Source organism: Mobula hypostoma, chromosome 23 (assembly GCF_963921235.1).
Source record: "Mobula hypostoma chromosome 23, sMobHyp1.1, whole genome shotgun sequence".
NCBI classification, from domain to species: Eukaryota; Metazoa; Chordata; class Chondrichthyes; order Myliobatiformes; family Myliobatidae; genus Mobula; species Mobula hypostoma.
In genome coordinates, this window is record NC_086119.1 from 8,667,379 (window position 1) to 9,820,811 (window position 1,153,433).

Consider the following 1,153,433-nt stretch of genomic DNA (forward strand, 5'->3'; position numbering starts at 1 on the left):
AGATTATCATCAATCACATGACATGAAATTTGTTTTGTTTTTGGGGGGTGGGGGAGCAGTACAGTGCAATACATAAAATTACCACAGTAACGTGAAAAAGTCTCAGACATCCTAGCTATATATATACATAGCCCTCCATTTCTACCATCCATGTGCCTATCTAAGAGTTCCTCAAATGGTCCTGATGTCTCAGCCTGATCCACAACCCTTGGCACTCTCCATTCTCTGTGTAAAGAACTTACCTCTGACACCCCTTTCTCCCATACTTCCCTCCGGTTCCAGTTACATCCTCTGGTATTAGCCATTTCTAACTGGGAAGAAGACTCTAGCCATCCACTTGATCTGTGCCTTTTAACATCTTGTACACCTCTCTCAAGTCAACTCTCATCCTCCTTCACTCCAAGAGACAAACAACTGATCAATACAAATATTTATTTATTTTTATTTCACGATACAGCGTGGTAACAAACCCTTCTGGCCCAAGAAAGCCGCGCTGCCCAATTACACCCATGTGACTAATTAACCCACTAACCCGTACATCATTGGAAAGTGAGAGGAAACTCATGTGGCCACGGGGAGAACGCACAAACTCCTTCCTAACAGCGGTGGGAATGGAACCCCGAATGCTGGTGCTGAAACAGTATTGTGCTAACTAGTGCTGTTTGTTCTTTATACCTCCATAGAACATATAAAGAGGTCGTTCAGCTCCCACTCCCTCACTTATCTGTATTCTCTCTCACAAGCCCATTGACTTCCCCATTCTCCTACCACTGATCTGTACAGGGGAAACTCACAGCAGTCAATTAACCTTCTAGCACACCTTTGGGAAATGGGAGCACCGGATGGAAACCTGCATAGTCACAGGGAGAAAGAGCTAACTCCACACAAATTGCATCGAGACCAGGATCAAACCTGGACTGCTGAGAGCTGGGACGACACTTCTGACTGCTGTGCCACGGCGCTCCAAGTGGCCCTTTGGCATGGGAACAAGTAAAAGGAGTTGTGCCCTATAGAGCACCTCAAAACCATTTGACAAAAAACTATCGATTCTCTCCCTCCATCATATTTTCTTGCCCAAACCTCCATCTCAACAGCATAAGTAATGACTGAGCATTTACGTACCCCTGAGGAGTATAATTTCAAAGAATCACAATCCTTCTTTGACAGTCCTAAATGTCTAACCACTTACTCAGCAGTTACTCAGCAAGTCAGGCAGCATCTATGGATTCTGCCTGTGACCTTCTGGCTTTCCTCCAGGTGCTCCGGTTTCCTCCCACGTTCCAAAGGTATACAGGTTAAGGGATTAGAAAGTTGTGGGCAAGCTATGTTGATGCCAGAAGTATGGTGGTGTTTGCAGGCTGCCTCCAGCATCTGTTCACCTTTGATGCAAATGATGCATTTCACTGAATGACTTGATATACATGTCACAAATAAAGCTACTTAAAATATATTTTTTTAAATGGATACTCTCCCTTCAATTTGCAACAATAATAATTTGTGATTTTCTTTTTCTTTACTATTAATAAAATTTGAATATATCACATCTCCAGTAAATGTTTCAATGGTATGAGCATTTATGGTCTTGATTACTTCTGCTGGAACTTCTCCAGGAATTCAAAGTAAACCTGTTTCTGAGGTGCAGAGGCTGGGACAAAATGTCCTCCTGTGTGAGTGAGAATGGTAGGATTCAGGAAGGAGGTGGACAGCTCCTGGCTCAGCTCCCCAGGGATGACCCGGTCGGTTTCACCGAATACGTGCAGAGAAGGAAGTGTAATGGGCTCCCTGTAGAAATGGTCGTGCAGTTTGCACCTACTCTTGAAACCTGCGATGAGGATTGCAAAATTAAACTGGAACCTGGGGTCTCCCTGCTGCCTGAGGGTGCAGATCATGGACACGAGAGCTGCTCCTTGACTAAAGCCTAATATACCATCAAACGGGCCCAACTCGGCCATGGCTTTGGCAATGGTCTCCAGCGATTCCTCTAGTCCTTTGCAGGACTCAACATGGTCCAAAGCATTAAAGCTCTCCTCTTCTGAGTTTGAGAACCACCAACCACGACTGTCTGCCTCGGTCTCTGTCGATGGAGTCTCTGAGGGAATGAAACATAATAGTTTGATTAATAGCTTCCTAGTGTCAATCAGATTGTTTGAGCAAGCTACACCTTTTATTTTAACTACTTGCTTTTAGGGGATGCTATATCCGCAGGATGGGTAGAATAGCTTCACAAATACTGCAGCACTGAAGGTTTGGGGAGGGAGGATCCAGAGGCAATATGTAGAGTTCCTTCTTCACCCAGAGAGTGGTAGCACTTGGAAAGCACTGCTTGACACAGTGACTGAAGGTGGGTCACTGACAGCATTTACATGGTATCAGAGGAGCTTCAGTGTGCTCTCTGAATCTACCTGCCCGTGATGCTACTGCAAGCAGGTATGTCTAAATCAGGGGTTCCCATGCTGGCATCCATGGGCCCCTTGTTTAATGGTATTGGTTCATGGCATAGAAAACGTTGGGAACCCCTTGTCTAAACCAAGTGACTAAATGTTGGTCTGTTTCCTGACAGGTACTATTTCTGTCTGTCTCTATTTCCTGAGGAGACTGAGGTCCTTTAACATCTGCCGGACGATGCTGAGGATGTTCTACGAGTCTGTGGTGGCCAGTACGATCATGTTTGCTGTTGTGTGCTGGGGCAGCAGGCTGAGGGTAGCAGACACCAACAGAATCAACAAACTCATTTGTAAGGCCAGTGATGTTGTGGGGATGGAACTGGACTCTCTGACGGTGGTGTCTGAAAAGAGGATGCTGTCCAAGTTGCATGCCATCTTGGACAATGTCTCCCATCCACTACATAATGGACTGGTTGGGCATAGGAGCACATTCAGCCAGAGACTCATTCCACTGAGATGCACACAGAGCGTCATAGGAAGTGATTCCTGCCTGTGGCCATCAAACTTTACAACTCCTCCCTTGGAGGGTCAGACACCCTGAGCCAGTAGGCTGGTCCTGGACTTATTTCCTGGCAAAATTTACATATTACTATTTAATTATTTATGGTGCAACTGTAACGAAAACCAATTTCCCCTGGGATCAATAAAGTATGACTATGACTAAACATTTCATGTGCTTCAATGAGAGGACAATATTAAATAAAAATTGATTTATTGATCATTTGTGGTTTAATCTATCAATTCACTATTATAACTTTTGAAAGTTTCCCGCTTCCAGACCATTTAATTCTACTTCCCTTCAGCATGATCTTCCCGATGTATGTTCTCGTGTCCAGCACCCTATTTATGAACCTTTTTGCACAAAAATGTTTCCTTGATGCACCTGAAGTCCTGAAGAAATTTTAGAAAAGATATACTGCTGGATATATTATGCATATGGAAACAAGCACGATTTCATTCCAGCTTCTAACACTTCCCCCGAGGCACTCAATCCACTGCTGTCACCTTCAGTTTTGGAATTTACCTCCCTCCCCCTCTACGTCTCTTTTCTGTATCACGCCCTCTTAAAACCCACTTATCGTTACAGCTTCCTGTTAAAACTCCTCTGGTGCCTAAGGGCACAGATCATAGACACGAGAGCTGCAGCTGATTCACTTGGCTAAAGAGGGCTATGGATCGAGTGCCGGGAGATGGGATTAACATGGAAATGTGTCCACTGATGGTCATGGTCGAGTTGGAGGTGACTGATCGAGTTCAATGCTGTCCAGTTCTGTCACTCACTCATTAGGACAGCAGGGCACAAAGGGTACCAGGGTAGAGTAATGGTTAGTGCGGCGCTGCGCTACTGCAGATCAGGGTGTCAAGATCAGAGTTCAATCCTGGCGTACTACGTAAGGAGTCTCTGTACTTCCTCCATATGGAATGCATGGACTCTCTCTGGGTCCTCTGGTTTCCTCCCATATTGGGTAGGTTAATTAATCATGGGAAGTTGTCCTGTGATTCGATTACGGTTAAATTAGGGGTTGCTGGGAGCTGTGGCTCAAAGGGCTAGAAGAGTTTATTCCACACTGAATCTCTAAATTAATATAATCTACAATTTCTTGAGTATTGATTAAGTCCAATTGGAGTGTTAAAGACAATTAAAGTATTTATAATGTGAAAACATTTCCTCAGGCAGCTCAAGGTGACAAATCCGTAAATTGAGAACTAGACGATTCAGGGCTAGGTGAAAAGAAAGCACAATTTCACATCAAAGATGGTGTAAATCTGAAACCTTTTCCCGTAAGAATGTGTTCAAATTAAAAGCAGGGGAAATGAATAAAGACTCCAAAACTGACGGTGATAAACTTTTGTAGAACAAGACTTCTTGTTATGGGTATGGGTTAATTATTGTCACCTTTGTTTGTTTATTTATTGAGATACAGGGCAAAACAGGCCCTACTGGCCCTTCCAGCCATGCCAGCCAGCAACCCCCAATTTAATCCTGCCTGATCCCAGGACAATTTACAATTAATTTACCAACCAGTACGCCTTTGGACTGTGGGAGGAAGCCCACGCGGTTGTGGGGAGAACATTCAAACGCTTACAGGCAGCAGCAGGAATTGAACCCCGGTAAAGCGTTGTGCTAACCACCATGCCACTGTGCCGCCTTTCAAGACAGTGAAAAGCTTGAATTACGTACGATTCATACAAGGTCAGATCATTACACGATGCAGTAAGGGAGAATGAGGGAAAACAATAACAGTGCAGAATAAAGTGTGTAAGCTACTGAGAAAGTGCAAGATCATAATAAGGCAGATTGTGAGGCCAAGAGTCCATCTTATTGTACAAAAAGTCCCTTCAAGAATCTGATCATAGTGGGATAGAAGTTATCCTTGAACTTGGTGGTACGTGATTTCAGGCTTCTGTCTGATGGGACAGGGGAGTGAGTGAGGTCTTTGATTATGCTAGCTGTTTTGCTGAGGCAACGAGAAGTGTAGACAGAGTCCATGGAGGGTAGACTGGCTAACATATATAGGTATGTTGTTTAAGTTTTGGTACTGAACAAATTCTTCTTGTTTCCAAACCCCTCCCATTGACTCGAAACTCCTCCAGTTGTAAACCTTTTGAGATCCATGCACTCCTTCAATTCTATTAACCACCCTTAGCACTACCATGGGCTTGTTTCTGACTGTACTTTTGTTTCACACGGTCTTTTTCTTCACTGTTTAGTCAAATTTATGTGTACTTTATATTCAGTGTGTTGTCTGATTCTGCCTGCCGATGATGCTACTGCAAGCAGGTTTATTATTGTATGGGTACTTCACTGTATATGACAACAAAATCGATTTGATTCCAGCTTCTAACACTTCTCTGCTGTCAGCTTCAGCTGCGGAATTACCTCCCTCTCTGATCTCCATCACGTTCCTCAAAACTCCTCCACCTTTTTGACAATGTAGTAGGTTAGTTGTCCTATAAAACACCCCTGACGCAGCTCTGGGATGACTGGGCGGGGGGGGGGGGGCGTTATAAATTAGATCAGAGAATTTATTCGGCCTCTATGATCTAATTTATAAACCGGGTTATAAGTGGTTGTTATTAAGCTTCAGCTTTGAGTGCCGGCATTTCCGGACGGTGTGGGCACTAGAACTTAGTGCGGGCTCCGGTATCACAAGGATCTGCAGAGCCAGAGCCGACCAGCACAGATAAACGGGCCGAATAGCTTCTCGAACCCACCCCTCCCTCCCTCCCTCCCTCCCTCCCTCCCTGCCGCGCACTCCCTGGCTCCCACCCCGGCCGGCCGGCCGCGCTCACCGTCTCCGCCGCCGAGCTGCTGCTCCGGGCCCCCTACAGGCGGCACCCTGAGCGGCGCCGACACGTAGAGCAACTCTGCCCGCTTCCGCAGCAGTTTCCGCAGGGAGCCGGTCCGCTCGCGGAACGAGCGCTCGTTCTGCCGGTAACCGTGCACGCAGAAAATCCGCAGCAGCGGAGCCATTACACCAACGGCACCGGTAATCCCGCCGGCCAAACCCTTCCGACTGGGCTACCGGAACCGTGCACAATATTTCCGGGTCCGCCCCTCCGCACCACTGTTGAGTCATTTCAAAACTAGAAACTCGGTCAATTTGCTTTATTTCTCGACTAGAATAGAACAAAAACATTTGAGAAATACGTATACATTTTCCTGTTTCCTCCTCTCCTTTCCAAAGAGAAGGAGAGTTTCAGGGATTGGGATTTTGCCCGGAAGTTCCCCTTAAGGAATTAAACAATCAAAACTATCAAGCATCTCCAACTTTCTCTCCTCTTTGGGGTGGCTGTGATCAAACTGTTTGATCACCGCCTCTCGTGTGCCAAATCATGAGTTCAGATTAGTGTGAGGTATAACACGGAACTGGTCAAAGAAAAGGGCTTCTTCAAAGTCGTGAGTCGCCACAAGTGGTTCTTCATATTGTGAGTTCCTGGGACCTTCATGGCCGGGAAATTTGCCTACCCAACAGAGGCCAATGCACTTCAGAGTGAAACTCTTTGAACGAGTGCAAAAGAAAGACTTGATTGTCAAAACATTTTAAAAAGATGTACTTTTGAGCAGTTACTGATACTAAGTGGGAAAACACAACAGCATCTTCACTTCCTAAAGAGATTAAGGAAAACGAAGCTGCCCTCCCCCCATTTTAGGTGCATTTTATAGGAGAACCATTGAGAGCGTTCTGACAAGTTGCATCTCCATCTGGTATGGGAGCAGCCAAACATTCGACTAGAAGCCCCTACAAAGGACTATGAGAACAGCTGAGAGGATTATAGAGGTCTCCCTACCATCCATCGGGGACGTTTATCAGGAGCGTAGCGTACTCTGATACATAAAAACAAGAACGGTCAGGATGGGAAACAATTTCTTCCCTCAGGCCTTTAAGCTTCTGAACTCCCTGCCGCATCGCGTTCCAAGTGTCACTGGTTAATCTGTTCTGTAATTTACAATATTTAATATATGCACTTTTGTTTGTTTATGTGCAATCCATCCATAGATTTCATCCTTACTTTCATAAGTTATGTGTTATGTATACTAGAATCAGAATCAGGTTTATTATAACCAGCAATGTGTTGTGAAATTTGTTAACTTATCTTTACCACAGTGTTTTACGCGCTGGTTCAGAGAAACGCTGACTCGCATGAGGATCTACATATAGTTAACTAACAATAAACTTGACTTGTTCCCACACATTTTCTGTTTTCAGTAAAGTTCAATGAAGGACATCAGGGATTTAATTTATTTCAAATAACACCATGGTGTACCTTCTAAATATACCTGGAGATTGGGGCTGGGGAGAGGCGTCACAGAGCATGTCCTGTTTCAACATCTCATCCAACGATGGCCCTTATTAAAAAGCAACATCCCCCCAGGAACTGTTGTCGAGTATTGCCCTGGCTTTTCATGCTGAAGCCTCTGAAGGGAGGCTTGAACTGACAACTTTCCACGGCAACCAGAAAATAAAACTCTGCATTATTATCAGCAGGTAAGTTTCTCATTACAACATATATTTGTGTAGATGACAATAAACTCAACTTTTTCTTTCTTTTCAAATCTTTTTATTGTTATATACAGGAAAAGTAACACGAGTACATCGAAGTAACAACACTTACAATGCCTCAAAAAAAAAATTATCTTAAAGATTGAAAAAAAAATTTGTGATAACAAAAAAAACCTAGTAATCAGAAAAGTGAGGAAAAAAAAGAACCCATTAGGTGTACAACCCTGGAGCCATGCGTCATACAAAAAGCTTCTGAAAATAAACGTCAAACCGCCAGCAAGAAAAGAAAATACACTAAAAAAATTTACAATTAGATCGTGGAAAAATTATATCAATTAACTCAAATGATAATAACGAGCAAATGAGCCCCATCTTTTCCCAAAATCAAATAAAGGTTCAAAGGTTCGACTTCTAATTTTCTCCAAATTAAGACATAGCATCACTTGAGAGAACCATTGTGACAAAGTGGGAGCTGATGTATCCTTCCACTTCAACAAAATGGCCCTCCTAGCTATCAATGTAACAAATGCAATAACATGTTGGTCAGACACAGAGATACCATGAATATTTTGAGGAATTATTCCAAAGAGCACAGTTAATTTATTAGGTTGTAAATTAATTTTAAGTGTTTTAGAAATTGTTTAGAAAGCTGACTTCCAGAACTGTTCCAATATAGAACAAGACCAAAACATATGTGTCAGTGTAGCTATCTCAGTTTTACATCTATCACAATGACTATCAACATTAGGAAAGATTTTAGAAAGTCTCTCCTTTGTCAAATGATAACGATGTAACGATGTGACTAGTGGTGTGCCACAGGGATCAGTGCTGGGTCCATTGTTATTTGTCATCTATATCAATGATCTGGATGATAATGTGGTAAATTGGATCAGCAAATTTGCTGATGATACAAAGATTGGAGGTGTAGTAGACAGTGAGGAAGGTTTTCAGAGCCTGCAGAGAGACTTGGACCAGCTGGAAAAATGGGCTGAAAAATGGCAGATGGAATTTAATACAGACAAGTGTGAGGTATTACACGTTGGAAGGACAAACCAAGGTAGAACATACAGGGTTAATGGTAAGGCACTGAGGAGTGCAGTAGAACAGAGGGATCTGGGAATACAGATACAAAATTCCTTAAAAGTGGCGTCACAGGTAGATAGGGTCGTAAAGAGAGCTTTTGGTACATTGGCCTTTATTAATCAAAGTATTGAGTATAAGAGCTGGAATGTTATGGTGAGGTTGTATAAGGCATTGGTGAGGCTGAATCTGGAGTATTGTGTTCAGTTTTGGTCACCAAATTACAGGAAGGATATAAATAAGGTTGAAAGAGTGCAGAGAAGGTTTACAAGGATGTTGCCGGGACTTGAGAAACTCAGTTACAGAGAAAGGTTGAATAGGTTAGGACTTTATTCCCTGGAGCGTAGAAGAATGAGGGGAGATTTGATAGAGGTATATAAAATTATGATGGGTATAGATAGAGTGAATGCAAGCAGGCTTTTTCCACTGAGGCAAGGGGAGAAAAAAAACCAGAGGACATGGGTTAAGGGTGAGGGGGGAAAAGTTTAAAGGGAACATTAGGGGGGGCTTCTTCACACAGAGAGTGGTGGGAGTATGGAATGAGCTGCCAGACGAGGTGGTAAATGCGGGTTCTTTTTTAACATTTAAGAATAAATTGGACAGATACATGGATGGGAGGTGTATGGAGGGATATGGTCCGTGTGCAGGTCAGTGGGACTAGGCAGAAAATGGTTCGGCACAGCCAAGAAGGGCCAAAAGGCCTGTTTCTGTCCTGTAGTTTTTCTATGGTTTCTATGATTTCTACAATTTTAAATTGAATCAATGAATGGCTAGCACAAATTGAAGAAGAGTTAACCAACTTCAATATCCACATCCAATCCTCCGTCATAAAGTCAAATTAAGTTCCTTTTCCCATTTCGGCCAATTTGGGTAGAACTGGAACTGAAAGTTGTAAAACAATTTTATTTAACCTTGTTATTGGGAGCTGCTTTACCTATGCAATTAGGTAAAGTTGTTAATTTAAACCTATATCCTGTGATTAAGTATTCTTTACAAATTTGGCTCCAGTTCCACAATTTTTTTAATCTTAAAAAATTTAAACTTTGTAGTTTAATTTACTGAAATTACTTTTTTAAGCCTTCTTTGAGTGATCCAATTTTTTTACTTTGGAAAAATAAAGGTATTAATTCTTTTTTGGATTTATTTAAAGAAGATAGATTGATGTCTTTTGAACAATTAATTGATAAATATTCTCTTTCATACTCACACTTTCTGCAATACCTTCAAGTTAGATACTTTTTACAAAAATATCTAAAGTAATTTTCCTTACATATTGGAGGCCGACCTGTTAGATACTATTATGAGTATGAATCCTTTGATTAAGGATTCTATTGGAAGAATTTATAATTTATTATTACAATGGGATAAGCGTCCTTTATCTAAGATTAAACTCAACTTTTATCAATTGGGCATTTCTTGGGTCAAAGTTGAGCAGCCTACCTCTCAGAATTATTATTATAACATCGGTTAGTTACAAACACAATAAATTCTGCAGATGCTGGAAATCCAGAGCAACACACACAAAATGCTGGAGGAACTCATCAGGTCGGGCAGCGTCTCTGGAGAGGAATAAACAGCTGATGTTTTCGGCCTGGACAGGAAGGGAGAAGAAACAGGAATAGGAAGATGGGAGGAGGGGAGAGGGGAAGGAGTACAAGCTGCCAGGTGATAGGTGAGGTTAGTTATATTATTTTGTAACCAAGGAAGATACAAATAACCCAGGGTTTTCAATGTGCCTATGAATTTTTTCTGAAGTCACCAGAAGCAGGAGGTTTATTATGAACTGTGAGAGAGGGCAATTCTACTGGAAACCAACGAGCATTAAAGCCTATGACCTTCAGGAACAGCAGAACAAGGAATCCAGTGAAGCATAAACCAAAGACAAACTGATCAAACACAAGACTGATTCACCTGAAAGGACTTTGGTTCTTGGCCAGTGATGGGCACGAAAATCAATAAGCAGTCCACGTCGTAAATAATCAGATGAGAGCATTGGAAAGAAAATGCCTTGAAGAACTTTTCATTGCGGTACAGTGTCTGATTACAGTACAGTGTCTGGTTACAGTACTGTGTCCTATTACAGTACAGTATGTCTGGTTACAGTATAGTGTCCGATTACAGTACAGTGCATCCAGTTACAGTACAGTGTCTGGTTACAGTACAGTGTTCAGTTTCAGTGCAGTGTCTGATTACAGTACAGTGCATCCAGTTACAGTACAGTGTCCAGTTACAGAACATTGTCCGATTACAGTACAGTGTCTGCAAGTGATGCTCTGCTGAGTCCAAGAGGCACTCAAGCAGGGAGTTTCGTAACCTCACAGTGACATTGCTTTTTACTGTTCACCCTCCCCACCATTGAGAACATCTTCAAAAGGCAATGCCTCAAAAAGACAGCATCCACCATGAAGGTCCCCACCACGCAGGACCTCTTCTCATTACTACCACCAGACAGGAGCTACAGGAACCTGCACGCACACACTCAACGTTTTAGGAACAGCTTCTTCCCTTCAGCCATCAGATTTCTGAACAGACAATGAACACTACCTTGCTATTTTTGTGCTACTTACTTAATTTTAAAATATATATTTTTATTATAATTTATAGTGTATTTTATTATGTAATGGTGTCTTAAAACAACGCATTTCACTATATATTTCTGAGATAATAAACCTGATTCTGATTCTAGTGGCAGACCTCTCATATTAGTACAAAAATATAAGAGAATAAACGAGTTCTGCATGGTTTTGTTTCAATAACCTGTGAGCCAGCTCTGGTTGAGTAGCTAGCACTCTCACCTCTGAGTCAGGTCGGCGTATATGAGGAGAGTTTGATGGCTCTGGGCCTGTACTCACTGGAGTTTATAGGAATGATGGGGGTCTCATTGAAACCCACCAAACACTGAAAAACCTAGACAGACTGGCTGTGGAGAGGATGTTTCCAATAGCAGGGAGAGTCTCGGACCAAAGGGCCCAGCCTTAAAATACAAGATGTCCCTCTAGAACAGAGATGAGGTGGAATTTCTTTAGCCAGAGGACGGTGAGTCTGTGGAATTCATTGCCATGTTTGGCTGTGGAGACCAAGTCACTGGGTATATTTAAAGCAGAGGTTTTAAGGTTCTTGATTAGTAGGGGTGTCAAAGGTTACAGGATGAGGGCTGGAAAATGGGCTTGGGAAGGAAAATAATCAGCCATGATTGAACGTCAGAGCAGACTGGATGGGCTGAATGGCCTCATTCTACTGCTCTATCTTATGGTCTTATGTCTTCTAGGTGATTAATTCAACTGTTCCTAGCCATGGAACTCCAAAGGAATGCTCCACTGCCAAAGGTGTTGTGTTTGGGGTGAGCAATCAAATGTTCTGAACAGGGCATCATTCAAGGAGAAGTGAAGACAGACAGACAGACAGACAGACATACTTTATTGATCCCGAGGGAAACTGGGTTTTGTTACAGTTGCATCAACCAAGAATAGAGTATAAGTATGGTAATATAAACCATAAATAATTAAATAATAACATGTAAATTATGCCAGATGGAAATAAGTCCAGGACCAGCCTATTGGCTCAGGGTATCTGACCCTCCAAGGGAGGAGTTGTAAAGTTTGATGGCCATAGGCAGGAATGACTTCCTATGACGCTCTGTGCTGCATCTCGGTGGAATGAGTCTCTGGCTGAATGTACTCTTGTGCCTAACCAGTACATTATGTAGTGGATGGGAGACATTGTCCAAGATGGCATGCAACTTGGACAGCATCCTCTTTTCAGACACCACCGTCAGAGAGTCCAGTTCCATCCCCACAACATCACTGGCCTTACGAATGAGTTTGTTGATTCTGTTGGTGTCTGCTACCCTCAGCCTGCTGCCCCAGCACACAACAGCAAACATGATAGCACTGGCCACCACAGACTCGTAGAACATCCTCAGCATCGTCCGGCAGATGTTAAAGGACCTCAGTCTCCTCAGGAAATAGAGATGGCTATTCTGGAACAGAATTCTGTCCTGGTAAACTGACCAATGATTATCCTCTAACCACACAGCACCACACAGGAATAAGCCCTTCTGTCCACAATGTCTGTGTCAACGACCTTACCAAATTAAACTACTTCCCCTTCTGCTTGCTCCTTACCTACTGCCTGATACGCTGCTGGCGTTTAGAGCAGCGATGAAGATCCTCCATCTCTCGGTGCTCAGGGCTTCCTTCATCTCGTCAGGAGCTTCCTCTCAGTTTTCACCACTGTCAGCCGTGCAAGTCGTGGGTGAAGACTCAGGAGAAGGAATACCTTCGCACTCAGATGTAGAGGAATCTTCATTGCTGTTTCCATAACAATTTTGTTTTACCCGTCAAGGTTGTTAGCCCTGAGCCGAACCCCCGAACCTGGAGGACCGGTGGACCAGTCTTAGTCTGGCCTTTACCCTTCGACCTGTTTGCCGTGGGTGACCCTACCAAGAGCCAAAGCATAAAGCCTTGACTCCAGCCAACACAGCTCTCCAGGTCACTGAGGCACACAAGCCTCCAAACCCTACAACAAGGTTGTGGTCTTGGAGGACCTCTGCCTGCACATCATCCATATCCTCCATTTCCTGCACATTCACGTGCCTGTGTAAAAACTTCTTAAATAATGTAATCATACTGCTTCATCACTACCTGTGGGAGCCCGTTCCAGGCGCCTACCACCCTCTGTGTAAAAAAAAACTGGCGGCACCCTTCCCTGCCCACTTTGAAAAGGAGAATATAACGACAGCTGTGAAGATCCCTGCTGCACCTGATGACCCTGTGATCTCGGTCCCAGAGGCCGATGTTAGGCTGTCTTTAAACACAGTGAACCCTCACAAGGTAGAAGGTCCCGATTGAGTACTTGGTATTGAATTATGCCCACTTCTCATTGCTGCCACCAGGAGGAGGTACAGGAGCCTGAAGACACACACTCAATAATTCAGGAATAGCTTCCCCATCCACCCCCACCATCAGATTTCTGAATGGACATTGAACCCATGTATATTAGCTCAATATATATTTTGTTTTCATTTTTTTGGCTTTTCTGTTGCACGACTTGTTCAACTTAATTTATATATACTGTATATTTCTCATTGCAATTTATTTATTGGTTGCTTAATTGATTGAGATACAGCATAGAACAGGCTCTTCTGGCCCTTTGAGATGCACCACTCAGCAACTCCCATTTAACCCTGGCCTACTCCCGGGACAATTTACAATGACCAATTAACCTACCAACTGGCATGTCTTTGGATTGCAGGAGGAAACCGGAGCACCCGGAGGAAACCCACACGGTCTCTGGTATTGTAACGTGTTGTGCTAACCACCGCATGAGTGGCAGCAATGCTTCACTACCAGATGAACTCAATGCCTTCTCTGCCCGCTTTCGAAGGGAGAACACAACTACAGCTGTGAAGATCCCTGCTGCACCTGATGACCCTGTGATCTCGGTCCCAGAGGCCGATGTTAGGCTGTCTTTAAAGACAGTGAACCCTCACAAGGCTGAAGGTCCCAATTGAGTACTTGGTAAGGCTCTGAAAACCTGTGCCAACCAACTAGCAGGAGTACTCAAGGACATTTTCAACCTCTCACTGCTGTGGGTGGAAATTCCTACTTCCTTCAAAACTGCAACAATTATACCAGTGCCTAATAAGAATAATGTGAGCTGCTTTAATGACGATCGCCTCGTAGCACTCACATCGGCAGTGATGAAATGCTTTGAGAGGTTGGTCATGATTAGACTGAACTCCTGCCTCAGCAAGGACCAGGACCCATTGCAATTTTCCTATCGCCACAATAGGTCAACGGCAGATGCAATCTCAATGGCTCTTCACACGGCGTTAGACCACCTAGACAACAAAAACACCTACATCAGGATGCTGTTCATCAACTATAGCTCAGCATTTAATACCATCATTCCCACAATCCTGATTAAGAAGTTCGGAACCTGGGCCTCTGTACCTCCCTCTGCAATTGGATCCTCGACTTCCTAACTGGAAGACCACAGTCTGTGCGGATTGGTGATAACATATCCTCCTCACTGACAATCAACACTGGCGCACCTCAGGGATGTGTGCTCAGCCCACTGCTCTACTCTTTATATACAGATGACTATGTGGCTAGCCATAGCTCAAATACCATCTATAAATTTGCTATAATTGTTGGTAGAATCTCAGGTGGTGACGAGAGGGCGTATAGGAGTGAGATATGCCAACTAGTGGAGTGGTTCTGCAGCAACAACCTGGCACTCAACATCAGTAAGACGAAAGAGCTGATTGTGGACTTCAGGAAGGGTAAGACCGAAGGAACACATACCAATCCTCAGAGGGATCAGAAGTGGAGAGAGTGAGCAGTTTCAAGTTCCTGGGTGTCAAGATCTCTGAGGATCTAACCTGGTCCCAACATATCGATGCAGTTATAAAGAAGGCAAGACAGCGGCTATACTTCATTGGGAGTTTGAAGTGATTTGGTATATTAACAAAAACACTCAAAAACTTCTATAGATGTACCGTGGAGAGCATCCAGACAGGCTGCATCACTGTCTAGTAAGGGTGGGGTGGGGGAGGCTACTGCACAAGATTGAAAGAAGCTGCAGAGGGTTGTAAATTTAGTAAACTCCATCTTGGGTACTAGCTTACAAAGTACCCAGGACATCTTCAAGGACTGGCGTCTCAGAAAAGCAGTGCCCAGCACCCAGGGCATGCCCTTTTCTCACTGTTACCATCAGGCAGGAGGTATAGAAGCCTGAAGGCACACACTCAGCGATTCAGGAACAGCTTCTTCCCCTCTGCCAGCCGATTCCTAAATGGACATTGAACCCTTGGACAGTACCTCACTTTTTAAATTGTGTATTATTTCTGTTTTTGCACAATTTTTAATCTGTAATTGATTTACTTATTTATTATTTTTTTTCTTCTACATTATGTATTGCATTGAACTGCTGCAGCTAAGTTAACAAATTTCACATCACATGCCGGTGATAGTAAACCTGATTCTGTGCTGCCCCTCATGTCCTGCAATGAACTGCTGCCGCATAATAACAAATTTCATGACATTCGCTGGTGATATTAAACCTGATTCTGATTCCTTTAATCTTTCCGTCACCTTAAATGCCAGTGTCAGTAAAAATGAATTAAATCATTGGGTTATTGTCAGATTGGTGGGCACTTGCTGTGTGCCAACTGCCCGCAGTTCATTCATCAAGTAAGACTTGTTTTGTGAGGTCATAAAAGGTGCTATCGAAATGCGTATTGTTCCTTTATAGAGATTGCAACCAGATGGAAATGTCACTGAATGTCAACACAACCCAATTGGACTTAATGTAAATTGATTCACTTGGTTACATATTCTGACACCTGTCCGTCAGTGATTATTTCTTCATATCAGAGGGACACTTCCAGTGACTTTGTTAACTGCCCACATCTTTTCTGACTGCAGCCTGTAGAATTACCTCAAAGGCTTCACCTAACGTTCATTAAGGCTGAACTGCACTCGTGACACATCTCTCAGACCCTCAGAGTTTTACTCCCAGCAACTGATTTCCAAATCGTTGCCATGCCTTAATTTTGCACATAGGTCAATCATTAGGAAATTGAATCATTCTTGTTTAAATCAGTATAATGAAAGGCAGAGGTCCAAGCATTGATCCCTGCGAGACTCCATTAATCAAAGCTGTCATTCAAGTAATTTCCATTAATGGTTACCTTCTGCTTCTTGTCAAGCCAGTTTCGGTCCAATTAGCATTACACCTTTGATTCCGTTAGGGGTTTGTTTTATTTTGCTGCAGCTTGTATGAGGGACTTTAAGTGAGATGTTTTCTGAAGGTCACAGGTAATTCCCTTTGCTCACAGACTTGGCTATACTGACAGAGAACTGAAATCATCTTTATTACTGGGGAAGAGTGCAACATTGATTTCTCTCGCTTCTCTCAACCCTTGATTGCCAAAACACTCGCAGGTTCTGAAGGACCCTTTCTTTCCACCTAGTGCTAGTTCACCTACTGGCTGCACACATCGACAGGTGGTGCAGAAGGGCATATGGCATGCTACTTAAAGCGCTGTCACAAGAAAGCAGCGTCCATCATCAAGGACCTCAATCGTCCAGGTGATGTTCTCTTCTCACTGCTACCATCAGGCAGGAGGTACAGCAGCCTTAGGTCCCACACCACCAGGTTCAGGAACAGTTATCACCCGACAACCATCAGGATCCTGAACCAGGGTGGATAACTTCACTCTCTTCAACACTGAATTGATTCCACAACCTACAGACTCACTTTCAAAGACTCTTCGACTCGTGTTCTCAGTATTATTTATTTTCTTATTTATCTATCTGTATATTTATTCATTTGGATATAGTGCAGAATAGGCCCTTCGAGCAACCCCCAATTTAACCACGGCCGGTTGGTGGGGTGGAGATATGTCTCTACCAAAGGAGGTGTAAGGTGCCCCTTCTCTCCACTAGCCTACAAGTCACCCTTGGGCAAGGTGTAGCACCTGCTTAGTCCCCTGATCAGGATCACGTAAAGCCACAGGAGCAGGTGGTGGATGGTTGTATGAGCAGCTCAACTCCTGGTTATGTGACCACTGATGCTGGGCAGATTATCTCTGAAGAGGAATTGGTTAATTGGACCAACATTTAGTGGAGGCAGCCGCTTATTTGGGACAACTCTTAACTAACAAAAACGAATCTAGAAAATAGCTGATATTCTCTTCATTTATTTGGGACACTATGCTGCTTAACTGGGGCTGATTTAACTGTCTGTCGAAGCGACGTATGGGGTATGGCCGCTGTCACATGCCAACAGCTATTTGGAGCACAGGTGAGAGCTAAGTGCCCATTTGGGACCAAAGTTAATATTCAAGATGATTGTTGATACCTTCAAATTCTTCATAGTTCCTAACTTGTTGAAATAGTGAAATCATTTCATTTTCCCTCCCGGCTGTTTCTGGTGTCTCCTAGCCTGAATGCTTCAAAATGCAGTGAGCAAAACAGTTCTGAATTGTCTTCCTGTTTATTTCTCAGCAGCTATCAGTGACAAAAAAACTTCACTTTTTGAACACAAACACACACCTGATGCTATTTAAAAATGGTTTGCCCTAAGTATGGGGTGGTGTTCGAAGGCCACATGATGTGCACTGACGCTAGTTAGAAAATGTTCGGCAACAGTCTCCTGTCCCAATTGAGCGGCATTGTGTCCCAAATAAATGAAGGGAGTCCCGGCTATTTTCTCAGTCAGTTTTTGTTCTTTATGAGTTGTCCCAAGTAAATAGCTGGTCCTTTCGCTCTCACTTTCAGCTTCCACCGCTGGCTAGCAGTCTTGTGAAAAGGAGAGCTGGTTGTGTAAATCTCTCCAGCCTCCCCAACAGCAAGCCTCATGTGGTGCCTCCTCACCGGCGACACATGGAAACTGAACTCCTTTCGGAGTCAGGCTGAACTACAGAGGACGGGGAGGAGGTCCGGCTCCTGCCCACGTAATTTCTTACTGTAATTTATTGTTTTGATTATTATGCATTGCAATGTTCTGCTGCTGCAAAACAACAAATGTTACGCCTATTAAACCCGATACTGACTTTGTAGCTTTAGGGCACTGAGGGGATTTACCAGGATGCTGCCTGGACTATAAAGCATATCTTATCCTAGGTTAAGTGAGGTCAGGCTTTTCTCTTTGGAGCAAAGAGGACTTGGTAGAGGTATACAAAATGATAAGAGAGATAGATCAAGTGGACAGCTAGAGACTTTTTCCTCAGAGCTGAAATGGCTCATGCAAGGAGGCATAATTTTAAAGTGATTGGAGGAAAGTACGGGGGGGATGTCAGAGGTACATTCTTTACACAGAAAGTGGTGGGTGTGTGGAATGCCCTGCCTGGAGTGGTGGTAGAGGCAGATACGTTAGGAGCATTTAGGAATCTCTTAGATAGGCACATGGATGAAAGGAAAATGGAGGGTTTTGTAGGAGGGAAAGGTTAGATTGACCTTAGAGTAGGTTAGATAGTCAGCACAACATTGTGGGCCAAATGGCCTGTACTGTGCTGTAGTGTTCTATGTTCTATCTTCGACACTGCTGATTCTACTGACTTCCCTTTGTAACATACTCTCAGTCTGCCCTCTTTTACCACCAGCACTCCCGTCCTTACCCTTGGCTAACACCCCATTCTACACCACCTTTAAACTCCAGTGCTGCAGCCTACTTCCTATCTCACCACCGATCCCTACTCTCCAACACACACACACACACACACACACACAAACACACACACACACACACACACACACACACACACACACAGAGTCTCTGTTCCCCACCTTTCACATCCTCATTTCAAAATGCTCATCTTTTCCTTTGTGCTTTCACCCCTGCCTTTCTCCAAAACTCTGATTACTCGGAGCCCCAATGCTCTCCTGACTCTCTGGTATCACCTCAGGCCAAGAACCCCCCACTGCAAATCCCCTCATACTCCTTTCCCTCTCCCCACTGGTTTTCGCTTCTCTTCCCGCCTGAGCTCCTCAGTGCTGAGCTCTGACCAAGCTCCTGATCACTCAACTGGCTTTTTCCTACTGTAGCTGGACGTCCATCTTTGTGTCTGTGACTCACCCAGCGTTCTGCCTGAAGGCTGCTAGATAAAGACAAATCCCCCTCAGTGTTGATAAACTAACTTTGGTTGAAGCGGATTCCTTGGGAAGTCTGACTTGTTGAGACTGCTGCAATGTGTGAATGCATTTGCTTTAATTATCCCGTGTGGCACCTTCACGTACAGAATTAGGCTGTGTGTTGGTGCTAAGCATCTGTAAAATATTGTCTTCAATGTTTAAAAATAAAAATGATGCAAGTGTAGGAAGCTGGGAACCAGGGCTGGGGCTTGCATCATACAGAACATCTTTACTTCCTCCTCTGGGATACCCTCCATTTGCAAAGAGTTCTGAATGGTGATGAAGTGTTTGGTAAGGACCACCAGACCATAAGATATAGGAGCAGAATTAGGTCATCTGGCTCATCAAGTCTGCTTTGCCATTCGATCTTGGCTGATTTATTTTCTCTCTAACCTCATTCTCCGATGAGTCCTTTGGCTAAGTGTTATCAGTCAGCCAGTTCACAGTAAATTCAAAGTAAATTTATTTTCAAAGTACGTATGTATACATCATCAATATACTGCCCTGAGATTCACTTTGTTGGAGGAATTTACAAAAAAAAAAGAGAAATACAACAGAATTTACAAAGAAGTACACATAAGACTGATAAGCAAGCAATGTGGAAAGGAAGACAAACTATGAAAATAAGGAAAATAATATTGAGAACATGAGTTGCAAAGAGTCCTTGAAAGTGAGTCTGCAGGTCACTGTATCAGTTCAGAGGAGTGGTGAGTGAACTTATCCAAGCTGGCTCATGAGCCTGATCGTTGTAGGGCAATAACTGTCCCTGAACCACCTCCTCTCGTAACTTTCCTGCCCCGCCGTTACTTCACATTCTTGACATCCACCAGTGCGCCTGTTAGGATGGAGAAACCTCCATGGGGGAAACAAGCGAACAGCCAAAGTGGGGTAGGCAGCAACTTACATCAGTAGCCATGACAGAGGTGTGGTTGCAGGATGGAGATGATTGGGAATTAAAGACCAGGGTGCGTGCATTGAAGGTGAGAGGGGCTAGGTTCAAGGGGGGGGCGTGAGGGGTAAATTTTTTACTCAGAGAGTGGTGGATGCCTGGAATGTGCTGCCTGGTATGGTGGTAGAGGCAAATACATCAGAGGCTTTTAAGAGGCATTTGGATAGGCCCATGGATGCAAGGAAGATGGAGGGATATGGGCATGGTGTAGGTATGAGGGATTAGTGTTTAGATTTTTTGATTTGCTTTTTGGTGGTTTAGCACAACACTGTGGGCCGAATGGCCTGTTCCTGTGCTGTCCTGTTCTATATTCAATGTTCTAATGATATCAGGTAACATGGAAGGATATACAGGAATGTAAGGGAAGTGGGATAGCACTCTGAATTAAGGAGGAGACCAGGGTGATACAGAAAATGTAACATCTAAGGATCAGAATGTTGAGTCCATCTGAGTAAGAGGTTAGGACAAGTAAAGCGATAAAACATCAAGTTCAGATTCAAGTTTATTGTCATTCAACCATAGACATGTATACAGTTAAATGACACAGTATTCCTCTGGGGCCAAGGTACGAAACACCGTACACACAGCACATTTAGTTACAGTACTGTGCAAAAATCTTAGGCACATCCGGTATATATAGCTAGGGTGCCTGAGGCTTTGCACAAAACTGTAGTAATTTTATGTATTGCACTGCGCTGCTGATGCAAAAAAAAACCTAATTTCATGATCTATGTGAGTGATGATAAACTTGATTCTGATCTGGGTCTCTAATGTGGACTGAGAGTGGGAAGGGGGCAGGGAGAGGGGAATCATGGTTGGGAAAAGGGGAGGGAGTGGGAAGCACAAGAGAGATATTCTGTAATGATCAATAAACCAATTGCTTGAAATCAAATGACCTTGCCTGGTGTCTCAGGGCTGGGTGTGTCTGCACCCTCACCGCCCACCCCCCCCACCCTTGGCACTCCTCTGCCACCCATCCCACGGCACTCGATCCTCGCCATTCCCAACATTCTTTGCTCCTGCCAGATTTACAAACTCGCTCTCTGTTCCACGTTGACAAATACAATATTGTACCAAAGTGTCAGGCACCCTAGCTATATCTAGGTATGTGTCTAAGACTTTTGCACAGTGCTGTACAATAGCACATACTGTTACAAAATAATATTAGCACAAGTCCCTGGTAGGACTTGTCTGCCTGCAGGCCTCAAAATGATAACATTACAGTGGCAGTAATCCAACAAATATCTGCTGGATAATACAACAATAAATGCATAAATGTGGGTGTAAAATTATCTGGGCTAGGCTTACAGTAATGTGCAAGATCCATTCTGTATTCAATCAAAATGCCAAGCAGGCTTGATGTTTAGAAAGAAACTTCTGAACGATGTGCTTAAGCACAGTGAGGCAAGAGTTAAAATGTTTTCTTAGACCTGTCTGTGAGAAGCTCAATATATTTTCCTTACACCATGGCTGTGTTTGAAGTGTAACATGCTTTCAAGCAAGAATGTTTAATATTTAACAAGATAATAGATACTAAATTTCACCCCCCCTCCCACTCCCTGTTGTCAACCTCCCCTCTTTGAAAGCACTTGCTTAGGCCGAAATGAGCTGCTACCAGTCTTGCAAATTGCATCGCCGCGTTGCAAATCCATTCACTGGTCAATCACAGCCCCTCCAGTGGTCCCTCGCCCAGTCTTGATTTCCCTCCAGTCACTGTGGCTCCAAAGCATTCTTTCCGTGAAGATTCCCAGTCTTCATCCAGGATCAATCCATTCGGACTGGGAATATTCAGCCTTTCAGCGTCGGCTGCCAGTCATCTGATTGTCCCACATTCCAGAATCGTGAGCACCAAAATCTGGGCTGATGCTCCAACAGGCTCCCAAAAGAGCGCTCTGCTGTTGGGAGTGCCAGCCTGGGTTTGGTGATCAGGATTCTGGAATGTGGGTGTCATTTTGCTAATGTTAAATAAGATACCATCTCAGGTGGTTCTATTTCAGACAAGAGCAGGACAACGTCTTCACTCAGAGTGTGGAACGAGCTGCCAGCACAAGTGATGCCTGCAAGCTCGATTTCAACGTTTAGGCGAAGTTTTGGATAGGTACATGGATGGCTATGGTCCCGGTGCAGGTCGATGTGAGTAGGCAGTTTAAAGGGTTTCAGCATGGACTAGATGGGTAGAGGATCTGTTTCTGGGCTGTACTATTCTACGACTCTGACCCAGGACAGAGGACTCCGGTGAGCTGCAGTCAGAGGCTTATGCCCCAGTAGAGGTGATGGGCATCCGTAAATAGGTAAATCAGCAGGACATCTGTATCTCCCCTCACTAAAAACTGCTCAGCTGGACCTCCATCACTACTCCTTGTGGGACCTTGCTAAGCAAAAGTGGGCTGTTGTGTTTCCTACAATATGATGGTACTCCGTAAGTACTTTGTGCCTGTAAAACACTTTGAGATTTTATTTTATTCCCCGGGGTGAAAACGGCTAATACAAGGGGGGCATAACTTTTAAGGTGATGGGAGGAAAGTATTGAGACAGATTTTTTACACCGTGTGGTAGGTGCATGTAACGTGTTGACAGGGATGGTGATAGAGGCAGATTCTCTCGTTCATTATGTGCCGTGTTGTATGACGTGGGCGATCTTGGTCTTTCAATGACCATGATTGTTCTTGGCAAACTTTTCTACAGAAGTGGTTTGCTATTGCCTTCTGGGCAGTGCCTTTACGAGATGGGTGACCCCAGCCATTATCAACACTCTTCAGAGATTGTCTGTCTGGAGTCAGTGGTCACATAACCAGGACTTGTGATGTGCACCGGCTGCTCGTACGACCATCCACCACCTGCTCCTGTGGCTTCATGTGACCCTGATCGGGGGGGGGGGCTGGCTAAGCAGGGTGACCTGCAGGCTAGCAGAGGGAAGGAGTGCCTTACACCTCCTTTGGTAGAGACGTATCTCCACCCTGCCACCCACAGATTCTTTAGGGACATTTAAGAGACTCATGGATAGGAGTTAAAGTTAGTTTTTCTGTTGTTACTTGTGTTGTTCCCTATGTTGGCACCGGAATATGTGAACACACTTGCACATCTTTAAGTTGTTAACATTAATGGCACATGTCACTGTACATTTTCAACGTTACAAATGGTAAATAAATGAATCAGAATCTGAATAACACTTGATAACAAAGATTTTACATCTTGAATATTTTTGGGTGTATCTTATGGATTTTGGACTGCTGATCATGAAAATCATCATGAAATTTCCCCATCATGCACCATTTTAAAAAAAATTACTTTTATCTATTATTTCAATTCATAACTCATCAGAATAACTGATGCCAAACTTAAGGAAGGCAATCAAACAGGTCATCAATGACAGGCAATTCAAAGAACTTCTAGCGGGACCTGAGAAAATCGCATGGAAGACATTCAAGGATGATGAAAATTTTCTTGTCAACTACAGAGCACCAGACTATGTGCAGCTGGTCAACATGCTTCAAGCATACAAAACCATGAAGTGCAACATGCCTCTAAAGATTCATTTTCTGCATTCCCATTTAGACTTCTTCCCTGCAAATCCTGGCACTGTCAGTGACGAGCATGGTGAAAGGTTTCATCAGGACACAACGATATCAGGGCAACTGGAATCCATTAATGCTGGCTGATTATTGTTGGACGCTTAAGTGAGAAGCCTCAGACACTGAGTACAAATGAAAATCATCGACAAACCGTTTTTAGTTTAGTTGAACTACTGCAAAGCTTCAGCACCGTTATGCAATTAAACACATTATATACAATAAAAGTTAATTTTTTTCTCTCCAAATTCCTACATGATATAAGTGGTCTCAAATTAAATTTGTTTGCACCTACAAGCGGTCTATCATAAATAGAGAAAATTCTGAGGAAGAATTTGGAGAAAAACTTTGTTGTCCAGAGTGGTTGACCTTGTTGAGATGCACTGATAAATAGCTCTGGGCCCTTGTGTATCTATAGACGTTGTGTATCTATAGACTGCTACAGTACTCAGCGATCATCAGGGAAACTATATTTAAATGTTACTTTGTCAATTTAATTTTGGTCTTTGCACTTGCAGTGATGAAGCATTCCTGTTACTTAGAATGTAGTTCTGTTTCCCTAGTTTTTAAATTTAACAAGATGACGAACACATTGATTTATATTGCTATTAATACTAATATGATGAACATATTGTCTTGCTCACAAAGAAGAAGAACTCCCTGATATCCTGGTACTTACTTACTTACTGTCCATTATGCCTTTAGCATTTAGGGCAGCAATGAAGGTCCTCCATCTCTGTCTGTATAAAAGGATTCTTAACTACTATTTCCGTAGAGTTTTGATTGACCAGTGTGGGTTGTTAGCCCTGAGCTGAATCCCCAAACTGGGAGGACTGGTGGACCACTCTTAGTCTGACCTCTACCCTTTGACCTGCTTGGCATGGGTGACCCTTCTTCTTCTCTTCTTCGGCTGTCCATTGATTTTCGATGTTGACTGAGGCCTGGGCAAGGTTGTATGGAAGACCGGCAGATGCCCATGCAGCAAGTCTACCCTCTCCACGCCACCAATGTTGTCCAAGGGAAGGGCACTAGGACCCATACAGCTTGGCACCGGCATCGTCGCAGAGCAATGTGTGGTTAAGTGCCTTGCTCAAGGACACAACACGCTGCCTCAGCTGAGGCTCAAACTAGCAACCTTCAGATCACTAGACCGACGCCTTAACCACTTGGCCACGCGCCACAACAACACTTGGTTGACCCTAGCAAGAGCCAAAGCACAAGGCCCCGACTCCAGCCAACATAGCTCTCCAGGCCATTGAAGCACGCAAGCCTCCAAACGTTATGACAAGGTTGTGGTCCTCTTGGAGGTGATATCCTAGGGACAATATTTATTCCCAGATCAACAGAACTAAAGCAGACTGTTCGACCATTATCTTCTTGCTGTTTCTGGGAGCTTGCTATGCACTAATTAGTTTGCCTGTTTCCCTAGTAACCATGTTTCAAAAATACTTTACTGGCAATAAAATACTTTGGAATCTGGAGTTCTGGAGTTGGTAAGGTGCGATGTAAATAAGAAGTCTTGTTTTATTTCTCATTACTGGTAACCAGGGGCAACGTGACACCACCTCTTCTCAGTTGTTCCCGGAACTGACTACTTTAACATATAATCACATTTACGGTGCCAATAAACCACAGAGATAGATACTTAGACAAGTGCTGTGAGAACTAATGAAAATAAACTATTCCTGGGACAGCCTGGGGCTGTGAAAACATCAGAAAATTAATTTCAGTTCACAGACCTGAATACATTATGCAAATTAAATTTCAACTTGACTTTACCCCTACAGGAACAGATATAGACTACCATACAGGTCCCGGTGTATTACCATGTTTATATGCTTGCTGTTGACCCTAAAACAGATGTGAATAGCTGGTCAGATATGAGAGATGTTGAGATCTTGTGGCTGAGGCGTTCTAACTAACATCTTCTTGCTCAATCCTGTGAAGGTTGGCGGGTCGTGAGGGGTTACTGGCCGAATGATTTCTGTTTTTATTGTGCTTGACACAACGCTGAGGCATTGCACGCTTCACGGGTCTTAAGTAACGCTGAAGCCATTGTTGCATGGTGGGAAATATAGACAACAATTTGTGCTGAGCAAGATCCCAATACGCAAGGACCTGATTAATCTACTTATACTCATACAGCATTCTGATTGGTTGCGTCACTCCCTGAGGCTCCAACGGACGGAATCACAAGAGGCTGCAGAAGATCATAGGCTCAGGCTCAGCTTCATTACAGGCACATCCTTCCCCACCATTGAGGACATCTTCAAGTGGCAGGACCTCAAGACGGAGGCATCCCTCAGTGTCGAGGATATGCCATCATCTCGTTACTACCATCAGGGAGGAGGTACAGGAACCTGAAGGCCCACACTCAATAACTCAGGAACAGCTCCTTCCCCTCTGTTATCAGAATTCTCAATGGTCCATTAACCGATTAACTTGACCTATTTCTCTTTTGCACTATACATTTATATTTGTAATTTACAGTATGTTTTATGTCTTTGCACTCGTACTGCCACTGCAAAACAACCTATTTCACATAATCTATGCCAGTGATAATGAGTTGGATTCTGATTCAGTGATATCGCTGGAGGGAGCTGAACAAAATTCATACTCTGTGTTTAAAATAGAGCAGGAGTCCCCTTTAGCCAAAATGGAGCCGCTGGAGCAACTCAGCGGGTCAGGCAGTATATATCACCACCAAGTCATTGGGTATTCCTACAGCGGAGGTTGATAGGTTCTTGATTAGTAAAGGTATCAAAGGTTACAGGGAGAAGGCAGGAGAATGGGGTTGAGAGGGATAATAAATTAGCCATGATGGAATGGCAGAGCAGACTTATGGTCTTATCTGTAAGTGTAAAAGGCTCCTTCTGAGAGCAGTTCGGGCATCAAAACAGCCAAGCCTGACCTGGGGTTCACTGGAGCACTTAATCCCTGTGTGCCCACCAGCCGCGGTGTCAGATCTTTACTGCGCCATCATCAGCGGCGATCAGATGCAAATGCAACGCTGCGACACAGTTGCCTCATTCTGCTGGTTTTAAAATCTCGTCATTAGCCGGGTCAGTGCTGGCCTCTTTGTTGTTCTGAGGTCCCTACGGCTGCCGCTGTGGGCGATTCAGCAGCTCTCGTCTCTGCAACGCCGGGCCTGGTCTCAGGAATTTTCCTCTGGCCCCTGGGATGACTGCTTCTATAAAATCTGTTCATTGCTCTACACTGGCTGTGACATACAGATAACAGCACCGACCACATACTAACAGTCTATATATATACTAGTTACTTGTACATTGTGTTTCATAGGATTGGTTTTATATTTATATTTATTGTGTCCTTTATGCTTATTGTGTTTTTTATGCTGCATCGGATCCGGAGTAACAATCCTTTTGTTCTCCTGTACTGAAGAATAACAATAAACAATCTTGAGGTACAGAAGCCTGAAGGCTCACACTCAGCGATTCAGGAACAGCTTCTTCCCCTCTGCCATCTGATTCCTAAATGGACATTGAAGCTTTGGACATTACCTCATTTTTTTTAATATACAGTATTTCTGTTTTTGCACATTTTTAAAATATCTATTCAACATACGTAATTGATTTACTTGTTTATTTATTATTATGTTTGATTTTATTTATTATTTTTTTTCTCTGCTAGATTATGTATTGCATTGAACTGCTGCTGCTAAGTTAACAAATTTCACGTCACATGCTGGTGATAATAAACCTGATCCTGATTCTGATTCTCGAATCTTGAACACTGTTTCCCCCTCCTGTCTGGTCTACAGGAGTTATCAATCACACGATCAGGATGTGGGATCAACTTTACCTGCCATTAGGAATTTGCCGTGGTGTGTTGGTTCGACATGCGACAAAAACAGCAACATTCAACAATGATAAAGAATAAACAATTACATAAAAATAAAGTTAGAGGATAAAGTATGGATATGGAATAAAATGTGCATCAATACATGAAACAAGCATGTATTTACAATGTAAACAGAATTACAAAAAGTGGTTTAAAGTGTTTACAGTGCAGTGACTGAGGGAGTAGACAGACCTAACTAGAATGGTTGATCAGATTAATTGCCTTGGGAAAGGAACTTTTTAAGATGGCATGAAGTTTTTGTTTCAATACTCCTATAGCGTTTTACAGAAAGGAGTTTTTGGAGAAGGCAGTTTGCACGATGGGTAGTGTCCACAATGATTTTTCCTGTCCACTTCGTCGTCCTGGACGCATACAAGTCCTGTCTGTGCCTGCTTGGTTACAGTTTTTTTTTTAACATCCTTTTGCATGAGTGTGGACTTTTCAATATGACGTCTTGGTATCCATCAGTAGTAAGTGTCAGCTGCAACTCAGTGGATACTGGGCTCAGAGTCCAAGGCTTCAGCCTGAAGGTTGAAGTGCTCTACTGTCAGTCTGCTCTCTCCTGTGTAAGGTGTTAAATCAAAGTTCAACATTTCAAAGTAAATTTATTATCAAAGTACATACATATCACCATATACAATCCTGAGATTCATTTTCTTGCAGGCATACACAGTAGATCCAAGAAATATAATTTGAGTGAAGTTATCCCCTTTGGTTCAAGATTCTGATGGTTGAAGGGTAATAACTGTTCCTGAACCTGGTGGTGTGGGGCCTGAGGCAGTGAGAAGGGAGCGTGACCTAGGTGGTGGGGGTCTTTGATGATAGATGCGGCTTTCCTACAACAGCACTTCTTGATGTGCTCAATGGTGGGGAGGGCTTCACCAGTGTTACACTAGTCCATGTGCACTGCTTTTTGCAGGATTTTCTGTTCAAGGGCATTGGTGTTTCCGTACCAGACCATGATGTAACCAGTCAATATACTCTCCACTATAAATCCATAGAAGTTCGTCAAAGTTTTAGATGTCATGCCGAATTTCTCAAACTCCAAAAGAAGTCGAGGCTCTTCCGTGCTTCCTTCATAATTACAGTTATGTGCTGGACCCAGGTCAGATCCTCCGAAATGAGAACACCAAAGAATTTAAAATTGCTGACCCTCTCCACCTCTGATCCTCCAAAGAGAACTAGCTCATGGACCTCTGGTTTCCTTCTCCTGAGTCAGCTCCTTGCTCTTGCTGACAATTGAGTGAGAGGTTGTTATTGCGGCACGCCTCGGACAGATTTTCAATCTCCCTCCTATAAGCTGATCCGTCACCATCTTTGAATTAGTCAACAACAAACTTAAATATGTCTTCGGAACTGTGCTTAGCCTCACAGTTACAAATTTAAAGTGAGTAGAGCAGGGGGCTAAGCACACAGCCTGTGGTGCACCTGAGGTGATGGAGATTGTGGAGGAGATGTTGTTGCCAATCTGAACTGACTGGGGTCTGCAAGTGAGGAAATCAAAGATCCAATTGCACACAGAAGTATTGAGGCCAAGGTCTTGAAACTTATTGATTAGTTTTGAGGGGATGATGGTATTGAATGCTGAGCTGTAGTCAATAAAGAGCCCCCTGAGGTATGCATCTTTGCTGTCCAGGTATTCCAGGGTTGAGTGAAGAGCCAAAATGAAGTGGAATCTGCTGTGGACCTATTGTGCCAATAGGCAAATTGGAGTGGATTCAAGTCACCAACCTCTTGAAACACTTCATCGCTGTGGATGTAAGTCATGGAGGTAGGATACCACCTTCTTCTTAGGCACCAGTGCAATTGAAGAAGGTGAGTACCTCAGAATGCCGAAACGTGAGGTTAAGGATATCGGTGAACACTCTAGCATGTTGATCAGCACAGGTCTTTAGTACTCGGCCAGCTACCCTGTACGGGTCAAATACTTTTCGTGGGATCATCCCCTTATGTTGGCCGCAGAGACTGAAATCACAGGGTCGTTCGGGGCCATGAGAGTTTGTGAAGATCTCTCCACGTTAAGATGGTCAAGGTGAGCACAGAAGTCATTGAGCTCATCTGGGAGCAAAGCCTTGTCACCAATGTCGCTTGGTTTCACTTTGTAAGAACTAATAGCACTCAAGCCCATCTGCAGCTCTCGAGCGTCCTTCGGTGATTCAAGTTTGGTCCAGGACTGCCATTTTGCATGTGAGATGGGCTTATGAAGATCGTTCCTGGACTTCTTGTATTTTACTTAGTCGCCAGACATGAATGCCACTGATCTGGCCCTCAGCAAACTGGGGATCTCATGGTTCATCTAGGACTTCTAGTTGGAGAAAACTATGGATCATTTTGTGGGAACGCACTTGTATATGTCTGTTTTTATAAAGTCCGTGGTAAAGATTCTCTGATAAGCCCCTGACTAGAGCCCAGTCTACCGACTCGAGGCAATCCCCTTCCTCTGCCTCCGGTGACCACCTCTCCGTTGTCCTTTATCTCTAGACCCTTGCTTTGCAAATCTGCAATGGCTTAAGTCTCTGGTGCTTGGAGCTGCATCTCATTTAGAAGTTTGAGAGATACAAGGGATACCCAACTTTTACACACAGACTTTTATAGCTGATGGCCCACTAAACTCACCCTGGCTGATTCATGCCCACCAACGGCTGAAAGTTAGAGAAACCAACCTTCATGCCATCAGCTTGGGGGCTACCCAGACAGAATATAAGGTGTTGCTCCTGCAACCCAAGTGTGGCCTCAACATGGGTGTTCACCAGATTGATTCCTGGGATGGCAGGACTTTCAAATGATGAAAGACTGGATCGACTAGGCTTATATTCATTGGAATTTAGAAAATTGAGGGGGGATCTTATTGAAATGTATAAAATCCTAAAGGGATTGGACAGGCTAGATGCAGGAAGATTGTTCCCGATGTTGGGGAAGTCCAGAATGAGGGGTCACAGTTTGAGGATAAAGGGGAAGCCTTTTAGGACCGAGATGAGGAAAAACTTCTTCACACAAAGAGTGGTGAATCTGTGGAATTCTCTGCCACAGGAAACTGTTGAGGCCAGTTCATTGGCTATATTTAAGAGGGAGTTAGATATGGCCCTTGTGGCTAAAGGGATCAGGGGGTATGGAAGGAAGGCTGGTACAGGGTTCTGAGTTGGATGATCAGCCATGATCATACTGAATGGTGGTGCAGGCTCGAAGGGCTGAATGGCCTACTCCTGCACCTATTTTCTATGTTTCTATGTAAAGGAGGCTATGGACCCCCAATGTAGTTTACTTGCAATGAATGAGTGGTGTCTTAGAAATGACTTGGCATCTTAAATGCAAACTCTTCCTATTCGAGCAGAAAAATTCTGCTGTCTCCTTCCCTTTGGGTTTCTTACAATTTGATGCCATTGTCATCTACAAAGCTGACATAGAGTTGCTAACACTTGAGGGCTTCTCAGTGGTGAGACAGCTTGTAGTACGTAGAACCTGCTTTCTGTCACGATATCCTGCAGGGAGGCTGTGAGAGTACCAAGTGGTCTCAGCACATGCCTGAGTGGGCACTGATGTCACGGACCCCCGATGCTTCACACAGTCTGTGCTTTAAGGCCTGGCGCCCAAGGTTAGATGTCACTGTGAACCAGGAGCTGAACACTCTCTGCCCATGAGTAGCTGGCAACTTTACAACAGCGAAGGAGGTGTTTGCCATAAATCTCTGAGAACTGCGCACAATCCCTACAATGAGGTCACCTGCAGCTTAAACCCCTGTCTTACAGCACAATCTAGCAGCATTCAGGAGGATAATAAACCATGTCACTGAAATTATGCAAAGAGTAGGTGAGTTATCACCAGACACCCTAATGGGCAGCATGGTAGCACAGCGGTTCGCACAATTGCTTTATAACGGCAGCGATCAGTGATGGGGGTTCCATTCCCGCCGCTGTCTGTAAGGAGTTTGTATACGCTCCCCACATTCCACTTAGGGTCTGTAAGTTGTGGATATGCTATGTTGGAGCTGCAAGCATTTGCTGGCTGCCCTCACAGTCTATGTGTCACAATGGCGGGGGCATAGGGAGCAAGGGTGGACCCAAATGCAAGGCACATCTTGTGAGGTTAATTAAATTTAGTTTATTGTTTGATATCAGGAGAGCTAGGCAGGAGCAGGAGTAGCGAACTGGACAAGGACTGGGGACTACGACTAGGCTGGAACCAATGGTCTGGGCTAGGACTCGGAATCGGCTCCCAGAACTAGAAGAGACATGAAGAGGCTAGAGTATGGACTCCGAGCCCGAGACTGGGCAAGGACCCAGTATCTGGGTCTTGCCTCGGGCTCGGACCCCAGAACCAGGCATGGACATGACATGGGCTAGGGAGAGGAGGAACATGGGAACACAGAGCCTCGGTCTTGGGAGAGCAGGTACATGGAACCATGGACACATACACAGAACACAGAGTCGGGACCCCTCCTTGGTTACAGGACATAGGGCCGGGACTCATGACCCTCCACGGGGCAACAGCAAGACGACCTGACCTACCCCACGGAGGCGAGGACAAGACAAGACAAGACATGACTCCCCGCGGGGCAACGGCAAGACAGCCTGACTTACCCCACGGAGGCGAGAACAAGACAAGACAAGACCAACACGAATGAACACCAGACAGTACCTGTCTAGCTCCGGCGATGGAACTAGACTGAAGTGCAGGCGGGGGCTGCAGGCGAGGGCGAGAGGCGAGAGGGGCAGAGAAGGGATTCAGACAAGGGGGTAGGACAGGAATCACAGACCACCAGGGCCAGGACTTGACTCAGAACTGGGAAGCTGCAAGGGACAGGACTTGACTTGGTGCTTGAATGCCGCCAGGGCCATGACTTGACTTGGTGCTAGGATGCCGCTAGGGCCAGGACTTGACTTGGTGCTAGGATGCCGCTAGGGCCAGGACTTGACTTGGTGCTAGAACGCTGCCGGAGCCAGGACTTGACTTGGAGCATCCAGGTAGTGGCGAGCTCTCGACTCAGCCCAGGAACAGTAGACAGCGGTTCTTGATTCCCTCTGGCGGGTTAACTGACGGACCCACCTCGGTGAGGAAACTTTGCAGGCTCGCTTTGGCGAGGTAACTGGACAGGGTTGCTCCAGAGAGGAAAAGGCGAATTACCGGCACTCTCTTTGGCAGAGACTAGGCTTGCTCTGGCCAGGTGACATTGGCACACCATACCTTAGATGACTTTGCAGACGCTCCCATGCCGAACGGCTGAAAGCCGGAGACTATAAACTACTGGTTCAGCTGAGTGTTAATTGCCTCTAATCACCAAAGTCGAGGGACACGGGAAAACAGGGAATCAATGGTCCGGATCGTAACATAAACAAGGTAAATTTAAAGGGACCCCGATCTGGACCAAGACACTATGCTGATTTGATTTGATTCAAATGATGCATTTCACTGCACGTTTCGATGTACATGCGACAAATAAAGCTAATCTTTTTTTTTCAATATTTTCAATATTTACTCTTCAACCTCACTAAAGTGGCTCTCTATCAAAGAAATTGGTGTGCATATAACTGGCTGTTGTGTTTCTGATGTCACAGCAGTGTAGGAACTTTAAAGAAAAGCTGTAACATAGTCTGAAGTCATAAAAAGTTGTATCAATGCAAACTATTGTTTGTTTTAAGGAAAGCAGGAATAGCTATTGATTAACACAAGAAAGTCTGCAGATGCTGGAAATCCAGATCAACACACACAAAATGCTGGAGGAACTCAGCAGGTCAGGCAGCATCCATGGAAATGGATAGACAATCGATGTTTCAGGCCGAGACCCTTCTTCAGCACTGGAAAGGAAGGGGGAAGATGGCAGAATAAAAAGGTGGGGAGAGGGGAAGGAAGGTAGCTAGAAGGTGATTAAGTGAAGTCAGGTAGGTGGGAAAGATAAAGGACTGGAGAGCAAGGAATCTGATAGGAGAGGTGAGTGAGCTAAAGGAGAAAGGGGAAGAGGAGGGATCGGGGACGGGGGGTGATCGGCAGGCAAGAAGAAGTAAGAGGCCAGGAGGGGAATAGAAGAAGAGGGAAAGGGGAGTGAATTTTTTTTACCGGAAGGAGAAATCAATATTCATGCCATCAGGTTGGAGGCTATTCAGCTGGAATATAATGTGTTGCCTCTCCACCCTGAGGGTGGCTTCATCTTTAGACAAGAGGAAGCCATGGAGTGACATGTTGGAACGGGAATGGGAATTAAAATGTTTGGCCACCGGGAAGTTCCTTTATTGGCTAGTGATGATAAATTGGTGGATTATGGCTGGAAGCGAAGGGAACAGAACTGTGTGCTCAGCCCAAGTCACCGCACAATGGAAGGCTGCTTTCTGATTTGCTCCATTGGAAGGTGAGCAGAGATAAGCAGAGATTAACAATGGAAACTTGGTTCACTGACCTTCGAGAAATCATCTGAACAGAAGGACGTTTTGTCCAAGAACTATTGTGGAGAGAGGATAGATATAAAACCAAAGACAGGCTGCAAGACAAAATGAATGGTGCAGAGATAAAGACAAAGCCCGAAGAACTGTCGGAATGGAAAATATGTTCAGATCTGCAACCACGAACCCAGGGGAGAGAAACCCGCAAAAACACAGTCATTTCATGAGGTGGAACTACACACAATATTTGAATAGGACACAGGGAGATAGGGACCTTTGGATCATGCATGAAAAATCTATTCCCTTTCTGTCCATGGGTCAGAAAGATTGTTCTCTGCAGCAGAACAGAATTCTACTGCTGCAAGTATAGAGAGCAAAGCTCCATACCTTAGGTCAGTCTGACTCCCTCTCTCTTAATATGTTATTTCTAAAGTAATTTAGTGTCTGCAAACATTATTTCTGTGGTAAGGGACTCATTTAATTTAGTACTCTGTTCTCTATACAGAATAACTTCCTATCTTTCTCTTAACTTGATTTTAGGCATGTGATTTTGCACAGGTAGATGTGACAGATAAAATAAGTATGAGATGTAGGGTACATAAAAAAGGACGTCTTGCATTTTGTTTGGTCACTGTTTCTAGATGTGATTCAGAATAGACTCAATTCTTATAAAAGGCACACTCACACATGAAAGGAGTCACCGAGCTGTGTATGAATGATGCAACGTCAAGGCGTTAAGGGAAGAGGGTGTCCCTGGAGATGAACATTATTGTCTTCGAAGAAACAGGTTTAAAGTCTATGTGACTCCGAAGTTCATAAAAGGAAGCCTAGTTATAAATCAAGTGAACTTTTTCTCTTCCTAAATAGGTGACAGCTTTACTAAACCGTGACAGTTCTGTCTCTATGTACCCAATAGAGGGGAAAAAAAAAACATGTCGCCAGGGTTCATGTCTTTCAGCTGCTGCTGCTGCTGCCTATTTACACTATCCTCTCTGGCTCCTTAATTAAGTTAAGGAGCTTGATGGGCAAGTCCCCCTGTGCACCCAATTTCACATGATGTGCATAGTCCAGCTCTCTCCATCCTCCTCAGAACACAGAGGCATTGGTGAGCATCCTTGGCTGCGGAGGATGTGTTCTGGGTCCACATCTCACAGAACTTCTCACGGCTGCAGAGATGAATCTCAAGTTAGTGTATAGTGGCATATACAGGAGCCACTGTGTGCATGTTATAGTCTTCTGCTGCTATAGCACATCCACTTCAAGGTTCCACAAGCTGTGCATTCGGAGATACTCTCCTACAGATAAATGTTGTAACACGTGGTTATTTGAGTTACTGTTGCCTTCTTGTGAGCTTGAATCAGTCTGGCCATTCTCCTCTGATCTCTCTCATTAACAAGGCGTTTTCACCCACAGAACTGCTGCTCGCTGGATGCTTTTTCGTTTTTTTTGCACCATCCACAGTCAAAGTCACTTAGATCACATTTCTTCCCCATTCTGATGTTTGGTCTGAACAACAACTGAACCTCTTGACCACGTGGGAATGCTCTTATGCATTGATGTTGCTGCCACATGATTGGCTGAACAGATGTTTGCATTAATATACAGGTGTACCTAATAAAGTGACTCTTGAGCATACGGTGATATCTATGTATTTTGATAATAAATTTACTTTGACTTTGACTGAGTTTATGCAAAGATCAAGCAAATTATCTCCAGTGCCCTAACCAACAGTGGCGTGTGGCCAAGTGGTTAAGGTGTTGGACTAGCGATCTGAAGGTCGCGAGTTCGAGCCTCAGTTGAGGTAGCGTGTTGTGTCCTTGAGCAAGGCACTTAACCACATAATGCTCCAGTCTACCCAGCCGAAAATGGGTACAGGCAAATGCTGGGGGTTAACCTCGCGATAGACTGGCGTCCTATCGGGGGGGGGGAGTCTTGTACTCTCAGTAACTTCATGCCATGGAAACTGGCATAAGCACCGGCCTGATGAGCTTTAACTAACCTAACCCACTAATCAACCCACTTAATAAAGTGGTTTCATATCAAAGAAGTTGGTGTACAGGAACATCTGCGTTGAGTATGGATTGGGCACTCCCAAGTCCAAATGGGAAACACCCAAGAAGGTAGTGGAGAATAACAGAGCTAAGATCCTGTGGGACTTCCAAATACGGACTGATAAGCAGGTACTGGGCACCCAACCAGACAGTAATACTGGAAAAGGAAAAGAAAGCAATAGTAATAGACATGGCAATCCTGAATGACAGCAACATCAGGAAGAAAGAATATGACAAGCTGGAGAAACACCAGAGCTTGAAAGGCCAGTGAGAAAGAATATAGAAGATTAAAGCCAGTGTAATCCTGATGGTGATAGGAGTTCTTGGAGCTGTGACACCTGGAGTGGGAGAGTGACTCCAACAAATCCTGGGAACAATATCTGAGATCTCAGTCCAGAAGAGCACACTACTATCAATAGCAAGGATACTGTGCCAAACCCTGGAAGGGGACCTGGGATTGAGGGAAAAATGCACATACACACCTCCCATAAGGGGTGAGGAAAATAAATATGTATATATGCACCTGCTTATTAATGCAGATGTTTGATCAGCCAATTAAGTGGCAGAAACTCATATCTTCTATCTTTCTCTTGTACTCTGACTCATTTGAGATACAGGTCAGGAGAGTGCAAACTTGTGAAGTATCGTGTGCTTCTTGGAATGCAACATCAAGTACACGTTAAACAAATACACGCACAGGCGTCTTCGCTCTGTATGGAACGAAGACCATCATCCTCGACCTTGAGGGATAGCCACGATGATTTATCCACATTTTATTCCGGATCTGTACCTTAAACTCTAACTTTATTTTTATATAATTTTTATTCTTTATAATTGTTGGATGGTGGTGCTTTATTTTGTTGCATGTCACAGCAACACACTTCAGCAAATTCCTAATACAAGTATATGCTTATAACGTTGACCCTTGATCCTTTTCTGCCTTTTGGAAAGGTCTCAGATTACTGTCCCATCCAACAGAAGGCACCTCTGACAGAGCAGCATTCCCTCAGTGTTTCTAAAGGTACATTTAATGTCAGAGAAATGTATACAATATACATCCTGAAATTCTTTTTCTTCGCAACCATCCACAAAAACAGAGGAGTGCCCCAAAGAATGAATGACAGTTAAATGTTAGAACCCCAAAGTCCTCCCCAGCTCCCCCTCCCACACATAAGCAGTAGCAGAGCAATAACCCTCCCTCCCCCACCAGAAAAAAAGCATTGGCACCCCCTCCCCACGAGCACTCAAGTGTGCAGCAAAGCATCAATAAAAACACAGACTTGCAGTACCCCAAAGACTACTCGTTCACCCAGTAATTCAACATACCCCAGGCTCTCTCTCTCCCTAATAAGGGAAAAAGAGGTGTCCCTGTTTCACAGCGAGAGGGGAGACATAACAAACAACTCGCTGATTTACGAATTAAAAGTCTGTTGCGTCGCTTTTTCTGAGCTCTGTGCCCAAAGAACTCGGGTCTCTGGGCACACAGCCAGCAGCCAACTTGCTGCTTTCGATCTTCCGTCTCCCACAACGCACCAGTTTCCTGCAGTGGCACCGACCCTCAGTCTGCCCACCTCCAGAACCACGAAATCCCGGAACCCTGAAGGCGCGCTGGTCTTCTAAGCCACGTCCTTGGCATATTGAATAGCCCCAGTAAATGTTCTGCCGTCTCTAGGGTGGAGCTTGAATCTATGACTTACTGACTTTAACCTGGATTATCTGCTCAGCTAGAATTCATCGATACACTTGATCATTTAGGAATGTTTTTATACCTCACCGTTTCTAATCATTTTACCAAATGAATAAAGAAGTAGATCTGAGGTGCAAAGGGACTTGGGAGTCCTTGTACAGGATTCTCTAAAAGTAAACTTGCAGGTTGAGTGAGTGGTGGGGAAGGCAAATGAGATGTTCACATTCACTTCAAGAGGACTAGAATGTAATGTTGGGGCTTTGTAAGCCAGTGGTCAGACCATACTTGGAGAATTGTGGGCAGCTTTGGGCCCTTATCTAAGAAAGGATGTGCGGGCATTGGTAAGGGTCCAGATGTTCACGAGAATTATCCTGAGAATGAAAGGGTTAACACACGAGGAGTGTTTGATGGCTCTGGGTCTGTACTCACCTGGAGCTCAGAAGAATGGGGGGGGGGGTGGTGGTGGGGGGATTTCATTGAAACTTATTAAATATTGAAAGACCTAGATAGAGTGGTCATGGACGGGACGTTTCCGACAGTGGGGGAGTCTAGGACCAGAGGGCACAATCTCGGAATAGAAGACCGTCTCTTTACAACAGAGATGACGTGGATTTTGTTTAGCTAGAGGGTGCTGAATCTGTGGGATTCATTGCCACAGCTGGCTATGGACGCCAAGTCGTTGGGTGTATTTAAAGTGGAGATTGATAGGTTCTTGCTTTGTAAGGGTGTAAAATGATTAAGGAGAAAAGGCAGGGGAATGGGATTAAGAGAGATAGTATATTAGCCATAGTGGAATGTCGGAGCAGCCTCGATGGGCCAAATGGCCTAATTCTGCTCTCATGGTCTTAAATACCTATATTAATGAATTAGGGGAAATTGCAGTTCTTTTTGACACCTTAATAAGCTGAAACCTGCAAGTTGACAGGCTGGCAGGAAACTCTGTGACATTCACAAGTAGAAATGGTTCAGGAAGACTGGAATTTAGCAGCAATACAAGTCTCCAGTCTGATAAAGGCAGAGAGTGGGGTGGGAACAATTGCGATTGGCTTTCTGAGGTAGTATTGACAGAGACAGTCAGCATCTGTGTCAAACTGCTCAATGTTCAATGGCAGATCATTTGAATACCTTTCAGAGATCCACCTATTCACAGGCACAACGTACAAGAGGAAAACTGACAGGTGTCGTTTCTCATTGGCCTCACTGTCCAACTGTAGTTGTTCAAAGCAGGGTTCATGCTTCAGCTAATTTGCTAATTCACTGAGAGATATTTGCTGACATTTAGAGGTTAGCACAGACTTTGCTGTGATTTCCTCCCCAACCTGCCTTCAGACAATCTTAAACCTACCCTCAGTGTCCACTTTATTAGGTACACTTGTATACCAGCTCGTTAACGCAAATATCTCATCAGCCAGTCATGTGGTGGCAGCTCAATGCATAAAAGCACGCAGACATGGTCAAGAGGTTCAGTTGTTGTTCAGACCAAACATCAGAATAGGGAAGAAATGTGATCTAAGTGTGAAGAGTGATTGTTGGTGCCAGATGGGGTGGTTTGAATATCTCGGAAACTGCTGATCTCCTGGGATTTTCACGCAGAACAGTCTCTAGAGCAGGGGCTCCCAGCCCAGGTCCATGGACCACTCGGTTAATCATAGCAGTCCATGCATTAAAAAGCTTGGGAGCCCTGTTCTAGAGTTTACAGCGAATGGTGCGAGAGCAGCAATCTTGAGGGTGAAAATGTCTTGCTAATGAGAGAAGTCAGAGGGGAATGGCTAGACTGGTTCAAGCTGACAGGAAGGTGGCAATAACTCAAACCATTTGTTACAACAGTGGTGCAGAAGAGCATCTCTGAACACACAACACGTTGAATCTTGAAGTGGATGGGCTACAGCAGCAGAAGATCACGAACATACATTCAGTGGCCACTCTATTAGATACAGATGTGTCCATTCCTCTTCCAATTCCCAACTCTGACCCTCTATGCAGTACTAATGCATTCATGATAGACCCCTCACACCCTGATTCATTATTATTCATAGAACACATTATCCATCATGGTAAAGCTAATGTCTTGTTGGCCAAAGCTCACGTGTGTAGATGGGTCTTACCCTCAATGTTTTCTATCCAACCTGAACCACATCATTCTCTGGGACAACAAAGGTCCAGGATGAGATTCTAGAAAGCGTGGACTACTTACTATGCAGTGGGATGCAGCGCTTGGCAAAGGCAGACACCAACGATGAAATTCATTGGTGCCATAGATCATAAGATATAGGAGCAGAAGTAGGCCATTCGGCTCATCGAGTCTGCTCCACCATTCAATCATGGGCTGATTCAATTCTTCCAGTCATTCCCCCCCCCCACCTTCTCCCCATACCCTTTAATACCCTGGCTGATCAAGAACCTATCTATCTCTGCCTTAAATATACCCAATGACTTGGCCTCCACAGCCACTCGTGGCAACAAATTCCACAGATTTACCACCCTCTGACTGAAGTAATTTCTCCACATCTCTGTTCTAAATGGATGTCCTTCAATCCTGAAGTCATGCCCTCTTGTCCTAGACTCCCCTACCATGGGAAATAACTTTGCCATATCTAATATGTTCAGGCTTTTTAACATTCAGAATGTTTCTTTGAGACCCCCCCCAATTCTCCTGAACTCCAGAGAATACCGCCCAAGAGCTGCCAGATGTTCCTCATACCAACACATTGGATTTTATTTTTTCCCTCTCAAATTTCAACATGAACTCCAGATCATTGCACAACACCCAACCAGCACAGCTGATCCCCTAGAGGGCTCAACAACAAACTGTTCTAAAAGGCCTTCCCTTAGACATTCTACAAATTCTCTCGAGGTCCAGTACTGAGCTGGTTTTCCCAATCCACTTTCATGTTAAAATCCCAATGATTATCATGACATTGCCTTTCTGACACACCTATTCTATCTCCTGCTGTAATGTGGGCTAACACGGCTTTGGCCATCTGAGAGAAAGGGTGTTTGACACTCAAGGCTTCAAATATAGAACAAAACCTGCGTTCTTCTGAGCTGGAGTGATCCCAGCCCTCCTGCACACAGAGTCACAGAACGATACAGCACAAGAACAGGGCATTCGTGCCCACCAAGGTGGCCATCCATTTCCCCATGTTTGGCCCATTTCCCAACCTACAGTCCATGGACCTCTTGCTTAATAGTATTGGTCCATGGCATAAAAGAATTTGGGAACCCCTGCTCTAAACCTTTCCTTTCCATGTATCTGCCCACATTTATGGAAGTACCCTTGTTTTACAACACTCTCTTGGACCCTGTTGTTCACTGTGAAGGTCCTTCCCTGCTATAATTTCCCAGTTTGTAACACCTCACATTTCTCTGTTATTTGCAATTCCTTGACCCACTAACCTAGATAACCAAGGCCCCTCTGTAAAATTTATAGCCTTCTTCTCTGTCTACAACACCACCTACTTCTGAGACATTAATTACAAACAGTCTAAGTATTCTGAATTATACAACTCCATATTTGGAAGGTCAATTGGGAGTTTGCAAGTCTGGGTCCTTTGGATGGAGCCTGGAGGCTGGAGGCTTGCCCTGGTGATGGAGGCATCTCTTGGGGTTGGAGTTTTGTTTTGCTGTTGTTGTTGTTTTGTTGTGTTCTGTGTGGTTCTGGTGAGCATTGTGGACATGCTACATTGATGCTTGAATGTGTGGCAACACTTGCAAGCTGTTTCCAGCACATCCCTAGTTGGGTTGGTTGTTAACACAAACAACACATTTCACTGCATGTTTCCATCTACACGTGATAAATAATCAGATACCAAGGAGCCAAAGGTCCCATCAATGCAGTCCTTGTATAATCCTTCAAATACACTGGAGGGAGAATTGAACCAATGACAACTTTCTCTCCCATGCAAGCATCTCACAAATTAAGGCCCTAATTCCACTCTATCAGTTCTGTTGAGCAGAGTTTCTTGTTCACATGTCTATCACCAGACTCCCGAATCAGATGCTCTGTTCCAAGCTCTGACACAGAACAAAGATGTCCAGGTGGACAGGGGAAAAGATTCAAAGCTGTTTTCCAAACCTTCCTGTTGAAGACCAAAACATCCCTACTGACTCTGAGGAAACCCTCCCTCATGATCATTCAAAATGGAGAAGATGCTTTTGGGTCAGCAAGAAGAACTTGCTGGGAAGGTGCAGGAGTCCAATGCAAACTGTGGAAGAGCTAGGCATCTCCCACCCACAGAACTGGAGAAGAGTGAGTCGTCCTTGATCCCGAGTGGCTGACGGAGAAAAACTCAAAACAATTAAAACATCTAGTGCTCAACAAACAAAGACAGGTGAATAAATCCAAGACAATTAATCTGTTTATTTCTGTTTGTCAGTTAAAAGATTGTCCCAAAGTGCTAACCCACCACTGCCATGGCTTTGACTAGACTTGCACCTCATCTGTACCGATGTGAATTCATAATTTGAATCAAAACACCAAAACAATCCCATTTTGTGTATTTGCCCCTCAGCGAGCTGAAGGACAAGCTGGATAGGTCAATGGTGGATGTGAGATTCCTGAGTTTCTGTCATCTCAGTCGGACTGTTGATCTCTTGGTGCCTGGGATCATACCTGTGCTGTCATTGGGATGGCAGCTCCCCTGACTGGCTCTGGGCAGTCTCCTCTCGTTGGCACCCAGAGTCTATACTCGTCCCCCCGACGGCTGCGGCATTGGGTTCTGCTGGCTTGGCCTGGGTGAAGAAACGAAACCAGGTCATGTTCACATAGAATGTGCCGCAAACATCAGTGGCCGGTGGGTTCAGGCCCATAACTTCTGCCTCCCTGCATTACAGTATCAAGTTGAGATGATTAATCAGTCCCCTGGCTGTCAACTGAGGTGGCCACAGTGCTGTTGGTTTTAAGAAGTGTGATTGAACACTGCTCTATGAACGCAATATCTGTGAATGTAAGAGAGGAGGAAGCTGTTTCTGAAATGCTTCAGGCTCCTGTACCTCCTCTCTGATGATAGTAACGAGAAAAGAGTATGTCCTGGATGGTTGGGAGGCTAGTGATGGACACCACCATCTGGAGGCATTGCCTTTTGAAGATGTACGTGATGCTGGGGGACTGGTGTCTGTGATGGAGCTGGCTGTCTGCAACCCTCTCTGCTTTTTCATTCCCCGATTTTATTCCTGTTTTTCTGCATTTGTATCTTTATTCCTTTTTACATTTTTGCCACAACTATTTCCTTGCCACAGACATTTCTTTGAGGCACACTATAAAATTGAGGCCACACACAAAATGCTGGAGGAACTCAGCAGGTCAGGCAGCATCGATGAAAAAGAGTAAACAGTCGACGTTTCGGGCCGGGACCCTTCATCAGGACTGGAAAGAAAGGGGAAGATGCCAAAATAAAAAGTGGGCGGAGGGAGGAAGGAGGATAGCTGGCAGGTGATAGGGGAAGCCATATGGGTAGGAAAGGTAAAGGGCTGCCAAGGAAAGAATCTGATAGGAGAAGTGAGTGGACCACAGGAGAAAGGGAAGGAAGAGAGGACCCAGGGACAAGTAATGGGATGGAGAGAAGTAAAAAATCAGAGTGGGGAACAGAGGAGGGTGGGGGGTGGTTAAGGTTGTTTACCAGAAGGAGAAATTGATATTATGCCATCAGGGAGGAGGTGATAGGCAGGCAAGAAGAGGTCAGAATAGGGAATAGAAGAAGATGGGAGGGGGAGGGAATTTTTTTAACTGGAAGGAGAAATCGATATTCATGCCATCAGGTTGGAGGCTACCCAGATAGAATATAAGGTGTGCCCCTCCACCCTGAGGGTGGCCTCATCACGGCACAAGAGGAGGCGGTTGACCGACATGTCGGACCGGGAATGGGAATTTCCATAGATGCTGCCTGACTTGCTGAGTTCCCCTAGCATTCTATGTATGTTGGCTTAGAATTCCAGTGTCCGAAATCCCTCACATTCATAAAATTGGGAGTTATTTTCTTTCCACTTGGTGTACTGGCCACTCAAAGAAGAATCGTAATCGGAAACAAATGCTTTAGCCGACTGGATGACTGTAAGGGAAGGGTACCCCATTCCAAGGATTAACATGTTGTCTCCTTTGTCTTCTTCTCCAAATAAATAACAAATTATGGTTAGATGCCTTTCTCATCTCCTCCTGCCTCGCCTGTTCTCCACCCCACACCTTACCTTAGAACTTGTTTAGGAATGAGTGAACGAGTGTGGAAAATATTTACAAGGATGTTGCCAGGGCTTGAGGGACTGAGTTTGGACAGGCCAGGACTTTATTCTTTGGAGTATGGGAGACCGAGAGTTGAGCTTACAGTGGTATACATAATCATGACCGGCACAGATAGGGTGAATGCACTCAATCTTTATCCCAGGGTTGGGGAACCCTGGCGCACCTCAGGCGTGTGTGCTTAGCCCACTGCTCTGCTCTCTCTATACCCATGACTGTGTGGCCAGGTATAGCTCAAATACAATGTATAAATTTGCTGAAGATACAACCATTGTGGTAGAATCTCACATGGAGTTGAGAGGGTGTACAGGAGTGAGATATACCAGTTAGTTGAGTGGTGTTGTAGCAACAACCTTGCACTCAATGTCAGTAAGATGAAAGTGCTGGCATTTGTCAACTATAACACTTGAAAACTTCTATACAGTTACCGTGGAGACCATTCTGACAGGCTGTATCACTGTCTGGTACAGGGGTGGGAGGGTGGGGCTACTTCACAGGACCGAAAGAAGCTACAGAAAGTCGTAAAATTAGTCAGCTCCATCATGGGTACTAGCCTCTGTACTATCCAAGGCATCTTCAAGAAGCGATGGCTCAGAAAGGCGACGTCCATTATTAAGGACGCCACCTCACCCAGGGCATGCCCTCTTCTCATTGTTACCATCAGGAAGGAGGTACTAAACCTGAAGACACACACTCAGAGATTCAGGAACAGAATCAGAATCAGAAACAGGCTTATTATCGCTGGCATGTGACGTGAAATTTGTTAACTTAACAGCAGCAGTCCAATGCAATACATAATCCAGCAGAGAGAGAAAAAATAAATAAATAAAATAAAACATAATAAATAAACAAGTAAATCAATTATGTATATTGAATATATTATTTTAAAAATGTGCAAAAACAGAAATATTGTATATTAAAAAAGTGAGGTAATGTCCAAAGCTTCAAAGTCCATTTAGGAATCGGATGGCAGAGGGGAAGAAGCTGTTCCTGAATCGCTGAGTGTGAGCCTTCAGGCTTCTGTATATCCTACCTGATGGTAACAGTGAGAAAAGGGCATGCCCTGGGTGCTGGAGGTCCTTAATAATGGATGCTGCCTTTCTGAGACACTGCTCACTAAAGATGTCCTGGGTACTTTGTAGGCTAGAACCCAAGATGGAGTTGACTAGATTTACAACCTTCTGCAGCTTCTTTCAGTCCTGTGCAGTAGCCCCTCCATACCAGACAGTGATGCAGCCTGTCAGAATGCTCTCCACAGTACATCTATAGAAGCTTCTTCCCCTCTGCCATCCGATTTCTCAATGGACATAAACACTACCTATTTGTTTATCTTTTTCTGTTTTTTCTCTCTTTCTGCACTACTCATTTAATTTAATTTTTACACAAACATACAGTGGATCCCAATTAGGACCAGAAAATCTTTGCCCAATTAAGAGGCTGTCCCAGTTAGATGAAGTTTCAAGGAAATCGTTGAAAGAAGGAAAAAAAAAGACGAACTATTGTTTAACTGAGTAACAATTTAAGTATTTAAATGAAATACAGAACAAATTAGAACACTACCAATACCTGTGTATTAATTCCTAATAGTTATTAACAGAGGTATTCACCGACCGTGTTCTTTTGATTGATTGTAAATGAACAAAATTAGCGCAGACACCTAGTGCAGATAATGGACTATCTTCACACAATGTTTCAGATGATTGCATCCTCTAAATCTACATTTTAATTGTAATATTCATGATGATTGTAGATACCTTCATAATTCCTAACCTGTTGAAGTAGTGAAATCATTTCACTTTCACACCCGGCCATTTCTGGCATCTCCACACCTGAGTGCTCCAAACAGGACTGAGCAAAACAGTTCAGAATTGTCTTACTGCTTAATTCACAACATGTGCTGGATATATTAAACCTGATTTTGATTCCCCTTTTGAAATACCAACCCTCTCCTGTGTGTATTTGGGCTGTTTTACTACACAATGCCCTGTCGAAGTGCAAGTGGTCCGGGTATTGTGTGGCCGTGCACTAATACTGTGTGAAGCTAACGCCGTGTGTCACGCCATGCAGGTGACCTAAACTGGCCAGCAGAGAACTTGCCGGTGTCTATCTCCTTCTTGCAAGCAAGAAAAGAGACAACTCAGGGGGCTTTGTTCTGTCTCAGTGAGTCAATCAATTCCACAGAAGTGGAGAAAGCGGAAGAGGGGGATCAGACACAGCAGGATTCTGCTCTTCAATTTCTTCCACAATTTACCTGCGGTTGACTGTGCACATTCGACCAGAACCGATTCGCTTAACGTGGCTGAGCCTTAGCCCAACGTGCTTGTGATAAGCACATTGCAGCAGTTAAGGCACCATCCAACATACTGCCACGGCCAGATAATCAAGAAAATGACACACCGTGAGATTACACAGAGCTGGCTTCAGAAATCATCCGTCTCTAAATATTATCAGTCACTGTATTTCATGGAGCATTAGATTGGGAATTCCAAAATGGAACACGGTAAAAGTGCTTCCGGCCAAAATGAGCTACCCCACTTGCTGCAGGAATTTCAATCTGCCGGGATATTACTTTTATTTCTAGGAATGACGGAGGGGCAATAGAGACAGAATTGGTCCAAATCGGGGTTGATAATCGAGAAAGTGACACACTGTGAGATTACTGGGCTTCACCTCTAACTATTATCAGTTACCATACTGCATGGAGCTTTTTGCTGGAATGAGTGGAGGGAGGCCTGGCGCTTTGCAGCTGCCTGTGTGTGGGAAGGGGAAAGGGCGGGTCTTTGGGGTTCTAACGTTTTTCCTGTCACTCATTCTCCGGGGTTCTGACGTTTCGTGGATGTCCGTGGAGAGCAAGAATTTCAGGTTGTATATTGTATAATATTAAACGGAACCATAGAACAACTAGATTGGGAATTCTGAAATGGGACTTTTTGGCCAGAATGAGCAGCCCCACTTACAGTCAGGAAATTGCATTTACTTCTAATAATGTCAGATGGGCCACAGAAGACAAAATTGGTCCAAACTGGTGTCTGGTAAAAGCTCTCCCCCCCACCCCTGACTGATGTAAAGGCTCACGTGTTGCTTCCAACAAGGTTACAGGTTGGAAAACAATGATAGAAGAAAGAGAGAGGTGAGGAAGGAACCACTGTGACCTCTCAGAACTCTTGGGCAAACAGCTCAAGCTAAGAATAATGCAGTTAGTAGAGCCTCTGCCTCACTGCACCAGACAGCCAGGTTCGGTCCTGACCCTGAGTGGAGTTTGCACATTCTCTGTCACTGTGTGGGTTTCCTTCCGCAGCCCAAAGACTCTTCAACAGAACTGAATATTAATTTAATTTTAGAGGAACAGCACGGTAACAACCCCTTTCAGCCCAGTGAGCCTGCACCACTCAATTACACCCACGTGACCAATTAACCTACTAAGCCGTGCGTCTTTGGTATTTGGGAGGAAACCGGAGCACCTGGAGGAAACCTATGCAGTCATGGGGAGAACGTACAAACTCCTTACAGACAGCAGTGGAACTGAACCCGGATTGTTGGTGTTACAGTACCTTAACTTTAACTGATTCTCTTTCCACCATGGTGCCTGAGTTGTTGACTGTTTCCAACATTTTCTGTTGAATTGGTAGCAACTTTTAAATTTACTGAGGGGTTCCCTGGAATAAACATGGAGGAGACACCAAAACGATGGGCTGTTTAGAGAGTCAAAATCAATTTAGCCTGGCATTTGGGAGAATTCACTTCCCCTAGGCCTAGAGAGAGCTAAGGGAGGAATTTGCTGACACATTCCACAGATGCTTCCTGGCTTCTGGAGTAAAAAATTAGCATTATTTGTCACACGTGCATAGAAACATAGAAACAGAATGCGTCGTTCTGTGTCAACAACCAACACAGTCAAAGGATGTGATGGTGGCAGCCATCAAATGTTGCCGTGCGTCCAGCGCCAACTCAGCATGCCTACAGCTCACTAACCCTGACCTGTGCATCTTTGGAAGGTGTGAAGAAACCGGAGCACCCGGAGGAAACCCACGCAGTCACTGGGAGAACGTTCAAACTCCTCCTAGACAGCAGCGGGAATTAAACCTGATTTGTGGTTGCCGGTGGTGTAATAGAATTACGCTAACTGCTACACTACATAGGCTAAGAGGGATATGGACCAAGTGCAGGCAAATGGGTTGGCATGGACGAGTTGGCCCAAGTGGCCTGTCTCTGTGTTGTATTGTGTATGACCGTATACCTGGATTGGAACATGTGCAGGTCTGTGCTGTGTGTGCGATACCGTCTGTCTGAAATCCCAGCTGGTGTCTGTGGGTGGCGCTGTTCACCTGACGGTGAGCAGACCCTTGGCAGGGCAGGAGGGGGAGAGAGTGATGGCAGCAATCTCGAGTGGAGCCAATTTGGGATATATTTCATAGCAATTAACAATAAAGCAAACACTCCTCGAATCCTGAATAAATCATTAAATGCCAGCAATTCTCCCACTCACAGCTGCAAAATGGGAAAAATAAATAAAATCTCACGGAGAGCGGTGGCAGAAGATAAAGCCAGGTTTTTATTGTCTTCTTGTTTTGCTAGCTGCTGTTCAGGTATATTGAGTGTATCTGTTGTTATGACGTGAATTGGCCTGGTCTCCCTTCCCCCACTCCAACCTGATCCCGCCGTCCTTACTCTCTTCAGCTCAATGTCATACCTACTTTGCAATTTAAAAAAAATGCAATTGTTTCTGCACTTTACTCAGTGAAATTGCAGTTTACTGACACCGAGCCTGCTTTCCGACCTTTCTGCTCCTGCATAATATTTGCATTCTACCTGTAAAGGTCACTATAAGTGCCTCAACCCCGTGGGATAGGGAGAAAAAAAACACATCAAGGAAATCTTCTGGGGCGGGGAGAAAGAGGATGGGAGAATGAATGGGATATGGAGAGGAGGAGGGAATAAAAGCAAAGGAAGATAGGGCAATTGGAGAGAAGGTGAGGGTAAAGGAGAGGTACAGAAAATGGGAAGGAGCAGATGAAGTGATAAGAGGGGAAGATAGGAAGAGAAGAACGATAAATAGAGAAAAAAGAAAAGGAGGGCAAGAAAATGCCAGATAGTGACAGAGGATTGATAGATAGGTTTATTAGTGTTACATGTACTGAGGTACAGTGAAAAATTTGATATCATTTTATCGCCTCAGTTCATTGAGATAGTACGAGGGAAAGGCCATAACAGAATGCAGAATGAAGTGTTACAGTTACAGAGTATACTGCAGGCAGACAGGAAGGTGCAACGCCATATCAAGGCAGATTGTGAGGGAAAGAGTCCACTTCATTGTACCAGAGGATCGTACAGCCTTACAACGGCAGGATAGAAGCTGTCCCTGAGCCTGAAGGTAGGTGCTTTGAGGCTTTTGTATCCTCTGTCCAATGGGTGAGTGGAGAAGAGGAAACATTCAGTGTGGGGTGGGGGTGTCTCTGCCAGAGTAATGGGGACTGTGGCCTATCTTGCTGGACCAGTGAGCCTGGAGTCAGAGTCTGTGGGTTTGTGAGTCCAGGCCAAGGATTGGGGGGCTGGAGACCCAGGGGCGGACTGACTGTGTGTGTGTGTGTGTGAGCATGGTGGGTGGGGAGAGGCTTGTTTTGCTGTTATTATTTTGTCATTGTGTTGTTGCTGTTGTTACTGCCTCTGTTCGGCTGAACGTCGTGGGCACTGGAGTGTGCGGCAACACTTGCAGGCTGCCCCAGCACAGATTTAGGTGTGTTGGCTGTGAACACAAACAACACATTTCACTGTTTGTTTCAATGTACAGGTGATAAATAAGTAAATCATAATCTGAATATGATTATGTTGGTTGCTTTACTGAGGCTGCCAGAAGTGTACACAGAGTCCATGAAGAGAGAGAGAGTGTGAGGACGAGAGAATAAGGGACAATGAGGTAATTGAGATAATGTGTAATGAGTGATAAAGAATCATTATCGGACAGTGAAAGCCGATAAAGACACAGTGAAGGGTTGTGTTGAATCAGAACACTGGGGGATAAGAGAACTGGTGCAGATTAGACAATAAAACCATAAGACATAGATAGGAGCAGAATTAGGCCATTTAGCCCATTGAGTCTGCAAGTTGATTAGCAAGGGGGGGGGGCGGGGGGACCTGGTCTGAGATGTGTAGCATCACATTTGCCTGTTATTTCCAGTAAGTTTCTACAAGGTCACCTAGGGTCTCTCTGAACACCAACAACCTTTCAATACCCCCAGTGTTTTCTGCCTTCAGGGCAGCTTCAGTTGAAGTGTATCACTCTATCTGAGCCTGAAACATCTCTGTATTCTTCTCACAACGTATACTACCCACCCAGCTTTGTATCATCAGCAAGCCCTGGCTGTATTACATTTGATTCACAAGTCCAGGTAATGGATACGGTTTGTAAACAGCTGGGCTCCAATACTGATCCAAGTGGCATCCTGACCTGAAAGTGACCCAATTTCCCTTTGTTTCTGTTTTGTTAATCAATCCTCAAAGTTCAAAGTAAACTTATTATCAAAGTACATATATGTCACCATATACTACCCTGAGATTCATTTTCTTGCAGGGATTCACAGATCGATGAAGTACAAGCACTGATTCCGCTAAGCTGTGCCGGTGTGCGGCTGTGCAGTAACTGAAATGCTCCTGTGCACATAGCCTTTCTTGCCGCGCTGTGACAAGAGTCCTTGATGAGGATGGCTTGGACCCCAATGCTGGAGTATCTCAGGCAACGATCGACACACGGTTTCAAACTGGATCGAGAACCTGAGCACAAGACAAACATGAGACGGAATCATGACTAGGCTTACGACTGAACACCGAACCTCAGTTCAGGTGCTCCTAAAATGTTCAATCCCTGGTCCCAAAAACATGACTGCCAATTAGCGGGACTGTCCTGAATCTTTAAAGGGGTTGCGCCAGTTATCTACACGCCAGGGAGTTAGGGTGTCTAAACCTCAGAAGCTGGTGCGGATGGGTGCTTGTCGTAACAGAACCCACTCCACTATGGTCGACTCCTGACAGCCCTGACTGCCCGGAGAGACATTGACTGTAGTCATAGATGAGAGCCAATTCCAAGACGTCTCTTTCAGGCACCGTGCACCTCTCATCCTGTCCAAATCCTTCCCAGTCCACTAGATATTGCTGAACACCTCAAACAGCGAGTCCAAAATTCTTCTCACAGTGAAAGCCTGTTCCTCATGAACGAACTTGGGTGGCAGTGGGGCTAACAGGCTGATGTTCACAGGTTTTAACTTGAAAGCGTGGAAAGTGGGATTGATCTTGAGGGTCTTGGGGAGCTGCAAGGTGTAAGCCACTGGGTTTACTTTCCTGAGAATCCTGAAGGGTCCAATGATCTTGGGCGCCAATTTCCTGGACTCCACTCGGACAGGCAAATCCCGAGTTGACAGTCAGATCTGTTGCCCAGGCTGCAAGACTGGTCCCTGCCTTCTCTTGCAGTTAGATTTATTGAGGCCTTCAGGGTAGAAGTTAGCAAAATCTCCCTTGCCCTAGTCCATTTCTCCCTGCAGCGTTGCACGAGATCTTCACCTGTAGTAACTCCAACCTCTGCCTCCTCCTAGACTGGCATTTGAAAGGGGGCATCCCGTGCGCTGAATGATGTAAAGTGTTGTGGGCGACCTCTGTTCACATCAAACGGTTGCTCCATTCATTCGATCTTTCAGAGGCCAGGCATCTGAGGGTACATTCCATACCTTGGTCACTCGCTCCATCTGGCTGTAAGACTCGCTGTTGCCCCAACCAATTTGAAAAACACCCTGCAGAAATGTGATGTGAATAGATCCGACACAGTATCCACTAGAAAACCATGGATCCCGAAGACTTGCTGCAGGACAATCTTGGCTGTCTCTGCCACAGATGGAAGTCTGTCCAACGTGATGAATTTGTATCCTTTGAAAAACGATCCACAGTTACCCTGATAATGGTCTTCCCCTTGGATGTGTGCCCATGGTCCTTCCGGAACAGGTGGAGGGTGGAGGAGCCCTTGAGGCTGGGTGAGGTGCTCCTTGTTCCAGGCGCACACTTCACATGCCAGAACGTATTGATGGACCTCCCTCGCCATTCTAGGCCACCAGTATCTTCTCGTAATGAACGTGAAGGTCCTGGCAATCCCTGGGTGAGTGGTCATTCTCGATGCATGTCCCCGTTGAAGAACCTGAGACCGGACATGACTGGGAACGAACAGCTGTCCCAGAGGGCCGTTCTGAGGGATCTACCCTTGCGCCTGGGCCTTGTGAATAAGCGTGTCGATCCCCCAACAAATAGGCACTATCACCTTGGCTTGGGGCAAAATGGTGGTAGGCTGCTTTTCTTGTTCGGGTTCGTTCCACTGATGGCTGGTTTCTGGTTCTTAGATCCCGGTCGATAGGTCAGGATGAAATTAGAATGGTTACCAAAAAAGGACCATCTAGCCGGCCTGGAATTCAGTCTCTTGAACGCCTGAATATAAGCCAGGTTCTTGTGGTCCCTCCATACGATAAAAGGGTTCTTGGCTCTCTCAACCCAATGACACCATTCCTCCAGAGCCACCTTGATCACGAGCAGCTCTCTATTTCCAATGTCATAGTTCACCTCTGCTGGGGATAGCCGACTGGAAAAGAACGCACACGGGGCAGTTTATTGTCTGAAGGTGTCCGTTGAGACTACGCAGTACCCAATTCCGACGTCTGAGGCGTCCACTTGCACGAAGAAGGGAAGGTCTGGGTTGGGTGTGTGACCAAAATGGGAGATGTCGCGAACTGTTGTTTGAGCTCTGTCAAAGCAGCCTCTGCCCCGGTAGGCCAAATAAAGGACCTGTGGATCTCTTGGTTAGTGCCGTCACTGAGCTGAAGTTCCTGATAAACTTTCAATAAAAGTTGGCAAGTCCCAGGAGTTGGTGGGCCTGCTTCACACTGGATGGTGGTGGCTAACCGCTGACTGCCACTGTTTTACTAGGGTCCATCTTGAGATTGTCATTAGGGATGATGTAGCCCAAAAAATAAATAGTGTTTACGTGAAATTCAGACTTCTCCAGCTTTACGTAAAGTCCATGATCAAGAAGCCTCTTTATAATATCTCTGAAGTGAGTGACATGCTCCTCCACAGACTTCGGGAAGATTAGGATGTCATCCAAGAGAACAAAGGCATACTTATGGAGATTATCCCGAAGCACATCGTTTATAAGGGTCTGGAAAACTGCTGGCGCATTCACAAGGTCGAAGGGCATGACCAGGTACTCATAGTGCCCTGTTGTGTGTTGAATGCAGTCTTCTACACCCTGCTTTATGCGAACCAGACTGTATGCACTCCACAAGTCTAGCTTCAAGAATACTCTTGGCCCTTGGAGAATCTCGAAAGCAGTGTTCATGAGTGGACAAGGGTAACGATTCTTGACCACATGTGATTTAGTCGTCTATAATCAATGCAAGGCTGCAGACTCTCGTCCTTTTTCTGTATGAGGAAGAAATCAACAGAGGCTGGAGAGGAGGAAGGCTGAATAAATGCCAGGGCACAAGCCTCCTTAATATACTCCTCCACAGTGCTTCTTTTCGGGCCTGAGAGCGCGTATAATTGGCCCCGCGGAGGTAGATCTATTGCACAGTCGTATTGATGGTCCAGTGGAAGAGTCGAGGCCTTTCCCTTACTGAAGACCTCTTCCAAGTCCTTGTAGATGGAAGGGATTTCTGCCAGCCTGGCTGCTGCATGGACCCCCAAACCTTCCCCTGAGGATGACTTCTGAGACTCTATCTGTTGCGGGGGTGGATTGGGAGACCCCAGAGTCTCCCCCATAGGTCCCCCACAGTCTTCAGTGAAGACAGAAGCCAAATCACAGTCCAAATCCTTGTCCATCTCCTCAGATGTCAGCAGCGAGTTTCGACAAATACTCCTTGTGATCCTGGGACTAGGTTCCAAGGATCTCCGTCTTGGAGCCTTCCCCTTAGATGGGATCCTTTGGCTTAGCTGCTAGAGTTCCAGACTTCTTGGGTAACTCCTTGGTTTGCTCCTGAACTAGAGATCTTGTTCCAGCGCACCCCTTACTGGACTGGGTCAGGACTCACACGGGCTTATTGGCTTGAGCCAGCTTGTCTTCCCTTAAAGTTAGGACTGGGTTTCCTGAAGGCTCCAGGTCCCCTTGAGCAGAAGTTTATCCCCTCATTGGCTGCTGGTCTTGGGAAAGTCTAGGGTTTGGAGCACCAAGCTGAAAACAAACCCTCTTACAATGGCTGGACCGAGCAGTGATTCTCCCCCTCCCTCCAGCCGACAGATGGATTATGCTGGGACAGCCAAGGATACCTGAGGATCAGGGATATGAGCAGAGAGTCAATAATGTAGAAACTAATGTCTTCCACATGATCCCCTGTCCTCATCTGCAATGTCAGAGTCTGTTGCTGAAACTGCCAGGAGCCCAGTGGGTGGCCATCCAAGGACTGACTCAACTCACGCACTGGCATGTTGAGCTGATGGGTGGTCTCCAAGTCCAGGAAATTTCCCGCTGCTCCAGACTCCAAAAAAGCATTCACCTCTTGTCAGTTCATAACCCAGGAGATCTCTGCCCTCAGTGTGACACCAAAATCTGTGAGGTTGGGGGGTGGGGGTGGCTGCTACCGTCACAGTCCACCCGACACTAGACTGTCTGAAGAGTTCTCCCAACACCTGCAGCTTTGGACGTTTGGCCTGCAGGTGACCTGCTTCCCTGTAGTAATGGCAGCAACCTCGACTCCAATGCTGGAACCTCTCATTGGCAGAGATTGTTATGTGGCCAGTTTGCATGGGCTTGACAGGATCCTGAGCAGAAAACAGGCTGATCATAGTCCTAGATCAGACTTCAGCCTCTTGATGTTGTCTCACTTATGCTCTGCCAGGCAATTATCCAGACAAATGGGTTGGTCAATCAGGACCTCTAAGTCTTCGGCTGGCTCCCCCAAGGTGAGGGCATCCTTCAGTTCATCTTGGAGTCCGCGGTGGTATAGCATCATCAAGGCCTCCCTGTTCCACGAATTCCTCCAACCTTCGTTCCCAATGCATGGTGGCCAAGGCCAGGGCTCTTCCAGTCAAGAGAGAGATAATGAAGGCCACCTTTCTGCACTCCAAAGGAAACTGGGATGGCTGGAGTTTGAACACTAATAAGCATTGAATGAGGAAGCCACAGCAAGAATCCGGATCACCCTTGGGGTCAGAAAATGAACCGGCTCTGCAGAGAGACCGACATCCGCACCCAAGCGACTTTGGCTTTCCTCCTACAATAGTTGACACATGGCGACCTGGAGGCCAAGTATCTCCAGGCTCTGTTTTGGAATGTTCCCACTGGGTCCATATTGACTCAATTGTAGTGTGACGAGAGTCCTTGACAAGGACAGCATGGACCCAAATGCTGGAGTATCCAAGGCTAGGATCGAGAAACGGTTTCAAACTGGATTGAGAATCTGAGCACAAAACAAAGACTAGACAAAATCACAAGTAGGCTTATAATTGAGTACCCAACCTCAGTTCAGGTGCTCCTTAAATGCTCAATCCTTGGCACCTTATGCTGATTAGCGGGACTGTCCTAAATCTTTAGAGGGGCTGCACCAGCTATCCATACACCGGGGAGTTAGAATGTCTGAACCTCGGAAGCTGGCACGGATGGGTGTGTTTTAACACATGCAGCTGGAATTTTCTTTTATATAAATGCTAATATAAAGTGCCGCGCTGTTTTCAGGCCATGTAAAAATTTCCTGCTCAAAGCAATAGTCAATCTGTGCAGCTGTGAAAAATAATTACAGGGAATGTTGAGCACGATGAAACAAGTGAAAAATTAAACACAAATAAGGACTGACAAATTGTTCAAATACAGAAAGAAACGAGTCATAACAAACAAACAAATACATAGAAATGAGAACATGAGTTGTAGAGTTCTTGAAAGTGAATCTATTATCAGTATATTACCCCAAATTCTATTGTGTTTAGTAATATCTTACGGCATCTTATCTAGAAGTTCAGAAACACACTGGTTCCTCTCCATTACTCGTACTGCTTCTGGCAGGAACAGCTTGCTTTCCACTACCATACAATTCCTGAATGGACATTGCAACCATGAACACTACCTCACTATTGTTTTATTTCCGTTTTTTCACTACTTAACTAATTTAACTATTTGACATACACACACACACACACACACACATATATATATATATACACACACACTGTAATTCACAGCTTTCCCCCCTATATTATCATGTACTGCATTGTACTGCTGCCACAAAGCTAACAAATTTCACAACATATGCTGGTGAGATTAAACCCAATTCTGATTCAGATTCTGATGACGGAATTTCAAAGTTTAAAAAAAAATTATGATCGAAGTACATAAATGTCACCATTGTCATTCATTGTCAAATTTCTATACTATTATAGATTTGTCAATGACGATACCCTTCCATAAAGACTTGCTGAAATTTTCCCAAGCCTATTGCTATTTTTAAGTATTTTGCAACCACTTCTTTAATAATTGATTCCAGCATTGTCCCAGAAACTAATGCTAACATCTACAGTTCCTCATTTCCCCTCTCTTCCCGTTTTAAATTGTGGGCTACATCTGTGATCCATTGCTCTGGGGAAACTATTCTGCGAGATGCTGGAAGTGACAGCCAAGTCCCCATGGCAACCTCTTTCAAAAGCACACACACTACCAAGTATTGATGACTATTATAAGACCATAAGAGATAGCAAAATTAGGCCATTTAGCCCATCAAATCTACTCCACTATTCCATCATGGCTGATCTATTATCCCTCTCAACTCCATTCTCCTCCTTCCTCCCTGTAACCTTTGATACCCTTACTAATCAAGAACTTATCAACCTCTGCTTTGAATATACTCAATGACTTGGCCTCCATGGCCGTCTGTGGCAATGAATTCCACAGATTCACCACCGTCTGGCAAAAGAAATTCTTCCTCACCTTAGCTCTGAAGGGACGTCCCTCTATTCTGAGGCTGTGCCTTCTGGTCCAAGACTCCTCTGATATAGAAAATAACCTCCCCATATATTCTCAACAAAACCTTTTTCTTAATGATACTAGTTTCTCTTCACTGCACATTTATTTTAGCCCCACTGATCTCCCCTCTTGCTGAAAGGCTTCCCGTAGCTTCTGGGAAGACAAGCACAATATATTTGTTTAATTTCTCTGCATTTCCTCATTTACCATATAATTTCCGTCATCTCAGTCTGTTAGGAACCCAAGTTTTTTTTTCCCTAACTGTGGAAGCTTTTACGGTCTGTCGTTACGTTTCTTGGTTAAAGGTTGTTCTTTAATTCTACTGTTTACCCTTTCCAAATCATGTTCTCACTACCCCAGGGGTTCCCAACCTTTTCTATACCATGGACCGAGGGCTTCCTGGGCCCCAGGTTGGGTAATCATGTGATACACCTTTGCTGAATTCCAAAATGTTCCCTAATCTTCCAGTTTCTGTATCCTTTGGCAACATTATGAGGCTTTGCCTTTGATTTATTGCTACCATTGTCACTCCACTTTTTAAGACCATAAGACAAAGGAGCAGACATAGGCCATTTGACTCTCAAGTCTGCTCCACCATTCCATCATGGCTGATCCAATATCCCTCTCAATCCCATTCTCTTGCCTTCTCCCAGGAACACTTGATGCCCTGACTAATCAAGAATTCATCAACCTCCATTTGAAATATACCCAAATGTCTTGGCCTGCACAACTGTTATGGCAATGAATTCCACAGCTTCACCATCACCTCTGGCTAAAGAAATTCCCCCTCATCTCTGTTCTAAAGGGATGTCCTTCTATTACTATGCTATGCCCTCTGGTCCTAGACTCCCCGACTATTGGAAACATCCTCTCCACATCCACTCTATCTAGACCTTTCAACATTCGATAGGTTTCAATGCGATCCCCCCCTCATTCTTCTAAACTCCAGTGGGAGTTTAGAGTTTTAACTCTGCAACAATTTTCTGTTGTTTATTAAAGGGATGTATTGTATACCTGGTCCCAGCTCTGTGCTATTTCTGTAACTTTTAAACATTGCTCATTTGCGAACATCCCTGACAATGCAGTCTCCCAAATCTCCCACAATATACTGTATCTCATGCCTCGATAGGCTGCACTGTATGGATTTAAGACCTTAGTATCAGATTAAATAAACGCCTTTCAATCTTTATATGAAATTCTATCACATCCTAACTGCTCTTCCTTCATGTCAGCACCACTATTAATTAACCCTTTCTTATTCCACAACACTGGATCTGAAATAGACTGACCTTCTAAATTCTTCCAGCGTTTTGTGTGTGTTGATCTGAAATAGACTGTTCCTTTTTTACTTCTTCAACAGAGCCTGCTATCATTCGATCAGAGCTCGATTCCTTGATTCCTGCAGCCACCTGCAGGGAGCCTGTACATTCTCCCCTATTGACCTCCAAAACAATGTACAGTCCATGAATTTGACTTTTACTCTGTGGCTGTTAATTTAGTTTGCACAATTTATGTAGATTAATTTCCTCCATAATCATCATGTTCGTCTTCTCAACCACTTCTCTATCTCCTGATTTATACTGAGACTTTGGGACCCTATATATAACGCACACCAAAGTTTCATGCCATTTGCTGGTTTTTATTTCCAGGAAAACTGGCTCTTTCATTTCCCACTCTTCTTTTCCATTTTATCCATCTCTTCGAAAGGTTAGAGATCCTGATTTGCAGAACCTGCAGAATCTCTTGTGGTCACAGTTGCATAGTGGGAATCCAGAGCATCAGAACTTCTGAATCAGAAACCAAGAGCGACAAGAGTACTCTCCTTTTCACTCGGAGAGCAGAACTAATAGCTATCCCATTTCTCCTCCGGAATGCTTAACGGCTCTCGATCTTTAACTAGCTGCAAACATTTTTCGCTGGGTTGTTGTCAGCCCTTGTGGAGACGATCGTGTTTAAACACAGGTAATGAATGCGAGCTGACAGTGACAGGCAGACAGCACAGACTGTGATTGGATTGTCTAGGGGCCGGAGAGAAGAGTGATTTACAGAGATTGTGCGCTTAAAAGGCACTCGTGCTCGGCTGAAGCAATGAAGGGTCTTTAAGAGCTGAAGGATATTGATTACTTTGAATAATACTCAATGCATTATTTGCTGTAAAATTTAAGAGACTGTAAAAGACACTCAATTCCTACTAATCAGGCAGGTGAAGTGAAACATCCCACGAAAGTTTTATTAATGAATGTGCCTGGGAACAGTTCAGGAGTTGATTTGCCTCAATCCATCAATCACTTGGTACTAGGAAAATAGAGCCCTCTTTACAGAAAATTAGAACCACACACATTAGTAGCACAGTGGTTAGTGCACCGTTTTACATTGGCAGCGATCGCCGACTGGGGTTCGATTCTTGCCGCTGTCATTAAGGAGCTTGTATGTTCTCTCTGTGACTGCATAGGCTTCCTCTCATGTTTCAAACACAAGAAAGTCTGCAGATTCTGGAATTCCAAAGCAACACACAATAAAACACTGGAGGAACTCAGCAGGTCAGGCAGCATCCATGGAAAAGAGTACACAGTCGATGTTTCAGCCCAAGAGAGCCTTTTTCGGGACTGAGACATACGTACTGCTTTGGATTTCCAGCATCTGTAGACACTCTCGTGTTTGTGATAAACTACTCGACTGTGAAGTCTCTTTAGGGATGCCTACCCTGAAGAAGTTTAAATCTTCCTCAGTCGTGAAGAAGGGTCTTGGTCCGAAACATTGACTGTGTACTCTTTTCCATAGATGCTGCCTGACCTACTGAGTTCCTCCAGCATATTGTGTGTTTCGTACGGTTAGTGCTAGGATTAGTGAGTCAACATGCTAGGTTGACACCGAAAGCATGGCGGCACTTCGTGGGCTGCCCCGGGCACAATCCTGGACTGTGTTCGCTGTTGACGCAAATGGTGCATTTCGAGGGAAGTTTCAATGTCTCGATGTAGATGAGGCAAATAAAGCTGATCTTATTTTTTTTTGTCTTTAAATGGCATGATCTCCCTTGACTTAAAAAGCCCACTTTTAAAGATTAGATAAAGATCAGCTTTATGTCATGTGCACCGAAACACAGAGTGAAATGTGTCATTTGTGTCAATTACCAACGGAGTGTGCTGGGGGCAGCCTGCAGGGTCAATGCAGCACTTACTAACCCTAACTCTAAACATTAGTTTGTGGAATATGGGAGGAAACCAGAGCACCTGGAGATCAGGAGGAGAACGTACAAACTCCTTACAGAGAGCTGTGAAAGTGAACCCAGGTTGCTGGCGTGGTGAAGAGTTATGCTCACTGCTATGTTACCGTGTCCTCCCAATATTATTGAATATTTCCAGTCCGCCAATGAAACTTGTCTTCATCTTGCTTCTTGAAGGCATGGATTGCTGGGGAGTCCAAAATGGATCATGTGATCATCAGCAAACATCTCCATTTCTGATCACCAGCCAGGAGGGAGGTCACAGATTAAACAGCTGAAGGCAGTTGGGTTCAGGACACTGTCCGGAGGAACCCAAGTGGTGAACTGTGGCTGGGAAGGTTGACACCCTAAGATCAAAACCATTTTCCTCAGTGTAGGATGACTCCAACCACTGGAGTGTCTCCCTCAATGCTCATTAACTTCTCTTTTTCTAGGAACCTACAAAGCAAAAGACACAGCACCTCTACTTTCTTAGAAGTTTGTGTAGATTCAGCATGTGACATAAAACTCTGACAGACTTCTATAGGTGCACAGTGGGGAATGTCCAAACAGACTGGATTACGGTCTGGTATGGAAACACCAATGACCGTGAACAGAAGAGTCCATAGAAAGTAGTGGACACAGCCCAGTTACTACCCTTCAACCATCAGGCTTCTGAACCAGTGTGGATAACTTCACTCAGCTCTCAACTCTGAGCTGATCTCACAACCGACAGACTCACCTACAAGGACTCTACAACTCACGAGTCTATAAACTCATGCCCCAGCGTTATTTACGTTTTATTTACACAATCTGTCTTCTTTTGCACATTGGTTGTTTGTCAGTCTTTGGTTATGTCTAGTTTTTCACAAAATTCTATTTAATTTCTTTATTTTCCTGTAAACGCCCGCAAGAAAATAAATCTCAAGGTAGTATATGATAATGTATAGGTGCTTTAAATATAGGTGATAATCTATAGGTTCTATTTTGATCATAAATTTACTTTGACTTTGACATTGGAATTGTTTATCTTATATTATAATAGCACCCTCACATACCAGCCTCTGCACATAGAATTGTTAAGGCATAAAATGGGCTCATTTCATATTTTGGGTCTAGTCTGGCTCCTTGTAGATCAGACTATCAGTGCCAATCTCCCATCCTTTACCCACAGAACTGAAAATAAAGTTCCTCAGTTGCCCATCCATTTCTCTTTTGATAGCCCAGATTAACACTGTTTCTAACATTTTCACAGTGAGTTCTAGGTCTTAACCACACGGTGTGTGAAAGATTGTCCCTCACATTGCCCCACGTGTCCAACATATCAGATCCATCACCAGTCTTCCAACTAGCTACTAATGGGAACAGCCTCCCCTGGTTTACCTCACCTAAACCTGTCACTATCTTATACACCTTTACCACAAGTTAGTGGGGAGCGTAGATTGTCAAGCAATGTTCCCTCTAATCTGTCATCACCAGTGTGCGCAAAAATCTTGTGCTGGCAATTTTTTGGTCAGTGACAGCAACATGTGTACACTTTATTTTTGAGCAATTCTAAGGATTATAAGCCATTCCACATTAAATGAACCAGCAGTTCTTTTGTGCTTCATGCCGTTTGCTTCTTTGGAATTTGACATGGTGAATCAATAATTTCTTCAATAAAACAATATAAATAAGCCAGTTCTAAAATCTGCAGACAAATCATCGCAAACTCAATGTTATCAACACTGTCCACACCTGAAACCAGAGAAGGAAATGTGATTGTGTACGATTGTGAAATATACTTAACATTGCCAATGAGGTAGAGGGTTTTGTGTGTGGGTTAAATTCCTTTGTGCACTAGTAGCAAAAGATGAGTGCACACGAGTACACACACACCTCAGAGGGAAATTGTTGTCAAGTAAAACTATGGTACTATTAAAAGGGATTTCACCAATGTGCAGATTTTAGAGAAACTGGAATTGTTTGGTCTCAGTTGTTAAGACTGTTGGTGGAGGAGTGGACAGTGTAGAAGTTATGGAGGGTTACAATGGGATATTGATAGGATGCAGAGCTGGGCTGAGAAATGGCAGACGGAATGCAATCCAGAAAAGTGTGAAGTGATTCACTTTGGAAGGTTGAATTTTAATGCAGAATACAGGGTTAAAGGCAGGACTCGTAGCAGTGGGAAGGAAGAGAGATATCTTGGGGTCCACATCCATAGATCCCTCAAAGCTGCCACGCAAGCTGATAGGGCTGTTAAGAAAGCGTATAGTGCGTTGACCTTCATCATTTGGGGGATTGGGTTCAAGAGCCACAAGGTAATGTTGAAGAACTATAAGATGCTAGTTAGATCACAGGCAATATCGTGTTCAGTTCTGGCCGCCTCATTATAGGAAGGATGTTGAAATGGATGCAGGGGACACAAAATGCTGGAGGAACTCAGCAGGCCAGGCAACACCTATGGAAAAAAGTGCAGTTGATGTTTTGGGCCGAGACCCTTCGGCAGGTCCTGGCCTGGTGAGCTCCTCCAGATTTTTGTGTGTGTTGCTCGGATTTCCAGCACCTGCAGATTTTCTCCTGTTTGAGATTTACCAGGATGCTGCCTGGACTAGAAAACATGCCTTACGAGGATACGTGAAGTGAGTTAGGGCTTTTCTCTTTGAAGTGAAGGAGCATGAGAGATAATCTAATAGAGGGGTACAGGAAGATAATAGACAATAGACAATAGACAATAGGTGCAGGAGTAGGCCATTCGGCCCTTCAAGCCAGCACCGCCATTCACTGTGATCATGGCTGATCATCCACTATCAGTATCTAGTTCCTGCCTTATCCCCATAACCTTTGATTCCACTATCTTTAAGAGCTCTATCCATCTCTTTTTTGAAAGCATCCAGAGACTTGGCCTCCACAGCCTTCTGGGGCAGAGCATTCCATATATTCACCACTCTCTGGGTGAAAAAGTTTTTCCTCAACTCCGTTCTAAATGGCCTACCCCTAATTCTTAAACTGTGGCCTCTGGTTCTGGACTCACCCATCAACGGGAACATGCTTCCTGCCTCCGGCGTGTCCAGTCCCTTAATAACCTTATATGTTTCAATAAGATCCCCTCTCAGCCTTCTAAATTCCAGAGTATACAAGCCCAGTTGCTCCAATCTTTCGACATATGACAGTCTCGCCATCCCGGGAATTAACCTTGTGAACCTATGCTGCACTCCCTCAATAGCAAGAATATTCTTCCTCAAATTTGGAGACCAAAACTGCACACAGTACTCCAGGTGTGGTCTCACCAGGGCCCTGTACAGCTGCAGAAGGACCTCTTTGCTCTTGTACTCAATTCCCCTTGTTATGAAGGCCAGCATGCCATTAGCTTTTTTCACTGCCTGCTGTACTTGCATGCTTGCTTTCAGTGACTGATGTACAAGAACACCTAGATCTCGTTGTACTTCCCCTTTTCCTAACTTGACTCCATTTAGATAATAATCTGCCTTCCTGTTCTTACCACCAAAGTGGATAACCTCACATTTATCCACATTAAACTACATCCGCCATGCATCTGCCCACTCACCCAGCCTGTCCAAGTCACCCTGCATTCTCATAACATCCTCCTCACATTTCACACTGCCACCCAGCTTTGTGTCATCGGCAAATTTGCTAATGTTACTTTTAATTCCCTCATCTAAATCATTAATATATATTGTAAACAGCATAGGTCGAGTGGATAGCTAAACAGTTTTTCCGAGGAACTGGCTAATATGAGGAGGCATAATTTTAAGGTGATAGGGGTAGGATTTTTACACAAAGAGTGGTAGGCACATGAAATGCCCTACCAGGGGCGAAGATAGTGGTAGAGTCATTAAGGACATTTAAAAAACTCTTAGATAGGCACAATGGGTGACAGAAAACTAGAGGATTGTGTAGGTGGGAAGGGTTAGATTGATCTTAAGAGTAGGTTATACAGTCAGCACAACACTGTGGACCGAAGGACCTGTACTGTGCTGTAGTGTTCGATGTTTGCCTTGGAGGAGGATAGTTTAAAAAGAGATTTGAAAGATTAAATCTCACATTGCAAAGGTTTTTTGAACCCAGTAAACAAGAGAATGTATTTTCATTGGCAGTCGAATTGGTAACTACAGATTCGCAGTAATTGGCAGAAGGATCCAAAGGGAAGAGGAGGGTTTTTTTAAATGCAGTGAGCTGTTATCTGGAATCTATTGCCTGCAGGCAGTGGAAGCGGATTCAAGAAAAACCTTAAAGAAATTGGATAAAAATTTGAAGAAAAGGCTCTGGAGGAATGGGAGTGGAATGCGTCTGATCGCATTGCTCTTTCAAAAAGCTGCCCCAGGTAAAACGAGCCTTGCCCTTCCCCATCTTTGTGATCTTTGCCAGCTCGAAGCCCATCCAGCTTCTCTGTTCCTCCAACTCGGGCCTCTTGTGCAACCTCCTTTGTCCTCGCTCAGGCTGCTGAAGGCCTCTAAGCTTCAGATTTGAGATGCCAACAGTAAGATCATAAGAGTTGGATTGTACGTTTGAAGGCTTGTTAAACTGGCTCCTTGCTTCACTGATGATTGGGTGCACACGGAGGGAATGCTGTGCCTGGACCATTCTACATCAACATATTCATGCTGTTGGATTGGAGTGTTCAATAGTTATTTTTCTTGGTTTAACTTTCCTATGCGTGATTATAATTTTTATATAATCACCTAGTAATAGTTTTGGAGGTAGAGTGGAGATATGTCTCTCCCAAAGAGGTGTAAGGCACTCCTTCCCTCTGCAGCCGGTACATATCACAAGCCCTGGTTCTTCGACCACTGACGCCAGGCAGACAATCTCTGAAGAGTATTGATAATGGCTGGGGTCGCCCGTCTTGTAAAGGCACTGCCCAGAAGAAGGCAGCTATACTAGAATTACTAGAATAATTTGCCAAGAACAATCATGATCAGGGAAAGACCATGATCCCCTATGTCATACAACACGGCACATAACGAAGGAATGAATAATATTTGTAGTGTGATCACCCAAGTCGAGTGTGATGTTCTCCTAAGGAGTTGTCTATTGGTTGGTCATCAGGTGGGTGTACAGGCAGATTCAGGATCCACATATTCTGTCCTTAACGGAGAACGCCTGTGCATAACTTTGTTTAATATGAGGAGGCTGACACACCGGCAGCCACCACACACTCCTTGACAGACAGGGGCTCAGGGTCTACTGCCATGGAATGCAAGACGACTGGGAACGGTTCGCTGCCTCAGCCTTCCTTCACCTTCACTGCCGTTGTGATGTGTCAACATCTTTCGCCAGCTCCGCCATTGAGGTCTTGGTTGGATCGCTCTTTGTCTGGGACCTCCCCCTTGACCTGAACGCCATGGGTGACCCTATCAGGAACGAAACTCCAGGCGACATCGTTCTCAGGACCTCAGGGGCTCCCAAACCTCTCCACCAAGGCAAGGTGATGATCCTCAGAGAAGATTATCTCCTATACTAGATGGGCTGAAGGGCCTGTTTCTGTGCTGTACTTTTCCATGATACTATGTATGTGTAATTATAGTATAACTGATTCTGTATTTTCTAGAAGCTTTTCAGGTTTTCTGCAGCAGGTGTCACGTCTCTTGAATCTGGCTTTTTTATAGGTTACACTATCAGTAGAATGTGCCTTATCGTATAGTCTGAGAATGAGGTGACTACGACCTCCTTTCAGAATGTAGAATGGCACAGTAAAGTTCAGGCCGTTTGGCCTTTGATTTTGTTCGGACCAACATAAACCTTCTCTAAGATCAATATAACCCTTCTCTCCCACACAGCCCTCCATTTTTCTATCATCCATGTGCCTATCTAGGAGTCTTGTACATCTCTATCAAGTCATCTCTCATTCTCCTTCTCGCCAAAGAGGAGAGTCCTAGCAAGCTCACTCTATCCTCTTATGTTTTCTAATTCTGGCAAATCTCCTCTGAGAAAGGAAACATGTTTTAATAGGCAGTTGTGAATAATCTGGTACTTTTATCCTCAGAAATTTGTGAAAGGAGCTTAAATCTTTTCTATGACTGAGACTGATAGACATTTTCATTGGGTGAGCAAATCCATTGAGAGAATGAGGCTACAGTACAGATCAGCCTGATATCCAGATGTTAAATAGCCTGTTCCTCATGGGAAACGTCATGTGGAAAGGGTTAAGAGGAAGACGAACTTTAGTCTGGTTCTCCCACTCTCTCCTCCCCTGATCTAATTTTAAAATGTGCTCAAAAAACCCAGTCACTGCACCTACCAAGGCTGTTAGTGAATTGTTACCAAGTACCACAAATACAATCACAGAGTGTTAGCTTCGTCGACTCATCAATTTGAGCTTATCATTGAAGCTAAATAATATATTTGAAGATGATTTCTGCTTAGTTCATTTAATTCTAAACTGCTTTCTGCGAGAATGAATAATTCTCTATTACAGTAGTTAAAGAACATTACAACAATGCACTGGGTATCAGGCAACAGCCTGATGGGCTTTGTGCCTGTACCTGAATCTAATGGATGATAATTGCTTACTTATGGGAGTCCTGTTGACTGCAGATCTATTATCCAAACTCAGTGCATGTGCTTCAACGCATTATTTCACATAATGATGATTAACTAGCCTATTCTGTGGTAAATGTCAGTACATACAGTTCCTATGGAAAGGATAACAGCAAGTTGGCATATTGCGCCGAGACCCTTCATCAGGACAGGAAAGAGAGGGGAAAGAAGCCAAAGTAAGGAGGCGCGGGGAAGGGAAGTAGTACATCTGGAAAGTGGTAGTGAAGCCATGCGAGGGGGAAGGCACAGTCTTGTGCAAATGTCTTTGGCACACATATATACAGCCTAAGACTTTTGCACAGTACTATATTTGTCAATATGGCGAGAAGAACAAGTTTGTAAATCTGACGGGAGCAAAGGATGTGGGGAACGGCGAGGGTGGAGCCCTGTGGGAGGGGTGTGGGACAGGTGGCAGAGAAGGAGTGTCAGGGGTGGGGGGTGGCACGGGTGCAGACACACCCAGCCCTGAGACACCAGGCAAGGTCATTTAATTCCAAACAATTGGTTTATTGATCATTACAGAATATCTCTCTGGTGCTTCCTGCTCCCTCCCCTCTCCCTTCCTTTTTTCCCAACCGTGAATCCCCTCTCCCTGCCTCTTTCCCACTCTCAGTCCACAATAGAGATCCATATCAGAATCAGGTTTAGCATCACTCACGTATGTCATGATGAAATTTTTTTTTTTAGCACAGCAGTACAATACATAACATTACTACAGTACTGTGCCAAAGTTTTAGTCTCCCTAGCTATATAAATCTGCCTAAAACTTTTGCACAGTACTGTAGGTGGGTAGGGGAGGGGGATTGAAGTGAGAAGATTGGAGGTGATTGGTGGAAAAGGTGAAGGGCTGAAGAAGAAATCTGACAGGAGAGGAGTGTGGACCATGCGAGGAAGGGAAGGAGGAGGGACACCTGAGAAAGGCCTCCAAACTGACTGCATGAATATTGATTTCTCTAGCTTCCGGTAATTTCCCCCTCATCTCTTCTTCCATTCCCCATTCTGGCTCTCCTCTCACCTCCTTCGCCTCACCCGTCTATCACCTCCCATAGATGCTGTATGAGTTGCTGAGTTCCTCCAGCATTTTGGGTGTGTGTGCTGCTCTGGATCTTCAGAATCTCTTTATTCCTTTTGTTTCTAATTCCCCCCCCCCATCCCTATTTCTGTGCGCCACTCTGGGCAGCAGCTGCTTTTAAAAGGTGGTGCTTCAGATCAGCCACGAATGGTTGAGAAAGACAGAGAGGCAGTATGGCCTACTTCAGAACCTATATTCTCAAACCTACCACCTCCCTCTTTAAGATGTACCTTGGAACGTGCCCCTTTGTCGTCCTTATAGTTCCCCAGGGGACTTGTTTTAAATCACATACATCTCAGTAAATGTACTGTCCATCCGTAATGGAGAAGTTGGAGAAGAGAGACCTGTTTAAAGTACTGCAGCCCAGGTGCTGAAACGATGCTGTGAGCTGTAGGATAACAAGGAAGGTGGTATCATATTTTGCTTTAGCCGAAAGGCCCAGATAGAGTGGACATGGAGAGGATGTTTCCGATAGTGGGGGAGTTTTACTGATAATCGATTTTGGAGCCCCTCCACCTAAACCGGGAGTGAGTTGGATCCATTTAAGTGTTGCGCTGATTTGGAAGTGTCGAGTACGGGTCAGCCCAAGCGTTTCGCTGCGGCGGGGCCCATGCCCCGGTGTGGGTAACAGCCTGGTATTTGGACAAATTAAACACTGGGCCAGATGGGTTGAAGAGGGAGGGTGTCGGGACCAGGGGTGAGGGTCGGGCCGGTTCCGCTCTGCAACGTTTTACTCCGCTGTCCTCAGTGCTGAATCTGAGGCTGTGTCATGCTCCAGCTGCTCCGGGCCTAGTGTCTGCGAGCTTTGCAGCGATTTGCCCCACTGTGTGATGAACTCAGGCTGTGGGCCTGCTCCGGGCCTAGTGTCTGCGAGCTTTGCGGCGATTTGCCCCACTGTGTGATGAACTCAGGCTGTGGGCCTGCTCCGGGCCTAGTGTCTGCGAGCTTTGCGGCGATTTGCCCCACTGTGTGATGAACTCAGGCTGTGGGCCTGCTCTGGCTGCTCCAGGCCCATTCTGAATGCTGTTGCTTGCTTTATTGTTAGCATGATTTGTTTTTTTCCCTCTCTATGCATGGGTGTTGGTCTTTTTTTAAAAATTGAGTTCTTTTGGGTTTCTTGTTTGTAAGCAGACAAAGGTTGTATCATTTATACATACTTCGATAATAAAGGTACTTTGAACTTAATTTAATTTAATAACTTAATAATAGATTTATGAATGGCCGCACCATCAAATCCTGCAAGATGTACATGATTTAAAAATGGTTTCATGAGGCGCAGCAGGCACAGCCTAGGAATACAAGTACATAGAGATGAGGAGGAGCTGCTTCCCCCAGTTATATGTACTTGGTCCGAGAGAATGTTGTTTTGTTTGGTGGTATATATGTATACAGTTGAATAACAATAAACTTGAACATAAATTTCTTTAGGCAGAGGTTGGTGAATCTGTGGAATTCATTGTCATAGATGGCTCTGGAGGCCAAGTCATTGGGTATATTTAAAGTGGAGGGTGATAGGTTCTTGATTAGTAAAGGCAACAAAAGTCACGGGGAGAAGGCAGGAGAATAGGGTTGAGAGGGATAATAAATCAGCTGTGATGGAATGGCGGAGCAGACTTGATGGGCTGGATGGCCTAATTCTGCTCCTAAGTCCAGTGGTCTATACAACCACTTGACCCTGCTATGCTATTCAACTAGATCATGGCTGCTTTGATTATTGTCTTCAGTGTCACCTTCATGCCCACTTCTGTAACTCCCCCTATATTGAAAGAAATCTATCTACCTCACCCAAATCATTCTGCCTCCATGTGTCTCTGGGTAGACAATTCCAAAGATCCAGGACACATGAAGAAGTTCCTGCTTGTCTCCATTTTCAAAGGGCAAATCCTTATTTTGCCCCAATTTCAAAATCCTTCATGAGAAGAAATTCCCTTTCAGCATCCATCATGTCAAACTCTCTCAGAACCTTACACTTGTGATTCCGGTTCAGATTTATTTATTTTACGTGCATCAAAACATGCAATGAAATTCGTTGTTTGTGTCAATGACAAACACACCCAAGGATCGTGCTGGGGACAGCCCGAGAGTGTTGGGAGCTTTCGACACCAGTGTAGTATGCCAACAACTTCCTAACCCTAACCTGTGCATCTTTGAACTGTGGGAGGAAACCGGAGCATCTGGAGAAAAAATTCCAAGTGGTCACGGGGAGAACGTACCAACTACTTAAAGACAACAGTGGGAATTGAACCCCAATCGCTGATTGCTGGTGCTGTGAAGCATTACACTAACTGCTACACTATTGTGCATTCCATTCTCCAACATTACTATCCATTAACTCCCCCTAGATTCCACCATGCAGGGGAAATAAGCAATTAGCCTACTAACCTGCACAATGTCAAGAAATGCTCATGATTGCAGCAAGAGCACGCAGATCAGGGTTTGAACCCGAGGATCAAAGCTCAAAGGTCAATCAGACTTTTGGAAATTGAGACCCAATAGCCGGAGCCCTGGGTACCCAGTACCTGTGAGTCCGCTGGAGCCTGGGTACTGCAGAACTGTGTGTATGTGTGGGAGGAATGGGGACCTGTTTTGCTGTTGTTATTTGTTTGCTGTTGTGTTCTGCTGACCATCGAGGTGCCAGAATGTGTGGCGACACCTTTTATTGAGATACAGAGCAGAATTGTCCTTTCCAGCCCTTCGAGTCATGCTGCCCAGCAATCCCCCAATTTAATCCTAACCTAATCATTAGACAATTTACAATGACCAATTAACCTACCAACCAGAAACCAGAGCACCCGTAAACCCACGCAGTCATGGGGAGAATGTACAAACTCCTTACATGCAGAAGCGGGTTACACCCAGCACATCCTTAGGTTATGTCGGTCGTTAATGCAAACAATGCATTTCTCTGTATGTTTCAATGTACATGTGATAAATAAATGAATCTGTATCTGAATCAGGCAGCACCAAGAGGTCAGGATCGAACTGGGGTCACTGGTGTCGTCAGAGGCCTAGCCAAGAAGATTAGAAGACTAACAATGCAAGGCATGTTTGTGCCATACTTGGGGTAACACTGCCCCAACAGAACAAGGATGTCAGGGCCCAGTGGTTCCCAGCCTTTTTTCTGCAATGGAGTCTTACCATTAACCAAGAGGTTTGTGGGCCCCAGGTTGGAAATTCCTGCCAAGGTATTTGGCACTTTCCATCTATACAAAGTCTCATACTGAATATTCACTACCACTCAGACTCACCCATCAGCACCGGGAGGGTGGGGATAAAGTATGAGTCGCCATTAGAACCTCGACTTACCACTGCCGTTTTCCTTGTCCTCCTCGGGGGCTGGTGGCTTTCGTGGTTGACAGTCCATGGTCCGAGCGACTGGTTGGCATAGAAGTCCATCGGGTACCGTTGCTGCCACTCAACCTTCTTGAGAGCTACAGCCGCCTACAGAAGAGAGTAGATGGCAGAAAACAGGAAGGCAAGGTCACAATGGGGTCCACGTAGACTAGGAAATGTTATTTATTTTTATTTAGAGATATAGCATGGTAACCCAAAGTGAGCCCAAAGTGAGCATGCTGCTCAATTTCACCCATGTGATCTTAATTGAATAAATATAATTGAAAATTTTACAACTCATATGATCTTAGACCATAAGATCATAAGAGATAGGATCAGAGTTCGACTATTCAGCCATGTCTGACGGACCCGCCATCTCAACCCCATTCTCTCACTTCTTCCTCTATTGTGTCCAAAAATCAAGAATCACCAAATTCCACCAAATGCCTTGGCTTCCATAGCCGTCCATGCCATCCATTTACTCTCTGGCCAAGAAATCACTCCCCACCCTCCTCCAAAGGAACACCTGTTCACTCTGAGGCTGTGCCCTCTAATCCCAGATGCATCCCCCTCCCCCATCACCAAAAACACCATCTCCCTGCCCACTCCATCCAGGCCCCCCAACACTCAATAGGTTTCAATGAGATCCCTTTCCATTCCACCAAATTCCAGCCAGCACAGGCCCTGAGCTACCAAACGCTCCCCACTCATCAACCTCCTCTCCCCTGGGATCACTCCGGCATCGTCATCACGTTACCCCCAGGCACGGGGCCCCAAACTGCCCAGAACACTCCAGAAAAAACCTCCCATGTTTGTCGGAAAGTAGCAGTTCCTGAGCCTAGTGGTGTGGGATTTCACGCTTCTGTACCTCATGCCCGATGGTAGCAGTGAAAGGAAGGCATGATCCTTGATAGTAGATGGTGCCTACTTGAGGTAGTGCCTCCTGTAGATGCTGACAGTATCACGTAGGCAGCTGGGATGCAACATCAATGGTCAAACCTGATCAACAGAGAGCCTCTGACACAGAACTGACCATTTAGAAAACCCTGTATGTTCAAATCCCTTACTTGCAAGATAAATCTCCATTCACAATACCGGTGTTAAAAGCCACTAGAAACTACAAGCTGACAATTGATGATACTTTGAAGTTAATGAAGTATTTGTCCCTTACTTGGTGTGTGCCTTGCATCCTTATCTTGTCTCCATATGCCAAATAGCTCCAGTCCCCTGCTGTGCAGAGGGAAGCTATGCTCTTCAAAGGCCTCACTTGCCTGGACTGACTGCGCACTATCTGTAAGCTATCCTTGCCTGGTCAGCATCTTAACCCTTGCCTTGATGCATCTTCCAGACCACGACCCCTTCCTCAGGCAGTTTGTTCTCTATAACCGCCACCCTCTGTGTGAAGAAGTTGCCCCTTAGGTCCCTCTTAAATATTTCCCCCTCTCACCTTAAACCAGTGTCCTCTTTTTGAATCCCTTTCTTTGGGAAAAAGTCTGTGTGCATTCACCCCATCTTTGCCCCTTATTGTGGCAGATATCACTGCCTCAGGTGGCTTTCAACCAAATGACGAACCACGCCCCTGTCCCGGTGAGCTGATCATTTTGGAATCCTGCTACACTCTTTTGTCTCAGTTACCAGCTGAAAGATCACTGTCCACACATGTCATGATAGACAATGTGAGCTGGGCATCAGTGCCAAGGATTTATGATGCTTATCAGAGTGGATCAAGTTTTCCTGTTTGACCTTTATTCTTAAGCAGTTCAGGCCGTAGATATAATGAACGAACCTGGATTCCTGCTGACTCTCTTTCACAGATAGCCTTATCCTGAATAATGATATAATTAATCTTTTTATTTCATTTCCTCTATGTATATGGTTAAAGTTTAATTATCACTTGTTTTGTTACAAATTACAATTGCGTTATTTCCTCTCATATTATTTAACAATTGATGTTTTATTTGCTTATTGATGCCATGAAACCGAATGGCATTTCATCTTTGTTTGGCATTCATTTGCTTCTAAATAACCTTTTTAAAAATAAAACTTGCACTCAGTGTCCACTTTGTTTGGTAGCTCCTGTACTTGACACAGCGGCCACTGAGTGTTTGTTCGTGGTCTTCTGCTGCTATAGCCCGTCCACTTCAAGGTTTGGCATGTTGTGCGTTCGGAGATGCTGTAATGTGTGGTTATCTATGTTACTGTCGCCTTCCAGTCAGCTTGAACCAGCTTGGCCATTCTTCCATGACCTCCCTCATTAATAAGGCAGTCTTCACCCACAAAATTGCTGCTGAATGTTTTGTTCTAATCTTCACACCATTCTTTGTAAACTCTAGAGACTGTCTGTGCGTGAAAATCCCAGGAGATCAGCAGTTTCTGAGATCCTCAAACCACCCTGTCTGGCACCAACAATCATTCCATGGTCAAAGTCATCAGATCACATTTCTTCCCCATTCTGATGTTTGGTCTGAACAATAACTGAACCTCTTGACCATGTCTGCATGGTTCTACGTATTGAGTTGCTGTCACACGTTTAGCTGGTTGGATATTTGCATTAATGAGGTGTAAAGGTGTAGTTAATAAAGTAGCCAGTTTATTCATCTCTACTAGCATCTCTGTGGAATGTGTCACACACACTGTCACCTGCTCCTGCCCTTCCACTGCTGTTAGCGACAGGCCTGATTAAATGTTCTATTTGCCTTATCTTTGCCCTCTCACCTAGTTTGTCTTTATCCCCTTGAAGCCTCTGTACATCCTCTACCATACTTCCAGTGCTCCTACATTAGCAAATGCTGAATTCTGACGCTGGGCTCACAAGGTCTGATCATTGAGAAAGACGGTGAATAGCTGCGGGGTTGTCAGAATGGAGCTGGATTGGACTCCCGCCTTGAAATTAATCAGCTGATGTCTGATTATCTGCCTCATGTCATTGTGATTCAAAACTTAATTTCTCCCCCATCCCCCTTCTGTCTTCTTCCATTCCCATTCTGGCTCCCCTCTTCTCTTCACCTGCCCGTCACCTCCCTCTCCTGCCCTTCCTCCTTCCCTTTCTCCCGTGGCCCACCCTTCTCTCCTATCAGATTCCTACTCCTTCAGCCCCTTACCTTTTCCAGCTCTCACCTGCAAGCTTCTCACTTCATCTCCCCTCCCCTGTCCATCTACCTTCCTCCTCTCCTGGCTTCAATTTTTCAATTCAATTCAAGTTCAGCTGTCATGTAACCACACACGAATACTCATGAATACAGCCAAACGAGACAGTGCTACTATCTGGTCAAGGTGCCAACGGTCACACATAAGATCACAATCATGTAATAGGAGTCCTGACGTCCCCACTCCCCCACCCGCTATGCCGTGCGATGCCCAGTACTCGCACATACAAGTCAACAAACCAGTATGGAACATCAGTAGAACCATAACAACACAGAATATGCATATAAACAGTCCAGCCCACTGATGTCACCTGACAACCATTCCCCCCAATGACCTGCGATTTGAGGTACAGTCCTCGCTCTGAGTCCCGACTCCCGCTGGGTGAATCCACAGCTTTCAGGCACAGTCCTCACATATAAAAACACAGCCACACAAATATGTATGTATATAGTCCAGACCCCTCAGTCCATTTGAAATCTTCAGTCACCACAACTGCCCCAGCTAGAGTGCACCGGCTTGGACGCAGTCGGCCGCAGCAGGGTTTGTCTTCTGCCGAGCAAAACCCCGGGAGGGCAGCTCCGAATCCGTTCTGGGCTCTGTGCCACACCGCCCCCGGGGTGGTGCAATGGCTTCACCCCCTGTCTCTGGGCGGCTGTAAGCAGTCGGCACCGAGTCTTCAGGCCTAGTCCTTGCTACGACTGAGGACTGGGCCCCTCCATCCGCACCCACCCTCATCCAGTAAATCACTGAATCAGACTTGTGGTGTAGCAGATTAGCAACGTCGAAAGGGGTCTTGCAATCACAAGAAAGGCGACCGTGACGGCCACTTACTATTTGACTGTAAACCTCCATCGATTCAGGCTGCAGCACATTGCACAGCTTCTTCATCATCTCCGTCACTGAGCAACTCGCTGATGGTGTAGACCTGCAGTCCTTTGAGTTCTTCACATATTGCAGGATCTTGTGATCATTAGAAGTACGTTTAAATTGAATGGTAGCACCTTCTGTTGACCCCGTGGAAGCCACTGCAACCAGTCGCCCCACTATCTTGCCAGAAGAATCATCTATCACCTTCCCCTCCTCCCTCCAATCTTCTTACTTTGGCTTCTTCCCTTCTCCTTTCCAGTCCTGACAATGGATCTTGGCCTGAAACAGTGACTCTTTATTCCTCTCCATAGATACTGCCTGACCTGGTGAGTTCTATGTGTGTTACTGTAGACAGTGAGTCCCTGCTATAAGTTTCTATTGATATTTTCATTCTCACAAGATGCCTTAGATTAGTGATTTGGCTAAGGTCCCATTAAATTGTCCATAGTCCAGGCCAGGATCTCCTAGTACCTGACTTACACGTGTGCTTTGGACTACAGCCATCTTGAATATTCAGCCATCATATTGGTGCTGGCCCTTTGGAGAGCACATTTGTCAGCTCCATTCATTGCCCTGCTCTTTCCCAGTAACCATAGCCATTATCTTCACACAAAAGCCTATCCCCTTCCCGCTGAGAACCCTGACCGTCTCTCTTTCTACCAGCACTCCAGGCAGCTGGGCACTTACCTCGTATGGCGTGAGCAGGGGTTTGGAAAAAGCCTTTCCCCAATCGATGGAGAGTCTCGGACAGGCGACCTGGACCCACCTGAAGAAGAACAAAAACCCACATTGAGTCAGGGCTGGTCAGCAGAGCAGAGACATATAATAACTTAGATTCATTTGGTGCCTGTGACACAGTAGAACATTCAAACATGATCTGCACACTGGCAATTGAACAGTACAGCACAGAAGAGGTCCTTCAGCCCATGATGTTGTGCTTAATAAAACCAATCCCTCTGCCTGGATATATCCCCTAAACCTCCATTTATCGGTGGCACTCCGGCCTAATGCCAGCTATGAGATTGGGGTTCAATTCCTGCCACTGTCCGTACATTTGTACATTCTCCTTGTGATGTGTGGGTGCTGCGGTTCCCTCCCACATTCTGAAGATGCCCGAGTTGTGTGGGCATGCTACGTTGGTGCTGGAAGCAAGGGGACACATACATGCTACTCCCTCGCACATCTCAGAATATGTTGGTCGCTGATGCAAAAAAAAAATTTCACTGTATATTTATCTAATCTTTAAACTGTATAATCTCTGCATATTCAAGTGCCAATCTAAGAGCCTGGTAAACACTTCTATTGTATCTGCCTCCAGTATCACCCTGGCAGCATATTCTGGGCACCCACCACTCTCTGTGGACAAAACTTACCTTTAAACTTTCCTCCTCTCCTCTAAAACGCATGTTCTCTAGCATTAGACTTTTCAAACCTGACAAAAAGAAACCAGCTGTCTATTCTATCTCTGTCTCTCATAATTTTATAAACTTCTCTCAGGTCTCTCTTCAGTCCCTGCCACTCCTGAGAAAACAACCCTAGTTTGTATAAACTCTCCTTGTAGCACCTTACCTCTTATAACAGATAGCAGATCTAGTAACAGATCATTAAGTTATGAACATAGAAGCCTTTTATTGACATAAAGGAAATCACAACTCCAATAACAATCTGCGTTTGTGTGGGAGATTCAACGTTGTGAAAGGTCCCATGATGCTTGAGTTCTAATCAACTGAGGAGGCTTTAGGATTGATGCCCAAAGTAGAAGTAAAGTGAGGAGTCAGAGTTCAAAGCAGCAGATAAGTGAATGGATCGAGATAGCCGTGAGCTGCAGTCTCCATCAAAGGCTCAAAGTATATTTATTATCAGAGTATGTATGCCGAATACAACCCTGAGATTCACCTTCCTGCAGGCAGCCGCTAAACAAAGAAAGACCATATACCTATTCAAAGAAAATATCAAATGCCCAACACGCGAACGTGCCTCAGACTTCTTTGTTTTTTAGAAGAATTTTATTTATTTATTTACTTATTGAGGTACAGCAGGGAATAGGCCCTTCCACCCTTCGAGCCACGCAGCCCAGCAATCCTCCGATTTAATCCTAGCCTAATCACGGGACAATTTACAGTGACCAATTAACCTACCAACCAGTACGTCTTTGGACTGTGGGAAGAAACCAGAGCACCCGGAGGAAACTCACATGATCACTGGGAGAACATAGAGATTCCTTACAGGCGGTAGTGGGACTGAGCCTGGGTTGCCTGTCCTGTAAGGTGTTGTGCTAACCATTGTGCTATGGGAATTGTTCAGGGGGTAGAGAGGAGAGTTAGGAGACAGGTGAGGGTTTAGGGACATGGATGTGGGGAAATTTGAGGTCAGGCTGGATCCTATGCCCCGGCTCTGTGTTTGCAGATGTGGGACATCCACGGCTGGGTCTCTGGATGACAGACTAGCGTGGATGAGGGCAAGTGGACCCCCTCACTCTCCCAGGTCAGCCGCTTGTCAGCGGGTTTGGAATCAGAGTTCTGTATGGGCAGTAGGAATGAGGGCCAGTGATCCCTTAGGTAAGCGGATCAGCGAGACCGAGTTTTGAAGCCCAGTGCTTGGGGTCCTGTCATCAGCAAGTCTGGAGTTTGAGGCTTAGTGTTCAGTAATCAGTGGGTCCTGGTGTCACTGCCGAATATTGAAGCCCAAAGGAATATCAGAAGTCAGGAAGTTGAGGCCTGGTGGCCAGAGCCCCAAGTCCACAAGTCCCCTGGGCGAGTCAAAGCCCAAACTGTGCAAGTCTGGGTCTGTGTCTGCTGGAGGCTGCAGGCCAAAGGTGGCCTGTCCTGAGTTGGAGGACTGTGTGTGAGGGATGGGTGGGGCAGGGGAACGGGGGCTGGTTTTGCTGTTGTTGCTTTGTCACTTGCGAGTTAGAGCTTTATTGTCATTGCTGAGGACAATGAGAAAGCAGCGCTACTCCATTCACTGCAAACCAGCATATTGGCAATCCAGTTAAGAAAAACACAGTGACTACATTTAAAATAATGTCTGACTTATTTAGATTGACATCAAAGTTACAACTGAATTAAGAACAAACAACTCTAAAATTAAAAGAAACAGTGGCTGCCCCATTCAACTGTTGCACATGATATGTTATAAAATGCAGTATTAAATACAAAATAGCATCAAGAATTATGCCCAGGTATTGAACTTAGAGATTGTCCATAGTGCCTATGTACTATGGGTGGGTAGGAGAGGGGCAGCATTGCTCAGTAACACCACAGTTCTGGGGAGAAAGCTGACTTTCAGTCTGGATGTCCATGCAGAGATGTTCCTGTGTCTCCTGTTGGATGGTAGGAGATTGAATAGGTGATTACTGGGATGAGATGAGTCCATCGTGGTTTCACAAGCCCGCCATAGACATGGAGAGTTGTAGGTGGTTTCCATATCTGTTAGTTGTGTCCCAATGATGCTCTGTGCAGTCCTGATCGCCCACTGAAGTGCTTTTTTGTCGACCTTGTTGCAGTTAGTGGAATGTACTGTCATGCAGTAGGTCAGCATGCTCTCAATTGCACATCAGTGAAGGTTTACCAGCAGCTTTTGGGGCAGATTTGCTCTCTTTAAGCTCCTAAGATAGTATAGAAGCTGCTGAGTTCTATTTTGCTGTGCTCTGAGTTGTTCTGCTGAGCACTGTGTACATGCTAAGTTGTGCGACACTTATAGTCTGGACCCAGCACATACTTAAGTTCATGCAAACAACACTTCATTGAATGTTTCAAAATACACGTGATAAATAAATCTGAATCTTGAATCTTAGAGATAAGTTTAGCAGAGAATTCCAGAGCTGAGGTGCTTGACAGCAGAAGGCACGGCTGTGGAGTGAGTTACGTTGGGGAGTCAAGTGAAGCTGGAGAAGGTGCAGTGGTGTTGGGGGGTTTGTGGGACTGGAGGGGGCTGTCAACAGGAACAGGGAGTGTCGCATGCTGAAAGATGTGACCTGATTCTTACTGCTCCCTCACCCAGGATCTTGTACCCATACGTGCAGCATTGCAGTAAACACTGTACTCCCCTCCGTCCTGAACTACTGAGGAAATGGTCACGAATCAGCCAGCTCCCCGTGCACTCAAAGTATTTCAGAGGCTAATTTAATGGTGCCAACTATAATCAGGCAGTAAATCACTTTTAGCACTATAACCTTGCGAGCAGGCAGCTCCTGAATATTTTATACTCACTGGCTGCTAAGGTACTGGACAATGGGGAAGCACATAATATCCTGAGTATTTACCCCAGGGGTGAGGGCTTATGCTATCTGTTCTTGTCCAGTACCGTGTGTGTGTCTGGGCTGTAGATGTGTTGATAATATTTATGGGTACTTTTGGCACCAGGTTATTACAGTTTCAGTCCTGTGCTCTCTGTTGAGTACCATCCATCTCAACCAAAGTCTATTTATGTGGCAATCCTTTGCCCTTTATACTTAATTTTGCCAAAAAAACCCCTCCCTTTCTTGATTTTGATTTAAGCCTTGAACAGTTTGTTCAGACAACAGGCTCTGTGTTAAACTTTGTCTGCTTGAGCTCCCGAGAAGCTCCTTGACCTGTTGTATCAAGTCAAGAGATAGAAAGAAAGATTAATTTTATTTGTCATGTGTACATTAAAACATAGAGTGAAGTGCGTCATTTTGCGTCAACCACCAACAGAAGTCCGAGGGTGTGCTGGGGGCAGCCTGCAAGTGTCGCTATGCTTCCGGCACCAACATCGCATGCTCACAACTTCCAAACCCTAACCCCTTTGTCTTGAGAATGTGGGGGGAAACTGGAGCATCTGGAGCAAACCCACACAGTCATGAGTAGAACGTACAAACTCTTTACAGACAGTGGCAGAATTGAACCTGATAGTTGGCACTTAGCATGCCTGATGTCACCCAGGTGCTGTACCACAGGTAATGGGTTCTAGTTAGCTGACATCACCAGGTGCTGTACCACAGGTAAGGGGTGTTAGTCAGCTGTTCCACTACTTTCCCACACACGCTTCAGCAGGAGAAGGAGGGTGGCAATCAGGTTGTTGAGACTTCTCAAGATCCCACCACTTCCCATCTTAACAACCGAGAGCAGATCATTCAGCACAGACCCCAGAATCAAACTCGTGTCTCTGGTCAGGCTGGCTTATTGTGGGAACTTTGTCACTGGGATCAGTTGAATCTGGTGATATTGTGATACAGAGGTTCTTTGGAAGTCAAGAATAAGAAATAAAACGATGATTTTCTTTAGATATTCATAACCAAAGTAGCCAACTTACTCTACTGTACGGAAATGAGCAAACAAAGAACAATCACAGGGTAATGTTCCAGCTCTATAAAACCCTGATTAAACCGCACTTGCCATGTTGTGTTTGATGTTGGTCGCCTTATTATTGGAAGGCTGAGGAAGCTTTAGAGAGGGTGCAGAGGAGATTACCAAGATGCTGCCTGGACAGGAGAACATGTCTTATGAGGACAGGCTGAGCGAGCTAGGGCTTTTCTCTTTGGAGCCAAGGAGGATGAGAGTTGACTTGATAGAAGTGTATGGGATTATAAGAGGGCATCCAGAGACTTTTTCTCAGGGGCAGAAATGGCATAATTTTAAGGTGATTGGAAGAAGTTTAGGGGGGATGTCATAGATAGGTTTTTATTGCATATAGAGAGTGGTATGTGTGTGGAATGTGCCACCATGGGTAGAGGCAGACACATTAGGGAAAATTTATGAGGCTCTTAGCTAAGTACATGGATGAAAGATAAATGGAGGGCTATTTGAGAGGGAAGAGTAAGATTGATCTTAGAAGTTGAAAGGTTAGCACAACATTGTGAGCCACAGGGCCTGTCTTGTGCTGTAATGTTCTGCCGTATCTAGGACTTGCAATCACTAGAAATCCATTAATTCCTTCCATGCTCTCTCTCCTCCTTTATGATACCCCTGAACACTCACATCTTTGACCAAGCCTCTGGACCTCCTTCAGCAATTGTATCTTCGATTTCCTTATTGGGAGTTCACCGTCAGTGAACATCAGTAATAACCTCTCCTCCTCGCTGACAATCAACTCAGGTACATCTAAGGATGCATGCTTAGTCCACTGTTCTGCTCTCTCTCTACACGAGATTGTGTGGCTAGGCTCAGCTCCAACACCATCTATAAATTCACCACTGTCCTGGGCAGAATTTCAGGTGGTGACACGATGGCGTACAGGCGTGTGATAGATTGGCTGTTTGAATGGTGTTGCACCAACAACCTTGTACTCAGTGTCAGGAAGGTCAAGGTCTTCAGGAAGTTTGAAGAACACATACCAATCCTCATTGAGCAGCCAGCATAGAAAGGGTAAAGGAGCTTCAAGTTCCTGGGTAGATCAATTTGTTCAGACAGTGGGCTCAGTGTTAAATTTTGTCTGCCTGAGCTCCCAAGAAGCTCCTTGACCTGTTATATCAAGTCAAGATGCCGTATAACCACAAAGAATCAGCCAGTTTCATTAGAATGATCTCTCCCCAGTGAAGAATTTGCTTGCCTCCTCTTCAATAACATGTCTAATGAGTCCAGCCCAGCCTCTTTCAGACACTGAGCAGCCTTTTGCACTTTACCCAGTTCTTTTTATTTTTGGGTCAGCCCTTATTCCTTGTAGCCAATTAGACTATCTATGCAGTGTCACAGAAACTGGCCTGTGGCAGCATCTGAAGCCAGAATGACACAGGAGAGAAATCAGCTGATGCACTGCATTCCTCACTCTACCTGAGTGAAATCAGAAAACTCAGCCTCTTTTCAAACTGTCCCTACACTCTGCACGTCCATACTCTGCAAATAAAACCACATCCATTATACATTCGGGGGGCGGTGATGATCCGGAATTGAAACTGTGCAGACTGGGCCGGTGTGTGAGAGTGCAGACTGTTGCTGTGGTATTTGAGTTTGAGAGAGATCAACAGATAGGTAAAGCGAGAGAAAGACAGAGGGGTAGAGGGCAGAGAAGAGAGAGAGACAGAGGGAAAAGAGGAGAGAATAACAGAGCGAGAGAGAGAGGGGAGAGAAAGGGAAACAGAGAGAAATAGAAAGAGAAAGGGGAGAGAGAGAGGTCTGCAGAAAGGGGGGTGGAGAGAGAGAGGAGAGAGGAGAAAGAGAGAGAGGGGAGAGGAGAGAGGGAGGGGAAGAGGAGAGAGGAGAGAGGGGAGAGGAGAGGAGAGAGAGGGGGGAGAAAGGAGAGAGGAGAGGGGAGAGATGGGGAGAGAGGAGAGAGGAGAGAGGAGAGGGGGAGAGAGGAGAGAGGGAGAGAGGAGAGAGGAGAGAGGAGAGAGGAGGGGGAGAGAGGAGAGATGGGGGGAAAGAGGAGAGATGGGGGAGAGAGGAGAGGGAGGGGAGAGAGGAGAGGGGGGTGAGAGAGAGAGAGCGAGATATTATGTAGCCAAAGGTTTTGCAACTTTTCAAAGGAGATGTGAGTTGATGTGGAGTGGGAGATGATTAGATGGTGGAGAAGTGGATCATTATTTTGAGTCACTAACACTCTGCTGTTCCTTCTCAGGGTGAACTGGTGGTACACGTGGGAGACCAATTTGCTCTGCGTCCCATGTCTGAGGACATGACTGAGCACAAATGATCTTAATTCAAAGCCTAGAGTGTGACTCACATTAAGAATAACTCATTGCAATTTGCAAACATCAGGCTATGGCAGACTGTCTGCAATCCGGGTTACTGTAGACTCACACACTCAGCAGGTATCTGGTGAAAACCGTTTCCTCATACACTAGAAAACATTGGGCAGCCTAACTGCTGGATTGTGACAGACAACTGGGACAGATGGCCTGGCATTGGGCACTAGTTCAGGGCAGATAGTCCGATATTGGGCACTGGGCTGGCACAGATAAACGGGTACTGGGTCATGGCAGACATCCAGCAGTGAGACAGGCAGACAGCTTGCATTGGACACTGGGTCATGGCAAGCAGCTACACTGGGTACTGGGTCGCTGTCAGATAGCCAGCGCTAGATCAGGACAGACAGTCTGCATGAGCACTGGGTTATGGCAGACAGTTATACTGGGCCAGGGCAAACAGCCTATATTGGGCACTGGGTCACAACATACAGCCACACTGGGCACTGGTTCACAAAAGATGCCAAGCTCTGGGTCAGGACAAACACCCAGCACAATGTTAGGACAGATGCCCATCACTGTGTTAGGATACCCCACATGGAGCACTGGATTACAAAAGATGCTGAACACTGGGTCATGACAGCCAGCCAGCACTGGGCACTGGCTCACAACCGATGCCCAGACCGGATCAGGACAGACAGTGGCACTGCAGACTGGATCACAACAGATGTCCGGCACTGGATGACGACAACCGGCCAGCACTGGGTGACTAGAGAGAGCCCACACTGTGCATTGGATCACAGCAGATGCCCTGGCATTGGGTTACAACAGGCTGAAAGCCTTGCTTTGGCACAATGCCCGGACCCCAGGCTAAGGCTGAGTGCCAGAGAACCAGGCTGCACTAGATTACAGGAAGGGCAAGACTAAATTGCGGAGATTTACAGAGATCAATAAGACTCACAAACATTTGGTTAACGTTCTTCTAACTCAGTACTGCTGTCCGTTTTACCTCTGGACATCTCCAGAATGTGAATCAAGCTGACAGTGGCAAATAGATCTGTTAGAGCACTCTGAACTATCGGGTGGAGGGAGGGCTGCTTGTCTTCAGTGAATAGGCTGACAGTATATTGATTGAACTGTGCTGTTAATTAACAGGAAACATGAGTTCTTTCTTCAGGTAACACAAAACAATTGACCAAAAAAAACCTGCAAGTGCCACACTGTGATGACACAGCATCATGTTTGTCTTGTTCTTGTGTGAATTAACTACTATCCAGTATAATCAAAGCTGTATTCCAGTTACACGTGAACCTTGTACTGCCTAAACAGCCTGGTTGGTGCCATCTTTGACCCTGAATCAGTCAGTTGTAGTTTGAACCCACTACGGATTTGAGACATTACTCGAGGTTTGAACCCAATAGAGGTTTCAGATGTTGCTCCAGGTTTGAACCCATGAAGGATTTGAGATGATACTTGAAGTTTGAACCCAGGAGAGATTTGAGATTGAAGCTTGAAACCATGAGGAATTTGAGACGTTAGTCGAAGCTTGAACCATTTGAACAAGACAAAAAATCACCATAAATTACAAAAATAAATGAATAGTGGGGGCAAAAAGGAAAAATCAAGGTGGTGTTTCTGGGTTCATCAACCAAGAATCTGACGATGAAGGCAGAGACTTGGTGAGTGTGGGTCTACAGGCTCCTGTACCTCCTTCCTAAATGTAGTAACGAGAAGAGGACTTGTCCTGGATAGCTGTCACAATGGCGAGACTTTGGGAGCAAGGGTGGACACAAATGCAAGACACATCTTGTGAGATTACTTAGGTTTAGTTTATTGTACGATACCAGGAGAGCTAGACAGAAGCAGGAATAGCGAACAGGATTAGGACTCAGGACTACGACTAGGCTGGGACCAGGGGTCTGGGCTTGGACTCGGAATTGGCTCCCAGAACTAGAGGAGACATGAAGAGGCTAGGGTATGAACTCCGACCCCAGAACCAGGCATGGACATGACATGGGCTAGGGAGAGGAGGAACGTGGAAAAACAGAGCCTCGGTCTCGGGAGAGCAGGTACATGGAACCATGGACACATACACAGAACAGAGAGCCGGGACCCCTCCTTGGGTACAGGACATAGGGCCGGGACTCATGACCTTCCCCGGGGCAATAGCAAGACGGCCTGACGACTTACCCCACGGAGGCGAGGACAGGACAAGACAAGACATGACTCCCCGCGGGGCAACGGCAAGACGGCCTGACTTACCCCACAGAGGCAAGGACAGGACAAGACATGACTCCCCGCGGGGCATGGACTCGCCAGACTTACCCCACGGAGGCGAGGACAAGACAAGACAAGACCAACACGAATGAACACCAGACAGTACCTATCTAGCTCCGGTGATGGAACTAGACCGAAGTGCAGGTGGGGTCTACAGACGAGGGCTAGAGGCGAGAGGGGCAGGGAAGGGATTCAGACAAGGGGGTAGGACAGGAATCACAGACCACCAGGGCCAGTACTTGACTCAGAACTGGGAAACCGCCAGGGCCAGGACTTGGCATGGTACTTGAACGCCACCAGGACCAGGACTTGACATGGTACTTGGACACAGCTGGAGCCAGGACGTGGTGCTTGGAACTTCCGGGTAGTGCCGAGCTCTCGACTCGGCCCAGGAACAGTAGACAGCGGCTCTTGATTCTCTCCAGCGGGTTAACTGACAGACCCACCTTGATGAGGAAACTTTGCAGGCTCGCTTCGGCGAGGTAACTGGACAGGGTTGCTCCGGTGAGGAAAGGCGAATTACCGGCACTCACTTTGGGCGGAGACAAGGCTTGCTCCGGCCAGATGACATTGGCACGCCGTGACTTTGCAGACGCTCCTGCACCGAGCGGCTGAAAGCCGGAGACTATAAACCACCGGTTCAGCCGAGTGTTAATTGCGTCTAATCACCAAAGCCGAGGGACATGGGAAAACAGGGAATCAACAGTCCGGATCGTAACATAAACAAGCTAAATTTAAAGGGACCCTGATCCGGACCATGACAATAGCGAAGGTTCTTAGTGATGGATGCCTCCTTCTCGAAGCACTGCTTCATGAAGATGACCTCAATGGCGGCGAGGCTGGTGCCTGTGATGGAACTGGCTGAGTCTACAACCCTCTGTAGCCTCTTCCAATCCCACGCATTGGAGCCTCCACGCTAGACGGTGACGCAACCAGCCTCCAGTGAAGCTCTAGTCAAGTGTATTCCAAAAAATAATGCTGCACTCATCCTGTGTATTTCAAGTGCCCGCAAAAATGAAATAATGGTGCAGGAGCCATGCATCAGTTCTCTATCTGCATTGAATGCTGTATTGGGCATTTATTACAGTGACTAGTCACGAGTGGGGGGCGTGGTAAAAGTGAAGGGAGTAAGTTACGTATTCACGCTTTGTCCATGACAGAATGTAGTAGCTTAGAACCAGCAGATATCGTATCTTTTGCTGACTGCTTAATAACACTCAATTACACCTAGCTTACACTTGGGTACACTTAAGTTTCATCGCTTCAAGATTGCATGTTTACTAATTGCTAATAAAGGATCAAGCACACATCCTAGCCTTTTGGAGCATTCATTATTGGAGTGACGGTGCGTCATGCAAGTATAACAAATCTGTAGGGCTACCAGCAGCAGCAATTGTTTTGGTTTGGTTTGGCCACTACAAATGGTCTGCACAACATTATGGGCTGAAGGGCCTATAGCGTACTGTTCCATGACCAATTAACCTGCTTTTCTTACAATGATAAATCTTGTTGGATAAATGTTGATATAATTCTTCAGAATCCCATCAAAATGTACTCTGGTCTCAGAGATATAGTTTGTGATTTTAAGTTCCACTGGAAAACTTTTAAAGATTAGCTTTATTTGTCACATGTACATTGAAGCGTATAGTAAAAAGCATTGTTTTGCATCAACAACCAACATAGTCCAGTGGAAGTGTCGGAACATTTCCGTTGCCAACACAGAACACTAACCCTAACCCGTACGAGGAAAATGGAACCCCAGGAAGAAAGCCATGTGGGCATGGGGAGAGTGTACAGACTCCTTACAGACAGCAGTGGGAATTGAAACCCGATCTCTGACTGCTGGCACTATAAAGCATTACGCTAACCACTATGCTACTGTGCCATATACGTACTCTAGTCTCAGAGATAAAGGTTGAAGTTTTAAGTTGTACTGGAAGACATAATGTGGACTACATCTTCTTAATGGGCTGTCCATCGATTTTCAATGATGACTGAGGCCTGGGCAAGGTTGTATGGAAGACCGGCAGTTGCCCATGCTGCAAGTCTCCCCTCTCCACACCACTGATGTCACTCTAGGGAAGGGCACTAGGACCCATACAGCTTGGCACCGGTGTCATCGCAGAGCAATGTGTGGTTAAGTACCTTGCTCAAGGACACAACACGCTGCCTCAGCTGAGGCTCGAACTAGCGACCTTCAGATCACTAGACCAACGCCTTAACCACTTGGCCACGCGCCACACAGTGTGGATTGACACTCTGAACGTCACCTGTTGGAGATGCTGCAATTTGGATGGGATATTAATTGGGTGGTGGGGTGGAAATACATCTCTACCAAAGGAGGTGTAAGGTGCTCTTTCCCTCCACTAGCCTGCAGAGAGTAGCACCTGCTGAGCCCCCCACCCTCCTGATCAGGGTCACGTGAGGCCATGGGAGCAGGTGGTGGACGGTCGTATGAACAGCCAGTGCATATCACAAGTCCTGGTTATGTGACCACTGCTGCAAAGCAATCTCTGAAGTGTATTGATAATGACTGAGGTTATCCATCTTGTAAAGACTCTGCCCAGAAAAAGGAAATAGCAAACCACTTCTGTAGAAAAAAAATGCCTAGAACAATCATGGGCAAGACCATGTTCGCCCACGTCATACGACATGGCACATAATGAATGAATGAATTAATCTGAGGCACTAAACACCCTGGAGTGAGCATATCAGAATTCACACCATTTCACAACCATTTCACAGAGTGGCCGGTGAGATATCTCCAGCATTCTAACAGCTACTCATTGGCTAATGTCAGTAAGATGACGACCACATTACCATTTGTATGCTTAACGTATGTGGCACAGTAACATAGCGGTTACAGCGACAGCAATTGAGGTTCAATTCTTGCCGCTACCTGTACAGGGTTTGTATGATATCCCATAACTAAGTGAGATTCCTCTGGGTATACCTCTCGCATTCCAAAGTGTGAGTAGGCTACGAAGCTGCCAGATTGTGCGCAGACACTGTGGCCTACCACCAGCACATCCTCAAACTGTGGTGGCTGGTGATGCAAACAATGCATTTCACTGTATATTTTGATGTACATATGACAAATAAAGCTAGTCTTTAACAGGCTGCGACGATTATTACACTGACACTTCAAAATAAATGCTTTGGCAAGGAAACTACATTGGGACTCTGAGGTTGTGAAGGATGGTATGTAAATGGAGGTTGTTCATTTATTTGACTTAGGTTACAAAAGGAAACACAGCCCATTATCCCATGGGTGGACATGCAGACAGGAGAAAAGATGCTTTGAATATATTACATAGCACAGACAGGCCCTTCAGCCCACGATGTTATAACCTACTCTAAGATCAACCTAACCCTTCCCTCCAACATAGCCCTCCATTTTTCTATCAATTTTCTATAATCTCTTAGAAGTTAAAGTCTGTCCCGCGTCTTATAGGCCCATCAGGCCGGTGCTTACGCCGGTTTCTGTGGCATGAAGCGACTGAGAATATGAGACTCCCCCCTCGGATAGGACGCCAGTCTATCGCGAGGTTAACCCCAGTATTTTGCTGGTACCCATTTTCAGCTGGGTGGGCTGGCGCAGTGTGTGGTTAAGTGCCTTGCTCAAGGACACAACACGCTGCCTTGGCTGGGGCTTGAACTCACAACCTTCAGATCACTAGTCTAATGCCTTAACCACTTGGCCATGTGCAACAATCTCTTAAATGTCCCTAAAGTGTTTGCCTCTACCACCAACCCTAGCAGTGCATTCCATGCATCCATCACTCTCTAATAAAAAAAATTACCTCTGATATCCCCCTATACTTTCCTGCAATCCTATACTTTCCTCTAACCACCATAAGACCATAAGATACAAGACCAGAATTAGGCCATTTGGCCCATTGAATCTGCTCCACCATTTCATCATTGCTGATCCAGTTCCCTCTCAACCCCAAACTTCTGCCTTCTCGCCATATCCTTTCATGTCCTGACTAATCAAAAATTTATCAACTCCTGCCTTAAATATACTGAATGACTTGGCCTTCACAGCCGTATGTGGCAACTAATTCCACAGATTCACCACTCTCTGGCTAAAGAAATTCCTCCTCATCTTCATTCTAAATGGATATTCCTGTATTCTGAAGCTGTGTCCTCTGGTCTTTGGAAACATCCTCTCCACATCCACAACACGCTGGAGGAACTCAGCAGGTCGGGCAGCATCCGTGGAAATGATCAGTCAACATTTCGGGCCGGAACCCTTCGTCAGGACTGAAGAGGGAGGGGGCAGAGACCCTATAAAGACGGTGGGGGGCGGGTGGGAAGGAAAAAGGCTGGTAGGTGCCAGGTGAAAAACCAGTAAGGGGAAAGATAACGGGGCGGGGGAGGGGAAGCAGAGAGGGGATAATTCTCCTTCCCACCCTCCCCCCACCTTCTTTATAGGGCCTCTGCCCCCTCCCTCTGCACTCCTGACAAAGGGTTCCGGCCCGAAACGTTGACTGATCGTTTCCACGGATGCTGCCTGACCTGCTGAGTTCCTCCAGCGCGTTGTGAGTGTTGCTTTGACCCCAGCATCTGCAGAGTATTTTGTGTTTACTCTCCGCATCCACTCTGTCGAGGCCTTTCAACATTTGATAGGTTTCAATGAGATTCCCCCCTCATTTTTCTGAATTTTAGTGAGTACAGACCCAGAGCCATCAAACCCTCCTCATACAATAAACTTTTTAATCCCTGAATCATTGTCATGAAACTCCTCTGGACCCTCTGCAATGTCAGCACATCCTTTCTATGATAAGGGGCCTAAAATTGCTCATAATATTCCCAGTGAGGCCTCACCAGTGATTTATAAAGCCTCAAAATTGCAGCCTTGCTTTTATATTCTAGTCTAGCATATACTCGTACTCAATGAGTTAAAGGTCTGGGCAGGCTGACACCTAATAAGTTGTCAGAGCTTTGACTGGGGGACAGAGAAGATGTATTGAAATTAGTCAGTGGATGTTCCTTGATGTATTTGCCATCCGCAGCCAGTGAGTGGAGTGAAATCACTTTTATGTCAGATAGAACTGCAAGAAAATATCACAGCTGACATTTGTTACTAATAAAGCATGTCCACATTTACAGGGAAGCCACATAGCACATGAGGAGAGCCATTTGGTCTCCAACGAATATCACAGGTCTTAACTGAAGCAAAGCTAAACTAGTCCACTGGGCCAGTTCTCTGCAATTTGCCTGTTTTCCAGATCTGTGCAATAAAGGAGGTAATGGTCTTTACTTCCACCATTCTCCATAGAACCACTGTTTACCCCTGGTGATAGTTATAAACCACTGGTCCTCACCATTATCTTTGAATGTCACTCTAATAAACCCTGAAAAAAGAATCATTAAGAGAGAAATAAAAGATTGTGTGGATGGAGACAAATAAAGAAAAGGGAATGTGGGGAAAATCATTAGGAAATTAATGCAATACTAGCAGAAACTTGATAGACCAAATGGCCTGCTCCGTTGTTGCAATATCCATGTAATTGTAAATGCAGCCTGTCGAGTGTTAGTCCCATCAACCCTGTCCCTTGCTTCCACATCATGTCGCAATCGAGTCTGCTCTTATGCTACTGACTAGAGTGGCCACAAATCTCAGGTTTGAGGAGCCACACCTCATAATCTATCTAAATAGCTTCTAACCCAGGGGTTCCAGCCTTTTTTATGCCAAGGACCAATACCATTAAGCAATGAAACCCATCTGGGAAGTCCTGCTCTAACCAGATGACACGAACATTGATTTCTCTAACTTCTGGTAAGTTCTCCCCCTTCCCCCTTTTCACTTTATCCAGTCCCCATTCTGGTTAGCCTCTCTCCCCCTCTCCTGCCCATCACCTCCCTCTGGTGCCCCTCCTCTTTACCCTTCTTCCATGGTCCACTGTCCTCTCCTATCAGACTCCTTTTTCAGCCCTTTACCTTTTCCACCTATCACTTCCCAGTTTCTTATTTCATCCTCCTCCCTCCCCCACCTGCCCACCTTCCCCCTTCTCCTGGTTTCACCTATCACCTGCCAGTTTATACTCCTCTCCCTCCCCTACCTTTTTTATTCCGGCTTCTGTCCCCTTCCTTTCCAGTCCTGATGAAGGGTCTCGCCCCAAAACATGAACTGTTTAGTATGGCATGGCAGCGTAATGCTATTACAGATCGGAGTTCAATTCCCGCTGCTGTCCAGAAGGAGTTTGCATGTTCTCCCCAAGACTGCATGGGTTTTGTCCGGTTGTTCCGGTTTCCTCCCAGTTCCAAAGATGTACGGGTTAGGGTTGGCCAGTTGTGGGCACGCTGTGTGGCACTAAAAGCATGGTGACGTTTGCACAATCCTCGCTGATTTAATTTGATGCAAACGATGCATTTCATTGCATATTTTGATGTACGTGTACCAAATAAAGCGAATCTACTTTCCAAAAGTGCTGTCTAACACGCTGAATACCTCCAGCATTTTGTGTGTTCCTCAAATATCTGTACACCTGCCTTCAGTTTCTTCACCACTGCTTTCAGTGATTTTGTTAACCCGACATCTTAACCTCCTCCAGCTGCTCCCGTCTCTAAGATGTCCCCACTTGTTCAATTCTGCTCTCTCATGCATCTCTTCGTTGCTCTGCTGCATCCCCGGCAGCTGTGCCGTCAGCTGCTGAGGCCCGTGGCTCTGGAACTGTCCCTCTGCCGCAACATGACTCTCCCCCCGTTGGTCCCACTCCCACCAGGGGGGCGGCTACACAGCATCCACGCCAGGACCACCAGACTCAAATACAGTTACTCTCCCCAAGCAGTAAGGCTGATCAACATTAACCCACCCTTCCACCACGACTTTATCATTTCCTGTCACAGTCCCCTAATGTACAGACACTCCAGTACCCAGAGCCACTTTATGGACATACATCAACGTATGTATGCATGTATGTACACACAATGTACATAAGCTATCTTATGTGTTCATTGTGCTTTATTATTATTGTGTTCTCCACCTTACTGTGTTTTTTGAGCTGCATCAGATCTGGAGAATTACTTTATTCACCTTTACACTTGTGTACTAGAAATAATATTAAGCAATTTTCAATCTTTTCATGAATCTTGAACCTTCGTCAAGAGGGTCCTTAGCATATTCCTCTTTCATTGCTGTTGATCTCTCATTCTGATAGAGTGTTCTGCTTCTCAACAGGTTGAGATTAGTTTTACTTGTCACAAGCGCATGCAAACATTGAAACATGATGGTAGCGCAGTGCCCGGTGGCCTGCTGTTACAGCCCCAGTGACCCGGCTTCAGCCCCAGTGACCCGGCTTCAGCCCCAGTGACCCGGCTTCAGTCCCAGTGACCCGGCTTCAGCCCCAGTGACCCGGCTTCAGTCCCAGTGACCCGGCTTCAGCCCCAGTGACCCGGCTTCAGCCCCAGTGACCCGGCTTCAGTCCGCAGTGGCCGGCTTCAGTCCGCAGTGGCCGGCTTCAGTCCCAGTGACCCGGCTTCAGTCCGCAGTGACCCGGCTTCAGTCCCAGTGGCCCGGCTTCAGTCCCAGTGGCCCGGCTTCAGTCCGCAGTGGCCGGCTTCAGTCCCAGTGGGCCGGCTTCAGCCCCAGTGACCCGGCTTCAGCCCCAGTGACCCGGCTTCAGCCCCAGTGACCCGGCTTCAGTCCCAGTGACCCGGCTTCAGCCCCAGTGACCCGGCTTCAGCCCCAGTGACCCGGCTTCAGTCCCAGTGACCCGGCTTCAGCCCCAGTGACCTGGCTTCAGTCCGCAGTGGCCGGCTTCAGCCCCAGTGACCCGGCTTCAGTCCCAGTGACCCGGCTTCAGCCCCAGTGACCCGGCTTCAGTCCCAGTGACCCGGCTTCAGCCCCAGTGACCCGGCTTCAGCCCCAGTGACCCGGCTTCAGTCCCAGTGACCCGGCTTCAGTCCCAGTGGCCCGGCTTCAGTCCGCAGTGGCCGGCTTCAGTCCCAGTGACCCGGCTTCAGCCCCAGTGACCCGGCTTCAGCCCCAGTGACCTGGCTTCAGTCCCAGTGACCCGGCTTCAGTCCTAGTGACCCGGCTTCAGTCCGCAGTGGCCGGCTTCAGTCCCAGTGACCCGGCTTCAGCCCCAGTGACCCGGCTTCAGTCCGCAGTGGCCGGCTTCAGTCCGCAGTGGCCGGCTTCAGTCCGCAGTGGCCGGCTTCAGTCCCAGTGACCCGGCTTCAGCCCCAGTGACCCGGCTTCAGTCCCAGTGACCCGGCTTCAGTCCCAGTGGCCGGCTTCAGTCCCAGTGACCCGGCTTCAGTCCCAGTGACCCGGCTTCAGTCCCAGTGACCCGGCTTCAGCCCCAGTGACCCGGCTTCAGTCCCAGTGACTCAGCTTCAGCCCCAGTGACCCGGCTTCAGTCCCAGTGACCCGGCTTCAGCCCCAGTGACCTGGCTTCAGTCCCAGTGACCCGGCTTTCAGTCCCAGTGGCCCGGCTTCAGTCCGCAGTGGCTGGCTTCAGTCCCAGTGACCCGGCTTCAGCCCCAGTGACCCGGCTTCAGTCCGCAGTGGCCGGCTTCAGTCCCAGTGACCCGGCTTCAGCCCCAGTGACCCGACTTCAGTCCGCAGTGGCCGGCTTCAGTCCCAGTGACCCGGCTTCAGTCCCAGTGACCCGGCTTCAGTCCCAGTGGCCGGCTTCAGTCCCAGTGACCCGGCTTCAGTCCCAGTGACCCGGCTTCAGCCCCAGTGACCCGGCTTCAGCCCCAGTGACTCGGCTTCAGCCCTAGTGACCCGGCTTCAGTCCCAGTGACCCGGCTTCAGCCCCAGTGACCTGGCTTCAGTCCCAGTGACCCGGCTTCAGTCCCAGTGGCCCGGCTTCAGTCCGCAGTGGCCGGCTTCAGTCCCAGTGACCCGGCTTCAGCCCCAGTGACCCGGCTTCAGTCCCAGTGACCCGGCTTCAGCCCCAGTGACCCGGCTTCAGCCCCAGTGACTCGGCTTCAGCCCTAGTGACCCGGCTTCAGTCCCAGTGACTCGGCTTCAGCCCTAGTGACCCGGCTTCAGTCCCAGTGACCCGGCTTCAGCCCCAGTGACCTGGCTTCAGTCCCAGTGACCCGGCTTCAGTCCCAGTGGCCCGGCTTCAGTCCGCAGTGGCCGGCTTCAGTCCCAGTGACCCGGCTTCAGCCCCAGTGACCCGGCTTCAGTCCGCAGTGGCCGGCTTCAGTCCGCAGTGGCCGGCTTCAGTCCGCAGTGGCCGGCTTCAGTCCCAGTGACCCGGCTTCAGCCCCAGTGACCGGCTTCAGTCCCAGTGACCGGCTTCAGTCCCAGTGACCCGGCTTCAGCCCCAGTGACCCGGCTTCAGCCCCAGTGACCCGGCTTCAGTCCCAGTGGCCGGCTTCAGTCCCAGTGACCCGGCTTCAGTCCCAGTGGCCGGCTTCAGTCCCAGTGACCCGGCTTCAGCCCCAGTGACCCGGCTTCCGCCCCAGTGACCCGGCTTCAGTCCCAGTGGCCAGTTTCAGTCCCAGTGTCCTGGCTTCAGTCCCAGTGGCCCGGCTTCAGCCCCAGTGACCCGGCTTCGGCCCCAGTGACCCGGCTTCAGCCCCAGTGACCCAGCTTCAGTTTGCAGTGGCCAGCGGCCCGCTGTTACAGCCCCAGTGACCTGGCTTCAGTTCCTGCCGCTGTCTGTAGGGAGATGTACATTCTCCCTGTGACCGCATGGATTTCCTCCGGGTGCCCTCTTCTCCTCCCTCGTTCCATGGGTTAGTAGTGTAACTGGTCACATGGGTGTAAGTGGGTGAGCTGGAAGGGCCTGTTACGAGGCTGTACATCGAGGAAAATAATAAAAAATACAGTGAAGTGCATCGTTTTGTGTCAATGACTAACACAGTCTGAGGATGTGTCGAGGGGCAGCCTACAGGTGTCACCAAGTTTCCTGTGCCAAAGCAGCATGCCCGCTATTTACTGCCCGAACCCAAACATCTTCGGACTGTGGGAGGAAACCACAGTGCCCAGGAGAAACCCGTGAGGTCGCGGGGAGAATGCATAAGCACGTTACAGACAGTGGCGGGAATTGAACCCTAATCGGTGATTGCTGTAATGCGATGCACTAACTGCTACTGTACCTGTTGCCAACATTTTTCTTTTGACTGACCTCATTTACTTCCCTCCATTTTACACCCCCTATGATCTACATGGGCGGTGGGGTGGAGATAATGTCTCTACCAAAGGAGGTGTAAGCCACTCCTTTCGTCTGCTAGCCAGAAGGTCACCCTTGGGCAAGGTGTAGCCACTGCTTCGTCCGCCTGATCAGGGTCACGTGTAGTCATGGGAGCAGGTGGTGGATGGTCGTATGAGCAGCCGGTGCACATCACAAGTTCTGGTTATGTGACCACTGACACCAGGCAGACAATCTCTGAAGAGTATTGATCATGGCTGGGGTCATCTGTCTTAAAAGATACTGCCCAGATAAAGGCAATGGCAAACCACTCCTATACAAAGATTTGCCAAGAACAGTCATGGTCAAGACCATGATCGCCCACATCATATGACACGGCACATAATGAATGAATTAGTAAATAATCAACAAGCATTCACCTCCCTCTCTTGAACTCTCTTGGCATCCACCATGTCACAGACCAGGCCTCAGCCGTCTGCAGTCCTCCCACGTCTCAGCAACTTTAAAACATACTTGCGTTCTCATTTTGATGAGTGGTTATTGGTTGGACTCAGTTTCTCTCTCCTGCCGCAAGGTAGTATACAGGTTAGCACAATCGCTTTCCAGTGCAAGCGATGGCTGATTGGGGACCGCTCGTTCCAAAGGTGTAGGGTTAAAGTTAGCAAGTTGTGGGCATGTCATGCTGGCACTGGAAGTATGTTGACACTTGCGGGCCGCCCCCAGCACATCCTCACACTGTGTTAGTTGTTGATGCAAAACCCCACATTTCACTGTATGTTTCGTCGCATAACCAGGACTTGTGATATGCACCAGCCGTTCACACGACCATCCGCCACCTGCTCCCATGGCTCCACGTGACCCTGATCGGGGGGTTAAACAGGTGCTACACCTTGTCCAAGGCTGACCTGCAGGCTAGCGGAGGGAAGGAACGCCTTACACCTCTTTTGGTAGAGACCTGTCTTCACTCAGCTACCTGCAATTTTGTATCCCTCTATCAAATTTCCCCTCATTCTCCATTGCTCCAGGAATAAAGTTCAAAGATTCAAAGTACATTTATAATCAAGAATGTGTAAATTATACAACCTTGAGATTTGATTGCCACAAAGCAAGAAACCCAAAAAGAACCCAATTAAAGAAAAATAAATAAAAGACCAACACCCGATCTGCAAGAGAAAGGAAAAGAAACCATAAAACATTCAAACAATTGAAGGGAACAACAACGTTCTGAACTAAATTGAATCCTCATATCCGAACCCCAGAGCAGCCTGGAGTAGGCCCAAAACCTCACTTATCAGTTCATCATAGTAGCAGGCACAGAGTGCAGCAGCCGGGGCTTCATAACCTCAGTGCCACGGAGAAAGGAGTGACCGTCGCAAAGAGTGAGCAAAATCAGCTCTTGCCTTGGATCCTGACACACTGTCTTTTCAGTCTGTCTGGGTTGGTGTTGAAATTGACCAAATTGAGTAAAAGGCTCTGGCGCCCTGGAGAGGGGAAAGAACATTGCAGAGAGCAAGCAAAACTGGCTCTTACCCCTGATCTGGGCCTGCGCTTAAATTGTCTAAACAGTGCATCGTACCTTGCAATAGGACCTGGCATCTGCAAAGGGCTCTGGGCCTAGACCACGCTGCCCAGCAGCTTGCTCCTGGCCCAGATTCCGCTGCTCAGCCCAAAGCCACTCTCAAGCTCTTTAAATCAGCCCGCACCCACAGCGATCCAACTCTGCACCTGGGCGGCTGCACCACCCCGACTTCTCCTCTCCAAACAGCTCACTCCATCTGCAATGATTCTGCCACACACCATCTCGGCTCATACCCCGAACTCGCCTCACCATCACTAACCCCCTCACTGTTTGCGGCAATAGTTGAACACAATTTACCACAGAAAAGGTGTTTTTAGCGATATTTTTAGTCAAAGTCCTTGCCTCTTTAACTACCAGTGAGCTGTCGCTTGTGTTCGGAGAGTACCATCTTAACTGGAAATGCTGACCAATTCAACCATTCCCTGTAATTCAGGTCCTCAAGTCCTGGCAAAATTCTTGTAAATTTTCTCTGCTCTATTTCAATCTTATTGATAACTTTCCTGTGACCAGAACCGCACATAATACTCCAAATTTGGCGATGTTGGGTGTTGTTTTTTTGTTGCATGTTGCGCCAAAACGCCACAGCAAATTCCCAATACATGTAAATGTACGAATGAAATTGATCCTTGATCCTTGATAAGGAGCAGCTCTGGCAGAGATCGGATCTTCACTGGTTCACAGGATGAACTGCAGCAGGTGAGGGCAGAACAGTAATCAGTCTAGGAGCACTGTTAATTTATAACGAAAGCCTAAGAGGCCGACGCAGCCATCCTTACCGATCAGTGATTGATGGATGAGGGAACTGACGGGTTTCACTTCACAGAAGTAGTCCATTTAGCCCATTCTGTCAGTGCCGAATCTCTGTAAGAGTTATATTCCTGTTCCTTCCCAGTTCACTCGTGAAGAATAACAGGAACAAGAGAAGCCTTTTCAGCTCATTGTCCTGGCTGCCATTCAGTTCCAAGGTGGAAAATCTGACACTCAACGTCATCTGTCTGCCTTGATTCCCTTTTTGACAGACAAGGATTTGTACATATGGTGATCTTCAGGACTACGAAGGGTCTCGGCCCGAAACGTCGACTGTACCTCTTCCTAGAGACAATACTCCAAATGTGGTCTAAGATTTTATGGAGCTCGATATTACCTCATAGCTTTTGAACTCAATCCCCGATTAATGGAGATCAACTTCTTAACCACCCGATCAACCTGCGTGGCAACTTTTAGGGATCTATGGATGTGGGTCCCAAGATTCACCTGTGCCTCCCAACCTCATTGGCTGAGAATGGTGTTGCAGACTTCCACAATAACCAGAAGCTCTGTCTGCACCGAAGAAACCAGACACAGACTGGGCAATCACCTTGTGGAACACCTGAGTTCATTTTGCAGTAGTTACACAAAGTTTCCCTTGCTTGACACTTTAATTTTCCATCTGCCCTTGACCTACTGCACTGATACAACAAAGACCAATGTAAGCTTGAGAAATTACTCCCAATCTTCTGACTGAGCACAGTGCAGTGTTCTGGATTCAGTCGCTGAATTCACCAACTGTAAGTAACTCTTTCACAAGAACACAAGATATAGGAGCAGGCGTCGGCCATCTTGCCTGTCGAACCTGCTTCCCTATTCAATAAGATCATTGCTAATCTGACTGTGGACAGCTCCACCTATCTACCTTTTCCCTGTCACCCTTAATCCCCCTGCTATGCTAAAATCTATCTAACTGCATCTTAAGTATATTTAATGAAGCAACCTCCACTGCTTCACTGGGCAGAGAACTACACAGATTCACGACACTCTGGGAAAAGCAGTTTCTCCTCATCTCCATACTAAGTCTATTCCCCATGATCTTGAGACTAGGTCCTCGGGTGCAATCACGACAACTTGGAGCTGAATGCCCTCAAAACCATGGAGGTGCATATCGGCTTCAGGAGAAACGTGTCTCCTCTCCACCCTCTCATCATCAAGAACTTTACAGTTAGCATCATTTCAACATTTTGGGATGCTGGACATCGTTTTTTTGCAGGACCTCAGTTGGGGGAACCATAGTTCATGAACAAAAAAGCTTGGCAGTTAGAAAAATTCCATCTTTCCCAGAGTATACTGGTGCAATTCTCCACTGCCATTTTACAGAGCATCTTCACATCAGCTTTTCAAGTCAAGTCAGGTTTATTGTCATTTAACTATATACATGTATATAACGTAAATACACATATAATGTATGTAGAAACGAACCAAGGTGTAAAGCATAAAACACTATAACTTAAGAAGGTAAGGATAGAATTTGCAGATAAATCACACAAACTAAAGTGCATTAATATTAAATATTGAGTTCAGAAGCCTAATGGCCTGGGGGAAGAAATTGTTTCTCATCCTGACCGTTCTTATGCATCATGCCTGATGGTAGAAAGTCAAAGAGGGTGCTGGATGGATGGGTGGAATCCTTAATAATATTATGGGCCTTGCATATGCAGCGCTCCTGATAAATGTCCCCAATGGTTGGTAGGGAGACCCCTAAGATCCTCTCAGCTGTTCTCACAGTCCTCTGTAGGGACTTCCAGTCTGATGCTCGACTGCTCCCGTACCCGGTGGAGATGCAACTTGTCAGGACACACTCAATAGTGTTCTTATAAAATGCAGCTGTCTGGTTTGGTACAGCATCTCTCACAATGTACAAAGATGACAGTGAACTGTCATGTCTGCTGAAAAGGTCATTGGCTGCAGTCTACTATCACTGCAGGACTTGATGTGTCCACGACAGAGAAGTGGGCAGGAAAATCATTGCGGACACTAACCACCCTGCAAACTCCCTTTTCCAAAAGCTTCCTTCTAGAAAGTGATCTTGGACTATTGAAAGAAAACTTCACGTCATCTTTAAAGTTTCTTCCCCAAGCAGTCAATCTGATCAACATTCCCACCTCCCTCTATTTATTACCCCCCCCCCACGGCACAGTCCTTATCATCATCATTATGTGTCGTGTCATTTGACATGGGCAATCATGGCCTCTTGGCAAATTTATCTACAGATGTAGTTTGCCATTGCCTTCTTCTGGGCAGTGTCTTTACAAGACGGGTGTCTGCAGCCATTATCAATACTCTTCAGAGATAGCCTACCTTGCATCAGTGGTCACATCACCAGAACTTGTGATGTGCATTGGCTGCTCATACGACCATCCACCACCTGCTCCCATGGCTTCATTTGACCCTGACCTTTGGGGAGCTAAGCAGGTGCTACACCCCTTGCCCAAGGGTGACCTGCAGGCTAACGGAGGGAAGGAGCACCTTACACCTCCCTTGGTAGAAACATGTCTCCACCCCGCCACCCTGGAAAGTGCTATAGGGCTATTAAAACAAAAACTTCACGCCATCTTTAAAGTTTCTACTCCCCCCCCCATGCAGTCTTATGTTATCCATCCCTTTCATAATTTTATATATGTTTCAAGAAAAGCCCCTCTCATTCTTCTAAACTCCAGTGAGTATGGTCCCAGCTTCCTCATTCTCTCCTCATAAGTTGACACCTTCACCTCTGGAATCAAATAAGAGATTTTATTTCTGTCTGTATTAGAACTAGCCATTTCTGCCAGTCATCCATTTATGATTTTTGGCTTGGTCTTTCTCTCTCAGTCAGTGCATCCTAGCCTGCTGGGCATGCTATTCATAATGCATAAACAAGGATGCATTATCTACTTCTAGCTGCCTCATTAGATGTTCGGTCTCACCCTATTGAAGATATTCCCTTTGTTCTACCCATCTCTCCTTGTTCTTCGCAACTGAGAACCGATTTGTTTTCTTTCTTTTGCAGGATCTCAGGTGTGAAGCACGGAGGCCTGGAGCTGGCCTGTCCCAGGATTGGAGGACTATCTATGGGTGTGTATGGGTGGGCAGGTGGATGGAAGGCAGGAAAGGGGCTTTGCTTTGCTGCTGTTGTTCTGTTGAACATTGTGGGCATGCACTGTTGGCTAACTTGCAAGCTGCCCCAGTACATATTCGGGTGTGGTGGCTGTTATCGCGAACAACACATTCACTGTATGTTTAAATGATAAATAAATGAATCTGAATCTGAATCTACCTCTACCTCTTTTAGGTTGTGCCTCTTTGGCCCAATACAACATTCCCAGATTTTAAAAATGCCTTTGTGTGCCAAGATTTAGTGGATTAATTTCTCAGGATGTGGGCACCACTAGAAAGGCCAACCATTGATGCCTTGAGACGATGGAAGGGAACCTTCTCACTCTGACAACTGAAGTCACCTCCATCCTGTTGACTAGTGAAGCTGGCATGGGCGCAAGAGACTGCAGATACTGGAAATTGGAGCAATATGAAAGATGCTGGAGGAAATCAGCGGATCAGGCAGCATCCGTGGAGGAAAATGAACAGTTAGCGTATCGAGTTGAGACCCTTTCTCTGGATTACCTTCAGTGATGGTCTGGACAATCATTGTCCTTTTATGCCCAGCGTCAACACAGAACTAGCTAAACAGCACAAGTCTGCCTCAAAGGTACTTGAACCCTTCACCTCTGGGTCAGTAGTCATGTAACACTTGTCACTTGCGCTTTCAGACGTGGTTGGGGGTTTTTTCGTGTGTGTTGTGGAGGGCGGTGGGGGAACTGTGCCTGGGTATGCACTGGTGAGCATTGTGTGACTGTGTTGTTCTGTTGCTATTTGTGAATATCAGTGCATGGGCATGAGAGTCCTTGTAACTTGCATTCCATAGAAAGCTACGACAAATATCAATGTTTATCAATCTGCCATGTGCAAGCAAAGGTTACTGGCAGAAACCACCTGACAAAGATCATTCTGCTGTGGGAACTTGGAGGGTTGGGTGGGTCATCTGGATGACGGGAAGGGGAGCAAGGATCCAAGTGGTACCAGGTGAGAATATGTAAGTATGAACTTTGTGTGGAAAAAAAAGCGATCTGTTCCGACAGGACCCATGATTAATTTGTGCAGTGCAGAGCCTAATAGCTTCACAAACCATGCCATAACAAACTCAGCAACAAAAACTCCCACAGCAAATTTTTTTCATTACAAGTACCTCTCATTGTGTGGAATAAGTATTAGGTCTTCAAGTAGTGAACTGACCTTGACAACAATCATGATTTCACAATAAATGCCTGTATATTCCAGTTAAGTGACTCATTTTTTAAAGGATAAGGTATCTTTCTTATTCATTTGCGCTATTGTAAGATTAATCTTTGTTTTCACTCGTGGTGATAATTGTTCCTCCTCATTCTCAGGCAATACAAAAGCACCATCAGGCCTTTCAAGGCCCAATTATGTTGAAGATCATGTCATACGCACAATGCACTTGCCACTAAGAACTGTAAAAACTCCATCCTAGGCTCCTGTATTCATCTAAATTATCATTACATTAGACTGGAACAGGAGGGTTCCACTGTATCTATGACACATGGAACTGACAGCAGGTCCTTCCAGCAGGGAAACCTGCTCTCTAATCCCACTTCTAACTGGTTGCATTAGTGTCTCATATGGAGAGGCCACTGCATAGGATTGGAAAACACTGCAGGCAGTTGTAGACTCATCCATCCCCATCATGGCTGAGTTTATAAGCATCGAGGACATCTCAAAAAGGCATCAACCATCATTAAGGGTCCCCAATATTCAGGACATGCCTTCTTCTCATTACTACCATCATGGAAGAGGTACAGGAGCTTGAAGACACACACTCAACATCTTAGGAACAGCTTCTTCCCTTCCACTATCAGATTTCTGAACAACGCCCCTCATACATTAACCCTCCCCTTCCTGGAATCAATCTCATAAACCTCCTCTGGATCCTTTCCAATACCAACACATCCTTGCACAATGGGATTTGATTAAAGGTGTTGTCGTCACAATCAGTGCAGACACCTGGTGCAGATAATGCACTGCCTTCAAAATACAAAAAACAAAATGATCAAAAACCACTGATTTTTGAATTGGTGCCCATTGGCCCAAATGGACACCATAAGATAAGCATGCAGCTGACGCTATCTGAAACCTGTTTGCTCCAATCACGGTGTTGTGTCTAATAGCTGCACAAGTGGCCAGCTGTCTCTGGCATCTCCAAGCATGAAAGCTTTGAACCGCAGTGGGCAAAACTGTTCTGAATTGTCTTACTGCTTACTTCTTGCCAACGATTAGTGACAAAAATCACTGCTTTTTGAATACAAATGCACACTATTTTAAAACTGCTCGCTCTAAACATGGCATAATATCCACAGCCACACAAGTGCATGTGACTAACCCTAGTTAGAAACTGTTCAGCAACAATCTCCTGTCCCAATTAAGCAGCATAGTGTCCCAAATAAATGAAGAGAATCCTGGTTATTTTCTCGATTAGTTTTTGTTCTTTAAGAGTTGTCCCAAATAAGTGGCTGTTCCGATTAACTGATGGCCTGATTAACCAGAATCCATTGTATTCGACAGGTTTCAATGAGATCCTCCTTCATTCTTCTAAACTCCAGTGAGTACAGGCCCAGAGCCATCAAACAGTCTTCATATGTTAACAAATTCATTCCCAGGATCAATCTTGTGAACCTCCTCTAGATCCTCTCCAATGCCAACATATCCTTTCTTAGATAAGGGGGACTAAAACTGTGACAATACTCCAAGTGTGGGCTGACCAATGCCTTGGAAAGCCTCAGCATTACATTCTAATCCTCTCGAAATGAATGCTAACCTTGCCTTCCTTACGACCAACACACCCTGGAAGTTAACCTGTAAATTAAATTTCATTTGTCTATTTATTTATTTTGAGATACAGTGTGGAACAGGGTAAGTGAGCCTCTCGGCCCAGCCTCCCACCTATTAACAGGAGCCTAATCTCAGGACAATTTACAATGACCAATTAACCCACTGACTGCTAAATCTTTGGAATATGGGAGGAAACCGGAACACCCACAGGAAACCTACACAAACACAGGGAGAACGTACAAACTCTTTGCAGACGGCAGCGGAACTGAACCCCGAGGTGTAATAGTGTCGCGCTACTGTGGCACCCATACCACGTACCTTGAAGGTCCTCCCAAAGGAATTGCCAGTATGACAACATAGAGACCCAAGATTTTTCCCTCATCAAACATTGCTTGGGTCGCCCCGGAAATAAACAAACTACTCATTGCCACAGCTACCACGCTCGTTGAGGGTGGTACCCTAAAATCTCACCTTCATTTTAAATTCCATTCATGCTGAGCGTGCGAGACAGTATAACACTCATCTTGCTCACCACTACACCTAATTTCCAGTTTTACTTGCTATTTTGGTGAATTTTGCTGGAGAAAATAACAATGACATTTAAATGTTGTCAATTATTCAAAAGCATTAACGTCTGTCTCCAGGGAAGGACACCACCTTGGATCAGAGATGACAGGATTGATGTGTGATTAGACTAGCTCTGACGTGGATTGCTAACCATCTCAATTTGGGGCAGGTTCCGTCCAGGATCGGATCATTTAACCCACCTTTTGAACCAGCTTTAAAATTTCCAGCCTGACCTGCTGAGTTCCTTCAGCATTCCGTGCGTTGCTTAAAATTTCACTTGCTCCCTTTTACGGAGCCACGGTAGTGTAGCGGTTAGCACAGCGCTATTACAGATAGGGACGTTGAAATACGGAGTTCAATTCCGATGCCGACTATAAGGAGTTTGTATGTCCACCCCGTGAACGCGGGGGTTTCCTCCAGGGGCTCCGGTTTCCTCCCACAGTCCAAAGATATATTGGTTAGTAGGTTAACTGGTCATTGTAAATTGTCCTGTGATTAGGCCAGTGTTAAATAAGTGGGTCATTGGGCAATACAGCTTGTTGGGTTAGAAGGGCCTGTTCTGTGCTGTATCACAAAATAAAATAAAGTAGATTTCCGTTCTTCAACACACTTCAGTCCCTCCCACCTCCAACTTTTTAAACAAAAAATGCAGCTGTCTCTACTTAATTTGCTGGCTGCTAATGAGAAAGGTACACATAAGATAATTCGGTTGTATTGTAACACAGTCAGAGCCCAACTGGCTAGACTTTAAACCCTTTGGCAATGATTTTAATATGATTGCCTCAAAGATATTTTAAAAAATCTGCAGTAAGCTCTCTTGATATAACTTGCAATTAAATGACTGTGTTATAAATCATTTTAAAATTAACTTCATTATTGTCAGTGTAAAATTTCATGTACTTAAGACACAACTCGGACATTACACAGCCATTTAGATACTATGAAGCTCTTAATTTGATCAAATAAATATTTTTAAAAGCCTCTAAGACACCAGAGTTCCTAAATGTCTATAATTTGATTTTCTTCTCTTAACACCTGCAATCCTTCCGAGATGATTAATATTATACAACATGAGCAACACTCCCGTGGCAGCATACAGGACTAGAGTAGCTGGATATGACTCTGCCGTTCATTTTAATTTACATATTTTTCCCTTTATTTCAACATTCCCTTGCCAAAACCCATGGCAATTCCAGAAATGGAGAAACCAGAGATGGTAGGAAAGACAGGGAGCCAGAGCCGAACTGTCACAGCGCCATCACTGGTCGGAGGCTACTATCACCACGACATGAGTACAAAGAAAGTATACTTAAAAGACCTTGAGAACATAACATATAGGAGCAGAATTAGGCTATTCAGCCCATCAAATCATTACCCTTTCTCCTGCCTTCTCCCATAACCTTTGACATTCTTACTAATCAAAACCCTATCAACTCCTGCTTTTAAATACACCCAATGACTTGGCCTCCATAGCTGTCTGTGCAATGAATTCTACAGATTCAGCAATCTCTGGCTAAAGAAATTCCTCCTGATCTCTGTTCTAAGGAGACGTTCTTGTATCCTGAGGCTGTACTCACTGGTCTGAGGCTCACCCACTATTGGAAACAAGTCCACTCTATCTAGGCCTTTCAATATTCAACAGGCTGCAATAAATGTGGCAGAGCAAATTACGTTGGAAAAAAATTAACCAAAAAAGTATGGTCTTCTGCTGCTGATGAATTTGGTATTTAATTTCCTCAGTATGTTGCTCTATAGCACTTAAATTTAATGGTGTAACACATAATTAAATTAACACATAGCAATCTAAGAAATCTAAGTCCAGAGTTTGATACCGCAAAATGATATTAAAAAGCATCAATAACAATGCTATTTAAGAAGTTCCTGTGTGCTGCATTGAGGATTCAAGACTCGAAACCTCTGGGTATTTACAATACATCACTACCAAGGGCAGACCTGCGTAGACAGGGCTGGCTTCTTGAAACCAGGTTACACAGAACTAGTATCAAACACCTCATCCACTGACTCTGCATTCAATCTGACATCACACACATTATTCTGCATCCTATGCTCTTTCCCTGCATTTCGTCCCTGATCGTAATCTCACAAACTGTCCCGTGCTTTGCCTAATGGGTGCTACGGTAGCATAGCGGTTCGCATGACGCTGTTACAGTTTGGGGCGTCAGAGTTCCGAGCTAATCCCGGTGTCCTCTGTGAGGGGTCTCTGTACCTCCTCCCCGTGGAACGTGTGGGTTTGCTCCGGGTGCACCAGTTTCCTCCCACAATCCAAAGATGTACCGGATTGGTTGATTGGTCATAGCAAATTGCCCTGTGATTAGGTTAGGGTTAAATCGGGGTTGTTGGGGATTGCTGGCTGGTGTGATTCGAAGGGCCAGAATGGCCTATTCCACTCTGTATCACTAAATGAATAAATAAATAAATAATGATTTGCTTTATAGACTGCTCTCTACCCCGCACCAAAGATCAAGATTCAAAGTACATTTATTATCAAAGTATGTATATGTCACCATATACAACCCTGAGGTTATTTTTCTTGTGGGCATTCACAAGAAATACAATAGAATTAATGTATAACTGCACACAAAGACTGACAAATAACTAATGCACTAAAGAAGACAAATGGTACAAACACAACAATAATAATAAGTAAGTAAATAAATAATATTGAAAACATGAGTTGCAGAGAGTTTGAAAGAGAGTCCATAGGTTGCTGGATCAGTTAGATGTTGAGATGGTTCAGATCACACAACCTGTCTCATTTCATGCATTAAATTGATGCCTTATGTCTCCTTCATACACAAGGCCATGTCTCATGCTCAGTCCTTGTCCCAGCTTTATCCCATATCCCACACAGTGGCCTGTATCTCACGTGCCGATCCATATCTCACACACAGTCCCATATCTTCCATATTATTCCTAGTCCACACTTTGTCTCGTGCAGCCCCTTATCACACACAATCCCATGTCCCAATCCTGATTCGTATCTCACTTACAAACTTGTATCTCACACACGGTTTCCTATCATATTCCTCATCCCATATCTCATATCCTAACCTGAGTCACCCCCTCAACAACTGGAATGAGAAATTGGTCACATCTGTGTCCCACAACTCAACGCCTTGCAAATATCACATATCTCATGCAGAACTCACGTTTCACATTGAAACAAGCATTTCATGTCCAGTTCTATCTCACAAGACTTGAGGACCTGAGTTATAGGGAATGGTTGAATAGGTTAGGACTTTATTCACTGGAGCATAGGAGAATTTGGAGATTTCAAAGTTCAAAGTCAATGTATTAATGAAGTATGTACAGTATACGTCACCATATGTGAGATTTATTTTCTTGCAGGCACTCACAGTAGAACAAAGAAATACAATAGAATCAGGTCAAAATTGCACACAAAGACTGAAAAACACAACCAATGTGCAAAAGAATACAAACTGTGCAAATACAAAATAAATAAATAATACTGAGAACATGGGTTGTATAGTATATGATTTGATAGAGCTATATAAAATTATGAGGGGTATAGACAGGGTAAATGCAACCAGGCTTTTTCCACTGAGCTCGGGTGAGACTAGAACTAGAGGTCACAGGTTACAGGTGAAAGACGAAATATTTAAGGGGGACCTGAGGGGGAGCCACTTTACTCAGAGGGTGGTGTGAACGAGATGACAGGGGAAGTGGTGAATGTGAGTTCGACTGGAACATTTAAGAGAAGAATGGATGGGAGAGGTATGGAGGGCTAAGGTCTGTGTACAGGTGGATGGTTCTAGGCAGTACAATAGTTTGGCTTGGACTAGGTGGGCCTTTTTCTGTGAGGTAGCACTCTATGACATGGCCTGCCCCAGGTCTCACATTCAAATTCGTCACACAACCTGCCCGTTTACCCCAAACCGTTCAGTATTCTACACTCCACCCCATATTCTGTCCTGTTTTGTATTGTACTACAGACTCAAGTGCAGAGCCTATACTCAAGTTTCAAAGTTCGAAGTAACCTTACCTTCAAAGCATATATGTGTCAACATATGAGATTCATTTTCTAGTGGGCATACTGAATAAATCCATAACAGAATAACAACCTAACAGAATCAATGAAAGACCACACAAAGTTCAGCGTTCAACCAGTGTGCAAAAGACAACAAAGTGTGCAGATACAAAAAGAAACAAATAATAACAATAAATAAACAAGCAATAAATGTCGAGAACATGAGATGAGGAGTCATTGAAAGTGAGTCCGCAGGTTGCAGGGACATTTCAACGATGGGGCAAAAGAAGTTGAGTTGTTATCCCTTTGGTTCAAGAGCCTGATGGTTGAGGGGTAATAACAGTTCCTGAACCAGGTGATGTGACCAAAGGTTCAGGAATCTCTGTCCCGTATCCCACATCCTGCACTATATCCCATGTCATTGTCTGTATTTGGTCTGACATTACATACCCTATCCAATAATATCCTTATGCATCCATCGCAGTAGAACATCCACTGATCAACCTCTCAAACTCTTCCCTGAATATCACCCACAGACATGCATCTCAAACACTGTTCAGTATTTCTCAACTCTTGCTCTGCATCTAAGGCACTGCCCAATATCTCAGGCTCCACCTTGTATCTCATACCATGTCCCACATCTTACACATTATACTCATCCCACTTTGTAGCTTTAGTGTTATGTGAAGTTTCTTTTCTCACTCTCAAAGTTGGAGACCCAGTAATCTCGGATTCTTGATGAGTCCTAATGAAGGCTCTCAGCCTGAGGCGTCATCTGTTCATTTCCCTCCAGAGATGCTGCCCGACCTGCTGAGTTCCTCCAGCATTTTGTGTGTGTGTGTTGCTCTGGATTTCTAGCATCTGCAGAATCTCTTGTGAATCGATGATTGGTGTTGGAGGGGTCAATACGTGGAGAATCCTTCCCTATGAGGGTGCGCAGGAGTCACAGATTCTATCCTTTAAATCAGGGGATCCCAACCTCGGGTCCTTGGACACCTCGGTTAATGGCAGGGGTCCACGGCATAGAAAAGGTTGGGAACCTTGCTCTACATGGAACACTGCTCGCCACTTCATCCGAAAGGAGAGCCGCTTCCTTTTGCCCTAATGCTTTACAGCGCCAGTGACTGGGGTTCAATTCCCGCTGCGTTCTCCCCGTGACTGTGCGGGTTTCCTCTCACATTCCAATAACGTCCAGGTTAGTGAGCTGTGGGCATGCCGGAAGCACAGCGACACTTGGGGGCTGCCCCTAGCATGACGTCACACTGTGCTGGACGTTGATGCAAATGTGCATTTCAATGTACGTCTCGATGTACATCATTAAACTAATTTAATTTAATCATGTTTTAAGGATATAATCAGAATCAGAGTCAGGTTTAATATCACGGCATATGTCGTGAAATTGGCTGTCTTTGTGGTAGCAGTTCAATGCAATACATAACAATAGAAAATAAGTGTGAATTACAGTAAGTCTGTGTGTATATATATTTAATAATTAAATTAAATAAGTAGAGCATAAATAGAAATAAAAAAGTAGTGAGGTAAGCGTTCATGGGTCCAATGTGCTTTAAGCTACAGCTTCAGATCGCCTCACATGACCAGTGAGTTCTAAAATGACCAGAAACACGCTCTCCATTATTGGAAAGCAATGGGGGTTACTTCACACAGAGCTCATTTCTATATATAGTCCATATGAAAGCTGCAGCCTCTGCCTGTACATCCGGGACCCCCGTTGCTCGACGATACTGGAGGGCTTCGTATTCTAGTTTACAACTGATACACTGATGCTCCGTATAACACCCAATTTCCTGGAAATTCACTCAATGCCTATAAAACTTTAAGTATCTGCTAGAGTGTAGACCAGCACTGTAAATCCTTCAGTGGCTGCCTGGCACGGTGCCTTGTAATCTCTCTGCAACATCATCTCAGGCAACTTGGCTTGCTGCTTGTCTTTTCTTTATTATTTAATGAACAGCATTCTCGGAAGCGAGAGAATGGCAGTGCCCAGGGCTAAAGGGTGAATTGAACTTTCTCGACCATCTTCTCCAGGGTAATAAGTTCTGGACTTGCCAGTGATGCCTGAGAAATGAATAAATGAAAATAAATTCCCAAATTTGACAGATAAGCTCCCGTACTCAGTGGGTCAGTTAAGTCCGACACTCCTGTCTGTCCTTCTCCTGGTTAACCTCTAGACTTCCTAGCCATTCATCCATTCCACTACAATACTGAAGGGTTTGTAGAGCTGTATAAAGTTACATTGCAGCAAAAGGCCATTCAGCCCATCATATCCATGCTGTTTGGGTCAAGCAATCTGGCAAAGCTAAAATCTGGGATAGAATCTTATCTTTTAAAAATATTTGCTTTATTTATCGCATATACATTGAAACATTTGGTTCCTTAACGTTGTTATAGTCGGGGGTGGTAATGGGGACCAAGCTCCTATTACCTATTAAATGCTCCCAGTGGCGTGTGCCTCAAATAGCCTCTGACAACCAAGTCTAGCTCCTGGCCTTCACGGGTGGCTTAGCTATGAAGCCCGGTGGAACTGCGTCTACTGACAGGAGAAGGAGTAAAGACGGGTTGCTGCCACCTTAAAAGCAATTGCTTCGGGCAGATGGGGCTCGTCAGCCGTGGTTGGCAGCTCATCTAGGAGAAGGAAAACTCTTATCTTCAACCTTCATTGCCTTGCAGCTATATCCACTCATGGGGAAGACTTCAGGAGTAAATCCTGAGGGAAAAATCTGGAGCTGGAGTCCCTAAGGCAGTCCTACATTGAGTACAACACTGACTGGCAATTCTTGCGATGCTGCTGGTACCAAACTGTATTGGTCTCTGCTGTTCCTTTGGGTTCATCAGATGCGTGGAGAGGGGGAGCTTGTTACATGGGCAACAGCTTGCTCTCCATATTGTACTGCCCAGGCTTGCGTATCTAGGCAGATTGGATGCAACATCCACGGTCGACCCTGATCCACGGAGGCCTCACTCACTCACATTGAAACATACAGTTCCTGCCTTCCCATTCAATGTGCTGTAACCACCCCATGTAACCTCGCCCCCTCCGTCTCCACGCTTCTCTCTTTACTCTGCCAGGTAAGGGAGAGGAATCAATGGCAAAGTCAAGTGCAGTAAAACTGGGCAGTGAAGGGGATCGGGGACACGGGGATATTCAGGATGATGATACTGAGGTGGGAGATCAGCCATGATCTTGGTGGGAGAGCAGACTCAAAGGGCCAAACGGACGGCAGCAGCTTCTGATTGTTATCTTCTGACCTAGATGCATCGGTTCTCGCTATCACCTCTAGTTTCACCTTACAGCCAATTTCCTCAGTTAAAGCTTTCCACAGAAACTACCTTCTTCTGACACCATTCAATAGAAACATTGATTTTCCTTTAAACATTCCCACAATGAAGAGTTCCCACCTCAAGCCTCTGATCATGTTGCCCTGTGAATGCTGTAAAGCTGAAATATTGGTTTACACTGATTGTGAATTTTATTGTTCTCTCCTCTCCCCGTCTGAAGGTGTTCCTGTGATTTGGGTGGGTTGGTACTGACTAAGCGCTTGTAGCTCTTCCTGCAGCCATTGCTGAAGCCAGGTATTCTGTTTCACTGATGTTGTACAAGGGGTAAATGACAGCTGGAACAAAGTCTTTAATATCATAGACATGAAGAATGCTAATTTTATCTTTAATCCATGTCTACAGCATTAAAGATAAAGATGAGCTTTATTTGTCACAAGTACATCGAAAAATACAGTGAAATATGTTGCAAGTGTCAATAAGTATACACACAACTCATTAACCCTAAACTGTACACCTTTGGAATGTGGGAGGAAACGGAGCTCCCGCAGGAAACTCATGCAGTCCTGGGAGGGGGATTCTTACAGACAGCCGCGCGAATTGAACCCTGACTAGCGACCAGTGGCGCTGTAAAGTGACTGTGCTAACCACTATGCTACTATGCCTCAGATGCTGATCCAGCTCCCACTCAGCACTGGAGTAGAAATTATACGTCCGTTTCAAAACGGTACCTCATTATAAGCCTGAGGTTGTGAATTTCCTTTATTATCTGATGCCTTGTCACATGTTTGATCTCGATGGGTCTGGCTTTGAGTCGGATATGTTTTGGATTTGAACTGGTTGTGCATCAGGTTTGATTTGCTGGAGCCCCATGTATTCTCTGGATATAATATAGGATTATTTTCCATCAGTTAGGCCCACAGCACCAGGATCAGGTTGTTACCCTTCAACCATCAGGCTTCCGAACCAGTGTGGATAACTTCGCTCACCTCAACTCTTAACTGATTCTACAATCTACAGACTCACTTTCAGGGACTCTACAACTCATGTTCTCAGTATTATTTATTTATTTATTATTATTATTTTAATTTTTTTCTCAGCTCAAACTGGTAAAACATGAGGTATGGGCATAGCCAAGCACACTCATTTCTCAATTGCTAGGAACTTTCGGACTATTCTAGTGGTGTTTAGTATTGTGGCTTTCTGAAGATTTACATAGATATTGCTGTGTGGGCCTAATTGTTGAATGCTATTGTGTAGTGACTTTGAGATGATACCAGTTGTAAATATTACTATTGGGACAATGTATACCCTGTTCATGTTCCATAGTCTTTCAGTTTCCTCTTTTATTTCAGCATATTTCTGGTGTTTTCACTTTCTGATTTCTGTAAGTCGTATGTGTTTGGAATGGCTATATCTATTAAGTAAGTTGCTCTTGCTTGTTTATCCTGTATTATTATATCCAATGGTTATTATGGATTGTCCTATTTGTAATATAATAAATAACATAATTTGTGGTACTCTTACTCTGAAACTAGATCAGACTTGTGTTTATAGTAAGGTGTGATTTCATTTCTGAGTTTGTATTTTAAAGTAAGATTTTGATTAATGATGTTTGCCACTTGATTTCTACATTCATCATCTTGAATTTGTTGTTCTTTTATTATGTATTTTTGAATTTTTTTGGTGTTAAATTTTTTTGTCACAAGGAGCCTCTCTGTTTCTGGGAAGAGGTCTCCAACTCTGAGCCAGGCAGTATTCTAATTATTATTTTATTTACACAGTTTGACATCTTTTGTGCATTAGTTGTTTGTCAGTCTTCGTTTTTGTGCAGTTAGATTACAATTCTATTGTATTTCTTTGTTCTACTGTGAATGCCTACAAGAAAAGTGACCTGTACGTGCTTAGATAATAAACTTACTTTGAATTTTCAACACTGGACGTAAATATCATTCCTAACTGTGTTCTACAAGCCCTGGATTTAGGACTACCTGTGGAGATTCAGGTAAGGCAGGTGAAGTCACAGCCACTGAGCAGACCTTCTGCTGCTGCCTTGATGGGAATGGGGGGGGGGGAGGGGAGAGAATAAAACAGGAATTCTACTGGATTCATGGCTAGTAGGGGCTTGGTGGGTCGAAAGGCCTGTTCCCTTGCTGTATGACTCATAATTCCATCCAGGCCTGGGGGCAAGCATATCTATACATTCAGTGGCCACTTTATTATGTACCTTCTGCATGGAATAATGTGGCCATTAAGTGCATGTTCATGGTGTTCTGCTGCTGTAGCCCATCCACTTCAAGGTTTGACGTGTTGTGCATTCAGAGATGCTCTTCTGCACACCACTGTTGTAACGCGTGGTTATTTGAGTTCCTGTTGTCTTCCTGTCGGCTTGAACCAGCCTGGCCATTCCCCTCTGACCTCTCTCATTAACAAGGAGTTTTCACCCACGGAACTGCCGCTCACTGGATGTTTATTGCTTTGCACACCATTCTTTATCAACTCTAAAGATTGTTGTGCGTGAAAATCCTAGGAGATCAGCGATTTCTGAGATACTCAAACCACCCCATCTGGCACCAACAATCATTCCACGGTCAAAGACATTCAGATCACATTTCTTCCCCATTCTGATGTTTGGTCTGAACAACTAAGTCTCTATGTCTACATACATTGAAATGCTGCCACATGATTGGCTGATCAGATATTTGCATTAACAAGCAGGTGTACTGGTGTACCTAATAAAGTGGGCACTGAGCGTATTCGAAAAGCCTCGCTGACAAACACCATCTGGAAAGTGGTTGTTTGGATAAGCAACAAACATAATTGCCGCGGGGTAACAATATGGAAAGGGTTAACCATGTGTGAAGGCTTCCAGAGCACAACACACCCCAGGGAATCCACACATTTTATTTCTTTCATCACCATTTACTGATGAGTTCATACTACTGAAATTGGCATTGATTTTTTTTTCCCCGAGACTCTTATAAATTACTCAATTAAATGAGTCAGATACAGAAATTTGCAAATGAAAAAGGCAGTGACTTAAAGAGGCAGCAAATTAATTTAAAATCAGTCCTCTGTTTTTATGGGGACAATAATATACACATGGATAAGAGGACTCTGATGGGCTGAATGGCCTCTTCTGTGAAGTAAGCTTTGATGATTTGACGGTATGTCATCATAATCAAGCAGTGAATTCTTGCGCATGAGGGCCATGTTGCGTATTAACCTGCTGATCAATTAACAGAATGACTGGACAAAGGTGGAGGAACAGGAGGAAGGCATTAACCCTTGGAGCAGTTCCAGCATTCAATTAGTCCATGTCTGTTTTGTACTCTGGCTCCCTTCACCTCAATACTCAACAAAAACCCATCAACTTCAGAGCCCCCTCTCTCTCCAATCTCAAACGTGCTTTGAAACAGATTTCCAGATTTAATTTTGCTTAAAAGTTTTCTCCAAAAAGTTCTTGCTCTAATTTTACTAAATGCCTTCATTCAGCACGGCCATGGCCTCAAATGGAAGAGCAAGCAAGGTGAAAACAGGAACACAGGATGATGGGAACACTCAGCAGGTCAGGCAGCATCCGTGGAAATAGAATCAGTTACTCCTTTGAGACCCTTTGCCAGATGGTCATCAAGCTGAAGGTCAAAGCCCGAAGTATGGACTTCGAGGCCTGATGGCCAAGTCCCTCAGTCTATGGGTCCATTGTTCACTGGGGAAGTTGGAGGCCCTTAGTCCGCAAGTCCGCTGAAGGCCTGGAGGCCTGTCCTGGGCTTGGAGTACTGTCTGCATGGATGAGTGGGTGGGTGGGTGGTAGGGAGGGAGAAGTGGGGCTTGATTTGCTGCTGTGGTTTGTTGCTTGTTATATTCTGTGTTGTTCTGCTGAGCATTGTAGGCGTGTTATGTTGCCGCTGGAAAGTGTGGTAGCACTTGAAGGTAGCCCCCAGCACATCCTTAGGTTGTCTTCTTGGTTGTTAACACAAATGGCGTATTTCACCGTATGTTTCACCTTGAAATTTGCCTGCTTACAGGCAGCCACAAAGCAAGAAACCCGAATAACCCAATTAAAAAAAAGACCAATAACCACTGCACAGAGGAGGAAAGAGAGAAAAAAACACTGTGCAAACAATAGAGTCAAGCCAACAGCAACCCAAACCAGCCTGAGTCCCAGATTCACTCCCGGAGCAGCCGGAGAAGGCCTCAAGCCTCAGTCCCCAGTTCATTACACCAGCGAGGTAGAAACGCACAGTAGCCGGATCTGTTCACAGCCTCGGGGCCGTGGAGAAAGGAACAAACATTTGTGGGAGAGCAAGCAAAATCAGCCTGACCCTTGCCTCATTACCCAACATTTGTGCTTCCAGTCTATCTGTGCCGATGTTTAAATTGTCCAAACACTGACTAGTGCCACGCTCCAGGGTCCAAATCCAGGCGCAGTGACACACCTGGGCCACTCAGCCCAAAGCCGTTCTCGATCTCACCAGACTGGCTCGGCACGTGGAGGATCCAACCTTGCACCTGGGTTAGGTGGACGGGCATCGTGACTCTTCCACATCAACTCCTCTCTGAATCGCTCTCACCTTCTCCGACAGTGATACCAACTCCATCTGTGACCCTGGCTCAAACACGTTGTGCCTCGCAATGCCCTAACACAGCTTATCCCCCGAACCAGCCTTGTCTCCACCTGCCTCCTCACAGTCTGCTGCGATACTCCACCCCAACTGGCTTCAGAAAAGATGTTGTAATTAATGTTTTTAGTTGATTCTCTTGCCATATGATTTACCACTGAGCTGTCACACGTTTTGGTAGAGTCATCAGGTTGGAGGCTAATCGATTTCTCTAATTTCCAGTATTGCCCCCCACTTCGCCATTCCTCATCCCCTTTTCCCTCTCTCACCTTATCTCCTTGCCTGCCCATCGCCTCCTTCTGATGCTCCCGTCCTTTCTTTTCTTCCATGGCTTTCTGTCCTCTCCTATTAGATTCCTCCTTCTCCAGCTCTGTATCTCTTTCACCAATCAACTTCCCAGCTCTTTACTTCACCTCTCTCCCTCCTGGTTTCACCTATCACCTTGTGTTTCCTCCTCCCCTTTCCCCCACCTTTTAACTCTACTCACCTTTTTTCTCCAGTTCTGCTGAAATAGTGAAATACGTGGTTTTGTGTTAAGAATATGCTGGAGATAGCTCACCAGTGTAGCCAGGCTTCTGGCACCAACGTAGCATGCCCACAACATACTAATCCTAACCCGTACGTCTTTAGACTGTGGGAGGAAACCAGAGCACACGGAGGAAACCATGCGGTCACAGGCAGAACATACAACCTCCTTACAGACAGCAGCAGGAATTGAACCACACTGTAAAACATAGCACTAACGGCCATGCTACTGTGCCACAGACCGGAAACCATCTTAGGATCTTCCATTCAGGGTCAGATAACATACAGTGTCCAACTCTCCACATGGTAAATACTTCTGCCATGGTGGCCGTGTGCACCACGTATGTAGGAATGATGCAGCTGCAATTTCTCCTCAAAGTTAAAAACCAGTGCTCCGAAAAAATACATTGTCCCTTTAATCACCTTAAGCCCTGGAACTTCTGACATGACAACACAGTGAGAGTGCCCTCATCACAAGACCTACAAAGATTGAAGACAGTGGCTCGCCTCCATAAGACCATTAAATACAGGAGCATAATTAGGCCATTCAGCCCATTGAGCCTATTCTTCCTTTAGTCATGGCTGATTTTTCTCTTCTCGACCTCATTCACCCGGTTTCTCCCCATGAACCAAAACCCCCTTACCAATTAAGAACTTATCAGCCTCTGCCTTATATGCACCCTGTAACTTGGCCTCCACAGGCCTCTCTGGCAACAGACTCCACACATTCACCACCCTCTGGCTGAAGAAATCCTTCCTCACTCAGATCCCAAACTTTCCTTCTAATGGAAACCACCAACACAAACGCAAGAGATTCTGCAGATGCTGGAAATCCAGAGCACAAGACAAACACAAAATCCTGGGGGAGCTCATCAGGTCAGGCAGCGTCCATGGAGAGGAACAAACAGTTGGCGTTTTGGGCCAAGATCCTTCATTAGTTCTGGCCCATTCCTGACGAAGGGTCTTGGCCCAAAGCGGTGAAAGGAAAAACCACCACATTCTTGAAGGGGTAAGGGATGTTTGTGAACAACGACTATCCTGTTAAAGGGGATAAGAAAGGGTGTGACAAAGTCTGTTAAGAATGAACAAAGTTTGAAGTGAAGACCCATAAATAGCATCGTAAAGAGAGCTTTTGGCACAGTAGCCTTCACACATCAAAGTAATGAGTCTAGGAGTTAGGATGTTATGTTGAAGTTTTATAAGACATTGGTGAGGTCTAATTTAGGATACTGTATTGTTTGCCGTTCAGGTCAGCTTCCTAAAGGTAAGATATCAATAAGATTGAAAGAGTCCAGAGCAAATTTACAAGTGTAATGCTCAGTTATATTGGCTCGTATATGTCTAGGGGAAATCCCACCCGGCACCTGCCTCAACGCTTCCCACGGAGTCGGTTGCCGCCCGAATCAATCCCAAACATCAATCATCAGCCAGCACGCCCAGTACGTTTTACCAAGTACACTTTATAGATATTACTAATTCTATGACATTAATATAAATTTGATACAGAAAAGGAAGTAATGAAAAAAAAGGGCGCCAAGACTTATCAAAGTCCAAGTTCTTCGCGCGCAACAGTTGGAGCTCAATCGATTCCTGACGACCACCCGAATCCTGTCGACTCACGGCTCGGGACCACCCGGAGTGATCGACCGGAGCCTCTCCACACGTCCACGGTCCTCCCTGTCTCTCCTCTGACTCCCTGTCTCTCCTCCGTCCTCCCTGTCTCTCCTCCAACACCCTGTCTCTCCTCCATCTCCCGGTCTCTCCTCCGACTCCCCGTCTCTCCTCCGACTCCCCGTCTCTCCTCCGACTCCCCGTCTCTCCTCCGACTCCCCGTCTCTCCACCGACTCCCCGTCTCTCCCCTGACTCCCCGTCTCTCCTCTGACTCCCCGTCTCTCCTCCGACTCCCCGTCTCTCCTCCGACCCCCCCGTCTCTCCTCCGACTCCCCGTCTCTCCCCGACTCCCCGTCTCTCCTCCGACCCCCCGTCTCTCCTCCGACCCCCCCGTCTCTCCTCCGACTCCCCGTTTCTCCTCCGTCCTCCCCGTATCTCCTCCAACTCCTCGTCTCTCCTCCGACTCCCCGTCAAAAACCCCGTCCACAGTCATATGAGGCAGCATTATCACCCGAAAACAAAACGATACATGACCACCCACTGGCTAATAGCACCCTGCTGTCTGTATTAACCCAAACAACTGACTAGCTGGAGACTTTCTCAGCATTTAACATAACAAAGAAGCCATTTTAAGTTTAACATAAAAAAAGAAAGACCAGAACCTGAGGACCTGAGTTATAGGGGAAGGTTATATAGGTTACGATTTTGATCCCTTTAGCATTGAAGACTGAGGGGAGATTTGATAGAGGTATACAAAATTATGAGGGGCATAGATAGGGTAAATGCTAGCAGGGTTTTTCCACTGATGTTGGGTGAGATTAGAACTAGAGGTCATGGTGAAAGGTGAAATGTTTAAGGGGAACATGAAGGGCTGCGAGAGTGTGGAACGAATTGCCAGCGGAAGTGGTGGATGAAGGTTCAATGTCAACATTTAAGAGCAATTTGGATAGGCACATGGATGGGAAGGGTGTATCTGGGTGTAAATCCATGGGACTATGCAGATTAATAATTTGGTATGGACTAGATGGGTTGAAGGGTCAGTTTATGTGCTGTAGTGTTCTATGACTCTATGACTGTTGAGTAAGTCTCACAAGCTCCCACAAAGAGCAATGAGGTAATGATTGGGCATAGTGTTGTGCCCGGTGGTGTTACTGGAGGGATAATTATGACTCAAAACAGAAGGGAGGACACCCCTTAGAAACAACAGATGTCCATAAGATGGAGGCCCATTTTTGATGAAGAAATGAAGAGCCAAGCTCTGCAGGCTTCTAAACCCACTGAAGCACTCGACTTGAACTCTCACCAAGTTGCAACAGAAGGAAAAACAGGCCCCAGTGCGAACCCAGACTACATTATTGACTATGTTTTTGAAAAGCCTTGTTTCATTTAAGTCAGCTGTTCTCAAGTGCATTAAGAGATAAGATTACATATTTTTCTGGCCTGATTGGTAGAGCTGAAATGGCCAATTGCCGCTGTCCCCAGGTTTGGGCTGTGCTTTGAATTGTGAGTTGGTGCTCTGTCCGTACACCCAACTAATGCCTCTGCTGTCAGCTTTGGCACGCTCGAGCTGTGAGAAGCCCCTGAGCAAATTATAGAGGGATGCTGCCGACATGTCTATAATCAGCTCTGTGGCTGCTGGAACCGATCTGAGCTGGAGACCATAAACAGTCACTCATGGGTTCAGAGAGGAAATCCAGGAGGAACTGCTGCAGGAGCAGAGTGATTGGAAAGTGGAATTTGTTATGATAAAAATTGATTGAGGAAGAAAACGAGATGCTCTTTACGGGAAAGTTGGATAAATAAAGATATAGGATTATTATAGCACAGATGTCATTCAGCCTATTAAATCCACGTTGGCTTTTTATACGGGAATCCAGTCAGTTGAATTCCCCTGTTCTTTCTCTCAAGTCCTCCAAATTAATTTGCCTCTTGCCTCTCTAATTAACTTCTGAAATCCCTGATTCATTTGTTTCCACACTTCTTCCAGGCAGTGAGTTTCAGTTTATCACTGCTGTATGTGTTAAAACATCAATTCCTCACGTCCCACCATGTTCTTTGCCTGTTAATAAGGGCCCTCTTTCCGTGTGAATCATCTACTATGGGCAAGCCCTCAGAATAGACAGGAGGAGGAATTTCTTTAGCCATAAGATGGTGAACCTGTGGAATTCATTGCCACAGAAGGCAGTGGAGGCCAAGTCATTGGATATATTTGAAGCAGAATTTGATAGGTTCTTGATTAGTCAGGGCATCAAAGGTTAAACTATTAGACATAGGAGCAAAATTAGGCCATTGAGTCACCTCCGCCATTCCATCATAGCTGAATTATTATCCCTCTCAACTGCATTCTATAAGACCTTAAGACATAGGAGCAGAATTTACAGCACAGTTTACAGGGAGAAGGCAGGAGAATGAGATTGAGAGGGATAATAAATCAGCCATGATGGAGTGGCAGAACAGACCCAACAGGCCAAATGGCCTACCTAATTCTGCTCCTATGTCATATGGTCTTATGGTTTAACTCCTTGCCTGTACCTACCCTATTGACACTCGATTTTGTCCATATTTTGTACCCTATTTTGTCCATTTTGATCAAACCTCTTCTCAACCTTCTTTTCTCCAGAGTATTCCAGCCTTTCCAGTCAACCTTGTGGATGGTGTGTCTCAATCATATATTCTAATGGCCACAGGATATCTTGGTGAGGTGAGGTGAGGTAGGCCTGTGAGTTTCTCAGAACCCACAGGAGCCGCCTGGAATTTAGCCATCTGCTGCTTAGCTCCTAGTAGGGTCATAGTGCTAAGGACAAGGGGGTGGTTCCAGATAAAGAGTGATCCGACCGAGACCTCAACGGCGGAATTGGTGAAAGATGATGACACATCACAACAGCAGTGACGGTGGAGGAAGGCTAGAGCAGTGAAGGATTATCATTCAGTCTCCCTATGTTAAACAAAGTCTCTCACAGGCATCCTCCATTAAGGGAATAACCCCTTAGGAGAACTAGTCTCAAGTGATCACATTACTACTCCTGCAGTATTGCAGTCTGAGGATGAACTTGCATTATGTGTCATGGTCTCTGATGCAGGGGATAGGGGGTGGCAGTGCTACAACTGTTAAACATAAGACGCTGGAAATCCTGAATGACATACTTCGAATGTTGGAGGAACTCAGTAGGTCAGGGGACATCTATGGAGGAGAGTAAGCAGTCAACGCTTTGAAACCAGACTCTTCATCAGGTCTGGAAAGGAAGTGGGAAGAAGCCAGAAAAAGAAGGTGGGGGGGTGGAGTTCAAGCTGGCAGGTGATGGGTGAAACCAGGTGAGGGGGAAGGTGGGTGGGTGGGGAAGGGGAGGTGAAGTGAGATATTGGGAACCAGAATAAGAAGATGGGCAGCGGGTAGAAGGAAACCTTCCAGTTTGTCCTTCTTTCCCTTCCCCCCACCTTCTTATTCTGGCTTCCTCTCCTAGTCCTGATAAAGAGCCTTGGCCTGAAACGTCAACTGTTTGTTCCTCTCCATAGATGCTGCCTGAGCTGCTGAGTACCTCCAGCATTTTGTAGTACAGTGGTTAGTATGGTGACTCAGACAGCAGAGACCAGGACTCATTCCTGACTTTGTGTGCTGCCTGTGTGTTCTATTAAGTCTGTATGGGTTTCACCAAATTCAGATTCATTTATTTATCACATGTACATTGAAATATACAGTGAAATGTGTTATAAACACAAGAAATTCCGCAGATGCTGGAAATCCAGAGCAGCGCACACAAAATGCTGAAGGAACCCAGCAGTTTGGGTAACATCTATGGAAATGAATAAACAGTTGACGTTTTGGGCCTAAACCCTTCTTCAGGACTGGAAAGGAAGGGGGAAGACACCAGAATAAAAAGATTGGGGGAGGGGAAGGAGGATAGCTCGAAGGTGACAGGTGAAGCCAGGTGGGTGGGAAAGGTAAAGGGCTGGAGAGGAAGGAATCTGTTAGGAGAGCAGAGTGGATCATAGGAGAAAGGGAAGGTGGAGGGGACTCGGGGAGACAATAGGCAGGTGAGAAGAGGTAAGTGGCCAGAGTGGGGAATAGAAGAAGAGGGGAGGGGGAGGGGGAAAGTATTTTACTGTAAGGAGAAATCGCTATTTATGTCATCATGCCCAAGGATGTGCAGGGGACAGCCCACAAGTATCAACACACATTCTGACACTAACAGAGCATGTTCTCAGTGTACAGCAGAACAACACAAGCAACAACAAACAGCAAAACAGACAAAATATCCAGATGAAGGGTCTCCACCCATGATGTTGACTATTCATTTCCCTCCACAGACGCTGACCGACCTGCTGTGTTCCTCTAGTGGTTTGACTTATGCTCCAGATTCCAGCATCTGCAGTCCCCCGCCCCTCCGAGAGTCAGAAATAGGCTGGGCTAGTGATGACAGGCATGAAGTCTGAAAATCCATCTGGGTTCAAGTATGCCACCAGGACTGTGAATGGTCCGGTTCAATGATAGACCAGTACCAAAGTGATAGATGTAGACGGTGGCTGGGAGAGAAGTTTGTGCTGGATTCTGGAAATAAAGGAGATGTACATGGTGGCGCAGTGGTTAGCTTAAAGGTTTACAATGCCAGTGATCATGATTCTATTCCCACCACTGTCTGCAAGGAGTTTGCACATTCTCCCTGTGACTGCATGGAGATTCCTCTGGGTGCTCTGGTTTCTTCCCACATATCAAGGGCGTTCGAGTTAAGGTTAGTAAGTTGCCAGCGTACTCTTTTGGCACCAGAAGCGTGGTGACATTTACATGCTGCCCCTCAGCACGTCCTTGGACTGTGATGGTTGTTGACGTAAATGACACATTTCAGTGTCTATTTCAATATGGATGTGACATATAAAACTAATCTTTCTAATCCTTAATCTGAGATAGAAGTAATAAAATTGGATTCAATATCCTCTCTGGGAAGGGATGAGTTGCAGAAAGTAAAATCAGACAGGATTTCTGCCTGTGTATTTTTTGGGACGTGCGCATGTGTTTATGTAAGCCTGATTTGAGTGGGAGATTCAAGATTCAAGATTATTTAATGTCATTTCTTATACACAAGTGTAAGGAGAAAAAAATAATTGTTACTCCAAATCCAATGCAGCACAAAAAAAGCCTACAGAAGATAAAGAACCCAATAATAATAAGAACACGATAAATATAAATACCGACGATCGCTTAAATATAGAGATTGACTGTATGCCCATAAAGTGGTGCTAGGCTGACTGATGGAAAATAATAAAGTAGTGGTGGACAGTGAGTGAAAGCATTTATCAGCCTTACTGCTTGGACAAGTAACTGATTTTGAGTCTGGTGGACTTGACATGGATGCAACATAGCCTCCTGCCTGATGGGAGTGGAACAGGCCGTCCATGAGCAGGGAGGGTGTGATCCTTCATGATGTTACTGGCCCTTCTGCCAGAATCTTTCTGCATGTATGTCCCTGATAGCAGGTGGTCTGGTGCCGGTGATGTGTTGCGTAGTTGTGACTAGCTGTTGTGGAACCTTCCTGCTCACCACAGTGCAGTTTCCTTGAGATACTTGAGGTTGAAGAGGTTGTTGATTTATGCAGCCAAACCCGACGGGCCTGTTTCTGGTAGCACAAGGGGTAAAGGTTTGGCTCTGCACCGGTATAAGAAGAGCAAAGAAAAGGACTAAATTGTCAGGCCTTCATCAACTGATTAAATCTCAAAATCTGTTCCAATTAACCCTGCAACACACACACACATGCATGCTTGAAGGTGCGTGCACACATGCGCGCGCATACATACACACACACACAATTCTGTGAAAATCATTAACCTTAGTTAATGAAACAGACTTTACAATGATTAAAAGGCACAGAAACTGGAGGGGAGGACGCCTCGTCCTTGGACAGTGCTGCAGAGAAGAAGATGGTCTTCGGAACATAAGTCACTGTCAGTTGAAATCAATATAAGTGGAAGCTTCAATGAGGTGAGAGAGAGAGAGAGACAGATACAGACATACAGAGAGAGGGAGGGAGAGGGAGAAGGAAAGAGAGAGAAAGAAAATAATAAGAGAGGAAGGAAGAATGAGAGTGATAATGAGAGAATGAGAGAGAGAGAGAGTGAGAGATAGAGAAAGAACAAGAGTGAGAGAGCGTAAGTGACAGGAAAGGGGTGTGGAAGAGAAGGGGAGAGGAGGAGAGTGTGCCATTTGTTCCTACCACCGTCACCGTACAAGGACTCTTCATCTCATGTTCTTGATATTTATTGCTTGTTGATTATTATTATTTCTTTCTTTAATACTTGCACAATTTATTTTACACACTGGTTGAACGCTCAACTAGGTGTGGTCTTTCATTGATTCTGTTATGGTTATTATTTTATCATGGATTTATTGAGTATGTCTGCAGGAAAATAAATCTCAGGGTTGTTTATGGTGACATATGGTTCAACGGTTCAATTTAATATCAAGAAAATGTATACAGCACACAGCCTGAAATTCTTACTCCGCACAGACATCCACAAAACAGAAAAAAAATCCCAAAGAATTAATGACAGAAAATGTTAGAATCCCACATTAGAACTTTGATAATAAATTTATGTTGAACTTTAAACACTGGGGCCTCACAAGTCTGAGTCCTCAGCCCCTGACTGTACTGCCTACACACTCAGACAGCATGGCCATATTCCGCTCTATACAAATAACACCACTGTCGTGGGCCAGATCTCAAACAACAATGAGTCAAAGTACAAGAGGAAGGTAGAGAGCCTAGTACTGTATCATGGTATCAAAAGAACAAACTTGCCCTCAATGTCAGCAAAACAAGAGAGCTGGCTATTGACTTCAGGAAGCTGTCTACGTGCCCGTATATGTATCAATGGTACAGAGCTTTAAGTTCCTGGGTGTCCTGGTCCAACCAAGTAAATGCTAAGGCCAAGAACGCACGCCAATAAGAACATAAGAAGTTGGAGCAGGATTAGGCTATCTGGCCCGTTGAGCCAGTTCTGCCATTCAATAGTATCATGGCTTAACTGACCATGGACTCATCTCCACCTACCTGCCTTTTCCCCATAACCTGCAGAGTTAGTCTGTCATGAAAAACAGCCTCCTCTCCACAAACTCTGTCTATACTTCCAGCTGCCTCAGGAAAGCAGCTAACTTAATCAAAGACGTCACCCACTCTGGGCATTCTCTCTTCTCCCCACTTTCCTTTGGGTAGAAGAAAGCTTGAAAACATGTATCATCAGGCTCAAGGACAGCTGTAAGACTATTGAATGGATCTCTTGTATGAAAAAGATTTTATTTATCTACCTATCCCCTTAGGTACGCAAGTTGGCAAGATTGGAGTTTGAGGCCTGTAGTAGAGGGCCCTGTCATCGGCAAGTCCAGAGTTCAAGGCTGAGAGATTGGGCTTGTCGGTAGGGGATCAAAGCCTGAAGGTTGATGGGGAGTCCAGAAGCTGAGTTCCAATGGCCGAAGGCCTGAGTCTTTGAGTCTGTGAGTCCACTGGAGGCTGGCAGGCAGCCTATCCTGGTGAGGGCGGGTGGGAGGATGGAAAGGGGATTGTTTTGCTGCTGTTGTTTTGCTGAACACTGTGGATATGTTACGTTGGCAGCAGAAAGTGTGGCACACTCGCGGGCTGTCCCCAGTACATCCTTAGGTTGTGTTGGTTGTTAACGCAAACAACACATTTCACTGTACGTTTCCATGTAATGTGACAAATAAATGAATCTGAATCTCTAATACAGAATCAAGGTTCAATATCTTGAGATAACGGGGGAAGAGGTGATATGATATGGGTGACAGTAACAGTCAAGAATTCATCACAAGTCTGGCTTGGAGAAAAGCTCTTCATCTTCAGTTTTGGTTAACGGTAGAGGTCCATGGCATAAATAAATGTGGGGAACCCCTGGTCTAGACATACTGCAGCCTTTGAACCTCAGTATCAAATTCATCAATATCAGATAACTTGTCCATCTTCTTCACCCTTTGTCACTTCCACCTAACACCTCTCACCTTCCTACATCATGCCCACTCCACTCTCTCACCTGGATCCACCAGTCACCTTCCAGTTCTTGCTCTACCCCTTCTGCATCTGCCCTCAGCTTTTTATACTGACTCTCTAACCTATTTTTTCTCCAGTCCTGATGGAGGGTCTTGACCTGAAATGTCCCCTGTCCATTTCCATCCGTAGGTGCTGCCTGAGCTAAGATTCTCTATGTTCCTCCAGATTTCCAGCATTTGCAGTCACTCTTCTGTCTCCAAGTTGTGTCAAGAGCCTCTCAACCTCCACTATAAATATACCCACTGACTGGGCCTTCACAGCCGTCTGTGGCCATGAATTCCTCAGATTCAACACCTGCTGAAGAAATTCCTTCTCATCTCTGTTCTAAAAGGCCATCCTTGTACTCTGAGACTGTGCCCTCCTCTCTCCACATCCACTCTATCTAGGCCTGTCAATACTTGGTGGGTTTCAATAACATACCCTCTCATTCTTCTAAACTCCAGCGAGTACATACCCAGAGCCATCAAATGCTCCTCATACATTTCCAGGATTATTCTCGTGAAGCTCCTCTGGACCTTCTGCAATGCTAGCACATCCTTTCTAAGAAACAAGGGCCAAAACTGCTCATAATACTCCAAGTGTGGTCTGACCAATGCTTCATACACTCAGTGGCTAGTTTGTCAGGTACACCTGTACACCAGCACACCTGCTTGTTAATGGAAATATCAGCCAATCATGTAGCAACAGCTCAATGCATAAACGTCTGGAGGTTCAGTTCTGAATCAGAATCAGGTTTATTATCACCGGGATGTGACGTGAAATTTGTTAACTTAGCAGCAGTTCAATGAAATACATAATATAGAAGAGAAAATTTAAAAAAAAATAAATCAATTACAGTATACACATATTGAATAGATTAAAATAGTGCAAAAACAAAAATACTGTATATTAAAAAAAGCGAGGTAGTGTTTAAGGATTCAATCCATTTAGGAATCGGATGGCAGAGGGGAAGAAGCTGTTCCTGAATCGCTGAGTGTGTGCCTTCAGGCTTCTGTACCTCCTACCTGATGGTAACAGTGAGAAAAGGGCATGCCCTGGGTGCTGGAGGTCCTTCATAATGGACGCTACCTTTCTGAGACACCGCTCCTTGATGATGTCTTGGGTACTTTGTAGGCTAGCACCCAAGATGGAGCTGACTAGATTTACAACCTTCTGCAGCTTCTTTTGGTCCTGTGCAGTAGCGCCGCCCCCCACCCCCACCCCGCCCCATACCAGACAGTGAAGCAGCCTGTCAGAATGCTCTCCATGGTACATTTATAGAAGTTTTTGAGTGTACTTGTTGACATGCCAAATCTCTTCAAACTCCAATGAAATATAGCCACTGTCTTGCGTTCTTTATAACTACATCGATATGTTGGGACCAGGTTAGATCCTCAGAGATCTTGACACCCAGGAACTTGAAACTGCTCACTCTCTCCACTTCTGATCCCTCTGAGGACTGGTATGTGTTCCTTCATCTTACCCTTCCTGAAGTCCACAATCAGCTCTTTCATCTTACTGACGTTGAGTGCCAGGTTGTTGCTGCGGCACCACTCCACTAGTTGGCATATCTCACTCCTGTGGGAATGATGGTATTAAATGCTGAGCTATAGTTGATGAACAGCATCCTGACATAGGTGTTTCTGTTGTCCAGGTGGTCTAAAGTCATGTGGAGAGCCATTGAGATTGCGTCTGCCGTTGACCTATTGTGGTGATAGGCAAATTGCAATGGTCCAGGTCCTTGCTGAGGCAGGAGTTCAGTCTAGTCATGACCAACTCTCAAAGCATTTCATCACTATCGATGTGAATCATTGTTCAGATCAAATATCAAAATGGGGAAGAAATGTGATTCAAGCGACTTTGACTGTGGAATGATTGTTGGTGCCAGACAAAGTGGTTTGAGTATCTCTGAAACTATTGATCTCCTGGGATTTTCAAGCACAACAGTCTCCAGAGTTTATAAAGAATGGTGCAAAGAAAAAAAACATCCAGTGAGCAGCAGTTCTGTGGGCAGAAATGCCTTGTTAATGAGAGAGATCAGAGGAGAATGTCCAGACTGGTTCAAGCTGACAGGAAGGTGACAGTAACTCAAATAACCATGTTACAACAGTGGTGTGCAGAAGAGCTTCTCTGAACCCACAACATGTGGATCTTGAAGAGGATAGGCTACAGGAGCAGAAGGCCATGAACATACACTCAGTGGCCACTTCATGAGGCACAGGAGGTATCTACTGAAGTGGCCAGTGAGTGTATAGCCTCATTGTTGCTTTGGTGGGTTCAGTTCTGCTCTGGGGACTTGAGCACAAGCACCAGGCAGATACTGAAACGTAATACTGATGGAGTGTAGACCTTGGAATTGCGTGTTAAACTGAGATCTCCTCAAGCAGACATTAAAGAGCCTGAGGCATATTTGCAGAAGCACAGAGAATTTCTCTTTAGTATTCTGGCCAATATTTATTATTCAACCAAAATCGATACAAACATTAAATTAGCTGCTCCGTGACACTTTGCTGTTTGCGGCAGTTACATTTCCCACCCTGTAACTGTGACGGCACTTCACTTAGATGTGCAAAGTGTCACAGAGTTACAGAGAGATACAGCACTGAATCAGGTCCTTTGCCCACTGAGTCTGTGCCAACCACCCATTTACACTAATTCTACATTAATTCTGTCTTCTCCCCTCTTCCTTTCCAGTCCTGATGAAGGGACTTGGTCTGAAATGTCGATTGTTTATCCCTCTCCGTGGATTTTGCCCGACTCGCAGTGTTTCCCCCAGCATTTTGTGTGCATTACTCTGGACTTACAGCATCTGCAGAATCACTTATTTTTGTGTGTTATATTCATCCTGTCTTTTAACATCCTCTCCACATTCCCAGAAGATCATAAGACATAAGAAAAGAATTAGGATATTTGGTCCATCGAGTCTATTCCACCATTCGGTCATGGCTGCTGGTGACTAGTGGTGTTCCACAGGATCTGTGTTGGGACCAGTTCTTTTTACGTTATGTGTCAATGATTTGGATCATGGAAAATAGATGGCTTTGTTGCAAAGTTTGCAGGTGATATGAAGATAGGTGAAGGGGCAGGTGGTTTTGAGGAAGTAGAGATGCTACAGAAGGACTTAGACACATCAGGAGAATGGGCAAAGAAATGGCAGATAGAATACAGTGTTGAAAAGTGTATGGTCATGCATTTTGATAGAAGAAATGAAAGGGTTAACTATTTTCTAAATGGAGAGAAATACAAAAAAACTGAGGTGCAAAGGACTTGGGAGTCCTTGTGAAAGATCCCTAAATGTTAATTTGCAGATTGCATCTGTGGTGAGGAAGGCAAATGCAATGTTAGCATTCATTTCAAGAGGACTAGAATATAAAAGCAAGGATGTAATGTTGAGACTTCAAGAAGCACTGGTGAGGCCTCACTCGGAGTATTGTGAGCAGTTTTGGGCCCCTTATCTAAGAAAGGGTGTGCTGAAACTGTTGAGGGTTCAAAGGAGGTTCATGAAAATGATTCCAGGATTGAATGGCTTATCATATGAAGAGTGTTTGAAGGCTCTGGGGTTGCATTCACTGGAATTCAGAAGAATGAGAGGTGACCTCATTGAAACCTATCAAATTTCGAAAGGCCTTGATAGAGTGGATGTGGAGGGGATGCTTAAGATGGTGTTTCACAGCCTCAGAATAGACGAGCATCCTTTTAGAACAGAGATGAGGAGGAATTTCTTTAACCAGAGAGTGGTGAATCTGTGGATTTCTTTGCCACAGGCAGCTGTGGAGGCCAAGTCATTATGTATATCTAAGGCAGACGTTGATAGATTCTTGACTGGTCAGGGCATGAAAGGATACGGGGAGAAGGCAGGAGATTGGAGCTGAGAGGGAAATTGGATCAGCCATGATGAAATGGTAGAGGAGACTTGATGGGCCAAACAGCCTAATTCTACTCCTATAATCTTATAGTCTTATTTATTCTCTCTCTCAATCCCATTCTCCTGCCGTTTCCCTATAACCTTTGATACTCTTACTAATCAACAACCTATCAAAGTCTGCTTTAAACATACCCATAAATCGACTGGCATAGATCGACATAGAAGGACTGACCTTTCTTTATCATTTAACCCACACTGGGCAAACATGCACATTAAAGTGGACCCAACACAATTGAGAAGATTTAGAAAAATTTTCCGGTATTTATTTATTGAGATACTGTGTGGAATAGGTTCTTTCGGCCCTTTGAGCCACACTGTTCGACGATTTCCCAGTTTAACCCTAGCCTCATCACAGGCAACATTCCCTCTAATTTGTAATTTCTTCGATAAAAACAGTATAAACAAGCCAGTTCTAAAATCGGCAGACAAATCATCACGAATTCCACGTTGTCAACACTGTCCGCGTCAGAAACCAGAAAAGGAAATGTGATTGTGTACGACCGTGAAATATATTTAACATGCCATTGAGGTAGAGGCTGACAAGCTTTTGTGTGCAGTTTAAATTACTTTGTGCAAAAGATGCGTATGCACGCACATCTTAGAGGGAACATTGATTACAGGACAATTTACAATGACCGATTAACCCACCAACCAGTACGTCTTTGGACTGTGTGAGGAAACTGGATCATCCAGAGGGAACCGGAACTCCCCAAGGAAACCACGTGGTCACAGGATGGACTTGTAAACTTCACAGAGACAGCCTGAGGTCAGGATTGAACCTGCGTCTCTGGCGTTCTAAGGCAGAGTTTTATTTATTTATTTGGAATAGGCCTTTCCGGCGGTTTGAGCCACATCACCCTGCAACCCCTGATTAATCTGAGCTTAATTGTGGGACAATTTTACAAATGACCAATTAACCTCCCAACTGATATGTCTTTGGACTATGGAGGGAAGCAGGAGCACCCAGAGGAAACAGGAAGAACGTACAAACTCCTCACAGACAGCAACGAGAAATGAACCTGGATCACCTGTACTGTAAAGGGCTGCGCTAACCACTATGGTACTGTGCCTGCATTTTTATAGCAACACAGTGCCAGCCAGCCACTGTGTTGCTCTAGAAATGAAAAGCTCCAGACTCATGGCTGGAGAACAGCGACTTGGTCCAGACGTTGGACAGCTGCTGATGTTGGATGATCCCGTTGTTAACTCGTGTGAGATCGACACATCTCTGGGGATCACCCAGGAAACGCAAAAATTAGAAGATCAATTTTCAGCTTCTGGGAGCAAAATAAAAAGGAGAAAGTAAAGTTAGAGGAATTAAAAAGTGGGTGCTTTTTCATTTTCTCTGAGTAGTTTTCTTCCGTTACATAAAACGAGACGGAAAATCGAAGACTGAGAGTGTGGGATGGCTGCACGAATTGAAACGCCAGGAATGCATCCAAACTGAACTGGAAACTATACAGAGTGTGAGGATTTTTTTCCATTCAGGAACTTATAAACCACACAGTGAAAAGTGTGAAAATAATCTTTAGTGCCATAATTATATTTTACATGAATAGTTTGGTTCAGTCTTCAGGGAGCAGATGGCAAGGTTCTGGATGTTGTGCTCAATAGATTGTTCTCATCCACTGTTACCCACATGGCACCCAAGGCACTCGTGATCAGGCAGAAGTTCATTCACTGATCACTGCCCTGCCACAACATATTGTTAAAATTTAAATAGTATTTGTACTTGTAGCACAGAAATGGGCTGCTCGGCCCATCTGCTTCATGCAAGGATTTATTAATATAGGTCTGTAGTTTTGGAGTCTCCCACTCTATCAATAATATTCTCCAACATGAGAAATTCTGCAGATGCTGTAAGTCCAAAGCAACACACACAAATTTCTGGAGGAACTCGGCAGGTCAGGCAGCATCTATGGAAATGAATAAACAGTCGACGTTTCAGGCAGAGACCCTTCATCAAGACCTTCAGCTTTGCTCAGTCCATGAACTCTGAAAAATGTTCAGTTCTTTGACATGTGAACAACAAGGCGATCCAGTAGTGATTACTCAGACCACACTCCTTGCATTTTGTCTGCCTGTGTACCACGCAGCTTTTGCCTCTCCACACTCACTGGCCACTTCATTCGTTACCTTCTGCACCTACGAAGGTGGCCGTTGACTGTTTGTTCATGGCCTTCTGTTGTAGACCATCTGTGTCAAGGTTCAACGCCTTGTGTGTTCAGAGATGCTCTTCTGCACACCACTGTTGTAACAAGTGGTTACTTGAGTTGCTGTCACCTTCCTGTCAGCTTGAACCAGTCTGGCCATTCTCCTCTGACATCTCTCATTAACAAAGCAACTTCACCTACAGAACTGATGCTCACTGGATGTTTTTTGTTTCATGCATCATTATCTATAAACTCTAGAGATTGTTGTGCATGAAAATCCCAGGAGATCAGCAGTTTCTGAGATACTCAAACCACCCTGTCTGGCACCAACAATCACTCCACGATCAAAGTCACTTAGATCACACTTATTTCCCATTCAGATGTTTGGTCTGAACAACAAGTGAACCTCTTGACCATGTCTGCATGATCATGCTGCCACATGATCAGCTGATTAGAATTTTTGCATTAACAAGCGGGTGTACCTAATAAAGTGGCCACTGAGTGTATTTCTCAGTTATGTTCCGAGCTTGCTATCCATTCTGTAATCTATCGCTGACTGACCCAAGTCATAATTTATCTATTCTGCAGTCTCTGTGAAAGTCTTCTGAAAATGCACTGTGGTATTACAGCAATCACTCGAGTCAAGAATGATGTTCTCCAAAGGGGTTGTCTATTGATGAGTCTTCAGGTGCTTATAGAGGATGATCTGGAATCCACATAGTTATTGGGTGGATTCCCTTAATGGAGAACACCTGTGCATGGCTTTGTTTAATTCAGGGAGGCGGATTCATGAGAAGCCACCACATGGTCGTTGACAGATCGGGGCCAGGATCCAATTAAGTGGAATGCAAGACGACTGAGGAGCCTTCACTGCTGCAGGCTTCCTCCAACTTGACTGCCACTGTGACATGGCATCAGCTTCTGCCAGCTCCACCACTGACTTCTTGGTTGGATCATTCTTTGTCTAGAACCTCCCGTTTGACCTTACCACCATCGGTGACACTAGCAGAAGCCAAGTGCCACACTCAATGCCCTCACCCTCATAATTTTGTAAACCTCACTCTCAGGATCTCAGGAACTTCACAAACCTCTCCACCGCAATGGTGACGATCCTCGGAGAAAAGAAGACCTTTGAAAATGCAGATATACTGTGTCTCCTACATTATTCTAATCTACCCTCTCTGTTACATCAAAGTTTTCAATAAGATTTGTCCATCCATTTGAAATCTGTGCTGATTACACTTTCTCATGCATAGATGGTGCAATGGAGAGCAGGGATCACTTTGTCTCTACAGAAGGTAAAAGGTAATGGGCAAATGTACCATATTATATTATTTCTGAATCCTTCTCATATTTAACAGAAGCATTATATTGTATAACAGCTAATTGCTAGTGAGAATGAGCCGTTGCACAAAATATCCCTGAATTGGTACCAGTTCAATTTGTCTATTATTTATCAGACTTTCACTAGAAGTCAGGATTAAACCCAGGTCACATGTGGGATCACAACAGGCTCATCTTCTCTGCTGCCCAAATAACCTTCATCCTTGGCCATTGTTTCAATAAAATCATTACTCACACAGTACTCCGAGTATTGTGTGCAGTTTTGGTCTCCACTCTGTAGGAAGGACACGGTTAAGAGAAATAAGTAGTGCAAAAAGAGAGGGGAAAAGTTACTGAGATAGTGTTCATGGGTTCACTGTCCGTTCCGAAATCTAATGGTGAACGCTAAGAAGCTGTCACTGAAATGTTGAATGTATCTAAAGACTATTGTACCTTCTCCTTGATGGTAGCAATGTGGAACGGACAAGTCCTAGGTGGCGGGGGGGGTGGGGGGGGTCCTTAATGATGAATGCTGCCTTTTTTGAGGCATCACCTGTTGAAGATCTCCTCATGTTGGAGAGGCTAGTGCCCATCATGAAGCTGGCTGGGTTTACAACGTTCTGCTGCCTTTTCTGATCCTATGCAATGGCCCCTCAAGTACCCAGGACACGCTCCCTAACCGTTGGGGGGGGGAATGACTTACCTGGGACTAGCTGCAGTAGCCGGATCTCTGGCACTGAGTCTGGCTCTGCAGTGCAGAAGGGAGGGGGGAGAAAGAGGAGAGCGGTAGTGATAGGGGACTCGATAGTTAGAGGTGCAGATAAAAGGTTCTGTGGTCGTGACAGAGAATCCAGGATGGTTTGTTGCCTCCCAGGTGCCAGGGTCAAGGATGTCTCTGATCGATTGCATGACATTCTGAAATGGGAGGGTGACCAGCCAGATGTCGTGGTGCACATCGGTACCAATGACATAGCAAGGAAGAGTGAAGAGGTCCTGGACAGTGAGTATAGAGAGCTTGGTAGGAAGTTGAAAAGCAGGACCTCAAGGGTGGTAATCTCAGGATTGCTACCTGTGCTAGGTGCCAGTGAGGGTAGGAATAGGATGCTCTGGAGGAGGAACAAGTGGTTGAGGAACTGGTGTAGGGGGCAGGGTTTCAGATTTCAGGATCATTGGGACCTCTTCTGGGGCAGGTGGGACCCGTACAAGAGAGACGGGTTACACTTGAACCACAGGGGGACCAATATCCTTTCAGGGAGGTTTGTTAGTGCTATTGGGGAGGCTTTAAACTAGATTTGCAGGGGGATGGGAACCAGAGTGCCAGAGCTGACAGTGTGGCTGGGGTGAAAATAAATGATGTTGAAAGTTTAAGCAAATCCGCTGATAGAAAGGTTGTGAGTGGTGGTAAAAATCTTCTGAGGTGTATATATTTCAATGCTAGGAGTATTGCGGGGAAGGCGGATGAGTTGAGGGCGTGGATTGACAAGTGGAATTATGACGTTGTAGCAATTAGTGAAACTTGGAGGGGCAGGACTGGCAGCTTAATATTCCAGGGTTCCGATGTTTCAGATGTGATGGAGGCAGAGGAATGAAAGGTGGGGGGGTAGCATTGCTTGTTAGGGAAAATATTACAGCAGTGCTCAGGCAGGACAGATTAGAGGGCTTGTCTACTGAGTCCTTATGGGTGGAGCTGAGAAACAGGAAAGGTATGGCCACATTAGTGGGATTGTATTACAGACCACCCAATAGTCAACGAGACTTGGAAGAGCAAATCTGCAGAGAGATAGCAGGCAACTGCAGGAAACATAAAGTTGTGGTGGTAGGGGATTTTAATTTTCCATACATTGATTGGGACTCCCATACTGTTAGGGGTCTAGATGGTTTAGAGTTTGTAAAATGTGTTCAGGAAAGTTTTCTAAATCAATATATAGAGGGACCAACTAGAGGGGATGCAATATTGGATCTCCTGTTAGGAAACGAATTAGGGCAAGTGACAGAAGTCTGCGTAGGGGAGCACTTTGGTTCCAGTGATCATAACACCATTAGTTTCAATTTGATCATGAACAAGGATAGATCTGGTCCTAGGGTTGAGGTTCTGAACTGGAAGAAGGCCAAATTTGAAGAAATGAGAAAGGATCTAAAAAGCGTGGATTGGGACAGGTTGTTCTCTGGCAAAGATGTGATTGGTAGGTGGGAAGCCTTCAAAGGGGAAATTTTGAGAGTGCAGAGTTTGTATGTTCCTGTCAGGATTAAAGGCAAATTGAATAGGAATAAGGAACCTTGGTTCTCAAGGGATATTGCAACTCTGATAAAGAAGAAGAGGGAGTTGTATGAAATGTATAGGAAACAGGGGGTAAATCAGGTGCTTGAGGAGTATAAGAAGTGCAAGAAAATACTAAAGAAAAAAATCAGGAGGGCTAGAAGAAGACACGAGGTTGCCTTGGCAGTCAAAGTGAAGGATAATCCAAAGAGCTTTTACAAGTATATTAAGAGCAAAAGGATTGTAAGGAATAAAATTGGTCCTCTTGAAGATCAGAGTGGTCGGCTTTGTGCGGACCAAAGGAAATGGGGAAGATCTTAAATAGGTTTTTTGCGTCTGTATTTACTAAGGAAGCTGGCATGAAATCTATGGAATTGAGGGAATCAAGTAGTGAGACCATGGAAACTGTACAGATTGAAAAGGAGGAGGTGCTTGCTGTCTTGAGGAAAATTAAAGTGGATAAATCCCCGGGACCTGACAGAGTGTTCCCTCGGATCTTGAAGGAGACTAGTGTTGAAATTGCGGGGGCCCTGGCAGAAATATTTAAAATATCGCTGTCTACAGGTGAAGTGCCGGAGGATTGGAGAGTGGCTCATGTTGTTCCGTTGTTTAAAAAAGGATCGAAAAGTAATCCGGGAAATTATAGGCCGGTGAGTTTAACGTCAGTAGTAGGTAAGTTATTGGAGGGAGTACTAAGAGACAGAATCTACAAGCATTTGGATAGACAGGGGCTTATTAGGGAGAGTCAACATGGCTTTGTGCGTGGTAGGTCATGTTTGACCAATCTGTTGGAGTTTTTCGAGGAGGTTACCAGGAAAGTGGATGAAGGGAAGGCAGTGGATATTGTCTACATGGACTTCAGTAAGGTCTTTGACAAGGTCCCGCATGGGAGGTTAGTTAGGAAAATTCAGTCGCTAGGTATACATGGAGAGGGGTGGTAAATTGGATTAGACATTGGCTCGATGGAAGAAGCCAGAGAGTGGTGGTAGAGAATTGCTTCTATGAGTGGAGGCCTGTGACTAGTGGTGTGCCACAGGGATCAGTGCTGGGTCCATTGTTATTTGTCATCTATATCAATGATCTGGATGATAATGTGGTAAATTGGATCAGCAAGTTTGCTGATGATACAAAGATTGGAGGTGTAGTAGACAGTGAGGAAGGTTTTCAGAGCCTGCAGAGGGACTCGGACCAGCTGGAAAAATGGGCTGAAAAATGGCAGATGGAATTTAATACTGACAAGTGTGAGGTATTGCACGTTGGAACGACAAACCAAGGTAGAACATACAGGGTTAATGGTAAGGCACTGAGGAGTGCAGTGGAACAGAGGGATCTGGGAATACAGATACAAAATTCCCTAAAAGTGTCATCACAGGTAGATAGGGTCGTAAAGAGAGCTTTTGGTACATTGGCCTTTATTATTCGAATTATTGAGTATAAGAGCTGGAATGTTATGATGAGGTTGTATAAGGCATTGGTGAGGCCGAATCTGGAGTATTGTGTTCAGTTTTGGTCACCAAATTACAGGAAGGATATAAATAAGGTTGAAAGAGTGCAGAGGAGGTTTACAAGGATGTTGCCGGGACTTGAGAAACTCAGTTACAGAGAAAGGTTGAATAGGTTAGGACTTTATTCCCTGGAGCGTAGAAGAATAAGGGGAGATTTGATAGAGGTATATAAAATTATGATGGGTATAGATAGAGTGAATGCAAGCAGGCTTTTTCCACTGAGGCAAGGGGAAAAAAAAACCAGAGGACATGGGTTAAGGGTGAGGGGGGAAAAGTTTAAAGGGAACATTAGTGGGGGCTTCTTCACACAGAGAGTGGTGGGAGTATGGAATGAGCTGCCAGACGAGGTGGTAAATGCGGGTTCTTTTTTAACATTTAAGAATAAATTGGACAGATACATGGATGGGAGGTGTATGGAGGGATATGGTCCGTGTGCAGGTCAGTGGGACTAGGCAGAAAATGGTTCGGCACAACCAAGAAGGGCCAATGGGCCTGTTTCTGTGCTGTAGTTTCTATGGTTCTATGGTTCTCAACTGTATTTGTTTTTAACACCCTTAAAAAATAGCTTTCCATAAGTTGCACCTGGGCTTCTTGTATAGTTTCATCTAGAAGGACGAGATAAGTAGATACCTGGGAACACCACCACTTGGAAATCCCCCTCCATGTCACTCACCATCCTGACTTGGAAACATATCTCCGTTCCTTCATTGTCGCTGGGGTTAAAATCATGGAATTCCCTCCCTAACAGCACTGTGGGTGTGCCTACACCTCAGGGACTGCAGCGGTTCAAGAAGGCAGCTCATCACCACCTTCTCAAGGACAACTAGGGATGGGCAATAAATGCTGGCTTAGCTAGTGATGCTCACATCCTGTAAATGAATAAATTAAAAAAAAGTAGGAGGTACAGGAGCCTTAAGCCTGATTTATACTTCTGCGTCAACTCGACACCGTAACCTACGCAAGTGGCCTACGCGCGTTGTGAGCATTTATACTTGTGCGTTGGCGCATCTGCATCGCTCTGCAATTCGGGCACATCACGCACGCGCCCACACCTGCCTGCGCAAGGCTTCATGGTCATGGTAGTCTTTCTCGGGGTAAACAAGTTTAAAGCGAGCGTCTTTTTTCGTAAAAGCGAAAAGTGTCCTCCATAATTTCGGAGGTCTGTAAAGCTTTATGGAAAGCATTGCAGCCAGAGTTCCTTCCCTGCCCTTCAGTCGCCCAATGGGAAGCTATTGCAGCGTAGGAGGAAAGGCGATGCTACCAAGCGGACCAATCACAGTTGTTGCGGTCTGTGTTGCCGTGACGCGTAGTTACATTTTGGGAGAGGTGTGCGTCAGGCTCTGGCGTAGGGATCTGCGTTGGCTCTGTGTAGGGTTTGCGGCAACACAGTACTTACGGCGTCGAGTTGACAAAGAAGTATAAATCAGGCTTTAGATTCCACACCACCAGGTTCAGGAACAGTTATTACCCTACAACCATCAGGCTCCTGAACCAGTTTGCATAAGTTCACTCACTCCAACACTGAACTGATTCCACTCATTTTGAAGGACTCTACAACTCGGGTTCTCAGTATTATTTATCATTTATTTGCACAATTTATCTTCTTTTGGACATTGGTTCTTTGTCAGTCTTAATGTATGTATAGTTTTTTTAAAATCTATTGCATTTCTTTATTTTCCTGTCAATGCCTACAAGAAATTGAATCTCAAGGTAGCATACGGTAACATATAGTATACTGTACGTACTTTAAATTTACTTTGACTTTGAATTCTTACTTTGAGCTCTGGTACAGATGACCTGCTGGATATGGCAGTCAGAGGATGTCAATGTTTAGTTGTTGACAAGCTGTGAGTTACATTGACCCAGTGGTTACTTGTCAATTATGCAGATGCTATGGGATATGTGCATATTGGAAGAAAGAATTAAAAGGGACTTTAGTTTTAACACAATTAGAATGTGGAGGTGAGGATGTGTGTGTGTATATATATATATATATATATATTGGTTTATTATTGTTACATCTACTAGGATACTGTGAAATGCTTATCCTGCATACTAATCATACACATCAAATTTAGGTACAGAGGAGATGTCAGGGGTATGTTTTTTACGCAGAGAGTGGTGAGTGCGTGGAATGGGTTGCCGGCGGCGACGGCAGTGGAGGCAAAAATGATAGGGTCTTTTAAGAGACTCCTGGATAGGTACATGGACCTTAGAAAAATAGAGCGCTATGGGTAAGCCTAGGTAGTTCTAAGGTAAGGACATGTTCGGCACAGCTTTGTGGGCCGAAGGGCCTGTATTGTGCTGTAGGTTTTCTAAACAGTGCATTCAGCTAGAATATGGTAAAACAGTAACAATGCAGAATAAAGTGTCAAAGCTATCAAAGAAGTGCAGTGCAGGTAAATGATCAAGTGCAAGATCATTAGGAGATAGATTGTGAGGCCATCAGTCTATCTAGTCATACAAGAGGTCCAGTTAAGAGTCTGATAGCAATGGGATAGAACTTGGTGGTAGGTGTTTTTCAAAAAGTTATAGATTAGCTTTATTTGTCACATGTACATTGAAACATCAAAATACAGTGAAATGCGTCCTTTATGTCAATGACCAAGACAATCCAAGATTGTGCTGTGGGGTACCCCACAAGAGTTGCCATGCTTCCTGCACCAATAGAGCATGCCCATAACTTACTGACTTTAACCTGCAACACACATCAAAGTTGCTGGTGAACGCAGCAGGCCAGGCAGCATCTCTAGGAAGAGGTACGATCGACGTTTCAGGCCGAGACCCTTCGTCAGGAGTGAGTCCTGACGAAGGGTCTCGGCCTGAAACGTCGATCGTACCTCTTCCTAGAGATGCTGCCTGGCCTGCTGCGTTCACCAGCAACTTTGATGTGTGTTGCTTGAATTTCCAGCATCTGCAGAATTCCTGTTGTTTGACCTTAACCTGTACGTCTTTGGAAGGAGGAAGGAAACCGGAGCACCCAGAGGAAACCTAGGCTGTTATGGGGAGAACGTACAAGTTCCTTACAGACTGTGGTGGCCCTCGATCGCTGGCACTGTATAGTGTTACACTAACTGCTATGTTACTGTGCTGCTCTCACTACGCCGTTCAGGCCTTTGTATCTTCCCTCTGAGGGGAGAGGGTGGTACGGAGAATATCTGGGTTGGGTGATTATGCTGGCTGCTTTACTGAGATCTAATACTTAGGTGAGAAGTATTAGACAGAGTCCATGGAGGGGAGGCCGGTTCCCGTGATGTGCGAGATAATGGGCTGCGGCAAACTCCCCCTGAAACACAAGATATTCTGCAGGTGCTGGAAATCTACAGAAACACACACAAAATGCTGGAGGAACTCAGCAGGTCAGGCAGCATCTGTGGCGGGGAATAAAGAGTCGATGCTTTGGGCCAAGACCCTTCACAAGGACTCTGGAAATCCTGAAGCTGGTTTCTGCAAGACAATGGACAAATCTTGGAAAACAAACCCCAGCAGAACACCACTGCACACAGGGTCACCTCCTGCTGGTTTCTGATCTTGTGCTCCAGCTTCAGAAACACAGAGGAGGTGAACTGCACACCGTGTCTGTTGGATGAATCTTGCACCGATTGCAAATGGATATGAGTTGTGGCAGAAAGCTGCCCCTTGGCTTGGCACCTGTTCTATTCTGAAGCCATCAGCCCACACTGGCAGAGGCCTCTTGATCCATTCTTAATGCAAACACCACAGCGTCTGAGCTCAAAAAACAATTAATGTCAAGCTGCATGTAACAGACAGAAGCAGATGTTCAAAATTATTACAAGGGCTCCCTTTACCAGAACTCCTCCAATTTATTATTGACTACCCCGTAATCTTATATCGTGATGTATGATACAGTAAACTGTGTTGATAATTCTTTCGGCAGCGAGACAGCGTGTACTGAAATCAAGTCCGACTCCTGAGAATTCAGCACATAATCGGAGTTGACATTCCCAGTGCTCTACGGAGGCTATGCTGCACTGACAGAGATGCTGCCTTTTTGATTAGACTATCAAATCCAATACGTGCCGGTTCACGGTAAAAGTCCCATGGCGTTTAGAGAATAGCGGGAGAACCCTCCACTGCAAACTGCCCAACCTTTAGTCCTACATCAACGTCATGAAAGCAGACCAGCGGGCTATTGTCTCACTCTTGTTTGTTGAAGCTTGCTTTGCACAAATTGTCCAACACACTCTATTGCAAGAGACACTATACACTCAGTGGACACTTTATTAGTTACCTCCTGTACCTAATAAAGTGGCCACTGAGTGTATGTTCATGGTCTTCTGCCCATCCACTCCAAGGTTCGACGTGTTGAGCGTTCAGAGACGCTCTTCTGCACACCACTGTTGTAACGTGTGGTTATTTGAGTTACTGTCACCTTCCTGTCAGCTTGAACCAGTCTGGCCGTTTTCCTCTGACCTCCCTCATTATCAAGGCGTTTTCACCCACGGAACTGCCGCTCATTAGGTGTTTTGTTTGTTTATCACATAATTCTCTGTAAACTCCAGAGATTGTTGTGCGTGAAAATCCCAGGAGATCAGCAGATTCTGAGATACTCCAACCACCCTGTCTGGCACCAACTATCATTCCATGGTCAAAGTCACTTAGATCACCTTTTTTCCCCATTCTGATGTTTGGTCTAAACAACAACTGAACCTCTAGACCATGCTTTTATACATTGAGTTGCTGTCATAAGATTGGCTTATTAGATATTGGCTTATTAACGAGCTGGTGAACAGGTAGACCAAATAAAGGGGCCCCTGGGTATATTTCTAAAGAATTTACTGTAACGAGTTCTTAAAAGGCACTTATAAATGCCTGTCCTTTCTTGTTTTTCTAGTGATCTCAGAGGTACACAAACACCATCAATCATGCCGGTATGATATAACAATAATGGAGATACTGGTTAACTCTAGCAATCAATTTCTATCAATGATAGCAGATGAGGAAAGCCCTAGTGGTGGAAATCATTGACCATTGGGGGTGTGCAGCCCGCTGTTCCCTCCTGTAAAGCTCCCAGTAATCCATGTGAAGTTTTCCATTACTCAGGTACTGTATCACAACATTCTTTTTCTTGAAAGCAATTCATATTTAGATTGACAACTCACTCTCTCCTCGCTCTCTCGTATACAGACAAACACACACACAGGTCTCAGGTACAGATGTCCATAAGGCATAGAAGCAAAATTAGGCCATTTGGCCCATTAAGTCTGCTCAGTCCTTTGTTTGCGGTTGATTTATTTTCCCTTTCAACACACAGATTCACCACCCTTTGGCTAAAGAAATTCCTATTCATCTCTGTCCTAAAGGGACGTTCCTGTATTTTGAGCCTGTGCCCTCTGGTCCTAGACTCTCCCTCTACTGGAAACAACCTCTCCACAGTCACTCTATCTGGGCCTTTCAATATTCGATAGATTTCAATGAGATCTCCCCTTATTCTTCTAATCTCCAGCGAATAAATGCCCAGAACCATCAAACGCTCCTCAAACATTAACCCTTTTGTTCCTGAGATCATTCTCATGAACCACCTCTGGATCCTCTCCAATTCCCAGCAATTCCCGCTTCATGTCTTTTTCCATTGTCTCCCCTTTGCTGACCAACACACCCCACCATCAACCTACCCAGTCCCTTATTCTCCTCTCTTTCAGTGCCACCCATGTCCCCTAACCTTCTCCCTCCTCTCCACTATCCTACCACTCAGTGTCCTTCTTCCATCCCCACTCCAGTTACAACATTGTCCTCTTTTTTACCCTCAGCTCCTATGCTCTCCTTCTGCTGCACACGAGGACATGTTACCATAAGAAAGAGGATAGGTGTATGCCATTTTGACCCGTCAAACCATTCCCCAAAAAGCTCACATACTCACTGCATCCCAAAAGGAAAAAAAGACTTGCTCTTATAAAGATAACACATTCTTTTTGAAGATACACCACTTGTAATGTGGTAATGGTATCCGACAAGAAGGCCATTAGAGTCACAGAGTCTCAGAAAAATGCAGCACTGGAACAAGCCCTTCGGCCCACCTAGTCCATACCAAACCATTTAAACTGCCTCCTCCCATCGATCTGCACTCGGACCACAGCCCTCCAGACCCCTACCATCCATGTACCTATCCAAAATTCTTTTAAACACTGAAGTTGAGCTCGCATGTGCCACTTGCGCTGGCAGTTCATTCCACACTCTGACGACCCTCAGCGTGAAGAAGTTTCCCCTCATGTTCCCCTTAAACTTCACCCATGACTTCTGGTTGTAGTCCTACCCAACCTCAGTGGAAACAGCCTCTTGCATTTATCCTATCTATACTCCTCATAATTTTTTATACCCTCATCAAATCTCCTCTTAATCTTCTACGTTCCGTTGAATAAAGCCCTAACCTTTTCAATCTTCCCTTATGACTCAGGTCCTCCAGTCCTGGCAACATCCTTGTAATTTCTCTATACTCTTTCAACCTTACTTACACCTTTCCAGTAGGTAGGTGACCAAAACTGCACACAGTACTCCAAATTAACCCTCACCAATGGCTTATACAACTTCAACATAACATCCCATCCCCTGTACTCAATACTTTGATTTATGTAAGGCCAATTGCTGAAAGCTTTCTTTATGACCATTGGGATACATCTGGTCAGAGCAACGGAGGATAATTCTCGTCTTCAACAATTATTTCAAGATGTCCTGACGAAGGGTCTCGGCCTGAAACATCGACTGTACCTCTTCCTAGAGATGCTGCCTGGCCTGCTGCGTTCACCAGCAACTTCGATGTGTGTTGCAATTATTTCAAGAGATGGTTTTACTTCCACAGCAGTGAAGAGTCTTGACCCAAAATGCCGACAATCCATTTCCTGATCCACTGAGTTTCTCCAGTTTTTCGTTTCTTTCTCCAGATTCCAGCATTTGCAGCCTCGCTTGTGTCTCAGTTTAATAGAAGACGGCAGCTTCATCAGTGCAGCTCTGCGTCGGCACTGCGCGAGCGGAAACAGTGTATCTGCAAAATGTTGGAGTGAGGTGCATCCACTAAGCCACAGTGGACTCGTAGCGGAGTACCACCTCAGAGGCGTCCACCACCCTCAAGCTGCAACTTGAGTGACACGGCCCTCACATCACTCTATAATAGTTAGAGGATCCTCTTCCCACTGACCACTGCCACAAGGTGAAAGCTTGCTGTCGTTTCCCCTTTACAGAGCTGAATCTGAGCTGTGGTGGGCTGCGAGCTGACTATTTAATGTCAAGCTGGGTGGAACTGAAGGTGGTGAGAAGGAGATATTTTAAAATATTACACGGTTTCCTCTTACCAGACAGTGCTGACCTCAAGTAATTGACTGCTCCATAATTTAGCTCCGCAGACGAATGATGAGGTTAGCTGTCTAGCAGCTCCTGCAGCTGTGAGTGTTACATTGTGTGCACCGATAATCCCAATAGGGAGCTGATTGTTAGCGAGGGTGAACACTTTCATACCCAGTAATTTTACTTCGTAGGCCAGGCCCAGGACAATTTGTGGCACTCGCTCCTGAGTCAGAAGGTGGGGATTCAAGTCCTGGCTTTTGGGTGCATTGTTCAGGCTGATCAATGCTGTGTTGCTGGCGGTCTGTCTTCAGGGCTGCAATGTTATGCACGGCCCTCGCCGTCCTTGCAGGTGCATCTGACATCTATACGGTATACGAGCAGAATTCGACCATTCAGTCCAAAGATTATGCTTCGCCATTCTACCATTGCTGATTTTATTTTCAACGCTGTTCTCCCGCCTTCTCCACTGCCAGCTTATACTCCCCCCACCCAAATTCTTGTTCTGGCTTCCGCCCCCTTCCTTTCCAGTCCGGATGAAGGGTCTCAGCCTGAAACGTTCACCATTTATTCCTCTACACAGACGTTGCCCGACCTGCTGAGTTCCTTCAACATTCCCTGTGTGTTTCTCAACATTTCTAGCATCTGCAGAATCTCTTGCGTTTATGTCCCAGTATGGCGCTTGGTCTAAAGGTGGAGGTGTCCCCTTGGACTCTCAGTCCTCCTTCCTCCAGCTGGTAGGGGCATTGAGATTGGAAGAAAATTTAGTAGCACTTTCAAGGAGCCAGAAGAGACTTGATGGGCTGAAATGGCCTTGTCCTATGCTCTTTGTGTAACAGGGATCAACATGAAACTAACCTGGGAAGGCCTTTCAAGCTGGAGGAAGGACTTGCAGTGTTTTTGTTCTCAGAGTTATCACTGGGATACTGACAGTATGAGATCAATATCACAATGCTGCAGCAGCAATGAGATGATGAGTCCATGAAACATCTGCGATTTTAATAAAGATGAAATGTGTTTGATGTGAGGACAGAAACATTGCTTAAGGCCCTGAACACTGTCTGTATCCTCCAAACTCATGGCAAGAAAGGGGTAGCCTCCAACCTGACAGTATGAACATCTATTTTTCTCACTTCCAGTAATTTCACTCTTCTCCCCTCTTTTCTCTTTTTCCATTCCCTTATTCTGGTTCTCCTCTCTCACCCCTTCTCCTCTGCCCAACAACTCTCTCTGGTTGCCCTCCTCCTTCCCTTTCATCCATGGTCCACTGGCCTCTCCTATCACATTCCTTCTTCTTCAGCTCTTTATCTCTTCCACTTATCCCCTCCCAGCTTCTTACTTCATTACCCAGTTCCCCCTCCCTCTCACCTTCCCCCTCACCTAATCTCACCTATCACCTGCCAGCTTGTACCTCCTTCTTCTCTTCTTCTCCGTCTTGTTTTACGGCGGTTGGCACCCAGCTTAATGGTGCATTACCGCCACCTTCTGCTCCGGAGTGTGCAATAGACTCACATTCCAAATTCCTTCACCCAATCACACACACACACACCCTAACCTACACTTTATCCTCCCATCTTTGGCTATCCTAGTACCCTATTCTTGCTGATTTGTCATATCCTATAAAAAAAACCTGTACCCCTCAAGAAAGCTAAAAATACCCTGACCTGTGCTCTCTCACCCATGCCCAGCAACCCTTTTAATGTGAATTCCTGCACCCCCAATTCCCTTAGGTTGATTATCATCATCTCTCTCTGTATCCCATACTTCCTGCAACTCAGAACTACATGTTCTACTGACTCCTCTTCCTGACATTCCTCACACAATCCTGTCTGGTGTTTCCCTATCATTTTCAATGTTGTGTTTAATGCACAGTGCCCCAGCCTTAACCTAGTCCACACAATTTCCTCTCTTCTGAATCCAAGCTTGTACTCCTTCCCCACCTCCCCCCGCCACACCTTCTTATTCTTTTCAGTCCTCATGAAGGGTCTCAGCCCAAAACATTGACTGCTTATTCCCCTCCACAGATGCAGTCTGACCCGCTGGGCTCCTCCAGCATTGTGTTTGTTGCTCAAGATTTCTGGCATCTGCACAATATCTTGTGTTCAGTCTGTAGATAACTTGCCGCTTAGTAGAACTATACTGAGAGATGAGCAGCTTCAGCTTCGCGTATAGAATATTCCCATTAAATCTCCTGCTAACCTTCACTGTTGTAGCTTCTTCCTACAACACTGAAGGTTAAGGGGAAATTTAATACGGCTGTTCAATATTTTGACAGGTGTTTAAAGTGCCTCTCCCACCACCCTGGCAGCACATTCTATACACCTACCAATCTGTGTCAAAACCTACCTGAGTAACTTTCTTTACAATAACTCTCAGATCAATTATCCAAACAAATTATCTGATCACTGCTGCACATTTTTCTATGAGAGCTTGTCATTAGCAAACTGGCTGCAACGTTTCTTGACGTTATAACTGTGAATGCTTTCGAACATTGGTACTGGAACTTTAATCATAATTGGAGTTTGTGAATTAAAGGAGGGGTTAACTCCATGAATTTGTTCTCTTATTCAATTAGATCTGAGACATTAATCTATGACATTAACAATCCTTGCCTCATATCTTTTAATGTCATGTCTGTTCACACATCCTGCCTTTTGTAAGCTACTCAGGAAGGTCCTTTGATGTCAGAGGCATTGGAAAGCTGTGAAAATGCACACTGTGCTTCAAAACATTTCCTTGGCAGAGATTCACAGAATCACTGCCCTTTAAAATGGTGCAGCCTGTGGTTTTGCATTGCCTTGCCTTGCAGTTAGAGGCCGCAGTAACTGTAGCGTACTTACGCTTCCACCTCCTGGAAAAGCTGGAGTTTGTCTGGGAAGATCTCGGATAACAGGACGTTGACGTACGGCAGGTTGAGACCCTGAAGCTGTGTCTCCAAGTGCTGAAAAATAAGGACAGAATGACAGTAAGGCAAAAGAGGCGGTAAATATCTATTTGAGTCTTGAAGAAGGATCTCAGCCCAAAACGTCGACTGTTTATTCATTTCCATAGATGCTTCCTGGCCTGCTGAGTTCCTTTAGCGTTTTGTATGTGTTGCTTTGGCAGAATCTCTCATGTTTAAAATGGTGCAGTAGGGGCAGTACGATAGCACAGGGGGCAGCATGGTGGTGTAATAGCTAGTGTAATGCTTTACAGCGCCAGCTGTACGATCGGGGATTGGATCCCACCGCTGTCTCTAAAGAGTTTGTAGGTTCTCCCCATCACCACGTGGGTTTCCTCCAGGTACTGCGTTTCCTCCCACACTCCAAAGACACACTGGCTAGGGTTAGGGAGCTTGATCATGTTATATTGGCTGCAGGAAGCATAGCGCCTCTTGCGCGCTCAATCCTCACTGATTTGATTTGATGCAAGTGAGACACTTCATGGTATGTTCTGATGTCTCAGAGATTGTCTGCCTGGCGTCAGTGGTCGCACAACCAGGACTTGTGATATGCACCGGCTGCTCGTACGACCATCCACCACCTGCTACCGTGGCTTCCCGTGACCCTGATCAGGGGGCTAAGCAGGTGCTACACCTTGCCCAAGGGTGAGCTGCAGGCTAGTGGAGGGAAGGAGTGCCTTTGTTAGAGACATATCTCCACCCCACCACCCAGCAGGAACAATAACAATATGTAAAATACATTTGGACAGGTACAAGGCGATGAGAGGCTTATTTAGAGACACAGCATGATAACAGGACCTTCTATTTCAAAGAACCCACACTACCCAATTACACCCATGTCTTTGAGATGTACTCACTCGTACATCTTAGAATGTGGGAGGAAACCTCAGCACCTGGAGGAAATCCACGCAGTCATGGGGAGAACGTACAGACAACTTACTGACAGTGGAGGGAATCAAACCAGGATCACTGGCGCTGTAATAGCATTACCCTGACCGCTATACGCACCACCCCTTTAGAGGAACCTTTAGGTCTTTATTCTTTGGAGCGTAGAAGGTTGAGGGGGGACTTGATAGAGGTATTTTAAATTATGAGGGGGATAGATAGAGTTGACGTGGATAGGCTTTTTCCATTGAGAGTGGGGGAGATTCGAACAAGAGGACATGAGATGAGAGTTAAAGGGCAAAAGTTTAGGGGTAACACGAGGAAGAACTTATTTACTCAGAGAGTGGTAGCTGTGTGGAACGAGCTTCCAGCAGAAGTGGTTGAGGCAGGTTCGATGTTGTCGTTTAAAGTTAAACTGGACAGCTATATGGACAGGAAAAGAATGGAGGGTTATGGGCTGAGTGCACGTCGGTGGGACTAGGTGAGAGTAAGAGTTCAGCACGGACTAGAAGGGCCAAGATGGCCTGTTTCCATGCTGTAATTGTTATATGGTTATATGGAACGTGGATCGTATGCAGGCAAATGGGGCTGGCTTAGATGGGCAATGTGGTCAGGATGGATGAGTTGGGCCGAAGGGCCTGTCTCTGTGTCCTATTACTCAGTGGTGGTATGAAGTGTTGTTATTCAGGAGTGGCTGTGCTTTGGTGCACTAGTCCAGTGATGTTGCACTGTTCAAGGTACCATTGTTCTGATGTTCTATTTCCAGGTCAACGTAAACTAGTAAAGAGTGTTAGTTAGTGGAACAGAACAGAACAGTACAGTACAGTACAGCACAGCACAGCACAGGAACAGGTCCTCCGGCCTGCAATGTTGTACCAAACTAATTAAACTAACAATTAAATGCCTAAATACGCCCAAAATGGCAGCAGGGTAGCATAGTGATTAGCGCATCGCTGTACAACGCCAACGGTCACTGTTCTGGGTTCAGCTCCGGCGCGGGCTAAAACAAGTTTGTATGTTCTCCCCGTGAACACATGGGTTTCCTCCAGAGCTCTGATTTCCTCCTATATTCCAAAGCCACATGGTTAGGGTTAGGATTAGTAAGAAGTGGGCATGCTGCGTTGGTGCTGGAAGCATGGCGACACTTGTGGGTACATCCTTGGTCTGTGTTGGTCGTTAAGACAAAAACGGTGCATTTCACTGTATGTTTTAATAAATGTGCGACAAATAAAGCTAATCTTTCCTTCTTTTATTTGTAAATAAACGAATCCCTTCTGCTTAAAACATTCCCTGCATATTCATGTACCTATCGAAGAGCCTTTTAAACACCTCTATGGTTTCAACCTCCACCATCATCCTTGGCAGGGCATTCCAAACACCCACCGCTCCCTGTGCCCCACACATCTCCTTTGAACTTACCCCCTCTCACCTCCCGTTTTAGACATTTCAGCCCTGGGAAAACAATACCAGCTGTCTATCTATGCCTCTCACAATCTAATAAACTTCTATCAGGTCTCCATCCAGCCTCTGCTGCTTCAAAAAAAAAACAACCCAACTTTGTCCAACCTCTCCCTGTAAATGTTTAGAATTACTCCAATATTCTGACTGTAACTTACCCCGAAAGAGATGGTGAACTCATTATAACATTGCTGTCTGGTGCTGTCTGTCTTTGTTTGCATTGTAATAGTGACTACACTTAAAAATTAATTGACTGTAAAATCCTTGGGTGACCCTGAAGTTACCAAAGCTGTTGTACTGTATATACACTAGGCACGAGTTCAATCTTAATCCCAATCTTACTTCCCATCATGTTTACTTTATTTATTGAGTCAGTGTTATTCTAAGCCAAGCAATAATATCCCTGGTGACACGGTGTAGTTTCTGGTGTTATTATTCAATACTTCACGGAGAGCGAGTGCAGAGGAGATTTAACGGGATGCCGCCTAGATTACAGAGCATGTCTTGTGAGGAAAGGTTGCGTGAGCTAGGTCTTTTATCTTTGGAGTGAAGGAGGATGAGAGGGGACTTGGTAGAGGTATAAAAGATGATGTGGAATAGATAGACTGGACAGCCAGAGACTTTTTCCAACAGCAGAAATGGTTAATACAATAGCACATAATTTTAAGGTGATTGGAGGAGAGTATAGTGGGGATGTCAGACGTAAGTATTTTTACACAGAGTGATGGGTGCATGAATCGCACTGCCAGGCGTGGTGATAGAGGCTGATACGTTAGGGACATTTAAGAGACTCTTAGATAGGCACATGGATGAAAGGGAAATAGAGAGTTATGCAGGAGGGAGGGGTTAAATTGAACTTGGAGTAATCTGGCATAGCATTTATTTATATCTGCATTTACTCAGTTTGGTGTTTATTGATCTGGTTTACAGTTACTGTTCTATAGCTTTGCTAAGTATGCCACAGGAAAAAGGATCTCAGGGTTGTATGTGGTGACATGTATGCTTTTGACAAGGTCCCACACAGGGGATTAGTGTGCAAACTTAAAGCACACGGTATTGGGGGTAAGGTTTTGATGTGGATAGAGAATTGGTTAGCAGACAGGAAGCAAAGAGTGGGAATAAACGGGACCTTTTCAGAATGGCAGGCAGTGACTAGTGGGGTACCGCAAGGCTCAGTGCTGGGACCCCAGTTGTTTACAATATATATTAATGACTTGGATGAGGGAATTAAATGCAGCATCTCCAAGTTTGCGGATGACATGAAGCTGGGCGGCAGTGTTAGCTGTGAGGAGGATGCTAAGAGGATGCAGGGTGACTTGGATAGGTTGGGTGAGTGGGCAAATTCATGGCAGATGCAATTTAATGTGGATAAATGTGAAGTTATCCACTTTGGTGGCAAAAATAGGAAAACAGATTATTATCTGAATGGTGGCTGATTAGGAAAAGGGGAGGTGCAACGAGACCTGGGTGTCATTATACACCAGTCATTGAAAGTGGGCATGCAGGTACAGCAGGCGGTGAAAAAAGCGAATGGTATGCTGGCATTTATAGCGAGAGGATTCGAGTACAGGAGCAGGGAGGTACTACTGCAGTTGTACAAGGCCTTGGTGAGACCACACCTGGAGTATTGTGTGCAGTTTTGGTCCCCTAATCTGAGGAAAGACATCCTTGCCATAGAGGGAGTACAAAAGAAGGTTCACCAGATTGATTCCTGGGATGGCAGGAATTTCATATGAAGAAAGACTGGATGAACTGGGCTTGTACTCGTTGGAATTTAGAAGATTGAGGGGGGATCTGATTGAAATGTATAAAATCCTAAAGGGATTGGACAGGCTAGATGCAGGAAGATTGTTCCCGATGTTGGGGAAGTCCAGAACGAGGGGTCACAGTTTGAGGATAAAGGGGAAGCCTTTTAGGACCGAGATTAGGAAAAACTTCTTCTCACAGAGAGTGGTGAATCTGTGGAATTCTCTGCCACAGGAAACAGTTGAGGCCAGTTCATTGGCTATATTTAAGAGGGAGTTAGATATGGCCCTGTGGCTACGGGGATCAGGGGGTATGGAGGGAAGGCTGGTGCAGGGTTCTGAGTTGGATGATCAGCCATGATCATAATAAATGGCGGTGCAGGTTCGAAGGGCCGAATGGCCTACTCCTGCACCTATTTTCTATGTTTCTATGTATGTACTCTGATAATAAATATTATTTTGAACTTTGAACACTTCAGAATCAGAATCAGGTTTAGTATCACTGGCGAATGTCACGAAATTTGTTGTCTTAAGGCAGGAATATACATTGCAATACATATTAAAAAACTGTACATTGCAATAAGAAATATGTAACATTAAATTAGTTGAAAAAGAGAGCAAAAAAAGAAAAAAAATAGTGAGGTAGCATTACATGGGTTCATTGTCCATTCAGAAATCGGACGGTGGAGGGAGAGAAGCAGTTGCTAAAACATTAAGTGTGTGCCTTCAGGCTCCTGTTCCTCCTCCCTAATGGTAGCAACGAGAAGAGGCAGGTCCTGGTCGATGAGGATCCTTAACGATGGATGCCACCTTCCAGAAAAATCGGCTTTTCAAGATGTCCTCTATGCTGGAGAGGCCTGCCCACCATGGTGCTGGCTGAGTTTGCAACTTTTCTGCAGCTTTTCCGATGCTGTGCAGTGGCCCACTTCATATCAATTTGTGAGTGTTTTTGGTGACATACCAAGTCTCCTCAAACTCCTAATGAAACACAGTCACTGTCACGCCTTTGTAATTGCTTCAATATGTTTGGCCTAGGATGGATCTTCAGAGTCGTTGACACCCAGGAACTTGAAAGTGCCCACCCCTTCCACTGCTGATCCCTCGACGCAGACCGGATTGTGTTCCCTTGAGTTCCCCTTCCTGAAGTCCACAGTCTATTCCTTGGTCACACTGACGTTGAGTGCAAGGTTGTTGGTGCAACACCACCCAACCAGCTGATCTACCTCACTCCTGTACATCTCCTCATCACCATCTGAAATTCTGCCAACCATAGTTGTGTCATTGGCAAATCTATAGATGCTGTTTGACCTGTGCCTAGCCAGAGAGAGCAGAGCACTGGGCTAACCCAGTGTAGATTGTCAGTGAGGAGAAGATGTTATTTCCAATCTGCACTGACTGTGTCTCCCAATATGGAACTCAAAGATCCAGCAGCAGAGGGAGATATGGAGGTCCAAGTTTGGGAGCTTGCTGATTAATACTGAGGGTATGATGGTGTTGAATGCTGAACAGTAATCAATAACTAGCCATCTTGTCAAATCCAGAAATGACCCTAAGCACAGCTCTTACTTGAGGTTCATTAGAACTAGAGGTCATAGGTTAAGGGTGAAAGGTGAAATATTTACTCTCCAGCCAGAAAAGAATTACAATAAATTTGCCAGGACTTGATGACCCGAGTGATAGGGAAAGGTTGAACAGGTTTGGACTTTATTCCCGGGGTGTAGGAGAATGAGAGGAGATTTGATAGAGGTGTACAAAATTATGAGGGGTACAAATAGGGTAAATGAAAGCAGGCTTTTTCCACTGAGGTTGGGTGAGGCTAGAACTAGAAGTCATAGGTTAAGAGTGAAAGGTGATATATTGAAGGGGAACCTGACGGGCAACTTCTTCACTTCGAGGATGGTGAGAGTGTGGAACATGCTGCCAGTGGAAGTGGTGGACGCATAATCGTTTCAACATTTATGAGAGGTTTGGATAAGTGTGTGGATGGGAGGGATATGGAGAGCTGTTGTCCTGGTAATGGGACTAGACAGAATAATGCAGAGTAGATGGGACAAAGGGCCTACATCTGTGCTGTGGTGTTCTGTGACTCTATGACTCATATGAGGATGTGAATATATCCAAGGAGAGTGGGAAAGAGTGCAGACGGAATGGTGGGAGGGATGCACAGACGTTGTAAAGGCACAAGCCAAATGAGGCGAAATAAATTAGGAAGTAAATGGAAACAAGACACGGGATAGCATCCGCTCTATTGAAACTGACAGCTAATCGTCAGTCATCTATTTGCACTGAGCAGTTTCAATTAAGCCTTGTCTCCCATACCGTATCCAGGTCAGTAAACAACAGTCTGTGCTTTATTGTTAATTTTATTTTATTTTTTAATTAGATAAAGGGCAATAAAGAGACACCTTCACAAAGAAAAAATACAGATTTGTGTGACATTACAAGCAGATGCTTCAGCTGTTTACTTTCCCAATTTATGTGTGTGATTTACACATTTAAAAACAAAACATCCAGCGATGGTTCTCTTTGTGGGATTACGCTGAATTTTACAATACAGGAACAGGCCATTCAGCCCATTAGGTATTTCTGTTCTAGAAATACATCATCTAACTCTTAACTGATATCAGGCTGTTGGTACTTCTGCACAGAGTACTGTGAGCAGTTTGGGGTTCTTGATCAAAGAAAGGATGTGCTGGCTTTTAAGAGAGTCCAGAGATTCATCAGAATTATTCTGGGAATGAAAGGGTTAATGTATGAGGAGTGTTTGATGGCTCTGGGCCTGTATCACTAGAGTTTAAAGGAATGAGAGGGCGTCTCATTGAAACCTACTGAATACTGGAAGGACTAGATAGAGTGGACATGGAGAAGATGTTTCAATTGGTGGGGGAGTCTAGGAGCAGAGGGCACAGCCTCAGAATAGAGGGGTGCCCTTTAGAACAGTGATCAGGAGGAATTTCTTTAGCCAGTGGGTGGTGAACCTGAGGAATTCATTGTCACAGATGGCTGTAGAGAGCAAATCATTGAGCATATTCAAAGTGGAGGTTGATAGGTTCTTGATCAGTAAAGGTATCTAAGGTTTTCAGAAGAAGGCAGAAGAATGGGTTTGAGAGAGATAGTAAATCAGCCATGAGTGAACGGCGGAGCAGAATGGACGGGCCGAATGGATTAATTCTACTCCTATATCTTGTGTACTTATGGTGTAGTCTCCCCTGTGAGTTTATCTTACCTTAGAGTATATTAGTTTCACAGAGAAGGGAGCTGTTGGATGCTAGTGCGACACATCAACGGCCCTTGTGGACCTGCTATGTGAAGACACGCATGTTCCTTTACTGAGAGCGAATTATAGGAAGCTCCATGAAAACGGTGAGGGAAATTAGAGACAGTGGTGGAGCTGAACCCAGGTCACTGGCACTGTAATAGCGTTACACTCACTGCTACACAACCAGTGCTGTGAAGTTCAAGCAGTTGCACACTCTGGATCAGGGGCGCACTGTCACTGGGATAGGTCTGGGACATGGCAATACTGAGCATCCCAACACATCCACTTTTTATCAGGAATACCGGACTGCAGTGGGAATGCTGGGAGATTTTCCCTCCCTCATCCTTCCTTTCCCACTTTTTCCAACATATAGTATTAATTATAAACTGCTTGTGTGTACTTGCTGTGCCATTGTAGCTCATGAGTTTCCAATGATGACTATCCAGTCAGTGGCCACTTCATTAGGTACCTCCTGTATCTAGTAAAGTGGCCACTGAGTGTATGTTCATGGTCTACTGCTGCTGTAGCCCATCCACTTCAAGGTTCAATATGTTGTGCATTCAGAGATGCTCTTCTGCACATCACTCTGGTTACTTGAGCTACTGTCACCTTCCTGTCAGCTCAGACCAGTCTGGCCATTCTCCTTCGACCTCTCTCATTAACAGAATGTTCCCACCCACGGAACTGCCGCTCACTGCATCTTTTTTGTTTCTCGCACCATTCTCTGTAAACTCTTAGAGACTGTTGTGTGTGAAAACCCCAGGAAATCAGTCGTTTCTGAGATACTCAAACCACCCTGTCTGGCACCAACAATTATTTCACGGTTAAAGAATATAATAGAAGAGATCACATTTCTTCTCCAAAGTAACTTAGATTATATTTCTTCTCCATTCTGATGTTTGGTCTGAAAAACAAATGAAACTCTTGACCACGTCTGCATCCTTTTATGCATTGAGTTGCTACCACATGATTGGCTGATTCGATACTGGATTAACGAATAGATGTACAGGTGTACCTAATATAGTGATCACTGAGTGTATATTGAGACATATCCTACTGACGATACAGCACTTTGTGACAATTTTTCTCCCTCTGCTTGCAAACGAAATATGCAGATTGTTGGTGAACTATCAAGGTTCATCAAAGTTTGGTGTGCCTTCTACTATCCTTACCGCAACATGGAGTTTGTTAGAGGAAGGCTCTACAATGGGTAGTCAAAACCACCAACACATCACTGGCACTAGGGTACCCGCCATTACGGACATATATACAGAAACAGTGCCAGAAACAGACCAGCAATATCATGAAGGATCCCACCTTCCCTGCTCATGGACTGTTTAACCCACTCCCATCAGGTAGGAGGCTATGTAGTGTCCACACCAGGACCACCAGACTCAAAAAACAATTACTTTCCCCAAGCAGTCAAGCTAATCAATACCTCCACCCACTAACCCACCCCTCCACACCCTCAACCACCACTACTTTATCATTTCCTGTCAGAGTCACCTTATGTACAGACACTCCTCTGCCCAGTGTCACTTTATGGACGTTTAATCATGCAAACATGCATGTATATTTATTGTGCACCTTCTTATTATTGTGTTCTTTATCTTATTGTCTATTTTTTGTGCTGCTTCAGATCTGGAGTAACAGTTATTTTGTTCACCTTTACACTTGTGTACTGGAGATGACATTAAACAATCTTGTCTAATGTTGGCAATCAATCGCTAATCAATTAGCAATGCCTTGCAAAATTAATAGTAATTAACCTATTGATTGGGTGTCAGATGTGTTGCCTTTAGGTAACTATTTCTCTTTTTAATCATAGTGAGATGAATCTTCAGAGTTTTTAGATGTGAGCTCACTGGGTGTTGCCTGGAGTCAGAGAACAGTCTACGTCCGTGGGAAGGTGGGAGTGAGGAAAGGGGCTTCTTTTGCTGTTGTTGTTTTGTTGCTTGTTGTGTTCTGTGTTGTTCAGCTGAGCATTGTGGGCACGCTATGTCGACGCCGGAATGTGTGGAAACACTTGCAGGCTGCCCCAAGCACATCCCGGGGCTGTGTTGGTTGCTACCGCAAAAGGTACATTTCACTGTATATTTTGATAAATAAATCTGAAGCTGACAGCTTGGGGCATCTGCTGAGTAAGGATGGGGGACAGGCAAAAGGCAGGACTCGCAGCAAAGGGTCCAAATTCTATAATTCTAGAGATGTAACATGGAGAGCATCCTGACTGGTTGCATCACTGCCTCGAATGGAGGCTCCAATGCACAGGATTGGGAAAAGCTGCAGAGAGTTAGAAACTCACCAGCTCCATCATGTGCACTACGCACCCCCTGGGCCATCCTGTCCCACATATTCCTCAGGTACTTTGCTTTCACTATCACATGTATATCTTTAGGGTGCAGCTGGTGAATTTCAACCATTTCCTCGAGTTTACGCCAGAATTCTGAATTCCCACAGGCGACTTTAAGTGAGGGCAACTCGGACAAAATGTTCTGTTTCTCCCCGGGGGTGAAGGGCTTATGAATAGTCGTAATCAAGGTCAAGGGCTGGCTCGGATCGTCAAGGTTCTCAACCTGACATTGCCTGACCTCAGTAGGTGCCATTCTGGTAGATCTATCTGGGTAAAACCTCTCCCTGAGATACCTCCATACTAATTCCCACACTACGCAAAATATCATGGACGGGTAGCAGTTAAACAGTACAAACTTAAAACCGCAGAGTATGTATTCCACGACCTGCCACTTTTGAGTACCCAAACTCATGATGCCTACACCCAGTGACCCTTTACTAGGTCTACCTGTACACCTGCTCGTTAATGGAAATACTGTATCTAAAGATCCAACCATTTGGCAGCAACTCAGTGCATAAAAGCATGCAGTCATTGTCATGAGGTTTAGTTGTTGTTCAGGCCAAACATCAGGATGGGGAAGAAACATGATCCAAGTGACTTTGACTGTAGAGTGATTGTTGGTGACAGACGGTGGTTTGAGCATCTCAGAAACTCCTAATCTCCTGGGATTTTCACGCACAACAGTATAGAGTTTACAGAAAATAGTGCGCAAAGCACTAAGACATCCAGTGAGTGGCAGGTCTGTGGGCGAAAGTGCCTTATTAATGAGAGAAGTCAGAGGAGAACGGCCAGACTGGTTCAAGCTGACAGGAAGACAACAGTGACTCAAATAACCACATGTTACAACAGTGATGTGCAGAAGAGCATCTCTGAATGCACAACATGTTGAACCTTGAAGAAGTTGGGCTACTGCACCAGAAGACCATGAACGTATACTGAGTGGCCACTTTATGAGGCACAGGGAGTACCTAATAAAGTGGCCACTGAATGTATTCTAACCGCTGGCTGCATGCAATAGAGTACACACAAAATCAACTTTCCCCGTCAGATGGAATGACAGAGGCCTAATGGGTTTGGCTGCCGACACAGAATATTAAAACAAATCCAACACAATTCAGTGGAAATGTTGTAAACTCCTCGAGGCTAATCCCAGGAGCTTAGGCAGTTCAAACTCTAATGACATTCACCACGAATGTAATGTGTCATGAATCCATAAGCAGCAAACAAGTTGTTGTTTCACCTTTTCATTTCAGGCAACATCTTTCCAGGGGACTTTTCCAGCGCTTGCCTGCTAATTGATTTGTGGCAAGTGTAATGCAGAGAAAATACACCTGCTGCCTGGAGCGACTGAGACCCTGCAGGTGACGGATGGTCTATTGGCTGCGTCTGCAACGTGCTTCACAGCTAAAGCAACCGCAATCTCCACAAATGAACCAATCTCCATGTCACAGGTAGCAGGTTCTAGAGCCACATGGCCAAATGTTGCTGAACTTTCCTGTGGACGCTCAATAGCTGGTGCCAAATATCAGTGTGTTATTGAGTCACAGAGTCATACTGTACGGAAATGGGCCATTCAGCCCAACTGAGCCATGCTGGCTAATATTCCCGTTTAAGCTAGTCCCATTTGCCCACCTGTAACATAGTACAGTAACAGCACAGTGCTGTCCTGTTGAGGGTCTTGGCCAGAAATATTGACTGTTTACTATTTTTCATAGATGCTGCCTGGCCTGCTGAGTTCCTCCAGCTGTGTTGCACAGCACAGTACTGACCCTTCAGCCCATGATGTTGTGTCAACTTTTAACTTTCTCTTAGCCTTTCCTCCCACATGGACCTCCATTTTTCTTTCATCCATGTGCTTATCTAAGAGGTTCTAAAATGGTCCCCCACCATCACCATTCCATGCACCCACCATTCTCTGATGTCTCCCTGTGATGTTCCCCCAATCCTTTCCTCCAGTCATCTCAAAATTTTGACCCCTCACATTAGCCATTTCCACCCTAGAGAAAGGTCACTGACTGTCTGCTCAATTTCTGCCTCTTATCACCTTGTACACTTCCATCAACTCATCTCTCATCCTCATTCACTCGAAAGAAAAAAACGCAAGCTCCCTCAAACTATACTCATGAAACATGCTCTCTAATCCAGGTGACATCCTGGCAAATCTCTTCTGCACCCTCTCTAAATCTTCAAAGTTCAAAGTAAGTTTGTTATCAAAGTATGGCATTTAGAGAATAGCAGGCGAACCCTCTGCTGCAAACTGCCCAACGTTTAGCCCTACAGCAACGTCATGAAAGCAGACCAACGGGTACAGTGGGGATTTCCGGGACCAGTGGGTACCACAGGTCTCAAGAGAGTTCTGAATACCTAAGACCTGGTTAAAATTTGAAACGGTAAATAGTGTGTATAATGAAGTACCGTTAACGTGATACTATAATCATTGAATAAACTATCTTTGGAAAAGAAATGAGAAGACGAGGAAAGCTAAAAAGGGAATAAAAAACACAGCAGTAAGTGAAACTTACAGAAGGTGAAAATGAGTGGAGGGAGGAGAAAGAAAAGGAAATGTATGGAGTTAAGAGATACTGTCAGGAGAGAGTGAATGTAGGGAAGAGGAAGAATAAGGAAGACGGAAGGAGGTCACAAAGAAGGTGGGGAGAGGGGATGAGAAAAGGGAGAGAGTGTTAGCATGGAGCAGTTGGGCTGAAGGGCCTGTTTCTCTGTTGTATAACTCTATGACTAGAAATGAGCAAGGGAACAGCAGGTTAAATTAGACAGAGAGATAGTCAACACCAAGGATTAAAGAACCTGAGTAAACAGCTATATTCTACACACAAAATAATATACATATTATTATAATAATAGATAATATATAACACTGTGAATAACATATATAGTACACTATATACACGGACAGTGTTTGTACAGTACTGTGCACATATATATAGCTAGGGTGCCTAAGGCTTTTACATATCACTGTAGTCATTTTATGTATTGCACTGTACTGCTGGCACAAAAAAAACAAATTTTGTGACATCTGTGAGCGATGATAAACTTGATTCTGATATGGGTCTCTATTGTGGACTGACAGTGGGAAGGGGAATCATGGTTGGGAAAAGGGGAAGGGAGAGGGGAGGGAACAGGAAGCACCAGAGAGACATTCTGTAATGATCAATAAACCAAGTGTTTGGAATCAAGTAACTTTGCCTGGTGTCTCAGGGCTAGGTGTGTCTGCATCTGCACCACCCACCCCTGGCCCGGCACTCCTTCTCTGCCACCTGTCCCACACCCCTCCCGTGATATTCTACCCTCGCCATTCCCAATATCTTTTGCTCCCAGCAGATTTATAAATTATATATATATATATATATACTGTATGTGCTCAGACTTTTGCACAGTATTTTAAGCATATGTACAGTATATATGCAAGAGCTTTGTAGATTCTTTCAATGGGTTTATTTTAAAAGTAAAAACTACAAGCCAAAAGAAGCATAGCTGATATAATATTAGAACATATCCTGTATTAACGCATAAACAAATGCCTTGTGAAAGCTAGATACCTTTAGCCTGGAAAGAAAAGTTTCTATTTGAAGCCAAGTAAAGCATCTGTTCAAATCAAAGCAGATCTCTAACCTAAACTAATTTAAATCCTTATTAAAATTATGCTAATGGTTAGCAGACTTGAACACAGACATACAGAAGCACACAGACATAAACCAGACAAACAGAAAAACACAGCCCCCATCTGCACAATGCCTGATCTGGAAAGGGTGGGCAGCTTCAAGTTCCTGACTGTCAACATCTCTGAAGATCTACCCTGAGCCCAACACATCGATGCAATTACAAAGAAGGCATGACAGCAGCTATCACAAACAAGAGAAAATCCGCAGATGCTGGAAATCTTGAGCAACACACACAAAATACTGGAGGAACTCAGCAGGCCAGGCATCATCTGTGGAAAAAAAGTACAGTCAACGTTTCGGGCTGAGACCCTTCGGCAGTGACCTGCATGATAGCAGCTATACTTTGTTGTGAGTTTGAGGAGATTTAGTATGTCTCCAAAAGCTCTAGCAAATTTCTACAGGCGTACTATGGAGAGCATTCCAACTAGTTGCATCACTGTCTGGTATGGAGGTTCCAATGCACAGGATCAAAGAAAGCTACAGAGGATTGTAAACTCAGCCAGCCCTATCATGGGCACCAGCATCCCCACCACTGAGGACATCTACAAAAGCCGATGCCTCAAGAAGGTGACATCCTTCATGAAGGATGCTCACCACCCAGGACCTGTGCCCTTCTCATTGCTACCATCAGGGACAAGGTACAGGAGCCTGAAAACACACACTCAATGGTTTAGGTGCTGCTTCTTCCCCTCTGCCATCAGATTTCTGAACGGTCCATGAACTGTGAACGTTACCTTACTATTTTGCTCGCTTTTTGCACTGCTTATTACAGGGCATGAAAGGATTACGGGGAGAAGGCAGGAGGTTGGGGCTGAGACGGAAAATGGATCAGCCATAATGAAATGGCAGAGCAGACTTGATGGGCCAAATGGCCTAATTCTGCTCCTATACCTTATGGTCTTATGGTTCCACATTGTGTGTTTCCTGACTTTGAAAGATATTGCTGTCCTCTCACCTGTCCTATAATCCCACTCTGGATGTACCATGACTAGAAGTTGTTTAAGAGAGCATCATTTTAAGTTCAAGTTAATCATCATTCAACTGTACACATGTATACAGTCAAATGAAACAATGTTCTTCAGGGACCAAGGTGAAAAACATAATACATCGTACATAGTACATATATCTCATATAGCACATAAAATAATATCAACAGATAAACAGAAGTATTCTGTAGATATACAGTACTGTGCAAAAGACTTAGGCACATATATCCATCTACTAAATGTTTACCAATATTAACAAAGACTTAAGACTCACATATATTGCTGTTTCAAGGGCAAGTAAAGAGAGGATGGAGATGGATGTCTTTCCCACAGTTTGTTTCAAATCAAATCAAAATTAACCCACATAGGAAATTATATGAAAAACAGAAACAGCTTACAGCTGTTTGTGCAAAAGTCTTAGGCACCCTAGCTCTATACACACACACACACACACACATATAGCTAGGGTGCCTAAGACTTTTGCACAAACAGTGGTAAGCTGTTTTTCATATAAAACATATATGTGTATGTGTGTGTGTGTGTGTGTGTGTGTGTGTGTATGTGTGTGTGTGTGTGTGTGTGTGTGTGTGTGTGTGTGTGTGTGTGTGTGTATGTGTGTGTGTGTGTGTGTGTGTGTGTGTGTCTCTAAGACTTTTGCACAGTACTCTACAAGTTGATATAAAGTGCATACATGGCATATAGTTAAACATACAACAGTACAATGCTACTGGTGCTGTCATAAGTAATGTGTGCTGAGAGGTAGCAGCAGGGTGTTCAGAAGCCTCACAGCCTGAGGGACGGTGACTGGAGGACAGTATAGGTACCACAGGTTTAGTATCTACATTCAGAACCTATCCTATAAGTATAAGCAAGGTAGAGGTAGTGTTTTTTCACACAGAGAGCGGTGGGTGTGTGGAAAACCTTGCCAGTGGTGGTGGTAGAGGACAACACACCATAGGGGCACAAAGACAAGAAAATCTGCAGATGCTGGAAATCCAAAGCAACACCCACAAAATGCTGGAGGAACTCAGCAGGCTAGGCAGCATCTATGAGTAAACAGTCGGCATTTTGGACCAAGACCTTTCCTCAGGATTGGAAAGGAAGAAGAGAAGTCAGTGTAAGAAGGTGGGGGGAAGGGGAGGGGCATTATAGGAGCATTTAAGAAACCCTTAGAAAGGCACATGGAAGATAAAAGAATGGAGGGCTGTGCAGGAGGAAAGGGTTAAATTGATCTTAGAGTAGGTTAAAAGATCAGAACAACATCATGAGATGAAGGGCCTGCAGTGTTTTACGTTGCATGCTTAAGGTGGTTCACCTTCTCAAGGGGAATTAGTGATCTTCAATAAAGATTAGCCTTGTTAGTGATACCCAAACTCTTTTAAACGAAGGGTAAAATATATATGCATACACTTACAAACATATCACAATATCTGATATATAATTGTTATTTAAATGTGAGAATTGTCAGTATAAAATTGTCATGCTATAATTACCTTTGACGGCTCTGTTGGAGGTTATCACTTACATTATGAAACAAATGAAAGAACTTTGAAATATAGAAGAGAAAATAGAACACTTTATGATGGGGTTTATTGTCCCTAACAAATGCCTCTTTTTGTCTCAATATTACATTAGGTCTCTGTTTCTCTTGCCCATATCCAGCAAGATCAACAAACAAGAACAATCCATAAACAAAAGAGATTCTGAAGATGCTGGAAATCCAGATTAAGACACACAAGATGCTGGAGGAACTCAGCATCTATGGAGAGGAATAAACTGTCAACGTTTCAGGCCGAGATCCTTCATCAGGACTCCACTGAACAATGCATTCCTTTTCCCTCCCAGTCCTCCACCCCCATCTCAGCCCAAAATGGATTTATTCACTGATGAGGAGCTTGCTGAATACACACAAAATGCTGGAGGAATTCAGGCCAGGCAACTTCTATGGAGGGGAATAAACTGTTGGTGTTTCAGGGCTGAAATCTCGAATGTTTATTCCCCTCAGAGGATGCTGCCTGATCTGCTGAGTTCCTTCAGCATTTTATGTGTGTTGATCTGGATTTCCAGCATCTCTTGTGTTTAGGAGAATCATCTTTGCTAAGAGCACAATGAGAATTTGGATGCTGCTCCCTCTATATGAAGGTTATAAATGATAGAGACGCACCCAAAATGCTGGAGGAATTCAGCATCTATGGAGGGGAACAAGCAGTTGACGTTTTGGGCCCGGAACAACCGCTGTTTAGTTTCCTCCACTGTTGCTCCCTGACCTACTGAGTTCCTCCAGCATCTTGCGTATGTGCTGCTCAAAATTTCCAGCATCTTGCAGCATCTCTTGCATCTACAAGGAGCTGGCTCTCTTTAATTGGACAATCTCATGAGATGGGGCACTCAATGAAAATTTGGCCACATTGACAGGAAGTAAAATTTCTGCTGCTTCGGGAAAGCAGCCAAGATAATCAAGGACCCCTCCTACCCTCTCTGGACATTATCTCTTCTCCCTTCTCCCAATAGGCAGAAGATGGCAGGAACATTGACTTCTCAAACTTCCGCTAATGCCCCACCTCCCCCTTGTACCCCATCCGTTATTTAGTTATATACACACATTCTTTCTCTCTCTCTCCTTTTTCTCCCTCTGTCCCTCTGACTATACCCCTTGCCCATCCTCTGGGTTCCCCCCCTCCACTTTCCTTCTCCCTGGGCCTTCTGTCCCATGATCCTCTCATATCCCTTTTGCCAATTAACTGTCCAGCTCTTGGCTCCATCCCCCCCCGCCTCCTGTCTTCTCCTATCATTTTGGATCTCCCCCTCCCCCTCCCACTTTCAAATCTCTTACTACTCTTCCTTCAGTTAGTCCTGACGAAGGGTCTCGGCCTGAAACGTCGACTGTACCTCTTCCTACAGATGCTGCCTGGCCTGCTGCGTTCACCAGCAACTTTGATGTGTGTTGCTTGAACTTCCAGCATCTGCAGAATTCCTCGTGTTTGAGAAGATACAAAGCTTGAGAAAAAGGTCCTGAAGGATAGCTTCTACCCCACTGATATAAGGCTCTTCAATGGGCCTCTTATCATCTAAAGATGAACTCTTAATCTCTCAATTTACTTCGTTGTAGCCCCTGCACTTTGTTTGCCTAGCTGCTCTGCACTTTCTCTGCAACTGCACCTGCAGTCTCCTGTCTCTCCAGCAGATATGATGTCTAACCTGCAGGTGAGATGTTGAACAGTGCAACACTCCCTCACTACAACAGTGGGCATGACTTCTACATTCAAATCTCTATAGTTGTGGGAAAGGACATGATTCCAAGGTAAGACTACTACCCACTGAACTAGAGCTGAAGGGATTCAGTGTATTTGGGACCTGGAGAATTGAATGATTGGTGTGGAGTCACTGGGCTGCAGTGACTATTTCTCTGTTCTTTTTCACTAAGAAAAAAGATTAGCTTTATTTGACACAAATACATCAAAACTATGTGCTGCCCCCAGCACATGACACAAACAACACATTTCACTGTATGTTTCACTGTACATAATGACAAATAATGCTAATCTTTGAAACATACAGTGAAATGTAAACACAAGAAAGTCTGCAGATGCAGGAAATCCAAAGCACGCACACAGAATGCTGGAGGAACTCAGCAGGTCAGGCAGCATTTTGGAAATAAATAAACAATCAATGTTTCGGGCCGAGACCCTTCCTCAGGATTGGATAGATGCCAGAATAAAAAGGTGGGTGGGGGGTGGGGAAGGGGAGCAGGATAGCTGGAAATTGATAAGTGAAGCCAGTGGGGTGGCAGAGGTGAAGGGCTGGAAAGAGAAGAATCTGATAGGAGAGGACCACAGGAGAAAGGGAAGGAGGAGGGGATCCAGGGGGTGATAGGCAGGTGATAAGAGGTAAGAGGCCAGAGTGGGGAATAGAAGAAGAGGGGAGGGGTAAAGGAATTTTTTTTTACCAGAAGAACTCAATATCATGCCATCAGGTTGGAGGCTACCCAGATAGAATATAAGGTGTTTGTGTTACAAATACAGACCGAGGATGTGCTGGGGACAGCCACAAGTGTTGCCACGCATCCGGTGCCAATCAAATCAAATCAAATTCAAAATCAAGTTTAATTATCATTCAACCCTACATGAATACAGCTGAATGAAATAGTGTTCCTCTGGGGCCAAGGGACAAAACATACACAGCACATTCAAAATAGCGAGCAAAAACAAATAGTCACACAAAAAGACATATATATAATTCCTGGTGGTGCGCAGACGCATGCAATCCAGCCTGTCATTCCACCTATCGAACACTGGAGGGCAGCACCAATGTAGCGTGGCCTTTGGAATGTGGGAGGAAACCAGAGCACCTGGAGGAAACCCACACGATCATGGGGAGAAGGTAGAAAACTCAAGGACAGCGGAAGGAATTGAACTGGGTCACCGGAGCTAAAATAGATGTATCCTGCTGTGCCGCACTGTTCTCTTCTATGAGAAACTGCAGGACCTGATAACTTGGCAGGAAAGAAAATAATCAACATAAACATACGGCTAATCTAAAGTACTTGTAAATTCAACATGAAGTTAAAATAGTCAAAAAGGCTCTAATTATGCAGAGTTATGCATGATAATCATACTGCCTGACAGTCTCATACCTGTTAAATACGCACTCTGCAAGCCAACAGAAAGTGATTAATTACAGATCTAGCAAGGGTTTTTACAATAATGTAGTGTTTTACATTAACTGAAACAAGCAAGACGAGCTGCTTTTGTCTCTCACATCCTCCCTCCCCTCACCCAAACTTCCCAGGAGGATTAACTTCATCAGAAATTCTACAGGAATAGTCCGTTGGAGGGAATCTACACTCAGGGAAAGGAAGTGGCATTTCACGGAGTGTATAATGAAGCAGCAATGTCTGGAGATATTCCTGCTCCACACAAACCACTCCTGAGACTCTTCACTACCCCATGGTCCAATTCTATTTCTTCCTTCTTATCTGACTTCTCTTTACATAAAGGAATTCCTGTGGCAGAGAATTCCACATTACCTGGGGAAAGATGTCCTGTTAATTCTTCACTGATTACTGAGTTCCTGTTGTGGAAGCTGGATGCCCCAATAAACCAGATTCAGCTTTTTTATCACTGACGCAGGTTCTTGAGGGTGTCCAAAGTTATGGGGAGGAGGCAGGAGAGTGGGGTTGAGAGGATTAATAAATCAGGCATACTCAAATAGTGGAGCAGACTCCATGGGCCAACTGGCCTAATAGGGCTTCTTTGCCTTATGGACTTTACATTTTATGTAATGTGCACATGTACAGTATATATTTAAGGTGCCGAAGACTTTTGCAGAGTATTGTAGTAATTTTATGTATTGCACTGTACTGATTTCACGCCATATGTGAGTGATGATAAACCTGATTCTGATATAGGTCTCTACTGTAGATTGAGAGTGGGAAGGGGACAGGGAGAGGGGAATCACGGTTGGGAAAAGGGGAAGGGAGAGGGGAGGGAGTAGGAAGCACCAGAGAGACGTTCTGTAATGATCAGTAAACCAATTGCTTGGAATCAAATGACTTAACCTGGTGTCTGCACCAGCATCACCTCCAGCAACTCCCCAGCACTCCTTCTCTGCCACCTGACCCACACCCCTCCCGCGGTGCTCCACACTCGCCATTCCCAACATCCATTGCTCCCACCAGATTTACAAACTCTGTCCGCTCCACATCCACAAATACAGTACTGTGTAAAGGTTGTAGGCACCCTAGCTACGTGTGTGTGTGTGTGTGTGTGTGTGTGTGTGTGTGTGTGTGTACTGAAGACTTTTGCACCGCACTGTATACGTCGTGAAATTTGTTTTACAGCAGCAGTACAATGCAATACATAAAAACTACCATAAGTTATAATAAGAAATAAATAATAAACAAACAAGTAAATAAATAATGTGAAAAAGTGAACATAGTGAAGTATTGCCATAAACAGAAGAGCTTCTGCAGATACTGTAAATTTTGAGCATCACATGTGTGGAGCCAAAACAGATGGGGGAGAACCTAAATAAATGTTTGCATCTATATTTACTCAGGAGACGGACACAGTGTGTATAGCAATGAGGAAAAACGGCATCAAATTCATGGACCCTACACAGATTACAGAAGAGGAGATATTGCTGTTATGAGGCAAATCAGGATGGATAAATCCTCAGGGCCTGATAAGGTGTTCCCTCGGACATTACGGGAGGCAAGTGCAGAAATTGCTGGTGCCCTAGGAAAGATACTTAAATCATTCTTAGCAACAGGGGAGGTACCAGAGGATTGAAGGATAGCCAATGTTGTTCCTCTGTTTAAGAAAGGTTTTTAAAAAAAGACAGGAAATTATAGGCCGGTGAGTATGACATCAGTTGTTGGAAAGTTATTGGAGGGTATTCTAAGGGACTGGATATATAAGTATTCAGATGGACATGGACTATTTAAGAATAGTTATCATGGCTTTGTGCGTGGTAGGTCATGTCTAACCAATCTTATAGAGTTTTTTGAGGAAGTTACCAGGAAAGTGGATGAAGGCAATTGTTACGTACCCCGTAACTGGGTTGCCAAACCAGCAGAAATGGATCACTCAGTTGGAGTCTGGAGTACTAGAACTAAGAAAGTTTTATTAAAGAAACAAGCAACACAGTAATCGAAAGGATAATAAATGCAACAGTTCAGCGATGATAGACACACATGTGCACAGAATTAAGATAACAGCATCAATCAAGCTCTATCGTTGTCTAGGGGTACATGACCAAATTTCAAAGTGACTCAAAGTTCAGTTCGCAGTAATCGTTGCCATGGCGATGGACAAGGTGGGGGAAGAGAGAGATAGAACAGGAACAACTGATCATTCAGAACGGCTTCACTCACAGACCGGCGAGATGGCTCACAAGCAACTTTTGGGCGGGTCCTTGGTGATGTCACCTGAGGTCACCGACTGTGACCCCTCCTCCAGATGCGGTCGATCCTCTGCAGTGAACCCGGCACCCAGGCAAGGGCGGACACACACCGGGTTCCCGCTGATCGTACCTTTCCACCCTGGTCGTTGTCTGGTACTTCTCACCCACTCGTGAGAGGCGCACCGCTTCCAGGGTCTCGTTACCTCGGGTGGCGTGTGTCCTGCCTTAGCGAACCTGTCCCTTTTTATCCCCCTGCTGGGGCATCGCCTGTCCATCACTTCAAACAGTTCAGGGTTCAAAGAGGGGAGCCGCTCCAGACAGCTCTCTTTCTCCCACGTCCCTTCATTACACATCTCCAGACGCTGCTCCATTGTTCCTTATCTCTCCTTCCCCTGAGGGCAGGTGGCAGACCAACTGCTGATGTCACTGATGCTAACCCAGGCCAGCAAACATCTTAATTTTATGTGTATTCTCGTAACACAATGCAGTAGATGTTGTCTGCATGGACTTTAGTAGGGCATTTGACAAGGTCCCACATGAGAGGTTGGTCAAGAAGGTTCAGTCGCTTGGCATTCAAGATGAGGTAGTAAATTGGATTAGACGTTGGCTTTACAGGAGAAGCCAGAGAGTGGTAGTAGAGGGTTACCTCTCTGACTGGAAGACACAGACACGGAAGTACTAGGGACAGGACTAGGATACAGGGCGATGGCAAGGACATAGACAGGAAAACCAGGAACCTGGAACAGGATTGAACAAGAGAGCAAGGAGCCTGGGCTTGGACTCCGAGCCAAAGACTGGACAAGGACCCAGTACCTGGGTCTTGCCTCTGGCTCGGACCCCAGAACTAGGCAAAGACGAGGCTTGGCAGGCCCGGACAAGGCTGGAGTCTTCAGGCTAGAAGCTAGAGGCTAGAGACTTGGCTTGGCTTGGCAAGAGGCTAGAGGCTAGAGGCTAGAGGCTAGAGGCTAGAGGCTGGAGGCTGGAGGCTGGAGGCTGGAGGCTGGAGGCGAGGCGAGGCGAGGCTGGAGACTTGAGGCGAGGCGAGGCGAGGTGAGGCTGGAGACTTGAGGCGAGGCAAGGCTGGAGGCTGGAGATGAGACGAGGCTGGAGGCTGGAGACTGGAGACTTGAGGCGAGGCGAGGCTGGAGGAGAGGCGAGGCTGGAGGCGAGGTGAGGCTGGAGGCTGGAGATGAGGCGAGGCTGGAGGCTGGAGACTTGAGGCGAGGCGAGGTGAGGCTGGAGGCTGGAGATGAGGCTAGAGGCGAGGTGAGGCTGGAGGCTGGAGACGAGGCGAGGCTGGAGGCTGGAGACTTGAGGTGAGGCTGGAGGCTGGAGGCTGGAGACTTGAGGTGAGGCTGGAGGCTGGAGGCTGGAGACTTGAGGCGAGGCGAGGCTGGAGACTGGAGACTTGAGGCTAGGCGAGGCTGGAGACTTGAGGTGAGGCTTGGCAGGCTCCTCCTGGGCAGGGCGCGGATCACCACCCGACAGAGGCAAGGAACAGGAAGGGACAGAACCAACCCCAGGTAACGGCAAGACGGCCTGGCTTACCTGGGCAGAGGCAAGGGACAGGAAGGGAGCTAGGTACAGGGTGGCTCCAGGACCAGACAGCAAGACAAGGCAAGGCTACCAGCAAAGCAAGGCAAGACGAGAACTTCAGGTGAGGCGAGAGTTACCGGCAAGACAAGGCAGGGCTTCAGGCAAAGCAAAGCAAGACAGAACTTCAGGCGAGGCGAGAGTTACCAGCAAGACAAGGCAGGGCTTCAGGCGAGGAAACAGAAGGCAAGGGAAGGGATACAAGGAGTAAGGACAAGAACAATCCAGCAACCACGCCCTGGTCTCTGGAGGTATTTATGCAGCCAGCCCCAACGAGCATCAGCTGCCTCAATTAGAGCTCAACAAGGACAGAAACAGGGTAGATAGGAAAACCTGGAGCAAGGGTCGATGGACCAGACCGTGAACTGGAATATGGACTTCATGGACCGGACTATGACACGTAGCCTCTACATGGGCTTTCTCCATGTCTATACATGTTTATCTGTGTCTATATGAACTTTCTGTATTTGCATTTCAACTTCCTGCTAGCATACGCTGCTCTCATTCCTGCCGTTTCAGCTGTAGCGCAGGCTCGTGCTGCAGCTATGCCAACTGTAGCTTTGCTTGAACACTGCAAAGACGCGATCGAAGTGCCATATTCTGACCTGACCTCCAGGGCTCGCCGATTGACGTGCTGGGGTTGGAAACTGACGTTGTAGCTTTCAGATGCATCTCCAATCCGCTTTGAAGACAAGTTATCTTTTCATGCTACTGTCCTCGCAGTGCGTGTGTTAACTTTGAGAAGTTAAACACGTTCTCAAAAATCCCTTGAGCTGGAAGCTTCCTTCAGGGTTTTCAGTGAAAAGATATTGCTGTTTCAAAGGCAAATAAGGATGGATGTCTTTCTACAACGTGCTTTAAGTTGAAATCTGAATGAACCCACAGAGGAAATGATATAAAAGCTTAAGTACAGGAAGTAATGTTTCAACAGAACGAACTGCGTCGCTAGAGGCAGAACAATGCACTTGAGGGGTTGAACAGCCTCTGCCTGTTCCTTGCATTAATTGATTGTAAATCATCCATTCCCTCCAAGAGTCCTCTGAAGCTGTCTTTCCTCTGATAAGATCATAAGACATAGGAGCAGAAGTGGGAAATCTGACTCATCGAATCAGCTCTGCCATTCCATCATGGCTGATTTATTTTGCCTCTCAACCCCATTCTCCTGCCTTCTCTCTGTAATCTTTGACACCCTTATTAATCAGAAACCTGATGAGATATTAAACCAATACTCCATCTACTAGGAAGAAGAGATGCAAGAGACCCCTAGGCACTACTCCCAAGACCATGGCAACTCTTTCCAGCAGTTCAACCTACACAGTAAAACTTAAGCAAAATGCCAATCCATTGAGGCCTTCAAAAATGTGATTCACAGAAGCAGCTTCACATTTACACTATGACCCACAGATTACTAACTAGACTGCTTCATAATATTAGGATCAGATGGCACTGAAAAAGTCTATTTAGCTGATTCTGCCTTTGCCAGGCCTCTGAAACAGCTTCCTTTATTCGCTATTCCTTCTCTTCAGTCAGTGCTGAATAATCTTCCCAGTAAAGTACTCAGCCAATTCCCCTTTGCAGGTTTCTATTGAAGTAGCCTACACTGTCCTTTCAGGAGCTGCATCACACACCATCACACCATAACAGACACGTTTCCTGATATTTGTTTCCCTTGCACTTGGTTCATCTGTGTGGTCCTGATGGATCCATACTTGCACTCTACACACATCTCACTCACACACACATATACACACTCACACTCAAACACACATACACAGACACACACACACATTCACACAGAGAGAGAGAGACACACACACACTCTCCCTCTCTCACACACACACACAGACATACAAACACACATGCACACAGACACACAGAGACACACTCTCTCACACACATACAGACACACACACACACACACTCTCACACACACATAGACATGCATACACGGACACAGACACACACACACACTCACACACAGACACATATACACAGACACACAGAGACACACACACAAACTCATACACACACAGCCACACACACACTCATACACACACTCTCACCCAGAGACACATATACACAAACACATACTCTCCCACAGACCCACATACACACACTCACAGACAGAGGCACACACACACACACACACACACACACACACACACTCTCTCTCTCTCTCTCTCTCTCTCACACACACATACACAGATACCTCACATGTGCACAAGCAGGCTTACACACATACACTCACACACTTGGGTTTTCTCTGGGTGCTCCAACTTCCTCCCACATTCCAAAGGTGTACAGGTAGGTATGTGTGGCGATTTCTTTAGTTCGCCCAATGGTAGGCAATAGCAAACCACTGTTGCTATTTGCTAAGAAAACTATGGTCAAACTCACAAAATGTATCACACAACAACAGCGTCAGGAGGATCTGCAAGACAACTCTGAAGATGATTCTGGCCAGCAGGGGATCCCCGACCGTCATCAAGCTACTGGTCATAAAATTCAGGTAACACAAAAGAAAATTATTGCCACTTGGAATGTATGAACCCTATAATCAAGCAGGAAGATTGGACAATGCGATAAATGAAATGGAAAGACTAAAGATTAACATCATGGGAATTAGCGAAGTTTGTTGGATAGGTGCTGCAATATGAAATAAAACACTAGTTTATTCTTGTGGAACATCCCATACTAATGGAATAGGAATTCTAATGGATGAAAACATGGCAAAAAGTGTTTTAGGACATTGGGCAATATCAGAAAGAGTGCTCCTTGTTAGATTCATAGGGCAACCATTTGATTTAGCAATTATACAGGTATATGCACTAACATCAGATGGACCAAATGAAGATACAGATTCTATGAAGAGCTTGAACAAGCGAAGAATGGATGGAAGTCTCAAGATATCGTTATTGTCATGGGAGATCTAAATGCTAAAGAAGGACAAGGTGCTGATGGAAATACCATAGGAAAATTTGGACTAGGGGAAAGAAATGAAAGAGGTGAGAAATGGGTAGAATGGTACAAGATGAATAATCAGGTCATTATGAATACCTACTTTAAAAACCATCCAAGACGCTTGTGGATCTGGAAAAGTCCAGGTGATAGCACTAGAAATCAAATTGACTTTATTACTATAAAAAAAAGATTTAGAAACTCAGTGACTCAATGCAAAACATATCCAAGTGCAGACTGTAATAGCCACCATAACCCAGTAGTATGTCACGTAAAAGTAAAACTTAAAAAAACTAAAGAAGCAAAAACCTGAACAATCCCTTGACTACTTGCAATTAATTAAAGAAGAAAACTTAAGACAAAAATTTACAATTGAAGTAAGGAATAGATTTCGAAGTCTAGAAATAGAATCTGTTGAAGATGATAGCAATCATGTAGAAATGAAATTTAACTCTCTAAAGGATGCCTTGGTAGAATCAGCAAAGTCAGTGATTCCTAAAGAAGAAAAAAACACAAAGAATAAATGGGTGACAGATGAAATCAAAAATCTAATGGAAGAAAGGAGACGGAAGAAAGCAAATCCTATTGAATATAAGTCCTTAGATAAAAAAGTTAAAAGCTTATGTCAAAAAGCCAAAGAAGAATGGTTAAACCAAGAATGTGGGCAAATAGAAAGAATCCCTATTATTGATCCAAAAAGGCTACATCAACAAATCAAGAATATCATTGGTAAAAAGCTCCTCTGTTCTTCAGGTGGATGTTTGAAAGCAAAGGACGGTACCATTATCATGGAAAAAGATGAGATTATGAACAGATGGACTGAGTATATTCAGGAATTGTTTGAGAACGATCGAAGTGAAAAACCAGAAATTAAGAAAAACATTGAAGGTCCAAGTATTTTAAAATCTGAAGTTCATAATGTAATAAATAAGATGAAGAAAGGAAAGGCAGCAGGTCCTGATGAATTAGTAATAGAACAAATTATCGCCCTTGAAGATTATGGAATTGAAAAACTTACTGATTTAATCAATGACATTTATGAGACTGGAATAATACCAGAAGAGATGAAAAAAATCAGCATTTATCACTCTTCCTAAGAAACCTGGAGCAATAGAATGTGAATTACATAGGACCATAAGTTTAATGAGTCATATCACCAAGATACTTCTAAGAATTTTGATGACAAGAGCTAAAAGTAAGATACAAGCTGAAATAGGCAAAGAACAATGTGGTTTTGTGAAAAACAAAAGGTACAAGAAACACAATATTGATGTTAAGGATACTATCAGAACGAGCTATTCAAGTGCAAAAAGATTTGTTTTGTTTTATCGACTACACAAAAGCATTCGATAAAGTGAAGCACAGTAAGTTATTTGAAATATTACAGGAAACTCTAGATCTAGATTCGAAAGACGTCCGCCTAATCAGAAATCTGTACTGGGAACAAACCGCTGCTGTAAGAATAGATGGAGAAGTGAGTCAGTTTACGAAATCAGGAGAGGCATTAGACAAGGGTGTGTTTTCTCCCCTGATTTATTTAATGTGTACAGTGAAACAATATTACAAAAAATAAGAGACATCTTGGGAATCAAAGTTGGCAGTGAAAAATTCAATAATTTCAGATATGCAGATGACACTGTGTTAATTGCAAGTACGGAGGAAGAACTACAAAACTTAATCGATATAATTGTTGAAGAAAGTGCAAAAATGGGTCTATCTATCAATTGCAAAAAGACAGAATGTATGGTGATATCCAAAAAGAAGGAGAATCCTATATGTAGGCTGAGAATAAATAGGGAAGACATAAAACAAGTACAGAACTTTTGCTACTTAGGAAACTGGGTGACATCAGATGGCAGGTGTGACTTGGATATCAAAAGAAGAATAGGGATAGCAAAAGACTCCTTTACGAGGATGAAGAGTATACCGACCAACACAAAACTAGGCATGACAACCCGCCTCAGAGTACTGAAATATCCAGTTATGTTATATGGCTCAGAATGTTGGACAATATCTAGTAACATGAGGAAATGAGTTGTAGCAGCAGAGATGTGGTTTTTGAGGAGGATGCAAAGAATATCATGGACAAAATGAATATCTAACGAGGATGTCATGAACAGAGCAAACACAAAAAGAAAAATAATGTAAGAGATCATGAAAAGGCAACGTAACTTCATTGAACATGTGATTAGGAAAGAGGAGTTAGAATGCACGGTAATTATGGGAAAGATTGAAGGGAAGAAAGCAAGAGGAAGACAAAGACAAATGATGATGGAGACAGCAGCCAGAGAACTGGAAATGAATACCAATGAATTGATTCACTTGACCTGAAACAGGAGTGTGTTTGCATGGCAGTCAAAGCTCAAACTGGGCATGGCACCTGATGATGATGACGGCAGGTAGGTAGTTACAAAGGCAAATGCAGTATTAGCATTCATTAGCAAACTGCAAGGAGTTAGTATATTCTCCCCGTGACTGCATGGATTTCCTCCATGTGCTTTGGTTTCTTCCCATAGTCCAAAAGATATACGGGTTAGGGTGAATTGTGGGCATACTGTGATGGAACTGGAAGCACGGTGACACTTGTGGCTCAGGCTGTGTTGATGCAAACAATGCACGTCACTGCATGTTTCAATGTACATATGACAAATAAGGCTAATCCAATCCAAAATCACAGTCAACTTCATGCACACACAGACACACTATCACGCATGGGCAAGTTCACATGCGCACACTCACACCCAGACACACAATCATGCTTGTACACAGTCACAAACGTAAGTGAGCTTACATGAGCAAGTTCCCTCAGCGTTTTGCGTAGGTTTCTCAAGATTCCCAGCATTCGCAGATTCTCTTGTGTTTAAGCTTACACACATGCACCCTTACACACACACACACACACACACACACACACACACGGGCAAGTTTGTACTCACACCAACCTCACGGGGATTTGTTATTTTTTGTCACTCTAACCATTCACATTGGAGCAGGCAGCCGGCTAACAAAAGCTCTCGGTGTATCCTGCTGCACACTGCAACCTTCATTATATTTCATTAATTGAAGAAAATGGAAAATGCAGAAAAAAGGTTAAACATTAGCATTTCACACTCGAGAAGGAAATGGAACAAAGAGCAGATGAAATTGATTTCTAGCTGTAGTGGAGAGCCTTAACCCCTGGTTGGCCAGAGAGGAAATGTCTTCTAGACCAGATATTGCAGGTGGTTCGCTCGTTACTCAAGAGATCTTTGGCCAGTTTCTTTATGCACAGCTAAATATTTAAAGATAAAGACTAGCTTTATTGGTCACAAGTACATCAAAATATAGAGTGAAATGCATTGTTTTTTGTGTCAATGACCAAGATGTGCTGGAGGCAGCCCAAAAGTGTCGCCACGCTTCTGATGCTAACATTTATTTATTTATTGGTATTATCTATTTTATTGGGATACAGCACAGAACAGGCCCTCTGGCCCTTTGAGCCACACTGCCCAGCAATCCCTGATTAAACCCGAGCCTAATCACGGGACACTTTACAATGACCAATTAACCTACCAAACAGTACGTCTTTGGACTGTGGGGGTTGGGGGGCAGAACCAGAGCAGCCGGAGGAAATCAACACCGTCACGGGGAGAACATACAAACTCCTTACAGGTCACGGGGAGAACATACAAACTCCTTACAGATCATGGGGAGAACATACAGACCCCTTACAGGTCATGGGGAGAACATACAGACTCCTTACAGGTCACGGGCAGGAAATACAAACTACTTACAGGTCATGGAGAGAACATACAAACTACTTACAGGTCATGGGGAGAACATACAAACTCCTTACAGATCATGGGGAGAACATACAGACCCCTTACAGGTCATGGGGAGAACATACAGACTCCTTACAGGTCACGGAGAGAACATACAGACTCCTTACAGGGGTCATGGGGAGAACATACAAACTCCTTACAGGGGTCATAGGGAGAACATACAAACTCCTTACAAGGGTCATGGGGAGAACATACAAATTCCTCACAGGCAGCAGTGGGAATTGAACCCGAGTCACTGGTACTGTAAAGCGTTGTGCTAACCAATACACTACCGTGCCGCGCCCACAGCATAACATGTCACTACTTATTAACCCTAACTCATACGTCTTTGGAATGTGGAAGGAAACCCGCCAGGTCACGGGGAGAAGGTACACGCTCCTTATGGACAGGGGCAGAAATGAAACCTGATTGCTGGCGCTGTAAAAGCGTTATGCTGACCACAACGCTAACATGCTCCCCCTTTTTTTATTACGATGAGAGCATAGGTAAGGTGGATGGTAACAGTCTTTTCCACAGGGTAGGGGAGTCCAGAACCTGGGAGCACAGGTTCAGGGTAAGAGGGGATTTAAAGGGATCTGAGGGGCAGGGAACTTTTTCACACAGTGGATGCGGGTGGGATGAGCTGCCAAAGGAAGTGGCTGAGGCAGGTACAATAGCATCATTTAAGAAGCACTTGGATTGGTAGACGGAGGGGTGAGGTTTAGAGGGATTTGGGCTGAGCTGGTCGGCATGGGCTTGATTGTCTGAAGGGCCCATATCTCTGCTGTAATGCTCTATGAATCTACACGCTTCGCCTGGAGGAATGTTTGTGACTCTGGGTAGCAGGATGGAACAACTTCTAAAGGCAGCTCAATCATGGGCTAATGCTGCGAGAAGGTGTGTGATTTGGTGGAGTTCGAAGAGCTGACGAGAGAGAAGGAGAAGATGTCTCTGCAGGCGTATTAACAAGTTTGGAATAGAAATTGGTAAAGACAAAGACCATAAAGACCATAAGACATAGGAGCAGAATTTGACCCACCGAGCCTGTTCTGCCATTTCATCATGGCTGATTTTTTATCCCTTAAACCCCATTCTCCAGCCTTCTCCCCGTAACCTTTGATTCTCTTACTAATCAAGAACCTATCCGTTTTAAGCATACCCACAGATCGACAAAGAAAGACTGACCTTTCCTTATTATTTAGCCCACACCGGGAAAACTCGCACATTAAATTGCACTCAACACAATGAGAACATTTAGCAAACTCCCAGCAAGAAGTAAAAAGTTTCCAGTAGGATCCTGACATCCAACTCTGAGCAAGGCTGCACCCAAATCCTCCAGAGAAAGGGTTAACTGAAATACTGTGTTGAATTAATGAGCTTCCTTTGAAAACAAAATGCTTTGCCACACATTTTTCTCTTCCATTTGTCAGTTCAAAGTAAATGTATTATCAAAGTACATATACGTCACTGTATACAGCCCTGAGATTCATTTTCTTGTGAGCATACTCAATAAGTCTATAGAATAATAACCGTAACAGAATCAACGAAAGACTTGGACGTTCAACCAGTGTGCAGAAGACGATGAACTGTGCAAGTACAAAAAGAAAAACAATAAATAAATAAGCAATAAATGTCAAGAACATGAGCTGGAGAGTGCTTGAGAGTGGGTCCATTGGTCGTGGGAACATTTCAATGATGGGGCAAGTGAACTTGAGTGAAGTCATCCCCTTTGGTTCAAGAACCTGATGGTTCTACCTTCTCCATGTCCTCCCCCCCATTGTTCCCAATGCTTGTACCAAGATATAGCGAAGTTTTTATCTGCATGCCATCCAGACAGAACTTTCCCTGCATCAGTGCATCTTTCCTTACATAAGCTATTTCACGCAATCATTGAAAGTTGACTGGTCCTTCTCCCCTGCACAGCTGACATTTCCAATGACACGATAAATGGTGAAGTGCACACTTCCTTCATGGCTTGGATAAACTAAAGATTCTGGGACTGCCTATGACCTCCGCTGAATAGTCACAGAATTAAAACTCAGAATCAGGTTTATTACCACTGGCATATGTCATATTTTTATTATTACCATCATAAAGGAGGCATAGGAGCCTGAAGACACACACTCAATGTTTTAGGAACAGCTTCTTCCCCTCCCCACCAGATTTCTGAACAGACATTGAACCAATGTATGAATACTATCTCATTATTTTTGCTCTCTTTTTGCACTACTGATTTAATTTATTATCTAGGTATATGAGTGGTGTGTATGGCCATAAGACAGAGGAGTAGAATTTGGACAGTTGTATACATACATACATACATGTACATATGTATGGGGCAACACAGTAGCGTAGTGGTTAGCACAACGCTTTACGGTACCAGCGACCCGGGTTCAATTCCCGCCGTTGTCTGTAAGGAGATTGTACCTTCTCCCCGTGGCCACGTGAGCTTCCTTTGTGCACTCCCGTTTCTTCCCACAGTCAAAAATGCATCGATTGGTGGGTTAATTGGTTTTTGTAAATTGTCCTGTGATTAGGCTAAGGTGAAATCGGGGGGTTGCTGGGTGGCGTGGCTCGAGAGGGCATAAGAGGCTATACCGCGCTGTTTCTCATTAAATAAATAAATATTTAAAAAATTTAAAAACGTGTACAAGCCCACTGTGTGTATGTGTGTGAATGTGTTTGTGTGTGTGTGTATGTGTCTGTGTGTGTGTGTTTGTGTGTATGTGTGTGTATGTATATGCCTGTGTGTGAGTGTGTGTGTGTATGTCTGTGTGCAAATGTGTGTTTGTGTGTGTGTGCGAGTGTGTGTGTTTGTGTGTGTGTGTGTGCCTGTGTCTGTGTGTGAGAGAGAGTGTGTTTGTGTGTGAGTGTGTGTGTTTGTGTGTGTGTGTGTGTGTGTGCCTGTGTCTGTGTGTGAGAGAGAGTGTGTGTGTGTGTATGTATGTGTGTGTGTGTGTTTGTGTGTTTGTGTGTGTGTGTGTGTGTGTGTGTGTGTTGCTCTGGATTTCCAGCATCTGCAGAATCTCTTATGTTCAAGGTCCAATGCGCTTTCCAGTGATCAGTACAGCCACAGTGAGCTCTTTACACACTCCTGACGAAAACCACATGGGTCCCATTTCTCTGCATGAATCCTGAGCAAAGCACTATATACTGAGGTAAATGCATTTTTCCTCAATGATTAGAGGGGCTCCTATTGGGCATTAACACACAGGCAACATATTTAACTTAAAATGATGAGAAAATTCAATTTCTAGGGAATAGTTTCTTTAAATATTTAGCCTACTATCTAACTTTTAAAATAATTTTGCAATCTAATTGAGCAAAATTTCCCTTCAAACCAATGTCTTCTTGAAGGAAATTCATGAATGGAGATAGATTCTGATTCAGATTTAGACTTACTTATCACATGTACATCAAAGCATACAGTGAAATGCATCGTTTGCGCACCCAAGGATGTGCTGGGGGCAGCCCGCAAGTGTCGCCACACATTCCAGCGCCAACACTGCATGTCGACGATGCTCGGCATGACAACACAGAACACAACAAGCGACAAAACAACAAAAGCAAAGCAAAGCAAGCCCTGCTGCTCCCTCCCACCCACCAACATACATACACAGTCCAGTCCCTTAACCCCAGGATAGGCCGTCTTCATCCTCCAGCCTCCAGCAAACTTATGGACATGCAGACGCTGGATCTTCATCTTTCCCAGCAGACTTGCAGAGTTTCCCAGACTTGGCGTTCCTGCTGTCCGGCCTTGATCTCTGGGCTTCCCAGCGACCTTCGGGCTTCGATCTGGATTTATGGTTGACCTTCAGACTTCAAACTTCAGTACTGACGCAGGAACCACTGACGATGATAAACGAGGACCCTGGACAAGGGTCCAAAACTCCAGATGATGGGACCTGAACACTAGGCTTCGAATTCCAGAGTCTCTCTTAAACTGAACAGTAAATACTATGTGTGTGTGTGTGTGTGTGTGTGTGTGTGTGTGTGTGTGTGTTTGTCAGTGTGTTGCATTGGTGGGGAGTAAACAATGTGGCTGTTGTGTGTGCATTGTACATCTGTCCCTTTAGGTTTCAGGGGAATGCAGTCAGTAAAGACCGCCATTCTCAGCAAATAAGGGCTGTCAGTTTTCACAATTAAAGGGATCCGTCTGCATCTTGTATGCAGTTGGTGATGGGCATGGTGTAAGTGTGCTGACTGGTGCGTGCATGTGTGACATGCTGTGTCAATGGTGCAGATCTTCAAGTGCCCTGGTGTAAATGCCTATTTGTCCAAGTCTGAGTCCGAGACTGGTGACTGATTATTTATTTTTATTTAGAGACGCAGCACAGTAACAGGGCCTTCCAGCCCAAGTACATCCGTGTGACCAATTAACCATCCAACAGTTGTCTTAGGAATGTAGGGGGAAACCAGAGCACTCGGAGGAAACTCACATGGTCACAGGGAGAGTGTACAAACTCCTTACAGACAGTGGTGGGAATTGAACCCAGGCCACCTGTGCTGTAATAGCATTACACTAACAGCTACGCTACTGTGGCGATACCTCTGAGCTATGCACAGAGCGACTGCTACAGACTGGTGCAGGTACAGTGAAGTCATAAACACAAGAGATTCTGCAGATGCTGGGGACACAGAAAAATGCCGGAGGAACTCAGCAGGTCAGGCACTATCTATAGAGAGGAGTTGGTACAGTGCATGGATTTCTCCTGCTGCAAAGATTTATCAGCTCAGAGTGAAAAGTTAATTTCTGCTCCATATAATGACACTAGCCAGTCACTGTATCAGAAGCATTATTACAGCAGTATATTCCACTTTGCTTAACGACTGGTTCTTGCTCTTGATCTTTTTCAAGTGATGCATTTCCTATTTTCTTGTTGCCTTCTGTGGCCTTTCCACTTTTTTTTCCATCCATCTCCTTCCATCCCTTGTTCTTCTTGGCACTCCATAAATGTTTAGCACAGAATATTGGCTCATAAAAAAGTATTAAGTATTTCCCTTTGGTTTATGAGCCAAGGTCTTTTAATAGGTCTGGAATTACAGGTATAATACTAACAGTGTAGCAATAAAGATTTTCTTCCCTGGGTTCACTGCTGAAATCTACGGTGTTGTTATTTCCACTATTCCTGTAACCAATAACACAACAAAAAATCTTCTATCTATAAGTTACAATTTCAATTGGTAACCTCACCCAGAGGACTTGTAAAAAATGTAATACATGGACAATAAGGGTGGTGTCCAGAAGACCACTGGACATACTGTAGGAGCAGAATTAGGCCATTCAGCCCATAAAGTCTGCTCCGCCATTCCAGCATGTCTGATTTACTATCCCTTTCAACATCATTCTTCTGCCTTTTCCTTGTAGCCTTTGACTAATCATATATCCAATGACTTGGCCTCACATCCGTCTCACTACCCTGGTTAAATAAATTCCTCCTTATCGCTGTTCTAAAGCATCAGCCTTCTATTCTGAGGCTGTGCCCTCTGGTCCTAGACTCCCCCCACTATAGGGTACATTCTCTCCACCATCCGCTCTTTCAATTATAGGTTTCAATGAGAATCTCCCTCAATCTTCTAAACTCTAGCAAGTACAGGGCCAGAGCCATCAAACACACCTCATACATTACCAGGATCTAGGCATTATTCCGAGGTTTTGCAGCCCTGTGGACAGGCTGATTCTAAGTCAGTGCAGCCGACTGAAGTGTCACAGAAAAAAATGGAAGACTGGGAACAGCAGCTTGGCTGTAGGGGGCTCTATACGCGGCGAATAGCACTCTTTCTCTCTCGGTGGTAAGAGAGAGTTGTTTGCTGATTCTCCAGTTGGAGAACTTAGAAAAAACAGCAGCACGACCGACTTTTAACACTGTAAATCAGCCAGTTGTTTTATTACGTCTCCCCTCCTGCTGTGAAAGGAGACACCTCTTTTTCCTTTATTAGGGAGAGAGAGCCTGAGGCATGTCGAATTGTTGGGTGAACGATTAGCTTTTGTTGTACTGCAGACAGACCATGGTCTTTATTGGGGGCTTTGCTGGTGCTTGTTTGGTGGGTGGAGGGTGCAGATGCATAATTACGGGGGGGGGGCAGGATTGTTGTTCTGCTGCTGCTTATGCAAGGGAGGGGAGTAGGGGGGCTTTGGGGGTTCTAACATTTTTAGCTGTCACTCAATCTTTGGGGCTCTTTTTGTTTTTGCGTATATCTGCAAAGAACAAGAATTTCTGGATGTATATTGTATACATTTCTCTGATTTTAAATGGAACTACTGAACTATTACTGTATTGACTCTGAACTCAATTTCAAATCACATACAGTGCTGTGCAAATGTCCTCGGCACACATTTATATAGCTAGGGTGCCTAAGACTTTTGTACAGTACCGTATTTGTCACTCGCAGAGAGCGAGTTAGTAAATCAGGCAGGAGCAAAGGATGTTGGGAATGGTGAGGGTGGAGCGACATGGGAGGGGTGTGGGACAGGTGGTAGACAAGGAGTGCCAGGGGTGGGGGTTGGTGCAGGTGCAGACACACCCAGCCCTGAATCACCAGGCAAGGAGATTTGATTCCAAACAACTGGTTTATTGATCACTACAGATTGTCTCTCTGGTGCTTCCTGCTCCCTCCCCTCTCCCTTCCCCTTTTTCCAACCATGATTCCCCTCTCCCTGCCCCCTTCCCACTCTCAGTCCACAATAAAGACCCAGATCAGAATCAGGTTTATCATCGCTCAAAAATGTCATGAAATTTGTTTCGCAAACACGAGGAAATCTGCAGATGTTGGAAATTCAAGTAACACACACAAAATGCTGGTGGAATGCAGCAGGCCAGGCAACATCTCTAGGAAGAGGTACAGTCGACGTTTCAGGTAGAGACCCTTCGTCAGGAGTAACAGAAAAAAAGAGATAGTAAGAGATTTGAAAGGGATAGAGGGAGGGGGAGACCCGAAATGATAGAAGATAGGAGGGGAAGGAATGAAGCCAAGAGCTGGGAAGTTGATTGGCAAAAGGGATACAAGGCTGGAGAAGAGGGAGGATCGTGGGACAGAAGGCCTTGGAAGAAAGAAAGGGGGAGAACAGGCAAGGAGTATTTGTGAGAGAGAAAGAGAGAGAGGAATGAATGAATGAATAAATAAATAAATAAATAAATAAGGGATGGGGTAAGAATGGGAGGAGAGGCATTAACAGAAGTTAGAGAAATCAATGTTCATGCCAACAAGTTGGAGGCTACTCAGATGGGATATGAGGTGTTGTTCCTCCAACCTGAGTGTAGCTTCATCTCGACAGTAGAGGAGGCCATGGATTAACATATCGGAATGGGAATGGGATGTGGAATTAAAATGTGTGGCCACTGGGAGACCCTGCTTCCTCGGGCGGACAGAGTGTAGGTGTTCAGTGAAGCGGTCTCCCAATCTGCATCGGGTCTCACCAATCAGAAGGCCACACTGGGAGCACCGGACACGGTATATCACCCCTGCCGACTCACAGGTGAAGTGTCACCTCACCTGGAAGGACTGTCTGGGGCCCTGAATGGTGGTGAGGGAGGAAGTGTAAGGGCAGGTGTTGCACTTGTTCCGCTTACAAGGATAAGTGCCAGGAGGGAGATCGGTGGGAAGGGGGGGGGGGGCGGACGAATGGACAAGGGAGTCGCGTAGGGAGCGATCCCTGCGGAAAGCAGAAAGTGGGGGGGGAGGGGAGGAAAGATGTGCTTGGTGGTGGGATCCCGTTGCAGGTGGCAGAAGTTATGGAGAATTACATGTTGGACACGGAGGCTAGTAGGGTGGTAGGTGAGGACAAGAGGAACCCTATCCCTAGTGAGGTGGCGGGAGGATGGGGTGAGAGCAGATGTGCGTGAAATGGGAGAGATGCGTTTGTGGGCACCAGGACTTTTGTATTTCCATATTATTGTGACGGCGCACTTTCATTTAAGGAACGTTGCAAGAGTTCAATTTCTTATAGTACCTCAAGAGGCAGAAAAATTGATAGAAACTTTGTTTTTTGCCAATTAGACTACGGTAATGCACCCTTTTCAGGACTGCCTAAGTTGGCTGCAGCTTGTTCAAAATGCAGCAGCAAGAATCTTAACCAACAAAAGAAAATCTGAGCATATTTCACCAGTTTTGGCAGCATTACACTGGCTGCCCGTGTCCATTAGGATCAAATTTTTAAAACTCGTAATTGTATATAAGGCTTTGAATAATCTAGTTTCTCCGTATATTTTGGAGTGTCTATCCCCTTACATCCCTCATTGTAATCTTAGATCCGCGAATACTGGCTTTGCTTAGTGTTCTGAGAGCCAAGCACATACTGATGATGAGACCTTTTGCTCTTATGCACCAAAAACCTGGAATATTGGAACGACTGAGATACACCTGTCTAGTAGTTTGGAATGTTTCAAAACACTTCTAATAACTTGTTTTTTTTTATTTGGCCTATTTATAGGATTACTTAATGCCTGTTGATGTTGATTACATTGATACAATTTGGTACATTTGATTACATTTTATTCTATATAACGTTTGTTGTTACTTATGATTTTTAAATTTTGTCTCATACTTTATGGCTATATTGATTTGTCTTTATAATCTATGTAAAACATTTTGAGCCTGCATTTACTTTACTTTACTTTATTGTCGCCAAACGATTGATACTAGAGCGTACAATCATCACAGCAATATTTGATTCTGCGCTTCGTGCTCCCTGCATTACAAATTGATAGTAAATATTAAAAATTTAAATTATACATCATAAATAGAAAATAGAAGAGGGAAAGTAAGGTCGTGCAAGAAAAACACCAAGAGGCAGGTCTGGATATTTGGAGGATATATTTGGATATTTTAATGTATAAAAGGTGCTATACAAATAAAGTTATTCAAAGTTCAAACAACATTCAACTGGACAACAAAGAGTTTCCTTCCTGAATACTTCTGGGTGTATCTTATGGATTTTGGTCTGCCGATCATGAAAATCACAAAGAAATTTTCATAAAACGCACCTTGTTTTTTTGGAATTGCCTATATTTGTTATTTCAATTCATAATTCAAGTCACTTAAAATGTTGCCCACAATGTATGTTGAAAAGTTTTCTATCTTCTCTTGGCATGCTTAGACATGCTTTGGGTTGACAGAATGACCCACAACAATGGCATCTTTCACAGCAACATCCACCCTTCAAAACCGATTGGCTATGCAGTACACATGAAAGAAAACTTCTGAAATTTGAAAGTCTTGTTGAAACACATACAGTACAGCAAATACAACTGGAACGTCTGTGGTGATCTGAAAGTAGCAGTGCTGCTACTAGGAATGCAGCTCAGATACACCAAGTACAGTTGTTTCATTTGTGACTGGGACAGATGTGCTGAAAAATCTCATTATATTAAAAAGGATTGGCCACTCCGTAAGCAGTTGGTTCCAGAGCAGAAAAGTGTAGCACACTTGTAGACTCATCATTCATTCAGGTGCCTTGCCGTTCTGCGTGGGCGATCATGTCCCTCCATCCATCACGGTCCCTGGCCCTCCGAATTGTAGTTGTTGCCTCCCCTGTTACTAACCATGATGTTATTCCATCTATCATTTCCATTCTCTGTCTGCCTCTGCTTCTTTTTCCTTCCGGCTTTTCAACTGTAACTAAATGTTCTAAAGTCTCTCTTTGCATGATGTGCCCAAAGAACTTTGATTGCTGTTTTCTGATTTTTTTTAAGTAATGTATGTTTTGTTTTCGTTCTCTGCAGAACTTCTTCATTGGTTATCCTTTCCGTAAATGATATGCATAGCATTCTTCCGAGGAACCACATCTCTGCTGCATTGATTCTTTCGTCCATTGCATTTGAGATGGTCCATGACTGGCAGCCATACATCAATACAGGAAGAATGTAGGAGCTGAGAGTTCTAAGGCGGATGTCAATTGCTATTTTCTTGTTCGTTAGGATGTTTCTCATTTCTGTAAATGCTGTTCTTGCCATTGCTATTCTTGCTTTTATGTCTGTTTCGCATTTGCCATCAGATGTTATCCATGATCCAAGGTACTTGAAGTTGTGAACTTGAAAATGCTTAAAGATATTAATATCGATGGAAAAGATCTAAGAATAATCAGGAATCTCTACTGGCAACAAAGTGCAGCCATACGGACAGACAACGAGATTGGTGAATATCAGCCAATGAAGTGAGGACTCAGACAGGGTTGTGTTCTATCACCAGACCTGTTCTCCCTGTACAGTGAAAACATCATGAGAACCATACAAGACCTACCTGGAGTAAGTATAGGAGGATACAATATCAACAACCTCCACTATGTGGATGATACAGTACTGATGACAAACATCTGAAGTAATTTTACAGAATTTTATAATGAAGTAAATTTACAGAAACTAGCATCTACCATCAACACAGAGAGCGAAAGACTTGGCCTAACCTTAAACAAAAAGAAAACTGAAGTAATGGTAATATCAAAGAAACCTGATATCCCAAATTGTAGGATCGTATTGGGAAATGAAATCCTGAAGCAAGTTCACAACTTGTAGACTCAACAAATAAATTTTTGCCTCCTGTTCAGATAAAACAGGGACTTGTGAAAAATTTTGTGTAGCGATGAACAAGGAAGGTGAAGGATTTTGATATTTGAGACAGATGCTTCCCAGAATAACCGATACCAAGATTAAGGAAGGCATTTTTGTTAGTTGACAAATCAAGCAGGTCATTAATGACAGGCAATTTAAAGAACTTCTAGTGAGACCAGAGAAAATTGCATGGAAAGCAATCAAGGATGTTGCCGAAAATTTTCTTGGCAACTACAGAGCACCAAACTATTTGCAACTGGTTAACAACATGCTTCAAGCATACAAAACCATGAAGTGCAACATGTCGCTAAAGATTCATTTTCTGCATTCCCATTTAGACATTTTCCTTGCAAATCTTGGTGCTGTCAGTGATGAGCATAATGAAAGGTTTCATGAGGACATTGTGGTCATGGAGAAACAGAATCAGGGCAACTGGAATCCATCAATGCTGGCTGATTATTGTTGGACACATAAGCAAGAAGCCTCAGACTCTGAGTGCAAATGAAAACCATCAACAAAACAGTTTTAGTTTAGTTTAACCATTGCGAAGTATCAGCACTGTTATGCAATTAAACGCGTTATCTTCAATAGAAGCTAATTTCTTGTTTCTCCAAATTCCCACATGATACAGGTAGCCTGAAATTATATTTGTGTTCAGTTTCAAGTGGTCTATCATATCCCCAAAAGCTTTCTGAGGAAGCAATGCTTTTGAAAAAAGTTGCTGTCCAGTGAAGTATGTACACGGAATAAAACTCTGAGATTTGTCCTCCTGCAGGTAGCCACGAAACAAAGAAAGAACGCGGAACCCGTCCAAGAAAACATCAAACACCCAACGCACAAAACAAGAACAGATTGTGCAAACAGCAGAAAAGCAAGCAGACAACCTATAGGATATCAAACATCAAACTAGGAGGCCTGTATGATTCAGTTTAGTTTACTTCAACGTCACACCGCTTGCCCTCTGCATTCTCTGCTGAAATGCTCCAGACCACATCGATTGCCATGATTAAACTGCTCAAAAACAACAAAAAAAGTAGCCAGAATTCAGGAACACTTGCAACATGAACCCCAAAGACCCCCCCCAAAATGAGTTCACAGCCTCTCCGATCAATCCTTGCAATGTGGGTCCCGGGACTCCTGCACTTTCCTCCGACAGCAGCTAGCAAGAGGGAGAGGAAGGCTGATCAAACGCAGGTAGCGCTGAACACCCGCCCGCCCTCCACCCTCGTCCTTGTCGACTTCAACCCTGCTCGATGTCTCAATCAGAGAGAAGCAATGGATTCGATCATGGGCTCGTGCCCAATGGGAGAGAAGCGATGGAGTCAATCGTGGGAAGCCCAAATTTCGATCAGAAGTCAAAGGCTGGGTCTGGGAATCTCTGTGAGCCCACTGGGAGAGTCTGGCCCCAGTGTCTACGAAGCCACGATTTTGCTGGAGGCTGAAGACGGCCTGTGCTGGGGTTACAGAACTGTGTATGTGGCTTGGCAGGTGGGTGGACAGCAGGGAGGAAAGGGGCTTGTTTTGCTGTTGTTGCCTGTCATATTCTATTAGGTGATGTTCTGCCGAACACTGTGGTCATCCTATGTTGGCTCTGCAACGTGTGGCAACACTTGCGGGATGTTCCCAACACATCCTCAGCTGTGCTGGTTGTTAACACAAACGACACATTTCACTGTATGTTTCCACGCACGCGCCATAAATAAACCTGAATCTGAAGTCTGAACAAACAGGACAGCTGTGGGATTTCACACTGACCCCTTATCATGGACTGGTGTGGAAATTCGAATATGCAGGAACATCACAAGTTGTAGGGTGTAGTGGATTCTACCCCGTACATCGGGGGCACATCTCTCTCCACCATCAGTAGTATCTCCAGAAGGTGCTGCCCCAAGAAGATAACATCCATTGTCAAAGATCCTCCCTCCTTCTCGCAGCTACAGTATCACCGGGCAGGAGGTACAGAAGCATCAAGTCCCACACCACCAGCTTTAGAAACAGCTACTCTCCTTCAGCTATTCCATTCTTGAGTGAGGCCTCCATTGGTTACAGACGACCACAGATGTTGTGTCCTGGCTGTCTAAATATGCAAGCTCGGGCAGTACAATATGGAGAGCAAGCTGTTGCCCGTGTAGCATGGACTGGTCGAAGAACATTGAGGCTGTCTACAAGAAGGGTCAGAGCCGTCTCTATTTCTGAAGGAGACTGAGGTCCTTTAACATCTGCCGGACAATGCTGAGGATGTTCTACGAGTCTGTGGTGGCCAGTGCTATCATGTTTGCTGTTGTGTGCTGGGGCAGCAGGCTGAGGGTAGCAGACACCAACAGAATTAACAAACTCATTCGTAAGGCCAGTGATGTTGTGGGGATGGAACTGAACCCTCTGACGGTGGTGTCTGAAAAGAGGATGCTGTCCAAGTTGCATGCCATCTTGGACAATGTCTCCCATCCACTACATAATGTACTGGTTAGGCACAGGAGTACATTCAGCCAGAGACTCATTCCACTGAGATGCAACACAGAGCGTCATAGGAAGTCATTCCTGCCTGTGGCCATCAAACTTTACACCTCCTCCCTTGGAGGGTCAGACACTCTGAGCCAATAGGCTGGTCCTGGACTTATTTCCTGGCATAATTTACATATTACTATTTAATTATTTATGGTGCAACCGTAACGAAAACCAATTTCCCCTGGATCAATAACGTATGACTATGACTAAGCTCCCCTTCTCCACACATCTGATGAAGCCAAAGGAACTGCAGGGGCTGATACAGTTTGGCTCCAACTTGCAGGAGTTGCCACTCAGCATTGAACTCAACATAGGACTGCCTTAGGGACTCCAGCTCTGACTTTTACTCAGGGGTTTACTCCCAAAGTTTTCCCATGAGTGGGTAGAGCCGCAAGGCAGCAGAGGTTTGAGATCAGAGTTTTCCTTCACCTATATGAGCTGCTAACTACAACTGCCGAGCCCCATCTGCCTAAAGCGACTGGTTTTAAGGCACCAGTAACCCGCCTTCGCCCCTTCTCCTGTCAGTAGAAACAGTTCCGGCAGGCTTAGCAGCTAAGTCACACGTGAAGGCCAGGAGCTGGACTTGGTTGTCAGAAGCTATTTGAGGCGCATACCTCAACCAACAGGCAAAAACCCTACTGTTTGGCAACACTATGACCTCTCTAATCACTTTTAAATTAAAATGAACTTATTAGTTTTGAGTTCCCGTAAATGTTTATGTTTTTCTTGTGACTGCTGCACGCCTGATGATTGTTCCTGTGATACTGCTGCGAGTAAGGTTTTCATTGCACCGGTGTATACACACACTTGTGCATGTAACAAAAAAATAGACTTTGACTTTGACATTCGTAGACGTAAGTGAATAGAAACATTAGGGGGAAATGGGCCAAACTCTGGCAAATGGAACCAGCTTAGATGGACACCTTGGTCCACATGGATGATTTGGGCCAAAGGGCTAAATTGGGAGACAGCTTTGTCAAGTGCCCACCCCCCCACACCATCTGCCAAAAGCGGAACTTCCCAGTGGCCAAACGTTTTAGTCCTGATTCCCATTCCCATTCTGACATGTTGGTCCATGGCCTCCTCTTGTTCTACAATGTGGCCACTCTCAGGGTGCAGGAGCAACACCTTGTATTCCGTCTGGGTAACCTCCAACCTGATGGCATGAGTATCAATTTCTCCTTCTCGTAAACAAATCCCCCCCCCACCACCTTCCTCTATTCCCCACTCTGACCTTAAACTTCCTCTCCCCTACCTATTACTCCCCCTTCCATCTCCTCCTCCTCCCCTTTCCCCAAAGGTCCACTCTCCTCTCCTATCAAATTTCTTCTTCTCCAGACCTTTACCTTCCCCACCCACCTGGCTTCACCTATCACTTTCTAGCTAGCTTCCTTCCCCTCACCCCCACCTTTTTTGTTCTGGGCATCTTCCCCCTTCCTTCTCAGGCTTGAACAAGGGCCTTGGCTCAAAACGTCAACTATCTATTCATTTCCATAGATGCTACCTGACTTGCTGAGTTACTCCGGCATCTTGTGTCTGTTGCTTTGAGTAAAGGGGCCTATTTCTGTGCTGTATTACTTTATAGCTGTAGTAAGTGCAAAGCATAAAATAATTTAGCCCAGCCGAGGCGATCAAACGCTGCAAAATGATGTTGAACAAGCTCAAGGTGTTTGCTGAGGCGGCAGCTTTAAAATGGCAACAATTTGCGTTTGAACAACACCTCGAATGAATAAGCAGGCTTGGATATTTTGGATAATTGTTTTTTGGTTCAGTTCGAGGGTGTTACTTTGGTTTTTATTAACGCCTGGCAGGTATTTTCAGTTATTGAAAAAAAAGCATCGAAAAGCGCACCAATCCTTTTTGTCGACATAATGCAGAAAATAAACTGGTCAGTGTTAGTAACACTAATGCCTGTTAGAAACCTTTTCAACCCGTTACGTTTGCTGCTATTGTTATGCCAGCTTCCCCCTACACACACACACACACATGGGATTAGTCAGCGTTTCCTCTGAGGGCCTGGAAAACCACGTGCAACATTCCCTACACAAAATGAATAAAAATGCAAATTCTGCAGCGGTGACATTTATTGATGATTTGAGTCTAGAAACTAGGTCAGGTAGCTTCTGATTATTATGCACTACACAATCCAATTCAACTTCTCCTGGAGTGATCAAAACTGTGCGAAATCACATCAGCTGGTAAGATGATGGTGCGCTCAGATGCAGCAACCTTTCTGGGGCCAATACAAGGTGTAACTGTTCGTCCTTTACGTCTTTTTCACGATTGCAAGACACCGGTGGATATTAGGGACGCCAAGTACTGCGGGTCTACCCCGGTCAGCGAGTCGCAGGATAGCGGTGGAGCTGGACTTGTTGCTCACTGTGTTGCAGCCTGCTCCAGCCACCCACGTCACTCCATGCTCTACCCACGTCACAGGGGCTTGAAGCTTTCCTGGCAACAGTCTTGCACCACATTATCTACACAAAACACATTCATACCAGTGCTGACGTCTCTTCAACCTCCACAGAATGGTCTCCATAAGACCATAAGACATCGGAGCAGAATTAGGCCATTCGGCTCATCGAGTCTGCTCTGCCATTCCGTCATTGCTGATTAAATATCCCCCTCAACCCCCATCCTCTTGCCTTCTCCACGTAACTTTTGATGCCCTGATCAATCATGAACCTATCAACCTCCACTTTAAACATACCCAGTGACTTGGCTTCCACAGTCATTTGTGGCGGTGAATTCCACAGAATTGCACCAAATTAGGTAGATCAAACACGTTTATACCAGTGCTGACGTCATTTGGAGCAGAAAGCAGAAGCCATTCAATCTCCATAGAAGTCTCCGCAGAATAAGGGTCACTGTTCCAGTTTGTTGCTTCCTCATCATTTAAAGGGGTGCTCTACTAACTTCAGATCTGACTGGCCAAAAAAGCAAAGTGCTGCAGGTTCTCAGCGGGTCGAAGGAGCATCCATGGAGGTAAAGGGATGGTCGATACTTTGGGTCCGGCTGTTCATGTAACTCCAAATGCGGACTTTAGATCGTGGAATCTGGAGCAACACAAAAGGTGCTGGAGGAACTCAGGAGGTCAGGCAGCATCTGTGGAGGGAAAAGAACAGTTGACGTGTTGGATTGAGACCCTTTATCTGAGTTCAGGTGAAGGATCTCAACCCAAAATGATGATTGTCCACTTCCCTTTATAGATGCTGCCTGATCTGCTGAGCTCTTCCAGTGCCTATGGAATGCCCCAAATACAGTGGATTCAGGTTAATTGGGCCATCAGTTAATCAGGGTAGATGCTTATTTGGGCCAACTCTTAATGAATAAAAATAAATCAAGAAAATAGCGGGGATTCCTTTCGTTTGTTTAGGACACTATTCTGATTAATTGGGGCAGGTGACTATTGCTGAACATTTTCTAATTAGCATCAGTCACGTGCCTGTTGTGTGGCCATTAGACACTAGACCATGCTTAGAGTGATCATATTTTAAACAGCATCACTTGTGCGCTTGCGTTCAAAAAGCAGCAGTTTTTGTCACTGATAGTTGGTGAGTATCAGAATCAGAATCAGGTTTATTATCACCGGCACGTGATGTGAAATTTGTTAACTTACCAGCAGCAGTTCAATGCAATACATGATATAGAAGAAAAAAACCAAAATAAAATAATAATAAACAAATAAATAAATAAATTACAGTATACATTTATTGAATAGATTAAAAATCGTGCAAAAAAACAGAAATACTATATATTAAAAAAGTGAGGTAATGTCTAAGGGTTTCAATGTCCATTTAGGAATTGGATGGCAGAGGGGAAGAAGCTGTTCCTGAATCGCTGAGTGTGTGCCTTCAGGCTTCTGTATCTCCTACCTGATGGTAACAGTAAGAAAAGGGCATGCCCTGGGTGCTGGAGGTCCTTAATAATAGACGCTGCCTTTCTGAGACACTGCTCCCTGAAGATGTCCTGGGTACTTTGTAGGCTAGTACCCAAGATGGAGCCGACTAAACTTACAGTCCTCTCCAGCTTCTTTCAGTCTTGTCTTACCTTCTTTATAACTGCATCAATATGTTGGGACCAAGTCAGATCCTCAGAGATCTTGACACCCAGGAACTTGAAGCTGCTCACTCTCTCCACTTCTGATGCCTCTATGAGGATTGGTATGTGTTCCTTCGTCTTACCCTTCCTGAAGTCCACAATCAGCTCTTTCATCTTACTGACGTTGAGTGCCAGGTTGTTGCTGTGGCACCACTCCACTAGTTGGCATATCTCACTCCTGTACGCTCTCTCGTCACCACCTGAGATTCTACCAACAATGTTTGTATTGTCAGCAAATGATGGTATTTGAGCTATGCCTAGCCACACAGTCATGTGTATATAAAGAGTAGAGTAGTGGGTTGAGCACACACCCCAGAGGTGCGCCAGTGTTGTTCGTCAGCGAGGAGGAGATGTTATCGCCAATCCGCACAGATTGTGGTCTTCTGGTTAGGAAGTCGAGGATCCAGTTGCTGAGGGAGGTACAGAGACCCAGGTTCAGTAACTTCTCACTCAGGATTGTGGGAATGATGGTATTAAATGCTGAACAATACACAGTAAGACAATTAAGAACTGTTTTGCTCACTGTGGTTTCAAGCATTCCAGTTTGGAGATGTCAAAAATAGCCAGGAGTGAAAATAAAATGATTTCCCTTCTTCAGCAAGTTAGGATATGAAGAATTTGAAGGTATTGACAATCATCTTGAATGTTACAATTAAAATGAAGATTTGGAGGATGCAATTGCCGAAAACACTCTTTGAAGGCAGCCCACTATCTGCATTAGGTGCCTGTGCTGATTTTGTTCATTTACAGTCAATCAAAACAACACGGTAGCATAAACCAAATGACTTCCTCCGTTGGTAACAATTAGAAACCAATACACAGTTTAAGAGTACTGAATTAGTATTGGTAGTGTTCTAATTTGTTCTGTATTTCATCTAAATACATAATTTGTTACTCAGTTAAATGGTTGTTTGTCTTTTTTATACCTTTTTAACTATTTCCATGAAATTTCAGCTAATTGGGGTAGCCACTTACTTGGGCCAAAATGTACTGGTCCCAATATGTCCCGATTAACCAGAATCCACTGTAATTGCGAAGTCCAGACAGCGTACCTAATAAAACACAGCACACCTTCTTCTCCCATGTATTTAGCTACAGAAACTGTGGACTTGGTGAAAAGGCATGGGTTAAAATAATGTCCAGGCAAAGATTGTCTACAGATAGTGTACAGTCAACCCAGGCAAAAAAGGTCTTTGAAAAACATTGTTTTCCTATGTACGGCATGGGGGTCAATGGCATTTGGCATATCGGGACATTAAGGATGCAAACAATGGATTCTAGGGTGACACTTACTATTGATCAGTGCCTTTACTTATTCTGAAGTATAATTAGTCATTAATGTGTAGATTTTATTGAGTGCTAATGCATTTATTATCGTAATGTAATTGATTATGCCAATAAGGAGTTTGAACTTCCACAAGGTTTCCACATGGTCAATACCTGCATCAAACCAGTCAATTTCTGTATAAAAATGTCATTTCTTTGTTCAAACTTTGCTTACAGTGTCATAGGAGTACACTTAAGGGAAATAAGGAGTGAAAGGAAGACGAGATCACTCTGACAGATAATGTCAGGGAGAAGGGCCTGTATTAGAAACATAGAAAACCTACAGCACAATACAGGCCCTTCAGCCCACAATGCTGTGCCGAACATGTCCTTACCTTAGAAATTACCTAGGGTTACCCACAGCCCTCTATTTTTCTGAGCTCCATGTACCTACCCAGGAGTCTCTTAAAAGACCCTATAGTATCCGCCTCCACCACCATCGCCGGCAGCCCGTTCCACGCACTCATCACTCTCTGCGTGAAAAACTTACCCCTCTGTACCTACTTCCAAGCACCTTAAAACTGTGCCCTTTCGTGCTAGCCATTTCAGCCTTGGTGCTGTACTCTTTTGTTACAAACATACAAAAAAGTATATTCGTCCACAAAGTCCAGTCATAATGGTCAGGAGTTTACAAAGCTATTAACAATTTCAAATTAAGCTATGATTACTATTGTGTAAAAATAACCTTAATTCCTTGAGGAGGCTTACATTCTCAGAAATCCCCCACTGTGTCCATAGAGTGGTCCCTCCCCAAGGGCACCGGGGCACAAATGTAACCACAGGAAAGGAGCAGGCAGGCAGCTCGGGCCGAGCTTGACTGCCTGCCACCTGGATCCAGTGAATGGTGATCGTGACCAGGCCCAGGAGCAAGCCTGCCAGATTTCCTGAGTGATACACCCCCTCCTTACTGTGCTGTTATATATCTTGTGTACTGAAAGAGGCTCATAGATGTTCCCTCCGGTTCAACGCTCAGCCAATGTAACATGAACATAGGATTTATTATGCCATTTCTCTTTGTGGGACCTTTTTGTGCCCCAATTGGCTGCCATGCTGCCTACAGTACCACAGTGACAACACATACAGAGAAACGTAATTGGCTGTAAAGTACTTTGGGACATCCTGAGATTAGGTGAGTCTTTCTTTCGGAACCGTTGTTAGCTCATCCCTTAACATGGCTGCTTCTTAATAATGCGCCTTCAATTCATCAAGTGTATCCCCAGGACGCTCTCTGCCTTTCAGAGCAGCAATGATCAAAGCTGAGAAAGTGCCCTTGTGTTTTTGAAGGGAAGTGGTGTTGTGTACTTAACATATCGGTAGTATTTGAGTAATATTGTAAATATGTTGTTTGATTAAGCACTCTTTGTTGTTTACATAATGCAATGTGGGTTAGCTGTTGTGTACATAAATGTCACCACGTGATATGCGTGCACCTCGCATGAAGTTAAACTCGCATTTCGAACTCCTGTTCTCTTTTCAATTAATTTCATGTTTTGGAGTTACGAAACATAACAAATGGGGGAAAGATGGACACAATCGCATCCAGTTAACCAACAAAACTACCTTGTATCTGCCTTATCCTCCGTATTGAGAGAGAGATATATATACTTTTTCCTTTCGGCACCTCATGGTACATCGGGTGGCAACCTTGCCATCTCTTTAGCATTTTTGCCTGTTTTTTACAGGCCGAGTTATATATATATAACACGCAATGCATTATGTAAACAGCAAAGAATGTTTAATCAAACATATTTACAATATTACTCAAATGCTACTGATATGTTAAATACACAATACCAGTTTCCTTCAATATCTATCTCTATATATATTTATAGAGATAGAGAGAGAGAGAGAGAGAGAGAGAGAGAGAGAGAGACAGACAGACAGAGAGAGGGGGAGAGAGGGAAGGGGAGAGAGGAGAGAGAGGGAGAGGGAGATAGAGAATGAGATGGAGAGAGAGAATGAGAGAAAGAGAGAGAGAGCAAGAGGGCGACTTTGAAGAGGTCAATTCAATGCACCCTAGCTTCATAAATAATAAGAAAAAAAATCATTGCAGAATTATCAAAGCGACAACGTGAGATGAAAGGCATCTCTCTATTGAGCTGTTTTAATGAGTACTGAGCTGACTGATTTCCACCCTCCCCACATTTCCCCTTCAAATAGGGTTTTTGAATAGAAGCATTTAGGCTCCTGCTAATTGTTTGGCTGCTCCCAGCTCTTGGGTGAGTGGCTAAATGAAGCCTGGAATGAATGGGCGTGCAGACTCGCACAGACTAGTCATTAAGTCTAGTCAGGCAGAATGTAGTCGGAATTAAAAAAAGACGTATCAATTCCATTAAAGATCCACAAGCCTATATCCTAACTAATGAATGGGTTTCAAAATGTTTCCCTGGGGGAGGGAGGGGAAAATCGCATTTCATAACAGAAATAAGAGATTAAGAAATGATTACTTCCATTTCATAAACAGCTATTGTACAACTAAACTGCATTGTGTGGTTTCTCATATTATAAGTACAAAATTTGAAAAATTGCCATATATCTTGGTTCTAGAACACAATTCAGGTCAAATTCCCTGTAGGGTTTGAAATAAAGGTTAACCAGTTTTTCAAGTAATGCATCTTGTTGGTGACAGATGTGGGGTCTTTTTTCCCCAGGGCCTTATAAAGGAATCATAATGCAAACAAAGCCATTCATTCTAGCTCATCCTTACTGGCACTTTGAAGGAGCATGCTAATTAGTTCCAATCCCAGCCCTTTCTCCAACCTCCTGCCCAGTGATAGTAGCAGGAAGAGAGCATGGCCTGGATGGTGGAGGTCTTTGATGATGAATGCTGCCTTTTTGTGGCAGCACTCCTTGTAAATGTACTCATTCATAGAGAGGCTTTGCCTGTGGCGGACGCCACTTTCTGTAGACTCCTCTGTTCCTGGGCATTGGTGTTTCCATACCAGTTAGGATACTATGCACTATAGAAGTTTGTAAAAGTTTTAGATGACATGCCGAATCTACACAAACTTCTAAAAAAGTAGAATTGCTGTCAAGCCTTCTTTGTGATGGTACTTATGTGCTGGTCTCAGCGCAGACCCTCTGAAGAATAGGCATGTCATATAAAATTTTGACAAACTTCTATAAATGCACAGTGAGGAGTATATTGACCAGCTGCATCATAGCTTGGTACGGAAATATCAAAACCCTTGAATGGTAACGCTCTCAGAAAGTAGCGGACTTAGTCTAGTCCATCATAGGTAAAATCCTCCCCACCACTGAGCACATCTACATGGAGCACTGTCACAAGAAAGCAGCATCAATCATCAAAGACTCCCACCAACCAGGCCATGCTCTCTTCATGCTGCTGCCATCGGGAAGGAGGTACAGAAGCCTCAGGGACCAGACTAACAGTATTACCCCTTAACTGAAACCAGTCGGATAACTTCACTCACCCCAATACTGAATTGATTCCACGACCTATGGACTCACTTTCAAGGACTCTATAACTTAGGTTCTCAATATTTATTTATTTGTACTATTTGTTGTCTTTTGCTCATTGGTTGTTTGTCAGCTTGTGTGCACTTTTCATTGATCAATTATGTTTCTTTGTATTTACTGTGAATGCCCACAAGAAAATGAATCTCAGAGTCTTATGTGGTGACATATATGTACTTTGTTAATAAATTTACTTGGAACTTTGAACTGATATGATAACACTAAGGAATTTAAAGAACACAACTGAAGTTAAGCTGTGTAATGAGACTAATCAGATGAGCAGATCAGCTGAACAGGGCACGAGAGATTCTGCAGATACTGGGAATCATTGGAGGAACTCAGAGGGTCGGGAAGCATCTATGAAGGGAAATGGACAGCCATTTTTTCATATCGAGACCTTTCCTCAGGACACATCAGTTTAATATACTCAATAGTTCAATGGTTCCATTTAATATCAGAGAATGTATACAGTCTACAACCTGAAATTCTTACTCTTTGCAGACATCCAGGAAACAGAAAAAAACCCAAAGAATGGATGATAGAAACATAACATCTCAGGTAACATCTACGGAATGGGCTGTGGTGTATTAATAGGAATAATATCCTATGGACTGAAAAACATCCTACTCTGGAGGATGCCAGATTTTTGGAGATTTTCCATATATCCTCAGAACTCTTTCTTGTTGTCCAGCACACAATGTTGGAAGGATGCTTGATCTAACCATCTACCCATGGGCAAAAATACATCACTGTCATTCATCAGCAACTCCCTCCTCTATAGTCATTTAATGCCTCCAGCACAGATCCTTGCTGAGTTATGAAGACCCAGTTTATGGAGCCCTGTGCATACAAGAGACTGGCAGGATGGATGGGGAGGTGGATTTACCGGCTGCCGTGGATCTTTAGGTGTCTCTTGCTGGATGGGAATGGGTCATTTCCGCACACCTTTCATCCCCAAAGCCACAGCGCTTGGGGGCTGGGTAGAGCCGGGCAGAGCTGGGAGCACAGAACAGGCTCACTCAGGGGGTCAGTGAGGATGGCTGGTGGCCGCTCATCCCTGCTCTCAGGAATAATTTATATTATTGTAGGGTTCTCAGTAGTGTTAACTGCTAAGGCTAATGAAATGGCTTCTCTGTAATGTTAACTGCTGATGTAATGGTTTCTCTGTAGCAGCAATGTTTGGGTTATAACTACAGATAACGGATAGCTAACCAATGGGAGAGATGTGATTCTATCTAGTATGGCTGGGAACTGAGTTTTTGGCGGGAGTTGAGCGCTCGGTGATCACCGGATGGAATCTACGGGAATTCGAGGGTCCAGAAGTTAGTGGCGTTTCGGCAGAGATTGTTTAAGGAAGAACACCGGAGGGGTGATTTTTGTGCACGAACTGTTAACTTTAATAAGAGTGGCGCCCTTGTCTTTTATATTTTGTTTCTCTACTAACCACACAACAAAATAAGAGTTATAAAGTGTAATCACTTAATCGCTTATTGTGTACTGTGTAATATTTGCATTGTGAGTTTGTACTGGGGTACATTACACAGCAGCCACCCAAACTTGAATGCCCTATTTGGCGGGGCCGAAAGCTGATTCCCCTAGACGAATGTGCGAGCTACATTATAATTTCACTTTGTACCAATGAAACTCCTGAAGTTTTTCCAACATTAATGATGCATTTAATTTCAAAATTTAAGGAGAACATGAGAGGGAACTTCTTCACACAGAGGGTGGTGAGAATGTGGGACAAGCTGCCAGTGAGAGTGGTGGATGCAGGTTCGATTTCAACTTTTAACTGAAGGTACGTGAATGGGAGGGATATGGAGGGCTATGGCCTAGGTCCAGGTCAATGGCACTAGGCAGTACAACCACTTGGCATGAACTAGATGGACTAAAGGGCCTGTTTCTTTGATGTAGTGCTTTGTGAATCTATGACTGAAAGTCTTCCAGTATTGTGATCAGGGACAGTCAATGAATGGGCTTGAAGAAGAGTCTCAGCCCAAAACTTTGTCTGTTTATTCCTTTTCACAGATGCTGCCTGACCACAAGGAGGCGGGGCTAAGATGTCACCAGATGGCTCATCTGCAAAACAGCTTAATTTCTCCTCTTTAATGTCTCTTTTTCCCTTTTCAAGGTGGATGGGAGTCCGTGATTCTCAGCTGCATCCAAACTGGGGTTCTTTACCTCTTCCAGAGCTCACTGATCAGCTGTTTTCGATATTCCCAGGATGCTTCCTGGAAGATGCGCTTCTTCGGGGTGAGGCTCTGTGGCCCTGGGATGAACCAATTCCATGCTGGTGTAACTGACTGAGGTGCCGCGGGAGAACTGAACATTGAATTGTGACAATGGGTGAGGCTGTCGGAGGCCTTTGTACTCAGGCAGTTGCTCTCTCTCTCTCTCTCTTACCTTCGATGGTGGGGGAGAATTTGCTGGTGATTTTCGACTGGAAAAACTTGGAATAAAAGCGACACAGCAGACTGTAACATCGTAATCAGTGAGCTGTTTTGTTTTGTTGGTCTCCCCTCTCGCTGTGAAAGGGTGACAACTCTCTGTCCCTTGTTAGTGAGTGAGAAAGAGAGAGCCCGTGGCATGTCGAATTGTGGGGTGAACAATAGTTTTTGCTGGACTGTAGATCAGGATCTCTCTTTGGGGGCTTTGCTATTGCTTGTTTGGTGGGTGGTGGGTGCTGATGCTTTCTACTGAAATAAGTGGGGAGGGGGGAAAGGGTTGATGATTTGCTGCTGCTTGTGCATGGGAGGGGGAGAGGGGGCTTTGGGGTTCTAATATTTTTCTTTAATTCAGTCTTTGGAATTTTCCTTCTGTTTTCATGGATGTCTGTGAAGAGTAAGAACTTCAGGTTGTATACTGTATACATTCTCTGATATTAAATGGAAACATTAAGCCATTGAACCTGCTGAGTTCCTCCAGTGTTTTGTGCATGTTGTAATCAATTAACTCTCCATTCAGACTTTTTATCCTGCTTGCCCCATACAACTTGCAATATTTCTAATCACAAACTAAACAGTGCAATCTCCACGAAGAAACTGAAAAAAAAAATCAAAAACATTTGGTCTACTTGGATTTCCATTGTTGGGTTGTTGCACATCAACAGTAGGGAACACACAAGAGGCCTGAACTGAAGAGTATAGCTGGGTCAGTGTGAGGAGGAAAATCCCTTATTTCAGGTGAATGAAACTATTGGAGAGGGTCACACTGATAGCCTTGATGTAAAATGAGATCTCTGGCATAATTCACAATCACTGATAATGTTATCTATCATTATTTAAAGGGTGTCACTCCTCCTGCTCTTTCTCCCGTGGTCCACTCTCCTCTCCTGTCAGATTCCTTCTTCTTCAGCCTTTTACCTTTTCAACCTATCACCTCCCAGCTTCTTACTTTATCCCCCTCCCCCACCCACCTTCCCCCTCATCCGTTTTCACCTATCACCTTCCAGCTTGTACTCCTTCCCCTTAGAAACATAGAAAACCTACAGCACAATACAGGCCCTTCGGCCCACAAATTTGTGCCGAACATGTCCCTACCTTAGAAATTACTAGGCTTACCCATAGCCCTCTATTTTTCTAAGCTCCATGTACCTATCTGAAAGTCTCTTAAAAGACCCTATCGTATCCACCTCCACCACCGTCTCCAGCAGCCCATTCCAGGCACTCACCACTCTCTGAGTAAAAAACTTAACCCTGACATCTCCTCTGTACGTACCCCCCAGCACCTTAAACCTGTGTCCTCTTGTGGCAACCATTTCAGCCCTGAGAAAAAGCCTTTGACTATCCACACGATCAATGCCTCTCATCATCTTATACACCTCTATCAGGTCACCTCTCATCCTCCGTCGCTCCAAGGAGAAAAGGCCGAGTTCACTCAACCTGTTTTCATAAGGCATGCTCCCCAATCTAGGCAACATCCTTGTAAATCTCCTCTGCACCCTTTCTATGGCTTCCACATCTTGTCCCACCTTTTTATTCTGACTTCTGCCTCTTTGCTTTCCTGATGAAGGATCCCAGCCCAAAACGTCAGCTCTTTATTCTCTTCCCTGACCTGCCGTGTTTCCTCAGAATTTTATGTGTGTTATTCTGGATTTCTAGCATCTGCAGAATCTTGTGTTTTTGGTATCCATCAAAACAAATATTATTCTGAGCCACATGAGGTGAGATTAAGACAGATGAGGGAAAAGGTTTGTGTAAATTTTAAAGAAAGCTTAGAGGAAGGGAACACACAAAATACTGGAGGAACTCAGCGGGCCAGGCAGTATCCAGGGAAAAGAGTACAGTCGATGTTTCGGGCCAAAACCCTGCGTCTGCTGAAGAGTCCCAGCCCATAACTTCGACTGTGCTCTTTTCCTTAGATGTTGCCTTGCCTGCTGAGTTCCTCCAGCATTTTGTGTGTGTTGATTGGATTTCCAGCATCTACAGATTTCCTCGTATCTGCAGATTTTCTTTCGTTTGTTGTTAGAGGAAGGAAAGAAATCTTTGAAGTTTAGTAAGGGAATTCCATAGTTCCCTTCGCCGTCAATGATGGGGAAACAAACAAGAGGACAGAATTGGGGGAGTGCAGGAGTCTCAGACAGTTGCACCCCGAGAGGAGGTTATGGGGATGGGGAAGAACAAGGCAAATGTGGAATATGAACCAAGTAGAAGAAATTGTGTTGCTGTACTAGAAGAGTGAGGGGATTTTATGTGATGCAGCTGTTTTGGATGAGCAGGTTCATGAAGATAGGCGATGCTGAAACCACTTCCTCTTGTGGCAACCAACACACCTTCGCTCTGCAAAGGCACACAGCAGGATAAACATTTTTTTTTCATACTGGATCTCTGAAAACATGCAGATACAACAGATGTTGCAGATGGCTTAGAATCTCTCCTGATGTTTCACCCTGAAGGCAAAACCTGGTGGACTTACTGTACTGGCATCAGAACAAAGGAAGAGAGGTCTCCTTGGTGCTGACTGACCTTTCTGTGAGGTCAATCCCAGTCTGAAACAGACTGTGACTAGAGAGTAAAGCCACCTACTGGATTAATGAAATACATAACAGGGCTATTAATAAACATCCTCTCCACATCCCCCACCCCGCCTCCAGTCTCCAGTTCTCTAATGGAAAAACCATATCCCAATATATATTTTGTCCATATATTTTATGGTATGCAGTAGTTGGCACACACCGTTAGAACAGCCATACTGGCAGCTGCCTGCCTCTGCCAAGACCCAAACCAACAGCCAGAGTGTGCGAAGTGAGAAAAGGGTCCCAGCTGTTCTGATGCACTTCTGAGAAACTCCAAAAATAAAACTTCAGCGCTCTGCATCGCCTGACGGTGGGAGTAAGAGGATCCAAAAGACTTAAAAAGAGGGATCAGGCAAGGATGGTGCTCCTGTAAGGCGAGTTCGTCATCTCTCAGTGGCTGCTGGGGAGGGTGGGAAGGAGGCGACGAAAATTTCCTGTAGTAAGATCCGAGGTCTGGAAGCTTCGGGGATAAAAGGAGACAAAGATCTGCCTTAACTTGCTCTATGCAGTCTGCACACTTGGTCACATTGAAGCAATTACGGATTCAGCTCAGGAACATATTGAACTGCGATTGAAGAAATGGTCTTCTTTCTAATTTTTAATCACTTCTCAGTGAAACGTGAACAATTCTTCTTTACAATTTCTAACCTGACATTTAATTTTAATGGAAGGTTGTTTGAAATCCGGTCCGCATCATATGGACTGAGGCTCCTGTTTAACCTGAACCTGAAGGAACAGACATTGCTTTCGCCAATAGTCCCCAGAAACATGTCACAGAGATTAGCAGTTATCTGAGATCCTTAGATTTCAGGCTGATCACTATGGTGAGAATATTGTTTTCTGTACTAGGTCTAAGGTTTGTAATCAGCATGCTGCCAATATTCTTCGGATGGTTAGAGACACAGATTGAGGCACAGTCAGTGTTTTTGTCCCACGTTTGAGATGTACGTACATGGTTAAGGTGAGAGAAGATAAGTAGGGCAAGTTTCTTTTACACAGCAGGTGGTGGATGCCTGAAATATGTTGCAAGGGTGGTGATGGTAGAGCTGTTGAAGAGGCTTTTAGATTGACGCATGCAGAGACTGGAGGGATATGGCCCATGTGCAGACAAAAGGAATTAGGTTTAGCATAAAATTGTGGGCCAAAGGGCTGCTCCTATGCAGTTCTGTTCACTGTTTTATGTTCTATGGGAAGGACTGGAGGCCAATCAGTCCTTCAGCCTGTTTTGCCACTCAATAAAATCATGGCTGATCGGTATGTATCTTATTTGTCTACCTGTGGTTCCTTAAGGGTGTTATAGCCAAGGGGTGGTAATGGGGATAAACTCCAATGACAACTCAATGCTCCCAATGGTGTGTGTCTCAAATAGCCTCTGACAACCAAGTCCCTGGCCTTCACATGTGGCTTAGTTACTTAGCCTGGCGGAACCATTTTTACTGACAGAAGAAAGGGCAAAGGTGGGTTATCAGTGTCTTAAAATAAATCGCCGGGCAGTTGGGGATCATCAGCATGGTTGGCAGCTCATCTATAAGGAAAACTCTGATCTCAAACCTCTGCTGTCTTGCAGCTATACCCACTCAAGGTAAGGCTTCGGGAGTAAACCCCAAGGGACAAATCCAGTGCTGGAGTCCCTGAGATGAGCTCAGCACTGATTTGCAATTTCTGTGATGCTGCTGGTGCCAAACTGTATCAGTCACTGCTGTTCCTTTGGGTTCATCAGATGCATGGAGAGGGGGAGCTTGCTACATAGGCAACAGCTTGCTCTCTGTATCGTACTGCCCTGGCTTGCATAGATAGCTAGGATGCAACATTCATGGTCAAACCTGACAACAGAGCCTTGAAAAGTGTCTACCTGCACTGCACTCCGCTGTGACGTTAACACTATATCTGCATTCTGTTATGGTGTTGCTTTTGTATCAACCCAATGCAGTTATGTAGAGAATCATCTGTCTGAATGGCAGGCAGACAAAAGGCTTTTCATTATAACTCAGTACATATGACTATATAAGAAAAAACAATGACCTTTTATCTTAACCGTATTCATTGTCCCTTTCATGAATTTCTCTAGAAAATAACCTAGCAGACTCAGGTGCCATTTATTACTGAGCTGGCATCAATTACATTTACTGGGAGAGAACTCCACACTTCCACTATGCTTCCTGTGAGCAGAAGTTTCCAAACTTCACCTCTGAATGGTTAAGTTGGTGGTTAGGGTCAGTTTCTTCGGTCTAAGTTATAGAATTGTGGAGTCATACCACATGGAAATAGGGCTTTTTTCCAACTGGTTCATGCTGACCATGATGTCCACCTTAGCGAGTCCTACCTGGCCCATGTCCCTCTAAACATCCCAATAGTCTGTCCTGCTCCAACCACGTTGATGTTACAACCAAGAAAGCACACCGACACCTCTACTTCCTCACAAGGCTAAAGACGCTCGGCATGTCCCCGTCAACCCTGACCAATTTTTTATCAATATAGAAATCATTGGGTGGTGGGGTGGAATACATCTCTACCAAAGGAGGTGTAAGCCACTCCTTCCCTCTGCTAGCCTACAGCTCACCCTTGGGCAAGGTGTAGGACCTGCGTAGCTCCCCGATCAGGGTCACAGAAGCCATGGGAGCAGGTGGTGGATGGTTGTATGAGGAGCCAGTGCATATCACAAGTCCTGGTTATGCGACCACTGATGCCAGACAGACAATCTCTGAAGGGTATTGATAATGGCTGGGGTCGCTAGTCTTGTAAAGTCACTGCCCAGAAGAAGGCAATGACAAACCATGCCTGCAGAAAAATTTGCCAAGAACAATCATGGTCATAGACTATGAACGCCACATCATACGACACGGCAAATAATGATGATGACGATAGAAATCTGGAGGCATAACAGCTTGGTATAGAAACTGCTCTGCATGAGAACGCACGTAACTGCAGAGAGTTGTGGACACAGCTCTGCACATCACAGGAAGCAGCTCCACTCTATTTATACTTCTCACTGCCTCAGTAAAGCAGAGAGAATAATCAAAGGTCCCACCCACCCAGGATGCCCTTCCTTCTCCCCTCTCCATTGGACAGAATCCTGAATGTGCATACCACTTGGCTCAGGGATAGCTTCTATGCCACTGTTAGAGACACTTGAACGGACCTCCTGTATGACCCCACCACCCTCTATTACCTCAGTCACTGAACTCCACCGTAAACACCTTAAACCACTTTTTATATTGTTGTTTACATTGTAAGTACATGGGGTATTTATGCACACCCGTACTTTAACCTCTGAGTTTATTTTTTATACAGTAATTATTCTTATAATTGTTGAATGCTGTATTCCTCTCTTGCATGCCGTGCCAAGACACCACAGCAAATTCCTAATAGATGAATCAAGTTGATCCTTGATAAGATGGATTCTTGGCCCCACGATCTACCTCATTGAGATTCTGTAGTTTATCGTTTCCCCGCATTGTACACTTTTGATAGCTTTTGCACTTTATTTTGCATTGTTACTGTTTTAGCTCAATGCGCTGCAATGATCTGATCGGAATGAACAGTACAGCCTTTCATGTGACAACAATAAACCAATACCAATACCTTTCCTATCCAAAATTTTCCAATTAGCAAGAAAAGGTCTTTTTAGATTGTTAATTCCTTTCAGAATCCTGAAAGAACTCCAATCAAATCAGTCCTTTAACATTCCAATTCAATAAAAATGTAAGCCTAATTTCCAATCTCTCCAAATCAAACCTTGCAACTTTGTGCCTTGAATTGCAAATTTGACACATCTTTTGAAGAACTGGAAATAAGCACCACAGTCCTGTAACAGACTTCGACTCTTTGTACCTCCATGATCTTAGGAGAGCCTTGCCGTCCGAGTGTTCCAAGAATCAGGCCCCACATCTTTGCCTTTGCTGCCGTCGCTATGGCATCCTTTCTGATCTCCTGCATTGCCACGTGATCGTAGTACTCACGGGAGAGCACTTTGCTGTAGGGATCATACCTGCAATATCAAAGAATACACTCAGTGCCCACTTTATTAGGTACACCTGTACACCTGCTCATTAATGCAAATATTTAACCAGCCAATCATGTGGCAGCAACTCAGTGTATAAAAGCATGCAGACATGGTCAACAGGTTGAGTTGTTGTTCAGACCAAACATCAGAGTGAGGAAGAAATGTGATCTAAGTGACTTTGACCTTGGAATAATTGTTGGTGCCAGATGGGTGGTTTGAATATCTTAGAAACTGTTGATCTCCTGAGATTTTCAGGCACAACAATCTCTAGCTTTTACAGAGAATAGTGCAAAAGAACTATAAATCTCCAGTGAGTGGCAGTGTTGTGGGTGAAAACTCTGTGTTAATGAGAGAAGTCAGAGGAGAATAGCCAGACTGCTTCAAGCTGACAGGAAAGTGACAGTAACTCAAATAACCCCAGTATTATGTAGAAAAGCAACTCTGAACACTCAACACATCAAACCTTGTGGACGGCTACAGCAGCAGAAGGCCATGAATAAAGTGGCCACAGAGTGCACACGCCATTGAGAGGGTGAGCAAGGTACTGAGGCCACCTCAGTGGGGCAGTTCGTTAAGAGTTGATCACGTGAAGTGGAGAAACAGAAGCTTGTACATTTCTGTAGCACCTTTCACTGCTCAGGACAATCCCAAAGAACTTTGCAGGCAATGAAGTATTTCTGAATTATAGCCAGTATTGTAATGTATGGAACAGAACACAAACCAACAGAGTGCAAGAAGAGGCTCTTCGGCCTACAGTTATTGTGCTGACCATAATACAAAATTAAACTGATTCTAAACACAAGAGGTTCTGTGGATGCCAGAAATCCAGAGCAACACACACACACACAAAATGCTTCAGGAACTCGGCAGGTCAGGCAGTGTCTATGGAGGATATTGAACAGTCATCATTTCAGGATGACACCCTTCATCAGGACTGAAAAACTAATTGTAAATGCCTAGACAGGATCTACAACCCTCCATTCTCGGCACATTTACACACCTGCTTAAATGGCTCCTGAACTCCGTTATTTCATCTGCAAAACAGGTTATTAAGTTTATACCCCGGGAGTTTCCACTAGCATCATGAGTGAGCAACTTGTTTTGGTAACGTTGGTCAAGGGAAGACCTCGTGTGCTGTCCTTTGAAGGGGTGGTGGGGTCTTTAAAGTCCTGTAGGGTTGGCACACATGGCTTTTGTTCAGTTGTAGCCCCAAAGACAGTGGAATGCTCCCTCAATACATATTCAAGAAGTCTGGGATGGGGAACCAACACTGGTTCTGCCAGTGATACTCGAAGAAATTGTTGGTGCCGGCCTGTCTTCTTTCCCACCAGGGGATATGTATGGCTTCCACTCAATGCAGGACTGTAAGATGTTAAGTGGAGCATTGGCAGGTTGCCTGGTAGTTCACAACAACAACAATAACTCATATTTACGTAGCATCTTTATGGTAGCTGGATTGAATTTAACAGCAGGGAGGTTATGCTGCAACTGTACAGGGTACTGGTGAGGCCGCACCTGGAGTACTGTGGGCAGTTCTGGTCTCCTTACTTGAGGACGGATATACTGGCTTTGGAGGTGATGCAGAGGAGGTTCACCAGGTTGATTTCAGAGATGAGGGGGTTAGACTAGGAGGAGAGATTGAGTTGCCTGGGACTGTACTTGGGGAAATTCAGAAGAATGAGAGGAGATCTTATAGAAACATATACAATTATGAAAAGGATAAATAAGATAGAGGCAGAAAAGTTGCCTTCACTAGTAGGTGAGACTAGAACTAGGGGACATAGCCTCAAGATTCGGGGAAGTAGATTTAGGACGGAGATGAGGAGGAACAGCTTTTCCCAGAGAGTGGTGAATCTGTGGAATTCTCTGCCCAATGAAGTAGTGCAGGCTACCTCAGAAAATATACTTAAGACAAGGTTGGACAGATTTTTGCATAGTAGGGGAATTAGGGTTATGGGGAAAAGGCAGGTGGGTGGAGATGAGTCCATGGTCAGATCAGCCATGATCATATTGAATGGCGGAGCAGGCTCGACAGGCCAGATGGCCGACTCCTGCCCCTATTTCTTGTGTGTTCTTATGAAAGTCAGGGTGTTATTGTACTCAGGCACAGTGGGCTGAGCTGTGGACTCACAGCTCCCGTGATGCGGGTTTACGGCGGCACAGTAGTCTATATCACTCTGCAGCGCCAGTGCCTGTGGTTCAATTCTGCCACTCTCTCTGCCTCAGTAAAGCAGCCAGAATAATCAAATAATCTTCTCTCTTCTCCCTTTGGGTAGGAGATACAAAAGCCTGAAAGCTCGAACCACCAGGCTCAGGGACAGTTACCAGACTATTGAATGGACATCTTGTACGATAAGATGAACTCTTGCCCTCACCACTTATCTTGTTATAGAAACATAGACAACCTACAGCACAATACATGCCCTTCGTCCCAAAAAGCTGTGCCGAACATGACCTTACCTTAGAAATTACCTAGGGTTACCCATAGCCCTCTATTTTTCTGAGCTCCATGTACCTACCCAGGAGTCTCTTAAAAGACCCTATCGTATCCGCCTCCACCACCGTCGCCGGCAGCCCATTCCGCGCATTCCATGCACTTACTACTCTCTGCGTAAAAAACTTACCCCTGGCATCTCCTCTGTACCTACTTCCAAGCATCTTAAAACTGTGCCCTCTTGTGCTAGCCATTTCAGCCCTGGGAAAAAGCTTCTGATTATCCACACGATCAATACCTCTCATCATCTTATACACCTCTATCAGGTCACCTCTCATCCTCCGTCACTCCGAGGAAAAAAGGCCAAATTCACTCAACCTATTCTCATAAGGCATGTTCCTCAATCCAGGCAACATCCTTGTAAATCTCCTCTGCACCCTTTCTATAGTTTCCAAATCCTTCCTGTAGTGAGGCGACCAGAACTGAGCACAGTACTACAAGATCTTGCACTTTGTCTACCTGAACTACACTTTTTCAGTATCTATTTCACTTCATTCTGAATTGTTATTGTTTTAGCTCAATGCACTGTGTAATGATTTGATCTGTATAAACAGTATGCAAGACAAGCTTTTCATGGTATATGGGTACATGTGACAATAATAAACCGCCATCAATATCAACAAGCAGAAAAAGGTTGTTATGTTAATTCCCAGATAATTACTTCCAGTTGTCGGTGATGTTAAGTGCAGATAAAATCCAGCAGCAATTCACTTGCTATTATCTCGGCTAGCTACTTACATAGATTATGGGGATTTTCATTTTTAACTTTACAAATCCAGGTAGAATTTATCTTCCCCAGCCATGTCCCCCCAGCCGCTCCCCCAGCAGAGTTTGATATTTATGGAATCATTTCCCAAAAAGACTCTTGACCTGTAAACACCTCTGCAGGAAAATCTACTGCTTCGACAGAGTGGGAAGATTGATAAGGTTGCAAAATGGGTGTATTAGCTTCCTACATCCAGTCAAGGTGGCAGAACAAATATCTTGGAAAATCTAGAACAAATAACTTGAAGATTCAAAAGTTCAATGATCAATGTAAATCTATTGTTAAAGTACGTACAAGTCACTATGTCTGCTGTCCTATATCACAAATGCCTTGAGGTTAATTTTCTTCCAGGCTTACAACAGAATCAATGAAAAACTATACACAGGCTGACAAACAGCCAAGGTCCAAAACAAATACGAAAAAACTGAAGTGATGATAATAGTAAATCATCATCATAATTATGTGCCATGTCTTATTAAGTGGGTGATCATGGTCTCATGGCCATGATTGCTCTTGGTGAATTTTTCTGCAGAAGTAGTTTGCCATTGCCTTCTTCTGGGCAGCGTCTTTACAAAACGGGTGACTCCAGCCATTATCAATACTCTTCGGAGATTGTCTGCCTGGTGTCAGTGGTCACATAACCAGGACTTGTGATATGCACCAGCTGCTCATACGACCATCCACCACCTACTCCCATGGCTTCATGTGACTCTGACCGGGAGGGTGGGGGGCTAAGTAGGTGCCACACCTTGCCCGAGGGTGATCTGCAGGCTAATGGAGGGAAGGAGCGCCTTACATCTCCTTTGGTAGAGATGTATCTTCATCCCACCACCCACCCTAATAATAAACACCTAAGTAAATAATACTGAGAACATGAGTTGTGGAGTCCTTAAAAGTGAATTCATAGTCTGTGGAATCAGTTTAGTGTTGAGGTCAGTGAAGTCATCCATGTTGGTTCAGGAGCTGGATGGATGAAGGATAATAACTATTCCTGAACCTGGTGGTATGGGACCTAAGGCTCCTGTTTCTTCTTCCTGGTAGCAGAAGCAAGAAGAGAGCATGAAATCCAGAATGCTGTCAAAACTGGATCCTCTCTGCCCTCAACACAAGCTCTGTGATCCATGCTTCGGTTGAAGAAATCGCTTTGTGGAGAGAACCAGCTGTAAAAAGATAATTACCAATGCATATCTGACCCAATCTCCTCCCCTCCCTCTCTCCCTCCATTTTACAGGCAAAGTGAGCTTGATATCATCAAGAATTCATTAAAATGGAAACAGGGAGCCGAGTATGAGTAACGAGCACTTACATCTTAACTGCACCTGCTACCCCATTCTATGACTTGTAGTATTAAAGTGATTTTCAAATAAATTATCCCCAGAAGTTAACATTATCAGAATCAGATTTAATATCACTGGCGTATGCCATGAAATTTGTTATGACTTTTAGATATGACTCCAAGTAAATTATGAGAAATTAGGGCAAGCGATAACAGCATAAAGCCACGAGTCATACAGCACTATAGTACAGAAAAAAGGCATTCGGCCCAACTAGTCCATGCCAAGCTGTTACTTTGCCTAGTTCCATACTCTCCTACTCATGTACTTCTTCAAACTTGCAGGTTACCCCTAGCACAATCCTTGGCCCGTGATGGTCGTTGATGCAAACAGTGCCTTTTTCATTATTTCAATGTACACTGACAAATAAAGCTAATCATTCTTTTTTCTTTTCTTTCATAATATGGATACGTCTCAGGTTATCAAGTTCAAGTTTAATTGTCATTGAATTCCCATGGAAGCAGCCACATGAAACAACATTCCTCCATTCCTCCAGGGCCTAGGTACAAACACTCTACGAAAGTGACTAAGTCCCTGAATGTCATGTCCTGCAGACTGATGATATACAGGGCGTTGTTTCAAGAAAAAGTCCAGGCAGCCGCAGGCAAACACAATCCGGCTTGTCTTCCCCCGAGCATATACTGGAGAGCAGTACTGACAGGAGGGGTCAGCCCCAACCTGGCACGGACATCACACCACACCGTCTCTGCTGTCCCCGCCCTAGGCGGCTGCAACAGTCAAGCCCATGGCATGAGGCCCTGGTCCGTGCTACAACCGAGGCCACACAGCTTCCCCGCCATCAGTCTCACCAATGAACCAGGAGCCAGGCGCAGCATTCTACATTATCAAAGTCCAACAGGGTCTTACGATCACAAGAAAAACATCCAAGACAATCACTTACACTGTTGAATCACACACCACCTCTGACGTCTTCCTCCCTGGGCGGCTGAAGCAGACTGCAACATGGTCCAGCTCCACTCGCTAATGGGATGGAGCTGCAGTACTTGATAACCAACAGTGTCTTATGATCATAATAAAGACATAAAGGACGAAGAATTACATCTCTGATTGGACCCAGAGAGGCCGCCGCGCCTGAATGTGACGCCATCTTACCAGATCGTCGTTCTCCTTAGTTTCCCATGACCTTCTGCAGGGAAACACAAGTGAAAATACTTCACTTAAGACCTTGGCCCTGTCCCATACTTCTACACGTAGGTGTCCACACTGATCCTTAAGGGTCCATTTCTCTCCCTAGTTACTCTGTTGCTCTTAGAGAATCTCTTAAGATCACCTTATCTGCCGAGGATATCTGATGTCTTCTTTTTGCCCTCCTGATTCCCTTCTTAAGTGTACTTTACATCTCTCACACTCATTTCAAATGTGAAGTCAATGCTGCTTTTAAAGTACGACATGAAGTGGCTAAAGGAACCACAGCTTTTACACCTGTCAAAGCAGCCCTACCTCATTAAGCAGGAAATACCACGTCAGTAATAGGCTCTATGCAGTAAAACAGCGGGGCATTCAGAGTGAGGCCAATCCCTCTGGAGAATATATATCCTGTCCTCCTATTCAAGCTTGCAATTCTCATTGCATCAATGGTAATTAATGGACTGTTAATAAGACACAGCTTTGTTCAAACACTCTCTCTCTTTCTCTCAGTTTAACAAAAAGATTCGGCAGATGCAGGAAATCTTGAGCAACACACACACAAAATGCTGAAGGAACTGAGCAAGTCAGGCATGAGGCCTGATGAAGGGTCCTGGCCCAAAATGTTGACTGTTTACTTCTCTCCGTAGATGCTGCCCGACTTACTGAGTTCTTCCAGCATTGTGTGTGTGTGTGTAGATGCAGGAAATCTTGAGCAAGGCACACACAAATTGCTGAAGGAATTCAGCAAGTCAGACAGTGAGTCCACACTACGCAATTACTCATGTGTCCAGTTAACCTGCTAACCCGCACGTCTTTGGAATTTGGGAGGAAACCGGAGCACATTGATGAAAGCTACATGTCGTGGGGAGAATGTACAAACTCCTTACAGACATCAGCAGGAATTGAACCTGAGTCGCAGGCAGTGTAATAGTGTTATGCTAATATCGGTGTACTTGGGCAGTGTGAGTTATTTGGGCTGGAATAACCTGTACCATACTGCATGACTAAGTAAACAAACAGAATGAACAGTCCGACCATGTCTGTGCCAACCATGATGCCACTTTGTTAATGCCATCTGCCTGAACGTGGACAGTCAAGCAGATGGTCTACATCTCTCCACATTCTGGCCTGTTCATGTGGCTGCTTACATGCCTTTTAATTGTTGCTTCTGTATGTGCTTCCAGCCCCTCCCCTGGCAGCACGTTCCATCCAACTACCACTCTGTGTAAAAAACTTCACAGTTCAAAGTGAACTTATTATCAAAGTACATATCTGTCACCATATACAGCCCTGAGATTCATTTTCTTGTGGGCATACTCAATACATCCATGATAGAATAATAACCACAATAGAATCAGTGACAGACCACACCGACTTGGGTGTTCAACCGGTGTGCAAAAGATAACAAGCTGTGCAGATACAAAAGGAAAGCAATAATAATAATGATAAATAAATAAGCAATAAATATCAAGTGTGGGAACAGGTCAGTGATGGGACAAGCAAAGCTATCCTCTCTGGTTTAAGAGCCTGATGGCTGACGGCTTCCTGAACCTGGTGGTGTGGATCCTGAGGCTCCTGTACCCTCTTCCTGATGGCAGCAGCAAGAAGAGAGCACGTCCTGGGTGGTGGGGGTCCCTGATGATGGCTGCTGCTCTCCTAAGAGAATGTTTCCTGTGGATATGCTCAATGGTGGGGAGGCCTTTACCCATGATGACCTGGGCCGTATCCAGTACTTTCTGTAGGATTTTCTGTTCAAGGGCATTGGTGTTTCCATACCAGGCTGTGATGCAGCCTGTCAATATACTCTCCACCACACATCTATAAGAGTTTGTCAAAGTTTTAGATGTCATGCCGAACATTCACAAACTTTAATTAAATTTATATATATTTCTTATTGTAATTTATAGTTTTATTATTATATATTGCAATGTACTGCTGCCACAAAATAACATATTTCATGACATATGCCAGTGATATTAAACCTGATTCTGAACTTGCCTCACATATCTCTCTTACCCCTCTAATATTTGACATTTCTACTCCAGGAAAAGGATGCTTGTCTATCTACCCAGTCTATTCTTCTCATAATTTGATAAACTTCCGTCAGGTGTCCCCTGAGCCTCTGATGCTCCAGCGAAAACAATCCAAGTTCTTCCGACCTCCACTTGTAGCCGACGGACACTTTGGAATCATGGACCGCCTATAGTAAATATTTTAAACCACTGAAGAAACCTCAGCAATTCCGTCTCTTCAAAATGCTCCAAATGAATTTGTGGGATAGATGAACCAGTGTCAGCATCCTCTTTGGGATAAGCGTCTCCAGTATCGAGTGTCTGACATTCCAGCAGGACCAGATCGTCGCTGCTAGGATTGATCACAAGAATCTGAATCAGGCTTATTATCACTGACGTACATGACATGAATTTTGTTGTCCTGTGGCAGCAGTATAGTGGAAAGACATCAAGTCAAGTCGTCAAATCACCTTTTATTGTCATTTCGACCATAACTGCTGGTATAGTACACAACATACAAATTATGTACATTACAAAATTTTTAAAAAGTGCAAAATAACAATAAGGAGGTGATGTTCAAGGGTTACTGGACTGTTCAGAAATCTGATAGTGGAGAGTAAGAAGCTGTTCCTGAATTGTTGAATCTGTGTCTTCAGGCTCCTGTACCTCCACCCTGATGGTCAGACCGTAAGACTATAAGATATTGGAACAGAATTAGGCCACTCGGCCCATTGAGTTGGCTCTGATATTCCATCATGCTGATTCATTATCCCTCATAACCCCATTCACCTGCCTCTTCCCGTAAACTTTGACACCCCGACTAACCACAAAACCTATCAACCTCTGCTTTAAATATGTTTAATGGCTTGGCTTCCACAGCCATCCATGGCAATGAATTCCACAGACTCACCATGTTTTGGCTGAAGAAATTCCTCCTCACTTCTGTTCTAAATGGATGTCCATTTATTCTGAGGCTGTGTCTTCTGGTCCTCTGAATCTGTGCCCTCTGGTCCTGGACTCTCCCACTATAAGAAACATCCACTCTACCTAGGCTTTTCAATATTCAACAGGTTTAAATGAGATCACCCCCTCATTCTTCTAAACTCCAGCAAGTACAGGTCCAAAGCCAACAAATGCTTCTCATATATCATCCCTTTCATTCCCAGAATAATTTTTGTGAATCTCCTCTGAACCCTCTCCAATGACAGCACATCTTTTCTTAGATAAGGGTGCCAAAACTGCTCACAATACTCCAAATGTCCTCTGACTCAATGCCTTATAAAGATTCAGCATCACATCCTTGCTCTTATATTCTAACCTACTTGAAATGAATGCTAACATTGCATTTGCCAATCTTACCACCGACTCAACCTGCAATTTAACCTTTAGAAAATTCTGCACAAGGATTCTGAGTCCCTTTACACCTCTGACTTTTGAATGTTCTTGTTTCTTCCATGCCTTTTTTCCTTCTACTAAAGCGTATTACCATTCACTTCCCGACACAGTATTCCATCTGCTTCTTTGCCCATTGACGCAATCTGTCCAAGTCCTTCTGCAGACTTCTTGCTTCCTCAACACTATCTGCCCCTCCACCTATCTTCGTATGGCCTGCAAACCTGTCCACAAAGCCACCAGTTCCATCATCCAAATTGTTCACATATAATGTGAACAGAAGTGGTCCCAATACTGACGCCCGCGGAACACCACGTCACTGGCAGCCAACCAGAATAGGCCCCCTTTATTCCGACTCGGTAGTAATGAGAAAAGGGCATGTCCCGAGGGTGAGGCTCCTTGGTGAAGGACGTCGCCTTCTTGAGGCATCACCTCTTGTGGCGAGGAGGCTTTTGCCCATCGTGGAGTTGGTGAGTCTACAACCCTCTGTAGTCTCCTGTGATCCTCTGCACTGAAGGCTTCATACCAGGTGGGGACGTAATCAATCAGAATTCTATGATTCCATGGCTCTGTAACTCTCTGAAAATTTTAAAAGTCTAATAAAGAACTCCCTTTCACTGTATTCAGTAGTAGAACATAATCAGTAAATCTGCTATTGAATGCCTTGCTGGAATTATCTAGGTAAATCCAGACTGAGTCATGGAAGTGGAGAGGACGTTTCCTCTAGTGGGAGAGTCTAAGACTAGAGGGCACAGCCTCAGAATACACTTCAGGCCAAGATCCATCATCGGGGCTGCAAGGAAAGGGTGGGCAGAATCCAGAATATGAGGGTGGTGGGAAGGGGTAGGAGTACCAGCCAGGCTCTTGGCCTGAAACATTGACTTCATTCCCCTCCTTTTGGGTGGTGGTGCAGAGATACGTCTCTACCATAGGAGGTGTCTGCTCCTTCCTTCTGATAGCCTGCAGGTCACCCTCGGGCAATGAGTAGCACCTGCTTAGCCCCCCCCCCGCTTCCTGATCAGGGTCATGTGGCGCCATGGGAGCAGGTGGTGGATGGTCATATGAGCAGCCAGTGCATATCACAAGTCCTGGTTATGTGACCACTGACGCCAGGCAGACAACCTCTGAAGAGTATTGATAATGGCTGGGCTCCCCTGTCACTGCCCAGAAGAAGGCAATGGCAAACCACTTCTGCGGAAAGATTTGCTAAGAACAATCATGGTCTTGGAAAGACCATGACTGCCCACATTAGACAACACGCCACATAATGATAAAGATAATTCCCCTCTTTAGACGCTGCCTGACCAGCATTTTGTGTGTGCGCTCTGGATTTCCAGCATCTGCAGAATCTGGTGCGCTTGCCTCTGTCATCCTGGATGCATGCGCTCAGGCAGATCTCATGCCGTGCGGTACTTTAATATTTATCTGGCAGATGTCCATCCTTGCCATTTCAATTGTTCCTCCACTGCAGTGACCCTCAAGGAGTCCTACATACGTAAGATATAAGATGCCCTACATACATCAGAACGTGCTGCTCCGTACACTTAATTCTTTCCCCATCTGATGGAAACAAAGAACACTTTACAAAGTTCCATTACGATAAAATATTAACACTGACAGGAGTCATTAAAACACCAGGAAAATGATGAAGAGCTGATGCTCCTTTTTTCCTAATTAACTCAACTCTAATGACTTTTTAGAGGGAAGACTAATTTTTTTAAAGTATAAAAATGTCATTGCTCTTTGATTTGTATAATTTACAAAAATAATCTAGATAATTCAGTCACTGAGCCGCACTTTGGGAGCCACGTCCCTTTTAGCTTATCCCTTGACCCGCACAATACAAACGTGAATTGTGACACTGTTTAACAGTCACTGAATTTGTAGTGAGAGAGACAGAGAGAGAGAGAGAAAGAAAGAGAGAGGACAGGAGAGAGAGGGAAGAGAGAGAGAGGAGGGAGGGAGAGATGAAGGCGATAGAGAGGTAGAGGTACAGAAAGTAACAGAGAGGGAGAGGGGTGAGGGAGAGATGAAGGCAACAGAGAGAGGGATAGAAGGCTAGAGGGTGAGAGAGAGAGAAAGAGAGAGAGCAGGAGAGGGGGGAAGATGAAGGCAATAAAGAGGGACAGGATAGAAGGTGAGAGGGTGGGGGGGGGAGATGAAGGTGATGAAGAAGGAGAGGGCCAGAAGGAGGGAGAGGAGGGGGGGGAGGGAGGGAGGGAGGGAGAGAGGGAGAGAGAGAGAGAGAGAGAGAGAGAGAGAGAGAGAGAGAGAGAGAGAGAAAACTCACTCGTTTGGCAGAAAAGCAGGAGGATTGCTGAAGAACTCACAAGGGTACACTTACAAAGGTAATGATGCACTCAGAGAATTGTGTCCAGTTTAGGTCACTCTGTTATAGGAAAGATATAGGAGGGATGCCAGAGGTAGGTTTTTCTACATAGAGATTAGTGGTGTATTAGGGACATTTAAGAGACTCTCAGAGAGGCACATGAGTGAAAGAAAAATGAAGGGCTTTATGGAGGGAAGCATTAGTTCGATAGGGTTAAAAGGTTGAAATGATTGCTGGTGCCAGATGGGGTGTCTATATATCTCAGAATCTGCTGATCACCTGGGATTTTCACACACAACAGTCTCTAGAGTTTACAGAGAATGGTGTGAAAAAAAAATCATCCAATGATCGGCAGTTCTGTGGCAGAAAGTGCCTTGTTAATGAGAGAGGTCAGAGGAGAATAACCAGACTGGTTCCAGGACACATATACAGAAAGGTGCCAGGAAAGGACCAACAATATAATGAAGGATCCCACCCACTCTGGTTATCAACTATTTGTCCCACTCCCATCTGGAAAGAGACTATGCAACATTCACACCAAGACCACCAGATTCTAAAAGCAGTTACTTTCCTCGAGCCATTAGACTGATCAACACCTCTACACATTAACCCACACCACTAGTCTCCAGCACCACTACATACACATGATCTACTGTCACCTTATGTACATTCAATCAGTCTTGTACAATATGTTTTATGGGATTCCTTTTATATTTACACTCAGTGGCAATACCTCCTGTACCTAATAAAGAGGCCACTGAGTATTTATTCCACTTCAAGGTTTGATATGTTGTGTATTCAGAGATGCTCTTCTGCACACCACTGTTGTAACACTTGGTTATTTGAGTTACTGTCGCGTTCCTGTCAGCTTGAACCAGTTTCGCCATTCTCCTCTGACCTCTCTCATTAACAAGGTGTTTTTGCCCACAGCACTAATGCTCACTGGAGTTTTTTTTGTTTTACTCGTCATTATCTGTAAGCTCTAGAGATTGTTGTGCATGAAAATCACAGGAGGTCAGCAGTTTTTGAGATACTCACACCACCCTGTCTGGCACCACCAATCATTCCGTGATCAAAGTCACTTCGATCACATTTCTTCCCCATTCTGATGTTTGGTGTGAAACAACTGAACCTCTTGACCATCTCTGCATGCTTTCATGCATTGAGTTGCTGCCATATGATTCGCTGATTAGATATTTCCATTAACGAGCAAGTGTACAGGTGTACCAAATAAAGTGTTAATTTATTGTGCTTCTGTTTTCTTTTTTTAAAATTGTGTCCTTTATGCTGCATGGTATCCTAGGTAACAATCATTAGATTATTTTTTTACACTCGTGTACTTAAGAATGAAAATAAACAATCTTGAATCCTGAAATTTCATTAGTTTTGGGGGGATTTTGATTCAGTTAATAAAACAGAGTAAGATACAGTAATGACTCATCTTCTTCATAAATGTCTTTCAGAAAAAGAAATCTATTGTCCCGATGGGACCCTGCTCCCAAACTAACATGGGTGTCTCTTTGGGAAGGGGCAGTGAGATCTTGCCTGCAGCGACTTACACTCGGTGGCTATTAAGTACGCCTATCCACCTGCTCGTACCCAATCAGCCAATCATGTGGCAGCAACTCAGTGCATAAAAGCATGCAGACATGGTCAAAACGTTCTGTTGTTGTTCAGACCAAACATCAGAATGGGGAAGGAATGTGATCTAAGTGACTTTGACCATGGAATGACTGTTGGTGCCAGAAGGGGTGGTGTGAGTATCCCAAAAACTGATGACCTCCTGTGATTTTCATGCACAACAATCTCTAGAGTTTACAGACAAGGGAGAGAAAAACAAAAAAAAAATCCAGTGAGCATTAGTTCTGAGGCAGAAACACTACGTTAATGAGAGAGGTCGGAGGAGAATGGCCAGACTGGTTCATGCTGACAGGAAGGTGACAGTAACGCAAATAACCACATGTTACAACAGTGGTGTGCAGCAGACCATCTCTGAATACACAACAGGTCAAACCTTGAAGTGGATGGGCTACACTTTATTAGGTAACGGCCACTTAGTGTATATCACAAGTGTAACACGCTGGTTAAGAGTTGTTCTGCTGCGCTATAGGTATTTCATTTTAGCAGTTCTGTAAGAGCAGCTTGTTTGGGTTTGAGCTAAGATAAGAGGCTTGCTATTCAGTTTTGAAACGTGCTGCCAGCCAATCGGGACAGTGGAATTGGGAGAAGGTTCTGGAGAACGTCGGGTCTTTGTTCTTTGTTGGCAGGAGCTGGGCGAAGACAGAGGGAAAAGATGGCTGAGGATGCCGTCCCTGTTGCACGAGGTGCTTTGTGCAGCTGACTGGCTTCGAGAAGGAAGAACCAATACTCCCGTGGGAGACCCGTTTGTTCGAGATGGATTGCCAGTGATGTTCGGAAGGTGGTGTGTGCTTTCACGCAGACCGATGGTCCAGTGCTTCAGTGAGACAAGTTCAAGATGAACTCCAACTTAAGTGCACATTTGACTGTTTAGGAGTAATGGGCCCTCTTTGTTTTTTTCTTTCTGTCATTTAGTAACTGTTTGTTTAAAGTAACATTCTTAAATATATTTCTTTATAAATTGTATGCTGTGTACAATCTGTTATTTTTTTCCTGAGGGCAGCAAACCACACAGCATTCACACAAACTGGGTTTGGGTGAGTGAGACATCCCAGCCTCACAGATCTGGTGGGACCAAAGTTGTATACACCCTAGATGTACGAAGCTGGAGAAAGGTGGGTTTTTCACCACAGGATCCAGCGGCTGTTAGCAAGGGGCTAATAAGCCGGGTTTCCAGAGACACCTAAAAAAAAGAGGGGGGGGGGTGCTGCTTTCACATGAATCTAAGGACAGAAAAGTTTCTGCTTTGTGGAAATAGACCTACTGGTAATGAAGTGTGATAGGGAAAGTATTACAAAAACTAAGAGTAGCCTTTACAGGAAGTCTGTATATTTTTTTCTTACATTATAGAAATACAAAACTTCAAATACCTTGATGTTTCTAAAGCTCCTCAGAACATTCTGAAGCTGTGAAAGATACAGTAGAAAGGCAAATCTATAAACCTTTTATCATTGTTGGGTTAAAATCATGGAAGACAGGGTTATGAAAGCTGTACAAGATACACGGCCTTTCTAGCATCTTTCACAAGCCAGAACAAACAACAAGTAGGATTAGATTATAAAAGAACATAGGGAACATAAAAGAACAAAAGAACAAAAAAAATAGGGTCTTGGCCTGAAATGTCGACTGTACCTCTTCCTAGAGATGCTGCCTGGCCTGCTGCGTTCACCAGCAACTTTGATGTGTGTTGTTGTTTGTTACAAAAGAACATTCCCAGTTCAGCCAAAGCTTCCCCCACAACTGATTTCTCACCTTGTCCTTTTGGTTTCCTTTCTCTATCTCTCCAGTTTATCATTGACTCCACTTCTCCTCCGCCTTTTTGTTTTACTGCACTGAGATTATTTACTTTGCCCCACTTTTTAATCATGTTGTTCTGTTCCAAGGTGCCAAGATTTAGGTTACATTGATGACTTGACCTAGATCGTAGAGGAAGTCAGAATTCAAGCTTAGAATCAAGAGAAGATTTATGACCCAGGAGTCCATTTGGTCTATCATTTCTGTGCTGGCAGCTTAATCAGTTTTCAGCACACGTTCCATGGCCCTGGTGGTCACAGTAGTTTGGCTACGCACCCAAGTATTGTTGAATTATGATGAGGATTTATGTCTTTTCCATCCTTTCAGGCAATGAATTCCGGTTGCTCAGTGGAAAGAAAATATCCTCATTTCCCCTCTAATCCATCTATCAAATATTTACAATCCATTCCTGTGCTTTTTGACTCCTTTCCCGAGAGAAAAAGACCTTTCATATTTGCTCATCTAAGCCTATAACTTTTCACACCCTTCCTCATTCTTACAATTTTCCAGTCCTGGTAAAATCTTTGGAACTCCCCTCTGCAGCCTCTCATTGCGATCACAGTTTTCCTGTAACATAGTGTGTTGTGCATTTAATATTTCAGTAATATTGGAGTAGTCTTGTATATATAGTTTGATTAAGTATTCTTGTTCATATAAATAATTCATTACGTGTTACATGTATAAACACGAGAATTGCTTACGTTATCATGCTACTGTGTGATACATATGTGCCTTGCTTAAAGTAAACTTAAAGTTAGACCTGCATTTCAGACTCCCATGTCTTCCTTTGAATTAGTTTAATATTTTGAAGTTACAAAAGATAACACAGTGATTTGAACTGTAAACAGTATTCAAGCAGTGGCCCAATGACTCTATTCAGTTTGAGCATTACCTTCCTGGTTGGTCCTTGTTATTTACGGACCTAAGTCCGAATAAAGTCATCCCCAGGCCCCATCTTAACTGATGAAGAGAATTGGCCTGAAAGATCGACCCTTTATTCCTCTCTATAGACGCTGCCTGACCTGCTGAGTTCCTCCAGCATTTTGTGCGCGTTGTTCCGGATTTCCAACATCTGAAGAATCTTTTGTGTCTATCTTAATTTTTTTTACAAGTTTTCAGCTGCATCAAAATAAAACCAAATGGAAAGTTTCCAAAAGGACAGAATTTATAAAGATTATTAGACTTGATTATTTTTTGATTCTTGTTATTAAGCGGCAAATCAGATGCTTTCGGTGGAGAATACAGAACCTGTAGCTCCCGCTGCAACTGGATCTTCAAGTTTCTAACCGGAAGACCACAGTCTGTGTGGATTGGTGATAACATCTCCTCCTCACTGGCGATCAACACTGGCGCACCTCCGGGGTGTGTGCTTAGCCCACTGCTCTACTCTCTCTATACCCATGACTGTGTGGCTAGGCATAGCTCAAATACCATCTACAAATTTGCTGACAATACAACCATTGTTGGTAGAATCTCAGGTGGTGACGAGAGGGCGTACAGGAGTGAGATATGCCAACTAGTGGAGTGGTGCCGCAGTAACAACCTGGCACTTTGAAGAGATTCCAGACCATTTATGTAAAGTGGCTCCCTGCTGTAGAGTAACAGAACTACAGTTGTTTATGTGATTGTGCTTTGTGATTTCAAAACTGATCACTCTTTGTAAGTACTGACTATGACTATATTTATATTTATTTGGGGGTTGCACTGCCCACCAAGGGAGAGAACCTCAGTGGTATTTATGTTTTTACTATCAATGAGAAGTCAGTTCACCCATCCTTCTCTGCTGACAATTGTGCATTTTAAGCTTCACCTAATACAGCTAGTCTTTCATATATTCACTCAGTGGATACTTTTTTATGAGGTACAACTGTACACTTGCTCTTTAATGCAAATATCTAATCAGCCAATCATGTAGCAGCAACTGAATGCATAAAAGTATGCACACATGGTCAAGAGGTTCAGTTGTTGTTCAGAACAAACGTCAGAATGGAGAAAAAAAAGGGGATCTAAGTGTCTTTGACCATTGATTGATTGTTGGTGCCAGATGGGCTGGTTTGAGTATCTCAGAAACTGTTGATCTCCTGGGATTTTCACACACAACAGTACCTAGAGTTTACAGAGAATGGTGCGGAAAAATTAGGGAACATCCAGTGAGCGTAAGTTCTGTGGGTGAAAGAGCCTTGTTAATGAGAGAGGTCAGAGGAGAATGGCCGGACTGGTTCAAACTGACAGGAACGTGACAGTAACTCAACCATGCTTTACAACAGTGGTGTGCAGAAGAGCGTTTCTGAACACACAACACGTTGAACCTTGGAGTGGATGGGCTACAGCAGCAGAAGACCATGAATATAAACTCAGTGGCTACTTAATTAGCTACAGGAGGTAACTCATAAAGGGGCCACTGTGCGTAAATATTTGATAAGGAACTTTTGCTTTAATGTCATTGGCTGCTTTTGATTTACAGATTTTTTTCGGTACACCGTATACTCCGTTCACAGGAGTGCACTATACTAAGATAATGATAATGTACTTCATCCTACCCTTTTGATTTATGGGATAATTTCCAGCAACACATCACTTTCATAAAATTGAGGAAAGCATCAGTAGGCCTTTTAAGTCGACTTACTGATCTGTCCTGTTCCAAGGACCTGTGGATATCCCCTCCGAGGTCCCTTAGCTTCTCCATACCATACAATAATCAGAAGGACATTGAAGATTCCTTCATCGTTCTTTACGTCTCCATTAGTAACACATAAGACATAATACATAGCAGCAGAATCAGGCTACTTGGCCCATTGAGTCTGCTCCTCTCTTTGATCATGGCTAATTTATTATCCCCCTCGACCTCATTCTCCTGCCTTCTCCCTACAACCTTTGACGCACTTACTAGTCAAGAACCTACCAACCTTTGCTTTAAAAATAGCCAACGACTTGGCCTCCACAGATCCACCAACGTCAGGCTAGAGAAATTCCTCCATATCTGTTAGAAAGGGACGTCCTAGCATTCTGAAGCTGTGCCCTCTGGTCCTAGGACTGCCTCACGACAGGAAACATCCTCTCCATGTCAACTCTATCTAAGCCTTTCAATTTCTCATAGGTTTCAATGATATCCTCCCCTTATGCTTCTAAGCTCCAGCGAGTGCCAGCCCCCAGCCATCAAACACTGCTACATTAAATACTATTTGCTTTGCTCAACTCACCATCCAATTTAGATCTCCCTGGGTTTAAAGTGTTCCACCTCACTGACAACCACCTTGGAATCCTTTCTTAACCATGCCCCTTACATTTACATCAAAGTCATTAATGTATATTGCATGAGCCAAGGGACTGGAAATGAATTCCATAAAACCCCACTTAGAATGGATTCCAGTCTCAGAAACATCCATTAACACTACCCTTTACTTCCTACTGCTGAGGTAATTTTGCATCCGATTTGCCATTCTCTCTGAACACACAACCTGCACTGTAATGTTCAAAGTTCAAAGTTCAGGTGCGCTGATGACACCACTGTCGCTGGCTGAATCAAAGGTGCTGACGAACCAGCATGTAGGTGGGAAATTGAAAAGCTAACCGAGTGGTGTCACAACAATAACCTTTTAATATCAGCAAGACCAAGGAGCTGTTTATTGACTTCAGGAGGAGGAATCCAGAGGTCCATGAGCCAGGCCTCATCGAGGGGTCAGAGGTGGAAAGGGTCAGCAATTTTTAATTCCTCGGTGTTTTCATTTCAGAGGACCTCTTCTGGGCCTAGCATGCAAGTTCAATAATGAAGGAAGCATGGCATCTAAAACTTTGACAAACTTCTATAGATGTGTGGTGGAGAGTATACTGACTGGCTACATCACAGCCTGGTATGGAAACACCAAGGCCCTTGAATGGAAAATCCTGCCAAAAGTTGTGGACTTGGCCCAGTGCATAATGAGAAAAGCCTCCATACCATTAGCCCATCTACATGGAGCATTGTCACAGGAAAGCAGCATCCATCATCAGGGATTCCCACCACCCAGTCATGCTCTACTTTCACATTTGTTATCAGGAAGAAGGTACAGGAGACACATGACCCACACAACCAGGTTCAGGAACAGATATTATCCTTCAACCGTCAGACTTTTGATAACTTCAACCAACTTCACTTGCATCATCATTGAAATGCACCCACAACCTATGGACTCACTTTCAAGGACTTTTCATCTCATGTTCTCAATATTTATTGTTTATTTATTATTATTATTTCTTTCTTTTTGTATTTGCACATTTTGTTGTCGTTTGCACACTGATTGAATGCCCAAGACGAAGCGGCCTTTCATTGTTTCTATTATGGTTATTATTCTATTATGGATTTATTGGGTATGCCTGCCAGAAAATGAATCTCAGGGTTGTATATGGTGACATATATGCATTTTGATAATAAATTTGCTTTGAACTTTGACTGATGAAGGGTCTCAACCCAAAACGTCGACTGTTCATTTTCCTCCTTAGATGCTGCCCGACTTGCTGAGTTCCTCCAGCATTTTGAGTACGTTGGTCAAGATTTCCAGCATCTCCTGTATCACCTTAACTTCCTTAACCAGTCTGCTCTGTGGCACTTATTAAAAGCTTGGCGAAAATCGATACAGACTGTGTCAAATGTGCTGCCCTTATCAACCTTCTGTTCAATCAGGCTAATCAGACTGTCCTCAATTAATGTCTGAGTTTCCAAATGAACTCTTATACTGTCTCTTATATTGGTTCCAATAAATTTTTCACCATTGAAGTTCGACTAGCAGGCTTGTATTTACTTGGTTTAAACCTTGCTTCCTTTTAAAACAATAGGTAGCACACTGCTCCAGTCTTCTGCTACCACCCTGTACCCAGGGAGACTGGAGAGCTGTAGATAGAACCACTGCAATTATCTTCCTTGTCTTCTCTAACTACTTGGGACGCAGTTTATCTAGGCTTGGTGATTAACCTGTTTGTAAAGGTGATAAACTCACTGACATTGCACAGTGCACATCAATACTTGTGTTCTTCTACAGATGTACAGCGGAGAGCATCCTAACATGCTGGGTCACCGCATGATACAGAAGCTGCACTGCAGTGGACAGGAGGGCGCTACAACGGGTAGTCAAAACTGCCTAGCGCATTACCGCCACTACCTTACCTGCTATCAGGGCATATATACAATGGGGTGTTGGTGCAGGGCCAGTAACACCGTGAGGGATCCCACTCACCCTGCTCATGGACTGTTCACCCCATTCCCGTCAGGGAGGAGTCTATGTAGCATCTATACCAGGACCACCAGACTGAGAAACAGTTACTTTCCACAAACAGTAAAGCTAATCAACACCTCCACCCACTAACTCACCACTCCACCCCCCCAACCACCAATAATTTATCATTTCCTGTCAGTAACCTTATGTACAGAGGCACCTGTGCCTATCGACACTTTATGGACATACAATCAATCTACATAAGTATATAAGGTATCTTGTGCATTTATATTTATTGTGTTTTTTATTATTGTGTTCTTCATCTTGTGTTTTTTGTGCTATATCAGATCTGGAAGAACAACTATTTCATTCTTCTTTATACTTGCGTGCTGGAAATGATATTAAACAATCTAGAATTTTGAACATTTCCTCTTTTATTACCTTTTATCCCATCAAATAATTTCACACTTGCCTTCCTTAATTACAATGGCATTAGCCCCCTCTGATGAGAAAACTGTTACAAAGTCATTAGAAATCTTACCCACTGGTCCCTAATAGGCAATACTCTTTCATTAGTTATTACATACAGAACATAGAACATCACAGCACAGTACAGGCCCTTTGGCCCACAACGTTGTGCTGACCTTTTACTCGAAATGTTCACTCTAAGATCAATCTAACCCTTCCCTCCTACATAGCCTTCCATGTTTCTATCATCCATATGCCTACCTGAGTCCTTTAAATGCCTCTACCGCCACCCCTGATAAAGTGTTCCACATAGCCACCACTCTCTGTATAAATAAATAAGTAAATATTTAAAACTTTTTTAAAAAATGACCTCCAACATCCCCCCCCACCCATACTTCCCTCTAATGAGCTTAAAATGATGTCCTCTTATATTAGCCATTTCCACGCTGGGAAAAAGACACTGGATCTATCTATGCCCCTTATCTTCTTCACGGACTGCACTTCACTGTACTTTTTGATGTGCATGTGACAAATAAAGCTAAGCTTTAAAGCCATCCTTTAATCTTTAATCACTGGTAAATCAATCTGAAAGTAACTTTCATTCATATCTGCTTTTCAGTTTCACCTACTGCGAGTGAACGGAGGGTGCAGGTGACAAACTGCTGCTTCAAGTCAGAATCATGTGTCGTTCACATTGATGATGCCATCACACCTGTGTAATATGACAAGATATGGTGGGGTCCAGGGGCCTGAACAGGTGAAATTTCTACAATAAACATGAAGAAACACTGCAATGCTCGTGGTCAACTCTTTACCCAACAATAAAGCGCAGAAAAACATGCACAAATGTTTTATCTTAAATCCAGTTTCTCGGCTTTAATTTTTAAAATTTTAATAATATTTTAATTTTTAATAGCATGATTAATTTTTAATAGATTTTGAATATTTTTCACAGTTTGCCATATAGAGACCTGCAAAGACGGGTCAAAGTCTTTGCAAAATCTATGACAGAGGGTAGAAGTCCTACTTAGCTGGCTGTCAAAGCCTTTCTGAGGAGGGGAGTTGTTCTTTACTGTGGAAAGACCCTCCAAGGGGACTTCCTGATCATAAACCAGTTTGGGGACCCATGTTGCTGCTGCTTGGGGAGTGACGGAGCTGGTGGCTCACCAAGAATAATGTCAAGGCCAAACAGAAACATCCCATAGGTTATATGTCGTGCAATACTTAATAGAAATGGAAGCAGTTTTAACAGGGATAGAGGGGTTGGGAGAGGAAATTCCAGAGCACATAGCTTAGCTCCATAAAACATGGCTGCCACTATAGACGTAAAGAAAATTGGGGATGCTTTCGAGGCAGGAACATGGGTAGCAAGAAGGGTTAGTGTTGAAGAAAGCTAGAGACCATTAGGAGCAAAGACAAGGTGGGGATTTAAACTGAAGCATATTAATGGAATGGATTAGAATATGCAGTTTGAGGTGAAAGTAAAGACCAGTGACTACAAGTACAACATCTGTATTCACATAATAACCTTAAATAAACAACATTGTATTTATATGTTGGAATTTAATGCATACGTGTGAGGTGGTGCACTTTGGGAGGACAAACCAGGGTAGGCACAATGAATAGAGGTTAATTGGTAAGAGGGTGGTATGGGAAGTTGCTGGGAAGAGTTTATAGGTAAATTCAGAGGGCGGAAATGAAACAGCTCTGTGAGCTGGCAGAGTCTCAATGGGCCAAAACATTCCCTTCTGCTAGAAGGTAATGTGAAATCATGTGAATTACCCATGAACAGTAAAGACAGCTGAGTGCTTGATATAATGTGGCACTGGAAATCCTTCATCTGGCCACTTGCTCATAGTGTAAACCAGTGTTCAGCAAGCCACACTCTATTTTCACTGATTTGCTCTGTCAAAGTTATGGGACTAGCTCCTGACTGTTATTGAGTTGAAGCTGTTTTGGGCCAACATTTTTCTGATTAATGGAATTTGGGTTTGCTTTTCGCTCTATTTCTTAAACAGGATCTTTCTGGATGACCTGCTGTACAATTTATTGTGTCTGGATTCATTGGGATGAATGCCATTAAGGCTGAACCCTGTTCACACAGCAATGTTAAACGCTTCATCAAGAAAGGATGACACAGTTTTCCACTGAAGTAAATGCTTTGCACTGCTAGTCCTGACTTAAAGCAGCTCCCACTAAGGCGCCAGCCACTAACGTACATTGTTACACATACAGTGCAAGTCACATCTGTGCAAGATAAGTGTGCGGACATTCTTTCTTCCTCCCTCTCCCATTGGGCAGAAGATACAAAGCCTGAAAGCGTGTACCGCCAGGCTCAAGGACGTATCGAACATTGAAAAGCCCAGATAGAGAGGATATGGAGAGGATGTTTCCAATAGTGGGAGTGTCTAGGACCAGAGGGCACAGGGTTACCATATGAGGAACATCTGGCAGCTCTTGGGCTGTATTCCCTAGAGTTCAGGAGAATGAGGGGGATCTCATAGAAACATTCCGAATGTTAAAAGGCCGGAACAGATTAGATATGGCAAAGTTATAGGACAAGAGGGTACAACTTCAGGATTAAAGGACGTCCTTTCAGAACTGAGATGCGGAAAAATTACTTTAGTCAGAGGGTGGTAAATCTGTGGAATTTGTGGCCACGAGCAGCTGTGGAGGCCAAGTCATTGGGTGCATTTAAGGCAGAGATAGACAGGTTCTTGATTAGCCAGGGCAGCAAAGGGTATGGGGTAAAACCAGGGGAGTGGGGATGACTGGAAGAATTGGATCAACCCATGATTGAATGGTGGAGCAGACTCGATGGGCTGAATGGCCTACTTCTACTCCTATATCTTACGGTCTTATGGTCTTTAGAATACAATGACATCCCTTTAGAAAAGAAGTGAGGAGGAATTTCTTTAGCCAGATGGTGGTAAATCTGTGGAATTCATTGCTATAGATGGCTACAGAGGCCAAGTCATTGAGTATATTTAAAGTGGAGGTTAATAGGTTCTTGATTAGTAAGAACATCAAAGGGTATGGGGAGATTGCAGGAGAATGGGGTTGGGAGGGATAATGAATCAGCCTTGAACAAATAACCAGGCATATTCAACAGGCTGAATGGTCTTATGAACAGCATCTATCTCGCTTTATCAGACTCTTGAACAGATCTCTTGACCTCACAATCTACCTCATTATGATCCTGCACCTTATTGTTCACCTGCACTTTCTCTGTAACAGCTGTACTTTATTCTGCATTGTGATTGTTTTATCTCAATGCACTGTGTAATGATCTGATCTGTTTGACCAGTACACAAGACAAGCTATTCATGGCATCTCGATACATGTGACAATAATAAACCAATTCCAATACTCACACCACATTAGCAGAGATACTGAACAAAGGTGGCTCCTGATTTCAATAGCATCGTGTAGACATCACAGCAAAGGAATTGCCCAGGCTCATGAATGATTGGTGTAAGAAGAGCAGAACTGAGCCCAGTTATATCACCCTTCAGCTGGGAAGTCAGTGTGTTCCACTCCAGAACTTCAGCCCATAAAGGCGGCTACTCCACTGAAGCACTACCACCTTTCAGATGAGGCATAAAACCGAGGCTCCCCTTTGTACCCTCAGGCTGTGGGTGATCTGGCCAATATTAATTCTTCAATATTGGTAAAGCATTATTTACTCATTATTTGAGCTCTGTTTAAACAACATCTGCAAATGGGTGCTGAATCCAATGAGGCCTGACTTTGTGAAAGGGGAAATACTACAAAGTACTCACAGCAAAGAAACTGGCCACTTGGCCCAACAAAACCATGCTGGTATTAATGCAAACACTTTATTTCCTTAGTAACGTACACAAAATGCTGGAGGAACACAACAGGTCAGGGGGTTTCTATGGAGTCGGAATTTTGGGCCGAGACCTTTTAGGTCTCATGAGGATCCTGATGAAATCTCGGTATGAAATGTCAATCCTTTATTCCCTGCCTGACTTGTTGAGTAGCAACACACATCAAAGTTGCTGGTGAACGCAGCAGGACAGGCAGCATCTCTAGGAAGAGGTACAGTCAACGTTTCAGGCCGAGACCCTTCGTCAGGACTAACTGAAGGAAGAGTGAGTAAGAGATTTGAAAGTGGGAGGGGGAGGGGGAGATCCAAAATGATAGGAGAAGACAGGAGGGGGAGGGATGGAGCCAAGAGCTGGACAGGTGATTGGCAAAGGGGATATGAGAGGATCATGGGACAGGAGGTCCAGGGAGAAAGACGGGGGGGGGGGAACCCAGAGGATGGGCAAGGGGTATAGTCAGAGGGACAGAGGGAGAAAAAGGAGAGTGAGAGAAAGAATGTGTGTATATAAATAAATAACGGATGGGGTACAAGGGGGAGGTGGGGCATTAGCGGAAGTTAGAGAAGTCAATGTTCATGCCATCAGGTTGGAGGCTACCCAGACGGAATATAAGGTGTTGTTCCTCCAACCTGAGTGTGGCTTCATCTTTACAGTAGAGGAGGCCGTGGATAGACATGTCAGAATGGGAATGGGATGTGGAATTAAAATGTGTGGCCACTGGGAGATCATTCTTCCTCTCACTCTCCTTTTTCTCCCTCTATCCCTCTGACTATACCCCTTGCCCATCCTCTGGGTTCCCCCCCCCCGTCTTTCTCCCTGGACCTCCTGTCCCATGATCCTCTTATATCCCCTTTGCCAATCACCTGTCCAGCTCTTGGCTCCATCCCTCCCCCTCCTGTCTTCTCCTATCACTTTGGATCTCCCCCTCCCCCTCCCACTTTCAAATCTCTTACTAACTCTTCCTTCAGTTAGTCCTGACGAAGGGTCTCGGCCCGAAACGTCGACTGTACCTCTTCCTAGAGATGCTGCCTGGCCTGCTGCGTTCACCAGCAACTTTGATGTGTGTTGCTTGAATTTCCAGCATCTGCAGAATTCCTGTTGTTTGTTGTTGAGTAGCTCCAGCATTTTGTGTATTTTCCTCAAGATCTCCAGCATCTGCAGAATCCCTTGTCATTTATTTCTTCAATTCCTGACGATGTTCTGAAGTAAGGCACTTAGAAGTCCTAATATATCTCTGCCATCTTCACCCTTCTTTAGTCTGTAACTACCTTCAGTCTAAGGCCCTGGAATCTCTTTATTGGAACTCTAAACATCTCCTGGACCCCTTCTCTCTTGAGCCACATTACAAATGGCTGTTCTGTCAACTACCTTTACCAGATGCTCATCTGAAGACCTCCTTCCTCCCCATTTCCCGCTCAAGGCACAGCTCCAGCCTAAGGCTGCTTATGATGGCTGCATGCACTCCAGGATGTCCCATTCTCCTACACTCCATATCCATCAACCCTCGTCACTGGTAAACAAAACTATCAAACCTGTGTGGCCCACCACCTTCTAAAGATCTTTTTTCAAAGATTAGCTTTATTTTCAGATGTACATCAAAACCTAGCAACAGTGAGATGCATTGTTTGCATCAATGACCAACACAGTCTGATGTTGCTCTGGGAGTGGCCTGCAAATGTTGCCATGGTTGCAGCACCAAAACAGCATGCCCATGACTTCCTAACCCTAACCGATCTCCCTCTGGAATGTGGGAAGAAACCAGAGCACCAGGTGGAAACCCACACAGTTAAGGGGAGAATGCACAAGCTCCTTACAGACAGTAACGGGAATTAAAGCCCGATCTTACAGCTGTCCTTTTGCACTCAAATTAGACATGAACAGTCTCGTTAGTTGGCTGTTCCTCAACTAATCAAATTACCTCTGTCCACCTTAAATTGTCTTTTAAGATATTACTAACTTTTTAACCAAAAAGAGAAAGAAAACCAAGAAGGAACTGAAAAGAACCCGACAATTTCTCTAACTGATAACTCTCAGGCAGATCCTGGGGATCAGCCTTTGAACTTGGAGACACCAGGATCATCCTAACCTTCTCTGACCCAGGTTTGCTCCCCTGCCTAATGTTCCGAACATTATCTTGCTCTCTATTCCTGCCTGAGTCTCTGCAAAATGCCATGGGACTTCATTTTTACATTAAAGCTGTTCTGTAAATGGTAAGTAGATGTTGCAATAAATCTCCTCTGCAACATGAGCTACTGTGAGGAGAGACTGTTTATTATTAACAATTTTTTGTACTGTGGTTTCAAACAGGAGGTTAAAGGCGTTAACAAAAGTAAAGATTTCAATTTCCTTCCCATATTAAATGCCCCTCTGCAGGTGACACTGTATTGGAGCAAATTATTTTTTACATGAGGTGACAACGTGTGCAGAATTTGCATAAAGTACTGAAAGACAAATGAACATAACATGCTGTCAGATTCTAATCCTGAATCAGAAATGGAATAAGAGAATTGCAAATTAATTCTGTCCGCACGATCAGCAATTCATAATTACCGTGGGTTCTGGGCTGTGTGGAAAATCACTGCCTTTCTGGTCTCCCTACTCCTCACAGTTCCGCAAATTCAAGAAACTCACTGCTGGAACACCACGCGTCTTTCTTCAAAACTGAGAGAAGCCTCTCAACTGCATCGATTTCCTCCGAGTGCTCTGGTTTCCTCCCACATTCCAAAGACATACCAGTTAAGGTTAGGCTTGGTTGGTAATGGGCATAATATATTGGTGCCAGAAGCATGGCATCACTTGCAGGCTGCCCAAAACTATCCTCGCTGATTTGATTTGATGGAAATAATACACTTTTCTATATGTTTCAATATAACTGTGACAGTCTTTCTTTATTTCTCGAATAAAAGGGTGCATGTTTAAACCCTAAATTGCAGAGAATGTGAAGACTGTTCATTCTGACCAGTTCATGATCCCACAGAATCCCTTTTCCAGTTCTATCAAAATCAGGTTTACTATCACCTGTATGTGACGTGAAATTTGGTAACTTAGCAGCAGCAGTTCAATGCAATACATAATCTAGCAGAGAAAAAAAATAATAAAATAAAAATATTAATAATAAATAAATCAATTACAGTATACGTATATTGAATAGATTTTTTAAAACGTGCAAAAACAGAAATACTATATATTAAAAATAAGTGAGGTGGTGTCCAAAGCTTCAATGTCCATTTAGGGATCGGATGGCAGAGGGGAAGAAGCTGTTCCTGAATCACTGAGTGTGTGCCTTCAGGCTTCTGTATCTCCTTCCTGATGGTAACAGTGAGAAAAGGGCATACCCTGGGTGCTAGAGGTCCTTAATAATTGACGCTGCCAATAAACCCCCCACCACCAGTACCTCTCCTTTTCTTTCTCCCTTGTACTACGTTTGTCCAGCCTCCACTTAAATAAACCTATTCCACGGTGTCAGCGTCCCTGTGTGGACGGCACGGTAGTGTAGAGGGATAGCACAGTGGCATAGTGGTTAGCGCAATGCTTTACAGCGCCAGAAATCACCGATCAGTGTTCCGTTCCCGCCCCATCTCTAAGGAGTTTGTACTGTACCTTCGCCCTATGACTGAGAGAGATTCCTCTGAGTGCTCTGGTTTCTTTCCGTACTCCAAAGATGTATGAGTTAGGGTTAGAATGAGTTTGCCACAGTTGTCACTGACTTCAACAAGACCTGTGTGGATGAGTGTATGCCTTTGAGAACCTATCGGTCATACCCAAATCAAAAGCTGCAGATCAACCAGGAGGTTCATCCAGGAGGGCTACCTCTGTGGCATTCAAGACCAGTGATCCAGAACTATACAAGAAGTCCAGGTATGACCAATGGAAGGCTATTCAAAAAGTGAAAAAACAATTCTGATTGAGGTTAGAGATGAGATTGGATGCATGTCAGCTCTGGCAGGGTTTGCAGGCCATTACTTCTTACCTTATATCATGAATGGCTGTAATGATTCACTCCCAGCTGAGCTCAGCACCTTTTATGCACACTTTGAAAGGGAGAATAAGACTACACCTGTGTGAATACCTGCAGCATCTGGTGACTCTGTCATCTCTGACGTCAGAGCATCTTTCAAGAGTGTGAAAACTCAGAAGGTGTCAGGCCCTGATGGTGCACCCTTTTTCAATGGTGCATTGAAATCCTGAGCCAACCAACTGGTGGGAGCGTTTAAGGAACAATCCCAGACAACTGGAAGCAGGTACACTAAAGTGGCCACTATGTGTATGTCCGTGGTCTCCTGCTGCTATAGCCCATCGACTTCAAGGTTTGATCTGTTATGCATTCAGAGATGCTCTTCTACACATCCCTGTTGTGTAATGTGTGGTTATTTAAGTTACTGTTGCCTTCCTGTCAGCTTGAACTAGTCTGGCCATTCTCCTCTGACTTCTCTCACTAACATGGCGCTTTCACTCAGAGAACTGATGCTCACTGGATCTTTTTTGTTTTTCACACCATTCTCTATAAACTCTAGACTGCCATGCATGAAAATCCCAAGAGATCAGCAGTCTCTGAGATACTCAAACTACCCCGTCTGGCACCAACAATCATTGCACGGTCATCTCCTCCGCATTCTGATGTTTGGTCTGAACAGCAACTGAATGTCGCATGTTTTCATGCATTGAGTTGCTGCCACGTGATTGGCTGATTAGATATTTGCATTAATGAGCATGTTTACAGGTGTACCTAATAAATTGGCTATTGAGTGTATGACAGTAGGTGTTATATACGTGCATGAGCATGCAGAGAATGAAGGGATATAGAACATGTGTCAGCAGAAGGGATTCATTTAACTTGGCATTGTGTTCAGCTCACCAATGATGGGCCAAATGGCTGCACTGTTCTGTTCTACATCAGCACCATTTAGAACAATGGTGCTGATTCTCCCGATCATTGGTCGGACTTTGTACAGCAGCCATGAACAGGGCTTCTGATTGCTCTCGTCAAGGAGGAGACACAGGAGCATGAAGACAACATACATTCAACATTTTAGGAACAGTTTCTTCCCCACTGCCATTAGAGTTCATAAGGGTACAGTATACCAGAACATAACCTTGGAACCATAATGGAATGGCAGAGCAGATTTGATGGGCCAAAAGGCCTAATTCTGCTGTTGTGGTGTCCACACACACATGGCTTCCAACAGAGATCACTGGGACATCACAGAGATCAGCATCACACTTGAAGAAGCAGGAAGCATAAAGTATAAAAATACCTCACAACATAGATAACCAGAAGTCCTGCCACTCCATGTGGCAGTATCACTCAATACCCAATTATCATTCATCTGTTCTATGTTATAGGTCATTCTACGTAAAAACTTGCCGTTGTAAGAATATTCTGGTTACCATGGTTTTCCTTTCTGAGAGCGCTACAGTGATCGGGAGATTAATCTTGACAGAAGCATTTCAGGTTAAAAGCAAGCTTGATTTACAAATTGGAAAATTATACTCATTGAGAGCGTTCGACAGGTAGCCACTTTTACAGTGGGCTTTGCTCATTTATGCCCACTCAGGCAACAACCAGGCTCTTTAGCTGTTGCAGGGATAAACATCAGGGTCGCAGCTCCAAATCACAGTCTGCAGACCCTACACCAGACAACAGCTGGGTTCACGAATAAATGTTTGCTGGATAGAGCGACAAAAGTTTTATCTCCTGTGGTCCTGCACCAGTGTGGATAACTTCACTCACCTCAACTCTGAACTGATTCCATAACTTATGGACTCACTTTCAAGAACTCTACAACTCATTATTCTCAGTATCATTTATTTACTTATTTACTTTTAAATATTTGCAGAGTCTGTCTTCTTTTCAGATTTCATATCTAATGATTGTGCAACCATAGATAAAATTAACCAAATGGAATAGCATTCCTCCAAGGCTAGGGTGCAAGGCACATTACCAGCAGTGCATAGCACATAAGCTTATGATTTCAGGAGAGTATACAGTTACAAAGAGAAAAAAATATATAATATAGCCTGTCCCTGAACCATCCTGGTCCAGCTTGCTCTTCCACTGAGCGAACACTGGAGAATATTTAAGGGGAACTTGAGTAGGGATTTCTTCACTCAGAGGGTGGTGAGAGTGTGGAATGAGCCGCCAGCAGAAGTAGTGGATACGGATTCAATTTTGAACACTTATGAGAAATTTGGATAGGTACACGGATAGGAGTATGGAGGGGCTATGGTCTGGGTGCAGGCTGATCAGACTAGGCAGATTAATAGTTCAGCATGGATGAAGTGGGCTGAAGGGCCTGTTTCTATACGGTAGTGCTCTGTCTCTGTCTCTTACTAAGGAGCTGGTGGTGGACCTGAGGAGAGCTAAGATACCGGCGACCCCTGTTTCCATCCAGGAGGTCAGTGTGGACATGGTGGAGGATTACAAATACCTGGGGATACGAGTTGACAATAAACTGGACTGGTCAAAGAACACTGAGGCTATCTACAAGAAGGGTCAGAGCCGTCTCTATTTCCTGAGGAGACTGAGGTCATTTAACATCTGCCGGACGATGCTGAGGATGTTCTACGAGTCTGTGGTGGCCAGTGCTATCATGTTTGCTGTTGTGTGCTGGGGCAGCAGGCTGAGGGTAGCAGACACCAACAGAATCAACAAACTCATTCGTAAGGCCAGTGATGTTGTGGGGATGAAACTGGACTCTCTGACGGTGGTGTCCGAAAAGAGGATGCTGTCTAAGTTGCATGCCATCTTGGGCAATGTCTCCCATCCACTACATAATGTACTGGTTGGGCACAAGAGTACATTCAGCCAGAGACTCATTCCACCGAGATGCTACACAGGGCGTCATAGGAAGTCATTCCTGCCTGTGGCCATCAAACTTTACAACTCCTCCCTTGGAGGGTCAGACACCCTGAGCCAATAGGCTGGTCCTGGACTTATTTCCTGGCATAATTTACATATTACTATTTAACTATTTATGGTTTTATTACTATTTAATTATTTATGGTGCAACTGTAACGAAAACCAATTCCCCCGGGATCAATAAAGTATGACTATGACTATGACCATGACCATATAGAGTCTATATGGCGACATATACATACTTTGATAATAAATTTACTTTGAACTTTGAACATCCTCAGGACAGTCGAGAGGTATTTCCCTTCACTCTGTGGTAAACCTGCGTAATTCTCAACCTTCTGAAGTTTGTGAAAGACAGGTTACTGAAAAGTGCTGACGGAGGAGCTAGAGTGATGTCTAGAACATGTCAGTAGCTTCCTCTCGGTTTTCACTACGTCAGACATACCAGTTCCGAGAGGGGACGCAGGAATATCGTCACACTCAGACGTAGAAAGAGCTTTCATTGCTGTTTACGTAACAATTTTGCTTGACCACTCAGGGTTGTTAGCCCTGAGCTGAACCCCCAAACCTGGAGGACCAGTCTTAGTTTGGCCTCTATCCTTTGACATGGGTGACCCTACCAAGAGCCAAAGCATAAAGCCCTGACTCGAGCGAGCATGGCTCTCTGGGCCATAGAGTCACAGCAAAGTACGGTACAGGTACAGGCCCTTCGGCCCATCTAGCCCAAGCCAAAACCCACTTAAATGGCCTATTCCAAATGACCTGCACTGGGACCACAGCCCACCATATCCCTACTATCCATGTACCTATCCAAACTTCCTTTAAACATTGAAATTGAGCTCGCATGGACCATAATACTGGCAGCTCATTCCACGCTTTCACAACCCTCTGAGTGAAGAAGTCCCTCTCATGTTCCCCTGAAACATTTCACCTTTTACCCTTAAACCATGACCTCCGGTTATAGTCCCACCCGACCTCAGTAGAAAAAGCCTGCTTGCATTTACCCTATCTGTAACGCTCATAATTTTGTATACATCACTGAGGCACGCAAGCCTGCAAACCACGACAAGGTTGTGGTTCTCCTGAAGGCCCAATTTCACCCATGTGACCAATTAACCAACTAACCGGCACGTCTGTCGCTTGTGGAAGGAAAACCGGAGCATCTGGAGGCAACCCACGCAGTCACGGGGAGAACGTACAAACTCATTACAGACAGTGAACTCTGAACTCTGCAACGCCCCGAGCCATAATAGAGTCGCGCAAACCGCTATGCTACGGTGATGCAGTAAGCTTTAACAATGGCAGTCAGGCAGTCCAAAGATAGGAGTTACAATATAGAAACACAAGCGAAGTTAAAATCAAAGCACTAGAGAGAAAGGCAAAGTAACCAGATTGTCACCAGAGGCCCATTAATCCTACAATTGCTCTCAGTGTAGTCAGAGGCATGGATTCAGTTTATTATTTTTTGACTCTACTTTGCATCTCATTTATCAAGATTACCATGGTTTCTATTTATCACTTGACGATATGGTGAAGGTGTCATTATCATGGGATTTACATAGTGTGATATATCAAGTGCAGGATCTAATCCAGTTAATATCTTTAAAGTCATCATTTGCCCAGACACCAATTCATTTTGCCAGGGAAAGAAGGAAAAGTAATGGATTTTGTGAACGGTCTGCACTGAAAGCTGTTTTTTCTCTTGGATCGATTGAATGTCAAAGTCAGATCTGACCTATTACAGGATTAGCAGATGTAATTACTCTAAGAAAGAGGAATCACCACCTTTATTCGTGTGCACCTCAGCACAGCAGAATTCAGCTTTTGTTTGTTCAAAAACAATTCATCTGATTTACTCATCTATTTTTTTTCCTGAGAGGAGCCTGAGAGAGGAGAATGGGTGGGGGAGAGGGGAAGGGGAGGAGCAGCAGGTTCAGGAACAGTTATTACCCTACAACCATTAGGCTTCTGAACCAGTGTAGATAACTTCACTCGCCCCAACACAGAATGATCTCCACTCATGTTCTCAATAATATTTACTTATTTATTTTATTATTGACACCATCTAACCTCTTTTGCATATTGGATGCTTGTCAGTCTTTGTTATGTTAAGAAAGATTCTAACTGATTTTTTAAATTTTCCTATAAATGCCTGCAGGAAAATGAATCTCAAGCCAGTATATGATGGCATACTGTGCAAAAGTCTTAGACACCGTTACCAAAAGAAGCACATTACATGACATAAGACCATAAGATATAGGAGCAGAAGTAGGCTATTCGGCCCATCGAGTCTGCTCCGCCATTCAATCATAGCTGATTCAATTCTTCCAGTCATCCCCACTCCCCTGCCTTCTCCCCTTTGATGCTCTGGCTAATCAAGAACCTATCTATCTCTGCCTTAAATGCACCCAATGACTTGGACTCCACAGCCGCTTGTGGCAACAATTTCCACAGATTCCTCTGACTAAAGTAATTTCTCCTCATCTCTGTTTTAAATGGATGTTCTTCAATCATGAAGTCATGCCCTCTTGTCCTAGACTCCCCTACCATGGGAAATAACTTTGCCATATCTAATCTGTTCAGGCCTTTTAACATTCAGAATGTTTCTATGAGATTCCCCCCTCGTTCTCTTGAACTCCAGGGAATACAGCCCAAAAGCTGCCAGATGTTCCTCATACGGTAACCCTTTCATTCCTGGAATCATTCTTGTGAATCTTCTCTGAACCCTCTCCAATGTCAATATATCCTTTCCATAATAAGGAACCCAAAAATGCACACAATACTCCAAGTGTGGTCTCACGAGTGCCTTATAGTACCTTATACATATGTGAGTGATGATAAACCTGATTCTGATCTGGGTCTCTATTTTGGACTGAGAGTGGGAAGGGGCAGGGAGAGGGGAATCATGGTTAGGAAAAGGGGAAGGGAGAGGGGAGGCAGTGGGAAGCAGCAGAGAGACATTCTGTAACAATCAATACTTTATACTTATACTTTATTGTCGCCAAACAATTGATACTAGAACGTACAATTATCACAGCGATATTTGATCCTGCGCTTCCCGCTCCCTGGATTACAAATCGATAGTAAATATTAAAATTTTAAATTATAAATCGTAAATAGAAAATATAAAAATGGAAAGTAAGGTAGTGCAAAAAAACCGAGATGCAGGTCCGTATATTTGGAGGGTACGGCCCAGATCCAGGTCACGGTCCGTTTAGCAAATAATAACATTTATTTATGTATAGACCAATTGTTTGGAATCAAATGACTTTGCCTGGTGTCTCAGGGCTGGGTGTGTCTGCATGTGCGCCACCTGCCCGCCCTGCCACTCCGTCTCTGTCAGCTGCCCCATACCCCTCCCACGGCTTTTCTTCTGCCAGATTTACAGACTCACTCTCCACTCTACATTGACAAATACAGTACTGTGCAAGAGTCTTAGGCACCCTAGCTATATATACTGTATAAGTGCCTGAGACTTTTGCACAGCACTGAACATACATCGTTAGTAAATTTACTTTGAACTTTGAGGAAAGGAAAACTAACGAGACAAAATGTAGAAGATAGTGTGGGAGAGGAAAGGAAGTAAAATTGGAGAGTCAGATTCAGATTTATTGATCACATGCATATTGAAACATACAGTGAAATGTGTTGCTTGCGTCAACAACCAACACAACCAAGGATGTGCAGGGGCAGCCTGCAAGTGTCACCACATGCCAACATAGATATTGCCAATGCTGAGTTCCCAGCATCAACATCCTGAACACGCGAAAATCTGTAGATGTTGGAAATCTAAGGCAATGTACACAAACTGCTGGAGGAACTCAGCAGGTCAGGCGGCATCTATGGAAAGGAATAAAGAGTCAACGTTTCAGGCCGAGACCCTTCATCAGGTCTCAAGATCCTGGAGTAATTAATGACAAGGAACATCAATGGAAATTACAAGAGCTGATCATGGACTAGGAATCAGAGAACAGAGAACATTACTGCTCAGTACAGCCCCTCTGGTCCATGATGATGTGCCAACCTTTTAAGCTGCCCTAACCCGATCAATCTAACCATTCCCTCCCACATATCTCTCCAAGGTTCTATCACCCATATGCCTATCTACCACCCCTGCAGGGTGATCCACGTACCCATCACCCATCCTGCAGCTCATGATCACTTCCTAATACTCAAAGCCTTCCCACAGTCCAGAAGGTGCTGTCCAATAAAGACTGGCAGCACTGTAATTCAGCAACCTAGAGATGTGGAAAGACAAATGCCTAAAACCCAGAGGGTGGTGTGTATTTAGAATGAGCTGCCAGAGGACCTGGTAGAGCAGGGTACAAATACAACATTTAAAATAGTTTTAGACAAGGACATGGATAGGAAAGGTTAGAAGGATATACTTCAATGCAAGGTGTACTTCAATGCAGAGTATTGTAGGAAAGGTGGATGAGCTTAGAGCATGGATCAGCATTGGAATTATGACATTGTTGCCGACAGTGAGAGACTTGGTTACAGGAAGGGCAGGACCTGCAGCTCAGTGTTCTGGGGTTTCGTTGTTTGAGACATGATAGAGTAGGGTGGAATTAAAGAGGAAGGGGTGGCATTACTAGTCAGGGAACTATCACAGTAGTGCTCAGTCCGAACAGACTAGAGAGCTCACCTAGTGAGCCTTTATGGGTAGAACTGAGGAATAAGAAAGGTATGACTACGTTAACGGGATTATATATATATTTTAGGCGGAAGGAGAAGATGGCAGCACGAGCAGCTCTCCGGTGAAATGATATCGTATCTGTTAAATAGGGGCCATGGACAATTCTGATTTGATGAAGACAGACGTGAGAAGCAGAGGAACATCTGGAGAAATTTCTGAAATGCCTGGTTCGCTGCTGTTGTTACTGTGCAATCAAGAATCTTCCGGAGGGTAGGCCCCAAAATCCCCGGCTTTGCCTGCTGCTGGCGACTGAGGCTGAGGTCGAAACGTTCGGATAGAGACGGTGCTCAGTACTCAGTGCTGGAGGGCTGATCAGAGCTTGAAGTTCTCGGATGATTCAGAGTCGGACTGTGGTTGGGCATGGCAGGGAAAGTTTTCTTCCTTCTCCCATATGCATGAGATGTGGGACTTTCAAGAAACTTCGAACTTTTTTACTGTGCCATGGACTGTTCTTCATCAAGTTATGGTATCGTTGCACTGTTGTAGCTATATGTTATAATTATGTGGTTTTGTTAGTTTTTCAGTCTTGGTCTGTCCTGTGTTTTTGTGATATCACACCGGAGGAATATTGTATCATTTCTTAATGCATGCATTACTAAATGACAATAAAAGAGGGGTGCGTGTCCTCATAATCTAATCTAATCAGCCAACAGTTCGCAGGATTTAGAGGAGCAAATTTGTAGAGAGATCACAGACTGTTGCAAGAAACATAAGGTTGTGATAGCAGGTGATTTTAACTTTCCACATATCGACTTGGACTCCCAATACTATAAAAGGGCTGGACGGGAAAGAGTTTGTGAAATGGGTTCAGGAAAATTTCCTTCATCAGTTCACGGAGGTCCCAACTAGCGAGGGAGCGATACTGGATCTCCTATTAGGGAATGGTGAAGGGCAGATGACAGAAGTTTGTGTAGGGGAACATTTAGCATCTGGTGATCATAATGTCACTAATTTCAAAGTAATTATGGAAAAGGATAGGTCTGGTCCTCTGGTTAAGATTGTAAATTAGAGAAAGGACAATCTTGATGGTATCAGAAAGGATCTGGCAAGGTTGTTTTCTGCCAAAGGTGTTCTTGGTAGTGGGACACCTTCAAAAGTGAAATTTTGAGAGTACAGAATTTGTACATTTCTGTCAGAATAAAAAGCAATGACAACAGGTTTAGGGAACCTTGGTTTTCGAGCAATTTTATGCCCTGGTGAAGAAAAAGTAGGAGGTGCATAGCAGGTGTAGGCAGACAGGAACAAATGAGGAACTTGAGGAAAACAAGAATTGCAAGAGAACACTTAAGAAGGAAAACAGGAGGGCTAAAAGGAGACATGAGGTTGCTCCAGCAGATAAGGTGAAGGAGAATCCCAAGGGCTTCTGCAGAGCAAAAGAGTGGCAATTGAAAGAGATGGGGGAGATCTTCAGTGGATTTTGTGCATCTGTATTTACTCAGGAGACGGACACAGAGTTTACAGATGTGAGGCAATGCAGCAGCAAGGTCATGGACTCTATACAGGTTAGGGCAGAAATTGCAGGGATTCTACTTAAAACATCCTGAGCTACAGATGAAGTGCTGGAGGATGGAAGGATAGCTGATGTTCTTCCATTGTTTAAGAAAGATTCTAAGAATAAGCCAGCAAATTATAGGCTGGCAAGCCTGACATCAGTAGTGGTAAAGTTATTGCAAGGTGTTTTAAGGAACTGGATACAGTATATAAGTATTTGGATAGACAGGGTCTGATTAGGAATAGTCAACAAGGCTTTATGTGTGGACAGTCGTGTCTAACCAATCTTATAAAGTTTTTTAAGCAAGTTACCAGGAAAATTGATGAAGGCAAGCCAGTGGATGTTGCCTCCATGGACTTTAGCAAAGCTTTTAACAAGGTCCCACATGGGAGGTTCGTCAAGAAGGCTTAGTTCTCTGGCACTTGAGATGAGGTAGAAAATTCAATTAGACATAGGCTTTGTGGGAGAAGCCAGAGAGTGGTAGTAGATGGTTGCCTCTAAACTGGAGACCTATGACTAGTTGTGTGCTGTGGGGATTGGTGCTGGGTCCATTGTTTTTGTCGTCTATATCAATGACCTGTTTGATAATGGATCAACAAATTTGCAGATGACACCAAACTTAAGGGTGTAGTGGATAGCAAGGAAGACTATCAAGACTTGCAGCAGGATCTGGACCAACTGGGAAAAATGGAATTTAATGCATACAAGTGTGATGTGTTGCATTTTATGAGGACTAACCAGGATAGGTCTTACACGTGTGAGTGGTAGGGCACTGAGGAGTGTGGTAGGACAGAGGGATCTGGGAATACAGATTCATAATTCCTTGAAAGTGGTGTCACAGATGGTTAAGGTCATAAAGAAAGCTTTTGCCACATGGGCCTTCATAAATCAATGTATTGAGTGCAGTTGTTAGGATGTTATGCTGAAATTGCATAGGTGGGGGCTAATTTGGAGTATCGTGTGCAGGTTTGGTCATCTACTGACATAAAAGATGTAAATATGATTGAAAGAATACAGAGAAAATTTATAAGGATGTTACCCACCCAGGCTTGAGGGAAAGGTTGCATAGGTTAGGATTTTATTCCCTAGTATACAGAAGAATGAAGGGAGATTTGATAGAAGTTTACAAAAACATGCTGGGTATAGATAGGGCAATGCAAGCAGGCTTTTTCCATTGAGGTTGGATGGAACTACAACTAGAGGTCATGGGTTAAGGATGAAAGGTGAAATGCTGAACAGGAACCTAAGGGGGAGCTTCTTCTCTCAGCGAGTGGTGAGAGTCTGGAATGAGCTGCCGGGTCAAATGGTGGATGTGGGGTCGATTTCAACACTTAAGAGAAAGTTTGATAGGTACGTAGATGAGAGGGCTATGGTCAGGTGCAGGTCAATAGGAGTAGGTAGTTTAAATGGTTTGGCACAGACTAGATGGGCTGAAGGGCATGATTCTGTGCTATAGTGTTCTATGACTCTATGGATATGGACCAAACATAAGGAAATGGGTCTAATTCAAGTGGACAACTTGCTTGGCATGGACTAGTTGGGCAAAGGGCCTGCTTCTGTCTTGTATCTATGACTGGGTCAAAGATCACTGACCAAAATGCTGGGGAAGCTCAGCAAGCCAGGCAGCATCTATGGAGGAGAATACACAGTCGGTGTTTCGGGCCGAGACCCTACATCAGCTCAAAACCTTCATTTCTCTCCACAGGTGCTGACTGACTTGATGAATTCCTCCAGTGTTTTGTGTGTGTTGCTCAACATTTTCATCATCTGTAGAATCTCTTGTAATAAAGATCATTGACCGATTGACTCAGTTCTATTGACAGACCCAATCTATCACTGTGTTAAAGATCACTGCCAACTGACTCGAGTCATCTTGCCACAGGTTATTTCCAGGATTTAGTGGTTATATTTCAGATTTCTACCATCCAGCCTTTTGCATTAGTTTTCGGATGATGTTAGTTGGTGTGACAACAAAGAACAAAGAGAAACATAAGGCATAGAGAAGGAGAAAGAATAGAGGAAATGGAGAAAGGAAAATAACCAATGAAAAGCAGAGTTAAAAAAGAGGAATGAAAATGTCTTATGAAGATAGGTTGAGCGAGCTAGGGATTTTCACTTTGGAGTGAAGGAGGATGAGAGGCGACTTGATGGATGTACAAGATGATAAGAGGCATAGATGTAGTAGACAGCCAGGGGCTCTTTCCCAAGGTGGAAATGGCTAATACACGGGTGTATAATTTTAAGGTGAGTTAAGGAAAGTATAGGTGGGGGGGGGGCCGAGGAATGTCAGATGTAAGCTGTGGGTGCAAGGCACAGTCCTGCTGAGGGTGGAGATAGAGGCAGATACACAGCTTCTGAATACAATGATGTTTCTTTAGAACAGCGAAGGGGAGGAATTTCTTTAACCAGAAGGTGGTGAATCTGTGGAATTTATAGCTACAGACAGATGTGGAGGCCAAGTCATTGGGTATATTTAAAGTGGAGGTTGATAGGTTCTTGATTACTGAGGGCATTAAAGGTGATGGGAGAAGGCAGGAGAATAGAGTTGAAACAGAGAATAAATCTGTCATAATGGAATGGCAGAGCAGACTCGATGGGCCAGATGGCCTAATTCTTCTCCTATATTTTATGGTGTTAGGGTGTTACATCAGGGATATTTAAGAAACTTTTAGATAGTCACATGGATGATAAAAAAAATGCAGGGCTATATAGGAGGGAAGGGTTAGATTGAACCTAGAGTAGAGCCATTTAAACTGCCTATTCCAAATGACCTATGCCAGGATCCTATTACCATCCAGGTACCTATCAAAACTTCTCTTAAACGCCGAAATTGAGCTCACATGCACCACTTGCACTGGCAGCTCATTCCAGGTTCTCACAGCCCTCTGAGTGAAGAAGTTTCCCCTCATGTTCCCCGTAAACTTTTCACCTTTTACCCTTCACCCATGACCTGCATTTGTAGGTTAAAAAGTTGGGCACAGTATTGTGGGCCGAAGGGCTTGCGCGGTGCTGTGGAAAGGGAAAGAGTAAGTAAACAAGGGAGAAGGAGGAAAATTAGAAAACAGGGGAAAGTGTAAGAAGAGGAGGAGAAGGTAGGAGAGGAGGGAGAGAGGAAAAGACTGGGTTAACAAAACAATATTTTTGGGGAAATACTTATTGCAGATTGAGTTTTTAACAGATTATTCAGAGATTTGGATACCAAACCATTAAAATTGAGTGATTTTAATTGTGGTCCATTATTTCCTGCTTTACAGCACAGTGAGGGATAGGTCATCTCTTGCTACTGATTGAACACACAGACAGCATCATTTGAAGAAGTTTCCATCGTGTTTGCTGAAAAGTGATTAAAGGGCTTTTTTTTCTTTTTAATGTTGCCATAGTAACAGTGTCATGCTGACATCCTGCAATGTGGGTTTGGCGAGCACAGATAATCAGTTGAGAACAACACGAGGAAATTACCTGTCCAGTTTGGATCATGTTCTAGCAATGTGATGAAACCCAGGGAATACATAAACACCAGTCAGGGTGCTGTTGCTTCCCATAAAGCAGTGGGAGATGGTATTGACTCAGAGGGTGCAAGAGGAGATTTACCAGGATGCTGCCTGGATTAGAGAGCATGTCTTATGAAGAAAAGTTGAACGAGCTAAGGTTTTTCTATTTGCAATGAAGAGCATGAGGGATGACTTAACTGAAGTGTATAAGATGATAAGAGGCATAGATTGAGCAAACAGCCAGAGAATTTTTCCCAGGGCAGAAATGGCTAATACAAAGGGACATAAGTTTACAGTGATTGGAGAAATGAAAATATCATAGGAGGATAGGTTGAGTGAGGTAGGAAGTAGAGGAAAGTAGGGATATCAGCGGTAGTTGTTTTACACAGAGGGTGGTAGGTGGTAGAGACAGATACGTTGGGGCATTTAAGAAGCTCTTAGATAGGCACGTGGATGACAGAAAAATGGAGGGTTATGTACAAGGGAAAGGTTAGATTGATCTTGGAGAAGGTTAAAAGGTCAGCACAACATTGTGGGCCGAAGGGCCTGTACTGTGCCATAATGCTTTGTGTTCTATATTCAATTCCCATAACCAGTTATGGCACTAGCCAAATCTCCGCTGTGTTCAGTGTCACAGCTCGCATACGACGGAGCCTTGGGACAAGGGTTAAATCGCCTCACACTCCTGCTGAGCACTTGACTATTTTGAACCGATGTTGGCCGCCCCTTCGCTGCCTGATTTAGATTCACTCATTGATCACGTGTACATCGATACATGCAGTGAAATGGGTCATTGGTGTTAACCACCAACACACCCAAGGATGTGCTGGGGACATTCTGCACGTGTGGCAACACGTTCTGCGCCAGCATAGCATGGCCACAATGTTTAGCAAAACAACAGCTAAACAAACCTCTTTGTGAATCAGCATCAGACTTTGCCTGGTAAATGGTTTCAGTTGTATTCATCCCACCACTAGAGGTCACTCCTTCTGCTGTTGGGCTGAGGTGTAGAAATCACTCCATTCAAACACTCCTAAAAATAAACTTTTCCATCAACATTCTTGTCATCTATCATTTCCTTCGTCACATCTATCCCTATCTTTTTCTCATGGTAAGGGAACATAAATTAGAGGCCACAGGATTAACGTGAGAGAAGGAAGATTTAAAGGGGACTTGAGAAGCAACTTCTTCACACAGATGGTGGTGAGTATTTGCAATGAGCTACCAAAGGAAGTAGTTGAGGCAGGTGCAATATCTACACTTAAAAGATAGTTTGGTAAATATATGCACCTGTAAGGCTTTGAAAAAGACTGTCTTATTTATCTCATATACATCGAAACATCAGAACATACAGTGAAATGTGTCATTTTGCATCAACGACCAACACAGGGTGGTGAGGGTGTGCTGGGTGCAGCCCATAAGTCTCACCATGCTTTTGGTGCCAAGGTAAGGATAAGGGCTAAACGTGACAAGCTTAGGCAGGCACTTTGGGTCAGCATGGACCAGTTGGGCCGAAAGGCCTGTTTCTGCGCTGTTATACTCCATGACTCTTCCTTTTGCTGGCAACCATGTCTAGGATTCACACTGGTTTTTGTATCAGCGGCAGATTTTGAAGTGGTTTGGGTGTTCCTAATGTGAACAATGGGTTGTCATGTTTGAGGAAGACAATCTCAGCTGGTGACAAGTTCAAGACCCCCAAGATTATTTTGCTCGGATACAAAACACAAAAATGGAAATGGACAACTCCTGTGTGCAAGGCCGACCCTGTACCCTCCAATGGGCTCACTACAGTCTTCAGCTGGTAGCCCATGCTTTCAAGGCACTACAATCTCTGGTACAAGGAGCCAGGGATAAAGATTAGGCTAAAAACAAAAGTCTAACAGGACTGGTGAAGGGTTTTGGTATGAATTGTTGACTGCTTATTCCCCTCCATAAATGATGCCTGAAATGTGAAATGCTGAGTTCCTCCAGCTTGTTGTCTGCATTGTTCTGGACTTACAGCATTTCAAGTTCATAAGAACTTGAAGAATCTCTTGTGTTTTCGAAACAAAACATTGACAATTCCCTCCCCCACCTCTCCCTATCGAGGGAAACAGTGCTCCCCTTTGGCTTTGTGTAACCTGTTAGCCACTGACTACCTACTAAGAAGTACAGTAATGTGGATCGCAGTTGTAGGATTCACCCATTCAATGCTTTTTGCTTGCTTTATGAAGTCCCTGCTGGCTTCTCCCCCATTCCCAGGTAGAGCAAAGGTTAAGCACAAAGTTAGAGCTTGCAGTCACAATGCTGAACAGGCACATCTTTAATTAATGGCTGTCAAGAAAATGCATTCTACTGACAACTTGAGCACCAGTGGATTGTGACATGACTGGCCGAGGTTTACACTCTCCCATCTCCACTCTTTAACTCTTTGGAGGAAATAATTTCACACATGAGTTGAGCACACTATCCGGAGTAATTTTTTTGCATGTGAGATGCAGAATTCATCTCTTAGATTTGCTGAGAGGGAGATAACAGAAAAGAAATCAAGAGAAGATCCGGTTCTCAATTACAACAACAATATGCAATTAGGAAGTCTCCTCAGTGTAGCAAAACATCGTGAAGTGCATCACAGGAATGAAAATTTTCAGTCTGAATTGGAAGAGACAAAGAAGGCTTTAGAAAACTTCAGCAAGCAGTTGGCCAAAGTGCTAGATTTTAACAAGCAACTGAGAAGAAAAGATAAAAGTCAGAATCATTATCACTGACATGTTATGAAATGTGTTGTTTTGCTGCAGCAGCAACACATAAAATATTTCTAGAAGTTACAATAAAAAATTATTTTAGAATAAGTAACATAAAAAGAGCAAAATAGTGAAGTAGTGTTTGTGGACCTTTCTGAAATCTGATCGCAGTGAGTGAGGAAGAGCTGTTCCTGAAACATTGAGTGCATGTCTCTAACTCCTGTACTTCCTAACGATGAGAGATTCTGCAAATGATATAAATCCAAAATAACACACACAAAATGTTAGAGGAACTCAGCAGGCCAGGCAGCATCTATGGAAAGAAATAATGAGTTGATGTTTGAGGCCGAGACCCTTCTTCAAGACCCTGTACCTCCTTCCTGATGGTAGTTAATGAGAAGAGGGTAAGTCCTGGGTGGTGAGGATCCTTAAGGACAGTCATTGCTTTCTTAAGACACTACCTTTTGCATAGTACTGCGGTAGTTTTATGTATTGCACTGTACTGCTGCTCAAAAAAACCCCACATTACATGACATCTGTGAGTGATGATAAACCTGAATCTGATATGGGGATATGGGTATCGATTGTGGACGGAGGGTAGAAAAGGAGCAAGGAAAAAGGGAAGGAAGAAAGGAGGGAGTGGGAAGCACCAGGGAGACATTCTGCAATGATCAATTAGTTGCTTGGAATCAAATGACCTTGCCTGGTGTCTCAGGGCTGGGTGAGTCTGCACCCTCACCAAACCACTCCCCCCACCCTTGGCACTCCTCCTCTGCCACCTGTCCCACACACTTCCCACGGCATTCCACCTTCACCATTCCCAACACCCTTTGCTCCTGCCAGATTTACAAACTCACTCTCTGCTTCATGTTGACAACTACAATACTGTGCAAAAGTCCTGGACACCCTAGCTATATATATATATATATATATATGCCAAAGACTTTTGGGCAGAGTTGGTTGGATCCTTCATGATATTTCTGGCCCTTTTCCAGCACCTTTCTGCACAAATGTCCTTGATGGTGGGTAGGCAGGTACTGGTGATGTGTTGGGCAGTTTTGACTGACTTTTGTAGAGTTTTCCTGTCCCCTGCAGTGCAGTTTCCGTACCAAGCAGTGATGCAGCATGTTAGGACGCTCTCTGCTTTGCCAATGTAGAAAGTGGGGGCTGATGTGCATAATCCAGCTCTCTTCAGTCTCCTCAGAATGTAGAAGTGTTGAGAAGCTTTCCTGATTGTGTATGGTGTGTTCAGGGCCCATGATAGGTTTTTTTAAAAAAATGTATTCCATTACAGGATATGGGCTTCACCAGCTAAGCCAGCATTTATTGCCCATCCCTAGTTGTCCTTGAGAAGGTGGTGATGAGCTGCCTTCTTGAACCGCTGCAGTCCCTGAGGTGTAGGTACACCCACAGTGCTGTTAGGGAGGGAATTCCATGATTTTGACAGCGACCATGACGGAACGGTTGATATATTTCCAAGTCAGGATGGTGAGCGACTTGGAAAGGGCTTTCCAAGTGGCGGTGTTCCCGGGTATCTGCTGTTCTCGTCCTTCTGGATGGTAGCGGTCGGGCGTCTAGAAGGTGCTGCCTTAGGAACTTTGGTGTATTGTTGCAGTGCACCTTACAGACAGTACACACTGCTGCAACTGTTCGTCGATAGTGGAGGGATTGGATGTTTGTGGAAGAGGGACCAATCAAGTGGCTGCTTTGTACTGGATGGTGTCGAGCTTCTTGAGTGTTGATGGAGCTGTGCTCATCCAGGCGAGTGGCGAGTATTCCATTACACTCCTGACCTGAGCCGTGTAGATGGTGGACAGGCTTTGCGGATCAGGAGGTGAGTTACATGCTGCAGGATTCCTAGTCTTTGTCCTGCTCTGGTAGCCACAGTGTTTATATGTAATATTCACTCCCAGAAGTTTGAAACTGCTTGCAGTTTTCACTGCTGTAAGGAGGGGTGTGAGCGGTGCAAGTTCTCCTGAAGTCAATAACCATCTGCTTTGTCCTGCCGACGTTGAGGAACAGGTTACTTGCCTGGCACCATGCTTCAGGCTGTTCCACTTCCTGCCTGTAGGTGTCTTATTATCGACGGTAATGAGTCCCACCACTGTTGTGTCCTTGGTGAACTTGACAATGTGATCACTTGGGTGTTTGGCTGTGCAAGTTGTGTGTGAGCAGAGGCTCAGCACACAGCCCTAGGGGCCACCTGTGTTGAGGATGATGGGTATGGAGGAGTGCTTGTGCATCCTGACTATCTGAGATCTACTGGTTAGGAAGTCCAACACCCTGTTGGACAGTGGTGTATTCAGACCGCAGAGTGGGAGTTTATTCACCAAGGTCTGTGGGACAATAGTGTTCCATGCTGAACTGAAGCCCAGGAACAGCATTCTGAAATAAGTCTCCTAGTTTTCTAGGTGTGTCAGGGCCAGGTGCATGACAGTTGCTATGGCAATGGTTGAACGGATTAGGATTTTATTTCCTGTAGCATAAGCAAATGAGGGAAGATTTGACAGAGGCGTAAAAAATTATAACAGGAATAGATAGGGTAAATGCAAGCAGGCATTTTCCACTGAGGTTGAGTGGAACTAGAGGTCATGGGTTAAAGGTGAAAGGTGAAATATTTAAGGGGAACCTGAGGAGGAATTTCTTCACTCAGACAGTGGTGTGAGTGTGGAACTAGCTGCCAGCTGAAATGGTGGCTGGAAATTCGAGAAATTTGAATAAATACGCGGATGGGAGGGTTATGGTCCAGGTGTGGGTCAACGGGAGTAGCCAGAATAATAGTTTAACATAGACTAGATGGGCCAAAGGGCCTGCTACTATGCCATATTTACAAGGGGCACTTAGCTAGGCTCCTGCCAGCCATAGCCAGTTTCTTCTACCTCCTCACTTGCCTTCCCCACCCCCGTCCCACAGAAAAGACCTCACATTTGTCTTCGTCCTCCATTTCGATTGCCAAATCAGTTTTCAATCCAGTTAGCTAATTTCTCATTAATTCCGCATTCTTTAATCTTCTTTGAAAGCTTCAGTGCTGACCTTTATCAAATAGCTTCTGAAAATCTGAGTAAATTACTTTCATTGGATGGCTCTCATGCGCTAATTGAATTACCTCCTCAAAGAACTCCAATAGATGCATCAGGCATGACCCCATTTCTAGTAAAACTACAATGACTATCACTTCTGGCCTCTGTGCTCTTTCAATGCACATTGGCTCTGTAAAATATTTTCCTTGCTGCCAATCATACATTCAGTGATTGGTAATTCTATACCTTGTTCATTTGCTTGAATGGCAGGATAATGTGTTTCCTTGGCCTTTAAGTACAACCCCTGCATTTCTTGGCAAAAGTTAAACACAGGCACAGCTATTTCTTGCATTAGCTACTTCAATCATTCCTGAATATACATTGCTATCACTTTCCAAGTGCTTCATTCTTCAAGGTACTGTAGTTATGTAAGAATGGAAGAACAAATGGATTAGCAATGAGGTCCAAGACTCCCTTGAACTTGTCCATTCACAAAATAAAAAGAATCAGAATCAGGTTTATTATCACTGATCTACAGTACTGTGCAACACACATAAAAAATGCTGGTGAATGCAGCAGGCCAGGCAGCATCTCTAGGAAGAGGTACAGTCGACGTTACGGGGCGAGACCCTTTGTCAGGACTAACTGAAAGAAAAGATAGTACGAGATTTGGAAGTGGGAGGGGGAGGAGGAGATCTGAAATGATAGGAGAAGACAAGAGCGGGAGGGATGGAGCCAAGAGCTGCCGATGGGACATCAACCATCTCGACTTCACCACACCTTGTTCCCATTCCAACCTCACTCCTTCCGAACGCTCTGCTCTCCACTCCCTCCGCACTAATCCTAACCCTACTATAAAACCCGCCGATAAGGGGGGCGCTGTTGTAGTCTGGCGCACTGACCTCTACCTTGCCGAGGCACAGCGACAACTCGCGGATACCTCTTCTCCCCTCGATCATGACCCCACTAAGGAGCACCAGGCCATTGTCTCCCACACCATCACCAACTTTATCAGCTCAGGGGATCTCCCATCCGCTGCTACCAACCTTATAGTTCCCACACCCCGCACTTCCCGTTTCTACCTCCTACCCAAGATCCACCGACCTGCCCGTCCAGGTAGACCCATTGTCTCAGCTTGCTCCTGCCCCACTGAACTCATTTCTGCATACCTCGTCACTGTTTTATCCCCCTCTTGTTCAATCCCTTCCCACCCATGTTCGTGACACTTCTCACGCTCTTAAACTTTTCAATGATTTTAAGTTCCCTGGCCCCCACCGCTTTATTTTCACCATGGATGTCCAGTCCCTATATACCTCCATCCCCCACCAGGAAGGTCTCAAAGTTCTCTGCTTCTTTTTGGATTCCAGACCTAATTAGTTCGCCTCTACCACCACTCTCCTCCTCTCCTCCGTCTAACGGAATTAGTCCTTACTCTTAATAATTTCTCCTTTGGCTCCTCCCACTTCCTCCAAACTAAAGGTGTAGCCATGGGCACCCGTATGCGTCCCAGCTATGCCTGCCTTTTTGTTGGCTTTGTGGAACAATCCATGTTCCAAGCCTTTACTGGTATCTGTCCCCCACTTTTCCTTCGCTACATCGATGACTGCATTGGCGCTGCTCCCTGAAAGCATGCAGAACTCGTTGACTTTATTAACTTTGCCTCCAACTTTCACCCTGCCCTTAAGTTTACCTGGTCCATTTCTGACACCTCCCTTCCCTTTCTAGATCTTTCTGTCTCTATCTCTGGAGACAGCTTATCTACTGATGTCTACTATAAGCCTATGGACTCTCACAGCTACCTGGACTATTCCTCTTCCCATCCTGTCTCTTGCAAAAATGCCATCCCCTTCTCGCAATTCCTCCATCTCCGCCGCATCTGCTCTCAGGATGAGGCTTTTCATTCCAGGACGAGGGAGATGTCTTCCTTTTTTAAAGAGAGGGGCTTCCCTTCCTCCACCATCAACTCTGCTCTCCAACGCATCTCCCCCATTTCACGCACATCTGCTCTCACTCCATCCTCCCGCCACCCCACGAGGAATAGGGTTCTCCTTGTCCTCACCCACCACCCCACCAGCCTCTGGGTCCAACATATAATTCTCCGTAACTTCCATCACCTCCAACAGGATCCCACCACTAAGCACATCTTTCCCTCCCCCCACTTTCTGCTTTCCGCAGGGATTGCTCCCTACGTGACTCCCTCGTCCATTCATTCCTCCCCCCCCATCCCTCCCCACTGATCTCCCTCCCGGCACTTATCCTTGTAAGCGGAACAAGTGCTACACATGCCCTCACACTTCCTCCCTTACCACCATTCAGGGCCCCAGACAGTCCTTCCAGGTGAGGCGACACTTCACCTGTGAGTCAGCTGGGGTGATATACTGCGTCCGGTGCTCCCAATGTGGCCTTCTATATATTGGCGAGACCTGATGCAGGCTGGGAGACCATTTCGCTGAACACCTACGCTCTGTCCACCAGAGAAAGCAGGATCTCCCAGTGGCCACACATTTTAATTTCACGTCCCATTCTCATTCTCATATGTCTATCCACGGCCTCCTCTACTGTCAAGATGAGGCCACACTCAGGTTGGAGGAACAAGACCTTCTATTCCGTCTGGGTAGCCTCCAACCTGATGGCATGAACATTGACTTCCCTAACTTCCATTAATGCCCCACCTCCCCTTCGTATCCCATCCCGTATGTATGTATGTATGTGTGTATGTATGTATGTATTTCTTTCTTTCTTTCTCTTTTTTTCTCCCTCTGTCCCTCTCACTATAACTCCTTGCCTATCCTCTGGGCTCCCCTCCCCCTTTCTTTCTCCCTAGGCCTTCCATCCCATGATCCTCTCCCTTCTCCAGCCTTGTACCCCTTTTGCCAATCAACTTTCCAGCTCTTAGCTCCATCCCTCCCCCTCCTGTCTTCTCCTATCATTTCAGATCTCCCTCTCCCCCCTCTCACTTTCAATCTTGTACTATCTCTTCTTTCAGTTAGTCCTGACGAAGGGTCTCGGCCTGAAACGTTGACTGTACCTCTTCCTAGAGATGCTGCCTGGTCTGCTGCGTTCACCAGCGTTTTTATGTGTGTTGCTTGAATTTCCAGCATCTGCAGATTTCCTCGTGTTTACAGTACTGTGCAAAAGCCTTAGGCACCTTAGCTATATTACTTATATATATATATTGCAAGCTGTTTTGGGCCAAGACCCTTCAAAAGTTCATTGTCCATTCAGAACGATGCCCATCGTTGTCGGTAAGAAATCTGTACGTTCTCCTCGTGACTGTGTGGGTTTTCTGGTTTCCTCCCACATTCCAATGATGAACGGGTAAGTAAGTTGAGGGCATGTTATGTTGGTGCACGAAGTTTGGAAACATTTCTGGGCTGCCCCAGCTCTCTAAAGGAGAAGAGTTTCAAAGATTTACATCTAAATAAGGAAGTTTCCCCTTGTTAGATTCTTAAGTTGCTGAGCCCATCTGCTGACATTTGCCCTAGTTTCATACTCTCCAGATAGAAGCAACCTTCTAACATTTACCCTGACAATCCCTACAAGAATTTTATTTTTTTTTTAATGAGGTCACTTCTTAGGGGGCAGAAACCAGAATAAGAAGGTTGTGGGGGGAGGGTGCAAAGTGAAGATGGAAGAGAAAGAGAATGGGGATTGAGATGTTAGTGAAAGTGACAGTGGGAGAGAAAGAATAGAAAGCAGAAATGGCTTAAGGGGAAGCTATCAGGGAAAATAAGAATGGGGAAAGACAGAGGAGTGGAAGGATCACACAAAATACTGGAGGAACTCAGCAAGTCAGGCAGCATCTATGGAGGGGAATAAACAGTCAACATTTTGGGCTCCTGATCTGCTCTTTCATGTTTAAGACCAAGACTGGGAATCACCAGGAGGGCGGAGGAGCAACCAGCAGGTGTGAAGTAAGTATTGAAGTATACTGCCTTATCTTATTGATTTCCAATGCCTGAAGTTAAGTGCAGGCTGTGTAAGTGCAATTTATTGCTGCAAAAGTCATACTATTGGGACAGAATGCCTGCCCTGGGCTATCTCATGCTGTGGGAATGACTGTTTATACAGTATATAGAGGGACTGATGGATTGGCAGCAATGACAGAATCTAAAACAGACATTGCTGCTGCCTAACATGGCCAGGCTAAGCAAAATAAAACCTGGGCAGTTCAGAGCCAAAGTGAAGGTGGGAAGACAGAGAATAGGGATAAAGGAGGAGGTGAGGGTGAAATTGGGAAATAAAGAATGGAAGGGCGACTTGGCTGAAAGGGAAGCTATCAAGAAAGAATAGAATGAGAAAAAGACATAAGGGATGGGAGAATCATACACAAAGTGCTGGAGATACTCAGTAGGTCAGGCAGCATCTATGGAAAGCAATGAGCAGTTAATGTTTTAGCCCAGGTCCTTCATCAGGACTGGAAAGGAAGCGTACACAGTAGCGTAATGTTTTACAGAGCCAGCTGTAAGATGAGAGTTCAATTCCCGTCACTGTCTGTAAGGTGTTTGTATGTCCTTCCCTTGACTATGTGGGTTTCCTCTGAGTGCTCTGGTTTCCTCCCACATTCCAAAGACAAACAGTTAGGATCGTTGAGTTGTGGGTATGTTGTGCTGGCGCCTGAAACATAGAGGCAGTCGTCGGCTGCCCAGCACAATCTTTACTGATCTGATTGGATGCAAATGATGCATTTTACTGTATGCTTCAATGTATGTTATTTTTTAATCTTTACAAGAGGGAAAAATTGCTGATAGCTGGAAAAATCATTGTTGGTACCATCAGGCTGGAGGCCACCCAGACAGAGTTGAAGGTGTTTCTCCTCCATCCCAAATCTGCCTCATTGTGGCAACAGGGGAGGTCATAGACAGACATGTCGGAATGGGAATAGGAAACTGAATTCAGATGGGCGACCACCGCAGTGGTTCTGCCTCTTGTGGTGGACAGGGTGAAGGTACTCGACAAAGTGGTCTCACAATCTATGTCAGGTCTCACCGATGAAACACAGGCTACCTTGGAAGCAAGAGAGGACCCCGATTGACTCGCAGGTGAAATGAGGAAATGGAAGAATGATGTGAGGTTGAGAAAGATAGGCAGCATCTATGGAGGGGAATGAACCGTCTACATCTCAGGCTGGGTCCCTTAATCGGGGTATAGATGCTGTCTGTCCTAATGAGTTCCTTCAGCATTTTGTGCGCATTGCTCAAGACTTCCAGCATCTCTTCTGTTTCCTTCTGATGTTCTGTTCATTATCAGGCAATGAGGTTTGGAGAACAGTCACAGAACATACAACAATACAGGCCCTTCAGTCCACAATGCTATGCTGTCCTGTTATCTTACTCTTAAATCAGTCTAACTCCTCCCTCCCAAGTGCCTATCAACTGTAAGAGTCTCTTAAATGTCCCTAAGGTATCTGCCTCTACCACCACCCCTGGCAGTGCTTTCCACACACCCACCACTCCATGTAAAAAATCTATCTCTGACGTCCCTCCTATACTTTCTTCCAAACACTGGTCTAAGTACACCACTATACAACTAGGTGCTGGGCTTCCTAACAAACAGATTTCAGATACTCAGGATGGACAACTGCTCCTCCCTTCCCATCATCCTCAACACGTGTGCAACCCAGGGCTGCATGCTGAGCCCACTGCTATACACTCTGCTCACAAATGACTTCATGGCAACCTCTCGAACAATCGCACTGTCAAGTTCTCCGATGATACAACAATGATAAGGTCGCCTACATAAGACATAGGAGCAGAATCAGGCTATTTGGCCCATCGAGTCCGCTCTGCCATTCAATCATGGCTGATCTTTTTTCCCCCTCCTCAACCCCAAAACCCTTGATGCCGTAACCAATCAAGTACCTATCAATCTCTGTCTTAAATTCAGCCAATGACCTGGCCTCCACAGCTGCCTGTGGTAACAAATTCACCACCCTCTGGCAAGTTTCTTCCTCTATCCTGAGGCTGTTCCCTTTTGTCCTAGACTACCCCACCATGGGAAGCTTCTTTTCTACATCTACTCTGTCTAGACCTTTTAACATTCGATAGGTTTCAATGAGATCTCCCCCTTATCCTTCTAAATTCCAGCGTGTACAGACCCAGAGCCATCAAACGTTTCTTGTATGAGAACCCTTTCATTCCTGGAATCACCCTTGTGAACCTCCTCTGGACCCTCTCCAATGCCAGCACATCTCTTCTAAGATGAGGGGCCCAAAACTGTTCACAATACTCAAGGTGAGGCCTCACCAGTGTCTTATAACGCCTCAGCATTCAGAGAGGAGGTGGAAGAGTTTGGGCCTGGTGCTAGCAAATATCCTTTTCCTTAAGGTCAACGAGACAAAGGACAAAAGAGGTAGTTAGGAGAACTCGCACCACACGCACTGCTCTTTACATCGGTGGCACAGCAGCGGAAACTGCAAGCAGTTTGTGACTCCTGGGAGTGCACGTCTCACACAACACCTCACGGTCCCAGAACACATCCTCACAGAAAAGAAAGCTCACCAACACCTCTGCTGTCTGAGGAGGCTGAAGAGAGCTGGACTTTGCATAATCTGTATCCAGAAAAAGGCCCAGTAATGTCATAAAGGATCCCATCCTGCTCATGGACTCTTTATCCCACTCCTGTCAGGGAGGAGGCTACGTAGCATCCATGCCAGGACCACCAGACTCAAAAATATTTACTTTCCCCAAGCAGTAACACCTCCACCCACTAACCCCACCATTAGTTTATTATTTCCTGTCGATCCCTTTATGTACAACTTAGCATCACCTTATGGGTGTATAATCAATCTATGTATGTAAGCTATCTTCTGAATTTATGTTTATTATGTTTTTCAAATTATTATTACAGTATTGTGTTCTTTATCTTTTGTGGGTTTTTTTGTGCTGCACTGAATCTGGAGTCATAATCATTTTGCTCTCCTTTACACTTGGCTACAGGAAATGACATTAAACAATCTTGAATCTTGAAAATTATGCCCCCTTGTATTAGCCATTTGTGCCCTGAGAAAGAGTCTCTAGCTGTCCACTCTATGTATGGCTCTTATCATCATGTACGTCTCTATCTATCAAGTTATCTCATCCTCCTTCATTCCATAGAGAAAAGCTCTAGCTTGCTCAACCTATCGTCATAAGACATGCTCTCTAATCCAAGCAGCATCCTGGCAAATCTCCTCTGCACCCTCTATAAAGCTTCCTCATACTTCCTATAATGAGGCGACCAGAACCAGGCACAATTCTCCAAGTCTGGTGGAACCAGGGTTTTACAGAGCTGCAACATTACTTTGTGGCTCTTGAACTCATTCCTCTGCAGGCCAACACACCATACACCTTCTTAACCACCCTATCAATCTGTGCGGCAACTTTGAGGGATCTATGGACGTGGACCCCAAGATCCCTCTCTTCCTCCACACTTTCAAGAATCCTGCCATTAACTCTTCCTTCAAGTCCGACCTTCCAAAGTGTATCACTTCACACTTCTCCAGAGTGAACTCCATCTACCACCTCTCAGTCCAGCTCTGCATCTTATCAATGTCCCATTGTAACCCACAGCAACCTTCAGAATCAGGTTAATATCACTAGTATATGTCATGAAATTTGTTGCCTTTGCAGCGGCAGTACAATGCAATACATCATTATAGAGAAAAAAACTGTATGACATATATATAAATAAAAGACGGTGATACAGCCAGTTAGAATGCTCTCCATGGCACATCTGTAGAAATTTTCAAATGTTTTTATAAATTCTCAAACTCCTAATGAAATATAGACACTGTTGTGCCTTCCTTGTAGCTGCACCGATATGTTGGGTCTAGGTTAGATCCCCAGAGGTACTGACACCCAGGAACTTGAAACTGCTCACTCTTTCCACTTCTGATCTCTCAGTGAGGACTGGTTTGTGTTCCCTTGCCTCACCCTTTTTGAAGTCCACAATTATTTCTTCGGTCTTCCTGACATTTGAGTGCAATGCTTTTGCTGCGACACCACTCAACTAGCTGATGTATCTCACCCTCGTACACCCTCTGAAATTCTGCCAACAATGGTTGTATTGTCAGCAAACCTTCTGCACTAAGCAGAGTGATTCTTCTGCATCTGCACCCCAGAACAAACCAAAACAAAAAGCAAGAGCGGATGTCAGTGGTTTTGCATCCCATGTGCCTCCTTGTTCTGTGCACTGTGGTGCTAAAATGAGTTGTCAATAATCTAATCAATGTCCCCTTGGGCTTTCAGAAATTGACTGCGTTGTTTTTTTTTCTGAGTTACTTAAAGGAAGTGGTTTAACAGCAGTTTCCTCCTCTCCAACAGTTTTGAGGTCAATTAGCACCAGAGAAAGAATCAAAGTCCCAATAGGAGCCATCAGTTAAGGAAAAAATTCACTTGGAAAGTAAGTCTGCCTGCATGTCACTGTAAACAGCAGCACAGAGAGTTCAATATTAACTCTAGACTCTCAGCTCCCAAGTATGAAACTTAACACAATGTATTGTAGAAGATGGATGGCAGATCCCAAGGCAAGGATGATATGATGCAGCAAGGGACACCAAAAACAGCAGACAAGATAAATCTGCTTGAAAATTTTCAGGTGATTTGTCTTCTTAAGCTAAGAATGATCATTCCTGTCCCAAAGGTGAATCCATCACAACCCTTTTGACTGGTACCATTGGAATGATGCGAAGTGAACCAGCACATGGAAGAGTTGAGGTGAAGGGAACAGATCGATTTAAGGGGAAGAAAGGTAAGTTCATGAGGAACCAAAGAATGGAAGCCAATAAATAAATAATGATCCCATATGAAGAAATTACTGCTGGTGTTTCAGCCAGTTAAGGTGTAACTGGAAGTTGGAAATTGTAAAGGAGAAGATATTGATAACACCAGTTGCACTCAATAAGTCATCCTGTCCAGATGGGATGTGCATCCTAGGTCACAGAGGGAAGTGAAGGAGAAACAAATGAAACGCTGGAAGAACTCAGCAGTCAGGCAGCATCTACGGAGGGGAGTAAACAGTTGACATTTTGGACTGAGACACTTCATGATGAAGGGTCTCGGCCCAAACCATCAACTTCTTACTGGCCTCCATTGATGAGTTCCCCCAGCATTTTGTGTATTACTCTGGATTTCCAGTATCTACAGAATAACCTTTTTATGAAGTAAAGCAGAACCTGATCATAATCTCTCAAACATCTAAAGATTCAGGGCTGAGATAGGGGAAAATGGCAAATATTCCATCTTTGTTTAAAACTGGAGATAGGGATAAACCCAGTAGTTACTGTTAAATCTTGTGTTGTGGGAGTTGATAAAAACGATAACCAAAGGCAAAATCATCATTCACTGATTGATGAGAAAAAGCTGGATTTGTTAAAAGCATATGGTGTCTTAACTCTCTTGATAGAGTGGAGATAAAGAGGAAGCTCATGCAAATCATAAACCATCTGAATAGGGTAGCTGACCTTTTATTAATATCGTAGTTATGTATAGGGTTACATGACTAGGATATTAATAAAAGGTCAGTGCTAGTCATACCAAATATTGTATTATATAGAATTGTATGCAGTTGTGGTTGAAATTCAAAGTAATTTTTATCACCAAAGTACATATATGTCACCACATATAACCCTGAGATTCATCTACCTACAGGATAAACATGGATAAGATTGAAAGAGTACAGAGAACATTTACAAGGATGCTGCTGGAACTTGAGGGCCTGAGTTGTAGGGAAAGGAATAGGTTAGAATTTCATTCCTGGAGCACAGGAGAATGAGAGGAGATTTGACTGAGGTATACAAGATATAATGGGGTAAATATAAACAGGCTTTTCCCACTGAGGCTGGGTGCAACTAGAACTAGAGGTCATAGTTAAGGGTGAACGGTGAAATATTTAAGGAGAACATGAGGGGGAACTTCTCCACTCAGACGGTGGTGAGAGCGTGGAACGAGCTGCCAGCGGAAGTGGTGGATGTGAGTTCAGTTGCAATGTTAAAGAGGAATTTGGATGGGAGGGTTATGGAGGGGTATTGTCCTGGAGCTGACTGATGGTACTAGGCAGAATGGGCCAAAGGGCCTGTTTCTGTGCCGTCCTGCTCTATAACAACAACTCCATATTTAATTTTAATAATAGGCATCCGTTAGTCTCATCAGACCATGGATTTGCGCCTTGGAAGGTTTCCAGGGCGCAGGCCTGGGCAAGGTTGTATGGAAGACCGGCAGTTGCCCATGCTGCAAGTCTCCCCTCTCCACGCCATTGATGTTGTCCAAGGGAAGAGCATTAGGACCCATACAGCTTGGCACCGGTATCGTCACAGAGCAATGTGTGGTTAGGTGCCTTGCTCAAGGACACAACACGCTGCCTCAGCCAAGGCTCGAACTAGCAACCTCCAGATCACTAGACCGATGCCTTAACCACTTGGCCACGCACCAACAGCTTCGTATTTACATCGCATTCTATCAGGTTATAATTTTAAATTAAATCGCCCATTAAGGGCTCATAGTTCAGAGCTAAATAATCTATTCGCAACTTATAGGTCTGCGTTTGAACAGCCCATTAACAGGTTGCACTGCTGCTTTAGAATTCACATTACCAGGTTAATAGGATGAACTAAGTACCGGTTAATGAATAGCGCATACTCAGTGACAATTATGACAATCAATATCTTGCCAATGGCATATTTTCGCATACAGCTAGAACCTGTTCACAGGCTATTTATATGTTCAGCACCCATGAGCTCATCACAAAGTTAATATAATCATCACAAAATCACTCAGTCAATAGAGGGGCCCAGGAGAGTGACTTAAACCTTAAGACCATGAAAAACAAGTTCAAAGCTCAAAGTAACATACAAAATGCTGGAGGAACTCAGCAAGCCAAACAGCATCTATGGAAAAGAGTAAACAGTCAATGTTTCAGGCCAAGACTCCTCATTAGGACTCAAAGATCAAAGTCCATTTATTATCAAAGTATGTATATGTCGCCGAATACCACCCAGAGATTTATTTTCTTGCAGGCATTCACAGTAGAACAAAGAAATGCAATAAATTCAATCAAAAGCTACACACAATGACCTGGAAAGCAACCAATATGCAAAAGAAGACAAACCGTGCAAATAAAAACAAATAATAAATAAGTAAATAAATAACACTGAGAACACATGTTATAGAGTTCTTGAAAGTGAGTCCATAGTTTAGTGATCAGTTCAGTGTTACGGTGAGCGGTGAGAGAAGCATAACTAGTCCATTTGATCCACCAAGTCTGCTCTGCCATTCAATCATGGCTGATTTATTTTCCCTCACAACCCCATTCTCGTGTTTTCTACCCATAACCTTACTAATCAAGAACCAATCAAACTCCGCTTTAAAGATACCCAATGACTTGGCCTCCACGGCTGACCATGTAAATGAATCCCACAAATGCACCACCCTCTGATTAAGGAAGACAAATATTGTTGGAAAATTCATTCTGGGATTTGGAGCAACAATGTGGAAGAGGAACTTAATGAGATGAGCAACATCTTACTGGCGTTCTTTGAGGATATAATGAGCGCATTGGATAGAGGAGGACAGGTGGATGATGTATACTTGGATTTTCAGAAGGCATTCTATGGTGCCGTATACAAGACTTCTCCATTGAGTTAATGTATTAGGATGGATAGAGGATTGGTTAAGGCACCGAGCTGGAATAAATGAATGTTTCTCTGGTTGGCAGTCAGTGGTGCGTAGACTGCCACAGGGGTCAGTACTGGGTCTGCACCTGTTCATGATACACTTTAATGATTTAGAAGAGGAAACCTAGTGTAGTGTATTTAAATTTGCTGAAAACACTAAATTCAAAGGAAAAGAAAACTGTGCAGAGGATGTGGAGAGATATAGACGGGTTAATTGAGTGGGCAAGGGTCTGGTAGAAGGGCAGTACCGTTGGTAAATGTGAGGTCATCCACTTTGTAAGGGAAAATAAAGGATCAGATTATTATCTAAATGGTGAAAGATTGCAGCAGGCCATTGCGCAGAGGGACATTGGAATGCTTGTGTATGAATCACAAAAGGTTGGTTTGCAAGTGCTGCAGGTTGTCAAGAAGGCAAATGGAATGTTGACCTTCATTGCCAGAGGGATGGAATTTAAAAGCAGGTGAGGTTATGCTGTACCTGAACAGGGTACTGGTGAAGCTGCCCCTCGAGTACCGTGTGTCATTCTGGTCTCCTGACTTGAGGGAAGACATACTAGATTTGGAAATGGTCCAGAGGAGGTTCACCAGGTCGATTCTAGAGATGAGGGGGTTAACCTGTGTGGAGAGACTGAGTTGCCTGGGACTCTCCTCACGGGAATACGGGAGAATGAGAGGGGATCTTATAAAAAATATAAAATTAGAGCAGGGATAAATAAGGTAGAGGCAGCCAAGTCCTTTCCACTGGAAAGTGAGACCAGAACAAAGGGGAATAGCCTCAAGATTTGGGAGAATAGATTTAGGACAGAGATGAGGAGGAACTTCTTTTCCCAGAGGGTAGTAAATCTGTGCTATTCTCTGTCCAGTGAGGCTACGTCATTAAATATATTTAAGGCACAGTTAAATAGATGTTTGCATAGCAGAAGAATTAAATATTATGAGGAAAAGGAAGATAGATGGAGCTGAGTCCACAGCCAGAGCTGCGATGATTGTACTGAATGGAGGAACGGGTTCGACAGACCTTTTGACCTCCTATTTCTTACGTTCTAATCTGCGGGGCAGGGAGGGGGGATGGTAAGGAATTGTTGACATTTCAGGTTGAAACCTTGCGTCAGAGGTGAGAGTGGAGAGGGGACAAGGGCTTCCCCTCTTTATGCAAGTCATCTTCTCTCTCCACTCTCAGCCCTGCAGTGGTTCAATTCAAAAATGTCAACAATTCCTTTCCATCCCACAGATGCTGCTCAACCTAAAGATTAGTTTTGGTTTTATTGGCTTTATTTGTCACATGTACATCAAAACATACAGTGAAATGCGTTGTCTGCATCAGTGACCTACACAGTCCGAGGCAGCCTGCAAGTGTCGCCATGTTTCTGGCGCCAGCATAGCGTGCCTAACTCTAACCTGGACATGGGAGGAAGCCAGAGCACCCGGAGGAAACCCACACGGACACGGGGAAGAAAGTACAAACTCCTTATAGCCGCAGCGGAAATTGAACTCGGCTAAGTGTTGCACTAACTGCTGCCCTACTCTGCCAAGAAATCATTAACTTCCCGGCTCAGGAACTGAAATGTTGGGATCACATGTCCTCGCTTGAAACATAATGATAATAACCTACAATATGTGATGAACAAGACACACTTATTGATTTCTCTAAGTTCTGATAATTCCTCCCCCTCCTCCTTTTCTCTTCTTCCATTCCCCATTCTGGTGTGCCCCTCCTCCTTCCCTTTCTCTCAGGGTCCTCTCTCCTCTCCTATCAGCGTTCTCCTTCTTCAGACCTTTTATCTTTTCCACCTATCACCTACCAACTTCTCAGGTCAACTCCTCCCCCACTCACCTACCGTCCCTTTCACATGGCTTCACCTATCACAGGCCAACTTGTACTCCTTTCCCTCCCCCCCCCACCCTTCTTATTCTGGCTTCTTCCCCCACTTGGACAATCGTTCTGGGACCCCCCTCTCTTCGTGATTTATAAATGACCTGGATGAGGAAGTGGAGGGATGGGTTAGTAAATTTGCTGATGACACAAAGGTTGGGGGTGTTGTGGATAGTGTGGAGGGCTGTCAGAGGTTACAGCAGGGCATCGATAGGGTGCAAAACTGGGCTGAGAAGTGGTAGATGGAGTTCAACCCAAATAAGTGTGAGGTGGTTCATTTTGGTAGGTCAAATATGATGGCAGAATATAGTATTACTTTACTTTATACTTAATTGTCGCCAAACAATTGATACTAGAACGTACAATCATCATAGCGATATTTGATTCTGTGTTTCCCGCTCCCTGGGTTACAAATCGATAGTAAATATTAAAAAATTTAAATTATAAATCATAAATAGAAAATAGAAAAATGGAAAGTAAGGTAGTGCAAAAAAACTGAGATGCAGGTCCAGATATTTGGAGGGTACGGCCCAGATCCGGGTCGTAAGGAGTTAATGGTAGAACTCTTGGCAGTGTGGAGGATCAGCGGGATCTTGGGGTCCGAGTCCACAGGACACTCAAAGCCACTGCGCAGATTGACTCTGTGGTTAAGAAGGCATATGGTGCATTGGCCTTCATCAACCATGGGATTGAGTTTAAAAGCTGAGGGGTAATGTTACCTGGTCAGACTCCACTTGGAGTACTGTGCTCAGTTCTGGTCACCTCACTACAGAAAGGATGTAGAAACTATAGAAAGGGTGCAGAGATTTACAAGGATGTTGCCAGGATTGGGGAGCATGCCTTACGAGAATTGGTTGAGTGAACTCGGCCTTTTCTCCTTGGAGCATCGGAGGATGAGAGGTGACCTGATAGAGGTGTACAAGATGATGAGATGTATTGATCGTGTGGATAGTCAGAGGCTTTTTCCTAGGGCTGAAATGGCTAACACGAGAGGGCACAGTTTTAAGGTGCTTGGAAGTAGGTACAGAGGTATTGTCAGGGGTAAGTTTTTTATGCAGAGTGGTGAGTGCGTGGAATGGGCTGCCAGCAGCTGTGGTGGAGGCAGATATGATGGGGTCTTTTAAGAGACTCCTGGATAGGTACTTGGAGCTTAGAAAAATAGAGGGCTGTGGGTAACCCTAGGTAATTTCTAAAGTAAGGACACGTTTGGCAGAGTATTGTGGGCCAAAGGGCCTGTATTGTGCTGTAGGTTTTCTATGTTTCCATGTTTCTTTCCAGTGCTGATGAAGGGTCTCGGCCCAAAACGATTTGAGTTTCTAGAAGATGGCAGCACGTATAGACGCAGCGCCACTCCAGCTCTGACTAACAGTAAAATTTCTTGTCTTGTTTGCCTTTTCTTTTTTTTTCCCCTTGTGCGCGTCTGCGTGTGCATGCATGCGCGTCTGCGTGTCTGTGCGTGCATCTGTGATGATGTCTTTTTCATGGCTTTTACAAGGTGCGGAGTGAGAGAGAGAGAGACTGTGTGGCACGCCACTCCTCACACAGATATTTTTGCAGTATTTTCCCTTTATTTTACGAGGTCGAGTTGCGATCTCGACACTCAACCCGGCACAGATGGAAAGCGTGCTCGGGAGCGGACCCGACTAGTTTCGAACCTGGGAACCTCCGTTCCCGGGTCCAGCGCTGACGTCGTTGCACCATCAGCCGGCCCTTGTTCGTCTTTTCTGTAGCTGAGAAACACTGCTGAACATTAAGAACACTAAAATCTGCAACTTTACTCGCTGGCGAACGGAATAAGGAAGGTGCTGCATGGTTACGGACTAATGCAGGGAGAGGGCTCTTGTTCTGCCTCCCCCTTCAACGCTAAGGTCAGCAAGAGTTATGCTCTCCCATGCCATCAGGAAGGCAAAGCATGAGTACGCACAGAAAACCTACAGACACCTTTGGGACACCAGGGACGCGAGGCAAGGTATACAGAGCATAACTGATTACAAGTCACCCTGAGAGTCAACAACGGTGACACCTCCCTTCCTGACAAGCTCAATGCTTTCTATGCACAACCTGACAATTTGACTGATGTGACATCGAGGAAAGTCCCCTCTCTCCCTGAGGAACAGGCACCCTATCTGGCCACAGCTGAGGTGAAAGGACCCTATCCAGAATAAACCCATGCAAACCTGCAGGGCCAGGCAACATACCTAGTCAGGTGCTGAGGGACTATGCGGCCCAGCTAACAGAGGTCTCACAGACATTTTTAATGTTTCTCTGAAACAGTCCAATGCACTTGCAGGCTTCAAGACAGCCGCCATCATTCCAGCGCCCAAGAGAGCAACGTTAACCGGTCTAAACGATTACTGCCCAGTGACGCTGACCTGAACAATCTTGAAATGCTTTGAGCAGCTGGTAATGGATCATATAAAATTCCTTTTTCCAGATACATTGGACGCTTTCCAGTTCACCTGCTGCTCAAACCGGTCCACTGATGATGCCACAGCCTTGCCCTCCACTCTGTCCTGGCCCACCTAAAAAACGTTGCCTTGTACACCAGGATGTCATTCATTGACTTTAGCTTGGCGTTTAACACGACCATCCCTCAGAAGCTGGTAGGTAAATTGTCCCTGTTGGGACTTAACGGCCTACTCTGTAACTGGAGCTTGGAACGGTCTAAACTGACTTACGAATGCACTGCCCGATTCAGCTCAAACTGCATCATCAGGTTCACTGATGATACTACAGTGACTGGCCTCATCAACAACAATGATGAGTGGGCATAGAAGGAAGAGGTAGGGAGGTCTGTCAAATGGTATGAGAACAACAAGACCAAAGAGATGACTGTGGACTTCAGGAAGGCGCGGGTTGACCACTTTCCATTGCACATCGATGGCTCCACCGTGGAGACAGTGAAGAACACAAAGTTCCTTGGTGTACACATTACAGATGATCTAACCTGGACCCACAACACCTCTTCACCGGTCAAGAAGGTACAGCAGCATCTACACTTTCTAAGGAGATTGAGGCGTGCAAGGCTCCCCACCCCCATTCCAACAACTTTCAACAGAAGCATCATCGAGAGTGTCTTGTCTAGATGCATCATTGTGTGGTATGGAAGCTGCAAGGCATTGGACCGCAAAACCCTACAGAGCGCAGTAAAAACTGCTGAGAGAATCATTGAGGTCTCCCTCCCACCTATTTGTGACACGTACCAGAAGCACTGCAGTCGAAGGGTCCAAAGCATTGTTGAGGAATACCTACCACCCAGCCTGCAATGTCTTTGACCTACTACTGTCTGGAAGGAGACACAGGAACAACAGGACTAGGACTGCCAGACTAGGTAACAGCTTCTTCCCTCAGGTTGAGAGACTAATGAATACCCTGCCACCACCGAGGTCCCGTCAGTAGGACAGCGAGCTTCTTACTGTACTGTACTGGTTACCTGTGCTGCGATTTATTACATGCATTTTGAACTATATGTCATTAACTTATTTATAGTATATGGAATTGTGCAAATGTTTTAGGTACATGTATATAGCTAGGGTGCTTAAGATGTTTGCACAGTACTGTAGTAATTTTATGTATTGCTTTGTACTGATGCTGTTGCTTAAAAAAAATAAGTTTTATGACCTATGTGAGTGATGATAAACTTGATTCTAATATGGGTCTTTATTGTGGACTGAGAGTGAGATGGGGACAGGGAGAGGGGAATCATGGTTGGGAAAAGGGGGAGGGAGAGGGGAGGGAGTGGGAAGTACCAGACAGACATTCGGTATTGATCGATAAACCAGTTGTTTGGAATCAAATGACCTTGCCTGGTGTCTCAGGGCTGGGCGAGTCTACAACAGTGCCATTCTCCCCTGTTTTGGCACTCCGTCTCTGCCACCTGTCCCACACCCCTCCCATGGCATTCCACCTTCATCATTCACAACATCCTTTGCTCCCGCCAGATTTACAAACTTGCTCTCCACTTCACATTGACAAATACAGTACTGTGCAAAAGCTACATATATCTGTTTAAGACATGTGCACGGTACTGTGTATTTTCTCTTTCAATGTGATGGCTGGAACAATGATTTTGTATGTTATACCTCTGAATTTTATACCACACACTAATTTTCCATTTCACAATCCTCCAATCATCTGCCTCTTGCTTCAACCCATATCATATCATTTTTGTTTTGACAATTAATGACATCACAATTGCTGAGTCTCACGTCACCTACATCATAGAACATAGAACATTACAGCACAGTACAGACCACGATGTCATGCTAAACTTCTAACCTGCTCTAAGATCAATCTAACCCTTCCCACCCACAGAGCCCTCCATTTTCCTTTCATCCATCTCCCTAGCTAAGATTCTCTTAAATGTCCCTAATGTATCTGCCTCTACCACCACCCCTGGCATGGCATTCCACACACCTATCACACTCTGTGTAAAAAAACCTAACTCTGACAAGCCTCCTTTACTCATTCTCCACTCCAAGTTGACAAATACAGTACTGTGCAAAAGTCTTGGGCACCCTAGCAATGTAATATATATGTATATGTATGCCTAAGACTTTTGCACAGTACTGTAGTAATTTGGTTTATGTGTGATATATGTAATGTGGGTGCACCATGGTCTGGAGGAACATTGTTTGTATATATGTATAATCAAACGACAAATAAAATTGATTGAAATCTTTATTCCTCTCCATCGATGTTGCCTGACCTACAGCATTTCCCATGTATTACTCAGCTCTGAGTGATTATCAGCCATACAATGTTAAAGGTGAGACTTCAGGAAACAAGACCTGCAGTTGCAAATTCCAAACAAAAGGTGAATTATCCCGTCAGACAATGTGAAGGACTTAAAGACCACCTGTCTAGTGTGGGATTGGTTGCGGGCAAAGAATTGGGGAAGTTTAGAGGCAACACCCAGCAGGATGGCAGAACATATTACCTCACTCAAACTTCAGACCACCATTATACAGCAACACTTAATTTCAACCCTGAGGAGGAAAACCTTTATGACATTTCAATAAATTATCAAAGCCTTAAATAAGTAGCAAACAAGGAAGTAGTTTATGTTCCAGGTCAGGACCCTTCAGACCTGAAATGTTAACTTGGATTCTCTCTGTGCAGACGCTGTCTAACCTGCTGAGTGCTTCTGGCACTTTCTATCCTTACTACTGTCAACCTAATGTCTATTCCCACTTGGAGATATGCATGGTTCTAATAGTAACTCGTGATCACATTGCCTTGGGCAGATTGGCAACAGCTGGGTGGGCGGAAACAAAGACTTCTCAAACTTAAAACCCAAAGCCAGTCTGTGCATTACCAACTTCTATTGTTTTAGTAAGGGCCAATATAAAAAACGTCACAAAGACATCCGTAGTTGGGCCACTGCCGTCAGCTAGATCTCACTGGAAAGGAGGTATGAAAAACTCAGTGATTTCGTAGGGCTGACTCAGTGGTCAGTGTAGATTATAGCCAAGAAATCGCACAGAATAAACTCCAGGAGCAACCTTAAAAATAAAAAAAAACAGCACAAACAACACAATGCTGAGGGGATGCCAAGAGCTTATAAAGACCCTTGAATGCAACATGTTTGGGAGTCTTTGGAAATCAGTCAATGATTGGACAGCACGGTAGTGCAGCAGTTGGCATAACGCTATTGCAGTACCAGGCAGCCAGGTTCAATTCCTGCCCGTATCGCATTCTCCCTGTGACCATGTAGGTTTTGTCTGGGCGCTCCGGTCCAAAGGGTTAGTGGGTTACTTGGTCACAAGGGTGTAATTGGGTGGTGCGGATTCATTGGGTCGGCAGGACTTGTTATCGTACTGTAACTCTAAACAGAATAAAAATAAAATACATTTGGGGGCATGCCAACACTTGCAGGCTGCTCCCAGCACATCCTTGACACAAATAACACATTTCACTGTATGTTTTGATGCGCTGACCTTTTAATCTACTCTAAGTTCTATCTAACCCTTCACTTTGACATAGCCCTCTATTTTTCTGTCACCCACATGCCCTCTAAGAGTTTCTTAAATATTTCTAACGTGTCTGCCTCACCTGCTGCTCTGTGTAAAATAGCTGCCTCTGACATCCCTCCTGTACTTTCCTCCAATCACCTGAAAATTCCACACCTGGTATCAGCCATTTCCGCACTGGGAAGATGTCCCTGCCTGTCCACTTGATTGATACCTCTTATCATATTGTATACCTCTATCAAGCTGCCTCTCATCCTCCTTTGCCCCAAAGAGAAAAGCCTTAGCTCACTCAGCCTTTCCTCATATGACATGTTCCTTAATCCAGGCAGCATCCTGGTAAATCTCCTCTGCACCTTCTCTAAAGCTTCCCCATCCTTTCTATAATGAAGTGACCAGACTAAACATAATATTACAAGTGTGGTCTAACCAGGGTTTTATAGAGCAGCAACCAAACCTTGTGGCTCTTGAGCTCAATCCACCCAACTAATGAAATCCTTCTTAACCACCCTTTTGTGGCAACTTTGAAGGATCTATGGATGTGGACCCCTAGATTTCTCTGTTCCTGCACACTACTAAGAATTCTGCCATTAACCCTGTCTTCTGCCTTCAAATTTAACCTTCCAAACTGAATCCCCTCAGACTTATCCGTACTGAACTCCATCTGCCACTTCTCAGCCCAGCTCTGCATCCTACCAGTGTCCTGTTATAACCTACGACAACCTTCCACGCTACCCACAACTCCACCAACCCCCGTGTCATCTGCAAACTTACTAATCCACCCTTCCACTTCCTTATCTAAGTCATTTATAAAAATCACTAAGTTAAAACCCAGAGTTAATGTTTCAACCTTCCGTTTCATCAAATGTTGAATCCTGTTTTCCCTCTCTAGATGCTACCTGGCCTGATAAGTGTTCCCAGTATTTCCTGCTTTCATTTCAAAGAAGCTCATTCATTTTAAACCACTTTCAGTTCCAGTAAAGCAGCACATCAAGGTCAATTGCTCTTTCCAAGTTCAGTTCATTGTCATTCAACTGTACACATGTATACTGCCAAATGAAACAATGTTCCACCAGACCCAGGTGCATAACTCACACTCATAACATATAAATTAAGATTACCACAAATAATAAGGTGCATATATGACACAAGTTGAAAAGTAAACAGTATAATTCTACTAGTGCTTCATACGTGATGAGAGCTGGCTGGTGGCAAGGAGTTCAGTGTTCTCACAGCCTGTGGGAAGAAGATATCTTCCATCCTAACAATTCTTGTCCAAATGCTATGGTACTTTCTGCTTGATTGTAGGGGTCAAAAAGATTGTTGGACAGATGGTAAGGATCACTAACAATGCTAAGGTCCACGCGTAGGCAGCGCTCCTGATAAGTATCTCCGATGGATGGAAGACAGATCCTGATGATCCCCTCAGCAGTCCTCGCAATCCTTTGGAGGGACTTGCAGTCAGATCCCTTGTAATTCACGTACCAGATGGTGATACAGCTGATCAGGACGTTCTTGATCAGGGGTTCTCAACCCTTTTTTAATGCCATGGACCCTGAGCATTAACCCAGGCTGGGAACCCTTGCAATGAGCTCCTGTAAGAATTGGTTGTGTCGGGGGGTGGGGGAAGAGCCTCACTCACCTCAGGAGGTGGAGACGCTGCTGAGTTTTCTGTGCTTTAGGAGTAAAACGTGTACAAAGGTGGGTAAAATAAAAAATAAAATTATAAAAAGTGCATCTTCCTTAAACAGCCCAGAAGTGAATGGAATTCAACATCACAGTGCAGCACTCTCCCGAGTGACATTCTTCGGCAGATGAAAGGAACACTGAAACACTGATCCCTAATTGTGTGAGCAGTAGGACTGAAACTGGAATTGCCATTCACTTCCATTGAAAAGCTGCCGCTTCACTGTCGGCATCACCAGTGCCTTCATATAGTACACAAGCCTTGATGGTCTTACATAGAACAGTACAGGCCCCTCGGACCACAATGTTGTGCCGCACCAATTAAATTAATAATCAAACGGCCAACTAAAGTAATCCCTTCTGTCTACACAATGCCCATATCCTTCCATTTTCCTCATATTCATGTGCTTATCCAAATGCCTTTTAAAACTCACTAATGTATCTGCCTCTACCACCACCTCATGCAGGGCATTCGAGACACCCACCACTCTCTGTGTAAAAAACTTGCCCTTCACATCTCCTTTGAACTTAAACTCTCTCATCTTAAATCCATGCCCTCTGGAATTTGACATTTCAACCCTGGGAAAAAGATATTGTCCCTATTTCTATCTCAAGCTAAATTTATTGTTATTTAACTATAAAAAGTATACCATCAAACGAGACGTTTCTCCAAACCAGGGTGTAAAGCACAATAGTACACATATCACATGGTAACTTATGAAAGTAAGAATGAAATCTACAGATAAATCACACATAAATAACAAACAAAAGTGCATAAATTAAATATTGTAAGGTATGGAACAGATTAACCAGTGACACTTCAAATGTGACGCAGCAGGGAGTTCAGAAGTCTAATGGCCTGAGGGAAGCAACTGTTTCCCATCCTGACCGTCCTGACCATCTCCTCTCTGATGGTAGAAAGTCAAAGAGGATGCTGGATGGATGCATGTGATCCTTAATAATACTAAGAGCCCTGTGTATGCAGCACTCTGGATGGTAGTGTGACCTCTACGATTCTCTCAGCCACTCTCACATCCTTTGTAGGGACTTGTGGTCTGCCGCTCGGCTGCTCTCATACCAGATGGACATGCAACTTGTCAGGATACTCTCATAATCTTATAAACCTCTTTCAGATTTCCCTTCAGACTCCACAGTTCCAAAGAAAACAACCCAAGTTTGCCCAAACTCTTGTTGGCTTTGTTTATTTAGCAGGCGGTTAATAACTTATAAAAGCTTCATTAACCTGGCAAAGGGAAGCAACTCTGGTTTCAGAGTTAGTGTGGAGGACTGGAGACACAGACTCAATGGGCTGAATGATCTAATTCTGCTCCTTTGTCTAATGGTCCTACGTGAGCACAGTGCTTGATTTGTCAAGCTCCTCTGTCAAGCCAACAACTTCAGTGATGGTTAAAAATAGAACCTTGGGATTTGGAGCAGACTTGATGGGCTGAATAGCCTAATTCTGCTCCTAAGTCATATGGGCTACGTCTTACAGAGATCTCCATTCTGCTTTGCAGCACACTATCAGGCTCTGAGATTTCTGGAAACCTACTAGTCTTCTTTCCTATATAGAGACAAATAAAAGGGTGTCTGCTTGTACCCCAAAAAGTAAAGAACGTGAAGGTTTTCATCCAACCAGTTCACAGTCTATTTTAGTCCGTCCTGTTGGGTGCGGTCTTTCATTGATTCTGTGATGCTGCTTGGATTTACTGTGTATGCCCACAAGAAAACGAATCTCATTGTTGTAAACGGTGACTCCCTGTATATGTACTTTGATAATGAATTTACTTTGGACATGTTGTAGGAGAAAGAGGTGGACACAGCTCAGGCTGTCACATCGGAACACCATTGCACATATTTACATGGGGCGCTGTCATAAGAAAGCAGCATCCATCATCAAGGACCCACTATCCAGGCGGTGCTCTCTTCTCATTACTACCATCAGGCAGGAGGTACAGGAGGCTTAGGTCCCACACCACCAGGTTCAGGAATGGTTATTACCCTGCAATCATGAGGCTCCTGAACAGTTGTGATTAACTTCACTCAGCTCAGCTCTGGACTGATTCCACAACCTACAGGCTCACTTTCATGGACTCTGCAGCTCATGCTCTCAGTTCTTCTTATTTGCCCAACTTGCCTTCTTGTTTGTTTGCCAATCTGTGTTTATGTATAGTTTTTCATAAATTCTATTGTATTCGCTGTCCTACTGTGAATGCCCGCAATAAAATGAATCTCAAGGTAATATATGGAGACATATATGTACTCTGCGCTCTCCATCCGTGCCTGGGTTGAGTGTCGAGGTTACAACTCGACCTCGTAAACAAACACCTGGAGAGGGATGGGCTCCGCCGGGTTTCAGATGCCCAAGACACGCCATACGATGAGCTTGTCATGACGGCGCCCCGACGACTCCACCAGGAGTTAAGGGCACACACACACATATGTACTCTGATATTAACTTGCTTTGACTTTGACTTGACTTTAGTCCTTACCTGGTCTGTGTGTGACTCCTGACCGACAGTGGCTTATAAGTTGTGACATAACTGCAGTGGTTCAGTGAGGCAGCTGCCCCCTTCTACCCCCTCAAGGATGGACAATAAATACCGGCCCACATCCCGAAGAAACAAAAACAAACTAATTCACTGTCTACCAAGTCTTGGGGACATTTTTGTTTAAGTATGAAATGTTTAGTAAAGATCATAAGGGACAAGAGCAGTCCATCGAGTCCACTCCACCATTCGATCATGGCTGATTTATTCTCCTGCCTTCTCCCTATAACCTCTGACACCCTTACTAATCAGGAAACTATCAACCTCCACTTTAAACATTTTCATGGATCAACTGACATAGATCAACAGTGAAAGACTGACCTTTCCTTATTATTTATCCAAAGGAGCGCGGACCTGAACACTACATTGGAACCAACACAATTAGAACATTTAGGGAATCTCCAGCAAGAAGGGAAAAGTTTCAAGTCGGACCATGACATCCAACACAGTGCATCCAGGTTCTCCTATGAAAGGGTTAATTGAAATCCTGAGCTGAATTAATGCGTTTTTGAAAACAAAATACTTTGTCTCCTCCTCCTTCCAGTTGTCCCCTCCCCACCATCTCCTCTGACCTGTAAAGTGTTTGACTCAGGTGTGTTTTCACTCACTCACCTGTAGGCCGGGGTGCCAGGGTTCGCTATCATGATGGATTCCAGGTGAAAGCGCCCGTCGCCTAGGTAACTGCAGGAAGAAGACAAGGCACATGCTGGATTAGTACTGAAGTGTGCCTCTGATCAGCTGCACAGCCACTTGCATTAATCATTGCGCTACTGCATGGCAAGTACGTCGAGAAAACCAGGTCAGCCTCACAAACAGCCCCACAGGCACCAAGCAGAGGCCTCACTGTGAGGCCAGCAGGGGGCAGTGGTGGAACCATCACACTTCACAGATTAATGTTCCCTGTCTTGGTCCGTCTCTTCCACAGGATTTAAACTGGGTGATAAATCAGCAGCACCCCTCATCTCAATGGAACAATGAGCTGTTCATCCACAAGGGACACGGAGGATCTTAGCTTAATCTCCAGCTAGAGAAGATTTACAGTGATGTCGCCGGAGTTATAAGGAAAAGATTGGGTTCGGATTTTATTCCCTGGAGGACGAGTGGAGATCTGATAGAGGAATACAGAATTATGAGGGGTATAGATAGGGTAAATGCAAACAGGCATTTCACACTGAGGTTGTCTGAGACTGGAACTAGGAGTCATAAGTTAAGGGTGAAAGGTGAAATATTTAACGGACAACTGGGGGGAACTGGGGCAGAGACCTGGACTTGGGGAGTGGACAGAGTGAGGAACAGAGAAGCACTCACAATTCATTTCACTTGCAGACGGTGTACCGTTGACATAATCTCATCCACACTATTACATTTTCTTTGAGCCGCTTATAATAAGACTCTGCACTGTGTGATACACAAGTAATTCTACAGAACTCAATAGTCTCATTTTACTGTACAATTAGAGATTCCATGTGACACCTTCACAGTGAAGAATTGAATCTTCCTGAATTCCTTGTTCGTTTCTGACAGAGAACGGTTAAGGGTTAAGGTTTCCTTGAAGTAAAATTATGCCGGATAGAATTTGGTGTGTTGGACTGGGGCTCTGATTGGTATTAGGCCAATATAATGCCGTATTGTTGACAAACGTTCACTAGTCACACTGAGGTCCAAAGTGGCCACTATCAGTTGCCTTCAATTGACATGGTCCACCATTCATTCTGAATTATTCTGTAGTATATTCCCGGAGGCTGTTGGCTCTTCAATGTAAAGGAATTGTGGAGCAGCTCCGAGCTTCGCCCCATGACTCCTTTGTCTTGCATCATTACAAATTTCCCTGATGCAGTTCCTTGTCTTGAACTCTCTGGCTTTATCATTACAGACCTCATTACAGGGATCCCTGCCTTGTGCTGTTACAGAACTCTGTAATGGTAATCATGTCAGCAAGTGGGGAGAGCAGACGTTAATGATTCAGAACAAAGGCCCTGAGAGGTTCTGGTGGAAAGTCATCAACCTAAAACTGTTCCAGCCTCTGCAGATTTTCTCGCGTTTGTGAAACCACTACTACTGCCAAGTCTCTCCGAGGGGAAGCCTACCCTGAAGAAGTTTCAACATTCCCTTCGAGTCATGGCCCTGATGAAAGGTCTCGGTTTGAAATGTCAACTATTTACTCTTTTCCTTCGATGCTGCCTGGCCTACTAAGTTCCTCCAGCATTTTGTGTGTGTTGCTTTGGACTTCCAGTATCTGCAGATTTTCTTATATTTGTAAAACTGTTCCTTTCCCTGCCAACGCTGCCTCACCCTGATCATTTATAGAATTTCCTCTTTTTATTCCAGTTTCTTTGGCCTGTTTGGACTTTCTGCAGGATTACAAAAGAAAATCTTGACTCGGAACATAGAATAGTGCAGCAGAACAACAGGCCTTTTGGCCTGCAAAGCCTGTGTCAAGCATGATGCCAAATTAAACTAATCCTTCTACGTGCACATGACCCATCTCTCCATTCCCTGCATATCTGCAATGCCACTATCATATCTGCTTCCATCTGCTTCCCCTGGTACCCAGGTCCAGACACCCACCAGCCTGTGTAAAACAACACTGAGAGTATTGGGTATGGTAATGTGGCTGAGTGGCCTAACATGCTGGATTGAAGCTCCAGACTTGAAATAAGCATCACAGGCAGATAAGGTTGTAGAGAAAGTGTTTGGCGTATCGGCCTTCATAAATCAATATACTGAGTACAGGAGTTGGGATGTTATGTTGAAATTGTATAAGACGTTGGCGAGGCCTAATTTAGAGTGTTGTGTACCGTTTTGGTCACCTATCTACAGAAAGATGTAAGTAAGATTGAAAGAGTCCAGAGAAAGTTTACAAGGAGGTTACCAGGATTTGAGCACTTGACTTATAGAGAGAGGCTGAACCTTTATAAAGGTTAGGACTTTATTCCCTGGAATGTAGAAGATTGAGAGGAGATTTGATAAGAGATACACAAAATTGTGATGGGTAGTGAGAGGGTATATGCAACCAGCCTTTTTCCACTGAGGTTGGGTGAAACTACGACTAGGGGTCATGGGTTAAAGGTTAAAGGTGAAAGGTGATATGTTTAAGAGGAACATGAGGGGGAACTTCTTCACTCAGAAGGTGATGAGAGCGTGGAACGAGCTGCCAACTCAAGTGGTAGATACAGATTCGATTTCAACATTTAAGAGAAATTTGGATAGGTACATGGATGGGATGGGTGGGGTGGGCTGTTGTCTGGGTGGGCTGTTGTCTGGGTGCAGGTTGATAGGACAAGGCAGATAAACGGTTCGGCACAGACCAAATGGGCCGAAGGGCCTGTTTCTATGCTGTAGTATTCTAGGACTCCAACAATCAATACAATCTGCCAATTGTGCTGGGGGCAGCCTGCAAGTGCCGCCATGTATCTGGCATCAACATAGTATGCCCACAGCTCACTGACCCGAACCCATACAGCACTGTAGCGTGGTGGTCAGCTTAACGCTATTATAGTGCCAGCTGTAGGATCGAGATTCAATTCCTGCTGCTGTCTGTAAAGAGTTTGTACGTGCTCCCTGTGACCATGTGGGTTTCCTCCGGGTGCTCCGGTTTCCTCCCACATTCCTAAGACGAACGGGTTAGGGTTAGTGAGTTGTGGGCATGCTGTGTTAGCACGGAAAGCCTGGCAACACTCACGGGCTGCCTAGATCAGGTCTTGCTGATTTGATTTGATATGTTACGATGCACTTGTGACAAGTAAAGCTGATCATTACCTTTAATCTCTTTGGACTGCGGGAGAATACTGGATCACCAGAGGAAATCCACGTGGTCACGGGGCGAACATACAAACTCCTTACAGACAGCAGCGGCAGTTAAAACTGGGTCAACGACACTGCAAAGTGTTACGCTACACCACTAAGCTGGCAGAATGACTCATCTTTGGGTTTGTTATCTGGTCTGCAACTGCATACTGCCCTGGTATACCTCCTCCTTCTATCCCTTCATTTAGCTCAACATTTAGGCACAGCCTTGGAGAATGGCCTCTCAAAGCTTGCCAAGGTACTGCCGGTGGCACAGTAGCACAGCGATTAGCGTAACTCTACTATGGCACCATTGCCCTGGGTTCAATTCCGCCACTGTCTTTAAGAAGTCTGTATGTTCTCCCCGTGATGGCATGGGTCTCCTCCAGGTGCTCTGATTTCCTCCCACTTTCCGAAGATGTACAGGTCAGTATGTTAATTGGGTGGCACGGGCTCCCGAGCCGGAAGGGCCTGTAACGTGCTGAATGTCTAAATAAATAAAATGGGAAGTTGTGGGGGGGGGCACTCCTGATGTCTCGCATATATGTATCACAGCAAGAAACAAAGGCAGAGGCAGAGGGGAGAAAACTAGCAAGAAGAGAAAGCCAGCGAGCAGGAATTGTCATTTCAGAATGCTTGTATTCCAGTAAAAACATTGCCTGTGATCCCTCTGGGAGGATAGATTGGTCTTTACAGTTTGGATTAGACCTCATTGCTCACCAGTTATCATTCAACACAGGAAGGTTCCATGCAGTCTGCGAGCAGGCAGCTTGTTATCACCTAGTCTCAGGCAAACTATATAAACAGCTGGCACGCTAATGATGAGGTGGTCTGGACCTATTCACTTGTAACAATGATGTGTATGATTATAATATTTATTAAGTGCACCTCTTGCTGCTAGTGATCAATTTACTAAATACACCAGTGACATTGTGTGATCAATAGAGACTGATCAATATAAGGATAAGCTTTCCCTTTTTTTTGTTGTTCTATTGACAGTTTGTCCAGTCTGAGCACCTTTCATCTTTACTGTTCATCTAATTAGGAGAATTGTATCTGCTATTTTATTCCTGCCTGTCACACGGGAGACTGGGGTTCAATTCCCTGAAGGGGTGCTAGGTTCCTTCAGGTTGTTATAGCTGGCGGAGGTAGTGGGGATAAGCTCCGACTACCTATTAAATGGTCTCAATGGCATATGACTCAAATAGCCTCTGACAACCAAGTCCAAAGGGGCAAAGGCGAGTTACGGGCACCTTAAAACCAGTTGCTTTGGGTAGACAGGGCTCGTCATCCGTGGCTGGTTGCTCACCTGAGAGAAGGAGAACTCTGATCTCAAACCTCTGCTGCCTTGTGGCTATACCCACTCATGGGGGAGGCTTTGGGAGTAAACCCCAAGGGAAAAAGTCTGGAGTTGGAATCCCTAAGGCATTGAGTTCAATGTTGAGTGGCATCCCCTGTGATGCTGCTGGTACCAAATTGTATCTGCCGTTCCTCTGGGTTCATCAGGAGTGTGGAGAGGGGGAGCTTGCTCGCCATATTGTACTGCCCAGGTTTGTGTATCTAGACAGCTAGGATGCAATATCCATGGTCGACTGTGACTAACAGAGGCGTCAGATCTGCTACTTGCCACAGGCACACATTTTATTAGCCCTGTTTAATGAGGACGTAGAGGAGGAAATACTTCACCATGGACGATCCCAAGTCCGGCTGCAGAAGTGGGAGGGTTGGACATGGGGCTGACACCCATAAAAACCCCGAGCTACAGAAACACCAACACAAGCTTCAAAGGTCTCACCCCTGAGAGAGTAAGGATCTTTGAAGGTGGGCTACACCTGGAACAACGTGAAAGACTGAACAACTTCAGCAGGGACGATACCAAAGAGGAGGAAGCGGGAGGGGCTTGGGCTCTCGGCTCAGGAGTCAGAAGGCATTGCGTTTGAGCAAGAGGGACATGAGGACAGAAAGTAAACCGGCAATCTGATGCAGGCTGTGATAGCAGAACTGATCGCTGACCGAGGTGCTTTCAGATGTGGAGTGAGATGTTTTTAAAACATATTATTAATTAATAGAGAATTCCACAGAATCACTACTCCCTGAGAAAAGCATTTTCTCTTCACCTGCACCCTAAATCTATTCCTCTGGATCTGGAGACTCTGTTCGCTAGTGACCAAACATCTAACTAATTTCTTTTGCCTACATTAGGTCCACATTCCTCCATTCTGTGCACATTCATATGCCTGTCTAAGAGCTGCTTAAAAGCTTCTGCATATTTGCCTCCACCACCTCCCCTGGCAGTGCCAGGCACCCACCACTCTCTGTGTAAAATACTCACCCCACATTCCTCCTTTGTACTCACACCCTCTGACCAGAGGTGCATACCCTCTGGTATTAGACACTGTGGAAAAGAAACTGACTGTCTATCTGTGCCTCTCACAATCTTATAAACTTCTTTCAGATCTCCCCTCAGCCTCCACTACTGTGGAGAAAGCAAATCAAGTTTGTCCAGCTCTCCTTATTGCACACAACCTCTAAAGCAGGCAGACTGAAATAAGCAGCAGAAAGTTGTGAATTTAGCTCCATCATGGGCACCAGCCTCTCCAGTATCCAGGACATCTCAAGGAGCGATGCCTCAAAAAAGGTAGAATCCATCATTAAGGACACCCATCACCCAGGACATGCCCTCTTCTTATTGCTACCATCGGGAAGGGCCTGAAGACGCACTCTCAACAATTCAGAAATAGCTTCTTCAACTCTGCCATCAGACTTCTGAATGGATGTGGAACTCATGAACACCACCTCATGACAATTTTCCCCTCTTTTTGCACTACTTAATTAATTTAACCTCTTTTAATATATGTATTTTTTACTGTAATTTACAGTTGTTATTATTACGTATTGCAATGTACCACTGCGACATAACAACAAATGTCATGCCATACGTCAGTGATATTAAACCCGATTCCGATTTTTTACATTTGATTTCCCAAAGTGTAACACTTGTCCGAATTAAATTTTATCTGCCATTTCTTCACCCAGATCTTCAACCAATTGTATCCTGTATCCTTTGACAATCTTCTGCGTTATCCACAACGCCACCAATTGTCATATTGTTTGTGAGCTTACTAACCCAATAATTTAGCACAGAAAGTTCGACATTCGTTAAGTCAGAAGGTACAGGCATGAAACGTGTACACATGTCAGGTGGGTACAGGTGCTCAGGGAAATATCTCGTTTCTCACAAAATCTTTTTAAAATTTTGAAGCAAGCTTTTAGACCTCAATATATTTTTAGGATTGGAAATAGAACCAAGCAAACAACAAGAGTTAAAATATCAGCTCTGATTTAGATAAATGGAACAACCTTAGGGTGGCATGGTAGTGCAGCGGTGAGCTTAACACTATTAAAGCACCACGACCCAGGTTCAATTCCCACTGCTGCCTGTAGGGTGTTTGTATGGTCTCCCTGTGATTGTGTGGACTTCCTCTGATCCTTCAAGTGCTATGGTTTCCTCCCACATTCCAAAGACGCACGGGTTAGTAGGCTAATCGGTTACATGAGTGTAATTGGGCCGGAAGGGCCTGTTACCACACTGATACTCTAATTAAAAATAAATAATAATAAAATATAAACCTCAAACAGCTGAAGGCCTTCTCTGGATTCTATGTTTCTTCCCACCGACCCACCGTCTGCCAACTGGGACTGATGGTTTGGGGTTTTTGTTGGTCCTCTGTGAAGATTCTTACTCTTTCCTCCGGGATTGGTTACAGCAACTTATTTAACGGTACGGCCCATGTCAAAGTTAAAGTAAATTTATTATCCAACTATGTGTCTGCCACCATACACTACGGCACCAAGATTCATTTTCTTGCAGGCATTTACAGAAAAATAAAGAAATTCAATAGAATTTATGAAAAACTACACATAAAGAAAGACTGACAAACAACCAATGGTGAAAAGAAGACAAATTGCAAACATTTTTTTTAGATTATGAGACTCAGTCCTCTTTTATTGTCATTTAGAAATGCATACATGCATTAAGAAATGATACAATGTTCCTCCAGAGTGATATCACAGAAAAACAGGACAAATCAAAGACTAACACTGACAGAACCACATAATTATAACATATAGTTACAGCAGTGCAAAGCAACACCATAATTTGATAAAGAACAGACCATGGGCATGGTAAAAAAAGTCTCAAGGTCCCGAGTCGATGGACTCCCGAATCCCTGATAGCAGGCGGCAAAGGGAGAAACTCCCTGCCATAAACCTCCAGGCACCGACAACTGCCGATGCATTGGAAGCACCCGACCACAGCCAACACTGGGTCCATCCATCCGAAAACTTCGAGCCTCCGACTAGCCCCTCCGATACAGCCTCCCGAGTGCCCTCCTCTGCCGAGCGTCTTCGACCTCATCCAGGCCGCCGAAGCAAGCAAAGCCGAGGATTCGAGGCCTTCTCCTCCGGAGATTCCGGACCACACAGTAACAGCGGCAGCGAAGCAGGCATTTCAGAAGTTTCACCAGATGTTCCTCTGTACTCTCACGTCTGTCTCCATCAAATCAGAATTGTGCACGGTCCCCTACTTGACAAATAACTCATTCACCGGAGAGGCCGCGCGCGCTGCGTCGCGCCGCCATCTTCTCTTTTATTTATTTTAAAAATAAATAAGTAATACCAAGAATATGAATTGTAAAAAATCTCTGGAAGTGAGTCTGTAGGTTGCGGAATGAGTTCAACGTTGAGGTGAGATAAATCGTCCGCACCGGTTCAGGAGCCTGATGGTTGAGGGGTTACAACTGCCCCTGAACTTGGCGGTGTGGGACCTAGGGCTCCTGTACCTCCTGTCCAATGGCAGCTCTTCTTGAAAATGTGCTCAATGGTGGCACACCACTGTCTTTTCTGCAGAAATCCTGGACATTAATAACTACTCCCTGGAGTCGCTGGGGCAATCTTGGAAGGTAATCACTCCTATCCTTCCATTTGCACATTCACTCAGCTGTCTGTGCAGTGCATTAGCCTCACTGAACTATGCAGCCTCTCAGACGTGTTGCAGGTTTTAATGCCCATCAGGAAGAATCAAAAAATCATAGATATGGGCACTTGACCATAAAAGTCACAGGCTGCACCTTATTTATAAGGCACAGTTTTTATTAATGTTTTATGACTTTTCATTTTCAAGCACAGTGGACAGCTTTGCAAGAGGACAAGCTGAAGCCGTTAACCTAAATATAGGCATATACATTCAGTGGCCACTTTATTAGGTACACCTGCACACCAACTCATTAATACAAACATCTAATCAGCCAATCATGTGGCAGTAACTCTGTGCATAAAAGCATGCAGACATGGTTAAGATGTTCAGATCAAATGTCAGAATGGGGTAGAATAATTGTTGGTGCCAGGCAGGGTGGCTTGAGTATCTCATAAACTGCTGATCTCCAGGGATTTTCACACACAACAGTCTCTGGAGTTTACAGAGAGTGGGGTGAAAAACAAAAAAAAATCTAGTGAGCTGCAGTTCTGTGGGTGAAAGCAGCTTGTTAATGAGAGAGGTCAGAGGAGAATGGCCAGAATGGTTCAAGCTGACAGGTAACTAAAATAACCACACATTACAACAGTGGTGTGCAGAAGAGCATCTCTGAACACACAACACATTGAAACTTGAACTGGATGGGCTACAGCAGCAGAACACCACAGACATACACCCAGTGGCCACTTTATTAGATACAGGAGGTGCTGAATAAAGTGATCACTTGTGTATATTGCAGTGTTCTGGAAGGAACCATCACATATATGAGGGGTGATTGATAAGTTCATGGCCTAGGGTAGAAGGAGTCAATTTTAGAAAAGACATTTATTTTTCCTACATTTACACACTTAGTCCAGCAGTCGTGGTAGAAGTCGGCATCTTGAACCTCCAGAAAGTGGTCCACAGCAGGGGTGATTGATAAGTTTGTGGCCTAAGGTAGAAGGAGATGAGTTATTAACTTCAAACTTTCTGCATTTTCACTCAAAGAGTTGAACTGCACATGCATGTAACGAGAGCTGTATAACTCATCTCCTTCTACCCGAGGCCACAAACTTATCAATCACCCCTGCTGTGGACCACCTGGAGTTCCAAGACGCTCTTGTTACATGCACGTGCAGTTCAACTCTTTGAGTGATAATGCAGAAAGTTTGAAGTTAATAACTCATCTTCTTCTACCTTAGGCCATGAACTTATCAATCATCCCTGCCGTGGACTACTTCTACAAAGAAGGGATCCGTATGCTCCACGACCGCTGGACTAAGTGTGTACATGTGGGAGGGGACTAAGTTGAAAAATAAATGTGCTAGGTTTTCTAAAACTGATTCCTTCTACCGTAGGTCACGAACTTATCAATCACCCCTCGTACATGACACTGAGTCTGCCTCTGTGACTCAGGAGGGAAGGGGGAAGAAGAGGCGAGCTGTGGTGATAGGGGATTCGTTACTTAGGAGAATGGACAGGAGTTTCTGTGGGCGAGAACGAGATTCCTGGATGGTATGTTGTCTCCCGGGTGCCAGGCTCTGGGACATCTCAGATCGTGTCCTCAGCATTCTTAAGTGGGAGGGTGAACAGCCATAAATCATTCCTCTAGCATTTTGTGTGTGCGTTGCTCTGGATTTCAAGCATCCAGAGAATTTCTTGTGTTTATGAGTTGCTGGTTTATGCCCCTGCTCTCAGCAAGAGAAATGACACCCCTGTAAAATTCAGCTGGACTTGGTGAAGAATCAAATTAAACAGGAGGTTCTGGATGTCAGTGTGAACGCCGGGGATAACTTGTGAAAGTTTACTTGGGTCACAATCTTTGGTAGGCTAGTGAACTGCTGCTTCTCCACTGAATGGCTATTCCTACTTAGGAGGAATTCAATTATTTAAATCACTTTGCTCAATCTTCTCACACGACTTCGAGAAAGCAGTGAAAATAAAAAGTGGTGAATGCGAGCTCGATTTCACATTTAAGAAAAATTTGGATAGGTACATGGATAGTAGGGGTATGGAGGGTTTTGGTTCTGGTGCAGGTTGATGTGAGTAGGCAGTTTAAGGGTTTGGCATGGACTAGATGGGCTGAAGGGCTTGTTTCTGTGCTGTACTCTTCCATAACTCTATGACTGTAACCTTGAGAAGGTGGTAATGAGGTGCCTTTTTGAACTGCTGTAGTCTGTGCCTGAAGGTATTCACACCATGGACAGTTCAAGGATTCAGACCCTGAGATGGTGAAGGGTCAGCACTGTGTGTTCAAGTCAGGATAATGAATAATTTGTAAGATAAAATTTACTTTAAAGATTCACTTTATTTGTCACGTTTACAATGAAACATACAGTGAAATGCATCGTTCGGGTCAACATAGTTCGAAATGTGATGGGGGCAGCTCGTAAGTGTGGCCGTGGTACCATACAGTGCAACACTTTACAACACCAGCTTTAAGATCAGGGTTCGATTCCTGCTACTGCCTGTAAGGAGTTTCTACGTTCTCCTGGTCACTCCATGGGTTTCCTCTAGGTGCTCTGGTTTCCTCCCACATTCCAAAGACATAAGGGTTAGGGTTTGTGAGTTGTGGGCATGCTACGTTGGCGCTGGGGGCATTGTGGGCCACCCCTAGCACATCCTCACTGATTTAAATTAATGCAAATGGTGCCTTTCACTTAAAGCTTTGTGCTAACCACTTTCTGGCCTTTGTATCTTCTGCCCAACGGGAGAGGGGAGAAGAGAGAATGTCCATGGTGAGAGGTGTTTTTGATGATACTATCTGCTTTACAGAGGCATTGAGAAATACAGACAGAGTCCATAAATTGCCATGATGTGCTGAACAACTTTCTGCTGTTCCTTGCGTTCACGTGGAGAGCAGTTGGTGTACCAAGCCACCATGATTCCAAACGGAATGCTTTCTCTGGTGCATCGATAAAAACTGCTAAATGTCGACGGGTCGTTCAGAGTTGAAACCAAGGAGCAGATCTACCTGAGATGTTTTGGCTCAGCAGTAGCATCATTACCAGTTGTATGTCTGAGCCACTTTAAAAACAGGCTATTATCTCCTTTGTGTTGTGGATCTTTATCATGCATAAACCGGCCACCACATTTCCCACACTGAAAGCCTCCACTCTAGAATAACACAGAGGAGCTGCCGCACTACCGGAGCTGCCAACTTGGAAAGCAAAAATATATCTGACAATGAGCTATCTCCTGAAGTCAAGGAAATTTTTATTCAAAGAAACTAACTTCTTTAAATGCTTTTCAGTATGGCTACACCACAGCCCTGCTCCTACAGTAACTAAGGACTTTTCTTCAGAGGTTCCCAACCTTTTTTTATACCACAAACCTCTACCATTAACTGAGGTGGACCCCAGATTGGAACCCCTGATTTAATGCCTTGTGGTTTAGACCATTAAGACCGTAAGACATAGGAGCAGAATGAGGCCATTCAGTCCATCCAGTCTGCTCCATCATTTCAGCATGGCTGATTTATTATTTCTTTCAACCCCATTCTTCTGCCTTCTCCCCATAACCTTCTGTGGCAATGAATTCCACATATTTACCACCCTCTGGCTAAAGATATTCCTCCTCATCGCTGTTGGACATTGCATCTTTGATTATACATTTCAACTCAGGAGCTTTAAGAAGGCAACATCCATCATCAAAGATCTCCACTGTCCAGCCAATGCCATCTTCTCACGGCTACCACTGGGCAGGAGGTGCACAAGTCTGAAGACCCACACCACCAGATTCAAGAACAGCTACTTCCTTTCAGCCATTCGGTTCTTGAACCAACTGATGCAATCCTAATCACGTTAGTTTGGCAACACTATGACCACTTTGATCACTCTGCACTAAAATGGACTTTGGACTTCTTGGATTTTTTTCCTGTAAAAATTGTGTATGATTTACAGAAATGCACCAAAATGACGCAGGAACACAGCAGGACAGGCAGCATCTATGGAGAGGTATAAACAGTTGACTTGTCAGGTTGCAACCCTTCATGAGGGCTGCCTGATAATTTATGCATATGCATAACTTATGTTTCATTAGTGTTTCTTTGTAAACACTGCTTATAAGATTCAAAGTTCAAAGGAATTTTATTATCAACATAGATCGTGGCACAGAGACCACTACAGGACATTTCAGGCCCTTTGGCCCAGGATGTTGTGCCAACATCAAAGAGCAACCTAACCCTTCCCTCCTATAAAGCCCTCCACTTTTCTGTCATTCACTTTTCTCCCATGCTCCTCTTTGACCACCCCTGGCAGGACGTTCCACGCACCCATCGCTCTTGAGTAAAACACACCTCTGATATCCATTCTATAAGTTACCTTATACTGCCTTCACCTTCATTTTGTTACAGATATTTACAGAAAAAAAAAGAAATACAAAAGAATTTTACAAAATATTGCACAGTCCTGTATGATAAACAAATCTGAAACAATGATCTGATTTTGTGCTTTAGTGATGTGGATTGAGGAATTTTGAGGATTTTCCTCCGATTTTGAAAAATGTCATCATGGGCCATTTTATGTCCATACATGCGGGCTACCCCCAGCACATCCATAGGCTGTGTTGGTTGTTAACGCAAAAAAGACATTTCACTATATATCCTGATATGATAAATAAACAAATATGAATCTGAATCTGGCCACCGAGTTGGTGACTGTAAATTTCTTGTCAGAAGCAGAAAGCCTGGAAATATTTATGAAGTGACTGCTCTAATTAAGGAGTGGAGTCAGGAAGGGAGACAAGCCACAGTGCTGAGAACTGTTGAGTCTAACTGGATGGATGAAAAGGTCCTTTCAATCTCGTGTACAGAAACAACTCCTACACCTCCTTTGAAATGGGATTTTGCACGAAGGCTCCATCTGTGCTCTCGAACGAATGTAAAATATGCCAGTTTGCTATTTTGACAGACAGTGGGAGAGACCACCTCAAAATTCCTCTCTAATTCGCATCACTGAAGCATAGATTGGATCATATTCAGACACTCAGCATCAGATTCGGGTTTGATATCAGTGACATATGTTTTGAAATGTGTTGTTTTGCTGCAGCAGTACAGAACAATACATAAATATACTATAAATTACAATCGAAAATACATAATAAAATTAAATAAGCAGTGCAAAAAACTGAATAAAAGTAGAGAGGTAGTGTTCATGGTTGGTTTACTGTCCGTTCAGAAATCTGATAGTGGAGGGGAAGAACAGTTCACAGTGTTTTTGCTCGGTGTCTGCCCCAAGAGTGGGCAGCAGAGCAGGAGGTATAACAGGAACCCACATCACTGAGGCACAGATTGGATCACATTCACACCATTTCCCCCCAGTTTCTGAATAGGCAGCAAAGTAGAAAGAGTAACAGGAACTCACTGAGGATATGCCGTCATTCATGAGAGGCAAACACAGTTGAGGGAAGTTCCATTGCCATCTCAGGATGGACCCGATGACTGGTTTGTCTCCTTGCTGCTGCTACAGCTCAGGGAGGCCAGGAGTTCAGCATCCCCACTCTCGGCTGTAATGTATAAATTCCTAAGTACAACGTCTCAGAGCCAATTGATCGGTTCATAGCAATTGTGTGCTGCAGGCACAAGTTGTCTGGGAGCTGAGATCAGACTGCAAAGGTACAATTGGAATCTCCAACCGTGACTTAAGAGATGAGAGAATTCTACCTTAAAGAATTTATTTTCTTATATAGACCGTTTTATTTCTATTCCACTTTCTCCCCTCATTCTCATCCAGTGACCAGTTGTTTCTAGTTTCTAACACGCTAAATTGGAGCAAGCAATTTATTTGGCTTTCAATTGATTTGTGCTGGTCCAGGTGAAGGATGGGTCAGGCCAACAATTTAGATTGGAGCTTATAAACCAGGCTGGCTCTCCCAGTACAGTAACAAGTGAGATATCCACCACGTCACAGCCCAGAGTGGGGATACTGAAGTCCTGGCCTCACGGAGCTATACCAGCAGCAAGGAGATGAACCAGTCATCGGGTCCATCCTGAGGCATTTCACTGGTAACGGAATATGGGAGGAATTCCCATCAACTTCCCTCAGCTGTGTTTGCCTCTGACGAGTGCTGACATTGTTGGTGGGTTCCTCTGATTCTTTCTGATCTTGGGGCAGGAACTGGGGGAAAACAGTGTGAATGTGATCCAATCTCCTCGATTATTGTTACTAAAGCACAACATTGGATTGATGTTGATTCAGATTCAGATTTATCACATGTACATTAAAACAAACGACCAACACAACCTATAGATGTGCTGGGGACATCAACCCCCAGACGAACTGATGGCAGGACCCCAAACTCCAGGCTTGAACTTCAGGCACGCCGACTGACAGCACCCCCCATGCCTCCTGCTCGCTGGCCTTTGAGCGCAGAGTGGAAGATGGGTGTGTGGATGTCATGAAATGAGGCTAAGGGAAGACGTTACAGAGGCAAAATATTGTGCAGAAGTCTTAGGCACATATATGTATATACATGAACAGTCAGGCACCCTAGATATACATATATACATATAGCTAGGATGCCTAAAACTTTTGCACAGTACTGTATTTATCAACGTGGAGCGGAGAGCAAGTCTATAAATCTGGTGGAAGCAAAGGGTGTTGGGAATAGTAAAGATGGGGCACCACAGTGGAGATATGGGGCAGGTGGTAGAGAATTGCCAGGGATGGGGGCGGGGGGGGGGGGTGGCATGGATGTGGACACACCCAGCCCTGAGACACCAGGCAATGTCATTTGATTCTCAACAATTGGTTTATTGATCATTACAGAATGCCTCTCTGGTGCTTCCCACTCCCTCCATTCTCCCCTCCCCTTTTCCCAACCATGATTCCCCTCTCCCTGCCCCCTTCCCACTCCCAGTCTACAATAGAGACCCATATCAGAACCAGGTTTATCATCTCTCATATATGTCATGAAATTTGTTTTTTTTTGTGGCAGCAGTATATTGCACTACATAAAATTACTACAGTGCTCTGTGTGTGTCTAAGACTTTTGCACAGCACTCTATATAAAGTAGAAAGAGGAAATGTTTCCTCAAAACAATGGTATCTAAAGGTTTGGGACATAGGTTTGTGGCCAGGGGTGAAAGGGGATCTGTGGGAGACCTTTTCTAGTATCTAGATATACACTTGAAAGCCATGGGATTACAGACTATGAACTATGGGTTGGTAAATGGGGTTGGTATAGGTGGGTACTTTAAGGCAGCATGGGTATGATGGGCTCAAGGGCCTATTTCTGTGCTCTTTAACTCCATTGAACATTTATAGCTGTTGGTTCTGGACAAATGTTAACATCGTCTCAATATTTATTAAATCATAGTCTTGCACAATCTTGAAAACCTCTATCAGATCAGCTTCGCAGGTGATAAGATTCCAGCCACCTCTTCTTTAACAGCCCTGCCGAGATTAGCACACATTCCATCAAACAGAAAGGGAAGGGAGGCAGGTACATGGCAACCCCATCACCTCTGAGGGACATGCACCCTCCCAATTAGCTCTCTCATCATTGTTCTGCTTGATATGTTAACCCTACCTTTGTGGAAACTAAGGAGGGACAACAGGTGGAGGTTTTAGAACATAGAACAGTACAGCACTGTACAGGCCCTTCGGACCATGATGTTGTGCCGACATTTTAACCTACTCTAAGATTAATCTAACCCTTCCCTCCCACATAGCCCTCCATTTTCTATCATCCACATGTGTCTTAAATGTTACTAATATATCTACCTCCATCACCAACCCTGGCAGTGCATTCCACTCACCTACAACTCTCTGTATAACAACACTACCTCTGACATCCCCCTATACTCTCCTCCAAAAATCTTAAACTTATACACCTCCCTATGAGCCACTTCTGGCCTGGGAAAAGGTCTCTGGCTGTCCACTTGATCTAGCCTCTTATCATCATGCACATGTCTACCATGTCACCTCTCATCCTCCTTTGCTCCAAAGGGGAAAACCCTAACTCACTCAATATTTCCTCGTAAGACATGCCCTCCAATCCAGGCAGCATCCTGGTAAATCGCCTCTCTAAAGCTTCTACAGTACATTCTTTCTGTAATCAGGTGACCAGACAATATTCCAGGTCACTGTTTTATAGAGCTCCAACATTATTCCGTAGATCTTAAACTTAATCTCCTGACTAATGAAGGCCAACACACTATACATCTTCTTTACAACCCTACCAACTAGTGCAGAAAGTCTGAGTGATCTACGGGTGTGAAGCTCAACATCCTTATGTTCGACCACACTACCAAGATTCCTGCCGTTAACCCTGTATTCTGCCTTTAAGTTTGACCGTATGAAGTGAATCACTTTACACTTTTCCAGGCTGAATTCTGTCTCACAAAAGTAATCCACATCACACAAGTGGTTTAAATAAAACTCAAGATCAATCTCTGTGAAAACTATGGCTATATTTCACTCAGAGTCTGAGGAGATTTGGTATGTCACCAAAGGCTTCAGCAAATTTCTATAAATTTACTGTGGAGAGCATCCTATATGGTTGCATCACCGTCTGGTTTGGAGGGGCCACTGCACAGCACATGATTGGAAAAAGCTGTAAAGTATTGTAAAGAGGTCCTGACGAAGGGTCTCGGCCTGAAATGTCGATTGCACCTCTCCCTAGAGATGCTGCCTGGCCTGCTGCGTTCACCAGCAACTTTGATGTGTGTTGCTTGAATTTCCAGCATCTGCAGAATTCCTGTTGTTTAAAGTATTTTAAACTCATTCAGCTCCTTCATGGGCACTAGTCTCCCCAACGTCCAGGACATACGCTCCTCTCATTACTAGCATCAGAGAAGATGTTTTAAGAACCACTTCATCCCCTCCATCATCAGACTTATGAATGGCCAATGAACACATGCACACTACCTCACTATTTTTCCTCAGTTTTAGCCCTACTTATTTAATTTATTATAGGAAAAATATATATAAGTATATATACATCTAGGGTGCCTAAGACCTTTGCACAGTACTATGTGTGTTTGCAACCCGCAAACTTTTGCCCCTGCTGTCCCACCTGTCCCACACCCGTGACACTCCACCCTTGCCATCCCCAACATCCTTTGTTCCTGCCAGATTTACAAACTCACTCCCCACTCCACATTGACAAATACAGTACTGTGCAAAAGTCTTGGGCACCCTTGCTATATATGTGTGCCACAGTCCTTTTGCAGAGTCCTGTGAGTGAGTGTGTGTGTGTGTGTGTGTGTGTGTGTGTGTGTGTGTGTGTGTGTGTGTGTGTGTGTATATATATCTTATTATAATTTATCATATACTTTATGTATTGGACTGTACTGCTGCTGCAAAACAACAAATTTCATGACATATGCCAATGATAATAAACCTGATTGTGATTGTGATTCTGAGCTTGAATCTGACAAATGTTTTCATCAGGAGGGGTTTCAGTGCTCAGCGTCCTATACTCCCATTCTATCTGTATAATCAGTTTGGCATTAATGAGATGCAAATGAAAGCACTGTCCTGTTTCTGCTGAGGTATGGCAACCCTGGAATTCTTTAAAAATCCTTTTTTTTTCGCAGAAGTCTCTCCTGTATTAAACTTTCCAATTCCCACTCACAATTAACCGTGAAATAAAAAGAAGTTCTCTTTTCCTTCCGAGGTCCTTACCAAAAACAAATGCTACTCGAAGCATAGTCTCCCAACGTTCCAACAACCAATTAGCCTGCCTCCTTCTGGCTCATTGTAAACCTCCTTGATATATGTAGCAATTACTGGTTCCAGCAATGCTGGGGCCAGTCCCAAATCAGCACCTTCAGGAATGTTAATGTGACACGAAAGCCACTTAGAAACATAAAGCCATTAATGTGATGGATGGCAAACAAGAAGAGGTTCAGCTGGAAAGGTTCTGGTGGAATTATAACCTTCACAAGCCAATTGGGGATTGAGCTGAAAGTTACGGTTACCAAAGTTCTGGTTGTCACCAGGCAGAACCTGAAATGCACTGAAGACTTCAGTTACACTGATTTCTTCAGATGGTTGGAGGGGATCTGTCAGTGAAATATTCACCATGTTGTTAAACAATGAGCGCTGGCAGTGTTTAAGATTCTGCAGACAAAGTACGTGGAGTAAGGGAGAAAACGAAAACTAAAAAAATGAAAAGAGAAAAGTGGAAGGGTCTTCATGATGTTTATAAACACCCAGTCAGTTTTGTAGTTAAGAAACTGGCAGACAATTTCCACAGAGTAGGATCTCACAAACAGTCATGTCAAAAAGTTAAAAAGTTGACAATTACCCTCCTGTTCACACGCCCTTCAGCACACCAGTCCAGGTGCCCAGGCAACCAATGCTCCCTCAGCCTCAGCACCAACACCTTCCCTCCTCCCTCCTCCCCCCTCCCCCCTCCAGTTCAACACGCGGATGAACAACACAGACTACCACTGTCTACACCCCCTCCTTCCCCTGCACCTACCATCCACACCTCCACATACCAACTGCTACTGTCCCAATCTTCACCTCTCCAGCCCCCACTTCTACCAACTCCCCAGTCATCATAGACTCACTGTCACTACTGAGCAGGTGAGTTGGGCTCTGGGGAAACTCAGACCTGGCAAAGCAGTGGGACCAGATGGCGTGAACCCCAAGGTTCTTAAGGAGTGTGCTGAGCAAGCAGTGTGGAGTTCTCCAGCACATTTTCAATCTGACTCTCAGCCTGGAAAGGATCCCGACTGTGCAGAAAACATCATGGGTAGTCTCAGTGCCCAAGAAGGGCCGACCAAAAGTCTTGAATGGCTACTGTCCAGTGGCCCTAACCTCACACATCATGAAGACCCTAGAGAGGCTGGTCCTGGCGCAGCTCTGATCCCTGGTCAGATCAGCCCTCTATCCCGTGCAGTTTGCCTACCAGGAGCACATTGGAGTTGACGATGTTGACTCCAATCTGAACAGAGCCTACTCCTATTTGGATAAGCAGGGCATCACTGTGGGGATCATGTTTTTTTGATTTCTCAATTGCCTTCAATACCATACAGCCCTCATTGCTGAGGTAAAAGCTTCATTCAATGCAGGTTGGCATTTCCATTGTATGCAGGACAATGGACAACCTGACTGGCAGACCACAGTTTTGTGCGGCTTCAGAGCTGTGTGTCAGACATGGCTATAAGCAGCACTGGGACCCCACAGGGACTCTATTGGCTCCCTCCTGTTCACCCTGTATACCTCAGACACTAGATACAACACTGAGTCATGTCATCTGCAGAAATTCTCTGATGACTTTGATGCTATAGTTAGGCGTATAAAGGGAGAACAGGAGAATGAATACAGGGCCCTGGTGGAGGACTTCGGTGAATGGTGCGAGCTGAATCATCTGCAGCTCAACATCAGTAAGACAACGGAGATGGTGATGGACTTCAGGAAGACCAAACCTGCACTGCTCCCTGTTACTATTAACAGTGAGAACGTGGATGTGGTGAGGACCTACAAGTACCTGGGGGGTGCACCTGGATGATAGACTTGAGTGGAGCACCAAAACAGAGGCCGTGTACAAGAAGGGCCAGAGTTGCCTCTACTTCCTGAGGAGACTGAGGTCCTTTGGAATATGCAGGCCTCTCCTTCATATGTTCTACCAGTCTGTTGTCGCCAGTACAATCTTCTGTGCAGTGGTGTGTTGGGCAATGGCTCAATAAACTGATCAGAAAAGCTGGCTCTGTTATACGAGTCAAACTGGGCACACTGGAAGCTGTGGTAGAACAGAGAACTCTCTGAAAAATCCCAACAATTCTGGACTTTGTTTCTCACTCTCTGCATGTCACCTTAGCTGAACAGAGGAGCACTTTCAGTAGTAGACTAAGACAACTGTGCTGCTCCGAAGAGCTCTATATGAGGTCATTCTTATCCTTAGCCAAAACGCTCTATAATGAGTCAACCTATAGTCAGGGAAGTGATGACCCCCCCCTCCTATTAGACTGTTATTAACCTGTTTACCAGAGCTGTTTAAGCTCTGTTTACCATGCCTTGCTATTGTGGACACGCTATGCAATACTACCATTAATTCTTATCTGGACTGTGTGAATGCGTACCCATTACTGTATAATATTATGATAATTCTTGTATTACTATCTTATCAGTGTGAACTTGTAAGACTTGTAATCTTTGACTTGTAAATCTTGTACATCTTATTTTTAAGGTAACTTTTTTTTATTATTCTTTCTTACTTTTCTTCTAATATTTGTACATCTGTGCACTTGAATGCTACTGTGAGACTTCAATTTCCTTTGGGATCAATAAAGTACCTATCTATCTATTTGTCAATATGGAGCAGAGAACGAGCTTGTAAACCTGGCAGGAATGTTGGGAATGTCGAGGGTTGAGTGCTGCGGGAGGGATGTGGGACAGCTGGCAGAGAAGGAGTGCCAGGGGTGGGGGGTGGCGCAGGTACAGACTCACCCAGCCCTGAGACAGCGGGCAAGGTCATTTGATTCCAAACAATTGGTTTATTGATCATTACAGAATGTCTCTTTGGTGCTTCCCTCTCCCTCCCCTCTCCCTTCCCCTTTTCCCAACCATAATTCCCCTCTCCCTGCCCCCTTCCCACTCTCAGTCCACAATCTGGCCACCCTATTATAGGGTAGTCACTGTCAAACTGGAGAGGGGGCAGAAGAGATGAGGATGCTACCTGGACTGAAAGATCTGGGTTAGAGGGAGAGGTTGGCCACAATGCATCTTTATTCCTTGAAGTGCAGGAGAATGAGAGGTGACCTTATTGAAATTTATAAAATCATGAGGAGCACGGATAAGGTGGGCGGTTATACTCTTTTTCCTAAGGTTGAAAAGTCTAAAACTAGAGGGACAGATACAAGATGGGGTGGGGGGGGGGTAGATTTAAGAGGCTTGAGAGGTAACTCTATTACAGAGGGTAGTGGCTATCTGGAATGAGAAACAAGAGGAAGTAGTCGGGGTAGATGATAATGCCACATTTAAGAGGCATATGGATAGATGCATGAAGAGAAGGAGTCTGCAGTGTTCTGGGCTGAACACAGGTAACTAGGACTAACAGGGAGGATGCTGTCATTGTCATGGACCAGCTAGGCCAGAGGGCCTGTTTTTAAGCTGTATCATTCTATGACCCCTCTCTTCACATAAAACTTGAAGTTTCATTTCTAACTTTTCATTGCTCGGGTGAAAGGTCATCAACCGAAACCATTAACTTTGTTTCTTTCTCCACAGGAGCTACCTGACCTGCTGAGTATTTCCAGATTTTCCATTTTAATTTAGCACTGTTGCCATGGAGACAAGAGGAAGGAGATTCCATTCTATCCATGCCAGTCTGAACTACTGGCCAAAATAAATAGTTGAGCTATTTTATAAAATTTTGCCCAACTTGCATTATTTACCACAGGGAAGACTAATACCAGGACTCGAAGGCCTGAGTTATAGGGAGAGGTCGGACAGGCTAGGACTTTATCCTCTGGAGCATAGGAGGCTGAGGGGTGACCTCATAGAAGTGTATAAAATCATGATAGGGTGAATGCACTCAGTATTTTCCCCTTTGAAAGGGGGAAAAAAACTAAAGGGCATAGGTTTAAGGTGCGAGGGAAAAAGTTTAAAGGGGATCTGAGGGAAAACTTCATGCAGAGGATGGTGCACAGATAGAATTAGTTAGCAGAGGAAGTGGTTGAGGTACATACAATTACAACATTTAATCATTTAATAGACAGGTTTTAGTACTGTGCAAAAGTCTTAAGCACACTGGATTTTTTATATGGTTTCAGATGGTATTGCCTCCACAGATCCCTGAACTCCAAATCATTGAGGCTGTCTGGGATTACCTGGCGAGACAGAAGCAAGCGCGACAGCCAAAGACTGCAGTAGAACTGGGACAAGTTCTTCAAGTTGCTTGGAACAACCTACCAGCTGATTTTTTTTATAAAACTGCACAATAGTCTACCTAACAGAATTGATGCAGTTTTAAAGGCAAAGGATGGTCACACAAATATTGATTTAATTTAGTTTTTTACTATCTACTGCTTTTTATGATAAATATTTTGATATGTAGAAACGTTTCATTATTTTCGAAAGAATCTTCACTTTACAGAATTTTTTCATGTGCCTAATACATGGATGGAAAGGTTTTGAGGGATATGGGTAAAAGGCACTAGATTAGATGACATCTCGGTCAGCATAGATGGGTTGGGCTGAATGGCCTGCTTCTTTGTTATTTTACTCTATGACCTCAACCTGGATCAAAGATACACACGTCACAATGCCATTCAACGTGATCACTATGTCTAACTAATTTAATGTGGACTGTGAGGTTTCACTTTATGTCCAAAGGACTGGCATTGAGCTAAGAGCTGTAAGGTCATAAGACCAGAAGACATAGGAGTCATGGAACAAGAAATCACGGTGGAACTCCAATCCACAAATCACCCGAATCTGTGCAGGATGCACGGCTTGAGGTATCACCGTTAGCGCAATGCTATTACGGTTTGGGACGTCAGAGTTCTGAGTTCAATTCTGGTGTCCTCTTTGAGGGGTTTGGACATCCACCCCGTGAACACTTGGGTTTCCTCCGGGTGCTTTAGTTTCCTCCCACTGCCCAAAGATTTTCCAGTTAACTGGACAATGTAAATTGCCCCGTGATTAGACTAGGGTTAAGTTGGTGGGTTTCTGGGCAGTGTGGGCCGGAAGGGCCTGTTTGCACTGTAACTCTAAATAAATAAATACATACAGGCCCAACGATGACAGGCTTCTTCCTCAAAGTCTCTAAGTGAAGACGGGACAAGTGGAAATCAAATTCACTGTTCAGAACAGTGCTCATCAAAGTTAGACACCTGAAATAAATCAGAAGCTAGTCTGACTGACATTAATAAATTTATTAATAAATTTCACACATTTCTGGTGTTCTCTATTTGTTCGAATTGACTTTGCCATCTCCAAAGCTGACTAGCTATAGCCCTGATTTAATTTGCCTGTAGAACTCCTTCCTGAAACGCTTGATGTTATTATACTTGATCTCCTCCCTGGGCACTCTGTTTTAAGCAGTTCACACAAACATTAATCGATACAGCACAGCCTGAACAGCGCTGAAGTAGGTCATTGAATCCAAATGGTCTATGTTGGTGTTTATCAGCCAAGCGAGCCTCCTCTCATTTTACTATCTCATCCTGAGACATCACTGACGATGGCCTTACTTACAGCATTGGCAAGACAAAGCGTCTCCACCAACCTGCCCCGGCAACACCACGTTAGCCATTTAACAAATTTCATGACATCTGCCGGTGATATTAAATCTGATTCTCTTGATTCAGACATTCAGGGTTTCTTGGTTGTCCCAGATCTACACTCAGTGACCACCTCGTTCTGTACCTCCTATCCCTAATAAAGTAACCAATGAGTGTATGTTCATGGTTGTAATGCATGGTTATTTGAATTACTGTTGCCTTTCAGTCAGCTTGAACCAGTCTGGCTATTCACCTCTGACCTCTCTCATTAACAAGTTTTTTTTACCCACACACTTTCTGATCACTGGATGCTTTTTAATTTTTTCACCATTCTCTGTAACTCAAGGGCAGATTCCCAACCTTTTCATGCCGTGGACCCCTACAATTAACCAAGGAGTCCGTGGGCCCCAGGTTGGGGACCCCTGCTCTAGGGACTGCTGAGCATGAAAATCCCAGGAGATCAGCAGTTTCTGAGATACTCAAACTACCCTATCTGGCACCAACAATCATCTTATGGTCAAAGTCACTTAGATCACATTTCTTCCCCATTCTGATGTTTGGTCTGAACAACAACTGAACCTCTTGACTATGTCTACATGCTTTTATGCATGGAGTTACTACCACATGATTGGCTGATTAGATATTTGCATTATCGAGCAGGTGTATAAGTGTACCTAGTGACGTGGACACTGAGTGTACACAGGCCACCCCTTATCTCCGGAACCAGCTCTCGGTATGGGCAGACAGAAGTACTGAAACTCACAACAGCCTTTGATACCCAGCTGATCCTTAGATCAAATCGCCAGAGCTGGTACACGGCTCACAATCCAATGGGCAACAGTAATCCTTGGCCTCTTAAATTCTTCTGTGAGCTGCAGTACCTATATTTTTGCTCAAGATGGCGCCAAATTCACTTCCCACTGTTGTCTGTAAGGGGTGACCGCATGCGTGTATTCCAGGTGCTCTGGTTTCCAGACCAGATGGAAGGAACAACTAGGAGACAGCAGAAACACGAGGAATTCTGCAGATGCTGGAAATTCAAGCAACGCACATCAAAGTTGCACCAGCAACTTTGATGTGCGTTGCCAGAAGACAGCAGAAGAGAGCCAGGAGAAGTGCAGCCATGGTTGCCACCACTACCACATAGACATGTCCCACCTGCAATAGAGCTTGTGGGTCCAGGGTAAGACTGTACAGTCATCAAAGATCTCACTGTTAAAGGAGTGGACGTCGTCATTGGATTTCGATGGACAACTGAGAGGTTTCCTCCCACATTCCAAAATCGTTTGGATTAGTAAGGGTTGGTAAATTATGGCAGCAGCTCAATGCATAAAAGCATGCAAACGTGGTCAAATTATTCAAGTTCAAGTTTAATTGTCATTCACCCATACACATGAATACAACCAAAAGAAACAGTGTTCCTCCAGGCCAACAAGCAAAACTCAGTACCAACAGTCTCACACAGCACAAGGCACATATAACACGTTATGATAGCAAAACAAAAAGTTACATCAACAAATAAAATAGTCCAAGTCCCTGAGTGTCATGGCCTGGAGATTGATGGTACATGGGACGTTGTCCTCTAGCCACATTTCTGCAAGAACAACTATGCAGTAGTTCCTCATCAGGCATTAGTACAGCCACAGATCATCACAATCCAGCTTGTCTTACACTGAGCGAACACTGGAGGGCAGCACCAACAGGAGAGGCTAGTCTCCAACCCAGCAAGGACCTCAGTGGTGCCTCTGCTCTCTCCCACACCACTTCCTGAGTCTCCTCTGCTGGGTGGCCGCAACAGGAGATGACGCGGCATGAGAGCCCAGTCTGTGTAACTACCCAGGCAACACAACACCCCTGCTGTCAGTCTTCACAATGAACCAGAGAACTGGACTTGCAGTATTCTACATCACCAAAGTCTAACAGGGTCTTGTGATCACAAGAGACAGGTCCAAAAAAGGCATCTGCACCATTTGCTGGGTTACACACCACCTCCGTGCACCACCTCTGACGCATTGTAGCACTTGGCAACACAGTATGCAACAAGTCCAGCTCCATTGCTATCGAGCACTCACAAGTGGGTTCAAGAGATTCAGTAGTTGTTCAGTCCAAATATCAGAATGGGGAAGAAATGTATCTAAGTGACCTTGACCACGGAGCAATATTTGGTGTTAGATGGGGTGGTTTGAGCATCTCCGAAACTGCTGATCCCCTGGTATTTTCACACTCAACAGGCTCTAGAGTTTACAGAGAATAGTGTGAAAAACAATAAAACATCCAGTGGGTGGCAGTTCTGTGGGGGGAATGCGTTGTTAATCAGAGAGGTCAGAGGAGAATGGCCAGACTGGTTCAAGTTGACAGGAAGGTGACAGTAACTGAAATAACCACACCTTACAACAGTGGAGCGCAAAAGAGTATCTCTGAGTGCACATGTCAAATCTTTAAGGGTATGGGCTACAGCAGCAGAAGACCATGAACATATACTCAGTGGCCACATTATTAGGGTCAGGAAGTACCTGTAGAAGAATGGGGCGGGGGGGATTCTCACTGAAATGAATGTTGAAAGGCCTTGATAGAGTGGTTGTGGAGAAGATGTTTCCGATGCTGTCCGAGTCTCAGACCAGAGGATATAGCCTCAGAATAGAATGGAGAAAAGGAGTTACTCCTTTAGTAAGAGAATGGTGAACCTGTGGAATTCGTTGCCACAGGCGGCTGTGGAGGCCAAGCTATTGGGTATATTTAAGGCAGAGGTTGATAGGTTCTTGAATAGTCAGGGCATGAAGGGTTACAGTGAGAAGAAAGAAGATTGGGGCTGAGAGAGAAATGGATCAGCCATGATGAAATGGCGGAGCAGACTCGAAGGGCCAAATGGCCTGATTCTGCTCCAGTCTAATGGTCTAATAAAGTAGCCACTGAGTGGAAGTCAGTCATCCTTCGAGAGCAAGGGGCTGCCTAAGTAGAGAGGAAAAAGTTCCCCCTGTTCTGCCTGAGAGCATCAGTTAGAATTGGTGGTGAAGTCTCCCGAATGGGACTTAAACCCATAACCTTTAGATTCAGAGGTGAGAGTGCCTCCCATTGAGCCACAACAGCACGATCCTGCTAATAGGTGGTGAGCAGATGTAGCGAGGATGACTGAGACACTCTGGAGTTCATCAAGCAGAACAGGCAGGAAGTCTTCACACTAACAACACCCTGCGGAAGTGGCACTTGTAGGTTAACAAGACTCACTGATCCACTCTGCACCATATGTGGTGCACACAGACCTAGGCTGCTCATGAAGGCATTGTGACAACTGGTCCCTGTACATTTCCTGAAAAATACGTGATTGTTCTCTCTTTACTGACAATGAGGCAATGTCAGCAGAGATCATAGGGTCGGGGGAGAGGTGAAGGAGACACATGGGTGAATGTAATCTTCAGCTATGTAAGATAATAAGGGTTGACAGGTTTTTGAACACAAGAAATTCTGCAAATGCTGACAATCCAGAACAACACACACAAAATGCTGGAGGAACTCAGCAGGTCAGGCAGCATCCACGGAAAGGAATAAACAGTCGGCATTTTGGACCGAGGTCCTTCACCAGGAAGATGGGAACTGGGCAGGAAGTACTGAAGGGAGGGGTTTGGATGGGTCTGGGGTGTCACGGCTGACAGAACAGAATGAGGGGGAACAGGAGTAACATCGGAGGAAAGAGTGATACGGGTAGAGATTGGTGAAAGACCAGAGGAGCAGTACAAGACTGTGCCAGTCTATCCAATAGTCATTCCCTACTGCTGGCTTACTCATGTATTGACATCCATCACACTCAAATAACCCTGACCAACTCCTTGTTCAATGAAGATACAATTAATCCCTCTCGCTGCCCCTTGCTGCCGTCATTCACTTCTTCCTTACCCCATCACTCCCTGCCCCTCTGCAAGTCACTCACACAGTTCAAAGTAAAATAATTATCAAAGTATGTATATGTCACCATATACAACCCTAAGATTCCTGTTCTTGTGCACAGTCACAGTAAGTACAGGAAACACAATAAAATCAATGGAACATACATCAAAGTTGCTGGTGAACACAGCAGGCCAAGCAGCATCTATAGGAAGAGGTGCAGTCGACGTTTCAGGCCGAGACCCTTTGTCCTGACGAAGGGTCTCGGCCTGAAACGTCGACTGCACCTCTTCCTATAGATGCTGCTTGGCCTGCTGCGTTCACCAGCAACTTTGATGTATGTTGCTTGAATTTCCAGCATCTGCAGAATTCCTGTTGTTTGCGTTTAAAATCAATGGAAGCCTATATCCAACAAGGCAACCAACAACCAATGTGTAATAAGGAACAACAAATGGTGCAAATCCAAAAAGAAAGAGAAAAGAAGAAATAATAATAATAATAATAATAATAATAAAACCACTAGAATAATCTGAAATTTCCTAGCAATTCAGAAATGAATGTGCTTGGCTATGGTCGTACCTCAGATTTTACCAGATTGAGCTGAGAAAAGATATTTCTTAATAATAATAATAAATAAACAATAAATATTGAGAACATGAGATGAAGTGTCTATGAAAGTGAGTCCATAGTAGTGGAAACAGCTCAGTGATGGGGCAAGTGAAGTTATCCCCTTTGGTTCAAGAGCCTGATGGTTGAGGCTCTTTCTAAACCTGGTGGTGTAGGACCTGAGGCTCCTGTATCTTCCTGACGGCAGCAGAGAGAAGAGAGTGTGTCCTGGATGGTGGGGGTCCGTGATGATGGACGCTGCTTTCCTGTGTCAGTGCTCCATGCAGTTGTGCTCAATGGCGGGGAGGGATTGGACTGTATTCACCACCTTTTGTAGGTGAAAGGCCTCGATAGAGTGGGTGTGGAGAGGATGTTTCCAATGGTGGGTGTGTCTAAGACCAGAGGCTGTGATTTAAAACAGAGGGGCATCCACTTAGAATGGAGATATGGAGGAATTTCTTTAGCCAGAGAGTAGTGAATCTGTGGAGGCCAAGTCTTTATGTATATTTAAGGCAGAGGTTGATAGATTCTTGATTGGTCAGGACATGAAGGGTTACGGGGAGAAGGCAGGAGATTGGGGCTGAGAGGGAAAATGGATCAGCCATGATGAAATGGCGGAGCAGACTCGATGGGCCAAATGGCCTAATTCTGCTCCTATATCTTACGGTCTTTCTGTACAAGGGATTAATGCTTACATACCAGGCCATGATACAACCAGTCAATATACTCTCCACCACACATCTATAGAAGTTTGTCAGTGTTCTAGAGGACATGCCAAATCTATGCATACTTTTAAGAAAGTAGAGGCACTGCCGAGCTTCCTTTGTAATGGCACTTACATGCTGAACCCAGGACAGATCCTCTGAAAAGATAACACTGAGGAATTTAAAGTTGCTGACCCTCTCCACCTCTGATCTCCCAAAGTCCTGAAGTCCCCCTCCTGAAGTCAATATTTATCTCCTTCATCCTGCTAACGTTGTTGTTGTGGCGCCACTCAGCCAGATTTTCAATCTCCATCCTACGTGCTGATTCATCACCACCTCTGATTTGGGCAATGACAGTGGCGTCATCGGCATTGGAGCTGTGCTTAGCCTCATAGTCTTAAGTGTAATGTGAGTCGAGCAGGAGGCTACACACATAGCCGTCTGGTGCACCTTTGTTGATGGAGATGGTGAAGGAGATGTTGTTGCCAATCTGAACTAAGGTCTGCAAATGAGGAAATTGAGGATCCAGTTGCACAAGGAGGTATTGAAGCCAAGGCCTTGAAGCTTATTGATTAGCTTTGAGGGGATAATAGTATTGAATGCCGAGCTATAGTGAATGAAGAGCATCCAGATGTCTGCATCTTCATCACCCAGACGTTCAAGGATTGAGTGAAGAGCCAATGAAATGGCATCTGCTATTGACCTGTTGTGATGGTAGGCAAATTGGAGTGGATCTAAGTTGCTTCTCAGGCAGGAGTTGATAAGTCTCATCAACAGCCTCTCAAAGCACTTCATCACAGTGGACGTAAGTGCTACTGGACGATACTCATTGAGGCAGGTTACCTTGTTCTTCTTAAGACGCTGGTATAACTGCAGCTTGCTTGAACCTCAAACTGCTGAAACGAGGGGTTAAAGGTCTCAGTGAACACTCCAGCCAGTTCATCAGCACAGGTCTTTGGTACTTGGCCAGGTACCCTGTCTGGAGCCAGATGCTTTCCGTGGGTTCACCCTCTTGAAAGATGTTGTCACATTGGCCTCAGAGACTGAAATCACAAGGTCATCAATAGTTGTGGGAGTTGGTGAAGGTGCCTCCATGTTTTGATGGTCAAAGCAAGCATAAAAAGCCTTGAGCTGATTTGGGACCGAAACCTTGTTGTCACTGCCCCTCTCCCACAGCCAATCCCCACCGTCTCCCCTCTCCAACAGCCAATCTCCACTGTGTCCCCTCTCCCACAGTTCCTCTTCATGCTGCTCCGTTCTCCTTAGTCAGTCATCAAGGTCTTTTTTCCACAACATGAATCTCCACCACCCCACTGCTTCCCTGTCAATCTCAATTCCCTTCTCTCTGACTCCCAGTGCTCCTCCAGGTGCCTTAAGATAATGATTCTAGGAATGAAAGGGTAAAGATGTAGGAGGAATGCTTGGAGGCACTGATCCAGCACTCACCGGAGTTTAGAAGAATGAGTGGGGAATCTCATTGAAACCTACAAATATTGAAAGACCTATATAGAGTAGCTGTTGAAAGGATGTTTCCTGTAGTGGGGGAGTCTAGAACCAGAGAGCACAGCCTCAGAATAGAGGAACTTCCCTTTAGATGAGGAGTTATTTCTTTAGCTAGAGGACGGCGAATCTGTGGAATTCATTGCCACAGACAGCCGTGGAAGCCTAGTCATGGGCGTATTTAAAGAAGAGGTTGATAGGTTTTTGATTAGTCAGGGCATCAAAGATTAAGGGGAGAATGGAGTTGGGAGGGTTAATAAATCAAGCATGGTGGAATGGTGGAGCAGAATCAATGGACCGTGGTCCATTTCTGTTCCTATGTGACATGGTTTTATGGTCTGTTGACTAGTCCGCATTGGGCAGAACTTGTTTCATATCTTCGGTCAAGTGCCTTTTCTGCCTCTCACTGTGGACATTCGATAACAATGCACTACCAACGTTTCAGCTGTCGGATAAGGCATTTATTTGGTTCTCAGTCATGCAGTTACATATGAACATCCATAGGTCATTTAAATGTGGACAAAATCATAAGACCAATGTCAGCAGATCTATTCTTAACTAAGGGGCCCAAAAGTGCTCACAATACTCCAAGTGCAGTCTAAACAATGCCCTGTAAAGTCTCAGAATTACATTCTTAGTTTTATATTTTTGCCCTCTTGAAATGAATGCTAACATTGAATTTGCCTTTCTCACCACTGACTCAACCACACTCACTCCATCTATCAAATCTTTACCCCACCCCTTCGCTTTCCACAGGGACTGCACCCTCCGTGATCCCTTTGTTCATTCTCTCCTCCCGGCACTTAACCCTGCAAGCGGCCAAAGTGTTATACCTGCTCAATCACCTCCATTCAGGTTCCCAACAGTCCATCCAGGTGAGGCAACACTTCACCTGCGAGTCTGCTGGGGTTGCCTATTGTATCGGGTGCTCTGATGCGGCCTCCTCTACATTGGTGAGACCAGTCGTAAATTGGGGCACCGCTTTGTTGAGCAGCTCCGCTCCATCTGCCAAATGCGGTCTTCCCAGTGACCAAACTTTTTAATTCCCATTCCCATTCCCGTTCCAACATGTCGGTCTATGGCCTCCTCTTGTGCTACGATGAGGCCAAGTCCGGGTAGAGGAGCATCACCCTATATTCTGTCTATGTAGCATCCAACCTGATGGCATGAATATCAATTTCTTCTTACAGTTAAAAAAAAAATTCCTCCCTCTTCTCTTTTTCTATTCCCCACTCTGGTCTCTTACCTCTCCTCATCTGCCTATCACCTCCGCCGGGTCCCCTCTTCCTTCCTTTTTCACTATGTTCCACTCTCCTCTCCTATCAGATTCCTTTCTCTCCAGCCCTTTACACTTTCCACTCACCTGGCTTCACCTATCACTGTCTCACTATCCTCCTTCCCCCACACCCACCGTTTTATTCTGGTATCTTCCCCCTTCATTTACAGCCTGACCATTAAGTGAGGGTTTTTGCATGATTAGGCAGTGCAGATGATACCTGGTGCACTGAGGCTAAGAGACTGATGACTGTGAAGGAAAGTTGTCACAGACAACGTGGTACACTGCAACATAAAATGTAGGGCCGGAGTTCCAGACACTGCTTCTGAAGAGATGAAATACATGTAGCATGGACACACACTGGATTATTCTATCTTTGAAACCAATCAGACCACTTAATCCTCAGTGCCTACAATGTACAGGCTCTTAATGCTTGACACCACCTCAAAGCAGCCACTTACTTGTCCTTACTGGTTCAGTCAAAAGCCTTCTTGCACCTGCGTTGGTAGTTTATATGTTCGCAAGCTTCCTGAGCATAAAATCTGCCAGCTCAACATATTAATGCAATTACAAAGAAGGCACGCCAGCAGCTGTATTTCATTAGAAGTTTGAGAAGTTTTGGTATGTCACCAAAGACTCTCGCAAGTTTCTCCAGATGCGCAGGTGGAGAGCATTCTAACTGGTTGCATCACCATGTGGTATGGAGGAGCCATTGTAGAGGACTGGAAAAAGCTGCATATGGTTGTAAGCTCAGCCAGCTCCATCACTGGCATTAGCCTCCTCCCCAGCGAGGACATCTTCAAAAGGCGATGCCTCAAAAAGCACCATCATCATGAAGGAATCCACCATCCAGGACATGCCTTCTTCCCATTATCAGGGAAGAGGTGGTACAGGAACCTGAAGACACACTCAATGTCTTAGGAACAGCTTCATCCCTTCCACCATCAGCTTTCTGAACAGACTGTGAACATATGAACACTACCTCACTATTCTGCGCTATTTTTAATAATAATAATTCACCAAAATCTTGCTTCAAAATACAAACATAAAAGACATCATATCTTACTATAAATGCAAACCTGATCCCATTTTAGAGTCAGAATCCCACAAATTATATTCCATTATTACAGATAGGATAATCCGTAATAGCCATCCTGATATAATAATACAGGATAAACAAGCAAGAGTAACTTAATAGATATAGCCATTTCAAACACACATAGCTTACAGAAATCAATAAGTGAACAACACCAGAAACATGCTGAATTAAAAGAGGAAATTGAAAGACTATGGAACATGGACACAGTATACATTGTCCCAATAGTAATATCTACAACTGGTATCATCCCAAAAGCACTACACAATAACATTAAACAATTAAGGGTACACAGCAATATGTATGTAAATCTTCAGAAGGCCACAATACTCATCATCACTAGAACAGTCTGAAAGTTTCTAGCAATTGAGAAGTGAGCATGCTTGGCTATGCCCGTACCTCAGGTTTTACCGGCTTGAGCTGAGAAAAAATATTAAAAAGAAAATACCAAATTTTAGAAAACACTACGTACACGCGAATGTGCTTACATTAACACTACCTAGGACAGAAGGAGGAAGAGGAATAACAGACATAAACCATTTAAACAGTGGTTAGATAAAACTTCTGAGGATATATTTTCATCAACAAAAACAGGATTTAGCACTCCACGCAAGCATAAGCAATTCAGCTAAGAAGTACATACCACTAAACTTAAATGAAAGCATAATCCAGAAAAATGAAGAAATTATCACTACAGAAGAAAAAGTTAACCAATAGAAGAGCATGACCCTCCATGGAAGACATCCCTAGGATCTGAGCAGAAAAGGTCAACAGGAAGCATTGAACGGCTGGATCAGAGTTGGAGACCTCTTCCCAGAAACAGAGGTTCCTTGTGGCAATACAGGACCGGGTGGTTAACACAAAAAATATAAAAAATTCATAATAAAAGACCAACAAATTCAAGATGATAAATGCAGAAAATGCCAAGAAAAAACAGAAATAATCCAACATATTACAGGATCCTGCAGCAGTTTTACTCAATCTGATTACAAAGACAGGCACAATGAAGTGGCAAACATCATTCACCAAAATCTTCTTTATAATACAAACTTATAAAGACACCATACCTTACTATAAATAGAAGCCTTATCCAGTTTTAGAGTCAGAGACCTACAAATTATATTACGACTGATCCATTATTGAAGATAGGACAATCCACAATAACTGTCTGGATATAATACTCTAGGATAAACAAGCAAGAACAATTCACTTAATAGATATCACCATTCCAGGCACACGTACGATACATAAATCAATATGTGAAAAACACCAGAAATATGCTGAATTAAAAGAGGAAGACTTTGGAACATGAACAAGGTATACATTGTCCCAATAGTAAAATCTACAACTTGTATCATCCCAAAGGCACTACACAATAACATTAAACAATTAGGGCTACACAGCAATATCTATGCAAATCTTCAGAAAGCCACAATACTAAACACCACTAGAACAGTCCTAAAGTTTTTAGCAATTGAGAAATGAGTATGCTTGTCTATGCTCGTACGTCAAGTTCTACCAGCTTGAACTGAGAAAAAATAAAAATATAATGATAATCTTATGTAATGAGCACTTTTTATACAGATGATGTAGCTCAAAGTGCTTTACAATGGGATAAATATAAACATGAAAATAAAAGACAAAATTATGTTAATTAAAAGCAAGGTTATATAAATAGGTTTTGAGCTGGGATTTAAAAGTGCCAACTGAGTCTGCATCCCTTGTACTTTCAGGTATTGAGTTCCACAGTTTCAGAATGCAGTTCAAAAAAGCTGGCCTGCTGATTATCTTTTGAGGGAGATTGTTTAAATTTAAGAGACCAGCAGAAAAAAACCTGAGAGCTCAAGCAGGGTTATAAAATGAAAGCAATTCTGTAATGTACTCCAGTCCCAGACCATTGAGAGCTTTAAAAACTTCTTATTTATTATTTATATTTCTTATTGTAACTGACAGTAATTGTTTATGCATTGCACTGCACTACTGCTACAAGATGACAAATCTCACGTTTGTCAGTGATAATAAACCTGATTGTAATTCTGATTGTGATCCAGTCTGAAGTTTCAGTTTAGTAATGAATCATGGCAGTGTAGTGGCTAGCACAACACTTTACAGTACAGGTGACTGGGGTTCAATTCCCGCTGCTGCCTGTAAAGAGCTTGTACGTTCTCCCCGTGACCGCGTGGATTTCCTCCGGGTGCTCAGATTTCCTCCCACAGTCCAAAGACCTACAGGTTGGTCCGTTAATTGGTCACTGTAAACTGTTCCATGATTAGGGTCAGAGTTAAATAAGGGGATTGCTGGGTGGTGCAGCTCAGGGGCCAAAAGGGCCTCGTCCACACTGTATCTCAACAAACAAACACTGCTTCTTCAGGAAGATTGTTGCATGTTAGTCGGCTGTTGTGTTACTCAAAAAAATTTCTTTGAATATCCTGAGGACATGAAAGGTTTTAAAGGAATGTAAAACTTCCAGTTAGCTCATGGTGCCCTGGACAATATTTCTTCTTAGGCGAACACCATCAAAAACAAATTAATCAGTCACTTGGCATTTTTAGGTCGTTTTCTGCTCACTGCCATGTGATTGCAGCTGGGAAAAGTCATCTGTGAATCTTTTGGGATATTTGGAAGTAGCAGGTTGCTAACTGAAAGATCCCTGAGCAATGACCATGATCTGTACAATCAAAAGTATTGCCTCAAGAACACAGGAGAGTCTGCAGAAGCTGGAAATCTTCAGCAACACAACCAATATGCAACAGGAACTCAGCAGGTCAGACAGCACTGATGGAAATGAATAAACAGTGTTTATTCCCTTAAGGATCTTGGTCTGAAACAGTGACTTTTTTTGTAGAGTCATGGAGTCATAGAACACTCGAGCACAGAAACAGGCCCTTTGGTCCATCTAGTCCATGCAGAACTATTAATCTGCTGCATCCTATCGACCTCCACCCAGATCACAGCCCTCCATACCCCTTCCTTTCATGTACTTATCCAAAATATTGAACCCACATCTACGACATATGCTGGCAGGTCACACTCTCACCACCCTCTTTGTGAATAAATTCTCCTTCATGTTCCCCTTAAACATTTCACCTTTCAAGCTTAACCCATGACCTCCAGTTGCAGTCTCACCCAACCTCAGTGGAAGAAGCCTGTTTGCATTTACCTTAACCATTCCCCTCAAAATTTTGAATACTTCTATCAAATTTCTCCTCAATCTTCTACGCTGTAGGGAATGAATTCCTAACCTATTCAACCTTTCCCTATAGGTCAAGTCCTCAAGTCATGGCAACATCCTTGCGACTATTCTCTGCACTCTTTTTATCTTATTTACATCTTCCCTGTAAATAGATGACCAAAAATACACACAATACTCCAAAGTTAATATTTTGATTTATGAAGACTAATGTGCCAAAAGCTTTATTTATAACCACACCTACCTGTGACATCACATTCAAGGAATTATGGGTTTCTATTCCAAGATCCCTTTGTTCTACCGCTTTCTGCAGTGCCCTACTGCTTACCGATAAGATCTACCCTGGTTAGTCCTCCCAAAGGGCAACACCTCACACCTGCCTGCATTAAATTCCATCATTCAGCCCATTTTTCCAGCTGGTCCAGATCCTGCTGCAAGCTTTGATAGCCTTCCTCGCTGTCCACTACCCTACAATCTTGGTGTTTTCCATAAACTTATTGATCTAGTTTACCACATTATCTTCTAACAAACAACATGACAACCAACAACAGATCCAGCACTGATCCCTGTGGCACACCACTAGTCACAGACTTCTAGTCAGAGAGGCGAGCATCTACTACCACTCTCTGGCTTCTTCCACAAAGCCAATGTTTAATTCAATTTACTACCTCATCTTGAATGCTAAGCAACTGAACTTTCTTGACCAACCTTCCAAGAGGGACCTCGCCAAAGGCATTGCTAAAGTCCACATAGACAACATTCACAGCCTTTCTTTCATCAACTTTCCTGGTAACTTCCTCAAGAAACTTCATAAGATTAGTTAGACATGACCTAACAGGCACAAAGCCATGTTGACTATCTCTAATCAGTCCCTGTGTATCTAAATCCTTATATATCAGTTCCCTTAGAATACCTTCCATTAACTGACCCACTACTGATGTCAGACTCACTGGCCTATAATTTCTTGGCTTATTCTTAAAGTCTTTCTTAAACAATGGAACAACATTAGCTATCTTTCCATCCTCCAGCACCTCACACATGGCTAAGGACGCTTTTAATAACTCTGCTACAGAAACCTGAAGTCCCAAACCAACAGGGTCAAGAACAGCTACTTCCCTTCTTGGACCAACCGGCACAACCCTAATCAATATCTCCAGCATTTGCAGAATCTCATGCATGTGTGACTATGACCACTGTAACCACTGGACTCTACAATGGACCCTGTTTTGTTTTAAATTATGTTCTTTCTTGTAGAATTTATATTTAAGCTATGTGTAATTTATGTTTTTCTTGTGAGTACCCCTTATCCAAAATTCCAAAATCCAAAATGTTTTGAGCGCTAATATGACGTCACAAATGGAAAATTTTACAAGGTGTTAGGAAGGTTCTTAGGTGATGTACAGGACTCTGTACACAGACAGTTCTGAGAAGTAATCTCACATATGTAATGAACAGAAGTTAATGAAAAATAGGAAAACACTACATAAAACGAAAAATGAAGATCTCAATTGTGTATTGAAAGAGTGGATTCGTTAGTGTCAGAGTCAACATATGCTATTTAATAGTATGCTAATCATGAAACAAATTGAAGGTAATTGTGAATATCCAGCAGAAATTTAAGAAAAAGCACAGCATTACATTTTTAAAGATTTAGAAAATTTTAAAGATAAAATGTCTGCTGATCACGAAGCAGCAGAGAAATAAGTTTGCCAAGATCATCGACGATGAAAATCTAACATCAGAACAAGTTCTTATGAAGGGTCTCGGTCTGAAACATTGACTGTACTCTTTTCTATAGATGCTGCCTGGCCTGCATTTTGTGTGTATTGCTACAGTGACAACTGTTTTTTCATACCTTACATAAAAACTTAAAAAAAGTAAAATACAAATACAGTGTATTGTAGGTGAAGACTGAAAACCTGCCATTTGTTTTTTTTTGGCGTGTGCCTGCGTGCATACGTCTGTGCGTGCGTCCGTGATGATGTCTTTTTCATGGCTCTTACAAGGCGCAGAGCGAGAGGGAAAGACAGTGTGGCGTGCCACTCCCCACACAGACATTTTTGCAGTATTTTCCCTTTATTTTACGAGGTCAAGTTGCGATCTCGACACTCAACCCGTCACGGATGGAAAGCGTACTCGGGAGCGGACCCAACTGGTTTCGAACCTGAGAACCTCCGCTCCCAGGTCCGGCGCCGATGTCATTGCGCCACAAGCCGGCCACAACCTGCCATCTGTTGTTGTCCAATATCTAATTCAGATATTCTCCTGATGCTCCCTGTGCTGCCTCTGTTAACCTGTACACATTATACTTTCATATTAATGGTATGCAATAATTTTTACTGTTAAGTACATATGTGTGACGGACAAGTGTACGACAAAGACTTTTTACAGGTTGCACATAAATTCTGGGTTGGAAATTATGGTGATCCTAAGCTTTCACATTATATCTTCCAAAATCCAGAAAAGTATATGAAATCTGAAACAATTCTGGCCCCAAGCATTTCAGAACAATGGTACTCAACCTGTATTTGTTTCTGATGCTATGAATATCAAGATAGTATATGGTGACACGTACATATGTTTTTAATACATTTTACTTTGAACTTTGAATGTGCCTGTGATGTGGCTGCAAGTAAGTTTTTCAATGCACCGATGCATAGAATACTTGTGGATATGACAATAAATGACAGCGTGTGTTTCCTCTAGGTGCTCTCGTTTCCTCCCACATTCCAAAGACGTACAGATTAGTAAGGGTTAGTGAGATGTGGACATGGTCACACAGAGTGAAGCTCCCTCTACGCTGTCCCATCACACACTCCCGGGGTTAGACACAAAGTGAATCTCCCTCTACACCATCTCATCACACACTCCGGGGTCAGATACAGGCTGTCCTCAGTACATCCTCAGATTGTGTTGGTCGTTGACGCAAATGACACATTTCACTGAATGTTTTGATGTACATGTCACAAATAAAGCTAATCTTTAAATCGTTAAAATTAACTTTGACCAACATGATTATATAACTTGACCAGAATGGCGAAATATGAGATACACTTTTGAAAAGGCTTTACTTTTTGAAACAAAAGTGGTTTAAAATAAAGCATTTTTATATAGTTATCTCTTTATCATTGTTGGAGTAATGTCCAAACCTTGGAGACAATACTGAGAGAATCACAGGTTAATATATGTCAAAGTACAGTTCAGCAAAATGAAGGAAGAATGAAGGATGAGGCAACTTGAGGGAGGATTTAAAAATAACACGCTGCTACCACTAATTGTTTTTATCAGAAGTTTACATTGTACTAAATGCCCAGCTTTGTAGAAAATACTCAAAACTGCTGTTCACAGCAAGGCATAGGACAGAACTGTAGCATAGCCGTTAGTGTAACACAATTACAGCACCAGCAATCAGTAATCGGTGTTCAATTCACACAGCTGTCGGTAAGAAGTTTGTATGTTCTTCCTGTGACCATGTGGGTTTCCCCTGGGCGCTCCGGTTTACCCCCACTTTCCAAAGATGTATGGGTTAGGGTAGTGAGTTGTAGGCATGCTATTTTGGTGCCTGAAGCTTAGCAACACTTGTGGAGAATGCTGATCATTGATAAAAATGGTGCATTTCACTCTGACAAATAAAGCTAATCTTTATCTCACCTTTGAAAGCAATCTATTCCCTAATGGTGTTGGTCAGATTAGGAACACTTACTGTCCCTGACAAGGAGAAAGTGAAAAATTGGTCAACATGGTGAAGGTATAGAGACACAAGAGACTGCATCTGGAGCAACACACGAAGTGCTGGAGGAAATCAGTAGATCAGACTGCATCGATAGTACTGTGCACAAATATATAGCTAGGGTATCACATTACTACACTGCTGTGCAGAAGTCTTGTGCACATATATATATAGCTAGGGAGCCCAAGACTTCTGCACAGTACTGTAGTAATGTTATGTATTGCACTGAACTGCTGCCAAAGAAAAGAAAATTCATGACATCTGTGAGTGATGATAAACCTGATTCTGATATGGTCTCTCTCTAATGTGGACTGACAGTGGGAAGGGGAATCATGGTTGGGAAAAGGGGAAGGGAGAGGGAAGCACCAGAGAGACATTCTGTATTGATCAAAAATCAATTGTTTGGAATCACATGACTTTACCTGGTGTCTCGGGGCTGGGTGTGTCTGCACCCATGCCACACCCACCCCTGGCACTCCTTCTTTGCCACCTGTCCTACACCCCTCCCGCGGCACTCCACCCTCGCCGTTCCCGACATCCTTTGCTCCCGACAGATTTACAAACTCAGTCTCCACTCCACATAGACAAATACAGTTCTGTGCAAAAGTCTTAGGCACCGTAGCTACATACTGTATACGTGCCTAAGAGTTTTGCACAGTACTGTATATTGGGGAATCGTTAATAATTTTGGTTGAAGTCCTTCATCTGGAGCTGTAACTCCAGATGAATGATATTGATTCAAAATGTCAAATATGCATTCCTTTCCATAAGTTCAAGTTTAATCGTCATTCACCATACACATGAATACAGCATTCCTCTGGGGCTAAAGTACAAAACACAGAGCTACAGTCACACACACAGCACATACAATTATGATAGCGGAAAAACATAGTTACCATAAAAAATTCAAAAAATATCAACATAGTCCAAGTCCCTGAGTATCAGTGTCACGGTCTGTAGATTAATGCTGCATGGATGTTGTCCTGGAGCCACGTTTCTGCAAGAACAGCCCACAGCAGTTCCTCCTGTCACGCAGTACAGCCGCAGTCGAATGCAGCCCAGCTTGTCTCCCACTGAGTAAACTCTGGAGGGCAGCACTAATGGAAGGGGACAGCCTCCAACCCAGTGCGGAATCAAGCAGCAGAGTCAGCTCCGCGTCTCCTTCCTCGCCGGCCGCAACAGGTGACCCCCAAGGCATGAATGAAGCCTGGTCCACGCCACAACCAAGGCCGTGCAGCTTCCCCACTGTCAGTCTCACCAAGGAACCAGACTCTCAGTATTGTACATTACCAACGTCCAACAGGGTGTTGCAATCACAGCAAAAATGTCGAAGACAATCACTTGCACCATCCGTTGGATCGTGTACCGCCAGTGACGGTACCTCCTTCCTTGGTGGCTAAAGCAGGCTGCAACACAGTGTGTAACAAGTCCAACTCCACCGCTATCCAGCAACTCGCTAGCGGAGTAGACCTGCAGTTCTTGATAGCCAGCAGTGTGTTGCGATTGTAGTAAAAAAGACATAAAGGAGGAACAGTCACACCTTTGATTGGACTCAGGGAGGCTACTGTGTTGCAGTGTGCTGCCATCTTACATGAACTCGACCTGTGAGGTTCCTCCAGCACTTCATGTATTACAGGGTGAAGGTACTTCCACGATGAACTTCCAGATAATGAATTGCTACCTGGTTGCAGTCGGGGGACATTGGAGGAACTCAGCAAGCAGTAGTTTAGAAGGTCGACCCACAATGTTGAGCTGATCTTCTAGCCTGCTCTAAGATCAATCCCTCCCACATAGCCCTCTGTGTTCCTTTCATCCATGTTTCTATCTAAGGGTCGCTTAAATAGGTCTGATGTATCTGGGATGAATTTATCCTGTACTTTCCGAACCGCCCCCAGAAACTCTAACCATTGTTGTTCTGTCATCTTGATAGTATCCTCTTCCAATCATCTTTGGCCAGCTCCTCTCTCATGCCACCATTAATCCCTATATACCACTGCAATACTGATACATCTGACTTTATCTTCTCCCTCTCAAACTGCAAGGACTTGTGATATGGACCAGATGCTCAGCCTGAAGCACTGACTGTTTATGGATGCTGTCTGATCTGCTGAGTTCCTCCAGTGTTTTATGAGGGTTGATCTGGATTTCCAGCATCTGCAGAATCTCTAGCGTGCAGGAGTTCCCATCCTGGCATCCACAGACCTTTTGCTTAATGGTATTGGTCCATGGCATAAAAACCGTCGGGAACCCCTGCTCTAGTGTGTATGGATCCTGGCTTCAAATCTCAATCTCTTGAGAAACGTAGAATGTGATAAGTTTAGCAAACCTGTCAGAAGGACGTAAATTAAAACTGGTATCACCCTCGGAACTCCCTGTTGGCTAATATCTGGGAACAGACAGCTTTTCACCTGTCCTCTTCATCTTCACCAGCCTGGGTGATAATGTCAATGGACCAGCAACTGTGAAAGATGCTCATGGGAGTTTGCCATGTAGAAATTGTCAGCCTTCTTTTACAACATCATGGAAAAGTCTATACTTCATGATCACTTAAATGGCCCTAAACTGCTTTTTGCATCCTGAAAGTACAGTGAGAGGTGCTGTGAAAATATGTTTTTTCTATTATCAATTTAGAAGAGCAGGTGTCAGTGAAAATAACTAGTAGTATAGAGTTAGCGCAATGCTTTTCAATGCCTGCGCTCAGCAATCGGGGTTCAAGGCCTGCCGCTGTTTGTAAGGAGCTTGTATGTTCTCCCTGTAATGTGGTTTTCCTCCACACGTTCTGGTTTCCTCACGCATTCCAAAAGACAGACGGACAAGGGTTAGTAAGTTGTTGGCGTACTACGATGCTGCCGGAAGCAGAGAGCGTCTAGCTGTGTTGGTCGGACTGTGCTGGCTGTTGACAGAAAACCACACATCTCACTGTACGTTTCGATGTACACGTGACAAATTAGCTAAAGCTAATCTTTTAAAATAACCAGTAAGCTGATGGGTTGTTGCAAAGGAAAAAAAAACCATCTGTGCTACACATATCCTTTGGGAAAGAGACTCTGCCTGGAGAACCACACTAATCTGCTTGACTCTGCTCTGCCCTCCAAAGCAGCCTGGCAAGTGACCCAGTTGTATCGGCCACGGCTGAGCAATAAATACTGGTCCCACCACTGTCACCCTCTTCCCAAAAACAAATCAAAAATAAATGAAACGCTGGAACATGGGCACTCAGAGCTGGACTGGAGTGGCATTATAAAGCAATCTGCCGCTGGAAATCAGCAGCAAAACTAATTCATTCCTCTAAAAAAGTAACGGATATTGAAGCTGGCGGATTAGTTCTGGTTTATCATTTTTAATTATCATATATTTATTTTCAGCTCCTGTCCCACTGGCACCCATGAAGCCATCGCACTTTGACTGTGATGAGTTCTATCCTCGCTTCCCGTCACTTCATTTGTGCTCTGACATTGGTATCTGACACATGGGACACTGTGCGCAGTATGAGACCTGGCAAGCCACAGTGGGAACCCGAAGGAGGGCTTCAAAATGATACTTTAACCTCTGAGTTTATTTCTTAGAAACACTCTGTGGTCACTTTATTAGGTACACCTGTACACCTGCTCGTTTATGCAAATAACTCATTAGCCAATCATGTGGCAGCAAACTCAGTGCATAAAAGCACGTGGACGTGGTCAAGAGGTTCAGATGTTATTCAGAGCAAACATCAGAATGGGGAAGAAGTGTGATCTGTGTGACTTTGACCTTGGAATGTTTGCTGGTGCCAGACAGGGTGGTTGGAGTATCTCACAAACTGCTGATCTCCTGGGATCTTCATGCATAGCAGTTTCAAGAGCAGGGGTTCCTAACATGGGGTCCATGGACCCCTCAATTAATGGTAAGCTCCATGGCATAAAAAAGGTTGGGAAACCCTGCCCTAGAGTTTATAGAGAATGGTGCATAAGACTCAAATCATCCAGTCAGCGGCAGTTCTGTGGGTGAAAAGAATAGAACGGCCAGATTGGTTCAAGCTGACGGGAAGGTGACTGTAATTCAAATATCCACACATTACAACAGTGGTGTGTGCAGAAGAGCATCTCTGAACGCACAACACGTTGAACCTTGCAGAAGTAGAAGACCACGAACCTACACTCAGTAGCCACTTTATTAGTACTGGAGGTATCTCATATAGTCCTATCTTTGTATTATCAGTAAATTTCTCTGATATCTAAGACTGAGGGGAGAGATGAGGAAGATAATAAGCAGGAGGGAGAGAAAAGAGGTGGTGAGGGGAGAAGGGGAAGAAGAAGTTGGAGAGGAGGAGAGAAAAAGGTGAGTATCAGAATGAAATTGGAAAAGTGAGAATGGGGGCGAAGGGGAGTTTGGGGGTGGGATGGCAAGGAAGGAGATGAGGAAGAGAGTGTAGAGGACTGGGGTGGGGGGCTTGGAGAGAGTAGTGGAAAGCAGAAGGGATGGAGGGAGAGAGTGGAAGAAATCATTGGGAAAAAAGAAGAAAGGAAATGAGTAAAACTCGCTCTCATTTATTTTGCTGCGATTGATTTACTGACCATTTCTCTTCCAAATCAGTGTCAGTATAGAGATGACTGATTCTGAATTTGTGAAATTGACCTGAGACTCATGAGTAAACCATTGGAAAGTGGCTTTTGCAGTTCTGTCACATCCCGACACAGTGCCCTGAGGAATTCTACTTGTTATCAGTAGCAAGAGGAACCCCAGGACACTTTATAAATATGTCAGATCCACTCATCTGCAATTCAAAAGTAAAGCCAGTGTGTTTATGTTAAAGAGGCTGGTCTGTTTTTCCTGCATTTTTAATACTTAGTCTCCACTTTTCCATTCCCTTCCTTTCTTCCCTCCACCTTGAGATACTGTCATCTCCTTGGCAAATACGAATAAGGCTGTCAGCCAATGGCTCAGTGGGTACCGCTCTCATTACTGCTTCTGGCTTCAAGTCCCACACCCAGGGCACAAACACAAATTCTAGGCTGGCTAGAGATTTACTTGGGCATAAAATTAAAATCCAATTCAGTCAGGGTTCAATCCAAGCCTACGGATGGCATTTTTTGTTGTTATCTGACTTGTAGCAAGCTCAGCAGACAGGGCTGAGTCACGTCAGGCTTGGGTCAGTAGCTAGGCCCCAGTATGCGCCGCGCGGAACTGGCACTTCTGCTGATGTGTTATTGAAACAAAAGTCCACAAACTGCTGCCAGAAGCAAAGAAAGCTTATCAATGGTTCTTTCCCTCGGTGGATGTTAGCTGATTCGCCGAGCATTCCCAGCATTAAAAGGTGCGTCATCGTGTACTAATGCACCTCTGAGCGCAGGTGAACGGATTTACAGTAAAACAAAGCTGCAAGATCGACAGTTAAAGATGCACAGTGGCACATGTACAAAATAAGCTGTAAAACTCTGAGGCTCAGGACCTTGGTGGTGTTGAACTGGCAGATTTTCTGGCCTATTGGATTTTGTTTATACTGATACAAAGACAAACCTTTAATTCTCCTTTTTTTTGGTGTTACATTCAGAATAATAATGACATTGCCATGAACTCAGTAAGATTAAAGGGATTGTGGGAACTAGAGTCCTGGTGGAATTGAACAGAGTGTGGAAACTAGGATGGATTCATGAAAAGTGGTCCAAATGAGTTTCCAGGAGAGTGGGAGATGGACTCCTGGTGAGTGTCCAGGGAGAGTGGGAGATGGATTCCTGGTGAGTTTCCAGGAGAGTGGGAGACGGGCGGTCTTGGTGAGTCTCCAGGGAGAGTATGAGATGGGGTCCTGGTGAGTTTCCAGGAGAGTGGGAGACGGGCAGTCTTGGTGAGTCTCCAGGGAGAGTGGGAGATGGGGTCCTGGTGAGTTTCCAGGAGAGTGGGAGACAGGGGTCCTAGTGAGTTTCCAGGAGAGTGGGAGATGGGGTCCTGGTGAGTTTCCAGGGAGAGTGGTAGATAGGGTCCTGGTGAGTTTCCAGGAGAGTGGGAGACAGGGGTTCCTGGTGAGTTTCCAGGGAGAGTGGGAACTGGGGTCCTAGTGAGTTTCCAGGGAGAGCGGTAAATATCACCTGGGGAACTTGATGATGATTTCCAGTCAGACAGCAGACTATCGGAATCATACTGTGCCCAGCATTATTAAAGCTAAGGGCATTGTGACTGAGGCCACAGACACTTGTGACAAGGGGCAAATGTAAAACACAGTTCTCCCCTCGGTTCTAGGAACAGTACAGTGTCTGCCAGTGGGCTGGGCTGCCACTCACATGGCAACATCCCACATTGAAAACGTTAAGACCTCAGCCCAAATGATCATGGCAGAACAATTATCCCATCTCCAGGGTGTCTTGCTGGAAGGGAGAGAGGGTTTCTCTACCACACTCAACCAACCGGAGCCCTGGTAGGGTAGTGGGTAAATTCTTTTAACAGAACTGAGAATTCAGTAATTAATGTAATTAAGCAATACGCTGTGTGTTTCTGTAATTAGTAAAAAATTATTTTTGCTATCCTGGAAATTCGTGCAATTTTTCAATTCTTTCTTTCTTTTTCTCTCTGTCCTTTTTTCTTGCTTTTTTTCCTCTCTCTCGTTATTACTTTTTCTCTCTCCTTTTCTGTCTGTCTCTCTCTTTCTTGTTTACTTGAAGGTGCAGCATAGAAACAGGCCCTTCTGGCCCAGTGAGTCTGTGTGCCTTATTACACGCATGTGACTAATTTACCAGCTGGTCTTTGGAATGTGGGAGGAAACTGGAGCACCCAGACGAAACCCATGCAGCCACGGGAAGAACATACAAACTCCTTACAGACTGCGGCTAGAATTAAACCCAAGTCATTGGTGCTGTAATTGTGTTACGCTAGCCACTACACTACTGTGGAAGGGGATACCATATCTCATTACACTCTATCAAAGGGAAGCAATTATCCCCCATGTCTCAGCTGGTACTTATCCCTCATTCAACATCACTAAATTGAAAAGAACCTGCTCACTATCACAAAAGTGAGCACGAATGTGAGAATAGTTCCAATAGTGAAAGAGTCCAGGACCAGAGAACAGAGACTCAGAATACAAGCACATTCCTTGAGAATAGAGATGAGGAGATATTTCTTTGGCCAGATAGCCGTGAATCTGTGGAATTCACTGAGATAGGCAGCCGTAGAGACCAGCCATTGGGTAGATTTAAAGTGGAGGCTGATAGGTTCTTGATTAGTCAGGGTATCAGAGGTTATGGGGAGAAGGCAGGAGAATGGGGTTGAGAGGGATATTAAATCAGCCAGGGTGGAACAGCAGAGCAGACTTGATGGGCCAAATGGCCCAAGACTGCTCCTACAGTACTGTGCAAAAGTCTTAGGCGCATATATGTAGCTAGGGACCCTAAGACTTTTGCACAGTGCTCTAGTAATTTTATGTATTGCACTGTACTGCTGTTGCTGCAAAAAAAAATAAAATTTCATGGCATATGTGAGTGATGATAAACCTGATTCTGATCTGGGTCTCTATTGTGGACTGAGAGTGGGAAGAGGGCAGGGAGAGGGGAATCACGGTTGGGAAAAGGGGAAGGGAGAGAGGAGGGAGAGGGAAGCACCAGAGAGACATTCTGTAATGATCAATAAACCAATTGTTTGGAATCAAATGACCTTGCCTGGTGTCTCAGGGCTGGGCGCCCATGCCAACCCCCACCCCTGGCAATTCCCTGCCATCTGTCCCACATCCCTCACACAGCTCTCCACCCTTGCCATTCCCAACATCCTTTGCTCCCGCCAGATTTACAAATTTGTTCTCTGTCTCACATTGACAAACTGTGCAAACGTTTTAGGCAGCCAACCGATATATAAGAGCCTAAGACTTTTGCATTGTACTGAATGTCTTATGGTTTTAAGGTCTTTAAAAACACTCACAAATTAGTTGCTGCGTCTCCTATGTCAGAACAGGTATTCGACTTGATGGGTTGCAAAATGTTTTGCAGATGTTCTGAGGTCACGAAAAGGAACTATATGAATGCAAATGCTTCTTCAAGGATCAGTGGTTATCCAGCTGCTGACTTCCTGGCGGAATGCTTAGTTTTCTGACCCACTGCCTGCCGTGAGTGCACAGGAGCCCAGGAGCACAGTGTTAGTGATTGGGCAGCCAACACGTTGGGACCCTGAACATAGGGCTCAAGAGCCAGCTGGTTAATGTGTGTGCCAACTTACCAGTTATAAAGATTTGTCAAAGTCAGGTTAGCAACGTAACTCTGCCAGGAAACCTTAAAATACCACTGCATTCCTGACCTGAATTTTGAGGCAGCACTTGGAGGATGAAAGAGAGACCACTGAGACTGAGGGACTGGTGTAAGAAAAATGGGCTTGGATTTCTACTGCGCCTTTTGTCACCCTTTCAGGACATTCGAAATCTGCTTAAGGCTGCTGAAATACTTATGAAGTGCAGTCTCTGTTAAGTAAGAAACCTTAGAGCTGCTTCACAATACAACAGGTTCCCTTGACATCAGTGCAATAACAAGATGACAATTTGTTGTTCTGACATTGGCTGAGGGACCTCTTTACCCAGAGCTGTGGAATCAAGAACTGGAGGGCATATGTTAAAGGTGAGAGGGGAGAGACTTCATAGGAATTTGAGAGGCAAATTTTTTCACCAGGAGTGTGAAGTCTGAATTTGGAGGCCTGATATTTGTGAGTTTGAGAATCTGGAGACAAGTTTCTGTGGCATGGAGTTAGTCAGTCCTGGGGCTGGGGGACTGAGTGTGTGTGTGTGTCTGTGTGTGTGTGTGTGTGTGTGTGTGTGTGTGTGTGTGTGTGTGTGTGTGTGTGTGTGAGAGAGAGTGAGAGTGTGTGGGGGTGTGGGGGTGTGTGTAATGTGTGTGTCTGTGCGTGTGTGGGTGTGTGTGTGTGTGTGTGGGTGAGGGTGTGTGTGTGTGTGTGTGTGTGTGTGTGATAGAGAGTGAGAGTGTGTGGGGGTGTGTGTAATGTGTGTGTCTGTGCGTGTGTGGGGGTGTGTGTGTGTGTGTGTGTGTGTGTGAGTGTGCGTGTGTGTGTTGTGTGAGTGTAATGTGTGTGTGTGTGTGTCTGTGTGTGTGTGTGTGAGAGAGAGTGAGAGTGTGTGTGTGTGTGTGATAGAGAGTGAGAGTGTGTGGGGGTGTGTGTAATGTGTGTGTCTGTGCGTGTGTGGGTGTGTGTGTGTGTGTGTGTGTGTGTGATAGAGAGTGAGAGTGTGTGGGGGTGTGGGGGTGTGTGTAATGTGTGTGTCTGTGCGTGTGTGGGTGTGTGTGTGTGTGTGGGTGAGGGTGTGTGTGTGTGTGTGTGTGTGTGTGTGTGTGTGTGTGTGTGGGTGTGTGTGTCTGTGTGTGTGTGTGTGAGAGAGGAGCTTGTTTTGCTACTGTCTAATTTTATTATGTTGTTGTCATCATTGCTGCTCATGTTGTTCTGCTGAACACCGAGGGCATGCTGTGCTGATGCCGGAATGTGTAGCAACACTTGTGGGCTGCCCCCTTGGGTGTGGTTGGGTTGAGCTGATCTATGATTTTGTCAATTTACCTGCAGAAGTTTTGTCACCATACGAGGAGACATCATCAGCGCGCTTTTAATCATGTTATGTCCTCCAAATGCCTGGCCTTTATATACTTATCAATCAGCCGATTTGCCATCATTACGGAACCTCAATTCTGATGCCGGGAGGAAATCTCGACATTGATTGGTTGTGGTGAACTTCATGCGTTGTGCTCTGGAATTTTGCCCACATTGGCTCAAAAATAGGATCAAGGTCTACATATCTCCTCAACCCAACCATCAACCACTCGAGCTACACAATTTCCAAATTATCCTTGAGTGTGTTGGTTGTTATTGCAAAGGACACCTTTCACTGTATGTTTCAATGTACATGTGATAAATAAATCTGAATCTGTATCATGTACGGAATGAGCTACCAGAGGAAGTGGTTAAGGCAGGTGCATTGACAATGTTTAATAGACGTTAGGACAGGTATATTGATGGACAGGTATATGGATGGACAGGTATACGATGGGAAAGGTATATGGATGGACAAGTATACGATGGGAAAGGTATATGGATGGATAGGTATACGTTAGGAAAGGCATATGGATGGACAGGTATATGATGGGAAAGGTTCAGGGGGATATGGGCTGAACACAAGCAAAAAGGACTAGTTTAGATGCAAACAACAGGAATTCTGCAGATGCTGGAAATTCAAGCAACATACATCAAAGTTGCTGGTGAACGCAGCAGGCCAAGCAGCATCTATAGGAAGAGGCGCAGTCGACGTTTCAGGCCGAGACCCTTGAAACGTCGACTGCGCCTCTTCCTATAGATGCTGCTTGGCCTGCTGCGTTCACCAGCAACTTTGATGTATGTTAGTTTAGATGGAAATCTTGGTTGGCAGAGAGCAGATGGGCTGAAGGGCCTGTTTCCCTGCTGTGACTCTGTGACTCTATACCTGTATAACTCGTTGATGGCGGCACAGAAGCTTAGCGATTAATGTAACACTGTTATAGCACCAGAGACCCGGGTTCAATTCCTGCCACAATCTGTAAGGAGCTCATATGTTCTTCTCGGACCATGTGGGTTTCTTCTGGGTGGTCGGGTTTCCCCCCACATTCCAAAGACATACAGTTAGGGTTATATTTATTTAGAGATTGAGTGTACATATAGGCCCTTCCGGCAGACCGAACTGCGCCGCCCAGCAACCCACCGATTTTACCCTCAGCCTAATCACATGACAATTTACATGACTAATTAACCTAATAACCAGTATGTCTTTGGATTGTGGGAGGAAAGTTCAAAGTAAAATTTATTATCAGAGTATGTACATGTCACCACATACAACTGTGAGATTCTTCTTCCTGTGGGCATACTTGGCAAATCGATAGAACAGTAACTGTACGCAGGATCAATGAACAACAAACGGTGAAAATGCAAATATAAGTAAATAGCAATAAATAAATAATGAGAGCATGAAATAACAAAATAAAGAGTCCTTAAAGTGAGACCATCAGTTGTGGGTCACTCAGCAGAAACTGTCACGCACACAGGAAGAACATACAATATAAACTTTCTTGCAGACAACGCCGGAATTGAACTTTGAACTCTAATTCCCTAAGAGTGTTGCACTAACCACTCGTATACCATGGTTAGTAAGTTGTGGACACGCTATGTTGGTCCTGAAAGTGTGGCGATACCTGTGGGCAGTCACCAGCACATCCTCGGACTGTGTTAGTTGTTGACGCAAGTTACATATTGTATCGATGTACTTGTGACAAATAAAGCCAATCTTTAAATCTGTAATCTCTCAATATATGGCTTCAGCTATGGAGCATCTGTAGGAAAATTCAGGAATGTCTGGCCAAATGGCTCTAGAAATTGTTCCCTGCGGTCAGCGCATTGACAGGTCGCTGTTCTGCTTCCAAACAGTCACACAGGAACATTTACATCTATCTGAGAAAATGGATGAGTCCTTGACTTCAAATCCCTCCTTCTCCGATTATTGCCCCAAAGCGACAGCCTAGTTTTCCGTCCTCAAGTCGTAACGCTATTACAGCACCAGTGATCCGGGTTCAAATCCGCTGCTGTATAAATAGTATCTGGATGTACATAGAACAGTTCTTCTGACATTGCTTGGTTATGGAAGATTGAGTTGTGCATAACTTGTATTTTTACAGGTAAGAGTGATGTTAATCTTTCTTAGTTGAGATGTACTTGCAAGTCATGGTAGCTTAGCGATTAGCATAACACTGTTACAGTGCCAGTGACCCAGGTTCAATTCCCACCACCACCACTGTCTGTAAGGAGTTTGTACGTTCTTCCTGTCACCATGTAGGTTTACTCCGGATGATCTGGTTTCCTCCTACATTCCAAAGATGTTCGGCTTAGTAGGCTAGGTCATATGGGTGCGATTGGGCGGTGCAGGTTTGCTGGGCCTGAAGGGCTGTTAGTGTGGTGTATTTCTAAAGAAAGAAGGAAAGGAAGGAAGGAAGGAAGTAAAGAAAGAAGAAAGGAAGGAAGGGATGAGGGAGGGTCAGGGGAAGGAAGGGTGGTGAAAGGAAAGAAAAATGCTTGAAGAAAAAAGGAAGGAAAGAAAGACCTAAAGAAAGAGAAAGGAATGAAAGAACAAAAGAAAAAGAATGAATGAAAGAAAGAAGAAAAAAAGGAGAAAGGAAAGAGAAAGAAATGAGAAAGAAAGAAGAAAGGAGAGAGGGAGGAAGGAAGGAAGAAGGGAAAGAAAGAAAGAAAGGGTCAGTCAAACTCTGGAGTTAGACTAACTGACTCAAAGTGAACATTTCAAGACTGGCACCACCTCTGATTTGACTGATCTTCGTGTTGTGCTCTTTCCTTGCTTTCCATTTCCCAGCACTATCCTGTCTCAAGCTGCACAAAGCAGTGGATAGGTTGACCTTGGCTACTTTCTCCCCAAATGGCAAAGTGCGGCTCCATTTACACGGATACCTAGTAGATGCAGGAACGTTCCACTCATAGCAAACAGCTGGGCTTCACAGAATCACCAAATGCTAAAGTGTTAAACCATGAGGACAGATTGCACAGACCAGCTTGTATGCCCTTCAGTGTGCAAGTTAATGTGTATTAAGTACTCACTTAATTGAATAAATGTGTTTAAAATGACAGAAAGTTAATAGGCTTGTTAGTGTCTAGAATAGGGCTGGAATACACTACTCAGGGAAGTGTCAAGAAACACAATTTCACTGCAAGGATAGCTGAAACTCAGAACAATTTCTCCAAAGGAGTGAGACTTCCTTTTGGATTACTGTTAACTTCATTCTGAAAACTGTCAGCAAACTGACGTTACACAGACAAAATGCTGGAGGAAGTCAGCAGGACAGGCAGCACCTACGGAGAGGAATAAAGAGTCGACGTTTCGGGCCAAGACACTCTGTCAGGGCCTGTCAAGCTGACGTGTTGATCACAAGAGGAAAAGTTCACTCAGCCTTTCAGGTTGGTTCTGCCATTTCTTCTCTCTTCTCCTGATCGACCCAGTTCTTCCTACACCCACTTAGCATACCATTATCCTGTTACTTCCCTGTTCCCCTCCCCATTTCATCTGTCCATCACCCACACACTCATTCCTCTGGCTCCCCTCCACCCACTGTTTCCATCTGCCCTCCTATCCTCCCTCCCTTGATTTCATGCTCCACCTTCCTCTCCTGTCAGATTCCATCACCTGCAGCTTTGCGTCACCTCCAGCACTCACCTCCCAGTCGCTATTTTCACTCACCCCTCCTCCATCTGTCTATCACTATCACCCACTCATCTGGATCCATCTATTACCAGCCAACCCTTCACCTCACCTCTTTTTACTGGCTATCCCTCCCCTCTTTTAGTCCAGATGAAGGGTCTCACCCTGAAACGTCCACTTCTGTGGACATTGCCCGACTCACTGAAGTCCTCCAGTGTCTTGTCTGAACCTGAATCAGAATCAGGTTTATTATCACTGGCATGTGACGTGAAATTTGTTAACTTAGCAGCAGCAGTTCAATGCAATACATAATCTAGATGAAAAAAAAATCTTATTCAGTATACTTTATACAGTATATGTATATTGAATAATTAAAAATCATGCAAAAAACAGAAATACTATATATTTTTTTAAAAATGAGGTAGTGTCCAAGGGTTCAAAGTCCATTTAGGAATCGGATGGCAGAGGGGAAGAAGCTGGTAGATGCAGCCCAGTCCATCGCAGGTAAAGCCCTCCCCGCCATTAAGCATATCGACAAGGAATGCTGTTACAAGAAAGCAGCATCCAACAGCAAGGACCCACACAAGCCATGTCCTCTTCTCACTACTGCCACTGGGCTGAAGGTACAGAAGCATTAGGTCCCACAACGCCAAGTTCAAGAACAGTTGTTACCCTACAACTATGAGGCTCTTGAACTGCATGGATAACTTCACTAACCGCAACTCTGAACTGATTCCACAACCTACAAACTCAGAGTCGGACTGTGGTCGGGTGCTTCCAGGATGCTGCATTGTCAAGTCTGCGGCGCTGGAAGCTCATGGCAGGGAGAGTTTTCTTCCTTCTCCCGTTTGCGTGAGATGACGGGACTTTCGAGAGACTTTGAGACTTTTTTCTTTACCTTGCCCATGGTCTGTTCTTTATCAAATTACGGTACTGCTTGCACTGTTGTAACTATATGTTATAATTATGTGTTTTTTGTCAGTTTTTCAGTCTTGGTCTGTCTTGTGTTTCTGTGATATCACACTGGAGGAACATTGTATCATTTCTTAATGCATGTATTACTAAATGACTATAAAAGAGGACTGTGTGTCCTCATAACCTAATCTAATCTAATCTAATCTCAAGAACTTTACAACTCCTGTTCTCAGTATTATTTTGCTTTATTTGAACAACATGTCTTCTTTTGCATTTTGGTTGTTTGTCAGTCTTTCTTTATGTATAGTTTTTCTATAAATGCTACTTTATTTTATTGAAAATGCCCGCAAGAAATGTATCACAGGGTAATATATGGCAACATATACAGGTATGTACTTTGATGATAAATTTACTTTGGCTTTGACTTCTCCTTCCCTCTATCATCGCGGGTGTTGGAGTATTCCTCTGTGTTCAATTCACTCAGTGACAACATTCAAGCAGGAGCTGAAGAGTAGCAAACATCATATTAGCTCCCAAAGTTCACCTTTAACAGCAGGGAGTCCAGTTTTCACTCTGTGATGTTCAATGACTGATCCATCAATGAATCACCCCTAGCATTAACAGGACATTTTAAGGACCAACCATATAAAGGTCAAAGTAAATTTATTATCAAAGTACATCTAACACTATCCTGAGATTCATTTTCTAGCAGGCATACACAGTAGAACAAAGAAATACAATATAATCAATGAAAAACCATAAACAAAGACTGACAAGAAACCAATGTGTAAAGGACAAACTGTGCAAATAAAAATATATAAATAATATTAATAGTAAAGAAATAATACTGAGAACATAAGTTTTAGAGTCCTTGAAAGTGAGTCCATAGGTTGCATTCAGTGTAGAGGTAAGTGAAGTTATCCACACTGAATCTGGAGCCTGCTGGTCAAGGGGTAACAACAGTTCCTGAACCTAACGTTGCAGGACCGAAGGCTCCTGTATCTCCTTCCCGATGGCAGCAGTGAGAAGAAAGCACGACCTGGAGGGCAGGGGTACTTGATGATGGAGGCCACTTTCTAGTGACAGCGCTCCTTGTAGACGTGCTCAGTAGTGGGGTGGCCGTTTCCTGTGATAGTCTGCAATGATAAGAGATGGTCAAGCTGCCTGCCTCCTCCCACTGTGATACCGGTGAGAATCACTCCCACTTGTGTTGCGGGATTGTTGAATGTCTCACCAGGTTGGTCCTGCTGGTTTGGAAATGTCAGTGAATTTGGAGAGTCAGAAAGCCTGACAGCATGACTGAATCAAGACTGACACATTCAGACATTAACCAAGCCACCACATTATTTTAGCTGTGCTTTCCTGCACTGATTTAGTACTTCACAGTAACTGAATAAAAAAGATCTCTTCCTAACCTGTCTCCCCCTCCGCCCCTACCCACCCTTCCCCTCAGCTACAAATAAACGTTATCAGCACTCAAAACCTAGCCGGACTACATCAGTCATTAAAAACAACTGAAATACTCCCAAGGTTTCATTTCACTCAGCATACTGTGGCAAGCGTTACTCTTCAGCAGATGCTACGCACACAGTAATTACACTTCATAATATTATAGAAACACATTATTATAACAATGGCACTAACAGAGCATAAATGCTGAGTATAGGAGCTCTATTCAGAAATGTTACACAGGTAATAGGTATAAAGTCACTTTCTGATGGATTTAGTAGCTAAAATCCACTCTGCAATTTCTTGCTTTGACATGTCATTCCTTACAACACTAAAGGGATACTTTAACCGTGTGAGTGAAAGCACATCTGAGTTAAACACTTAAAGGTGTTGAGAACAAGAGGGGAGATGGTGGGGAGGGGAGAACTGAAAGGTGGAGAGACAAATAATGAATGTGGCAAAGTATTTTCATTCAAAGTTCATTAATTCATCTCAGGATTTCAGTTAACCCTTTCATAGAAGAACCTGGATGAAGCCTTCCTCTGTGTTGGATGTCAGGGTCCTACTGGAAACTTTTTCCTTCTTGCTGTGAGTTTACTACATCTCCTCATTGTGTAGGGTCCACTTTAATGAGCAGGTTTGCATTGCATGGGCTAAATAATAAGGAATTGTCAGTCTTTATGTGTTGATCTATGGGTATATTTAAAGTGGAGCCTATAGGTTCTTGGTTAATAAGGGTGACAAAGGTTATACAGAGAATGCAGGAGAATGGAGTTGAAGGGGAAAATACATCAGCCATGATCAAAAGTGGAGCATACACCAAGGGCTGAATGGCCTAATTCTGTTCCTAGCTATTATGGTCTTTACCTAAGGCAATGATTGGGAAGGTTGCACACTTTATGAGAAGATACAGGGAGGGGCAAGAGTCCTTAAGAACGAAGGCTTTGAAAACTTAAGCAAAAAACAAGATTCTGGAGGAACTCAGCAGGGATATAGGCTGTTGATATTTCAGGTTGACACTATTCATCTGGACTGCAAGATACGGGGGAGATAACCATGAGATGGTAGCGTAACACGACGACAGCACCAACGACCTGGGTTCAATTCCTGCCGCTGACAGGAAGGAGTTTGTGTGTTCTTGTGAATGCACGGGTTTCTTCCGGGTGCTCTGGTTTCCTCCCACATTCCAAACATGTACAGGTTAGTAGGTTAATTGGTCACGTGGGTGTAACTGGCCAGCACAGGCTGGAAGGGCCCGATAACATGCTGTATCTCTAAAGAAAGAGGGAAAGAAAGGAAGGAAGGAAAGCAGAAAGGGAGGAAGAGATGCATGGAGGGAGGGAGGGAGGACCACTGTACCTTCAGAGCCTGTTACCTTGCTGTACCTCCAAATAAATAAAAATAAAAAACTTAAAGAAGTGGAGGGAACTGGTGGAGCAGGTGAGATATAGATCCAGGCAAGGAGGAGGAGGGAGATGATAGGCAGATGGAGGAGATAGCAACAGGGGCTGGGAGGTGAGAAGGACTGCAGATGATGGAGCCTGATGGGAAAGGAATGTGAAGCAAGGGACCGAGTGAGGGAGGTGGGGAGGGCAGAGGGTAACAGTGGGGGGGGGGGAGAGGGGAACCAGGAGTGAGTGTAGGATCACTGGGTGGATCAGAAAACAGATGGGGAGTGGGGGGGGAGCAGTTTACTAGAAGTTGTGTTCAGTGTTTATGCCGTTGGTCTGAAGACTCTTGTGAATCACTATACTTAGCTCAAACCTTGGAGGTGGTTTGATAAAATGACAGAAGAGGTCTTGGAAAAGGGGGTATGATAAGTGGTAGAGGGAAAACAGGAGGGGCAGGAAAAGCAAGAGCGGGCACTGTTCCTTTCCCCTGGGTGGGAGAGGCCAGTCAGTTGATCACAATGTGATGGTGTAGTACCTTTTGTCCCCACCAGATGACTGAAATTGCAAAACAACACTTCTATTGTTGTACCATATGAGGCCTTCAAAAACAGGATTGTCATCTTTACTCTGAATAAATCAATTAGAAACCAGAACTGTCTAGTCATCTCTTGCTCTGAACTGGAAGAACTTTGATCATGGTGATAGCATGGAGGACCTCAGTGGTGAGACAGCATCTATGGAGGTAGGTGGGCTTTGATGATTCAGGCCAAGACCCTTCACCAGGACAAGAGGGGAGATTGCTAGTACAAAAAGGTTAGGGGAAGGGGTGAAGCAAAAGCTGGTGGGATAAGGGTTGGAAAATCTGCTTATGTACTGCTGTTTGAGGAATAAGCTTTGGCCGGGGAACTTGGGGAGATCTTAGAACACAGAACAGTACAGGCCCTTCAGCCCACAATGTTGTGCTGACCCTTTAATCTACTCTAAGATCGATTTAACTCTTCCCTTTCACATAGCCCTCAGTTTTTCTTTCATCCATATGCCTATTTAAAAGTCTCTTAAATGTCCCTAATCTATCTGCCTCAATTAGCACCACTGGCATATATCACACATATACCACTCTCTGTGTGAAAAACTTCCCTGCTCCACTTTCCTCCAAACACCTTAAAGTTATGCCCCCTGGTATCAGTTATTTCTGCCCAAGGAAAAAATCTCTGTCACCTCTCATCCTCCTTTGCCTCAGAGAGAAAAGCCCTAGCTCGCTCAACCTATCCTCCTTAGACATGCTCCGGGCAGCACGTTGTTCAGATAGTGCCTTTCGATGTGTTATGCCCAGCTGAGAGGGCAGATGGAGCTGGTCTAAGACCTGTGAGTGGCACAGTAGCACATGGGAGACACGCAGCGTAGTGGTTAGTGCGATCACTAAACAGAGCCAGCCGTCACTGATTGGGGTTCCATACCCGCTGCTGACTGTAAGGAGTTTACACGATCCCCTGTGACTGTGTGGGTTTCCTCCAGGTGCTCCAGTTTCCTCCCACATTCCAAAGTCGTACGGGTTAGGGTTATTGAGACGTGGGCATGCTGTGTTGGTGCCAGAAATGTGGCGACACTTGTCGGCTGCCCCCAGCACATCACAAACCACGTTTCGCTCCATGTTTCGATGTGCATGTGACAAATAAAGCTAATCTTTATCTTATCTCATTCACAGGCCGCCTGTCAGCCCTGTTGTACAGCACATCACCAGTACTGCTCACCTTACTTTTTCGAGCTTGTCCCTCGGATGGGGGGGTGGTTTGACCCCACAACTTGCTGAGTCGAGGGGACCAACTGCCCTGAGTCACAACTAATGTCTGGCATAAGCGAGCGAGAGTTAAGTGTGGAAAGACACATGGAAAAAAGTAAGAGATAATTGAATGACGCAGAACCTGAAATAAGGAACCCAGGGATAAATTTAGGACTTTTTTTTTTCTCTCAATCAAATGCCACACTGGTATATTTAGAGTAGAAATTGCATTACCCAGCAAAGCTGTTGAGAAGAATACTGTATGTACTGTTGAAATACTCTATGACAAAGACCCTTGTTGAAAAAAGAAAAAAAAGGTTTAAAAAAAAGACTAAAAATGCTGGCAGTACTGTCATGTATAGTGTCTTCTATCTTCTCCTCCCTACTCCCCTCCTCAGTCCTTTCGTTGCCTTTTACGCTCCAGTAAAACACAATACTCTCATCTAAATTGGATCATATTATAAAATATTCAATATGTAATTTGTTTTATCGGTGTTGCTCGTGGCTTGGAGATTTATTGCATTTGAACAACATTGCCTATTCTGGCTGCAGATATGAATTAATGTGTTATTGACCAGCGCAGTGGTCTGTGACTGAGGGAGGCGAGGAGGGTGGAGTTGTAGGGGCTGTCTCCGGGTAATGCACACAAGGTCACTGATGGCTGCCCTGCAGGTGGGCCCCACCAGATTGCAGATTAGGACCTCGCTCCCACTTCAGAGGAAATAAAAGCGACACTGAAGAAACTGTATTATATTTAATAGCTGCCATCAGAAACCATTAGCCACTGGAGGTCTCATCTAAATTGGATATTGCACTCTGTTTGAAAACGGCAGAGAGATCACAAGGCATCAGAGGCAGACACAACAATGTTTTTAATAGCCCACACCATGAGTGGATTATGAGAAGTGAATAAAAATGCTCTGAAATGCTCTTCTTGTGAAATGAATGCTTCAAAAACACGCTGACCATCTGCAGCAAAAAAAAACAATCTGCTTGACGAACCCGAGAGGATTGAGCAGCATCGATGGGGTGGAAAGGGATTATCAATATCTTGGGTCAAACAGATGAGGGGCTTGACTTGAAATGCTGACAATTCCTCCCTATCTCTCCCCCACAGATACTGCTCAACATGCTGAGCTCCTCCAGTAGATTATTTGTTGCTTCAGAATCCGGCATCTGCAGTACCTTTGTCTTGCTGTCCTGGGTGTGGACATCTCTGAAGATCTATCCTGTGCCTAACATACTGATGGTGCCATGATGAAGGCACGTTGGCGGCGGCTATATTTCTTTCTTTCTCAATCTTTTTTATTGTTTCAAATTGATAAACATAACAATGATAATGCTACAAAGAGATCGAGATTACATTAATAACGGTTAACGCATAAAGACACAGACTCCAAGCAACATACGTAATTTAAGCCTCCCAATCTCTTCATAACTGAACATGAAAAAGATTCAAAAGGCTATATTTCATTAGGAGTCTGAGGAGACCCTCACAAATTTTTACAGAGTGCATTCTAACTGGTATGTAGGGGCCACTTCATGGGATGGGAAAAAGTTGCAGAAAGTTGTAAATTTAGCCAGCTCCATCAAAGGCACTAGCCTTCTCAGCATTGAGGACATCTTCAAAGGCAATGCCTCAAAAAGTCAGCATCCATCATTAAGGACCCAATTACACGCATGTGACTGGTTACCCTGCTAACCTGGATGTGTTTAGAATGTGGAAGGACACTGGAGCATCCAGAGGAAAATCATGCAGTCAATGGGAGGTCATACAAACTTCTTACAGACAGTGGTGGGAATTGAACGCTGGTCACTGGAACTGTATTCGCTTTATGCTAACCGCTATGCGACCGTGCGCCCTGAGAACGTCTGTTTCAAATGAGCTCTGTCTGGTGCAGAACTCAAAGATTCACCATCCTCTAAGTGAACAAACTTCTGATTTTTAGTCTGAAATGACCTGGCCCTGAATTTGTTACATGACGACACACACCCCTGGTCCCAGGCTCCTTAGCCAGGGGATACGTCGCTCCCCTGAACTCGGGGAATAAAGTTTTAGCCTTCTTATATGTACAAGGGCAGCACGGTAGCATAGTGATTAGCACAATACTTTACAGGCAACATGGGTTCAATTCCCGCTGCTGCCTGTAAAGAGTTTGTACGCTCTCCCTGTGACCTGATTCCTCCAGGTGCTCTTTTTTCCCACAGTCCAAAGACGTACCGGTTGGTAGGTTAATTGGGGTCATTGTAATTTGTCCTGTGATTAGGCTAGGATTTAATTGGGCAATTGCTGGGCAGTACAGCTCAAAGGGCCGTAAGGGCCTGTTCCTTGCTGTGTCACAATGATGGATGGGAGGATTATGGAGGGCGATGGTCCAGGTACGTGTCGATGGGTCTAGAAGAATAACTTTTCAGCATAGACTAGATGGGTTGAAGGGCCTGCTTCTGTGCTGTAGTGCTCTATGGCAGATCTACTGTCCCAGGAAACAGTAAACCATCACCACACTTTTAAAGCAGGTACATTCCTCATTAGGTCAGAACAATACTTTCACAGTGCAATGGAGACACAAGAGACTACAGTAGCTGGAATCTGGAATGACAAACCATTGCTTGGAAGAACCCAGCAGGTCTTAGAACATAGAACATAGAACATTACAGCGCAGTACAGACCCTTCGGCCTAGGATGTTGTGACAACCCTTTAAACTACTCTAAGATCAACCTAACCCTCCCCCCCGCCCCCAACTGCCTTCCATTTTTCTTTCATCCATCTGTCTATCTAAGAGTTTTTTTAATGTCTCTAATGGATCTGCTTATACCACCACCTCCATATACTTACCATTCTCTGACAACACCCCTGTACTTTCCCCCAATCACCTTAAAACTATGTCTGTTTGTATTTGCCATTTCCATCCTGGGAAAAAGTCTCTGGCTGTCCACTGCATGCATCTTCTCATATACACCTCTTTCAAGTCACCTCTCATCCTCCTTCACCTAAAGAGAAAAACCATGGAAGAACCCAATGGGGCAAGCAGCTTCTGTGGGAGGAAAGGAACCATTGATTGCAGGATCAATTTCCTGCATCAGGACTAGAAACATCAACAATTCCTTTCCTCTCACAGATGTTGCTTGATCTACTGAGTTCCTCCAGTAGATTGTTCGATACTCCAGTCTATATAATTGTAGCAAGACATCTTTACACAAGAGATGTGTAACAGACACAAAATGCTGGAGGAACTCAGCAGGGCAGGCAGGATCTAGGGAGTAAACAATCAATGTTTCAAGCTGAGACCCTTCATCAGGACTGGAAAAGAAGAAGAAGCCAGAAGCTAGAGACATCTTTATTCTTGAATTGAATTCCTCTTGCTATAAAGGCCAAGATACCATTTGCCCTCCTAACTGTGTGCTCTAGCTCCATGTAGCCTTTGGTGACCTATGTACATATTTCTCCAATGAATTTATTTTCCATTTTCTTCCAAACCACTCAATACCATTTGACAAATTGTCAAAAAGAGGCAGTGAATTCTGGAATTAGTCTTCAGGACAGACAACCAGAATTCATGTTTCATTTTGAAGATCTTTTATCAACAATACTATCTGATTAAGGAGAGTGGACGAAGACTTAGGGAGATATCGGAGGTAGTACTTTGGACAGAGAGTGGTAAATGCCTGGGATGCACTGCTGTGTGTGCTGGTTGGTAGACCCGTGGAACAATATGGATATTTAAGTGGCACTCCGATAGGCACATGGATGTACAAAAACTGGAGGGTTACGTGCTGTGTTGGGGGGTAGGTTTATGGAGATTTATAAAGGTTGACACAATATCATGGGCTGAAGGGTCCGTACAGTGCTAAGACCATAAGACATAGGACCAAAATTTGACCATTTGGCCCGTCGAGTGTGTGACTTTGACACAGTCACTTGTATGGGGTAAATCATACATTTATACCCTACACTCCAGAGCAAGTATATTTCAGTGCTTATTTTTAACCTGTATGGTGATGATAAAGGAGAAATCTAACTGAAATCTCACTGTGATATTGGGGATGAAGTGATCTTCCAGTTATATTACAGCAGAAATTAGAATTTCAGAACTTTTTAGAACCTTTCTTACCTTAAGAACAGTGAAAAAGACCAAAAGACCAAAAGACCATAATACATAGGAGCAGAATTAGGCTATTCCACCCACTGAGTCAGCATACCTTCAGCTGCTCTATTAGTCCCTCCTTAAAGAATGCCAACTTCCTTTCTTGCCTTGAGATACTCTGTCAAATAGTTTTGACCAAGTTTGGTCACCTGAACTTAGTTCTACCTTGAGCTGTATTTGTTAATTGACTCTCTGAATATTTTTGTTTAGCAATACAGTGCGAAATAGGTGCACTATTTCGAGCTGCACCACCCAGCAACCTCCCTATTTCACCTGAGCCCAATCACAATGACCAATTAACCTTCTAACCAGTACACCTCTGGAATGTGGGAGGAAACCGGAGCACCCAGAGGAAACCCACGTGCAGACAGAAAGAACGTACAAACTTGCTTTCAGAGGATGCCAGAACTGAACTCCAAACGCCAGAATGCCCCCAGCTGCAATGATGTTGCACTAACCACTATGCCACCATCATTAGTATGTTGTGGGCATGCTATGTTGGCACCAGAAGTGTGGCGGCCCTTTGGGCAGCTGCCAGCACATCCTCAGACTGTGTTGGTTGTTGACGCAAATGGTGCATTTCACTGTATTGATGTACTTGTGACAAATAAAGCCGATCTTTAAGTCTGTAATCTCCTCATATATGGCATTCGCTATGGAGTATCTGTAGGAAAATTCAGGACATTTGCCAAATGGCTCTAGGAATACGGCTCTATTAATCCACATGTGGGGCGATGGGGTGGAGAAACTTCTCTACCAAAGGAGGTGTAAGGCACTCCTTCCATTCGCTAGCCTGCAGGTCACCCTTGGGCAAGGTGTAGCACCTGCTTAGTCCCCCCACCCCCAGTCAGGGTCATGGGAAGCCACGGGAGCAGGTGGTGGATGGTTGTGGTGCATATCACAAGTCTGGGTATGCAACCATTGACACCAGGCAGACAATCTCTGAAGAATATTGATAATGGCTGGGGTTACCCATCTTGTAAAGGGAATGGCAAACAACTGCTGTAGAAAAATTTGCCAAGAATAATCATGGTCATGAAAAGACAGTGATCGCCCACATAATACGAGATGGCACATCACGAGCGAACAAATTCCATATGGCTACGCTACTATGGCACTCCTTTGTTGAGGTTTTTAATCGTACATCGAAGGTACTGCTTATGTTCTGAGCTCAAGTACATAATAGAGCTTGCAAACTAGTTAAACATTTTAACATATCACCTGGGAGAGGGTGCAGAGAAGATCCACCTAGCGATGCCAGGCAGGCGAGATAACAGTTCTGTGGAGACACCAACAAAAACTGGATTGCTCTTTTCAGCAGGAAACAGAGTAAGAGAACATTTAATGGATGTCTCCAAAATGTTTGCAGATTAACTAAAGGGAAATAATTTCCATTGGCAGGATGATTTTGGAGAATGGGAATGAACCAAACAAAAAAATAGGAAGCAAGAAGTGCGCCACAGTAGCTTAGCGGTTAGCGCAACGCTATTGCAGCTCGAGGCATTCCGGGGTTCAGAGTTCAATTCTGGCGTTGTCTGTTAGGAGTTTGTATGTTCTCCCCATGAACACGTGAGTTTGCTCAGAGTCCTCTGGTTTCTTCCCACAGTCCAAAGATGTACCAATTAGTAAGTTAATTGGGTCATTTTAAGTTGTCCTGCGATTAGGCTAGTGTTAAATAGGTAAATTGCTGGGCAGTGCGGCTAGTAGGGGCAGAATGCATTTCCTAAAAGGGAATGGAATCAAATTCAAAAAGAAATTGTAAGAAACAAAACCTGCAGTGATCTGGGGAAGCAGCAGACTTATGTAGCTTAATGAGCTTGCTTTTTTCAAGGGCCAACACAGGCAGAATGGGCCAAGTGGCTTTCTTCTGCACTGTTGATACAACGATGAGAACATTTTCACACCTTTCTCCTCTCTCCTCAGGAATTAACCAACTGTTGCCGAGATACCAGTTCCATTGGCAGTGTCTGTGTGAGGCAGGATCGGCAACGTGACAAGCATTGGAACAATCTCAAACCAATCATTCCTGGTTGCACAGTATGAAAACTGATGCACTTTCCCATTGGGATCGCTCTCCAAGAAGCCTCAGCTTGATGATATCTCTTTTATGGAAACTGAATATGGGGTCCTACTGCATCTGCCTTCGTCAAGAATCTTCACTCCATAAGCCAAAGAAATGGCCAAACATTTTAATTCCAATTCCCATTTCCATTTTGACATTTTGGTCCATGGTCTCCTCTTGTGCCACAATGACACCACCCTCAGGGTGGAGGAGCAACACCTTATATTCCATCTGGGTAGCTTCCAACCTGATGGCATGAATATTGATTTCTCCTTCCAGTGAAAAAAAAAACTCCCCCCCTCCCCTCTTCTACTATTCCGCACTCTGGCCTCTTACCTCTTCTCACCTGCCTATCACCTCCCCCAGTGCCCCTTCTCCTTCTCTTTATCCTATGGTCCACTATCAAATTCCTTCCTCCCCAGCCCTTTACCTTTCCTACCCACCTGGCTTCACCCATCACCTTCTAGCTATCTTCCTTCCCTTCCCCCTTCCAATCCTGAAGAAGGGTCTCAGCCCAGAATTTTAACTGTTTATTCATTTCCACAGATGCTGCCTGACCTGCTGAGTTCCTCCAGCATTTTGTGTGTGTTGCTTGGGATGGTACTCATCGTGGCAGCTGACTGTGGCAATTTTCACCCCATTAGCTGCAGTTGTAGTCACTGTTTTCATTTGACGATTGTGTGTTTCTTCAATTATTTAAGGCTGATTTCTATTACGCTGTGCATCACTGCGGGTCACAAGTTCACCAAACATCAGCAGCTAGATCAGAGCACCATGGAACACAAGAGAAACATTTAGCTATCTGCGTCCAGCTGCTGCTCTGTCCAGCTTCTGCACAAATACGCACTCAGGATGCAGATACAATCTTGTTGAAGTACAATGCATACAAATTCTTAACTTCCTCTAGGTCCCTCTTCTGACTTCGGATCCCACCAGGTGGCAACTGTAGGGTCAATGGAGAACGACTGGAATGTGTCTCACAACTCCCGTATAACTGGCAAAAAGCTGAGCTCTCGAGCAGGGTGTTAATTGAGCAGGCTTACTGGAGGAATTTATCTCTGTGAAGAATGCAGGAATGTTTTGCTACAGAAGCAGCAAGATCACAGGCCTGCCTTGAGATCAGAAGGCAAAGTGCACAAGATGTAATCCAATCACAAACAACAGAAAATCTGCAGATGCTGGAAATCCAGGCAACACGCATTAAATGCTGGAGGAACTCAGCAGGCCAGGCAGCATCTATGGAAAAGAGTACAGTCAACGTTTCAGGCTGAGATCCTTCAGCAGGACAAGATGTAACTCCATTTACATGTCTTTAAATGGTTTAACATTCCTATTAAATAATTTATATGAGAGAGCGTGAGGTGTACCGTGTGTGTGTGTGTGTGTGTGTGTGTGTGTGTGTGTGTGTGAGTGTGCGTGTGTGTGTTTCTCACCCTGTTACCTCTCCATTTCTCTTTCACCATACCACGAGATTCCTCCTTTCTTCACTGGTTACCTCACTCCCTACTGTACCCCTGCCCCTCTATTCCCCTCCACCTTACCCACTGTCATCTTCAAGTTTGCTCTATGCCCTTTTACTCTCTAGCCCAGAGGAGTGCTCCACCAAAAACCAACTCCACTGTCTTAAGGAGGAGGAGGAGAAGATGGCAGCGCGATGCAGTGCGCAGCGGCCACTCCAGTGAAATGATATCTGTTATCTGTCAAGTAGGGTGCTGTGTACAATCCTGCTTTGATGGAGACAGATGTGAGAGCATGGAGGAACATCTGGAGAAACTTCTGAAATGCCTTCTTCGCTGCCGCTGCTACTGTGTGATCCAGAATCTCCGGAGGAGAAGGGTCCAAGTCCTCGGCTTTGCTTGTTGCTTGGCAGCTGGGGCGGGGTCGAAGTGCTCGGCAGAGATGGTGCTCAGTGTCGGAGGCTCCAAGTTTTCGGACAGACTCAGAGTCGGCTGTGGTCGGGTGCTTCCAACGCATCAGCAGTTGTCAGCGCCTGGAAGTTTATGGCAGGGAGAGTTTCTCCCTTTTGCCGCCTGCTATCAGGACTATCGAGAGTCGAGCAGAACCGTGAGACTTTTTTTTACTGTGCCCATGGTCTGGTCTTTATCAAATTATGGTATTGCTTTGCACTGCTGTAACTATATGTTATAATTATGTGGTCTTGTCAGTGTTAGTCTTTGGTTTGTCCTGTTTTTTTTGTGATATCACTCTGGAGGAACATTGTATCATTTCTTAATGCATGCATTTCTAAATGACAATAAACGAGGACTGAGTGTCCTCATAATCTAGTCTAATCTATCTATAAGACCATAAAACACGGGAGCAGAATTAGGCATTCAGTCTATTGAGTCTGTTCTGCCAATGTATAAAGATTGGTGGAGGGGCAGGTAGTGTTGAGGAAACAGGTAGGATGCAGAAGGATTTAGACAGATTAGGAGAATGGGCAAAAAAGTGGCAATGAAATACAATGTTGGAAAATGCATAGTCATGCACTTTGGTAGTAGAAATAAAATGTGCAGACTATTTTCTGAATGGGGAGAAAATCCATGAATCTGAGATGCAGAGGGACTTGGGAGTCCCTGTGCAGAACACCCTGAAAATTAATTTGCAGGTTGAGTCAGTGGTGAGGAAGGCAAATGTCATGTTAGCATTCATTTTAAGAGGTCTAGAATACAAGAGCAGGGATGCGATGCTGAGGCTTTATAAGGCATTGGTGAGGCCTCACCCTGAGAATTGTGTACAGTTTTGGGCCCCTCAACCTAGAAAAAATGTGCTGGCATAGGAGAGAGTCCAGAGGAGGTTCACAGGGATGATTCCAGGAATGAAGGGGTAAGCATACAAAGAACGTTTGATGGCTCTGGGTCTGTTCTCACTGGAATTTAGAAGGATGAGGGGGGATCTCATTGAAACCTTTCGAATGTTGAAAGGCCTAGACCACCCTAATTCAATTGACATTTGCTATTTGCTATTTAACACAGGTTCTATTGCCTGCAGTAGGTAAATAGGTAATGGTGCCAAGGTCAAAGTGAGTTTGTCATTGATGTACCTACAGTACTCTGCAAAAGTTTTAGGCACATATATACAGCAAGGGCGCCTCAGACCTTTGCACAGTACTGTACTAATTTTATGTATTGCACTGTACTACTGCTACTGCAAAAAAAAACAAATTTCATGACATATGTGAGTGATGATAAACCTGATTCTGATACGGGTCTCTTTTGTGGACTGAGAGTGGGAAGGGGACAGGGAGAGGGGAATCATGGTTGGGAAAAGAGGAAGGGAGAGGGGAGGGAGCAGGTAGCACGAGAGAGACATTCCGTAATGATCAATAAACCAATTGTTTGGAATCAAATGACCTTGCCTGGTGTCTCAGGGCTGGGTGAGTCTGCACCCTAGCACCCCCCTGCCACCTGACCCACGCCCCTCCAATCCTCCACTCTTGTCATTCTCAACATTCTTTGTTCCCACATTTACAAATTTGCTCTCTGCTCTCTGTTGGCAAGTACAGTATTGTACAAAAGTCTTAGGCACCCGAGCTAGGTATATGCACAGTACTGTATATAATATGAAATGCTTCCTTGAGACTGATTTCTTGCAGGCATTTATAGGAAAACAAAGAAATACAATACAATATATGAAAAACTATATATAAGCAAACATAGACAAACAACCAATGTGCAAATAATTTTTAAAAATTCAATAAATAATACTGAGTCCTATCTCTACAGTATCTCAGTTAATAATAATGCATGTTCTTATTCACACAAGTCACCTACAGTACCTGGTGAATGATAAAACACAAAAGGCAATTAGCAATAATATTTGAAGGAAAGGAAGAAATCTTACTTGCAATCATCTCTCTTAACAGATGGTAGTAGCACCCAGAAGTTCATTACCAAGGTTCTCTGACTAGATTTGCGAAGCAGAGTCTGCCTGAGCTTTGAGGAGATCCCATTGAATGTGAAGCACATCGGCCAATGCCCCAGCTCTAGTCATAGCAGACATAACCCACAGAGCAAATACACAATGGGAAGTGGGCTGATGTTATGGGGAGAACCCCTTTGTATCATAAAGAACAAGACATTTCCAACGCAGCCACTCGTGTTTATACACCACTCCCTCTTTACTGAGAATTGCCCTCTTCCCATTACCTCGGCTCTTGGGCCTGCAGAAAAAGAATCTCAGGGTTGTATGTGGTGACATGCATGTACTCTGATAAATGGTGTTACTCTCACTTGCAGTTAGTACCCGTTAACGAGAGGCTGGTATCTCCCAGTTGGTATCCGTTACCTACAAAAACTGGTGTGGGCTCAGTTACACTATAATCTTCCATCAGAATCACAGTTACCTGAAGTTATGGGGAGAACCCCTGTGCACAGTGGGCTCCATGAGAGCATTCTGACTTGCTGCATCACTGCCTGGTATGGGAACTGTACTTCTCTTAATCGTAGGTCTCTGCAGAGAGTGGTGCGGACAGCCCAGCGCATCTGTAGATGTGAACTTCCCACTATTCAGGACATTTACAAAGACAGGTGTGTAAAAAGGGCCCGAAGGATCATTGGGGACCCGAGTCACCCCAACCACAAACTATTCCAGTTGCTACCATCTGGGAAACGGTACCGCAGCATAAAAGCCAGGACCAATAGGCTCAGGGACAGCTCCTTCCACCAGGCCATCAGACTGATAAATTCACGCTGACACAATTGTATTTCCATATTACATTGACTGTCCTGTTGTACATACTACTTATTGCAAATGACTTATAAATTGCACATTACACATTTAGACGGTGACATAACATAAATATTTTTACTCCTCACGTATGTGAAGTATGTAAGTAATAAAGTCAATTCAATTCAATGGGCCCCTCTTGTGCTGTGTTGTTTTTAAGTGTGCAGTTTAACGGGAATCATTTCCGGTCACCAAATTACAGGAAGGATGTGGAGGCTTTGGAGAGGATGCAGAAGAGGTTCACCAGGATATTGGTCAGGACAAAGGGTCTCGGCCTGAAACGTCGACTGCACCTCTTCCTAGAGATGCTGCCTGGCCTGCTGCGTTCAACAGCAACTTTTATGTGTGTTGCTTGAATTTCCAGCATCTGCAGAGTCCTGACGAAGGGTCTCGGCCTGAAACGTCGACTGCACCTCTTCTTAGAGATGCTGCCTGGCCTGCTGCGTTCACCAGCAACTTTTATGTGTGTTGCTTGAATTTCCAGCATCTGCAGAATTCCTGTTGTTCACCAGGATATTGTCTGGATTGGAGAATACTAATCTGAGAGATTGGATAAACTTGGATTGTTCTCTCCGGCTGACGGGGAACTTGATAGAAGTTTATAAAATTAGGAAAAGCCTAGATGGAGTAGGTAGGGTCATTTACCCAGGGTGGAAATGTCCAATACTAGAGGACATAGCTTTAAGATTCAGATTCAGGTTTATTTATCACATGTACAGCGAGACATGCAGTCAAGTGCGTCATTAGCATTAGTAACCAACACACCAAAGGATGTGCTGGAGGCAGCCCACAAGTGCCACCGTTCATTCCAGCGCCAACAGAGCACGCCCACAATGCTCAGAACAACAACACAGAACAGGACACAACAAGCAAGCAACAAAACAACATCAACAAAGTCTCCCTCCCCTCTCTCACCCTCCCTCCCACCCACATACACGGACAGTCCTCCAACTCCAGTTCAGGGCTCCAAGCCCATGGATTGACCCTGGGACTTTGGACTAGCTGACGATGAGACCCCGCGGCTCAAACTCCACGAGAGGGGAAAGTTTGAAGAAGATCTACAAGGCAAGACTTTTTCTTCACACAGAGAATGTAAGGAGCCTGGAACATACTGCCAGAGGAGGTGATGGAAGCAGATGCAATTACAATGTTTAAGAGGCATTTAGTCAGGCATATGGGCAGGCAACTAATGGAGGGATACGGACCACGTGAGGGAGACAGGAATAAACAAGAGAAAATCTGCAGATGTTGGAAATGCATGCAACACATACAAAATTGTGGAGGAACTCAGCAGGCCAGGCAGCATCTATGGAAAAAAGTGCAGTCAACGTTTCAGGCTGAAACCCTTCGGCAGGACTGGCGAGATGGAAATAGTTTGGATTGGCACTGTGGTTAGCACCGACACCATGGGGTGAAGGGCTGTTCCTGTTGTATGTTCTACAATCCCATCTTGATGAGGAGCTCCTCATTATCGGAGAGTCAGAATCAGATTCTTTGTGAAAGACCAATTCCAGCTGCTTGTTCTATCTAAAAAAGGTTATTTCAATGGCAGACACAAGAGGTTCTGCAGATGCTGGAAATCCAGAGTAGCACACACAAAATGCTGGAGGAACTCAGCAGGTCAGGCAGCATCTATGGAGAGGAATAAAGAGTTGGTGTTTTGGGCCGGAACTCTTCATCAGGAAGGGTCAATGGTAAATTCAGCAACCAAACACCTCGTTTCAGAACCTTTACGTTCTCATTAACAAATATAACAATGTCTCCTTTCTGCCTTTCCTCCTAATAACCCAATAGGTGGATTTCAGGCCTATTTACACCCAGTGGCCACTTTATTAGGTATGTCCTGATAAAGTGGCCACTGAGTGTATGTTTGCGGTCTTCTGCTGCTGTAGCTTGTCCACTTCAAGGGTCGACACGTTGTGCATTCAGAGATGCTCTTCTGCACACCACTGTTGTAACACATGGTTATTTGAGTTACTGTCGCCTTCCTGTCAGCTTGAACCAGTCCAGCCATTCTCCTCTGACCTCTCTCAATAGCAAGGCAATTTACCCTCAGACCTGCCATTCACTGGATATCTTCTGGGTTTGTTTGCACCATTCTCTGTAAACACCAGAGCGAGGGTTCCCAATCTTTTTTTATACCTTGGACCAGTATCATCAAGCAAGGGGTGCATGAACCCCCGGTCGGGAACCCCTGCTCCAGAGACTATTGTGCATGAAAATTCCAGGAGATACTGGGATCTCAAACCACTGGTCTGGCACCAACAATTATTCCACTTTCAGTCACTTAGATCACATTTCTTCCCCATTCTGATATTTAGTTTGAACAACTGAACCTCTTAGCCATGTTTGCATGTTTTTATGTGTTGATTTGCTGCCACATGATTGGCTAATTAGATACTTGCTTTATTGCTATTTATTTGTATTTGTATTTACCCAGTTTGATGTTCATTGATCCTGTTTACAGATTTACTGTGTACGCCTACAGGGAAAAGAATCTCAGGATTCTATGTGGTGACACATATGTACTCTAATAGTACATTTTACTTTGAACCTTTGATTTGCATTAACGAGCAGGTGTACCTAATAAAGTGGCCACTGTGTGTATAATAAGCCTCCCCTTACTTTCACTCTCTCGGTTAAAGGAAGGAAGAATGCTTCGAATATATTACACTCATCAATCACAAAACCTTTCCACTTAAAAACAACGAGGGAAAGTGACTGAGAAGAGACAGAGACTCCGATCTACTGGAATCACAGGTTAATGCTATCCCAGAAGCACTTTGCTCAAACCTATTCATAACACAGCTGACACAAGCGAGACGCCAAATTCTGCAGATAACAGGAGAGTAATTAATTCTGCATGCCGTGAGCACAGTATCGCAATCTATAGTGAGACTCGAGAGCAGAGGTACCAGAGTATTCAATCTCTAGCCTACTCTAACTTGCCGGTGAGCTTAACTATGACAAGAGTCAGGGTTTGTGTTCCCCCTTCTGGAACTAGAACTAGAGGTCATAAGTTAAGGGTGAAAGGTTGGGGGGGGGGAATTCTTCACTGAGAGTGTGGAAGGAGCTGCCAGTGAAAGTGATGGATGTGGATTTCAATTGGAACATTTAAGAGAAGTCTGGATAACTACATGGATGGAGGGATATGGAGGACTATGGTCCAGGTGCGTGTCAATGGGACTAGGCAGAATGACACTTTGGAACGTACTAGATTGGTTGAAAGGCCTGTTTCTGTGCTGTAGTGTTCTATGACTCTAAGTGGACATTGGTTGATAGGAGTCTAGTTGGGTTTAAGAAAACAAGTAATCTCACTTGGCAATTGCCTAATAGCAGGCAGAAGCAACCAGATAACCACTAAGGTTCCCTGACCAGGTACGAACATCTGAATCTGCCTGAGTTTTGAGGAGATCACAAAGTTCCACAGCCATCATAGCCAGTGGTAACCCAGAGGATTCCTTTAAGGACAGAGCAAGGGCACAGTGGGCTGTACGTTCCTCCGTTGTGCTGAGACACTTTATGTTCAACTGTGAGCAGTTGCTGGTCAGTGTGTTACACGAAGAATGTGGAGGTTTTGGAGAAGATGCAGAAGAGGTTCACCAGGATGCTGCCTGGATTGGAAAGCATTAGCTACAAGAGGATGGACGAACATGGATTGTTTTCTCTGGAGCATTTGAGGCTGAGGATCTTTAAGGTGTTCTACATAAATGTAGGCTATTGTTTACTATAATATATTGGCCAATAGGAAATGGTGTACAAAAAAATTATAACGAAATCACAACAGAAAGTCAAAATAGCAACAAGATGTCCACATGGACATAAGGTTCTTAACTCGGAGTAAGGAAAGAGCTCGAGGGCAGTATGAGAAACCAATGTTGATCCATCATTTTACTACCTGTCAGAGTACCACACCCTGGGCAGGTGCAGAACAGTGGTGGCCAATTCTACACAGCGGCCTCTGACTCCTCAGTCATTCACTAATTCTAACCACTGTTGCTTGAAGAGTTCAAACAACGACTTAGGTTTATACACAGTATTTAATGTAACAAATATCCAAGGCACTTTGCAAATTTTTGATGATTAGAAATCCAACATCTAAGTCTAAGCCACGTAACAAAATAGGAGGGCAGATGATCAAGAGGTTTGTTCGAGAAGATGTGAGCTGGCAGACTCAACTCAACAGCTTGCTCTCCAGAGAATTTGCAATCTTCGTTTGTCCTTGGATAGAAGGAGGTTCAAAATGTATGTGCGTTTTGGGTCCCTTATGTGAGAAAGGATGTGTTGGCATTGGAGAGCGTCCACAGGAGATGCATGAGAATGATCCTGGGAATGAAAGAGTTAACATAAAAGGAACATTTGATGGCTCTGGACTTTTACTTGCTGGAGTCGGGGACAATGATGGGGGATCTCATTGAAATCTATCGAATATCGAAAGGTCTAGACCCCTACCATTAACCAAGAGGTTGGGAACCTCTGCACTAGATAGAGTGGACATGGTCAGAATTTTTCTACAGTGGGAGAGTCTAGGATCAGAGGGTACAGCCTCAGAATACAAAGACATCCCTTTAGACCAGAGATAAGGAGGAATTTCTTTAGCCAGAGCATGGTGCATCTGTGGAATTCATTGCAATAGACAGCTGTGGAGACTGGGGTGAGAGGGAAACTAAATTAGCCATGATTGAATGGCAGAGCAGACTTGATGGGTTGAATGGCTTCATTCTGCTCGAATATCTTAAGGTCTTATGATCTCAAAATCCTGGCTCAACTTGATCCTCCGAAGGAGGTCAGTCTCCAATCTGGGCAGTCTGCATACTCTGCCTCAGAGAAGATTCTTTACAGATGAGGGAGGGAGGAAGGGCTGAACTGGTCAGATTTAGAATCAGATTTACTATAAAATTTGTTGTTTTTTGACTGCAATACAGTGCAGAGACAAAGCAAAAAATTTTACTTTACATAATAAAGAAATAGTGTTAAACAAAAAACAAAGAGGTAGTGTTCATGGGTTCATAGACCATTCGGAAATTTGATTGTAGAGTGGAAGAAGCTGTTCCTAAATCACTGAGGTTGGATCTTTAGGCTCCTGTACTTCCTCCCTGATGGTGGCAACGAGAAGAGGGAAATTCCAGATAGTGATGGTTTTGTATGGAGGTGAAGTCATGGAAAAAACGTTGAGAAAAGGGGAATTAAGAAATGTGTAGTAGAAAATAAGAAAGTGATATAAGCAACATACATCAAAGTTGCTGGTGAACGCAGCAGGCCAAGCAGCATCTATAGGAAGAGGTGCAGTCGACGTTTCAGGCCGAGACCCTTTGTCCTGACGAAGGGTCTCGGCCTGAAACGTCGACCGCACCTCTTCCTATAGATGCTGCTTGGCCTGCTGCGTTCACCAGCAACTTTGATGTATGTTGCTTGAATTTCCAGCATCTGCAGAATTCCTGTTGTTTAAAGTGATATAAGCAGCTGATTAGGAACATATACATTAAAAATATGAAAATAATCAGCCTGTGTAAGCCATGGCTGCCCAAAAGGGGGATGCATTCAAGTTTTCATTGTCTTGAAAAACGCACATTACAAAAAATAAAGCCAAGCTACCCTGGGAGGAAGTCTGATGCACACTAACCCTTTCCAGGAAACACCATCTTTCCCTATGACCTCTGATGCTCTCACTTTTTATGGTTGTATCAAAAATGGAGAAACAACATCTCACATGTTTCTTTGTTAAGGTGCACATGTGGCGAGTCCTGTTGTTCAGTAACAGCTCTGAGAGTCCCACACAGCAGATCATAGCTGCATCTGAACCACACCGGCTGCTGATCTGGGAAAGTTTTAAAAAATGTAATCCTTGCTTTCGTTCCCTCCTTAGCCTTGCCTGTCTCTAGCTTTATAACTTTCAGCTGTTAAACCCTCTAACATGCTTGTGTTGCTCCAGTTCTGGCCTCCAGTTGAGCCCTGACTTTAGTCACCAGTATTGGTGGCCCTTGTCTCCAAGCTCCGGATTTCACTCTCTATCTCTCTATCCTTCTGTCTACCTGAATTGTACTTCTCAGACGTCCTACAAAGCACTTACAAATCCAAATGCCTTAAATATGCAGCAGTTCACGAGAACTGGTCTCCTCTCTGTGGATTCAATCTACACTTCTCGCTGCCTCAGTAAAACGGCCCGCGTAATCAAAGACCCCACCTACCCCATCGTCTCTTGTATCTTCTCTCCTGTCCCATCGGGCAGAAGATAGAAGAACTTAAAAGCACGTACCACCAAGTTTCTATCAGACCCTTGAATGTACCTCTTGTATGGCAAGAGAGGCTGTTGACATCACAATCTACCTCATTATAATCTTACTCTTGACTGATTACCTGCACTACACTCTTTAACAGTTACACTTCATTCTGCATTAATATTGTTTGACCTTGTTCTACCTCAATGCACTAGGTAATGATTTGATCTGTGTGAACAGTACGCAAGGCAAGCTTTTCACTGTATCTTGGTATGTGCAACAATCAGATGCCGATTCCAATTCAGTTCTTGGTGTCCATTTTATTTGATAGCACTCCTGTGAAGTCTCTTGTGATATTTTACATTGAAATTGCATTACGTAAATACAAGTTGCTGCTCGTTAGTATATGCTTGTTTGGGGAATAATCCAGCCAAGTAGAGACAGACAAAACAAAAGGAAGCCATTTTGGACCATCTGGCCCACTCAACCAACTCAGTATTTTCATCCTTCATTAACCTCACCAATATGATCTCTGATGGAAAGTTCAGTATAATTATCCCTTTCCCCATTTTCATCTCCATTTATCCATCTTACATTGCAGTTGTTTTCCCTGAGCAACTGTCTCCCGAGTAACCCTCATTTCACTTTGAAATGCAGGAACCATTGACTAGAATACTTATTGAGCTGCCTATCCCCCACACAATAATCAGTTCTATTCTCAGAGCAAACTCACAGTTCTCTGTACTGCCTTTAGCTTGGAGACTACACTGATCCCTACATTTCATATTGCATCCGTGCATTTGAAGTTGCTCCTTTTTGCTATTTGCGCGATCTGATCGGGGCACTTTGGCATGGAACTGGTCTTGCAGCTGAGGCCTGTAGTCGTCGACACTGCGCTAAACTGAACTGACTCGGTGGCTGTCACTCCTGGAACTTTTTCGGGGACTTGCGGTTTGACGTTTAATATTCTGTGTGTTATTTGCGCATTTTTTTGCTGTGAGTGTGATTTTGTTTTGCGCGTTGGGTGCTTGGTGTGCTTGATGCCTGCAGGAGGATGAACCTCAGGGCTCAGAGTTCAATGGTTCATCTCCTTACAGACAGCCACAAAACAAAGAAACCCATAGAATCCATTAAAAACAAAAGACCGTCAAACACCCAGTGTGCAGAGAGAGGGAAAATAGCAAATTGTGCAAACAGTAAAAGCGAGCAAGCAGCATTCAGTTCACAAAAGCCAGGCATCACTGCAGCCTGTCCAGAAGTCCACTAGTTGCAGGCCACAGCCACCGAGACGAGCAAACACTGCAGAGCAACGAGCCGAACCTGGTTGCCCTAGCCTCCAACCCCAGCACTCTGACCACTTCAGTCTGGCCTGGTGCTTAAACCATCCATACCTCGGGTCCTTCCTTGCTCTCTGTCACATCAACACGCCTTCAGGCTTGAGCACCACTGCTTCAATTTGGCCAGTACCCAAACTTGTCAATTCAGCTCGGCTCTTAAATCAATCAGACCTCAGATCTTTCCTTGACTTCACCACGCCTCAGCTCAGCTGCATCAAACTGCCTCCATGTCTGCTCCAGCAATACCTGGACATGCTGTAAATGCCATGCCTCTCTGAGACCCCGGCCCACACATAAAAATGCCAGGTCGTTCAGGCAATTCAGCTCAAGGCTGACGGGGAAACCACATGCCAGTGTTTGCAGCGATTGTTTACCAGAAAAGTGTGAATAGCAAAGTATTTAGTTGCTTTCTTTGTTTCATTGGCCACCAGAGTGTAGTCGCCTGTTTGCAGTTTGTCGTCTTTTGCATGTTGGTTGTCAGTCAGTCTTTCTGTGTCGTTTTTAATTGATTCCATTGTATTTTGTTGTTCTACTTTGAATGCCTGCAGGAAAATGAACCTCAGGGTAGTATATGTGATATGTGCATACCTTAATAATAAATTTACTTTGAACTTTGATATACATTAGGGGCATTTAAGATAGGCACATGGATGATAGAAAAATTGAGGGCTATGTAGGTGGGAAGGGTTAGATTGGTCTTGGGGTAGGTTAAAAGGTTGGTACAACATTGTGGGCCAAAGGGCCTGTATTGTGTTGTAGTGTTCTATATTCTAAAGTACATGCAGCCGCTAAATACCAAAGCAGAAGAGAATATTGACGAAAATCAAAAGCATGGAAGTTAATTAATTCCTGGCCCATTACGTCCACATGAACAGAGCTTCCCATCTCTTCCAAAGTTACATTCAAAGCAGCAGGAGTGGGCCATCTGGCCCCACGAGCTTGTTCAGCAGGCTTACCAGCGAAGCCATTCGTGCTTTCCTGGCTCATCTATCCTTAAAGCAAACTGAACAGCCCGCTAGAATTATTAAGCTTTTTTCCCTCTCCATTACCATGGGGCTGTGTATGAAGAGAGAAAGGAATTGATTCAAAATGACAAGAAGAGTTCAGACACGAGAAGATCATTATTGCATCTCACCTCATCAGTGTCAACTTGATGGATCCAACTTGCGCTATTTTTGTCTCCTGCACCAGCTCCAGATTCACTGCTCGCTATAACGGTGAGTCAGGAACAGGAGCAGCAGAACAAACCTGCTCAGCGCCTTGCGCTGGCTTTGTCAGTTGACTCTGCTGATGTTCCTCTTAACTCAATCACTCTGATCCCTATGTGAGAGCTTCACTTGGTCTCCATTCCCCACGTTAGACCAGTCAACAGTGTAGCGTAGTGGTCAGCTTTACCGCACCTGCGTCCAGTGTTCAATTCCCGCCTCTGCCTGTAAGGTGTTTGTACGTTCTCCAAGTGACCGTGTGGGTTTCCTCCAGATGCTCTGGTTTCCTCCCACACTCCAAAGACACATGGGTTAGTAGGTTAATAGGTCACTATAAATTCTCCTGTGATTAGGCTAGGATTAAATCAGGGGATTGCTGGGCTACATGGCTTGAAGGGCCAGAAGGTTCTTTTCCATGCTGTACCTCAATATATAAAAAAAAATTAATATTATGGGTGAGGCAGGCCGGCTTATAATGTGAACTCAAATGTGTTTACTTCACTCAGGGTTCTGTCCTCCTCGTTTCCCTACTTGTCTTTTGATTTAATTTCCTATTATCTATTAATCGCCTATCAATTAAGTTCAAGTTACAGATTATCGTAATTTCAATTGTACTCATGTATACCACGAAACGAAACTATATTTCTGCGGACCAAGGTGTACAACACAGTACGTATAGCTCACACATAACACATAAAGCTATATTGCAACAAATAAACTTAACAACTTAAAAGCAAACAGTATAACTGGTACTTCATATGTGCATGAATTAAGCAAATTTCCTATATACTTACTATCTACAGTCTTAGAGCTATTTAACCATTCTTTATATGTCCAATCATCAAAACTATGGCCACTCTTGCTTCAGTTGACATATCGGAGAGTTATTATACAGGGAAAGCATAAACACAGGAGATGCTGTAGATAATGGTAATCCAAAGTAGCACATCTCAACAGGTCAGGCAGCAATTGATGCTTTGGGCCAAGACCTGATGAAAGGCTGGGTCCCATTCCAATACCTTGGGGGTCTTTCTTCAGTGGTTGCAAGGTGACTTAGACTATGAGACTATAAAACATAGGAGCAAATTTAGGCCATTCAGCCCATCAAGTCTGTTCTAGCATTCCATCATGGCTAATTTATTATCCCTCTCAACCCTATTCTCCTGCCTTGCTCCCATAACTTCGATGCCCTGACTAATCAACAGCTCATCAACCTTTACTTTAAATACAATCAATACCTTGGCCTCCACAACTATCTGTGCAATGAATTCCAGATACACCAGCCTTTGGCTGAAGAAGTTCCTCCTCACCTCTGTTCTAACGGGACATCCTTGTATTCTGAGGCTGTGGCCTCTGATCCTATATTACCCCACTATAGGAAATATCTTCTCTACGTATACTCTAACTAGGCCTTTCAATATTCAATGGGTTTCAATGAGATTCCCACCCCCCCACCCCATTCTTCTAAACCCCAGCATGTACAGGCCCAGAGCCATCAAACGCTCCTCATAAATTAACCCTTTTCATTCCTGGGTTCATTCTTGTGAGCCTCCTCTGGAGCCTCTCCAAAGGACCACACATCGGTCAGTTACAATGCAACCAGTTCTCTTCACCTCAGGAATTACTATCCTGAAGCTCTCCCACTAACCCAAGATGAGTAATTACTCTGAGGTTGGCAGGTGACTTCTCCATTTTTCTCACTATCAACCCTGTGACCTTCCCTGGTGAGATATGGCAACCTGCAGAGGAAAGCAAAGACTCGAATGTGTGTTTATTGGCACTCACTGATGGAGGAGAGCTAACGGAACATCTGGATTGCACACGTGCACAGTGCAGCTGGAAATACTGCTCCTCTGTAGAGTGCACAGGCACAGTCTCAACCCAAGTCAGCAAAATCCTTAATAATTTTAAAAGAAAATATTATTGTTGTAAAAATCACTGAAAATGTTATGCTGTGTTGCATGACATTCTACTGAAAACCAAGCCAAAATTATGGCCAAACAGACTCTCTGTTCTGAAAGATTAATGCTATATATGTGGAGCGTAATTCCCTCAGAATAATTACATTAAAATTCCATGGATTCTTATAATAATAAAAATACTTCACTACTTTAAAAAAAATGTTTGCATACAATGTTTTGGTTTCTATCTTGATCTGCGAGCTCAAGTCTGAATTGGCTAGCGGCTGGAAGAAGACGACTACCTGTCTTGGGGTTAGAGGACTGAGTATGTGTGTGTGTGGGTGGGTTAGGGAAGAACGGGGTTTGTTTTGCTGTTGCTATATTGTTGCTTATTGTGTCCTGTGTTGTTCTGCTGAGCATTGTGGGTATGGTATTGTGGTCGACAGCTCACCCCAGTATTACTAGCATCCAGCCCTGCTTATTGCTCTTGTTTTAAACGTGTTCGTGGAATTATGGTGAGATGTTCAAGTTCAAGTATTGTTACATTTTAGCTCAGGTCATACAGTTGTTCGCTTGTGTGTTTGTGGGTCACCCTGACTGTAACTCCCCCATCTGTATGAGACTGAGTAGTTCTCACCCAGTGACGATGCTCTGTTTGTTATTGTGCTTATCACAATTAAAATGCAGTTGTGTTTAACAAGCTCTTCTCGCCCGTCATCATGGACTGAATGCTCGCCACAGTATGTTGGCGCCAGAATTTGTGGCGATACTTGTGTGCTGGTTAGTAACACAAATGATATACTGTGTTGTACTTTTCAATATACACGCGAAAAGTAAACCTGAACTCTGAATCTTGTTTATATCTGCATAAAAACTCAGTTTATATTTTGATTGCGGAAAAATGTTTAAAAAGTAGTAAAGGCTGGATTTTCTTACTTCCTGGCTTGCTGTCTGTGACACTTCTACAGCCTGACGGGCTACTTTGCCAGCTTGATACTCCTTTGATTGTTAGGTGCCACAGTTCCCACAGCAACAAACTAATCTTGGCAAAGTAAAAACTTGGCAAGTGTCCATCAAAGTATGTGGCACATGCTGGAAAGACCCAACCAATAAATTCAAGGTCAATTTACCAAGTCCATTTGCAAATAAACTCAGTGGCCACAGTATTAGGTATACCTGAACACCTGCTTGTTAATGCAAAAATCTAATCAACCAATCATCTGGCAGCAACTCAATGTAGACGTGGTCAACAGGTTCAGTTGGTGTTAACACCAAACATCAGAATGGAGAAGTAGTGTGACCGGAGTGGTTTTGACTGTAGAATGATTGTTGGTGCCAGACGGGGTGCTTTGAATATCTCAGAAACTGCTGAACTCCTGGGATTTTCACGCACAACAGTCTCTCGGGTTTACAGAGAATGGTGTGAAAGACAAAAAAACATCCAGTGAGTGGCAGTTCTGTGGGTGAAGACGCCTTGTTAATGAGGGAGTTCACAGGAGAATGACCAGACTGATTCAAGCTGACAGGAAGGTAACAGTAACTCAAATAACCACGTGTTACAATAGTGGTGTACAGAAGAGCATCTTTGAATACACAGCACGTCAAACCTTGAAGTTGATGGGCTACAACAGCAGAAGGCCATGAACATACACTCAGTGGCCACTTTACTGGGTACAGGAGGTACGTAATAAAGTGGCCACTGACTTTATACACCTCCAAGAGGACCACAACCGTGTCGATGGGTCTAGAGGCTTGCATGCCTCTATGACTCAGAGCTATGTTGGCTGGAGTTTGCACTTTATTCTTTGGCTCTTAGTGTCAGTTCAAAGGGTAGAGGCCAGATTCAGAGTGGTCCACCAGTCCTCCAGGTTCGGGGGTTCAGCTCAGGGCTAACAACCCTGACTGGTCAAACAAAATTGTTACAGAAACAGCAATGAAGAATCCTTCCACATCTGAGTGTGACAGTATTCCTGAGTCTCCACCCGGGACCTACATGACTGACAGCAGTGAAAACAGAGAGGAAGCTACTGACATGATGAAGGAAGTCGTGACACTGCCAAAGATGGAGGACCCTTTCTACTGTACTAAATGTCAGAGGCATAATGGGCAGTAAGTAATTAAGTGAGTGTATACAGACAAAATTTATAGACAATAGACAATAGGTGCAAAAGTAGGCCATTCAGCCCTTCAAGCCAGCACCACCATTCACTGTGATCATAGCTGATCATCCACAATAAGTACCCTTTTCCTGCCTTCTCCCTATATCTTTAAGAGCTCTATCTAACTCTTTCTTGAAAGAATCCAGAGAATTGGTCTCCACTGCCTTCTGAGACAGAGCATTCCACAGATCCACAACCCTCTGGGTGAAAAAGTTTTTCCTCAACTCCGTTCTAAGTAGTCTACCCCTAGAGTGAGACGCAGTAAAATGAAACAGAACGATACAGCACAGTAGGATCCATTTGGCCCATCGAGCACTGTAGGCTCTTTGAAAGTACTATCCAATTTGTCCCACTCCTGTATGCCAAAATGAATTTATTCTTTAAAGCTGCCTAATTGTTATTTTAATCCTTCTCTCAACAGAAGATATATTTTACTCAGTCAATGTGTGGAACTGGATAAAGGTATTAGTGATTTTAAAATTCTCTTTAAAAGAGCTAAGAACAGGGATATTAAGTTTCCTTCAAACCAATCACATCTCACAGGTCAAGTATAAATTGAATTAATACACTATAATCTTGCAGGGAACAAAAGCACAGTTCAATATCCTTGAATGGCGCAGTGACAATCCTTATTCATTAAACTCAACAGTTCCAAACTAATATTCCCTGAAGTTGACAGATCTGGCTTGTGTCTCCTCACTGCAGTCGGAGCAATAAAGGACAAATGACCGCCTGGAGTCACAGAATCATGCAGCAAGGAATCACAGGAACACTGGAAAATAGGGGCAGCAGTAGGTCACCTGCCTACGCCTTCCAGCCTGCCCCAACATGCAAGCAAACAAACTGATCCTGACAGCCTCCCCCTCCACCCCCACCCTTCTTATTCCTGTTTCTTCATCCTGCTTTTCCTTTCCTGATGAAGAGTCCCAGCCTAAAGCTTTGCCTGGTTATTTCCCTCCATAGATGCTGCCTGACCTGATGAGTTCCACCAGCATTTCATGTGTGTTGCTCTAGATTTCCAACATCTGCAGAAGTTAGCGTTTTATGACTTGGACCACCGTTCAATATGGCTGATCATACTGGCCTCAACATCTCTTCTACCCCTGTTCCCCATAAACCTCAATCCTCCAACCTTTCAAATATTTATCTATCTCAGAGTTTCAAAGTTTCAAATTAATTTTGTTATCAAAGTACATATATGTTACCAGATACAACCCTGTTTTCCAGGCATAATAAATTCATAGAATAACCACCAAAGCAGAATTAATGAAAGACCGCACCAACTTGGGCATTGTGTAAAAGACAACGAACTATGCAAATACAAAAAGAAAGTAATGATAATAATAAATAAATAAACAATAAATATTGAGAACATGAGATGAAGAGTCCTTGAAAGTGAGCTCATAGGTTGTGGGAACATTTCAATGATGGGGCAAGTGAAGTTATCCCCTTTGGTTCACAAGCCTGAAGGCTGAGAAGTAATAATAGTTCCTGAACCTGTTGGTGTGAGTCCTGAGGTTCTCGTACCTTATTCCTGATGGCAGCAGCAAGAAGAGAGCATGTCCTGGGTGGTGAGGGTCACTGATGATCGATGTTGCTTTCCTGCAACAGCGTTTCATGCAGATGTGCTCAGTGGTGGGAGGGCTTTACCTGTGTTGGACTGGGCCGTACCCACTACATTTTGTAGGATCTTCCATTCAGGGGCATTGGTGCTTCCATCACAAACAAGAGAAAATCTGCAGATGCTGGAAATCCGAGCAACACACACAAAATGCTGGCATTTTGCTTGGTGTTTCCGTACCAGGCTGTGATGCTGTCTCCATCTTAACTATATCTAACGACTAGGCCTCTGCCACCCTCAGAATTAAGCTTGCTTCTTTTTGCTGCTCATTTCTGTGTTCCTGTACAGAAATACAATTGGAGCAGGTGAGGCCCACCAGGCTTCTCAAGCCTGACCCTCCCTTCAAAGTGATCACAGCTGATTTATACTAGCCACAGCTCCTCTAGTGTGCCTTTTCCCCATAAGATTAAGTCTAGCTTTATATGTCACATATACATCGAAACCTCAAAGCATACAGTAAAATGCGTCATTTTTGTGTCCACCACCAACACAGTGCTGGGGCCAGTCCACAGGAATCGCCATGCTTCCATCCCCAGCACAGCACACACACCACTCGTTAACCCTAACCCTGACCGTACATCATTGGCATGTGGGAGGGAACAGGAGCAGCCTGGGGAAGCCCCACGCGGTCACTGAGAGACGACAGACAGTGGTGGGAATCGAACCATGATCATTGGTGCTGTAAAGCAATTGCACGAACCACTGTGCTACCGTATCACATTCCATTCTTCAATCTTTTAAATATCTGTCCATTTCCCCTTGAAACATGTTTTATGATCTGACCTCCACCACCTTTAGGAGCGGGGAGCTCCAGAGATTCACTACCTGAGAGAGGAAATTTCTACACACTTCATTTTCAAATGATCGACCCCTTATGTTGTGGCTATGTCACTTTGTGACCCTCCCACACGTGAAAAACCATCAATGTAAGATGATAAGACATAGGAGCAGAATTAGGCCATTCAGCCCATCACATCTGCTCTGCAATTCCATCATGGCTGATCTATTATCCACCTCTACCCATCTACCCAGTCAAGCCCCTATCACCTAACATCAGAGGTAATATGGACCCAGCCTGTTTAGCCTCTCCAACACCGGATCACACAGAGGAAACCCGTACAGGTACGGGAAGAACATACGAACTCCTTACAGACAGTGGCGGAACTGAACATGGGCCGCTGGTACTGTTACACTAACTGTTACGCTACAGTGACTTATAAATACATGTTAATCAAGCAAGACTGAAACCGAATTAGCCTGTAAAAATACAAATTATGCACAAATTAATCTTCCATAATTAAGCAATGTCAAAAGATATATTTTATATAAACCCAACTGCAAAGGAAGATACAAAGCAAAGAGCTGAAATCTACAACTTAAAAAGAAGTTTTATTTGGTTTCTGTAAGCCTAGTGTACTGTGGAGAGCATTCTTTCTTTTCTTTCTTTTTTTTTTATTGATATATATAAAATCTAGTATACTATTATGTTATCTTGGTTTCTTATGCTTAAATTACATTGTTTGTAGTATTTTCTTTTTGGTATTGTTATCTTTTGGAATTTTATTATACTTTAACATTGTATTAATGTTTATATGGCTTACCTTTTTTGTATACTTACTCAATAAAAAGATTTAAAAAGAAAAGCATTCTAACTGGAGACATCACCGTCCAAGCCACTGCACAGGATTGGAAAACGCTCAGCCAGCTCCATCAAGGGCACTAGACTCCCCACCATTGAGGACTCCTTCAAAAGCCGATACCTCAAAAAGGCAGCGTCCATCATTAAGGGCCCCACCACCCAGGACATGCCCTCTTCTCATTGTTCCCATTGAGAGAGGTATATATGCCTAAAGATACACACTCAACATTTTAGGAACAACTTCTTCCCCTCCACAATCTGATTTCTGAATGGACAACGAACCCATGAACATTACCTCACTATTTTTGCTCTCTTCTTGCACTATTTATTTATTTTTAATACAGTATATTTCTTGTTATAATTTATTGCATATTCTGTAATACACTGTACCGACTTTGCAAAACAACAACCTTCCTGACATATGCCAGTGATATTAAAACTGATTCCAATTCTGATTCTGCATAAAATACCATGAATAAACAGTGTTCAGATACGAGTTTACGTTTCAATTGACAAGTTAAATCCACACCAAGACAAACTTCACCAGCTTCATGGAAAGAGAAAGCTTCTACACTTGCAAATTTCTACAGATGTACTGTGGAGAGCATTCTAACTGGCTGCATTACTGTCTGGTACGGAGGGTGAGCTACTGCACAGGATCAAAATCAGCTGCCGAGCTCCACCATGGGCACTAACCTCTGTAGTATCTGGAACATCTTCAAGGAGTGATGCCTCAGAAAGGTGGCTTCTGTCATTAAGGACCCCCATCACACAGGGCATGCCCTCTTCTCATTGCTACTGTCAGGGAGGAGGTACAGAAGCCTGACGGCACACACTCAGAGACTGAGGAACAGATTATCCCCCTCTGCCCTCCAATTCCTGTATGGACGTTAAACCCATAAATGCTATCGCACTACTTTTTTTTAAAACGCAAACAACAGGAATTCTGCAGATGCTGGAAATTCAAGCAACATACATCAAAGTTGCTGGTGAATGCAGCAGGCCAAGCAGCATCTATAGGAAGAGGCGCAGTCGACGTTTCAGGCCGAGACCCTTCGTCAGGACTAACTGAAGGAAGAGTGAGTAAGGGATTTGAAAGCTGGAGGGGGAGGGGGAGATGCAAAATGATAGGAGAAGACAGGAGGGGGAGGGATGGAGCCGAGAGCTGGACAGGTGATAGGCAAAAGGGGATACGAGAGGATCATGGGACAGGAGGTCCGGGAAGAAAGACGGGGGGGGGGTGACCCAGAGGATGGGCAAGAGGTATATTCAGAGGGACAGAGGGAGAAAAAGGAGAGTGAGAGAAAGAATGTGTGCATAAAGATGAGTAACAGATGGGGTACGAGGGGGAGGTGGGGCCTTAGCGGAAGTTAGAGAAGTCAATGTTCATGCCATCAGGTTGGAGGCTACCCAGACGGAATATCAGGTGTTGTTCCTCCAACCTGAGTGTGGCTTCATCTTTACAGTAGAGGAGGCCGTGGATAGACATGTCAGAATGGGAATGGGATGTGGAATTAAAATATGTGGCCACTGGGAGATCCTGCTTTCTCTGGCGGACAGAGCGTAGGTGTTCAGCAAAGCGGTCTCCCAGTCTGCGTCGGGTCTCATCAATATATAAAAGGCCACATCGGGAGCACCGGACACAGTATATCACCCCAGTCGACTCACAGGTGAAGTGATGCCTCACCTGGAAGGACTGTTTGGGGCCCTGAATGGTGGTAAGGGAGGAAGTGTAAGGGCATGTGTAGCACTTGTTCCGCTTACACGGATAAGTGCCAGGAGGGAGATCAGTGGTGAGGGATGGGGGGGATGAATGGACAAGGGAGTTGTGTAGGGAGCGATCCCTGCGGAATGCAGAGGGGGGGGGAGGGAAAGATGTGCTTAGTGGTGGGATCCCGTTGGAGGTGGCGGAAGTTACGGAGAATAATATGTTGGACCCGGAGGCTGGTGGGGTGGTAGGTGAGGACCAGGGGAACCCTATTCCTAGTGGGGTGGTGGGAGGATGGAGTGAGAGCAGATGTACGTGAAATGGGGGAGATGCGTTTAAGAGCAGAGTTGATAGTGGAGGAAGGGAGGCCCCTTTCTTTAAAAAATGAAGACATCTCCCTCGTCCTAGAATGCAAAGCCTCATCCTGAGAGCAGATGCGGCGGAGACGGAGGAATTGCGAGAAGGGGATGGCGTTTTTGCAAGAGACAGGGTGAGAAGAGGAATAGTCCAGATAGCTGTGAGAGTCAGTAGGCTTATAGTAGACATCAGTGGATAAGCTGTCTCCAGAGACAGAGACAGAAAGATCTAGAAAGGGGAGGGAGGTGTCGGAAATGGACCAGGTAAACTTGAGGGCAGGGTGAAAGTTGGAGGCAAAGTTAATAAAGTCAACGAGTTCTGCATGCGTGCAGGAAGCAGCGCCAATGCAGTCGTCGATGTAGCGAAGGAAAAGTGGGGGGCAGATACCAGAATAGGCACGGAACATAGATTGTTCCACAAACCCAACAAAAAGGCAGGCATAGCTAGGACCCATACGGGTGCCCATAGCTACACCTTTAGTTTGGAGGAAATGGGAGGAGCAAAAGGAGAAATTATTAAGAGTAAGGACTAATTCCGCTAGACGGAGCAGAGTGGTGGTAGAGGGGAACTGATTAGGTCTGGAATCCAAAAAGAAGCGTAGAGCTTTGAGACCTGCCTGATGGGGGATGGAAGTATATAAGGACTGGACATCCATGGTGAAAATAAAGCGGTGGGGGCCAGGGAACTTAAAATCATCGAAAAGTTTAAGAGCGTGAGAAGTGAGTTTCATTCTAGGACGAGGGAGATGTCTTCATTTTTTAAAGAAAGGGGCTTCCCTTCCTCCACTATCAACTCTGCTCTTAAATGCATCTCCCCCATTTCACGTACATCTGCCCTCACTCCATCCTCCCACCACCCCACTAGGAATAGGGTTCCCCTGGTCCTCACCTACCACCCCACCAGCCTCCGGGTCCAACATATTATTCTCCGTAACTTCCGCCACCTCCAACGGGATCCCACCACTAAGCACATCTTTCCCTCCCCCCCTCTCTCTGCATTCCGCAGGGATCGCTCCCTACACAACTCCCTTGTCCATTCGTCCCCCCCATCCCTCCCCACTGATCTCCCTCCTGGCACTTATCCGTGTAAGCGGAACAAGTGCTACACATGCCCTTACACTTCCTCCCTTACCACCATTCAGGGCCCCAAACAGTCCTTCCAGGTGAGGCATCACTTCACCTGTGAGTCGACTGGGGTGATATACTGTGTCCGGTGCTCCCGATGTGGCCTTTTATATATTGGTGAGACCTGACGCAGACTGGGAGACTGCTTTGCTGAACATCTACGCTCTGTCCGCCAGAGAAAGCAGGATCTCCCAGTGGCCACACATTTTAATTCCACATCCCATTCCCATTCTGACATGTCTATCCACGGCCTCCTCTACTGTAAAGATGAAGCCACACTCAGGTTGGAGGAACAACACCTTATATTCCGTCTGGGTAGCCTCCAACCTGATGGCATGAACATTGACTTCTCTAACTTCCGCTAAGGCCCCACCTCCCCCTCGTACCCCATCTGTTACTCATTTTTATGCACACATTCTTTCTCTCACTCTCCTTTTTCTCCCTCTGTCCCTCTGAATATACCTCTTGCCCATCCTCTGGGTCAACCCCCCCCCCCTTGTCTTTCTTCCCGGACCTCCTGTCCCATGATCCTCTCGTATCCCCTTTTGCCTATTACCTGTCCAGCTCTCGGCTCTATCCCTCCCCCTCCTGTCTTCTCCTATCATTTTGCATCTCCCCTTCCCCCTCCAGCTTTCAAATCCCTTACTCACTCTTCCTTCAGTTAGTCCTGACGAAGGGTCTCGGCCTGAAACGTCGACTGCGCCTCTTCCTATAGATGCTGCTTGGCCTGCTGCGTTCACCAGCAACTTTGTTGTATGTTGCACTACTTTTTTTAATTCTTTACTTTTGCATTGATGTATATGTGTGTGTATATTTCTGTAATTCACCATTTTTTCTCTATTATTATGTATTGCGTTGTACCTCTGCCACAAAGTCAACTACTTTCACGACACGTGCTGGTAATACTGAACCTGATTCTGATTCAGAATTCAATGCTTATAGAATAATAAGGGATCCTTGAGTCGTTCCTTTGAGACCAAAAATTCACTTGCATTTCAGCAATTGATTTAGAAAATGCAAACACATGTGCTTGAGTGCCCTGTCTCCAGAAAGGTGTGAATTGCAACATAAATCCTTCACCTTGGACGTGGCAGTTTTTAGGCTCATCGAGCTGGGTTCCCTTTACCACTGAGTCTGCACAGTCTGTTAACCCTACTCATTCCGCCCCGCGGCACCTCCATTAACCCTACTCATTCCGCCCCGTGGCACCTCCGTTAACCCTACTCATTCCGCCCCACGGCACCTCCGTTAACCCTACTCATTCCGCCCCGCAGCACCTCCGTTAACCCTACTCATTCCGCCCCGCAGCACCTCCGTTAACCCTACTCATTCCGCCCCGCGGCACCTCTGTTAACCCTACTCATTCCGCCCCGCGGCACCTCTGTTAACCCTACTCATTCCACCCCGCGGCACCTCCGTTAATCCTACTCCTTCCACCCCGCGGCACCTCCGTTAACCCTACTCATTCCGCCCCGCGGCACCTCCGTTAACCCTACTCATTCCGCCCCGCGGCACCTGTTAACCCTACTCATTCTGCCCTGCGGCACCTCTGAGCCACAATTCCGAGCTTGATTGTTTTCCTATTAATAATAAAGTCCCATAATACGCTGGAAGTGAATGTTCAAAGCTCAAGACAAATTTATTCTCAAAGTACGTACTGTATATGTTGCCATATACTACCCTGAGATTGATTTCCTTGCAGGCATTCACAGTGGAACAAAGAAATACAATAGAATCAATGAGAAACTACACGCAAAGATGTACAAGCAACCAATGTGCAAAAGAAGACAAACTGTGCAATTTTTAAAAAAAGTTAATAAATAAATAATACTGAGAATATGAGTTATATAGTCTGTATGGATAATTTCACTCACCTTAAAGCTAAACTGACTCTACAGCCTACAGACTTATTTTCAAGGGCTCTACGTCTCATGTTCTCAGTATTATTTATTTATGTTTTTTTTTACTATTTGCACAATTTGTCTTCTTTTTGACATTGTTTGTCAGCCTTTATGTATAGCTTTTCAGAAATTCTATTGTATTTCTTATTTTTCTGTAAATGCCTGCAAGAAAGCCATTAGGTATATTTCAAGCAGAGGCTGATAGATTCTCGATCACTGAGGGCGTCCAAAGTTACAGGGAGAGGGCAGGAGAATGGGGTTGAGAAAGAAAATAAGTCAGCCATAACAGAATGGCAGAGCAGACTCAATGGGCTGAATGGCCTCATTCTGCTCCTATGTTTGATGGTCTAAAGTGAATCTGAAGGTAGTATTTGGTGACATGTTGTATATGTACTTTGATAATATATTTATTTTGAATTGTAAGGCATTCATCCATTTTAATGAAAGCAACTACTGAATTCCTACCACCTTTCCGCATTCTGTAATCCAGATTATAATAAATCTGGGTACCACTCTAGTGTAGTAGTTAGCGCCATGCTATTACAGCTCGGCTGTTCCAGAGTTCAGAGTTCAATTCCAGCACTGTCTGTATGCAGTGACCTCTATGTGGGTTTCCTCCAGGTGCTCCAGTTTCCTCCCACAGTCCAAAAGCGTACCAGTTCATAGGTTGACTGGTCATTGTAAATTGTCCTGTGATGGAGGTAGGGCTAAATAGGTGGGTTAGCATACCAGTTAGTAGGTTGACTGCTATTGTAAGTTGTCCTGTGATGAAGGTAGGGTTAAATAGGTGGGTTGGTGGGTGTTGCAGCTCGTTAGGCGAGAGGGACCTGTTCCATGCTGTATCTCAAAAATGAAAAAAAAAATAAATCGCTGTATAACAAAATCTCTCTCCCTTCTGGTCCTCATGCCAAATATCTTACAGTTGCATTGTCTGGTTAGCAACAGTCCCTGCCAGTGGAAACACTTTTGTCCCGTCACTCCGTTTTTCAGCACACGGCATTAACTGCTGATTAAATTTTCCATTAATGTTACAGAGAAACCTCAAACCTGCTGCTCCTACTTGCAAGCAGCTCACAGGATTTTCAATATACTTCACATGCGATACAGGATAAGTCCGCTGCCTCAGTGCTGTTCTTTAATAAAGCTTTATTGTCAGGGGTGAGAGACTTTATACGGTGTGCACACCAGGCTCTTTAGTGCCGAGCTGAATTAACAGTCATGCGTGGAATGGAAAAGCTACTGAGCAATGGCTCTTGGCTTCAGCGTTTTGTTCCACATTACATTCAGGTCTCGACACCCCAGGGTCCTCAATCGGAATGCTGGTTCTCCCTAACCCGCTTCTTTCAGAATCATAATCAAGTTCTAACCAATTTTTACTGGAGCACCATCGAGAGTGCCCTGACCAGCTGCGTCACCATCTGGTAAGGGAAGTGCAAGGCATCTGACTGCAAGCCCTTACAGAGGATTGCGAGGACGCTGAAAGGATCATTGGGGTCTCTCTTCCACCCTTCAGAGATATACATCCAGATAGCTGCGTATGGAGGGTCCTTGGCATTGTCGATGATCTCTCCCAATCATCCAGCAATCTCTTTGAACCCCCCTACCATCAGGCAGGAGGTACTGTAGCATTAGGACAAGGACTATAAGGATGGGAACTATCCTAGCTCGTAAGACTACTGAACTCTCTGACACCACCCAGGTCTCGTCACGTATGAAATGCCAGTAGCATTACACTGTTTACTTTTTAACTTGTGTGGTAAATGCACCTTATTATTTGTTAATCTATTTGGGGCAATATTACTGATGCGTTTTGTGTGTGTGAGTTATGTGCACTGTGTCGTGCATCTTGGTCCAGAGTAATGTTATTTCGTTTGATGTTCTGCATGTAGATGGTTGAATGACAACAAACTGAACTTAAACTTGAGGTCCAATATCAAGGTCAAGTTCCAGTTCCACTATCATTCAACTGTACGCATGTATACAGCTAAATGAAACAATTCTCCTCCAGGGCCAAGGTGCGAAACACAGTCACACACAGTTACGATCACACAGATAGTCACAAAATAACATTAGCTCAAGTCCCTGAGCGGCATGGCCTGAAGATTAACAATGGCTGGGACACTGTCCTGAAACAATATCTCTGGAAGAACAAGCAAGTAGCAGTTCCCCATCTCGCACTCGGTCAGCTGCAGACGAAGGCAATTCAGCTTGTTTTCCAGGGAGCCAACACTGGAGCGCAGCACCGATAGGACAGCCGGCTGCGGGGGCCAGCGCCTGATCCAGCACAGATTCCAGCGGCTGCCTCCAGCACATTCTTCGGTTGTGTTGGTTGTTAACACATCAGAAACGACGGTGCAGTTGATTTTTATCTTCCCTTCCAAAATGGTCAAGCCCACCCAGTTTATAGGAGATTAGGGACGGGAATTAATTAGAGGTCATGTCACGTAGTCTTTTTCGCAAACAAAAAGAAGCAAAATAAAAATACACACAAGGGATTCTGCAGATGCTGGAAATCCGGAGCAACACACACACAATGCTGGAAGAAGTCAGCAAGTCAGGCAGCATCTATGGAGGGAAACAAACAGCCAACGTTTCAAGACCTATCACAATTTTCCTTACCATGTAGCAGACCAAGCATGAATGATTGCCCAGAGATTAGTCAACAACTTCATTACAATTACATCACATGCCCATCAGGATGGTTACAGGAGAACAGAGAAAGATAAAAAGATAGAGATCAGCTTTATTTGTCGCTGCACATGGAAACACTGAAATGTAGTGAAAAGCATTTGGATCAACAACCAACACATTCCAAGGATGAGGCAGTCCACATGTGGCACCATGCTTCTGGCTCTAACGTAACATGTCCGCAACTTATTAACCCTAACCCACACGTCTTCGGAATGTTGGTGGAAACTGGAGCACCCAGAGGAAACCCATACGATCACGGGGAGAATGAATGCGGTGAAAATTGCGATTGCTAGTGCTGTAAAACATTGCGCTAACCGCTACACTACTATGCCACCACGAAGCTGGATGAACTTTGGAATTGTTGTGGGAGAAAAGGTTGACAAGATTAAACAGTTTTCTCTCAGCAGGAGGCTAAAGCTTGGATTAAAGATTAATGCTCACCATGTGGAATGAGAAATTCAGGAGGAACTGTTCTGCTTTGAGAGTGGTAAAAATGTGGAGCTCAAAGAAAGAGCATTTTAGGAGAAATACACAAAAGATACAGGAACAGAAGATGATGCTGCAAACACAAGAGATTTTGCAGATGCTGGAAATCTAGAGCAGCACACACACAATGCTGAAGGAACTCAGCAGGTCAGGAGGCATCTATGGAGAGGTGCTCAGCAGTGGGGAGGGCTTTACCTGTGACGGACTGGGCCGTAACCACTACTTTTTGTAGGATTTTCCATTCAAGGGCATTGGTGTTACCACACCAGATCATGATGCAACCAGTCAATATACTTTCCAGCACACATCTATAGACATTTGTCAAAGTTTTAGATGGAAGTAGAGATGTTGGCATGGTTTCTTTGTATTACCACTTACATGGTGGTCCCAGGACAGCACGTAATTGAAGCATAAACACAGGAACGTATCTGATGAGTTGAACAGCCTACAAGTTCAAAACAATTCTATTGCAGGAGGGATGGTAAAACCTATTGTACTCAGCAAAGGGTTTGGTAACAGCCTCTCTCTTGCCACTTCTCTACCTGCCTGCTATGCTTCAGGAGCAGGAGCCGAGAGCCTGGGAGATGAGAGATCCCCAAAAGACTTCTGGCCATTACCAGCGAGCTACACCTACTTAAACCAATATTATAACAATACACTCCTCACCCAATATTCTTAATTAATCACCAGTCACTACAAAGAGCTCCCACTACAAACATCACCAGTAATGGATGTGTAAATACCAGGCTATTTACTCTAAAAGTACAGCAATTGTTACCATCATCCAAAAAAAGCTTTTAGGTAGCACCTAATTTTCTCTCCTGAAAACATGCAAAGTATTTAGCATGCAATTATTTACTCTAAAGTGCTGTCATTTTGAAGAAGGGAAATGTAGTAATTTTCACATAGAAAACCCCTACTGATTGTTTATATACAAATGTTTGAAGAAATTGGTCAAGGTGTTATGAGCCATTCTCTGTTCTATAAAGAAACTGGTATTTAGAATTAAGCTTATTGCCGTAAGATTTGTTATTTGCAGCAGCGGTGCGGTGCAAAGGCATAACGTTATGTGTTATGGGGGCTTATTCCAGCGACATTCAGTGAGGAATCTCGGTACGTCCTCTCCGTGGAATGTGTGGGTTTTCTCTGGTCCTCTGGAGCCCACCCACAGTCCAATCACCTACAGGAAGGGTTAATTGGTCATTGTAAATTGTCTTGGGCTTGCTGGGCCGGCCCAGCTCGAAGGGCCAGAAGGGCCTACTCTGCACTGTATCGCTAAGTAAATAAATAAAACCTTACAGGAAAATATAGGGGGATGTCAGACATGTTTTTTCTACTGAGACAGTGGTAGGCGTACGGAACGCACTGCCAGGGGTGGTGGTTGAGGCAGATACATTAGGGACATTTAAGAGACTCCTCGGCTACGTCCACACTAGACCAGATAAATCTGTAACCGAAGCTTTTTCTCTTCGTTTTGACCCTCCGTCCACACTAAAACAGCATTTTCCTCCCCCAAAAATGGAGCTTTTCAGAAACGCTCTCCAGAGTGAATAAATCTGAAAATGCCTAATATCCGGCGTAGTGTGTACAGGGTAACCGGCTGTTTTTAAAACCGCTGTCATGACGTGCCGGAACAAATGGTGGCAACAGCGCGGCATTTCATTGTTTTCTTGAACGCAACCTCCAACACCACAACAACATCTGACAATAGATGTGTAACAGCCTGATGTAACATTGTATGGAAATACAAGATAACACTGATGCAGACATGTTTTATACATTTAACAAGATGCTTTATTAATGTATTGCTTGTGCAAACATTCAATAGATGCAATTGTCACTTTTGCCTAGTAACTCGTTTTATTGCACATGTTAAATACAGCAAATAATACACAAAAGCATGGCAAAAGTAAAGGCAAACAAATAAGGTAACAACAAATTTCACTTTTGCCCATTAACAAGCCTTATTGCATTTAGTTGTAGCTGTCGTCCCTTTCATCAGTGAAGAGACTATGGCTGTAGGAAATGTTTCTGGACAAACGCGCACCAAGTCTTTCGTTTGGCAATTTCCTTTTAAGTTTTTCTAGCCTGTAACTGGACAAACATGCACCAAAAATACCGTTTCCTCTTCGCTTATTTTCTGTGTGTCCTGCGCATGCCCAGTAGGAGGAGATTCGCCCAAATATCCGTTTTAATGAGGACAGAGGTATTTTTAAAAACACCTAGTGTGGACGTCTGTTGTTTTTATGTGAAACCGGCATTTTCAAAATTATCCGGTCTAATGTGGACGTAGCCTTAGATAGGCACATGGATGATAGAAAAATGGAGAGCTATGTGGAAGGGATGGGTTAGGTTGATCTTGGAGTAGATTAAAAGGTCAGCACAACATCATGAGCTGAAGAGCCTTACTGTGCTGTACTATTCTACGTTCTGTGTTCTCTTGTTCACTGGAGAGGCTGGGGGTAGATGGTGAGCTGATGCTCTCCTACTGCTGCTTACTGGTATTGGAATTGGTTTACAGTCAGCCATGATTGAATGGCAGAGGAGACTCGATGGGCCAAATGGCCTAATTCTGCTCCCATGTCTTACGTCTTATTATTGTCATTTGGAATGTGTTGTGTTCAGTTCTGGTTGCCTGATTATAGGGAGAACGTGGAAGCTTTAGAGAGGGGTGCAGAGGAGATTTACCAGGTTGCTGTCACATGAGGATAGGTTGAGCAAACTAGGGCTTTTCTCTTTGGACAGAAGGAGATGAGAGGTGACTTAATAAAGATGTATAAGATGGTAAGAGGCATAGATCAAGTGGATAGAGGTGGATACATTAGGGATATTTAACAAGCTCTTAGATAGGCACATGGATGATAGAAAAATGGAAAGTTATGTAGGAAGGAAAGGTTACATTGATCTTGGAGTAAGTTAAAAGTCAGGTTATGTTCCCTTACTATAAAATACAAAATAAATAACTAGTTCAAAAATGAATAATGAGTCCATGGACTGTTCAGAAATCTGATGGCAGAGGGGAAGATGCTGTCCCTACAACATAGAGTCAGATCTTCAGGGGATCTGTGAGATCCACCTAAGCAACTGGGCACAGCCTGATTTTGATTCACCGCTAAAGGCTTGAAACTTCAACAGTGAGATATTTCCATGGTTTAGAGCAAGTGTTCTTTTGGTGAGCAAGGCTCGATCCCAGAAATTTATCAAGAATACTGCCAAATGAACCAAACGCTGAATAAGGCCGGAGATACTCTGCTTGGTTCTTTCACAGCTCAGATAAACCAAGACTGAGAATTTCAGCGGTACACTTAACTAAAAATCAAGTAATACCACTGAGGTCCAGGAAAAAAAACAGTGATCAGTTTGTTCCAGGTAACATCCATCATGTAAGAAAAACACTTGCTCTATTCCCAAAGATTGATATGAACATCAACAATTTTAATTGACTAAATCCCACAAGGATCACGATCTGGCACTTGTTAATACCTCGCTCATTTTGTACACCTTCAGTTCAATCTATGCATGAAGTACAGAAACGTTATGGGCTTGCTACCCTTGCAAACTTCGGATGAGCTGTGGAACTCAGTGCCATCTGGGAGTGGCAGAGGGGCTCTCCAGAGGAATACACAAAATGCTGGAGGAATTCAGCAGGTCAAGCCGCATCTATGGAGGGGAATAACCAGTCAACAATTCCGACCAAGACCCTTCCGCGGGACTGGAAAAGAAGGCAAAAGAAGCCAGAACAAGAAGGTGGGAGGAGGGGAAGGAGTACAAGCTGATAGGTGATAGATGAAGCCTGGTGAGGGGGAAGGTAGGTGAGTGGGAGAGGGCGATGAAGTGAGAAGCTTGGAGGTGATTGGTGGAATATGTAAAGGGCTGAAGAAGAAAGAAGCTGATAGGTAAGTAGATGGACCATGGAAGAACGGGAAGGAGAAGGGGCACCAGAGAGAGATGATTAGCCTGTGAGGTGATGAGAAGGGTTGAGAGGGAAATGGAAAAATAAATACTGGGGGAAGGGGGATGTAATTATCAGAAGATGAGAAATCAATGTTCACTCTAGTGATTCTCCCTTGTGTCCTGGCTAAAATTATCCTTCAACTGACATAATTAAAAACAGACTTATTTGGTTGCTATCACATTGCTGTTGGTGGAACTTCGTTGCAGATTAGAAGTAACTAATTTCACTCGTGCAACGCTCAAAACAAAGCAAAGAGAACTCCCAATGTCACGAAGGACCCTCATTTACTGTATTTCCATTGCTTTATAAGTCTTGTTGAAAGAGTCTCTAAGGACCCTTGCAAATTTCTATACAGGATATGTGCAATGGAGAGCATTTTGAGTGTTAGGTTCTTGATTAGTAAAGGTAATATGAATGAGAGATAGCAGCATGTTATGAAGCTTCAAAGGAAATAACTGCAGAATTCATTTACTGGGGAACATAAGGCCAGGCTGAACACAGCAGCACTAGTTCAGGTTCAAGTTTATTCATAGATGAATACAGCCAAATGAAATAGGGCTCCTTCAGAGTCAAGGTGCAAAACACATTACCGACAGCACAATGCACATAGCACTAATAGTACCTATGGTTAGGATAGCAGAATAACATACACTCACAGAAAATATATAGAGCCCAAGTTCTGAGTGGCATGGTCTGTAGATTGATAAATTGTCCTCGTCCAGGTTGTTCTTCCACTGAGTGAACACTGGACAGCAGCACTGAGCGAACACTAGAGGGAAGCACTGAGCGAACAAGAGAGGGAAGCACCGAGTGAACACTGGAGGGAAGCACCGAGTGAACACTGGAGGGAAGCACTGAGCGAACACTGGAGGGAAGCACCGAGCGAACACTGGAGGGAAGCACTGAGCGAACAAGAGAGGGAAGCATTGAGCAAACACTAGAGAGAAGCACTGAGCGAACAAGAGAGGGAAGCACCAGGTGAACACTGGAGGGAAGCACTGAGCGAATAAGAGAGGGAAGCACCAAGTGAACACTAGAGGGAAGCACTGAGTGAACGCTAGAGAGCAGAACCAACTGGAGGGGCCAGTTCCTAACCCAGAATGATTACAACATGCCCACAGAACCCTCTGCTCTCTCCCATGATGCATCAGCATTTCATCCTCTGGGCGGCTGCAACAGGTAGCTCTGTTCCAAGGGCCTGGTCCTCACTACAACTGAGGCAATGCAGTTCCCCCGTCATCAGTCTCGCCAATGAACAAGCGAGTATATTACTTTACCAATGTCCAACAGGGTTTTGCAATCACAATAAAAACATCCAAGTCAATCGCTTGTACTGTGCACAGTCTCAACACAACAAAGTCCAACAAGTCCAACCTCTCAGGCTGGTGAAGTTCTGGGATAGTTTAGTACTCACCTGTGAGATTTAATTGTACACTCAGTGGCCACTGGATTAGCAACCTCATGTACCTAATAAAGTGGCCACTGAGTGTGTGTACTCATGGTCTTCTACCGCTGTCGTCCTCCACTTCAAAGTTCGATGTGTTGCATGTTCAGAGATGCTCTTCTGCATACCACTATTGGAACACGTGATTACTTGAGTTGCTGTCGCCTCTCTGTCAGTGTGAACCAGTCAGGCCATTCTCTTTTGACATCTCTCATTAACAAGGCTTTTACGCCCACAGAACTGCCGCTCACTGGATTTTTTTTTTGTTTCTCACAGCATTATCTATAAACTCTAGAGATTGTTGTGCAAGAAAATCCCAGGAGATCAGCAGTTTGTGAGATACTCCAACCACCCCATCTGGCACCAGCAATTATTCCATGGTGAAAGTCACTTAGATCACATTCCTTCCCCATTCTGATGTTTGGTCTAAACAACAACTGAACCTCTTGACCATGTCAGCACTGAGTTATGGCCACATGATTTGGCTAATTACATATTTGCATTACGAGGAGGTGCACAGAAGTATCTAATAAAGTGGCCACTGAATGTATATCCCACAGCATTAACTGACAAGGTGGAAGGAACTCCAACAGTGCCTTGGTCAACAATCAGAAAACAAACCGACTAAATCACCTCTGATGTTTCTGAGTCAACACTGCCTACAGAACAATGACTGGATGTCAAAGCAGTGGAATTATATACAAAACACTTTGGGACATTTTAACAATATGAAAGGGCAATTTGTGTATGCAAATCCTTTCTGAAAACACCACTCAACCAGACAATCCCTTGCTGCAATATTTTACATTGCAGTGAGATGCAGGAGATACTCAGCAAAAGCTAAAATGGCAAGGTGAAATTTTCAAGATAATTCTATATTCTCAAGGTAAAACCAGGCCATGCAGATAATTTATACATTCATACATAATATATACTCAAAATGAACAATTTATTATGATGAAATTATTTATAATAGAGTCCATTTCATCTACAGAGTTGAGCAAAAGACTTCAAATCTAATTAAGTGCTTTTGAAGTTGCTATTGTTTTGTAGAGCCAAGCAAGACAGATCATAAGTCCACAAGACATAGGAGCAGAATTAGGCCGTTTGGCTCATCAAGTCCACTCTCCCATTCCCATTTTCCTTCTCAATCCAGTTCTCCTACCTTCTCCCTGTAACCTTCGATGCCATTACTAATCAAGAACCATATCAACCTCCACTTTCAACACCCCAATGACTTGGTCTCCACAGGTGTGGTGGCAAATGAATTCCAAAGATTCACCACCCTCTGGCTGGAAAAACTCCTCCTCATCTCTGCTCTGTCCACAGATCCAGCATATAGCAAATGGATAAGATTGCAACCTATATACAGGAGACTGCAAGTGCTGGATATTGCAGCAACAAGCAACCTACTCGAAGAACTCTGTGGGTCAAGCAGTGACTATGGCTGTGGTGGGGGGGAGGTACTGCTTTGACAATTTTTCTTCCCCCATAGATGATTAGGCCGCTGAATTCCTCCAGAAAATTGTTTGTTGCTCCAAATTTGTTGGTGTTTGAGGAATCGATAATACCTCTAGAAGAACAGACACTTTAAATATTGCTGTGGGATCATTTAGTCATAAGAGTTATGATGCAGTACACCACAGAAACAGGCTTTTAGCCCATTTAGTCCATTAAACCATAAGATAGTGGAGCAGAATTAGGCCATCTGGCCCATCAAGTCTGCTCTGCCATTTCATCATGGCTGATCCATTTCCCTCTCAGCCCCAATCTCCTGTATCCCTTCATGCCCTGACTAATCAAGAATGATCAACCTCTGCCTTAACTATACCCAATGATTTGCAGTAAACTCCACAGATAAGTCCATGCAGAATCATGCCTGGTCCCACTGATCTGCACTTGCACCACTCTCTGAGTGAAGAATTTCCCCCTCAGGTTCCCCTTAAGTTTTTTACCCTAAACCTATGACTTCTAGTTCTAGTCTCACCCAACCTCTGTGGGTAAAAGCCTGTATGGATTTAACATAAGAAAGCAGCATCCATCATCAAGGACCCACTATCCAGACCATGCTCTTTTCTCATTACTACCATCAGGCAGGAGGTACAGGAGCCTTAGGTCCCACACCACCAGGTTCAGAAACAGTTATTACCTTGCAATCATAAGGCTCCTGAACAGTTGTGAATAACTTCACTCAGCTCAACTCTGGTCTGATTCCACAACCTACAGGGTCACTTTCATGGACTCTGCAACTCATTATTTATTAATGTTTTATTTGCACAGTTTGTCTTCTTTTGCACACTGGCTGTTTGTCAGTCTTAGTTTATGTACAGTTTTACATTCAAAGTTCAAAGTAAATTTATTATCAAAGTACATACATGTCACCACATACAACCCTGAGATTCATTTTCTTGCAAGCATTACTCAATAAATCCATATTGGAATCAATGAAAGACTGTACCCCAATAGGATGGACAAACAACCAATGTGCAAAAGACAACAAACTGTGCAAAGAAGAAATAATAATAGTTATACATAAGCAATAAATATTGAGAACATGAGATGAAGAGTCCTTGAAAGTGAGTCTATAGGTTGTGGGAACATTTCTATGATGGGGCAAGTGAAGTTATTCCCTCTGGTTCCACAGCCTGATGGTTGAGAGGTCATAGCTGCTCCTGAACCTGGTGTGCGGGTCCTGAGGCTCCTGTACCTTCCTCCTGATGGTAACAACGAGAAGAGAGCATGACCTGGATGGCAGGGGTCCTTGCTGATGGATGCTTTCCTGTGATAATGCTTCATGTCGACTTGCTCAATGGTGGGGAGGGCTTTACCCGTGATAGACTGGGCCATATCCACTACTTCTTTTAGTATTTTCCATTCCAGAGCATTGGTGTCTCCACACCAGGCTGTGATGCAGCCAGTCAATATAATCTCCACCACACATCTATAAGAGTTTGTCAAAGTTTTAAATGTCATGCTATATCTTCACAAACTCCTAAGGAAGTAGAAGTGCAGCCATGCTTTCTTCATAATTGCACTTATGTGCTGGGACCAGGATAGGTCCTCCGAAATAACAACTCCGAGGAATTCAAAGTCTATTACATAAATTCTACTGTATTTATTTATATTCCTTGAAATACCTACAAAAAATGTATATGGTGACATGTGCATACTTTGTTAATAAATTTACTTTGACTATGACGTTGATCTATACCCCTCATAATCGTGTATAGCACCATAAGATCTCCCCTCGTTCTCCTGCGCTCCAGTGGAAAAAATCCTAACCTATTCAATCTTTCTCTGTAACTTAGTTCCCGGCAACATCCTTGTAAATTCTTTCTGGCCGTTTTCAATCTTACAGTGAATGGTGGGGGTTGGTCCTGGTTTAACTGTGCGGCCAATGGGATGCAGCTCTCCTTCGAGTACGTTTCGAGGTGTCAAGTGAAGGGATGAGGCTTAGGGGGAGAGAGAGAGGAAGTTCAAGTCTCAGCTCCCTGACTCAGAGTGGATATGAAGTGGGCCCAGGGGACACATTTATTTTATTGGTTCAGTGATACAATGTGGAGTAGGCCCTTCTGGTCCTTCAAGCCAAGCTGCTCCAGCAACCCCCGCGCACCCCCCCCCAATTAACCCTAAACTAATCACGGGACTATTTACAATGACCAACTAACCTAACCGGTACATTTTTCAACTGCGGGAGGAAACTGGAGAACCTGGAGAGATCCCACACTCTCCACGGGGAGGAAATTACTGAATGGCGCTGGAGTAGAAATCTGAAGTCTGGGATGTCCAGAGCTGAACTAGCGTCTCGCCAACCGTACACCGCCAAAGCACCCTGGTGGAGTGGAATATGAAGCTTCGAAACAGCACATCAATAATGGAGAAAAATTGGATGGCTCATAGAAGTGAATGCAAGTTCAATTAAAAAAGAGCACATCTCATTAATAAGAGCTTCTTTGCATCAGGAGTGACTTGGGAAATGCTCATATGGGCTTCTCTCTGTTTAATTTAGCTCTACTCAAAATAACATTGTTCTTGAGACTCAAAAGGAAAAAAAGCATCAAGAATTCAGAATCAGAATCAGAATCATATTTAACATCACCAGCAAATGTGAAATTTGTTGTCTTTGCAGCAGCAGCTCAATGCAATACATAATGATAGAGAAAAATGTGAATTACAATAAGAATAAAATTAAATAAGTAGAGCAAAATAAAGTAGTGAGGTAGTGCTCATGGGTTCAGTGCCCATTCACAAGTCGGATGGCGGGGGGGAAGAAGCTAATCCTGAATTGTTGAGTGTGTGCAGTTCTGTAAATTTTCTCATAAACTAGTAGAAGTCTGCAGATACAAAATTTCTGTCTGCTCCTTAACATGAAAGGGTAAAAAAAAAAGCTTCTTCACCTCTAGCTTTTCCACCGATTCCCTCCAAACTCTCACTTCATCCACCCACCCTCCCCCTCACCTGGCTTCACCTATCTTCTGCCAGCTTGTACGTCTTCCCCTCCCCCCACCTTCTTATTCTGTCTTCTCCCCCTTTTCTTTCTAGTCCTGCTGAAGGGTCTTGGTCTGAAATATTGACTGTTTACTCTTCTCCACAGATGTTGCCTGAACTACCGAGTTCCTGCAGCAATTTGTGTTTGTTGCTCTGGATTTCCAGCATCTGCAGAATCTCTTGTGCTTATTGACATGAAAAAAGTAGTTTTGTGCTCCTCTGATTTCCAAGGTTGCAGTATCCAGCTCCTGCACACATCACTGCCTGCTGTCTCTTCTAGGTGTATCTCCACACTGATAAAATCATCATTACCTTCAAGAGGAAGGCTATACTCAACTGGGGTCTCTCTCTAAACTGCCTGCATACAATAAAATTGCCTATTTTGTCGTGTTTCACCTCGCTCACAATGCGGGAGAATCTGAATTAAAAGCACATCATTGCACATAATGAGAGATTCGCAAAACAAGCTGATAGTAGGTAATAAAGTGCATGATGCAATGGATCAACTCTCTGCAGCTGAGTGAGCGGCTGCAGACTGAACAAGCAACTTGATTGTTTGCACTTGGGGTTTTTGCCTAAATTTAGATCTCCAGCAGCTGAATGGTTATGTCATTATTGTACTAAACTCTTGCACAGTACAATGGAATGGGAATTACTGCAAACTGAAAAATAAGCATAAGAACAATAAAGCAACCTGCCAGTAGACTTTAAGATTCTGAAGTGGTTCAATAGAGAAGGCACAGAGAGGATTATAGGAAAGTCCAATACTTGGAGTACTCAGATTGTCACTAATGAATACAACAGGGATTTCAAGAGAGACTTCTTTACCCAGGCACCAGTTAGAGTAGAACTTATCACCATGAGGATTATGGTACAGAGGGGGCACCGGACAGGATCAGAAAAAGCTGCAGAGGATTGTAAGCTCATTATGGGCACTAGCATCTCCAGCTTTGAGGACATCTTCAAAAGGCGATGCCTCAAAAAAGAGACACCCATCACTAAGGATCCCCATGATCTGGACATGGCCTCTTCTCATTGCTATCATAGGGAAGAGGTACAGGACCCTAAAGACACATACTCAACACTTTAGGAATAGATTCTTCCTCTCCGTCATCAGATTCCTGAATGGACAATGAACCTATGAACACTATCTCACTGTGCTTGGGTTGAGTTGTTCACCGATCTTGGCAATTTACTTGCTAACATCTCATCACAATGTGAGGAGCCATGGTCACTGCGCCGTTGATTGTTGTGTGTCTTTCAAATGCTTGGTCTTTATATACTTTTCAATCATCTGATTGGACATAATTTCTGAAACTCAATTGTGATGTGTTGAGAAAATCTCATCACTGATTGGCTGTGTGGCAAACTTGTGTACTGTGGTCTGGAATTTTGCCCACATTGACTCATAAGTTGACTCACTAATTTTTCCTCTCTTTTTGCACAACATATTTAATATATATTTCTTATTGTAATTTGTATTTTTATATATTGCACTGTATTGCTATCTCAAAGCAACAAACTTCACAATGTATGCCAGTGATATTAAACCTGATTCCAATTCCAAATTATTCAGGTGAACACTACGGATGCATCCAAAGGGAAAAGGGATAAAAGATGAGTGAGAAAGGAAACAGAGGATAATACTTCTCCTATAATAATTTCTCCTTTTGCTCCTCCCATTTCCTCCAAACTAAAGGTGTAGCTATGGGCACCCGTATGGGTCCTAGCTATGCCTGCCTTTTTGTTGGGTTTGTAGGACAATCTATGTTCCGTGCCTATTCTGGTATCTGTCCCCCACTTTTCCTTCGCTACATCGACGACTGCATTGGCGCTGCTTCCTGCACGCATGCAGAACTCGTTGACTTTATTAACTTTGCCTCCAACTTTCACCCTGCCCTCAAGTTTACCTGGTCCATTTCCGACACCTCCCTCCCCTTTCTAGATCTTTCTGTCTCTGTCTCTGGAGACAGCTTATCCACTGATGTCTACTATAAGCCTACTGACTCTCACAGCTATCTGGACTATTCCTCTTCTCACCCTGTCTCTTGCAAAAACGCCATCCCCTTCTCGCAATTCCTCCGTCTCCGCCGCATCTGCTCTCAGGATGGGGCTTTTCATTCTAGGACGAGGGAGATGTCTTCATTTTTTAAAGAAAGGGGCTTCCCTTCCTCCACTATCAACTCTGCTCTTAAACGCATCTCCCCCATTTCACGTACATCTGCTCTCACTCCATCCTCCCACCACCCCACTAGGAATAGGGTTCCCCTGGTCCTCACCTACCACCCCACCAGCCTCCGGGTCCAACATATTATTCTCCGTAACTTCCGCCACCTCCAACGGGATCCCACCACTAAGCATATCTTTCCCTCCCCCCCTCTCTCTGCATTCCGCAGGGATCGCTCCCTACACAACTCCCTTGTCCATTCATCCCCCCCATCCCTCCCCACTGATCTCCCTCCTGGCACTTATCCGTGTAAGCGGAACAAGTGCTACACATGCCCTTACACTTCCTCCCTTACCACCATTCAGGGCCCCAAACAGTCCTTCCAGGTGAGGCATCACTTCACCTGTGAGTCGACTGGGGCGATATACTGCGTCCGGTGCTCCCGATGTGGCCTTTTATATATTGGTGAGACCCGACGCAGACTGGGAGATCGCTTTGCTGAACATCTACGTTCTGTCCGCCAGAGAAAGCAGGATCTCCCAGTGGCCACACATTTTAATTCCACATCCCATTCCCATTCTGACATGTCTATCCACAGCCTCCTCTACTGTAAAGATGAAGCCACACTCAGGTTGGAGGAACAACACCTTATATTCCGTATGGGTAGCCTCCAACCTGATGGCATGAACATTGACTTCTCTAACTTCCGCTAGGCCCCACCTCCCCCTCGTACCCCATCTGTTACTCTTTTTTATGCACACATTCTTTCTCTCACTCTCCTTTTTCTCCCTCTGTCCCTCTGAATATACCTCTTGCCCATCCTCTGGGTCACCCCCCCCCCCCGTCTTTCTTCCCGGACCTCCTGTCCCATGATCCTCTCGTATCCCCTTCTGCCTATCACCTGTCCAGCTCTCGGCTCCATCCCTCCCCCTCCTGTCTTCTCCTATCATTTTGCATCTCCCCCTCCCCCTCCAGCTTTCAAATCCCTTACTCACTCTTCCTTCAGTTAGTCCTGACGAAGGGTCTCGGCCTGAAACGTCGACTGTACCTCTTCCTATAGATGCTGCCTGGCCTGCTGCGTTCACCAGCAACTTTGATGTGTGTTGCTTGAATTTCCAGCATCTGCAGAATTCCTGTTGTTAGAGGATAATACTGGTGGGATAGGCCAGGGTGCAGAAAGGTTTGCCTCAGCTAGAAAGCTGTAGATGAACAGGAAACACACATAAAAGTTGCTGGTGAACGCAGCAGGCCAGGCAGCATCTCTAGGAAGAGGTACAGTCAACGTTTTGGGCCGAGACCGTTCGTCAGGACTAACTGAAAGAAGAGGTAGTAAGAGATTTGAAAGCGGGAGGGGGAGGGGAGATCCAAAATGACAGGAGAAGACAGGAGGGGGAGGGATGGAGCCAAGAGCTGGACAGTTGATTGGCAAAAGGGATATAAATGGTAGGGCATTGAAGAATGCTGTAGAACAGAGGGATCTAGGAATAATGGTGTATAGTTCCCTGAAGGTGGAATCTCATGTGGATAGGCTGGTGAAGAAAGCTTTTGGTATGCTGGCCTTCATTAATCAGAGCATTGAGTATAGGAGTTGGGATGTAATGGTGAAATTGTATAAGGCATTGGTAAGGCCAAATTTGGAGTATTGTGTACAGTTCTGGTCACCGAATTATAGGAATATGTCAATAAAATTGAGAGAGTACAGAGGAGGTTTACTAAAATGTTGCCTGGGTTTCATCTCTTAAGTTACAGAGAAAGCTTGGCCAAGTTAGGTCTTTATTCTTTGGAACGTAGAAGGTTGAGGGGGGACTTGATAGAGGTGTTTAAAATTATGGGGATTGATAGAGTTGACGTGGATAGGCTTTTTCCATTGAGAGTGGGGAAGATTCAAACACGAGGACATGAGTTGAGAGTTAAAGGACAAAAGTTAAGGGGTAACATGAGGGGAAACTTCTTTACTCAAGAGACTTGGTAGCTGTGTGGAATGAGCTTCCAGCAGAAGTGGTTGAGGCAGGTACAATGTTGTTGTTTAAAGTTAAATTGGATAGATATATGGACAGGAAAGGAATGGAGGGTTATGGGCTGAGTGCAGGTCCGTGGGACTAGGTGAGAGTAAGAGTTCGGCACGGACCAGAAGGGCCAAGATGGCCTGTTTCTGTGCTGTAATTGTTATATGGTTATATGATATGAGAGGATCATGGGACAGGAGGCCTAGGGAGAAAGAAAAGGGGGAGGGGGGAAGCCCAGAGGATGGGCAAGGGGTATAGTGAGAGGAACAGAGGGAGAAAAAGGAGAGAGAGAAAAAGAAAGCGTGTATATAAATAAATAAATAACCGATGGGGTATGAGGGGGAGGTGGGGCATTAGCGGAAGTTTGAGAAGTCAATGTTCATGCCATCATATTGGAGGCTACCCAGACAGAATATAAGGTGTTGTTCCTCCAACCTGAGTGTGGCTTCATCTTTACAATAGAGGAGGCCGTGGATAGATATATCTGAATGGAAATGGGACGTGGAATTAAAATGTGTGGCCACTGGGAGATCCTGCTTTCTCTGGCGGACAGAGCATAGGTGTTCAACGAAACGATCTCCCAGTCTGCCTTGGGTCTTGCCGATATATAGAAGACCACATTGGGAGCACCGGACGCAGTATATCACCTCAGCCGACTCACAGGTGAAGTGTCGCCTCACCTGGTAGGACTGTCTGGGGCCCTGAATGGTGGTAAGGGAGGAAGTGTAAGGGCATGTGTAGCACTTGTTCCGCTTCCAAGGATAAGTGCCAGGAGGGAGATCGGTGGGGAGGGATGGGGGGGACGAATGGACAAGGGAGTCGCGTAGGGAGCGATCCCTGCGGAAAGCAGAGAGGTGGGGGAGGGAAAGATGTGCTTAGTGGTGGGATCCCGTTGGAGGTGGCGGAAGCTACGGAGAATTAACGGAGAATTAAGTTACAGAGAGATAAACAGGAAATGGGTTTCTCCATATTGGAAATCAATGAGAAGAGGTTTAGTCTACTGGAGCTCTGTGTGAAGCTGTGAAAAGACAATGAATTGTTTCATTATGATTCTGTACATTGGGAGTGAATAGGAAAGGATTTGGCCCATTGAGGCTATGTACATGGAGCCAATCTGAAAGTTTAGTTTATTGGCACTCCATATACCAAGGGATTTTATTTCCATTAGAAAACCATACAGGGGAGTGAGGGGAAAAAGGATTTGTTTCATTGAATGAGTAGAAAGGGATTTGTCCATTGAGATTCTACACAGGAATCTATGGATAAGTTTTGTCCAGGAAGGTTGTGATCACCTTAATTCCCACTGCTGCCTGTAAGGGGCTTCTACGTCCTCCCTGTGACCGTGTGAGTTTCCTCCGGGTGCTTTGGCTTCCTCCCACAGTCCAAAGACATACCCATTGGTAGGTGAGTTGGTCATTGTAAATTGTCCCGTGATTAGGCGCGGTTTAAATCGGAGGTTGCTGGGTGGAGCGGTTTGAAGGGCTGGAAGGGCCTATTCTGCAGTGTATCTCAATCAATCAATCAATAAATTAATTAATTAACTAAATGAGCTTGGGGCAGTCCTAACATCTACACAAACAAAGGACATGGTTGAGTGCCACACTTTCATACTTAATCTTCAGTTAGCCATTGATCGTAAGCAATAAAATATGGAATAGCTTTATATAATACTTTGCCCCTTTCTATACTTAGATGTAAAATTATGACCAACAGCCAATCTGTAAGATTTGTGTGAGTTTTTATGGGATTATAATAATTAAACAGGTGTGATAGACCACATGTCTGCTTTTGCTCTGAAACTCTCCAGCTCACATCTTTAGTCAAGTTCATTCCTTGACTTTTCCTCCTCATTTTGAGCAGCTTCCTGTGATCCCTGACTTACACTAACTCCTCATTTCATCAATGATAAAATTCTCTCCCTTATTTTCAAATTCTTGCTGACTTACCACTTCCCCTTCTCTGTAATTTCCTGCAGACTTACAACTAACCACGGTATGTGGATTCCAGAATCACATTTATTATCTTTGACACATGGCGTGAAATTTGTTATTTTGTGGCAGCGGAACAGTGGAAATACATAAAGATCCATCAACTGCTAAAACAAATATATACAGTGGGTTCCAGTTAATTGGGCCGTCGGTTAAAAAGGACAGCTATTTACTTGGGACAACAAAAACAAATCGTGAAAACAGCCAAGATTCCTTCATTTATTTGGGACACCATGCTACTTAATTGGGGCAGGAGACTGTTGCCAAACTGTTTCTAACTAGTGTTAGTCATGTGCACTTGTGTGGCTATTAGACACTACACCATGCTTAGAGTGATCAGTTTTTAAATAGCATCAGTTGCATGTCTTTTGTTTCCAAAAACCAGTGATTTTTGTCACTGATAGTTGGCAAGAATTAAACAGTAAGAAAATTCAGAACAGTTTTGCTTACTGCAGTTTCAAGCATTCAGGCTTGGAGATGCCAGAAATGGCCGGGAGTGAAAATAAAATGATTTCACTACTTCAACAAGTTAAGGACTACGAAGATTTTGAAGGTATTGATAATCGCGTTGAATGTTGCAAAAACACTCTTTGAAGGCAGACCATTATCTACAATAGCTGTCTGCACTTATTTTGCTCATTTACTGTCAGTCAAAAGGAACTGACAGCATACTCTGGATGAATTTCTCCATCAATAAGGATTAAGAACTAATGCACAGTTTAACAGTGTAGTAGTTTTGGTGGTATTCTAACCTGTTCTGGATTTCATTGAAATACATAATTTATTACTCAGTTAAAAGGTAGTTTGTCCTTTTTATACCTTTTTAACTATTTCCATGCAACTTTGGCTAATTGGGGCAGCCGCTTCATTGGGCCAAAATGCACTGGTCCTGCTGTGTCCCAGTCGGAATCCACTGCGGTGCAAAATAAAAGAAAAATGAGGTAGTGCTCATGGGTTCTGTATCATTCAGGAATCTGTCAGCAGAGGGCTCCTGAATCATTGTTTGTGTCTTCAGGCTCCTACACCTTAATGGTAGTAGTGAGAAGAGGGTGTGTTCTGGATGGTGAGGGTCCTTAGTGATGGATGCTGCCCTCTTGAAGTGTTGCCTCCTGAAGATGTTGATGCTGAGGAGGGCTGTGCCCGTGGTGAAGCTGACTGAATCTATAATGCCCTGTGCACTGGAACCTCCACACCAGGCTGTATTGTCAAAGACCAAAATACGTAGGAGCAGAATTAGGCTATTCAACCCATCTAGTCTGATATATTTTCCTCCTCAACCCTATTGACCTGCCTTATCTCCGTAACATTTAACACCCATAGTTAATTGAGGGAGCAGTTTGTTGAGCACCTTCACTCCATCTACAACAAGGGAGGATTTCCCGGTATCCAACAATTTTAATTCCATTCCCCATTCCCATTCCGACATATCAGTTCATGCCCTCCTCTACTGCCATGATGAGGCCACTCTCAGGGTGGAGGAACAATACCTCATATTCTGTCTGGGTAGCCTTCAACTTGATAGCATGAACATTGATTTCTCCAATATCCAGTAATTTCTTCCTCTTCCCCTCTCTCTCCTGTTCCATTCCCCTGCCAATCACTTCCTCTGGTACCCCTCCTCCTTCCCTTTCTCCCATGGTCCACTCTCCTCTCCCATCAGATTCCTTCTTCTTCAAGTCTTCACCTTTTCCACCTGTCACATTGCACCTTCTCACTTCATCCCTCCCACTTTCCTTTCCCGTCACCTAGCTTCGCCATTTATCTGCCAACTTCCCCTCACCCCAAATTCTTATTCTGGCTTCCTCCCCCTTCCTTTCCAGTCTCGTTGAAGGGTCTTGGCCCAAAATGTTGACTGTTTATTCCCCTCCATGGATGCTGCCTGACCTGCTGAGTTGCTCTAACATTTTGTGTTATATTAAATCCACTGCTTAAGCACACAGTGTCGACATTAGAGTTAAGCCTAAATTTATCTATTTTAAACCTATTCGCAAGATTTTGATTAAAGAGCTACTTTCTAAAAGCATCTATTAATTAATATACTGTACTTTTTCTATATGATCATTCACTAGTTACTTCCTTTCAAACTGAAAAAAAACCAAATTGTTTAATACTTTCTTTATAATTAGTTGGAGGGTTTATAAATAGGTACTTTATCAATGTCATGAATTTTATCCTATTATGGCAACTCAGCAAGAAAACCTTTGCCACGACCTCACAAGTCACTAATTTGAGCATTTTATACTCTACAGCTGGAACACTGAAAAGATTTTTATGAACTAAACTCACCAAGGAAGCTGCTGAATACAAAGGCCCTCATTTCAAGTAGTACTGTTGGCCACTAACAACTTGCCGCTGAACACGAAGGGGGAAATGTGCGGAGACTCCAGAGTCGTGTAGAACCAGGTGTGTTTGCCCCCGAACCTGCCGCAGCAGAGACCAGCATGGCAGCCATGGAACAGAACGGCAGTCATTTACCTTGCTCTATTTCTTGCAATGCGAGTATCTTACTCACCAAGTACAATAAAAATAACATTAACCTCTTTTAAAAATGCAAACTGCAATTAATATCACTCACAAAATGCTAGAGGAACTCAACAATTAGTATCACCGATAGGAAGGTTATAACCTATTTTAAACTAAAGTGCTAGACCTGCATTTTCTTCGGCAAGAAATCAAAGAAATACTTTAAGATCAATACTTCCAGTTCATTTCCACTTCAATCTCTCTCTTTCTCCCCCCCAATCTCTCTCCCTTCCTCCTCTCCTCTCTCATTCTCCCTCTCCCTCCCCCAAACTACGCATTTCTCTGTCTCCTCTCACTCACCTTCCTCCTTTCCCCCTTTCTCTCTCACTCTTCCTCCCTCCTCTCACTCTTTCTCCCCTTCACCCACTCCTTCTCCTTCACCTACCTCTTTACCCCTCCTTCACGTTTCTCTTCCTTCTCCCCTTCCTCCCACTTCTCTCCCTTTCATTCTCTTTTTCTCTCTTCCCTTCCATTCTTACTCCCTCTCTCTTTCTCTATCTCTTTTCTCCCTCACCTTCCTCCTCTCCCCATTTCTCTTTCCTCGTCTCCCCTCTCTCTCACCTTCCACTCTCCCCTTTTCTCCCTTCCTCCCTCCCTGCCTGCCTCTCACTCTCTCTACTTACCTATCTCCTCTCTCCCTTCCCCTCTTCCTCTCCCTCACTTTCCTCTCTCATTCCTTCCCCTCTCCCTCACCTTCTTCTTACTCCTCCTCTCTCTCTTCCCTTCCCTACCTATTCCTCTCTCTCTCTCTCTATCTCCTCTCTATCCCTTCCGTCTCTCTCTCCCCTCCTTCCCCCTCTCCCTTTCCTCCCCCTCCCCACCTCTCTCTTTGCAGTTCCTTTGTACAGGGGAAGTGATTAGTGGTCGGGACAAAAATGCAATTCTTTGGAGAGCCAACTGCACTTGATCTCCCTCATATCTCTACTCAGGATATCAGGCAAAATCCAATGGTTGCTGGAATTTTGAAATACAATCAGAAATTCCCAGACATAGGTTCAATAGAACGTAGAACTGCACATTACAGGCCCTTCAGCCTGCGATGTTGTGCCAACATTTTAACCCACTCTGAAATCAATCTAACCCTTCCTTCCCACATATCCTTCCATTTTTCTATCACCCATGTGTCTATCCAAGAGTGACCACACACCCACGACTTTCTGTATAAAAATTCTACCTCTAACATTCCCCCATGCTGTCCTCCAATCATCTTAACATTATGGCCCCTTGTTTTAGCTGTTTCTGCTCTGACGTCATTTATGTTGAGTTTACACATTCTTCCTGTGATCTGAGACACAAGAGATTCTCCCAGTGTTGGAAATCTTAAGCAACATATATGGAGGGGAACAAACAATTGAAATTTTAGGCTGAGACCCTTCATCAGGACTGGAAAGGAAAATGGCAGAAGCTACCTGGGCTCAGCTATCATCTACCTCCTTGTGCTCCTCCCGCTTCCCCAACCATTTTTATTCTAGCTTCTGCCCTGCTTCCCTCCAGTCCTTTTGAAGGGTCTCGGCCTGACACACTGACTGTTTATTCCACTCCACAGATGCTGCCTAGGGTTGTCAACTGTCCCGTATTAGCCAGGACATCCCATAAATTGATTTGTCCCATACGGGACCGCCCTTGTCCCGTAGTTCCCCCGCTAAGGTAGAGCGTTCCTATGAAACCTTTCGTGCTGAAACGGCGTAAAGTGAAGAAACAATTACCATTAATTTATATGGGAAAATTTTTTGAGTGTTCCCAGACCCAAAAAATAACCTACCAAATCATACCAAATAACACATAAAACCTAAAATAACACTAACATATAGTAAAAGCAGGAATGATATGATAAATACACAGCCTATATAAAGTAGAAATAATGTATGTACAGTGTAATATCACTGAACAGAATCGCCAAAACCGATTTGTAGAAAAAAATAGGCACGCACATACATGCGAACGTCACGCATGCGCACACAGGTGCCTGTGCAAGGCTTCATGGTCATTGTAGTCTTTCTCGGGGTAAACACAAGTGCCTCGTATTTGACTGCTACTCTTGTCCCCTATTTGGGAGTGAGAAAGTTGACAACCCTAATGCTGCCTGACCCGCTGAGTTCCTCCAGCATTTTACGCGTATTATCGGAAGAACTCTGCAAGCCCAAGTGATCCAGTTTGCTCCCACATTCCAAAGACATGCAGTTTGATTGGTCAATTGGCCACTGAAACGTGCTCCTAGTGTGGTGAAATCTGGGAATGTGGAGAGATGCAGATTCAGTGGGCTGAAGGGAGGGAGTGGGGAGACATCAACAGAAGCTGGTGAAATTGATGTTCATGTCATCAGCTTGGAGGCTGCCCAGAAGGAATATGAAGTGTTGCTACTCCAGCCTAAGGGAGGCTTCGTCGTGGCGGTAGAGGAGGCCATGGACCGACATATCAGAGTGTGAGTGGGGAGTAAAAGTCCTTCCTGTTGCAGATGGAGCAAAGGTGCTTGACAAAGCGTTCTCAATGTTAGACTGCCAAACAAATGCCAATCATAGTCTGCTTGTGAAGAGAAGGTAAGCAAGCAAGGTTGGCGGGATCATTATAAACTAGGGAGAGTTAGGGACTTCACAAATGTGAGATGCTGGAAATCCAGAGCAACACACACAAATGCTAGAGGAACTCAGCAGGTCTGAAAGAGGTCTTGGACAGAAGGTAGGGTAAAAGTGGGGAAAAGAAGAGGGGAGCGGGAGGGAATTTTTTTACTGGAAGGAGAAATCCATATTCATGCCAGCAGGTTGGAGAGTTAGTGACTTTAACAAAAAGAAATTGAAAGAAAATACATAGATACTGCTAATTAACAATGCTCCCGAATCTATCACAAATACCTTTTTACAGTAGGACCAGGAACTGCATGACAGTGTCCAATTAATATCTGCACATAATACCATTGGTGCCTGATATTAATCCTAGGAGACCAACAGCAGAAATAAGAGTCAAACCCATCGAATATCAGGTAATTAATCAAATGAAATAGCAAAGCTTGCAATGTTCAAATTCTGTAATGTGGTACAAGAACCTCTGTGGTTATCACTGTAGAAGCGAACACCGTGTAATATTATGCAAACTGACAGCAAGATTAATTATTGTATACTGTGTCATTTAATGATCCTCATTCTACTGAGCAGACATACAGTAGACACCCTGCTCGTCCACACTAGCACATGGCTGGCTTCACCATCCTCTTGGGGATCCGAGAGCCATTCTTTGGCATTGCATACGACAGAGAACTTTACAGAAAAGGCTAATCAAGGTCACCAGTGCTCGATGTGAGCTCCTTGCTTCGCCCTCCCTCCCCATCTAATCCTAGTTAAAAGGGGCGCCATAGTAGCTTAGTGGTTAGCGCGACACTATTACAGCTTGGGGCGTTCCGGAGTTCAAAGTCCGACTCCGGCGTCGGCTGTAAGCTGTTTGTATGTCCTCCCCCTGTGACCATGTAAATTTCCTCCGGGTGCTCCAGTTTCCTGCCACAGTCCAAAGATGTACCGGTTAATAGGTTAATTGGTCATTGTAAATTGTCCGTGATTAGACTAGGGTTAAATAGGTGGGTTGCCGGGTGGTGCATCTCATTGAGCTGGAAGGGCCCGTTCTGCAATGTAAGTAAAAATAAACAAACGGAAGGCACTCTGGTTACTGGAAATCTTAAATATACTCGTACAGCCAGATTTGGGAACAGCTTCTTTCCAACTGTGATAAGACTGCTGAACGGATCCTGACCTGGATCTGGGCCGTACCCTCCAAATATCTGGACCTGCCTCTCGGTTTTTTTGCACTACCTTACTTCCCATTTTTCTATTTTCTATTTATGATTTATAATTTAAATTTTTAATATTTACTAATTTTAACTATTCTTAATATTTAATATTTGTAATCCAGGGAGTGTGAAGCGCAGAATCAAATATCGCTGTGATGATTGTACATTCTAGTACCAATTGTTTGGCGACAATAAAGTATAAAGTATAAAGTAGATAATGAGAAAATGTCTGACAATTTCAGTAACACACAAAATGCTGGAGGAAATCAGCAGGTCAGGCAGCATCTAAACAGAAGACGTTTTGGTGTGCTGGTGAAGGGTCTCAGCCCGAAACATCGACTCTTTATCCCTCTCCATAGATGCTGCCTGACCTGCTGAGTTCCTCCAGCATTTTGTATGTGTTGATCTGGATTTCCAGCATCTGCAGAATTATGGCATTTTCAGTCAGTCACATTATCCGTAGGTACCGAAGTTGCTCAGATGATGGGTCAAAGTTAAACTTTCTTTCCCACTGATATACCCTTCCTGTCACTCATCCGTTGAGTGCTTATCCCAGGTTTCTCTTATGCACAGCATGCCATTTCCTTCAAGGGCTGAGGGTCAGCTTCACTCACCGGGTACATTCACATGCATTGGGAACTTGTTGTGGTGTGTTGGCGTGACACGCAACAAAAAACAACGTCCAGCAATTGTAAAGAATAAAGAATTCTATAAAATGTAAAGTTAGAGGTTAAAATGCGGATATGGAATAAATGTGCAGAAGCACCAGCAGGTATTTACAATGCAAACAACATTCTAGCAAGATGTTTAGATTGTTTTACAGTGCAGTGCAACATTCTTCATTATGAAGGCAGCCTCCGGATTGAATTTGAAAGGTTGAAGGATGATGTACAGTACTTGCAAAAGTCTTGGGCATATACATATAGCTAGGGTGCCGATGACTTTTACACAGTGGAGCAGAGAGCGAGTTTGTAAATCAGGCAGGAGCAAAGGACGTTGGGAACGGTGAGTGAGGAGCACCACGGGAGCGGTGTGGGACAGCTGGCAGAAAAGGGCTGCCAGGAATGGGTGCAGACACACCCAGCCCTGAGACACCAGGCAAGGTTATTTGATTCCAAACAATTGGTTTATCGATCATTACAGAATGTCTCTCTGGTGCTTCCCACTCCCTCCCCTTTCCCTTCACCTTTTCCTCCACCATGATTCCCCTCTCCCTGCCCCCTTCCCATTCTCAGTCCACAATAGAGACCCATATCAGAATCAGGTTTATCATCACTCACATATGTCATGAAATTTGATTTTTTTGTGACAGCAGTACAGGGCAATACATACAATTACTACAATGCTGTGCAAAAGTCTTAGGCACTTATATATAAGTGCTGAAGACTTTTGCACAGCACTGTAGTAATTGTATGTAATTGTATGTACAGTACAAGTTCATCTGATGGTTATCAAAAATTATAGGGGGTTCCTAATCAGTACTGTTATTGTAAAGTTTTTAGGTCAAGGATCAACTTTATTCATTGTATACATTTACATGGATTAGGAATTTGCTGCAGAGTGTTGGTCAGGGTACAACATGCATAAAAAAAACAGCATTCAACAATTATAAAGTATAAAGAATTATATAAAAAATAACACTAGAGATAGAAGTACAGATATGGAATAAAATATGCATAAATACATAAATACCAACATGTATTTACAATGTTATTTGTTAATGTTAATATTCACTATTATAGAATGAAACAGCATTCATTCTATTATAGAATAAAAGGTGATGAAAAGTGTTTACAGTGCAGTAAAGGGGTAATAGAGAGAAGTGAAAAATAGGATTCATTCAACTACTCTTTGAGGCCTGGACCATCCAGAAGTTTCTGCCGCATTTGTTGCCGACCATCCTGAATTTATGATCCCCAATGTCGTTGTCAACTAAGATGTGGAAACAGCTTCTTTATCCTACTAGAGGCCAGGAGGCAGCCTGTTCCCGGACTGGAGGTCTGTCTGAGTGGTTGGATCAGTTTAGGGAAGAAAGGTGCTTGTTTTGATGTTGCATTGTTTTGTTAAACATTATATTCAAAGTTCAAAGTACATTTATTATCAAAGTATTTATTTGATATACAACCTGATATTCGTTTCCTTTCAGGCAGCCACAAAACAAAGAAATCTAATAGAACCTATTAAAAAATGACAACCGTCGAACACCCAATGTGTAGGGAGTAAAAAAAAGCAAATTGTGCAAACAATAGAAGTAAGCAAAGGGCATTCGGAACTGAAGTTCACGGAAGTGAGTTCATAGCCACAAAGTCAGTCACAGCCGATCCAGGAGCCCGTTAGTTGCAGGCTACAGACTTAGCTTAGCGCAATCCTTGTGGAGCAGTGAGCTGAACCACCAGCCTGCTCCTTTCCTCCTGCCCCAACACCCTGACCTCACCAATTTAGCTCAGTGGATCCACTGACCCACTGGAGGACTGCTAAAGGAAAAGGGAGGGCTGCTGGGGTGGGAAGAGGTGTGTGCTGAATAATAATGTGCTTGGCAAAGTGAACCATTGAAGAGAACAGTGCAGGAAAAAAGGCTGTTCAGCCATTGTGAAGAGCAAACCAATTTGTCCAAGTCCATCGCTCGACATGTTCTTCCTTTTCAAATATTTAGACCATAAGACAGCCAAGCGAGTCTGCCATTCCATCATGGCTCATTTATTAACTCTCTCAACCCCATTCTCCTGCCTTCTCTTTGTTACCTCTAAAGCCCTTACTAAACAAGAACCTTATTAACCTCTGCTTTAAATATCCCAATGACTTGGCCTCCACAGCCATCTCTGGCAATGAATTCCATAGATTCACCCCTCTGGCTGAAGAAATATCTCCTCATCTCTGTTTTAAAAGGAAATTCTTGAATTCTGAGGTTATGTCCTCTGATCCTAGTCTCTCCCACTGTTGGAAACATCCTCTCCATGTCCACTCTATATAGGCCTTTCAATATTGGATAGGTTTTAGTGAGATCCCCCCTCCCCCATTCTTCTAAACTCCAACGAGTACAGGCCCAGAGCTGTCTTCTCAAATATTTATCTTTTTTCCCAACTTCATTCCAAATATTTACCCCAATTCCCTCTGAAAATTCCCATTACATTGGTTTCCATCACCACAGAACTATTTCACCTCATCTATCTTTCTGTAAGCTGTCTGATAAATGGTACCTTCGACCAGTGAAGTCAGTCTTGGCTGAGCTAACCCAAAGTTTCGCAGACCCGAAACAAGAGTATATATTGACATGGAGCAAATTCTATTTAAAATGCACAGGCAACCAAAGTTACTTCCTCTCAGTAAAAACTGGGTGAAAATGCAAGGAGTGGAGTGTATAATTATAAATAATGTTCAGAAAATCAATGTCAGTCACTTACGGCAGCATGGTATCAAGCTTGAATGACAGGTATATTACCAAATCCTCTCCACTCTATCTTGTTGTGGTATTGACCCTACGTACACAGTAATGTTAATCAGCTGTTAAAACTCGTTTTTTTATTATCTGATCCAACTTTATCACACTAAGTGTAGACACAGATCCATAAAGATAAGCTAAATGTTTCCCTTTATATGTCTGTATGATAATTTGTGCAGCCTGGTAGTATAGTGTTTAGCACAATGCTTTTAAGTATCAATGACCCAGGTTCAACTCCCGCCGCTGCCTTTAAGGAGTTTGTACGTTCTCCCAGGACTACGTGGGTTTCCTCCCACAGTCCAGGACCTAATGGCCAGTAGGTTAATTGTAAACTGTGCTGTGATATGCTAGGGTTACTGTAAATTGTGGGCTGCTGGCTAGCGCGGCTCAAAGGGCTGGAAGAGCCTGTTTCACGCTGTAGTTCAATAAATAAATAAAAATAATAAATTTATCTTAAAAATATTTTAGAGAAAAGAATCCTAAACGGACTTCATATGAGGCACGTGATGACGGTGCTCTCCAAGTGAATCTCCTGGCAGCTCACCAAGTTGCTTGTTTACTCTTGAGGCTTTGATCGCAGAGGGGAGCAATTCCAGTGAACAAGACCTCAAAGGGGGTGTGACACTTTACACAGCTGGAGCGCTTCTGTTGTGAAAACGACGTGAAAAAAGAGCAGTCAGAAAGTACTCACATGATGGCATCCACAGGCTTTTCGATGTGCGGAGAGGTGCATCCCAGAATTTCACCCGGTGACAGCGGCTTGCACTGAGGAACGCAGATGTCATAATCCGATCGCAATTCCTGGCTGGTGGACTGGACAGAGAGAGAGAGAGAGAGAGAGGGATTATAGGGAGAGGAAAGGCAGTCTACATTAAGAGGTTGTGGAGAGGAATTTATTTCAGGACTACCAAAAAATTAGCTATAGAAAGAGATGCAAGTTACAGTCAAACCTCATTAGCTTCTTCCCACTAGGAGGAGATGAAAACGGGCTGTCAATGCCAATCCTCATAACATCCAGCATCACACAAGCTATTTCCAGAATTTTACAGCCAATTATACAGCAATTCTTTACTTTTTTTGTCATCACTCTTCAGCAATGCCTTACTTAATGATTACTAAAGTGGGAGGGCCTTTCCTTTAATAAATCTATGGTGATTGTAACACAGGGAACTCGCGCAGCTCCAAGAAGCTGTAAGTGTAGAAAAGGCAGCTGAGCTTTTACATGACCTTAGGAAAACTGAGGTTTATGAGATTGTGAGAGGCATGGATAAGAGTAGCACACACAAAATGCTGGAGGAGCTCAGCAGGTCTGATAGCATCTATGGAGGGCGATAAACTGTCGACATTGTGGGCTGAGACTGGAAAGTGGGGGGGGGGGCGGGGGGAGAAGCCAGAATGAGAAGGTGGAGGCAGAGGAAGGAGGACAAGCTAGAAGCTGATAGGTGGAGCCAGATGGGTGGGGGAGGAGTGATTGAAGTAAGAAGCTGGGAGATGATTGGTGGAAAAGGTAAAGGGCTGGAGAAGAAGAAATCTGATAAGAGAGGAGAGTGGTCCATGGGAGAGAAAGAGGAGGAGCTGCACCTGAGGAAGGTGATGGGTAGGTGAGAGTGCCTGGAATATGCTGCCTGAGGCAGATACCTTAGGAACTTTGAAGAGATTTTTAGATAGACGCGAGAGCATGAGGAAATAGAAGGATATGGACATTGTCTAGGTAGAGGGAGTTAGGTTAGTTGGCCATTTGATTCCTAATTTAATTGGTTCGGCACAACACTGTGGGCTGAAGGGCCTGTTCCTGTGCTGTATATTCTGTCAGCCAATGCTCCAAGTGTAGATCTCTTGCCTGGGAATGGAGGCTGTGGGTTCCTTTCCCACACCAGAAATTTCAAGATAAAATTAGGGATGGTACAATGGTTTATCAGTTAACGCAACACTATTACAGCGCCAGGGCCCCGGGTTCAATTCCCGCCACTGTCTGCAAGGAGTTGTACATTCCTCCAGTGAGCACGTGAGCTTCTTCTGGGTGTGCCAGAGTCCTCCCACATTCCAAAGACGTAGGTTAATTGGTCATGTATGTAATTGGGGGCCACAGGCTTGTTGAGCCGGAACAGCCTGTTTGCAGTGCTGTATCTCTAAAATATAAAAAAAAGATTTTAAAACAACCAGGCTGATAAAATTTAGGAAAAGCTGTAGTTAGAGAATCTGCCTCTCAGATGAAACTTTAAACCCACATCTGTCTGCCATCTCTGTTGGACATAAAGACTTCAGCAGCACTATATCAGGGAAGAAGTATGGAGTTCTCCCCAGGGCCATGAGAAACATAAATCACTCAACCAAAATCAATAAAGCCCCGTTATCTGTTCATTTATTTTCATGGATCTTTGTGACATCTTGCTGTGTTTCCTACAAAACAGTGGCTATGCTTTAACCATACTTCATTGCTATAACGTGCCTGTGAACAGCATTTTTACTGAAAGCTTAACCCTTTCTGGAACGAGCAAAGAGACCAGACAACATTTTGCCCAGGTTCCTGCCCCTGATCACATCTCCTTGGTGACAGCCAAAGAGTGCTGGTGAACGTCAGCTCAGCATTAGTCAGGAAAGCACAGCAGCATCCCCACTAACTGAGGAGATGGAGCCGAGCACGCCCCCCCTGCCCTCGTCATTCTAATCAATATTTATGGGAGGGGAGCACAGTTGAGAGTGCTTCAAAGGTGCACTTTATCGTCAGGGGGAGAGAATTTGTAAAGTTTGTAGACTGAGCTCTCTAACGGGGAGGTGAATTAACAGCCATGCATGGATTGGAGAAGCTATTGAGCAATAATGGTTATTGGCTTCATGTTTTGTTCCACACAACATTTCAGTTCTCAACATCCCAGGGATCTCATTGGAAACAGGGTCTCTCCCAAACCTATTTCTTTCAGAATCAGAATCTGGTTCTAACCAATTTTTACAGGAGCACCACTGCGAGTGTCCTGAAGCTGCATCACTGTTTGGTATGGGAATTGCAAGGCATATGACTGCAAATCCTTACAAAGGATTGCGAGGACTGCTGATCTCTCTTCCACTCATTAGAGATATTTATCTGGAGCGCTGTGTATGCAGGCACCTTAGCATCATCAAAGATCCCTCCCATCTGTCCCGCAATCTCTTTGATCCCCTACCATCAGACAGAAGATATCATAGCATTAGGACAAGAACTGTTAGCATGGGAAACAGCTTCTTCCCCCAGGCTGTGAGAATATTGAACTCCCTGCCATCACCCAGGTCTCACTACGTATGAAGTGCCAGTAGCGTTACTGTTTACTTTTTAACATCTTGTAAGTGTACCTTATGCTAAATGCTAATCTTCTGGAATATATTTTATTATTTGTTAATTTATTTGTTGTAAATTTACATCTCGTGTTGAGAGTGTGAGTTATATGTACTGTGTTGTGCATCTCGGTCCTGAGGAACGTTGCCTCATTTGGCGGTATACATGTGTACAGTTTAATGACTATAAACCTGAACTCAGGCTTGAGCTGAGGTGAAGGTCAGCTGATGACCTCTGACAGGTCACAGACCTGAAACGTCAGCTGTTTCCTTTCCTCTCTGCTGAGACTTTACAGCGATTCTTGCGCTTTTATTCCAGATTTGCAGAAACTGCAAATATTTCAAGCACACTGGGGTGACTTGTCTTTTGATCTGAACACCTACAGTGGTTCCAAAAGGAGGAAGAACAAAATAGAGGCCAAGGCAACATTCGAGAGAGATGAAAGTCACCACGGCCGGGGAGAGGCTGGGAACTTCCATCCACAGCGGAGAAGTCAAAAGTCTATTCAATGTTTCACCTAACTGACTTCCCTTTTGTCATCTTAAGCTCATGGTGAATAATGGCCATTGGGAGACGGAAAAGCAGAATGTGATTCATTCCTTTTCTCACCGTATTCCACGGAGAGAGCCAAGGTTACAGAAGGGAAATCTCATCGGACAGGGATGGCATTAGTCGTGGGAAAGAATTAATAACTGCCCTATAATTCAGCTCTAATTAGCTACAAATGGTACGCCAGAAGAGAAGGATGTCCCTTTAGAATAGGGTTGAGGAAGAACTTCTTTACTCAGAGGGTGATGAATCCGTGCAAATCATTGCTACAGACACCGTGGAGGCCAAGTCATTGGGCATAATGAGAGCGGAGGTTGATCGGTTCTTGATCAGTAAGGGCATCAAGGGGTAAGGGGAGAAGGTAGGAGAATGGGGTTGAGAGGTATAATAGATCAGCCATGAAGGAATGGTGAAGCAGACTTGACAGGCCGAATGGCCAAATTCTGCTTTTATATCCTATAGTAGTGTAGCAGGGCAGCACAGTAGCGTAGCACCAGAGATCACCAATTCCCGCCACTCTCTGTCAGGAGTTTTTCTTCCTCCCTGTGACTGCACGGGTTTCCTCTAAATTTCCTCTGGAATCTAAGGTGGAGGCTTATATGGGAGGCAGGGTTTGAGGGTCGGCACAACATTGTGGGCCGAAGGGCCTGTACTGTGCTGTACTATTCTATATGTTCTCTGGTTTCCCCTCTCACTCCAAAGACATACGTTAGGGTTAGGTACTGCGACTTGTGGGCACGCTCTGTTGGTGCCGTAAGCACGGTGTCGCTGGCAGCTGCCCGCAGCAAAATTCTCAGACACACAATGACGCATTTCACTGTATGTTTTGATGTTTCGATTTGCACGTGACAAATAAAGCTAATCTTTTGTCTTTGAAACTACAGCGTTCACTAATAAGTATGAGCCTATTCTACATCAGTGGGATAACCTCCAAATTATCACCTGTCAAATAAAGCATAAGAATAATAGACTTCATCAAGATACAAAGTAGACAGTTGATAAATGTCCAACATCACCAGGCGAGTTTTGAGAAATACTCATTCGTCTCTCCAGCTTTCCGCTCAATAAGGTCAGTTTAAACTTGTCTAGGCAATATATCAGTGTGTCATTCCGCAGTGAGCAGGATGGTCGGGGTCCTGGTGTGCAAAGGAGGAGCTGTTTCAGACCCCAGCCTCCCAGATCGCTGCCGCTACTCTGCAGCAGGTTTGCTCAGTTACTGTTACACCACCGCTGTAGTCTTACTGCTTCATGATGAAAGGCATTGACCCCACTTGGAACCACTTCCGAACACGACGAGAAGAAGCTCAATCTATCTAATGACTGGCTAACCTCCAACTCTATCCAGAGGGCAGGCGTTTCAACTGCACTCCGGCAAATGTCTGAACATCAAAATGTCTTTAAGAGTTCAATAGGGAGCAGGAATAAAAAGGGGCCAGGGCAAGAAACTGAGGCAGAAGAAAGCAGTCACTACTGGGGAACAGGCTGGGGCTGTTATCTGGAGCAGAGAAGGCCAAAGACACACAATATAAGTCCTTAAAATTACAGCTGTTTAATAGCTTAGCTAAGGAGATATTCCTCAGAGTCAGGTTTATCATCACTGATATATGTCATGAAAGGTGTTGTTTTGCAGCAGCAGTACAGTGCAAGACAAAGGAAATTACAAGAAGTTATATTAAGAAATATATATACAGTACGTACATAAATAAATAAAGTAGTGGAAAAAAAAGCAGAATCCTGGGGTAGTGTTCATGGATCACTCCAGAATCTGATGGTGGAGGAGAAGAAGCTGTTTCTAAAGCGTTAAGTATGTGTTTTCATGCTCCTGTAGCTGCTCTCTGGGGTCTGGGGGTGTATGGGGTGTCCTGGGAGGGGTAGTACCTCTGGTGAAGGGGCTATTTGTGTCCATTCCGGGGCAGTTCACTCATCTTTGGTCCCCACCGGACACTCAGCTCTCAGCTGCGGCTCCAAGTAGCTGTCTGCACGCCATGGCGGCAACACCCCAGCACACACCTCTTCGACAGTCGGGCTAAAGCAGGAGAGGGTAGCAGGCAGCCTCATACCTCGCTGGGATGGGGACATGCCAGTCCAAGCACGCAAAGTCAGCTCTGGGCAGATGAGATCTGCAGTGAGATCCAACAGCTCTGTAGCAGTTCATGGAGAGTGAAGCGTATGGCAAGGCGCAGAAGACATCATGGTCATCCACTGCAGCCTGTTTACAATTACTGCTCTGTAGGTTTGCTGAGAAGCTCTGTGTGAAAAAGAATCTCAGGGTTGTATGTGGTGACATGTATATACACTGATGATAAATTTTACTTTGAACTTTGATCTTACAATGTAGGTCTTCATGGTCCTTGAACTTTATGTGAATACTGTACTGGCACTGCACTTTCTCTGTAAATATAATACTTTAATCCAGATAAGAATCTTGGCCTGAAACATCGACTGTTCAAATTTCAAGATTCAAGATTCAAATACATTTATTATCAAAGAATGTATAAATTATACATCCATTATTCATAATAATTAGTAATTACTCACAAATATGAGTAATTATTCATTTCCCCCCCATAGATGCTGCCTGACCTGCTGAGTTCCTCCAGCATTTTGTGTGTGTTGCCTTGGATTTCCAGTATCTGCAGAATTTCTCCTGTTTACTATATTCTGCATTCTGTTTTGTATCTATTAATAACTATTCTTATAGGAGGGCTTTAACGAGGGCTGGTGCACTCGCCCCCACCATCTCTGCCCAACCCCAACCCCCCACCCTCCGGGTCGGTGTCAGAGTTCCGTGCAGGCAGGAGACAGAGACCCGCTAGCGTTGTGAAGCAATAAGACCAGAGTTCAGGTCCCGTCATTGGTGAGTCTGGAGTATGAGTCCTTGTTAATGTTTTTCATTTGTTGTCATCGGTGAGTCCTGGGTCGATACTGAAGACTAAAGTCCAAATGTTGACCAGAAGTCCAAAGGTTAAGGTCCAACTTCAGAGTCTGTGAATCTCTGCGAATCCGCAAGGGTAGTCAAAAGCACAATTTCTGAATATCCACGAGTTTGCTGGAGGCCAGAGTCTGAAGACGGCCTGCCCTGGAGTTAGAGGACTGTGTTCATCCATGAGTGGGTGGGAGGGTGGGTGGAAGGGGTGTTGTTTTGCCGATGTTGCTTTATCACTTGGTATATTCTGTTTTGTTCTGCTAAGCATGTTGGGCATGCTATCCTGGCAATATGTGGTGATACTTACGCTGTTTCCCCAGCACATCCTTGGGCATGTTGGTTGTTAACGCAAACACTGTTCCTTCTATGCTGCTCAGGTGCATGGCCGCACAGTAACTGAAATGCCACCGCGCACATACGTAGCCTTTGTTGCCGCACAGCTGGAACTGAACGCAGCTAGAAAAGTTTACGAAACACTCAACATTTTCTTTGTTGTACTGTATGTCATTATATCCTTCGATTAATAAATAAAGTATGTGCTTTTTCAGTTTTCATTCTAAATATTCACAGAATGCATATTACAAAAAAAAACCTAGTGCCACCCAGTTTCCTGCATAGAGCAAGGTTGGTATGTGCAGCTGTAAATAAAATTAGAGGAAGCGTTGTACACAAATGCACATTTCACTGTATGTTTTAATGTACATGTGATAAATAACTCTGAATTTGAATCTGGTATTGGCAAAAGTCAGGCTAGGTTGTTTAAACCCAGTGAATTATTGCACAAGGCTATGAGAATTGTACAGAGAAAGCTGAGGGGCAGGCAGAATTGTGCTGTAACAAATCTTTCATGTTGGTCATCAATTATTGAAGCATTTGATCAAATAGTCAGACAGTATACTTTTTAAAAATGGTTTAGACTGAGAGATGCTGCAAGGCTGCCCCAGGTACTGGATGCTTCAACCTCTTCCCACTCACATTTATCGGAAAGGTGTCAAGTTCCCAATTTATAAATAAAACAAGAGTAGTCTTTGTTTTACAGACAACACTAGGTTTGTTTGAACTAAGGAGAATGGGAGGAAGGAGGGAGTTTAGAAAGTGGAATTCCGCCTGCACTAACTCACTGTGATCTTCTCTCAGGGTGCCTTGTAATGAGTTCGAGATAGCGTTGGCACTGAGAACAGAACGTTGTAACTTTGTGGCTTTAGCAGATAACGTCCATATCAGGTACCCATGACAATGATGCACCATAAACCTCCCCTGCTCCTCGCTTCCTCATGTACATTGGATGCAGCAACTTAGGAATCAGAAGGTGGAAAATCCCAAGGTTTTCAGAGGGAGCTGGGTGATCAGTCTCTGGATACCATAGGGTTATGGTGCAGTGGGTGGCATTGTTTGAGAGTCAGGGTGAGGGTACACAGGAAACAGGACAGGGAGGCCAGATTTCCGAGGTCGATACGACATAATGCTGGAGGGACGGTGAGTTTAGTGTGGGGAAAAGCTGCTGCTGTGGTGGGGTTACTTACATAGGGTAATGCTGGTGTCAAAATGGGTTTTGTGCAGGGAGAGATTTAGGAAAGTATTTTCATCGTATCTTCAAACTGTCTCCACAAAATCCTCCAAATTCACTTGAGGAATTGCGTACAGTTCTGTTCACCCTATTACAGGAAGCCTGTGGAAGATTTGGAAAGGTGTATTAATTGTGGGAGAGTGGGGCCAAAGTGCACAGCCTCAGAATATCTATTAGAATAGAGATCAGGCAGAATTTCTTTCGCCAGAGGATGGTGAGCCTGTGGAATTCATTGCCACAGACGGCTGTGGAGGTCAAGTCTTGGGGGTATTTTTTTTAAAGTGAAGGTTGATAGGTTTTTAATTAGTAAGGCAGTCAAGGATTACAGGCAGAAGGCAGGAGAATGGGGTTGAGAGTGATAATAAATCAACCATGAATGAGTGGTGGAAAAGACTTGATGGGTCAAATTTTCTGACATGTCTTAAATTGTTAAGTTTACGAGAATGGTGTCTGGATTAAAGTTCATGAGCTAACAGGAGAGGCTGGACAAGCTCGGGCTGTTTTTGTGAACTATCAGACGCCAAGGGAGATCTGATCGATGTTTATTGGGTAAATAAGGTAGGCATAAATAGGGTAGGTTGTCAGAATTGGGTAGAAATGTCAAATAGTAGACAACATGCATTTAAGGTGATGGGGGAAGTTTAAAGGAGATGTGCAGGGAAAGCTTTTTACCTGGAGGATGGTAGGCTCCCTAAAGTGGGTTGCCAGGGGTGATGGTGGAAGTAGATACAACAGTAAGAGGCTTTTAGACACACTCATGAATATTCAGGGTGAAGGGATGTGATTGATGTACAGGCAGAAACAACACAGCTCAATTTGGCATCACGTACAGCACAGACATCGAGGGCTGAAGGGCCTGAACCTGTTCTGAGTTCTCCAGTAATGTAGTGGTTAGCGTGACACTATTACAGCTTGGGGGCTTCCAGGTTTCGAAGGTTAATACCTTCTGTAAGGAGTTTGTAGCCTCTCCCCGTGAGCACATGGGTTTCCTCCAGGTGCTCAGGTTTCCTCCCACAGTCCAAATACCATAAGACATAGGAGCAGAATTAGCCCATTCAGCCCATCGAGTCTGCTCTGCCATTCCATCATGGCTGAACCTGGATCCCACTCAACCCCATACACCTGCCTTCTCGCCATATCCTTTGATGCCCTGACCGAACAGAAAATAATCAACTTCCACCTTGAATATATGCACAGACTTGGCATCCACCGCAGTCTGTGGCAGAGCGTTCCACAAGTTTACTACTCCCTGACTAAAAAAATTCTTCCTTACCTCTGTTCTAAAAGGTTGCCCCTCAATTTTGAGGCTGTGCCCTCTTGTTCTGGACACCCCCGCCACAGGAAACATCCTCTCCATATCCACCCTATCTAGTCCTTTCAACATTTAGTAGGTTTCAATGAGATCCCCACACATTCTTCTAAATTCCAGCGAGTACAGGCCTAAAGCTGCCAAACACTCCTCATATGTTAACCCCTTCATTCCCAGAATCACTCTCGTGAACCTCCTCTGGACTCTCTCCAATGACAACACATCCTTTCTGAGATATGGAGCCCAATACTGCTGACAATACTCCAAGTGCAGCCTGACTAGTGTCTTATAAAGCTTCAGCATTATCTCCTTGCTTTTACTTTCTATCCCCCTTGAAATAAATGCCAATATTACATTTACCTTTTTTTCCCACAGACTCAACATGTAAATTAACCTACTGGGAGTCTTGCACGAGGATTCCTAAGTCCCTCTGCACCTCTGATGTTTGAACCTTCTCCCCGTTTAGATAATACTCTGCACTATCGTTCCTTTTACCAAAATACATTATCGTACATTTCCCAACAATGTATTCCATCTGCCACTTTTTTTGCCCATTCCTCCAATTTGTTTAAGTCCTGCTGCAATCACATTGCTTCCTCAGCATTACCTACCCCTCCACCTATCTTCGTATCATCCGCAAACTTTGTTGCAAAGCCAAGTATTGGTTAGTAGGTTAATTGGTCATTGTGAATTGTCGTGTGATTAGGCTAGTGTTGAGTAGGTGGGTTGCTGGGCTTGTTGTGTTGGAAGGGCCTATTCTGTGCTGTATTCTAAATAAATAAACAAACAAAGAAACAAACAAGCAAACCAACATCAGCGTCTTCCACTAGACCAGGGGTTCCCAGCCTTTATTATGCTATGGACTGCTACCAATAACCAAGGGATCCACAGACCCCAGGTTGGCAACCCCTGTCCTGGACCAATATCCCTGTAACAAGGTCTCAGTTACACTCCATGGACTACAAACAGGCTACATCTCTCGCTCAACTCCCAAAACAGACGCTCTAATCCGAGCTCTGTCAGGTGGAGATTCAAGGATGTGTTGAAGGAAGTGTGACAACCCCATTAACTCCTGGCAGCCTGTGGCCCGTGGCTGTCCGAAGTGGAGAAGAGGAATTCAGGATGTTACTGCACACATCAAGTTGATGCATCAGACATACACAAACTCAACTCTCTCCCTTCAGGCAGAAGATACAGAAGTTCAAAAGCATGTACCACCAAAGCTCAAGGGCAGTTCTTACCCCACTGTTATAAAACTATTGAACGGTTCCCTGGCACGATAAGATGGACTCTTGAGTTCACAATCCACCTCATTATGATCTTGCACTTTATTGTCTGTTTGCTCTGCACTTTCTCTGTAGCTGTTGCACTTTATTCTGCATTCAGTTATTATTATTTTAGCCTCTACTACGACCAAGCACTGTGTAATGATCTGATCTGTATGAACAGTAAGCAAGACAAGCTTTTCACAGTATTTCGGGTACGTGTGACAATATAAACCAATTCCAGTTCCATATAAATGGCAGAAAGAGTGCACTATCTCACAAACCACACACCTTCCTTTAAGGATTAACTTTATTTGTCACATGTACAATGAAATATACAGTGAAATGTATCATTTATGTCATCGACCATCACAGTCTGAGATGTGCTGGGAGGAGCAGCCCACAAGTGTGGCCATGCTTCCAATGCCAACATAGGATGCCCACAATATACTCATCCAAGTCTGTACATGTGTTTGAACCCACATGGTCACAGACAGAAGGTACAAACTCCTTACAGAGAGCAGCGGGAAATTAACCCAGATCTCATAGCCGGCGTTTTAAAGCGACTGCACTAACTGCTACACGACCATACTGCCCCGTCCATTAAAGAACCTGCAGTTCCCACACTGGCCACCTCAGGTCCCTCAGGCCAAGGTAGAAGCAATGTAATCCTCAATCCCAAGGGAGCAGTTTATAAGATTGAATGAGCTAGGGCTTTCCTCTTGGGGCATAGGAGGATGATAGATGACATGACAGAGGTGTAATGGATGATAAGAGGCATAGATCGAGAGGACAACCAGAGACTTTTTCCCAGACAGAAATGGCTAATCTGAGGGGTGCCAAGGCAGTGTAGCGGGTTCACAACGCTATTATATCTCGGGGTGCTCCAGAGTTTACAGTTGCATTCCAGTGCAGTTCTGTAAGGAGTCTCTCTTCATTCTTCCTGTGGTTTTCTCCAAGTCCTCTGGTATCCTCCCAGAGTCCAAAGACGTACTGGGGTTGATTTAGTGGTCATTGTAAATTGTCCTGTGATTAGGTTAGGGTTACTCAGGTTTGTTGGGGATTGCTGGGGTGGCCTGGCTCAGAATCAGAATCAGAAATCAGGGTTAACATCACCAGCGTATGTTGTGAAATTTGGTGACTTTATGGCAGCTATTCCATGCGGTATCATTAAATAAATAAATATTTAAGGTGATTGGAGGAAAGTACAGCTGGGATGTCAGAGATAAGTTCTTTACATAGAGAATGGTGGATGTGTGGTAGTGGGGTAGTGGCAGAGGCAAATACATTAGGGACATTTAAGAAACTATTAGATGGGCACATGGATGAAAGAAAATTGGAGAGCTAAGGGGGAGGGAAGGGTTAGATTGACCTTAGACTAGGTTAAAAGGGTTGGCAGAACATTGAGGGCCGCAGGGCCTGTATTGTGCAGTACTGTTCTATGTAACCGAGGTTCTGCTGGAGTAGCCGTGGAGCTCGCTCACCTGCAGTGCTGCCACAAACTGGATGGTGCTGACTAGGGCCAGGGCCGAGCCCCGGGGGAAATTGAAGTGAACCGTCTCGACAAAGTGCGTGCTGTCGATCTTGATATCCACGAACACATAGAGCATCTTTATTCCGGCCGTGGCGTCGATTGGAACTGGAAGGAAGAGGAACAGCGGGTGAGTACGACGGCAGAGACACAAGGGGCTGGATGCTGGAACCCAGAACAACGCACAGTCTGCTGGGGGAGCTCTGGACTGAGCAGTGTCCGTGGGGGCGGTGGGGGTGGGGGAAGGAATTACTGGCATTTCAGGTCAAAACCCTGCACCAGGACCATACTGCTTGACCTGCTGCCTTCCTCCAGCAGATTGCTTGTTACTGCAGGGAGCATCATTGCAAAGATCTGACCTTCAGCAGTTTTATTTGTTGAGTTTATTGCCATATACACCAGGGTCCAATGAAATTCCTTGTTTCTGTGAGTAAGCAGTACAGATAGAAACAATAAATACAGCAATAAGCGCAAGAACAACTGAATGGTGCAAAAGAGGGCCGCATGGTAGCATAGTGCTTTACAGAGCCAGTGATCGGGATTCAATTCCCGTCATAAGGAGTTTGTACACTCTCCCTGTGAATGCACGGGATTCCTCTAGATGGTCCGGTTTTCTCCCACATTCCAAAGATGTACAGATTAGAAACAGTGAGTTGTGGGCATGTTACGCTGATGTTGTAAGCATGGTGACACTTGTCAGCTGTCCCTTCCCATCACCTCTGTCTGGTGCCCCTCCTCCTTCCATGGTCCACTGTCCTTTCCTATCAGATTCCTTCTTCTTAAGCTTATTACCTCCCAGCTTCTGACTTCATCGCCCCCCCTCCTACCCACCTGCCAGCTTGTCTTCCTCACCCTCCTTATTTTGGCTTTGTCTCCCTTCCTTTCCAGTCCTGATAATGGGTGTCAGCCTGAATCGCCGGCTGTTTATTTCCCTCCACAGATGCTGCCTGACCTGCCGAGACCCTCCAGCACTTTGTGCGAGTATTGCTCAAGAATTCCAGCACCTGCAGAGTTTGGTGTGTTTATGTACATGTCTTTGTTCCATGCCTAATTCATTGTGAGGAATGTCTCTCATTTTGTGTTCCTTCAACCAATGGATATGTGGCTGGTATTTTTTACATCAGAAGTGATTAGTTGGAGTGCTTTCCTGTTCACATCCCATTAGAGTGAATGTGATTAAATCTGCAAAGGTCAGGTCAGACTGCATTTAGTTACTATAAATTAAACACTGCTGCTTCCTCAGCCCCATTCCAATACCTTGGGGTCTTGCTTCAGTGGCAAGAAAGCAACTTAGACCTTAAGGAATGGGAGTAGAATTAGGCCACTCTGCCCATCAAACCTGCTCCGCCATTCTATCATGGCTGATTTGTTATCCCTCTCAACCCCATTCTCCTGCCTTCTCCCACTAACCTTGGATGCCCTTATTCATCAAGAACCTATCAAACTCTGCTGTAAATATATCCAATAACTTGACCTCCACAGCCATCTGTGCCAATGAATTCCACAGATTCACTACGTCTGGCTAAAGAAACTTCACCTCATCTCTATTCTAAAGGGAGGTCCTTCTGTTCTGAGGCTGTGCCCTCTGCTCCTGGGCCCTCACACTGTTGGAAACACCCTCTCCACTCTATCTAGGCCTTTCAGTATTTGGTAGGTTTCCACGAAAACCTGCCCACCCCATTCTTGTAAACTCGGGCGAGTACAGGTCTAGAGCCATCAAACGCTCCTTATAGATTTAAAGCACAGTTATTATCAAAGAATGCATAAATTATACAACCTTGAGATTTGTTTGCTTACAGGCAGCCGTAAAGCAAGAAACCCTAAAGAACCCAATTAGAACACACAGCATAGAAATCTACAGCACATTACAGGCCCTTCGGTCCACAATGTTGTGCTGACCACATAACCTACTCTAGAAGCTGCGCAGAATTTCCCTAGCACATAACCCTTTATTTTTCTAAGCTCCATGTACCTATCTAAGATTCTTTTAAAAAGACCTTATTGTATCCGCCTCTACCACTGTCGCTGCCACTCCACGCACCCACCACTCTCTGTGTGAAAAACTTAACTCTGACATCTCCTTTGTACCTACTTCTAAGCACCTTAAAACTAAGCCCCCTCATGTTAGCCATTTCAACCCTGGGAAAAAGCCTCTGGCTAGCCACACGATCAATGCCTCTTATCATCTATATACGCCTCTATCAGATCACCTCTCATCCTCCGTCACTCCATGGAGAAAAGTCTAATTAAAAAAATGAAGACCACCCCAATGTGTACAGAGAAAGAGGAAAAAAAGATTATCTTCTTCTTAATCCCATCACCCCTACTGGGGTATAGCTGCCAATAGTAACTTGCCAGAGTCCCCCTGTCCTGGGCCAGTGTTTCAACTTGTCCCCAGATGCAGCCTATCTTTTTGGTGTATCCTTCCTCTCCCAGGGATGAGGTCGTTGAAGCTTCTGTTGGTATTTCTGAAGCCCTGGGCTTTTAACAGGACAGAAGTTTCTAGCCCCATGCCCATCCCTGCTTCTTTTTAAGCTGGGCTTGGGACCGACCCTGGAGCAGTTTAATGGGTTGGCACAACATTGTGGGTCGAATGGCCTGTACTGTGTTGTGCTGTTCTACATTCTTAACTCAGCGTGTCGAGCAGAGTTCCTCCAGCAGATTGTTTGTTGCTTCAGATTCCTGCACCTACAGCCACTCATGTCTACAGGTTTACAGAAAGGTTCTACAGTGGTGGAGGATCTGGGCCTGCTGTCTGCCTTGTGACTAAACCTTTGGGATTGTTACAGGGATCCCTTCAAAGCACAGTGGGGGGGATGAGAAGGAGGAGGGTACTTTACTGTCTAGACATGAAACTGAGAGACCAGACCTTTTCTGATGTCCACATATAGCCAAGGCAAAATGTGGGGGCGGCACCAGAGCATAAAACTATGACAACACCAGTAACCTGGGTTCAATTCCTGCTGCTGTCTGCAAGAAGATTGCATGTTTTCCCTGTGACCACATGTGTTTCCTTCAGTGCTCTGGTTTGTCACACATTACCAAGACGTATGAGTCAACAGGTTAATTACATGGGGCTGTAATTGGGTCATGCAGACTCACTGGGCTGGCACGGCCTGTTCGCCACATAGATCTATTTATTTGTTTATTGAGACACAGCGTGGAATAGACCGAGCCACACCACCCAGCAAATCCCAATTTAACCCTAGCCTACTCATGGGACAATTTACAATGACCGATTAACCTACCAACTGGTATGTCTTTGGACTGTGGGAGGAAACCGGAGCATTCGGAGAAAATCTACATGGGGAGAACGTACTAACTCCTTTCAGACAGCAGTGGGAATTGAACCCAGGTCACTGGTATTCTAAAGCGCTGTGCTAACCACTACCCTAGTAGCGAGCCACCAGATGGAGGTAGATGGGTAGATGATAGAGAGAGAGATAGATACATAGAAACAAATATTGAAAGCCTGATTTTCTTTCCACCTGGATTCATGCTGGGTTCCTAGATTGATCCTGCCTGAGGCAGGCTAATTCACCACGGTATACAAGAAGGAAGAAGAGGGGCTGGATCAGTCTCACAGCAGTCCGCTCCATCAAAACCTTGGATATTTATTAAGACTCTGCCATCAGGTCACAGAAAACCAGGCAAGCAATTGATCAACCTGTGGTTATGGAAGGCAACATGGCACAACAGCAATGAAGAAAGCTAGACCTGCTCTGGCACTGTGGGTTTAACATTACAGAATACACAGCCCTGTAGTGCTTCTTGGACCTCACGTAGGGGACTTAATAGATTGGCTAATCAATACAGTGGAACATCAAGGGCCCCTTTAACTCCTCATTACTGCATTAGTAAACCAACAAAATACTGCCAGGGCTCAAATCAATACTGAGCCCAGCACAGATGGAAGCTTAGTTCAAAGCTGTAAAAAATGAGCAGGAATAGGAAAAAAAAATCGGCATTGAAATTACTCCTCACAGAAGGAAGGTGCATTCTGATGTGAGGTATGGTTAGAAGATGATGTCCCAAAGGCTTAACTCCAATTCATTGTCAACTGCTCAAGCTCTCAGGTCTTCTTCCGCTGCTCTCTTACGTTTAACCAATCTCCCTCAAAAGATAATTGGTAGATCAGCTTGTTTGAACTATGTTCCTAAACTGTGGAACTCAATACCAAAAACTATAAGGGATGCCATCTCAGTCGACACTTTAAACCCCAGCTCAAAACCTATTCATTTAACCTTGCTTTTAACCAACGTCTTTTTGTCTTCTATTTTCACATTTGAACTTTAACCCATTGTAAAGCACTTTGAACGACATTGTTTTATTTTATTTAGTGATACAGCGTGGAATAACCCCTTTTGGCCCTTCAAGCTGTGCCACCCGATTAACCGTAACCTAATCAGAGGATAATTTTTACAATGACCAATTAACCTACCTGGTATGATTTTGGACTGTGGGAGGAAACCAGAGCACTGGGGAAAACCCAGGAGAGAATGTACAGAGACTCTGCAAAGACGGCACCAGAACTGAACTCCAAACTTTGGAATACTACAAGCTGTAATACCGCCATGCTAACCGTTATGCTACCGTGGTGCCCAAAAAGTCCATGAAAAGTGCTTTATAAATAAGTTACTATTATTATTCTTCACTTGCTCACCCGGGCATATGAGAGAGAGGGCCTCACAGTTACATCTGCAAATCATAACTCAACTTGTTCATCAACATCAGCCTCCAACTACAACCCCAGAAAAGGTACCCTGTCTCAGATGCTGGCTCCCAATGATGATAGGCATTCACCATCACCTTCAGGGTGTTGGCACAGCATTAACGCTTCACAGTGCCAGTGATTGGAGTTCAATTCCCGGCACTGTAAGGAGTTTGTACGGTCTCCCCAATTGAATGAGTCTAAATTCCAGCGAGTACAGACCCAGAGCCATCAAACGTTCCTCGTATGATAACCCTTTCATTCCTGGAATCATCCTTGTGAACCTCCTTTTTACCCTTGCTTCTATGGTTTGCATGATTTTTAACCTGGGTGCGAGGTTGGATTGCGCCAAGCAATGGTTTCGGGCTGGGCAGCTGAAGTGTAACGTGGCGCCGTGGTCTGGGTCCCAGAGCAAGGCACTACCTGGTGCTTGAACAATTTAAACACTGGCACAGACAGACTGGAAGCCCGAGATTCAGGAACAGAAGTGATGGTCAGATTGATTTTGCTCGCTCTCCCGCGAGTGCTCATTCTTCCTCCGCAGCACCAGGGCTGTGAACAGACCTGGCTGCTGTGTGTTTCTGCCCTGCTGGTGTGATGAATCTGGGACCGAGGCTTGGTCCTACTCCAACTGCTTCGGCAGCAGATCTGGGGTCTCAGTCTAGTTCAGAAAGCTGAGGCTTGCTTCTATGGTTTGCATGATTTGTATTTTTTTCCTCTCTCTTTCTCTGTGCAGTGGTTTTTGGTCTTTTTTTAAAACTGAGTTATTCAGGTTCCTTGCTTTGGGGCTGCCTGTAAGTGGGCAAATCTCAAGGTGTATAATTTATATATTCTTTGATAATAAATGTGCTTTGACTCTTTGAATTCACTGCCTTGCCCTCATCAACTTTCCTAGTAACTTCCTCGAAAAAGTCTGTAAGATTGGTTAGACACAACCTACCAGGCACAAAGCCATGCTGACTATCCTTAATCAGTCGATGTCAATCCAAATACTTGTATATCCTGTCCCTCAGAATACCTTTGAATAATTTTCCCACTACTGGTATCAGGCTCACTGGCCTATAATTTCCTGGTTTATTTTTAGAGCCTTTCTTGAATAGCAGAATAACATTGGCTATCCTTGAATCCTCTGGTACCTCACCTGCCACTAAGGATAATTTAATTATCTCTGCTAGGATCCTGGCAATTTCTGCAATTGCCTCCCGCACGGTCCGAAGGAATACCTCGTTAGACCCTGGGGAATTACTTCACTTTGACTTTTTGACTGACTTTCACAGGATCAGTTAAGAATGGACAAAAATCACAGTCACATCACACCTGAAGCATTGTGTTCAGTTTTGGTCACCCTGCTGCAGGAAAGATCTTGTTTAACTGGAAAGAGTGCAGTGAAGATTTACAAGGATGTTGCAAGGGCTTGCAGTCATAAGTTACAGGGAGAGGTTGGACATTGCTTGGAGTGTAGGTGACTGAGAGGGGATCTTATAGAGGTGTATTAAATCATTAAGGGCATAACTAGGGTGAATGCACCCAATCTCTTTCCCAAGGTTGGGGAATCAAGAACTAGAGGGCATGAGTTTGAGGTGAGAGGGGAGAGATTTAATAGGAACTTGAGGGGCAACTTTTTCACTCAGTATATGGAATGAGCTGTCAAAGGAAGGGGTTGAGGCAGGTACGTTAACAACTTCTAAACGACAGTCGGACAGGTACATGGCTGAAAAAATGTTTAAAACGCTATGGGTCAAATGCTGGTAAATAGGACTAGCTTGGATGGGCATAAACCAGATGGGCAGAGGGGCCTGTATCTGTGCCGTATTACTCTGGCACTCTTCAGAAAGAAAATCTTTAAGTTTATTGTTTCATTTAGGGACACAGCACAGTAACAGGCCTGCCTGACCCAACAAGCCTGCGCTGCCCAATTACACCCATGTGGCCAATTAACCTACTAACCCATATGTCTTTGGAATGTGGGAATCATTAATTAGATTGCAGAGTCATTTATCACATCCCCATTTTGGGATCTTGCTCTGCAAAAATCGCCTTCTGCATTTTCTCTGTTATGAGTAACCATGATTTAAAACCGTCGGCTGCGGTGAGATGTAATTTCTCCCTCCGCCCAGCTCTGGAACGCATGTATCCGTAATTCCGCCAAGGTACAACCCAATCTTTGCCCGTGTTCCCTACGACAGTGTGACATTTTCAGTCTAGCCTCATAGTCTCTCCGGGAGAGAACTGCAAAAGTTCGTGTCAGGATTGAGGGCAGTGCCTGCACTGTGGACCCAGCCCCACTGGGAAATACTTTGAAGCTGCTGCAGTGCATTTCACTTCGGATGCTTAGGAGCTGTCAGAAGACAGGAATCCATAATCCCCTTTGGTCTGTGCTGAATGCGAAGCAAAGATGGCAGAGGTCAGTGTAAGCTGCTTCAATGCTCCCCGCTACCTAACGTACTTGTAAAAGAAAAAATTCCCGATTGGTGGGAGAGGAATGAAGTTCAAAACTACAGACGTGTGAGGTCAGTAACCTTCACACAGAAGCAGCTGCTTCTCTCTGCCTGCCTGCCTGCCATCTGCATTTAATGAAACTTCATAAGGAGCTGTCTGAGCAAGAGGCTGAGTGGTGAAGGACAGAGCCGACAAAGTCAGTACTCTGCTGTGCCCCAGCCAGCACCTCAGGATGCACTCTTTCTCCCTTCTCCCTCCACTGGCAATTATATGACCTTCTACAGATATTAGAACAGAATCCTTGAGAGATAAAGGAAGGCAGTGAAGTATGTTGCAACTGTATGAAAGAAAATATTCCTCTCTAAGGTCTCCCTTTTATTTTTATTCAGAGATGCAGCCCTGTAACAGGTCCTAGCTCAACGAGCCATTCTGCCGATTACACCCATGTGATCAATTAGCTTACTAACCCATACATGAGAGGAAACCAGAGCACCCAGAGGAAGCCCATGCAGCCACAGGGAGAACGTACAAACTTCGTACAGGCTGTGACGGGAATTCAAACCCTGATCGGTGATAGTGCAGAGATATAGCAAGGTAACAGGGCCTTCCGTCCAAATGAACCCAAGCTGCCCAATTACACCTTTGTGACCAATTAATCTCCTAACTTGTACATCCTTGGATTGTGGGAGGAAACCAGAGCACCCGGAGAAGACTCACAGAGAGAACAAACAAACTCCTTTAAGGCAGCAGTGGGAATTGAACCCAGGTCACTGGCACTGTGAGCGTTATATTAACTGTGCAGGCATTTCAACCGAGGTTTCACTAGTCTTTTTCCATCCCAAATATTCATACTTTTAAGTACAATTACCAGTTCTTCTTAAGTATGTACTGCTGGTTCACGGGGAGAACATATAAGCTCCTTACAAACAGCAGTGGGAATTGAACCTCCATCATTAAATGCTGGCACTGTAAAGCTTTACACTAACTGCTACATCACTGCACTGTGTCACAAAGACAGATTGGACAAACTAGATCTGCATTCCTGGTATGAGAGGTGGTTTGGTTGAGGTATTGAGAATTTTGGAAGGACCTGACAGGAAAGAAATAGATGAACAATAACCTTCAAGTCAAAGCTAGGCATTCATATGTTAGGAGCAAAAAGACAAACTCAGGAGAGACAGGCAGCATTTGTGGAGGGAAATGAACCGTTGACTTTGAAGGGGCCAGATGAAGGGTCCTGACCCAAAATATCAATTATTTCCCTCTGCAAGTACGCCTGACTGACTGAGTTCCTCCAACAGCTTGTCTTTAGCTCCAGATTCCATCATCTGCAGACTCTTGTGCTTCCATTCAGAAGTTAGTAAAGTCTTGTTCACACTATGGGCTATTTTCCCAATAAATAGATTCTATTCTCACCTAATAACTTTACATCTGTGATCAACAATATTTTCCTACAGAAGGTTGTAAAACGATATGACTCAAGGTGTTCAGATTTAGTCCAGATGTCATTTCACTGGATTGTCTCTGCAAATTCCTGTATTTCCATCCAAACTCTAACCATTGATGTCTATATGTCTGTGTGTGTGTGTGTGTATCTGTGCATACATGCATTTTTTGTGTGGGTCAATGCATGTGCTTGCGTGTTTGTGTGTATCTGTGCGTGCGTGGTGTGTGTGTGTGAGTGTGTGTGTGTGTGTGAGAGTGTGTGTGTGAGTGTGTGTGTGTGTGTGAGAGTGTGTGTGTGAGTGTGTGTGTGTGTGAGAGAGAGTGTGTGTGTGTGTGTGTGTGAGTGTGTGAGAGTGTGTGTGTGAGTGTGTGTGTGTGTGTGAGAGAGTGTGTGTGTGAGTGTGTGTGTGTGTGTGTGAGAGTGTGTGTGTGAGTGTGTGTGTGTCTGTGTGTGCTTGGTTTGTGAGTGTGTGTGTGTGTGTGTGCACGTATGAGAGTGAGTGTGTGTGTGTGAGTGTGAATGCAAACGACTGGTTTTAATTTAGAGATCGCAAAGGATCACAAGAAGTAGCTCTTGTACTTTGTAGATGCTCTGCTTTGCATTTATTTAAAACCAGATTTTCTTAAAACGAGATTTTCTTTTCCACTTCCTCTACACAAACCTAGTTGAAAATCATTACTGCGCCCACAGATATTCAAAATTTGATATAAAAAATATTTGTTCCTTATTAAAAAAACATTTCCAGTGAGTGCGTTTTCACGCTTCTCTCTCAGCAGGGTGCCACTTTACCAATGCAACCTGCCCACCTCAATATGGCATCTGAGGAATTCAATAATTGCCTGGAAATGGTGCCCACATCGGCTGGGGGAGTAGTAAGGTAGAAACAATGGTGCCTAATGTGGTGAACTAGTCAAATGCTATCGTAATACTGCTTTATCTACCTCATATTGACAGTCCTCGAGGGAAGAGTGTTCTGTGGATTCATAACTCTTCAGACGGTGGTTGGGATGGGGAGGAATGAGAGCTGGGTTGGAATCCTGAACCTTAAGGGCAATCAACCACAGGCATTGTAGTCAATGGTAAAAGATAATTGGATAATATCTAGTGGGAAAAGAGAAGAATTTTCTTGAATCAAAATCAGAATTAGATTCATTATCACTGACATATGTCATGAAATGTGGTGTTTTCTGGCAGCAGTACAGTGCAATACATAAATATACTATAAATTACAATAAGAAATATATATATAATATACACAGTACCTGCAAAAGTCTTCAGCGCGCGCGCACGCACACTCTCACACACACACACACACACACACACACACACACATATATATATCTAGGCTTCATAAGACTTTTGCACAGTTCTGTAATTTTATGTATTACACTGTACTGCTACCACACAAAATAAAAACAAATTTCATGACATGTGAGTGATGGTAAACCTGATTCTGACATGGGTCTCTGTTGGGGATTCAGAGTGGGAAGAGGGCAGGGCGAGGAGAATTATGGTTGGGAAAAGGGGAAAGGAGAGGGGGGGAGTTGGAAGCACCAGAGAGACATTCTGTAATGATCAATAAACCAATTATCTGGAATCAAATGACCTTGCCTGATGTCTCAGGGCTGAGTGTGTCTGCACCCGTGCCAACCCCACCCCTGGCATTCCTACTCTGCCATCTGTTCCACACCCCTCCCGCATCTTTATCCTCACCTTTCCCAACATCCTTCGCTCCAGTCAGATTTACAAACTCCCTCTCCACTCCACATTGTCAAATACAAAACCGTCCAAAAGGCTTAGGCACCCTAGCTATATATATTTGCCTAAGACTTTTGCACAGTACTACACACCCACACTCACATATATACTGTATATAGGTGTGTGTATATAATCAGTATCTAAGTATTGCAAAATGAGAGCAAATACAGTGAGGTAGTGTTCACGGAACATTCAAAAATTTGACAGTGGAGGGGAAGGAGCTGTTCCTAAAATGTTGAGTGTGTGTCTTCAAGCTCCTGTACCTTCTCTCTGATAGCAGTAATAAGAAGAGAACATGTTCTGGGTGATGGGAATTGTTAACGATGGATGCCACCTTTTTGAGGTATCGCATTTAGAAGATGTCCTTGGTGGGGAGGCTAGTGCCCGTGATGGAGCTGACTGAGCTTACAACTTTCTGCAGCTCTTTCTGATCCTGTCCCTCCATATCAGACAGTGATGCAACCAGTTGGAATGCTCTCAATGGCACAACTGTAGAAATTCGCTGGAATCTTTGGTGACGTACCAAATTTTTTCAAACTCCAAATGAAATACGGCTGCTGGTGTACTTTCTTTGTAATTGATGTAAGGCTCAGTAAAGATAGTGGAAGCAGATTCAATAATATTAAGCTATGAGATTGAAATTAAATTGGATACCATTGCTGAAGAACTAGCAGAGATATGACGGGCCGAAAAGACTTCTCAAAGCAGAAGCCACGTGACATCAAGAGACAGACACTAAACAAAATGCAAAATACAGCCTTGCAAGAAATGACAAACTGTGTTCAGCCTCCAGGTTAAAACAACTAAGCAATAAAAAAATAAAATTATCTCAAAAAAAAAGGACTTGCTTTGTCACTGGCGATTGATGAATAATTAAGAGAAAGAAAGCCTGACTATGGATCAGCTAAATGTTCATTCCACTTTCACCCACAGCATTCAGCTGCAGGACTGACCTGTCTCACATGTAAAGGACAAAAATATTTTGACTATCAAACAAACTGTCATTTCACAGAGATTTGCAGAAATTACCAGCTACATCAAACCGCATCAGTAATTTCCCTCTCAGGCATCAAAGTCATGGGCAAATAATGAACTGCTGACACGCAGCGTCTAAAGAATGAAAAGCCTTGTTTACTGGATTATCGTTAAGGCGGTTTTTATTTTATCCTTCTCCATCCCATTGGGAGTACGTAAGAACCCACCATACAAACCGATCTACCAGACTCTGGGATTGAGCTGGAGTCTCTAGGAGTTAAAGGTTAACCTCTGGGTCTCTGACACACACACACAAATCCAGGTCACAGAGCAAAAATCACAAGGGCAAGAAGAAATCGGGCACTTGAATTTTACATTTCAGACGTGTGGATTAAAGTTCGAAGTTCGAAATTCAAAGTGAATAGCGACTCTATTACAGCTTGGGCACTCTGGAGTTCAGAGTTCAATTCCAGCACCATCTGTATGGAGTTTGTACATTCTCCCTGTGAACCGCATGGGGCTCCTCCGGGTGCTCCGGTTTCCTCCCACAGTCCAAAGACATTAGTAGGTTAATTGGTCATTGTAAGTTGTCCTGTGATTAGGCTAGTGTTAAATAGGTGGATTGCTGGGTGGTGCAGCTCGTAGGGCCAGAAGAGCCTATTCCGTGCTGCATCCCTAAATAAATAGGTAGATGGATAAATGAATGAATGATCAAAATACAGAGATTCATTTTTGCAGACATTCACAGTAGACCAAAGAAATACAATAGAACCAATAAAAAACTACACAGACGCTAGTAAATAACTGATGTGCAAATGAAGACCAATTGTGCAAATACAAAAATAAACAAACAAATAAATAAATACATAAATAAATAATACAGAGAAAGTGAAACTGAGTCCATAGGCTGTGTTCAGTGATCAGTTCAGTGTTGAGGTGAGTGAAGTTATCCACGCTGGTTCAGGAGCCTGATGGTTGTAGAGTGATAACCATTGCTAAACTTGGTGGTGTGGGACCTCAGACTCCTGGACTACCTTCCTGATCACTGCAGCAAGAAGTGTGCATGGCCTGGATGAGGTCACTAATGGCAGAAGCTGCTTTCTTGTAGATGTGCTCAACGGTGGGGAGGGCTTTTCCTGTGATGGACTGGGCTGTATCCACTATTTTTTGTAGGCTTTTCAGTTCATGGGCATTCCATTCCATATGGCTGTCAGAAAAGAATTATTCAATCCCATAATTAAACAATTTATTATTCAGTAACTGACCATCTCCAACAGGAGGGGTGGTTAGGAGTCAACCATACTGAAAGGTTTTGCAGTGACGTAGCGACTACAACAGGTGGGACATCAGTGAATCGGTGTTAAGGAAGGCAAATGCAATGTTAGCACCCATTTCAATAGGACTGGAATATAAACACAAGAGTGTAATGCTTAGGCTTTATTAGACATTGGTCAGATCGCACTTGGAGTATGCACTCCTTATAGAAGAAAGGATGTGCTGTAATTGGAGAGGGTCCAGAGGAGATTCACGAGAACCATCTTGGCAAAGAAAGAGTTAATGTTTGATAGCTCTGGCCCTGTATTCACTAGAGTTTAGAAGAATGAGAGAGGATCTCATTGAAACTTATCGGATATTGAAAGGTCTAGATAAGAGTAGATATGGAGAGGATGTTTCCTGTAGGACCAGAGGACACAGCCTCAGATTAGAGGGATGTCCATTTAGAACAGAGATAAGGAGCAATTTCTTTAGTCAGAGGTTGGTGAATCTGTGGAATTCATTGCCACAGACGCCGTGGAGGCCACGTCATTAAGTATATTTAAAAAAGAGATTTTTGATTCTTGATCTGTCAAGTTATGAGGCGAAGACTCTGCACTCAGCATTATTAGCCCCTCACAACTAATCCTAAACTCCAAGACCTTGGCCTCAATACCGCCCTGTGCAATTGGATCCTTGATTTCCTCACTTGCAGACCCCAGTCAGTTCGGATTGGCAACAACATCTCCTCCACAATTTCTATCAGCAGAGTTGCACCAGAAGGCTGTGTGCTTAGCCCCCTGCTCTACGCTTTATACTTTTGACTGTGTGGCTAAGGGCAGCTTCAACACCATACTTAAGTTTGCTGATGACACCACTGCCGTTGGCCGGATCAAAGGTGGTGACGAATCAGCATATAGGAGGGAGATTGAAAAATTGGCTGGATGAAACAGCATAAACAACCTCTCACTCAACCTCAGCAAAACCAAAGAGTGGATTATTGACTTCAGGAGGAGGAAACTGGAGGTCCGTGAGCCTCTCCACCTCTTGATCTCCCTCATCGGGGGATCAGAGGTGGACAGGTCAGAAACATTAAATTCCTTGGTGTTATCATTTTTGAGGATCTGTCCAGGGAGCAGGGCGCTCCTACCATTACAAAGAATGCATGGCATCTAAAACTTTGACAAACTTCTATAGATGCAAAGTGGAGAGTGTATTAACTGGTCGCAACATGGACTGGTGCGGAAATCCAGAGCAATGCACACAAAATGCTGGCGGAACTCAACGAGTCAGGCAGCATCTATGGAAATGAATAAACAGAGTAGGTTAAAAGGTCAGCCCAACACAGTGGGCTGAGAGGCTGTACTGTGCTGTAATGTTCTATTACCAACGCCACTTGCGTATGCATCAGTGTTACACTGAAGCAAAAGTTTGCTTCACGGCAACAATTAACACATGATGAGTTCTGATAGACTCACTCAAAAACAGGGGCAGATGAGCTGAACCCAATGAATTATCAAAGCTGCAATGATGTTATAATTGTGATTGAGTACAGTGTCCAAGATGAGATAACGGGATCATCTGTTTCTGTCATTCTGCAGGTAATCATGAAGTATGAGCCATACAAAGTGGAGAGTGGCTTGAAATCTCGCAAGTGGAAACTCTAATTTGACCCATCAACGGCATGAAAGAGGGATGTAACAACCTAAAGAGCAGATTCACCCACCCTTCAGTTTTTATTTAATGTGAAGCACGTGGAGACCTATCAGATTGGCATTAGTTAGAAATTTGGGGTGTATGTGATGTACCACCTCTGGTGAAGTGGCTTGTCGTGTCCATTCTGGGGCAGCTCATTCACCTTTGATCCCCACCGGAGACTCATCTGTGGCTGCAAGTAGCTTTTCGCATGTGACAGCGACCACACCCTGGTACACTGCTTCGATAGGCAGGCTAAACCAGGAGAGGGTAGCCGGTGGGTCCCATACCCTGGTGAGATAGGGACATGCCTGTCCTAAAATGTGAAGTCAGGTCTGGCAGACCGGGCAGATGAGATCTACAGTGAGATCCAATGGCCAAAAAGGCTGATCTCCAACTTCCTGTGGAAAGAGATGGGCATGATAAGGCACAGAAGAAGTCATGGACATCCACTGCAACCAAAGAAGACTCCAGTTGTTCTGACTACTCGTACCACTAGACTCCCAACGTCTGAGATTGAGGGAGTGGAACTGTCCCAGTGCAATGGCTTTCTAACTTTAAAAACTCCCCAGCACAGGTTTCCAGTTATCGTCGGAATCAATGGACAACCAACCAAATCAATCAATTATAAATGTAATGCTGAGATGGTCCTGTGCCATCAGATATGTCGCCTTTCAGAAGAGATGTGAAATTAAAGTCTTGTCATCCCTCTCAAACACTAACCCACATTTATCAGAGAGCTGAAGAGTTTTCCCCAATCATGTTTTGGTTTAGGTCACTCTTAAAATGATGGGGAAAAGAACGATATTTTCTAAAATAATTAAATCAATTATGAAGTTCTTTGTAATATTCCAAGAGCATAGAACATAGAACATTACAGCAGAGTACAGGCCCTTAGGTCTATGATGTTTTGCCAAACTTTTAACCTACTCTGAGATCAATCGAATCCTTCCATCCCACTTCGCCTCCATTTTTCTTTCACCCATGTGGCTCTTAAACTTTCCCAATATACCTGCCTCTACCACCATCCCCGGCAGCATGCTCCATGCACCCACCAGCCTCTGTGTAAAAAACCCACCTCAGACACCACCCTCCCCATCATACTTTCCTCTGATCACCTTAAAATTATGCCCCTGCATATTAGCCATTTCCACCATGGGAAAACGTCTCTGGCTGCCCACTCAGTCTATGCCTCTTATCATCTTATACAACTCTATCAATCCCCTCTCATCATCCTTTGCTCCAAAGAGAAAAACCCTAACTGGCTCAGTTTATCCTCATAAGCCATGCTCTCTAATCCAGGAAGCCTCCTCTGCACCCTCTCTAAAACTTCCACATCCTTCCTGTAATGAGGCGACTAAAACAGAACACAATACTCTATGTGTGGTCTATATGGAGCTGCAACATTACCTCAGGATCATGAAAAAATGTGACACAGATATAAGGTAATTCTGTCCATGACGTTTCTGCAGTATGTTTTGGTTCAGGGCTGTGCTGGAGACAGAGGAACAGAATCCCATACCTTACACAGCATGGGATTGAAAGCATGTGGAAGCAGTTGTGCTCACATCTGGCCATGCCCACAGATGCGATCAGAGCAGGCGTCAGCATAGTCAGGAAAATTGGATGAATTTCTCCAATCTTCTTCTTACAGAGACAATCTGAAAGCTACTGGCTGGGAAGCAGGAAAGAAGGAGTGAAAAGACACAAAGGGATGGGAATTGGAATAGAAATGGATTTACTATTGACTCATGTGCCGAGATAGGATGAAAAGCTTGTCTTGCATGCTGTTCATACAGATCAAATCATTACACAGTGCATTGGGGTAGGACAAGGTTAAAACAATAACAATGCCCAATAAAGTGTAAACAATGCCAAGAAAGTGCAGTGAGGGTAGACAGCAAGATATCAAATCATAATGAGGGAGATTGTGAGGTCAAGGGTCCATCTTATTATACTAGGGTTGGGCTTAGAGTGACCCCAGAGGTTCCTGCAGAGGGCAAAGGAAGGGCTTTGCTACACAGGGAAAGGGTGATGCTTGTACCCGAGGCTGACTGACAAGACGATGATATCTAAACAGGAAAAATGGGCCCATGAGGAAGGGAAGAAAGTATTGTTTTACAGGGGTTACAGAGGATTGATGAGGTGACATTGAAGAGTGTGGGGAAGGGACATAGATGCTGAAGGTGACCAATGATAGCCAGTAAGGAAGTGTAGGATAAAACAGTACTGATGCACACCAGCTTAGCAATGTTAGGGCAAGACTTGTTTGAGCAGGATATATCTACAATTGAGGACGGGCACCACCGAAAACATACAATGAGAGATTATTCAGTCAGCCCCTCACTGGCCATCGTGCCAACCTGGTAGAATTCACCTGAACAGCTACAGTTTGATGGTTTGTAGAAACCACCTCACGCCCTTCCAAAACCCCAATCTGCAATGCAATGCTGATATGCAAAGACATCGGGGGACAGTCAGCAACGAGCTGTTTGTTGAGAAAAATCTGTTCAGTCTTTAACAAAAACTGAGTTGCTGGAGGAACTCAGCGGGCCAGTGAAGCATCTGTAGGGTGGTGGCAGTGGCCGATATGATAGAGGTGACTAAGAGATCCTGAGACAGGAACACGGATAGAAGTGAATGGAGGGATATGGACCACGTGCTGGCAGAAGGGATTAGGTGTCATTAGCTTAAGTAGTTTGACACAACATGGTGATCAGAAAGGCCTATTCCTGTACTGTTCTATGTTCTAAGCTAGAAGGTAAAGAGATCACTGTTTCATTACTGCAGGAGTGCCAGAAAGGGACAAGGGTTCACAGCAAGTTCCCAGCAGTGTTAAAAATAGATCTTTCTCCATATAAAACTAGAAGACCATAAAGTATAGGAGCAGAATTAGGCTATTTGGCCCATCAAGTCTGCTCCACCATATCATAATGGTTGATCCATTTTCCTCTCAGCCCCAATCTCCGGCCTTCTCCCCGTATCCCTTCATGCCCTGACTAATTAAGAATTTATCAACTTCTGCCTTAAATATACCCAATGACTTGGCCTCCACAGCCACTTGTGGTAACAAATTCTACGGATTCACCACTCTCTGACTGAAAAAATTCCTTCCCATCTCTGTTCTCGATAAATTATGCTCCAAAGACCCCTCAGTCTTAAATACGCAATAACTCAGTCTCCAGAGGTCCCTGTGGTACAGAATGCCGAAGATTCACAGCTTGCTGAAAGAAGATAATTCTCAGTTTATCTTTGGGTGTGTCTTTATCCTAGTACAATGCACCCTAGCTCTAGATTTTCTGTGAGAGTAAACAACATCACAAAATCTACTCTGTGGACCCCCAAGCAAATCCCACCCTGTTGGGGATGGAGAGCCCATCTGACTTTTCTAAACTCTAGAAAGTACAGGCTTATTCTGCTTAGCCATTCTTGATAAGAAAACCACATCATCCCAGGAGTCAATCCAATATTTGCTACATTGCCTCTGAGACAACCATACCATAGAAACATAGAAAACCTACAGCACAATACCGGCCCTTCGGCCCACAATGCTGTGCCAAACATGTACTTATTTTAGAAATTACCTAGGGTTACCCATAGCCCTCTATTTTTCTAAGCTTCATGTACCTATCCAGGAGTCTCTTAAAAGACCCTATCATATCCGCCACCACCACCGTCGCCGGCAGCCCATTCCACACACTCACCACTCTCTGCGTAAAAAACTTACCCCTAATATCTCCTCTGTACCTACTTCCAAGCACCTTAAAACTGTGCCCTCTCGTGTTAACCATTTCAGCCCTGGGAAAAAGCCTCTGACTATCCACACGATCAATGCGTCTCATCATCTTATACACATATACAGTACTTTTTTATTACAATATCATTTGTATTACAAAAGTAACCATACAGTAAGTTAAAAGTACCTGGAGGAAACATTCCTCCCTAATCCTCCAAGCACCTCACAAACCTTTTCCAACACTCCCCTTGGCCATCCCACCACCACCCCCCCCCACTCTCAATCCATAATGCAGGGTTTCGACCAGAAATGCTGACTATTCCTTTCCTCCCACTGATGATGCTCGACCTCCTAAGATCCTCCAGCTGATTGTATGTCACTTCAAACGTACTTTAGATAGAAAGATACTTTATTGATCCTAAAGGAAATTACAGTGTCACAGCAGCATTACAAGTGTTCAGATATACAAATATACAAATATTAGAAGAGAAGTAAGAACGAATAAAAAATAAGTTACCTCAAACAGTCTAGCGGGGGGGGGGGGGTCATCACATCCCTGGCTATAGGTTATTAACTCATTGGAAAGCCTAATGGCCGAGGGTAAGAATGATCTCATATCGAGCTCTTTGGAGCAGCACAATTGTTTAGTCTATTACTGAATGTGTTCCTCTGTTCAGCCAAGGTGGCATGCAAAGGGTGAGAAACATTGTCTGGAATTGCCAGGGTTTTCCATAGGGTCCTTGTTCTACCACAGCCTCCTGTATGTCCAATTGGACTCCTCTAACAGAGTCAGCCTTTCTGATCAGTTTATTGAGCCTGTTGGCATCATCCGTACATTGATGCCATTGCCCCAGCACACCACCACATAGAAGATTGAACTAGTGACAACAGACTGATAGAACACGTGAAGGAGAGGCCTGCATACTCCAAAGGACCTCAATCTCCTCAGGAAGTAGAGGCGACTCTAGTCCTTCTTGTACACAGCCTCTGTGTTGGTGATCCACTCAAGCCTGTCATCCAGGTGCACCCCAGGTACTTGTAGGTCCTCACCATCAATAGGAAAAGACAGCAGTGTAGGCTTAGTCTTCCTAAAGTCCATCACCATCTCCTGTGTCTTACTCATGTTGAGCTGCAGATGATTCAGCTTACACCATTCACCAAAGTCCCCCACCAGGGCCCTGTATTCATTCTCCTGTCCTCCCTTTAGAGACCAGCGATTGCTGAGTCATCAGACAATTTCTGCTGATGACTTGACTCAATGCTATGTCTAAAGTCCGAGGTATACATTACCGTAACAAGGCACTTTGGGACTTTCCTGAAGGGTCATAAAAGGGGGTTTTTATAAACTGCAGACGTTGGAAATGCTGGATCGCTGCACAATTGCAGGATAAACTCAGCAGGTCAGGCAGCATCAATGGTGGGGAATAAGCAGCTGACATTTCAGGCTGAGACTCTTTACCAGGACAGGAAAGAAAGAGGGCAGAAGCCAAAATGAAAGGGTGGCAAGAGGGGGAAGAGGTGAGTTTGTGGGTGATAGGTGAATCCAGGTGAGGGGGGACGGTGGGTAGGAGGGAAAGGGGATTAAATAGGAATTATGTGAGAAGCTGATAAGTGATAGGAGGAAGAGGCAAAGGGCTAAAGAAGATGGAATCTCAAAGGCAAGAACAGTAAACCATGGAACAAAGTGAAGGAGATACAAGTCTTTTTTTCACTGGGTGGTGAGCAAGGGATAGCTGTACTGAAGACAGCTCATGGTTCCAGAAATGAGTATTGGTACAGTTACTTCCCAGGAGCTGGGAGTCCATTGAACGGAACTGCACTCTTTTGCTATAGATTTGACACTAATTTAACAATCTGACTGAGTGGACAGGCAGTTTGAGAAGGAGCGAGGACTAACTGCTCTAGCCTCAGCTATGGGATAACAGGCACTTGGAAGTCCATGGGTAGACTAATAAAAAAAACACTTTCATACCATAACTACAGTCTGCACTTCTGCACTTTTTTTCCTTGGGGTTGATTTAAAACAGATTATCCTTAAATTGAGAGCCAAGCCCTTCAGATTGATGCCAGGAAACAATTCTTCACACAGAGGGTGGTGAAAGCTGGAACTCGCTCCTTCTCCCTCACAATTATGCAGGCTTGAATGAGGGTAATCAGAAACTTCAAAAAAGACTTCTCTCCTTCTCAAGTTGTCCGTCCATATTTGATTTTTGTGACATCAAAACACATTGGTAATACTAATTTCATCAGAAGTGAGTTTAGGGCATGCTATGTCAGCGCCATAAGTGAGGTGATGCTTGTGGGCTGCCCAGCACAATCTTCGCTGTGTGTCGATCTTTACATGTGACAAACCATAAGACCATAAGACCATAAGACAAAGGAGCAGAAGTAGGCCATTCGGCCCATCGAGTCTCTCCGCCATTTTATCATGAGCTGATCCATTTTCTCCTATTTAGTCCCACTCCCCTGCCTTCTCACCATAACCTTTGATACCCTGGCTACTCAGATATCTATCAATCTCTGCCTTAAATACATCCAATGACTTGGCCTCCACTGCTGCCCGTGGCAACAAATTCCATAGATTCACCACCCTCTGACTAAAAAAATTTCTTCGCATTTCTGTTCTGAAAGGGCACCCTTCAATCCTTAAGTCATGCCCTCTCGTACTAGACTCCCCCATCATGGGAAACAATTTTGCCACGTCGACTCTGTACATGCCTTTTAACATTCAAAATGTTTCTATGAGGTCTCCCCTCATTCTTCTAAACCCCAAGGAATACAGTCCAAGAGCGGACAAACGTTCCTCATATGTTAACCCTCTCATTCCCGGAATCATTCTAGTGAATCTTCTCTGTACCCTCTCCAACGTCAGCACATCCTTTCTTAAATAAGGAGACCAAAACTGCCCACAGTACTCCAAGTGAAGTCTCACCAGCGCCTTATAGAGCCTCAACATCACATCCCTGCTCCTATACTCTATTCCTCTAGAAACGAATGCCAACATTGCATTCGCCTTCTTCACTACTGACTCAACCTGGAGGTTAACTTTAAGGGTATCCTGTATGAAGACTCCCAAGTCCCGCTGCATCTCAGAACTTTGAATTCTTTCCCCATTTAAATAATAGTCTGACAGTTTATTTTTTCTGCCAAAGTGCATAACCATACACTTTCCAACATTGTACTTCATTTGCCACTTCTCTGCCCATTCTTCCAATCTATCCAAGTCTCTCTGCAGACTCTCCGTTTCCTCAGCACTACCGGCCCCTCCACCTATCTTCGTATCGTCAGCAAACTTAGCCACAAAGCCATCTATTCCATAATCTAAATCGTTGATGTACAATGTAAAAAGAAGCGGCCCCAACACTGATCCCTGTGGAACACCACTGGTAACCGGCAGCCAACCAGAATAGGACCCCTTTATTCCCACTCTCTGTTTCCTGCCAATCAGCCACTGCTCTATCCACGTATGTAACTTTCCCGTAATTCCATGGGCTCTTATCTTGTTAAGTAACCTCATGTGTGGCACCTTGTCAAAGGCCTTCTGAAAATCCAAATATACAACATCCACTGCATCTCCCTTGTCTAGCCTACTGGTAATTTCCTCAAAAAATTGTAACAGGTTAGTGTTATCTTCGTTTTTTAAAAACGAAGATAACACTAATCTTAAATAAAAACCAAGGTGTATCTTCATTGCCTGGGGCTTTTTCTCCTGTTATAAGACAGTTTGCGTTGGATACTCACCACATAGGACATGCCCTCTTCTCATTCCAGCATCAGGGAGGAAGTACTCGAGCCAAAACCCCACACTCAATGATTCAAAGACAGCTTCTTTCCATCCACTGTCAGATTTCTGAACCATCCATGAACACTACCTTGTTGTTCTTACTTTTGCACTATTTATTTAGTAATATATAGTAATTTCATGTCTTTACACTGTACTGCTGCTGCAAAACAATTTTCACGTCAAATAAGACAGTGAAAATAAATCTGATACTGAGATAGGTTTTCCTTATTTACTTCATCAGAGTCAACCACATGTTTGAACAGCTGTTTAAGGTGGTCCAGAGAGTAACTGCTCTCCGTGTAAATGAAGCCCCACATTAGGACATCCACTACTGGGCTGGGATATCTAATATCATCAAACACCTGCAAATGCTCATGGTCCACTGGTGACGACGGCCAGTTGACGAAGGCACTACCTGGCTTCAAGGCCCTTTAATCAAAAAGTTTTCTGCTCAAGAGCAGGCAGTCACCAGACTTTGCATTGATGTCTCAGATGTCCCACAGAGGTGGTTATTTGTGCAGCTGACGGACAAGTGTCCCTGTAAGGAAATCAATGTTCTGCTGCTCTGACTTGTCCTTCATGTGTTGGTTGTTCGATCTGTTTTCTCCCCTTGACTGTTCTCCACTCAATCGTTTGTCCTCCACGCAAGAGGAAAACAAGGAGAAATCGACAGAGTTCCAGAGGTGCTCAGTAGGACGAGTTTTCGCTGAAAAGGAATCGTGCTGATAGCAGACACCCAAACCAGGACTCCAGCCAGTCCCCTTCAGATGCACAGAGCTCCACTACACACACCAGGGCCCTCCTTGCTACATACACGGCAATCGGCTGGACAAAGACACACGAAAGGAACCAAAGAGGAAAAAACAAGTAGAATAAAAGAAAGAATTAAGAAGTGAAATTCAGCACCTTAGATTGGAAAATTCAAGATCAATGTTTTTGAGGTTAACATCTTGAACAGACTTTGTAGTCCCAAACATTATATCACCCAAAGGTTCCTTATAAACCTGGGAACAGCTATTTGGTGATTGACACATCACTAACTTTGGAATCTTGCTCTGTTGCTATGAATCCAGTCAAGATGGTGCCTGCACACAACACTCCTTTGATTGACATCTTCTGGCTAGATCACAGAACCATCTTTTTTCACTTCTTTTATGTCTTTTACATTTGTTTCTCATCTTGGATGTGATTCTGGAACTGTTGAAGCCAGTGTTCGGCTGTTTGGAGATTGTTTGGGTGCTTCAGCGCTCTGCAGTCTCCGAGATTCTGGGAGGCCGAGGCATCGTGAGCAAACTTCGTGGCGAGAAGCCTGCAGGATGGCAGACGAGCCGATGTTTGACCCCATTTTGCCAATTATAACTTCCATAGTTCGCTGATTAAAGAGACGAGAGCTATTGAAACATCAAGGTGAGTGCGGAAGTTTGGAGATTGCTTGGTTGTTCCATTGCACTGCAGTCTCTGAGAGGATTCCAAGAGGCAATGGCAGTGTGTGCGAACTTTGTAGCGGGCAGGCTGCAGGATGGGGCGCGAGCCAATGATTGGTTCCACTTTGCCGATAAAAGCTCCCATTGTTCGCAGACTAAAGTGACAAGGGTGATTGAAGCATCGAAGTGAGTGTGAAGGGTGAGTACCCTGTCTTTTGATCACCCTGCTACACTACCAGAGAGGGGAGAGCCGGCTGCTGCGAATGTGTTGCCCAGGTTTTTACTCAGTTTTTGATGTGAACTTGGACTACAAAATCTTTTTCTCGGTCTTATAGTTTTTATATTCAGTGTTTTCTCACCCAATCTTCTCATTTCTTTTGTGCTGGAGTCATTGTGCCTGATCCATTTTGTTCTTCTTTTTTTTGTGTGGGAGGAGGGATTTGGGGGTCATTGTGCCTGATCCATTTTGTTTGTTTTTTTGTGTGGGAGGAGGGATTTAGGGGTCCATGTGTCTGATCCATATTTTTTATTCTTTTTGTGGGGAGGTGGGATTTGGGGGTTGATAACCGTGTTGCCTTTCATTTCTTTCTTGGTTTCATGGCTACCCAGAGAACTGAAATTTTTCAGAGTTGTATACTTTGATAATAAAATGAACCTCTGAACCTTTGAATGTCTGCCATGATCTCCATCAGCACAGGTGCAACACAAGGCAGAGCATAGCCTCCTGCTCTACTCACTTTACACTTATGACCGTGTGGCTAAACACAGCTCCAATGCCAATTCAAGTTTGCTGACAACACTACTGTCGTAGGCCGAATCAAAGGTGGTGATAAATCAGCATATAGGAGGGAGACTGAAAATCTGGCTGAGTGGTACCATAACTACAACCTCTTACTCAACGTCAGCAAGACCAAGGAGCTGATTATTGACTTCAGCAATAGGAAGGAAGAGGTCCATGAACCAGTCGTCAACAGGAGCCACCACTGAGCATATCGACACAAAATGCTGTCGTAGGAAAACAGCATCCCCCACCACCCAGGACATGCTCTCTTCTCGCTGCTGCCTACAGGAAGAAAGTACAGGAACCTCAGAACACACATCACCGGGTTCAGGAACAGTTATTTCCCTTCAACCATCAGGCTCTTGAAGCAGCGGGGCTAACTTCACTCAACTTCACTTGCCCATCACTGAACTGTTTCCACAACCTATGGATTCACCTTCAAGGACCCTTCATCTCATGTTCTCAATATTTACTGCTTATTTATTATTATTCTTTTTTCTTTTTGTATTTGCATAGTTTATTGTCTTTTGCACACTGGTTGAATGTTCAAGTTGAATGAATGAATTGAATGAACTGACTTATTTCTTACATCCTTCACATACATGAGGAGTTAAAATCTTTACGTTATGTCTCCGTCTAAATGTGCAATCATAGTAATTTATAATAAATAGAACAGTCAATGTAACAGAAATACACTCAAATCAGCGTCAGTTAATCAGTCTGATGGCCTGGTGGAAGAAGCTGTCCTGGAGCCTGTTGGTCCTGGCTTTAATACTGTGGTACTGCTTCCCGGATGGTAGCAGCTGGAATAGATTGTGGTTGGGGTGACTCGGGTCCCCAATGATCCTTCGGGCCCTTTTTACACACCTGAATCATGGGAAGTTCACAACTACAGATTAATTCTCCTGGACACAGCCCACTGACACTCAAGAAGCTCACACAGAATATAGAACAGTACAGAATTGTACAGGTCCTTCAGCTCATGATGTTGTGCTGACCTTTTAACCTCCCCCAAAATCAACCGACTGCCTCCCTCCACCAACTTTCTTTCATCGATACTTGGGCCTTTTATTATTTACTCGCTAACTCAAGAAGACAATGACAAAGTCTGCCTGTTTGCAAGGAACTTCCTGCAAATGATAGTTACAGTGGTGGTTGGAACATCTATTATACACTCAGTACACACATTATGTATCTCCTGTACCTAATAAAGTGTCACTAAGTGTACATTCATGGTCTGCTGCTGTAGTCCGTCCACTTCAAGGTTTGACATGTTGTGTGTCCAGAGATGCTCTCCTGCACACCACTGTTGTAACACGCGGCCATTCTCCTCTGACCTCTCTTATTAACAAGGCCTTTCACACACAGACAGTTGTGCATGAAAATCCCAGGAGATCAGCAACTTTTGAGATACTCAAACCACACCTACCCCCCACCCTGGCACTAACTTCCATGGTGAAAGTCGCTCATTTCTTCCTCCTACTGATGTTTGGTCTGAACAACAACTGAACCTCTTGACCATGTCTGCATGCTTTAATGCATTGAGTTGCTGCCATATGATTGGCTGATTAGAGATTTGCATTACCGAGTAGGTGTACAGGTGTGCCTAATAAAGTGGCCACTGAATGTGTGTCATGAATAAAAGTGATCCTTGATTCAAATGTCTTTAATATGTGATAACTGAATCTGATCCACCATCTCCTCTTGAAACAACACACATCAAAGTTGCTGGTGAACGCAGCAGGCCAGGCAGCATCTCTAGGAAGAGGTGCAGTCGACGTTTCAGGCCGAGACCCTTCAGTTAGTCCTGACGAAGGGTCTTGGCCTGAAACGTTGACTGCACCTCTTCCTAGAGATGCTGCCTGGCCTGCTGCATTCACCAGCAACTTTGATGTGTGTTGCTTGAATTTCCAGCATCTGCAGAATTCCTGTTGTTTGCAACTCCTCTTGAAGTTCATTCCAGATAACCACCACCCTCAGGGTGAAAAATTACCCTACAGATTGCCTTTAAATTTGTCAGCTCTCACTTTAAACCTGTGCTGTCTAGTTCTATACTCTAGTGTGACCTGTACTCAAACCGACCATTCACTAAGCCTTCTTGCATAGCTCAGTGTCAAATTATCTCCATAATGGAGACAGCACAGCTGCATAGTGGTTAACATAATGCTACTGTAGTGTCAGCAATCCCGGATTTAATTCCCATCACTGCCTGTACGTTCTCCCTGTGACTGCGTGGCTTTCCTCTGGGTACTACGGTTTACGTTCACATCCCAAAAATGTATGGGTTAGTAGGTTATCCAGTCACATGGCTGTAATTGGGCGGTGCAGTCCTGTTGGGCGTGAAGAGCCTGCTACTGTGCTGTGTCTCGAATTAAAATTTAAAGAAAATCACTTGCTTGTTGTGGCCTAAGACATTTTTCTATGCTAAAGTTGCATTGTTATTGCCACTTCAGAAACAATCACTGCAGAAGTCTCATAGTCCGAGCACCAACCATTAAATACCTCGAGAGGGGTTAGCGAAACAACAAAATACATGTTGGAGTTGACCAGCGATCAACAGGATTCAGACCACTTTCTTTTTGACAAGAAGATTGATAAAAAGCCTTTCAATTTATTCATGCTTGTAATCAAACTTTCAGTGCTTATATTGAATACCTTAGCATCATGCAAACCTCTCATTATAGATAATTAACTGCAGCACTGAACCAGCAGATTGATAAAGTGGCACGCAGAAGCCATGGGCATTTGGAAGGCTGCCAACGTCTAGGAGTCTGGGGAATGGGAAACGCTACCTGGGTGGATTGTCCACCAGTTGACCCACATTGTCAGGAAGATTAAAACCAGAGGAAGAGCGTCAAGAAACTAGGTGTGCTGTACAGAGTAATGAGTTTGCCCTGCAACCTAACGTGAATTTATTCCATTCGCCTCATTAGGTAGCCTTTCCCCGAGGTAGAGTAGGAAAGAGCATAGTTATTTTTCACTATCGCTTCTATCTGGCTGTGGCAATGTACCAGCTGGGTAGAATGAGCTTTTCATAGTGACTGCAGAAACAGGGTCAGCTCCCAAGAGTTCCCCTGGTTTAGAAAGTTGAAATGCCTTGCCCACACAGAGCTCCCAAAGTTAAGGGAATCAAGCCACATTTCTTGCAAACAATGGCTACAGAGGTCTTGATGAAAGGTCGGCCCAAAATGTCAACAGTTTATTCCTCTCCATATAAGCTGCTGGACCTGCTTAGTTCCTCTAGCATTTTGTGTGTGTTGGAGATCCAGAGTACTGTGCAAAGGTCTTAGGCACATGTAAAGCAAAGATGCTTTCAAAAATAATGAAACGTTTCTAAACATCAAAAAAGTTTCTATGAAGAACAGTAAACAGTAAAAAAACTAAATCAAATCAATATTTGGTGTGACCACCCCTCACCTTTAAAACTATATCAATTCTCTTAGGTATGTTCTTGTGTAGTTTTATAAGAAAATCGGCTGGTAGGTTGTTCCAAGCGTCTTGGAGAACTTGCCACAGTTCTTCTGCAGACTTTGGCTGTCTTGCTTGCTTCTTTCTCTCAGATAATCCCAGACAGCCTCAGTGATGTTGAGATCAGGGCTCTGTGGTGGCCATACCATCTATTGCAGAACTCCTTGTTCACCTTTTCGCTGAAGATAGTTCTTTATGACTTTGGCCGTGCAGTTGGGGTCATTGTCCTGCTGCAGAATGAAGTTGGGACCAATCACAGGCTTGATGGATGAGAATCAACAGTGAGGATTCCATTAATTTCTGACCAGATCACCAACTCCATTTGCAGAAAACCAGCCCCAAATATTTAGGGAACATCCGTGTGCCTCACTGCTGGCTGCAGACACTCATCCATACAGTGCTCTGCAGCTCTTCTACTAACAAAATGCTTCCTGTCTGAGCTAAAAATTTCAAATTCTGACTTGCCAGTCCAGAGAACTTGCTGCCATTGCTCTGCACCTCAGTCCGTGTTTTTTGTATGCAGCTCAATCTCTTGACTTTGTTTCCACTTTGGAGGAATGGCTTTTTGGCAGCAACTTTTCCATGAAGACCACTTCTGGCAAGATTCCTCCACAAGGTTTCTGTGGGTTTGGTCCATCTAGTCCATACTAAACTGTTATTCTGCTTAGACCCATAGACCTGCACCTGGACCATAGCCCTCCATACCCCTCTCATCTATGCACTAAAACAAACTCCTCTTAAATGTTGACATTAACTGACACAATATCCAACATGAGCTTATAAGTGACAAAAAAAATGCATGCCACAAATATGCCAGGCAACAACCATCTTCAAAAAGACCGCATCTAACCACTTGCCTTCGATATTGAAAAGCACTTGTTTTTCCCAAAAATACTTTATTCAGAAATATTACAAAATAAAGTTATTTGCACTACAATTATCTAAGCCCTCACCATCAACATCCAGACACTCGATGGACCAGATACCTAAACACTTGGTTAGCATTGTGCAGAAAGTGACTCTCCTCTTACCACTATAAGTGCTTGACATTAACAGTAGGAACATTCTAAAATTTAGTATTAAGCAAACAATAAAGGTTACTTTCAAAATAATAGGCTCAGGTGGAGTAAGAACAGTAATACTTGACAGGTCCGGTATAGTTGTTTTTAGAGATTTAACTAGTCAAATATGTAAAAGAGAAGCAGTGAGCCCACAACCTATTGATTCACTTCAAAGACTCTCCATCTCATGTGCTCGATATTTACTGTTTGTTTGTTTATTTATTTCTTATTCTGTTTGTTTTTTACTTCTTGTATTTGCACAGTTTGTTGTCTTCTGCACATTGGTTGCTCGTTTGTTTTGTTATGGGTGGTTTTTCATTTATTCTATTGCGTTTCCTTGTGTTTCCTAAGAATGCCCGCAAGTAAATGAATCTCAGTGACATGCAAAAGTTTGGGCACCGCTGGTCAAAATTTCTGTTACTGTGAATAGCTAAGCGAGTAAAAGATGACCTGATTTCCAAAAGGCATAAGGTTAAAGATGACACATTTCTTTAATATTTTAAGCAAGAAAACTTTTTTATTTCCACCTTTTACAGCTTCAAAATAACAAAAAAGGAAGAGGGCCCAAAGCAAATGTTTGGGCACCCTGCATGGTCAGTACTTAGTAACACCCGCTTTGGCAAGTATCACAGCTTGTAAATGCTTTCTGTAGCCAGCTAAGAGTCTTTCAATTCTTGTTTGGAGGATTTTCGCCCATTTTTCCTTGCAAAAGACTTCTAGTTCTGTGAGATTCTTGGGCTGTCTTGCATGCACTGCTCTTTTGAGGTCTATCCACAGATTTTCGATGATGTTTAGGTCGGGGGACTGTGAGGGCCATGGCAAAACCTTCAGCTTGCGCCTCTTGAGGTAGTCCATTGTGGATTTTGAGGTGCGTTTAGGATCATTATCCTGTTGTAGAAGCCATCCTCTTTTCATCTTCAGTTTTTTTTACAGACGGTGTGATGTTTGCTTCCAGAATTTGCTGGTATTTAATTGAATTCATTCTTCCCTCTACCAGTGAAATGTTCCCCGTGCCACTAGCTGCAACACAAGCCCAAAGCATGATCGATCCACCCCCGGGCTTAACAGTTGGAGAGATGTTCTTTTCATGAAATTCTGCACCCTGTTTTCTCCAAACATACCTTTGCTCATTGCAGCCAAAAAGTTCTATTTTAACTTCATCAGTCCACAGGACTAGTTTCCAAAATGCATCAGGCTTGTTTAGATGTTCCTTTGCAAACTTCTGATGCAGAATTTTGTAGTGAGGACGCAGGAAAGGTTTTCTTCTGATGACTCTTCCATGAAGGTCATTATTTGTGCAGGTGTCGCTGCACAGTAGAACAGTGCACCACCACTCCAGAGTCTGCTAAATCTTCCCGAAGGTCTTTTGCAGTCAAACAGGGGTTTTGATTTGCCTTTCTTGCAATCCTACAAGCAGTTCTCTCGGAAAGTTTTCTTTGTCTTCCAGACCTCAACTTGACCTCCAGCATTCCTGTTAACTGCCATTTCTCAATTACATTACAAACTGAGGAAACGGCTACTTGAAAATGCTTTGCTATCTTCTTATAGTCTTCTCCTGCTTTGTGGGCATCATTTATTTTAATTTTCAGAGTGCTAGGCAGCTGCTTAGAGGAGCCCATGGCTGCTGATTGTTGGGACAAGGTCTGAGGAGTCAGGGTATTGATAAAGCTTTGAAATTTTCATCACCTGGCCTTTCCTAACAATGACTGTGTACAAGCCATAGCCTTAACCAGCTAATTAAGGTCTGAGACCTTGGTAAAAGTTATCTGAGAGTTCAAATCTCTTGGGGTGCCCAAACTTTTGCATGGTGCTCCTTTCCTTTTTTTTTTCACTCTAAAATTGTACAAAACAAAAATAATACACTAATCTTGTTTAAAATGTTGAAAAGAATGTTCCATCTTTAACTTTATGACATTTGGAGATCAGTTCATCTTCTACTCACTTAACTATTCACAGTAACAGAAATTTTGACTAGGGGTGCCCAAACTTTTGCATACCACCGTATATGTATTTTGATAATAAATTTACTTTGAAACTTTGATATGGCGGTTCTAAGCTTTCAAAAGACCTTGGGTATCCCACCCAAGCTAATTAAACAATGTTACCCCACATAATGGGAGTAATGGACTGAGAATTGGTTAACAGACAGGAAACTACACACTAGGAACAAACATAACATTTTCAGGTTGGGAAGCAGTGACAAGTGGGGTGATACAGGGGTTGGTGCTGAGGCCTGACCTGTTCACAATCTACAGTGCCTATAAAAAGTATTCACTCCCCCACCACCTCCGGAGGTGTTCATGTTTTATTGTTCTACAACATTTAATCACAGTGGATTTAATCTGCCTTTTTTGATACTGATCAACAGAAAAGACTCTTGTGTCAAAGTGAAAACAAATTCCTACAAATTGGTCTAAATTTATTCTAAATATTAAACAAATTAATTGATTGCATAATTACTCACTCCCTTCAAGTCAGTATTTAGTAGATGCACCTTTGGCAGCAATTACAGCCTTGAGTCTGTATGGATAGGTCTCTATCAGCTTTGCACATCCGGACACTGCAATTTTTCCACATTCTTCTTTACAAAACTGCTCAAGCTCTGTCAGGTTGTGTGGGGATTGTGATTGAACATTCCCTTTCATGTCCAGCCACAAATTCTTAATTGGACTGAGGCCCGGTCTATGACCTGGTCACTCCAGCCATTTCTGTGTAGCTTTGGCTTTATGTTTGGGGTTGTTGTCCTGATGGAAAACAAATCTTCTCCCAAGTCACAGTTCTCTTGCAGAATGCATCAGGTTTTCTCCAGGATTTCCCTGTATTTTGCCACATTTATTTTACCCTCTACCTTCACAAGCCTTCAAGGGCCCGCTGCAGTGAAACATCCCCACAGCATGTTGCAGTCACCACTATGCTTTATGGTAGGAATGATGTGCGGTATTTGGCTTACACCAGACATAGCATTTAGTCTAATGGCCAAAAAGCTTAATTTTGGTTTAATCAGACCTTTTTCCAGCTGACTTCAGATTCTGGCAAACTCCAGCCAAGATTCCATGTGATTATTTTTCCAACAGTGGCTTTCCCTTTGCCACTCTCCCATCAAGCCGTGACAGGTGAAGCACCTGGGCAACAGTTGTATGTGCAGTCTCTCCCATCTCAGTCGCTGAAGTTTGTAACTCCTCCAGAATTATCATGGTTTTTTTGGAGGCCTCTCTCATGAATCCCCTTCTTGTGCGGTCACTCAGTTTTTGAGGACGGCCTGCTCTAGGCAGAGTTACACCTGTGTCATATTCTTTCCATTTCTTGATGATTGACGTAACTGTACTCCAAGAGATATTCAGTGACTTGGATATTTCCTTGTACTTGTGCTTTTCAATAACCTTTTTGTGGAGTTGCTTGGAGTGTTCTTTTGTCTTCATGATGTAGCTTTTGCCAGGATACTGACTCACCAGCTGTTGGACCTTCCAGATACAGGTGTATTTTTACTACCATCAATTGAAACATCTTGACTGCACACAGGTCTCCAAAAACAGATCTCCATTTAACTAATTATGTGACTTCTAAAGTCAATTGGCTGCACCAGTGATGATTTGGTGTGTAATATTAAAGGGGGTGAACACTTATGGAATCAATTATTTTGTGTTTTATATCTGTAATTAATTTAGATCACTTTGTAGAGATCCGTTTTCACTTTGACACGAAAGAGTCTTTTTCTGTTGATCAGTGTCAAAAAAGCCAAATTAAATCCACTGTGATTCAATGTTGTAAAACAATAAAACATGAAAACTTCTGGGGGGGGGAGGTGAATATTTTCCATAGGCACTCTGTATCAATGCTGGATTAGAAAAGGAATATAATGTCCAAGTTAAACAGAGGACACAGCAGAGTACAGCACAGTACAGGTCCCTTGGCCTACAATGTTGTGCTGACCTTTTAACCTACTCTAAGATCAATCTAATCCTTCCCTTCCACAGCCTCTTCTATCATCCATGTGCCTACCTAAGTGTCCCTTAAAAGGTTCAAATGCATTTGTCTTTACCACCATCCCTAGCTGCGTGTTACTCACATCTATCACTCGGTGTAAAAAGCTTATCTCTGACAACCCCCAACCCCCATACTTTCCTCCAATCACTTAAAATTATGCCCCCTCATATTCACTAATTCTGTCCTGGGAAAACGTTGCTGGATGTCCATTCTATTTATGCCATCTTATACACCTCTGTCATGCCCCAGCTCATCCTCCTTCGCTCCAAACAGAAAAGCCTGAGCTCGCTCAACCTTTTCTCATAAGACACGCTCTCTAATCCAGGCAGCATCCTGGTAAATCTCTCTGCATCCTCTTTAAAGCTTCCACATCCTTCCTATAATGGGGAGACCAAAAGTAAACACAATATTCCCTCAAAACTAATCAATAAGACCATAAGACACAGGAGCAGAATTAGACCATTTGGCCTATCGAGTCTGCTCTGCCATTCAGTCATGGCTGATCCTTTTTCCCCTCCTCAGCCCCTCTCCCTGGCCTTCTACCTGTAATCTTTGATGCCTTGTCCAATCAAGAACCTATCAATCTCTGCCTTAAATACATCCAATGACCTGGCCTCCACAACTGCCCATGTTAACAAATTCCACAAATTCACCACCCTCTGGCTAAACAAATTTCTCTGCACCTCTGTTTTAAATGGACGCTCCTCTATCCTGTGGCTGTGCCCTGTTGCCCTAGACTCTCCCACCATGGGAAAAAGCTTTTCCACATCTATTATGTTTAGGGATTTCAACATTCGAAAAGCTTCACTGACATCCCCTCTCATCCTTCTGAATTCCAGCGAGTATAGACCCAGAGCCATCAAACATTCCTTGTATGATAACTCTTTCATTCCTGGAATCACCCTTGTGAACCTCCTCTGGACCCTCTCCAATGCCAGCACATCTCTTCTTAGATGAGGAGCCCAAAACTGTTCACAATACTCAAGGTGAGGCCTCACCAGTGTCTTATAAAGCCTCAGCATCACCTCCCTGCTCTTGTATTCTAGACCTCTTGAAATGAATGCTAACATGGCACTTGCCTTACTCACCACCAACTTAACTTGCAAGTTAACTTTCAGGGTGTCCTGCACAAGGACTCCCTAGTCCCTTTGCATCTCAGATTTTTGGATTTTCTCCCTGTTTAGAAAATAGTCTGCTTATCTACTTCTATTACCAAAGTGCATAACCATGCATTTTCCAACATTGTATTTCATTTGCCAGTTTCTTGCCCATTCTCTTAATTTGTCTAAGTCCTTCTGTAGCCTTCCTGCTTCCTCAACACTACCTGCTCCTCCACCAATCCTCGTATCATTTGCAAACTTGGCAATAAAGCCATCTGTTCCATCATCTAAATAATTGATATACATCAACAAAAGAAGTGGTCCCAACACCACTCCTGCGAAACACCACTAGTCACTGGAAGCCAACCAGAAACGTTTCATTTTATTCCCACTCACTGTCTCGCACCAATCAGTCAATGCTCTAACCATGCCAGAAACTTTTCTGTAATAACATGGATTCTTATCTTGGTAAGCAGCCTCATGTATGGCACCCTGTTAAAAGCCTTCTGAAAGTTCAGATATACAACATCCACTGCATCCCCTTTATCTTTCCTACTTGTAATCTCTTCAAAGAATTCCAACAGGTTCGTCAGGCAAGATTTTCCCTTAAGGAAACCATGCTGACTTTATCCTATCTTGTCCTGTGTCACCAAGTACTCCATAACCTCATCCTTAACAATTGACTCCAACATCTTCCCAACCACTGAGGTCAGGCTAACTGGTCTATAATTTCCTTTCTGTTGCCTTTCTCCTTTCTTAAAGAGTGGAATGACATAAGCTTCAGGACATTGGCTTCAATACCTCCTCGTGCAATTGGATCCTCGATTTCCTCACTTGCGGACTCCAGTTAGTTCGGATTGGCAACAACATCTCTTCCTCGATCTCCATCAATGCAGGTTCACCACAAGGCTGTGCGCATAGCTCCCTACTTTACTTACTTTATACTTATGACTGTGTGGTAAAGCACAGCTCCAATGCCATATTTAAGTTTGCTTGATTCATGTAGCCCAGGAGGGGCAGACACAAGTCTGTCTGTTTGGGAGCCAGGGTTGGAACAGTTACCCAACGACCGATACCCAAAGTACTTAGGAGTCACACTAGATCGAACTCTCTCATACAAGATCCACTTTCAAAAACCAAAATCCAGAATGGCCATGATCAGGAAGACAGCAGGAACCAAATGGGGTGCTAACCTGTCAGACCTACGAACATCTAGCCTAGCCCTATGTTTCTCAGTTGCCGAGTATTGCGCATCCCCCTGGGAAAGAGGTGCTCACACAAACATCATCAATACACAGGGCATACTTCTATGAGAGTAATCTCAGGAATCCTAAAATCCACACCTGTCCAATGGCTCCCAACAATGAGCAGAATAGCACCCCCAAAGATCTGTAAAAGAGCAGCTTCAGCAAAATTCTACAAGCATATCCAAAATATGCTCAAGAATAATCCAGTTTGTAAACTCCTCAAAAATGCTCCTCCAGCTTCCCAACTCAAACCCTGAAAACCTTTCTACAACTTGAAAAACCTCAACTCCTACAACAAATACAATGAATGGCGCCAATACGCCCCCAGGTGAAGATATGATCAACGACCTCACCTCGCTTCTCCCGGGCTTTACTACAGCTACCAGAAAAAAACTGGACAGCTGCAAATAGACTCAGAAGTCGACATGTAAAAACAGCGCAGACACTGCATCAAATTTGTTGGGATGCCCAACAAACCCCAGCCTGCCCCTGTGGTGCCCCAACCCAGGACATCCTCCACCTGATCCAAACATGCCCTCTCACCAAGGTCTGAGACAGCTTTGCCATGGTCCATCGACGTAACCGCAAGCTGGAGGAGTGGCTTGACAAAAAACAATTATTAGTGTGAAGAGAGTGAAAACACCAGCCGTACGAAACAAAAAAGTTAAGTTTGCCGGCAAAATCAAGGATGGTGACGAATCAACTGAAGGAGGGAGCTTGGAAACCTGGCTGAGTGGAGCCTCAACACCAACCTCTCTCACAACATCAGCAAGACCAAGGAGCTGATCATTACTGGAGGAAATCAGAGGCCCATTGGTCAGTCCTCATTGGGGGATCAGAGGTGGAGAGGGTCAGCAACATGAAATTCCTTGGTGTTATTACTTCAGAGGATCTGTCTTGGATCCAGCATGTAAGTGCCATTAGATTAGATTATGAAGACACGCAGTCCTCTTTTATTGTCATTTAGTAATGCATGTATTAAGAAATGATACAATATTCCTCTGGTGTGATATCACAAAACACAGGACAGACCAAGACTAAAAAAACTAACAAAACCACAAAATTATAACATATAGTTACAACAGTGCAACAATACCATAACTTGATGAAGAAGTCCATGAGCACAGTAAAAGTTCAAAGTCTCTCAAATGTCCTACATCTCACGCAGACAGGAGAAGGAAGAAAAACTCTCCCTGCCATGCCTGACCACAGCCCGACTCTGAGTCATTCGAAAACTTCGAGCTCTGATCAGCTCTCCAACACCAAGTACTGAGCGCCATCTCTATCCGAGCAATTCGACCTCCATCTCAGTCACCAACAGCAGGCAAAGCTGGGGATTTTGAGGCCTTCCCTCCAAAAGATTCCCGACCACACAGTAACGACAGCAGCGAACGAGCGTTTCAGAAATTTTTCCAGATGTTCCTCTGTGCTTTCACGTCCATCTCCATAAAATCAGAATTGTCCACGGCCCCTATTTAATGGATACAACATCATTTTTCGCCGGAGGGCTGCGCATGCACTGCTTTCTCTCCTCCCGCTGTTTACAAATTTCTAAAGATGTGTACTGGAGAGTGTATTGACTGGTACTATCATAGCCTGGTACGGAAAATACCAATGCCCTTGAATGGAAAATCCTACAAATAGTAGTGGAAACAGCCCAGTCCATCATAGGATAAGCCCTCCACACCACTGAGCACATCTACATGAAGTGCTGTTGCTGGAAAGTGGCATCCATCATCAGGGATCCCCACCATCCAGGTTACACTCTCTTCTCACTGCTGCCTTCAGGAAGAAGGTACAGGGGCCTCAGGGCTTAGACCACAATGTTCAGGAACAATTATTACCCATCTTGAACCAGTGGGACAACTTAACTCAACTTCATTTGCCCCATCACTGAACTGTTCCCACAACCCATGGACTCACTTTCAAGGACTCAGGTTGAGTTCAATATTTATTGCTTATTTATTAATTATTATTATTAATATTATTTCTTCTTTCCTTTTGTATTTGCACAGTTTGCTGTCTTTTGCACATTGGTTCTTTGTCCAACCTGTTGGGTGCAGTCTTTCATCGATTCTACTATGGTCCTCGGATTTACTGACTATGCTGACAAGAAAATGAATCTCAGGGTTGTATATGGTGACATACACAGTATGTACTTTGATAATTAATTTACATTGAACTTTGAAGTGAGGTCTAACCAGAGTTTTATAGAGCTGCAACTTTACCTTGCAGCTCGTGAATGCAATCTCACAACTAATGAAGGCCAACACTCAGTACGCCTTCTCAACCACCCTATCAACTTGCACAGCAACTTTCAGGGATCTAAGTTAGCTGAATATAGCAAGCCATTGTGGGTTGTGAAGAGGATGGAGAGAGACTTCAGAGAGGAAAAGACAAACCGAATGAGCATATGTAAATTAATGCGGGAAAGTGTCAGCATTAGAAAAAGTGAGTATTTATTCAAACAGTGAAAGATTGAAAGGTGTTAGTGCTCAGCAAGGCTGGGATGTCTTGTACATGAATTACTGAAAGCTGGCATATTGGCTTCTTATTAGCACACGAGTGTTAAATCATTACAATGCTCTTCGTTCTGGAGTCCAAACACTCACAGGTATGAATCCCCACCCCACCTCACAGGTATGAATCCCCACCCACCACCCAATACTTTTAAAAAGACATTGCGGTCGGACACTGGCAGGGACATACAGCCCAGTCCATCACAGGCAAAGTCCTTACCCCCACTGAGCACATCTTCAAGGAGCATTGCCACAAGATTGCTTCACCCAACACCATATTCAAGTTTGCTGATGACACACCACATCAAAGGTGGTGATGAATCAGCATACAGGAGGGAGATTGAAAATTTGGCTGACTGGTGCCATAACAACAACCTCTCACTCAATGTCAGCAAAATCAAGGAAATAATTATAGACTTCAGGAGAGGGAAACCGGAGGTCCATGAGCCAGTCCTCATTGGAGGGTGTCAGAGGTGGAGAGGGCTAGCAATTTTAAATTCCTGGGTGTTACTATTTCAAAGGACCTGTTCTGGACCCAGCATGTAAATTCAATTGTGAAGAAGCACAGGAGTGCCTCTACTTTCTTAGGAGACTGCGGAGATTCAGCATGATATCAAAAGCTTTGAAAAATTCTATAGGTGTGTGGTGGAGAGTGTATTGACTGGCCGCATCACGGCCTAGTATGGAAATGCCTTTCAACAGAAAATCCTACAAAAGGTAGTGGATTTTGGCCCAGTACATTACGGGCAAAGCCCTCCCAACCATTCAGTAGGTCTACATGAAATGTTACCATAGGAAAGCAGCATCCATATCAGAAATCCCCACCACCCAGGCTATATTCTTTTCTCGCTGCTACCAACAGGTAGAAGGTACAAGAGCCCCAGGACTCACTCTACCAAGGTCAAGAACAGTTACTACTCCTCAACTATCAGGCTCTTGAACAAAAGGGGATAACTACACTCACTTACCTATCCATTGTGATGTTACCGCAACTAACGATCTCACTTTAAGGACTCTTTATCTAGTTATTTCATGTTCTTGTTATTTATTGCTGTTTATTTATATTTGCATTTGCACAGTTTGTTGTCTTCTGCACTCTGGTTGATCTTTCATTGATCCTGTTATAATTACTATTCTATAGATTTGCTGAGTATGCCCACAGGAAAATGAATCTAAGGGTTGTATGTGGCGACATATAATAAAATTTACTTTGAACTTGGGTGAAACATCATTTTGCATTTACACAGTTTGTCCTCATTAGCATATTGGTGGCTTGTTAGTCTTTGTGAGCAGTTTTTTATTGCTTCTATTATAGCGGGGGTGTTTAAGACCAGAGGGCTCACGCTCAGAATAGACGGACATCCCCTTAGAACAGAGAAAACGAGGAATTTCTTTAGTCAGAGGGTGGAATTTATTGCCACAACGGACGGCTGTGGAGGGCAAGTCATTGGGTATATTTAAAGTGGAGGTTGATAGTGGACGTAGCAACACTCAGAGCACACTGGAGGAACTCAGCAGGTCGGGCAGCATCCGTGGAAAAGATCAGTCAACGCTTCAGGCCGGAACCCTTCGTCAGGACTGAAGAGGAAAGCGGCAGAGGCCCTATAAAGAATTTGGGGGGGGAGGGGAGGGTGGGAAGGAGAAGGCTGTAAGGGTGTCAAAGGTTATGGGGAGAAGACAGGAGAATGGGGCTTAGAGGGATAATAAATCAGCCATGATGAAATGGTAGAGCACACTTGATGGGCCAAATGGCCTAATTCTGCTCCTATGTCTTATGGTGTTTCTTTGTTCTACTGTAAATGCCTGCAAGAAATGAATCTCATATGGTATATGTACTTTGATAATAAATTTACTTTGAACTTTGATCCTGGCACTCCAGGAGCAATGGTGCAATGCTGCACGGTTGAGCTGAGGGAATGCACATCTGCCCTTGAAGACTGGTGGTAGTTGAGCGGTATGGTCGCTCAGTAATATCCAAAGAGGCTCTGGGCTACATGGGCACTGCTCCTCTCGTCTCCCTTATCACCCACTGTTGGTTGTGGTGGATGATGCTGTCTCCTGCACTGGCTTCATGGCTCTTCCCTGCCCAGAGATTTCCCCATGGTAAGAAGGACAATGGTGGGTAAGCTCACTACCGTGGAGAGGGGGAGATGTAGTTTCCATCACATCTAATGAACGGTGGTGAGGATCTGGCAGGTCTGTCAGCGCATGGTTCTGGGCAGCACAAGAGCATCGTGGTTTGTGTAATGCTATTACAGAGCCAGAGACCCCGGTTCAATATCCACTGCAATCTGTAAAGAGTTTGTATGTTCTCACCATGACTGCGTGCCCCAGTTACCTCCCCCATTCCAAAGATGTACAAATTAGGGTTAGTAACCTGTGGGCATGCTATGTTGGCACTGGAAGCATGGCAACTTGCCCCCAGCACATCTTCAGACTGTATTGGTCACTGATAAAACATAACATCAAATATAGAATAGTAGAGGCCATTCAGCCCATGAGCCTGTTCCACCATTCCAATGTATTATCACACTCAACCCCATTCTCCTGCATTCTCCATGTAACCTTTATCACCCTTATTAATCAAAAGTCTATTTATTAATCTCCACATTAAATATACCCAGTGGGTTGGCCTGCACAAGTGGCTGTGCCAATGAATTCCACAGATTCACCACCCTCTGGCTAAAGAAGTTCCTCTTCATCTCTGTTCTAAAGAGATGTCCTTATATTCTGAGGCTATCTTCTCTGGTCCTAGACTCCTCCACAATAGGAAACATCTTCTCCATGTCCACTCTATTCAGGCCTTTCAATACTCAGTAAGTTTCAATGAGATCCCCTCATGTTTTTCTAAACTCCAGCGAGTACAGGTCCAGCGCCATCAAACAGTCCTCATCCATTATCCCTTTCATTCCTGGGATTACTCTTGTAAACCTCCTGCAGCCCCTCTGCAATGCAAGCGCATCTTTTTTTAGATAAGATGTCCCAAACTGTTCATGATACTCCAAGTGCGGTCTTTTAAAGACTCAGCTTTACATACTTGCCTTTATATTCTAGTCCTTAAGTTTGCAAAGGTCAGAACAGATAGGATATCATTTGTGCTTTAATGAGAACTCTTTCAGCACTGTCATACGAATGGAAAACAGCATTTCAATGGAATTCTCCCTGGAATCTACTGAAACCCCACAATCCCTATCAACTCAGTAATGCACTTAGATGAAAATACAGATGTGAATCTGTACTCAGATTGCACAGGAATTAGTTATTTACTAGGTCATGCTTAAAGCCTTTTAATTATGTTATGACGGGGTCAGGAAGTGCACTTGTATCGATAGACAGAATTATTTCAGTGATATGAACATGCATCAGCAAATTATTTGCAGACACATTCAAGTGGCTTCTCAGGGCAAGAAGACCTCTGGGATATCTTGAGGTGGTGCAAAGGGTAGAGATAAATGCAAGCTCTTTCTTTCAGAAGTTATGTTTATCCAACAGCAATTAAGGAAAAAACTATTCCTATTGTCCATCGGTAACAAAATGTCAAATGGCTTCTTAAAGTCTACATCAGACTGGAGCACAGTACGACCTAAGAATTTTATCTTCACAGGTTTAAAATATTTAGGGGTAAATGGAGCTGTGCGATTGGTGAACATTTTAACTGCCTGTGGGTCACCCGGGGAGGTGGAGGTGGATGATGAAATACAATGAAGGAAATCTGTCACTCAGACGGATTCATCTAATATAAAATGGCAAGTCCTGAGGTAGAAGCCCAAAAGTCAAAGACTGAATCTGAATTCGGAGATAAAGGCTCGAGGGTTTAAATCTCTGGGTCGGTTTGACTGATGTCCGCCAGTCCGTGAGTCCGGGCCAGGGACTGCGTGCTGGAGGCCCGATACCTGTGAGTCTGAGAGTCTGGAACAAGGACTGGAGGCTCTGAGGCGGCCTGTCCTGGGACTGTAGGCCTGTGTGTGAGTGAGTGGGTGGCAGGGCAGGAAAGGGGGTTGTCTTGTTGTTGCCGTCTTGTATTGTTTTGGATTGTTGTCGTTTCTGTTGCTGCTTGTGTTGTTCCGCTAAACATTGTGGGCACGCTATGTCGGCACTGGAACGTGGGGTGAAACGTGTGGGCTGCCCGCACCCCCAGCACATGCACGGGGTGTGTCGGCTGTTAAAGAAAACAACGCATTTCACTGTATGTTTGGATGTACAGGCGATAATAAATCTATAACTGTATTTCCAAGAAGTGATATTCAAATAGGGCAATGTCTTGAATGCATTAAGATAATTTAGCTGTTGCACCAGACCCATCACTGACACATTGGCAATGATGAGGCGATGTACATACTGATTGACTACTGGCTGACTGCAGGGTCAGGAGAAGCAGTGGGCTCAGGCAGAGCAGCAGGAAGCCCGTCAGCTGACTGTGAACGCAGTACTCTGATCGAGCAAGCTCCCTCTGTGCAGTGTAATGAGGTACATTAACATATTGTGCCAATTATACAGCCTCCTCCATCAATAATGCATCAGTGCTGGCCTAATTATTAACATAACACAGTGCAGTGGCACTTGATGCTTCACAATTAAGATCTGCTAGCTGAGGTTTCCTAACAGCCGCACTCTGCCGTATCTGGGCAATTTTCAAAATGACGTTTTATTTTAGAAAAGCAAAGTTCCTTAAACTGAGGCCGAGACAGTGGGGTGAGCGGAATAACGGGAAACTGTTGGGAATAGGGACAGGGGGTGGGAATACAGTGATGCTGTTGAATCCAATCTCTTGGATCAGGGAGGAGGCTACGTAGCATCCATGCCAGGACCACCAGACTCAAAACAGTTAGTTTCCCCAAGCAGTAAGGCTGATCAACACCTCCACCCACTAACCCACCCCTCCACACACCCAACCACCACGACTTTTATCATTTCCTGTCAGAGTCACCTAATGTACAGACACTCCTGTGCCTATTGTCACTTCATGGATTTACAATCAATCTATGTATATAAGCTTAATATATTTATATTTATTGTGTTCTTAAATCTTATTGAGTTTTTTTTCTGCTGCACTGGATCTGGAGTAAGAATTATTTCAATCTCCTTTACACTTGGGCACTGGAAATGACGTTAAACAATCTTGAATCTTGAATGATTCAGTCAGACTGGGTGATGCTGCAATCAGGGTATGAGGGAAAAGTAAATCCGAATACCAGCCTCAAACAGGAGCTTTACTGGCAGTGGGGGGAGGAGAGACAGGGGAAGCATTTGGGCACAATAAGGGGCCAAAATCAAGAGTTGTCGTTGTTCCTCTTCGCGCCTTGTGGTGCATCAGGCGGCATTTCTGCCGTTTCTGTAGCACTTGTCTGTTTTTTGTGAGGATGAGTTGCCTGCTCGATGTTCAATCCAGCACGGGTGGAAAGCGCGCAGAGAGCAGGCCGGATTTGAACTCAGGACCGTCTGCCCTGAAGTCCGGGGCTGACGCCACTACACCACTGGCAGGCTAAAATCAAGAGCAACACGCACAACATGCTGAGAAACTCAGCAGGTCGGGCGGCGTCTATGGGCCAGAATAAACCATTGACAATTCACACTGAGACCCTTTATCAGGACTATAGAGGAAGGGAGAAAATGCCAGAATAAAAGGGTGGGGATGGGAAGGAGTACAAGCTAAAAGCTGATAGGCGAAGCCAGGTGGGTGGGGGAGAAGGAAATGAAGTAAGAAGCTGGGAGGGGATAGGTGGAGAAGGCAACGTACTAGAGAAGAAGGAATCTGATAGGAGAGGAGAGTGGCCCATGGGAAAGGGCCATTGGGGAGTTCCCTGGTGAGGAGACGAGGAGATGGGGCCAGAGTGGGGAAATAAAGAAGATGGAAGCCTGTGAGAGAAGGTGTTTCCCACAATCCAACACAGAGGCCTCCATTGGTAAAACAATGCACAGTATTTTATTTATTTCAAAGGGAGTAAAATATAAAAGCAAGGATGTAGTAGTATTAGTGTGATTACTCGAGTTGAGGATAACCTTCTCCTAAGGGGTTGTCTACTGGTGGGTCCTCAGGCGGCTGTAGAAGCCGATCCGGGATCCAATATTCCGGGATATTGGGCTAGATTCCCTTAATGGAGAATGCCAATGTGTGACTTTGTTTAACATGGAGAGGCTGATGCACAGGAAGCCACTACATGGTCCTTGACAGATCGGGGTCAGGATCCAGTGGCATGGAATCCAAGATGACTGAGGAACCTTCACAGCTGCAGCCTGTAGTGCAAGGATGTAATGTCGAGGCTTTATAACGCATTGGTCAGACCATAGAGTATTGTGAGCAGTTTCCAGCTCCTTATCTATGAAAGGATGTGATGACAATGGAGAGGATCCAGAAGAGGCTCATGAAAATTATCCCAGAAATAAAAGGGTTAACATATTGGAGCATTTGATGGCTCTGGGCCGCTATTGCTGGAATTTAGAAGAATGAAGGGGAATCTCAATGAAATTTATTGAACATTGAAAGACCTTGATGTGGAGAGGATGCTTCCTACAGTGGGGAGTCTAGGACCAGAGGGCATGGCTTCAGAATAAAGGAATATCCCTTTAGAATAGAAATCAGGAGGAATTTCTTAGCCAGAGAGTGGTAATCTGTGGAATTCTTTTCTACAGATGGCTGTGGAGACCAAGTCATTGGGAATATTTAAAGTGGAGGTTGATAGGTTCTTGAGTGTCAAAGGTTACGGGGAGAAGGTTGAAGGATGGGGTTGAGAGGGAAAATAAATCAGCCATGATGGAATGGTGGGCAGACTGAATGGGCAGAATGGTCTAACTCTGCTCCTATTGCTTTTGGACCTGTGGTTTCTTCTGAACTACTCATCAGAGAAGGACAAAGTACATACACAGAGAATTAATAGGAGGCAAGGCTGGAGAGCTAGAGAGCAGCATTCAGCACTGTAAGTCTTCTGTTTATAGATCGCTTTCTACGACCTCAGGACACCCTAAGGCATTTCACTAATTAACCAGATATTTTTAAGCGGAATGTAGAAAATACAATGATCAGTTTGTACAAGCTACACTCATGGAATCATAGTGTTTTACGGCATAGATCAGGCCCTTCAGTCCATCAGACTCCTAGCATCATAAAGTTTTACAGCATAGAAAGCAGGCCTTTAGCCCATCTTGCACCTAGAATCAGTGTTACAGCACAGAAACAGGCCCTTCAGCCCATCATGCCCATGCTACTGGTCCCATTTACTTGCACTTGGTCTGTAGTCTAGGTAATTCAAGTGCATGTTCAGATGCTTCTTAAATGCACTGCTCTATATTAACAACTTAGATAGTAAGTATGGATTTGGAGAATAGTTCAAAGTTATCTGGGTTAGGGTTAATAAGTTGAGGGCATGCTACGTTAGCACTGCAAGTCTGGCGACACATCAGGCAGAAGACATAAAAGCCTGAAAGCATGTTCCACCAAGTTCAAGAACAGCATCTATCCTGCTGTTATCAACTCTCGACCAGTCCTCTTGTAAGATAAGATAGACTCTTGTCCTCACAATCTACCTCATTATGATCTTGTGCCTTATCAATTACCTGCACTGCGCTTTCTCAGTAGCTGTTAAACTTTATTCTACATCATTATTGTTTTACCTTGTATTACCTCAATGCTCTGTGGAAAGAACAATATGCAAGACAAGCTTTTCACTGTATCTTAGTACACGTGACAATAATAAACCAATTTCAAATCGATTTGTTTCTGATTGTATTTCTTTTTGGACTAAGATAAGATGTGAGAGAATAGGACCAATCAAGTGTGACAGTGGAAAAGTATGTATGGAACCGGAGGAGAGAGCAGATGTATTTAATGAATACTTCGCCTCAGTATTCACTACAGAAAAGGATGTTGGCGATTGTAGGGATGACTTACAGCGGACTGAAAAGCTTGAGCATACAGATATTAAGAAAGAGGATGTGCTGTAGCTTTTGGAAAGCATCAAGTTGGATAAATCACCGGGACCGGATGAGGTGTACCCCAGGCTGTCGTGGGAGGTGAGGGAGGAGATTGCTGAGCCTCTGGCAATGATCTCTGCATCATCAATGGGGACATGAGAGGTTCCGGGGGATTGGAGGGTTGCAGATGTTGTTCCCTTATTCAAGAAAGGGAGTAGAGATAGCCCAGGAAATTATAGATCAGTGAGTCTTACTTCAGTGGTTGGTAAGTTGATGGAGAAGATCCTGAGAGGCAGGATTTACGAACATTTGGAGAGGCATAATATGATTAGGAATAGTCAGCATGGCTTTGTCAAAGGCAGGTCGTGCCTTACGAGCCCGATTGAATTTTTTGAGGATGTGACTAAACACATTGATGGGGCTAGAGCAGTGAATGTAGTGTATATGGATTTCAGCAAGGCATTTGATAAGGTACCCCATGCAAGACTTATTGAGAAAGTAAGGAGGCATAGGATCCAAGGGGACATTGCTTTGTGGATCCAGAACTTGCTTGCTCACAGAAGGCAAAGAGTAGTTGTAGATGGGTCACATTCTGCATGGAGGTCGGTGACCAGTGGTGTGCCTCAGGGATCTGTTGTGGGATCCCTTCTCTTCATGATTTTTATAAATGACCTAGATGAAGAAGTGGAGGGATGGGTTAGTAAATTTCTGATGACACAAAGGTTGGGGGTGTTGTGGATAGTGTGGAGGGCTGTCAGAGGTTACAGCGGGACATCGATAGGAAGCAAAACTGGGCTGAGAAGTGGCAGATGGAGTACAACCTAGATAAGTGTTTGGTGGTTTATTTTGGTGGGTCAAATATGATGGCAGAATATAGTATTAATGGTAAGATTCTTGGCAGTGTGGGGGATCAGAGGGATCTTGGGGTCCGAGTCCATAGGACACTCAAAGCAGCTGCGCAGGTTGTCTGTGTGGTTAAGAAGGCGTATTGGCCTTCATCAATCATGGGATTGCGTTTAGGAGCTGAGAGGTAATGTTGCAGCTCTATAGGACCCTGGTCAGACCCCACTTGGAGTACTGTGCTCAGTTCTGGTCGCCTCACTACAGGAAGGATGTGGAATCTATAGAAAGGGTGCAGAGGAGATTTACAAGGATGTTGCCTGGATTGGGGATCATGCCCTATGAGAATAGGTTGAGTGAACTCGGCCTTTTCTCCTTGGGTGATGGAGGATGAGAGGTGACCTGATAGAGGTGTACAAGATAATGACAGGCATTGATCATGTGGATAGTCAAAGGCTTTTCCCCAGAGTAGAAGTGGCTAACATGAGAGGGTACAGTTTTAAGGTGCTTGGAAGTAGGTACAGTGGAGATGTCAGGGGTAAGTTTTTTACGCAGAGAGTGGTGAATGCGTGGAATGGGCTGCCGGCAATGGTGGTGGAGGCGGAAATGATAGAGTCTTTTAAGAGGTTCCTGGATAGGTACATAGAGCTCAGAAAAACAGAGGGCTATGGGCAACTCTAGGTAATTTCTATAGTAAGGATATGTTAGGCACAGCTTTGTGAGCCGAAGGGCCTGTATTGTGCTGTAGGCTTTCTATGTTTCTACGTTCTATGCTTCTAAGATCTTATTTTGCACAGACTTTTTCCTTCCCTGCCTTGTACAATTTATGTTCTGTGTGTCATCTGAAGTTACTTGCCAGTGATGCTGTTACAAGTAAGGTTTTTCTGTGCTATACCTCACCACATTTGTACACCTGACAACCAACCTGACTAACAATCAGCACCACGTTTACTATCACTGAGTTAGTTACATGTCGTGAAATTTGTTGTTTCGCAGTCGTACAGGCAAAGATATAAAAAAATCTATAAATTACAAATAGTGCGAGAAAAAGGAATACATCAAGCAAAGAGTCAAAATCAGGTTTAGTATCTCTGGGATGTGTTGTTGAAATTTGTTTCAACCTTGCCTGGTGTCTACACCCGCACCACCCCCCACACCCCACCCCATCCATGGCACGCTACCTCTACAGCACAACACTCCCACTGCACTCCACCCCCTCGCTATTCCAAACATCCTTTGGTGTTTCCAGATTTATAAAGTCACTTTCCGCTCCATGTAGACAAATACAGTACCCCTAAAACTTTTGCACAGTACTGTAGGGGAAGTATTAGGCTATTCAACGCATTAAGTCTGCTCTGCCATTTCAGCTGCCTGCCCATCACCTCCGAAGTGAGTTTTCCTGTTTCTCAGTTTAGTGTCATTGGGATCAGGAACCAATATCGAGTCATTATTATGGACAGTAAAGGGCAGCCTGGTGGTGAAAAGAGTGGTTAGTGCTTCTCCCTCACAGTTCCACACGCATGTGTGTGTGTGCAGTTCATAGTTTATCCCTGTACCACAAACACATTGATCGGTAGGTTAACTGCCCACTCAAAGTGCTCCTTTTGTAGCTGGATGGTCAGAGAATCATGGCAGCCACAATGGGTGTGTGATAGAGATTACTGGGAATTGGATGGGGGAATGAGATTGCTCTGGGAGCCATCATAGACTTCATCGGCCAAATCGCCTCCTATGGTGTGAGCAATACCAGTGATGCGATCACTTGAGTCGAGAACAATGTTTTCCTAAGGGGTTGTCTATTGGTGGGTCCTCAGTCGGCTGTAGAGGCCGATCCAGGATGCACATATTCTGGTGCAGTGTTGGCAAGAGTAAGTGGTGGCTGTGGTTAGTGGGTGGGTCTTTTGGTTGTTCAGTTTCTCCCTTCACAGCTGCTGTTTGCTCTTGGTGGCACAGTGAAGGTTGCCCTCATGCAGCGCCCCTCCCTCTTGAACACATTTCCTCCAGGTGTATCTATTGAGTGCAAAATCTTGCCAGTTTTTAGATGCAATATTGACTTTCTTCAGGCTGATTTTGATGTTATCTTTGAGGGGTTTCCTTTGCCCACCAGGGGCTCACCGATCTTCCTTCAACTGGGAGTAAGGAATCTGTTTGAGGAGACGTGAGTTAGGCATTTGAATGACATGACCTATCCATCGGAGTTGATGTTGCGTTATCGTGGAGAAAATGCTGTCCCTGTTGGCCTCCTCCGGTATGCTGGTGTGAGCAGTATTTACTCAGTGGCCTCTTTATTAGGTACCTCCTGTACCTAATAAAGTGGCCACTGAGTGCACGTTTGTGATCTTCTGCTGTTGTAGTCCATCCACTTCAAGATTTGATGTGTTGTGCATTCAGAGATGCTCTTGTGCACACCACTGTTGTAAGACAGATAGATAGATAGATGGATAGATATACTTCATTAATCCTGAGGGAAATTACAGCCGCACTAGCCAAGAATAGAGCATAAATATAGCAATACAAAAACCACAAACAATCAAACAACAAAATGCAAACTATGCCAGATGGAAAATAAGTCCAGGACCAGTCTATTGGCTCGGAGTGTCTGACCCTCCACGGGAGGAGCTGCAAGTTTGATGGCCACAGGCAGGAACGACCTCCCGTGCTGCCCAGTGTTGTATCTCGTTGGAATATGGCTGAAGTCCAACAGTAAAAAGTTCAATATCTGGTCTACAAACACGTTCCTCGATTGTAATATGACCCGGATTGCACCATCTGTTGTTAACTAGAACAGTAAGCACCCAACTCCTTTACGCTTACCACTCTCACATGTTCTCTTAAGCTTAACACATGGTTATTTGAGTTACTGTTGTTTTCCTGTCAGCTTGAATCAATAAGGCCATTTTCCTCTGACCTCTCACATTAATAAGGCATTTTCACCCACAGAACTGCTGCTCACTGGATATTTTTTGTTTCTCACACCTTTCTCTGTAAATTCTAGAGACTGTTGTGTGTGAAAATCCCGGGAGTTCAGCAATTTCTGAGATACTCAGACCACCCCATCTGGCGCCAACAGTCAAAGTCACTTAGATCACATTTCTTACCCATCCTGATGTTTGGTTTGAACAACGACTGAACCTCTTGACCATGTCTGCATGCTTTTATACATTGAGTAGCTGCCACATAGCTGGCTGATTAGATATTTGCATTAACAAGGTGAACAGGTATACCTGATAAAGTGATCACCGAGAGTATGTAAAGCCATCAAAGTTCCCCATTGCAGCCGCTGCGGAAAATCATTGAACACTTCACCCCACTCCAAAGGCATCTACTTACCACTACTCTCTCCTTCCTATCTCTCACTCAATTTTGCAGCCTCTTTACGTTTTGCATATTATTCTTACTTGGCACATCTAACATAAAGGAATCAGTACTGCTGTCTCAAGAGAACTGTTGCAATTCTCCTTAAATTATTCAGTGTTTTTCCTTTATAAACAGTACACTGCATAAACTTCTACCTACAGGAGCTAGATAACTAACGGTACCTGGCTTTTAGTCTGGGATGTTGTGTGAGTTCAAGGTTAATCAAAGGATTTGTTCGTGACAGAACATCTCCACTGTCAGAGGATTAGGTACTAGCTGTGTTTGACTGCTTAGGTTGGTGAAAGGTGTTGACTGTCTTTCAAGCAGCACAGACTCAGAGGTCTGGGTTCACATTCCCCTCTGGAGCAGATTCCCTGGTCTGACACTCTGAATGTAGCACTGAGGGAACGCTGCTCTGTTAAACGTGCTGCTGCTTATTGCTGATCAGTTTATTATAGTACAACAGAGCACACCTATAGGAGCGCTGCCACAAGAAAGCAGTGTCCATCATCAAGAGCACCCACCATTGACTTTGAGAAAAGGTGGGGCTCTTTTGCCTGCTGCTATCATTTGATTTGAGTTAATTAAGATGGTCCCCATCTGATTCTTGGGTAAATGGATTTGTTTGGCGGATTGATGTCTGTTTTTTTATAGAAGCTTGTATGGCGTATAGCTCTGGGTTTGTGCTCCAAATGGGTTTTTTTCCTCGTTTTTTTTTGTTAGCTGGGGTTTTTTTTTTGTTTTAGTAGTAGGGGTTCTTTTTTCCTTCTTTCTTTTTTCAAAAAAAAATAGCTTTAACATTTTGTTTTTTTTAATTATTATTATTGATATACTGTTTAGCTTGGTTAACAGTTTGACTCTTATTATACATATTGATATATTGACTTGATTATTTTAATGTATTTTTTTGTTGTCGATTTTCAATAATATTTAATAACAAGATTTAAAAATGGAAAAAAAAAGAACACCCACCATCCAGACCATGCTCTCATCTCGCTGCTGCCATCAGGAAGGAGCTACGGGAGCTTCAGGACTCACAACAACAGGCGCGGGAACAGTTATTACCCTTAAACCATCAGGCTCCCAAACCAGTGAGGATAACTTCACTGACTTCAACTCCGAACTGATCCCACAGCCTGCAGATTTCATGGAATCTACAACTCAAGATCTCAGTTATTTATTTAGCTGTTTGTTTGTTTGTTTGTTATTATTTGCAGTTTATCTTCTTTTACATATTGATTGTTTGTCTTTGTGTGCACTTTTTTATTGATTCTATTGTATTTCTTTGAGCTACTGCAAATGCTGGCAAGAAAATGAATCTCAAGGTAGTATACAGCAACATACATGTACTTTGATAATAAATAAACTTTGAACTCTGAACATGTATCAAGATGTAACGAAAATCATGCCTTCCTACAGAGCATTACATTGGGGTATCAGAATCAGATCAGGTTTAATATTACTGCCATATGTCTTGAAATCTGTTGTTACACAGCAGCAATACTTCGCAGTACATAATGATAAAAAGTGTAAATTACAGTAAGAAGTATATATATATTTGAAAAGTTAAATTAAGTAAGCAGTGCAAAAAGAGAAAAGGAGTATGAGGTAGTGTCCATGGGTTCAATGTCCATTCAGAAATCGGATGGTGGAGTTGAATTCCTGATATCGTTGAAGGTTTCCCTTCGGGCTACTGCAATGAGAAGAGGCCCTGTCCTCTTATTAGGGTTATTAGTGATGGATGCTGCCTTTCTGAGGCATCGCTCCTTGAAGATGACCTGGGTACTGGGTAGGCTAGTGCCCATGATGGAGCTAAGTTTGCAACTTTCTGGAGCTTATCTTGATCCTGTGTAGAATATAACATTAGTTAAAAAAAAAGTGCAGACTAGGCTAACATGAGCCAGAGGGTGGTGAATCCGTGGAATTCACTGCCACAGATGGCCTTGGAGGCCAAGTCATTTGGTAAATTTAAAGCAGGGGTTAATAGGTTTCTGATTAGTAAGGATGTCAAAGGTACAGGGAGAAGACAGGAGAAAGGGAGTGAAAGAGATAATAAATCAGACATGATTGAATGATGCAGCAGATGTCTTACGAGTTGGTATGCTGTTAACTGTATTATCTGTCAATCAACATTGGTATAATAGATTACAGGGTCCTTAAGCTTTTTATTGGGAACTTAGTAACAAATTTCTGCTGTGCTTGGTAATATTCCAGCAGTAGATACACTTTGAAAGGACGTTATTTTTCATAGAACGTAGACAGTACAGTACAGGCCCTTTGGCCCACAATGTTGTGTGGGCTTTTAAGCAACTCCAAGAAACTCACATTGTTAGCCAGAAAGGTACTGACATTTCATTTCATGTGGCCGTTGTCCCAGAAATACACAACTCAGATTGATGACTCTGGTAGTCATTTGACCACTAGATCATGGGATGGGAAATGATGGCCCATAGCAGGAGGAAGGGTCCAGAATGATTTTTAGGAAGGGTAAGGTGATGATTGTTACAACACACAAATACACTGTGTTCAAATTAAAAATATGAGGAAGTCTGCAGGTGCTGGAAATCCAAAGAAATACACACAAAATCCTGGAAAAGCACAGCAGGTCAGGCAAATTCATGAAAATGAATAACCAGACGATTCCAGCCAAGATCCCACTTCAGGACAGTGTTGAAATATTGCAATCCAAGCATTAATGTCAACACTGTTGCTGAAGCACATCTGGACTTACTCTGTCTTCACTCTCACCCACTCACCTGGGCTCTCCCTTTTTCACTTTCACCCACACACCTGGGCTCTCTCCTCTTCACTCTCACACGCACACACACACACCTGAGCATTCTCCTTTTCCCGCTCCCCGACACATCTGGGGATTCTCCTTTTCACCCTCACCCACACACCTGCGCATTCTCCTTTTCACACTCTCTCTCACACACACACACACCTGGGCTCTCTCCTTTTCACTCTCTCACACACACACACACACACACACACACCTGGGCTCTCCCCTTTCACTCTCTCACACACACCTGGGCTCTCTCCTTTTCACCCTCACCCACACACCTAGACTCTCTCCTTTTCACACACACACCTGGGCTCTCTCCTTTTCACTCTCACACACACACCTAAGCATTCTCCTTTTCACTCTCACACCTGGGCTCTCCCCTTTGCACTCTCACACACACACCTGGGCTCTCCCCTTTGCACTCTCACACACACACCTGGGCTCTCTCCTTTTCACTCTCACACACACACCTGGGCTCTCTCCTTTTCACCCTCACCCACACACCTAGACTCTCTCCTTTTCACACACACACCTGGGCTCTCTCCTATTCCTCACACCTGACACACCTGAACCCATTCCCACTCTTCGGAACCGTTAATCTCTCGTGCAGCGTTGGGTAGCTTTCTCCACTCCTGAGCAGTCTCCCTTGAGCAAAGTTGATATTTCTCGTATATTGTGCGAATCTCTCACATATATCAATAATGTAGCACAGTACATTGATACAGTGCAGACAATTACAGCCCTGCATTTATTTGCAGATTGCTGTGTTTGTGCGGCTCCCGTTAGCCATGCTTTAATAGAATCTATTGTGAGTCTAAAGGTCACACCTTTTACATCTCACCCAGTCATTTTCAACCATCCCTCTCTATTCCACGGTAAGACCCTGTTAAAATTGCATGAAAACATTTTAGGGAAAGTACAATTGGCTGTAGCCCTCCGGCTACAGATTAGTGCACAGTCTGAGCCATGAATCTTTCATGAGCGCACTGCTGTGTGTGGTGGGACTCCCGAAGCGCAGCAGCCACTTGGAGCCGATGGGACCAGGTGACTCCTAGGCCATGTTTTATTCAGCTCAAGCTGGCATTCTGACCTTTGCTGTCGTTGTTGGGATAGGGGGAAATGCCACTTTTAGGAAATGTCCAATATTTATCAATCGTTTGAGGGATGGTGAGAAGTCAGTGAGGATCACCTGCCCATCCTCCTTCCCTTTCTCCCATGGTTCACCCTCTTCACCTATCAGATTCCTTCTTCTTCAGCCTTTTCCACCTATCACATCATAGCTTCTCACTTTACCCTCCTCCCAGCCATCCATCTTCCTCCTCATCTGGTCTCACCTATCATCTACCAGCTTCTACATCTTCCCTCTTCCCATCTCATTGTGGCTTCTGCCTCCCTTCCATTCCAGTCCTGATGAAGAGTCTCTGTCTGAAATGTGGACTGTTTATTGGTCTCCACGGATGCTGCCTGACCTGCTGAGTTCCTCCACCATTTTGTGTGTGTAACGCTGGATTTCCAGGATTTGCAGAATCCTTGTGTTTACGAAATGAGCAGGAGTTCACCACGTTTGACTTGCTTGTGCCTTTGCATTCGCGAGTGCACTTTCTGTCTGGGTGCTCCAGGCCAGAGTGATTGTTCCCTGGCAGCGTTCTCCCACCCTGCAGCTCAGCCTGTCAGCACCTCGCCTGTGAATGCTGGCCACTTTCATGCTCACAGCACTGCTGTGCTGTAACAAAGCTCCACCCCTCCCACTGTCAGGTTTGCTAATGTGTAGCTTTATATTTTTATCCCTGCTCGGTGTTTTATTTTATATTATTTAGCGTACAGCATGGAAAAGGCCCTTCTCGCCTTCGAGAAGCACTGCCCAGCAAACCCTGACAAAACCCAGTTTAACCCCAACCTAATCACAATGTCCAATCAACCTACTAACCACTACATCTTTGGTTCACAGTCCAAAGTAAAGTTTTTATCAAAGTACATATACATCACCATGTACTACCCTGAGATTCATTTTCTTGCAGGCATACTCAATAAATCCAATAATCATATCACAATCAATGAGAGACTGCACCAACTTGGGCGTACAACCAGTGTACAAAAAACAACAAACTGTTCAAATGCAAAAAGAAAGTAATAATAATAATAAATAAATAAGCAATAGAGTTTGAGAACATGAGATGAAGACTCCTTGAAAGTGAGCCCACAGGTTGTGGGAACAGTTCAGTGATGGAGCAAGTGAAGTTATTCTTTTTTGTTCCAGAGGCTGATGGTTGAGGGGTAATAACTGTTCCTGAACCTGCTGGTGTGAGTCCTGAGGCTCCTGTACCACCTTCCTGATGGCAGCATGTCCTTGGTGGTGGGGAGCCCTGATGCTGGATGCTACCAGGTGTGGGTGAGACAGCTCATTCGATCGGGGGCGGGGGGGGGGGGGGAGTGCCGTTCCATTTTTGGCAGGCTTTATAACACTAGTCCTCTATTCTCTCCGCCTTGAATGGCATCTTTTTGTCTCCCCACTGGTAGCTTTGCAAGCCCAGATATATCGGGAGAGTCTGAAGATCCACACTCACTGAATCTGGATCTTCAGCGAGGCTTTGTGCCTCCGTAATCAGATATCTGAATGGTTCATGAAAACTACCTTGTTATTCCATGAACACCTGCCAAGGGTGGTGGTAGGGGTAGACACATTCAGGACATTTAAGAAACTCTTAGATAGGCACGTGGATGAAAGAAAAATGGAGGATTATGTAGTAGGGAAGGGCTAGACTGATATAGAGCAGATTAAAAGATTGGGCCTATACTGCGGTGTACTGTTCTACGTTCTCTATCACTGGGGGGGATTTCAACAGGCCATCTTGAAGAAGTCTCTGAACAACTACCACCAACATATCACCTATGGAATCAGAGGAGCCAACACACTTGACTACTATTATACCACCACCATCAAGAACACTTACTATGCCACCCCATGAAAGTCTGATCACCCGGCTGTACTTCTATTCCTGGAGTATAGCCAGAGACTAAAGGTTGCAGCGCCAGTGGTGAGGACAAGAAGGTATGGTCAAGAGAGCTGGAGGAGCACTTAGTGACTGCTTTTAGTGGTCAATAATCAGGGATTCATCTTTAAATCTGAATGAAAATGCCATAGTTATCACCAACTTCATCAAGACCTGGGTGGAAGAGTGTGCGCCTTTGAGAACATACCAGACACACCCAAACCAAATGCAGTGAATGAACCAGGAGATTCACAGTTTGCTGAGGTCTGGACCTGCGGCATTCAACACCGGTGATCCAGAACTATACAAGAAGTCCAGGTACGATCGACGGAATTCTAGTTTATGAGCAACAAAACAATGCCAACTGAAGTTTGGAATCAGATACACATCAGTTCCCAACTTTTCAAAAGGGCGACAGTGATACCAGTACCCAGGAAGAGAAGGGTGAGCTGCCTCAACAACTCTCACCCAGTTGCACTCACATCAATTGTGATGAAGTGCTTTCACTCTGGGAGACATCAAGGACACCTTCAAAAGGCAATGCTTCAAGAAGGTGACATCCATCATTCAGAACCCCATCACCAGGACATGCCTCTTCTCATTGCTGCCATCCCATCAGGGAGGAGGTACAAGAGCTTGAAGACACACACTCACCATTTCAAGGAACAGCTTCTTCCCCTCCACTATCAGATTTCTGAACGGACAATGAACCCATGAACATTACCTCACTATTTGTTGCACCCTTTTTGCACGGTACTGTATTTGTAAACATAGAGCAGAGAGTGAATTTGTAAATCTAGTGGGAGCAAAGGATGTTGAGAATGGTGAGGGCGGTGCACTGCGGGAGGGGTGTGGGACAGGTGGCAGAGGAGTGCCGGGGAGGGGTGAAGACACACCCAGCCCTGAGACATCAGGCAAGGTCATCTAATTCCAAACAATCGGTTTATTGATCATTACAGTATGTCTCTCTGGTGCTCCCCGCTCCCTCCCTTCTCCCTTCCCCTTTTCCCAACCGTGATTCCCACTCTCCCTGCCCCCTTCACACTCTCAACCCAAAATAGAGATACATATCTGCCCAAGACTTTTGCACAGTACTGTATGTATCATGCTCTTATGGTCTAAAATGTTCCTTATGCTGTCAATTCATGTTCTAAGACATTCTAAAAGAGGGCAGTCAGAACTCTTGAATAGATCTTTCAGACACGCAATGTTGAACTCTGAAACTCTTGATCTCCCAATCTACCTCCCTTTGTCCCTGGCACTTTATTTGTCTCTCTGCACTGTGCTTTCTCTTCCCTTGCAACACCATATTCTGCATTCTGTTTGCTTATTTACAAACTCAGTGTAATTATCTTTGGCATGATGTCTCTGGAAGTGCTTGAAGATCCCTCTGTTCCTCCAGATTGCTGAGAGTCTTGCCATTAATCCTGTACTCTGCCTTCAAATTCACCCTTCCATAGTGAATCACTTCACACTTTTTTGGGTTGAACTCCATCTGCCACTTGTCAGCTCAGCTCTGCATCCTATCAATACCCCATTATAACCCATGGCAACCTTCTTTTGTATTTACATACAGAAGCAGCACGGAGCAGGCCCTTTTGGCCTAATGAGACGCACCACCCAGCAACCCACCTAATCACACTAGCCTAATCACAGGACATCCCATCATGGGCATTAGCCTCCATAGTATCCAGGACATCTTCAAGGAGTGAGGCCTCAAAAAGGAGGCGTCCATCATTAAGGACCCCCATCACCCAGGACATGCCCTCTTCTCATTGCTACCATCAGGAAGGAGGTACAGAAGCCTGAAGGCACACATTTAACGATTCAGTAACAGCTTCTCTTTTACCATTCGATTTCTGAATGGAGAATGAACCCATGAACATTACCTCATTAATTTTTTAAATTTCTGCTGTTTGCACAACTTACTTAACTATTCCCATAATTCACAGTTTTTTTCTCTATTTATATATATTGTACTGTACTGCTGCCACAAAGTTAACAAATTTCATACACATGCCAGCGATATTAAACCGGATTTTTTTATTCAGATTCTGAACTGGTATGTCTTTGGCCTGTGGTAGGAAACCAGAGCACCCAGGGGAAACAGATGCTTCACGGGAGAACGTACAAACTCCTTACAGACAGTGCTGGAATGGAACTTCCGAACTCCACCATCCCGAGCTGTCAATAGCGTCACACTAACCTAACCGCTCTGCTACTGTGCTACTTACCTCTACACTCACCACTAAGTGTGGGTTAGTATCGTCTGCCTCTACACTAATCACTAAGTGTGGGTTAGTATCGTCCACCTCTACACTAATCACTACGTGTGGGTTAACATCGTCTACCTCTACACTAACCACTAAGTGTGGGTTAGCATCGTCCACCTCTACACTAATCACTACGTGTGGGTTAACATCGTCTACCTCTACACTAACCACTAAGTGTGGGTTAGCATCGTCCACCTCTACACTAATCACTACGTGTGGGTTAACATCGTCTACCTCTACACTAACCACTAAGTGTGGGTTAGCATCATCAGGAAAGAAAGAAAATCAAAGATAATAATGGAAACAGAGAGCTGAGTTCACTGCGAGAGATAACGTGTTTATTTGTCCATCTGTCACAGCAGGAAGGCTGCAAAGGTTGAATGTAAATCATAAGCGCAGCCTCAGCACCGAAGCTAAGCCGTCATTATAACTATAGAGGAGAGGCTACACTGGGATTTTGCAACATGACAACTCGATTAAATTATATTAAATTGGAGGGGTTTATATGAAATGCAATTTGTACAGTGGTGAAAGCTTTCACTTGACACGTGGGACTCACAACCTCTCTCCATCTCCTTGCCTGGAAGAAGTGGTGTTATCTGACATTGTGAACCTTCATAGAGTCCACCCTGTCTGCGATGAGGAGAGGCACACTTCTCAGAGTGCCATCAGATCGATAAAAAGGGGCAAGTTATAAAAGGTTTCATACAAGTGACGAGTGAATATCAAAGAGAAAATTTGCAGATGCTGGAAATCCAAGCAACACACACAAAATGCTGGAGGAACTCAGTAGGCCAGGCGGCATCTATGGAAAAGAGTATAGTCGACATTTTGGGCCAAAACATCGACTGTATTCTTTTCCATAGACGCTGCCTGGCCTGGGAGTTCCTCCAGCATTTTGTGTGTGTTATTGAGTGAATATCAAAATAAAGATTATTACATAAACAGAAGAGAATTAAATTAATCGTAAACACGAGGAATTCTGCAGATGCTGGAAATTCAAGCAACACACATCAAAGTTGCTAGTGAACGCAGCAGGCCAGGCAGCATCTCTAGGAAGAGGTACAGTCGACGTTTCGGGCCGAGACCCTTCGTCAGGACTAACTGAAGGAAGAGCTAGTAAGAGATTTGAAAGTGGGAGGGCAAGGGGGAGATCCAAAATGATAGGAGAAGACAGGAGGGGGAGGGATGGAGCTAAGAGCTGGAGGGATATGAGAGGATCATGGTACAGGAGGCCCAGGGAGGAGGAAAAGTGGGGGGGGGGGGAACCCAGAGGATGGGCAAGGGGTATAGTCAGAGGGACAGAGGGAGAAAAAGGAGAGAGAGAGAAAGAATGCCTGCATACAGATAAGCAACAGATGGGGTATGAGGGGGAGGGTGCACCTCATGCAACACAAAATACTGAAGGAACTCTGCAGGTCAGGCAGCATCTATAGAAAGAAGTAAAGAAAGTCCTGATGAAGGGTCTCGCTCTGAAATGTCGATAACTCCTGATAAAGGGTCTTGTTCGGAAATCTCGACCCTATTACTTTCCGTGGGAAAGCTTTGGGAAAGGTACAGAAATGGATCAGCAGGATGCTGTCTGGACTAGAGAGTATTAGGCAAAAAGAGATGTTTTACAGACTTGGATTCTGTTCTTTGGAGTGTCGGAGGCTAAGGGGAGACTTGATAGAAGGTTATAAAACTATGACAGCCGTCTTTTACCCATAATGGAAATGTTAATTCCTAGTGAGTATAACACTAAGGCGAGAGGGACAAAGTTTAAAGGAGATGTCGAAGGCATGCTTTTATACACAGGGATTAAGAGGTGCCTGGAATGAGCCATCTGGAAGCCATCAAACACTCTTCATATGTTAACCCTTTCATTTCTGGGATCATTCTTCTAAACCTCCTCTTGACCCTCTCCAATGCCAGCATATCCTTTCTTAGATAAGAGGCCCCAAAATCCTCACAATACTCTAAATATGGTCTGAACAAAGCCTTATACAGGCTCAGAGTTTTCAACGTGTAAATTCCACTGATGGCCAAGAAACAGCCCAGGATTCTAATTAGTTGAACTGTGGTGCTCAAATGCAGCGTGTTCTGTCACAGATTATCGCAATATGTCACCAACAGGAGTGCAGTAACGTGGTGATTACATTACTGGACAAACAGCCAGAACTATTGATCTGCAGAAATGAGCATAGCACCGGTGGAATTTAAATTCAAGTAATTGAATTTCTTTGGTTGGTTGGTTGGAAGAATATTGCTGATAATCATCACTGTCAGTCAGGATGATGGGAACCTATCAGCTTGTTGTTAAGCCTGTCAGTTTCACCATTCTCCTTCAGGGAAGGAAATCTCCCACTCTTATGACTCACTTGTGATCGGGCTCTCAATATACAAAACCTCACTTCAGGACCAATCAATAAAGATGTCCATATTCTGAGGAGAATAGTTTGTTTAAAAAGTCACAAAGAGCTGAAACATCTCAGTAGTAAGTATTGCATGATAGATAATAAAGAATCAGCGTGAGCAAGATACACCATGAACTGTGGAGGGAGAACCATATTTGTAAAACAGATTGCTCATGGACCTTAGAAATAACTTTTGTATTGTCTGAATTATGTCCTAATACTGTTCTCACCTTAATCCTGCAGTTTCTCTTCCACATCTGATAATTCAGTATGTGTGATTAAATTCAAAGTCGAGCTTATTGTCACCTGTGCAAGTACACAAATGCACACGAGCAAAGAGAAACTTCTTGCCACAGTATCACGGCCACAACAGCATTAGAGACACAACACTTACAAGAAAAACATGAAGATAAAATATACAAAATTACACACAAAAGAACAAAAATAGCACCATTAGAACAAGATAAGAGGAAGTCTACAGTACTGCAAGGTGGTCATAGGTTTGCTATGATGAGGCAGTGATTAGGGTTGTGCAGGTCAGCTCAAGAACCAAATGGTTGAAGGGAAGTAGCCATTCCTGATCCTGCTGGTGTGGGACTTTAGGCTTCTGTACCTTCTGTCTGCTCTGTTGGAGTGGTCTTTCATCAATTCTGTTATGGTTATCAGATTTACTGAGTGTAACTGCAGGAAAATTAATCTCAGCGTTGTATATATGTACAAACCCCATTTCCAGAAAAGTTGGGATATTTTCCAAAATGCAATAAAAACAAAAATCTGTGATATGTTAATTCACGTGAACCTTTATTTAACTGACAAAACTACAAAGAAAAGATTTTCAATAGTTTTACTGACCAACTTAATTGTATCTTGTAAACATACACAAATTTAGAATTTGATGGCTGCAACACACTCAACAAAAGTTGGGACAGAACGAAAACCGGCATGGATTAGAATAGAATTAGATAAGATAGGAGAAAATATACCCGAAGATTTTATATATAAATGGGAATCTAAATGGCTACGGGAAAAGAAAGAATCTCCTATAATAAAACATTTGATCGATCTATGGAATAAGATAAATGTTGATGATGAAATAAAGAAATCTTTATTAGCAAGGAGACCTTTGATCCAAAACAGCCTTATTCCTTTTACAATGGATAATCAACTTTTATATAATTGGTACCAAAAAGGGATTAGATGTATAGGAGACTGTTATGAAGGAGGTATACTGATGTCATTTGAACAATTAAAGAATAAATATAAAATATCAAATAACACTTTCTTTTGTTACCTTCAATTAAGGGCTTATTTAAGAGACAAACCGGGTCAAACAATGTTTTTGCCGAAACCTAATGAAATTGAAATTTTAATTCAAAAAGGAAAGATTAAAAGAATTGTTTCCTCTATGTATAATCTGATTCAAAAACAGACACTTAAACAAGGAATTCACAAGTCAAGACAAAAATGGGAAACAGATTTGAGTATTAATATTGATGAAACAAATTGGTCAAGACTATGTCTTGACAGTATGACAAATACAATAAATGTTCGACTCAGATTAGTACAATATAATTTTTTACACCAATTATATATTACACCGCAAAAAATAAATAGATTAAATTCAAACTTATCTGATCAACGTTTTCGGTGTAATCAAGAAATTGGTACTTTTTTACATTCTACTTGGTCTCTTTCCAAAATTCAACCTTTTTGGATAAATTTAAGAGTTTTATTGGAACAAATTATTGGAACTCAACTTCCACATAACCCTATATTATTTTTATTAGGTGACATTGAAGGGATAAAACTGAAACTTAAATTGAATAAATACCAGAAAGAATTTCTAAAAATCTCATTGGCAGTAGGCAAGAAGGCTATAGCAATTACTTGGAAATCGGATTTGTATTTAAGTATGGATCGTTGGAATAATGAAATTTTTAGCTGTATTCCACTTGAAAAAATTACTTATAATTTAAGAGATGAATATGATACATTTTTGAATATTTGGCACCCTTATTTACAAAAGATAGGTTGGCATATCCAGGTGCTCCGATGAAAAAGATGTTGGTCCTTTGGGGAAAGTAACAAATAAATATATTAAATTTATTTCGAATCCCATGGAGCATGTGGAGACCTTCCAATATCCAGGCAGTCTTTTATTCTTTCTTTTAGGTAGGGGTATATATCGGGGGGAAGGGTAGATATTAGTATTTCATGTAACCAAGTTTGAAAACTCAATAAAAATTATATATATAAAAGCAAAAGTTGGCACAGAGGCATGTTTACCATTGTGTTACATCACCTTTCTTTTTAATAACACTTTTTAATCGTTTTGGAACTGAGGATACTAATTGTAGTAGATTAGCAATTGGAAATTTTGTCCATTCTTGCTTGATATAAGACTTTAGCTGCTCAACAGTCCGTGGTCTCCGTTGTCTGATTCTCCTCTTCATGATGCTCCATACGTTTTCAATAGGAGATAGATCTGGACTGGCAGCAGGCCAGTCAAGCGCACGCACTCTGTGTCTACAAAACCACGCTGTTGTAGCCCATGCAGAATGTGGTCTGGCATTGTCCTGCTGAAATAAGCATGGACGTCCCGGGAAGAGACGTCGCCTTGATGGCAACATATGTCTCTCTAAAATCCTAATATACGCCTCAAAGTCAATGGTAACTTCACATGCATGCAACTCACCCATGCCGTGGGCACTGATGCACCCCCCTACCATCACAGATGCTGGCTTTTGCACCTTTCGCTGATAACAATCTGGATGGTCGTTTTCATCTTTGGCACGGAGAACTTGACGCCCGTTTTTTCCGAAAACTAGCTGAAATGTGGACTCATCTGACCACAGCACACGGTTCCACGGTCTTTCGGTCCATCTGAGATGAGCTCGGGCCCAGAGAACTCCCCGGTGTTTCTGCATAGAGTTGATGTATGGCTTCTTCCTTGCGTAATACAGCTTCAAGTTGCATTTCTGGATGCAGCGATGGACTGTGTTGAGTGACAATGGTTTTCTGAAGTACTCCCGAGCCCAGGTGCTATAATTGTCACAGTAGCATGACTTTTCTGTGCACTTTTCAATCTCATTTTAACTCTGTCCCAACTTTTGTTGAGTGTGTTGCAGCCATCAAATTCTAAATTTGTGTATATTTACAAAATACAATTAAGTTGGTCAGTAAAACTACTAAAAATCTTTTCTTCGTACCTTTGTCAGTTAAATAAAGGTTCACGTGAATTAACATATCACAGATTTTTGTTTTTATTGCATCTTGGAAAATAGCCCAACTCTTTCTGTACCTTCTCCCCGATGGTGGAGGTGAGAAGAGGCCTTGGCCTGGATGGTGGGAGTTCTGTAGATGCTACCGAAGGTGAGGAGCAACATGCCTGTGACACATTAGACTGACTCTACTGTTCTCTGCAAGTTCGTACGTTCCTGCTCACTGTAACGGCAGTACCAGACCATGACGCAACCAGTCAGGATAATTGCGGTACATCTGTAGAACAAGGTTAGAGTGCTTGAACATGCCAAATCTCCTTATCCTTCGGGGGAAATCAGGATTAAGGAAGATTTGAGGTGGAAGAGAGAAGAAAGTGAATTTATATGGGAATGACTAGGTGCTGAGCCTAAGGGCTGAGCCCAGAGGAGACGGTGCTGATTACTGTTTTGTCAGCAGCAGTGGCAGACACCATCACACACTGATGGTGAGAAGGATGCCCCTTTAGAACAGAGATGAGGAGGAATTTTATGTAGCCAGAGGGTGGTGAACCTGTGAAGTTCATTGCCATACACAGTTGTGGAGGTCAAGACATCAGGTATATTTAAAGTGGAGATTGATAGCTTCTATATTAGTAAGGGAATCAAAATTTATGGGGAGATGGCAGGAGAATGGGGTTGAGAGGAATAATAAACCAACCGTGGTGGAATGACGGAGCAGACACGATGGGCCAAGTGGTCTTATTCTGCTCCTATGTCTTATGGTCTCTTCACAGCTGCATTTCCTCCTATTTATGTCGATGATGAATTTTCCTAATCTACTTAGCTAAAGGCTATGGAGCTGGGAGAGCCAATAATTGATTAAATGATGTTAGGCCTGCCAGTTTGGATGAACAACCTATCCAATCCAGGTGGGAGGTAAGCAGCATCTCATCACTGTTTGTCGGTCAGCTGACCTTGAACTTCAGTGACCTTGGGTTCCCATGCGGCAAAAAAGATTGATTTTTTGAAGGCATGCCAACCTGAATAAATCTGGGCACAGAGAACCTCTGTGTACTGTTAAACAGATCTGCAGTGAAAAGGTATTTATCTAAAGGTCCTTCTCTCAACTATTTAACCTTACATTGACAAGACACTAAACTGTCCACATCTGGTGTGAGCACAGGTGCTATTAATAGACACAGAAACAGCTAGAGATAACTTGCTTTTATTTTTGTTGAGGCCAGGTGATGAACAAGTTGGAATGATTGAGGATCACCTATGGCACAACCTATTCCTCCTCAACACTGGCCCAGGTCAAGAACTTCATCAACTCTGGCTCAATGCTGAGACAGAAGTGAGCAACATATGGTCTCAAATCACTCCTATCCCTTTTTGGACAAGATAAAATTAACAAGTAAGTGAAAGATTTACTGGATTAGCCATGATGATGATCCATGCAGAGTTAAGGAGATCCGCTCCTGATCTGTGTTAGGTTCTTATATCAGACTTGGGTGGCGGGGTGGAGGTATGACTCTGCCAAGGGAGCTGTAAGGCTCCCCTTCCCTCTACTATCCTGCAGGTCACCCTTGGGCAAGATGTAGCACCTGCTTAGCCCCCTGATCAGGGTCACGTGAAGCCAAGGGAGCAGGTAGTGGATGGTCATATGAGCAGCCGGTACATATCACAAGTTCTGGTTATGTGACCACTGACGCCAGGCAGACAATCCCTGAAGAGTATTGATAACGGCTGGCATCACCCATCTTGTAAAGACACTGCCCAGAAGGCAATAGCAAACCACTTCTGTACAAAAATTTGCTGAGAACAATCGTGGTCATGGAAAGACCATGACCGCCCACGTCATACAGCACGGCACACTGTGGTGATGATGATGATGATATCAGACATGGATACTGCTCCCTCCTTCTCTTTCCAAGTGGAAATCAGCGATATTTCCACTACTATGATAATACTGCTTTCCACTCCTACACTATGAGAGGCTGTAGATATGGATATTTGATGAGATTGATAGATCTTTGATAGATCCTTGTGACAGATTTTCTTAAGCCTCATTTCATCCCATCAGGATACCCTAACATTGTAGCGTTTGACCAGATACAAAATTGAAGAAAATATATGACACACATCCCTCATTCACCTGCTGAAGCCCGGGCACCATAGAAATGCTCAACATATAAAGGTACATACATGCACACACAGATTTTATGATAGAGAGAGAAAGAGAACCCAGAGGAAACTCCGGACAATCAGATCAGTTGACACCAGTTGCCAGAAAATATTAACCATTAGCTTTATTGGTCACGTGCAAATTGAAAGATACAGTGAAATGGGTCGCTTGCGAAGGTTGTGCTGAGCGGCCTGTAAGTGTTTCCCCGCTTCCAGCGCCAACATAGCGTGCTCACAACCCACTGACCCTAACTGTACATCACTGGAAAGTGGGAGGAAAGTGGAGCATCTGGAGGAAGCCCACACAGTCACGGGGAGAACATTGAAACCCCTTAGACAGCAGCAAGAATTGAACGAGCAAGATCATGACAAGTGCAGGACAATATGGGCAAACGTAAGGTAATTCACTTTGTTTAGCGGAATAGAAAAAACACAGGGAAGCATGGTAGCATAGTGGTTAGCGCATGCTACTACAACACCAATTCAATTCTGCCACTGTCTGTAAGGAGCTCGTACGTTCTTCCTGTGACTGCATGTGTTCCCTCCGGGTGCTCTGGTTTCCTCCCACATTCCAAAGACTTATGAGCTAGTAGGTTATTTGGTCATATGTGTGTAGTTGGGCAGTGCAAGCTTGTTGGGTTGAAAAGGCTTGTTACCACTGAGATCACAGTGGCATCTGAGTAAAACACTGAAAAGTTACACGCACGTATCGCAGGCAGTTAGGAAGGCAAATGGCATGTCTCCCTTTATATCAAATGAATCGGTGATCAAAGGTGAAATTATACTTGGCTTCGGTGAGTCTACAGTCAGAACAAGTACCCTTGCTTTAGATGTGGTGTAGCACTGATTCACCAGTCTAGTTTCTGGGATGAGGGTGGAATTGTACCACCAGGGGAGAATGAGTCGGACTGGCCTGTATTTCTGTAGTTTAGTAGAAAAAGATGTGATCTGATTGAAAGGTACAAAATAGACACACACAACATTTTAGGAACAGCTTCTTCCTCTCCGCCATCAGATTTCTGAATGGACAACGAACCTATGTACACTACCTCACTATTTTAGTCTCTTTTTTGGATTACTTATTTAATTTTTAAAAAATATATATAATCATTATATATTTTATCACATATTTTATGTATTGCTGCAACAGCAAAACAACGAATTTCATGGCAAATATCAGTCATAATAAACCTGATTCTAAAATTCTGAAATTCTGAAAGAGATGATGGGAGGCTGTTCCTTCCAGCTGAATAGTCTAGAGTCGAGGGCTCATAGATTTACGATAAGAAGTCAGCCATTCTAGTCAAATTCTTTATACCACTCTCCCTTTCTGTTTCTGAGAACTGAACTGAATGAATAGTTGAAAACAGCAACACTTCCCATGAAAGACTGCAGATAGTGGGAATTAAGTGAGACTGACAGATCTTTGTTCAGAAAGAATATCAAGGGACTTGAAACAGAAACAAGAAAATGGGAGCTCAGATTCAGATCAACCACAGTTTAACAGAAGGAAGAAACAAGCACGTTGATTAACTTCATCTAGACCCTTTGACTTGTACTCCCACATGGAAAGTAATCAGAAGGTTAACCATCCAACCACCTACAAGTGAGTTTCTTCCTTAGAATTCCCAAAAAGAAATTAACCAAGCAAACAATACATTAGCATTTCAACACACACAAAATGCTGGAGGAACTCAGCAGACCAGGCAGCATCTTTGGATAAAAAGTACAGTTGATGTTTTGGGCCAAGACCCTTCAGCAGGACTGGAGTAAAAAAAGAGATGAGGAGTAGATTTAAAAGGCAGGGGAAGAGAGAGAGAAACGCAAGTTGATAGGTGAAATTGGGAAGGGGAGGGATGAGGTAAAGAGCCGGGTTGAATGGTGAAAGAGATACAAGGCTGGAGAAGGGGGAGTCTGATAGGTGGGGATAGAAAGCCCTGGAAGAAAGAAGAGGGAGATGATGGGCAGGCAAGGAGATAAGGTGAGAGAAGGAAAATGGGATGGAGACTGGTGAAGGAGAGGGCAGGGGGAAGCATTAACGGAAGTTCGAGAAATCGATGTTCATGCCATCAGATTGGAAGCTATATATTCAGACAGAATATAAGGTGGTGTTCCTCCAACCTGAATGTGGCCTCATCGCGACAGTAGAGGAGGCCATGGATTGACATATCGGAATGGGAATGGGAATGGGAAGTGGAATTAAAATGGATGGCCACTAGGAGATCCTGCTTCTTCTGGTAGACGGAGTGTAGGTACTCTGTGAAATGGTCTCCCAATCTATGTTGGGTCTCACTGATATACAGGAGGCCACACTGGGAGCACTGGACACAGTATATGACCCCAACAGACTCACAGGTGAAGGGTCACCTTACCTGGAAGGACTGTTTGGGGCCCTGAATGGCAGTGAGGGACAAGGTCTTGCATTTGTTCCGCTTGCAAGGATAAGTGCCAGGAGGGAGATCAGTGGGGAGGGACGAATGGACAAGGGAGTTGCATAGTCATAGTCATAGTCATACTTTATCGATCCCGGGGGAAATTGGTTTTCGTTACAGTTGCACCATAAATAATAAATAGTAATAGAACCATAAATAGTTAAATAGTAATAAGTAAATTATGCCAGTAAATTATGAAGTAAGTCCAGGACCAGCCTATCGGCTCAGGGTGTCTGACCCTCCAAGGGAGGAGTTGTAAAGTTTGATGGCCACAGGCAGGAATGACTTCCTATGACGCTCTGTGTTGCATCTCGGAGGAATGAGTCTCTGGCTGAATGTACTCCTGTGCCCACCCAGTACATTATGTAGTGGATGGGAGACATTGACCAAGATGGCATGCAACTTAGACAGCATCCTCTTTTCACACACCACCGTCAGAGAGTCCAGTTCCATCTCCACAACATCACTCGCCTTACGAATGAGTTTGTTGATTCTGTTGGTGTCTGCTACCCTCAGCCTGCTGCCCCAACACACAACAGCAAACATGATAGCACTGGCCACCACAGACTCGTAGAACATCCTCAGCATCGTCCGGCAGATGTTAAAGGACCTCAGTCTCCTCAGGAAATAGAGATGGCTCTGACCCTTCTTGTAGACAGCCTCAGTGTTCTTAGACCAGTGCAGTTTATTGTCAATTCGTATCCTCAGGTATTTGTAATCCTCCATCATGTCCACACTGACCCCCTGGATGGAAACAGGGGTCACCGGTACCTTAGCTCTCCTCAGGTCTACCACCAGCTCCTTAGTCTTTTTCACATTAAGCTGCAGATAATTCTGCTCACACCATGTGACAAAGTTTCCTACCGTAGCCCTGTGCTCAACCTTATCTCCCTTGCTGATGCATCCAACCATGGCAGAGTCATCCCTGCAGAAAGCAGGAAGTGGTGGTGGGGGGGGTGAGAGGGAAAGATGTGCTCGGTGATGGGATCCCATTGGAGATGGCGCAAGTTCCGGAGATTCATGTGCTGGACGCGGAGGCTGGTGGGGTGATAGGTGAGGACGAGAGGAACCCTATCCCTGGTAGGCTGGTGGGTGGATGGGTAAGAGCAGGCATGTGTGAAATGCAAGAGATGTGGTTGTTATAGTAGCCTTCATTACAAAGGATTTCAGATACCTTGCCTCAGTTATACAGGACTTTGGAGAGAATGCAACTCAAATATTATGTAGGTCTGGGCTCCCTACCCAAGGGAAGATATAGTAGAGAAGAGCAATGGTTCACAAGATTGATTCCTGGGATAGGGGTTTATTAGATGTGGTGAGATACACACCTAGGCTCATAGGCTTGAGTTCAGAAGATGGGTAAGGTTTGCATTGAAACGTGAAAACAGATAGACATGGAGCTGCTGTTTTCTCCTTGGCTGGGTTGTTCCTAACCAGGAGTCACACGATCAAAATAAGTTCAAAGTTCAAAGTAAATTTATTATCTAAGTTTATATACGTTACAACTATTACCTTGAGATTCATTTTCTTGCAGGCATTCACAGGGAACAAATACAGAAGAATGTATGGAAAATAATACATATATAGCCAAAGTCTGACAAACAACCAACGTGCAAAAGAAGGTGATCAATGCCAAAAATAATACTGAGAACATGAGTTGTAAAGAGTCCTTAAAAGTTTTTGAGTCTGCAAGTTGTAGAATCAGTTCAGTATTGAGATGAGTGAAGTTATGCACACTGGTTCAGGAACCTGATGGTTGAAGGGTAATAACTGTTCTTGAGCCTGGTGGTGTGGGACCTAAGGCTCTTGTATGACCTGCCCAATGATAATAGTGAGAAGACAGCATGGCCTGGATGGTGCAGGTCTTTGATGACGGATGCTGTTTTCTTGTGGCAACACACCACGTAAGTATACTCAGAGGTGGAGAGGGCTTTACCTGTGAGAGACTGGGCTATCCACCACCTTCTGTAGACATTTCTGCTCCTGGGCATTGGAGTTGCTGCGAAACAACCAGTCAGGATACTCTCCACTGTGCATCTATAGAAGTTTGTCACATGCCATTCAGGGAACAGATTGGCCATTCAGGAAATAGATTGAGAAGAAATTTCTTCACTGGAGAGTAATGAAGTTTTAGAATTTTCTACTCAAGAGTGCGATGGTGGCTCAGTTGTTGAATACACTTAAGACAGAGGCTGATAGAATGAAAGGGATATGGCCTTAGTGCGGAGAAATTGTGATGAGACAAAATATAAGCCATAATTTTTGGAACAGAGGAAAAGTCACGAAAACTGAACAGCCTGCTCCTCCTTCTACTGCCTACATTGTTATGTTCTAACACCGAGACTTACTCACTCAACGCACGTTCATATCAATCTTGTTCATCTGAGAGGTTTATATGCTATATGGAGAATTTTCTAAATGACTTTTCAGGCATGGCAGTGGCATTTTTGCATGTAATGTTGAATAAAAGCAGATTGCTTGATTTGCAATCGGATGCTTTGACTGTCTCTGTCAGGTACATCAACAGCAAGGCAGCAAAGGTTAATCACTGTCTGTCAGAAAAATCCCAGCATCTTTACCATCACTGTTAAGCCTTTGTGCTTTCCAGGAAGGATCCATGATTGATTCACACACAAAATTTACTTTATTACTTTAACCTGCTGAAATATTTATTTACCTACCCCTCTTGCCTCCCCTTCCTCCTATGCTAGGCAATTTACTGGCTGCTGAAACGTATAGCAGGGAGGCAATAAAAGCTGTGAGACAACATTAACATTGGAAAGCTTTTTAGCAGATGAATATTTAATTCATTACAGGATAATTGTTTCTGCTGTGTTTTCAGACAAGTGCTTTGTCATACACTTATAGTTTTGTACGCCTGCATCTAATTGTGTTAAGTGCTGTCTACTGATATTACTATAAGAACATAAGAAATTGGAGCAGGAGTCGGCCATCTGGCCCATTGAGCCTGCTCCACCATTCAATAAGATCATGGCTGATCTGGCCATGGACTCATCTCCATCTACCTGCCTTTTCCCCATAACCCTTAATTCCCCTACTATGCAAAAATCTATCCAACCTTGTCTTAAATATATTTATTCAGGTAGCCTCCACTCCTTCATTTTTGCAGAGGAATCCACAGCTTCATCACTGTCTGGGAAAAGTAGTTCCTCCTCATCTCCATCCTAAATCTACTCCCTCGAATCTTGAGGCTATATCCCCTAGTTCTAGTGACTAGCAGTCAATTCTACACTCACACTTTCCAGGGAGTGGCTAGGAGAGATATGCCAGCAGTCCAGGAATGTGCTGCCTGACGTGGTAGTAGAGCCAGCTACATTAGGGATTTTCAAGAGGCTATTTATTAGATAGGCACATGAATGTGAGGAAAATGGAAGGATATGGACTTTGTGTATGCAGAAGGCATTAGTTAGTTGGCCATTTGATTACTAATTTTAGACATAGAGGTACTGCAGATGTTGGAAACCTAGAGCAATACACAGTTGACATTTTGGACCCAGACCCTTCATCAGGACTAAACAAGATGAAGGGACACACACAAAAAATGCTGGTGAACACAGCAGGCCAGGCAGCATCTATAGGACGAGGTACAGTCAATGTCTCGGCCCGAAACGTCGACTGTACCTCTTCCTATAGATAGTCATAGTCATACTTTGTTGATCCCGGGGGAAATTGGTTTTCGTTACAGTTGCACCATAAATAATAAATAGTAATAAAACCATAAATAGTTAAATAGTAATATGTAAATTATGAAATAAATCCAGGACCAGCCTATTGGCTCAGGGTGTCTGACCCTCCAAGGGAGGAGTTGTAAAGTTTGATGGCCACAGGCAGGAATGACTTCCTATGACGCTCTGTGTTGCATCTCGGTGGAATGAGTCTCTGGCTGAATGTACTCCTGTGCCCAACCAGTACATTATGTAGTGGATGGGAGACATTGACCAAGATGGCATGCAACTTAGACAGCATCCTCTTTTCAGACACCACCGTCAGAGAGTCCAGTTCCATCCCCACAACATCACTGGCCTGCTGTGTTCACCAGCATTTTTTGTGTGTGTAACTAGATGAAGGGTCCTGATGAAGGGTCTTGGACCGAAATGTCGACTGTTTATTCTCATCTATCGATGTTGCCTGACCCGCTGAGCTCCTCCAGCACATTGTGTGTACTGATTACTAATCTGATTAGTTCGACACAGCATTGTGGGCTGCATGGGCCTGTTCCTGTGCTGTGCGTTCTTTGGAGTACCTTCAGAATCAGAATCAGGTTTATTATCATGACATTTGTCATGAAACTTACTGTTTTGCAACAGCAGTACAGTGCAATACAATAAAAAACCTATAAATTACAACAAGAAATATATATATATATATATATATATAAATAAGCAGTGCAAAAAGAGAGCAAAAATAGTGAGGTAGTGTTTCTGGGTTGGTTCATTGCTCATTCAGCAATCTGAGGGCAGAGGGGAAGAAGCTGTTCCTAAAATGTTGAGTGTGTCTCTTCAGGCTCCTGTACCTCCTCTCTGATGGTAGCAGTGACAAGAGAGCATGTCCTGGGTGGTGGGGGTCCCTAACGATGGATGCTGCCTTGTCTTTTGCAGATGTCTCGATAGAGGGGAGGTTAGTGCCCATGATGGTGCCAGCTGAGTTTGCAACCCTGTGCAAACCTTTGCGTTTGAACTACCAGGCCTTTGTTTAAATATATGCCGCTGAATAAGTTCTTCCTCTACCTTTGAGTGGATGAAAGATCACAGCTTTGTGCATGTGGTTAATCAATCTTCAGGTTGTGTGTGAAGGATGTAAGGACAAGAATTTCCTGAGTCTTATACTTACTTGAATAATGTGATGTTACTTCCCTCTGCATGGAACATAAAACAGTACAGCACGGTACAGGCCCTACAGCCCACAAAGTTGTGTCAACTCCTTAGCCTACTCTAAGACCAATTGATCCCTTCCCTTCTCCATTTTCCTTTCATCCATGTGTCTCGGAGTCTCTTAAATGTCCCTACTCTATCTGCCTCCACCACAACCCCTGGCAGTGCTTTCCACACACACCCACAACTCACTATGTAAAAAGAACTTACCCCTGACATCCCCCTATACTTAGCCTCAAACACCTTAAAATTACGCCCTCTTATATTAGCCATTTCCACCCTGGGAAAAAGTCTCTGGATGTCCATTTGAGCTATGCCTCTTATCATCTTGTATACCTCTATCAAATCACCTCTCAACCTCCTTCGCTCCAAAGAGAAAAGCCCTCGCTCACTTGACATATCCTTATAAGACATGCCTCTAATCCAGGCAACACCCTGGTAAATCTCCTCTGCGCTACTTTACCTCTAAATTGCACAGCTATGCAGCAACTGAAATGCTCTTGCGTACATACCCTTTGTTGCCGCACAGTTGGATTTTTCTCGTATATAATGTTAACATTAAATATATGAAAATACTCATCTTTAATAATAGACTTTCCAACCACTGAAGCCAGGCTAACTGGCCTATAATTTCCTTTCTTCTGCCTCCCTCGATTCCTTAGAGTGCAATGACATTTGCAATTTTCCAGTTCTCTGGAATCATCCCAGAATCTAGTGATTCTTGAAAGATCATTACTAATGTCTTCAACTACCTCCTTCAGAACCAAGGGCTATGGTCAATCTGGTCCAGATGACTTATCTACCTTCACTTTTCAGCTTCCTTGGTAAAAGCAACAACCCTCTCTTCTGCCCCTTGCCACTTTCTCAGTTTGGTAATCTGCTAGTGTCAGAGAAGACTAATGGAAAATACTTCATCTAAGTTTGTCTACCATTTCTTTGTCCCCATTACTATCTCTCCGGTATCATTTTCCAGCATTCTGATGTCCAGTTTCATCTCTTTTTCACTCTTTACATATCTGAAAAATACTTTTTGTATACTCTTTTATATTACTGGCCTTCATTTTCATCTCTTCTCTCTTTATGGCTTTTTCATTTGCCTCCTGTTGGTTTTTAAAAGCTTCCCAATCCTCTACCTTCTCACTAATTTTTGCTATATTACATACCCTCTCTTTTACTTCTATGCTGTCTTTGACTTCCCTTGTCAATCATGGTTGCCTCATCCTCCCTTTACTTCTTCATCTTTGGGATGTATCTTTCCTGCTTTTTCCAAATAGCTCCCAGAAACTCCAGCCACTGCCGTTCTGCCATCATCCTGGCTAACGCCCTCTTCCAATCAACTTTGGTCAGCTCCTCTCTCATGCCTCTGTAATTCCCTATATTCTACTGTAATACTGATACATCCAATTTTAGCTTCTCCTTCTCAAACTGCAGTGTGAATTCTATCATATTATGATCACTTTCTCCTAAGGGTTCCTTTATCTTAAGCTCCTTAATCAAATCTGGCTCATTACACAACACCCAATCCAGCACTGTTGTTCCCCTGGTGAGCTCAACAACAAGTTGCTCTAAAAAGTAATCTTGTAGGCATTATATAAATTTCCTCTCTTGGGATCCAGCACCAACCCAATTTTCCCCATCTATCTGCATATTTAAATCCCCCATGACTATCGCAACATTACCCCTTTTACATGCTATTTCTATTTCCCATTGTAATTTGTAGCCCACATCCTCGCTACTGCTTGGAGACCTATATACAACTCCCATCAGGGTATTTTTAGCCTTGCACTTTCTTAACTCTATCCACAAAGATCCTACAACTTCCATTCCAAAGTCACATCTTTCTAATGATTTGATTTCATTTCTTTTACCAACAGAGCCACCCCTCCCTCTCTGCCTACCTGCCTGTCCTTTCGATACAATGTGCAGCTTTGCATCTTAAGCTCCTAATTACCATCTTCTTTCAGCCACAGCTCTGTGATGCCTATGTCATATCTGCCAATCTCTAACTGTGCTACAAGGTCACTTTACCTTATTCCATATACAGTGTGCATTCAAATATAACACCTACAGTCCTGTATTTATCACCCTTTGCGATTTTGTCCACATGTTACACTTTAACTCATCCCACTGACTGAAAATTTTCCCTATTGTCTGTCTGACCTTGCTCACAGTCTCACTACACACTCCATCTACTTGTATACAAATGGCTCCATCCTCAGCCCTCATCACTCTGGTTCCCATTCCCCTGCTAAATTTGTTTAAACCCTCCCCAACAGTTCTAGCAAACCTGCCTGCAAGATGTTGGTCTCCCTCAGGTTCAGGTGTAACCTGTCCTTTTTGTCCAGGTCATAACTTCCCCAGAAGAGATGCCAATGATCCAGAAATCCAAGACCCTGCACCCTGCATCAATACCTCAGTCAGGATTCATCTGCCAAATCATCCTGTTCTTACCCTCACTGACACATGGCAAAAGCAGCATTCCAGAGATTACTACCCTGGAGGTCCTGCTTTTCAGTTTTCTACCTAGCTCCCTATATCCTCTCTTCAGGACCTCCTCCCTTTTCATACCTACGTTGTTGGTACCAATATGTACCATGAGTTCCGGCTGTTCACCCCACCTCTTTAGAATGCCGTGAAGCCAATCCGAGACACCCCTGACCCTGGCACTTGGGAGGCAACATACCATCCGAGTGTCTCTCTCCTGTCCATGGAATCTGCTGTCTGCTTCTCTAATTATAGGATCTCTATCTCTACTGCACTCATCTCCCCCACCTCTTCCCTTCTGTGCCAGAGATCAGGTCACTGCAGTTTCCCCCAGCAAGTTGTACCCCCCCCCAACAGTATCCAAAGGGGTATACTTATTACTCGAAGGGAATGGCCACAGGGTTACTCTACACCAGCTTCATATTCCCTTTCCCTCTTCTGTCCTTCACCCAGGTAGCTGCCTGCGGTAACTTAGGAGTGACTACCTCCCTGTAGCTGCTATCTATTACTTCCTCATTTTCCTGTATGAGCTGAAGGTCATCTACCTTCAGACCTTTCAGTTTCCCAAGAACGTTCTCTCTAGTAATAGTAACTTCACACACTTCATGACCCCTGACACCTGGAACTTCTTCCACAATTAAGACTGACGCAAAATACTTATTCAGTTCATCCACCATTTCGTTGTCCCCCATTACTACCTCCAGCATTGTTTTCCAGTGGTCCAACATAACCCAACACATCTTAATTAAAGAAACAATCAGTGCACCCCGTTGTGACCTTTCATGAATCCTGATGAAGAGTCTCAGTCTGAAGTGTTGATTGTTCATTCCTCTCCATAGATGCTATCTGACCTAATGAGTGCCTCCAGCGTTCTGTTTGTGTTACTCTGGATTTCCAACAGTATTTTTTCCATTACCCTCCCCTCTTCTTGTATTCCCCACTCTGGCCTTTTACTTCTCCTCGCCTGCCTATCACTTCCTCCTAGCCTTTCTCCAATGGTCCACTCTCCCCTCCTATCAGATTCCTTCTTCTCCAGCTCTCGACCTTTCCCACACACCTAGCTATCCTCCCTCCTCTCCCACCTCCTCACCTTTTTATTCTGGCGTCTTCCCCTTTCTTTTCCAGTCCTAAAGAAGGTCTCAGCCTGAAACATTGACTATCTATTCCTTTCCATAGATGTTGCCTGATCTGCTGGGCTCCTCCAGCATTTTGTTTGGATTTCCAGCATCCGCAGACTTTCTCACGTTTGTGATCTGCAGAATCTCTTGTGTTTAAGGTAACACTGTGGACAGCTATAGATATTATTGCCATCCGTACTAATTATTTACAGTTTACTGTAGGAACCAAAAATTGATCCACTTGTTTTTTTGTTTTGCGACCAAAAATAATCTGATTCCCACAATGTTTGTAACTGAAAAAATACTCTCCAGTTGAACCAAATATAAAAAGCATAAAAAGTTCAAGCCCCAGACATAGTAAAATACCCCAAGGCATTTTATTGGAGAGCTAACGATCAAAACTTGCCATCAAATTATATAAGGAGATTTTAGAACAGGTGATTAAAATCTTGACCAAGAAGTGTCTTTTTGAAGCTGTTTACAGAATAAGCAGAAGAGGTTCAACAACTGCACAGAGTCTTGTCATCTTCAGAAGTTTTCTGATGACTCCGCCATAGTTGGATGCATCAGCAAGGGAGATGAGGCTGAGTACAGGGCTACGGTAGGAAACTTTGTCATATGGTATGAGCAGAATTATCTGCAGCTTAACGTGAAAAAAACTAAGGAGCTGGTGGTAGACCTGAGGGGAGCTAAGGTACCGGTGACCCCTGTTTCCATCCAGGGGGTCAGTGTGGACATGGTGGAGGATTACAAATACCTGGGGATACGAAATTGACAATAAACTGCACTGGTCAAAGAACACTGAGGCTGTCTACAAGAAGGGTCAGAGCCGTCTTTATTTCCTGAGGAGACTGAGGTCCTTTAACATCTGCCAGACAATGCTGAGGATGTTCTACGAGTCTGTGGTGGCCAGTGCTATCGTGTTTGCTATTGTGTGCTGGGGCAGCAGGCTGAGGGTAGCAGACACCAACAGAATCAACAAACTCATTCATAAGGCCAGTGATGTTGTGGGGATGGAACTGGACTCTCTGACAGTGGTGTCTGGAAAGAGGATGCTGTCCAAGTTGCATGCCATCTTGGACAATGTCTCCTATCCACTACATAATGTACTGGGTGGGAACAGGAGTACATTCAGCCAGAGACTCATTCCACCGAGATGCAACACAGAGCGTCATAGGAAGTCATTCCTGCCTGTGGCCATCAAATTTTACAACTCCTCCCTTGGAGGGTCAGACACCCTGAGCCAATAGGCTGGTCCTGGACTTATTTCCTGGCATAATTTACATATTACTATTTAACTATTTATGGTTTTATTACTATTTATTATTTATGGTGCAACTGCAACAAAAACCAATTTCCCCCCGGGATCAATAAAGTATGACTATGACTATGACTATGACTAGGTTTAGGGAAGAAGTTCTAGAGTTGAGAGCTCAACCCAACAGTGGTGGGAAAATCTGGGGGAGCAGGTGGAGAGAGTCACAGCAAAGCAGAGGAGACTACAGACAATACTGTAAGTTTCCTATGGCCCTGCATTTTCTGTACCCACGGCACTGCAGAAATGCATAAGACAACACACAAGTTAGTCATGACACAGCAGAATCGCCATAAAATTCCACAGATGAACCAGCCAAGCGCAGATCAGTAAGGCAGCGAGAATCGAAATCCAGAACACTGACATCTAACAAAGGCAACAAGAGCACCTACAAAACAGTTTTCTATTTTACTGCAGAGCAAATATACTTGATTCACGCTCAGAAACTGCTCAGCCAATCACTGGTGTGTGCACATGTCACATCTGTTCGCATCTCACTTCTGCACATCAGAGCGGGACTACAATTTATTAACTTTTGAAATATTTCCTGAGACTTCTGATAAAAGGCTGTTTTGAATCGATTCGAAGAGCAAGGAACAGGCTCGTTATACTCCTTTCCTTTTCAAAGAGACACAGTGAGCTTTTTCATTCATGCTGTCAATCTTCTGCCATAAATTTTAAATCACAGCTTTTAAACAAATTCTACCCAATATATCCCATCAGCACACTGAAATTGTCACGACTAACTACTAAACGACAAAAGTGTTTCAGTGCAGAGCAAGCTACCCTTTGAAGGATATTATAATTCTGAGAGCAATTTACAAAGAAAGGAAGAAGCTTTCATTTTATTTTTGATTTATGTTGCGTTCTCTAAAGCTGGGAAAGGGAGAGACTGGGAAGAAAGAGGGTGACAGAACTGTGCACAGAAATAGAAATCCAGAGGAATAGTATGAATGGGAAGGGACAGACATGGTGGACCTGAGTATCTGAAGTTACTTCATCAATGGTCTCCCTTCTGTCATAAGAGTGTCACATTATCATAAGTCAATGTTTTGGGCTGAGACCCTTCATCAGGACTGGAAATGAAGGGGGCAGAAGCCAAATAAGAAGGTGGGGGGGGGGTGTGGGGAAAGAGTACAAGCTGGCAGGTGATAGGCGAGATCAGATGAGGGGAAAGGTGAGATGCAGTAAGAACCTGGGTGGGGATAGGTGGAGGAGGAAAAAGGCTGAACAAGGCTGAATCTGATTGGACAGTAGACCATGGAAGAAAGGTAAGGAGGAAAGGAACCAGAGGGTGGAGATGGGCAGGTGAGGAGAAGAGAACAGATGAGAGGGAGGAATAGGTAAGAAGAGAGGAATTATTGATATTATTGAGAGATATTATTGGAATATAAATACCATACTGGAATATACCTACCACATAAATGTTTGACTACAAGATTAGATTCAAGATATTCTACAGCAACAGGCTTACGTTCAGATTTGCCAAAGCAGTTCTACCATCTCCGTGGCACAAAGCAGAAACATACTGGAGTACCACACACTTGCCAATAAGAGCAACTCCAAAAACACTCATGGTGGGTGCAATAGAAAAACATACGGTGGCATGGTAGCATAGCAGTTAGTGTAACGCTTCACAGTGCCAGTAACCCAGGTTTCATTCCCTGCTGTCTATAAGGATTTTTGACTGTCTTCTCTATGACTGTGTGGGTTTACTCCGGGTGCTCCATTTTCCTTCCACATTCCAAATGACATATGGGTTAGTAGGTTAATTGGTCACTTGGGTGTAATTGGGCGGTACAGGGGGCATGTCAGCATGCTTCTTTAAAAATATATTTTATACTTGCCATCACCTGGAACCAACGACCCCCCATAGCTGGCATCTAACCCAGCATGCAGGGTCTCTCCGTGAATACTGCACGGTGTCGTCACTGTGTATCATCGATACAATGATGTTTATTTTATAGCTTTAGAAGTACAGCACGGTAACAGGCTCTTCCACAGACGCTAATCGTCCAAACTGTGTTCTTTCTTGTCGGGCGAGCTCGCGCTGCCCTATTACACCCACGTGACCAGAGAGAAGACTGTACGGACACGCAGCTGCAGTACCGTGTGAAGAGCAAACAGGACAGAGAGCAATAGTTTAAACGGAAATGTTGGAAGTTTTCAAATTGAGACACAAGCTTATAGTCAATGAAAAACTTATAGCAATGTCACAGTCAAAAGGAAAACAAATTCTACAAGAAATAAAACAATTTGAACAATTCAGTAGACCAGGTAGCAACTTTGGGGACAGGAATAATGTTATAGGACATGGACTTTCTATCAGAACGTTCTTCTTTCACCCATGACATCTACTTTTCTAATTATGTCAAAGGAATGTCATGAGTGAAACATTTTCCTGGCTCTTTTACACTTGCTAAATTGTTAGAGCAGTTATTTCTCTTAATGGTTCCAGATCGCACCAAAGACTGGTCTGAAATATTATCTTTTGTTTCTCCAGCTTCTCCTAACCTACTGAAAATTTCCAGCATTTCTACTTGAATTCCTGATTTCCGTCACCTGCAGGAAGTTCTTTTCATGGAATGGACTACCTGAAGTGATATAAATAAGAGAAAATCTACAGATGCTGGAAATCCAAGTGAGACACACAAAATGCTGGAGGAACTCTGCATGCCAGGCAGCATCTATGGAAAAGAGTACAGTTGGTATTTCAGGCTGAAACCCTACAGCAAGATTGGGGGGAGAAAGCTGAGGAGTAGGGTTAAAAGGAGGGAGAAACACAAGGTGACATGTGAAACTGGGAGGGGGAAGGGTGAAGCAAAGCTGGAAAATTGATTTGATGGAAGAGATACGGGGCTGGAGAAGGGGGAGTCTAATAGGAGAGGACAGAAGGCCCATGAAGAAAGAAAAGAGGGGAAGAGCACCACAGGGAGGCAATGGGCAGGCGAGGAGATAAGATGAGAGAGGGAAATGGGGATGGGGAATGGTGAGGGGGGGGCCATTACTGGAAGTTTGAGAAATCGATGTTCATGCCATTAGGTTGAAGGCTACCCAGACAGAATATAAAGTGTTGAAGTGTAATAATACTGTTTTAGGACTGACAGATATTAAGCAGCTCTGTGGCAGTGTATGATGAGGAGAGATGCAGCATGTATTAAGGATGCATGGTGTTCCTAAAAATAAATATACCAAGACTGAGAAAGAACATTACAATAGAAAACATCTATTGTATGATCTCATCACTGTTACAGTGGATAGAAAACTAATGTGGTTGTTTAAAATTGGATAGAAACATAGATTGCCAGGCATTATATTTAGAATTGGAAGAAGGGAAGCAACGTACCATTTTAAGAACTGCTTCTTCTCGTCTGCCATCTCTGAATATTATCAGAATCAGGTTTACTATCACCAGCATATGTCATGAAATTTGTTATGTGTCAGCAGTACATTGCAATACATAATATTTAAAAATGGTAAATTACAGTTAGTGTATATACTGAAAAGTTAAATAAAGTAAAATGAAAAAAGAGAAAAGAAATAGTGACCTCTCTGTTCCTCTTATGCACCACTTATTAATTAATTGTACCTTATAGTAATTTGTTATGTCTGCACTAAACTGCTGCCACAAAAGGACTTATAAGAGGGTCTCTTGCTCACTGCTACCAAGGGAAGGTCCTTGCGTTCAGGTGATTGCTCTTCCCCTCGATGCTGTTGGTGGATGGTGCCGTACCAAGGCTTAATCGACACGGATTGTAGATTTGGACTCTCAGGTTTATGACATGTTCTAGTTCTGGTCACTCTTTTTTGTTGCCACTTTTGGGTGAATTTTGAAGCGGGGCAGCCTGCAGATAATGAACACTGAGCCGAACTGTACCGAAATATGCCCTTTGTGTTTTTATACTCTGTGTTTTCACTTGTTTCTTTTGTTGCCGTTTGCATGATTTCTTTTTGAGTGGGAGGAGGGGGTGTTTGCTGTTTTTCTTTGGGCAGGTTGGTTCCGTGGTTCTTTGCTTTTTGACTCTCTGTGAGGAGGATGAATTTCAGGGTTGTATACTGCATACATACTTTGATAATACATGTACTTTGAAACTTTTAACTTTGATTAGCTTCGTGTACATCAAAATAAGAGAGTGAAATCTGGTAGTTTTGTGTCACAACCAACACAGTCCATGAATTGTGCTGGGGTCAGCCTGCAAGTGTCACCACAATTACAGCAGCAACAGAGCGCGCCCACAACTAACTAACCGTAATGCATACACCTTTGGAATATGGGAGGAAACCGGAGCACCTGGAGGAAACACACATGGTCACGGGGAGAGTGTACAAACTCCTTACTGGCAGTGGGGAATTAAACCCCAATCACCCCTGGGTGTCGTTGATGATCTATCCTGGATCCAAAATATCAATGCAGTTACAAGGAAGGCACAACAGCGGCTATATTTCATTGGGAGTTTGAGGAGATTTGGGATGTCACCAGACTCTCGCAAATTTCTACAGATGTACTGTGGAAATCATTCTGACTGGCTGCATCACCATCTGGTGTGGGTGGGGATGGGGGGGGCACTGCATATGATCGAAAGAAGCTGCAGAAAGTTGTGAACTCGGTCAGCTCCATCATGGGTACTACCCGCCCCAGCATCTCAGACATCTTTAAGAAGCAGTGCCTCAAAAGGGCAGCATCCATCATTTAAAGAACCCCATTCACCCAGGACAAGCCCTCTTCTCATTGCTGCCATCAGGGTTGAGGTACAGGAGTCTGAAGGCACACATTCAACAATTCAGGAATAGGTTCTTCCCCTCTGCCATCAGATTTCTGAATGAATGCGAACCCATGAACACTACCTCACTACCTTTTTTTTCTTCTTTTGCGCTACTTTTTAACTTTTTAATAAAGAAAGATATATGAAGTGACATGAATCAAGTTAAGTACGGGGAAGTTCATGCAGAAATGTTGGGAAGAGCAGTGTATCATTTTGTTAATTCTGTGCAACTGTCAGATATCAATGGTTGTCTTTGCTGCAAGATATTCAGCAATCTCCTACTTGCAAATGATAAGGACCTTATAACAACATCTAGGTCAGCTGACAGTATATGTGGATAACAAAGAATTGTTGCTACATATAACTTGAAGACAAAGATCATGTCATTTAGGAGATCTCAGGAAAGCGGTTCGATTATAAAACATGGAAAAACCACATAGCTCCTTGAAGCTGTCTTGTCATTCAAGCAGACTTGGGCTAATCTAAACCTAACCCTCACACTCAAGTTACCTTCGTGTTCCTTACTCCCTTTAAACAATAAATAAAGTTTATTGTATGTATTGATGCGCATGCGATACACAAATTGTATGTGAATCTGAAGCAAATTGGCAATTGATCTAACCTTCTCTACTTCGCAAGGTGTGTGTAGGTTCGGCATGTCATCCAGAACTTTGACAAAGTTCTACAGATGCACAGTGGAGAGTATCCTGACTGGTTGCATCACAGCCTGGTATGGAAATACCAATTCCCAAGAACAAAAAAGCCTAGAAAAAGTGGTGGATATAGCCTCGTCCATCACTGGAAAAAGCCCTCCCCTCCAGTGAGCTGCAGTGATGTGGACTACAAATTACAACAGGAAATAGAAAAGGCTTGTCAGAAGGGCAGTGTTATGATAATTGTGGGGGATTTTAACATGCGAGTGGATTGGGAAAATCAGGTCGGCACTGGACTTCAAGAGAGAGAATTTGAAGAATGTCTGTGAGATGGCTTTTTAGAACAGCTTGTTGTTGAGCCCACTAGGGGATTGGCTGTACTGGATTGGGTATTGTGTAATGAACCGGAGGTGATTAGAGAGATTGAGGTGAAAGAACCCTTAGGAGGCAGTGATCATAACATGCTTGAATTCACTGTGAAATTTGAAAAAGAGAAGCCGAAATCTGATGTGTCCGTATTTCAGTAGAGTAAAGGAAATTACAGTGGCATGAGAGAGGAACTGGCCAAAATTGACTGGAAAGGGACACTGGCGGGAAAGACGGCACAGCAGCAGTGGCTGGAGTTTATGCGAGAAGTGAAGAAGGTGCAAGACAGGTATATTCCAAAAAAGAAGAAATTTTCGAATGGAAAAAGGATGCAACTGTGGTTGACAAGAGAAGTCAAAGCCAAAATTAAAGCAAAGGAGAAGGCATACGAGGAAGCAAAAATTAGTGTGAAGACAGAGGATTGGGAAGTTCTTAAAAGCTTAGAAAAGGAAACTAAGAAGGTCATTAAGAGGGAAAAGATTAACTATGAAAGGAAGCTAGCAAATAATATCAAAGAGGATACTAAAAGCTTTTTCAAGTATATAAAGAGTAAAAGACAGGTAAGAGTAGATATAGGACCGATGGAAAATGATGCTGGAGAAATTGTAATGGGAGATAAAGAGATGGCGGAGGAACTGAACGAGTATTTGCATCAGTCTTCCCTGAGGAAGACATCAGCAGTATACCGGACACCCAACGGTGGCAGGGAAGAGAAGTGTGCGCAGACACAATTACGACAGAGAAGGTACTCAGGAAGCTGAATAATCTAAAGGTAGATAAATCTCCCGGACCAGATGGAATGCACCCTCGTGTTCTGAAGGAAGTAGCTGTGGAGACTGCAGTGGCATTAGCGATGATCTTTCAAAAGTCGATAGATTCTGGGATGCTTCCGGAGGACTGGAAGATTGCAAATGTCACTCCGCTATTTAAGAAGGGGGCAAGGAAGCAAAAAGGAAATTATAGACCTGCCAGCTTGACATTGGTGGTTGGGAAGTTGTTGGAGTCGATTGTCAAGGATGAGGTTACAGAGTACCTGGAGGCATATGACAAGATAGGCAGAACTCAGCATGGATTCCTTAAAGGAAAATCCTGCCTGACAAACCTATTACAATTTTTTGAGGAAATTACAAGTAGGCTAGACAAGGGAGATGCAGTGGATGTCGTATATTTGGATTTTCAGAAGGTCTTTGACAAGGTGCCACACATGAGGCTACTTAACAAGGTAAGAGCACATGGAATTACGGGAAAGTTACATACGTGGATAGAGCGTTGGCTGATTGGCAGGAAACAGAGAGTGGGAATAAAGGGATCCTATTCTGGTTGGCTACCGGTTACCAGTGGTGTTCCACAGGGGTCTGTGTTGGGGCCGCTTCTTTTTATATTGTACATCAACGATTTGAATTATGGAATAGATGGCTTTGTGGTTAAGTTTGCTGACGATACGAAGATAGGTGGAGGGGCCAGTCGTGCTGAGGAAACGGAGAATCTGCAGAGACACTTGGATAGATTGGAAGAATGGGCAAAGAAGAGGCAAATGAAATACAATGTTGGAAATGAGAGGGTTAACATATGAGGAACGTTTGTCTGCTCTTGGACTGTATTCCTTGGAGTTTAGAAGAATGAGGGGAGACCTCATAGAAACATTTTGAATGTTAAAAGGCATGGACAGAGTGGATGTGGCAAAGTTGTTTCCCATGATGGGGGAGTCTAGTACGAGAGAGCATGACTTAAGGGCACCCATTCAGAACAGAAATGCGAAGAAATTTTTTTAGTCAGAGGGTGGTGAATCTATGGAATTTGTTGCCACGGGCAGCAGTGGAGGCCAAGTCATTGGGTGTATTTAAGGCAGAGATTGATAGGTATCTGAGTAGCCAGGGAATCAAAGGTTATGGTGAGAAGGCGGGGGAGTGGAACTAAATAGGAGAATGGATCAGTTCATGATAAAATGGCGGAGCAGACTCGATGGGCCAAATGGCCGACTTCTGCTCCTTTGTCTTATGGTCTTATGGTCTTATCTACAAGGAGCGCTGTCATAGGAAAGCATGTTTGCTTCTCATTGCTGCCCTTTAGGAAGGAGGTACAGGAGCCTTAGGTTCCACACCACCAGGATCAGGAAGAGTTATTACCCTACAGCCAAGAGGCTCTTGCACCAGCGTAGCGTGAATAACTTCACTCACCTCAACACTGAACTGATTCCTCAACCTACACTTTCAAGGACTCCACACCACTGTTCCCTCTAAGGGGGGTGGGTGTGTGTGTGTGTGTGTGTGTGTGTGTGTGTGTGTGTGTGTGTGTGTGTGTGTGTGTGTGCGCACGCACGTACACATCTTTTGCTACTAGCACACACAGAATTTAATTTAAACTGTGCACAAAAGTCTGTCACCCTATACCTCATTGACATGGTAAGTATATTTCACAATCGTACACAATTACATTTCCTTTTGAGGTTTCTGATGCAGACAGTGTTGATAACATGGAGTTTGCGATGATTTGTCTGCAGATTTTAGAAATGGCTTATTTATACTGTTTTTATTGAAGAAATTATTCAGTGCACACATTGTTGTCACTGGGCAAAAATATTGCACAGCACAAGATTTTTGCGCACTCTAGTCATTCCAAATTAGAGGGAACATTGTCCAGATCCTATGTTCTCACTGTATTTCTTTATTTTCCTGTAAGCGCCTGCAAGAAAATAAATATCCAGGTAGTATGTGGTGATATGTGTGTACTTTGATAATAAATTACTTTGACTTTTACTTTTAATGTTTTACTTTATTAAAAATGTCATAGAGATACAAGTTGTTATTGGACATCTACAATTCTGTTTATCTTTGTTCCATTCTCTCTAAACCTTGCTTTGCACTCAGATTTATTTGTCCTGTCTTTCTCCCTCTCACAATGACTTAACTCCCTCCCTACCTCTGTGCTTGACTGTGCTGTGTATACAGTAAAGCCCATGCTACCAAATTCCCATCAATTCACTTGGAGACGATTGAACTCACTCTTCATGATCGGTTGTCAAAGAGCTGGGAGGTCTTTATGTGTCAGCTTTACTTTGAATGATGGGCCTATTTTTTGCAGTACCTTAGCTTTTTGATCTTCTGCAATTTCTGATCTAGACTGAGGCTCAGACCCCAAACACTTGACCTCCTCTGACTACTTGTGAACGTGTAACTTCCCATCCAAGGATATTCTAACGGCACCCCTCTTGAATCATTGTATCTCAAGAATTCCTTTTGTCTAACTTGCCTAACATCTGTTCTATGTTCTCCTGTTTCAGATTTAAGTAAATGTGAACACTAGAGAGAGGTGTTGTAAATTGTTCATGGGACCACTTCGTCAAGCACCTCCGCTCCATCTGCTAATAGCGGAACTTCCTGGTGGCCAAACATTTTAATCCCAATTCCCATTCCAACATGTTGGTCCTGGCCTCTTCTTGGTTCTCAGAGTTGAGGAGCAAAACCTTATATTCTAGGTAGCCTTCAACCTGATGGCACGAATATCGATTTTTCCTTTTAGCAAAAAAATTTCCCTCTGCCTCCTCTCTTCTTCTGTTCCCCACTATGGCCTCTTATGTCTTCTCACCTGCCTATCACCTCCCCCTACATCCTTTCCTCCTTCCCATTCCCTGTGGTCCCCTCCCTTCACCTAAGAGATTCCTTCCTCCCTTTAACTCTTCAACCCACCTGGCTTCACCTATCACCTTCTAGCTATCCTCCCCCCCCCCACCAATCTTTTAATTCTGGCATTTTCCCTCTTCCTTTTCAGTCTGAAAGTAGGGTCTCGGCCAGAGCCCCACAACCCACCACGTCTATGCAGACGGTTCTCCCCGTCTACTCTAGCTTCACAGTCCTGGGTGTCAACATCTCAGAGGATCTTTCCTGGGCCCAACACATTGCTGCAATCATGAGGAAGACAGGCTAGCGGCTCTACTTTATCAGGAGTCTGAGGAGATTTGGTATGTCACCAAAGATTCCCGCACATTTCTACAGATGTATAGTAGTTGCATCACACCCTGGTACCCAGGCGCTGATGCAGAGGATTACAAGAAACAGCAGAGCGTTATAGACTCGGCTATTCCTATCATGGGCATAACCCTTCCTGCCGTTGAGGTCCTCTTCATGAGCCGGCGCCGCAAGAAGACCATCACCACCTGGGACACGCCTGCTTCTAATTGCTACTGCCAAGGAGGAGGAACAGAAGCCTACAGACCCACACTCAATGATTCAGGAACAGCATTTTCCCTTCCACCATTAGGTTTCTGAGGGTCCATGAACTCATGGACACAATGTCGTTATCAGCTTTTGCATCATTTGTTTACTTTGTAGTGATTTTTTTATGCTTTAAAACACATCTTTCCCTCCCCCCCGAATTCCTGCTTTCCGCAGGGATTGCTCCCTACTTGACTCCCTTGTCCATTCATCCTTCCCCACTGATCTCCCTCCTGGCGCTTATCCTTGCAAGCGGAACAAGTGCTACACCTGCCCCTACACCTCCTCCTTCACTACCATTCAGGGCCCCCAAAAGTCCTTCCAGGTGAGGTGACACCTCACCTGTGAGTCTGTTGGGGTCATATACTGTGTCTGGTGCTCCCAGTGTGGCCTCCTGTATAGCGGTGAGACCCGACGTAGATTGGGGGACCGCTTCACCGAGCACCTGCACTACGTCTGCCAGAAGAAGCAGGATCTCCCAATGGCCACCCATTTTAATTCCACTTTCCATTCCCATGCCGCTATGTCAATCCATGGCCTCCTCTACTGTCGCAATGAGGCCACACTCACGCTGGAGGAACAACACCTTATATTCTGTCAAGGTGGCCTCCAACCTGATGGCATGAACATCGATTTCCCGAACTTCCAGTAATGCTCCCTCCCCTTCACAATTCCCCATCTGCCTTTCCCTCTCTCACTTTATCTCCTTACTTGCCCATCATGACCCTCTGGTGCTCCTCCCCCCTTTTCTTTCTTCCAGGGCTTTCTGTCTTCTCCTATCAGACTGCTCCTTCACCAGCCCTGTATCTCTTTCACCAATCAACTGCCTAGCTCTTTACTTCATCCCTCCCCAACCCGGTTTCACCTGTCACCTTGTGTTTCTCTCTCCCCTCCCCCACCTTTTAAGTCTACTCATTTTTTTCTCTCCAGTCCTGCCGAAGGGTTTTGGCCCGAAACGTCGACAGTACTTTGCTCCATAGATGCTGCCTGGCCTGTTGAGCTCCTCCAGCGTTTTGTGTGTTGTTTGCATTTCCAGCATCTGCAGAATTTCTCTTGTTTTAATCAAATTTCATGATATATGTCAGTGATAATAGAAGAATGGGGGGTGACCTCATTGAAACCTATTGAATGGTGAAAGGTCTTGATGGAGTGGATGTGGAGAGAATGTTTCCTATGGTGGGGGGACACAGCCACAGAATAAAGGGGCATCCATTTAGAACAGAGATGAGGAGGAATTTCTTTAGTCAGAGAGTGGTGAATCTGTGGAATTCTTTGCCATAGGCAGCTGTGGAGGCCAAGTCTTTAAGGCAGGGGTTGATAGATTCTTGATTGGTCAGAACATGAGGGGATATAGCAGGAGACTAAGGCTGAGAGAAAAAATGGATCAGCCATGATGAAATGGCAGAGCAGACTCAATGGGCCAAATGGCCTAATTCTGCTCCTCTATTTTATAGCCCTATGTTATAAAATAGTGTTCCCATGCACCATTGATATTTTTGTGAACGATTTATTACATTTGTCCAAGTGGAGCTGCATGGTAGCATAGCAGTTAGTGTAACGTTTTGCAGCATAAGCGATCAAGGTTCAATTCCCACTGCTGCCCGCATGGAATTTGTGTGTTCTCCCCGTTTACTCCCACTTTCCAAAGACGTACAGGTTGGTAACGTGTAGTCAGTGCCACGTTGGCAGTGGAAGCATGGTAACATTTGCGGGCTGACATCTTTGGGCTGTGTTGGTCGTTGACAAAAATGACACATTTCAGTGTATGTTACGATGTACATGTGATAAATAAAGCTAATCTCTCTCATCTCTCTTCCTCTACAGTTAGTATCTTTGTAAAGGATCTATTATGTTTATCCACAAAAGGGACATTGGTGGCTGAAGGAAACAACAAAGGTTCTTTCCATGATGTCCCGGAGAACTTCACTTGCAATGTAATACTATGGAAGTTCACCCACTATTGTAACAAATTAACGGACAGCAGGACTCTAAAAACTGTATCGAGATAATGAGAAGATAATCTATTTTTAGCGATGCTGGTTGTGAGATTAAATATAGGGTCAGGACACTAGGGAGAACTCCCCTGTTCTTCATCAGAACAGTGCTGCAGGAGGACAGACGGCTCTTTGGAACAGGTTAGCATCCCTGGCAAGGCCCCCACCGCTGGGATTGATCACTTGTCTTCGGATGCACATGGGCCCTCTGCCAGAGATTTCCAGAATGTTATGCTTTTATTCCAGATTGCCGATTTCCCCCCCCCCCCATTATTAGTCTGTCTGCTGTCTGAAACCAACTCTAATTCGCCTTCATTTCTGATTTGCTTTTGCGTGTAACATCAAAGCTGCAGCCACTTGTCAGTGAAGTAGATGTAAATTCATGAGCAGTAGGGAGTGCTCGGAAAACCTGAAGACGCAGACACATATAAAATTACTCTGAATTGTCAAGGCTCTTTATATGACTTCACCAATACAAAGATTACATTTCTCTGACAGTTCTCATGCTGTGGCTAATCAAGCTAGTGAAAAGCTAATTTGTTTCAGAGGTTAACTCTCCCATATGTCTAATACTCATAGAGCCAACCATCTAATATAGTACTGCATTGCCTAAGTCATTGTAGTCATTTCATTCACCCAATAATTCCAGCAATTGTAACCACACAGAATTTATTTTCTCGGGATCATATGCTACTCAACGCAGCAGACAACCGTCGGTGTGATTGTGGCCTTCAAAAGAGCCCATTACTGAGAAAACACACACTGGCTTACCGTACACACCTGCATACACATTCGCTTTCTTCACACCTGTTGCCCCTTGCAAGTGTGTTAACAAACTCTATACACTTAGTACCAAACAAGAGAAAATCTGCAGATGCTGGAAATCCAAGCAACACACACAAAATGCTGGAGGAACTCAGAAGGTCAGGCTGCATCTATGGAGAAGAGTAAACAGTTAACATTTCGGGCCGCGACACTTCATCAGGACACAGCGGCCAATTTATTAGGTACACCAGTACAGCTGCTCATTATTGCTAATATCTAACTAGCCAATCATACGCCAGCAACCCAATGCATAAAAGCATGCTGACATGGTCAAGAGGTTCAATTGTTGTTTAGACCAATCATCAGAATAAGGGAAGAAATGTGAGCTCAGTGACTTTGACCGTGGAATAGTTTTTGGTGCCTAATGGGGTGATTTCAGTATCACAGAAATTGCTCATCTCCTGGGATCTTCACACACAACAGACTCTAGAGTTTACAGAGAGCTGTGTGAAAAAAAACATCCAGTGAGTGGCAGTTCTGTGGGTGAAGATGCCTTGTTAATGAGAGAGGTCAGAGGAAAATGGCCCGATTGGTTCAAGCTGACAGGACGGTGACAATAATTCACAGGCTACAACAGTGGTGTGCACAAGAGCATCCCTGAACATACAACACATCGAACCTTGAAGTGGACGGGCTACAGCAGCAGAAGACGACAAGCATACACTCAGTGAATAATTTATTAGGTACAGGAAGCAGTGAGTGTACATGGAGTGTAGTCCATGAACATTCAGCTTTCAACCATCTTGTCTGGGCATTTTAACTTCCCTTGTCTATCACTGTTCCACCACACGTAATGGCCATACCTTAGTGCAGATATTGCAAATAGCTTTTACACTTAAGGTGCACTGGGACATTAATAAAGCTCTCTCATGCCATATCCATCACAAAATTGTCTAACGTAATTCTATTGCCCTTTCCTCGTAACCTTTAATATCTCTTCTCTCCCTCATATACTTTCATTAATTTTTCCTTAAATCTTGAGACTGAATTGACTACAGAAGAAACGCAAGCGCACACGACACAGAAGGCCCATCATATGTGTGTTGTCTCTTTGAAATACCCAACCATTTATTCTCGATTTCCTGCCCTTTCTCTGCGACCTTTCAGCTTTTTCATCTTAACAACTTTTATATATTTTTGCTTCCAGCAGCTTCTGGTAGGTCACTCCATGCTCTGACAACCCTCATGAAATAAAATACCTCTGACCTTTTTAATATTCCTCCTTGCACTGGGCTGCACCAGCACAGATGGTATCAATGGCCGCCCTTTATTACCCAGAGAAGGTAAGAACACACCAAGGCTGGACTGAGTAAGCCACAGGAGATAGGCATCTGTGAACCACCTGTGTCCCTGCATTTAGAATAAATGCTCCTGCTCTAATGCAGAAAAATTAGCTCTGGATACAAATTGAGTTCCGTGGCTGGCTTGTGCATTCTTCTGCTGAATCTAAATTTATGAGACCCACATTCAAAGGTTCAAAGTCAAAGATTCAAAGCAGATTTATTATTGAAGTATGTATGCAGTATACAACCCTGAAATTTGTCTTCCCACAGAATGTTTTCGGGCTGATTCTAATAATGAAACCATTCATTCCACCTTCCTTTATGCTTCAAGTAATGTTGGTCCATGATTTCCTCTACTGCCACAATGAGGTCAAACTCAGGTTGGAGGAGCAACACCTCATGTTCCATCTGGATAGCCTCCAACCTGATGGTATAAACATTGGTTTCTCCAATTTTGAGTTATTTCTCACTGCTCCCCTACTCTCCTTTTCCATTCCCTGTTCTGGCTTCCCTCTTACCCTTCTCTTCTCTCTACCTACCCATCACCTCACTCTGGTGGCCCTCCTTCTTCCCTTTCATAGAAAATAGAAAACATAGAAAATAGGTGCAGGAGTAGGCCATTCGGCCCTTCGAGCCTGCACCGCCATTCAGTATGATCATGGTTGACCATCCAACTCAGAACCCTGTACCAGCCTTCCCTCCATACCCCCGATCCCTTTAGCCACAAGGGCCATATCTAACTCCCTCTTAAATATAGCCAATGAACTGGCCTCAACTGTTTCCTGTGGCAGAGAATTCCACAGATTCACCACTCTCTGTGTGAAGAAGTTTTTCCTCATCTCGGTCCTAAAAGGCTTCCCCTTTATCCTTAAACTGTGACCCCTCGTTCTGGACTTCCCCAACATCGGGAACAATCTTCCTGCATCTAGCCTGTCCAATCCCTTTAGAATTTTATACGTTTCAATAAGATCCCCCCTCAATCTTCTAAATTCCAGCGAGTATAAGCCCAGTTCATCCAGTCTTTCATCATATGAAAGTCCTGCCATTCCAGGAATCAATCTGGTGAACCTTCTTTGTACTCCCTCTATGGCAAGAATGTCTTTCCTCAGATTAGGGGACCAAAACTGCACACAATACTCCAGGTGTGGTCTCACCAAGGCCTTGTACAACTGCAGTAGTACCTCCCTGCTCCTGTACTCGAGTCCTCTTGCTATGAATGCCAGCATACCATTCGCCTTTTTCACCGCCTGCTGTACCTGCATGCCCACTTTCAATGACTGGTGTATAATGACACCCAGGTCTCGTTGCACCTCCCCTTTTCCTAATCGGCCACCATTCAGATAATAATCTGTTCTCCTGTTCTTGCCACCAAAGTGGATAACCTCACACTTATCCACATTAAATTGCATCTGTCATGAATTTGCCCAGTCACCCAACCTATCCAAGTCACCCTGCATCCTCTTACCATCCTCCTCACAGCTAACACTGCCGCCCAGCTTCGTGTCATCCGCAAACTTGGAGATGCTGCATTTAATTCCCTCATCCAAGTCATTAATATATATTGTAAACAACTGGGGTCCCAGCACTGAGCCTTGCGGTACCCCATTAGTCACTGCCTGCCATTCTGAAAAGGTCCCGTTTATTCCCACTCTTTGCTTCCTGTCTGCTAACCAATTCTCTATCCACATCAATACATTACCCCCAATACCGTGTGCTTTAAGTTTGCACACTAATCTCCTGTGTGGGACCTTGTCAAAAGCCTTTTGAAAATCCAAATATACCACATCCACTGGTTCCCCCTTATCCACTCTACTACTGACATCCTCAAAAAATTCTATGAGATTCGTCAGACATGATTTTCCTTTCACAAATCCATGCTGACGCTTCCAAATGTGCTGTTATCACATCTTTGATAACTGACTCCAGCATTTTCCCCACCACTGATGTTAGGCTAACTGGTCTATAATTCCCCGGTTTCTCTCTCCCTCCTTTTTTAAAAAGCGGGGTTACATTAGCCACCCTCCAATCCTCAGGAACTAATCCAGAATCTAAAGAGTTTTGAAAAATTATCACTAATGCATCCACTGTTTCTTGGGCTACTTCCTTAAGCACTCTGGGATGCAGACCATCTGGCCCTGGGGATTTATCTGCCTTTAATCCCTTCAATTTACCTAACACCACTTCCCTACTAACATGTATTTCCCTCAGTTCCTCCATCTCATTAGACCCTCGGTCCCATGGTTCACTCTCTTCTCCTATCACATTCCTTCTTCTTCAGCCTTTTACCTCTTCCATCTGTTACCTCCCAGCTTCTCACTTCACCCCTCCCCCACCCACTCACATTCCCCCTCACCTAGTCTAACCTATCACCTGCAAGCCTGTACTCCTTCCCTCCCCCCACCTCGTCATTCTGTCTTCCTCCCCCCTTCTTCTCCAGAAGGGTCTCGGCCCAAAATTTTGACTGTTTATTTCCCTCTATAGGTGCTGCCTGACCTGCTGAGTTCTTCCAGTGTTTTGTGTTTGGATTTCCAGCATCTGCAGAATCTATTGTGTTTATGTAATGTGGGCAGGCTATTCGGTCATCTGGTCTCGGCTGACCTTGGAAAGATCTGTTCACTTCGTCTTTCACTAGCCTACCATTGTTCTTACCCTAACATCCTGCTGCAGGTGAAGATTAAAGGAAGTACAAGAAGTATTAGAGAGGGCTCGAGGAGAAGGCTTTTTTTTCTGGAGAGAATGGTGGAGGTGTGGAACTTCTGGCTCAAAAGATTACTGGGGTAAGAATCTTCTTCTGATCTACAAAGTCCCTGCATGCCTGCTTGTTATGCCTCTCTATTTAGTGATCATTACTGAGGCGCTGTAACCTTCAAGGAGGCTGTGGAAGGGTAAAGGATGGTCTAGAAATTACAGTACTGTGCAAAAGTCTTAGGCACACGTAAAAAATAATTTTGTAAAGTGAAGATGCTTTCAAAAATAACAAAATGAAAAGCTTCTAAATATCAAAAATTTACTACTACCCTACTCTTAAAGCCATAAGACCTATGAGCAGAATTAGGCCTAAGTACACTGTTGTGCAGTTTTATAAGAAAATCGTCTGATAGGTTGTTCCAAGCATCTTGGAGAACTTGCCACAGTTCTTCTGCAGACTTTGGCTGTCTTGCTTGCTTCTGTCTCCAGGTAATCCCAGACAGCCTCAGTGATGTTGAGATCAGGGCTCTGTGGCGGCCATACCATCTCAAACCATATAAAAAATTTAGGGTGCCTAAGACTTACATTTCTGAATTGGAGGCAAGGTGAAATTCACTACCATAAAACAGGAACAAAAATCAAACTGCTGGAGGAATTCAGCAGGTCAAGCAGCATCTGTGGAAGAGGAAATCGGGGGAGAAACATGAAGCAACTTAGTTATGGTAGAGTAAGGTTTCTGAACCCAGGAATACTACCTCATCAGTTTGCACTATTACATATATGGTACTGTGTTGCCCTTAAGGCATTTATTTGACTTTGTTTGTAACTATTTTCTAGTTAAAGTTAAAGGTTGATAATTAAGTTACAGTATAACAAAGGTAAATTTATTGTCTATGGTATTTCATGGCATGCAATGACATCACCTCCGGTTTCGCCGCGTCTTGGTTCGGGAAGGTGTGAAGGTGGGTGCCATGCGTGCAGCATGATCGTGAAGGGCTCCGTTTCTACCCACAAAGAAACATTATAGAAGCAATGCCGTAAGTTCCCATGAATGTATTTGAAGTAAAAATATTAACGCGGTTTCTGTTAAGGAAGCGGCAGTTGGGGTGGCGTGTGTGCCGGCTTTTCAATTTCAAACGCGGGGTCGGCTCGAGCCTGATGGCGGTTTGACGCGACCCCCTCCCTCGCTACTCGGGGCGGCTGGAGACACTCGCTAAAAGAAAAGAGCGCGTGTGGTCTCCAGAATGAAACAGACACTGTGTATGTTTGTAATTTTTTATCAACAGTTTTCACCATACGATGTTAGTGTGAAAGAGTGAACAGTAAATGGTTAACCTTACTATGACTCTGTCTTCACTGGCTCCGGTTTAACTTGGTGTTTAGTCAGAGTTTCAACACACTGCACGAGAACACTACAGGTACTTTTTTATGTCCTGCACTATACAATTGCCGTAAAAAATTTATGACATATGTCAATGATAATACACCTGATTCAGATTCTTGGGTCTCTTAAGACAGCACCTAGCAAATAACGATGACGGCAGCTGCTTGCGTGTAGGTCTAAGTCTAGTTTAAGATGGAGCTAGTGAAGCATAGTGACGACTTGCGGGTAGCAAAACAAACAAGTTACTGTACTAATCAGACTTTTTCTTGGAAATGATCACTGAACTCAATTGTTGGGGTGTGAACTGAAGTTCCAAAGTTGCAGGATGGTTGTGGCACGGTGTGTACAGGCTGAATTGCGGCAGCTTGGCCCAAGCTGGGAGTGGGGATGAGCCAATGTTCGGCCATTGCTGGAGTGGACTTGGAGGTGATTCGACGCAGCAGAACCGAGGTGAGGCAAACGGAGGCAGTGCAGAGACAAGGCAACGGGGACCAGGCCTGGGCCCGAGAGCAAGGAAAAAACCGAGGCTTGATCGAATTAAGCGCTGAGCCGAATTGGAAAGGTCGGGTATAGGTAAAATTGAGGCAGCAGTGTCCGGGCTTGACAGCGTACTGAGCAGCAGGGCTTGGATCTGAGAGTGAGGAAGGACCCTGAGTTTGGATGACTTAAGTGCGGCCAGATTGAGAAGGTCAGGGTGTTGGGGCCGGTTCAGCTCTCCGTTCCACGAGGTTTACTTGTCTATACGCTGAACTACGGCTCCTCAGTCAGTTGCAGTGATGACTGGCTTCATGACTGTGGACTCATTTTGGCCATTTCCGTTCAGAACACTATTTGCACAGTTTGTTTTTTTTCCCTGCACATTGGTTGTTTGGCGGTCTTCTCTTTCTATGGGTTCTATTGGGTTTCTTTTTTTGTGGCAGCCTGTAAGAAGACAAATCTGAAAGTTGTAAATAGTAAACATACTTTGATAATAAATGTACTTTTAACTTTGCAGTCTATATCACCTTGAGAGTGTTTAGGGCGAATATGTTCCCTGAAGATGCAAGGAAAGAGAGCAAGCCAAAGGAAACTGGCTGCCAAAAGATGTCAAGGGTTGGATAAGATAGAATACATATGGCAGGTGTAGAAAACTAAAAATGGGTGAAGCCTTTCAGGAATACAGACAGTGTACAGAGAGGGTTACTTAAAAAAAAAACAAGAACAACAGGAATTCTGCAGATGCTGGAAATTCAAGCAACACACATCAAAGTTGCTGGTGAACGCAGCAGGCCAGGCAGCATCTCTAGGAAGAGGTGCAGTCGACGTTTCAGGCCGAGACCCTTCGTCAGGAGTAACTGAAGGAAGAGTGAGTAAGGGATTTGAAAGTTGGAGGGGGAGGGGGAGATCCAAAATGATAGGGCCGTCTTCTCCTATCATTTTGGATCTCCCCCTCCCCCTCCAACTTTCAAATCCCTTACTCACTCTTCCTTCAGTTAGTCCTGACGAAGGGTCTCCGCCTGAAACGTCGACTGCACCTCTTCCTGCAGATGCTGCCTGGCCTGCTGCGTTCACCAGCAACTTTGATGTGTGTTGCTTAAAAAAAAACAACTTGGGAAAATAAAGAGGGTCACAAAAATCCCAAATCAATTTTATAATTATATTAAGGGCAAGAGGGTAACTAAGGAAAGAGCAGGCCGCATGAGGCGTCCAAATAGCAATCTGTGCACAGAGCCAGAGGATGTGTGTGAGTGAATACTTCTCATCAGATTCAGAGAGAGGAACAACGTTGTTGTTTGAGGGTTCAGGGAGGGAAAATGGGGAGATTCTGGAACATAATATTATCAACAAGGGAGCATGAGATGTATTAGTAAGCTTAAAGGTAGGTTAGTCCTCAGGTCTGATGGGAGATATTCCAGGCTTATTGGGGTAAGGAGCCCTGGGGCCTGACAGAAATTTTCTAAGAATAATTAATTTATCTTTGCTGGCCACGTACAAAAGTGTCAGATGACAGGAGGAAAGTGTGTTCAGTCAAAAGGGCAGCAGGGATAAGGTAGTAATTGCGGGCTTGTGCATCTAATGTCAGTGATAGGAAGTTAAATGCATTTTATTTCTTTGTTTATTTATTATTTGCTTGTTTCTTTAAAGATACAGCGTGGTAACAGGCCCTTCCGGCCCAGTGAGCCCACAACTGGCAATTATAGCCATGCAATCCATTAACCTTGTGTGTTTAGAACGTGGGAGGAAGCCCACGAGGTCACGGGGAGAACGTACAAATGCCTTACAGACGGTGGCAGGAATTGAAGCCGGAACACTGGTGCGGTAATAGCGTTATGTTGACTCCTACGCTACTTCGCCACCTACAACTGAGCGCTGTTGGTGCTGCTCTCATCTGGGCAAATGCGCAGTATCGCAGCATGCTTCTGCCTTGTGCTCTAGAGGGGAGTCTAATGTCAGCGGCAGGGAAATCTGAGGAACAGGATTACTCTACATTTGGAAAGTCAGGGATTAATCCAAGTCAGCATGGTTTTGTTGAGGGGAGATCCTATTTGACCAATTAGATTCAGACGATGTGGGCCTAAGTAAGGTTTCTGACAAGATCATACAAGGGAAATCTATCCAAAAGGTTAGAGTCCATGGGATGCAAGGTGTGGCAAAACTGGATAAAACTGGGCTGAAGGTGGGTGACAGAGGGTGAATAAATAAATAAATAAATAAATAAGACTGAGAACATGAGAATAAAAGGAGTCTGAAGGAAGTCAGCAAATGGAAATGGATGAGAGTCACAAGTGAAGGCAGAGACCCCAGAGGGTTGGTGGAGGTCACAGTGACTGAGAGAGCTGAGATCAGGGAGGAATGGAAATACGAGGATGAGTATTTTAATGTAAGGAGATTGCAGGACCTGAAGCCTGTCACGTCAGTGTGCATATGGGTGATGAGGCAGAATACAGGCAACAGGGTTTTCAGTCAAGATATGAGAGACAGCAGATGCTGGAATCAGGAACAAGGCACAATCTGCTGGAGGATCTCAGCAGGTCAAGCGGTGTCTGCGGGAACATTTCAAGCCAAAATATTGCGAATTTATTTCCTCCCACAAATGCAGCTTGAGTGACAGCTCACCCAGTGTAGACAGGAAATACTGCATGACAACTCAGGTTGCACATTTTTTTCAATCTTTTTTAAAACTTCTGTTGGTCATGGGCTGTTGAAGGGTGAGCAGAGACGGGCCGCACCAGAGCCACCCCTGCTCCTGTCAACTCTGCAGGGTGGCAGATCAAGTGAGTGTAGGCCTGCAGCTGGGTCGAACCATATACCACCTCATTCCAATGGGAATAGATTCATGTAACATGTGTTACATTTAATTTGCTAAATAAATTATTAAATGGGCCTGGAGGCAAAACTCAAAATTGGCTGCTTCAGTCTAGGTGATTGAATTCTTGACCAAATCGAACGCTTCCCTGGAAGAAACAGCTGCGTGCCAATTGCGAATCACACTTACTGACAACCTGAGGCATTTCTAGGCTGTGCACGCCTCCCAAATGAAACATCAATTGGAACCAAGACACTAGTATGCCTGTTGCAACTAATATATGAAAAGTTATTTTTAGAAAATTTATATCTATCACAACCGCTGGATAATCAAAAGTCTGTTTTTTTAGTGAGGTCATGTCAGTACAAAAGGCAGTCAATCAGAACAAACAAAGGACCGTCAGACTGAAGTAAAATATTTGAACAGATCACCTACTTGTGCATTAGTTTTATACTGGCTGTGTCAATGAACTAATCCCCTACAAACTCCTGTAATGAATGCCGCAGTACATCAATCTGAGCAAGCAGACAGGCCCTCATCAAAAAGACCATATCAGTAGCGCTACAGTTATGGCCTCAATTGTAAGGTTGACGTTCAGGTCCCACACCACCAGGTTCAGGAACAGTTATTACCCTATAACCATCAGGCTCTTGAACTGACTTGGATAACTTCACTCACTGATTCCACAACTATAGACTTATTTTCAAGAGCTCTACAATTCATGTAGAGGAGCCTGAAGGCACATACTCAACGATTCAGGAATAGCTTCTTTCCCTCTGCCATCAGATTTCTGAATGGACATTGAACCCATGAACACTACCTTACTACATTTTTTACTTTTATTTTTACACTGCTTATTTAATTTAACTATTTAATATACTTATATATACTTAGTGTAATTTAGTTTTTTCTCTATGATTATGTACTATACTGTACTGCTGCCACAAAGACAACAATTTTCACAACGTGCTGGTGATACTAATTCTGATTCTGATGTTCTTGGTATTTATTTATCTATTTATTTATTTATGTATGTATGTATGCATGCATACGTGTATTTATTTATTAATTTTTGTATTTGCTCAGTTTGCCTTCATTTGCACATTGACTGTCAGTATTTGTCCGTGTATAATCTTTCATTAATTCTGATGTATTTCTTTATTCTACTGTGAATGCCTGCAATAAAATGAATCTCAGGATAGTACATGGTGACGTGTACAGTGGATTCTGGTTAATTGGGACACAGCAGGACAGTACATTTTACACAGCTGCCCCAATTAGGCAGTTCCATGAAAATAGTTAAAAAGATATAAAAAAGACAAACTTGAGTAATAAACTATGTACTTAAGTAAAATACAGAGCAAATTAGAATGCTACTAATACTACTACAATACTATAAAACTGCATATTAGTTCCTAATACTTAGCGACTGAGGAATTCATCCACATTGTGTCCTTTTGATTATAAATGAACAAAATCATGGAGAAGAAGATGGCGACGCGACAGCAGCGCGCAAGGCCTCTCCGGTGATGAATATCTGTTATCTGTCAAGCAGGGGACCGTGCACAATTCTGATTTGATGGAGACAGATGTGAGAGTACGGAACATCTGGAAAACTTCTGAAATGCCCACTTCGCTGCCGCTGCTACTATGTGGTAACCGGAATCTCTGGAGCAGAAGGCCCCAAAATCCTCGGCTTTGATTGTTTCAGTGGCCGGGGCTAGGTCGAAGGCGCTCGGGAGGCTGTGTATCGGAGGGGCTGGTCAGAGGCTCGGAATTTTCAGACGGATGGACTCAGTGTCCGCTGTGGTCGGCTGCTTCCAAGGCATCGGCAAGTTGACGGTGCCTGGAGGTTTATGGCAGGGAGTTTCTCCCTTTTGCCGCCTGCTATCGGGGACTCAGGAGTCGATTGACTTGGGGACTTTTGAGACTTTTTTTACCGTGCCCATGGTTTGTTCTTCATCAAATTATGGTATTGTTTTGCACTGCTGTAACTATATGTTATAATTATGTGGTTCTGTCAGTGTCAGTCTTTGGTTTGACCTGTTTTCTGTGATATCACTCCGGAAGAACATTGTATCATTTCTTAATGCACATATGCATTTCTAAATAACAATAAAAGAGGACTGAGTGTTCTCATAATCTAAAAAAAAATAAGCTTGTGTAGATAATGGGAGTGCCTTCATACAATGCAGTCGATGATTGCATCCTACAAATCTTCACTTTCATTGTAACATTCAAGATGATTGTTGATGCTTTTAAATTCTTCATAGGTTCTAACTTATTGATGTAGTGAAATTGTTTCATTTTCACTCCCAGCCATTTCTGGCAAATCCAAGCCTGAATGCTTGAAACTGTAGTGAGCAAAATAATTCTGAATTGTCTGGCTGCTTAATACTCACAAACTATCAGTGACAAAAATCACATCAATTTGAGCAAGTGGGATGAACAATGAAGTGGGACTTGCTCCTGTGTAAATTTATAATCAATGTACATGTTACCATATACCACCTTGAGGTTCATTTTCTTGCAGCCATTTATAGAAGCAAAAAGTAATGAAATAGAATTCCCAAAAAAAATACATAAACAGACAAACAACCAATGTGTAAAAGAAGACAAACTATGCAAGTAAAAAATAATACTGAGAACATGAGTTGTAAAGAGTCCTTGAAAGTGAGGCTGTAGATAGTGGAATCAGTTCAGAGTTGTGGTGAGTGAAGTTATCCATACTGGTTTAAGAACCTGACGGTTGTTGGGTAATAACTGTTCCTGTACCTCCTGCCCGATAGCAGTAGTGAGAAGAGAGGCATGGCCTGAGTGGTGAGGATCTCTGATGATGAATGCTGTTTCCTTGCATCAGCACTCCATGTAAATGTACTCGATGGTGGGGAGGGTTTTGTCTGTGATCATCTGGGCTTTATCCACCACTTTCCATCGCCCTTTCTGTACACCCTATCCTCGTTATATGCGTCTTCAGACTGTGCGGATTCACAGTCATGCGAGGAACCTATTTCTACCAACGTCTCATTATATGCGTCCAAAATTCACAGTTATGCGAGGAGCACTGCCTTCCTGTCAATACAAGTCAGGTGCACACACTTCACAGTCTCACAGTTGAGATGAGAAGCACTGCTTTCCCGCCAATACAAGTCAGGTGCACACGCTTCACAGTCTCACAGTTGAGATGAGAAGCACTGCCTTCCTGTCAATACAAGTCACGTGCACACGCTTCACAGTCTCACAGTTGAGATGAGAAGCACTGCCTTCCTGTCAATACAAGTCACGTGCACACGCTTCACAGTCTCACAGTTGAGATGAGAAGCACTGCCTTCCTGTCAATACAAGTCACGTGCACACGCTTCACAGTCTCACAGTTGAGATGAGAAGCACTGCTTTCCCGCCAATACAAGTCAGGTGCACGCGCCTCATGGTCTTGCTCCCGCCAGTCTCGCATTGGTTTTGGCAAGGTATGGATGCGCGATCTTAAACCTTTGTTGGTTTTACCTACGGTGCAGTGAATTTGGGCTTGAAATATTTAATTATGCCTCCTAAGCGTCCGATGTCATGTCTTGGGCCGTCAGCTGAGCGGCAGAGAACCGCTTTAACACTTGAAAAAAAGTTGGAAATTATAAACAGCGCAGCATCAGCTGAAGGTAACACAGCTCTGGGATGCTGTGGTCGGGAACAGAATCTTGCCTTTAAAGTTCTTTTGTTGCTTGACAACGTGCCAGCCCATGCTAAACATTTGGACAGCATTCATCCTAACATAACAGTGAGTTTCCCGCCGTCTAACACAACATCGCTGATTCAACCACTCGACCAGTGTGATCCACATTCAAGGCGTATGTATTTTTTTACGGCGAACTATCTCTCAGATGCTGCAAGCAACAGATGATTTGGAAAATCCCGGGAGTTTACCAACGGTGAAGGAATGGTGGAAGTCGGAACACTTGGCACAAATGGCAATGGACATGGACCCAAGTTTAGAATGGAGTTGGCATTTCAGTCATTCCCTGCCGTCACCCCTTCTTCCCTGCAAGCAAATTTATGCTGAAAAACAAAATTCTGCCAAGCAAACAACCCTCACCACTTTATGCAAATCGCAGCAATCTTTCTGCTGCCGGCAGTTCTAAGAGTTCTGTGAGTCTTCCTTCACCCCTTGCTGTGCTTGATATTGTCCTGACGACCACAACCATCCACCTTATCCGTGTAAAACTGCCCGACACCACAACAACCACTCATCTCCCGGAGCAAACACACCTGCCACTGTTGGTGAGTACTGTACACCCTCGGATGTTAACTTTCTATGATTTATTACATTGAATAATACCTTAAATTGATTAAATATAATACAAATGTTGTCTTGTAGTACTGCTTTTGTGTCATATTGGTATAAAAATGTGAATAAGTTACAAATAAAACATATTTAGGAAGCCCTCTGGAACACATCCCTATTTTCTCCAATTAAATAATTATTCGCATTATGCAATTTCACATTATGCGTCAACTTCGAGGAACGTATCCCTCGCATATAACAAGGATAGGGTGTACCTGGACATCGGTGTTTCCTTACCAGACAGGATAATCACCATTGTGCATTGATAGAAGTTTGTCAAAGGTGTCGGAGTGAGCGTTACCAATAGAACCAAGCACTTAAGTCGGGGCCAGAATTATGATGGGTGAATACAGTTGTCAATGGTTTGCTAACAAGATCACCAAATGAGGCCCACCACATTGTCCATTTTAGGGGATCAAAACATACAGTACAAAAACCAGCTGTTCGACACAACAGTTTCTTGCCAGTGTTCATACTCCATACAAGCCCATGTCTATTTCTCACTGCTCTCTCCTTCCCTAACTGCACCTCTGCTTCTTGCCTGAAACACTCCCTGAGGTGAAGAACTTCACTGAATTCACTTATCCCAGAAGAGGCACTAGATGGATTCATATCTATGACCCCAGAAACAACGTGCCAGCATTCTTGAGGAAGGCATACTTGCTATTAGAATAGATTACTGTGAGACAGGCTGAAGAACATACAACACAGAACATCACAACACTGTCCAGGCCTTTCGGCCCACAACACTGTGCTGACCTTTGAACCTACTCCAACATCAATCTGGCCCTTCCCGCCTGTAAAGCCCTCCAATTTTTTATCACCCATATATCCATCTAAGAGTTTCTTAAATGCCCCTAATGTATCTGCCTCTACCACCACCCTGCAGGGCACTCCATGCACCCACCACACTGTGTGAAAAAAAACCTCTAATATCGCCTACAATCACCTTAAAAATATGCCCCCTTGTACTAGCCATTTCTGCTCTGGACAAGTCTCTGGCTGTCCACTCTATCTATGCTTCTTATCACCCTTTATCAAGTCACCTCTCATCCTATTTCACTGAAAAGAGAAAAGCCCTAGCTTGCACAACCTTTCCTCATAAGACATGCTCCCTAATCCAGGCAGCATCCTGGTGAATCTCCTCTGCACCCTCTCTGAAGCTTCCACATCCTCACCATAATGAGCTGATGAGAACTAATATTTCTTGCATTCGCAATTAATGTGGGTAGATTTTTTTTAAACTGAGGACAGAAACTGGGGAGGAAGAGGGAGAGGAGGGGATTGTTTCGGAAAAATTCTGACTGACTCATTCAAAATACAAGATGCCAGACTAAGCAAGAAAGTCTGCACAAAATAATAACTCGCTCAGACTCCATAGGAGATGTCTTAGCCTGGTGAGCTCATTTACACCTGGGACCATACTCCGCAAAGAGATAGAAACTGGAACCAGGCAAGTTATACTGACCGAGGCAGCTGTGACCATAATGAACCATGAAGTCAGCTCCAAGTGCCCTGGCTGTGAAGTCATCCACGCAGCATGCCCCATACGTGACGTCACCCATTATCAGTGTGTCAGCTCCCGTGAACCTAGAAAACAAACCCAAGCATCACTGACCATCTCTGAACATCCACATACACTTTTAGCAGCATAGGGGGTTTCAAATGCCCTGATTTATGGAAATATGATTTACCACTAGATTTCCCAGACAATTTTAAAGAATTTTTCAGGCGTAATTGGGTTCCGCAGGCTCACTGGGCAGGAAGAGCCTTTTACTGTGCTGTATCTCTAAACAAAATAAATAAAATTTTCAAGTTAATAATAACATTTCACAGTATTTATTAATGAGTGGAGATGTATTTACTATCCTCTTTCATATAATCCAGCCCAATGAGCCACCCAGTTTCACCCAGCTGACGAATTAACCTACTAATCCATACATCGTTTGTAATATGGGAAGAAAGCAAAGTTCCCAGAGGAAACGTACTACAGTCGACCTTCACTAATCCGACTATCTGTAATCCGGTTCCTTCGATAATCCGGCACTGATTATGCTTAATGTGATCCTTCTGTAATTCGGCACTTTCACTAATCCGGCACTCCTCAGGTCCCAATGGTGCTGGATTAGTGAAGGTCGACCTGTACTTGTATCATGAGGGGAATGTGCAAACTCCGTACAGACAGTTGGACAGGCGCATGGTTTGCAAAGGTTTAGAAGTTTATGGACCAAACTTCAGCAAATAGGACTAGCTTAGAAGGGCATTTTGGTTGGCGGAAACTAGTTGGGCCGGAGGGGCTGTTTCCATTTGTTGAATTTTGTGACTCTCTGAACTATATGTGGCAAGACTTGGCAATGATGCTGAGATGTGTTGGGAGACATCATCACTGATATAACCTGGGATCAATGGGTGATTTGGGTCTTTCTGCATCAGACACTCTCACCCAGGTGACCCAGCAACGGTTAATCAGGCCTTGGCTTGCGTCTCAGCAGCACTTGTCCACAGGTCATACCTCTTGACCCATAGCCATCTGAAGCCTTGCTCAGTACCCACTGTGACGATCCTGACGGCTCTTTTCTTTGCAGCACCAGTAATGCCAATGAGAGAGTAGGTTCTGCACAGTGAGCAGCCATCAAAACCTCTACAGCACACCCCTACATGCTCACATTGTGCGCTCCACCCCTGTCTCTGGCATTGTTCTACCAGCTCCTGGTATTTGGCTTTCTTACGCTCAAATGCTTCCTCAATCCGGTCTTCCCAAGGAACTGTCAGTTCTACCATGACCACCTGCAGCAATAACTTTCTCCAATAAAATCAATCACTGCCAGTTATGCTGCTAGCATTTAGAGCAGCAATGAAGGTCCTTCATCTCTGCCTGTCAAAACATTACGCACAGATATAGAAGGATTCTTCATTGCTATTTCTGTACCAATTTTTTCTGACCAGTCAGTATTGTTGGCCTTGAGCTGAAGCCTCGAACCTGGAGAACTGGTGGACCAGTCTCAGTCTGGCCTCTACCCTTTGACCTGATCGGCATGGGTGACCCTGTGTTGAGCCAACGCATAAAGCCCTGACTCCAGCCAACATAGCTCTCCGGGTCATTGAGTCATGCAAGCCTCAAAACCCTATGACAAGGTTGTGGTCCTCTTGGAGGTTCTTCAGTGAAAGACTCCAAGAACCTACCCATGATTTTCAATGACATTAACATTGTATCATTTCTTAATGCATGCATTACTAAATGACAATAAAAGAGGACTGCGTGTCCTCGTAATCTAATCTAATCTAATTAACTAGTCCCCCAGCATAAATGTACTTGGTTCACCACAAATGAGAGACTTAAGTAGCCCCCGCCACATAAATACCATGTCCACAAGAGCAAGTTTCTACCCTTTCAAGATTTTGTCCTGAATTTGATTGAAGGAGAATGACAGTGTCACCCTGAATGATTCAATTCTTACTTGAATAAAGAAAGGGAAAAAAAATTACAATCTATATTTACACAGGTTGGAGAACATGATCCTTGTTATGCTAATGAGGTCATGCCAAATATGCTGAGTGTGATTTACATATGGAAATCATGCTAATTAGAAGAAGGACTTTGTCCTGAATTTAAACACTGTGAGCTGCATTGATTTCCTGTGTTTGTAGAAGCACAGAGTGAGGAGCACATTGTTTATCATGGGCATCTTCACTCTGCGTTCCTGTCAAACTGGCTTCAGGTAAGTTCAGACTGAAACATTCTCTACTCTAAAAATATGTTTCAGTCGCAGCCTGTGTGCAGCAGTGCCTAGACATCAATGTCCACAATATTCAGTAGAACACCAGTAACAACAAGAGAACAGGACTAAAACAGCAAAACAAACCCCTCTCCCACCTTCCCAGCCAATCTACCTCCTCGCACACACACAGACAGGCCTCAGCCTGGGGATGGGCCACCTCCAGGCCTCCTGTCCTTGGCCCTGGACTCTCAGACACCCAGACATCAGACCTCCAACCTTCAGGTACCAGCCCAGACTCACAAATTCGACATTTAGGCCTCTACCTCCAGACTTGCCAACACTGGATACCAACCATTCCGATTTTCTACCTCTGGATTCACTGACTTTGGTCTTTGACATTTTGGGCTTTCTATACTTGCCAAACTCTGGACTTCAACCTTCAGCTTTGCCCTCTGGACCGCTGAGCTCTGGTTATCGACCTCAGGACTCGCCAAACTTGGATCTGACCTTCAGGCCTCGATCCCAAGACTTGCTGATGATGGGTTTGACCTTTGGAGTCTTGATTGACCCAACCTCTGGGATTGCTGATCTTAGATCGTGGAGGAACATGTGGGCTTGGTGGTCCAGTGGCTGGTAAGAAAAGGTGGCAAGTCCTCAGGAGCACACTGACTTCTGCCAACTCATCTCTGAAGGGCTCAATAGCTTTCAACAGTTGAGGAAGAGGCTGCTTCTTCTTGCAAATTCTGTGAGCTCAGTAAGGGGTTTAAAATGTCTCTAACGCACTGTGACATTTTAAAACTATTAAAATCGCTTTAAATAATTCAAAAATACCTATGCAAATTATTAAAACAGTGATAAATAATTAAACCTTTGAAACAAAGGAAAATATACTCAGTGGCCACTTCATTAGGTACACCTGCTCATTAATGCAAATATCGAATCAACTAATCATGTTGCAGCAACTCAAAGCATAAAAGCATGCAGACATGGTCAAGAGGTTCAGTTGTTGTTCATCAGAATGGGGAAGAAATGTGACCTAGGTGACCTTGACTGCGGAATAATTGTTGGTGCCAGATGCGGTGGTTTGAGTACCTTAGTAAGTGGTGATCTCCTGAGGTTTTCACGCACTTTAAAGTTTGCAGAGAATGGTGCAAAAAACAAAGAACACCCAGTGAGTGGCAGCTCTGTGGGTGCAAATGACAGAGGTCAGAGGACAACGGTCAGACTGGTTCAAGCTGACAGGAAGGCGACAGTAACTCAGATAACCACGTTACAACAGTGGTGCGCAGAAGAGCATCTCCGAACACACAACACGTTGAACCTTGAAGCGGATAAGTTACAGCAGCAGATGACTATGAACATACGCTGAGCAGCCATTTTATTAGGTACAGGAGGTATCTCATGAAGTGGCCAGAGTGAAGTACCATACATATTCGTCCAGGCACCATTTCGGGAATTATTATTTCACTGAATAGGGATTCATACAACAGGACCGGCCCGAGTCCCAGTTCGACAGACCTCTGCCACAACACAGAGTGGAATAACACATGCTTTGACACTTGCCCCTCAGCTTGCTGTGGACTTGATAAGGAGCCGTGTAGTTCTGGACTATAGCAGTGACCGTTTGAGCTCCTACCACGTTTGGCTTATGAGATTCTCAACCTCAAAACAAATCTTGGTTTCCTATCCTACCACTAAAATGGACAACTGCACATTTCTCTAAGTGAACACAAGGGGGCATTATTTTAAGGTGATTGGAGGAAAGTTTAGAGGGCATGTCAGAGGTAGGTTATTTACACAGAGAGTGGTAGGTGCTTGGAATGCGCTGCTAGGGGTGGTGGTACAGGCAGATACATTAGGGCCAGTTAAGAAAGTCTATGTACATGGATGATAGAAAAATGGAGGTCACAGGACAATTTACAATAACCAATTAACCTCCAATGGGTATGTCTTTAGACTGTGGAGGAAACCGGAGCACCTGGAGGAAACCCATGCGGTCATGGGGAGAACATACAAACTGCTTACAGACAATGGCAGGAATTGAATCTGGGTCACTGATACTATAAAGCCTTGTGCTAACCACTATGCTACCGTGAAGGGTGTCAGCCTGAAATGTTGATTCTTTATTCCTCTCCATACATGCTGCCTGACTGGCTGAGTTCCTCCAGTGTTTCATGAGAGTTACTTTGGCTTTCCAGCACCTGCAGAATCTCTTGTGTTTACATTGGCTTTAGAGTAGGTCAAAAGGACAGCATAACAATGTGGGCTGAAAGGCCTGTACTGTGTTGTGATGTTCTATGTTCCCGCACATTATGCTCCATCTGTCATCTATGCTCCTTGCCGACTTCACGTGCCCATTCATCTTTCCTTTAATCTTTCTACTCATTTTTCTATTGTTCTATTAGGAAAAAGCTTCCAAACTTTCCAGCTCTGATCCTGGAATATCTTCAACTTTAATTGCTTTCCCACAGGTGAACATGCCTTCAACTACCAAAGCTCTAGAAATTCTTCCTCAACCTCTTGGCTTCCCTCTACTTCTTTAAGCCACTCCTTGAAAAACCTTTTGCTTTGATCAAGATCTCAGTCATTCCAATAGTTCGCTTTGAGGATCAGTGATAAATTTTACTCGATAACGCTGTTGTGAGGTGCCTTGGGATTTGCCACACTTTAAAAGCACTTTATTATCACAAGTGGCTATTGTCTTTTGGCACTAGTCGAGCTCAGATCTAATATCTCAGAAACCTCTGACCCTCAGCCCCAATTCTGAGGGCATTGGAACTGTGTCAGATTAATGTGTAAAGTTGGGATAGAGTTCCACATGAATTAATTGTATGGTTGAACAAATATGAGGTGCTAAGTAGTCGCTGTCCATACAACAGATCAAAATGGAGTTTACGTTCTATGTTCATTGTGGGTGTCTAGTACTGTGCCTTTCAACACAAAGACACAACTCAGAATCTCATAAGACTCACTCGGTCTATTTTCAGACTCTGGTACATTCAGTACTTCAGTCCGTTTAGGATGCCTATCAGGCCTTCATTTCAACGTAAATGTTTCATGTTTAATTGAGTGGCAGTCTTGTTCTTCACTTCTAAGCACTGATTACAAAGCCCTGTCGCAATTTCTAAAACAAACTAGTTTGACCTTAAGTTCAATGTACTTACTAAAACTCAAAATTTTTGCAGTTAAATACATACAGTGCAAACAAGACAATGCTTGCCAGTTTCTATCCTAGTGTGCCTGGAATGACAGCTCGACTGCAATTATCCAACTGCCTGGAGGGACTTTCCACTCCATTAATGCTGACCTGAAGCAGACAGACTAAATGCTCACATTTCTGTTTCACCAGTGCGTCGAAGCACTTGTGGGACAGAAATGCTAAACGAAAGCTCCACCGACCCAGGGAGAGAGGAACGTGGAATGGAGAAGGAGAGCAGGGAAAAGCAATGGGAGGCACAGAGCTCGAGAGACAGATGGAGAAATGGAGATACAGATAGTGGCACAAGAAGGAAAAAGGAGTGTGGAACAGTGAGGGACTTTGAGGGAGGAGGAGGGAGTGAAAGTGATGGGAAGAGGAGAGGTTAAAGAGAAGATGACAGAGAGAAGGACAAAGGGAAAATTAAGACAGAGCAAAAGAAACAGAGGTGTGGGAGGGAGGCAGTGAGTAGAAAAGAAGGGATGGAAAAAGAGACCAGAAAAAGGTGAGAGGTGGGAGTATAAGTTCTCAACAGTGAAAAGTCAAATTGAACAAAAGATAAAGAGGAGAAATACAGAGAAAATGCAGAGGAGGCTGGAGCAAACAAGACGAGAAGTTGAAGGGAAAGAGTTAGTGAGATGAATGGAGCAAGAGAGGGAGAGGGAGTGGTGGGTGGAGAGAACTTGACAGAAAGAGGTGAGACTGTGAAGGGAGATGAGGAGGGTGTATGGATGGGAGTACAGGAGGAAGATGAGGATGAAATGTCAATGGGCAAACAAGAAAGCTATAATAAAGTCAAAGTTCAAAGTGAACTTATTATCAAACTACATATACTGCCTTGAGATTTTTTTTGTTTATTTTCTAATTATTATTTAGAGATACAATGTGGAACAGGTCCTTCTAGCCCAACGAGACACACCACTCAGAAAACTCCCCATTTAACCCTAGCCTTATCATAGGAAAATTTACAATGACCAATGAACCTACGAACCGTTACGTCTTTGGACTGTGGGAGGAAACCCATGCAGTCATGAGGAGAATGCACAAACCCCTTACAGATGACACCAGAATTGAACTCTGAACTCCAGAACACCCGGACCTGTAATAGTGTTGCTCTAACTCCTATGCTACTGTGGCACCTCTCGCAGGCAGCTAGGCTTGACTTCAGAAGATGACAAAAGTGAACATTGAAATGTGCAAAATTCTCATCGGGCTTTGCAGAGAGCCATGGAGTTGATGTTTCTCCTTGGCTGGGGTGTCTATCAACAGGAGTCACACACTGAAAATAAGTTCAAAGTAAATTTATTAGCAAAGTATATAAATGGTACCATATATATTACCTTGAGATTCATTTTCTTGCAGGTAATTACAGGGGAAAAAAAGAAATATGATAGAATTTATTAAAAACAAGACATCAGCATCGACTGACAAGCAACCAACATGCAAAAGAAGACAAATCGTGCAAATGAAAAATGTACTGAGAATATGAGTTGCAAGAAGACAGGGGGAGCAAACAGTCTAATTTATAGATACAAGAAATGCTGCAGATGCTGGAAATCCCATGTGGCACATACAAAATGCTGGAGAAACTCAGCTGGTCAGGCAGCATCGGTGGAAAGTTGACCTTTCGGGCCGATGCCCTTCTTCAGGACTAACCTATAGGCAGTCAGCAACAAGATCTTAACGGAAAAAAGAGAGGCAGCAAAAGATGGCGGAAATACGAGGACAAAGAGATAACGTCCAACATTCTCATCTATACTCTGGCATAGATGATCGAGTATCAAGACTGAAGAGTAAAATCAATAACACCTTCACCCACTACCTCCCCAATCCCTCACACTCCCCTCTCCATTTTCAGCTCCATTCAACACCACTGTGACAGTGAAAGGAATTAATTATCAAGGGTGGTGAGTCGCTTGCTAAGAATAGGTCATAGTCCTTGCTGACACCTCTTCACTCGCGTTAAGAGAGGAGTGTGGCTCCACATTAATAATGATACTGCTGAAGAACTCCAGAAATACTACACAATGAAGCTCTAATTTGATTCAGCCATAGGTACAAAAAAAACTGGCTTCTGAGACAGTTTGCAATCTCTACTGAATAGTTATCACAGTCCAGCGCCACTTTAGAGCAGTTAAAGATAAGACGAAGGTCAGAGGGTGGCTGTGATCACCCAGCTATGGAATAAGCCCACTGTTGTCATTGGACTGTTCAGTATGCATTACGTGCTCTGGAGAGGTGACATGCATCTACATAGAACCATAGAAGCATAGCAACTACAGCACAGAAACAGGCCCATTGGCCCTTCTTGGCTGTGCCAAACCATTTTCTGCCTAGTCCCACTGACCTGCACACGGACCATATCCCTCCATATACCTCCCATCCATGTATCTGTCCAATTTATTCTTAAATGTTAAAAAAGAACCCACATTTACCACCTCGTCTGGCAGCTCATTCCATACTCCCACACATTCCATACTCCCACCACTCTCTGTGTGAAGAAGCCCCCACTAATGTTCCCTTTAAACTTTTCCCCCCTCACCCTTAACCCATGTCCTCTGGTTTTTTCTCCCCTTGCCTCAGTGGAAAAAGCCTGCTTGCATTCACTCTACCTATGCCCATCATAATTTTATATACCTCTATCAAATCTCCCCTCATTCTTCTACGCTCCAGGGAATAAAGTCCTAACCTATTCAACCTTTCTCTGTAACTGAGTTTCTCAAGTCCCGGCAACATCCTTGTAAACCTTCTCTGCACTCTTTCAACCTTATTTATATCCTTCCTGTAATTTGGTGACCAAAATTGAACACAATACTCCAGATTCGGCCTCACCAATGCCTTATACAACCTCATCATAACATTCCAGCTCTTATACTCAATACTTCGATTAATAAAGGCCAATGTACCAAAAGCTCTCTTTACAACCCTATCTACCTGTGATGACACTTTTAGGGAATTTTGTATCTGTATTCCCAGATCCCTCTGTTCCACTGCACTCCTCAGTGCCTTAACATTAACCCTGTGTGTTCTACGTTGGTTTGTCCTTCCAACGTGCAATACCTCACACTTGTCAGTATTAAACTCCATCTGCCATTTTTCAGCCCATTTTTCCAGCTGGTCCAAGTCCCTCTGCAGGCTCTGAAAACCTTCCTCACTGTCTACTACACCTCCAATCTTTGTATCATCAGCAAACTTGCTGATCCAATTTACCACATTATCATCCAGATCATTGATATAGATGACAAATAACAATGGACCCAGCACTGATCCCTGTGGCACACCACTAGTCACAGGCCTCCACTCAGAGAAGCAATTCTCTACCACCACTCTCTGGCTTCTTCCATCGAGCCAATGTCTAATCCAATTTACCACCTCTCCACGTATACCTAGTGACTGAATTTTCCTAACTAACCTCCCACGCGGGACCTTGTCAAAGGCCTTACTGAGGTCCATGTAGACAATATCCACTGCCTTCCCTTCATCCACTTTCCTGGTAACCTCCTCAAAAAGCTCCAACAGATTGGTCAAACATGACCTACCACACACAAAGCCATGTTGACTCTCCCTAATAAGCCCCTGTCTATCCAAATGCTTGTAGATTCTGTCTCTTATTACTCCCTCCAATAACTTACCTACTACCGACGTTAAACTCACCGGCCTATAATTTCCCGGATTACTTTTCGATCCTTTTTTAAACAATGGAACAACATGAGCCACTCTCCAATCCTCCGGCACTTCACCCGTAGACAGCGACATTTTAAATATTTCTGCCAGGGCCCCCACAATTTCAACACTAGTCTCCTTCAAGGTCCGAGGGAACACCCTGTCAGGTCCCGGGGATTTATCCATTTTAAATACAGACGCAAAAAACCTATTTAAGATCTCCCCCATTTCCTTTGGTTCCGCACAAAGCCGACCACTCTGATCTTCAAGAGGACCAACTTTATCCCTTACAATCCTTTTGCTCTTAATATACTTGTAAAAGCTCTTTGGATTATCCTTCATTTTGACTGCCAAGGCAACCTCATGTCTTCTTTTTGCCCTCCTGATTTCTTTCTTAAGTATTTTCTTGCACTTCTTATACTCCTCAAGCACCTGATTTACCCCCTGTTTCCTATACATTTCATACAACTCCCTCTTCTTCTTTATCAGAGTTGCAATATCCCTTGAGAACCAAGGTTCTTTATTCCTATTCAATTTGCCTTTAATCCTGACAGGAACATACAAACTCTGCAATCTCAAAATTTCCCCTTTGAAGGCTTCCCACCTACCAATCACATCTTTGCCAGAGAACAACCTGTCCCAATCCACGCTTTTTAGATCCTTTCTCATTTCTTCAAATTTGGCCTTCTTCCAGTTCAGAACCTCAACTCTAGGACCAGATCTATCCTTGTCCATGATCAAATTGAAACTAATGGTGTTATGATCACTGGAACCAAAGTGCTCCCCTACACAGACTTCTGTCACTTGCCCTAATTCGTTTCCTAACAGGAGATCCAATATTGCATCCCCTCTAGTTGGTCCCTCTATATACTGATTGAGAAAACTTTCCTGAACACATTTTACAAACTCTAAACCATCTAGACCCCTAACAGTATGGGAGTCCCAATCAATGTATGGAAAATTAAAATCCCCTACCACCACAACTTTATGTTTCCTGCAGTTGCCTGCTATCTCTCTGCAGATTTGCTCTTCCAAGTCTTGTTGACTATTGGGTGGTCTGTAATACAATCCCACTAATGTGGCCATACCTTTCCTGTTTCTCAGCTCCACCCATAAGGACTCAGTAGACAAGCCCTCTAATCTGTCCTGCCTGAGCACTGCTGTAATATTTTCCCTAACAAGCAATGCAACTCCCCCACCTTTCATTCCTCTGCCTCCATCACATCTGAAACATCGGAACCCTGGAATATTAAGCTGCCAGTCCTGCCCCTCCTGTAGCCAAGTTTCACTAATTGCTACAACATCATAATTCCACGTGTCAATCCACGCCCTCAACTCATCCGCCTTCCCCGCAATACTCCTAGCATTGAAATATATACACCTCAGAAGATTTTTACCACCACTCATAACCTTTCTATCAGCAGATTTGCTTAAACTTTCAATATCATTTATTTTCACCCCAGCCACACTGTCAGCTCTGGCACTCTGGTTCCCATCCCCCTGCAAATCTAGTTTAAAGCCTCCCCAATAGCACTAACAAACCTCCCTGAAAGGATATTGGTCCCCCTGTGGTTCAAGTGTAACCCGTCTCTCTTGTACAGGTCCCACCTGCCCCAGAAGAGGTCCCAATGATCCTGAAATCTGAAACCCTGCCCCCTACACCAGTTCCTCATGTGGAATACTCTTCCACAACTGTCTCCATAGATTTAAATTCCACTCTAGTGGTGCACCGCTCAAATGCTTGTACGTTTAACACCTTCAGCGACAGGAAACCTAAAAGAAGGGCCAACCATAAATCAGTAAACTTCCAAAAAACGTCTCAGCAGAGAACGTGACAAGACAATCAAGAGGGAGGTTCAGTGGAGTGGTTCCAGAAGGCCTCTGGCTACAGGTCAGACAAGGACTTCGGAAGGGAGAATAGTTGGCAACTCCTAAGAGGTGCTCACGTAAGGAAGGAGGTTAGTTGGGGACCTCTGGCAAGGAGATCCATGACGGTCCATCGCAAAGAGGTGTAGCAAAGAGTTCAGCTGGGAACTCTCTATAGCAGAGGCTCCCAACCTGGGGTGCACAGGCTCCTCTGTTAATGGTAGGGGTCCATGGCATAAAGGAGGCTGGTAATCACTGCTCTTTAGAGAGTCTAACAGAGGGGAAGTTGGAGTCAGTTGGAGACACCCCCAGGCAAGGGGGTCTGACAGAGGATCTAGCAGGGAAGATAGTCGACAGGAAGGTCTGCTGGGGACTTCAACAAGAGGGAGTCAGTCAAGAAACCAGCAAAAGCATAGCAGATGAATCAGGGATTACCAGTAAGAGGTCCAGCAAGGAGCAAAGTCAGTTGGACATTTCCAGGAGAAGACCCAACAGAGAGGACAGCCATTCCCAGTTCAGACGTTGGCAAAGAGGGGCGCCAACTGTGGACTCCCAGCAGTTGTCTGGTTGTTTAGGATAGGTCAGATAACCCCAGCCGGAGGTTTAGCCAGGAACGTTTGCCAGAATGTCTAGAAGGAAAATCAGCAGAAACAAAGCTGCATATCTAAAGCACACTTCACAACTGGGATATCCTAAACACTTCAACTGGCAACAAGAATATATAATGGAGGAAAGTCACCATTTTCCCTGCTCTCTTTCTTGAACAAAGGAATAACATTTGTTTTATGGACGGTGCAGAGGGAATTTACCAGGATGCTGCCAGGATTAGAGAATACGTCTTATAAGGATTAGTTGAGCAAGCTAAGTGCTTTGCTCTTTGGAGTAAGACCATAAGACCATAAGATATAGGAGAAGAAGGCCATTCGGCCCATTGAGTCTGCTCCTCCATTCAAACATGGGTTGATCCATTTCATCCAGTCAGCCCCCACTCCCCACCTTCTCCTCATACCCTTTGATGCCCTGGCTAATCAAGAAGCTATCTACCTCTGCCTTAAATGCATCCAATGACTTGGCCTCCCCAGCCACTCGTGGCAATAAATTCCACAGATTTACCACTCTCTGACTAAAGTAATTTTTCCGAATAAAGGACGATAGATGAAGTGAAAATAGAGAGCTATGGAGAAGGGAAGGTTAGATTGATCTTGGAGCTGGTTAAAAGGTCAGCACAATACTGTTGGTTGAAGTGCATGCACTGTGCTGTACCATTCAATGTTCTATGAAATGCAGCAGTCAAATATCCTGATAATTTGTTTCAGTGACACTGGGTGAGGTGTAATGTTGGTTTGCCCTTCAGTAATTCCACAACATTATGCTGTGGATTCATTATGATCGCATGAAAGGTGAGACAGATGGATACCCTGGATTAAAGTTACGTTACCAACAGATATCTCCAGCAGTGTAACACTCCCTCAGCTGCCAGTCTCTAACTCACAGGTGTATAACACAGAGTCAAGAATCAGCAGAGTCACCTGAGTCACAGATGGCACTCAGTCCGGTTAGAAGCATGATTAGAGGGTAGTGAACTACTCGGGTGGCGGGGTGGAGATATGTCTCTACCACAGGTGATGTAAGGCACTACTCCTTCCCTCCGCTAACCTGTAAGTCCACCCTTGGGCGAGGTGTAACACCTGCTTAGCCCCCTGATTAGGGTCACGTGAGAGCGAGTGGTGGATGGTCGTATAAGCAGTTAGGGAATATCACAAATACTGGTTATGCAACCACTGATGCCAGGCAGACAACCTCTGGAGTGTTGGTAACGGCTGGAATCATCTCTCTTGTAAAGATACTGCCCAGAAGAAGAAAATGGCAAACCCCTGCTGTAGAAAAATTTGCCAAAAGCAATCACGGTCGTGGATAAGACCATGATCGTCCACGTCAAAATGACACAGCTCATAATGATGATGATGATGAAGAAGATGAGAGAATTACTGTTAAGTAACTTCCAAGTTGTAACACGGCAGTTAATAGTGGAACAAACATGGGGTGCCATGGCAGTGTAGCGGTTACTGTGATACCATCATTTCTTTACTGTGCTACAGTGCAGAATAGGCCATTCGAGCTGTGCCACAGGACAACTTACAATGACCAATTAACCAACCAACCGGCATGTCTCTGGACTGCGGGAGGAAATTGGAGGTACGTTGAGGAAACCCACGCGGTCACATGGAGGATGGACAACTCCTTGCAAACAGTAGCTGGAACTGAACCCTGGTACTGTAAAGCATTGTGTTAACCACTACGATACCATGTTGCCCGACACAGTACAGCCACAGCTCAGGCATCAATGTTCAGAGTTCACTGTCAGCGTCCTCTATAAGGAGTTTGTACGTCCTCCCTGGGGCATGTGTGTGTTTCCTCCGGGTGCTCCGACTCCCTCCCACATTCCAAAGGCATACCAGTTGGTAGGTGAATTGGTCATTGTCAGTTGTCCTGTGACAGGCTAAGGGTAAGAATCAAGAGTTGCTGGTGGTGTGGCTCCAAGTGCCTATTCCATACCGTACCTGAAAATAAAAGAAATAAAATACAAATGCTGGAGGACCTCAGCAGGTTCAGCAGCATCTACAGAGGGGAATAAGCAGTCGATGTTTCTGGGTGAGAACCTCCATCAGGACTGGAAAGGTAAGGGGGCAGAAGCCACAATAGGAAGGTGTGGGGAGGGGAAGGAGTACAAGCTGGTAGGTTATAGGTGAAACTAGTGAGGGGGAAAGTGGGTGGGTGGGGAAGGGGTTTGATGTGAGAAGCTGAGAGGGGATAGGTGTAAGAGATAAAGGGCTGAAGAAGGAATCTGATTCAAGAGTCTTCTTCAGCCCTTCTTCCTCCCACCTCCCAGTTCCTCACTTCATCCTCCCTCCCCCACCCCACCTACCTTCTCCCTCACCTGGTTCCACCTATCACCAACCAGCCTGTACTCCCCCACCACCTTCCTATTCTGGCTTCTTCTTTTTCCCTTTCTAGACCTGATGAAGGGTCTCAGCACGAAACGTCGACTGTTTATTCCTCTCCATAGATTCTGCCTGACCTAACCAGTTCCTCCTGCGTTCTGCGTTTGATGCTCCGGATCTTCAGCACTTGCACACTCATTTATGTTGACTCATTAGTGGAGTATCTGCATGTACATGACTCCAGTCCTACACCTACATGGTCTATTCCTAACTGCCCTCTGAATAACACGAAGGCAGCCCACACCACTGTTGTGGCTTGGCAATAATTACCAAGCTTAGCAACATTATCCATATCCTGAGAATGAACTAAACAGTCTAGAGAGGTCCGAACACATTCCATTGGAGGTATCTAGTCCTTGAATTGGACCTGCATTCATTATCATCACCACTGCTTCATCCAAAGACCACACTCTCACCCCCAAGGAAAGGAGTCGAACAGACACTTCACCATTGTGTAAAAACCCTGCTGTAATCTTTGTGATCAGAAACTATTTAAGATTCACACCATGTATTACGGAACAACAAAATCAGTGTGATTTTAATCATGTTAGCTGGATTGAACCAGAACACATAAAGATAAGATGAATGGAATTTATTCAAAGCTCCTTGTATTCTGAAGCACAATCTAGAGAGGGAGATGAGGGGCGTGGAGGAGAGAGCAGGAGATAGAGGTAAAGAGCAGGGAAGAGAGGGGGGGGAGAAAGGGGGAGAAATAGGGGAAGAGAAGGGAAGAGAGAGAGGGAGAGAGAGAGTGAGCAGGAGAGACAGACAGACAGAGACAGGCATACAAAGATAAAAGGGAGAGGAAAGAGAAATGGAGTGAGTGGGAGAGAGAATATAGGAGAAAGAGACAAGAGAGAGATGAGAGGGAGAGAAATAAATTACAGAGGATGGATGGGAGAATAAGAGAGAGAGAGAAATAAATGGAAGCAGAAGACAGAGACATATTCCTACAAACATTAGGCTTCAGACAAGTGAACATAAGCACGGGGGAAGACAGAGTCAGACAGATACAAGTACTTACACACAGTAACAGACACATTGACAAATGTAAAAATGGAGGCCAACTGCAATATACTCAGATACAAGAACAGAACTATATTGATGGCTGTAGAGGAAGACACAGAAAGGAATGCGCAAAGATGTAAACGTACATACGTTCATTTCCAATGACAGAGAGGTGCACGGGTGTTTTGTCTGCACTGCATCCCACCACCCACACACAGGCACACAACATTACAGGGATCGCAGATTATTCCATTGTTTTAGTTGTCAGGGAGGGGTGTATTATGCTGCGAGAATCCCCAGGATTCAGTCTGAATTTTACACGGATGCAAAGGGTTTATTTCTTGGTGAGGTACCAGAGGATTGGAGGATAGCCAATGCTATTCTGCTGTTTAAGAAAGGCTCTAAAAATAAACCAGGAGATTACAGACCAGTTAGCCTGATATCAGTAGTGGGAAAGTTATTGGAAGGTATTCTCAGGGACAAGACATATAAGCATTGGATAGACAGGGACTGATTAAGGATAGTCAACATAGCTTTGTGTGTAATAGGTCATGTCTAACCAAACTCAGAGTTTTTCGAGGAAGTTGCCAGGAAAGTGGATGAAGGCAAGGCAGTGGATACTATCCACATGGACTTTAGTAAGGCATTTGACAAGGTCCCACATGGGAAGTTGGTCAAGAAGGTTCAGTCGCTGGACATTCAAAATGAGGTAGTAAATTGGATGAGACATTGGCTTTGTGAGAGAAGCCAGAGAGTGGTGGTAGATGGTTGCCATTCTGACTGGAGGTCTGTGACTAGTGGAGTGCCATAGGGATCAGTACAGGTGTCCCTTGCTTTTCGAACGTTCGCTTTACGAAACCTCGCTGTTACGAAAGTACATTAGTTACCCGTTTTTGCTAACAGAAGGTGTTTCACTGTTACGAAAAAAGGCAGCGCGCACCCGAGCAGCCGCTCCTCCCCCTGGATTCAGAATGGCATTCTAGCCGGCATTGCTTAAACACGTGCCTGTGAGCAGCCGTTTGCAAGCTGAGTTCTAAGATATCGGAAAAGTTTAAAAGAGCTCGTAAGGGTGTTACACTTAGTGTAAAACTGGACATAAATAAGCATTTCGATCTGGTGAACTAGACATAATTAAGCGTTTCGATCTTACTGGTGAACGAAGTAAGGACAAAGTGAGTTTGGCTTGTGGAAGATGACGAAGATGATGTTGAAGAGGTGTGGCATCCCATGACCAAGAACTGATAGATGAAGAGCTGATGCAATTGGAAGAGGAAAGGATAACAATCGAAACCGAATGCAGTAGCGAACAGACTGAAAGTGACGTCGTCCAGGAACTGAACGTGAAGCAACTGTGTGAGATTTTCACTGCAATGATTGCAGAAAAGTACGACTTTAATTTTGAAAGGGTACGCAGCTTTAGGGCATATTTGCAGGATGGTTTGAGTGCTTACAAAGAACTGCATGAATTGCTGATTGCGTCGCCTCTGATCGGGGCCGACATTTACGTGCCAGGCGGCACCTAATTAATTAGCTTGTTTATTTTGGCTTTTTTCTTAAGGATGTGCTGGGTGCGTCCTGGCTACCGCTGTACCGCTGCACCGCTGCATTCTTCACAGATCGGTATCAGTCGGCAGCCTAGAGGTTGGGGACCACTGCACCATCCCAACCTCCGATGGCTCAGTCTAACACACCATCATCAGTGTGCTCGGCGCTGTCTTCCCGATTCTGGTAAGTGATACTACACTGTATATATATATTATTTCTACTTTATATGGGCTGTGTATTTTTACGTGTTATTTGGTATGATTTGGCAGCTTCAAAGCTTAAAGGTTACTGGAGAGAGTGTTTCTGCCGAGAGCACTTGCGTGAGATTTTCGCTACGGAGAACAGTGCGGCAATGATTGTAGAAAAGTATTTCTACTTTATATAGGCTGTGTATTTATCATATCATTCCTGCTTTTACTATATGTTACTGTTATTTTAGGTTTTATCTGTTATTTGGCATGATTTGGTAGGTTATTTTTTGGATCTGCGAATGCTCACAAATTTTTCCCATATAAATAAATGGTAATTGCTTCTTCACTTTACGACATTCCGGCTTATGAACCGTTTCATAGGAATGCTCTACCTTCGGATGGCAGAGGAAACCTGTACTGGCTCTGTTGGTGTTGTCATCTATATCACTGATTTGGATGATAATGTGGTTAACTGGATCAGCAAATTTATGGATGACACCAAGATTGGGGGTGTAGTGGACAGTGAGGAAGGCTATCAGAGCTTACAGTGGGATCTGGACCAGCTGGAAAAATGGCAGATGAAATTTAGTGCAGACAAGTGTGAGGTATTACACTTCGGTAGGACCAACCAGGGTAGGTCTTACACAATGAATGGTAGGACACTGAGGAGTGAGATAGAACAAAGGGATCTGGAATACAGGTCTATAATTCATTGTAAGTGGTGTCACAGGTAGATAGGGTCGTAAAGAAAGCTTTTGGCACATTGGCCTCCATAAATCAAAGTATTAAGTAAAAGGCGATGGGATGTTATGTTGAAGTTGATTAAGACATTGATGGGGTCTCATTTGGAGCATTGTGTGCAGTTTTGGTCACCAACCTACAGGAAAAATGTAAAAGTACAGCGAAAATTTACAGGAACGTTGCTGGGTCTGGAGGATCTGAGTTATAAGGAATATGACAACCAGTGGTCATGGATTAAGGGTGAAAGATGAAAAGTTTAAGGGAAACATGAGAGGAAACTTCTTCACAGAGTATTGTGAGAGTGAAGAATGAGCTGCCAGTACAAGAGGTGCATGCAAGCACAATTTCAACATTTAAGAAAAGATTGCATAGGTACATGGATGCTAGGGATATGGAGGGCTATAATCCCAGTGCAGGTCAATGGCAGTAGGCAGCTTAAATGATTCTGCACATACTAGATGGGCCAAAGGTCCTGTTTCAGCATTGTATTTTTCTATGACTCTGTAAATCTTCTTGTGAGTTTTCAGGAAGCCCAGCACAGCCCTGTCAATCGCTACAGCAGCTCATAAACTGCCAGAAGCAAGAGGAACTGTGTGAACACAAAACTCTCTGACAAGGAAGCTAGGGTCGGACCGCAAATGGCTCATGGACAGAGTAGCACTAGATGCCTCTGCTGTAACAAGTCATCATTTGGAGTCTTGCTCTGCATGCTCTCCATTCTGGATCAGTCTGGAAGTGGGTGAAGTACATCTATGATCTGCATTGACACTTGGCCATAGTGAGGAGCATCTACATCAATGGTTTGAGAGTGAGAGGGTTGAGAACTTCATGTTCCGAGGTGTGAACCTGTCCAGGCCCAATCACATTGATGTCATAGCCAAGAAAGTTCATCAACACCTCTACTTCCTCAGGAGGCTAAAGAAATTTGGCATGTTCCTCTCAACCATTGCCAAACTTTATTGATGCACAATAGAAAGTTTTCTGTCTGGGTGCATCACAGCTTGGTATGCCAGCTGTTCTGCCCATTACTACAAGTAACAGCAGAGAGTTGAGGTCACAGCTTAGAACATTACAGGAGCTATCCTCTTCTCTCTGGACACGGTCTATATTCTCGCGGCCTCAGTAAAACAGCTGGCATATTCAAATTCCCCACCCACCCCAGATATTCTCTCTTTTCCCCTCCCCCATCAGAAGACCGAGACCATAAGATATAGGAGCAGAATTAGGCCCTTCAGCCCATCATTCCACCATGGCTGATTTATTATCCGTCAACCCAGATCTCCTGCCTTCTTCCTGTAACCTTTGACATTCTGATTAATCGAAAACCTATCAACCTCTGCTTTAAAAATACCCAATGATTTGGCCTCCGCAGTTGCCTGTGGCAATGAATTCCACAGATTCACCACCTTCTGGGTAAAGAAGTTCCTCCTCATCTGTTATAAATGGACGTCCTTCTATTCTGACACATGTCCTCTGGTCCCAGACTCCTCACTCTAGGATATATCCCCTCCACATCCACTCTATCTGGGCCTTTCAATATTTGATAGGTTTCAATGAGAATACCCCCCCCCCCACACCCATTCTTCTAAATTCCAGAGAGTACAGGCTGTCTCAGGAAAGCAGCATCCATCATCAAGGACATCACCATCCAAGCCATGCTCCCTTCGCACTGCCTCCATCAGGAAGGTGGTACAGGAGGCTTAGCACTCACACCACCAAGTTCAGGAACAGTTATTACCTCTCAAACATCAGGCTCTTCAACCAGAGACATAAGTTCACTCAGCTTCATGTGCCCAATTACTGAACTGTTCCCAGACACACTTTCAATAATTCTTCATCTCAAGTTCTCAATATTTATTGCTAATTTATTCATGATCATTATTATTATTTTCTTTTTGTACTTGCACAGTTTGTTATATTTTGCACATGGGTGGTTTGTCTTGTTGCGTGCAGTTTTTCACTGATTCTATTGTGTCTCTTTGTATCTACTGGGAACGCCTGCGATAAAATGAATCTCAGGGTAGTATATGGTGACATATACTGTACATACTTTGACAACAAACTTACTCTGAACTTTGCACCTTGAGAGTCATCAAATGCTCTTCATATGTTAACCCATTCATGCCCGGAATCATTCTCGTGGTCCTCCTCTGGACCCTCTCACATCAGGCAGAAGATACAAAAGCTTGAAAGCACATCCCACCAGGCTCAAGGACAGCTTCTACCCGAATGTTATCAAACTCCTGAAAGGACCTCTTGTACAGTAAGATTGACTCTTGTCATCACAATCTACCTCATTATGATCTTGTACTTTATTAGTGCCACTTTTCCAATAGATTTTAAACCTTATTGTGCATTGTTATTGTTTGACCTTGTACTGCCTCAAAGCACTATGTAATGATCTGATCTGTATGAACAATATGCAAGCCAAGCTTTTCATCGCATCTCAGTACGTGTAACAATAATAAACCAATACTAATACGCACTTGGAGTGTGGAGCAGAGAGCTTTTCAGGGTAATGTCAGGCTTAGGCTTGGAGTGTGCAATCTGCCTGCCCTTGCTGGGTGCCTGTTTAATGCCTGGGCTTTAGTTGAACTTGACCAAAGCAGCTTCCATTGGGTGTAAAACACTGCCAAGAATCCACAGGAGAGTGAGTTTGACCTGAAGGGAGAGGGGAGGGTGAGGTTGACCTGAGGGGAGAGGACAGAGTGTGGTAGATCTGAGGGGAGAGGGGAGAGTGTGGTAGATCTGAGGGGAGAGGGGAGAGTGTGGTGGATCTGAGGGGAGAGGGGAGGGTGAGGTAGACCTGAGGGGGATCAATGAGGGTGAGGTTGACCTGAGGGGAGAGGGGAGGGTGAAGTAGACCTGAGGGGAGAGAGGAGAGTGAGGTAGACCTGAGGGGAGAGAGGAGGCTGAGGTAGACCTGAGGGGATCAATGAGGGTGAGGTAGGCCTGAGGGGAGAGTGTGGTAGGTCTGAGGGGAGAGAGGAGGGCGAAGGAGACCTGAGGGGATCAATGAGGGTGAGGGAGGCCTGAGGGGAGAGGGTAGGGTGAACCACAAGGAACAGGTGGCATTGAGAGTACCCTCATTATACAAAATACTGAAGGACAAGGGAATTTGCAAGGGAAAAGGTTCCACTGTGCTTTCAGTGATCTGCCTGACCACCGGTACACTAACATTCAACCATAATCATTGTGATCTGGTACAGCTTAAAATTCACAGCATGTGTTACAAACGAACAAGATCACAACCCTCTTAATTCTCTGAGGGTTCTGCAGGATGTTTTGAAACCAAAATAAAAATTAAGAAACCGGGAAGTGTGTTAGATTCAGTAATCCATGTTTTAAAAAAAACTCTTCTGATATCAGACAGAACCCTTCACTGAGAGGATGGAGACAATAAGCAGTTAGAATTTACAGTGCTTTCAATGTAATGGATCAAACAGGACACAGTACTGCAATCACACTAAACAGATTTATTCATATGTAATACTGGGATTGAAAGACAATTATGCACCAGATGCTGCTAGGCATCAGAGACTGGGGATGACCACGTCTAACTGGTTAGCAGAGTTAACACCCATCTTCAACACATACCCCCATCATCCCCTCTTTAAATTAAAACTTGGGTGTCAATAGCTAATGCAAGGGGCATAATTTTCAGGTGACTGGAGCAAAGTAGAGGGGGGATGTCACAGGCAGGGGTGGCAGGGTGGAGATACGTCTCTACTAAAGGCACTCGCTCCCTCTGCTAACCTGCAGGATACCCTTGGGCAAGGTGTAGTACCTGCTTCGCTCCCCCCACCTTCAACCGATCTAGGTCATGTGAAGCCATGGGAGCGGGTGGCAGTCTGAACTGCTGGTGCATATCACAAGTTCTGGTGATATGAACACTGACACCAGGCAGACCACCTCTGAAGGGTATTGATAATGGCTAAGGTCACCCATCTTGTAAAGATATTGCCTAGAAGGCGGCAATGGCAAACCACTTCTGTAGAAAAATTTGTCAAGAACAATCATGGTCATGGAAAGACCATGTTTGCCCACATCAAACGACACAGCACAGAATGGGTGAATATCAGAGGTAGGTTTTTTACAGAGAGAGTGGTGAGTGCATGGAACACCCTGCCAGGGTTTGTGGTAGAGGTCGATACATTTCTGTTTCCTGCAAGCTGCTGTCAATTAATTCTGCCAGAGAATATTTTACCATATCAGGATAGGCATATGGTGCATTGGCCTTCATCAATTGTGGGATTGAGTTTAGGAGCTGAGAGATAATGTTGCAGCTGGTCAGACCCTACTTGGAGTGCTGTGCTCAGTTCTGGTAGCCTCACTACAGGAAGGATATGGAAACCATAGAAAGGGTGCACAGGAGACTTACAAGGGGGTTGCCTGGGTTGGGGAGCATGTCTTATGAGAATAGGTTGAGTGAACTCGGCCTTTTCTCCTTGGAGCGAAGGAGGATGAGAGGTGACCTGATAGAGGTGTACAGGTGTACCCTGCTTTTTGAACGTTTGCTTTACGAAACCTCACTGTTACGAAAGACCTACATTAGTTACCTGTTTTCGCTAACAGAAGGTGTTTTCACTGTTACGAAAAAAAGCAGCCGCTCCTCCCCTGGATTTGGAACTGCAATCTCACCAGCATTGCTTAAACACGTGCCTGTGAGCAGCTATTAGCAAGATGAGTTCTAAGGTATCAGAAATGCCTAAGAGAGCTCGTAAGGGTGTTACGCTTAGCGTAAAACTAGACATACTTAAGCGTTTCGATCGTGGTGAACGAAGCAAGGACAAAGTGAATTTGGCTTGTGGAAGTTGACGAAGATGATGTTGAAGAGGTTTTGGCATCTCATGACCAAGAACTGATAGATGAAGAGCTGATGCAATTGGAAGAGGAAAGGATAACAATTGAAACCGAATGCAGTAGCGAACGGACCGAAAGTGACGTCGTCCAGGAACTGAACACGAAGCAACTGCGTGAGATTTTCGCTGCAATGATAAAGTACGACTTTAATTTTGAAAGGGTACATCGGTTTAGGGCATATTTTCAGGATGGTTTGAGTGCTTACAAAGAACTGTATGATAGAAAAATGCGCGAGGCTAAGCAGTCAAGCATACTGTCGTTTTTCAAGCCTTCTACATCATCCACAGCAGACGATGAACCTCGACCTTCGACATCGAGGCAGGCAGACATAGAAGAAGATGACCTGCTTGCCCTGATGGAAACAGACGACACCCCAGTGTCCCACCACCCCAACCCCCGGGCCGCAGACAGATACCGATCCACGAAGAATGCAGCGGTAGCCGGGTCGCGGAGAATGCAGCGGTGGCCGGAACGCACCCAGCACATCTTTAAGAAAAAAGCCGAAATAAATGAGCTAATTAATTAGGTGCCACACAGCACGTAAATGTCGGCCCAGATCAAAGGCGACTGCCGATTCCATCGCCTCTGATCTGGGCCGACATTTACGTGCCAGGCAGCACCTAATTAATTAGCTTGTTTGTTTCGGCTTTTTTCTTAAAGATGTGCTGGGTGCATTCCAGCCACTGCTGTACCCCTGCATGCTTTGTGGATCGGTATCAGGTCGCTGCCCGGAGGGTGGGGGTCACTGCACCACCCCAACCTCCAATGACTCAGCCTAACACACCATCATCGGTGTGCTCGATGTCTTCCCGATTCCTGTAAGTGATACTACACTGTACATACATTATTTCTACTTTATATCGGCTGTGTATTTTTACATGTTATTTGGTATGATTTGGCAGCTTCATAGCTTAAAGGTTACTGGAGAGCGCTTGTGCCATCTTTTTGCCGAGAGCACTTGCGTGAGATTTTCGCTACCAAGAACAGTGCGACAATGATTGTGGAAAAGTATTTCTACTTTATATAGGCTGTGTATTTATCATATCATTCATGCTTTTACTATACGTTACTATTATTTTAGGTTTTATGTGTTACTTGGCATGATTTGGTAGGTTATTTTAGGGTCTGCGAACGCTCACAAATTTTTCCCATATAAATTAATGGTAATTGCTTCTTCGCTTTACAACATTCCGGTTTACGAACCGTTTCATAGGAACGCTCTACCTTCAGATGGCGGGGGAAACCTGTATAAGATGATGAGAGGCATTGATCGTGTGGATAGTCAGAGGCTTTTCCCCAGGGCTGAAATGGCTAACATGAGAGGGCACAGTTTTAAGGTGCTTGGAAGCAGGTACAGAGGAGATATCAGGGGTAAGTGTTTTACGCAGAGAGTGGTGAGTACGTGGGATGGGCTGCTGGCGATGGTGGTGGAGACGGATATGATAGGGTCTTTAAAGGGACTCCGATAGATACACAGAGCTTAGAAAAACAGTGGGCTATGGGAAACACTAGGTAATTTCTAAAGCAACTACATGTTTGGCACAGCTTTGTGGGCCAAAGGGCCTGCAATGTGCTGTAGCCTTTCTATGTTTCTATGATCCTTTTCCCTGGAAAACAGAAAGCTGTGTATTTATCGGCTGGAAGCCTCAAGATCTCTAAACAGATCGTAGACACAAGAATCCATTGATGAGGGAGCCTGTGAGTTTCAGATAATCACCAATAAATCCTCAAGGGGAAATCAGAATAGGAGTGAGAATGGGGATAATTAAAGTGAAGAGCATGGATACATTTAAGAAATATCTAGATAAATATAGGAAGGCAGAAAGGATGGAGGGCTACTTAATAAAGTAAAATGGTGGGAGGCGTGCACTTAAGCACTGGTAAAGATCAACTGGTCAAGTCCATACCTCATTGAAATGGTGACACAAGTGGACAGGGTAGTGAAAAGGGAATTTGGAGAAACTGGTAGGCTGGGTTTATTTTCACTCGAACCTAGGAGGTTGATGGGTTGCCTTTCAGAGATTTATAGAATTATGAGGGGCATAAATACTGTAGACAGAGACTACTTTCCCAGCACAAGGACGTCTAGACTTAGAGGGCCCAGGTTTAGTCCAGGTCCGCTGGAGGCTAAAGAATATGGATTGTCTTGATGGGGGGGGTGGGGTTAGAGGAATGTGTATGTGCATGGGTGGGAAAGAGGTGGGAGGGAGGAATGGCGTTTTGTTGCATTCTGTGTTGTTCTGCTGAGCATTGTGAGCCTGCTATTTTGGTGCCAGAATGTGTGGCGACATCTGCGGGCTGCGTCCAGCACACCGTTGAGCGTGTTGGTTGTTAACACAAACAAAGCATTTCACTGTGTTTCGATGTGCACGTGGTAAACAAATAATCTTGAATCTTGAACCTTGCACCTTGAATCTTGAAGGTGAGAGGGGACTGCACAGCACTGCACTGCATTGTTGCCACAAAACAAAATAAATTTCATGACATGTGAGTGATGGTAAACCTGATTCTGATATGGGTCTCTATTGGGGACTGAGAGTGGGAGGGGGCAGGGAGATGGGAATCCTAGTTGGGAAAGGGGAAGAGAGAGGGGAGGGAGCGGGAAGTACCAGAGAGACATTCTGTAATGATCAGAAAACCAATTGTCCAATTGTTTGGAATCAAATTCTCTTGCCTGGTGTATCAGGGCTGGGTGTGTCTGCACCCATGCCACCTCCTGCCCCTGGCACTACTTCTTTGCCAACTGTCCCACACCCCTCCCGAAGTGCTCCACCCTTGCCATTTCCAACATCTTTTGCTCCTGCCAGATTTACAAACTTGCTCTCTGCTCCATGTTGACAAATACAGTACTGTGCAAAAGTCTTAGGCACCCTAGCTATATGTATATGTGTCTAAGACTTTTGCACATACTGTACATCTCTCTGTTGCCTATTTACATGTCTGCCTAATCTGTCTTAAATGTTGCTATTGTACCTGCTTCCACCAGCATCCCTGGCAGCACTTTCTTAGCATTTATCACTCCCTGTGTAAAAAAATCTAGCCTTGTAAATCTAACTCTCTCCCTCTCACTTAAATTTATGTCCATGAGGATCTGACATTTCCAACGAGAAAAACTCCCTGACTATCTAACCTAGCTTTGCCTCTCATAACTTTATAAACTTCTGCAATATCATCCTTCAGCTCTTCCCAGAGAAAGCAATCCAGGTTTGTCCATCATTCCCTATCACACTATTCTCTGTAAACTCTAGAGACAGTTGTGTGTGAAAATCCCAGGAGATACTCAAACAATCCTGTCTGGCACCAACAATCATTCCATGGTCAAAGTCACTTAGATCATATTTCCTCCCTGAACACTAACCAAACCTCTTGACCATGTCTGCATGCTTTTATCCACTGAGTTGCCGCTACATGATTGGCTGAGTAGATACTTGCATTAATGAGGTATACAAGTGTACTTAATAGAGTGGCACTGAAAGTCTATCTGCATCCTTGCAGAACTTCATTCCAACTTTTACCCTTGTGATGGATCCTATTTTATGTACTGTTTAAGTTAACCTTTCGACACACGATTGAAGCTAGAGATGGTTTTATCACCTCAATTCCACAGTCGGTGACAGCGAGCCAACAAGATTTATTACTGAGCCAAAGCAGGCGAGACACCTTCTGAACTTTCTCTGATAAAACTGCCTCACCTGCATGCACATAATTTAGTATACCTAGACGAGAAGACAGATTCACAGAGGGCTAGTGGTCTGCCAGAGAATATGGGGCAGCCAAAGAGCAGCTTCACACATAGGTTATTCCTCCACCTTTGATTTTTTTCCACTAAAGTGCAGGATCATACACTTCCCTACACTGCATTCCATCTGTCACTTCTTTGTCCATTCTCATCTTTTCTATCCAAGTCCTTCTGCAGGCCCACATGCCGTGGTATCACCTGTTAGAGAAGGAGGCGCGGAGAGGGTGTGGGTGAGAACAGAGACACAGAATGTAGACCAGAATTTGCACTGGTCTGATCCCTGCAGATTCTCTCTCTCAGTGGTGCTGCTCTGCACTGTTCTCTCAACAGAAGACAAGCTGGATTGCCTTCATCTGTGGCTGACCCAGCGTGAGATGAGGAACTGCTGTGTGCTTGTACTTGAAGAAACGTGGCTACAGTACAACATCCCATGCACCATCAATCTTCAGGCCATGCCACTCAGGGACCTGTGTAAATTTTTTTTTTATGACCGTATGTGCTTTTGTAACGATATGTGCTGTGTGGGACTGTAAGTAGTGTGACTCGCACCATGGCCCTGGGGGAACACTGTTTCGTTTAGCTGCATACATGTGTAGGGTTGAATGACAATTAAACCTGAACTTGAACTTGAGTTGAGACTTCCTGCTTCTTCAGTAGAGAAGGTCTGAGGAAATTGATGCTGTTCCACACAACTGCTTTGAGTTGGTAGACAGCCCTGCATTCAAAGACTAAGCAGCCAGCCTAGATGAGAATGTCACCAGCATTATGGACTTTAAAAACAAGTGTGTAGAGCACTATAAAGCGAGCTGAGAGTGTGATAAGGATCACCGAAAGTCAGCATTTGTACTCAGTAGCCACTGAGTTCAAACTGACAGGAAGGCAGCAGTAACTCAGATAACCACACATTACAACAGAGGTGTGCAGAAGAGCATCTCTGAATGCACAGCATGTCAAACCTGGATGGGCTGCAGCAGCAGAAGAACACAAACATACACGCAGTGGCCACTTTATTAGGTACAGGAGGAATATAATAAAGTGGCCACTGGGTGGTCAAAAGAAACTCAACTAATGGAGCTGCTAATTCACAACTGCGGTGACACATTAAAGTTTAAAGTTCAAAGTAAATTTATTATCATATATGTCAACATATACAACCCTGAGATTCATTTTTTGCAGGCATTCACAGTGGAATACAGAAATACAATAGAATCAACGAAAGACAACTCACAAAGACCGACAAACATCCAAAGAACAAAAGAAGACAAACTGTGTAAATGCACAATAACACTAAATAATAATAATACTAAATAAGTAAATAATTAAATGACAGTGAGGATGAGTTGTAGAATCAGTTCAGAATTGACATGAGCGAAGTTATCCACACCGATGGTTGTTGGGTAATAACTGTTCCTGATCTGGTGGTGTGGGACCTGAGGCTCCTGTACCTCCTGCCCGATGGTAGTAATGAGAGAGAGCATGGCTTGGATGGTGAGGGTCCTTTATAATGGATGCTGTTGCTCTCTTGTAGATGTGCTCCTTGGTAAGGAGGGCTTTTTCTGTGACGGACTGGGCTGTGTCCACCACTTTGTGTAAAACACCTGACCTCATTTAACACATGTTAAACACCTGACCTTGGGTGCTGTCAGGGTGGAGTTTGCATGTTCTGCCTGTGACCACAGTGATTGTTCCACATGCTCCGGTTTCCTCTCAGTTTCCAGAAATGTACAGATTGGTGTCATCGAGTCAAGGCTGGAATCCCAGAGCCGCAGAGGATGGGAACAGGCCATTTGGTCCTACTGGTCCATGCTGATCAAGATGCCCACCCCATATATCAGCATGTAGGTGAGTGATAGAATGAGTCAGAATCAGGCTTACTACCACTGACATAGGGACCACACCTACGAACTTACTTTCAAGGAATCTTCATCTCATGTTCTCAACATTTGTTGTTTATTTATTTATTATTGCTTTTTTCTCGTTTGTATTTGCACACTCTGTTGTCTTTTGCACGTAGGTTGTTTGTCTGCCCCATTGGGTGCGGTCTTTCATTGATTCAATTATGAATCTTGAACTCACTGTGTATGCCCTTATGAAAATAAATTGCAATGTTGTATATGATGATATTTATGTAATTTGATAATAAATTTACTTTGAACTTTGAAACGTCCTGAAATTTGCTGTTTTGTGGCAGCCATACAGGGAAAAACATAAAAGTCGCCAAAAGCTAAATAAATAAATAAATAAATAGTGCCAAAGAGGGATAGTGAGGTGGTGCTCATGGACCGTTCAGAAATCTGATGGCGGAGGGGAAGAAGCTGCTAAGAAAATATTGAGTGCAGGTCTTTAGGCTCCTGCACCTCCCCTCGATGATAGCAATGAGGACAGGGTATGTCCTGGATGGTTAGGGTTCTTAATGATGGATGTTGCCTTAACAACCAGTGGAAACAGCTTCCTGCCTCTATCTTTTCTTCCTTTTCATAATTTTACACATTTCTATAAGATCTGTTCTATTCTTCTGAACTCCAATGAGTATAGTCCCTGGTGACTCAATCTCTCCTCATAGGCTAACCCCTTCATCTCTGGAATCAACCTCATGAACCTGCTCTGCCCCGCCTCCAAAGCTAGTACATCTTTTTCTCGAGTAAGGAGACTAGAAATGCATGTAGTACCCTGTATAGCTGCAGTATAATCTCCCTGCTCTTAAATTCTCTCCCTCTAGCAATGAAGGCCAATTTTCCATTTACTTTCTTGATAACCTGTAGCACCTGTAGACTGGAGGAGGAGCTTAGGAGGATTAATGCTGCCTAACGGCGACTCCTTTGCATGCATCTTTGGAAGCAGCTCTATTTCCATCTTTAATATCTTTATTTTTCCCTTTCAGGGTTCTTTTGAAGACCCTGACCTGGAGTTACATGCTGACTATGGTTCTTTGCAGGAATGGGACCCGCTCTCGGGGTGTCACGACTGGCCATTATTCGGCAAGCCCCTTGCCTTTGAAGGGCCGAGATCTTGTAGCTCTGGAGACGGGCAGATTGAAGGTTGGTGTCCGGGCAGGAAACTGGTGTTTCGTGGGAGATGGAAGATCTAAGGCTGTGTGCCCAGAGACCTGAGACCTTTGGGCACAGAGCTTGAAAAAAGCGACACAATGGACTTTTAACATCATAAACCAGCGAGTTGTTTGTTACGTCTCCCCTCTCACTGTGAAACGGAGACATCTCTCTCTTCCCTATTAGGGAGAGAGAGAGCCTGTGGTATGTTGAATACCAGGTGAACAAGTAGTCTTTGGGGTATTGCAAGTTGGTGTCTTTGCTGTTGCTTCGCCCATGCTTGAGTGCTTGGTGGCGGGTGTCGATGCTTTTTTCTGCCGGTGGGGGGGGGGGGATCGTTGCTTGTTGCCTCTTATATGTGGGAGGGAGGGGAGCTGGGAGGGGACCTTGGGGTTCTAACATTTAACTGTCATTCTTTCTTTGAGAGCACTCCTCTGTCTTTGTGAATGGTTGTGAAGAAAAAGCATTTCAGGATGTATATTGTATACATTTCTCTGACATTAATAGTACCTTTGAAACCTGCAAACCAACCTGCTGCAATCTTTCTCCATTTAGGTAATAATCTGGTCCTCTATTTTTTCTTCCAAAGTGGATGAGCTCATGTTCACCATTATACTCCATCCGCCAGATCCTTGCCCGTTCACTTAACTTATCTTTATCTCTCTGCAGACTCTCTACTCAATGTAGTGTCATCAACAAATTTAGAAATGCTTCACTTGGTCCCATTTTCCAAATCATTAAGATATATTTGTCAACAGTTGCAGGCCCAGCACGTACCCGTGCAGAACTCTGCTCAGCACTGACTGAGAAACACACATTTATCCCAACTCACTGCCTTCTATTGGATAATCGATCTGCTATCTATGCTAATACATTATCCCAAAATTCATGCACCATAATCTTATGGTGTATGTGGCTCCTTACCGAATGCTTCCTGGAAATCCAAGTAGACAACATCCACCTGTTCTCCTCTATTCATTGCCCTGGAGATTAGGTTCAAAGCTTGGACATTGCAGCTGGTACACAGCAGCTTTACTAGTGCACCACTATGCCACCTTTTCTCAGAGCCAGCTGTTACCCTGTGCTATCACTATCACTGAGCTCCAGGGCTGACATCAATCAGCCCATTCAGAGTGGAATGTGACAGAGCTGAGAGCAGATGCCCCCTTCATTGTCTTAGGGGAGAAAGGGGAGTTGAAAAACACCTTTTAAAAAGAATTCAAGAGGGACCACAACACTATGAAATCTGATAAGACAGTGCTATTGATTGATTGATTGAGACATAGCACGGTATTGGGCCCTCTGGCCCTTCGAGCTGCGCTGCCCAGCAACCCCCGATTTAACCCTAGCCTAATCACAGGACAATTTACAATGACCAATGTCCTTTGGACAGTGGGAGGAGATCGGGGCACCCAGAGAAAACCAACGGATTCCACAGGGAGGACGTACAGACTCCTTAGAGATGATGCTGGAACTGAACTCCAAAGCCTCAAGCTCTAATAGTGTTGCGCTAACTGCTACTCCACTGTGGTGCCCAATTTTTTTACTAAAAGTTTTCAGTTTCGTAAGGATATAAATAGATGGCTGCAGGCTTTACCGTTTTATAAAATCAGAAGTAGGTGTTTATATTGAAAGCACCATAAATCATTTCAAACCTAAAGAAAGCCTTACAGTGGTTGTCTATTCAGATTAATTGATAACATGTCCTCTCTCAACTACTACTCACGCCTTACAGACAGCAGTGAGTATTGAACCCTGATCAATCGCTGGTGCTGTAAAGTGTTACACTAATCACTATGTTACTGTGCTGTCCTCTGAAAGGAGAAAACTATCTGGTTCTTCTGTCTGTTCTATACTCAGTGGACATTTTGTTGGATATACCCATATACCCTCTTATTAATGGAAATATCTAATCACTCAATCATGTGCAAGCAACTCAGTGCATTAAAGTATGCAACATGTTGAAGAGGTTCAGTTGTTCAGACCAAATCAGAATGGGGAAGAAATGTGATCTAAATGACTTTGACTGTGGAATGATTCTTAGTGCCAGATGGGTGGTCAGAAATTGCAGGTGTTCTGCAATTTTCACGCACATCTCTGAAGTTCGAAGTTCAAAGTACATTTATCATCAAAGTACGTATTCTATATACAACCCTGAGATTCATCTCCTTACAGGCAGTCACAAAATAAAGACATCCATTAGAACCCATTATAAAAGACCGCCAAACATCCAATGTGCAAAAAAAATCATTCAAAGAATAAAAATAAGCCAATAAAAAGAAGTTTACAGAGAATGGTGTGAAAAACAAAGAAAAAATTCCAGTGAGTGGCAGGTCTGTGGGCGAAATGTGCTGTTAATGAGAGAGGTCAGAGGAGAATGGCCAGACTGGTCAAGCTGACAGGAAGGTGACAGTAACTCAAATAACCACACGTTACAATAGTGGTGTACAGAAGAGCATCTCTGAATGCACAGCATGTTGAACTCTGAAGTGGATGGGCTACAGCAGCAGAAGACCATGAACATACACCCAGCAGCCACTTTATTATGTACAGGAGGTACCTAGTGTTCAATCTTCTTTTTTCTGATACAGAGGGCACCCACCCACTCCCACCCAGTGGGCTTCAACCCTCTAAAGGCCATTACTGCAATAAAATTAGCTCTTCTATCTCAAGGCAGGGGAAAGCATTTCCAAACTAATCACGATACTTTTAAGAAAATGAAGTGAAAATGAGGCACAAGCATCAGAAATCATTTCTACAGACAGACATGTAAACTTAAAAATAAGTCAAAGTTCTGTGGGCCAGTGCAGAAAATTTGATGCCATGGAACAGTATCTGAGATGTGCAGAGAAACTCTCCGATCGCATGGACCATTAGAGCTACAGTCTCTTTATTGACCCGATTAGAAAAAAAATACACTTATTTCCTTATTCACGCAATTCATGCTTTGAGAGTCTACAACACCCATTCGCCCTTCATTTATAAACTTCATTGCTCTTGTTCATTTGGAGAGATACAGTAGTGTAATGCTATTACAGTGTCAGTGACATAGAAACATAGAAAACCTACAGCACAATACAGGCCCTTCAGCCCACAATACTGTGCCGAACATGTACTTTAGAAATTACCTAGTGTTACTTCCAAGCACCTTAAAACTATGCCCCCTCATGTTAGCCATTTCAGCCCTGGGAAAAAGCCTCTGACTATCCACACGATCAATGCCTCTCATCATCTTATACACCTCTCATCCTCTGCCGCTCCAAGGAGAAAAGACTGAGTTTACTCAACCTATTCTCATAAGGCATGCTCCCCAATCCAGGCAACATCCTTGTAAATCTCCTCTGCACCCTTTCTATAGCTTCCACATCCTTCCTGTAGTGAGGCGACCAGAACTGAGCACAGTACTTCAAATGGAGTCTGACCAGGGTCCTTTATAGTTGTAACATTATCTCTCGGCTCTTAAACTCAATCCCATGGGTGATGAAGGCCAATGCACCGTATGCCTTCTTAACCATAGTGTCAACCTGTGCTGTAGCTTTGAGTGTCCTATGGACTCAGACTCCAAGATCCTTCTGATCCTCCACATTGCCAAGAGTCTTACCATTAATACTACAAACGTTTATATATTTTGCCATCATGTTTGACCTACCAAAATGAACCACCTCACACTTATCTGGGTTGAACTCCATCAGCCACTTCTCAGCCCAGTTTTGCATCCTATCGATGCCCTGCTGTAACCTCTGACAGCCCTCCACACTATCCACAACACCCCCAACCTTTGCGTCATCAGCAAATATACTAACCCATCCCTCCACTTCCTCATCCAGGTCATTTATAAAAATCACGAAGAGAAGGGGTCCCAGAACAGATCCCTCAGGCACACCGTTGGTCACCGACCTCCATACAGAATATGACCTGTCTACAACCACACTTTGCCTTCTGTGAGCAAGCCAATTCTGGATCCACAAAGCAAGGTCCCCTTGGATCCCATGCCTCCTTACTTTCTCAATAAGCCTTGCATGGGATACCTTATCAAATGCCTTGCTGAAATCCATATACACTACATCTACTGTTCTACCTTCATCAGTGTGTTTAGTCACACATCAGGTTTGTAAGACACGACCTGCCTTTGACAAAGCCATGTTGACTATTCCTAATCATATTATGCCTCTCCAAATGCTCATAAGTCCTGCCTCTCAGGATCTTTTCCATCAATTTACCAACCACTGAAGTAAGACTCACTGGTTTATAAATTTCTGGGCTATTTCTACTCCCTTTCTTGAATAAGGGAAAAACCGGAACCTCTCGCGTCCCCATTGATGATGCAAAGTTCATCGCCAGAAGCTCAGCAGTCTCCTCCCTCACCTCCCACGGTAGCCTGGGGCACATCTCATCTGGTCCCGGAGACTTATCCAACTTGATGCTTTCCAAAAGCTCCAGCACATCCTCTTTCTTAATATCTACATGCTCAAGCTTTTCAATCTGCTATAAGTCATCCCTACAATTGCCAAGATCCTTTTCCGTAGTGAATACTGAAAAAAAATATTGATTAAATATCTCTGCTATTTCCTCTGGTTCCATACACACTGTTCCACTGTCACTCTTGATCAGTCCTATTCTCTCACATCTTATCCTCTTGCTCTTCACATACTTGTAAGAATGCCTTAGGGTTTTCCTTAAACCCGCTCGCCAAGATTTTCTCATGGCCCCTTCTGGCTGTCCTAATTTCATTCTTATGCTCCTTCCTGCTAGCCTTATAATCTTCTAGATCTCTATCATTACCTAGTTTTTTGAACCTTTCGTGACCTGGGTTCAATTCCGCCGGTCTGTGAGGAGGTGGTACGTTGTCCCCGTGACCGCATGGGTTTCGCTCTGGTTTCCTCCCACATTCCAAAGACATCCAGGTTTGTAGGTTGATTATCACATGGGTGTAATTGGGTGGTGTGGGCTTGTTCGGCCAGAAGTACTTGTTACCGTGCTGAATCTTTAAATAAATAAATGGAAAGAAAGAGAGAGAGAGAGGAAGAGTGAGAAAGAGAGAAAGCAAGAAAGATATAGTGAAGTAGTGAGAGAGAGGGGGGGAAGGGAGAGAAAATAGAACAGATGAGACTGTTCAGCCCATTGTTCCTGTGCTGCTCTTTTGAAAGAGCTTTTAACCATCTATGTCCTTTCCCTAAAGCCCTACAAGATTTTCTTTTTTGAGTATGTATTCAAGTCCCTTTGAAAGTTATTGAATTTACCTGCACCACCCTTGTAGGCAATGCACCCCATAACTCACTGCATAAAAAGAATCCTAATCTCACCTGCTGACAAATAACATCAGTATTCTGTCCCCAGGTTACTGATTCTGCCCAGCAGAAACGTTTGCTCCCTATCTATTCTTATCAAAACCCGTCCATCTTCATCACCATCTCCCCTGAAATTAACGCAACCACAATCCCAGCTTCTGCATTCTCTCCACAAAACTGATGTCCCCAATTGCCAGTACTATGCTTGTAAATCTTATCGGCACCTTCAATAATGCTTCAGGTTTCTTCATCTAACTCAACAAGTAATGCACCAGGACATCACCTCTTAATAATAGAATGAAGTGCTCGTCACAATACTACCGTCACAGGCAAAGTCCTCCCTACCATCAAACACACCTACAAGACACACTGCCACAAGACAGCAGCATCCATCATCAGGGACCCCCATGCCCTCTTCTCTCTGCTACTATCAGGAAAGAAGTAGGTCCCACACCACCAAGATCAGCAACAGTTATTACTCTTTAACCATTAGGTTCTTGAACCAGTGTGGATAACTTAATTCACCTCAACACGGAACTGATTTCATAACCTATAGACTCAAGTATGGGCCGAATGACCTAATTCTGTCTCATGGTCTTATGGACACTATAACTTATACTCACCATTATTTATTTATTACTATTATTATTTGTTTCTTATTACCTGCTTTCAGTTGTGTTCTTTTGCACATTGGTTGCTTGTCAGTCTTTGTGTGGAGATTTTCATTGATCTTATTGCATTTCTTTGTTCTACTGTGAATGCCCACAAAAAAAAGAATCTCAGGGTTGCATTTGGGGAGGTATACGCACCTTGATAATTAATTTATTTTGAACTTTCAATTTGGGATATTGAGTTCCATTTTCACAGGAAACAATTATTATGTAGTGCAGTAACCAGGTGAGCTTCAGGGGAAATTAGAATTAAGCTGATAGTTCTCCTCTGCGACATTCTTAATTCAATAGCTCTCACGTGCTCCCTCCGGCATTGACAGACCTGTGCTTGATGGCACTACACCTTGCTGTTTACACAGTTTTGAAAGCTCCCTCTAGACACAAGCCAATTCTGGAAAGACAAAGTCTATCAATTTTATTCCTAGTTATTTTTCACAGTTCCATATTGACATAGTATGAAAATTTTATACATCTAGAATTTGCACTTTTATTGAAATCCCTGTGACAACACTAAGCTCTAATTAAAATAGTAATTAAGGAGACGTCCTCGCTTCACGCGGCGATGGGGAGCAGGGCTCCAGGCGCCCAGCAAGTTTTGAGCATGGATGAAAGGAAGTCACCTTTGGAAGGGCACTGTGCCAGCACAGTGGATGCGTCCTCCACGCCAGTCACAGAAAAGGGAGAGTCGGAATTGCAGTAATGAAGCGGCAGGTGGGGGCGTTTGGGATCAGTGACAATGCAACATAGGAACCGGCGACGAGTCTGATCCACAGACTGCAGGGAGCGAGCAACAAACTGAGATGCAAAGCATCAAAGTGGTTAAGAGTTTTAAGGACCTCAGGTCTCATTATAGCAACAGCTGGAAGCTCTCTTGGTGTCTCCTGACTTCCTTGGGCATTGCTGACTGATGACATTTCAGAATGATGGACAGAAGTAATCTACCCTGCACTGAACTTTGGTGGTGATTAGCATCCAATATGAACTTTTTAAATCTCACCATCTTCCCCATTTCCTTACAGTTCACCCAGCAACAGGCCTTTGGGTTATTTCGACACAGACACAGGAGATTCTGCAGATGCTGGAAATCCAGAGTAACACACACACAATGCTGGAGAAATCCAGCATGCCAGGGAGCATCTATGGTGGGGAATAAACAGTTGACGTTTCAGACTGAGTCCCTGATGTCCTGATGAAAGGTCTCAGCCCAAATCATTGACTGTTTATTCCCCTCTATAGATACTATCTGACCCTCTGAGTTCCTCCTGCATTTTGTGTGTATTTTTACTCAGAACCTTCAACTCAAGATCGAAGTATATGACGATAGTTAGAATTTGTGACAATGAACCAACAAGCCTTCAACTCCAAATCCAAGTATACTTAGAATATGTTGCAATGAACCAGAAACCCGTGACGTTTATTTGGTGCAATTTTCATTACAAGTCACAATGACTGGAAATCCTACTCAAAGTCTAACACAGGCTAACCTTCCACTAGAGTACTAAGAGATTATAACAGCATCAGGTCATGAATTTTGTGAGACATCAAGCCACAGTCTGTTGCATCAGTTCAAATCTGCTGGCTTGAAATTCTTCCCTCCATCAACTCTGCAAAAAATAAACTCACTCGTTAGTCCACTGCCCCTTACTCCATCCTCAACCATACACTCAGTGGCCAGTTTATTCTGTACCTAATAAAGTGTATATTTGTGGTCTTCTGCTGCTGTAGCCCATCCACTTCAAGGTTCAATGTGTTGTGTATTCAGAGATACTCTTCTGCACACCACTGACGTAACATGTGGTTATCTGAGTTTTGTCGCCTTTCTGGTACCTTGAACCTGTCTGGCTATTCTCCTCCGACCTCTCTCGTTAACAAGGCATTTGTGCCCACAGAATTGCTGCTCACTTTTTTTTTGTTTTTCGCACCATTTTCTGTAAACTCTAGAGACCATTATGTATGAAAATCATCAGTTTCTGAAATACCCAAACCACCCCATCTGGCACCAACAATTATTCCAAGGTCAAAGTCACTTATATCACATTTCTTCCCCATTCTGATGTTTGGTCTGAACAGCAACTGAACCTCTTGACCATGTCTGCATGCTTTTCTGCATTGAGTTACTGCCACATGATTGGCTGATTAGATATTTGCATTAATGAGCAAGCGTGCCTAATAAAGTGGCCACTGAGTGTACCTCCATCCTCAAGTCTAATTGTGTCACTCAGGTAATGATTCAACCGCCACTGGACCTACACGGGCTCCCAATCTCCCAGAAAATCAAATACTAAGTACAGTGAAGAGTTGGGACACATTGGGTCTAGTACTTTTTGGGCCAATTAAGCGGCGGCTGTCCCATTTAGCTGAAGTTTCATAGAAATGTTAAAAAGGTATTAAAAAGAGAAAAAATTACTATTTGTGAGTAATGAATAATGTATTTAAATGAAATACAAAACAAATTCAAACACTACCAGTATAGTACTATAAAACTGTATATTAGTTCCTAAAAATTATCGATGGAGGAATTAATCCAGTGTATGCTGTCATGTTCTTTTGATTGACTGTAAATGAACAAAATCAATACAGACATCTAGAGCAGATAATGGACTGCTTTCATACAATGCTTTTGTCGATTACGTCCTCCAAATCTTCATCTTCATTGTAACATTCAAGATGATTCTCCATACCTGCAAATTTTTCGTAGTTCTTAACTGCTAAAGTAGTGAAATCATTTCATGTTCACTCCTGGCCATTTCTGGCATCTCCAAGTTTGAATGCTTGAAACTGTAATGAGGAAAACAGTTCCAAATTGCCTTACTGCTTATTTCTCACCAACTATCAGTGACAAATATTGCTGATTTTTGGACACACACCAGATGCTATTTCGAAACTGTTCATTCTAAGTAGTCATCGTGTCTAATGGCCATGCGAGTGCACGCGACTGATGCTAGTTAGAAACTGTTTGGCAACAGTCTCTTGCCCAATTAAGCAGCATGGTGTCCCAAACAAACTAAAGGACTTCCAGCCATTTTCTCGATTAGCTTTTGTTGTTTAAGAGATGTTCCAAATAAGCAGCTGCCTTGATTAACCGATGACCCAATTAACCAGAATGAACTGCACTCATCTTCAAATCTCTCCATTCATATGTCCCAATTTGCCCACTCCGTCCTGCCTTGTGATTTTCAGTTCTATAATTCTAACGTTCTGAGAAACATCATAATTAGAGAAAAAGATTAACTTTATTTGTCACATGTATATTGAAAGAAATGGTGAAATGTGTTGTGTCAATGACCAACACATATTCAGAATCAGAATCAGGTTTAATATCACTGGTATATGTCATGAAATTTGTTGGTTATGCAGCTGAAGTACAGTGAAATATATAATAATAAAAAACTGTAAATTACATATATATAAAGTTAAATAGATAGTGCAAATAGAGAATAAAACAGTAGTGAGGTAGTGTTCATGGATTCAATATCCATTCAGAAATTTGATGACAGAGGGGAAGAAGCTGCAATTGAATTGCTGAGTGTGTGCCTTCAGGCTCTTGTACCTCCCCCTTGTTGCTAGCAATCAGAAGATCACATGTCCTGGGTGATGGGGTCTTTAATGATGGGGGTCCTTAATGATGGATGCCACCTTTGAGGCATCGCTCCTTGAAGATGTCCCAGATGCTGGGGAGGCTGGTACATGATGGAGCTGACCGAGTTCACAGCTTTCTGCAGCTTATTTTGATCCTGTGCAGTTCGCGCCCCCCCCCCCCCCATTCCAGACGGTGATGCAGCCAGTTAGAATGCCCTCCATGGTACATCTGTAGAAATTTCGGTGTGTTTGGAGACGTACCAAATCTCCTCAAACTCAAGTACAGCGGCTGCCGTGCCTTCTTTGTAACTGCATTGATGGGCTGGGCCCAAGATAGATCCTCAGAGATGCTGACACTCAGGAACTTGAAGTTGCTCACCTTTTCCCTAGTCTGAGGATGCGCTGAGGGCAGCTCGCAAGTGTCGTCACGTTTTCGGCTCCAAAACAGCACGCCGACAACTTGCTAACCTTGAATGTGGGAGGAAACTGGAGTAGCTGGCGGAAACACACGTAGTCACAAGTAGAACGTATGAATTCCCTGCAGGCAGCAGCAGAAATTGAGCCACGATTGCCGATAAAGCACTGTAATGCATCGCGCTAACCATGCCGCCCCACTAAGTGCACTCAACACAATTAATACTCGCCTGCATCACCAACATTTGGAAGTCAAGTGTCGCAACTTCTATGTAGGCAGAAATTCTGTACGTGGTGATCATTCAAGGCAAATATTGAATGGAGATGGAAAGGAAGAAACAAATTAAATAAGCTGGTCACATCCTCCCGAGGCTTAAATACTCTCACAGTTGTAGAGATGACAAAACAGGGCATATTTGTTCTTTTTTTTTATATATCTACCACTGCAGCCAGGGGAGATGGAATACAGAAAGTGGGAGATTTGCTTTAGCTGAAACTCATTGTCTCAAGAACATTAGCCAGCCAGCACTTCCCAAACTTAAAGACCACCTGCCTTTCTGCAGTGAAATATCTGTCAAAGAGAAGGGAATATCACACATCCTCGTCTCCTTCAAGGACCCCTCCTTTAGTTTGGACTAGACTGGAGATGGAGGGAGGGGAGGGTGGGGAGAAGCAGTAACTCCCTGTTATTTCAACAGGGGGCAGAATTGCACCAGGAGTCTGGTCGGGTCAGTTTTTCGCCTGGCCACGTGATATTAAACTGCAGTCAGTACATGTGGCAAGTGGTGATGCTCACAGTCTTACTCCTTTTGTTTTCTGGCATGGTAACTTAAGCATCACAACTGCATTTTTATGAACTTCAAGGATATTTATCACCAAGACTGCAGGTGTCAGGCAGGGAGGTGCAAGCTAACTATCAACGAATGTCTGCCTCCATCCTTTCATCATTAGGCATTCCCTGCACAGCATGACCTAAATCAGTCTGATTTTTTTCCAACAAGAAATTGGAGCACTTCTATTTTTAAACAAGTATCTGCAGCAGCTACTGAGCTGCAGTGACCACTTTCTCTTATCTGTAACAACACTGCACACAGGACTGGACTCGCATATACACTCAACTGACACTTTATTTAGTACACCTGCTTGTTACTGTAAATATCTAATCAGCCAGTCATCTGGTAGCAACCCAATGCATAAAAACATGCAGAGATGGTCAAGAGGTTATTCAGACTAAACATCAGAATGGGAAGAAATGTGATCTAAGTAACTCTGACTGTGGAATGATTGTTGGTGCCAGATGGGATGGTTTGAGTTTCTCAGAAGCCACTGATCCCTTGGGACTTTCACGCACAATAGTCTCTAGACTTTGTAGAGAATGGTGCGGGAAAACAAAAAGATCCAGTGAGCGTCAGTTCTGTGGGCAAAAACGCCTTGCTAATGAGAGAGGTCAGAGGAGAATGACCAGACTGGTTCAAGCTGACAGGAAAGTGACAGTAATTCAAACACATGTTATAACAGTGGTATGCAGAAGAGCATCTCTGAACACATAAAACGTCATCCCCTGAAGTGGACGGGCTACTGCAGCAGAAGATCATGAACATACGCTCAGTGGTCACTTTCTTACAGGAGGTACCTAATAACGTGGCCTTTGAGTGACTGCAATCACAAACAAGAGAAAATCTGCAGATGGTAGAAATCCAAGCAACACAAATGTGTGTGTTGTCTGAGTGCATGCAAACCCTTTCATAATTTCTGGATGTCTTGAATTACTCTGCAACTAATCAGGTACGGTTTCCAGATAAAGATAAGATTAGCTTTATTTGCCATATGTATATCAAAACACACAGTGAAATGCTTCTTTTGCGTTAACAACCAACACACCTGAGGGCATGTTGGGGGCAGCCCGCAAGTGCCGCCATATATTCTGGCAGCAACGTTACAAGACCACAATGCTTGGCAGAACAACACAGAATACAACACGCAATAAAACAATCCCATTCCTCCAACCCCCTCCCCCCGCCCACACACACAGTTCACTAACCCCAAGTCTTCTCCAGCTCCCAGCCTCCATCGGACTCAAAAGATACAGTGAAGTGCAGTCAGTGACCAACACAGTTGGAGAATTGTGCTGGGGGCAATCCGCAAGTGCGGCCATGCTTCCAGAGCCGCCATAGCAAGCCCACTGACCCGCACGTCTTTGGAACGTGGGAGGATACCCACATGATCAGGGGGAGAAGGTACAAAATCGTTCCACGTAGAGGTGGGAATCGAACCCCAATCGGTGTTTGTGCCAACCACTACACTACCGTGCCACCCATAGGCAATGTTATAATTCTGGAAGAGTGGCTGCCAATCACACAATAATTATCCCTTACTTTCATTGTAACCTCCCAACATCAACACAATGAATAGAACTGTGATACTAGTTTAGTAAAAATACTTGAAAGTAAGGGGTAATTATTGGTTAAGTCACAGGGAAGCACTCCACTGCCCTTCTTCGAAATAGTGTCATGGAACCTCTGATGCTCACCTGAGAGGGCAGATGGTTTAATGTCTTACATGAAAGACATCTGATAGCACAGTCTGAGAGAGCTGCTCTAACCTTAAGGTCTGTGTCACCTGCTGGCAATTGGAGCACAGCTTATCCAGTACGATTTGAGCACAGCATCGTAAGCAGAGCAGATGACAGCATCACATTACACTGAGATATTCATAGATTATGCAAGTAGGCAAAACTGAAACAAATGAATTTCTCAATGCATGCAAAGGTGAGGTTGATCTGCTCATTCCTCGAAAGAACCGAAGAGAATGCTTACCATATGGAAAAGACTGGCGAAAGGGACTTGAATAATCAAATATGAGGGGGTGGAGTGGGGTGCAGGAATCGTTTAAGTTCAAAGTTCAAAGTACATTTATTATCAAAATACATGTATGTCACCACATACAACACTGTGAGTTAATTTCTTGTGGCCATACTCAATAAATCCAAGAACCATAATAGAATCAATGAAAGACCGCACCAACAGAGCAGACAACCAGTGTGCAAAAGACAAGAAACTGTGCAAATACTAAAAGAAAGAAAAATAAGAAAATGATAATTAAAAATAAGCAACAAATACGGACACCATGAGATGAAAAGTCCTTGAAAGTGAGTCCACAGGTTGTGGAATCAGGTCAGTGATGGGTGAGTGATGTTGAGGGAAGTTATCCCCTCTGGTTCATGAGCCGAATGGCTGACAATGATAAAATGCTGTACTTTACATCTAGATGACTGAAGTATAAGGGGACGGAGGACAGAAGTTGTATTACAACTCTATAAACTCCTGAAGTATTGTGAGGAATTCTGGACGCTGCATTTTGACAATGATCCCTCCTTAGGGAACTAGAGATGCAGCTCGATGACCTTCGTCTGGTCAGGAGAAGTGAGGAGGTGATAGAGAGGAGCTATAGGCAAGTAGTCACACTGGGACCTCGAGAGACAGATAAGTGGGTAAAAGTCAGGAGAGGGAAGGGTAAGGGTCAGATACTAGAGAGTACCCCAGTGGCTGTCCCCCTAAACAATAAGTACTCCTGTTTGAGTACTGTTGGTGGGGGGGCGATGGCCTACCTGGGGGAAGCAACAGTGGCTGAGCCTCTGGCACAGAGTCTGGCCCTGTGGCTCAGATGGGTAGGGAAAGGAAGAGGATGGAAGCAGTAATAGGGGACTCTATAGTTAGGGGTCAGAGAGGTGATTCTGTGGACGCAGGAAAGAAACACGGTTGGTAGTTTGCCTCCCAGGTGCCAGGGTTCAGGATGTTTCTGATTGCGTTCATGATATCCTGAAGTGGGAAGGTGAACAGCCATAGGTCATGGTACATATTGGTACCAACAACATAGGTAGGAAAAGGGAGGAGGTCCTGAAAGACTATAGGGAGTTAGGAAGGAAGTTGAGAAGCAGGACCTCAAAGGTAGTAATCTCGGGATTACTGCCCATGCCATGCGACATTGAGTATCGGAATAGAGTGAGATGGAGGATAAATGTATGGCTGAGGGATTGAAGCGGGGGCAGGGATTTAGATTTCTGGATCATTGGGACTTTTTTTTGGGGCAGGTATGACCTGTACAAAAAGGACAGGTTGTACTTGAATACGAGGGGGACCAATATCCTGGCAGGAAGGTTAGCTAAGGTTATTGGGGAGAGTTTAAATTGCTGTGGGGGGGGGAGGGGCGGGAACCAAACTGAAGAGACGGAGGAAGTGGCTCACAAATAGAGAAAGTTTGGAGATAGTGCGAGAGGGAGGATAGGTAGGTGATAGAGAAGGGATACGATGGTTTGAGATGTGTCTATTTTAATGCAAGAAGCATCATGAACAAAGTGGACGAGCTTAGAGCGTGGATCAGTACTTGGAGCAATGATGTTATGGCCATTACAGAGACTTGGGTGGGCAGGGGCAGGAATGGTTACTTAGAATGCCAGGCTTTAGATGTTTCAGGAAGTAGCACTGCTGATCAGATAGTGTCACAGCTGCAGAAAAGGAGGAAGTCATGGAGGGATTGTCTACTGAGTCTCTGTGGGTGGAAATTAGAAACAGGAAGGGCCCAATAACTCTACTGGGTGTTTCTTATTGACCACCCAATAGTAACAGGGAAATCGAGGAGCAGATAGGGAGACAGATTCTGGAAAGGTGAAATAATAACAGGGTTGTTATGATGGGAGATTTTAATTTCGCCAATATTGCTTGGCATCTCCTCAGAGCAAGGGGTTTATATGGGGTGGAGTTTTGTTAGGTGTGTTCAGGAAGATTTCCTGACACAATATGTAAATAAGCCTACAAGAGGAGAGGCTGTCCTTGACCTGGTATTGGGAAATGAACCTGGTCAGGTGTCAGGTCTCTCAGTGGGAGAGCATTTGGAGATAGTGATCACAATTCTATCTCCTTTACCATTGCATTGGAGAGGGATAGGAACAGACAAGTTCGGAAAGTGTTTAACTGGAGTAAGGGGAATTATGAAGCTATCAGGCAGGAACTTGGAAGCATAAATTGGGAACAGATGTTCTCAGGGAAATGTACGGCAGAAATGTGGCAAATGTTCAGGGATATTTGCATGGTATTCTGCATAGGTACGTCCAATGCGACAGGGAAAGGATGGTAGGGTACAGGAACCATGGTGTACAAAGGCTGTTGAAAATCTAGTCAAGAAGAAAAGAAAAGCTTAAGAAAGGTTCAAAAAAACTAGGTAATGATAGAGATCTAGAAGATTATAAGGATAGCAGGAAGGAAATTAGGAGAGCCAGAAGGGGCCATGAGAAGGCCTTGGCGAGCAGGATTAAGGAAAATCCCAAGGAATTCTACAAGTATGTGAAGAGCAAGAGGATAAGACGTGAGAGAAAAGATCCAATCAAGTGTGACAGTGGAAAAGTGTGTATGGAACTGGAAGAGGTAGCAGAGATACTTAATGAATGCTTTGCTTCAGTATTCACTACAGAAAAGGAACTTGGCTATTGTAGAGATGACACAGTGGATTGAAAAGGTTGAGCATATAGATATTAAGAAAGAGGATGTGCTGGAGCTTTTGGAAAGCATCATGGGGGATAATTCTCTGAGACCAGAAGAGATGTACTTCAGGCTACTGTGGGGCACGAAGCACGAGATTGCTGAGCCTCTGGCAATGATCTTAGCATCAACAATGGGGATGGAAGAGGTTCCAGAGGATTGGAGTTCCAGATGTTGTTCCCTTATTCAAGGAAGAGAGTAGCGAAAGCCCAAGAAATTATAGACCAGTGAGTCTTACTTCAGTGGTTCATAAGTTGATGGAAAAGATCCTGAGAGGCAGGATTTATGAACATTTGGGGAGGCATAATATGATTAGGAACAGTCAGCGTGGCTTTGTCAAAGGCAGGTTGTGCTTCATGTGCCTGATTTAATTTTTTTCAGATGTGACTAAGCACATTGATGAAGGTAGAGCAGTAGATGTAGTGTCTATGGATTTCAGCAAGGCATTTGACAAGGTATCCCATGCAAGGCTTATTGAGAAAGTAAGGAGGCATGGGATCCAAGGGGACCTTGCTTTGAGGATCCAGAGTTGGCTTGCCCACAGAAAGCAAAGAGTGGTTATAGAAGGGTCATATTCTGTATGGAGGTTGGTGACCAGTGGTGTGCCTCATGGATCTGTTCTGGGACCCCTTCTCTTCGTGATTTTTATAAATGACCTGGATGAGGAAGTGGAGGGATGGGTTAGTATATTTGCTGATGACACAAAGGTTGGAAGTGTGGTGGATAGTGTGGACGGCTGTCAGAGGTTACAGTGGGACATTGATAGGATGCAAAACTGGGCTGAGAAATGGCAGATGGAGTTCAACCCAGATAAGTGTGAGGTGGTTCATTTTGGTAGGTCAAATATGATGGCAGAATATACTATTAACGGTAAGACTCTTGGCAGTGTGGAGGATCAGATGGATCTTGGGGTCCGGGTCCATAGCATACTCAAAGCAGCTGCGCAGGTTGACTCTGTGGTTAAGAAGACATACGGTGCATTGGCCTTTATCAACCGTGGGATTGAGTTTAAGAGCCGAGAGGTAATGTTACAGCTATATAGGACCCTGGTCAGACCTCACTTGGAGTACTGTGCTCAGATCTGGTCACCTCACTACAGGAAGGATGTGGAAACTATAGAAAGGGTGCAGAGGAGATTTACAAGGATGATGCCTGGATTGGGGAGCATGCCTTACGAGAATAGGTTGAGTGAACTCGGCCTTTTCTCCTTGGAGTGGCAGAGGATGAGAGGTGACCTGATAGAGGTGTATAAGATGATAAGAGGCATTGATCATGTGGATAGTCAAGAGGCTTTTTCCCAGGGCTGAAATGGCTAACACGAGAGGGCACAGTTTTAAGGTGCTTGCAAGTAGGTACAGAGGAGATGTCAGGGGTAAGTTTTTTATGCAGAGAGTGGTGAGTGCGTGGAATGGGCTGCCAGCGACAGTGGTGGAGACCGATACAATAATGTCTTTTAAGAGACTTCTGGATAAGTTCATGGAGCTTAGCAAAATAGAGGGCTATGGCTAACCCGAGGTAATTTCTGAAGTAAGTACGTGTTTGGCACAGCATTGTGGGCTGAAGGGCCTGTATTGTGCTGTAGGTTTTCTATGTTTCTGTCCCACAACCCTCACACAATAGCCCCTGAGTAAACTTGCCACATCCATGAGGGTCTCTCATATAAAGTGTAGAACAGTACAACACAGTACAGGCCTTTGGCCAATGATGTTGTGCCGACCCTCTAACCTAGCCTAAGATCACAATAACTCTTCCCTCCCACATAGCCCTCTATTTCTGTTTCATCCATGTGTCTCTTAAATGTCCCTAACATAATCTGTCTCTACCACCACCTCTGCCAGTGTCTCTGTGTAAAAAACTTTCCTCCTGACATCCCCATTGTACTTACCACCAAATACCTTCAAGTTATCCCCTCTTATTAGCCATTTCCACTTGAGAAAAAGCCTCTGGCTATCCATTTGATCTATGTCTTTTATCATCCTTAACACATCTCGTTACCTCTCATCCTCCTTCATTCCAAGGAGAAAGGCCCTAGCTTACTTCATCTCTGCTTTTCATGCACCCACCACTCCCTGTATACCTCTTAAAAATTCCCCCCATTCTGTATTCCAAAAACCTCAAAGTCACACCTCCTCTTATTAGCCATTCCCGCCCTGGGAAAAAGTCTCTGGCTGTCCGCTCCATCTTTGCATCTTGTGCCGAACCTTTAGAATACTCTGAGATCCATCTAACCGTTCCGTCCTACATAGCCCTCCATTTCTGGAGATGTACAAGGAGTTTAGAAAAATGGTACATGGAGCTTAGAAAAATAAGAAAAATAGAGGGCTACCAGTAACCCTAGGTAATTTCTAAAGTAAGTACATGTTCGGCATTGTGGGCCGAAGGGCCTGTATTGTGCTGTAGGCTTTCTATGTTTTTCTATATGGTCAATAGACTAAGATGGTCATCAATTAACCTCTGCTAGCTTTTCTTAATAAAGCTTAACACACTATTTGAAGGCCAGGCAGGTTATTTATTTTACTGACATACCGTGTGGAACAGACCCCTCCGTCCCTTTGAGCAACGCTGTCCAGCATCCCCCAGTTTAAACCTAGCCTAATCACAGGACGATTTACAATGACCAATTGCCCTCCCAACCAATGTCTTTGGACTGAGGGAGGAAACTGAAGCATCCGGAGAAAAGGCAAGCATTCCACGGGAGGACCTTGGAATTGAAATCCGACGACCCCACTCTGTAATGGCGTTGCACTAACTGCTACGCCACCATCATAACACCTTACCACGTTATCACAAGCACAAGTATCTAGGACACACTGTAATTCTTCAGTGAGTACCAGAGGACAAGTCATTAAGGAAACTGCACAGCTCAGCTCATTCTGCAGCAAATTCAGGTTTTTATCTATCGGGTGAACTGTACTACCTTGCAAAATGCTCTTGGTAACTATCGTGTGCGAGCAGCTGAACAAATCACTCACTGACTTTCCAACTAATGAGTAATTTGTGACTCCACATCTGGAAGAGTTGTCTGGCCAGGGAGTCGCAGCCTATGGACTCTGCTCACAGAAGCACGAGTTACAGCAGGTGAAAAGATCTTTTACTTCTTCCAGGTCCTGAAGGGCAGTTACAAGTTGTAAACGTTCCACGTGGAATATTACCACAGGCACTGCAATCACTCGAGCTGAGTATGATGCTCTCCTCAGGGGTTGTCTATTGGTGGGTCTTTAGGTGGCTGTAGAGGCCAATCCAAGATCCACATATTCTGGTGCAGTGGTGCCTGTGGTCAATGGTCGGGCCTTTGGTTGCTCGTCCATTGAACAAATATTATCATAACATTGGGGAGAAGGGTCAAGGTACCGGAGAGGAGAAAGTTGAGAGGAGCAGGACAAAGAAGGCTTGAGGAGCGCCTGTGGTGGGGTGTTTAGAGAGCTGGAATTAGCAGAAGGATTTGGAACAGAAACTTCATGCCATCTTAAAAGCTTCTTTCCCCAGGCAGTTATGCTGGTCAACCATTCTGGTTAGTCCCCTCCATACCCATTATCTCAGTCACTGCATTACACTGCAAACACTTTAAACTACTGGTTATAAAGCTGTTTAAATTGTAAATACATGCTGGGATTTATATATCGATGCACATTTTATTTCATATCTGTACATTAACCTCTAACATTATTTTCATATTATTTTTTATTCTTTACAATTGCTGAATGTTGCTTTTTGTTGCATGTTGCACCAACACACCACTGCAAGTTCCTAATACATGTAAACGTATACAGGTTCCCCCGCTTTTCGAACGTTCGCTTTACGAAACCTCACTGTTACGAAAGACCTACATTAGTTCCCTGTTTTCGCTTTCAGAAGGTGTTTTCACTGTTACGAAAAAAAAATCAGCGCGCGATTAAAAAATCAGCGGGTGATAAAAGGCAGCGTGCGCCTCGAGCAGCCGCTCTCTCCCGGATTCTCGCCAGCATTGCTTAAACACGAGCCTGTGAGCAGCCGTTTGCAAGATGAGTTCTAAGGTATCGGAAAAGCCTGAAAGAGCTCATAAGGGTGTTACACTTAGTGTAAAACTAGACATAATTAAGCGTTTCAATCGTGGTGAACGAAGTAAGGACAACGTGAGTTTGGCTTGTGGAAGCTGACGAACATGATGTTGAAGAGGTTTTGGCATCCCATGACCAAGAACTGACAGATGAAGAGCTGATGCAATTGGAAGAAAAAAGGATAACAATCGAAACCGAATGAGTAATGATAAAGTACAACTTTAATTTTGAAAGGGTACGTCAGTTTAGGAGATATTTGCAGGATGGTTTGAGTCCTTACAAAGAACTGTGTGATAGAAAAATGCGCGAGGCTCAGCAGTCAAGCAAGCCTTCCACATCAGCCACAGCAGATGACTAACCTCGACCTTCGGCATTGAGCCGGGCATTCATAGGAGAAGATGAGCTCCCTGCCCTAATAGAAACAGACGACAAGATGACGCCCCAGTGTCCCACCACCCCAACCCCCAGGCCACGGACAGATACCGATTCGTGGAGAATGCAACGGTAGCTGGGAGGCACACAGCACATCTTTAAGAAAAAAGCCAAAATAAACATGCTAATTAATTAGCTGCCACCAGCACGTAATTGTCGGCCCAGATTAGAGACGATACAATCGGAAATCGGCACTGATCTGGGCCGACAATTATGGGCGACACCTAATTAATTAGCTTGTTTATTTCGGCTTTTTTCTTAAAGGTGTGCTGTGTGCCTCCCGGCTACCGCTGCATTCCTGCATACTTTACGGCAATGTATCGCTCGGCGGCCTGGAGGGTGGGGGCCACTGCACCACCCAACCTGCGACGACTCAGTCTAACACACCATCATCAGTGTGCTCGGCACTGTCCCGATTCCCGTAAGTGATACTACACTGTACATACATTATTTCTACTTTATATTGGCTGTGTATTTTTATGTGTTATTTGGTATGATTTGGCAGCTTCAGAGCTTAAAGGTTACTGGAGAGAGTGTTCTTGCCAACAGCGCTTGCGTGAGATCTTCTGCTGACGGCGCTTGCGTGAGATTTTTGCTACGGAGAACAGATCAGTAATGATTGTGGAAAAGTATTTCTACTTTATATAGGCTGTGTATTTATCATATTATTCCTGCTTTTACTATATGTTACCGTTATTTTAGGTTTTACGTGTTATTTGGCATGATTTGGTAGGTTACTTTTGGGTCTGCGAATGCTCACAAAATTTTCCTATTTAAATAAATGGTAATTGCTTCTTTGCTTTACGACATTTCGGCTTACGAACCATTTCATAGGAACGCTCTACCTTCGGATGGCGGGGGAAACCTGTACGGTGAATAAAGATGAAACTTGATCCCTGAAAGAAGTGATAGAAATAAGAGATGGAATAAAGGGAAGGATCAGAGAATGAAACGGGACAGAGTGTGAAGGATTTAAGGTATACAAAATTACGAGGGGGATAGATAGGGTGAATGTATGCAGGCCTTTGCCCCTTCACGTTTGGTGAGACTAGAACTAGAGGTCTTAGGTTAAGGTTGAAAGGTGAAATATTTAAGGGGAACCTGAGGAAAACTTCTTCAGTGTGGGGTGAGTGTGGAATGAGCTGCCAGTGGAATTGGTGGATGCAGGTTCATTTGTAATATTTAAGAGAAGTTTGGATAGGTACATGGATGACCGGGGTGTTGTGTAACTCTATGAGGTGAAAGAGAAGAAAAAGAGAGGGAGAGGGGGAGGGGGAGAGGAGGAGAGGGAGAAGGGGAGAGGGAGAGGGAGAGGGGGGAGGAGGAGAGGGAGAAGGGGAGAGGGAGAGGGAGAGGGGGAGGGGGGAGGAGGAGAGGGAGAAGGGGAGAGGGAGAGGGGGAGGGGAGGAGGAGAGGGAGAAGGGGAGGGAGAGGGAGAGGGGGAGGGGGAGGAGGAGAGGGAGAGGGGAGGGGGAGGAGGAGAGGGAGAGGGGAGGGGGAGGAGGAGAGGGAGAAGGGGAGAAGGAAAGGGAGAGGGGAGGGGGAGGAGGAGAGGGGGAGGGGGAGGAGGAGAGGGAGAGGGGGAGAGGAGGAGGGGTAGAGGAGGAGAGGGAGAAGGGGAGAGGGAGAGGGAGAGGGGGAGGGGGGAGGAGGAGAGGGAGAAGGGGAGAGGGAGAGGAGAGAAGCTGCTTCATTCTCCAAGGCACCTTTTAAAATGTACTTGTAGACCTATCACCTTATGTGGTTCAGTTTCAACTTCAGAACCTGAAACAGTTTGAGTTTCAGCTGCCCGGAGACACTCTTGCCATACTGTACCATGTTAAAGATGATATATAAGTACAAATAGTTGGCAAAATCAATGTGGATTGAGATTACCAGAGCAATACAAGCCTGCCATCCCTGGCACTGCAGGCTACAAGGAAATAGCCTGAAGGATGGACTCTGGGAACTTGTATGTTGCCTTTTTCCAAAGGGATAGGGGAAGGAAATGCAATGAAACACTGCCTCAGTGAATTAGCTTGTACGGCTGCATTTCAAAGTACCAAGACCAAAATAAATTTATTTTCAAAGAACGCATATGTCACCATATACTACCCTGAGATTCATTTTCTTTCAGGCATTCACAGGAAAATAAAGCAATACAATAGAATTTATGAAAAACTATAAATAACAAAGACTGACAAAACAATGTGCAAAAGAAAATAAATTGTGCAAATAATAAAAAAAGTAAATAAATGACACCGAGAACATGAATTGTGGAGTCTTTGACAGTGAGTCTACAGGTTGTGGAATCAGTTCAGTGTTGAGGTGAGTGAAGTTATCTGCACTGGTTCAGGAGCCTGATGGTTGTAGAATAATAACTGTTCCTGAACCTGGTGGTGTGAGACCATTCATAAAGGAAATGATATTAATGGAAAGATATAAACACAAGAGATTCTACAGATGCTGGAAATCCAGAGTAACACTCACAAAATGCTGGAGGAACTCAGCAGGTCAGGCAGCATCTGTGGAAAGTTATACAGCGTCGATGTTTCATCAGGAATGGAGAGGAAGGGGGAAGAAGCCAGAATAAGAAAGTGAGTGGAAGGGAAGGAGTACAAGCTGGCAGGTGATGGGTGAAAGCAGGTGAGGGGCAAGGTGGGTGGGTAGGGGAGGGGGATGAAGTGAGAAGCTAGAAGGTGATAGGTGGAAAAGGTAAAGGGCTGAAGAAGGAGGAATCTGATAGGAGAGGAAAGTGGACCATGGGAGAAAGGGAAAGTGGAAGGGCACCAGAGGGAGGTGAGGAGAAGAGGGGTGAGAGAGGAACCAGAATGGGGAATGAAAAAGACAGAAATGAGAGGGAAGAGAAAATACCAGAAGTTAGAGAAATCAATGTTCATTTAATGGAAAGTTACTGGGTATTTATTGAACTTGGAACAACTACCCCTGGAATTTGATGACAGTAACAGGACTTTACTACACCATTAAGACTATGAACGTAACAAAAAAGACAGACCCTTACTTTGGGAGCTAAGATGAAGAGGCACTGCTTTACTTCATCAGGGTGATGATCAATACCACAATATCACTCATTTCATGCTTGCTGTCACGAGAAAGTAGGCCATGGATGACAATACAGGAGTGTCCTCACAGAGGTTGTGTGAGCAGAGCTCACTTTGAGACCCAGCCAGTGATCAATCCAGTGATCGACGGATGTGGTGTACATCTGACTCTCTGCAGTGTCCTTCACACACACTTATCATGGCCAGGTTGCAAAATAAACAGCTTATTGGATAAAGGCTTGACCAAATCAAATCTTGTTGCTGTACCTTTTTGAGAAGATGTGAACAGTGTTTGGCTCACCAACAGTGATACAAAGGCATTCGGTTCTGTTATCTTTTCTTAGAGTGGAAAAGAGCTGTAAACACAAGAGGTTCTACAGATGCTGGAAATCCAGAGCAACAGACACAAAATCTTGGAAGAACACAGCAGGTCAGGCAGCATCTGTGGAAATGAATTAATAGTCAACAGATGAAGGGTCTCAGCCTGAAATATTGTCTTTTTATTAATTTCCATAGATGCTTCCTGACCTGCTGAGTTCCTCTAGCATTTTGTGTGTGTTGCTTAGAGCTATACCAAGATTCAAAATTCAAGATTGTTTAATGTACAAAATACACAAGTGTAAAGGAGAATTAAATAATTGTTACTCTGGATCCAATGCAGCACAAAACGACGCAACAGATAACAAACACCGTAATAAAAAAACACAATAAATATAAACATCTAAGTTAGTGTGTGTGTGTATATATATATATATAGATTGACTGTATGTCCACAAAGCAATGCTAGGCAGAGGAGTGTCTGTCCATAAGGTAACTCATGATAAAGTCGTGGTGGAGGGGTGGACTAGTGGATGGAGGTGTTGATCAGTTTTACTGTTTGAGGAAAGTAACCATAGACAGAGAACTCCCTTGAAAGGCGAGACTGAAGCTGTTTTTACTGCGGAGATTACATTGCTTTCCTAATGGAATTGTTGAAAGTTATGAAGTTATGAGATAAATAGGGTGAAACTGCTTCCACTTGCAAGCTTAAGTTGAGAACATCGATTTAAAACAATTGGAAAAGGTGGAAAGTGGAGGAAATAATATTTACTCAGCAAGTTATTGCAATCTGGAATTCACAGACTGATGGAAGTAGATTCAATAAATAACTGGACATATAATCAGGAATCCTTGCAAAACCACAGCGAGGCATCAAGGGAGTGATGCTAAGTGAGTTGCTCTTGAAAACAGTTACCACAGCCGCGATGAGCTGATTCTGTGCTCTGATTTTTAAGATTTAGATTAGGATAAGATTAGCTTTGTATGTCACATGTACAGTGAACCATTCATTGAAACGCATCATATACATCATCTACACAGTTCGAGGATGTGCTGGGGACAGCCTTCAAGTGCCGTCACACTTACAATACCAACGTAGCACGCCCACAGCTCACTAACTCTAACCCTTAAGTCTTTGGAACATGGGAGGAAACCGGAGCACCCGGAGGAAGCTCAGGTGGGGACAGGGAGAATGTACAAACTGCTTACAGACAGCAGCAGGAACTGAACCCAGATTGCTGATGCTATAAAGCATTCTGCTAACCACTACGTTATCAAGCCTTCCCCAATCATAAATATAAATAAGACTGTACTTTCACCTTCTCCTGCCAGTCCAGATTTCTGCCATTAGTCAGTTGCATACGAGGTTTCCATGTTTCATGTCGCTGGACTGCTAACTGCTCCACATACCTGTCCCTAAATACTAACCTGACCCCTAACTCCTCTCTCTACCATCCCTACAAACTTAAACTAAATAACTAGGTCTGAGCCACAATCTCAATGGGGACTACAGCTCAGCCACCACCTTTAAATACTTTTTTCTCCCCATGATCACGTGGGTTTCCTGCGGGTGCTCCAGTTTCCTCCCGCGGCTAAGGCTAATTGGTCATGATTAGGTTAGGATTAAATCAGGGATTGCTGGGTGACCCGACTTCTCAATAAATTTAAAAAAATATTTGTAGTCTGTGGCCTTAAAAGGCCAGAGGAAGTGGTTGAGGCAGATCCAATGATAGCATCCAATAGACTTCTGGATAAATACATGCTTCAGAGGGTTTTAGAGCAGGGGTTCCCAATCTGGAGTCCATAGGTCCATTAGTTAGGGGTCCATGGCACAAAAAAGGCTGGAAACCACTGGTTTCGAGGGATGTGAGGCAAATGAGACCAGCTCTGTGAGCAGTGTGGGTGACTTGGGACTCAAGGTCTGTTTTCCATAAGCACAAGAGATTCTGCAGATGCTGGAAATCCAGATCAACAAACACAAGATGCTGGTGGAGCTCGAAAGGTCAGGCAACATCTATGGAGAGGAACAAAGAGTTGGCATTTCAGGCTGAGCCTCTTCAACAGGTCAGAAACATGGACTGTTTATTCCTCTCTGTGGATGCTGTATGACCCCTGAGTTCCTCCAGCATTTTGTGGACCTGTTTCCATACAGTACGACCCTATGAGTCCATTGAGGGGACCTGAGGGGACATAAGGGGACTTCAGCCAAAGGGTTAAGGTTAGGTTTAGAGGAGGAGAAAATAGCAGAGAAATGAAGAGACAGATGCCAAAGCTGAGGGCTTCAAATGATGAAAAGGCTGGAAATATTCACAATGATTTGAGATGTTAGGATTGGAAGACGGCTTGTCCTGGGTTTGGAGGACTATGTATGTATGTGGGTGGGAGGGAGGAAAGGGACTTGTTTTGCTGATGCTGTTCTGTGTTGCCTTGCTGAGCATTGTGAGCATGCTACACTGGTGTTCGAATGTGTGGCAACGGTTGTGGGCTGCCCTCAGCACATCTTAATTGTGTTGGTTGTTAATGCAACTGACGCATCTCACTGCTTGTTTCAATGTATGCATGATAAATAAACTTGAATCTTGATCTGAGGTCAGATTGGCGACAATGTGACAATATATTCAACAGTAACACACATAAAAGTTGCTGGTGAACGCAGCAGGCCAGGCAGCATCTCTAGGAAGAGGTGCAGTCGACGTTTCGGGCCGAGACCCTTCGTTAGGACTAACTGAAAGAAGAGCTAGAAAGAGATTTGAAAGTGGGAGAGGGAGGGCGAGATCCAAGATGATAGGAGAAGACAGGAGGGGGAGGGATGGTGCCAAGAGCTGGACAGGTGATTGGTAAAAGAGATATGACAGGATCATGGGGCGGGAGGCCCAGGGAGAAAGAGAAGGCGGAGGGGGGGAAAGCCCAGAGGATGGGCAAGGGGTATAGTGAGGGGGACAGAGGGAGAAAAAGGAGAGAGAGAAAAAGAATGTGTGTATATAAATAAATAACGGATGGGGTACGAGGGGGAGGTGGGGATTTAGCGGAAGTTTGAGAAGTCAATGTTCATGCCATCAGGTTGGAGGCTACCCAGACGGAATATAAGGTGTTGTTCCTCCAACCTGAGTGTGGCTTCATCTTGACAGTAGAGGAGGCCGTGGATAGACATATCAGAATGGGAATGGGACATGGAATTAAAATGTGCGGCCACTGGGAGATGCTGCTTTCTCTGGCGGACAGAGCGTAGGTGTACAGCGAAACGATCTCCCAGTCTGCATCGGGTCTCGCCAACATATAGAAGGTCACATCGGGAGCACCGGACATATATCCAACAGTGGTTGGTTCCCAATTTTCCACTCAACTTAAGGACAATTGATGACAAGGAATGCTGGTATTTCCAGTTACTTCTATAAGACCGTAAGACATAGGAGCAGAATTAGACCATTCAGCCCATCAAGTCTGCTACACTATTCAAATATGACTGATCTACTAGCTCTACTAGCACTCTCAACACCACTTTCCTGCCTTCTCCCTGTACCTTTGACACTATTACTAATCAGGAACGTTTAAACTCCGCTTTAAATATACCTAATGACTTGGCCTCCACAAGCTTCTGTGGCAATGAATTCCACAGATTCACAGAAATTCCTCATCATCTCTGTTCTAAAGGTATATCATTGTATTCCGAACTTGAGCCCTCTGGTCCTACTGTAGACTCTCCTGCTATTGGAAACATCTTCTCCACATCCATTCTATCTAGGCCTTTCAATATTTGATAGGTTTCAATGCGATCCCCCGCTCATTCATCCAAAAATCCAGAGAATACAGGCCCAGAGCCATCAAACACTCCTCATACATTAACCCTTTCGTTCCCAGAATTCTCATGAACCTCCTCTGGATCCTTTCCCATGCTAACACATCCTTTCTTAAGATAAGGAGCCCACAACTCCTCACAATATATCTACATCCCATGACTGAATCAATAAAGAGAAGCTGTGCTCATATCTTTGGAACAACAATTTGACCCACGACCTCTGAACTAGGGGATGGAACGAGATGGGCTGAACTTTGGTTAAGAACAAGGCATCTTGGCAGAAGCAAGTTCACACCTAATCAGAGATTGCAGGAAAATTAGTTGCTTTAGAGTGTTTACCAGCCGCTCAGAGAGGAAGTGACAATGTACTTGAGGTATATTCTGTGAGGCTAGCCTGAGGGAAAAATAATAAAATCCATTCCCCAAAACTTTTAGAGATCGGATATATAAAAAAAATTCTGTCAGGACAACAAGAGATGACATTTCAGGTTATTGAGAAATAAATCATCAAATTCATGTCTTGTTCAGACAGTGAAAAATGACCTGTTGCACAATCCTCTAACTCAATAGGATGTTAAACCAATCATTCATTGCTCTGGTAAATGTCATTTAAATGTCTTCCTCTTTTAACCACTGCTTCGACAAGGCAAAAATCAGTAAGAAACATTCACAGCTCTATCATTGTATCTGGCCAGAGCACTTGGACCTCCAAGAGGACCACAACCTTGTTGTAGTTTAGAGCCTTGCATGCCTCAATAATCCAGAGAGCTATGTTGGCTGGAGTCAGGGCTTTATGCTTTGGCTCTTGGTAGGTTCACCCATGCCAAGCAGATCAAAGGGTAGCAGGTTCGGGGTTCATCTGAGGGCCTACAACCCTGACTGGTAAAACAAAATTGTTATGGAAACAGCAATGCAGAATCCTTCTACATCTGAGTGCGATGGCATTCCCGGGTCTCCACTCGGGACTTGCATGACTGGTAGCAGTGAAAACTAAGGGGAAGCTGCTGACATGATGAAGGAAGCCCTGAACACCACAAGAAATGGAGGACTTTCATTGCTGCCCTAAGTGCCAGTGGCATAATGGGCAGTGAAAAAACCCAAGCATCCAGAGGATTGGAGGCTCTAGTGGGGTCTGGTTGGAACATTCCAAAGATCTAGGGCTCTACACGGAGATGTTGGGGTGTTCCAAGGATTCAGCTTTCTACATAGTTGGAGCGCTCAAAGGATTCATAACTAGTAGATCTGGCTGGAGTGCTCTAAGGATTCAAAGTTCAAAGTAAATTTATTATCAAAGTAGGTATATGTCACCATATATTCCCTTGAGATTCACTTTCTTGTAGGCATTTACAGGAAAAGTAAAGAAATACAATAGAGTTTACCAAAAAGCATATACACAAAGACTGACACTCATGTGCAAAATAAGACAAAGTCTGCAAATAAAAAATAATAATGAGAACATGAGTTGCAAAGAGTCTTTGAAAGTGAGGCTTAGGTTGTGGATTCAGTTCAGTGGTGTGGTAAATGAAGTTACCCACTCCGGTTCAGGAGCCTGATGGTTGAAGGTAAAAACTGTTCCCTGGACCTAAAGCTCCTGTACCCCCTCCCTGGTGAAAGAAGAGGGTGTGGCCTGGATGGTGGGGGTCTTTGATGATGGATGCTGCTTTCTTGTGGCAGCGCCGCTTGTAAAAATAGTTAATAATGGGGAGGTCTTTGCCTGTGATGGACTGGGCTGTATCCACCACTTTGTGTAGCCTTTTCAATTCCTGGCCATCATCCATGTACAAGCTAAACAGGACAAGTGTTTTGAGTAACACACACAAATTGTTGGAGGAACTCAGCAAGTCAGACAGCATCTATGGAAATGAATAGATATTCGACATTTTGAGCTGAGACCCATCTTCAGGACTGAGATGGAAGGGAGAAGATGCCAGAATAAAAAGGTGGAGGAAGGGGAAAGAGGCTAGTTGGGAGGTGAAAGGTGAAGCCAAGTGGATGGGAAAGGAGGCTGGAGAAGGAGGAATCTGATAGGAGAGTGGACCATAGAAGAAAGAGAAGGAGGGGACCCATAAGCAGGTGAGTGGGGAATAGAGGAGGGGGTGGGTAAATTTGTTTACTGGAAGGGGTTTTGAGTTATTTGATGCATCAGCCCTACACTGCCAGGGACTGGGAGCAGGAAAACAGTTTTATATTTTATTCTTATTCTTCCATAGAAACCAAGAAACAGAGATCATATGTTTTAAAAACACTGGCAAAGCATCTAGAGAGAACTTGAGGGAAAATCATACTACTAAGAGATTTATAGGAAGAGGTGCAGTCGACGTTTCAGGCCGAGACCCTTCGTCAGGACGTCCTGACGAAGGGTCTCAGCCTGAAACGTCGACTGCACCTCTTCCTATAGATGCTGCCTGGCCTGCTGCGTTCACCAGCAACTTTGATGTGTGTTGCTTGAATTTCCAGCATCTGCAGAATTCCTGTTGTTTGCTACTAAGAGATTTATCAGGATATTACCTGGAATGGAAGGCTATCATTATAAGGTTGGACAGGCTGGGACTATTCCCACTGGAATGCAGGAGGCAGGTTTATAAAATTGTGCAAATATAGATAGGATAGATAGTCAGAATCTTTTTTACTTACAGCAGAGGAAGCCTAGAAGTAGAGGGTACAGTCTTAACATGAGAGGGGCGAAATTTAATCAGGTCTGGGGGCAAGTTTTTCCTCTCAGAGACGGGTGGGTATGAAGAATGAGCTGCCAGAAGAGGTGGTGGAGACAGATACAGTTACAACGTTTAAAAGGTGCTTGGACAGGTACTTGAATTGGCAAAGTATAGAGGGATATGGACCTAATGTGGGCACTCGGAATAAGCATAGATTGATACCACTGCAGGCAAGGATGAGGTGGGTGGAGAGGGCCCATTTCTGTGCTGTGCTATAGTTGTTGGAAAGTCTCTGCGATAATGGAGAAATGTAATTCCATAAATCATTTACAAAGAGTTAGAAAGAAGATTTAGATTTATTAGCCACATGTATTTTGAAACATACAGAAAATGGAGGCATTTTCATTAATAACCAGCAGGATCTGAGGATATGCTGAAGACAGTTCACAAGTGTCACCATGTTTCCGGCACTAACATAGCAGCCCATTAGGAATTTAGAGGGTTATAAAGAACAAGCTCTTGAGGAACTAAGCATATCTGTTATTTGCAAGAGCTGCCATAGATAATACGGGCCAATTGGACTCCCATGTACAATGAAATGCAGTTCTTGGCTAAAATTGGTAAATCAGTAAACCCACTCTAGTGCAAGGTGCACTGTAAGAAATGAGTCTGTCTCAGAATAGAAGGTCATCCCCTTAGAACAGGGATGAGGAGGAATTTCTTTAGCTAGAGGGTGGTGAATCTGTGGAATTCATTGCCACAGATGACTGTGGAGGCTAAGTCACTGGGTATATTTAAAGTGGAAGTTGATAGGTTCTTGATTAGTCAGGGCTTCAAAGGTTATGGGGAGAAGGCAGGAGAATGGAGTTGAGAGGATAAGAAATCAGCCAGGATTTAATGGATGACTTGATCGGCTGGTGGCCTAATTCTGCTCCTATGTGACGGCCTTATAAAGGGGCTTTCATCAGCTCTCCCCTTCTCCCAGTCCTTCTAAAAGACTGATCAGAAATCCTGTGGCAGTGATGTTTTGAAAACACTCCACTAATACTTCGTACAGGTCAGAAGGTTCCGTTGGGATTCCATGTTGCTCAGGTGAAACACAAAACGATCTCGGTATAGCCTGTGAAGTGTATGGATGGTGATGGACAAATGGAAGAGTATAAACTGCCTAGTGTGCATCTGTGGTCACCCACAACAGAACAGGGAACATTTTACACGAATGCCCAACTCAAGAACACGCCAGAGGTATTGAAGTATTGTATTCTGCTATTCCTGATACAAGTGTCTGGTGGAAAAAGATACAAGGGCCTGTGTCACGGTCCGTCCAGAGAGGCTGCGTGACAGGGTTCCCCAGTTCCCAGGGACACACACTGAGTGCTCGATGAAAGACGCTGGCACATCGAGATGTCCGTGGAGGAATGCTGCCACGTGGCATATTCCAGGCTGCAGGAGTGTGTGCTCAGTGGCGCACCTTCCAAACTGCATGCTGAAGGATGCACTGAGGCTGGGTGCAGCCACCGCGAGGGCTCGACGGAGAAGCACCACAGTACAGGACTCTTCTCCCACTGAGTAAGCCACTCAGTTATTGCTGCCACTCACATGGGCGGCGACAATCCTGTAATAGGAGACTATTTAACGCATTGTCTATGAATGTAAGAACAGTTTATCCCTGTAAATGATTTTTATTATGAATAATTTTGATATTAAAAATATCTGGCCAAATCAACTTTCATAGCTGTTTTTTTTTGAAAATAACTACAAAAGGAGCAGGAAAGAAATAAGACATTTGGGACCCTCAAGTCTGCTTCACCATTCAACAAGATTAGGGCCTCAAACATTTATTTCCTGCCCAGTCCCCATTTGAATTCTTTTAATATTCTCTGTGCAGACTGACTCATTGACTGGGAATCCACAACCCTCCAGGGCAGACAATTTGAAACATTCACCACTCTCACAGTGAAGAAAGTCTAGTGCCTGCGAATCCACGAGTCCACTGGATACTGAAGGCCTCTCCTGGGGTTAGTGGACTGTGTATGTGTGTGGGAAGGAGGAACAAGGGCTTGATTCACTGCTGTTGCGTTGTTGCTTGGTTTGCTCTGTTTTACTGTGTTCTGTGTTGGCCTGCCAGGCATTGTGGGCATGCTATGTTGGCACCGGAATGTGTGGCAGCACCTGTGGGCTGCCCCCAGCGCATTCTTGGGTGTGTTGGTTGTTAGCAGAAATGACACATTTCACTGCATGTTTCATGTACGCGTGATAAATAAATCTGAATCTAACTCTGCTTTGAGAACGTAATGGGAGAGAATCAGTTCAGAACCATTTCAGCATTTCAGTCCAGCATTTTATGCTTTCATTTCTGCAAAGCTTCTGATTTTATTTTATTTAGAGATACAGAGCAGAACAGACCCTTCAGTCCCTTCAAGCTGCATCACTCAGCAACCCCAACAACCCTAACCCAATCAACAGGAATTCTGCAGATGCTGGAAATTCAAGCAACACACATCAAAGTTGCTGGTGAACGCAGCAGGCCAGGCAGCATCTCTAGGAAGAGGTACAGTTGACGTTTCAGGCCGAGACCCTTCGAAGAACATCGAACTACAGAATCAGTTCAGTTTAGTGCTGTGTTGTTCGTTGATTGCTGGCCGCAGAGACTGTCCACCCTGATCAAAATTGCACAAAACAGCAATAAAAAAAGGTGTAACCAGAAACCAGAAACACATCAGAACATGAACTGCGGAGTCCAGCCACAAACCACGTTGTTTAAACTTTGCATAAGACCCAAGACTCCTTAGAGAGAACACTGGGATCAAACTCTGAATTCCGACGCCTGAGCTGTAATAACATCGCGCTAACTGCTAACACCACCGTGTGCCCCATTTTCACTCGCAAAACTAGACTCCTTAGCTTGGCACATCAGATTCCCTTGCCCATTCGTCCCTCCCCACTAACCTCCCTTCTCGCACTTATCCCTGCGAGCAGCCAAAGTGCTAAACCTGCCCACTCACCTCCACTTCGGACCCCAATTAGTCCTTCCAGATGAGGCAACACTTCAGCTGAGAAACTGTTTGGGCCATCTATTGTCTCCAGTGCTCTGACGTAGCTTCCTCTACGTTGGTGAGATCAGTCGTAAATTAGGGCACTGCTTCGTCAAGCACCTCCGCTCCATCCACCAAAGGTGGACTTCCCGGTGGCCAAACAATACAATTCCCATTCCCATTCCGACATGTGGATCCATGGCCTCTTGTGCCATGGTAAGTCCACCTCAAGGTGGAGGAACAACATCTTATATCCTATCTGGGTAGTCTCCAGACTGATGGCATAAATATTGATTTCTCCTTCTGGTAAAAAAAATTCCCTCCCCCTCCCCTCTTCTTCTATTCGCACTCTGGCCTCTTACCTCTTCTCACTGCTTATCACCTCTCCCTGGGTCCCCTCCATCTTCCCTTTCTCTGGTCCACTTTCCTCTCCTATCAAATTTCTTTCTCTCCAGCCCTTTACCTTTCCCACCCACCTAGCTTCACCTATCACCTTCCAGCTATCCTCCTTCCCTTCCCTCACCTTCGTATTCTGGCATCTTCCCACATCCTTTCCAGTCCTAATGAAGGGTCTCTGCCTGAAACGTCGACTGTTTATACATTTTCATAGATGCTGCCTGACCTGCTGAGTTCCTCCAGCATTTTGTGTGTGCTGATTTGGATCTCCAGCATCTGCAGACATTCTCATGTTTATATATATGACTGCTTGTTTTATTATAATAGTGTCAGTAACATTATACTATCTGACATACGCATGTACTTTGCACTTTATGTCAGCCTGTCAATCTTCAAACCATGCCACTCAGAGACTTGTGCTAATATTGTTTTGTGTCTGTAGGTGCTGGATCGTAACCCTTTGTCCTGATGTGACTGTGTACTGTGTCTGTATGTGGTGCATCGTAACTGCGTGTGCTGATGTGACTGCGTACTGTGCCTGTATGTGGTGCATCGTAACTGCGTGTGCTGATGTGACTGCGTACTGTGCCTGTATGTGGTGCATCGTAACTGCGTGTGCTGATGTGACTGCGTACTGTGCCTGTATGTGGTGCATCGTAACTGCGTGTGCTGATGTGACTGTGTACTGTGTCTATATGTGGTGCATTGTCCTGATGTGTACTGTGTTTTGCCCCAGAGGAACAATGTTTTGTTCAGCTGTATACATGTGTATGCTTGAATAAACATTAACTTGGAGATTCTTCAGGCAGTCAACTTCCCCGCCCCCCCCCATCCACCCCCATCTTTTTTAACTTCTGGAGGAACTGTTCCCTCAGCCACTACTTTATTTCTTCTTCTACCTCTATCACTCACCTTCTCATGTGAGCACTGAGATCCAACACCTCTTTGCTTCCCTCTAGCCAAAGATCCTAACCTTTCTTCCAGGTAAACCAATGATTCACCGTTTCCACTGCATTCGGTGCTCTCGGGTTCCGATCTCCTCTACAATGGAGGAGGAGGATGACCACAGGCCACTTTGCCAATGGCCTCCCTTTGTCCACAAGGGTAACCAGAGCATTGACACGTCTTTAACCCTTCAACTTGTTCCCACTCAGATCGCAGAGATAGGAGGTACCTAATAAAGTGGCTACTGAGTGTATGTGCTGTACTTATGTCTAAAGTTCAAAGTACATTCATTATCATAGTGTGTATACATTATACAACCTGGAGATTCATCTCCTAACAGGCAGCCACGAAACAAAGAAACCCACAACAGCCTGTATTAAAAAATGACTGTCAAACACCCAATGTGCAGAGAGGAAAATACACATCATGCCCATAAAAATGAATCCATATAATCAAAGATTGTCGAACACCCGATGTGCAGAGAGGAAAAATAACCAGCAAGCAAATAGCATTCTGAAGTCCGCAAGAGAGTTCTATAGGTCAGTGTAGTTCATGGCAGAGCCAAGTAAACCTCCTGGAGCAGTGATCAGAACTGGTCTGTCCCTTACCTTGGGCCCGGACACCAAGACCTTTCCAATCTGGTCCAGCACCTACACTGACATCCAAACATCGGCTTCTATTGCCTCAATACACTCTGGGTCCTGGATCCTGGATCCTACCATCTCAATTTGGCCTGTAACTGATCTGTAAATGCGCATAAACCTCCGTCCGAACATGGCGATACTGGAGCGCTGTGTGAGAGGTGTAGGACAGGAGGCAGAGAAGGAGGGCCAGGGTGGGGGTGCAGGCACACCCAAAGGTCATTTGATTTCAAACAATCATTACAGGATGTCTCTCTGGTGCTTCCCGCTTCCTTCCCTCTCCCTTCCCTTTTTCCCAACCATGATTCCCCTCTCCCTGCCCCCTTCCCACTCTCAGTCCACAATAGAGACCCAGATCAGAATCAGGTTTATCATTACTCACATATTCATGAAGTTTGGGTTTTTTTGGGGGCTGCAGTATAGTGCTATACATAAAATTGCTACAGTACTGTGTAAAAGCAGTACTTTGGCAACCCTAGCAATTTATAAGTATAGTACCTGAGACTGTTGCACAGTACTGTACATCTCCTGCAAACAGGTCAGTTGTAATTAACAAGTTCTCTCACTCACACCATCAATGCCTTTCTATCGCTCCCCCCTCCGCATCATCTGCAAGTTCAGACATTCTGATGAAAGATCCAATGTCTTTTCTCTCTTACAGATGCTGCTTAACCTGCTGAATACTCCCAGCATTGTCCATTTTAACTCTAGCAGGCTGAGACAATCTGTTTCAATTTATTAATTTACAAAAGGAAATAAGGAAGATTGAAACCATAGCCTTCATGCTAGTAAAATTCTTGTTGTTAAGGGATGACAGCAGACAAACACGATTCCCTAAGTATCCATGTGGGTTAATCTTGTTTTTTTTTTAAATGCATCTGAAATTTATGCAAATTCTACGATTTGACTCTCTCAAATGAAACAACAGCCAAAACCCAAGAGGTGGGAGAAATTTATGTCAAATGAATTGTGCTTCATGAAAATAACAGCTGACAGCAGTCAGACTGGGAGTGAGCATGATTACACCGGCAGAGTCACTGTTAGGACCATAACAGCTATTCCTCTTTCGATTGGCAATTAGCCCTGATTTAATGGCAGTCTATGAACTGCTGCCTCTCTCACCTCCTAGAGCCGTACTCTCCCATCTCTCCTTTGCCAAATGACAAAACTGAGCAAATTGCACACGTACTTAAATCGGTAATTCAAAGAAAAACCCTGTTCAGCATGCCACGTACTTTAACAACACCTAATTGAAAGCCTAGCAAGGTCTGATTAAATTCACACCGACTCTGTGGAGAATTGGTAGTGCTTAGCCAACTCAACAGAATCAATATAAAGTTACACTGTGCTGGTGCCTGGAGTGGAGATTTCACCAGTCAAGATAAGCCTTGAAACCTAATCCTCTCCCACAATCAGCCGTTAGGAAAGAGGGTTGAATTTCAATTGCTGCAATTTTCTACATACAGTACAGCGACATATCTAAGTACCTCACTTATATTCAGGTACCTGTGAACGGCAGAAAGTGGTTCAGACCTTTCAGTTAATTTACAATCCCATCAGCTATCACAATTCTATAACCATGACAACCTAAGACAAACCTACCAATCCATGTTTTCAAAGTTCAAGTGACTGCTTGCCTCATTGAATTGTTGAGGATAAGGGTGGAGAGAGCAATGTTCAAGAAAATCACAGTGCATGGATCAGAAATTCACTGCCCCTTTATTTGTTCCTGCCAGTCAGCTAAACTTCTATCCATGCTAGTATCTTTACTGTAATACCACGGACGTTTATCTTTTTTAGCAGCCTCATGTGTGGCACCTTGTCAAAAGACCTTTTGAAAATCCACGTAAACAACATCCACTGACTCCCCTTTGTCTATCCTGTCTGTTACGTCCCCAAAGAATCCAACAGGTTAGTCAGGCAAGATTTCCCCTTAAAGAAAAAAAAACTTTTGATATCCTCTTTTATTTTATTGGCTCCATCTGCCAAAAATGGAACTTCCTGGTGGCCAAACATTTTAATTCCGATTCCCATTCCTGTTTCGACATGTCAGCCCATGACATTCTCTTATGCCAAGATGAGGCCACCCTCAGGGTTCAGGAGCAAATCGTTATATTCCAACTGGGTAGCTTCCAATATGACGGCAAGAATATCAATTTCTCCTTATGGTAAAAAAAAATTCCCTTTCCTTCCCTTCTTCACCTTTGCACTCTAGCATCTTACTTCTTCTCACCTGCTTACCACCTCCTCCTGGATCCCTTCCTCCTTCCCTTTCCCCTATGGTCCATCTCCTCTCCTGCCAGATTCCTTCTTCTCCAACCCTTTACCTTTCCCACCCACTTGGCTTCACCTATCGCCTTCTAGCTACCTTCCTTCCCCTCCCCCTTCCCATCTTTTTACTCTGGCGTCTTCTCCCTTGCTTCCCAGTCCTGAGGAAGGGTTGGCGCAAAACATTTGACTGTTTATGCGTTTTCATAATCTGCTGAGTTCCTCCAGCATTTTTCGTGCGTGGCTTTGGATTCCCAGCATCTTCACGTTTCCTAGTGATTATTAAAGACTTTTGTTTATTCCCGTTGTTCATTTCCCTCCATAGATGCTGCCTGACCTGCTGAATTCCTCCAGCATTTTGTGTGCGCTGCTCAGAAATATAGAAGGTCTGTGGGGCTGGAGGAAGTCAGAGACAGCAGAGACTCTCTTCCCTCGCTTCAGTTATTAACGCACACCATCACAATACCCACGTGGTAGCACTTCCGATGATACGAACTACTCCGCTGTGCTGTGCTCATGAGATGCCTTACACCCTGTGCTTGTCCTGGTGTGAGATTATATGGAAGAGGCTGGCATACTGATGAGTGGTAGAAAGTTTTGAGTTGCTCAGCCGAACCATCTGTTAAGACATGAGCTGCTAGGTGTCATAAACTGGATTTCAGTGAGATGAAGTGTGTGATTCAGACTCTTGAATTATGTAGAGCACCCACTGAATTATTTGTTATCTATCCTGTGATTCAGCTTCCAGGACCTTTGTTGTTTGTCAAATACATAAATGACTTAGATGAGAAAGCCTCTGGTCTGATAAGTAAGCTTATTGATGACAGGAAGTTGTTGAGTCCTGATAAAGAGTCTCAGTCCGAAAAGTCGACTCTTAATTGCTTTCCACAGAGGTCACCTGATACGCTGAGTTCCTCTAGCATTTTGCGTCTTCCAGCATTTGCAGAATCTCCTATGTTTGTGTTTATGTTGATGTTGTGTTTATGAAGTTGTAGGCAGTGACGATAGCTGATAATGGACACAGATCAGTTGGAAAGTTGGTCAGAGTGGTGGCAGATGAAACTTAATCCAGACAAGTATGAGGTGAATATTGAAAGGCCTGGATAGAGTGGGTATGGAGAGGACGTTTCCTATGGTGGTTGAGTCTAGGATCAGAGGGCACAGCCTCAGAATTGAGGGATGCCTATTTAGAATAGAGATGAGGAGGAATTTCTTTAGCCAGAGGGTGGTGAATCTGTGAAATTCATTGCAATGCTGCTGCAAACAACAAATTTTGTGACATATGCCACAGATTCTGAAAAACATAGCATCCCATTTATTCAGCGTGGTAAAGACACAAAGCTACTGCTGATTTCTGAAGACATACAATGTACTGGGCAGCATGGATGGTGGCTCACTCAGACGCAAAGGCCTCTCTGGGTTCAATCAAGGTTGTAATTGTTTGTCCTTTATGTCTCTTTCACAATTGCAAGACACAGCTGGATATTAAGAACACCAAGTCCTGCAGGTCTACTCCAACAGCGAACTACTGGATAGCAATGGAGCTGGACTTATTGTTCGCTTGTTGTGTTGTCACCTGGACTTGTGTGTACCAAGGCTGTGCATAGACTAATAAACGGTGCAAGTGATTGTCTTGGACAAATTTCTTGTGATCGTAAGACCCCGCTGGACGTTGGTAATCCAGAATAACTGTGTCTGGTTCACTGGTTCATTGGTGAGACTGATGACTGAGTAGCTGTGCTGCCTCGGTTGTGACGAGGATCACGCTGAAGCCGTGGGCTCGCCTGTTGCAGCTGCCAAGGAGAGGAGGTGCTGTGGCGGTGTGGGGGAGCCACTGTGGGGCGCACTGGAATCTGTACTGAGTTGAGGGCTGGCCCCCTCCCATTGGTGCTGCCCTCTGGTGTCCACACAATGGAAGAACAAGCTGGACCAGGACAACATCCAATGCACCATCGATCTACAGGCCATGCCACCCAGTCACTTGGGCTATTTTTTTTTGCGATTGTATGTTTTTCAACTACCATAATCATATGTGTTATGTGCAGTGTGCTATTGGTAATGTGTTTTGCATCTTGGCTCTGGAGGAACACTGTTTCATTTGACTATGTTCATGTATGGCTGAATGATAAATTAAACTTGAAACTGAACAGTTGCATAGCAGTTGGCGCAATGCCTTACAGTAGCCAGCTGTAACATATGGGTTCAATTCCTGCTGCTGTCTGCAAGGAGTTTGTACATTATCCCTGTCGCGAAGTGGGTTTCCTCTGTATGCTCCAGTTTCCTCCCACATTCCATTCCATAGCTGTATGAGTTAGGGTTAGTGATTTGTGGGCACATTATGCTGGCGCCAAAAGCCTGGCGACACTTGCTGATTTGAGTTGACGCAAACTATGCATTTCACTGTATGTTTCAATGGACATGTGACAAATAAACTACCTCAGTGGCATTCCTGAAGAAAACATCCTCTAGGTTCTTGAAGTTCCCTTATGGAACTACAATAACACCCCAAGCACTAGATCTTTCAACCATCTGTGTGAAGTTTCCAATAAGTGTCTATTTAAAACAACTCTTTCCCCTATCCACAAACAAGAGAAAATCTGCAGATGTCGGAAATCCAAGCAACACACACAAAACGTTGGAGGAACTCAGTCGGCCAGGCAGCATCTACGGAAAAATGTACAGTCGACGAATTGGGCTGAAACCGTTTGACAGGACTGGAGATAAAAGCTGAGGGGTAGATTTAAAAGCTGGGGAGAGGGGAGAGAGAAGTACAAGGTCATTGGTGAAACTTGGAGGGGAAGGGATGAAGTAAAGAGCTGGGAAGTTGATTGGTGAGCTGAGGTGAGAGAGGGAAAATGGGATGGGAAATGGAGAAGCTGGGGGGGGGGGCGGTTTGGAGGGCATTACCAGAAGTTTGAGAAATCAATGTTCATGCCATCAGGTTGGAGGCTACCCAGACAGAACATAAGGTGTTGTTCCTCCAACCTAAGTGTGGCCTCATCACAACAGTGGAGAAGGCCATGGATGGACATATCGGAATGGTAATGAGAAGTGGAATTAAAATGAGTGGCCATTGGGAAATCCCACTTGTTCTGGTAGATGGAGCGTAGATGCTCAGCGAAGCGGTCTCCCAATCTATGTCGGGTTACACGGATATACAGGAGGCTACACCGGGAGCACTGAACACACTAAATGGTCCCAACAGACTCATAGATGAAGTGTCGCCTCACCTGGAAGGACTGTTTAGGGCCCTTGATGGTAGTGAGGGAGGAGGTGTAGGAGCAGGTGTAGCACTTGTTCCGCTCGCCAGGATAAGTGCCAGGAGGGAGATCAGTGGGGAGGGACGAATGGACAAGGGAGTTGCATAGGGAGCGATCCCTGCAGAAAGCAGAAAGTAGGGGGTAGGGGTGGGGAGGAAAAGATGTGCTTAGTGGTGGGATACCGTTGGAGGTGGCGGAAGTTTCGGAGAATTATGTGCTGACGTGGAGGCTGCTGGGGTGGTATGTGAGGACAAGAGGAACCCCATCCCTGGGAAAGCGGTGGGAGGATGGAGTAAGAGCAGACGTGAGTGAAATGGAAGAGATATGGATGAGGGCAGCATTGATGGTGGAGGAAGGGAAGTCCCTTTCTTTGAAAAAAGAGCACATCTCCTTCGTTCTAGAATGAAAAGCCTCATCCTGAGAGCAGATGCAGCAGAGACGGAGGAATTCAGAAAAGGGAGTGGCATTTTTACAAGTAGTAGGGTGAGACGAGGTATAGTCTAGGTAGCTGTGAGAGTCTGTGGCTTTCCCCTATCCATCCCAGAGAGGATAAAAGTTGTATTTGACACCTGCTGCTCAGCCCTGAAGCCAGGAGGTGAGCTCCCATGGCATGCAAATCTCCTAATAATAACAGCAGAGCATCCAGCAGGGAAAAGAGCAGCAGGAGGCTAGATCTGATGGATGTAATAACTAGGTTCTGAAATAACAGTGTGCCACCAGTTATTGAATCCTTTGTGTAGAGCTGCTGTTTGTTTTGGGACCCTGTCCTACACAACTGTGATATCAGGCAACATCTAGCAGTAAGGGACAAAATATTTAATTATAGGATCAACACAAAGACTGTAATTAAGACCCATCCTGCCAGATATCTGTGAGCCATTCCTTAAAAGTCAAACTCAAAGTTAATCAGACAATAGGTTATTTATCTTATTTATTTTTCAGACTTGGCAGTGGGGGGGGGGGAGTTAGTACGGTGGATTTCACCCCAGAAATAGATATTTGGGCCACTGCTTTACATATATCTTAATGGACTTGCAGAGCACAATATCCAAATCTGCAGATGACACAGAACTTGGAGGTGTGGTGAACTGTGAGGAGAGGGTGGTGGAATGGGTGGATAGCTGGCAGATGATATGTTGAGAAATATTACAGCTGATACAAAGAATGAGGAGAAGCAATGTAAACCAGACGGCACACAAATCCTATTGGGGGCATCTAGGACCAGAGGGCACAGCCTCAGAATACAAGAATGTCTCTTTAGAACAGAGATGAGGAAGAATTTTCTTCACCAGGGGACGGTGAATCTGTGGAATTCATTGTGTGTGTTGCTCCGGACGTCCAACTTCTGCAGAATCTCTTGTTTTATACACTCCTCACAACTCTTTGGAAATGAATACACACAAAGCGCTGAAAGATTCAGCAAGTCAGGCAGCATCTATGGAGAGGAATAAACAGTTGACATTTCAGCTGAGACCCTTCATCAGGACTGGAAAGAAAGAGGGAAAGAAGCCAGAGTAAAAACTGTACCTGTAAAATACACCAGAGGGAATGTGCATTTCTATAACATTGTTCAGAATCTTAGAAGATTTCAAAGTTTACAGCCCATGACAAACTTCTGAAATATAATCTCTGCTGGGATGGAAAAAATAATCTGTTTGTGGAGCTTGGCAAGGAACAAGTGTTGAGATGGATCAATGTATCGTCTGAAAGCTGTATCTCTGACAGTGCACCATCTCCTCGACATTGTACTGAAGTGGATTAGATGCTTAAATCTTTAGATTGGGACTTGAACATGTAAACTTCTTACTCGGTAAAGTACTACTTGCTGAGCCACAGAAAACATCCAATGAGGCAGAAATTAATCATCTCTGACAGAGGTCCGTAGCTTGACTGTAAATGCATATCCAGCAGAGGCAAGACAACTGTCTTGCAGCAGTTGGTCAAATTCCATCTTCTTCAGAACATACTGGTGCAATTCCACCCTGCCATCATAGAGAGCATCCTCACCTCTGCCATTACTGTCTGGTTTGCTGCAGCATCGTCTCACAATATACAAAAATTACAGTGAACTGTAAGGCCAGTAGAAAAGGTCACTGGCTGCAGGACTTCTATGTGTCCAAGACAAAGAAACGGGCAGGTAAAAGATCAATGGGACACTACCTACCATGCAAAGTGCCTTTTACAAAAGTTCCATTCTAGAAAGAGCTACAGGACTATTGAAACAAAAACTTCACGCCATCTTAAAAGATTCATCCCTCAGACAGTTAATCTGATCAATCATTCTAGTTAGCTCCCACACCCCACTCTATCTATTCCCCAGTCACTACACTGTAAACAATTTAAACCACTTTTTATAATGCTGTTTACATTGTACATATATGCTAATATATATTTATGCACATTTTATTCTAATCTTTACCTTAACCACTAATTTTACTTTTTATATGATTCTTTATTCTTATAATTGTTGAATGTTGTTTTTCTTGGTTACATCATGCCAGTGCACCACAGCAAATTCTTAATACATGTAAATTTATACGGCAAACAAAGTTGATCCTTGATCCTTGATCTTTGAAAGAAAACATAAATGTATTTACATACAAGATGTGATTCTGGAATATTTTACAACATGAGCTGACTACAATCAGGGGAGCAAGGAGAAGGAAAAAACATAAGTAGGCAGACCCTCATCGATATGGAATGTTGCAATCTTACGGCAGACCGGAACGTATAAAGGGAGTAAGTCGTGTCTAATACAGGACAGTTCTGTCACACCTCGTGCGCAGTCGAAAGTAGCAATTTCAGAATTTACTAAACACCCCAGTTCCAAGAAAATAATTAAGATCACACTTCAAAGTCAAAAAGGTCAAAGTAAATTTATTAACAAAGAACATATGTATATAAGACCATAAGACCACAGGACATAGGTAACTTTTGACGCCCTCACCAATCTAAAACTTATCAACTTCCGCTTTAAATATACCCAATGACTTGACTTCCACAGCTGTCTGTGGCAATGAATTCCACAATTCACCACCCTCTGGACAAACAAATTCCTCCCCATCTCTGTTCTAAAGGGACATCCTTTCCACGTCCACTCTGTCTAGACATTTCAATATTTGATAGATTTCAATGAGATTCCACACCCACCCCCATCTTCGAAACTCCAGCAATTACAGGTCCAGATCATCAAACATTCCTCATACCTTAACTCTTCAATTCCCAGACCCTCTCCAAGACCCTCATCCGTTGATAGATAAGGGGCCCAAAACCACTCACAATTCTCTAAGCATGGTCTGACCAATGTCTTATAAAACCTCAGCATTACATCCTTGCTTTATATTCTAGTCCTCTTGATTTTTATTGCTAAAATTGCATTTTGAAAATAGTCTACACCCTTATCCCCTCTACAAAAGTTTATAACCATACACTTCCCTGCACTGTATTCCATCTGCCACTTCTCTTAATCTGTTGATAACTTTCCATATTCTACCCTGAGATTCATTTTCTTGCAGGCATTTATAGGAAGATAAAGAAATATAATAGAATTTGTGGAAAAACTATACATTCACAAAACTAAGCTGACAAACAAGCAATATGCAAGAGAATAAAAATTGTACAAATACAAAATAACGCTAACAACATGAATTGCAGAGTCCTTGAAAGTGAGTCTGTAGGTTGTGGAATCAGTTCAGTGTTGAGATGAGTGAAGTTATCCAAACTAGTTCACGAGCCTGATGGTTGTAAAGTAATAACTGTTCCTGAATCTGGTGGTGTGAAACCCAGGGCTTCTGTCCCTCCTTCCCGATGGTAGTAGTGAGAAGAGAGCGTGACCTGGATGGTGGTGCTCTTTGATGACAGATGCCACTTTCTTGTGGCAGCACTCCACGTAAATATGTTCAATGATGGGGAAGGCTTTTCCTGTGATGGGCTTGGCTGTATCTACCACTTTCTGTAGAGTTTTCTGTTTCTGGGCATTGGTGCCCAGAGTGTGGTGGGTACAGCTGTCATACATCCTCTTAGGATACTCTCCACTCTGTGTCTATAGATTATCAATTTCACCTTCTAGTAACCTTGCTTCCCTCTTCCTCCCCTCTTCTTCTATTCCCCACTCTGGCCTCTTATCTCTTTTCTGCATTTGTCCATGGCCTCCCCCGGTGCCTCTCCTTCTCTTTCTCCCGTGGCCCACTCTCCTTTTCTATCAGATTTCTTCTTCTCCAGCCATTTGCCTTTTCCACCTATCATTTTAATGCTTCTTATTTCATCTCTACCCCATCCAGCTGGATTTACCTGTTGTCGTTTAGCCTGTCCTCTTCCCACCCCCCACCATGTTTTATTCTGCTACCTTCCCCCCTTCTTTTCCAATCCTGATGAAGAGTCTCAGGTCTGAAACATCAACTCTGTATTCATTTTCATAGATGCTACCTGACCTGCTGAGCTCCTCCAACGTTTTGTGTGTGTTGCTCTGCATTTCCAGCATCTGCAGGATCTCTTGTGTTTAATGTTACATGATGTACTTCTCGTGTGAGGTACTGAGATCATTTTCTTCAGAGCTGAGAAGGTTAAGAGGTGATTTGATAGAAATCTTTAAAGCCCTGATGGACCTCAATAGGGTGACGGAGAAAGATAAGCTTCCCTACAGTTATGCGAACGTCTTTTATGCAGGTGGTTGCAGGAAGCTGAAAGGTTTGACTTACTCTGGAGACAGATCCCACACTGCATCATTTATAGATACCATAAGGCCATAACACCTTAAGATATAGGAGCAGAATTAGGTCATTTGGCCCATCAAGTCTTCTCTGCTGTTTCTTCCAGGTTGATCTATTTTCCTCTTAGCCCCAACCTCCTGCCTTCTCCCAGTAACCCTTCAAGCCATGACTAATCAAGAATCTATCAACCTCTTCCTTAAATATACCCAATGACTTGCTTCCACAGCCACCTGTGCCAATGAATTCTACAGATTCACCACTCTCTGGGTAAAGAAATTCCTCCACATCTTACTTCTAAATGGATGTCCCTCTATTCTGAGGCCCTCTGCCCCTAGACACCCCCATGATAGGAAATATCCTCTTCACATTCACTCTATGAAGGCCTTTCAACATTTGATAGGTTTCAATGAGATCCCCCTCATTCTTCTGAATTCCAGTGAGTACAGGCCCAGAGCCACCAAACGCTCCTCAGATGTGAAGTCTTTCAATCCCCAAATCATTTTTGTGAACCTCCTTTGAACCCTCTCCAATGTCAGCACATCCTTTCTTAGATATCGAGCCCATAACTGCTCATAGTATGCCAAATGCAGTCTGACCAATGGCTTATAAAGCCTTAGCATTACATCCTTGCTTTTATATTGTACATCAGGCAAGGAGAATCATAAATGCAATAGGTTAATAACAGGAGATTAATATTGATTAACAATAACAGAACAAAAAGCAGGCCAAATGGTCCCTTCTGTGTTGTCATGTACACAGTCGGTCCTGGTTATGAATACCAGATTTACAGACACCCCTACATATAAACAAACTCCTGTAATATTATTCAATTCAAAATTCTGAGATTATGTACATAGATTCATTCCAATGAAAGATAGAATAGCTTATTCATTCTCTCCATTACTATTAATTGCTTTTTCTTTATCAGTTGTATGTGTGTTTGAAGTAATGTGTTACAATACTGTGGAGGTGTGGTTACCATAGCGAGTGAATTTTGTGTATTTTTAAGGGGACAATTTTCTGATGTGTGTAAAAGTGGTCTGGGGATAGCCTGAAATGTTTCTATGCTCATAATCCTCCAGTGTGCCCGCAGTGTTATACTTTATAGAGTTCCAATCTGGTTGAAATGCACTGTCAGGGTGGGCAGGCAAGAAGAGTGTAAAAGTGACTCACAGCTCACAGAAACCAGACAGACAGCAGAGAGTGGGTCACTGCTCAGAACTGCCAATGCTGACTTAGTACAGTGTAGTCCAGGCTACAAACAAGTTCAAGATCAAGATTAATTATCATTCAACCATACATAAAACACCCATGAATACAGCCAAACTAAACCGCTTTCCTCACAGGAAGAGCATTCTACTACCTGAGTTACCATCTTGTTAAAGCTCTAACTTCTCAAACTTAAATTCTAGCCTTTGACTGTTCTAGCCTACTCGTGTTGATCCAAAGCCTGACCACTCTAACGCTGTTTACTCCAACAATGGCCGCTTCGATTACACCCCACTTCTTTTTATTGACTCCTAAGAGATCAATGTGATTACAGCCCACTGAAAAGTTCCAAAAGGCCCTAAGTTTTTAAACCTGGAGCCTAAAGTCAGTAAGGAACTGTCTCCAACTCACTCTACAATCTCCCGCTGCACAAACAAGTCAAACTCCCTGGCGGAAATTGAGTCCTATCGGTGTTCGAGGGCACAGTAAAGCGATTGTTCCAACCACCACACTGCCGTGCTAGCCCACCATTATTTACTACTGGGTGAATTTCTTCTCTATACACCTGCAAGATGATCTGTGAAATTACTCCCACACAGTCTATGAGGGACTCAGTGTGGGAGATCATGATGAAGGGATGCTGTCCACTTCTTTGCTCTCTCAGCATTTTGAATAACATATGCAGCAACCAATAAACACTGAGTTTGTTTTCTAGTCCAGGGCTGCTTTGAAAAGTATAGAGAAGCCAATAGTCCATATGGTGCATCTTAACTGAATAAAGAGCATGGTGATAATGTGCTTTGCTCTTGATACTGCCAACACAATCACTGTAGATCAACATTAAAGATCATCAATTTAAATTAGTTCCGCAAGTCTATCCTCGCCACCTTGCTTCAAGCTCACTCTGTCCATGTCTCACACCTATTTGTATTTATAATGTGCTGTTAACATACTAAACTTGTGAACAAGGCACAGGTGGTGAGCGAAAGTGTGGTTATGGTGGGCTTTATGGACTGCTGTAAGGAAGAAGAGGTGGAGGGACAGACAGGTTTAGGAAGAGAACCCCAGTGTAGAAAGGCTTGACACTTGAAGGCACGGTTGGCCAATGTGTGAAGTATTGGTAATTCAGGAACTGGAAACATTTAAGCATAGAGCATAGAACATGGAACTTGGAATAGAACAGTCTTTTGCTCCATGATGTTGTGGTAACCTTTTAACCTACTATAAGATCAATCTAACCCTTCCCTCCCACATAGACCTCCATTTTTCTATCATCCATGTGCGTATGTAAGAGTTTCTTAAATATTCCTAATGTACCTACCTCTCCCACCACCACAGGCAGGGCATTCCATGCACCCACTGAAAAACTTGCCTTGGACATCCTCCCTATAATTTCCTCCAATCGCCTCAAAATGATGCCCCCTCATAATAACTTTTTCTGTCCTGGGAAAAAATTTCTTGCTATGCACTTGGCCTATGCCTCTTATCATCTTGTACACCTCTATCAAGTCACCTCTCATCTTCCTCCTCTCCAAAGAGAAAAGCCCTAGTCCCCTCAACCTATCCTCAGATGATATGCCCTCTAATTCAGGCAGCATCCTGGTAAATTTCCTCGGCACCCTCTCTAAACTTCTACATCCTTCCTATAATAAGGTGACCTGAACTGAGCACAATATTACTGAAGATTGTCTGAAGAGATGCTATTGCTAACCTGAGCTTTATAGAGCTGGGATTTACACTGCAGAGCTGGAGGAAGGTTACACAGGCAGGGAACGGTGATGTTGAGAAGGAATCGAGAAACTAGAAGAAAAACTTTAGCAGTAACAAGAGGTGTACGAAACCAGCTGATACTCAGTTGCTTCCATTGTTTTCAATTACATAGCTATCCAACCACCGTCCTCTTCTTCCTTCCACACTACCCATTACAGTAAATGGCTCCCATTCAAGCAATAGCTTGATTTTAAAACTCTCAGGCTTGCTTTGAAATTCCTTCACAGCTTCTTACCTCCCTTCTATAAGACACAACTTAATTCCCGTTTATCTTTTGGCACAAGAACTGAGTATTGTTATAATATTGTCTTGAGCGGCCCAGTTCCATGCTTTGGTTGTATGAGGTCCATTCTAGGGTGGTACAGAAATAGAGTGGGTACGTGGCCAAGTGGTTAAGGCATTGGACTAGCTACCTGAAGGTCGTGAGTTCGAGCCCCAGCCAAGGGAACGTGTTGTGTCCTTGGGCAAGGCACTTAATCACACATTGCTCTGCGACGACACTGGTGCCAAGCTGTATGGGTCCTAATGCCCTTCCCTTGGACAACGTTGAGATCATGGAGAGGGGAGACCTGCAGCATGGGTAACTGCTGGTCTTCCATACAACCTTGCCCAGGCCTGCGCCTTGGAGAGTGAAGACTTTCCAGGTGCAGATCCATGGTTTCGCAAGACTAACGGATGTCTTTAACAGAAGAAGAGGTTGTTGGTGTCTGCCACCACAAGTGGGACAAAGAGAATGGCTTGACACAAAGTTGTGACCCAATTATGAAAACAGGGAGTAAAATGGCAAAGAAGAGGTTGGTGGACATGAAGTGTTTCTTAGAGGAAAAATATGGAGAGTAACACGGGATACTGGAAGTCCTCTAGCAGTTCACAACCCGATGGGATGCCACCTGGACTGATACGAAATAATGCTTGGCTATCTCCTCACATCCTCTTTTACTCATGTACTAATGGCTGTCAGCATAGTGCTTTATAAAGATAGATAGATTAACTTTATTTGTCACATGTGCATTGAAACATACGGAGAAATGTGTTGTTTGTGTCAGTGTCCAATACAGTCTGAAAAGTGCTGGAGGCAGCCTGCAAATGTCCACGAGACATTGTCACATGACCCGCAACAATGAATATAGAAATGAGTCAGGTTTTATAACCAAACGAACATTTATTAAACTCTGCTCAATATTAAAAAAAATAAACAAACGAAAAATCTCAACCGGAAGTAAACTGCTATACGGCCATTTAACAAACCGCCACTCAGTTCTAGTCCTTAAAGCGGTAAACACGAAAACAGTCTTAAAGTGGTAAATTCAAACACAGTTCTCTGAATGGTAAATTTGAAAGACCAAGATATTTATACAGTCAATTAGGAAAGACTTTCCTGAAGTAAAGAATTCCTCGAAGACATGATGTTACTATCGATCCCAGCCGGAACCTGCCTTGTCCGCAGGATTCACGACGACAGAAATAAAACGGTTTAAAGGCACTGACCTTTCCCTCTGGATACTAGACACTGCACAACCTTTTCTGCTGCTTTTAGCAGAGGTTATCTCACGCAGATCACTCTTACTTGAATGAATTCAATAATGGTCAATCCTCTCCAAAATCGTCAAACGACTCCTTCAGGTTCCCGTCTTCACTCTCCAATACTACTGCAAAGGTACATCAACAAACCTGGCAGCTATTGGTGAAACTGCCAGCCCAACAATTCTGTACCTTACAATAGACAGTAAAACTCCGTTTTAAAATTAAACTGTGTCGTGAGATTAATAAGCAGCGTAGCAGAGTATCTGACTGACGATCTAACTGAAAACTAACTACGTCACCAGGGGTCTCCCTTTTATATACCTGTTGAGAACAGGTCATCATGTGACCTCACATTGGTGGGAAAATTACATCATATGACCTCCGCAAGACCATTACATCATTCTCATAAGACAGTCACAAGATATCTATGAAGTATGTATCAACACAGCAGCAAAATTAGGCCTTCCGAGTCTGTTCTGCCATTCTATCATGGCTGATTTATTATCCCTCTCAACCTCATTCCCCTGTCTTCTCCCCGTAACCTTCAATGCCCTTACTGATCAAAATCTTATCAATCTCTGATTTAAATATACCCAGTGACTTACCCTCCACAGCTGTCTGTAGCAACGAATTCCACAGATGCACTACACACTTACAAAATAAATTTCTCCTTAACTCTGTTCTAAGTGAACATCCCTCTATTCTAAGGCTGTGCCCTCTGGTCCTAGGCTCCCCTACTATAGGAAACATCTCTTCCACATCCACTCTATCTACGTCTTTCAATATTCAATGAGATTCCCCCCAGTACTTCTAAATTCCAACAAGTAGAGGTCCAGAACCATCGAATGCCCCTCATACATTAACCCTTTCATTCCCTGAATAATTCTTATAAACCTTCTCTAGACCCTCTCCAATGCCAACTCACCTTTTCTTAGATATAAGGCCCAGAACTGCTCACAATGCTCCAAGTAGCCCTATAGAAGCCCTATAAAGCTTCAGTTGACCGAACCTTTCGTTATGCTTCCAGCACCAACACAGTATACTCACAATGTAATAACCCTAACTGGTACGTCTTTGGAATGTGGGAAGAAATGGGAAAATAAACAATGGTTGCATGGAGAACATACAAACTCCTTACAGACACCAGTGGAATCGAACCATCTTATTACAGCTGGCGCTGTAAAGCATTATGCTAACTGCTACATTACCAGGTCGGGAGAGACATCCTTTCAATGAAGTACCGAACCTCAACTTCGAGATGCAGGCTTAAAGTTATACATCTTTTGGAAGGGAAAAAAACTGATCCTTTAGTCAGCTAGTAGCCTGAAAGTGTACAACCAATGTCTAATCTTGTAAAAACTGTTTGACCTGGATTCATGTAACTTGTTAAAAGTACCTCCTGTACCTAATAAAGTGGCCACTCTGTGTATGTTCATAGTCTTCTGTTGCTGTAGCCCATTATCTTTAAGGTTCAACATGTTGTGCATTCAGAGATGCTCTTCAGCACACCACTGTCGTAACATGTGCTTATTTAACTTACTGTCTTCCTATCAGCTTCAACCAGTCTGGCCATTCTCCTCTGACCTCTGCCATTCACATGGTGTTTTCACTCACAGTACCGCCGCTCACTGGATGTTTTACTTGTTTTTTGCACCCTTCTCCATAAACTCTAGAGATTGTTGTGTGTGAAAATCCCAGGAGATCAGCAGTTTCTGAGATACCTAAACCACCCTGTCTGGCACCAACAATCATTCTACAGTCAAAGTCACTTAGATCAATTTCTTCCCCATCCTGATGTTTGGTCTGAACAACCAATCCTCTTGACCATGTCTGCATGCTTTTACACATTGAGTTGCTGCCACATGATTGGCTGAGTAGATATTTGCATTAACGATGTATACAGCTGTACCTAACAAAGTGGCCACTGAGTATATGTTGTGCCAAATGGTTTAGAAAAAATGTTGAAACCATCTCTCAATAGCCATCAGAAAATAAATCTTGTTTTCTAAGGACTGTAAGAGATTTTTGAGATATTTTAAGCCACTGTGAACTGTAAATGATCTTTTCCTCCCTCTGACTCTGAGAAATTGTTCATGTTTGTACCCCCTTCTTCCTCCTGTCTGGCTTCTCTTGCCCAAGGCCTGAACAAACTGAAGGGACTTAGAGAAATTGCAAGCAACAGGAACAGCACAGAAGCAGAATTTATCTCATTGCTCTACGGCGTAAGATTGACTCCCTCAGAGCAGGTTGCTCCCTCCACGCTTGCCCCCTGGGACAGGCACAGCATCCAAACACTGTGCAAACGGTCAAATGAAACACGATCGGGTATCAGAAACTCACATATCTCTCATGTAGAGCATGTTGCCTTCAGCTACCACCAGCACACACACACAAAAATAAACGCAGCACAATACATATTGTCTGCAGTCACAAAGGGACTGAGTGTTCAAGGATAGGATTGGAAAAGGAGAAACAGTGAAATTTCTAATCAAGCTTGCAGGCCTTATTCCTTTTATAGAATCAAGGTACCAAACTACTGGCTCCTGTACTTATGCTGAGATAACATAGAGAAATCATTTGAATTTGTATAATGCCATTCATGATATTTTAGAGCAGATAGTGGAACCCTGTTGTAATATAGGAAACAGAAGTCAATTGATCACGATAAAAAATCTAACTTAAAGGAAGATTAACTTAATTTGTTACATCCAAGTTCAAGTCTATTGTTATTCAACCGTACACATTTATACTGCCAAACAAAACAATGTTTCTCCAGACTGAGGTGTACAACACTGCACATAAAACTCACACACAATGCACAAAGTAATATTACCATAAATAAATTAACAAACAATAAGATATATTCCAGAAGACCAACATTTAGCATAAGGTGCATTCATGACACAAGTTAAAAAGTAAACATTGTAACGCTATTGGCTACATGTACTGTACATCAAAGCATTGAAATGTACAGCGGCAGGAGTTGAATCCTAATCGGCGATCACTGGCGCCGTAAAATGATTGCACTAACCGCACCACAACTGTGTCACCCTATTGCAATATGATAATGTGATAATATTGTAATTATTACATAACACGGTGATAATGAGAAAACATACTGTTTGAGGGATAAGAATTGGACAAGGTTAGTGAGTAAACTACCTTACTCTTCTCTGAAACAGTTTTACATACTTGAGAGCTGGTCAGATCTTGGTTTAATATGACAGCTGCAAGATGAACCACAACCATGGACATTTATACAATAGGAGTTCATTTGATCCCTTGTATCTTATCCATGATGTTCTGAATCTGATCCCACATCCAGTATCCTCCTCCTGAAGTCAATAATCATCTCCTTGTTCTTGCTGACATTGAGTGAGAGGTTGTTGTTGTTGTGGCACCACTCAGACAGATTTTCAATCTTCCTCCTATATGCTGGTCTGTCATCACCTTTGATTCAGCCAGTGACAGTGGTGTTGTCATCAAACTTATGGCATTGGAGCTGTTCTTAGCCCACAGTCATACTAAGTGTAAAGTAAAGTATCAACGTTCACATGCAGCACAAAGCACATATGGCACATATCAGATAACAAACACATAAGATAGCAGTAAAATACAGTCACACAAAGAAAAATAGTCCAAGTTCCCGAGTCCATGAATGTTGCAGCAGTCTGCTGTCCAACACAATACAGCTTGTCTTCTAACAAGCAAACACTGACGCCACACAGCACTGACGCCACGCAGCACTGCTTCCAGCACTCTGGTGGAGCATCCAAATCTGACACCTCCTACTGGGTGGCTGCAAACAGGCAATACTGCAGCTTGAAGCCTAGTCCTCGCTTCAAACGAAGGCCATGCAGCTCCCCTCCATGTCTATACTTCTTGCTGCCTCAGTAAAGCAGGCAACATACTTAAAGACCCCACTCACCTTGGACAATCTCTCGTATCCCCTCTCCCATCAGGCAGAAGATACAAAAGCCTGAAAGCACATACCATCAAGGACAGTTTCTACTTGTCTATTACCTTGGACTTCTTGTATGACTCATGATTTCAAAATCCACCTTATTATAATCTTGCACCTTATAGTTTACCCACACTGCACTTTCCCTGTAACTTTTACACTTTTTTCTGTTTTTGCATTGTTTTGTTCTACCTCAATGCACTAAGCGATGACGTGGTCTGTACGAACAGTATGCAAGACAAGCTTTACACTGTATCTTGGTACATGTCACAAAAAAACCCCAATAGTAGTATCAAATTTAACACGACTCTGTTGGTGTCATTCATGGTCATTCAACAGAATCAGAATGCTCTAGCAGAGAAGACGATTATTTGGCCCATTGTCTCCATGGTGGAAAAGTCCATTGATGAACCAGATGGGTCTTTAGGCCAGTTTGGCAAGTTCACAAGCACCATTACTATGATGAGCTGTTTAACTCCAGAGTTTATTTAATCAATTGGATTTAAATAGTCTAACTCCTGCCATGGGATATGACCCTTACAGCAGATTTCTAGCATCTGCACTTACTTTGCTTTCGGATGTGGTCTCATGTCATTGGATCATGGTCCTGGGTGTGTAAAAAGGGCCTGAAGGATCATTGGAGACCCGAGTCACCCCAACCACAAACTGTCCCAGTTGCTACCATCAGGAAACGGTACTGCAGCATAAAAGCCAGGACCAACAGACTCCGGGACAGCTTCTTCCAACAGGCCATCAGACTGCTTAATTCATGCTGATGCAACTGTATTTCTATGTTATAATGACTATCCTGTCGTACATAATATTTATTATAAATTACTATAATTGCACATTGCACATTTGAATGGAGTCATAATGTAAAGATTTTTACTCCTCATGTATTTGAAGGCTGTAAGTAATAAAGTCAGTTCAATTCAATTCAACATCATGTTACCTCACTTTGAATACCCTTAGTCAGAAGATGAGTTCAAGTTCAACTCCACAGACTCAAGCCCAAAAATTTTGGCTGATATTGAGGGAACGCCATGTTGCAGGGATGCCATCTTTCACATGAGATGCAAAACTGGATCTGACTATCCTCAGAGATGGACTCAAAAGTTCCCACTGTGTTATGTCAAAGATAGGGAGTGCTGTAGAACAGAGAGTGTGAAGGGTACAAGTACAGAGACACACAGGTAGATAGCATGGTAAAGACTTATATGACGTGCTTGCCTTCCTTGAGTGAGAGCACTGAATACAAGAGTTGGGATGTCATGTTACAACTGTACAAGACATTGGCGAGACTGCACCCAAGTGTTTTATATAGTTCTGGTCATCTTGATAAATTCTCACAGAAGATATTGAGGATCAGCTGGAAGGACAGACACATTAACACCAACATACTGGAGGAAGCCAAGGAACAGCAACTTCACCATGATAAAGCAATACCGACTGTGATAGTATCTGGATGTCATCCAGATACCTAACTCATGTTTCCCCAAATAGATCCTTTACTCACAACTGAAGGAAGGTCAGTGAGTCCCTGGTGGGCAAAGGAAACGCTTCAAAGACAACATCAAAACCAGCCTCACGAAATTCAACATTACATCTAAAAACCGGGAAGACATTGCAGTCAACAGATAGACCTGGAGGAAATCTCTTCAAGAGGAAGGTGTGCTGCATGACGTGCCACAGAGAACAAATGGCAGCTGCGAAAGGAGAGACTGAAGAACCAAAAGACCCGACCACCAACCATAGCCAGTACTTACTCTTGCCCACACTGCTCCAGAATATGTGGATTCTGGATTGGCCTCTACAGCTACCTCAGGACTCATAATCAACAAACTCTTAGCACATCATACTCGACTCGAGTGATCGCTACAAGAAGAACGTAATTAGATTAGAGAAGTTTCTCAGGTATGCTGCCGGTTTGAGGCTGGGTAGGATGGGACTGTTCTCTCTGCAGCAAAGGAGGCTGAGGAGTGACCTTATAGGGGCTTATAAAATCATAAAAGATATTAATAAGATGGATGATATAATCTTTTTCTGAGGGTTGTGAAGCCTACAGCTAGAGAGTGGAGGTTTAAGGTGAGAAGAAAAAGATTTAAAGGGTAAACACAAGAGATTCTGCAAATGCTAGAAATCCAGAGTAACACACACAAATGCTGGAGGAACTCAGCAGGTTAGGCAGCATATGTAGAGAGAAATAAAGAGCAGGCTTTTCAGACTGAGACCCTTCATCAAGACAATTTAATTAGATTTAAAGGAAATCTGAAGGAAAACTTTTTCACGTAAATGCAAGTGGGGCTGGACGTCAGTTGAAGCGGCAGAGGTGGGTACAACTACAACATTTAGAAAGGGACATGGATAAGAAAGATTTATAAGGATATGGACCAGGCAGATGAGAAGAGCTCATGTAGTAATGTTGGTTGGCATGGATGAGTTAGGCTGACAGCCTGTTTCTGTGTTGTATAACTCCATAATTCCATAAGCAGCGCAGCAATGATGACATCTTAGCTAATATTTATCCTGTGATCTACATCCCACAAGAGATTAGTTTCTCATTACTGCAGTTCTATTTGTGGGACTTTGATGGTGGAAACTGTCCACATTTTTTTTCACACTAGAATAGAGAACACAATTCAAAGGAATTTCACTGCTCATAAAACGCTTTGGGACATCCTCGGGTGGTGAAAAGCACAGCATAAATCCTTCTCTTTTTAAACACATTCACTCACATTCACATGTGTACCCTTACACACGCACACACACAAGTCTCTACCATGTTGTGTAGCCATGCCAATACCCACTGATCCACCCACCACTTTGCCCGGTGGGGCAGAAGCACAATGCAATCAACAGACATACAGCTACTGTATGATGTTTAAACCTTCTTTGCTTTCCTCTGCTTTGTAGAAGTCATGCCTAATGAGACATAATTTGAAGTGCAATTGACTACCAGAATGCACGCACGAACAAGAGAAAATCTGCAGATGCTGGAAATCCGAGCAATCTTTTAAGAGACTCTTAGATAAGCACGTGGAGCTTAGAAAAATAGAGGGCTATGAGGTTGGGAAATTCTAGGCAATCTCTACAGTAGGTTAAATGGCCGGCACAACGTTGTGGGCCAAAGGGCCTGTAACGTGCTGTAGATTCTCTATGTTCTATGTTCACGCACAGAATGCTGGAGGAACTCAGCAGGCCAGAGAGCATCTAGGAAAAGAGTACAGTCGACACTTCGGGTCGAAACACTTTGGCAGGATTTTGTCCAGCATTTTGTGTGTGTTACCAGATGCACTCGGTTATTGGTCGGAATATGAACACACAATTCCTGAGAATATCAAGAAGCGTCCTTTTCCCCCCTGGTCTGAATCTGTCTATTGTGCTTTCAGTTCAGAGAGTGAAGCACAGAGCTAGGGTATCCAATCTCCAGGATTATCCCGGGATCCCATGCGATGCAGCATTAATGGACACTGCTGGCAGCAACACAAAAATAACATCATTTATAGAAATCTACTTTTTCTACTTCATTTTCTTTGAATATTTTTGTTCATTACATGTAATAGTATTGTTTCTGAAGCCCAACACTAGCCATGCGAACAACACCGTGTAACCTGGTTTTCAGTGCTGGGATGGTTGCACTGGCAGAGAACACTGTTTGTTCTCTTTCAGTGAATTTGGAGTTGTTGGATGAGAGAGTAAAATTGGTATTTTTTGTGTAGTTTAACTTTTCCTACACTTGCTTATATTTTTATCTAATCACTTCACTCACCTCAACATTGAAGCAATTCCACTACCTGTTAAGACACTTTCAATTTCTTAACAACTCATGTTCTCATTATCTATTTACTTATTTTATTATTATTATTTGTTTTTTGTATTTGCATACAGTGTTGATAAAAAGTATGCACCCTCTCGGAAGTTTTCGTATTTTATTGTTTTACAACATTGAATCGCAGTGTATTTAATTTGGCTTTTTTGACACTGATCAACAGAAAGAGACTCTTTTGTGTCAAAGTGAAAACAGATTTCTACAAGTGATGTAACTTAACTACAAATGTAAAACATAAAACAATTGATTGCAGAGTAATACAACAGGAAAATATACCCCTCTGCTCACGCCAACTATCAAACTCTACTGCCATGGTGAGGCTAAACTCAGGTTGGAGGAGCAACACCTCATATACTGTCTAGGTAGTCTCCAGCCCCTTGGTATGAACATAGAATTCTCCAACTTCGAATTCCCTCCTCCTCCCTTCCCCTATCCCTATGTCACTCTGCCTCCTCCCCCAGCTGCCTATCACCTCCCTCATGGTTCCGCCTCCTTCTACTACCCATTGCGTTTTCCCCTGTTCCTTCTTCACCTTTCCTGCCTATCCCCTCCCTGCTTCCCACCCCCATCCCTTTATCTTTCCCCTTACTGGTTTTTCACCTGGAACCTGCCAGCCTTCTCCTTCCCACCCTCCCCCCACCTTCTTTATAGGGCCTCTGCCCCTTCCCTCTTCAGTCCTGACGAAGGGTTCTGGCCCGAAACGTCGACTCATCATTTGCACGGATGCTGCCCGTCCTGCTGAGTTCCTCCAGCGTGTTGTGAGTGTTGCTTTGACCCCAGCATCTGCAGATTATTTTGTGTTATCTATCATCAAGGACTGTCACCATCCAGGCAGGCTTTCTTCTCACTGCTGCTGTTAAGAAAGTGGACCAGGAGCCTTAGGTCCCACACCAACAGGTTCAGGAACAGTTATTACCCTTCAACCATCAGGCTCCTGAACTAGTGTGGATAACTTCACTCAGCTCAATACTGAACTGATTCCACAACCTATGGACTCACTTTAAAAGACTTTATGAATCGTGTTCTCAGTACTATTTATTTATTTATTTGTATTTGCAGATTTTGTCTTCTTTGCACATTGGTTGTTTGTCAGTCTTTGTGTGTGTGTGTGTAGTTTTTCATTGGTTGTATTGTACTTCTTTGTTCTACTCTGAATAACTGCAAGAAAATGAATCTCAGTATACTACATGGTGACATATACGTACTTTGATAACCAAATTTACTTTGAACTACTAAAACAGTAATGACTCCCATATACCTTCTTTATGGGTCTAGGGCATTAAAAAGGGTTAGGAACCCCTGCCTCAGAACAAATGTGACAGAAGGTAGTCCCATCGATTAGAATAATGTCTATGTTCATTACAGAGGCATGCTTATTCAAACAGCGCATTCTAGAAATATGTGGCAAGCTACTACATATGTTCTTTCCCCAGCTGGAAAGCAAAGAACTAAGTGATAGTGTATCTTAGGACAAGAAGTCAGATATTTCAGACTGAGATAAGGAGAGATTTCTTCACTCAGCTGGTTGTAATTCTCCATCCTAGGGATGATAGATGCTCAGTGGTTGAATACATTTAAGACCATTTCCCAGGACCTTGTAAAACTCAACATCAAAGAGCTTCAGACACAAATACCCAGCCACATTGCCCATACCTGTGAAGTGGAAGGATAACAGGCGTCCTCAGAAAGGTAGTCATCATGATCACCTTCAAAAGGGCAAGTAAGTCCAGCTGTGTGACTACAGGGGAGTCTACCTGCGGTCTGCCACAGGGAATGTGTGTCCATCCAGAGGCATAGTGGGAATGATCCTCACTATGCAACAACAGCAAGAAGAGTGCCAGGAGCTGCCCTAGCACTTTCCATGGCTGTTTCAGGATCAGAATTAATATCGCTGACATGCATCATGAAATCTGTTGTTTTGCGGCAGCAGTAATGTGCAATACAGAAAAGTTACAATAAGAAATATATATAAGAAAAATAAATAGTGCAAAAAATGAGCAAAATAGTGAAGTAGTGTTCACGGATTCATGTTCCATTCAGAAATCTGATGGCCAAGGGGAAGAAGCAGTTCCTAAAATGTTGAGTGTAGAGTTTTTGGCTCCTGTACCTCCCCCCTGATGGTGGCAATGAGAAGAGCGCATGTTCTGGATTGTGAGGGTCCTCAATGATGGACTGCCCTTTGAAGAAGTCTTCGATAGTGGAGGGGTGGTTGATGGGGGTGGGGGGGGTGGTAAGTGCCCGTGATGGTGCTGGCTGACCATCTGCAGCTTCTTCCAGTCCTGTGCAGTGGCCCCTCCATACCAGACAGTGATACAACCAGTCAGAATGCTCCCCCTGGTACATCTATAACAATGTGCAGTTTTTATCCTTATAAAATTTTCTGACAAGGTAAACTCTGGAACACCCTCCTCAAATTTAGTTGTCCATATGAATTCATCACCATTTAACACAACAGCAAGCAACATTTCTACAAAAAAAGCCATCTTAGTGAAGACTATGTCAAACAAGGCTGTGCTAATTGTCTCACGCTTTTTTCAATACTTCTTATACCAATTTTGCACTTCAACTCCAAACCTTCCACAATTGTGCAGTGATCTTCTTGGCTAAGGGAAGTAGTTAAACATATAGCAAATACATTCCAGATAAATACCACACAAACCTCAGAGGTCATGCTGCTGACAACAGTTGTATCTGAATGTGTTCAGAGGCTGAGCTCAACCCTTGTTGACTCCTTCACTGAATGTTCCTTCTCAATGTTCACCTTTTTCATTTCACAATCCCTACCCTAACCTCCATTACTCTCCTCACCTGGTTGCAGGGTGGAGATATGTCTATCAAAGGAGGTGTAAGTCTCTCCTTCCCTCTGCTAGCCTGCAGGTCATCCTTAGACAAGGTGTAGCACCTGCTTATCCTCCTGAATAGGGTCATGTGAAGCCATGGGAGCATGTGGTGGATGGTTGTATGAACAGTTGGTGCACATCACAAGTCCTGGTTATTTCTGTAAATCCTGGCCAACATTATCATACAACCAACATTCCTAAGACCATTTAGCAATGTACAGAGAAGCTACTGTACATGGAATGAAAGGGTCATATTACTTCAATGACTCTACTTCTAATGTGCAGACTGGTTTATAAACGTCCAACTTACAGGAATGAGCTCCCATAATATTACTAAATTCAAAGTTCCAATATAAACACATATGTACGTTCCTACAGACAGGAGAACTAATTTTCTCTCTCACTCCGTTTTTAGTAACTGTTCTTATTAATTTTTATGCTTTCTTGATGCCATTCATTAATCATACCATGGAGGTATGGTTACCATAGTGAGTGATTTTTATGTATTTCTCAACTTACTTATGAGCACAATTGACTTTAGGACACATGTTAAAATGAAGCCAGTTCATTATCCAAGGGCAGTCTGTACTTCACCTACAATTCATCCTTTGGGCATCATGAGAGGCGCTATAGTCCTGATGAAGGGTCTCAGCCCAAGACATCAACTGTTTATTCCCCTCCATGGATGCTGTATAATTTGTTGAGTTCTTCCAGCATTTTGCTCAAGGTTTCCAGCATTTGCAGAATCTTGTGCGTTTGTGGAAATGAAAGCCCTTATTTTCACACCAGACTTCCAAACTAGAGACAGCAGTGGGACTACGACCTTGTTGCAATACAATGAAACATTCCACATGTGCAGCTCCACTCTGGGAAGTCAATGTGAGATGTCTCTGGGGGCTTTGGTCAAGAGAGTGCAGGGATATCAGGCAAATCTGTTCAATTAATACTTCAGTTAATTGATCATGTACAGTACTGCACTCTTTGAACACATGCAACTGAACTTCAATCTTGTGAGCAAGGTAAAAATGTCCTTTGATCTTTGAGAAAACGTTATCCTTGAAGCCAAAGTTGTCTACAGTCTTGCCTTTGTAAACTTGACCAATTCAACAATCTAGTGACATCTTTGAGAACCTCTAGTTCTTTCCACCTCCTGCTATTTAGCCACTAATCTCACTCCTGGCACTTTTTCCTGCAAGCAGCCAAAATGCTACAAACATTTTAATTCCCATTCCCATTCCGACATGTTGGTCCATAGCCTCCTCCTGTGCCACGGTGAGGCCACCTTCAGGCTGGAGGAGCAACCCCTTATGTTCCGTCTGGATAACCTCCCATATGATGGCATGAATATCGATTTCTCCTTACGGTAAAAAAAATTCCTTTCCAATCAGATGGAGTTCAACCCAGATGAGTGTGAGGTGGTTCATTTTGGTAGGTCAAATATGATAGCAGAATATAGTATTAATGGTAAGACTCTTGGCAGTATGGAGGATCAAAGGGATTTTGGGGTCTGAATCCACAGGACACTCGATCTTTTGATCGGTCGATGTTTCGGGCCGGAACCCTGCTGAGTTCCTCCAGCGTGTTGTGAATGTTGCTAGGACACTCAAAGCTGCTTCACAGGTTGACTGTGTGGTTAAGAAGGCATATGGTGCACTGGCCTTCGTCAACTGTGGGATTAAGTTCAAGAGCTGAGAGGTAATGTTACAGCTATATAGGACCCTGGTCAGACCCCACTTGGAGTACTGCGCTCAGTTCTGGTCACCCCACTACAGGAAGGATGTGGAAACTATAGAAAGGGTGCAGAGGAGATTTACAAGGATGTTGCCTGGATTGGGGAGCATGCCTTACGAGAATAGGTTGAGTGAACTCAGCCTTTTCTCCTTGGAGCATCGAAGGGTGAGAGGTGACCTGATAGAGGTGTATAAGATGATGAGAGGCATTGATCGTGTGGATAGTCAGAGGCTTTTTCCCAGGGCTGAAATGGCTAACACTTTTCTCACCTGCCTATCACCTCCCCCTGGTGTCCCTCCTCCTTCCCTTTCTTCAATGGTCCAATATCCTCTCCTTCAGATTTCTCCTTCTTCCAGCCCTTGACTTTTTCCCCCCATCTGGCTTCATCTTCTAGTCTTCCTTCCCCTCCCACCACCTTTTTATTCTGGCATCTTCCCCCTTCCTTTCTAGTCCTGAAGAAGGATCTCGGCCCAAAATGGCCGACTGTTTATTCATTTCCATAGATGTTGCCTGACCTGCTAAGTTCTTCCAGCATTTTGTGCATGTTGCTTTGGCCTTCTGATGTTTCATTCTTGGTTCTGCAGTTTTGTTTCTATCTCTTCCTTTAAAACTTACATAAGTGTTCAAACTTCCTGTCTTAGTTGCTTGCTGCATGGCTTTGTGTCACATTTTGAATCAACCTCGGGTGACCTTTGCAATGTTAAGATTTGTTACATGAAAGTTGCCATTGTTGGTTACTGAATGGTGGCAAATATTAGATAAATACATTTATCTGCATTGTGTGTATACTGAGGAGTTATCTAAAATTAGTACATTGTTGCCAATGACAACAGCTAGAGGCAATTTTCATTGGGCAATACAACCACAATACCACACTCAAAATGCTGGAGGAACTCAGCAGGTAAGGCAGCATCTATGGAAATGAATATACAGTTGATGTTTCAGGCCGAGATCCTTCATCAGGACTGTAACGGAAGGGTAAAGAAGCCAGAATATAAAGGTGGGGAGAAGGGAAGGAGGATATCTAGAAGGTGGTAGAAGAAGCCAGGTGGGTGGGAACGGTCAAGGGCTGGAGAAGGAATTTGAGAGGAAAGGAGAGTGGACCATGGGAGAAAGGGAAGGGGGAGCACCAGGGGAAGGTGATAGACAGGTGAGAAGAGGTAAGAGGTCAAGAGGGGAATGAAATAAGAGGGAAGGAGGAGGGGAAAAAAAAAGAGAAAAAATTATTGTCGGAAGGAGAAATCAAAATTCATGCCATCTGATTGGAGGCTACCCAGACGGAATATAAGGTGTGGCTCCTCCACCATGAGAGTGTCCTCATCGTGGCAGAAGAGGAGGCCACGGACCAATATGTTGGAATGGGAATGAAAATCAGAATTAAAGTGGATGGCCATAGGGAAATTCCGCTTTTGGCGGATGGAACAATAAAGCAGACCCCCAATTTAAGTCTAGACTCACCAATGTAGAGGAAGCCACATCAGGAGCACCGGATACAAATGACAGATTTGCAGGTGAAGTAAAGTTTGGGGCACTAAATAGAGGTGAGGGAGGAGGTGAATGGGCAAGTCTAGCATTTCTCTTGCTTCAGGGATATGTGCCAGGAGGGAGGGATGAATGGACAAGGGAATACAAAGAGAGTGATTCCTGTGGAAAGTGAATGGGGGGAGGAAGTAAAGATGTGTTTAGTGGTAGGATCCCATTGAAGATGGCAGAAGTTCTCGAGAATGATGTGTTGGATGTGGAGGCTCATGGGGTGGTAGGTGAGAACAAGAGGAACTCTGTTTCTGTTAAGGCAGTGGGAAGATGTGTTGAGCATGGATGTCTGGGGAATGAAGGAGATGTGGCTGAGGGCAGCATCATCAGTGGAGGAAGGGAAACCCGGTTTTTTGAAAAAGGAAGACACCGCTGATATCCTGGAAAGAAAAGCTTCATCCTGGGAACAAATGCGACAGAGATGATATAACTATGAAAAGGGTACAGCATTTTTAACGGAGACAGGCTGGGAAGAGGTACAGTCAAAAGAGAGGTGGGAATCAGTAAGTTTATAAAAGATATTAGTGGAAAGTTTGTCTCCAGAGAAGGAGAAAGGTGAGAGAAGTGTCAGAAATGGACCCAGTGAATTTAAGGTCAGTAGGCAAATTTGATTAAATTGATGAACTCAGCAAGTGCGCATGCAGCAGCACTGATGCAGTTATCAATATAGTACAGAAAGAGTTGGGGAACGTTACCAGGTAAGGCTTGGAACGTGGATAGTTTCACGTAGCCAGTGAAAAGGTGGATAAAGCTGGAGCCCATGTAGGTGCCTATGGCTACCCTTGAGTTTGAAGAAAGTGGGAGGAGTCAAAAAATAAAAAATAAATTATTGAGGGTGAGAATCAGCTCTGCCCGACAGAAGAGGGTGGTGGTGGAGGGGAACTGGTTGGGTCTTTTGTCAAGAATGAAGCAGAGAGCTTCAAGGTCTTCTATATGAGGGATAGAAGTGTATAGGAACTTGAGTATTGAAAGTTGTTGAGATCAAGAGCACATGAAGTATCACGGATGTAGATGGGAAGGGACTGAACCAAGGGGAATAGAATGGAATCAAGATATGCGGACATGGGTTCATTGGGGCAGGAGCAGGTAGGGACAATGGGGCTACCCGGATGGGGAGGTTTGTGGATCTTGGCTAAGAAGTAGAAATGAGCAGTACGGGGGAAGGGAACTATGAGTTTGGTGGCTGTGGATGGGAGATCTCCAGATCTGATGATACAGCCTTAGGAAGCCGAGAGCAAGAACTAGATGCAACACACGCAAAATGCTGGATGATTCAGCAAATCAGTCAGCATCTATGTAGACGAATAAACAGTCATCGTTTTGGGCCAAGAACCTTCATCATGACTCTATTTTATGTCTGTCAAGATTTCAAGCCAGAGGCCCTCCTGATGCAGACTGAAACATTGCCCATTTCTTTTTCCACAGCTCCTGCCAAGGTGTGCCAACACTTCTGTTTTTATATGATCAATAGCCACAATCTTATTGAATACTGTAGTCATATTGCCAGGTCCGGGAACCATTACTTTCCAACAGACATCAGGTCCTTGAACTGACCAGCATAACCCTAACCTCAAGGGAATTGTCCAATCATTTCCTCTCGTCTCTCCTTATTGGCTATAGCACTGCCACCATATGCCCTTCATCAACACTGGAAAGGATGGGGATCAGAAACCTGAATAAGAAAATGCTGGGAGCGGAAGCAGATCAAGCTCCTAGTGAGACCAGGTGGGAGGGAAGGTAGTGGGTGGGGGAGAAGCGGGGGGGGGGGGTGAAGTAAGAAGCCGACAGGTGATAGGTGGAAAGGGTAAAGGGTTGAAGGAGGAGGAATTGGATAAGAGAAGATAGTGGGCCATAGGACAAAGGGAAGGAAGAGGAGATGATGAGCAGGTGAGAAGGAGTGAGAGGGGAACCAGAATGGGGAACAGAAAAAGGGAGAAGCGGAAAGAAGAGGAATTACTGTGTTAGAGAAATCAATTTTCAAAATTAGACGGGTGGGTTACTTTCAATTATTTTCTCACCTTCTTTCCAGAACACATTGCCATCACCTTCTAGTTATATTGTTAACATCCAGATGAGTCCAACAGAATGTTGGTCCAAGAAGCAGCACCTCAGACAATGCAGACCCCCATTGGCGTTGCAATGTATATACCGGTCTGGATTGACCATGCAAGCCTTGAGGCTGTACTTGAACCCAAGACTGTCAAGTTGGGAATCAAGAATGCTCCTCACCATGGCAGACTGACAGAGTATTAGTACATTCAGCCAGAGACTCATTCCACTGAGATGCAACACAGAGCGTCATAGGAAGTCAGTCCTGCCTGTGGCCATCAAACTTTACGACTCCTCCCTTAGAGGATCAGACACCCTGAGCCAATTGGCTGGTCCTGGACTTATTTCCTGGCATAATTTACATATTACTATTTAATTATTTATGGTTTTATTACTATTTAATTATTTATGGTGCAACTGTAACGAAAACCAATTTCCCCCCGGGATCAATAAAGTATGACTATGACTATGACTATTGGGAGGGTGAATCTGTCTGTGACCTTGAGACAGGTAACAATAGGGAGCAGAAAGATCACTTCGCAAACTCCACTCTCCTCTTCCAACAGCCTGCAAACAGGCCTTCTAGATCACCACTTTAGCATTCAGATTTATTTAACATGTGGACATTGAAACATATAGTGAAATGCGTCATTTGTTTAACAACCAACACAACCGAGGGTATTCTGGGGGGCAGCCTGCACATGTCCACAATGCTCAGCAGAACAAAGTTCAAAGTACATTTATTATCAAAGTATGTATACTATGTACAACTTTGAGATTTCTCTGTTTACAGGCAGTCAAAAACAGAAACCCAATAGAACCCATAATTGTGCAAACAATAAAAGTAAGCAAATAACATTCACACACAGCGAACACAAGCAACAAAACAACAGCTAGGTAAATCCTGTTCCTCTCTCCCAGCCATGTACTGAACATAAATAGTCCTTTAATCCCAAGACAGGCCTCCAGCAGACTCTGACTTGGGCCTACAGGCACTAGACTTCAAATTGCCCAGCAGACTCGCAGAGTTTCGCAGACCTGGCTCTGGTCAATGGGCCTCAACTTCCGGACTTCTGATTTTACTCCTCGGTCCTTGATTCATTCCAATTCAATTAAATTCATGTTAATTGTCCTGTAACCATACATGAAGATTCATGAATACAGCCAAATGAGACAGTATTACTATGGGGTCAAGGTGCAAAGAAACATTACCAACAGTCACACACAAGAGTCCGCCACCCCTCCACTATGGTTCGAAGCCCAGACCTTGCACATACAAGTCAACAAACTCATATAGAACATCAGTAAAATGCAATTGACCTCAACGTCAATCCCAGGACTGAATGACTGAACACTAGGCCTCCAACTCCAGACTCGCCAATGACAGGACCCGGACACTAGAACTTTGGACCTTTGGTAGAGATGCATTTCCAGCCCGCCACTTGAACTTGATTAGTAAGGGTCTCACATGTTACAAGGAGAAGGTAGATGAATGGGGTTGAGCTAGAGGGTAGTGAATTTGTGGAAATTGTTACCACAGGCATCTGTGGAGGCCAGGTCATTGGGTGTATTTAAGGCAGACTTGATAGGTTCTTGATTGGACACGGCATCAAAGGTTACAGGGAGAAGGCCAAGGAGTGGGGCTGAGGGGTGGGGGGAATTGATTGAATGGTGGAGCTGACTCGATGGGCCAGATGGCCTAAATCTGCTCCTATGTCTTATGGAAAGCAAATCAATCATGATCAAATGTTGAACAAGACTTGACGGGCTGACTGGCCCAATTATACTTAGTATATGCTCTTATCCTTTCTCTGCCTCATCTCACCAAGACAACTTTTATCATCCCAAAGTAACAGCAATCATACCACTCTACCCCCCCGCCGCCCCCGCCAAACCCAATCTGAGGTCAGTGAACTTTTCTAGTAAAGACTCATAACTGTGTCACAGCAGGAATTTGCCAAACAAAACTATCCTGCAACTTCAAAGCCTGCCTTTGGAATGTCATTTCCATTCCTTCCCAATTCCTGATTCTGTATTTCTTCCTATCTGCATGATTTCCGTAGAGAACAGCAGTGCCGGACAGACCTTTACACAGGCTCTTGGTGGATCTGTCACTTACCAAGAAAAATGACTGCAGCTGTTGCAAGGCATTGTGGGGAGATCAGGCAGTGGGGACACTGGTGGGTGGTTTCAGTAACTAATTGGCTATTTAAATACATACTTAAATGATAAAGAAAGCATTCTGCTGAGAGCATTAACATTGCACATTATCACGTAATATGTGGGAAGCCCAGTTAATGCTCAGAATCTCTAGCTATATTTCTGCTCTGTGGAATGAGCTGATTGATCAACTTTGTTAAGGAAAGAGACCCTCTCCACAACCTTCCAATACCTTTCAACTGATTCTGTACATGAAACCCTCATCCACAATCCCAAGAATTTTCACCTCTTAACCTTTTGCTTTCATCTCTCTGGAACCTTCTCTTCCAGATCCTCCATTTTTCTGTCCTTTAAATACCCACATCGAACTCTCCTCAACTTCCCCAATGTTATGTAATTCCTTGGCTTCCTGACTAATCAGTATGAATGCAAGCTTCTTGTTTGGAATTGTCCTCTGATCCAAATCCTGTTGTAACTGCTCTTAATGATGTGGGTGGCGGGTGGAGATACGTCTCTACCATAGGAGGTGTAAGGTCTTCCTTCCCTCCGCTAGCCTGTAGGTCACCCTTGGGCAAGGTGTAGCACCGGCTTAGCCCCTCAATCAGATCACATGAAGCCATGAGAGCAGGTGGTGGATGGTCATATGAGCAGCTGATGCACATCACTTGTCCTGGTTATGCGACCACTGACACCAGGCAATCTCTATAGAGTATTGATAATGGTCACTTGTCTTGTAAAGACACTGCCCAGAGGAAGGCAATGGCAAAGGCAAACCACTTCTGTAGAAAAATTTGCCAAGAACAATCATGGTCATGGAAAGACCATGATCATCCACGTCATATGACATAGCATATAATGAACAAATGAACCGAGTTCCATCTGTTTATCTACCAAACACCTGATGAACTTAATGTTGTTGCAAAAATAGCCACGTGTACCTCCTTGTTCTGCAATCCACTTACAATTCTTCAGGTGATTATATTCAGTAGAGCATATTCAGCACTAGGTAGCTCACTAAGAAGTGCTGGTTTTAAGACCCAACTTTGCGGACTGAATACGAGATAAAGATTGGCTTTATTTGTCACATGTACATCGAAACATGGAAACACACAGGGAAATGCGTCATTTTGCATTAACGACTAACGCAGTCATGATTTGTGCTGGGTCACCCTGCAAGTGTCCACACTCCCGCTGCCAACATAGCACGCCCACAATTCATTAACCCTAACTGTATGTCTTTGGAATGTGAGAGGAAACTGGAGTACCTGGACGAAACCAGTGATGTGACAGCAGGGGTGGGGGGGGGGGTAATATGCAAACTCCTTAAAGACAACAGCGAGAATTAAAACCCAACTGGTGATCACTAGCACTGTTTTTCCCTTTCCATGGAAGCTGCCTGTCCTGCTGGGTCCCTCTAGCATTTTGTGTGTGTTGCTCAAAATTTCCAACATCGGTAGAATCGCAGGAAGAATGTGCAAACTCTACAGGCAACAGTATCAGGACAGAAATGGCTAATACGAGGGGGCATAATTTTAAGGTGATTGAGGAAAGTATAGGGGGAGGATGTCAGAGGTAGGTTTTTTTTACACAAAGTAGTAAACGTGTGGATTGCACTCTCACTTAGAGACTCAGGATGAAAGGAAAGTGGAGGACTATGGGGGAGGGAAAGGTTAGATTGATTATAGAGCAGTTTAAAGGTCGGCATAATATCATGGGCTAAAGTGCCTGTAATGTGGTGTAGTGTTCTATGCTCATGCAAAGTAGTTCCACTAGCCACTACATTACTGTGCTGCACATGATATATAACCCCTACAGCACTATGGGGAGGACTACTGGTTGAATAAAGTATTAAAGCTAATCGCTATCTTCCTTCTCAGATGAAGAAAAGGATGAATATGGGAAATCAGGCTGATATTTATTCATCAACAAATACCACTAAAAATAGTTATCTCATTGCCATCTTATAAGTTTTGTTGGGATTTTGCTGTGCATAAATTAACAGCTGCATTGACCTTTCCCAAACAGTGACTACAATGCAGAAATACTTCATCAGCTCTGGGAAACTTTTCCTTCTTCCAAAAGCAAAATTATCCAAACAGGAAATCCAAACCAATGTGCAAAAGAAGACAAATTGTGCAAATTTTTAAAAACACTAAGAATATGAGTAGGAGAGTCTTTGAATAACTCAGAAAATGTGTAGCTGAGGTGGTTGATGGTTGGGTTGAGTTGTTCTCTGATCTTGCCAATTCATTTGCAAACGTTTCGTCACCATATGAGGAGACATCATCAGTGTGCTGTTCACTTGTAGTGTGTCCTCCGAATGCTTGGCCTTTATATGCTTCCCAATCCGTTGATTGGTCATCATTACAGAAACCCAATTGTGATGTGAGGAGGGAGTCTTGCCATTGATTGGTTGTGTGGCGAACTCTATGCATTGTCTAGAATTTTGTCCGTATTGGCTCATAAATAGGATCGAGTTCTACTTGTCTTTTTTGGAATTCTTTGTAGAAAACCTCACTTCTAGGAACTCTCTTGCATGCCACTCATTTGCTTGTGCCATGACTTTTAGTGATGCCCAGTCGAACCTGTGTCCCTCTCCATCTTCATGGTGGAAGCTAGTCTACAGGTTGTGTAATCAGTTCAGAGTTCAGGTGAGTGGAGTTATCCACACCATTTCAGGAGCCTGATGGTTGAAGGGTAATAACTGTTCCTGAACCTGGTGTGGTAGGATCTAAGGCTCCTGTACTTCCAGGAGAAGAGAGCATGTCCTGGATTGAGGAGGGGCCTTGATGATGGACGCTGCTTTCTTGTGGCAGCAATCCTTGTAGATGTAGATAGTGGGGAGGGCTTTACTCATGATGAATCCACCAGTTTCTGTAGCCTTTTCCATTCCTGGACATTGGTGTACCTTGTTAGGATACTCTCCTCTAGAAATTTGTTAATGATTTAAATGACATTTCGAATGTACACACACTTCTAAGTAAGTGGAGGCGCTGTCATGTCTTGGCGATGGATTTACACTGAACCTGTTGGAAAGGGTGTGCTTTTTAATTATGCATCTTCCAGGATTCCCTGTAATGCCAGCAATTATTGCCCATCACTGAATTACAATCCATATTCCTGAAGGAATAAGAGATCAGAGCAGGTACGTGGGATTCCACTTACAGCTCCCTTCAACTCCAAATTCTAGTTCTTTATTTGTTTCATCCTCTCACCTCTTCTGTTATTTATCATCTCCTGCTTCCTACTCTGTGACTGAACCTTCCTCTCTGCTTCTCCACCTTCCTCTTAAAACGTGTCTTCTCTCAAGATTTTTCAGTTCTAATCAAATTCCATCGACCTGAAGACTTAACTCTTGTTTCTTTCTCCATTAATACTGCATGACCTGCCAGGCACATCTATCATTCTCTGTTTACACTCTTGATCTTCCCTTGTCCAGCATTTGGTTTGAAGTGTCCTGAAATATTCACTGTACTCTGCAGCAGCCGCACGTTGGAGATCTTACTCAGAAAGAATTCTTAGATTAAAAAAAACACTAAGCCACAAAATTGTTAAAGAATAGTTTTATTTGGCACATGCACATTGAAACATACATACAGTGAAATGCATCGTCTGGTGTCAAATCAAATCAGGGAGGATTGTGCTGAGAAGCCCACAAGTGCTTCCAGCACAACATAACATGCCCACACTCACTAACACAAACTGTACGCTTTAGAATGTGGGAGGAAAGCCACGCAGTCACGGAGGAGAATGTACAAACTGCTGAAAGATAGCAACACACACAAATTGCTGGAGGAACTCAGCAGGCCACGCAGCTTACAGACAGCAGCAGGAATCAAACCCTGATCTTACAGCTAGCACTGTAAAGCAATTGGACTAACCGCCAGGCTACCGTGCCACCCATACATGGTATGATTGTGAAATTCCAGCAATTCAGCCTCTCTGTAGTGAAATACTATGGTGCTGTAGTTATGCTGGGGAACTGGACTAATGATCTGGAGATATGAGTTCAAATCCCACAGCAGCAGCTTTGGAATGTAAATTCATTTGTTTAAATACAATGACCTTCTTGGAAATCTGTCGTCCTTACCTGCTGATCTCACCTCAACCAGTAAACTCTTAACTTCCCTCTGAGATAACCTTACAAGACACTCAATTCAAGGGCAATTAGAGCAATATCTTCTCAATTTCAAAACTATACTTTATTCATAATATATAGGGAAAGTGCACTGGGGACATGTCTTTCTCTGTGTTCAATGTATCACCAACTCAACACATTCCATTACAACCCATTCATGCCACTCACGATCCCCCTCCAAAGCATGCACTGTGAGGTTATTACACAGGGCACTGCCGCTCTGCATCTCAGTGATCCTTCCCTACAAATTCCTTACAGTAGCTGCACCGGTTACCCATCACGTACTATATTACGGGCATCTCCTTACACAGGAGGATCAAGAAGATCTGGGCAGGCTGATCAGGTTAATGATCTTCCAGTAACAGTCGATGTCTGTCTCACCATGTATCACTGGGAACTGCCCGTAGATTACCGATCTATAATTCTTCATGGGCACCAGCCTCTCCAGCATCCAGGACATCTTCAAAAGGCGATGCCTCTGAAAGGCAGCATCCATCATTAAGGACCCCCATCACCCAGGACATGACCTCTTCTCATTGCTACCATCGAGAAGGAGGTACAGGAGCCTGAAGACACACACTCAACAGTTCAGGAATAGTCATAGTCATAGTCATACTTTATTAATCCCGGGGGAAATTGTCATAGGAATAGCTTCTTCCCCTCTCCTATCAGATTTCTGAATGGACAATGAACCCATGAACACTTCCTCAGTATTCTTCCCTCTCTTTTTGCACTAGTTATTTAATTTTTTAACATATAAACTTCTTATTGTTAATTTATAGTTTTTACTATTATGTATTGCAATGTACTGCTGCCACAGAACAACAAATTTCACAAGGCATGCCGATGATAATAAAGCTGGCTCTGATTGAGTTCTTGTTTCTTTCACTTTATTTTATTATATAGCGACACAGCACGGTAACAGGCCCCTCCAGCCCAATAAGCTGTGCTGCCCCATCACACCAGACCTAGAGGTCAGAGGCTAAGGATGAAAGGTTAAATATTTAAGGGGAACCTGAGGGTGGTGCGAAGGTGCCAGCAGGGTTCGATTGCAACATTTAAGAGAAGTTTGGATAGGTACATGGATGGGAGGGGTGTGGAGGGCTATCAGCAGAATAATAGTGTGGCATGGACTTGATGGGCTGAAGGGCCTGTAGTGTTCAATGCTCTACAGCATCTTTAATGAGTTCTGGATGTTACAAAGTGCTTTACAACCCGTGCAGTATGTTTTAAGTAGTAACACGGTTATAACACAGGAAATGCAGCAAACAATCTTCACACAGCAAACTTCATCATGAGATGAGCACTAAGAGCCAGATCATCTATATCAGTGAGGGTATAAATATGCGTTGAGAGCTCCCACTGCCCTTGGGATTCCTGATATTTAACCGATACAGCAGATGTGGGCTTAGTTTAATGACTTGTCAGGAAGACGGCCCTTTGTTCTCTTCCAGTGCCCTCCCTCTGGACTGTCAGCTCAAGACCCTGAAGCAGGAACCGGTCTCACAATGTTATAATTGAGAGATAGGATTCACAGCAAAGTAGAGCAGCGTCACAAAATAAACCCCGTAAATGTGCGCCTACATCGAGTAATTTTACTAAATGCAAATTATAGAGGAGAGTGTAATTCTTTTTTAATATGTATAATGTAATTGCCACTGCCTCAGTTACTCCCTGTAGGTAATACATTCCAAGCACAAAGACATTCTTCCTAACCTTTCTTAATGACAATTTTAAATTAAAGACCCCCAAGTCACTGACTCCATTACATAGAATAATCTTCCAAACCCACTAGCAGACTAATTTTCCTATTGAAGCCTTTCACCCCAGTGCTGTCATTCAATTGGCAGAGCTCTATCCATGTGGTATGGAACTTCACCTCCTGATACCTTCTGGGCATCGCCCTGACAGAAACCCAAACCTTCAGACCTGGACAACAGAAGAATTTACTGCAAAAAATAAATCAGCTGAGAACAATCGGGGAAATTGGCACAGAGAAACCGGTAGAGAGAAAAGCATTGTGAGAAAGAGAGAGGCAAAGAAGTACATAAGGGGAGGATAGGACATTGGCCAGCCAACTGTCAGAACGACATAGAGGGATGGGGTAGGGGGAGTTGATAGATCCAAAGGACTTATTGGGCATCCAGGCCACAATCCCTTCTTGATGCTGCCATTGGGAAGGAGAGATAGGATCTTAGGTCCCACACCACTAGGTTCAGAAACAGTTATTACCCTCAACTATTAGGCTATTGTAGCAAAAGGGATAACATCACTCACCTCAACACTGAACTGATTCCACAAGCTATAGACTCACGCTAATGGCACTATAACTCATCTTCTCAGTATTATTTATTTACTTATTTTTTGTATTTGCACAGATGGTCTTTCTTTTTGCACACTGATTGTTCGCCAGTCTTTGTGTGTAGTTTTTCACTGATTCTATTATGTTCATTTGTTCTATTGTGAATGCCTGCAAGAATATGAATCTCAGGGTAGTATACGGTGACACAAAGGTACATTGATAATAAACTTACTTTGAATAGACAGAGCAACAGAGGGGGGTGGGGTAGGGTGGAGGATGGACAAATAGATGGACAGTTACAGGGAAGAGTAACAGACATAGGGACTGCTAGAGACAGAGAGAAAGGGAGGAAAAGTGGCAGAGTGATAAAGGCAGGCCAGAGTCAGTGAGAATAGCATGGAGAGAGAAAGAGAACCACAAGAAAACAGATGCAGGGGAACCGAAGTGCATGGAGCCTAGAAAAGGCCCTTTGTCCTCAGGGGACAAGATCGAGGTGGCACAGCAAAGTCAAGATGAAGCCTCTGAAAGCAAAGAACTGATTTGGAAACTGTTTTGTTCCAACCCATCAACTGAAATTCTCCCCCATTGAACAATCCACAACCTGTGGCATTAATAAAGGCAAGCAATTTTGAAAAGGAAAATAGATGTTCAAGTCATTATTTTATAAAAAAAAGGGAAAACCATTTTCCAAGGCCATTACACAGCCATTTAATTGACTTGTTATAACAGACATTTAGACATTACCCGCAGCTGCTGTATCAACCTGCTTTAATAATATTTATTAACAGTCAGTCTGCACTCTCGACCCTTGTGAAACAGAGATCAGTAAAAAAAAACAAATTTGGAAGCATGAAGTTAAAGGACTTTCTATGCTGTGCAGCGATGCTGTGAAATGATCTCACATCTGCTGTGTCACGCGATGTTATCACAGCACACATTTATGTTGTGATGTCATACCATGAATCACTGTGACATGTGACAGGGAGCTGGGAAGTGATGTCACAACACACACAATATTAGATAGTGATGTCATGCTACAGAACGTCCATGAGATCATAAGACATAGGAGCAGAAAGGCCATTCGGCTCATCAAGTCTGCTCTGTAATTTCATCATGGCTGATCCATTTCCCACTCAACCCCATTCTCCTGCCTTCTCCCTGTATCCCTTCACGCCCTGACTAATCAAGAACCTATCAACCTCCACCTTAAATACACCCAGTGACCTAGCCTCCAAATATCAGCGGTGATGTCACACTACACAATGCCAAGTGATGATGTCATGCAGTGATGTGATGTCACGTCACATGGTGCTGTGGAGTGATGGAATACCATGGAACACCTTGCAGAGATCTCACCATGCATGGTGGCATCATTGGTATATCCATCAGGTAGTCATGATAAATATCCTGCAGTGGAAAAGCAGGAGACTGGCATGGAGATGGGTAAAACACAGAATTAGTGTGTGTGTGGGAGAAGAATGAGAAATTTGATAGTGTGGAAAAATCAGAATAACATGGAAAGCTGGGGTGTACTCATTGTGAATTCATTGCATCATGTGTCTTCGTCAACATCTTGCTTGTGTATACTGTATGTGCAGTGAATTTTACATTTCCCCAGTCCTTCTTGGACAAGCCACTCTCCACCTGAATGAAGCACTTTCTGTAGAACATCAACCTGTCAATCTGTAGCAGTAATTTGTAACGTGCAGCTACTGAAGGTTTGGTTTAGATTCCTTGACGTGTTATTTATCTGAACAGAGGCTCAACCAGTAAGCTTGTTCTACCAAACAAGGGTGCACAGTGCAGTTTGAATGAAGGGGCCAAGTCACAGAGATGTAATCATCTGCTTGGTGGGAAGGAGATGGGGGAAAGAGGCAAAAAGCCATTGTTCACATACTTCATCAGAAACATTTTGTTACTACTCGGTTGAAGAACAGTGGACAGTACAGTTCCCCTACCCAACTGCCCCCCACCCCCCAGGCTCTTGGAAAGTGGACACTTTTATCATCTGTTCCAAACTCTATAAATAGTGCTGAGCCCAGGGTCTTTCACGCACACAGGCCTGGCATGTGTTTGTGTTCATGATAGTGTATGTATGCATGTTCAGAATCAGATTCACTCATCACTTGTACATCAAAACGCAAGTGACATGCATTGTTTGCTCTAACAATCAACACACACAAGGGTGTGCTGGGGGCAGCCCACAAGTGTCGCCATGCATTCTGGTGCCAACATAGCATGCCCACAATGCTCGGCAGAACTACACAGAACATGCATCTGCATCCATCCATCTTGCTGTGTGAGATGGTGGGCGATGCACAACTGATTACAAACATATACACAGCCTGGGAAAGAGTGCAAGGCGGTGGATAGAAATGCTGCTGAAAATCAGGCTCTGTGCAAATCCTATTGATAAGATCTGCAGATAATACCAGCGTGAATAAATCAGAGCTGTAGTGAGCAGAGACACCAGGCTCAATTTCCTGGGTTACTGGAGTACACTGGCCTGGGGCAGGTGTGGCAGCATGGGATCAAGGAATGTGTGTGTGTGTGTGTGTGTGAATGAGTGTGTGAGTGTGTTTGTGTGTGTCTATGTCTGTTTTTGATCAAGCTTTCCCTCAGCGCTCTCTAAGCCAATTTGGGAGCCATCATTTACAAGGAGCGCTTCCATGAGAAAGCAGGATCCATCCTTAAAAACCCCACCATCCAGGCCATGTTCTCTACTTGCTACCACCATCGGGCAGGAGGTACAGGAGGTTCAGGAACAGTTATTACACCTCAAACACCAGGCTCCTGAACCGTGTGGATAACTTCACTCACCTCAACACTGAACTGATTCCACAACCTACAGACTCAATGTCAAGGACTCTACAACTCATGTTCTCAGTATTATTTATTTACATTTTTTTATTATTTGCACATTGGTTGTTTGTCAGCTTTTATTTATGTATAGCTTTTCATGAATTTATTGCATTTATCTATTTTCCCGTAACTGCTTGCAAGAAAATGACAGATATGTACTTTGACAATAAATTCACTTTGAATTCATCAGACTTGGTTCCTGACTTTGGCTTCTATCAGGAGGTTTCATTTAGGGTGCTGGACACATGCAGACACGTGGGTCACCACTTGGGTAGAGCACCGCTGAAATATTCTCTCTCCTATCTCCACTGCCATTGCCCATCAACAAGGCGAAGATTCAAAGGACTGAGATTGAATCTTCTTTGAATCTTTTCACAGAGAGGGTGGTGTGGTGTATGTGGAGCAAGCTACCAAAGGAGGTGGTACCGGTGAGTACATTTTTAACGCTTAGAGTCATAGAAAAGTACAGCACAGAAACAGGCCCTTTGGCCCACCTAGTCCATGCCCAACCATTTAAACTGCCTACTCCCATTGACCTGCACTGGGACCATAGCCCTCCATGCCTCTACCTTTCATGTACCTAACCAAACTTGGTTTAAATGTTGAAATCAAGCTCGCATACACCACTTACGCTGGCTGTCGTTCCACATTCTCACGACCCTCCGTGTGAAGAAGTTTTCCCTTCATGTTCCCCTTAAACTTTTCACATTTCACCCTTAACCCATGACCTCTGATTGTAGTCCAACTCAACCACAGTAGAAAAAGCCTGCTAGCATTTACTCTCTCTATACCCCTAATAATTTTATATACTTCTATGAGGGGTATAGATTGGGTAAATGCAAGCAGGCTTTAATGTGCATGTCCTCCACATATCTGACTTCCCAAAGTGCATCACCTAACACTGGTTGGGGTTAAATTCCATCTGAGAAATCTCCACCCAACACTGTATCTGATCTCTGATCCTGCTGTAGTCTTAGTCAATCTTTCTTGCTCTGCACAACTTCAACTTTAGTGTCATCCACAAAATCACGCCTCCAACGTTCACAACCAAAGATCAAAGTAATAATCAAAGCACCTATATGTCACCATATATTATCCTGAGATTCATTTTCTTGTGGGTATTCACAGTTTAACAAAAAAATACAATAGAATCAATGAAAAACTACACACAAAGGACGACTGACAAGCAAGCAATGTGTAAAGGAATCCAATCTCTGCAAATACAAGAAAAAAAGCAAATTATAATAATAAATAAATATACAGATAATTAATACTGAGAACATAATTTGTAGAGTTTTTGAAAGTGAGTCCATAGGTTGTGGGACCAGTTCAGTATTGAGGTGAGTGAAGTTATCCACGCTGGTTCAGGACCCTGATGGTTGAAGGGTAATAACTGTTCCTGAACATGGTGGTGTGGGACCTGAGGCTCCTGTACCTCCTTCCCGATGGTAGTAGCAAGAAGAGACCATGGCCTATATGGTGAGTGCCCTTGATGATGGTTGCAGCTTTCCTGTGACAGTGTAGATGTATTCAATGATGGGGAGGGCTTTATCTGTGGTGGGACTGGTCTGTATCCACTACTCTTTGTAAGCTTTTCTGTTCTTGGGCATTGGTGTTTCCATACCAGGCTGTGATACAGCTAGTCAGGATACTCTCCACTGTGCAACTATAGAAGTTTGACAAAGTTTTAGATGATATGTCAAATCATCAATATGTGACACAAACAAAAAGGATCTCTGCAGTACGCCACTGGCCACAGACTTTCATGCACCCTATGGTCTGCCTGCACTGCATTTTCTCTGCAGCTGCAACACTTTATTCTGCATTTTGCTACTGGTTTCCTTCTACTACCTCAGTGCACTGTTACATCTGTATTGTTGGCATGCAAACCAAATATTTTCCACTGTACTTCCATCAGTACACACGACAGTAATAAATTAACAGAACTCCCAGTGGTCAAACATTTTAATTCCCATTCCCATTCCCAATCTGACATGTTGGTCCATGGCCTCCTCTTGTGCCACAATGAAATCACCCTCAAGGTGGAGGAGTACCATCTTATATTCCGTCTGGGTAGCCTCCGAGCTGGTGGCATGAACATCGATTTCTCCTTCGGTTAAAAAACAATTCCTCTCCCTCCCCTCTCGTTCTATTCTCCACTCTGGCCTCTTAACTCTTCTCCCCTGATGTCCTTCCTCCTTCCCTTTCTCCTAAGTTCCACTCTCCTCTCCCTCAGATTCCTTCTTCTCCAGCCCTTTACTTCTCCCACCCACCTGGCTTCACCTATCACCTTCTAGCTAGCCTTCTTCCCCTCCCCTCACTGTTTTATCCTGGCATCTGCCCCTTCCTTCTCAGGCCTGAAGGGGGGTCCCAGTCTGAACATTGACTGTTTGTTTATTTCCATAGATGCTGCCTGACCCGCTAAATTCCTCCAGCATTTTGTGAGTGTTGCTTTGGATTTCCAGCATCTGCAGAATTTCCCATATTTATAATTTACCAATTTACTAATTTCCATTCAGAATAGCATCTTGCCTCCTATCACTAAGCCAATTAAGGATTCAATTAAAGTCAAAGTCAAATTTATTGTCATCTGCACAAGTGCATCATGTACAGGTGCGATGAAAAACTTGCTCGCAGCAACGTCACAGAATCAGCGTATAAGCAGTATTCAGAAGATAAACAAATTGAACATAAATTGTACATAATCTTACAAGAACAAAAACAAAAACAAAAACAAAAAACAAAGTCCATTTTATAAATAACCTGGATGAGGAAATAGATGGGTGCGTTAGTAAGATTGCAGATGACATGAAGGTTGGGGGCGTTGTGAATAGTCTGGAGGGTTGTCAGAGGTTACAGCGGGACATTGATAGGATACAGAACTGGGATGAGAAGTGGCAGATGGAGTTCAACCCAGCTAAGTGTGAAGTGGTCCATTTTGGTAGGGCAAATTTGAAGAAAGAAAATAAATTTAATGGTAAGACTCTTCACAGTGTGGAGGATCAGTGAGATCTTGGGGTCCGTGTCCATAGGACTCTCAAAGCTGCTGCGCAGGTTGACAATGTTGTTAAGAAGGCGTATGGTGTGATGGCCTTCATCAACCATGGGATTGACTTCAAGAGCCGTGAGGTAATGTTACAGCTATATAAGACCTTAGCTAGATCCCACTAGGAGTACTGTGTTCAGTTCTGGTCACTTCACTACAGGAAGGATGTGGATACTATAGAAAGAGTGCAGAGGAAATTTATAAGGACGTTGCTTGGATTGGAGAGTGTACCTTATGAGAATAGGTTGAGTGAACTTGGCCTTTTCTCCTTGAAGTGACAAAGGATAAAAGGTGACCTGATAGAGGTGTATAAGATGATAAGAGACATTGGTTGTGTGGATAGCCAGAGGCTTTTTCCCAGGGCTGAAATGGCTAACACAAGGGGACATAGTTTTTAGGTGCTTGGAAGTAGGTACAAGGGGGATGTCAGAGGTAAGTTTTTCACACAGAGAGTGGTGAGTGTGTGAAATGCACTGCCAGTGACAGTGGTGGAGGCAGATACAATAGGATCTTTCAAAAGACTCTTAGATAGGTACATGGAGCTTAGAAAAAGAGGGCTATGCAGTAGGGTAACTCTAGAAGGTTACATGGTCAGCACAACATCGTGGGCCGAAGGGCATGTAATGTGCTGTAGATTTCTATGTTCTATGTTCTAGTGAAAGAAAAGTCATCGAAGGACGTTTTACCAGTTGGGTCAAGAACTCAATAGGTGAAGGGAAATAAGAAATCAAATGTTAAACAACAGGTCAAATGTTAAGGTAAGATGTTGACCCAAGAGCACTCTTGCCTTGTCAAACTGGGCCCGATTTCTCTCCAATGCTTTCCCAGAGCCAAAGTCACAACAGTGAAGACTTGATCTCAGAGATGACGCCAATACAAACAGACATCACAGCTTTATGATTCAATCTGGTCACTGTGGATCAGGAGGCAGTACTCCTTCCTCAAAAGCACAAAGAGATCCTGCAGGGAGTTTAGAAAAATGAGAGAGGATCTCAAGGAAATGTACCAAATATCGAAGGACCTACATAGAGTGGATGTGAAAAGGATGTTTCTTGTAGTGGGGGAATCTAGGAACAGAGGGCACAGCCTCAGCACAGAAGGATGACCCTTTATAACAGAGATGAGGAAGAATTTCTTTAGCCAGAAGGTGGTAAATGTGTGGAATTCATTGCTTTGGAGGCCAAGTTATTGGGTATATTTAAAGCGGAGGCTGATAAGTTGATGAGTTAGGACATCAAAAAATATGGGGAAAAGGCAGGAGAAAGGAGGTTGAGAGGGATAATGAATCAGCCATAATGGAATGGCAGAGCAGACTCGATGGGCTGAATGGCTTAATTTTGCTTCTATGTCTTATGGTTCTTAAACCAACAAGTTGACTGTTTATTCCTCTCTATAGATGCTGTCTGACCTGCTGTATTCCTCCAGTATTTTGTGTGTGTTGCTCCTTCCTCAAAACCACAAGATTGTGGGTTCAAGTCCCCATTCCACAGACCAACACAGAATCAAAGCTGCCACAATGCAGTATACCTCATCGTTTGAAATGAGATATTAAATTGAGACTCTGTCTGCCCTCGCAGTTTGATATAAATGACCCCACGGCAATATTTCAGAACAGAAGCCGGACAATTTTCCCTCATGTTCTGGTCAACATTGGTTCCTTGACTTACACCTTCAAATGAAGAAAGGATCTTTTCATGGGAGTCTGCCACAGGGTTTCCTGTACTGCACAAGTGACAACATTTCAAAAGTACTTTTCTGGCTATAAGATGATATGACAGCCCTTAAATCATGAAAGATGCTATCGAAAGGCAATCCCCTCTCCTCTCCACTGCACCTTTTCAATCTGGAGGCAACGTGTCCACTGAGAGGGACAAGACAGACTTCCATTGTAAAGAATGTCAGTTCATCTCATATGGCAGGAAGTGAAATGTGCAATGAAAAACAGAGACAATCTCATTTACCAAGGTTATAAGACGCTGGTAGATATTGCAGCAAAGATCAGTTGTTTGCCAACGAGTCAAGGATATCACACTCAGGGGCATCAAATGATAGCATAAACAGTCATCAAAGCTTTTGCTTGTTACACTCTAGAATACACTCCAATGTTGTTTATAACATGCAGCTCTGATATGCCATTACATAATGACATTGCATTTCCCATGCCAGCACTACCTCTGCTTCCTCTGACAGTGATAGCCAATTTAATGTCAATTAGTGCCGAGTTATGGGCAATTTTGTGCTTTATACTCGTGTCCATTAGGACCGGAGTCTCGGAAACCTGAACTCTTTTGTGTAGGTGCTTCACAGCTGCCAGGGATTCAGAATGTTTCTACCCTTTCAATACAAATTCTCATCCACAGAGAGAACAACAAAGAGAGAAACTTTATCCCACACAGGCGTTACAATGGAGCATCAAACAATATGAGAGTGGAACTCAGCAGGTCGGGTAGCATCCGCAGAGGGAAATGGACAGTGAACGTTTCAGATTGAGACACTTCTTAACTCAGCACTGCATATCCCACTAATGTTAGTGTGCAACTTTCAAGGATCAAGGATTAAGGACAACTTTATTAGCCACATACATGTATTCACATGTATTAGGAATTTGCTGTGGTGTGTTGGTCAGGGTGCAACATGCAACAAAAACAACACTGAACAATTATAAAAACTAAAGAATTATAAAAAATAAAGCTAGGAATTGAACTACAGATACGGAATAAAAACAATATAATCCCAATATGCATTTACAATATAAACAACATTTTATAATAATGGTTTAAACTGTTTACGGTACAGTGACTGTGGTATTAGAGGGGGATGGGGGGGGCTACCTAGAATGGTTGATCAGATTAATAGACAATAGACAATAGGTGCAGGAGTAGGCCATTCAGCCCTTCGAGCCAGCACCACCATTCACTATCAACCACAATCAGTACCCTTTTCCTGCCTTCTCCCCATATCCCTTCACTCCTCTATCTTTAACAGCTCTATTTAACTCTTTTTTGAAAGAACCCAGAGAACTGCCCTCCACTGCCTTATGAGGCAGAGCATTCCACAGAACCACAACCCTGTGTGAAAAAGTTTTTCCTTAACTCCGTTCTAAATTGTCTACCCCTTATTCTCAAACTGTGGCCTCTGGTTCTGGACTCCCCCAACATCGGGAACATTTTTCCTGCCTCTAGCTTGTCTAATCCCCTAATAATCTTATATGTTTCAAACAGATCCCCCTTCATCCTTCTAAATTCCAGTGTATACAACTCCAGTTGCTCCAATCTTTCAACATATGACAGTCCCACCATCCCGGGAATTAACCTCGTGAACCTACGCTGCACTCCCTCAATAGCTAGAATGTCCTGGTAGCACCTAATGTAAACAGACACTCTTTGGGAAGTGCAGATCTCGATGCTTATTCTATTAGTATTGACATTACTCTTCATTAAGTCCTGATAAAGGGTCTCGGCATGAAACGCTGACTATCACAATTTTATCAAAGTTTGCCTTTTTTTACACAGTGGATGTTTATCAGTCTTTGTTGTGTGTAGTTTTTCATTGATTCTATGGTATTCTACTGTGAATGCCTGCAAGGTAATGAATCTTTAGGGTGACATACATACTATGATAAAAAACTTACTTGCAACTTTTCCATAGATGCTGCCTAACCTGCATTTTGTGTGTGTTACCCTATTTGTACAGGTTGGGCGTGAGTAACCTCAGTGTCCCAGGTACTTAAGGGTGCAAAAGCATGTTGGAAATGGAAGCTCAGAAAGAAAGTCTAATCTTGTTACTCTGTGAGATTGTTGCATCATCTCAGAAGCTAAAAACAGGTTTGTGGGAAGTGCTTTCTCATGCTCCAGGGACAATGAAAGCTCTCCACTTGCCTCTGAATGGAGACTTGACCCGACTGAGAGAAGTCTTCTAATTTTCAGTGTTGGTTGTTGACACAAAAACGTCGTATTTCATTATATGTTTCAATTTATCTGTGACAATAAAGCTAATCTTAAAATTTTGAATGTAATGTGACAGCCATTAAGTTCCTAGTGGCCCAGGGGCTCAATTATAACAGGGTTCTCCAGCACAACTGGGAAGCTGGACTGTCAAGGGGCTGAAGGTAGGGATCGACTTTGGCCCTCTAACAGTTCACCTGTCCATCTGGCACAGCAGCAGAATGTGGTGAGGCCTGCGTACTGCCTCAAGATGAACCACTCTCAGAAACAGCACTGACCATATGGATGTTCTGCTCTAGGACGTAGGTCACTTGTACATTCGGAGACTGAAAGCCTTCGCAGTTCATGAACAGATCGAGGTTCATTTGTAAAGGACAGAGTGCAATGTTGGATGCTCTCAGTCACTTCCTCAATCAGTCACTGCCACAATCTTGGCAAGTCTGTGTGCTTGTGTGGTCTGCTCACGGAGATGTTGAGTTCACTTCTGTCTGATTAACATAGTAGTGAGAAAGGAAACTAAATATGATGTTTTTCATCCATTGTCACCTACAATGACCTGAAGGCCAAACCAAAGGTGTCTTTGACCTTTACAGCCAAAGAATGGCTAGAGCTCTGCCTGTAGAAAGTGACTGATCTTTGCCACTACTAGCTTTGAAAAGCATGGCCTCGAAACGAGTACTCATAATCATTCTGAGGCAGATAACCTCTTTCTATTACAGCCACCTGCCCCTCCACTGGCTAGACAATCTTCTCTTTCACCCTTCCTTAAGGAAAACGGCATATGGGGGGGGGGGGGGCGGCATGTCCTGAAAATTTGAGTAGTTTTCACTTGCCGGTACGTGGACTTAAGGATATGTTGGAGCAGACTGAAATTGATCCACTGAGAGAGACAGGGGATCAATGACTAAATCGCTAATCAATGCTTGAATATGCTAATTAGAAGCTGAAAAACCAAGATCATTATGAATAGGTGTCCTGTAGGATTAGCTGCCAATGTTATTAACCCAAAATTATCAGATTTGCCTTGGATAATACACAAGTAATAATCAATATCTAACTTAATTTACAGTATGCTAGCCTTCTTTTTAAACAAAATTAAGAGAATTCATCACCGTGCTAAAACTCAACCTATTCCCTGAGTAGAAGGATGCACAATCCTGACAAGTTCTGAAAAAATTAAACCAATCAGAGCTAATGATCTTCCCAGCTAATAATAAAACTGACCTTAGGACTGTATCTGCTAAACTTCAAAAGTAAATGTACAGAAATCTGTCTGAGAAACTGCTTCTATTCATTATTTTTTCTTACAAATTGTTTTGTTCTTTTCCTTACAAGAGTCTGCTCAGCAACACCAACATAAGAGTGCAGTGATAAGAAAGGCCCATTGAACTATTTCCATCATTTGGAGATAACATCTGGTATGGAGAGGCCACTGCACAGGATTGCAAAAAGCTGCAGAGGGTTGTAAACTCAGCCAGCTCCAACATGGGCATTAGCCTCCTCACCATCTAGGACATCCTCAGAAGATGATGCCTCAAAAAAGTGGCACTACGGACCCCAATCACTCAGGACATGCCCTCTTCTCATTGCTACCATCAAGGAGGAGGTACAGGAGCCTGAAGACACACACTCGATGTTTCAGGAACATTCTTCCCCTCCACTATAAGATTTCTGAATGGACAATGAACTTACTGTATGAACACTACCTCAGTCTTTTCCCCTCTTTTTGCATTACTCAATTTAATTTTCAATTTTTAAATATGTAATTCTTATTATAATTTACAGTTTTTTACTAGTCATAGTCATAGTCATACTTTATTGATCCCAGGGGAAACTGGTTTTCGTTACAGTTGCACCATAAATAATAAATAGTAATAAAACCATAAATAGTTAAATAGTAATATGTAAATTATGCCAGGAAATAAGTCCAGGACCAGCCTATTGGCTCAGGGTGTCTGACCCTCCAAGGGAGGAGTTGTAAAGTTTGATGGCCACAGGCAGGAACGACTTCCGATGACCCTGTGTTGCATCTCGGTGGAATGAGTCTCTGGCTGAATGTACTCCTGTGCCCACCCAGTACATTATGTAATGGATGGGAGACATTGTCCAAGATGGCATGCAACTTGGACAGCATCCTCTTTTCAGACACCACCGTCAGAGAGTCCAGTTCCATCTCCACAACATCACTGGCCTTACGAATGAGTTTGTTGATTCTGTTGGTGTCTGCTACCCTCAGCCTGCTGCCCCAGCACACAACAGCAATCATGATAGCACTGGCCACCACAGACTCGTAGAACATCCTCAGCATCGTCCGGCAGATGTTAAAGGACCGCAGTCTCCTCAGGAAATAGAGATGGCTCTGGCCCTTCTTGTAGACAGCCTCAGTGTTCTTTGACCAGTGCAGTTTATTGTCAACTCGTATCCCTAGGTATTTGTAATCCTCCACCATGTCCACACTGACCCCCTGGATGGAAACAGGGGTCACCGGTACCTTAGCTTTCCTCAGGTCTACCACTATCTCCTTAATCTTTTTCACATTAAGCTGCAGATAATTCTGCTCATACCATGTGACAAAGTTTCCTACCGTAGCCCTGTACTCAGCCTCATCTCCCTTGCTGATGCATCCAACTATGGCAGAGTCATCCAAAAACTTCTGAAGATGACAAGACTCTGTGCAGTAGTTGAAATCCGAGGTGTAAATGGTGAAGAGAAAGGGAGAGAGGACAGTCCCCTGTGGAGTCCCAGTGCTGCTGATCACTCTGTCGGACACACAGTGGTCTGCCAGTCAGGTAATCAAGAATCCATGACACCAGGGAAGCATCCACCTGCATCGCTGTCAGCTTCTCCCCCAGCAGAGCAGGGCAGATGGTGTTGAACGCACTGGAGAAGTCAAAAAACATGACCCTCACAGTGCTCGCTGGCTTGTCCAGGTAGGCGTAGACACGGTTCAGCAGGTAGATAATGGCATCCTCAACTCCTAGTCGGGGCTGGTAGGCGAACTGGATGGGATCTATGTTTGGCCTGACCATAGGCCGGAGCAGCTCCAGAACAAGTCTCTCCAGGGTCTTCATGATGTGGGAGGTCAATGCCACCGGTCTGTAGTCATTGAGGCCGCTGGGGCACGGCGTCTTCGGCACAGGGACGAGGCAGGACGTCTTCCACAGCACAGGAACCCTCCGGAGCCTCAGGCTCAGGTTGAAGACATGGCAAAGTACTCCACATAGCTGAGGGGCACAGGCTTTAAGCACCCTGGTACTGACACCATCCAGTCCTGCAGCTTTGCTTGGGTTGAGACGTTTCAGCTGTCTTCTCACCTGTTCAGCTGTGAAGCCCACCATGGTGGTTTCGTTTGGGAAAGTGGTATAGTCATGAGAGCAGGGTGGGGGACTGTGAGGAGGGGTAGGAGGGGAGAGTGGAATATGTGTTGGTTGGGAGCCGACAACAGATGGCTCATGTGTGGGATGGGCAGGGGCCACAATGTCAAATCTGTTAAAGAACAGGTTAAGTTCGTTGGCCCTGTCCACACTGCCTTCAGCTCCTCTGTTGCCAGTTTGCCGGAACCCAGTGATGGTCCTCGTCCCCCTCCAGACCTCTCCCATGTTGTTCTGCTGGAGTTTTCACTCAAGGTTCCTCCTGTACCTGTCTTTAGCCTCCCTGATCCTGGCTTTCAGGTCCCTCTGTATTGCCCTCAGCTCCTCCCTATTTCCATCTCTAAACGCCCTCTTTTTAGCTTTCAGGATGTCCTTAATGTCCTTTGTTACCCATGGCTTGTTATTTGAACAACAAAGGACGGTTCTTGTTGGAGCATTGCAGTCCACACAGAAGTTGATGTAATCAGTGATGCACTCTGTGAGCCCATCAATATCCTCTCCATGTGGCTCACAGAGTGCCTGCCAGTCTGTCACCTCAAAACAACCCTGGAGCGCCTCATAAGCCTCCTCCGACCATTTCCTCACTGTCCTCGAGGTTGCAGGCTTACTCTTCACCAGAGGCACGTAGCAGGGTTTTAGATGCACCAGGTTGTGATCTGACCTTCCCCGTGGGGGGAGGGGAGAGGAGCTGTATGCATCCTTAACGTTAGCGTACATCAAATCCAGAGTCCTCTCCCCTCTGGTTGTACAGCTCACATACTGCGTGAAGTTGGGCAGTGTTCTAGCCATGGTAACATGGTTGAAGTCACCCGAGATGGTAATGAGGGCACTCGGGTGCTGGGTTTGTAATCTGGCTATGACGGTGTAAATGATGTTACACGCTGACGTCCGGTTGGCAGAGGGAGGGATGTACACAACAACCACAATTGCATGCGAGATTTCCCTTGGCAAATAATATGGCTGGAGTCCAACAGCAAAAAGTTCAATATCCGGGCTACAAACACGTTCCTTGATCATAATACGCCCAGGATTGCACCATCTGTTGTTTACCAGAACAGCAAGCTCCCCTCCTTTGCGCTTACCGCTCTCAGTGCAATTCCGGTCAGCTCGAACGGTCTGGAAGCCCTCTATGGAAACGCTTTGATTGGGTATGTCCTCGTGCAGCCACGTCTCAGTAAAACACATGACACTGCTCTCCCGAAATGTTCTCTAACTCCTGATAAGCGCCGTCAGTTCGTCCATGTTATTCCCCAGCGATCTCACATTTCCCATGATGAGAGAGGGGAGACGCGGCTTATAATTTCTCTTCTCCATAAGCCTCTGTTGTCTCGACCTGGTCCTCTTCCCTCGCCTTTTTGATCTCCCTCTGCATCCTCTGTGTGTTATGTATGGCAATATACTGCTGTCGTAAAACAACAAATTTCACGACATATGCCAGTGATATTAAACCAGGTTCTGATTTGCATCTTAACTCTATCCACCTACCTCATCTCATCATCATATCCTTTTGCCAACTTTATCCAGCAAAAATCCATTAGTCTCAGATTTAAACTAAATTGAACTTGCGCTGACTGATTTTTAAGTAGATGGCTCTACATATTTCTTCATTTCTGTGGCAGTCTTGTCAGATTGACTTGCTCTTCACTGTAGCTTTGTTGGTTCAAAAGTGTTTTAAGAAATCAATGTGGAACTCTCAGACTTGTTCACAGTTGTGGAGAGAGGCAGGTGGATGGTTTAGAAAATGTAGCACTCCTGATACTTGTTGATGAGATTTTGTGAATTCTAAACAATGAGACTCAAGGTTTTTAAGACTATCCTGAATGTTCTATTTAAGCAGCAACGCAGGAGTGATAGGGATTCCAATAAGCTGATGAGATGTTACGCTTTCTCAAGGAGATTTTGGGAACAGCCTTGACCTGTTTCTTCTGACTCTTTGATAATCCCTTGTAGTTCAGAGCTTGGAATAAAGAGACACAAGAGATTTTGCAGATGCTGGAAATCTTGAGTGACACACACACAAAAGTACTGGAGAAGCTCAGCAGGCCAAGCTGCATCAATGCAGGGAAATAAAGAGTCGATGTTTTGGGACAAGACTTTTCATTAGGACAAAGTGTGTTTCCGACATGTGGTGTTAGCCAAGCAGATGACGTATCCTGGTGGATGTAACTAAGAGCTTCCGTGTTGGAAAGGTTGACCTGGCTAGGACTTTCCAGAGGTAAAGTTGGTGGTACATCTCCAGTGCTTTGGGATGCCTGCTGCAGATAGCCCGATTCTTAGAACATACAGGAGGGTAGGAATCACTGCTGTCTGGTGGACCATGACCCTTGAGCCAAGTTTAAGGTCTTGATTTTCAGTCATTTCCTTAGATGGCCATAATGATGTGCTGACTCTGAAAGTGATGTTAAGTTTCATTGTCAATATCTGTCTTTACTGAGATAATTCTTGAAGTTCATGTGTTTCATCATGAACCTTTGTTGTTGAAAGGCAGTGCTATGCAATAGGGCAGATGGATAGTGAACCTCCACACATCGACTAAAGACTCTTCATCCACCAATCACACGTTTATTTATTTATTTATTTCACAGCCCCAACATGATGACAAGCCCTTCTGGCCCAATGAGCCCTCACCACCCAAATACACTCAAGAGACTAATTAACCTCCTAACCTGTACACCTTTGGGATGTGGAAGGAAACCGGAGCACCGGGGGAAACCCACACAGTTATGGGGAGAACATACAAATAACTTAAAAGACAGCCGTGGAATTGAACCCGGGTAGCTGACACTGTGATTTCAGACCACCAAAATGTGGGAAACTATTTTTCTATAACTGCTAAATCCTCCATATACACATGAATATAGGGCTAGTTTATAGTTCATTCCACCGAGATGCAATACAGAGCGTCATAGGAAGTCATTCCTGCCTGTGGCCATCAAACTTTACAACTCCTCCCTTGGAGGGTCAGACACCCTGAGCCAATAGGCTGGTCCTGGACTTATTTCCGGGCATAATTTACATATTATTATTTAATTATTTATTGTTTTATATTGCTATATTTATACTCTGTTCTTGGTTGGTGCAACTGTAAAGAAACCAAATTTCCCTGGGATCAATAAAGTATGACTATGACTATGAATCCCTCCATACCCAGTAGACTGAATTTAGCATATGGTCTACAGAGGCCTGGCAGCCTATGGTCATGCTAGCTGCCCAGCACTGGAATTCAAACCCCACCATTATGAGCTGCTCGTACATTGGCTGGTAGATGAGAGTCAACATAAACAGTTCTGAATGATCAATATCCTTCAGGGAAGGCGATGTGTCATTTCTGCCTTGCAACTCAGAGTTTGGCCTTTAACTCCCTCTCAAGTGAGATGCTTTATTTCAGATACTTCCATTTCACACCAATCACAAATTATTTTCAACTCAAGGCTGTATTTGTTTAAAAGCAGCGACAGGAAATGGGCAATAAATGTGAGTTTGTCAGTAACCCCTAAATCCCAAGCCAAGGAAATCTGGTGACATGCAAACCAAAGAAAGGGTCCATGCTGAAGTGACTAATGTCCAGTTATTCCATAGTTGGAACTGACTCCACAATGAGTAACTATTGAGCATCAAATGCAAGTGCAGATACCCAATGCAGAAGTGAGGACCTATCCAAGAGCAGAAGCCCCCCAGGTTAAGAGGGTATGTCTGTATATTATCATAAACAGCAAAATGTAGGGAACCCACGACCGATCGTGCTGGGTCTCTGAATAGTTTTTATCACTGACATAAGCACAAGGGATTCTGTAGGTGCTGGAAATCTTGAGCAACACACACAAAATGCTGGAAGAACTCAGCAAGTCATTCAGCATCTATGGAGGAGAATAAACGGCCAATGTTTCAGTCCTGATGAAGGGTGTCAGCCCAACATGTCGACGGTTTAATACTCTATAGATGCCGCCTGACCAGCTTTGATATTAACATGTTGTACGTAAAGTTAGTAAAGCCAGTACTTATTCCTTATCCCTAATTACCTTGAACGTGAATTACTCAGCTATAACAGCAGGCAATTAAGAATTACCAGACTTCCTTCCCTAAAGAACATTTGTGAACTAGTTTTTAAACAACAATCCAGAATTCCATGTTTACCATTACTGGTGATTTTTTAAAATTAATTGAACTTGTATTCTACAATGGCTGTGGTGGAATTCAAATATGTTTCTTGACCATCAGGCTTCTGGTTTGTCAGCCCAGTAATTTAACTACAAAGGTGACTAGACTGTGTAACTCCTCCGGTAGTCCTGAAAATATTTCATTTTTTTAAAGAAGATATTATTCCATTCAACATTCACCAAACTCTTTAACAAACTTCTGTTGAAACAATGCTGACTGGCAATATCATGATTTAATAAGGCAATTCAAATGCGCAGGAACACAGGAAGCAGAGATTCGTGAACTCTGGCAAACACCTCAGGGGCATATCCCTTTCTCACCATTGGTAGTATCTAGAAGAAGGCAACATCCATCATCAAAGATCCCCACCATCCAGACGATGTCATTGGGCAAGAGATACTAAAGCCTGCAGTCCCACAGCAGCAGGTTCAAGAACAACAATTTCCCTTCCATCATTCGGTTCTTGAACCAAGCTGCTCAACCCTAATCACTACCTCAGTAGAGCAACACTATGTAACACACACAAAATGTTAGAGGAACTCAGCAGGTCAGGCAACATTTATGAGGAGGAATAAGCAGTCGAAATTTTGGGCCAATACTGTTCATTAGTTTTCAGGTGAAGGGGCCTCTGCCTGAAACACTGACTGTTTATTCCCCTCCATAGATGCTGCCTGACTTGCTGAGTTCCTCCAGCATTTTGTGTGTGTTGCTCCGGATTTCCAGCATCTGCAGAATCTCTTTTGTTTATTGCAACATTATGACCAATTTGCACTGGCAAAAACTTTCTTTTTAGTCTAACTGAGTTCTTTCTGATATCATTACTGCTTAATTTATGTTTTTTTTCTTAAATCTGGTGTGTCTCTGATGCTATGGAACTCACGCATATGGCAATAAGCTCCACTTTGACTTTGATCTTACTTTTAGATTAAAACAACAGCAGAAGTAATTTCCCCCACGCTAATAAAAGTATTATTTTCACATGTTCAGCTTTTAAATATCTGCATCAAACATTCTCAGATTGAACATGATGAGCTCCCTGAGGATTGCTGCACCAACACAGCACTTCTTTGTCCATGATGGTCATTTCAACCTGGTCCAGAAACTGTTCAGCCTTCCCCCAGGACCCATGAATCTGGCAGTTAAAGTTTGCTTTTTTTGTTTATGGTTTGCAATTACTTTCTTCTTCAAAATTAAATTGCAGTATGTTTTTTTTCTTTTGTTCTTTTAGATCCACAAATCACTGATATTAAAACTCCTGAGTGACATTCAAGTTTTACTGGATATTTCTACAGCTCTGCTTTTGGGCCAGGAAAGTTTTTTCCACTGCTAAGTGAGACTAGAACTAAGGGACATGGCCTCAAGATTTGGGGGGACAGATTTAGAGTAACACACACAAAGTGCAGGAGGAACTCAGCAGGTCAGGCAGCATGTATGGAGAGGAATAAAGAGTCGACATTTTAGGCCAAGACCCTTCATCAGAACAGGAAAGGAAGGGGGAAGAAGCCAGAATAAGGTGGGGGAGGGAAAGGAGTACAAGTTGGCAGGTGATAGGTGAGGTCGGTGAAGGCAAGACAGGTGGGTGGGAGAGGGGGATGAAGTGAGAAGCTGGGAGGTGATAGGTGGACAAGGTCAAGGGCTGAAGAAGGAGGAATCTGATAGGAGACGAGAGAAGAAAGGGAAGGGTCAGAGGCACCAAAGGGAGGTAAAATGCAGGAAAGGAGAAGTGGTGGGTTAAAAGGGGAGCTAGAATGGGGAAAGGGAAAAGAGAGAAGGGGAAGGAGAGGGGGAGAATTAACTAGAAGACAGAGGAAATAATGTTCATACCATCAGATTGGAGGTTACTCAGACAAAATAGGAGGTGTTGCTCCTCCAAGCTAAGAGTGGCCTCATCATGGCAGTACAGAAGCCCCTGCACTGGCATGTTGGAACAGCTAACGAGGAGTGGAATTAAAATGGCTGGTCACCGGGAAATCCTGCTTGTTGCAGACAGTGCGAAGATGCTCAACAAAGCCATCGCCCGCTCTGCGTTGCGTCTCACCGATGTAGAGGAGGCCACACTGGGAGTACCAGACACAGAAAATGATCCCAACAGACTAGCAGGTGATAGATTTTTGCAAAGCGGGGGAATTAAGCCTTATGGGGAAAAGGCAGGTAGATAGAGCCGAGTCTGCACCCAGATCAGCCATGATCTTATTGAATGGTGGCGCAGGGTCCATAGAGCAGATGGCCAGCTCCTCCTATTTCTTATGATAGAGAAGGGAAGTGGTCACAGAGAGGTTGGAAAGAAAAAAGTATTATAAAACGGGGTGGCAGCAGGGAAAAGGACTCAGCTTGTAATACAAAATGGACAATGAGAAGTGCCCAGAAGGTTCACCTGGTACATTGGTAACCATAGTCATTTTCAATCTTCTTCCTAATTAAACCTGTAATTATTACAGGTCAGCTCTGGGATTAGTCACAGGGGTATTTTACATTTCAAAAGTAAATATAGACAGCTGCTGGGAAGAACGCCATTACTGGGAAAAACTTGTCCTTAAACCTTCTCTTTAATTTGAATTGAATTAGAAATAAGATTTTAAGGGGAGTAATGAGCACTGAGTAAATGCCACAGAACAATTCAAATTTAATTCAAGCCATAACTTCTCCACTCTATAACGGAGAAGAAACGAGATTTGCAATCATGTGGTGATTGGCTTGACCTCAGGATGTCCTGAGGTATTTTGCAGCCATTAAAAATACTGTCAAGTTCAGACAACTATTGCAGCCGAACTTGTATAGCAAGCTCCCCAAACCAGCCATGTGACCATGACCAGATTCAGCTTCTGTGAAGCTGGTTCAGGAACAAATACTGGCCTCTAGAAAATCCGTCCAATGACCTCTAAGCAATATTGCTAGACCCATTACTAGGCACTTCAAGGGCACCAACAATCTGGCCTTAAACAGGGCTCAAGCTCTGAAGAATAGGGCCTGTACTCATTAGAATTCAGAACAATGACGGATGACCTAATTGAAACCTATCAAATGGTGAAAGGCCTTGATAGAGTGGATGTGGAGAGGATGTTTACTATGATGGAAGAGTCTAAGACCAGAGGACATAGCCTCAGGATAGAGGGGCATCCTTTTAGAATGGAGGTGACTGATCAAGAACCTATCAAGCTCCGTTTTAAATATACCCTACTTGGCCTTCACAGCTGTTTGTGGCAATGATTTCCACAGATTCGCCACCCTCTGCAAAATAAATTCCTCTTCATCTCTGTTTTAAGGGGATGACCTTCAATTCTGAGGCTATACCCTCTGGTCCAAGACTTCCCCACTACAGGAAACATCCTCTCCACATCTACTCTACTTAGGCCTTTCAATATTTGATATGTTTCATTGCTATTCCCCCTCATTCTTTTAAACTCCAAAAAGTACAGACCCAGAGCCATCAAACACTCCTCATACATGTTAACCTTTTCATTCCCAGGATCATTCTCAAGTTTATTCAATTATCATTCAACTATACATGAACATAGCCAAATAAAACAGCATCCCTATGGGGTCAAGGTGCAAAACACATTACCAACAGTACACAGCACGCTGCATATAGCACAGATAGCATAAATACGGTTACGATTTCAGAAAGCATACTGTCACAAAGAAAAAAATACATAGCCATAGCCTCTGAGTGGCATGACCATAGAATTGATGGTAAGTTGTCCTGGTCCAGCTTGTTCTGGGCAAACACTGGAGGACAGCCCCAGCGAACACTGGAGGACAGCACCAATGGGAGGGGCAGCCCCCAACCCAGGTACAGATTCACAGAAGTTCTTCAACACCACCTCAGCGTGTCCGCCCCTGGTCAGCTGCAACATGCTATGGGCAGCATGGACTTTGTCCTCACCACAAGCAAGGCAATGCAGCTCCCCCACCATCGATCTTATCAATGAACCAGTGAACTGGATTTGCAGTATTCTATGTTATCTACGTCCAACGGGGTCTTACAATCACTGTAAAAACATCCAAGACAGTCTCTCGTACTGTGCACTGTCCAATGGTAAATGACAATACAGGCGCTAACACAATCGTATGCAATAAACCAAGCTCCATCACTATCCAGCAACCTGTTGATGGGATAGTCCTGCAGTACCTGATGTTCTTGGTATCCAACAGTAGACCTTCTACACTCACAACACGCTGGAGGAACTCAGCAGGTCAGGCAGCATCCATGGAAAAGATCGGTCAACGCTTCGGGCCAGAACCCTTTGTCAGGACGTTAGTAGACCTTCTACAATACCAGCAAGTCTTTTCTTAGATAAAGGGCCCAAAACTACTCACAATGTTCCAAGTGCATTTTGAACAACACCTTATTAAGCTCACGATTACATGCTTGCCTTTACATTCTAGTCATCTCAAAATGAATGCTACTTAAAGATGCTTGAGCGTTCTGAATTCATCACTCTGAGTGAGAGTTCGGGCATTAGTATTGTGATAAATGGTCTATTTCTCTCCCTTGGTTGAACAGTGAATATAGGCCAAGACCATGGGGCAAACACTTTCCTTTGAAACGGGATACTTAACATTCACCAGGGATAGCAGATGGGGCCAAAAGGTTAACATGGATCCAATAGACATTGCTGATAAGCTGGGGTTGTTCCCTCAGCATTTCATAATATTGTTAACCTGGAATATTGGTTGAAGGAGGACTTGGACAATCTATCTTCTTTCGCATATTGGTTGTTTGTCAGTCTTTGTTTATATATGGTTCTTCATAAATTCCATCATATTTCTTTATTTTCCTGTAAATTCCTGCAAGAAAATAAATCTCAAAGTAGTATATGGTGACATAGACCCTCAGGGGCCAAATTATTAGGTAGGTACACCTGTATACCAGCTTGTTAATGCAAGTATCAAATCAGCCAATCATGTTTCAGCAACTCAATGTATTAAAGCATGCAGACATGGTCAAGAGGTTTAGTTGTTGTTCAGACCAAACATCAGAGAAATGCGATCTGACTGTAGAATGATTGCCAGGCAAGGTGGTTTGAGTATCTCAGAAGCTGCTGATTTCCTGGGATTTTCACACACAACAGTTTCGAAAGTTTACAGAGAATGGTGCATAAAAAAAAACAGTGAGCAGCAGTTTTGTGGGCAAAAACGCCTGGTTAGATGGCGAGACTGACTGAGAATGGCCAGACTGGTTCAAGCTGACAAGAAGGCGACAGTAGCTCAAGTAACAGTGGCGCGCAGAAGAGCATCTCTGAACGCACAACACAGCGGACCTTGAAATGGTTGGGCACTACAGCAGAAGACCATGAACAGACAGAAATACACTCCTGTGGCCACTCTATTAGATACACTCCTGCACCTAATAAAGCGGCCACTGAGTGTATACATACTTTGATAATAAATTTACTTTGACTTGAGCCCACTGTCCTCCCAATGACGTTGCTACCACTGAACCCTGACCCACACTTCACTTTCCCAGCGCACTGTGACTTTTTTATTTTTGAGGCACCTTCTGTTATTAACTCATATCTCTGCTCCCTGATACTTAACGGAAAGACTTTCTCTAGAAGTGCACACAGTACCTTTAAGTGCTTTCACTTCCCTCAGGACAAATCTCTCTTATTATTTATTGCTCTTGATCTTTTCTTCTGCACAATTATCTGGGTAATTTCCCGTCAGTGTCCCTTACTGCTGCTCACAACCTGCATCTTTGCACGGCACCATAAATCTGGTAATTGCTTATGGGCAATAGTAGTTTTTAAAATAATTGCAGTCCGAAGTTCTCTATCAACAATGAACAATGAAATATCCAAATAAAATACACAGCTATTTCTATGTCACACACATAATTTTCATGTAATTTGACCTTCACTGTGGATCATTGCTGTCTACTTGAGTTGCTCTCTGCACACAATTCATGTCAATGCCTTAGACCCAGAAGATCTATCTGCTTATATCATCACACCCGATGCCCAGAGAAGAAACCCCCAAAGGGGGCTTCCTGTGTCTTATAGTCTGAGGGCACACCAGTTAGCAACTAAAAGCAGAAACCATGACCCATCAAGGCCCAAGGGTACCAAAGACTGCTCTGTCACAGGCAAGACCACAGAATAAGATATAGGAGCAAATTAAGGCCATTCAGCACATCGAGTCCACTCTGCCATTCCACCAGCTGGTTTATTATTCCTCTCAGCCCCTTCCTGCTGCCTTCCCCCATAACATTTTTTGGCCTTACTAATCAAGTACCTATCAATCTCTGTTTTACTTACACACAATGACTTGGCCTTCACAGCTGTCTAAAAAATAGGCATCCATTAGTCTCGTGAGACCATGGATTTGCGCCTTGGAAGGTTTCCAGGGCGCAGGCCTGAGCAAGGTTGTATGGAAGATCAGCAGTTGCCCAGTCTCCCCTCTCCACGCCACCGATGTTGTCCAAGGGAAAGGCACTAGGGCCGATACAGCTTGGCATCGGTGTCGTCGCAGAGCAATGTGTGGTTAAGTGCCTTGCTCAAGGACACAACACGCTGCCTCAGCTGAGGCTCGAACTAGCGACCTTCAGATCACTAGACCGACGCCTTAACCACTTGGCCACGCACCAACAGCTGTCTGTGACAATGAATTCCACAGATTCACCACATGGAGTACTGTGCAAGAGTCTTTAGCATATATATCTATATCTCTCTCTCTCACATATATATATATATATATATATATATATATATATATATATATATAGTGCCTAAGACTTTTGCACAGTACTATGTTTTTCAACGTAGAGTGCAGAGCAAGTCTGTAAATCTGACAGGAGCAAAGGATGGTTGGAATGGCAAGGGAGGGGTGTGGGACAGGTGGTAGTGAAGGAGTGAGGGGGTGGCTCAGGTGTAGAAACACCCAGCCCTGAGATGGCTGGCAAGGTCACCTGATTCCAAACAGGAATTACAGAATATCTCTCTTGTGCTTCCCGCTCCCTCCCCCTTTTCCCAAACTTGCGTCCCCTCTCCCTACCCCCTTCCCACTCAGTCCACAATAAAGACCCCTATCAGAATCAGATTTAATATCACTCACATATGTCATGAATTTTGTTTTTGTTTGCAGCAGTAATTACTGTGCAATACATAAAATTACTACAGTACAGTGCAAAGATCTTAGGCACCTTAGCTATATATATGTGACACAGATAGACCCTGTCAGGTAACTCTGTCTTTATGAACATTTCTATATACAAAGAGACAGCTTGATTTATGCAAATTTTCACAGCCTCAGCATTTTATAGGCAATTCAGTACTTTTGAATATATTGTGGCAGTCTGTCCACCGGGTGCTTATTTGTACTGTATATAGTGCTTAATAGGGAAATGTGCAACCAATTTTACCACGAGATCTCATAAATGATAATCAAGTAATGATTAAACTATCTGCTTGGCGGATACGAAAGAGGAATTAACTTCGGCTGGGACAATGGGAGATAAATCACCAAATGTTGCTGAAACTTTATCACTCTTTATGAAGGTGCAAGGCATGTATCAAGGCAGCAGGGCCCAGGCCCGAGAGCATGGAATGAGCCAATGTTTGGCCATTACTGGATCAGACTTGGAGCCAATTCGAAGCAGCAGACCCAAGGTGGCGGGACCTGGGGCTGAGAGTGAGGAACAGCCAACGTTTGACTGGTTTAAGTGCCGGGCCAAAGTGGAAAGGTCAAGTATAGCTGCATCGAGAAGGCGGGGTCTGGGCATGAAAGCAAGGAATGACCCACTGATTGGCTGACTTAAGTGTTGTGCCAGATTGAAAAGGCGAGGGTGTCGGGGCTGGAGGCAAGGGAAAAGCCCGTATTCAGCTCATTGCTCCATGAGGTTTACTCATCTCTGCACTGAACTGAGACTCTGGCCCACAACTAATGGGCTCCTGAATGAGCTGCAGTGATGACTGACTTCGTGGCTATGGGCTCACTTCTGTGATCTTCCGTTCTGAATGCTATTTCCTTACTTTTACAATTTCCACGATTTGTTTTTTTTCTCTCTGCACATCGGGTGCTTGATGGTCTTTTTTTATGGGTTCTATTGGGTTTCTTTGTTTTGTGGCTGCCTATAAGGAGATGAATCTCAAGGTTGTATATCGAATGCGTACTCTGATCATAAATGTACTTTGAAGCTCGTTTGAAGAGTCAGCAGGACTTCTGCTGATACCTCAAAAGCCGGAAGTTCCAACAATGCAGCATTCTCTCAGCAGCGCACAGCACCAGCAGACAAGATGCGTTGTGGGGTTTCAACCCAAAGCCTGCTGACAGAGGTGAAAGTGTTGTTTCCTCTAGCTGCTCCAGTTTCCTCACACATCCCAAAGGCGTACGGCTTAGTAGGTTAATTGGTCACATGGGTGTAATTAGACAGCATTGGCTCGTTGGGCCGAAAAGGCCTGTTACCGTGCTGTATCTCTAAATAAATATGAATACCAGACAGCAAGGCTATATAGGAGGGAACTTAAAAAAGGTGTGACTGTCATTGCCAATACACTGAGTAACCATCAAAACATTATGAACTCTAATGCAAGAAAGAACCTATGTTTATTACATTTTTAACAAGCTAATAATGTCCAAAAGCACTTCAGGACTAATTAAGTATTTTGTTACTATATAGGAAACATGACAACCAATTTGCACACAACTAATGCTCACAGAAAGAATATCATAATTATCAGATAAATTGATATTGCTTCGTTGACGGCTGAAAGATTAATATTATCCAGGAACTGAGCAGTGAAATTGTGGACAGAACATACCTCTGACAATCCCTCTAACCACCTGAAAATTATTCCCCACTCATATTAGACACTTCTAACCATTTCTATGCCTCTTATGATCTTGTATAGCTCTGTCAAGTAACCTTTCATCCTAAAGCAGGGTCTCAGGCCAAAATGTCAACTGTTTACTCTTCCACAGATGCTGCCTGACCTGCTGAGCTCTCCCAGCATTTTGTGTTTGTTGCTCTGAATTTCCAACATCTGCAGATTTTCTCATCTTTGTGAACCTCTCATCCTCCTTCACGCCTAAGAGAAAAGTCCGAGCTTGCTGAACCTATCTTCATAAGACATGCTTTCTAAAGCAGGCAGCATCGCGGTTTAGTCACAACATACAAATCATAAACTCAAGAGATTCTGCAGATCACACAAAATGCTGGAGGAACTCAGCAGGCCAGGATCTATGGATAGGAGTACAATTGATGTTTTGGGCAGAAACCCTTCCACAGGACATTCTGCAGACATCATCTACAGAGGGGACTCAGCAATTGACTTTTCAGGCTGAGACTCTTCACCAGGCTTCCAGGAGAATGAGCTCTGGCTCAATTCATTTCCAAAATCTGTCAATGGTCAGCACTGGACAGAATGCCACAACATCTCGGAGAAGTGCATTCAGTTCTGATCACCTCACTATAGGAAGCACGTGGAAACTTTAGAGAGAGTGCAGAAATCTACCAGGATGATACCTGGATTAGAGGATAGTTTAAGAAACCTTGGGCTTCTCTCTTTGGAGTGAAGAGTTGAGAGGTAACTTGATAGAGATGTACAAGATGACAAGAGGCACAGATAGAGTGGAAAGCCAGCAACTTCTTCCCAGGGTGGAAAGGTTAATACAATTTTAAGATGATTTGTGGAAGGTATAGGGGGATGTCAGAGGTAGATTTTTTAAATACAGTTTGTGATAGATGCATGGAACGTCCTGCCATGGTGGTGGTAGAGGCAGCTACATTAAGGACATTTAAGAGTCTTATTCAGGCACATGGATGACAGAAAACTGGAGGGTGATGCAGGAGGAAAGTATTGGATTGATCTTGGAATTGGTTAAAAGGTTGGCAGAACATTGTGGGCCAAAGGACCTGTACTGTTCTATATTCTATACATTCTATATCGGCGGTTAGACTAAATTGAAAACCATTTTCCATTGAAATGTTTAATGCTGTTCTGAGAACAGCAGAATAAGAGTTACTCTTACTTTAAGGAGAACAGGGAATAGAAAATGAGCCTGCTACTTACATAAGGTAATAATTTATTTATGAACATTTACTTCAGATTTATTTGTTTTAAAAGGGTCAAGGGGCTAAGATGCAGATAAACCATGATCTCATAGACTGGCAAAACAGGCTTGATGGTTTGAACAGCACACGCCTAAGTACCATGGAGACATAAAAGACAGTAGTTGCTGGAAATCTGAAGCGATAGATAATCTGCTGGAGGAACTCAATAGGTTGAACAGCATCTGTGAGAAGAAAGGAATTGTCGACATTTCATGTCAAAGGGTTGCATCAAGATTCAGATTTATTTATCACATGTACATCGAAACAATCATTAATAGTGTCATTTGTGTTATAACCAACACACCTGAGTGTGCGCTGGGGGAAGCCTGCAAGTGTCACCATACATTCTGGCGCAAACATAGCATGCCCACCATGCTTGGCAGAACACACAACACCTCAAGTGACAAAACAACCAACAGCAAAACAAGTCCCGTTCCTCCCTCCCACCTACCCACTCAAGTACACAGTCCTCCAACCCCAGGACAGGCCATCTGCAGCCTCCAGCGGACTTGGATCTCACAGACACTGTGCCTTCAACTTCCCCAGTGGACCCGCAGAGATTCACAGACTCGAGGGTGAGAGCGACTGAGAACTGAGAGTGGATAGGAAGCTCCCTGCGCTCCAATGAATCACTCCTCCTTCCCCCACCACTGTTCACACCACAGCAGTCCTCCCTCCCCACCTTCTGAGCTCCTGTGGCATGTACCAGCCCCCACACAACACTTACTATCTCTTCCTCCCCACTCCCTCTTGAGATCCTCCCTCTCCTCTCCCAGTAGGATGCACGGCAGCGTAGCAGGATAGCATATCGCTTTACAATCCCAGCGATCGATGATGGGGGTTCAATGCCTACCAGTTTCTCTCTCCCATAGACACTGCCTGATATGTTGGTTACGTGTATATTATCTCTGATTTCCAGCACCCGCAGTTGTTTTTTTTTTAATATTCATTCTGTGCCTTTGGTTCAATTCACTTTTGCAATCCACCCTGAGGGCATGAACATCTCATTGTCACACTGCAGCCAAAGGACAGTGCACAAGTTATAGGAATTTCAGACCAAGAAAAGGACACAGGAAATGTTGCAGCTTGGTGACCTTAAGCACTTTACAGTGAATGCCACTATTTCTATTAAGTGTGGACACTGACAAAAAGTAGCAAATATAGTGTGGATGGCACCGTAGCGTGGATGGCACGTTAGCGCGGCAGTTAGCACAACACTTTACTGCAAGTTACAAAGTTCAATGTGTATGTGTCACCATACAGCACTGTGCAACAATCTGAGGCACATATACCTTACGCCTGTTAAGTTCAGGCTTTGGATTTCTGCCACTGCCTGTAAGGAATCTGTACCTTCTTCCCCATGGGTTTCTTCTGGGTGCTCTGGTTTCATCCCACATTCCAAAGACGTATGGTTAGAGTCAGTAAGTTGTGGGCATGCTATGTTGGCCATGGAATACTTGTAGGCTGCCCCAGCACATATTCACACTGCATAGGCCGTTGACACAAACATCGCATTTCACAATATGCTTCGATGCACATGTGACAAATAAAACTAATCTAATAAATTTAAATCTAAAAAAAAGTATTTGAGTACAGTAGTGATGTTTATCAATGATAGTGGTTGAGGGGTGAAGCTTGACTATAACATCAGGAAGAACGTTCAGCGATGACTGAAGGGACAGATCACAGAAACAGATTCAGATTTGTATATCACGTGGATATCAAACACATACACATGGTGACACATACAGTACATGCAAACGTCTTAGGCACATGTATATAGCGAGGGTGCCTAAGACATTTGCACAGTACTGTATTTGTCAACATGAAGTAGAGAGCGAGTCTGTAAATCTGGCGGGAGCAAAGGATGTTGGGAATAGTGAAGGTGGAGTGCCATGGGAGGGGTGTGGGACAGGTGGGAGAGAAGGGATGGTACAGGTGTAGACACACCCAGCCCTGAGACACCAGGCAAGGTCATTTGATCCCAATAAATTGGTTTATTGATCATTACAGAATATCTCTCTGGTGCTTCCCACTCCCTCCCCTCTCCCTTCCCCTTTTCCCAATGATAATTCCCCTCTTCCTGCCCTCTTCCCACTCTCAGTCCACAGTAGAGACCCAGATCAGAATCAGGTTTATCATCATAGCTATATATATGTGCCTAAGACTTTTGCACAATACTATATATATACACATTGATAATAAATGTACTTTCAACTTTGAAAAATAGAGTGAAGTGGGCCATTTGCATTAACAACCAACACATTAAAGGATGCACTGTAGGCAGCCCGTGAGTACTGCCCCATATTCTGGTGCCAACATAACCGCCCACCATGCTTGGCAGAATACAAGCAGCAAAAACATCACCACAACACAAAACAAGACAAGACAAGACAAGACAAGCCTCTTTCCTCTCCCCCACACCCCCCCTCCCTCCAATCCCAGGACAGGCCACCTTCAGGCCCAGACTCTCACACACCCAGACATCAGCCCTCTAATCCCCAGTCTCTGTCCTGGAAAGTTTTAAATAACATCCAACATTATCTGAAGTTTTAATAAAGATTGAAAGGAACAAATTATTTATATTAAGTTTAAGTAATCAGATGGTTTAAAGCTAATGAAAAAGCTTGAGAACAGAAAGAGAAATATTGTGGTAGATGAGGTAATCTGGAACGTATTGCTTGAAAGGGTGGTAGAAGTAGTTTCAAAAAGGTACTAGCCTAATATTCGAAAAAATAAAGGTTTCCAGGGCTGTATGGAAAGAGTAAGAACCAATTAATATCTCTTGCAGAGGGCTGTAAAAGGCACAATGGACTGAATGGTCTTCTGATGCACAGTATGATTGCACAACCCTTGTTAGCACCCCAGAGGCAGCCCAGTTCCATCGTGTCACAAACATCACCACCCAGATCATAAACAAAAGAAAATCGCTCTCAATTCAGTAATTTCAGTGTTATTGATTGTGTGTGGGGATTGCAAGGCTCAGTCAAGTTACCACTTCATATCTTTTACGGATTCAGACAGCAGCCGCTGAGATACAGCCGAGCCGCCAAAGTCTGCTTTATACTGGGCCTTTTAAGATTTCAATCGATAACGTTGATTGTAGCAAATATAAAGCCAGTAGCCCCATTGATTATTATTAACCCCTTGGCAACATCTTTGCTCTAATCACATTGATAGGAACAAAATGGGGCATAAAATGTCTTCTATTTTGCCAGTCAATTGAAATTTGAGAAAGGATTACATTTATGGAACACCTTCTCTCATTTCCGAGTTGAATCTCGACGTACTTCATGCTCTGTGGATTACATGAACCCCATGACTTCTCCCACGGAGGCGAACCTGTCCATAGCACTGACAAAGGAGATTACTTTCTGATGCTGGTGGATCAAACCACAGATTGAAAGTGTGGAGTTTAGTTCAAAGTAAATTTATTATCAAAGTACGTATATTTAACCGTAGACTACCTTGAGATTCATTTTCCTCCAGGCATTCACAGGGAAAAAAAGAAATACAATGGAATTTATATCAAAAACCATCCATAAACTGACAAAGACTGTCAAACCAATGTGCAAAAGGAAAGAAACCGTGTTAAATAAAATATAATACTGAGAACATGAGCTTTAAAGAGTCCTTTTAAAGCAGAGATTCCTGACGATATTTTTCCCCACGCCATGGGCCAATGCCATTAAGCTAGGGGCCTGTGGACCACAAGTTGGGAACCCCAGTTTTAAAGTGAGTCTGTGGACGCTAGAACCAGTTCAGAGGAGTGAGGTTTGAAATTATCCATGCCGGTTCAGGAGCCTGATGGTTGTAGGGTAGTAACTAATGAACCTGGAGGTACAGAACCTCAGGGTCCTGTACCTCCTGTCCGATGGTAGTAGCGAGAAGAGAGGATGGGCTGGGTGGTGGGGGTCCTTGATGATGGATGCTGTTTCCTTGTGCAGTGCTCTGTGTAAACGCGTTCAATGGTGGGGAGGGCTTTGCCTGTGATGGAATGCGTTGTGTACATCAATTTCTGTAGCCTTTTCCAGACCTGAGCATTGATGGGATTGATTGACCAGGGGATATTCTACAATTAGGAGGCTAAAGAACATCACAGAGCCATACCACATGAGAAGAGGCCATTCTGCCAGCATGCTTGCTACATTTGGCCAGCCTCCCTGCTCTTTCCCAACAATATATTTTCCATTTCTAATATATTTTTCTTCTAGAGCAACAGCAGCAGCACTTCATACCCCTCTTATGATAGGAGGAGGATGGGATGAGGACAGATGTTTGGGAAATGGAGGAGACGTTGGTGAGGGCAGTATCAATTATAGGAAAGATGTCAATAAAATTGAGAGAGTACAGAGGAGGTTTACTAAAATGTTGCCTGGGTTTCATCTCCTAAGTTACAGAGAAAGATTGAACAAGTTAGGTCTTTATTCTTTGGAGCGTTGAAGGTTGAGGGGGGACTTGATAGAGGTGTTTAAAATTATGAGGGGGATTGATAGAGTTGATGTGGATAGGCTTTTTCCATTGAGAGTGGGGAAGATTAAAACAAGAGGACATGAGTTGAGAGTTAAAGGACAAAAGTTTAGAGGTGACATGAGGGGGAACTTCTTTACTCAGAGAGTGGTAGCTGTGTGGAACGAGCTTCCAGCAGAAGTGGTAGAGGCAGGTTCGATGTTGTCGTTTAAAGTTAAATTGGATAGATATGTGGACAGGAAGGGAGTGGAGGGTGATGGGCTGAGTGCAGGTCAGTGGGACTAGGAGAGAGTACGAGTTCGGCATGGACTAGAAGGGCCAAGATGGCCTGTTTCCGTGCTGTAATTGTTATATGGTTATATGGTCTGCTTTTCAGACAGAAACTGCTTCCTAGGGTAAATACAAAACATAAAATCAAGAGTTCACAGTGAAATGATTCTATTGAGCCCCATCTTTGCTGCAGAACATAAATACACTCAGTGACCACTTTATCAGATGCGCCTGTACACCTGCTTGTAATGCAACTATCTAATCAGCCAATCATACGGCAGCAACTCAAACCATAAAAGCATGCAGACATGGTCAAGAGGTTTAGTTGTTGTTCAGACTGAACATCAGAATGGGGAGGAAATGTGATCTAAGCGACTTTGACCGTGGAATGATTATTTGTGCCAGACAGAGATACTTGGTGCATCTCAGAAACTGCTGATCTCCGGGGATTTTTATGCACAACGGTCCCTTCAGAGTTTACAGAGAATGGTGTGAGAAATAAAAATAAACATCCAGTGAGCGGCAGTTCTGTGGATGAAAACGCCTTGTTAATGAGAGAGGTCGGAGGAGAATGGCCAGACTGGTTCAAGCTGACAGGAAGGCGACAGTAACTCAAATAACCATGCATTACAACAGTGGTGTGCCAGAGGAGCATCTCAGGACACACAGCATGTCAAACCTTGAAGGGGATGACCATGAACGTACAGAAATGCACTAGAAGCAATTTTATTTGGCACCACCTGTAACTAATAAAGTGGCCACTGAGTGTAACTCATAATTCCCTGAGTGCAAATTTATATCCAGGAAGTTGAATTTTTGTAGTACACACCAAGACCCCAAACTCCCAAAATGCTTTATCAGCTCCATTCTATCTTGGGGATGCCTCAAGCACACCCTTAGATTGTGTTGGTTGTTAACGCAAATGACGCATTTCACTGTATGCTTCCACAAGAAATATAAGATATAGGAGCAGAATTAGGCTATTTGGCCCAACAAGTCTGCTCCTCCAATTCATCCTGGCTGATCCAATTTACCTCTCATCCCCAATGTCTTGCCTTCTCCCCATATCCCTTCATGCCCTGACCAGTCAAGAATCACTCAACCTTTGCCTTAAGTTATACATAAAGATTTTGCCTCCACAGCTGCCTGTGGCAAAGAATTCTACACTTTCACCACTTTGGCTAAAGGAATTCCTCCTCACCCCTGTTCTAAAAGGACTCCCCTCTATTTTGAGGCTGTGTCCTCTGGTTTTAGACTCTCCCACCAAAGGAAACATACCCTCCACATCCATTAAGGCCTCTCTCCATTTGAAAGGTTTCAGTCAGCTCACTCCTCATGTACACGCGATAAATAAATCTGATTGTAGATTCTAAGTCTTGTTTTGTAGTGACACTGCCATTGTAAATTGGGAAATACAGCCACCAATCTGCATACAGTAAGATTGCTCAAATAGCTGGTGATAATGAGCCAGACAGTCTGTAATTTTACTGATGTTCATTGAAGGATAAGTACCAGTTATCACACCATGGAGGACTCGTCTCCACTTCTTACAAAATTACCTTGGGAATTTTTTTACACACACCTAAGAAGGCAGACAGCAACTCAAATTAACGGACTATCCAAAAGATAGAGTGAAAAATAATGGGAAAAACCCACTGACACCATTCTCTTTTTTAATGGCAGTATAATGCAACAATTACTGGTCTAAGTACAATTCACTAAGGACACATAAGTGAAATATCTAGACTGAAAATTGGAGCAGGCACGAAGCGACTTCATTATACTTAAAAATTAGAACTAAATATAGGGTATATAGTTTTCCATTAGAACCAAAAAATTACTATTGTACAGACTATTTCTCCCATCGAGCCCCCGCTGGCTCTCTGCAAATGCAATGTCAGTATCATTCACGATTTTTTTCCTGGATTTTTTCCCTCACCTTCCAAGAATCTGATTCCATTGTCAAAGTCAATATTGAATCTGCTTCCAGCAGCCTTTTACAGCAACTCTGAATGGCCTTTTCCATTTCTGGGCATTGGTGTTTCCATACCAAGCCATGATGCAATCAGTCAGGATAGTCTCCGCTGTGCACCTACTGAAGTTTGTCAAAGTTTCTGGTGGCATGCCAAACTCGTTCAAACTTTAAAGGAAGTCGAGGTGCTGCAGTGCTTTCTTTGTGATGACAACTATGTTCTAGTCTGAGAACCCAGTGTCATCACAAAGTGAACTGATTCCATAACCTATGGACTCACTTTTAAGGCCTCTGCAACTCAGGTTCTCAGTATTATTTATTCATCTTGTATTTGCATAGTGCAGACATCCCACCCTGCAAAAACTCATTTTCAGGGAGGCAGCACCATCAATTTGCGGGAGACTTCCGGAACTTCCGGGAGAGGTGGGATGTCTGCAATAGAGTAGCTCCTTAGCAGCCAGCCAGCTAGTTTAAATACATTAGCTATGCTAATGAACGAATGACACCTGTTAAACTCACCTCAACATGTCTTTTACAGTCCTAACCCACCATGGGCAATAGAAAAGTCACTGTTGCAAACAGTGCAGCGAGTAACACTGTCATTATTTTGACCCCTATTAGGCAGGGGTACACTTTAGTGTAGTATGAGGTGACGCACGTTTTAATTTTTTTTTGGAACACTCTGCCATGGCGCGTGCTCTCGCTTGCTCTCTCTCTCTCATGATCGCTCTCGCGCTCTCTCTTGCTTTTCTCTCATTCGCTGTCAAAAAAATTGATTTCCGTGATATTGTATGTAATTTGCGGGCATCAGGGAGCCACTATTAATATGCCGGAGACTCCCAGAAGTTCCAAGAGAGGTGGGATGTCTGATAGTGTGCCTCCCTTTGCACAGTAGTTGCTTGTCAGCCTTTGTGTGCAGCGTTTCATTGATTCTACTGCATTTCTTTGTTCTACTGTGAATGCCTGCAAGAAAATGAATCTCAAGGTAATATAGTATATGGTGATGTAGGGTAATTCACTTTGTAATGGGTGACTGATGACACATATTCTTCACAATGGAAACTCTCCTACATAATTCACAAACCCATTGCTAAGTTTTGTGTTCACTTTAAGAGACGGTGTCTGACGTAATGATGTCAGTGTAAGGCGACTGCATTTGGTTTGTTGATAATGGAAGAAACAGGCTGCGGCTTTTGTTAAGCACAAGGCAACTCTCGCCTATTTTATTTACAAAATCCTGAAGTGACATATACATACTTAGATAATAAATTTACTTTGAATTACAGTGAATAGCCATTCACAGCACGAGAAGAGTTTTCTTCTCCACCGCTAGGTTCTTCTGTCAGACAGCTTAAACCTACATTCTCTCAAACTTCCTGCTTCAGAAGAAGCAACCATAGCTTCCATACTTTATCCATATGAGAGAAGTTAGACTATAAGACACAGGAGCATAACGAGGCCATTTTGCTCATGATCTCTGCCATTCCAATAATAGCAGCTTTTTCCACAATCTCTATACCAAATGTTTTCTGCATATTCTTCAAGCTCCTATACAAAGGCAACAGGAACTGAAAGTGATAATTCAGTTTGCAGCAAAACCAGAGCTTTACCATGGGGCAGAAAACACCAGTGGGAGTTAGTAGGAACAAGCAACAAATCTCTGGTACTGGAATGAATTTAGAATGCAATAAGAGAGGGCCGAGGGATTAATTAAGAGAGGAAAACAAGAGTATCAAAGTAAGCTTGTAGCAAACATAAAGTTCAAAGTAAATTTATGTCACTATATACTACCCTCAGATTCATTTTCTTGCAGACATTTACAGGAAAATAAAGAAATACAATAAAATTTATGAAAAACTATATATAAACAAAGACTGGCAAATATCCAAACACCCTGCAAAAGAGTACAAATCGTGTGAATAGTAAACTTTAAAAAGTAATACTGAGAACTGGAGTTGTAGAGTTTATAGGTTGTGGAGTCAGTTCAATGATGAGGTGAGTGAAGTTATCATAAAAATTGACTGCTAAAGGTTCAATAGACGTGGGAAGAGAAAATTACCAGTGAAAACAAATATGGGTTCTTTGCAGTCAGAGACAGAGAACAATGAAATGCTGTAGATCAGTATTCACTGAGACCACACAAATAAACCAGATAAAGTTAGGGAATGTAACATCTAATGAGAGATTAAAAAGATGAAAAATTAGCTTTATCTGTCACATGTATATTGAAATATACAGTGAAATGCGTCGTTTTCATCAAATCAAATCAGTGAGGATTCCATTGGGCAGCCTCTAAGTGTCGATATGCTTCTGGCACCAACGTTGCATGTCCACAACTCATTAACCCTAATCCGTACGATTCTGGAATGTGGGAGGAAACTGGAGCACCCGGAGGAAACCCATGGGGTCACAGGAAGAACGTACAAACTCCTTACAGACAGCAGTGGAACAGAATCCCTTTCTTACTGCCAGTGTTGTAAAGCATTGCAGTAACTTCTACACTATCCTGCTGCGAAGAAACTAAAATAAATCAGTATTAAGAGGAAAATAGATTTAGATGGGATTTAAGGCCAATAAATTTCCAGGATGTAATAGACTGCATCGCAGAGAGTGGCCTGAAAAAATATTGTGTGCATTGGTGAATATTTTCCTACGTTCTTTGAACTCCACATCAGTTCCTGTGTAATCAAGGGTAGCTAATATTACCGCCATTTAAAAAAAGGAGGGAGAGAACAAGCAGGAAATCATGGAGCTGTCAGCCAGACTTCAGGAATGGGCAAATGGTAGACAACATTGTTAAGGTTGCAATAATAGATCATTTGGAAAACAAAGATTGGATCTGCTACGGTCAGGAAGGATTTACGGAAAGGAGATCCCAAACTGCACACCGTGATTGGCTGTTTCTGTTCTTAAGCTAATTCAATATTCATACTGCCACTTACTCTTATAGCCTTCAATTCTAACAAGCTCATTATGTAGCCCTTCATGAAACACCGTTTGAAAATATTGTAATGAGGTGACGGAATTGTCAACATATAAATTCTAAGAAAGTCACTGTGGCACATGGCTGAATCAAATTTTGTATGCCGAGAGAACAAAAGACAAACTATAATCGGCTTCTGAATGGGGGAAAAGAAACATCACTTTGCTTGACGTTCTATCTAATGCAGGGGCAGTCACGGTTAGCGCAACACTGTTACAGTGCCAATGATCCGGGTTCAATTCTCGCTGCTGCCTGTAAGGAGTTTGTATGTTCTTCTCGTGATGAAACCATGGCGAAAGTTGTGTCACCAGACGGAGAAACAGCAGTGTTCGAGCTCCTAGCTGGTGTGCTGCAAGGAGACACTCTGGCACCCTACGTCTTTATAATCGTCCTTGATTACACTCTACGTCAAGCTACGAAAGATCATGACAAGCTTGGTTTTACCTAAAACCAGGATGAACCAAAAAGGTCAGACCAGTTACGCTCACAGATCTCGATTTTGCAGATGACATAGTCCTGCTCTCTGACCAGATGGAGGAAGCACAGCAGCTACTGACAAAAGTGAAAATTGAGTGCAATAAAGTTGGCCTTCACCTAAACGCTAAAAAGACAGAGTACATGGCGTTTAACTGTGACAAAGGTACTCTCAAGACTATAAAGAATGATAACATTAAGAAAGTCTTTGACTTCAAGTACCTCAGGTCAAGAATGATGAGTTTGGAGAAGGACATAAAGATACAAAAGGCGCTGGCGTGGAGGGCTATGAACGACATGAAGGAAATCTGGAAGTTGAACCTGACCAGAGGGCTTAAAAAGAGGATCTTCATAGCAGTCATAGAGTTCATTCTCACGTACGGATGCGAAACATGGACACTCACCAAGACTATGCGAAAGTCTCTAGATGGTTGCTATACATGAATGCTCCGGATGGCTCTTGGCGTGAGTTGGCAATAGCACATGACGAACATCGAGCTCTATGATGACCTACCGATGCTCACCACTAAAATCGAGGTGAGAAGACTGCAACGAGCGGGGCACTGTCTACGCCACCCCGAGCCACCTGCCAGCCTAGTCATCATAAGGGAGCCCAAGCATGGGAGGATGATCCCTGGGCGCCCTCCCAAGACTATGGTCAACACGCTCCTAGAAGACAGCGGTACGGCTAATGTAGATGAATTGAACACACTGATGAGGGAGAGGGAGAAGTGGAGAGTCTGTCATTGTGCCCGACGCCAGCCCCCTAGGACTGAGTCGACGTAGTAGCAGTAGTCCCGTGACGGGGTGGGTTTCCACCAGGTAATCCCACATCACAAAGACGTACAGGTTAGTACGTTAATTGGTCATGTGGGTGTAATTGGGTAGTGCGGGATCGTTGGGCCTGTTACTGCACTGGATCTCTAAATCAAACAGATAGACTAAAAATAAAGATACTTGTTCAAAATTTTGCGTAAGTTGGAGGTGAGGGTGGTCTGGAGACAGCATCTCATCATTGGTTAGATGTGGCTTAGTGTATGATCACCTACACTAGGTGGTAGGTACATGGATGAGAGCAGTACAATGGTGCAGGTGCAGTTAGGTTGTACTAGGCAGAATACCAGGCTGGCATGGACTAGATGGGCTGAAGGGCCTGTTTTGGTGCTGTAGTGCACTATGATTCTCTATAATCCGTCAGGTCATTCTCGAGACTTTACGCATGGGGATACCGCAGAAATTATTTTAGTTGCTAGAGAATCCCAGATAATCCAGAAAACTAGACCGTCAGGAATGATTTGGCAGTGGTCTCAATCCCACACCAGTCACACAACTCCCTTCCTCCCACCTCCAATCCACAGTATAGGGATCTGCAGATACTCCTTTTGTAGAATGGTGAGAAACAAAGCAAATTGCCTGCAAGACCTGTGGTGAAGGGGAGAGGGAATTAAAAATGGACATCCTTCGGAATGGAGAGAGGTCCATTTTGAACAGATGAGGAGGAATTTATTTAGCCAGAGAATGGTGAATCTGTTGAATTCATTGTCACAGATGGTCATGGAGGCCAAATCATTGGGTAGGGGTTCATTAAAGCCAGGGGTTCCCAACCTGGGGTTCATGGACCCCTTGCTTAATGGTATTGGTCCATCACATAAAAAAAATTGGGAACCCCTGTTTAAAGTGGAAGTTGACATGTTCTTGATTAGTAAAGGTATCAAAAGTTTTGGTGAGAATAGAGGAGAATGGAGTTAAGAGGGATAATAAGTCAACCATGATGGAATAGTGGAGCAGGCTAAATGGGCTGAAAAACCTAATTCTGCCCCAATGTCTTATGGAATTAAGGTAACTGTAGTCTGAGGCTTTAATAGTACAGATTACCCACACATACAACTAACTTCACTAAACAGCGCTAATGGTGATAACTGTATTAAACCAAATTAAGCACATTAATGTGGACAAGCTTTGCAAGCCAGAGATCCCACTTTCAGACGGTGATGGTAACTTAAATTAATTAAAATTAAAACAACTCAGCCTTTAAATTGCCTGTTGCTTCGGAGAATAGGATGAGTATTTTGCTGGTTACCATAATATGATAAAATTAATTGTCAGTTCATTACAGCTCTCATCTCATTTTATTCATTTGGTTTTTTTAAATAAAATTAATTTGTTACACACTGCATGTACTAATGGAAATCTCAGCACTATGTCAATTCTACTCCCCAAGATCTGAGCTTTATACCAGAAGCAGTTACCCACACCCACACAGGGTTGGGGAGAATAAAATTCCACATTGGTAGATCTGTCAAATTATGAAACTGCATAAAAATCACAAAAAGCCACCTTACAAAAGTAAAAAATTAATTGTTTCCTAAATCTCTTTCAAATTTTCACTAATGTGACACAGCATAATTGAGATAGCTCATGTCATCTTCTTTATACAAAATGAAGACACATGTCAATTGTCACCTTATTTTTCATAACACACACATTTTTTCCTTACAAATTATTCCTCTCTCCTCACGAACTTTAGTGGACCCACTGAAGATTTGCACAAGGCTTTTTAAGATTTCCATATTGTGCCCTAATCACTAATTTTATTTTAAGCCTACATGTTCTCAGAAAAGCAGGGCACACAAAACTTTCTGACGTAATGAGTATGTAGCATTTTGTTTTGACTTCCCAGACAAGTTAATGAACTGCTCACTGCCTAGTTTATTGGAAAACAATTTACATTTGTAGATTAACCACCTGTCGCCAACATCACTGTGTTTAATCTAATAGGAAGGTACTTTGCTTTAATAAAACATTAATCTAAAATGTGAATCTTATGCAGCACACACACAAAATACTGGAGGAACGCAGCAAATCAGGCAGCAAATATTGAGGGGAATAAACAGTTGACGTTTCAGGCCAAGACCCTTCATCAGGACTGGAAAGGAAGGTGGAAGAAGCCAGAATAAGAAATTGAAGGGGTGGAGGTAGGGGAAGCTGGCAGGTGATAGGTGAGACCAGGTGAGGGGGAAGGTGGGAGGGGAGCGGGATAAAGTAAGAAGTTGGGAGGTGATAGGTGGAAAAGGTAAATGGTTGAACAATGAGGAATCTGATAGGAGAGGCCAGTAGATCATGGGAGAAAGGGAAAGGGAAAAAGCACAAACCTGTGGTCAGCTCCGTTACTCTGCGCCGATTAAAGCGTTGAGCAAGATAGAAATCCTTGAGGACAAGAGCGGAAAGCACAACAGGTGTTCAGCGCCAGCTGCCTGCATTTGACCAGTCTCCCTCACTACTGCCAGTAGGCAGGAAGTACGGGTCTCTTGGGTCCCACCCCACTGGGCTTGGCAACAACCGCTGCCCTGCAATTATCGGGCTTCTGGACTCGCCTCAGTGCTGAACGCACTCCGCAGTTGTGGATTCACCTTGGGGGGCTCTGAGGTTCATGTTCCTTGTGCAATCTGACTGGGGTGCTTGAGTGCTGAACTGACTGCAGCTGTGGCCCATGGCAATTGGCACTGCACTGAGGACTCACTTTCAGGGACGCTGCGGATAATGTTATGTGTTTACTTTTTATTATCTGCACCATTTGTTCTTGTTTTCCTTGCACATTGAGTGTTTGATGGTCTTGTTATGTGGGGCTTTTCTTTGAACAGGTTCTATTGTGTTTCTTTGTTTTGTGGCTGTGGCAAGAAGATGAATTCCAAGGTTATATACAGCAAACAACAGGAATTCTGCAGATGCTGGAAATTCAAGCAACACACATCAAAGTTGCTGGTGAACGCAGCAGGCCAGGCAGCATCTCTAGAAAGAGGTGCGGTCGACGTTTCAGGCCGAGACCCTTCGTCAGGACTAACGAAGGGTCTCGGCCTGAAACGTCGACCGCACCTCTTCCTACAGATGCTGCTTGGCCTGCTGCGTTCACCAGCAACTTTGATGTGTGTTATATACAGCAAACATACTTTGATAATAAATGTACTTTGAACTTTGAACAATTTCTATTCCTGAAAATAAAAACTTGAGGAGCAGAAGTATAATCAACCCCAGATGATTAATCAGCCTCAAGTCCATAAAAAGGTTTCTCCAGGCCAGTGAGATCTCTCTTAATAGCAGCCGCACGATCAGATGGAAATCTACCCTATCATCAACGATGCTGAGCAAAAATCTCTTTCTATCCTACACCCTCCTCACCTCCCCCGTATTTGGGATTCACCTCTTCATTACTCACACTGAGGTTGCCTGTGTAAACAATCCAGTAAGCATGTGTGCTCACTCTCCGATGGGAACCATCCAATCTCCCAATTCTCCCGACTTCCAACTCTTAATATGTGGAAAACATTCTAACTGCTGATTTCTGCTGTACAAGTACCGTGGGGGTGAAGAAATAAGAAAGATGGTCTCAGTGGACCGTAGAACAATGGCACGTTATATCACACACAGACATAAGTATACATGGGACATCAGAGGTCTTCGGCAATTTGAGGGGAGGCTTTTATAAACACGAGATTCTGCAGATGCTGGAAACCCAGACCAACACACACAAAATAGGCAGCATCTATGAGGGGAGTAACAGTCAACACTTTGGGCCAAGACTCTTCATTACGACTGGAAAAGCGGGGGGAAGAAGGCAAGGAGAGTTTGAAGTGGCAGGGGATAGGTGAAGCCAGGTGAGGGGAGAGAGTAGCCAGCTGGTGGTACAGTGGCATCTGCACCGGACTTCAGACAAATGGTCCTGGGTTTAAATCCGGCCGGCTCCTTGCACACTTTCCATCTGTGCTGCGTTGAGCATTGAACTAGCAATCGGCCTCATAAAAAACAGAACGCTAAAGGAACGACAAGGTTGCCTACCAATGTGCCACAAGGCACGGAGAGGAACAACAAGGTGAGGGGAGAAGGTGCATGGGTGAGGGAGGGAAGAAGGTGCCAGAACATGTGGCGACACTTGTGAGCTGCCCCCAACTCATCCTTAGGCTGGGTTGGTTGTAAGGCATACGACGTATTTCCCTGTATGTTTCCATGTACATGTGATAAATAAATCTCAATCTGAATGAAGCAGGTATTTAATTTTTTTTAAGAGAATACTGAGTAAAAAGCCAATGCTCAAAATGTGAAACAACATCATAGACCGGGGTTCTCAAACTGAGATTCACAGACACATTGGTCCATGGCATAAAAAAGGTTGGGAACCCCTGTCATAGTTATTTGATTTGAATCATTCTCAGGCCATAAATGCTATAAAATATGCTTAGATTCTGTAGCCTGAGGTTGTGGCAACAGAAGCTTCCTCTTGACCTGCTGTTGATCACATCACTGACAGTGCCGCACTCTCTCTCTCTGAGCATCGATTGGAGTGGCTTTTAATTCCATGGAGTGAGATGTGGACCCACAAAGTTCTGGCTCAAGTGGCAAGTTAAATGCCTACAGCAGAACTCCCAAACGGATTTGCCCGTTTGAGTGCAGCATCTACTCCCATTTCGGGAAAGCACTGCAGCTGAAATTTCTGGTGGCACGGTAGCGTAGTGATTAGCATAATACCATCACAGTGACCCGGGTCAATTCCCGCTACCGTAAGGAATTTGTTTGTTCTCCCCGTAACTGCGCAGGTTTCCTCTGGGCGCCCCAGTTTCCTCCCACATTCCAAAGATGTATGGGTTCAAAGTTCAAAGTTAGTAGGTTAATTGGTCACATGGGTATAATGGGCGGAGCAGGCTTATTGGGCTGAAGGGCCTGCTAATGGACCATCCCTCTAAATAATTAATTACTTAATGAGCGCATAAATAACTAAATTAAAAAATTGATCGATACATAGAATGAATAGATAGATGAAGTAAAAATTTCCCAGCCAGATTCTGAGCCCAGACTAAGGTTGTACATATTATAAAATCTGTACTCATAAACATTTCAGTAATTGCATGTGTAGCCAGGTGCTTTTTCCACGTGTGCTCTCTTTATGATCTCATTTGTAGCTCCGCAAACTGAATGGAGACAAATTTGGTTTTCTCAGTTCGCACCCTCCTCCTCCTCCTCCTTTTCCATACACACTCATTAGAAATCCACAGCAACACGCCTCGCTGCAATCTCCCAGACACTGAAGGAGGATGGATATCCTCCATTAATAGCATTTACCCCTTTTGAATGATAGCCTCGGGGGGGGGGAGGGGGAGTGGAAATCAAAAGGAACAAATGGAGGTGAAGAGGAGGCAAGGTGAAGAGAGAGCAATGTAGGGGGTCAGTTATCCAGAACTCCCTTTCTTCCATGGTCTACTCTCCTATCAGATTCCTTCTTAAGCCCTTTAACCTCTTCCACTTATTACCTCCCAGTTTCTCACATCAGTCCTCCTTCCCACACGGCCACCTCCCCCTCATCTGGCCTCACCTATCATCTGCCAGCTTGCACTCCTTCCACTCCCCCCACCACCACCTAGTCCTGTGGGGGGCATTCTTGCTCCACGCACACGTAACAATGACAACTCACTGGCCTCAGCAAGATCCCACAGAGAGGCAAGGGCAGCAATCAAATTTCAAATCACACAACAGAATTCTAATCAAAATTCAAAGTAATTTCATTACCAAAGTACACATGTCACCATATACTACCCTGAGATTCATTTCCTTGCTGGCATTCACAGTAAATACATAGAAACACAATAGAATCAATGAAAAACTGCACACAGCAAAGAGGGGCGAGCAACTGATGTGCAAAAGACAGCAAATGGTGCAAATATATTTTAAAAACTAAATAATAAATATTAGGAATATGTCCTGAAAGTGATTCCATAGATTGTGGAATTGTGTGGGCACATGGCCAAGTGGCCAAGGCATTGGACTAGCTACCTGAAGGTCGTGAGTTCTAGCCCCAGCCGAGGGAACGTGTTGTGTCCTTGAGCAAGGCACTTAATCACACATTGCTCTGCGACGACCCTGGTGCTAAGCTGTATGGGTCCTAATGCCCTTCCCTTGGACAACATTGGTGTCATGGAGAGGGGAGACTTGCAGCATGGGCAACGGCTGGTCTTCCATATAACCTTGCCCAGGCCTGTGCCCTGGAGAGTGAAGACTTTCCAGGCACAGATCCATGGTCTCACAAGACTAACGGATGGCTTTTTTTTAGACTGTGGAACCAGTTCAGTTTGCAAAGCACCAATACACACCTTTCAACATCATCACTCAGCTAACCCACTGACATGCTGACACTAGCTCACTCCAACACGATCTATTTCTCCAGGGGTAATTGTCAGGCACAGGGACAATTTATTTCTGGATTTAGCTTCATGTTGATGTGGTTCACCTATTTTAACTATCAACAATAACAATTAATGTGGGGAAGAGGTGAAGGAGAGTGGGGAGATGAGTGGAATGAAGAGATGACAGGAATGGAGAGGGGATGGGAAGGGGAAATGGACGAGATTGTGAAGATTGCCAGAATATGTGGCGACCCTTGTGGGCTGCCTCCAGCACATCCTTGGGTGCGTTGGTTGTTAAAACAAACGACACATCTTGCTGTATGTTTCAAAGAACACGTGATAAATAAATAAATCCAAAGCTGACCGGGGAGATTGAGCAAAAAGTGAATGGGGAAAGGCACCATGCTCTCTTCTGGTTGCTGCCATTGCGTCCTACTACATGCAGAAGGCTCTCTCTTTTCGTATGGGTTTATGAGTGTGTACATTTTTCATTACCTCTCAGCCATCAGACTCCTGAACCAGTGTAGTTAACTTCACTCACCTCAACTCTCAACTGATTCCACAATCTATGTTAAAGCTGAATCTGAATAAAACTCGGGAGACCAACTTCTTACCGTTACAACGGTTTACTGCACACCCTCCTGCAGGCACTTGAGACCCAGTTGTCAGAGGGAAGGCATGTAAGTACTGCCACCATCCAACAAGTGGACCTTCTCCCTCAGGTTACAGCCGTATACTTATACATAGTAAGCCCCATACATTGCAAGATGTCATTTGAACTGGTACGCCCACCAAGTCTGTTGGTGAGAAACTTAGTTACAGATAAGAGAGTCTGCTAGATCAAGGCTTAATTACAGATGGATGTGCTGTCCAGTCCTTACCAGTTATTCCTTTTGCTAGGCCCTGACTTAATTACAGATGGATGTTCATTCCTGTCCTTATCGGTGAGTCCTCCTATCCCTACTCAAACGAGGGTACAAAGTACAATGTTATCAAACTTTCAATGTTTCTCTGCAAACCGAGGGAGAATTAGTATAAGCCGGATTTAGCTAACTGCTGAAGACAGTTTACTTCAGTTCAAAAATTCCTACTCAGTCCCAATTATTCTTTTATCCAGAGGTTACATAGGTTCAAAATGATTTTCTTATATCCTCAATTCCTCATTTATAGACTCACTTTCAAGGACTCTACGATTCATGTTCTCAGTATTATTTATTACTTATTTACTGAACGTATTGTTATTATTTTTTGTTTTTTATTGGAACAGTTTGTCTTCTTTTGCACGTTGGCTGTTTGTCTGACTTTGTGCGTAGTTTTGCATTGATTTTATTCTATTTCTTTGTTCTATAAATGCCTGCAAGAAAATGAATCTGAAGAAAATGAAAACATACTCTGAATATAAATTTATTTCAAACTTTGAAGCAACACGACAAACATTCCTTCATTTTCCTGTATCTGTCTGGGCAGTATATTTCCAGAGGTAGACAACCAAAAATCACATATTTCCAGTCAAACAAATACCTTTAGTGGACTGCCTGCTAATCACCTCCATGAATCTGTGGGTGAGCAGCCATTGGCTGAGTTGCTTTTCTAGCAGGGCTACTGATTCCTGCTCAGCCCAGCCTTGCTGGTCGAGCAGGCCACTCAGCTGCTTGGCCAGCACCTTGGCATCGCTTCCCGCCAATGCCATCTGGTGCTGACTGAACTGTTGAGCCAATGCATATGTCACTTGCCCAGCTAATAAAAATAGATATCTGTATTTGTTTCATTAGCAAGGCAATGTCAACAGCATTCCACAGCAACAATGTACCATCGCGGCCACACTGAGCCCACAGCAGCTGCTTGTTTGACACTGTCATTATTCGGTTATTTAATTTTCTGCTGATTAAAAAAAAAATTGCTTAACCCTTCTAATTGTCAACATGCACTTAAGAAGCATGCGGTATGGCAGCAAAGCAAGCGAGGGTCACAAGACATGTCAGCTCCAATTGTGACCGCACGTTAGCATAGTGGTTAGCGTAACGCTATTACAGCACCGGCGACTCAGGTTCAATTCCACCGTTGTCTGTAACGAGGTTGGATGTTCTCCCCGTAAACACACGAGTTTCCTCCAGGTGCTCCGGTTTCCTCCCGTATTCCAAAAATGCACAGGGCAAGAGGTTAATTGGTCACTGGAAGGGCCTGTTACAAGACTGCATCTCTAAATAAATGAAATTAAAACAAATATCATTTTCCTGCCGAGGCCAGTTTCTCCAACTCTTCACTCCTTCTCTCCTGATGGGTACTAATATTTACTGGGGATATGCCTAAGGTGCCCTCTGGCCCACTGGTGTCCAATCTGATGGACAGGGAAGAGGAGAAATTCTTCTCCACAACCACGCAAGATGTCCCAGGAGCAAAGGAGGAGGAGAGGTAACTTAAAAGAAGAACTGATAAGCTTTAGAGAAGGTGAGATAGAGATTTATCAATATGCTCCCTGGATTAGAGAGCATGTCTTATCAGGAAAAGCTGAGCAAGCTCAAGGTTCTCTCTCTTCAGTGAAGGAAGACGAGAGGGGGCTTGATAGAGTGTACATGATGATAAGAAACATAGAGCAAGTGGATAGCAAGAGACTTTTCCCAGAAGAGAAATGGCAAATATGAGGGGGCGTAATTTTAAGATGATTCAAGAAAACGTAGGGCGGAGGGCAGAGGTAATTGTTTGTTTTTTTTACATAGAGTGGTGGGTGCATGGAATGCTTTGCCAGGGTAGGTGGTAGAGGCAGAGACATTAGAAGCATTTAACAAACTGATAGAACAATGAAGGTCTATATAGGAGGGAAGGGTAGGTTAAAACGTTGGCACAACATTGTGGGCTGAAGGGCCTGTACTGTGCTGTAATGTTCTATGTTTTATAAAGTGCTCTGGAAGTGTGACTGACTTCACTTTGTTTCATCGTGAGGCACCAGACGTAAAACAGAAAATGTTAGATCTGCTCTGCAAGTATCCAGTGACAATGAAACAGAGCTAATGTTTAGATTGGGATCACTGACAGATTTAACTCTGAAAGTGTGGAAAAGTCACAGGAAAAGTAGGGAAACAGAGAGCAGGCAGGGAAGATGTGATGAAGAGTTAAATGAATAAATGCTGATAAGTTATAACTTTAAAATTTTTGATCTCCTGCATCTGCAGATTTAGTCAAGATCACAGAATGGCACCTATGTGCCTCGGTACCAAAACACACTAAAGCAGTGATTGCCAACCCTTTTTTATGCCATGGACTCCTAACATTAACCAAGAGGTCCGTGGACGCCAGGTTGAGAACCCTCTGCACAAAAGAATACACCTACAATTTCTATATTTAAATGAAATAAAAAGATTCAGATGTGTTTATCACAATTACATTAAAACAGACAGTGAAATGCATTGTTTGCATTAACAACCTACACACCCAAGGATGTGCTGGGGGCAGCCCGCACATGTCGCCGCATATTCTGGCACCAACATAGCATGCCCACAAGGCTCAGCAGAACAACACTGAACACAACAAAATAGAACATACCAAGCAACAAAGCAAACACAGTGAAACATGCCCCATTCCACCCTCCCGCCCATCAATCCAGACACATACACAGACCTCTAACCCCAGGACAGGCCATCTTCAGCCTCCAGCATACTTGTGGGTTTGCAGACCCCGAGCCCCGACTTCCTCAGTGGACTCACAGAGACTTGTAGACTCGGGTCTCTGGTCATCGGACCTCGATCCGGATTTATGATTGACCTTTGAACTTTGATCATCGGTATCAATACAAGACTCGCTGATGATGGCAGATAAGGACCCTGGACGAGGGCCCAAAGTCCAAGCCTCATCGATGATGGGACCCGAAAACTAGATCTCAAACTCCATGCAGTATATTTTGTTGTGCATAGAGTGCCTTGTAAAAGTATTCAGCCCCCAATCCTTTGTCCACATAAATGAGTATTACAGACAGGGATTTTGACCAATTTAACTGAGAATTTTTATTTGTGAATCGCATGCTCCTTTTTTTTCCACAGTAGATCCCAAAGAACTGGGAAATTTGTTAAGCATGAAACACTATAAATTCAACAACTGAAATATCAGCAGTTCAAAAGTACTCAACCCCTTTGCTCAGTACTTAGTTGAACCTCCTCTCATAATTATTATAGCCAGTAGTCTTTTTGGAAAAGCCTCTATTAGCTTTACACAATGTGATGGAGCAAGATTTGCCCATCCCTCCCTACAAAATTGCTCAAGCTGTGACAGGCTAGTTGGGGAGTGGCAGTGGCCAGCAATCTTGAGATCTTGCAGAGATAGTCAATTGGGCTAAGGTCAGGCCTCTGACTGGGCCTCTCAGGAACATCAATTTTCTTCATTTGAAGCCACCCCATTATTGTTTTGGTGGTGTGCATTGGGTTGTTGTTCTGCTGAAAGACGAACTTCTTCCCCAGTTTAAGCTTTCTGGCAGAGGCTAAAAGGTTTTTAAATCCAGGATCTCTCTGTATTTAGCAGCAGTCACCTTCCCATCAATCCTGACCAGATTTCCAGTCCCTGCTGCTCAAAAGCATCCCCATAGCATGATGCTACTCCACCATACCTTACAGTAGCGACCGTGTTACCTGGCTGATGTGCAGTATTAGATTTACTGCTTAGTGTTGAGGCCAAAAAGTTCCTCTTCAGTCTCATCTGACCACGAGACCTTTTCCACATCTTTACAGTATCTTTGAAGTGGCACTCTGCCAGGTCTTTATAAGCAAGGATATACCTTTTCTCTAGCCAGGGCTTTTTCATCACCATTCTTTAATAAATACCTTTTTTGTGCAAGGCCTATGAGATTGTGGAGCCATGAACTTCAGCTCCGGTTGACTTCTGCAGCTCACTCAGTGACTGTTGGCATCACAGTAGACTCTCTTACAAGTGCTATTCTTCTCCAGCAACTAAGTTTAGAGATGCAGCCTGACCTAGGCAGTGTGGCTGTGGTTTCATATTCTTTCCACTTTTTCATGATGGACTGCACTGAGTTCTGAGGTATGTTCAGTGCCTTTGAGATGGTCTTGTACCCTTCCCCAGATTTGTGCTTCTCTATTATCATTTCCCTGACTTGTCTTGAATGCTCTTTTGTCTTCAGTTTGGTTTGGTCTGTTGAAAATCTACTATACTGCTAGACCTTACAGAGAGTGAGGGGGTATTTATTCTTATGAATTCACTGAAAACAGGTCATCTCCAATTTTTTACATCAACAAATTGGGTGAGTTGGTAAGGTAATATATTGCACCTGAGGAAAGTTGGCGTGGTAATTACTAAGGGGATAAATACTTTTTCAGCTAATAAATTGTTGACAGGCTTTGGAGTTTTTCTTTTAATTTGACATTATGCAAAATGTGGTGTAGATTAGCTCAAAAATCCTACTTCAATATATTTTAAATTTAGTATATGAGACAGTAAAATGTAAAAGTAGTTGTAGAGGCTGAATACTTTTTCTAGGCACTGTATTTGAGAACAGAGGTAAAGGTCTCCTTCTATTTACTGAGATTTGGTTTAAACTAGCCTTGTTTTGTCCTCGTGGGTCACATAATGAAAATAACTCAATTTGGATCCAGTAATGACGCTGATTTCAAATCCCAAACGTAGGGAATAGCCACATCCTAAATGTAGAAGTCTGGGCTTCCAATGTCTCTGATGGAAGATTTTCAAACTTTCCCATACCAGTTTAAAGAAAATTGAAGGATATACTGAAGTCCTATTAAGATCTGTGAATAGCAGTGGGAAAGTTTAATCAAACCAAAAAAGGTGTTGTGCAAGAAGGTGTCTGCAAGCTATGAATAAGTTGGCCTTGAAGCCTTAACATTAGACAGAACCAATCTGTAATTTATGGAGGCGGGAAGGGAGGTGGATAGAGAAAGTGGTAAGTTATTGAAAGGCTTGCCTTTGTCGAAAAGAAGTTCAAAGGAAGTTGTCTGAACAGATAGACAAAAGTGCAGACAGACCATACAAGATAGCAATCTAACATTAATAGAATCAAATAATGGGGAGTCTTGTCGTGGTTAATCTCACCTCCAATTTTCCAAAAGCAGAAGAAAAATGAAAAAAGTCAACAGTGGTGCTTATATTATGAATGCAATAAAGTCATTTTCACTCAGAGACACAGCCCATGTCAGATCAACGATCATCCTGTTGAATGTGGCTCATGTTCAAGGAGTCTTATTCTGTTCCTATTCAACTCCTTATTAAGCTTGACCAGACAAATGTCTGTCAAAGTACATGGTGGTGTGCAAGTGGCAGAAAGGTATCTTCAGAAAACCATCAATGCTTTTTTAAAGACTGAAGTAGACAGATCATCTCCATGGTTACTGCTTACCGAACAGTAATGCATCCACCACACAACGAAACTTTGGCTTTGAATGGTTTTTGCAGAAAGGCGCAACATGAATAGAGGGTTTTTTTCTAAATCACAAAAATAGTAAAAAGACAATTCTAGAGGAAAGCCTTGAATGGAGGAAACAGAGAGGTTAGTCTGATCAGGATATTCAAAATGGGGAAAAAACCACTGACACAGAGAATCACAAACAAGAGAAATTCGGCAGATGCTGGAAATCCAAGCAACACACAAAATGCTGGAGGAACTCAGCAGGCCAGGCAGCATCTATAGAAAAAAGTACAGTCGATGTTTCGGGCCGAAACCCTTCATCAGGACAGAAAGGTCAACTGCACTGTTTTGCAGAGATGCTTCCTGGTCTGCTGAGTTCCTCCAGCATTTTGTATGTGTCAGCATAGAGAATGGTCATTTCATCCATTTGAAGGATTGAAATCAAAATAATCATAAAATTACAGGTGGATATTTAGCAGGGAAATCAGGATTACTTTGTACAAAGAGCAACAGAAAACCATTCTTCTAAAATCAGGTGGCTATGGAATAATTGGCAGGACCCTCCAAATGCCTCTCGTTTTTTTTGCACTACCTTACTTTCCATTTTCTATTTTCTATTTATGATTTATAATTTAAATTTTTAATATTTACTATCGATTTGTACTCCAGGGAGCGGGAAGCGCAGAATCAAATATCGCTGTGATAATTGTACGTTCTAGCACCAATTGTTTGGCGACAATAAAGTATAAAGATTTCAAGAACAAGGTCAACAGATTTTGGTTTGGAAAGTGGTTGTTGTATGACTGTATAGACCAAACATGATCTCAGTGCTCAACAGCTCAGAGTCAAAGGACTAAATGGCCCACACAAGCTCCTTTACAACTTGGGAACTCTACCTCATTGCACTGGATAATGCAAATTAGATTACTCCAAATTATTGTAGCAATATAAAATCCCATCCATCCCATTCTCCTGCTTCCTTATAGCCCAACAGGTGTTTCCTTCAATTACCTACCCAATTCCTTATTTAAGTTGCCCGATGGTCTCAGATTCTGTCACCATTATAGGCAAAGAGTCTCAGATCATCACCACTCTATCTCAAAGGTGTTTCTCACACCGACAACAATCTGTGCCATCTAGTTCTTGATTGAGGATTGCTTAGAAAGACAGAAACATAGAAAACATACAGCACAATACAGGCCCCTCGGCTCACAAAGCTGTGCTGAACATGTCCCTACCCTAGAACCACCTAGGCTTTACCCATAGCCCTCTATTTTTCTAAGTTCCATGTAGCCATCCAGGAGCCTCTTAAAAGACCCTATCGTTTCCGCCTCCACCACCGCCGCCGGCAGCCCATTCCACGCACTCACCACTCTTTGCGTAAAAAACTTATCCCTGACATCTCTTCTGTACCTGCTTCCAAGCATCTTAAAATTACGCCCTCTCATGCTAGCCATTTCAGTCCTGGGGAAAAGCCTCTGACTATCCACACGATCAATGCCTCTCATTATCTTGTACACCTCTATCAGGTCACCTCTCATCTTCCATCTCTCCAAGGAGAAAAGGCCGAGTTCACTCAACCTATTTTCATAAGGCATGCTCCCCAATCCAGGCAACATCCTTGTAAATCTCCTCGGCACCCTTTCTATAATTTCCACATCCTTCCTGTAGTAAGACGACCAGAATTGCGCACAGTACTCCAAGTGGGGTCTGACAAGGGTCCTATATAGCTGCAACATTACCTCTCGGCTCTTAAACTCAATCCACGATTGATGAAGGCCAATGCACCGTATGCTGCCTTAACCACAGAGTCAACCTACGTGGCAGTTTTGAGTGTCCTATGGACTCGGACCCCAAGATCCCTCTGATCCTCCACACTGCCAAGCGTTTTACCATTAACGCTATATTCTGCCATCATATTTGACCTACCAAAATGAACCACCTCACACTTAACTGATCCAAGTTCATTACATCTTGTACAAATTAAGATGTATAAAATCATGAAGGGCGTAGGACAGGTTGAATGCACAATGCTTTTTTTTCCAGGATTAAGGAAATCAAATGTTAGAGGGCAAAGGTTTAAGATGAGAAAGGAGATATTTATAAGGAACCTAAGAGGCAATGTTTACACCCAGAGGGAGTCTTTGTGGGAGGAAACCGGAGCATCCGGAGGAAATCGACATGCACACAGAAAGAAACGTACAGACTTCCTTACATTCTCTGCATGGGTTTCCTCTGGGTGCTCTGGTTTCCTTGCACAGTCCAAAGACGTACTGGTTAGTAGATTAATTGGTCATTGTAAATTGTCCTGAAATTAGGCTAGGGTTAAATCAGTGGGTTGTTGGACAGTGTGGCTCGGTGGGCTGGGAGAGCCTGTTCTGGGAGGAAGAGAGGGATGGATGGATGAATGGATGGACGGACGAACCTACATATAGATGGAATGAGCTGGTTGAGAAAGTGGTTTAGCAGGTACCTTAACAACATTTTAAAAGATACTTGGACGGTTAAGGTTTAGAGCACAGTTTCCCAGCCTGGGGTCCACAGATCCCTTGCTTAATGGTATTGGTCCATGGCATAAAAAAGATTAGAAACCCCTGGTTTAGAAGGATATGGGCAAAACATGACTGAAATGGGACTAGCTTAGATGGGGATCTTGGCTGACATGAACCACTAATCTATATCCCACCATTCCCTGCCTGTTCATTGCCTAAATGCCTCAAGCATTGCTGTCACAACTGTTTTTGTTTTTGTTTTTTTTAAATGTTGTTTTTTCTTTTGCTTGAACAAATTTGGATTTGCACCCTCCTCTGGAAGCACAGCAGCCTGTGAGTGTACAGCAAGCTCCCACGAAGAACGAAGAAATACATGACCTAATGGTTAGTTTTAGCAACCGTGGTATTAGCCAGGTCAGTGGTAGGATTCCCCTGCCCGTTTGTAGATAAAATCTAAATATGGTTTATTCTCACTCACACTGACATCAAATATGCTGTGCTACAGCAGCAGCACAATGCAATAGTGGATTGGAATCAAACACGGCCACTTAAAAGGTCCCTACTTTTTCCAAGAATGGCAGCACCTCCAACACCGCGATACGTCCCCTGTATGGTTCTGGTATATTGTATCAGAAAGGTGACCTGAACTCACAATCTTCTGACAGAAGCAAGGGCACTGCCCAATGAAGAAGACAAAGTGGGTACTAGATTCAGATCTCAGATTCATTTATTTATTATGTGTACATCTAAACATACAGTGAAATGTGTCGTTAACATTAACAACCAACACAACATACGGAAGTGCTGGGGGCAGCTCACAAGTGTCGTCCCACATCCCAGTGCCAACAGAACAGCCCACAATGTTTAGCAGAACAACACAAGCAATAACAACAACAGAACACAACAAAAGACAAAACAATAACAGCAAAACAAGATCCTTTGTTCCTGCAAACTATGGACGTGATTTCAAGGACTCTTCATCTCATGTTCTCGATATTTATTTCTTATTTATTTATCATTATTTTTTCTGTCTTTTTGTACTTACACATTTTGTTGCCTTTTGCATACCGGTTGAACACCCAGTAGGTGTGGTCTCTCATTGGTTCTATAAAGATTATTATTCTGTTACAGAATTATGAGTATGCCCACAAGAAAATGAATCTCAGGGTTGTATATGGTGATGTATATACTTTATACTTTATTGTCGCCAAACAATTGGTACTAGAACATACAATCATCACAGCAATATTTGATTCTGTGCTTCCCGCTCCCTGGATTACAAATATTAAATATTTAAAATAGTAAAAATTAGTAAACATTAAAAATTTAAATTATAAATCATAAATAGAAAATAGAAAAATGGAAAGTAAGGTAGTGCAAAAAAACCGAGAGACAGGTCCGGATATTTGGAGGGTACAGCCCAGATCCGGGTCATATATTCTTTGATAATAAATTTAATTTACTTCGACTTTGGTCATAGTCTTTTTTCCTAGGGTGGCGGAGTCTAAATCTGGAGAGTATCGGTATACAGTGAGAGGAGACAATGTCAGGGGAATCTGAAAAGCAAATGGAGGGTGGAAGGTATATGAAATATACTGGCAGAGACAGTGGTAGATAACAACTTTTCAAAGCTGTTTGGACAGGTTCATGGATGGGAAAGGTTTAGAAGGATACAACCAGACAAGTCAAATTCAGGATTCAAGATTCAAGAATTAAGGTTATTTACCACGCGTATGACAAAACATTACAGTGAAATGCATCATTTGCGTTAACAACTAATAAACCCGAGGGTGTGTTGGCAGCAGCCCGTATGTGTTGCCACACATTCTGGCGCCAACAAAGCTACCCACAATGCTCAGCAGAACAACACTGAACGCAACAAGCAACAAAACAACAGCAGAAAAACAAGCCCTGTTCCTCCCTCACACACACACACAGTCCTCTAAACCCAGGACAGGCCTCAGCAGCTCTGTCATCACGGACAGGTTGGGCCAAAGGGCATCTTTTCAAGCTGTACAACTCGATAATGCACATACACATATAAGCCAAATTTTTTTGGCATTTCCCCCCCCCCCCCCGGTTCCTTGTGATGGCAGGCGTCTGTCAACAGAGACTGCTGAGCAAAACTCTGAGGGACTTGCACCTCGCACAGGTTCCGAGCCAGCAGCCGAAGAAGGGCAATGGGATCAGCCAGCAAAAGAACTGGGAAGCTCGGGGATGACAGATGGATAGAGAGGGACTTTCTTTGAAAGGCCGGCAACAGTGGAATACTAATGAATACTGGATTTGTAAATTGTTGGTGCTGAGTGGAATAAAACAAAGGTCTACATAGGCAGATGATAATTAAGTACATCCCAGGGGTGAGCAGCTCTCCTGTATTGAGATGGAATAACGAAATGAGATATGCTACATCATTTTGGTTTTATCATCAGGTGCTTTATAACCTAATACGGAGCTGACAGCAACACCAATGGGAATGCCTTTTGTAATATCCCCATCTTGAAGAAAATTAACAGCAGTATCAAAAGTTTAAAATTAAACAAACTGCAGTATTTCTGAACATGACTTGCCCATGCTACGGAATACCAACTGGAAATATAATGGCACGCTCCAACAAGCTGCGAGCTGTCGACCTCGATGTGGCTGAGAAGAAAGTTCAAAGTGAATTTATTATTAATGTACGCGTATGTCACCAAATACTACCCTGAGATTCATTTCTTTGCTGGCATTCACAGGAAAATAAAGTAAAACAATAGAGCTCATGAAAAACTGCATAAAGACTGATAAACATCCAACGTGCAAAAGAGGACAACTCGCACCAATAATAAATTTTTTTAAGTAAATAAATAACACTAAAAATATGAGTTGTAGAGTCCTTGAAAGTGAGTCTATAGGTTATGGAATCAGTTCAGAGTTGAGGAGAGTTCAGAGTCCATGTTAGTTCAGGAGCCTGATTGTTGAGGCATTATAACTCTACAACCATTTTACAAGGGAAAGGGTTAAAGGCCAGTGGTGTTTGGGATATGATGGTTGCCTTTAAACGGCTGGAGAATCAGGTGGGGGGGGGTGTTGGGGGAGGTGGTGGAGGGAAGGGTCCAATCTCTTGCACATCCAGGATATTGTGAGTAGCCCTTGAGTGAATAAACATTAGGAGCCTTGGCTTAATGGATGGAACTCTGGCCTCTGAGCTAGAAGGTTTGGATTCAAACTATAGCACAGGGAGTCAAGGACAAACTCTGGACCCACACATCCAGTACAGTACTGAGGGGCTGCTACTCTGTTGGTGGTGACAAATATTGACTGAGACCACAATCCAATAATCTGCTTGCCTTTTCAGCTGGATCCATGGCACTTTACAAAGCTTAGAAGCGGTCTCTCTAAACACTTAGAAAAATGCAGCACAGAAAGAGGCGCATCCACAGCCACCCATTTACACTAATGGACACCCAAGAGGCTGCAGATGCTAGAATCTGGAACAACACACAAAGCACTGGAGGAACTTAGTGGGTCAGAGAGCACTGACAGAGAGAAATAGACAGTCAACTTTTCTGGTCAAGACCGTTCATCCAGACCAGATGGAGAGTTTCAACTTGAAATATCGATTGTTCATTTCCCTCTATAGATCATAAGACCATACAGCATAAGAGCAGAATTAGGCCATTTGGCTCATTGAGTCTGCTCCACCATTCTATTGTGGTTGATTTATTACCCCTCTCAAACCCATTCTCCTGTCTTCTCCCGTAACCTTACTAATCAAGAACATAATCAACCTCTGCTTTAAATATACCCAATGATGGGCTCCACAGCCGTCTAGGGCACCCTCTAGCTAAAGAAATTCCTCATCTCTGTTCTAAAGGGAAGTCCTTCTATTCTGAGGCTGTGCCCTCTGATCCTAGACTCCCCGACGATAGGAAACATCCTCTCTACACTCTAACTAGGCTTTTCAATATTCAGTTGGTTTCAATGAGATTTCCTCCCTCATTCTTCTAAACTCCAGTGGGTACAAGACCAGAGCCATCAAACGCTCCTCATACATTAAACTTCTCATTCCCTGGATCATTCTCATAGATGTTGCTTGACCTGATGTGTTCCTCCAGCACTTTGAACATTGCTCCATTTACACTAATTGTTACTACGTGGACAGCAAGATATTAATTCATTTAGTTATTTACAGATTCATCACAGAACAGGACCTTCCAGCTCTTTGAGCTATACCACCTCATCAACCCCCCATTCAACCCTAGCCTAATCATGGACAATTTACAATGAGCAATTAACCTACTAACTGGTATGTCTTTGGACAATGGGAGAAAAGCAGAGCACCTGGAGAAAATCCAGGCATTCCAAAGGATGAATGTACAAACCCCTTACAGATGATATCAGAACTGAACTCTGAACTCCAATACCCCAAGCTGTAATAGTGTCCCCCTCACTGCTATGCTGCTGTTATACCCAATGGACAACAGATGTCCTTGCTAGCGTAACCTTACCTCACAACTCCTCACATTAGGTGAAACTGTGCATCTGAAAGGGGGAATAAACAGATTGGAACACATTACTGAATGAGAGCAGGACACTGAAGTAAGATTGGGTTGAAGAAGCCAAGTGGCTGACCCCTAATACGTGAGACTACAACTCAGTCATCACAAGACAATTAATAAACTATTGCGCACCACAGGCAGATTCATGCCAGAGACATGCAGCAGCTGGTAAGAGGCCTGCAATTCCTCTTGCCTGGTTCATATGGCAGAGCGTCAAGTTCTGGACGCTCCAGGATACCAGTGCCTGAAGCACTCTGTCTCATCATACCAACAACAAAAGCATCCGCTAGAGAGGCACGGATTCTTTTGTTCATCGCCAACAGTACCAAAGAAAATGGAATAGAACTGCTAAACTATTCAGATATCTGTTCAGGTTTTTCAGCAGAGGCTGAGGAAGCTGGGAGTTGCAAGGTGCACAAAACTTGATGATACAATGAATAAAGGAGAAACTAGTCACTATGACAAGGACACAGATTTAAAGTGATAAAGAACCAGAGAGTGTCAAAGGGTACAGGAAGAAGACAGGAGAATGGAGTAGCGAGGGAAAATAAATCAGCCAAATGAAGCGTCGAGCAAAATGAGAGTGGAAGACGGTGGTTGCTCTGCACCATCTGCCTCCATTTGACTGGTGTCTCCCTCCCGTTCACTCGTGCTGCCAGAGGAAGTTGCCTGGATGTGACTGGTCTCTCTCCCGCTCTTGCTCACTGCTCCCCGGGGAAGGTGGTTGTGTTTGACCAATCTCCCCCCACCACCCCGCTGCTGGAGGAAGGTGTCCGCGTTTGACCGGTCACATTCACGCTCTTGCTCACTGCTCCCAGAAGAAGGTGCCTGTGTTTGACTGGTCTCTCTCTCTCTCTCTCTCTCCACTCAATTCAATGGTGCCGGAGTCTTCGGTCTTGAACAAAGTTTAATCAACGCGGACCGTGGATTGGAGTCTGCAGTTCAAGTTATGACGTGTGTCTATTTTCTGGTTATTCCTTTTTGTAATTGCCATTTTGTACGATTTTGATTGGGGCGGACTGGTGCTGCAGCCTGCAGTCAACGACCAACACAGTGAACTGAACTGAACCGAACTAAACTGAATATTCCTGAACTGTTCAATGACTCTGCTTTGATGTTTTACATATGGTGTTTTTCGCTCATTTTTGCTATTTGTGTGATTTGATCTTTTTTTTTGTGCATTGGGTGTTTGATGTTTTCTTTGAATGGGTTCTTTGTTTTGTGGCTGTTTGTGGGACGATGGATCTCATGGTTGTATGCTGCATACATACTTTGACAATAAATGTACTCTGAATCTTTGAATTGGCTTATTGACTAAGGGAAATACTTTGGTAAACATAAGCTGTGATCAGGATTGCTGTGTCTGTAAGAAATAGAGAAGCAGCTTTAGCAGAAAGGGAATCAGGAAAATAGTTATAAGGAAAAGAAAAACTCATATATGGAGTAGAACTAGTGGAATAAATCCACAAGGAACCACAAGTACACAAATCAAATGGTCATATTCTCTGCAGGAAGAACAGTAGCCAATTATGAAATGACACAAATAATAACAAGTTCCATTAACACAGCACAGAGTATATCAGAGGCACTTCAAGGGGTTCCAAAGGAGCATTATCAAGCATAAAAATTAATATTGAACACATGATAAATGGTGTATTAAAGGATGAAAGGGAGATAGAGGCCAAGGGCTTTGGGGAAGAACTTCAAGCTTAGAACTTGGCCACCTCAGGAAAGATATCAATAAGATTGAAAGAATACACAGAAATTTTAAAAGGATGTTGCCAGGACTCGAGGACCGGAGTTACAGGGAAAGGTTGAATAGGTTAGGATTTCATTCACAGGAGCATAGGAGAATAAGGGGAGATTTGATACAGACATATAAAATCCTGAATGGTATAGACAGCATAAATGCAAGCAGGCTTTTCCCACTGTAGTTGGGTAAGGCTAGAACCAGAGGTCAAGGGTAAAAGGTGAAATATTTAATGAAACATGAGGGGGATCATTTTCCCCAAGAGGGTGGCGCAAGTGTAGAATGAGCTGCCAGTGGAAGTGGTGGATGTGGATTCAATTTCAATATTTAAGAAAAGTTTGGATAAGTACATGGATGGAGGGCTATGCATGGCTGCAGGTCAATGGGACTAGGGAGGATAATAGTTTGGAACTAGATGGGCTGTAGTGCTCTATGACTCTTTGACTCTAAAGGTGTAGTGAACAATATTTATATTCTGGGAAATTTAAAGCCTGGACATGGAATAATGCAAGGATCAAAGATGAAAGTTATAGGAGATCAAAGTTCAATCTAAATTTATTATCAAATACTATATTGAGATTAATTCTCTTGCAGGCATTCACAGTAAATACAAGGAAATAGAATAGAATCAATGAAAAACCACACATGACAGACAGAAAAACAATTATTGTCAAACTGTACAAATACAAGCAAAAACAAATAATATTGATAAGTAAATAAATAATAATTTTGCCCAATGCTGTCAAATCATCGACTCATGGCGACCCTATGGATCGTGGAGCTGTTCAAGACTCCGAGGTAGATTGCCAGGCCTTTCTTCCATGCAGATACTGCTTCTGCCCAGGTTGAGACCCAGCTGGATTCAAACTCTGGACCATCCGCCTCAAAGTCCAGTGCTGATGCCACTACACTACCGGCTGGCCGAGGACATAAATTGCAGAGTCCTTGAAAGCGAGTCCATAGGTTGTGGGATCAGTTTAGGAGTGAAGTTATCCCCTCTGCTTCAAAAGCCTGATGGTTGAGGGCTAATAAGTGTTCCTGAACCTGATGGTGTGGATCCAGAGACTCTTGCACCTCTTTCCTGATGACAGCAGAGAGAAGAGAGCATGCTTGGATGGTAGGGGTCCTTGATGACAGATACTGCTTTGTTATTGCTGTGCTCAATAGTGGGGAGGGCTTCACCCTTGATGGACTGGGGTGTATCCACTACTTTTTGTAGGATTTTCCATTCAAGGGCATTGATGTTCCCATACCAGGACATCATGCAGCCGGATAGACGGGAGAAAAACCACGCAAGGATTTAATGACAAGAATGAGAATGATGATCTACATGGCACTGAGTAATTGGCAGCTAATGAGCTCAGGAACAAAGAGTGGACAAAACTCTGGCAACCTCAACCTAAACAACACAGAAGTTTGGCCAGATTGCATTGGAATAGTAATGCTTAATGGCAACAATGACATCAGTAAGAATTTCAGCCTTCACCTGAGGTTACATTGAGTGAGCTGATTTATGGAGGCACATCAGGTGGTTTTCATGACGGTGTGAGGCCTGAAGCTAACTGTAGGGTTACTTTCAATATCAACAGACAAACAAGTTTCAATTTCATGAAAAGAGGTGGAATTGGTTTTGGGAACGATGGTGGACAGGCATTGGAAAAGGATGGCATGGCCAACCATGTCAAAGTCAGTTAATAAGGGTTGGCCACTTTGGAGTGTGAAGATGATAATGAACCTTTGGAATTATCTATTATAATGAATTGTTGAGGATATTCAACATCAAGACTGATAATTTTTAGATGCTAAAGGATTTTTGAGCTTGGTCCAAGACGGAGGCAAAAGATCATTCTTAAAATCAATGGCCATCATAAATCAAAGAGGTGGGGGCGTGGCACTGCTGATCGGAGATAGTGTCACGGCTGCAGAAAAGGAGGAAGTCATGGAGGGATTGTCTACTGAGTCTCTGTGGGTGGAAGTTAGGAACAGGAAGGGGTCAATAACTCTACTGACCACCCAATAGTAACAGGAACATCGAGAAGCAGATAGGGAGACAGATTCTGGAAAGGTGTAATACTAACAGGGTTGTTGTGGTGGGAGATTTTAATTTCCCAAATATTGATTGGCATCTCCCTAGAGCGAGGAGTTTAGATGAGGTGGAGTTTGTTAGGTGTGTTCAGGAAGGCTTCCTGATGCAATATGTAGATAAGCCTACAAGACGAGAGGCTGTACTTAATCTGGTATTGGGAAATGAACCTGGTCAGGTGTCAGGTCTCTCAATGGGAGAGCATTTTGGAGATAGTGATCACAATTCTATCTTCTTTAACATAGCACTGGAGAGGGATAGGAACAGATAAGTTAGGAAAGTGTCTAATTGGAGTAAGGGAAATATGAAGCTATCAGGCAGGAAGTTGGAAGCCTAAATTGGGAACAGATGTTCTCAGGGAAATGTATGGCAGAAATGTGGGAAATGTTCAGGGGATATTTGCATGCTGTTCTGCATAGGTACGTTCCAATGAGACAGGAAGAGGATGGTAGGGTACAGGAACCATGGTGCACAAAGGCTGTTGAAAATCCAGTCAAGAAGAAAAGAAAAGCTTACGAAAGGTTCAAAGAACTAGATCATGATAGAGATCGAGAAGACTAAAAGGCTAGCAGGAAGAAGCTTAAGAATGAAATTAGAAGAACCAGAAGAGGCCATGAAAGGCCTTGGCGCACAGGATTAAAGAAAACCCCAAGGCATTCTACCATTATATGAAGAGCAAGAGGATAAGATGTGAGAGAATAGGACCAATCAAGTGTGACAGTGGAACAGTGTGTATGGAACCGGAGGAGATAGCAGAGATACTTAATGAATAATTTGCTTCGGTATTCACTACGGAAAAGAATCTTGGCTATTGTAGGGATGACTTACAGCGGATTGAAAAGCTTGAGCATACAGACATTAAGAAAGAGGATGTGCTGGAGCTTTTGGAAAGCATCAAGTTGGATAAGTCTCCGGGACCAGATGAGATGTGCCCCAGGCTACCGTGGGAGGCGAGGGGGGAGATTGCTGAGCCTCTGGCAATGATCTTTGCATCACCAATGGGGATAGGAGAGGTTTCGGAGAATTGGAGGGTTGCAGATGTTGTTCCCTTATTCAAGAAAGGGAGTAGAGATAGCCCAGGAAATTATAGACCAGTGAGTCTTACTTCAGTGGTTGGTAAGTTGATGGAAAAGATCTTCGGAGGTAGGATATAGGAGGTAGGAGAGGCATAATATGATTAGGAATAGTCAGCATGGCTTTGTCAAAGGCATGTCATGATTTACGAGATTGATTGAATTTTTTGAGGTTGTGACTAAACACATTGTTGAAGGTGGAGCAGTAGATGTAGTGTATATGGATTTCAGCAAGGCATCTGATAAGGTACCTCATGCAAGGCTTATTGAGAAAATAAGGAGGCATGGGATCCAAGGGGACCTTGCTTTGTGGATCCAGAATTGGCTTGCTCACAGAAGACAAAGAGTGGTTATAGACGGGTCATATTCTGCATGGAGGTCGGTGACCAGTGGTGTGCCTCAGGGATCTGTTCTGGGACCCTTTCTCTTCGTGATTTTTATAAATGACCTGGATGAGGAAGTGGAGGGATGGGTTAGTAAATTTGCTGATGATTCAAAGGTTGGGGGTGTTGTGCATAGTGTAGAGGGCTGTCAGAGTTTACAGCGGGACACTGATAGGATGCAAAACTGGCCTGAGAAGTGGCGGATAGAGTTCAACCCAGATAAGTGTGAGGTGGTTCATTTTGGTAAGTCAAATATGCTGGCAGAATATAGTATTACTGGTAAGACTTTTGGCAGTGTGGGGGATCAGAGAGATCTTGAGGTCCGAGTCCATAGGACACTCAAAGCTGCTGCGCAGGTTGACTCTGTGGTTAAGAAGGCATACGGTGTATTGGGTTAGGCTTTTTCCTAGGGCTGAAATGGCTAACATGAGAGGGCACAGTTTTAGGCACAGAGGAGATGTCAGGGGTAAGCTTTTTTTTTACACAGAGAGTGGTGAGTGCGTGGAATGGGCTGCCAGTAACAGGGGTAGAGGCACATTCGATAGGGTCTTTTGATAGACTCCTGAATAGGTACATGGAGCTTAGAAAAATACAGGGCTATGGGTAACCCTAGGTAATTTCTGAAGTAAGTACATGTTTGGCACAGCATTGTGGGCCGAAGAGCCTGTATTGCAGTGTAGGTTTTCTATGTTTCTAAAGTATTGAGTAAAGGAGATGGGATGTTATGTTGAAGTTGTATAAAACATTGGTCAGAGCTAATTTGGAGTATTGGGTGCAGCTCTGGTCACCCACCGACAGGAAAGATGTAAATAAGGTTGAAAGAGTACAGAGAAAATTTACAAGGATGTTGTTGGGTTTCAAGGACATGAGCTATATGGAAAGGTTGAATAGGTTAGGAGTTTATTGCTTGGAACAAAGACGATTGAGAGGAGATTTGATAGAGGTACAGAAAACTATGAGGGGTAAAATTAAGGGAAACGCAAGCAAGCTTTTTCCACTGAGGTTGGGTGGGACTACAACTAGATACTATGGGTTAAGGGTAAAAGGTGAAAAGTTTAAGGGAAACATGAGGGGAAACTTCTTCACTCAGAGGGTCATGAGATTGTGGAATGAGCTGCCAGCACAAATGTGCACGTGAGATTCACTTCAATGTTTAAGAGGAGTTTGGATACGTACATAGATGGCAGGGGTATGGGGGGGGCTATGGTCCTGGTGCAGGTCAATCAGGGTAGGCTGTTTAAATGGCTTGACATGGACTAGATGGGCTGAAAGGCCTGTTACTTTGCGGTACTTTTCTATCAATCTATCAGATTTTTTTGAATGATATAGGCATGAGGGGTCCTTTGACTTATTTATTTATTATTTATGTATCTATTTATTATGTTCCACACAGTAGGCTTATTCAGAAAGTCAGAAGGCATGGGATCCAGGGAAGTTTGGCCAGGTGGATTCAGAATTAGCATGCCTGCAGAAAGCAGAAGGTCGTGGTGGAGGGAGTACATTCGGATTGGAGGGTTGTGACTAGTGGTGTCCCACAAGGATCGGTTCTGGGACCTCTACTTTTCCTGAATTTTATTAACGACCTGGTTGTGGGGGTAGAAGGGTGGGTTGGCAAGTTTGCAGACGACACAAAGGTTGGTGGTGTTGTGGATAGTGTAGAGGATTGTCAAAGATTGCAGAGAGACATTGATAGGATGCAGAAGTGGGCTGAGAAGCGGCAGATGGAGTTCAACCCGGAGAAGTGTGAGGTGGTACACTTTGGAAGGACAAACTCCAAGGCAGAGTACAAAGTAAATGGCAGGATACTTGGAAGTGTGGAGGAACAGAGGGATCTGGGGAGTACATGTCCACAGATCCCTGAAAGTTGCCTCACAGGTAGATAGGGTAGTTAAGAATACTTATGGAGTGTTAGCTTTCATAAGTCGAGGGATAGAGTTTAAGAGTCGTGGGGTAATGATGTAGCTCTGTAAAACTCTGGTTAGGCCACACTTGGGAGTACTGTGTCCAGTTCTGGTCACCTCACTATAGGAAGGACGTGGAAGCATTGGAAAGGGTACAGAGGAGATTTACCAGGATGCTGCCTGGTTTAGAGAGTATGCATTACGATCAGAGATTAAGGGAGCTAGGGCTTTACGCTCTAGAGAGAAGGATGATGAGAGGAGACATGATAGAGGTATACAAGATATTAAGAGGAATAGATAGAGTGGACAGCTAGCGCCTCTTCCCCAGGGCACCACTGCTCAATACAAGAGGACCTGGCTTTAACGTAAGGGGTGGGAAGTTCAAGAGGGATATTAGAGGAAGGTTTTTTACTCAGAGAGTGGTTGGTGCGTGGAATGCACTGCCTGAGTCGGTGGTGGAGGCGGATACGCTAGTGAAATTTAAGAGACTACTAGACAGGTATATAGAGGAATTTAAGGTGGGGGGTTATATGGGAGGCAGGGTTTAAGAGTCAGCACAACCTTGTGGGCCGAAGGGCCTGTACTGTGCTGTACTGTTCTATGTTGGTTCATTATGTCAACAGTTAGAATACTTTTAAGTGAGTAAAACTGTGCAGCATTGAAGCTTTAACTAAGTCTATTTGCTTTACAGTTGGCCTGTAAATTATTGCATTTTTATCCATACTAAGCCACTGTGGGGCCTTCCTCTGTCTGACTGGGGCACTTAAGGATAAATTAGGTTAAATGTTTAGAGAAATTGTGCATGAATTCTGTCTTGGAATTGCTGCATATGATAGAAGGGAGCAGGGAAATGAAAAACAAATAGACCAAAAGGAAGAATAAAGACAGAAAAAGATGAAGGTTTTACATTTCCGTAGCACCTCTCGTGACATTGGGAGATCACAAAGCATTTTACAAAGCTCAGGCAAACTTTGAATTCCTGAACTAATTTACATACCAAAGCAATTTATTTCCTCGCTTTAATTGAAGTATTATTCCCCTGACATGAAAAGTCTGTATTATTCCATTGTATAAACTCATGCTCATTTGGCAAAGGTAGCAGATTTTCCTAAGTATGATGCAACCACCATACTGAATCAAGATTCAGGATTGCACCCTCCAGCCCCTGGACAGGCCATCTTCTTTAGCCTCCAGCCTCCAGAGCACAGCAACAGGTAAAACTTGTGGAAAGAATTTGCAAGGGAACCTCGAGCAAACTTCGATGTCCATTTATCAGCGGTACCTTCAAAATTAAATCCCCTTTAATACATTGTTTTGTCTAGTTTCTCCCTCAACTGTTTTACGCACTGCCCTCTGCACTTTGTAAACATTGGTTTCAAATTGCTAATTTGCTCTTTGCCATAGCAGAACACAAAGGTTAATAACTTCAGCACTGGGTCTACTGAACTAGAGGTAGCCGTAATGGCATTTTACAATCCCTAATATTAAATACAAATTCAATAAATATTCAGAGTCTGTATCCTGTTTTTGTTCTTTATATCCTATGTAATACAATATCCTCTGTAAGACACACACAACATACACAAAATTGGGTACCATGGTAGTGTAGCGGTTAGCGTGACACTATTACAGCTCGGGGCATCTCAGAGTTCGAACTTCAATAGTCGAATGTGTTGCCTCTGGGTGCACTAGTTTCCTCCCACAGTCCAAAGACATACCAGTTCAGAATCAGAATCAGGTTTATTATTTCAAGGACGTGTTGTGAAATTTGTTAACGTAGCAGCAGCAGTTCAGTGCAATACATAAGATAGAAGAAAAAAATAATAAATAAATCAGTTACAGTATATGTACATTGAATAGATTAAAAATTATGCAGAAACATAAATAATATATATTTTAAAAAGTGAGGTAGTGTTCACGGGTTCAACGTGTCCATTTAGGAATCAGATGGCAGAGGGGAAGAAGCTGTTCCTGAATCGCTGAGTGTGTGCCTTCAGGCTTCTGTACCTCCTACCTGATGGTAACAGTGAGAAAAGGGCATGCCCTGGGTGCTGGGGGTCCAAAATGATTGACACTGTCTTTCTGAGGCATCGCTCCTTGAAGATGTCCTGGGTACCTTGTAGGCTAGCACCCAAGATGGAGCCGAGTAAATTTATGATCCTCTGCACCTTCTTTCGGTCCTGTGCAGTAGCCCCCACCACCCCCCCCCATACCAGACAGTGATGCAGCCTGTCAGAATGCTCTCCACTGTACATCTATAGAAGTTCTTGAGTGTTTTTGCAGTGAGTAGGTTAATTGGTTATTGTAAATTGTCCTGTGATTAGGCTAGAGTTAAATAGGTGGGTTGGTGGGCAGCACAGCTCGTTGCACCATAAGGGACCATTCCGTGATGTATCTCTAAATAAATAATAAATAATTTATTTAGAGACTGAATCTAAATTTGAACCAATATAAAAGGTGAATCCATAATGGATCAGGTCTGTAGAGGAATCACAGCAAAATGCAAAACCTTAGAGTTACAAATCTAGCCTCTGGCATCATATTTAATGCTGGTATCTTTTCAATGTATCCTACTTTTGATACCATGGTCTGAGCTCCAACTTTCAAACCTTGATTCATCAAACCTACCAGCCTTGTGAAATGTCAATCAATTCCATTCCTAGAACTGAGCCACACAACCCGAACCCTACCTCAGCAATAGAACACTATGGACCACCTCTCGCATGTCCTCTACCATAGCTTCCATTTACACCTCTCACACTACTGCAGACTGGTCCGAAATGTGGTTGTGTGGGGTTTTTTTTGCACTAAGGCCTCGCTCAGTCTTTTTCCACTGTACAGTGTAATTTATATTCTGTGTGTTATCTGTGCCTATGTGCCAATGATGCCGTTGCAAGCAAATTTTTCATTACACTGTACCTCACCCTGCTTTTGCATGTGACAATTATCTTGAGTTGACTGGAGTTTGAAGAAGCAAAGTTCAGAGTAAATTCAAGTCAAGGAAGTTAATGTCAGAGCCAGCCTGATAAATTAACAAGCATTGAGATCAATGAAAATGGCTTCCTCAACAAACGTAAGGCTAGGTAAGATAGTAGTTTATCCCTGAATTGAACAAAGATATTCTTAATAGCTTTTATACATCGAGGCACATAGAATTTATAATGCAGAAACACGGTTTACAGCCTCCTTCCACCCTGCATCTCATGCTGTCTGCAAAATCTTTTTATTAACTCCCTAGTTTGGTTTCTACTTAAATAACTCCCTTCAATGAGCCCCAACCACTCCATGTATTAGAGTGTCACATTCTCATCACTCTCTAGGTAACAATATTTCTCCAAATTTTTTTATTATCTTTATTACTGACTGAGCTATACTTAAAGACCCCGGCTCTATAAATGGAACAACCTTGCCTCAAACACAAGGGGGTCATTGACTTGAAATATTGACACAGATCTACCTGACTTGCTGAGCACAGAGTTATAAGGTAATATAGCATGGATACAGACTCTTCAGCCCAATGAGTCCACAGTATCCACCCGGCTAGTCCCAAAATTCTTGCTTTCAGCCGAGTTTTTCTCAACCTGCTTCACAGAAGTCAAATTGTGATCCAGGAAGGTGAGATTATAAAAAATGCAAAATGCGTAAGAGCTCACCTGGCCCTTTGAATCTGAGGTATATTTTTTAAAATAAGCAGACCAGTTAGTTTTGCAACTCAGCTCTTTCCCAATATCCCATTTTTTATGTCTCCCTCAAGTATTTATCAAATATTTTTTTAAGGGCTACTACTGAACCTGCATCTTCCAATCTTAGAGACAATTCATAATAAATTCTAACCTCAAATTTCTTTTAAAGATTCTCTGCTTTCTTTTGCCAATCAGATTGAGTCTGTGCCCTTTGGTTATTGATAATTCAGCCAGAATACAAATGATCAACAAAAGACTGACACACTGGCCTTCATCAGTCAGGGCACTGCGAAAAGAAGTTGGATTTTGTGCTGCACTTATGTAAGACATTAGTGAATCTGCATTTGCAATATTGTATTCTGTGGTTCCTGCTATAGGAAGATGCCATTAAGCTGAAGAGTGCAGAAATTTATCTCTCTCTCTCTCTCACACACACACACACACAAACACACACACAAACACACATGAGATGCTGCAGATGCTGGATAACTTCACTTGCCCCATTATTGAAATGTACCCCAACCAACAGACACTTTCAAGGATTCTTCATCTCATGTTCTCGATATTTATTGCTTATTTGCTTATTTATTTTATTATTATTATTATTATTATTTTCTTTTTGTATTTGCACAGTTTGTCAGCTCTTACACACTCACTGAATGCCCAAGTTGGTGTAGTCTTTCATTGGTTCTGTTATGGTTATTAGATTTATTGAGTATGCCCAGAAGAAAATGATCTCAGGGTTGTATATGGTGACATATTTGTACTTTGATAATAAATTTACTTTTGAACTTTGAACACACGCAAAATGCTGGACAAACTCAGAAGGTCAGGCAGCATCTAGAGAAAGGGATAAACAGGTTCTCAGACCAAAACTCTCCATAGATGTTGCCTGAGTTTGGGGGGGTGGGTCTGTGTGTGTGTGAGAGAGAGTGTGTGTGTGTGTGTGTGTGTGTGTGTGTGTGTCTGTGTGTGTGGTTGCTGGGACTTGAGGGACTGTTATGGAGAGAGGTACAGCAGGTTAAGAATTTATTCACTGGAGTGTAGAAGAATGAGGAGTCACCTTATTGAGGTGTATACAATCATGAGGGGCATGGACACGGTGAACGTGTATAGTCTTTTTCCCTGGGTTGTGCAATCAAGAACTAGACAGGATAGTCTTAAGGTGAAAGGGAAGAGATTTAACATAAAACTGAGGGGCAACTTATTCAGCCAAATGGTGGAAGAATAAGGAACAAACTGCCAGAAGAAGCGGCTGAGGCAGGTACAATAATGAAAGGTACTCGGACAAGTACATGAACAGGAAACGTATAGAGGGATATGGACCAAAATAGGGGCAAATGAATGGCATGAACCAGTTGGGTCAGATGGTGTTCCTGTGCTATATTACTCTTGGACTCTATAATGAGGGTGAATACGTAGTTAAACTCTGAGCCTGTTGAAAATTGAAATGCAGCACTTTATAGAGTCAACTGCCCTCAGTGGTGACCTTATAACTCAGGAACATAAACAGGGTCTAAGAATACTATATTCCTCATGGACCACGATGGCAAAACCCCCAAAATAGGGTGGTATAACTTCTCCTAAGCAACCTGCACATATAAAGCCCCAAAATGATGATAAAACTTTGGAAAGTATCAGAGTGTAATGAATTTACAAGCAGCATCTATGGATGGGAATAAACAGACAATGTTTCAGGCCTTGGCCCAAAACGTCCCCCAACCATAGATACTGCCTGTCCTGCTGAGCCCCTCCAGCACTTTGTGTGCATTGCTCTAGATTTCCAGCATCTTGTGTCCACAGACTTACAAGGGTTCTGTTTTGATGTCTGATTCTTTGGATCATCTTTGATTGATCATCTTCCACATTATAGACTTTAGCATATTTGGGTTGGTTCCCAGAAACTTTACTGCTGGAAACCTATCCAATATTTTTAATTCCACTTGAATACCATCTAGCTATTTCATGACGATGACATGAAAGCTTTTTAAAAGATAGATTAACTTTATTTGTCACATGTGAGGCCCTCCATTGGTTGGCATCCCAGCTGTCCACACGATACACAAGATGGGGCAGTGTGATATGGAGAGCAAACCGATGCCCATGAAGTAGGCTCCACACAGCTGATGAATCTAAAGGAGTGACTGAGACTGATACAGTTTGGCACAAGCAGAGTTGCAGGAGTTGCCAGTCAATGTTGAACTCAACACAGGACTGCCTTAGGGACTTCAGCTCCATATTTTACCTCAGGGTTTACTCCCAAAGCCTTCCCCATGAGTGGGTATAGCCGCAAGGCAGCCAAGGTTGGAGATCAGAGTTTCTTTTCTCTTAAATAAGCTGCCAATCTTGGCTGATGAGCACCATCTGCCCAAAGTGACTGGTTTTAAGGTGCCAATAACCAGCCTATGCCCCATCTCTTGCCAGTAGAAACAATTCCACTGGGCATAGAAGCTAAGCTACACCTGAAGGCCAGGAGCTGGATCTGGTTGGGAGACTATTTAAGATGCACACCATTGGGAACATTTAAAAGGTGGTGGGAGCTTATCCCTATCCATCAGAATCAGAATCACTGGCATGTGACATGAAATTTGTTTACTTAGCGGCAGCAACAGTTCAATGCAATATATAATCTAGCAGAGAGAAAATAAATAAATAAATAACAATAATAATAATAAATAAGTAAATCAATTATGGTATATGTATATTGAATAGATTAAAAATCATGCAAAAACATAAATAATATATATTTTAAAAGTGAGGGAGTGTTCACAGGTTCAGTGTGTCCATTTAGGAATCGGATGGCAGAGGGGAAGAAGCTGTTCCTGAATCGCAGAGTGTGTGCTGTCAGGCTTCTGTATCTCCTAGCTGATGGCAACAGTGAGAAAAGGGCATGCCCTGGGTGCTAGACTATCCTCGCTACCACCCCACCCCCCTCCCCTGCCCCAGCTAGGACAACGTTAAGGAACCTTGTCACATGTACATCGAAACATACAGTGAAATGCATCATTTGCATCATCGATCAAGTCTGAGGACATGCTGGAGGGAGCCTGCAAGTGTTGCCGTGCTTCCAGCGCCAACATCGTATGCTCATAACTTACTAACTCTAACCCACACATTTCTGGAAAGTGAGAGGAAACCGGTGCACACGGAGGAAACCCACAAAATCACGGGGAACGCAGGCAAACTCCTTATAGACAGCGGTGGGAAATGAACCGCAGTCACTGGAGCTGTAAAATGTAATGCTAACCACTATGCTACCACGCTACCCTTTTTGAAAGCAACATCTCCAAATCTGCAGATTAACGTACTGCCAAACTTCATGCAAATAATAGTTGGACAGTACATGAATGCAAGATGACACAGGCTGGCAGAATGGTTGGACAGGATGGCAGATGAGGTTTAATGAAGAAAAATATGAAGCAACACACTTTGACATAAAGGGGAAGGAGAAACAATGTGGCAGAGCTCTGAAGGGCGCGTAGAAACAGAGGGACCTGGATGTTTATATGTGGAGAGGACTCTGACTGATTGCATCACTGTCTGCCATGGAGGCGCCAAGGCACAGGATTAGAAAAAAACTCCAGAGGGTTGGTGACTCAGCCAGCTCCATCACAACAAGCTTATCTTTACTGCCACAAATCATGGCAGTGTAGCACTTAATGTATCACTTTACAGAGACAGTGACCCAGGATCAATTCCCTCTGCTGTCTATGAGGAGTTTGTAGGTTGTACCCATGACCACTTAGGATTTCTCTGGATGATGATCTTGTAGAACAGTTAGAGATTGGAAGGTAATCACTGAGATGTGGTTGGGAGCTTAAAATCCAAGGATATAGATTGTATCAAAACGACAGGCAGATAGACAAAAAGAGTGGGGTGGCTCTGTTAGTAGAAAATGAAATCAAACCCTTAGAAAGAGGTGACGTCGGATCGGATGATGTAGAATCCTTGGGAGGTAGAGTTAAGAAACTGCAAGGGTAGAAGGACCATGTTGGGAGTTATATATAGGCCCCTGAACAGAAGCCAAGATTTGGGATACAAATTTCAATGGGAAATAGAAAAGACATGTAATAAAGGCAACGTTATGATAGTCATGGGGGATTTCAATATGCAGGTAGATTGGAAAAATCAGTTCTATATCACAAGAGAGGGAATTTGTAGAATGCCTACAAGATGACTTTTTAGAGCAATTTGTGGTTGAGCCCACTAGGGAAAATTCTGGATTAGGTATTGTGTAACGAACCAGATTTGCTTAGGGAGTTTAAGGTAAAGGAACCCTTGGGAGGCAGTAATCATATGATAGAATTTACCCTGCAGTTTGAGAGGGAGAAGATAAAGTCAGATGTATCAGCATTACAGTGGAGTAAAGGGGTACGAGAGAGGAGCCGGCCAAAGTTGCTTTGGAGAAAACACTTTCAGAGATGACAGCAGAACAGGAATGGCTGGAGATTTTCAGGAGCCTATCTGAAAGGCACAAGATAGATAAATCCCAAAGATGAAGAAGTATTCTAATGAGAAGATGAGGCAACTGTGGCTGACATGGAAAGTCAGACACAACATAAAAGCAAAAGAAGGCATATAATATACCGAAAATTGGTGTGAAACTAGAGAATTGAGAAGCTTTTAAAAACCACTGAAGGTCATTAAAAAAACCAAAACAAAAGAAAAGATGAAATATGAAGGTAAGCTGGCCAATAATATCAAAGAGGATACCAAAAGCTTTTACCATATATATAGTAAAAGAAAAGCAAGAGTGAATATTGGATCCTCGGGAAAATAATGCTGGAGTGGTAGTTAAGGAGGACAAAGAAATGGCTGGGAAACATAATAAATATTTTGCGTCATTCTTTAAGACCGCAAGACATAAAAGCAGAATTAGGCCACTCAGCCCATTCAGTCTGCTCCACCTTTCCATTTAACTGATCCTGGACCCTGCTCAACCCCATATGCTACCATTCTCTCCATATCCTTTGAAGCCCTGACCATTCAGAAAAGGATCAACTTCTGCCTTAAACATACGCATGGACTTGGTCTCCACCGCAGTCTGTGACAAAGCATTCCACAGATTTACTACTCTTTGGCTAAAAAAAAAATTCCTTCTTACCCCTGTTCTAAAGAGTCACTCCTCAATTTTGAGGCTGTGCCCTCAAGTTCTAGATACCCCCACCATAGGAATCATCCTCTCCACATCCACCCTATCTAGTCCCTGCAACATTTAGCAGGTTTCAATGAGATCTGTGAAAGACACTATTAGTATGCTAGAAATTCAAGAGTATCAGGGCAGAAGTGAGTGTGGTTGCTATTTTTAAGGAGAAGATGCTTTGGAAGCTGAAAGGTCTTAAGGTAGATAAGTCACCTGGACCTGATGGAATACACCCCAGGTTCTGAAAGAGAAAGCTGAAGGGATGTGAAGGCATTAGTAATGATCTTTCAAGAATCACTGGAAGCAGGAATGGTTCTGAAGGACTGGAAAATTGCAAATGTCACTCCATTCTTTGAGAAGGAAGTGAGGCAGAAGAAAGGAAATTATAGGTCAGTTAGCCTGACTTCAGTGGTTGGAAAAATATTGGAGTCCACCATTATGGATGAGGTTTTGAGATAATTGGAGGTGCATGATAAAGTAGGCCAAAGTCAACATGATTTCCTTAAGGGGAAATAACAGTCAGGATAGACAAAGGAGAGTCAGTAGATGTTGTTAACTTGGATCATCAGAAGGCCTTTGACAAGGCCTTAGAGGCTGTTTAACAATGTAAGAGCTCATGGTATTACAGGAAAAGTACTAGCATGGACAGAAGATTAATTGGCTGGCAGGAAGCAAGGCTTATTGTGGTTGGCTTCTGATGGCAAGTGGTGTTCTGCAGCGGTTGGTATTGGTACCTCTTCTTTTCACATTATATGTCATCAACTTGGATGATGGAGTTGATTACTTTGTGGCCAAGTTTGCAGACAATACAAGGATAGGTGGAGGGGCAGGTAGTGTTAAGGAAGCAGGGAGTCTGCATAAGACTTGGACAGATTGGGAAATACGCAAAGAAGTGGCAGATGGAATATAGTGTAGGGAAGCGTATGGTCACGCACTTCAACAGAAAGAATAAAGGCATCGACTATTTTCTAAACAGGGAGAAAATTCGGCACGGTAGAGTAGTAGTTAGCGGAACACTGTACAGTACCAACGACCGGGTTCAATTCCTGCAACTGTCTGTGAGGAATTTGTACCTTCTCCCCGCGACCACATGGGTTTGCTCCGGGTGCCTTGGTTTCCTCCCATGGTCCAAAGATGTCTCAGTTGGTAGGTTAATTAGTCATTATAAATTGTCCCGTGATTAGGCTAGAGTTAAATTGGGGGTTGCTGGGTAGTGTGTCTTGTAGGGCCACAAGGCCCATTCCACGCTGTATCTTAACAAATAAATAAATCAGAGGTGCTAAGGGACTTGGGAGTCCTTGTACAGGATTCCCTGAAGGTTAATTTGCAGGTTGAGTCTTTGGTAAGGAAGGCAAATGCAAAGTTAGCATTCATTTCTAGAGGACTAGAATACAAGATTATGGCTGTGATGCTGACGCTTTATTAGGCATTGTCAGACTGCACTTGAAGTATTGTGAACAGTTTTGGGCCCCTTATCTTAGAAAGGATATGCTGGCATTGGAGTAAAGGCAGAGGAGTTCACAAGGACAATTCTGCAAATTAAAGGGTTAACATATGAGGCATTAACCCTGGTTCTGGGCCCATACTCGCTGGAGTTTAGAAGAATGAGGTGGGATCTCATTGAAACTTACTGAATATTGAAAGGCCTAGATAGAGTGGATGTAGAGAGAATATTTCCTATAGCGAGTGAGTTTAGAACCAAAGGCCACAGCCTCAGAATAGAGGGACGTCCATTCAGAACAGAAACGAGGATGAATTTCTTTCACCAGAGGGTGGTGAATCTGTGGAATTCATTGCCATGGACAGCTGGGAAGGCCAAGCATTGAATATAGTTAAGCAGAGGTTGATAGATTTTTGGTTAGCCAGGGCATCAAATGTCAAAGGTTACAGGGAGAAGACTGCAGAATGGGGTTGAAAGGGATAATAAATCAACTGTGATGGAATGGCACAGCAGACTCGATGGGCCAAATGGCCTACTTCTGCTTCTACGTCTTATGGGTACTCTGGTTTCCTCCCACATTCCAAAGACGTACAGGGCAGCAGGTCAATTAATCACGTGGGTGTAATTGGGTGGCATGGGCACATTAGGCCAGAAGGATCTATTACTGTGCTATATCTAAAAATAAATTAAAAAACAACAAATTTCATGACATGTCATTGATAATAAACCTGATTCAGATTCCACTGCCGACTGTAGGAACACAGTGTACAGAATATTTGCTCTGTTACTCTGACTACAGAAGGGCATCATTGTCTATAAAGTGCTCTGGGTTAACTCTTCCATCACTGGAAAAGTCCTTCATAACTTCTCTGAGTTCTAGGTTTTGGCCCCTCTCTGTACACAATTACAAAGGTCGTAGCATCCTTCCTAAAGAGTGTGCCGATACAAAATCTGTAACCCAGATGAGACCTAACCAGTGATTTACTTGAACTTGGGAGTGGTAAAGCAAGACATCAGTAGATATCTGAAGAACTGGACTTCTCACAAGAAAGCTGTTCAAGAGGGTAAAGAAAAATACAACTTGATGGGCCAGCACACAAGGGATCATGTCTGAAATTTTGCCAGGCAATGCTAGACACTAAAGAAAAAATACTTGCTTCCTCACTTTTATGTGGGCCAACCAAGATCAATATGCCCATCATACATCAAACTCACTCTTCCTTCAGTTAGTCCTGACGAAGGGTCTCGGCCTGAAACGTCGACTGCGCCTCTTCCTATAGATGCTGCCTGGCCTGCTGCGTTCACCAGCAACTTTGATGTATGTTGCTTGAATTTCCAGCATCTGCAGAATTCCTGTTGTTCAATATGCCCATCTCCAGGTTAGGCCCAAGCCGTTCCACCCGCTTAGGAGGGAGTAGATTTCCTCATTTGACCACAGCAAGTAGAGGAACCATTAAACGTAAGACAGCCTGATCTTCATAAACAAAGGGGCAGTGGGAGTTTACAGTGCATCATAGGTGAAGGAGAGGAGAAGGGTTGTCATTTTGTATTCCTATCCGAAGTGTACCGGTGTCAAGTGAAGACAGGATGGACAACAGCTGTGAGCTTCTCCTGAAACACAAGAGATTCTGCAGATGCTAGAACTCCAGAGCAACATATACAAAATACCGGACAAACTCAGCAAGTCAGACAGCATTTATGAAAAGGAATTTACAGTTGACAGTTTTGGCCAAGACCTGTCATCAGAACTGGAAAGGAAGGGGGAAGAAGCGAGAATAAGTTGGTGGAGGGGAGGGGAAGGACTACAAGCTGGCAAGTGATGGGTTAAGGGGGAGGGTAGGTGGGTCGGGAAGGGAGGGTGAAGTGAGAAGCTGGGAGATGATGGATGCAAAAGGTAAAGGACTGAAGAAGGAGGAGGAATCCAACAAGGGAGGAGAGTAGACCATGGGAGAAAGGGAAGGAGGAGGGGCATCAAAGGGAAGTGATGGGCAGGTGATGAGAAGGGAAGGGGTAAGAGGGTAGTCAGAATGGGGAATTACAAAAGAGAGGAGGGGGGAATTATGGGAAGTTAGAGAAATCAATATTCATGCCATCACACTGGGAGGCTATCCAGATGGAATATGAGGTCTTGCTCCTCCAACCTGAGTGTCGCCTCATCATGGCAGTGGAGAAATCCATATCCAAATGGGAATGGGAAGTAGAATTAAAATGGGTGGATGGAGCGAAGGTGCTCGATGAAGCTTCTCCTTAAAGTTAATCAGTTTCCTAACAGTATGTTGGGGGACTTAGCTGAGATAAAAGAGGACAATGTTCACACATCCCAGAAAAGAGAAAAGATGCATGGGGAGGGGCAGGAGAATCACTGGGGTCACAGTGAATTCAAGAGGTTTAGAACAATGCAAAACAAGAATGGAATGTACACTCTGTGGCCACTTTATTAGGCACACCTGTAAACCTGCTCGTTAGTGAAAACATCCAACCAATTATCTGGCAGCAAACATTAAAGCATGCCGCCATGGTCAAGAGGTTCAGTTGTTGTTCAGCCCAAACATCAGAATGGGGAAGAAACGTGATCCAAGTGAATTTGACTGTGGAATGATTGTTGGTACCAGATAGGGTGGTTTGAGTATCTAAGAAACTGCTGATCTCTTGGGATTTTCATGCACAACAGTCTGTAGGGTTTATAGAGAATGGTGCAGGAAAAAAAATCCAGTGAGTGGTAGTTCGGAGGGCGAGAATGCTTTGTTAATGAGAGAGGTCAGAAGGGAATGGCCAGACAGGTTCAAGCTGCCAGGAAGGTGACAATAACTCAAAAATCCACTTGTTATAACAGTGATATGCAGAAGAACATGTCTCATTGTACAAGACATCCAACCTTGAAGTGGATGGACTACAGCAACAGAAGACTACAGGAGGTACCAAAAAATGTGGCCACTGAGTGTTTGTATATTCATCAGCAAGAACGTATTTGACAGAAGTTTATTAAATATCATAAACTTCAGACTCCAGGTGAAAGGGGAAGATGCACTCTCCACACTATTCAATTAACCACTCAAGACTGAGAGGAAAAAAAATATATGAATGCATTGCATTCCAACCCGGAGTTCTGCTGCAAACACACTGAAGTTCTGTGACTTTCTGGAGCCAAACCCCCACCACAGCTCTCAAGGGTCAAGACCAATGCAAATTGGAAGAAGTCGGTACAGTCTCTGAGGTCCTAGTAAGGTCACATTTTGTCTACCTTAATTGCTGTTCTGGAAAGGATGGTGCGCTAGGTGGTAGAGAAAGTAAGAAAACCCACAGATCTTTGAGTAATTTACTTCCTAATTTGCAAAATTACTCATTAAAATTTGTATCCAGGGAATACAGAGCTCTGAGTTCCCCTAATGAGCAAGGAAATAAGGAACAGAGCTGCATGAAAAATGTATAAGGCATTGCTCTTATCCACTACCTTTCACATACAGTTGAGATGGAGAGATTGACTGTAGCATCAATGCCATTTTTACCAATGGAAAATTCTATGGGATGCTTCCTTTGCATATACATGTGCCCAAAAAGAAATTAGAGATAGTGTGCTTCATTCCTTATCAGAATTAAGATTTTGGTTCAAAGAGAAAGAAATCTCCTTTCCTCTACCGTCTCTCCAACCTCCACTCTCTACGTACTTGAAGAACAAAAGTTGAGGCTTCATTGGAAATCTTGTGCACTTTGTTCCCTAATTGAATACTAAATATCAAAACAACACACACAAAATACACACCCTATTAAAGCTTCATTACAATGGCGTGGTGACAGACAGAAACATAATAGGGTGGTAAGTTAGCCTAATGACTTACAATGCCAGTTTGGGTTTCCTCCAGGTGCTCTGGTTTCCTCCCACATTTCCTAAGATATAGGGTTTCGAGTTAGTAAGTTATGGGCATGTTAGGATGGCACCAGATGCATGTCCACACTTGCAGGCTGCCTTCAGCACATCCTCTGAATGTATTGTTGTTGATACAAATGATTTACATGTGACAAACAAACTAAAAGCTTTACATGGTATCACATAACTCTGTTAAGAGATAACTCTGCCACAAGTGGTCTCAAGCCAAGCTGCAAAAGGAGGAGGGTTAGCCATGGGGCTAGCAATCCCATCCTGTAAAATCCTGAGCTACAGAAATGGCATAGATCCAAAGATCTGTGGAAGAGGAAGTTTCTTTGCCTAGAAGACGGATGAAGTCTTGTGGGGAAAACGGAAGCCACAGGGCCGATCGACCTTCTGTCAGCCCGGGACAGAGTGCTCTGATAGCCGCTGTTGGTGGCCTTTGCTCCAGTAGAGGTGATGGGCTAAAGAGGTGTTTTGAGGCAGATATCCACCTGAACTAAATCAGCTTCCTTGGAAGGGGTGTATGATTTCTGGCACAGTGTACACTTTCCCTTTAGCTTTTCGTCAATCTGTTATTCACCTCAAATGCAAATACTTTAAATAACAGAATTATGTAGAATCACTGGTTAAATCATCCTTAAAACTTTTACTCAGCTATTATATCAAACACGGTGTCTATAAAAAGTATTCACCCCCCCCCCCACCCCTTGGAAGTTTTCAGGTTTTATTTTACAACATTCAGTCACAGTGGATTTAATTTGGCTTTTTTGACACAGATCAGCAGAAAAGACCCTTGTATCAAAGTGAAACCAAATTTCTACAAATTGGTCTAAACTTAATAAAATTATTAAATACAAAATAAGTGATTGCATAATTACTCACTCTTTTCAAGTCAGTATTTATTAGACGCACCTTAGGCAGCAATTACAGCCTTGAGTCTGTGTGGATAGGTCTCTATCAGCTTTGCACATCTGGACACTGCAATCTTTCCCCATTCTTCTTTACAAAACTGCTCAAGCTCTGTCAGGTTGCATGGGGATCATGAGTGAACAGCCACAAATTCTGGACTATGACTTGGACACTCCAGGACATTTACTGTTGCTTTTAAGACATTCCTGTGTAGTTCTGGCTTAATGCTTGGGGTCATTGTCTTGCTGGAAAACTAATCTTCTCCCAAATTGCAGTTCTCTTGCAGACTGCATCAGGATTTCCCTGTATTTTGCTGCATTCATTTTACCCTCTACCTTCACAAGCATGCAGTCACCACCATGCTTCATAGTAGGGTTGGTGTGTTTTTGATGATGTGTGGTGTTTGGCTTATGCCAAACATAGTGTTCAGTTTGATGGCCAAAAAAACTCAATTATGGTTTCATCAGGCCATAGAAGTTTTTTCCAGCTGACTTCACAGTCTTCCACATATTTTCTGGCAAACTCTAGCTGAGATTTCATGTGAGTTTTTTCAAAAGTGGCTTTCTCTTTTTCACTCTTCCATAAAGCTGCAACTGGTGAAGCACCCAGGGAACAGTTGTATGCACAGTCCCTCCCATCTCAGCCACTAAAGCTTGTGTCTCCTCCGCAGCTGTCATAGGTCTCTTGGTATCCTCCCTCACTAGTCCCCTTCTTGCACACTCACTCAGTTTTTGAGGATGGTCTTCTCTAGGCAGATTTGCAGCTGTGTCCAATGCTTTCCATTTCTTGATATAACCATATAACATATAACTATATAACAATTACAGCACGGAAACAGGCCATCTCGGCCCTTCTAGTCCGTGCCGAACTCTTACTCTCACCTAGTCCCACCGACCTGCACTCTCAGCCCATAACCCTCCATTCCTTTCCTGTCCATATATCTATCCAATTTAACTTTAAATGACAACATTGAACCTGCATCAACCACTTCTGCTGGAAGCTCGTTCCACACAGCTACCACTCCCTGAGTAAAGAAGTTCCCCCTCATGTTACCCCAAAATGAGTGAATCTTTTCTGGACTACCTCCAATGCTAATGAGACCAAACTGTAACCAGCACTCCAGATGCCCCTTTAGCAATACCCTAAGCACTTGCAAAAATACTGTACTTTTCAATATTTAAACCCAAAGCAATAAAGGCCAAAGTGGCATTTGCCTACTTAATTACTTGGCGCACCTGCCTGCTACCTTTGACTTTTACATGCAAATGAAAATTTAGATTCTTTTTGTACTCCATTCAATTACAGTCTCTTTCCAATTTGATAATAATCTGCATTTTGATTCCTCTTATCGAAGTAAATGGCTTCACATTTTCCCACGTTAAGTTCCATTTGCTTATTTACTCATGCTTTGTGCTCTCAGCACACGTACCTGAAAGAAGCAGGCATATCCTTGCTCCTAAAGACTTGGCAAAGCTTCACTTAGAAGATATGGTAATGATGTTGAAGAAGGTCTTGTGGTCGTGTGAGACTAAAGGAGAACTTCTGGGCCTCAATACTAAGCCGTACAAGTTATATAAATCTAATAAAACACATCAGTCAGGTAACATCATCCCTATTGTAAAGTATGGTGAAGGTAGCATCATGCTACAGAGATGCTTTTCAGCAGCGGGGACTGGAAATCTAGTTAGGATTGATGGGAAGATGAATGCTGCTAAATACAGAGAGATCCTGGATAAAAACCTGCTAGCCTCTGCCAGAAAGCTTAAGCTGGGAAGGAAGTTCGTCTTTCAACAGGACAACGACCCAAAGCACACCGCCAGAGCAACCCTAGAGTGACTTCAAATGAAGAAAATTGATCTACTTGAGTGGTGCAGTTACAGTCCCAACCTTAACCCGATCGAACATTTCCGGCAAAACCTCAAGGTTGCTGTACACTGCCATTTCCCAACTTACCTGTCAGAGCATGAACACTTCTGCAAGGAGGAATTGGCCATCGGATTGTGCAAAGCTAACAGAAACTTATCCGAAAAGACTACTGGCTGTAATACACATCAAAGTTGCTGGTGAACGCAGCAGGCCAGGCAGCATCTCTAGGAAGAGGTACAGTCGACATTTCAGGCCGAGACCCTTCGTCAGGACTAACTGAAGGAAGAGTTAACGAAGGGTCAGGACTAACTGAAGGAAGAGTGAACCAAAGGTCTAGTCCTGACGAAGGGTCTCGGCTTGAAACGTCGACTGTACCTCTTCCGAGAGATGCTGCCTGGCCTGCTGCGTTCACCAGCAACCTTGATGTGTGTTGCTTGAATTTCCAGCATCTGCAGAATTCCTGTTGTTACTGGCTGTAGTAGCTGCAAGAGGTGATTCAACTAAGTACTGAGCAAAGAGGGATGGATACTTTTGAAATGCTGACATTTCAGGTTTTGAATTTTTAGTTTTTCATGCTTTACAACTTTTCCTGTTTTGGGGGGGGGCTCTATTGTGAAAAAAAATGAGCATGTGATAAAAACGCCCAGTTAAATCAATACTCATTTATGTGAACAAAGGGTTGGGGGTTGAATAGTTTTTCAAGGCACTGTAATAACTGTTCCTGAACCTGATGGTGTGGGACCTAAGGCTTCTGCACCTCCATCCGATGATAGTGTTAAGAACAGGGCATGGCCTGGATGGTGAGTGTCTGATGACGTATACTACTTTCCTGTGGCAGTGCTTCATGTAAATGTACTTAGTGGGGTGGAGGATTGTGCTGTGATGGACTGAGCTGTTTCCCCCACATTCTGCTCCCTGGGCATTGGCGCTACCATATCAGGCTGAGATGCAACCAGTTAGGATACTCTCCACTATGTACCTATACAAGTTTCTCAAAGTTATAGATGACATGCCAAACCTTCTAAGAAAGTAGAGACACTGTCAAATGGAAAGAAGTGAGATGCACAATCATAGAAAGCCTCGATGACAGCAACTTTAGAGCACAGTTGGACAGAGATATTAATATGGATCCAGATGAGCTTAGTTTCTCTCTCTGAATTGCAATAATCTAGGATTGTAAATCAAAAGTTGGCATGACTTATTTTTCAAACTAAACAGTACTATCTAACTATCATTTTTTTCAGAAAAGGAATTTGAAGGATATTGGTAAGTTACAAGGGAATATGCCAGTTGGTCTTAAAATGCTTATGAGATGCAGTTTCTGCCCTAATGGCAAATTGTTCAGGAACTTTCATCTGAGGGCCATGGTAGAAACAGTACCACCTTATAAACCACTCAGTCAGTACTCCTGCCTCCTCTGTAGATGAGTCTGTGTCTCCAACAATTTCACACAAGCAGAATATTTTACAAAATTCTGGGTGGCATGGTAGCGTAGCGGTTAGTACAAACTTTTTACAGCTTGGGATGTTATGGAGTTTGGAGTTCAATTCTGGAGCCATCTGTAAGTAGTTTGTACATCCTCCCAATGAATCAAATGGGTTTCCTCCCACATTCTAAAGGCGCACTGGTTAGTAGGTTAATTGGTCATTGTAAACTGTCCTGTAGTTAGGCTAGTGTTAAATAGATGGGTTGCTGGGGTGTATAGCACATTGGGCCAGAGGGGCCTGTTCCAACTGTATCTCTAATGGGAAAAGTAAACACTCAGAACACCGGAGGAACTCAGCAGGTCAGTCTGCAGAGGAAAATGGACAGTCAACATTTCAGGTTAAGGCCTTTGATTTGGACTCAAACTTATAATTCAACTTTGAAAGTAAGAAGCCTTCATTGTGATTCCTATAGTTATTGTCTCTGCAGGTATCATAACCATGGTCTAGAACTGCAGTATGTAAGTACAAGAGATCGTGCAGATGCTGGAAATCCAGAGTAATAGACATAAAATGTTGGAAGAACTCAACAGGTAAAGTAGCGTCTATGAAGAGATGTTTCAGGTTAAGACCCTTCAGCAGTCCTGATGAAATGTCTTGGCCCAAAACATCTCTCCATAGATGCTGCCTTACCTGCTGAGCTCCTCCAGCATTTTGTGTGCAATACTGTGGTACATAAAGCTCCTATTACAGCATCAGATGTGGAAAAAAAAACTTAGTAGCTGAACCCCTTCATGAAACAGGGTTATTTCATTAACACCTTGAGGTAGTATTAATAATTAGATTAGATTAGATTAGATTCAACTTTATTGCCATTGTGCCGAGTACAGATACAAAGCCAATGAAATGCAGTTAGCATCTGACCAGAAATGCAAAGAATAGTGATATTTACAAAATAACTGTGAATAAAAAGTAAGTGCTACAGCACACATAGTCATAGTCATACTTTATTGATCCCAGGGGAAATTGGTTTTTGTTACAGTTGCACTATAAATGATAAATAGTAATAAAACCATAAATAGTTAAATAAATATGAAAGTACTGAGACAGTACAATACGGATGCAATACTGCTTAGCGCAGTGATGTGAAGTCTAGCAAGGTCACAGCCTCAGGGAAGAAGCTCTTCCTGTGCCTGCTTTTGCGGGAGCTGAGGCTCCTGTAGCGCCTACCGGATGGGAGGAGAGTAAAAAGTCCATGGTTAGGGTGAGACACATCCCTGATAATGCTTTTCGCCCTGCCCAGGCAGCGTTCATGGTAGATGTTCTCAATGGTGGGCAATTGGGTGCTGATAATCCGCTGGGCAGTTTTCACCACACGCTGGAGTGCTTTGCGGTCCCATACGGGACAATTGCCATACCACACTGAGATGCAGTTGGTGAGTATGCTCTCAATGGTACAGCGGTAAAAGTCCGTCAGTATCCTGGGACAGAGGTGAGCTTTCTTGATGCTCTGCAGGAAATAAAGGTGCTGTTGCGCCTTTTTGATCAGGATGGAGGAGTTCAGGGACCAGGTGAGATCCTCGGAAATGTGGACACCAAGGAAATTGAAGCTTGATACCTGCTCCAATTCAATTCTAGCTAGCAAGAAAGTCACTTAAGAATTAAATTCTGTGGATTACCACCACTTTGGTCTATCTTCATGATGAAATTCATATTAAGAAACAACATGTTTTCTTCCTCTTATTGGGCACTCTGTTTTGTTCACATTATGTGAGCTAAGGCCAAGGAGTTGTAATGTATTGTATGAGTATTCATAGCATCAGAGTGCGTATGACGTCAGGAGGTGGAATAAGGGTTTAAAAAAATGGAAGTCTGGTGAATAAAGGCTGGTTGTTCAATCTACACCGGTGTCCGAGTCACATCAATATTACATGAGTGGGTATGGCTCCAGAAACTATGCACAGATCAAGCTGGAGCCAGACTCAGCAGGAAAGTGAGAGTGAGCGTCAGTGTGAGAGTGAGAGTGAGAGTGAGTGAGAGAGAATGGTAGAGAGAGATTGAGACAGGGAGGGGGAGGAAGAAGGAGGGAGAGGGAGGGAAGGAGAGGAAGAGGAATGGGGAGGGAGGTGGTTGGAGAGGGGAGAAAGAGAGACAGGCAAACAAACAGAAACATTGCTTGCACTTGGATAATGAGGAGGCATTCTCTTTGTATTGTAGTCACTGCTGCTGTGGGTAAGGACCAGAAATTTGAATAGCTGATCAATTTGTGCCTGCAGTGACTGGAAATGTGCGAGCTGGTCACTTACATCCTATTTCACTGACGACTGCACATACCAAGGCAGTTAACAAAAACAAACCCTGTAAGTTATTATTTGCTTCCTGATTTATTGGCTGGGCAGCTGAGAATGCACATATAGAAAACACAATTGGATCATTTCACGTGGCATTTAAAGAGGATATATGACAACATGGCTTTAATAATGACCAGGTTGGAGGATATGCTGTCTTACTATCTGAGTATGACAGGGACATGAAATGACTGTGACTTTCACATCAAGGATTGTGCTAAGCCAAAGACACTTTCTATGTAAAATTACTAATTTTGACAAATGTTCCTCCCAGTTCCAAGCATCACAAACAGTTTCTAGCTGTGAATACAGCCAGACAGCCTAGCAGCTCACTCTCCAACTTTCCTTTCCCAGTCCCACAGCAAGTCTCAGTTTTGCTGCTCTCTCTCCAAACCGGAGACCAGTGCAGGAAGGGTGGCTGACTACCCCCGGCTGAGGGGAGAGATATCCTTCCATCATTACTGGGTCTGATGTGGGTCAGAAGATCAGCACCCAAACGTTGGTCAGCAACCACAGTGCAAACGTTCATCGGTGGACCTTGGATTGTCAAACAATTCCGAATCACTTCTGTTGCAATGAGGATCTTTTTTGTACCAAGTCCACCAGAAAGCAGAATAAAAGGATGTCGATTTAGAACAGATTTAAAGAGAATTTTCTTTAGCCATAGGGTAATGAGTGAATCTGTGGAACTTATGGTCATGGATGGCTGTGAAGGCTGAGTCATTGGGTATATTTAAAGCAGAAAGTGGTAAGTTCTTAATTACCAAAAGCATCAAAGTCAATGGAAGGAAAGCAGGAGAATAGGTTTTAGAAGGAATAATAAATCGGATGTGATTGAACAGCAGAGCAGACTCGATGGGTTGAATGGCTTAATTCTACTCCTATGTGTCGTGGTCTTGTGGAAGGCAACCATGAACTGAAGTACAGAGCGATAAGAGAATTTTGACCTGCACAGTGCTGTATTGCTGTTATTACTTATGGGAACGACAGGAATTTCAGAGTCATTTAAGGAAAATTAAATATAATCCAGAAATTAACTTCAAATTAAATAGAAATAAGTAAATGGCTATTTTAACACTTAGAGGTTCACTTTCACACAAAATTATAATCCAAATGAGGACTCGTTTTCCAAGTACATTTCTACAGAGGTACTGTGGAGAGCATTCTAACTGGCTGCATCAAAGTCTGGTGTGTGGGGCTACTGCACAGGATCGAAGGAAGCTGCAGAAAATTGTAAACTTAGTCAGCTCCATCATGGCTCCATAGTATCCAAGATATTTTCAAGGAGCAAGGCCTTAAAAAGGCAGCATCCATCACCCAGGTCATGCTTTGTTCCCATTGCTACTACAGGAAGGAGCTGCAGAAGCCTGAAGGCAAACACTCAACAATTCAATAGACGACAGGTGCAGGAGTAGGCCATTCGGCCCTTCGAGCCAGCACCGCCATTCACTGTGATCATGGCTGATCATCCACTATCAGTATCCAGTTCCTGCCTTATCCCCGTAATCTTTGATTCCACTATCTTTAAGAGCTCTATCCATCTCTTTTTTGAAAGCATACAGAGACTTGGCCTCCACAGCCTTCTGGGGCAGAGCATTCCATATATCCACCACTCTCTGGGTGAAAATTCAGGAACAACTTCTTCCCCTCAGATGCTGTGATTCGAGGAGGGAAGTTATCCACACAGGCTCCTGAACTGGCATGGATGACTTCATTCACCACCACTCTGAAATGAGTCTACCACCTACGGTACTTTCATAAAAGTCACTTTCAAGGACTCTTCACAATTCATGTTCTCATTATTATTTATTTTATTTGCACAGTTTTTCTTCTTTTGCACATTGGTTGTTTGTCAGTCTTTGCCTGTTCATATATAGCTTTTCATAAATTCTTTTTTATTTCTTTTTATCCCTGTCTGCAAGAAAATGAATCTCAATGTGCATGTACTTTGATAATAAATTTACTTTGAACTTTGAACTTTGAATACACCATCAGTTGAAGCAACACCTCTGATCCTCGACTTTGAGGAGAGATCTGAAGTGGTCCTTGACCAGAGGGAGAAAGAGAGTTGAGACTGGTTCAAGTGTTTTTTGGACAGGAAGTTAAGGTCAGTGAAAAACATACCAAATTAATAACAAGCACAAGATATTCAGCAGATGCTGGAAATCCAGAGCAACATCTACAAAATGTTGGAGGAACTCATCAGTCAGGCGGCATCTATGGATGGGAATAAACAGTTGACGTTTTGGGTCAAGACCTTACATCAGAACTTAATTGCAAGATTAATTCTCATTAACTCCCAAATCCTGTCTCTTTTATTTTGCTCTCCCGGGTGATTACATGGCCCTGGAGGAAGGATGAAGTAGTCAATGAGAATGTAAACAGCCTCTTCAGCCCAACATGTCAGTCCAATCCACTAAATAGTACTTTCAATAATCACATTTTATTCTCTCCACAGTCCTTAATGTTGTCATAGCCAGGGGTGGTAGTGGGGATAAGCCCCCACTACCTATTAAATGTTCTCAATGGTGTGCATCTGAAATAGCCTCTGACAAACATATCCAGCTCCAGGACTTCACGTTTGGCTGAGCTACTAAGCCCCACTGGATCCTTTCTACTGATAGGGGAAGAGTCAAAGGTGGATTATTGGTGACTTAAAACTCCTCTTCCCAGAGATGCTGCCTGGCCTGCTGCGTTCACCAGCAAATTTGATGTGTGTTACTTAAAACCAATTTGGACAGATGTGGTTGGCAGCTCATCTAGGAGAAGGAAAACTCTGATCTCAAACCTCTGCTGCCTTGCAGCTACACCCACTCATAAAGAAGATCTTGGGAGTAATCCCCAGGGAAATATCTGGCACTGGAGTCCATATGGCAGTCCTATGTTGAGTTCAATGCTGACTGGCAACTCCTATGATGCCTCTGGTACCAAACTGAATTGATCTCTGCCGTTCGTTTGGAGTCATCAGCTATGTTGAATGGGGAAGCCCGTTACATGGGCAACAGCTTACTCTCCAAATCGTAGTGCCTGGCTTGTGTATCACGTAGACAACTAGGACGAAATATCAATGGTCAACCCCAACCAACGGAGGGCCTTATTATTCTTCCCACAGTCTACTACTCACCTACGAACCAGGGGAAATTTACACGTTCTCTCTGTGACAACATGGGTTTCTACTGGGTGCTCTGGCTTTCCTCTTCATTCCAAAGACGTACAAGATAGTAGGTTATTTAGTCATCTGCATACGTTGGGGATGAGGGAGGAAGTTGGAGCAGCCAGAATAAACGCAAGTAGTCACAGGAGGAATATGCAACTCCAAACAGACAGTGCCCTAAAATAAGTCCGAACCTCAGCTGCTGGAAATGTGAGGCTGCAGGTTCACTGACTGCACCATAATGATGCTCACAGTTAACACACGGACACACTGAAAGATCAGTTTCACAGACTGATGGCTACAACAGCTCTTCTCATGCACCTTTGTTTAAGATTATTTCTGAAGACAGATCCTACAACAGTACAGCATCCTCAAACGACTGCAGTGAACTTCAAGTTCAAGTTCAACTCAGTTTTAATTGCCAATATGCTAAAGGACTAAATGATGAAAATGAAGGGAAAGCTCATTTTGCAATGCATTCCCATGGGTACCAATGCAATCGCTCCCAAGCAACATTGTAATCCCACCTGGGGACAACTGCAATCTCACCTGTCCAATTGCAATCCCACCCGGGACCATTGCAATCCCTCCTAGGGGCAATTGCAATCCCACCCGGGACCATTGCAATCCCTCCTAGGGGCAATTGCAATCCCACCCGGGACCATTGCAATCCCTCCTACGGGCAATTGCAATCCCATCTGGGGACCACTGCAATTTCATTTGGGGACTATTGCAAATCCAACACACCACTGGTGCACAGGAATCTTGACAGAGAGTTACTACCATGTTTAATGGTCTGGACTTTGTCCACATTTCATTCTGTAACATATTGCACCAGTATGCAGTATGATCACAGACACAAAACTAGGGCACAGTTGTGAACCTGAACCCTCAAATAACCTAAATCTGTATGATTTACAGATATATCTGTATTACATAAACATCATTCGATTGACAATTCATTCTGGTGCAGCAATCTAATTTGCAAAGCAGTTGACTGCTGTCACCCAATGCAACTCTGACATGTACTCCCTGCCCAGTATCCATAGCAAGGCTCCCTGTGAACCTTTTGCTCTCCATGGGTTCTCGATACCCAACAGAATTGCTGCGTCACTAAAACAAGCCATTCTTTGCACATCATTCCTTACTTTCATTATCTTCCTATTGATGAAGTGTCTCGGCCCAAAATGTCAACTCTTTATTCCTTTCCATAGATGCTGCCTGATCTGCTGAGTTCCTCCAGCATTTTGTATATGTTATTCTGAATTTACAGCATCTGCAGGATCTCTTGTGTTTATAGTTTACCAATGCCATGATCAGAGATACCTCTCACCATCCGCTAACCTGTACGTCTTGCATCCTACATCTGCACTTTAATCACTGCATCAGCTCCTTTGCAACCCATCCTTTTCCAAAACCAAGTATCATACCTTCCTCAGCCTTTCTGTTCAAGCTTATTGACATTTGATTCATCTCAACACTATTGTTCATTTTATCACTGCTGACGCTTTAGAGCTCTCAAATAGCGAGTTGGAGGAGTAGTGATCACGTGAACATATCTTCCATTCATAGTGCAATACTATGAATGTTGGACATTTTTCATTAAAAAAGCCTCCTTCTGGTGCTCCTCTTGCTTTTTCTTTCTTTCATGGCCTTCTGTCCTCTCCAATTAGATTCCCCCTTCTCCAGCCCTGTATCTCTTTCACCAATCAACCTCCCAAATCTTTATCTCACCCCTCCCTGCCCCCTCCTTCCCGGTCTCACCTATCACCTCGTGTTTCTCCCTCCCATTCCCCCACCTTCTAACTCTGACTCCTCATCTTTTTTTCTCCAGTCCTGCTGAAGGGTTTTGGCCCGAAACATCGACTGCACTCTTTTCCATAGACGCTGCCTGGCCTGTGTTGTTTGGATTTCCAGCATCTGCAGATTTTCTCTTGTTTGTGCTTGAAATATAGAGGCCAGGTTGCACAGAGTAGGCTGCCACACATCATCAAGTACACATTGGATATGACCCTCCAGTACCTTCAACAAGATCTCTGTCATCCAACTAAGGTTATACAAGAGGCATAAACATAGTGGACTGCCAGTGCCTTTTTCCCCCAGAGTGAAACAGCCAATATGAGAGGACATAATTTTAAGGCAATTGGAGGAACGTATGGGGGAATGTCAGAGGTAGATCTTTTTTGAACACAGTGAGTGGTGCGTGCCAGCGTTGGTGATAGAGTCAGATACATTAGGGAAATTTAAGAGACTCCTAGATAGGCACATGGATGAAAGGAAAATAGAGGTCTAGCGGGAGGGGAGGGTTAGATTGATCTTGCAGTAGGTTAATGGGTTGTAACAACATTTTATGTTCTATGTTCTAAGTCAAATCTCTCCGGAGTGGGGCTTGGGAACCACAGCCACCTAAGTGCTAATTCCCAACAGACTCAACAGTTGAATTTGTGTGTATTTTAGTAATGTTTTCATGTAGCACCATGGTCCCGAAAAATGTTGTCTCATTTTTACCGTGTACTGTACCAGCAGTTATGGTCGAAATGACAAAAAAAAGTGACTTAACTTGATTTGACTTGAAAAGATAAACATTGGATATGACCATCCAAAATCCTTTGCATCCAAATGAAAGCATACACAGGATCCTTATTTATCATCTTATCTGTGAGAAAGCACCTCCAACAGTACAGTACTTCCAACAGGCTACAGCAGAATGATGGCCCTCAATTCTGAACTCAAATCTCTCTGGAAGGGAAGATGAACCCACTCCCAAGTGCTAAATCCCAAACGACACAACATTTGAATGAAAAGTGTGCACTACAGAGAAGAAAACTTACGAGTCTTGAGGCAGCAAATCCATGTCACCCACTGAGAACACTGAATTGCTGCAGTTTCAGTCACCTGACACTAGAGGGAGAACTGCTTACCTTTTCTTGTCTCCTGTCTGGCAGCAAAGACTATCAGAGGTGCAAAGTAGCCTTTTGGTGTGTCTGTTGTTCTACAAGAGCGTGACGATGCCATCAGTACAACTGCATGCTGCTCGGCACCGAACTAAAGGTCCTCAGGCAACAACAGCAAAGGAGAAATCACCAATTTAAAACATACATGTGAAACAGATCTCTGCCAATGTAGGCATCTTGATTGTATAAATAATAAAACACTCAAGGATTATTCGATCCAACCTATGAGAGAACAGATTAAAGGGACTGGCAAAGGGGAATAAGTGTAGCATCAAATCCACTAAAATGCCTTCACAGAAAAAAAATACCACCCACACTTTGAAGACAAATTGAGCCAGTATTGTGTCACAGTTTGACAAGGACCTAATTTACAAAATTTTCACCCTTGTTTCCAATATCTCTATGGTCTTTCTCTCCTCTCATCTTTGTAATCTGACTCTACCATACAACCCTCCAATATCTTCTGTCAGTCGTCACTGTGGAAGACGCCAGAAGTTTGAGAGTGTCAGAGTGTGTGAGGGTAGTCACTATTACTAAGGAGAAGGTGCTTGGGAAGCTGAAAGATCTGAAGGTAGATAATTCACCTGTCCGAGATGGACTATACCTGAGGATTCTAAAAAAGGTAGCTGAAGAGATTGTGGAAGCATTAGTAATGAACTTTCAATAATCACTAGATTCTGGAATGGTTCTGGTGGACTGGAAAATTGCAAATGTCACTCCAAAGGAGGCAAAAGATAGAAAATAGTAGGCAGGTTACCCTGACTAGAATCAAAAAGTGACAGGCTAAGCAGGAATCAAACACTGGGAGATCCCTATGAAAAGTGTTCACTAAATACTAAACACATATACACAATGAATAAGTGAGAGCTCCCTGAGGGCGGAGACATTGCAGTGTTATGCATGGAGACTTACAACTGTAAATATTAGAGAACCAAGCTGAATATCAAAAGTACAGAAAAGTTCAAAGGTGAGAAATAGGGAGCAGGGGAGGGAAGCCATATTTATGATTTTTTTAAATAATCGAATTACGGTTTGAATATACACTCAGTGGCCTGCTTGTCAATGCACATATCTAATCAGCCAATCATTGGGCAGCAACTCAATGCATAAAAGTATGCGGACATGGTCAAAGGGTTCAGCTGTTGTTCAGAATAAGGAAGAAATGTGACCCAAGTGATTTTGACTGTCAGATGATTGTTGGTGCCAGATGGGTACTCACTCATTTCCTTTAAGCTTTTAAAACTTTTATTTACAGACCCAGCACCATAACTGGCCCTTCCAACCCAATGGCCCTATGCTACCCAATTACACCAATGTGACCAATTAACCTATTAAGAGCAACACACACAAAACGCTGGAGGAACTCAGCAGGTCAGATAGCATCTATGGAAATGAATAAACATTCAACGTTCGGGGCTAAGATCCTTTATCAGAACTGGAATGGAAGGGGGAAGACGTCAACTGTTTATTCATTTCTATTGATGCTGCCTGACCTGCTGAGTTCCTCCAGCATTTTGTGTGTGTCGCTTTGGATTTTCAGCATCTGCAAAATTTCTTGTGTTTTGGATGTCCTGAGGTAATCGCCATCTCTACAGGTCACAGACTCTGCTGGCTTATAAATATATCACTTCTGGATTTAAATCTTGAAGGTGCCTATTCATCTTCACCGAAGGACCGCAGTGCTCCAAGAAGGTAGCTTGCCAACATTTAGTTAGAGATACAGTGCAGAACAGGCCCTTCCAGCCCAACAACCCATCTATTTAACACCAGCCTCATTACAGCACAATATATAATGACCAACTAGCCAAATAACCAGCATGCCTTTGAATGTGGGAGGAAACTGGAGCACTTGGAGGAAACCCACACATTCATGGGGAGAATGTACAAACTCCTTACGGACAGCAGCAGAATTGAACCCAGGTCATTGGTGCTGTAATAGCATTACCCTAACTAACGTGTTGCACCCCTTTTTCATGTCTTTTATTTATTTATTGAGATTGTCACATACCCCGTGACGGGAATAAAGAACCAGCAGAGATGGAAAACACTTTGGAGTCCAGTATTGCTATAAACTAATAATATTTATTAGTAACTACGCAATACAGTAATATAAATGTAGATAAATCAAACAGGTTAGCAATGATTATATATAAAAGTAAGTGTGGAATATATATGCATGAAAACCAAGCTTCTTTAAGTCTAGGGGTAAAAAGATAAAGTCTTACGATGTTGAGTAAAGTTCAGTTCAGTTCGTGGGATTTAGTTAAATAGTGATGGAGGGGGGAGAGAGAGAGAGAGAGAGAGAGACAGAGAGAGAGAGAGAGAGAGAGAGAGAGAGACAGAGAGAGAGAGAGCGAGAGAGAGAGAGAGAGAGAGAGAGACAGAGAGAGAGAGAGAGACAGAGACACGAGTTGAGTCGAGTCTCAGGTGAGCTGATGCCGTCAATCTTCTCGTCGTCCTCCGAAATCCTTCACAAGTCACCGACTGTGATTTTAACCAGGGGGACCGGTCTTCTGTGGTGGAGCTATCACCCAGGCGAGGGTGGACACAGAGACAACTCCCTACCAGTCAACCCCTTCTCCTCAAATTGGAATAGCAATTTGGATCGATCTGCCTGATCAATCCTCCAAAACCCACTTTCTCTGCGGGCACAACAATGCTCATTCAGTGTCCGGATCATGTGTCTGAGGTCTGTAGCATCTGACCTCCCATTTATTTCTCTGTGCTGAGCATCACCTGTCATTCAAAGAGTCCCTCCTTCCTTTGTCTGTAAAGGAGTGCACAAGCAGGCAACAAGTCCTTGAAGAAATATCAACAACCTGCTGAAAATCATAACATCGAGTGTCCTTCCGTCACCATAGCAACTTACGAGCTGCTCGGTGCTGTCTCCAACTCCAAGCTCAGTAAAAATCCAAAGTTACTTCCAATGCCTTAAAGTGGCAGTCCACCCATTAATCTTCGTCTCTCTCTCCTTTCCAAACAAACCATCAATGATGAATGTCCCTCTCTGTCTCTCTTCAAACAGTTAATAGGGGCACTCCTGGATCCCCTCACAAGATACACCACCAGATAGGCCCTTTCAGCCCTTCAAGCCGTGCCGCCCAACAACCCCCAATTTATCATGTTATAATCAAAGGACAATTTACAATGGCAATTAACCTACCAACCCGGTCATCTTTGGACTGTGGGGTGAAACAGGAGCACCCGGGGGAAATCCACACGATCACCGGGTCACCACACCAACGCCTTACAGGCAGCGGCAGGAATCGAGCCCAGGTTTCTAGTACTGTAAAGTGTTGTGTTAACCACTACGCTACTCTGCCGCCCTATCTCTGTCCCATTTCTTCTTTTACACCAGAGTTAAATGTTGTTTGGTAACGCAACTGTGAATCATTGCTGGATGCTTCATGATGGTAAGATCAGTGTTTGTAGGAGCTAATGGATAGGCCAGACCAGCACATTTAATGCGATTTCTATGAATCTATTCCCTTCCCCGTGACAACTGCCCCATGAATTGTATTAATTTTCTTCCCGCTAATGTGCTACAGTAATGGGTAAAATAAACAAAGGTGCAGTGTTAGTGTTTTACGCATGGAAGAGTTTTGAAATGGAAGTTTATCTGACTCTGCGGAAACCAATATCACAGTAAGTCGCATTCTCTTTGAAACTCTCAATTCTTAATGGCAGAATTCTGAAACATTTTTTTCTGATATATAATCCCTACTGGTTGCAATCAACTTCTTCAGAGGAGATTCACTAATAACCAAAAAAAAAAGAGAAAAATATTTCTTGCTGATAAAATTTAATTTTCTATGTGCTATTTTAAGAAATTTGCTTTGAAGATGTATCTGCTAATGCATTCAGCACAACCGAATGGATTTGCCCTCTTTTTAAAAGGGTTGATCCCTATCGACTTCTTCTGTTTGTTTGCTCCCATTTTAAGCTTCTAATTGATGTATCTTTTTCTTCCGCTTCCAAAGTCAATAAGGTGTGAGGTGGCAGCAGAAACGTAGAGACACTCCATTGATGGAGCATAGAGTACCAAGTTGTTGTGTTCTCCATGTTACATGGGAATTACTGGCAAGAACTTTTCCATGGGATGTACAAATTATTGGCAGTTAGTTTATTGCCCATCTCTAACTGGCCTTCGGTGGTGGTGGTGAACTATTCTTGTTGTCGCAGTCACTGTGTTGAAAGTCCTCCCCCCACCCCACCCCCACTGTAATTAGACTGAACCTTCCCAATTTGGGCTTAATAACTCTAAAGGAGCAAACCATAAACTTACAAGTAAGTTGCATACTGACATTATAACATACAACATAGAATGATACAGCACAGTACAGGCCCTTTAACCCACAATAATGTGCTGTCCCTTTAATCTACTCCAAGATCAATCTAACCCTTTCCTCCCACATAGCCCTCCATTTTTCTTTCATGCATGTGCCTCACTAAGAATATTTTAAATAGTTAATCTCTCAAAAATTTCTCAAAAATTAATTTTTTTGGAGTAAGTCAGTAAGTAAGCCAGGTGGTGGGGTGAAGATCTGTCTCTAGCAAAGGAGGTGTAAGGCACTCCTTACCCCGCTAGCCTGCAGGGGCAAGGTGTAGCACCTGCTTAGCCCCTCCACCCCCAATCAGGGTCAGGTGAAGCCATGGGAGCAGGTGGTGGATGGTCGTACGAGCAGATGGTGCATGTCACAAATCATGATTATGCGACTGCTGATGCAAGGCAGACATTCTCTGAAGGATATTGATAACGAATGGGTCACCTGTCTTGTAAAGACACTGCCCAGAAGAAGGCAATGGCAAACCACTTCTGTAGAAAAATTTGCCAAGTACAATCCTGGTCATGGAAAGGCCATGATCACCCATGTCATTCGATACGGCACATAATGAATGAAGTAAGTAAATATGTCACGGTATTTTCTTGCAGGCATTCACAGTAGAACAAAAAATACAATAGAATCAATGAAAAACTACACACAAAGACTAACAAACAATCAAAGTGCAAAGGAAGATGAACGGTGCAAATGTAATAGATAGATAGATAAATAGCTGAATGAATGAATGATACTGAGAACATGAATTAGAGAGTTTTTGAAGGTTAATCCTCAGGTTGTAGAATTGGTTATGAAGTTATTCAAGCTGGTTCAGGAGCCCGATAGCTGTCGGGTAATAACTTGTGCTGAACCTGGTGGTGAGGGACCCAAGTCTTTTGAACTAGCAGAGGCAGGTCTAAGGCAGCTCTCAGAGCAATCCCATCAATTCCAGTCAGCTATTCTCTCTCATGTGCCCATCAATTCCCACCAGGTTTTCCCACGGCCCATTTATATGAAAAAGAAATTTAGTAACCAAACAATACGCTTCCTCATTCAGGAAGTTTGACACACTGGCCTTCATCTATCAAGTCACTGAGAACAGGTATTGGGACGTTACGTTGCAGTTGAACAAGACGTTGGTGAAACTGCACCGAGGGTATTGTGATTAGCTTTATTTACCCTGTTATTAAGATATTATTAACTTGGAAAAAAGTGCCAACTCAAGGTTCTGAGTTATAGGGAGAGTTTGGGAAAGCTAGGGCTTCATTCGCTGGAGATTAGGAGACTAGTGGTTGACCTTACAGAGGTGGATAAAATCATGAGGGACATAAATAGGGTGAATGGACAATGTGCATTCCCAGGGAAAGGAAATCAAAAACTAGAGGACGTAAGTTTAAGATGCGGGATGAAAGATTTAAAAAGGGCCTGAGAGACATCTTCTTCACAGAGGATGGTATGTATATGGAACGAGCTGCCAGAGGAAGTGGCTGAGGCAGCTGCAAAAACAACTTATAAAAGACTCTTGGACAGTTATATGGATAGGCAAGGTTTAGAGGGATATGGGCTGAATCTGAGGAAATGGGACTAGTGTAGATGGGCATCTTGGTTAGTATGAATGAGTTGGGCCAAAGGGCCTGTTTCCTTGCTGTATAGCTCTATAATTACATCTCTACCTACTTCCACCTGCTCTTTCAACACAAGTTTGTAATCATTTTCACTCCATCATATACTGTTCCAATTCTTTTTTGAAGACTAGTGTTGAATGTGTTTTTGGTGTCCTACCAAGCAGTGACTTTCAAGTCCTAACCAGAATCGGAGTCAGATTTAATATCAAAGACATATGTCATAAAATTAACATCACAGTACAACACATAAAATAAATAAAGGCATCCATTAGTCTTGTGAGACCATGGATCTGCACCTGGAAAATCTTCACTCCCCAGGGCACAGGCCTGGGCAAGGTTGTATGGAAGACCGGCAGTTGCCCATGCTGCAAGTCTCCCCTCTCCACGACATCGATGTTGTCTAAGGGAAGGGCAAGGGCCAATACAGCTTGGCACCAGTGTCGTTGCAGAGCAATGTGTGGTTAAGTGCCTTGCTCAAGGACACAACACGTTGCCTCGGCTGGGGCTCGAACTCACAACCTTCAGGTTGCTAGTCAAATGTCTTAACCACTTGGCCACGTGCCCACAAAAGTACAACACAAATGAAACTTTAAATTACAATATGAAATATATATATTAAAAAAAAATAAATCAAATAAGTAAATATAGAGCTGTTGGGAGTGCTTTAAACTAATATGGCAGGGGGATGGGAACCAGTATGATAGAGCTGAGGATGAGCCAGCAGGTTTACAAGTAGATGATGGGTGTAATATGAATGTAAGAAAGGACAAGCCAATGACTGGGTTAAGAAACTGCAAGGGTATAAAACCATTATGGGAATCATATATAGTTCTCCAAATAGTAGCCAAGATGTGGGATTGAGATTGCAAAATGGAGCTGCAAAGGGCATGTGATAAGGGTAACGTCACAATTCTAATGGGGGACTTCAATATGCAAGGGGTTTGGGAAAATTAGGTTGGTTTTGCATTGCAAGAGAAGGAATTTGTTGAATGCCTATGAGATGGCTTTTTGGAGCAGCTTATGCTTGAGCCTACTTGGGGAAAGGCAATTTTAGGTTAGGTGTTGTGTAATAATCCAGATTTTATTAGGGACCTTAAGGTAAAGGAACCCTTAGGAGGCAGTGATCATAATATGATTGAATTCATACTGCAATTTGACAGAGACAAACACAAGTCTGATGTATCAGTATTGCAATGGAATAACAGGAATTACAGAGGCATGAGACAGGAGGTTGCTCAGGACTTAGGAGTCCTCGTGCAATTAATTCACAGGTTGAGTCTGTGCTAAAGAAGGCATTTATTTCAACGGGAACAGAATATAAAAGCAAGGAGATAATGCTGAGCCTTTATAAGATACTGGTCAGGCTGCACTTGAAGTATTGTCAACAATTTTGGGCACCATATCTCAGAAACGATATATTGTCATTGAAGAGAGTCCAGAGGAGGTTCATCAGGATAATTCTGGGAATGAAAGGGTTAACATATGAGGAGCGTTTGGCAGCTTTGGTCCTGTACTCACTGGAATTTAGAAGAATGCGGGGGGTGGGGGGGGGATCTCACTGAAACCTTCCGAACATTGAGAAGACTAGATAAGGTAGTTGTGGAGAGAATGTTTCCTATGGTGGGGGTGTCCAGAACTAGAGGGCACAGCCTCAAAGTTGAGGGGTTACCCTTTGCAACAGAGGTAAGGAGGAATTTTTTTAGCCAGAGAGTAGTGAATCTATGAAATGCTCTGCCACAGACAGCTGTAGAGGCCAAGACCTGTGGGTATATTTATAACGAAAATTGATAGTTTCCTGATTGGTCAGGGCATCAAAGGATATGGCTAGAAGGCAGCTGTATGGGCTTGAGTGAGATCTGGGATCAGCCATGATGGAATGATGGAGCTGACTTGATGGGCTGAATGGCCTAATTCTGCTCCTTTGTCTTACGGTCTTATGGTCTAAGTAGTGCAAAAAGAGAGCAAACATAGTGAGTTAGTGTTCACTGGTTCATTGTCCGTTCAGAACTCTGATGGCGGAAGGGAAGAAGCTGTTCCTAAAACGTTGAGTATGTGTCTTTGGGCTCCTGTACCTCCTCTCTGATGGTAGCAATGAGAAACTTCCATGTCCTGTGTGGCAGAATATTTAATAATGTACTCTGCCATTTTGAGTCATCAGCTTTTGAAAGTGTCTTGAATGGTGGGGAGGTTAGTGCACATGATGGAACTGTCTGAGTACAACACTCTGCAACTATGCAGTAGCCCCTCCATACCAAACGTTGATGGAATCAGTTAGAATGCTCTCCACAGTACAACTATTTATTTCACCTCTGGCTCTTTTGCCAGTCTCCTTAAATCCAGGCTTCTTGTTGTCAGCCCTTCTGCCACTGGAAACATTTTCTCTTTATTCACCCTATCTAAAGCTGTCATGACTTTAAGCACCCTCATAAAAATTCCACAACCAACTAAACTAAGGGTGCAACATAATGTTTTCTGTTTACACACACTAAAAATAAATTACTTTTGAGTTTGCTAAATGATCTCTACACATTACTGATCTTCTCCTCTGAAACGGGAGTCAAGGTGCCTTCCCCTTCCCATCCAAATGAGACAGTAAGGCAAATGCTGGTTATTTTCTCCATTCGGGAGACCTTAATTAAATAGCCCAAGTCTGAGCACAGATCGTTCACTTCTGGTTTTAAAAAAAATGTACCGTGACTGCCTTATTTTTGCTGATGTCCTGCTTTTTGGGATTTTATGCTTGTATTACAGTTCCCTGGGAGCAAATGAAAGCAAATTTAGTTGCTGCCAAAAGGACGAACACTTCGAATTAATGTGAGGAGAGAAGATCAGCTCGACAGCACAGATACTGAGTGCCGGCCTTCAGGCACTTGATTCTGTGCTTTGATTTCATTTGCACACTTTGTTAAGTAAACCATTTCATTAAAATAAAAAAAAAAAAAATCTTTCCCCTTGCAAAGGTCACTTTTTAGTACTTTTTTAAAGCTTTGTAAGTCTCTGCTGGCCCTGGCTGGTGCATTTCGAGTTCAATTTGGGTGCCAAGTTTTGGAAAGGATGTGCTTTATAGATGATGTGGGGAAGGATCCTTTCCAGAATGATGAATTTCAGTTATCATTCCTACAGGAGAGATACCAGTAGATTGAAAGAATATAGAGAGAAAATTTACAAGGATGTTGCCAGGACTTGAGGACCTGACTTAACAGGAAAGGCTGAAGAGGTTAGGACTTCATTCCCTGGAGCATAGGATAATGAGGAGACATTTGACAGAGGTTTACAAAATTAGGAGGGATATAGATAGGGGAAATGCAAGCCAGCTTTTTCCACAGAGGTTGGGTGTGGTGAGAACTATAAGTCAATGGCGAAAGGAGACATATTTAGGGGGAATACTTCCACTCCCCCATCACTTGACAAGAGTGACAGGAGAAACATCTTGCCTTAAATGTAGGTTCAAAGAGAGAGAGAGAGGAAAGATTTAAAAAGTACCCGAGGGACAACTTCTTCACATAGAGGATAGTGTGTACATGGAATGAGCTGCTGGAAGAACCTGTTGAGGTAGGTGCAGTAACAATATCTGTAACCTCAACCATATAAATTTCTGACTGGAAACCATCTCAATCACCCTTGCTATCCACTTCCATCTCAGTAACATGGTTCCACCCTTCACTAAAGCCAACATCCTCCAGCCCTTCAACAGCCACAGCTCTCCATCCTCCTTGACGTGGCAGAGATTAAAACAGAAAATGCCTGCAACACTCAGAAGATCAGCAAGCGTGTTTTGAAAAAGGAAACAGTTAACATTTGGGGACCCAAATCATTAACTGTTTCTCTTTCCGCAGATGCCGCCCGACTTGCGGAATACTTCCAGCATATCTGTTTTTATTTCGGATTTCCAGCATCCAACACGCATCCCATCATCAGCAGAGGTGGGGAATCTGGACTTCCCTCCTCTCTTCCTCTCACGATCATTTGCAACTGCCAGAAAGAGAACTTGATGTGAGGAAAGCAAGTGAGAAGAGTGCAACATTCTTCAAATATAGGAAGCTATGGTCTCTTCCCATCCCACACTCCTGTGCACAGGTCTGCCACTGGTGGGAGTAATTTGAGAGAATTAGCACTAAACAAGCAGCACATTGGTTGAAGAGTAATCTCACTACATGTGGTTCTAACAAGGTAAAATTAGCCTCTGCAATAGCTCTGGTTGAAACAAAAACGGCGACTTGATGTTTCCCTCCCCTCACTTCAGGTGAGGTTCAGAGGTTATCTCACTGTGACGTGCCAACAGCCAGCTCAAGGATGCATACATCTTGCTGTCATCAGTCAGAGGAAGGTGAGTGATTGGCAGCCTTGGCACTCACATAAACAGGCCATCTGGTCAGGAGGCGGGTTCCATACTGGTTTGGCCACCGGAACATTGTCACCGCTGAAGTGAGGGAACAGACAACTCAAGGCTTCTTTCAGAAATTAGGATTAACAGTCAGCCGTCAGACAGTTAACAATGACGTACCCTAGTTTAAAGCATTCCTGGTGATGATAACACTGGTAGAATGTTTCTGCTATAATTAGGGAGCAGCTGTTCCCTGCTACTTGCTCCAATTCCAAGAGCAAGAACTCAACATAAATAAGAAAACTCTCCTCCCAGCTTTCATTCTCTGCTCCTGGGTTTTTAAACCCTCTCCCATCATCTCAAAACCTCCAACAGCAAGCACAAGCAGTTCTAGGATTTCGTTCACAAACAAGAGAAAATTTGCAGATGCACACAAAATACTTGAGGAACTCAGCAGGCCAGGCAGAATCTATGGGAAAGAGTAAATGGTCGATGTTTTGTGCCAAGTCCCGATGAACGGTCTCGGCCCAAAATGTCAACTATATTCTTTTCCATAGATGCTGACTAGCCTGCTGAGTTCCTCCATCATTTTGTGTGTGTTGCTAGGGTTTTGTTGTTGCTGAGGTAGAGACTAGCCATCCATCTCTCCTATATTCCTCATCCATCATGCCCAATAAATATCCCTGTCCCCAATATCCAGAGCCTCAAACCTAGCTTGAGACCCCTTCACTGCTCTCCTGAATACCACCTTTGTCCATAAAACCCACCAAGTTTCATTATCAACAAGAGAAAATCTGCAGATGCTGGAAATCAAATTAATACACACAAAATGCTGGAGGAACTCAGCAGGCCAGGCCCAAAATGTCAACTGTTTACTCTTTTCCATAGATGCTGCCTGCCCTGCTGAGCTCCTCCAGCTAAGTTTCATTACCTGTTGCTTCAAAATACAAGCATGTCCCTTTAGAACAGATGTGAGAAGGAATTTCTTTAGCCAGAGGGTGGTGAATATGTGGAATTAACTGCTGCAATTGGCTGTGGAGGCCAAGTCATTGAATATATTTAAAGTGGAGGTTGATGGGTTCTTGATTAATAAGGGTGGAAAAATTAATAAAAAGATTTAAAAATAAAGAAAGATTAATAAGGGTTCAAAGATTATGGGGAGAAGGCAGGAGAATGGGGTTGAGAGTGATAATAAATCAGCCATGATAGAATGGCAGCGCAGATTCAATGAGCCGAATGGCTTAATTCTGCTCCTATGTCTTATGGTCTCATGGTTTCCAGTTTATCAACTGCCTATCCGTTTTCTGTTCCTAGGCTCAATGATACATTAAACTGCAATTCTCCTCAATAATAATCAATCAAAACTACACTATCACTTTTCTTCAAATACTCATCCTTGACTACTTTATCACAGCATCCAAATCCCCATCTCCAATCACTGTTTCTCGTACCAAATCTTTAAACAAGTTTCTGTGATTCAAAAGCTTTTACTTCATACGTTATTTCTCTTCCAGCACCAAACTGGTCTTAACTAAAGTCTATAAGTGACATACTCTAAAACTGTGCTTTTAGTGGACAGTCCCTCTTGCCTGATCTCTTCCAGCCTTGAACATGGTCAACTGCAGTACAAATGAGAATCCTCCACCGTCCAGTGTGAAGCAGGGTAGGGAATATTATAGAATCAAGCACAATAAATAAGTTCATCCCCCCCCCCGTGTGAACACCAACTATAAATATCCATCCTACATCAATCTTTTTTTATATAATATTAGAGCATTACAGTGGAGAAACAGGCCCTTTGGCCCATCTAGTCCATGCCTAACGGCTATTCTGTCTAATCCCATCGACCTACACCTGGCCATAGCCCTGCATACCCCTTCCCATCCATACACTTATCTGAACTTCTCCAAGTTCTGCAGTCGAACCTGCATCCACAACCTCTGCTGGCAGCTCATTCTACACTCGCACCACCTGTGGATGAAAAAGATCCCCCTCAGATTCCCCTTAAATATTTCACCTTCCATCCTTAACCTATGCCCTCTTGTTCTAATCTAACCCAATTACAGTGGGAAAAGCCTCCTTGCAGTAACCCTATCTGTACTTCCTATGTTCTCATCAGTTCATCCACACTACACATTGGGCACAAGTCATAGTGACCAATTAACCCCTAATTCACATCCCTTTGGGATACCAGCGGAATCCATTGAGATCACAGGGAAAAGGTATTAATTCTACACCGACTAGCACCAGAGTGCAGGATTGAACCTGGGTTGCAGGAGCCGTGGGGCAGCAGCTCTGTTAAGTTATAAACACAAGAGATTCTGCAGATGCAATACATACACACACACACACACACACACAATGCTGGTGGAACTCAGCAGGTCAGGCAGCAAGTATGGAAATGAATAAACAGTTGCTGATTCATGCTGAGACCCTTCAACAGGACTGGAAAGGAAGGGGGAAGAAGCCGGAATAAGAAGCTGAGGGGAGGGGAGGGGAAGTACAAGCTGGCAGGTGAGGACTCTGTTAGTTGCTCACTGTGCCACTCTATACTCTGTTACTCCTCAATATTCCCTGTTCTGCAGTTTGTAGGTGAAGTTGAGGGGCAATGAGGAAAAGGGGGAGTGATGACCAGGTAGGGTTCTCTCTGCACATCATATCTGATAAGACACCATTTAAGAGGTTCAGAGGTTGCGACAAAGGTTCAGATAACATCTAGAAACCTTCCTTTCCCAAGAACTGGACCTACCAAGGACCCAAAACCAAGCACAAATTCAACTTGAGCACTACGGTAGCAAAGCAGTTAGCGTGCACTATTACAGTTTGGGGCAGTCGGAAGTTCGGAGTTCAATTCCGGTGCCATTCTGTAAGGAGTCTCTGTACATCCTCCCTCTGGAATGTGCGGGCTTGCTCTGAATCTCTGGCTTCCTGCCACAATCCAAAGATGAACTGGGTAGGTAAAATGGTCATTGTAAATTGCCCCGTGATTAGTTCAGGGTTAATCAGGTTTGTTCGCAGTTACTGGTGCAGCGTGACTGGAAGGACTAGAAAGGCCTACTTCGCGCTGTATCACTAAATGAAAATTAAAAAATAAAAAATCAAGCTTCGAACAATGTGAAAGTCACTTAAAAGGTCATCACAACATCATGGCTGAAGGGCCTGTACTGTGGTGTAGTGTTCTCAATTTTATACAATATGATCTATAATCATTACCTGAAATCTCAGCACTAAATGCATAACACCTTGCTGCATCTCAGAGTCCTGGAATGTTTTGCAAACATTTAGTTAACCTCAAAGGCAGTTGTTCTGTAGGCAGGCGTATGGCCACATGAACAACAGATGAATGCCAAACCAAACCATGAACAGTAACTCTTATAATTACACAGAATTTATAACTGTGTACATGTGTTTATGCTCTCTACGTCTCCTCTCAATCTGCCTCTTCCTTACCTCTTTCTTCTGTGTGTTGCCATCTACCTTTTAAAGCCATCTATGCTGTTCTATCTTCAGCAGTATACCAAAGCTTCAGGCAAGATTATGTGCAGAGTCCTGGCTCGAACCCATGACCTGCTGAGCTGCCAGCTCAAAACCATCCTCAAAATTCTCATTTTACAGGAAGAGATTTGTACATTTGACATGAGTCAGACTCATTTATTTATCACGTGTAGATTGAAACATAGAGTGAAATGTGTCGTTTGCGATAACAACCAACACAACCTAACGATGCGCAGGGGGCAGCCCACAAGTGTCGTCACACATGGCATGCCTACCAAGTTCAGCAGAACAACACAAAAAACAATAACAACAGAACAGCAGCAACAAAACAACAAGTTCCATTTTCTCCCTCCCACCCACTCACACATACAGACAGTTCCCCAACCCCAGAACAGGACTCCAGTGGACTAATGTTCTCACAGAAATCAGGCCTCCAATGTCCCCAGTGAAACGTTAGATCTTTGCAATTTTGGAGTACTGAGCGCTTACCCCATCCCACAGAGAGCGGTCAACTCTCCTGCCATACAAGAGTTTCACATTGCACTTGGGATTGAAATGGGTGATGCTGAAACCGGTTGCAATCAAGGCACAGCAACACACTATGTGGAAACAAGGAATCCTCACCGTACCTGGGTAGGACAGAGAATGGGTTTGTGCAGGTCCAATCCCAAATCCTTCCTAAGCATTCAAGGGAAACAATTACCTGGAAGATGACAGCCTTTTTTTTCCCACGCTGGCAGAGCAGTGTGAAGTGAAGGAGCATTCCAGCACCTCAAAGGTTAACGACATTCACAAGGGCTAACTCCAGTGCTGGCTGGCAGGATTTGACAGTAATTGGGAAGTGTTACAGTGGGTTACACAGGGTTAATTGCATTCAGTAAGCAAGCTGACAAATAACAAACTAGTCACGCTGGCTTGCTTCACAAATCAGGTTTATTCATCAATTAACTTGCAAGGATGCACTTAATTATCACTGGCTATGATAACATATTGAGGCTTTGTTTTTGGGGGGCATGTGTGAGGATAACAACTGCCTCCTTTTTTTCCTGTGCTTTCTTCTCTGTTTCTTGGCGTAGTTCTCCTCCATTTTAATCTGTGCTAACCTGAAGGAGGATGGTCATAGAGCCAGCATAGGAACGAAGCCTGAAAGGCCTCTTCTTGTACTGTACAATTCTATTATTCAATCAGATCACTACCCATGTTGGCTCAAGACTGTAAGAAAAGCTAGAAATATGAACAAGGAGACATATATACAAGATAAAAGATCAGTTTTTTAAAACAGGTGTACAGAAACCTTTGTCAATTGGTGGTGAATCTCTGAAATTCTCTGGCCACGAGAGTGGCGGAAGGGTGGTGGTGCGTGATGCAGGGATGAAAGGACTAATGAATGAGGAGCATTTGAAGGCTCTGGGCCTGTACTCGCTGGAGGTTAGAAGACTGGGGGGGGGGGGGCTCTCATTGAAACCTATCGAATATGGAAAGGCCTAGATAGATTGAACATGGAGAGGGTGTTATCAACAGTGGGGAAGAGTCTAGAACCAGAGGGCACAGGCTCAGAATACAAGGACGTCCCTTCAGAACAGAGATGAGGCTAATTTCTTTAGCCAGTGGGTGGTGAATCTGTGGAATTCATTGCCACCGATAGCTGTGGAGGCCAAATAATTGGGTATGTTTAAAATGGAAATTGATAGGTTCATGATTTATTAAGGATGTCAAAGGTTACTGGGAGAAGGCAGAAGAATGGGGGTTGAGAGGGATAATAAATCAGCCATGTTGGAATGGTGGAGCAGACTCAATGGACTGAATAATTCTCCTCCTATTTCTTTTCGTTTTATGGAAGCAAGATCAGGAGATATATTTAAGGTGGAGAGGTGTAAATATTTCTCACAGAGTTATGGAGAACTGGCATGGATGAGGAGTTGAGTCTGATATGGATCAGCTATGAAGATATCAAACGGCAGGCAGGCTTAGAGGCCTACTCCTGCTCCTATTTTCCTGTGCTCTTGTGGGAACAGAATCTTTTGGAAACTCAAGATGTTCTAGACTTGTTACAACCAATGACAAGCTTCTAGATCAGGAGTTCCCAAGATATGGTCCACGAACTCATCGGTTAATGGTCAGGGTCCACGGCATAACAAAGGTTAGGAGCCTCTAGTCTAGATCCTAGAAAATATAGCAAAATTTTACACAAAGCAAAACCCCACAAACCTCATCTAGATAATTACCACAGCAGGACCTAACAAGTCTAATGAGATTTTTTGTTCTAAATACATGATTCTGGTTGTGGATAAGTCTACAAAACATGGAGCATATAGCCCGGTCTATCACAAGAAAAGCCCTCCTACCACTGAGCACATCTACGAGGAGCAACGCAACAAGAAAGCAGCCTCCAACATCAAAGACCCCCACCATCCAGGTCATGCTCTCTACTTGCTGCTGCCATTGGGAAGGAGGTACAGGAGCCTCAGGACCCACATCTCCAGGTTCAGAAACAGTTATTACCCCTCAACCATTAGGCTCTTGAACCAGAGGGGCAGCACAACGCTTTACAGTGCAGGTACCCCAGGTTCAATTCCCGAGGCTGCCCCTAAGGAGTTTGTACATTATCCCAGTGACTGCGTAGGTTTCCTCTGGGAGCTCTGGTTTCCTCCCACAGTCCAAAGACCTACTGGTTGTTAGGCTAATTGGTCACTGTAAACTGTCCCATGATTGGGCTATGATTAAATCGGGGGATTGCTCGATGGTGTGGCTCGAAGGGCCTATTCCGTGCTGTATCTCAATAAATCAATAAAATAAACTTCACTCACCCCTACACTGAACTGATCACTGAAGACAACCTAGGGTTCATTTTCAGAGTCTACTGCACATGTTCTCAGTTTGATTTATTTACTTATTTATTATTAGTATTTGCTTTTTTTTGTGTTTGCACATTGGTTGCTTGTCAGTCTGTGTGTATAGTTTTTCACTGAATCTACTCTATCTTTTTGTTCTACTGTGAATGCTCGTAAGAAAATGAACCTCAGGGTTGTATATGGTGACATATACGTACTTTGATAATAAATTTCCTTTGAACTTTGAGATCAATATTAAGCAAGACACTGAAGACCACTCCTATGCTTTTCTGTGTTTGTAGGCAGTTCTCAGAGGCCATGGGAAACCAACCGTTCTCTCCTTCTAAGCTGGCTCTTCATCCCAAATCCAAGAGCATAATGATGAGCTTGGGCATGGAGCCATATCCTCCCTACTCTGTGGCACAGCACACAAGAGCCTCCAACCCGCCGCCCACACACCAAAGCTGCTGAAGTGAAAATCTTGCTCCCGTACCGCCCTCACATCTCAGTAGGTTAAAACACAGCTCAGCACGACAACGTGGCACGTTGCACAGGAAGATCCCAGCCTTGTTGCATGGTTGCACAATGGTGTCTCAACCACCAATGGCAAAGGGGCTACAATTATCATTTGACTCAATGTAGTCCCTTTACCTGAGCTCGATTTCTGGATTTTCTTCCCCTCTCCTGTTTTTGAGCATGAGCAATTTTCCAATGCAGTTCAGACCAAGTGTTTGCAAAGGAGATATTAAAGTAGTGGGTTACCTCATCATACTATTTGTGGGAGCTGGTAGAGCACAATTAGGCACCGCCAATTACCGCTTTACAATAACAACTACACCAAAAGTACTAAATTGACAGTGAACCACTTGCCAACATCCGAAATGAAATTTGAAAGGTCCAGAGAAATACAACTTCTCTCTCTGTTGAGTAAGAAGAAGATACAAAGGTTAAATTATTAGCTTTATTTGTCACGTGTACATCGTAACATACAGTGAAATATGTTGTTTCCGTCAATGACCAACAGTCCAAGGGCCGTGCTGAGGGCAGTCAGCAAGTGTTGCCACGCTGCCAGTACCAACAGGGACTACCCACAACCCAGTAACCCTAACTGTATACCTGAGGAATGTGGGAGGAAACTAGAGCACCCAGAGGTAACCCAAATGTACAAACTCCTTACAGAGAGTGGTGGCAATTGAACCCTGATCAGTGATGATGGCTGTAAAGAATCATGCTAACTGCCATGCTACTGTGCCGGTCTCCCCCACCCCCCATGTAAATCTGCTGTGAGCAACGTTCGAACCAGTGAAGGAAATCCTCATTGGATTTCGAATCCAACATGTTAATCACTTGGCCACCTGAGCTTCCCACTCATCTTTCTATTTTAAGTTCCTTCCCCAATTATTCATTAGATGTTGGAAGTGTGTTGCCTTGATAACCATGCAGTAGTCCTGGTGAATGCGTCCGATCAGCGGAGAAAGAGAGGAAACTCCATTGACAGTGAACAAACTGTGGTATTTTTCCACACTAAGATGGTACAAGGCTTGGGAGTGCACTCTGCAAGCGGTGGTTTCTGCATACTCTTGGCCTTCAGGATAGTAGAAATCGTGGGCTTGGGAAGTGTGGAGGCAACGTTGAGGAAGTCTTGGCGAATTGCCGTCTGCATTTTGTAGATAATACACAGCTGGCTCAGTGCCATATTGAAAGAAGGGATGAATATTTAGAATCAGAATCAGGCTCATTAACACTGTCGTATATGACGTGAAATTTGTTCTTTTGCAGCAGGAGTACAGAGCAAAGATAATAAAATTACAAAATAAATCAGAAAAAAATCAAGCAGTAGTGTTCATGGGTTCATGGATCATTCAGAAATCTGGTGGTGGAGGGAAGAAGCTGTTTCTGAAACACTGTGTATGGGTGTTCAGGCTCCTGTACCCCCTGCCTGATGGTAGTAATGAGAAGAAAACATGTCCTAGGTGGTGAGGGTTCTTAGTGATGCATGCCATCTTCTTAAGGTACCACCTCATAAAGATACCCTTGAAGGTGGAGACGGTTGTGCCCACGATGGAGCTGGCTGAGCCTACAACCCTCCAGAAGTCCAAGTCCGATGGCCAGAGACCCAAGCTGCAAATCTCTGCATGTCCGTCGGAGAAGTTGGGGTTCAGTGTCTGCAAATCCATGAGTCCTCTGGAAGCTGGAAGCCAAAGAAGATGGCACGTCCTGGGGTTGGAGGACTGTGCATGTGCATGGGAGAGAGAAACAGGGATTGTTTTGCTGTGTTGCTTGGTATGTTCTGTGTTGTTCTGCCGAGCACGGTATGCATGCTACGTTAGTGCCAAAATGAATGGCAACACTTGTGGGCCACGCCCCAAACAACTGCACGTTACAACAGTGGTGTGTTGGTTGTTAACATAAACAGTGCATTTCACTGTATGTTTTGATGTACATGTGATAAATAAACCTGAATCTGAACCTGAAAATGGAAACCATTTTGTGCACAGCAAAAACCCACAGAGTCAATGTTATGGAGTGCCAGTTACTCTTTCTGATGACGTGGCTGATGGAAGAACATGGACCAAGCACCATAACCTACAACCTTCTGACTCAGGGGTAAGAGTGCTACCCACTGAGCACATATGAGGCACTGCATCTCTCAGTAGGCTCCACAAAAATTTACATACAGACTGCTCCAGCATTCAGAGGACAGAAATATATCAATAACTTCAAAGTTCAAAGTAAATTTAACATATATGTCACCATATACAGTACTGTAGTAATTTTATGTATTGCACTGTACTGCTACCACAAAAAAAACTAATGTCATGACGTGTATTAGTGATGATAAGCCTGATTCTGATATGAGTATGGTGGACTGAGAGCGGGAAGGGGGCAGGGGGAGGAGAATCATAATTGGGAAAAGGGGAAGGGAGAGGGAAACACCAAAGGGACATTCTGTAGTGATCTATAAACCAATCATTTGGAATCAAATTACCTTGCCTGGTTTCTCAGGGCTGGGTGTGTCTGCATCCGCACCACCCCTGCCCCTGGCACTCCTTCTCTGCCACCTGCCCCACACCGCTCCCTTGGCTCTTCACCCTCACCATTCCCAACATCCTTTGTTCCTGCCTGATATACAGACTCGCTGTCCACTCCACATTGACAAATATAGTGCTGTGCAAAAGTCTTAGGCTCCTCAACGATATATATGTGCCTAAGACTTTTGCAAAGTACTGTACAAACCTGAGATTCAATTTCTTGCAGGCACACTCAATAAATCCAATAACTATACAAAATCAGTGAAAGATGGCAGCAAAAGGGTGAACAACCAGTGTGCAAAAGACAACAAATTGTGTAAATAGAAAAAGAAAGGAAAAGAAGAAATAAATATTGAGAACATGAGATGAAGAATCCTTGAGAGTGAGTCCACTGATTGTGGGAACAATTCAATGACAGGGAAGTGAAGTTATCCCCTTTGGTTCAAGAGCCTGATAGTTGAGGGGAAATAACTGTTCTTGAACTTGGTGGTGCGAGTCCTAAAGTTCACACCACCATGACCGATGGTTTTGCTTTAAGACCAAATTGTGTAAGACAAACCCCGTGTAGATGCGCTTAGTGAACCCTATTTGCTTATTAACCCCCTCCTTGCTCCGCATATACAATGCAATTCAATGCAGCACTGAGCGTGAGCTGGTATTCAGCTTTGTATTGTACCATTCTGATCACTGGAAATCAGAACATAATCAAGTTGTGGCTGCAAATGCGGTTCCTAATACCACATACAGTCTTGGTCACTAAATTATAAAAAGGATATAGAGGCACAGCACAGCGTATCAAAGGGATTTGCAAAGATGATGGCAAAATGGCAAGAGGATTAATAGACTGTAACTCTGTCTTGAAACTGAGATTGACTAAATAGAGTTTTAAAATTAGAAAAGGTTTTGATCAAAAGGTTACAGAGTGCTTTTTTCTTGTTTTTTCATAAATTCTATTGTATTTCTTTTTTCCTATAAGTGACTGCATGCAAGAAAATGAATCTTAAGGTAGCATATAGTAACATATGCATACTTTGATAATAAATTTACTTCGAACTTTGAACTTCCAGTTGAGGAGAAAAGTAAAATATGATGCTACCACAAAACAACATTCAGGAAAAATCTCTTTCCCCACATAGTTGTGTGAATACTCAGTGCACTTAAGCGGGCAGTCTACACAAGAAGAGGTTATTTATTCAGATGCATTGGATGTGGAAAGCTATCGGGAGGTTCAAAATGAGAACAATTTGCACCATTGGAATTTACAAAATTATGAAAGGGTTGGATGGGCTGAATACAGGAAAGATGTTTCCACTGGCTGAGGAAGGCCAGAGAGTGTAACTTCACTGTTTGGGAGTAAAAGTAGGCCCTTTAGAATTAAGATGAGGAGAAATCTCTTCAGACAACGGGTGTAGTTTTGAACTTCATCTTTAAGTCTATGGAAGCTCAGTTGTTGTGTTCATTGAAAAAACAATGCAATAAGAATCACTAGGTATGAGGCACACACAGGAAGAGTGCTGAGATGGAAGATTGGCCATGATCTTGATGAATGGTTTGAAGGGCCAGATGGCTTCCTCCTGTTATGTTCTTATGCAACCGGCATCTGCAGGCTGATCAGCATTCCTGACGAGCTGCTTCTCATGTGGGTGGTGGAGGAAGCACTCTCCTGCAAACAGCAACAAAGGTGCTTCCCTTCTCCTCAAAACCGTCGATCATGTTAGAGGTGTAAAAGATGGTAAGAGGCATAGATTGTGTGCACAGCCAGTGACTTTTTCCCCAGGGTAGAAATGGTTTATACAAGGGGGCATAATTTTGGAGGGAAGTATAGAGGGATTGTCAGAGGTAGGTTCTTTACATAAGGAGGTGGGTGCGTCAAACGACTTGTCGGGGCGGTGGTACAGACAGATACAGGGGCATTTAAGAAACTCAAGATGGCCGGCACATGGATGATAGAAGAATGGGGGGCTATGTGGAAGGGAAGCATTAGTTTGATCTAAACATAACATCGTGGGTCGAAACATATGTACTGTGCTGTAATGTTCAATATTCTCTGTTCAATCTTACTGAGAGCAGTTCAAAGATAGACCAAAAGACAACTGGCACAGAATTAGGCCACATGATATCATCATGCACCAAATACATACATCTTGTGCCGGATGTTGCAGGATGACTGAGAATGAAGTTGAAGAGGACACAGCCTCAGAATGCAGGGGCATCCTTGTAGAACGAATATGAGGAGAAATTTCTTTGGCGAGAGAGTGGTGAATCTGTGGAATTTGTTGCCACAGGCAGTAGTGGAGACCAAGTTACTGGGATATTTAAGGCAGAGGTTGATAGGTTCTTGATTAGTCAGGGCATGAAGGGATAAGGGGAGAAGACAGGAGATTGGGGCTGAGAGGGAAAATGGAGCAGCCATGATGAAAAGGTCACAATTGCCTAATTCTTCTCCTATAACTTATGGTTTTATGACTGAGTGCATTCACCTATCACCCTTATAGAGCTGTATAAAATCATGACAAGCATAGATAGGACTAATTCACACAGTCTTGTTCTTAGGGAAACAAAATCACAAACTAGAGGGCATAACTTTAAGGTGAGAAGGGGAAAAGATGTAAAAGTAGGCCTAAAGGACAACTTCTTCACTCACAGGGTGGAATGAGCCGCCAGACGAAGTGGTTGAGGCAAGTCCAATAAAGCCACTTAGACAGGTACGTGGATAGGAAAGATTTAAAGAAAAATGGGCAAAACGCAGACAGGTGACACTAGCTTACAATCAGCATGCTGGTGGGTGTCGTTGAATTGGGCCTGTTCCATGCCGAATTACTCTATGACAGTGGAGAGAGGAGATCCTTGAATTCTGATGAAATTTCACCTACAGCATAGCAACTGTCAAGAGAATAAAAACAACTCCATTCCCTATCCATGAGCCCAGGCTAGCTCATATTTGGCAAGGATAATTGGCACCACTGCCCATGCATATAAATTTGAGTGGCATTCCAAAGGAGAAAGTATGTTCAATGCTCTAAAAGGCAAGCTCACTCAGGCACCTAACAATTCATTGCATTCAGCTCATCGATGCTTCAGTATAAGAAGTTAAGCTGTCAAACTGAGAAGGCAGGTGAAAACTTGCCCTTCAGTAATTAAAGGGGCGAGGCAAACATTAAAAACACTCTCTCCAAACAACAGAGAACAGCTGCACGGTGCAACATCTCTAGGCCACAGCTTCCAAGGTCCAATGGCACTAGGGCTGACACCAACAAATCAGTAAAAGGTAAATCTGTGGTCTTGTCCACTTCAAGGATCCCCACTACCCAGGCCATGCTCTCTTCTCACTGCTGCCATCAGGAAGGAGATAGAGGAGCCTCAGGTCCTACACCACCAGATTCAGGAACAGTTATTCCTCTTCAGCCATCAGGCTCCTGAACCAGAGTGGATAACTTCACTCACCTCAAATCTGAATTGATTCCACAACCTATGAACTCACTTTCAAGGACTCTATAGCTCATGCTATCAATATTCTTTGTTTATCTATCTTTTTAAATTTATTTTTGTATTTTCAGTTTGTCTTCTTTTGCACATTGGTTGCTTATCAGCCTTTGGGTGCAGTTTTTCATTAATTCTATTGTACCTCTTTGTTCTACTGTGAATTCATGGAAGGAAATTAATCTCAGGGTAGTATTTAGCGATAGATATAGTATGTGCTTTAATAATAAAATTACGTTGAATTTTGAACTAAATCAAGGGGCAGAGATGATAGTGATGCTGGAGAGGTTTCTAGATATGTGGGGCATGGAGAGACAAGGAATTCATTTAATTTGGCATCATGTTCAGAACAGACGTTGTGGGCTGAAGGGTCTGTTCATGTGCTGTACTCTTCTTTGCTCGAAGGAGAATCAATTGGCGCATATTTAAGTTATCACAAACTACTGTCACTACAAAATGGCCTGAAAACCCCAGTTGCATGAGGTTTCAGTCGCTTCATAATAGCACACTAAGACATTATTATAAGACCATAAGACATTAACATCAAAGGTAAATAAATGTACTCAGCAATCTCGCCACAAGGAATCAGAGAATAGCAAAAGGAAGCCAGGGGGTGCTGAATCTCTGGAATTCGTTGCCACAGACGGCTGTGGAGGACAAGTCATTGGGTATATTTAAAATGGAGCTTGATAGTTCTTGACTAGTAAGGGCGTCAAAGGTTCTGGGGAGAAAGCAGGAAAATGGGGTTGAGAGAGATAATAACTCGGTCATGATAGAATGGCAGAGCAGATTTGAAGGGCTGAATGCTTTAGCGTCCTGTAAAATGTTGAAGAAGTTAATGAAAAGTGTTTTTCTTCTTCCTGATGTGGTGTGTAAACTCTCTACATAAGAACATAAGAAATAGGAGCAGGAGTAGGCCATCCGGCCCATCGAGCCTGCCCTGCCATTCAATAAGACCATGGCTGTTCTGTCTGTAAGTTCAGTTTCATCTACCTGCCTTTTCCCCATAACCCTTAATTCCCCTACTATGTAAAAACCTATCCAACTGTTTCTTAAATATATTCAGTGAAGAAGCCTCAACTGGGCAGAGAATTCCACAGATTCACCACTCTCTGGGAAAAACAGTTTCTCCTCATCTCCATCCTAAATCTTCTCCCCTGAATCTTGAGGCAATGTCCCCTAATTCTAATCTCACCTATCAATGGAAACAACTTTCCTACTTCTGTTTTATCTATCCCTTTCAAAATTTTGTATGTTTCTATAAGATGCCCTCTCATTCTTCTGAACTCCAGAGAGTATAGTCCCAGGCGACTCAATCTCTCCTCATAGGTTAACCCCTTCATCCCTGGAATCAACCTGGTGAACCTCCTCTGCACTGCCTCCAAAGCCAGTATATCCCTCCTCAAGTATGGAGACCAGAACTGCACACAGTATTCCAGGTGGAGCCTCACCAGTATCCTGTGTAGTTGCAGCATGACCTGCCTGCTCTTGAATTCAATCCCTCTAGCAATGAAGGCCAACATTCCAACCTGTTGTACCTGCAAGCCAACTTTTTGCGACTCATGCACCAACACTTCTAAGTCCCTCTGCACAACAGCATGCTGCAATCTTTCACCATTTAAATAATAATCTGCTCTTCTATTATTCCTTCTAACATGATTAGCCTCCCAGCCAGTATGGTGACATCACTGATGCCAGGCCAACCAATCCCATTGTTTGCAGTGGGGATCAGAAAAGTGAGAGTTCTGATCAAGCAGAGCCCTAGACTTTTATGGAGAGCTTTCTTTAAGGTCAGTGGTGAACATCATTGTTCCATTACTGACAGAACTTCAGGAAATCTAAAGCCCAGAATGGATGACCTGACCATTTATCAGCACAAGAATAGTAGAACAAAAGTGATCATGTACTCAGGCCTGGTTGTTCAGTGCAGTATAAATAGCATAAATAAGCTCTCACAAGTATTCCTAGTGAAAACATTCATGACATACCTTGATCAAATCTCCCTGGAGAGTAGGAGAATAAGGGGAGACTTGATAGAGGTATACAAAATTATGAAAGGTATAGCTACGGTAAATGCAAGCAAGCCTTTTACCACTGAGGAGGGGTGAGAGTAGAACTAGTGGTCATAGGTTAAGGGTGAAAGATGAAATATTTAAGGGTAACCTGAGGGACAACTTCTTCACTCAGAGGATGGCTTGAGTGTGGAATGCACTGCCATTGCGGGTGATGGATGTGGGTTCAATTGCAACATTTAAGAGAAGTTTGGATGGAAGGGGTATGGAGGGCTATGGTCCAGGTGTGGGTCAATGGGATTAGATTGGCCAAAAAACCTGTGTCTCTGCCGTAATGTCCTATGACTCTATGACAAGCGGGACCACAGTTAATTGACATTAATTTGCCAATTGGCTTTCAAAATTTAATAGTCACCTCTCGTCATTCATTTAAGCTTCCCACTATGGCCATATCAAATTGTCATCTTTTATTGTCATTTCAACCATAACTGCTGGTACAGTACACAGTAAAAACGAGACAACATTTTTCAGGACCATGGTGTTACATGAAACAATACAAAAACTGCACTGAACTACGTAAACCAACACAAAAACTACACTAGACTACAGACCTAGCCGGGACTGCATAAAGTACACAAAACAGTGCAGGCATTACAATAAATAATAAACAAGACAATCGGCACAGTAGAGGGCAGTATGTTGGTGTCAGTCCAGACTCTGGGTATTGAGGAGTCTGATGGCTTGGGGGAAGAAACTGTTACATAGTCTGGTCGTGAGAGCCCGAATGCTTCGGTGCCTTTTACCAGATAGCAGGAGGGAGAAGAGTTTGTATGAGGGGTGCGTGGGGTCCTTCATAATGCTGTTTACTTTATGAATGCAGTGTGTGGTGTAAATGTCTGTAATGGCGGGAAGAGAGACCCCAATGATCTTCTTAGCTGACCTCACTATCCGCTGCAGGGTCTTGTAATCCGAGACGGTGCAATTTCCGAACCAGGCAGTGATGCAGCTGCTCAGGATGCTCTCGATACATCCTCTGTAGAATGTGGTGAGGATGGGGGGTGGGAGATGGACTTTTCTCAGCCTTCGCAGAAAGTAGAGACGCTGCTGGGCTTTCTTTGCTATGGAGCTGGTGTTGAGGGACTAGGTGAGATTCTCCGCCAGGTGAACACCAAGAAATTTGGTGCTCTTTACGATCTTTACGGAGGAGTCGTCGATGTTCAGTGGAGAGTGGTCGCTCCATGTCCTCCTGAAATCAACAACCATCTCTTTTGTTTTGTTCACATTCAGAGACAGGTTGTTGGCTCTGCACCAGTCCGTTAGCCACTGCACCTCCTCTCTGTATGCTGACTCATCGTTCTTGCTGATGAGACCCACCAGGTCGTGTCATCGGCGAACTTGATGATGCGGTTCGAGCTGTGTGTTGCAGCACAGTCGTGGGTCAGCAGAGTGAACAGCAGTGGACTGAGCACACAGCCCTGGGGGGCCCCCGTGCTCAGTGTGATGGTGTTGGAGATGCTGTTTCCAATCCGGACTGACTGAGGTCTCCCAGTCAGGAAGCCTAGGATCTAGTTGTTCAGGCCCAGTAGGCTCAACTTTCCAATCAGTTTCTGAGGAATGATTGTGTTGAATGCTGAACTGAAGTCTATGAACAACATTTGAACGTACATGTCTTTTTTGTCCAGGTGGAGGGTGATGGCAATGGCGTCATCTGTTGAACGGTTGGGACGGTACGTGAACTGCAGGGGGTCCAGTGAGGGGGGCAGCAGGGTCTTGATGTGCCTCATGACGAGCCTCTCGAAACACTTCACGATGATGGATGTGAGTGCGACGGGACGGTAGTCGTTGAGGCAGGACACTGAAGACTTCTTTGGCATGGGTCGATGGCGGCGGCCTTGAAGCACGTAGGAACAACGGCGCTGCTCAGGGAGATGTTGAAGATGTCAGTGAAAATCTCTGCTAGCTGGTCTATACATCCTCTAAGCACTCTGCCAGGAATATTGTATGGTCTAGCAGCCTTCCGTGGCTTGACCCTGTACAGGGTTCTCCTTACATCGGCCACGGTAAGACACAGCACCTGGTCATTTGGAGGAGGGGCGGTCTTCCTCACCGCCACGTCATTTCCCGCCTCAAAACGAGCATAGAAGTTGTTCAATGCATCTGGGAGGGAGGCATCACCAGCACACGCAGGTGATGTTGTCTTGTAGTTGGCGATGTCCTGAATGCCCTGCCACGTGCGCCGCGTGTCGCCGCTGTCCTGGAAGTGGCTGTGGATTCGCTGGGCGTGTGCACGCTTTCCCTCTCTGATAGCCCGTGACAGTTTGGCCCTCGCTATTGTTAGAGCTGCCTTGTTGCCTGCTCTGAAGGCGGAGTCACGGGTCCTCAGCAGCGCACGCACCTCCGCGGTCATCCATGGCTTCTGGTTAGTGCGTGTAGTGATGGTCTTGGCCAGTGTGACGTCATCGATGCACTTGCTGATGTAGCTAGTCACTGATGCCGTGTACTCCTCCAAGTTGGTAGAGTCGCCGTCAGTTGCAGCCTCCCTGAACATGTGCCAGTCAGTGTGCTCAAAGCAGTCTTGAAGAGCACAGATGGCTCTTGCTGGCCAGGTTTTCACCTGCTTCTGAACTGGTCTGTAGCGCCTGACGAGCGGTCTATATGCTGGGATTAGCATAACAGAGATGTGGTCTGAGTAACCGAGGTGGGGGCGGGGCTCCGCCCGGAACGCATCAGGAATGTTTGTGTAAACAAGGTCCAACGCGCTCTCCCCTCTCGTTGCAAAGTCCACATACTGATGGAATTTGGGGAGCACTGACTTAAGGTTCGCATGGTTAAAATCTCCGGTGACAATAAACAGTCCAGCAGCGTGTGCGTCCTGCAATTCGCTAATAGCCCCGTACAGTTCACAGAGCGCCTCCTTAGCATTAGTGCTGGAGGGAATGTACACACTGACTATACGGACAGTGGTGAGTTCCCGCGGTAAATAAAATGGTCTGCATCTAACAGTCACAAACTCCATTAGCGATGAGCAGTATCTGGAAACCAGCACAGAGTTCTTGCATCATTCCGTATTGATGTAAACACACAAACCACCACCACAAGTCTTAGCGGAAAGAGCTGCATCTCTGTCTGCTCAAAACAAGACGAGTCCTTCCAGCTGAATGGCGGCACCCGGAGAAGCGACCATTTCAATGACTTACTTTCCCATAGCTTTCCTTCAAACAACAACTTACTCTTGTGAAGTACTCCTTTATGTCCCAAGTTATTTCACAGGAATATTACCAAAGTCTGGCCCTGCCATCTAGGTAGCTTATCTGGTGGCTGAAAGTTTAAGTGGGGGAAAAAATTGGGAGGGGCACAGACTAAGGGTGAGGTGGAGTTATTTTGGGAGGGAATTGCAGAATATAACACCATCATTGGTGGAATAAAGGGAATTGTGACTGCACGCAAGGCCACAACTGGATGAGCACAAATGTCTCCAAAGATTTCAGAGGTTACAGAAATTTAGCTTTCTGGGGAATTAATAAAAAAGTAAACAAAGGGGCACTATGGCAGCATAGCAGTTAGTGTGACGCTATTACAGTGCAGGGCATCAGCATACGGGGTTCAATTTTGGTGTCTTCTGTGAGAAGGCTGTACATTCTTCCTGTGTATGTGTGTGGGTTTCCTCCAAGTGCTTCATTTTCCCTCCACAGTCCAAAGATGTAACAGTTAGCAGATCAAATGGTCATTATAAATTGTCCTGTGACTAGGCTAGGGTTAAATAGGTGGATTGTTGGGCCGGAATGGCCTGTTCAGTACTGTACCTCCACAGAGAGTGAGGCCACATGTATAACACACACAAATTACTGGAGGAACTCAGCAGATCAGGCAGCATCTACGGAGCGAAATAAAGAGTCGACGTTATGGGCTAAGACCCTTCATCAGGACCGTTCATTAGCCACAAGAGGAGCCAAGGTCAGTAACGAAAGGTTTGATGGGAAAACAGAAACTGATGCAAGTTAGAAAGCAGAATTTTGCATTCCTGGGTCTACTGATAGCCAACTTTTAATTATAAATGACACAGTAAACTCAACCCACCCACATCTTTGGCAACTACACAAAAAAAATAGCATGTTTCAGTAAGACAGAATTTCACACCATCTGAAATTTCAGCAGCAGCCACAGGGGATCTGGGGAACACACTTTCAAGAACTTAAGATACAAGTTCTTTGCTGGCTGCATGAGCAACTTGTGTTTAAACTGCACCTATGATGTCGCAATACATCTCAAAGCACTTCAAAGGCAAAGTTTGACACTGATTACATAAAGAAAAAAAGACCAAAAGTAATTAAAGAAGAAGGTTCCACGTGGGGTCAGAATTGAGGTTGAGACTGGAACCCCCAAGCTAGGAGTCTTTGGGGTTCAGACGGCTGTGGAGGCCAAGTCATTGGATATATTTAAAGCAGAGGTTGATAGATTCTTGATTAGCAAGAGCATCAAAGGTAATGGAGAAAAGGCAGGAGAACGGGATTGAGAGGGATAATAAATCAGCCATGATGGAATGGCAAACCAGTCTTGATGGGCCGGATGCCCTAATTCTGATCCTATGTCTTATGGTCTTTGCAGCTGGAGGCATGATTAAAATCCATATGAACTGCGAGGCCAAAATTTCAGAAGCACAGAGATCTCTGAAAGAGTGAAGGGATTTCAGAGATTGGGAAGGGATTTGAAAATAAAATGGCAGTGTTAAAATTGAGACCTCACTTGGCCATCTAATGTAAAGACAGGGATCCCTAGGGTAATGGGAAAACAGAAAAGCACAAACTAGGGCGGGGCACCAGGGCTTTAAATGAGATCAAGTATTCAGAGAGGAGGACAAAAAAGGCCAACCAGGAGTGCACCAGTGTAGTCAAGGCTAGAGGTAACAAAAATATTCTTAACGGCTTCAGCATCACAGGCAAGAGCAGAGTAGAACAATGTTATGGAAAAAGAAAGAAGTAATCTGAAATACATTGCAGGTACTTTGTCCTAAATTATTTTATTTCAAGGTAACAGCCCCTTCTGACCTACGAGTCCACGCCACCTAATTACGCCCATGTGACCAGTTAACCAACTAACCCATATGTCTTTGGGACGTAGGAGGAAACCAGAGCATGCAGAAGAAACCCCACAGTCATGCAGGGAACGTACAAGCTCCTTACAGACAATGGCAGAAACTGAACCCAGGTCACTGGCACTGTAATAGTGTTACGCTAATCGTTGACTACATGCACCTAAATCTTACCTTGGGATCAGATATAACACCAAGATTATAAAAAGCTTGGACTAGTTTCAGCCGATTACCAAGTTGCAGAATGAAGTGAGGGAAGAAGGAATGTAATCTGCCACAGGTTGAAAGAAAAATATTTTACTCATACTTATCTGGAGTAAATGACTCCTTGTCCAGCACTGAATGTTGAAGAGATCTTCTGAGAGACAACGGTGAGCATAAAATGGGTGAAATCAATATAAACTGAAGCACTTTCAGTTGATGTTTTGCAGGATTGACACACAATGATTGGTGACAGTCTCAGCATACCCACTATGGGAAGTGGCCGACATCACGTAATTATTATACAGCTATGTTGAAAGCGGTGCCATGAATGGTAAATCAGCTGAAATCCAAACTGTTTCAAATTTAATCTCACCCCTCCTGCCATTTTACCTGAGCCACTGCCACCATGCAGAACGATCCCGCCCCTTTACCCCGGATGAAAGCCAAACCTCTGAAATGCGAGAACGGGTAAACATCAAGAGAAAATTGGTAAAATGGTTGATTCTTGTCATATGTACTGACGTAAGGAAATAAAACTTGCCTTGCATACACGATCTTGGTCACCTGGTTCATGAGAGTGTCATGAGATAAGGAATGTTAATGGGCAGATATAACAAACAGAAAAGCAAAAGAACACATTGTCCCTCTCTTACAAAAAGGGTTGGAATTCAAGAGAAAGGAAGACTCTTAGATAGGCATGTGGATGATCTAAAAAATGGAGGGGTATGTGGAAGGGAAGCAGTGGATTGATCTTGAAGTAGGTTATAAGGCAGGCACAACGTTGTGGGCTGAAGGGCCTGTACTGTTCTAACTTTACTGGCTGGGAGAGATGGAAACCGCATTTTCTTGGTGATGTACAGTATAAACACTCCTATAACGAACTCTAAGCAGTAGAGATGAGAATATAGGAGCATCGTTCAGAAATTTTAACCTTCTTAGTCTCTCTCAAGCTTCCTTTGAAGAAGTTGCCAGGTCTCCACTCAGCCTCTCTCAGAAAGCTATAGAGGCAGCATAGAATCACACCGAACAGGAGGAAGCAATTCTGCTCACCATGCTGGTTCTTCAAGATATCCAACTGATTCCACATGCTTAGCTTTCACCAACGCTCTGAGATTTTTTTTAATCCAAGTATTTAACCAGTTCTCTTTTGGAAGTTATTACTGACATTGCTTCTTTCGTCCTTCTAGGCAGCGCATTCTGGATCTCAGAGACTCAGGGCATAAACAAAGAAAAATCCCCCTGTCACCTCTGGTTCGTTTGCCAATCCCTTTAAAATCCGTCCTTCTGGTTATTGACAACTCTGCCAACAGAAATAACTTTTTTTTATTTATTCTATCCAAACAAGTCAAGGTTTTCAATTTTCAAATTAAAAGACTTGAATTTTCTTTTCAGTTTCTCAGCTCTAAGGCAAACTTCAGCTTCTTCAGATAACTGAAGCTCTTTACCTGTCACAGTTGTTAAGTTTCTCCTTCACCTGAGGGAATAGGGGCAGAGTTACAGGCGCACTCGTAACATTCATATTTGCATTGATTCAGTCACTTTTGTAAGCTTTTCAATGATTTCTTACATACCAAAGCAAACTCAGAGGGATGAAAAATACAAGGGATGACAAAACATTGTCACCATCAGATTTATTGTCACTGACATATGCCATGAAATTTGTTGGTTTTGTGGCAGTAGCACAGTGCCATACCTAAAAATCACAATAAGGATAGATAGCTGGATAATATGAAATAGAGCAATTTTGAGAGGTAGTGCTCATGGACCATTCAGAAATCTGATGGCAGAGGAGAAGAAGCTGCTCTTAAAATGTTGAAAGTGGGTCTTCAGGCTTCTGTACCTCCTCCCTGAGGGCAAGACCTGAGTGGTGAGGGTAATTCATGACGGATGCTGCCTTTTTGAGGCATCTTCTCTTGAAGATGTCCTAGATGGTGAGGAGGCGAGTGCCCACAATGGACCGGGCTGAGTCCACCACCCTCTGCAACTTCTTTTCGATCCTGTGCACTGCTGCTTCCTTACCAGACGGTGATACAGCCAGTCAGAGTGCCTTTCACAGTACATCTGTAGAAATTTGCCAGAGTCCTTATCCACATAGTAAATCTCCTCAAACTCCTAATGAAATATAGTGGTTAGCAGTTAGTGCATCAATATGTTGCCCCAGGATAGATCTTCAGAGATGCTGACACTCAGGAACCTGAAGCTGCTCACCCTTTCCACTGCTGAGCCCTTGATGGGAACTCCAACTTTTCCCGTCCCTCCCTGCCTTATTCACCCATCGGCTCTGTCGTCATTGAAACCATGCGTAGGTGACCTCTGTGTTATGGTCATTGGAAGAACAGGAATTTGTCCCACATAATTCACAAGCCACTACCCAAAACTTTGAGCTGTTATCACAGAACCATATAACACAGAAATGGGCTCAACAGCCCATTTCCTCGAGGTTGTCCATGGTGCTTATCTACATTAATCCCATATACAGAATTAGAATATAATTTGCTCTCATGGAATTTATGAGAAAAAATAAATAAACACAATTCTTTTTAAAACTTGTGTTTCTTGACACACATGTAGATGATGTGGCTCTGCGTCAAAGAAAACTGCGATATGGAGCAACCCCCGTACAATGGAGAAGGGTTGTATTCCACTTCGAGGACGGCAACCACGGTTCCCTGTAGCGCACGAGTCACTTGTAGCATTCTTCACACTACAAGGTCATCATATATCCTTCACAGTTCACCTCAGCATTGAACAATTCTGATTTGATGGAGAATGGATGTGAAAGCACAGAGGAACATCTGGAGAAATTTCTGAAACGCTCATTCGCTGCTGTCGTTACTGCATGGTCGGGAATCTTTCGGAGGGTAGGCCTCAAAATCCCTGGCTTTGCCTGCTGTTGGCGACCAAGGTTGAGGTCGAATCGTTCGGATAGAGATGGCGCCCAGTACTCGGTGTCGGAGAGCTAATCAGAGCTCGAAGTTTTCGGATGACTCAGGGTTGGACTGTGGTCGGTATGGCAGGGAGAGTTCTTCCTTCTCCCGTCTGCGTGAGATGTGGGACATTTGAGAGACTTTGAACTTTTACTGTGCTCATGGACTTCTTCATCAAGTTATGGTATTGTTGCACTGTTGTAACTATATGTTATAATTATGTGGTTTTGTCAGTTTTTTCAGTCTTGGTCTGTCCTGTGTTTTGTGATATCACACCGGAGGAAATATTGTATCACTTCTTAATGCATGCATTACTAAATGACAATAAAAGAGGACTACGTGTCTTCATAATCTAAACTGACTCCAAAAGCTATATTCTCACTTTGAAGGACTCTGCAGCTGAATATTATTTATTTATTATTTACACACTTTCCCTCATTTGCACATTGGATGTTTGTCAGTCTCTGTTAGGTACGTTTTTTCAGAAATTCTATTGTATTTCTCTATTTGTGTGTAAATGCCCGCAAGAAAATGAATCTCAGGGTAAGTATGTGGATAGCATACATGTACTTTGATAATAAATTTACTTTGAACATGAACCTGCGCACAATTTTTTGGTTAAATAGTGCAGTTGTTATATTGCTAGGCTCACAATTAAAAATCCTGGACAAATGAACCAGAGACACCAGTTCAAATCTTGGCATGTCACCAGGTGAATTTAGATTCAATTATTTACATAAACTCAATGGTCATTTTATTAGGTACACCTATACACCTGCTCATTAATGCAAATATTTAATCAGCCCAACTTGTGGCAGCAACATGGTCAAGAGGTTCAGTTATTCGGATCAAACATTAGAATGGGGAAGAATGGGGAAGTGACTTTGACCGTAGAATGATTGTTGGTGCCAGACAGGGTGGTTGAGTATGTCAGAAAGCGCTAATCTCTCTGGAATTTTCACACACAACAGTCTCTAGAGTTTACAGGGAATGGCGTAAAAAGCAAAAAAAAAATCCAGTGATTGACAGTTCTGTGGTTGAAAATGCCTTGTTAATGAGAGAAATCAGAGGAGAATGGCCAGACTGGTTCAAGCTGACAGAAAGGTGACAGTAACTCAAATAACCACATGTTATAACAGTAGTGTGCAGAAGAGCATCTCTGAATGTACAACCAGCTGAGCCTTGAAGTGGATGGGCCACAGGAGCAGAAGACCACAAACACACTCTCAGTGGACACTTTATTATGTATAGCAGGTACCTAATAACATGGCCTCCGAGTATAATTCCGAGAATAAAAAAAGCCGACACCAATAGTGTTGAGCACAATACCATTAAAATGTTTTAAAAATCCATCTAATCAGTTAATATCCCTTCCCCAGTGAGACCTACGTAGACTGTTAACTGCCCCTGAGGTTGCTTAAGAAACTATACAAGGGCAGTTAGGGATAGAAAATAAATGCTGGTCTTTCCAACAATGTATGAATAAAAAAATCATTGACATTTTTAAATACGTAATGTACAAACACCTGATTCGAATCATTAAGTGGTTTCATCCACAGGCAACAGGAATGCACACAGCACACACCAAGATTGGCTTCATTTAATTCAATCAGCATGTCAAGTCATACAAAATAATGAACATACTATACTTCCTCAGATGAGTGGCTTGTCTTACTTGATTTAAACAAAATAACTCCTAACAACACTCCTGCATGTTAAATAGATGAACCAAGACAAAGCTAGCCCATGCAAATCTCTGGTTAAAGATTTAACTGGCTACATGGTGGTACCTGCTTCATTTGCTTGAGGGATGGAGATGCAGTTCTGGAATCCCTTTAAAGAAGTCTTTCTTGGACTTCTAAAATATTTTGAAGGAGGACATTTCAACCTATCAATTCTACTACAACTCACTGTTTCACCTTCTGACTCACCTTCGCCACAACGGTTAGTTAAAACTGTCCTTCACATTTCTGGCACCAGCCTACCCGCCATTAGGGACAAATATACAGAACGGTGCCAGGAAAAAGCCTGCAATATCACAAAGAAGCTCATCCTGCTCACGGACTATTTGTCCCACTCCCATCAGGGTAAAGGCTACATAGCATCCACACCAGGACCACCAGACGCAAAAACAGTTACTTCTTCCAAGCTGTCAGGCTGATTAACATCTCCAGCCACTAACCCACCACTCCAGCACTATCTTATCATTTCCTCTCCAAGTCACCTTATGTACAGGTACTCCTACACTTAACATCATGTCATGTGCATACAATTAGTCTACATATATAAGCTATCTTATATATTTATGCTTATTGATTTTTTTAAATTATTGTGTTCTTTATGTTTATTGTGTATTTAATACACTGCATCGATCCGAAGAAACAATCATTTTGTTCCGTACACACGTGTATGGTTGAATGGCAATAAACAATTATTGTCAACGACAACGGACAGGGACAATTTACAGCGAGCAATTTACCCACGAACCACAGAATCAGATTTATTATCACTGATTTATACGATGTGAATGTCTTTGGACTGTGGGCAGAAATTGGAACACCTTCCGAAAAGCCAGAGAACACATAAACTCCACACAGATTATGAGAGCTCAGGAGGGAACCGTAAACTCCACACACAGTATGAGAGGTCAGGAATAAACCGTAAACTCCACACAGAGTAGGAAAGGTCAGGACTGAACCGTAAACTAAACATGGAGTAGGGAATGTCAGGAGTGAACCATAAACACCACACAGAGTTCCAAAGGGAATCCAGGTCACTGGATCTGTGAGGCAGGAGCTCTACTACTTTGCCCTGGCTCAGAATTTCCTACAGGGAAGCAGCTTCCATCCATTTATCCTTCCGAATACTTACAAAAAGTATTCACTCCCCCCCCGCCTCCCATTGGAAGTTTTCATGTTTTATTGTTTTACAACATTGAATCACAGTGGATTTAATTTAGCTTTTTTTGATACTGATCAACAGAAACAAATTCTTTTGTGTCAAAGTGAAAACGGATCTGTACAAAGTGATCTAATTTAATTACTAATATAAAACTCAAAATAATTGATTGCCTAAGTATTCACCCCCATTAACATGGCACACCAAATCACCACTGGTGCAGCCACTTAGAAGTCACTAATCAGTTAAGTGGAGATCACCGTGTGCAGTCAAGGTGTTTCAATTGATGGTAGTAAAAATACACCTGTATCTGGAAGGTCCAACTGCGGATGAGTCAGTATCTTGGCAAAAACTACACCATGGAGACAAAAGAACACTCCAAGCCACAAATCCTCAATTGAATTGGGGTCTGGACTCTGACTTGTCCACTCCAGAACAATAACTTTGTTGTTTTTAAGCCATTCCTGTGTAACTTTGGCTTTATACCTGGGTTCATTGTCTTGCTGGAAAACAAATCTTCTCCCAAGTCACAGTTCCTTTGCAGACTGCATCAGGTTTTCCTCCAAGATTTCCCTGTATTTTGCTACATTCATTTTACCCTCTACTTTCACAAGCATTCCAGGGCCTGCTGCAGTGAAGCATCCCTACAGCATGATGCAGCCACCACTATGCTTCACGGTAGGGATGGTGTTTTTTTGATGATGTGCAGTGTTTGGCTTATGCCAAATATAGTGTTTAGTCTGAATGCCAAAAAGCTCAATTTTGGTATCATCAGACCATAGCCCTTCTTCCAGCTGACTTCAGAGTCCCTCATTCCTTCTGGCAAACTCTAGCTGAGATTTCATGTGAGTGTTTTTTAACAGTGGCTTTCTCTTGTCACACTCCCATAAAGCTTCAATTGGTGAACCATGTGGGCAACTGTTGGTGTATGCGCAGTCTCTCCCATCTCAGTCACTGAAGCTTGTAACTCCTCCAGAGTTGTCAAAGGTCTCTTGGTAGCCTCCCTCACAAGTCCTCTTCTTACACAGTCACTCAGTTTTTGAGGACAGCCTGCTCGAGGCAAATTTACAGCTATGCCATATTCTCTCCATTTCTTGATGATTGACTTAACTGTACTCCAGGAGATATTCGGTGCCTTGGAATTTTTCTTGTATCTATCTCCTGACTTGTACATTTCAATAACCTTTTCGCGGAGTTGCTTGGAGTGTTCTTTTGTCTTCATGGTGTAGCTTTTGCCAGGATACTGACTCACCAGCAGTTGGATCTTCCTGATACAGGTGTATTTTTACTACAATCAATTGAAACACCTTGACTGCACACAGGTTTCCAAAAACAGATCTCCATTGAACTAATTATGTGACTTCTAAAACCAAACGGCTGCAACAGTGATGATTTGGTGTGTCATATTAAAGGGGGGTGAATACTTATGCGGTCAAATATTTTGTGTTTTAAATTAATTTCAAATATAGATCACTTTGTAGAGTTCTTTTTCTGTTGATCTGTGTCAAAAAAGCCAAATTAAATCCACTGTGATTCAAAGCTGTAAAACAATAATACCTGAAAACTTCCAAAGAAGTGAAACTTTTTATAGGCACTGTATGTAATCTTTAAACTCTTTAATTTGTTCACCCTTTAAATCCTAACCCTAAACTCATGGGATTTCAAGCCAAGATTACGTAACTCTGGGGTTGGAGCTCCACGTGAGTAGGAAGAACAAATTCTTACAACTCCCTGGGTTCATGAAGTGGTGGGACTGGAGTTCAAGGCCTGGTTGTTTGGTGATAAGCAGATCCTGGGGTCAACTGAGGACCAAGGCCCAAGGGTCAAATTGGAAGTCCGGAAGTTGAGGCCTGGTCTGCAAATCTCTGTGAGTAGTTGAAGGCCCAAGGACTGCATGTATGAATCCAGTAGAGACAGCCTTCTTTCGGGTTAAAGAACTGTGTATGTGCGTGGGAGGGAGAGAGAAAGAGGGCTTGTTTTGCTGATGTTGTTTTGTTGCTTGTCGTGTTCTATTTTATTGTGTTCTGCCAAGCATTGTGGGCACATTAATGCCAGAATGTGTGGTGACACTTGCAGGCTGCTCCCAGCACACCTTCAATTGTGTTGGTTGGTAACTCAAGCGACATATTTCACTGTATGCTTCAATAAATAAACTTGAACCTCTCTAATAATTTAAGTGCAGTTGTAACTCTGGCGAACCTGTTGTTTAAGCTACATCTTCCAGGATTCAAAATAAATCAACTGCTTTCCCTTCCCTTCTGCTCATCTTGGCTCTTACATTTTCAGTTTGTATCAGAGCATCAACTAGCAACACTACCTATTCCTCTGTTCTGTAACCTGTTGACAGAAGCTGGCTGAATAGGCAACATCAGGTAATAGAGGATCCCTCGGGCACCTGCAAAGCCTTAAATAATCAATATTCTGCATTTGGGGGTGTTTCCGCCATGCCGAGAGCACAGCTACAAACTAAGTCATTCCTCGGTGGGGGGGGGGGAGTCATGGGTAAGGGGAGAGTAGTTTATCTAACATTGCAGTGTAATTGATATGAGCATAGCGCTCAGAAAAGTTGAAGGGATAGAGAAACAATACGCACCCAGCAGGATTTGGATCTTACTTTCCAAAGGGAATGATAAAGATGGAAAAGGAAACAATTCAGTTCAGTGAATCTATATATTGGCACTTTCAAAGAGCTCTCAGCAAGCCCAACTCTTTCACTAACACAACAGATTCAGCAGGAAATCCAGAACAACAGACACAAAATGATGGAGGAACTCAGCAGGTCAGACAGTATCTCTGGAGGAGAATAAACAGTTAGTATTTTGGGGGGAGACCCTTCATCAGGACTGAAAAGCAGGGGGAAGACAGAACAGGAACATGGGAGGAGGGGAAGGAGTACAAGCTGACAGATGATAGGTGAAGTCAAGTGAGGGAGAAGGTAGGTGGGTGGGGGTGGGGGGGGAGACGCAGTGAGAAACTGGGAATTGATAGGTGGAAAAGGTAAAGGGCTGAAGGTTAAAAACAGCTTCCATTGTTGTCACTTTAATTTCTGCTCTAACTCTATTTGCATGTTTGCAGATGACACCACTGCAGTGGGCCACTTCTCAATTAATGATAAGACAGAGTACAGGAAGGAGGTAGAGGTTAGTAACACGGTGTCATGACAACAACTGAATGCCAACTACATATAAGAGCTGGTCATTGAAAGGGGGACAGTGCACATTCTCCTATTTACATCAAGTGTTGAGGGCTTCAAGTTCCTAGGTGTGAACATTACCAAGGAGCCTGTCCTGGTCCAACCATGTTGATATCATGGCCAGGAAAGCTCATCAATGCCTCTTCAACCTCAGGAGGCTCAAGTGCGTTCCCGTCAACTCTTACCAAGTTTTACCGATGCACTATAGAAAGCATTCTGTCTGGATGCATAGCAGCTTGGTATAGCATCTTCTCTGCATGTGAATGCACATAACTACAAACAATTGTGGACACACCTCAGCACATCACGGGAACAAGCATCCCCTCTATGGGCTCTGTCTATACTTCTTGATGCCTCAGTAAAGGAGCCAGTATAATCAAAGATTCCACCCAGTTCCATCATTCTCTCTTCTCCCCTCTTCCATCCGGCAGATGGAACAAAAGACTGAAAACATATACCACCAAGCTCAAGGACTGTTACCAGGCTACTGAATGGACCTTTTCTATGATAAAATCGACTCTTGTCCTCACACTCTACCTAGCTAAGATCTTGCACTTCATTGCTTACCTGCACTGCAATTTTTGGTAGCTTTCACACATTTTTTCTGCATTGCAATTGTTTTGCATTAGAAGATACAAAAGCCTGAAAGCACATACTGCCAGGCTCAAGGACAATTTCTATCCCAATGTATCAGGCTCTTGAACAGACCTCTTGCACAATAAGATGGGACTCTTGACCTCACAATCTACCTTATCACGATCTTGTATTTTATTACTTACATGCACTGTACCTCTTTTGGTAGCTTTTACACTCTATTCTGCCTCGTTAGTGTTTTACCCGATTCTAGCTCAGTGCACTGTATAATGATTGGACAGTATGCAAGATGTGCTTTCTCACAGTATCTTTGTACATGTGACAATAATAACACAAAGAAACAAAATTCTTTATTCAATTCACACTTTGACCTATTGGACTCCTTCATTGGCCTGACAAAGCCCAATGCAAACTTCAGGAACGTTTTCTTCCTTGGCATATTGCAGCCTTCAGGATTACGAATTCAGCAACTTTTCTTGATTTGTTTTTCCTTCAACTATCAGAACTAGCCCGTTCTCCTCTAAAGTTATCCATCTGTAGCATTAACTCAGTTTTTCACTTCCTCCACAGATAGCATCTGATCTTTTAGCCATTTCGAGCATTTTCCATTAGAATCACAATCAGATTTATTATCACTGATTTCATATGACATGGAATTTGTTGTTTTGCAGTAGTACAGTGCAAATACTATAATACATTACTATAAATTACAAAATAAATGATGCAAAAAAAGAAGGAATAATGATGGAAACACATGAGATTCTGCAGATACTGGCGATCTTCAGCAACGCACACACAAAATGCTGGAGGAACTCAGCAAGTCAGGCAGCATCTGTTTTCGGGCCGAGAACCTTCATTGGGACTTAAAGGAATAATGATGTAGGAATCATAGGTTCATGGACCGTTCAAAAATCTGATGGCAGTAGGGTTCAGCAAAACTCTGTATTTCACAGCTTAAAAATTTCCATTTCTTTGTTCCCCTCTCTCTCTGTTATCATTAATCGACTAACCGTAGGTTCTATATTCATCTGAACAACCTTGGTCCCATCCTATCAGAATTATTTCCCTCCTCCCTTTGACTCCACCCACCCTAACTTTGCTTCAACATTTAATCAACTTGTCTTCCCACTTCCTCAGTAATAATGAAGTATTCTTTTACCTGAAGCAATAACACTGACTCTCTTTCCTCAGGCCTGCTAAGCACTTTCTCTTTTTATTTCAGTTTTCCAGCATGTGCAATTATTTAATTCTCAAGTATTTTTATGTTCAATCCTTTTGTGTTTGGACTAACTATGAAAACTTGCTATGACTGCATTCCAGCCACCTGTAGAGCAGATGATGTTGGCATCACTGTTGCTGCCTGCATTTGATACCCATGCAAAGCTGCCCTTGAGCAGATGGCGAAGGTTTGCTGTGTAACTTGAACCATGCACTCTTGTGTAATGAAGGTGCTCAGAGGGGTGCCAGCCAAGATTTTGACCTAGCAACAATGAAGTATAAGTACCTCCCTCGATAGATGCTGCCTGACCTGCTGAGTTGCCCCAGTGTTTTAAATATTGCTCCAGATTCCTGCATCTGCAGTCTCTAGGGCCACCAATGAAGTCGCGTCTAATATACTTCCAAGCCAGAGTGCTGAGCAAGGGTAGAAGATACTGCAGATGTTGGAATCTGGAGCAACAATCTGCTGGTGGAACCCAGTGAGGCGAGTAACTTTGCTTTGAGACCCCAGAATACTGACCAACCTGGAGTGAGGTTCACAGGTGATTCTGTTAACATGTTATCACTGCTATAATCCTTCTCAGCGAAAAGAGAGACCCTTGGCTTTGGGAAAATGCTGCCAATGAACCCATCACAAACTGCTGCAGAGCCTAGTCTAGTGTGATAGCGATTTGGAAACGTAATGGAAATTCTATCTGCAATAAAGAAAACTGTGATATTCCCGTGGTACAGTTTTATGGATCACCACGTGTCTAATACTTCCCTTCAGTTCACAGCATCCACCGGCTTGCCTCGGGGAGCTGGCTCCTCATTGGGCATGAATAGAAAGTCAGTTGGAGAAGCCTGCATCACTAACAGGGCAAAGCAGGGAAACCATTGGGGGGCTGACAGCCACAGTAGCATAGCGGTTAGAGTGATGCTATTACAGCTCGGGGCATCGGAGTTCGGAGTTCAATTCTGGCGCCCTCTTTGTATGTTCTGTCCCGTTAGCGCATGGGTTTCCTCCGGATGTTCCAGTTTCTTCCCACATTTCAAAGACGTACCAGTAAGTGGGTTACTTAGTCATTGTAAGTTGTCCCATAATTAGGCTAGGGTTAAATTGGTGGGTTGCTGGCCAGTGTAGCTCAAAGTGCTGGAAGGGCCAGAAGAGCTTAAAGGTACTCTGCCATAGACGGTCCCAAGCCTGGCTACAAAAGGAGGAGGGTTGTGCATGGGGCTAGCAACCCCGTCCCTGGGAAAGGAAGGATACAACTTGAAAGACTGACCTAGGACAGAGGACTCTGGTGAACTGCTTTCAGCAGCCTATGCTCTAGTAGGGCTGATGGGCTTAAGTTTCAAGTGAGTTATGTAGTACAATAAACCAGAGGCAAGGAGGAAAGAATGATTGTTCATATTTTGAATCAAAGACATAAAGTACTGGAAACACTTATCAGGGCAGAAACTTCTGTGGAAAGAAAAACAGACTTAACATTTCAGTCTGAAATCCCTCTGTTCAAATGAGGTTCATACTCTAACTGGCATTAGAATTGCAGCGTGTGTTAATAGGACTGAAATGTACAGAAAGAGAGCATAAAGTTACCGAAGGTACCCTACAAAGCCCTTATAACATGTGGAGTTTAAATGGCCAGAGGCTGAATTGTTTCAGGTAGCCTTTTTCAGGCAGTAGTCAAGGAGAAATTCATAGACTTCAGTCATAATGCAATACAGCATAGCAGCTCGTGCAATCGCTTTACAGCACTAATGATCACTGCTCAGGGTTCGATATTTGCTACTGTCTGTAAGGAGTCTGTATGTTCTCCCCACCACTGCATGAGTTCCCTCCAGGTACTCTGGTTTCCTCCCACATTCCAAAGACGTACAAGTTCGGGTTAGTGAGCTGTGGGCATGCTCTATTGGTGCTGGAAGCATGGTGACAGCTTGGCTCTGCACAATGGAGCAAAGATTAGTACTGCTGCCTCTCAGCCAGAAAGACAGACCCAAGTCTAATCCTGACCTTGGGCGCAACCTGCATGGGGTTTGCACATAACAGGAATTCTGCAGATGCTGGAAATTCAAGCAACACACATCAAAGTTGCTGGTGAACGCAGCAGGCCAGGCAGCATCTCTAGGAAGAGGTACAGTCGACATTTCAGGCCGAGACCCTTCGTCAGGACTAACTGAAGGAAGAGTGAGTAAGAGATTTTAAAGTTGGAGGGGGAGGGGGAGATCCAAAATGATAGGAGAAGACAGGAGGGGGAAGGATAGAGCCAAGAGCTGGACAGGTGATTGGCAAAAGGGATACGAGAGGATCATGGGACAGGAGGTCCGGGAAGAAAGACAAGGGGTGGGGGGAGGGAACCCAGAGGATGGGCAAGGGGTATAATCAGAGGGACAGAGGGAGAAAAAGGAGAGTGAGAGAAAGAATGTGTGTATAAAAATAAGTAACAGATGGGGTACGAGGGGGAGGTGGGGCATTAGCGGAAGTTAGAGAAGTCGATGTTCATGCCATCAGGTTGGAGGCTACCCAGACGGAATATAAGGTGTTGTTCCTCCAACCTGAGTGTGGCTTCATCTTTACAGTAGAGGAGGCCGTGGATAGACATGTCAGAATGGGAATGGGATGTGGAATTAAAATGTGTGGCCACTGGGAGATCCTGCTTTTTCTGGCGGACAGAGCGTAGGTGTTCAGCAAAGCTGTCTCCCAGTCTGCGTCGGGTCTCGCCAATATACAAAAGGCCACATCGGGAGCACCAGATGCAGTATATCACCCCAGCCGACTCACAGGTGAAGTGTCACCTCACCTGGAAGGACTGTTTGGGGCCCTGAATGGTGGTAAGGGAGGAAGTGTAAGGGCATGTGTAGCACTTGTTCCGCTTACACGGATAAGTGCCAGGAGGGAGATCAGTGGGGAGGGATGGGGGGGACGAATGGACAAGGGAGTTGCGTAGGGAGCGATCCCTGTGGAAAGCAGAGAGGGGGGGGAGGGAAGATGTGCTTAGTGGTGGGATCCCGTTGGAGGTGGCAGAAGTTACGGAGAATAATATGTTGGACCCGGAGGCTGGTGGGGTGGTAGGTGAGGACCAATCTTGGGTAGGAGGTAGAAACGGGAAGTGCGAGGTGTGGGAACTATAAGGTTGGTAGCAGTGGATGGGAGATCCCCTGAGCGGATAAAGGCAGTGATGGTGTGGGAGACAATGGCCTGGTGCTCCTTAGTGGGGTCACGATCGAGGGGTAAATAAGAGGAGGTATCCGCGAGTTGTCGCTGTGCCTCGGCAAGGTAGAGGTCAGTACGCCAGACTACAACAGCAACCCCCTTATCGGCGGGTTTAATAATAAGGTTAGGATTAGTGCAGAGGGAGTGGAGAGCAGAGCGTTCCGAAGGAGTGAGGTTGGAATGGGGACAAGGTACAGTGAATTCGAGACGGATCAACTGTCTCGACTTCACCGCACCTTGTCCCCATCCCAACCTCACTCCTTCGGAACGCTCTGCTCTCCACTCCCTCCGCACCAATCCTAACCTTATTATTAAACCCGCTGATAAGGGGGGTGCTGTTGTAGTCTGGCATACTGACCTCTACCTTGCCGAGGCACAGCGACAACTCGCGGATACCTCTTATTTACCCCTAGATCGTGATCCCACTAAGGAGCACCAGGCTATTGTCTCCCACTATCACCGACTTTATCCGCTCAGGGGATCTCCCATCCACTGCTACCAACCTTATAGTTCACACACCTCGCACTTCCCGTTTCTACCTCCTACCCAAGATCCACAAACCTGCCTGTCCTGGCCGACCTATTGTCTCAGCTTGCTCCTGCCCCACTGAACTCATTTCTGCATACCTCAACACGGTTTTATCCCCCCTTGTTCAATCCCTTCCTACCTATGTTTGTGACACTTCTCACTCTCTTAAACTTTTCGATGATTTTAAGTTCCCTGGCCCCCACCGCTTTATTTTCACCATGGATGTCCAGTCCCTATATACTTCCATCCCCCATCAGGAAGGTCTCAAAGCTCTACGCTTCTTTTTGGATTCCAGACTTAATCAGTTCCCCTCTACCACCACTCTGCTCCATCTAGCGGAATTAGTCCTTACTCTTAATAATTTCTCCTTTGGCTCCTCCCACTTCCTCCAAACTAAAGGTGTAGCTATGGGCACCCGTATGGGTGCTAGCTATGCCTGCCTTTTTGTTGGCTTTGTGGAACAATCTATGTTCCGTGCCTATTCTGGTATCTGTCCCCCACTTTTCCTTCACTACATCGACAACTGCATTGGCGCTGCTTCCTGCATGCATGCAGAGCTCGTTGACTTTATTAACTTTGCCTCCAACTTTCACCCTGTCCTCAAGTTTACCTGGTCCATTTCCGACACCTCCCTCCCCTTTCTAGAACTTTCTGTCTCTGTTTCTGTCTCTGGAGACAGCTTATCCACTGATGTCTACTATAAGCCTACTGACTCTCACAGCTATCTCGACTATTCCTCTTCTCACCCTGTCTCTTGCAAAAACGCCATCCCCTTCTCGCAATTTCTCCGTCTTCGCCGCATCTGCTCTCAGGATGAGGCTTTTCATTCTAGGACGAGGGAGATGTCCTCCTTTTTTAAAGAAAGGGGCTTCCCTTCCTCCACTATCAACTCTGCTCTTAAACGCATCTCCCCCATTTCACGTACATCTGCTCTCACTCCATCCTCCCGCCACCCCACTAGGAATAGGGTTCCCCTGGTCCTCACCTACCACCCCACCAGCCTCCGGGTCCAACATATTATTCTCCGTAACTTCCACCACCTCCAACGGGATCCCACCACTAAGCACATCTTTCCCTCCCCCCCCCCGCTTTCCGCAGGGATCGCTCCCTACGCAACTCCCTTGTCCATTCGTCCCCCCATCCCTCCCCACTGATCTCCCTCCTGGCACTTATCCGTGTAAGCGGAACAAGTGCTACACATGCCCTTACACTTCCTCCCTTACCACCATTCAGGGCCCCAAACAGTCCTTCCAGGTGAGGTGACACTTCACCTGTGAGTCGGCTGGGGTGATATACTGCATCTGGTGCTTCCGATGTGGCCTTTTATATATTGGCGAGACCCGACGCAGACTGGGAGACCGCTTTGCTGAACACCTACGCTCTGTCCGCCAGAGAAAGCAGGATCTCCCAGTGGCCACACATTTTAATTCCACATCCCATTCCCATTCTGACATGTCTATCCACGGCCTCCTCTACTGTAAAGATGAAGCCACACTCAGGTTGGAGGAACAACACCTTATATTCCGTCTGGGTAGCCTCCAACCTGATGGCATGAACATCAACTTCTCTAACTTCCGCTAATGCCCCACCTCCCCCTCGTACCCCATCTGTTACTTATTTTTATACACACATTCTTTCTCTCACTCTCCTTTTTCTCCCTCTGTCCCTCTGAATATACCCCTTGCCCATCCTCTGGGTCCCCCCCCCACCCCTTGTCTTTCTTCCCAGACCTCCTGTCCCATGATCCTCTCATATCCCTTTTGCCAATCACCTGTCCAGCTCTTGGCTCCATCCCTCCCCCTCCTGTCTTCTCCTATCATTTTGGATCTCCCCCTCCCCCTCCAACTTTCAAATCTCTTACTCACTCTTCCTTCAGTTAGTCCTGACGAAGGGTCTCGGCCTGAAACGTCGACTGCACCTCTTCCTCGAGATGCTGCTTGGCCTGCTGCATTCACCAGCAACTTTGATGTGTGTTGCTGGGGTTTGCACATCTTCCCTGTGACTATTCTTCAAGGACAATCCTCGGACTGTGTTGGTCATTAACATAAAGTGCCATATTTCACTGTATTACAAAATGAGAACATATGCAGATCCTGGAAATCCAAACGAACACACAAAACATGCTGGAGGAACCTAGCAAGCTGGGCAGCATCTATGAAGAAGAGTAAACAGTTGATGTTTTGGGCCCAGGCTCTTCTTCAGGACTGTATTTTACTTTATGTTTTGACATTTTGATGCATATGTGACAAATACTGTACATAAAACTAATCTAAAGATCTTTACCTTTAGCCCATTGTTCCCACCAAATATGCTCTGACCATCAAATCCTTGTGTACACTCTCACCTCCTCATTAATTGTACCTTTCCTTCGATTCTCCCCTCCTCCATCTACACACTAGGGCAATTCACAGCAGCCAATTAGTCTACCAACCAGCACATCTTCAACACATGGGATACCAGAGCACCTGGAGCAACAGTCACAGGGAGGATGTGCAAACTCCATGCAGATTGTGCCCAAGGTCAGGATTAGACTTGGGCCTGTCTCTGTGGCTGAGAGGCAGTGATACTAATCTTTGCTCCGTTGTGCAGAGCCAAGTTATGCAGCTAAACCACTGGAGACTGACTAATTTGTAATCATTGCCTCCCTCAAGAGAAGAAATAAATTGCAGAATTAATCAGTGCACAATAGACAGGAAGTGGGAAAACAGCTGGAAGTACAAACTACTAGAAAGAAGATTCCAGAAATGTGGTTAAATTCAAGCAATAACAAAAGAACAGCATTTTCAGTAAAACTTTCACTAATCACTGTCCAGACATTGACTGATCTGCCATGTAATTCACTTCACTATATATTCAACAGACCACTGGGAGAACTACGGTCCAATAGTCAACTGTCCTTTCTATGTGTTTATCAATTCATCCATTGACAGGGTTATCAGTCCTGATAACCTGTCAAGGTAACTCAGCAGCAACTGCAAAATAGGAAGTTCAAAGTCATCAATCACCTGCTTGTGAACTATGTCTCTACAGACTTCTAACCCTCTGGTCACAGTTGTTAGTTGTTCTGAAGTAACTTGTAATAGTTTGGTTTGAGGACAGCTGAACTCCTAAGAGTGAAAAAAATTGGAAATTAAACTCAGATATAAAGTTCAAAGTAAGTTTATTATCAAAGTATGTTTAAAGGCATCCGTTAGTCTTGCGAGACCATGGATCTGCCTGGAAAGTCACTCTCCCGGGCACAGGCCTGGGCAAGGTTGTATGGAAGACCGGCAGTTGCCCATGCTGCAAGTCTCCCCTCTCCACGACACCGATGTGGTCCAAGGGAAGGGCTTGGCACCAGTGTCGTCGCAGAGCAATGTGTGATTAGGTGCCTTGCTCAAGGACACAACACGCTACCTCGGCTGGGGCTCGAACTCACAATCTTCAGATCGCTGGTCGAACACCTTAACCACTTGGCCACGTGCCCACACCACGTAACACACAAAGTATGTCTATGTCACCATATACTATACTAAGATTCAATTTCTTACAGGCATTTAAAGGAAAAGTCAAGAATATAATAGCATTTATGAAAAACTATACATAAATAAAGACTACCAATCAACCAATGTGTAGACAAACTGCAAATAAGAAAATAATACACAGAACATGAGTCGTAATATGAGACAACACTTGGAGTATTGTGTTCAGTTCTGGTCGCCTCGTTATAGGAAGCTTTAGAGAGGGTGCAGAGGAGACTTACCAGGATGATGCCTGGATTAAAAAGCATGGCTTATCAAGATAAGTTGAGCGATCTAGGGTTTTTCTTTTTGGAGCGAAGAAGATTGAGAAGTAAACTGATTGAGATGTACAACATGATAGGAGGCATAGACCAGGTGAACAACCAGACTTTTCCTCAGGGCAGAGAAGATTAATACAAGGGGGCATAATTTTAAGATAATTAAGAGGAAAGTAGAAGGGGGGATGTGAGAGGTGAGTTCTTTATACAGAGAGTGGTGGGTATGTGGAACACCCTGCAAGGGGTGGTGCTAGAGGCAGATATATTCGGGACGTATAAGAAACTCACAAATAAGCACATGGATTGATTTTAAAATATGGAGAGCTATGTAGGAGGGAAGGCTGCCAAGTAATTTTCAGAATCAGAATCAGCTTTAATATCACTGACATACGTTGTGAAATTTGTTGGTTTTGCAGCAGCAATACAGTGCAACACATAACAAAAATACTATAAATTACAATAAGAAATATATACATAAATTAAATTAAATAAGTTATGCAAAAAGAGAGTAAAAATAGTGAGGTAGTGTTCATGGGTTGGTTCATTGTCCGTTCAGAAATGTGACGACGAGAGAAAGAAGCTATTTCTAAAATCTCCTGACGAGATGGAGACACCTGATGAAGGGTCTCAGCATGAAACGTCGACTGTTTACTTCCCTCCATGCTTGACTTGCTGAAACTCCAGCATTTTGTGTGTGTTACTCAAATTTCCAGCATCTGCAAAATCTCTTGTGTTTACTACATAAAGAGCAGTCTTTTCCTCTCTCTATGAAGCTCCAGATTCTGACCCAGTTTGCATCCAAGTCACAATGGTATCCTGAAGCATCTTCTGCCTTTGACATGAATTACAAATAGACAACTGAAGCACCTAAAGAGGGAGTCAAAATATATTCCAACTTGACATTTTATTAGTTTCAACATTAAACATCTCATGGAAGAATTACTTTCCACTTCAGGTAATCCTACCTCAGTAAATCATGGCTCTGCATGCAGAAGAACAAGCATAAGTTAAATAAAATCACAACAGACGTAGACAACGTGGGTGGTCACTGTCTTTTCCACAGGGTAGGGTGAGTCTAAAACTAGAGGGCAGAAGGCTAAAGTGAGAGGGATAAGATTTGAAGGGGGCTTAATGGACCACTTTCTCACACAGAGGGTGATGGGTATATGGAACAAGATGCGAGAGGATGCTGTAGAGGTAATTGGTCCACAGAAAATGTTGGATACAGCCCAGTCCATCGTAGGCAAAGCCCTCCCCACCTTTGAGTGCAGTTACAAGGAGCACTGGCACAAGAAAGCAGCATCCATCATCAAATATCCCCATTATCCAAGACATGCTTTCTTCTTACTCCAACCTTTGGGGAGCAGGTACAACAGCCTTGGGTACCACACCACCAGGTTCAGAAACAGTTATTACCCCTCAACCATCAGGCTCCTGAACCAGTAGATAAACATCACTCACTTCAACTGATCACTGAACACAACCTGTGGACTCGCTTTCAAGTATTCATGGTCTCTGTTATTTATTTACTCGATTTCCCCACAATTTGTCTTCTTTTACACATTGGCTGTTTCTCATTCTTAATTTATATATAGATTTTTATAAATTCTATTGCGTTTCTTTATTTTTCTGTAAGCGCCTGCAAGAAAATAAATCTCAAGGTAGTATACGGTGACATATATATACTTTTGATAATAAATTTACTCTGGCTTTGAGTTACAATTGCCATGTTTTAAAGACATTTAGATGCTTATGTGGCTAGGAAGGGCTTAGAGCTAGGGTTCCCAACCATTTTTTATGCCGTAGACAAATGCCATTAAGCAAAGAATGAGGCCAGTTCATTGGCTATATTTAAGAGGGAGTTAGATATGGCCCTTGTGGCTACAGGGATCAGGGGGTATAGAGGGAAGACTGGTGCAGGGTTCTGAGTTGGATGATCAGCCATGATCATAATAAATGGCGATGCAGGCTCGAAGGGCCGAATGGCCTACTCCTGCACCTATTTTCTATGTTTCTATGAATCCTGATTTAGAGAGATATGGGCAAAATGGGAAATGGGACTAGCTGGATAGGCACATTGGTTACCATGGACAACCTTAAACTGTGGTCAGGCTCTGTTCACAGGCCTAAGCTCAGGTACCAACAGAAGCTTAACCAGACTGCAGGGTGGAACACTGAGGGTGCACTTCAGCTTGAGGACAGAAGGCATCAAAAGTGCACTTAAATTTTAATGCTGCAACAGCACACTTCATGATTCATGGCCTCAAATTGCTTAAAGTACATCAACCTGCAAGTGAGACCTCTGCAGCAGTTAGCGTGCCTATTTTTTTCATTAACAAGACTGCGTATTGATGGGGGATGGGCCAAGAACAGAATCTGGGAGAAGAAGCGCCTTGTTTTTTTTTCTTCTTCAGCCTCACAAGTATTCAGCTCATTAGCTGTTTGGAAGGGGAACAGATATTCCCTTCTAAAAATATTCTCCCAGTGAGATGTGTAAATGGAAACAAAAATGCACTGCGGTGCTACGGAGAAAGAGCAGGAGAGTGGGAGTAAGGGATGACTCTTTCATGGTGCTGGCATAGGCTCAAAGGGCCAAACGGCCTCAATCTGCACCATCTCATTCGGTGGTTACTCTAGTGCTCAAGAGTGGCTTTAAAGCCTGACTTCACTGGGAACATCTGCTGGCGTGCTACAATTTCCTTAGTTAACATGGGGAAGTGTGGCTTTACCTGTAAGTGTGAAAAAGTCATTGTGATTTAATTGGCACATAAGGCAGAGAGGGTGGGGGGAACTGATTATTTCAACAGCGTCTCCATATGGAGTGGGAGCGTGCTATATCTAGTCAAAGTAGCACTGAAGTAAGGGTTGTGTTCACACATTTCTCATCACTTTCCTGTTTACGGGGGGGGGGTGTAAAAGAAGGGAGAAAGATTATGTAGCAAGGCAGTCATTTAATCGAATTATGTCCCCTTGTCTGCCGTTAATTACTCTGAATACTTTTTTAATGTCTCTTTATTGCTCTGGTGAAAGTGTACAGCACTTACTAATATCTAGCCAATTTGGTTGCCATGGCATCATTCTCTAATTATCATCAGTTAAGTGATGTAATCGTGGGTTCTCAGATGCTGTATGAGGGCCTCTATTGCCACCAGTGACATCAGTTTTGTTTTTAAATGACCATGACATCAAAGGCAGGTAACGCTGCGTCATCATGAGAATCACCGAGAACCCCCAGCAGTTATTATAGTAAGGCAGCAAGATTTAGATACAGCTTCAAAAGCTAGAAATGACCTCAGTAAACATGATACCAGAGATGGTTTGCCAGGATAGATGAAACAGAAACTATGGAATAGACTAGCAAAAGATTGAGGATGGCAAGCAGTCAGGATGATTAAATCAGGTTAGCTGAAAAACAGCCCAAGACAATCAAAAAATATTTTTTTTTGTATTGATTTTTAATCATGGTAGCAATTCCTTTAATTTAATCACAAATACACAGCATTCAAAACCATGCCCCAAATAATTTGATGCAAAAATGTCCATGTTTACTATGACCTTTACTGAAACTAATAGCCCCAAAGCACTTTACAAGAGCACCACTAGACTACAACGGGGTCATGTGAAAAGATATTTGGATAAAGACGAGGGCTCTAAGGATAGGTTTAAAAGGAGGAGGAGGAGAGGGAGAAAAGGGTGGAGGGGAGAAAGAGGAGGAGGAGAAAGAGGAAGAGGAGGAGAAGAGGAGGAGGAGGAGGAGAGGAGGAGGAGGAGGGGAGGAGGAGGAGGGGAGGAGGAGGAGGGGAGGAGGAGGAGGGGGGAGGAGGAGGGGGAGGAGGAGGAGGAGGAGGAGGGGGAGGAGGAGGGGGAGGAGGAGGGGGGAGGAGGAGGGGGAGGAGGAGGGGGAGGAGGAGGGGGAGGAGGAGGGGGGAGGAGGAGGGGGGAGGAGGAGGGGAGGAGGAGGGGGAGGGGAGGAGGAGGAGGGGAGGAGGAGGAGGGGAGGAGGAGGGGGGGAGGAGGGGGGAGGATGGGGAGGAGGGGGAGGAGGGGGGGAGGAGGGGGGAGGAGGGGGGAGGAGGGGGGAGGAGGGGGGAGGAGGAGGAGGGGAGGAGGAGAAGAGGAGGAGGAGGGGAGGAGGAGAGAGAGGAGGAGGAGAAGAGGAGGAGGAGAAGAGGAGGAGGAGAAGAGGAGGAGGAGAAGAGGAGGAGGAGAAGAGGAGGAGGAGAAGAGGAGGAGGAGAAGAGGAGGAGGAGAAGAGGAGGAGGAGAAAGAGGAGGAGGAGAAAGAGGAGGAGGAGAAAGAGGAGGAGGAGAAAGAGGAGGAGGAGAAAGAGGAGGAGGAGAAAGAGGAGGAGGAGAACGAGGAGGAGGAGAACGAGGAGGAGAAAGAGGAGGAGGAGAAAGAGGAGGAGGAGAAAGAGGAGGAGGAGAAAGAGGAGGAGGAGAAAGAGGAGGAGGAGGAGAAAGAGGAGGAGGAGGAGAAAGAGGAGGAGAAGAAAAAGGAGGAAGAGAGGTGAGCATCAAGGTTGTCTACAGATAGGGGCTAGAGGAAAGAAAAAGAGAGAGGTGGGAACAGAGGTGCGATTTAAATAATGTGAAGAGGCTTGAATGGAGCCCGAACACCAGTATTACTGGCTGGACTAAATGGCTTGTTTCTATGCATGGAGCCATTCGGAACAGAAACAGGATCTTCAGCACTACCCTTCCACGTGAACAAGGAGTTTTAATATAAAAATAAACTTTATTCATAATAAAAACTTACAAGAATAAACCGAGCAATGCCTTTTCACTCTTACATTCACAGTCAATGCTTTAAGTAGTCTTCTAATCACATTCTTTAAAACCAAAAGTACTTTTGCCACTCATGTAACCTCACTAGGGTGATACACTAGTCCAAAAATTGAGGAGTTTCCTCAATCAACTTCCAGTAGTGAAGAACCTACACTGTGGTCCTTCCCCACGAGCCCTTGCGGTGGCTGCACGGAGCTCTGTGTGCCCTTCATTGCATAACTCCTGCAGTCCCGAACGTGCCAGTCACCAACGTTCCTCTACAGGCATTTCAATGTTTTGGGCAGACCAAAGGGCACCTTTCACCGAGTTAATCTCCCAGCAGCACTCTCTGGGTGTTTTGGGAAACAGACCATATTATCAGAGAGTCCTCTGTCACGCAGCCACTTGGGATGAATCGTGACACAGGCCTTGCATTTTCTCCACACTCTCTTTAAAAACCCAAAGTCCACAAAGAGGTGAGCAACCACCACGTCCCATTACAATTATCCCACCAGCAGCGGATGGGCGGAGTGATAGTCCAGGCATGTGTTAAGGATCTGACTGGAAGACAACCAGCCAGGCAAGGTCCTGGTGACAGTTGGTGTCAGGAACATGTGAACAAGATGCACATCTAAACTAGTCCCTTTTACCTCTGTTTGGCCCACATTCTACAAAATGTTTCCTATTCATATACCTGCTCAAATATCTTTTAACTGCTGCTATCATACCTGCCTCAAACATTTCCTCTGGCAGTTCTTCCCATTTACACACCATCCTCTGCATGAAGAAGTTAGCTGAAAACAAGAAGATAGCTGAAAACAAGAAGAGTTGCAGATGCTGGAATTCTAATTAATGAGGAAGCAAGTTATATTCAAATGCCTTGCTAATTCACATACCTGGTTGCTACTTTTGAACTTATCCAGCAATCCCTCACATGTGTGATGTTTAAGCACAAACAGGGCAGTGCAATTAAATTAGCTGATAGCACAAACCTAGTGGGAAACAATGAGGAAGAGACCAGTCTAAGGATGTAGACAGGTTAACTAATCAGGCAAGAGGACAGCACATAAAATGTAAGTAAATGTTTTTCCATACCAGGCTGTGATGCAACCAGTTAGGATACTCTGTGCATCTACAGAAGTGATTGGTAGGGGAGTTGTTGAGAGGCTGTTTCCTCCTACTGGAGGCCCAGAACTAGGGGGCACATATTCAGGAGTTACAGCCATTTACAGCAGATATGAGAAGAAATTTTACTCAGCAGTTTGTTCATCTTTGGAAATCTTAAAGAGTGTTTTAGATTCTTAAAACTTGGGTGCATTCAAGGTTAGAAATTCTATAAAGAGAATCAAAGCGAATGGAAATTGGGTAGGTTAATATTGTAGATCTAGTGGTCCGTTAATATTGGTAAACACGAGAAAGTCTGCAGACGTTGGAGATCCAGAACAATGTATACAAAATGCTGGAGGAACTCAGCAGGTCAGGCAGCATCTATGGAAGTGAATAAAGTCGACATTTCAGGCTGAGACCCTTCTTCATGACTGTTAATAATTAATTATGCTGTTGATCTTTAAGTTAGCAAAGTGATTATATCATTTTTAAAGGATACAAGAATAGAGTCAGAAGTGGTGTGGAATGTGCTGCCTGTGGAAGTGGTGGATGCAGATTCAACCTTAACATGGATGAGAGGGGTACGATGGGCTTTGGTCCAGGTACAGGTCAATGGGATTTGGCAGGATAACAATTTGGCAAGGACTGGATGGGCTGCAGGGCCTGGTTCTGTGCTGTAGTGCTCTGCAACTCTAAGTAAAACTCAGGTAGAAGATGAGCCAGGCTTTTATGAATAGCAGAACATGCTTGATAGCGTTCTCTTTCTCCTGCTGCTTAGGTTCCAGCATGTTGAGGTGTCATCCACATCAGAGTACTGAATTGCTACGAAATGAAAAGTAAAGAAGAGAACAAACAAATCAAATATCTTTAAACACACTTCCACTATCATCTCGTGTTGTCCATTAATCTGATGACTGAAGCTGGTAATGTTTCATTCATGTCAGAAGATGGGCTATAGTAGTAATACTCACTGCCTACCCCAAAATGCCGTCAAGAAGATATAGTGAGTCACCTTCTTCAGCACTGCAGGCAGTGCATGTGGTGAATATACTCAGATAAAGATGTGAAAAATTTAAACCTTACAAGAAAATCTTTGCCAAGATTTTTATGACTGGGAATAAATGTAGCCCTTCCCTGATGGTGCCAAGTCTTGTTTGTAAGGCATGCAATTGCTCTACCATAAACACTAATGCTTAGCATCTCTGCTTATTCACCCGCTCATTTCTTGGTCTATAAATAATGGGAACCAAGTCCACTTAAATGGCAAAATGATGCAAAGACTGAAGGAAACTTTAATGCAGGTTTCTCCTTTTGGTTTGCTGGAGGCATACTCAAATCACAGTAAGGCAGCAGAAACCTGAAGCAAGGTTCACAAGAGTCTGCAAGGAATTCATGTTTCAGGTGCAAGGTGGAAAAAAAAACTTAAATAGTAATCATATTCCATCAAAACATATAGTGAAGTGCATTGTTTGCATCAAAGACCACAATCCAAGAAGTGCTTTGGACAGCCCGCAAAGTGGCGCCATGATTCTGGCATTAACACGGCATGCCCACAACTTGCTAACCCTAACCAGTACGCCTTTGGAGTGTGAGAGGAAAGCTGAGCACCCATAGGAAACCCACATGATCACGGAGAGAACGTACAAACTCCTAACAAACAGTGGTGGGGATTGAACCCCGATCTTACAGCTGGAACTGTAAAACATTAGGCTAATCACTATGCTACCATACCATCCACTAATAAATAATAATAAAAAATAAGTCTTGCAGAATTTCTTGTCCTTACTTATCATAGTTAATCCAGGCAAAATAATTGCTCTGACCAGAGAAATAAGTAACATCTGTATTCAACATTGATTAATCTAAAGCAATCAGATCATACAAGTAGTTTTACCACTGCAGGTTTGGGTTACTTAAATCAGTTTAATTATTTCTACTAACTATATTCCCTCTTCTATTCAGCCACATCAAATGTAGTAAATGGCATACCAACTAAGTGAAAACAAAAATAAGAATGCAATGATTAAATTGTTCATAATATTTTAAAAAGTATATTACTACAGTCATCAAATGCATCCCAGTGAGCCGAAAGCTTTTAATTGGAAATATCATTGACATATTAAAAGTGCAACAAATTATCTTCTGGCCTAACAAGCGTGGCGGTTCCCAGTGTATGACAAGACTTGTTGTTAGTAATTTTTGTAAACACACTTCTGTATTGATGAGAAATTAATCTCCAACTAATAATTCCATCATTAAAAGCAATTTATCATATTGCACCTCGAAAATTAAATTGCTATGTATGAATACAAACTTCACCAAAGATCAGGAACAGTGCATACAGTCTACAGACTGATTTCACACGAAACTATGGTGCTAAGTGAAGTAAGAAACATGTTTTTTTTAAATAAAGAGATTAGCTTTACTTGTTACATGTACATTGGAATATACAGTAAAATGCTTCAGTTGCATCAACAACCAACACAGTCCAAAGATGCTCTGGGGACAGCCCACAAGTGTCGCCATGCTTCCAGCGCCAACAGAGCATGCACACGACTTACTAACCCATACTGTATGTCTTTGGAATTAAGAAACCGGAGTACGCAGTGGACACCCACACGGTCGCAGAGAGAATGTACAAACTCCTTACAGACAGTGGCAGGTACTGAACCCAATCGCTGGCTCTGTAAAGCATTGTGCTAACCACTACACTACCACGCCACAGAGGAGAAAACAGACCAGTGGAAAAGAAGTGAGTTCTTCTAATACAGTGAAGCAAGCTAAAAAGATTACAGTGTCTGCTTTGCTATTACATTCTCATAGAATGGTACAGAAAAGAGGCAAACACTCGAAAATAAAAAGCTAAGAAAAACACAGAAATGAGGGAAATACTCAGTAGGTCTGTGGGAAAAGGAACATAGTTAATGTTTCAGGTCAAAGACAACCACATTGCCCAACCTACCCATGATAAACACAAATTGGACATGTTTCGTAGGCATAACTACTAGCTAATTCTGAAAAGGTTATTCAAGTTTCGAAAGAAATTGTGAATAGAACCCTACAAAGGACTGTCAGAATGGCTGAGAGGATCATAGGCCCCTACCATCCATCAGGGACATTTATCAGGAGCACTGCATACACAGGGCCCTTAGTATTATTAAGGATCCCACCCATCCATCCAGCATCCTCTTTGACTTTCTACTATCAAGCAGGAGACTATGATGCATAAAAACAAGAATGGTCAGGATGAGAAACAGTTTCTCCCCCCAGATCATTAGGCTTCTTAACTCCCAGCCCCATCGTAGTCGATGCATCACTGGTTAATCTGTTCTATTTGATATTAATACACTTTAGTTTGTTCTTTATGTTTGATTCATCTGTAGCTTTTATCCTTACCTTCATAAGTTATCATGTGTTATGTGTTCTATGTGTTTTACACACTGGTTCAAAGAAACGTCTCGTTTCTATATACATTATATACATGTATGTAGTAAAATGACAATAAACCACTTGACTTGATATATTACACACACACAGTATATAGGATGTACCTAGACACGGTATTTAAATACATAACAAATACAATATATGCATTTGAAGCACATAATATTTTAATATTTTTACTATTGAAGAGATTTTTGTCATACGAAACCTTTATTTCTTGGGAAACCTACATCACACATTCATTTAAAATTTCACAGCAATGTAACAGCGAAACAATATCACACCCAGGCAAATAGCAAACAGATTAAGAAGATCAATTAGAAGCAGGCAAATTGGATATATAAACTACCATTTTTAAAAACAAAAGCATGAAAGCAATGAGCAGCCAGAGAGGAAAAAAAATCAAAGAACTTGGATTGGTGTATGATTAAATTGTTTTAAATGCAAATAATTCTGTTTAATCCTGTCACTTGCTTTCTTCCGTAAATTGAGGAATCATTGCTGGAAACAAGCTTCAGGAAATAAGACTTAAAATGCAAAATCTACGCTCAGTGGCCACTTTATTAGGTACACCTGTACATTTGCTCATTAATACAAATATCTAACTAGCCAATCATGCAGCAACTCACAAAAAGCATGCACACGTGGTCAAGAGGTTCAGTTGTTGTTCAGGCCTAACATCAGATGGGAAAGAAATGTGATCTAAGTGATTTTGACCATGAAATGATTGTTGGTGCCAGATGGGGTGGTTTGAGTATCTCAGAAACTGCCGATCGCTTGAGATTTTAACGCACAACAGTCTCTAGAGTTTACAGAGAATGGTGCCAAAAGAAAAAAAAACTTCCAGTGAGCATCAGTTCTGTGGGCGAAAATACCTTGTTAATGAGAGAGGTCGGAGGAGAATGGCCAGACAGGTTCAAGCTGTCAGGAAGGTGACAGTAACTCAAATAACCACACGTTACAACAGTGGTGTGCAGAAGAGCATCTCTGAATGCACAATATGTTGAACCATGAAGTGGATGGGCTACAGCAGCAGAAGACAACAGACATACAGTGGTGTAGAAAGTTTCGGAACCCTGTAGAATCTTCTCATTTCTGCATAAATATTACCTAAAATGTGATCAGATCTTCACACAATAACACAAAAAACATTATATTTGTTCATTTATTTATTGAGAAAAATGATCTAATATTAAATGTATTTGTTGGCAAAGGTAGGTGTACCTTTGCTTTCAGTAACTGGTAATTAGATCTGCTTTATCTAGTTTTAGGACTTACGTGAAGATTAGATAACACATAATCAGGTCCAAGAACAGCCTTCAACCATACAGCTTCTGAACCAATTGGCACAACCCTAATCACTACATCAGAATAGCAACATTGTAAGCACTTTGCAATGAAATTGAGTGTTTCTGTTCTAATTGTGTTTCTTCTAAAAATTTATGTTTATGCTTTTGTTGTGAATTCTGCTTACCTGATGCTGTGTGTCTATGATGCTGCTACAGGTATGTTTTTCAATGCACTTGTATATATATGTACTTGGGCAGCTGACAATAAACTCGACTTTGACTGAATATTTTACCTTTATCTATTTTTTGATGTGTGCCTGCGAGCGTGTGCGTTTGCGTGTGCGTCTGTGTGTGTGCGTGTGCGTGTATTTTACCTTTATCAAGTTCACATCTTTACATATATCTGTTAAAGTTTTTGGCTACAAGCTTAAAATTACTGGCTCAAGCTTCCAGGAATGGATTTCCATTCGTTCCTCTATGGAGGGGAATAAATAGTCGACATCCATCATGAAGGATCACCTCCATCAAGGCCATGCTTTCTTCTGGCTGTTGCCATTGGGAAGGAGGTACCACACCATAGGTTCAGGAACAGCTGTTACCCTACAACTATCAGGCTCCTGAATCAGTGTGGAAAACTTCACTTACCTCAACTGTGAACTGATTCCACAACCTACGGACTCACTCTCAAGAGATATACACAAGTCTGCAACTCATCTTCTCGGTAAGATTTCTTTTTTATTTGAACAGCTTTGTCTTCTTTTGCACACTGGTTGTTCATCAGTTTTTGTGTATGTATAATTTTTTATAAATTCTACCGTATCTATTTGCATTACTGTGAAATCTTGCAAGAAGATTAACCTTAGAGTAGTATATGGTGACATATACATACTTTGACAGTAAATTTACTTTGACTTTGATATTTCAGGCCAAGACCCTTCATCAGGGTTGGAAAGGAAGGGGGTGGAAGCCAGAAGCAGGTGGAGGGAGAAGGGTTAGTGCGAGCTGGCAGGTGATAGGTGGAACCAGATGAGGGTAAAGGTGGGTGGGTGGAGAATGGGGGGAATGAAGTGAAAAGCTGGGAGGTGATGGGTGGAAAAAGTACAGGACAGAAGAAAGAATCTAATAGGAGAGGATAATGGACTGTGGAAGAAAGGGAAAGAGGAGAAAAACAAGAAGGAGGTGATGGGTAGATAAGAAATGAGGAGGATAACAAGAATGAGGAAAACAAATTAGAAGCAGCAGCAACTTATTTAGCTTCTTGAGCCTTCCTTCCCAATTAATACGATACTGGCTGATCTGATTGAAACCTCAATTTCCCACCTTCTACCCCTTGCTTATCAAGTACCTTGTCAACATTATAAATTTTCAGATTCAGTGTTTCTGCCACCCTTTTGCAAAAGTTCCAAAAACTAAAAAGTCTGAGAGAACAAAAATTGCTAAAACTCCCTCTTAAATGGATGACCTCTCATTTTTTAAGCAAGGATCTCTTAGTTTAGATTTTCAAACAAGAGGAAACATCCTTTCCACACCCACTTGCCAAGACCTCACAAAATCTTCAATCTGTGAATATTTATTTAGTTAGAAATAAAGTGCAGAAAACGCCCTTCCAGCCCAAATCAGCCTCACCACCAGCAACCCATCTATTTAACCCTAGCCTAATCACAGAACAATTTACAATGACCAATTAACCTAATGACCCCTATGTTTTTGGACTGTGGGAGGAAACTGGAGCACCTATGTATAAAACTCCTTACAGAGGACGCCAAAATTGAACTCCGAACTCCAACACCCCAAGCTATAATAGCGTCATGCCAATCACTAAAGAATCATCCCCTTCATCTCTTCAAAACTTCAGCAGATGCAAGCCTAGTCAACCTTTCCAGCCACCCCATTCATGGTATTCAAGTTATAGTCAATGTAAATTTATGATTAAAGTATGTGCAGGTCACTACATACTACCTGGAAATTCATTTTCTTCCAGGCATTTACAGGAAAATAAAGACATACAATAGAATTAATGAAAATCTATACATAATCATATATTGTCAGACCAAATATACATAGAATCAGACGGTAGGGAAATAGGCCCTTTGGCTCACTGTGTCAGCTCTGCACTAATCCTATTCATTTGGTTGCATCATCATCAATTCCTCCCATTCCCCGTCCTATCAAAACTCTTTGCACCTACCCATACTAGGGCCACAACATTAGCCAAGTAGTCTACTAAAAGAGGAAGCTGAGGCACACAAGGGAAAGCCACATGGTGACTAAGAGGTGCAAATTTCACAGCAGCCCCTAGGATCAGTTACAAACTGGAACTCTGATGCTAATCACTGAAGTAGGTCCCGCCCTATCCATGAACTCTGAATAACACCCTTCCTTAAATAAGGTGTTTGACGCTGTACATAGCAGCCCAGGTGGGATCTTGCTTATGTGTAATATGACTGAAGCATAACTTCCCTTCTTCTCTAGTCAATTCCCTTAGCAATAAGCAATAGCATATTACTAGCTTTCCTAATTACTTGCAGAACCTACTTACTGGCCTTTTGCACATCCTGCACAAAGACATCCAAGTCCCTCTGCATCCCAGGATAATAATTTATTCACACAAGTCTGAATTGGAGGAGCAAATAAATCTGAGATTAGATTTATTTGTCACATGTACATCAAAACATTGAATCATGCAGTGAAATGCATCGTTTGCATCAACACAGACTGAGGATGTGCCAGGAGTGGCTTGCAGGTGTCGCCATGCTTCCTGCGCCAACATACCATGTCCACAACTTATAAACACCAACTTACATGTCTTTGGAATGTAGAGGAAACCCACAAGGTCACAGGCAAAACGTACAGACTCCTTACAGACAGCGGTGGGAATTGAACCCCAATCACTGATCAAGGGATCTATAAAGCATTATGCCAACCACTACACAACTATTCTGGGTGGTGTATAGTGGGGAGAAGGCTAAGCAGATGAGTTGGAGGGGGGTGAGTAGATGAACAATATTCTACTGGGAATATCACTTTCTTGAACGAGGTCCAATAACTCATTTAAATCTTCTGGCAATTAATAATCAAGGACATTTTGATCAAGTAATCTGCATAACCAATACCATCCTCTCACACCATCACTTCATTTTATCTCCAGATAGTTCAGAAATAAACTATACATAAACATATACAGTCGGCCCTCCTTATCCGCGAGGGATTGGTTCCGAGAACCCCCGCGGATACCAAAAAACGCGGATGCTCAAGTCCCTTATTTAACCTGGCTCAGTGCGGGTGGACTTTAGGACCCAGGGCAGCACAGGACCCGCCACCCTCAGTGTTTCTGTTCCGTTGACTTATAATACCTAATACAATGTAAATGCTATGTAAATAGTTGTTATACTGTATTGTTTAGGGAATAATGACAAGAAAAAAAGTCTGTACATGTTCAGTACAGACGCAATCATCGTAGCTCTTCTGGGAACGCTGGTGCTGCCTCAGCATCAGCCGATGTCGATTCTCCCGTGATCTTTAAGTTCTTGAGGCTGTAGCACTTTACATGGCCAGCCAACCATCCTTAGCACTAACACTTTCACGAATTTCAGTTTCTTTCTGCTTTATTGTACGAATGCTTGATTTGTTCTTACTGACCTTACGGCTCACTTCAGAATGTGACATGCCAGTTTTCAAAAGATCTACTATTTCTAATTTCTCGGCGAGAGATAGCACTTTACGCTCCCTCCTAGCCTTTGAGGAATTGCTTTGACCACGTAATTGCTTTTTAGGAGCCATTTTTTCACAGAAACAAAGTAGCGAACGAACGAGACGCGAGGTGAACAATGCTCGAACAACGAATGCTGGAGAGAGAACTTCCGGGTTTTTCCCAGTTCGTGGTTGGTTGAATTCGCGCATGTGGAACTTGCGGATAAGGAGGACCGACTGTATTGTCAGACCAGATATATATAGATCAGGCAGTAGGAAAATAGGCCCTTTGGCTCACTGTGTCAACCTACTCATAATATCACTGTCGTGAAATTTGTTGTTTCACGCCAGCAGTACATTGCAATACATAATAAAAAAAATGTTACAAGATATATATACATACACACACACAGTATGTACACACACATATGTGTACATACAGTACCTTGTAAAAGTATTCAGCCCACAACCAGGAATTTTAGTCAATTTAACTGAGAATTTTTACTTGTGAATCATCTGCTCCTTTTTTTTCCACAGAAGACTCCCAAAAAACAGGGAAAACTGTAAAGCATGAAAAACTAAAAATTCAAAATCTGAAACGTCAACAGTTCAAAAGTACTCATCCCCTTTTGCTCAGTACATAGTTGAATCACCTCTCGTAGCTATCACAGCTAGTAGTCTTTTTGGATAAATCTCTATTAACTTTGCACAATGTGATTGAGCAAGATATGCCCATTGCTCCTTGCAAAGTTGCTCAAGCCGCATGCAGGGTAGTTGGGGAGCGGTGGTGGACAATAATCTTGAGGTCTTGCCAGAGATATTCAATAAGGTTAAGGTCAGGACTCTGGCTGGGCCACTCAAGGACATCAGTTTTCTTCATTTGAAGTCAGTCCGTGGTTACTCTGGCAGGTCATTATCCTGCTGAAAGACTTCCTCCCCAATTTAAGCTTTCTGGCATAGGCTAGCTCTTTTATAGAGGATCTCTCTGCATGTAGCAGCATTTCAGTCCCTGTTGCAGAAAAGCATCCACACAGCATGATGCTACCTCCACCATACTTTAGACCAGGGATGATGTTACCTGGCTGATATGCAGTATTAGACTTACACCAGATGTACCACTTAGAGTTGAGACCAAAAAGTTCCACTTTAGTCTCATCCGACCACAAGGCCTTCTTCCACATCTTTGCAGGATCTTATGGATGATGCTTTGCAATGTGTTAATGGGCAAGGATATGTTTTTTTAAAAAAACAGACAGGGCTTCTTCTTTGCCACACTTCCATAAATACTCTTTTTGTGCAAGGCCTTAGAGATTGTGGAGCCATGAACCATCTCCAGTTGCAGCCACTGTCTTCTGCAACTCAATCAGAGTGACTTAGCATCACTGTAACCTCTCTTATAAGTACCATTCTTCTCCAGCAACTACGTTTAGAGATGTGGACTAACCTGGGCAGTGTGGCTGTGGTTTCATATATTTTCCACTTTTTTTCATAATGGATTGCACTGAGCTCTGAGGTATGTTCAGTCCCTTAGAGATGGTCTTTGGACCTTTCCCCAGATTTGTGCTTCTTCATGATAAGTACCCTGACTTCTCATGAATGCTCTTTTGTCTTCATTTTGGTTTGGTCTGTTGAAAATCTTTGTATATACTGTTGGACCTTACAAAAAGGGGGTGTATTTATTCTTATGAATTTGTTAAAATAGCTGATTCTCCACTTTTCTACATCAACAAGTTGGGTGAGTTGGTAAGGTAATATACAGAATTACACCTGAGGAAAGTTAGCATAATAATTGCAAAGGGGATGAATACATTTTCAGCCTCACAATTTTGGTTTTTAATGCTTAGTAAATTGTTTACAGGTTTTGGAATTTTTCTTTTGCTTTAACCTGTTTGGTAGATTAGCTCTAAAAATCCTACTTCAATATATTTCAAATTAAGAAAATGAGGCAGAAATATGTGTGGGTTGAATACATTTTCAAGGCACTGTAAATTAAATTAAATAAGTAGTGCACAAAGAGATAAAAGAAATAGCGAGGTAGTGCTCATGGTTGCATTGTCCATTCAGAAATCTGATGGCGGAGGGAAAGGAGCTGTTCCGGAAGTGTGCACCTTCAGGGTCGTGCATCTCCTCCTTGATGGTAGCAATGAGGAAAGGCCCAAATTAATACTCCAGAGAATGTCTAAGTACCACTGGGCACAGTGCTGCCTTCACAGTTACAATTTCACGGGGAATAAACAGGTTTCTTGATATATCTATAATAATAGCCCATTCGTCAGTACAAGCATCACTGTCCATCAATGACAACAAACCTCCAAGACAGTCACTGAGAGTGCTGACAGATACTAATGGTGTGAGAGCAGACCCTAAACTTGAATTATAAGGGAAAAGAATGCAGCTAAGCCTAAAGGGACTGTATGGCAATAATCTTTCTCAGAGCAGAGGGCATGAAAAGGTTGTTGCAAAGCACCAGAGCTACACTTGCTCAGGTTAGAATGTCATCTGGACCCTTTCGACAATGTGTCTGTTAACTCTCTGTAATTCACTGGAGATTGAATTCTGGCAATCTTGTAGCCATTACATCACAAATTGAATCCTTCAAGTTATCACACATCAATTGAACGCAATACTCCGTCGACATGCTCAACACCTGCCGGCTGAGAACTGGGGAGGTGAAATTGCCTTTCATCCAGCACTCTGTAACAAGTAGTCAGGTTTAATTGTTATAAATGATACTAGTGTGGATATATATCTATTATATAAAAAATAATAGGTGACCAAGAAAGATCACAATGAAAATAATCTCATCTGAGTGTTCGCGGAACAATAAACCACTTGAGCCTTCCTTTCAGCAGACAGGAGAAGGATTACTGGGCAAAGCACTTGACTTTCAGTAAGTTTCACTCACAGAAGTGGGGGAGCTTTATTGTGTTCACCATGGCAACAGAGAATTCCTGGCTGCTTGCCAAACTGCTCGGGGAGGGTGGTGGGGACTTGCAAACAAACCCACAGTAGCATAGTGGTTAGCGTGACACTATTACAGCTCAGGGTGTCAGAGTTCAGAGTTCAATTCTGGCTCCATCTGTAAGGAGATTGTATGTTCTCCCCATGACTATACGAGTTTCATCCAGGTGCTCCGGTTTCCTCTCACAGTACAAGGACATATCGGTTAGTAGGTTAACTGGTCATTGTAAATTGTCCTGGTAGAGGGGTAGGGATAAGTCTCTACCAAAGGAGGTATAAAGCTATTCCTCCCTCCACTAGACTGCAGGTCACCCTTGGGCAAGGAGTAGCACCCAAGCCCCCTGATCAGGGTCACGTGAAGCTGTGGGATCAGGACTGATGCCAGACAATCTGTGAAGCTTATTGATAATGGCTAGGGTCACCCATCTTGAAAAGTCACTGCCCAAAAGGCGACAATGGCAAACCACTTCTGTAGAAAAATTTGCAATGAATAATCATGGTCATGTACATTGAGCATGAAACAAAGAAAAAAAATGACACTTAGTTCCAATCATCTTCGTGTAAAAGCTTTGGAAATTTATGATTGCCTTTGTTCAGAGGCCAGTGAGGAAGTGTCAAGTGATATTGTTAGCTTTAATGCAAGTAGGGGATGGTTTTCTAAGTTTGTTAATCGTCACAGACTTCACAATTTAGCTGTGCGTGGTGAGCAAGCCAGTGCTGACCACGAAGCTGCTGAACGCTACCCTGTGCAGTTGCGGGCTTTGTTAGCTGAGTTAGGCATCACACCAAAGCAGGTGTTTAATGCAGACGAGACCAAGCTTTTTTGGACTGCTTTTGTGTCGTATTGGTATGAAAATGTGAATAAATTACAGATAAAACATATTTAGGAAGCCCTCCAGAACGCATCCCTATTTTCCCCATTTAAATAATTATTCACATTATGCATTTTCACATTATGCGTCAACTGCAAGGAACGTAATATATTCTACGGAGTGGGCAAGAATATTAAGTGATTTTATGACAGTATAAACATCTTACTTTAGAGAAGGACCTGACTTATAGGGAAAAGTTGAAAAGGTTAAGACTATTCTCCGGAGTGTAGAAGACTGAGGACAGATTTGATAGAGGTATACAAAATTATGATAGGGTAAATGCAAGAGATGCAACCACCAAGCGTCATAGAAGTCATCCCTGCCTGTGGCCATCAAACTTTACAACTCCTTCCTTGGAGGGTCAGACACCCTGAGCCAATAGGCTGGTCCTGGAATTATTTCCTGGCATAATTTACATATTGCTATTTAACTATTTATGGTTTTATTACTATTTAATTATTTATGGGGCAACTGTAACAAAAACCAACTTCCCCCGGGATCAATAAAGTATGACTATGACTATGACTAAGTAGGCATTTTCCACTGACGTTGGGTGAACTAGGTCATATGTTAAGGGTGAAAAGTGAAATACTTAAGGGGAACCTGAGGGGGAGAGACTTCACTCAGTGGGTGGTGTGAGTATAGAAAGCTGCCAGCAGAAGTGGTGGATGTCGGTTTGGTTGCAACTTTTAAGAAAAGTTTGGATACATACATGTATGGGAGGGGTATGGAGTGCTATGGTCCAGGTGCAGGTCAATGGAACTAAGAATAACAGTTTGTCATGGACTAGATAGGCCAAATGGCCAGTTTCTGTGCTAAAATGCTCAATGACTCTAATATTTAGCATATTATTTGCTGAGTTCGACTGGGGATCAGAATAAGGGAGCAAATATCTTCACTCAGAGGTCTACAAATCACAGATTCTCCACACCAAATCCGACACATTCCAGACCGAGGAGGAGATATTTAGATGCCGTATGGAGATAGATAGATAGATAGATATACTTTATTGATCCTGAGCGAAATTGGGTTTTGTTACAGCCGCACCAACCAAGAATAGAGCATAAATATAGCAATACAAAACCACAAACAAACAACAAAATGCAAACTATGCCAGATGGAAAATAAGTCCAGGACCAGCCTATTGGCTCAGGGTGTCTGACCCTCCACGGGAGGAGCTGCACGTTCGATGGCCACAGGCAGGAACGACCTCCCGTGCCACCCAGTGTTGTATCTCGGTGGAATATGGCCGAAGTCCAACAGCAAAAAGTTCAGTATCTGGTCTACAAACACGTTCCTCGATCGTAATATGACCCGGATTGCACCATCTGTTGTTAACCAGAACAGTAAGCACCCAACTCCTTTATGCTTACCACTCTCAGTGCACTTCCGGTCAGCCCAAACGGTCTGGAAGCCGGCCATGCAGAAGTTTTGATCGGGTATGTCCTCGTGCAGCCTCGTTCCAGTGAAACACATAACATTGCACTCCCGAAATGTTCTCTGACGCCTGGCTAGCGCCGTGAACTCGTCCATTTTATTACCCACCGAACTCCTCTTCTCCATAAGTCTCTGTTGTCTTGACCCGGTCCTCTTTCCTCGCCTTTGTGATCCCCCTCTGCATCCTCTGTGTGCTTTCCTCCAGATTTCAGCAGGGGTGTCCACTGCTCTGCTCGCTAAACCAGCCGGCATAAGCTCAATCAACTGGTCCCTGGAATACACAATGCGACCATGCTTCTGTCCTGCTAATGAGACGTGTCAGAATGCAACTATTTCCAGCGCCAAAAACCCAAGTAAAACTCTCTCTACCAGCATGTTAGAGAGGGTGCAGCTTTGACGTGTTACCGTGCAAAAAAAAATACAAAACATAACATAAGTTAAAAAGTAAAAAGAAAAAAGTAAGAATACTGGTCTGGAACAGCTGTAACAGGCTGCATGCACGACCGGCGCATGCTCACTATTGGGCAGGAAAGTAAACTGGGTGTAGATAATCACCCAGATCCTTAATGGATGACAGCAGAGGACCGAGGGGCTGCTTGACCTGCTCAGGCTCGGTTTCTTATGTTAACTTAGGAAACTGCAGGAAGCTGTACAAAATAAAGAGTCTCTCAGGAGCACTCTGTGAATGCAGCAGCTCCTAATCCTGTCCCAACTTCGCTGACACTGGAAATCCAGTCCTGGAAGCTTGAGCCAGTAATTTTCAGCTTGTAGCCAAAAACTTTAACAGATAAATGTAAAGATGTGAACTTGATAAAGGTAAAATATTCACCAGTTTATTGTCAGCTGCCCAAGTACATATAACAAATGCATTGAAAATGCATGTGTCCGACAGAGTGATCAGCAGCACTGGGGCTCCACAGGGGACTGTCTTGTCTCCCTTTCTCTTCACCTCGGACTTCAACTACTGCACAGAGTCTTGTCATCTTCAGAAGTTTTCGGATGACTCTGCCATAGTTGGATGCATCAGCAAGGGAGATGAGGCTGAGTACAGGGCTACGGGAGGAAACTTTGTCACATGGTGTGAACAGAATTATCCGCAGCTTAATGTGAAAAAGACTAAGCAGCTGGTGGTAAATCTGAGGAGAGCTAAGGTACCGGCGACCCCTGTTTCCATCCAGGGGGTCAGTGTGGACATGGTGGAGGATTACAAATACCTGGGGATACGAATTGACAATAAACTGGACTGGTCAAAGAACACTGAGGCTGTCTACAAGAAGGGTCAGAGCCATCTCTATTTCCTGAGGAGACTGAGGTCCTTTAATATCTGCTAGACGATGCTGAGGATGTTCTACGAGTCTGTGGTGGCCAGTGCGATCATGTTTGCTGTTGTGTGTTGGGGCAGCAGGCTGAGGGTAGCAGACACCAACAGAATCAACAAACTCATTCGTAAGGCCAGTGACGTTGTGGGGATGGAACTGGACTCTCTGACGGTGGTGTCTGAAAAGAGGATGCTGTCCAAGCTGCATGCCATCTTGGACAATATCTCCCATCCACTACATAATGTACTGGGTGGGCACAGGAGTACATTCAGCCAGGGACTCATTCCACCGAGATGCAACACAGAGCGTCATAGGAAGTCATTCCTGCCTGTGGCCATCAAACTTTACAACTCCTCCCTTGGAGGGTCAGACACCCTGAGCCGATAGGCTGGTCCTGGATTTATTTCATAATTTACATATTACTATTTAACTATTTATGGTTTTATTACTATTTAATTGTTTATGGTGCAACTGTAACGAAAACCAATTTCCCCCGGGATCAATAAAGTATAACTATGACTAAAAACATACTTACAGGAGCAAAGACATACAGCATCAGATGAGCAGAATTCACAAGAAAATATAAACATAAATTACATACAATTTTTAGAAGAAAACAGAATTAGAACAAAAATACCCAATTTCAATGCAAAATGCTTACAGTATTGCTGTTCTCATGAAGTGATTAGGGTTATGTTATGCCAATTGGTTCAAAAACCGTCTGGTTGAAGGAAAATCTGCTCTCGAACCTGGTTATGAAGGACCTCAGGTTTCTGCACCTCCTGCCCGATGGTAACTGTGAGAAAACAGCATGGCCAGGATGGTGAGGTGCTGTCTCCTTGAGGCAGCGCCTCATGTATCAATGGTGGGGAGAGATGCACCATGATGTACTGGACTGAGTCCACTACCCTCTGCCTCTTACGGAAGGGAGAATAAAACTACAGCTATGACGATCCCTGCAGCACCTGGTGTCCCTGTGATCTTTGTCTCGGATGCCAATGTCAGGCTGCCTTTTAGGAGGGTGAACTGTCACAAGGTAACAGGCCTCAAATGAGTCCCTGGTAAAGGCTGATTTATACTTGTGCATACTAGTTTACGCTGTAGCCTACGCAAGTGGGCTACGCCGTTGTGAGGATTTATACTTGTGCGTTAGTGTGTCTGTGTCGCTCTGCAATTCACCGCCAAAATGTTAGTTGGCAGTGGGGTTTCTATGCCACTGTGTTGAGTTTCTTCGTGTTGAAACTCAACACGAAGAAACTCAAACTTCAAACAATAGCGACTGAAACTGAAGGAGGGTGAATTTTCTGTGCTTGTCCGGCCACTGAGACACATGGACGAGGAAATGCATTTCAAATATTTTCAGATGTCAGCAGGTAGCTTTGACGATTTGGTTCGTCGTCTCCAACATTTATTTCGCATCAGTGTACGCACAGTATACTCAGAGACTGGCAATCACCATTTGAGTTTTAGCTTCAGGTGGAAGTCAACAGGCTGTAGCAGCTAGCTACAAACTGGCATCAAGCACAGGGTCCTCCATAATTTCGGAGGTCTGTAAAGCTTTATGGAAAGCATTGCAGCCAGAGTTCCTTCCCTGCCCTTCAGTCGCCCAATGGGAAGCTATTGCAACGTAGGAGGAAATGTGATGTTACCAAGCAGACCAATCACACCTGTTCAGGTCTGCGTTACTGCGACGCGTAGTTACATTTTCGGAGAGGTGCATATTAGGCTACGGCATAGAGTACAGCATAGGGTACACCGCTATACCGTACCTATGGTGTACATTTGACGCTCAAGTATAAATCAGCCTTAAGGCTCTGAAAACTGTGCTAATCAACTGGCAGGGCTGTTCAAAGTCATTTTCAATATCTCGCTGCTACAATCGGAAGTTCCCACTTGCTTCAAAAGGGCAACAATTATACCAGTGCCCAAGAGGAGCAGGTAAGCTGCCTTAACAACTATCATCTAGTAGCATTCACATCGAGAGTGATGAAGTGCTTTGAGAGGTTGGTTATGGCTAGAATGACTCAGCAAGGACCTAGACGCACTGAAATTTGCTTATCACAATCGGTCTATGGCAAACGTGATCTCATTGGCTCTCCACGGGACTTTGGATCATCTGGACAACAAAGATACCTATGTCAGGATGCCGTTTATTGACTACAGCTCAGCATTTAACACAATCATTCTTACAGTTATAACTGAAAGGTCCAGAACCTGGCTTCTGTACCTTCCTCTGCAACTGGATCTTCAACTTCCTCACCGGGAAGACCACAATCTGTGCAGATTGGAAATAACATCTCCACCTTGTATACAATCAACACTGGTGCACCTCAAATGTGTGCTTAACCCACTGCTCTACTCACTCTACACCGAAGACTGTGCGGCGAGGCACAGCTCAAATGCCATTTATAAACCGACTGACGATACAACCATTGTTGGTACTATGTCAGACGATGACGAGAGGGTGTAAAGGAGCATGATATACCAACTAACTGAATGGTTTCACAGCAAAAACCTTGCACTCAACATCAGTAAGACCAAAGAACTGATTGTGGGCTTCATGAAGGGCAAGACGAGAGAACGTACTGCAGTCTTCGTACAGGGATAAGAAGTGGAAAGAGTGAGCTACTTCATGTTCCTGGGTGTCAATATCTCTGGGAATCTAACCTGGACCCAACTACAAACAAGGCACGACAGCGGTAATATTTCTTTAGGAGTTTGAGGAGATTTGGTATGTCACCTAAAACACTCGCAAATTCCTACAGATATACCACGGAGAGTATTTTAACTGACTGCGTCCTTGTCTGGTATGGGAAGTGGGGTGCTGGGGTCCACTGCACAGGATCGAAGTAAACTGCAGAAAGCTGTAAACTTTCCATCAGCCAGCTCCACCATGGGCACTAGGCCTCCATAGTATCCAGGATATCTTCAGTGAGCGATGCCCCAAAAAGGAAGCATCCATCATTAAGCACCCCCATCACCCAGGATATGCCCACTTCTCATTGCTACCATCACAAAGGAGGCACAGAAGTCTGAAGGGGAACGTCAACTCAGACCATGCCTTACAAGACACAGATTGGAAGTCTGTGTGGGGCACCACTCCTCGCACAGACACTAGAGCAATGTGTGGTTAAATGCCTTGCTCAAGGACACAAACACATTGCCACAGCTGAGGCTCAAACCAGCAACCTTCAGATCACTAGACGAACGCCTTAACCACTTGGCCACGTGCCCAACACACGTCTGAAGGCACACACTCAATGTTTCAGGAACAGCTTCTTCCCCTCTGCCATCTGATTTCTGATTGGACATTGAACCCATGAATACCTCACGAAGCTTTTTATTTCTATTTTTTGCATATATATATATATATATATATATATATATATATATATATATATATATATATATACACACACACTTCCTGTAATTCACAGTTTTTTTCTATTATAAATTGCATTGTACTGCTGCCACAAAGTTAACAAATTTCATGACCTATGCGGTGATATTAGACCTAATTCTGAAACTTACATTCCTATACATTCGAACTGCTATACCAAACCATGATGCAACCAGTCAGAATACTTCCAACACTATACCTGTAGATGTTTGATAGAGTATTCAATGACAAGCTGAACCTCCTAAGAAAGTAAATACACTGGTATGCTTTCAATATAATTATGAAGACCTCAAATGTAGAGCTGCCCTGTGACTTTTTTCCATTTCTTCAGCCCCATGCTTATAACTACCCTTTAAGTATCCATCATTTTTAATTAACAAGGCAAATTCCTGCCGCTGTCTATAAGGAGTTTGACTGTTCTCCCCGTGAATGTGTGAGTTTTCTCTGGGTGCTCCATTTTCCTCCCGCTCTCCAAGGATGTACGGGTTCGTAAACTGTGGACATGCTATGCTGGCTCCAGAAGCATGACAACACTTGCAGGCTGCCCAGCACAATCCTCACTGACTTGATTTGAAGCAAAGGATTCCAATGCTCTCCGATGTTTCGATGTACATGTGACAAATAAAGCTAATCTTTTATCGTTAGAAGTTCAAATATCACCATGCCTCCCTCCCAGATGCGTTGAACAACTTCTACGCTCATTTCGAGGCGGAAAATGACATGGTGGTGAGGAAGACCACTCCTCCTCCCAATGACCAGGTGCTGTGTCTTGCATGGCCGATGTGAGGAAAACTCTAAGCAGGGTCAACCCACAGAAGGCTGCTGGACCAGACAATATTCCTGGCAGAGTGCTCAGAGGATGTGCAGACCAGCTGGCAGATGTACTCATTGACATCTTCAACATCTCCCTGAGCAGCGCCGTCGTTCCAATATGTTTCTAAGCCACTACCGTCGTCCCCGTGCCGAAGAAGTCTTCAGTGTCCTGCCTCAACGACCACCGTCCTGTTGCTCTCACATCCATCATCATGAAAAGTTTTCCAGAGGCTCGTCATGAGGCACATAAAGACCCTGCTGCCTCCCTCACTGGATCCCCTGCAGTTCATATATCATCCCAACCACTCACCACCACTCTCCACCTGGCCCTCACCCACCTGGACAAAAAAGACACGTACGTTCGAATGCTGTTCATAGACTTCAGTTCAGCATTCAACACAACCATTCCTCAGCACTTGATTGGAAAGCTGAAACTGCCGGGCCTGAACACTTCCCTCTGCAGCTGGATCCTAGACTTCCTGACTGGGAGACCTCAGTCAGTCCGGATCGGGAGCAGCATCTCCAACACCATCACACTGAGCACAGGGGCCCCCCAGGGCTGTGTGCTCAGTCCACTGCTGTTCACTCTGCTGACCCATGACTGTGCAGCAATGCACAGCTCGAACCACATCATCAAGTTCGCCGATGACACGACCGTGGTGGATCTCATCAGCAAGTACGATGAGTCAGCATACAGAGAGGAAGTGCAGTGGCTAAAGAACTGGTGCAGAGCCAACAACCTGTCTCTGAATGTGAACAAAACAAAAGAGATGGTTGTTGATTTCAGGAGGACATGGAGCGACCACTCTCCACTGAACATTGACGGCTCCTCCGTTGAGATCGTTAAGAGCACAAAATTTCTTGTGTTCACCTGGCGGAGAATCTCACCTGGTCCCTCAACACCAGATCCATAGCACAGAAAGCCCAGCAGCATCTCTACTTTCTGCGAAGGCTGAGAAAAGTCCATGTCCCACCCCCCATCCTCACCACATTCTACAGAGGATGTATCGAGAGCATCCTGAGCAGCTGCATCGCTGCCTGGTTCGGGAATTGCACCGTCTCAGATTACAAGACCCTGCAGCGGATAGTGAGGTCAGCTGAGATCATCGGGGTCTCTCTTCCTGCTATTACAGACATTTGCACCACACGCTGCATCCGCAAAGCTAACAGGATTGTGAAGGACCCCACGCACCCCTCATACAAACTCTTCTCCCTCCTACCATCTGACAAAAGGTACCGAAGCATTCGGGCTCTTACAACCAGACTGTGCAACAGTTTCTTCCCCCCAAGCCATCAGACTCCTCAATACTCAGAGTCTAGACTGATATCTACATCATTTATTATTATATTGTAATTGGTCCTCTACTGTGCCTATTGTCTTGTTTATTAATTATTGTACTGCCCTGCACTGTTTTTGTGCACTTTATGTAGTCCTGTGCAGGTCTGTAGTCTAGTGCAGTTTTTATGTTGTTTTACGTAGTCTAGTGTAGCCTTGTGCTGTCTCACATAGTCTAGTGTAGTTTTGTGTTGTTTCATGTAGCACCAGGGTCGTGGAGAAACGTTGTTTCGTTTTTACTGTGTACTGTACCAGCAGTTTATGGTCGAAATGACAATAAACTTGACTTGACTTGGTTGGAGTGAGATAAATCTAGAAGGAAAAGACATATCTGGTAATGAAGATCCATAAAACTACCAAATCAATAACCTAATCTAAGACCGCTCACAGTGATAATCAGATATCCAGTTTAAGATGGTGTTACTGAAGTCGGGCGACAGCTTACTGGTAGTTCAAAAGGCACAAAATATGACTAAAAACATTATTAATAACACTTTTTCTGAGGTAACTTGTGGTAAACTATCACCCCAAACAATGAAGAGGCGAGCAAGGGCAAAGCTGACTCGAATGTTGAGCCATGCTGGTGCGATGCAAAATCAGCGCGTAACATGCTCAAGACAGTATCAGAGTTGGAGCGAGTGATTCGGAGAGGAGTTGAGGCAGAGGAGCTTTGGTGCTCGTCCACCTAAAATGGGAGTGAGGTTGGATTGGTGTATGCACCGTCAATTTGGAAAGGTCAAGAACAGTTTCAGGCTGGGTGGTGAGGTTTAGGCCCAGAGCGTATCGCTGCAGCAGGGCCCCATGTCCTAGTGCACGGCATGATCCGGTTGTTCAAACGTCAGCCCAGGCAGACTGGAAAGGAGGTGAAGATTGAGGCAATTCTGCGACGTTCACTTCCCTCTGCACGGCGCGGAGGCTGTGAGACTGCTCCGGCTGCTACACACTTCGTGTCTGCAAGCTTTGCAACATTTGCCCTCTATATGATGAGCTGAGACCGAGGCTATAGGCCTATTCCAGCAGCTCTGGGATTTGGGCCAATGGATTCAACTTGGTTCAGAATGCTGTTGCATGATTTGTGTTTCTTTTTCCTCTTTCTCTGCGCATTGGGTTTTGATCTTTTTTTTAAAAAATGGAGTTCTTTTGGTTTTCTTGCTTTGTGGCTGCCTGCAAGCAGAAGAATCTCAAGGTTGTATAACTTATACATTCTTTAATAATAAATGTACTTTGAGTCCTTTGAATTCATGGTTACTGTTGCTGCTTTTCAATGAGCTCCCAGCAAGGGCACTATTTCAGTGGGGCATTTCATCCATGCCATCAGTTTGCAACTCTCGCCTTTCATCGTGTATGATTTTGCTCAGCAGTCAAGCTAAGAAGCAACAGAACCTAATGCTACTTGGCAATAAGAAGCAGAATAGCCCAACCCCTCCAGTTCCTTCTCTCTTCTCTCACTCCCACCTTCACACATACCAGTTAGAATTCCATCGGTTACGTTGCTGAACCGTCCATCATTTTATAGGAATGATTATGAGATCTCTGGTCAGCAACGAGCCTAAGACAATCTATGCGTTAGAGCCATTAAACACAGCATGATATGGACCTTCAATAGTCTTGCCCTTGATCACAGACCTCCAAAGCACCCAATTAAGTATAAATTTGCAACAGTACATGTTCTGGTCAAATGCTTTCTCCCAAGCAGAGGCCACAACCTCCAGTGCTTTTAACAACTAGAAGAGCAATAACCAATAGGTCCTTGACCCTCAAAAAAAAAGAACAGAATTAACCTACCCGATCTAACAATTATATTATTGTGAAAGGACATTAACATATAACATTTTTCCACTAATTATGTTTTCTGAACTGATTTACTTTCAGATGAAATCCTCATGTCTGATATTTCAGCCAGTTTTTTAAAAGACACTAAAATGATAGATATGTGAATATTTTGAGTGATATTAATTGGAGAATCTATTTCCAATTGCTGGTGTCATTCACATGCTAGGTGAAATATAATAATCATTCACGGCAATCATTTTACTTACACCCGCTCACAAGGAAGATTATAAAATATAAAATACACAAAAATAAAATTATAAAGATCATACAACAGGATACCTAAGAAATAAAGGAGAAACAAAGTGGTTCAAGCAGAATCTGTGGACAGAGGAAAAGAGCAAAGGTTTCATCTCAATGGGCTTTCACAAGCAGAAGGTCATTCATTGAACCAAAGCATTAACCAATTTTGTTTTTTTCTTCCTGAACTACTGGGGGTTTTCAGAATTCTCTATTTTTTTTATTTCATATTTTCACCATCTGCAGTATTTTACTCTGGAGTACATAAAGCTAGCCATTTGGCCCATTGAGTCTGCACTCTCAATTCCCAAACAAGAGAAAATCTGCAGATGTTGGAAATCAAAGTAATACACACAAAATGCTGAAGGAACTCAGCAGGCCAGGCAACATCTATAAGAAAGAGCAAACGGTCCATGTTTCAGGCCGAGACCGAAGAAATAAAGTAGAAACACAGTGGTTGAAGCAGAATCTGTGGGCAGAGAAGGAAGCAAAAATTTCACCTCAATGGTCCAAAACATCAATTGTTTACTCTTTTCCATAGATGCTGCCTGACTTGCTGAGTTCCTCCAGCATTTTTGTGTATTACTAGTCTCATTCTCACTTATTTTCCTCATACTGCAACTTTCTCCCCCTTATTTGCCCCATTTCCCATCAAATCCATCAGCTAGTCCCCTGTCAGGCAGTGTTTTCTAAATCCTAACAGAAACTAACATGGTGGCCCAGGGTCTCTGCTCACCTGCTCCATGCCTTCCCCCCACCACCAGGGTCAATCCCTTGGCAATCAGCACAGCATTAGAGCCACATCACAACAGGGATTTATGTCTGAAGGAGCTCAGAGATTCTCACAACAAGGAGCATCCTTGTAAACAACAAGGTCTGTTTTTGTTACATTTCTAATAAACTGCTCTGCATAAGAATTTCACATTAACTATGCTTTCTGCACCAATTTAACTTTAGGTCCTGTGTGAGTCAATAAATCATTGCATCAACTTATTTAATTTAGTTTCGTAGACTCTTAAGAGTTACCCAGCTCAGGAACAGACCCTTTGGCTCAACTCACCCAAGTCCAACCAAGCCACCTAATATAATCCTACCTGCTTGTGTTTGTCCCATATACACTCAGTGGCCACTTTATTCGGTATCTCCTGCACCTGAAGTGGACACTGAGTGTACGTTTGTCGTCTTCCGCTGCAGTAGCCCATCGACCTCAAGGTACGACATGTTGTGCATTCAGAGATGCTCCTGCACACCACTGTTGTAGCGCGTGGTTATTTGAGTTACTGTCACCTTCCTGTCAGCTTGAACCAGTCTGGCCATTCTCCTCTCATTAACATTTTCACCCACAGAACTGCAGTCACAGGGAGAACGTACAAACTCCTTACAGAACTGGCACTGTAATAGTCATGCTGACATCTACGCTCTCGTGTCACCCACACTATTTTCTAAAATTTTAACTTATAGTAATTTTTTATGTTTTGTTGGCTCAAAACAAATTTCATGATATATGTCAGTGATAATAAATCTGATTCTGATTCTGAAGCCACTTTCACTTAGCTCTGCAGTGTTAGCAACCCCATTCAAGGGACTGTAGTCATTGTCTTCTCAGTAGTCCTTCCTGATACAAACTTAAGATTTGGTACAAAGCACATCTGAACATGTTAGTGCTCCACCTTTTCAGCTCAACTGTCAGTCTAGTAGCAAAACAGGACATTAATTAGGGTAGATACAAAAGCACATGGAGCGTTGGCCTTAATTAGACAAGGGATGTGGTTCAAGAGCCCTGAGATAATATTGCAGCTCTATGAAACTTATGTTACAGCCTGGTTAATATTTTTACTGTTATGCCTCAGGTAGTTCATTTTAGCAGTCTGTTTGGGATTGAGCTGAGATAAGGGGGCTTTATTGTTCCCTCAGGAATGCGGTGTCAGCCAATCAGGATGGTGGAATTGGGAGAAGGTTCTGGAGAACGCTGGGCGGAGAGGTTTTTTGTAAGGGACACTGGTGTGGGTTGGGGTTTTTTTTGGTGGGAGCTGGGAGAAGACAGGAGGGAAAATGGCTGAGGATGCCATCTCTGTTGCACAAGGACCAATACTCTCGTGGCAGAGCCCGTTTGTTCGAGATAGATTTTGAGCAATATTCAGAAGGTGGTGTGTGCTTTCACGCAGACTGACGGTCCAGTGCATAAGTTACAGACAAGTTCAAGATGAGCTCCAACTTACGTGCACATTTGACTGTTTAATTATAGGAAGCCCTTTTTGTTTTTTTCTTTCTTTTTAATAACTCTTTGGTTAAGTTAACATTCATAAATATACTTTCTTTATAATTGTATGCAGTGTACAACCTGTTATTTCTTGCCAAAGACAATTGCAGGGGGGCAGTAAATCACACAGCATTCACACAAACTGGGGTTTGGGTGGGCGAGACATCCCAACCTGACAGGTTTTGTGGGACCAAAGTCGTATAGACCCTAGACGTACGGAATCTGAGAAAAATGTAGGTTTCTCACCACGGAGTCCAGTGGCTGTTAGCAAGGAGCTAACAAGCCCCATTTCCAGAGACATCAGTTAAAAAGGGGTTTCACCTATTGTGTTCATTTCTGGTCGCATCATTATAGGAAGGATGTAGAAACTTTAGAGAGAGGTGCAGAGGAGACTTACCGGGATGCTGCCTGGACCAGAGAGCATGTCTTATAGGTTGAGCTAGCTAAGGCTTTCCTCTTTGGAGCAAAGGAAGATGTGAGCTGACTGAGGTGTATAAAATGATGAGGCATAGACTGAATGGATAGCAAGCAAATTCTTCCCAGGGCAGAAATGGCTAATACATGGGAGCATAATTTTAAGGTGACTGGAGGCAATATTTTTTGTTACACAGTGGTAGGTGTATGGAACATGTTGCCAGGGGTGGTGGTAGAAGCAAATATATTAGGGACATTTAAGAAACTCTTGGATAGGCCTATTGATTAAAGAAAAATGGAGGGCTATGTGGGAGGGAAGGGTTAACTTGATCTTTGAATAAGCTAAAAGGTTGTACTGTACTGTACTGTTCTATTCTATTCTACCCTCACTAATTTTTATAGATGTACCGTAGAAAGCATTCTTCTAGGGTGCATCACAACCTGGTATGGAAGTTGTCCTGTCCAAGACCGAAAGAAGCTGCAGAAGATCGTGAACACGGCACAGCACATCACACAAACCAATCTTCCGTCCGTGGACTCACTTTACACCGCACGCTGTCGGAGCAGTGCTGCCAGGATAATCAAGGACATGACCCACCCAGCCAACACACTTTTCGTCCCTCTTCCCTCTGGGAGAAGGTTCAGGAGCTTGAAGACTCGTACGGCCAGATTTGGGAACAGCTTCTTTCCAACTGTGATAAGACCGCTGAACGGATCCTGACCCGGATCTGGGCCGTACCCTCCAAATATCCAGACCTGCCTCTCGGTTTTTTTGCACTACCTTACTTCCCATTTTTCTATTTTCTATTTATGATTTATAATTTAAATTTTTAATTCTTACTATTTTTAACTATTTTTAATATTTTATATTTGTAATCCAGGGAGTGTGAAGCGCAGAATCAAATATCGCTGTAATGATTGTACATTCTAGTACCAATTGTTTGGCGACTATAAAGTATGTTCTAACCATTTACCCATTTCCTGAGATTAAATCAGACATTCTGGGCTCTCCACCATAGAAAACTTCCTCTCACCTTTAATCCTGATGAGCCCAAGTATTTTATACATTTTATACTTCTGGTGAATCACCCTCATTTTCCCATACCCCAATAAACATTCTACTTAATCATTCTTCATAGATCAACACTCTCACCCTAGAAATTAATAAATCATTCTAACGAACCTATCTGGAACGTCCCTGGATGTGACAACAAGGACAATGAAGGCCACAATCATTAAAAATTGAGGCACTTGGGAGATGACAGTATTAACCACATGTTTGAATAAGAGCCCTGACATTCACTGAACATGCATGGAATCAACAGTATAGAATTTTTATTCACTTTCTTATTTAAATTTATAGTATCCTCCTTGGACATAATGATTGAGGAGAATAATTTACTCGTGCTTCTTAAGTTTGGCCCAGCAACACTGCCATTGTCCAGTTGAGGGCTCGGGTAGCTAATCCTTCATCCCAACCTTGTGCCAGGTATTGAGGCAATCATATTGCTCACTAGAGAGTAGCCCACAGGTCACACATTTTCTTCAGTCTGAACATCATTCCTATCCATAACAAAGTGAGCCCTGCCCCATATTATCCTCTGTGCCTTTCTCACTTTGATCTCAGTCTCCATCACGACTTCAACGAGGTTCAGCACATGCTCAACGAATAGCATCTCATCTTCTGACTTGGCACATTAACTCATAGTCATAGTCATACTTTATTGATCCCAAGGGAAATTGGTTTTCGTTACAGTTGCATCATAAATAATTAAATAGTAATAAAACCATAAATAATTAAATAGTAATATGTAAATTATGCCAGGAAATAAGTCCAGGACCAGCCTATTGGCTCAAGGTATCTGACCCTCTAAGGGAGGAGTTGTAAAGTTTGATGGCCACAGGCAGGAATGACTTCCTGTGATGCTCAGTATTGCATCAAGACCATAAGACATAGGAGAAGAATTAGACCATTTGGCCCATCGAGTCTGCTTTGCAGATTTAATATCCCTCTTAGTCCCATTCTCCAGCTTCCTCCCTGTAACCTTTGACACCTTTACTAATCAAAAACCTATCAACCTCCACTTTAAATAGACCCTATGACTTGGCATCCACAGCTGTCTGTGGCAATGAATTCCATCCTCTGGCTAAAGAAATTCCTTCTCATCCTTGTTCCGAAGGAATGTCCATCTATTCTGACACTGTTCCCTCTGGTCCTAGACTCTTCCACTATAGGAAACATTCTCTTCACATCAGATCTCTCTAGCCTTTCAATATTCAAAGTACAAAGAAAATTTATTATCAAATTACATTTATGTCACTACACAACCCTGAGATGCATTTTCTTTGGGCAACCACAGTAAATACAAAGAAACACAATAGAATCGATAAAGAAACAAAGACAAACAACCAACGGGCAAAAGACAAACAATTCTGTGAATTCAAAAATAAAGAAAAAGACAAAATAATAAAAATAAATGAATGAATGAATCCTTGAATCCTTGAAAGTGAGCCCAGAGGTTGTGGAGTGAGTTCAGTATTGGGGTGATTGAAATCATCCACATTGGTTCAGGATCTGGTTCAATAATCAACGAGAAACTTCACAAAGCTTGGCAAATTCAAATTTTTCTGCCTATATTTAAGATTTTCAGCATTTACAGTGTTTTTCTCCAGTTACTTTAGATGACGATTTTGCCTCTCCCATTGAGCACTCCCCCAGATTGATTGTTTGTTCCATGTCCCATTACCTCTCGATTTTGCCTAGCAGGGGCGAGCAGCTGATGTCAGCAACATTACTAACCCCAAGACAGGATCGAGTTCAAATTCAGAACTTGCAATGTATGCATTATATTCATCCTCATAAGAAAAATGCTTTCCACAGCAAGTTGCTTTTGGAAAGAAATCACCACTGTTGTGTACAGGAACACAAGTCACTTCATTCCCAACAAGACCCAGCAGGAAACGAAAGAATGAGTGACCAATTCTTGTTTTACACAGAGTGCGCATGGAATCTGGAATGAACTCCCTGCAGATAGAGAGGAGGTGGGTTCCATTTCTTCAAAAGAGATTTGAATCAACACTCAGTGGCCACTTTATTAATGCAAATATCTAATCAGCCAATCATGTGGCAGTAACTCAGTGCATTAAAAGCATGCAGACATAATCAAGAGGTTCAACTGTTCAGACCACACAACAGAATGGGGAAGAAATACAATCTAATTGACTTTGGATATGGGTGGTTTGGGTATCTCAGAAACTTCTGATCTCCTGGGATTCTCACGCATGAGAGTCTTTCGTGTTTACAAAGAATGGTGCAAAAAACACCAAAAAAATACACAGTGAGCAGCAGTTCTGTGGGCAAAAACACCTTGTTAATGAAAGGGTTCAGAGGAGAACAGCCAGACTGGTACAAGCTGACAGGAAGACGACAGCAACTCAGATAACTGTGCATTACAACAGTGGTGTGCAGAAGAGCATCTCTGAACAATCAACATGTTGAACCTTGAAGTGGATGGGTTACAGCAGCAAAAGACTACTCCTGTACCTAATAAATGGACAGTGAGTGTACGGTGAGGAAGGATTTGCAAGGCTCCAGAGTAGCTAATTAGAAGTCTAATGAAGAGCATACACAGTCACAATGGGCCACATGACCTCCGTTTCTGCTGAAGTTATTGTATAGTTCAATCAATCCAGTCAGAAGAAATGCTGGTCAAGATGTCAAGAACTTGCTATCTTAGGTGGCACGGTACCATAGCTGTCAGTGTAACACTATTACGGCATCTGTGACCCAGGTACAATTCTGTCACTGTCTGTAAGGAGTTTGTACGTTCTCTACATGACTATGTAGGTTTCCTCCAGATGGTCTGGTTTCCTCCCACATTCCTAAGACGTAGGGGTTAGTAGGTTAATTGGTCAAATGGGTGTAATTGGGCAGTGTGGATTCATTGGGCTGGAAGTGACCTGTTATTGTGCTGCATCTTTAAATAAAATAAACTTCCTGTTGCAAAACCCAGCAGATGCTGGAAGTCTGAAATAAAAGAGCTTCAGCGGAGAAAGCAAATCATATCTCTGACTACAATTCCCAAGGGAGATCATTGGCCTAAAGTGTTCCCTTTGTTTCCAGAGGTGCCTAACTTGTTAAGTATTTCTGGCATCGTATTTCAGACTTTCCCGCTGCTCCACAAAGAGCACTCCGATATTTTCAAACTGACCTGAAGGTTTGTGATAAGTCGATTTCTTATATAAGTACGGTGCCTAAAATACTGAAGCATAATACTGAAGAAGTGCCACGTTGTTAAAAGTAACATCTCGTCTGAAGAACAGCACCTCCAACCCATACACCATCAGGTAGACATTACAGAATTATACTGATCTGAAGGAGAGCAAGAAACTCTGGTATCCAAGTCATTGTCACCCCTCAACCAAAATCCTTCGAACAGATTATCTGAACGTTATTATACTGCTGTTTGTGGGAGGGGAGCTTGCCATACACAAATTGTCGGCCATATTTCCTATATTATGCTTGATGGCGCTGGACCTGTAAACATCGGGAGTTTAGAAGAATCAGGGGAATCTCACTGAAAATGACCAAATATTGAAAGGCCTGGATAGAGTGGATGTGGAGTGGATGTGGAGAGGATGTTACCTATCGTTTCCTGATCGGTCAGGGCATCAAAGGATATGGCGAGAAGGCAGGTGTACAGGGTTGAGTGGGATAGAGGATCAGCCATGATGGAATGGCAGAGCAGATTCGATGGGCTGAATGGCCTAATTCTGCTCCTATGTCTTATGGTCTTATAGTGGGGGAGTCTAGGGCTAGAGGGCACAGCCTCAGAACAGAGGACTGTCTCTTTAGAAAAGAAATGAGGAGGAATTCCTTTAGCTAAAGGGTAATAAATCTGTGGAATTGATTGCATCAGACAGTTGTGAAGGCCAAATCATTGAGTGCATTTAATGCAGAAGTTGATAGGTTCTTGATTAGTAAGGGTGCCAAAAGGAACGAGGCGAAGGCAGGAGAATGGGGTTGACAAGGATAGTAAATCACCCATGATGGAATGGATGAGCAGACTTGATGGGCTGAATAACCTGATTCTGCTCCTACATCTTATTACATCGGTCACTGCAAAAATACTTCACTTCCTTCAAAGCACTGTGGTTATTCTAAACAGGACATGAATGGTGCTATCAAAATGGCATATTGCATTTCTCTTCCCCTCCTCCTGAAGACCATACAGCTCTTCCTGTGCCAGTCCAGGCTGTGCGCTCTATTCAACTGACAACCTTCTGACTCACACAATATTGCTATGACAGAGCCAAGTTGAATAACAATCAGAACTCAGGAAGGGAGGAGAGAGGAAATAAAACATCTTACAATGGAAACCAATAAAAATCGCTTAACTTCTTGTAACCTGTCAAATTACAAGATGGCAATTCCTTCAGGAATAATCGGGAGCATCATCCGGCCTAACGTATCAAGTGTCAGCACTTAAAACCCTGGCAGTGGCAGATATTGTCAAATTATGAATTATATTCCATTACATTCCATTACTGTCTTTGTCAGCCAATTGTATTAGATACAATAAACCTATAAAACAAGGATTCTATGGATCCTGCACTTCATAGCGCCGTTTATCAGATGAAGCATTAAACTAAGGCACCATATGCCCTTTTTGATGGGTACAAAGGGTTGTCTGGTTTATTATGACTGGCTGGGGAGTTCACCCAATGTCTTATCCTCAACCATGATCACTGAATAAATGAGATTTTGCTGTCATCCTTGAGGTATTAGTTCTGTGCAAATTAACTAAAGACAATTCTTAAATCTCAACAGTGATTGTGCCTCAAAATTACATCACTTGCTCTTTAAACAAAGAAAAAGATTAGCTTTATTTACATGGACATTGAAACATACAGTGAAATGTAAAACACATAAAATTCTGGAAGTACTCAGCAGATCAGACAGCATCAATGATAAGGAATTACTAGTCGACATTTCAGACAGAGTCCTGATGAAGGGTCTTGGCTTAAAATGTCAATTCTTTATACCTTTCCACAAATGCTGCCTGATCTGCTGAGATCCTCCAGCATTTTGTGTGTGTTACTCTGGATTTCCAACAGCTGCATAATCTCTTCTGTTTAGGAATAAACAGTCGACATTTCATCAGGACAGGAAAGCAGCCTGAATAAGAATGTGGAGGAGGGGAAGGAAAACAAACTATGATATCCTTGGGGCAGCCCACAAGGGTCACCATGTTTCCGGTGCCAACATAGCATACCCACAACTTAATAACCCCAACCCATACACCTTTGGAAAGTGGTAGGAAACCGGAGCACCAGGAGGAAACCCTCGCGGTCATGGGGAGAAAAACAAACTCCTCATAGACAGGAGCCTTCAGTCAGGGGATCAAGTTTGAAGGCTGGCAAGTCATCATGTTGCAGCTCTATTAAAACATTGATTAGACTATATTTGGAGTACTGTGTTGGTCTTCTGGTCACATTACAAGAAGGATGCAGAGGTTTTGGAGAGGTTGCAGGTAAGGCTCACCAGGATATTACCTGGATTGGAGAGTATTTATTACAAAGAGAGGTTGGACAGCTTGGGCTGTTTTCTCTGGAGGGTCAGAGGCAGAATGATGATCTGACAGAAGTATCCAAAATGTGAGAGGCATAAGTAGTTAGAGTGGAAATGCCAAATACTGCGGTCATAGTTTTAAGGCAAGGGGGGAAGTTCCAAAAGGATAGGCAAGCAAAGTAGTAACTGAAGGAGCATACAAGTGTCTGGAAATGTGTGGCCAGGGATGACTGTGGAAACAGATACCACAGCAATGTTTAAGAGACATTTAGACAGACACATATACACGCAGAGAATAGGATATGGACTATATGCAAGCACATTGATAGTTAGATTGACATGATGGTTGGCCCAGACGTGGTGGGCTGAATGGCCTGTTGTACGGTTCTCTGTTATAAGACCAGAAGATATTGGAGCAGAATGAGGCCAATCAGCCCATCCAGTCTGCTCAACCATTTCATCATAATTGATCCATTTTTCCTCTCAGCCCCAATCTCTTGCCTTCTCCCTGTATCCCTTCATGCCCTGAACAATCAACAATCTATCAAGGTCTGCCAGTTATTATGAACCTCACACCAGGATCAATCATCAGGCTCTTAAACCAAAGAGGATAACTTCACTCAACTTCACTTGCCCTTTCATTGAAACAACCAATGGGCTCACTTTCAAAGACACATCATCTCTTGTTCCAGATACTTATTGCTTATTTATATGTTATTATTTCTTTCTTTTTATATTTGCACAATTTGTTCCCTTTTGTACATTAGTTAAACGGCCAAGTTGGTGTGGTCGGTCACTGATTCTGTTGGGGGGGAAAAAGAATCAGATGAAATCTCAGCTAGAGTTTGCCAGAAGGTATGAGGGATATTCTGAAGTCAGCTGGAAAAAGGTACTATGGTCTGATGAAACCAAAATTAAGCTTTTTGGCCAACAGACTAAACGCTACATTTGGTACAAGCCAAATACTACACGTCATCAAAATCACAAACATCCCTACTGTGAAGCGTGGGGTGGGGTGGGGTGCTTCACTGCAGCAGGTCCCGGAAGCTTGTGAAGGTAGAAGGTAAAATGAATGCAGCAAAATACAGGGAAATCCTGGAGGAAAATCTGATGCAGTCTGCAAGAGAACTGCAACTTGGGAGATTTGTTTTCCAGCAAGGCAATGACCCCAAGCATAAAGCCAAAGCTACACAGGAAAGGTTTGACATGGATCGTAAATTGGTTGGCAGACAGGAAACAAAGAGTAGGGATTAACAGGTGCCTTTCAGAATGGCAGGCGGTGACTAGTGAGATACCGCAAGGCTCAGTGCTGGGACCACAGCTATTTACAATATACATTAATGATTTAGATGAAGGGATTAAAAGTAACATTAGCAAATTTGCAGATGACACAAAGCTGGGCGGCAGCATGAAATGTGCGGAGGATGTTGAGATAATGCAGGATGACTTGGACAGGTTGGGTGAGTGGGCAGATGCATGGCAGATGCAGTTTAATGTGGATAAATGTGAGGTTATCAACTTTGGTGGCAAGAACAGGAAGGCAGATTACTATTTGAATGGTGTCAAGTTAGGAAAAGGGGAAGTACAACGAGGTCTAGGTGTCCTTGTTCATCAGTCACTGAAAATAAGCATACAGGTACAGCAGGCAGTGAAGAAAGCTAATGGCATGTTGACCTTCATAACAAGGGGAGTTGAGTATAGGAGCAAAGAGGTCCTTCTGCAGTTGTACAGGGCCCTGGTGAGACCACACCTGGAGTATTGTGTACAGTTTTGGTCTCCAAATTTGAGGAAGGACATTCTTGCTATTGAGGGAGTGCAGCGGAGGTTCACGAGGTTAATTCCCGGGATGGCGGGACTGTCATATGTTGAAAGATTGGAGCGACTGGGCTTGTATACACTGGAATTGAGAAGGATGACAGGGGATCTGATTGAAACATATAAGATTATTAAGGGATTGGACACACTAGAGGCAGGAAACATGTTCCCGATGTTGGGGGAGTCCAGAACCAGAGGCCACAATTTGAGAATAAGGGGTAGGCCATTTAGAATGGAGTTGAGGAAAAACTTTTTCACGCAGAGAGTTGTGGATCTGTGGAATGCTCTGCACGGAAGGCAGTAGAGGCTAATTCTCTGGATGCTTTCAAGAAAGAGTTAGATAGAGCTCTTAATGATAGTGGAGTCAAGGGATATGGGGAGAAGGCAGGAACGGGGTACTGATTGTGGATGATCAGCCATGATCAAAGTGAATGGCAGTGCTGGCTCAAAGGGCCGAATGGCCTACTCCTGCACCTATTGTCTATTGTCTATTGTTTAAAAACAACAAAGTTAATATTCTGGAGTGGCCAAGTATCAGTCCAGATCTCAATCCAATTGAGAACGTGTGGCTGGACTTGAAAGGGGCTGTTCACTCATGATCCTCATGCAATCTGACAGTCAAGAATGGGGCAAAATTGCAGTGTCCAAATGTGCAAAGCTGATAGACACCTATCCACACAGACTCAAGGCCTAAGACTTTCGCACAATACTTTCTTACTGTAATTTATAGTTTTTTTTAAATGTATTGCACTGTGGCTGCTGTCACAACACAACAAATTTCACAACTTTTAACAGTGATATTAAACCTGATTCTGATTCAAATGCCAAGACTATGAGAGAGTCTGTAGTAATGCAGGCCCTCCTCTTTGCTTGTTCAAAGTTCAACATAAATTTATTGTCAAAATACATATATGTCACCATATACAACCCTTAGATTCATTGTGTGCATTGTGAGCTGCATGTGCCAGGAGACAACAGTTGTGGAAAATTAGGTTGCTGACTACAGTTATGGGAGCAATTGATGCTTTAGGATTTATAAATTTATTCCAAGCATGTATCTACAGTATAAATTTATACCAACTTCAAATGTTGGGTTAAAAATATATCTGCTGTTAGAACAGTGAAGAGTTGAAAGATTCAAATGATTTCTTCTTGATTTTTCACGTCTCTGGGCCAAAGCTGCTTTTATTTTCCCTCTTCAATCACTGTTCAGGAGGCAGTGAAAACTACGCAGTGAGTTTTCGGGGTCTTTTTTTTTAACGTGCTGGAGTAAATCTAACTTGGTTCCATCACAACCCTTCGATACTGTGAAGCCCTTTGATCGTTTGGTACATTTCTTCTCACTTGTCAATGGGCTTCCTCAAGATTATAGAAACTGAGTCAAAAGGATCAGGCAGCATTGTGGAATCCTGCTTTCTGAGATAGGGAACACAGAGATAGGAGCCCCGTCACTCTTTGATCAGCATTATTCGCCCCTCAGCAACAGGCTTTTATTGCCTTCACATCTGTGAAATCAATTTTTATATATAGAAATCCAAGACCAAACACAGCATTCTAAAAACCTGCTTTGATAGCGGGGGTACAGTGGCAGTCTGATTACGTTAACACAAGGCCCAGACTAATAACCTCAAGAACGTGAATTCAAATCCCATCATACCACAATGATATTTTGACCCAGAGGGATGCATCCTTTATTCTTTCTATTTTCCTTTGCAAGCACAAGAACTCAGATTTCTATCTTTAGCTATTTGCACCTCACACTTTCTGTATTTGTTTCCATTTTAAGGCAAAGGTCTTCCCATATAATGCTGAAACTCCAATGTTGATTAGCACAATTACAATTTATAAATTCAGCTTGAAACAAGAACATTTAGCCTATTGTCCCTGTGCAATATCTTTCATAAAATAACCACCCAATCTCTTCTTTCTGTGGGGCTAATTTTACCTTTCAAATATAACTAACTTCAAGGAGATTAAATCTCAGAACAGGCTACAATTAACAAGTATAATGGAACACAATGTAATTTGGTTGACTAAATGCATAGGTGAGCTTGCTTGAGAGACAGGAAGAAACAGTGCTCTGACTGATATTTTTTCCCACTTAGGTGATGTAATGGGAATAAACCATAAGTAACATAAACCATAGGAACAGAATTAGGCCTATTGGGTCTACATCACCACTCTATTATGGCTAATTTATTATTCCTCTCAACCCCATTCTACTGCCCTCTCCCTGTAATCTGACACCCTTACTAATCAAGAACCTAAGAACCTCCACTTTAAATATACCCAATAGCTTGGTCTCCACAGCTGTCTGTAGCATTGAATTCCACATATTCACCACCTTCTGGCTAAAGAAATTCCTCCTCGTGTCCGTTCTCAAGAGATATCCCTCGGAGTCTTTGCCCTCTAGCCCTAGATCCCCCCACTATAGGAAACATCCTCTCCACATCCACTCTATCTAAGCTTTTCAATATTCAATAGGTTTCAATGAGATTCCTCCTCATTCTTCTAAACTCCAGCCCAGGAATGGGATCCAAGACTTGATCAAATTAGCTTCTGATAAAACGAAGAGTTTGCACTTAAGCTGACAATACACTTTTCTGTTCAAGCTTCACCAGGCATAAAATTTAAGCTGATAGCCCAGTGCAGGATGAGCAAGTGCTGCACTTCTGAGCTGGAATGCAAGGAAAAAAGAGCTGTCTAGCATTTCAAATGGATGCAAACCAATGGAAAGGCACTTTCCCAGGAGGCGTGGGGTGTCCCCATTAGCCAACACGGCCAGATACATATGGAGCAAATCATGCTGCTGCTGTGGTCATGTTGCGGATTTTACATTCTCTGTTACACATAAACAAAGTTCACTGTCAGTGAATGGAGTACTGAACATTTAAGGATATACACCAGGAAGTTAGAATTAAATTATGCATCAACCAGGCAGAGTCCCGAACTGGTCTTAAGCCGCACCAGGGAGACTTTGAAAGGAGACCAAAGGCAAATCACAAGATCAATATCAAATTAAACAATTATGGTAAAAGATGATTGAGGGCAAAGATTTTGTAAAATGGCACTAGGGAATGGACACTATGGAGATTTCAAAGCCAGGGTCAAGAATTGTGGAGAATTTGATCTCTTTAGAGCACAGCAGGTTAAAAGTGTTCAAAATGATGAGCTGATGTAGGAAAAGTAAATAAGGATGTGAAATGGTAGAATGGTAAAAGATGGGACAAGTGTCATGGTTTCAGTCCTGGTTTGGAGACTAACACTCTTGTTTATCTCTGAACCCCAAAGTTGTGGGTTACAATCTAACTCAAAGCTCAAGCAAAAAATGTTATTAGTACCAAGTATAAGCAACTTTTGTTTTATTCAGAGAGACAGCCAAGTAACAGGCCTTTCAACTCAATGAGCCCACACCGCCCAATTACACTGATGCGAACAATTAACCTACTAACCCGTACGTCTTTGGAATGCGGGAGGAAACTGGAGCACCCACACGGTCACTGGGAGACCATACAAACTCCTTACAAACAGTGGTGAGAATTAAACACCGATTGCTGATCGTTGGCACTGTAAAGCATTACGCTGACTGCTACGCTACCGTGCTACTTTGGCCTCTCATTCACTTGAAATCCCACAGTGCCACTGCAGAACAGCAGGAAACCCTATGACTGATGTTCATCCATCTTACAGCAGATGTCATCAGATTACTGGATGTGAGAGCCAGCGGTGAACAAATATCTGCTCATTTGCCCTGCTTACCTTCCATAGCAGATCACACTGGTCTGCTCTAGAGGTCATAGAGAAACATGGTAGTTGACAATTTTGGGTTTCTGGCATCGGTGAGTCAAGAGTTTGAGGCCTGGCGTTCGGGGTATTCATTGGTAAGTCCTGGGGCAGGTACTAAATAGCAGAGCTGAAGGTCAGTTGGAAGTCCGAAGGCTGAGACCTGGAGGCCGAAGTTCTGAATCTGCAAGTCTGCTGGGGAAGTCCAATATCTACCAGTCCACAGGAGGCTGGAAGTCTGAGGACTGGAGGCGACCTGTTCTGGGGTGAGAGGACTATCTATGTTTGTATCTGGGTGGACGTGAGGGAGGAAAGGGGCTTGTTTTTCTGTTGTTGTTTTGTTGTTGTTGTTCTGTTGGTTCTGTTTTGTGTTGTTCTGCCAAGCATTGTGGGCATATTATGTTGGCGCTGGAATGTGTGGCAACATTTTATGGGCTGCCCCCTGGTTGTGTTGGCTGTTAACGCAAATGGCACAGTTCACTGTATGTTTCAATGTAAATGAATCTGAACCCTGAACTTACCCCTTTATGTTGTGTGTTGTATTCAGATCACTTACCTCTATTCCCATAGGACATGATGATTTAAATACTTCAGCTTGTTCTGCAACCACCATGCTCCCCCCTTCCCCTCTCCATCCCTGAACTTATAGTCCTTTAGGCTACCCTAGATACGTTTATTGTTCAAGTCCTTATCCGTTCTGTTGTATTGTGTACCTTGATCTGATCACCGTATGATAAACTGTTAATACAGGCTCACCAGTAAACAGTACACCCAGTTCTACTCCCATCCTCCTTCATTAGAATCCAGCAATTTTTCTCAATTTACAGAGACCCCCTTCGAAAGTTATCACAGAATCTGCTTACATTGCTGTTAATTCTGAACCATAACAACTTAATGCGTGTTAAAATAAAACAGCTCTTCTAATTATTTTTTTCCTCTGCTAATGTGTTGAAATCTGTGCTTTCTGGTGACAGAACGCCCCATCCCAACCTCCACCACCAGAGGAAAGAACCCTGAAACTTCAGCTTTCATAGAGAAGACCCAAATGAAGTGGGAAGAACAGCTTCTTTATTTGCTCTAATATTTAGTGATTTATGTTGGAAAAAATTAAATTTGATTCCATCATCCTGATCCAAATGTGTGGATTTTTCTTCCTCTGGTCACCTCTAGTCGTCTTAAATACTCTATGCTGCAGTTACTAACTCCTCCTCTATTGAAACAATTCCTCCTTATTTACTTCTCTAACATCAGCTCATGAGTCTGAACACTCTTAACCTTCTATGCTCTAAAGAGGACAATTTCTCCATAATTCTTGACTCTGGCTTCGAAGACTCACAATGACCAATTCTCCCAGTGCTATTCCACAAAATGTTTGCCTTCAATCAATGTTGGAAAATTCCCACATCAAGAGAAAGGAGACTCCTGCAGCAAGAAAAGCAACACTAAACAATAACTCACCTTCCTCTATATTTTACAGATAAATGTCCTGAAATGAACTGAAAGCAACAGCCAGCCTCCTGGGTTCAAGTTTGACAAATAGAAACCATTCAGAGCATCCTTCTTGCAGTTTATGACACTGAACATGTAGCCCATTATCTTTAATTCCCTCAGCTAATTAAGAACCAAATTGAGTCATTGACAAGCTGTGAATTGTAACATCTTGACCCATGACTACTCTGCAGATCTGATGGAAAAAAAACCATCCAACCAAACACATCATCCCAAACAACAGGCAAACCCAAGCAAAGGATGTCCCACATTCTCCATGAGAATGTCTATTCAGATCTTCCTTAATTACTTACAAGTCCAAACTGGCCCTTTGGGTTTGATACTCTAAGCCGCTAACTTAATGAGTTGCTGTCTTACCTTTCTATGATATCAGCAATTGCGCAGGCAAACATCTGGAGTCCTTCAGGCATTTGCAGAGCAACTAAACAAGACAGAAAGAGTTTTTAAAACGGATAGTTTCCTTTCAGTGTTTTGTATATACACACAGTGGCCACTTTATTACTTAAACCTGTACACCTGCTCATTAATGCAAATATCTAATCAGCCAATCATGTGGCAGCAACTCAATGCATAAAAGCATGCAGACATGGTCAAGAGGTTCAGTTGTCATTCAGATCAATCATCAGAATGGGGAAGAAAAGTGACCTGTGACTTTGACAGTGGAATGATTGTTGGTGTCGGATGGGGCAGTTTGAGTATCTCAGAAAATGCTGACGTGGGATTTTCACATACAATACTCCCTAGAGTTTACAGAGAATGAGAGGATGGGGCAAAAAACAAAAAAAAATCTAGTGAACAACAGTTCTGTGGGCATAAACACCTTGTTAATGAGAGAAGCCATACTGGTTCAATTTGACAGAAAGGTGACAGTAACTCAAATAACAATGCGTTTCATAGTCATACTTTATTGATCCCGAGGGAAATTGGGTTCCGTTACAATCGCACCAACCAAAAATAGAGTATGAATATAGCAATATAAAACCATAAATAATTAAATAATAATATGTAAGTTATACCAGATGGAAATAAGTCCAGGACCAGCCTATTGGCGCAGGGTGTCTGACCCTCCAAGGGAGGAGTTGTAAAGTTTGATGGCCACAGGCAGGAATGACTTCCTATGACCTTTAACAGTGGTGTCCAGAAGAGCATCTCCAAATGCACAACATGTCCAACTTTGAAGTGGATGGGCTACAGCAGCAAAAGACCATGAATATACACTCAGTGACCACTTTACTGGTTACAAAAGGTACCTAATAAAGTGACCCCTGAGTGTATTTGCAATGTTAGAATCCAAGAGAGAGAGACTGCTAAAAAGTGATTGATTCCTCTTTCTCACATGCTCATTGTCCCAACTCGAGCTGGATATTTCCCAACGCCTCAAAACTGTACATTTCTCAGCATAACAGTTCCAGAAGGCTTGAGACAGTCTATGTGGCTTTCCTCTGGGAGCTCTGGTTTTCTTCCACATTCCAAAAAGTGCACTCCAGTTAGAGTCAGTGAGTTGTAGGCATGCTATGTGGGCGTTGGAAGTGTGCCACTTGCGGACTAACAGTGCAATCCTCAGGCCCTGTTGGTTGCACTTCACTGTATGTTTTGATATTTCAATGTACACGTGACAAATAAAACTAATCTTTAAAGCCAACCATTTAGTCACCAGCTTGGGCATTACCTTAAGCACTCACTCCCTCCATCACCAGTCTAAGAACATTGTAGGCTTAACTATATACAAAATGATCTGTAATTCAAGGAAACAAACCCAGCTGATCAAATTTCTTCTCTTGGCCAGAATGCTCCATCTCAGGCATCACCCCAGGACATTTCTTTTGCACCTTCTTCAATGTAATCACACATCCTTCCCAAAGTGTGGTGACTACAACTGTACACAGTACTCCAGCTGTGACCTCACCAGTGATTTATAATTTTCATCATTATCTCTCTGCTGTTATAGTCTGTAAGCCTGGCTAATGAAAGCACTTCTTCACTATTTCATCTGCCTGTGCTGCCACCTTTAGGGATCTTCTTTGCTCCCCAGGCTCCTATCACGCAGTGCATATCCTACTCTTATTAGTCCCCATGGGGCACCATGTTAATGTAGAGGTTAACAAGATGCTATTACAGTTCTGAAATTCAGAATTCAATTCTGGCGCCGCCTGTAAGGAGTTTGTACACTCTCCCTGTGAGCGCCTGCGTTTCCTCTTGTGTACTTTATACTTTATTGTGTTACGTACCCCGTAACTGGGTTGCCAAACCAGCAGAAATGGATCACTCAGTTGGGAGTCTGGATTACTAGAACTAAGAAAGTTTTATTAAAGAAACAAGCAACACAGTACTCTAATCAAAAGGATAATAAATGCAACAGTTCAGCAATGATAAACACACATGTACACAGAATTAGGATAACAGGATCAATCAAGCTCTATCGTTGTCTAGGGGTAAATGACCAGTTTCAAAGTGACGCAAAGTTCAGTTCAATTGAGTTCAGTTCAGTTCACTTCATAGTAATCACTGCCGTGGGAGATGGACAGTGGAGGGAAGGAGAGAGAGAGCAAAAACGAATGAATATTCAAACGGCTTCCACACAGACCTTTGATATTCTTCGCAGTCAGCTTTCGGGCGAGCCCTTTGTGATGTCTTCTGAGATCACCGACCGTGACCCCTCCGTTTCCAGATACGATCGTTTCTCTGCGGTGAACCTGGCACCCAGGCAAGGGCGGACACACACCAGGTTCCCGCCAATCGTAACTTTCTACCCTGTGCGTCTATGGCTTGATCCCACGACCAGCCCTCCAAAACCTCCCACCGACTTGTGGGAGACGCACCGCTTCCAGGGTCTCGTTACCTCGGGGTGTCGTGTGTGTCTTGCCTTAACGAACCTGTCCCTTTTTATCCCCCTGCTGGGGTATCGCCTGTCCATCACTTCAAACAGTTCAGGGATCAAAGGGGGGGCCGATCTTGACAGCTTTCCTTCCGTCCCTTAATTAACATCTCCAAATGCTGCTCCATTGTTTTCCTTATCTCTCTTTCTCCTGAAGACAGGTGGCAGACCAACTGCTGATCCCACTGGTGCCAGCACAGGACAGTTAACATCTTAATCTATGTGTACTCTCGTCATAATTGTCACCAAACAATTGATACTAGAACGTACAAACTTCACAGCGATATTTGATTCTGTGCTTCCCGCTCCCTGGAGTACAAATCGATAGTAAATATTAAAAATTTAAATTATAAATCATATATAGAAAATGGAAAGTAAGGTAGTGCAAAAAATCCGAGAGGCAGGTCCGGATATTTGGAGGGTACGACCCAGATCCAGGTCAGGATCCATTCAGCAGTCTTATCACAGTTGGAAAGAAGCTGTTCCCAAATCTGGCCATACAAGTCTTCAAGCTGCTGAGCCTTCTCCCGGAGGGAAGAGGGACGAAAAGTGTGTTGGCTGGGTGGGTCGTGTCCTTGATTATCCTGGCAGCACTGTTCCGAAAGCGTGCGGTGTAAAGTGAGTCCAAGGACGGAAGATTGGTTTGTGTGACGTGCTGTGCCATGCTCATGATCTTCTGCAGCTTCTTCCAGTCTTGGACAGGACAACTTCCATACCAGGTTGTGATACACCCTAGAAGAATGCTTTCTACAGTGCATCTATAAAAATTAGTGAGGGTTTTAGGGGACAGGCCAAATTTCTTTAGTTTTCTCAGGAAGTAAAGGCGCTGGTAGGCCTTCTTGGCAGTGGACTGTGCTTGGTTGGTCCAAGTCAGGTCATTTGTGATATTGACCCCGAGGAACCTAAAGCTTTTGACCTGTTCCACTTGCGCACCACCGATGTAAATTGAGTCGTGCGGTCCGCTACTCCTTCTGAAGTCAACAACCAATTCCTTCGTCTTGCTGACGTTGAGGGACAGGTTATTGTCTTCGCACCATGCCACCAGGTTCTTAATTTCCTCTCTGTACTCAAACTCATCATTACCTGAGATACGGCCTACAATTGTTCTGTCATCAGCAAACTTATATATTGAGTTTGATGGAAACTTGGCTACACAATCATGGGTGTACAGTGAGTACAGCAGGGGGCTGAGTACACAGCCTTGTGGGGCACCAGTGCTCAGAGTGATTGTAGAAGAGAGCTTGTCTCCTATTTTCACAGCCTGGGTCCTGTCTGTGAGGAAGATGAAGATCCAGCTGCAGATCTGAGTGCTAAGGCCCAGGTTCCGGAGCTTAGGAATCAGTTTATTTGGCATGATGGTATTAAAGGCAGAGCTGTAGTCAATGAAAAGGAGCCTTACTTATGCGTCTTTATTCTCCAGGTGTTCTAAGGAGGTATGTAGGGCCAGAGAGATGGCATCTGCCATTGACCTGTTGCTCCAGTAGGTGAATTGCAAAGCGTCGAGGTTGACCAGTAGGCTGTGGTTGATGTGTGCCATAACCAATCTCTCGAAGCACTTCATAGCAATTGATGTCAGAGCCACAGGTCGATAGTCATTCAAGCATGCCACCTTGCTCTTCTTCCGCACCGGGATTATCGTTGCCTTCTTAGAACACGAGGGATCTTAGACTGAAGCAAGGAGCAGTTGAAGATGTCAGCAAATACTCCAGCTAGCTCACTTGCACAGGTCCAGAGAACCCGTCCTGGGACACTATCTGGGCCCGTCGCCTTCCTTGAATTTATCTTCAGAAATGCCCTTCTAACGTCCTTCTTGGTGATGATGAATCTCGATGCCACCAGGTCCGGTTCATTCGGAGGGAGCGGGACGCTCCTCTTCTGTTCGAATCTTGCGTAGAATACGTTAAGTTCGTCAGGAAGAGAAGCGCCACAGTTATTGATATTCCCAGCCTTTTCTTTGCGCCCAGTGATCTCATTTAGACCCTGCCATGGTCTACCGGCATCCCTCTGGCTAGCCTGGGCTTCCAACTTGCCTCTTGGCGCCCTTAATGGCTTTCCAGAGTTCACGCCTGGATTCCGTGTAGCGACTGGTATCCCCAGACCCAAAAGCCGCAGCTCTAGCCTTCAAAAGGGACTTGACCTCATAATTCATCCAAGGTTTCTGGTTAGGGAATACCTGGATCGTCTTGCGAGACACACAGTCCTCTGTGCATTTCCAAATAAAGTCCGTGACAGCTGAGGCATACTCATCGAGGTTAGCTGCCGAGTCCTTGAATACTAACCAGTCCACCGATTCAAAGCAGTCACGGAGGACCTCATCCGTTTCCTCCGTCCAACACAACACTACTTTTGACACCGTGACCTCCCGCTTCAGTTTCTGTTTGTAAGCCGGGAGGAGGAGTACGGCCTGATGGTCCGATTTTCCGAAGTGAGGTTGTGGGACGGAACGGTAGGCATGCTTGACTGCTGTGTAGCAGTGGTCAAGTATATTCGGGCCTCTAGTGGGGCAGGAGACATGTTGGTATAACTGTGGCAGCGCCTTTCTGAGGTTGGCCTGGTTAAAGTCCCCAGCTGTAATGAGCAAAGCCTCCGAATACCTGGTCTCAAGTTCACTGATGTTGGAATACAGTATGTTCAGAGCACACTCCACATCCGCCTGGGAGGGAATGTAGCCCGCTGTCAGTATGACCGAGGTGAATTCCCGTGGCAGATAGTAGGGACGACACTTCACCGACAGGTGTTCCAGGTCTGGGCTGCAGGAGCTTGTCAGCACCACTGTGTCCGAGCACCACGCATTGTTGATCAGTAGGCAGACACCACCTCCCCTCGTCTTGCCCGAAGACGCCGTGTGGTCCATCTGATGGATCGAAAATCCCTCCGGTCGGATGGCACAGTCGGGGGTGGGAGGGGAGAGCCAGGTCTCGGTGAAACAGAATACACAGCAGTTCTGCATCTCCCTGCAGTAGGTAAGTCTCCCTTTAAGATCATCCACCTTGTTCTCAAAGGCTTGCACATTAGCTAGTAGGATGGTGGGCACAGGGACCCTGAAGCCTCTCAGCTTCCATCTGACCAGCAGCCCAGCTCTTTTCCCACGCTTCCTCAGTAAATAGTGCATCCTTCCAGGTTTCCATCGATGCAGTGTGTTGTTGGCAGTTCTTTGAGGTTGGTGGACGCATCCCGCGGGGATCGATCGGCGGGTCGCGTCGTCGGGTGCTCCAGGTCGGGCCGAGTGACGGGGGAGGCTCCGCTGCCACTTCCAGCTGCCGGGGGCCTGGGCTGTCGATTGGGTCGGGCGCCGAAACCGACACTTAATCCTGGAGGGCCAGGCTCCTGGCTGAAACAAGTCCGTAAACCGAGTCACGGTTGCGGAGGCCTCCGCTCCAGCCGACCCTTGGGCTCGATTTCTGAGGTCGGCTGCGGAGGCCTTACTTCCAGCAGCTGTGGATGTCCACCAGCGAGGCTTTACGGTGGTTGCTCCGGGGAAGCATCTGGGGTAACTTGAGGTCTCCGACGTCACTTCTGTGTGATCGTCTGCTCCGGAGAGGTGCTGGTCGGAATGGGCCATGTCTCCAAGCGCTCTAGAACAGTAGCAGGCCACGGGTCTCTGGGATCCAGGTGCGGTCCAGAGTTTAAGAAGCAATTCTGGCGCGGTGATCTCCAGCTGGGTCAGTAGCTTTACCAGGGTGTTGTTGATCTTGCTAGATGCAGCAGATTGGAGGTTTAGAAGGGTTTCTCAGGCATAGGATAGTGCAGAGGGCAGTTTGCTCGGGAGAGCATGCACAGAGTCGCCAATTACCGGCGCCATCTTATGTGCTCCCATTTCCTCCCACATTCTAAAGCTGTTCCAGTTAGCAGTTAATTGCTCAATGTAAATTGTCCTGTGATTAGGCTAATGTTAAATAGGTGGGGTGCGGAGTGGTGTGGCTCACTGGGCTGTAAGGGCCTGTTTCGCACTGTATCTCTTAGTAAATAAACAAATATAATTGCATCAGCACTTGGATCTGGGCTAAATTCCATCTTCTATTGCTGTTCCATCTTACAAGCTAATCAATATGAATCTGTTGCCTATAACCATCCTCATTATCAACACAACACCAATTTTCACATTATCATCAAACCAACCAATCATACCTTCTACATTCTGATTCCAATTAACTAATTGTAAATCCATGCCCAAATATTACAAATTCTATGTGTCTTCCCCTCGTTTACCATCATCCTATGTTGGACCTTGTTAAAAGCTTTCTGAAATCCTATACACCACATCTCCTGGTTCTCCCTCGTCTACTCTACAAGATACATCCTGAAGGAATGGCACATTATGTTTACACCAGAATGTGTGGTGACACGTTTGGGCTGTCCCCAGCATATCCTTAGGTTGTGTTAATGCAAACAACACATTTCACTGTTCGTTTTGATGTCCAAGTGATAAATACACCTAATGCAATCTAAGAATTCCAATAGGCATTCAAACAAGATTTGTCTTTCATAAATTCATATGAACTGTTCAAATGCATTACAATTTTATTTATTTTTGTTTATTTAGAGATACAGCATGGAACAGGCCCTTCCAGCCCAATGAGCCTCACTGCCCAGCAATCCCACCGATTTAACCCTAGCCTAATCACAGGAAATTTACAATTACTTATTACCCACTAACCAGTACGTCATTGGAATAGTCATAGTCATTGTCATACTTTATTAATCCCGGGGGAAATTGGTTTTCGTTACAGTTGCTCGATAAATAATAAATAGTACTAGAACCATAAATAGTTAAATAGTAATATGTAAATTATGAAGTAAGTCCAGGACTATTGGCTCAGGATGTCTGACCCTCCAAGGGAGGAGTTGTAAATGACGTACTGAATGAGGAAACCATAGCACAGAGTAACCCCACATGTTCATGGGGAGGACGTACAAGATCCTTACAGAGTTTGTAAGGATTTTGTCAGTTGGAATTGAACTCCGAACTCAGACCCCCAAGCTGTAATAGCAGTGCATTATTTTTCTACGTTAAACTTCTTTCCTTCCTGATTCTGATTTCTCCTGACTCTCTTAGTGCCCCCAAAAACTATCAGTCTCAGCCAATAAGTGTCCACATACTTTTGAGGCACAGAATTCTAAAAACTGCATAAACTGTTATATAAAATACTTCTCATTTCTGTCCAAAACAGCTGGTCAATCATCTTAACACCCAGTCCCACATTTCTAGACTTACCCGTTGAAGGAGATATCCCAAGGCTTCAGTCCTGACAAACCTCAGAACTTTAACACTCTCAATATCAAAACATGTTCTTGTGTGAACACCAATCTGACACTATCTTATACAACAAGCCAGAGACTTCCCAAGGTCAAAATGGCTAATTCAAGAGGACATAATCTTAAAGTGATTGGAGGAAAGTATGGGGGGGGGGGTGTACTATAAGTAAGTTAGTTACACACAGTGCTGAATGCATGGGATGCCTTAGCACGGGTGAATTGAATTGACTTTATTTCTTACATCCTTCACATACATAAGGAGTAAAAATCTTTACGTTACGTCTCCACCTAAATGTGCAATGTGCAATTGTAGTAATTTATAATAAATAGAACAGTCAATGTAACATAGAAATACACACAAATCTGTGTGAGTTAATCAGTCTGATGGCCTGGCGGAACAAGTTCTCCCAGAGCCTGCTGGGCCTGGCTTTTATGCTGCGGTACCGTTTCCTAGATGGTAGCAGCTGAAATAGATTGTGTTGGAGTGACTCGGGTCCCCAAAGATCCTTCGGACCCTGTTTTCACACCTGTCTTTGTAAATGTCCTGAATCATGGGAACTTCACAACTACAGATGCGCTAAGCTGTCCGCACCACTCTCTGCAGAATCCTGCATTTAAGAGAGGTACAGTTCCAATACCAGGCAGTGATACAGCCAGTCAGGATGCTCTCAATTGTGCCCCTGTAGAAAGTTCTTAGGATTTGGGGGCCCATACCAAACCTCTTCAACCATCTGAGGTAAAAGAGGCGCTGTTGTGCCTTTTTCACCACACAGCTGGTGTGTATAGACCACGTGAGGTCCTCGGTGATGTGGAAACCGAGGAACTTAAAGCTGTTTACCCTCTCAACCCCAGATCTATTGATATCAATAGGGGTTACCCGTCACCATTCCTCCTATAATCCACAATCAGAACCTTTGTTTTTGTGACATTGAGGAAGAGGTTGTTTTCTTGACACCACTGTGTCAGGGAGATGACTTCTTCCCTGCAGGCCACCTTATTATTGTTTGAGATTAGGCCAATCAATGTAGTGTTGTCGGCAAATGTAATTAGCAGATTAGAGTTGTGGGTATACAGGGGGTAAAGGAGAGGACTTAGTACACACCACTGAGGAGTTCCTGTGTTGAGAGTCAGAGGCGTAGAGGTGAGGGAGCCCACTTTTACCACCTACCGGCGATCTGACAAGAAGTCCAGGATCTAGCTACACAAGACAGGGTCAAAGCCGAAGTCTCTGAGCTTTCTATCGATCCTGGATGGAATTATGGTGTTGAATGCTGAACTGTAGTCCATGAACAGCATTCTCACATAAGCATCCTTCTTCTCCAGACATCAATATGTAAGGTCAGTGGCTATTGCATTGTCTGTTGATCGGTTGTGTCGACAGACGAATTGTAGGAGGTACAGGCAGACACGTAAGGGACATTTACGGAACAGGCGGACACAACAAGCAATTAGAAAGCCAAAATGGAATGTTGTCTTTTGTTACAAAAGGGACTAGAATTCAAGAGAAAGGAAAACTCTCAGGTAGGCTCACAGATGAAAGTAAAATGAAGGATTATGTAGAAGAGAACCGTTATATTGATCTTGGAGTACTTTAAAAGGTGGGCACAACATCTTGGGCCGAAGAGCCTGTACTGTGCTCTAGTGTTCTATGTTCTCTCTTCGTATGATAACCCCTCATCTCCAAAATTAATCAGTATGCTTCAAGACAGAGGCTCGGTGCCTTCCCAAATTATCTCAGTGCCTTCCATTTTACCTCTGTAAATATTTGTGCATTATTCATAAATTGAATTTTAATTTCAAGTTTAGTTCATTCCCCTTGTAAAATAAACATATTCAGAGAGCGTGACAGTGTGATACTGAACCAAATGCAAATACATCAACACTTTTTTAAAATTTCTTCTTTAAAAAGGAATTGGCCTTCTTTCTTATCCCGATTTCCATCAAGTCAGCTCACTGGAAATGCTGCTCTCAACAACCAGATAACCTTTGTAATCTCCTCCATGCTCTCTTCTTGCTACTACCATTTAACAGGAGGTACAGAAGCCTTGGGTCCCACACAACCAGGTTCAGGAACAGTTATTACCCTACAACCACCAGGCTCCTGAACTGGAGCGGATAATTTCACTCACTACCACTCCGAACTGACTCCACAACACTTTCAAGAACTTTTCGCAACTCATGTTTTCAGTATTTTTTTTATTTACAGAGTTTGTCTTCTTTTGCACATTGGGTATTTGTCAGTCTTAGTATAGTTTTTAATAAATTCTATTGCAGTTCTTTATTTTCCTGTAAATGCCTGCAAGAAAATTAATTTCAAGGTAGCAACACACATAAAAGTTGCTGGTGAACGCAGCAGGCCAGGCAGCATCTCTAGGAAGAGGTGCAGTCGACGTTTCAGGCCGAGACCCTTCATCAGGACTAACTGAAGGAAGAGTGAGTAAGGGATTTTAAAGTTGGAGGGGGAGGGAGAGATCCAAAATGATAGGAGAAGACAGGAGGGGGAGGGATAGAGCCAAAAGCTGGACAGGTGATTGGCAAAAGGGATATGAGAGGATCATGGGACAGAAGGTCCGGTAAGAAAGAAAAGGGGGGGGGACCCAGAGGATGGGCAAGGGGTATATTCAGAGGGACAGAGGGAGAAAAAGGAGAGTGAGAGAAAGAATGTGTGTATAAAAATAAGTAACAGATGGGGTACGAGGGGGAGGTGGGGCATTAGCGGAAGTTAGAGAAGTCGATGTTCATGCCATCAGGTTGGAGGCTACCCAGATGGAATATAAGGTGTTGTTCCTCCAACCTGAGTGTGGCTTCATCTTTACAGTAGAGGAGGCTGTGGATAGACATGTAAGAATGTGTGGCCACTGGGAGATCCTGCTTTCTCTGGCAGACAGAGCGTAGGTGTTCAGCAAAGCGGTCTCCCAGTCTGCGTCGGGTCTCGCCAATATGTAAAAGGCCACATCGGGAGCACCGGACACAGTATATCACCCCAGCCGACTCACAGGTGAAGTGTTGCCTCACCTGGAAGGACTGTTTGGGGCCCTGAATGGTGGTAAGGGAGGAAGTGTAAGGGCATGTGTAGCACTTGTTCCGCTTACACGGATAAGTGCCAGGAGGGAGATCAGTGGGGAGGGATGGGGGGGGACGAATGGACAAGGGAGTCGCGTAGCGAGCGATCCCTGCGGAATGCGGCAGGGGGAGGGAAAGATGTGCTTAGTGGTGGGATCCCGTTGGAGGTGGCGGAAGTTACGGAGAATAATATGTTGGACCCGGAGGCTGGTGGGGTGGTAGGTGAGGACCAGGGGAACCCTATTCCTAGTGGGGTGGCGGGAGGATGGAGTGAGAGCAGATGTACGTGAAATGGGGGAGATGCGTTTAAGAGCAGAGTTGATAGTGGAGGAAGGGAAGCCCCTTTCTTTAAAAAAGGAAGACATCTCCCTCGCCCGAGAATGAAAAGCCTCATCCTGAGAGCAGATGCGGCGGAGACGGAGGAATTGCGAGAAGGGGATGGCGTTTTTGCAAGAGACAGGGTGAGAAGAGGAATAGTCCAGATAGCTGTGAGAGTCAGTAGGCTTATAGTAGACATCAGTGGATAAGCTGTCTCCAGAGACAGAGACAGAAAGATCTAGAAAGGGGAGGGAGGTGTCGGAAATGGACCAGGTAAACTTGAGGGCAGGGTGAAAGTTGGAGGCAAAGTTAATAAGGTCAACGAGCTCTGCATGCGTGCAGGAAGCAGCGCCAATGCAGTCATCGATGTAGCGAAGGAAAAGTGGGGGACAGATACCAGAATAGGCACGGAACATAGATTGTTCCACAAAGCCAACAAAAAGGCAGGCATAGCTAGGACCCATACAGGTGCCCATAGCTACATCTTTAGTTTGGAAGAAGTGGGAGGAGCCAAAGGAGAAATTATTAAGAGTAAGGACTAACTCCGCTAGACGGAGCAGAGTGGTGGTAGAGGGGAACTGATTAGGTCTGGAATCCAAAAAGAAGCGTAGAGCTTTGAGACCTTCCTGATGGGGGATGGAAGTATATAGGGACTGGACATCCATGGTGAAAATAAAGCGGTGGGGTTCAGGGAACTTAAAATCATCGAAAAGTTTAAGAGCGTGAGAAGTGTCACGAACATAGGGAGAAGGGATTGAACAAGGGGGGATAAAACCGTGTCGAGGTATGCAGAAACGAGTTCGGTGGGGCAGGAGCAAGCTGAGACAATAGGTCGGCCAGGACAGGCAGGTTTGTGGATCTTGGGTAGGAGGTAGAAACGGGAAGTGCGAGGTGTGTGAACTATAAGGTTGGTAGCAGTGGATGGGAGATCCCCTGAGCGGATAAAGTCGGTGATGGTGTGGGAGACAATGGCCTGGTGCTCCTTAGTGGGGTCACGATCGAGGGGTAAATAAGAGGAGGTATCCGCGAGTTGTCGCTGTGCCTCGGCAAGGTAGAGATCAGCATGCCAGACTACAATAGCACCCCCCTTATCGGCGGGTTTAATAATAAGGTAGGATTAGTGCGGAGGGAATGGAGAGCAGAGCGTTCCGAAGGAGTGAGGTTGGAATGGGGACAATGTGCGGTGAAGTCGAGACGGTTGATGTCCCGTCGGCAGTTAGCGATAAAGAGATCCAGAGCAGGCAGAAGACCAGAGTAGGGTGTCCATGAAGAAGAGGAGGGTTGAAGACGGGAGAAGGGGTCATCGGTGGGGGTGGAAGAGTCCTTGCCGCAGAAGTAGGCTCAGAGACAGAGACGGCGGAAGACAAGTTCCGCGTCATGGCGAACATGGAACTCGCTGAGGTGTGGGCGAAGGGGGACAAAGGTGAGGACCTTACTGAGGACAGAGCGCTCTGCCTCTGACAGTTGAAGGTCAGAGGGGATGGTAAAGACCCGGCATGGATGAGAGCTGGGATCAGAGGGGGGAGGGGGAGGCTGGGGGTGTCAATGGAGAGGGAAGGGTTGGGGTGAGAGGAAGATGGAGCCTCTGAGGACCCAGGAGCTGACGATGGGATTTGAAGGAGATGGGATTGCAGAGTATTGGTGGGGGAAGGGGAAACGGGAGTCACAATAGCAGCACATAAAGACCCCGCCTGGAGTTCAAGGCTGGAATCTTGAGAGCTCGGATCAGAGGGGGGAGGGGGGAGGCTGGGGGTGTCAGTGGAGGGGGGAAAGTTGGGGTGAGAGGAAGATGGAGCCTCTGAGGGCCCAGGAGCTGACGGTGGGATCTGAGGGAGACAGAGTTGCAGAGTGGTGGTGGGGGAAGGGGAGACGGGAGTCACAATAGTAGCACATGAAGACCCGGCCTGGAGTTCAAGGCTGGAGTCGCAGTTGGTGGTTGGACTGGGAGACCGCTTTGCTGAACACCTACGCTCTGTCCGCCAGAGAAAGCAGGATCTCCCAGTGGCCACACATTTTAATTCCACATCCCATTCCCATTCTGACATGTCTATCCACGGCCTCCTCTACTGTAAAGATGAAGCCACACTCAGGTTGGAGGAACAACACCTTATATTCCGTCTGGGTAGCCTCCAACCTGATGGCATGAACATCGACTTCTCTAATTTCCGCTAATGCCCCACCTCCCCCTCGTACCCCATCTGTTACTTATTTTTATACACACATTCTTTCTCTCACTCTCCTTTTTCTCCCTCTGTCCCTCTGAATATACCCCTTGCCCATCCTCCGGGTCATCCCCCCCTCCTTTTCTTTCTTCCCGGACCTCCTGTCCCATGATCCTCTCGTATACCTTTTGCCTATCACCTGTCCAACTCTTGGCTCCATCCCTCCCCCTCCTGTCTTCTCCTATCATTTTGGATCTCCCCCTCCCCCTCCAACTTTCAAATCTCTTACTAGCTCTTCCTTCAGTTAGTCCTGACGGAGGGTCTCGACCTGAAACGTCGACTGCACCTCTTCTTAGAGATGCTGCCTGGCCTGCTGCGTTCACCAACAACTTTTATGTGTGCTGCTTGAATTTCCAGCATCTGCAGAATTCCTGGTTTTTAATTTCAAGGTAGGATATAGGAATATACATGTACTTTGATAATATATTTTACTTTGACTTTGAGATTTTTTAAGTAAATGTTGATCTTCCAAATAACTCCACTTCATCTTAAGCCTAACACTACTACTGGGGCAGAGGCTGCTGACAGCAGCTCAGCACAGTCCTCTGTCCTGGGCCAGTCTTTCAATTTGTCTCCGGGTGTAGCCCATCTTCGAAGATCTTTTCTCTCCCAAGACAAGGTCTTTAGAGCTTCTGTTGGCATTTCTGTAGCTCTGTGTTTTTAACGGAATGGGTTGCTAGCCCCCATACCCAACCCTTCTCCTTTCGCAGCCAGGCTTGGGACCGTCCATGGTGCAGTTTTCCAAATGGCTCTGTGATTAAGTATTCCTTCTTCCCAGATGCCTTCGCAGAACTCCACAAGTGCCAAAGGAATGGTTCACAGAGGCTTGATACAGTCACTTCTTGCCAAAGTTGACCACAGATAATGCAATAATTTTGCTGATTGCAACGAGAGAATATCTGTCATCCATTTTGAAATGTTAAATCAATGAAATGACACTTAAATTATAGGGAAGGCAAAGATTTACAACCCTATGCGTAACATTTACAAAGTAGTGACACAGATAAGAGTGTGTGCTGATAAAATGCCAACCCTCATCTCTTTGTCAATCTCCAAAAGGTTTTAAAGAGATAAAGATTAGCTTTGTTTGTCACGTGCATATCAGAACATCAAAACATGAGAAATCTGCTGAGGGAAAACTGCGAGTATCGTCATGCTTCTGGTGCCACATTAGCACTTATGCCACATGCTCACAAGTTACTAACCCTAAATCTTACACCTTTAGAATGTGGGAGGAAATCAGGGCACCCAGAGGACACCCACGAGGTCATGGGAAGAACAATCAGACTCCTTACAGACAGCAGCAGGAACTGAACCTCGATCTTACAGCTGTAAAGTGTTACGCTGACCGCTATAGTCCCATATCACCCGAGACCAAACAACTTACCTTCACTAGATAACTGCAATTCCCAAGCCCCACAGCACGCTGCATTAGGGAGACAGATTCTGGAAAGGTGTAATAATAACAGGGTTGTTATGATGGGAGATTTTAATTTCCCCAATATTGACTGGCATCTCCCCAGAGCAAGGGGTTTATATGGGGTGGAGTTTGTTAGGCATGTTCAGGAAGATTTCTTGGCACAATACAGGCTATGTAGATAAGCCTACAAGAGGAGAGGCTGTAATTGACCTGGTCTTGGGAAAAGAAACCAGGTCAGGTGTCAGGTCTATCAGTGGGAGAGCATTTTGAAGATAATGATCACAATTCTATCTCTTTTCCCATAGCACTGGACAGGGATAGGAGCAGACAAGTTAGGAAAGTGTTTAATTGAAGTACGGGGAAATATGAAGTGATCAAGCTGGAACTTGGAAGTATAAACTGGGAGCAGATGTTCTCAGGGAAATGCACAGCAGAAATGTGGCAAATGTTCAGGAGATATTTGTGTGGCATTCTGCATAGGTACATTCCAATGAGACAGGGAAAGGATGGTAGGGTACAGGAGCCACAGTGTACAAAAGCTGTTGAAAATCTAGTCAAGAAGAAAAGAAAAGCTTACAAAAGATTCATAAAACTAGGTAATGATAGAGATCTAGAAAAATATAAGAAACTTAAGAATGAAATTAGGAGTGCCAGAAGGGGCCATGAGAAGGCCTTAGCGAGCAGGATTAAAGAAAACCCCAAAGCATTCTACAAGTACGTGACAGCAAGAGGATAAGATGTGAGAGAATAGGACCAATCATGTGTGACAGTGGAAGAGTGGAAAAGCGGAGGTACTTAATGAATATTTTGCTTCAGTATTCACTACGGAAAAGGACCTTGGTGATTGTAGGAACTGAAAAGCTTGAGCATATAGACATTAAGAAAGAGGATGTGCTGGAGCTTTTAGTAAGCATCAAGTTGGATAAGTCACCGGGACCAGACAAGATATACCCCAGGCTACTGTGGGAGGCGAGGGAGGTGATTGCAGAGACTCTGGCAATGATCTTTGAATCATCAATGGGGACAGGAGAGGTTCTGGAGGATTGGAGGGTTGCAGATGTTGTTCCCTTAATCAAGAAGGGGAGTAGAGATAGCCCTGGAAATTATAGACCAGTGAGTCTTACTTCAGTGGTTGGTAAGTTGATAGAGAAGATCCTGAGAGGCAGGATCTACAAACATTTGGACAGGCATAATATGATTAGGAACAGTCAGCACGGCTTTGTCAAAGGCAGGTCATGCCTTAAGAGCCTGATTGAATTTATTGAGGATGTGAATAAACACATTGATGAAGGTAGAGCAGTAGATGTAGTGTATATGGATTTCAGCAAGGCATTTGATAAGGTACCTCATGCAAGGCTTATTGAGAAAATAAGGAGGCATAGAATATAGTATTAATGGTAAGACACTTGGCAGCCTGGAGGATCAGAGGGATCTTGGGGTCCGAGACTATCGGACACTCAAGGCTGCTGCGCAGGTTGTCTATGTGGTTAAGAAGACATACGGTGTATTGGCCTTCATCGACCATGTGATTAAGTTCAAGAGCCAAGAGGTAATGTTACAGCTATACAGGACCCTGGTCAGACCCCACTTGAGAGTACTGTGCTCAGTTCTGGTCACCTCACTACAGGAAGAATGTGGATACTATTTAAAGGGTACAGAGGAGATTTACAAGGATGTTGCCTGGATTGGGGAGCATGCCTTATGAGAATATGTTGAGTGAACTTGGCCTTTTCTCCTTGGAGCAATGGGAGGATGAGAGGTGATCTGATAGAGGTGTGTAAGATAGATCCCTCCTCATTCTCCTGAACTCCAGGGAATACAGCCCAAGAGCTGCCAGACGTTCCTCATACAGCAACCATACTCCAGGTAAGTGTGCTCAATGCTGGGCCACATCCACTACATTTTGTAGGCTTTCAAGAGTACTGGTGTTTCCATACCAGGTCATGATGCAAGCAGTCAATATACTCTCCACCACACAGCTACAAAAGTTTATCAAAATTTTAGATGACATGCTGAATCTTCAGAAACTTCTAAGAAAGTAGAGGCACTGCCATGCTTCCTTTGTAACTGCACTTACATGCTGGGCCTAGGACAGGTCCTCTGAAATAATTACACCAAGGAATTTAAAGTTGCTGATCCTCTCAACTTCTAATACTCTGATGAGGACTGACTCAAGGACCTCTGATTTCCTCCACCTGAAGTCAATAATTAGCTCCTTGGTTTTGCTGGCAGTGAGAGGTTGTTGTTGTGGCTGCCACATTTTCAATCTCCCTCCTATACGCTGATTCTTCGTCACCTTTGATTCAGTCAACAACAATGGCGTCATCAGCAAACTTAAATAGCATTCGAGTTATGCTTAGCCTCACAGTCATAAGTAGAAGACACAATGCATAAAAGCATGGGGACATGATCAAGAGGTTCAGTTGTTGTCCTGACCAAACATCAGGACGGGGAAGAAATGTGATCTTAGTGACTGTGACCAGGGAATGATTGTTGGTGCCGGACAGGGTGGTTTGAAACTGCTGACCTCCTGGGATTTTCACACACAACAATCTCTAAGAGTTTACAGAGAATAGTGTGAAAAACAATAAAACATCCAGTGAGCAGCAGTTCTGTGGGCAAAAAAGTCATGTTAATGACGGAGGTCAGAGGAGAACAACCAGACAGGATCAAGCTGACAGGAAGGCGACAGAAACTCAAATAACCACACATTACAACAGTGGTGTGCAGAAGAGCATCTCTGAATGCACAAAACATGAACCTTGAAGTGGATGGGCTACAGCAGCAGAAGACCGCACCAGGTTCCATTCCTGTACCTAATAAAGTGGCCACTGAATGTGCATTGTGCTCGAGGAGAGTTCAGTTGGCCATTGGTTCATCCACAACTTGAGCACCATATACATTTTCTGGTTTTCATATGACTGGAAGAGTACATTGACATAAATAGTTAGCTGGCAAAAGTTAGCTGGGAAATTAGATTAAAATGTATTGAGACAGATGAGGACAAATGTATTTAGACATTTTGTTTTAAACTTAAAATTTCTTGAAGTTAAATAAAAGGTCCAAAGGAAAAGAATGCTCAGTGGGCACTTTATTCGATACCTCCAGTAACAAATAAAATGCCCTTCAGCTGCTGTAGCCCCTCCACGTCAAGGTTTGATGTGTTGAGCTTTCAGACCACCCACTGTAACAGAAACATAACATGCTCACCATATTCAGCAAAGCAATACAAAATTCAAAGTAAATTTATTATTAAAGTACATACTGTATATGTCACCATATACAACCCTGAGATTCATTTTCTTGCGAACCTACTCAATAAATCCATAACAGTATAATAGCCATAACAGAATCAATGAAAGACCGCATCCACTTGGGCGTTCAACCACTGTACAACTACAAAAAGAAAGAAATAATAATAAATAGATAAGCAATAAATGTCGAGAACATGAGATGAAGATACTTCATAGGTCATGAGAACATTTCAATGATAAGGTGAAGTTACCCCCTTTGGTTCAAGCAACAACAATAGCAGAACAACTGCAACAACATAACAGCAGCAAATCAAGCCTCTTTCTTCCCTCCAATCCACTCAGATTCAGATTTACTTACAAGATGTACATTGAAACATATGGTGAAATGCTTCATTCGCGTTAAACAACCAACACACCTAAGGATGTGATGAGGGCAGCCTGTACGGTGTCACCACACATTATGGCGCCAACATAGCATGTCCACCATGCTCGGCAGAACAACAAGGAAGACAAAAGCACAGAACACAACAAGCTACAAAACAACAACAGCAAAACAAGCCCCACTCATCTCTTCTGCCATTGCACACACACTGCCCTTCAACCCAAAGACAGGCTGGTACTTTAATCAGACAAGATCAACAGGATTTTGCGAAAAGGAAATCCTACTTCACCAATTCATTAAAATTCTCTGAAATAACAAGCATTGAGGATAAAGAGGAACCAGTCGATGTTCTACACTTAGATTTCCAAAGGGCACTTAAAATGAGCTGCATCAAAGGTTATTGTGGAAAAGAAAATATCACTGTATATGAGGTCACGTACTGAAATAGAGAGAAATTCAGCTAGATAACAGTATAGGCATCAATGGATTAGCAAACTGTGACATGATATGCCACAGAGACTAGTGAATGGACCTCAACATTTTTCAATTCAATTTCATTGTCATTCATCCATACATGAATACTCATGAATAAAGCCAAATGAGACAAGTTATTCCAGTGGTTAAGGATCTAAACACAGTACCAATAATCACACACAGCACAAAGCACACACAACACGTATAAGATAGACAGATACAGCTATTCAATAAATGAGTCCTAACTCAAGCCATCCAACGCCATGGAAATCTGAAGACGACCACAATACAGCTTGTCTTCTGCAAAGCGAACATGGATGGGGTGGGGGGGGGGCAGGGGCAGGGGCAGCACTGACTCCAACCAGGACGCCTGCACCACACTGCCCTTGGTGGACTGCACCAGCTGGATGCCTCTCTTTGGCAGCTGTAAACAGGGAACACCACAGCTTGAGGCCTAGTCCTCGCACATTTTGGATATCAGTAAAGTACAATCATGCAAAATATATATGGATATAGTCCAGAACCCAAGTCCATTGTTCTGCCGAGTGAACACTGGGGGTACAATGCAGAGACAACAAATTATACAAATGACTTTGAGGGTTTCAAAGGTAGGGTTCATAAATTTGCTGATAAAATATGGTTGGAAAGTAAGCTGTGAAGAAGATAGAAGGTGGTTAGTTAGGTTAAGTGAGAAGACAGAGAATGGGAATATGGAGATGATGTGGGAAAATGTGAAACTATCTATTTTTAGAGGTAAGGGAAGTTGTTCAAGTTCAGTTTATTGTCATTCAGCCATACACATGTATTCTGCATCATTTCTCTGGGGCCATAATGCAAAACATAGTGCACTGAGTCACATCAGACAACATAGTTACGATCCAGCACGTACAGTCACAAAATAATATCAACACAAGTCCCCTGAGTAGCATGGGCTGAAGATTGACAGATTGACATAAGGTGCGAAGAGCATGTCGACGTCAGACAGTATAATGTTACTGGCACTATTATAATAAGACAAGCAGACAGGGTGTCCACGTGTATTGGGTGGCAGCAGGGTGTATCTGAATGGTTAGAGCTTGCAGTGCTGAGATGCAGATGGAGCTAGGTGTCCTAGTGTACAATTTGCAAAAGGATACAATGTAGATACAGCAAGTCATTTGGTCAGGAAACTCAACATAAAGGGAGAGAGGGAGTGCTTCAGTCATATGGGGCATCAGTAAGGTTCTATGTGCAGTATTGATCTCCTTATCTAATAAGGATGTAAATTCAATGGAACCTAGCTCAGGGAAGGCTTCCTTTATTGATTTCTGGTATGGACAGGTGTCCTATGAGAAGTGGTTGAACTCAATGGGTTTGCACCTGCTAGAATAGAATAGAATAGAACTTTATTGTCATTACTCAAGACAATGAGATTGCAGTGCTAATTCAATTCATGCAAAACAGGTATTTACTTTATACTTTATACTTTATTGTCGCCAAACAATTGGTACTAGAACATACAACCATCACAGCGATATCTGATTCTGCGCTTCACACTCCCTGGATTACAAATATTAAAGATATTAAAAATAGTTAAAACTAGTAAATATTAAAAATTTAAATTATAAATCATAAATAGAAAATAGAAAAATGGAAAGTAAGGTAGTGCAAAAAAAACCGAGAGGCAGGTCCGGATATTTGGAGGGTACGGCCCACATCCAGGTCAGGATCCGTTCAGCAGTCTTATCACAGTTGAAAAGAAGCTTACAATGCATGTGGTACAGTTTAATTTTTTTTTTAATTCCATATTTGCTGCAACAAGTAAGTTCAATAATCCATTACACTCAACAGCCATTGGCAAGCCGGGGTGCAGCATTATTCAGCTGCACAGCAGCCCTTGGGAAGAAGCTGTTTTTTAATCTTACTGTCTTGACTAAGACGTGGTAGAGAATGGTAGATGGCTTGACTGAAACATGCAAGATCCTGCAAGGTCTCGACTGGGTGGCCGTGGACAGGATATTTATAAGAGAATCCAAAACATGTGGCTACTGCTCACAGATAAGGGAGTGCCCAATTCAACAGAGAAGAAAGGAAATATTCTCTCTCAGATATTTGAGTCTTCAATACACTTGTCCTCAAAGAGCAGTGGAAAACCGAGTCATTGAATCGTTTCCTATGGCAGAGATAGAAATATTCTGCAAAGGGATGGAAGGAGATTCTTCTTAAGCAATGGGATTGTTAAGAGTGTGGAGTTAAGGTTATAATATTAAATGACAGGGCAAAATGTAATATTAAAACAGGGGGATCTGAGAACACAGATCCATAATTCCTTGAAAGTGACATCACAGAGAGATGGAGTCATAAAGAGAGCTTTCGGCACATTGGCCTACATAAATCAAAATACTGACTACAGGTGTTAGGATGTTATGTTGAAGTTGTGGGACCTAATTTGGAAAATTGTGTGCAGGTTTTGGTCACCTACCTACAGGAAAAACATCAATAAGATTGAAAAGAGTTCAGAAAAAAATTACAAGGATGTTGCCATGACTTGAGTTATAGGGAAAGATTGGACAGGTTAGGACTTCATTCCCTGCAGCGTAGGAGAATGAGGGGAGATTTCATAAAAGCATACAGAATTATGAAGGTATCTATAGGGTAAATGCAAGCAGGCATTTTTTACTGAGATTGAGTAAAACTAGAACTTGAGGTTATGGGTTAAGAGTGACAGGTGGAATGCTTAAGGGGAACCATTCAAAGGACGGTGAAAGTGTGGGATGAGCTGCCAGCAGAAGTGGCAGATGTGGGTTAGATTTCAACATTTGAGAGATGTTTGTACAGGTCTGGGTGCAGGTTGATGGACTAGGCAGATTAATAGTTCAGCATGTACTAGATAGGCCGACGAGCCTGTTTCTATGTTGCAGTGTTCTGTGACTCTATGACTCTAATTGTTGGGCCATGGAGACAACTCCTGTTCTTGATTTGTATAATAGTAGATCAAAGGACTTTCGGTTTTGCAAAAAAAATCTGTAAGATTGAGGATTCAGATTAGTAATTGGAATATAAACAAAAACATGATAAAAACTGAAGCAAATGAGAGTATATTACCAAGAAATGTACAGTAAATTGTAGGAGCTTCCACAAGTTTTCAATAAGTGAGTAGTGAAAGCATCAAGGGTCACTGAAATTGTTAATACAGGAGAAATTGTGATGGGGTAAGAAGAAAATGGCTGAGGTGTTAAAACAAATATTTTGCATGTCTTTGCAGCTGAAGAGACAGAAAGCATCCCAGATAAAGGAAGAGACCATAAAGGGACTAAGTATGAAGTAATACATTTTTTATTATTCATTTGTTTTCTAATGGTGCCATAAGCTTCTTTTATTTTTAAATTATATGCTCACAGAATGTGGATGTTGCAGGCATTGCTGCTCCTCACTAATTGCCCTGAACTAGGGTAACACTTAAACATCAAGCTCATTGTCTAAAGTCACAAAAAAGCCAGACTGGGTAATATTGACAACTATGAAACCTAGTGAAGAATGACAGAGAGCATCTCAAAGTACTGTTGGAGATGCACTCAAAGTCAAAAGGTCAACATCAAAGTGGAACTTACTATCAAAAAGCACAAGTGCATGTATGCACAGGTATAATGCAAGACCAACTTACAGCAGTACCACAAGTACACAGCATCAGATAAGCAGCATTCACTAGAAAAACACGTTGGTTTCATCCAGAGAAGAATGCTCCAACACACCAACAATATGCATAGTACAGATTCAGAATCACGTTCATCATCTTGACATATGCTGTAAAATTTGTTGTTCTGTGGCAGCAGTATAGTGCAGGACATAATATATACTATAAGTTTCAATAAAAATATATATTTAAATAATTAAATTAGCACAAAAAGAGAGCAAAAATAGTGGGGTAGCATTCATGGATTCATTCAGAAATCTGATGGCAGAAGGGAAGAAGCTGTTACCAAAAAGTTGAGTGTGTGTCTTCAGGTTCATGTACCTCTTCTCTGATGGCACTAATGAGAAAAGGGTATGTTCCTGGTGGCAGGGATCTTTAATGATGGATGCTGCTTTTCTGAGGAACACAGGAACAGGTCTTTTGGCCCACAATGTTGTGTCAAACCAAATGAATTAGTAATCAAATACCCAACTAAATTAATCCCTTCTGCTTACATGATGTCCATATTCTTCCATTTTCCTCACATTCATGTGCCTATTTAAACATCTCTTAAAAGTCCTTGAAAGTCCCTAATATATCTTCCTCTCCCACCAACCCAGGCAGAACATTCCAGGCACCCATCACTCTCAATAAAAGAAAAGTTGCCCCTCACATCTCCTTTGAAATTACCCCCTCTCACCTTAAATGCATGGTATTAGACCTTCCAACACTGGGAAAAAGATACTGTCTGTCTTATTCTATCTACCCCTCTTATCATCTTCTAAAACTCTATCAGATCTCTCCTCAGCCTCCACCATTCCACAGAAACAACCCAAGTTTGTCTAACCTCTCATTATCACACATGCCCTCTAATCCAGGCAGCATCCTGGTAAACCATGATGAAATGGCAGAGCAACTCGATGGGCCAAATGGCCTAATTCTGCTCCTATAACTTATGGTCTTATGGCAAACCGCTTCTGCACCCTCTCCAAAGGCTTGACATCCTTCCTATAATGGGGAAACCAGAATTGTATGCAATATTCCTGACATGGCCGAACTAGAGTTTTATAAAGCTGCGACTTGTTGAAGAAGAAGCTAAAGCCAAGGATGCTGCCCTTAGGCACTCCTCTAGCAATGTTATGAAGCTAAGATGATTGGCCTGCAACACCACAACCATCTTTCTTTGTGGGTGTTATGCCTCCAGTAAAAAAGAGTTTTTCCCCTGTAATTCCTCATGGCTTCAGTTTTACAACGCCTCCTCAATGCCACACTCAGGCAGTTGCCAGAAAAACACTGGAATCCATCATTGAGGCAATGATAAAAGACCACTTAAAAAGTATATCAGGACCCGGCGGAATCATCAGAAGAGAGAAAGAGTGCCTGACTGATTTTTGTTTTGAGTCAGGGTAGATAAAAGAATGAATGCAGAATATTTTTTTAATTTCCTTTACACAAGCTCAGAGCTCAAGAAATTGGAGTTCAAATATTAACATAGTTAATGACAGGAAACAGATTAGGAATAAGTAGGTCATTTTCAAGTGGGTAGGGTACAGCCGGTGGTCTCCGATGATTAATGCTGCAAGCTTGTTTACTTACAACAGATATTAACAATTTAGTTGAAGATGCTAAACATAATGTATCCAAATATCCTGATGCTGGAAAGTTACGTGGGAAAGTGCAAGTTGTGAAGAGAACACAAAGCAATACAGACTAGTTCAGGCAAAAAAGCCGATATAAATGTGAAGTTAGTTACATAGCTTCTTCCCCTCTGCCATCCAATTTCTAAATAGAATCAGAATCAGAATCAGGTTTATTATCACCGGTCTGTGACGTGAAATTTGTTAACTTAACAGCAGCAGTTCAATGCAATTCTAGCAGACAAATAATAATAAAAAAACAAATTTTAAATAATAATAAATAAACAAGTAAATCGATTACATATATTAAATAGATGAAAAACCGTGCAAAAAAAGAGATACTGTATATTTTTTAAAAAGTGAGGTAGTGTCCAAAGATTCAATGACCATTTTGGGATCGGATGGCAGAGGGGAAGAAGCTTTTCCTGAATCGCTGAGTTACAGGAGCCTGAAGGCACACGCTCAGCGATTCAGGGACAGCTTCTTCCCCTCTGCCATCAGATTTCTGAATGGACATGGAACCTGTGAACACTACCTCACTACTTTTTTTTCTCTTTTTGCACTACTTATTTAATTTAGATTAGATTTGATCATAAGGACACGCAGTCCTCTTTATTGTCATGCATGCATTAAGAAATGATACAATTTGTTCCTCCACAATTATAACATATAGTTACAACAGTGCAAAGCAATACCGTAATTTGATGAAGAACAGACCATGGGCACATAAAAAAAAGTCTCAAAGTCTCTCAAAAGTCCCATCATCTCATGCAGACAGTTGAAGGGAAAAACTTCCTTCCATGAGCTTACAGCATCGCAAACTTGCCGATGCAGCATCCTGGAAGCACCCCGACCACAGTCCGACTCTGAGTCCATCCGAAAACTTTGAGCCTCTGACCAGCCCTCCGACACCGAGCACCGTCTCTGCCGAGCGCTTCGACCCCAGCCCCGGCAACAGGCAATAGGCAAAGCCGAGGATTTGGGGCCTTCCCCTCCGGAGATTCTCGATCGCACAGTAGCAGCAGCAGCGAAGCAGACATTTCAGAAGTTTCTCCAGATGTTCCTCCGTGCTTCTCACGTCCATCTCCATCAAATCAGGATTGTGAATGGCATCCTACTTCACAAATACGATATCATTCGGAGCGGCCGCACGCACTGCGTCGCGCCACCATCTTCTCCTCCCCTCTATATATACCTTATCTATATATACATAATTTTTACTGTAATTTACAGTTTTATGTATTGCAAAGAACTGTTGCTGCATAACAACAAATTTCACGACATATGCCAGTGATATTAATCCTGATTCTGATTCTGATAGATCGTTTGATATACTTTCTTTGATTGTTTCCTGCTAGCGGCCATTTTAACTATTTTGGAATATCTCAGATGATCAAAGACATTTAAAAAGCTCAAAAATATTAAAATCATGAAAAATATTAAAAATTAAAATATAGTACATTTAATTAATGTGTTTCAAATTATTCAAACCTTCTGGCAATAAAAAGGAACCCAACACACTGTTTGCCTCCTCAGTTGCTTGCATATTAATTTGATAAAGCATCTTTACCAAGTTCTCACCCTTCTGTGCTTTGGACAACAAAATCTTTCTGAGCACCCTGGCTGGTGTAAAGCGAGGAATCTGGGTGCAAAGAGGAGCCGGTCCCTTTGCTCAGGATGTTTATGCTGAGTTCAGATAGGCAGCAGCACTGAGTGTCAGCACTACATACTGCAGGTGTTGAGCTGAGCTCCAAGGGGGGCCTCAGAACTGCCTTCAAAGAAGTGCCAGCAGAAGTTTATTACGTATCAGGCTATTGCCTTGGAGACGGACAACAGAAGTTTACTAGACTGAGGCTGCTGAAGCAACACAGTGTGACTTAGAGATCCTTCACCAGTGCAGCACACGAAGCATGGATATTTTTAGATTTAGATTTAGAGACACAGCACGGTAACAGTCCTGGTGGGCCAACAAGCCCCTGCCACCCAATTGACCAATTAATCTACTAACTCGTACATCTTTGGAATGTGGGGGTAATCCGGAGCACACAGAGGAAAGAAACCCTTGAGGAGAACGTACAAACTCCTTCCAGACAGTGGCAGAATTGAATCTGGGTCACTGCCGCTGCATTATTGTTAAACTAACTGTGTCATCACCTTGCCGCCGTGCTACCTTCAGTCCTGCACCCAAATCACTGCTGTTTTCAGCACGATGTACTATTTTTTAATTAAAGACCCTAACAACATTCATCCTGGCAAATTCTATGGATGCAATTGTTTTTTAATCATCTAAATTTTTTCCCCCACAAAAGCAACCTTTCCCTCAAAGGTAATAGTAAAGAGTAACATGTTGCCTTCTGTTCACTTGAAGATGCCATGCCTGCCACACATGGCTACCACTAGCGATTACTATTCTGAACCATCTTCACCAAGTCTTTATCCTACTTCCCTCTGGGTTCCTCCAATTTTGACCTCTTGTCCTAATTTCCAACACTTCACCCTCAATGACCAGGATCGCTGCGCTACAAAAAAAATGTTTTACAATTCCCTCCTTAAACCTATACCTTCCCTTGTTCTCTCTTCTCTTGTGACATTTATTTATTTAGAAATATGATGGGGAACAGGCCCTTCCAGCCGCCAAGCAACCCTAGCCTAATCACAGGGCAATATGCAATGACCAATTAACCTAGTAACCGGTATATCTTTGGATTGTGGGAGGAAGCTAGAGTAACCTGAGGAAACACACATGCAAATGGAAAGAACATAGAAACTTACGCTGACCTCTGATGCCCTGAGCTGTAATAGTGCCGAACTACCATGGTGTCCCACTGAAGCTCCTTCTTAGGTCTGTTGTTAGGTGGCTCAGTGTCAATACTGTATTACCTAACTCTCGCTCCTGTAAAATGCTTACAATATTTACAATGATCCAGAGTCATAGAGCAATACAGCATGGAAACAGGCCCTTTGGCCTATCTAGTCCATACTCACCTGTTTTCTGCCTAGTCCCATCTACTCGCACTCAGTCCATAGCCCTCCACACCCCTCTCATCCACGTATGCACTTTTCCAAACCTCTTTTAAGTGTTGAAATTGAGCCCACATCCACCACTTCTGCTGACAGCTCGTTCCAAGTTCTCACCACCCTCTCAGTGAACAAGTTCCCCTTCAGGTTCTCCTGAAACATTTCATCTTTCATCTATGACCTCTAGTTCTAGTCTCACCCAACCTCGGTAGAAAAAAATTTGCTTGTATTTATCCTAACTAAACGCTTCATAGTTTTATATATCTCTGTAAGATCTCCTCTCATTCTCCTACGCTCCAGCGAATAAAGTCACGATCTATTCCACCCATCGCTATTTCTCAGATCTTCAAGCCCTGGCAACATCTGTGTAAATTTTCTCTGCACTCTTTAAACTTATTGATATCTTTTCCTGTAAGTAGGTGACCAGAACTGCACACAATGCCCCAAAGTTGGCCTCACCAACGTCTTCTACAACTTCAACATAACATCCCAACTCCTTATTCAGTGGATTTATAGAGACCAATATGCCAAAACCTCTCTTTACAACTCTGTCTACCAAAAACCTATATTTCAAGAAATTATGGATTTGTATTCTAATTTTCCTTCATTCTATCACACACCTCAATGCCCTACCATTCACTGTGTTAGTCCTGCCAAAGTGCAACACCTCACACTTGTCTGCAATAAATTCCACCTGCCATTTTTAGCCCATTTTCCAGCTGGTCCAGAGCCCACTGCAAGTTTTGAAAGCCTTCCCCGCTGTCCACTATGTCCCCAATCATGATGTCATCACAAGTTTTCTAGTCCAGTTTACCACATTATCATCCAGATTATTGATAAAGATGACAAACAACAAAATACCCAGCACCGATCCTTGCGGCACACCACTAGTCACAGGCCTCCAGTCAGAGGCAACCATCTACTACCACTCCATGGCTTCTCCCATGAAATCAATGTCTAATACAATTTACTACTTCATTCCGAATGCTGAGCGATCACACCTTCTGGACCAGCCTCCCATGTGGTACTTTGTCAAGGCCTTATGAAAATCCATTTAGACAATGACCACTGTTTTTCTGACATCAACTTTCTGAACAATCTCCTCAAAAAACTCTATGAGATTGGTTAGGCACAATCTACTACATACAAAAACATGCTGCCAATCCCTAACCAGGCCCTGTCTCCCCAAATACTTATATATTCAGTCACCTCGGAAACCTTCCAATAATTGCCCACAACTGATGTCAGATTCACCGACCTGTAATTTCCTGGCTGATTCTTAGATTCTTTCTCGAACAAAAGAAAAACATTGCTATTCTCTAATACTCCAGCACCTCATCTGGGACCAAGGACATTTAAGGTAACTTAGCCAAGGCCCCTGCAATTTCTGCACTAGTCTCCAGCAAGGTCCAAAGGGACACCTTGTCAGGCCCTGAGGACCCTAATCTGAGTCAGGACAGCAAGCACTTCCTCTTCTGTAATCCAGCTGTGGTCCATCACCTCACTGCTCTTTTGCCTGATTTCTGTGACTGTCTCCCATGTAAATACAGATAAAAAAAATAATTTAATATCTCCCCATCTCCTTTGGCTCCATGTGTCTCGAAGATGACCGATTTTGTCCAGTGCTATCCTTTTGCTCTTCATATATCTATAGAAGGCCTTGGGATTCTATTTCAGCTTGTCTGCCAGGGCAATCACATGTGCTCTTTTAGCCCACCTGATTTTTCTCCTTAAGTGTTCTATGCATTTCTTATACCTCTCAAGCACCTCATTTGATCCTAACAGCCTATATCTGATATGCACCTCCTTCTTCTTAAACCAAAGCCTCAATATCCATCGAAAACCAAAGTACCTAAACCCATTAGCCTCTCCTTTTATTGTGACAGGAACCTACAAATTCTGCACTCTCCATATCTCACCTTTGAATGCCTCCCACATACCAAGCATCCCCTGGTTGAAAAAGAATCTATTCCACTCCATGCCTGCCAGTTCTTTTCTGATGCCATTGAACTTGGCCTTTCTCCAATCTAAAATCTCACCCTGAGGACCAGTTTTATCCTTCTCTATAATTATCTTGAAACAAATGGAATTATGATCACAAATTATATAATAACACAAATTAAATGAATTACATCACTGTGGTAGTTCAACAGGGAAGGGCAACACTTCTTCTGTAAGGGGCTTCAAGGTTGAACAATGAATTTTAACCTTGCCAGTAAAACCCAAATATCTTGAATACATAAATATCATTAAAAATCAGTCTGATTCCCATTATTTTTGAAGTAATATTTGTTCAGTCAGTATTAGTAAAATGAGGTTATGTTACGGTCACATATCCCTTGTATAAACAGATCGAAACTATGGTCTTAACTCCATTACTGGCATAAACTTATATACAAGGCTTGAATCAAATGTCTCTAGGGTAAAGCAAACCTACACTTAGGATTTTCACCATTATTTCCCATCTCTGCGCAATCAGTGAAATCTCAAATCTACACGCCTGGACTAGAATTTCATTCCCTTTTCAGAAGTGGCAAATGTAAGCCAGTGGTCACAGCAGTGAATGGCAAGTACAGAACTGTGCTAAGGTCTTAGGCACATATACATAGCTAGGGTGCCTAAGGGTTTTGCCAGTACTGTAGTAACTTTATGTATTGCACTGCACTGCTGCCGCAAAAAAAAACTAATTTCATGATAAATGAGTGATGACAAACCAGATTCTGATTTGTGGGAAGTGGGAAGGGAGAGGGGTATCATGGTTGAGAAAAGGGGAAGAGAGCAGGAAGCATCAAAGAGACATTTGGTAATGATCAATTAACTTTGCCTGCTGTCTCAGGGCTGGGTGTGTCTGCACCTGCACCACCCCTCACCCCTGGTACTCTTTTTGTACTCTACTCTCGCCATTCCCAACATGCTTTGCTCCTGCCATGTTTATGTAACCGGGTCTTGGTTACACTGGCTGCTGAGGTGTCTAAAATGGGTTCTTTGTATGCTACATAAAATGGCTTTTCTGTAATAATAACTGCGATGTAAGGAGTTCGCTCTCTTTCCCTGCTTGTTTGGGTTATCTTATTGATAAGGGAGGGAACGAAGCAATGAGTGTCCATGTGAGTGATATTCTGTCTCATATAGCTGGGAACCGTGTGGTTTGGCAGGTTTTTGGGAGGAGAACCAAAGAGGAAGGACGTGCTGGACGCGCTCTGGTCAACCACCGTGGTTGGTCCCAGGCAGCAGGTCGAGGGGGTTGGAGGGGGTCGCATGGTGGCAAGAAGACATTGTTCATTGAGCTCCAACGATTGTGCACGAAGTGGCTGAACTCTGATTTTGGCACCTTTTACTTTCCTTTTATATTGTATTTCTATTAATTACATTGTTCCAGTAAGATCTATAAATTGGAATCCGTAAATCATACATTGTGTGCTGTCTGATATTTGAGGTGTGAGTTTGAACCAGGGTATATTACACAGCAACTATGCAAAATGTGAGACACGGTTTGGCGGGTGGACGGGGTTTCCCCTAGATAAACACGAGCCAATAGCCTAAGCGTTACATTTACAAACTTGCTCTCCGCTCCACATTGACAAATACTGTGCAAAAGTACCCTAGCTATATACAGTGCCTATAAAAACCTTCCCCCTCCCCCAGTAGTTTTTATGTTTTATTGTTATACAACATTTAATCATAATGGATTTAATTTCGCTTTTTTTGACACTGATCAACAGAAAAAGACTTCTCTGTGTCAAAGTGAAACCAGATCTCTACAAAGTTATCTAAATTAATTACAATATAAAACATAAAACAATTAATTGCATTAAGTATTCCCCCCCCTTAATATAACACACCAAATCATCGCTGATGCAGTCAACTGGTTTTAGAAATCATATAACTAGTTAAATGGAGATCTGTTTTAAAGACCTGTGTGCAGTCGAGGTGTTTCAACTGATTGTAGTAAAAATACACCTGTATCTGGAAAGTCCAACTGCTGGTGAGTCAGTATACTGGCAAAAACTACACCATAAAGACAAAGAACACTCCAAGCAGCTCTGTAAAAAGGTTATTGAAAAGCACAAGTCAGGAGATGGATCCAAGAGAATTTCCAATATCCCTTGGAGTACAGTTAAGTCAATCTTCCAGAAATGGAAAGCATATGGCACAGCTATAAATCTGCCAAGAGCAGGCCATCCTCAAAAACTGAGTGACTATACAAGAAAGGATCTAGTGAGAGAGGTCACCTAGAGACCTCTGACATCAATGGAGGAGATACAAGCTTCGGTGGCCGAGATGGGAGAGACTGCACGCACAACAACTGTTCCCCGGGTGCTTCACCAGACACAGTTTTATGAGAGAGTGGTAAAGAAAAAGCCACTGTTGGAAAAAAACTCACATGAAATCTCAGCTAGAGTTTGCCAGAAGGCACGTGGAGGATTCTGAATTCAGATGGAAGAAGATTCTATGGTCTGATGAAACCAAAATTGAGCTTTTTGGCATCAGACTAAATACTATGCTTGGTGTATGCCAAACACTATACATTATCAAAAACACACCATCCCTACCGTGAAGCATGGTAGTGGCTGCATCATGCTGTGGAGATGCTTCACTGCAGCAGGTCCTGGAAAGCTTGTGAAGGTAGAGGGTAAAATGAATGAAGCAAAATACAGGGAAACACACACAAAATGCGGGAGTAACTCAGCAGGCCAGACAGCACCTATGGAAAAGAGTACAACTGACGTTCCTGCTGAAGGGAATTAGCTAGAAACGTTGACTATACTCTTTTCCATAGATGCTGCCTGGCCTGCTGAGTTCCTCCAGCATTTTGTGTCTGTTGCTTGGATTACCAGCATCTGCAGATTTTCTCTTGTTTGTGAAAATAGAGGGATATCTTGGAGGAAAACCTGATGCAGTCTGCACAAGAACTGCAACGTAGGAAAAGGTTTGTTTTCCAACAAGACAATGACCCAAAGTATAAAGCCAAAGCTACACAGGAATGGCTTAAAAACAACAAAGTTAATGTCCTGGAGTGGGTAAGTCAGAATCCAGACCTCAATCCAATTGAGAAATTGTGGCTGGACTTGAAAAGGGCAGTTCACTCACGTTCCCCATGCAATCTGACAGAGCTTGAGCAATTTTGTTAAGAAGAATGGGGAAAAATTGCAGTGTCCCGATTTGCAAAGCTGATAGAGATCTATCCACACAGACTCAAGGCTGTAATTGCTGCCAAAGGTGCATTTAGTAAATACTGACTTGAAGGGGTGAGTAACTATGCAATCAATTATTTTGTGTTTAATAATCAATATAAAGTTAGACCAATTTGTAAAAATTTATTTTCACTTTGACACGAGAGAGTCTTTTCTATTGATCGGTGTCAAAAAAGCCAAATTAAATCCACTGTGATTAAATGTTGTAGAACAATAAAACATGAAAACTTCCAGGGAAAGGTGAATACTTTTTATAGACACTGTATGTGTGCCTCAGACTTTTGCACGTTACTGTGTAATATGCTGACTGTGAGGAAATGGGAACTGTGCACTCCTCAAATGCAGAGCACTGACAGCATCTGAAACATGGGATTGCAGACCACAGCACATACATAAAACCCAGCGAGACAAAAGTGTGCAAATGTTCTGCAGTTCTACATCAGAACAAAGTCAAATGATGCATTCACTACATTGCAGTATAGCACAAAAAGAGCAGTGAACATAAGAATATTTTGTAAAACATACATACAGATGGAATATCTCATGTGAATGCACCTATACAGTGTGCTGTGGGAGTGCACGGTCAGAAAAGAAATACAGAGGAATACAGGCAGAATGGTAGTCATAAAAACACAAGACATAAAAAGAGTAAGCCATTTGGGTCATTAAATCTGCTCCACCATTCCATTATGGCTGATTTAATATCCTTCTCAACCCCATTTCTATTGCCTTCCCTCATAATCTTTGATGTACTTACTAATCAAGAACCTATCAACCTTCACTTTAAATATACCCAATGACTTGGCCTCCACAGTGGCTTGTGGCAATACATTCCACAAATTCGCCATCCTTTGGCTAAAGAAATTCCTTCTAAATGGAATCCTTGTATTCTCAGGCTGTGCCCTCTGGTCCAAGACCCTTCCACTATAGATTTCTCTCCACGTCCTTTCTATTCAAGTAGATTTTGTTCTTCGCCCTCCCCCCCCACCACCCCCCCACATTCTTCTAAACTCCTGCAAGTACAGTCCCAAAACCATCAAACACCCCCGGGGAGTCTGAAGTGGCATATGGTGTAGATGTACAGAATAACATGGAATACAGGAACGGAAAGGGGGAAAGAAGTACAAGAAGGATATAATATGGAAGATGAATACGGGAAATAAGCTACACAAGATACAAAGAGGGTACAATATGGGAGTAATGATACAGGATGCACTCAATGTCAAAGTACAAATACAGCGAGAGTATAAAGTCAAAGAAGTGTTAATTGTCATATGCACAAGTACAGGTGGAATGAAAAACTTAATTGACTTCCTTAATCAGAATCAGATTTATTATCATTAACTTATGTCAGTTGAAATCCGTTGCTTTGTGGCAGCAGTACAGTGTAAAGACATAAAATTACTACAAATTTCAAAAATAAATACAGTACTTTCCAAAAGTCTTAGGCACATATACTGCATATAGCTAGACTTCTGCACAGTACAATATTTGTCAATGTGGATCAGACAGCAAGTTTATTTTTGCGGCAGTAGAAGAGTGCAGTACATAAAATTACTACAGTACTGTGCAAAAGTCTTAGGCACCAGAGGTGTAAGTATGTGCCTAAGACTTTTGCACAGTACAGTAAATAGTGCACAAGTGGACCATTAAGAAATCTGGTGGTGGGGGAGGGGGGGGAGAAGCTGTCCTGAATTGCTGAGTGTGGGTCTTCAGACTCCTGTGCCTCCTACTGACTGTAATAACGAAAAGAGGACACGTCCCAGATGATGTTGGTGCTTGATGAATGCCACCTTCTTGAAGCCATGTCTCAATATGGAAGTGTAGGTGTAAAGAGGGTACAATACAGAGGTACAGATAAAGAAAGGGGAACAATATCAAAGTACAGGTGGCAATAAGGTGAGAGGTCAGATGCAGTGAAGGTATGAGATACTGTTGGTCTAATATAGGTACATGCATAGAGAAGATAAGATGCTAGTGGAGACTCATAACGTGCTTAACAGGAGAGTAGAGATTTAGAAAGTTTATAATATGAGTGAAGGGAAATTGGCACCACAAGATGAGTTTGCAACACATTACAATAAAACATGTTCATTGGCCTATGTGTAACACTTCTTGTTTTCAAGAAGATTTTAACCAAGGTGAAGGCGGAAAAGGCCTTCGTATCCCCAGGGAATGCAAGAAGGGTGAACAGCTATGGTTTACTTCCGTATCACAGTGCAGAAATGGACTCACTGATATTCATGGTCCGAGCTCAGATAACAAATGGCATTAATATCATGCCTTGAATGCAGTAAAATATCCCAAAACACTCCACTGGAGCATAATCACATAAAATAATGACACCAAATCATGCATATGGATATGAGGTAGCTGCCCAAAAGCTTGGTCTCAGCACCAGGTTTATAAGGAACAATTAAAAGGAGAGGGAACTAAAAAGGTGTGGGGAACAAGTCCATAAGTTAAAGCCTAAACACCTGAAGACACAGCACTGTTGTTAGAATAATGAAAATCAGGGATTCACAGCAATTCTGAAGAGAGGCAGGCAGTGGACTTGCAAGACAACAGCTCGTGAGATAGAATCCAACCAAGACACAGCCCCCTGTAGGTGGGGTGGGTGGTGGTCCAGGAAAAGAAAAAGATTCAGAACATAGAACATTGGACAAAACAGCACAGTAAAGGCCGTTTGTCCCATGATGTTGTGCTGACCTTTTCCCTTGTTAGAGAGAATGACCATGAAGCTGGCCTGCAAGATCAAAATGGTCCCAGTTGAACCCTTCATTAAATAGTGAAATACAATGGTGCCTTTTTCTTGTCCCACCAACATATCAATACAGTTAATCACTTTATTCATCTAAAGACTTGGAACAGACCAATGCCAATTAAAGGAAGTGAAATCGATTTTAAATGTTATGGAGAGAAAATAAAAATCTTCAAGCTGTTGATGACGCAATGGCAATCAAAGGTTTTTCTTGTGGTCAGATTGAGGCAGACATTGTTATTCATTCTTACTTCATCCAAGGACAATACTGGCATGAACCACACAGGGGTAAGCTACAACGAGAATGGTAAGAACACAAAACAGTACAGTATAGACCCTTCTGCCACGATGTTACGCCAACTATTTAACCTACTCTAAGATCAACCTAACCCTCCCCTCCCACTTAGCCCTCCATTTTTCTATTATCCATGTGCCTAGGTGTCTCTTCAATGTCCCTCATGGATCTGTCTCAATCACTATCCATGGCAGGGTTTTCCATGCACCTACCACTATCTGTGTCAAAAAAAAACACTTACCTCTGACATCCCCCTTATACTTTCCACCGATCACTTCAAAATTATACCCACTCGTATAGTTAGCCATTTCTCCCTTGGGAAAGTCTCTGGCTGTCTACTTGATATGTGCCTCTTATTATCTTGTACTCCGCTATCAAGTCACCTTTCATCTTCCTTTACTCCAAAGAGTGGGGAGGAGGAATCAAAGTATGTATGTACTTCAATTTCTTGCAGCATTCACAGTAGAACGAAGAAATACAATAGAATGAAAAACTACACACAAAGACTGACAAGCAATGTACAAAATAAGACAAACTGTTCAAATAAATAAATAATATTGATAACATGAGTTAGAATCCTTGACAGTGAGTTCACAGGTTGTGGAAACAATTCACAGTTGATATAAGTGGATACTTCACTCACCTCAATTCTGAAATGATTCCATAAACTTGGGTCAGAAACCTTCGGTCCCACACCACCAGGTTCAGGAACACTATCTGCCCGACAAACATCAGGCTCCTGAACCAGCAAGGGTAACTTCACGCCGGTTCAGGAGCCTAATGGTTGCAGGGTAATTAGTGTTCCTGAACCTGGTGATGTGGGACCAAAAGTTTCTATACCTCCGCTCCAATGGCAGCTGTGAGAAGAGAGCATGGTCTGGATAGTGGGGGTCCTTGATGATGGATGCTGCTTTCAACTTTTGATGATAGATGTATCCATAATAACGTAGTGATCCCAAAACTTGGCAAGAACACTCTTGATTTTTTTAGGGTGGCCAGTGACTTATCGGCCACCTGCTACAGCACCAGTCATTCATTGACAGCCTATGGATTTGCATGTTTCTTTCGTCTGCATTTAACTTCAGTCAGTCGTATAGCCAGCCAGATCTCTTGCTCACTCCGTAAGCTCTCACTTCATGACTGCCTAAGTAGTTACTGATTCACCTCCCACCTCCTTGCCACAGAGAGCCTGTTTTAGCAGCTCTCGCTCAGTACAAAATTAAACTCAACTTTCACTAGTGGCAAAATGAAGAATCATCGTGGTGCAAAGACACAATTAAAATTCAGTCTTTATACTCATGTCTGAAATGGGTCACTTGACCTGCCTCACAGCAGCAGCAGCACTACCGGTAGATATCATTCTTTTTCATTCCTTAGCCCTGATGAAAGGTCTCAACCCAAAACGTCAACTGTTTATTCTTCTCCATAGATGTTGTTTGCCCTGCTGCGTTCCTCCAGGATTTTGCATGTGTTACTTTCCAGCATCTACAAAATCTTGTGTTTATGAGATGTACCATACCAGTTACCATACAGGTATGTACCTTTTACTCCTGGTAAAAATAGTTTAAATTCAGTGAAAGCAAGATACAAATAATCAAAATACAATGTGAAAAAGAATCAGTGCAGGCAATGCATGTGATCACATTCCAACATTGCGAATGGAACCAAATTCCCTGAGAGCGGAATTAATTAATTTGATTACAAACACGAGAAAATCTGCAGATGCTAGAAATCCAAAGCAGCACACACAAGATGCTGGAGGAACTCAACAGGCTAGGCAGCATCTATGGAAAAGGGTAAACAGTCAATGTTTCGGGTTGAGATCCTTCACCAGGACTGGAAAGACAGGGGAAAAGTCACAGTAAGAATGTGGGGGGAAGGGAGGAAGAATTATAAGGAAGCAGGTGATAGGTGAAACCGGGAGAGTGGGAGGGGGTGAAATAAAGTCCTGGGAAGTTGATTGGTGAACAAATGAAGGATCAGAGAAGAGGGAATCTTATAGGAGAGAACAGAAGACCATGGCAGAACAGGAAGGGGGAGCAGCACCAGAGGGAGGTGATGGGCACATAAGGAGATAAGTTGAGAGAGGGAAACAGGAATGGGGAATGGTGAAGGAGAAAGGGAGGGACAATTACTGAAAGTTCAAGAAATCAATGTTCATGCTCTCAGGATGGAGGCTACCCAGACAGAATATAGTCATAGTCATACTTTATTGATCCCAGGGGAAATTGGTTTTCGTTACAGTTGCACCATAAATAATTAAATAGTAATATGTAAATTATGCCAGGAAATAAGTCCAGGACCAGCCTATTGGCTCAGGGTGTCTGACCCTCCAAGGGAGGAGTTGTAAAGTTTGATGGCCACAGGCAGGAATGACTTCCTATGACGCTCTGCATTGCATCTCGGTGGAATGAGTCTCTGGCTGAATGTACTCCTGTGCCCAACCAGTACATTACATAGTGGATGGGAGACATTGTCCAAGATGGCATGCAACTTGGACAGCATCCTCTTTTCAGACACCACCGTCAGAGTCCAGTACCAACCCCACAACATCACTGGCCTTACGAATGAGTTTGTTGATTCTGTTGGTGTCTGCTACCCCCAGCCTGCTGCCCCAGCACACAACAGCAAACATGATCGCACTGGCCACCACAGACTCGTAGAACATCCTCAGCATCGTCCAGCAGATGTTAAAGGACCTCAGTCTCCTCAGGAAATAGAGACGGCTCTGACCCTTCTTGTAGACAGCCTCAGTGTTCTTTGACCAGTCCAGTTTATTGCCAATTCGTATCCCCAGGTATTTGTAATCCTCCGCCATGTCCACACTGACCCCCTGGTGTTATAAGGTGTTGCTCCTCTGGTAGGCCATCCCATATTCAAACACTGTAACCGTACCCACCTCTACTACTTCCTCTGGTAGGCTATTCCATGTACTCACCACACTGATGTGACATGGTTTCTCCTCAGGTCACTTCTGAATCATTCCTCCCTCACCTTAAGCCTACTGGTTCTAGACCCTTCTTCCAGTCATCGACACACCAGGGAGAAATAGCCAATTAACCTATCAATCCACATGACTTTGGGTTTCTTGCTGATGCTCCAGTTTTCTCCCACAACCTCATTAGGCAGAGGAAATTCCACACATACAGTAATGGGCGTCAGGATCAAACCAGGGTCAGTGAAATAATGGAGCAATAGCCCAAGATACTTCACCATTTTGACCTGTGGGATGGCAGTGTTCTTCGTGACTGTTGGATGATGAAAGGGGCAAAGCAGAGGCTCAGAGCTAGACAACAGGAATTCTGCAGATGCTGGAAATTCAAGCAACACACATCAAAGTTGCTGGTGAACGCAGCAGGCCAGGCAGCATCTCCAGGAAGAGGTACAGTCGACGTTTCAGGCCGAGACCCTTCATCAGGACTAACCTCAGAGGTAGCATTTTTTGAGTCAAGTTGTGGTTCAAATCCCACCCCAGAGATTCAATACTTGGCTAACTTTCTAACATTTCACCAAAAGAAAATAGACACAAGAGATTCTGTAGACATTGGAAATCCAAGTTAAGATAAAATGTCAGGCAGCATCTACAGAGAGAAATAAGCAGCCAACGCATCCGTCTGAGATCCTACATTAGTCCCTGTGGGTTTTTTCTGGGTGCTCTGCTTTCCTCCCTCATTCCAAAAGACATACAGGTTAGGGTTAGGTGTGTGCATGCTATTTTGGCACTGGAAGCATGGCGACATTTACTGGCTTCCACCAGCACATCTTAGCTTGTTCTCCATCCCCTTCTACCCACCCCTCCAATTTTCTTATTCTGGCTTCTTCCTCCTTCCTTTTCAATCTTATTGAAGGGTGTCACCAGAGGTGCTGTCCACTGACACCTACCTGCCTCCTTGGAAAGATGAAAAGATCTCACAACACTAATCAAAAAGCACGGGAGTCCCAGTCATTGTGCCTCTCTCAAGCAGCATCTCGAAAACAGACCCATGGAAGCTTTCTCGATCCAATTTGACCGTCAAGGCTCTCAATCTTATAAATGGTTTATTTTAATGATTAGCTACAAGTACTTTGGGATCCCCATAAGCTTTGAAATGCACCAAATAAATCCAGATGTTTCTACATTCCCAATGCTACTTAAGGGTGCGTCATTAAGGACCCTCACCACCCAGGACATGCCTTCTTATTACTACAATCAGGGAGAAGGTACAGGAGCCTGAAGATACTCACTCAACATTTAAGGAACAGCTTCTTCCCCTCGGCCACTAACATTATTTTGCTCTATGTTTTAAGATTTCTTATTGTAACTTAGAGTAACTTTTTAATGCATTGTACTGTTCCACTGCTACAAAACCACAAATTTCACGATATAATTCACAGCAAAGGTGCATGCATGAAATGCTCTTTATTGACTGTGTTCAGTGCTGTCATCCCCTCAAAGCTAATTTATAAGCTTCAAGACCTGGGTCTCAATCTCTCCTTGTACAATTGAATTCTTGATTTCCTCACTTGCAGAGCCCAGCCAGTTCGGATTGGCAACGTTTTCCTCCATAATCACCACTAGCACAGGTGCACCACAAGGCTATGTGCTTGGCACCCTGCTCTACTTGCCTTTCATTATGACTGTGTGACTGGGCACAGCTCCAATACCATATTTAAGTTTGCTGACGACACCACTGTCATTGGCCGAGTCAGGGGTGGTGATGAATCAGTATATAGGAGGGAGACTGAAAATCTAGCTGAGAGGTGCCACAATAAGAATCTCTCTCTCAATGTCAGCAAGACCAAGGAGCTGGTCATCGACTTCAGGAGGAGGAAATCAGAGGTCCGCGAGCCAGTCCTCTTTGGGGAATTAGAGATAGAGATGGTCAGCAACTTTGAATTCCTCGGTGTTATCATTTCAGAGGACCTGTCCTGGGCCCAGCACGTAAGTGCAATCACAAAGAAAGCCAGGCAGCGTTTCTACTTTCTTAGAAGTTTACAAAGATTCAAAATGACATCCAAAACTTTGACACACTTTCTATAAAAATATGTGGTGGAGTGTATATTAACTGACTGCATCACAACCTTGTATGGAACACCAGTGCCCTCGAATGGAAAGTCCTACAAAAAGTAGTGGATATGATCCAGTTCGTCATGAATAAAGCCCTCCCTACCACTGAGCACATCATATGCAGCACTGTCACAGGAAAGCAGCATTCATCATCAAGGACCTCCACCATCCTGGTCACGCTCTCTTCTCGCTGTTGCCATCCGGAAGATGAAAGAGCTTCAGGACTCTCACCACTAGGTTCAGGAATAGTTATTATTCCTCAGCCATCAGGCCTTGAACCAGTGGGAATAATTTCACTCAACTTCACCTTCCCCATCACTAAAATGTTCCCACAAACTATGGACTCATTTTCAAGGACTCCTAATCTCCTGTTCTCGATATTTATTGCTTATTTATTTATTATATTATCTCTTTTTTTTTGCGTATTTGCACAATTGGTTGTTTGTCCACTCTGTTGGGTGCGGTCTATCATTGGGATTTACTGAGTTTGCCCACAAGCAAATGAATGCCAGGGTTGTATATGGTGACATAGATGCACTTTAACACTAAATTTACTTTGAACTTTGAATATGTCAGTGATCGTAAATCTGATTGAGTCTGACTACAATGAGAAAAAACACAAAGGAATGAACTCTGCATTCAACATATTCATTCCAGTTTACTACAGAGAGAGATAAACGACCACCCGGCTGAGGTTTCTCTTCTGCCACACCCTGAAGGAAAGGTATCAGTCTCTCTACTCACCCCACTCCAGCCCTGCAGCTTTCCCCACTGCTACAGCTTTCCCCTTGGACTTGCTGTCACCTTTAGAATTCTATGTCCCAAAAGAACTAAGGTACCCTCAGACTCACTCCAAGTGTCAAATGCTCTTCAAGTAAACATCACCAAGGGTTGTTCTGCAAATTGACAGAAAGTAGAAGCCTAATCCAGACAGCCAGGACTTCCAAGAAACACTGGAATCCTTGTTGGTTGAAATCATTCCTCTAATCCACAAGGAGAGGCCAAGAACAGAGGCCAAGTCAATATTTCATTCTGACTCATCTCAGCAAAACCAGGGAAGCAAACTTAGTGCTCTATCTTTTATCCTACATACCACATTTACAACTACCAGTATGTATATAGCACTTCCAATTACTGAAACTTGCCAAAACACTTTGCAAGAGCTCTATCAAACTAAAATTTGGCACTGGGCCACGGAGAGAGAAATCAGCACAGATGAACAAAAGCTTAGGATAAGTGCTGGGTCTAAGCAGCATCTCAGGGAAAGGAAGAATGAAGGGCCACCACTTTCTCTTGTCCACAGTGCACCAGGATATGATGACCCACCAACAGACAACCATACTTGACTCAAGTGATCGCACTACTATGGCTAGAGGTAAGGATGAGAAATTCTAAACTCTGGAGTCAGCAATGGTGAAATCTTTCAAACTGAGGACATAACGGATACCAGAAGAGGATTCTAGAAGGTTCCTAGGCCTGTGAAACATTTCAGGGAAGGAGCTGGTGCAAGTTGAGGCTTGGCAGAGGGGTCAGAAGCCAATGCAGCACCAAAAAGGCATTGTCAGAGCCAGAGGCAGCACAGATATGAGGACTTGGAGTGAGTTAAAACAGACAGCAGAGTTTGGATAGGATGAAAGATGGGAGGCTGGCCAGGAAAGTGCTGGAACATTCACGTCTTCACATTTCCTGTGTTTATAAACAGCACCATTTGGAGAAGAGAAACCACTAATACCTCTCTTAGCTTCTGCTTGCTTTATTCTCCAGACCGTCTTGTAAATCTCAAAGTTATAATTACTGGGCAGCACCCGGATCGCCTCCTGCAGCTCTTTGTCATTCAGGATTTCTTCAGGTATCTGATTTGCTACCCTTCGATGGGGGCCTAATCCAAAAGGAAGAAGAAAAATCAAATAGTTACTGCTAATTTTTATCAACTCTCCTGAATCAGCTCCAAATGTTTAACAAACAACTTTGTTGTGTATTGATGAAAACTCAAGCTTACAGTCCTTACGTTTAAATCTCAGCCTGTGGCATAATCAGTCTCACAATAAATGCCCTAATAGATGCAGTTAGGAGTTCTGGTGTATTCATCCTGGCTACACATCATGAGCATTTCACTTCCTTCTGTACAAAAGCAAGCACCATGGATACTGGAAATACTCAGCATGTCAATGGAAAATGCTAATTACAACGTACAAAGTAAATTTATTATCAAAGTACACATACGTCACCATATACTACTCCAAAGATTCATTTTCTTGCCAGCATTTACAGGAAAATAAAGAAATACAATGGAATCAATGAAAAACTCCACACAAAGACTGACAAACAACCGATGTGCAAAAGAATACAACTGTGCAAATACAAAAAAAAACACAATAAATAGATAAACAATACTGAGAACATGAGTTGTAAAGTCCTTGAAAGTAAGTCTATAGGTTGTGTTCAGTAATCAATTCACTGTTGAGGTGAGTGAAGTTATCCCCTCTAGTTTAGGAGCCTGATGGTTGAGGCTAATAATTGTTCCTGAACCTGGAGGTGTGAGATCTAAGGCTCCTGTACAAGACAGATGATGGTCCAAATCAAAGATGGTACTTAGCTGTCATAATATATGAACCCTATCCGAGACCTCCCCCGTCTTTGCCCAATTTCAGGTTTCTCTAAATGGTTTCTAACTTTTTCAAGCACCATCAAGGTCATCCGTTTGAAATGTCAACTCTCCACGATTCCATCTGACCTGCTAAGTATTTCCAGCACTCCTCTCTGCAACATTCACAACTTCCATCACTCCTGAGGGGTAGCAATACTCCTATACAGAGACCTCTGAAATTTTATACAACCTTTAAATGATCAGCCACGGCAGCATAGCGGTCAGCACAATGCTTTACAGCACCAGCGATCAGAAGATTGGAGTTAAATTCCCACCACTGTTGTAAGGAGTTTGTATGTTTTCTCCATGATCATGAGCGTATCCTCTGGATGGTCTGGTTTCCTCCCACATTTCAAAAGAGGTACAGTTCGGGGTTAGTGAGTTGTGGGCATGCTATGTTGTCACCCGAAGCGTGGCAACACTTGCAGGCTGCCCACCAAGTACATCTTCAGACTATATTAGTCATTGATGCAACAATGAATTTCACTGTATGTTTCAAAGTTAACGTGACAAATAAAGATAATCTTAGCTTAGTCTCAGCTGGGAATATTGTGGCAGATATTGCCCCAACCCCAAAAAGATGCTGCTCTAACGCTCTATGTTCCTTGGTGTGTGAGTCCACCAAAGACAGCAACTGCATTCTGTGTCCACACACAGACCGCCCAGGCCCATCCGTTCTCAGACCACCCAGTCCCTTCCGCTCTCAGACCGCCCCGTCCCTTCCGCTCTCAGACAGCCCAGTCCCCTCCGCTCTCAGACAGCCCGGTCCCCTCCAGTCTCAGACCGCCCGGTCCCCTCCGGTCTCAGACCGCCCGGTCTCCTCCGGTCTCAGACAGCCCGGTCTCCTCCGGTCTCAGACCGCCCGGTCCCCTCCGGTCTCAGACCGCCCGGTCCCCTCCGCTCTCAGACCGCCCGGTCCCCTCCGTTCGCAGACCACCCGGTCCCCTCTGCACGGCCCCCTCCGCTCTCAGACCGCCCAGTCCTGTCCGCTCTCAGAACGCCCAGTCCTGTCTAATCCCCTCCGCTCGCAGACTGCCCAGTCCTGTCTGCTCTCAGAACGCCCAGTCCTGTCCAGTCAGATTGTCCCATCCTAAATGTTAATCACAATAGCCTAATCACCGCTCAGTGCCCAACATACACCATTACACATGGTGACATATATGTGAATTTTTTTTACCTTTCCCATTTCATGATCACTATGAAGGAGGAAAGTATAAAATGGAGCAGCAATTTTGTATACAGACAACCTGAATGAGCTGGTGGTGGGGAGAAATGTTGGTCAGATCACTGGAAGACAGGCTGTTCCTTATCGTCTCATGCACAGACACAATGCAATTATTTCCCTCAGAGGTCTCTGAGTGTGCTTCACTCAGTTGTGCCACTCAATAGAAAGTGCTAAGCCAAAGGCTTGTGATCAAGCTCCTAAAATACAACAAGCAACAAAATAACCACAGCAAAACACACAAATCCCGCTCCTCTCTCCCACTCAAGTATCTATACAGTCCTCTAACGAGAGCCAGGCTGGCAATCCCAATGTCACTGATGAGGAAGTTTAGCACTGTAGAGATGACATCCATGAGACAATAAACCACATCTGCCTTCCAGACATAATACACTCCACAGCCTTGTTAAAAAAGCTTATATGAAGAGTTCTCACTAGCGTATGGCCACAAGAAAATCAGATCATCCAGTTTGAATTGTGGGAGCTTGCTGTACACTCTAGAGCATTCTGCATCACGTCACTGACAACTATTCGTTGAGACTTCTTTCCCTTTAAAGTGTTTTGGGATTTCCTGATGTTCTAAGAGTGTATGAATATCTCTGAGCCATGAGCACGCGGTTTTGACCTTTTCATCACTCAACACCCATGATGCTACTTGAGAGAGAAACAACGGCTGGAACTCCGCTATTTTTCGATTAGGGCTACGGGATCTTTTTCATCTTTCCAAGGTGGCAGGTAGGGGACAATGGACAGCAACTCTAGTGAGGTCATTCCCTTTGGTCAGGTGTTAGGAAGTTAGGTAAGTGCTGAATCTCTGGGGTGGAATTTGAACCAGAACTTGACTCAAAAAAAAATGCTACCTCCGAGCCACTGCTTTGCCCTTTTCAGCACCCAAGACGTGTAAGGAACACTGACAACCCACAGGTCAAAATGGTGCAGTACGTCGGGCTCCATTGTTCCACTGACCCAGGTTCGATCCTGATGTCCATTGCAGTCTGTGTGGAGTTGGCAAGTTTTCCTTCTGTTTGGGTTTCCTCCTGATGCTTCAGTTTCCTCCCACATCCTGAAGGCATGTGGATTGAAAGGTTAATTGGCCATTTCTCCCTAGTGTGTCGATGACTGGAAGAAGGGTCTAGAACCAGTAGACATACAGTAGCCTTAAGGTGAGAGAGGAATGCTTCAAAAGCAACCTGAGGAGAAACCATTTCACACACAGCATGGTGGGTACATAGGATGGCCTACCAGAGGAAGTAGCAGAGGTGGATACGATTACGATGTTTGAATATAGAATGACCTACCAGAGAAAGTAGTAGAGATGGGTATGAATACAATATCTGAAAGGCAATTAGACGAGTACATGGATAAACAGAGTTTAGAGCATGAGTTCCCAATCTGGGGCCCACGGACCCCTCAGTTAATGGCATTGGTCAATGGCATAAAGAAGGTTGGGAACTCCTGGTTTGGAGGGATATTGTCTGATCACGGACTAATGAGACTATCTTGGATAGGCATCCTGTTTGGCATGGACAGCTTCAGCCGAAGTATAACCCTAGTAAATTTCTACAGATGTACTGTGGAGAGCATTCTAACTTACATCACCATCTGGTATGGCGGGGCCAATGCAGAGGTTTGTAAACTCAGCCAGCTCCATCATGAGCACTAGCTCCTGAATATTGAGGACATCTTACAAAAGGAAAAGTTTTAAATAGGCAGTATCCATCATTAAGAACTCCCACCACCCCAGACATGCCCTCTTCTCTTACTACCAGCAGAGAGGCAGTACAGGAGCATGAAGACACACACTCAACGTTTTAGAAATAGCTTCTTCTCCCCTGCTATCATATATGAAACCCTGAATACTACCTCACTATTTTCACTCTCTTTTTGCACTACTTATTCAATTTTATATTACGTATAAAATATTTTTCTCATTATAATTTATATTTATGTATTGCATGTACTGCTGCCACAAAACAATTTTCACAACATATGTCAGTGATAATAAACCGATTGTCAGTAATAATTATGTCAGTGATAAACCTGATTCTGATTCTATGGTTCCACCTTCTCTCTATTTCTCCCTCTCCCTCTGTCTCTCATTCTTCGATACTAATATGAGTGGAGCAATACACACATAAAGGCAGAGATTGGATGGAGTGGTGGTGCAGTAGAAGTACTGGCCAAGACTGGCCATTCTTCACTGAGCTGTGTCAAGGGATCTTCAGCATCAATACAAAGCAGTGTCACTGTTAGACGGTGCATTCGTTCAGTCTGACTCAGAGTTGACTGTGCGACCAGCTGAGCCAAGCCGTGCTCCAGCTACAAGGCAGTGCGAACACAGCTTCCTACTCACACTCCTGTGAAAACAGATTGCAACATGTCCCTTGGTGCAGAAATAAAGTGCAATGAGACACACAGACCTTGGCTTACCTATCTTACAGGGATAGTAACCCATTCATATAAAGTGATGCAGTCAGACACTGACAACTACTGCCCTAAAATACACATTTAAATCACACAATTGTTTGCACTGAAAGATAGATAGATAGATACTTTATTGATTCCAAAGGAAATTATGGTGTCAGAGTAGCATTACCAGTGCAGATATACAAATATACAAATATTAGAAGAGAAGTAAGAAAGAATAAAATAATTAAGTTACCTCAAACAGTCCAACAGGAAGGGGCATCATTTCTCCGACTCATTATAGAGCCTAACAGCCAAGGGTAAGAATGACCTCATAAAGTGCTCTTTGGAGCAGTGCAGTTGTCTTAGTCTTATTACTGAAAATGCTCCTCTGTTCAGCCAAGGTGGCCTGCAGAGGGTGAGAAACTTTATCCAGAATTGCCAGGATTTTTTTGTTGGGTTATTTGCTCTACCACAGCCTCCAGTGTGTCCAGTTTGACTTGTATAACAGAGCCACCTTTCTAATCAGATTATTGAGCCTGTTGGCATCACCCATTTTGATGCCATTGCCCCAGCACACCACTGCACAGAAGATTGTACTAGCAACAACAGACTGAAGAAAGCTAGAGAGTTTGGAATATTAGAACACTTGAATTAAAAACAGCTGCAACATCATTCAAGTAGGAGAGAGAGAGAGAGAGAGAGTGTGCGTGTGTGTGTGTGTGTGTGTGTGTGTTTTCTCACGCAAATGTGAGAGAGGTGTGTGTGAGAGTGTGTGTAGTGCTGTGTGGGTGTGTGTATAAGAGAGGGGCGTGCACGAGGGAGGAGTGTGCTCAAGGGAGGGGCGTGCCAGAAAGAAGCGTGTGCAAGAGAGATGTGTGTGTGTGAGTGTGAGAGAGATTGAGTGAGAAAGGGCTGTACGTATCGCACACGCGCGTGCGTGTGTGTGTGTGTGTGTGTTTGTGTGTGTGTGAGAGAGAGTCAGAGAGAGGGGGGTGTGAGAAAGAGGTGTGTGAGAGAGAGGTGTGTGTTTGAGTGAGAGAGAGTGTAAGCTGTATATGTGTGAGTGAAAGAGAGAAGGTGTGTGTGTGTGTGTGTGTGCACACGCGCACATGCACGTGAGCAAGAAAGAGAGGATGTATTAGTGTGTGTGTGAGAGAGCGAGCGAGAGAAGCATGTGTGTTGGAGTGACAGAGAAAGAGAGGGGAGGGAAGGTGTGGGGGGTGTATGTGTGTGTGTGTTTGCTCACGTGAATGTGAGACAGAGGTGTGTGTGAGAGTGTGTGTAGTGCTGCGTGGGTGTGTGTGTAAGAGAGGGGCGTGCACGAGGGAGGAGCAAGCTCAAGGGAGGGGCGTGCCAGAAAGAAGCGTGTGCAAGAGAGATATGTGTGTGTGTGTGTGTGTGTGTGTGTGCTACATTTCCTTTTCTGAGTATGGTTTTTGCACCTCATGTACACAACAGACTTGCAACTATCCGATTTTCATCCCTCCTCACTGTGCACATTCATCGCTGCAAATCCTGTCATTGTTGATCTCAACACATCAATTTTACACCTTAGCTGTCAAAAGACACTAAGATTTTGCAGAGCCTCCAATCCAGAGTATTATAAATAAAACAGTGTTCTTTTAAAATCATTTGTTTTTCCAAAGTTTTTTTTTAAAAAAGAAAGTTGAGAAAGGAGCCTGATGCGCAACTGGATCAAGAGGAAGATGAGGTGTTCAGAAGAGGCAGGGGTAAGGAACAAAGTGTACTCACCTTGTTCACCAGACCAACACTGATAAGCTGGGCTAAATTCCACAGGGGTAATCTCACCAAGTATTACCAATAATAACACATTGAAAATCATGTCATTAATGTTCTTTCCTATTATAAATAAATGGACACTTGTCAATTTGCACTTTGCAAATCCAACAAATGTCACAAATGACTTCTTTCCCTCATCCCTTCCCCATCTACTGGGCCTCTTCCAAGTATTGGCATGCAGTCACCTTTATGCAGACCTGAGGAGGCAGACAAAGCCTTGTTTCAATAACTCACCACCTCTGCGGGAATTCAGCACCCCTCAGTGTTCAAGATGGTGTGCTCTGGCCCTGCTGTCAGGCCTGAACCAGCACCCTGCAGCCTCAGAAGCTATAGCTTCAACCACTCAGCTGGGGGAGAGAGGAAGGTCAAAAATCCACAACAAAACCAAAATATACAACAGAACCCACTTCTGAAGTGATGGGATGGGAAAGTTGCATTAAATGTATGAAATCTGGAAAAGGCGACAAGAGGACCACGAATAGGGTGGTTAAGGCATGTGGTGTGTTGGCCCTCATTAGTTGGGGGATTGAGTTCAAGAGCCGCAAGGTGCTGTTACAGTTCTATAAAACCCTGCTTACACCCACACTTGGGAGTATTATGTTCAGTTCTGGTCACTTCAATATCGGAAGCTTTAGGGAGGGTGCAGAGGAGATTTACTAGGATGCTGCTTGGACGAGAGGATGTGTCTTATGAAGATAAGTTGAGCAAGCTAGAGCTTTTCTCTTTGGAACAAAGGAGGATCAGAGGTGACTTGACAGAGGTGGACAAGATAAGAGGCACAGATCAAGTGGACAGCCAGAAACTTTTTCCCAGGGCTAATGTGGCAAATATAAGGGCTTATAATCTTAAGGTGATTGGGGGAAGAGTGTGTGGAATCCCTGCCAGGGGTAGTGGTGGAGGCAGATATGATTATGAGGACACGCAGTCCTCTTTTATTGTCATTTAGTAATGCATGCATTAAGAAATGATACAATACTTCCTCTGGTGTGATATCACAAAACACAGGACAGACCAAGACAGAAAAAAACTAACAAAATCACATAATTATAACATATAGTTACAACAGTGCAACAATGCCATAACTTGATGAAGAAGTCCATGAGCACAGTAAAAGTTCAAAGTCTCTCAAATGTCCCACATCTTACGCAGACGGGAGAAGGAAGAAAAACTCTCCCTGCCATACCCGACCACAGTCCGACTCTTTTGAGTCATCCGAAAATTTCGAGCTCTGATCAGCTCTCTGACACCAAGTACTGAGCGCCATCTCTATCAGAGTGATTTGACCTCCATCTCGGTCGCCAACAGCAGGCAAAGCCGGGGATTTTGAGGCCCTCCCTCCAGAAGATTCCCGACCACGCAGTAACGACAGCAGCGAACGAGCGTTTCAGAAATTTTTCCAGATGTTCCTCTGTGCTTTCACGTCCCTTCTCCATCAAATCAGAATTGTCCACGGCCCCTATTTAACGGATACAATATCATTTTTCACCGGAGGGCTGCGCACACGTAACGCGCTGCTTCTCTCTCCTCCCACCGAGGTATATTAGCGGTATTTAAGAATCTCTCAGATAGACACATAGATGATGATGGAAAAATGGATGGTTGAGTAGGAGGGTAGGGTTAGATTGATGGGCGGCACGGTAGCGTAGTGGTTAGCCCAATGCTTTACAGTACAGGTGACCCAGGTTCAATTCACGCTGTGGCCCGTAAGAAGTTTGTACATTCTCCCCGTGACTCATGGGTTTCCTCCGGGTGCTCCGGTTTCCTCCCACAGTCCAAAGACCTACCGGTTGGTAGGTTCATTGGTCATTATAAGTTGTCCCGTGATTAGACTAGGGTTAATTTGGGGGATTGTGGGTTGCATAGCTCAAAGGGCCATTAGGGCCTATTCTGCGCTGCATCTCGATAAATAAATGAATAAATCTTTGAGTAAGTTAAAAAGTCAGTACAACATTGTGGGCCGAAGGGCCTGTACGTAACGTATTGTTTGATGTTCTATGTTTTAATAATTTTGGTCTCATTAAGGAAAGGCTATAAAAGCTCTGGCAAGAATGCAAACCAAGTGCAGTAACAGTAGAGAAAGGATGTACTTTCAAAAGAATTGCTGGAAATACTTGGCAGGTCAGTGGAGAAACAGTATCAGGTTGATGACCTTTCATTAAATCAGGAAAGATGAACAGTCTCCACAGAAGAGAAAGCAGAGGCAAGCGTGATAGAAATCTTCAGGAAAATCAATAGGTTTGATAGGATGGACCAATAATAAATGTTTCCATGAGGATGAGGTCATAGATAATAAGACAATCCCTAATTTTTGATTAGGCAGTCCCTCGGGGTCAGAATTACTTTCTTCTGCAGTGGCTTTCTGGCTTCTTAAGTGGCTAATGAGGTTAGTGTGGGATGTGCAGACTCTGCCACAGGTGGGGCAGGAGGTGCTTGACTGAGCAGATGATGGATGGGCAGTATATTCTTTCCACCATTTATGCCAGCATTCTCAGCTGACAGGAAACATAGCATGCTAAAGAAACAGGCCCTTCAGCCAACAGTGTCTGCACTGAACATGATGCCAAATTAAAATAAATCTCCTCTGCTTGCACATGATCCATATCACTCTATACCCAGCATATTTATGTGACTGTCAGAAAGCCTCAATCAAAATTATTGTACCTGCTTCCACAGTCTGTTCCAGGCACCCACCACTCTCTGTATTTAAAAAAAACATGCCAGCACATCTCTCTTAAACATTCTCCCCTCACCAAATGCATGTTGTCTAGAGTGACAGGTCTACCCTGGAGAAAAAGATTTTGTCTGCCAACCCTGTCTAGGCCTCTCAAATTTGTCAGGTCTCTTCAGCCTCCAATGCTCTACAGAAAGCAATCCAATTTTGTCCAACCTCTCCTTTAAAATTATACCCTCTAATCCAGGCAATACCCTGGGTAAATCTCAAACACTACCATCCCCTCAAAACTAATTAAGTCCCAAGACCTAGGCCTCAATAGCTCCTTGTGCAATTGGATCCTCGATTTCCTCACTTGCAGACCTCAGTCAGTTCGGACTGCAACAACATCTCCTCCACAATCACCATCAGTACACAAGAATGTGGTGTCTCCTCACTTGACACTTATGACCATAAAGCTAAGTACAGCTCCAGTGCCATATTCAAACTTGCTGAATTTTGTTGGCCAAATCAAAGGTGGTGGCGAGTCAGCATATAGGAGGAAGACTGAAAATCTGGTTGAGTGGTACCAAAACAACCACCTCGCAACATCAGCAAAACCAGAGTTGATTGTTGACGACAGGATGAGGAAGCCAGAGGCCCATGAGTCAGTCCTCATCAGGGGATCAGAGATGGAAAAGGGCATTAACTTTATACTCCTTGGCATTAGCATTTCAGATGATTTGTCCTGGGACCAGCACATGTAAGCCTTTACAAAGAAGGCAAGTCTTTCTTACAGCTTGCACAGATTCAGCATGTCATCTAAAACTTTGACAATCTCAACAAATGCACAGTGGAGAGTATCCTGACAGATTGCATCACAGCCTGGTAGGGAAACACCAATGCCCAAGAATGGAAAAGCCTACAAAAGGTGGTGGATACAGCCTTGTCCACCAGAGGAAAAGCCCTCCCCACTACTGGGCATATCTACAAGGAGCACTGCCGCAAAAAAAGCAGCATCCATCATCAAAGATGACCATTCAGTCTATGCTCTCTTCTTGCTGCTACAATCAGGAAGAAGGTACAGAAGCCTTAGGTCCCACACCACCAGGTTCAGGAACAGTAATTACTCTACAACTATCAAGACTCCTGAACCAGTATGGATAACTTCACACCTCAGCACTGAACTGATTCCACAACCTATGAAGTCACTTTCAAGGACTCCACAGCTCATATTCTCAATAGTATTCATTACTATTTATTATTATTTGTTTTTCTAGTAATTGCAGTTTGTCTTATGTACATTAGTTGTTTGTCAGTCTTTGTGTGCAGTTTTTCATTGATTCCATTGTGTTTCTTCATAACTACTGTAAATGCCCACATAAAAATAAATCTCAGGTTATACGTGGTGACATATACCTACTTAAATAATCAATTTACTTTGAATTCTGAAACCATTTCCACACCTTTTCCAAAGTTTCCACACCTTTTCCAAAGTTTCCACATCCTTCTAGAAATGAGGCAAACAGAATTAGACACAAAACACTCTCTCTGAAGAATCTTTTAAGAATATTCATCAGGACTGCAGAGGAAGGGGAAGAAGCCAGAATAAGAAGGTGAGGAGAGGGAAAGGAGTGCAATCCAACAGGTGATAGGCAAGACCAGGAGAGTGGTAAGATAGAAGGGTGGAGGAGGGGGGATGAAGTGTGAAGCTGGGAAGTGATAGACGGAAGAAGTCAAGGGCTGAAGAAGGAATCTGATAGGGAAGAGTACTGGACCATGGAAGAAAGGGAAAGAAAAAGGTCACAAGAGGGTGGTGATAGGCAGGTGAGGGGAAGAAGAGTGAGAGAAGAATTAGAATGGGGAATGAAAAGAAAGAGAGAAGGGGAGGGGATAGAAATTACTGGAATCTAGAGAAATCAACGTTCATGCTGTCAGCTTGGAGGCGATTCAGACAGAATGTGAAGTGCTGTTCCTCCACCTGAGAGTGGCCTCATCATATTTAAAGCACAGGTTGATAGGTCTTGATTAATAAGGGGCCAAAAGTTATGGGCAGCAGACAGGAGAATGGTGTTGAGAGGGGAAATTAATAAGCCATGATCAATTGGCAGACCAGATTCAAATGGCTGAATGACCTAATTCTGCTCCTGTGACTGACTTATGGTCCTTTGGTCTAAAACATCAGGGCCTCAGCAACAGATGCTATCCCTGTCTAAGTTTCACACCTCAACGGAGAGAAACTTCAATCTCTAATAAAGCCTACCAGGAATTCAGAGGAACATCCTTAACCAAAGAGTGAAGAGAATATGGAACTTGTTATCATACGGAGAGGTTAAGAATAATATCATAGAGGCATTTTTAGAAAAAACTTAAATAAGTACACAAGAGAGAAAGGAGTAAAAGAAACTGAAGATGGGGTTAGATGAAGAAGGACAAACTTGTGTGGAACAATGAAACAAATCCAAATCAGTTGCTCCAAATTAATGTTTCTTCAGTACTGATTCAGTGAGAACTAAATAACAAAGGTAATGGCTGGTATTTTGTAGGGAAATATTGACACTTATATAACTGTCAACCTTGCCCCAAATACCTCCAAGAGGTCCACAACATTGTCATGGTTTGGAGGTTTGCATCTCCAGAGAGATGTGCTGGCCAGAGTCAAAGCTTTAGTTTTGGCTCTGGCTCTTTATAGGTTCACCCATGCCAAACTTAAGTCAAAGGGTAGAGGCCTGACCAAGAGTGGTCCATTGGTCCTCCAGGTTTGGGGGTTCAGCTCAGGGCTAACAATCTTGACTGGTCAAACAAAATTGTTACAGAAACAGCAACAAAGAACCTATCTGAGTGGCTCATGACAGAGAGAGTTGGAGAACCTTCATCGCTGCCCTAAACACCAGCACGTGTAACAGGCAGTAAGATGTCCCCAAATAACACGCAAGTCAGCTGTAACTTTGGAACTTAACATGTTATCAAAGGAAAAAACGGACTACATTCATGACTCAATTCTAATATCCCAGTGGTCCCCACCACCGGGCCGTGAGCATGTGCTACCAGGCCGCGAGGAAACGATATGATTTGGCGATATGAACCAATATGAGTCAGCTGCACCTTTCCTCATTCCCTGTCACGCCCACTGTTGAACTTGAACGCACACGAGGTCCGCAAGAATAATATCGGTATTAAACCGGTCTGCGGTGCACAAAAGGTTGGGGACCACCTGTAATACCCTACTCATCATGAAGTAACTTCCACATGGAGTACTAATTGTCAACAGTACATGGTTTTTGTTGAATCCCATAATTTTTAAATGTAATAACTTCTGGTCATTGTATTATTTCTGATCATTGCTAACATTAATAATATTTCAAGCCATTGACAACTTTGACAGATGACTATATTTGCCGCATGATTTAGCTGGCAGGACAAGATTTTCACAATAGGTTTGAAAGGTGGGCTGGCTGTGCTACTCCCCTTCCCCTATCCAGCTTACAGATAAACCCTAGATATTCCAAAAGTCTCTGTGGCTTATTGGGTGCACGTGGCTGTAGACCCCAGCTTCCCAATGAGGAAACTGCACAATCTGCGACTGAATTCTGTCTGGAGCTTGGTAATGAGATACTGTGAGATATGGTGATGTACTCCCACCGCAACTAATAGGCCAAGATTGGACTGGACCAAGCACCAAGTAGTTTTTTTGAAATTTTATTTCTAGTCTGACCAGTTGATTTTCAGATGGGTTTGAACATTAGGAAACAATTGGCCATACAATCCTTCAATGAGATCACAGCTGATTCTACACCACGCTCTACTAAAACACCAAAACCCTTAATTCTCTAAGTGCCCAAATATCTCTTGATCTAAGGCACGCACAGCTCTCTGGGTTGAGAATTCACACCTTGAGGGGAAAGTATTCCTTCCATCTGACATTTGATCATCATCATCATGTGCTGTGACATATGATGTGGGTGATCATGGTCTATTGACCATGATTATTCTTGGCAAATTTTTGACGGAAGTTGTTTGCCATTGCCTTCTTCTGGGCAGTGTCTTTACAAGACGGGTGACCCCAGCCATGATCAATACTCTTCAGAGACTGTCTGCCTGGCATCAGTGGTGGCATAACCAGGACTTGTGATATGCACCAGATGCTCATACAACCATCTACCACCTGCTCCCATGACTCTGGTCAGGGGGAATAAGCAAGTGCTACACCTTGCCCAAGGGTGACCTGCAGGCTAGTGGAGGGAAGGAGCACCTTATACCTCCTTTGGTAAAGACATATCTCCACCCCACCATCCATCAGTCATTTTGGACCATTCAAATATTGCCCTGGATCTAAATTCTCTAGCCTGAGAATATTGCCTTTTAGGATATACCCAAGCGATCACTCAGAATTTTATGTTTAACCTGGATGATTCTCATTCTTCTAAACTCCAATATGTACGGGGACAATTCTACTCATTCTGTCTTCATAGTTCACAGCTCATAAATCAAGATACAAGATCTACATTTTAACTGAGATTGGGTTCAATTTTTCGTCGTTGTCCGTCAGGAGTTTGTATTTCTCCCTGTGACCTTGTGGGTTTTCTCTAGGTGTTCCAGTGTCCTCCAACACTCCTAAAGATGCACGGGTTAGCGTCAGTAAGTTGCAGGCATGCTAGCCAGCCCACCCTCAGGTTGTGTTGGTCATTGATGTAAATAACACATTTCACTGTATGTTTCAATGTATGTGTGACAAATAAAGCTAACTTTTTAAAATCTTATTTTTCTTTATATCATTCCTTTATATCATGACAAGAGAGACCAACACTTTGCACAAGCATATTCGCAACTGGCCTTGTACAATTACTTATTCATCCAACATATTCTTTTCCTTCCAAACTGCAACTGCTTTCCATACCTGGTATACTACGTGTTTTATATCCAGATTCCTTCCGATACCAATATTTATTAGTTTTTCACCAATAGAAAATACTGTTTGCTATCTTTTCCTATCAATGTGAACAGCAGCAGATTTTATCTACATTAATCTATCACCACCTACCCACTTATCTAACTACCTCTCCTCACAGCTCACTGTTCCACCTAGCTTTGTATCACCAGCAAACATCACATTAAGGTAACAGATAAAAAACCGCTAAGGACCCAGCATGGAATTCTATATCAGCTCACCTGTGTTAAAATTCTAACTTGAAGCTGCACCACTTCATCCGATTATCTGTGCTCTGGGCAATCTTCTACATCCTGCTCCATTATGATCAACCTTGTGATATTTTATTAACAACTTCAAAGAGTTTTATAAAGTTGCACAGCACAGAAATAGGTCCACCGTCTTCATGTTGACATTGTTGCCCATCTACACTTATCCCACTGCCCACATCAGATTCATATCCTTCAAATATCTATCTGAATATGTCTTAAATATGGACCATAAGACATAGGAGCAGAATTAGGCCATTCAGCCCACCAAGTCTGCTCCATCATTCCATCATGGCTGATTTATTATCCCTTTCAACCCCATTCTCCTGCCTTCTCCCTGTTGCCTTTGACACCCTGAGGAATCAAAAGCCTCTACTTTAAATATACCCAATGACCGGGCCTCCGCAGCCATCTGGCGAAAAGAATTCCACAGATTCACCACCATCTGCATAAGGAAATACCTCCTCATCTCTTTTCTCAAAGAGACGTCCTTCTATTCTGTCCCCCACTATAAGAAACATCCTATATAGTGATTGCATCAGAAGCTATCACCTCTTTTAGCATCAAATTCCAGATTGCCACCAGTCTCTGCGTAAAATAAAATTTACCCCTTAAATCAGAATCAGGTATATTATCACCTACATGTGACATGAAATTTGTTAACTTAGCAGCAGCAGTTCAATGCAATACATAATATAGAAGAGAAAAAAAAATAAAAGTAATAATAATAAACAAGTAAATCAATTACAGTATACATATATTGAATAGATTTAAAAATGTTCCAAAAATCAGAAATACTGTATATTTTTAAAAAAGTGAAGTAGTGTCCAAAGCTTCAATGTTCATTTAGCAATCGGATGGCAGAGGGGAAGAAGCTGTTCCTGAATCGCTGAGTATGTGCCTTCAGGCTTCTGTACCTCCTCCCTGATGGTAACAGTGAGAAAAGGGTATGCCCTGGGTGCTGAGGTCCTTAATAATGGACGCTGCCTTTCTGAGACACCGCTCCCTAAAGATGTCCTGGGTACCCAGGGCTAGTACCCAAGATGGAGCTGACTAGATTTACAACCCTCTGCAGCTTCTTTCAGTCCTGTGCAGTAGCAGACCCCACCCCCACCCCCCATCATACCAGACAGTGATGCAGCCTGTCAGAATGCTCTCCATGGTACAACTATAGAAGTTTTTGAGTGTATTTGTTGACGTGCCAAATATCTTCAAACTCCAATAGCCGCTGTCTTGCCTTCTTTATAACTACATCGATATGTTGGGACCAGGTTAGATCCTCAGAAATCTTGACACCCAGGAACTTGAAACTGCTCACTCTCTCCAATTCTGATCCCTCTATGTGGATTGGTATGTGTTCCTTCGTCTTACCCTTCCTGAAGTCCACAATCAGCTCTTTCATCTTACTGATGTTGAGTGCCAGGTTGTTGCTGCAGCACCACTCCTAGTTGGCATATCTCACTCCTGTACGCTCTCTCGTCACCACCTGAGATTCTACCAACAATGGTTGTCTCATCAGCAAATTTATAGATGGTATTTGAACTATGCCTAGCCACACAGTCATGTGTATATAGAGAGCAGAGTAGTGGGCTAAGCACACACCCGAGGTATGCCAGTGTTGATGGTCAACGAGGAGGATATGTTATCACCAATCTGCACAGATTGTGGTCTACCAGTTAGGAAGTCAAGGATCCATTTGCAGAGGGAGGTACAGAGACCCAGGTTCTGCAACTTCTCAATCAGGATTGTGGGAATGATGGTATTATGTGCTGAGCTATAGTTGATGAAAAGCATTCTGACATAGGTGTTTGTGTTGTCCAGGTGGTCTAAAGTCGTGTGGAGAGCCATTGAGATTGCGTCTGCCGTTGATCTATTGTGGCAATAGGCAAATTGCACTGGGTCCAGGTCCTTGCTGAGGCAGGGGTTCAGTCTAGTCATGACCAACCTCTCAAAGCATTTCATCACTGTTAATGTGAGTGCTACTGGGTGATAGTCATTAAGGCAGCCCACATTATTCTTCTTTGGCACTGGTATAATTTGTTGCCTTTTTGAAGCAAGTGGGAACTTCTGCCCGTAGCAGTGAGAGGTTGAAAATGTCCTTGAGTACTCCCGCTAGTCGGTACTCCATCGGGATCTTCCTCCTTGCGAGGGTTCACTCTCTTTAAAGACAGCCTAACATCGGCCTCTGAGACAGAAATCACAGGGTCATCAGGTGCAGCAGGGATCTTCACAGCTGTAGTTGTGTTCTCCCTTTCAAAGCTGGCATAGAGGGCGTTGGGTTCATCTGGTGGTGAAGCATCACTGCCATTCATGTTATTGGGTTTCACTTTGTAGGAAGTAATGTCTTGCAGACCCTGCCAGAGTTGCTGTGCGTCCAATGTTGCCTCCAACCTCGTTCAAAATTGTCTCTTCGCCCTTGAAATAGCCCTCAGCAAATCATACCTGGTTTTCTGGTACAGGCCTGGGTCACCAGACTTGAATGCCACAGATCTAGCCTGCAGCAGACAACGTACTTCCTGGTTCATCCATGGTTTTTGATTTGGGAATGTACAATAAGTCTTTGTAGGCACACACTCATTCACACAGCTCTTAATGAAGTCGGTAACAACTGCGGTATACTCATCCAGGTTCAAAGATGATCCCTGAATGCAGTCCAGTCCACCAATTCAAAGCAGTCCCATGAGAGCTCCTGTGCTTCTCTTGACTATACCTTCTTGGTCCTCACTACTGGTGCTGCAGTCTGACTGTGCCTGTACTCAGGGAGTAGAAGTACAACTAAGTGATCAGACTTCCCAAAGTGAGGGTCTGGAATAGCACAGTAGGCATTCTTGATGGTGGTGTAGCAATGGTCCAGTGTGTTGTTTCCTGATATTGCAAGTGATCTGTTGATGGTAATTGCTTAGTAATTTTTTCAGACTGGCCTGGTTAGAATCTCCCAAAATGATGGTGAAGGCATTAGGGTGCACTGTTTCGTGCATGTTGATCCCATCGCTCAGATCATCTAAAGACTGCTTGACACTGGCCTGAGCTGAAATGTAAACTGCTACCAGGATGACCCAGGGAACTCCGGTGGTAGGTAAAAAGGATGGCACTTAACTGCTAGATATTCCAGGTCTGGTGAGCAGAATTGGGACAGCACTGACATATTTGTGCACCAGGAAGAGTTGATCATGAGGCATACTCCTCCACCTCTGCTTTTGAGAGACTCTATAGATCTATCCTGACGCTGTATAGTAAACCCGTCAATCTGAATCGCTGCATCCGGTACGGAAGGGGTTAACCAGGATTCCGTGAAATAAAGGACACATGCAGTCCTAATGTCCCTCTGATTCAGCACCCTAGCTCTGAGATCATCGATTTTATTCACCAGAGACTGCACATTTGCCAGCAAGATAGTCGGTGTAGGGAGTTTAAAACTTCATTTCCTTAAACGCACTTGTAACCCCCTCCTACAACCGCGCTTCCTCCGAGGTGTACTATGTGGGTGCTTTCGACCACAATCAGTGTTATTTCCATTGGTTTTAAACAGCAATAATTCATTTAACCGCATTAAGACATCTTTGTTGACTGTACTGACCTCGGAAGCAGTTGTGCATTTTAGCTGTATCAGGCCAAAACGGGAATATTTTATCGTATGCATTGAGAGTACTGCTGCTACTTGAGTCCTTGAGTCGCACCTAGGCACCCCGGAATCTCCTTTAAAACTTCTTCCTCTCTTAAATCTATGCCCGCTTGATTTTGATCTTCCTATCATGGAAAAAACATCTGACTACCTACCCTATCTATACCTCTTACTTAATTTTATGTACCTCCATCAGGTCACCCCAGTCCATCCAATCTCTCCCCATAACTAAAGACCTCTAATCCCAGCAACATTCTGGTGAATTTCCTCAGCAACTCTACAGCGCAAACCAAAACTATATGCAATACTTCAAGATTAACGTTCTTGGACCGAAAAATTGACTATTTATTCCCTCCCCCCCCCCCGTCACCACCACCGTAGATGCTGCCTCATCTGTTAAGTTCCTCTAGTATTTTGTGTGTTGCTCTGCATTTCCATCATCTGCAGAATCTCGTGTTTACAATACTCCAAGCGCGGTCTAATATTAGTTGTTGGGAAAGCTGCAACATTATGTCTGGATATTTTATATTCTCTTATCACTAAACCAAATTATAGATTCAATTACAAAGATAAAGATTAGTTTTATTTTTTTCATGTACAGTGCTGTGCAAAAATAATCTGAAAAGCGAAGATGTTTTCAAAAATAATGAAAAGCTTCTAAATATCATGAAACGTACCATAAAGAGCAGTAAACAGTAAAAAAAAATCAAATCAATATCTTGTGTGATCACCCTTTGCCTTCAAAACTGCATCAATTCTCTTAGGTATACTATCTCGCAGTTTTATAAGAAAATCAGCTGGTAGGTTGTTTCAAGCATCTTGGAGAACTTGCCACAGTCCTTCTACAGACTTTTGCTGTCCCACTGTCTCTCCAGGTAAACCTAGACAACCTCGATGATGTTGAGATCAGAGGGCACACCATCTGAAACCATATAAAAAATCTAGGATGCCTCAGACTTCTGTACATCAAAACATAGTGAAAATCACCGTTTGTGCCAAATCAAATCAGTGAAGATTGTGCTGGGCAGCTGGCAAGTTGTCGCCATGCTTCCGGCACCAACATAGCATGCCCACAACTAACACTAATCCATACGTCATTGCAACGTGGGAAGAAACTGAAGCACGCAGAGGAAACCTACGTGGTCATGGGGAGAATATACAAACTTCTTTGAGACAGCAGCAGAATAGAACCCCGATCTCTGATGTAATAGCATTATGCTAACCTCTACGCTACCATGTCATCCTTCAATTAGCCAGCATGTCTTAGACCCTGTGCCTTAACCTTCCAGACAAGATCTTGTCAAGTGTCTTACTAAAGAGCACATGGATACCTATTGCTCTTCCTTCATCAATATTCCTAGTTATCTCAAAAAAATCAAATAATTAGTGAGACAAAATTTCTCCCAATACAAATACAGCTATCCTTGATCAACCACTGAGTTTCTAAATGTACATAAATATATTTGCAATATACTCCAGTAATGTTTCTACCTCTGATTAAAGGCTCACTGACACTTATCGATTGTTTAAAATTGATAAATGACATTCAGTAGTTTATCTATCCCATTATTACATCCTCAATAAGCTATTGTTTCCAAGCACTGACATTAATTTATTAATTGTACATTAATTCTCAGGTGCTTTGCACTTTTCTTAAGAACCATGCTGAAGTTATAGGAAAATGTCAGTTAATTTTTTATGCAAAGGTTCTGGTTTCTAATCTCACTTTTCAGGTCTCAGTGCACACGTTTTAGATTTTCTTCTCCAGTGAACTACAGATGGAGTACTGCATTGTTAGAGGCGTCATCTCTTAGAAGAAAGGTAAACCTTGTTTATCTTCTGCAGAGTATATATATAAAAAATCATGGTACTACTTCAAAAACAGGGGAGTTCTCCCCAGTCCCCTGGCCAACTCTGACGCTTATGGGAGCTTAGTCTGCACTGATGAGATAGTTTCCACAAAGTGAGGGTCTGCAAATAGACTTCATTGGCTGCAAAGTACTTTGATACATACTGCAGTCATGAAAGTACCTGTGTGTATATATTCTTTCTTCTTGAAAGCACCTTCTTCAATACATACTGTACTGTGCAAAACTCTTACGCATGCATATGTAGCTAGAGTGCCTAATTACCTTTGCACAATAGCGTAGTAATTTTATGTATTGCGCTGTACTGCTGCCCAAACAAATTTCATGACATATGTGAGTGCTGATAAACCTGATTCTGACATGAGTCTCTATCGTGGACTGAGAGTGGGAAAGGAGCAAGGAGAGGGGAATCATGGTTGGGGAACAGATAAGGGAGAGAGAATGGAGTAGAAAGCACCGGAGAAACATTTTGTAATGATCAATAAACCAGTTGGAATTAAATGACCTTGTCTGGTATCTCAGGGCTGGTCATGTCTGCATCTGCACTGCTCCAGCACTCCTTCTCTGCCACCTGCCCCACACCCCGCCCATGGCGCTGCACCCTTGCCATTCCCAACATCCTTTGCTCTCATCAGATTTACAAACTCGCGTTCTGCTCCAAGTTGACAAATACAGTAATGTGCAAAAGTCTTAAGCACCCCAGCTATATACAGTGGCATGCAAAAGTTTGGGCACCCCGGTCAAAATTTCTGTTACTGTGAATAGTTAAGTGAGTAGAAGATGAACTGATTTCCAAAAGTCATAAAGTTAAAGATGAAACATTCTTTTCAACATTTTAAGAAAGATTAATGTATTATTTTTGTTTTGTACAATTTTAGAGTGAAAAAAACGAAAGGAGCACCATGCAAACGTTTGGACACCCCAAGAGATTTGAGCTCTCCGATAACTTTTACCAAGGTCTCAGACCTTAAATAGCTTGTTAGGGCCATGGCTTGTTCACAGTCATCATTAGGAAAGGCCAGGTCATGCAAATTTCAAAGCTTTATAAATATCCTGACTCCTCAAACCTTGTCCCAATAATCAGCAGCCATGGGCTCCTCGAAGCAGCTGCCTAGCGCTCTGAAAATTAAAATAAATGATGCCCACAAAGCAGGAGGCGGCTATAAGAAGATAGCAAAGCATTTTCAGGTAGCCGTTTCCGCAGTTCGTAATGTAATTAAGAAATGGCAGTTAACAGGAACGGTGGAGATCAAGTTGAGGTCTGGAAGACCAAGAAAACTTTTCAAGAGAACTGCTCGTAGGATTGCTAGAAAGGCAAATCAAAACCCCTGTTTGACTGCAAAAGACCTTCAGGAAGATTTAGCAGACTCTGGAGTGGTGGTGCACTGTTCTACTGTGCAGCAACACCTATACACATATAACCTTCATGGAAGAGTCATCAGAAGAAAACCTTTCCTGTGTCCTCACCACAAAATTCAGCATTAGAAGTTTGCAAAGGGACATCTAAACAAGCCTGATGCATTCTGGAAACAAGTCCTGTGGACTGATGAAGTTAAAATAGAACTTTTTGGCTGCAATGAGCAAAGGTATGTTTGGAGAAAAAAGGGTGCAGAATTTCATGAAAAGAACACCTCTCCAACTGTTAAGCACGGGGGTGGATCGATCATGCTTTGGGCTTGTGTTGCAGCCAGTGGCACGGGGAACATTTCACTGGTAGAGGGAAGAATGAATTCAATTAAATACCAGCAAATTCTGGAAGGAAACATCACACTGTCTGTAAAAAAGCTGAAGATGAAAACAGGATGGCTTCTACAACAGGATAATGATCCTAAACACACCTCAAAATCCACAATGGACTACCTCAAGAAGCGCAAGCTGAAGGTTTTGCCATGGCCCTCACAGTCCCCCGACCTAAACATCATCGAAAATCTGTGGATAGAACTTAAAAGAGCAGTGCATGCAAGGCGGCCTAAGAATCTCACAGAACTAGAAGCCTTTTGCAAGGCAGAATGGGCAAAAATCCCCCAAACAAGAATTGAAAGACTTTTAGCTGGCTACAGAAAGCGTTTACAAGCTCTGATACTTGCCAAAGGGAGTGTTACTAAGTACTGACCATGCAGGGTGCCCAAACATTTGCTTTGGGCCTTTTTCCTTTTTTGTTATTTTGTAACTGTAAAAGATGGAAATGAAAAAGTAACCTTGCTTAAGATATTAAAGAAATGTGTCATCTTTAACTTTATGCCTTTTGGAAATTAGGCCATTTTTTACTCGCTTAGCTATTCACAGTGACAGAAATTTTGACCAGGGGTGCCCAAACTTTTGCATGCCACTTTATATGTGTCTAAGACTTTTGCATAGTACACTACAGTACAGTCCAGGCTTTTCAGCCCATAATGCTGATCTGGCTTTATAACCTTCTAATCCTTCCCTCTTACATAGCCCTCCATTTTTCTATCATCCAGGTACCCATCTAAAAGTGTCTTAAACGTCCCTAATCTATTGGCCTCTACCACTACACTGGCAGTGCATTCCACATACCCACCACTCTGCGTAAAATAATTTACCTCTGACATCCCCCCTATACTTTCCTCTAACTACTTTAAAATTATGCCACCTCATATTACATTTGGGAAAAAGCCGCTGGCCATCCACACAGTCTACTTCTCTTATCATCTTGTACACCTCCACCAAGACACATCTCATCCTCCTTTGCTTCAAAAAGAAAAGCCCGAGCTCGCTCCATTTTACTCGAATCTTCAATGGCTTAATGCATTCTACTAATGACAGTAATAGCCTTCCATAAGTTTTTCACTTATTCAAGGAATAGCAGGAGACCTCCTTTCCTGTCATTGTGAACAATTGGACATTATTACACCACTGTTGGAGCTTACTTCTCTAAATTGGCCACTTTTTATTCCTATTATACCAGAACTTGTAATGCACTTCAAGGTATGAAGTACACTTTGAGGTTATGAGAGACACTATATAAATTTAACTAATTACCAAATGACTGGAAATATCCCTCTGCTCATAGAATCATACAGCATGGAAACAGGCCTGTCGGCCCAACTGGCCCATGCTGACCAAGATTCCCAACTAAGCTCATCCCATTTGCTCATATTTGATATGAAAAAAAAGACAAAGATTAGCTTTATTTATCACATGGAGGACAAATGGAAGAAACCCACATAGTCTCAGGGAGAAAATACAAACTCCTTACAGACAGTTGTGGAAATTAAACCCCAATCGCTTGCGCTGTAAGGCATTACACTAACTGCTACGCTACTTAAAAGATTATCCAAACAGGTTAAAACTGCCAAACACTGCACAGCAAAACAAACCACTACCTAAGTGAGGGTCTACAGCAAAACACTGAACCCATTCTGCATTTTCCCTGTTTGTCCCAATATCAAGTAGTGAGACCGTGGAAACTGTACAGAATGAAAAGGAGGAGGTGCTTGCTGTCTTGAGGAAAATTAAAGTGGATAAATCCCCGGGACCTGACAGAGTGTTCCCTCGGACCTTGAAGGAGACTAGTGTTGAAATTGCGGGGGCCCTGGCAGAAATATTTAAAATGTCGCTGTCTACGGGTGAAGTGCCGGAGGATTGGAGAGTGGCTCATGTTGTTCCGTTGTTTAAAAAAGGATCGAAAAGTAATCCGGGAAATTATAGGCCGGTGAGTTTAACGTCAGTAGTAGGTAAATTATTGGAGGGAGTACTAAGAGACAGAATCTACAAGCATTTGGATAGACAGGGGCTTATTAGGGAGAGTCAACATGGCTTTGTGCGTGGTAGGTCATGTTCGACCAATCTGTTGGAGTTTTTTGAGGAGGTTACCAGGAAAGTGGCTGAAGGGAAGGTAGTGGATATTGTCTACATCAGTAAGGCCTTTGACAAGGTCCCGCATGGGAGGTTAGTTAGGAAAATTCAGTCGCTAGGTATACATGGAGAGGTGGTAAATTGGATTAGACATTGGCTCGATGGAAGAAGCCAGAGAGTGGTGGTAGAGAATTGCTTCTCTGAGTGGAGGCCTGTGACGAGTGGTGTGCCACAGGGATCAGTGCTGGGTTCATTGTTATTTGTCATCTATATCAATGATCTGGATGATAATGTGGTAAATTGGATCAGCAAGTTTGCTGATGATACAAAGATTGGAGGTGTAGTAGACAGTGAGGAAGGTTTTCAGAGCCTGCAGAGGGACTTGGACCAGCTGGAAAAATGGGCTGAAAAATGGCAGATGGAGTTTAATACTGACAAGTGTGAGGTATTGCATGTTGGAAGGACAAACCAACGTAGAACATACAGGGTTAATGGTAAGGCACTGAGGAGTGCAGTGGAACAGAGGGATCTGGGAATACAGATACAAAATTCCCTAAAAGTGTCATCACAGGTAGATAGGGTCGTAAAGAGAGCTTTTGGTACATTGGCCTTTATTAATCGAAGTATTGAGTATAAGAGCTGGAATGTTATGATGAGGTTGTATAAGGCATTGGTGAGGCCGAATCTGGAGTATTGTGTTCAGTTTTGGTCACCAAATTACAGGAAGGATATAAATAAGGTTGAAAGAGTGCAGAGAAGGTTTACAAGGATGTTGCCAGGACTTGAGAAACTCAGTTACAGAGAAAGGTTGAATAGGTTAGGACTTTATTCCCTGGAGCGTAGAAGAATGAGGGGAGATTTGATAGAGGTATATAAAATTATGATGGGTATCGATAGAGTGAATGCAAGCAGGCTTTTTCCAATGAGGCAAGGGGAGAAAAAAACCAGAGGACATGGGTTAAGGGTGAGGGGGGAAAAGTTTAAAGGGAACATTAGGGGGGGCTTCTTCACACAGAGAGTGGTGGGAGTATGGAATGTGTGGGAGTATGGAATGAGCTGCCAGACGAGGTGGTAAATGCGGGTTCTTTTTAACATTTAAGAATAAATTGGACAGATACATGGATGGGAGGTGTATGGAGGGATATGGTCCGTGTGCAGGTCAGTGGGACTAGGCAGAAAATGGTTCAGCACAGCCAAGAAGAGCCAAAGGGCCTGTTTCTGTGCTGTAGTTTCTATGGTTTCTTTCTGAGGTGCTCCAGTATCACACTGTTCTCCAGTATCTGTGCAGTATCACGCTACTGACCACATTGCCCACGTATGCTAATCCCATGATCTACACCATTCTTGGTTTACTTGTCCAAATGTCTTTAAAAATTGTAATTGTATCTACATCTACCACCTTGTTCTAGATAACCACTGAATGAAAAAACTTACCACCCAGATCCCTTTGAAATTTAAACACGAGGAATTCTGCAGATGCTAGAAATTCAAGCAACACACTTAAAAGTTGCTGGTGAATGCAGCAGGCCAGGCAGCATCTCTAGGAAGAGGTAAAGTCGACGTTTCGGGCTGAGACCCTTCGTCAGGACTAACTGAAGGAAGAGCTACTAAGAGATTTGAACGTTGGCTGTACCTCTTCCTAGAGATGCTGCCTGGCCTGCTGTGTTCACCAGCAAATTTGATGCGTGTTGCTTGTCTCTTTGAAATTACTCTTTTTTCAGCTTAAATCTATGTCCTTTGGTTTTAGACTCATTTTGATGGGGAAAAGATTCTGACAATCTACCACAGTGTTCCCACCATCTGAGGAGCTGCTGCCACACGCTGCCCCCAGTCTGCCCCAATACCTAATGGACTCTTGTCACCCCTGTCTCTGTACTGTCCCTGTGTTGGAAGGCCTGCTGTTCCCCCTCCAACACAGGGGTCCTAGCACAAGGGGGTCCACTCAAACCGTCTGTCCCTCTATCCAGGGGATTCCCCCACAATGCTGTCCCAGTATCTAGGAATCCCTTCACGCCCCCTGTTCTGGTACCCTAGAGTCCTCCTCACATTTCCAGTCCTGGTATCGGGGCGGGGGGGGGGGGGTCGTTCCTGGTACCGGGGAGTTTCTCCACACACACACCCCTATCCCAGTACCCAGGGGTCCCCTAATGCATCCAGACCTAGTATTTGGGAATCTCAATACACTCTTATCCCAGTACCCGTGGATCTCCTCATATCCTGTCTGGTAATCAGGGGTCCCCTTACACCCCTAACCAGCTATCCATGACCCCACACACCTCCAGCCATGGTATTTTGAAGTTTCCACACTCTACCCCGGTACCCAGGGTAACCTCACATCCCTGACTGGGTAGCTGGGGGGTGGGGGTCCCCTCACGCCCCTAACACAGTATCCAGGAGTTCCCACACACCCCATTGTCCCAGTGCCCCGGGGTCCCCACACACCACCTGTCCAGGTATCCTGGGGTTCCTCACACTGTCTGTCCCGATACTCGGGGTCCCGTCTTCACCCCTGTCCGGGTATACAGGGGTTTCCTTATACCCACCTAGGATCTAAGATTTCCCTCACACCCCTTGTTCCAATACCCGAGGGTCCCCTCAAAATCCCTGTCCCGGTAATCGGGATTTCTCACACCCCCCCGTCCGGGTGTCCAGTTATCCGAGGGTTCCTTCACATCCCTTGTCCCGGTATCCGCGGGAATCCGTCACAGTCACGGCGCCCCGCTCCCCTACAGCCGGCGTTTCCCCGGCCGACCCCAGACCCAGCGCACACACCTGCAGTTGTGGACCGGCTGCCGGCCTTGGTGCCCCGGGGCAGGGCCAGCTGCCGGGCAAGTTCGGGGCCTGGGTCCCGGCACCGCCGCTCTCCGGCCTCCGCCATCACTGACTCACGTGGGTCGCAAAAGACAGCGGCAATCGCACGCGAGCGGGTCGATGCGGGCCTGACAGTGGCTGCGGCCGATCGATGGCGGGGGGGAGGGAGACGGCCGTGAGGGGACAGAGAGTCGAAGCGGGTGCGGACTGCGGTGAGAAGAGGGCTAGGTTGTAGGAGAGGGTAGATTGTCGGGAGGGGGCAGACTGTCATGAGGGGGCAGACGGTGGGAGCCGGGGGGGTGTGTGTAGGGGATTGTAGACTGTCATGAGGGGTAAAACAGTGAGGGTGGTGTGGACTAAAGGAAAGCGTAATATGTTACGAAGGGATAGACTGCAGGAGGGTGTGTGGGTTGTAAGAGAGTGTGGACTGTCATGAGGTATACAACTGTAGGGGAGGGCAGACTTGTGAGGGGAGGGAGGGAGGGAGAGTACTATGGAAGGGGGTAAATTTTCATGAAGGGACAGACAGTAGGACAGATGTAGCCTGTAGGAAAATGAACATTGTGTTGAGGGGCAGACAGCGGGGGAAGAGTGCAGACTGTAGTGAAGGGAGGGGAGAAGACATTGGAGGGGGGAGGAGTGTAGATTATAGCGTTGGATAGATCATAGTGAAGGGAGGGCTAAGGCAGTAGTGCTGAAGGTGTAGACTGTAATCGAGGGTAGACTGCAGTGGGGAGAGAAAGGGATAGATTGTAGGAGGTACTCTGCTGGGTGGCTCCCCAGCATCCAGGACATCTTCAAAGAGTGTTGCCTTTAAAAGACAGCATCCATCATAAGAAATAGGAGCAGGAGTAGGCCATCTGGCCCATTGAGCCTGCTCCACCATTCAATAAGATTGTGGCTGATCTGGCCATGGACTCATCTCCACCTACCTGCCTCTTCCCCATAACCCTTAATTCCCCTACTATACAAAAATCTATCCAACCGTGTCTTAAATATATATATTTATTGAGGTAGCCTCCACTGCTTCATCGGGCAGAGAATTCCACAGAATTTCCCACTCTCTGGGAAAAGCAGTTTCTCCTTATCTCCATCCTAAATCTACTTCCCCCCGAATCCCCTAGTTGAGTATAGGTTGAAGTAGGAGAAGCTAGGCTGTAGAAGGGGAGAGGGTAGACTGTAGGGGTAAACTGCAGGGAATAGCTAGTGGGTTGTACACTCTAAGCAGGGTGAAAACTATAGGGGAAGGGTAGACTATAAGGAGTAAACTATGGGAAGTAGACTGTAGGCTGTACATTGTAGGCAGGTGTAGACTAGGGGGATTGGTAGTCTGTAAGGGTCAGACTATGAGCTATATTTGCAGGGAGTAGGTAGACTGTAAGGGGTGGACTGTAGGTTGTACACCTTAGGGGGATAGATAGACTACAGTGGGTATGTAGACCGTAGGGGGTACACTATAGGCAGGGGGTAAATTGTAGGAGGAGAGTGGGAGTAGACTGTAGGGTGATTGGTAGACTGTAAGGGGTAAACTGTATGGAGTACACTATAGGCAGGGTGCAGATTGTAGGAGGGGATTGGGGGTAGACTGTAGGCAGGACACTTGTAGGGGGATTGGTAGACTAAGGGGTAAACTGTAGGGGGTACATTATAAGCGGTAGACTTGAGGGAGCAAACTGTAAGTAGAGTGGGAGGGATGTGGGGGTAGACTGTAAGGGGTACACTTGTAAGGGATTGGTAGACTATAAGGGGTAGACTGCAGGGGGTACACTTGTAGAGGGATTGGTAGACTGTAAAGGATACACTGTAAGGGGATTGGTAGATTAAGGGGTTTACTATAGGGGGATTGGTAGACTAAGAGGTAGACTGTAGGGGTATTGGTAGACCAAGGGGTAGACTATAGGGGGATTGGTAGACCAAGGGGTAGACTGTAGGGGATTGTAGACTATAAGGGGTAGACTGTAGGGATACACTTGTAGGGTGAGTGGTAGACTGTAGGGGGTACACTGTATGGGGGGTGGTAGACTGTAAGGGGCAGACCATAGGGGCTAGACTGTAGGGTGGGTGTAGATTGTAGGAGGAGAGTGGGGGTAAATTGTAGGGGGAGCAGGGGCACACTGTAGGGGAGAAAGTGTAGACTATCAGGTGTCCCTGTAAGGGGAAGTAGGCTGTAGGGGTAGACGAGAGCAGAGAGACTGTGGGAGTAGGTTGGGGAAAGGACGGGTTAGGAGAGAGCATAAGGAATAAAGGTTGACAGAGGGGGGAGGGATAAACTGTAGGTAGAGAGGGTAGATTGTAGGGAAAGACTGGGGGGTAACTGAGGAGGAGGGGGTTGTGAGTGGGTGGGGCAAAAGGTACAATAAAAGAGGTAGACAGAGAGATGGAGAGAATAGAGATACTGAAGGGAGAGGTAGGATGAGTGGGAAGGGTAATCAGGGTCACAGGAGGGCTAAGCTATGAGGCACTAGTCTATAGGGGTGGGTGGGCTGGGCTGTGATGGTTAAACAACAGAGAGGGAGAAGCCAGGTTAGGGGTGGTGGCTGCGTGGACAAAGAGGTGGAGGATGTGTGCAGGGCACGGGAGGAGGGCTTAGAGCCAGGAATGGAGGAAGAAATAGGAGGTAAATTCGGAGATAGATGGGGTCAAAAAGGGGGTGTGGATGGAAGGGGAAAGACAATGCAAGGAGGAGAGATTAAAGAACTGAGAGAGTTGGAAGGGAGGGGGGAATAAAAGGGGCTGCAGAAGAGTTTGACGGGAAGAAGCTGAGGTGTGTGAAGGGGAAGAACGAGGGCAGGAGACAGTGAGTGAAAGTGAGGGAGGAGTAGCAGAGAATGGGGCCACTTGTTAGAGAGGCTCAGGAAAGGAGACAGATGAGAAAGGCAGGGACTGATGGAGGAGAGCAGATGGTGAGGGTATATCACCACTGTGGTTTTCAGGAGATGACAGAGAGCAGAACATTTTCTCCCAGCCTCCTCCCTTATGAAGAAGGGCAGGGGCAGACTGCGGGGAGTGGAGTTAGGGCCTAGACTGGGGAGGGGTGAAAACAAGAGACTGAGGAAAGGGGATGGGGATCCAGTGGGATACAGAGGAGGAGGAGGAGGAAGAGACCAAATTGTATTCACCTTTCTTGCTGGAGAAGTTCTTTGTTGGCCCATAGGTATTGCACTCCTGACAAATACTTCAATTTTCTTTCAAACACCTTCATTGTTCATCTATGGTTATTTTAGCACATGGAGGCAGGAAACACAAAAGAGAGATCAGGCTTTGAAAAACCAATCCATTTAAGTTCTACTCCTCCGACCTTTTATCCGTAGTTCTGAAGAGTTTTCCTCTTTCAACTTTTGATACAGATTCCTTTGATGCCTCTGTGTATAGCCTGGAGAACGAGAAGATATTCCTGACTGGGTCTCAGGTCTGAGTGAGGATCAGTAGGACCACCAGCAAGAGCAGGGAGAAGGCAGTTTGCTGAAGGCTCTGAACTTATTCCTAGGTGCTCTCACCCTCTAGCAGTGATTTATCTGGGCCTAATTCACCTTGGTCCTCTGGATCAGCTCCAAAGCACCAGACATGCACCAACAGCTGCATGATCTCTTTGAAAATATAAAAAAATACAGAGATAATAGAAATCTCAACCACAAGCTGCAAATAATGATAACAATCAGCAGGTCAGCCAGCATGCACAGAGAGAAGCAAGATTCAAGTTTACTTATTACGTGTACATTTATTACAGAGATGGGAACCAGAGCCCCAGAACAGATAGTGGAATTGTTGTGGAGAAAGATATGGTTAATCCTACATACCAAATCAGGAATCAAAAGGTCAAGCATGGTAGGACTAATATTCTGAGCTGCATATATTTCAATGCAAGGAGTATCGTAGGAAAGGCAGATGAACTTTGGGCATGGATCAGCACATGGAATTATGACATTGCAGCTATTAGTGGCAGGGTGGAGATACGTCTCTACCAAAGTAGGTGTAAGGCGTTCCTTCTCTCCACTAGCCTGCAGGTCACCCTGGGGCAAGGTGTAGCACTTTCTTAGCTCCCTGATCAGGGTCACATGAAGCCATGAGAACAGGTGGTGGATGGTCGTATGAGCAGCTGGTGTATACCACAAGTCCTGGTTATGCAACCACTGACGCAAGGCAGACAATCTCTGAGGAGTATTGATAATGGCTGGGGTTACTCATCTTGTAAAAACACTGCCCAGAAGAAGGCAAAGGCAAGCCACTCCTGTAAAAGAACAATTATGGTCACGAGCAATACTCACAAAATGCTGGAAGAACACAGCAGGCCAGGCAGCATCTATGGAAAAAAGTACAGTTGATGTTTCGGGCTGAAACCCTTTGGCATGACTGGAGGAAAAAAAAGCTGAGGAGTAGATTTGAAAGGTGGGGGGAAAGGGAGAGAGAAACACAAGGCAATAGGTGAAACTTGGAGGGGGAGGGATGAAGCAAAGAGCTAGGAAGTTGATTGGTGAAAGAGACAGAAGGCCATGGAAGAAAGAAAAAAAGGGGGAGGATTACCAGAGGGAGGTGATGGGCGGGCAAGGAGAAAACATGAGAGATGGACAAGGAGGTAGGAAATGGTGGGGCGGGGGGGGGGCATTACCGGAAGTTTGAGAAATCGATGGTCATGCCATCAAGTTGGAGTCTGCCCAAACGGAATATAAGGTGTTGTTCCTCCAACCTAAGGGTGACCTTATCCCAACAGTGGAGGAGGCCATGGATGGACATATTGGAATGGGAGTGGAAAGTGAAATTAAAATGGGTGACCACTGGGAGATCCTGCTTGTTCTGGTGGATGGAGCATAGATGCTTAGCGAAGAGGTCTCCCAATCTACGTCAGGATATACAAGAGGCCACATCCGGAGCACCGAACACAGTATATGACCCCAACAGACTCATAGGTGAAGTGTTGCCTCACATGGAAGGACAGTTTAGGGCCCTGAATGGTAGTGAGGGAGGAGGTGTAGGAGCAGTTGTTGCACTTGTTCTGCTTGCAAGGATAAGTGCCAGGAGGGAGATCGGTGGGGAGGGACAAATGAACAAGGGAGTTACGTAGGGAGCGATCCCTGCGGAAAGCAGAAAGTGAGGGGGGAGGGAAAGATGTGTTTGGTGGTGGGATCCAGTTGGAGGTGGCGGAAATTTCAGAGAATTATGTGATGGACATTGAGGCTGGTGGGGTGGTAGGTGAGGACAAGAGGAACTCTATCCCTTGTGGGGTGGCAGGAGGATGGGGTGAAGGTAGAAGTGTGTGAAATGAAAGAGATGTGCTGAGGGCAGCATTGATGGTGGAAGAAAGGAAACTTCTTTATCTGAAAAAAGAGGACATCTCCTTCATTCTAGAATGAAAAACCTCATGCTGAGAGCTGATGTGGTGGAGATGGAGGAATTAAGAGAAGGGTTTTTACAAGTAGTAGGTTAGGACGAGGTATAGTCCACGTAGCTGTGAGAGTCTGTTGGTTTATAATAGATATCAGTGGATAAGCTACCTCCAGAGACAAAGACAGTGAGATCGAGAAGGGGAAGGGAAGTGTTGGAAATGGACTGGGTGAATTTGAGGGCAGGGTGGATGTTGGAGGCAAAGTCGATGAAATTGATGAGTTCGGCACGGGTGCAGGAAGCAGCACCAATGCAGTCAAACCATTATGGTCACAGACTATTATCACTCACGTCATATGACATGGAACATAATGATGATGATGGGACATTAGTGAGACTTGGTTGCAGGAGGGCCAGGACTGGCAGCTCAGTGTTCCGGGGTTCTGTTGTTTTAGACATGATAGAGCAGGAGGAATTAAAGGGGAAGGGGAGGCATTTCTCATCAGGGAAAATGTCACGACAGTGCTCAGTCAAGACAGGCAGGGAGTTCATCTAGAGAGCCTTTATGGGTAGAACTGAGGAATGAGACCACGTTAGTGGGATTATATTATAGACCACACAACAGTCTAGGAATTGGAGCAAATTTGTAGAGAGATCGCAGACTGTTGCAAGAAACATAAGGTTGTGATAGCAGGTGATTTTAACTTTCTATGTATTAACTAGGACTCCCATACTGTGGATTTACAACTTGTTATACAACTTGTCCCAATCTACACTTGTCAGATCCTTTCTGATGGGAAGAAGTTTGTGAAATGTGTTCAGGAAAGTTTTCTTAATCAGTACATAGAAGTCCCAACTAGAGAGGGTGAGATACTAGATCTCCTATTAGGGAATGAGATAGGGTAGGGGACAGAAGTTTGTGTAGGGGAATACTTTGCATCTAGTGATCATAATGCCATTAATTTCAAGGTAATTAGGAAAACGGATAGGTCTGATCCTCAGGTTGAGATTCCAAATTGGAAAAAGGCCAATTTTGATGGTATCAGAAAGGATCTGGTAAGTGTGGGTTGGGGTAGGTTGTATTCTGGCAAAGGTGTATTTGGTAAGTGGGAGGCCTTCAAAAGTGAAATATTGAGACTAGAGAGTTTGTTAGAACCAGAAGGAACAAATGAGGAATTTGAGGAGTATAAGAAATGGAAGACAACACTTCAGGAAATCAGAAGGTTGCACTAGTAGACAAGATGAAGGAGAATCCTGAGGGATTCTACATATACATTAAGAGCAAAAGGATTGCAAGGGACAAAGTTGGTCCTCTGGAAGATCAGAATGGTAATCTACCGGTGTAGCTGAAAGAGATGGGGGAGATCTTAAGTTGATTTTTTTGCATCTGTAATAACTCAGGAGATACATATAGCGACGAGAAGTGAAGCAAAGCAGCAGCAAGATCATGGATCCGATACAGATTACAGAGGACAAGATGTTTGCTGCTTTGAGGCAAACTAAGGTAGATAAATCCCTAGGGCCTGACAAGGTGTTCCCTGTGGGAAGCTAGTGCATAATTTGCAGAGGCCCTAGCAGAGATATTTAAAGCACCCTTAGCCATGGGTGATGTGTCAGAGGATTGGAGAATAAGAAAGGCCCTAAGAATATTCCAGGAAATTATTGGCTGGTGAGCCTGACATCAGTAGTGGCAAAATTATTGGAAGGTATTGCAAGGGACCGTATGTACAAGTGAAACCCCATTGGTTTCCTTGGCTGCGTAAATCTAGGGAAGACACACTCCAGTCCCGCCAAACCCATGAGGTTGAGACGGTTCTCCCACCTCAAACCACGGTTTGTGTGGATGCTGTGTAATTTGCTACCCTGTTACAAATTAGTGCCACGGAATAACAGACAGCACACTGCATATGATTAAACAAATTATATTTATGAATCTTAACTAAAGGGTTAGTAAAGAAAAGAAAGAAGAAAACAAAAAGTGCCTATTATAATTAAACAGCCAAATGTGCGCAAGTTGGAGCTCAACTGTTCCAAATGTCATACGTAGTCACCAATCCTCAGTAGACTCCAGCCCTTTGCTCCATCAAATTACAGCCTCCCACCAGGTCAAATCCTATGACGGGTTCTCTCCAGTGTCTTCTCTCTTCATCTCCCGCTGTTTGTTATGTCTCCCTGCTCGCTGGTGAAAAATGGAAACACCTCCTTCTCCCTTGTTAGGGAGAGAGAGAATCTGCGGTATGTCGTATGCCGGATGAAACACGAAGTCTTTGGGGTAACTGCAAGACTGTGTCTTTGCTACTGTTTTGCTCACGCTGAGTGCTCGGTAGTGGTATCGATGCTTGCTGATGGGAGGTTGGTCAAGAAGGTTCAGTCGCTTGGCATTCAAGATGAGGTAGTTAATTGGATTTATGGGAGAAGCCAGGGAGTGGGTAGTAGATAGTTGCCTCTCTCATTCCAGGCCTGTGAATAATGTTGTGCTGCAGGGATTGGTGCAGAGTCTGTTGTTGTTTGTCATCTACTGTATATCAACAATCTGGGTGATAACGTGGTAAACTGGATCAGCAAATTTTCGAATGACACCAAGATTTGGGGTGTAGTGAACAGCGAGTAAAACTATTAAAGTTTGCAGCGGGATTTGAATCAGCTGGAAAATGGCAGATGGAATTTAATACAGACGAGTGAGAGGTGTTGCATTTTGGGAGGACCAACCAGGGTAGGTCATACACCGTAAGCGGTAGGGGACAGAGGAGTGTACTAAAACGGAAAGATTTGTGAGTACAAATGCGTAATTCCTTGAAGATGGCATCACAAGTAGACAGGGTCATAGACAAAAGTTTTGGTACGTTGGCCTTCGTAAATCAATGTATTGGCTACAAGAGTTGGGATGTTACGTTGAAATTGTATAATACATTGGTGAGGCTTAATTGGGAGCATTGTGTCCAGTTTTGGTCACCTACCAACGAGAAGGATGTAAAAAGATGTAAATAAAATTGAACGAGTGCAGAGAAAATTTAAATGGATGTTGCTGGGACTTGAGGACCTGGGTTATAGGGAAAAGTTGAATAGGTTAGGGGTTTATCTCTTAGAACATAAAAGACTGAAGGGAAATTTCAATAGAGATATACAAAATTATGAAGGATATAGATAGGGTAAATGCAGGCTGGCTTTTTACACCAAGGTTGGGTATGACTCTAACTAGAGGTCATAGGTTAAGAGTGAAAGGTGAAATATCTAAGGCGAACATGAGGGGAAAGGTTTTCATTCAGAGAGTGATGGGAACATGGAATGAGCTACCAGCAGAAGTGGTGGATGCAGGTTCATTTTCAACATTTAAGAGAAACTTGGATAGGAACATGGACTGAAGGGGTATGGAGGGCTATGGTCTGGATGCAGGTTGATGGGAGTAGGCAGATTAATAGTTTGGTACAGAGCGGATACGCCAAAGGGCCTGTTTCAGTGTTGTAATGGGTTCTGTGATTTTATGACTACATCAAAACAAACAGTGAAATGTGTTGTTTCCATTAACAACCAACACAGCCGAGGATGTACTTGGGGGGCAGCCCACAAGTGTCACCATGCATTCCGGCATCAACATAGCCACAATGCTCACCAGAACAACACAGAACCCAACAAAACAGAACACAACAACTGACAAAACAACAGCAAGACAAGCCCCGTTCCTCCCCAACACTTCCCATGCACATTCGAGAGTCCTCTAACCCCAAGATGATCTACATTCTTCAGCCTTTAGCTTCCAGCAGTCTTGCATTTGGACTGGGACATGCAGATTTTGGGACTTCAACTACCCCAAGAGGTAATGTGTTCATATGATCCTAGTCCAAAAACTTTTAAACTAAAAAAATGGTTAAAAACATGAAAAGAGAAGTTTCTTAAAATACAAAGAAAGATGGCAAAACTTACAAATATTTTAGAATGGTGTTGTAAAATGCCTTTCAATAGTTGTAGTAGAGAGCATGATCTGATTCCAGGGTAACTAAGTATTTTATGTTTAGCAATTTCCAGCAACGTACCGTAATCTCCCAAGGTACAACTACTGTATGTGTTCTGGTAGTAAAATATGTAATTTATTTTATGACAGGTAAGTATCAGAATTAGGTAATTTCATGTTTTGTGGCAGCAGTACAGAATCATAAAAAACTATAAATTTCAATAAGAAATATACATAAAATGTAAATTAAATAAGTAGTGTGAAGAAAGAGCAAAAAAATCCAAAATAAAAATAGTGAGCCATAAACGCAGGAGATTCTGCAGATGCTGGAAATCCTGAAGCAACACACACAGAATGCCGGAGGAACTCGGCAGGTCAGGCAGCATCTTGGTAATGAAAAAAAAGCTGATGTTTCTGACCGAGACCCTTCTTCAGGACTGGAAAAGAACTGGGAAGACGCCATAATAAAATGGTGGGGGGAGGGGAAGGAGGCTAGCTAGAAGGTGGTAAGTGAAGCCAGGTGTGTGGGAAAGGTAAAGGGCTGGGGAGGAAGGAATCTGATAGAAGAGAGCGGACCATAGGGGAACGGGAAGGAGGAGGGGACCCAGGGGGAGGTGATAGTAGGTTCATTTCCTTCTAGAAATCTGATGGCAGAGGGGAAGAAGCTGTTCCAGAAACGTTAAGTGTGTGTCTTCAGGCTCCTGTACCTCCTCCTTGATGGTAGCGATGAGAAGAGGGCATGTTCTGGGTGGGGGGGGGGGTGCCTTAATGATGGACACTGCCTTTTTGAGGCATCACCTTTTGGAGGAGTCCTTGATGCTGGGGAGGCTAGTGCCCATGATAGAGCTGGCTGAGTTTACAACTTGCTGATCCAGTGAAATGGCCCCTTTACACCAGACAGTGATGCAACCAGTTAGAATGGTCTCCATGGTACATCACAAGATCAAAAGATCACAAGACAAAGGAGCAGAAGTAGGCCATTCGGCCCATTGAGTCTGCTTCGCAGCTCCCCATGAGCTAAACTATTCACCCATCTAGTTCCAATTTCCGGCTTTTTCCCCATATCCCTTGATACCCTGACTAATTAGATACCTGTCAATCTCCTCCTTAAACACCCTCAATGATCGGGCCTCCACAGCTGTATGTGGCAACGAATTCCACAAATCCACGACCCTCTGGCTAAAAAAATTTCTCCTCATCTCTGTTTTAACTGGGTACCCTCTAATTCTAAGACTATGGCCTCTTGTCCTGGACTCACCCACCAAGGGAAACAACCTTTCCACATTTACTCTGTCCAACCTTTCAACATTCGAAATGTTTCTATGAGATCCCCTCTCATTCTTCTATACTCTAATTTCTACATGTGTAGAAATTTGCCAGAATTTTGGTAAGATACCAAGTCTCCTCAAACTCAATGAAATATAGCCACTGACGTGCCTTCAATTGCATTGATTGCCCTTTCCACTGCCGATCCTTCACTGAAGACTGGTGTGTGTTCCCTTGACTTCCCCTTCCTGAAGCCCACAATCAATTCCTTGGTCTTACTGACATTGAGTACAAGGTTACTGATGTGACATCATTCAACCAGCTGATCCTGTACGCCTCCTCTTCACCATCTGAAATTCTTCCAACTATAGTGCAAAGTTCAAAGTAAATTTATTATCAAAGTACATATACAGTACGTCACCATGTGCAGCCCTGTATTTTCTTGTGGGCTTATTCAATAAATCCATAATAGAAAATAATTATAATAGGATCATTGAAAGACTGCACCAACTTAGGCATTCAACCAGTGTACAAAAGACAACATACTGTAGAAATACAGAAAGAAAGAAATAATAATAATAAATAAATAAGCAATAAATATCAAGAACATGAGATAAACAATCTTTGAAAGTAAGTCCATAGGCTGTGGAACATTTCAAGGATGGGGCAAGTGAAATTGAGCGAAGTTATCCCCACTGGTTCGAGAGCTGGATGGTTGAGGGGTAATAACCATTCCTGAACCTGGTGGTGCGAGTCCTGAGGCTGCTGTACCTTCTTCCTATGGCAGTAGTGAGAACAGAGCATGGCTTGGGTGGTGGGTGTTCCTAATGATGGATGTTGCTTTCCTGCAACAACGCTTCATGTAGATGTGGTCACTGGTGGGTAGGGCTTTACCCATGTCATCGGCAAATCTATTGATGCATTTGAGCTATGCCTAGCTACACAGTTGGTAATGCAGAGAGAGTAGAAGAGTGGGCTAAGCATGTATTCTTGAGGTGCGCTAGTGTTGATTACCAGCGAGGAGGAGATGTTATTTCCAATCTGCGCTGACTGTGGTCTCCCAATTAGGAAGTCAAGGATCCGGTTGCAGGGGGAGGTACAGAGGCACAGGCTTTGGAGCTTGTTGATTAGAACTTGGGTGGCGAGGTGGGGATACGTCTCCACCAAAGGAGGTGTAAGGAACTCCATTCCTCCACTAGCCTGCAGGTTACCTTTGGGCAAGGTGTAGCACCTGCTTAGACCTGGTCAGGGTCACTTAAAGCCATGGGAGCAGGTGGTGGATGGTCATATGAGCAGCTGGTGCACATCACATCCTGGTTATGACCACCAATGCCAGGCAGACAATCACTGAAGGATATTGATAATGGCTGGGTAACCCATCTTGTAAAGACACTGCCCAGAAGAAGGCAATGGCAAATCACTTCTGTAAGAAAATTTGCCTAGAATAATCAAGTCGTCAAGTTCATTTAACTATATACATGTATAGAGTATAACGTATATAACCATATAATCTATATAGAAAGAAGACAACGTTTCTCCGAACTTGGGTGTAATGCACAGTAGTACACATAGTACACACAACACATGAATTTATTAGATTATGAGAACACTCAGTCCTCTTTTTATTGTCATTTAGAAATGCATACATGCATTACGAAATGATACAATGTTTCTCCGGAGTGATATCACAGAAAACAGGACAGACCAAAGACTAACACTGACAGAACCACATAATTATAACATATAGTTACAGCAGTGCAAAGCAATACCATAATTTGATGAAGAACAAACCATGGGCACGGTAAAAATAGTATCAAAATCCTGAGTTGACTGAGTCCCCGATAGCAGGCGGCAAAAGGGAGAAACTCCCTGCCATAAACCTCCAGGCACTGTCAACTTGCCGATGCCTTGGAAGCAGCCGACCACAGCCGACACTGAGTCCATCCGTCCAAAAACTTTGAGCTTCCGACCAGCCGCTCTGATACAGCCTCCCGAGTGCCATCCTCTGCCGAGCGCCTTCGACCTCGCCCTGGCCGCTGAAACACGCAAAGCCAAGGATTTCGGGGCCTTCAGCTCCGGAGATTCCGGTTACCACACAGTAGCAGCAGCAGCGAAGCAGGCATTTCAGAAGTTTTCCAGATGTTCCTCCGTGCTCTCACGTCTGTCTCCATCAAATCAGGATTGTGCACGGTCTCCTCCTATGAAGGTAAGGATAGAATCTACAGATGAATCAAACATAAGTTACAAACTAAAGTGCATTAATATTAAATATTGTAAGGTATAGAATAGATTAACCAGTGACACTTCAAATATGATGCAGCAGAGAGTTCAGAAGCCCAATGGCCTGGGGGAAAAAAATTGTTTCTCATCCTGACCAAGTGAAGATCATGGTCAAAGATCATGATCTCCCATGTCCTATGACATGGCGCATAATGATGATAATGACGATTAGAACCAAGGGTGTGATGGTGTTGAACACTGAGCTGTAATCAATATATAGCAGCCTGATGTAGGTATGACTGTTTTCCGAGTGGTCTATTTGGCCCACCAAATCTATGCTGTTCTGAAACTTGTTCTCCCACACATTTCTTGTAGCCTCTCAAGAAACCCATTAGCTCACTCCTCCCCCTCCTGATTCTCCTGCCATCTTCTTACACTAGAGGTAGTTTTTGGGGGCTACTAACTTACCAGCATATCTTTGGGATCTGGGAGGAAACCAGAGCATCTGGAGAAAATCAGGGTGAGAATGTGAAAACTGCACACAGACAGCACCCAAGGTCAGTATTGAACTCACCGAAGGCGCAGCAGTGAAAAGGGTGAACAAATTCAAGTTTCTTTGTATCACCGTTTCTGAAGATCTATCCTGGGCCCAACATGTTGATGCAATTACAAAGAAGTCATGCCAGCAGCTGCATTTCAGTCGGAGTTTGAGGAAATTTGGTACATCATCAAAGACTAGCAAATTTCTGTAGATGTACCGTGGACAGCATTCTAACTGGTTGCATCATCGTCTGGTATGGGGGGGTGGGGGGCGGTCACTGCACAGGATCAGAAAAAGCTGCACAGGGTGCTAAACCATGTCAGCTCCATCATAGGCACTAGCCTCCTCACCATCAAGGGCACCATCAAAATGTAATGCCTCAAAAAGGCAGCATCTATCATTCAGGATCTCCATCAGCCAGAACATGCCCTCTTCTCATTGCTACCATCGGAGAGGAGTTACAGGAGCCTGAAGGCACACACTCAATGCTTTAGGAGCAGCTTCTTCCCCTCCTTTACGGACAATGAACCCATGAACATGACCTCACTATTTGACTCTCTTGTTTATTTATTTTATTGTGACACAGCGCAGAACAAGCCCTTCCGGCCCTTTGAGCTGCAATGCCCAGCAATCCCCTAATTTAACCCTAGCCTGATCACAGGACAATTTGCAATTACCAATGAATCGACCAACCGGTATGCCTTTGGACTGAGAGAGGAAACTGGAGCACCTGGATGAAACCCACGCGGTCACGGGGAGAACGTAGAAACTCCTTCCAGTCAGCAATGGGAACTGAACCCAGCTCTCCTGTACTGTAAAGTGTTGTGCTAACCACTATGCTACCATGCCATCCCATTTTTCAACTACTTACTTATTTTTTATATATTTCTTATTGTAACTTATATTAATTTTTAATGTATTACACTGTACTACTGCCGGAAAATTATAAATTTTATGACAAATGTCAGTGATAATCAACCTGATTCTGATTCATGGGACCAGCCGGCACTCGTTGCTGGATTTCTGTGCCATTCTAGAGACAAGCTTATATTTTTGTCTCCTTTTTGGTTTACTTGAAAACATTTTTTCCATGAATTTATTGAAGATAGGGCAATGATTCAACAATTAGATTCAGTGGTGTGTAAAAGTTGGAAGCTACCTTTTGAAACCTTTGAAAATACACCCAGAGGCCACTTTATTAGTTACACCTGCTTGTTAATGCAAATATTTAATCAGCCAATCACGTGGTAACAATTCAAAACAGAAAAGCATGCAGACATGGTTTTTGTTCAGACCAAACATCAGAATGGGGAAGAAGTATGATCTAAGTGACTTTGACGATGGAATGATTGTTGGTGCCAGACCGGGTGGTTTGATTATCTCAGAAACTACTTGTCTCCTGGGATTTTCAAACACAATAAATAGCCTCTAGATCTTACTGAGAATGTGGCGAAAAATGAAAAAAAATACAGCAGGATGAAGAAGTAGTAGAAGGGCAGGTTAGTAAGTTTGCTGATGACACAAAGTTGGCGGTGTTGTAGATAATCTGGAGGGTTGTCAGAGGTTACAGCGGGAAATCTATAGGATGTAGAACTGGGCTGAGAAGTGGCAGATGGAGTTCAACCCAGATAAGTGTGAAGTGGTTCAGCTTGATAGGTCGAATTTGAAGACAGAATATAGTGTTAATGGTAAGACTCTTGGCAGTGTGGAGGATCAGAGAGATATTGGGGTCCCTATCCATAGTACCCTCAAAGCTGCTGCGCAGGTTGACAGTGTTGTCAAGAAGGCGTATGGTGTGATGGCACTCATCAACTGTGGGGTTGAGTTCAAGAACTGTGAGGTAATGTTACAGCTATACAAGACCTTGGTCAGACCCCACTTGGAGAACTGTGTTCAGTTCTGGTCACCTCACAACAGGAAACTATAGAAAGAGTGCAGAGGAGATTTACAGTGATGTTGCCTGGTTTGGAGAGTGTGCCTTACGAGAATAGGTTGAGTGAACTTGGCCTTTTCTCCTTGCAGTGACAAAGGATGAGAGGTAACCTGATAGAGGGATATAAGATGTTGAGAAGCATTGATCATGTGGATAGCCAGAGGCTTTTTCTCAGGGCTGAAATGGCTAACATGAGGGGGCATGGTTTTAAGGTGCTTGGAAGTAGGTACAGGGGAGATGTCAGAGGTAAGTTTTTCACACAGAGAGTGGTGGGTGTGTGGAATGCACTGCCAGTGACAGTGGTGGAGGTGGATACAATAGGACCTTTTAAGAGACTCTTGGATAGGTACATGGAGCTTAGAACAATAGCGGGCTATATGGTAGGGGAATTCTGGGCAGTTTCTAGAGTAGGTTATATGGTCAGCACAACATTGTGGGCCGAAGGGCCTGTAATGTGCTGTAGATTTCCATGTTCTATGCTCTATGTTCATCCACCATGCTCCTGAACCTGCATGGATAACATCACTCACATCAACCGTGAACTGATTCCACTAACTATGGACTCACTTTCAAGGTTTCTACAACTCATGTTCTCAGTATTATTTGTTTACTTAGTGATTATTAATATTTGGTCTCTTTCTATTTGCACATTTTGTCCTCTTTTGCATATTGTTTTTGTCATTCTTTGTAGTTTTTAATTGATTCCATTGTATTTCTTTGTTCTACTGTGAATGCCTGCAAGAAAATGAACTTCAGAATAATATATGGTGATATATATAGATCATATATTTACTTTGAACTTTATAATATTACATATTTCAAGCAAACTTCGTCTTAGCTGTATATTCATTATTGATGGTGGTTGTCAAACCACATGAAGCAGTTGCTATTTACACACAGTGGTCAATGATACATTGGGGCAGGGTCTCCACTGTCATTTTTTATGGCAGAAGCTGCTGAGGTACTTTTACATCCAATTTTCTTCCATTGGCTACTCTGGGCAACCATAAAGTAAGATAGCTCAAAGGATATCTTTTTATAGTGTCTATCATATTATCCCAAAGCTTCTTGTAGTCAGACTGCCTGCTGTATTTTCTACATTGCGAAAGTTCTTTATTACCTGACTAAACTTCAATGCCTATGGTGTGCTTTGGCATTTCCAAAGAGCGTGTCAGCCCCTTGTAAATGGAAACTCTTGTTTTTATCGCTCCATATCTAACAGGCAGCTTGTTTTCCCAATTCACGATTCAGAAAGAAGCTCTTTTATCAGGAGATTCCCTGCTCAAAAGAATCAGGGGGATAGTCAAAAAACCCTTTGTAAAGGACAGTTTTGAAATCTCAGAGCAGAAATAAGATTGTTTGAAAGTCTCAAAATAATCATATTTGATATTCTTGACAGGTAGGGGAACTGCTGACAGTCAGGAAGGACCTTTGTTGAATGCCTGAAACAGAATAAGGTGGAAATACTCAGTAGGTCAGGCAGCATCTGTGGAAAGAGAAACAGGCTAAACACAAGAGATTCTGCAGATGCTGGACAGCTCGAGCAACATGCAGAAAATGCTGGAGGAACTCAGCAAGTCAGATGGCATCTGTGGGGGAGGAGTAAACAGTTGTCATAACAGAAGGGTTCGCATAACACTAGTACGGCGCTAGCAACAGGTTCAATTCCACTGCTGAATGTAAAGCATTTGCACAGTACTGTATTTGTCAATGTGGAGTGGAGAGCGAGTTCATAAATCTGTTGAGAGCAAAGGATGTTGGGAATGGTGAGGGTGGAGTGCCATGAGAGGGATGTGGAACAGGTGGCAGAGGAATGCCAGGGGCAGTGGGTGGCTCAGGTGCAGACTTAAGGCTGATTTATACTTGTGCGTACTAGCGTACGCTGTAGCGTACACAACTGGGCTATGCCGTTGTGGGCATTTATACTTGTGCATTGGTGTGTCTGCGTCGCACTGCAATTCACCGCCAAAACGCTAGTTGGCGGTGGGGTTACTATGCCACTGTGTTGAGTTTCTTTGTGCTGAAACTCAAACTTCAAACAATGGTGACTGAAACTGAAGGAGGGTGAATTTTCTGTGCTTGTCCGGCCACTGACAGACATGGACGAGGAAATGTATTTCAGATATTTTCGGATGTCAGCAGGTAGCTTTGACGATTTGACGATTGTCTCCAAACTTTTATTTCACATCAGTGTACGCACAGTATACTCAGAGACTGGCAATCACCATTCAAGTTTTAGCTTCAGGTGCAAGTCAACAGGCAGTAGCAGCTAGCTACAAACTGGTGTCAAGCACAGGGTCCTCCATAATTTCGGAGGTCTGTAAAGCTTTATGGAAAGCATTGCAGCCAGAGTTCCTTCCCTGCCCTTCAGTCGCCCAATGGGAAGCTATTGCAGCGTAGGAGGAAATACGATGCTACCAATCTGACCAGTCACACTTGTTGAGGTCTGCATTCCTGCGACATGTAGTTACATTTTAGGAGAGGTGCGCGTTAGGCTACGGCATAGGGTTTGGGATAGAGTACAGCGTAGTACGTAGCTACACCGTACCTATGGCGTACATTTGATGCACAAGTATAAATCAGCATTTACCCAGCCCTGAGACACCAGGCAAGGGTAATTTGATTACAAACAATTGGGTTATTGATCATTACAGAATGTCTCTCTGATACTTTCTGCCCTCCCTCGCCTCTCCCTTCCCCTTTTTCCAACCATGAGCTGCTTCTCCCTGTCCCCTTCCCACTCTCAGTCCACAGTAGAGACCTATATCAGAAACAGGTTTATCATCACTCTCATATGTCATGAAATTTGTTTTTCGTGTCAGCATTTAGTGCAATGCATAAAATTACCATAGTATTGAGTAAAGGTCTTAGGCACCCGAACTACTGTATATACAGTACACTGTGCATATAAAAAGTATTCATCCCCTTGGAAGTTTTCAGGTTTTATTCTTTTACAACATTGAATCACAGTGGATTTAATTTGGCTCTTTTGACACTGAACAATAGAAAAAGACGCTCTTGCGTCAAAGTGAAAACAGAGCTAAAATTATCTGAATGTGATCTAAATTAATTACAAATAAAAAACGCAAAATAATTGAATGCATAAATATTCACCCTCCCCCTTTAATATGACACACCAAATCATCACTGGTGCAGCCAATTGGTTTTAGAAGTCACATAATTAGTTAAATGGAGATCTGTTTTTGGAGACCTGTGTGCAGTCAAGGTGTTTTAATTGATTGTAGTAAAAATACACCTGTATCTGGAAGATCCAACTGCTGGTGAGTCAGTATCCTGGCAAAAGCTACACCATGAAGACAAAAGAACACTCCAAACAACACCACGAAAAGGTTATTGAAAAGCACAAGTCAGGAGATGGATACAAGGAAATCTCCAAGTCATTGAATATCCCTTGGAGTACAATCATCAAGAATGGAAAGAATATGGCACAGCTGTAAATCTGCCTAGAGAAGGCCGTCCTCAAAATCTGAGTGGCCATGCAAGAAGGGGACTAGTGAGAGAGGCTACCAAGAGACCTACGACTACTCTGGAGGAGTTACAAGCTTCAGTGGCTCAGATGGGAGAGACTGTGTATACAACAGCTGTTGCCCGGGTGCTTTACCGATTGCATCTTTATGGGAGAGTGGCAAAGAGAAAGCCAATATTGAAAAAAATTCACATGAAATCTTAGCTAGAGTTTGCCAAAATCCATGTGGGACACTCTGAAATTAGCTGGAAGAAGTTTCTATGGTCTCATGAAAGCAAAATTGAGCTTTTTGACTATCAGTTTAAATGCTATGATTGGCATAAGCCAAACACCACACATCATCAAAACACACCCTCCCTACTGTGAAGCATGGTGGTGGCTGCATCATGCTGTGGGGATGCTTCACTGTGGCAGGCCCTGGAAGGCTTGTGAAGATAGAGGTTAAAATGAATGCAGCAAAATACAGGGAAATCCTGGAGGAAAACCTGATGCAGTCTTCAAGAGAACTGCGACTTGGGAGAAGATTGTTTTCCAGCAAGACAATGACACCAAGCATACAGCCAAAGCTAACAGGAATGGCTTAAAAACAACAAAGTTAATGTCCAGGAGTGGCCAAGTCAGAGTCCAGGCCTCAATCCAATTGAGAATTGGTGGCTGGACTTGAAAAGGGCAGTTCACTCACAGTCCCCATGCAATCTGACAGAGCTTGAGCAGTTTTGTGAAGAAGAATGGGGAAAAATTTCAGTGGCCAGATGTGCAAAGCTGATAGAGACCTATCCACACAGACTCAAGGCTATAATTGCTGCTTAAGGTGCATCAACTAAATATTGACCTGAAAGGCGGTGAATACTTATGCAATCAATTATTTTGTGTTTTATTTTTGTAATTAATTCAGATCACTTTGTAGAGATCTGTTTTCACTTTGACACAAAAGAGTCTTTTTCTGTTGATCAGTGTCAAAAAAGCCAAATTAAATCCACTGTGATTCAGTGTTGTAAAACAATAAAACATGAAAACTTCTTGGGGGGGTATTGAATACTTTTTATAGGCACCGCATGTATCTAAGATTTTTACACAGTACTGTACATTGTCCTCGTGACCATGGGGATTTCCTCCAGATGCTCTGGTTTCATTCCATTTTCCAAAGAAGCAAGGGTTAGAAGGTTAATTGGTCATATGGTTGTAATTGGGTGGTGTGGGCTCATTAGGTCAGAAAAGCCTGTGACTATGTTGTATCTCTAAATAAATGTATAGATATTGTAGAGATAGACATAAATAGATAAATAAACAGAATAAAATAACTTACATTCATTTACATCATACCATGCCAATTTCTTGCTTATACAATTACACTGTTTATAGCTGTTTATTTTAGGGGCAACCGTGGTCATTGGCGCAGCAGTAGTGTTACGCTAACTACTGCACTATAATAGCGTTACCCTAACCGCTACACTACCGCGCCACCCACTTCGAAAGGAAAAATTACAAATATAATTTCAAATGGAGATGAATTATTAAATGTTGATATTCAGGGAACATGGAGCTCATTGTATAGGAATCATGGAACATTGATATGCAGGAACAGCAATCAGAAAGAAATGTCATTTACGCAAGGGCTGGAATAGAAGAGAAAGGAATCCTTGTTAGAATTGTACAGGACTTTGGGGGGGACAACACCTGGAGTACTGCATACAGATCCTAATCCTGCATCTCGTGCCTTAGAATCAGAGGAACAAAAGTTTACTAGATTGGTTTCTTGAATGGAAGTGCTATTTTTAGAATGATTAGATTAGCCGTTTATTGTCTGGCATTTAGGAAAATGAAAGGTGATCTTTTTAAAATATGTAACATTCTGACAGAGTTTGACAAGGCCAATTTCAGGAGCTTCAAAGTCTCAGAACTGCAGACCAAACGACCTGGTGAACTCAGCAGGTCAGACAACATCTATGGAGGGAAATGGGATGTTTAGATTATGAAGACACGCAGTCCCCTTTTATTGTCATTTAGTAATGCATGCATTAAGAAATGATTCATTATTTCCTCCAATGTGATATCACAAAACACTGGACAGACCAAGACTGAAAAAACTGAAAAAACCACATAATTATAACATATAGTTACAACAGTGCAACAATGCCATAACTTGATGAAGAAGTCCATGAGCACAGTAAAGATCAAAGTTTCTCAAATGTCCCACATCTCACGCAGACGGGAGAAGGAAGAAAAACTCTCCCTGCCATGCCGACCACAATCCGACTCTGAGTCATCCGAAAACTTTGAGCTCTGATCAGCTCACCGACACCGAGTACTGAGCGCCATCTCTGTCCGGATGATTCGACCTCCTTCTCGGTTGCCAAAAGCAGGCAAGGCCGGGGATTTTGAGGCCTACCCTCTGAAAGATTCCCAACCACACAGTAAGAACAGCAGTGAACGGGCATTTCAGAAATTTCTCCAGATGTTCCTCTGTGCTTTCACATCCATTCTCCATCAAATCAGAATTGTTCATGGCAGGCCAAACCCTGCAACTGGACTGAAAGACAGAGGGAAGGGAGCCGGTATAAAAAGATGGAAGGAAGGGGTGGAGCAAGAGTTGTTAGGTGATAGGTGGTTTCAGCTGAGGAGGAGTGATAGGCGGGTGGAGGAGGGGAAAGTGGAAATAGTGACAGAGGCTGGCGAGGTTGACAAAGACCTGAAGGTGGTGGAGTCAGATAGGAGGGGAATGTGCAGCATGGAACCAAGAGAGGGAAGCAGGGAGGGCAAGTGAGGGTAGTAGAGGAGGCGAACCAGTGGGAGGTGTGTGCAGTTGATGGGCAGGTGGAGAGGGTGAAGGAGGGGAAAGATGGAGAGAGGGGTAGGAGGATGAAGAAGGGTGATGGGAGCTGAATAGATCAGGAGGAGAGAGGACAGTGGAGGAGCAGTTTACCTGGAATTTGGAGATTCACTGATCATGCCGCCATGCTGGAGATCACCTCAGCGAAATATGAAGTGCTTTACCCTTAGTTTGTGTTTAGCCTCAGCGTGGCATAAGACTGGTCAAGCAGAGTATCTCCAGTGTTCTCTGTTTCTACCAGTGAGAGGGGAGAGGTTATTTCCCTTGGCCAGTCAATGTAAAATTCGGTCAGGCAATCTCACAGTAAGAAGCTGGACTGAGAGTGGGGCAGATTCTTCATTCCGGGGATTATGAATCCAGGACGGCAGTGGCCAATACCAAAGCACATTTGTCCAAGGTGAGTGGAGAACATTTAGGGGAGATGTCAGAGGTTTTACACAGAGAGAGGTGGCTGCCTGGAACATGCTGCCGCGTATGGTGGTAGAGGCAGATACATCAGGGACATTTACGAGACCCTTGGGTAGGCACATGGTGGATAGAAAAAATGGAGGGTTATAAGCTGTTTAGGAGTAAAGCTTTAGATTGATTTGGTATACGTTGGCACAACATCTTGGGCCAAAAGGCCTATACTGTACTGTACTGTCCTATATTCTATGAGAGGGGTATGGAGGGCTATGGACCAGGTGCAGTAGATGGGACTAGGCAGAGGGACAACTCAGCATAGACAAGATGGGCCATAGGGCCTCTCCCTATGGTGTGGTGCTCCATGGCTTTGTGACTCTTTGACTCTGTTGCTGGGTATTTTTGAGATTTTGACCATTTGGAATTCAGTGACAAGCTGAAGATCTGCCGTGATCTTATTGAGTGGCAGTACAACCCAGAAGTGCTGTGTAGTGTCTTCTCAGCACCGTCGAGACATAGAACAGGCCCTTTAGCCCACCAAATCCACCCTGACCATCAAGCAACTTTTGATTATATACAACCTACACTAACTCACTTTTATCCTTTCTCCCCATCCCCAGCAACTTCCTCTAGATTCTCCCAGTCATCTACAAACCAGGAGCAATTTATACTTGCAAGTTATTCTACCAATGCTCACATTTTTGGGATTTAGGACAAAGCTGGAGGACCAGGAGGTCAGAAGGAGAATGTGCACATTCCACATAATCAGCATCCAAGATAATAATGACAGGTTGAATAGGTTAGGATTTTATTCCCTGGAGGGTAGGAGAATGAAGGGAAGTTTGATAGAGGTATACAAAATTATGAGGAGTATATATAGGGTCAATGCAAACAGGCTCTTTCCACCGAGGTTGGGTGAGACTAGTACTAGAGGTAATAGGTTAAGGGTGAAAGGTGAAATGTTTAAGCAGAACATGAGGGGTAACTTTTTCAGAGAGAGTGGAACGAGCTGCCAGCAGAAGTGGTGGAGGCGGCTTGGATTTCAACACTTAAGAGAAATTTGGTTAAGTACGTGGATGGGAGGGGTATGGAGGATTATGGCCCCTGTGTAGGTCGATGGGACTAGGTAGAATAAAAGTTTGGCATGGACTAGATGGGCTGAAGGGCCAGTTTCTGTGCTGTAGTGTTCTATGATCTAAGAATGAACCTGGATTGCTGGACTGGAGGGGGAGGGTTTCGACCCAAAATAACAATTGTCTATATCCCTCGACAGATTTTGCCTGACCCTCTTTGTTCCTCCAGTAGCTCTTTATTTTTTGTATTTGTCTGTGTAAGCCTGTAATATCACACAGTTTTTTCTCCACTCTCAAGTGAAGGTGTTGCATTGGCTGGTCTCCAGTTCCACAGCACAATTTGCATATTTAAGGGTGTTTGAAAAAAACATGTCTCCTTTCATCTTCACTTTAGTGTCTTTCCATTGCCTGGAGATCAGCTCTTATTATCTAGAACAAATTTCTTTTTATTTTACACAGTTTATCTCCAACAGTCATTCCATATCTTCCTTCAATACTCCTCCATTGCCGTAATTATTTGAAAATAATCTAAGCATTAATTTATCTCTGCAGTTGGATTCCCACCCTCATCCCAGACTTCTGCAGCTATCAGATCAGATCAGTTATGATTTTATTGAAGGACGGGGCAGGCCTGGGGGGCTGTTTAGCCTATTCCTGTTCCTATTTCCTATTTCTTTAATTAGTCTTTCACTTATTAATATTTAATGTGTAAAATATCTTAATTATTTTACAAGACAAGTAGCCAGGGTACGCTGAGATTGTTATCATAACCATTGAAAATTTATATTTTGTTAAAAATATATCAGGAAACATCCTGGCTAGTGATAGTAAAAGTAGCCATCAGGTTCTTGTAAAATACCAAGTGTTTTGCCAAAACCCTGCATTGAAACAAGCCTGATAAAGTGGACACAGCCCGGTTAATCATAGGCACAGTCCTCCTCACTATTAAAAGCATCTGCTTGAGGCATTTGCCTCAAGAAGGCAGCATCTATCGTCAAGGATCCCCACCATCTGGTTTATGCTCTCTTCTTGTTCCCACCGTCGGGCAGGAGGTGCAGAAGCCTGAAGCCCCACAATACCAGCTTCAGGAACAGCCATTTTCCTACAGCCTTCAGGTTCTTGAACCAACCTGCCCAACCCTAACCCTACCTCAGTAACGGAACACTACGAACCACCTCTTGCACTACTGTGGGCTGGTCTCTTTTTGCACTAAGATCTTATTCTGTGCAGTCTTTTTTTTTCCTTCACTGTCTTGGAAGATTTATGTAAGTTGTCTAAATCTACGTGCCTTTGATGCCACAAGACATTATTTGATACTTTTGCATATGGCAGCAGTCTCATCTCAACTTTGACTTTTGCACATTGGATCTTGGTTGTTTGTCAGTCTTTGTGTATGGTTTTTCATTAATGCTATTGTATTACTGCAAAGAAGAATCTCAGGGTAGGATGTATATGTATCTGGTGACGTATACAGTACTGTGCAAAAAGTCTTAGGCACATACATCGCCAGCCTGCCTCAGACTTTTGCACAGTACTGTATTTTCCAATGTGGAGTGGAGACCAAGTCTGTAAACTTGGTGGGAGCAAAGGATGGTGGGAATGGTGAGGGCAGAGCGCCGTGGGAAGGGTGTGGGACAGGTGGCAGAGAAGGAGTGCCAGGGACAGGGGGTGACACGGGTGCAGACGCACTCAGCCCTGAGACACCAGGTAAGGTCATTTGAGTCCAAACAGTTGGTTTATTGATCATTACAGAATGTGCTTCCTGGTCCCTCCCCCTTTTCCACACAATGATTCCCCTCTCCCTGCCCCCTTCCCACTCCCAGTCCACAAAGGAGACCCATATCAGTATCAGGTTTATCATCGCTCACAAATGCCATGAAATGTGTTTTTTTTTGTGGCAGCAGTACAGTGCAATACATAAAATTACCACAGTACTGTGCAAAAGTCTGAGGCGCCCTCACTAAGACTTTTGCACAGTACTGTATGTACTTTAATAATAGATTTACTTGAACTTTGGACCTTGACGACCTTACTTGGTATGGCCCACGTGTGACCCCAGTCCCAACAGAGATTTCCACTTGTCTGGCAAATCATGGTGTTAAATTAAACCACTAGTAGCAAATCAGCAAAAAAAGGCCTGCACTATTCCTTTGAGTAGCTAGGGACAGGCAAGACTTGACGTTGCCAACAATGTCCACAAACCCTTGAAGGACTTTCTGGCCATTTTCTATAAGCTCCACTGTATCCTTGATCATTGTGGGCCATTGGTTTGTACACTGAAAGCTCAGGCCTCCATGGCTCATTTATGATTCATCCCAGATACACTATAATGCATTTGTCACCCAAAATGATGTGGTGGCTCAGTAGTGTGGCAGCTAGCGTAATGCTGTTACAGTGCTAGTGACCAAAGTTCAATTCCAACCATTGTCTGCAAGGTGTTTGTAAAGTATATTCTTCCCATCACCATGTAGGTTTCCTCTGGGTGCCCTGGATTCCTCCCACCCAGAGGAAATTTACCAGGAGGCTGCCTGGATGAGAGAGCATGATAGGTTGAGTGAGCTCAGGCTTTTCTCTTTGGAGTGAATGAGGATGAGGGATGATTTGATAGAGGTGTACAAGATGATAAGAGGCATAGATACAGTGAACAGCCAGAGACTTTTTCCTAGAGTGGAAATGACTATTCTGAGGAGGCATAATTTTCAGTTGACTGGAGGAAAACATAGGAGGGATGTCAAGGCAAGTTCTGTATACAAAGGGTTGTTGCTGTGTGGAACCATGGGTGGTAGAGGAAGATACATAAGGGACATTTAAGGAACTCTCTTAGATAGGCACATGGATGATAGAAAAATGGGGGGTTATGAAGGAGGGAAGGGTTAGATTGATATTAGAGTAGGTTAAAAGTTTGGTACAACATTGTGGCCAAAGGTCCTGTTCTGTGCTGTAGTGTTCTTTGTTCTATTCCAAAGACATACTGGTTAGTAGTTTAATTCTTCAAAGGGCTGTAATTGGGCAGCACAAGTTTGTTGGACTGGAAAGGCCCATTACCATGCTGATTTTCTAATTAAACTTTTAAAAAATTTAAACTGCTGCAACGTGGAAAGGAATGTCTATACATTTCTCTGCTTCCTGCGAGAAAGGCAGCCCAAACCTTTATGAGCTTTCGGCAACATTTAAAGAACATATCAGGAACGGAGATTCTCTATTACAGTTCAGTGTGTCTCATGCATTTGACTCTGATTCCCTCTGTTTCACCTCATTCTCTTCTGCCTCTGTCACTCTCACGTGGTCCTCACAAACAGTTCTCCGCCATCACACTCGGAGCACAAAAATCATTAAATATTCATACAGTCTGCCAAAAGTTATGAGCTTTGTTGGTTGCCAGGTAACAGATTCAATGCCCTTCTTCCCAACAACCAGATCCCCTTTCACATTTCAGTTTTTTTTTCTCACGGGATAGATTTGACGTATACTCTCACGTTTTAATACTTTTGTCTGATGCACTATTGCAGTTCTGCTGCAGGGTTCATAATCCAAAAAGCCAGAAGCACTCTCATTTAACCTACCAGATATTGAAGGGCTTAGATAAAATGGACGTGGAGAGGATGTTTCTTTTAGTGGGGGAGTCTAGGACTGGAGGGCACAGTCTCAGAATACAAGGATATCCCTTTCGAACATGCCTGCCTCAACCACTATTTCTGGCAGCTCATTCCAAATAGTCACCACTTTTTGCATGAAGAAGCTGCCACTGATGTCCCTTTTAAATCTCTCACCTTTTACCTTAAACCTATGCTCTCTTCCTTCTGTCAGCCCCTCCCTGGGAAAAAGATAATGTGCTCTCACACTTTCTAGGAGCCACATGATCACAAGAGGTGGGTTGCTGGGCTCTGCGGCTCATTGGGCCAGAGGGGGCTGTTCCCCGCTGTATCTATAAACAAACAAACAAATAGATAAATAATTACCTCAGTCAGGTCATCCTTCAGTCTTCCCTCATTCCAGGGAATAAAAAGACTTTCTTGATGACAGGGATGACCTCGGGAAAGAGAAAAAAAGAGTTGTGTGGTCAGATATGCAAATCACTAAGTGATGGTGCCTGAGCACAATATAGGATCAGTAAAGATAATGGCATGTTGGCCTTTGTCCCAAACTGAGACGAGGAGGTGATAGAGTCTTTCTTAGACTCCATCCTGGAGAGCTATGTTCAGTATGGAGTATGATACCACAGGAAGGATATTCCCAGAATATCATCCCTGTTTCTGTTTCCTGGACCTTAAGGCACTGGAAAGGTACCAACAACATTTTCAGCACGTCACGGAAACCAGCCTCCCCTCCATGGACTCTCTCTCCACTTCTCACTGCCTCAGTAAAGCAACCAGCGTATTCAAAGACCCCACCCACCCCAGACATTCTCTCTTCTCCTCTCCCTCCCAATCAAGCAGAAGATACAAAAGCCCAAAAGTATGTACTAACAGGACTTCTTCTATCCCACTGTTAAAAGACTATTCAATGGGTCCCAATTCCTTAGTATGATAAGATGGTCTTTTGATCACACAATCAACTTTGTTAGTCATAGAGTCATAGAACGCTACAGCACAGAACCTGGCCTTTTGGCATATCTAGTCCATGCCGAACTATTTTTCTGCCTTGTCCTGTTAACCTACACCTGGACCACAGCCTCCATACCCCTTCCATCCATGTACTTATCCAAATCTCTCTTCAATGTTGAAATCGAACCCACGTCCACCACTTCTACTGGCAGCTCGTTCCACACTCTCACCACCCTCTGACTGAAGAAGTTCCTCCTCAGGTTCCCCTTAAATATTTCAACTTTCACCCTTAACTTATGACCTCTGGTTATGACTTTGCATCTCATTGTCTGCACTTTTCTGTGGCTGTTACTTTATTCTACATTCTGTTATTGCTTTTCCCTTGGACGACCTCACTGCACTGTTGGAATGAAATGATTTCTGTAGATAACAGGCAAAACAAAGTTTTTCACTGGAACATTTTACCAGTTGTCTTCATACGATCCACCAGATTCATTGGATGGAAGAGTGAGCTGACATGGCCAACATACCTATTGCTGAGGTCTTACTTACATTCAGCCAGCTCCATTAGGCAGGTCAGGAGTTCTTTTTATTTTGGCATGTGCCTGCATGCATGTGAGACTCTGCGTGTGCGTGTGCGTGCATGCGTGTCTGTGCATGTGCGTCTGCGTGTGCGTCGGTCCGTCCGTGCTGATATCTTTTTCATGGCTTTTTACAAGGCGTGGAACGAGAGAGAGACTGTGTGGCGTGCCACTCCTCACACAAACACCTTTGCAGCACTTTCTCTTTATTTTACGAGGTCAAGTTGCGATCTTGACACTCAACCCGGCACGGATGGAAAGCTACTCGAGAGCAGACCCGACTGGTTTCGAACCCGGGAGCCTCTGCTCCCGGGTCTGGTGCTGATGTCATTGTGCCACCAGCCGGCCCAGGTCAGGAGTTCTTATGCTCAACACAGGAGTTCGTAACCTGGGGTCCACAGGCTCCTTAGTTTATGGTAGGGGTCCATGGCATAAAAAAGGTTGGGAACCCCTGCTCAGTCACAGAAAGACATTACCAACCAGACAGAATAAAACAGAACATCAAACATAGAACAGTACAGCACACGAACATGCCCCTCAGCCCCCTTTGCTCTGAACTAATTAAGCTAATGACCCTCTGCCTGTGCGTGGTCCATTCTCCTTCACATGCCTATCTAAGACATGTATAAATGCCTTTGACGTATCTGCCTGCACCAGCACCCCTGGCAGTGCCTTCCGCACACCCGCCAACATCAGTGTAAAAATATCATGCCCCAAACATCTCCTTTCAACTTTCCTCCTCTCATCTTTAACACATGCTCTCCAGTAGTAGATATTTTGACCCTCTGATACTGGCTGTCTACCTTGTCTAGGCATCTCATAATTTTATAAACCTCTATAAGGTTCTCCCACACCCTGTGCTCCGCAGAGAAAATAACCCTAGTTTGTCCAACCTCTCCTCACAGGCTAGACCCATCAATCAACCCCCCCCCACACCATTAATCATCTCTTGCGGGAGAGCGACAGTATGGAATGAGCTGACAGCACACGTGCTGCACCTGAGCTCGATTTCAATGTTTAAGAGAAGTTTGGATAGGTAGATGGACGGCAGGGGTATGGAAGGCTCTGGCCCCAGTGCAGGTCAATGAGACTGGTCGGTTTAACTGGTTCGACAAGGACTAGATGGCCCAAAGGGCCTGTTTCTGTGTTGTATATTTCTTTGACTCTGTCTGTTGGAACAGTCTCATCAGTCAAAGTCCAAAGTAAGTTCATAATCAAAGTGCATATGTATCACCAAATACAATCCTGAGATGGATTTTATTGTGGACATACTCGGGTAAAATACTCTATAGAATAATAACCATAACAGAATCAATAAAAGACCACCCAACTAGGGCATTCAGCCTGTGTGCAGAAGATAACAGATTGTGTAAATGGAAAAAGAAATACAAATAATAATAAATAAATAAACAATAAATATCTAGAACATGTGATGAAGAGTCCTTGAAAGTGAGTCCACAGGTTGTGGGACAGTTCAATGATGGGGCAAGTGAAGCTGAGTGAAGTTATCCCCTCTCGTTCAAGAGCCAGGTGGCTGAGGGGTAGTAACTGTTCCTGAACCTGGTGGCAGCTGTGAGAAGAGACACATCCTGGATGGTGAGGTAGCTGTGAGAAGAGAGCACATCCTGGATGGTGGGAATCCCCGATGATTGATGCTGCTTTCCTTCAACAGTGTTCCATGCAGATATGCTCAAAGGTTGGAAGGGCTTTACCTGTGATGGACTGTCACCACAGAACCCACAAAAACACAGTGGAAGCAGGTCCTCCTTGATTGTTCTGAGAAGAAGACCAAAATTATATGGAAGATTAAAGGTTAAACGATTTGGCTTTGCTTTCCTTTGGGAGTGAACTAACTAATGTTTCCAAAATAACAGAATCATTGATGTTAAATCCAGAAAAAAATATTGTTTCTGCTGTACAACATCAGCATAAGGGTATAACATCTTAAAATTATAGTCATAGTCATAGTCATAGTCATACTTTATTGATCCCGGGGGAAATTGGTTTTCGTTACAGTTGCACCATAAATAATTAAATAGTAATAAAACCATAACTAGTTAAATAGTAATATGTAAATTATGTCAGGAAATAAGTCCAGGACCAGCCTATTGGCTCAGGGTGTCTGACCCTCCAAGGGAGGAGTTGTAAAGTTTGATGGCCACAGGCAGGAATGACTTCCTATGACGCTCTGTGTTGCATCTCAGTGGAATGAGTCTCTGGCTGAATGTACTCCTGTGCCCTCCCAGTACATTATGTAGTGGATGGGAGACATTGTCCAAGATGGCATGCAACTTAGACAGCATCCTCTTTTCAGACACCACTGTGAGAGAGTCCAGTTCCATCCCCACAACATCACTGGCCTTACGAATGAGTTTGTTGATTCTGTTGGTGTCTGCTACCCTCATTGATTAACATCAATGACTCTGTTATAGGCATAGATCAAATTCTAGGGGCCCGTTCCCTGGGTGCAATTGGCTAATAACAGTGGGCATTATTTTTAGGCAATTGGAGGAAGGTATGGGGGGGGTATTAGAGGTAGTTTTTTTACATAGAGAGTGGCGGTTGAGTGGAACACACTGCCAGGGGTGGTGGTAGAGGCAGATACATTTAATACATTTAAGAGATTCTTAGAGAGGTAAATCACAAACACAAGAAAGTCTTCAGATGTTAGAAATCCAAAGCAACACACACACAAAATGCTGGAGGAACTTAGCAGTTTAGGAAGCATGCATGGAAAAGAGTAGAGTCAATGTTTCAGGCCAAGATCCTTCTTCAGGACTGAGAAGGAAGGGGGAAGATGTCAGAATAAAAAGGTGGGTACCTTTTAGATAGATACATGGATGATAGAAAAATGGAGGGTTATGCAGGAAGGTATGCACTTGAGTAGAAGAAATGAAAGGATTGACCATTTTCTAAATGATGAGAAGATACAAAAATTGAGGTGCAAAGGGACTTGGGAGTCCTTGTGCAGAATTCCCTCAAGGTAATTTGCAGGTTGAGTCTGTGGTGAGAAAGGCAAATACAATGTTAGCATTTATTTCAGGAGGACTAGAATATAAAAGCAAGGATGTTGAGACTTTATAAAGCATGGGTGAGGCCTCACTTGGAGTATTGTAAGCAGTTTTGAGCCCCTTATCTTAGAAAGGATGTGCTGAAACTGGACAGGGTTCAAAGGAGGTTCATGAAAATGATTCCAGGATTGAGTGGCTTGTCATACTGTATGAAGAGTGTTTGATATCTCTGGGCCTGTATTCCCTGTAATTCAGAAGAATGAGGGGTGACCTTATTGAAACCTATCAAATGGTGAAAGGCCTTGATGGAATGGATGTGGAGAGGATGTTTCCTATGGTGGAAGAGTGTAAGACCAGAGGACACAACCTCAGAATAGAGGGACGTCCTTTTACAACAGAGATGAGGAGGAATTTCTTTAGCCAGGGAGTGGTGAATCTGTGGAATTCATTACCACAGGCAGCTGTGGGGGCCAAGTCTTTATGTATATTTAAGGCAGTGGTTGATAGATTCTTGATTGGTCAGGGCATGAAGGGATACGAGGAGAAGGCAGGAGATTGGGGCTGAGAGGAAATTTGGATCAGCCATGATGAACTGGCAGAGCAGACTCGATGGGCCAAACGGCCTAATTCTGCTCCTATATCTCATGGTTTTATGGAGGGGTTAGATTGATCTTGAACTAGGTTAAAAGGTTAGCACAGCATTGTGGGCTGAAGGGCCTGTACTGTGATTTACTGTTCTAATTATATTGAAGATTAAATGTTAAATGATGGGAACAATTTGGCTTTGCATTCCTTCAGGAGTGATCTAACTAATATTTCTAAAATGACAGAGTCATTGACGTTAAATCCAGAGAAATTATTGTTTCTGCTGGACAACATAAGGGCACATCATCTTAAAATTATAGCTGGACTATTTAAGAGCACCTTCAGGAAGCATGTTCTGCATAGAAATGTGGAAATTTCCTCCCTGAGAATGACACAGTTGCTGGTTTAATTGAATTCTTCAGGAATATGGGCAAATAAAACTGAGAAGCTGTAATATTATCATCTTATAAAAAGCAGGGAAAGGGTAAAGGCTCGAGGCTGAAAGCTGCTCTCCTAGTTCTAATCGGAGAAGCTGACAGAATTCCCGTGGCAATCCTCGTGACAAGGCTGCAAATATGGCTCCAGCAACTGGCCCTGAGCTCGTCTTGGCTCTTTAAGGTTACTACTTCTTACAGGCAAGCTGCATCCACTTAGCATCTCATTACTGATTGCTGAGGTTAATCAGTGGATAATTATAACTGTTTATATGTTACTGGCTCAATGCCAATAAATGTTTTTTCTACTTTTGATATGATTGTTTTATCAGTAATGTTTGATATCTACTCAGTGTTGATTAGAGTACAATGTCTTCAACATTGGTAGACAGGTAATATCTACATTCAGTCACCTGAGAGATATATTATGCACAGTTGAGAACTCCTGATAGTGTTATTACCAGCTTGTTAAGGGATACTACAGTACTACAACACAGAAATTGGCTCATCCAGTCCATGCTGACCTGGTCTTCTGTCTGGTCCCTTCCAAAGTTCCAAAACAAAGGAGCTGGTTGTGTATTACAGGAGGAATAGAGACGGGCTAACCCCAATTGACATCAATGAATCTGGGGTTGAGAGGGTAAACAGCTTTAAGTTCCTCAGCATTATCATCACTGAGGACCTCATGTGATCTGTACACACCAGCTGTGTGGTGAAAAAGGCACAACAGTGCCTCTTTCACCTCAGACGGTTGAGGAAGTTTGGTATGGGCCCCCAGATCCCAAGAACTTTCTACAGGGGCACAATTTAGAGCATCCTGACTGGCTGCATCACTGTCTGGTATGGGAACTGTACCTCCCTTAATCACAGGATTCTGCAGAGAGTGGTGTGGACAGCCCAATGCATCTGTAGTTGTGAACTTCCCATGATTCAGGACATTTACAAGGACAGGTGTGTAAAAAGAGCCCATAGGATCATTGAGGACCCGAGTCACCCCAACCAGAATCTATTCCAGCTGCTACCATCTGGGAAACAGTACCATAGCATAAGAGCCAGGACCAACAGGCTCTGGGACAGCTTCTTCCACCAGGACATCAGACTGATTTAACTCACGCTGATTTGAGTGTATTTCTATGTTACATTGACTGTTCTATTTATTATAAATTACTACGATTGCACATTGCACATTTAGATGGAGATGTAACGTAAAGGTTTTTACTCCTTATGTATGTGAAGGATGTAAGTCAATTCAATTCAAGTTCAAAAGTTCAAAGTAAAATTTATTATCAGATTACGTACATGTCACCACATACAACCCTGAGATTCTTTTTTCTGTGGGCAGTCTCAGCAAATCTATAGAACGGTAACTGTAAACAGGATCAATGAACAACAAACTGCGCAAATGCAAATATAAATATAAATAGCAATAAATAACGAGTATGAAATAAGATAAAGAGTCCTTAAAGTGAGACCGTCGATTGTGAAAACATCTCAATAGATGAGTGTAGTTATCCTCTTTTGTTCAAGAGCCTGATGGTTGAGGGGTAGTAACTGTTCTTAAACCTGCTGGTGTGAGTCCTGAGGCTCTTGTACCTTCTACCTGATGGCAGCAGTGAGAAAAGAGCATGGCCTGGTTGGAGAGGATCTTTGATGATGGATGCTGCTTTTCTATGGCAATGTTTCACGTAGATGTGCTCAATGGTTGGGAGGGCATTACCCATGACGTACTGGGCCATATCCACTACTTTTTGTCAGGACTTTCCACTCAAAGGCATTGGTGTTCCCATACCAGACCGTAATACAGCCAGTCAGCACACTTTCCACCACACTTCTATAGAAGTTTGTCAAGATTTTGATGACATGCCAAATCTCCACAGACTCCTGAGGTGCTGTCATGCTTTCTTGGCAATTATATTTATATGATGAGTAGGACAGGTCCTCTGAGATAGTGACACCCAAGAATTTAAAGTTACAGACCCTCCCCACCTCTGATCCTCCAATAATTACTGACGCATGGACCTCTGGTATCCCTCTCCTGAAGTCTACAATCAGTCTTATTAAATTGAGTGAGAGGTTGTTGTTTTTACACCAGTCAGGCAAATTTTCGATCTCCCTCCTGTTTCAATCTACCTGCACCCAGACCATATCCCTAATAACCCTCTCAACCTTGTACCTGTCAAAACTCCTCTAAGATGTTACAATTGAATCTTCATCCACCACTTCCATTGGCAGCTCATTCCACACTCACACTGTCCTCTGAGTGAAGTAATTCCCCCTCAGATTCCCCTTAAGTATGTCACCTTTCACCCTACACCCATGACCTCTAGTTCTAGTCTCGTCTCACCCAACCTGAAGGGGAAAAACCTGCATGCATTCACCCTGACTTTACCCTCACAATTTTAAAGTTATAGAGTCTTAGCAAAGTACAGCACAGTAACAGGCCCTTCGGCCCATTTCATCCAAGCCGAAACCATAGCCCTTCATAACCCTACCATCCATGTTTCATATATCTTTATAAGATTCCCCGTCATTTTCCTGTACTCTAGGGAATTAAGTCCTAATCTTAGGAGAACAATGGTGCCTAACGGCGACTCCTCTGCTTGCATCTTCGGAAACAGCTCTATTTCTATCTTTAATATCTCTATTTTTCCCTTTCAGGGTTCTTTTGAAGACCCTGACCTGGAGTTACACACTGATTTCGGTTCTTCGCAGGAATGGGATCTAATCTCAGGGTCTCACGACTGGCTGCTATTTAATATGCCAAGGATGCAGCCTAGAAGACTAGCACACCTTCAGGGTTCCGAGATTTTGTGGCTCTGGAGGTGGGTGGATTCGGGGTTGGTGCCGCCACAGGAAACTGGTGTGTCGTGGGAGACGGAAGATCGAAAGCTAACTGCTGGCTGTGTGCCCAGAGACCCGAGTTCTCTGGGCACAGAGCTCGGAAAAAGCGATACAACAGATTTTTAAATCGTAAATCAGTGCGTTGTTTGTTATGTCTCCCTTCTCTCTGTGAAATGGGGACATCTCTTTTCCCTTATTAGGGAGAGAGAGAGAGCCTGTGGTATGTCGAATTACTGGGTGAATGAGTAGTCTTTGGGGTACTGCAAGTCTGTGTTTTTATTGATGCTTTGCTGCACATTTGAGTGCTTGGTTGGGGGTGGTACCAATGCTTTTTTTGCTGGTGGGGGGGGGATTATTGCTCTGCTGCTGCTTATGCGTGGGGAGGGGGAGCTGGGGAGGACTTTGGGTTTCTAACATTTAACTGTCATTCATTCGTTGGGGCACTCCTCTGTTTTCGTGGATGTTTGCGAAGAAAAAGAGTTTCAGGATGCATATTGTATACATTTCTCTGACATTAAGTGTACCTTTGAAACCTTTTCAACCTCTCCCTGCAACTCAGGCTGGCAACATCCTGACAACTGAAGGATAACTCAGTTTTGTTTCCTTGCAGATGGAGTGACAAAGATCAACAGGAACCAAAGGAAAAGTTGTGAAAAATATGGACATTATAATAGCTCATAAGCCCGAGATGATTAAACAGTTGGGGGAGGTGGGTGGAGAAAATTACTGAGCTAAACGGTGTAGGAGTTCACTCATTTGATGAAGTATCTTGTATCTATATTCGGCCTTTAATGGCCCCAGGTGTTTAATAGCTGATGAATAGCTTATAAAATGCGTTCACTGTTACATAAGCAAATATGGCAGTCTATTTAAACGCATTGGGCTCTGTGCTGAATAACATATAAATATGTTCTTGTTGCTGTAGGAATTATGGGCACTTTGGAGCTCCTATGCTCTGAATAGTGTCATAGGACATTTGACATCAATTGGAGCAGTGTGATGTATCTGTCCATTCAACGTTCGAAGTAAATTTATTATCAAAGTATGTGTATGTCTCCATATGCAACCCTGAGATTCATTTTCTTGCTGGCATTCACAGTAGAACAAAGAAATACAATAGAATCAATAAAAAGCTACACGCAAAGACTGACAAGCCCCCAATGTGCAAAAGAAGTCAAACTGTGCGAATAAGAAAATGGTAGTCATAATAAAAAATATAAATAAATGAATAATATTGAGAAGGATGCGTTGTAGCATCCTTGAAAGTGAATCCATGGATTGTGGAAGTAAGTCAGAGTTGAGGTGAGTGAAGTTATCCACTCCAGTTCAGGAGCCTGATGTTTGAAGGTAACAACTGTTCCTGACTTGGTGGCGTAGGATCTAAGTTGTAGGGTTATACTGCACAGGAACAGGCCTTTGGCACAATTCTTCTGCGCTGACTAAGTTGCCTACTGCAGCATCTTCCTGCAGGCAGCAGAGAGAGGAGCACAGCCTGGATGGTGGGATTTCTTGATGATGGGTGCTGTTATCCTTATAGATTGGCAATATCTCCATCAGTATTGCACCGACATACCCTCCTGGATAACTTTCTGTAGACAGGAAGACTTCGCGTGCAGTCCGGGGTTTACCTTTAGAACAAAACCTTCTGAAGCTTAACATATAAGGTTAAGGATTTAATGCATGAGGAGAGTTTAATGGCTATAGGCTTGTATTTGCTGAATTTTAGAGGAATGTGTTGGCATCTCTTAGAAACCTATCAAATATTGAAAGGCCTAGATCAAGGAACACGGGAAGGAAGCTTCCTACAGTGGGAGAGTCTAGGACCAGAGGGCACAAGATGTGCCTTTAAAACAGGGATGAGGAGGAATTTCTTTAGCTGGCACATAGAGAATTTGCAGAAAACATTGCCACAGACGACTGTGGAGAGTGAGGCATTGGTTACATTTAAAGTGGAGGTTGATAGGTTTTTGATTAGTCAGAGCATCAAAGGTTACAGGGAGAAGGCAGGAGAGTTGGATTGAGAGGGATGATAAATCAGCCAAGATGGAGAGGCAGAGAAAACTCAATAGGCTAATTCTCTCCTCTGTCTTACAGTCTTTCTCTTTGTTACAAGCTGATGTCAACAGAAGAGCCACTCGTCCTAAAATGAAAGCTCCCCAATCCAAAGCTTTCATTGTTATACTATTTCTTACCTGCTTTACTCCCACTATGTCTATCCCATGTGTGGTTTGTTTTCATAGAGTTAGGTAAGCCTTTTGCAATATCAAGCTTCGACACCTATGCTCTATGTGAGCTGTAGTATATTCAATATTTCAGTAATAGTTGAATAATATTGTAAGTATATTATTTGATTAAGTATTCTTTGTTTACATAATTCATATGTAAAACATACATGAATGGCATACATCCTTGCACCACCACGTCACATGTAAATGCCTCACTGAAGAAAAACTAAATAGACATGTTTTCCTACCTTCTATGTTTTTCTTTTGATTAGTTTTTCGAGTTACAAAATATAAAAAAAACAGTTCTGCTTTTACCTTATACTGTATATACAATGGCAAGTTTCTGGTCTGGAATTTTATGAGACTGTTGGTCGGCTGGTATCCAGGCGTGAGTTACCATGGTTCATTTTAGCCTACAGTTTTGGCTCAGGCCGGTTGAGCCAATTACAGATGTTCACTGCCTGGCACCAACACTGCAGGGACCACCTTTATCTCTCTGCGACATGCTCGTCCCCTCTATCTCCCTCTCTGCTGTGCGACAGAACCAAGAATTCACTATTCCCTGCCCCACCACTGATATGCAACAGTTTGGGAAGAGAAGCCACAGTCGCCAATTGAACCAAGTTTGAGTTTTCTGAATAATAGTGAAGTAGTGTATGCTACAAATGAACACTGATGAGAGCAAAAAGAAAATGGAGTGTGATTAGCATGCCCAGATATTGCATAGGCTGTTTATCACTTCAATACATCTCCCTTGCTCTGTTGCAGTAAGTAAATTCTGTCAAGGAGAGGAAAGGTGCATAGAGGACCAGCATCGAGGACATCTTCAAAAGACGATGCCTCAGAAAGGCGGCATCCATCATTAAGGATCCATACCACCCTTGTTCTCTTCTCATTGCTACCATCAAGGAGGAGGTGCACTAGCTTGATGACACACATTACGAACAGATTCCTTCTCTCCGTTGTCAGATGAAGAGATGAACGGTCCATGAGGCCGTGAGCTCTACCTCACTATAGGTTTTTGCTCCCTTTTTGCACTACTTGTTCAACTGGTCTCTCTCTCTCTCCCCCTCGCTCGCTCAATGCTGTTGGAGTCTTGGGTCTTGGGCAAGGTTTAATTGAAATAGTTTGAGGAATGGACTCGTTTTAGAGGACTTTGCAGTTCATGATATACGTGTTTCTTGTTACTCCTTTTTTATTGCTACTTTGTGCGATTTTGATTGGGAGGAACTGGCTCTGATCCCTGTGGTCAATTAAATTGAACTGAATTAAACCGAACATTCCTGGGCTGTTTCAATGATTCTGTGGTTTGAATTTTTATATTCTGTACTTTTCACCAGTTTTTTTTTGCTGTTTGTGCGATTTGTTCTTTTTTTTGCACATTGGGTGTTTAATGTTTTCTTTGAACAGATTTCATGGTGTTTATTTCTTTCGTGTCTGTCTGTGGGAAGACAAATCTCAGGGATGTATACTGCATACATACTTTGATTTTTATATATATAAAGTAAAGTAAAGGCATCCGTTAGTCTTGCAAGACCATGGATCTGCGCCTGGAAAGTCTTCACTCTCCACGACACCAATGTTGTCCAAGGGAAGGGCATTAGGATGCATACAGCTTGGCACCAGTGTCATCGCAGAGCAATGTGTGATTAAGTGCCTTGCTCAAGTACACAACACATTGTCTCGGCTGTGGCTCAAACTCACGACCTTCAGGTCGCTAGTCCAATGCCTTAACCACTTGGCCACATGCCCACACCACCATATAATGTATATATATTTATATATACACACACACACACACATATGTGAGTGTGTGTGTATTTTTTAATTATATAAATCATTATACTAATTTATTTATTCTTATTGTGATTTATAGTTTTTTTTCTGTAATGCACTGTACTGCTGCCACAAAACAACAAATTTCACAACATATGTCAGTGATAATGAACCTGATTTGGATTCTGGGATAAAACACAAGCCTCAGATTTCTTTACTGTGATTTGTTTTATGTAAAGGTTTTCTGTTCAGCAGCTTTCTTGGGAAATTGAAAGGATTTACAAACGAAAGCATCCAAGGAAATCATGAAACAAGTATTTCTGGAACGTGGTCCCTTGCTTAAGCATAAAAAAATTGTTTGGTTTGGTGAAAGAGAGCCTGTTTATCATTTAATATATGTAGCTGATCAGAAACATCTTCAATGCATATCCTCAGTGCAACAGGTAGACGGGGTCTTGAATGAATCTCTTGTCTGTAGGGCAGGGCATTCAATCACAGTCAGTGTACAGGGCAGTCTGCCTATCAAACACTAAAAACTGAAGGGCTGGAATTGTTCTGTTCTGGTCCATGTTCAGCGTTCTAAGTTCTAAATACAGACACAAGAGGCTTTGTGCAGAGCAGGTCACGTCTTATCAGGATCAGGCTTAAATATCACCGGCATATGCTGTGAAATTTGTTGACTTCCACCACTTTATAAACTTGAAAAAAATTTTTGAGGAGGTGACAAAGGTGATTGGTGAGGGTAAGGCAGATTTCTGAACCGACCATGAACCTATGAACACTACCTCATTTTTACATTTCTAAAAATATACATTTGATTTTGTAATTTACAGTATATTGTATATTTTGTACTGTACTGCTACCACAGAACAACACATTTCGCGACATATATCAGTGACAATAAACCTCTACATATCTATACTGGCTTTTATTCAGGCATTTGACAACATCCCTCATAGGAAGCTGATAGAAACCATAGAAAAACTACAGCACAGAAACAGGCCTTTTGGCCCTTCTTGGCTGTGCTGAACCATTTTCTGCCTAGTCCCACTGACCTGCACACGGACCATATCCTTCCATACACCTCCCATCCATCTATCTGTCCAATTTACTCTTAAATATTAAAAAAGAACCCGTATTTACCACCTCGTCTGGCAGCTCATTCCACACTCCCACCACTCTCTGTGTGAAGAAGCCCCCCCCCACTAATGTTCCCTTTAAACTTTTCCCCCTTCACCCTTAACCCATGTCCGCTGGTTTTTTTCTCCCCTTGCCTCAGTGGAAAAAGCCTGCTTGCATTCACTCTACCTATACCCATCATAATTTTATATACCTCTATCAAATCTCCCTCATTCTTCTACGCTCCAGGGAATAAAGTCCTAACCTACTCAACCTTTCTCTGTAACTGAGTTTTTCAAGTCCCGGCAACATCCTTGTAAACCTTCTCTGCATTCTTTCAACCTTAATTAATATCCTTCCTGTAATTTGGTGACCAAAACTGAACACAATACTCCAGATTCGGCCTCACCAATGCCTGATCTAGAGGATTAATATGTATGGGATCCATGGTGTGTACTGGTAGATTTTTTTTTTTCCTTTCCTCCCCGCACCTTGTGGTGCATCGGGTGGCAACTGCCATTTCTTTAGCATGTGTCTGTTTTTACGAGGCTGAGGAGCTAACTTGACACTCAGCTCAGATGGAAAGCGTGCAAGGAGCCAGCCGGATTGGAACCTGGGACCACTTGCTTTGAAGTCCGGTGCGGATGCCACCGCACCACAGGCCTAATATCCCCTCGTTCAAAGACAGCGGTAAGGATAAAGTTGGAAACTACAAGCTAATGAGCGGGAGGGAAGTTGCTGGAAAAGATTGGAATAATTCTGCAATCTTGGAGTGATATTCAGGTACTAGAGGACATGCACATGGGAAAAGTTTAAAGGAGATGTAGGGGGCAAATTTTATTACGCAGAGAGCAGTGGGTGCCCGGAATGGGTGGGTGCCCAGAATGGGCTGACAGGGGTGATGGTGGAAGCAGATACGATGAAAAGACAATAGATAGGTACATAGATACACAGGGAATCTAGGAATATGGATTATGTACAGACAGAAGAATTTTAGTATAATTCAGCATCGTGTGTGTGTAGTCATTGTGGGCTGAAGGGCTTGCTCCTGTGCTATATTCTTCTACGTTCTATCTATAACCAATGGATTAGAGTGAAGGGTTACCAGTGCACATTGAGGATGGTGGTGTAGGTCGGGGAGTTAACAGCAACTGGAGCTTCCATCAACACCTCCACCCTGAAACATGATGGAGCCGAGTACTTGGAGGCAAGCAACAAGGTTCTACAACACTTTCACTTCCCATTATGGGCCAACTTGGTTTATTTAGCCAAAGAGTGATGAATCTGTGGAATTCATTGCCACAGGCAGCAGCAGAGGCCAAGTCTTTACATATATTTAAGACAGAGGTTGATAGATTCTTGACTAGTCGGGGCATGAAGGGATACGGGGAGAAGGAATTGGATCATCCATGACGAAATAGTGGAGCAGACTCGATGGGCCAGATGGCCTAATTGTGCTCCTATGGCTTATGTTCTCATGGTCTTATTAAACATGAGATTAAGAGGTGGCTGACTGCATTGGCCTCTAACAAATGCCAGCTGTGCTGAAGACATGTACTCCCAAGCAATCTGTACCCAACCACATCCACACAAACTGTTCAATTGCCACTACAACACTAGCAGCAATTTCATAAATTGGAAGATGGCCAGGTTATTTCTTATCAACAAAGAAGTAGAAAACATCTAACACAACCCATCAGCCTCCTCTCAATTATGTATTAGATTGTAGACAGCATCAATTAAGATGCCATCAACACAGAACCTTTCTTAGAGTCATAGAAAAGTACAGCATAGAAGCAGGCCCTTCAGCCCATCTAGTCCATGCTGAGCCATTTAAGATGCCTACTGCCATCGACCTGCACCGGGACCATACCCCTACCATCCATGTACCGATCCAAACTTCCCTTAAGCATCGAAATCGATCTTGCATACACCACTTGCGCTGGCAGTTTGTTCCACATTTTCACACTTAACCCAGAACCTCTAGTTGTGGTTCCACCCAACCTCAGTGGAAAAAGCTTACTTGCCCTATCTATACCCCTCATAATTTTGTACACCTGAATCAAATCTTTCCTCAGCCGTCTACCTCCCAAGGAATAAAGTCCTAACCTATTCAATCCTTCCATGTAACTCAAGTCCTTTAGACCTGACAACATCCTTTTAAATTTTCTCTGTACTCTTTCAACTTATTTACAACTTTCCTGTAGGTAGGTGACCAAAACTGCACACAATGCTCCAAATTAAGCCTCATCAATGTCTTATACAACTTCAACATAACATCCATCTTCTGTATTCAATACTTAGATTTATGAAGGCCAAAGTGCCAAAAGCTTTCTTTTCGGCCCTATCAACCTGTGATGCCACTTTCAATCCTTTTGTTCCACTGCACTCCTGAGTGCCCGACCATTCACTGTGTAAGACCTACCCTGGTTTGTCCTCCCAAAGTGCAACACCTCACACTTGTCAGCATTAAATTTCGTTTGCCATTTTTCAACCCATTTTTCCAGCTGGTCCAAATCCTGTGTAAGCCATGATAGCTTTCCTTGTTGCTTCTACTCCCCCAGTCTTGGTGTCATCTGCAAACTTGCTGAGCCAGTTAATCACATTAACATTCTCGTTAAAATTCAAGTCCCAAAAATAAATTACAAAAAAAAACTCAAGTTCCAGCAGAAACACTTGGCTCAGGACCACAAGTAGAAGTGGAGGCAAAAGCTGAATGTGAGAGGAGATGAGACGAAAGCCCTCAACATTAAAGAGATGTTAACTTTATAAAGAGAGATTAGCTTTATTTCTCACGTGTACATCAAGAGATACAGTGAAATGCATTGTTTGCATCAAATCAGATCAGCGAGGATTGTGCTGGGGCAGCCTGCAAGTGTCCCCTCACTTCCAGCACCAACATTGAATGCCCACCACTCACTAACCCTAACCATATGTCTTTGGAACGTGGGAGGGAGAACACTGGCGGACTTATCACCGAGTGTCCTTCACACCTGAGGCTTGTGGAGAAAAATGACGATCTCCTGGTGATACTTCTGGTTACTGAAGGAATTCCCGGGGGAGGGGACAACGGGAGGCCTTTCTTTCCGGATGTTGTGTGTCAGGAGGGAGACATTAAAGCTGGAAGTCCCCAAATGAACAAAGTTAGGGAGTAAAACGAAGCAGAGAGAGAAAAAAAAATCATACGACAGATGCCAGGTTGTTAAAACAAGTGACAAGACGGCTGATTACAGACTTCAAAGGCGAAGTTGCAAGAACGAAAATAAATGAAGCAAAGGGAGAACACGAGAAAGTCCAAGCTGTGAATATAAAAGGGAAGCAAAAATATTCCAGAGACATGAACATAAAGACAATATCAAGAGGGGAGATGGAGATATAATAAAGATATAATTAAGGCTATATAATTAAGATTCTGGCTGAGAGTTGATAAAGTGGAGCCAGTGTAAGAATTAGCTGTTCTTAAAGCAGTCTAGACAGGATGGATCCATTTCCTGAGGAGATAGAGGGGAGTGAGGCTCCCCAACTCTAACCAATTTTTACCGGAGCACCATTAAGAGTGCCCTGACCAGCTGCATCACCGTCTGGTATGGGAATGGCAAGGCATCTGACCGCAAGACCCTACGAACTATTGTGAGGGCTGCTAAGAGGATTATTGGGGTCTCTCCTCCACCCATCTGAGATATTCAACAGGAGCCCTTACCATTGTCAGTGATCCCTCCCATCCATCCAACAACATCTTTGACCCTCTGCCATCAGGCAGGAGGTACCTTAGCATTTGGACAAGGACTGTTAGGCTGGGAAACAGCTTCTTCCCCGAGATGATAAGACGACTGAACTCTCTGCCACTACCCAGATCTCATGATGTGTGAAGCGGCAGTAGCGTTATACTGTTTACTTTTTAACTTGCATCATATGTACATCTTATTATTTGTTAATTTATTTGTGATTATATTATTTTATGTATTCTGTGTGTGAGTTATATGTAATGTGTTGTGCACCTTGTTCCGGAGGAATGTTTGGATACATGTGTAAAATTGAACCACAATAAACTTGAACTTGAAGTTGAAATTAGAGATGTGGGAGGAAATTAAGGAAATAAATTGCAGAGGCCCTGATATAATCTTCAAGGATAAACTTTATTTGTGATATACAGTACTGTACATTTACATGTATTAGGAATTAGCTGTGATAGTGGCATGCAAAAGTTTGAGCACCCCTGGTCAAAATTTCTGTTACTGTGAATAGCTAAGCGAGTAAAAGATGAACTTATTTTCAAAAGGCATAAAGTTAAAGATGAAAACAACAGGAATTCTGCAGATGCTGGAAATTCAAGCAACACATCAAAGTTGCTGGTGAACGCAGCAGGCCAGGCAGCATCTATAGGAAGAGGTGCAGTCGACGTTTCAGGCCGAGACCCTTCGTCAGGACGAAGGGTCTCGGCCTGAAACGTCGACTGCACCTCTTCCTATAGATGCTGCCTGGCCTGCTGCGTTCACCAGCAACTTTGATGTGTTGCGTAAGTTAAAGATGACACATTTCTTTAATATTTTAAGCAAGTAAGCTTTTTTATTTCCATCTTTTACGGTTTCAAAATAACAAAGAAGGAAAAGGCCCCGAAGCAAACGTTTGGGCACCCTGCATGGTCAGTACTTAGCAACACCCCCTTTGGCAAGTATCACAGCTTGTAAGCACTTTTTGTAGCCAGCTAAGAGTCTTTCAATTCTTGTTTGGGGGATTTTCACCCATTCTTCCTTGCAAAAGGCTTCTCGTTCTGTGAGATTCTTGGGCTGTCTTGCATGCACTGCTCTTTTGAGGTCTATCCACAGATTCTCGATGATGTTTAGGTGGGGGGACTGTGAGGGCCATGGCAAAAGCTTCAGCTTGTGCCTCTTGAGGTAGTTCATTGTGGATTTTGAGGTGTGTTTAGGTTCATTATCTTGTTGTAGAAGCCATCCTCTTTTCATCTTCAGCTTTTTTACAGACGGTGTGATGTTTGCTTCCAGAATTTGCTGGTATTTAATTGAATTCATTCTTCCCTCTACCAGTGAAATGTTCCCTGTGCCACTGGCTGCAACACAAGCCCAAAGCATGATTGATCCACCCTCGCACTTAACAGTTGGAGAGGGGTTCTTTTCATGAAATTCTGCACCCTTTTTTCTCCAAACATACCTTTGCTCATTGCGGCCAGAAAGTTCTATTTTACCTTCATCAGTCCACAGGACTTGTTTCCAAAATGCATCAGGCTTGTTGAGATGTCCCTTTGAACCTTTTGAATAAAACTTTTTGGCATGAAAATCTCCAGGAAAAAAATTAAACAATAATAAAGAATAAGTAATTATATAAAAATAAAGTTAGAGATTAAAGTACAAATATGGAATAAATGTCTATAAATACATTAATACCAGCATGTATTTACAATGTAGACAGCATTATAAAAAGTGGTTTAAAGTTACACACTAGGTGGTTTGAAGTGTCCTCAGCTGGGTAGGCAGCATCTATGAAAATTAATAAACAGTCAACATTTTGGGCCCTTTTTCAAGACTGGAACGGAAGGGGGGAGGATGCCAGAATAAAATAGTTCAGGGAGGGGAAGGAGGATACTGTAGCTAGAAGGTGATAGGTGAAGCCAGCTGGGGAGGAAAGGCAGAGGGCTGGAGAGGAAGGAATCTGATAGCAGACAAGAGTGGACCATAGGAGAAAGGGAAAGAGGTGGGGACAGAGGGGGAGGTGGTGGCCAGGTAAGATGAGGTAGGAAGCCAGAGTGGAGAGTAGAAGAAGAGAGGAGGGGGAGAGATTTTTTTTACTGGAAAAGAAAAATTGATATTCATCCCATCAGGTTGGAGGCTAACCAGATGGAAAGTTTTAGCAGTGCAGCACAATGACAGGGGTGTAGAAAGACTTTCTGACTAGTTATAGATTCCTATGTGGTGCTTGAGGACTGGAAAATCACAAGTGTTACTTCATTGTGTAAGGAAGATCATAGGGATAATCCAGAAACTGCAGAGAATCACTTTAACAGGGATGAGACAGGTTCTGGAAGCAATAACTAGCATCACCCAAACAAGTCTGGGTTGCTTAGAGAAAGCAAATGTGGGTTTGTTAAATGAAAATCATCTTAACTAATCCCCGGAATCATTGACTCAGCTTGGTTATCCTTCCATTTTCTTATTCCATTTATCGTCTCCATCCATAGTGGATATTTGGAATTCACTATCCAAGATGACTGATCTGACAAGAGGGGTAAATGGTCTATTGCTGCTTCTAGTTCTTATATCTCATATGACATTAAGAGAAAACCCCATTACTTCTCAGGCAGATACAAAAAATTCAAAAAGAATTTGGAATTGTTTTCTGTTTCTTGGCAAATATTTATCCCTCAATCCAACCCAACTCACTGAAATAAATGAACGCTGTGGGAGATTGCTGCACACAAATTGGCTTGTGCACTTCCTACATTACAACAGAACGTGTCTTTGTTAGGGTATAATAGCACGTTGGGATCTTCCAAAGTTATGAAATACAACACACACAAAATACTGCAGGAACTCAGCAGGTCAGGCAGCATCTATGGAGGGGAATAAACAGTCAGCATTTCAGACCAAGACCTTTCATCGGGAGTCCTAGTGAAGGGTCTCATCTTGAAATGTGACTGTTTATTCATCTCCATAGATGCTGCCTGACTTGCTGAGTACTTTTAGCATTCTTGTGTGTATTCCCTAAGACTTTCAGCATCTGTAGAATCTCTTATGCTTAACTAACTTAAGAAAATAATAGAGAAGGTAAAGAGGGAAACATCTTTATGGGCTTGCTGAGTTCCTCCAGCATTTTGTATGCATTCCTCAAGATTTCCAGCATCTCTGGAATCTCTTATGTGTAACTAACTTAAGAAAATGACAGAGAAGGGAAAGAAGGAATTATATTTATGGATTTCCCAAAAGCCATATGATAAACTGCCGTATTGTGATCATAGAGCATTTAGACAGCTACATGGACGTACAGAGAATAGAGGGTTGGGGGACCATGTGCAGGTAAATAGAATGAGTTTAGATTAGCATCATGGTCAGCATGGACTTTATGGGCTGAAGGGCCTGTTCTTGAGCTGGGAGTTTATGTTTTAGAGCAAGGGTTCCAACCTTTTTTATGCCATGGGCCCATACTATTAACCGAGGGGTCTGTGCACCCCAGGTTGGGAGCTCCTGTTGTCAAGGCTTGCATCAGGTTTGAAAATCCATGGAATAAAAAGGACTATAGCAAGACTGATGGAAGTTTGGTTGAGTAACAAGAAAGAGAGCCCTACTGGTAGGTTATTTTTCAGACTGGGAAGCAGAGTACAGTGGATTTCACCCAGAACTAGGTACTAGTGCTTTTCATATATGATAATGACTTGGACTCAGATGTGCAAGGGATAATTTCCAAATCTGCAGAGCTTGGAAGCGTGATGAAATGCGAGGAGGATGGTAAGAAACTAACAAATACGGAGAGGGTGGTGGAATGGGAGGAGAGCTGGCAGATGATATGTTGAGAAATATTACATTTGATACAAAGAATGAGAAGAGGCAATATAAACCAGATTGCACAATCCTAAAAGGGGTAACCAGAGCAGAGGGATCTGTGGGGACACACGCATCAGTCATTGAAACTGGCAAGGTCAAAGTCAAGTTCTCTGCCATATGCACAATTTCTTGTACAGTGCATACAGATCCAATGAAAAACTTACTTGCAGCAGTATCACAGGCTGAGAAAACAATTAAAAACATTTACAATCCAGGGTTTTACAAGAGAGGCATAGATTACAAAATCATAAACATAAGAGATTCTGCAGATGCTGGAAATCCAGAGTACTGGAGGAATTCAGCAGGTCAGACAGCATCTATGGACATCGACATTTTGGGCCGAGGCCCTTCATCAGGCCTGGAAAGTAAGGGGAAATGTCAGGATAGGAAGGTGGTGGGGGGGGGGGGGTGAGGAGGGGAAGGAGGACAAGCTGGCAGGTGATAGGTGAGACCAGGTGAGGGTGACGTTAGATGGGTGGGAGAGGGGCATGAAGTAAGAAGCTGGGAGGGGATAGGGAGACAAAGCCTCAAGATTTGGGGGAGTAGACTTAGGACGGAGATGAGGAGGAACTGCTTTTCCCAGAGGGTGGTATATCTGTGGAATCCTCTGCCCAACGAAGCAATGCAGGCTACCTCAGTAAATATACTCAAGATAAGGTTGGATAGGTTTTTGCATAGTAGGGGAATTAAAGGTTATGGTGAAAAAGCAGGTAGCTGGAAATGAGTTCCTGGCCAGATCAGCCATGATCGTATTGAATGGCGAAGCAGGCTCGATGGGCCAGTTGGCCGACTCCTGCTCGTATTTCTTGTGTTCTTATGTTCTTATAGAAGAGATGAAGGGCTGAATAAGGAAGAATCTGGTAGAAGAGGAGAGAGGATGTTGGGAGAAAGGGAAGGAGGAGAGTCACCAGAGGGAGGTGATAGGCAGGTGAGGAGAGGAAAGAGATAAAAAGGGAGCCAGAATTGGGAATGGAAAAAAGGTAAAAGGGAGAGGAGGGAGATATTACTCGATACTGGAGAAATTGATGTTCATGCTGTCCAGTTGGAGGCTACCTAGACGGAATATGAAGTGCTGCTCCTACAACCCAAGAGTGGCCGTGGAGTACAAGAGCAAGGAATCATGATGGATCCCATAAAACAGTGGTTCAGTTAGAAATGGATTATTGTGGACAGTTCCGGTACCACGTTTTGGGACAGACGAGATGGCTCTGAGAAGGCACAGTAGAAACTAGACTCTGTGAGAGCACAAGAATACAAAAGCAAGGATGTAATGCTGATGCTTTCTAAGGCATTGGTTAGGCCTCATTTGGAGAACTGTGAGCAGTTCTGGGCTCCTTATCTAAGAAAGGATGTGCTGACATTGGAGAGGGTCCAGAGGAGGTTCACAAGAATGATCCCAGAAATAAAAGGGAAATAAAAAGTTCAAGTATGAGGAGTGTTTGATGGCTCTGGGCTTGCACTCGCTGAAGTTTAGAAGAATGAAGGGCGATCTCATGGAAACATATCAAATATCAAACAGTCATACTCCATCAATCTATGGGACATGTCACTTAGGGAATTGGGTTATATTATTTTTATTTGTGTGACTATATGTTTACTGCTATCTTATATGTGCTATACTGTATATACCTTGTCCCATGTATGAATTGTTCTGTGTTTTGCACCTTGGCCCCCAATAACATTGTTTCGTTTGGCCGTATTCATGGGTATCACGTATGGTTGAATGATATCTTAACCTGAACTTGAAATTGAAATTGACATTGAAAGGCTGAGATAGAGTGGACATGGAGAGGATGTTTCTAATAGTGGGTGAGTCTAGGACCAGACTGACTGAATATATGCAAAATAAGATAAACCGTGCAAATACAATAAATAAATAAGGGAATGTGAGAACATGAGTTGTAGACCTTGAAAGTGAGTCAGTTGGTTGCGGAATCAGTTCAGTGTTGAGGTGAGTGAAGTTTTCCATGCTGGTTCAGGCACCTGGTGTTTGAAGGGTAACAACTGTTCCTGAAGCTGGTGGTGTGGGATCTAAGGCTCCTGTACCTTCTTCCTAATGGCAGCAGCCATAAGAGAGCATGGCCTGGATGGTGGGGGTTCGTGATGATGGATGCTGCTTCCTTGTGTCAGTGCTCGTTGGAGATGTGCTCAGTGGTGGGGTGGGCTTCTCCGGTGATGGACTGGGCTGATTCCAACAGCCCAATCAGCAGTAGGAGCAGGCCATAATGATGAGGTTTCTCGCAGGTCGGCAATGCTTGTTTAAAAGGAGAGCTTGGCAGGTGTTCAGGCTCATTCCGATGGCCCAGTCGGTGGCAGGAAGAGGCCACAGCAATGAGGTTTCTTGCAAATTGGCGACGCTTGTTTGAAAGTACAGAAGGGACAAGCAGGGCGGCCATTATTAGGGCAGCCATTGTTGGGAGTAGGCCAGTGGTGAGAATAGGAGTGTCAGGCTTTGGCTCGGGTAATCTTCTGTTAAGGTTCCCTTTTTCTTTTCTCGTAATGTAGTAAATACTGTTGTGCGTTCTTCATGCCCGATGTTGGAGCCCTGGGAGAGCCAGAGTCTCCCAGGAAACTACATCTAAGTGAAGTGCATCCGACTGCAACTCCTTGAAGACCATGTTGGGGGTCTGGAGCGGCAGCTGGATGACCTTCGGCTCGTACGGGGAGAGTGAGGAGATAATCCTAATGAAGTAGTCACCCCAAAGTTGCAGGAGACACGCAGCTGGGTGACTGTCAGGAGAAATGTAAATGTGAATAGGCAGTTAGTGTAGAGCACCCCTGTGGCCATTCCTCTCAATAATAAGTATATCACTTTGATACTGTTGTGGGGGGGTGACCTGCCAGGGGATACCACTGAGAATGGTTTTCTGGCACTGAAAATGGATCCATGGTGCAGAAGGGAAAGGGAGAAGAGGGGAGTGGTGGTGATAGGGGACTCAATAGTCAGAGGAACAGACAGAAGATTCTGTGGAAGTGAACCGGACACCTGAATGGTATGTTGCCTCCCAGGCGCCAGGGTCTCGGATCATGTCCACAACAGTTTGGAGAGGGAGGGAGAGCAGCCAGATGTCTTGGTACATATTGGTTCCAATAACATAGGAAGGAAAAGCAAAGAGGTCCTGAAAAGAGAATTTAGAGCTAGGTAAAAAGCTGAGAAGCAGGACCTCCTGGGTAGTAATTTCTGGATTGCTGCCTGTGCCATGAGCCAGTGAGGGTAGTAACAGGATGATTTGGCAGATAAATGCATGGCTGAGAAGCTGGTGCAGGGGGCAGGGCTTCAGGTTCTTGGATCATTGGGATCTCTTCTGGGGGAGGTATGACCTGTTCAAAAGTGGGGGGTTGCACCTGACCCCAAGGGGAACCAAAATTCTCACTAGCAGGTTTTTTAGAGCTTTTAGGGAGTGCTTAAACTAATTTGGTAGTGTGGCGCATGGCCAAGTGGATAATGCGTCGGTCTAGTGATCTGAAGGTCGCTAGTTCAAGCCTCAACTGAGGCAGCGTGTTGTGTCCTTGAGCAAGGCACTTAACCACACATTGCTCTGCGACGACACCGATGCCAAGCTGTATGGGTCCTGATGCCCTTCCCTTGCCCAGGCCTCAGTATTCATCGAAAATCGATGGACAGCCGAAGAGAGAAGAAATTAATTTGGCGTTGGGGAGGGGTGGTTGGGAACCAGAGTGAAGGGACTCAGGACAGGATGGATGGTAAAAAGCAAAGATAGTGTGCAGTCAGACTGTCAGGAAGGGCAGACAAATGATAGGACATAATTGCAGCCAGCAGGGTGAGTGTCAGTGCATTAGAGTCAAAAAGAATCTAATGAATCAAAAAGGGTAGCAAATACAGCACTGAAAGTGTTATATCTGTAGGTCCCCTACAGACAGAAACAGGTGAATTGATTATGGGGAGCAAGGACATGGCAGACCAATTGAATAATTACTTTGGTTCTGTCTTCACTAAGGAGGACATAAATAATCTTCCAGAAATAGTAGGGGACAGAGGGTCCAGTGAGATGGAGGAACTGAGCGAAATACATGTTAGTAGGGAAGTGGTGTTAGGTAAATTGAAGGGATTGAAGGCAGATAAATCCCCAGGGCCAGATGGTCTGCATCCTAGAGTGCTTAAGGAAGTAGCCCAAGAAATAGTGGATGCATTAGTGATAATTTTTCAAAACTCGTTAGATTCTGGACTAGTTCCTGAGGATTGGAGGGTGGCTAATGTAACCCCACTTTTTAAAAAAGGAGGGAGAGAGAAACCGGGGAATTATAGACCGGTTAGCCTAACGTCAGTGGTGGGGAAACTACTGGAGTCAGTTATCAAGGATGTGATAACAGCGCATTTGGAAAGCGGTGAAATGATTGGACAAAGTCAGCATGGATTTGTAAAAGGAAAATCATGTCTGACGAATCTCATAGAATTTTTTGAGGATGTAACTAGTAGAGTGGATAGGGGAGAACCAGTGGATGTGGTATATTTGGATTTTCAAAAGGCTTTTGACAAGGTCCCACACAGGAGATTAGTGTGCAAACTTAAAGCACACGGTATTGGGGGTAAGGTATTGATGTGGGTGGAGAATTGGTTAGCAGACAGGAAGCAAAGAGTGGGAATAAACGGGACCTTTTCAGAATGGCAGGCGGTGACTAGTGGGGTACTGCAAGGCTCAGTGCTGGGACCCCAGTTGTTTACAATATATATTAATGACTTGGATGAGGGAATTAAATGCAGCATCTCCAAGTTTGCGGATGACACGAAGCTGGGTGGCAGTGTTAGCTGTGAGGAGGATGGTAAGAGGATGCAGGGTGACTTGGATAGGTTGGGTGAGTGGGCAAATTCATGGCAGATGCAATTTAATGTGGATAAATGTGAAGTTATCCACTTTGGTGGCAAAAATAGGAAAACAGATTATTATCTGAATGGTAACCGATTAGGAAAAGGGAAGGTGCAACGAGACCTGGGTGTCATTATACACCAGTCATTGAAAGTGGGCATGCAGGTACAGCAGGCGGTGAAAAAGGCGAATGGTATGCTGGCATTTATAGCGAGAGGATTCGAGTACAGGAGCAGGGGGGTACTACTGCAGTTGTACAAGGCCTTGGTGAGACCACACCTGGAGTATTGTGTGCAGTTTTGGTCCCCTAATCTGAGGAAAGACATCCTTGCCATAGAGGGAGTACAAAGAAGGTTCACCAGATTGATTCCTGGGATGGCAGGACTTTCATATGAAGAAAGACTGGATGAACTGGGCTTGTACTCGTTGGAATTTAGAAGATTGAGGGGGGATCTGATTGAAACGTATAAAATCCTAAAGGGATTGGACAGGCTAGATGCAGGAAGATTGTTCCCAATGTTGGGGAAGTCCAGAACGAGGGGCCACAGTTTGAGGATAGAGGGGAAGCCTTTTAGGACCGAGATTAGAAAAAATCTCTTCACACAGAGAGTGGTGAATCTGTGGAATTCTCTGCCACAGGAAACAGTTGAGGCCAGTTCATTGGCTATATTTAAGAGGGAGTTAGATATGGCCCTTGTGGCTACGGAGGTCAGGGGGTATGGAGGGAAGGCTGGGGCGGGGTTCTGAGTTGGATGATCAGCCATGATCATAATAAATGGCGGTGCAGGCTCAAAGGGCCGAATGGCCTACTCCTGCACCTATTTTCTATATCTCAATGCATGGAGTATAAGAAATAAGGTGGATGATCTCACTGCACTATTACATGTTGTCAGGTATGATGATGTGGCCATCACTGAATCATGGCTCAAGGATGGTTGTAGTTGGAAGCTGAATGTCCAAGGTTATACATTGTATCAGAGGGATAGGAAGGTAGACAGAGGGGGTGACATGGCTCTGCTGGTAAAGAATAGCATCAAATCAGTAGAAAGATGTGACACAGGATTGGAAGATGTTGAATCCTTGTGGATTGAGTTAAGAAACTGCAAGAGTAAAAGGACCCTGATGGCAGTTATATACAGGCCACCCAACAGTAGCTGGGATGTGGACCACAGGTTATAACAGGAAATGGAAAGGGCATGTCAAAAGGGCAATGTTATGATAGGCATGGGAGATTTCAACATGCAGGTTGATTGAGAAAATCAGTTTGGAAATGGCTCTCAAGAGAGTGAATCCTACGAGATGGCTTTTAAGAGCAGTTTGTCATTGAGCCCACGAGGGGATCAGATATACTAGATTGGGTGTTATATGATGAACCGGAAGTGATTAGAGAGCTTAAGGTAACAGAAACCTTAGGAGACAGTGATCATAATATGACTGAGTTCAACTTGAAATTTGATAGGGAGGACGTAGCGGTATTTCAGTGGAGTAAGGGAAATTACAGTGGTATGAGAGAGGAGTTGGCCAAAGTAAATCGGAAGGAGATGCTGGCAGGGATGACAGCAGAGCAGCAATGGTGTGAGTTTCTAGGAAAAATGAGGAAGGTGCAGGATAGATGTCAAAAACAAAGAAATACTCAAATGGCAAAATAGTACAACCATGGTTGACAAGAGAAGTCAAAGCTAATGTAAAAGCAAAAGAGAGGGCATACAACAAAGCAAAAATTAGTGGGAAGACAGAGGATTGGGAAGCTTTTAAAACCCTACAGAGAGCAACTAATAGAATCATTAGGAGGGAAAAGATGAAATATGAAAACAAACTAGCAAACAATATCAACATGAATAGTAAAAACTTTTTCAAGTATGTGAAAAATAAAGGAGAAATGAGAGTGGATATAGGACCACTAGAAAATGGGCCAGAGAAATAATAACAGGACCAAGGAGATGACAGATAAACTAAATGAATATTTTGAATCAGTCTTCACTGTGGAAGACTCTAGCAGTGTGCCAGGTGTTGAAGGGTGTGGGGGAAGAGAAGTGAGTGCAGTTACTATTACAAGGGAGAAGGTGCTCAAAAAACTGAAAGACCTAAAGGTGCATAAGTCACCCAGACCAGATGAACTGCACCCTTGGGTTCTGAAAGTGATAGTATTAGAGATTGTGGAGGCATTAGTAATGATCTTTCAAAAATCATTGGACTCTGTCATAGTGCCAGAGAACTGGAAAATTGCAAATGTCACTCCACTTTTTAAGAAAGGAGGAAGGCAGCAGAAAGAAAATTATAGGCCAGTTACCCTGATGTCTGTGGTTGGGAAGATGTTGGATTCAAATTGTTGATGAGGTTATGGACTACTTGGTGACAAAGGACAAGATAGGACAAAGTCAGTATGGTTTTCTAAAGAAAAAATCTTACCGGACAAACCTGTTGGAATTTTTTGAGTAGATTACAGGTAGGACAGATGAAGGGGATGCAGTGGATGTTGTATATTTGGACCTTCAGAAGGTCTTTGACAGGGTGCCACACATGAAGCTGCTTACCAAGTTATGAGCCCATGGCATTACAGGAAAGCTACTGGCACGGTTAGAGCATTGGCTGATTGATAGGAGGCAGCGAGTGGGAATAAAATAATCCTTTTCTGGTTGACTGCCAGTGACTAGTGGTGTTCCGCAGGGGTCAGTGTTGGGACCACTTCTTTTTATCCTGTATATCAATGATTTAGATGATGGAATAGATGGCTTTGTTGACAAGTTTGCATATGATACAAAGATTGGTGGAGGGGCAGGCAGTGTTGAGGAAACAGGTAGGCTGCAGAAAGAATTAGACAGATTAAGAGAATGGGCAAGAAGGTGGCAAATGATAATGATATATAATGAAATATAATGTTGGAAAATGCGTGGTCATGCACTTTGATAGTAGAAATAAATGTGCAGACTATTTTCTAAATGGGGAGAAAATCCAAAAATCTGAGATGCAAAGGGACTTGGGAGTCCTTGTGCAGGGTTAACTTGCAGGTAGAGTCAGTGGTGAGGAAGGCAAATGCAATGTTAGCATTCATTTCAACAGGTCTAGAATACAAGAGCAAGGATGTGATGCTGAGGCTTTATAAGGCACTGGTGAAGCCTCACCTTGAGTATTATGAACAGTTTTGGGCTCCTCATCTAAGAAAAGATGTGCTGGCATTGGAGAGGGTCCAGAGGAGTCTGACAACGATGATTCTGGGAATGAACGGTTATCATATGAGGAATGTTTGATAGATCTGGGTCTGTACTCGCTGGAATTTAGAAGGATGATCTTATTGAAACCTTTCGAATGTTGAAAGGCCTAGACAGAGTAGATTTAGAAAGGATATTTCCCATGGTGGGGGAGTCTAGGACAAGAGGGCACAGCCTCAGGATAGAGGGAGTCCATTTAAAAAAGAGGTGCAGAGAAATTTCTCTAGCCAGAGGGTGGTGAATTTGTGGAATTTGTTACCACAGGCATTTGTGGAGGACAGGTTGTTGGGTGTTTTTAAGGCAGGGTTTGATAGGTTCTTGATCGGACACAGCATTAAAGGTTACAGGGAGAAGGATGGGGAATGGGGCTGAGGAGGGGAGAAAAGGATCAGCCATGATTGATTGGCAGAGCAGACTTGATGGGTCAAATGGCCTAATTCTGCTCCTGTGTCTTATGGTCTTATCCACTAATTTTTGTAGACTTACCATCTGTTCTTGAGCATTGGTGTTTCCATTCCAGGCCACGATACCACCAGTTAGGGTACTCCCTAATGTGCACCTATAGAAGTTTGTCAAAGTTTTAGTTGGCATGCTGAACCTGTGCAAACTTCTAAGAAAGTAGTGGGATCTTTATGAACAGGTACGGACAAGATGAGACAAGCGGCCATCTGACCTGCCTTAATATTGTGCATGACTCTGTGGTTTTGTCATTAAATGTATGCTATTGTGAGAGCCAGGCAACAGTTACAGTAAAAAAGTGAGACAGACAGTAAAAGAGTGAGACAGACACTAAAAGAATGGGCTATAGTTCTGATCGTGACAGTGAGCCAGTTCCAAACACAAAGGTAACAAGGAAAATCAATTTGAAAGCTTAAACTTGTGATGCAGCTTTGGTCACAATTTTTATTTTATTTCACTCAACTTCACTTGTCCCATTATTGAAATATTTCCATAGCCTGTGGACTCACGTTCAAGGACTTTTTGTCTCATATTCTCAATATTTATTGTTTTTTTATTTATTATTATTATTATTTCTTTACTTTTGTATTGGCATAGTTTGCTGTCTTTTGCACACTGGTTGAATGCCCAACTTGGTGCGGTCTTTCATTGATTCTATTGTGGTTATTATTCTATTATGGATTTATTGAGTATGCCCGCAAGAAAATGAATCTCAGAGTTGTATATGGTGACGTATATGTACTGTGAATTTGAACTTCTATTTATTTAGAGATACAGCATGGTAACAGGCCCTTCTGGCCCAATGAGTCCACTCTGTCCAATACACTCATGCCACCAGTTACCCTACTAGCCCGTTCACCTTTGGTATGTGGGAGGAAACTGGAGCACCCAGAGGAAATCTACGAGGAGAACATTCAAACTCCTTACAGACAGTGGCAGGAATTGAACCTGGGTGCTCCATCCTGATACAAAGGCTCTAATGCACAGATTTGCAATACTGCACAAGGCTGAACACTCAGCCAACTTCACCTTGGACACGGCCCACCTCACCATCAAGGACATCTTCAAAAGGTTGCGTTTCAAGAAAGCAGCATCCATCATTCAGGATCCTCACCACCTGGGACATACCCCCCCCCACTACTCCATCAGAAAGGAGGCACAAGAACCTGGAGATGCACCCTCGATGTTTTTGGAACAGTTTCTTCCCTTCTGTCATCAGATATCCGAATGGTCCTTGAACCCATGAACATTATCTTGCTGTTCATCTTTCGCGCCATTTATTTATTTATTTATTTGAACTTTCAAAGTTTTTTATTTTAAATATTTTCATGTTTTACTCTGTACTTCTGTCACAAAAACAACAAATTTCACAACTTATTCAGTGATAATAAACCTGATTCTGATGTGGGGTAAAGCCCCTCAAAGGTCCTCTGTTACCAGGCTGGTAACTTGGAGATCTTGATCCCCTATCTTGATCTTTCTGTCTCTATCTCTGGAGACAGCTTATCTACTGATGTCTACTATAAGCCTATGGATTCTCACAGCTACCTGGACTATTCTTCTTCTCACCCTGTCTCTTGCAAAAATGCCATCCCCTTCTCGCAATTCCTCCGTCTCTGCCGCATCTGCTCTCAGGATGAGGTTTTTCATTCCAGGACGAAGGAGATGTCCTCCTTTTTTAAAGAAAGGGGCTTCCCTTCCTCCACCATCAACTCTGCTCTCAAATGCATCTCTCCCATTTCACGCACATCTGCTCTCACCCCATTCTCCTGCCACCCCACTAGGAATAGGGTTCCCCTTGTCCTCACATACCAACCCACCAGCCTCCGGCTCCAACATATAATTCTCCGTAACTTCCGCCACCTCCAACAGGATCCCACTACTAAGCACATCTTTCCCTCCCCCCTCTCTGCTTTCCGCAGGGATCGCTCCCTACACGACTCCCTTGTCCATTCATCCCCCCCATCCCTTCCCACCGATCTCCCTCCCAGCACTTATCCTTGTAAGCGGAACAAGTGCTACACATGCCCTTACACTTCCTCCCTTACCACCATTCAGGGCCCCAGACAGTCCTTCCAGGTGAGGCCACACCTCACCTGTGAGTCGGCTGGGGTGATATACTGCGTCCGGTGCTCCCGATGCGGCCTTCTATATATTGGCGAGACCCGATGCAGACTGGGAGACCGTTTCGCTGAACACCTACGCTCTGTCCGCCAGAGAAAGCAGGATCTCCCAGTGGCCACACATTTTAATTCCACATCCCATTCCCATTCTGATATGTCTATCCATGGCCTCCTCTACTGTCAAGATGAAGCCACACTCAGGTTGGAGGAACAAGACCTTATATTCCGTCTGGGTAGCCTCCAACCTGATGGCATGAACATTGACTTCTCTAACTTCCGTTAATGCCCACCTCCCCCTCGTACTCCATCTGTTATTTATTTATTTATTTATCTATCCATTTATTCATTCATTCATTCATTTATTTATTTATTTATTTATTTATTTCTCTCTCGCTCTCTCTCTCTCTCTCTCTCACTATACTCCTTGCCCATCCTCTGGGCTTCACCCCTCCCTCTTTCTTTCTCCCTGGGCCTCCTGTCCCATGATCCTCTCGTTTCCCCTTTTGCCAATCACCTGTCCAGCTCTTGGCTCTATCCCTCCCCCTTCCGTCTTCTCCTATCATTTTGGATCTCCCCTCCCCCTCCCTCTCCCACTTTCAAATCTCTTACTATCTCTTCTTTCAGTTAGTCCTGACGAAGGGTCTCGGCCCGAAACGTCGACTGTACCTCTTCCTATAGATGCTGCCTGGCCTGCTGCGTTCACCAGCAATTTTTATGTGTGTAACTTGGAAATAACATAGGTTAAACCTGGATACTAGTTAAATATAAAAATATAAAGATTAGTTTTATTTGTTACATATACATCAAAACCCTCAGTTTTGTGTCAAATACCAACACAGTCTGAAGGTTGCGTTTGGGGCAGCCCACAAGTATTACCAACATGCTTACCCTTACCTGTACATATGTGGATTGTGGGAGGAAACGGGAGCACCTGGAGGAAACCTACATGGCCATTGGGAGAATGTACAAACTCCTTACAGACAGCGACAGGAATTGAGCTCCAATCGGTGACCGCCGGTGCTGTAAAGCGATTGTGCGAACCGCTACGCCACTGTTCTGTTCACAACTGCAGTGGTATCACCTCAGAGTTTCTGTAAGGAAGCCTTTGAAAATCGCCCCCTCAGAGTCTGGAAAGTGGAAGCTGCAACTCACAAAGGAAATTTGATATCTCTTTCACCAGCTTGCGCTCCCACCCCACCTCCCCGTCTCTCTCAGTGAGCCTCATCAAGGCTGTTATCCTGAACTTGCAGTCAGGTCACTTCCCAAAGGGAGCTGCTGAATGCATCTCTGAGGGAGCTACATTGAGCACTTTCAGTTGAGAGAACTCCTTTCTCATGGAATAATGGACATTTGATGCAGAAAAAAATGTTGGCGGTGGATTATGAAACAGATGATGCCAAACACTGTGTGAAATGTACAATCATTGAAAGGCATTCATATGTGAAAGATGTTCAAGGATATCTCCAAAGAAATGTTGCAGAAAGCACTGACATTATCTCACTTGCCACCTATCCACCACCTTCCTCTCCAGACTGACGCTACTGGATGAAGGGTCTCCGCCTGAAGTGCCGACGGTTGATTTCCTTCCGTAGATGCTGCCTGACCTGCTGAGTTCCTCCAGCATTTGACTCCCCATCAGGTACAGCCTTCCCATATCAGAGCAGCTGGGATTGTTCCTGGACTGTGAGTCCCTGTATCAATGGGGCAACGTGTTCCCACTCGACATCAAGATGAACAGTACTGTTCAAAGTCACAGACACACACACACACACACACTTAAATATATATATTTATATAGCTATAAAGCTAGGGCACCTAGGATTTTTGCATAGTACTGTATTTGTCAACATGGAGTTGACAGTGCATTTGTAAATCTGGCGGGAGCAAAGGATGTTGGGAGTGGTGAGGGTGGAGTGCTGTGGGAGGGGTGTGCGATGGGTGGCAAAAAAGGAGTGCCAGGGGTGGGGGGATGGCGCAGGTGCAGACACACCCAACCCTGAGACACCAGGCAAGGTCATTTGATTCCAAACAATTGATTTATTGATCATTACAGAATATCTCTCTGGTGCTTCCTGCTCCCTCCCCTCTCCCTTCCCCTTTTCCCAACCATGATTCCCCTCTCCCTGCCCTCTTCCTGCTCTCAGTCTACAACAGAGACCCATATCAGAATCAAGTTTATCACCACTCACAAACGTCATGAAATCTGTACTTTTTTGCAGGAGCAGTACGGTGCAATACATAAAATTTCTACAGTACTGTGCCTTGGCTATATATATGTGCCTCGGCGTCTTGCAGAGTACTGTAGGTACTTTCACCTGAGGTCAGCCCAGGAAAGGCTAATGTCCTCCCTCTTACATTACTGCCTTGTCCATCCAGAATAGAGTACAAAGGAAGCCTCAGGGAAGCACGGCTTGTAAAAATACTGACCCACAGCGCCAGAGACCGAAGAGATTCTGCAAGGGCTGGAAATCGCGAGCAACACAGACAAGATGCTGGAGGAGCTCAGCATTTCAGGTTGCATCTATGGAGAGGAACAAACAGTCAACATTTCGGGCCAAAGCCCTTCATCCGACTGAATGCAGAATGAAGTGTTACGGTTTCAGAGAAAGTGCAGTGCAGGCAGGCAGTAGGGTGCAAAGTCCGAACGAGGCAGATTGTGAATGCAAGAATCCATTTTATTGTACAAGGGGACCATTCAAGAGTGTTATAACATCAGGATAGAAGCTGTCCTTGAACCTGCTGGCACATGCTTTCAGGCTCCTGTATCTTCTGCACCATGGGAAGGGGGAGAAGAGAGTCTTTCTGGGATGAGTAGGGTCTTCACCAAGGCAGTGAGAAGTGTGGGAAGAGTCCGTGGATGGAAGAGCTGATGCAGTCAACTTCCACCTCAGTATGTGCAAGAAATTTCTGTGAAACATAGAAACATAGAAAGCCTACAGCACAATACAGGCCCTTCGACCCACAAAGTTGTGCCGAACATGCTCCTACCTTAGAAATTACTAGGCTTACCCAACATGAAGTGTAGTCAGTCTCATTCAGATTATTTTCAGATTCAGATTCATTTATTCACCATGTGTACACTGAATCACTGAGAAATGTGTTATTTGCGTTAACAACCAACACAACAAAAGGATGGGCTGGAGGCAGCCTGCAAGTATCGGCACACATTCCGGCACCAACATAGCAGGTCCACTGTGCTCAGCAGACAACACAGGCAGCAACAGCAAAACAAGCCCCTTTCTCCCTCCTACCCACCCACCCACCCATCCACACACACAGCCAGACCGCCAACTCCGGGACAAGCAGCCTCCGGTCCTCCAGTATCTACCTTCCCTTTAAAATAATTTTCAAAACCTGTCCGAATATTCCCCATGTGTTCTCTGTCTGATTTTGTGTGATCTACAGTGGGACAAGTCTACACCACCAGCAATGAGAAGAGACTGTCATCACTGCGGCTCAACCTCAACACAGACTTATTTAACTCAATGAGTACCTTATTCAAAAGTTGACTCAAAACTAACATCAGCAAAATAAACTTCAGGACGTGGAACAGCAAAACAATTCCTTAACTTCATTCATTCGGATCAAATTAGGTGATTTGGGGCTTGAACTTCGACAGATCACACGCGAAATGTTTCCAATATCACAAGTGATAACAAGACTAGGTCCTTAAATCTGGCTCCTGAGACTCTGCCAATTCACGTTGACAAGAGGCAAATAGAGCTTATCTTCCCAGTAATAGAATTTTTTACTGCAGCCAGGAATTCTACAGCACAGTTTGACACTTTCTGGATGGGTATGTTTGCAGCAATGCAATACCTTCTGATAATTGTATTCCACACCACTGGACACCAGTAACTAAAGATCACCACCGACTCTCCTTCCCATTTGGTTTCATTATCAAGCCTCTGTCAGAGGTGATTTGGGGTTTAGTATGTCGTCACTTTGAGAACAAACAATCAGTTGGGCCCATGTCCAAACTTTTACTTTTCAGTATCATTCAAATGCCAAGACATCATTATGTGCCATGTCGTATGACGTGGACAATCGTGGTCTTGACAATGATCGCGCTTGGCATATTTTTCTACAGAAGAGGTCTGCCATTGCCTTCTTTTGGGCAGTGTCTTCTTTACAAGATGGGTGACCCCAGCCATTATCAATACTCTTCAGAGGTTGTCTGCCTGGGGACAGTGGTACACCTTGGTACACCTTGCCCAAGGGTGACCTGCAGGCTAGCGGAGGGAAGGAGCGCCTTACACATCCTTTGGTAGAGACGTATTTCCATTAAGCTATCCTGACCACAAGAAAAATTATCTCCTGTACTCTGACCTACAGAAATACAGACTCATCCAAGACTCTAACATCGGCCCCCTGTGGAGCTCCAAGTCGCACTCAGCTCCTGCCCCCTCAGTGAATTGCATTTCTTCGCTTGTACACTTTCACAGTCACTTCCAAACCACCCTGGGACCCCTGACCCTTGCCCTGCTGACCTTGTCACCTTAGCCTGCTAACTTTCCCTCTGCAGTACTCATGATGGGATCAAAAGTCATCTGCTCCAGAAATGGCTGTACTTAAGTTCCATTATGGCCATTAAATTCCATTAACATACAACATAAAGCTTAGTACAGACCCTAACATTAACATACAACATAAACTTAGTACAGACCCTAACATTAACATACAACATAAACTTAGTACAGACTCTAACATTAACATACAACATAAACTTAGTGCAGACCCTTCAAACAAGACCTCAATAGTGGAGCTGGCACATCACAACGTCTGTGAAGACAGATGAAGGCTGCAGCAACGAAGAGCCCCTAGTCATACTTGCCATGCTAGTTCAATTTCTAGTTTAATATACTCAATGATTTGGCCACTACGGCTCTCTGGAGCAATGAATTCCATATTCACCACCCTTTAGCTAAAGAAATTCCTCTTTATCTCTGTTCTAAAGGGATATCCTTGTATTCTGAGTCTGTACCCTCTGGCCCTAGACTCTCTCACGATTAGAAGCATTCTCTCCCGTGTCCACTCTATTCAGGCCTTTCAATGTCAGGTTCAAGTTTAAATGTCGTTCAACCATACATGAATACAGCCAAATGTTCTTTCAGGGCCAAGGTGTAAAACACACACTAGGATCAACAGGCACACACGTGTACACAGCACATACAGTAAAATACAGCCACACAGAAAAATACACCGTGCAATGTTTTAGGCACCTGCAGTAGAACACAATACAGCTTGCCTTCTGCCAACAAACACTGGGGGAGCTACACTGACTCCAGCTTGGACGCCACCCACATCGTTACTGGTGGAGGGCATTGACTCCGATGCCTCTCCCCTGGGTGGTTGTAAAGAAGTGGCTCCGCGCAGGTGTTCTCAATTAAGGGAATAACTCCTTGGCAGAACATCATATGTACCTCAAGTGAGAGAACGAAAGGCCCTTCGGCCCACAATGTTGTGCCGATCTTTTAACTCAAGATCAATTTAACCCTTCCCTCCTACAGAGCCCTTCTTTTCATTCGCCCATGTGCCGATTATAAATAATTCATTGAACTCTCAGCTAAAGAGTTATAAATCTTCTTGAATAACAGAACATCCTTTAAACTGGATTTGAGGTTCTTGTTATACCAGATTACTCTAAATCAAAAGGGTGTAGGGTGAAAATTGGAAATTCTCTTGATAGGTGATGAAATCTCTGAAATAACATGCTCTCTTGGCAGTTTATGGGTGATGGGATGGACTTGCGTCTCTATGAAAGGAGGTGTAAGCCACTCCTTCCCTCCACTAGCCTGCAGGTCACCCTCGGACAAGGTGTAACACCTGCTTAGCCCCCTGATTAGGGTCATGTGGCACCAGGGGAGCAGGTGGTGGATGGTCATATGAGCAGCCGGTGCACATCACAAGTCCTGGTTATGCGACCACTGATGCCAGGCAGACAATCTCCGAAGAATATTGATAATGGCTGGTGTCATCCATCTTGTAAAGACACTGCCCAGAAGAAGGCAATAGCAAACCAGTTCTGTAGAAAAATTTCACAAGAACAATCATGATCACTGGAAGACCATGATCGCCCATGGCACATGACACGGCGCATAATGACGATGATCTTGTGATCACAAGACCCTGTTGGGCATTGGTAATGTAGAATACTGCAAGTCTGGTTCACTGGTTCTTTGGGGAGACTGACGGCAGGGGAGCTGCGTGGCCTCACAGTCTGCTGCAGCTGACCAGGAGAGGAGACACCGGAGGCCGTGTGGAAGACAACTGGAGTCCATGCTGGGTTGGGGGCTTACCCCTCCCATCGGTGTGGTCCTCCAGTGTTCACACAATGGAAGACAAGCTGGATTGCCTTTCTCTGCAACCGCACTAGTGCGAGATGAGGGATGCTGGGTACTTGTTCTTGCAGAAACATGGCTCCAGAACAACATCCCACGCACCATCAATCTAGAGGCCATGACATTCAGGGACTTGAGCTATATTTTTTTATGTCCGCTTGTTTTTAAGCTATGGTAGGTATATGTGCTGCGTGTGACTGTCTTTTGCACCTTGGCCCCAGCGGAACACTTGTTTCGTTTGGCTGTATACATGTCTATGGCTGAATGACAATTAAATTTGAACTTTAATTGAAAAAAATTGGCTTTGGGCCAACTGGAAGTGGTGACTCTCCAAAGCCCGGCACATAATGGAGTATGTGGGACTGCAGCCCCTCATATCTCACTCGTGACCTCCAGCACATTGTGTGTGTGGAGTTTGCACATTCCCCCTATGATCTTCGTCAACCTTCCTGACTCCCCACAACACCTCCAATTCTTGTGTCACCCACACACTTACCAATCATTCCTCCTACGTTTTCCTACAGAATCAAAATCAGGTTTATTATCTCCGACATATGTTGTGAAATGTGTTGTTTTGTGGCAGCAGTTCTGTGTAGACAGAAAATATACCACAGTTACCATTGTTAAAATGAGTAAATAATAATGCATATAATAAATAAAATAAAGAAGCAGTGCAAAGGAAATTTGAGGTGGTGGTCATCGGTTCACGGACTGTTCAGAAATCCGATAGTGGAGGGGAAGAAACTGTTCCTAAAAAGTTGAGTGTGCATCTTCAGGCTCCTGTACCTTCTCCCTGATGGCAGTATTGAGAAGAGGGCATGTCCTGGGTGGTGAAGGTCCTAATGATCAAAGTTGCCTCTTTATTAGCTTTATCTTTATTTGTTACATCTACATTGAAGCTTCGAAACGTGCACTGAAGTGCATTGTTGGCGTCAACAGCCAACACAGTCCAAGGATTGTGCTGGGGGCAGCCTGCGAGTGTCAACGTGCTTCCAGGGCCAACATAGCATTCCCGCAATTTGCCAACCATACCCGTACATCTTTGGAATGTGGGAGGAAACCGGAGCGACAGAGAGAATGTAGCAACTCCTTACGGACAGCGGTGGGAAATGAAACTCAACTGTAAAGCATTACACTAACCTTTACACTACCACTCCTCCCTCTTTACCGTGGCACAGCTTTTCAGACAACTCCACTTGTAGATGTCCTCGGTGGTGCCTGTGATGAAGCTGGCTGAGACTATAACCCTCTGCATTGCTTTCCAGTCCTGTCCATTGGAGACTCCAGAGCCGGCAGTGATGCAACCAGTCAGAATGCTCTCCACGGTACACAAGAACATAAGAGCATAAGAAATAGGAGCAGGAGTCGGCCATCTGGCCCATTGAACCTGCTCCACCATCCAATAAGATTATGGCTGATCTGACCATGGACTCATCTCCACCTACCTGCCTCTTCCCTATAACCCTTAGTTCCCCTACTACGCAAAAATCTATCCAACCTTGTCTTGTTGTTGTGGACAAATCTCAGGTGCAGCAGACAGAATAGATCAAGCCGACTCAGGGAGTTGTTTCAGACCAAAGGGTTTTATTACATGATATCATGGAGAGCCCAGACTCCTAAAGTGGAGCTCCACAGCCCTGCTCAACAATGGATTGCACTCACATGAGGAAATCTGCAGGTGCTGGAATTTCAAGCAACACACATAAAAGTTGCTGGTGAATGAGTCCTGATGAAGGGTCTTGGCCCGAAACGTCGACTGTACCTCTTCCTAGAGATGCTGCCTGGCCTGCTGTGTTCACCAGCAACTTTTATATGTGTTGCAATGGATTACACTCTTATTTATACCCCAGGCATACGTGACAAGAAGAACTTAAGTCTGAAAAAGGAGGGAACTTCAACTACAACTTGTTAGAATAGTGAATTTGTCCTTGAGCAGTTATACATTTTCGTAAGTGTTGGTTCTCAGGACAGTATATCAGGCTTTCCCAAGCGCAGGTGTGTGATGATTCTTAGAACAAGGAAGCACAGACATAGTCATTTTCCCATCCTGTCTACAAATCACATTTCAGTCACACAGTGTACATTAGCTGCAGGTAAATGATTACAGACTTTGAATTCACATACTAGGAGAAGGTCATTAACCCCTTAATGTTCGTCACAATGTCTTACTATTTTTCTTCCACACCTGTAAATAACTTTATTTTGCAATATTTCTGAATAAAGTATATTTTTGGGGGAAAAATGCAGTTACTGAGGTGGCCTCCACTGCTTCATTGGGCAGAGAATTCCACAGGTTCACCACTCTCTGGGAAAAGCAGTTCCTCCTCATCTCCATCCTAAATCTACTCCCCTGAATCTTGAGGCCATGTCCCCTAGTTCTAGACCCACCTACCAATGGAAACAACTTTCCTGCCTCTACCTTATCTATCCCTTTCATAACTTTATATGTTTCTATGAGATCTCCTCTCATCCTACTGAATTCCAGCAGATACAGTCCCAGGCAACTCAATCTCTCCTCATAGTCTAACCCCCTCATCTCTGGAATCAACCTGGTGAACCTCCTCTGCACCACCTCCAAAGCCAGTATATCCTTCCTCAAGTAAGGAGACCAGAACTGCACACAGTACTCCAGGTGCGGCCTCACCAGTATCCTGTTCAGTTGCAGCATAACCTCCCTGCCCTTAAGTTCAAGCATCTGTAGAAATTTGCTGGAGTCTTTGGTGACAGACCAAATCTCCTCAAGCTTTTGATGAAATATAGCTGTTATTGTGCTCTCTTCATAATTAAATCCATTCACAAGCAGTTAGCCCAAATAACAAGAGTCGCAGTGCAGATTCCGGTGATACACCACTGGAATGGACGGGAAGGTTATGGAGGGCTGGGTACGAGTCCAGGTAGCTATGGTCCAACTAGTCAGTTGGAGAGCTATGGTCCAGCTAGTCAGAGTAACAGTTCAGCATGGACCAGATGGGCTGAAGAGCCTGTTTCTGTTGGGTAGTGCTCTGTGACTCCATGACTCTTGATGGTCCCATATTACTGCAGTTTTACTGTACAGGGACTCCATTTCAGAAGTACTGCAACTCATGGTGGGACATCCTGAGAGGGAGGGGAAAGATGCCAGGTAAAGACCAGCCTTTCTTTCAGCTTCCCTGCTGAAATTTTGATGGCAACATAGCACAGGGCCACACAGGAGGCATGGCCGGGGGAGTGAGTCACTGACTGAAGAGGACCATGTCCCAGCACTGAGGGAAACAATGAAAAAGGTTAAAAAGAATAATATCCTTGTTATTCTGTTGCAGTGAATCACATTTAAATTCCCCTCGGAACTATTCTGTATCCATTATACTCACAGGAACGCTGTGGATGGAATGCTTAGTTCAATCTGGATTTGAGCTCAGTGTAACTGGAAATAGTTTATTAATGAATTGACACAGATATGATGCCTCTTTATGCGTACAGATGTCTTACGATGGGTTGAATGGCCTAATTCTGCTCCTATGTCTTATGGTCTTATGGTTTTACTCTTCACAGTGTCAAATCCACATCCCAGTCTAGCTCATTAGATGGCAAGACTCCATGACCCATTGTTTCTGCTCATCAGTTCTCCCCCTTCTCCCAGCCCCTGCAATTCACCACACCTCATCCACCATCATCACCTCCCCCTAGTTCTCTGTCCAATCAATCCAATCCAATCCAAAACTGAGCGGCCTTTAAAGGTATCCCTCCACTTACAAGTGATCTTTCTGATCTCAAGAGTCGGGACAAGGTCTTCATTTCTTTTGGTATGAACTACGGTTCTTGGCTCTCCAGTCCCTTGATCATCTGACCTCCTCTGTCCCCCAACGCAGAGGTCGGCAAGTCAGGTTCTTCTTAGTGTCGGTGAACCATTGCCCAGAAGGACATGAACAGCTCAAACAAAATACTGGAGGAACTCAGCAGGTCAGTAGCGTCTATGGGGAGGAATAAACAGGCCAAGAACTTTCATTAGCACTGATGAAGGATCTTGTCGGGTGGCTGAGTGATTGTATGAGCAGCCGGTGCATATCACAAGACCTGGTTATGCGACCACTGACGCCAGCCAGACAATTCAGAGTATTGATAATGGCTGGGGTCACCCGATTTGTAAAGACACTGCCCAGAAGAAGGCAATGGCAAACCACTTCTGTAGGAAAATTTGACAAGAACCATCATGGTCACGGAAAGTCCATGAACGCCCATTTCATATGGCACAGCACATTATGAATGAACAGACTAGAGGACATGCATTCAGGATGAGAGGGGTAAAGTTTAAAGGAGGTGAGCGGGGCAGGTTTTATTGGTGGGTGTTTGGAACCGGCTGGAAAGCTCTAGAGGTACATGGGGTATGGACAAGTAAGGCCAAGAGGGCTATTTCCACGCCGTGTAACTCATCAGCAAGAAGATTTTGTCCTCAGGCATTGACAGACCGGAGGGATATGCATCGTGGGCTGTGCCTGTTGAAGCATGGATCCATATTGCTGCGTCAGCTCAGCTTGGTTGGCAAAGGGGACATGAACGTTGAATTCTCCTGCTTTAGGTGACCTGCTCACCCTCTGTCCCTTTCCTCTCCTCTTGATCTACCCTATTCCTCCTACCCCCTCCCCACCAGACCTCTCAACCTGTTACTTTCCCCTCCTCCACCCTCTCTATCTGGCCAACACCCACACACTCCACCCACTAGGTCCCCTATCTCAACTATTCCCATCTGCCCTCCCGACCTCCCTTCTTTAGTTCCATGTTCCACCTTTCTCTCTTATTAGATTCCATCATCTACAGCCCTTTGCTGCCTCTACCTATCATCTGAGGTGGCGGGGTGGAGATATGTCCCTACCAAAGGAGGTGTAAGGTGCTCCTTCTCTCTGCTAGCCTGCAGGTCACTCTCGGACAGGTTGTAGCAAAGTGTGTCCACTGACCCCAGGTAGACAATCTCTGAAGAGTATTGATAACGGCTGGGGTCACCTGTCTCGTAAAGACACTGCCCAGAAGAAGGCGATGGCAAACCACTTCTGTAGAAAAATTGGCCAAGAACAATCACAGTCAAGGTCATGATCACCCACCTCATACAATATGACGCATAATGATGACCTGTCATCTCCCATTCTCTGTCACTAGATCCACTCTCCCCTCCTCTTTCTGACCATTCCCTTCTCATCTGGATGCAACAATCACCTTTCAGCTCCACCTCCACCCTTTGCCCTTCACTTCTTTATCCGGGCTATCTCTCCCTCTGTTGTCCCGATGATGGTTCTTTCCCCAGAACATTGAGGGTCTATCTCTCCCGACTCGTTGTGCTCCTCCAGCAGTTTGTTTATTGCTCCCGATCCCAGTGGCTGCCATCCCTCAAGCCTCCATTTCTCTCCAAGTATCTCCCAAGAGGAGAGGGAGCTGTGCACCTTGGTGAGGCAGCCTTTCTGAACACCCAGAATGTGGCATTTTTCTTTGTATCTCAGAGTTAAGAACGCACAAGGACGCAGGAAAACAGCAGCAGCAGGTGAGCACTTGGTCCCTTAGGTGTAAACTGGAACGAGTGCAGAGGAGATTTACGAGGACGGTGCCTGGCACTCGAGGGACTGAGTAATGGAGAAAAGTTGAGCAGGTTGGGACTTTATTCATCAGAGCGTAAGAGAATGAGAGGTGATCTTACAGAGGTGTAGAAAATCACGAGGGGCATGGATGGGGTCAATGCACACAGTCTTTTTCCAAGATTAAAGATTATTAAAGGAAGATTAACTTTATTTGTCACATGTACGTCAAAACATCAAAACATACAGTGAAAAGTGTAATTTGCACCAACTCAAATCAGTGAGGATTGTGCTGGGCAGCCAGCAACTGTTACCACGTTTCCGGCACCGATATAGCATGCCCATATCTCACTAAACCTAACTCATACCGTACGCCTTTGGAATGTGGGAGGAAACTGGAGCACCTGGAGGAAACCCACACAGTCATGGGGAGAACGTGCAGACCCCTTACAGACAGCAGCAGGGTTGGGGAATTTCAAGAATCGCGTTTAAGATGACTGGGGAGAGATTTAATAAGAACCTGAAGGCCAGCAATCTCATGAAGAGGATGGTCAGTATATGAACTGAGCTGCCAGAGGACGTGGTTCAGGCAGGTACAATAAAAGCGTTTAGAAGCTACCTGGACAGGCACGCGGATGGGAAAGGGAGAGATATTGTCAAATCTGGGTAAATAAGACTAGTTTAGATGGGAATCTTGGTTAGAATAGACCAGATGGACTGAAGGGCCTATTTTCATGCTGAATGATTCAAGCCTGCCCTCCCATTCAATAATCATGTTAAATAATACCTCATACATTTTTCTATGCTGCTTCTTCATGCAGGTTTGAACCAAAGTTCAAAGTAAATTTATTACCAAGGTATGTATATGTCACCATATACTATCCTGGATCCCTTTTCTTGCTGGTGCTCACAGGAAGAAATAGAAATTCAATAACATTTATGAAAAACGATACATAAACAAGTCCTGGTCCTGTGACGGCTGACGCCAGGCAGACAATCTCTGAAGAGCATTGATAATGTCTGGAGTCATCCGTCTTGTAATGACATTAACCAGAAGAAGGCAATGGCAAACCACTTCTGTAGAAAAATCTGCCAAGAATAATCATGGTCAATGCCTATGATGATGATATTGGTACATAAAGAAAGACTGACAAACTACCAATGTGCAAATGAAGACGAATCATGCAAGTAATAATTTAAAAACTAAATAAATAATACTGAGTTGTCAAGTGCTTGACAGTGAGTCCACAGGTTGTGGTTCAGCGTTGTGGTGAGTGAAGTTATCCATGGTTGTTCAGGAGCCTGATGGTTGTAAGGTAATAACAGTTCCTGTGGTGTGGGACCTGAGGCTTCTGTACCAGCTGACCGATGGCAGCATAGAGTCTTAGAGAAGTACAGCACAGAAACAGCCCTTTGGCCCATCTAGTCCAATCCAAGATCATAATGTACTGGTTGGGCACAGGAGTACATTCAGCCAGAGACTCATTCCACTGAGATGCAACACTGAGCGTCATAGGAAGTCATTCCTGCCTGTGGCCATCAAACTTTACAACTCCTCCCTTGGAGGGTCAGACACCCTGAGCCATTAGGCTGGTCCTGGACTTATAATTTACATATTATTATTTAATTATTTATGGTTTTATATGGCTATATTTATACTCTGTTCTTGGTTGGTGCAACTGTAACGAAACCAAATTTCCCTCAGGATCAATAAAGTATGACTATGACTATGATTTAAACTGCTTTCTCTTCGGCCTGCACTGGGACCATAACCCCCCATATCCCTACTATCCACATATCTATTCAAATATCTCTTAAATATTGAAATCGAGCTCACATGGACCACTTGTGCAGGCAGCTCATTCCACACTCTCACAACCCTCTGAGTGAAGAAGTTTCCCCTCATGTTCCCCATAAAATTCTCACCTTTCATCCTTAACCCATGACCTCTGGTTGTAGTCCCACCCAACCTCAGTGGAAAAAGCCTGCTTGTATTTACTCTGTCTATACCCCTCATAATTTTGTATACCTCTATCAAATCTCCTCTCTCAATCTTCTTCATTCCAAAGAATACATTCCTAACCTAAGCAGTGAGAAAAGAGCACAGCCTGGATGGTGGGGGTCCTTGAAGATGGATTTTGCTTTCTTGCAGCAGTGCTCCTTTAAATGTGTTCAGTGGTGGGGATTGGTGAGAACTGAACCACCAGTGATTGGTGGTTTAGCTTCCCTGTCCTAACCAATCCAACGTGGGGCAGGTGGATGATCAGCCACAGTGCCTTGGGGACCCCCCTGCCCTGACCAAAGCCACTGGGCAAACACAGTGAGGCTACAAAGTCAAGGCAATGGACTTTCACAGAGATGAAGATGGTGCAGAAGCGGGCGGCTTTTGAGAGAGATTTCCAGAGATCAGGCCTTGGCAGCTGATAGCACAGCTGTCCATAGCAGCGCAGTGAAAGACAGAAGCCCAAGAGACTGGAATTCTCAGTGAGTGTGTTGGAAACTCCAGAGAAATTGGAATTGGTTTATTAATGCAACAAACACAAAATGCTGGAGGAACTCAGCATCTGTGGAGTTTCAGGCTGAGATGGCAACTGTTTATTCCCTCCATAGATGTTGCCTGACCTGCTGGGTTCCCCCAGCATTTTGTGTGTGTGTGTGCTCTAGATTTCCAGCATCTGCAGAATCTCTTGTGATTATGGTCTATAATAGCCACATGTACCAAGGTAGAATGATAAACCTTGATTTGCATGCCACCTACACAGACCATTTCAACACATCAGTGCCTTGAGAGCGTGCAACAGAAAGCAGAATCAAATGCTACAGAGAAAGTGCAGTGCAGGTAGGTAATAAGGTGATTGCAAACACAAAAGATTCTGCAGATGCCGGACATACAGAGTCACACACACAAAATGCTGGAGGAACTCAACAGGTCAGGCAGCACCTCGAGAAAGGAATAAAGTGCCAATGTTTCATGGCCAAGGAAGAGTTTTGGCCTGAAATGTCAAGTGTTCATTGCTTTCCATAGATACTGCCTGACCTGCTGAAAACCATATCGAAGTAGATTGTGAGGTCAAGAATCCATTTTATCATACAAGGGAACTGTCCAACAGACTTTTAGCAGCAGGATAGAAGCCAGAAGCAAGGAGCCTCAGACACAAAATAGTACAAATATCCCAGCTGGTGAAGGGATTGCTCAGTATCCGAACGGTTTGCACGCATACGTGGGGTTATTAGAAGTCATCCAAGACTATCCTTGCCTCAACTTAATTAACGGAATGCTATGTTTTTAACCAACCAAGAATTAATTTGAAGTGAATGCACAGACCCAAAATGTTCCAGGCACAGAGCTATTTAATGAGGCCTCATGTCTCCCTTGGGTCCACAGAACCTACACCACAGAGGAATACAGCACACCAGGAAGCTGATGTTTCTTTAGCTTTTCACCTAATTAATGCTACCTAATTCATCCTTTAATTAATTTTTAATATGTGGTAAAAGCAGAATAGATAATGAAGACATGTGGGATATCATTTAGTTTCCATATTGTGATGATGACCTTGCATGGGCGAAGAACAACGTCAGTGGACACATCTCCTTTACTGGGAACTTCACCATGAATTGGTCTCCATGCCAGCATCCCTTCTGACTGCATTTGACCCACCTCTCCCTCTCCCTTCATGCCACTACCATTGAGCGGAAGGCACAGAGGCTTGGGTCCCCCGCCTCCAGGTTCAGGAGCGGCCATGGATGGGTTTCACTTGTCTCAGCGGTAAACAGACTCCGCTGCCCGTGGACTCACTCTCAGAGACTCTGCAGTTCAAGTTCTATATATAGTATTTGTTTACTTGCCCTTCGGCCCATCTGTTATGCAGCCTCGTCCCTTTGACCTGCACCGGGACCATAGCCCTCCAACCCGTCCCAACCATGTACCTGTCCAAACTCCTCTTAAACGTTGCAACTGAACCTGCATCCATCATCTCCACCGGCAGCTTGTTCCACCATCACACCAACCTCAGGTTCCTCTTAAATATTTCACTTTTCACCATTAAACTTTGACCTTTAGTTCTATTCTTACCCAACCTCAGTGGAAAAAGTCTGCTTGCATTTATACTCCCATCTATACCCCTCATAATGCTGTAAACCATTATCAAATCTACCCTCGTTCTCCTACACTCCAGCAAATAAGGTCATAACCTATTTGACCTTTCTCTATGTCTCAATTCCTCAAGTCCCAGCAACATCCTTCTAAATTTTCTCAGTATTATTTCAATCTTATTGATAACTTTTCCACAGACAGATGACCATCGCTGCACATAAAACTCCAAATTTGGCATCACTAATGACTTACACAGCTTCAATATAACATCCACTGAACAAAAGTATCTAAGAGACTTGCTAGTGATAAAAAACAACAATGAACAGTGATTTCTAAAGCTTCCTTCAATAACTTGATATATTCAAATGTACCAGTATGTTATAGCCGATGGAACAATGGCAGTAAAGTTGTGCAGGTTGTAGAGTGGCTGTCTCATGTCCAGGCATGCAGTTTCAAACCTGACCTTCAGCGCCGTCTGTGTAGAGCTTCCATGTTCTTCTTGTAAGCTCCTGGGTTTCCTTCGGGTCGTCTCACATCCCAAAGACGTGCGGCCATTGCAAACTGCACTTAGTATGTGGTTGAACAGTGGAATCTGGGGGGGGGGGGAGTTGATGACAGTGTGGAGAGAATTTAAAAAATGGCATTAATTACATGGGTTGTTGATGGTTAGCACAGACTTAATGGGCCGAAGGGCCTGTTTCAAAGTTGTATCTCTCTGTCTTGGAATTGGGGTGGTTCTTGGTGGTGAACTCATGATGGTGCAGGAAGCATTGGTTTAGTCATGACGGTATTGCTATTGGTTTATTACTGTCACACGTACCAAGATACAGGGAAAAGCTTGTCTGTGTACTATTCATACAGATCAAATCATTACACGTTGCATTGAGGAAGCACAAAGTAAAGCAATAACAATGCAGAATAAAGTGTAAGAGCTACAGAGAAGCTGTAGAGAAGGATAAAGTGCCAAGACCATAAGGAGGTAGATTGTGAGGGCAAGAGTCTATCTTATCTTGCAAGAGGTCCATTCAAGAATGATAACAGTGGGATAGAAGTTGTCCCTGACCCTGGTAGTACATGCTTTCAGGCTTTTATATCTTCGGCCCAATGGGAGCGGGGAGAAAGGGAATGTCCAGGCTGGGTGGGGTCTTTGATTATCAAAGTCCAAAGTAAATTTATTATCAAAGCACGTATATGTCACTATATACAACCCTGAGTTTCATTTTCTTGTGGACATACTCAATAAATCCATTAACCATAATAGAATCGATGAGAGACCACAGCGAACATGGCAGACAGCAATCAATGTGGGAAAAAAATCAATAAGCTGTGCAAATACAAAAAGAAAAAGAAAAAATAAAATAACAGCAATAAATAAATCAGCAATAAGTGTCAGGACCATGAGATGAAGAGCCCTTGAAAGTAAGTCCTTCAGTGGGAACAGTTCAGTGATGGGGCAAATGAAGTTGAGTGAAGTTATCCTCTCTGGTTCAGGAGCCTGATGTTTGTGGGGTAATAACTGTTCCTGAACCTGGTGGTGTGGGACCTGAGGTTCCTGCACCACCTTCCTGATAGCAGCAGGGAGAAGAGAGCATGGCCAAGGTGATGAGGTCCTTGATAATGGATGCTGCTTTCCTGCACCAACGCTCCATGTAGATGTGCTCAATGGTGGGGAGGGCTTTATCCGTGATGGACTGGACCGTATCCACCACTTTGTAGGCTTTTCCGTATAAGGGCGTTGGTGTTTCCATTCCAGGCCATGACACAACCAGTCAATAAAATCTCCACCACACATCTACATAGGTTTGTCAAAGTTTTAGATGTCATGTTGAATTTTCGGGAATTTCTAAGAAAATAGAGGTGCCGCCTTGTTTTCTTTGTGAAGAAGAAGAAAGCCCTTAACTCCAAGTGGAGTCATCGGGTCGCCGTCATGATGGCCTTTTTTTTTTTTAGCAGGCTTTCTTACCTTTACGAGGCCGAGTTGCTAGCTCGACGCTCAATCCAGCACGGATGGAAAGTGTGCAAGGGAGCCAGCTGGATTCGAACTCGGGAGCCTTGGCTCTGAAGTCCAGCACTGATGCCCCTATGCCACCAGCCGGCTGTTTTCTTTGTAATTGCACTCAAATGCTGGGCCCAGGACAGATCCACTCAAATGAGAACACTGATGTATTTAAAGTTGCTGACTCTCTTCACCTCTGATCCCCCGAAGAGGACTGGCTGATAGACCTCTGATTGCCTCCTCCTGAAGTCAATAGTCTTGTTGACATTGAGCAAGAGGTTGTTGTTATGACACCACTCAGCCAGATCCTCAGTCTCCCTCCTATATGAGTATTCATCACCACCCTTATTTCAGCCTATGACAGTGGTGTTGTTGGCAGATAGAAATATGGCATTGGAGCTATGCTTAGCTACACAGTTATAAAGTATAAAGTGAGTAGAGCAGGGGTTTAACTACACAGCCTTGTACTTAAGAGATGTTGTTGCTAATCCGAACTGACTGGGGTCTGCAAGTGAAGAAATCAAAGATCTGGTTACACAAGGAGGGTTTGAGGCCAAGGTCTTGATTAGTTCTAAGGGGATGATGGTATTGAAAGTCGAACTGGAGTGGATCCAAGTCGCTTCTCAGGCAGGAGTTGATATGTTTCATCACCAACCTCTCAAAGCACTTCATCACTGTGGATGTAAGTGCTACTCGACGATAGTCATTAAGGCAGGTTATCACATTCTTCTTGGCACCGGTAAAACTGAAGCCTGCTTGAAGCAGTTGGGTACCTCTGCCTGCCGAGGCAAAAGGCTAAAGATCTCAGTGAAACCACTAGCCATTCGATCAGCTCAGGTTTTTAGCACTCGATTCGGTACCACCTCCCCACCCCACCACCAGACCGAATGCTTTCTGTGGCTTTAACCTCCTGAAGGTTGCAAAATCACAGGGTCATCAGGGACTGTGGGAGTTCATAAGGTGCTTCCATGTTCTGATGGTCAAAGTGAGCATAAAAGGCATTGAGCTCATCTGGGAGCGAAACGTTGTCTTCACCTACATATGTTGCTTGTTTTCACTCGGTAGGAGGTGATAGCATTCAAGTCCTGCCACAGCTGCTGAGCATGAATTTGGTCCTGAATTGTCACCTCTCACGTTAGATGGCTTTCTAAAGACTCTACCTGGACCTCTTGTATGTTTCTGGATTGCTAGACCTGAAAACCTCTAATCTGGCCCTCAGCAGACTGCGGATCTCATCGTTCATCCAGGGCTTCTGGTTAGGGAAGACTTTAAGTGAGTTTGTAGGGACACACTCGTCTACAACTGTTTTAGATTAGATTAGATTATGAGGACACGCAGTCCTCTTTTATTGTCATTTGGTGATGCATGCATTAAGAAATGATACAATGTTCCTCCAGAATGATATCACAGAAACACAAGACAAACCAAGACTAAAAAACTGACAAAAACCACATAATTATAACATATATTTACAACAGGGCAAAGCAATACCGTAATTTGACAAAGAACAGACCACGGGCACGATAAAAAACGTCTCAAAGTCTCTCGAAAGTCCCATCATCTCACGCAGACGGTAGAAGGAAGAAAAACTCTCCCGGCCATGAACCTCCAGCGCCGCAGACTTGCCGATGCAGCACCCTGGAAGCACCCGACCACAGCCGACTCTTGAGTCCGTCCAAAAACTTTGAGCCTCCGACACCGAGCACCATCTCTACCGGGCACTTTGACCCCGGCCCCAGCAACAGGCAATGGGCAAAGCCAAGGGTTCGGGGCCTTCCCCTCCAGAGATTCTCGATTGCACAGTAGCAACGGCAGTGAAGCGGGCATTTCAGAAATTTCTCCAGAAGTTCCTCTGTGCTTCTCACGTCTGTCTCCATCAAACCAGGATTGTGCATGGTACCTACTTAACAAATACGATATCATTTCGGAGTGGCCGCGCACACTGCGTCGCGCCATCTTCTCCTCCCCCCTCCTTTTTATACAGTCCGTGACAACCATGGTGTACTCATGAAGATCCTCTGATGACCTTGAACACGGCCCAGTCTACTGACTCGAAGCAATCCTGCCGCCGTTCTTCAGCCTCCTCTGACCACCTCTTTGTTCTCCTTATCTCTGGAGCATTGCTCTTTAGCTTCTGCCTGTATTCAGCTAGGAAGAGTACAGCTAAGTGATCGCATTTCCCAAAATGCAGTCTAGGCATGGAACAGTAGGCATTCCTAATCGCAGTGTAACATTGGTCGAGTGTGTTGGGACCCCTGGTGCTGCAGGTGATATGTTGATGATAATTGGCCAGATTTTTCTTCAAACAAGCCTGATTGAAGTCCCAATTTGAAAGGTGTCGAGGTAGGATGTTTCTTGTTTGGTAATTGCGGCACTCAATACTTGTTTAATGTCTACTTTTGGCAGTATGTAAACTGCAGTCTGGATCACAGAGGAGAACTCACTTAATAAGTAGAATGGCTAGCACTTAATGGTTAGATGATCTGAGTCTGAGGAACAAGAATGCAACGAGACCGCTATGACCGAGCACCACAAAGAGTTTGTCATGGACACAAACCCCCCCACCTTTTGCCTTTTCTGAATCAGCAGATCAGTCCTGTGTATCAAGAAGCCCTCAGGTCTTTCCGATGTACCTGCTGTGTCCAGAGTAAGCCATGTGTCTGCAAAGTACTGAACACAGCAGTTCCTTATTTTCCTCCAATAGAGCAATCTTGCCCTTAGGTCCTCAGTCTTGTTCTCCAGCGACTGTACATTTGCTAACAAGATGCTAGGCAGAGCAAGTTTCATTCCTTGACATGTCAGCCTGGCTTGGAGTCCTCCCCTTTGCCCTCTCCTCCAGCCATGCTGATGTACCTTCGTCTGCTTAAAGATGCCGTACATGCATGCCTGAAAGTCCACTGAGTCCTTCAGAAATGTAAAATTGTTAGTTCGTTAAGACAGTTCAAAAGCATGTTGGTTAAAGTGAAATTATGGGCTGCTGATTGCAATGGGAGTAATTCAGAAATGGAATATTTAGAAGGTTTGTAAGCAGCCTGCAACATGTTGCCATGATTCACAAGCGGCATCCTGAAAGCCCTCAAGATGCTGGCTGGCTTACAGAAGCAGCAAGAAGCAGACTGATTGTGAACATGGTTTATTCAGAGTCAAGTACACTGGTGATCTGGAGTCAAATGGAGGTCAGACCAGGTAACAGAATATTACCTGTCCCGAAGGACAGACTAATGAACTAGTTTAAATATCTCATTCAGGGCATCTGTTTATCTTTCCCATACTCTAGATATTTTTGGTTGTTTCTCTTGGATGGTTTTTATTTTATTCTTGATGATTCTCAACTCAGGTGTTGTGGAGGTCATCCCTCCCCAGTCCTCTGTTGAGTCACTGGGAAATTTCCCCACATTCCTCAGCACTGAGGGAGGGAAAGTGGGAGAACAAATCTTCAGAGCAGCTCAAGGGAGGAAGAAAGAATTTGCATTCCTATAACACCCTCAGCATTTTTCAAACAATTTTACATCTAGTGAACTACTTCTAAAGTTTTGTCACTGTTGTAATGTAGGAATTGTACCAACATGCTCCCACCGATCACCCAGTATAAATTATTTGTCATCTGTTTGTGGTGTTAAGTTGCCACGCAAGTTGATAGGGTTGTTGAGAAGGAGTATGACGTGTTGGCCTTTACTAGACGAGGGATTGCATTCAAGGGCTGTGAGGTAATGTTGCAGTTCTATAAAACTCTGGTTAGACCCACACTTGGAATATTGTGTTCAGTCTGGTCATCTCATTATAGAAAGAATGTGGAAGCCTCAGAGAGAGTGCTGAGGAGATTATTCAGGATGCTGTCTGGATGAGAGAGCATGTCCTATAGGTTGAGTGAGCTAAGGCCTTTCTCTTTGAAGGATGGAAGGTGAGAGGTGACTTGATAGAAGTGTACAAGATGATAAGAGGCATAGACTGAGTGCAGAGCCAGAGACCTTTCTCCCGGAGTGGAAATGGCTAATACCAGGGGGCATAATTTAAAGATGTTTGGAGAATAGTATAGGGGGATGTCAGAAGTAAATTTTTTTACACAGAGAGTGCTGGGTGCATTGAACACTCTGCCAGGGGTGGTGGTAGAGGCAGAGACATTAGAGGCATTTAAGGTACTCTTAGATAGGCACATGATGAAAGAAAAATGAAGGTCCGATGGCTGAAGCTATGGGTCTCTGAGTCTGTGAGTCACTGTGAAGGTCAGAGGCCCACGATCTAAGTGCATGGTGGCTGGAGGCCCGGAAGGCGGCCTGTCCCTGGGGGGGTTGAAGGAGTGTGTGTGTGTGTGTGTGTGTGTGTGTGTGTGTGTGTGTGTGTGTGTGTGTGCGAGTGTGTGTGAGAGTGTGTGTGAGTGTCTGTGTGTGTGTGTGAGTGTGTGTGAGAGTGTGTGTGAGAGTGTCTGTGTGAGTGTGTGTGTGTGTGTGTGTGAGAGTGTGTGTGAGTGAGTGAGTGAGTGAGTGAGTGTGTGTGAGTGTGTGAGTGTGTGAGTGTGTGTGTGTGTGTGTGTGTGTGTGTGTGTGTGTGTGTGTTGGGGCTGGGCTGGGGTGGAAGGGGCTTGTTTTGCTGTTGTTTTGTTGCTGTTGTTCTGCTGAACATGGTAGGCATGTTATACTTATACATTATTGTCACCAAACAATTGGTACTAGAACGTACAATCATCACAGCGATATTTGATTCTGCGCTTCACACTCCCTGGATTACAAATATTAAATACTAAAAATATTAAAAATAGTTATAATTAGTAAATATTAAAAATTTAAATTATAAATCATAAATAGAAAATAGAAAAATGGAAAGTAAGGTAGTGCAAAAAAACCGAGAGGCAGGTCTGGATATTTGGAGGGTACGGCCCAGATCCGGGTCAGGATCCGTTCAGCAGTCTTATCACAGTTGGAAAGAAGCTGTTCCCAAATCTGGCCGTACGAGTCTTCAAGCCCCTGAGCCTTCTCCCAGAGGGAAGAGGGACGAAAAGTGTGTTGGCTGGGTGAGTCGTGTCCTTGATTATCCTGGCAGCACTGCTCCGACAGCGTGCGGTGTAAAGTGAGTCCAAGGATGGAAGATTGTTGGTGCTGGAATGTATGCAGACACTTGCAGGCTGCCCCCAGCAAACGACCCATTTCGTAGAAACATAGAAAACCTACAGCACAATACAAGCCCTTCGACCCACAAAGCTGTGCCGAACATGTCCTTACCTGAGAAATTACCTTGGGTTACCCATCGCCCTCTATTTTTCTGAGCTCCATGTACCTGTCCAGGAGTCTCTTAAAAGACCCTATCATTTCCGCCTCCAGCACCGTCACCGTCAGCCCATTCCACGCACTCACCACTCTCTGCGTAAAAAACTTACCCGACATCTCCTCTGTACCTACTTCCAAGCACCTTAAACTGTGCCCTCTCGTGACAACCATTTCAGCCCTGAGAAAAAGCCTCTGACTATCCACACGATCAATGCCTCTCATCATCTTATACACCTCTATCAGGTCACCTCCCATCTGTCGTGTGTATATTTCACTGTGTATTTCCATGAAAATGAGTGAATGAACTAATGAATCAATCAATCATGAATGAATGAATGAAATCAATCTCTGTTACAGAATTGTGGTTACCAAGCTTAATTGACAGAGACGTTTACCAGTCAGCTCCACTCTGCCTGGCTATAGCCTTATCCTTATGAGTAACCTTTTCGGTAATATATAGGTACTTGTTATAAAGTGAAACATGTTACAACAGAGACATTTAGAACATTCCTCCAGAGATACAGTCAAGTTTGCAACGCATTAGTCACATGCAGAAGCATCGAGTGCGAGGGACTGTGAGGAAGGAAATGAGGAACTGTCTTCGTCATTAAAACACTGTGGAGAATGCTAGATTTAGACCTCACTCTTCGCTCATCTTGTGCTTTCAAACAATGGCTATGAGTTAATCATAAGTGAGACATTTCTGGGACTCAGTAAGAGAAACTGGCAAGTGAAATCCTACTTGGCTGTGACACTGTCTTATTCTCTGAACATACAGCTCTCTCTCCATAGTCAAACACATCTGATGTCATGTAAGAGTATCCTAGGGCAATTTTTGTCAGGGAAGTTTGTGTTTCTACTTAGTGCTGAATGACTTGAGCTATTTTGGAGGGAAAATAGACTTATTTGGGCGATGTGAAAGATTCAGAGAGACTTCTGTGTATCAGGTCAAAACCGTATAACAATGGACTGCAAAGAGACAATCGAGACTTCCAGCATTAACATTGGGAGTTTGGGGACAGACTATTTACCTGGATACCTATAGGCTCAGTCAAATCCCAGTTACACTCTTTAAGTTCTGGAGAAACCTAGTAAGTCAGGCAGCATCTATGGGGGGAAATAGGTTCAATATTTTGGGCCGAGATTCTTCATCAAGACTAATGAAATTCTCCAGCACTTTTTCTTCGAAAGTTGCTCAAGATTTCCATGATCTAATAGTAACATAGAAAACCTACAGCACAATACAGGCCCTTTGGCCCACAAAGTTGTGCTGAACTTGTCCCTACCTTAGAAATTACTAGGGTTACCCATAGCCTTCTATTTTTCTAAGCTCCATGTACCTATCCAAAAGTCTTTTAAAAGACCCTATCGTATCTGCCTCCACCACCGTTGCCAGCAGCCCATTCCATGCACTCACCACTCTCTGATTAAAAAACTTACCCGGGCATCTCCTCTGTACCTACTCCCCAGCACCTGAAACCTGTGTCCTCTTGTGGCAACCATTTCAGCCCTGGGAAAAAGCCTCTGACTATCCACACGATCAATGCCTCTCATCATCTTATACACCTCTATCAGGTCACCTCTCATCCTCCCTCGCTCCAAGGAGAAAAGGCCAAGTTCACTCAACCTATTCTCATTAGGCATGCCCTCCAATCCATGCAACATCCTTGTAAATCTCTTCTGCACCCTTCCTATGGCTTCCACATCCTTCCTGTAGTGAGGCGACCAGAACTGAGCACAGTACTCCAAGTGGGGTCTGACCAAGGTCCTATATAGCTGCAACATTATCTCTCAGCTCCTAAATTCAATTCCACAATTGATGAAGGCCAATACACCGTATGCCTTCTTAACCACAGAGTCAATCTACAAAACCTGTTGTGCCTCCAGTCACACCCTTGGCATCAGATGAGACAGAGAGTCTGAGGGCAAAGTTTTGGAAGTTTTCTTGAAATGAAGGAGCTCCTGGTTCAGTAGGGTTGTCACCTGATCCTGGGATGTGAGGAAGTGACTTTGATGGAGTCGATAGAGATATATAGTACAGACACGGGCCTTTCAGCTCAACCCCTCCGTACCTAACCGAACTAGTCCCATTTAGCCCAAATCCTTCTAAACCTCATTAAAGCAGCCAGCATACATTGGGCAGGCATAATCATTGTGGGCTCTACCCACCCTGCAAACTGCCTTTTCCAAACACTCTCTTCTAAAAAGCACTATAAGGCTATTAAAACAAAAACTTCACACCAATTTAAAAAATTCTTCCCCAAGGCAGTTAACCTGATCAACCATTCTAATTATCCACCCCAACCCCCTCTATCTATTCCCTCAGTCACTGCGCTGTAAACACTTTAAACCACTTTTCATTGCAAATACATGCTGGTATTTATGTATTTATGCACATTTTATTCCAGATCTGTACTCTAACCGCTAACTTTATTTTTATATAATTCATTATAATTGTTGAATGTTGTTTTTTGTTGGCATGTTGCACCGTGACCAACACACTACTGCAAATTCCTAATAAATGTGAATGTATATGGCAAATAAAGTTGATCCTTGTTCCTTAAACATTGATAGTTGAAGTCGCTACCCACCCCAGACACTCTTCTCCCACCAGGCAGGTGATACAAAAGTCTGAAAGCACATACCACCAGGCACAAGGACAGCTCCTATCCCACTGTTATCAGGCTCTTGAACAGACCTCTTATACAATAAAGTAGATTCTTGACCTCACAATCTACCTCGTAATGATCTTGCACTTTATCATTTACCTGCACTGCACCTTTATGGTAGCTTTTGCACTTTGTTCTGCATTGTTATTGTTTTACCTTGTTCGTCCTCCGTGGAATGGTCTGATCTGTATGAAGAAGATGCGAGACAAGCTTTTCACTGTCCCTCGATACATGTGACAATAATAATCCAAATACTAGTAACAATGCCATTTCCATCTTCGTATCTATCAAAATGTCTTTTAAGTGTCATAATTGCACCAACTTCTATCACTTTCTCTGGGAATTTGTTCCATATACCCACCACGCTCTATGTGAAAAAGTTGTCCCTCTGGTTCCTTTTAAATCTCCCCCCCACCACTTGAAACCTGTGCCCCTCTAGTTTTGGACACCCAACCCTGGGAATAGACTGTGATCTTATTATGATTTTATAAACCTCTCTGAGGTCACTCCTTAGGATGAAAAAGTCCCAATCTATCCAGTTTCTCTTTATAATCCAAGACCTCCAGTTCTGGTAACAACTCTTTATCACCCTCTTCGGTTTAATGAGTTTTCAGCCAATCGTGTCTTTTTAAAGTGTCGCTAGTGTTACGTTATAGAAAATGGGGGCAGCCAAGGTGTGCATAGCAAAATTCCAGAACCAGCAACAAAACTAAGTGGAAACGTTGTGATTTATTTTGGGGCAATGTCCCTTGAACGGACTGGAATGAGGACAGAATGTTGGGGAGAATCCCTAAAAAAATAGACACCCAGAATCGTTCCCCGCCCCCTCCACCCGAAAGGTTTAACATAACATCTGAGAGGCGGCAACTCAGAAAGGGATTTGCACTGGAATGTGAGTCTGTGTGCCTCATTTCTGGTGCCTTGACCCTCTGACTGGGAGGAGCCAGAGGTTTTTCAAATCCAGACCTCTTCCAGTTCATCCATGAAACAGCGCACTTTTCTTTTCAAGGTAGCTGGGGTCCAGATGGAATCTGTGATCTACAGCTGCAGCTCAAACTACGGTTCTTCACGAGCGATGGGTTCTCGGTCCCAGACTCGCCGCGCGGCCTGGCTTTTCGATATCTCCAAGTGCGGCCTGGATATAGTGCATCTTTGGGGTGCGGCCCCATCAATAACCTGATTCCTCACGGATGTCACCAACTGAAGCATTGCGGGAGATTTAAATGTCGAGACAGCGGGTGGCGTACGCTACTGTTGAAAGAAGGCCCCCGCACTCAAGTGAAATCTCTCTCTCTCGGTGGTAAGTGTGAGTCTGGTGGTGCTCGAGGCAGAGAATTTGGACAAGTGAAGCGGCAGTTTGTAACATCGATCTCCCCTCTCGTTGTAGCGGGAGCGATATCTCTCTCTCCTTCGCTAGTGAGAGAGTGAGCTTGTCTGAGATGTTGAAGTGTTGGGATGGACAGTAGTTTGTCCATCTGGATCATGGTCTCTTTGGGGGGGGCTTTGCTATTGCTTGCATGGTGGGTGGTGGGGGGGGGTTGATTCTTTTTCTGCTGCTTGTGCATTGGAGGGGCAGGTCACTCGTCTGAGTGCTACTGGTACCACGTAACCCAGTACTACCTGTCACATGGTCGGGTGGTCGGCGACTAAACCAGCTCCCCCACCAGGCTTACCTGGTGAGGAGGGTGGCTAGACACCCTGCAGAATGAAAAACAAGACCTGTCAAAGGGCGGACAAACCCTCTCGTAGGGTCAACGGCCATCTAGCAAACACGTGCCGCGAAGCGCGGAAAGGGCATCCCTTGCATCGAAGCTTGGTCTGGCCACTCACTGCAACAGAACCTCCCCCAGCTGTCTTGGACCTCACCATGCTGCTGGATCCAAGAGGAGATGTCGAGAGGGTGGGGCTGGTCCTGTGAGACCCCCTACTCACCCAAAATCCATTCATGAACACGCTGTTCCTTTCTAACTGAAAGGAACCATCATCATCCTATGGGATGAATAGGGAGGGGGTGAGAGGGAGGGGGAGAGGGAGGGGGAGAGGGAGGGGGAGAGGGGGGAGGGGGAGGGGGCTTTGGGATTCAAACATTTTCTGTCATTCATTCTTTGGGTTTTTCTGTTTTGTGGATGTTTGCAAAGAGTAAGAATTTCACGTTGTATGTTGTATACATTCTCTGATATTAACTTGAACTATTGAAACAGAGACACAAAGCTTTCTTTGCAAATGAAACCCTTTACTTCATGAGAAGAAGCCATCAAATCGTTGTATAGTTCCTGCAAAGGCAGACAATATTTTGCTACTTTGCGTTAAGTACAATCCTGCTCATACATTATTGAGGCTCAGTTCCTTAAATCACAACACAAAGGTTCTGTCCTCTTGCACATTGCGTGCAGAGGTAGTCTGCTCCTTCCTGTAGGTCACACTTTGCATAAATGCATCCAGGGACACATACTCCTGGGACTTGAAACAATGCTCACTGGCAAAATTGGATTATGGATGTTTTCTTCTACACCAGAAGGTTTCGGTCCGTCCTTAATCTTGTCACTGTGTTAATGTTCTTCCAGCTACAACTGATGCCTGTTTCACTGTGCATCCCTCACCACTGCTGTTGTGCAGAGTGTCCTGTGTTATTGAGATGTTGGGGGTGAACCCCAGCAAATCGCTTTACAGCCCCAGAGATCACCGATCAGAGTCCGATTCCTGCCACTGTCAGCAAGGAATTCGTATGTTCTCCCCGTGGGTGCTCCAGTGGCCTCCCAAATTCCAATTGGCACGGGTCAGGATTAGTAAATTACGAGCAAGCAGAGTTGGCATTGGAAGTGTGGTGACACTTGTGGGCTGCCCCCAGCATATTCCTCGGATTGGTCATTGATGCAAAACGATGCAGTTCACTGTATGTTTCAAAGTTTCCGAATGAGAACCAGCTATAATATCACCGGCACATGTTGTGGAATTTGCTATCGTGGCGGCAGCAGTACAATGCAATACATAATAATAGAGAAAAAACATGAATTATAGTAGGAAAGGAAAGGTACGTTGCATCCGGAGTTTCTCTGGTTAGCGGATGATTTCCCTCCACGCCTCTCTGACGTGGGGCACCGCGTACGAGGCAAGTTACAGCAGTGGTTTGCCATTGCCCTCTGCTGGGTGAGTTTCCAAAGAGATCACCAGCTCGTAACCCAGCACGGATGGAAAGCGTGCAGGGGAGCGGCTGGATTCGAACTCGGGACCTTTCGTCCCGAAGTCCGGCACTGATGCCACTACGCCATCAGCCGGGTCGAATTACAGTAAGTTAAATTAAATAAGTAGTGCAAAAATAAAAATAAAAAAAGTATTGAGGTAGTTGTTCACGAGTTCAGTGTCCATTTAGAAATCTGATGGCAGAGGGGAAGAAGCTGTTACTGAATCACAGAGTGTGTGCCTTCAGGCTCCTGTACCTCCTCCCTGTCCTGGGTGATGGGGGTCCTTAATGATGGACGCTGCCTTTGTAGGGCATGGCTCCTTGAAGATGTCCTGGATACTACGGAGGCCAGTGCTCATGTTTTGATGAGCATGTGACAAATAAAGCTCATGGTTTCTTTACTAATGTTGCCAAGGGAAACAAGGTGGAAACAGATACAATAACAGTGGTGAAGAGGCAGTTTGACAGGTACATCAATACGTTGGGAATGGTGGATATAAACCATATAATAGGCAGATGAGATTTGACTGAACTGGCATCAAAGTCGAGGTTATTCTCATATGCCTAAGTACATGTATACAATACTGTGCAAAAGTCATAAGCACATCTATATAGACAGGGTGCTGAAGACTTTTGCATTTACTGTAGTACTTTTATGTACTGCATTGTACAGCTGCAAAAAAACAAATTTCATGACATCTCTGAGTGATGATAAACCTGATTCTGATATGGGTCTCTATTGTGGACTGAGAGTGGGAAGGGGGCAGGGAGAGGGGAATCATGGTTGGGAAGAGGGGAAGGGAGTGGGAAGCACCAGAGAGACATTCTGTAATGATCAATAAATCAATTGTTTGGAATCAAATGAGTTTGCCTGTTATCTCAGGGCTGGGTGTGTCTGTGCCTGCACCACCCCCCACCCTGGCACTCCTTCTCTGCCACCTGTCCCACATCCCTCCCGTGGTGCCCCACCTTCATCGTTCCCAACATCTTTTGCTCCCGCCAGATTTACAATCTCGTTCTTCGCTCTAAATTGACAAATGCAGTACTGTACAAAAGTCTCAGGCACACTGGCTGTACACACGTCTAAGACTTTTGCACAGCACTGTATACACAGGTGAAATGAAAATCTTACCTATGGCATCACTCCATAGGTCCCTGCCAATCAAAACCTCGGCGACTCGCCCTTCCAACTGCAGTTGTCCAACCTCATGTTGTGATGGGAAACTGAGGCCAAATGGGAAGTTGCCTCAGAGAACATCACACTGTCCGAAGTTTGGCATATTTTTGAAGCACCTTGTAAAATCTCTCCTGTGTCTACCTGCCTGAACAGTGACTTCCTCACAAACCTGCCAAATTCCCTGTAGGAAACGACGGAATTCTGGGACTTGGTGCAGTTGATAACTCACTCAGCAAGTGTCAGTACACTTCTGGTAGTCTTCGTACAAGTTCATTCCCCGTTGGAACTGGAATTGGTTTAACATTGACACATACACACGTGCGCAGCCCTCCGGTGAAAAATGATATTGTATCCGTTAAATAGGGGCCGTGGACAATTCTGATTTGATGGAGATGGACGTGAAAGCACAGAGGATCATCTGGAAAAATTTCTGAAACGCCAGTTCGCTGCTGTTGTTACTGTGTGATTGGGAATCTTTCGGAGGGAAGGCCTCAAAATCCCCAGCTTTGCCTGCTGTTGGCGACCGAGATGGAGGTCGAATGGTTCGGATAGAGATGGCGCTCAGTACTCGGTGTCGGACAGCTGATCAGAGCTCGAAGTTTTCGGATGACTCAGAGTCGGACCGTGGTCGGGTATGGCAGGGAGAGTTTTTCTTTCTTCTCCCGTCTGTGTGAGATGTGGGACATTTGGGAGGTTTTGAACTTTTACTGTGCTCATGGACTTCTTCATCAAGTTATGGTATTGTGCACTGTTGTAACTATATGTTATAATTATGTGGTTTTTGTCAGTTTTTTTCAGTCTTGGTCTGTCCTATGTTTTGTGATAATCACACCGGAGGAAATATTGTATCATTTCTTAATGCATGCATTACTAAATGACAATAAAAGAGGACTACGCATCTTCATAATCATACAGTATATCGAGGTTGAGTGAAAAGTTGGACCTACATTCTTTTCATACAGATTAAATCATTACACAGTGCATTGAGGTAGAACAAGGCAAAACAATAACAGAATGCAGAATAAAGTGTAACAGCTACAGAGAAAGTGCAGTGCAGGTAAGCAATAAGGTGTAAGATCATAATAAGACCATAAGGCCAAAAGACCACAAGACATAGGAGCATAATTAGGCCATTCAGCCCATCAGGTCAATAATGGGGTAGTTTGTCAGGTCAGTTGTCCATCTTTTTGTACTAGGGAACCACTTAATAGTCTTGTAGCAGTGGGGTGGAAATGGTCTTTGAGCTTGGTGGGAAGAGCTTTCAGGGTTTTGTATCTTCTGCCTGATGGAAGGTGGAAGAAGAGAAGACAAGGACACATTGGGTGGGGTTTTTGATTACGCTGGTTGCTTTACTTAGCCAGTGAGAAGTATAGATGAAGTCCACGCAGGGGAGACTGGTTTCCATGATGTGCTGAGTTGTGATGTGTCCACAACTCTCTTTAGTATCTTGTGGTCACGAGTGGGACCGCCACAGTGCATACTCTCACAGTCTGAAGAACCGTGGTTAACATAAACATGTTCTGTAAGAGTTTACATCACTTGGTTTTCTAATGGGCTGCACTTCTAAAAAGCCACCCAAAGGAAGAACCAGCTCATCAAAGCTTGCTGCATAATCTGGACCTGCTGAAAAAATGGCAGATTGAATTTAATGCAGGCAGTTGTGGGGTTGCACTTTGGAAGAACAAACCAGGGTAGGACATAGACGGTGACTGGTAGGGCACTGCGGAGTGAAATAGAACAGAGGGATCTGGGAATACAGGTCCATAATTCCTTGAAAGTGGCATCACAGCCACATAGTGCTGGTCGTGAGGAGAGCTTTTGGCACGTTGGCCTTACATAACTCAATGTATTGAGTACAGTGATTGGGATTTGCGTATCTGACTTGTAGGGGAAAGTCAGATAGGTTAGGAACTTTACTCCCTGGAATGTAGGAGAATGAGAGGAGACCTGGCAGAGTATATAAAATTTTGAGGGGTACAGTTAGGGTAAATGCAAGCAGGCTTTTTCCACTGAGATTATGTGAGACTAAAAGGCCATGAGTTCAGGGTGAAAGGAGAAATGTCTGAGAGGAACATAAGGGGGATCTTCTTCATTCAGAAGGTTATGAGAGTGTGGAATGGGCTGCCTGTAGAAATGGTTGATGCATGTTTGATTTCAACATTTGAGAGAAATTTGGATAGATTAGATTAGATTATGAGGACACGCAGTCCTCGTTTATTGTCATTTAGTAATGCATGCATTAAAAAATGATACAATGTTCCTCTAGTATGATATCACAGAAACACAAGACAGACCAAGACTAAAACTGACAAATACCACATAATTAAAACATATAGTTACAACAGTGCAAAGCAATACTGTAATCTGATAAAGAACAGACCATGGGCACGGTAAAAAAAGTCTCAAAGTCCCGATAGCCCCATCATCTCACGCAGACGGTAGAAGGAAGAAACTCTCCCGGCTATGAACCTCCAGCGCCGCAAACTTGCCGATGCAGCATCCTGGAAGCACCCGACCACAGCCGACTCTGAATCCGTCCGAAAACTTCGAGCCTCCGACCAGCCCTCCAACACAGAGCACCATCTCTGCCGAGTGCTTCGACCCCGGCCACCAAGCAACAGGCAAAGCCAAGGATTTGGGGCCTTCCCCTCCGGAGATTCTGGATCGCACAGTAGCAGCTGCAGCGAAACAGGCATTTCAGAAGTTTCACCAGATGTTCCTCCGTGCTCTCAAGTCTGTCTCCATCAAATCAGGATTGTGGGCATCCTATTTGACAGATTACAGATATTCATTGCGCCGCCATCGAAGTGTCAGAATCAGAATTAATATCACAGGTACTTCTCATGAAATTTGTCGTCTGTGGTCTCATGATGAGGATGGAGTTGTGGAGCTTTTTGATTGGCACTGAGAGTATGATGAAATTGACCGCTGAGCTGTGATCAATAAACAGCAGCCTGACGTAGGTACTACTATTGTCCAGGCAGTCTGAGGCCGTGTGGAGAGCCAGGGCCTCTGCATCGATTGTAGACCCACTGTGGCGATTGGCAAATTGCAGCACTTCCAGGTCCTTGTTTAGGCAGGAGTTGATTGTGGCCATAACCAACCTCTCAAGGCACTTCATCACAGTAGATGTGATTGCCATTGGGCAATATTCATTAAGGCTGCTCACCCTGCTCTTCTTGGGCACTGGTATGATTTTCACCCTTTTGAAACAGGTGGGGACCTCGAAGATGTCCTTGAACACTCCCTCAGGCTTTCACTGCCCCACCAGGTACGCCATCAGGGCCTGACGCCTTATGAGGGTTTACCCTCTTGAAAGACGATCTGGCATCGGTCTCCAAGTCAGAGATTATAGGGTCACCAGATGCCGCAGGGGTTCATACAGTATAGTTCTATTCTCCCTTTCAAAGTGTGCATAAAAGGCGTTGAGCTGATCTGGGAGTGAAACTTCACAGCCATTCATGATGTTACTTTATACTTTATTGTCGCCGAACAGTTGATACTAGAATGTACAATCATCACATCGATATTTGATTCTGCGCTTCCCGCTCCCTGTATTACAAATCGATAGTAAATATTAAAAATTTATATTATAAATCATAAATAGAAAATAGAAAAATGGAAAGTAAGGTAGTGCAAAAAAACCGAGATGCAGGTACGGATATTTGGAGGGTACGGCCCAGATCCGGGTCAGGATCCGTTCAGCAGTCTTATCACAGTTGGAAAGAAGCTGTTCCCAAGGGAAGTAATGGCCTGTAAACCCTGCCAGAGCTGACTGAGCCTCAACCTTCAACTGCAATTGTTTCTTTTCTCTTAAAATAGCCTTCCGTAGGTTATACCTGGATTTCTGGGATAGTTCTGGATCACTGGTTTTGAATGCCACAGATCCAGCCCTCAGCAGACTACGAATCCCCAGCTTCATCTGTGGCATTTGGTTTGGGTGGGAGGGGTATGGAGAGCTATGGTCCAGCTGCAGGTCAATGGGACTAGGCAGAATAATAGTTCAGTACAGACTAGATGGGCCAAATGGCCTGTTTCTATGCTCTACCGCTCTGTAACTCTTTGACTTTACAAGGAAACACATTTTCAAAATCAGCTGCAGAAAATCTTCAGATGTCTAATGACCTTACAATCCCCCAGTAATCCAGTGCTCCAATCCTATAGGATAACTGAAAGGCTACAACAAACAGACTGATGTGTGCAAAGTTTTTAATGCCTAAATTAAGCTGAAAAACCAAAAGTGATTAATAATATATCTGCCTGTAGCAGCTGCCGTGACAGAGCTCCACGACAAGCACTGATTTAGACGCAATAAATATTTTATTTAAAAGAAACTGCTTTCAGCAGTTTTCGTTCCTTGGAACCAAAATTCTGTCTCCTTTAATTATTGTGAATAAAGGTCTTGCATTTATATAGTGACTTTCATAAGCTCAGCGTCTCCTGTCAGCCACACAGCCAATGAAGCTGTTGTTTTGAAGTGTAGACAGTGGTGATAAAAAGATTATCTGATTATTGTACTAACAGTGACTGATGGGGAGACATTGGTTAGGACACCAGTCAGAACTTCCTGGCCCCATCAATAGAGTCACAGAGACACAGAATTTTACAGCATGGAAACAAGCCCTTCAGCCCATCTAGTCCATGCCGAACTATTATTCTGCCTATTGCCACTGACCTCCACTGGGACCATAGCCCCCCAAACCCCTCCCATCCATGTATTTATACAAATGCTGAAATCAAACCTGCATCCACCACATGGCAGCTCGTTCCACACCCTCACCACCCTCTGCGTGAAGTTCCACTTCATGCTGCCCCCAAACCTTTCACCTCTCACCCTGAACCAATGACCACTAGTTCGAGTTTCACCCACCCTCAGTGGAAGAAGCCTGCTTACGTTTACCCTACTTATAATTTTGTATACCTCTATCGAACCTCCACTCATTCTCCTACGCTCCAAGAAATAATCTCCTAACCTATTCAACCTTCCCTTCTAACTCGGGTTCTCGAGTCCCAGCAATGCCCTTGTAAGTTTTCTCTGCCCCCTTTCAATCTTATAGATATTTTTACTGTAGGCAGGTGTCCAGAATTAGATTATGAGAACACTCAGTCCTCTTTTATTGTCATTTAGAAATGCATACATGCATTAAGAAATGATACAATGTTTCTCCGGAGTGATATCACAGAAAACAGGACAGACGAAAGACTAACACTGACAGAACCACATAATTATAACCCATATTTACAGCAGTGCAAAGCAATACCATAATTTGAAGAACAAACCATGGCCGTGGTAAAAAAAAATCTCAAAGTCCCCGAGTCGATCGACTCCCGAGTCCCCGATAGCAGGCGGCAAAAGGGAGAAACTCCGTCATAAACCTCCAGGCACCGTCAACTTGCCGATGCCTTGGAAGCAGCCGACCACAGCCGACACTGAGTCCATCCGTCCGAAAACTTTGAGCCTCCGACCAGCCCCTCAGATACAGCCTCTGCCGAGCGCCTTCAACCTTGCCCTGGCCGCTGAAACACGCAAAGCCGAGGATTTCGGGGCCTTCTGCTCCGGAGATTCCGGTTACCACACAGTAGCAGCGGCAGCGAAGTGGGCATTTCAGAAGTTTTCCAGATGTTCCTCCGCACTCTCACGTCTGTCTCCATCAAATCAGAATTGTGCACGGTCCCATACTTGACAGATAACAGATATCATTCACCGGTGATGCCGCATGCACTGCCATCTTCTCCTCCACAGTACACATAATACTCCAAGCCAGGCCTCACCAACATCTGATATGACTTCAACATAACATTCCAACTCCTGTACTCGATATTTTGATTTAGGAAGGCTAATGTGCCAAAAGCTTTCTTTACGACCCTGTGTACTTGTGATTCCACTTGTAAAACCACTTTGAAGAGATGATGGCTCCGTGTTCCCAGATCCCTCTGTTCTGCTGCACTCCTCAGTTTTCTGCCATTCACTATGTAAATCCACCCCTAGTTTGCCCTCCCAAAGTGCGACACCTCACCCCTGTCTGCATTAAATTGCATCTGCCATTTTCCCAGCTGCTCCTGTGATTAATCAAAGGCACAGAGATAGTTAACCTTGGATCCAGGTTAAGAGCCTCGTGACATCTGAAAGGAATTGAAAAGCTTGTTGGTGAAAGAAAAATAATTTCACCTGTACCTTCAATTTCAGTAAAGTATTGGCCAAATAATGATTTTATTTTTGTTGAATTTAAGATTCTGGAACACAGCGTCAGCTAAAGTATTGGCTTGAATCTAAAAATAAAACTTCAGCGAGTGAAAATGGGTCTCGGTAGAATTAACCACAACTTCTCTCTGTCAAGCATGTTTGAAGCAATAGGGTGGCTCGCAGCCTGATTAAGTGCTGACTTAGGGCCAAGCAGCTGTGGTATGGACCAGGACCCTCAGCAAGGACCACCCACCCAAAATCTGCCGGTCCCCGTAGGTTCACTGAATCGGCCCTTGGAGACACTGATGACGTCAGATAGGAAAACGTAAAAGCTGCATTTATATAGCAACTTCCATTCTAATATCTGGCTTGTACATTGTGCAGCTCAACTCATCCATGCTGACCGAGATACCCCATTCAAGCTAGTCCCTGTACCTTTGAATCCTTTCTTTCCCACGTACCTGCCCAACTGACTTTTAAAATATTTTATTATTCCTGCTTCAACCACTTCCTCTGGCAACTCATTCCACATAGATAATACCTTTAGCGTAAAAAGTTTGCCTCTCATTTTCCTATTAAATCTTTCCTCTCTTACCTTAAACCTCTGCCCACTCGTCCATGATTTCAACAAACTCTTTACAGGCAGCTGTCACGGTCCCTTCCAGCAATCCCCCACCATTCCATTTACCTCAGGAACTGGGCCTCAATCACCTCATTTAAATTCCAATCATTCCCAGCTTCCACTAACTACACACACCTGCTTCCCATCAGAAACTGCCGGATAAAGACCCTGTGACCACAACAAGGAGTTGCCAGTTCGTTGCTCAACTCTTGTATGAGTATCCTTGTTCCATGGTTCTTAGGACATCAGTTCTAAGTCTACCTTCGCTCCTGAATTCTCTACTAAAACCAAGCCATTAGCTAAAGACTCTCTCTGGACACCAGTTCCACGCTTGCTACGACCATAACACCTCCTGACTTGGCCTCCGCGCCTGTGTTCAGCACTTGGGTTAGTACCACCACCACATGCTTGCAGCAGCAGCAGGATTTGAACTCCAATTGGTGATCGCTGCTGCCTTAAAGCGTTGCGCTAACTGATATACCACCATGCCACCCAAGATTACAAGACCATAACAGGGTAGATCAAGACATCAAGTGTCCATCATATTCAACTAAGGAGCCATTTAATCATCTTATTACAAATGGGTAGAAATTGTCCTTGAACTTGGTGGTACGTGCTTTCGGGCTTCTGCATCGGAGAAAGAGGTCTTAGTTTATTGCATCATTTGAAAGGCAGCACTTTAGTCCTCTTGAGGATAAAAAAAAGCACTTTAGCACTTTAGAAAGGTTTCAATGGTTATGGGTCAAATGCGGGAAAAATTAGACTAGCTTGAGTGTTGTGTGTTTAATATATCAATATTTGAGTAATATTGCAAATATATTTGATTAAGCATCCTTTGTTTACTTAAATAATTCATGAAGGGTTATATATAGAAATATGTGAATGGCATACATCATTACGCCACTGCATCATGTACGAGTGCACTTCGCATAAAGTAAAATTGAAGCTAAGATGTACATCTCTGGCTCCATATTTTTCTTTCAATTAGCTTTATGTTTTGAAGGTAGAAAACATAACAATGGTGATGAGGAAGTTTTAAACAAACCTGAGAGGACTGCCTACCTTTCTCAGCAGGTCGGGCAGCATCCGTGGAAACGATCAGTCAACGTTTTGAGCCAGAACCCTTCCAGGACTGGTTCCGGCCTGAAAAGTTGACTGATTGTTTCCACAGATGCTGCCCGACCTGCTGAGTTCCTCCAGCGTGTTGTGAGTGTTGCTTTGACCCCAGCATCTGCAGAGTATTTGGTGTTTAAGAGACACAATTGAATTGCCGTCAGTATTGAAAGTGAGCGTGAACAAAATTGAAGAGAATAAACAGAAACCAACCAGGCCAAATAAATTGTGTTACTATTGTGGCAGGAGCTCCCCAGCACCAGACCAATGCAGATTTAAAGGCAAAACTTGCAGAAAATGCAACAAAGATGGACATATACAATGAGTATGTCAGGCAGACAAAAATAAATGGACTGCACAGGGAAGAGGAAAAGATAGTCAAGTTGCAGTTTCAGAAAGAGCACTAATCTGCTCCTGTTGATGAAAAATCTGATAATGATGAGAGTGACATGGAATTGGGTAGCTTTGAGACTTACAATGTGAAAACTAACAAGACGAGCAACACGCACAAAATGCTGGAAGACCTCGGCACGCCAGGCAGCATTTATGGAAAAGATTACTGTCAACGTTTTGAGCGGAGACCCTTCTTCAGGACTAGTCCTGATAGAGGGTTCACCCTGAAGCATTGACTGTACTCTGTTACATAGATGCTGCCTGGTGTGCTGAGTTCTTCCAGCATTCTGTGTGTGTTCCTTGGATCGCCAGCATCTGCAGATTTTCTCTTGTTTGTGGAGAGACAAGCATTATGCTTTACGCCAAAAGTGAACAGCAAGTTAATTAAAATAGAACTAGACACCTGTTCAGCTGTTTCAGTCGTTCCACAAAAGGAGTTTGAGAGGCATTTCAAAGATACTAAGCTGAAGGCTGCGGATATCCAACTAAGAACTTAGATTGGAGAAAAGGTAATTCCTGTGAGAATGACATTTGTAGCAGTGAAATACAACAACCAACAAGCCATAATGAGCTTGTATGTGGTTAAAAACAGGAGGGTCAACATTGTGGGGATGTGACTGGCTGAGGCAACTATTACTTCACTGAAGATCCATCCATGATTTGCATTTTGCATCCCCTGCAAAGGAGTCAACTAAAAGTGAATTAAGAAAGGTACTGGATGATGCCACAGCAGTGTTTAAAGATGACATTGGAAAGTTCAAACATATCAAGAGTAAGAATTCCTCCACAGCGATTGGAACTTTAGGCCTGAATGGGACAATTTAAAATTTACTAATGCTGTAGATTTCTATACAGTAGTTGTATCATATAGTATCTATATGATACTATATAGTGTGGTGACCGGAATCTCCGGAGCAGAAGGCCCTGAAATCCTCGGCTTTGTGTGTTTCAGCGGCCGGGGCGAGGTCGAAGGTGCTCGGCAGAGGACGGCGCTCGGGAGGTTGTATCGGAGAGGCTGGTTGGAAGCTCGAAGGTTTTGGACGGACGGACTCAGTGTCGGCTGTGGTCAGCTGCTTCCAAGGCATCGGCAAGTTGACGGTGCCTGGAGATTTATGGCAGGGAGTTTCTCCCTTTTGCCGCCTGCTATCGGGGACTCGGGAGTCAATCGACTCGGGGACTTTTGAGACTTTATTTACTGTGCCCATGGTTTGTTCTTCATCAAATTATGGTATTGCTTTGCACTGTTGTAACTATATGTTATAATTAATGCAACATACATCAAAGTTGCTGGTGAACGCAGCAGGCCAAGCAGCATCTATGGGAAGAGGTGCAGTCGATGTTTCAGGCCGAGACCCTTCGTCAGGACTACAGTCGACGTCGACTGCACCTCTTCCTATAGATGCTGCTTGGCCTGCTGCGTTCACCAGCAACTTTGATGTATGTTGCTTGAATTTCCAGCATCTGCAGAATTCCTGTTGTATATGTTATAATTATGTGGTTCTGTCAGTGTTAGTCTTTGGTTTGTCCTGTTTTCTGTGATATCACTCTGGAGAAACATTGTATCATTTCTTAATGCATGTATGCATTTCTAAATGACAATAAAAGAGGACTGAGTGTTCTCATAATCTAATCTAATATAATATACAGCATGCTATGTATTACAACTACTATATTTTTTTTGAGTTGAGTTGCATTCTATGTTCAGTTGGAGTTTATAACTAAGCATGGAGGAGGGCTATGCTTTTAGTACTTCAGTAATATTTGAGTAATATTGTAAATATATTGTTTGATTAAGCATCCTTTGTTCATTTAATTGATTCATTACGGGTTATATGTAAAAAGTATGTGAATATATGTGCATGCTTTGCTTCACAGGTAAAAACGAAACTAAGACACGCATTCCTGGCTCTGTGTTTTTGCTTTCAATTAGTTTTATGTTTTGGAGTTTTGGAAGTTCCAGGGGAGCTGTTCCCAGGAGCATTCTACATTACATAGAACATGAAAAATAGAACAGTACACCACAGTACAGGGTGCTTGATCCACACTGTTGTGCCATCCTTTTAACCTTCTTTAAAATCAGTCTAACCTTTCCCTCCTACATAGCCCTCCATTTTTCCATCAGCCAATCTATGTCAGAGTTTCTTAAATATCCCTAATGTATCTGTCTCTACAGCACACTCCACGCACCTACCATTCTCTGTGGAAAATACTTACCTCAGACATCCTCCCTTTACTTCCCTCCAATTACTTTAAAATTATGCCCCCTCCTATTAGCCATTTCCACCTTGGGAAAAGTTGGCCATCCACTCGATTTATGCCTCTTATCATCTTGTACACCTCTATCAAGTCACCTCTCATCCTCCTTCGCTCCAAAGCAAAAAGCCCTAGCTCCCTCAACCTATCTTCCTAAGACATGCTCACTAATCCAGGCAACATCCTGGTGAGCCTCCTCTGCACCCTCTAAAACACTTCCACAGCCTTCCTATAATGAGGCACCCAGAACTAAACACAATATTCTAGGTAAGGTATAACCAGGGTTTATGAAGCTGCAATATTATCTCTCAGCTCTTGAACTCAAGTCTCTCAATTAATGAAGGCCAACACACTATGCAGTTATATCAAAGTGTGGTAACTTTGAGGGATGTTGGCCCCAAGATCCCTCTGTTCCTCCACACTGCTAATAATCCTATTGACCTTGTACTCTGCCTTCAAATTTTACCTTCCACTTTACAGTTTTCTGGATTGAACTCCATCTGCCACTTCTCAGCCCAGCTCTGTATCCTATCAATCTCCCGTTACAACCTTTGAAAATCTTCTACACTACCCACAACTCCACCAACCCTCATGTCATCTGCAAACTTACTAACCCACCCTTCCACTTCCTCATCCAAGTCATTTATAAAAATCACCAAGAGTAGGGGTTCCAGAGCAGATCCTTGCAGAACACACTGATCGCTGACCTTCAGGCAGAATACTTTCCATCTACAACCGCCCCCAGCCTCCTATTATATACAACCTCAAGGCCATTGGCCAGAGCCGAGTCTGCAAATCCCTGCTTGTCTGCTGGGGGGGGGGGTCAAGGATGCCCAAGTCCAAGTCCGAGTCCAAGTCTGCTGGAGGAGAAGAAGAGGGCCCGTCCTGAGATGAAAGCACTGAGCATGTGCGTGAGTGTGAGGGAGAAATGAGGCTTGTTTTTCTGTTGCTCCAGCACGCCCACGGGTGTGTTGTCTTTTAACGCAACTTACGGATTTCACTGTAGGTTTCGATGTAAACGGGATAAGTAAACTTGAACCTATGGGCAAGCCAATTCTCAATCCACACTGCCCCGTTTGTCTACATCCCATGCCTCCTGTCTTTCTGAATGAACCTACCATGGCTAAAGAAAAGCAACACACAGAAAGAATGCTGGTGAACGCAGCAGGCCAGGCAGCATCTATGAGACATTCGATCTCCCCCTCCTCCCCCCACTTTCAAATCTCTTACTATCTCTTCTTTCAGTTAGTCCTGACGAAGGGTCTCGGCCCGAAACGTCGACTGTACCTCTTCTTAGAGATGCTGCCTGGCCTGCTGCGTTCACCAGCATTTTTTGTGCATGTTGCTTGAAATTCCAGCATCTGCAGATTTCCTCGTGATGGCTAAAGAAAATATTTATTTAGCGATCCAGTGTGGAAAAGGCCTTCACGGCCCAGTGAGCCACACCACCCCGGTGACCCAATGATCTAACCCTAGCCTAATTGCAGGACGATTTACAATTAACCTACTAACCGATACGACTTTGGACGGTGGGGGGGAGGGGAAACAGGAGCACCCGGAGGAAACCTACGCGCAAATGGAAAGAACGTACTGACTTTTCTCTGACAGAGGATGCCGGAATTTGAACTCTAAACTCCGAAGCCCTGAGCTTTAATAACGTCGCTCTAACTGCTATGCCACCATGGTGCACCCACCTCCCCCTACCCCACCCCCACCAAGTCCCGATGTGGGACTTGAACCCACAATCTTCTGGCTCAAGATGAGGCAGCTACCCCCCGACCCACGGCTGACACGTGAACCAGTGAGTGGCGAAAGACGCCCCAGGCCATTGACACTGCCGCTCTCAGGACTTACCCACAGGTGCTTTGAGACGCTGCAGCTGCAGGTTTACACACCCTGTCAACCAAGCTGAGGTAGACAAAACTCAGCTCACTTTCTGGTCACCAAACATCCAGTGAGCAGCAGCCTTTTATTAGAATTAATGAATTTCTAACACACATTACATAATGCATTACCTTGAATAATGCATTGCATAATAGAGAGAGATGAACCACTAACCACCTATTAAATTATTTTTTCCCAAATAAACCTTCTTAGTAATCCTTTGCTGAAGTGTCAAAGCATTCTGCCTATACTTCCCTCTCTGTTCCTAGTTTGTTAAAATAATGAGCTCCCGGGGAAAATAAAGGCACAGAATAAAAGTTGAGTTGACTAATACTCTGAGCAACATCGGCTGCGTTTAGATTAGGAACGTACTCCCCTGGTCCGCACCATTAACTCGGAAGTGTGGGGGAGGGTGGTCGTACTGCAGTGGGCCACAATAGTTATACTAAGGCTGTGAAGTTATCACCCACAACTTACTGCTACGGTGCGGCAGCAACCAAGTCGGAATTTAGAGTGGAGGGGTACGGCATTGCAACTCCAGGGGCCCCGGTTCGATCTGGCCCCCTGGTTCCGTCTGAGTGGAGTTTGCATTTCCGCGTTGCTGTCATCTGGGGTGTGGGGGGGTGGAACAGGAGAGCAAGCTGGCAGGTGTGGGGTACTTCTTCCCCTCCTCCCGACTTCTTACCGGGCTTCTCCCTCCTTCCTTCCAGTCCTGATGAAGAGTCTCGTCCCAAAATCCTCTCCACAGATGCTGCCTGACTTGCTGGGTTCCTCCAGCGTTCTGTGGGTGCTCCAGGAAGTACAGGAGCCTGAAGGCCCACACTCAGCATTTTAGGAACAGCCTCTTCCCCTCTGCCAGCAGATTTCTGAACAGTCCACCAACACTACCCCGCTTTTCTCTTATTTTTTTATCTGCACAGTTTCTCTTAGAACAGAGAGTCATTGAAACCTTACAGCATGCAAACAGGCCCTTCAGCCCAACTAGTCCATGCTGACCAAGATTTTGGTTTGTTTGCATTATTTACTTATTTTGTATTTTCGATAACTTTATATTTTTGCGCTGTTGACTTTAAACAACAAATATCATGTCATCAAAATCTATGTTAATAAATCTGATTCTGACTCTGTTTTTTGTACATTTCTTTATTTTCTAGTAAATGTCTGCAAGAAAATGACTCTGAAGGTAATACTTAGTGATGTATACGGACTTTGTTAATAAATTTATATTGAACTTTGAACCCCACACATACTGCACCTGAGACCAGGATTGAATTAGGGTCTCTGGCATTCCAAGGCGGCAGTTCTACTGACTATATCTGGTTGGGCCAAATTGCCTGTTTCTCTATCATTCCATGATTCGGTGATGTTAAATAGTGTCACCAGGCCTTATAAAGTTCCAGATGTGTGTGTCCAGTCAGTGAAACTATGTAAGGATGTGAAGCAGGGATGCCTAGAGTGCAGAGGTTGATAGGTTCTTGATTGGTAAGTGCGTCAAAGGTTATGGGGAATAGACGGGAGAATGGGCCGTGATAAATCAGCCACAATCGGATGGTGGAGTGGACATGATTGTCTAAATATCTTAATTCTGCTCCTATGTCTGATGTTTTACAGACTTATGGTCAAATACAACGCGTCGGTATTGGAGCGAGTGAGTGGCTGTGGATTCCCTGGTTCTGTCCCCCTCACCGAGAAGTAGCCTCTGCTGTTATCAGCTCCAATAATCACCTCTCATTTCCCGGCAAGCTGTACATCCCTGGCATTGGGAGTTCCACTTCCATTCCTCCTCGCCTACTTGGAAGCTCAGAGGGACTGGGTCCTGTTCTTGCCGCAAGGTAGAAAGGCTCGACAGGGAGCAGCAGGCACGGGCTGGTTTGCATATTGTATCAGGCAATAAGACAAAACAAATGTTATGAGAATTGAAAGACCTTGAGATCAAGGTAAGGTGGTTAGATGAAAGTCTCTCATCCATGGCTAGGGTAGATTCTTCATTAAAGCAGCTAAAAAAGTTGGAAGCCATTCAGCCCATCAAGCCTGATTCTTTTCTCTAATCACCTTAAGAACATGTCTTCTCGTAGTAGCTATTTCCAGCCTGGGAAAAAAGTCTTTGGCTCTCCATTTTATCTATGCCTGTTACCATCTTGTACACCTCTATCAAGTCACCCCTCATCCTCCCACAGCCCAGAGAGAAAAGCCCAAGCTTACTCAACTTTTCCTCATGAGACATGTTCTCTAATCCAGGCCACATCCTGGCAAATCTGCTCTGCAACCTCTCTGAAGCTATAATCCTTCCTATAATGTAGCGACTCGATTGCCCCTGCACTTAGGAAATATTTGAAGTCAGCCATCGTGGGGGTCTGGTGAGAAGTTGGTTGGACATGAGCGAACTAGGTGGATTTAAGTGATAATCTGATATGACTAACATTTCCTTTTAAGATCCAATATTTATTTAAATACTGAAATTTTGAAACAGCCTAGCTGCTATGGCAGGATTTGAACTTACCTATGCCCAGACCTGCGATTGCTAGCCCGGTAAATTCTCCATTATGTAACCCTCTGGTCTCGGACCTTCAGCACTGTGTTACAACAGAAGTAGTTCAGGTTGGCACTGTCCTCTGTCCGAAGACAATTTCCTGCCATCTCCTTTGAACAACTGACTATATCTAACACTAGAACTCAAAGAACAGGAGCAGGAATCCTAATGCCTGATCCATTATTCATTAGATCATGATCGATTTTTTACCTCAGCATATTCCTGCAATAACCTCACATCCTACGTTTCCTCTAATATCCAAAAATCTATTTGCTATGTGCTTCTCACTGGAAAAGTGTGAAGTGATTTGGTTTGGAAAGTTGAATTTGAAAGCAGAGTACGGGGTTAAATGACAGGATAGTTGGCAGTGTGAAGGAACAGAGGGATCTTGGGGTCCACGTCCATAGATCTCTCAAAGTTGCCACACAAGTTGAAAAGGTTGTTAAGAATGCGTACAGTGTGTTGGCCTTCATTAGACGAGGTATTAAGTTCAAGAGCCACCTGGTAATGTTGCATCTCAATAAAACCCTGGTTAGACCACACTTGGAGTATTGTGTTCACTTCTGGTCACCTCATTATAGGAAGGCTATGGAAGCCTTAGAGAGGGTACAGAGGAGATTTACCAGGGTGCTGCCTGGACTAGAGGGCATGTCTTATGAGGATAGGCTTTACCCGTTGAAAATTCCCACCATTTTCCATTTTGTTTTACAGTTTATTCAACATAAAAACAGGCCCTTCACTGCTGATCACCAATCACCAATTTACACGAATCCTATATGAATCCTATCCTTTATACGCCCCACATTCTTTTCAACTACCCCAAGACGGTACCATTTACCTACACTTACAGTGGTCAGTGAAGCCAGCAACATGCTCATCTGTGAGCTGCGGGAGAAAGCGGAGTACCTGCAGGAACCCATGCGGAGAACGTGCGAACTTCACATAGACAGCAATGGAGGTCAGGATCGTAAGTGGGTCTCTGGTACCGCGAGACAGCAGTCATAGAGTCACAGGGCAGCACGGCAGAGAAACAGGCCATTTGGCTCATCTAATCTGTGCTGAACTGCTATTCTGCCCAATTCCATTGTCCTGCACTTAGACCATAGCCCTCCTTACCCTTCACATCCGCGTACCTATCAACGGTATGATCGACTCTGCATCCACCAGTTCTGCTGGCAGCTCGTTCCACACTCACACCACTCTCTGAGTGAAGAAATAACCCCTCAGGTTCCCCTTAAATATGTCCCCTTTCATCGTTAACATATGACTTCTAGTTCTAGTCTCACCCAACATTTACCCTATCTACACCCCTCATAATTTTGTATACCTTTACCAAATCTCCCCTCATTCAAGAGCCACCTGGTAATGTTTCACCTCAATAAAACCCTGGTTAGACCACACTTGGAGTATTGTGTTCACTTCTGGTCACCTCATTATAGGAAGGCTATGGAAGCCTTAGAGAGGGTACAAAGGAGATTTACCGGGGTGCTGCCTGGACCAGAGGGCATGTCTTATGAGGATAGGCTTTACCTGTTGAAAATTCCCACCATTTTCCATTTTCCATTTCTTATACTCCATGGTCTTCATCAACCATGGGATTGAGTTTAAGAGCCGAGAGGTAATGTTGCAGCTATATAGGACCCTGGTCAGACCCCACTTGGAGTACTGTGCTCAGTTCTGGTCGCCTCACTACAGGAAGGATGTGGAAGCTATAGAAAGGGTGCAGGGGGGATTTACAAGGATGTTGCCTGGATTAGGGAGCATGGCTTATGAGAATAGGTTGAGTGAACTCGGTCTTTTCTCTTTAGAGTGGTGGAGGATGAGAGGTGACCTGATAGAAGTGTATAAGATGATGAGAGGCATTGATCATGTGGATAATCAGAGGCTTTTCCCTAGGGCTGAAATGGCTAACACGAGAGGGCACAGTTTTAAGGTGCTTGGAAGTAGGTACAGAGGAGATGTCAGGGGTAAGTTTTTTATGCAGAGAGTGGTGAGTGCGTGGAATGGGCTGCCAGCAACGGTGGTGGAGGTTGATACGATAGGGTCTTTTAAGAGACTCCTGGATAGGTACATGGAACTTTGAAAAATAGAGGGCTAAGGGTAGCCCTAGGTAATTTGTAAGGTATGTACATGTAAGGCACAGCATTGTGGGCTGAAGGGCCTGTACTGAGTTGTAGGTTTTCCATGTTTTTATGGTTCTATTAGGTACAGGAGGTATGTAATAAAGTGGCCTCTGGCATAGAGTCTGGGAAACAGGACACCCAAGCAAACCATCAGTTAGGAGCCATCACACCTGAACAACAAGATGGGAAAAATAAAATAAATAAAGTAGGGAATAAGATTTTTTTAAAAAGTAGTTTAACCTTTCTTGTATTCAATGAGACAATTCTGTCATAAATAAAAGATGTATTCACGACATTTTCTCCCATGAGGATGTAATTCAAATTAGTTCTTTTGCACAAAAATAAAAACATTGGGGTCACACAACTGGAAATTCACACAGAATAAAATAATCCCTCCATCAGTGTGCGCGCAGTGTTGGTAAATGTCTATTAGTAATTGGTACTTCATGATAAATGAATTCTAAACTTAAATAATATGAACAAAAGCATTAGGGTGTTTAATTCCTGCACAAATATCACCAAACTGAGTTGAATTAAGCTCAATTAAGTTGTCAACTTGTTAAAGCACTACTCGTTGAATTTTGCATTGAAAAGTAAGAATAGTATTTTAAATACCTGTATTTTGCCATCTGTTTATATTAAATTGTGACTGGCCATTAGCTGAAGTCTCTTGGAACAGGCCAGGACACCGTAGCAGAGGGGTTATTTCTTCCTTCAGATTTGGATTAACTTTGTTCGCTACATTCACCCAGAGGCCACTTTATTAGGTACGCCTGCACACCTGCTCACTAATGCACATATCAAATCAGCCAATCACGTGGCAGCAACTCAACGCATTAAAGCATGCAGACATGGTCGAGAGGTTCAGTTGCTGCTCAGACCAAACAGCAGAATGGGGAAGAAATGTGATCCAAGTGACTTTGACCACAGTATGATTGTTGGTGCCTGATGGGGTGGTTGGAGTATCTCAGAAACTGCTGACTTCCTGGGATTTTCACGCACAACAGTCCATGGAGTCTATAGAGAATTGTGTGAAAAACAAAATACATCTGGTGAGCAGCAATTCTATGGGAGGGGAGGAGAAGATGGCAGCGTGACACGATGCGCGCAGCTGCTCCGGAATGATATCGGTATTTGTTAAGTAGGTACTGTGCACAATCCTGATTTGATGGAGACAAACGTAAGAAGCGCGGAGGAACATCTGGAGAAACTTCTGAAACACCCGCTTCGCTGCCGCTGCTACTGTGCGATCGAGAATCTCTGGAGGGGGAGGCCCCAAATCCTTGGCTTTGCCTATTTCTTGGCAGCTGGGGCCGGGGTTGAAGCGCTCGACAGAGATGGTGCTTGGTGCTCGGTGTCGGAGGGCTGGTCGGAGGCTCGAAGTTTTCAGATGGACTCAAGAGTCGGCTGTGGTCGGGTGCTTCCAGGGTGCTGCATCGGCAAGTTTGCAGCACTGGAGTTTCATGGCAGGGAGAGTTTTTCTTCCTTCTACCGTCTGCGTGAGATGATGGGACTTTTGAGAGACTTTGAGACTTTTTTTTACCGTGCCCATGGTCTGTTCTTCATCAAATTACAGTATTGCTTTGCACTGTTGTAACAATATGACCCGGATCTGGGCTGTACCCTCCAAATATCCGGACCTGCTTCTCGGTTTTTTTGCACTACCTTACTTCCCATTTTTCTATTTTCTATTTATGATTTATAATTTAAATTTTTAATATTTACTAATTTTAACTATTTTTAATATAATATTTAATATTTGTAATCCAGGGAGTGTGAAGTGCAGAATCAAATATCACTGTGATGATTGTACGTTCTAGTACCAATTGTTTGGTGACAATAAAGTATAAAGTATAAGTATATGTTATAATTATGTGTTTTTTGTCGGTTTTTCAGTCTTGGTTTGTCTTGTATTTCTGTGATATCACACCAGAGGAATATTGTATCATTTCTTAATGCATGCATTACTAAATGACAATAAAAGAGGACTGTGTGTCTTCATAATCTAAAAAAAACACCTTGTTAATGAGAGAGGTCAGAGGAGAATGGCCAGACCGGTTCAAGCTGACAGGAAGTTGACAGTAACTCAAACAACCACATGTTACAACAGTGGTATGCAGAAGAGCCTCTCTGAATGCACAACATGTCAAACCTTGAAATGGACGGGCTACAGAAGTAGAAGAGCAAGGACATACACTCAGTGATCACTTTATTAGGTACAGGTGGTACATAATAAAGTGGCCAGCATGTGTACATTTACCCCTTATTGGGAATCTGCTATGGTATGGTGGCTGGGACGTGACATGCAACAAAAAACAATATTCAGCAATTACAAGGAATAAAGAGTTATATAAAAAATAAAGAATTATATATAAATAAAAAGCCAATAAAGTTAGAGGTTAGAGAAAGGATATGGATTAAAATGTGCGTAAATAAGTAAACACCAGCATGTATTTGCAATGTAAACAGATTGGCATTGATTTAATATTTCAGACATTCTAAAACCTTCTAAAGTCAAGGAGCTACTCCCTTTACCCTGTCCCAGGCAACATACAAACCAGAGAAAGTTGAAAGGAGGTGTGTGAGGTACGTTTTGTACACAGAGGATTGGTAGGTGCCTGGGACAGTGGTGGAAGCAGGTACGCCAGTGCTGTGTAGACAGCATTTAGACAGATACATAAATGTGCAAAAAAGTACAAAATGTAGTGGATACGGCCCGGACCATCACAGGTAGAGCCCTCCCCATCACTGATCACATCTACACAAAATGCTGTCGCAGGAAAGCAGCTTCCATCATCAGGGACCCCCACCACCCAGGACATGCCCTGTTCTTGCTGTTGCCATCAGGATGAAGATACAGGAGGTCCCACACCACCAGGTTCAGGAACAGTTATTACCTCTCAACCATCAGACTCCATCAGAGGGGATAACTTCACTTGCCCCATCACTGGACTGTTCCCACAAACTATCGACTCACTTCCAAGGACTTGTTAACTCATGTTCTCAGTATTTATTGTTTATTTATGTATTATTGTTGTTTTTAGCACGTGGCCAAGTGGTTAGTGTGTTCGTCTAGTGATTTGAAGGTTGCTAGTTTGAGCCTCAGCTGAGGAAGCGTGTTGTGTCCTTGAGCAAGGCACTTAACCACACATTGCTCTGCGACGACACTGGTGCCAAGCTGTATGGGTCCTAGTGCCCTTCCCTTGGATAACATCGGTGGCGTGGAGAGGGGAGACTTGCAGCGTGGGCAACTGCTGGTCTTCCATACAACCTTGCCCAGGCCTGAGCCCTGGAAACCTTCCAAGGCGCAAATTCATGGTCTCATGAGACTAACAGATGCCTATTATTGTTGTTTTGCTTGTATTTTTAATTTTGTATTTGCAGTGTTGTCTTTTGCATTTGGTTATTTATCCATCTTGTGTGCAGTTTTTCATTGATTCTTTGTATTAACTGTGAATTCCTGCAAGAAACTGAATCTCTGTAATATATGGTGGTGTCTATATACTTCAATAATACACTTACTTTGAACTTTTCCGGGAATGACGTGATAGAGACCACGTGCTAGAAAATCTCAGCAGGTCAAGCATCCCATGTCTTTAGTTCTCCCTACATTGAGTCCCACCAGAGATGGCACTGGAGGCAGTAGGTGGTTTTGATGGTAAAGGCCATGAGTTTGGCAGATGCTGTGGTTGGGACACCTAGGTGCGCACACACACCAGTCACCCCACTCCTCCATGGCTGTCGGTAACACCAGCGAGTTGCCAGGAGATACAAACATGAAAACTTTGATAACCCACTAACCAACCAGTCGGAGATCCTGATGGCTCAGTACTTATCTCCCCAGGTAATGCCAGTGGAAAGGAATGGAATTGGTTTACTGTCCCATGCAAAAAGTACAGTGAAAAGTTTGTCTTATACTTTTACACAAAGAGTGGTGGGTGCATGGAACACCCTGCCAGGGGTGGTGGTAGAGGCTGATACACAGGGATATTTAAGAGACTCTTAGATAGGCACCTAGATGATACAAAAACAGTGGGTGATGCGGTAGGGAAGGGGTAGATTTTCCTCTTTGTCTGCCCCATCCAGCATTTATTTATTTATTGAGATAAAGCGCGGAATAGGTTCCTCCAGCCCTTCGAGCTGAGCTGCCCAGCAATCCCCTGATTTAATCCCAGCCTAAACACGGGACAATTTACAATGACTAATTAACCTACCAACCGGTACATCCCTGGACTGTGGGAGGAAACCAGAGCACCTGGAGGAAACCCATGTAGTCACAAGGAGAATGTACAAACTACCTACAGACAGTGCGGGAGTTCAGCTCTGGCTGCTGGTACTGCAAAGCATTGCCCTAACCATGCAGCCCCTGCTGCCGTCTCCTGACCCACACCTCCTCCCCTCCGCTATCTGACGCAACCTGCCTGTCATCTCCATGTACCAATCACCCCCAGGCTCCAGTCTAATCCCTCCCCTTCGCTCTATAATGGCCATCTCCCCTCTCCACACTCAGTCCTGATGCAAGGTTTCAATCCAAGATGACAACAACTTCTCCCCCCAAACACCCCCTCCCTTGATACTGAGTTCCTCCAAAAGATTCCTCCAGGTTCCAGGATCTGCAGAGTGAACCTGATTGAATTAATTGAGGATGTGCCAATGCACATTGATGAGGGTAAAGCAGTGGATTTGGTGTATAGGGATTTTAGCAAGGCATTGATAAAGTTCCCCGTGGTAGGCTCTTTCAGAGAGTCAGGAGGCAAGGGATCCAGGGAAACGTGGCCATGTGGATACAGAATTGGCTTGCCTATAGAAGACAGGACCCGGCTGGCGGTGTAATGGCATCAGCGTTGGACTTCGGGACAAAAGGTCCCGGGTTCGAATCCAACCGGCTCCCTGCATGCTTTCCATCTGTGCTGGGTTACGAGCTGGTGATCTCTTTGGAAACTCACCCGGCAGAGGGCAATGGCAAACCACTGCTGTAACTTGCCTCGTACGTGATTCCCCACTACGTCAGAGAGGCGTGGAGGGAAATCGTCCGCTAACTGGAGAAACTCCGGATGCGACGTACCTTTGCTTTCATAGAAGGCAGGGAGTGGTCGTAGATGAGAGTATTCTGTCTGAAGGTCAGTGACCGGTGATGTTCCACAGGGATCTGTTCTGGTACCCCTGCTCTTTGTGATTATTACAGTGGAAAAGTTTTGAAGTTCCTCCTCCAGCCTCAAGGCCCCCCTCAAGTTCCATTTTGTCAGCTGGGAGATGACCAGCTTCCACTCAGCTCAACTCTGGTCTCAAGCTAAGGAAATCTGTGCTTGTGTCAGCATCTAATCCCTCCATCCCACACGGCTCCACAATCTGATGCTGCAATATCATATTCAGAATTGAACAGCTGATGTTAATTAAAAACACATTCAGTCATTATGTGCCATGTCATATGATGTGGACTGAGAAGTTATCATTGCCTGTTATCATCTCCTTCACACTGCTGTTCTTATTCTTTTCTCTATCTATGACCATGATTGTTCTTGACAAATTTTTCTACAGAGGTGGTTTGCCATCGCTTTCTTCTGGGCAGTGTCTTTACAAGACGGGTGACCCCAGCCATTATCAATACTCTTCAGAGATTGTCTGCCTGGTGTCAGTGGTCGCATAACCAGGAATTGTGATATGTACCAGCTGCTCAAACAACCACCCACCACCTGCTCCCATAGCTTCACGTGACCCTGATCCAGGGGGCTAAGCAGGTGCTACACCTTGCCCAAGGGTGACCTGCAGGCTAGCAGAGGGAAGAAGTGCCTACATCTCCTTTGGCAGAAACGTATCTCCACCCTGCCACCCATACGATATTCAAAATAGAACAACTAATGCTAATTAAAAACACATTTAGCAGGTTAATATACAACGGAAAATGCTAATTAAGAGGATTGAATTTCCCTTTGATCCTGACTGTGTCACTATTGTATTGCAGGCCTGAAAAACGAGCAGATAAGAGGAAGATTAATGCTACGGAGAGGATTCTACTGCGCTGGTGCAGACCTTGTCTGGATTTCATGAGGCTCTTTCCAGAATGTTGGAGGTAATCCAGGAAGAGAAGATAATGACTTCAGAGCCTCTGTCTGGATGTTTACCTGGCTCCTGTGTGAGGCGAAAGTTGTGGCTTAAAGACCCTGGTGGTCAGGAAGCTCAGGCTTAGGGTACCAGTGCATTACCGAGGGAGAGCTGCTTGTTTGGGCAAGGCCATCTCAGGCAGGTCTGCTGCTGACCTTGATATACAGAGATAAAGTTCAAAATTCAAATTAAATTTATTATCAAAGTCACCATATACTGCCCTGAGATTCATTTTGTTGCAGGCATTCACAGGAAAATAAAGAAATACGGTAGAATTTATGAAAAACAATGCAGAAATTTAGAAGGAAAAACAGCCAAAATAAAATGAGATTCATGCAGGACAAGTGTTTGCTAGTCAAAGTGAAGTAAAGTGAATGAAGAAAATTTATTTATTATTTAAGTATGGGTATGTCACCATATACAACCCCTAGATTCATTTACTTGTGCACATTCACAGCAGAACAAAGAAATACAATGGAATCAATGAAAAACTACACACAAACAAATCCTGACAAGCAACCAATGTGCAAAAGGAGACAACCTGTGCAAATACAATAAACAAACATATATAAATAAATAATAAATAATACTGAGAACATGACTCATAGAGTCCTTGAAAGTGAGTCTATGGGTTGTGGAATTAGTTCAATGTTGAGAAAAGCGAAGTTATCCACTCTGGTTCAGGGTATTAACTGCCTCTGAAGTTGGTAGTGTGAACCTAGAACATAGAAATCTACAGCGCATTACAGGCCCTTCGGCCCACAACGTTGTGCTGACCATGTAACCTACTCAAGAAACTGCCTAGAATTTCCCTACTGCATCGCCCTCATTTTTCTAAGCTCCATGTACATATGTAAGAGTCTCTTAAAAGACCCTATTGTATCCACCTCCACGACTGTTGCTGGCAGTGCATTCCATGCACCTCTGTGTGAAAAATTTACCTCTGCCATCTCCTTTGTGCCTACATCTAAGCACCTTAAAACTGTGAGCCCTCATGTTAGCCATTTCAGCTCTGGGAACAAAGCCCCTGACTATCCACATGATCAATGCCTCTCATCATCTTATACCCCTCTATCAGGTCACCTCTCATCCCCCGTTGCTCCAAGGAGAAAAGGCCAAGTTCACTCAGCCTATTCTCATAAAACGTGCTCTCCAATCCAGGCAACATCCTTGTAAATCTCCTCTGCACTCTCTCTATAGTAGCCATATCCTTCCTGTAGTGAGGTGACCAGAACTGAACACAGAACTCCAAGTGGGGTCTGACCAGGGTCCTATATAGTTGTAACATTAGCTCATGGCTCTTGAACTCATAAGAGACCCTATTGTATCTGCTGTGTGGCACCGAAGGCTCCTAAGGCTGTTGGAAGCAGCATGAAGAGAGCACGGCCTGGATGGTGTGGAGAGGAGAAGATGGCGACGCGACGCAGCGCGCACGGCAGCTCCGAAATGATATCGTATGTGTTAACTAGGGGCCGTGCACAATCCTGACTTGATGGAGACAGATGTGAGAAGCACGGAGGAACATCTGGAGAAACTTCTGAAATGCCTGCTTCGCTGCCACTGCTACTGTGCGATCGAGAATCTCCGGAGGGGAAGGCCCCAAATCCTCGGCTTTGCCTATTGCCTGTTGCCGGGGCTGGGGTCGAAGCGCTCGGCAGAGATGGTGCTCGGGGCTCAGTGTTGGAGGGCTGATCGGAGGCTCAAAGTTTTCGGACGGACTCAAGAGTCGGCTGTGGTCGGGTGCTTCCAGGGTGCTGCATCGGCAAGTTTGCGGCGCTGGAGGTTCATGGCCGGGAGAGTTTTTCTTCCTTCTACCGTCTGCGTGATATGGTGGGACTTTCGAGAGACTTTGAGACTTTTTTTTACCGTGCCCATGGTCTGTTCTTTATCAAATTACGGTATTGTTTTGCACTGTTGTAACTATATGTTATAATTATGTGGTTTTTGTCAGTTTTTTTAGTCTTGGTTTGTCTTGTGTTTCTGTGATATCATTCTGGAGGAACATTGTATCATTTCTTAATGCATGCATTACTAAATGACAATAAAAGAGGACTGCGTGTCCTCATAATCTAATCTAATCTAATCCTAGATGATGGAAGAAGCCTGAAGTCCCACAAGTCCAAGTCCAGAAGCAGCAACTTCCCTTTAACCAACAGGCTCCTGAACTGACCTGCTGAACCCTAACCTGACAGAGCTCTTGCACAATCAGGGACTTGTCTGTGATCATATTTTTTCATTGCATTAATGCCTTGCTTTGCTCAGTTCTTCTCTCTCTCTCTTCACTGCCTTGTATGATTAATATTCTGTCCCTCTGTGCCTGTGATGCTGCTGTGACTGGTGACTTCATTGCACCTGAACCACACTGTACCGTACACATGGCAATAAACGCCACCCGACTTGCTATTTAAGTCGTGCTCTCCCCAGGGCTCTGCCATGCCACTGACGGCGGGCAACCTGGCCGTAATCACAAGGTGGCGTGTGTACATTTGTTCACCTGCTGTTTTGCTGACTGTGAGCTCCAGAGACCATGGCAGACTGTGTAATATGTGGGCACTTGTTTATTTGGGAGTTAAACTGGCAGTGGTCTGGGTGTGAGAGATCTCCTGCACTCTCTGGCTCTACTCCCGAGTGTTAATATAGAACACAGAATAGTACAGCACAGTACAGGCCCTTCGGTCCACAATGTTGTGCCGACCCTCAAGCCCTGCCTCCCATATAACCCCCCACCTTAAATTCCTCCATATACTCCTCTAGTAGTCTCGTAAGTTTCACTAGTGTATCTGCCTCCACCACTGACTCAGGCAGTGCATTCCACGCACCAACCACTCTCTGAGTAAAAAACCTTCCTCTAATATCCCTCTTGAACTTCCCACCCCTTACCTTAAAGCCATGTCCTCTTGTATTGAGCAGTGGTGCCCTGGGGAAGAGGCGCTGGCTATCCACGCTATCTGTTCCTCTTAATATCTTGTATACCTCTATCATGTCTCCTCTCATCCTCCTTCTCTCCAAAGAGTAAAGCCCTAGCTCCCTTAATCTCTGATCATAATGCATACTCTCTAAACCAGGCAGCATCCTGGTAAATCTCCTCTGTACCCTTTCCAATGCTTCCACATCCTTCCTATAGTGAGACGACCAGAACTGGACACAGTACTCCAAGTGTGGCCTAACCAGAGTTTTATAGAGCTGCATCACTACATCGCGACTCTTAAACTCTATCCCTCGACTTATGAAAGCTAACACCCCATAAGCTTTCTTAACTACCCTATCTACCTGTGAGGCAACTTTCAGGGATCTGTGGACATGTACCCCTAGATCCCTCTGCTCCTCCACACTACCAAGTATCCTGCCATTTACTTTGTACTCTGCCTTGGAGTTTGTCCTTCCAAAGTGTACCACCTCACACTTCTTGGGGTTGAACTCCATCTGCCACTTCTCAGCCCACTTCTGCGTCCTATCAATGTCTCTCTGCAATCTTTGACAATCCTCTACACTATCTACAACACCACCAACCTTTGTGTCATCTGCAAACTTGCCAACCCACCTTTCTATGCCCACATCCAGGTCGTTAATAAAAATCACAAAAAATGGAGGTCCCAGAACAGATCCTTGTGGGACACCACTAGTCACAATCCTCCAATCTGAATGTACTCCCTCCACCACCACCACCCTCTGCCTTCTGCAGGCAAGCCAATTCTGAATCCATCTGGCCAAACTTCCCTGGATCCCATGCCTTCTGACTTTCTGAATAAGCCTACTGTGTGGAACCTTGTCAAATGCCTTACTAAAATCCATATAGATCACATCCACTGCACTACCCTCATCTATATGCCTGGTCACCTCCTCAAGGAACTCTATCAGGCTTGTTAGACACGATCTGCCCTTCACAAAGCCATGCTGACTGTCCCTGATCAGACCATGATTCTCTAAATGCCTATGGATCCTATCTCTAAGAATCTTTTCCAACAGCTTTCCCACCACAGACATAAGGCTCACTGGTCTATAATTACCCGGACAATCCCTACTACCTTTATTGAACAAGGGGACAACATTTGCCTCCCTCCAATCCTCCGGTACCATTCCCATAGACAACAAGGACATAAAGATCCTAGCCGGAGGCTCAGCAATCTCTTCTCTCGCCTTGTAGAGCAGCCTGTTGAATATTCCGTCAGGCCCCGGGGACTTATCTGTCTTAATGTATCTTAACAACTCCAACACCTCCTCTCCCTTAATATCAACATGCTCCAGAACATCAACCTCACTCATATTGTCCTCACCGTCATTAAGTTCCCTCTCATTGGTGAATACTGAAGAGAAGTATTCATTGAGGACTTCGCTCACTTCCACAGCCTCCAGGCACATCTTCCCACCTTTATCTCTAATCGGTCCTACCTTCACTCCTGTCATCCTTTTGTTCTTCACATAGTTGAAGAATGCCTTGGGGTTTTCCTTTACCCTACTCGCCAAGGCCTTCTCATGCCCCCTTCATGCTCTTCTCAGCCCCTTCTTAAGCTCCTTTCTTGCTACCCTATATTCCTCAATAGACCCATCTGATCCTTGCTTCCTAAACCTCATGTGTGCTGCCTTTTTCCACCTGACTAGATTTTCCACCTCACTTGTCACCCATGGTTCCTTCACCCTACCATTCTTTATCTTCCTCACCGGAACAAATTTATCTCTAACATCCTGCAGGAGATCTCTAAACACCAACCACATGTCCATAGTACATTTCCCTGCAAAAACATCATCCCAATTCACACCCACAAGTTCTAGCCTTATAGCCTCATAATTTGCCCTTCCCCAATTAAAAATTTTCCTGTCCTCTCTGATTCTATCCTTTTCCATGACAATGCTAAAGGCCAGGGAGCGGTGGTCACTGTCCCCCAGATGCTCACCCACTGAGAGATCTGTGACCTGACCTGGTTCGTTACCTAATACTAGATCTAGTATGGCATTCCCCCGAGTCGGCTTGTCAACACACCGTGACAGGAATCCGTCCTGGACACACTTAACAAACTCTGCCCCGTCAAAACCCTTGGAACTAATCAGAATTGGAACTCATTTATTAATTAATTTCCTCTCTCTGTTCCCCCACAATCAACCTCACCATGGTCTTGCATCTTATCATCTGCCTGCACTGCACTTTCTCTGTAACTGCATCACCATACTCTGCATTCTGTTATTGTTTTCCCTTGCACTAGCTCGATGCACAGTCATAATGTGCTGCATGGTATTATATACAGTACTGTGCACATATACAGTATGTAGCTAGGGTGCCTAGTACTTTTGCACAGAACTGTGTTTGTTGATGTGGAGCAGAGAGTGCGTTTATAAAACTGGCAGGAGCAAAGGATGTTGGGAATGGTGAGGGGTGTGGGACAGGTGGCAGAGAAGGAGTTTCAGGGGTGGGGGTGGCACAGGTGCAGACACACCCAGCCCTGAGACACCAGGCAAGGTCATTTGATTCCAAACAATTAGTTAATTGATCATTACAGAATGTCTCTCAGGGGATTCCCTCTCCCTTCCCCTTTTCCCAACTGTGATTCCCCTCTCCCTGTCCCCTTCCCACTCTCAGTCCACAATAGAAACCCATATCAGAATCAGGTTTATTGTCACTCACATATGTCATGAAATCTGTTTTTAGCGGCGTCAGTGCAGTGTAATACATAAAATACTACAGTGCTGTACTAAAGTCTTAAGCACCCTAGCTATATATATATGTATGTATGCGTGTGTGTATATATATATACCTGAGACTTTTACACAGTGCTGTACCTTGGTACATGTGACAATAACAAACCAATTTAATTTTTCAGTTTACCTCGTTTAATTTCAGATATACTAGAGGTGCCGGAATCTGCTCAAGTAACCCCAGCCGGGATCCAGAGACTGCTGTGATTTTCAGCAAATGACTTCTCTGCTCAGGAGTAAACATTTATTTAGAATAAGAACCAAAAATAGAAAGTTAAATTCAGCAAACTTGCCGTGATAATGCACGAGGGCGTTTGTAGAGGATATCTAAACCTTGGAATAATTTATTACTTTTACTTATTTGGAGATATAGCACGGTGAAAGGTTCTTCGGGTCCAACGAGCCTGCACTTCCCAAGTACACCCATGCGAACATTTAAAAAACTAAACCGTATGTCTTTGGAATGTGAGTAGAAACGTACGAGGTCACGGGGAGAACGTACAAACTCCTCGCAGACTGCGGCGGAATTGAACCCGGGTTGTTGGCGCTGTAGTAGAGTTATCTAACCGCTACAAAATTGTTGCCGCCTCTCCTGATCCTTCATTCCATACTTTTGATCTACTTTCCTCTCATGTCCCTTCAAAGGTCCAAAAGTTCATTTTATTATCAAAATATGTGTACAGAATACAACTCTGGGATTCGTCTTCTCCAGATGGCCACGAAACAAAGAAAAAACATGGGGGTCATTGAAAGAAAAGACATCAGCCCCCCATCCCAACACAAAAAGAAAAAGAAACAAAAACTCGCAAGGCCCAACACTCCCCCTCGCAGAAAAAAAACCCAGCAACTTCCTCTATTCCACCCCAGAATTTCCCGCTCATCCCATAACTTTCCCTCCACACCACCCCCGCCACATTAACATAGTTTTAAACCCTTACTTTGTTGTGCTTTCCTAATGTAAGATGCTTATCCACATTTAATTCATCTGCTTGTTTCTGCTCTGCCACTGAATGATGAACACGTGAGGTGGATTGACTGGAAGACAACAACCTTATCAAAGCATTCAGCTGATCACAGGACTTCAGAGCAAGGTCTGGGCTCCGTCAGACCCACAACTGATGAGAAAGCATATCATAATCCTTATTATGTCTAATTACCATGAAATTCCTCTAGCAGTCCTTCTGATTTTCTGCTCCTTTTCATTGCTGGTGGATGTTTCAAGGCTCTGTCTTGACTGGGTATACAGAGCGACAATAATCAGGAACTATTGTGATCTGTTTAATCAAAACCCGCTGATCTTTGCTCCCTTCCATTTCAGCCCCTTCTTTAAGAAAGGGATTACTGACTATGGGGGCAGTGCCAAGGAATTTGAAATCAATAAGCTTGAAAATTTACAAGTGTTTTCAGGACTTCAGGACCTGACTTAAAGGGAAAGGTTGAATCGGTTTTGACTTTGTCTTCTGGAGCATAGGAGAAGAGGGGAGATTTGTAAGAGGTATACAAAATTATAATAGTTATACATTCAGTGGCCACTTTATTTTAGGCTTCTCCTGTTTGTGGTCGTCTCCTCTTGTTCATGGTCGTCTCCTCCTGTTCATGGTCGTCTGCTGCTGTAGCCCATCCACTTCAAGGGTCGACATGTTGTGTGTTCAGAGATGCCCTTCTGCACACTACTGTTGTAACGCATGGTTATTATACCGCCGCCTTCCTGTCAGCTTGAACCAGTACGACCATTCTCCTCCGACCTCTCTGATTAACAAGGCGTTTTCACCCACAGAACTGCTGCTCACTGGATGTTTCTCTTGCACCATTTACTGTAAACCTTTGAGAGTGTTGAGATCAGCGGTTTCTGAAACACTGCCTGGCACCAATAGTTATTCCACGGTCAAAGTCACTTAGATCACAGTTCTTCCCCATTCTGATGTTTGGTCTGAACAACAACTGAACGTTTTGAACGCGTCAGCATGCTTTTATGCTTTGAGTTGCTGCCACATGATTGGCTGATTAGATATTTGCATTAATGAGCTGGTGGACCTAATAAAGTGCTCACTGAGTGTATCTACTGTCAATGGAGGAAGTGCTAAGTACAAAGTAAATTATATATATATATATATAGGCATCCATTAGTCTCGTGAGACCATGGATTTGTGCCTTGGAAGGTTTCCAGGGCGCAGGCCTGGGCAAGGTTGTATGGAAGACTGGCAGTTGACCATGCTGCAAGTCTCCCCTCTGCACATCACCAATGTTGTCTAAGGGAAGGGCACTAGGGCTGATACAGCTTGGCACTGGTGTCGTCGCAGAGCAATGTGTGGTTAAGTGCCTTGCTCAAGGACACAACACACTGCCTCAGCTGAGGCTCGAACCAGCGACCTTCAGATCACTAGACTGACACCTTAACCACCTGGCCACGCGCCAACAAAATTTATTATAAAATAACATAAATGTCACCGCATACAATGCTGAGATTTGTTTTCTTGCAGGCATATTCAGTAAATCCAGGAATCATAATAGAATTAATGAAAGACAGCACCCAGCAGGGCTAACAAACAACAAACTATGCAAATACAAGTGAGAAAAAGAAGTTCTAATAATAAATAATTAAGTAATAAATATTGAGAACATGAAATGAAGAGTCCTTGAAAGTGGATCCATTGGCTGTGGGTATATTTCAATGATGGGGCAAGTGAAGTTGGTTCAAGAGCCTGGTGGCTGAGGGTTAATAACTGTTCCTGAACCTGGTGGTGTGGGTCCTGAAGCTCCCGTATCTTCTTCCTGATGGCAGCAGTGAGACGAGAGCATGGCCTGGGTGCTGGGGGTCCCTGATGATGGATGCTGCTTTCCTGCAACAGCTCTTCATGTAGATGAACTCAGTTGTGGACACATCTACATGGAATATCAATAAACTTGAAAAAGTACAGAGAAATTTTGCAAGGATGTTGCCGGGACTTTTGAGAACCTGAGGTATAGGGAAAAGTTAAACTGGTTAGGACTTCATTTCCTGGAACGTAAGGGAAAGAGGGGAGGTTTGATAAAGAGATACAAAATTATGAGAGGCATAAATAGCAGGAATACATGCAGGCTGTTTCCCCTGAGAGTGGGTGAAAAGAGAACTAGGTGTAGGGTGAAAGGTAAAATATTTAAGGGGAATCTGAGACAGAACTTCGTAACTCAGAGGGTGCTGAGAGTACGGAGCGAGCTGCCAGTGGAAGCAGTGGATGTGGGTTCAATTGTAACATCTAAGAGAAGTTTGCATGAGTGTATAGATGGGAGGGGCATGGAGGGTTGTGTAGGAAGATGGGACCAAGCATAAGACCACATCAGCAGAGATTAAGTAGGTCAAAAGACCTGTTTCTGTGCTGTATGATTCTGACTTTTTGGATTCTTCTTGGAGACTTAAGAGACTGCAGATGTTGGAATTTGGAGCCAAATACAAACTGCTTTTGGTACTCAGGTGTACAGGCAAAATCTGAGGGGAAAATAGCCCATCCAGAAATGTCGACCATCTGTTTCCCTTCACAGATGCTACCTGTCCAGCTGATTTCCTCCTTCAGTTTGTTTTTTGCTTTAAATTCTTCTTGTTTTCAGTGTTCTCCAAGGTCTCACCCTTCCCTATCTCTGTGACCTCCTCCGGCCCTACCACCCTCAGCCTTTCTCGCTTCCCTCCAGTTCTGATTTCCTGTCTTCGTCTGTGTGGGTGAGTGGGTGCCTATGGGAATTTACTGTACATACCCAGATCAAAAGCCAGGGATGAACCAGGAGGTCTGTAGGCTGCTGAGGTCTAGGTCTGTGGCATTTAAGTCTAGCGACCCAGATCTGTACAAGAAAACCAGGTGGAGGGGATGGGGTATTTCAACAGCAAAGGAACAATTCTGAGTGAGGTTGGAGGCAGCATCGGATGCACGTCAACTCTGGGAGGATTTGCAGGGCATTACTTCCTACAAAGCGAAACCCAACATCGTGAATGGCAGCGATGCTTCACTACCAGATGAGCTCAATGCCCTCTTGCTCGCTTTGAAAGGGAGAATAAAACAATAGTCATGAAGGTCATGAGTAACCCTGTGAGCTCTGTCTCAGAGGCTGACGTCAGGCCGTCTCTCAAGTTGTTGTTGTTGTTGTTTGTCCTTCGTAGTCGAAGATGACCATGGCTTCAAAGTCAAATGGGAGATTGGTGGCTGTGGGTCCGGAGGTGACTGATGAGGCCAATCCGGGCCCTGAAGGCTCGCCCACATGTGGGACACAAGTGGGTGGGTGCTGTCGTGGCAGTGGATGCTGCTTGGGCCTTGCGCACAGCACGCTTTCGTTGCGCCTCGATGATGCGCCTGACTTCAGCTGCACGGGCTCCTGTGGTGATCTTGCTGCGCCAAGCTGGACGGTCGAGGGCAAGCGTCTCCCACGTGTTGATGTCGACACCCAGGCCTTTGAGGGACGCTTTGAGGCAGTCTTTGTAACGTTTCTTCTGCCCCCCCGACTGAGCGCTTGCCCTGACACAGTTCTCCGTACAGCAGCTGCTCAGGCAATCGGCTGTCTGGCATTCTGACCACATGTCCAGCCCACCTGGCTTGGGCTTTCAGCAGGAGGGTGTAGATGCTGCAGAGCCCAGCTCGTTCCAGGATTTCCGTGTCGGGGACTTTGTCCTGCCACCTGATATGGAGGAGTCTGCAGAGACAGCTCAGGTGAAAGTGGTTGAGCTGTTTGGCATGTCTGCTGTAGACAGTCCAGGTCTTGCTGGCGTAAAGGAGGGTGGTAAGGACCACTGCACAGTAGACCTTCAGCTTGGTGGTAAGGCTGAGTCCTCTCCACTCCCAGACGTTCTCACGGAGTCTCCCAAAGGTGGCGCTGGCTAAGGCAATCCTGTTGTTGACCTCAGCATCTATGTTCACTGCGCGAGAGAGTATGCTGCCCAGGTAGGTGAAGTTGTCGACTGCCTGGAGGTTCTGGCCCTTCACCGTGATGCGCGGCTCCTGGTATGGCTTTCCTGGGGCAGGCTGGTACATAACTTTGGTCTTTTTGGTGCTGATAGTGAGACCGAAGTTGTCGCAGGCTTGTGAGAAGCAGTCCATTTCACGCTGCATCTCCTGCTCTGTGCTGGAGTTCAGCGCACAGTCATCAGCAAACAAGAAGTCTCTGATGACAGTCTCTTGCACCTTTGTAACTGCCTGCAGGCGCCTAAAGTTGAACAACCTGCCATCAGTCCTGTACCTGACGTGGATTCCTTCTTCGTAGTTCTTCGGAAGGCATCTGTCAGCATGGCAGAGAATACCATACTGAACAGAGTCGGGGCAAGAACCAAGGCCGTCTCTCAAGAGTGTGAACCTCACAAGGCGTCAGGTACCGGGTAAGGCTCTGAAAACCTATGCCAGCCAACTGGCTGGAGTATTAAAAGACATTTTCAACCTCTCACTGCTATGGTTGGAAGTTCCCACCTGCTTCAGAACGAATGTTGAAAGGCATGGACAGAGCGGATGTGGCAGTTGTTTCCCATGATGGGGGAGCCTAGTACGAGAGGGCATGACTTAAGGATTGAAGGGCGCCCATTCAGAACAGAAATGCGAAGAAATTTTTTTAGTCAGAGGGTGGTGAATCTACGGAATTTGTTGCCACGGGCGGCAGTGGAGGCCAAGTCATTGGGTGTTTTTAAGGCAGAGATTGATAGGTATCTGAGTAGCCAGGGCATCAAAGGTTATGGTGAGAAGGCGGGGGAGTGGGACTAAATGGGAAAATGGATCAGCTCATGATAAAATGGCGGAGCAGACTCGATGGGCCGAATGGCCGACTTCTGCTCCTTTGTCTTATGGTCTAATGGTTATGGTCTTATGGCAACAATTATACTAGTATCCAGGAAGAGTACGATGAGCTACCTTAATGACTATCGTTCAGTAGCGCTGGACGAATCAGCTATGGCTAGAATCAGTTCCTGTCTCAGCAAGGACCTGGACTCACTGAAATTTGCCTATCGCCACAATAGTTCTATGGCGACACAATCTCAGTGGGTCTCCACACAGCCCTGGATCACCTGGATGATACAAAAACCTATGTCAGGATGCTGTTTATGACTATAACTCAGCGTATAACACCATCATTCCTACAGACCTGATTGAAAAGCTACAGAACCTGGGCCTCTGTACCTCCCTCTGCATCTGGATCCATGACCTTCCCAACTGGAAGACCACAATCTGTGCGGATTGGAAATAACGTCTCCACCTTGTTGATAACCAACATTAGCGCTCCACAGAGATGTGTGCTTAGCCCACTGCTCTACTGTCTCTACACCCATGACTGTGTGGCAAGGCACAGCTCAAATGCCATTTATAAATTTGCCGATGATACAGCCATTGTTGGTAGAATCTCAGGTGGGGACGAGACAGCATTCAAGAGTGAGATATACCAGCTAGTTGAGTGGTGCTGCAGCATTGATTTTGCACTCAACGTCAGTAAGACCAAAGAGCTGATTATGGACTTCACAAAGGGTACGACAAGGGAACACAAACCTATCCTCAGAGGGATCAGAAGTGGAGAGAGTGAGCAGTTCCAGGTTCTTGGGTGTCAATATCTCCAGGGATCTAACCTGGAACTAACATATCGATACAGCTACAATATAACCACATAACCATGTAACAATTACAGCACAGAAACAGGCCATCTCGGCCCTTCTAGTCCGTGCTGAACTCTTACTCTCACCTAGTCCCACTGACCTGCACTCAGCCCATAACCCTCCATTCCTTTACAAAGAAGGCATAACAGCGGCAATACTTCATTAGGAGCTTGAGGAGATTTGGTACGTCACCTAAAACACACAATTTTCTACAGATGTACTGTGGAGAGCATTCTAACTGGCTGCATCACCATCTGATATAGGGGGGAGTGGGCTACTGCACAGGATCAAAGTAAGCTGCACCGAGTTGTAAGCTTAGTTAGCTCCATCATGGGCACTAACCTCTGTAGTATCCAGGACGTCTTCAAGGAGTGATGCCTCAAAAAGGAGGTGTCCATCATTAAGGACCCCATCACCCAGGACATGCCCTCTTCTCATTGCTACTGTCAGAAGCCTGAAGGCAACACATTCAATCATTCAGAAACAGCTTCACCTCCTCTGCCATCGGATTTCTGAGTGGACATTGAACCCATGAACACTACCTCACTACTTTTATTTCTATTTCTATTTTTGCACTACTTATTTAATTTAACTATTATATATACTGACGGTCAATCACAGTTTTTGCTTCCTTTATTATCGTGTATTGCATTGTACTGCTGCTGCAAAGTTAACAAATTTCACAACATACGCTGGTGATATTAAACCCAATTCTGATGAAGATTTCCAGTTCTTATCGTTCCACAAATGGCAGCTGTGCCTTCTGCTGCTGAGGACCCAAGATCTGGGATTGACCCCTTTCCTTCCATCAAGCCTTCTTTCCTCCTCCAACATTCTCAACACCAAACTCTTTGACGAGGTGTTTAGACCCATGCACTGATGTCTTCTCCTTTGACCCAGCACCAGTTTACTTTACCCCATTGTTTTCCTCGGGATGCCTTTGCTGGAAGTTATCACTGGTGAGATGTAACCAGCTGTGACTGGGAGCTGACTGGTCCCTTGAACAATCAGCGGGTGCTCTATCCAGACAGTAGGTCCTTGTGATTTCTCAAATCAATTTTGATTGCTATGGATCTCGTAGTTGAATTTTCCACTTCAGATCCTGGCTGACAGAAGCTGGAGGTCCACGATCAGTCCTCATTTGGGGAACGGAGGTGGAGGGGGTCAGTAGCTTTAAATTCCTTGGTGTTAACCTATCAAAGGATCTTTCCTGGGACCAGCACGTAAAGAAGGCACGGCTGCACCTCTGCTTTCTTAGAGGTTTGCATAGATTTGGCATGGCCCCAAAATCTTTGACAGACTTCCATAGATGCACGGTGGCGAGTATCTGAACTAGTTGCATCACGACCTGGTGTGGAAACACCAAAGCCCAAGAACAGAAAAGGCTACAGAAAGTAGAACAGAGGGATCTAGGAATAATGGTGCATAGTTCCCTGAAGGTGGAATCTCATGTGGATAGGGTGGTGAAGAAAGCTTTTGGTATGCTGGCCTTTATAAATCAGAGCACTGAGTATAGGAGTTGGGATGTAATGTTGAAATTGTACAAGGCATTGGTGAGGCCAGATTTGGAGTATTATGTACAGTTCTGGTCACCGAATTATAGGAAAGATGTCAACAAAATAGAGAGAGTACAGAGAAGATTTACTAGAATGTCACCTGGGTTTCATCTCCTAAGTTACAGAGAAAGATTGAACAAGCTGGGTCTTTATTCTTTGGAGTGTAGAAGGTTGAGGGGGGACTTGATAGAGGAATTTAAAATTACGAGGGGGATAGATAGAGTTGACGTGGATAGGCTTTTTCCATTGAGAGTGGAGGAGATTCAAACAAGAGGACATGAGTTGAGAGTTAAAGGGCAAAAGTTTAGGGGTAACATGAGGGGGAACTTCTTTACTCACAGAGTAGTAGCTGTGTGGAATGAGCTTCCAGCAGAAGTGGTAAAGGTAGGTTCGATGTTGTCATTTAAAGTTAAATTGGATAGGTATATGGACAGGAAAGGAATGGAGAGTTATGGGCTGAGTGCGGGTCAGTGGGACTAGGTGAGAGTAAGAGTTCGGCATGGACTAGAGGGGCCGAGATGGCCTGTTTCTGTGCTGTAATTGTTATATGGTTATATAAAGTGGTGGATACAGTCCAGACCATCACAGGCAAAGTCCTCCCCACCGCTGGGCACAGTTACATGGAGAAATACCACATAGGAGCTCCACTCCTTCCTTGTGTTCCTATGTCAGGTCTGGGGGTCCATTGAGGCTGCGACATAGGAACAGAATTAGGCCATGTAGCCCATTGAGTCTGCTCCAACATTCCATCATGGCTGATCCATTTTCGCTCAGCCCCAATCTCCTGCATTCTCCCACTATCCCTTCACACCCCGATTAATCAAAAATCTATTAACCTCCACTTTGAATTCCACAGATACCCCACTCTCTGGCTAAAGAAGTTCCTACTCATCTCTGCTCTAAAGTGTCATCCTCGTATTCTGAGGCTGTGCCCTCTGGTCCGAGATTTCCCCACTACGGGAAACATCCTCTCATGTTCACTCTAACTCGGCCTTTCACTATTGAGTATGTTTCAACCCGTATTCTTCAACATTCAAACAAGTACTAGCCCCGAACCATCAAATGCTCCTTGTGTGTGAACCCTTTCATTCCTGGGATCATTGTTTGGTAAGAATGCTATGATGGATGTAACTAAGGCAGGCAAATGAAGCTTAGAGATATTCCAGCCAGAACCTAACTAAAATGTGAAACAGTTATGGGGAGTTAAGTGGCTTCCTCCTGTTCCTAGACTCCAGATAGGAAATGCACTGTATTTTATGGACTCTCTGATCTATGGGCTTTTCCCACCGAGACGGACATCAAGTGCTGCTGGCAGATCATCAACTCAGTGAAGGACGCCCTTTGGTCTGCCCGAAACTCGTTGGTCTGCCAGCACATGGAGGAATGTTGAGGGTCACACTGAAGTTCAGTGCTGCCACCACAAGGGTTTGGTGGGGAAGGACCACAGTGTAGGGTTCTTCTCTGGACAGGGAGGGGCTGGGTCGGGGAAGCACCTCAATAATTGCAGTAGTGTATCACCCCAGGGCACATGGCCAAGTGGTTAAGGCATTCGACTAGTGATCTGAAGGTCGTCAGTTCGAGCCCCAGCCGAGGGAACGTGTTGTGTCCTTGAGCAAGACACTTAATCACACATTGCTCTGCGACAACACCGGTGCCAAGCTGTATGGGTCCTAATGCCCTTCCCTTGGACAACATTGGTGGCGTGGAGAGGGGAGACTAGCAGCATGGGCAACTGCTGGTCCTCCATACAACCTTGCCCAGGCCTGCACCCTGGAGAGTGAAGACTTTCCAGGCGCAGATCCATGGTCTCACAAGACTAACGGATGCCTAAATAAAATCACCCCAGGGGGCCACATGAGAGGTGGCAGTGCCACTGATGTGTATGAATGTAATACAACAGAATGGAAAGTTTTGACTATGAATGTAAAGAATGAAAAGGCATTAAACGGTTTATTCTTGTAAATAATTTTTTTGATTAATAAAATTTACTTTACTTAAAACAGTTCTCTTGGTGCCAATCATATATCCTGAACAAAAGGTACAGAAGATCATTGATGGAAAGGGGCATCTTTTACCCCATAACATGGACATAGCAGCATCAAGGGTGATGTTTCCATCTTTACAGCTCTGAACCCAACCAACCTGCCTCCAATGATTTCCAACGCCACTATTAGCGAGAGGAAGGGTAAAGGAAGACCCAAGATAGGGTCTCATTTAAATAGGTTGGATTGCCTGAGGGTATCTCCAGCTGTTGAAGGGAGGAGAAGGGAGTGTTTCTCTGGTGTTGCGTTTTTTGTACTGGTTTATCATTGTCACTTGTACCAAGATACAGTGAAAAGCTTGTCTTTGTAACTGTTCATACAGATCAAATCATTACACAGTGCACTGAGCTAGAATAAGGTAAAGCAATAACAAAGCAGAATAAAGAGTAAAAACTTCTGGGAAAGGGCAGTGCGGTAAAAGATCATAACAAGATAGATTGTGAAGCCAAGACTCCATCTTATTGTACTAGGTGTCCAGTCAAGAGTCTGATAACATTTGAATAGCTGTCCCTGAGCCTGGTGGGATGGGCTTTCAGACTTTTGTATCTTCTGCCTGATGGGAGAGGGGATAAGAGAGATTGTTGGGGATGGATGTGCTGTTTGATTACGCTGGCTACTTTACTGAGGCAGGAGAAATGCAGACAAAGTTCACAGAGGGGAGGCTGGTTCCTGCGATGTGCTGAGCTGTGTCCAGTCCACAACTCTGCAGTTCCTTGTGGTCACTTGCAGAGCACTTGCTGTTGTGCATCCAAACAGAATGCTTTCTACGGGGACCCGCTGAATTTCTTTAGCCTCTTGAGGAAGTTGGTGAACAAGTGGCACAAGGAGCAGAAACCATTTCCTTCACGCCATTCCTCAAGAACCCACCTTTCCCCTAATTCCTTGATCTTTGAGACCCTGTCCCTAGCCCTAACCATTCCCTAGCCTGCCCTGGCAGCTGCAACGAATCCATCTCTGGTCCCAGCTGGGTTTCTCCATCCTGACCCCACCGGTTACTCGGGCTGGGTCCGAGACATACACTTGCACACACTCACTGTGTTGCTGCAAACAGCCCTGGTGGGTCCCAGCCTGGGCCAGAACTCCTCTCCATCAATCTAACCCTTCCCTCCCACATAGCCCTCCATTTTTCTATCATCATTGTGCCTGTCCGTGAGTCAACTGTGGATGTTGGGTCCCAGCTGTCTAGATACGCAAGCCTGGGCAGTACAATATGGAGAGCAAGCTGTTGCCCACGTAGCAAGCTCCCCCTCTCCATGTATCTGGTAAACTCAAAGGAGTGTCAGAGACCGATACAGTTTGACACCAGCCAAGTCTCAGGAGTTGCCAGTCACTGTTGAACTCAATGTAGGACTGCCCTAGGAACTCTACCTCTGGAATTTTCCCTCCCGGTTTATTCCTGAAGCCTTCCCCATGAGTGGGTGTAGGCGTGAGGCAGCGGAAGTTTCAGATCAGCGTTTTCCTTCTCCTCAGTGAGCTAATGAGCTGCATCTGCCTGAAGCCACTGGTTTTACGGTGCCGACAGCCCACTGTTGCCCCTTCTCCTATCAGTAGAGATGGTTCCTCCAAGCTTTGTAGCTAAGCCTCAGGTGAAGGCCAGGAGCCGAACTTGGTTGTTGGAGATAATTTAAGACGCACATGATTGAGAGCATTTAATAAGTAATGGGAGCTTGTCCCCACCACCACCCCTGGCTATAACAACCTTAAGGAACCATGTGCCTATCTAAGAGTTACTTAAATGTCCTTAATGTATCTGCCTCTACCTCCACCTTACAGACAATGGAAGGATCTGGACCTTGTGAGGGTGAAGAGATCAGTGTGATTAGGTTAATTAGTTCAGCACAGTTCTGTAGGCATTGTGGGCCCAAGGGCCTGGTCGTGAGCTGTACTGTTCTGTGTTCTATCCGGAAGCTGTACTGAAGCTTCCTTAACCAAAAACACACACGTCCAGTCACAGCCAAACCTGGCCGTGCATTTTGTCCTGACGAGGGGTCTTGGCCCGAAACGTTGACTGTACCTCTTCCTAGAGGTGCTGCCTGGCCTGCTGTGTTCACCAGCAACTTTGATGTGTGTTGAGTGCATTTTGTGCTTTTATTTTAAATTTCCTACGTATGTGTTGAATCCCACACCATGACCACTCTTTCCAATAAAGGAATCAGAACCAAGTAACTTGTGGAACTGCATTTGCTCTGCTCGGGCGCCTGACAGACATGCTTTGAACCTTCAGGATTCAATACTGCTTAACTATCCCTATTGACTGTAGCTGAGCTTGGTGTGAATGCTGCAAGCTGTCAGACGCTTCCCAGTCACACCTCCGTACACCAGTCAATTACTGTCCCTCACTTCACCAGCTTATGGAATCAATAAACGCCACCAGCAATCGAAAGCCTAACAGAACCTCGGATGGAACCGGGGAGAGTGAAAAGACAGGAGTGCTAGAATTCATTTCAGTCCAGCAATTTAAATATTGAAAACACTCAAGAGTAAACGTCCGAAGGAATCATTATCAGAATCAGCTTCATTATCACTGACAAATGTCATGAAATTTATATACCGTGGAGAGAATTCTGGCTGGTTGTATCGCCACCAACCAGTGTGGAGACTCTGTGGAAAGGCGGGGAGGGGGGGTTGTTGTAGACTTAGCCAACTCTATCACAGGCACAATCCAGCCCACCATCAAGAACATCTTCAAAGGACTGTGCCTGAAGATGGTATCATAATCATCATCATTGTTATGTGCTATGTCGTTTGACGTAGGCGATCATGGTCTTCACCATGACTGTTCTTGGCAAATTTTTCCACAGAAGTCGTTTGTCATTGCCTTCTTCTGGCCAGTAGCTTTACAAGATGAGTGAGCCCCAGCCATTATCAATGCTCTACAGAGACTGTCTGCCTGGTGTCATTGGTCACATAACCAGGACCTGTGACAAGCACCTGCTGCTCATACGACCATCCACCACCTGCTCCCATGACCATGATCATGGGGTTAAGCAGATGCTACACCTTGCCCAAGGATGAGCTGCAGGCTAGTGGAGGGAAGAAGTGCCTTACACATTCTTTGTTTGAGACGTATCTCCACCCTGCCACCCATCGAGAAGGAAGTATTCATCATCAAAGACCCTCACTGTCCAGGGCATGACCTTTTCTCACTACTACCATTGAGGATAAGGTATGGGAGCCTGAAGACACACACTCAACATTTCAGAAACAGCTTCTTCCCCTCCACCATCAGATTTCTGTATGGTCCACATACCCACAAAAGCTACCTATTTATTCTAAGTTATAGTAATTTTTCATGCCTTGCACTGTACTCTGAACAAACTTGATGACATATATCAGTGACAATAAACCTGATTCTGATTCTGAAAGAATAATGCAAATGGTCCATTGAACCTGTTCTTCTAGGACATGGTTTACTCCTGTACAATACCAATCACCCTATTCAACCATAGGAAATGTTACCCTGAAAACAAAGTAATTTTAGGAATAAAACAAAAAAATGCTGAAGACACTTGGGCAGGTTAGGCAGCATCATGAAAAGAGATATAAAATCAACATTTCAGGTGGAAGACTTGTACTTTTAGGAATTTGCCTCCAAATCTGTAGAAGAATCAAGTAATGCTCTAGAACGGGGGTTCCCAACCTTGTTTCTGCCATGGACCATCATTAAGCAAGGCAACGGTGGACCCTAGGTTGGGAATCCCCTGCTCTAGAACATGGTGAGAAGCTTTAGTTTGCACGCCTGTCATGAAATTTGTTGTTTTGCAGCAGCAGTACAGAGCAGTAAGACACATAAAAAAGTAAACAGGTCATGTGAAAAGAGAGAAGAGAAGTGAGGTAGTGTTCTTGGGTTCTTTGTCCATTCATAAATCTGATGGCAGAAGGAAAGAAGCTGTTTCTAAAACGTTGAGTGCGTGTCTTCAGGCTCCTGTACCTCCTCCCTGATGATGGCAATGAGAAGAGGGCATGTCCAGGGTGATGGCAGTCCTGCAAGATTGATTCTGTCTTCTCGAGGCACCACCTGTAGAATATTTTTATTGTACAAGAGCTTTATAACAGCAGAATATAAGCTGTTGAGCCTAGAGGTGCATGTTCTACAGCTGTTGTATCTTCTGCCCAATGGGAGAGTGCAGAAGAGAGAACAGAGATGATGGAGAGGACATGACTGCCGACCTTTCTTCTTTGCAGGGTTGGCTTGGACTGCGATGGTTCTCACTGTGGAATGTCCAATTAACTCAAATTGTGGATGACTTAGATCTGATAATGTCCATGTTATCTGACAAATGCTCGGAAGATCTGGCCCTATCTTCACACTGCCAACTTGACCAACTCAACGCACACTCCCCCCATGAGTTTCCGCAATTCTTCTCCGAAACCTGTTTACACTCTCAAAGTCAAAGTAACATTTGTTATCAAAGTACATATTGTTGTTGCTCCTTTTCACGCATTGTGGCGCAACGGGCAACAGCTTTGCCATTTCTTCAGCACTTATTCGTTTTTTTACGAGGCTGAGTTGCTAGCTCGACACTCAACCCTGCAAGGATGGAAAACGTGCAAGGAGCCGGCTGGATTTGAACCCGGCACCACTCGCCTCGAAGTCTGGTGTGGATGCCACCACACCACCAGCCAGCTATGTCACCATATACTACCTTGAAATTCATTTTCTTGCAGGTATTTAAAGGAAAATGTAGAAATACAACAGAATTTACAAAATTAAAGAGCACAGGGAAGTGAAGAGGGGAAGATTAGACTAGTTGACTCATCAATAGCGTAGTGGAGTTATCAGCCCATCTTTTTGCAGTGTACAAATCTGAGAATCCTGCAGTGACCTGTTCTGCGGAATAATTTTAATGGAGAAAGCTCTTTTCAAACAAGGACTAACAAACAGCCAATGTGCAAAAAAAAAAGACAAATTGTGCATATAAGATAATACTGAGAACATGAGTTGTAAAGAGTCCTTAAAATTAAATTGCAGATCATAGAATCAGTTCAGAGTTAAGGTAAGTTAAGTTGTCCACACAGGATCAGGAGTCTGGTGGTTATAGGGTAATAACTGCTCCTGAATTTAGTGGTGTGGGACCTGAGGCTTCTGTACCTCCTGCCGAACGGTAGCAGTGAGAAGAGAGCATGACCTGGATGGTGTGGGTCCTTGATGGTAGATGCTGATTTCTATTGTCAGTGCTCGTTGTGGGAAAGGCTTTGCCTGTGATGGGAAGGTCCTTCCCTTCAGAAATGTGTCAGGCAGTATCTGTGGAAATGAATAAAACAGTTGATGTTTCAGGCCAAGACCCTTCTTCGGGACTGGAAAGAAAGGGGGATGATGCCGGAATAAGAAGGTGGGGAGAGGGGAAGGAGTTGAAGCTAGAAGTTGATAGGTGGAGCCAGTTGGGTGGGGGACGGATGAAGTAAGAAGCCAGAAGGTGATTGGTGGAAAAGGTAAAGATAGGGAAAAGAAAGAATCTGAGAAGAGAGGAGAGTGGACCATGGGAGAAAGGGGAGGAGGAGATGATAGGCAGGTGAGGAGAGAGTTAAGAGGCCATGGTGAGGAATAGAAGAGGAGGGAAGTGGGAGGGAAAAAAAATTACTGGAAGGAGAAATTGATGTTCATGCCATCAGCTTGGAGGTTACCCAGATGGAATATGAGGTGATGCTCCTCCACCCTGAGAGTGGCCGAAAAGGATGCCGTGGACTGACATGTCGGAATGGGAATGGGGATAGGGAATTAAAATGGTTGTCCACCAGGAAATTCCACTTTTGCGATGCTGGTTTTTCCATACCAGTCTCCTTTCCAGCAAGATGGAAGGTGGGGGACCAAAGACAACTTGGCGCCGTACCGTAGAGGCAGAAATGAGGACCCCAAGCCACACCTGGGGCACAATGGAGAAGGGATGGAGGACCTTCATTGCTGCCCTAACCCCCAATGGCAGTAACTAACTAACAGAAAGATGGGCTGATTGCCCGCTATGCCGTTGAGCAGTGGTCCCCAGTGGACAGGCAGTGCTGACCATTCCAAACTGTGTTCAAACGACAACCACACAGCAAGAATCACAAAGGGTCATTACTTGCTGCAAACTGCTCTGGCTACTCAGTGTTGTGATTCCAATGTTGCCAACATGTCCAAGGCTATCTTTAGCCATAGACTGGCATTTACTTGATATAACTATATATATATATCTGACAAATAATTGAATTCCCTTCTAAATCTAATCCTGAGGTGTTCAGGTTTAAAGATTGTGTATGACTACTTGTGTGAGGGAATGGAATATTATTGAAGTTCATGCACACATCTCAGTAAAAATCAGTGCCTTTATCAGCACAGAGAAGATCCCAGTGATGCCCATTTACAGATACGACAAAGAGATGCACCAAAATTAGGTTTTGACCAGATTATTATTCAAGATATATCTTTTGGATGCATTGGCAATTTCTCCTCTTCATAAAGGTTTCTTTTATCAGACGTAATCATTTATAGAGATGTTTCGCTTTAAGGTTGAATTTTTACTGCATTAAAGAAAAACAGAAATGTAATATCCATTGGATTTCCATTTGCTGAAGACAAAATTTTTCTGTTAATCTTGATCAAGCGATCCATCCAGTCTGCTCTCTTCCCCACCCCACCCCACCCAGCACCCCATCTATTTCCTTCTCTTTCAGCTGCTCTGTGGTATCTTGGAATGTCAAATGTTATCAAATATTAACCTGAATTCCGTTCTCTGCCCTAAGCTGAAGTTGCAAACATCTTCTGCATTCCCTTTGGGGGAATCGATAGATATGACTGGTGTCATCACCATTCAGTTCGACACAGTGAAAATTGCTCAAAATGCCACGCTTCATTTTTAATTACAATCAATATATTTTTCCTTGGGCTTCATATTGCCTTTTTGCCATTGTCTTCGGTCTCCTTGCCACTGTGTTCAGCGTCATTCTTCAGCAAATGGGGTTAGAGAGAGTGGAGCAACTTTGGTGAGGGTTCGGGAGCAGGCAAACCAGCTGGACCTCCCGATTATGGGGTGTTGGATTGTACCCCAACTTGCTTGTTCTCCGGCCGTTCTAGGATCCAGCATGCAAAAGGAATGACCCAGAGCTCTGATGCACCTACTCTCCTCATCCCGGAAATCACAAATACAATCTTTGGTTCACTTACGAGCACTGATATATGCTTAGAAACCAATCATTGATACTAATACACTGCTGCAAACATCTGTAAATATTGACAGTCTCCTCCTGTACATATTCATTCGCCCCTTGGGATCATCTCCCGGTATTAACAGGCTCATGATGTCCACCTGTAAATATGGATAAACCTCGGGCGATCACTGGTAAATATCAAGCATTCCAGGGAGTTCCTGTGAAATAAACCTCCGGTGATCAAGACTAAATATTGAAGATCACAGGGATTTCCAGTAAATATGATATCTGTGCGTTGTTTGTGATGTACTATTTTGCAATGCTGGGCTTTATGGGCATGCTACGTTGGTGCTGGCACGTGTGGCCACACTTGCCGGCAGCCCCCAGTACATCATTGGATGTGTTGGCTGTTAGTGCCAATGACGTATTTCACCGCTCCTTTTCGATAAGTAATCTGAATCTGAGTGGGTGGGAGGGAGGAAAGGGGTCTGTTTTATTGTTGGTGCCTAGTTGCTGATGTTCTGCTGTTGTTATTGCTCCTGCTGAACTTGGGCGGAACTTGCTGTTCTGGTGTCAGAATGTGTGAAGGCACTTGCGGGCTGCCCCGAGCACATCCTTAGGTGCGTTGGCTGTTAACGTAAACTGTACGTGTCTATGTACTTGTGATAAATAGATGGATCTGAATCTACTTTCAAGGCTGCCCTTTGAATCCTGTGAGACCACTGCAGACCTCTAGAGAGTCGTGCAGTCTCTATGTGCTCACTTCTACATGCTACAGTTTTCTCTGGGAACACCTGGAAAAAATAAAGCTCTCATTAGTTCCTGCATCTGTGCCCAGGACGGGGCTTTTCATTCCAGAGTTTATGAGATGTCCTCTTTCCTCAAAGGAAGGGGTTTTCCTTCCTGTACCATCACCGTTGTCCTCACCCACATCTCCTCCATGTCTGCCCTCAACCCATCCTCCTACCACCCCACCAGAGACAGAGTTCCTCTTGTCCTCACCTACCACCCCACCAGCCTATGTGTACAGCACACTATTCTCCATTACTGTCACCTTCCTGTCAGCTTGAACCAGTCCGCCCATTCTTCACTGACCTCTCTCGTTAACAAGGCATTTTTGTCCACTCACTGGATGTTATTTTTTGTTTTTTGTGCCATTCTCTATAAACTCTAGAGACTGCTGTGTGTGAAAATCCCAGGAAATCAGTAGTTTCTGAGATGCTCAAACCACCCTGTCTGGCACCAGCAGTCATTCCAAGATCAAAGTCACTTAGATCACATTTCTTCTCCATTCTGAGGTTTGATCTGAATAACAACTGAACCTCTTGACCATGTCTGCATGCTGCCACATGGCTGGGTAATTAGATATTAGCATTATCGAGCAGGTGTACGGGTGTACCTAATAAAGTGGCCATTGACTGTATGTGGTGAATAAAGTTGGTGTTTTAGCAAGAATATCCATTTTATTAGACTACTTCATTACCTGACATGGTGGTGATTGGCATTCGTCTGTCTCAAAGGACAATGGGTGATGATGATCATCATCACAAGCCTGGGCAGAAGGTATGGAGATCCTGAGATGCCCAGTCGTCAAGGTCCCCCTCTCAGTCTCACCAGTGTAGTCCGAAGGAAAGCTTATGAAGCAATACGTTTGGCACCAGCTTGGCTGCAGGAGCTGCTGGAAGGATGTTCCTTTGGGGCTCCACTCCGGATTTGCTGTCTGGGTTTACTCCCGTAGCCTTCGTCTCTCCTGAGGCTGCCCACAGGCAGTGGGGCTATTTACCCGTAGCTGGGGATCTGGTTCACGAGCACCAGGGTGTGTCCTCATAGCGGTGGACCTGCATGCTACGTGTGCAGGGACCAGACCTCCTCCCCGTCCTCCATAGTTCAGCCCGAGTCCGAAAGGAGTTCAGTTTCCGTGTGCCGCCAGAGAGGGGGCACTACATGAGGCTTGCTGTTGGACAGGCTGTGTAGTGGCAGGGGGAGACTTACACAATCAGCTCGCCTTTTTGCGAGGCTACCAGCCAGCGGTGAAAGCTGAAAGTGAGAGCAACAGGCACTATCCACTACACTTGACCACACGAGACTCATCACAACAACCATTTTGACACCATTACCTGACATACTGTTAGGTAATATGAGCATCTTACTGCATCAGGATCTAAGTTAGCAATGAGACTTGTAACATTTACCTAAGAAGAAAGATGGTCAGTTTACTTATTTAGAGATACAGCATGATAATGGTCCCTTCCAGCCCAATGAGCCCCCATTGGCCAATCACACCCATGTGACCAATTAACCTGCTAACCCGTACGTCTTTGGAAACCGGATCACCTGGAGGAAACCTACACACTCATGGGGAGATTGTACAAGTTCCTTACAGACCGCGGTGGAAATTGAACCCAGTGTCGCTGGTGTTGTAATAGCGTTAGACTAACTGCTACGCTACCATGTCGCCTGCAAGTGTTGTATTCGAATTTTTAATTCAAGTCCAATGTCACGTCCGAAACAGTGCAGACACAGCACTGGCTGTGGACTGTCAGCCTAAATCACATATTTGCAGTAGTTCCTTTTGACTTAAGTTGAACTTGAAAACATCCAACTTAGAGACAATGAGCTATCACTGAGCTAAGCCAAGCAGCAGCCATTCGAATCATAACACCTGACCATAAGACATAGGAGCATAAATAGGCTATTTGGCCCATTGAGTCTGCTTCGTCATTCCATCATGGCTGATTTATTATCCCTCTCAACCCCATTCTCCAGCCTTCTCCTCGAAACATTTGATGCCCTGATTAATCAAGAACCTATCAACCTCTGCCTTAAATATACCCAATGACTTGGCCTCAACAGCCATCCGTGACAATGAATTCCACAGATTCACCACCCTTTAGCTGAAGAAATTCCTCCTCAATTCTGTCCTAAAGGGACTTCTTTCTATTCTGAACTTCCACCCGCTGGTCCTAGACTCCCCCACTACTGGAAACCTGAGGTCACGTCTCCAAGGTTCTGGCATTTCTGACTAGTGCAAGTGGAAACTTAAACCACTGAGAATGCCCGATAACAAAACTTTGAAAGCAAAATCCTGCCTTTTTTAAATGGTAGGATGATTAGTTGTAGACTGACCCAAACTTCTCTCCATTGTTGATCACACCAAATAAGAACATTTCCATTAGACGCCTCTGGTGCCTTGTTCAAAAGCCTTCACCGTGATAATATACAGAAGGAGCTACAAATAGCACATTAGCAAGAGCTGTCTGATTATTCCCCACCTCCAATTCTCTCCCCATCGCCTTCCAAATTCTATCAGAAAGGATATTCCAAATCACAGCCACTCACTGTCAACAGATAAAATTAACCCACCTACCTGTTTCTGATTTAAATATAGCTTTATAGAACCTAGCGCACTACAGCGCAGTACAGGCCATTTGGCCATTTGTTGTGCTGCCCTTTTAACCTAATCTAACTCTTCCCTCCTGCATATCCCTCCATTTTTGTTCATCCATATGTCTTTCGTTTTGTTTTTGTTTACTTTGAAGAGTTCATTTCAGACTGACCATTTAGCCATCTTCTTGCTGTGGAATTTCCAAAGCATATTTATTATCAAAGTATCAATAAGAGATCGGAGCAGAAATAGGCCCTTCAGCTCATCGAGTCCACTCCACCATTCGATCATGGCTGATTTATTTTCCCTCTCAACCCCATTGTCCTGCCTTCTCCTCATAGCCTCTGATACCTTTACTAATCAGGAAACTACCACCCTCCACTTTAAACATCTTCATGGATCAACTGACATAGATCAACAGTGAAAGACTGACCTTTCTTTATTATTTATCCAAAGGAGTGCAGACCTGAACACTACATTGGAACCAACACAATTAGAACATTTAGGGAATCTCCAGCAAGAAGGGAAAAGTTTCATGTTGGACCATGACATCCAACACAGTGCATGCAGGTTCTCTTAGGAAAGAGTTAATTGAAATACTGAGCTGAATTAATGTGCTTTTGAAAACAAATTACGTTGTCTCCTCCTCCTTCCAGTTGTCCCCTCCCCACCATCTCCTCCCACCTGTGAAGTGTTTGACTCAGGTGTGTTTTCACTCACTCACCTGTAGGCTGGGGTGCCAGGGTTCGCTATCATGATGGATTCCAGGTGAAAGTGCCCGTCGCCTAGGTAAATGTCACATCCACAATGCAGTATACAACCCTGAAATTCATCTTCTCCACAGACAGCCACGAAACAGGGAAGAGCCATGGAACCAACCTGTTCGAAGAAAAACACTGAACAGCAAATCCTCTCCCCCTCCCTCGTGCAACCAACAACCAGAAAAAACCTGTCAAAAACACAGAATATAAAACACAAAAGGCATGTTTCAGTATAGTTCAGCTCAGTGTTCATTATCTGCAGGCGGCCCCGATTCAGAAATTGCCCAGAAGCAGTAACAAAAAAAAGCAACCAGAACTAGAATGGGAAATACTGAAAACTGAATTAGAGGCCAAATCTGCCCCTTACCAAGTAAGAGGAAAGGTATGAAAGGGACCTATGGGGCAAATTTTTCATGCAGAGGGTGGCGAATATATAGAATGAGCTGCTAGCAGAAGGAGTTGAGGCAAATATAATTTTCCAAGCATTTAGTTAAGTACATGGAGGAGCAGAGCTTAGAAGGGTATGGGCCGAATGCAAGAAATTGGGACTAGCCGGCTGGGCACCCTGGTTGGCATAGAGTCATTGGCATGAAGGGACTCTATCTGTGATGTATTTCTGTGTGGCTCTATGCCTCTAACATGTAGTGATGGGTTGTTTCATGGCGAGAGACAGGAAAACATTGGACAGTTGTCCTAGTGCATCCTTAAATGACTTGGTGTCAAATTTAGTTGGATGAAAATCCTATGAAGTGCCTTTGAGCACTTTCCTCAGTTAGGGGCACTACATTGTAAATGTTGTTCTGTGCAATGAGTGTCATAAATGATTCATGTTTTGGCAGAATGCAGGATCATTCTTACAGAGACAATGTTTTGGCTGGCTTCCTGGTGTCAGGACACATTCACAATGCTGTGGTTACCAGCAGCATCCAAATGACCATCAGTGGGTTCCAAAACATTCTGCAAACAGAATCTTAAGCAAAGCCTGGCACCAGCCAGGGTATGTTGGGAAACGCTCGACAAGCCAGCCAGCGTCTGTGAAGAGGGAAACAGAGGTGGCACTTTAGATTGAAGACAACTGGGAAAGGGGAAACAAAACCATCAACTCCTGGTCAGAGGCAAGAAATGAAACAGATCCTGTGAAGGACACACAAGGCAGAAGAGATGGATGAAAATGATCCCAGGAATGAAAGGGTTAACATGTGGGGAGCATTTGATGGCTCTGGGCCTGTACTCACAGGTATTTAGGAGAATGAGGGGGGATCTCATTGAAACCTCTTGGATGTGGTAAGTCGAAATAGAGTGGATGCGGACAGGATGTTTCCTATAGTGGGAGAAGTCTTGAACATAGATGAGGATGAATTCCTTTAGCCAGGAGGTGGAGAATATTGAAAGCCATAGACCCAGTGGACATGCAGAGGATGTTTCCAGTAGTGGGGTAGTCTAGGACCAGAGGGCACAGCCTCAGAATAGAAGGACTTCCTTCTAGAACAAAGGTGAGGAGGAATTTCTTTAGTCAGAGGGTGGTTAATCTGTGAAATTCATTGCCTCAGGTGCCTGTGAAGGCCAAGTCAGTGGGTATATTTGAAGTGGAGGTAGATAGGTTCTTGGTTAGTAAGGGTGTCAAAGATTATGGGGAAAAAGACAGGGGAATGGGGTTGAGAGAGATCATAAATCAGCCACGATTGAATAGCAGAGCAGACTCGATTGGTCGGATGGCCTAATTCTGCTCCTATGTCTTATGATCTTATCTTTCTTGTATGAGACTGGGTAATGTTCACAGGGGACTGCGTAGCTTCTGGCATTAATTCAGAGAATGAACAGGATTACTGCGGAGGCCCCTTCAGGTACTGATCCATAAGATCTGTTCTTCTGCACATTAGTATTGTCCTTTCCTGTAACAAGTGAGTGGGAGATAGGACCAAGATTTTGGCCTTGCAGCTATCAGGACATCTGCTTTATAGGTCTGTCAGATATAATTAGAGCTTTAAGAAACTTTGCAAATTCTGAAGTCAGAACAACAAAAATTCAACAGTTCATCCACGGTCAGAACGCATCCATCCATCATCAAGGACCCCCACAATCCAGGCCATGCTCTCATCTCACTAACTGAGATCAGAAAGGTGGTACAGGAGCCTCAGGACTCACACCACCGGGTTCAGGAACAGTTATTACCCCTCAACCATCAGGCTCCTGAATCAGCATGGATAACTTCACTCACCCCAACTCTGAACTGATTCCGCAACTAAGGATTCACTTTCAAGGACTTTACTACTCATGTTCGCAGTACTATTTACTTATCTGTCTATCTATTTTTGTATTTGCACATTGGTCATTTGCCATCTTTGTGCGTAGATTCTATTGTGTTTCTTTGTACTGTATCTACTGTGAATGCTACAAGAAAATAAATTCCAGGGTAGCATACAGTGACATACTGTATGCGTACTTTGATAATAAATTTACTTTAAACTTGAATGGTCATTCAGAATGAAGAATGCCATTCTTTGTCAACTTTTTCTACATGTGATGCCTGATTATTTGGTCTATGTTCCCTCTTATCCCTCTCCCTTCTCCTTATAAATAGTAGTCACATTATGGGTGTTGGGGTGGAGCTACGTCTCTACCAAAGGAGGTGTAAGGCGCTCCTTCCCTCCGCTAGCCTGCAGGTCACCCTTGGGCAGGGTGTAGCACCTGCTTTAGTCCCTTGATCAGGATCATGGGAGCAGGTGGTGGATGGTTGTATGAGCAGCTGGTGTATATCACAATTCCTGGTTATGCAACCACTGACGCCAGGCAGACAATCTCTGAAGAATATTGATAATGGCTGGGATCACCAGTCTTCCAAAGACACTGCCCAGAAGAAGGCAATGGCAAACCACTTCTGTAGAAAAATTTGCTAAGAACAATCATGATCTTAAAAAGACCACGATCACCTACATCCTACGACACAGCAAATAACAAACGAGTGAGTCACACTTACCACCTGCCAGCTCCAGTCTGTGGGAACTGATCTATAATCTGTGGAATTCTGGAAGATGACCAAGTGTGTCCATTATCTCTATAACAATGTCCTTCAGGTTATTAGGTCCTGAAGATTTAACACTTTTTGGTCGCATTGTTTTTTCCAGTGTTGGCTTTCACTGATGCTAACTTATTCCAGCTCCTCGTTCCAATTACAAACACAAAAGATTCACAGATGCTGGAAATCCAGAGTAACACACACAAAATACTGGAGGAACTTAGCAGGTCAGGCAGCATCTATGGAGGGCAATAAACAGTCAACAGTTTTGTGCCGAGACCCTTCATTGGGAGTGGAAAGGAAGAGTATGCACCCCTTCTCATCTCCTCACCTGCCAATCACCTTCCTCCTGTGTCCTCTTCTTCTTCCATGGTCTGTCGTTCTCCCCTTTCAGAGTCCTTCTTCTTCAGCCCTTTTCCTCTTCCACCTATCCCCTTCCAGCTTCCTACTTCAGCCCCCTCCCCACCCCACCCACCTTCCCCTTCACTTGGTCTCACCAGCTTGTACTCTCTCCCCTTCCACTTGCTCCCTCCACCATCTTATACGGTGCTGGTGAGACCTCACTTGGAGTACTGTGGGCAGTTTTGGTCTCCTTATTTAAGAAAGGATGTGCTGACGTTGGAGCGGGTACAGAGAAGATTCACTAGAATGATTCCGGGAATGAGAGGGTTAACATATGAGGAACGTTTGTCTGCTCTTGGTCTGTATTCCTTGGAGTTTAGAAGAATGAGGGGAGACCTTGTAGAAACATTTCGAATGTTGAAAGGCATGGACAGAGTGGATGTGGCAAAGTTGTTTCCCATGATGGGGGAGTCTAGTATGAGAGGGCATGACTTAAGGATTGAAGGGCGCCCATTCAGAACAGAAATGCGAGGAAATTTTTTTAGTCAGAGGGTGGTGAATCTATGGAATTTGTTGCCACGGGCAGCAGTGGAGGCCAAATCATTGGGTGTATTTAAGGCAGAGATTGATAGGTATCTGAGTAGCCAGGGCATCAAAGGTTATGGTGAGAAGGCGGGGGAGTGGGACTAAATGGGAGAATGGATCAGCTCATGATAAAATGGCAGAGCAGACTCAATGGGCTGAATGGCCGACTTCTGCTCCTTTGTCTTATGGTCTTATAGTCTTATTCTGGCCTCTTCCCCCACCCCTTCCTTTCCAGTCCTGATGAATGGTCTCAGCCTGAAACGCCAACTGTTTATTCCCCTCCATTGATGCTGCCTGACCTGCTAAGTTCTTCCAGGCTTTCGTGTGTGGTCCCAATTACAAGTAATGATCCTCAGAGAGAACTGGTCAGTTCACTTCCAAACTATTGAACTAGACGTTGAGTCTTGAGGGCTGCGAGACACCCAGTCAGAAGGTGAGGTGCTGTTCCTCAGGGATTCATGGCAATAATGGGAGAAACCAAAGACAGAGGCTGGAGTGTGTACAATAGGTGACCGGTTAAAGCATCCCTCACAAGGAGTTTACAGCACACCCCAGCTTCCCAAGTGGTTGCATTCTAGAAACCAACGGATATTGTGACTTTCAATTACAATAACACTTGAAAAAAAAAGACAAAATGTGCTATTTCTTTTGATTTTATGCCTAGTTATTTTTTTATCTCATAAATTCCACAAGAGCACTTTCTCTGTTCCGTATCTCAAATGTTTCACAGTGATTTGCAAATTCTGTAAGAATGAATTGACATTACATGAAGTGTTGTAACATGAGGTACACTAACTTCTGTCTCTCATTTATGCATTCCTTTGATAATGTTCCTGTAGAACATCCTAGGGTGATTTGCTATGTTATAATGCTATATAATTGCAAATTGTTGTTGGAAATTATTATTTGCTTTATGTCAACTTGTACATCTATGGAATATTATGAGGTGTATGTACTTTATTTTGCACCGTGGTCCCAGAGGAACATTGTTTCATTTAGGTGCATACATGTGTATGGTTGAATGGCAATAAATTTGACTTGAACTAAAACAACAGAGTTTATACAACACAAAACAGGCCCTTTGGCACAACACGTCCATGCCGACCAAGACCTCCATCTAAGCTTGTCCCATTTGGTCATGCATTTGGCCCATCTTATATGCTGTTAGATATAGGACAAACGCATGGCCAAATAGGACTAGCATAGATGCAAGTCTTGGTCAGCATGGGCGAGTTGGGCTGAAGGGCTTGGTTCCATGCTGTGTAACTCCATGACTTAACGAACCCTTTTCCTTTCAACAAACATTTTGGCTGAACTCTCCTTCCTAATCCCGCTAGAGTTTAAACCCAAGAACATCGTCAAATGCCTCTGGATACTGCCAATGGAGTCCAAATGGAAATTCGAATTGTGTAACAAGGCTTGCGGGAAAAGCCGGTTTATTCCACCACTAGATGTCGCTAGCTCTGCTATAACGACAGCCGCTCTGGTGAATTGACAATGCCCACATTTCTAAACGGGTCAATATTTAGTTTTATTCCTGGGTCGATGTAATCTTTTATTGGTGATGGAACGTGGGCTTTCGAAGCAGAGAAGATGCGAGATAGCAACGCGATGCACCATCGATCCAGTCACTGCTCCCAGGTAACTGTAATTCTATATTTAAAACAGCGACGTTTCACCTTGCCAGGTAACTGACAAACACACACACACACACACACACACACACACACACACACACACACACACACACACACACACACACACTCACTCACTCACACACACACACTCACTCACTCACTCGCATACACAAGCGGGAGCGCATGCAATACATAAGCCAGGATTTGAGACCGAGGTGATCAGCCAGGTAACTTTCTCAACTTTTTTTAAAGAAATAAATGTGTCCGACTTTCACCATCGAAATTCCCAAAATCTCACGCCTTCGGATTGCAGCCCGGGCACAGAAACACGCCTCGACCCGAAGAGTCCGTTGCGAATCCTGTGCTTTACAGAGCGCGGCCGGTGTCAAAAGTGCCGCAGGTAGGAACGAGAGCTCCACCTTGCTCACCACTCACCTCCTTCATTTATCTCTAGGGCGGTTTGTACATTATCTCTCCGTTTTACTTTTCTTTAGAAAAATATATTTTCAGCTGATTATAGATTGGGGTGAGGTCCGGCGAAGGGTTGGGCGGTGTGCTGGGAGATCTGGCGGATGGGGAGAGGTATATATATATATATAAATATATGTGTGTGTGTGTGTGTGTCTTTTTATATAAAGCAGACGCGTCCATCACTCCTTATAAGGCGAAGCCTGTTATTTTCCCTTATACCCGGCGCCGTTTGCACGTCAGTTCCCTCCCCCGTCTGAATTAAACATTTCAACACTGAACTCTAGCCTGGCACTCCGGGGAACGCGTGTTAGTAACAGGTTTATATTTTATATATATAATAATATATACACAGATTATTTTATTTTGCCAAAAAAAGAAAGAAATTGGGCTGCTTTTGTTCTAACTCTCCCCACCCCTCTTCATCCCTCCTTCTCCTGCGCTGTTACACCTCCTCCCCCCGGGTCGAACCCCTCAGAAAGCCGGGCTCGCTGCGTCTCCTACCGGCTGCAGTAGCCGGCTGCGAGCGCTCTCTCCTCCTCTCCCTCTCTCTTTTATCCCAAGCACTCAGGATGCGGAGGAGCTCGTTCAGGATATCTGTGCAGCCACCCAGGACCCGCTTCCCTCTCCCGGATCGTTGCTAGTCCGAGGTGATTTCTCCACAAAGGCACCAACTTTCCTTTGAACTGCACCCGGGCGAAAATGAGCAGGAAAGGTAAGTCAAATCCGTAAACGTTAATTTTAATTCAATGGACTAAAGCTAAATAGAAGTGGTGTTTGATTATGGTTCAATCATGTGATTTTATAGTTATCAACAGAGGATTAAATGCATAAAATATTCATATAACATTATATATAAACAATACGCAACATTTATTAAATATAGCAAAGATCGCCGCAGTGCGAGTTTTTAAGATTGTGCGGAACGGTTCCCTTTTATTTAGTGACAGATTGCGGACTCTTAATGTAAGTTTTCGAGCTGTTCAAGATGTCATTTAGGGCTGTTAATTAAAAGCGTCTAAACGCAGTCTTAATCGACGCGTTGTTACAAAAAAAAATCCTCGTTTGGCTCTCCTCCCTCCTTGTCCCTCCAGGTTTAAGTGTTCTAATTTCATTTCAAGGGTCAGAATGGATGAATGTTACTGATTTGTGTTTTCGATCGGGTACCCGCTCTTATTTTTCATCACCTCGCCCTAGATTAGATGACGAGCTTTCAGCTCGTACAGACATCAGATACCAACAGATAAACTCAGCCCGATATGGGGCTATTCCTTGCCTAATATTTATCTATATCTCTGTTTATAAATATCTGTTTGTTAGTTGGCATCTGGCTTACTTTCCGACAAAACGGCGCACCTGGTAATTACTAACTTCCAAGTGTTTTTTTTGTTACAATTTGCATCAGGGAATCTCAGAGCCTGTGTGATTTTTTTTTTAAAATCTGAACATAAATGCTGTGCCCTATATTTGTTGATGTTGTCTTCTGCCTGACACTCTCGGGTGCTGATCTGCTATTCTCTGTTATCGAGCGCCTTCAGTGGTTCCAGTGCTTAAAGAGGATTAGGCGGATAAAACTTGGTGGCATGCTGTGTGTCAATAGCCCCTCATCTCGCGAAACCCGGAAACAACGCCGTAGCCCGCTAAACCCCAAGAAAACATTAATTCCGGCCAGAATGCAAAATGAATAAGAACTTCAATCTCCCAAACACCGTGTTTAACCCTTGATTCGTTGACAACCCCTCCCTGATCAGACGCTAAAACCAAACCTCGAGGAAATCATATCTGTTTATGTCAATGGAAGACTAACCGGTTGAAATGGACATATTGATATGAATTGCAAAGGTAACTTTACAAAACAGTGTCTGACCGTCGTGGGCTTTAGATTCTTTCCAGCGCATTATGCAGGGAGAAGGTTTTGTGTGTGTGTGTGTGTGTGTGTGTGTGTGTGTGTGTAAGGGTGTGTTTGTGTGTGGGAGGGGTGGGAAGACGTTTTTCTGTGATACAGTTCAGTTTACACTTTTGGACACATGACCCGTTGCTATTTAAAGCGCAACGTTAAATTTAATATGTGGACTCCAACCATCTCCACCCCCCCTCCCGCCCCTCCCATTTCAACCCTCAACACTCCCGCCAGAAAACGGGATGGGAAGCGATCAGTCATGGGAATACTGCCGAGTGTTGTCTTGCCATCTCCGGATGACTGAATTTCATTCAAAAACCTCGGAGAAAATGGGCGAAAGAATCTGACAATGACCTGGTACTGCATCGGAGGCGAGGAGCTCATTAAAAAAAGACACAGCCCTGGAGTGCCGGTACTAAAATAAACCAGTTATCGGGTCAGTCGCAGGAGTGCTCGATATTAAACGTACTGCAAACGCACGCAAGGACTTTAACCTCACACGAAAGGATGTGTCTAGCTGCAGGGCGCCGATCTTATTGTTACATCCCCAGCATTGGTCCACTAAACCGTTTACCCACCTACAGTGCGATTTATGGAGGTTTTCTTTGCTAAAATTACAACATCAAACTAAGTATCTCTCAGTTGCGGCATGATTAAAACGCGAAACATAAGATAGTTCCAGTTTTAAACCCTCGCCGGAGAGAATTCGGCTACTTTGTTGCAAGTACACTGTAACAAGAGCCCGAATGCTGTTGTTTATAAACCCATCGTTTCAAGATCTCAAGATAGACGGGCGAGGTACAATAAAGTCTCACTGACTCCCTCGCTGTCCAGTTCCACTTCGCCCAACAGTATGTGACCCTGGATCTTTACTAAAGGCGGATTGTTGTGGAAGGAAAGGGGAAATCAGCGAAACGGCAAGGGACTCAGAAACGCTAAGTTCGGACGCTCGTCGCTCCAGTATTAGCCGCCGGGATAACCAGCACTTCCCAAGCTCCCGATCACGATCGTTTCCCGAAGTCGAGGAACCGCCTACCAATTTAACATCGTAAAGCGCTGTCTCTGGGATACATGGGCGGCGGCGGTGCCGATGAAGTTCGATGATGTGTACTCGGGAAAAGGGGGTTCTCTGAGGATCGTCACCTGGTCGTGGCGTAGAGGTTTATGTGTTCCTTACGAGTTATGAGAGTGACGCCGTTCTGGAGTTTAGCAGTCTGGCGCTATCTCCTGGCAGGGTCACTAATGTCATCGGGATGGTTCCAGACAAAGAGAGGTCCAACCAAGACCTCAGTGGGAGCTGGCAGAAGATGACAACATATTGCAATGCCAGTGGAAGGGGGGCTGCACAGTGAAGAGTTTCACCTTGCATTCCATGGCGCTGGACCGGGCTCCATACTGTGTGTAGTGGCTGCCCGTGCATCCAATCTCACCATGTCATGCACAGGCCATTCCCGTGAAGGGAATCCGCCCTAACGTCCCGGATTACGTCCCGTGGCGATCAGCAAGTGGTGAAGCGGGCAAGACTACGAGGTCTGGAAGCCCTCAGGATATATAGGTCCCGGATTGGCCTCGACAACCACCTGAGGACCTACCGATAGACAACCCCTTAGGAGAACATGACACGCGACTCGAGTGATCGCACCACAACAACGAGGAAAAGGGGAGTTAAAACATTTTCCAGCTCTACCAGAAAATTGAGCTTGAGTCTCCTTGCTGTCCTCTCTGCTCCCTGAGCACAAACATATTCAGGATAGTTTAATGTCATTTCTAGTACTCAAGTGTAAAGGAGAACGAAATAATAATGGTTGCTCCAGATCCGATGCGGCACCAAAAAACACAATAAAGAACACAATGATAAAAAATAATAAATATAAAACATAAGATAGCTTATATACACAGATGGACTGTATGTCCATAAAGTAACGTTAGGCACTGGAGTTTTTGTACGTAAAGTGAGTGACAGGAAATGATAAAGTAGTGGTGCTGGGGCGGGGGGGGGGGGGTACAATGTATATTAAAGGATGCTTCAATATGTTCCAGATTAAAGATTTCTTTTTCTTCAGTTCGCTTTGGAGTGTGAAATCTGGAATGAGATGGGTGATGGAAATTACACACAAGAGTGAGAATGAAGCAGGGATATGGTTTCGATTCCCATTATAACATGGCTAACAACCGCTGGGCAGCAGAAGATAAGGGAAATGTTTGTAATTATAGACTGGCTGCAGGATAGCATTTTAAAAACAGATCTGGGTGGCGTTGTAGAAGTGGAACATCTTGGGGGTGGAGCCGAGGAGTCCACTGGAAGGTGTGTTTGATAGCGCAAGGGAAGAGGACCACACTTGCTGGGAGAATTGGTGATGGAGTGTGTGAGATGACACGACGAGACTGAAAATACAAGTATGTGTGGCAATAGCGAGGTACGTTAGATAGAATGGAAATAATGGGCTGTGTTAGATAGACTATACGACATAGAAGCAGGATTAGTAATTGTCCTTTGAGTTATTCCATCATAGCTGTTGAATTTTCCCTCTCAACCCCATTCTCCTGCCTTCTCCATGAAACTTTGACACCCTTACTTATCAAGAACCTATCAACTGCAGCTTTAAATATACCCAATGACTTGACCTCCACAGACAAGGCAATAAATTCCACAGATTCTCAGCCTCTGGCTAAAGAAATTCCTTTTATATCTGTTCTAAAGAGACGTCCTTCTATTCTGAGGTTGTGCCCTCTGGTCCTGGACTCCCACTAGAGGAAACGTCTTCTCTCTATCTAGGCCTTTCAACAGTCAATAGGTTTCAATGAGATCCGCCCTCATTCTTCTGAACTCCAGCGAGTACAGGCCCGGAGCCATCAGACACTCCCCATGCGTTAACCCTTTCATTTCTGGGATCATACTCGTGACCTCACCCAGACCCTCTCCAACACTAGCATATACTTTCTTAAATAAGGGCAACAAAACTGCTCACAATGGTCCAGGTGTGGTCTGACCTAGACCTTATAAAGCCTCAGCATAATAAGACATTGGTAAGACTACAGTTTAGAGTGGAAGTAGAGTGGTGTGCTAGAGAGAATGGGAATAATGGGGTGTGTTAGACTGGGAATTGTGGGGTGTGTTAGACTGGGAATTGTGGGATGTGTTAGACTGGGAATAGTGGAGTGTGTTAGACTGGGAATAGTGGGGTATGTTAGACTGGGAATTGTGGGGTGTGTTAGTCTGGGAATAGTGGAATGTGTTAGTCTGGGAATAGTGGAGTATGTTAGACTGGGAATAGTGGAGTGTGTTAGTCTGGGAATTGTGGGGTGTGTTAGACTGGGAATAGTGGAGTGTGTTAGACTGGGAATAGTGGGGTATGTTAGATTGGGAATTGTGGGATGTGTTTGACTGGGAATAGTGGAGTGTGTTAGAATGGGAATAGTGGGGTATGTTAGACTGGGAATTGTGGGGTGTGTTAGTCTGGGAATAGTGGAATGTGTTAGACTGGGAATAGTGGAGTGTGTTAGTCTGGGAATTGTGGGGTGTGTTAGACTGGGAATAGTGAGGTATGTTAGAGAGAGTGGGAATTGTGAGGTGTGTTAGAGAGAGTGGGAATAGTGAGGTATGTTAGAGAGAGTGGGAATAGTGAGGTATGTTAGAGAGAGTGGGAATAGTGAGGTGTGTTAGAGAGAGTGGGAATAGTGAGGTATGTTAGAGAGAGTGGGAATTGTGAGGTGTGTTAGAGGGAGTGGGAATAGTGAAGTGTGTTGGAGAGACTGGGAATAGTGGGGTGTGTTACATAGTTCATATATTACTGATCAGCCCTAATAATGTATTGCATTAGATGAAAGTCATAGAATCATCGAGCATTACAACAATCCAGGTTGTGTCAAACCATTAATCTGCCTAGTCCTATCAACCTGCACCTGGACCTTAGCCCTCCATACCTCTCCCATCCAAGTACTTATCCAGACTTCTCTTAAATATTAAAATCGAACTCGCATCGACCCTTCCACTGGCAGCTCATTCAACACTCACACCTCTCTGAGTGAAGCAATTCCCCCTCATAGTCCCCTTAAACATTTCACCTTTCACCTTTAACCTACGACCTCTGTTCTAGTCTCAGCCAACCTCAGTGAGGAAAGTCTGCTTGTATTCAACCTACCTACAGCCCTCACCATTTTGTATTAAATCACCCTTTATTCTCCTACAGTCCAGGGGAAAAAGTCCTATGTCCCTATAACTCAGATCCTCAAGTCCTGATAACATCCTTGTAAATATTCTTTGTACTCTTTCAATCTTATTGACAAATTTCCTGTGAGTAGGCGACTAGAATTGTACACAATACTCCAAATTAGTTCTGAACAATGTCTTGTACAACTACTGTACCCAATACCTTGATTTATGAAGGTCAAGGTACCAGAAGCTCTCGTTATGATCCTGTCTACCTGTGTAGACTCTGTCTACACTGTAACAAGTACCGGATCAAGGGGCAGTGTGATAATGGAGAAAGTATCGGGCGGCGGTGGAAACAGAGAAGATGGCAATACAGCAACAATTGAATGGTGGTTGGAACAGTGGAAAAGTCGGGCAGCTGTGGCAAGCCTTGAGTGACAGGCACAAAATGCTGGAGGAACTCTGCAGGTCAATTAGCATCTGTGGTGAGGAATATAAAGTTGATGTTTTGGTCTGAGACCCATCATCGGGTGGCAAATCTTGGCTTTGGTAGAAAGGGTGGTGCTGACAATGGAACAGTGTGTTGGATGATATTGCCAGTACTGCGGAGAACGAGATGCAGGCACAGTAAAGGTGGGTTGTGTTAGTAATTGTGAGCAATGGTGAGGTTCACTTGTTCTTTCTGTAATAAATAACCACAGGAGATTTCATAGATGCTGGAAATCCAGAGCCGCACACAGAAAATGTGGGAGAAACTCGGCAGGTCAGGCAGCATCCATGGAGAGGAATAAACAGGCAATGTTTTGGGATAAGACATTTCTTCAGGACCTCAATCAAGAGCTTCATCAGGTTGTGAAATAAATGTAGGTGTGTTGCATGTTGGAGCATGAAGATTTAGTGATTTGGAGTTCAGACATAAAGTGCTTCAATAGAGGGCCAGCATTGAATACATAGCAGCTATTAGATAATGTATAATTGAATAGACAATATATACAATTTATTTGGTGATGTACTGTGCTGATGTGCCTATCTGGTGAAGTCTGATCCGTAATCCATACTCCTTGTCAATTCCGTCCGGGGCTCAATGATGGTCCCTTGGTCCCTTCTTGAGTTTATTGGGTCTGGAAGTTTGTATTGGGAACGGTAGTTGATACTCCCAATACCCCACAAACACAGAAGGTGATTACACATTATGTAACAGCTCCTACATATTCAAATGCTGTCCCTCCATTGAAGCACTTTGTATCTGGAGTCCAAATCATTTCATCTTCTTCATGCTCCAACAATAGAATCAATGAAAGACCGCACCCAACACGACGGACAAACAACCAACGTGCAGAAGCCAACAAACTGCGCAAATGCACAAGAAAAAGAAAATAACAAATAATAAATAAACAATAAATATCGAGAATGTGAGGTGAAGAGTCCTTAAAAGTGAGTCCATAGGTTGTGGGAACAATTCAGTGGAGGGGCGAGTGAAATTGAGTGAGTTATCCACACTGGTTCAGAAGCCTGATGGTTGAGGGGTAATAACTGTTCCTGAACCTGGTGGTGTGAGAGGATTACTCCACTCTATAAACCTGCCGATTTTCCCCAGCATTCTGTAAATGCTACACCTACATCTGTAACATAACTCAACGGCTCCTTATTGCAGAAGCAACGTGGACCAACGTTACAGAGGTCCAACTCATGCATTCATTGGATGGCTACTGTTTATAACGAGAGGGCTGCAACTCCCCTGCTGGTAACCCTGATGAGCTACCTATTAAAACACGTGCGCTCTCAGCTGTATTTTCCGCCAGAACCTGAAGTTGTGGGAGAAACATTTTGTATCATAAAGTACAAGATATTTCTAACGCCGCTGTATATGTAACCAATCATATTTATACAACATTTCCTCTTTATTGAGAATTGTCGGCTCTCACATTTGGTCAATTCGAGTGTTTACACACACACATACACAGGAGGAACTCAGCAGGTCGGGCAGCATCTATGGAGAGGAATAAACAATGGTTTCGGTCCGAGACCCTTCATCAGGACTGGAAAGGAAGGCGGACGGAAGCCAGAATAAGGAAGTGTGTGGGTGGGGAAGGGGGAAGAGTACAAGATGGCAGGCGATAGGTGAGACCAGAACTCTCGGGACGGTACGGTTAATGCAGAATGAATCGTTTCGCTGGAGCGCGGCACTGCACGCGTGTAGACTAATTTAGACACCCGAGTGTAGTGAATGGGCAGTGTGTGGATAAGTGAGGTGCTCGGCAGTTTGTGTGAAGAGCAGGTGAACCCACGGGCGGCGGATCTTTGGCACCTGGGGAGGTGGGCGACTGGGGTTGTGCGTTGTGGGGGAGGGCGCGGAAGTGCGGAGCATCGAAGGCGGACAGAACAAGAGACGGGTTAAAGATGTGGACAGCATCATGTCATATCTAACGTATCAATATGGAGGGTGAACAGATCCCAAGAGGACTGAACTTGCAGGGACCCATTTGAGAGCTCGTAGTCACGTTTTCGCAGAGTCCCCGAGAGGACGCGAACAATAGACCGCACCACCATCTCCCCGATTTGGAAAGATGTGCCTTTCCATTCATGTATTGTTTCGCTTCCCCGCCCCCCCCCACACACAGTCCGAACGTTTCCAAAAAGAAAACGCCCCAGCGATTTTCAACACCTTTTACCCTTTACTCGGCCACCTCTCTCGGACGGCGTGGGCGAGGAAAGGGTTAAACGCCGGCTGCGCGGTTGTCGTACATACCAATGCCGACGGCACCGCCGAAACCCTGTCACCCCCCCCCCATCCTCCCTCCTCTCTCGTCCCCTGACAGCTCCTGAAATGGACCGATCTCCCTCCCTCACTCGCCCCGGTGATACTAACCGAGCCGGGAGTAGGGTGGGGGAGGTGGAAGAACCGATGAACAGGGGTAACAACAGAACAAAAGACAAGCGTCACCTCGAAATTGAGGGGGTTGATCTTTCCGGGCCGCTTCTCCGCCCGGGAGACGGCGGCGAGGTGCAAACGCGGATCGGGGTTCACGGCGCTTACCGAGCGGTTGCCAACGCTAGCGCGGGAAACTGGGTCACAGGGTCTCCCGGGAACTTACACAACGCGCCCAACGATGGCTGGCTGAAAATGCTATCGAGCACATTCAGCAGCAGATATTATTTAAACTTTGAGGAAAGAAGAGAGAGAGAAAAGAATAATAATGTTGAATTTCACAAGAGGTTTAAGCAGGGTGTATATATAACTCTCCAGCGCCATAACCGACTCTATTAATATAACAATATAAATAAGGTGGTACTATCGTTAAGCCGGTGCTGGTCGTGATGTCTGGGCTGAACTGTGTGACAATAGGAGGGATGGAGATAGCATAATACATTACTTATAACAAGGTCACTTTGGACAGCCGTTGACTGAGCAGAAGGTTGTTAAAATGTTAGAAGAGCGGAGAATCATGTCTCCATCAATTGGAGACGTCCTTTAAAAAAAGCACGCAGGCTGTTGTAATTATTTTATGAAGGAGCCATCAGGACATCTAACTAGATCTATGCTCTTTAATAAAAAATCCCTACAGCATAACTGACTCGCCACCGCTATCCACATCATCTAGGCTTCAAGTGTCTGAGGCTGAGGAACTGGCAAAGTTTTATTTTAAATCAGAAAAGAGATGAGGTTGTGGAGAGAATGGTTCCAGTAGTGAGGGAGTCTAAGAGCAGAGAGCACAGCCACAAAACAGAAGAACGTTTCTTTAGAACAGAGACGAGAATTTTTTTTAGTCAGAGGATGATGAATCTGTGGAATTCATTGCCACAGACGGCTGTGGAGGCCAAGTCATTGGGTATATTTAAAGCAGAGGTTGATACAGGTTCTTGATAAGTAAGGGTGTCGAAGGTTACTGAGAGAAGTCAGGAGAATGGGGTTGAGAGGGATAATAAATCAACCATGATGGAATGGTGGAGTAGAATCGATGGGCTGAATGGCTTCTATCTCTTACAGACACTATTTCAAATGCTTCAGAAATAATTCAGAGATCGACTTTATTGTTCTTTCTTTTATTTTCTCAATTTAGCTTTTATTTAATTAGGAAATCTGCTTCACTCATCTCCTGGTTCCCAACTCAAAATCACAACTCACTGTTACTGATACTGAATTTTATTTTTTTTTAATGCAGATGCAAGAATCCTAAAATAAAAACAGAAAGTGCTGGAAACACTCAGCAGGTCAGACAGCCTCTGCAGAAGGAGGCACAGAGTTAATGTTTCAGATCATTGAAGACACAGATTCTCCTACTGCAGATGCTCTCTGACTGCTGAGTTTCTCCACTTTTTCTGGATTTATCCTTGTTACTGATAATTTGACAGTTTTCATTAAACACGAAGACCCGATTTTGACGTGTTATTTTCTTTGATTCATTACTGGATAATTTAATATATTTATAGGGATTAAATGACTTTCAATTATCTAGAGGAAATTGAACGGGGCTTTTTTCCTTTCCTAGTAAGTGATATCTGTATAATGGGAATCAGAATCAGGTTTATTATCACTAAAATACGTCATGAAATTTGTTGTTTTGCAGCAACAGTACAGTGTAATACATAAAACTACCCTAAATTACAATAAGAAACATATTTTTAAAAACTCAAATAAAGTAGAGCAGAAATAGTGAGATAGTGTTCATGGGTTCATTGTCTGTTCAGAAGGGGAAGAGGCTGTTCCTAAAATGTTGAGTGAGTGCCCTGTTCCCATCTCTAGGGCTGGCATTGGGTTGCTAGAGAACCCCCCAAAGGGAAGAAAATAGTCCCTGGTCCTGTTTAATTTTATTTCTGTCCTTTGGATTTTGGAGGCTCAGTAACTTAAAATGCCACTGCTAAAGAAATCTACATAAACCTTTGACTAATATATTGATTCACAATATAGTATGCTACAGCAGCAATCCTTACACGCCAGCATGATCAGCCAGATTAAGTGTACAGTGCCATCACCTACCTCTCTCATGACTCGTCTCCTAAGTGTGTGTGTGTGTGTGTGTGGTAAATGACTGGGGTATGAGTGGATGAAAGCTCTCTCAGGCAGAGAAGACTGCAAATGGAAATTGCGTCCTGATTAGATTTTTTCTCTGGGAGTTTGGGGAAAGCTGTATGTAGGTCAGACAAACAGGATAGAGTCTCTGAAGCAAACTTGCGGATTAGCTCTGAATCTTTAAAACTGAAGCACTGGTCTAAAAAAAACGCTCTGCAGTTCTTTATTCTGGCAGAGAATTTTTTATTCACTCACTTTGCTTGCAGCAATCACAGCAGAATGCAGAGAGGGGCTTTGACGACCTACTGATTCAGTCCATTCCTCAGCCCTGCAACATCATAAAATAATCATTCTTCACTCCTCTGTCCTCAATTAATAGGAAAGATAGCAGCCAAAGTGACAGGAAGCATTGGGATTTAGACCATAAAACATAGGCTCAGAATTAGGCCATTTGGCCCATCAAGTCTGCTTCACAGCCTGATTTATTTTTCCTCTCAACCCCATTTTCCTGCTTTTTCCCCATAAACTTGGACACCATAACTAACCAAAAACCTATCAACCTCTGCTTTACTTTCCACTGCTGTCCAAAGGGAGTCTGTACGTTCTCCCTGTGACCGTGTGGGTTTCCTCCACACGCTTTGCTTTCCTCCCACAGTCCAAAGACGAACCAGTTGGTCGGTTAATTGGTCATTGTAAATTGTGTGTGATTAGGCTGGGACTAAATCGGGGGGGGGGGGGGGGATTGATGCGCAGCACGGCTCGAAGGACCAGAAGGGCTTATTCCACACTGTATCTCAATAAATAAATAAATTATACCATGGCACAGCTCCCAGTATGGAGGAAGATCTGAAATGCATTCAGATTTTGACTGTTAAAATGAAGTAAGATTCATATAGTTTCTATAGATGTGCAGTGGAGAGTATCCTGACTGGCTGCAACACTGCCTGGTAGGGAAACACCGATACCCAAGAATGGAAAAGCCTACAAAAAGTAGTAGATACAACCCAGGCCATCACAGGAAAAGTTCTCCCCACTACTGAGCACGTCTCCAAGGAGCGCTGCCACAGGAAAGCGGCTTCCATCATCAGGGACCCCCACCACCAAGGCCATGCCATCAGGAAGAAGGTACAGGAATCTCAGGTCCCACACCAGGTCCCACATCAGGTTCAGGAAGAGTTATTACCCCTCAACCATCAGGCTCCTGAATCCGTGTAGATAACTTCACTCAGCTCAGCACTGAACTGACTCCACAACCGACAGTATGGAATCACTTTCAAGGACTCTACAACTCACATCCTCAATATTATTATTTATTTAATAGTTATTACTATTTGTTTTATTTTGTATTTGCAGAGTTTGTCTTCTTTTGTACATTGGTTTTTTGTCAGTCTTTATTTGAGTGTATCACTGTGAATGCCCACAAGAAAATGAATCTCAGAGTAGGATATGGTGGCATAGATAAATGAGCTCTTCGGGCTTTTTCAGGGAACTGGAGAGTGTCGGGCTCTGAGATTTCATAAAGCACCTAAATTGGTTAATTATTGGTTAACAAGAGTCATTATTTGTTTAGAGTTACTTGTGCTTTCTTCTCGAGTGAGTAGCTCTTTGTAATGTGGTCTCCTGGTGGGCTCTCTGTTTAAACATGTTACGTTTATTTTGATAGGCTTGGGGTTCCATGTTACTTGTATTATTTTAGTGGACGCCCAATTAGCACCAATAGCGGGGTCCTAGTTTTGAGAATGTTACATCTCGCGCTGTTGCTTGGCTGAGTCACCGATGTTCTGCTGGAATACTTATGAATAAATTCTGGTCCCGGTCTTCAAATCGGAGTCTGCTTTTCTCTGCAGTTGGGTTTTGACCTTGCTAGCGCACATCGTGACATATAGTACATGTACTTTGATAATAAATTTACTTTGAGGTTCACATCATGCATGTGCTCAATGGAAGTGATTTAACATAACCACCCCAAAAAATCCACCTGCCACCCTCATTCATAATCTATTGCTTCCAGAGTAGTTGCAGGGATTTTGCCTCATGTGTCTCCATCCTTTGATTGAAAACAAACCTCCTATATCAGTAATAATGGTGGCTTGCGCTAGTTTGGACTTTGACTTACCCATTGTCTCAGAATAACACATCCACACCAATCAACACATTATACACTGAGTGACCACTTTATTAGGCACACTTGCTCATTAATGCAAATATCTAATCAGCCAATCATGTAGCAGCAACTCAATGCATAAGAGCATGCAGACATGGTCAAGAGTTGTCGCTCAGACCAAACATCAGGATGGTGAAGAAATGTGATCCAAGTGACTTTGACAGACAGTTGGTGCCAGACGGGGTGGTTTGAGTATCTCAGAAACTGCCGATCTCTTGGGATTTTCACACACAACAGTCTCTAGAGTTTACAGAGAACTGTGTGCGAAACAAAAACCCATCCAGTGAGCGGCAGTTCTGTGGACAAAAAGAAGCCTTGTTTTGGAGAGAGATCAGAGAAGAACGGCCAGACTGGTTCCGGCTGACGGAAAGGCGACAGTAGCTCAAATGACCATGCATTACAACAGTGGTGTGCAGAAGAGCATCTCTGGATGCACAACAGGTCAAATCTTGAAATGGATTAGTAGCAGAAAACCACAAACACACAGTCAGTGGCCACTTTATTAGGTACAGGAGGTACATAATAAAGTGGCCACTGGGTGTAAATACCTCTCTTTATCATTCCCTCCAAATGGTCCAGATAAACAGTTAATATATGGGATAAAAGAACACTGTTTACTACAATCCCCAATCTCCCCTTAACCAATTCCTTGTAATTGACACGCTGATTTGGTTTTTAATTAACTGCGTCCATGTAATTCAACACAGATCTGTGTGTTTTATTTTGCCATCTGCCTGTCTGTCTGTCTTTATTTGCATTTTAGCTTTAAAAACGTATTTGTCATTATTAGCGAGAAAGGTCAAACATCGATGTAATTTAAAGTCCTGTTGATGCATTTGTAATTTCCTCAGCCCTCTCAAGTGACAGTGCTTACTTTGCTGATGAGAAACAGTAACAGCACAAACCTGCACGGAGACAGGTATATTAGCCCGATGTTGGCTTCCAGGTGAGCCCTCCACCATTGCATTCGCAGCAGCTCTAGATTTCTGCAGCTAACGAGCCTCGAAGAGGGTGCCAAATATATATAGCGCACCTTAGTATACGGTTCCAGTTTCCTGTTGAGAACCAGCTTTAGAGAGCAGAGTGTGACATCCTCAGCTAACCTGACAGTGGAAATCTTCCAGACTGTGCAGGCTAACTAAGCTTCTGTGACAGTTCCAGATTTCTGTAATTAATCAGCCCCGGGAGCTGTTCTAGATAATTTGCAATTAACCCATCCTTTGAACTGTTCCAATGATTTGTACTTAACCCACTTTTGAAATTATTCCAGATAAATTATACTGAAGTAATCTCTGGAACAGTTCCAAATTATCACAGTAAACTGATCCTTAAAGTTGCTTCAGATTTTCCTGAACATTACGCCTTGCTTGGAGACAGCTACGGTTTCCAAATGCCAATTTTTAAGTTGTGAGTTTAAAAAATGACAAACTCCTTCAGAGAACATTGAAGTTTTCATGAAGTGATATACTTCTCTCTTATGGATTTTCTACTCATTTCTACAGTAATAAGACCATAAGACCATTAATCATAGGAGCAGAATTAGGGCATTTGGCCCATCAACTCTGCTCTACTATTGGCTCATTTATTTCCCCCTCAACCTCATTTTCCTGTTTTCTCCCCATAACCTCTGATGCCCTTACTAATCAAGAACCTATCAACCTCCACTTTAAATATACCCAAAGACTTGGCCCTCACGGCTGTCTGTGGCAATGAATTCCACAGATTCACCATCTGGCTAAAGAAATTCCTCCTCATCCCTGTTCTAAAGGGACGTCTTTCTATTCTCAGGCTGTGCCCTCTGGTCCTAGACTCACTCACGATAGGAAAACCCTTCCACATCCAATATTAGATTTTCATCAACCAGCTCCCAGTGACAAACCCATCCTCACCCTCCTCCTCCCCACTCTGGTTTTGATTCCCAGCACAGCACTTCGTAATAATTCTACCCTCAAGCTGAGAACTGGTTAAAACAGCTACTAATGCAGGGTCAGACTCTTAGGAATTTGATCATGCGTGTGAATGTCTGATGGAATCTGAGGAATCCATTGCTACAGACTGTTGTGGAAGGCCAAGTCTTTGAGTAGTTTTAAAATTGAGGTTGATAGGTTCTTGATTAGTAGGGGTGTCAAAAGTTACGGGGAGAAGGTAGGAGAATGGGGTTGAGAGGGAAAATAAATCAGCCATGATGAAATGGCAAAGGGGACTCAGTGTGCAGAATGGCTTTATGGTCTAACTGGCGCATGGACTGTTATCTATGAGGCTGGACCATATCATCTAGAACCCAGCTCTGAGTCCCAGTACAGGAGATGGGGCATTCACAAATAGTTTAATACATCTGACACAAAAGGCAGGTACGGGTTTCGGAAGTGACAAAAACTAATTGATGAAGATAGGGCAGTGGATGTGAAGTATACGGATTTTAGTAAGGCTTTTGACAACGTTCTCCATGATAGACTCTTTCAAAAAGTCAGGAGGCACTCTAGAACAAGCTAGAGCTTCTCTCTTTGGAGCGAAGGAGGATGAGAGGTGACGTGATAGAGGTGTAAAAGATGAAAAGAGGCATAAATCGAGGGGACAGCCAGAGACTATTCCCTAGAGCCGAAATGGCTGAGGTGAGGGGTCATAATTTTATGGTGGTTGGAGGAGAGTATAGAGGTGATGTCAGAGGTCGGTTTTTCAACACAGACAGTGGTGGGTGAGTGAATCGCTCTGTCAGGGGTGGTGGTAGAGGCAGATACATTAGGGATGTTTAAGAGACTCTGGGATAGGCACATGGGTGAAAGGAAAATGGAGGCTATGTGGAATGGAGGCGTTGGATTGAGTTTAGAGAAGGTTAAAAGTTCATTACAATGCTGTCGGCTGAAGGACATGTACTTTGTTGTTCTATGTTCTACAGTACTGAGCAAAAGTCTTGGGCACATACTGTATATAAACCTAGGCTGCTTAAGACTTTTTGCACAGTACCGTAGTAATTTTATGTATTGCACTGTACTGCTACTGCAGAAAAAAAACCTTATTTCATGACATATATGGGTGATGATAAACCTGATTCTGATCTGCGTCTCCATTGTGGACTGAGAGTGGGAAGGGGGCAGGGAGAGGGGAATCACGGCTGGGAATAGGGGAAGGGAGAGAGGAGGGAGCAGGAAGCTCTAGAAAGACATTCTGTAATGATCAGTAGACCAATTGTTTGGAATCAAATCACCTTGCCTGGTGTCTCAGGGCTGGGTGCGTCCGCACCCGCATTAAACCTCTGCCTCTGCCACTCCTTCTCTGCCACCTGTCCCACACACCTCCCACGGTGCTCCATCCTCACGATTCCTAACATCCTTTGCTCCCACCAGATTTATAAATTCTCACTTCACGTTGACAACTACAGTATTGTGCAAAAGTCTTAAGCACCTTAGCACCCTAGCTCTATATATAGGTGTGTGTGTGTGTGTGTGTGTGTGACTAGCTTTTGCACAGTACTGTACTACATGTACTGGTAATGGTGAATCCACTGAATGGGCATAACACACAATAGGTTCATGAAAGTCATTCAGAAGGGAACTAACCACCATTACCCAGCCTGGCAATGAGGTAGCAGAGCCCAGTGAAAGAGACCAACCAGCTACTGTGTTTTGGGGGCCATTCTGCCTTTGTCAGGACAATCCCTGGGCTTGACTGCACCTGGGTGGGAAGACATGACTCCTTTCATTACATGGAGGTTGCATTTCAGGAGAAGAGAACAACACCAGGCTCGTACATGTTTTCCATGGCTGTTAGCCACACGCAGTCATGAATTTATAAAGTGATTCATGCAGCTAGGGATTTGATGCTAAAAAAGGGACCCTTTTACTGACAAGAAGCTCAGTGAAGAGAAAATAAACCTCAGAATCTACTAGAACATACCAAAATACAAACCAGCAGCTCAATGGATTTAGATCTGGAATATATGGATAGGGATACAGACTCTCAGTCCTAGATTCTGTGTATTTGTCATTGTTTGCAACTTACACTCAATGGCCATGTTATTTGGTGCCTTCTGTACCTAATAAATGGCCACTGAGTGATTGTTCATGGTCTTCTGCTGCTGCAGCCCATCCACTTCAAGGTTTGATGTTTTGTGGGTTCAGAGATGCTCTTCTACACACCACTGTTGTAACACGCAGTTACTTGAGTTACTGTCACCTTCCTGTCAGCTTGAACCAGTCTGGCCATTCTCCTCTGACTTCTCTCATTAACAAGGCATTTTTTTTGTCCGCTCACTGGATGGTTTTTGTTTCGCACGCCATTCTTTGGAAACTCTAGAGGCAATTGTGTGTGAAAATCCCAGGAGACCAGCAGTTTCTGAGATACTCAAATCTCCCCATCTGGCACCAGCAATCATTCCACAGTCAAAGTCACTGAGATCACATTTCTTCCCCCATTGATGTTTGGTCTGAACAATAACTGAACCTCTTGACCATACCTGCATGCTTTTATGCATTGCTACCACATGATTGGCTGATTAGATATCTGCATTAATGAGCAGGTGTATGGGATTACCTAAAAAAGAAAGTAGCTACTCAGTGTAGATCTGGAATTTATGAACAGGGCTCACAAACTCTGCCTGTATGTTACAGACTGCAATGTTCAGTAGATATTGCTCCATTCAGAACCCGATCAATTCAGCTCCATTAAGATTTTAATTCATTCTGTGATATCTCTGAGCCTGTACTCAGTTCAGAAGGATGACATCTCATTGGAACCTACCAGATAGAGTGGACGTGGAAAAGATGGTTCCATTAGTAGGAGAGGCTAGCATGCAAGGGCACAGTCTCAGAAAAAAGGGACGTCCTTTCTAAACGGAGACGGGGAAGAATTTCTTCATCCAGAGGGTGGTGAATCTGTGGAATCCATTGCCACAGGTGGCTGTGGAGATCCAGTGATTGAATGTTTTGAAGGTAGACATTGATATATTGGTGATTGGTAAGGGGGTTAAATGTATAGGAAGAAGGCAGACACTGTGGTCTTGGACTTTGCCCTGTGCAAGTTCCCTTTCCGTTACTGAAGCAGCTCAGTGTCATTCCACCATGGTGAACTTTGCTTTCGCTCCTCATTTCTGCCTTCCACGCAGAACTTTCCATCCATGGATTCCCATTTATCAGAACCCTCCTCCACAAAGGCTGTTTACATTTGAAAACTCTGGGCCTCCAAGTTGGCTTTGGGGCTGATAGCAAGATTGAGGCATACACAGGTAAAACGTGTAACTCTTCTGCTCCTTCTGCTCAACCCTCCCCTCGTGAATCTCAGAGCACCGGCACCACCCGGTCCGCAGTGGCGGTGGGGGGTGGGGGGCAACCAACACCTCATCTAATAAACAAAAAAGCAGCTGGTGGAAGTCAACAGCTCAGGCAGCATCTGCTTAGTTAACCTTTTGGGTGCCCTGACTGTTTGCATCATGGCCTGGTATGGAAACGCCAAAGCCCGTGAACGGAAAAACCTACAGAAGGTAGTGGATACAGTCCCGTGCAAAAGTCTTAGCCACATATCTATAGCCAGGGTATCCAACACTTTTGCACAGTACTGGAGTAATTTTATGTATTGCACTCCACTGCTGCCACAAAAAAAAACTAATTCCATGACATATGTGAGCGATGATAAACCTGATTCTGATCTGGGTCTCTATTGTGGACTGAGAGTGGGAAGTGGACAGGGAGAGGGGAATCATGGTTGGTAAAAGGGGGAGGGAGAGGGAGGGAGCAGGGAGACATTCTGTAATGATCGGTAAACCAATTGTTTGCAATCACATGACTTTACCTGGTGTCTCGGGGCTGGGTGTGTCTGCACCCGTGCCACACCCCACCCTGGCACTCCCTCTCTGCCACCTGTCCCACAACCCTCCCGCGGTGCTCCACCCTCGCCATTCCCAACATCCTTCGTTCCTGTCCGATTTACAGTACTGAGCAGAGGTCTTAGGCTCACAAGCTATATATGTGTGCCTCAGACTTTTGTATAATTGTGTACATCCCAGTCCATCACGGGTTAAACCGTCCCCTCCACTGAGCACATTCACAAGGAGCGCTGCTTCAACAAATCAGCATCCATCATCATCGCCTCCCACCATCCAGGCCAGGCTCTCTCCTTGCTGCTTCCATCAGGAAGGAGGTACAGGAGCCTCAGGTCCTACGCCACTGGGCTCAGAAACAGTTATTACCCCTCAACCATCAGACTCCTGAATCCGTGTGGATAACTTCGCTCACCTCAACTCTGAACTGATTCCACAACCTGTGGACTCACTTCCAAGTACTCTACAATCTATCAAGGATCATCTGTGGTCCATAAAACTATAAGACACAGGAGCAGATTTGGGCTATTCAGCTCTACCATTCGATCATGGCTGATTGTTTTTAGATTATGAAGACACACAGTCCTCTTTTATTGTCAGTTAGTAATGCATGCATTAAGAAATGAAACATTATTTTCTCCAGTGTGATATCACAAAACACAAGACGACCAAGACTGAAAAAACTGACAAAACCACATAAATTATAACTTATAGTTACAACAGTGCAACAATACCATAACTTGGTGAAGAAGTCCGTGAGCACAGTAAAGTTCAAAGTTTCTCAAATGTCCCACATCTCACGCAGACAGGAGAAGGAAGAAAAACTCTCCCTGCTATGTCGACCACAATGCGACTCTGAGTCATCCGAAAACTTCGAGCTCTGATCAGCTCTCCGACACCGAGTACTGAGCGCCATCTCTGTCCGAACGATTCGACCTCCTTCTCGGTCGCCAAAAGCAGGCAAGGCCGGGGATTTTGAGGCCTACCCTCTGAAAGATTCCCGACCGCGCAGTAACGACAGCAGTGAATGGGCGGGATTTATTATTCCTCTCAACTCCATTCTCTTGCCTTATCCCCGTAAGCTTTGATAACCTTACTGATCAAGAACCTATCAACCTCCACTTTAAATATACCCAGTGACTTGGCGTCCATAGCTGTCTGTGGCAATGAATTCCACTCATTCACCAACCACATACACCATATATATTTGCCATATACATTTTTTGCTCTATACATTTACATACGCTGTATTTGGAATTTGCTGTGGTATGTTGGAGCAATATGCAACAAAAACAACATTCAACAATTATGCAGAATAAAGAATTATACAAAATTAAAGTTAGAAGTGCAGATAAGGAATAAAATGTGCATAAATACATAAATACTGGCATATATTTGTAATGTAACCAAAGTTATAAATTATAAAGCATCATGTTCTCAGTATTAATATTTTCACTTGCACAATTTGTCCTTCTTTCGCACACTGGTTGTTTGTCAGTCTTTGTTTATGTTTCAATGTGATTCCCCCTAATTCCTCTTAAATTGCAGTGAATACAGGCCCAGAGCCATCAAACACTCCTAATATGTTAGTTCTTTAATTCCAATCCTCTCCAATGCCAATACATCCTTTCTTAGACATGGGGCTCAAACCTGCTCATGATACTCCAAATGCGGTTTGACCAATGTTTTTGGAAGCCTCAGCATTACATTCTTGCTTTTATATTTTGGACCTCATAAACCCATGTTCTTTGTTCCTGAAATTATCTCCCCTTACCAACCCCTCCAATTATCTCAAATACCCTGAAAGTTTGTTTCTGAAATTACCTACCAGCACCAATCCTTTTAATCATCTCAGATTCCTGAGGTATTTGTTCCTGAAATCAAGAATTCCATTTCCTTCACATTTCACTTACTCAGAAGCTCCTTCCTTGACAAGAGCCAGTGAGAGCAGCAGATATGAAATGTCTTCGTCTTTGCAAAAAAGCCGAAGGAAATATTATCATGAAAATTGAATGACTGTGAGGCAAAGGTATGGCGATTGTCTGTGGGACTGTCGTTGATTGCTAAGGTAGATTTTTCTATATGGCATCTGAAAAAACTGCAACGCTTGAATATTGGGATAAGAGAGAAAATTACCAAAGCGTGAAATATCAGTTGACCTGGAAACCGTGTGAGGCCTATTCTTCAAGTAGATGGTTTTAGTTAAGATTTGTGCTTCATAAAAAACAGACCAAAGAGAACTAAGCTCAGTATTTCCATAAAAGAGAAGGCTGTGACTTCATATTTCATTTCAGAATAAAATCCATACTGGAGGGAAAGAATTCCAAATCTTAACTGGGTAAGTGTTAAATAAACCAATAAATAAAGAGTATTATCTGATATTGTCTTCAGTATTGCACCAGTCAGAAGTACCAGTAAATTCAAAGACTGGTATAAGTACACACCAGGGTCGGGTGAACCAATCCAACACTATAGGTACCTACGCCATGGTAGAGTAATGGTTAGCATGGTGTTATTACAGCTGGTTGTGTTCCTGGAGTTTGCACGTTCTCTCCGTGGACCTCATGGGTTTCCTCCGGGTGCTCCCGTTTCCTCCCACAGTCCAAAGAGTACCGGTTAGTAGGTTAATTGGTCATTGTAAATTGTCCTGTGATTAGGCCAGGGTTAAATAGATGGGTTGCTGGATGGAGAGGCTCAAAGAGCCAGAAGGACCCGTTCCACACTGTATCTGAAAATAAATAAACACCTGGAGCGCAGGGTATATATCAAGCACGTCACTGGGGGTATATCTGATTAGTTTGTGAAGACCAAGAGCTGTACAGAGATATTCTGAATGAAAGGAAGCAATAAGAGCAAGGATGTAATGCTGAGGCTTTGTGAGGCGTTAGTCAGACCGCACGTGGAGCTTTGTGGGCAGTTCTGGGCCCGTTATCTAAAAAAGGATCTGTTAGCATTGGAGAGGGTCCAGAGGAGATTCACATGTACAATCACAGGAACGAGGAGCGTTTCATGGCTCTGGGCCTGTACTTGCTGGATCTTTAGAAGAATGGGGAGGTGTGGGTGGCATCTCATTGAAAACTATCAAATATTGAAAGGCCTGAATGGAGTGAATGTGGAGAGGACGTTTCCTGTAGTGAGTGAGTCTCGGACCAGAGGGCACAGCCTCAGAATAGAGAGACATCCACTTAGACCAGTGGTGAGGAGGAATTTCTTTAGCCAGAAGGTGGTGAACATGTGGAATTCGTTGCTACAGACGGCCGTGGAGGCCAAGTCAATGAGTATATTTAAAGCAGAGGTTGATAGATTCTTGATTAGTTCGGGTGTCAAAGGTTGCAGGGAGAAAGCAGGAGAATGGGGTTGAGAGGGAAAATAAATCAACCATGATGGAATGGCAGAGCAGACCCAACGGGCTGAGTGGCCTAATTCTACTCCTATGTCTACGGGTCTTATGGAAGACTTGAACTTGTATAATACCATTCTCAACACCCCCAAGTGCTTCACAGTCAATTGCTTTGAGATTGCAATCTTTGTTGCAATGGAGGAAACACAGTGACTGACAGCAAGCTCCCCCTAGCTGATGACTGGATAATCTATTTGAATGATGTTGGTTGGGGTGGGGTGGCAAATGCTGATGTGACACCATCCGAAATATCAACACAAGAGACTGGAGACACTGGGATCTCAGCAGGTCTGACAGCATCTATGGGGGAGGGTGAAATCAGTCCAGGTGAAAGGTCTTGACCCGAAATATTGACTGTCCATTCCCCTCTATGGATGCTAGTTGATGGGCTGAGTTTCCCCTAGTTCCATCGTTAAGACCTTAAGGACCCCTACCACCCAGGACATGCCCTCTTCCCAGTGCTGCCATCAGGGAGGAGATACAGGAGCCTGATGACCCACGGCCAGCTGTTTTCAGAGCCAGCTTCTTCCCCTCTGCCATCAGACTTCTGAACGGTCCATGAACACCACCTCACTAATTTTGGTCTCTTTTTGCACTACTTTATACCTATTTTGTGTGTGTGTGTGTGTGTGTGTGTGGGGGGGCACGTGGCCAAGTGGTTAAGGCATTGGACTAGCGACCTAAAGGTCGCGAGTTCGAGCCCCAGCCGAGGCAACGTGTTGTGTCCTTGAGCGAGGCACTTAACCACACATTGCTCTGCGACGACACCGGTGCCAAGCTGTATGGGTCCTAATGCCCTTCCCTTGGACAACATCGGTGTCGTGGAGAGGGGAGACTTGCAGCATGGGCAACTGTTGATCTCCCATGCAACCAGGCCGACGCCCTGGAGAGTGAAGACTTTCCAGGTGCAGATCCATGGTCTCACAAGGCTAACGGATGCTTTTATTATCTATTTTTAAAATATATTTCTTATTAATATTTATGGTATGTTTAATATATTGCACTGTAGTGCTGCCACAAAACAACAAATTTCACAACGTACGTCAGTGATTATAAACCTGATTCCGATTCTGCTTTTTGTGTTTTGCACCATCAGAAATACTCTGTCGTCTTTCAGTGTTGTGCAAGGGGATTTTTATTCCCTACCTGAGGGACTAGATAAGGACCTTGGTTTGATGTTCCATTGGGAGGATGGTACCTCCAACTGTGCTCTCCCTCATTGCACTCTGCTGTCAAACCCGGTTTCAATCATAAATTATACACTGAGAGTTGGGCGTGGGTGTATCAGAGCTGAGGGAAAACATCCATACAGAATGACATTGTTCTGCCTTTCCAGTGCAGTCAAATGGTCCATCCCCCTAATCCCGTGCAGATTCCCAAATATCCTTCCCTTCTGTTTTTTTTTGTGTGAGTGTAGAACAGTACTGCTCAGTTTGTAGCCCTTTGGCCCCAAGTGTTGGGCTGATCTATGTATATAAACCTACTTCACAATCAATCTAACCCTTCCCTCCTACATAGCCAAAAGCCGTCCATTTTTCTTACATCCGTGTGCCTATCTAAGAGTCTCTTAAATGTCTATAATAGTATCAGCTTCTACCGTCAACCCCTCTGGCAGTGTGTTGCACGCTCTCCCCATTCTCCATGTAAAAATCTACCTCTGACATCTTCCCTAAACCTTCTTCCACTTACCTCAAACAGATAACCTCTGGTCTTGGCCATTTCCACCCTGGAAAAGTCTCTGGTTGTCCTCTCTATCTATGCCTCTTATTATCTTGCAGACCTCTATCAAGTCACTTTCAATCTCTTTCGCCCCAAAGAGAAAACCCCTAGCTTGCTCAAACTTTGATCTAACTTTTTGCGGAAACCTGCTTCCACCCTTCAAACAGTGGGTTGTGGATCACAAGTTGTGAGCAGAAGATAGTCAGTTCATTTCTCATCTAACTTCCTTGCCACAGTTTCTTCTCACGTACTCTCTGAACACTCTTGGATAACACTCTACATAAAACAGGGATATCTGAGTACACTGAGCTGGTCAGGCAGCAGATGTGAAGAGAACAGAGACAACTATTCAAATTTGAATTCTCAAAAAGGTTACTGATTTGGAACATCAATCCTGTTTTTATCTCCACAAATGCTGCTTGACCTGCTGCGTATTTCCAATATTTTCCATTTTACTTTAAGAATATCCACCAACGGCAGCAATTTGCATTCTTTTTCAGATAGCATTAACCCTTCTGATCACTAAACATCTTTTGGATCTTGCTATTTTTAGCAACTGCAAAAATGATATTTCTTGGAGGAATGTTGGTCCTGTCTTGAATTCGGATGACGGCATGAGAGCTGATTAAAATTCATTGAATGCTCTGTAAATAATTAAGACAGGGAAGAAAGCAGAAGTAAAGGCTAGAGAGTCCCTGAGCTCAAAAGAGGGAATAAAATATCAGTCCGACATCTTGCCTTGGTTAGAATCAATTGTTACTTGTTAGAGCAGCTCCATATCACTGCTATCTCTGGACAGATTAAGAAATGCATTGTGCCTGCATTGGTAAAAGGAATCTTCAAATATTGAGTAGAGCACACTAGTAGTATTGTTGCCCCTCTAGGAAGGATGGAGAGAGCTCAGAGGAGATTCGCTAGGATGTTGCCTGGATTTTTGGGAGAGAGATTAGATAGTCCAGGCTTGTTCTTTCTGGAGTGAAAGAGGCTGAGGGACTGGTGGAATTATATTATAAACATGAGAGGCAAAGATAGTTTAGCCCTTAGCCAGTCAAGATCTTTTTCCCCATGGTCGGGGTATCAAAAGCTTGGTTTTAAGGTGTGTGGAAGGAATTTAAAAATGAGCTTTACTTGTCACATGTACATTGAAACATAAAATGAAATGTGTCACTTGAACCAAAGACCAACGCGTACTGAAAATGTGCCGGGGCAGGAATCGAACCTCGATCGATTTTATAGCTGGCACTGTGAAGCGTTATGCTAACCACTACACTACTACGTAGGACCCTCACCCTTGCTGTATTTTAAAGGAGATCTGAGGGATTTTATATCTGAGTTGTTGATATCAAGAACTCACTACCAGGAGGGTTGGAGATGACGGATACAATTGATGCATTTTAGAGGCACTTAGAGTGGTGGGGCATATAAGGACGCAGTCCCAATGTGTGCATATGGGATGAGAACAGATGGGACAAAGGTGAGCCACAGGGCCTGTTTCTGAGCGGCTCGTCCCTGTGACTCATTTTACACTTATGACTGCAAGGTCAAGCATGGCTTCAAAGCCATATTCAAGTTTTTGCTAAAGACACCACTGTTGTTGGCCACATCAAAGGTGGTGAATCAGCATATAGGAGGGAGATTGAAAATCTGGCTGAGTGGTGCCACAAAACAATAACCTCTCACTCAGTGTCAGCAAGACCAAGGGGCTGATTGCTGACTTCAGGAGGAGGAAACCAGGGGTCTATGAGCCATCCTCATCGGAGGATCAGAGGTGGAGAGGGTCAGCAACTTTAAATTCCTCGGTGTTAGAGTTTCAGAGGACTTGTTCTGGGCCCAGTATGTAAGGGCAATTATGAAGAAAGCACGGCAGCACCTCTTCTTCCTTAGACTTGGCATGGCATCTAAAACTTTGACAAGCTTCTACAGGAGTGTGGTGGAGAGTATACTGACTGGCTGAACACAGCCTGGTATGGAAACACCAATGCCCTTGAATGGGAAAATCCTACAAAAACTAGTGCAGATGGCCCAGTCCATCATGGGTAAAGCAGTCCCAACCATTGAGCACAATGGAGTGTTGTCGTAGGAAAGCAGCATCCATCATCAACAACCCCCAGCGTCCAGGACATGCTCTCTTCTCACTGCTGTCATCAGGAAGAAGGTACAAGAGCCTCAGGACTTACACCACCAGGTTCAGGAACAGTTATTACCCCCAAGCCATCAGGCTCTTGAACCACAGGGGATAACTTTGCTCAGCTTCATTTCCCCATCACTGAACTGTTCCCACAACCTGTGGGCTCACTTTCAAGGACTCTTCATCACATTTTCTCAATATTTATTGCTCATTTCTTCTTATTGTTTCATTTTTTTTCTTTCTTTTAGTATCTGCACAGTTTGTTGTCTTCTGCACGCTGGCTGTCTGCCCTGTTGGTGAGGTCTTTCGTTGATTCCATTATGGTTATTGGATTTACTGCTTATGCCTGCAAGAAAATGAATCTCATTGTTGTATATAGGAACATATATGTACTTTGATAATAAATTTACTTTGAACTTTAACTTTGATTATGGGGGACAGCCTACTGATGCATTGAAAGGCAAAGTGAAGAACGGGTGTCTAGTCCAATCTTGGCTACTTTACACTGCTTTATTTTATTAACTCCTGATTGGGCTATTGCATTCACTGTGACCATTTGCAGTCTTCCATAAATTAAACTGGTACTGAACCCTCTATCTTTTTACTTTGTCATTATTAATTCATTTTACCACATGTGCTGCTGGTGTGGGCATTTATTGTTTTGCCCTTATTGTCCCTGAACTGAAGGGAGGGTGGGCTAGCATATACACATCAACTACATAGATAGATCAGGAGTCACACACAGGCAAGACCAGCTTAAAACCAGGGACTATGGCTGAAATAAAGACTGAAAATTCTGGAAGCACTCATCAAGTCAGGCAGCATTCCTCTGCACTTGTATTCCTTACTACCAACTCAACTTGCAAATTAACTTTTAGGGAGTCCTGCACCAGGATTCCCACGTCCTGTTGTGCCTTTGCAATCTTGGGGTGGAGGTGCATCTGGGTAGCCTTCAACCTGCTGGCATGAATATCGATGTTTCCTTCTGGTAAAAAGATTTCCCCTCCCCCTTCCTCTGTTCCCCACTCTGACCTTTTAGCTCTTCTCACTTGTCCATCATTCCCCGCACCCCCCACATCCCTGGTTCCTTCCTCCTCCCCTTTCTCCACTTTCCTCTCTTATCAGATTCCTTCTTCTCCAGCCCTTTACCTTTCCTACCCACCTCACTTCACATATCACCTTTCACCTATTCTCATTCCCCTGCCCCCCCTCCTTTTTATTCTGGTGCCTTCCCCGTTTCCATCTCAGTCCTGAAGAAGGGTCTCGGCCTGAAACATCAACTGTTTAGTCATTTCCGTGGATGCTGCCTGACCTGCTGAGTTCCTCCAGCATTTTGTGTGTGTTGCTCTGGATTTCCAGCATCTGCAGAATTTCCTGTGTTTTTTAGGGGTGTGATGTTGAGGCTCTATAAGGCGCTGGTGAGACCTCACTTGGAGTACTGTGGGCAGTTTTGGTCTCCTTATTTAAGAAAGGATGTGTTGATGTTGGAGAGGGTACAGAGAAGATTCACTAGAATGATTCCGGGAATGAGAGGGTTAACATATGAGGAACGTTGTCCACTCTTCGACTGTATTCCTTGGAGTTTAGAAGAATGAGGGGAGACCTTATAGAAACATTTCGAATGTTGAAAGGCATGGACAGAGTGGATGTGGCAAAGTTGTTTCCCATGATGGGGGAGTCTAGTACAAGAGGGTATGACTTAAGGATTGAAGGGTGCCCATTCAGAACAGAAATGCGAAGAAATTTTTTTAGCAGAGGATGGTGAATCTATGGAATTTGTTGCCACGTGCAGCAGTGGAGGCCAAGTCATTGGGTGTATTTAAGGCAGAGATTGATAGGTATCTGAGCAGTCAGGGCATCAAAGGTTATGGTGAGAAGGTGGGGGAGTGGGACTAAATGGGAGAATGGATCAGCTCATGATAAAATGGCGGAGCAGACTCGATGGGCCGAATGGCTGACTTCTGCTCCTTTGTCTTATGGTCTTATGGTCTTATATTGTGTTTTTTTTTACCCCAATTACTTAAATCTATATCTTTCAGGTGATAGGTATTTAACAACTGGGAACTCATTCAATTTACTTAAATTTCTTTTGCCAGAGAGTGGTGAGTCTGTGGTGGCCAAGTCATTGGTTATATTTGAAGCAGAGGTTGGTAGGTTCTTGATTAGTACAGGTGTCAAAGGTTACAGGACGAAGGCAGGAGAATGGGGTTGAGAGAGATAATAAATCAGCCATGATTGAATGGCGAAGCAGTGTTGATGGCAGAGCAGACTTGATGGGCCAAATGGCCTGATTCTGCTCTTATGGTCTTATGGTCTTATTTTCTGTATTAACTGAGTTTTTGATAATGCATTCATGCTTTAAACTTTACATGCAGATGCAGTTCCCTGGGAGTTAGAAGGCGAATCTGATTGAAACCTATCAAATATTGCAAGTCCCAGTTAGAGTGGATGTGTAGAAGGTATTTCCTATAGTAGGGGAGTTTAGGACCAAAGGGCACAGCCTCAGAATAGAGGGACATCCACTGAGAAGAGAGGTAAGGAAGAATTTCTTTACGCCGAAGCTGGTGAATCTGTGGAATTCATTGCCACAGACGCTATGGAGGCTAAGTCAATGGGTATATTCCTGAGTAGTAAGGGAGTCAAGGATTACAGGGAGAAGGCAGGAGAATGGGGTTGAGAGGGATAATAAATCAGCCATGATGGAATGGTGCAGCAGACTCAATAGGCTGAATGGCCTAATCTTGTTCCAAGACCTTATGGTCTTACTGTCACAGGTGCTGAGGTACGTCCTAGGATGCGCTGGGACACATCATCAGTGATGTAGCCTGGGCCCATCGGGTGTTTCAGCATGAAACACTCTCACCCACGTGACCCAGCCAGGGGTGATGAGGCACTGGCTTGTGCCCCAGCAGCATGGGTCCACGGGTCACACCTCTTGATCCAAAGCCGTAAGGAGGCTCGCTCAGCGGCCACTGTGACGGTCCTGACGGCTCTTTTCTTTGCAGCCACTGTAATACCGAGGAGAGAGTAGGTTCTGCACTGCGAGCAGACAGCAAAATCCCTACACCCCGCCTCTAGAGGCTCTCATCGTGCCCTCCACCCGGGCCTGCCAGCTCCTGGTATTTAGCTTTCTTACATTCAAATGCCTCCTCAGTCCGGTCTTCCCAAGGAACTGTCAGTTCTACCATGACCAGCTGCTTCGATGTTTCTGATAGAGTGACCATGTCAGTCTTTGGGGATGACAACTAAACCCTTCCTGATCTTAATCACCTCGAGCAATTCTCTTTCCAGGGAGAACAACCCTAACTTTTCCTGTCTAACCACAGGACTGGGATGCTTTATGCCTGTAGCTATTCTAATAGCCCTCCTGTAAATGTCAAAAGTTGGGTCTGTTGTCGTGGGCACGTGCACGTTAACACTGCAAAGGTGCAGTAAAAATCCCGCAGCAGTGTTGCAGGCACGCGGCATCATATAAACAGTGTTCACAAGTAAAGCGTAAATTAAACTTACGCACAATCTCTACTCACTGGAACACAATTTAAACAGTAAAAAACAATGTTTATATTATTGTGAAGTGATCAGTAATGGTGCTGCCAAATTGTCGTGCTGGTTGGCTGAAGAACCAAATGGCTGAAGGGAAGTAGCTGTTCTTGAACTTGGTGGTGTTGGACTACCTCCTGCCCGATGGTAACTGCAGGAAGATTGCATGTGCTCTCTTCCCAAGACCCTTGGGCTACGCTGAAGTGTGGGGGCCAGCAGGACTTCACCTTCCCTCATCTCCCCTCCTAGATGCCTCTTTGATTCAGTCTCCCCAGCCTCCCCAGCACAGAGGACAGATTCAAAAGGCGATGGCTCAAGAAAATGGCACGTTATCAGTACGAACCCTCACCATCCGGGACATGCCTTCTTCTCATTACTACTATCGGGGAGGCCCAGACTCAATGTTTTAATAGCAGCTTCTTCCCATCCACCGTGAGATTTCTGAATGGACCATGAACACTACCTCACCATTTTGGTCTCGTTTTGCACTACTTATTTAATTTTATCTTTTTGATTGTAACTTATAGTATTTTTAATACTTCGCACTGTACTGCTGCCCCAAAACAACAAATTTCACAAAATATGCCAATGATGTTAAGCCTGATTCTGATTGTCAGCTTTTAAGTGGCTTGTTTGGTGGTGTTCCTGTGAAGTGACTTAGGATATATTTGCCACTTTAACTGGGGATAAATAAGCCAAAGTCATTACTCCTTTCGGTATAAAGTCAGGGACGCTAACACAGGACAACCTCTCCTCCTCTTCAGCTCGAGAGGTACAAAAAGGGGTTTCAGCACCGCTCTGGTGCAGAGAGACTTGTAGCCACCAAACGACCTGCCGAAGGAACTCAATTATGTATGGCGGTGGGGGGTGGGCAGGAAAGGAAATGTCAACGTCTTGGGTCAAGATTCTGCACTGGGACTCAAACAGATGCAGGGTTACAACTGCAAACGTCAATAATTCCTTTCTCACGCAGACGCTGTTCCTCCAACGGGTTGTTTGTTGCTCCAGGTTCCAGCAACTGCAGTCCCCTGGGTCAGACTTGTGGCCACTACTGCTTTCAGTCGAAGTTCGATTCAGACTCAGATTCAGATTAATTTATTTATCACATGTACATGGAAACACAGCCGGCCTGTGGTGTAGTGGCAAAAACACCAGGCTTTAAGGCAAGTGGGCCCGGGCTCGAATCCGGCCGGCTCCTTGCACGCTTTCCATCCGTGCTGGCTTGAGCATTGAGCCAGCAACTTGGCCTCATAAAAAAAAGACAAAAACTGCTGAAGAAATGCTAAGGTTGCCGCCTGATGCCCCACAAGGCACAGAGCACAGCAGCAAGCAAAACATTGAAACACACAGTGAGATGCGTCATTTGCATTAACTTGGGGGCAGCCCGCAAGTGTCACGCACATAGCACCCCCGCCCGTGTTCACAGAACACAACACACACAGCAAACAACAACGGAACAACAGCAGCAACGCAAGAGGCTCGGACGCACCTGCTCCATATTCAACAAGATACAAGTCAGCCCAGACGCCGTGCTCCTTCCGAGGAATATTCGTTTCAGCAAGTAACGTGAAGTTGGGGAATTGCGTACAGAGAGCTCCAGACTGCAATGTGTGCAGATGAGGTTCCTCGAGTGTTCGTTGGTCCTCACTGTAATAGTGCAGGAGGCTACATGCAGACAGACCAGATTGGGAATGGGATGGTGGATTAAAACTGGCAGCCGGAAGTGTCTTCCTCCAACATTGAGAGCTTGTTCTATCTACAGAAAGGCCATAAGATAGAGGGGAAGAATTAGGCCATTTGGCCCATCAACTCTATTCTATCATTCCAACTTGGCTCGTTTATTATCCCTCTCCAGCCCATTCTCCTGCCTTCTCCCTGTAACCTTTGACACTCTAACTAATCAAGAATCTACCAACCTCTACTTTAAATACACCCAATGGCCAGGCCTCCACAGCCCCCTGAGGCAATGAATTCCACAGATTCACCACCCTCTGGCTAAAGAAATTCCTCCACTGTTCTAAAGGCATACCCTCCATCGTGAAGCTGTGCCCAACTGGTCCTAGACTCTCCCACTATAGAAAGCACCCTCTCCATGGCCCCTCTTTCTAGGGCTTTCAGTATTCCATTGGCTTCAATGAGATCCCCTCTTATTTTTCTAAACTCCAGTGAGCATAGGCCCAAAGCTATCAAGTGTTACTCAGACATCCCACCTTGCAAAAAATCATTTCAGGGAGGTAGCACCATCAATTTGCAGGAGACTCCCGGAACTTCTGGGAGAGGTGGGATGTCTTCAATAGAGTAGCTCCTTAGCAGCTAGCCAGCTAGTTTAAATAACGTTAGCTATGCTAATGAATGAATGACACCTGTTAAACTCACCTCAACATGTCTTTTACGGTCTTAACCCACCATGGGCAATAGAAAAGTCACTGTTGCAAACAGTGCAGCGAGCAACACTGTCATTATTTTTGACCCCTATTAGGCAGGGGTACACTTTAGTGTAGTCTGGGGTGACGTATGTTTTATATTTTCTTTTTTTGGAACACTCTGCCATGGCGCACTCTCTCTCTCTCTCTCTCTTGCTCTCTCACTCGCTCTCAAAAAAATCGATTTCTGGGATATTGTATATAATTTGCGAGCATCAGGGAGCCACTATCAATATGCGGGAGACTCCCGGAACTTCCGGGAGTGAGGGGATGTCTGCTACTCATATTTTAACACTTTCGTTCCTGGGATTATTCTTGAGAACTTCTACTGGACCTCCTCAATGCCAGCACGTCTTTTTTTAGATAAGGGGCCCACTGCTCACAATATTCCAAGTGTGGTCTGACCAATACCTTATAAAGCCTCAATTCTAGTCCTAGGCAAAATGAACAACAGCTCATTAGAATTCCCCTGATGCTGTCCTTGTATACTTTGCATAGTGGCTAATTCCAGAATGTTCTAGCTGGAAACCATAGCGAGGGAGATGGTTTCGACCACACCTCAGCCCCATATCTTTGCTGTAGAGAATTGTTTCTTTTTCCAGCAAACCACCACTAAATTATTTTTTCTGGTTGCCTAGCAGGTGTGGTATTGCTTAATATAATCAGCTTCATGGCTTCTTTAGTCGGCAGATGGAGAAATCTGGGAAGAAGCTGTTAGGTGTTTTGTGGGATGACACCCTGGGATTGACACAGGCAAGGTGCAAACATAGTGCAGCCTGGCAATTAGTGAGTCTCCTGTTGAGAGTTCTCGCACTAAGCCACACTGACTTAATATTTTTTAAAAAATCACTTGAAACACCTCAGCACCTGTTCTGTTACTGATGAGCTCTGGAGTTTCAAAGAAAGAGATGATTGCATTGAAATGCCTGCAGGACACTGGACAGGACAGATGCTGGGTTGTTGTTCTTCCTGCCAGGACTAGAAGTCACAGAAATACTGTTGGAACCCAAGGATATGAAAGAAAGTAGAATTGGAAATGGTTTATAATACGCCATAAAACCATAAGACATAGGAACATAATTGGGCCGTTCAGCCCATCAAGTCTGCTCTGCTATTCCACCATGGCTGATTTATTAACCCTCTCAACCCCATTCTCCTGTCACCAAGATGGAGGCTGTGTACAAGAAGGACCAGAGTTGCCTCTACTTCCTGAGGAGACTGAGGTCCTTTGGAGTAGGCAGGCCTCTCCTCCACATGTTCTACCAGTCTGTTGTTGCCAGTACAGTCTTCTATGCGGTGGTGTGCTGGGGCAATGGCATCAACAAGGGTGATGCCAACAGGCTCAATAAACTGATTAGAAATGCTGGTTCTGTTATAGGGGTCAAACTGGACACACTGGAGGCTGCAGTAGAACAAAGGACCCAACGGAAAATCCTTGTAATCCTGGATAATGGTTCTCGCCCTCTGCAGGCCACCTTAGCTGAACAGAGGAGCACTTTTAATAATAGACTGCGACAACTGTGCTGCTCCAAAGAGCTTTATATGAGGTCATTCTTACCCTTGGCCATTAGGCTCTATAATGAGTCAACCTATAGCCAGGGAAGTGATGGCCCCTCCTGTTAGACTGTTTGTGGTAACTTATTTTTTATTATTTCTACTTTTCTTCTAATATTTGTATCTGTGCACTTGTAATGCGACTGTGACACTGTCATTTCCTTTTGGATTAATAAAGTATCTATCTATAACCTTTGACAGCATGACAAATCAAGAATCAATCAACCATTACTTTAAATATACCCAATGATCTGACCTCCACAGCTGTCTGTGGCAATGAATTCCCCAGATTCATCACCCTCTAGCTAAAGAAATTCCTCCTCATCTCTGTTCTGAAGCCAACTCTTACTCTGAGGCTGTGCCCTCTGCTCCTAGACTCTCCCACCACAGGGCACATTGTACTGAGATGCAGAGGAAAGGTTTTTGCTTTGCATGCCGTCCAGGCAGGTCATTCCATACGTAAGCACTCCGAGGTTGTAATACGGTGTTACAGTTGCAGAGAAAGTGTAGTGCGTGCGGGTAAGTAAAATGCAAGGGCCACAATGAGGTAGATTGGTTCATATTTATCATATAAGAAACAGGTCCATTCAAGAGTGTGATAACAGTGAAATAGAAGCTGTCCTTGAGTCCAGTGGTGTGTGGTGACACGGTTACAGCAGTAGCGATTACCAGTTGCGGTTCGATTCCCGCCACCGCCTGTGGGGAGTCAGTACATTGTCCCCGTGACCACATGGATTTCTTCTGCATGCTCCAGTTTCCTCCCCCATTCCAAAGGTGTGTGGTTAGGGTTATTGAGGTGTGGGTATGGTATGCTGGAGCAGGAAGTGTGGTGACAATCCATGTTGATTTGATGCAAATGATAGATTTCACTATTTGTTTTTAGATTATGAGAACACTCAGTCCTCTTTTATTGTCATTTAGAAATGCATACATGCATTAAGAAATGATACAATGTTTCTCTGGAGTGATATCACAGAAAACAGGACAAACCAAAGACTGACACTGAGAGAACCACATAATTATAACATATAGTTACAGCAGTGCAAAGCAATACCATAATTTGATGAAGAACAAACCATGGCCATGGTAAATAAAGTCTCAAAAGTCCCCGAGTCGATCAACTCCCGAGTCCCCGATAGCAGGCAGCAAAAGGGAGAAACTCCCTGCCATAAACCTCCAGGCACCGTCAACTTGCCGATGCCTTGGAAGCAGCCGACCACAGCCGACACTGAGTCCATCCGTCCGAAAACTTTGAGCTTCTGACCAGCCCCTCCGATACAGCCTCCTGAGCGCCATCCTCTGCCGAGAGCCTTCGACCTAGCCCCTGCCACTGAAACATGCAAAGCCGAGGATTTCGGGACCTTCTGCTCCGGAGATTCTGGTTACCACACAGTAGCAGCGGCAGCAAAGCGGGCATTTCAGAAGTTTTCCAGATGTTCCTCCGTACTCTCACGTCTGTCTCCATCAAATCAGGATTGTGCACAGTCCCCTACTTGACAGATAACAGATATTCATCACCGGAAAGGCCGCGCGCGCTGCCGTCACGTCACCATCTTCTCCCGGCGATGTTTCAATGTACATGTGACAAATAAAGCTAATCATAAGCTTTTGTATCTTCTGCCTGATGGGAGAGGAACCAAGAGAGAATGACTGGGACGGGAGGGGTCCTTGATTACATTGGCTGCTTTCCCGAGGCAAGTGCAGACAGAGTCAATTGAGAGGAGGCTGGTTTGTGCGATAGACTGGGCTATGGTCACAACTCTCTGCAGTTACTGTCAATCTTGGGCAGAGCTGTTGCCATACTAAGCTGTGCTTCATCCAGATAGGATGCCTTCAGTAGTAATTGAGATGGTGAGACCCACATTTGGGAATGAGACAGGGCAGGTGTCAGAAGTTTAGGAAACACTTCGCATCTAGTGATCACAATGGCATTCGTTTCAAGGTAATTATTGAAAATGATAGGTCTGGTCCTTGACTTAGGATTCTAAATGGAAGGAAGGCCAATTCTGATGGCATCAGAAGAGATCTGGCCATGTGTGGATTGGGACAGGCTGTTTACTGGCAAAGGTGTACTTGGTAAATGGGAGGTCTTCAAAAGTGAAATTTTGAGAGTACAGAGTTTGCATGTCCTGTCAGAATAAAAGGCAAGGATAACATGTTATGGAACCTTAGTTTTCCAGAGATATTGAGTCACTGGTTAAGAAAGAGAAGGAGGTGCATAGTGGGTATAGGCAGGTAGAAACAAATTTGGTACTTAAGGAATATAGGAAATGCAAAACGGGGAAATCAGGAGGGCTGAAAGCAGACATAAGTTTGCTCTAGCAGACAAGGTGAAGAAGAATCCTAAAAGCTTCTATAGATATATTAAGAGGGAAAGGATAGCAAGGGACAAAATTAGTTCTCTAGAAGATCAGACTGGTAACCTATGCTTGGAGCCGAAAGAGATGGGGGAGATCTTCAGCGGATTTTTTTGCATCTGTATTTACTTGGGAGACAGACATAAAGCCTATGGGTGTGAGGAAACACAGTAGTGAGGTCATGGACCTTTTATGGATTACAGAGGAGAAGGTGTTTGCTGTCTTGAGGCAAATTAGGATGGATAAATCCCCAGGGTCTGACAAGGTGTTCCCTCAGACCCTGTGGGAGGTTAGTGCGGAGTTATTTCAAACGTACTTAGCCACGCCAGAGGATTGGAGGATAACTATTGTTGTTCCATTGTTTAAGGAAGGCTCTAAGAATAAATCAGGAAATTAAAGGCCAGCAAGGCAGACGTCAGTAGTGGGAAAATCATTGGAAAGTATTTTGAGGGACCGGATATATAAATATTTGGATAGACAGGGACTGATTAGGATAGTCAAGATGACTTTGTGCATGGTAAGTCGTGTCTAACCAATATTACAGTGTTTTTTGAAGACGTTACCAGGAAAGTTGACAAAGGCAAGGCAGTGAATGTTGTTTACATGGACTTTAGCAATGCTCCCGCATGGGAGGTTGGTCAAGAAGGTTCAGTCGCCCGGCATTCAAGATGAGGTAGCAAATTGCATTAGACATTGGCTTCGCGGAAGAAGACAAAGAGGGTTGCAGATGGTTGCTCTTTGACTGGAAGTCTGTGACTTGAGGAGTGCCACGGGGATGGGTGCTGGGTCCATTGTTGTATCAATGATCTGGATGATAATGTGGTTAACTGGATCAGCAAATTTGTGGACGACACCAAGATTGGGGGTGTAGTGGTCAGTAGAGAAGACCATCAGAGCTAGCAGCGAGATCCAGATCAGCTGGATAAATGGGCTGAAAAATGGCAGATGGAATTTAATGCAGACAAGTGCAAGGTGTTGCATATTGGTCGGACTAACCAGGGTAAGTCTTACACAGTGAACAGTAGGGCACAGAGGAGCGTGGAAGAACAAACATTTGGTCTATCTCTCTCTTTTCTGCATTTCTGACTGTGCTGCACTCCCTCACCAATTTATTTATGTGTACATCTGCAATCTGAGCCCTTTTTGTAGATGTAGAATCAGAAATATCGATGTTATACTACAGTACCTGGACGTAAGAATTCTGCACTCAGTAGTCAAGACTCCTGCCCACTGACCCCTGCTCTCTAACGCACTGCGGATCCCTAACACCTGACCTCAACTGACCCCTGACCCACAGCCAATACCTGACCCCTGACTCACAACAGACTCCTGTCCCCCACCCACAGCTTACATCTGACTCTCAGCTGACCCCAACCCACAATCGGCACATGACCCCTGACCTACAGCCAACACCAGCCCTCTGACCCTGGACCCACAGTTGACACCTAACCCCTGATCCCTGACCCACAGCTGACACCGGCGCCCCCGATCCCTGACCCACAACAGGGTCCTGCCCCCAAGCCACAGCTGACACCTGACCTACAACAGATAACTGACACCTAACCCCTGGACCACAGCAAACTCCTGACCCTGACCCACAATTGAAACAAAAAATCCATGCAAATCATCCCTGGTTCCTGGTCAGCTTTAGATTATGAAGACACGTAGTTCTCTTTTATTGTCATTTAGTAATGCATGCATTAAGAAATGATACAATATTTCCTCCGGTGTGATATCACAAAACACAGGACAGACCAAGATTGAAAAAACTGACAAAACCACATAACTGTAACATATAGTTACAACAATGCAACAATACCATAACTTGATGAAGAAGTCCATGAGCACAGTAAAGTTCAAAGTCTGTCAAATGTCCCACATCTCACGCAGACGGGAGAAGGAAGAAAAACTCTCCCTGCCATGCCGACCACAATCTGACTCTGAGTCATCCGAAAACTTCGAGCTCTGATCAGCTCTCCGACACCGAGTACTGAGCGCCATCTCTGTCTGAACGATTCGACCTCCTTCTCGGTCGCCAAAAGCAGGCAAGGCCGGGGATTTTGAGGCCTACCCTCCGAAAGATTCCTGACCACACAGTAACGACAGCAGTGAATGAGCGTTTCATAAATTTCTCCAGATGTTCCTCTGTGCTTTCATGTCCATTCTCCATCAAATCAGAATTGTCCATGGCCCCTATTTAACAGATACAATATCATTTTTCACCGGAGAGCTGCGCACGCGTCGCCTTCTTCTCCTCCCACCTGATACAAGCTTATACAGGAGAGTGCAGAGTGTAGATTTCCATGGCTAGACAGGAGGTGGTCCATGCTTTCTAACCCTGGTTCTCGCTGAGGTCAATACCCACACTCCTTCTCTCTAGATCTGTCTTAACCTATCACCCTGTAGGATCTTGTCTCACACCTTGCTGCCCCCACCAACGCTGCTTTGGAAATCGTAAATGCTCCACACTCCCCCTACCCTACTTTTCGTTCCTCTTTTCACAGATGCTGTAAGACTGGTTGAGGTTTTCCAGCATTTCTGCATTTTTAGTTTCCAATTCCAACATCAGCAGTGTTACTGGTCTCTCAATCCAAATTAGGTCAACAGAAGGATTGAACGTAGGAATAGACAGACTGGTTAAAATAACAGGACACAGAAGTCTGCCTTCCTGTTACAGATACTTGTACCGTAATCTGATATGCTGCCGTCAAACAGGATTGGAGATGTCACATGCGGTATAATAAACAGGCTTGTCACCGTGACGAAACTAACAAATGTACTCTCAACAAAGGAAATGAAGCAGATTCAATTAACAGAAAAATCCATAACTTTACAGATTTAAATAATAAAATACACAAAGCAAATCAAAATTAATTACAAAATCCATTCAGCAGAAACAGGCCAGCCAGAGAGGGCAATGAATAATATCTCTCTGCAGATCAATAGTTACAAACACTGATTTTGATGTTCTCTTTGGTCTCATTTAAATCTTTCCCTTCTTACCTTAAACCTCTGTTCCTTAGTTTTAGAATTCCCTACCCTGGGAAAAAGATTCTGATCATCAATCTTATTCAACACACAGAAAGCACTGGAGGAACTCAACGGATCAGGCAGCATCTATGGAGAAATTAAATATTTTGGGCCGAAACCCTTCTTCGGGACTGGAAGAGAATGGGGAAGACACCAGAATAAAAAAATGTGTGGGGAGTGGAAAGGGGCTAGCTGGAAGGTGACAAGTGAAGCTAGGTGGGTGGGAAAGGTCAAGGGCTGGAGAAGAAGGAATTTGATAGGAGAGGAGAGTGGACAGTAGGAGCAAAGGAAGGAAGAGAGGACCCAGGGAGAAGTGATAGGCAGGAGAGAAGAAGAAAAAGCTCAGAGTGGGGAATACAGGAAGAGGGGAAATTTGTTCTCCAGAAGGAGAAATCAATTTTCATGAAATCAGGTTGGAGGCTATCCAGATGGAATATAAGGTATTTCTCCTCCACTCTAAGGGTGGCCTCATCTTGGCAAAAGAGGATCAACGTGTCAGAACAGGACTGGGAATGGGAATTAAAATGTTTGGCCACTGGGAATTCCCACTTGTGGCAGATGGTGCGGAGGTGCTCTTCTCTGCCATGCATCTTACTAATGTCTCTTGTGACCCTATAGGCCCCTATAAGGTCACTCCTCAGCCTCCCTTACTCCAGTGAGAACAGGGACAACCTACCCAGCCTCTCGTTGTAACTGAAGCCCTCCGGTCCTGACAACATCCATGTGAACCTTTTCTAACCTAATTACAGCCTTCTCGTGATCTCTGGAGTTGAGTACAATGTTCTCCTGAGGGGTTGTCAATTGGTGGGTCCTCAGGTGTCTGTTGAGGCTGATCCAGGATCCACATACTCTGGTACAGTATGGGCAAGAGTGGCTGTGGTTATTATTGGGTTTTTTTGGTCGTTCAGTCTCTCCTTTCCCAGCTGCCACTTGTGTTGGTCAGTATTTTGTGAGCGTACTATGTTGGTACCAGAAAGCACTTGGAGCCCAGCTCAATTCTCGCTGATTTGATTTGATGCGAACAAAGCATTCCACTGTATGTTTTGATGTTCGTGTGACAAATAAAGCTAATGCTAATCTTACCTTGAATAGTGGACCGCTCAGAAATCTGCTGGCAGAAGGGAAGAAGTTGTTACTAAAACATTCAATGTGCTTCCTCAGGCTCCTGTACCTCCTTGCTGATGGTACTGAAGAGAAGAGAGCATGTCTCAGGTGGTGAAAATTCTTAAAGATGGATGCTGCCTTTGAGTATCTCAGAAATCTCTGGGATTTTCACGCACAACAATCTCTAGAGTTTACAGAGGAGGAGGAAGAACTGCCTGTTATGCCACTGAATGTCCTCCATCTCTGGCGGTGTTCTTGATCGTGTCAGTAGCTTCCTCTCGGTTTTCACTACTGTCAGTCACGCAAGTCCCGGATGGAGACTTAGGAATACCGTCACACTCAGATGTAGAAGCATTCTTCATTGCTGTTTCCATAACAATTTTGTTTTACCAGTGGTGTTAACCAAGCTGAACCCCCGAAGCTGGAGGACTGATAGACCACTCTTAGTCTGGCCTCTACCCTTTGACCTGTTTGGCATGGGTGACCCTACCAAGAGCCAAAGCATAAAGCCCTGACTCCAGCCAACATAGTTCTCCAGGTCACTGAGGCACACAAGCCTCCAAACCCTATGACAAAGTAGTGGTCCTCTTGGAGGAGTGTTTGCATTGAATAGTGCAAAAACCAAAAAAAAAAAAATCCAGTGAGCGGCAGTTTTGTGGGCAAAAATGCTTTGTTAATGAGAGAGGTCAGAGGAGAATGGTGGGATGGTGGGTTTGGTTCAAGCTGACAGGAAGGTGACAGTGACTCAAATAACCACGTGTTGCAACAGTGGGGTGCAGAAGAGCATCCTGAACACACAGCACATCGAACCTTGAAGTGGGTGGGCTACAGCAGCAGAAGAACTTACAGTCAGTGGCCACTTTATTCGATAGCCAGTAAAGTGGCCACTGAATGTATATTGCACCTTTGCAAAAGATTTGTTAGACCGCACTTGTTGTATTGTGTACAGTTCAGGTTGCCATGCTATAGGAACGATGTGGTTGCACTGGAGAGAGTACAGAGGAGACTCACTAGGATGTTGCCTGGATTAGAGGACCTTAGTAATGGGAGAGACCTAACGGACTGAGATTGTTTGTCCTGGAATGAAGGAAGCAGCGTAGTGGTGAGATAGAAGTATTGAAGATTATGAGAGCAAAGACAGAATAGCTAGTCGAAATCTTATTTCCATGGTTGGGTATCAAAAACAAGAGTGTACAGATTTAGGGTGAGGGAGGAGAAACCTTTTACACAGAAGGAGATTAATAATCAGAAAGGTGCTATCCAGACAAAGTGGTGAAATCAGATACAGTCGGGATGTTTAAGAAGTGTTTAGACCAGGGATTCCCAAACTTTTTATGTGATGGGCTCCTACCATTAATTGAGAAGTCCGTGAACTCCAGGTTGGGAATCCCTGGTTTAGACAGACACTCAAACAGGCAAGGTTTAAGGACCCGGTCCTAATGCGAGCAAATGAGATTAGTGTAGATAGAAGAAAGGGCCAGCATGGACATGGTGGGCTGAGTGGCCTTTTCCTGTGCCATACAACTCTATAGTTTGGGAGTTTTAATGAAGGGATCTGTTCATCTACATCTCCGTTGTCTTGAGGAAAGGCACCGAGAGGGTGACCTGATAGAAGTCCTTGTGGTGGTGGGGGAAGGCTTCCACTTATAAAGAAGAGTTAACCAGTGGGGAATCACAAGAAAACCAGGGAATTCAGTGAAGAAGTGGTGAGAATGTTGAAGTTTCTTGTCAGGGTGTATATGTAGGACCCTTGATCTCATAGTCTACCTTGCACCTCATTTTGTCTGTCTGCTCTGCCCTTTCTTTGTGGCTGTTGCACTTCATTCTGCATTGTTATTGTTTTACCTTGGTCTATCTCAATGCACTGAGTCATGATGTATTCTGTATGAATAGTACGTAAGACAAGCTTTTCAATTATACTTCATACTTTATTGTCGTCAAACAATTGATACTAGAACGTACAATCATCACAGCGATATTTGATTCTGCGCTTTCCGTTCCCTGGATTACAAATATTAAAAATAGTAAAAATTAGTAAATTTTAAGAATTTAAATTATAAATCATAAATAGAAAACAGAAAAATGGAAAGTAAGGTAGTACAAAAAAACCGAGATGCAGGTCTGGATATTTGGAGGGTACGGCCCAGATCCGGGTCAGGATCCGTTCAGCAGTCTTATCACAGTTGGAAAGAAGCTGTTCCCAAATCTGGCCGTATGAGTCTTCAAGCTCCTGAGACTTCTCCCGGAGGGAAGAGGGACAAAAAGTGTGTTGGCTGGGTGGGTTGTGTCCTTGATTATCCTGGCAGCACTGCTCCGACAGCGTGCGGTGTAAAGTGAGTCCAAGGACGGAAGATTGGTTTGTGTGATGTGCTGCGCCATGTTCACGATCTTCTGCAGCTTCTTCCAGTCTTGGACAGGACAACTTCCATACCAGGTTGTGATGCACCCTAGAAGAATGCTTTCTACGGTGCATCTATAAAAATTAGTGAGGGTTTTAGGGGACAGGCCAAATTTCTTTAGTTTTCTCGGGAAGTAAAGGCAAGTCAGGTCATTTGTGATATTGACCCCAAGGAACTTAAAGCTTTTGACCTGTTCCACTTGCGCACCATCGATGTAAATTACCGCAGTACATGTGACAATAATAAATTAATTCCAATGAAGCCAGGATTATTGAAGCATAGACTTGGGAGTCCTAGTGTAGGATACTCTAAAGAACTTGTGGGTTGATTTATTAGAAAGGAAGACAAATGCAATGTTTGCATTCATTTCGCGAGGACTAGACTATAAAAGCAAGAATGTAATGCTAAGCTTTATAGTCACTCCACATTTGGTGTATTGTGAGCTGTTTTGGGCCCCTTATCTAAGGAAGGATGTGCTGGCCTTGGGTGTTTCCTATAGTGGGGGAATCTAAGACCAGAGGGCACAACCTGAAAACAGAAGGATATCCATTTTGAACAGAGGTGAGGAGGAACTTCTTTAGCCAGAGAGTGGCGAATCTGTGGAATTCATTGCCACAGATAGTTGTGATGGTCAAGTCATTACATATATTTAAAGCAGAGGTTGATAGATTCTTGATTAGTAAGGGCATCAAATGTTATGGGGAGAAGGCAAGGGAATGGGGCCAAGAGGGATAATTAATTGGCCATGATGGGATGGCGGAGAAGACTGAATGGGTTAAATAGCCTAATTCTGCTCCTATATCTTATGGTCCTATTGGGGACAAAGAAATGGCGGATGAGCTTAGTAAGTATTTTGTGTCAGTCTTCACATTCTCAACTTTCTGGTTAGCATCTTCAGTAGAAGATGCTAACCAGAAAGTTGAGAATGTCAGGGGGCAGAAGTGAGTGTAATTGCCATTACTAAGGAGAAGGTGCTTGGGAAGCTGAAAGGTCTGAAGGTAGATAAATCACCAGACCAGATAAACTACACCCCAGGGTTCTAAAAGAGGTAACTGAAGACAGTGTGGAGGGACAGTAATGATCTTTCAAGAATCACTAGATTCTGGAATGGTTCCGGAAGACTAGGAAATTGCACATGTCACCCCATTCTTTAAGAAGTGGGGGAGTCAGTTAGCCTGACTTCAGTGGTTGGGAAGATGTTGGAATCATTATTAAGAAGTTTTGGGGTACCTGGAGGCACATGATAAAATAGGCCAAAGTCAACATGGTTTCCTTAAGGGGAAATCTTGCCTGACAAATCTGTTGAACTTCTTTGAGAAAATAACAGACAGTATAGACAGAGGAGATTTAGTGGATGTTGTGTACTTGGATTTTCAGAAGACCTTTGACACAGGTGCTTCTTAACAAGATAAGAGCCCATGATATTACAGGAAAGATACTAGCATGGATAGAAGATTGGCTGAATGGCAGGAGGCAAAGAGTGGTATTAAAGGGGGCTTTTTCTGATTGGCTGTCAGTGACGTATGGTGTTCCGCAAGAATTGGAGTTAGGATCGTTTCTTTTCACGTTATACTGTACTGTATGTCAGTGATGTGGATGATGGAATTGATGGCTTTGAGGTTGCTTGCAGATGATACAAAGATATGCGGAGTGGCAGGTAGTGATGAGGAAGCAGGGAGTCTGCAGAAAGACATTGGGAGAATGGGCAAAGAAGTGGCAGATGGAATATATGTCAGGAAGAGTATGGTCATGCAATTGGTAGAAAGAGTAAAGGTGTAGACTATTTTCTAAACAGGGAGAAAATTCAAAATTCAGAAGTGCAAAGGGATTTGGGAGTCCTAGTGCAGGATTCCGTAAAGGTTAACTGGCAGGCTGAGTTGGTGGTAAGGAAGAAAATTTGATTGTACTCTTTTCCATAGATGCTGCCTGGGCTGCTGAGTTCCTCCAGCATTTTGTGTGTGTTGCTTGGATTTCCAGCATTTGCATATTTTCTCTTATACTTATACTTTATTGTCGCCAAACAATTGACACTAGAACGTACAATCATCACAGCAATATTTGATTCTGCGCTTCCCACTCCCTGGATTACAAATATTAAATATTAAATATATTAAAAATTAGTAAATATTAAAAATTGTAATTATAAATCATAAATAGAAAATAGAAAAATGGAAAGTAGGATAGTGCAAAAAAACCGAGATTTGTTTGTTTGTGATGTTAGCATTCATTTCAAGAGGACTAGAATATAAGAACAAGGATGTAATGCTGAGGCTTTATAAGGCATTGGTCAGACCATACTTAAAGTATTGTGAGCAATTTTTGGCCCCTTATCTAAGAAACGATGTGGATGGCACTAGGTCTGTATTCAGTTTAGAAAAATGAGGGGGGGGATCTTATTAAAACCCCTCGAATTTTAAAAAGCTTAGATAGAGTGGATGTGGAGAGGATGTTTCCTATAGTGAATTAGTCTAGGACCAGAGGGCACAGCCTCAGAATAGAGGGACATCCATTTATAGCAGAGATGAGGAGGAATTTCTTTAGCCGGAGGATGGTGAACCTGAGGAATTCATTGCCACAGATGGCTGTGGAATCCAAGTCATTGAATATATTTAAAGCGGAAGTTGATAAGTTCTTGATTAGTGTGGAAGAAAATTAAATTTTGAATTAAATTTTATCATCAAGCTTGACTAGCTAAGTATTGTCCAAGATTTGGGTTATGAGGGTGACCTGTTATGACGCAGACTCTTTCTTGCTTGTGCTAGCTAGCAATAGGTCATGCCAATAATGAGGTATTGCTGACCTTTGTCAAAGAACCAAAGTGACTTACAGCCTGTCTGTCACATGCCAATAATGAGGTATTGCTAAACTTTGTCCAAGTCTATCTGGCTAATAGGGGAACTGAATGTGGACATGTGGTTCCAATTTTGTGTACACGTGGAACCATTTGTAGTCTTGATGATACCTAACAAGTGCTTCTAGAAAATCGCTGACCAAGTATGTTTAGCTGTTGGCTATTGCCAAAAATTTATCACATAAAACCTGACGTTGGTGGAGTCGTAAGGCAACAGGTCCCTGTGATCACATATTAAAGGATTAATCTTATACAAAAGTCTGTCTCTTTATTTCTGTTTGATAACAGGATAAATCCTCTTACAGGAGGCTACGGTAAAACAGGGTAATTTCTTTGATAATTCGTCAGAGTGTCGAAGTTCATGGGGAAAAGACAGGAGAATGGGGCTGAGAAGGATAATAGTTCAGTCACGAAGGAATGCTGGAGCAGATTTGATAAGCTGAATGGCCTAGTTCTGCTTCTGTTTCTTACGGTTTCATGGTCTAATCTGGGATTCACCCAGGCAGAATGCTCCCTGTGGTGCATTGATAAAATTTGGTAGGGGTTGACGGAGATGTGCCAAATGTCGTTAGCCTCTGAAGAAGTAGAGGCATTGGTGAGCTTTCTTGACCGTAGCATCTACACGGTAGTATTCACTCCAAAGGAATGGAAGCTCTGGTTTAATTGGTTTGGCACAACACTGTGCGCCGAACAGCCTGTTCCTGTGCTGTACTGTTCTATGTTCTGTGTTCTCTCGACCTCAGCACCATTGATGTAGACAGGAGCATGTGCACCACCCCCTTCCTGAAGTCAATGGCCGGCTTGTTTGTTTTGCTGACGTTGATGGAAAGATGGTTGTCTTGGCACCATGTCACGAAGCTCTCTACTCCGACTCATCGTTATTTGAGATATGGCCTGCTACGGTAATCTCTACCAGTGTGCAGCACAGGGTCATCTCAGGTGTTAAACAGCAACCTCGTTAACAGCAAGGCTTTTAAACCGCTGAGGGATTCTAACCGTGCAAAATAAGCAACGCGATGCCCCATTTTGAATCAGAATCAGAATCCGGTTTATTACCTCTGTCACGTCGTGAATTTGTTCTTTTGTGGCAGCATTACAGTGCAGTACATAAAATACTGTAACAAATATAAATCATCAGTGCAAAAAGAGAACAAAATTGTGAGGTCGTGTTCGCAGGTTCATGGACCGTTCAGAAATCTGATGGCGGAGAGGAAGAAGCTGTTCCTGAAACATTGAATGAGCATCCTCATCACTGTTGGTATTGATGAGAAGGGGGCATGACCCGATTGGTGAGGGTCCTTCATGACGGACGGCCCCTCTTGAGGGACCCTCCTTTTGAAGATCTCCTCAATGGTGAGGAGGCTTGTGGCCATGATAAGGCTGGATGAGTATGCAGTCACTTTCGACCCTGTGCATTAGAGCCACCATACCAGACAGAGAGCGGTGATCCTGTGGAATTTGTTGCCACAGGCGGCTGTGGGGGCCAAGTCACTGGGTATATTTAAGGCAGAGGTTGATAGATTCTTGACTGGTCAGGGTATGAAGGGATACAGGGAGAAGGCAGGAGATTAGGGCTGAGAGGGAAATTGATCAGCCATGATGAAATGGTGGAGCAGACTTGATGGGCCAAATGGCCTAATTCTTCTCCTGTATCTTCTGGTCTTATGATCAGTCAGAATGTTCTCCATGATACATCTGTAGAAATTTGCTGGAGTTTCGGTGACAGACCAAATCTCCTCAGGCTCCTAATGAAGTATAACTGCTAGCAGCCTCCTTTGTGGTTGCATCAATATGTTGGTCCCAGGATAGATCTTCAGTGATGATGATGTCTAGGAACCTGACGTTGCTCACCCTTTCCACTGCCGGCTTCTCGATGAGTACTGGTGTGGACAGCAAACTCCCACAAGCAGCAACGTAGCGTTTTTGTTTTGTAATGTTAGTTAAAATCAAAGTCCAGTGTCATACGCACAAGTCCACGAATACACAGGTATAATGAGGTCTAACTTGCATCAGCATCACAGGCCTAGAATACTCTGCATTCTGTTGCTGTTTTCCCTCAACGCACTGTCGCAATGAAATGATCCGTATGGATGGCATGAAAAACAAAGTTTTCACTGTATATCTAACAGGAATAAACCAACTTACCAATTTAAAAGCAAGGTTCACTGGTAAAACATAATTTATATGTAAGCTATTCACATTTTTACATGAAAGAGCACAATCAGAACAAAAGAAGTTGATTTAGTGCAAGGTGATCAAAATGGTCTGGGGGTTAGTGTTGCTCTACCGAGATGGTGATTCACATTGTGCAGGTTGGTTTGAGAAATGAATGGTTGAAGGGAAGTAGCAGTTCGTGTATCTTGTGCTGTGGGACTTTGTGGTTCCGTACCTCCTACCCGATGCTGGCTGCAAGAAGATGGCATGGCCTGGATGGCGCGGATCATTGATGAAGGCCGTTGACTTCTTAGGTAGCGTCTCCTGTAGATATCATCAACGGTGGCGAGGGACGTGCCCATGATGTATTGAGCTGAGTCTAGTAAGTTAAGAGATAAAAAGGTGTTAGATCAAGTGGCCAGCGTCAATTAACTAAGATAGGTGGATTACTGTAGGAGAATTGCCCTGCTTTTCTTTCAAGAAACATCATGGGATTATTTATATCCATGCGGGGAGGTAGACGGGACCTCAGTGTAACGTCTTCTCTCTCATACAGCACTGTGCAAACGTCTTAGGCACAGGTAAAAACAAACTCTGTAAAGCCAAGATGCTTTGAAAAATAATGAAATGGAAAGTTCCTAAATATCAAAAAATTACTATAAAGAGCAGTAAACAGTAAAAAACCAAATCAAGTCAATATCCGGTGTGACCTTTAAAACTTGAGGAAAATCGGCTGGTAGGTCGCTCCAGGCATCTTGGAGAACTTCTCACAGTTCTTCTGTAGACTTCGGCTGTTTCGCTTGCTCCTGTTCTCCAGGTAATCCCAGACAGCCTCGATGATGTTGAGATCAGAGGCCACATTTTCTGAAACCATCTAAAAAGCTAGGGTTGCTAAAACTTTTGCACAGTACTATACATCCACGCGACAGAGAAGGAGGCCATCTGGCCCATCTATTCTAGCTCACAGAACAATCCCATTCTCTCACTAATTTTCCCTGGAGCAACACACAAAATGCTGGAGGACCTCAGCAGCTCAGGCGGCATCTGTGGGAGGAACTGTCATTTCAGATGAGGATGCTTCATCCAGACAGAATGACAGAGGGGAAATAGAATGCGAAAAGTGGAGGGGAGAGGTGAGCAAGAGCTGGCGGTTTGGGGGGTGGGGGGTGGTGTGTATCACCTCATTCAGTCCACATCTTAACTTGCACCATTGACTCTCTAGTTCCCTCCATAGAAGCTGCCTGACCTTTTCAGTTACTCCAGCGTTTTATGTCTCCGGATTTCAGCATCTGCAGTATCTCTCATGTCTCCTTTTGTTGATAGTTGACCATTATAATGATAAGAGTTGCTGACATCTCTAATTTTCTCTGAACCCGATACTCTCAACATACCCATCAGTTCTATAACCCGTCTACACGTGGGGGACATTTTACAGTGGCCAGCTGACCTCCCAACCCAGGCACCTTCAGGATGTGAGAGGAAACCAGAGCAGCCAGAGGTAACCCATTTAGTCACAGGGAGAACACAGAGTCTCTGCACGGACAGCACCCAAGGTTGAGTTTGAACTCACATCCCTGAAGTCTGGAGGCAGTGGCTCTACCAGCTGCCTCTGGCAATGATTGGCTTCTACCCAAACCACGGTACCGTAGCGGTTAGCGCGTGCTATTAGAGCTCGGGGTGTCAGAGATCGGAGTTCAGTTCTGACATCATCGGTAGGGAGTCTGTACTTCCTCCCCATGGAATGTGTGAGTTTTCTCCTGATCCTGGGGTTTCTGTCCAGAGTCCTAAGATGTGCCAGTTAGTAGGCTAATTGGTCATTGTAAATCGTCCCGTGATTAGACTAAGGTTAAACTGGGGGATGCTGGACAGCGTTGCTCAAAGGGACGGAGGGGTCTGTTCCACACGGTATGTCAGTAAAATAAATAACCTGCCTGGCCTTCAAATCATGTGTTAAGCTTTATTAAGAAAAACTAGCAGAGGTTAATTGACGACCATCTTAGTCTGTTGACTATATCCCCAGAAATGGAGGGCTTTTTTGGAGGGAACGGTGAGGTGAATCTCAGAGTACGTTAAAGGTTCGGCACAAGAGGCAAAGATGGAGCGGTCTAAATAAATAAAATAATAAATAAGCCATTGGGTACATCCATTGAATTATAGGACATACACTGCAGAAAAGGCCATTCAGCCTAACTAGTTACTGCTGGCAATTATCAACCACTTGAGCCTTCTCCTAGCTTTACCCATCAGCACGTACCTCTCTTCCCTTCCCTTTCACATTATTGATCCATTTCCCTTCTAATGCTGAAGGAAATTCACAATCTTTTGCTTCCTGTCACACAATCAGTTCAGGGAAGCAACAAGATAGTCAGGCCTCATACAGCGTGCCCCACTAGAGCTACTACACCCAGGAGAAGAGGGAGAGAGTGAAAACAGCACATGGGATAAAAGCAGCAAAATGATCCTGAAATATAAGTACCAACTCCACCTGCAATTGACAGAGAGCAGGCACTGGGGAGTCAGGATATTTACCCCATTGTGCCACTGCGTGTGTGAGGATGTACACGTTTGTGTCTGTGTACATATGGGTGGGAGTGTGTGAGAGAGTGTGTGTGAGTGTGTGTGTGTAGGTGTGGGTGTGGGTGTATGTGTGTATGTGTGTGTGTGTGAGTGTGTGTGGTGTGTGTGAGTGTGTGAGTGGGTGTGTAAGAGTGAGTGAGTGTGTGCATGTGAGTGTGTGCATTTGTGTGTGTGATTGTGTGTGTGGCGTGTGTGAGTGTGTGTGTGAGAGTGAGTGTGTGTGGTGTGTGAGTGTGTCAGTGGGTGTGTGAGAGTGTGAGAGTGAGTGAGTGTGTGCATGTGTGTGTGATTGTGTGTGTGAGTGTGTGCGTGAGTGAGTGTGTGTGAGAGTGAGTGAGTGGATGTGTGTGTGTGTGTGCGAGTGTGTGTGGTGTATGAGTGTGTCAGTGGGCGTGTGAGAGTGTGAGAGTGAGTGAGTGTGTGTGTGAGTGTGTGCATGTGTGTGTGATTGTGTGTGTGTGTGTTTGTGTGTGTCTGAGTGTGTGTGTGAGAGAGAGAGAGTGTTTACATGTTTATATATAGAATTACTGATGATTAGGACTGAGTAATAAAGCTGTAATTTAATTGTGACAGTTTATGGAAGAAATTTGATCTTCCTGATTAAATTACTACCTTTTGTTCCTTCCTTATCATCTATTATTCTTTTTGGTAATATAAAGTTTGAGGAGGTTGAAATGAAAACAGTGCTAATGACAACAAACCCCACTGAAGATCCATTAACGCAATATCAGGATGAAGTGGGGAGTTTGCTCACACCCAGAGCCCCGGGAACACGATGGCAATTTGTCACAAGGGTGAGGTCATAATTCGTACGTTCAAAAGGGAGCACACCATTATCACAGTCACAGGGTGCCCCAAAACATTGCAATTCCCAGAAGAATGCACAAAAAGCAAATAAAACGGGCTGTTTGTATACAGAAATATCCCAAGGCTGGTTGAGGGAGCATTATTGGGTGTGACAGTTTGTGGACTTCAAAGTTCAAAGTAAATCTATTATTAAAGTACATATATGTCACCTTATACAAACCTGAGATTCATTGTGCGGGTATACACAATAAGTCTATAAAATAACAACCATAACAGAAAGACCACCCAACTAGGGTGTTCAAAGAAAGGACCCCACCTCCCCCTCGTACCCCATCCATTATTTATTTATATACACACATTCTTTCTCTCTCTCTCTCCTTTTTGTCCCTCTGTCCCTCTCACTATACCCCTTGCCCATCCTCTGTTTCCCACCTCTACCCCCTGTCTTTCTTCCTGGGCCTCCTGTCCCATGATCCTCTCATATCCCTTTTGCCAATCACCTGTCCAGCTCTTGGCTCCATCCCTCCCCCTCCTGTCTTCTCCTATCGTTTCGGATCTCCCCCTCCCTCTCCCACTTTCAAATCTCTTACTCACTCCTCCTTCAGTTAGTCCTGACGAAGGGTCTCGGCCTGAAACGTTGACTGTACCTCTTCCTAGAGATGCTGCCTGGCCTGCTGTGTTCACCAGCAACTTTGATGTGTGTTGCTAGGGTGTTCAAATGTTGTACAAAAGACCACAAACTGTGCAAACACAAAAAGAAGAAATAATAATAATAAGTAAGCAATAAACATCGAGAACATGAGAAGAAGAGTTCTTGAAAGTGAGTTCATTGGCTGTGGGAACATGTCAGTGTCAGGGCAAGTGAAGTTGAGTGAAGTTATTCCCTCTGGTTCAAGAGCCTGATGGTTGAGGGGTAATAGCTGTTCCTGAAGCTGGTGGTGTGAGTCCTGAGGCTCCTGTACCTTCTTCCTGATGGCAGCAGCAAGGAGAGAGCTTGTCGTGGGTGGTGAGGGTCACTGATGATGGATGCTGCTTTCAATGGTGGGGAGGGCTCGACCTGTGATGGAGCGAGCCATCGCGTGCTCAACTGCAATTAATCACATGGGGGGAGAGAGATGCAGGGCAGAAACAGGCCCTTCAGCCCACTGATCCCGTGTTGACCACCCATTCACACAGACCAGGTTCAGGTTAGCTGATTGTCAGAGCCCTCAGGGTGCAATGAAGTTGCTGGCTCGCTTGAAGCTCGCAGAGTGAGCAGCATACAGGGCAAATAATAAGTACACAGATGAGTGTAAAACAGCAGAATAATGCAAAGTATGGCTGGACAAACAGAATTAGTGTAAAAAGAAATGCAAATGTGACAATAATGGAAGAGGTCAAATTAAAGGTTAGAGAATGCGGCCACACCAACGGGAAGGGGTTGTAAAAGAGGTGACGGGTTCAAGAGTCTGATAGCAGTGGGGGAGAAACCGTGCTCGAGTCTGGTTAGCCGGGCTAGGAAGCTCCCATACCTTCTCAAAGGAGAGAGGAGCCTGATTATCCCTAGCAGTAAGGTTGAGTAATGCCTCCAGCTCACCTCCACCCCCACCACTACTGCGATATCATTTCCTGTCAGAGTCACTTAATGTACAGACAGTCCGGTGCTTAGCCGTCATCCAGAACTAGACAAGAGGTCCAGGCATGACCTGTGGAAGGATATTTTAAGGGCGAAAGAAACAGTTCCAATTGGTTAGAGACAGAATCAGATGCTCATCAGCTCTGGCAGGGTTTTCAGATCATTACACCTACAAGGTGAAACCTAACATCACGAATGGCTGTGATGTTTCACTCCCAGATGAACTCAACACCTTTTATGCACACTTTGAAAGGGCGAATAAAACTACACCCTACAGCACCTGGTGACCCAGTGATCTATGTCCGAGGCTGATATCAGAACATCTTTCAAGAGGGTGAACTCTTGCAAGGCGTCAGGCCCCGATGGTATACACGGTAGGGCGCTGAAATCCTCGGCCAACCAAGGACATCTTCAATTTCTCACTGCTACAGTTAAAGGTTCCAACCTGCTTCAAAAGGGTGACAATCATACCAGTTCCCAAGAAGAGCAGGGTGAACTGCCTCAATGATTAACACCCATTGGCACTCTCATCCACTGTAATGAAGTGCTTTGAGAGGTTTGTCATGGCTCGTATCAACCTGGTGCTGCTGCAAGTTGCCTATCACCACAATAGGTCTACAGTGGATGGAATCTCACTAGCTCTCCAACTGGCCCTGGACCTCCTGGACAATAGCAATACTGTCTGGCTGCTGTTTATTGAGCGTTCAACACAATCACACCCTCAGTACTAATCAACAAGCTCCAAAATCTGGACCGCTGTAACCCCCTCTGCAACTGGATCCTTGACTTCCCCACCAGGAGACCGCAGTTTGTGCAGATTGGAAACAACATCTCCTCCTCACAGACAATCCACACCCCAGTGCACCTCAAGGATGTGTACTTAGCCCACTGCTCTACTCTCTCTACACCCATGACTGTGTGGCTAGGCATAGCTCAAATGCCATCTATGATTTTGCAGAAGACACGGGTAACGAATGTGTGGCTAGGGACAGCTCGAACGCCATCTATAAATTTGACATTGACACAACTATTGTTGACAACATTTCAGATGGTGACAAGGAGGCGTACAGGAGCAAGATAGATCAGCTGGTGAGTGGTGTCAGAGGAACAACCTTGTGCTCAGTGTCAGTAAGCCAAGGAATTGATACTGGACTTCAGGAAAGGGAAGTCGAGGGAACACACACTAGTCCTCATCGAGGGATTGGAAGTAGAAATGGTGGGCAGTTTCAAGTTACCGGGTGTCAACGTCTCTGAAGATCTATCCTGGGCCCAACATATTGATACAGTTACAAAGAAGGCTTAACAGCACCTATATTTCACGAGACACTCGCAGATTTCTACAGATCTACTGTGGAGAACGTTCTAACTGGTTGCATCATCGTCTGGTATGGAGGGGCTACTGCGCAGGATTGTTAAAAGCTGCAGAAAGTTGTAAACTCAGCCAGCTCCACCACAGGAACTAGCCTCCCCAGCATCCAAGACACCTCAAAAAGGGGCCCCCCACTTTTAAGAGTCCCCATCACCTCTATCACCTCTTCTCACTGCTACCATTAAGGAAGGGGTACAGAAGCCTGAAGACAGACAGACACACACACACACACACACACACACACACACACACACACCCACCCACACACACACACACACACACACACACACATTTTAGTAACAGCTTCCTGTCCTTCACCATCAGATTTTTGATTGGTCAATGAACCTATGATCACTACCTCAGTACTTTTCCCTCTCTTTTTACACTATTTATTGAATTAATTTTTAATATATACTTCTTACTGTAATATATCATTTTTATTATTATGTATGCATTTTACTGCTGTCACAAAACAACAAATTTCATGACATATGCCAGGGATATTAAATCTGATCTGATTCTGATTCTGACTTCATGGACTATGTATGGAAGATATCTTATGTATTAAATTTATTGTGTTTTTTTTATTATTGTGTTCTTTATCTTAATGTGTTTTTTTGTGCTGCATCAGATCCAGCATAACAATTATTTCATTCTCCTTTACACTTGTGTACTGGAAATGACATCAAACAATCTTGAATCTTCAATCTGGAATTGAATTCTTTGAGGAAGTGACAACACAAATTGATGAAGGCAGAGTTTTGCGTGGGTCTATACTGATTTTAGTAAGGCACTGGACAAGGTTAGGTTCATTCAGAAAGTCAGGAGGCACGGCCATAAGGCCATTGGACATAGGAGCAGAATTAGGCTATTTTGCCCATCAATTCTGCTCCGCCATTTGATAATGGCAGAGACCCACAGAAAATGGATTCAGAAGTGCCTTGCCCAGAGAAGGCAGAGGATGGTTGCAAATAAAGCATATTCTATCTGAAGATCGGGGACCAGTGGTGTTCCGCAGGGATCCCCGTTCTTGTTAATTTAAAAAGTGACTTGAGAGAGGAAGTGGAAGAGTCGGTTAGTAAGTTTGCAGAGGACACAAGGGTTGGTGGCGTTGTAGAACAGGGGCTTCCAACCTGGGGTCTACAGACCCCTTGCTTAACAGCATAAAAATACTTGGGAACCCCTGGTGTAGAAGGTTGTCGTAGGTTACAACGGGACATTGACGGGAAGCAGAGTTGGGCTGATAAGTGGCAGATGCAGTTCAATGCAGAAGAATGTGAAGCGATTCATGTTGGAAGGTTAAACTTGAAGACAGAATACAGGGCTAATAGCAGGATTCTTAACAGCGTGGAGGAACCGAGGGATCTTGGGGTCCATGTCCACAGATCCCTCAAAGTAGGTCCTATACTGTGCTGTACAGTTCTATACTGTGCTCTGTAAGATCAGCTTTACTTGTCCCATGTACATTGTAACATACCGTGAAATGTGTCGTTTGAGTCAATGCTCAACATAGTCCAAGCGTGTGCTGGGGGCAGCACGCAAGTGTCGCCATGCTTCGAGTACCAACATAGCATGCCCACAACTTATTGACAATATGGCCTTGGCATACGGGAGGAAACCGGCGCATCCGGAGGAAACGTAATGCGGTCACGGGGAGAAGGTACAAGCTGCTTACAGGCAACGGTGGGAACTGAACCTAGGATTGTGTTAACCACTACACTGCCGTGCTGCCTTACACGTCCTTTCTTGTGGTTACAGCCATTTCACTGGTTGTTCCTACCAAATAGAACAGTAAAGCACAGCAGAGGTAACTAACTGTAGCTATAACCAACTCATTCAAACTAAGACCCTTCCTCGTGGTCTTTCTTCATGCTGGACAGATAAGGGAATCTTCTCTGATAAGAAAACCATGTAAGACAACAAGGACAGTCTTGATTTATGCTGCAGTGACAACTTCAATCTACAGACAAAGAAGCTACAGAAGGTATCCAGAGTATTTCTTGAATCGGAATCAGGTTTATTATCACTGACATATGCTCTGAGATTTGTTGTTTTGCGGCAGCAGTACAGTGCAATACATAAAATTACTGTAAGTTACAATGAGAAATATAAAAATCTAAATATATAGAACAAAATAGTGAGGCGGTGTTCATGGGTTCATTGTCCATTCAGAAATCTGATGGCACAAGGGAAGAAGCTGTTCCTAAAACACTGAGTGTGTGTCCAGGCTCCTGTACCTCCTCCCTGTTGGTAGTAACAAGAAGAGGGCATGTCCTGGATGGTGATGGTCCTTAACGATGGTTGCCAATTTCTTAAGGAATCATCTTTTGACGTTGTCCTCGATGGATGGGAGGCAAGTGCCGGTGAGGGAGCTGGCTGAACCTACAATCCTCTGCAGCTTTTTCCAATCCTGTCATTGGAGCCTCCAGACCAGACGGTGATTCAACCAGCCAGAATGCTTTCCATGGTACATCTGTAGAAATTTGACAACAGTCCAAATCTCCTCAAAATCTTAATGAAATGTAGCCGCTGCCGTGCCTTCTTGGTGATTGCATCAATATGTCGGGCCAGGGATAGATCTTCAGGGATGTTGATATCCAGGAACCTGAAGCTGCAAGTAGTCCACTGAACACTTACTGACAAACAGGTGATTATACATACATATAAGCAGCTACTAAAAGTTAAACTACAAGAAAAATAACTACTTAGATCCTAATCCAACACTGGGTAATGAACAGGCTCTGAAGTCGATTTAGTCCGTAAATCAGAAAGTATACAAATATCACTCAATATGGTAACCATACCTCCACAATATTGCAATGACTAACATCAAAAGCACTTAAGACTGATAAGGAAGAACAACAACTGAAGCTGGAGAGAGAGAGAGAGGAAACTATTTCTGCCTTTTGTAGGAACAATCATATGTACATGTGTCGGACTTTTGTCCATAATAATAAGATGGGAGTTCATTCCTACATAGAGGTGTCCTTAAGTCAGGCGTTTGTAACTTGGAATGTCCAGTACCCAAATCATAGAACATAGAACATTACAGCACAGTACAGGCCCTTTGGCCCACGATATTGGGCTGACTTATTAACCTGCTTGTCTTGTATTCATATTACCTATTCGTAACCTCTCATATTTGCCATTTCCACCCTGGAAACAAGTCTTCGGCTGTCCACTCAATCTATGTCTCTTATCAACGTATATCTCTATCAAGTCACCTCTCATTTCCTTCTCTCCAAAGAGAAAGGCCCTAACTTGCTCACCCCATCCTCATGATATTTTCTCTAATCCGGGCAGCATCCTGGTAAATCTCCTCTGCCTCCTCTATAAAGCTTTCATGTCCTTCCTATAACGAGGCAACCAGAACTGAACACCGTTCTTAGTTACTGCTGGAGGAACTCAGCAGGTCAGGCAATATCTATGGAAATGAATAAACAGTCCATGTTTCAGGCCAGGACCCTTCTTCAGGACTGAGAAGGAAGGGGGAAGATGCCAGAATAGAAAGGTGCGGCGGGGGGAAGGGGAAGGAGGCTAGCTGGAAGGTAATAGGTGAAGCCAGGTGGGTGGAAAAGGTCTGTGGTAGCAGGTCTCGGTGAGTATGCAGAGGGCAGCAGAGATCAGAGAGGGGGGAAGCAGTGAGAGAGGGTCTCACAGAACTCTTGTCAAAGAGAAGATTTAAACTTCTTCAGGGTAGGCATCCCTTGAAGGGGCTTCGCTGCGGAGTAGCAAATCCTGAACATGGGAAAGTCTGCAGATGCTGGAAATCCAAAGCAACACACACAAAGTGCCAGAGGAACTCACAGGTCTAACCAGAGTTTTGTAGAGCTGTGACATTGTCCCATGGCTCTTGATCGCTGTCCTCTGACCAGTGAAGACCAACATGCCATATGTCTTCTTAATCACCCAATCAGCTTTGAGGGAACTATGGACATGAGCCACAAGATCCCTCCCAAGCACTCCAAATACTTCTCAGTTCTGGTCCCAAAAACTCAGACTGCTCTCCTCCCTCTGTCCCCTTCAAACAAGGTGCATTACCAGCCATCCTGGGGCTTCCTTGGGTGAGGCGAAGATCGATGACAAATTAAGCCTGGTCATCAGCCCAAAGGGAAATGGAATGGGCCCTTCAAATGGCAATGGCAAAGTGAGATCCCAGTAGTCTGGGCTACACTATCTCAGTTCTAGAAGTCGAGGGTTCACACCTAACCTTTGAATCGGACTGAGTTCTTATGACTTTTGATCTTGTTGGTTTGTACCTTTCTCCCTTCCAATCAGGTGACAGAGGGAGGACGTTGGTGTTAGGAAGCTGTATGGGGATAGGGACTATTGGCAGGTATTGATCCCAGGAATGAAAGAGTTAACATACACTCGTACATTCATATACAGGAGATGAATTGTAGCAGCAGAGATGTGGTTTTTGAGGAGGATGCAAAGAAAATCATGGACAAAATGAATATCTAGCGAGGATGTCATGAACAGAGCAAGCACAAAAAGAGAAGTAATATATGAGATCATGAAAAGGCAATGTAACTTCATTGGACATGTGATTAGGAAAGAGGAGTTAGAATGCACGGTAATTATGGGAAATATTGAAGGGAGGAAAGCAAGAGGAAGACAAAGACAAATGATGATGGAGACAGCAGCCAGAGAGCTGGAAATGAATACCAATGAATTGATCCACTTGACCCGAAACAGGAGTGTGTGGGCCATAGCAGTCAAAGCTCAAACTGGGCACGGCACCTGATGATGATGAACATACACTCAGTGGCCACTCTATTAAGTACACCTGTACACCTGCTTATTAATGCACATATCTAATCAGCCAATCATGTGGCAGCAACTCAGTGCACAAAAGCATATAGACATGGTCAAAAAGTTTAGTTGTTGTTCAGACCAAACATCAGAATGGGGGAAGAAATGTCATCCAAGTGACTTTGACTGTGGAGTGATTGTTGGTGCCAGATGGGGTGGTTTGAGTATCTCCTGGAGTTTTTATGTGCAACAGCCTCTAGAGTTTACAGAAAGTGGCGCGGAAGACAAAACACATCCAGTGAGCGGTAGTTCTGTGGGCAAAATGCCTTGTAAATGAGAGAGGTCGAAGGAGAATGGCCAGACTGGTTCAAGCTGACAGGAAGGTGACAGTAACTCAAATAACCACACGTTACAACAGTGGGGTGCAGAAGAGCATCTCTGAATGCACAACATGTTAACCTTGATGGGCAGCCACTGAGTTTGTGAGAAGTATTTGGTGTCTCTGAATCTGTAGATGCTGGATTTTAGGAGCATGAGTGGGGCTCTCTTGAAACCTACTGAATATTGAAAGGCCTAGATAGAGTGAACATGGAGAGGATGTTTCAGATAGTGGGAGAGTCTAGGACTAGAGGGCACAGACTCAGAATAGAAAGATGCCGCTTTAGAACAGAGATGAGGAGGAATTTCTCTACCCAGAGGGTGGCGAATCTGTGGAATTCATTGCCACAGATGGCAGTGGAGGCCAAGTCATTGTGTATATTTAAAGCAGAGGTTGGTAAGTACTTAATCAGTATGGGCTCAAAGGTTACGGGCAGAAGTGTGGAGGATGGAGTTGAGTAAGAAAATAAATCAGCCAGGATCAAATGGCGGAACAGGCTCATGGGCCGAATGGCCAAATTTTGTTCCTGTGGGTTATGGTCTATAGCAGGGGTTCCCAGCCTGGGGTCTACGGACCCTTTACTTAATGGTTTTGATCAATGGCATAAACAAGTTCGGGAAAGCCCGGTCTATGGTGAAGACTCTGCTGTGAGAAGGGAGAGTCACACTCTGTGGACAAAGGTGATGGGAGGACTTGGTGAAAAGACTGATCCCAAATCCTTAATAAACTGCTGGAAATCTAGTGATTGGTTTATTGTTGTTGCATGTATCAAGATGCGGTGAAACATTTGTCTTGCTTACTTTTCATACAGATCAAATCAAATCACTACACAGTGCACTGAGGCAGAACAAGGTAAAACAATGACAGGGCAGAATTAAGGTGTATCAGCCACAGGAAAAATGCAGACTAGAGGGTGCAAAATCATAATGAAGTAGATTGTAAGGTCAAGAGTCCAACTTACCATACTGACAGCACTCCCAGAGTCGGCATGTAGAGGAGGAGGAGGTAATTCCATCCGCCCCATTGATTCTACCATCACCCACACACAAACCGCCAATTCTCCCAACTTCAAGTTGTTGCCATCTGCATGTTCCTCTTGTATCCTAAAAGCAGCAAACAACAAGCAAAAGGGATAGTTTTCAGCAATCAGTTAAATTGGTAAATTGGATTATTATGGGGAGAGGGCAGGAAAATGGGGCTGAGAGAGATAGTAAGCCAGCCATGATCAAATGGTGGAGTATTTATGATGGGCTGAATGGCCTAATTCTGCTCCTATGTCTTGTACTGCCACGTACTGAGGAGAGTGAAAAACTTCATACAGATCAGATCATTGCACAGTGCAGTGAGGTAGAACAAGACAAACCTGTCACAACTCTGAATAAAGTGAAAACTGCAGTGGTGGTAAACAGTATGGGGTGAGACCGTAACAGGGTAGGCAGTGAGACAGAAAACGCTGAGAATGCTCAATAATTCAGGTCAGGCAGTGTCTGTGGAGAGAGAACATTTCAGGTCAGAGATCTCTCTTTGGGCCTGCAGAATCTGGTGTCAGCAACTCTCATGAAGGCTTGAATCAACGGGGGGCAGGGGAGGCTTTCGTCTGCAGAGGAGAAATCTTGCAGGGACAGTTAAAATGATGAAAAATTTGAGCAAAGATGTGAAGAAAATATCTCCGCATGGCTACAACAGTGAGCACTATCTATCTCCTTGCACTGCACGTTCTCTGTCACTGAAACACTTTATTCTGCACTCTGCTTCCCTTCTTATGACCTTGATGTACTTGTGTATGCCGTGATCTGTCTGGATGGCTCGCAAGCTGAAGCTTTTCACCTTACGTGTGGCAATAATAATCCAATACTGATACCAAAAGATGCAATCAAATTCAGGACCCTCTTCCTCACTGAAATGTAATGAGAACATAAGGGTCCTCAGACACAGGAGCAGGGTTAAGCTGTTCAGCCCGTCGAACCTGCCCTGCCGTTCGATTGCGGCTGATTTATTATCCCTCTCAGCACCAGTCTCCTGCCGTCTCCCGTAACATTTCATACCCTGTCTTATCAAGAATCTATCAATCTCCACCTTAAATGCACACAGTGAGCTGGCCTCCACAGCCGCCTGTGGCATCGAATTCCACAGATTCACCACCCTCTGGCTAAAGAAACTCCTCCTCATCTCTGTTCTAAATGGACGTCCCTCTGGTCCTAGACTCACCTGCTGCAGGAAACATCCTCTCCACATCCACTCTGTCGAGGCCTTTCAGCGTTTGATAGGTTTCAATGAGATTCCCCCCTCATTTTTCTAAACTCCATGAGCACAGGCCCAGAGCCCATAATTGAGGCTAACGTTCCTTGGACGTTTTAGGAGAACACCGTGCCATTAGATTCAGATTCACCTCAATACTGAACTGATTCCAAAACCTATGGGCTCATTTTCAAGGACTCTGCAACTGATTTTCTTTATTTATTCAGAAGTACAGTGTGGAACAGGCCCTTCTGGGAAAACAGGCCGTGCTGCCCAGAAACCCACCCATGTACCGCGAGCCTAATTATAGGATCATTTACAATGACCAATTAGCCAATAACCTGTATGTCTTTGGACTGTGGGAGGAAACCAGAGCACCCTGAGGAAATCACGCACTCCGGGGAAGAACATACAGACAGCGTCAAAATGAACTCTGACGCCCCAAGCTGTAATAACGTCGCGCGAACTGGTACGCTACCGTGGCGCCCTAATGTTCTCAGTTCTCAGTGTTATTTGTTTACCTACTTAATTTCTATTCTTATTTGTTTCTTTTTTGTATTTGCACAGTTGTCTTCTTTTGCACTTTTTTTTGTGTGGGGCTTGTAATTGATCCTATTGTAATTCTTTGTTCTACTGTGAATGCCTTCAAGAAAAAGAATCTCAGGGTTGCATCTGGTGGCTTATTCGTATCTTGGTCTTAAGACCATAAGACAGGGGAGCAAAATTATGCCATTTGGCCCATCGAGTCTGCTCCACCATTTCATAACTGATCCAATTTTCCTCCCAGCCCCAAATTTCTGCCTTCTTCCTGTATCCCTTCATGCCCTGACCAATCAAGAATCTATCAACCTCTGTCTTAAATATGCATAAAGACTTGGCCTCCACAACTGCCTATGGCAAAGAATTCCACAGATTCATCACCCTCTGGTTAAAGAAATTCCTCCTCATCTCTGTTCTGAAAGGACGCCCCTCTGTGTCCTCTAGTCTTAGACTCTCCACCGTAGGAAACATCCTCTCCACATCCACTCCATCAAGACCTTTCACCATTTGATAGGTTTCAATGAGGTCACTCCTCATTCTTCTGAATTCTAGTGAATACAGGACCAGAGCCATCAAGCCCTGGAATCATTTTCATGAACCTCCATTGAACCCTCTCCAATTTCAGACATCCTTTCCAAGATAAGGGATTCAAAGCTGATCACAATACTCCAAGTGAGGCCTGACCAGTGCCTTATAAAGCCCCAACATTACATCCTTGCCTTTATATTCTAGTCCTCTTGGAATAAATGCTAACATTGCGTTTGCCTTCCTCACCACAGACTCAACCTGCAAATTAACCTTTAACGAATCCTGTTCAAAGACTCCCAAGTCCCTTTGTGCCTCAGTTTTTTGTATTTTCTCTCCATTTAGAAAGTAGTCAACCCTTTCATTTCTTCTAGCGAAATTCGTGACCATACACTTCCCGGCTTCAAAGTAAATAAATTTACTTTGGACTTTTAACTTTGGGATTAATTTATTTATCACATGTGCACTGAAACATACAGTGAAATGGGTCATTTGTATTAACAACCAACATACCCAAGGATGTGCTGGAGGGAGCCCGCAAGTGTCGCCACATATGACTTGCCCATAAAGTTCAGCAGATCAACACAAGCAACGACAACAATAGAAGATCACAGATGTGTGTGTGTGTGTGTGTGTGTGTGTGTGTGTGTGCGCGCGCGCAAGCGCACGGGTGGGAGAAATGAACAGGGATTCTGCGACTCACTGAGATTGGGCGTCCAACCTCCAGTCCTTGGCCCCAGACTCTGCGACTCCCAGACACTGGGTGCCCAATGAACAGTCCTTGGCCCTGGACTCTATGACCCACACGCACCAGGCCTCCAACCCCCACTCTCGTGCTCTTTGACTGAAGACTCAGTGAAGTTAGAGGTACTGTTCTTCTGGGTGAGTCATTAAACCCAAGTCCTGTCTATGCGCTCAAGGGTTGTAAAAATATGATTCCATCACACCGGTGAAAGACAGCAGGGAGTGTTATCACCAAAATCACACCATTTAAACCCAGTGCTATCAGGAATTTTGTTTACAAGTGCTCTTGCCTTTACTTGTTGAATAGAGAGTTTTAAAATGAAGAAAATTGTTAAGGAAGCTATTTTACACAAAAGGATCTATAACTTGAGGTAAACTGCCTATAACAAGGCACTCTGAGATTCCAGTTAGCTTCCCCCGCCACCCCTCTCTGACTATTACCTCAGTCAATTCACTTTTATAAAGCTGTTTACACCGCAAATACATGCTGGTATTTATGTATTTATTCATATTTTATTCCATATCTTTATTTTGTACATAATTTTTTATTCTTTATAATTGTTGTGCTGTTTGTTTTTTGTTGTTGCATGTCACACTCTGACCAACACAACACAGCAAAACTTCCTAAAACATGTATATGGCAAATAAACCTGATCCCTGATCCTTGAAATGCCCGAAATATTGAACAATGCACACAAAATGCTGGAGAGCTCAGCAAGTCAGGCAGCATCTGTGGAGGGGAATAAATCTTCTGGTTTGTGCCTCATTCTTTTCCAGTCCTGATGAAGGATCTCGGTCCAAACGTTGACTGTTTATTTCCTCCCCATGGATGCTGCCTGACCTGCTGAGATCCTCCAGTGTGTTGCTTTATGACTTATGGTGTGCAACTAAATCAGAGTATTAAATTGTGCAGGAACAATTGTGATATTTGTACGAAAGGCCAGACCTTTAGATTGTTTCGTCACTCTGAGCTGGAGACTCAATCTCCTGCTCTCAGAAAATCAGTTTGTTTTCTTTTACACGTTGGTTGTCAGTCTTTACTTGTGTGTCGTTGTTCATTGATTATAATGTATTTGTTTGTTCTACTGTGAATGCCTGCAAGGAGATGAATCTCAGGGAAGTATATGGTGATATATACGAGCTTAGGTAATAAATTTACTTTGAACTTTGAATTAAAGAACTGTCAATAAATAGTTTAAGAAGTAGCCAAGAGCAAAGAGATCAAGTTGGGAGAATCAGGTGGATTGAACTGTATCCTATAAGACCATGAGACATAGGTGCAGAATTAGGCCATTCAGCCCATTGGGTCTGCTGCACCATTCCATTATGGCTGATTTATTATCCCTCTCAACCCCATTCTCCTGCCTTCTCCCCATAACCTTTGATGCCCTCACTAATTAAGAACCTATCAACCTTTGCTTTAAATATACTCGACGACTTGACCCCCACAGCTATCTCTGGCAATGAATTCCACAGATTCACCACCTTCTGTGGAAAATATTGGCAGCAGCAGATAAACTCTTCTCGGGCTGTACTAGCCGGGTACAGGTATCGACTGTAGCCACCGTTTCGATGACAAACTCTGCCATCTGCTTCAGAGATAATGTCAGGGTATGTCTATATCAGTGGTATTTATACCCCCGTAGTCTGTCCCTCTTGATTGGTCAGTCCTCATCCAATCAGGTTTCTGCTCTCCCACCTTGTTTATAATCGAATTCCAGTTCTTACTTAGAGTGAGACCTTCATCTTTGTTAAAATTCTTTTCCTCTAGTTTTATTAAATTATGTAGTTTTTATGGTTTTTAATCTGCAGTGGCCCATCTGCAGTTAATGACTGCAGTCTCCTGCTCATATAATCCCATAGTACAGGTTCCATTCTAGCTACTGGTGGGAGGGAAATGATCTGAGGTGTCCAAAGTTTGGTTGTACCTCCATTCACTCGAACAAATCTACTTTAAGGTAGATCATCAGGTCATTATCACACACACACACACGATTCTGCAGACACCGGAAATTTTCAGCAACACACACAGAAGGCTGGAGGAACTGATTAGTAAGGGCGTCAAAGGAGGTTCACAAGAATGATTCTGGGATTGAAAGCTTATCGGATGAGGCGCATTTGATCGCTCTGGGCTGTACTGGCTGGAATTTAGAAGAATGAGGGGGCAGATGCTGATGGAGCGAGACCTTACGCCATCTGAATACGATGCTGATGTTTGCAGAGTGCATTATGGACATTGCAGCAATGAAAGGAGGTAGCTTAGACCTGGGGACCTCTGCTGCCTCTCTGTACCAAATCCAGGAGAGCATCGTGGTCGACCAGATCAGCCGCCTCAGCAAGGAGTGGGGGTTAGTATTTGCATCATTGCAAATCTCCTTGTCTAGAACTGCTTTTAAAATTATATTGTATTGAATTCTGACATTGGAGAGGGTTAAAAGGAGATTCACAAGAATGATTCCAGGAATAAAAGGCTTGTCATGTGAGGAGTGCCTGGTGGCTCTGGGCCTGTACTCACTGGAATTTAGAAGAGTTAAACCTGTTGAATGTTGAAAGGCCTAGATAGAGTGGGTGTGGAGAGAATGTTTCCTATGGTGGGAGAGTCTAGGACCAGAGGGCACAGCCTCAGAATAGAGAGACGTCCACTTAGAAGGGAGATGAGGAGGAATTTCTTTAGCCAGAGGTGGTGAACTTGTGGAATTTGTTGCTACATGTGGCTGGTGGAGGCCAGGTCACTGGGTGTATTTAAGGTGGAGGTTGACAGGTTCTTGATTAGTCAGGGCATGAAAGGTTACGGGGAAGAAGGCAGAAGAATGGAGTTGAGAGGGAAATGGATCAGCCAACATCAAATGGCAGAGCAGACTTGATGGGCCAAATGGCCTAATTATTCTCCTATGTCTTATGATCTACGGATTGAATTAAGTGGTATAAAAAAATCTCAATGAAACCTATTGAATGTTGAAAGTCCTTATTAGATTGGATGGGAAGAGGATGTTTCCTGTGGTGGGGGAGTCCAGGACAAGAGGGCACAACCTCAGAATAGACAGACATCCATTTAGATTGGAGATGAGGAGGAATTTCTTTAGCCAGACAGTGGTGAATCCTTGGAATTCATTGCCACAGGTGGTTGTGGAGGCCAATTTATTGTATATCTAAAGCAGAAGTTGGTAGTTTCTTGGTTAGACAGGATGTAAGAGGGTACAGGGAGTAGGCAGGAGAATGGGGTTGAGAGGGATATTGATCAACCATGATGGATTGGCAGAGCAGACTAGATGGGCTGAATGGCCTAATTCTGCTCCTATATCTTGCGTTCTTATGGAACTCAACAAGTCAGGCAATAGATATGGAGGGGAATCAACAGGATATGTTTCAAGCTGAGACTCTTCATCGGGACTTCATCAGTTACCTGGGACTGCAACATCAACTGTTTATTCCTCTCCATGGATGTTGCCTGACTTGCTGAGTTCCTCCAGCATTTTGTGCGTGTCGCTTATTATCACAACTGCTGTTCATGAGATACCGCTGTACACAGTTAGCTAGCTGTCACCACCCCCCACCACCCTCCATGACAACACAAACACTTCATCATTTACAAAGCGCTTTAGGATGAGCCAGTCGGGTGAAAGACACGGTGCAAATGCATGTTGTTGTTTCTCGTCTGTTCTTTCTCCCTTCCTAATTCAAATTTACTGCAGTCAAGTTATCTGACGACTGAAATTTGCTTCCAGAGCTCAGCCTGCACTTTGATGTTGCAAGCTGTTGAATAATTTAAAAAAAATTAAAGGGCAAATTGAATTTTCAGCTCAGTAAGTGCAAGCACAACTGCTCCATGGACGGTTCCGAGCTTGGCCGTGAAAGGAAGAGGGTTGTGCATGGGGCTGGCAACCCCGTCCCATAAAAACCCGGAGCTACAGGAATGCCAACAGAAGCTCCAAAGACCTCAATCCTGGGAGAGGAAGGATCTTTGCCCAGGAGATGTATGAAGTTGTGCGGTGAAAGCAGAAGTCACAGGGACCATCAACCTTTGGCCCAGGACAGAGGACTCTGGCAAGCTGCTGTAGGCGACCTCTGCCCCAGCAGGGGTGATGGGCTTAAGAGAAAGAAAATCGAGCTAGGAAAACCATCCAGCATCCGTGTGGGATAAAGCCACACTGCAGCAGTCTCCTCCATCTCCATCCAAAGAGGAGACCGGCTTGAATAACCAGAGCACTATTTTTCTTCCAGGTGCCAACTGGTTTTGTAGTCCAAGCAATTTCTATTTTTATTTCAGCCTTTCATTTTTTTTTAATGATTTTTTTTTCCCTCTCAGTTAATCCACTTTAAACAGACATCACTTCTGCTTTCTTGCAGGATTTCAGATTTAAAATATGTAGGATGAAAGGGAAAAAAAACTTTAAAATGTCTCTTAAATAATTCAAGGAAATATTGTTTGCTTCACAAGGTGTGCGAAGCTGAAAGGTACTTGCTGAATGTTGACGTCAGCAGAATTTTTGCTGTCGATCACAGTGCATCCTTTACAAGCCTTTTGTTTTAAAATATCTTGTTCTCTCCAACCGCTGCCCCCGTGACACTGGACCAAGCACAACAACTTGTATTTATGCAGCTGTTCCTGGCGTAGCCAAACGTAGAACCACACAGCGAGGAGCAATGCATGCAGAACGCCTGAGGAATTCAGCAAGTCAGCCAGCGTCTATGGAGGGGGATAAACAGTCAACATTTCGGGCCAAGGCTCTTCACCAGGACTGGAAAGGAAGGGAAAGTGGTAGAAGCCAGACTAATAAGATAGGGGAAGGGGAAGAGCACAAGCTGGCAGTTGATGGGTAAGACCAAGTGAGAGGAGGAAGGTAGGGAAGGAACTTAGGTAAACCTGCAAACACGAGGAAATCTGCAGATGCTGGAATTTCAAACAACACGCATCAAAGTTGCTGGTGAACGCAGCAGGCCAGGCAGCATCTCTCGGAAGAGGTACAATCGATGTTTTGGGCCGAGACCCTTCGCCCGAAACGTCAACTGTACCCCTTCCTAGAGATGCTGCCTGGCCTGCTGTGTTCACCAGCAACTTTGACGTGTGTTGCTTAGGTAAACCTATGTTGTTTTCTCTGGATCACTGGAGGTCGAGGGGAAACCTGAAAGAGGTTGATAAAATTATGACAAGAACAGTCAAAGTAATCAGTGAGAACCCTGTTTCCCTGGGTAGAAAAGTCAAATACCAGAGGGCATGCACTTAAGGTGAGAAGGAAGAAGTTTAATGAGATTTATTTATTTAGAGATACACCATGGTTACAGACCCTTCTGGTCCAACGAGCCCACGCTGCCCAGTTACACCCATGTCACCAATTAACCTGCTAACCCGTACGCCTTTGGAATGTGGGAGGAAACCGGAGCACCTGTGTTATGTTTTGTTACTTCAAGATATTAGCTAATTCAAATGAAGACACGGGGAGTCTGAAATACGGGTGTAACTTCACCTTTTACTTTATGCGAGGCCCCCATGTATCACATGGTAGAGTGATTATCTATGCAATTAATGTACTTTACATATAACCTGTGATTAATTATTTAAATTACAGGCTGGTGGCGCAGTGGTATCAGTGCTGGACTCCAGAGCGAAGGCTCCCGAGTTCGAATCCAAGTCGGGCCACCCCCCCCCCTCCCGAACACGCTTTCCGTCCGTGCCGGGTTGAGCGTCGAGCTAGCCACTCGGCCTCGTGAACAATACAAGGGTCGAGTCAGGAACGTTCATATCGTGACCCGGTTAATCCGAAAGGAGATCAATCCTGACACTACGTGCCAGACAAGAATGGCTGACTGTCTGGTGCGACATGCTAAAAAAAAATTATTTAAAGGAAGAATGCTTTAAATACTCAACTCAAAAGTTCAAAGAAGTTTCTTATCAGAGTACAAACTCTGAGATTCTTTTTCTGCCGGCATACTTGGCAAATCTATAGAACAGTAACTGTAAACAGGATCAATGAACAACAAACAGTGCAAACACAGGTATAAATAACGAGCATGAAATAACAAGATAAAAAAGTCCTTAAAGTGAGACCATCGGTTGTAGGAACACCAGAAATAGAATGAATGTAGTTGTCCCCTTTTGTTCAAGAGCCTGCTGGTTGAGGGGTAGTAACTGTTCTTGAACCTGGTGGTGCGAGTCCTGAGGCTCTTGTATGTTCTATCTGATGGCAGCGGTGGCCCGGGTGGTGAGGATCTTTGATGATGGATGCTGCTTTTCTACGGCAACCTTTCATGTCGGTGTGCTGAAATATTAAATACACTACAACGCAGAGGAAACACAAGCATTAAAGGAGATCGCACAAATCCCCCACAGACAGCAGCAGAACTGAATCCAGGTCACCAGAGAGCAGGGGGTCCCAACCTTCTTTATGCCCATGGACCCCGACCATTAACCGAGCAGTGTCTGTGGACGCCAGGTTGGGAACCCCTGCTGTAGACGTAGGGGCAAATTTGCTTGCGTTTCATTTTTTTACACGGAGAGTGGTAGATGGCTGAACTGGGCGGCAATGGAAACAGATAGATACTGGCATTTAAGAGACAGACACATGAATACTTAGGGTTCAAGACTGTTTATTGTCAATCTTCAGTGCATACGTGTAAAGGAGAACAACATGACGGTTACTCCAGATCCAATGCAGCATAAAAAAACACAGTAAGCATAAAAAGTGGGCACATGGCCAAGTGGTTAAGGCATTGGACTAGCGACCTGAAGGTCGTGAGTTCGAGCCCCAGCCGAGGGAACGTGTTGCGTCCTTGAGCAGGGCACTTAATCACACATTGCTCTGCGACAACACTAGTGCCAAGCTGTATGGGTCCTAATGCCCTTCCCTTGGACAACATTGGTGTCGTGGAGAGGGGAGACCTGCAGCATGGGCAACTGCTGGTCTTCCATACAACCTTGCCCAGGCCTGCGCCCTGGAGAGTGAAGACTTTCCAGGCGCAGATCCACGGTCTCGCAAGACTAACGGATGCCTAAGCATAAAGAACACAATAAAAACACAATAAATATAAATATAAAAGCAATCCTATAAAATGCAATGTACCAGCAGCTGTTATATAGCAGGGAATGGAGAGAATGGGATCATGTGCAGGCAGAAGAGATTTAGTTTTAATTAGGCATTGTGCTTAGCACAGATATTGTGGATCAAACTGCCCGTCCTTGTGCCCACTGTTCTGTGCTCTGTGTTTTAATATCTCTCTTCCAACTGGGCAATTCTCCCAGTTGGAGTCCAGCTGTGTTCCAGATGTGCTGGCACTTCCAGCATGTGTAGGTGCAGTGATGGGTAAGTCAGTTATTTTTAATTATCTTTATCTATCTTCCCCCCCTCCCCTCCCAGACCACAAACCCCCTCTCTCCTGCTCCCATCACCACCAGGCTGACTTGTTTGAATGAACATGCAGGTGCGACCCCCCTCCACGGCTGCCCTCCTTGCCACGATCCCGTTGCTATGCCGATGAATGTATTTTTAAGCACTTCCCAGGAGATGAGTAATTTAAGAAAATTCAGGTTCCATTTTCAGCTTATCCAGCGCTCTGAATCCGCAGCCCTCTGCAGTTGCACAGGCAAGAGTGCAGTGCTCCCAAATAAACAAATTACATAAATACATACAACAGAACAGCGCTATTTTCCCAAACATCAATTATGAACAGTAGAGGTTGGCGAGGAGAATGCATTAAGCCAATAGCTCTTACCCATGATCACTGCTGGAAAACAAATTAAATATTTTATAACAGCGGTCTCCCTTGCAATAATTTTTAGATGCGGCATTTTGTGCTGGACTGGTTGATTTTAGCTGAATATTGACAGAAGGTCCAATCACATCGAGGTGATAGAACACAGAACACAGAAAATTACAACACAATACAGGCCCTTTGGCCCACAAAGTTATACTGACACTTAATGTACTCTAAGATCAATCTAACCTTCCCATCCCACATAACCGTCCCATTTTTCTTTCATCCATATGCCTATCTAAGAGGCTTTTAAATGCCCCTAATGTATCTGCCTCCCTCACATCCCCTGGCAGTGCAACCCACACACCCACCACTCTCTGTGTAAAAGAAAAACTACCCCTCTGACATCTGCCCCTATGTTGTCTATCATGTCCAACAGGGACAGGAGACCTGAGAAGGAGAGTTTATAAAGTGGAAAAGCTGTAGCATTGTGGCAGTTCTACGCTCTCCACCTCAGAAGTCCGGATCCAGTGGTATGAACAAGCCTCACAAACTGGGGTCTTCCCAGTGGATGACCATGACGTCTCTCGTGCCCAGCCATGCCTTCGCTCTCCACGGAGCATGGTAGAACAGCTTTCCCGGCCGTTGGATCTCACCACAGATCTCATCTGCCCAGTCCTCCGGAGCTGACTTCGCACGCGAGGACAGGCACGTCCCTATCTCACCGGGGTATGAGGCTGCCACCACCCTCACCTGGTTTAGCCTGACTGTCGAAGCAGTGTACCGGGGTGTGGCCACTGTCACATGCAAACAGCTACCTGGAGCCACAGGTGAGAGCTGAGCATCCGGTGGGGGCTAACAGTGAGTGAACTACCCCAGAATGGACGTGGTAAGCCCCTTCACCAGAGGTGTCACCCTCCCTGGACACCCCCATATCTCTCTCTATACCTTCCTCCAATCACCTCAGAACGATGCCCTCTGATATTAGCCATATCCACCCTGGGAAGATGCCTTGGCTGTTCCCTCTAATCATCTTGTACAAATCACCTCGCATCCTCCCTCACCCCAGAGGGAAAAGCTCTAACTCACTTAGTGTTTCCTCACAAGATTATGCTTTCTGAGGTGATTGTGGCAATGAAAGGCTGAAGGGGGGATTGGCCGTGACTTTGATCGCTCTTGCATCTTTTCTTTTTAAAGACGCTGTAAATGTTGGAACCTGGTTCAGGAAACAACCTGCTGGAGGAACTTAGCAGGTCGGGCAGCACCTGTGGTGGAAGAGGAACGTAGACATTTTGGGTTGAGACCCTGCAAGCAGGATGACAGCTCAGACAGGAGATGGCCTCTCGGTGTAAAGAGGAGAGAGGGGACGGTTAGATTAGCTTTATTTGTCACATGTACATTGAAACATACAGTGAAACGCATCGTTTGCGTCAAGAACCAACACAGTCTGAGGCAGCCCGCAAGTGTCGCCCTGCTTCCAGTGCCGATATGGCATGCCCACAGCTTTAGTAACCCTAACCCGTGCGGCTTTGGAATGTGGGAGGAAACTGGAGCATCCAGAGGAAATGCAGTCATGGGGAGGACACACAGACTCCTTGTGGAAATTAACCTCTGATCCCTGATCGCTGGCTTGCCAGGGTAGATGTTGAGATGCTTCCACAAGTGGGAGAGTCATGAACAAAGAGACATAGCTAGAAAATAAGGGGCCAGTCATTTAAAACTGAGGTGAACAGAAACCTCTCTGGGGGTGCGGAATCTCTGGAATTCTCTGCTCTTGAGGGAGGTAGAGGTCAGATTGTTAGAGATACTTAAGGTGGAGCTGGATAAATATACAAAAAGTCAAAGGAATTGAGGGTGATGGAGACGCGGCACACAGAGGGGAGTTGAGGCCAGCATACATGATGTTCGATCATATTGGATTGGTCAGGTAGGAGAGGTGAAGAGAAATGCAGACCCAATGCCATCAGTTGGGACTACCTCAGGTAGACCACTTGGTCAGCATGAACCACGTGGTTAACAGGGTCGCGTGGCAGTTGGCGCAACACTATTACAGCTCGGGGCATTGGAGGCTGCAGTTCAATTCCAACAGCGTTCGTAAGGAGTTTATACGTCCTCCCTGTGAATGCACGGGTTTCCTCCAGGTGCTCCAGTGTCCTCCCATATTCCAAAGACGTACTGTACTGGTTAGTAGGTTAAAAAATGGTCATTGTAAATTGTCCTGTGTAGGGATAGGGTTAAATAGCTGCTGGGCCATGTGGTTCATCGGGCTGGAAGCACCAGTTCTGCGTTGTATCTCGAAATAAAGAAATCAATTAGTTTAAAAGGGCCTGTTTCCATGCTCTCTAACTCTATGAACAGTGGGGCAGGTTTGAGGGGCTGAGTGGCCTCTCCTGCTCCTGTTTTACTTGTGCTGCTGTTCTTGTGACAATCGCACTTGAGTGAGACGTGCAGCTGTCTGACAGGGCAGCACACTGTGGGCTTTTGACAAAGACCAAATTTCTTTCACCCCAGTTTTAAGGTGGCTAGGTTTAATAAACTCGAGGCAAACGTCAGATGAAGTACACCAGCTATTCCAGTTTTATGTTTTATTCAATCGCACTACTATACCGAAATTATATTTCTGTCACTAATCACCCCCCACCCATGCCTACAGAGGCGCCATAGAAAGCATCCTGTCTGGATGCATCACAGCTTGGTACGCCAATTGTTCTGCCTAAAGGCTGATTTATACTTGTGCATCAACTCGACGCCGTAACCTATGCAAGTGGCCTACGCGCATTGTGAGCATTTATACTTGTGCGTTGGTGTGTCTGCATCGCTCTGCAACTTGCACACGTCGCGCATGCGCACACACACCTGCCCGTGCAAGGCTTCATGGTCATGGTACTCTTTCTCGGGGTAAACAAGTTTAAAGCAAGCGTCTTTTTTCGTAAAAGCGAAATGTGTCCGCCATAATTTCGGAGGTCTGTAAAGCTTTATGGAAAGCATTGCAGCCAGAGTTCCTTCCCTGCCCTTCAGTCGCCCAACGGGAAGCTATTGCAGCGTAGGAGGAAATGCGATGATACCATGCGGACCGATCACAGTTGTTGTGGTCTGCGTTGCCGTGACGCGTAGTTGATGCACTATCAATTACTCCAAAAGACTGGAAGTAGAGTAAATACTGAAAGGCTTTTATTAACAGTAAAATGGGTCCTCGTCCATGCTGAGTATCTGTCCTGGACTGAGGGAGGAGCAGTGACACAATCGCCTTTATTCAGGGGTCTGTGGGAGGAGCCACAGGAGCAGTCAGCAGAGGGGTGTGTCCAGACAGGTAACCCAGTTACAACATATATATATGGTTTACCACAGTAGTTACATTTTGGGAGAGGTGTGCGTCAGGCTATAGAGTAGGGATCCGCGTCGGCTCTGCATAGGGTTCGCGGCGATGCCGTACCTACGGCGTCGATTTGACGCAGGAGTATACATCAGCCTTTAGACACAACACAGTACTGGGGTGCCCTGGTACCGTAGCAGTAAGCACGATGCTATACAGCTTGGAACGTTGGAGTTCAATTTCGGGGTCGTCTGTAAGGAGTTAGTACCTTCCCCCCGTGACCCCGTGGGTGTCCCCCAGCTGCTCCATTGTCCTTCCACAGTGAAAACACACACTGGTTAGCAGGGTAATTGGTCATTGTAAATCATCCTGTGATGAGGCCAGTGTTAAATTGGTGGGTTGTTGGGTGGTGTGGCTCGTTAGGCCAGTAGGGCCTGATCCACACTGTATCCCTAAATAAAAACTGTCTCCATATGCACTTTACACAGCCTTAGAATGCAGCCAACATAATGAAGGACCTCTCCCACCCTGACCACTCTCCTCTCCCTTCTTCCATTGGGTAGAAGACACAAATGCTTTGGACTCATACTGTACCGGATCAGATTGATGGTGAGAACAGGACGAGTGCACACGGTTTCATTGGCTGGGCCTCCGGCACGCTCCTTCGGGCGTGGGATTTCGAGTCCGCATGTTTTCATCTCAGTGAGCTAAGTTCGTAGCTCCCACACTGTAATGGTGCCTGGCGTGTACCGATAAAAATGTTTAATCATACTGCTCTGCTGTCGTTCTTCTTCCACACAGACATAATACACACCACCAAGCTCAAGGCCATTTAACCCCACTGATATAGGACTCGCGAACAGACCTTTTATACAATAAAGATGATCTCTTGCTCCCAATTTGCAGTGCTGGGCAGAAGTCTTAGCACATATATATAGCGGGGGAGCACAGTACTGTATTTGTCAAGGTGGAGCGGAGAGAGAGTTTGTAAATCTGGCAAGAGCAAAGGATGTTGGGAATGGTGAGGGTGGGGCACCACGGGAGAGGTGTTGGACAGGTGACAGAGAAGGAGTGTCAGGGTGGGGGTGCTGGCTAGAGTGCAGACACACCCAGCCCTGAGACACCAGGCAAGGTGATTTGATTCCAAACAATTGGTTTATTGATCATTAACAGAACGTCTCTCTAGTGCTTCCTGCTCCCTCCCCTCTCCCTTCCCCTTTTCCCAACCATGATTCCCCTCTCCCTGTCCCCTTCCTACTCTCAGTCCACAACAGAGAGGCATATCAGAATCAGGTTTATCATCACTCACATATGTCATGAAATTTGTTTGTTTGTGTGGCAGTACAGTGCAATGCAGAAAATTATTGCAGTGCTGTGCAAAAGTCTTAGGTGCCCTAGCTATATGTATGTATGTGCCCAAGACCTTTGCACAGGACTGTAATTTTTTTAAAATCGTGTCAGACCAGACAGTCAGCCATTCTTGTCTGGTGCGTAGTGTCAGGATTGGTTTCGTTTCGAATTAACTGGGTCACAATACGAACATTTTTGGCTCTACCATTTTTTTATGAGGCCAAATGGCTAGCTCAACGCTCAACCCGGCATAGATGGGAAGCATGCTCCGGGGGGGGGGTGGCCCGATTCCCGACTTGGATTCGAACTCGGGAGCCTTCGCTCCGGAGTCCGGCGCTGATGCCATTGTGCCACCAGCCTGAGGACTGTAATAATGATCATGACCCTTGCTTTTTTGGTTTGTCTTCCTTTTGTACTAGCCCAATGAACTTGCGTATGGATTGTATACAAACAAAATCTTACTAATTTATTTATCAAGATGTGGAATAGCCCCTTCCAGCCCTCACAGAAACCCACCAAATGTTAACCCTTATTAATGCTATCAAGATGATCATTTTGCCCAAATTTTTGTATATATTCCAATCGGTTCCAATTTTTATCCCAAAATCTTTTTTTGATAACGTAGATTCAAAAATTTCCTCATATATTTGGCAGAATAAAAACCCTAGGTTAGGTAAAAGGTATCTACAGAAATCTAAAAAGGAGGGGGGGCTCGCCCTCCCGAATTTTAGATTCTATTATTGGGCAATTAATGTTCGATATTTAAAATTTTGGTTACAAGATTTGGACGCATCTTTAAACCCTCATTGGGTAAATCTTGAATCTAATTCATTACAAGGGTTTTCCTTGGGTTTGGTTTTAGGAACTTTACTTCCTTTTACTTCTTTTAAATCATATAAACAAATGAACAACCCAATAATTAAGCATACTTTACGTATATGGTTTCAATTCCGAAGATTTTTTGGGTTTAATCAATTTATTCTAGCAAGTCCCATTATATCAAATTTTCTTTTTCAACCTTTCACGATGGATCAAGTTTACTTTGATTGGAAAACCAAAGATATAATATCTTTTCGCGATTTATTTTTGGATAATTGTTTTATGTCTTTTGATCAACTCTCTAATAAATATAATTTACCCAGATCTCACTTTTTTAGATATCTACAGATTAGAAACTTTTTAATTACTGTCTCCCCTAATTTTCCACACCCATATCCAATGGACACTTCGGAAAAAATCTTAGATTTAAATCTCTCTCAGAAAAGTGTAGTAGCAATTATATATAATATAATTATGAATTTATGTCCTGATGCTTCTAATAAAATTAAAGCTGACTGGGAAAGAGAACTTGAGATTAATATACCAACTGAAAAATGGGAAAAAATTCTTCAGTTGGTGAATTCATCCTCGGTATGTGCTAAGCATAGGTTGATACAGTTTAAAGTAGTGCACAGGGCCCATATGTCCAAAGATAAACTATCTCGTTATTACTCTTATATTAATCCAATATGTGACAGATGTCATTCCGAGATAGCTTCTTTAACCCACATGTTTTGGTCATGTCCCTTGTTGGAGAAATATTGGAAAAATATTTTTGATATTATTTCAACGGCCCTAAATATAGACTTACAACCTCATCCAATTACTGCTATCTTTGGACTACCAATGATAGACTTAAATAATTTAACCTCTTCATCACGAAGGATGATTGCATTTCATACTTTAATGGCTAGAAGGTCCATTTTGTTGAATTGGAAAGAGATTAACCCTCCTACTGTATTTCATTGGTTTTCACAAACTATGGTGTGTTTGAATTTGGAGAAAATTAGAAGTGCAGTTTATGACCCTTCCATTAATTTTGAAAAAACTTGGAGGCCATTCATTCAGCATTTTCATTTGATGTAATTTGATCATTTTCAAACTTGTTTTATCTCTCTGTACTGTTGTTGGAGGGGAATGGAGTCGTCGACACTAAGGTTTTCTTCTTTTCCATTTTTAAGTTGTTAGTTTTGCCCAAATCTTTTAGTTTAGTTGATCAATTTTGTTTTTCTTTGGGGATGGGGTTTGCTTTTTTTTGTTTTGTTTTTTTTTCTTTTTCATGATTTTTTTTCCAGTTTTTTTTTTCTTTGTATTATCCGTGGTTAGTTCTACATGTTTGGGAGCTTTGTTAATTTACACTACTTGGTTTTGCAATTACTTTTTTTAAGTGTAACAATATATCTCCTACTATCTGTATTATTGCTATGTTTTGTTTCTATATTTTGAAATTAATAAAAATATTGAAAAAGAAACAAGTGTTAACCCTTGTCTGAATCACGGGACAATTTACAATGAAACTTACCTACCAGCCGGAACAACTTTGTGGGAGGAAAGCGGAGCACCCGGAGGAAACCCACGCAGTCACGGGGAGAACGTACAAACCCCTTACGGGCAGCGGCGGGAAATGTACCCGGGTCGCTGACGCGGTAAAGCGTCGTGCTGACCGCTACGCTACCGTGCCACCCCTTTCTCACTGTATCGTGGTACATGGAACAATGATAAACCAATTGCTAGAACAGTTCGGCACAGACTAGATGGGCTGAAGGGCCTTTTTCTGCACTGCGGTGTTCTATGACTATTACCAATTTTTCCCTGAACAGAGTAAATTTGTAACTTAATAATTTTATTGAATGGTATAAAGGTAGTACTGTGACTCACCTTGCGTCTCTGCTTCTGTTGCAGGGTGTAACCTCGAACTGTTCCTGGTGTTGCTGGGATTGGAGTTCAACATCTCAGTCTCTTGCCCCCGGCATTGCGTTTGCTACCCATCTCCCATGACTGTCACCTGCCAGTCGCACGGCTTCACCACCATCCCGGAAGGAATTCCTGCCAACAGCGAGAGAATATTCCTCCAGAATAACCGGATAACGCTCCTCCTGAGGAATACCTTCAGCCCATCCACCGTCACCCTTTGGTTGTACTCCAACAACATAACCTTCATCGACCCGGAGGCTTTCCAGGGATTCAGCCTCCTGGAGGAGCTTGATCTGGGAGACAATCGATACCTGAGATTCCTCGATGCTGAGACCTTCAGTGGCCTGGAGAGGCTTCATTCCTTGCATCTTTATCGCTGTGGCTTGACTTTCTTGCCCAATGGAATCTTTGAAGGTCTCCATAACTTGCAATACCTCTACCTGCAAGACAACCACATCGAGTACCTCCAGGACGACCTGTTCCTGGAGCTGGTTAACCTCACTCAGCTCTTTCTGCATGGGAATAAGTTGTTGAGTTTGTCCCAGAACACTTTTAGAGGGCTGGTCAACCTCGACCGACTCCTGCTCCACCAGAACAAGCTTCACTGGGTTAATAAGCAGGCTTTCCACGATCTCCGCCGCCTTACCATTTTGTATTTGTTCAACAACAGCCTGAGTTTGCTTCCGGGTGAATGTTTGGCAGAGCTTGGCTCCTTGCAGTACCTCAGGCTGAATGGAAATCCTTGGGAATGTAGTTGTAAGGCTCGATCCTTGTGGGAATGGCTACAGAGATTCAGAGGGTCGAGCTCCAGTGTTACCTGTGAGTCCCCCAGGGATGTACAGGGGAAAGACCTCAAGCTCCTGTCCGCCCGGCTCTTCAAAAACTGCACGAGCCCAGATTCGCTCAACCAGATCCGGACGAGCCCCAAGCAGCAACCCCACCACCCGGGCAAGGTCAGGCTGGGAGGGGGTCAGCCGTCGCGGGGCACGGCCCTGGTCAAAGGTCAGAACGGCACGGGCCAGCGGGACGACTCGGCCAAGAACTACCTGGGAGAAGCAGCTCCGAAGGGCGCTGCTGATGGCCAGCTGGACGGGACGTGGGGCAGCGACTACCTACCGGACGCCGGCCAGAAGGAGCAGGGCGTCCGCCCCTACCCGACCAGGCACAAGTCCCGGATCAAGTGCACCCGCCGCACCCGCCTGGAGCTGCCGCCCGGCATCCAGCAGCCCTCCGGAAGGGGACTGAGGCTGACCTCCGGCTCCGGGTGGCTCACCGTCGTCCTTGCTTTGGTCCTTGTTGTCCGCTGAAACCCCCACCTACTCCGACCCACCCCACCCCCACCCACCCCCAGTAATAAGAAGGGCAAAAACTTTCTAACACTGCCATCAATCCATAGGGACCAAAAGTATATTTAAAAAAACAAAAAAATGGTGATGATTTTTGAAACTTCAATACCTTTGCTGTGTGCTTAGGTGGAACCGGTGGATTGTTTGGATGGAATTCTGCTTCGGACTACTGGAAATCCTCGGAATAAAGTACCCGAAAGGGCAGCACACAACTCAGCGGTTCCCACTCCAACCCGAGCAGAAAACAGTTGTCTGGAAGAGACCGCTTGGAAGCTTAATTCCAATTAAAACAAACGACACACACAAAAAAAAATTAACAAACTACCCCGGTGTTCCTTGGACAGTCCTGGCTGAGTAGTGACCTGGGGAAGCGATTTGAACTCCCGATCACACCGCCCCTGGGACACGAGGCCGTGCGATGGGAACCGAGGTGAATGGCGGCTCTCCCGAGTTTTCTGCCTCAGACGTGAGCAACTCCACAAAGCCCTCAGATGAAAAAAACAAGTGGTACCAACGGCCTCCTAATGAGGCTGCATTGCTCCCAGCTGAATAATATGCATTGTATAATCGCGAAGGATGCTTCTGGTCTGAGAGGCTGTACTTGATTCGTTCAGGTACTGAAAACTGGAGGCCAGATAATTGTATGAAAAAATTCCCAATGGAATATTTTTTTTTGACGTGTCAACCTATCATTTTGCTCAATGCACAGCCCTTATATAACTGAGATATATTAATTTCTGGAAATATATGTTTACAGATTATATTGTTACCCTGTTACAGTTCATGCTGAAGTATTTCTTTCTGTCTCGGATGGTTTTTACACAAGTTTTGGATTCGGGTGAGAGCCTCTGCACTGGTCTAGCTAACTTGCTTTGGCCTCTTCCTTGGGTCCGCCCGGAGGCAGCGCCGATCGAGGCTACAGAGCAAGAGCTGGGAAGTGGGATAGGCCAAGTTAGCATGGACGCGACGGGCCAAGTGGTCTGAGTCTGTGCCGTAATATTCCATGATCGTATGGAAGCAACCCTCATGTTCTGGATGTGGTTCATTTTGACGAAGAAACTAAATCTTCTCGACCTGATTTATTTTTTCTGTATTAAATATTAAATTTGTTGTACCTGAATTTACAGAATTGCTTTAAATATATATATATATACTATATATATATATATATATGTATATATGCACACACATATATACATATATTTATATATAAAGAAAAGCTGTTTCTTGGGGGAAGAAATTAAGATAAGAAGCGCGGTATCCCTTTTTGTAAATGTGCTTCTTTCAAACAGTGACTCTGCCACGGGTCAGGATAGCTGGTAAGGATATGTCTGGGGTAGAGCTCAAGGTGTGAATGACAATGAGTTTGGAGGTGGGGAGGAGGGGTAGAAGGCCATGTTGGCAAACCAGGGTCAGGACTTCACCTCCCGGAAGCTGTGGCTAAAGAGTTAGCCCTTCACTCAGGCTACGCAGATCTAACTCTGACCACAGCAACCCCAGTGCCCGGAATCCATCCGCAGAAGGCGGGTCACTTTGAACGGCAAACTGGAGCAGCACTTGGCTGAAGGGGAGAGGTGCCAAGGGACAGACCTTGCGGTTTGCAGCTCAGACTAGCCGGCTCCACTGGAGCGTCCTCTCATTCTCCCTCCCAAGTGTACTGCTCGCTGGGTTAGCCGGACAACCGTGGGATTAGGCTCAGTGAGTTGGACGTCTACTCCTGATTTGGGACGAACTGGCTTCAGATTCATTTATTTAGAGATACAGCACAGTCACAGACCGTTCCGGCCCGACAACCCCCTGCCACCCACGTGACCAACTAACCTGCTGACCAGTACGTCTTTGGAATGTGGGAGAACACATGAGGGAAACCCAAGCAGCCACTGGGAGAACTGGGTGCGCTGGTGTTGCGATAGCCCTTAAACCTTCCAGACCCTTCCTCTCTATGCACAGATTCAGTTATTTACCACATGTACCTCGAACCATACAGCGAAATGCGTTAACAACCAACACAACCTAACGACGTGCTGGGGGGCAGCCCGCAAGTGCCGCCACACTTTCCGGCGCCGACATAACTTGCTCACAGTGCTCAGCAGAGTGACATAAGCAACAAAATAAAAACAGCAACGGCAACACAAGCCCCTTTCCCACCTCCCACTCACACAGGCGTCCAGCCTACAGTCCCTACTGGACAGGCGAAGAGGACCGTGGGTAACTCTGCCTGGGACGGGTGTTCAGCGATCAGCATATACATCAGGGGCAATGCAGGGCAGCGGATATAGAGTCACTGAGTAATACAGCACGGAAACAGGCCCTTCAGCCCATCTGGTCTGTGCTGACCACGCCATCCTCCTCGCTAGTCCCAGTCTAAGTCTGCATGGGATGGGTGCTCAGAGCTGAGGATATGCATAAGTGAAGATGCAGAAACCCCAGTTACAGAGTCATACAGTAACACAGCATAGAAACCGGCCCTTCAGCCATCTGCTCCATGCCAACCACCCACCCTGCTAGTCCCGGCTGCCCGCATTCAGTCTATAAGCTCCAAGCCCTTTCCTGTATGTACCAATGCAAATACCTCTTAAATGTTGTAACTGTACCCACCTTGACCACTTCCTCTGGCAGCCGATTCACTACCCTCTCTCACTTCTCTTTTGAGTCTCTCTTACACTAGTTAACAACAAGCTCAGCCCAACTGGCTGCAGCCTGGCATGAGGGGTGGCGAGTTGCTTGGGTTACTGTTGCAATAACACGATTACATGGTACGCAGGGCAAGCAACCCAGCCTTTCTGCCCGGCATAACCACAAGAGATTCTGCAGGTGCTGGAAATCCAGAGCAATGCTCTGAGTTCAACCCGGAGAAGTGTGAGGTGGTACACTTTGGAAGGACAAACTCCAAGGCAGAGTACAAAGTAAATGGCAGGATACTTGGTAGTGTGGAGGAGCAGAGGGAACTGGGGGTACATGTCCACAGATCCCTGGAAGTTGCCTCACAGGTAGATAGGGTAGTTAAGAAAGCTTATGGGGTGTTAGCTTTCATAAGTCGAGGGATAGAGTTTAAGAGTCGTGATGTAATGATGCAGCTCTATAAAACTCTGGTTAGGCCACACTTGGAGTACTGTGTCCAGTTCTGGTTGCCTCACTATAGGAAGGATGTGGAAGCATTGGAAAGGGTACAGAGGAGATTTACCAGGATGCTGCCTGGTTTAGAGAGTATGCATTATGATCAGAGATTAAGGGAGCTAGGGCTTTACTCTTTGGAGAGAAGGAGGATGAGAGGAGACGTGATAGAGGTGTACAAGATATTAAGAGGAATAGATAGAGTGGATAGCCAGTACCTCTCCCCCAGGGCACCACTGCTCAATACAGGAGGACATGGCTTTAAAGTAAGGGGTGGGAAGATCAAGGGGGATATTAGAGGAAGGTTTTTTTACTCAGAGAGTGGTTGGTGCGTGGAATGCACTGCCTGAGTCAGTGGTGGAGGCAGATACACTAGTGAAATTTAAGAGGCTACTAGACAGGTATATGGAGGAATTTAAGGTGGGGGGTTATATGGGAGGCAGGGTTTGAGGGTCAGCACAACATTGTGGGCCGAAGGGCCTGTAATGTGCTGTACTATTCTATGTTCTATGTTCTAATGCGCATACAGAATGCTGGAGGAACACAGCAGGTCAGGCAGCATCTACAGAGAGGAATAAACAGCCGATGTTTCAGGCCGAGTCCTGATGAAGGGTCTCGGCCCGAAACATCAATTGTTTAATTCCTCTCCATAGATGCTTCCCGACCTGCTGAGTTCTTGCATAGCAGCTCCCTGTCAATTCTTCTGTTCCTTGCAAATCTCCCACCACCCCCTCTCAACATCATCTCTTCTTCTCCATGTTTAAGAAAGGATGTGCTGACGTTGGAGAGGGTACAGAGAAGATTCACTAGAATGATTCCGGAAATGAGAGGGTTAACATATGAGGAACGTTTGTCTGCTCTTGGACTGTATTCCTTGGAGTTTAGAAGAATGGGGGAGACCTCATATAAACATTTCGAATGTTGAAAGGCATGGACAGGTTGGATGTGGCAAAGTTGTTTCCCATGATGGGGGAGTCTGGTACGAGAGGGCATGACTTAAGGATTGAAGGGCGCCCATTCAGAACAGAGATGCGAAGAAATTTTTTTAGCCAGAGGGTGGTGAATCTATGGAATCTGTTGCCACGGGCGGCAGTGGAGGCCAAGTCATTGGGTATATTTAAGGCAGAGATTGATAGATATCTGAGTAGCCAGGGCACCAAAGGTTATGGTGAGAAGGCGGAGGAGTGGGACTAAATGGGAGAATGGATCAGCTCATGATAAAATGGCGGAGCAGACTCGATGGGCCGAATGGCCGACCTGCTCCTTTGTCTTATGGTCTTTATAGAGTCATAAAAAAGTACAGCGCAGAAACAGGCCCTTTGGCCCATCTTGTCTGTGCAGAACCATTTAAGCTGCATACAGCCATCGGCCTGCACCGGGACCATAGCCCTCCGTTACTCCTACCATCCATGTACCTATCCGAACTTCCCTTAAATGTTGAAATCGAGCTCGCATGCGCCACTTGCACTGGCAGCTCGTTCCACACTCTCATGACCCTCTGAGTGAAGAAGCTTCCCCTCACGTTCCTTTTAAAACTTTCACCCTTCACCCTTAACCCATGACCTCTGGTTATAGTCTCACCCAATGCAAGCTTATGACATTGTCCCCTGTAGCGCTGCTCCCTTAGTTTCAAAAGAGTGGGAAATGGGATGTCCCGCTCTGAAGATTCAATACTTCTACTAATTGAAAATCTTCACAAAAAACAATTCTGAGATGAGCTATAACATGGTAGGGCACCCAAACACAGCAGCATTTTCATCACTTTCGGAGTGGAAAGGTATTTTAAACACTGATGAGTAATGTCTACGCCAAATAAAAGCAGCCAAAGGCTGTTATTGCCCATTTACCACATCCTTTACTGTAATGCCCTTCCAGTGAAAAGATCCAATTTACCACACAATGAACAGGCAATTTGTACAACACTCAGCAAATAAAACAGTGGTGAAAATGACAACTTACCTCATTTTATTTACTGCTTATGAGGCTGCTTTTCCTTAAACATATGAAGAAAAGGCTATAAAATGTTTATTGAGCAAAGTGGATTTTGGAGTCAGGCCTCTGGCCCACTGGGGCTGCTTACAGATTTCCCAGTATCTGTCATTTTTCTTTTCATTTTCCAACACAAATTATTTCATGGCAGTTAACTTTTACAGCAGAAGTATTTTATTTAGGCAGATTACTCTTTAGCAGCCTTATAGATCGAGCTTTCGCCCCTCCACCACAGCAATAAAATGTGGGGACCGGGAAGAGAGCCAAGACTAACCCCGATTGTATCAGAGCTGCCCTCCTACCACAGCATGACCCGGAGGAGTGATGAGGAACTTATGTCAGAATTTCTCATCCCTGAGCACGATTGTGTACGCTTGGTGGGTGTCAGGACAGAAGGAAATTTGAGAGATTAAAGACTAAATCTTAAAGATTAGCTTTATTTATTCAATGGCCTCTTGATAGAGGTGCACAAGATGATAAGAGGCACAGATTGAGTGGACAGCTAGAGACATTTTCCTAGAGCAGAAATGGCTAATAAAGGGGGATATATTTTAAGGTGATTGGAAGAAAATACAGGGGGATTGTCAGAGGTAGTTTTTTCACACAGAGAGTGGTGGGCGCGTGGAATGCCCCATCAGAGGCAGATACATTAGGGGCATTTAAGAGACTCTCACGGTAGATAGGCATGTAGATGATAGAAAAATGGAGGGCTATGAGGGAAGGAAGAGTTAGATTGATTTTAGAGAAGGTTAAAAGGCCCTATATTGTGTTGTAGTGTTCTATGTTCTATCCACATTGAACCGTACAATGAAAAGCATCATTTGTGTCAACGACCAACACAGTCCGAGTACGTGCTGGGGGCAGCCTGCAAGTGTCGCTACGCTGCCGGCACCAACTTAGCGCGCCCACAAGTCACTAACTCTAATCCATACACCTTTGGAAAGGTGGGAGAAAACCAGAGCACCCGGAGGAAACACATGGGGTCATGGGTCAACGTACGGAGGCAGGAATTGAACCCCAGTCGCTGATCACTGGTGCTGTACGGTGCTGCGCTAAACACTACGCTATCAGACCGAAGGTTTGGATATGTTGCCTCCTCACTGAATCACTCATCCCGCCCAACTCGTAGGAATTTTGTTTTATTGCGTGTTTGAGGGATATTGATGTCACTAGATTTTTAATTTCAATACGTACAGTATTCATTGAAATGTTAAATATATAATACAGAACATTAGGGACGTTTACGAGACTCTTAGATAGGCACACGGATGATAGAAAAACGGAAGGTTATGTTGGAGAAAAGGGTTAGAGCAGGGGTTCACAACCTGGGGTCCTCAAACCCCTCGGTAATGGCAGAGCTCCCTGGCATGAAAAAAGGTTAGGAACTCCTGGGTTAGAAGGAAGGGTGGGTTAAAGGCTCAACACAAGATGTGGGCCGAAGGGCCTGTACTGTGCTGTAATGTTCTATGAAACATTCAACAATTCAACTACGTAACATTCCTCCAGTTTGTAGGAATTCATCACAAGTAACAATTTAATGTTAGCTCATCATCAGTTATCATTTCTAGATAACCCATGACCAAATAGTTCATGGAGTTTAACGCAGGTGAAGGTCAATGGGACTAGGCAAAATACTGTTTGACACAGACTAGATGGACTGATGAATTTAGCCCCCCCCACCCCATTCCCCACTCTGACCTTTGCATCTGCCTATCACTTCCCCCTGGGTCCCCTCCTCCTTCCCTTTCTCCTACTGTCCACTCTCCTCTCCTATCGGATCCTTTCTTCTCCAGCCCTTGACCTTTCCCACCCACCTGGCTTCGCATGTCATCTTCCAGCTAGCCTCATTCCCCCTCCCCTCACCTTTGTATTCAATTATCTTCCCCTTTTGCTCTCAGCCCTGAAGAAGGGTCTCAGATTGAACTGCCGACTGTTTACTTTTTTCCATAGATGCTGCCTGACCTGCTGTGATACTCCAGTGTTCTGTGTGTGTCGCTGAAGGGCCTGTTTCTGTGCTGTGGTGCACTATGGATCTATGACAATATTGGGATCAAGACCATTGCCCATCTTCTTACAGAATGCATCTTAGCCAGGAAAAGATGAATTAGTGTACCATTGTGGAAGGTCCCTAAATTGTGGCCCTTGTGGCACACCCAGCCTCAGCATGATGTCCTCAACCTTGGCACATGCCAGTTTACCGGAATTAATCACGGGCAACATTTTGTGCTGGAACACCAATGAGCTTTGGGCAGGGCAGAGGGCGCCTTTTGCTGCGGTGATGGTTTCCCGCTAGATTCTTGTCTCAGTGTGCCCCTGGATCCACTCCGTGCAGGACTGAGCCCCGTGTCGTGCAACCTTCCATCCCAGACTTCCCTGGCCGAGACGCATTCTGTAAGGAGAAGGGCATTGGCCTTGTGCCCAATATTGTCACAGGGTCATAGAGCACTGCAACACAGAAGCAGGCCCTTCAGTCCATCTAGTCCATGCTGAACCGTTATTCTGCCTAGTCCCATCGACCCTCACCTGGACCGTAGCTCTCCATACCCCTCCAACTCATGTACTTATCCAATCTTCTCTTAAGTGTTGCATTTGAACCCATTTCCACTGGCAGCTCGTTCCATAGTCACACTGTAGGTTTCCACAAATAATGTACGCATTTTATGTTTAAGTGAAGCCGTAACAACTCATTTATTGTACTGTACTCCAAACACTGAACACAAAGTGCAGTAACAGAACTTCAAGTAGTTACGCCATCATGCCAGACCAACCTCTTAAAGTGAACTGCAACTTAATGTCACAAACCAAGAGAAAATCTGCAGATGCTGGAAATCCGAGCAACACACACAAAATGCTGCAAGATCTCAGCAGGCCAGGCAGCATCCATGGAAAAAAGAACAATTGACGTCAAAATGTTGGCTGTGCTTTTTTTCTATAGATGCTGCCTGACCTGTTGAGTTCCTCCAGCATTTTGTGTGCGTTGCCCAACTCAATGTTGCTGGATGTGAATTATGTATGTTTCCACCAATTACCTTACCCTACAACACCTTCTCTGAGACAAGAAGATCCCCTCAGGTTCCCTTTAAATATTTCACCTTTCACCCCTTAACCTATAACCTCTAGTTCCAGTTCCACCTGACCTCAGTGGAAAAAGCTTGCATTAACCCTATCTATTACCCATTGTCATCGGTGTGGCTGATACACTGACTGTACCTGAAAGGTCTAACAAAGAAGGGCTTTCTCATCGCCAACCAACTGAGGTCTTTGTGCTTATTTGCATCTTTTGTTGATGAGGTGTTTTTGCCAAATCACTTTGTCAGTGTCATTAACCAGCACAACTCTGACTGCTTATCCCATCTTCCCTGGAGCTGACAGCCTCACCCGGCCATTTCAGAGGGCACCAGCTTACACTAAGACCAAACTGGGTAAGGACAGAGTTTCCTTACCTAAATTCAACAAGATGGGTTTCTCCAACAATAATGACAATTAAAAGGCCCAGGTTAAGTAGACAGGGAGAGGATGTTTTCTATAGTAGGGGAGTCTAGGACCAAAGGATTTAGCCTCAGAATACAAAGATGTCCTTTTAGAACTGAGATGAGGAGGAATTTCATTAGCTAGAGAATGGTGAATCTGTGGAATTTATTGCCGCAGGTATCTCGGGAGGCCAGGTCATTGGCTATATTTAAAGCAGAGGTTGAAAAGTTCTTGATTAGGCAGGGTGTCAAAGGTTACAGGGAGAAGACAGGAGGATGAGGTTAAGAGGGAAAATAAATCAGCCATGAAGGAATGGTGGAGCAGACTCGATGGGCTGAATGGCCTAATTCTGCTCCTATATCTTATGGTCCAGGGTCTACGGCCTCTACTTACTGGAATTCAGAAGAATGAAGGGTGATCTCAGTGAAACCTATCAAATATTGAAAGGCCTTGACAAAGTGGATGTGGAGAGGATGTTTTCTATGGTGGGGGAGTCTAAGACCAGAGGACACAGCCTCAGACTAGAGGGGCGTCCTTTTAGAATTGAGATGAGGAGGAATTTCATTAGCTAGAGAATGGTGAATCTGTGGAATTTGTTGCCACTAGTGGCTGTGGAGGCCAAGTCATTGGGTATATTTAAGGCAGAGGTTGATAGATTCTTGATTAGTCAGGGCATGAAGGGTTACAGGAGAAGGCTGGAGGTTGGGGCTGAGAGGGAAAATGAATCAGCCATGATGAAATGGCAGAACAGACTCGATGGGCCAAATGGTCTAACTCTGCTCCTATATCTTAAGGTCTTATGGTCTTATGATATAAACCCTGATTCCATTTGAGTTTAACATTGTCTCCACTCATCCCTTACTGACACCCACAAGAGAAAAGCTGCAGATGCTGGAACGCCAAGCAACACACCTGTAGACAATTGTTAAACAGGCTCCCAGAGATGATAGTTGAACTCTATAGTTTCTGAAGACAGCTTAATTGTCACTCATTATGGGCTAATTAAAGATTATTAAAAATGCCATTTCTTTATTTTTCCCCTATTGCGTTGGAACCTGTACAACAGCAATAGCAGCTTGCTCTTACGTGAAGCCACTGCAGTGAAGTGCCAAGGCACTTAGAGCAAGATTCAACAGCTGTTTTTGAGTTCTTTGTCGGAAGAAGCATACCTGGACTTATGGTCAATTGTGAAGGGAGACAGTGGAAGGGGTAGTCACACACTGTTGGCAGAGGTCTTGAAAGGTCTGCAGATGAGACGTCTTGGTGAAAAGAATGATCCCAAATCCCAGCTTCCAATAACCTGTAGATAAATCAACCATGATCAAATGGCAGAGCAGACTTGATGGGCTGAATGGCCTAATTCTGCTCCTACTGTATGGTATGTCTTGTAAAATAGTTTAAGCAAACATCAATATTGATAAGGATTTTTATTCTGTATTTTGACCATAAGACATAGGAGCCAAATTAGACCATGTGACCCCTCAAGTCTGCTGATTTATTATCCCTCTTAAACCTATTCTCCTGCCTTTTCCCTGTAAAAACAATTTTGATGCCTTAGTGAGCTTTGAACTCATGACCTCTGGTTTACAAAACCAGTGCTCTAACCCCTGAGCTATGGAGCCTCCTTAAAATTACATGAATTTAAATTCCTCAGATGCAGTGGTGGGATTTGAACTCATGACTTCTGATCGATAATGAAGATCTCCGGTTACTGGTCCAGCAAATTAACCATGTGCAATATACACTAAAAATGTCCAGAAGTGGCCATTTGGGGAAAGGTGAAGAGTAGACATGGGACTGGACCCCTGAACGAGTCTAACCTTCAGGAGAGGAAGGCAATATATTCAAAGAAATGTGAGTGAGGAATACACAAAAAAAGCAGGAGGAACTCAACAGGCCAGACAGCATCCGTGGAGAGGAATAAAGAGCAAACATTTCGAGCTGAGTCCTTTCATCACGACTAGATAAGAAGAGCAATCACCTTTTCTCTTCTCCTCACCTGCCCATTACCTCCCTCTGGTTCCTAAATCTACTCCCCCGAATCTTGAACCTATGTCCTCTTCGCGTTCTGGTAGAATTCCTTTTTCTTCAGTCTTTTCACCTCTTCCACGTATACCCTCCCAGCATCTTCCCCCCCCCCACCACCCACTCATCTTCCCTCTCACCTATCACCTACCAGTCTGTACTCCTCCCCACCCCCACCTTCTTATTCTGGTGCCTTCCCCTTTCCTTTCCAGACCTGATGAAGGGTCTCGGCCTGAAACGTCAACTCTTTATCCCCCCCCCACCCCCGTAGATGCTGCCTGGCCTGCTGAGTTCCTCCAGCATTTGGTGTGTGTCACTCTGGATTTCCAGCACCTGCAGAATCTCTTGCATTTGGGAGTGAAGAAGCGGGGGATGGAGAGAATGGCTTTTCCAGCCTGCAGTGTGTTTCTGTAGAGAAATGAAAGCGATGCTGCGACTTTGATTGTTTTGTCAGTGATCCGACCACGGGGTTAGGCAACGACTGCGTACAGCGAGGAGCCTCCAAGCTTGCACGCTGCCTGAAGTGCGTTGGTCGCACCTGGAGGCTGCAGACAGTAACCTTCAGGGTCAAGCAAACCTTAAACTGGGGGGGGGGGAGGTTAAATCAGGATCCCAGCTTTAAACTGGAGCCATCAAAACCAAATGTTGTTTCTTATTTAAAACGAAGCAAAAAATGCAAATTATTCTAATTCCACATGATGCTGAGGCGAGTTGCCAGTGTGTAATTAACGCACCAAGACTCACAGGCTAGGGATAAGAGAGGAGGGTCACGTCGGAAAAGGCAGCAAGTAGGATGAACTGTACCTGCACATTTATTTTCTTCTTATGTCAAGAGTATAAAAGAACTCTCTTAGTCTGCATTGTGCATAATGGAATCTGCTGGAGGCTGGCACATGAAGTTCCAGCCATCGCCAGTCTCCCCACTATCTCCATCTCGTTATCTTTCTCACTCTCTCTCTCTCTCACTCTTCCTTTCTCGCTTTCTCACATCTTCGCCTACCGCCACTTCCAATATTTTCCGATGCTTCAGCTGAGCAGCCAGCCTCATGACAGATTCCCACCACAATGGGAGGAAGGTACTGGAGCCTCTGTGAGAGGTCTGCTCCCTTTCCAAGTCCAATATGCTAAACCTAGGCCGCAGGATGTGAAAGAATGGCAGGGAGCTTGTCGTAAACACGAGAGATTCTGCCGATGCTGGAAATCCAGGGTAACACACACAAAATGCTGGGGGAAGTCAGCAGGTCAGGCAGCATCTATGGAGAGGAATAAGGAGCCCACGTTTCTGATGAAAGGCCTCAGCCCAAAACGTCGACTGTTTATTCCTCTCCATAGATGCTGCCTAGCCTGCTGAGCTCCTCCAGCATTTTGAATGTGCTACCTGGAAATTGTCAATAGCTTTCTACGGCTTGTTCTTTTATACATCCTCATGGCGAGCGATCTGCTGACATTTATTGCCCTATAATTGTCCTCGAGAAGGTGGTCGTGGTGCAGCTCAGGAGAGTCATAGGAACACAAGGAAACAGGGGCACGAGGAGGCCACTCGGCCCATCAAGCCGAGTGATCCTGGCCAATCTACACATCATTCTGTGCCAGTTCTCCATAACACTCGACTCCTGGATCTTTCAAATCATTATCCATCTTCACCCTCAATATATCTGATGATGAGGTCGCTAACTCCCTTGTGGCAGAGAATTCCAGAAATTCGTTACCCTCTGAGAAAAGAAATTTATAAGTTTCTTCTCTCAGAGAGTCGACTAAGTTGCTATGAACTTAAGAGACGATATTAGACAAGAACGGTAGCTTCTTTCCATAAAGGGTGTAGTAAGCCTAGTATGACAATCTACATATCATTACTGAAACTTGTTTTTTTTATTTCTATTTAAAGGAATTTAAATACCCCATACTCCCAGTAAGACCTGAACTTGTATCTGAATCTTTGGTCCAGGCCTATGGATAGCTAGTCCACCCTTCTCACAATTCCCAAGTATCTTATCAGCTTTCTTCCTGGCATCCATCTGATTTTGGGCAAGGGCAGGCCAGAGATCTCTATATTACCAACCATGCCAAGCTCTATTAGACAAGGTTGGGGAAGAGTGAGGGAGCGAAACTAGTGTCGTTTTATTTTTAAATTCATCCCACCAGGACCCAACCAGGTTTGGGACAAAATTATCCAATCAGGAGGTAGGGGAGTTTAGACCTCCAACCACCAGGTGCCACTGTCTGGCTTGGAGTCTAGCATGTTAACGTTGCTGGGGGACTTCATCCTGCTGTTAAATTTACCTGTCTCTGTGTCTTCAATGGCACTGCTACACTCCCTGTGAGCACTGAATAAAACTTGTTCCATTACAGTTTTGGCCATACATTGTGCTAGTCTTCTCTCATTTGCTGACGTTTCTTTTTATTTCACTAATTGCCATCACATGTCCATATTTACTCTTAGTTGTGATGTCATAAGAGTGGCCATGTTTCAAAGGAACGTTGGCTGCAAAGCACTTTGAGTAATGGTGAAGGGGGAAGCGAAGGTTGCCTTTGCTTTTCGTGGTTGCTCGGGACTGTGAGCCAAAGGGTCAGTGAGAAATGGATACACTTTACATCCTTCCTCTGCTTTCACATCACAGTTTCCTTCATGTCCAAAATGGCTTTGATGGTCATTGGTCAGCAGAAGGAGCGAAACTGGTTGAAATCAGACAAAGTGACTGAATTTTAATTTTTTTTATTTAGAGATAAACACAAAACTCACCTCCTTGATGTTTGTTCATTATCTTCCAGTTCTTTTATTTTTTTTATTTTTGAGATACAGCGCGGAATAAGCTTTGGAACAGCCAAACTCCCCAGCAACCTAGCCTAATCACAGGACAATTTACAATTATCAACTAACCTATTAACCGGTACGTCTTTGGAATGTGGGAGGAAACCAGAGCACCCGGAGGAAACCCATGTGGAGGAACGTACAAACTCCTTTGGAATTGAACTCCAAACTCCAACACCCCGAGCTGTAATAGCATCGTATAAACTGCTACGCTACAGTGGCGGACGTTGAGTGAGTACTTTTGATCGGAGGGTTGGGTTTTGATTGAGATGATCTTTCAGCAAGTAACATCATGACATATCCATGGGAACAGCCACAGCAGCTTCCATTTCCTATCTGGAGACAGTCAGAGGAGGTTGGTGAGAATTATCCTGGGGTTGAGAGGGTTAATGTATGAGGAGCATTTGATGGCTCTGGGTCTGTACTCGCTGGAGTTTAGAAGAATGAGGGGGGATCTTATTGAAACCTACCTATCAAATACTGGAAAGCCTAGATAGAGTGCATGAGGAGAGGATGTTTCCTACAGTGGACCAGAGGGCACAGCCTAGTCCTGTTAGAACATGGATGAGGAGGAATTTGTTTAGCCAGAGGGTGGTGAATCTGTGGCATTCATTGCCTCAGAAGGCTGTGGGGGCCAACAGCAGAGGGTGGTAGATTCTTGATTGGTGAGAGCGTCGAAGGTTATGGCGAGAAGGCAGAAGGTGGTTGAGAGGGATCAGCCATGATGGAATGGTGTGGAAGACTCAACGGGCCAGATAGCCTAGTTCTGCTCCTATGTCTTATAGTATCACGGTTTCATTTGAAGAATGCTGTTTCCAAATGGGCAGTCTGAAACAAAGATCTATCTGACCGAGAAACATGGACAAAGCAGCCACTGGAGTAAACACATCCGTCACATTTTCAGACATGGATCCAACCCCAGTGCATGAAATGGTTCCTTTTCTCTTTTGCTCGAGCTTCCCCACTTGTGTCTGTAGAGCTGTTAAGGAGTACAACATACAGATTACTGGAGGAGCTCAGCAGGTCAGGCAGCATGTATGGAGAGGAATAAACAGTTGATGTTTCAGGCCGAGACCCCTCATCAGGACTGGAAAGGAAACGGGAAGAAGCCAGAGCAAGAAGGTGGTGGGAGGGGAAGGAACTCAGGTTGGCAGATGATATGTGAGACCAGGCAAGGGGGAAGGTCGGGGGGCCGGGGGGCTTAAAGTGAGAAGCTGGGAGGTGATTGGTGGAAAAGGTAAAGAGCTGAAGAAGAAAGAGTCTGATAGGAGGAGAGAGTGGAGCATGGGAGAAAGAGAAGGAGGAAGAGCACAGGGGGAGATAATGGACAGGTGAGGAGAAGAGAAGGGGGCGAGGAGAGCCAGAATGCGGAATGGGAAAAAGGGGACGGGAAGAAATTACCGGAAGTTAGAGAAATCAATGTTCAAGCCGTCAGGTTGGGGGCTACTCAGACAGAGCGTGAGGTGTCGAACCTCCATCCTGAGTGTTGCCTCACCATGGCAGTCGAGGAGGCCATGGGCCAATACGTCGGAATGGGAATGGAAGTGGAATTAAAATAGATGGTCATCGGGAAATCCCTCCCTGTATCGGCGGATGGAACAAAGGTGCTCAGTGAAGCTGTAGAACCTTGCATTTATACACAGCCTCTCATATCACATCCTACCTGGCTGAGTACTTCTAAAGTGTGGTCTCCGCTGTAACAAAACTGATGTGCCCTTAGTGAGGTCCTAGAAATGACAACATGATACAAGTGTAATGGATAAGGATTGATTTTACACCAAGAAGAACTTGCCCTGCTGTTCGAAATAGAGTGCAGAGTCTTTGACGTTCTTCTGAGGGAGCAGAGGGGGCCTAGGTGTTTGCTTATTTACTCCTGGGAAATGACTATTGTTGGTAGGTCCCATGAATCAGAACCTAACCAATTAAACAAGGGAGATTTTTTCCCAGCAACACACACAAAATGCTGGAGGAAGTCAGCAGGCCAGGTAGCATCGACAGAAAAGGGTAAAACAGTCAATGTTTCAGGCCAAGGCTCTTCATCAGGATTGGCTTACTCCTTTCCATAGATGTTGCCGGGCTGAGTTCCTCCAGCATTTTGTGCGTTGCTTGGATTTCCAGCATCCGCAGATTTTCTCGTCTAGATCTTTGCCTAACAGGACACTATTGCAAATTAAACAGGATGTTTATTCCACCAATGTACATCACCATTACCAATCCCAGCTTTTCATTCATCAGCACAGAGCTTCTCAAACACACAGAACAGCAACAGGCCCTTTGGCCTACAATGTTTAAATCCTTGGAGGCATCTTGACTCAAAGGTAACAACTGCCCACTTTGCCATGCCTGACATAGGCGTGTCTTTTGCCGGGGCGAGGATCTGATGTGAAATAAGTTTGTCACTGCCTCTCTAGATCTCACTGAACAACAGAGGTGTCCATAAAGATTAAAGATTAGCTTTATTTGCCACACATACATTAAAACATCGAAACATACAGTGAAATGTATTGCTCTGCGTTAACAACCAACATGGTCCGGGACGTGCTGGGGGCCTCCTGCAGAAGTATTATGCTCCAACACCAGCATAGCATGCCCTCAACTTAGTAATGCTTACAAACCTGTGCATCTTTGGAATGTGGGAGGAAACCAGAGCACCCGGAGGAAATCCATATGGTCACGGGGGGAACATACAAACTCCTTATAGACCGCGGCTAGAATTGAGCCCCCACCTTACACCTGTAAATCACTATGCTGCCATGCCACACCTAATGTAACAATGGTGCTCGCTAAGGCCATGTCTGCATGGCTATCCTTCAGAGTAGGAAACAAGCACTGACAATATTCAAATACAGTGCATCTTGGTGAACACGTCAGAACCAGGAAAATTTGACCTAAGGAAACGGCTATCCCAGTTAGCAGAAATTTCACGCAAGTAGCTAAAAAGTTATAAAAATTCAAACTGAGTAACAAATTATGCATTTAAATGAAATCCAGAATAAATTAGAACACTATTCAGTACTAAAACTGCGTGTTAGTTCCTAATATTTATTGATGCAATAAGTCATCCACGTCACGTTCCTTTGATTGTGAATGAACAAAATTAATGCAGATAGCTAGTGTAGGTAACAGACTGCCTTACTGCCTTCGTACAATGCTGTCGACGATTGCTTCCTCCAAATCTTCATTTTCATTGTAACATTCAAACTGATTGTCAATATTTTCTAATTCTTCATAGTCCCTAACTTGCTGAAGTAGTAAAATTGTTTCATTTTCACTCCCGGCTGTTTCTGGCGTCTGCAAGCCTGACTGCTTAAAACCGCAGTGAGCAAAACAAATCTGAATTGACTTGCTGCTTATTTCTCGGCAACTACCTGTGACAAAAATCTCTGCTTTTTGAACACCAACACACACAACTGACCTTATTTAAAAACTGTTTGCTCTAAGCACAGTGTAGTGTCTTAACAGCCATGCAAGAGCACGTGACTGATGCTAGTTACAAACTGTTTGGCAACAGTCACCTGCCCCAATTAAGTGCAGATCCCAAAGAAATGAAGGGAATTCCAGCTATTTTCTTGATTATTTTTGTTCTTTAAGAGTTGTCCCATACAATCCCCGATCAGCCGATGGTCCAATTAACCGGAATGCACTGTACATCCTGACGGAGGGCCTCGGCCCGAAACATCGACTGTACCTCTTCCTAGAGATGCTGCCTGGCCTGCTGTGTTCACCAGCAACTTTGATGTGTGGTACGTGGTGACTGGTGGATTCCAGAAAGAAGAAACATTGTTCGGGATGAGGGCGGGAATAAATAAGGCGTACTGTGGATGATCCAAGATTACTAATGTAGAATCTGCTGTAACAATCTGTTCAATTTAGGAAAAGTAATTTCCCAAATTCTTAAACAGCATGGAAATTTACACATCTTTGTGCAGTACAAAGAAAATCAGCCAGTTTCTGAGGTTTGATTAAGACTGAAGCCTGTGCTGAGATAGCAACAGATACTGGAGAGCCACCTTGTCCCACAAACACCCGCAGTTTAATGCTAAGCTCACTCCGACTAATCAGATCAACGGTCCATTAATTCCCATCCACAAACAACGATGCTCTGGGCACATTCCGCTGTGGAATGTGTGTCTTCCAAAAGGTTTCATTCATATGAAGCAGAAATGGTCTCGTGTGGACTTAACCTCTTGCAAACTTTTCCCCCTTTCAAGTTTGAATGGCGGAACAGTTTCCATTTCGTTCTCCACTTCCAGACTCACGATCTCAGCTATGGCGTCCATCCGAAGCAGATATAACTCCACCAACAATGCTCCAGTCTCCCCTCCCATCACAGCACCATGTTCGATTCCCAGTGTGGACGTTCTGTGAATAACACATAAAGCTATCCTCTTTGTCCCGCTTCCATCGGGGAGGAGGCTACGTGGCACCCACACCAGGACCACCAGACTCAGAGACAGTGACCTCCCCCAAGCAGTAAGGCTGATCAACACCTCTTCCCACTGACCCACCCCTCTACAACCCAACCACCACTACTTTACCATCAGAGTCACCTTGTGTAGTGGTGTCACTTCATGTACATAAATACAATCGATCTATGTATATAGGCTAACTTTACTCTACATTTATTATGGTTTTTTATCATTGTGTTCTTTATCTTATCGTGTTTCCTTTTTTCTGCTGCATCGGATCTGCGGTAACTATTATTTCATCCTCCTTTACATACAAGGTCCTACATTGGTTGGTGTTGACCATGGATGCTGTGACGCCGCTGTCCACGTGATACGCAAGCCAGGGCAGTACAATATGCAGAGCAAGCTGTTGCCCGCGTAGCAGTCTCCCCCTCTCTCCATGCACCTGATGAACCCAAAGGAGCAGCAGAGACCGATACAGTTTGGCACCAGCAGCGTCAAAGGAGTTGTCGGTCCGCAGTGAACTTAACGTAGGGCTGCCTTAGGGACTCCAGCTCTAGATTCTTCCTTGGGGTTTACTCCCAAAGCCTTCCCCGTGAAAGGGTACAGTTGCAAGGCAGTGGAGTTTTGAGATCAGAGTTTCCTTTCTCCTAGATGAGCTGCCAACCATGGCCGACAAGCCCTATTTGCTCAAAGTGACTGGTTTTAAGGTGCCAGCAACCCACCTTTACCCTTTCTCCTGTCAGTAGAAACGGTTCCAAGGGGCTTAGTAGCTAAGCCACACGTGAAGGCCAGGAACTGGACTTGGTTGTCAGAGGCTATTTGAGGCGCACGCCATTGGGAGCGTTTAATTATTGGTAGGAGCTTGTCCCCATTACACCCCCGGCTACAACAGCCTTAAAGAACAAATTGTGTACTGCAAATGACATTAACCAGTCTTGAGTCTTGAATCTTGAAAGGGCACTGTGTACCGGATATGCCGACCTCACTGGCTGCACTCATGATTTTTTTAGGCATCCGTTAGACTCATGAGACCATGGATCTGCACCTTGGAAGGTTTCCAGGGCACAGGTCTGGGCAAGGTTGTACGGAAGACCAGCAGTTGCCCATGCTGCAAGTTTTCCCTCTCTACGCCACTGATGTTGTCCAAGGGAAGAGCATTTGCACCCATACAGCTTGGCATCGGTGTCATCGCAGAGCAATGTGTGGTTAAGTGCCTTGCTCAAGGGCACAACACGCTGCCTCAGCCAAGGCTCGAACTGGCGACCTTCAGATCACTAGACGAATGCCTTAACCACTTGCCACGCGCCAACACTCACAATCACTCATTATTACACCACAGAGTTCAAATGCCTCTTTGTGTCACAATCACCACAGCTTCGTTATTCTTCAGCTATTTTGTTTTAATTCTTTCTGTAGTGAGCTTCAAATTTTCTGCGTATTTTTTCAGATACCAGAGGATTATTGGTCTCTCGTTCAGATGCAGCTTCAGGAGATGCATTTAAACCAGAGATTCCAGAAATGAAAGGGTTAATTTATGAGGTGTGTTTTATGGCTCTGGGCCAGTACTTGCTGGAGTTTAGAAGAATCTCATTGAAACCTCTGAAAGGCCTAGACAGAGTGGACATGTGGACATGGAGGGGATGTTTCCTATAGTGGGGGAGCCCAGGACCAGAGGGGCTCAGAATAGAGGGACGTCCATTTCGAACAGAGATGAGGAGGAATATTTTAGGCAGAGAGTGGTGAATCTGTGGAACTGGCGGTTCTGGAAGCCAAGTCATTGGGTATATTTAAAGAGGAGTTGACAGGTTTTTGATTAATCAGGGCGTCAACAGTTACAGGAAAATGGGGTTGAGAGGGATAATAAATCAGCCCTGATAGAATGACAGAGCAGATTTGATGTGCCGAATGGCCTTATTCTGCTCCTGTGTCTTATTGTCTTATAATCTGAGGATGATAGGTGTTGGATAAATGGAAATTAAGGGTTAGGGAAGACCAGGCAGGAGTGAGACCTGCTTGGAACTTACTGAAAGGTGGAGCAGCCTTGAAGGGCTGAGTGGCCGGCTCCTAATTCTTACACTCCTGTATCATAGGTTTCAGCACGGAAAGAGGCCACTCAGGCCATTTTGATAAAGCCAACCCATTGTCTAATGCCTGAATATTGCCCTAAGCATTTTTGGCTTCGAGAGCCGATCAATTTCTCTTTCAACAGGAAAATTGGATCTGCTTCGACCCCCTTCCTGAGTAAAATAAATTAGCTCATGCCGCGTCTGGTTATTCGACAAGTTACCTCCCACATGTGTTCTCTGATTACCACAGCTTTAGTCAAGGGGAAAAAAATCCCCTCATTTAATCTCAGTATGATTTAGGATAAATATCATAACTCCATTTAACTTCTCTACTCCGAGGCAAACAGTTTAGCTTATCTGCTCTCTTCTATGTAACTGCAACCCTCACCCCTTGTGTTACGGAGTCAGAGAGCTATACAGGGTAACAGGCCCTTCGGCCCAACTCATCCATGCTGACCAAGATGCCTACCTGCACTGCGTTTGGCTCAGATCCATCTGAACCTTTCTGAACCACAAAACTGCCCAAATGTCTTTAAAGCATTGTTTTTTTAAAAAATATTTTGAGATACAGCAGAGTAACAGGGCCTTCTGGCCCAATGAGACTGTGTCGCCCAATCACAGCCCCGTGACTCATTACATCTTTAGAACGTGGTAGGAAATGGGAGCACCCAGAGGAAACCCAGGCGGTCATGGGGAGAACGTACAAGCTCCTTACAGACAGCAGCGGGAAGTGAACCCGGGTCCCTGGTGCTGTAAAGTGTTATGGTAACTGCTGGGCCACCTGTCTCATTCAATGGCCACTCAATCCCTCTACCCCACACCCTCTGTGTGAAAAACCTGCCCCTCAGCTCCCCCATTAAGTCTTTCCTGGGTCCGACCACTAACTGTGCAGCTCTGGTCTATCTTCACAAAATGTCACACGTTGCTTCTGCCGAAGTTAAGTTCCATCTGCCATTCTTTGACCCAATTTCATTGTTGATCTATATCCTAATCTCCCTTAAATACAAAAACAGAAAATAATGTAAATACTCCACAGGTTAGGCAGCAGCTGAAGAGAAAGAAACAAGAGTTAGCATTTCGGATTGAAGAGCTTCATCGGAACTTCTACTTTTTAATTATTGAAGCGTTATTTTCAAAGGCTTCCTTGCACACTGCAGAACCTCCGGGGTGATCGAAGCGGATGCCATAACTTAACTTCATTGGAGTTAAGCTCCAATGGAGGGCCAGCAAGCTGAAATAATAACTCTACTTCCCTCACTACAGATGCTGCCTGTCCTGCTGAGGGTCTCTCGCATTTTCAGTTTTCCACCCTCCGCAGTTTCCTGAATTTTCCTTCTGCAGGAGACTGGATTTATTTCATGAAGTGGGGTATCTGGAAATGAGTGTAACACTCTGGGCGAAGTCCAGCAATGATTTACAGAGCCTCATGTTAACTGCGACCTCGGCTGCCTTTGAGAAATCGGAACCAGTCCATCATGGGTAAAGCCCTCCCCACCATTGAGCACAGTAACACGGAGCACTGTTGCAGGAAAGCAGCATCCATCATCAAGGACCCCTACCATCCAGGTCATGCTCTCTTCTCCCTACTGCCATCAGAACAGAGGTACAGCACCCTCAAGTCCCACACCTCCAGGTTCAGGAACAGTTGATACCCCTCAACCATCAGGCTCCTGAACAAGAGTGGATAACTTCACTCACCTCAACACTGAACTGATTCCACAACCTATGGACTCACTTTTAAGGACTCTACAACCCGTGTTCTCAATATTTATTGCTTATTATTTTTCTTTCTGTATTTGCACAGTTTGTTGTCTTCTGCACATTGTCCCTGCCGTGTTTGATTTTTCATTGATTCTATTGTGACTCTTTCTATTTACTGTGAATGCCCGCAAGAAAATGAATCGCAGGGTAGGATATGGCGACATATATGTACTTTGATAATAACCTTTAATCTTTGAAGATCTTACAGGCTTCGTAATGAGGGGAGAGGTTGGCCTTCTCTCGATCACTGAAGTGGTTTGCTTTTGATCAGCTCGTTATAGGAGAACTGAAGAGAGTGATGGTGGAACCCAGAGTATCACTGAGACAACTCTGTTCAATTTTCAGGAGGAGTAAGGGAAAGGAAAGAGAGAGCAAATGAAGGAATAGTGAATGCAATAAAGTGACGGCAGCAAGAGTGAGAGATTGAGCAATAAAGTGCAGGAAGTGAAAAATGACAGATTGAAGGATACATTTGCAATGAAAGGAGTAGATTTACTAAATTCGTTCCTAGTTTGGTTTGAGGGAACTTCCTGTGGAGAGGCTCCATTATCAAAAAGGCCCAGCAGAGGCTGTACTTCTAGCAGCAGTTGGAAACAATTCCATCTTCCCCAGAGCGTACCGGTGCAATTCTACACTGTCATCATAGACAGCATCCTTACCTCTGCCATAAGCACCCGGCCCGAAACGTCAAATGCTTATTCCTTTCCATAGATGCTGCCTGGCCTGCAGAGTTCCTCCAGCATTTTGTGCGTGTTACTCACGTCAGCCATTCCTGTCTGGTTTGGCAGACGGTCAGGTCAGTCGAGAAGGTCATTGGCTGCAGTCAACCGTCACTGCAGGACCTGTATGTGTCCACGATAAATCAATGCGGAAGCTACCCATCCTGTGAAAGGCATCCGTTAATCTTGCGAGACCATGGATCTGCGCCTGGGCAAGGTTGTATGGAAGACCAGCAGTTGCCCATGCTGCAGGTCTCCCCTCTTCACGACACCAACGTTGTCCAAGGGAAGGGCATTAGGACCCATTCAGCTTGGCACTAGTGTCGTAGCAGAGCAATGTGTGATTAAGTGCCCTGCTCAAGGGCACAACACGTTCCTCGGCTGGGGCTCGAACTCACAACCTTCAGGTCGCTAGTCCAATGCCTTAACCACTTGGCCACGTACACTTGACCACCCACCCTGTACACTGCCTTTTACCAAAGATCACTCTGGATAGCAATATCGAGTTATTACACAAAATTTCTTTCCCCCACGTAGTTATTCTGACCAACCCTTCAAGTTAGCGCCCCCCTCCCCCACCAGCATCTATCTATTACCTCAGTCACTGTGAACACTAAAACACCATTTACAACATCGTATAAAAAATGCTGGTATTTATGTATTGAAGCTCATTTAATTTCATCTCTGTACTCTAACCTCCAACTTTATTTTTATGTAACTCTTTATAATAGCTGAATGTTGTTTTTTGCTGCATGTCGCACTCTGACCGACACTCAGCGGCAAAAAATTCCTAATACGTGTATATGTGTATGGTGAACAAAGGTGATCTTTAATGGTCCTTAAAGTTAAACAAACTGGCCCAGGTACCCTATCAAAGAAGACAGATACAACATTGTACCAGGGTCTGGAGAGATGATGGGTCTCCTGGGATGAGATGTCCAGGATTATGGATCCCCATCTCAGAACATGGAGCTAGCCATTCACCACAGAGGGTGATGAATTCCTTGGAATTCTCTTCCCAAGAGGGCAGCATGGGCTCCATCGCCGAGTATACTTAAGAAAGGTGGGATGTTAAGGGATATGGAGTTATGGGGAGTCCTGATGAAGTGTTGTGACCCAAAACATCTACTGTTCACTCTTTTCCACAGATGCTGGCTGGCCGGCTGAGTTCCTTCAGCATTTTGTGTGTATTGCTTGGCTCCACATCTTGTAGCTGTGTTCCCTTATTTACGACTCTCCCACTCTCCTTTCAAACCTCAGGATGTGGAATTTGGAATTGAAATTGGTTTATTATTGTCACGTGTACCGTGACGCTTGCCTTGCATACAGATCAGATCATTACGCAGTGCATTAAGTTAGAACAAGGTAGAACAATGACAACGCAGAACGAAGTGTAACAGCTATGGACAAAGTGCAGTGCAGGGTTCAAAGTAAATGTATTATCAAAGTGCATATATACCACAACATACAACCCTGAAATTAATTTTCTTGCAGGCATACTCAATAACTCCATAATAGAATAATAGCCGTAATAGAATCAATGAAAGACAGCACCAACTTGGGCATTCAGCCACTTTGCAAAAGACAACATACTGTGTAAGTACAAAAAGAAATTAATAATAATAATAAATAAGTAAACAATAAATATCAAGAGTCCTTGAAAGTGAGCCCATACATTGTGGGAATGGGGCAGGTGAAACTGGGTGAAGTTAGAGGTATTTAAAATTATGAGGGGGATGGATAGAGTTGACGTGGATAGGCTTTTTCCATTGAGAGTAGGGGAGATTCAAACAAGAGGACATGAGTTGAGAGTTAAAGGGCAAAAGTTTAGGGGTAACATGAGGGAGAACTTATTTACTCAGAGAGTGGTAGCTGTGTGGAACGAGCTTCCAGCAGAAGTGGTTGAGGCAGGTTCGATGTTGTCATTTAAAGTTAAATTGGATAGGTATATGGACAGGAAAGGAATGGAGGGTTATGGACTGAGTGCAGGTTGGTGGGACTAGGTGAGAGTAAGAGTTCGGCACAGACTAGAAGGGCCGAGATGGCCTGTTTCCGTGCTGTAATTGTTATATGGTTATATATGGTTAAATTATGCCCTTTGGTTCAAGAGGTTAAAGGATGAGGGGGTAATAACTGTTCCTGAACCTGGTGGTGAGAGTCCTGAGGATCCTGCACCTTCTTCCTGATGGCAGCAGTGAGAAGAGGGCATGACCCAGGTGATGGGACGATGGATGCTGCTTTCCTGCGACAGCTCTCAACGTGGATGCGCTCAGTGGTGCAGAAGGCTTTACCTGTTCACTGGTTTATATCCACTTCTTTCTGTAGGATTTTCCGTTCAAGGGCATTGGTGTTTCTACACCAGGCTGTGATGCAACCGGTCAGTATACTCTCCACTGCACAGTGATAGAAGTATGTCAGAGTTTTAGATGTCATGCTGAATCTTCACAAACTCCAAAGGAAGTAGGGGTGTTGCCCTGCTTTCTTCATAATTGCACATGTGCTGGACCCAGGTCAGGTCCTCTGAAATGGTAATGCCGAGGAGTTTAAAGTTGCTGCCTCCCTCCTCCTCTGATCCTCGGATGAGGACTGGCTCATGGACCTCTGATTTCCTCCTCTGAAGTCAGCAATCAGCCCCTTGGTCTTGCTGACACTGAGTAGGAGGTTGTTGTTGTGGCACCACCCACAGAATTTCAGTCTCCTTCCTGTGTGCTGATTCTCAGGCAGGGAAATAAAACAAGATTGTGAGGTCAAGGGTTCATCGTATTTCTCTATTTTCATTTATTTATTTCATTTATTTGGTACGTGGCCAAGTGGTTAAGGCATCGGTCTAGTGATCTGAAGGTCGCTAGTTCGAGCCTTGGCTGAGGCAACGTGTTGTGTCCTTGAGCAAGGCACCTAACCACACGTTGCTCTGCGATGGCAGCAGTGCCAAGCTGTATCGGCCTAGTGCCCTTCCCTTGGACAACGTCGGTGGCATGGAGAGGGGAGACTCACAGCATGGTCTTCCATACAACCTCCTGGGCCCTGGAAACCTTCCAAGGCGCAAATCCATGGTCTCACGAGACTAACGGATGCCTATTATTAAGATACAGAGCGCAACAGGCCCTCCCTGCCCTTCAAGACACCCCGCCCAGCATTCCCCCAATTTAATCCTAGCCTATTCACAGGACAACTTACAATGACCAATTAACCTATCCACCGGTTCGTCTTTGGACTGTGGGAGGAAACCGGAGCACGTGGACATAGGTGGTCACGGAGAGAACGTACAAACTCTGACGGGCAGTGACGGGAATTGAACCTGGGTCACCTGTACCGTAAAGTGTTGTACTAACCACCACGCCACCGAGCCGCCCTGGCTGCTTTACCGAGGCAGCAGGAAGTGTTAACGGAGTTCATAGAGGGGAGGCTAGTTGAATAAGATCAGTCCTCCTTCTTCTAAACGCCAAAGAATACAGACCCCATGATGTTTAACCACTCCTGAAGAGAGAGGAATTAGTCCGGCGAATCTCGTCTTGACTGTCCCCTGCTCGGCTGCATTTTAAACAATGATGACGGTTTTTTTCACCAGCCTCTGATCAAATGGCGTGTACTTCTCAACAGGGGACATCAGAATTTTATTTACATTAAGAAAGCATCAGAGCTTACATCAAGATCGGCACTGGTCAGCACAATCACTTTAGAGCGCCGATCGGGGTTCGATTCCTGAAGCTGGCTGTAAGGAGTTTGCACGTCCTCCCTGTGACCATGTGGGTTTCCTCCGGGTGCTCAGGTTTCCTCCCACATTCCAAAGACTTACGGGTTAGGGTTCGAGAGTTGAGAGAACGCTATGTTGGTGCTGGACTCTTGCACAATCCTTGCTGATTTGGTTGGATGCAAATAAGGCATCTCACAGCACGATTCATAAACACGGGAGATTCTGCTGATACTGGGAATAAAGACCAACAAACAAAAAATGCTGGAGGGACTCACAGGTCGGGCAGCATCAGGAGAAAGGAATAAACAGTCAACGTTTTGGGTCAAGACCCTTCATCGCGACTGGAAAGGAAGGGGACAGAAGCCAGAATAAGGAGGTGGAGGGAAGGGAAGGAGAACAAGTTGGCAGGTGATGGGGAAGGTGGGTGTCCTGCTCTGTTCTGATGAAGGGTCTCGGCCCGAAATGTCGACTCTTTATTCCTTTCCATAGATGCTGCCTGACCTGCTAAGTTCCTCCAGCATTTTGTGTGTGTGTATGTGTGTGTTCACTGAATGTTTCAATGTTTTGATGCATCCGTGACAAATAAAGCTAATTTTTATCAGCCTCCACAGCTGTTGGCGCCTGCAGCCACAGAAGGTACGAGTTTAACACTTGGGCTCAGTAATCTTTAAGTAAAGTTCTGATAAAAGGACACTGACCTGAGGTCAGCCTCCTCACTAGTGCATATGTTGCCGAAGTTATTGGATATTTTCTCCCCTTTCTTACTTTTGATTTAATGATGTTGTCCCTGACATGGCAGAACATGAGACTGTGACAAGGGTCTCACCGTGCCCACCCTACCTCACCCTACTGCTCAGAACAACATGGTTGCAATTTCACTCAGTGATACAGAACCTAGACTGACAACTCAAACGGGTTATTTGACCAAACAGCGGAGAATAAACTAATTTGCAGCACCAAGCTCTCTAGAATTTAAACCTTCTCTTATTTTCCCACAATCCACATCATATCCAGCAAGATTAGTCACCACCTGATAATTGTCTCCACTGTGTCTAGATTCTGTCCCTGAGCTCTCATTTCCCAGGAGAAGCTTGGGGCCTTTTGCAAGCCACTTCAAAGTTCAAAGTAAAATTTATTAACAAAGTATGTAGTTATACACTCAGTGGCCACTTTATTAGGTACACCTGCGTGTTAATGCAAATATCTAATCAGCCAATCACGTGGCAGCAACTCAATTCATAAAAGCATGCAGACATGGTCAAGAGGTTCAGTTGTTGTTCAGACCAAACATCAGAATGGGGAAGAAACATGATCCAAGTGACTTTTACTATGACTGTGGAATGATTGTTGGTGCCAGATGGGGTGATTTGAGTATCTCAGAAACTACTGATCTCCCAGGCTTTTCACACACGACAATCTCTAGACTTTACAGAGAATGGTGCAAAAGACAAAAAAAAACTAGTGAGTGGCAGATCTGTGGGAGAAAATGCGTTGTTAATGACAGAGGTCAGAGGAGAATGGGCAGACTGGTTCAAGCTGACAGGAAGATGACAGTAATTCAAATAACCAGGTGTTACAACAGTGGTGTGAAAAGAGCATCTCTGAATGCACAACATGTTGAACCTTGGAGTGGATGGGCTACAACAGCAGAAGACCACATTGGATTCCACTCTTGTGGCCACTTTATTTGGTACGCACCTGTTCCTAATAAAGTGGCCGCTGAATGTGTACCACCATATACCGCCTTGAGATTAATTTTAGCTCCACTTCACCTCAATTCATTGTAGGGCACAAGAAACAGCTTGTTGTCTAGACTGCTTCCCAAATAACAAGGTGATGAATAGTATTTGTCATTAACCATTGTAGAGTTAAATACAGAAAGAATAGCATCTTCTCTTCATCTCTCGCAGTTGTTAATACCTTTCCCCTTGGTGTTTAAACAGCTTTCTCAGGTTGAAACCTATCAAATATTAAAAGGCTGGACGTGAAGAGGGTATTTCCTGTAGTGGAGATGTCTTATACCAAAGGGCATTGCCTTGGAATACAAGGATGTCCCTTTAGAACAGAGATGAGGAGGAATTTCTTCAGCCAGAGGGTAGTAAACTTGTGGAATTCATTGCCACAGATGGCTGTGGAGGTCAAGTCATTGGGAGTATTTAGGCCACAAGACTTCCAGCTGAAGATGACTCTACCAAAGATGAGCAATCACAAGACAAGAGATTTGACTAAAAACATTAATTATAACATCTTTTCTGAAGCAAATTGAGGTGAACTATTGTCACAGACAGTGAGGAGGCAGGCGAAGGCGAGGCTGATTTGGGGGATGAGCTGTGCGGGGGTATTGCGAGGCTCCATGTGTTTAAGCTGGGGTCGCAGACGGAGTTGGTATCGCTGTTGGAGCGATTTGGAGAGGAGTTGGTGTGGAAGAGTTTTGATGCTTGTCTACCTAACCTGGGTGCAAGGTTGGTTTGTCCAAGCGCCGGGCCGATTTGGTGAGATCGAGAATGGCTTCGGGCTGGGTGGTCTGGGTGTGTCACTGCGCCTGGATGTGGACCCTGGAGCCTGGCACTAGTCAGTGCTTGGACAATTTAAACATCGACACAGATAGACTGGAAGCTCGAATGTTGGGTACTGAGGCAAAGGTCCGGCTGATTTTGCTCGCTCTTCGGCGAATGTTTATTCCTTTCTCTGTGGCACCGAGGCTGTGAACTGATCCGGCTACTGTGTGTTTCCAACCTGCTGGTGTGATGACCTGGCGGCCAAGGCTTGGGGCCTTCTCCGGCTGCTCCGGGAGTGGATTTGGGACTCAGTCTGGCTCGGATTGCTGTTGGTTTGACTCTATTGTTTGCACAGTGTTTTTTTTTCTCTCTCTCTTCCTCTGCGCAGTGGTTATTGGTCTTTTTTTTAAATTGGGTTATTCGGGTTTCTTGCTTTGGGGCTGCCTGTAAGCAGACAAATCTCAAGGTGTATAACTTATACATTCATTGATAATGAATGTGCTTTGAATATTTGAATAAGACCACAAGACAAAGAAGCACAATTAGACCATTCAGCCCATTGAGTCTGTTCCATCATTCCATCATGGCTGACGTATTGTCCCTCTCAACCCCATTCTCCTGTCTTCACCAAGTAACATCTGATGCCCTGACTAATCAACAACCTATCAACCTCCACTTTAAATTTACCCAATTACTTAGCCTCTGCGGCCATCTGTAGCAAATTCCACTGATTCACCACCTTCTGGTAAAAGAAATTCCTCCTTATCTCTGTTCTAAAGGGATGTCCTTGTACTCTGAGGCTGTGCCCTCTAGTCCTAGACTCTCCCACTAAAGGAAACATCCTCTCCACGTCCATAGGCCTTTCAATAATTGATAGATTTCGTTGAGATACAGAATCGCCCTCTCATTTTAATTTAAAGTGGAGGTCAATCGGTTCTTGATCAGTAAGGGGGTCAAAGGTTATGGGGAGAAGGCAGGAGAATGGGGTTGAGAGGGGTAATAAATCAGCCCACAATGGAATGGCGGTGCGGATTCGATGGGCCAAATGGCCTAATTCTTCTTCCTGAGTCTTATGGTCTTGTGGAACAGCGGCCAACTCCAGCCTTTCAGTTTCTATCCTGATGCTAGACCCAAGGTTAGCACATGGCTTTACAGTACCAGCGACCCCGGTTCAATTCCCGCTACTGCCTGTAAGGAGTTTGTATGTTCTCCCCGTGACCTCATGGGTTTCCTCCGGGTGCTCTGGTTCCCTCCCACAGTCTGAAGACATACTGGTTGATAGGTTAATTGGACATTGTAAATTGTCCCATGCATAGGCTAGGGTTAAATCTGGGGATGCTGGGCAGCACAGCTCAAAGGGCCGAAGGGCCTATTCCAATCTGTATCTCAATAAATAAACAAACCAAAGATTAAGGACAATTGTATTCACCATATACGTTTACATGTATTAGGGATTTACTGTGGTGCGTGGGTCAGGGCGTGACAAGAGACAACAGAACAACATTCAGCAATTATAAAAGAATAAAGAATTATATAAAAATAAAGTTGGTGGTTAAGGTACAGATATGGAATGAAATGGGTATAAATACCAGCATTTGTTTACAGTGTAAACAGCATTATAAAAGGTGGTTTAAAGTGTTTACAGTGCAGTGACTGAGGGAATAGATAGAGGGGGTTGGGGTGGATAATTAGAATGGTTGATCAGATTAACTGCCTTGGGGAAGAAGCTTTTAAGATGGTGATAAATTTTTGTTTTTCCAGAAGGGAGCTTTTGGAAAAGGCTGTCTGGAGTGTTTGTATGTTCTCCCTCTGGCCATGTGGGTTTCCTCCGGGTGCTCTGGTTTCCTCCCACGTCACAACAGAGAGGCAGGCTGGTAGGATAATCTGCTGTTGTAAAGTGTTCCCATAGTGTGTGGGTGAGTGGCAGAACCCAGGCAGAGATGATGGGATTGGGAACTGGTAATTGGTCATTTCTGCCGTGAAAACCTTTTGTCTGCCTGTCTGCCTTCCAGACAGATTATTCTGCAGGTAAGTATATGGGATAGTACAGGAGGAAAGGGAAGAGTGGAGTTATGGAGAAAGTGTGGTGCAAGGGCCTTGGCGAGAGACAGGGAGATCAAGAGTACGTCTTTAGTTTACGAGAGGCGCAGTCAGGAGTCTGTTTACAGCAGGCTTGAAGCTGTCCTTCACACTGGTGATATTTTAAATCTTGTCTCCGGTGTGAGTTCAGTGAAACCCTCTCTCACTACTCCCCCTGTGATCTTTGCTGCGCCCCGACACTTTTCTAGTTAGCCTCCCTCCCCACCCCCCCCACCATTTTTATTTTGGCGCCTTCCCCCTTCTTTCTTAGTCCTGAAGAAGGGTCTCGGCCTGGAACATCGACTGCTTATTAATTTCTATCAATGCCGCCTGACCTGCTGAGTTCCTCCAGCATTGTGTGTGCGTGTTGGTTTGTATCTCCTGCCTGACAGGAGAGGGGAGAAGGGAGAATTTCCCTGGGTAGGAAGGGTCTTTGATTATTGTAGGTTGAGACATGAGCAAGCACAGCTGAAGTCAGGGGCGGGGAGGCTGTTCTGTCCTGTGTTCATAGCCTTCTGCTGCAGCTTCTTGTAGTCAGAGGCTTTTTCCCAGGGCTGAGATGGCTAGCACGAGAGGGCACCGTTTTAAGGTGCGTGGAAGTAGGTACAGAGGAGATATCAGGGGTAAGTTTTTTACGCAGAGAGTGGTGAGTGCGTGGTATGGGCGGCCAGTGACAGTGGTGGAGGCAGATACGATAGGGTCTTTTAAGAGACTCCGGGATGGCTGCATGGAGCTTAGGAAAATAGAGGGCAATGGGACAAGCCTAGGTAGTTCTAAGGTAGGGACATGTTCGGCACAGCTTTATGGGCTGAAGGGCCTGTATTGTGCTTTATGTTTTCTATGTTTCTAAATGCAGCCATGCTACCCAGTGGGATAAAATCCCACACTCCTTGGGTGGAGAAGTCTCTCCTGAATTCTAAAACAAAATTAAGGATTAAATGCTTGGGGTGGGGGCAGGGGAAATAAGTTCAAGTTCAAGTTTATTGTCATCTGTCTGATTTTTATATAAACAACCAAATGAAACCATGTTCCTCTGGACCAGTGTGCACCCATAGTACATATGTCACACACAGTACATGAAGCAAAATATTGCCATAAATAAGCGAGTAAGATATTATTCAAAATTTAGAGATACAGTGAAGAATAGGCCCTTCTGGCCATTCTAGCCCTTCTGACCCTTCTAGCCCTTTGAACCACACCACCCAGCAACACTTCTCAAGCCCAGTTTAACTCTGACGGTCTAACCTAACCATGGGACAATCTACAATGACTATTGAACCCACCAGGTATGAAACTTTCAGGACAGTGGGAGGAAGCCCAGCCGTTCCACAGGGAGGATTGTACAGAGGCCCCTCACAGCGGGCGCCAGGATTAAACTCTGAGATCCGACCACCCCCCCCCCCACCAGAGCTGTAAGAGCATTGCGCTGATCGCGACACGTGGAGAGCGCAGTATGGGTAAACCGTAAGCAGTCCGCTGTCCTTGCGCCCAGACCTCGGTGGTGGCGGGGTATCCGTTAGTCTCACAGCCTGGGGGAAGAAGCTGTTACCCAGTCAGGTGGTCCTGATAACAGGCTTATTTCATTCTCACAAAATAGAGATGGGTTAGATCAATTTTTGCAAATGGAATCCGCAATACATTGTGAGCCTATTAAAGAATATACTCTTAGTGTGCTGACAGAAAGAGTGCATGAAATTAATATTTATGAAACATCAATGTCTTTAAGCAAAGGGAAAAGACAAATTAAATATTCTAATGTATTTAGCTGTGAAGAGGTTCGAGGCAGGTCTCAAGGGCATTTGAATAGGAGTCAGTATAATATTCTGACCTTGCATAAATCACTGGTGGAGATCTGTGTGCAAATTGGGACTCCACCTTCAAAAGGACACTGATACGTTGAAGCAGGAGGTAGGAAAACAATTAAGATTTGCATTTTTCTATGACACCTTTCATAATGTCAGGATGTCTCCAAGTGATTTACAATTATGAAGAACTTTTGGCGTGTGGACTCTATTGCAATGTGGGAAACACCATAAGACCATAAGACATAGGAGCAGAATTAGGTCGTTCTGCTTTAAATATACCCAATGACTTGGCCTCCACGTCCATCTGTGGCAATGAATTTCACAAATTCACCACCCTCTGGCTAAAGAAATTCCTCTTCATCTCAGGTCTAAAGGAACATCCTTCTGTTCCGAGGCTGTGCCCCCTGGTGCTATGCTCGTTCACTGTTGGAAATTTCCTCTCCAGATCCACGCTGTCTAAGCCTTCCAATATTCAATAGTTTCAATGAGATCCCCCCTTGCTCTTCAATGCCAGCACATCCGTTCTTCGATAAAGGGCCTGACTATGTTAGCGTGGCGGTCAGCACAACACTATTTCAGCTCGGGAGCATTGGAGCTCGGAGTCAATTCCAGCGTCCTCTATAAGGAGTTTAAATGTCCTCCCCATGAACAAGTGGGTTTCCTCCAGGTGCCCTGGTTTCCTGCCACAGTCCAGAAACATGTCGGTTAGTAGGTTAATTGGTCATTGTGAACTTTCCTGTGATTAGGGTGAAATAGGTGGTATGCTGGGCATCGTGGCTTGTTGGGTTGGAAGGGCCTGTATCTCTAACAAATAAAATTAAACTGTGCACTACTTCCCTGTCCATCACAGGCGAAGCCCTCCCCACCATTGAGCACATCGACAAGGAGAACTGCAACAAGAAAGCAGCCTCCATCATCAAAGGCCCCCACCATCCAGGCCATGCTCTCTTCATGCTGCTACCATCAGGAAGGTGGTACAGGAGCCTCAGGTCCCACAGCACCAGGTTCAGGAACAGTTATTACCCCACAACCATCAGGCTCTTCAACCAGTGTGGATAACTTCACTCACCTCAACACTGAACTGATTCTACAACCAGAGAATCTGAAGGGTAGAGTTGATTGGAACTGGGAGAATAATAATTAGGATTGATACAAGATTAGTGCACAGGGGTGGTTAATGGCCAGTACAGAGTCAATGGGCCGAAAAGCCTGCTTCTGTGATCTTAAGCAGGGAGTTGTTGCTTGCACAGACAGTTCCGATGTTTCCCACAGTGTCTCACTAATCGACTGGGATGTACGGCTCATCTCCAGTAGGAAGAGGTTTTATACAACAGGGTATTCCACCAAACGGCATTATCTGATGAACTGCAGTGGAAAATGGGGAGAGGAGATGCAGAATCATCACACAGGTCATAGTCATAGAGTCAAAGAACCCTACAGTACAGAAACTGGCCCTTCGGCCCACCTAGTCCGTGCTGAATCTGCCATACCGTCGACCCGCACCCGGACCATAGCCCTCCATACCCCTCCCACCACGTACCTATCTAAGTTTCCCTTAAATATCGAAACTGACGCCACATCCACCACTCCCGCTGGCAGCTCTTTCAGACTTGCACCACCCTCTGAGTGAAGAACTTCCCCTCCGTTTCCCCTGAAATATTTCACCTTTCACCCTTAACCCATTGACCTCTATTTCTGGTCTCACCCAATCTCAGTAGAAAATACCTGCTTGCATTTACCCTACTGAAACCCCTCATAACTTGTACACCCCTATCAAATCTCCTGTACTCTACCATGCTCCAATCCTCCAGGGAAAACAGCCCTAACCTACTCAGCCTTTCTCCATAACTCAGGTCCGTGGCAACACCTTTGTAAATTTTCCCTGCTCTATTTCAATCTTATTGATATCACAGGCCTTTGTAATCTCCCGCGGAAACATTGCAGAGAGAGCTGGTGGTTTCAGTTGAACTGCTGCTACTTTGTGGATTAAGACGAATATTTATCATTCCAACCAAGAGCTCCAAGATTGTCAGTCTAGCGCTGAACTGGTAGGGCTTGATTGGCATCGCACACCCCTGAGGGGGGAATGAGGTGAACATTGCTCTTTGCTGGTACAGTATAACATTCCTTATCTTTAGCCCCACGTTAATCTCAGCACACAGAGCATATTCGAACATTCACAAACACATACATTTCAGCCCTCCGGCTGGTGAATACCTCTGTCACAACAGAAGATCAAAGTGTCTTCTCCTTATGTTTTTAATTTAAAAAATAAAGCCCCACTACCCAGGACATCTTCAATAAGCAATGTGTCAGGAAGACAGCATCAATTATTAAGGACCCTCACCACCCAGGGCTTGCCCTCTTCTCAGTTCTACCACTGAGGACGAGGTACAGGGAGCCTGAAGACACACATTCAATGTTTTGGGAATAACTCCTTCCCCATTGCCATCAGATTTCTGAATGGACAAAGAACCCATGGACACAGCTCATTATTCCTCTTTTGCATTATTAGTTTATTTTTTGTAACTTAGAGCCATTTTTATGTCTTGCATAACAACACATTTTACGACATATGTCAGCGATGATAAACCTGATTCTGTCTGATTGACAAGTGAGATTCTAGAGGAATCAATTACACGCTCACTCACCGTTACAGGAACAGCTTCATGCCCTCTGCCATCAGGTTTCCGAACAGATCATGAATACTACTCACTTTTTGCACCACTTACCTATTTTTTATATTTATTGGTGTAATTTATAGTGATTTTTATGTATTGCACTGTCCTGCAGCTGCAAAACAACACATTTCACGCCACCTTAAATATTTCTTCCCCCAGGCAGTTAATCTGATCTACCATTCTAATTAGCCCCATCCCCCTCTATCATCTCAATCGCTGCACTGTAAACACTTACAGCCATCTTTTATAGTGTTATTTACGTTGGAAATACATGCTGCTATTTATGTATTTGTGCACATTTTATTCCATATCCATACTCTTAAGTTTATTTTTTATATAATAATTCTTTACTCTTTATAATTATCGAATGTTTTTGTGTTTGTCATGCCCTGACTAACACAGCACAGCAAATTCCTAATACATGTAAATATATGTGGCGAATTCAGTGATCCTTGACCTATCAATGATAACAAATCTGATTCTCACTATAAAGTGCAGACAAAGACACTGAATAAGCAAAAACAAACTCTCAGATGTTTCTTTCCTCTATTCCTGTGACTTTTTTTTATATAAATGATTGGTGAAGAAAAAATCATTCTGACTTCAGCCAATTTTCCATCACTCCTGAAGCAAATGAAGTATCACGACATGGTGCTCTGATGTTTATCAATAACCCATGGGAGCAGAATATGGATCAAGAATAAAACCAAAATCAATCATTTGTTTGACATTTTACATGAGAGAGCTACCATCACTTTAGATTGGCTTGAGGCTGTATATCAAAACTGATTCCTTACACAGCAATTGTTTATGAATCAGAACTTGAAAATACTCAAGGCTCCTCTGACAAGGAGCAATTTAAACTCAGACTTGCTAACCATTGCACGATAGTGAGAAATGTCGATGGGAAAATAACACATTTGAACTCCCATTGTTCTTTTTAAAAATACCCTCCCCCTCCCCTCTTCTTCAATTCCCCACTTTGGCCTCTTAGCCCTTCTCACCTGCCCCTGAGTCCCCTCCTTCCTCCTTTTCTCCTACAATCCACTCTCCTCTCTGATCAGATTCCTTCCACTCTGACCCTTTACCCTTCCCAACCACCTGGCTTCACCTGTCACCTTCTCGCTATCCTCCTCCCCCCCCGCCACCCTCACCTTTTCATTCTGGAATCTTCCCCCTTCCATTTCAGTCCTGAAGAAGGGTCTCGGCACGAAATGTTGACTGCTTATCCCCCCTCCAGAGATGCTGCCTGACCTGCTGAGCTCCTCCAGCATTTTGTGTGTGTTGCTCTGGATTTCCAGCATCTGCAGATGTTCTCATCTTTACATTGTTCTTACATTCATTTACAAGACGTGCACATTGCTGGCATGGGCTGTATCTTATCCAGCGATGCAGAAGGCCCTTCTGCCGCCTCAGCCCCCAACAAAACCCAATTAACCCTAACCTAAACACAGGACAACTTACGATGACCAATTAACCTACTCACTACGCCTTTGGACTGTGGGAGGAAATCGGAGGACCTGGAGGAAAAGGTCATGGGGGGGGGGTTGTACAGAGACTCATTACAGAATGGCACTGGAGTTGAACTCTGAACTCTGGAGCACCCTGGGCTGTAATGACGCCATGCTGACCGCTACGCTACCATGGCACCCGTATTTATTGCTGGTCCCTCATTCCCCTTGAAAAGGTGGTAGGAAGTTACCTACTAGAGCAGGGGCTACCAACCTGCGGTCCACCGATCTCTTGGTTAATGGTAGAGGTCCAAGGCGTTAAAAAGTTTGGGAACCCTGTGCTAGAACAAAATTCAGGTTCAAGTTCAGTTTATTGTCATTCAATCATACATGCATATACAGTGAAATGAAACATTGTTCCTCGGAGGCCAAGGTGAAAAGCACAGTACACAAAGTCACATACAGCACCATGGAGTTACTATCCAGCACATACAGTTGCAAAAAGTAATATTAGCGCAAGTCCCTGAGTGGCATGGCCTGAAGCTTGATGGTGCACGGGATGTTGTCCTGAAGCCATGTTTCTACAAGAACAAGCACGCAGCAGTTCCTTATCTCGCCCTGGGTCAGTTGCAGATGAAGGCAATCCAGCTTGTCTTCCAGGGAGCGAACACTGGAGAGCAGTATTGATGGGAGAACCAGCCTGCAGGAGCCTTTAACCCAGCACAGATTCTAAAATGCTTGCCACGCTTCTGTTTTCTCAAAAACCTCTTCCTCTGGATGGCTGTACCAATAACCACTGATGTCCTTGTGGTGAAGATACTGTTGGGAAGGGAAAAGTTCAAAGTTCAAAGTAAATATATGATCAGGGTACATACGTGTCACCAAATACAATGATGAGATTCATTTTCTTGCGGGCATTCATGATACATACAAGAAACACAATAGAATCAATGAAAGACCACACCCAACAGGGCAGACAACAAACAATGTACAAAAAATTCAACAAACTGTGCAAATGCAAAAAAAGAAAGAGAAAATAAGGAATAATAATAGTACTAAATAAATGAATAAGCAATAGATATTGAGAACATGAGATAAAGAGTACTTGAAAGTGAGCCTAGTCTATTGGGAACAGTTCCGTGATGGAATGAGTGAAGTTATCCCCTCTGGTTCAAGAGCCTGATGATTGAGGGATAATAACTATTCCAGGTGGTGTGGGTCCTGAGGCTCCATGTTGAACTGGGCTGTATCCACTACTTGTTGTAGGATTTTCTGTTTAAGGGCATTGGTGTTTCCATACCAGGCTGTAATACAGCAAGCCAATATACTCTCCACCACACATCTATAGAAGTTTGTCAAAGTTTTAGATGTCATACCAAATCCTCACAAACTTCTAATAAAGTAGAGGCACTGTTGTGCATTCTTTGTAATGACACTTGTGTGCTGGGCCCAGGTCAGATCCTCTGAAGTAATGTTGCAGACCTTCTCCAGCTTTGACACCTCAATGAGAACTGGCTCATGGACCTCTGGTTTCATCCTTCTGAAGTCAATAATCAGCTCCTTGGTCTTGCTGACATTGAGTGAATTGGTGTTTGCAGAGGACTTGGGTGATATCGGATTGGGTGTATGTATATACAGCATAGAACAGAACCGCATAGGATCAATTCAGATTCATGTATATCGAAACAGACAGTGAAATCCATCTAAACTTCATACAATGAAAAGCCCTTCAGCCTACAATTTCTGTTGAACATGATGCAAAATTAAATGTATTCCATCTACCTGTACATGATCTATACACCTCTGGCTGCTCCCCACTTCCTTTCCAGTCCTGTTGAAGGGTCTCGACTCTTTATTCCTCTCTATAGGTGAGACCGGCCCTGCTGAGTTCCTCCAACATTTTGTGTGTGTTAACCATATCCACCCATTCCCTGCATATTCATTTGCCTGTCCAAAAGCCTCTTAAACACCACAATCATATCTACTTCCTGTACCAGGCATTCACCACTCTCTCTGTACCTGCCCATCTCCTTCGAACTTTCTCCCTCTCACCTTAAGCATATGCCCTCAAGTAGTTGACATTTCAACCCTGGGAAAAAGGATTCTGACATGGTTCTGTCCAAATCATACCATAAGACAATAGGAGAGCAAAAAGCGATATGCAGTACTGTGCAAGTGTCTTTAGGCACATACATATAGCTAGGGTGCCTAAGACTTTTGCATAGTACTGTATTTATCAATGCGGTGTGGAGAACGAGTCTATAAATCTGGTGGGAGCAAAGGATGTTGGGAATGGCGAGGGTGGAGTGTCACGGGAGGGGTGTGGGACAGGTGGCAGAGAAGGAGTGCCGGGGTGGGGGCGGAGGTAGCTAAGGTGCAGACACACCCAACCCCGAGACACCAGGCAGGGTCACTTGATTCTAAAAAATTGAATCATTGATCATTACAAAATGTCTCTCTGGTGCTCCCTGCTCTCTCCCCTCTCCCTTCCCCTTTTCCCAACTGTGATTCCCCTCTCCCTGTCCCCTTCCCACTCCCAGTCCACAATAGAGAATCATATCACAATCAGGTTTATCATCGCCCACGGATGTCATGAAATTTGTTTTTTTTGGGGCAGCAGTACAGTGTAGTGCAAAAGTCTTTGGCACTCTAGCTATATATATATATCTGCCTAAGATTTTTGCACAATACTGTAGTGTTCACGGGTTCATTGTCCGTTCAGAAATCTGATAGCGGAGGGGAAGAAGCTGTTCCTAAAGTGTGGAGTGTGTTCTCTTCAGGGTCCTGTACCTCCCCTCTGATGGTAGCAATGAAAAGAGGGCCTGTCCTGGGTGGTGGGGTCCTATATGATGGATGCTGCCTTTCGGAGGCATTGCCTTTTGAAGATGTTCTCAATGCTGGGGAGACTAGTGCCCATGATGGAGCTGATTGAGTTTCCAACTCTCTATAGCTTTTCCCGATCCTGTGTCTCCACACCAGGCGATAATGCAACCAGTCAGAATGCTCTCCACTGCACCTACATCAGTAGAAATTTGTGAGAGTCTTTGGTGACATTCCAAATCTCCTCAAAACTTCTCATGAAATGTAGCCACTGTTGTGCCTACTTCATTACTGCATCTATATGTTGGACCCAGGATAAGTCTGCAGAGATGCTCACCCTGTCAGCAGCCCTGTGCAACTGTGATGGGCCATAGAGTCATAGCAAGGTGCAGCAGGGTTAGAGGCCATTCAGCCCACAAATCCATACCAACCATCATTAACCACCCATTTTTACACAACCCTGACCTGACCCCTTTTTATTCTCTCCCCATTACCAGCAGCTGCCCCCACCGAGACTCGACCCCTCACCTCCATGCTGTGGGCAGTAACTCCGTCCAACTTGCACCCTTCTGTGACCTTGGAGGAAACTAGAACACCGGGGGGAAACCTGTGCCGTTATGGGGAGAGCTTGCAAACTCCACACAGACAGCGCCCGAGGTCAGGATTGAACCCAGGTCACTGGAGCTATAAAGGGAGTGGTTCTGACGTCTGTGCCTCTCTGTTGAGTTGAGGTGAGTTTAATGTGAACGCCGGAGACAGCAGATGCTGGAATCCAAGTGAGAAACAAACAACTGAGGGAACTCAGCACCTGTAGGGGGAGAAAGAGCTGTTGACGTTTTGGTTCCAAGCCCCCTGTAAAGGGACTCGGTACTGATGTTAAAGCGCTGTACTGGGTTCAGGTCTCTCGAGTTACCTTGCAATCACAGGAGGCAAGGTCCCAACCAAATAATCGAAAATCCTTCCCCCTGCTCCTCCCTACGGATGCTGCTTGACCCGGGGGGGGGGGCGTGGTAGCATAACACTTTGCAGCACCAGCTTTTGGGAGATCGAGGTCAATTTCCCCACTGTCTGTGAAGAGTTTGTACCTTCTCACCGTGGCCATGTGATTTCCTCCCAGTGCTCCAGTTTCCTCCTGCAGTCCAAAGACGTACGGGTGAGGGTTAGTAAGTTGTGGGTAAGTTAAAAGACCATAAGACATAGGAGCAGAGTTAGGACATTTGGTCTATCATTTAATCATGGCTAATCCTTTTTTCTCTCCTCCTTAACCCCATTTCCCAGCCTTCTCCCCGTAACCTTTGATGCCATGCCCAATCAAGAACTTATCAATCTCTGCCTTAAATACACCCAACGACCTGACTTCCACAGCTGCACATGGTAACAAGTTCCACAAATTCACCACCCTCTGGCTAAAGAAATTTCTCCACATCTCTGTTTTGAATGGACACCCCTCTATCCTGAGGTTGTGCCCTCTTGACCTAGACTCTCCCACCATGGGAAACATCCTTTCCGCATCTACTTTGTCTAGTCCATTCAACATTCGAAAGCTTTCAATGAGATCCCCCCTCTTCCTTCTAAATTTCAGTGAGTACAGACCCAGAGCTATCAAACGTTCCTCGTATGATAACCCTTCCATTCCTGGAATCACCCTTGTGAACCTCCTCTGGACCCTCTCCAATGCCAGCACATCTCTTCTAAGATGAGGAGCCCAAAACTGTACACAATACTCAAGGTGAGGCCTCACCAGTGTCTTATAAAGCCTCAGCATCACATCCTTGCACTTGTATTCTGGACCTCTTGAAATGAATGCTAACATCACATTTGCCTTCCTCACCACCGACTCAACCTGCAAGTTAACCCTCAGGGTGTTCTGCACAAGGACTCCCAAGTCCCTCTGCATCTCAGATTCCTGGATTTTCTCCCATTTAGAAAATAGTCCGCACATTTATCTCCACGACCAGATAAATGTGCGGACCCAACAATGCTATGTTGGTGCTGGAAGCATGACAACACTTGCGTGCTGCCCTCAGCTCATCCTTGGACTGTGTTGGTCGTTGACGCAAGGTGACACATTTCACTGCTACATATAATAAGAGAATGCCTGCTGATGCTGGAAACCCAGAGCGCACACACACAAAATGCTGGAGGAACTCAGCGAGTCAGGCAGCATCTATGGAAATGAATAAGCAGTCGACGTTTCAGGCCGAGACCCTTCATCAGGACTGAGAAGGAAGGGGGCAGTTGCTGAGAATCATTTCAAATAAAGCTAATCTTTTATTTTCCTCCGTCACGTGCCAAACTGAGACCAGCCAAACCTTCTGAGCTCGGGTTTAGCTTGCATTGGCCTGGGTACATGATGCGATGAGCCCGATGTGTCTGGGCAAGGCTGGCCTGCACTGTACTGGAGCAGGAAGGGGTGATCAGCTGGAGCTAGACTCAGCTAAGCTATCCTCTTCGGGGCAGGCAGTAAATTAAAAATGCCTGTCAGTATTTTATATTTAGCCTAAAGCCAACATAAAGGAATAGCAGTTTTCTCATGCAAAATGTCAAACAAATAATAGATTTTAGTTTTATTCTTGATCCATAGTTGGCTCCCATGGGTTATTGATAATCTGCAGGGTTCAGTGCCAATGCACTATCTGAGAGAAATTTGGCTTAGACTGGGAGAATGATTTTTTCTTGACAAAATACCACCATTTCGAACAAAGTAATAGATAACAGGGGAAGGAAAAAAAAAGCCCTGTGTTTCCATATGTTCACAGAGTCCTTCTGTAAAATTCAATTTATAATTAAAAATGCATTAAGATAAGCCACATTGATCTGTGCCAAATTAAAGCATTTCTCAGTTCATTCATTTCACCAAAGCACATCAGTAAGGGTTTGAAACTGAGGTTGACTGGGGTGCATCGTACAACTTTTGTAAATATTATTTTAGTTTACAACAAATCTTGCGTGGTCAAAACTTTCGCTTTGGTTCCTAAATAGGAGAGATTTTGCAGATGCTGGAAATCTAGGGCAACACATACAAAATGCTGGAGGAAATCAGCAGATCAGGCAGCATCTATGGAGCAGAATAAACAGTCGACGTTTTAAGCCGAGACACTTCATCAGGACCTATCATTCAGGGATCTGTTTATTCCTCTCTGACACTAGACCATAAGACATAGGAGCAGAATCAGGCCATCTGGCCCATCGAGTCTGCTCCACCATTCAATCATGGCTGATCCTTTTTTTTTCCTTCTCCTCAATCCCAGTTCCCAGCCTTCTCCCCGTAACCTTTGATGCCATGTCCCTGAACTCCTCCATCCTGATCATAAAGGCACAACAGCGCCTTTATTTCCTGCGGAGCATCAAGAAAGCTCACCTCTGTCCCAGGTTACTGACGGACTTTTACCGCTGTACCATTGAGAGCATACTCACCAACTGCATCTCAGTGTGGTATGGCAATTGTCCTGTATGGGACTGCAAAGCACTCCAGTGGGTGGTGAAAACTGCCCAGCGGATTATCAGCACCCAATTGCCCACCATTGAGAACATCTACCATAAACGCTGCCTGGGCAGGGCGAAAAGCATTATCAAGGATAATGCAGTATTGCACCCATATTGGACTGTCTCAGTATTTTTATATTTGTATGATGTTGCTCTTATCTTTATTCGCAGTTTTTTGTAAATAATACTATTCTTTTGCACTTCTGGTAAAATGCCAATTGCATTTCTTTGGCTTTGTATCTGTACTCAGCACAATGACAACAAAGTTGAATCTAATCTAATCTAATTAATCAAGAGCCGAGCAATCTCTGCCAACACCCAACAACCTGGCCTCCACAGCCGCATGTGGCAACAAATTCCACAGATTCACCAGGTAGATGCAGCCTGACCTGCCGAGTTCCTTCAGCATTTGGTGTGTGTCAATTTAGGACATGGTATGTGCTGACAGCTACTTTGAACCTCTGTCTGTGATAAGCAGTTCCTTCCAGGGACGATGAGAATGAAACAGAAGTGTTCAGGAATGCAAAACATCCAACCATTACAACAGACTGCAAATGTACAATCAGAATCAGAATCAGATTTAATATCACTGGCACATGTCGTGAAATTTGTTAACTTTGTACATTTCTACCGATGTCACCAAAAATGAATGGGTGGCAAAGTTGACATACAACTCTGTCCTTGTCTGATTCTGACCCAACTCCAATAATTCAGAAGCAGACCCTTCAGCCCATCTAGTCCATGCTAACTTGTTACTGTGCCTATTCCCATTAACCTGCACCTGCACCATAGCCCTCTATTCCCTTCCCATACAAGTACTGTAGTTATCCAAACCTCCTTTAAGTGGTGCAATTGAACCCACATCCACCACTCTGCTGGCAGTTCGTTCCACATTCTCACCACAATCCAAGTGAAGAAGTCCCCCTTGGGTTTCCTTTAAATATTTCACCTTTTACCCTTAAACTATGACCTCTGGATCTAGTCTCACCCAGCCTATCATCATCATCATTATGTGCTGTGTCATAAGACATGGGCAACCATGATCTATCCATGATCATGCAACACACATCAAAGTTGCTGGTGAACGCAGCAGGCCAGGCAGCATCTCTAGGAAGAGGTACAGTCGATGTTTTGGGCCGAGACCCTTCGTCAGGACTAACTGAAGAAAGAGCTAGTAAGGGATTTGAAAGTTGGAGGGGGAGGGGGAGATCCAAAATGATAGGAGAAGACAGGAGGGGGAGGGATGGAGCCAAGAGCCGGATAGTTGATTGGCAAAAGGGATATGAGAGGATCATGGGACTTTCCCACCACTTTTCTTTCTCCCTGGGCCTCCTGTCCCATGATCCTCGCATATCCCTTTTGCCAATCACCTGTCCAGCTCTTGGCTCCATCCCTCCCCCTCCTGTCTTCTCCTATCATTTTGGATCCCCCCCCCCCTCCACTTTCAAATCCCTCACTAGCTCTTCTTTCAGTTAGTCCTGACAAAGGGTCTTGGCCTGAAACGTCGACTGTACCTCTTCCTAGAGATGCTGCCGGGCCTGCTGCGTTCAGCAGCAACTTTGATGTGTGTTGCTTGAATTTCCAGCATCTGCAGATTTTCTCGTGTTTGCTATCCATGATCATGTTTGTGCTTGGCAAATTTTTCTACAGAAGTGGTTTGCCATTGCCTTCTTCTGGGCAGTGTCTTTACAAGATGGATGACCCCAGCCATTATCAATACTCTTCAGAGATTGTCTGCCTGGCGTCAGTGGTCACATAACCAGGACTTGTGATATGCACCAGTTGCTCATGAGACACAGTGAGAAAAAACTTTGTTTTGCATGTCTTCCATAGTGATCACTTCATCACATCAGTTCATTGGGGTGGTACAAGGGAAAACAGTAACAGAGTGCAGAATGAAGAGTTACAGTTGCAGAGAAAGTGCAGTGCAGGTAGGCAGTCAGGTACAAAGTCATAGTGAGGTAGATTGTGAGGTCAAGAGTCCATCTTATCATACTAGGGGACTGTTCAATGTCTTACAACAGGATAGAAGCTGTAAACACAAGAGATTCTGCAGATGCTGGGAACCTTGAGCAAAGCACACAAAGTGCTGGTGGAACTCAGCAAGTCAGGCCGCATCTACGTACAGGAAGCAACGGTCAATGTTTTGGGCTGAGACCCTTCACCAGGAAAGGAAAAGGGAAGAAGCCAGAATACGAAGATGGGGACGGGGGTCGAGTAAAAGTCAGCAGGTGATAGGTAAGACCAGTTGAGGAGGAAGGTAGGTGGGTGGGGGAGGGGAGATGAAGTAGGAAGCTGGGAGGTAATGGGTGGGGCAGGTAAAGGTGTTGGAGAAAAAGGAATCTGATAGAGGAGAGTGGATCATAGGAGATAGGGAAGGAGGAGAGGAACCAGAGGGAGGTGATGAGCAGGTGAGAAAAGGGGTGAGAGGGCAGCCAGAATGGGGAACTGAAAAACAGAGAAGGGTGAGGAGGTAAAATTTTACCAGAAATTAGAGAAATCGATGTTCCTCAGGTTGGAGGCTACCCAGATGGAATACAAGGTGTTGCTCCTCCAACTTGAGAGTGACGTCATCGTGGCTGTAGGGAAGACCATGGGGCAATATGTCAGAATAGGAATGGGAAGTAGAATTAAAATGCGTGGCCACCGAGAAATCCCATCTGGCGTGATAGACAGGTGCTTGACAAAGCTGTCCCACTGACAGAGAGGAGGCCACATCGGGAATACCGGTTACAGTAATTGACACTGACAGACCTGCAGGTGAAGTGTCGGCTCATCCTGGAAGGGCCGCTTGGGACAACGTTCACTCTAATTTTTTTAAACAGCTGCGCAGACCAACCGTTGCTCTGAGGGGGAGATTTTTCAACGGCCTGAAAAATGCGCAGCAGCTTTAAATGTTAAGGAAATTTGAGGTGCGCGGCAACAAAGGCTATGTGCGTGGGGGCATTTCAGTTACTGTGTGGCCACGCAGCTTAGAGGGAACAGTGATTTAGGGCCCTGAGTGGTGGTGAGGGAAGAGGTGTGGGGGGCAGGTGCAGCACTTGTCCCGCTTGTAGGGGCAAATGTAAGGAGAGAAACATTTCCCACTTTCAAATCTCTTACTAGCTCTTACTTCAGTTAGTCCTGACGAAGGGTCTCGGCCCGAAATGTTGACTGTACCTCTTCCTAGAGATGCTGCCTGGCCTGCTGCATTCACCAGCAACTTTGATGTGTGTTGCTTGAATTTCCAGCATCTGCAGAATTCCTCGTGTAAGGAGAGAAGACAGTTTTTAGATTAGGTTATGAGGACACGCAGTCCTCTTTTATTGTCATTTAGTAATGCATGCATTAAGAAATGATACAATGTTTTTCCAGAATGATATCACAGAAACACATGACAAACCAAGACTGAAGAACTGACAAAAACAACATAATTATAACATATAGTTACAACAGTGCAAAGCAATACAGTAATTTGATAAGAACAGACCATGGGCACAGTAAAAGTCTCAAAGTCTCTCGAAAGTCCCATCATCTCACGTAGACTGTGAACCTCCAGTGCTGCAAACTTGCCGATGCAGCATCCCGGAAGCATCCGACCACAATCCGACTCCAAGTCTGTCTGAAAAACTCCGAGCCTCCGACCAGCTCTCCGACACCGAGCACCGAGCACCATCTCTGGCCGAGAATTTGGGGCCTTCCCCTCCAGAGATTCTCGATCGCGCAGTAGCATCGGAACGGCCGTGTGCGCTGCGTCGCACCGCCAGCTTCTCCTCCCTCCCTGGGGGGGGGGGGGATGAGTGAACAAGGGAGACCACACCCTTCATTATGGGATCTATCTTTAACTCAGTTTACCAGATCACCCAAAAGACAACATTATGTTCACCTGAATTGACGTATTGGTTGCAGCAGGACTTGAAGCCACCTAGGTTCAGGGTGAAATCACCAAACCCAACTGGTACCTATCCCCCATCTGGGACCTTCCTGTAGTAGCCTCCACCACTGCCCAGACTCACTTCCCACAAGCTGGTTTTCCAAACCTCTCAGGAGACAGAGAACTGGATCAGTCTCTATACTACACTAAGTTAGTGAAGTTCAGACCATGGAAACAAGAGAAGGCCATTCAGCCCCATAGGCCCGTTCTACCAAGGAATTACAATCAGTGCTCACCTTTTTAGGCATCTCCTGTACCTAATAAAGTGACAGCAGAGTGTAAATTTGTGGTCTTCTGCTGCTGTAGTCCATCCACTTCAAGTTTCAACGTATTGCACATTCGGAACTGATCTGTTGTAATGTGTGGTTATTTGAGTTACTGTCGTCTTCCTGTCATCTTGAACCAGTCTGGGCATTCTGCTCCGACCTCTCTCATTAACGAGGCACTCTCAATCACAGAACTGCCACTCACTGGATGTTTTTTTTTGTACCATTCTCCGCAAAATCTAGAGACTTGTGCATGAAAATCACTGTAGACCAGTGGTTTCTGAGATACTCAAATCACCCCATCTGGCACCAACAATCAAAGTCACTTAGATCACATTTCTTCCCCATTATGATGTTTGGTCTGAACAACAACTGAACCTCTTGACCCTGTCTGCATGCTTTTATGGAACGAGTAGCTGCCACATGATTGGCTAATTAGGTATTTGGATTAACGAACAGGTGTACAGATGTACCTAATAGAGTGGCCACCGGGTGAAGATCATGGTTGGGTGACCCATTGCCCAATTAAAACACACTCATCTCTGGCTTCTTTTAACTCACGGCCTCAAGCATTTGACTTTCAGAAGAAAGCTAATCAGTCCTAAATTAAAAATCTGTCCAGTAACAGAGCTGATGACCTGCCTTACTCTCAGTTGGATTGTCCCACAGTGTATCTATTCGCTCAAGCAACATTTTCCAGCACTTCAATTTAAGCAAGGTTTTGTGTTATTTCACACACAGATGTACTGACAGTTCCACTGCCTAGTCGATGCTCAGAACACTCCATAACCTTTTACATTAGAACCAAGATCTTGTCTCATCTTTGCCTCAGTGGTAGTTCTCTGTGAATCAGAAGGTCATACACACAAGCTTCCCTCCAGGGATCTGAATGTATAATATAGGCTGTCATTTCTCAACAGTACTGAAGGACCATTGCACAGTCAGAGGCACGGCCTTAGAAGGTATGAAACTGAAGCTCCATCTGCCTTCCATGGTAGATGTTAAAGATCCCATGACACTACTTGAAAGGAGAGCGAAATGATTATTTCTCTGGATCCGATGCAGCTTAAAAAAACACAATAAACATAAAGAACACAATACGTATAAATATAAAGGCAATATAAATATATAAACATAATGTACTTGTAACTGTTTGAAAGTGGCTGTACACACTCAGTTGTTGGTTATGCGCCGTGTTGTACGATGTAGATGATCGTGGTCTCACGACTATGATTGTTCTTGGTAAGTTCTCCTACGGGTCTAGTTTGCCATTGCCCTCTTCTGGGCAGTGTCTTTACAAGAAGGATGACTCCAGCCATTATCAATACTCTTCAGGGATTGTCTGCCTGGTGTCAGTGGTTTTATAACCAGGACTTGTGATGTGCACCGGCTGCTCATACGACCATCCACCATCTGCATGTGACCCTGATCAGGGGGCTAAGCAGGTGTCACACCTTGCCCGAAGGTGACCTGCAGGCTGGCGGAGGGAAGGAGCACCTTACACCTCCTTTGGTAGGGACGTATCTCCACCCCACCACCCCAAAGTAACTGCCAATGCTGGAAATCTAAAATTAAAAAATAACAGAAAATGGTGGAAACACTCAGCCGATCAGGCAGCCTCTGCGGGAAGAGAAACAGAGTTAGCGCTTTGTGTTGAATAGCCTTCGTCAGAACGGGGAAGGAGGTGAAGGAAGTTTGTTAAGTGGTCCTTTCGAAGGACATCGGTGAGGCCACAGCTGGAGTGTTGTGGGCCGTTCACGTTGTCATGGCATTGAAAGGACGTGGTCAAGCTGGAGAGGGGGCAGAAAAGTTTCACAGGTGTTTTGCCGAGACTGGAGGGCTTGAGTTGCAAATAGAAACGGGCTAGGCTGGGACTTTTCCCCAGAGCGAAGGGGGCCAAGGGGTGACTTTCTACAACAGGGGTTCCTAACCCTTTTTAAGCCATGGACCAATACCATTAAGCAAGGGGACTGTGGAGCCCAGGTTGAGAACCCCTGTTCTAGAGGTTTATAAAATTATGAGGGGCATAGATTGGTGGATAGTCATGGTCTTTTTCCCGGGGGAGGGGGACCTAACAGGAGGGCATGGGTCTAAGGAGAGCCAGGGAGAGCTGAAAGTGCTCTGAGGGAGCAGGTTTTCTCACACAGAGGTTGGTGGGTATACGGAACAAGCTGTCAGAGAGCATAAGGCACAGGTTCAATAAGAACATTTAAAATACTTGTGTACGTGTTCACGGAGAGGAAAGAATGAGAGACCTCCGGGCCAAAACGGAGCAGCTCGGTCAGCACGGACGGATTGGGTCAAAGGGCCTGTGACTCTGAGGGTGGGAGGGAAGAGCTTCTCTGACAGGGAAAACCTGGGGTGATCATGACTGCAAAGAAGGTTATCTGGTGAATGAGGGAACAGGAGCAGTTAGAAAGGGAGAACGGAGGTAAAAGAACAAAGTAATGTAAAGACTGCAAAATACGGAGCTGGAAGAAATGCCCGGCAGGTCAAGTGGAGCATGTCCTGAAGCCCCTGACGTTCTACTGCTCACCTGGGTACGAGATGGAAAAAGCAAACTAAAAACGGAAAATGCTGGAAAAATCGCAGCTCGTCAGGCGGCGCCTGTAGAAGGAAAAAGCAGACATAGTGTTGGGTCACAGACCCTTCGTCAGGAATGAGAAAGAGAATGAAGCACGAGTTAGTTTTCAGTAGGAGAGAAAGCGGAGGAGTGATGTGCAGAACACAGGGAACGTCTCTGATGGAGGTGAGATGGGGTGGGAACTGATGTTGCGTTTAAGACGAGTCTGCTGATGTTTGCAAGGGAAAACTCTGTCAGTCCAAAGAGATCCTTTGTCGGAAAGAAATTATAAATTGAGGTCAAAGGGCTTACAGTAATGCAGGTTAGCTCAAATCACATACAATATCCAAAATATCAGTTAGAAAAATTGAAAAGCCATACCTATCACGGCACGAGGAATGATCAAGGCTTCAAGGGACGGGTGCACTGATGACAGCTCTCTAAAGATCTTAAGCTTTCCTTCACAGTTCAGTGAGAGAGGTGAGAACAAAGAATCCACCATGGTTACATCTGTACCCAGAGTTATATTGTTTTCCTTTCTGTAGAACGGTTGCTAAGACAGTGAACACGCCACATTTTAGTCAAACAATAAAGATTATTTGCAAATGCAGGAACTAATCTCAGCAAAGAATATTACACCAGGTAATTGTCCTGATAATCCAGGAAGTATTTACTTCTTAACATTATTAAAACTGATTGTCCTGCCATTACATTGATGTTGTCTCTGGGATCTTGCTGGCCTCTAGTTGGCTTGCCACTTCTGGTTAAAGGAGTAGAAATATTGGGAATTATGTGGGCATTATCATGGAATTAGAGATTCTGTCCTGGGACCACTGTTTTAAAGGAACCATAGGAGTGCCTCTACTTTCTTGAGCCCAACACGAAACGCTAGAAGAACGCAGCAGGTCAGGCAGCATCCACGGAAATGAGTAACAGTCAAAGTTTCGAGCCAAGAGCCTTCATCAGGACTGGAGAGGAAGCGGGCCGCTGCTTTCTTAGAGGTTTGTGCAGATTTGACACATCACCTAAAACTTTGACAGACTTCTATCGATATCCATGGCCTGGTATGGAAACAGTAATTCCCAAGAACGTAACAGCCTACATAAAGTAGTGGATTCAGCCCAGTCCATCGCAGGAAAAGCATTGAGAACATTTGTAAGGAGTGCTGCCGCAAGAAAGCACCACCCTCTAGGCGTGCCCTCTTCTCGCCGCTGCCATCATGAAGCAGGTACGGGGGCCTGGTCCCACACCACCTGGTTCAGGAACGGTTATTCCCCTTCCTGAACCAGAGTGAATATTTTATTTTGTTTGGTGATGCAGCACAGAATAAGGCCCCTCTGGCCCTTTGAGCTGCACCACCAGCAGACCGTCAATTTAACCCTGGCTAAGTTCTGAGACAATCTATAATGATTAGTTAACCGACTGTGGAAGGACTCGGGAGCAGCTGAAGGAACCCCACACGGTCATGGGAAGAATGTACGAGCTCCTTCGAGATGATGCAGGAACTGAACTCCTAAGTCCGACACACCCAGCTGTAACAGCGTCGTGCTAGCCGCCACATTACTGTGGAGGCTCTAAGAGCAATGTCTCTGCCTCTTTCTTTTTTAGTAACTGGAAGTTTGACATGAGTTATGTGGACTGGTTTGATGCTGAACTTCGATGTTCAGTTAAGGCCGATTTATACTTCTGCGTCAACTTGATGCCGTAACCCACGCAAGTGGCCTACGTGCGTTGTGAGCACTTATACTTGTGCGTTGGCGCATCTGCATCGCTCTGCAACTCGGGCATGTCACGCACGCGCACACACCTGCCCACACAAGGCTTCATGGTCATGATAGTCTTTCTCGGGGTAAACAAGTTTAAAGCGAGCGTCTATTTTCGTAAAAGCGAAATGTGTCCTCGATAATTTCGGAGGTCTGTAAAGCTTTATGGAAAGCATTGCAGCCAGAGTTCCTTCCCTGCCCTTCAGTCGCCCAATGGGAAGCTATTGCAGCGTAGGAGGAATTGCGATGCTACCGGGCGGACCAATCACAGTTGTTTGGTCTGCATTGCCGTGATGCGTAGTTACATTTTGGGAGAGGTGCGCGTCAGGCTACGGCGTAGGGATCCGCGTAGGCTCTGCGTAGGGTTCGCGGTGGCGCCGTACTTACGGCGTCGAGTTGACGCAGAGGTGTAAATCAGCCTTTAATTTTCATCTTTGTTGTTCTGCATTCTCTGAATTTGTTTACCAAATCCACAAATACTCCAAGAGTTAGATTTAGCTTACCATGCAGCACATGTAATGCTTTCTCATCCCATTATTAATAACTAAAGCCAACTATTTGGAGTAATTTTCCAAAAGTTGAAAGTCAAATGGCGCCTTGATATACCGCAGTAAATCAACATTCAACTTCACTCACCTCAACTCTGAACTGATTCCAGGGCCTATGCATTTACTTTCAAGAATCTACAACTTGTGTTCTCAGTTTTATTTATTTGTTTCACTCACAACACGCTGGAGGAACTCAGCAGGTCGGGCAGCATCCGTGGAAACGATTAGTCAACGTTTCAGGCTGGAACCCTTCGTCAGGACTGAAGAGGGAAGGGGCAGAGGCCCTATAAAGAAGGTGCGGGGAGGGTGGGAAGGAGAAAGCTGGTAGGTTCCAGGTGAAAAACCAGTAAGGGGAAAGATAAAGGGGTGGGGGGGGTGGGAAGCAGGGAGGGGATAGGCAGGAAAGGTGAAGAAGGAATAGGGGAAAGCACAATGGGTAGTAGAAGGAGGCGGAACCATGAGGGAGGTGATAGGCAGCTGGGGGAGTGGGCAGAGTGAAATAGGGATGGAGGAAGGGAGGGGGAGGGAATTACCGGAAGTTGGAGAATTCAATGTTCATACCAAGGGGCTGGAGATTACCTAGATGGTATATGAGGTGTTGCTCCTCCAACCTGAGTTTAGCCTCATCATGGCAGTAGAGGAGGCCATGTATGGACATATCTGAATGGGAATGGGAAGCAGAGTTGAAGTGGGTGGCAACTGGGAGATCCTGTCTGTTGTGGCGGACGGAGCGGAGGTGCTCGATGAAGCGGTCCCCCAATCTGCGTCGGGTTTCACCGATGTAGAGGAGGCCGCACCGGGAGCACCGGATGCAATAGATGACCCCAACAGACTCACAAGTGAAGTGTTGCCTCACTTGGAAGGACTGTTTGGGGCCTTGAATGGTGGCAAGAGAGGAGGTGTAGGGACAGGTGTAACATTTGCGCTTACAGGGATAAGTACCGGGTGGGAGATCCGTGGGGACCAGGGGGTCGCGGAGGGACAGATCCCTGCGGAAAGTGGAGAGGGGTAGAGAGGTTCCGCCAACCGGTGGAGGGTAGTGGTGGTGGGGAACTGGTGAGGTCTATTGTCCAGAAAGTAGCGGAGGGCTTTGAGGCCTTCTTCATTGGGAATGGAGGTGTATAAGGATTGGACATCCATAGTGAAAATGAAGCGGTTGGGACCGGGGAACTGGAAGTTATTGAAGAGGTGGAGGGCATGGGATGTATCCCGGATGTAGGTGGGATTTATTTGTTTGTTTGTTTGTTTATTTATTTATTATTACCGTATTAATATTTATTTTTTTAATTTGCACAGATTGCCTTCTTTTGCATAATGGTTGTCAGTCTTTGTCTATAGATTTTCATTGATCCTGTTGTATTAGTTCTACTGTGAACACCCATAAGAAAATTAATCTCAGGGTAGTGTGACATTGATAATAAGTTTACTTTGACCTTTGATGTACTTTGTGCCAACTCTCCCAGTTCCTCCCAACGTCCGCTCCGATCCCAGCAATCATTCCAATTCTGGACTGAACTCAACTCTGTTAGCTCCAGTCACATCCCGTTAGGAGGAGGGCACTCGTTCCCTCCTCGCTGCCCCCGTCTGCCTTATCTCCACCCTCACATCACTACTTAGAACTGAGAAGGGATTAAATTTACAAATAAAAACTCCATGTGGAGTTAATAGGCTTCCGGGTTTCCGAAAGGCTTACGGGTCACACTCTGTGTCACATTCGAAATCTGAATCCTTGCAGCCAAGAAACCAATTTAAATATTTTGATCTCTAGCCAGCATCACTGAAATATGAAACCAAGAAACAGCGTTTCCACAGAGGCTACGCAAGTTGCAGCTTTAATAGTTTAGGAAACAGCATTAATGTAAGGAACTTTTACAGAAGCTTTCAAGATTTCGGATAGAATTGACAAAATTGTGTCACACTAATTACTCACCCTGGATAAGGCATCAAACTAGCTGGAGATCTTTTTTACCCAAAGTGCGAACCATATATAGAGGGATGGGCACTGAATATCACAAACTTTGGCGACACGAGAGACAGCAGATGCTGAAATCTGGAACAAGTAACAAACTGTTGGTCAAACAGCACTGGTGGGTGGGAAGGAGTTAGGATGAGAGGCAAATTCTGGGAAATGGAGGACTTGAAAGAGAAAGAGAATTGGGTCAGTAGGACCTGTTGCCAATGTTCCCTCTAATACGCACGCACATATTTTGCAACAGCGCACACAGGAATTTAAATTGCACACAAAAGGTTGTCACCCTCTACTTCGATGGCTTCTTAAATATACTTCGCAATCGTATACAATCACATTTCCTTTCCAGTTTCTGATGCAGATGGTGTTGACAATGTGGAGTTTGCAATGACTTGTCTGCCGATTTTAGAATGGACTTGTTTATATTGTTTTTTATTGAAGAAATTATTCAGTGCACACATGCTGTTGTCACTGGGCAAAAAAAAATTGCACAGCAGAAGATTTTTACGCACACTGGTCATTACAAATTAGAGGGAACATGCCTGCTACCGAGGTGGGGGCAGGGGGAGAAACAGGGCCAGTGGAGAGAGAGAAAGAGGGAGGGAGAGAGAGAGAGAGGAAGGGAGAGAGAGAAAGAGACAGGGAGAGAGAGGTAGCTTGGGAAAGAGAGGGAGGTAGGGAGAGAGGGAGAGGGTGGTTGGGGGAGAGAGGGAGGTGGGGGAGAGAGGGAGGTAGGGAGAGAGAGATGTAGGGGAGAGAGAGGGAGAGAGAGGGGAGAGAGATTTAGGTGGAGGGAGAGAGAGGGAGGTAGGGAGAGAGAGGAGTAGAGGAGAGAGAAGGAGAGGAAAATAGGGAGAGAGAGGGAGAGGGAGGTAGGGAGAGAGAGATGTAGGGGAGAGAGAGGGAGAGAGAGTTGGGGGGAGGGAGAGAGAGGGAGGGAGGTAGGTAGGGAGAGAGAGAGGGAGGTAGGGAGAGAGAGGGATGTAGGGAGAGAGGGAGGGAGGTAGGGAGAGAGAGGGAGGTAGGGAGAGAGGGAGGGAGGGAAGGAGAGAGGGAGGTAGGTAGAGAGAGAGAGTTAGGGGAGACAGAGTGAAGTTGGGAGAGAGAGAGTTAGGGGGAGGGAGAGAGGGTGGTAGGGAGAGAGAGAGTTGGGGGAGAGAGGGAGAGGGAGGTAGGGGAGAGAGAGGGGAGAGAGAGAGGGTGGTAGGGAGAGAGGGAGGGAGGGAGGGAAAGAGAGGGAGGTAGGGAGAGAGAGAGAGTTGGGGAGAGAGAGAGAGAAGGGAAGGTTTGGAGAGAGAGAAAGGGAAGTAGGAGAGAGAGAGTTAGGGGAGAGAGAGAATGAGGTAGGGAGAGAGGGAGAGAGTGAGGTAGGGAGAGGGGAGGTAGGTAAGAAGGGAGGGAGGGAGAGAGAAAGAGAGGAAGAAGAAGAAGGAAATTAATCTGAATCTGAAATGGTACAAATGAGAGAGGTGTAATTTGGAAGTGAAGCAGAAAATGTAGATGTGTTCTGCATTGGTTGCAGGAATGCCAGGAAGTTTGGAATGGATAGAAGACGTTCTGAAGGCCTCGGGCAATGTTGCTGCAAGAAGCCAGGTATGCTTCTCCCACAAATGAATTCATAAACAGATGTTGAATCTTGCTCTAAGTGCCATGTCTCTTCACTGCAGTGGCTTCATGTAATAGCAAG

General features: G+C 44.2%; 3 protein-coding genes and 1 long non-coding RNA gene across 7 annotated transcripts; 2 read left to right on the forward strand and 2 right to left on the reverse strand.

Annotated features, from left to right (window-relative positions):
- Positions 1 to 420: 420 nt before the first annotated feature.
- Positions 421 to 5,976, reverse strand: ovca2 (OVCA2 serine hydrolase domain containing). The gene is made up of 2 exons (XM_063031947.1): positions 5,739 to 5,976; positions 421 to 2,089 (listed from the first exon to the last, which is right to left on the reverse strand). The coding sequence occupies exons 1-2, from the start codon at positions 5,917 to 5,919 to the stop codon at positions 1,587 to 1,589; spliced, it is 684 nt and encodes a 227-aa protein (XP_062888017.1). The 5' UTR covers positions 5,920 to 5,976; the 3' UTR covers positions 421 to 1,586.
- A 35,961-nt stretch (positions 5,977 to 41,937) lies between these two features.
- Positions 41,938 to 873,483, reverse strand: dph1 (diphthamide biosynthesis 1). 2 transcript variants are annotated; one of them, XM_063031914.1, is made up of 12 exons: positions 873,159 to 873,483; positions 846,886 to 847,032; positions 804,642 to 804,705; positions 515,366 to 515,487; positions 410,505 to 410,659; positions 398,786 to 398,907; positions 278,965 to 279,033; positions 207,757 to 207,913; positions 147,235 to 147,335; positions 75,715 to 75,793; positions 70,987 to 71,121; positions 41,949 to 42,389 (listed from the first exon to the last, which is right to left on the reverse strand). In XM_063031914.1, exons 1-12 carry the CDS (start codon positions 873,466 to 873,468, stop codon positions 42,279 to 42,281), a joined length of 1,572 nt encoding a protein of 523 aa, XP_062887984.1. In that variant the 5' UTR covers positions 873,469 to 873,483; the 3' UTR covers positions 41,949 to 42,278. The 2 variants fall into 2 exon arrangements, with proteins under 2 accessions (XP_062887985.1, XP_062887984.1); XM_063031915.1 differs by lacking the exon at positions 846,886 to 847,032 and having other exon boundaries at positions 41,938 to 42,389.
- LOC134337090 (uncharacterized) lies at positions 249,988 to 300,438 on the forward strand. The gene is made up of 3 exons (XR_010015929.1): positions 249,988 to 250,085; positions 263,248 to 263,355; positions 300,334 to 300,438. It is a non-coding gene; the product is annotated as an uncharacterized LOC134337090 (long non-coding RNA).
- Positions 873,484 to 1,017,584: 144,101 nt separating the features above from the next.
- Positions 1,017,585 to 1,101,383, forward strand: rtn4rl1b (reticulon 4 receptor-like 1b). 3 transcript variants are annotated; one of them, XM_063031146.1, is made up of 4 exons: positions 1,017,585 to 1,017,701; positions 1,017,950 to 1,018,097; positions 1,018,644 to 1,018,880; positions 1,096,487 to 1,101,383. In XM_063031146.1, exons 3-4 carry the CDS (start codon positions 1,018,868 to 1,018,870, stop codon positions 1,097,803 to 1,097,805), a joined length of 1,332 nt encoding a protein of 443 aa, XP_062887216.1. In that variant the 5' UTR covers positions 1,017,585 to 1,017,701; positions 1,017,950 to 1,018,097; positions 1,018,644 to 1,018,867; the 3' UTR covers positions 1,097,806 to 1,101,383. The 3 variants fall into 3 exon arrangements, with proteins under 3 accessions (XP_062887216.1, XP_062887217.1, XP_062887218.1); XM_063031147.1 differs by having other exon boundaries at positions 1,018,730 to 1,018,880; XM_063031148.1 differs by lacking the exons at positions 1,017,585 to 1,017,701; positions 1,017,950 to 1,018,097 and adding an exon at positions 1,018,222 to 1,018,485.
- The last annotated feature ends 52,050 nt before the right edge of the window (positions 1,101,384 to 1,153,433 follow it).

Excerpts from the sequence above, each read along its gene's own strand:
- ovca2 (XM_063031947.1), bottom strand. The coding sequence starts at position 5,919 with ATGGCTCCGCTGCTGCGGATTTTCTGCGTGCACGGTTACCGGCAGAAC. Across the intron at positions 2,090-5,738 it reads GCAGCTCGGCGGCGGAGACG|AGACTCCATCGACAGAGACC; the intron begins GTGAGCGCGGCC and ends TCATTCCCTCAG.
- dph1 (XM_063031914.1), bottom strand. The coding sequence starts at position 873,468 with ATGACAGTCTGCCCCCTCCCGACAATCTACCCTCTCCTACAACCTAGC. Across the intron at positions 207,914-278,964 it reads CCTGGCACCCCGGCCTACAG|GTATGATCCCTACAGCAAAG; the intron begins GTGAGTGAGTGA and ends TTGATATTGCAG. Across the intron at positions 42,390-70,986 it reads GGACAAGGAAAACGGCAGTG|GCCAAGCCAGCAGAACCCAA; the intron begins GTAAGTCGAGGT and ends TTCTTCACCCAG.